At 46.5% G+C, this 981,577-nt stretch overlaps 14 protein-coding genes, 2 long non-coding RNA genes, 5 other non-coding genes and 4 pseudogenes across 47 annotated transcripts; 14 read left to right on the top strand and 11 right to left on the bottom strand.

The window, feature by feature from the left end:
• Window positions 1–10,611: 10,611 nt before the first annotated feature.
• RAP1GAP2 (RAP1 GTPase activating protein 2) lies at window positions 10,612–203,318 on the bottom strand. 5 transcript variants are annotated; one of them, XM_047832813.1, is made up of 25 exons: window positions 203,217–203,318; window positions 199,559–199,594; window positions 114,282–114,366; window positions 74,776–74,811; window positions 69,905–69,949; window positions 69,157–69,189; window positions 68,551–68,763; window positions 67,247–67,350; window positions 55,854–55,932; window positions 55,015–55,068; window positions 52,486–52,569; window positions 46,811–46,911; window positions 44,396–44,525; window positions 39,946–40,101; window positions 34,510–34,581; window positions 33,903–33,989; window positions 32,387–32,521; window positions 24,706–24,843; window positions 22,966–23,087; window positions 20,490–20,603; window positions 20,141–20,258; window positions 19,523–19,649; window positions 16,199–16,275; window positions 15,762–15,800; window positions 10,612–14,889 (listed from the first exon to the last, which is right to left on the bottom strand). In XM_047832813.1, the coding sequence occupies exons 1-24, from the start codon at window positions 203,258–203,260 to the stop codon at window positions 15,792–15,794; spliced, it is 2,199 nt and encodes a 732-aa protein (XP_047688769.1). In that variant the 5' UTR covers window positions 203,261–203,318; the 3' UTR covers window positions 10,612–14,889; window positions 15,762–15,791. The 5 variants fall into 5 exon arrangements, 4 of the variants coding, with proteins under 4 accessions (XP_047688769.1, XP_047688770.1, XP_047688768.1 ...); XM_047832814.1 differs by lacking the exon at window positions 203,217–203,318 and adding an exon at window positions 202,457–202,472; XR_007146870.1 differs by lacking the exons at window positions 199,559–199,594; window positions 203,217–203,318 and adding an exon at window positions 151,861–152,039 and having other exon boundaries at window positions 19,523–19,644.
• TRNAK-CUU (transfer RNA lysine (anticodon CUU)) lies at window positions 48,117–48,189 on the top strand. The gene has a single exon. It is a non-coding gene; the product is annotated as a tRNA-Lys (tRNA).
• LOC125152314 (uncharacterized) lies at window positions 148,074–148,169 on the bottom strand (annotated as a pseudogene).
• On the top strand, window positions 163,992–167,869 carry LOC125151803 (60S ribosomal protein L12-like; annotated as a pseudogene).
• A 257-nt stretch (window positions 203,319–203,575) lies between the features above and the next one.
• Window positions 203,576–217,574, top strand: LOC125151580 (uncharacterized). Its single transcript, XR_007146871.1, has 3 exons — window positions 203,576–203,778; window positions 212,341–212,456; window positions 217,430–217,574. It is a non-coding gene; the product is annotated as an uncharacterized LOC125151580 (long non-coding RNA).
• A 25,884-nt stretch (window positions 217,575–243,458) lies between these two features.
• On the top strand, window positions 243,459–243,622 carry LOC125152263 (U1 spliceosomal RNA). The gene has a single exon (XR_007147119.1). It is a non-coding gene; the product is annotated as a U1 spliceosomal RNA (small nuclear RNA).
• A 14,573-nt stretch (window positions 243,623–258,195) lies between these two features.
• Window positions 258,196–266,164, top strand: CCDC92B (coiled-coil domain containing 92B). Its single transcript, XM_047831699.1, has 3 exons — window positions 258,196–258,343; window positions 262,962–263,009; window positions 265,569–266,164. Exons 1-3 carry the CDS (start codon window positions 258,214–258,216, stop codon window positions 266,162–266,164), a joined length of 774 nt encoding a protein of 257 aa, XP_047687655.1. The 5' UTR covers window positions 258,196–258,213.
• A 10,811-nt stretch (window positions 266,165–276,975) lies between these two features.
• Window positions 276,976–303,127, bottom strand: LOC125151178 (uncharacterized). Of its 2 annotated transcripts, XR_007146665.1 has the most exons (4): window positions 302,718–303,127; window positions 287,558–287,564; window positions 280,203–280,208; window positions 276,976–276,988 (listed from the first exon to the last, which is right to left on the bottom strand). It is a non-coding gene; the product is annotated as an uncharacterized LOC125151178 (long non-coding RNA). The 2 variants fall into 2 exon arrangements; XR_007146664.1 differs by lacking the exons at window positions 276,976–276,988; window positions 280,203–280,208; window positions 287,558–287,564 and adding exons at window positions 283,969–283,979; window positions 301,525–301,528.
• On the top strand, window positions 277,879–297,911 carry CLUH (clustered mitochondria homolog). 3 transcript variants are annotated; one of them, XM_047831724.1, is made up of 26 exons: window positions 277,879–278,081; window positions 284,850–285,052; window positions 285,200–285,371; window positions 286,398–286,541; window positions 286,740–286,864; window positions 286,964–287,118; window positions 287,200–287,325; window positions 287,647–287,794; window positions 288,009–288,101; window positions 288,903–289,597; window positions 290,473–290,696; window positions 290,892–290,996; window positions 291,131–291,231; window positions 292,103–292,255; window positions 292,348–292,410; window positions 292,528–292,772; window positions 293,004–293,088; window positions 293,246–293,399; window positions 293,479–293,618; window positions 294,324–294,404; window positions 294,479–294,604; window positions 294,686–294,807; window positions 295,077–295,170; window positions 295,261–295,395; window positions 295,495–295,568; window positions 296,358–297,911. In XM_047831724.1, exons 1-26 carry the CDS (start codon window positions 277,982–277,984, stop codon window positions 296,542–296,544), a joined length of 4,050 nt encoding a protein of 1,349 aa, XP_047687680.1. In that variant the 5' UTR covers window positions 277,879–277,981; the 3' UTR covers window positions 296,545–297,911. The 3 variants fall into 3 exon arrangements, with proteins under 3 accessions (XP_047687680.1, XP_047687681.1, XP_047687682.1); XM_047831725.1 differs by having other exon boundaries at window positions 290,895–290,996; XM_047831726.1 differs by lacking the exons at window positions 277,879–278,081; window positions 284,850–285,052; window positions 285,200–285,371 and having other exon boundaries at window positions 286,407–286,541; window positions 286,744–286,864.
• Window positions 303,128–306,362: 3,235 nt separating the features above from the next.
• On the bottom strand, window positions 306,363–378,914 carry PAFAH1B1 (platelet activating factor acetylhydrolase 1b regulatory subunit 1). 3 transcript variants are annotated; one of them, XM_047831729.1, is made up of 12 exons: window positions 378,538–378,914; window positions 345,029–345,112; window positions 341,510–341,729; window positions 326,439–326,523; window positions 326,114–326,188; window positions 324,920–325,126; window positions 318,273–318,441; window positions 315,766–315,868; window positions 314,782–315,010; window positions 311,404–311,505; window positions 307,469–307,625; window positions 306,363–306,590 (listed from the first exon to the last, which is right to left on the bottom strand). In XM_047831729.1, exons 3-12 carry the CDS (start codon window positions 341,539–341,541, stop codon window positions 306,517–306,519), a joined length of 1,233 nt encoding a protein of 410 aa, XP_047687685.1. In that variant the 5' UTR covers window positions 341,542–341,729; window positions 345,029–345,112; window positions 378,538–378,914; the 3' UTR covers window positions 306,363–306,516. The 3 variants fall into 3 exon arrangements, with proteins under 3 accessions (XP_047687685.1, XP_047687686.1, XP_047687684.1); XM_047831730.1 differs by lacking the exon at window positions 345,029–345,112 and adding an exon at window positions 327,900–328,141 and having other exon boundaries at window positions 378,538–378,913; XM_047831728.1 differs by lacking the exon at window positions 345,029–345,112.
• Window positions 378,915–434,033: 55,119 nt separating this feature from the next.
• On the top strand, window positions 434,034–441,617 carry LOC125151853 (60S ribosomal protein L34-like; annotated as a pseudogene).
• Window positions 441,618–461,592: 19,975 nt separating this feature from the next.
• On the top strand, window positions 461,593–543,907 carry METTL16 (methyltransferase 16, N6-methyladenosine). Of its 3 annotated transcripts, none has more exons than XM_047832706.1 (11): window positions 461,593–461,727; window positions 462,605–462,726; window positions 469,263–469,390; window positions 492,673–492,872; window positions 498,334–498,474; window positions 500,347–500,462; window positions 502,382–502,524; window positions 521,075–521,144; window positions 522,226–522,315; window positions 531,976–532,149; window positions 532,272–543,907. In XM_047832706.1, exons 3-11 carry the CDS (start codon window positions 469,263–469,265, stop codon window positions 532,893–532,895), a joined length of 1,686 nt encoding a protein of 561 aa, XP_047688662.1. In that variant the 5' UTR covers window positions 461,593–461,727; window positions 462,605–462,726; the 3' UTR covers window positions 532,896–543,907. The 3 variants fall into 3 exon arrangements, with proteins under 3 accessions (XP_047688662.1, XP_047688661.1, XP_047688660.1); XM_047832705.1 differs by having other exon boundaries at window positions 462,605–462,693; XM_047832704.1 differs by lacking the exon at window positions 462,605–462,726.
• A 4,057-nt stretch (window positions 543,908–547,964) lies between these two features.
• MNT (MAX network transcriptional repressor) lies at window positions 547,965–564,159 on the top strand. 2 transcript variants are annotated; one of them, XM_047833300.1, is made up of 6 exons: window positions 547,965–548,399; window positions 553,708–554,287; window positions 554,866–554,907; window positions 555,053–555,164; window positions 560,499–560,691; window positions 560,829–564,159. In XM_047833300.1, exons 1-6 carry the CDS (start codon window positions 548,327–548,329, stop codon window positions 561,584–561,586), a joined length of 1,758 nt encoding a protein of 585 aa, XP_047689256.1. In that variant the 5' UTR covers window positions 547,965–548,326; the 3' UTR covers window positions 561,587–564,159. The 2 variants fall into 2 exon arrangements, with proteins under 2 accessions (XP_047689256.1, XP_047689255.1); XM_047833299.1 differs by lacking the exon at window positions 547,965–548,399 and adding an exon at window positions 550,172–550,425.
• A 2,786-nt stretch (window positions 564,160–566,945) lies between these two features.
• Window positions 566,946–602,098, bottom strand: SGSM2 (small G protein signaling modulator 2). 6 transcript variants are annotated; one of them, XM_047832488.1, is made up of 25 exons: window positions 598,306–598,349; window positions 586,061–586,265; window positions 585,707–585,785; window positions 584,164–584,326; window positions 583,731–583,892; window positions 583,377–583,444; window positions 583,133–583,278; window positions 582,660–582,794; window positions 582,011–582,135; window positions 581,553–581,620; window positions 581,185–581,345; window positions 580,888–581,014; window positions 579,157–579,291; window positions 575,401–575,554; window positions 574,535–574,599; window positions 574,303–574,448; window positions 573,688–573,816; window positions 573,301–573,483; window positions 571,183–571,572; window positions 570,804–570,928; window positions 570,272–570,354; window positions 569,951–570,060; window positions 569,442–569,538; window positions 568,753–568,920; window positions 566,946–568,547 (listed from the first exon to the last, which is right to left on the bottom strand). In XM_047832488.1, exons 4-25 carry the CDS (start codon window positions 584,256–584,258, stop codon window positions 568,444–568,446), a joined length of 2,976 nt encoding a protein of 991 aa, XP_047688444.1. In that variant the 5' UTR covers window positions 584,259–584,326; window positions 585,707–585,785; window positions 586,061–586,265; window positions 598,306–598,349; the 3' UTR covers window positions 566,946–568,443. The 6 variants fall into 6 exon arrangements, 5 of the variants coding, with proteins under 5 accessions (XP_047688444.1, XP_047688440.1, XP_047688441.1 ...); XM_047832484.1 differs by lacking the exons at window positions 585,707–585,785; window positions 586,061–586,265 and adding an exon at window positions 601,843–602,096 and having other exon boundaries at window positions 598,306–598,381; XM_047832485.1 differs by lacking the exons at window positions 585,707–585,785; window positions 586,061–586,265 and adding an exon at window positions 601,843–602,091 and having other exon boundaries at window positions 566,946–568,532; window positions 598,306–598,381.
• A 1,096-nt stretch (window positions 602,099–603,194) lies between these two features.
• On the top strand, window positions 603,195–612,457 carry TSR1 (TSR1 ribosome maturation factor). Its single transcript, XM_047832489.1, has 15 exons — window positions 603,195–603,313; window positions 603,491–603,594; window positions 603,919–604,138; window positions 604,255–604,389; window positions 604,779–605,200; window positions 606,227–606,386; window positions 607,058–607,212; window positions 607,471–607,667; window positions 608,336–608,498; window positions 608,841–608,951; window positions 609,657–609,789; window positions 611,123–611,239; window positions 611,657–611,797; window positions 611,902–611,976; window positions 612,106–612,457. The coding sequence occupies exons 1-15, from the start codon at window positions 603,217–603,219 to the stop codon at window positions 612,282–612,284; spliced, it is 2,409 nt and encodes an 802-aa protein (XP_047688445.1). The 5' UTR covers window positions 603,195–603,216; the 3' UTR covers window positions 612,285–612,457.
• LOC125152259 (small nucleolar RNA SNORD91 family) lies at window positions 609,092–609,181 on the top strand. Its single transcript, XR_007147115.1, has one exon. It is a non-coding gene; the product is annotated as a small nucleolar RNA SNORD91 family (small nucleolar RNA).
• Window positions 609,927–610,021, top strand: LOC125152258 (small nucleolar RNA SNORD91 family). Its single transcript, XR_007147114.1, has one exon. It is a non-coding gene; the product is annotated as a small nucleolar RNA SNORD91 family (small nucleolar RNA).
• Window positions 612,458–612,595: 138 nt separating the features above from the next.
• Window positions 612,596–630,534, bottom strand: SRR (serine racemase). 2 transcript variants are annotated; one of them, XM_047832493.1, is made up of 8 exons: window positions 630,416–630,534; window positions 618,344–618,515; window positions 616,181–616,307; window positions 615,883–615,986; window positions 614,370–614,489; window positions 614,172–614,246; window positions 613,188–613,397; window positions 612,596–612,844 (listed from the first exon to the last, which is right to left on the bottom strand). In XM_047832493.1, the coding sequence occupies exons 1-8, from the start codon at window positions 630,424–630,426 to the stop codon at window positions 612,629–612,631; spliced, it is 1,035 nt and encodes a 344-aa protein (XP_047688449.1). In that variant the 5' UTR covers window positions 630,427–630,534; the 3' UTR covers window positions 612,596–612,628. The 2 variants fall into 2 exon arrangements, with proteins under 2 accessions (XP_047688449.1, XP_047688450.1); XM_047832494.1 differs by lacking the exon at window positions 630,416–630,534 and adding an exon at window positions 628,848–628,905.
• On the top strand, window positions 629,027–857,116 carry SMG6 (SMG6 nonsense mediated mRNA decay factor). 5 transcript variants are annotated; one of them, XM_047832478.1, is made up of 19 exons: window positions 629,028–629,211; window positions 631,344–633,084; window positions 633,589–633,781; window positions 634,297–634,407; window positions 637,350–637,456; window positions 637,711–637,789; window positions 645,659–645,769; window positions 646,141–646,353; window positions 677,803–677,864; window positions 684,797–684,942; window positions 731,047–731,163; window positions 733,009–733,177; window positions 744,745–744,946; window positions 834,553–834,729; window positions 838,490–838,636; window positions 848,397–848,550; window positions 851,495–851,706; window positions 852,017–852,098; window positions 855,274–857,116. In XM_047832478.1, exons 1-19 carry the CDS (start codon window positions 629,124–629,126, stop codon window positions 855,402–855,404), a joined length of 4,242 nt encoding a protein of 1,413 aa, XP_047688434.1. In that variant the 5' UTR covers window positions 629,028–629,123; the 3' UTR covers window positions 855,405–857,116. The 5 variants fall into 5 exon arrangements, with proteins under 5 accessions (XP_047688437.1, XP_047688434.1, XP_047688436.1 ...); XM_047832480.1 differs by lacking the exon at window positions 629,028–629,211 and adding an exon at window positions 629,361–629,467; XM_047832479.1 differs by lacking the exon at window positions 629,028–629,211 and adding an exon at window positions 629,936–630,067.
• LOC125151462 (ubiquitin-60S ribosomal protein L40-like) lies at window positions 671,763–672,142 on the bottom strand (annotated as a pseudogene).
• Window positions 760,642–760,747, bottom strand: LOC125152295 (U6 spliceosomal RNA). The gene has a single exon (XR_007147144.1). It is a non-coding gene; the product is annotated as a U6 spliceosomal RNA (small nuclear RNA).
• A 145-nt stretch (window positions 857,117–857,261) lies between the features above and the next one.
• Window positions 857,262–861,907, bottom strand: HIC1 (HIC ZBTB transcriptional repressor 1). 3 transcript variants are annotated; one of them, XM_047832491.1, is made up of 3 exons: window positions 860,625–861,323; window positions 858,095–860,268; window positions 857,262–858,039 (listed from the first exon to the last, which is right to left on the bottom strand). In XM_047832491.1, the coding sequence occupies exons 1-2, from the start codon at window positions 860,659–860,661 to the stop codon at window positions 858,107–858,109; spliced, it is 2,199 nt and encodes a 732-aa protein (XP_047688447.1). In that variant the 5' UTR covers window positions 860,662–861,323; the 3' UTR covers window positions 857,262–858,039; window positions 858,095–858,106. The 3 variants fall into 3 exon arrangements, with proteins under 3 accessions (XP_047688447.1, XP_047688448.1, XP_047688446.1); XM_047832492.1 differs by lacking the exon at window positions 860,625–861,323 and adding an exon at window positions 861,742–861,907 and having other exon boundaries at window positions 857,262–860,268; XM_047832490.1 differs by having other exon boundaries at window positions 857,262–860,268; window positions 860,625–861,322.
• An 8,484-nt stretch (window positions 861,908–870,391) lies between these two features.
• OVCA2 (OVCA2 serine hydrolase domain containing) lies at window positions 870,392–872,012 on the bottom strand. The gene is made up of 2 exons (XM_047833236.1): window positions 871,568–872,012; window positions 870,392–871,223 (listed from the first exon to the last, which is right to left on the bottom strand). The coding sequence occupies exons 1-2, from the start codon at window positions 871,872–871,874 to the stop codon at window positions 870,724–870,726; spliced, it is 807 nt and encodes a 268-aa protein (XP_047689192.1). The 5' UTR covers window positions 871,875–872,012; the 3' UTR covers window positions 870,392–870,723.
• On the bottom strand, window positions 871,128–880,868 carry DPH1 (diphthamide biosynthesis 1). 2 transcript variants are annotated; one of them, XM_047833233.1, is made up of 13 exons: window positions 880,772–880,868; window positions 878,514–878,666; window positions 878,327–878,390; window positions 876,547–876,668; window positions 875,971–876,128; window positions 875,721–875,842; window positions 874,019–874,087; window positions 873,459–873,615; window positions 873,226–873,326; window positions 872,643–872,721; window positions 872,224–872,364; window positions 871,940–872,052; window positions 871,128–871,223 (listed from the first exon to the last, which is right to left on the bottom strand). In XM_047833233.1, the coding sequence occupies exons 1-12, from the start codon at window positions 880,830–880,832 to the stop codon at window positions 871,957–871,959; spliced, it is 1,323 nt and encodes a 440-aa protein (XP_047689189.1). In that variant the 5' UTR covers window positions 880,833–880,868; the 3' UTR covers window positions 871,128–871,223; window positions 871,940–871,956. The 2 variants fall into 2 exon arrangements, with proteins under 2 accessions (XP_047689189.1, XP_047689190.1); XM_047833234.1 differs by lacking the exons at window positions 878,327–878,390; window positions 878,514–878,666; window positions 880,772–880,868 and having other exon boundaries at window positions 875,971–876,230; window positions 876,547–876,652.
• Window positions 880,869–884,856: 3,988 nt separating this feature from the next.
• Window positions 884,857–957,218, top strand: RTN4RL1 (reticulon 4 receptor like 1). 2 transcript variants are annotated; one of them, XM_047833232.1, is made up of 2 exons: window positions 884,857–885,307; window positions 954,151–957,218. In XM_047833232.1, exons 1-2 carry the CDS (start codon window positions 885,295–885,297, stop codon window positions 955,473–955,475), a joined length of 1,338 nt encoding a protein of 445 aa, XP_047689188.1. In that variant the 5' UTR covers window positions 884,857–885,294; the 3' UTR covers window positions 955,476–957,218. The 2 variants fall into 2 exon arrangements, with proteins under 2 accessions (XP_047689188.1, XP_047689187.1); XM_047833231.1 differs by lacking the exon at window positions 884,857–885,307 and adding an exon at window positions 953,051–953,174.
• The last annotated feature ends 24,359 nt before the right edge of the window (window positions 957,219–981,577 follow it).

Here is a 981,577-nt window from a genome sequence, read left to right on the forward strand (position 1 = left end):
TTATTTAGTTTTGAGAGAGAGAGAGAATGAGCAGGGGAGGGGCAGAGAGAGAAGGAGACACAGAATCTGTAACAGGTTCCAGACTCTGAACTGTCAGGGCCCAAAGCGGCGAGATCATGACCTGAGCCAAAGTCAGATGCTTAAAGGCTTTAATACATTTAAATGATCAATCAGTAGGGCCTATTACCCAATATGCCAAACTAGAAACCCCTGCCAAAGCATCCAGTACCGTAAAGGTACAAAAGTTGAGGGAGACAGCCATTGCCCTGAGTCCCACCGTGGATCAATGTGCTACGATGCTGAGAACATCAAGCCCCATCAGGCCTGGCGAAGGCATTGTGCACGGGGATTCTCAATAAGACATCCCAGGGAACTACTCAGTCTCTAATGGGATCCTATTATCCTGCTGTGAGCCAGACCTGTTGAAACACACTATACCCAGAACAGAACATGCACCACTGAAGGAGGGGAGAAGGTGAGGGTCCTGATCTGGCATATCCCACCCCCAGTCCTGCCTGCTGCCTTCCCCAGCCAACATGCATGGCATGCACAACCAGGTCAAATTTCTAAAGCTACAGCTACATTAACATCTGATGATCAGGTTGCAAGTGTAATTCTTACAGAAGGGGGAGACTTTCCCATACGAGTTCCTATTAAATAACTGTCTTGTTGGCCTTAGACATCTGCTGCCCCTATGGTGCCCAGTCATGACACAGACTCCTAATATAAATGCCTCTCCACAGTGGGCCCACTTGAATACCCAACAAAAGATTTAAGCTGACCTTGGGTATATGAGCAGATGCCCCTTTCTAGCTCATCAGGATTATCACCACTCTGGGGAGTGGGTTAAAAAGTTCTCAAGGCTCCTGGGTGGCTCAGTCAGTTAAGCGTCCAACTTCCGCGCAGGTCATGATCTCACCATTTGTGAGTTCAAGCCCCGCATCAGGCTCGGGGCAGACAGCTCAGAGCCTGCAGCCTGCTTCAGATTCTGTGTCTCCCTCTCTCTCTGCCCCTTCCCTGCACATGCTTGCTCACTCTCTCTCTTTCTCTCTGTCTCAAAAACAAACATTTTTTAAAAAGTCCTAAAGCAGTATATTAAAAAAGAACAAGCTAGGACTGGCATTCTTAATTCATCTGATATTACCAATACTACTCTAGAAAACTGGTCTCTGGCACACACTATCAGTAACACTGGACATGGGTATTCTTTTTCTGTCAATCAAACTACACAGGCAGCCCATCAAACTGATGACCAAAAGGGTCCTAAAAAATAATACCATCTGAGCCACGGGTGACTATGCACAGACCTGGGATATATTCACATGGTTCACCCTGGGTGATGGACATTTGAGCACTGGATTGCCAGGCACCCCTATGTTGGGAACAGAAAAATCACTGTGAACACAACCAACCCAGCTCTACCAGAAATATGGGATGGAAGTCACTGGAACTATGCAGTCATTCTGTCACACTAAAGGATAGAAGCTAGTTTGACACTGACAGGTCACAACACCCACTTATTGGGAAGCCCTGAATGGAACCCAATGGTTATGTAGCACAGACATTTGGCCGTGGCTTCCACCTGGGTGATTGGGCCACTGCACCCTGGCTTTTCCCTGGGCACAAAGGAGAATCCGCCCCATAGTAATAGCAATTGCCAACCTCCTCCTCCTGCCAGATGGGCATGTTATGTTTTCCACTGGTATGCTCATCTGGCCACCATTTTCCTTCCATTGGCCTGGAAGCCACTGTAGCACACAAAGAAGCACTTACTAAGTCCACCTAGCAAGCCTTAAACGATAACCAATAAGGAAAAAGCCTGCCCTTACTGAACACTAAAATATCTCTAATGAGAAAAGCTGGGGGCATCTGGGTGGTTCATTAGGTTAAGCGTCCAGCTCTTGATCTCCACTCTGGTCATGATCTCACAGTTCCTGGGATCAAGCCCCATTTTGGGTTCTGTGCTGACAGTGTGGAACGTGCTTGGGATTCTCTCTCTCTCTCTCTCTCTCTCTCTCTTTCTCTCTCAAAATAAATAAACTTAAACAAGAAAAAGAAAAAGAAACAAGTTGTCCTCCAGGATAACCTGAACATTATCACTGCCTCTGAAGGAGGCATCTATGCCATTATCTAAACAGAATGCTTGTGTTTATACCTGATAAATCTGCTCATTACCATCTTTATTAAATCACATAAAGAAACAAGTAAATATCCTGAGTTATCTGACCTCCAACCTAGAGGACTTAATAAATCAATAATTCAGATCACTGGGCTCTTAATTTTGAAAATTACTTATTTTGGAAATCATGATTTTAATCTGCTTTTTCTTGCATGTGCCTAAACTGTTGCTGTGGCATCTGCCTCCAGTGCGGCCAGATAGTCACCAAACAAGCCACCTCTATGCCAGTAAAATCTTGCTGACTGCTCAGGGAACATTGCAAAAGAGCAGTACATATAGAATTATAAGAGCCAGTCATAAGAGGTGAAACACTGGAGAAGGTCATCGAGAGGATACGGATGCCATTTGACCCATGAGCTGGACCCAGGCAATTGAGGCTCTTCCCTGCCCTCCCTGTCGGTGAAATATGCATTCTGTCTGCCTTCCTGCCCTAAAAGCTGCCTCAAGGACACAGACTTGAGATAGTAATGTGTGTTGAGACCATCTGGGTATAATGACTGCATGTGCCATCTGGTAGACATGACTGAACCCAGTTAGGGCGTCTATATAAACTTTTGAGGTTCTGACAGGTGGGTGTAAAGATCTGCTTACTTTGCAGCTGACTAAGCCAACCGTCATAAAAGCAAGTTCCCTTGCTTATTAAAACTGCCACCTACAATCTGGAGGGGTCTGTCTCTTTTTCAGTCTGCCCTTGCCCACCCCCCCTCCCCCACGTACAAGAACCAATTTCAGATTTCACCCAGGAAACTGTAACCCAAGGTTACAAATCGACAAGTTGCAAGAAGAGGTTGTTGCCAGGAGAAGCCATGGGCCACTGGGAGCTGCAGGTGGTCATGCACTGCAGGAGGTGGACACGGGGGAAGCTGTGTGCAGTGCAGGAATCTGGGTGCAGGAAGTGCTGCCCAGGCTGCAGAAGCCAGACCTGAAACCCACGCAAGCACCGGTGCAACAACAGGTTGCCAAGGGAGACTTGAGAGCTTGCCTGCCAAGCAAGCACTAGAGAACCAGAAGCAAAACCCTTTCCTCCTACAGTGTCTCTCTGGCACCCTCTGCTGACAAAGTTTAGCATTGTGCCAGCTGGCAAAGGAAACATTTAAAGGACCCAGATACATTTCACAGTCTAGGCAGTGAAGGAAAACCTTGGTGCTGAGACCAGCTCAGCTGGTCTTCAGGGAGAGAATAAAGCTAAACAAAGGCCATTACAAATCTGTAAGGAAAAGACCTACAATTCTAGAAAGGAAAAAAAAATACAGAGGCGCACAGAGAAAAGCAGAAAGCAAAAGGCGAGAGACAGACAAGAGGTCTGATGACCTTGGCTGTTCCTCCCGTGGCCCCGTTACATCCCTGTCCTTTGATGGTAGAAGACTGCTCTGTCTCTTTCTAATGAACGCCTCCTTTTTTGTCAGCTTACACTTGCTTGGGCTGGCTTCCAGCCCTGCGACAAAGTCCTCCTAGTCAATAAGAAGTCACTGAATTAATTTTATCATTTCCAAGTCCTTGGAAGAGGTTACAGTTGTTTGTACCTGCTGTAATTTTGTCCCTTCGGGTTTGGGGAAGCACTCTTCCTTGGCCAAAAATTTCTGTAATTAAAAAAAGTTGAAATCCTTTCCCATTCTATTCACTGCTGCACTCTGAGTGGCACAGCTGGATTTCATCTGGGCCTCATTGTCCATTTTCCCTGGACTTTTCCTCAGATTCTTTATACTGTTAAGTTCTGGTAAAACCTGCCAATTGATATTTTAGAGCAAGACTATAAAGACTTCCTTGTTAGTCTTTACTTTTTTTTAGGTGGGGGGGAGGGGCAGGGAGAGAGGGAGAGAGAATCCCAAGCAGGCTCCACGCTGTCAGCACAGAGCCCGATGCAGGGCTCAACCCCACAAACCATGAGATCATGACCTGAGTGGAAAACGAGAGTCGGACGCTTAACCGACTGCGCCACCCAGACACCGCTAATTTTTTTTAAGTCCTGTCTTGCAGGGGATAAGTAAGATCCATCTGAAGCAATAATTCGGACAAGATTTCTACCATCTTTCTCAGAAAGCGTCTGCACAATGCCGTAACACATTCTCATTTTTTCCTGCCTAATCATTTGTATGACGCTTTGATGTGGGGCCATTTATGCTGCAGCTTGTTTTATTGGTTCTTATACATGGGCTGCTTCGCGTTAGTCTTCCACTTGACTGAGTCAGCTTGTCAGCCCCATTCTTCCCCCAGTGTAGTTACCAGGTTATTTTGCCTTTAACCTCCTCGGTGGTAGGGAACATTCCACCCATGGGTGTTTTCTTCAGCTCCTTCAACAGCTCTGTTTTGTTCCCAGGTTGCTGGTAGGTGGTTTCCATTCTCTCGTGTCACATCTCTCATCTGATCATTTGTTTGGGTTTGGAGAAAGGTACTCTAGCTATGTTTCAGTGTGTGATTTTAACTGAACTTTCAATTTTCTCAGCATCTGATTTTTCTCTTCACCAAATTCCTTCTGTCTCAGGCACAATGCTCATCTCTTCTCCCAGTGTTTCTCATTATGGGACACTCTTGTCGTTCACATGGTCATAATCCATTTCCATTCTTAAAGTACTCCTTACAAGCTTCATGGTTCATTTATGTCCCTCTATTCTGTTCTGGCTGAGGATCCCTTTTCATTGTCCGAGCAAGATCCTGTGTCTTGTTGGGACAGACCTTCCTTCCACATTTGTGAGAATGATAATGATAATCCCCTTAGTTGCAGGACAGGCATCACTCAACCCCTCCACACACACCCTCACTGTTCCCTGCCTCTTTCTCACTGGGCCTGAGACCACTGTAATAGGAGAGAGATGTATACAGAGACTGTAGACTGGATCAGTGGTTCCCCAAATGAAAGACTACATCAGAATTCTCCTGTGCTTGTTAAAAATGCAGATTCCTGGGTCCTGCCCAACCCAGTTAGTCTAATCTCTGGAATGGAGCTTACAATCTGCATCTTAACAATCTCTCCAGGTGATTTTTCTGTACCCTTAAAGTTGAACATATATGAGCAGTATCCTGTTCTGAGAGTGGAAGGGGCTGGTCTGAAGTTAGGGATGATTTTCCACCAAGTTACTCCAGACCCGGATGCTTCCAGCAGGTGTTATCTGTGCCTGCAGAAATAAAGATCAAAAGTCCCCTTCCAAGGACCCCTGCCCTTAGGCATCATAACCATGTTTCAGAGTTCATCTCTGGAACTTAACCCTGGTTCCCATAAATAGTGTCCCATAAAGAATTCCTGTCCTCTTCAAAGGTCTTTCTAGCTGGACTAAGAATCAAACCGACATGAGACACATTAACAGGACAAAATCAAATTTAATACCACACATGACGGGAATCCACACACGCATGGAAACCCCAAAGATGATCAGGCAAAATGAGGTATATGTGTCATCCTGAACTAAGGATAAGGGGTTGGCGTCTGGGACTTCAGAGGGAAGGAATGAACGATGTTCACAGGCGTGATAAGAAGAGGAGCTGATGTTTGGTAATTAGATGTTTGCCCTGCTGTAGAGATGGGTCACTCAGATAAAAGTGCTAATAACCCTTATTCTGGGAAAGACCCCCAATTTAGAAGCTTCTATGTAGTTGAGGGAGGGACAAAAGTTTCTCTTGAGCCCGTAGGGTCTTGATTGCCTTGAGCTCAGAGTAATCTTCATGCCAATGCAGCCCATCTTGGGGCAGCCTGCCCTCAGCCCCTCCTCCACCATGGGAATACAGGTACAACACTGAAAGTTTGAGGGCAGATGTTTGAGTGGGCCATAGCCATGGCCTACCAAGTTCACATTTCAAATTCAAAGACCCACTGGAGTCACTGGAGCCAGCCAAGGGACCCCACCAGCCTTGCAAAAAGGCACCATGTCATCAGAACTAGCAATGAAACCAACATCCCACCTCATTCCCTACGAAAAATAAGAGGACTGGCTCCATGAAGGAGGGAGAGCATTTGACTTGTCCATCTGTATCCCTCCAACACTGAGGGGCCTCCAACCACAGCCCCCAATGGTCATGGTAAGGCGATTGTCAACATTGCCAAGACCACCTGTCACTGTCTGGGTCTGGAGAAAGGAGAAGGTGGACACAGAGTGAAGAGATACAGTGTTATAGTGGATATGACCCCGAGCAGCAGACACTGCTACCTGCTGGCATAGGGATAAGGGAACATCTCGAGAGTTGAGCAGACACCAAGTTGGTAGTGGGGCTTGAAGCTCTTATATCATTAACTGAAGGCGCAAGGTAGATGTCTTGGAGCAGGCGCTGAAGAAGGGGAGAAATGGATCCAGCCTCTGCCCCGTTTCCCATGGCAGGGCACTTGTGACAAAACAGCAGCATTTGCAAGCCTCCTGAGCAAAGGAACCAATGGAAGGTTGGTAGTAGAGAGGCAGAGAAAACCAAGAGAGGGGGTTCACCCTCCCTCTCCACTAATGTGGGCCTACCCACAAAAATGAGGGGTAAACTGTAACCAAGCAAAATAGGGACACGTGCATACGGCAGGTCTCCACCTACAGAGGCATAACTGACTGATGGCTCCAAAAGTGCAACATTCTGAAATCTCTCTCTGTTCCATGGCTCACACTGAGGCCAGGTTTCCGACAGGCCACTGCCACCTGTGACTGGGTACAACAAGGAGAGCAATTTGGGGCTCATTCTTATGATAGGTGGGACTCCCCTGGTGGGTGACCTTGGCCAGAGGGCTCTCAGTGGCCTTACTGAACTTCTCTTAGGACTGGACTGACGCCAAAGATGCCTCCACCCCACCTCGCTCCCTCCCATCCCTCCTCCCCTCGGGTCAGACCACACTGAAGTCTGATGGCTCTTCCAGTCTTCTCCAGTGCTCTGTGTTTCCTCTCACAGGGCTTTCCCCTGATACATTGCTTCTTCCTGTCCTGGTATCTGCTTTGCCGAGTGCCCATGCTAACACCATGAGTTAGTTCTTCCAGGAGCAGTCCCAAAATAAGAGGTCTCTTCCCCACTCCAACACTGGTGTCAAAGAGCAGAGGCAGGGGCATGCATGTGGGACAGATAAGCCACCTGTCAAAGAAGAACTGCACCAGAGTTCAACAGGCAAGGATGGCTTTATCCAAGACTATTGCAATAGGGGAGAGAGATTGAACTCCACTTCAAATAGAACAGGGACATGTGGGGATTTCTAGCCAATGGGCAGGGGGAAAGAATTGGATGGAAAATTACTAACAAGAACTTTGTTAGATAGCAAGGATCAGGCGACAGCAACATGATTGGATATCAAGAGCGGGGGGGTTCTCAATAAACCAAGTTAACAGGATTCTTTGCTAAAACTGAGCTGGGCAGGCCTAGAACAGGCCAAGGATGGCATCTCATTGAAAAGAGGGCTCAGAGGAGCCACACCCTGAGCCAACACCCCTGGCCCACCCAGCCAGTCTATTCTGGAGGGCTGGCATGGGAGGGGGCTTTGGAGTGAATGTGAATCGAAGTTTCAAACAAACAGGACTGAGTCTGAACCGAAATGAAACAGTCTGCATAACTGATAGCTGCTGCAGAGTTACAGAACCGGACTGTGATGGTTACCGGAGCCAGCTCTTTGCCCCGAAGAAGAAAGAAGGGCCGGTCAGAGCACGGCTGGTGGCACCACTGGACACCGCAGGCACTCAAAAAGGGAGATTGAGGGGCGCCTGGGTGGCCCAGGCGATTAAGCATCTGACTCTTGATTTCGGCTCAGGTCATGATCTCACAGTTTATGAGTTCAAGTCCTGCATGGGGCTCTGAGCTGACAGCACAGAGCCCGCTTAGGAGTCTGTCTCTCCCTCTCTCTGCTCCTTGCCCTCTCTCTTAAAATAAATAAATTAAAAGAGAGAGAGAGAGAGAGAGAGAGAGAGATTGAAGGAAAACCTGAGTGTGGCCTGAGCAGGCTCCTCAGGAAAGCCTTTCCCCATGAGGCAGGAAGAATAACGGCCCCCAAGATGTTCAGGGGCTGCTATGAGCTGCCGGACACTGAGGTGGGGAGAACAGGTTTCTGGAGTCCTAAGAATGAGCCTTCACCTGGAGGTGCGCCCCATCTAGTGGAGGGAACACGTAAACACAGAACCCAGATGAAAGGTGAGCTTACAGGGCCCTAGGAGGACCCTAGGTTTGGAGGGACAGTAACTGGCCCACCTGAATGTTGTGCCCCCTACAGCACTTTCCCACACAGGCACAAGATGTTCAACCTCCACAAAGGCTCTGGGGAATCAGGGATCCCCCAACTTCCAGGAAGAAGGCTTGAACCCAGGAAGCAGCCAAATCCTGCGGTGGAGACGGCAATGGGGTGTCTGTGTGAAAGATGTGTCTTCACCTGCAGCCATAGGTCTCCACAGAAGCTAAACTCTGAGACCCAGGGCTCGGATGAGGCGCCACACGGCAAGGGCGTGACGACAGCAGCCCGGGAAGCGGCAGATGCGGATTCCAGGACAGCAGATGCGGACTCCAAGCTGGGCAGGGACACCAGAGAGCTGGAACATGCTCTCCCGGGTGCATCCCTGTGCGTCTAGAACCCCACAGTCCAAAACTTGCCTTCAGGTTGACATCAGCACATCCATTAAATCTGCATCAAATTTAGATTCCAAACTGAAATTTGATTCTGATTCTGTAAGTGAAATGGGGATAATAATATGCCTGCCTGAACGGGTTGCCTGGATGTCTAAATGAGATCATACAGTCCATTCTGCTGCTGACACTTGTTTTGCAAATGGAAATTTGGTCCAATGCAATTGATAGATATATCATGGGGAAAATTCGAGTGTAACACAAACTTCACATTTGATTACACAACTAACTCATCCATGAGAAATACTAGGTGAACCGAGAAAACCACGCCCAGCTGAATCAAGCTGCATGGGAACGCACAAATCACTCAGCACCCACCTCACAGCTGCCAGCTACCCTGGCGAACCATGTGTTGGGAGCCACACCCAGACACATCTGGTGTTCCCACTGTCGGTCCGACTGCAGAAAACTCTCATTCCGCCTCTCCACAATAACCCACACGCGGCGATCCTTCCAATGCCTGACTCCACAATCAAACTTCAGGTCTGTTTCAAAGTACAAAGCTCTATTTATTGTAGTATTGATTTCTTAATCGTTTAACATATGTAAAACTTTGCTACCATTTTCATCAACCTCCTTTTTATGTATCACTGACAAAGTGTTTGAGTGTTGCGTCCCTAGCCCCATTTTCCATAAGCCTTGTGCTTGCATAGTTTTTGCTTAGCCTTGTGATTTTTATTTTTTTAATGTTTATTTTTTTTTTTGAAGGACCTCTCCAATCATCTTTTTTTTTTTTTTTTTAATGTTTATTTTTGAAGAGACGGAGCACAAGCTGGGAAGGAGCAGAGAGAGGGAGACAGAATCTGAAGCAGGCTCCAGGCCCAACACAGGGCTCAAACCCGTGAACTGCGAGATCACAACCTGGGCCAAAGTCGGACACTTAATCAACCTGAGCCACCCAGGTGCCCCAGCATTGTGATTTTTAGGAACTAGCAGTCATGTTATAGGACTGAGTGCACACGTAAAACACTCAGCTCACGGTAAGCCTCCAGTGAGTCATCTACTGCTATTATAATAACAATTATTATTGAACCTCGTGCTTGAATAACACTTGCCATTTTTTTCAAGGTTCTTTCCCCATTATGAATTGACTTCATCCTCATGCTTTGCTTGTGGATTATTTTTCTGATTACACACAAAAGAAAATGCAAACGCAGAGAAGTCACTTGCCCAAGATCACACAACCAAGTCCCAGCAGATAAAAGGCCTGTTCCCTGCCTTCAAATTTCTTAAGATACAAAAGATACAGATATTACTTCTAAACCTATATCCAAACACTGAGAGCAAAACGTACATAAGAGCATGGCCCTTTGGGAGTCAAAAGGTGGAGAGGAGAGAGGGCATTTAATCATAAAAGAATCCTTGAAGAGGCAAATTGGGACTGTAGAAAAATAGTGAGCAGAAGGAAGAAAACTGCAGAATGGAGACAAATCAGTGGATAGCAGGGGTCTCAAACTCAGATGCCTTCAGGGGCCGAGCAAACAGGGATGAATGGAACGTTCCAGGTGTAAACAATAGAGAATGGTGGGGACTGCAGGGCCTCAGGTCTCACCAAAGGGGTAGCCACTAAGGAGTGCTGACCAATTTTGTGGCACTCCTAGGAAGATCCAACAACTGGTTTTTATGAGCAGAAAATTTACATTTTATATGAAATTTCTAGGTTGGGTTTTTTGTTTTCTCATTTTAATTGTGGTCTAAACATCAACTGTTTTCTAAACATTGGCAACGAATTCAAGTATTTTAAAAACACGTTTCAGGCCAAACTAATACATCTACAGGCCAGATGTGCCCCGCGGGCTGCCAGTATTCAAGCTCTGATGAATGACGATGCTCAGGGCTCGGGGCCCCAAGCAAAGAAGTCTGAACAATGATGGACACAAAATATGTTATTTATTGTCAATTTCTGCAAAGACACATTTAAGCAACAAAATATACATTTGTCAACCTTTTAGAATTTGTTTTATACATTAACAAATACAATGTGCTACCATAGCAATAAATTAAATGTACATTATTTACATTACATAGGCAGTCGGGGTCTACGAATCACCTCCTCAAGAAGAGGAAAGAAAGAAAAGTCATCATCACATGGATCATCATTTCCAAGCTACACTTCTGAGGTTCTATCACACAAAGGAATCTCTTCACACTAGAACACCAGCAATCCCGGGCTGGAGCGTAGAGGGGAACGCCCATGACAGGGGAGAGTTGGCATACATGCTAAGGAGTGGGAAGGAGGAACTGACCGTTCCAAGTGGAAATATCACAAAATCAAAGATGATGGCATTTAAATTCCAGTCTTTCAGACAAACACCCTCTCTCCAGGGCTGGTAAGGCACAGGACAGAGCCACTGCCCCAACAGCCTCTCACTAGGCAGGGCTCCACTGTCCTTGGCCCTAGTGCGGGTGGTCTCCTTCCTCCCAAAGGGGCAGATGGGCCAGCTGAAAGGAAGGAGATGTGGGGTTGGGGCGGGCAAGGGGCTAGTGGTAAAAACAGGTATCAGGGCTTATAGAATGCTCCTTCGCAGCCTTGGCAAACTCCACTGACCCACCCTCACTTTTGAGAAAGGGAGCTAGAGATCTGGGGAGAAGCCGTGGGGTCCCAAGCACGGCTGTACGGCTGGGTCCCTGCCAGCCACCTACTTGACCCCTGACTATCCCCCACGACGACCTGTCTCTGTTGACTCAGAATCAAATGAAGAAGGTAGTGTTTGCATTGGCACTTTAAACAGCCAGGGTAAGAAGTGACGGTGGCTCTCATCCCACCTCGTCACATGAGCCTACATTTTTATTAACCACCTTTGTTTAAGGGTCGGGGAGAACAGGAGAGTGTTCTTCTACCATTTTCCTTAACTTAAGGGGGGCGGGGGGGAAACTGAGCCTTAGTTAACTCCATCTCTGCCCTGGCCCCCACCCCTACAGGGCAGTTGAAGAATGGACGTTACCCGGAAAAGTCCACTAAAAATCTCTTGCCCTCCAGGTTTTCTCTGCTCAAGCTGTATCCAAAACCCCAGGGCCCTCACTGAAAAACTGAGAGACTATCCCTCCTGATGAAAAGAACAGAGACTGAGGCCCCACCCTGACTGCTGACAGCTCCCAACCAGTGCCCAGGCATCAGCAAGGCTCCCCCAAAACTCAGGGCCCCGGCAAATGCAGCCGCTTGTTGAAGGGACCATGTAGGTGGAGCAGACGAAAGGGCCCTGGGTCGTGGGTTCTAATCCCAGCTTTGCCACTCGCTGGTTGTGTGATCTCCACCGAGTTACTTCCCCACGGGGGCTGAGGTTTCTCGGCTGGATGATGATCTGGATGGATTAGATGTCAAAAGGGACCCGGAAGGCTGGGACATGGAGATGATGCCAACGAGGCTGAACCACAGAATGTTTTTCAGTCATTTTTCACTCATTCATCATTTTCCATTCATTAGAAACTCTAGCTAAGATCTTCTCTCTCAAGCTCTTTCTGTCTCTGCTTTTAAGCATCAACTGAGCGGAGGCAAATGGATACCCTACAGAGCCTGACAAATATCATTTCTCCTGTGAGTCAGGCAGTTCCCAGAAGCAGAGAGGTGTCCAGGAAACACCTCTCCTGTGTCCAGATCACAAGCAGAGCACCTCGAATACCAGCAAGAGCACCGTCAGAATTAGTCTGGTCACAGGGACCAATGAGACTTGAGCAAATCTTTGAGCCCCAAGACTGGGCGCAGCAATGAAAGGAAGTTTTGGGCCAAGCAGATGCAGGAGAATATGGGGGAAGGAGCCTCCAGGAACCCACGCTGCCTGCCCCACGGTCTACAGGGGTGAGGTTAAGACTGCCCATTCCCTCCTCTCCTCCTCCCCCTCAGCCCTAGGACCTCAGCGGGGCTGGTCATGTATACTCTAGAAGCCATAGGATGGGCTTTCTAGAGAAGGTAAGACAGGACCCAGAGGAAGGACATTTTGGATCCAGTCCAACGTACCCCTAGTAACATAAGAAGGCAGAGAACCACTTCTCAGGCCTGCTTCGTACGGAGCACGGCTATGCCTCTGTTTCCCTGGACACGCCCCACCTTCCTGGCCACTGGCTCAGAGGCAGGGACAAAGCCCTCCCAGGCAGTGGGGGCTGCGGGAGCAGCAGCCAGAGCAGTGGAGGAAGGCGGGCATGAGGTTCCCAAGTAGGACAGGGTGGGGACAACCTGGAAACTCCAAAGGACCCCCAGACCACAACACAACACAGCATAACCACCAAGCAGCTGTAAATACCAGCTATCCAGAGAAGCAAACCAGAACCTGGAATCGTTTTTTTTTTTTTTTTAATGCAGCTTGACCTTCCAAGATCCTTCAGAAACTCAGCCAACAAAATGCTGCCAGAATCCGCAGACCTCGTGCCAGCAGCGGGTGCCGCTACAGTGACTTTTAATAAAAGCTACACAGACATTTGTTGACCTTCTCACTAGAAGAAATTTTACCGGACTAGTACTTTAAGTAAACACATTTCCCAGAGTGTGAGGGGAGAGGCCCGCCCAGCTTGCAAACAGGACCCGACAACGTCCACATGAGTGAGAGACGAAGGGTCAAGGTTTTGCTCTGATGGCAAAAGCGACAGGGGAATTGTGGCATCGGTCAAAAACAAGTAGAACATTGACTTGGGGCTGCTTTGACTTGCGAATAGGCCCAGATCCCACCGCAAAGAGAACATCTGGTAGAAATCCTTGTCGTCTGCTCATTGAAGTAGGACGCCAGCCTGAGTCGCCCTGGCTGTCCTGTGTCCCAACGTGCACTTGAAGCCGTAGCACCTCCCAGGCTCTGCTCCTCAGACTCCATGTTTTACTCGTTTTACTTCACACCCGCCTTAACCCCCAGCAGGGCCAGTCAGCGGAAACGACCTTTCGCACCGCAGACAGGGAAGGGCAAGAAGCACGAGTGTGGGGCCACTCCTGAGAGTGGGCTGGCTCCGCCCGGGCGGGCAGGGGGCAGGCAGCGTCTGAAGTGCACCCCCCGGGGGCCCAGGTGGTACAAATCTCACCAACGGGACCACTGCCTGCAGGGTCGTGACTGAAGAAGATTGGGGGACCAAGCGTCAACATGGCCAGAGGGCACAGCAGCTGGGAAGAGCCCCCAAGGTAGCCCTGGGTCCCCCGCAGATGCCAGGAGGACAAGCTGCAGAAGGACGTCGCCCCTTCCCTCACACCTACATTCTGTGCCCACACCCGGGCCTGGCCAAGCCTAACAGCTCGTGCCCCATGTCGCCTCCCCGGCTCTGCCCCAGGCGGTGGGCTGAAGTAACTCTTCCTCGAGCCTCTACAGCCAGCAGAGACCCAGCCCAGCCCACGGCCCCAAGGTCCCCCGCAGCCGAGGCCCCAGAGCGCGACTTGCCAGCTTGCTCTCCCCGAATTCCTTCCCGCTCCGGGCTGCCCGCCCCTTCTTGGGGAAAACACCTGCCCCGAGCGGAGACGTAGGCACGGGGCTTCTCCCACAGCAACGGCCACCAGGCTGCCGCTGAGGAAGAGCACGGTGCCACCTCACGCACGTCCAGCTCAGTCTCGGTCAGCTGACAGCAGCAGGGACAGAGGCGGCGCCGGGCCTGATGTCAGCAAGTGGGCAAGGAAGAAGTTTCTAGCACAAAAGCACACGGTTGTGGGGGCAACACAGCTGGTTTCGATCAGGACACCTTGGAGGGCCGCTACAAATCTCTGTTCCCGGGAAAGTGGTCCCTCCGCCACGACTACGTGTATTCACCGCACCTGTCACATCCAGTGCTGCCCCTCTCCGGGTGCGGCTTCCCACTGGTGGCCTCCGCCCCCCACCTCACCACCCTCTCTGCCTCTCCTGTCTGTGTGACCAAGTCCCTAGGACCCACATTCCCTCCCTTGCCCGACTCTTTCCTCTACGGACAAAACAAGATGACGAAGGACCCAGACACACATCACATGGGGCAGTCAGGTGCAGGGGGAGCCCGGAGGAATGAGGCCTTGTCCGGAGAAGGGGAAGTGCTTGCAGGGTGCCTCGGCAAGGGGACAGGCAGGACGGTGGCCAGATCGGGACACTGGGACAGATAACTGGTCTGGTGGGCAGGTGGCCGGTGGGGCAGCAGGACTGTGACGGTCAGAGTAGTGGATGGCACCCCCAAACTGCTGGAACAGGAGCCTTCTCCAAGACAGAATCGGGGCTTCCCTGGAGGAGAGAAGGAGGGAGATGGTGACCAAATGGTGGGTAAGGAAGAAGAGAGCGTGCACCCAAGGCTATAGCCCACTGATGTGCTTGTGACAGGATGGGCCAAACACAAGGGGACAGGAGGTTACGCAGCCTGAAAAGTTGGGCATAAACACGGACTTGATGAACAGAGGCATCGGATGTACATGAAGGGGGGTAAAGGTGAGCATCAGAATTCCCACGGTCCCTTCTGCCTTTTCATAGATCAGGTTTATATAAAGTGAGAGGAGCTGTGCCCCCACCCCGCCTTGGTTCCAGCTGTGACTCACACCCCCTGTCCCGGGAGCCCCAAGGCAGGAAGAGGAATGGGCATTCAAATGGGTCTCCAGTAACTTTACCAGCAGGAGGTCAGGCCTCAGTGTTGTCAAACTGGACCCATGCCCCGCTCTGCTGAAAACCACACAGCTGGAACGGGAGTCCTCCCCGGGGTCATCCAGTACAGTGTTTAGGGGGCTAGGGCACCTCTGAACATGATGGAGGGACATATTTCAGCCCAGAGCCCTGGCCAAAGACACAAGGAGGGAAAGGCTGCCAAGAACAGGGAGGCAAGGGGGGCAAATTGCGGAATCCCCCGTCCAGGGCAGGGAGGCCCAATCTGGGTAAGCCTGGGCCAATCCTATCAGGAAACTCTCCCCAGCCACACCGGAGGCCACCTGCAATCCTCCGCATCCAGACCTGCGCCCCATCACAGAAGCTTCGGGGAAGAAGCGACCGGCCCTCTCCAGCTGTCAGGATCTCTTTGGCCATTCTCAGGTTATCAGGCCACTAGTTCCCTGGTCTTAGAGTGGACACACTTTGCCACGTGGCCAAAGCAGGGCAAACACTCGACCCACCTTTGACAAGCGAAGGAATCCTCTTTCACATTAGTGACCCTGTTTCAAGAGAAACCCATGTAAGAGTTTTAAATAACTAGACAACATAATCTCCAGCTTCTGTGCACCCAGCTTTCAACTCCCTGGTGAGCTCGGGAAGGGGCATGAGGCCCCAGGAGCCAGCATTTCCCAGCTCACACCTGGTGTGTGTCCAAGGGTGTGACTCTAACACAGGAGGTGTGGCAGAGGTGGCTGGCACCCCCCAGGCTGATGCCTGCACCATGCGGGGACCACAGCGTCACCCCTAGACCTGACTAGAGTTTTCCTCCTCCACCCCCTGTGATGTGTGAGGCACCCCCTTCCCCAGACCCCCAGAAAGGACAGCTGAGTTTTGGAGGAGGTTGGAATGAGGGATGCGGGAGGCTCCGCCCACTACCCTCACCCCCCTGGATTCTTACCGCACTAGAGCTGGCATGGCTGAGCTTATCAAAGCGGAATTTCAGGTTTGACCTCGGGGAGTTTCTGCTTTTGGTATCTAGGAAAAACAGAAGCGTCCGTGAAAAGACCGTGAGGCTGTAGAGGTCACCGGGGCTGTGTGTCTCGGGCGGGGGGTGCCACCCGGGGGGTGGGGGTGGGGGCAGGATCAGGGCCTCCTCCCTCCCCCAAGCACTCCGGCTGACTTGCAGCAATTTGTCAAAGCCAACTCTTTAAGTTTTCAGAAATGCGAGCTAGTTGGTAAACCCAGTCATTTTTTAAAAAATCAAACTATATAAGCTTACAATTCCATAAATTATATTCGTCAAAGGTACTAAATAGGGGCACCTGGGTGACTCAGTCGATTAAGCATCAGACTCTCGGTCTCGGCTCAGGTCATGATCTCACTGTTCCTGAGCTCGAGCCTCATGTGGGGCTCTGCGCTGACAGCACGGGGCCTGCTTGGGATTCTGTGTCCCTCTCTCTCTGCCCCTCCCCCCCCAAAATAAATAAACATTTTTTTACAAAAGGTAATAAACACTCAGAAGTCATCGCTTCCCAATTATTTCTCTGCATTTTATTACGACCTACTCTCCTCGGGCTATTTATGTCCATGGCGCCTGTCTGGTGCTCCTTCCCAACTCCGCAGCTCACCGCTAGCCTGAGATCAGCCACGGCAGGAGCATTTACACCACAGAAATCAGCAAATGCTACAAAACCAGGGCTTGACTTGTTGTTTTGTTGTCTAGGCTTCCCCTGAGAAAACGCGAAAAATGTCAATTAAATGTGCAAATGCATTGTGTCTGTAGCCATTACATTATAAGCAGCGCCAAAAACCGAGTCCGTACCCTTCCAGTATCTGAAAACTGGTATCTGATTCAGCAAAGAGGCTGCACGTGTCACTGACAAAATATCAATCATCATTCATGTCAGAACTACACCTGTTGGTCATCAGCAACTTTTAGTTGCCTACAGATACCAAGGTTAGACAAATATCAGTAAGAATATGGGATTTATAATAAAGATTATTATTTATAAATTGTGTACTTCAGATCCTCTGTATCAGTAAAGTTTATAGTAAACGTGTGTGTGTGTGTGTACAGCAGGAGAGCCAGTTGTTAAACATTTCCCAGCATGCTGCTGGCAGGAGGGCCACTTGGCTTTGTGGTTTTCCTCTGGCCCAGGGAATCGGCAAGTCAGTACCCTCCACTCAGAGGCTGCTGACTTATTTCTGGTGCTTCGAATCAAGGGGTCCCACCCAGCACCATGAGTACCTGTCACTGTGACCTGCCAGTCCCCTCTCAGGGTCCCAGGGAGCCCAGGTGTGACATGACCAACGGTCGGGGCATCTGAGACCACAGAAGCCTGGAAGTCAGGTCCTCCGAGGGCACCTCCCTCCCCCTGGCCCCGTCTCTCCCCAGGCGCAGCCAAACAGTTAAAAACAGTTTCCAGATCTCTGCAAACTGACCCTGGTCCTGCAGGTACCCAGCACAACTTCTGCGAGGCTGGGAGTAGGAAGTAGCCCTGGGGTTACATAATGCGCCAGGGAAGGGGGTTGAGAGCAACATGCCATGTGGTACGATAAGAGGAGATGGAGTTACCAGGCCCATTCGAGGTCCCCTTCTGCCCTGGGTGACCTTCAGCAAGTGGCAGACACTCTCTAACCCTCCCATTACTCAAAACTTTATTTTTTTAATTTTTTTTTTCAACGTTTATTTATTTTTGGGACAGAGAGAGACAGAGCATGAACGGGGGAAGGGCAGAGAGAGAGGGAGACACAGAATCGGAAACAGGCTCCAGGCTCTGAGCCATCAGCCCAGAGCCCGACGCGGGGCTCGAACTCACGGACCGCGAGATCGTGACCTGGCTGAAGTCGGACACTCAACCGACTGCGCCACCCAGGCGCCCCTCAAAACTTTATTTTGATATGTACCTAATACCAAGTAGGAGCCAGGCTTGGTTACAGATTGTTTCATTCATTCCTTCAATATTTCATTAAGCGTCATTTTTTTAAAAATCAGAGTATCTGTATTACTACCCACTTTACAGATGAGGAAACTGAGGCTCAGAGAGATGGACCTATCCATGCCACAACCAGGATAAGAACCGGGCTCTGCAGTGGCCCGGCACAGGGGGCAGGACTAGAGCAAGCGCATGAACCAGCTCTTTCTGTGTTTCTATCACTTGACTAGCGTTTCTCAGCCTCAGCTCATTGACATTTGGGGCCAGATAATTCTTTGCGGGGGGGGGGGGGGGGTGCTGCCCCTGTACTTTGTAGGATGTTTAGTAGTATCCCTGACCTCTACCCACTGGATGCTAGCAGCACACTCTCCTCCCACAATCCTGAAAATCAGAAATGTCTCAATATCGTTAAATATGCTCTGGGGAGGCAAGAGTGCCCCCCCGGTTGAGAACCTCTTACCATTGTTTTATTCCTGTTATTTAACAAACATTGAGGTTAACAGTTCTTTTCTTTTTAATGGTTTTTTGTTTTTTCAGTTTATTTATTTATTTCGAGACAGCAAGACAGCAAACACAAGGGGGGCAGGGGCAGAGAGGGAGAGATAGAATCCCAAACAGACTCTGCCATCAGCATCTTGAACCCACATCCTTCTCCCATTTCTCCAGACACCCCTGATCCACAGCCCAGCCACCCCTCACTGCCCACTGTGACCCCTTGCTGATCTCTCTGCGCCCACTCCCCATCAATCCTGTCTGCTCGGCCAGCTGCGGCCACCAAAACAGTCTTTCGCTAGTCCAGAAGGCACTGCTCCACTTAAGACCCTCCAAGGCTCCCCTCACCAGCAGGATGACACCCAGCTCCTTGCCAGGGTCTCCATGGAAGCCGCAGCCTGGCACCCTATGTGCTGTCTCCTCTCACACCTTTCCCGTAGATGAACCGCAGCCCAAGGAACCATGTGCGGTCCCCTCCGCCTGTCACACTCCTCCTGCTCCGTAACCTTGCACTGTCAAGGTCACAGCGTGGCAGAGGCACCCGGCATCAGTAACGGGGGTGGGGCAAGAAAGCCTCGCCTTTCAAATCCCAACTTCTCTACTAAAAAAAATCACTGCACTTTCAGAGCCTCAGTTTCCCCACAAGTAAGGAGACAAGAAGAACACAGGTGTCTTAAGGCTGATGAACAGATGAAGCAGGCTAGCAGAGCTCAAGGGCCTCACCCTTTGGGGCCGAAGCGGAAACCGCCTGACTGAGCGTGGCTGGGGCTCACGCCCACGAACAGTGGTCAGGACACAGCCCCTGTCCCCTCCCCCTGCCAGCCTCATGGTGCACATGCCCAGACATCACTGACCTGTAGGACTCCGGCTCATGATGATGGGGGTGGCGGCCGCCCCCAGGCTGGGGCTTTCGCTGCTCGGGGACGGGCTGTACACAAACACCTCCTGCTTGAAGGGTGAGGTTGTGGACGGCTGGCTGCTCTGGGGAGAGAGGCTGGGTGAGCAGGGCCAGCTCCGTCCTCAGCGGCACCACAGGGTGACCCGCGCCATGGCAGGCCTGCCACAGGTCCCCAGCAAGCTCAGGGCGGTCACTGCCTCCCACTGGCACACTTGGACCTGCTCTTTCTGCCGCCCCTAACCCTGCCCCCAAAGTGCCCATGGCCTGGCCACACAGAGCACCGGCCCTCTCCTCTCCAGCCAGGAGCCCCATGGCACGGACACACACCATTCAGTGCAGCCTCCGGCCCCCTGCTGCTGCTCCGGTGCCACTCTGCGGAGACCCCCCCGAGCCACTGCTCCCAGAGAGCAGAGACGGCTGACCGGCCCGCCTCTTGCTTCCCTACCTTCCCTTTTACCCACAGGGCCTGGGAGGGGCTCTTCCCACAGCAGTTAGCTTAATGCATACAGCGGGGGTCTGTCTGGGCCCAGGGCACCCCGCCCTGCTCCCCAGGACGGGATGGAGGTACACCTACCCCGCTGTCACACTCCTCCATAGCCTCGCCCTCCCCCGCCGTGCTGCTGAAGCTGCTGGTGCTGGAGGAGGAGCGGGAGATGTTGGCTCGGCCGTTCTCCTTCAACTTTATGAAGGGCCTGTGGGAACAGGAGTGGGGCAGGCCCCGGTCACTCAGCGAGACCCCCTTCACCGGCAGGGCAGACCTGGCAGAGACTGAGCTGGCCCGCCAGTGCCTCCCCATGCCCCTGCCTGTTGCCTTTCACGTTTCCAGAGAAGTCTCAAGGCAAAAATGCTGGCTGTCAGCAGAGAGCATATTCCAGGGCTCCGAGTGGCTAAAGTCAGCCCTTCCCCCACCCTCACTCTCTTACTTCTCCTTGTTGGGGCAGATTTCCGGAGAGCTGGGATTGGATGAGGCCTCAGACTTTATCTCTTGAGAAGAGTGTGCACCATCCGGGGTCTTGGGGTTGCTGGATGCACTGTCACTAAGGAAACAGGAATGAAGAGGGGTGAGGCCATGGGACTGGCCCCTAAGCCTCCACCCCACCCCCAGGCCTAGGACAGCCAACAGGCTCTCAGCCCCATGGGCCTGAGGAGTCACAGCACGCCTACCAGCGCACAGCCACCACTTCCCTGAGCCCCACTCAGACAGCAACGGAGAGTGGGGTTTTCTGCTGCATCAGGCTATTCTAGGCTCTTGGATGAGCCAAGCTCTATCAAGCAAGAGAACTCGCTGATGCTCCTGAGCCCAAGTCCACTCCCCACTTTTGCTGGCCATCTCACCTGGGCAGAGCTCTAAGTCAAGAACAGGCCACAGGCGGGATGGAGTGAGGTCTACAACATCCACTCCCACAGCAGGCAAATAACCCAGTGCATGTGGACTCCTTGGCAGTGTGGGCAGGGTCACCGTGCATAAGTCCAGGGGACACCCTTCACACAGACCACAATATGAGCTCCCTGGATCCGTGTGACAAGGTGGCCTTTTATGCTGGGAATGGCACCTTGGTAAACGGGCTACTCTCGGCCAAGGGCCCGAGGGCTTCCTTCTCCTGTAGTTTAACAAAGACCATGTACTGACACCCACGATTTCTACTGCGCCCCCTGTTGGGGACAAGCTGGCCTCGTCCTCAATGCACTTTTATTTTTACAGCAACCTTACTGAGATACCATCCACGTACAATACACCCACTTAAAGTGTGTAATTCAGTGGTTTTTAGCATATTCACAGAGTTGTACAACCATCACCACGATCTAAGTTTAGAACATTTGAGACCCCCATAAAGCAACTCCAGACCCACTCCTAATCACTCCCCATCCCCCCCTCCCCCCAGCCCCTGGCGACCAACTAATCTACTTTCTGTTTCTATGGATTTGCCTCTTCCAGACGTGTCATAGAGACAGAATCACACAACGTGTTGTGTTTTGTGACTGGCTTCTTTCCCTTAGCATAGTCTTTTCGAGGTTAACTAAGTTGTAGCACGTATCAGTGGTTCAACTCCTTTTCATTGAAAAAAAAAGTATCCCATTGATGGATATACCACATTTTATTTATCCACCTTGAGCTATTACGAACAGCCAGGAACATCTGTGTGCTGGTTTTTATGTCGATATGTGTATTCTTTCTCTGGAGTCTCTACCTAGGAGTGGAATGGCCGAGTCAGATGATAACCTCAAGTTTAACTCTCTGAAGAACTGCCAAGCTATTTTACAAAGCAGGTGCATTAGTTTACACCCCTACCAGCAATGCCTGGGATTCTAGTTTCTCCATATCCTCTCCAATACTTCTTATTATGTGTCTCTTTGATTATAGCCGCCCAAGAAGCATGAATGTCTCAATGCCCTTTTAATGAGGTTGCTAATGACCTCCTAATTGTCTACCCAAGCAAGGGTTTGGGTCACAGTGCAGGGCTTCTCTGCACATTGACACTGTGGACTCTCCCTCCTGGAATCCCTCCCCTCTGGGCTTTCTCTCCCTCATCTTCCCTCCCTTTCTCCCCTTGCCCTTAAATGCTGGTGTCCCCCAGGCATTCTATACACCCCCCTGAGTGGCCATATTCATTGATCCATCTTTGACTCCCTTCTGCGGTCAAGGCCTCTCTCCTAAGCTTAAGACTTTCATCCTGACCACTCAGAATTCTGCACTTCTCTGCTGGGCAGGCCACAAGGACTCTCACATGTACTGGTTCCAAACAGGGTTTTTCATCCCCCTCTGTAAACCCACCCCTCATCCTGCATGCCCAGGCTCGGGTCCTGGGGTCACCATTCGGGGTGACAGGCAGACAACCTAAATCCCTCCTTTTCCCTCACAAGACTGTAAGCTTCTGGAAGGCAGGTTTGTGCCTCCTGTAGCTCTTGCTGGAGCACTGACCCCAGCATGTAGCAAGCACTCAAGACATGTTACTTGCTGAATTAAAGGGCAAATGGTCTCACCATTAAAGGATCAGAAAGACAATGAGCAAGAACAGGTTAATACCATGCAGTATAAGAGCTGCTTTTAAAAAGACAGAAAACATTCTAGAAGCCTAAGGAAAGTTAATTAACTGTCTTGGCAGGGAAGCCTTCCATAAGAGGGAACATTTGAGTGAGCTTTGGAAAAGGAGGCAAAGAAAGAATCCAAGCAACATTTCTAGTTTGGGTCCAAATGCGACATGGACAATTCTGGAAGGGCCCACACAGAGACTGGCCAAATCTGCCTCAGTGGACACAGCAGAGTGAGACAGGTGCCTGAAGTGGGGACCAAGGTTAGAAGGAAGCCGTCTCCCGAAGCAGCGCAAAGCCCTCCCTGAGGTTGGCCATCTGGCAGCTGCAGCGGTGGAAGGACCCACAAACCCCTCACTGGACAGTTACCATCGTGTCCGGCCATCGCCTTGGCCTTCAGCGCCCGTGTGTAGACGGGGGAAGAGTCCCGACCGCCGCTTGATGGGGCTCCGCGACTGGTTTTTCACGGCTGCTGCCGCCGCCACTGGAGGCTGCCGATGAAACCACCAAAATGAGTGTTCATGGCCCACCCCAGACCCCAGTCTCCTTCCCTTCACCCCCCACCCATCTCTGGTCTACAAATAGCTTGTGCAACCCCCAACCAGTCTGGAGGGGATCCCACAAAACAGCAAGACAGCTGGGAAAGCGAGGATCTATGTAACAGGAGCTGAGACCCCAAGACTCAAGCCATTTGCAGCCCATTTTCCTGTGTTCTTAAGCCAGACCTTGTGGCCCCAGGTAATAATCACCAAAGACCACAATTCTTGGAGGAACAAGGGGTCGGGGCCATGATAAGGAGAGCCCAGCACATTGAGAAGGTCAGGATGATTCATGGGGTCACAGACTGAGAACCAGGAAGCTGAGAGAGCCCGGGGAATGACCTGGTCCAACCGCTAGCTTTACCAGTGAGGAAGCTGAGGAGCCTAGGGGTGAGGGGACTGGGCTAGGGTCACACAGCAAATCACCATAAGGACAAGGACAAGAACCCACGGCTCTGACTCTCCATCCATTCCTCACAGTAACGGGGTCCAAGCTGAGTGTCTCAGTAACAAGACAGAATGAGAGCGGCAGAACCAGATCCACAGGCACCCACGGGCCAAGGGAACCGCCGAGAATGTGACTCTGCTTCAGCTACATGCAGGGGGGAGGAGCAAGGGGTGGGAGACTGAGGAGCAGGGACTGCAGTCATCCTTTAGAGCCCTCCAGACCTCTAATCCAGGCCCCGACTTCTGCCATTTGTGTCCTATGCAACGTTGGGTGAGTAGCCAAACTCTCTGGGCCCCAGTCTCCTCGCCCACAGAATGGGGATAATTGTCCTGCCCTGCTCATTTCACAGACCTTCTGGGTGGGACAAGACAATAGTATGAAATATTTGGTAAGTTAAATGAATTATGTAAGACCACTTACAATACTAGTCCTTAGTATCATGGTGGGTAACTATCTGGGGGAAAAAAAAAAAACAGAAAAAGAAAAGGAAAGAAAAGAAAACCCTACTCTATCCCTTTGCTTTTTAAAAGGACCAACTATGTGGTTCTTTCGCCCGGCCAGTCCCTGGTGCAAACAGACCAGACCCAAACCCACAGACACACCAGGCTCTTTCCTTGGGAACTGCATACACAGTGATTAACAGTCAAGACTTTGGATCAGGGAGACACGCATTCAAACCCCAGCTTTTCAGCTTAACTAGGTGACCTGTGGCAGGTGACTAAACCCCTCTGGGCCTCCCTTCCTCAAATTCGAAATGGAGAACACATCAATTTCTACCTCTAAGAGCTGTTAGAGGGATCAGATAAGGTCTATGAATCAGTTAGTTCAGTCCCTGGTGCACAGCAAGCCAAGGGTGACTACCGTCGTCATTAATAACAAAGCAAGGACACCCCTCCTGGGTCCCCAGCCTCTGGGCAGAGAAAAGTGCCCCAAAACTGAAACTGAAATGGAGGCTCCATTTCACAGGCAGGGCCTAGGGTCACCCCCAAACAGCCTCAATCTGCCCCGTCCCTGCTCAGGCCACCTGGCCCAAGCCTGGGTGAACACATCATCCTTCACAGGCCTGGGGTGGGGGACCCTCCCCAGGAACCGCATGCTGCCCCAGGGGCCTGTGGCGCTCACCGAGAAGGTGGTCTTGGTGACATCCATGCTGTTGTGGGAGATGCCCCCACTGAGGCTGCCGGGGATGCCCCCACTGTGCTGCTTCTTCTGGCTGCTCACCATGGTCTCCATGGAGTGGCTACGCACACGGATGGCTCTCTATGGGGAGAAGAGACAGGGACCTGAGAGTTGGAGCCCAGCCCACCGGGTGCCCCTGCCCTCCTGGTGGGGTCTGTGGACAGAGCCCTCAGCTTTTGCACACTTGTGCACACTCAGGCCACTCAGGGCCACCAAAGAGCAAAGGGCACATTGGCAAACAGTGAAGGGTCCAGGAGGGGACACCCAGGATGATCAGGGGCTTGTCACAGCGTGGCACAGACAGGAACAGGTAAAATCAAGGCCGTTAAGCCTTTGACAGGGACGGGCCTGGGAGGTGACAATGCTCCCTCAGACCACTCGGCAGGTCTATGCTGTTCTGGAACCAGAACCAAGAGAAGTGGCCATAGTGAGGACAGCTAGTTAACACAGAGGGAGCACTCCCACAGGCCCTGGGTCTTTTAGTGTTGCCCTAATTTTAGGAACACGTCTTGTTTCCCTAGCCGACTTGGACACTTCTTAGAGGCAGAGGTCAGGTCTGACACTTCTCTGACTCCTCTCTTGTAATTCTCCTGGTTCTGGCACAGGGACGGGCACACAGAAAGCAAACAAACAGAAGAGTTGCCATGTTTATTGGGGACTTATGACGCGCCAGGTTCTCTAAGAGCTTTAGATGTATCCTCCCGACAAGCCCACCGTGTGGATGCCCTCCATTCCATTTCACAGGTAAGGCTCAGAGAGGCTCAGTGACCCAACCAGGAGCACCAGCTAATAGGTAGTAGGACAGAGGGCCTCGATATAAACCCCGACATACGCCAAGATACACAAATGGAGATATGATGAGTTATGCACATAAAAATGCCATCCCTGGCATATTCCTCAGTGCAGAGCCACTGTCTGGTCCAACTTCCCCTCTTCCTCCACGGGACAGGGCGTATCATGATCAGTCTAAGGTGGTCACATAACCTATCCCCTTGCCAGTGGGGCATGAGGGGTGTCTGATGGGAGCTGTGGGGAAAGGTCTCCTCAAGGACTCCCAGCGGCGCCTGGGCGGCTCCATCGGTTAAGCGTCGGACTTCGGCTCAGGTCATGATCTCACAGTTTGTGAGTCCAAGCCCCGCGTCTGTGCTGACAGCCCAGAGACTGGAGCCTGCTTTGAATCCTGTGTCTCCCTCTCTCTCTGCCCCTCCCCTGCTCGTGCTCTGCGTTTCTCTGTCTCTCAAAAATAAATAAACATTGGAAAAAAAATTTTTTTAAAGGATTTCCAAAAGAGATGTGACATTCTGCACCTGAAACTGCCATAGCCACCTTGGGGCCATGAGAGACCAAGCCTGCGGGACGAAGCCAACAAGCCGGGATAACAGATGCCAAGGACCACACTGAGCCATGAGTCCCCGCAAGAGCCCTTGCTAAGTGGGCTCATGGGTTTTCCTTACTGTGAGAGCAGGCTGAGGTCCTCAGAAACTTAGCTTCAGAAAACTGACTTAGAAGGACAAAGGCATGGATGCAGGAAGCCGATTCAGGAAAGACAGCCATTGGCAAACACGAATGCTCTGGAGACGAACCATTTCTGCAAATGAGGCACACAGCCCACCAGACTCTTACCCCTGATGTCATCTAGCCTCTCCTGTGTGAGTCAAAGACACTGCCTGAGGGACATCACCTCTCTCTCCCTTTCTAGACCACAGAACAGAATCGCCTAGCAACTGTTTCCAGCCAGTACATTCTATTCATTCCATCGCCCAAAGACAACATTAAGTCACACGCCCTCTGGAAAACCGAGGCCAGGAATGGTGTGGCACCACACTGAGGTGTCTCTGGATAAACAGCAAACCTCCCTAAGTGAGTCAAGTGCTCCATAAATCTCAGCATCATGACATCCCGCTGGGGCCCCTATGGGTCTGCCGCCACCGCCACCGTCATCAACGACGATGTGTCAGCTGATCGTGTATGTTCTGATGCCCTCCTCACGGGTCTCTTTCCAAGAAAGATTTGATGTGGTTTGATGGGATCTGGTCTACTGGCCTTCGTGTACATGAACTCGCTGGATCCCTACAACTCTGAGATGCAGACAGGACAGGCACTGATAGGAAAGGTCCCAAAAGGCAAACGATCACCCAAGGTCACTGCAGGTGGGAGATGGAGTGGGGACCCAAATCCAGGACCCTGGGCTCCAGATGAAAGGGTCCCGGTCTCCCAAAGAGCTGTCCAGATTGAACATATAACGGAACTGGTTGATAGACTAACGGTGATCAGAAACCAAGGGCTTTTGACTCTCTTCAAAAAAAGTCTCCAAGGTCGATGTCAGGAAAGATGTTTTCTCCTCAAATGCCCTTGGTGCCGCTGTCTGAGTCCACAAGATAAATCTGAGGAGACAATGGGCTGACAGGGAACCCCAGGGATGTGCAGGGTGGCCATCTGCTGCTTGAAGCTAACAGAAAGAGGTCTGAATCCTGGTCTTCCCAACACAGTGTATGAACCTCTCTGACACATGGCCTCCTCGTCCGCACAACGTGGGGACGGTCCTGCGTGGGGAGGACGTGAGACCGTGGGTGCCCAATACCCGGTGTGCAACCTGCTCTCTCAGGCCCAGCTCTCCTTCCCCGCTCTTGGGGACGGAAGGTCAGAGACATGACGGTTGCCCCAAAGCCTTAAAACAAAGCTGGATTTGGACAAAATCATCCAGTGACGTGGTCTGAAGTGTTTTACATTTCAATCTGATGTGGAGCTGGAAGCACAGCCTTCTCAAACCGGGGAGGAAGGAGAGCGAGGAAAGGGTAGAGAAGAGAAAAGACAGTCTCCCCCTCCGCCTGCATCCTCCCAGGGACAGGATGCTCACTGCTTTCCAAGGGACAGCCCGACCCTTGGAAAGGCCTTCTGTGAACCGAGCTGGCATCTTACTTGTTCTTCAATCTCAGACCAGTCTGTTCCATATTTCACACAACCGTCCCTCAACTGTCTGAGGACACGAGTGCCCTCAGAGAGTGCTCTCCTCCCAGCTAACCACTGCCGGTTCCAGGGTCCCCCCTCACGGTCTCCCAGCCCTCAGCTCACCTCACGGCTTACTTTTGGACAAGCTCTCCCTTCGTGGGGGCAGGGAGGTGGTGGCACTTTCTCTCTATCTGCTTATGTCACTTCATTTAGGCAGGGGACTGAGCTACCAGTTAGTGTTATACATGGAGCAGGTCTCTTCTGGGCCAACCACAAGCCTTGCTTCCTTAGGGGTTTGTGCTTCCTCATGATTCTAAGTGGGATTTGCGAGTTGCTTCGGTTCAACAAACTTAGGGGACACGAGGCAGAGCCATGAGCGCTAAGGCGGACGTGCCTAGCTGCACAAGGCAAGCAAGAAAGGGAGGGGTGCTTGGAGAGAAAGATGCTAACCGCTTGCCTCCTGAGACACTCCTCATCAGGAGGTACACTGAGGACTGGAATGGGGTGTTCTGTCCTTCTAGCAGGGCAAATAAAGGATGCAGGTTGACAAGAGAAGGAAATACCCCTCCCCCCTCCATAGACCGGAGCTCCAATCCACAAACACCACAAACACAAAGCAGGCTGCCCCTGCTTGCGGGTACTCTGCCTGGGAAATTGCAGCCTCCTGCCCTTCTCCTGCCACTAGGGGTCATACGTATCACACCAGTGCATTAACTATCAGCACCTCTCAAAGGCTGGAGAAAGCAGCTGTCCCTGCTTGGGTGGTCCCCATTCTGCCACTGGACCCTCTCCTCTCTGGTCCTCCATTCTCCCTTCTGCACGACAAGGTTAATGGGTGGTTGGGCCAGCTCAATGTTTCTCAAAGTGTGGCTTACGTGTATTTTGTGTACACATCACGTAGCTACATCAAGGAGTGCTACTTTTTCTTTTCTTTTTTTAAGTTTTATTTATTTTGAGAGGGGCACAGAGGGCCCCCAGGCGGGGCTCGCTCTCACGAACCGCGACACCGTGACCCGAGCCAAAATCAAGAGTTGGATGCTTAACCAACTGAGCCACCCAGGTGCCTCCGAGGAGCGTTACTTTTTCTTTTCATTTCATTACAGACCAATAATAGCTTCATCAATAGCTGGCAGTGGCTGAGAATGGCATTTGGAAACAATGGTCCAGAGATCAATATTTTTGGAAGCTGAGTAATGTACAGCTCTTTCATTTTTATTCATTTTTAATGCTACTCTTTTTTTTTAAGTTTATTTATTTTGAGAGAGAGAGCGCGCACGCATGAGCTGGGAGGAGCAGAGAGAGAGGGAGAGAGAGAATCCGAAGCAGGGTCTGCATGGTCAGCACAGAGCCTAACATGGGGCTTGATCTAAGGAACCATGAGATCATGACCCGAGCCGAAATCAAGAATTGGACACTTAACCCCCAGGCGTCCCACAGCTCTTTTATAAAGAAAAATATTCTTGCAAGACCCAGAATACATCCACAGACCCCCACAGCAGTGGTTCCGCGGACCGCATATACAATATGCTTTCTTATTCCACAGAAATGTCTTTTAATTGAGAGTTTCGCTGCAAAAGTTTGGTCTCTATAATTGGAAATATGTATATTTTTAGGTTATCATCTAAGTGAAAATGCAAAATTTTTAAGTGTTTGTAGAACTGGCAGGTTCCTGAGACTATCTCCCAGCACTCAGTTTGAGAAGCAGGTCTGGACATCCATAAACCAACTGTTCTGTTTCTCATGGAAGAAAAGCCTGAAGTACAGCCAGTGGGACCGAGGTAAGAAGAGAGAACTATTCTACGTGGTGTGAGGTGCCAGGCAGCATGACCTAGGGCACCGATGGGTCTGCTTCCCTGCAGAGGGACAGAGGGCCACTGCTCTGTAGGGGGGTGGAAGGGAGAATGGTCCCGAGAGGCAAGGGGATGGATGGTTGAGATTGCTTTTAGCCCTGAGAATTCTCAACTGTCTCCACACGAGATGAGACCTTTGACCAGAAGGAGATAAAACACACAACTTTTCTTTCTGGGATCATTTTGTGCACCACTTCTTTCCAGAGGTGCAGGTGAGGAACTCCATGAGGAATGCCAATAATTCTGATGCCACAGCACCACCCCAGGAGTGCGTGAAGAAACAGCACAATGGCGAGAGGCGGTTTCCCGAGCTGGGTCAGACCGTGGGCCTGGCCCAGACATCACAAACCTCCAGGCCGCTGGGCTCCGTGCTGCTCCTGGCTGGCGCCCAGCTCCAGCCTCCACAGCCTGGGAGATAAGAGGATAATGGTGGCAGGAACAGAGTAAAAGAGCTCCTGTTCCCAACTCAGGGTTTAAAAAAAGTTCATCATAATGGTCAGAGCTCTGAAGGCTCACTCTGTGTGACCGATCGTGACAACCCCTCCCATACCCCATAAGCGCTGCCTCCGGGACAGGCGTGGAAGCAGAATGCACAAGCAGATGTCTCCAGCCCACAGGTGGAAGGATTAAGGGTTGAAAAGAAAAAGATCCTGGACTACTGGATCAAAGATGAGTAGTTGTTAAAATCTTGAAGCCTCCTCTCTGTGGGAAACCTCTTCAGTCAGCCCCACTAGAGTCGAACACAAATCAACTGCTACTCCTCCAGAGGCAGGTGACTGGGCAAGAGGCCTGGAGCCACCCTCCTTTAGACCCACAACCTGCATGTAGCTGCTGGACCATTTTATCCAAAGGCACCGTGGGCAGTGTGCACAGTCTACGAGCTTTTCCAGGTTATAAAAACAGTTGAAACTTGAAAAACCCGACTATGAGCTTCAAAATACAGAAAGAAACTTGCAAAACAAACGCTTCATTAAAATCGACAAAATATCACATTATGTTAGCTAGTCACCTGCAGCTTAAGCCATACACAAATTACATTTTACTGCGGGATGTGGGAGCATTGTGATGTGCTCGATATGATGAAGGGGCAGTGCTACAAAAGTTTTCCTATTTCCTGGGTTTCACATTCCCCCTTCTCTTGCCGGGCTAGCCGACCTAGCTCCCTCTTTCCTCCCCTGCCCCCTTTCTCCCTCATGCCCCTTTGCTCTTGATCTCCAATTTCTCCTATTTCACCCTGGCTGCTGCTGTCCATCAGGCCTGAAACAGATGCCCCAGGAATCTCCCACCAGCCTGGACAAGCAGCTCGGCTCCCACCCCCCCCCCCCCCCGCCCCCACCCCTGGGAGGAATCTCGGCAGCTGCCTCGACTAGGGCCAGCGGAGCCATGCCCTGCTCTCTGCGGTCCCGCCGGGCCGCCAGGGACAGACCCCAGGCTTGCCCAGGCCAGGCTGGCGTGGGTGGAATCCTAACCGAGTCTGGAACCAGAGGCAGCATTCATGTAGAACACGGGCTCTGCGATCCAGCAGACTCAACTCAACACTCAGATTTGAATTACTTTGTCTCTTTGAGCCTTAATTTCCTCACACGAAAAATTACACCCACAATTAATAAAACTGGAAATGAGTTATTATCCCCATCATAACAGCCTTCCTCACAGGGCACAGAGGGCACTTGTGAGGCTTTAGATGGGTTGGCGCACAGTAAGTTTTCACCTTACGCAGCAATAATAGCTAACGCTTTCACCAAGCATTTACCGTGTTCCAGGCAACGCGCACTCTCCACGTATTATTTCAGTGAATTCCTCCAGCAACTCCAGAGGTCCGATTGATCATCCGTGTGTCGTTGAGAACACTGCAGCTCAGAGACTTTAAAGACTGTGCCCACGATCACACCGAGCTGGGATTCTAACGCAGGCAGGGCTCACCCTGACCCCACACATACTGCCCCCAAAACGGCAGCTCGACAAGTCATTCTGCAACGGGCAATCCGGCAGAATGTTAACCTAAGAACCAGAAAGGCTGAGTTTGTTTCTCTACCTCTAAGTAGGTGTAAGGTTTTGAGCAGTCCTGCGGCCCCTCTCGCCTGTGCCCTCACTGGTGAGTAGGAATAACAAGACTCGTTCTGTTGACTACACACGAATACAGCCAGGGTCAAGCTAGATGCTGGACGTAAGAGCTGTGTGGACCAAAAACGCTCAGTAAACGTGATGATAAGCCTCCTGTATCTCACACTAGCTCAGTGGCTGCCCGAGCTCTACTTGAATACTTCCAGGGACAGCGAGCTCACTACTTCTTTTAGCAGCTCGTTCTCGTTAGAAAGTTCTTCCTTTTGCAAAGTCCACAGAGATTTACTTGCCTGTAACTCCGTCCCACCGGCCCTGGCTGGGTCCTCCAACGCCCTGCCAGGTGGACCATCGCAGTACCACACACTGGCTGTTACAGACCCCTAAGGCTTGTCCTGGCTCTTATCATCCTGTCCTGGACTCCTCATCCCGCCACAGAAGGAGAAAGTTGAAGGCAGTAACGTTCCTGGTTTGTGCTGGCTCCTCTCCTGCTGCCTGCTGACAACTCTTTCCCCGTCCCTGTTTCTCAGACTCCTGGGCCAGGAGGAGACAAAATCCGAATCAAGGAAGGATGCAGAAGACGCCAGAGACACTGCTGGCTGCTCTGCCCGCTCACACTTCCTGATGCCCCTGCCCTCTACCAACACTGCAATCCTGGCACTTGGGCTCTGGGGTCAGGACCCCAAAGACCTTGGACCCCTTCCTTTGTTTGCCCCACCCTCACCTCCACCATACACAATCCCCAGCCACTCCTGTGCCTGTACCTTAAAAGACTCCAAGAATCCCCCATGGCCCCCATTCTCAAACTTGTCCTCTTCTGGGCCCAGTCCCAGCATGGCCTGTGTGTGGGTGTGAAGCTCATCATGAAGGTTGTCCAGAAGGGCGGCCCTCGTCCGGTCCTAGAAGAAAAGAGGGTGGGGACGATGGAGCTGGCACCGAGGACAGAGATGCGCCCTCTCCCCAGGGCTCCAGACACCTGACCGCCAGCATCCCAGTTAACAGTGTGGACCTCGGGCCTGGCTAGGCTCCGTGCTCACAAGTACTGCAGTCAATACCAAAGCTCTGTGGCTGGCCTCTGCTCTCTTCCCCTGCCCCTTCTCCTCGAGCCATCCCACAGCTCTACCCTGCTGAGTCCCAGCTCAGATCTCTGCCCCCAGCTCCACAGCCGCGTACCCAACTGCCCTTCTCCATCAGGACGGCGCACCAGGGCCATGGATACAACCTCCAGGGGGCGCCGTGCACGCATACCAGGACTAGCCCTTGCAGCAACCCTTGCAGGCACTTCCAGGTCAGCAGGTCCTAAAAGACCTCATTCCCAATGATCCCCAGGTAGGTGAAGAGCCCAGGCCAAAGGCCCAAGAGCCGCCCTGGAATTCCACTTCGTCCCACCCAAATACAGGACTCCATCAAGTCCTCCCAACCCTGCCCCCAAACCATTTCCTCCTGTGGCCAGTGCAAGCAAGCTGTCACCATGTGTCCTGGACTCCTGTAATAGCTGACTTGCCACCCTTCCTGCCCTCCTCCCTGGCAACCTGCCCTTCTTGTCACATCAGGGTCATCGTCTAATATGCAAAGCAAACCATCACTCTCCTAAGTATTGTATCACCTCTAAAGTGCAAAAGCCCTTCCTGACCTGACCCAACCAACCTCTCCAGCTGAGTATCCAACCCCACACGAGTCCTTCTCTCAGGCCATGTCAAACCCTCTGGGGCTCCCTCAAAAGTCATGCTCTGATCTGCCCGGCCTTTGCTCATGCTATTTCCCATGCCTAGAATAACCCTCCTCAAACTTTCCTCCTGGCAGAAGCCTTGTCAGATACCCAGATTCAGCAGGTCAAGGGCCACCTCCTCCAAGAAGCCTTCCCTGAACACGTCCCCGTTCTGCATGGGCAGAAGCAGTCACAGCCCCTGTGCTGGCCTCCATCACAGCCCAGTGTGGACACTATATCATACCTGTCTCTTAAGCAATGGCCCCTTCCCACCAGCCCAAAAGCTCCGTAAGGCAGAAACTATGTCTCACCCCGGTATCACGGGGAATAGAACAGAGCCTGCCACACAGTAGGTGCTCAATAAATGACTGGTGCATGGTTGGTTAGACCTGAAGTTCGCATGAAGTTTCCACAAGAGGAAATAGTTCCTAAATCAACGCAGGACTGAAGGCTTAGAGGACCAAACACAGTGCCCCGCACCTTGAGCAGCCCCCAGGAGAAGACCCCCGGGACGGGCCGGCTGAAAGCAGCCAGGAAGGCAGGAGGAAGACTTCCAGAAACAGTGCTCTCACCTCCAGCTTTGCAAACTTGTCCGACTTGCAGCAAGCGTTCTCTGCGTTGGTGAGCTTGGTGAGCAGAAACTCCCTGAACTCCGGGCCCTGGAACAGACAAGAAGCTCTGGGATTCTCTCAGCCTCAGCTGTTGCTGAAAGGGCTTTCAGCCACAGCAACAGGTAAGCAGAACAGAGGGTCCAAGGAGAGTCCCTAAAAGGCCTCCTTCTGACATTCGGTCATTTTCTAGCCCAGGCCAGGCCCACCTAAGATGCCAATGTGGAAACCGGCTCTCCTGGTCCCAGGAAATCAACCCCTTGCCCCAGCGTTTCCATGACTGAAAGCAATTCTTGTCCAAGGCTTCTGGGACTGAGGCATAGGTACAAAAATGTTTCTTCTAGCAGAAAAGCAAAGCCAGCGTCAAACACTGTGAGAAGAGGCACTGTACTAGGCCAGGCTGGCGGCACCAGGAGAGGAGGGGAGAGAGCCCAAATAAGGAGTTTCTCCCAAGCCTGCCTAAGGTGCTTCTAACGTCCCCAGCCCAGATCCGGCCCCACTCCAGCCACGGCCACTCAGATGCTGAAACCTAGAGCCTGAGATAAGAGAAGAGCAGAAAGGGGTTTCTTACCTTCTGGAAAACAGGAGGGCTGGGCAGAGGTGGGCCAAAGGCGGGCACATCTTCCCGTGCAGTGACTGACACCTGAAACAGAGTCTCGGTGTGGGCCAGGAGGGAAGAGATCCAAGCTGAGGAGGATAATGCATTCCAAGCCCTGGCCCTAGGAAAGCCCACGACCCAGAGCAGTCCTCTGCCCTCCCCTCCCCAGAACTCAAATCCAACACTCCCATGAGCCATCACCAGCATGGCCCAAGTCGTTGTTCCTAGAAGTGGGGCCGGCTGCACAGCCATCCACATGCTCTCATCTACATTCCTGGAGGCCAGAAACAAGTTTGGCAAGATGACCAGACAGGACTGAGGAGTAGCCTGGGACTCCGCTTCTAACGCAGTACAAGTGCCCAGGAGGACTTATCTCGTTGCCTCATTTGAATGGATATTAATCCCACGGAGAAGACAAAGTGAGAACCGTTAACCCTGTCTTACTGATGGGGACACAGATGCCCAGAGACTGGGAGCCATCTCCCCTCAGGCACACAGGTGATTAGCCACAGAGATGACCAGGGAATCCAGACCTCCTGGTCCTGCTCTGTGGTCCTTTTCCCACAACACTGACTCCCAAACCTGAATCACTTCAAGTGTTTAAAAAATAAATACCGATTGCACGGGCTCCACCCCAAACTTACTGAATCACAAGCAGTGGGGCGGAGCCAGGAATCCGCAACTGTTAAACACTCCACAAAGCTTTCGTGCGGTTGGTGGACTAGTGTTTGGGAGCCCTGGCCCCACCACAGGGTTAGACAGTCTGTCTGGGTGAGCCCTGAACCAACAGAGCGCCAGGGCCCAGGCTGGGAATTGTGGGTAGGGGGACATCACGGTGCTCTTGCACAGGGGGCCCCAGGCTCTGGGTGTGGTGTCCACTTCCGGCCAGCCTGGGGAGGCAGGAACTAGGAGTGAGAGCACCCAGGCGCTCTGCCTAGGGGTGTCCCAGCCTCGGGACAGGCCCAGCACATCCAGATGCCCTCCCTGCGTGGACGTGCCCTGGTTTCACCTGCTCTCAGCCCGAAGGCTGCAGGCCTCTCTAGAGACTCTGCCCTCTCCCTTTCCCAGACTGCCGCTGGCGTGAGCCTGGCCCTGGCGTGCTGCCAGCCTCCCTGGCCTATGAAGCAGGCCAGATGCAGAGAGTCTGCCAGACCGGGTGAGCAGGCAGCTCAGAGCCAGGCCAAGGGAAGGCCCTGCCAGGGTCTGGAAGGAAACAGCGGGAGAGAGCTGGTCAGTACTGCTTTCTCTCCCCAAGCTCAAGGCTGTCTGCATGCCCAGAATTAGGAAATGGTGTGTGTTCAGCTGACATGATCTCTGGCTGGTTCCAGCTGCCAAACACAGTCCCCCACCACCACCCACTGTGCACAGGAACTGAGGTGGGGGGGGGGGCAGGCCAGAGGTCAGGCCCTCCGCCCTCTTCCCACCCCTATGGCCCTCCTTCTCAGGCTTGCTCTAGAGTGGTCTGTGCTGACTGGGTAAGGCGCTTCAGACATGCTCTTCAACCTGCCGAGTCTCTTGGTCAGATAAGCCCACCACAGCAGCCATGTCAGAAAAGCAGGGGACAGGATCCTTCCGGGTGATGCATCTTCTATCCCCACTGTGTTCCCTCTCCTGACCCCTTTTCCAACAAAGTGCCCAGGGCTTTGCTGTTCCCTCCTCTTGAGGACAGGTGGGTAGCTGGGCCCAAAGCAGAAGCTGCCAGAACACGGCCCCACCTTCTCAGTTTCTAAATTCAGTGTGGGCCTCCCAGCAGGGGGCAGGGCAGGGCTGAGAAAGAGGTGCAGGTACTGTGGGGAAGAGAATTTTCGAGGCTGGAAAGAGAAGGAGGCTTGGAGCATGTGAGTTCAAGGATACACCAGGGAGGCGGGGAGCCTCCAAGGGCTCCCACCTTGACATGCACGGCCAAGTGTGGCCTGGAAGCCTTGGGGAACCGTGGAAGGCTGCCCAGGCACCAGATCGGCAGTGAGGGGAAGGGGGTACACAGGCAGCACCCCTCCCCAGTGGGGTGCTTCCCATAGGATTCCTGAGACCTCTGCCGGGCTTCAGGAGTCAGGGGCAGGGTGACCTGAGACAGGAAGAGGAGGGAGTTCTAGTAACGGTTCAGTTGGAGTTCCCTTCCATCCGGGCAGGACAGGGACAAAATTCCCGTCTGAAAAATCATCTGACATCACCTTTCATGCACCCGAGTTTTGGAGCCAAGTTCCCACCTGCTCTGACGGCTCAGTGGTGAAGACCACTGGCAGACCTGGACACACTCCAGCTCCCCACCTCCGGGCTCTGTGGCCTCTAGCCTTAAGTGGCTTAGGCTCTCAGCCTCAATTTCCTTCCTGTAAAATAGGGCTAACAAGAGACCCTGCCTGACCAGGGGCTCGTGAAGGTTCAAGGAGGCTGTGCTTCTAAGGGCCTAGCACAGTGCCTGGTGCAGAGCAAGCACCCAGTATGGGGTAACCTGTTACCTGGGGCTTTGTTTTTTTACTTCCCCTGCTGACCTGCACCTAAGAAAGGACACTTGAAATACTAGAGAGTTCCCCTCAACCATTTCCTTCTCCCTCCCTCTCTCTCTCTCTCTCTCTCTCTCACACACACACACACACACACACACACACACCCCTCTTCCTCAACTCCCCCGACCCTTGACTCCGCTTCCCCTCCCGCAGCATGTCAGGGCTGGAAGAAACCCAGAGCTGGTCTAGTCCAACTTCCTCATTTCACACAGATGGAAGCTGAGGTCCAGAGAGGGAAGGAACTGGCTCAAGGTCATGCAGCAGTCAGAGGCAGGGCCGGGACCAGAACCGTCAGCTCCTGAGCCTCTCGGTCTGGGGGGCTTTCCTGCACCTTCCCACCCCTGTCCTTCCGTCTATTTCCTTTTCTTTCCTGTTCATCCTCCCCAGTGGAGGCCTCCTGGGACACTGTTCAGCCCCTGGGGATATCTCACCCTCCTTTGCCATAGCCCCTAAGTCTGCAGAGGTCAGTGAAAGTCCCATTTCACCCTGGACCCTCTGAGGAATCTGACCAGGTCCTCCCGGGTCTTCTCATCACCTGGGGTGCTGCTGGGAATATGAATGGACAGAGCTCTGGGGAGCATGTTGGAAGGCTGGCCTCCCTCCCCCCGCCCTGCATCCCCAGCCCCATTCACAGGTCTGCCTTCCAGCCTGGATGTTTGCCCGGCAGGTGGACCACACAGTCCCAAAGCCTGGGGACAGAGCACGGCTCTCCCTGTGGGTCCTGCTTCTCTGCTTATTGCCACCCTCTCTGAGGACAGTGCTTCTTCCTGGACGGTGGGCTCTGGCTGAGAAGCCTTGGTAAAGACTTCAGGCATCAAAGCTGGAGGTGGGGGGGAGGGGAGTGGTGTTTTTTTGGATCTCTGCATTTTCCCACCCCACTAAGCTCTTGAGAAAGTGGAGAAGCCAGTTAGCTGAGTTCCATTTCCTATCAGGAGCTAAAAACAAATACTAAACCTCCACGAGAGGCCTCTTCTGCCAGCAGAGGCCCAGCAGACAAGCCACACGTTCGCACATGACTGCCTGGCAGCGTCTGGGAGCCCTCCTACCACACAGCTTTACCTCGAGGATCCTACCCAGCGGCTCTCTGCCTCCACTGGCTGTGAAGAGAGTCAGTTGGCTGTCTGAGTGGCCCGGTGGCTGAACTGCACTCACTGGCCCTCTCCCCCTTCCCTGTAGGTCACTTCCACGTGTCCCACCCCCAGCACACAGGGGGCACTGAATGAATAAACTTGCTTCCATCAACAAATCAAACAGCTGTTTGAAGGGAATGCCCATTTTGGTGTAAGAAGGTGATCCTCCAAGGAAATGCCCAAAACACGGCTTCTGCAACTTTTCAGCTGAAAAGCTGAAAGTGCTCAATGACGGAGGAGCATGGACATCAACATGAACATGGGGACAGAAGAGTCAGCTTTCCTCGTAGGAGAGAGTGTGGGGTTTTGTTTGTAGTCTCATATCTGCTTTTAAAGCTGATGTGCATTTTGCACTCAAATATGTGGGTTTCTATTGATGTAATAATTATACGACATCATTTTCCTTTCCAAAATCTTCAAGCAAAGTTGATACTTCATGAAGATGGCCATGAAACACTTGGGCTTTGTAAGCCCTAGGAACCAGCACTGGCCTAAGCTATTTATTACACAGTTACTCCATTTTCAGATCATTCCAAGTTCCCATTGGCAACGACAGGCTCATTTCCCTCTCCCTTAGAACCGTGGTTCCTAACACTTCTGGGGAACAGGGAGCCCTCTGAGAATCTCACCTTTAGTCTCTCTCCCCGTAATATGCAAAGAAGCACATGAACACAACATCTTGCACATAAGCATTCTGCGTATATCCACAAGAGGTTCAAAGACTAACATCCACCTTAAAGACTCTGCCTCAGTCTATCTCCCTTGGAGCCCACAGTCCCCAGCACCGGTGAGATAGAAACTGTTGCCCAAGAGGTTAGAATTGTTTCTCACGGAGAAGGGGAGGGGAGCGGAGGGCTGGCGGCACAGCCATCGGGAACGGGCAGGGTGAGGGCTGCCAGGGCCTCCCTGCATCGGGGAGGACACTGAGCCAACCTGGAAGACCACTTATCGATCTGGAGGCTTAGATTCAGACTTAGACTCAGGTGCTTGCAACCCCCCCTCCCTGGGAGTCTTCAAATTAAGACCAATGGTTTATTCTAGAGCAGCTAAACAAGAAGAGCCCAGGGGCGCCTGGGTGGCTCAGTCGGTTAAGCGGCTGACTTCGGCTCAGGTCATGATCTCGCGGTCCGTGAGTTCGGGCCCCGCGTCGGGCTCTGTGCTGACAGCTTGGAGCCTGAAGCCTGTTTCAGATTCTGTGTCTCCCTCTCTCTGACCCTCCCCCGTTCATGCTCTGTCTCTCTCTGTCTCAAAAACAAATAAACGTTAAAAAAAAAAAAATTAAAAAAAAAAACAAAACAAAACAAGAAGAGCCCACCCCATGGCCAGGGTCTGCTGGACCCCCTGTTCTCCACCGCTGTCACCATAAACATTTCTCCTTTCCTTTCTTCCCCTTGTTACCACACCTCTTCCCTTCCCTTTCCTGATAGTCCTCCCCACCCTCCTCTCTTTTGTTCCTCTCCCCTGGCTCTGCCTTAGTCCAGCCAATGGCATTACCAGATTCCAAACAGAGGCACTGGGGGCTTCTCAACCCTTGAGTTGGATGCTATTGAACCTGGAAGCAGCCAGATGGAGGATATGACATCATAAGGAAGGCCTCTTGGCTCCCAAATCACAGAAACCTAGGATTTCTAGAAAACTGATCATACCAACACTAGGAGTACCATTTTGGAGAATGACCCGAGGAGCCAGTGAGAACTAGTGGTCCTTGATTTAACTAAATCCATAAGATGTGGTGAAGTACCTGGGCCCACCACTTCCTCCAACGTTCTCCTCACCTTGTAGGATGGGGTCTCTGTGCCTGGATTCTCGACCTGCACAACAATGTAGGCATGTAAGAAGTTGGAGGCAATCATATCTGGGACAAACGGTGTGTTTTCTTCTTGGAAGATGATGGCCACAATGTCATTCCCAATGTGTCTCTTTCTCTGGAGCTAAACAGAAAAGTGTTCCATTGTTATAAGCCAGCAAGGAATATCCTGAAAACAGGATAGACCTATACAGGAAATTCCTCATTATTCTATCTTTATATATAAATCCTGAAACTCTGAGACCTACCTCTCCAGGGGCTTTTTTTTTCAATCTTTAGAAGCCACCAAAAAGAAAAACTGGGGGAGACACCTAAGATATTAGGTAGAGGCTAGCAAGCATATCTTACTGAGCTCCAAAGCATGCAGAGCCCTGACTTGGGGCTCGTGGAGGATGGTTAAAAGGTGAGGGACAACTCCCCCTAAGGTCAGGAACAAGGCAGGGATGTCTACTCTCGCCACTGTTATTCAGCATGTTATTGGAAGTCTTAGCCTCTGCAATCAGACAACACAAAGAAATAAAAGGCATCCAAATCGGCCAGGAGGAGGTCAAACTTTCACTCTTCACAGATGACATGATAGTCTACATGGAAAACCCAAAAGATTCCACCAAAAAACTGCTGGAACTGATTCATAAATTCAGGAAAGTTGCAGGATATAAAATCAGTGCACAGAAATCGGCTGCATTTCTATACACCAACAATGAAGCGACAGAAAGAGAAATCAAGGAATCGATCCCATTTACAGTTGCACCAAAAACCATAAAATACCTAGGAATAAATCTAACCAAAGAGGGAAAAAATCTATACACTGAAAACTATAGAAAGCTGATGAAAGAAACTGAAGAAGATACAAAGAAATGGAAGAAGATTCCATGCTCCTGGATAGGAAGAACAAATATTACTAAAATGTCGATACTACCCAAAGCAATCTACATATTCAATGCGATCCTATCAAAGTAACACCAGCATTCTTCATAGAGCTAGAACAAATAATCCTAAAATTTGTATGGAACCAGAAAAGCCCCCGAATAGCCAAAGAAATCTTGAAAAAGAAAACCAAAGCAGGAGGCATCACAATCCCAGACTTCAAGCTATACTACAAAGCTGTAATCATCAAGACAGTATGGTACTGGCACAAAAACAGATACTCAGATCAGTGGAACAGAATAGAGAACCCAGAAATGGACCCACAAACATATGGCCAACTGATCTTTGACAAAGCAGGAAAGAATATCCAATGGAATAAAGACAGTCTCTTCAGCAAGTGGTGCTGGGAAAACTGGACAGCGACATGCAGAAGAATGAACCTGGACCACTTTCTTACACCATACACAAAAATAAACTCAAAGTGGATGAAAGACCTCAATGTAAGACAGGAAGCCATCAAAATCCTCGAGGAGAAAGCAGGCAAAAACCTCTTTGATCTTGTCTGCAGCAATTTCTTACTCAACACGTCTCCAGAGACAAGGGAAACAAAAGCAAAAATGAACTACTGGGACCTCATCAAAATAAAAAGCTTCTGCACAGCGAAGGAAACAATCAGCAAAACTAAAAGACAACCGATAGAATGGGAGAAGATATTTGCAAATGACATATCAGATAAAGGGTTATATCCAAAATCTACAAAGAACTTATCAAACTCAACAGCCAAAAAAACAAATAATCCAGTGAAGAAATGGGCAAAGGACATGAATTAGACACTTCTCCAAAGAAGACATCCAGATGGCCAACCGACACATGAAAAAATGCTCAACATCACTCATCATCAGGGAAATACAAATCAACACAATAAGATACCACCTTACACCTGTCAGAATGGCTCACATTAACAACTTAGGCAACAACAGATGTTGGCGAGGATGTGGAGAAAGGGCAATACTTTTGCATTGTTGGTGGGAATGCGAACTGGTGCAGCCACTCTGGAAAACAGTTTGGAGGTTCCTCAAAAAATTAAACATAGAACTACCCTAGACCCAGCAATTGCACTACTAGGTATGTATCAAAGGGATACAGGTGTGCTGTTTTGAAGGGACACATGCACTCCCATGTTTATAGCAGCACTATTAACAATAGCCAAAGTATGGAAAGAGCCCAAATGTCCATCGATGGATGAATGGATAAAGAAAATGTGGTATACACACACACACACACACACACACACACACACACACACACACACAATGGAGTATTACTCAGCAATCAAAAAGAATGAAATCTTGCCATTTGCAACTACATGGATGGAACTGGAGGGTATTATGCTCAGTAAAATTAGTCAGAGAAAGACAAAAATCATATGACTTCACTCATATGAGGACTTTAAGAGACAAAACAAATGAACACAAAACAAATGAACACAAGGGAAGGGAAACAAAAATAATATAAAAACAGGGAGAGGGACAAAACAAAAGAGACTCATAAATATGGAGAACAAACTGAGGGTTGCTGGAGGGGTTGGGGGAGGGGGGATGGACTAAATGGGTAAGGGGCATTAAGGAATCTACTGAAATCATTGCTTCACTATATACTAATTTGGATATAAATTTTAAAAAATAAAAAATAAATCAAAAAGAAAAAAAAAGGTGAGGGACGAGTTTTGCTGGTAAAGCCTGTAACTGATCCAGAAGACACACAAACTCAGATGAAGCTACCTGAGAACAGTAACAAAGGCACCAGCCAGCATGTGCTAAATCAGCTGCCACACACAAAGTGTCCAACATTATGGAGGCAGAGAGGAGAATAAAATCAGACGCCTTATGCTAATCTGAGAAGGCTTCCTGGAAGAGGAGGTGGGGGGAAGACAGTGCTTGACAGAAATGTGGATGAGCAGGGATGAGTGGACGGATCATTCTATAGCAGAGGGAAGGAGAGCCATGCTCAGAGAAGGAGGGCAACCTGGCTCGGCAGAGGTCATGGGCAAACAACCCTGATTCAGAGTCCCAAACTGTGCCAGGTGCTTTCACAGGTGATCTCAATCACTGAGCACCTGTGTGTGAGGACCCATGCTGGGCTGTTCACACACGATTTCAACAGTTAGGGCCCTCCTGTACGCTAAGTTCTGGCTAGGCGCTTACCTACACATTTGTTCCTTTATTAAGCACTTACTGAATGCAGGCCCTATGTTCCACATTGAATTTCTCATTTACTATAAACTGAACCCGTGCTGGGTACTTTTACACAAATTGCCTCACGTATTCCACCCACTGCCTCCCATTTCTTGGGAAGAGAAAATTAATACTTATTTAGTCCTTGCAGAAGGCTCTGTGTACTTCCCACTGAATACAGGTGAGACTGAAAGAGAGCCCCAGGCTGGGGCAGGGCGTGAGGAGGCCATGAGGGAACAGAGACTAAGGTAAAAATGTGGAGAGAAAACCTACTTTGGATTCAAAAGGAATCCTGCTCCCATTTGTTTCTGGAACATTCAGTGGTTATTTTAGAGCCAAATCACAGTCTCGTTTGCCAATTTCCCTTTTTCCTAAGAAGCCAGGCACTATGTTTACAGTATTACATCTGTGCTCCCTCCTCAGCTCCCTGCTCAGAAAGGAATGGGTCAGAGTCTGGTGAAGAGCCTACCTCCCTTTCTGATTTTCCTGGAGACTGAAAAGGCATAAAGAGTGGAAAGGGGCAGATGGTGCAACGGCCAGGCCTCGGCTGCTGGTCTCAGGGCCCATCAGAAGCCACAAATGAGAGAGAAGACGGGAAGACACTGGAGGCAGAAGTATCACCCCGGTTCAGGTAAAGGCCGAATTCCTGCCCACAGGCAGGAGACGAGGCCGTGAGACTAGAAAGGCTGGAAGGCGGGGGGGTGTCTCAGGCAATGAGCACCTTGCCATCCATCACTGGGGCAGGAAGAAGGACAAACAGCCCAGTGGCCTGCAGACTGGACAGCTGTCAGGAAGGTAGCCTGCCACAAGCCAGGCAGCATACGAAGCGCTACGCTCCGAACCTTCTGTGATGCCCGCAACAAGCCCCTGATTTAGGTGGCATCATCCCCGTTTTACAGCTGAGGACCACGAGGTCACCAGGTTACCCAGCTTGCCTGGAATCACACACCCCTAAGTGGCAGGGCTGGCGTGAAGCTGCTATCTGCAAACTCCATCGGGTACTGTTCACAAGCACCCTACGCGAGCAGGGCACTTGGGCTCTGCTCCCAGCTCCGCCCCTCATCAAGCAGGACATGGTCTTTTAACCACGCGGAGCTGCAGGTGCCCCACCGGTCAAAGTGGAACAACCAGGGGCCCTGTCCTCCCACAAGGCCTTCGGGAGATAACACGATGGAACAGACTTCCATGAGAACGGCTAAACAAGCCTCTGGATTAAGAAAATGGGGAGGGGACCACAGTCCCTCAAGTATCTAAGACCAGAAGCAGGCTTTCACCTCACATGCCCCATGCTCCCGAAGCCCTCTGGAACCAGGTTACCTGCTGGGCGTCTCCCTCAGTAAACGGCAGCTTTGTGGAGACGTGAAACATGATCTCCCTGTCCCGGAATATCGTGTATACCGATTCCACCCCCGTCTGTCCGTGGGTCACATCCAGGCCGCCTCGGAAACTGTCAGGAAAACAGGGCAAGAGCACAGGGTGAGGACAAGTGGGCTTCTTGGTACAACCTCCCCTGAGGATATGGGGGGTAGGAGAATGAATGAGAAGACATGTGAGAGTGAGGGCACAGAGAGAATGATATGGGCATTGCAGGGAGCTCTGTGCTTCTGGGCAGACGAGTCCTAAAGTTTTAACCGTAAATCAGTCTATTATTGAAAACAAAGGCAGAACATCCATATGGTCACATAGGAAGGGAGGCTGCCCATCCACAATCCCAAGACAAATGTCATCCAGGTGCCAGTGGCCCTCAAGGCTGTGCATAAGCCTTTCTTCCCTGCAAGCCATGTCCAAAGTCTTCAGCACAGAGCCAGGGCAACCAGCCATCCTATTGGAAGCATCCAGAGTGAGCCTGAAGAGATGACAGATGCTGGATTCCTACCCAGCCAGCCCCTGATGTGGGGACCCAGAAAAGCAGCACCCAACCTAGAGGTGTCCGAGGAGCCCCTCTCTGCTTATCTCCTCAAAGGCAGGAATGAAAAATACTAAGGAACTTATATCACCATATATTGTATGATTCCATTTATATAACAGCTTCCAGGAACTGCCCCCTTCTTCCTTTACAGACATGTGGCTTCTAGCCATGGATCATATTCTTCAGCAAGGAGAGGAAGATGTAGGTTCCTTTAAGAAAATGAAATAAAACAGACCCTAGATGTCAGTCCCCACAAGCGCTGTAATACAAACCAGAAAATGTGCTCAGCCTGGCATGGAGGAAAGCTCACCAGGCCAGGAGTCCGGCTCTCCAGGTTCTAAACCTTCTTCGGCCACCAAGTCAGCACATGATCTTGGGCACACCACTTAATCTGTCTAGGTCTCAGTTTCCTTTCTCTATACAATAAGGGGACAGAAGTACATGATCTCTAGGGTCCCTCCTGGCTTTAATACACTTTATTTCATCTATTCTAAAATATTTTTGTAATGCTTGTTTATTTTTGAGACAGAGTGAGACAGAGCATGAGCGGGGGAGGGGCAGAGACAGAGAGGGAGACACGGAATGCAAAGCAGGCTCCAGGCTCCAAGCTGTTAGCGCAGAGCCCGACGCGGGGCTTGAACCCACAAAGCACAGGATCATGACCTGAGCCGAAGTCGGACGCTTAATCAACTGAACCACCCAGGCACCCCTATTTCATCTATTCTAAAGCACACATTTTTTCATATTTTAACATCTCTGAAAATCAGGATGCATCTTGCAATGATGGCATCTCAGAGTCAATGGAAGGTGGCATAAAAAGTGCTTCACATGCTGTTATCTATTCTAATCCCTTAACAACCTGTTGGGGTCAGTACTATCTTTATCTCCCTTTTACAGATGAGGAAACCGAGGTTTCTGGAGGTTATTAGCTTATTCAAAGTCACAGAGCCAATAAGTGGTGGAGGTGGGATTTTAACTCATGTGTGATTGACTCCAGATGGCAGTGATGACCTTGCAGGGGGAGTAAGACAGAGGAAGAGGGGCGAAAAGAAGATGGAAGAGGAGGAGAGAAGGGGGCGGAGGAAAAAAGTGATTACTGAACACCTACTACACACCGGGCCCAGAACTGGGTGCTTTCACACATGTTAGAGGAGATCCTGTTAATTTGGCTGCTGATGTGGGGAATTCTTGGGGCTCAGCCATGTGCCAGCCACGAAGCATAGAACAGGAGGGCCAGGCCTGAAGGCCCTTCTCAAACGTTGCCTTTGTCAAGGAAAATCAAGGGCCAGAGTTTTCCGAGCAATAGCCCCAGTATTCTTTCTGTCCACTTGCAGAACCAGAGACGGTTGCATGGAGTCTTGCCAGGGAGATTACCGTATTTCTACCAACTCTTAATTATCCAACCTTTTTAAACATTATCTGAAATGGGCCACTTCTCCCCAAATTACACAGGGCCCTCTTTCCTGAGGCTCATCAGGCCTCCAGAAGACCTGGCAGGTGAGTGACAGGGTAGGTAGATTCATTTCCCTCTTGGTCAGAGCCAAATGTAATTAGGAGGACAAATCTGAGGCTGGAGCTGTTTCATCATTTATCAGAAGGCCAATGTCAGTGCCTCTCAGACAACATGCCTTTCTGGATTACCCCCCACATCACCCGTTTCCTCAGGAATGCAGATGAGCGTTGATCACTCGCTGAAAAATAATCCCACGTTTCTAGTGTATGTTTTTACCTCTCACATACCCTCTGAGACTCAGCGGTCTCCCCTCTCCCTTCCTCTAAGGTGTCATCAGTGGAGGCAGAGCCATCACTTGGCCGAAACCCACCCTTTGAAGTCCTGCAGTGTGATCGTGTCCCCCAGCAGGTCCAAGAACTCCTTGAAAGCTGGGCTCTCCTCATTGTTCCCAAATAGCTCCTCCTCCAAGGTCTGAAAGAGAAACAGAATCAGCTGTAAGAGTTTAGAAAAGGCCTTCTTGATACCTCTGATGCTTCTTGATGCCAAAGGACAGAATGTGGCTGTCCAGCTACCTGGTCCTTTTCTTCCTTCCTCCCCATCCCCCCACATTCGCCAACAAGTGGGTCTGCTTGACTGGAGGAAGGACAAATGAAGGCTCAATCAACAGAGCTGGATTCTCAGGGCTGGTGGTTGACGTCTCTCTATTTCAACAAATGCTGCTGGTCAGTATAAAAGGCCACGCTGAAGCAAAGAATTCTTAGAGTTGATACCAAAAGCCAATCCGTAAGTTAAAAATTAATGGTTGGACTTCTAACAAAGGACTAGTATCTAGAATATACAAAGAACTCTCAAAACTCAGCAGTAATCAAAGTTATAGTGGGATACCACTTCACACCCACTGGATGGCTCTCATCAAAAAGAAAGACAAGAAATGTTGGCGAGGATATAGAAAAATCGGAAGCCTCATACACTGCTGGTGGGAATGTAACATGGTGCTGTCTCTCTGGAAAACAGTCAGGCAGTTCTTCAAAAAGCTAAGCATAGAGTTACCATATGGCCCAGCAATTCTACTCCTAAGAATACATCCAAGAAAAATGAAAACATAAGTCCACACAAAAACTTGTACATGGATGTTAATAGCAGCATTCTTCGTAATAGCCCAAAAGTGGGAACAACCAAAATGTCCATCGGCGGACAAACGGATATAGGAAATGTGGTATGTCCATACAACAACACATAATTCTGTCAAAGGAGTGCAGTACTGGATGCAAAACCTGGATGAACTCTGAAAACATGTTAAGCAAAAGAAACTAGACATAAAAGGCCTCATGTTATGATTCCATTTACATGAAGTGTCCAGAACAGGCAAATCCCTCGAGGCAGAAAGGAGCTTCGTAGTGAGAGGAGCTGGAGAGAATGGGGAAGAGTGACTGCTAATGGGCATGGAGTTTCTCTGGGGATTAACGAAAATTTTCTGGAGTTAGATAGTGGTGATGGTTTCACAAGCATGTGAATATACTCGAAACCACTTTATTGAGAATTAATTCTCAAACCACCGTGAACGGTATTGTAAGTTATACCTCAGTAAAGCTGTTATAAAAAGTTTTTGAACAGTAAAATAATTAATAATAATAATCACAATAATAATCCAATCAGGAAATGGTCAAAAGAGGGATGCCTAGCTGGCTCAGTTGGTAGAGCATGAGACTCTTGATCTCAGGGTTGTGAGTTTGAGTCCCATGTTAGGTGTAAAGATTACTCAAAAATAAAACCTTTATAGGGGCGCTTGGGTGGCTCAGTCAGTTAAGCCTCCAACTTCGGCTCAGGACACGATCTTGTGGTTCGTGGGTTCAAGCCCTGCGTTGGGCTCTGTGCCGACAGCTCAGAGCCTGGAACCTGCTTCGGATTCTGTGTCTCCCTCTCTCTCTGCTCTTCCCTCGCATGTGCTCTCTCTCTCTCTCAAAAATAAACATTAAAAAAAATTTTTTAAATAAAACCTTTATGAAAAAAAAAGAAGAAAAAGAAAATGGTGAAAAGACGTAAACAGTCATTTCGCCCAAAGAGATATACACACAGATGGCAAATAAGCACATGAAAAGATGTTCAACACCATTAGCCGCCATTAGGGAAATGCAAATTAAAACCATTATGAGATATCACTACACATCTATCAGAATGGCTAAAATTAAAAAATAGTAACAACACCAAATGCTGGTAAGGAGGTAGAGGAAAGGGATGACTCATACATTGCTGGTAGGAATGCAGACTGGAACCACCACTCTAGAAAACAGTTTGGCAGCTTCTTACAAAACTGAATGTGTAATCACCATATAACCCAGCATATGCTCCTAAGCATTACCCCAGAGAAATGAAAAATTTATGTTCACACAAAAACCTGTATACAAATGTTCATAGCAGCTTTATCCATAATAGCCTCAAACTGGAAAGCACCCAGCTATCCCTCAAAGGGTGAACAGTTAAACAGACTGTGGTATATTTATACCATGGAATACTATTCGGCCATGAAAAGAAATAAACACTATTGATACACTTAAGGATTTGGATGAATCTCACTGAGAGAAAAAAAGCCAATCCCCAAAGGTTATATATTATATGATTCCATTTATATAACATTTGTGAAATGACAAAGTTTTAGAAATTGGAGAATAGATTAGTGGTTGCCAGGGGTTGAGGACTGGAGGTTGGAAGGGATCATGGAGGCGAAAGGGGGGCTGGCAGGGTTATGAAGGGGTCACACAGGAATCCTGTGTTGGTGGACTTCTCCTGTACCTTGACCGTGAAGCCTACACACATGATAAAAATTATATACAACAGGGGCGCCTGGGTGGCTCAGGTGGTTAAGCATTCAACTTGGGCTCAGGTCATGATCTCACCTTCTGTGAGTTTGAATCCCGTGCCGGGCTCTATGCTGACAACTCAGAGCCTGGAGCCTGCTTCAGATTCTGTGTCTCCCTCTCTCTGCCCCTTCCCCACTTGCATGGTCTCTCTCTCTCTCTCTCTCTCTCTCAAAAATAAATAAACATTAAAAAAATTATATACAACAAAACACACACACACACACACACACACACACACCCAACAGATGGTCACACGTAAAACTGTGGAAGTCTAGACAAGGTCTGAGGACTGTATCAATGTCAGTATCCTGGCTGTAATATTACACTACAGTTTTATGAGACATTACCTTTGGGGAAAACTGAGCAGAGATACACAAGGGCTCTCTGTATTATTTCGTAGAACTGCATGTCAATCTACATACAGCTAGAAATTAAAAGTTTAATGATTTTTAAAAAATAGAAAGCAAAGCTACAAACAGTAGTAAAGCCCTGTACTTATGACAGGCATAAGACACCACATGGCCCTGCCTGACCGACAGGCTCTGCCCACCGTGGTGGGATCGGCAAACAGCTGACGTTCTGCAAACGTCCACAGACAGCAATGAACAGCTGCAGAGGATACGAGGAAACTCTAGTACACACAACCACTTCAAGGAGAAAGTCTCTAATAGGTGATCCTTCCGCACCTCCTCAACACCTGCTTTATAACAAAAAAGAGCAGACCTCAGGTTCTATGCCCTCAATAAGCAACAGAATCTAGCTAGATTTTAATAACTCTGTTTTAACAATTCTGTATTTCTTTTTAGAACTACCTTCATTTCATGCAAGGGATACCGATTTTCTAATTAGAGTAGTGGCACATTTCCTTTAAACAAGAAAGACATTTAAGGTGAAAAAAAAACTTTTTAAAGAAAATGTTAAGTAGTTAATAGTATAGGCGTGAAAAAAGGATAATCGAGGCATACGGTAGACAATACGATCTTGAATGTCATTTATGAATGTCTGAAGCTGGGGAAATACCGCTCTCTAGCAGGGGTCAGCAAACTATGGCCTCTGGGCCATGTCCAGCTTGCTGCCTGTTTTTATAAATAAAGTTTTACTGGAACACAGCCAGGACAATTCATTTAGTTTTGTCGATGGTTGCTTTTGCACTACAAAGGCAGGACTGGGTAGTTGCAACAGAGATAGTATGGCTCATGAAGTCTAAAACATTAACTATCCGGCCCTTTACAGAAAGTGTGCTGACCCCTGATCTATATAGCACGCGGCCAAGGCATCAAACTCTGACTCCGCATGCTGTTTACCCCGCATCCTGAGGCCAGAATGTAGAAGAGCCGTTTCCAGGCAATAGACATCTCGTACTGGAAAACAATCCAGCTTATGTACTTGGGGGATGCACCTCTCTCTAGGATTTACAGGTAGCCTGGTATTAGCATTGTCTTCATTTTTACCCTGGCTGTGAGTTTGACCATGCACTCAGGGAGGGGGTGTTAGTCATCACCGTATCCCGCAATGCACTTAGCACAGTGCCAGACAGACGGGAGAATCAGATGGGACTTACTTATATCCTAAGAACAGCACAGAGCTATCGCGCAACAAATGTTTGTACTAACTGCCCTGCAAATATAGGTTTGCAAAACAACTTTTTAAAAAGTCTTAAAAAAAAAAAAGACTTTTATCTCCCCACATGCCTCCACCTTGGCTCAGCAGCATCAGGTAAATAAACAATATACAGACTCCTTCTCAGAGGTGGATGGTTAATGTTCAGTAATTATAATTTTGCTGGAACACTGGATTGTAATCACCCGATGAGATCTGCTATGGTAAATTTCACAAGTGAAGAACTTTAATTGGGGGGGGGGTGTATTAGCAGAGCTGTACAAAATAAATATGCAATATGGAAAAATAATTAGAGCAGCTACCTGAATAATCTCCTTCCAATTATAAGATTCATCTGTGTTGGCCTTTCGGCTCCTAAACTCTTTACTTAATTAGAATGTTTTTAAGCAAACACATGTCTCTCGTGGTCTAATATCCTCACACAAGGAAGTCAGCTATCATCTAGGCAAGAAAGACATCATCTCACACACACACACACACACACACACACACACACACACAACAAAAAAAACCCACAGATAATACTGAAAGATACAATCAATGTACCATAAGAGCATCAAAACTTTTGTCCATTATTTCACACAGCAAAAAAGTTATGAGTATTTCTATAAAATCACCATGCTAGGCCCTTACATGATACCAAGATGAACCTTGGAACCTGTGGAACCTTCTTTCATACAACCTAGGTGAGGAAACACGGGTGTGTTCAAAGACCACTGCTCAGGATGTTAATAAATGTTCACGGTAGACAAGATGGGAAGTTTGTGGTCTTGTGGTCAGATAAGTATGGGAAACACTGAGTTCAACAAATTTATAAAAGCTCTTCACCTTGGGGGTTCTTAGAGCCTGTAAAATGTTCCCACACAACTGCCCCACCCCCACGAGTCATTTGTTCACAGAGTACCTCACCAGGCTAGTGTCTCACGGAACATACTTTGAGAATCGCTCTGATCAACTAACCCCAAGGCAGCATATAAGTGCTACAAGAGACCGAGGGGCATGAGCAGTGGTGTACTGATATATTTTTCAATCACCACTTTTCCAGCGAGGGAAAACGGAAGCCCTGGTTTGCCGATTTCCACGGCGTAAATACTTCCACTGCGGTTGATCTCCAGCAACCAGCCTGACATGGCTGAACTCAGAGTGGGAAGAGAGGCACGCCATGCCCCAGCAATCTAAGGAAGTTCCGGGAGAAAAAGCTAACTCCCAGCTGGGAGAAGGACAAGCAAGGAGAAAGCAGCTTGTGTTGATCCGTGCCCCACCCCCCCCACCCAGTCTGATTTTTCTTGTGACAACACAGCCCCCAGTTGAGAGGAGCCGCCAGGAAGAAGTCAAATTTACTGTATGGAAAACTATATTACCGTTTAAAGGATCTGCAGGCCTCCTTGTGAGAAGCAGCCCGCCTTGGCGATTCTGTCACCTCCAGCCTAATTCCTATGTGAAAGGTGGCTGCTGTATCCGGCACGTGTAAGACCCTGCCGCAGGGCTCCTGTGCTTGGGGGAAGGCGAAGCGTCCCCAGGGAGAATCGAAGCCATATGGCGACCAGTACAGACGTGTGGTGCTTACCTGCCTGGCTTTTTGATAAATGACCCCAAATTTGAATGTGTTGTTGACATCGTGCTCATCATAGGACACAATCATTTGGGAGGCCTGGGAAAATGTGGGGAGAAAAAAATCAGATTGTTTATTAACTTGGAAGCAAACAGATGGGGAAGCACCCATTTTGGTGGAGAATACGCCCCCCCAGTGTGAGACATCCGTGAATATGGAGGGAGACAAAGGGTGAAGCCAGAAGTTACACCTAGTTCCCAGACCCAGGCTTCCCCCAGCGCGGCCAAACTTCTGGATCACCATTCCATTCCCATCCAGATCTGCAGGCCAAGATCTGAGCACACGGGGAACCCAGCAGGACTCAAGGAACAGGACTTACTCCAGTGCCTTAGCTGTGGTGTAAAAAGTGAAGCCAGGACCCCAAAAGTGGTCAGTGAGGAAGATGCTGGCTCTAATTACACCTCTGATCAGCAGTATGATTTTGAGCAAGGCACTGCTTATGCCTAGACTTCAATCCCTCTTACCCATCAAATGAAAGGCCTCTAAGGAGGAACATACAGCCCTATTACAATATGCAAAGAGGGGGGAAAAATTTTTAAAAAAGAACCCCAAGCATTGGTTCTATCTAATTTTCTGTTTTGCTTCAGAGCTGGTATCCAGGGCTCAGAAGCACGAAACTCTAGATCTTGAACCCGCTGCTTTTACCTGCATAGCCCTGAGCATGCCACTTTACTTCTCTGGGCCTCAGTTTCCTCATCCATTAAATGGAGACGTGTGGTTGTTAAGATTCAATCAGACCAAGCACATAAAGTGCTGAGCACAGAGCAGCTATCATCATCACCATCAACGTAATCCTCCAGAAAGATTAGAGCTGAACCAGCTTCTTAGGAAAGGGGAGATCTGGGTGTTACTGGGATAGTTACTGGGATAGTCCCTGCAGTAAAAAGGAGGGAACTGACCGTGTGTTATACAACAGGAAGAACAAGGCGTGACTGTCGGCTAGCATACGTGAGCCACTGAGGCTCTCAGCTGCCTGAGGAAATGGACACTTCACAGCTCCCCGTGGAACAGCACTGCTGCCCAAGCCCAGAGGGGGACCCCACTCCCGCACGGAATGAGTCAAAGGTGAAGAGCAGCTGTCCTGCCAGGGAAGAGGCATCCAGCCATGGAGACCTTCCAAGGAACATTCTCAACCCTGTGGATTTTAAAACCTTGCACACATCTCGGCCAGATGAACACCGCAGCTGGACCAAGCAGCGCTTCAAATATAGAAAACACGAAAATACAGCGGCTCTTCCATGATCACCAGAGCTCGAGGCTTTCCAAGTTACAGAGAGACCCGTGCACATGAGCGTCGCTGGGTTCTCTCAGTGGATAGGATTCGACGACAAAAATTGCCAAACTTGTGGTTAAGCTAGGCCTTTAGGATGGGGCTTTAATGTGTGGTTAAACCTCACTAATTCAGCTTTAATTACAAGAGGGAGGGCACTCAGAGCGACAGAGTTCAGTGGAGGGCACTGGTAAGTGCCTGCAGATGCTCAGGCTAACAAGAGGTGTCTGAGAGAAGGGCTCTGGCACATTCTCTGGGCAGGAGAGGACCCTGTCATTAACTCAGCCACTGCGCAGGGATAAATGGTGTCAAGCCCAACCGTGAACATTCAAGGAGTTTGTTCCAGGGCGTTCTGGAGGTCTCAGCCAGGACAGGGCCTCTCTTCCCCGCCAAACATCTCACCTCATGGTCCCTAGCTATCAGAAGTGGGACTCGGGGAATGGACTGAACCAGCCTCAGCAAGCCTCAGCTGCCCCAGTGTCAGCACTCACTGCACAGCTCTGTTTCCACTCCCGGGCCCTGCAGGCTCGTGAGGAGGCGCTCAGTATCTCTTCCTGTGGCCAATTTAAAGCAATTCACTGTGCGTGAGTGATTTAAGTCCTGTCATGCCATAATTGTTCTTGAGTGGATTTGTTGGTTTGTTAAGTTATTATTGCTCCTCTGCCCACTCCCACCCCCACATCATAACTGGGGTCAAGATCGGGCCAATCCTAAGGAAACTGATAACAGAGAACCAGCCAGTCTATTAATTAGGGCCGGGCAGGGGCTTGTAAGGCCTCAGAGCTGCAGTAACACTGGCAATGGGGAGCCATGATCTGGCCTTTTATTTCTCAGTGGGGTTCTGCCATCTGCCACCCTCAACCTCCATGATGGCAGACCAGACCTGTGCTAGCCCTCTAGCTATAGGCAGAATCACTCCCCACCTCAGTACTGGTCCCAAGGAAATAGGACCAGAGTAATGTGGAGAGGTCTACCACTCCACGATAGACAGGGACCAATTCAGGTGGGTCTTTACCCGGGCATGTCTAAGGACTGGTTCCCAGTGGACCAGTTTGCAAAGGAGTGAGCAGGGAGAGAGGGAGACATGGAGGTTTATTGGAAAACCCCCAACAAAACCCCACCAACACGCAGAGAACATCCCACAGAGCCACAGGTGTGAAAGTCTGTTCCAAGCTCTAGAGCCCTGGGTAGGGGGAGGAGGTGAAGATCCTCACCTTGGGGTACAGGACAGCGTTGAATTTCAGCCCCACTGCGTCATCACAGAAAGCCTAAGCAGGAAGAGAGAGACACACAGTTCAGGGGCCGCTTCCACTGAAAACATGTGGGTTCCTCCGCCCACCAAGAGGAAGGGCACAAGAGGGCAGGACCTGCAGGGTCAGAAGGCCTGGAGTTGAGTCCTGGTTCTGCTCCCTAACGTGTGGCCAGGAAACTTGACTAGCCTTCCTGAGATTTCCTGGTGAAGTGAGGCCACAGAAGGCATTTGGCACAATTCTGCCTGGCATTCCCACTCTCATCGGGTGGGTCCAACCCAACCCAACCCAACCCAACTGACCGTCCTTCTCACTCCACTTCGCTGACTCAGTTTTCAAGTTCCCAGTATTCCAGAATAGTGACATGGGCCCCACCACCAGCTGATTTAACAGCTCCTTCCTTGAGGGGGTCCTCTATCTGGACCAATAGCCTGGCTATCCTCCAGCCCATCTCTCCTCTTCTGGGAAGGCTACCTGGCCACTCCACCCCTTCCTCCTCTCAAGTCCTACAGCACTCTCCATAGCCAGTCCTGTCTTCCCATTTCTCTGGTCCCCTGAACTGGCTGTGAACTTGGGGGCAGAGACCATGAGCAGCATCAGCTGTGAGGATGAGATGGGGAGGTTGCAGGGAAGATGAGGGCATCTGCCAACAGCCTTCCCCACGCCATCCATGCAGTCAAGGGCCAAAGAGTGTAGTGGCCTTCCCCTCTCTAAGGGCAGAGCCCTCTCAGGACAAGCCTGCACCCCCACCCCAGCCCTGGGCTAAAAGAGGAAGCCACCTTCTCACAGGGGTTGGTTTTTACCTTTGCAATCTGAGGGACGCTGGGCAACTTGCTCAGGCCAGCCAAGGGGATCCGCTCATGCACAGTCTTCACTTTGGACCTGCACATGTGAATGAGGGTGAGAAAAATGTGTCCACAAGAAAGGGAGTCCATTAGGAAAGGGGCTTGAGAGGGTGCCTGAGATCACACCAGGCCACAAGGTACACTCGCTCGGTGTCTCCCTACAGTCAGACCTGCTGCATTTCACCCAACCCACGAGTTGGGTGCTACACCCAAATGGTGGGAAAATGGAATCTTGACATTATCCTGGAGGAGGAGGACACTTAAAGAACCTGCCTGAGATACGGGAAATGCAAATAGTCGCCTTCAAATTCACCATGATTTTGGGGGTTGTTGTGGGGCTTGTGTTCTCCCAAAGAACCGGGCACAGCTTCTGGATACACGTGTGCTCTCACATGTGATAAAGCCTCTTATGAAAAGAAAATCTAAGATTTGAAAATCTGGATTTACTCAAAATATAAATGGGATGAAAGTTGCTTTATAAAGGGATTTACCGTAAGACTCTAAATTTAGCCTGTTCCCTGATTCATTTAGCACATTAAGAAAGTGTTGAATTTTACTGAATGCTTTTCTGCATCTGCTGAGACAGTCATATGGTTTTTAATCTGTTAACCCGGTAGATTATATTTCTGTTGAGCCATCTTTTCCTTCCATGGGTAAAACTCACTTGCTTCTGATGCATTGTTTTTTTCATATCCTGCTGACTTTAATTTGCTAATATTTTATTGGGAGTTTCACATCAATAGCAACACCGGTTTTTGGTTTTTTTGTTTTTTTTACTTCCCTTCTCAGGTTTTGATATCAAGGGGTTATCCCAGCCTCATAAATTGCTGAGGAGTTTCTGATCCTTTGAAATAGTTTGTATACCATAGGGATTTTCTGTTCCTTAAAGTTTTGCTAAAACTCATCTGTGAAATCTCTGGGCTTGCTGGGTTTTGGTAGGAGGATACTTTTGGCTACCAATTCCGTTATTTAACAGTGAATATTTAGGTTTTCCACTCCTGATTGAGTCGATTTTGACAATTTGTGTTTTTCTATATAATTACCCATCCAATATGGGGTACTGGGTGACTCAGTTGGTTAAGCATCCAACTTCGGCTCAGGTCATGATCTTGTGGTTCGTGAGCTCAAGCCCCACATCAGGCTCTCTGCTGTCAGTGCAGAACCTGCTTCGGATCCTCAGCCCCTCTCCCTCGCTCTCCCTCTCTCTCTCTCTCTGTGCCCCTCCCCTTGCCCATGCTCTCTTCAAAATAAACACTTAAAAAATAAATTATCCATCCAATGCATTGATATACAGGGGGTTTTGGCATTCTCTTATAACTTTACCTGTACCTAAAACTGCATCCCTTCCTTCACTGCCATAACATTGTTTGTATCTTTTCACCCTTAATCAGTCCTTGATTGGGTATACCGATTTTATTAATCTTTTCAAAGAGACAACTTTGGGTTTTGTTGTCTCTATTCCTTTTTATTGTTGCTTTCTACTTCGCTGAACTTGTTCTTGTCTTTTCTTATTTTCTGCCTCCTATTTTCTTGGGGTTTTTTCCCTACTATTCTTTTTCTAACTTCCTTATTTGCATGCCTACAGTTAATCTTTCTTCTTTTTTCACAAATGCAGTTAAAACTATACATCTTTCTCTAAGTACCACTTGAACTGCATCCCGCACATTGATAGGTAGTATTTTCATTGTCATTCAGTTCTAAATATTTTGTCAGTTCTGTTGTGATTTCCTCTTTAGCCCATGAGTTATTTAAAGGATTTTCTTCTTTTTTTTTTAACTTTCTAAATGTATGATATTTTCCTTCAGTATTTTAATTGTTGATTTCTAACTTAATTTTCTTATATTCACGGAACATAATCTGTACGTTATTTTAAATTCATTAACTTGAGGGGCGCCTGGGTGGCGCAGTCGGTTAAGCGTCCGACTTCAGCCAGGTCACGATCTTGCGGTCCGTGAGTTCGAGCCCCGCGTCAGGCTCTGGGCTGATGGCTCAGAGCCTGGAGCCTGTTTCCGATTCTGTGTCTCCCTCTCTCTCTGCCCCTCCCCCGTTCATGCTCTATCTCTCTCTGTCCCAAAAATAAATAAACGTTGAAAAAAAAATTAAAAAAAAAAATAAATTCATTAACTTGATACACAGACATTTTTCAGGTTCTATGTTGGGCTTAAAAACAGTGTTGTTTTTGCTGTTTTGGTTGAATTAGGGAATGTATGTTACCAAATCAGATTTGTTAACTGCATTGTTCAAATCTTCTATATCCTTACAATTATTGTCTGCTTGGTCCATGGAAGTGTGGAAGATGTTACTGAAATTTCCCACTAGAGCTGAGCATTTGTTGATTCCTTATATTCCCATCAGTTTTTGCCTTTCTAAATTCAAGACTATATTGCTAAGTACAACTTCATGACTGTTAGATCTTCTGGGTGGACTGTTCTCTTTATCATCATGGGAGCTGAGCCCTCCGTGGGTCCAGGAACAGGCATATTTCTCTGCCCAGGTAATGAACAGATTCAGAAACAAAAAAATTAAGGGTAAGGCAGCTGGAAGTCAAAATAACTCCTTTGTTACTGATAAAGGCCACCCGGCTTAGTGTAAAGATGAAATGAGTCTCCTAAATGACCCCCAGGATTATCCACCAGGTCACAGGCAGTGCTGGGCAAGAGGCAAGCCTCCTGTGTAGGCGCCTGCCCAGGTGGGCCTTTCAGCACAGAGGGGCAGAGGGAGCACCCTGAGGGCAACTAGCTCTGAGCAGGAGAAAAAGGAAAAACCAGGGCTACATACTTCAAGTTCTTGTTCCCAAACTCATCTATCAGAGAAGGCAGAGAGAGCCAGGGATGTTACACAGAAATGTTCCCTCCACACAGCAGGAAACATCAGGACAAGTTACAAAGGAGTACACTCTCTTTATCCCTACCAATGCTTTTTTTTCTGAAACCCTATTTTGTCTGATTTTAATGCTGCTACATCACTTTTCTTGGTTAGTATTTTTCCAGCATATCTTTTTCCATTTCTTTATTTTAAATCTTTCAATATTGCTTTTCTTTAGGTATGTCTCTTATAAGAAAAATATAGCCTGGGGCACCTGGGTGGCTCAGTTGGTTAAGCGCTCAACTCTTGGTATTGGCGCAGATCATGAATTCACAGTTTGTGAGGGTGACCCCATTTCCAGCTCTGCGATGACAGCACAGAGCCTGCTTCGGACTCTCTCTCTCTCCCTCTCACTTTACCCCTTCCCCATTTGCACATACTCTCTCCCTCTCCCTCAAAAATAAATAAATAAACTTTAAAAAAAAAGGGGGGGTGCACTTGGATGGCTCAGCTGGTTGGCAACCAACTCTTGATTTTGGCTTAGGTCATGATCTCACCATCGTGAGACTGAGCCCCATGTCAGGCTCCATACCTGGCGTGGAGCCTCCTTAAGATTCTCTCTCTCTCCCTCCCTCTGCCCTCCCCCACTCTCTCTCCCTCTAAAAACAATAATAACAAAAAAATTTTAAAGGAAAATATACCCACTACCCTACAATCCAGTAATCAATTGCATTACTGGGTATTTACCAAAAAAATACAAAAACGCTAATTCAAAGGGATGCACCCTTATTTTACTGCAGCATTATTTACAACAGCCAAATTATGGAAGCAGCCCAAGTGTCCATCCATAGATGAATGGATAAAGAAGATGTGGTGCACGCGCGCACACACACACACACACACACACACACACACACACAGGAATATTATTCAACTATAAAAAAAATGGATTCTTGCCATTTGCAGTTAACATGGATGGAGCTGGAGAGTATAATGCTAAGTGAAATAAGTCAGGGGAAGACAAATACCATAGGATTTCACTCACATGTGGAATTTAAGAAATAAAACAATTGAGCAAAGAGGAAAAGAGAGAGCGCGAGAGAGAAACCAAGAAAGAGACTCTTAACTATAGACAACAAACTGATGATTACCAGAGGGAAGGTGGGTACAGGGATGAGTGAAATAAGTGATGGGGATTAAAAGTACATTTATCATGATGAGTACCGAGTAATGTATAGCATTGTTGAATCACTGCATCATACACCTGAAACTAATAGAACACTGTATGTTAACAGTATTGGAATTACAATTAAAAACTGAATTTAAAAAAAGATGGCAAAGAGGAAAAAAAGAAATATAGCTGTATTTTTCATCCAATCTGATAGTCTAGTACATTCATATGCTAATTTAGTCTATTTATATTTATTGTGATCACTAGTGTACTTGGAATGATTTCTATTATTTTGTGTTTTCTATTACTCTGTGCTTTCTTTCCTTTTTAAAATTCCTCCTTTCCTGCCTTGAGTTTAATTTAAAAAATTTTAATTCTCTTTTTATCCCTCTGCTAATTTGAGCTATAGATTGTATTTCTATAACTTCCAATACAGACATGTATACATTTTCCCAACAAACTCTGCACTTCCTCACTATCTCTCTCCTGAGGAGGGAAAAGGAAACAGCAACTATTGAACTCTTCCCTCCCCATCATCTTTCCTACTTTTGTTTATTAATTTAGTTCAAGCCTCTTTTTTCCCCATCGGTAATTAAATGTATCAACACAGTTTACCTATTTCTTGCCACTTTTTAGTTGCATCTTTTCTTTCAGTTTCTCTTTTCTTCTGGCTGAAGGACATCCTTTAGTCATTCTTTCGGGGGAATCTGAAAACAGTTTTATTTTGTCTTTGCAGATAGCTCCTCTCGATATAGAACTTTAGATTAAAGGATTCTTTCTTTCTTTCTTTCCTTTCTTTCTTTCCTCCAACGTTTTAAAGATACTGTCCTAGAGTCCCATAACTGATAGGAAGTCTGCTCACAACCTGGTTGTCACTACTTCATAGATGAGTGTCTTTATCCTTAGGCAGCTTAAAATTTTTTTCTTTCTCTCTGATGTCCCAATGTTCCACTTCAATGTGTCCAGTATTACTGTTTTGTTTTAAAATCATACTCAGCACCACAGTGTGTGCTTTCTTCAATTCTGAAATATTCTCAGCCATTATTTCTTTGGATATCTCTTCTCCACTGGCTTCTCTATTCTTTCCTCTGAAACTCTAAGACAAATGCTGGGACCTATCAGTCTATCATCCACATAGCTTCCTTCTTTTTTATATATTCTATCTTAGAGCTGTGCTGCGCTCTGGACGAATTCTTCAAGACTATCTTCCAATTCATGGATTCACTCTTTGATTCTGAATACATTATATTAGACCAGATTTTATCCCATGTGTTGAGTTTTTTGTTTTAGGGGCTTACTTTTTGTTTGTTTCTCAGGGTTCATTTTGAGAGGGGGGGGAGGGAACATGAGAGCGAGCAGGGGAGGGGCAGAGAGAGGGAGAGAGAGAATCCCAAGCTGTTAGCACAGAACCTGACACAGGGCTCAATCTCACAAATTGCGAGATCATGAACTGAGCCAAAACCAAGAGTCAGGTGCTGGGGCGCCTGGGTGGCTCAGTTGGTTGAGCGTCCGACTTCAGCTCAGGTCATGATCTCACGGTCTGTGAGTTCAAGCCCCACATCAGACTCTGTGCTGACAGCTCAGAGCCTGGAACCTGCTTCGGATTCTGTGTCCCCCTCTCTCTCTCTGCCCTTCCCCCACTCATGCTCTGTCTCTCTCTGTCTCCGAAATAAATAAACATTAAAAAAAAAGGGGTGCCTGGGTGGCGCAGTCCGTTAAGCGTCCGACTTCAGCCAGGTCACGATCTCGCGGTCCGGGAGTTCGAGCCCCGCGTCAGGTTCTGGGCTGATGGCTCAGAGCCTGGAGCCTGTTTCCGATTCTGTGTGTCCCTCTCTCTCTGCCCCTCCCCCGTTCATGCTCTGTCTCTCTCTGTCCCAAAAATAAAATAAAAAATAAAACATTGAAAAAAAGAAAAAAAAAAAAAGAGTCAGATGCTTAACCAACTTAGCCACCCAGGCTCTCCTGTATTGAGTTTTTTTATTTCAACTATTTTTTTCCAATAATTCCACTTGTTTCCTTTTTGTACCCATGTGTATCCACTCATGGACTGTATCATAATTTATTATCCTGTTTATAGATGCTATTCATTCTTTACCTTTTTCAGATATAAGTCATTTTGAAAGTGTACCATTACTTGCATTTCATCAGCAGTAAATCCAGCTTTCATTTGTTGATGTGTTCAGCTGTCTTTCTTAATGTCAATTTCTCTGGGTGTTTTGGAACTTTCCACCCGTTTTCCTCTATCCTCAGTGCAAGTCACCCTGGTGCAGCTCCATCAGGTTGTTGGTTTGCACAGTACTGGAGGCAGCATTCACATTCTGCAACCAGGTGGCCTGTAGTCACATGATAATCACCTGACTCATCACAGCACCCTCTTGGTTCATCTTCCTGCTTCTAGCCTTGCCTTCCCTCCAAGACATTCCCCTTAATCTAGCCAGTGACCACTCTACAATGCACATCATATCATGATACTCTCCTTTCAGGAGCTCTCCTTTGGCTCACAGAATAAAATCTAAGTTCCTAGACATAGTCCATACATGATTTAGCTTTTTCTTACCTCTCTAGCATGAGCCCTCAACCTTACACACCCTCACACACATATATACATTCAGACACACACTCCACATTCAAGCTCTTATAAACTTTTTTCAGTTCTGCCATACCATCTATCTTTGGATCTAAAACAATCCAGGTCCATAAGAAGATGAGTGAGAATAAAAACAAGAATAAGAATACCTAACATGTAGTGAATGTTTTCTGTAGCCAGGTAATAAGAGATGAGCTTATTCCTTACATTAGCCCTACCCCTGGAGAATGTCTGGCACATATTAAGCCTTGATTAAACAAGGCTTTATTTTTTATGAATAGGCAATAGCCCTTTTCGTCATACTGACTGCTTTTTTGCCTCAAATTCTACTTTTTCATATTAATATTGCAACTCTACCCTTCTGTATTTGTTATAACTTTTTCTCAACACTTTTCTTTTTAAATATACTGAATTACTTTCTTTAATAAAATAAAGATACATAGATTGATCCATTAGTGGGGGTGGGGGGCGGTGGAGGCATGACTCACACTGAGAATCTTTGTTGTTTAATAGTGAAATTTAACTCATTTATATTTATTATATATTACATGTATTCAGACTTCTATTATATTTATTCATGTTCCTTTATGTTCTATCTTTTGCTAGATGTTAATGTTTTATCTTCCTTTATTTTGGAATGTTTTCACTCTAACAGTGATTTTATATCCATGGAATATTACATTTTCATCAAAATATGTCCAGCTATTAGTTCCTTTCATTGACTTCATCTGATATTGGGTGAGCCATTTTAATCTGCAGATTTAAATCTTCAATTAGCTTAAGAACATCAATTATCCACAAACTTAATTCCTGCTCACTATATAAATAATCATTTATTATATAAATAATATATTATATATATTAATAATATATAATATAAATAATGTATTATATAATATATATAATATTATATATATTATATATATAATATTATATATATAATATATATAATATTATATATATTATATATAAATATATATAAATATATTATATATTATATATTTATATATATAATATATATATTTATATATAACATATATATTATATATAAATATATTATATATATAAGTGTATATAATATATATAATATATATATTATAATATAATATAATATATAATAAATAATATATTATATAAATAATATATTATATAAATAATATATAATATAATATATAAATAATATAATAAATAAATAATCATTTATTATAATTTGCTCATCATTTTAGAGTTTCTGTGTTTTCCTCTGAATTATGTGAAAGCTTGCTCTCATTATTAGTAACTGGGTTTTCCACAAAGTAGATTCTTCTCTTTACTGCTTCTAATATCATTTAAAATTCTTTTTAATTTTTGTTAAGTTTATTTATTTTGAGAGAGAGAAAGAGAGACAGAGCAAGCGGGATAGGGAGGAGAGAGAGAGAGAAAGAGAGAGAGAATCCCAAGCAGGCTCTGCACTGTCAGTGCAGAGCCCAATGCAGGGCTTGAACTTATGAACCATGAGATCATGACCTGAGCTGAAGTCAGATGCTCAACCAGCTGAGCCACCCAGGTGCCCCTCATTTAAAATTCTTTTTGGCAGGGGTGCCTGGGTGGCTCAGTCAGTTAAGCATCCAACTTTGGCTCAGGTCATGATTTCACGGTTTGTGAGTTCAAGCCCCACGTCAGGCTCTGTGCTGACAGCTCAGAGCCTGGAGCCTGCTTTGGATTCTGTGTCTCCTTCTCTCTCTGCCCCTCCCCCACTTATGCTCTATCTCTCTCTATCAAAAATAAACAAATGTAGAAAATAAATTTAAAAAATTTTTGGCCATTTTTAGTTTTCTTATGTTCTTTCTTTAATTTACCAGCAACTTTTTCATCTCATTCTGTCACCTTACTTTATCTTTTGTATTTTTTTTCATATGGTTTATTTTTTATGGAAGTTTGCTGAAAATACAAAGTTAATAGGTATATAAATCTGGTTGGCTTTCTGTAGTAAATAATCCTTTCTAAAATTTAGTTAGTCCCTACCTTCTAAATGCTAGGGTATGCCTTTTTAGATGCAGAATCTTTCCTTTCACCAACCTGTGAGGCGTTTTTTTCCTCCCCTACTTCTTTACATCCAAACTTAAAAAAGAAGAAATCGACTCAGACTTGTTATTCATTTCCAATTGTGGATAGATTCTTCTTGGCTACCTTCATAGCACATACAGAAGCTGTCAGAATACACTTCTCAGATTTTAGGCTGGAGAGCTAGTTGTTTTAAGACATCAATTAAATAATCCAGAATCCTACAAAGAATGAGGAAGAAGCTGGGACAGGAGTCACTGCCAGCAGGGGAATGTCACCTCTGCATAATTTCTTCTTTGTGTCTGGTAAAGCTTCTAAAGCTGTAGGGCCAATTTTCTTATGTCTGGTTTTCAATTTGGCCTGGCCATCACTCCAAGTGAGATTAATGATTGTCCAACTTCCTAGCTGGTGTATGGCTTCTCCCTGCCACCCCAGGGTTTTCTATTTGGGAAAGCCACATTTGAGATTGCTCATGGGCTCCCCAGGGGATTGATTTCAAATGCTGCTGACCTACAACAACAAAAGTGGTTCCATGTGGAAAGACCCCTGACTGTTCCAAGGCTCCTGCTCACTTCTAAAGAGTATAGGACTCGGGATGCCTGGGTAGCTCAGGTGGTTAAGCGCCTGACTCTTGATTTCACCTCAGGTCATGATCACAGTTTGTGGGATTGAGCCCTGAGTCAGGCCCTGCACTGACAGCACAGAGCCTACTTGGGATTCTCTCTCTCTCTCCCTCTGCCCTCCCTCTGCTCATACTCTCTCTCTTGCTCTCAAAATCAATAAATAAACATTTAAAGAGTACAGGGCTCCCCCAGAATTCCTAATTTCATATATCCCAATGCTACACTGCTCTGTAAGGAAGGTGAGCTGGGGCTCAACTCTCAATACCATCCACATTCTAGTCCTAACTGCCCCATAGATTATTTTAAAAATAGTCAATATTAAAAAAAATATTCAGGGGCGCCTGGGTGGCGCAGTCGGTTAAGCGTCCGACTTCAGCCAGGTCACGATCTCGCGGTCCGTGAGTTCGAGCCCCACGTCGGGCTCTGGGCTGATGGCTCGGAGCCTGGAGCCTGTTTCCGATTCTGTGTCTCCCTCTCTCTCTGCCCCTCGCCTGTTCATGCTCTGTCTCTCTCTCTGTCCCCAAAATAAATAAACGTTGAAAAAAAATTAAAAAAAAAATATTCAATGTGTGTGGTGTGTTCCTGACATCTTTCTCATGTTTCAGTTCTGAAGCAACATTTCAAATAAGATACAGTATTGGAGTATTGGAAAAAGGGTGTTAGATCCTTGTGTTCAATTGTCATCTTACTCAGAAATCCTACCCAGTTTAGGTCTGATTTCTATTTTTTTTATTAAAATTTTTTTAACATTTATTTATTATTGACAGACAGAGCATGAGCAGGGGAGGGGCAGAGAGAGGAGGAGACACAGAATCCGAAGCAGGCTCCAGGCTCCAGGCTCCAAGCTGTCAGCACAGAGCCTGACGGCTCAAACTCACAAACCACGAGATCACGACTTGAGCTGAAGTCGGACACTTAAGCAACTGAGCCAGGCAGCCACCCCAAGGTCTGATTTTTATTAAGAAAGAAAATAATTTTCTTTTATAGAGAGTCACCTAGTTCAAAATCCTATTTGGAGTTGGTGATCCACATATTACTCCCTCAAAAAATTTGCTCTAGCAATTTAGTTAACTTCTCCCTGCCTTGCAAATATGATTTCTAGCCAAGTGAACCTCCGTAAAGAAAACTGCTTCCTTCCTTCATAAAAAAACCAAGACCGGATGGGTGCTGACAACTCCCTTGTACCACCCCCACACACACCCCTCCCCACAGCACGACTGTGTGCCCCTGCTCCCTCCCATATTTATCTCAAAATTTGGGCAGAAAAAAAAATGTTACTGCTTCTTTCAAATGCCATCAAGGACTTCCAATTAGATTCAACGAATATGGACTGGGAGCTTGACAGGTTCACAGCACTCTGCTAAGCACTAACACTTGGCCTTCTAGGCTTCTCCACCAGCCCACCAGGGGCAGAGATAAATAAGATACAGACTCTCTGTGCTCCCACAGCATCCTGTGCATAATACCTGTGACACATAGTAAAATCCTCTGCTTTTTTCTACTAGACCATAAGCCTTCAGAAAACAGACCACAACTCAGCCATCATTGCATCCCGGCACCTATCACACTCCCCGGTACACAGGGGGTTTTACAAAACATGTTAGTTGAACAAAACAGAAACCAGTCCCAGATCCTGCCCCTGAGGAGAGAGGTACCATGGCTTAGCTGTAAATCAGTGCTCCCGCTGTGACCACTTTCCATCTCAGGGAACCCTGCACACACACACAGATGCTTTGGGATCTATCTTCCCGACTGGATGCACGCCACAAGCAGTGCTCTGGCAAACCCTCTCCCAGGGCGATTTGGAGTTGTATCTCAGCAGAAAGAGCCATCTCTATTTTCCCTTCCAAAATTCTTCAGAGCCACGGTCCCAGCCAGACAGAAAGGCAGGCGGGGGTATGGTCTAGGTGACCTTGAGACTAGGATACCACTCTGACTCCCACAGTTGGCCGGCTGGCATAAACACCTGGTCTCCTTGCTTAGCAACTCAACAGAGCCCCAGGATTCCAGCCAGTCGGTTCCCCACCCCCCCACACACACACACCCAGACCAGACTGGTCAGACTGGTATTTCTGGGTCCCTGCCACTAGAGGCGTGGCCTCCAATGGTGCAGCAGCCCCACCTGAGAATGATCCGAAGGTACTCAATGCCCTCTGCCTCCTCATACTTGACGGACAGGAGCAAGTTCCCCAAGCTGCTGCCAGTACAGTAAAAGTTTAGGTGATCCTAGAAAGAGAAATCAGGTATTAACAGAGTAGGAGACCTTCCAGACACGGCTCCCCCAAATCACCTTTTTTGCCCACAGCAATGAGGAAGAAAGGCAAGGATGTTGTGGCTGCCGTTGATGAGGAGGAGGAGGGGGAGGAGGAGGGGGAGAAGGAGGAGGAGGAGGAGAAAGAGAAAGATCACAGGAGGGGATTCCAACTGTGCAGTCATCGGGATGTGCCAGGCACTAGACTAAGTACTTAACACCCACTGACTCCTTACATCCTGACCACAACCTTATGGGAAGATGACATCATCATGCCCATTTCATAGATATGTAAACCGGTGTCCAGAGAGGCTAAGTAACTGCCCAGGGTCACACAACCAGTAAGGGACAGATCCAGTGTTCAAGCCCACCTTGAACGCTGGAGCTCAAGTTCCCCTCCACAGGACCCCACATCCACTTTCTTGATCCCAGGAGGCAGCTCTTGCTGATTCCGACTATTTGTGGGAATAAAACTAGGAGGAACTCTGGCTCCTCCGCCCATGGGAAGCTGGGAGCTGCTCTGGACAGTGGGCCTCTCTCAGGCTTGGGGAGCCCACCCTAGATCTGCCATATCAGGGTGGGGCCCTGGAATCTGCATTTGAACAAGTTAGGATGGGGGTTCTGATGCAGCTCCCTCCTCCCCGTGAAACTCTGCAAAACTGCCTTAGACTGGAAACTTCCGGAATCTGCCCTTGGGACTTCCGAACCAAGCAAGTCTGAAGAGCAGAATATATTTAAAGAAATGTAACTTTGTCACTTTTAAACAATCAGAGGCTCACAGCACATCACCCTGGGGACCTGCTGGAGTGAGGACACGAGAGATTTGTACTACGTACACGGAAACAAAGACTTCCAAGGTGTGAGAACATACTTTCTCCTTCACCCCCAAACGCTCCCCATCCGGTCACCTCCGTGAACATTTGGTGGGGGTGGTGCCCCCAAGGACCCATCACACTGAGCCTTCCTGACTTCTGCACACCCCCTGTACCCTCGTCCAGGAGCAGAGCCAGTCGGACCTCCCCAGCCAGGACAGCAGGACAGTGGCAGGCCCTAGGAAGGGGGCAGGCCCAGGAAGGAGAAGAGACAGGGAGAAAGGGGCACTGGACGAGGCTGGTCTAGGTGCATTTCCCTGCCTGCACCAGCAGCTATTTCCACCCAGGGGCCCTCAGCCTCACCTTCCCTAGGAAGTGCCTGCGGTAGGCCCTGGCTTCGCCCTTGCACTCGAGCTTATAGCCAAATGTGCTGGGGCTGAGACTGTCCTCTTCCTCCTCCTCACAGATGCTGCTGCCAAGGGAGGTCGGTGTCCCCACGTTCTCCGGGTCTTCGATCCAGTAGCCCCCAAACTGGGGCAGGACAATCAGGGGGTACGGGCCTCCCTTCTCCACAACCTGGAAGCAGAGAGAAAGTCTTGCACTGTGGCCTGCCCTGGCTCTACAGGGGGAGTGAAGGAGTGGGGTGCCAGTGGTGGCACCCCCCCACCTCTGAACTGTTCCACGGTGGAGACCCCTGTATTTGAGGCCTGTGTTTACAGTAACACAAACCCCAAATTTAAGCCCAACAACCTCTCAGCTTCGCCAACCCTGGAGCACCGAAGTTGCAAGGCTGTGATCCGCACCCCAGTCTCAACGTGGCAAAACGGAGGTCACAAAGGTGAAGTTCCAGGCTTGAGGTTCTCTCCCACGTGGGACGGAGCAGGGGCCATCAGCACCCCCCTCCCACCACCAGTCCCATCCCAGAGCTGAGACCCAGCGCAGGCTGCAGTGTGGCCAGGGGGCTCCTACCTCATCAATGCTGGGATATGGGATATAGTCATCCTGCAAGACAAACCAGACAAGGCGCCCGTTAGCCCCAGCAGTGCCCATGAAGTGTGATGGCTGTTTCCATTCCCCTCTCCCGGGTCAGGGGGTGGGGGTTGCCTGGCAGGCTGCACGAGAGCTTTAAGAGCATCAAAGGGAACACCAGATGCAGAACGGCAGAGAGGGAGCTCTGGGAATCCGGCTTCCCTTGAGTGCTTCCCCAAAGTGACAGAACCTGAACGCAAACCTGGCTAGCTGAAGGTGCACTGCACAAAGGCTCTGAACTTCGCGCCTTCCACCCCTTAGGAATGAGGGCAAAAACAGGAGGATGGCTCCTGATTTCACCCAGCCCCGCCTTCAGGCAAGGGAGCTGACTTCCAAGTGACGAGCTTCCCTGGGCCTTGGGAAAGGAAACTGCAGCGGAGGAGCAGAGCCTGGAGCCCAGAGCCTGATACCCCTAAATGCCATGTGCGGTTCTTTTGCAGGAGCAGGTACAGAAGATCAAGGCTGAGCCACAAGCCGTAGGTCTCTCTGAAGGCCTCCATCCCCACCCCCTAAAGCTGCCCTATAGGCATCAAGCTAAGGCCCCCTTACTATCCACCGTGCCCAGTCAACACAGGCGCAGCCACTTAAGTAGCTCTTGGTGGAAGTCAGGTGGACGATGGCAGACCCCAGCACGCCAGCTGTTCCCTCATCGGGCCCACAGGGCTGCCGCCTCATCCACACAGCCCACCTTGTTCTTCTGGGGTCCCGGCTTCTGCTCTTCAAGCTTGATCCCCTATGGCAACACGGAAAAGAGGATTCATGAAAAAGCAAAGGTCACATAAAAGGGGCCAAATGGAGGGTTCGCTTGAGATTCGCAAGCCCCTGCCTTGATGGGGTTGGTAATAATAGCTACAGCTGATTGTGCCCGGTCCTTACACATCACACACCTTGTCACACTCAGTCCCCACAGCAGCTCCAAGTAAGGCAGTAGGGCAGGCAACTAAGAGCACAGGCTCGAGCTAGATCACCAGGGTTCAAATCCCAACACTGCCACTTAGGACCTTGGGCAAGTCACAAAACCTCTGTGGCACAGTGCTCCCTTCTGTAGAACCCAAACGGTAATAGCAGCTACCAGTGTGGTAAAGGTTAAATGTTGATGATGTTGGTTAAGCCCTTGAAAGAGTGACTGGTTTGGCTACAGATAATTATTACCATCATTCCCAGGGAGCAATATCATGCCGGCACTGAAATCTCTCTGCCAGGCTCTTAGGACCAGTAGGTACGGGGCAAGGACGGGAACCCACGTCCGAATGGTGTCAAAGCCAGCACTCTGGACCTGGTGCCCCCACAGCTGCCCTCCCTCCTTGGGGGGCAGACCCACAGGTGACAGGCAGGGGGCCTGGCGCTCATTCATTTCTGGGAAGCAGTGCCTTGTCCTGTGGTCCTATGGTCCAGATCTGACTTCACTGGGTTTTTTCAAGACAGGAGCACATAGTTAAATTAGACTGTTTGAATAAATTGAGTAAGGGAATGAGAAGGTGGGATAACCAGGACAAACAGATCCCCTCTGGAGAGAAGACCATCCTAATCAGAACATAATGCATGGGGATTTTAAGCTTCCTCAGCGCGCCCTCCCACAGTTGTCTCCTTTGAAGCCCTCAGCATCTTTATACCAAAGGGAAACTGAGGCACAGAGAGGCGGCTGCTTCTGCTGCTGCACAGCTACTGAGTGGCAAGGCCTGGATTTGAAGCCAGGCTGTCTGTCTAAGTGCACAATCATATCCCATAGGCCTTGGAGCCCAGGGCTCCCGCTCACTGGCTGGATTTAGACTTCGGCTTCTCCGGACTTCTCTGGGCTGAGTCACCCTGCAGCATTGCTCAGGAGGGTGTGGGAGGACCCCTCCCACCGGACAGGTGCTCCTCTCCCCACACAGGGAGAAAACCACCTGGGTGGCCCTGCAGACCCTGTCCAGGGAGGCAAACTGGGCAGATGGGGAGGGGGGTGATGTCAGAAGTTTGTTTTGTTTGTCCTGCATTAGTCACCCCTACCTGGGAACAGCCCCTGGGCAGGAAAGCAAACCTCCTCCCCACTCCTCCCCTCCCCGATGACACAGAGCCATCACCCAGCTCTGGGCCCTCTCCTCTCCTTTCCACGGATCTGTCTTTGCAATCAGTATTATCATTAACCCCCCTTTTTCCTCACCATGAAGAAATCAAGGATCAGACAGGTAGAGTGACTTGACCAAGGACACTCAGCTACACAGTGCCAGGGTTAAAACTTGAACCCAGGACAAAATGGACCTCAGTCTCGGTTGCTTCATAGGGATTGTGCCCTTCTTCCAATTCCTCCACTGTCGGGGGATGGCGGGGGATGGAGGGGAGGTCAGGAGTCCCAGATCTGAGTTCCAGCTCTCCATGACTCGCAGAGTGCCCTGGGCACTGACTGCTCTGAAAGTCAGTCTCCACAACCACAGCGTGAGAAGAGGTGGCCCACGCCCAAGGACAGGATCTGGCCACACCACACCACCTGCTTCGCTCCCACTATTTCCCCATATATGAGTTTTGTACATACAGAAGAGCTGGAAAGTGTGGGCCCCTTGGAGGCCGGGGCCCAGTGGGCAGGGACCTAAACCCCAGGCAGTTGGATTTCAGCCCCTGGCCGTCTCAACGGAGATGGAACAGGCAAGCCCTCGGGTGTCTGCTGCCACAAACGTACAGAGCATAAAAACCAAACCCCTGCCCTCAGGAGGGTCCCAATCTAGTTGAGAAGTCAAGCCCAGCAGCCTGGACACAGAGAAGGCAGACCAGCAGGAGGCCAGTTAAGTAGGGCTGAATTATGTACTGGGAGAGCCCTTTGCAGGGGAGGCGGGGGTCTCCAGCTGGGGGTAAGGGATGGATGGGTGGATTGTGGGATCAAACGAAGAGAAGGCAGGGGGAGCTGCAAATCCCCTGCCAGCTTCCCAGAGTGTCAGGATCTCATGGGCTCTGGTGAAAATCCCAGCTTTATGCCAGGCAGCAGAGCACATAGCTATACACGGTCTCCCACCCCTCGCTGCCAAGGCACACGCCACCCCTGTTTCCACAACCCGACTGTAAGTCCCTAAATGTATGTAAAATCGGTCTGCAGTCCACACACTGCTGGAGGATCTTAGTAACTTCTGGGTGATAATGACACAACCACTACAATACTTCTCCCTCAAACGGTCCCTCCCCTTCCCCATCATTAGGGAGACCTGGCTTTCCTGTGAGCACCTCAGTGTCTCCACCTGCATCGCAGGACCGCAGTGGCACCCTAACTGCCTCTCCTCCAGAGCTTCCACACCATTACCATGGAATCTTTCCCTGAACCTGTAGCATCTACTCAGGGTAGAAAGCATCATAACATAATGGCTAAGCCTTCTGACTCTGAAGCTACTTACTACCCACAACCCTTGAGTGCTTTAAGTAAGATCTCTGTGCCTCAGTTTTCCCACCTGTGAAAAGAAGATAATGATAATAATACAGCTGCTTCCTGCAGACTTTTCAGGAAGAAATGAGCTAAGACTTGTTACTGTCTGAGCCGAGAAAAGTGCTTAAAACACATGTGCTACCGGGGCGCTTGGGTGGCTCAGTTGGTTAAGCATCTGACTGCGGCTCAGGTCATGATCTCATGGCTCGTTTGTGAGTTCTAAGCCCCACATCGGACGCTTTGCTGTCAGCACAGAGCCCTCTTTGGATTCTCTGTTGCCCTCCCTGCCCCTCCCCCACTAGTGCTGGCTCTCAAAAATAAATTTTTTTTAACTTTAGGGGTCCCAGAGTGACTCAGTCGGTTAAGCGACCTACTTAGGCTCAGGTCATGATCTTGTGGTTCGTGGGTTCGAGCCCCACATCGGGCTCTGTGCTAATAGCTCAGAGCCTGGATCCTGTTTCTGATTCTGTGTCTCCCTCTCTCTCTGCCCCTTCCCTGTTCATGCTCTGTTCATGCTCTCTCTGTCTCTCAAAAATAAACATTAAAAAAAAATTTTTTTTAATTTTTAAATACATGTGCTATTGTCAGCGTCTTCTTCCCACCCATATCAGTTAAGCCTTCTGGACGTCCCCCCAAATTCCCCAGGGCACCAGTTCTTACCTGTGAGCCCTGGCCCCTTGGTGAGGAATAATTATAAAGTGCCCCCCCAAATCCATTTTGAACACTGATTTTTATGCAATGCTTATCAAGTATTTACATACATTATTTCATTTCATCCCAACAACCGTGTGAGTGGGTATTTCTGTTATTATTTATAAGGGCTGTGGCATGATTTATAACAACAAACATTCTGGTCTTCACCCATTCCTGGCACAGAACTCCTACAGCCTGTTGAATCTCGTAAGTGACGGGAGCAATGGGAGCATTCAGGAGCATCTTTTGCTACAATATTTGGTCTTTTGTCCTTGGTTCCTGAAACAGCTCCAGAGCCATAAAGGTGAAAGCAAGAAGGTTATTTATAAGTTTGTTAATGAGGTTGACTTTTGGGACACCCCTAAGGATGGAGCTGGTTGCCAGGGGAACCAACCACCACTAGAGGCTCCAAACCTTCAGTCCCACCTCCCCAACCTCGCAGGAGGGAAGAGGGGCTGGAGGCTGAATCAATCTCCAGTGGCCAATGGTTTAATCGATCATGCCTAAGTAATAAAGCCTCTATAAAAAACCCAAATGATGGGTTCGGGGAGCTTCCGGGTTGGTGAGTACATGGCCGCGCTGGGAGAGTGATACATCCAGAGGACACAGAAGCTCTTCCCGGCCTTCCCGCATACCTTGCCCTCCACAACTCTTCCATCGGGCTGTTCCTGAGTTATATCCCTTTATAATCAATTGATAATCTAGTAAGTAAACTGTTCTGAGTTCTCTGAGCCACTCTAGCAAATGAATAGAACCTGAGCAGGGAATCATGGGACCATCAAATTCATAGCCTGTTGGTCAGAAGCACAGGTGACAACAGACTCGTGGCCGGCATCTGAAGCGGGCAGGCGGCAGGCTTGCGGGGCAGAGCCCATACCCTGTGGGATCTGACGCTCTCTCTGGGAGACAGTGTCAGAATGGAGCTGAACTGCAGGACACCAAGCTGGTGTCACAGAATTGTTCGGTGGGGGGAAAACAACCACACATTTGGTGTCAGAGGGAGGTGAAAACAGTGCTGTGAACAGATAGAAAACAGGAGCCGGAAGGCTCAGAAAAAGGAAGGAACTTGTGCTAGCAAGTGTTAGGTGCAGGGTTTGACCTCGGGTGGGTCTCTCACCCGAAGCTCTGCCTCCCAGACTCAAGATGCGCCCCTAGGAAAGGGTTTTCTTTTTCCGACTTTCTTCCCAACCCATCCCAGGAACAACGGACCCTTTCAAGCCCTCTCCACATCTGTGAGGTTGTGTATTGCATCTGTTCTACCGGAGGAGATTTTTCTGGTTTTTTCCTTCAGGCAGGAGCTTCCCAGAATCCTCCTGCTGCTTAGCATGAAAATGGCCTTAGGTAGTTCAGGCTATGAGTTCTCTCTTCTCTTCCCTTCCCTCCAAGGCTCCCAAGTTCTGCCTGGTGTCGTATCCCCCAAGGTCACTACAGCACGCCCGCCACCCATGGCTCAGCTACCCCACTTTGGCGAGGCTCACCTGCATTTTCTCCAGCATCTCAAAGAACTCCGCAGACTGAAAGACACAAAGAAGATACATCAGTCAGGAGGTCTGCTGAGAAAGCCTCCTTACCAACTGTCTGCAAACTTAGCCCAGGGCTTCCCGGGGGATGAGAGTCATTTGGATCAAGAGAGAAGGTAATTTGATTTTGCCTTTGCAGGGCTGGAGGGCCAGAATGCCCCATACAACAAAAGATAAAACGAAACATGCGCAGGCTGGCGAATGGCCCTGGGGAGAGCCGCTGCTCAGTCTCTGTCAAGAGAGAGGAGTCTATAGGGCCCCTGGGAAAAGCCAAGTTCCCTAAAGCACCTGTCAGCCCCAGGATGAAGCCTCCAGAAGGAGTCATGTTTGGAGTATTTTCAACCCAACAGTGAGGCCAAGGAGTCCAATACAAGTAGCTTTCCAACTTTAGTAGCAACACAGCCCTCCAGGGACCCTGGCCAGGGCAGCCATGGGGGCCTGAGCTCCAAATGTGCCTGCCCCTGTCCCCTGCCCCCAGAGCACCTCTTTGGGACCCTGGAGCTTGTGAGCAAAGCCTGAAAACGACCAAACTGCAGCCTCCAGGGACCTGGAGAGATTTTTTTTTTAAATCTCGAACTATGTAAATCCAAATCTTTAACCCACTTTGGTGCCAGCCTTTGTAAATTCTAGGTAAAGGCAAAAAGGAGAAACAGGAAGTGGAAAAGGGGGGGGGGGGTGGTGAGTGGCTAAAAGCTCTGCCCTAACAAAATGCATGCAGAGAGCTCTCAGCAGCTTCCCCTCCATAGAAACAGCTACACTGTCTGGTCACAACATCACTGCCCACATCGGGGCACTGGCAAGCCGTGAGTTAATGAGCACCCAGAACATAGTCCTCAGATGAACGGGAAAGAAAAGAAAAAAAGAGAAGAGAAGACAAAACGAAAAGAAAAGAAAACAAAAGAAAACAAAAGAAAAGAAAAGCAGTGATAATGAAAAACGAGGATATCTTGTCACTCCTTTACGCAGAGGTAAGGCATCCCTCCCTTCCTCCACAGGCACCAATGGGCCAGAATCACCAGGAGCCCCCCGGCCCTCAGAATTCCCAGAGAGAACCACCGTGGGAAGAACGCTTGGGGAGTCACCTGGCTTCAAATGACCTGTCCCAGACCAAAGCTGGCCTATCAGAGGCAAGAGTCTCTGACCCACCAGCAGTTGGGGCTTAAGGGTCTGGAAACCCCACCTGTGAATATACAGAGTGGATGACAAGTTTCAGCACATCAGCACCCCTGACCAGAAGGAGCTGTCAAACACACAACTCCCAAATCTATCCTCCCCATTGATTCTGTGCATCCTTCTTAGCTCCAACCTCCAGGAGACCAAGATTCCTGGACAGAAAGAATTTATATAAATCAACAAGGGGAGAAAGATGAGCAGGAAGAGGACGAAAGGGCAAAAACCATCAACATTTGCACGCACAGACTTCTGACCCAGCAATTCCTCTTCTAAGAATCTGGGCTGTGAACACGCTTCCATGGGAACACGAGGATGAATGTTCACCGCACCACTGTTTGGGTTACGATGAACTACGTTCAAATACCACAAATAGGTGTCGATACGTTAAATAACTTGGATGAAATGGACAATTCCAAGCAATACACAAACTACTGAAACTGACTCAAAGAAACGGCAAATATATATATATATATATATATATATATATATATTTCATAAAGAAATTGAATTAGTAATCAAAAAGCTACACAAAGAAAAGCCCAGGTCCAGATGGCTTCAGCTGTAAATCCAGCCATTAGAGAAGAAGTAATACTAATTCCTCAGCAACTCTTAAAATAGGAGAGGGAACACTTCCCAACTTATTCTAGAAGACTAGCATTACCCCGACACCAAAACCAAAGTCATCACAAGAAAACTACAGACCAATATAGTTCATGGATATAGACACAAAATTCTCAAAAATATTAGCAAACTGAATCCGGCACCTTCTAAAAAGAATTATACACCATGACTGGGTGGGACTTATTACAGTCATGCAAAGTTGGTTTAACATCCAAAAATCAATGAATATAAAAACCAGAGGAATAAAAACAAAAACCGTATTATCAACTCAAAGACTAAAGAAAGCATTTGACAAAATTCAAAACCCTTTCTTGAGTAAAATTAAACACACACACACACACACACACACACACACACACACACCCTAAACTAGATAGAAGGGAAATTCCTCGACATGATAAAGGGCGTTTACAAAAAAAAAAAAAAAAATCACAGGTAATAATATTCTTAATAATGGGAAACTAGATACTTTGTCCATAAAAGAAGGTATAAGACCAGAATATCCACTGTCATCATTTCTGTTTATCATTGTGTTAGATATTCTAGCCCGAACAGTTGAGCAAAAGAAAAAAAAAAAAAAAAAACACAAAAAAACTATATAAAAGGCATCTGAACTGGAAAGGAAGAACTGAAACTCTCTCTATTCACATAATCTTATACAGAGAAATAAGGAATTCACTAAGCAAAACTTACTAAAAATAATACAATAAATGAGTTCAGGACGCAAGACACAAGATCAACCTACAAAAAAAATTGTTTTGCTATATACTATCGACGGACAATGAAAATAAAATTAAGAATTCCAATTTTAATAGCATCAAAGAGAATAAAATACTTACATGTAGATTTAACAAAATAAATGAAAAACGTATACTCTGAAAAGCACAAGACATTGATGACAGAAATTAAAGAAGTTATAAACAAATGGAGATAAATCCCATGATCACAACTAGAAGGGTTGGTATGATTAGGAGATCTACACCCTCCAAACTGATCTACAGATCCAACGCAATCTCTATCAAAATCCTAGCTGAATCCTTTGTAGAAATTAAAAAGTAATCCTAAAATTGACACTGAAATTCAAGGGGCCCAGAACGGCCAAAAGAACAAAGTTGGAGGACTCATACTTCCCAATTTCAAACTTACTGCAAAGCAAAACAATCAAGACAGTGTGGTAGTGACACAGGATAGGCCTATAGGTCCATGGAATGAAAGTTACAGTTCAGAAACAAATCCATAGATCTATGGCAATCGGTCTTCAACAAGGGTGCCAAGACTATTCAACGGGGTCTTTTCAACAAATCGTGTTGGGAAAACTAGATAGCCATGTGCAAAAGAATGAGGTTGGACCCTTAGATCACACCATCTACTGAAATGAACTGAAAATGAATCAACAACCTAGATATAAGAGCTAAAATTATAAAACTCTTAGAAGAAAGAACATATGGGTTGGCTCAGTCAGTTGAGTGTCTAACTTTGGCTCATGTCACGATCTCACGGTGCATGAGTTCAAGCCCCGCGTCTGGCTCTGTGCTAACAGCTCAGAGCCTGGAGCCTGCTTCAGATTCTGTGTCTCCCTCTCTCTCTCTGCCCCTCCCCCACTCATGCTCTCTGTCTCTCTCTGTCTCAAAAGTAAACATTTAAAAAAATGTGTAAATAAAATAAATAAAACTCTTAGAAGAAGAACACATAGGAGTAAGTCTTTGTGACACTGCACATGAAATGGATTCTTAGATATGACACCCAAAGCATAAGCAGCAAAAACAAAAAACAGTAATTTAGATTTAATTTCACCGAAATTAAAAACTTTTGTACTTCAACAGACACTCTCAAGTGAAAAGACAACCTCACAAAATAGGAGAAATATTTGCAAATCATATATCTGCCCCTCTCCCCCACTCGCAGTCTCCAAAATAAAAAAAAAAATTTTAATAAAAGATTCAAGATGCACTGCTAAGTGAGACAAATGGAATTTAGGTGATCCCATTTTTTTTCAATTAGATATAAAAAACCTATTTGTGTGTGTGTATCCCCTATATGATATACACATAAAGATATCAATATACAGGTATAAAATACATAGATATGCATAGGTATGTAGGTATCGATACAGATAGATAGGTCTGACGTGCATACACACATCGCTCATCCAGACAAAAAATACTAACTTGAAGGATAAATGTCAAAATAAGTTATAGGTTAAGGATATTTTTTTTCCTTTTTTCTTTTCAGTATTTTTTAAATTATCTGTAACAACTATAAATCATTTTTGGAGTAACTTGTTACCCAGCAATAGTTTTTAAGGCTTCGACACACAGCAGAAGCTCTGGCATTCCTTTCTTTGCTTCCCTCAGCCCCTGCCCCAGGCCCTTCTCTCGTCTTCATTACCGGGTATCCAGGGACACAAGTACACTGCCTTTGGTGTCCACAGAAAGCCCCTGGATTCGGGCCAATTCATTCCCGGCTCTGACCGTGGCTCTGTGGATTACAGACTGAGGCTCTCCCAAATGACCCTCCTATCCAGTTTACTCTCTGTTATCCATGAAAAGTGGCAATCAAAAGATCTTTTGTGGGGGAAAGATACGTATTTGTGTGTTCTTAGACAATGCCCTTGTATTGTCTGATCTGTTAACCCCAAATGATTAAGCACCTGCAAGGCACGGACTAGATACTGCAAGTGCCAGGGGAGGACTCCAGGGTATTTCATCTCAATTATTAGACAAAGCTGCTCAGCATTGTTACAGATGACCAGTGTCACAGTGGTTCAGAGGAGGCATGAAGCACTTCTGGCTGGAAGGTCAAGTGTATGAGTTCTCTACTCCTGTGTGACAAATGACTCCAAAACTTAGTGACTCTAAATTTCTTTGGCTCAGTAATGCAGCAGTGGTTTCATTGCACGGTTCCAGCTCGGAGTTCCTCAGGTGGCTACAGTCAGGACATGAACGGGGGCTGCATCACCTGAAGACCTGGTTGGGGCTGAGGGATCTGCTCACAAAGCTGCTGCCAGGAGGCCCCATCCTCCATCACACACACCTCTCCAGAGGCTGCTTGAATGTCCTCAAAATACTGCAGCTGACTCCCCCCAGAGTGAGTGATCTGAGAGGCAAAGCTACAGCACCTCTTACGACCTCGTCTGTGAAACTGCGCACCATCCCTTCCCCCTTATCCTATTCATTGGATGCGAGTGCCCACAACCACACAACCAGCTCACACTCAGGGGTGGGGGGGGGGAATTAGCTTCCACCTCTTGAGGAGGGAAGTATCAAAAAATGTGTGGACACATTTTAACACCACCCGATCAAGGAAGGCTTCTGGCGAGAAGTGGGATCCCACTAGACCTTAAAGGATAAACAGAAATCACTTTGAAATCACTTTGCTAGGGAGGGGGAAGAGGCCATTACAGGCAGTGGTTACTGTGTGGACAGAGGTGGATAGATGAAGAAGCATGATGTGTGCTCAACGAACAGTGAGTCGATCAACAAGGCAGACAGGCCTTTCAAGGCTCACGTGAGGGCGAAGTGAGAACGTGGACAGGAAGTACCAGACGGGGCCTGGTCCAAGGCGAGCACGCAGTTCCTGCTGGTAGTTGCTATTTACTACTTAGAAAGCTTGCTCTGGGGGGGCGCCTGCTGGCTCAATCGGTTAAGCCTTGTTTAAGCATCCAACTTCAGCCCAGGTCATGATTTCACGGTTTGTAGGTTCAAGCCCCACATCGGGCTCTGTGCTGACAGCTCAGAGCCTGGAGCCTGCTTCGGATTCTGTGTCTCCCTCTCTCTCTCTACCCTCCCCCACTCACAGTCTCTCTGTGTCTCTCAAAAATAAACAAACATAGAAAAAAAGTTAAAAAGAAAGCTTGCTCTGGAAGTGAGCTGTGTCCTTTTGAGAGATGGTCTGGAAGCTTTAGGACAGTTCCGGATTTAGAACACAGCTTTATCAGTCTTCCCAGAGGCAGTGTGTTTAGATTACTGTTAAAAACGGGTTTGCGTTTCCCAAGTGAGGATGCTGGGGCTGGCACAGATGGGAGGCTGAGGGCTGAGACCCGGCCTCAGGCCTGAGTAATGCACTGGGCAGCGACTCCTGCGTGGACAGCGCCCAAGAGCAGAGAACAGTGGCAACTTGGCCTCAGCTGTGCCGGCCCCACTTCTCGGTGACTCATTGAACTTTCCTATGGGACAGTCCAGCCATGGCAAAGAGCAAGTCTCTTTTTCCACCCAGAAGCAGGGTGACTCAGGCCAGCCCGGAACAGCAGCTCCGGCCACTCACACCTACCGCCGTCCACACCCCCGAGATTGCATCACACAGCCAAGAGCACACAGAACGCACTCAATATATGCTTACTGACTCATTAGCACTGTCCCGTAGGCCCTTCAATACAGAATGAAGTCCCGCCGAGGCATCCTCAGGAAGGGAATTCCCCCTCCATCAGGAAGCCAGCATTGGATTGTCACAAAGAAATGTAATTCAGCCTCCTCATCAATAGCATCCGCTCAGCTGTCCCATTTATTATTAGCAACAACGGTTGCCACCCAAATCCCAGCCACAGCCAGCGTGTCCCCTTGGGCTCCCCTTTAACAGCCAGTCAAGTAAGCCATGAGATAATCACAGAGAGCCAGCGCTCAACCAAGGAAGTCACAGATTGGGCCCCAGGCTTTTGTTTGGATTCCACCCCTGTCCTCTCCACCTCCCAAAATAGAAAACATCAGGCCTTCCTCTAGAAGGGCAAAGCGAGTCCTTGGGGGTGAACGCAGGAGGAGGTCTAAGGCAGCAGGAGCAGAAGAGAACAGAACCTGCAAGGTCAGCCTCAAGAAATCCTTCAGACGCCCCTCCTTGTTCACTTGGGTGTCAGCCCCTGCCCAGGCAACGGAGAAGCAGCCATGAAGGAGCACAGTGTAGGAGGCCACAGACCTCCATCTCGCCGCCCTGCGCCCTACCTCCATCTGGTCCACAGCAGCCCTACATCTGGATGCGGCCTTTCCCTGCAGACAAGCAGCCACCTGTTCTTTCCTTCTTGCTATATCTCAGCTGGGGAGGTCTCCACCAGCACTGCCCCCTCTCCCTCATCCTCCCCCCGACCCTACTTGGAGAAGGGACACTCACTGCCACCCACCTGCTGCCCATAGGGTCCCTGCTAGGCAACCTGCCCTAGCTCTGAGCTCCTTTCTTCCCCTCCTAGAGACAGGATGTGTTTACATGTGAACGGCCTTTCTACAACCCCTGCCCAGGAGGTACCACAGGCCCGCTGCTCACAGCACAGGACGGTGTCGTCTGAGCACCTGTGCCTGGGAGTGGGGCTGCGGTGGGGTAACGTGAGCCAGTCTGCAGAGCCTGGCAGAGCACCCAACACAGCATGCTCGTGCATGGTAGCAACTGTCTCCTTGTCCCTGCCTATCTGAATCTAGGACACACCAAAGAGGCAAAGGTGTGTCGACGGCAACAAGAGACATGGAAACAAGACAAGGATGGAGGAGAAGGTGCTCCCAGGAAAATGGGATGGAGAGACATGGGCTGGATGGTGCTGGGGGAAGAGGGAAACAGAGCAAGCTTCTTGTCCCCATAGGCAAGGAAGACACTGCAAAAGAAAAGGATTTCTGGAGAGTTTTGTAAAGAGATTTTTGGAAGGTTGGGAGAGCTAAGGAACACAGAGCACACCCCCCATGGGGAGCCAGACAGGATATGTGCCATGGCTGCCTAGCCAGAGCGCAAGTCTCACTGCTCTAACTCTGCTGCTGGCCTACAGGTCCCCCTCCACAGCGCGGGCAGAGTGAGGGGGCCAGCTGGCCACCAGCCTAGCTGCCAAAGCCTGCGGAAAACGCTGGTGATGTTCCCCACAAGAAGACAAAGGGTAGGTTCGCTAGAATAGGAGATCCTCATAGGCAGGCCCTTGATTTCGTTCACTGCTATGTCCTTGGGCCTAGAATTGCCTGGCACATAGGAGATGCTCCAGGAACACGTGCTGAATGAGAGACTGATTACTCTGCCAAGCAAGCCAAGAACGAAGCAGGCGGTGGAGGCTGAGTCTTCGGCTTAGGAGTCTGGGCTAAACAGGCCAGTGCTGATGCCAGTAAGTACTGTCTGCTCCTTGGCCACAGACTGTACCCCTCATCCTGGACAGCCAACCCTACCCCCAACTGGCACCTCCAGTAAGTTGCATCCAGGCACAGGGAGTGCTCCATGCAAGCCTCCCTCCCCTTCTCTCTTATCCTACCTTCTTGCTCCTCTTTCCCTTCTTTGGGCTCCAATCCCACCAATTCACATTGAGCACAGCTCCTCGGCTGCTGGCGCCTGGAGACACTACTTCAGCTGTGTCATCTTGGGCCAGGAGCCTTCAGGGGTCTTTATTTACTATGACAACCGTGATGCAACAGAATTGCCTGAAGGGCTTGTTGAAAAACAGGTTTCGAGCCACCTCCCCCCACAAGCTTCTAATTCCTGGCCAGAAAAGCTCCATTTATAACAAGTTGCCAGGTGATACTGATACTCCTGGTCTAGAGACCACACTGAGAACCACTAACTTGTGGAATTCATTGTACTTAATGAAGGTGATGTGTGACAGGGACCAACCTGGCCAGAGCAGAGGTGGAACAGCATCAGGAAGAATGGGAAGATGGCTGAGTTCTTATGGAACATCTTAAAAATTAGGCAGAATTCTATTTAAATCTCCAAGGATTCGAAAATGCAAATGACTACAGGTACCAAGCAAGTAGCCTAAGAGTGAAGGGCTAAGTGAAAAGATTGATTCAATAATCAAAAAACTTCCCAAAAAGAAAAGTCCAGGATCAGATGGCAACATGGCAAATTCTAACAAACATTTCAAGAAGAATTACCACCTGGGCTCCATGCTGGGCTTAGAGCCTACTTAAAAAAAAAAAAAAAAAAGGAGGGGGAGGGGGAGGATGGGGGAGAAGAAGTGGGGAGGAAGGGGAGGAGGAGGAAGTAGAAGAATTACCACCAATCCTTCATAAACTCTTCCAGAATATGTAAGAGGAGGGAACACTTCCTAACTCATTATCAAAACCATACAAAGAAACTACAAGGGTAGGAAACTACAGACCAGTATCCCTGCTGGATACAGACGCAAAAATCCTCAACAAAACAGTAGCAAACCAAATTGAACAGCGTGCCATATGCCATGACCACATGGGATTTATCCCAGGAATGCAAGGTTGGTCCAACATAAGAAAATCAATGTAATACATCATATTAATAGAATGGGGGGAGGGGGGGAGGGACACATGATCATCTCAACTAATACAGAAAGAGCACTTGACAAAACCCAATAATAAAAATACTCAGAAAACTAAAAATAGAAAGAAACTTCCTCAATATGATAAAGGACTTTTTTTTTTATAAACCCAAGTCATGCTCAATGACACTGAAAGCATACTGAAAACTTATCCATAAGACCAGGAACCAAATAAGGATACCCACTCTCACCACTACTATTCAGTGTACTAAAAATTCTAGCCAAAGCAATTAGGTAAGAGAAAGAAATAAAAGGCATCCAAATTGGAAAGGAAGAAATAAAACAATCTCCATTTATAGATGACATGAACCAATATGGAAAAATCCAAAGAATAGACACACACACACACACACACACACACATGCACACGTTACTAAAGCTAATAAAGGACACTTAAAACCGTTTGTTACAAGCTCAACAAACAAAATTCAGTTGTTTTTATATATGAGCATTGAGAAATCTGAAAAGAAAATTAAGAAAACCATTCCATTTACAATAGCATTTTTAAAAATCTACTATAGGGACGCCTGGGTGGCTCAGTCGGTTAAGCATCCGACTTCGGCTCAGGTCATGATGTCGCGGTTCGTGAGTTCGAGCTCCGTGTCAGGCTCTGGGCTGACAGCTCAGAGCCTGGAGCCTGTTTCCGATTCTGGGTCTCCCTCTCTCTCTGCCCCTCCCCCGTTCGTGCTCTGTCTCTCTCTGTCTCAAAAATAAATAAACGTTTAAAAAAAAAATCTACTGTAATTTTACCAAGGGGGGTGAAATATTTGTACCCTGAAAACTACAAAACAGTGATGAAAGAAATTTAAAAAGACATAAATAAATGGTACGACATCCCTTGCTCATGGGTTGGAAGATAATATTCTTAAAATAGCAATACTACCCAAAGCAATCTAGAATGCAACCTCTATGAGAATCCCACTTGGATTCTTTGTAGAAATTGAAAAGCTGATCCTACAGCTGATCTGGAAACTCAAGGGAAAACATTCTGCCAAAACATTTTTTTTTGTAGTACAATTGAGTTACATTAGTTTCAGGTGTACCACAGTGATTTGACTAGTTTGCACATTTTGCTATGTTCACCAACAAGAGTAGCTACCACCTGTCCTGATACCTCACTATTACTACAATGTCACTGACTGTATTCTTTATGCTGTTGTCCTTTATCCCCATGAGTTACTCGTTCCACAACTAGAAGCCTGTATCTCCCACTCCCCTTCACCCATTTTGCCCAATCCTCCAAACCCCTCCCAAAACTGATGGCAACCATTAGTTTGCTCTATGTATTCATTAGTCTGATGCTGCCCTTTGTTTACTCATTTGGGATTTTTCAGATTCCACTTATGAGTAAAATCATCTGTATTTGTCTTTCTCAGTCTGACATTTCACTTAGCACAATACCCTCTAGGTCCATCCATGTTGTCTCAAATGGCACAATCTCATCCTTATGGCTGCATGATATTCCACTGAATACATATATACCACATCTTCCTTATCCATTTGTTAACAGACATGCCGTTTTCACATCTTGGCTATATTGTAACTAATGTGGCAATAAACACAGGGGTGCATGTATCTTTTCAAATTAGTGTTTTCGTATTCTTCTTCATAGTGGATTTACTGGATCATGTGGTAATTCTATTTTTAATTTTTTGAGGAACTTCCACTGTTTTCCACAGTGGCCTCACCAATTTACATTCACACTACCAGTATATGAGGATTCATCTTTCCCCACATCCTTGCCAACACTTATTATTTCTAGCCATTCTGGCATGTGTAAAGTGACATCTCATTGTGGTTTTAATTTGCATCTTCCTGATGATGAGTGAAGTTGAGCATCTTTTCATGTGTCTGCTGACCATCTGTATATGTTCTCTGGAGAAATATCTGTTCAGGTTCTCTGCCTGTTTTTTAACCAGACTGTTGGATATGAGTGGTTTGTTTGTTTGTCTGTTTGTTTTTTTATTTGAGAGGCTGGGGTGGGGGAAGCATGACTAGGGGAGAGGGACAGGGAGAGAGAATCCCGAGCAAGCTCCACGCTCAGCACAGGCCAGACATGGGGTTCGATCCCACAACCCTGGGATCATGACCTGAACTGAAATCAAGAGCCAGACACTCAACTGACTGAACCACTGGGTGGGTTTTTTTAATTTTTGGTGTTGAGTTGTGTAAGTTCTTTTGGATATTAACCCCTTATCAGATATATCATTTGAAAATTATCTTCTCTCATTCACTAAATTGTCTTTCTGTTTTGTTGATGGTTTCCTTTGCTCTGCAAAAGATTTTTTATTTTGATGTCATCCCAATAGCTTATTTTTGCTTTTGTTTCCCTTGCCATAGGAGACATGTCTAGAAAAATGTTGCTATGGTCAACATCAGAGAAATTACTGCCCGTGTACTCTTCTAGGCTTTTTATGGTTGCAGGTCTCACAGTAGGTCTTTAATCCATTTTGAGTTTATTTTTGTGTATTCTGTAAGAAAGTGGTCCAGTTTCATTCTTTTACATATAGCTGTCCAATTTTCCCAACACTATTAAAGAGACAGTCTTTTCTCCATTGTGTATTCTTGCCTCCTTTATCATAGATTAATTGACCATGTAAGTATGGGTTTATTTCTGGACTCTCTTCTGTTCCATTGATCTATGTGTCTATTTTTTGTGCCAGTACCATACTGTTTTGATTACTACAGCTCTGTAGTATATCTTGAAATCTGGAATTGTGATACCTCTAGTTATGTTCTTCTTTTTCAAGATTGCTTTGGCTATTTGGAGTCTTTTGTGGTTGCATACAAATTTTAGAATTATTTGTTCTAGCTTTGTGAAGAATGTCGTTGGTATTTTGGTAGGGATTGAATTTAATCTGCAGATTCCTTTGGGTAATAAGGACATCTTAACAATATTAATTCTTCCAATCCATAAGCATGGAATATCTTTCCATTTGTTTGTGTCATCTTTAATTTCTTTCACCAATGTTTTATAGTTTTTGGAGGACTTTCACCTCCTTGGTTAAGTTTATTCCTAGGTATTTCATTCTTTTGGTTCAATTGTAAATGGGATTCTTAAATTCTCTGCTACTTTGTTATTAGACTATAGAAACACTATCAATTTCTGGGTATTAATTTTGTATCCTGTGACTTTAGTGAATTCATTTATTACTTCTAGTAGTTTTTTGGTGGAGTCTTTAGAATTTTCTTTGTATGTCATCTGCAAATAGTGACAATTTAACTTCTTTACCACTTTGTATACTTTTTTTTTGTCTGATTGCTATGGCTAGAACGTCCAGTACTATGTCAAATAAAAGTGTCAAGATAGGACATCCTTGTCTTATTCCTGATTGTAAAGGAAAACCTCTCAGTTTTCCACTACTGAGCATGATGTCAGCTGTGGGTTTTCATATTTCTCTATTATGTTGAGGGATTTTTATCCTTCTTTTTGTTGATGTGGTTTATCACACTGACTGATTTGCGATTACTGAACTATCCTTGCATCTCCAGAAGAAATCCCACTTGATTGCGGCAAATGATCTTTTTAATGTATTGCTCTATGCAGTTTGCTAATATTTTGCTGAGGATTTTTGAATCTATGTTTACCGGGGGTACTGGCCTATGGATTTCTTGTGGTGTCTCTCGCTGGTTTTGGCATCAGGATAATGCTGGCCTTGTACAATGTATTTGGAAGCTTTCCTTCCTCTTCTACTTTTTGGAATAGTTTGAGGAATACAGGTATTAACTCTGATTTGGCCAAATCAGCCCACAAGACATAAGTTCCAAGCTCTGCCCTGTACAATGGGAAGCCAATAGGAATGTCCCTGAGCTGGAAAATGGGATGATGTAGGCAAAATTTTAGCAACCCAAGGTGTCCTCTGTTGGGCACCCATGATGCACCAGGCACTGAACCAAGCATTTCACAAATGCCACGACAGAAGCCTCACAAGTGCCCAGGGAGTGGGTGAGAGGGTGGGAGGGTCAGAGCAGTTAAGCGACCTGCCCAGAGTAAACACCCAGTAAAGGCAGAACCCAGATTCAAGTCCAGATCTTTCTGGGTTTGCCAACGCCACATCTCACGCACATGTCCGATGGGCATCTCAGACTTCACAAGCCCCAACGGAACTCCTGTTAATGTTCTTCCTCGAAAGCCTTCCTCCACCCATCCTAAAGCTCAGGACAAATCTCCAGGGTCATCACTGGATTCTTTATCCCTCATCCCTCACCCCCAATCTGACTGTAAGTCCACTGTCAAAATACATCCCAAGTCTGAGCACTTCTCCGCATCCACCCTGCCTCCACCAGGTCTCACTGTCCCTCAGCAGGACCATGCAGCGGCCTCCACACCAGAGCCTCCCTAATCAGCTCCCCATGTGATAGCCACATGGTCTTTCTGAAAGATAAAGCAGACGACACTGGTCCCCAGCTTAAAACCCTCCAATAGGGGTGCCTGGGTGGCTCAGTCAATTGTCAACTCTTGGTTTGGGCTCAGGTCATGATCTCACAGTTCATGAGACCAAGCCCCACATTCCGCTCTGTGCTGACAGAGTGAAGCCTGCTTGGGATTCTCTCTCTCTCTCTCTCTCTCTCAAAATAAATAAGTAAACTTAAAAACTCCAACATACCACTCCACACCCCTGCCAAGGTGCAGGGGGTTCAAGCCATTTCTGTTTAGTAACAGGGTCACCAGGCTCACCCCCTGTCCTGGAGCTAGCAGTGGCACGGCCTCAGACTTGGGGGATGCCTTAGCCCTACCCCCAAACAAGCGTCCTGTCACTGCCCACACTCATCCCTAAACTGTCACCCTCAGCTCTCCTAGAGAAAGGAGGGTAACATGGCCCACTCCAGCCCACAGCAGACAGATCTGTGAGTGAGGAAGAGCCCAGCAGTCCTGCTCTCACCCAGTCAATCTAGGACCCCCATGTTCCCTAGGACGGTACAAAGGTCCTGGCACAGCAGAAACAAGGGATCCACGGAGCCTTCAAGGACAATCTGGCTTTGGCAGGAGAGGACCTTGACTCCTCACGCCAGCCAGGAACATTGCACACACGCCACTACCTTGTGCACACTGACTGCACGGCTCAGGGGCTCCGTGACAGGACGCAGAGCCCCTGCCAGGGCCATCCGGGGCGCCACAGCACGAAGGGGAGAGGGGGCTGGACCTACAAGGCAGGCCTGGCCAGCTCCGAGTGTGCACAGCCAGGCAGAAGCCCAGCAAGAGAGTCCCTCCTCCCTCCCTCACCTGGGCACCCCACCTGTAGCTGGCCGTGGGGCCCCTCAGGCTCCGGCACAGCGCCTACAAGCCTTGTCAGACTTGCACAGAGATGAGTCCCGCCCGGTCCCCTGCCGGGACCCCATCTCAGATCTCCAGGCCAGGGAGGAAAGGCTCTTGTCCCCAGCTCTGTCCCGCGGCCTCCCACAAGCCCCTCCACACACATAGTCCCCACTGTCCCTGATCTTTGTCCCTCCTTCCCCTGAGTGACAGGTGGCTTCCATGCCCCATGGTAGGCCAAGAGCCACCAGGGGCTCCCTGCCAGGCAAAAGGAGAAGGGGGTCTGGCTGCTCGGGCAGCAGGGCCTGGCCAGGCACTCCTCCACAGCCTGGGACACTCACCAAAAGATTCTTCAAGAAATCCATCATCTTCTACCCGTGCCTTCCCCTGCAAGTTGGAAGGGCCCTGTCTGTCTGCCTGAGCACCCACTGTAGCTGTTGCTGCCACAACCCCAGCAGCTGGGCTGCTGACGTTGGACAACTTCCTTAAGATCAAACAAGGAACTGCAGGATTTGGGTGTCCGCCCGGAGCTGTTATTCCACATTGACTAGCCCTGACCTTTGACCCCTCCTCTGCCAGTGCCGTTTTCCTGGGAACCCAGGGCTGGTGGTCATGTGTCATAAGAGCAAGGGGTGCCTCCCAAGGGATGCATCCTGCCAGCAGGTTGTAAGAGGAGGCCCACTTGGGGGCCTGGGGGATGGAAGGTAGGACTCCCCCATGCACGGGGCCTCAATGTTCTCGTCTGTGAACTGGGAAGACCTATATATAAGGAGAGTAAGAACAAAGTAAAAGAAAGACAGCAGGTGTCTGCAACTTTAAAGGCATTCTCGTGAACCCCACAGACCCTGAAACGTCGTCCTACTCAAAGGTTTGAAGCCACACCTGAAAAAGTAAGTGGCTCCTTTCCAGATGGGGCTTGTACGAGGAGGGCAGAGGCACAGCAAACTGCTTTCTTTCAAAAAGAGCCTGAGGGGTTGGTTTGTTTTTGTTTTTTTTTTTTTTTTTAGAATCATTACATGCATTTCTTCGGTTAAAAAACAAAAATTTTAATGTGCTTTCAAAAAGAGAGCAGTCCTCATGACCTACGGTTATCCCATAAGAAAAATTAAAAACAAATAAAGCAAATGGCTTGGACAGATACACTTGGCCTCCACAGCTCAGGGCCCAGAGGCGCCAGAGTGCTGTGCCATTAATAAGAACGCAAGTGTGGGGAGCGAGGAGCCAGGCCCCGGAGCTCTGCCCAGGGCTCACCTGGGTCTCAGAGTCTCTTTCTAATACTAATAAACATATTACATTTAATATCCACCCACAACCCCCGGTCCCATTCCAGCTTTGGGCAGAAAGCAATGTCCCTGGCTCAGAAGGAGAAGAATGAATTTTTTTAATCCCTCCAAAAAAGGCGGTGTGGTGTGGGGTAGCTCCGGACTTGGTGTGTGGCAGACAAGGTCCTAACTCATGGTTCTGCTGCTATAAGCTGTCACTCACCTTCTGAGCCTTAGTGTCCATATCTGTAAAATGGACAGATCTGACCCACTTGGCAAGGTGTTTTAGAAAAGGATTGGGGTGTATATACTGTGTCCCATGGAGGACGAAACACAAAGACCTTCAGCCTTTTAGTTGATAGCATGAAAAGTACCCCAGCACCTGCTCAGCCCCACCCAAGAAGCTGATCTGGTCCCTGCCTTCCCTCCCCTGACCCAGCCCACCACCAGGCACAAGACCCATCTCCTTTCCCCAGCGCAGCCCCACCATGCTCCTGCTTGAGCTTCAGGAAATGTCCCCAGGGCTGGAGGAGGGCACAGCTCAGTTGCGGTCAGAGAAGGCCTTGGCATGGGTCCATCCCTGGGGGCTTCAAGTGACACTGGAAGTCATAAGGGGTGGGGGATGAAGGGCAGAGTTCTAGGATGTGCACACAGTTGTAGGAGGCATGAGCTAGGGAGAGCCCTGGCTGCAGAGAAGACTGCCAATGTCCCTTCCAACTCTTAAGACTGATAGATAACCAGTCTCCCTGCCCCTGGGGAAAGGTACCCAGAGTAAGGCTCCTGCCTCTTCAACATCCTCCCTGCTCCCTCCTGTACCTGCTTCCGGCTCATCTGCATTCCTGCTCGGAGCCAATGAGTCATTTAGCTGAGCCCTCACCCCGCCCTGCCACACCCACTCCTGCAGGCCAGCTCCCCAGGACACCCTCCCCAGAATACTTCTGCAACCCCCCTGCCACTGCACCCCAGCGCCCAGGGAGCCTCATGGTCCAATCCCCTGCCTCTGCACAGGAATGCATTCAGAGGCAGCAGCAGTGAGGAAGGAGACAGGAAACTAACTGGTCCCCTCTGAGCCAAGCACTGGCTTCAGGCAGGGCACCCAGTGAAGATCAGCCTCAGTCCCTTCTCTTACCTGCTCCCCTCTATTTGGTTGACTCCTACTTGCCCTTGAAGCCTTAGCTTGCAAATCACCTCTTCTAGGAAGCTTTCCTGGCTTCTACCCCTCCCCCAGATGGTACACCCACAGCATCCTGCATATGCCCTATGGAATCACTTCTTGCTCTGTATTTTAATTTGTTTGTCGCCATCACCCCCCCACCCACCGAATTCATCTGTAATCTCAGCACCTGGCACACAGGTGCTCAACAAATACTTGCTGAATGAATAATCAAATAAAAGAACTGAGTTCCATCTAGTGACTAAGAGAATCACCTAAGTAAATAATCACAACCCAATAAAAGAGGGGCAGTAATGGGGATAAGCCAATGCCTGCATGGATGCACAGAGGAGTGGGCAACAGCTATGCTACAAAGGAAGGACTTTCCAGAAAGGAGTTACTCTCCCCATTTCGCAGTAAGACCACAGCGATACAAGAAAATCAAGTCCTGAACCTAAGGATGCACAGTGGTAGAGCAGGAGTCAAGATCCAGGCCTAGGATTCGTTCCCACTACCTCCCATTTGATAATCTAACCTTACAATAATCTAGTTGGGGAGGAGGTGGAAAATGAAGCTCAGAGAGGTTAACTGACCTGCTTAGGGTCACACAGCCTGTGAGGAGCAGAGCCAAGTGTACCAGGTGAAAGAGGGGATAAGGTGGGAGAGAATGGAGAGGAAGAAGGGGAAAGGGTGGGGGGAAAGGTGTCTGCCTTTGCTAAACTCGAGAGGGCAGGAAAGAGGCTGTGGGCAAGGAGGCCCACAGCGCCTGGCAGGATCATGAGCAGCGGTGGCGACAGGACCACACCCTGGTGGCCTCTCCAGAGGGACAGGCAGGGCCGAGACAATGAGTCCTGAGGACAGCAAAGCACAGAAGAAGGAACGAGGGCCAGGGAGACAAACAGCCATGCTGGTGGAACAAAACTACCCACTGACCACAGGAAGGTGGGCGGGGGGGGGGGGGGGGGGGGCCGGGGGGGGGGGGGTGGAGATTAAGGTCTGAGCAAAACTCCCCTCTGTCATATTAGCCTCCTGTATCTTTGAAATGGGACCTCTCTTCCTTCTACACCAGAAAATCCACTATTAAGGATGCCCAACGGGGGCACCTAGGTGGCTCAGTCAGTTAAGCTTCCAACTTCAGTTCAGGTCATGATCTCATGGTTCGTGGGTTCAAGCCCACATCGGGCTCTGTGCTGAAAGCTCAGAGCCTGGAGCCTGCTTCAGATTCTTTGTCTCCCCCTCTCTCTGTGCAACTCCCCCACTCATTCTCTCTGTCTCTCTGTCTCTCTGTCTCTCTCTCTCTCTCTCAAAATAAATAAACACTTTAAAAAAATTTTTAAAGGATGTCCAATGGTAATAATTTGATTACAAAATATCCTGCTTGTAGCAAGTTCACCTGGACCAGCAGTTTCCTTCCCTACCTGGAATTTTTCAATAGCAGCTGTGGTCCCAGAGAAAGAGCACCAGAGTGGGAGTCAGACAGACCAGCATCCAAATCCTAGCGTAGCCACTGGGCAGCTATGTGACCTTGAGCCCCATTTTCTTCATTTGTAAAACTGGAATGATGATCCCCACCTTCCCGGGTGCTTCTGATGAAATGAGATGACAAACGTACATGTGCCTAACACAAGGACAGCAACTGATCAACAACATCTGCCAACTCTGAATCTGTCGAGTTTATAGACTACCTTCGTGATGGGAGCAGTTGACATTTACGGGGCTCTTGTTTTATGTGCCAGGTCCTGGACTCCAATCCTCGTGACCACCTCGGAGGCCGTCGCTATTATTATCCCCACTCTACATGTGTGGAAACTGAGGCTGAGAGAAGAAATAACTAGGTCAACAGCCAGCATCGGCGAGACAAACACAGTCAGCCTCCAGAGTCCAAGTTCTGAACCAGCACTCTAACAGGGCCCGGGGGCATTGTTGGGATCAGCTGGTGGGTATACACGCAGCAGAAGGCTCGGGGTCCAAATCCCACCTGTCCTTCCCTAAAATCTTTCTGAAAGCCCTCAGCCAGAATTCCCATAGCACTTGACTTGAGTACATACCATATCCTGTTTCCTCCTAATGGCTAGGTGACTGGCTGATCTTTCCTCTCAATTAAAAACTCCTGGCAGGCAGAAGCTATGTCTATATACACCAGATTTCATCAAACCCAAAAATGACCTCCATTATAAGATACACATTATTTTATGTATCACTAACAAAGCAAAAACACCACCGGCCACAAACTCTGGCATGCGTTGGTAGTGAGATGCAGCCTGGCTTCACAGACGTGAAATGGGGGTTTTGTGGGGGAGTGTATCTTAGAAGCAATGAAATACAGTAGTAGCTGCACAGTAATTATTTGTACTCAGTAATTATTTCTTGGGGTAGCAGAAAGAATACTAAACTTGAAATCACAAGCCTCAAGTTAGTGTCTTACCAGCTGGCTAAGGGGAGTGCTACATGTACCTCTCTAAAACTCAATTTTCTCATCTATGAAGTCGGGGAAAGAATTCTTCCCTTCCGGGGTAGTTGTGAGAACCAGAAGCATTCAAGAAAATGCTTCATAAACTGTAAAGCACTGTCCCAGCTAAAGTATAAGCAGGATGTACAGTGGATGATGAACACCATCAGTGGTTACAACCAAGGCGGGGAGGCCCTGTGGGTGTTTGCAAGGGGCACTGCCTTGGGGCAATCCAGGCCCATTTCCAGGAAACAACTGAGGCTCCTGCTTCCGAGATGTCCCTACCTTGGAACAAGGGCATGGCACTTGTTCCCAGGCCTGCACTGGTTAAGGAATTGTGAAGTCTACACAGTAGAGGCTCTCCAAGCCAGCCTTTGGGGTGCCGGTCTAGTCTGCGGCCTGAAACTCTGAGGCTTCCGAACAAAGGTGGGCTCAGGTTCAGGTCCAAGGCTCCCAGTGGGGGGCTGGACAAACAGCTGTGTAAATCTCACCGGGTTATCAAGTTATAGGCCTGCAAAGGGTGAGCCGGGCTGTCAGGCAGCAGCCTACACGCAGGAAAGTGAGGGAGTCAGCCTGGCTGTGGTCTCATCTGTGGCCACACTGTGGCCCTCTGTTTCTGTCTATCCTGAGGAATAGGAAATATAGCAGCCTTGAGGCTGAGAGGGTGGGAGCAAAGGGCAGCACTGGCCTCCAGGAAAACCTCTGCTTCCCCCCAAGTCTTCTTGTCCCTGAAATGCAAAGTGTCCTGAGCTCCGTGGCATTTCTCTCTCCTAATTGCCACTGGTGGGTGGGTGTCTGGCTGGGTGTCAGAGACGTGGCTCCCCCCCCCCCCCCCCATCACTCTTTGGTGGTCTTTGTTCCCCAGGCAAGGTACCTGCACAAACCAGGGCACCTTCCAGCTCACCCTCTCCCAGTACGCTTCCTTCCCCTCTCCCTCTCTCCCCTCTCCCTCTCTCCCCTCTCCCTCCTGCCCACTTTCCTGCTGGCTCTCTGAGAGCAGAAACTGCAGCCGTGCTGTCCAGCACACCTGGACCCTGGGTTTGTAGAGAGGACGGCAGAAGCCTTCTGTACCCTGCATCTCCCCCTCGCCCTCCACTAAGTTTTAAGAACCAGGCACTCCTGACCCGGTGCCAACGGGCAGCCTCCCCCGGTCCTGGCCTTGACCTGTACCTGCGAGAAAGGAGAGGCTGCAGAGGCTGCCACTGGGCTCACCCATTCAGAGAGAAGCCAGCCCAGCCCCGACACGGGACCTGCGCCCTCCCCAGCAGACCCTGCTCCCCTTCGCTTATCTCAGGAGCTGTCCCCTGCCCTCCCATGAGAGTGTCCCTGCCCTCCTGGAAGGCTAGCACTACCTCGGGGAACCATGAACACACCCAGCTACCACCAGGGAGAGTGTCCTCATCCTGCCGGTCTCTTGGCTGTGACCAGAGCTCAGCTCACTTATCTCCAAAATAAAGACTCCTCCTGGTCTCACTCCCTAAGTCACTCTGAAGCTTGAGGCAAGACCGAGTTGAGGGACACCAACTTCACACCATTTCTAAAGTAGGAGGCACCGTCCACCACGACATATACCACACACCAACCAGCCTTCTCAACAGGCCTCTCCTAGCTCTGTGCCTCAGTTTCCACTCTCACTCAGAGTATACAGGAGCCGCCCTCCCTGCCACTGGGGCCAAGTGGTCACCCCAGAGGGACCTGGCTGCTCCCAGAGCCCTCGTCCCTGGGAGGTGCTTCCAGCTGCTGTACAACCGCTACTCTGAGACCAAGAAGAAAAAAGAAGCTCTCCACCCCCCATGCCCACACCAGCACTGTTACTAAGTGGCAAGAGCGAGGTTTAGAGATTATCTAAATCAGAATTGCAATTATCCAGGCTCTTCCTGTTAACACTGCCCTCCATCCAGGGCAACAGATCCCTGGGATTTGGCTGAAGTCAGTCCCTTGCCTAGCACAGAGCAGGTTCTCATCAGATGCACTGGACTGAAAACGGAATAAATCAATACATGTGTTTGTGCCGCTGGGTTTGGCTAAGCGAAGGGCAGTATCAGAAAAGAAGTCACAGGAGATGGGTAACTTTGGGGGCTCGTGCTCCCAGTATGCCTGAGAGATGCCATCTGAGTCATCCCACCTCAGCCCTGGTGGCCCCTAAAAGGCCCAACTGTCTCCTCCCCGGAGGGAGAAGGCAGAAGGAAGTCTGGGGGGCTCCACCCCGCTCCTTGCTGAGGGTTTCGTTTCAGGCTAACCTGCAGGAAGGGGACATCTGCAAATTGCATGTTCTTTCCCTTCCCCGTCTTCCAATTAATGATTACCTAAATAAATGCTTCGGTCCCGAGCGACTCGAACAGCCCCCGAGCTCCAACAGCCTAATTATACACACACAGCCACGTGGGGACGTTGACACTGAACAGCTCTTTCCCATAAACCATATGTCAAGTTACACGATTGTCCCGCCTGCTTTTGCCAGCTGAGGCTGATGAACGGGTACTAGGGCAAATGCAGGCCCTTGTAAGATCGGGGCGGGGCCGTTGGGCTGCCCACCTCAGGCCCAGCTGTCCCGGCTGAGGGGCAGCAGCGGGCTACAAAGACACCACACCCACATGGGGTCCTGCAGCATCCACCTCCCACACAGACACCCCAAACAAAGGAACTACAACAAAGAACAACCCAAATGTTCACATCCGCCATACACCCACCCCCCAACACACACACACACACACACACACACACACACACACACACACGGTACACACTCACTCATGCAAACACACACAGGCTTGGTCCTCTGGGGTTTGTGGGCCCCCAAGGTGAGGACCATTAGCCAGCTGCACACGCCCTCCTGCAATAAACAGTTGTATCTGTTGCTGTTTCTAATTTGCCTGCCCAGTGGTCCCCTCCTCAAAAGCAGACAACAAAGGAGGCACGCAGAGTGAAGGAGGACCAAGTCGAAGACCTCAGCCTTCTTCTCACAATCCAATTCCTTTTCTACCAAAAGATCTGTGTATCCAGTGGATACGCTGGAAGCAGTGTGGGCGCCTGGCTCAGAGGGCTAGTGCCACCTTCCAGACCTCACACTGAGGCTGCACGCAGGGCAGGACTGACACAGCAGATGAGCGGGCCACGCAGGGAACGTGGGACGCGGTAGCAGATGCACCCATTCTGACTGAGGAGGCCGCCGCCGTCCCCACTTAGGCACGGTCTCCCTAAGGATGTCTCCAGGAGCACCTGAGTTGGGGAGGTAGGCAGTGGACACGGTGGTGGGGCCCTAGCGCCTGGCAGCCTGACCCCCTGGGTCTGCCCAGCTGATTTTGCAGCCAGTGGCTTGTCACTGCTCCCCAGCCCCCAGTAGCCCCAGCCCCAGGCCACTCGCTAGTGTTGATGGTACTGGCCACAAGGGGGCCTGGTGAGCCATATGGGGAGTCCAGACCCACAGCTGGGCTCCAAGTCACTCCCTGTGATGAAGGGGATGAAGTGGAGACAGGTGATGCCAGAGGTCTATCTAAAGAGAGGGCTGATCTTTTACAGACTCGGACACACTTCCAGGACCTCTTCAGGTCCCCAACGCGCAGGTGATGTGCCCTAGCCCCAAGGCACAGCCCCACTTTCACTAAATTGGGAGTTCCTTTTGGCCACGAGGCTTGGGCTGGAAGGCTTGCACTCACCCATATGACCTCTCCTAGCACCACCAGGCAGCCTGGATTTGTCCCGCCCTGGGAAACAGTGTGCCCTGAATGCAAAAGGAGCCCACTGCCTTCTCAGGGCAGGGCAGTCATGGGGTCTTAGCTACCAGGATAGTCTGGCCATGCATAAGAGACCCCACCTCCAGCTCAGCTATGCTTGGCCAATCTGGTCCGTTCTGGGGAATTCTGTACACCTTAGGTGACACAATCTTCCTGTCCCCATGGCTAATCAATCTGGCCCCATAGCTCCCCTGAAACTGCTCTTTTCAAGGTCACCAATGACCCCCATGTTGCCAAATCCAAGAACCTTTGCCCTTATCATCATCTCTCAGCACCACTCCCGCTTCCAAATTAGCATTTCCAAATACATATTTGTTTTCCCACTTCGTTGCCTCATGAATATCCAAACACAGAACCTCCAAAATTGGGCCCCTGATATTCCCCCCAGAACCTTTCCAAGCCTTTCCATCTCAAAAAAATGGGTCCAAAACACCCATCGCTCAAGTCCCATCTAGGACAACTAGACATCTAGCTCCCGCCCCCGTCCAGCCCAACAGCACCCCTCTTCACTCAACCTCTTCAATATAAGTCAAATCCATCCATTTCTCCTCATCTGCACCACGAACCCACCCCCAGTCTCAAGCCCCCTCCAACTTTTTGCCCAGACTAAAGCAGCAGACCCCAATCTGATCTCCCTCCTTCCACTTTTGCTGATCTACAGTCCATGGGGCCCATGCCCACCACAGAGCTCTCTGTGAAGTTGAAGGCACAATCTGGACGCACAGCCCCAGAGCCCCTGAACCAGGCCGGGCGACCAGCTCCTGCCCTCGAAGCCCCATCCAGCTGAGGAGTCCAGGCTAGCCCCAGGGTCTCTCAAGAGTCTAGCCCAGGTGACCGGGTGATCGTCCTCCTGGGGCTGAGGCCGAAAGTCCCCCGCCCCCTCCGTGTCCCTGACAACAGCTGATAGCCAATTCCCAGAAGAGACCATCTGGGTCTTGGTGCACAGCACCCCCCACGCTCGTGCATCAAGGAGATTTAGAGATTATCAGCGAGCTGGAAGGCCCTGCCGGGGTGTTTGCACGCCCTGTGATATTGCGTTTTAAACATGTGTGTCTGTTTACTCTCCCTGCCAGGGCTTTGCTGTCCGCCCCGTAGCCAGGCAACACTATCTGACCTGGGGGACCGTGAGGGGGACTTTCTGTGCCAGGCAGGTCACCTGGGGAGGGTTATCTAAGTGCAGCCAGTCTCAGCATAATGAAGCTCCTGTCTCCGCTCCCACACCTTGCCTTCCTCACCCTCAGATGATCCCGGGCCACAGGCCCACAGGTCCACAGCAGACCACTCTGATGAGAAGAAGTAAAGTAAATGGGAGGAAGAGGACAGTGTGTGGTAAGAGGCCAGGCAACGGCACCTCTTTTCAAGAAAAGATTGGACAGCTCCAAATCAGGGCTGAGTGAAGCTCACATAAGTCACTTTTCTGCCCTCAAGGCAGGGTAATATATTTCCACCTGGATGGGGGAATCAGCAAATTGCTGACCCGAGGTAACAGAATTGAGGTCACATCTCAGCTCTCAACAGTATGAGTGCTGTGTGGCCTTTGCTCTGTGGAAAAGCTTAGGGACAAATGACGTGCTTACCCTCAAAACCCAAGAGTGAGGAAGGACATTTGAACTCATATAACTGGTCATGGGCTCACAAAGCAATGAAGTCAGGCAGACAGACAATCAGCCACCGAGCATGGAACCCCAAAAGAGGAAGACCTACTGTGTGTTGGCTTCTCGGATTTCCTTAGAAAGTAGGGAAAAGTCCTCCATCTTACAGATGAGAAGCTCAAGTCTAACAAAGCCCAGTGTCTCCCACTGAATCGTGGAGGTGGCCTGACCTTGCCACAGCTGAATAATAAGACCCTCCAAAAGATGCTCTTGTCCTGACCCTCAGAACCTGTGAATATATGAGGCGAATATAAGGGGAATTGGGTTACGGATGGAATTAAGGCTGCTAAGTCGGCTGATCCTAAGATGTTTAGAGGTCCTAGACCATACAGGTGTGTGCCCGATGTAATCAAGAGTCCTGATAATCAGGAGGCCAGACGGAGAGAAGCAGGGAGACGGCAAAATGGGAGGACTTAGCCCAACGTAGCTGCTCCGAATGGAAGGGAGGAGCCCCGTCAACACCTTGTTTAGCTCAGTGAGACCCACCTCAGACTTCTCACCTCCAAACATGATGAAAAACCTGTGTTATCTTAAGCTGCTAAGTTTGTGGTCGTTAGTTTCAGCAGCCACAAGAAGCCAGTACTGACCTCTTGACAGGAACCATCCAAGAAGATTTTATGGAAGGGAGGAGCACCATGCCTCTCACTGGGTAACCTCTCCTCGCTCCTCAAAACTGAAATGCTCTGCGGCCTGGGGTGAACTTTTACTTTGGTATTTTGATATCCGCCTTGAAGCCCTTTGCCGACCTTCCAAGAAACCAGGTGTGGACTCCTGACCGCCACTGGGCCTGGGACTCATGCAGCAAGAAGAAAGGCTGCCCGAGCAGGTGGCAGAGAACCCAGACATGTGAAGAAGACTTGGGGCCCTGCCTGTCCACGGCAACTCAGGCTGGTCCGATGAGCCGGGATGCCTGGGCCTCCTGGATCCCACCTGTGCTGCCAGCACTAACCTCGGGGGCCTTGGGCTCTGGGTCCTGGCATCAGCCCTGCTCTCTAGGCGACCTGGCCCAACCCTGACACTTACTAGACCCTTCCAGCGCTGGAAGACCCACCTTCCTGCTCCCCAGACCTGACCGTGGTTCCTAAGCTACTTTCTGCTTTACTATTCTGGTGTTTGAAGGATTTGCTCGGGGGCTCCCAGACCCCCAGGATCCATCCCCTCATGGGGAAGTTACAGAGAGAGCATCATGCAAGGATTTCCTGCCTTTGTGAGTTTACCCAGGCTGCCCTTGTCTTCACACCCAAGCAGGGACCACTGGACCCCTTAGTGGAGGTCATGTCTCATCTTGGGTCACTCTCAGGGGTAGTTTCTGGGGCTTTTGCCTCCTTGCAGCCATCACACCCTCAAAGACTAGAGATCGTATCTTCCTAGTTCAACAAAAGGTCACCAAGTATGAGGAGACAGAGAAAAATAAGTCACAGCTCCTGCTTCCTGCTTCACATGGCCTGACTCTCCTGACCACAGAATGACCACCCCAAAAGGACACTCAGATGCTGTCCCAAACTCTATCTGGACATCCAAGGGGAGGTTAGGAGGGGGGCAGGGAGTGGTGGGGATCCAACTGGATTCTCAGAATCATCCTGATCCCCAATACATCTCTGGGGTGAGATGCAATTCGGGTCTCCTGAGCCCGGGCCACCCACCAGGACTAGCCCCTGAGAGGGAGAACCCTAGAAAAAGCAGGTGAACATCTGGCAGAGGTCTTAAACCCAGCCACTTTCAGGAGCTGGGGAGGATATGAAGAGCATGTCCCTCCCAATAATACTGAAAGGAATCTTTCAACATCATGTTGGTCAAAGGAAGCCTATGTGAGGACTAACTGGGTGGGGCCAAGCCCACCAGCCCTCCACCTCACCTCTCCCACCCCCTTCCACCCTTCCTCCCACTTTCTCACCCTCCATCCCCTCCTTGCCTCTTCTCCCCTCCCCACCCCCTTTCCCTTCTCGCCAGTCTCCCTTTCCTCTTCTGCTGCACATGACACCACCCGGTCATCCACCCCTCACTCCTGGCTTTCCATTTAGAGCTAACCAGCCATCATATTAACATCTGACATTTCAGAAACTTCTCTATCCTGCTGCCAAATCAAATCAGCTCAGGGGCACCTGGGTAGCTCAGTCGGTTGGGCGTCCGACTTCAGCTCAGGTCATGATCTCACTGCTCGTGGGTTTGAGCCCGCGTCGGGCTCTGTGCTGACAGCTCCGAGCCTGGAGCCTGCTTCAGATTCTGTGTCTCCCCCTCTTCTCTGCCCCTCCCATGCCCATGCTCTGTCTCTCTCTGTCTCTCAATAATGAATAAATGTTAAAAAAAAAAATTGAAAAAAAAATCAAATCAGCTCAGCCTACATCATTTGCTAACAAACCCAATTCACTCCCAAAACGGGCTCCATTTCTGCGTGTAACTAAGCCAGGGGGGCTCCAAGGGCTCCCTCCACAGACACCCTGCCAGGCCAGCCTCCTGCTCCTTAGCAGGGCTGCTCCCATCCAAAAGAGTGTGTCATGCCCGCTGAGGGGCCAAGTTCACAGACTTGAGTCGCCTCCTTCCCTCCAAAGAGCCAACCTCTATGTTATAAAGTTGAAATAATTTAGCAAAATAATACTAATGTCTCTACCCACAAAGATCTGTCATTGTTTGTTTGCTTGTTTGTTTTAATCTTTTATTTCATCTTTAGAGGACTCTTCCAGAAATTAGGATCTCCTACAGAGAGGAAACATTTACCTAAACTTCAGCAAATCCTTCTGAGCTGCTTCTGTTTTTTTCCTCAGTGGTTAAATGCAAATAAAATCAAATTTAACTCTTTTTATTACAAAGGAGCACAAATGGTGAGATCCCATTTATTTATGCCTCTGTCTGGGTGTACAATGCCGAGATGTCTGTACCCTTAGCAAATGGTAGGAAGGAACATGTCTGGATGGTAGGATTATTATTAGGACTTTTTTCCTACTTTCTTTGTACTTTACAATCGCTCAATTTTTTAAATAAGAGACATGTATCATTTTATTAAAAATAGTTTGGTTTTTGTTGGGTTTTTCACTTGCAAAAAAGTCTTATGAAAATTCTCCTCCAAGAAAATACTAAGCTTTTTTGTTCAATGCCACATTCTTAAGGCTGGATCGGTCAATGAAGACTCATAACTATCTGTTATGAATATTTTTTTAATTTTTTTAATGTTTATTTATTCTTGAGAGAGAGAGACAGAGAGACAGAGCATGAGCCAGGGTGGGGCAGAGAGAGGGAGACACAGAATCTGAAGCGCATTCCAGGCTCCGGGCTATCAGCACAGAGCCCAACACGGGGCTCAAACCCACCAACCGCAAGATCATGACCTGGGCCAGAGTCAGATGCTCTTGCCTGTCATGTAGCCCCAGGCCGAAGGAACGTGTGGAACTACCAGAAACTGGAAAAAGCAAGCAAGGATTCTCCTCCCCTAGCGCCTCTGGAGGGAGCACAATCCTACCGACGCCTTGGTTTCAGACTCCTGGCCTCCAGAACTGCGAAAGAATAAATTTCTGTCATTTTAAGCCACCAAGTTTGTGGCTTTTTGTTACAGCAGCCCCAGGTAAGGAATATATACTCCAAGACCTGAAACTCCATTTCCACACTCATCTAGGAGCAGAGAATCTGCCAGGGGCCGGGGTGGGGGAGCCAATGGGAGAGACACACACAGGAGGTACTTACTTGGGCTCATAACTGTGGGAGTGCTACCTCTTCAGGAACAAAAAAAGAACCCACCATCCACTGACTCCCAAAGTACCAGACACACTAGGCAAGTGTCAGGTAAATGACACACATGCATGGGAGTGGGGGAGAAAGGCAAGGCATGGAATCTGGGAGGGCCCCCTCCCAAGCCACTCTCTTTGAGGAAGTGTCTATGGCAGCTGGAAGAGAAGAAGAGTGGGATCATCAATGAAACCACCCCACAAGCATTCAGCTCACTGCCCACAATAATAACCACTGGCATCTATTACATACCAACACGTAACACGAGCATGTGCTTTGCGAAGCCCTCATTCACCCACTGCCTTCTGTAATCCTCGCAGCAACCCTGTGGGGTGGGCTCAGTCTACAAATGAAGGGACTGAGATTCATGGATCACTGAACTGCACGATGTCACATACTTACTAAATTCCAGGCCCAAGGCTCGGTCCCACACATTCATCACAGGAGGCAGGACCCAAAATAAGCAGGGATGTCAGAGTTGGGTTGAGGACAGCTGGTCAAGCCTTCAAAGGCAGGTGGCATGACTAGGGCTGGAGCAGTGAAGGAAGCATCCCTTGGGAGACTCCCAAAATGCCAACTGCTCTATTAGGGCACAAGACCTGTCTAGAAGCATAGACTCGTTTTAGTATTAGCCGCAGGCAATAGGAATTAGGAAGGACACTCCTAACGGGGATAAACAGATCGTGAAATGCATTCCAAGGCCAACCATGGACTCTCCAAGGCCCTGAACTGCCCGGGTCTACACTCAGTCCAATCCCAAAATCCTTTATGCAGATGCTGGCCTTGCAGGTCCTTTCTGTCACCATGGGGACCAGCCTCGCCTGTAACCCCTGACTGGCTCTGGGCAGCCCAACCAGAAGGGATGGAAACATGATCCAGAGAATAATCCCTCCCCGAAGACCCCTTCCCCAAGTCTGAGTTTGCTGGGCAGGACCCTTTGTTTGGGTCTTTTTCCAAGACCCTCACTGTCACCCACATTTATCAGGAAGGGTTTGGGGTCTAATACACAGGGCTCAGATGGGGCCAATCACACAAAATGCAATTTCAGTTTTGTTCATTGGACAGGGAGAGGCACCTCAACCATGCTCGCCAGGTAGAGCAAGAAATCAGGAGAAACTGAGAAGAAACTATATTAACAGAAAAATCAGTATACTTCCTTCTAGACTTTCCCTCTAAGCATTGCTGTTCTCTGGAGGAATCATAATGACTAACATTTCTGGAGAACATGCTAAGTGCCTCTGTTCTAAGTGATAAGCATACATCATGTCAATTCATCTCCACCACAACCACACGAAGCAGGTTCTCTTATGTCTCTATTCTACCAATGAGGAAACTGAGGCACAGAGAAGTTACACAGCTAGGAAGTGGTAAAACCCTAAGCCCAGGCAGACTGGCTCCAGAAACTCTGTTCTTAACTACTACTCAATATTGCTTCACATCTTTGAGAAAGAACCTCAAAGGGGCCCAAGTCCAGGTCAAAGGAATGAGATTAGCCTTCACGGTGGGGGAGACCATGCGGCCTGTCAGAAGGAAAGGGGGATGGGCTAAAGACTCAAAGGACAGGGGAAGAGGGTTCCCAGAGAAAGGATTCTGGAAGACTAGCCATTCCCCCCACATAAGGGAGAGAAGGAACAAGGCCCAAGTGGCCCACGTGGCTAGTCCAAGTCCTGTGGTCTAGACTACAATTAGCAATGTCTAGGAAGCAGGGTTCCTCTCTGATGCCTCCAGTTCAAAGGCCAGGATCCCAAGGCTACAGGGGAACAGGCCACGGACTCTCATGTGCTGGTGGCCCCCAGTTCCCTAGAGAGAAGCCCTGACTATATGTTTCTCAAGGGCAAGAACCACATCATTGCCATCGTAGTTGTTATCATCATCACCATCACCATCACCATCATCAGTGCCTGACTGGCTCAGTTCATGGAGCATATGACTCTTCATCTCAGGGTTGTGGGTTCAAGCCCCATGGTGAGTATAGAAATTACTGAAAATCTTTTTTAAAATTACCATCATTATCATCACAACCAATTATTGACCATCTACTATGTGTTAGGCACTCTACTAGCTACCTCATGGATTACCTCATTACTTCTCACACCCTCTCCTCCAGGTCAGATGGCCATTGTCCCTCCACTACAGGGGAAGAAATTACAGGTTAGGGAGATTAAGTAACACACTCAAATGATTCACACAAAGGAGTCTGGAATAGCATTTAAGACAGCACTGGCTCCAGAGTCACACAGACAGACCTGAGTCCATATCCTGGCTCTGCACTCACCAGCTATGGGACCTTGAGCAAATAACTTAACCTCCTCTGACAATTTCAATCAGAGATGCCAGAAGTAATTCATCTCAAATGTCAACTCCAATGACTTGTGGCAGCTGCCTGCAGTGCTTTGATGGAGAGGATTCTGAGACGGCATCCAAACTCATGGGAAAGAGTACTGTGATCTATTACTAACATCCACTGTGGGCCAGGAGGGTGGAGTGACAGCACCAGTGTCAGGGATTTGCCATTCCACGTCTAGAGAAGCACCACGGCTTGGAGAAACAACCATACAAATACACTTATATGACCAGCAGACCTTTGACTAAAGCACCAGAGCAACTGAAAAGTCTTTCCACATATATATGGGAATACATGGACCTAGACTCCATATCATGCCATACACAATTACATTGCGATGGGTCTGAGACCTACAGCTAAAACCATAAAGCTTCTAGAAGGAATCTTTGTGATATGCACTGAGCATGCACTTCTTAGGACACTGAAAGCAACAGATATAAAATGAAAAATCAGATATCACCAAAATTAAAACTTCTGCTCATCAAAGGCACTGTTAAGAACAGGTACGAACTAGGGCGCGTGCCTGGCTCAGTAAATGGAGTGTGTTGACTCCTGATCTCAGCATTGTGAGTTTGAGACCCATACTGGGTGTAGAGATTACTTAAAAACAAAATCTTTAAAAAAAAAAAAGTAATGAACTTGTATCCATACTAAGTAAAGAATGGCTACAAGAAGACAACCCGACTTTAAGGGGGAACACAGGGCAAAAGGAAATATGAGACAGTCCACAACCATGTGAAAAAATGTTCAGCATCACTAGCCATCAGGAAAACGCAAACTAAAACCACAATGAGATGCCCCTATATGCCCACTCAAGTGGCTAAAATTAAATAGACTGACAATGGCAAATGTTGGCGAGGATGTGGAGCAATCGAAATTCTCATAACGTCGCCAGTGGGAATGTAAAACGGTACAACCATTTGGCAATTGGCAGGCACGTATAAGGTTAACCATTCACCTACCTGTTGACCCAGCAATTTCACTCTAGATATTTACCTGAGAGAAATGAAAACACAGCTCCGAAAAACAAAAACAACAAAACAAAACAAAGCAAATCAGAATGTGCATAGCATTTGGCTATTCATTACTGCCAAAACTTAGAAATAACCCAAATGTCCCTCAACAGGAGAATGAACAAATTGTGGCACATTCATACAACAGCAATAAAAAGGAACAAACTACCAACACACTGGCAGCTCGAGCAGACCTCACAGACCTTAGGCGGAGCTGAACACAAAGGAATACATAATACAGGATTCCTTTCAAATGAGCTATAGAACAGGCAAAATAAACTGATAGTGGAAAAAATCAGAGCCCTGGTTGCTTCTGCGGCAGGGGCAAGTCGCGGGGTGGGGAGGAAGATGACTAGAAAGGGACACAGTAGAACATTCTGGGGACACAGAAATTTCCTATCTCTGAATCTGGTATAGGTCACATGAACATATTAATAAAAGTGTAAAGTTAAGATTTATGCATTTCAACGTAAGTAAATTTTTTAAAAAGCAGTTACACCTAAAGTGATGTGCAAGAAGTGTAAGTTAGTTGGCCTTAAAGCATGAACAAAAGCAGGACAACATGCGTGTGTGCACATATGCACGCATGAGGCATGGCTCTCTGCAGGTGGTGCACACAGAGACACCTCCACGTTCTTAAAGCCTCCGAGGTGCATCCCCGCAGACACAGATGCAGGCAAGCCCTTTCTCATGGCCACACTGTCCTTGGGCTCCTGGGAAGTAGCTCCCAAGGGGATGATATCTGAACAGGTGACATAAACGGGGTCTGTGTGGGGACCAGAGACAGCCCTCCCAGGGCCCAGAGCATCACCGAGAACCTCTGCCGCAGTAGTAATGAGAGAACAAATATGTCTCCTAATTCTCACATGCCCCTCCAGGGCTTGAAAGGGAGAAACCAAACCTTCCTGCTATGTCCTTGAGCCCTTGTGCCCCAAGAAGGTCCCCAATATCCTTCCCACAAATGCTTCTGTACCTCATCCATACAAAATTGGTAGATCTCAGCGGGGGGCTGACACCCCCTCACCCAACCTTAATGGAGGTGGGGAGCAGTCTCCCTTCCAAGCATGGACAGAAGAGAGGAGGCAGGAACCAGGAACAAACTAAAGGGCTGGCGTTGGGCCTGGGGCCTGGGACCAGCTACGAGCCAGCTACAAGTCCAAGAGGAAAGCTCAGCCCTGCCCCCGTGGGGAGTGAATGGCTGATGGGAGCCTTTGTGCCAGTCTGAGGGCAGTCCCTCTCACACCTTCTCCAGCCCCCTTTGTGCCAGTCTGAGGGCAGTCCCTCTCACACCTTAAAGCATGAGCCTGGGAGGGTGTGAGGAGGAACCTGCACAGCTCTGCCCAAAGGGAATGAAGAGGGTACAGAGAAGAAGGCTCCTAGGACTCCATTTTCTTCCCTGGCATCTGGAAACTAATACCCTCCTGACCTACCCTTGAGGGTTTTGAGAGCATTAATAAGTCATAGAGAGCAGAGTACCACAGGAGCAATGTAGGAACGAGACTTCCTGTTCATCTCCACAGGAGGAACCCCAGGCCCCCATTGTCATCTCCTAGAAGAGACAAGGTCTGAGAGGGACTGCCCTCAGACTGGCACAAAGGGGGCTGGAGAAGGTGTGAGGGAGGTGGGGGGCTGCCCTGATATTCGCACAAAGGGGGCTGGAGAAGGTGGGGAAGGGGCTGCCCTCAGACTCACTCAAGGGAGGATGGAGGAGACTGAGCAAAGGTCACCTCCCAGCTTCCCAGGCCACTCCAGGCCTAGTGGAGACCCAGAGACAAGTACAACAGTTCAGATCAAGGTCAGAAGAAGTCCCAGCAATGTCACCTTCAACGAAACGCCCAGCACATTTACTGTGAGCTGGGAGAGAATCAGGAGGGTCAACCCCAACCCTTCACTTCACGAAGCCCAGAAAGGTTGTCGTCTCCGGTCAGTCCCAGGGGGTTAGCCCAACCCCACACTTGCCATCAGGGCCCTTCCGCCTCCCCCACCCCGCCTCCCCAAGAAGCCACCCTCACTCCTCTCCACCCCACTGAGGAGCCACATGACACATTTGAGCTTGTCACATGCTGAGCCATATGGTTTCTTCTGCTCAGTTAAGGCCCCCTGTAGACAGCAGGTTCTTTGAGGGGTGAGGACTGTGGCCTTGGTTTGACCCCACAGAGCCCAGCGTAGCGCTGGGCACACACAGTGGGCCGTCTCCAAATGCCTATTGATCCATTGGGCACGGAAATCAGATCAAAAAACTGTGGACCTGGAAGCAATCCACAGCATTCCCAGGGAGACAGCCCCAAACCCCTCTCCCAGCCCACCCTGCACCATCCACAGTGTGAGTTTGGGCTGGAACTGGGCTCTCGTTCAGCCCATCTGCTTAGCATCTCTTTGGTTGCTTTTTCTCAGTTTCATATTAGAAAAAAAAAGAAAAAGAAAAAAAAAACCCTGAAAAACACAAACAGCAAAGGGGCGGGGGAGGGGGAGTGAAGACCAGTTGCATCAGGCACCCAGCGGGGGCAGAGGCCTGGCCTAGGGAGGCTGGAGGCTTCCTCTGTCCCGGAAGTCCCCTCCTGGTGGGAGGACAGACCAGACCAGCGGCTGTCCTGGCTGTGAGGAGCCGGACGCGGGGAGCGCTTTCCCAAAACTGGTTTGGGTCCTGGAATTTGGACCACAGGATAAACACAACTATCTTCAGGGGGAGTCTAATTTCCCACCCAATTTACCTACAAAAGAAATGAATCATCATCCATCCCTGACATTCTGTGACTCCCAAGCTAATCCACCAAAAGGGGGTGCCTGCCACCCCTGCCCCAGGCCTGTGGGGCCAAGGAAACCAGGGGAGACCCGCCCCCGCTGCCCAGATGCCGGGAGTGGGGCAGGGGCAGTGCCGCAGAGCCCCCAGGGCTGGAGACCCTGGAGAGAATCCGGCCCCACCCTGAATGTCTCAGAGCTCAGTGTGCAATAAATAACCTAGGGATGTCGGAAGGTATCAGCAAAGCGGAGGCCCGATCCCCCCCTGGACATGGACATCACAAGCACCAACCCAATCCGTGCAGGTGAGACCCCATCTAAGACTGACGAAGAAGGAGGGAGCCTCGGGCCGCATCTTTAAGAACACATGTGCAAGGGCTTAATTTAGAAAAGCATTACCTAGAGACAAAGAGTCTGCTGGGATGTAACATTCAAGCGAAACCAGAGAAGCAGCAGATGAAACACAGGCTCTTCCGACCTGGATGTCCCGTACAGCCCACAAGCATAAACATCCACCAGGCACCACCCCAGCCAGGGGACTCAGAGAACAGGGCGGTCGCAGCCCTCAAGGAGTTCCATGCAGGGAGGTGTCAGGATGACCAGCAACATGACTCGGTAAGTGCAGTCACAAAAGGGACGCTCCCTTCGCAATGAGCAGGCTGGCGTGAGGCTTGTGGTTGTGACCACATGAGTCAGTCTGCTTTGCCAAAAGACAAAAAATATCCTTGCCACAGCCAGCCTCCTACCCGCGGCCACAGGCTAAGTCCTTGCCACAGAATAAATCCAAGTAACAGTCATAAAGAGACCTTTAAGTCCAGGTACACCACACACACACACACACAAACACACACACACACACACACACACACTGACACCAGCCACAGAAGGGCCTTGACACCACTGTGAGTCCTCGGGGTGACCCCCGACATCTTCCTCTGAGTCCTCAGCTCTAACCTTGGCCTTGGGGCTTTGGACAGTACAGTCGCCCCATAGGTTGCTGCTCTGCTCTGAGGCTGTCCGAGGTCCCGATCAGGCCAGCCCTCCTTTACTCCCTGCCAGCCTGCTGGGCCCTGTGCTGGCCAGAACAGAGCAGGGTCAGGTACCCAGAGTACAGTCACAAGTAATTTTCTGAATGAATCACTACGTTCACTAATAAACTCTTCCTTGTGCTCCAGATTCGTGATCAGCCCCTTCCCTCCTATATCCACGCGTCCTCCTGGTTCCCCTCTTTCAACATTTCCACTCACTCCTCAACACACCCCTGCCTGCTGTCCAGTCCTCCCTCCCCGGGACTGTTCTGAGTTACAGCAGCAATGCCACCAGGCCACTGCACGCTCCACATCATGCCTGGCCTCTGCAGCAGCTCACACAGCTGCCCATTCCTCCTTTGTTAAATGCTCCTCCCACCCGGTCTCCAGCCTCCTCCACAACAGCCTTTGCCTGGGGGAGCCCCTCAAGGGGCCGCCCCAGGAATCTCTCCTCTTCTCACCGCACCCTCTCCCTGGAGCGCCCACTGCCCCTTGCCTGACCTTCCACCCCAACTTTTAACTCCCACCTCTAGAAGAATGGGTCTAGATTCCTGCCTCCAATCCAGACCCTTCTTCTGAGTCTGGCCTCCAAATACTCAGCGGCTCACTGACACCCCCATTTGTGTCTCAAGCATGTGCAACACAGCACTTAGAACTTAAGCCCTCACCCTCCCTCTTGAGTCCACCATCTCAAAGAATGGCTGTACCATGCATCAGTTGTTCCCAACCTGGGGCCGCCCTTGCCGCCTACCCGTCCGCAAATCCTCCTGTCTCATCAATCTACCTCCTAGGAAATCGAAGATCTGATCACTTCCAAATAACTCCACAGACCCCTCAGAGACAGGCCACCGCCATTCCCTAACCCCCTCTGCACTGGACTCCTTTGGTGGCCTCCCAACCCTACCCCACTTTCCACTCTGCTCCTCCTACAAATTCTCCACCCAAGAGCCAGGGTGATTTTCCAGACGTTGCATCATCTAGGTAGTGCTCTAACTAAAATCTTCAATGACATCAGTGCCCTTAGTTAGGATAAAGCCCAAAATCTCTAACGAAACTTCTAAGGGTTGAGGTGGGCAGGATGGGCAGACCGAGTGAAGGGGATAGAAGATACAAGCTCCCAGTTATAGAATAAATAAATACGGGGATAAAAGGCACAGCATAGGAGCGCCTCAGTGGCTCAGTCAGTTAAGCATCTGACTTTGGCTCAGGTTGTGACCTTGAGGTTCATGAGTTCAAGCCCCACAACAGGCTCTGTGCTCTCAGCCTGAAGCCTGCTTCAGATCCTCTGTCTCTCTCTCTCTCTCTCTTTCTCTACCCCTCCCACACTCTCTCTTTCTCTCAAAAATAAACATTAAAAAAAAGAAAGGCACAGTATAGGGAAGATAGTCAATGGTGCTGTAACAGCGTGTGGTGACAGGCGGCAGCTACGCTCGTGGGGGGCACCGCGTGACACGGAGACTTGTCAAATTGCTATGCTGTACACCTGAAACTCGTGTAACACTGTGTGTCGACTATACTTCAACATACAAAAATGTTCTCAGACCAAATTAAAAAAATAATAATAAAATAAACAAAACTTGCAAGGGTCTGCCTCTCCATCCCTAACTGGATGCTCTGACCATTCTGCCCTCCCACCTGCCTCAGGCCCCGTCCCTCCCACCTCAGGCCCCGTCCCTCCTGTCCCAGGGCCTACAGAGCGGGCAGCAGTGCTTATGCGTAACAGTCTGGAATGCTGATTCTGAGAGTCTGCACTCCTAAGGAGCTCCCAAATGATGTGGGCCTTGCCGGTCCCTTGGCCTCACTTTGAGTAACAAGCATCTGGAACACTCTCCTCCACTCTGACTGCATCTTTGTCTGACAAAGTCCTACTCAACTCCCAGGGCTCAACTTCAACATCCTTTCCTAGGAAGTCCTCCCTGACCCTCTCCAAGGTTAGGTTGGATTCCCTCACACACGTCCCTTGTATTGTCCCCAAGCTATGCTGGGCTTCTCCTTTGGAACACTGATCACACCCAACAGTCCATCCTGCATCTTAAAGTTAGTTTTTCAACTTTCGTCTCCCTAGCTAGACTACAAGCTCCAGGAGGGCGGGCACTTCGATGCCTCGTTCGCCACCAGGTCCCCAGCACTCAGCAATGGGCCTTGCTGGCACATGGTCAGCACTTGCGGTAGAAAGCTGTTTGGTCTTGCCTTCCCTGCATCCACCTCCCCATCTTCTCCTCATGACACCCTAATTTTTCTTTGAGGAACCACCCTTCCTCCACTCTCAGTTCTTTGGGCTTAGAGAGTGGGCCTGCGACCTGGGTCTGGCCAATCAGAGCCTCCGTCATTCTGGCCGCAATGATTGGTTCAGAGACAGACAGGTGACCTAAGCCAGGCCCTCAAGCTTCCTCCCTGAGACTTTTGCTGGAACTGCTGGGGGAAAGATACTCTTCTTTCTACTGAAGTTACTTAGCAGGTAGGAGCTACTGTCACCATCCTGCCACCACAGAGACAGAGCTTGACAAAGAATGAAACCAACAGAGAAGAGAGATGGAAAGACAGATCTCAGATGCAGCCATGCCTGGAGTCTATAGTTGCCATTAGAAAGCAAGAAATTCCCTTTCATGCTTAAGCCAAAGTGAGTTTATGTTTCTGTCACTGGTACCCAAGAGTCCTGACTAATACAACATTTGAGCAAATACTGGGTGCTGAATGAATTAAATAAGCATGTGAGTAAGTAAAGCCTGCCAAGAGAACTCAGGGATTCCTCCTCGGAGACTTTCAGGGTTCTCCCCACAAACTCCTACCACCCATGAGCACAGTGACAAGCATCCCACATCCAAACTTGCAGACCAAGGGGCTGACACTCAGAACGCTTCTCGGCATTACTCCGTGCAAACTGGCTGACAGAGGCTGTCTGGCTGTCAATGCCCCTGAGTACTCCTCCAGGTGGAAAGCAGGGGTGTCCTCACTCAGCCCTGTGCCCCACCTACTCCAACCAGGGCAGGCTCTGGCTGTCATCCCAGGATATTCCCCCTTGTTGCACACCCTACAGCTCTCCACGCGGTGGGCATTCTGTATGGGATGATAATGGAGCAGTGGCTCTCATCCACTTCTTGGCGGGGCGGGGGGGGGGGGCGGTGGCGGGTAATCACTGTGCAACAGATCGGTCAGGGGAGAGGGGGGACAGCAGAAAGCAACAGGGGAGAGATGCTTAATCATTTCCTTGTGAGTCATTTCACAGCAGAGCCCCCTGGACAGAGATAGAGGCTGGCATAGATGTCCCTTCAGATGACGCAGGAGGCAGGTGACCTCTTCAGAGCTAGTCCTCACCTGGCAAACTGTGGGAGGGAGGGAGGGAGGGAAGAAAGGAGGTGCATTGCTGCCTAGGCAGGAATACTGGCTGAGCCTAAGTCCTCCCTGAGAGCCAGCTCAGCCCTGTAACCATTCTGGGGGGGCGGGAGGGGGGGAGCTGAAAGATGAAGGGGGAAGGGCATGGTGGGGGAAGGGTACGGTTGCCTCAGGCCCTCTCCAGGAATGAGTAGTCATGGCCTGGGGTTCTGGGAGACAGTCTCCCAGGAAAGAGACTTGTGAATGAAGTGCGAATAGGAAAAGAATTACTGACCCCAAGAAGCTCCAGGGCAACTCTCCCACATGGGGATGACAGGGCCAGCCCAGGAGGGCCAGTCAGAGGCAGGTAGACCAGCATGCAAGTGCCATTCAAGTCCCAGGAGGGTCCCACCCCACAGGACCCCCGCCTCCCCCAGCCCCAGAGCAAGGCAGCCCTCCTGGGAAGTGGTCCCTTAAGGCACCAGGCTGCATTCCAAGTCTCCTCGCTTACGCCTGCCTGAGTCCCTTGTGCTGGACCCCACAGCTCCCCAAGGCCTCTCGCAACCCCATTCAGCCCCAGTCTATTTCCTCACTGCCCCTGACACCCCCAAGTCTCAGTCACACTTTCCTCCCACACTGGTGAGCTCAAGTGGACACTGCCTCCTGAGGTGTCAGGGCACTCTCTGGCTCCCACTGGATGGAAGTAGCCGGGCCTGGGACTGAAGGAACAGCCACCTCCCCTTCCCACTCACCAACTCTAAGCCTCTTACCTTCATGGTGGGAGGCGCAGTGAGAGGAGGGGACAGCGGCCGGTCTGGGAAGGTCACATCCGAGCTGTTGGCCAGCTCCTGCTTCCTGTGAAGAGGCCACAGAACACAGAAGACATGAGTCAGGGCCTGAACCATTCCCTCTCTGCCAAGAGCAGCTGGGCATGGGGACCCGGTCTAACACACACTGTGTGAAACCAGAGTGGAATGCATCCTCTGCTGGGATGTCCTAAACCCTCCAGTGGGGCTATTCCACGTGTGGTTCCTGCACCAGCCACATGGGCATCACCTGGGAACTTGTTAGAAATGTAAATGCCCAGGTGCATGCCAGAGTCTCCAGCGACGGGGCTAGGAAGCTGGGTCTTACAATCCCTCCAGGCGACTATGATGTCCACTGATGTACCGGGGCCACCACTCTTAAGACATACGGGACCCACCACACCTAAGGGCCTCCAAGGCACCAACAAATCCTTCAAGGCATCAAAATAAACTAACTGTTTTACCACAACAGCAAAGTTTGACACAGTGGAAAATAACTAACTAGGCCCTGAAACTGTAGCAATTACCGTTTATCTTCAAGTTTTTTCATTTGTCAAAATTATAGGGGTTAGCAAAATACTCTTCATGTATACGTTTAGTAGATGTATTTCAAAATACATTTTAATTAAGGACCAGCAAAAAGACAGAGACAGAAGAGGAGCATAAACATTTGTGATTCATCCTTCCTGGGTACCCTTTGCCCCCTTCCCCCTGCCCCCCCCCCCCACCACACACACACCCCGCGGCCAGAGAGCTGACCTCGGGAGGATGGGGCTGCCTGCTGTGTAAGCTGCAGGTAGAACTTATTTTAGTTCACGTGGGCTAGGACCATGGAGAAGCAGCTAAACAGAGTTATGTCACCATGACAACATGACTGTGACAAGTTCACTGCTCTCACACACTCCCCACTTGCCATCTGGCCCTTGTCGGTGACCAGGGAGTGCTAGTTCGCAGTCTCATCACCAGGCACGATGTTTGCAGTGAGATAAGTCTCCGGAGCAATGATTGATTATGCAACAGGGCCAGCTGGGCAGAACCTGGGGGAGCCCCAGACGAGGGACTATGGTGTCCTGGACGTGCCCTGGCTATCTCCCGGGACAGCAGTGAGAGGTGAGGATATGACAAGCCCAAGAAGACCAGGCTGAGCCATCAAAGCTCCCAACTCTGCTGCCGTCTCCTTCTCCAGAGCTCCACCCTGAAGCAGCCAAGAGAGTCAGCCTGACACCTGGGTCACACTTAAATGACCAAAGGACCCCCACTGCCACCTTGACAGAATGCTTCTTGTACTTTGCAGCCCACATCTCGCCAACGGGGATGACAGCCCCAACCCCAAGCCTCCTTCATGAGAGAGGCCCGGCCTCCCCACAGAGCCTGGCCTACCTGCCTTTCCAGAGGCAGCCCTTGCCCTGAGACCCACACACCACCCCAGCCTGGCTCCCCTCAGCCCACAGGGCAGGCCCAACCTAAAGGAAGACAGGCTAGGTGCCACGGGGCCCTGTCTCCCCGGCACGACCCCTGCCTGCCCCCGCAGCTGGCCATGCCTCATTCTCACCTAGGCAACCAGGGAAGGAGACCGCGTGAACGTCTTGGCAGAGGATCCATATGACCCCATCGACCTCAGCCTGCCAATCCCCCTTTCTGATCCTCCGTCTGCCTTGCCCCTCCTGTCTTCCTGAACCCAGTCTCACTCTGAGGGCAGGAAAGGTGGGGGACCCCCTCCCTCCGAGTCCAGACTATAACCGGCCCAAGAACCAGCAGGGCCACGACTCAGCACGTGTGCGTGTGTGCATGCACAAGCGCACACACACACACATGAGGAATGCATGAGGCTCCTTCCACCTCTCAGAGCCACCACCTCCCTGTTATGGCCTGGAACCAGTGTGGGGTCCAGCCCAGCTGCTCTGGCCCTCACCTGCCTGGGGACCCCACAGAGCTGCGTCCCAGCACAGACTCACCCCCTCCGGTCACTCTGCCTTTTCCCCTGCAGCCTCTGCTCATCCTCAATGGGCCCAGCCTCTGAGAGCCACAGTGGGGGAAAGGGAATGGCGGGGGGGAGATGATCAAGGATGGGGGCACCACCCTCGGGTCCCCTCAGGTGAGAATGGACAAGGGCTGCTCCCCTTTGGGGCTGGCAGCCAAGGAGTTAGAAGCATGCAGAGAGGGCAGAGGAGGCAAGCCCCCTACCCAAAGTCTACAGGGCTGTGTGGAGGTTAGCTGAGGACCTCTGGACTAGTCCCCTGGAGGGACTGACAGCAGTCCTGGCTCTCCAAGCACACTAATCCCAGAGGAGGGCAACGCTGGCAGGTCAGCTGCTCAAAGGACGCTCAGATACACAGTCACACTGTCTGCTTCTCTCCCTAAGGTATGCAATGTCCCCTCCCATGGGACCAGAGCAGATGTGATTATTACTCAAGCTCCCTGAGTCTCAGGCAAAGGACCACTGCCCCCAACGCTCCCTGGGCTGAGCCCCCCTTCCCTGCACCAGCCAGTTTTCCCTGGATGCTGGAATAAGCCCCTGGGACCAGTTTCCAGGGAGTGGTGAGGACAATTTGTGGGGAACACAGGGCATCTTCCAGCCAGAAGGATTTACTGAATGATGTCTGGAGCCTGGAAAGTGCTGGAGCAGGAATGGGCACCAGGGGCTAGCAGCTTCGCACCAGTTCTGGGCTCTTCCGAGATACCAGATGCAATGCCTGGGTAGGTAGAAGGCAAGACTGCTGCTCTCAGAAAGATCCGAACTCAGAGTACACCCAGGACCTTGGCTGCAAATCGACCCTTCACTGATTGGTATATATAGGCGGCTCAAGTGGCCTATGGGAGGGGAGGGGACATGTGTCCCCTCCCCCACACTCAACTCTGAGGAGCCAAAGGTACTTAATCAAGAGCCAACCGCCTCTTATGGGTTGAATCACGTCCCCCCCAAACAATATGCTGAAGTCCTAACCTCCAGGCCCCATGAATGTGTCCCTATTTGGAGATGTAATCAAGAGATCATCAGGGCCGTCCCTTAATTCAATCTGGCTGGTGTCCTTACGAGAGGAGAAGGCGGCCATGTGAAGACACAGACACAGGGAGAACACCACATGACAATAGAGGCAGAGACTAGAAAGAGGCGGCGGCAACACCGAGGGTTGCCAGCCACCGCCAGAAGCTGTAGGAGGCAAGGAAGGAGTCTACCCCAGAGGCTGCAGAAGGAGCAGGCCCCTCTGACACCTTGATTTTGGACCTCTAGCCTCCAGAATAGAGACAACAAAGGTTTGTTGTCTTAAGGTGCAGGTCCATGGCACTTGGTTACAGCAGCCCCGGGAGACAAATGTGCTACCCAAGTCCCAGGTGCTAGCCTCGGCCTTGTAACTGGAGGACCAAAAACAAAGACGATGAAATCCCTGCTTCAGCGTCATCACCCCGGCCATGGTCAGCTGGGCTCAACCTCGTCCTGCCCCCGCCCTCACAACCAAGGACATTCGTTTGGGAGCCACCCTCCCAGGGACAGCCAGGCCCAGCCCAGTCACCAGCTGGTACTGAGATAAGACGAGTGAGAACTTCGGTGCTCAGCGCCATTCCAGCCGAGAGAACTGGCAAACAAATCATACATAAGCCGGTGAAAGTGACACGATTACACCAAGAGATAACCTTCAGTCTGCTCTCATTTATTAGAAGCATAAGGCAAATTATTAGCAGAGGTGGTATCCTTACTATTACTTACACCAACTTTCTTGTGACCCACGGTTATCCTGACATTATCACGGCACTGAGTCTGAAACTGCCTCACTGGCCAAGCCAGCTGAATGCTCATACACAGCTCTGATGACATGGCACCCACAGGGCGGGGGGGGGGGGGGGGGGGGGTGGCGCCGGGGAGAACAGAGAGGTGGCAGACAAGGGAGGAAGATGATCATACAGACAGCTAAAAGAGAAAGGTGGTAAAACACGCATGAATGGGAGGGTCAGGGGCCTCCTCCAGCCCCCGGGGGTCCTGGAGGTGCTACCCACTCAGCATCCCTCTGCCCCAAAACCATCTGCCACTGAGGGTCTCGGCTCTGGGATTCCTTCCCCAGAAGCATGGGCGATCCTGGGGCAGCTGGGAGAGGGCCTGGCTGGCTTTAGCCAAATGCAAACCTCTGGAGGAAGTGATCAGAGAGCCTTTGGGAGAAGCTGAGAAAGCCAGGAGATGGATCACCAGATGGGACTGTTCACAGGGCACTGGACACACCCCAGGTGGGGGCCCTACTTACAGTACCCTGGCCTCCAGCTCCTCCCTATCCAGCTTCGATTTCTCTACCCTAGACCATTTGAGGCCACCGCAGCCACCATGTCCCCCACACTTCTATGAAAGTGCCCTATACTAGGGATCAAGGGACTCCCAGGTTCCAGTCTGGCTCCACCCACCACCCCACTGCATGACCTTGGGTAGGTTACCTCACTTCTCCACATCTGCAAAGATGGGGGTGATGATGTTCTGAGGAATTAAATGTAATGGCCGTGAAATAAAACATAAAATCCTATACAAACGTAGACTATTGTTATTTTCATCATATTTGTTGTTACTATAACCCAGAAAATGGTGATCTGGTCTCCGAGTAGAGAGAGAGAAGTGAGGGTCCAGGACTGTTTAATGTCTCTGAAAACATTTCTGGCATCTCAAATAAGCACCCATGTTAGCCCCAGGGAACTACTCTCAGGACCATAACTACTGGTTAATAATAAACAACAGGAAAACCTTTCACCTATCAGCAGATGGCTCTGGGGCCAGGTTTAAGCCTTCCTCTGGAAGAGAGTTCTCCCAAACCCACAAACCCCCTCTGCATCTCTCACCCCACCAGGTCCCCAGCCACCCAGCCATGCTTGGCTGGGTTTTCTCCCGTTTTCCAAATAGCCAAGCTAGAGGAATGCAGACAGTTGGCCACTATAAGAAGCTTCCCGGGAAAACGCAACCAAAAAGGAATGAGGCATACCATTCACAACAGCCAAAAGGTGGAAAGAACCCAGAGTCCGCACGCAATGAATGAATAAACAAAATGTGGTCTGTGGATGGAGTATTATTCAGCCATAAAAAGGAACAAAGTACTGACCTATGCCACAGCGTGGATGAACTTCGGAAACATTACGCTACGTGAAAAGACGCCAGACACAAGAGGCCACATGTTATATGATTCCATTTACGTGAAATGTCCAAAACAGTCACATCCAGAGACAGAAAGTAGACTAGCAGTCACCAGGGGCAGACAGAGAATGGAGGGGAATGGGGAGTTTCTTTCCAAAGTGATAAATATGTTCTGGAACTACATGGTGGCGATAGTGGGACATCTTTGTCAATACATTAAAAAGCATTGGGTATAAAAGGGTGAATGTTATGGCATGTAAATTAAAACTGAATTTTTAAAAACAAACAGGAGAGAAGGGGCTAACTGGACTCTAGTTCTGTCACTTCTGCTTACTCTCCTCTCTGGCTGCCCTTTGGTGCCCGCAGGGCCCCGGGCTGTGCAAGCTCTGGCTGTGCGGCAATGCTTCAGACACTGACTGGGATCCCAGCCACGCCCTTCGTCCCCACTCCCAGCCCTCAGGAGTACCTGCACTGTCACTGATTTGGAGAGATCTTCTGAGTTCTAGCTGATCCCATTTCCCCATTCTATACAACCAACTAAACCATAAACAATAGGAAATAACATAATATAAAAAATTCATGAGAAATCATCGTAAGAATCAGACACAATGAGAGGAAAGAAGAATTAGAAGCCTGACGAGCTGAACCTCAAAGTCTCAGTCTCTCTGCTTTCTCATCTGCAGAATGGGCGGGCTAACTCCCAACGCCCGTTCCCTGAACAGGACTCAGAAAATTGTGTTCAACTCCTCGAGGGCTAGTGTCTTGACAGTTTTTATGATGGCAGATACTTATGTGGTCCCTGGGTAAGGTGGGCCAGGGGGACGGATGAGCAGGGGACACCAGGCTGGGTGCAGGCTGAGGGTCCATACCCAGAGGAGTCTGCCTTGCCGGCTACAGAGACCCCAGACCCAGCACACAATCACATAACGCTCATTCTAGCAGCAAGCAGTGCTGGGGCATCCCCATGGTTGGAAGCACCTTGAGAGGCTCCGTGCAGGCATGGCCGGTCAGCCAGGCAGCAGGCTGGATGGAGTAGAGAGAACCAGGCTCTGACCTCAAGCAAGGCAGGTGGGCAGTGTGTACAGTAAGATCAAAAGCACCGGCTTTATGGCCCAACAAGCCTGGATTTGAATTCCAGCCCTACCGATTAGCTATGTGACCCTGGTCAGGTCACTTCATCTCCATGCCCCTCAGTTTCCACATCTGTAAAATGGTGTAACTATACCCACCTCACCAGTGGCCTGAATAAGCCTGTAAAGCACTTAGCACAGTGCCTGGTACACAGCAAAAACATGATACCTGGCCACTGTCGTTGTTGCCAAGGTGGCCATCAAATGAGAGGGGAGGGAGTTGGCGCAGGGGAGGGGGGTCAAGGCAGAAAGTGAATCCGAGCACAGAGAGGAGGCAGGGACAGCTTCAAACCTGGGGGAACTCAGATGCCCACGTACTTTGGACCCTAAGCTTGGGAGGCAGGGACAGGAGAGCCCAGCCACTGTGTGGGGGCCACCAGGCTCTTGGCACATACACAAGGCTTGATTCCAAGCCCCAAAGGGACAGACGGAGAGGTGAGGGGGTTAATGTCTGTCCTGTGCTGGGGCCGATGTGGAAGGGGAGAACAGAGCCCCACGGGGCTGGCGGGGAGGCGAGGGGCCACAAGGGGGCACAGGATTCGGGAGTGAGAGGTGCCAGCAGGCGAAGGGAGTGAGTCCCAGTGCCCCACCGGTTCCCCTTGAGAAGAGCAGGCACTGCTCACCTGGAAGCATCTGGCATGGTTGACTCTGGTGTCATGTCCCATCCCCGTGCACACTCTAATTGGTTCCTGGAGATTCGGACCCCAACTCTGGACCTTTGATGACTCAAAATTCCCCAAGGATGCAAAATGGCAAGCCCCCGCCCCCGCCATGCACACCCAATCCTGGGGTTCATGGACACAGACCAGCAGCCCTGGGAGAAACCATTAGAAATCATTCAACAGCCTAATCACACAGACAAGGACATTGAGGCCTGGAGAGGCAAGGGGAGGTGCCCAAATCCCACAGGCAGCCTCTCTCCTATTCTCCAGAGAGCGCAGTTCCCAAATCACCTCAGCACGAGTGTGCAAAAAGTGAGCAGGTCACGTCTCAGGAAGAACCTATCAGGAGGCACAGCTGGTTTAGAGACACATATTTATAAAGCATGAATGTCGGGGTGCCTGGCTGGCTCAGTTGGTAGGGCATGCAACTCTTTTTATTTTTTTAAGATATTTAAAACAAATCTCCACAGCCAACGTGGGGCTTGAACTCATGACCCCAAGACCCCAAGACCAAGAGTTGCACGGTCTACCAACTGGGCCAGCCAGGTGTCCCAGAGCATGCGACTCTTGATCTCGGAGTCATGAGTTCAAACCCCATGTTGGGCATAGAGCTTATTTAAAAAAAAAAAAAAAAAAAAAAAAAGGCATGAGCATCAGGGGTCCATCCACGGGGTCTGTGGGTCCCCCCTAAGGAATGCACTGACAGCAGAACCCAGGGCAGCACAGGAGGTGAATAGGCCATACCCTGGGCAATGAAAGGGGGCTACACATGGGACCAAGGGGAGTTCTGGGTGATACTGGGTGCCTGTAGCTTCAAAGAACACACTGGCTTCTCTCCAGATGTGTTGGGTGAGGATGGCACAGAGGGCCCTGAATCCCTCCACTGGGCCAGGAGTAAGAGAAAGGACAGGCACCAGGAGAAACAGGACAGGAGGGTGACCCCACCCTGGAGACCTGGCTATGGCCCCTGGTTAGGGACAAGTGAGCCTCCTGTATTACATCTCAGAGCTGATGGACCAGCCTACACACACAAGCACATCTCCACACTCCTAGGAAAAGCCTTACCCAACAGACAACTTTTAGGACTGACTGATGCCGTACGGCTCACACATTTAGAGTAAGCGCAGACCCTGAGGGGTGTGGTGTGGGCCCAAGAGTCACGGAGTCAGAAATTTGGGTGTTGGGGGACACCTGGGTGGCTCAGTCAGTTAAGCTTCTGACTTCAGCTCAGGTCATGATTTCACGGTTTGTGAATTCGAGCCCCACATTGGGCTGTCTGATGTCAGCACAGATCCTCAGCCCCCCTCTCTTTTTGCCCCTCCCCCCATGCTCGCTCGCTCGCTCTCTCTCTCAAAAATAAACTTTAAAAAAAAAAAGGTCACTTAGTGATACAGTAGGAAGAAGAGAAGCTAAAAGGCTGGGTGTCAGAAAACCAAGTGATGGGTGCTTCGAACATGACACACCTGAGGAGAAGAACTAGGTTTGCAAAAGGCAGATGATAAAGCGTTCATTCTGGACACACCGCAAGTCAGGGGGTCCTGGGAAACCCAGGAGGGATCAGGAAAGTACAGAAGCCTTAGCAGAGAGTCAGGAGTGAGGAGAAGAGAGGTGCGGGTACGCGTGTCATCCAGCCTAAACGCGCCGTATCACCTGGAAACAGCTTCCCTCACGTGCTCAGCCTCAGCGCTCAGCCACTCTGCTTGGCACCGTCTGGCCTCAGTTGAAGGAGCCACATCATGCTCAGGGCAAAGATGGCCAGCTCACAGGGTCATGGCCTCAGATAGCTTCAGAACCACAATCACAAACCATGGAGCCACAAAAGCACAGAATATCAGCATTTTCCCAGCCTGTTAGTATTTCATGACCTGGATGCCAAGGACGTGGGTGCTTACTGCATAATTCAGTTTAGATGTATGGCATGCATCACAACAAAAAATATTTTTTTTAATGTTTGTTTATTCTTGAAAGACACAGAGAGACAGAGCGTGAGCAGGGGAGGCGCAGAGAGACAGAGGGAGATACATAATTTGAAGCAGGCTCCAGGCTCTGAGCTGTCAGCACAGAGCCTGACACAGGGCTCGAACCCATGAATCATGAGATCATGACCTGAGCCAAAGTTGGATGCTTAACTGACTGAGCCACCCAGGCACCCTAACAAAAAATAATTTTTAAGTAGTTCTCTCTCACTTCTTTTAGGAGAGATAGATATGGATATGGATACGAACACAGAAGTAGAGACAGACTATATCTGTCTCTGTTGAAACTTCCATGATGAGGGGCGCCTGGGTGGCGCAGTCGGTTAAGCGTCCAACTTCAGCCAGGTCACGGTCTCGCGGTCCGTGAGTTCGAGCCCCGCGTCAGGCTCTGGGCTGATGGCTCGGAGCCTGGAGCCTGTTTCCGATTCTGTGTCTCCCTCTCTCTCTGCCCCTCCCCTGTTCATGCTCTGTCTCTCTCTGTCCCAAAAATAAATAAAACGTTGAAAAAAAAAATTTAAAAAAAAAATTAAAAAAAAAAAAATAAGAAACTTCCATGATGAACATATCAGACTGATTACCTGCATTTATTTTGCTTCTTCTGAAGCCCCTTAAAATAACAGGTTTTTTTTTTTAAGTGTGAAATGACAAGAGCAAATGTAACAGAAGAGGAAAATCCAGCCTACAAAAGATGGCTTGTGCCTGGAAGATGGGCTGGAATCACCCCAGCAGAGTGTTTGATACTTAAGACACGGAGCCTTTGGACAGCCTCCCAACCTGTCACTTCCTCAGCAGCCAGATGACCTTCCCAACCCTCACCACCATAAGAAACTGAGCAACAATCCCTGAGAAAAGACATCTGGACTCCAATGGAAAGGGCAGTTTGCTACCTAATCATCACCCTGCATGGAAGCTCCCAGGTGGCACGCCAGCCCAAGCACACAGTTCCCAATCCACTTCCTAGTGCTTCACTCTTGGGTACAGAGAGACAGCCAAGGATGGCCAGACATTTGAGGAAAGACTCCAGCATCAGGGAGAGATGTCAAAATAATCAAGAGGAACCCGAAGGTAACAGACAATGCAAGGAACCAATGGGGACCCCAAAACACTACTATAAAGTAATATCCCCAGAGAGATAAGACAAGATTTTGTATCCATGACACAAGGAGAGAATGCTATAAAAAAATGGAATGATCAGGAGAGAAAGAGATCTTAGAAAATAAAAACATGATGTGAAGACTAAGTCAAAGTTCCCAAAAAAGAACAAGAAGACAAAGATGTGAAAAATGAAAAAGAAAAGATAAAGACAAAAACATGAGAGGATCCAATACCTGACCAAAAATGGTTCCAGGAAGAAGTAACAGATAAGAAAGAGAGTTGTGGTAGCTAGTCTCCAAAGTTGGCTTCCTGATGAGCGTATCTCTTGATGCGGATGCCCGTGTACCTCCCCTTGCCTTGAACCTGTGCTGGCCCTGTAACTCAGTTTGGACCAACAGAATGGGACAGAAATAACATTACTTAACTTCTTCCAAGGCTGAGTCACAGGAACCCTTGAAGCTTCCACCTCAATCTCTAGGAACATTTACTCTAGGGAAAACAGCCAGCATGTAAGAAGTCCAACTATCCTGAGACTATCGTCCTATGGCCAGCCATATGGAGATACAGATACCAACCAAATTCCAGATGTTCCAGACATCCAGTCCACACCACATACGTGAAGAAACCATTTTGGACATTTCAGCCGCAGCAGATGCGACAAGAGAAACCTAGGAACCAAGCCAGAACTGAGGCCCCAGACGTATGGCCCCAGCTGAGCATCCCAGCCATCTCCAGCCATCTGAGCCATCCAGGATGAGGTCTCAGGCATTGTGAAGCAGAGATGAGCCATCCACCTTTGATGTGCCCTACCTGAAATTCTAACCTACAGATTTTGTGCCTAATAAAATGGCTATCCTTTTACCATAACAGTAGCAGTAGGGGATAGAGGGCTCTGGAAGTGAAGCCTCCTGATGAAAAGAACGGAACTGACAGGATATCTAATAGGTGCAAATTCTTGGTAGAAAAAAAAAAAGACTATTCAAGGAATTATGACAATAAATAAAAATAGTAAAACACAAAAACAAAAATAAGTACACAGAAAACTATGCTAATGGGAGGAAACGCATTAATCACTAACTCCGGGAAAAATAAAAGCTTCTACAAGAAAGGAAACATAATTATAGTGCCCTCCTTGGCTCAACAGTAAGTGATTCTTACACAATCATAGTAAGTAAAGTTCGACTATTGAACCAAAAAATGAGGCTAACATAAGGATACACTGCTTACTACGTGGTCCCAAGTCATGGCAGAATTCCTAGTAGACCCCAGGAGAGAAAAAGCCCCACATCCTCATGCCCAGCATAGGTGTGTGTTAAACCATCCATATTAAGGAACCACCCAACTATCTTCTGGACTTGGGCTCACCTCGCTAAGCTATCACTCCACCACACTCCCAGACTCTGCCTCTTAACTCTTAACTCTTCTGAATATGTTATTACTCAGGAACATGCCAGTTATAGAGTTTCATCACTGGCTCAAACAACTGAGTCTCGGTGGAGACAGACCATAGAATTTCAGGGTAAATATGTAGTCGTTTCAATTAATAATGCTATTCCCGATCTCAGAAAGCTTCGTTCATTCGAAAGACAAATGCTTAGAGCCGTTTTCCAATACTGAGACAGAGCACGTAGCCCCTTTTCATTCTCGCCCTTTCCTGTGTGTGACCATGGTACATCACTGGGAGATGAATGGCCAGGGCAAGGGGTCCACCTGCAGCCAAGCAACCAAGCATAGCTGACTCAGCCCAGGGGGTCAGGGCTGCGACCTCACCTTACCAACATGCTCCAATCCAACCTCCAGAACCTAATGCCGATGAACCAAACCTGTGATATCAGCCCTCTTGCCTCCTCCTAGCATTAGCTTCTTTCCCCGGGACATTAGGAAAGGAAGGACAAGATAACTATGCATGCCTCCAGGAACACACTGGAAAACAGGCATGACCCTTGCAATGTGGTATGACTGGAAGGTTCAGAAAAAGAACTTGGCAACCCAGAGCACACTGGATAACCAAGATCTCCAAGTAATGAACAGAAACTCACTCCCCTGGCCAGGCTCACCTCCTGACTCAGTGAGAACAGAGGGCCTTGATGGGCTGCCTCTGTCCAGGCCGCTTCCCTGGTCTCTGACATGAACCCTGCCTGCCAGGCCAGCCCCCAGCATAGTGACCGGTACTGAATGAACTAAAAGGTGGATAAACAAAATGAGGAGCTCACAGACCCTCAGAGCTGGAGGGCTAAAAGAGCAGCATGGGACAGGCCAGTGTTACCTCCACTGCAATTTGGCTGAGTAGGCCAGATTGTTACTTTGACCTCAACTTCCTGCTCAAGAGGCAGAGGCAGAGTAAACCCATTCCCCGCTAGTTTGGTCTAAGCTCATGGCACTCCCTTGATCTTGCATTACTCCTCTGGACATGGATGGTAAAGATAATAAAAATATCCGTATTTCCTCATCCTCATCATAATCCTAGCTAATATTCAGGTAGTACAATGTAAAGCTCTTGACAAGCATTATTTCATTTAATCTTTTCTACAACCCTATGAGGGAGGTACAGAACCACGCTCCCATTTTACACATAAAAAAACTGAGGCTTAGAGAGGTTAAGTGGAAGGTCCTACAGCAAGTAAGTGGCAAAGCTAGGATTCTAAGGGACCCTGGGTGGCAAGTTCTAAATGGCTCCCCACCGCAGTAGCCCTGGTCTCTGAGAGCGGGCGGCTCAGACACTGGAATCATTGGCTAAACTCTGTTGGGAAAAGGGTAGTTCAAGAGCCTTGAGGGTTTCCTCCTAGACCAACGTGATGCCCAAAAGATATGCTGCTTGGGAAGAGAGCCTGACATGAGTTATTTTGGTTCTTGGGTTTTTTTCAAGAGAAAGCTGCTTTTCATTTGCTAACTCCCTACAGAAATATCTTTTAAATACAAATAACCTATCCTGGATTATTTCAAAGGACATTACTGAGGGGCACCTGGGCGGCTCAGTCAGTTGAGCATCTAACTTCAGCTCGGGTTAAGATCCTGCAGTTCGTGGGTTCGAGCCCCGCATCAGGCTCACTGCTGTCAGCATGAAGCCGCCTTCAGATCCTCTGTCCCCCTCTCTCTGCCCCTTCCCCACTTGTGCTCTCTCAAAAATAAATATTTTTTTTAAAAAGGACATCACTGCGTGAGAGGCCATCACTCTATTTCTGAATTGTACATTTTTATTATAAATATCATTACATACTCATTGGGGGAAAAAAATTCAAAGAATCCAGAGGCATCTAATGAAGGAGTCTGGGTGTGGGGAAGGGCCTTGCCACATCTGCTTCCTGCAACCCATCAAGTCAGAGCACGCGAGGCCTCAGGGAGCAGGCCCAGCACCTGCCACAGGGAATCGGGGCTGAGGAGAGGCTGCTGCTTTGGCCCCCCTGCTGCATCATTTCCAGCTGCCCTGGTCACTTAAGTGACAAGCTGATGCATCAACGTCAGTAACACTGGAAGGGTCTGTCCACGGAAATGGCATTATTCTCCCCAGGAGGCACGAGGTCGGCCTCCACAGGCAGCTGGGGCCACTGAGAATTAAAGGCCCCTGCCCAGGGACTCTGTCACCCCCTCCCAGATCTACTCTCTGCCCCAGCTGGCCAGATCAAAGAGTGACAGGAAGAGGCCACACCTAGGCCAGCCACAAAAATCATCCAGCCAATGAGCGCCGCTGAAGCCCGTGGACTCAGAGCCTGAGAGCGTGTGGCAGGATGTAGAGGACACAGAGCCTCCTTCTGCTGGAGGAGCCGGGCACAGCTTCAAGACTTGGGGGGCACCCAGGCCCTTTGCTGGCCTCCAGCGTGCGCCTAAACATTGCCTGGCTCCCGTGGCCACTCAGTCACTATTTGTTGAATGAATTGAAGAGCTTGAGGGCCATGCTGGGCCAGTGCCCCATGAGAAAACATGGTAAGAACCTTCCAGCCAGATCCTCCATGAAATGTGTCTAGTTGCAGGCCGGCATGGCTGGCTATATGCGCTCTGAAGGCAGGGGCCACGCCGTCAGCCCGCCCACGCCCACAGGGCCCAGGGCCACATTCCTTCACTGCAGGCCCTCAAAAACTAAGACCTTACATTTGCATAATAATTACACTGATGAGGTTTCTTATCACCTTCTCTGCCAAGCACAATTCTGTGAGGATGATCAGGACAAGGAGATGTTTTCATCTACATAAATGAGTCAGCTGAGGCTTGGGAAACACAGCCAGTTCTTGGAGGGAACCCAGAACTCTAAACTCAAGAAGTCTGACTCCACAATCTGCGGTCCGAGCTATCCCGTTCATGCACCGAGTGAATGAACAGGCCACCGAAGCAAAGAATAAAAGCGAAGACAGCTGCAGCCCCTCTGCACCACCACCACCCCCTGCCCCCTCCGCCTTTGGGCAGCAAAGCATGGACTGGCTGAACTTCACCTTCTCTGTTCCATCAGGGTCCAGCCCTGTGAGCAGGGTTCTCACTTGCAGTGCAAACTCCAAGCTCCTGAGGAGGGCACCTAGTGTGCTCCTTGCATCCCCCCACACCTCCCACGGTGCTGAACAATAAATTCCCTCAGCAGAGCAAAGGACATGGCCAAGGACATGGCCGTGTGCTTGTTAGGGTAGCACCTGCTGCTGCTGCAAGGTTCACCTGGGTAGCTGGGAACACAATGAGCCATCATTGGGCGGAGGTGCCCCCCCGCCCCACAGCAAATCTGACCTCCAGTCCCCACGCTCTCCCTGGAGAGAGGAGAGCAGGCAGAGGTCCAGTCAGCCAAGAAGCCCACAGGCCAGGGGTGACTGCAGCAGCCCGTCTGGCTTTGCCACCGCTCAAAGGTTACAGGTCTCCCCCCCTGCCTGTCCTTTCTCGGTCCCTCTCTGGACCGGAAGGTGAGCAGAGGGCCACCCACCCACGTATCTGGGTCAGAGCCTCTGAGGCCTGACAAGGCCCCGGGCCACACGGCAGTGCCCTGGTATTCTCCTCCAGTTGTCCCAAGCCACATAAACAGAGCTAATGCCCAAAGCTCAAAAGCCAGCTCCCAAGGGAGGCAGAGGCTTTATCCTGCTTGGAGCTGCACACGGAACAGATGAATGGGATTTTTTTTAAGGTGTTTGTTTTACAGATTTACAGAAGGGGGTTGGGGGCAGGGGAACCCAGCAGAGGGGCAGAGGATGAAAAGGGAGAGAGAAAAGAGAGAAAAGGGAGGAGAGAGGAGAAAGAAAAGGGAAGCTGCTGCAAGCTTTTAGATCGAAAGACACTTCCCTCCCTATCTAGGCCAAAATCCATCATTAAAAGGCTGCAGAGCTAGAGAAACCCCAGTAGGTCAGGTACACCCAGAGGCGGGGCCTATGGCAAGAACGTCAATGAGAACTGCACAAAGGGCTGGGCCAGGTCTTTCTGGGTCCTCCGGAACCCTGACGGAAGCGTCAAGAATGGAGGAAACCTGTGAGCTCTCCCTGGGTGTCCCTGGAGGAGCAGCGGGGAATTTCACGTGGCGTGACCTATACACAGGAAGTGCTTTTACCCTGAGGCTGGGGACCCCAGAAAAGGCTCCACGTCCTCAGAGCTGCCAGTCCAGTCCTGGACTGGTCCCCACAGGTTCACACCCTCCCCCAAAAAGCCATTCTCTCCAGCTCCCCAGCCCCACCCACGTGGTCTCCTGGAGACCTGGAAATGAAGAGGGATGGAGGTGATCCAGATCAGGGGGCTCCGTAACCCTGCGCCTCCCTCAGAAGAGGGGCTACCTGAGACCTCTCTTCACCCTCCCCTCCAAGCCCGAGGATTATATCAGGCACAGCCATGGGAAGGGCCATCCGTAAGAGCACAAAGAGCTCCAAAGGTCCCATTTCTCCTCCTCGGGAATCTAGTGTTCAGTGAGTATTTATAAAGCACCCATCATGTGCTGGCGCAGAGCTAGCCTGCAGGGATATGATGTGAATAAGTCACGCCTGACCCCCTCTTCCCCACCCAAGGCCTCAGTGCATCTCACTAAGTCCTCACCACCTCCCAAATTGGTCTCTTCTCTCCACCCCACTGTCACCTGGTCACCTATCAATCTCTCACCTGGACAACGGCCACCCCATCCTAACCCATCTCCATCCACTGCACCCCTCAATCTATGCTCCAGACACAAGGATCTTTCTAAAGTGAAAAGCTGATCACACCCACCAGGATAACCATAATTTTAAAAAATAATAATAAATAACAAGTGTTGGCAAGGACGTGAAAAAACTGGAACCCTGTACAATGCCGGTGGGAATGTGTAACCGCGCAGCCTCTTTGGGAAACAACGGGCAGCGTATCCTCCGAGAGTTAAACACGGAGTCAGCACACGAGCCAGCAATTCCACTCCTAGGAACATACCCCGAAGAAGTGAAAACACAGGTTCAAACAAAAACTTGTGCACAAATGTTCCCAGTAACACTACTCACAATAGCCAAAATGTGCAGATGACCCAAACGACCAACCACAGATGAATGGATAAATAAAATACGCTGTGTCCTTTAAAAGGACATTAGTATAATAAGCCTTTAAAAGGAATGATGTACTGGGGCGCCTGGGTGCCTCACTTGGTTAAGCGTCCAATTCTTGATGTCAGCTCAGGTCGTGATCTCATGGTCGTGAGATAGAGCCCCACTTTGGGGTCTGCACTGACCGTGCACGGCCTGCTTGGGATTCTTTCTCTCCCTCTCTCTCTGCCTCTCCCCCGCTCACATGCACACTCTCTCTCTCTCTCAAAATGAATAAACTTAAAAAAAAATGTTTTTAAAGGAACAATGTACTAACATAGGCTAAAAGAGAGAGAAAACACGATGCCAGGTGAGAGAAGCCCATCACAGAAGACCACATATTATAGGATTCCATCTAAGTGAAATGTCCAGAATAAGCAAATCTGGAGACAGAGGGCAGATCGGTGGGTGGTTAGGGGTATAGAGGGGAAAGGGAGAGACTGCTACTGGGGACAGACTTTCTGTTTGGTGATAAAAAATAATGCCACCGAACTGTACACATCAAAATGGCTAAAATGTAAGTTTTATGTGTATCCACCACAATGAACAGAAATGAAAGTGGAAAATTAGTGCAAAGTAAATGGCGGCACCCTCCTTTCAATGGCTCCCCTCCACCATTAGGACCAAACCCGACTCTTTAACATGCCCTCAAGAGCCCCTTGTCTTGGACCCACCCAACCTCATCTCATCCCTCTCACGTCCCCTCCTCACCTGCCCCCCAGCCCACAAAACCTGTCCGTTCCTCTACTGAGCCACCTGTCACTCCCACCACAGCCCTCCGTCCAGACCTTTCTCCTTGCCCACACCCCGTCTCCAGACTTGCCAGAATGTCCCTTCCTGGAGATGGCATGCCCACCCTGGGTCAGGCCCCCTGTGCTGTCTGCTGCCACAGCACAGCCTCCCGTGTCACAGCACCCAGCCCCTCCACCGCAACCACCCGCTGGATCCCTGTCTTCCCCACCCGACTGAGCGCTCCGTAAGGGGAGGGATCAGGCCTGCCTCATCCCCACTGGGTCCTCAGCACCTACCCAGCCTCAAGGACCAAAGTGCAATGGGGGACATGGATGAACAGATGGACAACACCCCCAGGGGGTTTACAGCCAGGCTCAGAATGGAAAAGTGAATGGATGAGAGACCGGCTTGAACGTATGGGCACCAGTGGGGGTGTGATTCAGAGCAAGAGAGATCATGGGGACTGATCTAAATGGCAGGAGAGGGCTCAAGCCAAGGAAAGGGCTGGAGGAGGAAGCAGGACCATGAACGTGAGAAGTGTTTGGAAGTGGGGCCAAGCCAGGCGCATGCAGGGGAGTGGGGAGGGAGGGAGTGGGCAAGTCCAGTGCCCATCCTGACTGTGCACACCCTCTGGAGCGAACTATTACAACTCTATAGCCTCTGGGTTCGGCATGTTATACACAACATCTCACTGACCCTCACAACCACGGCTATTATTACCCCATCATGCAGGTCCAGAGAGGTGCAGTGCCTTGCTCCAGTTCGCCTGGCTAAGTGGGATCTGAGACTAGGTTCGCCGAAGTCCACGCTGGGGGTCCAAGGCAGCAGAACCCCCAAATGTTCCAGGACAGGCCCATCAGGACAGCTGCACCAAAACTGGAGGATGCCCTGCCTTCTTGAGAACCAGAGCTGTCTGGCTTCCTCCATGTGCGCTGGACTGGCCACTGCCTTCAGGAAAAAGGCTCCTGCACATTTTCTTTGTGATGCTATTAAACCCCCAAGGTCAGGACAGTATTGAGTGAGCCTAGTGAAGAAAAACATCTGCCCCACATCCAATCAGGTATCTTAACCCAATGCCCTTGCCTTGGCAATCCATCTTTCATGGCAATAATACAACTTCCAGAGAGTAGGGGTCCCCACAGCCCTGACCACCTTCAATGCACCCTCTCCCTACTCAGTCTCACCCACACTGGGGCTGCGTTTGCTGTCCCTATGAGGACCCCCAATTGTCCATCTCCTGCTCAGGCCTCTCCTGTCAGCTACAGACCCCACTGCCAACTGAACATCTACACTTGGGATATCACAGCACCTCAAAATCAACATGCCCAGAAGTGACCCTATTTCCCCCAACCTGTTCCTCCTCCCAAGTTCTGTCTCCCAAATAAAGGCACTGAGCACCCTGACTCTTCCTCCTGCCTTATGCCTGACATCCAACCCCTACTACTCAAGCTGTGTCGTGGACCAGCAGCAGGATGTCCCCTGGAAGCTGGTCTAAATGCAGTTTCTCAGGCCTACCCCAGACCTGCCAATGGGAATCTGCAATTTGACAAGATGCCCAGGTGACGTGCACAGACAGTAAAGTTTGAGAAGCGCAGCTCCAACAATCAATGATCCCTTCATTCTACCTGCTACATTTTTCCCGGGTCCGTCGATGTCCTTCCATCCCCCTCCACCAGCATCCCGAAGCCACTGATATCTTCCTAACCAATCTCCACAATCCCACTCTTGTCCCACTCCAATAATTTCTCCCCAGGAGCTCCAGCGACCCTTCAAAATGTAAATCTGATCATATGAACCACATAAAGCCTTGAAATGTCATCCTATTACCCTCCCTATGAAAACCAAATGTGATTCGTTCATTCCTGCTGAGCATCTTCTATGTGCCAGGCACCGTTCCAGGCCACGGAGAGAGAACAGTGAACAAAACAGACAAAAACCTCTGCCCTCTTGGAGCTCATATTCTAGTGGAGGAAAGAGATAATCAACACCTAATAACATAAAAAGTTTAAATATGAGGTATATCAAGTGATGGCAAATGCCACGAAGAAAAATAAAGCAGAGAACAGTTTGCAAATTTAAACAGGGTCATCAGAGAAGACCTCGATGAGAAGATGACATCTGAGAGAAGACCTGAAGGGAGTGAGGAAGCAAATGGTGAGGGTGTCTGGGGAAAAGCATTCCATGTAGACAGAACAGCAAGGGCAACGGTCCTTAAGTAGAAGCATACCTTAATTAGTCAAGAAGTCACAAAGAGGCCAGTGTGGCCAGTGCAGACAGAGCCCAGAATAAAGAACAGGGGCTGAGGGCAGAGAAATCATGGGGAGAAGAAAGAAAGAAAGAAAGAAAGAAAGAAAGAAAGAAAGAAAGAAAGAAAGAAAGAAGGAAAAGGAAGGAAGGAAGGAAGGAAGGAAGGAAGGAAGGAAGGAAGGGGAAGGAAGGAAGGAAGGAAGGAAGGAAGGAAGGAAGGAAGGAAGAAAGAAAGAAATCACAGGGAACAGATCATGTAGGGCCCGTGGCCATGGTAAGAACTTTGGCTTCTACTATGAGGAAACGGGAAGCCATAGAAGGCACAGTTGTAAGCAGAACAGATGTGATCTGACAGATTCAAAGGATCATTCAGACTGCAGTTTTGAAGAACCGTAAGGGGGCAAAGAGTGGCAGGGAGCAGGGAGGCCAGTGAAAAAGTCACCTTGAGGCATCTGGGTGGCTCAGTCAGTTAAGCATCTGACTCTTGATTTCGGCTCAGGTCATGATCTCACGGTTCGTGAGTTTGGGCCCCACATCGGGCTCTGTGCTGGCAGCATGGAGTCTGCCTGGGATTCTCTCTCTCTCTCTCTCTCTCTCTCTCTCTCTCTGCCCCCTCCCCTGCTTACATTCTCGCTCTCTCTCTCTCTCTCTCTCTCTCTCGCAAAATAAGTAAATAAACTGTAAAAATAAATAAATACAAATCAAAAAATACAAAGTCACCTCAGTAACCCAGGGCAAGATTGAATGTGGGCAATAAGAATACAGAGAAGTCAAGGGTGAGTCCAAGAATTTGGGCTAAACAAGTGAGATGGTGAAGGCTACCTAAGGGATGAGTAGGGGGCTAGAGAGAGCACAGGAATTTCACTGTGGACCTGCTACATCTGGAATGACTTTCAGACACCCAGGTGAACACCAGGAGGGAGACAGAGAATTCCACAATGCATTGGAAGTCAGGGAAGGAGGAGGCGGTGAACTTGCCGGGAGACAGAGGGGAAGCGGGAGCGGGAGCGGGAGCTTTCACCAGCAAAACAGAGAAAGCATTCTAAGGAGGGACCACTGAGCTGTGTCAAATGACTCTGAGCTGAGGGCAGAAAGGCAGCCATGTGGCGTCGTGGGGAGCAAAGCCAGAGGTGGTCTTCTGGAAGTTCTGCTGTAAAGGAGAGCGGAGAGAGCAATAGCTAGAGGCAGATAAGGGGCTGAGGGAGGTTGGGGCTCATTTGTCTGCAATGACTGCCTCATTTTCTCCAGCTTCAAACCTTCCCGCTTGGACCTCTCAGCTAGCTCAGGCTCCGTCCATCTCAGGTCTGAACTTCGGCTGTCCTTTCTCCCTTCTCCTGGCTCACCCCCTTTCCACGGGCAGGTCATTTGTTCTCCAGCTTCCAGCTCAACCACCTGGGGGCCAAAGGGGGAGGCCAAGGTGAAAGTTAAACTCTCCCTGGAAAATGATAAGAACTCATTGTCCCCAGAAAGGAGCTATAAATTTTTCTGAAATTCCGACCATTCCTCCCTTTGAGTCTAGGATGTTTTCAGTCTTCAAGAGTCTTCATTAAAATGCAAAGGTCCCACCTAGCGAGAGGGGAGGTGGTAAGGCTCCTGTGGCCATCCTCCTTTCCTGCAGAGCTAAACTCACAGGGAGGCCCATGTTTCCTGGGCACCACACTTCATCCCAACCTCTCATTCACCCTCAGAATACAGATTCTTTTATTATCCACACTTCACAAATGACTATCCTGAATCTCTGAGAAATTAAACAATTTATGCACAGTCTCAGGGCTACAAAATCGCAAAGGCAGGATTTGAACCCAGGCCACTTGACTTCAGAGCTCACATTCCATGGAGTTTTTCTGGTTGGTTATTTTTCTGGTTTTTCCACTTTTTTTTCGGTCTGCTGACTTTTTTTCACTCCTAAAATGGTGGTAAAACATACACAAAATTTACTATTTTGACCATTTTAAAGAATACAGTTCAGGGGCGCCTGGGCAGCTCAGTCGGTTAAGCGTCCGACTTAGGCTCAGATCATGATCTCACAGTTCATGGGTTCAAGCCCCACATCAGGTTCTGTGGTGATAGCTCAGAGCCTGGAGCTTGTTTTGGATTCTGTGTCTCCCTCTCTCTCTTCCCCTCCCCCACTTGCACTCTCTCTCTCTGACTCTCTCTCTCTCTCTCTCTCTCAAAGAAATAAATAAACACCAAAAAAAAAATTTTTTTAAACACTACAATTCAGCAGCTTTAGGTACATTTGCACTGTGTGCAACAGACACTGACACAGGATTTCTGATTCCCAAACTTGTTGATCACTCCAAAAGGAAATGATCTGTTGATTTTTTAATAATACATTAATGTAGTTCAAAAGCCAAATGTATTAGAAGGTATACGGTGAGGGGCGCCTGGGTGGCTTGGTTGGTTAAGCATCAGATTCTTGATTTCAGCTCAGGCCATGATCTCACAGTTTGTGAGTTCAAGCCCCACCATCAGGCTCTGCGCTGACAGTGTGGAGCCTGTTTGGGATTCTGTGTGTGTGTGTGTGTGTGTGTGTGTGTGTGTGTGTGTCTGACCCTCCCCTGCTCACTATCTCTCTCTCTCAAAATAAATAAACAGCTGGGGCGCCTGGGTGGCGCAGTCGGTTGGGCGTCCGACTTCAGCCAGGTCACGATCTCGCGGTCCGTGGGTTCGAGCCCCGCGTCAGGCTCTGGGCTGATGGCTCGGAGCCTGGAGCCTGTTTCCAATTCTGTGTCTCCCTCTCTCTCTGCCCCTCCCCCGTTCATGCTCTGTCTCTCTCTGTCCTAAAAATAAATAAAAACGTTGAAAAAAAAATTAAAAAAATAAATAAATAAATAAATAAATAAATAAATAAACAGTTAAAATGTTTATATATACATATATATATATATACATACACACACGTATATATATACATATACATATGGTGAAAGGCATTGTCTTATCCTTGTCCCCGTGCAGCCCCCCAGCCACCTCATGGAATGGTTTCTACATATCCTTCTGCAGTTTCTTTATGCAAACATAAGCCAACACAAAGATGGAGTCCTATTTTCACCCTTTTTTATACAAAAAAAAAAAAAAACAGCATATATTGTACACTCCATCCTGCACCTTGCTTTTCTTTACTCAGAATATCTTGGGAGAACTTTACATTGGACCCTAGAAAGCTTCCCTATTCCTTTTTAAGTCACATGGCATTCCAGGGCATGAATCCAGGTGCCCAGTTCTCTACTGATAGGCATTTGCTTGTTTCCAGCGTTTTGCTGTTTCAAACAATATTGCAGTGAATGACCTTGTACTATATCATTCCACGCATGTGCAAATATAGATGCGGGATAAATTCTCAAAGGGGGTCCCCTGGGTCGAAGGGACTATACATATGCGTAATGGTGATGGGTGTGGCCAAACTGTACTGCTCATGGGATGCTATCAATTGATCTTTCATTAAATGGGTATGTGAATGAGGGCCCACGTGCCCACTCAAAACACTGTGCTACCCCCCCCCCCCCCCCCCCCCCCGCCGCTCCCGGCCCAGGGCTGGAACCAATGCCAAAGCAACTTTTGTCTATGGTTTCTGCCTGGCCCAAGTCACTTTTACCCCTTCATCTGATAATGAAACTCCCCACCTTTACTTTAGGGATCTGCTCTTCTCCCAATGGAAAGGACTCTTATGCTCACAATACCCACACCAGCCACAGGGATGAGCCCTGACTCAGACTGGGCCAAGCATAAATCCCCACCCAACCCCCATGTAGAGATTAATGCACAGATGGGCGTGTGATCCAAACCAATTGGAACTCCTTGGGGTTTGTCTAAATGGAGCTGGTGGAAAGGAGATTTTTTTTCCCCTCTCTGGAGGAAAAAGCATTAAAATGTTAAACCCACAGTGGTCTGTAACCATGGTTTCAACATCAGAGGTAGAGATGGCCCAAGAGAATGAAGCCAACACAAAAAAGAGACACAGACACAAGAGACAGAGAGGAAGAGAGATTGCTCAAGGTCCTGGATCCAGCTGTCCCTGAGGCCCAGCCCTTTCTACAAATGGGTTATGACAGCCAATACATCCCCCTACTTTGTTTAATTCAACCTGGGCTTCTGACATTTGCCCCCAAGAGTCCTAATACAGTATATCTAAAGTATAATCCCTAGTTTGTTATAATATATAGAAACAGATGTAGATGCAGATGTAAATACACTGTGTGGGAGGGTATGTGTTTAGAGGGAAAAAAGACCAGAAAAAAATATATTAAATGTTAATAGTGGTTATCTCTGCAATCCCCCATCTGGGATTGCAGATGATTTTTATTTTAGTCTGTACTTTTCTGTGTTTTCCAAATTTTCTGCAAGGAACATGGATTTTAAAAATATAATAAACATTTCTTTTAAAAAAATCAGATTGGCAAGAAGCAGCCCAGAAAACACTCAGAAGAAGGTTCTAAGCCTGTGTGGTGGTCAGGAACAGCAGAGATGTCCACCCTGAAGCCTGCTCTCCATGGACAGCACCCCCTGGAATGGCTGCTGCCCAGCTCGCGTCTGGCTGGCAGTCACCGAAGGCATCCATGTTGTGGGCCCAAACCAAACCTTCTGTCGTGTGGCCACAGGCTCTGATCTGTGCCCAGAGGTCAGCTCAGAGTCAATACTCTTCTCTCTACACTCCTACCGGAATCCATGCTGAGCCCCCAGAAGTCCCCACCCACCCACTACCAGTCCCCTTGGCCTCCAAGGAGAACCCCACAAGACACTGACAAATGCCTGTCCAGGAGTCCACAGCTACAGGAAAGGAAAATGCTGGGATAAAAAGAGAGCTCACACAAGGTGGCCCAGTCTCTCCACAGCCTTCTCCCTGAGCTGACCTTCCCATCAACACATGACCATTGGAGGAGGGGGATGGGCTTGGACAAGAGAGAGGCCTTGGGGACCGTCAACTTCAGAACCTGTAGAGAAGGGTGGGCTGTGGCTTCCCCAAGGCACTCTGGCCCCAAATGTATTTCAGTGCTCATGGAGACAGTACTAGAGCTCCCCCAACCTGGTCACCCCATCTTCAACCAGACAAACACTCTCTTTTATCTTTTTTTTACATATGAGGGTCTGAATAAGATGTTTGTTCTCTTACCCCTCTAGCCATTTTCAAGTGTGCAATCCAGAGGCTTTCAGTATTATGCAAGCATCACAGCTGTCCATTTCCAGAATCTTTTCCATCATCCCAAACAGAAATTCTGATCCACTGAACAATAACTCTTCCCCACCACCACCCCAAACCCTGTTAACTCTATTCTACTTTCTGGCTCTCTGCTTTTACCTATTCTCAGTACCTCACATAAGTGAGATCAAGCAAATTTCTGTCCTTCTGTGTGTCTGGCTTAGTGACTTAGCATAATGTGTTCAGGTTCATCCACGTTGTATCGGAATTCCATTCCATTTTATGACTGAATAATATCTTGTATGGATATACCACATTTTGTTTATCTAGTCACCTGCTGAAGGACACCTGAGTTGCTTCCACTTTTGGCTGTTCTGAATAATATTGCTATGAACATGGGTGTGCAGATATCCGTTTGAGTCCCTGCTTTCAGTTCTTTTGGGCATATGTACCTAGAAGTGGAATTGCTGAATAAGAGCTTTGCTTACACAAATAATTCCAGTTACAGAACAAGTAAAAATCAGTCATTCATTAGAACTAGTCCCATTTCACAGATAGGGAAACTGAGGGCCACTGTTTGAACACCATGTACATTCAGGATCACACATGGTGCTACTTTCCCTGGGTTTTTCTGTGGGGCTTCAGGCTGCCCCTCTGCCCTGCTACAGTTACTTCCTTGCTGTCTAGGGGTCCCCACCTCTCATACCCCTGAGATCTCCGCTGGGCCTGAGCTTCCCACAGGGGGATGGATCATACAGAGCCTGCCCCACTCTCAGACAGGACCTTGTGACCAAGAGCATCCATGGCTAGATGATCAGAGGAAGGAGCAATCTAAACGAAAGGAATCCAGACTTTCTGGGTGGAGAGGCAAATAAGCCCCACAGAGCACCAGCAAAAGAGGATGGGGAAATATCACTGAACCCCAGAGTTGAGGGCCGACCCCAAGCAAGGTCTGACACAGTCACGCACTGGACTGTCCCAATGTCCAGGATAGACTCTGGGAAGGGGGTGCCCAAGGAGCGTGCTTAGTAAGGCTGGGGGTCCAATATGCTGCATCAGGGAAGAAGAGAGAACACCTCACCCAGCAGAGGCAGAAGGGGGCATCCCTGCATGTGGGAGAGTACCAGCCTCTGCAGCCACCAGCAAAGTAGACAAGACTGAACAGAGACCAACACCAACTAAACCACCGGGGCCAGGAGAGCAGACAGCTGCCGTTTTCTCCTGTCCAGCTTCCATTCCCTGGTCTACTGACAGCAACATACCAAATTTCCTTAGGTGACCCACCCTCCTATTTTCTCAGTCCAGGTGACTCCACCCCTAGAACCAGGAGGGGGCACCTAGACTTGGATCATCAGCATAGCTCATCCCTCTGGCCAAAGTTCAGAGGTGGGCACGTGACCCACCGTGTCCAGTATGAGTGGTCCCTGGGACTCCCTCGAAAATTATCAGAAAACAGACTTGCTCTTCCTGTTGGTTGGTATTGCTACACTGGCAGAATGTAAGCCTGGAATAGCTATCATCTTTCTTTGTGGACAACCTGAGGATGCAGCCAACCCAAAAGAAAGCGTAGCTTAGACACGGGGAGAGAGAACCAGTGTCCAGAATACTATTCTAGCCCTGGATCAGGCCATACCTGAATCTGTCCCCCCTGAATTTTCCAATTACCTAAACCAATACATTTCTCTTTCCCTTTAAGTTCATTAGAATTGGGGTCTGTCACCTGCAACCAAAAGATTCCTGAGTCACTTAGCTAAACTGCCAATCAAGAGTCATTTGGGAGGTACCACCTACCACTCCTCAATATGAAGACCCTCTAGCCCCAAACCCCAATAAATAGCATTACAATAAAACAAAGGTTACAGAGCTCCATTTCAACTGTATTACTAATTATGTTTCTGAGCTAACTAGGGCACCAAACTGCCATGTGAGTTTGGGGGAGGCAGGGAACAGAGAAGCCTAACCTGCCCTTCACTCCTTGGCATTTAACACCAACAAAAATGGCCTGAGGTGACCCTGACAGCCTCATTTCCCACTACTGCCCAATGTGAAATCCACACCACAGTCCAACTGAGTTCTGAACGTGTCCGCCGCTCTCCTTACCTCCATTCCTTTGTGTACCCTGTCCCATTTAACTAGAATGTACTTCCCTACTCCATCTCTCCCTTCAGAAATTGTGTCCAGTCTCCCTGGCCCACCTCAAACGCCACCAACTCCATGAAGCCTTCCTTGGGGTGGTCCCTCCTTCTTTTGACCTCCAGGATGGAGGCCACCATCTCCTCCAGCACCCACCATCTTCTGTATGGGGTTCACACTACACGTCTGGTCTCTACTTGGAGCACAGGCAGCTTAAGGCAAGGACAGTATCTTATTCTCCTCCAGGATCCTGTTGTCCCATGCCTGGCACACACCTGGCCTTCCACAAACATTGATGGAAGTGACTTGAAACAGCACAAATGAATGCTTGGAACACAATCCATTTATAATCAGGACTGCTGCCTGTGTGTGTACTCATGGAGGAGAAAGACAGGGTGAATGCTGCAGAGGCGGGGGAGGTGGGGGCACTTTCCAGAAAAGGGGAAGGAAGGTCAGAGGAACTGCAATGTGGAAGCCAGGTGTCCCTGCTCCCATCACTTGCACCACGGGCTGTGTCCTGCCTCTCCACGGTCATGCCCTTGAGGGACCTTCTCAGCTATCAGTAACTGGCCTTTGTTGATGTCACACTCAAAAGCTCTTCCTGGCACCTTTGAAGATCTAGTTTTCAGACAGCCTGTTTTGGTTACCTCTTGATTTACACGCTGTTTCTGTTTCCATCTTTGCATCTCAAGATTAAATCCTATTAAAATAAATGTCCTATTAAAATACAGATGGAACAGGTAACCCGGGCTCCAGCCCAGACCTTCCCGTTCTCATAGAGAAGCAGAAATCTCTGTTCTAATTAGTGGGGACAGCAGCCAGGAGCCCTTTCAGCTTATGTGAAGCCTGGTAAATCAGTTCCCCCCTTCTAGGCTCCACTGCCCCCTCCCTTGCCCCAGCTCAGGCCCAGTATTCAAAAGGCGCCCAGCTGCCCAAGAGACCAATCCAGTCTCTTCCTTAAAAACTAATGAGAATGTGTGAAGGTGCTACAGTTCTTCACGTTTTGAAGCATTTTCATACACCTGGAATGCATTTCGTGTACCTGAGCTGCATCACCGTCCACTTCATACACCGCGAAAGTCAAGGGCGGAGGGGTCAAGTAACTCAGCCACGGTCACCGTGAAACTGGTGACAGGAGAAGAGGCATAGAATTTGGCATCAGGCAGTTCTGGACTGGAATCCCAGCTCTGCTGTACAAGCTGAGTGACACTGGAAATGTCACCCCTTTGGAACCTCAGCTTTCTTCTCTATGAAAAACGGAGATGATGATAGTAAGGGTGCTGCAGAGAATGAAATGCGACAAGTGGGCCCACAGTGCCAGCCTAGTGCCATGCCCAGAGCAGAGGCAACATGAGCTCCCGGCCCAGTCCCTTCTCTTAGGATTCCTGAGTTTTTACACTGTAATACATAGCCTCCCATAATTGCTGTCACTTTATTTGGGGGTAATTAGGGAGGGAAAGGTGGGGAGGAACATTTAAGACAATGAACAGTGGCCTTTCTGCAGCCCATCTCCTGCAGGGACCCTCATTTCCAGTCACACTGGACCTGCCCAAAACCAAAGGAAGCCCAAAGGGCATGCAGGGCTGGGACGTGGCCCCCAGCCGCCCCCCACCCCTGAGCCTCCTGCCTCCCCCACTCTACATCCAATCCCTCAGCTGTGGAGGAGGTAGCACAGGTGTGGCCAGGGATGGGTACAAAGGTGAGCAGAAAGGGACCAGCCCTATACTGAGCAGGCTGCTGCCAGTTTAGCTGTGATGCAGGAAGGCAGGCCCACCAATGTTGCCAAAGCTTCTGATTTCTCCAGGGAAGACTGAAAAAAAAAAAAAATGTGCAACATGGAACCTTCCAATTTTAAAATATCAGCTTCAAAGGGAAAAACACATGTGGGCCTAACAGAGCCCCTGGAGAATGGGCGGGGCTTTGCACCCGCGCTGTGCCCTGCTGTATCCCCAGCATCGAGAACAGTGTCTGGCACACAGTAGAGGCTTCAAGAGGATTCAAGGAATCTGCAGGGGCCATTTCCAACCTCTACCTCAGGCACCTGGCAAGCTTCCAGGCGTCAGGGTGGAGTCCCGCTATCTGTAGACAAGACAGTGTGGTTTTAGAGCACGTGACGGTGAGAAATGAAGGGAGGTCCTGACTCCACCCCTCGGAGGGATCTGTCCTGTAAACCAGGTGAGAGTCGTACCTTGTGTGGGGGCCGTTTCAAGTCGTCATACCCTGAGAGTAAACACTTATGACAACAGCCAGCCCCCCGACTCCACCACACTCATTCAGTGTGGCTGGTCAAGATCCTCACAGTAAAGAAAGAGAAAAGCAGGGGAGGGGGGCTCTAATCAACAGAGGGGCTCCCTTCTGCCTTTGGAGAAGTGGACTGACCCTGAGGCCTGGCAGGGTCAGCACCGCCCCCACCCCCCCACCGGAGGGCTCCGGGAAGGACTTGGCTAGAGTTCCAGCCTTCATGAAAGAGTGTGTTCATAACTGATAAGCTTAAAAGCAAGTGACAATTTTTCAACCCACCCTTGCTCCAAGGGCAGTGAATAAACACAGCATCGGCTCCAGGTTCCCACTGAGTGTGTCTAGAAGGGGAGGAGAAGGTGAAACCAAGCTTACTCATCCCTAGAAATCAGAGTGGATTCTCTGACACCTTCTTCTTCGGGGCTGAACTAGGACGCCCCACTTAGAAATCCCAACTCAGGAAATCCTAAATATGCTCTTCCCTTTATTCTGGGTGTCCAGGCTACCCAGGTACCCCACATACAAGGCAATGGACCTGACTCCACATTAATTATAAGCGGACTGTGGGGACGCAAGAAGGAGCCTGCTGGGGTGCAGGAAAGTTCGGCGACCTCACGTGGGTGGTATCTCTACAGGTGAATACATATGTGGAAATTAACTGAGCCGTGCCCTGAGATCTGTACACTCACTGTGTGTATGTTACACTTGCATGCATTCACAGTAACAGCCGTGGCAGTGCGTGTTAGGCACCTCTCCGAAGCCAGGCACTGCGGTACTGCTCATCCCGGGTTCCAAATAACACAGCAGTGAAGACCACCGCCTCTGGACCTCAACAGACCAGGGTTAAAATCCCTGTTCCTCCACCTCTGATTCTGGCCCCAGCATGCTCCTCAAACTCTGAGCCTCTGTCCCTCTACCGGAAAATAAAGAGAATAACTCGTAGAATTAAGACAGGTAGGTAAGCCTAGCCTACAGTAAGCCTCAAAAGATGTTGGCTTGCTACAACCATTCAACCTTCAACCACCCCAGGACCCTGGTGTTTTGGGCCCACTTGAACATTTGAGAAATGTGCCCACTTCCTTCCAACAGCGCTCCCTAAACGGCAGGCATTTCCACAGCATCTTCTCAATTTTCTCCCAGATCCATGTACCACCTGACTGTTACTTTTCTTAACACTTTTCTTCAAATTGATCGCAATTTTTTACTTAAACAAATTTACTTTTTAAAAATGTTATGTAACCATCATACATGGAAAACCAGTATCACTTGCCAGAACTCACTTTTTTAAAAAATAGCAATTAAAATAAAAAGCATTTGTCCACCTGAGATCATCTTGCTTACCTCATTTACTTTTTATGGACTCAAGAGGGAAGGAAACTCAGTTTGTGGGGCGGACGTGGGGTAGGGAGGGCAAGAGGGCCTCATCTGCTTAAAACGACTGAGACATTTCCTGAGCCCTTCAGCAGCCCCCGTCTGCACAGAAGTGATTTTCGTTGGTGTAACCAAACGGGCTTGGCAGGCCCTGTATTTGGCAACATCCTGGTAACCAGCCATCTGTGTACCACACGGGCTCCAAAGAGATAAAGCTGCATTTAGAAAAAATATATATTCACTAATGGCGGGTGTTCACTAATTCAGACACCCACTGGCCCCTCTCTGGCATGAATGAAGGGAGCCCTCCTCTGCCTACCACACAGCAGCTCCAGCACCCGAGATCTAGGAACTCAGTGTCAGGACAGGCCCGGGGCCCGGCCCCAGCTTCAGGACTGAGCCTGGACCCTCGCATCTGTGGGTCCCCAAACCACGCAGGGGCAGGAAAAGAGAAGAGTAATAACAACACTCCTCCTGTGCACATAATCTGTTACCTTTATGTTCAAACGCTCTTCCCAAGGGAAATGAAGGAGAGGGAAGAGGACATTCCCCAATCTCAGCCAAGAGAAGGCATCTTGAAATCTGTGTCAGAGGGCACACTGCAGTCCTACGAGGACCCCGGGGAATAGGCAATGGGCATATTTCTTCTGGGGAGTCAGTGAGTCTCGTAAGAACCCATTCATTCATACAGCAAATACTTACTAAGCACCTCCGATTGGGGCAATGGGGGCCCCGGGGTGAAAAAGGCAAAGTCCCTGCTGTTAGAGAGCTCATATTCTAGGAGTGGGAATAGTCAATAAATTGTTTATTACATAATGTCAGTTAATGATAAGTGCCATGGAGGAAATAAATCAGAGTAAAGCAATAATGGCTGGAGTAAGCTGCTTAGATTGGAAGGTCAGGGGAGTCCTTTTAGAAGAGATGACATTTGGGGCACCTGGGTGGCTCAGTCAGTTGAGCATCCAACTTTGGCTCAGATCATGATCTCACGGTTCGTGAGTTCAAGCCCCACATTGGGCTCGCTGCTGACAGCACAGAGCCCACTTTGGATCCTCTGTCCCCCTCTTTCTGCCCCTCCCCCACTTGTGCTCTCCCAAAAATAAATATTAAAAAAGAGAGATGACATTTGAGCTGACACCCAACAATGAGGAAGCACCACTCAATTAAGTCACCATAAACAGCATGTGTAAAGGGCCTGGGGTAGGAACAAGCATGGCATGTTCCAGAAACAGAAAGGCCTTTGCAGCAGAAATACAGTGACCGCCGTGAGTGAGAGGGAAACTGGCAGTGAGATCAGAGAACCAGGCAGGGGATGCAGGCCCAGCTTCAGAGTTTGGACTTCATTTAAATTATAATCAGAAGCCTATGAAGAGATTTCTACTTTGGAGAGACTTGATTTTACTTGAAGTTTTAAAACTCCACTCTGGCCACCATAAGAATGGATAAGGAGGACAAGAAGCAGGGACACCAAATGGGAGATCAAAACAGTGGCTCCAAAGGAATTAAAAACCTTGGGACGTCTGGATGGCTCAAACAGTTGAGCATCCAAATTCGACTCAGGTCATGATCTCACCGTTCCTGAGTTTGAGCCCCATGTTGGGCTTTGCACTGACAGCCTGTTTCAGATTCTCTGTCTCCCTCTCTCTGCCCCTCCCATGCTTGCTCTCTCTCTCAAAATTAAACATTAAAAAAAAACACCTCATTTCTGCCTCAAATTCTCTCCCTTAACTCTACGAGTCTAACTTCTCACACACTCAGTGAGTCTTAAAATGGGAAGCTGGTAAAGGGAGATGTTTGTTCTTTAAAGCAATAACAGCCAACCAAGTGGCATTCAAACATCAGACAAGAGAGGGCAAGTAACAGGCCCTTCCACAAAGGGCAGAACCCAGCCACCTCCTGAGAAGAGAACAAGCAGCCATCTGTTCTGGGGCCAGGGAGCAGATCGGCTCCCGCCTGTGCCCCTTCCAGCCCTGGGACTTTGGGACTCCAAGGCCAGGACTCCTGCACACTCCACAGGCTCAGACCCCAAATCCAGCCAGCTCGTGGGTCTGTCACATGCTCTCCCATGGCAGACACAGTATCCTCCACACCAGCCTTCAAACTCCAAGGACAAAATCAATTAACAGCTGCCAACGTCACTAAAACAGACAATTAGACAAACTCCAAAGTGCGGTCTTGCCCAAAAAACAAACAAACAAACAAATGTGATAGAACCTCTAAAACTCAATATCGACTTACGGTATCATAGGGAACAGCAGAACATGTTAAATGACACCAGGAGATACCGTCCACGAAATCCTGACTCCCCAAAATAATTAAGTTTCTCCAATAAAGAAATTATAAAGATGTGGTGCCTGGGTGGCTCAGTTGGTTAAGGGTCCAATTTCAGCTCAGGTCATGATCTCACGGTTCAAGAGTTAGAGCCCCGCATCAGGCTCTGCACTGACCACTTGGAGCCCACTTCGGATCCTCTGTCTCTCTCTCTCTCTCTGGTTTCTTTCTCTCTCTCTCTCAAAAATAAAAATAAATATATTTTTTAAACCCCCCAAAAAAAGAAATTATAAAGAAAAGAAAGTTGGAAGAGAAAACTTATAAAGTGATATATCACCAATTACACTGGATTTTTTCAATCCTGACTCAAAAAATTTTTGAAAAACTTTTATGAGACAAATAGGGGAATCTGAGCACTAATTCAATATGATACTAAGGAATCACTGTTGGATGGGGCATCTGGGTGGCTCAGTTGGTTAAGCATCTGACTTCAGCTCAGGTCATGATCTGGCCAGTGTATGGGTTCAAGCCCCACGTAGGGCTCCATGCTGACAGCTCAGAGCCTGGAGCCTGCTTCGGATTCTGTGTCTCCCTCTCTCTCTGCCCCTCCCCACTTGCATGCACGCCCTCTCTTTCTCAAAAATAAACATTAAAAAAAATTTTAAAGAAATTACTGTTAACTTAGGGAATACAATAATAGTAGTGTTTGTTTTCTTGCGAGAATTTTTAATTTTTTTAATGTTTATTTATTTTTTGAGAGAGAGAGCATGAGCAGGGGAGAGGCAGAGAGAGAGAGAGAGAGACAAAGAATCTGAAGCAGGCTCCAGGCTCCTAGCTGTCAGCACAGAGACCAACACGGGGCTCGAACTCACAGACCACGAGATCATGACCTGAGCCAAAGTCAGACGCTCAACCGACTGAGCCACCCAGGCACCCCTATTTCCTTACAAGAATTCTTATCTTTAAGATGTATACTGAAATAATTAAGAATGAAATGATACCATGACGGGATTTATTTCAAAATAATCTTGTGCGGGGTTGGGGGGGGACACATAAACGAAACAAGATTGGCCATGAGTTCATGATGGCTCAAAATGGGTGTCGTATTACTTTTCTCTCTACTTTTGTGCATGCATGAAAATTCCCACAATAAAAAGTTAAAAAAAAAAAAAAAGCTAGGGATGAACTTCTTGTGCGGAGGCCATGCTAATCTTCTCTGTATCGGTCCAGTTTTAGTACATGTGGTACCAAAGCAAGCTCGGGAAGAACTTTTTCTCTAATAACCTAAGCAGGAATAACCCACTAGACATTACACCCCACAACAGAGGGATCAAATTCATTAGGTTCCCTGTTATGCCTCCCAGAGCCTGCCATGAGTGGTCTGCTGAATAATGAGGGAATTCCTGTTTTCCTCCTCACAAACCCCATGGTGGGAGTTGTCTCAAAATAACTACCCCCCCATCAGAAGTAGATGCCTTTTCATTTATGCTAACTGACCTCTCTCCAGTTCAGAATATCACTCCCAAGTCCACACAACTTTATCCATACCATTTGGAACATATATATTTTGATTCTATTTTTCTACCTTAGTCCTTCCCATCAGAGATACCTGTTTTCCCCCTCAGAGGAAAGCATTCCCCCCGCCCATCCACTTCTATGACCAAGGCAGTGCTCTGGACCTTACCCTGATCTGCCACAACCACAAGAAAGCAGGATCTGAAAATCAAAGCACAAAGGTGCTCTCCACTACAGTGATCTCCAAAAACGCCATCTGCAAGAAAGGCTTCATTCAGGCGCCTCGTTGGAACCATGCTCAAATCAGTCCCCCTCGAAAACACACCATTGCCTTTGCAGGATCCCAGGGGATGGAGTCCCTGGAAGATGGTCAGAAAGGCAGAACCCCCAGGTTATCCCACAACCCCCACAGAGAGTTGTCAAGTCAAGGTTGATGAGCACCACAGCCACTTCTCCAGGAGGCAAACTGAGGCTGGGCTTTCAACATAGTTCTCGGGACCTACCAAGAGTAACCTGGAGTCTCCTGGTTCTGGGCCCATTTGGGATACCTGTGTCATTACCCTCTTCCCTGGTGCACCTGCTGCCCCCAATATGCAATACATTTCCAGGTAGCCTGCAGAGGGCAGGAAGATGACAAAGACGATGGGGCCATCACTGCAAGGCCACACAGCACCACTCTACCCCTTAAGGCCAACAGCCAGGAGTGTTATCTGCATGAGTCTGTCAATTAAAGGTGCTAGGAAGATCGATGGATGGATGGATCAAGCCTTCTGGGAAGGATGAAGAAGGGGTCTTAGATGAGAGCAGAGAGGAATCAGGGACTCAGCAATTAAACACCCAGCCTGGAGTCTGGGGAGCACATAAGAGGTTGGCAGCTGCAGCCTGTTCCAGCGCACCCCCTGTCCACCCCACCCCCACCCCCACCCCCACCCCCACCCCCATGGCTGGTGCCCACAGAGCAAGGTTCAATAGCGAGCACTGCACTGATTTCAGATGCTTAAAGACAAAGAAACTCCAGATTACAGCAAGGGGAACAAAGGTCATTTAGCACCAACACGAAATCAATCCCTCTCTCTCCTTGGGTAAGTTAAGTCTGTGGCCAAAGCAATCAGGATGACAGAAGCAACAGCAGAACAGGACGAAGGCGAGGGCTGGGAGGGCCTCAACGTCTGCTGCATTGCAGGGAAGGGCACAGTGCATCCAAGAGGAAGGACAAGATACCATGAGCCTAAGGCATCCTCACCCCTGGCCAGTCCTTCCCTGTGCCTCACTGCACCTGGCTGCCCCCCGCCCCCCCGGGCCCATGCATGGATGGCCTTGACTACTGGTGGGGCTGTCACCACCAGACATCTTACCTTGGTTTCCAGGAGCACAAGCCCAGAGAGAAGCGAATGGGAACGGTTCTGCTCAAACCCCTTCATCCTCATGGAGCACTTCATACCTTTGAGATGCACCTTCACCCACATTATCTCACTTAAGCCTTTTGCATGGACACAGAAACAGGCTCAGGGAGATTACATCTATACTATCACGTCACAGTCAGTGGATAAGCGGGGACCGTGCAGTCACTTTTCCACCCTACCACATGCTCTATACTCAGAAATAGGAACTGGCCTGATGGTCTGATGCAGCTGCCTGTCTATCAAGCACATCATCCTTCTCATTCCTCCAAACAGACTCCCTGTCTCAGAACAGCCATCCCTCTGACTTTAGAAGGCTGGCTTATTCATCCCCCCGTTACATATAAAATGCTGAAAGACAGGGAATGGAAGAGAACCAAAGTAGGGGGAAATGGGGCCCAGACCTAGAGCACTGGGCTCCAGAGTCCCACTGGTAGCTTTTTCTGCTAGACAGGTTTATCCCAGACACCAGCCATTCCCTACATCGCCTGCAGGATTTCTGCCACATTCTATACCCTTTGTACTATAGCTGTTTCTATTAAACGGACTCGTTCTTATGACTTAATACATTTAATTTAAAGTGATGCCTTGTATCACCACCACAAAGAAGAAAATCAGTACCACTGACCATAACTGGGAGCGAAGCCTAAAAATAAATAGCACAGAAACAACCTAAATTGTAGGCAGGCACTGTTCCCCACTTAGAGGCCCAGAGCCAGAGGTCTGCTTTCCCTTTGTTATGAAACAGAGATTAGCAAGTGTTAAAAAGGTGTTAAAGCCAGACTAGCACCAACCTGAAAGTTTCCCCTTAAAGAAATCACACGGATTAGTAGAGAACTGAAAAGGGAAGATCCTTCTCACTAGGTGACTCAATGTTATCTCATGCCTGCCCACCTATAGTCATCTCACTGGAGAGCTACCTTATCCTGTGGGAAACATCCAATTAGACTGAATCGTAGGAAGGGGGGCAAGAGGGACAGGAGTCAACCACATCACGGGGGCAACCAATGCCAGCTCCTGGGAGTGCTCCAATCCATTGCCCCCCCCACCACCACCCCAAGGCACACCCGGCTTCTGGGCAAGCCCAAGGGTCACCTGTCACCACCCAGGTGTCTCTGGCTCCACTGCCCTTGTCTCACCCCTTGGCTAACGGCAGAGCACAGCACTAACCCCTCCAAACTCCTCCGCAAATCCAGATCCAGCAGAGCCACTGGAGCCACCCCAAATTCTCACAACACTTCTATGGACAGTCAGTTCTGATGACCCCCAGTTGCTGGGAAGCTTTGGACAGTGGAGGGAGTCTGTGCCAGACTGTGTAAGCACTTCCCTGAGGTCTTGCGGGCATCAAGCCTGCAGCAAGGGACTGGAGCCCAGGAAGCTGCCCCAGAAGCTCCTTTGCCCCAAACGCCACCTCTTAACCCATAGGTCATCCAGAGTATCTCTGAAATAGCTCGAGAGAACTATTTTCAACATCCAGGAGCAAACAATTAGTAAACTCAAGAAAGGTGAAGAGTCAAAGAGAAAAATCCAAAGAAGGGGGGAGGAGGCTGTCAAGCAACCTCCAAACTTGCTCCTGGCCTGCCGGCACTGTGCGCAAAAGGCAAGCAGATCCTGGCCTGGCGGGCACCTCGTGGGCTCAGCCAAGTTGCAAGAGAACCAAATGGCACGGTGAGATACTTGGGCTCAGCCAGGGGCTGTCGCCCGGGTCGGATCAATGCTACTCACTGCAGGCTTCCGGAAGGGCGCCCAATGCCGGGAATGGGGACGAAATACTGGGTGCCCCTCTGTGGATGATGGAGCCCGAAGGGCCCTCCCAGACGCCCTCCGACCCAGCCAATGTCCTGCTTGGGCTTTCCCCCAACAGCCAGTGTCCAGGGCGACGCTCCTGAGTCGCTCCCCCGACGGCGCACGGAGCAGAGGTCTTTCCCAACCAACTCAGGGCCAAAAGCCCTTTTGTAAAAGTCCACCCCAAAGAAAACGGGGATTTAGCATGAGAGTGGAGGAAAGGGGAGGCGGCACTGCCAGGCTTTACCTTTTCTCTTTATTCTGTTTTCTGGATTTGTGCAGGAGTCCGATGAGCACCACGGCGGCGCGGATCCCTGCCTTTCGGCAATGCATCCTCCCCGCAGGCTGGGACATGGCGAGGCCGCCGGCGGTGCCCGGCCGCGCCCTCGCCCGCCCGCCGCGCGCCCCCGTCGGCCCGGCTCCGCGCGCTCCGCGCCGCCCGCTCCCAGCCCCTGCGCCCGCGCCCCGGCCCCCGGCCGCCCGCCTCTCATGGGCCCCGCCCCGCCTAGGTGCGCCCCGGGGGTCAGGTGACCGGGCGCTCACTTCCCGGCGACCTTCAGCGTCTCCTCGGAGCCCGCCGGGCAGCCGGCACCCGCTCCCCCAGCGCAGGCATTTCCAAGGCTCGCTCCGGGCGCGGCCCGGACGGGCGGCTCCGGGGCTCCGGCTCCGGCTCCGGCTCCGGCTCCGGCTCCGACGCGCCGCCCGCGCCGGGACCCCGCCCCGGTCCCGCCTCCGGTGCCCCGGCCCGGGCGCCCGGGCTGCGGGTGGTTCAGGCGGCCCGCTCGCGCTCAGCGCCCCCGGGGGCTCGGCGCCGCGATCGCCCTCCGCTCCGCGCCCCGGCTCTCTCCCCTCCCCTCCGGGCGGGCAGCCGGGCCCCCCGCCCTTCTCTCGCCGCTCCCTCTCCGTCCCCTCCTCTGCGCTCCCCCGTCCCCGCCCCCGCTGGCGGGGCCCCGGGCTCCCTCCCCAGGCAAAGGCGGCTGACGCGCTCTCCCAGCCCGGCCCGCCGGGATACTTCTCCAATGCTGTCACTGTCTTTAAAACACAGGGAGAAAAAACATGCACCGAGACCAAACGCGCGTCCTCAGTCCGATCGAAACCGCCTCCGTACGCGGGGACCGCCGCGGGCCTCCCCCGGCCCAGGACCGGTTAGAGAGGGCATCCCGCACCCCGTGCCCGCCCTCCCGGCCTGAGAGAGGCCCCCGGGCGGTCTGACCCAGCGGGATGCTACCTCCTGCCTTTCCCCAAGTCCGGGAAAGGACTGTCGCGGGAGGCTGGAGGGGGCTATCCAGCATCGGCGCCTACCTGGGCTGGGGTCTGTCCCTCGGTTAACCTTTGTTTCCCCGGCCCTGGAAGTTTGACACAAAACGGGGTCAATGATCAATGTCAAAGCCGCTACACTCTGCCTCGCGTCCCAGGTTGCCAGGGGCGCCCACACCCCACCAGCACCTGCCCCCCCCCCCCCCCCCGCACACCCCGCGACAGTTCTTCCCTGTCTCCTGCACACCCCATGCAAGCTTCATCTTCGCTTCCCAACCGAAAGACAGAAGGTCACTGGCCAGCCGCAGGGAAGGGGCCGTGGCCGAGTCCCTTATATGGGCAGGCCGGAGCCGCTCCAAAGCCCCACTCACTCACTTCCAAGCACTGCCTGGAAGCCTAGCCCCTTCTCACTTCGGGCAGAGGACTGGAGGGAATTAAAATAAGCCATTAGTCCTTCTTGGGACACAGCCCTGTTGGGGCCAGAAAGGTCCCTGAGGCAAGTTGCCTTGTTGAGGGTTTTGTTGTTTTGTTTTTATTTTTAATATAGTCTGGTGTTCACGCAAGCACAGAGAATCAGGCAGGGAAGGGGACTTGGCTGGAGAGAGACAGGGCTACAAATGAATTCCTGGGCCTGAGGCCTCAACCCTGCCTCTCCAGTGGGCACAGTATCTTGCTGGCATTGGAGTTGGAGTGGACAGGAAGAAGCACCAGGGTGGTGCCAAAATGTGCCTGTTTTATTTATGAAGCATCCATTAGCGATGGCCTCGGCCCTCCTGGGCCTGCCTGGCTGGTGGGGCATCACAGAGATAGCCCTGGACATCTATTTATAGCCAGAGAGTGAGTGACCCAGGCCCCACCCCTGGGACCGAAGCTAGGCCTGCTGCTAGGAGAACACCAGTGGGGACCTGAGAATCAGTCTGGAAGAATGGGGGAATGAGTGTCCTCAGTGGGGAAGAGGGCAGAGCACAAGCACACGCAGCTCAGGGCTTCGGCTCTGGCAGAACACCAAGCTGACACGTGAGCTGATGGACTATTTCAGCTAGAGGGCACTGCAGGCGCTGGGGGCACCAGCCATAGGTCCAGCCCAGCATAGGGTGTGTGCTCTATCCACCCACACACAGAAGAAAGCTGCATCTCAGTGCAAGGCCTGACCCCTTCCCAGGCAGGTGAGTATGGGTGGCTCCGGCCCATCCGCCACTGCCTGGGAGCTATTTCAGGTCAAGTGCATCAGTGGGCAACAGGGCCACTGGGATGCGATGAAGGCAAAAAATCTTTGCACCAAGTTGTCCCTCTTGTTCTAGGGTTCCAGGCATTCTCAGGTCCTCTGCAACCACAATGTTTCCAGCCCCGATGTGGCTGAAAACGCAAGGTTGTCCCTAAAAGACCAAACCTTGATCTGATTTCTGAGGCCCTAGAGGCAGAAGTTCCCCGAGGGTGAGGGAGCCCTTCCTTCGGCCCATACCCCACACCAAAACAGCAAAGCATAAGGAAACCCATCCATGGCAGACAATGCAGTGGCCATTTATGCTAGACTTCCCCATTCCACCAACATTCATTAAATACTTTGTGCAGAGAGACTGGGGTAAGTGAGAAATAGAAGACCATCCTTGCCCAAAACAAACAGGGCTAACACACATGAAACCACAGATTAGGCCATTCACATACCACCTTCACAATTTTTTTGACTCAATATCATACATATACCCTGCTATTTAGTTATTATTTTGCTTTAATTAGATCAACTCGCTTTTTTACCTGATCAATTTTAAAAGAAAACATTACCACCCTAAATGAAAATCTATTATCACTTGTCATTCATGCCATGAAAATAAATACAAACTTATTAAATTCTAGCTCAATACCATTGCCTGACAAAGGCTCTGAGCTTGAAGCACCTTCGTTAAAAGAGAAAAGTAGGCAAGTGTCACGTGTTGGCCACATGCTTGCTCCGAACAAAGATGTGGTCCTTAAAGAAATCACAAAGTTTCAAAGAGAATCGAAAGGAAACAATCTTCACATTAGTGACTCAGAGGTCTTCTAAGGCCACATCCTTGGGGCACTCTGGGGTGAGCAGAGGAGGATGGACACCCAGATCGCAGCACTGGAAGTCAGGGCAGAGAAGGAGCCTCCCCAGTCTCCACCACTCAGCAGTTTATTCCCAGCAGTGTCCCAGCTCACAGGACCTCAAAGGTCTGTTCCAGCCCACCCCCACCTCACCCCCAAGCCTGCAGCCCCTGGGAACAAAGTGCCAGGCAGCTGCCAACCTGGGTCTCTGCCCCAATCTGGGGAAACCCAAAGGCTGAGGAGGCCTGGGTGGGAGTAGGGGGAGGACACGACAGAGAAGTTAATCATGAACAGAGGGCAGACAGCTGCACAGCCCGTTCCTAAGGGGCCAGTGGGGTGAGACAGACAGACACGCATGCTTGGTCCTGAAGAAAAGGGCCTTCTGTGCCTGGGAACCCGCTCCAGGAGACACATCCGTGTGAACCTGGGAATCAGCCCCACTGATCAGCCAGTGCCACACTCCACCTCCGGCTCTGGTGCCTCCAGGGCTCTGCAAAATGACTGCAACCTTTCTTGGCTAGAACCGGGAGCAGATAGGCGGCTTTGGAGCCAGCAGGGTGAGGCCTTTCATGAAAACCAGACTTGTTTCAGATGACTTGCCCCTCCCCTTCTGCAGGGGACAGCGTCCCCCTCCTCCCTACGGATCACACAACCTTAGACCTCCTCAGCACAGGCCAGCACCCCCACTCTCTTATGCCTTTGGGGCGCACCCATATATACAGCAGCTTGGAGACATCGCTCCGAAGCCCCTCTCAAGTCTCACTTCTGCAGAGAGAGCACTCACACCTGTGCTCTTTAGGCAAAGGGATGCCATTCATCCTTAGCAGGTACACCAGCGCCCCCTGCTGGGCCTTGTTACAGTTGCGTCTCTGGGATACCACCACAGGACAAAAACAGAAGAGGAAAGGGGATTTGGGGGGCGGGGCAAGAGGGAAAGCGACAGAGGGAAAGAGAGAGGAAGGGGAGGAGGGAAAGACTGGGAAGGTCATTTGAGGTGTGGAAGCCATTTCTACTTGGAAAAGAGATGCAATAGGGGTCTTGGCCAACACCTAACACACACTCTCCTCCCAACTACTAACATCCCTTCTCAGAGCCCACTAGCAGCCCCTTAAAAGGGCCCATGTCACCCCTACAGGGTCCTTCAGTGACAGCAACAGGTAATCCTCTGGCCAGGCTGGGAGGCCTCAAAGACCAGCCTTGGAGGCCCTGGCGCAGCCACACTTTCCTGGAGCCACACGTTTCATACAAAACAGAGGATCTGCCTAGAAACTGGCTCAGATTTTGGAAACGGATCTTGGTGACTTGTGTGGCATTTCCGAGCTTCGGGGAAAGGAAACCATGCCTGAGGAAACCCACAGATCCCACTCAGTGGCGGGGATCCAGCCCTCAGGCTGCACATCATTTGGTACCTAGAGCCTGCCACGCGTGATGTCAATCAGACCTTTGCTGATTTTTTTGTTCAGGGGTTACAGAAAGGGGGGTAAAAGGCAGGTAGAAGGATGGGGAAAGTTCTTTGTTCTTTGGGTTACCGACGGTATTTAAAGTACTTCTTTTGGGTTCATTTATGGAATTTGAACCCATGAACCGAAGTGGCATGACGGTAATTTTTCCCACAGTAGAAACATTCAAAGGATTCTTCTGTGTGTGATACTTCTGATGAACATGAAGAAGCAAATTTTTCATGGAGGCTGCCCAAGGGTCACTCCAGAGAATCAGGAGCGGACGAGGCCGAGGAGTGGGTAGCCTGCGGCACACTCCCCTCACACCCGGGGTCCCCTGGTCCCCACCTCACCGATTACCAAGCCTCCCCAGCTGTGGCCACCACTGAAGCCACTTCCGCTCTAGGGTTTTCTGGGGCTGAGTGGAAAAGAAGGAGGAAAGCTGTCCTTCCATAATATTAGCAACACTGCTTAGCAACATCTTTCCAAGCAAGAACCGGCAGACGCTCCAAAAACCTATTCTGTTTGAATCCACAAAGAACAGAGTGGTTTCTTATACATGTATTATTTATATACTATTTTATATACCCAGTCACGCCTTCTGTCTCTGGCTTCCTTGGGAAATGACGTATTACACCTAACTGAGACTTCCAGACAACTATAGCTTTGAGTAGCAAAACTTGTTGTTTGCTGGTTTGCTTTTATTGTAATAACCTTGACCGGAAATTTCTCTAAAAGTCTTAAGACTTTTGTCCTTTTTAAAAACAGGTTTAATATAACCTTTTCTTGGTGACTCAGAGCCATTATTATCAATAGTAACCACTGTATTGTGCTAAAACCCAGTTTTGAACAGCCCACTAAGGTGAGGGCTCATCTGTCCCTATAATTAATGACCCCAAACAGCTGTGGCACAAAGATACCACAGTGCAGGAATAAAAACTCAAAGTCCTCGTAGTCAGAAAAATCTACACCTTTTATTATCTGTGTGGCCGTGGGCCAGAAATTTAACCTGAGCCTCAGTTCTGTCATCTGTAAAATGGGAATAACAACAGTGCCACCCTCTTAGGGTTCCTGCAAGAATTAAAGAGCATACATAGTTCACACAAAGACCTGTATGAAAATGTTCATAGTAGCTTTATTCAAAATGGACAGTCCGGGGGCGCCTGGGTGGCTCAGTCGGTTAGGCGGCCGACTTCAGCTCAGGTCACGATCTCGCGGTCCGTGAGTTCGAGCCCCGCGTCGGGCTCTGGGCTGATGGCTCAGAGCCTGGAGCCTGCTTCGGATTCTGTGTCTCCCTCTCTCTCTGCCCCTCCCCCGTTCATGCTCTGTTTCTCTCTGTCTCAAAAATAAATAAACGTTGAAAAAAAAATTTTTTTTAAAAACAAAAAACAAAAACAAAATGGACAGTCCGGGGTGCCTGGCTGGCTCAATCTGAAGAGCATGCGACTCTTGATCTCTGGGTTGTGAGTTCGAGCCCTACCTTGGGTGTAGAGATTACTTAGAAGTAAATACATAAACTTCAGGGTGCCTGGGTGACTCAATCGGTTGAGCATCTGACTTCCACTCAGGTCATGATCTCACAGTTCGTGGGTTCCAGCCCCATATCAGGCTGGCGGCACAGAGCCTGCTTCAGATTCTCTGTCTCCCTCTCTCTCTACCTGCCTCCCTCCCTTTCTCTCTCTCTCTCTCTGTCTCTCTCTCTCTCTCTCTCTCAAAAATAAATAAACACTGGTGTGCCTGGGTGGCTCAGTCAGTTAAGCGTCCGACTCTTGGTTTCAGCTCAGGTCATGATCTCACGGTTTCGTGAGTCTGAGTCCCGAGTTCGGCTCTGTGCTGGCAGCACAGAGCCTGCTTGGGATTCTCTCTCTCTCCCTCTCTCGCTGCCCCTCCCCAACTTGTGTTGTCTCTGTCTCTCTCAAAATAAATGAATAAACTTTTAAAAGTTGTTTTTAGGGGCACCTGGGTGGCTCAGTCGGTTGAGCGTCTGACTTCGGCTCAGGTCATGATCTCACGGTCCGTGGGTCCGAGCCCCGTGTCAGGCTCTGTGCTGACAGCATTGAGCCTGGAGCCTGCTTCAAATTCTGTGTCTCCCTCTCTCTCTGCACCTCCCCCGCTCATGCTCTGTCTCTCTCTCTCCTTCAAAAAATAAATTTTTAAAAAAAGCATTAAAAGTTTTTTTTTTTAAAGATAAAGACATAAACTTCAAAACGGACAGTCCATCTACAAACTGAAATATTCACACCATGGAATACCACTTAGTAATAAAAAGGAACAGAATACCAATACATACAACAACATGGATGAATTTCTAAAACATTATGCTGAGTTTAAAAAGCTAGATACCAAAAAAAATGTATGATTCCATTTATATGAAGCTCTAAAACAATCTAAGGTGCCAAATTTAGGACAGTAGTTGCCTCTGGGGGTAAGAGATTTTCTGGAGACAGAAATGTTCTATATCAGGATAGGGTGGTGGAATCCATTTGTCCAAAATGTATAATTGAAATTTGTGCATTTCAACATGTGTAAATTTTACCCCCCAAAAACCTGAAATTAATAGTAACAGCAATAGGGGCGCCTGGGTGGCTCAGTCAGTTAAGGGTCTGACTCCATTTCAGCTCAGGTCATGATCTCATGGTTTGGGGGCTTGAGCCCCGTGTTGGGCTCTGCGCTGGCAGCATGGATGGAGTCTGCTTGGGATTCTCTGTCTCCCTCTGTCTTTGCTTTTCCCCCTGTGTCCACGAGCACGCACATGCTCTCACTCTCTCTCAAAAATAAATATTAAAAAAAAATAGTAACAGCAATAATAATAGAGTGGTAAAATACAGAGAGAACAGCAAAAATATAGAGAGGTCTCAATGACCAAGAAGAGGGCAAAATGTTGATAACTGCTGGGGGTACTATTCTATTTACTTTGTATGTGGCTTGACATTGTCCGTAACAAAACAGTAAAAGAAAATGTTCATAGTGGGCGGGAAATAAAGATTAATTGATTTTCTCTGGGAGTATGATGGGGTTTTTTTAATGTTTATTTATTGAGTGCAGGGGGGGCAGGAGAGGGAGGGAGAGAGAGAATCTCAAGCAGGCTCCACATCACTAGCACAGAGCCTGAGGCAGAGTTCAATCTCATGAACCATGAGGTCATGACCTGAGCCAAAATCAAGAGTCGGACACTTAACCAACTGAGCCACTCAAGCGCCCCAGTATGATGGTTTTTATTATTGTCTTTGTATTTTTCTATTTACAAATTTATAAGGACTACACATTAATTTTATTTTTTTATTTTTTCTTTTTTTGAGAGAGAGAGTACATGTGAGTGTGGGAAGGGCAGAGAGAGAGTGGGACAGAGGATCCAAAGCTGGCTTGGTGCTGACAACAGACAGCCACATGTGGGGCTTGAACTCACAAACCGTGAGATCATGACCTGAGCTCAAGTCAGATGCTTAACCAACAGGGCCACCTAGGTGCCCCAATTTTTTATTTTATTTTCAAGAGAGAAAGAGAGCTTGTAAGTGGGGGAGAGAGGCAGGGGAGAGAGAGACAGAGACAGAGAGAAAGGGAGAATCAATCTTAAGCAGGTTCCATGCTCAGTACCGAGCCCGACATGGGGCTCAATCCCACACCTCTGGGATCATGACCTGAGCCAAAACCGAAAGTCTGACGCTCAACCAACAGAGCTACCCCGGTGCCCTGCACTGTACTGCTTTGAGTCCTCACTTGGAGACTGTTCACAGGGAAAGCAAATAACTAAGCTTGACAAAAATTAGGATGAGTGTGAGTGTGAGAAGTAAGGGAGATGATTCATTCTGAGAAATAGCAAATAAAAGCTGTGCTGTCTAATTAACAATAGGTTTACAACCTATTGGAAATAGGTACAAATCACCCCCCGACACACACACAATGGAGTCCCAAACCCTTAGACACTTCCTTTCTGGTTCTTCTTCCCCTTTCCGCTTCAAGGACATATTTTTGCAGGCTTATTTTTGCGGCTTTGCAATGAGCATGCACCAAAGAACAAAGGAAGGAGGGACTGAAAGTCTCTGCATCACCTCAGGAAATGTACCTTTGTTCCAATCAGACTACTTTTTGCCTGACGTGGGCATAGTACTCAGTCAATGAAGAACCGGGGGAGGGATTTGCATGCTGGGAGATAAACTGTCTGCTGTAACTGCCCTGAGTGTGCCTGTCCATCAGATATCCGCTTCTGCAAGAACGTTGATTAAAGCCTCACTTCACTGTGCTCCGAGTCTCTGCGCCCCTCCTTTGATTGGTCCATGGGCTTATTTCTAACAGCGAGCACCTGAGGAGTGCTTCTGACCCTTACTTTAATTTTTTTTTTAATGTTTACTTATTTTTGAGAGAGAAGGGGAGAGAGACAGAGAACGAACAGGGGAGAGGAGGAGAGAGAGGGAGACACAGAATCCAAAGCAGGCTCTGGGCTCTGAGCTGTCAGCACAGAGCCCAACACAGAGCTCCAACTCATGACTGTGAGATCAAGACCGGAGCTGAAGTCAGACACTTAACCGACTGAGCCACCCAGGCGCCCCATTTTTTTTTTTAATTTTTTTTTTAATGTTTTGACACTTACTCTAGAACCTCTCTTTGGCTCCCTTTTTGCTTCTGACTTGCACTCATTTGCCAGATGCAAGAGTCTTTAAGAAGACCGAGGCACTGCTATGTACAAGCAGGCAACTGTTTAACTGATACACACACAGACACCCTCGGTTTATGCTAGAATTTAGGTGCCCACGCAGTCTGCATTCCCTGCACGCTCCACCAGGGTGTGTGTGTGTGTGCACGTGTGCGTGTACAGGGATGACATCCCAAGCACAGTGTGCAAGCTGGTACCAGACCAGGCAGGGGCACCAACTTCACCTCTGGGTCAACAATAGGAGGATCCCTGTGCAGACTGCAGACAGCTCACGCGCCCGGTCAACCAGAAAATTCATAGGTTATGGCCCCGTCTACATGATTCCTGATAAATCTTCATTTTTTGTTTCTGTTGTCTGAACTAATCTCTTGCTTCTCTGGGATGGATACTCCTTTCTAGAGGAAATTGCCCCCATTGGTGGGTATAATCAAAGCTTTTCTGCTCAGCTGAAAGGCGGCTCCCTCACAATGCACCCAGGACTGGAACTCACTGACGTGTGAACAGCTCTTTCCCACTCTGACATTAAGTCCTCTTAGCCTCAAAGACAAACATGAAGCTGATCTTCCTTGTTGAAACAGATTCCCTGAGCTTCGCCCCCACTCCCCACTGGGGCCCAGCCCTGAGGGTCCCGCTGAGCAGCTGTGTCTGCACTTGGCACACTTTCTACCAGGCCAGCTTTCTGGGGCCCTTCCACTCTTTCCGTTGGGAAAGTCCTTCCAGCTGTCTAGCCTGTGTTACTCCTGTTGTCATCTAAGCTCTTTTGATACTCAACACCCCTTCACCCTTAGGGAGAACCTCACTTAGTTCCAACCCTCTTCACCCTCACCCCCCCAAGTCCCAGAGAAGCTTTCAAAACAGGGCACCGGCCGTGTTCCTTTTACCCGAGGCTCTAAATTCTTTGCTTCCATCCATTCCCCCCTCCCCCCCCGCCCCAGCCCCCTTCACTCAGTCAGTCACAAGGCAGGATCAGAGGCTGCATGGGTCACAAATGATGGGTTGCAGCTAATAACTGAAGGACCAAGGTTTCCCAATTATTCCCTTCTTCTTAATAGATTAGAGCAGTTTCAAGGTTATGGGGACCCGAGCTCAAGAGCCAGCTTTGTGTGAACACCATCCGTCAAGCCTGTCATGGCAGGGAACATGTAGGGAAGCATGTCCTAGGACAGTCTTCAGGCAAAGCCGTCAGCGACCTTCGTGTGGCCCCATGTCAGATACGAGAATGACTCCCTTCATGACGCTGGGAGAACAGGGGTCTGGAGCAGAAACACTTGCAACCCACTCGGCCCCCGCAAGGCAGGGAGATGCACCACAGTAGGTGCAGGCAGGACAATTAATTGAGAGTGTAATGTAACCGAAGGATCCAATGGGGAAATTAACAGAGCTGCTTTCTCAGCTGCTGATCTGCCCCAAAAGAATGCCCCCTCCCCAGAGAGGCCGTCCTTGAGCACTCACCTAGAGCACATCCCTCGGTTACTGTGATTCTGGCTGGGTTTTGTTTTTTTTTAATTGATTTGTCTGTTTACTTGTGTTTTGGTCTTTTCGCCCCAGCGGCATGTAAACCCTGGAGAGGCAGACACTGTGTATGTCTCAGACATCGCCACCATTTCCCCTCACCCCACCCTGCACCCAGATTGGCATCTGACACACTCTAACGCTCAGGAAACATTATTGGAACAGAGGAAGGAGGGGAGGAAGGGGAAAAGAAGGGGGTTAAGAAGGAAGTAAGGAAGGGTACCCCGCCAGGAGGATCCTGCATCCTGGAGTCTGAGCTTCCTTGGCCCCAGAAGACCTTTATTTAGGCTTTTGACTTGACAAAGCTGGTTTGGCTATAGGGGAAGGCAGAGCCCTGAGGTCCCAGGGATGGAAACCCACCCTTCCCCCCCTCACAAACTCAGATGAGGTGCAAAAACTCAGGAGGGGTGGCTAAAAGGATGTCTCCTTAGGGCCCTGCCCCAACTTAGCACTGCCTTGTGAGTCTAGCAACTGCAAGGCAGTGGCTCCAACTCCAAGGTCTCTTTCACAGCACCTGAAAGCCACCCCAGCTTTTAGACAACCCTAGGGAGGGGAGGGCTCCAAAAATACTGTATTTCCTGCCAACCCCAGAGGGATTTTTTTTTAAGTATTTTTAGAAAAATAAGCGTGTAACTTCTTTCACACCCAAGCGTGGGAAGTCAAATCCCTACCTGTTACCCAAACGTGGGCCCCAAATTCAGACTGAGTTTGTTCAGTGTTGGCCCTGACCAGCTGCCGACCTAGACAGGTCCCTCCCCCAACTGTGAAAACGGGAAGGATACGAATACCACCACCACCCCACCCAGTTGTGGAGTGAATGTTCACAGCAGGGCCTTCCTGACCTCAGGCTGGGGAGAGGTTTGACTGTCACACCTGTTCAGAGCCCAACTGTACAGGGTGCTGCCACAGGCCCCCCGCCCCTCCCCCAAGTCTCTGGGGGCTTTAAGAAATGTGGTGGGGGCAAGAGGGCCAGGAGAGAAGGGAGACGGGAAAGGTCGCGCCCCAAGGAGTCACCGTGCCCATGCCCTGGGGAAGCTGTAGCTCTTCCGGGCTGGGGCTGGGACTTCTCAGAAGTCACATCTGTCACTGCCCATGAATATACACCTGCTTCCAGTTCTGTCTTAAGGAGACTTTGGGAACAGATGAGGAGGTCTGTGTATCTTACCAGACCATACTCTCAATATCTTCCTACCTCCAGAGTTTCTCTAACATCATTCAAGGATGGCTCTTCTGATTTTGGAAACGTTCACATACCTCTCATTACTTTTATCTACTTAATACTTTTCTTGAAACCAACTTACTTTTTAAATTAGTATTTGTAAAAGACTTTATGCTAATACCATAATTGGATATAACTGTTTCCCAGAAGCAGAAGTAACTATAAAGGACATATAATACCCTACTCCTTAGGTGTGAGCTGTGCATAGTGACTTCCTTCCAAAAAGTACACTGTGGATGGGGGCGGGGAGGGTAAAGAGTGACTTTACAGAGGAGAACCTTGACAAATACTACTTCTGCCAGGTGATCATGGCCAGCATCAACAGTGATAAGTAATGTTAACTGACAACACAAACAAATAGAAAGGTATTCCATGCTCAAGGATTGGAGAACAAAAATTGTTAAAATGTCCCAACGACTCAAAGCAATCTACAGATTTTAATGCAATCCCTATCAAAAATACTAACAGCAAGGGTGCCTGGGTGACTCAGTGGGTTAAGCGTCCGACTTCAGATCATGATCTCACCCTTGGTGAGTTCGAGCCCCACGTAGGGACCTGTGCTGACAGCTCAGAGCCTGGAGCCTGCTTCAGATTCTCCCTCTCTCTCTCTGCCCCTCCCCCGCTCATGCTTGCTCACTCTCTCTCTCTCTCTCAAAAAGTAAAAACATTAAAAAAACTCGAGATCGTGACCTGAGCCGAAGTCAGATGCTTCACGAACTGTGCCACCCAGACACCCCCCAAAATCTTTTTAAATACCAATAGCATTTTTCATAGAACTAGAAAAAGGAATCCTAAAATTTCTATGGAACCACAAACGACCCCAAATAGCCAAAGCAATCTTGAAAAAGAAGAGCAAAACCGGAAGTATCACAATCCCAGATTTCAAGATATACTACAAAGCAGTAGTCATCAAAACAGTATGGTACTGGCACAAAAATAAACACAGATCAATGGAACAGACAGCCCAAAAATAAGCCCATGATTATATGGTCAATTAATCTTCAATAAAGGAGGCAAGAATATGCAATGGCAAAAGACAGTCTCTTCTACAAATGGTGTTGGGAAACTGGACAGCAACATGCAAAAGAATGAAACTGGACTCTTACACCATACACAAAAATACATTCAAAATGGATTAAAGACCTAAATGTGGGACAAGAAACTATAACAATCCTAGAAGAGAACACAGGCAATAATTTCTCTGACATAGGCCACAGCAACACTTTTCTAGATCTATCTCCTAAGGCAAGTGAAACAAAAGCAAAAATAAACTATTGGGACCATGTCAAAATTAAAAGCTTCTACACAGCAGGGCGCCTGGGTGGCTCAGTCAGTTAAGCATCTGACTTCAGCTCAGGTCATGATCTCATGGCTCGTGGGCTGGAGCCCCATGTCAGGCTCTGTGCTGACAGCTCAGAGCCTGGAGCCTGCTTCGGATTCTGTGTCTCCCTCGTTCTTTGCCCCTCCCCTGCTCATGCTCTGTCTCTCTCTCTCTCTCTCTCTCTCTCTCTCTCAAAAATAAAATAAACATTAAAGAAAAATTTTTTAAAAAGCTTCTACACAGCAAAGAAAGCCATCAACAAAATAAAAAGATAACCTACGGAAAGGGAAAAGGTAGTACAAATGACATACTCAATTAGGGGTTAGTATCCAAAACATTTAAAGAACTTATACAACTCAACACCATAAAGACAAATAATCCAATTAGGAAATAGGCAGAAGACATGAACAGACATTTCTCCAAAGAAGACATCCAGATAGCCAATAGACACACAAAAAGATGCTCAACATCAACCATCATCAGGGAAATGAAAATCAAAACCACAATGAGATACCACCTCACACCTGTCAGAACAGAACAGCTAAAACCAAAAAACACAAGAAACCACAAGTGTTGGTGAGGATGTGGAGAAAAAGGAATCCTCATGCACTATTGGTGGGACTCCAAACTGGTGCAGCCACTGTGGAAAAAGAGTATGGAGGTTCCTCAAAAAATTCAAAATAGGGGCGCCTGGGTGGCTCAGTCGGTTAAGCGTCCGACTTCAGCTCAGGTCACGATCTCACGTTCCGTGAGTTCGAGCCCCGCATCGGGCTCTGGGCTGATGGCTCAGAGCCTGGAGCCTGCTTCCGGTTCTGTGTCTCCCTCTCTCTCTGCCCCTCCCCCATTCATGCTCTGTCTCTCTCTGTCTCAGAATAAATAAACGTTAAAAAAAAATTTTTTTTTTAATTCAAAATAGAATTATCATACGATCCAGTAATTCTACTACTGGGTATTTACCCAAATAGTATGAAAACACTAATTCAAAGGGATATATGCACCCCTGTGTTTACTGCAGCATTACCTACAACAGCCAAGATATGGAAGCTACCTAAGTGTCCACAGAGAGATGAATGGATAAAAAAGATGTGGTAGATACAATGGAATAACATTCAGCCATAAAAAAGAATGAAATCTTGCCATTTGCAACAACACGGGTCGATCTAGAGGATAAAATGCTAAGTGAAATAAATCAGAGAAAGACAAATCCATATGATTTCACTCATAAATGGAATTTAAGAAACAAAACAAATGAGAAAAAGAGACGGAGAGAGAAACCAAGAAACAGACTCCTAATTATACAGAACAAATTGGTTACCAGAGGGGAGGTGGGCAAGGAGCTGAGTGAAGTAGATAAAGGGGATTAAGAGTACACTTATCATGATGAGCACTGAGTAACATATAGAACTGTTGAATCACTATATTGTATACCTGAAACTAATATAACACTGTATGTTGATTATACCGGAATTAAAATTTTTAAAAAAGAAAAACAGTGATAAATCACGTTGACAGCATGTGTCTTTGATATGACGTGATGAAAATGGCAGTCTACCTCCCCAAAACTTGTAACCACAGTTTAATCGTGAGAAAAACATCCAGCAAATCCCAATTTTTTTTCCTAGGGACACCCTAGAATCTACCCAACTTGTATTCCTGAAAACTCTCAAAAATCAAGCAAAGTCTGAGAAACTACTATAACCAAGAGGAACCTAAGGAGACATGACGACTAAATGTAATATAGTATCTGGAAGGGATGCTAGAACAGGAAAAAGGACATTAGGGAAAACTAAGATAAATCTGAATAACCTATGGACTTTAGTTAATAATAATATATAGGGGCACCTGAGTGGCTCAGTGGGTTGAGGTCCGAATCTTGATTTCAGCTCAGGTCATGATCCCAGGGTCGTGGGAGGGAGTCCCACTTCAGACTCCACACTGAGCAAAGAGTCTGCTTAAGATTCTCTCTCTCACTCTCTCTCTCTCTCTCTCTCTCTCTGCCCCTCCCCCCAACACGCTGTCTCTTTATCTCTCTCAAATTTTAAATTAATAATATATCAATATTGGTTCATTAATTATAACAAATGTACCACACTAACCCAAGATATTAATAATAGGGGAAATGGTGTTACGGGGTAAATGAGAACTCTCAATTTTCTGGTAAATCGGAAACTGTCCCAAAGTCTATTTTTAAAAAAGTAAATACGATGGTTTTTGGCTTTCAGCGCAGAGGTGGCGAAGGTGCAAGTGTCTCTGGTTGTCCTGAATCCAGGTTCATGCAACACCAGCCGCCTCCACTTTGCCTCCTAAGTTCGACCCCAATGGGATCAAAGCCGTATACCTGTAACGCACCGGTGGGAAGTCGGTGCCATGTCCATCTGCCGTGGCCCCCAAAATCAGCCTCCTGGATCTGTCTCCAAAAAGGGTTGGTGATGACATCACCAAGGCAACCAATGATTGGAAGGGTCTGAGAAGTGCAGTGAAATGATTCAGAACAGACAGGCCCAGACTGAAGTGATACGTTCTGCCTCTGCCCTGATGATCAAAGCCCTCAAGGATCCGCCAAGAGACAGAAAGAAGCAGAAAAACATTAAGCACAGTGGGAATATCACTTTTGATGAGGCTGTCAACATCGCCCAACAGACGTGGCATCAATCTTCAGCCAGAGAACGCTATGGAACCATTAGGGCGAGCCTGGGGACTGCCCAATCTGTGGGCTGTAATGTTGATGGCCGCCACCCTCATGACATCATAGATGACATCAACAGCAGTGCAGTGGAATGCCCCGCTAGTTAAGAACCACAAAAGGAGGAGCGCCTGGGCGGTTCAGTCCGTTAAACATCCGACTCTTGATTTCGGCTCAGGTCATAATCTCACAGTTCAGGAGTTCAGGCCCTGTGGCGGGCTCCGTGCTGACGGCTCGGAACCTGCTTGAAATTTTCTCTCCCTCTTTCTCTGCCCATCTCCCACTTGCTCGCTCTAGCTCGCTCTCTCTCTGTCAAAATAAACAAACATTAAAAAAAAAAAAAAAGAACTACAAAGGAAAATATTTCAACAAAGGCACCTGGGCGGCTCAGTCAGTTGAGCATCTGACTTCGGCTCAGGTCATAATCTCGTGGTTCTTGGGTTGAACCCCACGTCGGGCTCACTGCTGTCAGCATGGAGCCTGCCTCTGATCCTCTGTCCCCTGTCTCTCTGCCCCTCCCCCGCTCATGACCTCGCTCTCTCTCTCCCTTTCAAAAAAAAAATTTTTTTTTAATTAAAAAAATTCCAGCACGTAGCTTAGATTATCTCCTTGAGGTTGTAAGGAACACTGAAAGAGAACTGAAAAGAGAACGGCTTTCTCTCTGGTGACCAGTGTCAGGCAATGCTGTATCCTTGTACCACCCAATGTCACCCTTCCCAGTTCCAATTTTGGAACAGCTGCGCCATTCCACGTATGTCCACCTTCCTCCTTATTTCATCTGGAACTCGGAGAATGAGCAAAGGGCTTGGATGGTCCCCTTGTGGGACAGCGCCATGGTCCTCTGTGGAGAAAATCACCCCACCCATCCCGAGGGGCCCATGGCCTGGTGCTGGCCACCATCTCAGCTGTCCAGGAAAGTTTTGACGGCAGGCGTTGCCCACTCTGAGCAGGAGAACCACCTCAGAGGGTAATGAACACCATTCCCTTGGGTGCAGGCATTTTCACACCTGTTATTCCCCTGGATACCCGCAGCTCTACACGGAAAGGATATTAATATCCTCCCCATTTGCTAGATGGGTAAACTAAGACCAGAGAGGTTACTACTTCTGTCCAGAATTACATGGCTACTGAGAAGCAGAGCTGGGACCCAGCCACAAATGGATACTGACCCACCCCCTATAGACGCTGACTCCCACAAAATCCAAAATGAAGAGTACTGGAGAGCCCAGGAGATGAGATGACAGGGCAGAGGCTCCCCATGCCTATCACCAGCCTTCTGCCTGCTCAGTACCCAGGCCCTTCTTCTGGTTGACAGACGTTGATTTTCCCTTGGGAAACACTTTGACACCACAGTTGCTTTTTGTGATTCAGGTGGGATTATCTCTCTCAACCTACCCATCCCAAACTCTGAGGTGGGTATGTGGGCCAGGCCTGACCAATCCACGGATTCCACTCCCTAGGCCACAGTGATTGCTTCAGGCATGGACACGTAAACCTAGTTGGTTCAGAGTGAACACCTGATTTTTTTTGCTGGCTCCATAGGAAGAAGAAGCTTACCAACCCCTGGGGTTTCCAAAGTCGGTGGCTGTCTTATGAGAGGAAAGTTGCCTAGGAATGAAGTGAATGTAGAGGAAACCAGAGCCAAGAGATGGGGACAAGCAGATTGTCTATTTTCTGACCCACCTGGATACAGCCATTCCTGAAGCCAAGTTTTCGTAAAGGTATCCATTACAAGATGGTTTTCTTATGTGCTTTTCCTTTTTGTGTGGTTTTTTTTTTTTCTTAAGCCAATCTGAGTTAGATTTTTGAAATTCATAACCTAGTTAATTAACGTAGATCTGTACTCAACAGGTAAGGAAACACATGAGGGGGAAAAGTAAGAAGGCCACATCACTCCCTCACCCCAGGGGAGTATCCGCAAGGTGGGCCATGGAGAAGCCTTCCCAGGAGGAACCCCTGGAGCTGCTTCTCCAACACAGACACACCTGGATGCACCAACCCACCCAATGAGTGACAGTCTTGGGGACAGTCTGTGCAGAGTCCTCTTGACTCTACCAAGGGGAAAGCAGATGGGCACAATTCTGACCCTGCAGATAAAACAGAAATATCTCCCTTCCCTCTGCTGTCAGCATGCAGTTCACTCGTGTCATCTTTTTTCAATAAAATCAAGGACTATTCAAGGAAAATGTAAAAAGGAAAAAAATAGGGGAGTGGGGGACATTCAGACAAATCTAAAATGTGGGACATTCTATAAAACAACTTTGCCAAGTCTGCTGTTCTATATTTAAAGAGACTAAAAAGATGTCACAACGAAGTGCAGTAAGTGACCATTAACAATAAGTCAATGATAGGGGTGCCTGGGTGGCTCAGTCAGTGGAGCGTCCAATTCTGCATTTCAGCTCAGGTCATGCTCCCAAGGTCATGGGATCGAGCCCCATGTTGGGCTCTGCATTGAACACACAGCTTGCTTGAGATTCCCTCTCTCTCTCTCTCTCTCTCTCTCTCTCTCTGCCCCTCTCTTCCATCTGTGCTGTCTCTCTAAGAATAAAAAAATAAGAAAAAGAAGTGGTCAATAATATAACCTAATATGCAGTCCATATTCAAACTCAGAACTGGGAACATTTAGATATGGACTATATATTAAGTTAATATTAATTTGTTTACATGCGATGATAGTATTGTGCTTATGTCAGAGAATGGTATTATTTCAGGGAGTTTTTAGGTGAGTATTTAGATGTAAGGTGTCATGACGTCTGCAACTTGTTTCTGCCTCTCACCCTCATTACGCAGAGAAAGAGAGAAAGGCAACAACTGTCAAATGTAAATAACTGGAGAACTGGGGTGAATACAGGTGTTCACTGTACTATTCTTCTGATCTTTGCATAGACTGGTAATCTTCTAAACAAAATGTTGAAAAAAAAAACCCACATCACCCTTGCCTATCCCTGCCCTCAAATCTGCACACACAGGGGCGCCTGGGTGGCTCAGTGGGTTGAGCGTCTGATTTTTTTTTAATTCTTTTTTTTAACATTTATTTATTTTTGAGACAGAGAGAGACAAAGCATGAACAGGGGAGGGTCAGAGAGAGGGAGGGAGACACAGAATCTGAAACAGGCTCCAGGCTCTGAGCTGTCAGCACAGAGCCTGACGCGGGGCTCGAACTCACGGACCGTGAGATCATGACCTGAGCCGAAGTCGGCCGCTTAACCAACTGAGCCACCCAGGCACCCCAGAGTGTCCGATATTTGATTTGGGCTCAGGTCATGATCTCACATTTGGTGGGATCGAGCCCCGCGTCGGCTCTGCACTGGCAGGGTGGAGCCTGCTTGGGATCCTCAATCTCTCTCTCTCTCTCTCAAGAAAAAATAAGCTTAAAAAAATCTTCACATACATATGTGTGCATGTGCAGCAACCACGTGTATACACACATGCATGCATGCATTCTACAACACAGCAGACTGGTGTGCAAAGAGCACTGGGCCAGAGTCAGCAGAACCAGCTTCCGGACCAGATCTGTCCTCTCATTATCTGTAGGTCCCTTCCCTAGTCTGTTTTCTCAGGGGTAAGATGAGGACTGAAGCTTCTACATACACCCACAAGATGCTGCAGGAGCACTTGGATGGATGGGACAGTATAGTGAAGGGGTTAAGAACTGAAGACAGGGCCAAGATGAGAAGGTCCTTCTTCTAAGGCAGAGATGACAGGAACTGTCTCCTAGGTCACCCCCTTTCTCCCCAGTTGTACGATTCTAGGCCTCTCAGGGGACCCAGTGCTTAGAACGTGACCTTAAGATAGGCAGACAACACCCCCGGACTAGCCCAATGAGAACTGGCCTCCCAGCTTAATCAGCAAAGGAAATGCATCCGGGCTCCGAGCTATGGCTTCAGCTTCCCCGAAGAACCCACAGGGCAGGACTGGTGCCTTCTAACTGTGAAGGAATGAAAAGCGAAGGCCAGCGCCCGTGAACTTGGCTGGGAGGTCACTGCATTCAGGTTCACATCAACTTGCTAGCCATCTCTCGTCACTAAAGCTTTCTGGATTCCTGGGGCTTCTGAACAGAGAGAGGTGGAGGACGTTCTCAGCAAAAGACCTTCCTGCAAAGATCTCAGGCAGGTGCAGGAACTGCAGAAGGCAACAGTCCGCTGACTGAGACAGGACTGTGCTGCTCTGCGCGGCAGGTATGGAGGGCAACCAACATCTGGAGAGACACTGGAGGGTGAGCCAGAGACATGCAGTCATAACAAAGAGGATGCCTAACCCAACAAACTGGCAACAAGTAAAACCTACCAATGGTGGGTGTAGAAGCTGGCAGCAATCTAGCAGTATGCTTAAAATAAGTCACCTGCCCTACCCCCAGCAGTATCACCGCTAAGATTTGGTCAGGTCTAGAGAAACATTCCCAGGTGTGTCCAGAGACAAGTACAAGAATGTTCACTGGAGCACTTTCTGTAAGAGTAAAAAAAATAGTAGAAACATTTCTCTCATTTAGAGACGAAACAGGTAAGTAGGATGTGATATAGTCACAAACTAGCTACTATCCAACGAAATACAAGAAAGAGCTAAGTCTATATGTACGAACATCTATGGTTACTTAAGATGCACATAGGGGCACCTGGGTGGCTCAGTCGGTTGAGCGTCCGACTTCGGCTCAGGTCATGACCTCACAGTTCATGAGTTGAGCCCCGCATTGAGCTCTGTGCTGACAGCTGGGAGCCTGGAGCCTGCTTCAAATTCTGTGTCTCCCTCGCTCTCTGCCCCTCCTCCACTCACACTTTCTCTCTCTCTCGCTCTAAAAAATAAATAAAAATTTTTTTTAAAAGATGCACATAAAAATATTTAATATGTAAAAAAACATGTACCAGATTCTGAAAAGTGGCTACTCTGGGGAAGAGAGGAAGGCAGTGGCATTGCTGGCAACAGGAGATTTTACGTTTAATTTATCTGGGGTTGTTTTTTATTTTGTTTTTATTATTTTCAAGAGAGAGAGCATGTGGTTGCATATGAGCAGGAGAGGGGCAGAGAGGTGAGACAGGATCCGGACAGCAGAGTAATGGTCTGGGCTTTTCTTTAATGTGTTCTTATATTACTTGTGTAATATAAAATTAAGCTTCTAAAAAGAATCACCAATTTCTTTTTTTTTTTTAACACTAATTGTTTTTTTTTTTTCAACATTCATTTATTTTTGGGACAGAGAGAGACAGAGCATGAACGGGGGAGGGGCAGAGAGAGAGGGAGACACAGAATCGGAAACAGGCTCCAGGCTCTGAGCCATCAGACCAGAGCCTGACGCAGGGCTCGAACCCACGGACCGCGAGATCGTGACCTGGCTGAAGTCGGACGCTTAACCGACTGCGCCACCCAGGTGCCCCAAGAATCACCAATTTCTAAAAGTAAATCCACACAGTTATAAGAAAAGGAGGAGGAGGAAGAGGAGGAGGAGGAGGAGGAGGAGGAGGAGGAGGAGGGATAAGAAGCTTTCGATGGAAGGCTATGGAAAGACCTGCAAGATACATGCTGCAGTGAGAAAAGCAAGACGCAGGAACACCTGGGTGGCTCAGATGCTTAAGTGTCTGACTCTTGTTTTCAGCTCAGGTCACAATCTTACGGTTCATGAGATGGAGCCCCGCATCGGGCTCCATACTAACAGCGCACTTGGGATTCTCTCTCTCTCTCTCTCTCTCTCTCTCTCTGCCCCTCCCCTATTTGTGGGTACTCTCTCTCTCAAAATAAATCAATAAACTTTAAAAAAGAAAAAAAAAGCAAGAATGTAAACCAGTGTTGTGTCAGATACTACTTTTTATGTACAAAATAGAGGTACAAAGAATATACGTTCATATTATACAGAAAATATAAACAGAAGCGTGGGAAAGAACCTCTTAAGTGGATTCAGGAAGGAGGCGACTAGGTGCACCTGGAGTAAGAGCAAAACTTCTCACCATATATATTCTTGTGTCAATTTGGTTTTTAAACCAAATACATGTAAATACATCTCCCATTCGAAAGATATTTACGACTAACTACGTAGCACCAGCCAGGATAACCACGATACTCTAGACAGCATCGTGGAAACACTCAGCAACAGTCATAAAAACAGAGGTCCAGACCCTTTGGGTCAGTTATTCCATCCTTGGGAATATATATCCTAAGGAAATAAGTTCTGCACATGCAAGAAACTACATGCACCAAAATGGTTGTGCCATGGGCATTTCTGGGGACAGAGAATTTGAAGCAACCTAAATGCTCACTAATAGGCGATCAGTTCTTGTATTGATGCCCTGGAGACCAGGCTGCTGGGCAGTCCATGGGCTGCCTCCCTCGGGACGCTCCTCCACACCCGTCCCAAACATGGGTCTCAGGACAATGACAATTGAGGGCTGGTGACCAGCCTTCCGGTGACCAGGATGGCTGACAGCACAGGTGAAAGCACTGACACTCAGGGTTCCCAGGGGGAGCCCCACACCCTGTGTGCCTAAGTCACTGGCCTCGTGAGAGCTGCAGGTCCCCCCAAATCCCAATTCAACGAGTCTGAGGCAAAGGCGACGAATCCGATTTTTAACAAGTATCCCAGGGGTCCGCTTTGATAACCACTGGCCTATGTCAATGCAAACCTGGAAAAAATTTCTGTTAGGGAGAGAAGATTAACTACAGGAGCCTTCTGCTTCACTTTTCTGTGTTTTCTTTCAGTTCTTTTATTTTTTTTATTATTTTTTTAAGTAGGCTCCACGCCCAACGTGGGGCTTGAACTCACGAGCCTGAGATTAAGAGTCGCATGCTCTACCGACTGAGCCACCCAGGCGCTCCTTCCCATGTTTTCTTTAACGTTATGTCATGTTACCTTTCCAGTAAATACACAGACCTGCACGCATGGATAATGATTTTTGTATATAAGCACAAGATGGGAAGGTGAGGTTTTCTGGAAGCAAATGTCTCAGTCCTATTTTCCAGACAGACCAGAAAGCTCTATATATTATACTAATGACACATTACCGATTTATTGCTGTTATTATATTAACCTCAATTATTCACTAATACACTATAAGTATACACACATTATTATTAATAAATGTTATTATAACAAGCAATTTCACTGAATTTGCTATGCGTACTGTCGGAGGCACTTACACTTGTTGACTCAAATAACCCTCAGGACCACCTTTATGGTATTACTCCCATTTTACAGATGTAGAAGCTGAGAGACAGAAAGGTTAAGCAACGTGCCCAGGGTCTCGACCGAAGGCACAGAGCTGGACTTCCCACTGGGCAGGAGGCTTCAAGAAACCAAGCTCTTCGGCACTGTGCTCACCCAACAGCCTTAATCCTGACAGATGACAGCCAGGAGGGCAACACCAGGTTGGGGACCGTTCAGTCTCCATGGAGAAATCACTCAAAGGGCATGTCCTAAATGTGAGGTGGGGTAGATGCTTTATCTCTGTCGACTAAAATGACCTTTTCCTAACAGTCTATATTGAGCTCTTTTTCTGTTTCATGCCAACTGTTCTGCTGTCCAGTTCTCCCTTCTTAGCCCACGTTCCCACTGTCAGGGATGACGTAAGGTTGCTGCTCAAAGGAGGTGATACAGGTGCACTGGGCAAAGTACCGGGAGGTGGGCCCAAGGGGTCCTGGAGTAAAGTGTCCCCAGAAATATTCTCTGTTGATGGGGGTCACTACCCAAGCTCTGGCCTTTCCTTTCATGGAGAACTGAAGCCCCAAGAACAGGGGTAGGCACAGAGATAAAAGACAGTGCCTTTCTGACCCTAATTCACCACTCCCTCTATCTGAGCTACATCAGGAAAGCAAGTAATCAATCTCTCAGACAGGAACCAGCTTCACCAGGGAGCAATGGGACAGGGGAGGAGAAGAGACTGGGAGAGAGCAAAACAGAGAAGCCAAGAGAGATGGGAAAGACACAGATACCAAGAAACAGGGACGGAACAATCCCCAACAGAGGAGATGAGCAAAGAAACACTGAAAAGAGCACAGCAGAGGGAGCACAGCAGTCAGGAAATGGTCACCTGCTCTTCTGGCCCTGGCCAGGGCTCCCCTCACATGGACCTCATCTCCCCAGACAGCAAAAGCACACATCCCCGGTTATAAACCTGAGGTCAAGGCACCTGTTCCCCATCTGCCTGGCCTGCCACCCAGAGAGCAGGCAGCCTGTGCCAACAGCACCATCTGCTGGCACAGGGGAGAACTGTGTGTTTCCAATTTGCCACCGCCCAGACAAGCCGGACAAGTCTCATCCCACTCCTGACCCTCCTTCAGCATCTTTGCACCTGCCAAGCCTGTCCGTCCTCAACACATGCGTTCTGTTCCCACTGCCTGGAATGTTCTTCCCCCAGATATCCCCGTGGCTGGCTCCTTCTCTTCCTTTGGGTCTCCACTTAAATGTCACTTCTATGGAAGGGCTATTCCTGACTACTCACCTAAAGTAGCCCCCTGTCATGCCCTCTAATCACCTCACTACCGTGTTTCCTTCCCAGGACTGGGAATTATCTGAAACTACCTGGGTTCTTGTCTTCCTCCCTCACTAGAAAGTACCACGAGGCCTGTCTGGATCTTAACAGTCCACTTTTGCATGACCTGTACTCAGAACAGGCCTTGGCAACAAGCATTTTTGAATGAATGGTTGAATATTCACTCAGCTGAGCTACGCTGAGCTCAAGAACCCAGCTTCAAACTCCACAGGGATGACCCACAAGCTCCTCCCCATTCAAGCCCACAGTCATTATCTTCCCCTGCAAACTGGGTTTCCCTCCTGCACGCCCAGTGCAGTGACCCTTCTCTGCAAATTCTCTAGGCGTGAAACCCCCATTTCTATGGGGCTCTCCTGTCACACTGCTCACATGGACCACACACCTCATCTGAAGATCCCCTACACATGGCCATGGCCGGGCCCCTCCCCTCCAGCCCCAGCCCCCACCTCCACCTCCAGGTTCCTCAGGAACAAGGTTCCTCACCTCCCAGATCCCTTCCCAGGACTGCCAAAGCTGCCTTCCCAGGGGCTCTCTCTGCCACTCACCCAGGCACTCACCACCTCCTCAGCACCATACTGGAGACCCTCCCTGAGCATACCCCACCCCTGCCCCAGTACCTGACTCACTGTTTCTCAAACAGCTCCATATACTCGCCCACCCCTGGCTCTTTGCCTTGTTGTGCCCTCAGTCGGAAACACCCCCTATAATCCCCCTCCTGGGGGATTCCTTTTCAGCTTTCAAATGTTGCCTCCTTTAGGAAGCCTTCCATGATTCCACAAGGAAGAATTCACTGCTCCTCCCACATCTTTACTGGCATTGCCTCACACTTTGCAGTTGGCTATTAAATGTCTCTCTCCTCCCATACATGTGAGCTCCTTGGGCACAGGGACCAGGATCACCTAACCACTCTCAGTGTCTTCAGTAATGGCTATGGACATGAGTACTAAAGGCTGTGCTAGCACTTTCCATGTGAATTCATTCAGTCCTCGAATATCCTTATGAGGTAGGGACTCTCATTATCTTCACTTTCCAGATGGGAAAACAGAAGCTCAGAGAGGATTTGGGGGTTTAGCCAAGGAACCTCATTAGGGAGGGACAGAACCAGGATCCCCATCACCCAAATCAATGCCTGGCACAAAGCAGGTCCCCAATGAATATTCATGAGCTGAACAAACACCTCTCTCTCTCCTGCATCAGACCTCAGTGCTGTTTACAGCCCTAAGGCATGAACACCCCGCGTTCCTGCTTTCTCTGTGCCAATTCTGACCCAGTTATATGAGGCAAGTTTCTCCTCTTCTCCCCTCCTTCTTCCCCCTCCTGTGAGCCAAAGGACCCTGCCATGTCAGGTGAGGGAAAGACTATTGACAAGTCTACGTTTAAAGGGCATGTAGGTGAAATTAGACATTGTACATGGGGTGCCTGGGTGACTCAGTCAGTTAAGCGTCTGACTTCAGCTCAGGTCATGATCTCGGGGTCCATGAGTTTGAACCCCGCATCGGGCTCTGTGTTGACAGCTCAGAGCCTGGAGCCTGCTAGGATTCTGTCTCTCTCTCTGCCCCTCCCCTGCTTGCGTGCACGCACGTTCTCTCCCTCTCTCTCAAAAGTAAACAAACATTAAAAAGTTAAAAAATAATAAAAAAGAAACTAGACACTGTACAGAGGCATGCCTCAAAGCTTCCAGGTGTACCTTTCAGAATCGCCACAGGCATCTACACCTACCTCCTCTTCCTCTTCCGTAGCTGACCCTCCTTACGTCTGCACTGTATACAGAATTTGCAATGCACTATTTCCCATTTCAATTGTGTGGTTTCCCCACTCTGTCTAATCAATAATTGTTCTAGTATTGTTTTGTACTCTTTCCAACTGCCTTATTTATTACACAGCCACTCAGGGACATGGCTGCCTCTTCTGACCTTGACTCAATGGGTATGTGAGCTGTGAGTTCTGGACAGCTAACCCAAGGGGAAGCGTGTGGTGCACAGCCAGCCCACATTATTCTCTATGCTCAAGACCCACCACAGCAGGTACAATAGCACCTGCTCAGGACTTGCAGTTGACTAAGAGCAGACTGTGAAGCATCAAGAAAAAGATAAAGGCAAACACGGGTTTTTGACTGGATTAGCATCCCAACAGCTTTTCTTTCTCAGACACTTACAAATTCCTGAACCCACATCATTCGGGAGGCAGGACCTGCTGTCGTCTCTGACAAAGCCTGGGTCCCAGTTCACTCCAAGGACTCTCCCAGAGCAGGAGACCAAAACGCGAAAGGCAGAGCTGTCTTAGAACAGACAGAGCCCTCTTATACCCATGAGCCCAGAAATTAACTTGGTCAGAAGGGAAAGAGGAAGTACATCCAAGCCCCTGGCTGATGCGGCTTCCACAACAGTACCTCGAAGTCCGGGTTCAAGCGTGAACAGAGAAAGTGCCAGGGGCCAGGTATCAGGAAGCCAGCCCTACCCCCATCCTCCATCCCCACAACATCCAAATACTCTGGAACCAGGCACAACCACCCCTGTCTACTGCACACTCTAGAACCTGTGCCTGATACTCCTGGAAGGCAGCAACCATCATTCCCTCCCAGTATGAACTCCCTCCATTACTCCATGTGCCCTCGGTGGGACCAGCAGCATCGATGTGCGTCTGTGTGAGTGCAGAGCACAGTTCCGTCCTTCCATGCCTGAACCTGTGTCTGAGCATGACACTGGGTCTGCCTTCGGGCCTGCGCTCAGAACTAAGCACGATCAAGAGAAGAGGATGACAAAGCCTACGGAGGCAGACAACCCTGGTTGAATCCCGCTCCAACCTGTGCCACCTATATGACTGGGGCAGGTCACTTTACCACCCTGAGCCTTGGCTTCTTCCATTTTAAAAAGGAAAGAACGGGAAGAACCACTTCATGGGACGGTTGTGAGGACGAAATGAGGAAGGAAGCCAGTGCTCTGGAACCGGTAGCTATTTTTATTTCTGTTATAATGAAATGTGGCATCATACATGCTGTGCTTTTCAGGGATTGTGTTTCTGAGAGTGGATGGGACTGTGTGTATGACTCCATGCGAGGTCCTGTCTAAATGCATGTACCTGTGTGTGCGTGTCTGAGTGTGAATGCAGGAGCCCATGACTTATTGCAGTGGACTTAATGAACTGGACATCAACTGCTTCTCTCTGCTCCTGTCCCCGGGCCCAAGGAGACAGGAGCTGTGTGCCAACTCCCTCCTGCCAAAGAAAACTGTTCCTGGCCACCTCCTTGGCGCCACCTAGTGGCACTGGATTTGTGAAGCTCAGACACCTGGCCTGGGAGTCCAGGAACATATCTGCAGCAGATGACAAGTCACAGACTATACAACCTCTGGGCTTGTTCAACCCTTGGAAAACCTCCAAGGGAAGTCTAGCCTTCAGTCTCAACCAGAGCTGCCTAACAGAACTTTCTGTAACGATGGAAATGTTCCGTACCTGTGCTATCCAGTACAGCAGCCAATAGCCACATGTGCTTATTGAGCACTGGAAATGTGGCTAGTGCAAATACGGAACTGAATTTTTAATTGTACTTATTTTAATTATTTTTTTTATTTTTTTAACTTTTATTTATTCTTGAGAGACAGAGACAGATCATGGACGGGGGAGAGGCAGAGCAAGAGAGGGAGACACAGAACCCAAAGCAGGCTCCAGGCTCTGAGCTGTCGGCACAGAGCCCCACGTGGGGCCCGAACCACAAACCTTGAGATTATGACCTGAGCCAAGGTCGGACGCTCAACCGACTGAGCCACCCAGGCGCCTCTTAATTCATTTAACTTTAAACTGCCACACACAGGACAACACTAGTCTGAAGGACTGTCTGAGCCCTGGTATCCAGCTATGCCCAAACCAGACAGACCAACTCCCTGGGCCTCCCAGCCACAAGAACCAAGGCAGTCCTTTTCACAAAGGCTGGTTTGACTCTGGCCATGTCCAAAGAGTCCTAACCAATCAGATGATGACCAACCGACCAATCGGATCTCCTCTCCTAGGGCATATGAATACATGAGGCACTCAAAGAAGGCAGCAGGAAGCAAGGACACCTGCTACTGAAAGACAAGAGGAACCAGGCCCCTGGGCTTGCTAGTGGGTCCCCGGGGTTGCCAGTGCGCCATGCTTCTAGGATGCTGCACATCCCAATCCTGGAAGAGTTAGGGCCCCACATGACTGAAGAGCCTCCAAAGAGCGAAGAGAAGCTTGGACTTAGAGACACATAAACCTGGTTCTGTTCTCAGATTGCCAGTTGTGTGACCTTAGGCAAGTGACAGCCTCTCTGAGGCTAATTTTCCTCGCCTGTGAAATAGGAATCAGAGTACAAATCTCCTAAGGACTGGGTAAAGATCAAGATAATGCATATAAAAGCATCTCCTACAGTGCAGCTGCACAGAATAAGCACACAATGTTTGCTAAATTATTATTCATTCTATATAGCTTTATATTAAGCCATCATCATGTAAGTTTTTATAAACTGAAAAAAAAAAAAAACAATCCCTGACTAATAGAACAATTATCTGGGTCATCCAGATGCCACGCCAGGACATGCGCCATGGCTTCCCCCTTTCCTTCCAACCAAGTCCAGCCAGCCTCCACAGCTTGCAGATCCCACCCTGTAGCACCTTGCAGCTAGCCATCCATTTCGAGAACACACCTGAAGCCGCCTTCATCTTTCTTTTTTTTATTTTTTTAATGTTTATTTACTTCTGAGAGAGAGACAGAGTATGAGTAGGGGAGGAGCAGAGAGGGAGAGAGACACAGAATCCAAAGCAGGCTCCAGGCTCTGAGCTGTCAGCACAGAGCCCGACGCGGGGCTTGAACTCAAGAACCGTGAGATCATGACCTGAGCTGAAGTCAGACGCTTAACCGACAGAGCCACCCGGGCGTCCCCGCCTTCATCTTTCTCTTGACCCATTGTGGGTTCGCGTCCATCAGCTCCAAAGGAGTCCCTCAGGGTCTCCCCAGGCGGTCACAGTGACCTTCCTATAAAGCTCCAGGCCTCCACTTAAAGCCTCCAACTATCTCCCTGTAGCTAAACTAATTGAATGCACACCCTGAAGCCTGATCACCCAGGCCCTCCACCCTTTCGATCTGATTCCTCTTCCAATGCTCCAGCCTCACTCGTTCACTTGAGCAAACCTCGCTCTTTTTCACTTCTGAGCTAGTATAAGATTCAACAGACAGGCCGTAGGAATCACACAGAAACCCATAAAGATAACTTTGGATACATAAGAATTTAGTAATGAAAGTGAAAAATTGAAGTCTAGAGCTGGAATGACATATCCGATTATTTGGGAAAATAAAATTATAATTTCATCTCTCATCTTATCCCAACTAAATTCCAAATGGATTAAAAAATTAATGTGAAAAGAAAAGAGTTAATGTGAAAAGGAAATAAATAAATAAATAAATAAATGGCGCCATCAACTTTCTGGATGGAGAAGGTCTTTCTAAGCATAAAAGTAACAAAGAAGTCACAAATGAAAAGTTTGACAGATTTTACTATCTTAACATTTTAAACTTTCGTACTAAAAAACAAGAATAAAATTTAAGGGCAAAGGGTAAACTGAGAAAGATTATTTGGAAATAAAAATATGAATGACAAAGCGTTCACAACTTTAATTACCAAAGAGTTCTAATGAGTCAGCAGGAAATATATGAATATCCCAATAGAAAAACAGGCAAGAGTCATTAAGAAATATTTTCCCAAAAAATATGGGGCGCCTGGGTGGCGCAGTCGGTTAAGCGTCCGACTTCAGCCAGGTCACGATCTCGCGGTCCGTGAGTTCGAGCCCCGCGTCAGGCTCTGGGCTGATGGCTCGGAGCCTGGAGCCTGTTTCCAATTCTGTGTCTCCCTCTCTCTCTGCCCCTCCCCCGTTCATGCTCTGTCTCTCTCTGTCCCAAAAATAAATAAACGTTGAAAAAAAAAAATTTAAAAAAAAAAAAAGAAATATTTTCCCAAAAAATAAAATTTGAAACAATCTGTGAAAATATGTTACCTTTAGTGGTAGTCCAAAAAGTAATCAAAGACACAAAGATTTATATTCAAGGATGTTTCTGCAGCATTATTTATTAATAGTTAAAAATGTATAAGACAACCTTAATATCTAAAATATAAAGCAATGATTAAATAAATTATGAAACATCATAATAGGATTGTTATGCAATATTTTTAACCATGTTTTTAAAGAGTATTTAATCGTGTCAAAAATGTAATTACATAATAACTTTTAAAAGGAAGCTAAAAAGCACAAAAAGACTAAAAAGAAACATCAAACTAATAACATTTCAGGTGGCAGGGCATGGGTTTTTATTTTTCCATCCCAATATTTGTATGCATTTATAAATCTTCTACAGTGAGCATGTACTATTTTTATAATCAAGAAAAAGGCTATTTCTAAAAAAGGGATGCCTGGGTGGCTCAGTCGGTTGAGCATCCGACTTCAGCTCAGGTCATAATCTTACAGTCCCTGAGTTCGAGCCCCGCGTCGGGCTCTGTGCTGACAGCTCAGAGCCTGGAGCCTGCTTCAGATTCTGTTTCCCTCTCTCTCCACCCCTCCCTTGCTCATGCTCTGTCTCTGTCTCAAAAATAAATAAAAACATTAAAAAAAACTTTTTTAAAGGAAAAAAAGACTGTACTGATATGGGGAAATGCTTGTTACACTATGCAGAGAAAAGAAGACCCAAGGAGGCCATGGGGGCTTTTGTTCACTTACTCAGAGTTACGGTAGTGCTGATGTAATAGAGAATAAAATAAAATGTACTCTGTCAATCAAATAAATGTAAAAGTTAAATATCAATGAGGACTTGGGGACTGAATCCACATATACCCCTGACAGGAGTGTTAATGGTAAAACCTCCTTGGGAAGGGAAGGGAAGGGGAGGGGAGGGGAGGGGAGGGGAGGGGAGGGGAGGGGAGGGGAGGGGAGGGAAGGGGAGGGGAGGGGAGGGAAGGGAAGGGAAGGGAAGGGAAGTAAGGGGAGGGGAAGGGAGGGGAGGGAAGGTATCGCAGTATAACTGAATACAATGTTACATTACCTTCAGCTGTACAATAGTGATTGATCGAGTGTATACATTATGCTATATGCTCACAAGTGCAGCTGCCATCTGAAACCACACAACACTACTAACTGACTATATTCCTTATGCTGTACCTTTTATCCCTGACTCACTCATTCCGTAACTGCAAGCCCATACATCCCACTCTCCGCCCCTCTGACAGTTTGTTCTCTGTATTTATGGTCTGTTTCTGCTTTTTGTTTATTTGTTTGCTTTGTTTTGTAGATTCCACACATAAGTAAAATCATAAAACCTGTCTTTCTTTTTGCTTTAAATTCTAGTATAGTTAACCTACAGTGTTATATCAAAATAAAAGGCTTCTGCACAGTGAAGGAAACAATCAACAAAACTAAAAGGGAACCTACTGAATGGGAGAAGATATTTGCAAATGATATTTCCAATAAAGGGTCAGAATCAAGAATATAGAAAGAACTTATAGATAGGGGTGACTAGCTGGCTCAGTCGGTAGAGTACACGACTCTTAATCTCGGAGTCATGAGTTCAAGCCCCACACTGGGCATGCAGCCTACTTAAAATAAAAAATAAAAATAAAATTAAAAACATACAAAAATAATTTATACAACCCAACACCCAAAAAACAAATAATCCGATTAATGGGCAGAAGAAATGAACATAAAACCTCTCTTGAGGGCAGTATGTCTACCTCTGGAAGAGCTGCAACCCAACAGCCCTGCCTCCTGGTAACCCCCCACACACACACCCAGCCTCACAGAAATGCACAGAGGGTCACACGAGGGGACAGTCATTACAGTACTGTCTGCAATATAAGAAAATGGAAATGACCCAAGAGCCCACCAACAGGACATAAAAGGGGGAAACAAAAGATGTGACATGTTTGTACCAAAAAATGCCACATGGCAGTGAGGCATGAATGCAGAACTATAGTGGTAACATCGAACGCCGTTCTAAGCACTTGGCATACGTAAGCTTACGGAATCCGCAAAATAATCTACGAGGTTTCGGTTTTACTATTATTCCCATTTTACAGACGACTAAACTAGGCACAGAGAAATTAAGTCACCTGCCTGGAGTCTCACAAGCTGGTAAGTGGCAGAGCCAAGACCTGTACCCCAGCAGCCCGAGGCCAGAACATGGCCAGGATACATTCACGTAAGTTTGAAAGGACATCATGCATGTGGATTCTTAATACACAGGAAAAAGTATATAATGTCTCTAGATGCCTATCCATGGATGTGACGGTGCTAAAAACACTGACTGAGAAAAAACACACCACGTTCCTGGTAGTACTCGCCTCTATGGATGGGGGGGACAGGGCAATGGGGCCAAGAAGGAATGATTACAGGAATTTGACTTTATGATGTCCTTTCTTTTCTTTAAAAAGAAAAAAAAAAGCTCAAAAAGTTTAAAATAGAATTACCATATGATCCAACAACTCAGCTTCTGGGTATATACCCGAAAGAACTGAAAGCAGGGACTCAAACAGGTATTTGTAGACTCCTGTTCATGGCAGCGTATCGGCCAAAAGGTCCACGTGTTCATCCATAGATGAATGGATAAACAAAATGTGGCTAAACAAAATATACATACAATAGTCTTCAATCTTAAAGAGGAAGGAAATTATGACATGCTACAACATGGATGAATCTTGAAGACATTTCACTAGCGAAAGAAGCCATACACAAAAGGGCCAATGCTGTACAGATACACTCACCTGGGGCCACTTAGAATGACCACATTCATAAAGACAGAAAGTAGATTGCTGTGGTTGCCATGGGCTGGAGGGAGGGTGGGAGGAGTGGGGAGTTAGTGTTCGATGGGTGCAGAGTTTCAGTTTGGGATAATGAAAAAGTTCTAGAAATGGTGAGTGGTGGGGGTTGTACATTATAAATATACTCAATGCCACTTAGTGCTATCCTTAAAAATGGTTACAATAATAAATCTCATATTATGTATATGTTACCACAATTTTTTAAAGGTTTATTTATTTATTTTGAGAGAGAGAACACAAGTGGGAGGAGGAGAAGAGAGAGAGACAGACAGAGAGAGAGAGAGAGAGAGAGAAGAGAATCCCAAGCAGGCTCCACACTGTCAGCACAGAGCCTGAGGCGGGGCTCAGTCCCACGAACCACCAGATCATGACCTGAGCCGAAATCAAGAGTCAGCCACTCAACAGACTGAGCCTTGCAGGCACCTCTATTTTACCACAACGTCTAATAAGGTTTGGTGAAAATGCAACAAAATGTTAACAGCTGTCAGGCTCGGGTCATCAGTACTCTGAGGTGGCCATGTCATTATTGTAAAAAATCAAACAAGCACGGGGCGCCTGAATTGTCTCAGTCAGTTAAGCATCCGACTCTTGATTTCGGCTCAGGTCATGATCTCACAGTTCATGAGATCAAGCCCTGCATCAGGCTCTGCACTGAGAGCATGGAACCTGCTTGGGACTCTCTCTGTCTCTCTCTCTGCCCCTCCCTGGTGCATGTGCACGCGTTCTCTCTGTCTCTCAGAATGAAGAAATAAACTTAAAAAAAAATCAAACCAACAAAACCAGACCCTCCGGACGGCAGAGGGTGTGGAAGGCAAGGCCCTTGCAGGCAGGACACCCCTCCCAGCTGGTTCAGGGCCTTCCATCTCTTCCTTCCCCCTCCTACTTTTACTGCATCATGGTTGCTACGGAAACAGGCCCCTTGGGCTCCCAGAGCTCAGCCCAGGTGCTACTGACTCCAGGAATAATGTCAGAGTATGAATAAAACAAAAGCCCGACCATCCGGCCCTCATACACACACACACACACACACACACACACACACGTCTGCGCTCCTGGTGGGTTTCCTACTGAAGGTGTGTCTATCCATGTGCCTGCACTGATACCACTTGCCCATACCTGTCAGCAGCAGGCCTGGGTCTGGGTGCATATGGGTCCAGTTTGCCCCTGTGGGTATGCCTGCATGCACGCGGGCATATCACATGGGCACCTGTGTCCACACAGCCCAGGACTATTATTACTAATATCGGGAATACTGTGGCAGGTAACATGTACCAACCGCTATGTACCGGGCAGGGTGCTCCAGGGTGCCTGGATCATCTCCTTGGAACCGCACAATAGGACCCACATTTGTGATCCCCAGATAAATGAGGCACAGAGAGGTTGTATGGCTTGCCCAAGGTCACCCAGAGCACAGGAACCTAACCACTGAATCTAGATTACGGGGAGAAGAGCTTTAAATGTCACTGGTTCCCAAAGAGCCACAAACACCCCTGCACCAGAAGGAGCAGGTCTCCCAGGCCCCACTCAGGCCTAAGGAAGCAGATTCCCCAGGGGGGGTCTGCACAGCAGCCAGGGGTGGGCACCCCTGATCCAGCCTATGCTGAGCTGGCAGGAGGGTCTGGACAGGGCATGGCAGGGTGAGGTCCCTTCAAGTCCTCTTTCTGGGCCCAGAAATGCACCTGGAAAAGCCTGTAGCCCAGAGATCCTCAATTCCAGATGTGTCTACCAGCAGCAAGGCAACCAGGAAAGTGGCAATGGCTGCCGTTGCATGCGCGCGCACGCGCACACACACACACACACACACACACACACACATACACACACCCCTCAGGGCAGGGCTCCAGAAGTCAGTAATGTGGCTTTGCGGCCTGCCAGGCACGGATTTCCGCCCACTCCACCCTCGAAGAATGAGGAGGGCGTGGGACGGAAGATGACACTGTGGTACCCTGCTGGTTCACGGCCCAGCCCGAGGCAGGGAGGGGTCAACCACCTCACCTAAACAACAAACTGTGACGGAGCTGGGCTGGGCACCCCAGAGGCTCCCACAGCCTCAGATTTCAAGGGGAGAGGGACGCGGGCAGAAACCACTGGACCACCGCAGAGCAGGAAGAAGTAAAGGCATTTCCTGCTAAGGGAACAACATAAGCAAAGAAGTAAAGGCATCAAGGCGAAAAAGTGCCAGAAAACAGCAAGTCACACCGTCTGGCTTGGAGCTGAAGATCAAGAGGAGGCACGGTTGTAAGAAAAGGGGGGGGGGGGGTGGAGGAACCCACCAAACCCTAGAAATGTGCTGAGACACAGAGAAGTTAAATAACTTGCCCAAGTTCATCCAGATGGTGGAGTCCGGATTTAAAACATAGGCTGCCTGACTCTGAAGCACACAGAATAACCACTAAGACGGGGTTCACTAGTTGGCAGCCTTTTCCTCCGTGCACACCTTGCAATCCTGTGAAGTGAGCCCAGCTCGGCCTGGAGCAGTGGTCCTCTTTGGGGTGGGGAAGCTTCTACTCCCTCCCCTCTGAAAACTCAGCAATGCCCGGACACATTTTTGACTGTCACTCCTAGGGGGCAGGTTGCTAGTGTCTCGTAAGCAAAGGCCAGAGACGCTGCTCAACATCTACAACGCACAGGACAGCCCCCGAAACAAAGATTTATCCAGCCCCAAATGTCAACAGAAACCTTAACCTAGAGTGACCCACCCACCTGGAGCCCATTTTAACATCCAACCTGACCTGAACCATTGACAATCAGCACACTGCTCATCCCTTGGGACTGGGGTTCCCAGAAACTATTGCGCATTAGAATTACCTGGATATCAGGGCACCTAGGTGGCTTAGTCGGTTGAGCGTCCGACTTTGGCTCAGGTCATGATCTCACAGTTCGTGAGTTCCAGCCCCACATCAGGCTCGGTGCTGACAGCTCAAAGCCCAGAGCCTGCTTCAGATTCTGTGTCTTCCTCTCTCTCTGCCCCTCCCCTGTTCACACTGTCTCTCTCTTTCTCTCTCTCAAAAATAAATAAACACTAAAAAAAAAGAATGAAAAAAAAAAAAAAGAATCACCTGGAAATCTTTAAAAAAAAAAAAATACTGATGATGGGACCCACCCACCCCAGACATTCTGATTTCCAACTCTGGAACTGGGTGTGACCTGGGCATGAGAATCTTTTAAAGTCTCCCAGGTGATAGCAAAGTGCAAAACATCTGGGAACCACTGCCTTGAAGGAGAGGAGGATCAAATTATCTGCTATGGACCAAAGACCGTTAGTGGACGCTAATGCCAGAAAGAAAGGACACGGGAAAGTCAACACAACCAAAAACCGCCCAGCCCCCCACCAGCTTGGGGCGGGGATGGTCCCCACACCAGGCTCCCAGGAACTAGACTATGTGCAGTCAGCACTAACAAAGCCTGCCACAGGCACACAGAGGGCAGAGCTAGAGACGACTTTGGCATGATGGATTAGTCAGAGCTGGCAGAGGCCTGAGGAGGAGGTTAATTAGAGAGCCTTTGTCAACTGTCTGGACAGGAGATAATGGGCCTGAACCAGGAGGAGGGCGGGAGAGGGCCTCGTGACTCAGGGACTTCACAACCCGGTGACAGAGAAAGAACTGGATTGGAAGACAGAAAAGGTTAATTGAGAGTGAGTGTGGTCTGGGGACAGAGCAGGAAGTGATCAGTCAGCGGCTGAAGGCGGAGATGAGAGCACCTGGGAGGGGGTGACCTGGGACAGGGACTAGGGAGTCAGCCATGGGGAGACAGGGAGCTGGAACCCGAGAGGGATGACAGCCCCAGATCACAAGTGGCCCACTGGTGACCCTCTGCGCTGAACCTGGCCTACAGGGCAGGCCACACATGGCTTGAGTTAGCTCTCAAGACTTTTCCTAAAATTCCAGATTTCCAGCTTCTCTTGGACAGTGGAAGGTCTGGCGAGACAGGCAAGCATCCCCACAGACGCTGATATGTGCCCCCAGACCCCTTCCTGTGGTTGTCTTCGGCCCTGCCAGATCCCTGCAGCCGTCAGGCCTATCTTCAGAAAGACGAGACAAGACAACGTGCTAAGCCAGAAAGCGGTGATGATGGAGGGGCTGCTAGGGGGAGGAGGAAAGGAGCCAGGTGCTGCACAGAGCCAGACAGCTCTGTCCTGGTCCCCCCACCTCAGGCTAGGAACATCCCCACTTGGGACCTCACATACTGATCTGTAAACAAGGAGGCTGATGCCCATGACCTCTAGTTGCCCACCCTCATGTCCACTGGGCTCCTGCAGGCTGCCCAGGTCAACCCTTCTGACCAGGCTTTGAGATGAAACCTAGAGAAAACCTGATTCTTTCCAACACAGATTACCCCAGGCAGTGAGAAATCCCAACTACAGCTGAAGGGGCCAGGGATGACCAGCCGGCGAGGGGGGGGGGGGGGGGGGGGGGGCGGGGAAGAACACTGGGAACAAGAACCACCTTCCAAAATCTAAAGGAGTGTCAGGAAAATGAGGGATTAGCCTTGTTTGGGGAGGGATGAGAAACCAAGGAATGGCAGCTACAGAGATTCCAGATGAAAAGAATGGTCATCTTTGAACAATCAGAACTGTATTGTAATAGAATAGGCATCCTTACAAAGTAATGAGCTCCCTATTGCTGGAGGTAACCAAGCTCAGGTTCAGTGACTAGTTTCAGGGGCACAATGAATTTATGTAGTGGCTCATTTGACTTTTTTATTTCAAGTTCTGAGATTCAAGGGCTCCAGAGATCTGGAGATCTCCCTTAAAGGCTCCCACACCTCCCCATGCTCCCAGGGCAAGCTGTTGGGGATCAGGCTCTGGACTCTGCCTTCCAGAAAAGAAGGGCCTAGATGGTCTGGAAAAAGCACAGAACGTCCACTTCCTTGCTCCCCTTGCCCTTCAGCAACCCCCACAACCACACAGCCAGACCTAGCAACCCCTGCTGCACAGCCCCTATCCCAGCAGAGCCTCACCAGGTCCCCCTCAGAGGGAGAGGGAACAGCTAGCTCCTGGGAGAGGGCCCTCTACATCCTCTCCCCACACTCCCATCTCCACTCCCTGCTCCCAGCCCCACAGGGGACAGCAGAAGCAAGGAAATAGAAGCAAGCACCCCCCACATTCCCAGGCACCCTGTCCAGCAGGAGCCTCTCTGAGGGCAGCGGGGGTCCTGACACACCCCGGGGTCCACAATGTATGGACAGGAAGCACGTGGGAAGGACAATGTGGGGAGTCAGAGCCTCTCTTCAAAGCCCATAAGAGCAATTCTTCCCCAGCCCTGGCCAAATCCAGCCCTTGGTGAGCCAAGCAAAGCCCTAGGGCCCCCTCCCCATGGGATTCTGAGTCTTCTCATCGAGTCAGGCCAGCAGGCCTCTAAGTCTGGGGAGACCTGTGAAGAAGCTCAAGTACATGGCCAGGGACCTGAGGACTGAAGGACCCTCTCAGGGAGCTGAATGGGGTGAGGAGGCTCCCCCAAAAAGAGCTGGGCCCAGGCTGGTGGGCCCCAGGCTGCCCATCTGCATTCCACTCTCCCGTTTCCCTGCCCTGATCCCCCACAGTAACACACTTAGCCCTGTCCCATGGGATCAATAAGGACCACTCAGCTCCCCAGCCACTTGGCAAACACCCCCACAGGGCCCCAGGAATAAGCAGAACCCCTCCTGCCCATAGTCTCATACCCATCTCAGAAGGGCCCGATGCCCAGTGCCCACTGGCCAGAGCTTCCAGCTAGCTCCCTGCTTGCCCATCAGGAGACACCCACCAGACCTGGTCAAGACCCAGGAAGCTGCTTGTCCACCAAGAATCCAGAACAGGGACTCACCAGGGCTTCCTAGGCATGGCGGGGACCAGCCGGGATGAGGGCCAGGAACACACAAATCCCTGGAGTTTGCAGACCTTGTTGCCTGGCAAATGGCACCTCCAGGTGCATCCTCAGTGTCTGGCAATGAAATCAGGCCACAGCCCAATTGCCAGCTGAACACCCGCCCGCCTTGCTTCTCCCTGTAGCCACTCACGCCCTGAGACTCCAGATCCCAAAAGAGACATGTTCGTGGTTACCATAGGAACTCGCTAAAGCCAAAAAAGGCACCACACAGTCACCCACATGGGCCCTCAAAGCTCATGTCCACCTGCACAGGCAAGCGCACACACACACCTACACACACCCACACACGCCTACACTGTGCTCAGGCTCAGGGCCACAGGGTGTCGGGAAGTGGGTGCCCTGCATTCGTGGTCCAGCCAGCTGCTGATTACAAGGGCAGTGGCGCCAGCCGGTGCTTACCTGGAGCTCGCCTGCCAAAGGCACCCTAGGAGCTGAGCAGGGTTGGGGGTCACGGCCCAGGTCACTGCCAGGCCTGCCTGCAAGGTCAGGGAGAGGGCACTTCCTGGCCTGTTTCCTGGCCACAGACCATCTCTTGCAACCCTTCACATGTTGCTCCTCTCCTCTGTCCCCTCTATGGTCGGGGACAGGGGGGAGGGTAGGTATGAGGGTCAGGATCTAAACTGGCCACGTGGAGAGGGGAGAGGAGGGAGGGGAGAGTAGGGATCATGTATTCAGAGACTTACTCCCCCATCTCCATAAATGGGGCCAACATCCACCCAAGGGCTCACCCAGAAACTTGAAAGTCTTCACCTTGACCCCTCCCTTGCTCTCACCTCCCACATCGAAACCAATCCAGGCTGGGAAGACCACCTCTTCAATAACTCTCCAATCTGTCCACTCTCTCCAACCCCACTGTCCCCGCCCCAGCCTCTAACCTCTCCAGTGAGTCAGCAGAGGACAGCCAGAGGACCCTCTGACTCAAATCTGGGTCCTACTCCCCTTAAAACCCTGCAGTGGCTCCGGTCACCCAGAGAAGCCAGCTCAGCCCTCCGCACAGCTGTCCCATACTGCCAGAGGCTGCCCAGCCTGCCCCCATACTCCCACACCAGTATTCCATCTGGTGGTAGTAACCACCCCCAAATCCCTCCCACCCGCTGCGTTTCTCACCTCACTGTCTGTGCACTGTTGCTGCCTCTCTCTTCTGTGGACTGACCTTACTCACCCTCGGATACAGCTCAGGCATCAGCAAGTCTGCAGGAAACCCCTTCCATCTTCTCAGAGGACATCTCTGCCAGCCCTCCTCACACTCCCCTGCAGTTGTCTGACTATACATCTGCCTGCCTCCAGGGCTGTAAGCTTTCACGAGCAGAGACCATGTCTTTTTCATCTCTGTTTTCCCACCAACCCCAGGGCCTGGCACCGGGCTTGGAATGGAGGTGCCCAGTAATTATGAGCTGAACTGATGCAGCATTCTAACCCCCAGAATAGCAAGCTCCCCTGCCCTTAACAACCCAGCATACTCTCAGCACATTCCCTGGGTGGGTAAGAGGAAGTGACTAAGGGGGCAGCCCCAGAAGGTTCTAGAACATCTTAGTGGTACCTGAAGGATTCTTGTAATCCACTGTAAGCAAAGTCCTGGTGGAAAATGGGGAAATTAACTGGTGATCATGGCCTTCAGCCAATGCATGAAAAAAGCCACGAAATTGGAATCAAGGGTGGACTGTGGAGCCATAGGCTTTCTGGAAGGAAGGCTGGAAAGCTGGAGGCAGAGACTTGATGCACTGACACCTGGGCCCTGACTCTGCTCTCTCCCCAACATGAGCATGTGGCCTTGCCAACACTACCACAAGAACCAGGAGAAGCAGATGTCTGTAAAGGTAACCATCTAGATTTTGTGTGTAATTCTCACTGACTGGAGATCGAAGCCCTGAGTTTACAGCCCCCATCCTGCATGAGCCATGGCTCCAGCAGCTGCCATCAAGGACCCTAGGGGCCAAGAGAAGATACGCTGCATCTGCTCCTGCCTGTGTGGTCACGCTGCTTCTAATAAAATGTTGAATTCTTAGCTGGTGAAATCTGAACCTAGAGTAGGGATGGCCATGTGGTATCTTCTGGCCAAACCACAGGACAGCTGAAATGCTGCTCTTGGCCGGGCTGCTGGGAAGATGCTCCTCCAGGCCCTCTCCCTCCCTCTCTTGAGGAAGAAACAAGAGGACACAGTCACCTCCAGGCTTCATCACATGCTTTCTCTCTATTCAGAGAAGCCATTTCTAGTGACCAAGAACTGGGACCATCAGTTAGAAAGGAGGATTTGGGGGGCACCTGGGTGGCTCAGTCAGTTAAGCATCAGTCATGATTTCACAGTTTGTGGGGTCGAGCCCCCCATCGGGCTCTGTGCTGACAGCTCAGAGCCTGGAGCCTGCTTTGGATCCTGTGTCTCCCTCTCACTCTGCCCCTTCCCTGCTCCCTCTCCCCCCCCCTCTCTCTCTCAAAAATAAATAAACATAAAAAATTGTATAAAAAAAGAAAGTTGGACTCTGTTTCCTACAAGGCAATGGGTTCTAGATTTCCCCACCATCAGGAGTGTGCTTGCTACTGTGCCCCCAGCAGTGGAGACAGGCTGCACTGAATCATCCCTATGCTCACCCAGTCCCATTATGGCCAGTCGCTGTGTATGACAGTCATCTCAGATGGCTGGAGCATGGCTTACCAGCTGTGCAGCAGAAACACACACACACACACACACACACACACACACACGTACCCACACATGTGTGTGTGCCCATCTCTTTCTTTAGCAAAGAAACAGGGGTCTGTGAGGGGGGGCAGGGGCAGCAAAAAGGAATGGAGGAAGGTTATCTGAGGCTCCCAGCTCAGCTCCTCACCTCCTGGATGCTGCTTCAAGGACCTCCATGAGCAAATCCTAGATTTGCCAGCCTGGGCTCTCCTCTGGGGGAATCTAGTCTATGGCTCAACTACTGCAGTTGACAAAGGGTCAGCCCCCAGAAGGTTCTAGAACATCTTGGTGGTACTGAAGGATTCTTATAACCTTATCCTAAGCTGGCCTCGGCCCCATCTGCTGATTCTGCCTCTTTCTCTCCTTCCCTCCACCTGCACATGATAGGCTAACCATAATGACCCATAACTGAATCATTCACCAAATCTAGATTAAGAACCTGCTATGTGCCAAACACGATGTTAGATGCTAGGGTGCCAGAGACGAAGTGTGCAGAGCCCCTGTTTTCAAAGACATTCATTCATGCATGTATGCATTCACTTTTTCAACAGTGAGTACCTCCCATCATCGAGGTCCTCAGAGAAATACAAAAGGACAAAGATCATGAAGGTAAACTCCTAGAATGTCAAAGCTACAAGAGAGCAGGTTAGACAGTAGCCCAACCATCCCGTCTTACAGATGGGGAAGCTGAGTCTTGGAGAAGTTAACCATTTGCCCATCTGTTAGCCTGGGGCTATAACCTGGCCCTCCCAACTCCTCCCATGTGCACGGCCACCACCTCCCTCTCCGCTGTTCCCGTGTGGCTCCGTGCCCCCTGCACCTTGCCAGTGAGGGTCCTCATCATTCAGGCACCAGAGATGCCACTCGACCTGGGCCTGCAGCAAGGGCATGTGGTGTGAAGGCAGAGGTGCATATTCTGTGCCACCCAGATTAGGTGCACGGCCCCCGAGCAGAGCGGGGGTAAAAAGAGTGAGAAAGCAGAGTGGCCAAGGGAGGTGCTGAGAACGACTCAGCTCCAGCCTGGACGAAACCAGCCACGAAGTACAGACCGGGATTCAAACCCCAGCCCCATGATTTCTTCACCGATGACCTTAACCAAGTGTCCTACCTCCATCTTCTCAGCTGTACCACGCCGAGAGCGACGGCAGCTGCTTCAAGAGGCGGTTGTGAAACTTCAGGGAAACTGTGCCATTTCAACTTAGCATACCGTAAGTGCTCAGCAGTGGCGAGGCCAGAACCCCCACCTTCAGAGCTGGGTGGCTCAGGGACACCTCCAGGAGATACGCAGCTGACTGTCTTTGTGTGGAGAGCGCTAGGTCCCCGGAGAAAGAGCTAAAGCAACTGGGAGCACAGGCCACAGCGCAGGGGTGTCTGCTGCTCAGCAAAGTCAACGGGCTACACTAGTAGAGAGAAAGAGGCCTCAGGGCGCCTGGGTGGCGCAGTCGGTTAAGCGTCCGACTTCAGCCAGGTCACGATCTCGCGGTCCGTGAGTTCGAGCCCCGCGTTGGGCTCTGGGCTGATGGCTCAGAGCCTGGAGCCTGTTTCCGATTCTGTGTCTCCCTCTCTCTCTGCCCCTCCCCCGTTCATGCTCTGTCTCTCTCTGTCCCAAAAATAAATTAAAAACGTTGAAAAAAAATTTTTTTAAAAAACAAAGAAAGAGGTCTCGCCCAGCGGAGGCAGAAGGAGGGTGGCACCCTGGTGCCTAGGAGAGCTGTAGCCCATGTAGTTGGCTTCCCAAGGGACATACCAGCGGGGCGCCTGGGTGGCTCAGTCGGTTTAAAGCGTCTGACTCTTGATTTCGGGTCAGGTCATGGTCTCACTTTTGAGTTCGAGCCCCACATCAGGCTCTGTGCTGACAGTGCAGATTCTACTTGGGATTCTCTCTCTCTCCCTCTCTCAATGCCCCTACCCTGCTTGCTCTCGCTCTCAAAATAAATCAATAAACTTTAAAAATGTTAATCTAACGGACATATCAGCGAGCAGAGCCATATCCTGGGCATCTAGGCAGATCTCCACATTAGGGACTATCAATGGAGGGGAGGAAGACAAATGAAAAAACAAGGACTGAACTCCCTTTTAGTCCCCAGGGTAGCGGGGGTGGCTAGCTTAAAGCTCGTATGGTGTCTGTCCAGCCCACAAGCCACCTTTCTTCGTGGGAACTAACCCCTCCCACATAGAGAGGTGACCACAGCAGCCATATTTTATCATAAAACTTCATGTCTCCAGCTAAACTGATTGGACCAGGGGTACACAACTGACCCAAGCTGGGCCAGTAAGATTCTCTCTCTTTTTCAACAGTTTTATTGAGATGTAATTTACACATCATACAATTCATCATTTTAAAGTACACGATTCAATGGCTTTAGTATATTCGCAAGGTTGTGCCACCATCACCACTATCTGGTCCTCGGACATTTACATCACCCCACAAAGACACCTGCATCCTTTAGCACTCACTCCCCCTAACAACCTCCCCAGCCCTAGGAAACCACGAATCTATTTTCTGTCTCTATGGATTTGCCTACTCTAGACTTCTCATATAAATGGAATCACACAATATGTGGTTGTGACTTTCACTTAGCATAATGTTTCCAAAGTTCATCTATGTTGTAACATGTGTCAGTACTTGGTTTCTTTTGATGGCCAAATGGTATGCCATTGTATCGATGTGTCACGTTTTGTTTACCCATCCATCTGTTGATAAACATTTGGGTTGTCTCCACTTTGGGCTATTATTAATCATGCCGCTATGAACATTCGTGTTACGAGTTTCTACATGAACAACATATATTTTCATTTCTCTTGGGTATGTACTTAAGAGAGGAATTGCTGGTCATATGGTAACTCTGTGTTTAACCTTTTGAGAAACTGCCAGATTGTTTTCCAAAGCAGCTGCACCATTTTACATTCCCAGCAGCCAGCGGTGAACAAGGGTTCCAGTCTCTCCCCATCCACACCAATACTTGCCATTATCTTCTTTCTGATTATAGTCATTCTAATGGGTGTGAGGTAGTATCTCACTGTGGCTTTCGTGTATATTTCCCTGATGGCTAATGATGCTGAACATCTTTTCACGTGCTTATTGTCCATTTACGTATCCTCTTTGGAGAAATGTCTATTCAGATCTTTTGCACATTTTCTAATTGTGTTGTCTTTGTATTGTTGACAGCTCTTTATGTATTTTAGATAAAAGTCCCTTATCAGATATGATTTGCAAATATTTTCTCCCACTCTGTGGATTGACATTTCACTTTCTTGATGGTGTCCTTTGTAACACAGAAGTTTTTGATTTGGGTGAAGTTCAATTTATCAATTTGTTGTTGTTGCTTATGCTTTTGGTGTCATATCTAAGAAACCACTGCCTTATTCGAAGTCACAAAGATTTACTCCTATGTTTTCTCCTAAGAGTTTTATAGGTTTAGCTCTTACATTTAAGTCTTTGATCCATTTGAAGTTAATTTTTACATATGGTGTGAGAGAGGGGTTCCATTTCATTCTTTTGGATGTAGATATAGCTGTACCAGCACCATTTGTTGAAAGACTATTTTTCTCTATTGAATTGTCTTGGCACACTTGTTGAAAAATCAACTGACCACAAAAGTGAGGGGTTTAAAAAAAAGTGAGGGATTTATTTCTGGACTCTGAATTCTGTTTCATTGATCTATATGGCTATCCTTACACCAGTACCAAATGGTCTTGATTACTGTAGCCTTGTAGTAAATTTCAAAATCAGGAAGTATAGTCCTCGCAATTTGTTCTTCTTTTTCAAGACTACCCATAAGTTTAGGGGTGCCTGGGTGGCTCAGCCAGTTCAGCGTCTGACTCTTGATCTCAGTTCAGGTCAAGGTCTCACATTTCTTGGGATCAAGCCCCACGTCAGGCTCTGCGCTGACAGCACAGAGCCTGCTTGGGATTCTCTCTCCCTCCCTCTCTCTCTCTCTCTCTCTCTCTGCGCCTCCCCCGCTCGTACGCTTTCCCCCCGACTTTTTCTCTCTCTCAAAATAAGTAAATAATCTTTTAAAAAAAGAAAGAAAAGACAACCCTTAAATTTCTGTATGAATTTTAGGATCAGTTTAGCAGTTACTGCAAGGAAGCCAGCAGGAATCTTGTTGGGAAGGCTCTCCAGTTCCAGCTCAACCCCTCCTGAACTCTAGCTCCACTTTCTCCCCTGGGTTCCCTGAGACACCCTGGGATCTTTTCTGTATTCTCTTTCGCTTACCCATATTACACTGAGTTTTTCTTTCTTGCAATCAGAAGAATATTAACCAAGTACCAGTAAGAACACAGTGCTACACACCATCCCAAACAGCCAGCTCAGCACTACCTCCCCAGGACCAAAGCCCTCAAACTGCCCCCCAGATACTCAATCCCAACACTGGCCAGTGCCCCCAGCCCTTCACTACACCTTGAAACTAGTTCCCTTCCAAGTTACACACATCATCTTTACCCGTTAAACAGCCTCTCAATAAATGCCTGTGAAATTGAACTAAACATCCCAAAACAACACCAAAAGAAACATTCCCACCACTCCACCCCCGCTTAGTCACCCTGCTTCGTGCCTAATTCTCATTCAATATGCAGATAAGAAGCTCTCGGAAAATTAGACTTCAGACAAAGGATGCAAAAACTGAAGTCTGGAGAAGTTAAATGCCTTGCCCATGAGTGACGATTTGCCCTGAACACTGAGCCACACTGATGCACACCCCATGCCAACCGGCATAGGCCCGGGTGCACCTATTGTCCCGCCCCATCTTTAAGAGCCCCTAGAGAAACTGCCTCCTCCTGGCAGTCTTCCAAGACTACTCCCACGGCAGAAAGCTCTCAGAAGGCAGGGACTGTCTGCCACTCATCCCGGCCCTGCTAACTGCTTACCCTACCGTTCTGAGCAAAACAGACCAAAGTGGGAAGCTTCTTATTCTCACCCCTATCTGCCGATGCTCAAGACCGGCTCTGCTTTGCCCGGGGACCTGTACGCAGGGCATACACAGCCAGTGCTAGCAACTAGATGGCATGGCAGAGGGAGGCCGGCCTGGAAAACCTTTCAGCTGAGATGGGGTGTCACAGGCGGGAGGAGCTGCCTGTGAGGGAGGACACTCATTGGAGGAATTTCTCACGCACCAGCGAACTCACATATGGCAGGATAATATTTTGGGCTAGTGACCAATGCTATTTTTTCCTCCTAGAATTTCCCTCCTTTTCAATTCACTCAATTGGAGCAGGTGGTTGGTCAGTACTCATTGCCCAGGGAGGGATGAAGATGGAATGACTTTTTCAAAGTCTGAAGCGGGGAGGGGAATCAGGATGCAAACACAATGGCTGGGGAGAAATACACATGGAAAAGGAGCAACGACGGTGAGGGAGGAGCAGGTGGAGGTTCTGGGAGAGAGGTGTGTCTGTGCAGGGCTTCCCAGACAGACGGGCAGACATATGGCAAACCACGGCAGACAACTCCCAGCCCCCGAATCTGGTGTTGAAGCCTCAGAGAGCCGCAGGGCTGGGCTCATCAGGATGACATTTGTCTGGTAACAGATGACTCAGTGGCCAACTGACCACATGCACACTGGGGTGTTTCATGAGGCTTTAGAACTATGTGGCACAATTTTCCAGGTAGGTAGGAATGTCAGAAAGACTGATGGATCGGGGACTTCACATAATAATCAAGGGGATAGGAAATAAAATTATCTTTCTCACGTCCAAGTTATGGCCTAAAAGACACCACTGTATGCATTACCATCAACCTGGCACCTGCTGATTCCATCCCAGCATGCTTTTCTCCAGACACCCCAGGAATCAAGAGCCCTGTCCAACCTCCCCAGTCCAAAGCCCATAAGACTGAGACGGAGAATCTGACAAATGCTACAGCCCCACTCTGGTTCCCCACAACTCAGGGGAAACGAGGGGCCCACAGGAGCTCTGGCCTGCCATCATCTCTGATCGCTACATAACAGGAAGTGGCTACTTACTTGACCTTCAGGCTCGCCAGCATGGTCTTGTCGATCCTGCCAAGAGAAAAGCAAGGGCTTTGGTCAGTGCCGAGGCTGAAGGCTGCCAACTAGCATCTGAAGGGCAGGTCCCTTAGCCAGTCTAGACCACCAGACCGGCAGGGCCCTGGAGGGGACAGCCGCTCCAGCCGGAAGCTCTCCTCCAGCCCAGGAAGAGAGGACTGTGAGCTCTGGGAGGGCTGGAGCCACATATAACCCTACAAGGCAGGTACTGTTATTCTTCCCATTTTAGAAATGAGGAAACAGAGGCTCGGGAGGATAACATCACTGGCCCAGTCTGAATCCAGGTTCCGACTCCAAACCCAGAGATCCCCTTGTATATAGCATCTCCCTTCATTGCCCCCACTCCACAAGAGGCATTTGCAAGCCAGCTGCATCAGTCACCGCAGCTGGACCTTCAACACATCGACATTTCCCAGGCTTCTGCTTTGGAAAGATACCAGCACCCCAGCACCCCAGCAACAAGGACCCTCCTGTTCTAGGAGCTGCCAGTCCATGCAAGGAGGCAGACCCCACTCCTGAGACAGAACCCAAGAGCAGGCTCCAGGGTGCACGGACAAGTGGGAATTGTCAGGCACGGAGCTCAGAGCAGGGAAGATCACACGCACAGCAGGCTGTCCTGGCAGCCAGCTCCTCCACCCCAGGCTGCGCCCACCCTTGCTGGAAGACAAGGCAGTGCTGCTAAGCTTCTATTTTTACCCCCTGCATATGCCAGCCCTCGTGGCTGGTAAAAGAGGCCCCTTCCTCTCTCCAGACAGAAAGGTGGGCGAGATTCCCACTGTCAGCATCTCCTCTTGTTTAGGGGTCACAACCAGCGGTGTCACCACCACCACCCCCATATCATCAACACCACCACTGTCACCATCACCATCGGTGTCGCCACACCCCCATGTCAGCATCACCATCAGTGTCACCATCACTATAAAGGTCACCATTACCCTCAGTGTCACCACCATCCCCTGTGTCACCATCACCATCAGTGCCACCCAAATCACTACCACATCCAGGATGCTCGAAACCCTGGAAAGATCTTTCAGCCGCCCTATCCTGTATGTTCAGCTTTGCCACAAGCTTCCTTGCACACGACTCCCAGGCAGCACGGGGATGGGAGCAGTGTCAGGGGCCACACAGGGAGGACACGGAGCTGTCATAAGTCAGCACCAAGCCCCTGAGCTAGGAGGTGGGATCCTTTCACTCTGAGTAAACTCCCAGCACCTCTGGATCTCAGTTTCCAGCAGCAAAACAAGCCACACCCCAAAGCTCCTGGCCCAGGTCCCTCCCAGCTTCTTCCCCACTGCATCCGGGGCCCCTTCCACGGAGCCTCCACAACTGGTCCTGAAGGGTCTCATGGGGCCCCCAAACCCTCTAGCATGCAGACACGCCTCCTCTCCCATTCAGCCCACCAGAGCGGGGAGGGTGAATCCAGGAGGCAGAGCCTCCCATTCTGCTGTAATATTTGTAACCCAGAGCTACGGAGCTACCTATGACCCCAACAACAAGCCTTTACATTTTATATTTTCTCAAGGAATCCTTTTTAGTTCTTACGACATCCTGTGCATAAGGTGGAAATCCCCCACTTACACATGGGGAAACTGAGACCCAGAGAGGGGAAGTGTCCCGTCTGAGTTCCTCAACAGGCCAAGGTGGAGCCAGCAGTAGAACCCAGACTTCTGGTGTGGCGCCCTCTCAACCCAACCAGCACAGCACCCAGTGGGTCACAGCAACCCCTGGCCCAGCACCCACATCCACACCTACCCGGCAATCTATCCACAGGGTTCCCACGCTAGGGTGTGGCCCTGGGAGGGCAGAGCCTGTGGCCTTTGCAGGGCCAAGACAGGAGATAGGGCAGTAGCCGTGAAACCGAGGTTTTCTCTTTCAGAAAGCCAAACTCCCAAGGTTCTCCCTGGCGCCTTCTCTCTCCTCCCCACCCCATTCTCTCTCTTCACCTTGTCTGCCGCTGATGCCACTGGCTATCCACCCTGGCATCCAAAGGAGCTTCCAAAATACCGGCCCCTGAGATTCTGTTCGCGGTGTGGAGTGGACCAGGGCTCCAGGAATCTGCACTTTAGTCTCCAAGCCTCCCAGCTGGCAGCCATCTCCAGATGACGGCTGCTCTAACCCTCCAAGCCCACCAGGAAGCCCTGCACCCCCTCAGACTCAATGAGCCCCTATCCAATGCCTGTCGTGGGCAAGAAACACTTCACTTAGTCGTTCCATAAGTGTGTACTGAGCACGTACAACGTGCCACACACAGTTCCTCGTTCTGCTCCACACCTTCCAGAGGAGGGTGGGTCTCAGAGGTACCCTCTCATGGCCTGGGCCCTGTCCTGTAGCGATCCCAGCCAGCCTGACTGGGAAGCACACTAGGTGATTTGGACCCAGACCTCACCCTCGGGACAGGAACCCCTTGGCCCTGCCATCAGGGAGGGCTTGTGAGCAGGCACTAGGCCACACTGTGCCACCTGTAGCATCATGTCATCCTCGCTGTCCCCAACTGCCAAACATGGATCACCCACAACCCCTCCTGCCAGAGGGTGGATGGCAAAGAGCCTCCAGAGAGGAGGAAAAGGGAAGTCAAAAGCCGCACACACACAGAAGCGTAAACAGCCAGAGGAGCAGAACCCACCTCCTCCCAGACCCTGGGCCCCCTCCCTCTGTCCCTCGCCTCTGTGTCCCCCCAATTAGCCCACCAACCTCCACACCAGGACACCCCTGGCCACCCTCCCTGCAGCAGCAGGAATCTTTGACAAGGCCCCAGGTCCACAAGCTGAAAGGAAACCGATAATGAAAACCACTTGACCCCGTTCCCCAGCTGAGGAGAAGCTGCCAGCAGCTGGTAACCATAGACAAGTCTTTGACCTTGGTCTCCCCGTTTTCTGGCCCCCTAGGGAGGAAAGAGCTTCTCCCTTGTCCCAGACAGAAGCTTAGTGGCAAAAGGTGGCCCAGAGGTCCAGGGGAGAAGCGCAAACCCAGCTGCTCCGGCTGGGACAGAGCCGGGATTGGCTGGCCGGGCGGGGGGCGGGACCTGTGCAGATGGGTGTGCCCTGCCTTCTCTACCTTTGCCACAGAGAGGACTGAGCCCAGAGGTCCCCTGTGCAGGAGACGCCCCATCACAACATCACGTACAAAGCGGACACAGGAGGAGTGTGTGGAACACCTGCCCAGACAAGGGCACTCAAAGCGAGAGAAGCCCAGACGTGCACACACACCTGCTCAGAAGCGCCGAGTGCACACGTGGTCACACACACAGCACACCCACCCAGCCAGGCACACACTTCATACCTGGCTGTACAGACTGGGAGCTGCAGACATGCCACACACACATGGGAACAGGCACAGACACAACATTCAGCCACAGCCACGCAGCCTTGTTCACACTGGCTCCAGCTCCAACCCTCCGGACTCCCTAGATCCTACTCCAGGGTGAGTGAGGGAAAGCTTAATGTCTGATACCCCGGCCACCTCCATCCGGCCACGGCATCTGCAATGCACCCTCCTACCCACCCGGATCTCAGGCACAACCTGAGCCCTCTGCTCACACAGGCAGCCCCAGCAGATGCAAGACGTCGCGGCTAGGTTCGCTCCCATCCCTTCAACCGCCGTCCCATCTGTCACCCACCATCCAAAGCCCCCAAAGGAGACACTGCGCTTCCTGCGAAACATGGCTGTGGCCGTGGGGCCCCGGAACCCAGCGATGTCCTCAGGACTGTTGGCAAAAAGGTGACAGTGCAGTGGGGTCAGCAGGGCCACAGGCGTAGGGCGGGACACTGGGTGTGGCACCTCCCCCACTGCCTGCCCCCAACCCCAGCACTTCCTGTGGGCGAGGCCGCGGGGCTGGGAGGTGTGTCCTGCCCTCCAGGAGGCACCAAGGAGGCAGGGGAGGTCGCAGAGGGCAGCTTCCCCATGCCCAGAGGAACCCGCAGCTCCGGAAGGGGCTCGGCTGGCAGATTGCACCACAGCCCGAGTTGGCAGCTCGGTCCCACACAGCCCTGGCTTCTCAGAACCCAAAAGAGGCCGGAGGAGTCCCACAGACGTACCTGTGAGGGAAAGAGCTCGCTGGAAGGCTGGGGAGCCCTTCAGATGGCTCCTCACACCCACTCCCTGCAGCTGCCCAGGATGGGACCTCTGCCTTCCTGCTCCAGCATGGCTCAGCACGCACCAGATAAATCAGCCCCACACAGGTAAGGACACCCGCACACTTGTGGACACGAGTACACGTGCACTGCCATGAGCACAGGGGCACACGCACGTGTGCACATATAGATGCACAGGACCCACAGGTGCACAGGCATGCTCACATAAGTGTCGTTACACACCCACACACACATGCGCACAGGTACCACACATCCACATGCCGGTTCATATAGACTCAACAGAGACACCTGCACATACATCTCATATACACACAACTCCCCGTGACACAGGCTCACATGTGGACACAGACCCACGTGCACACACTCAGACTGCACACACGCCCTCAAGGTACGTTCACATGTACACACGCACAGTCACAGATCTGTGCTTCTCAGACGCCCTCAAGTGCCCAAGCAGAGGTCAGCAGTGGGAAGGTGGCATGTGTGTGCAAGTGTGTTTCTTTCTAGCGGGGAGAAAAAGCTAGCCCTCATCTCTGCATGCACCGATGCCGACCATGCCAGGTATACAGTAGGTGCTCACTAATGACGGCCCACGGAGGGGTGTGGCACATATGCTACCACAGACTAGGTCGGGGGGACACAGGTGGGGACCAGGCCCCTGCCCTGCTCCCCCAAGCAGTGGAGGAAGGGAAATAAAGCTACCGTGGCTGCTGCCACTGGCCTCTCTCACTGGCCCACCCTCCCCACAGTTTCCTGGTTGGGGTCCACTGCCACTCTGGGCACTGGATCTGTGTTGTGGGACCAGAGGGCCACCCCCAGGTCATGGACGAAGGGCACAGGCATTTCTATTTTCTTGACTCTGCTGAAGCAGGGAAGGCTGCATGGGCGGCCGGCGGCACGCTGGATGGGCTGCAGGCTCAGTTCAGGTCTGGGAGTGGCAAGGGTGGGGTCCTTTCCTCTAAGGCAGCAGGCCTCTCAGCAGAAGCCTGGTGGTCCTCAGTTCAGGCCGAATCCTCTGCCCCCACCTTCACCAGGAAAGGAAGGATGCTGTGGTTCACCCTCTGGGCTTGCGTCAGACCACTGGCTTCCCGCTGGATGTCCACTCCGTGCCCAGACCTCTCCCCACACTGCACCCACCCCACAGATGCTCAACAGGCACCATGGACGCCTTGGGTCCTACTCGCCCTGCATCCACTTGGCCTCCCTCTGAGTAAAACAGTTCTGTGCTCCATCCACCCCCAGAGGGAGTACCTGGCCAGCCTGACCAACCAGGGCAACCACAGTAACTAGCTCAAGAGTGGGGCAGGAGAAGTCAGTGGACCCAACAAGACTCACTCCCAGAGCACACCCCTTCTCCTGCCTAGGTTGCTAAACCACAGGATGGAAGCACCACACAGAGGAGGGCAGGGGCAAGAACTGCCACCCAGTGAAGAGGTCAGGTCTTCAGGACATCATCAAATCTCCTGGCGGGGTGCCTGGGTGGCTCTGTCCATTCGGCATCTGACTCTCGGATTCGGCTCAGGTCATGATCTCCCAATTCGTGGGTTCAAGCCCTGGGTCAGGCTCTGCACTGACAGCTCAGAGCCTGGAGCCTGTTACAGATTCTGCGTCTTCCTCTCTGTCTGCCCCTCCCCCACTCATGCTTGCTAGCTTGCATGCGCGCGCGCGCTCTCTCTCTCTCTCTCTCTTTCTTAAATAAATATTTTTTAAAAATTTTTTAAATAGAATTGAATTTCTCTCACTGTCCACTGAGGAAGTCCCAACTAAGAGGGAGAGCCTGATGTGTGTAAGAGTGAAGGTCAGAAACACCCGTGGCTGCTCAGCCTGCTGCCTCACCAACTCTGACTCCAGGCCAAGCAGACGGGCCTGGCCGTCATGCGGGTAACCAACAACACATTTCCTGTTGCAAATTACTTAGTTTTTCATCAATTACAGGGAGTTCACAGTGAACCCATCATGGGAGCACGTGATTTAGTGTGTGAGACAATGAAGTGGGGTTATACCAATAAGCTGGGGCACTTCCGAGTACCCATCATCTAGTCTTATCTGTCCACACGTGTGACCCTGTTTTCCTGTGGTCCATCATCGTATTCTAGGGGAAGAGGCCGCTGAGAGATGCTCTCATGCCGGTCCTCTCAATCTACAGAGATACCCAGGTGAACACCCAGGTAGGAGGCCACAACCCAGTAGGGATGCAGGCCCAGGTGCCAGCATCTGGAGGTCGGCAGGGCGCCCCGGGGAACAGGCAGGGAGGAGCATTTCAAGGTCCCAGCTGCTGCCACCTAGAGGCTGGAATCTCCCACCTGGAGTTCTGGTCTCTTGCATAGTAACACAAAAGACAAGGAGTAATGCAACACTCAGATCCTTGGCCAAGGAGCGGTAATAGCCTGGCTGTGTCAGCAGGAAGGGGCGCAGGACTCACAGCATCCCGGATGTCCCTGAAGCCACTAAGATCTGGGAACCTTGGAGAGTCCAGATGGACCCATGCCTTCCTCAATCCTCAGAGTGAGGGCCTGGAGGAAGAGAGGGAGGTTCCCAGATGGCTTATGTTTTACTCTCTGAGCTCTAGAGGGAGGTGAGAGGCATTCTAGAGCAAGCTTCCACTCTCTTTTCCTCAGCGCCAGTCTCCCAAGCTTTGAAGCCATGTGACTGCCAACACATAACCTAACCTCCGAGGCCTCAGTGTACTCCTCTATGATATGGTGGCTGCCACCAAGCTCACAAGATTATAAATAAATGTAAACACTTAGCACAGGGCTCCCACACCATTATGGGAGCTATTGTAATTATTATCTATTACAATTCCGCCCCCTCCTCCGGTCCCGCTCAGCTTCCTGTCGCCCCTGCTCTGACCCCTCAGTTCCTCTTCCATGTGGGGGTGGGCAGCGAGGGGTCCGAATGCTCTCTGGGAAGGACTGTGAGTCAAGAGAAAAGAGAAGCACCCTGTGAGCCAGGCCCAGCCCTTCTACCCCCACCAAGCAGGCCCAGCTTCCTCCCTGACCTCCGCTGACTCAGATTACGGAGCAGTCAGAGTGGAGACAAGCTATGGGTACAGAGGAGCCAAGGGCAGCGCCTGTATCTGTGAGCGTACTATGGGCCAGCGCTTAGCTCCTTTCGATCTCACGACCACCTCTGAGATGGTAACGCTGCTATCCTCATTTTACAGAGGAGGACGCTGAGGCACAGAAAGGTGAAGGAACTTGACAAAATTTGCCCGGCACAATGGTGGCAGAGCTAGGTCTGATTCCAGAGACCAAGTTATCAGTCACTGTTCTACAAAATGGTCTGCATCGGCAGGTGCCGGTCCCCAGATCAAACTGCCCCTTTGGAACCCGCACAAATGCCCCATTCACACAGGGCCCATGTTACAGACAAGGGAGCCTAAGCACCTGAAAGAAAAGCACAGCTCAACAGCTAAGAGAAGACAAGAATGAAGTCGGAAAGACGAGTGCCCAAGTCTTTCCAACACCAGGCTAAACCGGCTCCTTCTGTCCTCAGGTCGCTCCTTGCCCCGTCCACAGAGCCAACTCTGGGTCACCAAATCACAAGGCCCTGGCTTCTGTGGGGGAGGCCTGTGTGTGTTCCTGGTCCAGCTGGGGAACAAGTCCCAGCCAGAGCCCCAAGCTCAGGACAGAGCTCCGGGGAACCCACCCAGCTCTCTGGGCTTTAGAGGAATGTAGAGTTGAGAAAGCCGGCTGGAGTGGGAGGAGGAGGAAGCCCAAGCCCCTGCCCCTCCACCCGATCTGCAGGCCCTCCGGGGCGGGAGGGAAGGGAGAGACCGTGTGGTTTCCTCTGCTTGGACAGCTCTGTCCTCACAGCCGCTAGTGGGAGCTGAAAGAGGAGACAAGCTCCTTTCCCAGGCTTGGGGACGAGCAGTTACAGGAAGCTCCGGAAACAGATGCCCCTGGAGAAGCCGGCACTAGATCATTTGGCCTAGATCCGCCCCCGCTCCACACGCAGCATGAACTACCAGCACGACGGGGTGGGGCTCAGCTCTCCTCCCACCTCCACCACTAAACCACCTTGAGCAGGTCACAGGCTTTTGGGGGGGCTTCGGTGGAACATTCCTCAAAGGGGAGGCAACATTCACCCCTGCTTCCTTCATAAGCCAGGTGAGGACAAAGAACAGCGGCAGAGAAGGGCATTCTGGTCTCCAGAAAACAGGGTGCAATGGCATTCAGAGCCAGCAAACATGCATCAGTTAGGAATCCACACTTGGGGATCGAGACAAAACGACATCTAACATCTGCCCTTTGATTTACGGTGCACTGATCACTTCCCCACGTGCGCTATCTCTAGGGCCAGACTGAATTTCCCATTGCATGAGTTCTGAAAAGCAAGATGATGACAAAAAAAATTGCAAGACCAGTGCTAGTGAAAAACAGACTCCAAGAGCATGACCCTGAGCCATGACCATGTGGTCTATTCTGATCTGCTCAGTGCTGCCAGCCTACCAAGAGAACTGCAAGCAGAACCTGGCTGGACACTAAAAAGCTATCAAATGTATCACAGCTTAAAATTTCTTGGGGCTCCTGGGTGGCTCAGCTGGTTGGGCGTCCGACTTCAGCTCAGGTGATGATCTCGCGGTCTGTGGGTTCGAGCCCCGTGTCGGGCTCTGTGCTGTCAGCTCGGAGCCTGGAGCCTGCTTCGGATTCCGTGTCTCCTTCTCTGTCTGCCCCTCCCCCACTTGTGCTCTGTCTCTCTCTGTCTCTCAAAAATAAGTAAGTGTAAAAAAACAAACAAAGTTTTTTTTTAAATCTCTTAAATAACGACAAGGTATCACTTTTGCCCATCAGATAGTAAAGGTTAAAAGAAACCCAAAAAATCGTATGTGGATATAAGGTAACAGGCACTCCCATCATTACTGTAGAGATTTGGCAGTATCTATTAAAATTTCAAGTGCACACACCCTTCGGGCCAACAATTTTGTCTTTAGAGACTTAGCCCACATATAAACTCACACCAGTTGACAAGATCCTTGCATACAGATGTTAGTTTTATCGCTGTCTGAAACAGCAAATACAAAACATGAATGACCGTCACCATACTGGAGAAAAAGCATACAATGGGATACAATGGAGCCACTGAAAAGAAGGCAGAATTTATGTGTGTTACTATATAAAGATAACCTAAAAAAGAGTTTAAGAAAAAAAAAAAAGAACAGTTCATCTAACAGGATCTCATTAGTTTAAATAAATACGTAAATTCTTATGCATGCCTAGACAATTTCTGGAATGGAACATAAGCAATGGTCCAAGACTGTTTACCTCTGAGGAAGGGACCAGAACTAGAAATTTGGGGGAGGGGACCTTTCACTTTACGTCCTGTGTGCTGCTTGATTTTTTTTAACCATTAACATGTTATAATTTAAAGAAAAAAATGTTAAATCTATGAATGGTTTGCTCTTAAAAATAAACACACAGGGGCACCTGGGTGGCACAGCGGTTGAGCGTCCGACTTTGGCTCAGGTCTTGATCTCATAGCTCGTGAGTTCGAACCCTGCATCAGGCTCTGTGCTGACAGCTCAGAGCCTGGAGCCTGCTTCAGATTCTGTGCCTCCCTCTCTCTCTGCCCCAACCCACTCGCATTCTGTCTCTATCTCTCTCAAAAATAAATAAACACTAAAAAGTTTTTTTAATAAAAATTAAAAAATAAACAAACAAGAGCAGAAACGGTAGCAGCTACAAAGCCTCATTTCTTTAAAACCTTAAACTATCTGGGGCTCACACTGACACTGATCCGAGTCCTGGGACCATCTCTTCTACCCTGAAGGGAAGTAGGTCTTGCCCCAGAAAGGGCAGGCCAAGATCTCTCTCTCCCTGTCTGACTCCAGATGGTTCTTCCATCCATTCTGCTTTTAGGCAAAGAGTTTGTGCTTTAATCTTGAGAAACCTCAGAGGAGACCAACATACAACTTTGCCGGAGGAAATTTAACAACACAAATCAGAATCCTTACATGCACGCCAAGGGGGCTTCCGAAGTACACATCAAGGCCTGTTTTTGGAACTGGGTGTTGGTTTTAGACGGGTGAGTCAAGTTTATGGACATTCACCCCTACACTTAAAATCTGTGCACTTCTCTACATGTACATTTTCCTTCAATACAGAGGTTTGTTTTTTTCATATGCATGCTTTTTGACCTGGCAACCCTGTTCTCAATTCCACACCATCCCAAGAAGAAAAAAAATCAGAGCCATGCGACAAGTTGTACTTTCCAGAGTCTCCAGCTCATTGTTGCCATAACTACGGAACAATGGAAATGACCTAAATTACCAACAGGGTAGGTTCAAGAAAGATAGCATCTCCCAACAACAGAGTACGTTCCCGCCAATATAAAGTAGGTATAGAAGTACATGTAATGACAAGGGAAGACACTTACGGCATATTTCTGAATGGAATAAAATAGGCTAAATATTATGTTCAGGGCCATATTATTAAGGCGTGAGATTAAGGATCATGATTTTTTCTTCTTTTCTGTTTTCTGAAATAAGCAAGTCTTACGTCTATAATTAGAAAAGCACAATAAACACTACTTAAAATAATAACAAATAATAGGAAGCAAAAAGAGATAAAAAAGGGGACAGGCCCAGGGTTATATATTAGTGGTTTTCAAATGCACAGGGTGTGAGAGTCACCTGCAGTTTAAACTAACATGGGTTCAAACCCCAGCCCTGCTGTTTACCAGCAGTGTGACCTTGGGCAAGTCCCTCAATTTCTCTGTGCCTCAGACCACACCCCTCATCTATAAAATGGGGATAATAATAGTATCTACCTCAGCGGACTGTTGGGAGGGGTAAATGAGCTAATATGCATGAAGCCTTCAGAGGAATGCCTGGCATAGACCTATAGGTGTGTTAGCCAATGCAACTGCTCAAATTCTGACTCCATTGTTCTGGGGAGGGGCCAGGGAACCTGCATGTTTAACAAACTCTCCTGATGACTCTGGCCCAGTGAGAAACACTGGTAGCAAATCCACTACAACACTCCCATTACCTTTGGTGTCCCTGGAGCTTCCTGTGGAAGTCTTGGGCACTAGGAGCTGTCTGAAGGAGATCTCGCTAAAGGAGATCACGGAGCCAGCTCTCTTAGCTCTCACTCCATCCAGCTGGGTCACTCCCGACCCTCCCCTACTGCAGAGCCTCTCCTGAATGGGCTGGAATGTGGGCATCAGCACCCTCTGCAGGCAACTTTGGGTACCACAAAGAAGAAAAGGGAACGTCTTGGGGCGCCTGGGTGGCTCAGCCGGTTGTGTCCCAACTTTTGATTTCGGCTCTGGTCATGATCTCATGGTTTGTGAGTTCGAGCCCCACATCAGGCTCTGCGCTGACAGTGTGGAGCCTGCTTGGTATTCTCTCTCTTTCTCTCTCTCTGTCGCTCTCCTGCTCACATACACACTCTCTCTAAATAAATAAATAAAACTTTAAAAAAAAGAAAAAGAAAAGAGAGCATCTTGCTTGTATTTCTAGAATGGTAGCCATACTTTCCCCTGGCATAAGGGATTGGGGGACACGTGTGGGGGAATTCTATGTCTTGCAGGAGATCAGCAACAACCGTGGGTTCCAGCCCTGGTTCTGACATTGAATAATAGCTATGGAGAAACCACTTTAACGCCCTCTGCATTTTTTTCATCTGTAACAAATAACTGTACCCACTTCTCAAGAATCTCCCACGAACCAGTTATGTCATACTTTTTACTTTATTTAATCCTGGCCTCAACCGTGTCCTCTATCCCGGTGAGGAAATGGAGTCACAGAGAGGTTAAGGAACTTGCCCAAGGTCACAGGGCTGGTAGGTGACAATGGCAGCATTCAAACCAGAGGCCCTGCTTTTAACAAGTCTGCCATTCCTATAGAGAATGAGGGCAGCACTAGATGTGAGCTACCACCAGGCTGGGCCCCCACCAATGCCCAGCCAAGGAGCAGCCCCAAGCTGGGCCAGGATGAGCAAACCTTGGCAAGCTGGGCGAGAGAGCGATCCTTCTGGCAGATGAACAGTGACTCAGGTGGGGGCAGGCTGGGAGGACAGAGAAGAGGCAAGGAGCTCCCTTAAACACTTTTTTTTTTTTAAGCCCTGCAGCTCAAACACAACATGTTCATGATTCATCTCTCATGACTCCCCTGAATGAAGATGGGGGCCCTAGCAGGGTTTGCCCTCCCAGGCACAGAGAAATCCTGCTGGGGTCCCAGCCTTGTTACATCTCCATCAAAACTTGTCCCTTGCCCCTTTGAAGGGAGCAAGGCTAACTTACAATGACATAATAATGGAGACACTCCATCAAGGTCCCCTCTTCTCTCCCCATTACTAGCCCCACCTCAAAAGGGCTCTGAACAGTGAGCTGCCTCCCGTATTCCATGCAAGTGGTGGGAAATTGGAGCTGGATCCTGTAGCTTGGTGAAAGCCTGCACCAACGCTTCACCTGAGGCCGGGAGATCTGTAGGTGGGACTACAGTCACTGCTAAAGAAACAATCCAGTGAAGTACATACTAATGTTGTCCCATTTGACAGATGGAAAAATCGGGGCACAGAGAGACTAAGTAATTTGCTCAAGGTCACGCTCCTAGGAAGGAACTGTGGCAGATTTATTATACTTTCCAAAGACAGCCACACCATCCCATAATATATCCCGCGTCCCACATGCTCTTGTTACCAGGTGACACGGACACCCCTCTACTGAGAGATGGAATCTCCATGCCCTCCTGGATCTGTGTGGATCTGTGAGTCAGGCAGAAGCAATGCCGCATCGTTTCCAAGGCTGGATAAGAAAAGGTAAAACGGGTTCCTGGGTGGCTTGGTGGGTTAAGTGTCCGACTTTGGCTCAGGTCATGATCTCACGGTGAGATCGAGCCCCACATCAGGCTCTGTGCTGACAGCTCAGAGCCTGAAGCCTGCTTCAGATTCTGTCTCCATCTCTCTGCCCCTCCCCTGCTCATGCTCGCTCTCTCGCTCTCTCTCTCCCTCTCTCTCAAATATAAAAAATTTTTTTAGAAAAAAATTTTTAATTAAAAAGATAAACTAGCTTCTGCTGGCTCTCTCTTGGGGTCCTTGCCCCTTAACCCAGCCACCATGCTGTAAGGAAGCCCGAACTAGCACACAGGGAGATGGCCTGGGTGACAAGAAGACAGAGCAAAGGGAGAGGCCCCTGTGGTGAGGACTGAGTCCTCAAGCCAACAGCCAGCTTTAAATGCCAGACATGAGCCACCGAGCCTTCAGACCATTCCATCCCCTAGTCTTTGAAACACCCCAGAGGATGACCGCAGAGCAGACAGAAGTATCCCTGCCAGGCCCCGCCCAAACTGCAAATTCCTGAGCAAAATAAATGTCACCACTGTTTTAAGCCATAAGCTTCTGGGCAGTTTATTACGCAGTAGAAATAACCGGAATAGCTGGTGATAGAGCCAGAAGTGGAACCCAGTGAGCTGGCTCCAGAGCCTGTGCCCCTAGTCACTCTGCCATGGTCTCTGCTGTGTGAGAGACAGCAACAGAGGAGGGGTTTGGAGCTTGGGCCTTGAGTCACACATATCTTCATATATTCATTCATTCATTCATTCATTCATTCATTCATTCACTCAGTGCTTGTTTATTGCACCCTGGGATATTGTGATTCATAGGAAATACACATTTGGTCTTCGTCTACAGTTCCTGGCTCACAGCTCCCCAAACCCTTGTAGTTTCAGAAGTGCGGAGCCTGATAAAGGTGTCTTGTTATGTGAATGAGGTGACTTTTAGAAGCACCTAGGGGTGGAAGCCGGTTGCCAAGAGAACCAATCACATGATTAGAAGGCCAGACCTCTCTCTCAGACCTCCAAAGAGGGAAGAGGGGCTGGGGTTGATTCAATCACCAATGGCTAATGATTTAATCAATTGGGGCTATGTAATGAAGCCTCCATAAAAACACACAGGACCGGGTTGGGAGTGCTTCCAGGCTGGTGGAAGAATGGGGACAGTGGCGCCCTCTCCCCACATGCTGCCCCACAACCTCTTCCATCTGCCTGCTCCTGAGTTATATCCTTTCATGATAAACCAGCGATCTAGTAAGTAAAAGGTTTCTCTGAGTGCTGTGAGCCGCTCTAGCAAATTGCCCCAACGGGGGGAGGAGGAGGAGGAGGTCCTGGGAACCTCTGATTTATAGCCAGTCGGTCAGAAGCGCTGGTAACAACCTGGGCTTGGGACTAGTACCTTGTCCGACTGAATCCTCACCAGTGGAATCTGATATGATCTCCAGGTAAATCGCATCAGAATTGAGTTGAATTCTCAGACACCCTATTGGTGTCCAAAAATTGTTTGGTTACACGTGTGGGAAAAACCACGTCCCCCCTTAACACACACACACAATAGAACTGGTGTCAGAAAAGCAATTTACTTCCATACTGTGTTCCAAGCTCTCTGCTAATGCTGAGGATATATCGGTGAACAAGACAGATCCCTGCCCTGGGGGGCCTGGGAGGGAGGAGGTGAAAGATAAAAGAGGGATAACTTTACACAGGTATTTACGACAGGTTGATATGATCCAAAGGCGACCAGGTGGGTGGGGAGCCCTGTCTGGAGAGCGTGATCTGGGACAGCCTCCCTGCAGGGGAAACAGCAAGGATGTGAAAATCCAGCTTTGTGAAGAGTGAACAGAATGGCAGCAACTATCAAGAACAGACCTGGGTTACATCCTGGCTCCACTACTTACTAGCTGTGTGATCTTGTGGAAGTGACCCAGCCTCTCTGAGCCTCCACTTCCTCATAAAATGGGGATGCTTCCAGAACCCACCTCACAGAATTGCTCTGAGGAGCCCATGAGCTAATACATGCACAGTGTGCAGTCCAGGGCCTGGCACAGGAGGAACTCCATATATACAAGTGACTGTGGTGACAGGAATTACTTGAGGCCAAGGTCCCCAAACGGAATGCCCAGAGCCCCCAGAGACCACTCTGCTCCCTGTTGGAAACTGCTAGCCACAGCTACCAGGGAAGAGAGCATGAACAGTGGGGGTTGGGGGCCCCTCCCATGGCTGCACTGATACCCAGGCCTCTGAGGGGGTAGTCAAGTGTAAGGGGTGCACACATACTTCCCTGAAGCACACTGACACATACAGCTAAGCTTCTGCCCACCCCCTGTGGCCATTCCTGACTCATATCCTCAAACTAGGGCTTACCCACCTGCCACCCTGAGCTCAGAGTTCAAAGGATGGGGCCCTGGTTATCTCTCCCCAGGCCCTGCCCCAAAGGCAGTGGGCACCCACACAGCCAGTGGGGGAGAGGCAACTTCCTCAAAACAGAGGGAGGGAGGGACAGGGACAGGAAGCCTGGAGAGAAGGCAGAACTGGGGAGGGCAGAAGACTCAGGGGCCCCAGGTAGGGCCAGGAAATCCCAGTGGGGTCAAGTATCACCTGCCATCAGACAGGCACACCCTTTAGGACTCTGGAAAGCACCTAGTGGGTGGCCAACACACATCCCCAGAGGAAAGAACACCAGCAAACAGCACACAACAATGCACACAGGACATACTCAGAGGACTCACACCCTCCACAGATATGCACCCTCCACAGATGTGCACACACGTACAGGCACATCTCACTGTGCCTGGCGGCCTGTCACTCCCCTCCTGCTCTTGCTCACTACCAGTCATCTAGTCAGCAGGGTCCCCCAGGTGCCCATGCCTGCTGCCATCTGCTGGCCCAGACCTTTCAGGGCCCAGTCGGCACACCCAGCATAATCCAGGAAGGAGGCTGCCAGCCCTGGATCTGACCTAGGGAAGGGGGTGGGAAACCACCTGGCCCTCAGAGCAAGCTGCAAGTCAAGACCTTATCATGGGCAGGGCCAGGGACTCAGCACAGCCTGGTTTCAGGCCAGGTCCCCCAAAAGCACAAGCCTTGCCTTGGTGTCCCATCTGCCTTGGGAGCCCCCATGGCTGCTTTACATCTTGAGCAGGTTGAAAGGAGCCCTGAAGGGTTGTGGCAAGCAGAGCAAAAGAAAAAAAAACAAAAAATAAAAACTAAGTGCAGCACGGCAGGCTAAGATCAGACATGAAGCAGAACTTCCCACTGGAGAAGCACCAAAGCACTGAAACAGAGGTGTGGACCAGAAGAGTGTCATCTGACTCCATTTAGAATTCCTCTTTAAAAAGGGAGGAGATGGATAGACATCACTGTTTGTTTTTTTACTAAAATTATTAAAAACAAAAAGAGTCCCAAATTGCAGAGGTCAGAGGAATCTTGAAATGGCTGTAAATGAAGACAGTGGCTGCTGAACAGCACCAGCCTAGGCTGGTGTGACCTTGCCTACAGGCAACAGACGGGCACAGTGACCTTTTATTGCCAGCCTGAGCTGGCTGTGCATGAGCAGGAGGCGGCTAGACAACTTCCCCACGGTGTGACCTCTCCTGAGGGGGTAGCACATTGCTTGGAGATGGCAGAGGGTAGGGAGGCCAGGGCCACCATGGTACAGGCCTCGGCAGAGGCACATCCTCGACAGGACCAAGTGTTTGCAGTCAGCATCTCCCCTCCAAAGCAGGTGGTGGCCTGGGAGGGGCTGGTAGCCACTCCGGAGAAAGGGAGAACGAGGATCCCGAGTCTCGATGCTGTACTCTGATATACGATGCCAGCCGGGCCTACGCCCTTGGACCCCCACCTCATCCTCAAAAACGGTCGTCCCCTTCTCTCACGCCACCCCATCACTTTCCCAGAGGCCCAGCCTGTCCCTGCCATCCCAGCCACCCAGGCTGCCCACCTTGCCCTACCTTGCCCATGGTTCCTCCTCATTCTTGGCCACTCTCCCTTCCCTTCCTGCCCTCCGTTTTCTCTCGCCCTCCTCCACCTCCTGCGCTGAACTCCCTCCCCACCGACAGGGGCCCAGACCAATGCCCACAACCATCTGCCAACTCCAAATGCCAGCACCCGCCCTCCCGCCACTACTCTTTCAAGCACCGCTCCCCTCACCACCCACCCCCCCCCTCACTGCCAGAGACAAGCAAGAGCAGCCGGCCCAGGGGCAAGGCACTGCTGGCTCAAATTCACAGAACGTGAAACAGAACGTTTCAGGGGATGTGGAAGACTGGGCCACAGCTCCAGGAGGAACTGACCAGCTCAAATGTCTGGCCCTGGAGCCTCAGATCCTATGGCCAAAGGTGAGGGGGGCTGTCATTAGAAGTCACTGAATCCTGCCTCCTCCTCCACTTGAGTGAATGAATATCCGAGCCACCCACAATGTGCTGTCTTCCCGATTATACAGAAATACAATGTTTAAGGGCCCATCGCCATGTTCAAAATTTTCATAAATGTCTCATTTAACATTTACAACCCCTGATACGGAAACTGAAGCTCTGAGAAGTTAGGTAATTTGCGCAAGGTCAGGCGGTGTGCTGAACGTATGCCACTTCAGCCCTCTCTGCCCCACTTCTTACTCCAGCCACGTCAGCAACGACCAGCTCCCCGCAGACTTTGAGCAGCGGCATTCGGTCCACCTGGCAAAACTTCACCTAGGGTGGCATGGGGCCTTCTTTGAGATGCAGTGTGGGGCGCCCACGAGAACCCAGTGGGGCCTCACGCGTGGGCAGCCTGCAAACAGGTGGGAGTTAATGTCCACCAAACCACTCTGTCCAGTGGGGAACAGAGCTGATGGATGAACGCTTCCCTATTTCTCTCCCCAGCAGGGCAGTTCTGAAACGCATTCCCTAAGGCTCCTCAGGAGACTGCCCAGGGCAGAGTGGTGGTAATAAAAATAATGTATCCTTGTCTTTTTTTTTTTTTTTAAAGTAAGCACCATGCCCAACGTAGGTCTTGAATTCATGACTCCGAGATCAAGAGTTTCATGCTCCACTGAATCAGCCAGCCAGCCATCTTTCGTCTTTTCCCCTTCATGCCCTTTGCCCCACCCTTGTTCCCCAAGACCACTTCTCAAATAAACCACCACACACAAGCCTTTCTCTCAGCCTCTGCTTTGGGGGAACACAGGTGGAGACAGAGAGTGGTAGTGCTGGGACTTAAACCCAGGTCTGAGTAACAACAGAGCCTTTATGCTTAACCAGATGCTGCCACCACCAGGGGGCCCATCCACACCAGGGGGCCCTTTTCCTCAAGGCTGAAGTCATTCTGAACCACAGTGGCTCAGCCACACTTGATCCAGACGAGGTATGGGAAACAGGGAGCAGAGGGTATGAGGGCACCTGCAGCAGGTACGTCCTCTCTGGAACTGAAGCCACCTCTACCAAATTGCCTCAACACCCTGGGTTGAGCAGGAATCCCAGCCAGATGTGCCCTGGTCCTACCCACGTTTAGCGTCTGCCTCTACCCAGAAACTTCTGGGGCTCGTCAGCTCCAGTCCCCCATCCCAGCCCCCAAGCAGGTCCCCACTGTTCAACATCTTGGAAAGGAGAGGGGACCTGAGGTAGTTTCTTGAAACCTGAGCAGCCAGATCTAGCAGACAGCCACCCTGCCCCACCCCTGGACTCGGAAAACCCCATACACCTCCTTGGAGGTGAGGACAGAGCCTCCCCCAACTTCTACCCAAGTCACAAAGATATGATGGGACTTTCCTGGGGGAAATCACTCTTGGGACCTCACACGCCCTGAGTCACTCCCAGCCTCCCTACCCAACCCACCCCTATCCCCCTCCACACACACACAGCTGTTTGAGCTCTCCTTACCCTGCAGCAAAAACGGTGGGGGGGGGGGGGGGGAGGGGGTTCTTCCCTCTCCATGGGAAACTGAGGCCTGTCGAGCTTAAGGTACAGCCACAGGATCACAAATCATGAAAAGAACCCAAGAGCCCTGGCGCCCAGCCCAGGACAACCCTATTATTCCCTAAGGAGGCTGCTCTGAAGGGGGCCACTCAACAGAGGCAGATCCCAGGCATTCAGAGCCCAAACCCCACTTGCATGTAAATGCCCTTTGGTTTGTTAAGGGTGTGGAGGGAGGTGCAGGAAACATGAGGAGAAAGAAGGATGTCCCCCCAGCCAGCTCCCAGGTCCAGACACGCAGTATCTGGTGGTGGCAAAGCCAAGTGGACTCTGCACAGTTCTGAGGTCCCCTGAACACACACCTGCCCTGGAACCCCACCCAAGGCTGACTCCCCCCTCACTCACTCACCCAGGGCCTCCAGAAATGAGCAGCAGGCTGGTAGCTGGCCCTGCCCAGGAGGTCCATTAAGGCCTCTCTGCCAGCACCCCGTCATCCTAGCTCCCCTCTCCGCAACAGGCACAGGTTGGAGTGAGGGTGGGGTGGGGTTTATGGCCTTTTGGCAAAACAAACAGACAAACAAAACCAGCCTAGTCACAGGTCCTCCTGGGGTTCCGGCTGTTTCCTTCTACCACCACCTGTAAACACCCCACCTCTGACCTCCACCTCGGTCAGCTTCTCTAGCCAGAGACTTTGACAGGGTCTGAGCAACATCTCACTCACGCACACACACACACCCTGATACATGATGTGTGTGCGCAATGCCCCACCCGCATGGATTGCTGAGGACAGTCACCCCATCTCCGAAACACAACCCATTACCCTTAATTACCCTGTGGGATCACAGCACAGAGCTCACACACGTACGGGCTGTCTTTCTCCTTGCGAACACACGCATTTACACTCACAACATACGCCCCGATTCCGCGTTCAGTCACACCCGGGACTCGCGCCCTGATCCAGGCTGTTTATGCATAGAATCACCACCCAGCCCCGGACCCACTGACCTTCTCCGACGCACGGCGCAGAGCTCACTCCTCGACGTGGACCGAATGTCAACAGTCAGCGGCGGCGGCTCACCCCGCCCGTGCGCCCGCAACGGCGGCGTCCTCGCATCGCCATCCGGACCCGGGCCCCCTCCCGGCGGCGGGCTTCCCTCGCAGCCCGCCCAGCCGCGTGCGCCGTCACCGCGGCGCGCACACGCGCACGGCCGGCCGGCGGCCGCGAACGCACAAAGCTGTGCCCTCCGCCCCGCCGCCGCCGCCGCCGCCGCCCGCGCACCTGGCGGGCGCGCCCCCCGCCGCCCGGGCCGCGCGCCCCCGCCCCCGCCCCCTCCCACCGCCCTCCCGCCGCCTGCGACGCCGCGGCCCCGCTGCGGGGACGGGGGGCGCGCCGGGGCCCGAGCGCTGAGCCCGCGGCCGGGAAGCTCTCGTCGCCGGCGCTAGGAAACTGCCCCAGGCGGCTCCTCGGGAACAAAGGCGCGAGGCGGGGCACGCGCGCCCGAGGGACCCGGGGGAGAAGAGGGAACAGCCCACCAGCCTGCAGAAGTTTCTGGAGGATGGGGCCGCGGGGCGGTGGCGAAGGGAGGTGTGGAAAGATCCACTATGGGTTCCTGGGCTACGGAGGTGGACACTCTGGGGCTCTCTCCAGTTCTGCGTGGAGTGGATGTAGGGGGGAGGTATGGTGTTACCTGGCCCCCGAAGTAGAAGGCCTCTAGGACTGCCAAACCCCTGAAATGCCCCTGCTTTGTATCCGCAGGCTGGAGCTTTCTTTCATTCACTCCGCAGACATCCTCCCAGCTTCTTGCCAAACCAAGGATGCTCCTGAACTTGAAGGGGTTGGGATGCCTGAGTCTTTTCCTGGGTAACCTCCACACCAGGAAGCGGCTGGAATATGGCTTGTACACCTCACTGATGAGAAGCTCACTCCCTCAGGGGGCAGCCCACGCCGTCCTGAGGCGAATCTAAGGGCTAGAAAGCCATTTCTTCAGTTTTATGGAAATCTGCCTCCCCTCCTGTCTGTTGACCATGGGTAGCATCACTCTGCTCTAGCCATAATGGCTTTCTGCTTCTAGAATATACCTAGGGCCTTGTCCTTGCTGTTCCTTCTGCAATACTCTTCCATCCCATCTCCTGTGTCCCCTTCCCCCCATTCCCCAGCAGCTTCTCCATATGGCTGCCCCCTTGTGTCCTTCAGGACTCAGCTCAAATGTCCCCTTCTCAAAGAGCACTTCCACCTCTTCCAAAGTCCCTACACACCTATTGGTCACCCTATCTCGATGCCCTGTTTTAGCACCTTCAGTATACTGAGCATCTTAAGAAATTCTCTCTGTGTGTCTATGGTCTGCTTTTCCCTCTAGAACATGTACCCTATGGAGGCAGGATCCTTGTCTGCCTTGGGACGAGGCCCTGTAACACCAGCGCCTGACCGAGAGCAAGGTGGAAGGAAGAAAGGAAGGCAGAGGTGGCCAGCCTAGGGGCTGAGTCCCTTCAGCAGTTTTATCCATCACCCTGAAATGCAACATGCTCGGCCATTCCAGGGTAATATGGGGCACAGTGTTACCAGAGGAGATGCTCAGTCGCTATCCACCAAACAAATGAACGAATGAAGGAATCTTGTTCCTAGCGTCTGAGACTCAGAACAGCAGGACATTCCCTCCCCTGCCCTGGACTCTACCCTGAGCTCTTGCAGCCCCCAGATACAAGCATTTTCTTAAAACCTAAATCATGGGGCCATATCCAAGCTTCTAGTCAATTGGAACCATGATTCCTATGTCTCCCTCCCAAGTATAGACAAGATTGGAGGCCAAAACGGATTTCTCCTTCATCCCTATTAAACTGTACCTACTAGCCTTGGACCTAGAATCCAACCTCCAGGGCATTTTGGGTCCCAGTTCTGCCATCTTGCCTGTTGGGATGGTGCCTGGGGTTCGTGCCATCAGCAATGTCACCACCTCTCCACATCCTTCCTCACCAACCCACTCATAAACACGTGGAGCAGAACTCAGCCAATGGCAACCCACTCATCAAACAGAGAACTACAGTCTTCTACTCCACTACCCAACCTACTTTCTAGTCTAGAAAATTAATCAGAAAAGTGAATAAGCTCCCCCAGCGGGATGGGTTCCCAGGGAATTCATTTGCTCTTCTTTTTCCAAGAGCCACCAAACCATCTCTCTAATAATTTTTGTAAATGTTTATTTATTTTTGAGAGAGAGACAGACAGACAAACAGACTGCAAGCGGGTGAGGGCAGAGAGAGAGGGAGACACAGAATCCGAAGTAGGTCAGCACAGAGCCCGACACGCAGCTCGAACCCATGGACCATGAGATCATGACCTGAAGTCGGATGCTTAACTAACTGAGCGACCCAGCTGCCCCCAAACCATCTCTCTAAAACCAGACTCAGGGAGGGGGTCACCTGGGTGGCTCAGTCAGTTAAGTGTCTGAGTTTTGGTTTTGGTTTCAACTCAGGCCATCTCACCTTTCTTGAGTTCAAGCCCCACATCAGGTCCTGTGCTGACATCTCGGAGCCTGCTTGGGCTTCTCTCTCTCTCTCTCTCTCTCTCTCTCTCTCTCTCTCTCTCTCTCCCCCCCCCCCCACCCCTGCTTGTGTGCTCGCATGTGCACATGCGCATGTGTTCTCTTTTTCTCTCTCTTAAAATAAACATTTAAAATTTTTAAATAAAAATAAATAATAAAAACAAATAAATAATAAAAACAGACTCTGACATGTGACCAGGACAGATGCCGAGTTCCTTATTTATGGTTTCTGGATTTAATTCCTCTTGGCAAAGATAGAAATTACCTTAGCTAGCTCCTGCCTTGGGACACATGCCTTATTCTCTGAGAGGCAGTGTGCATAGTGGTTATAGGCACTGCAAATTGCTACCTGTTATTTAACCCCTGTGCCTCAGTTTTGTCATCCGAAATATGGGGAGAACAATGGTACTTAAAGCCTAGCATTGTCAGGAAGACGAAACCAAATTATTCTTATAAAGCATTTACAACATGACACATAATAAGCACTCAAAAAATTAACTATTAATATTCTGTCACAAAAATTAGTATAATCACAGAGTATGGCAGCCTCCTCTTCAACGCCCCTGGGGTGCAGGCTTCCCAAGTATGAAAGCTGAATTTATTTCAAATGGCTTCATCCTGTCTTATGACTGTTGCCCTCCTCCCAGGACTCAGCTCTACTCCTGTGACTCTCAAATGAATTCTTGTTCTTTGGCTCAGCAGATGGAGCAGCTCTGTCAGCTTCAGACCACCTGCATGGGCAGGTGCTCCCACCCTCCACTTCCTCCCTTGCTATTACCTTGGGCAGGTGCAGCTGGCCCACCTGCCATGGGGCTGGCCTCTCCCAGCCTTCCTGCAGGCTCAGAGGCTGCATAGCGCTCATTTGTCATCCCCCTAGTGCCTGTTTAATGAACTCCTTCTCTGAAACAGGACGTCAAGGGGGCGCCTGGGTGGCTCAGTCAGTTAAGCGTCCGCCTTCGGCTCAGGTCATGACCTCGTGGTTTGTGGGTTCGAGCCCCGCGTGGGGCTCTGTGCTGACAGCTCAGAGCCTGGAGCCTGCTTCAGATTCTGTGTCTCCCTCTCTCTCTGCCCCTTCCCTGCTCATGCTCCGTCTCTCTTTCTCTCTCAAAAATAAATAAGCATTAAGAAAAAGATTGAAACAGGACGTCAGGATAGGGTGGAGAACAAGCCGAAAAAGGCCCTGCCCCCATAAAGCTTACATTCCGGGGGATGGGGTCATGGACAAGGAACAAACAGACAAAGAAGATCATGTCAGATGGCGGCAAGAGCTTTGAAGGAAAGGTGAGAAGGTGAGGGAGAAGCTACCTCATGTCAGATGGCGAATGGCATGTGATAGGGTTTTGCGTGTTGCCTACAAGTGAATCCGACCATGTGCCCTTCATGTCCACGTGTCACTAGCACGCTCCCAGGGCAGCCACACCAGCCTCTTTCTTTTTCCCTGCAAACATTCACAGTTACACACTCAGAATTTCATTTTGGCACCCTTCCCAACAGTCTTGCCTCAAGCTCAGAAGACGTCTGTCTTTCCTCTACATTATTTGAAATCCACCCTCTGGTGTCCAGGGCACTTGTCTGACTATCCGTTCCCTGACTACCAAGAGTTCCCCTTTCCCAGGGCTCCTGTCACTCTCACATCATCATCCAATTAATTCTTCCTACAGAGTATCAGATCCAGATCCAGAGTACCCAGCCACCTCACTGTTTCCTGAACCTTCTGAAATCTCGAGGAGACGAGAAGGAGCAGATGCACTTAGCTGAATAGGATTCCTGGCAGATATCTGGGAGGCGAAGTCTCCGTGGACTAAATCTTATTCCTGGGGTGGCTGGAGAGCAGCCGTAAAGCATCACCCCTGTTCTCTTGTTAGCCAGCCCATGATAGGCCCCCCCCAAAGACATCACCTCCACTCCTCTTTCACTTAAACCACCCCTGGGAGGTGAGGCCTGCTCACCCTTGACTGTGAGGGTCCTGCGAATTAAGGAGCTAGCGCAAAGAGGTCTTGAGGGGGAAAGTGGAAGAAAGGCTCAGGATCGGGTCTCCCAGAGGCCTTGGGTAAGGGTGAGGCTGCAGCAGGGCTACCCAGGATCTCGGCTGAGACTGCTAATGCTGGTCACACCTGTCCACAGTGCGGTGAAGAGTGGGCAGGGGCCTGGGAGCAGGAATCTGGACCAGGAAAAGCCCTATTGGCCGAGAGTCAGGCTCCCGGCTGGATGCCCTGACAAGGGGAAGGAAGAGACAAGGGAGGCAGGGCTGGTTCCACCCACCCAGGTCAGAGACGGGGTGGGGAGGCAGCCCAGCAAATTGCCCACCACTCTCAGGAACCCACTGACCCCAGGCCTTAGGAATCTCTGCAGACATCATTTCACTTGAGACTCATGATCTTCCTGATAGAAGACAGGGAATGCAGGATCATACCCATTTTACAGAGGAGAAAGCAGAGGCAGTGAGCTGCCTGAAATCACTCAGTGCCTCCTAGGCTGAACAAGCACCCAGACTGATAAACTCCTTCCAGAACCCTGGGAGGCTTCTCTACCACTGAGGACAGTGGTTCCCCACTGCAGATTTATGGACCAGTGTAGAGCTGGCTGCACTAAGTATCACCTTTGGGGGCGGGGATGGGGGGTTGGACCCAGCCACAGAGTGAGGGTAAGGGCTGTGGTCCCTTTACCTGGAGGGAGACTCAAGGTCAGCGCGGCTGAGGATGCGATGCTGCTGAGGGCTGTAGAGCCACTGGAAGGCTGTCAGTGTCCTCTCCTCGATTCGGAACCGACCTTCCTGCACGTACCTGCAGGCAGGACAGGAGAGAGTGAAAAGATGGGCAGGCAGGGCTCCACAGAGCTTCTCGGGGAAGTTGACTCTGCTTGCTGGAAACAGACAGATAAAGGGCACCTGTCCCCAAATCTCCCCCCTGTTCATCTGCCAGAAAGCTCTATTTCCAGAAGGCCACTGTTAGAATACCCTGAAGAGGAAGGAGCTATGGGGCTTCAACTTAAGAGATGGAAAAGCTTTATAAAAGTTAGCTGTCTCAGGGTGCCCGAGTGGCTCAGTCAGTTAAGCGTACAACTCTTGATCTTGGCTCGGATCGTGATCTCACAGTTCCTGGGATCAAGGCCCCCATCCGGCTCTGTGCTGACAGTAGGAGCCTGCTTGGGATTCTGTCTCTCCCTGTTTCTGCTCCTCTCTCCATCTCTCTCTCTTTCTCAAAATAAATAAGTAAATATATATATATATATATATATATATATATATATATATATATCTGCCCCTCCTCTGCTCATACTCTGTCTCTCTGTCTCTCAAAAATTAAAAATTTAAAAAAAAAGTGTGCAGTCATTAAAAATGAGGGCATCCGCTGTGCACTATCATGCAAAGATCTTCAAGGTACATTGTTTTTCTTTTTATATTTTCTCTCATTCCATAGATTGCATTTAAAAAATTGGGTGGGGAGGGCACCTGGGTGACTCAGTTGGTTAAGCATCCGACTTCAGCTCAGGCCATGATCTCACAGTTCATGAGTTTGAGCCCCACGTCAGGCTCTGCGCTGACAGCTCAGAGGCTGGAGTCTGCTTCAGATTCTGTGTCTCTGTCTCCCTCTGCTCTTCCCCTGTTCACACTCTGCCTCTCTCTCTCTCTCTCTCTCTCTCTCTCTCTCTCTCTCCCTCTCTCTCTCTCTCTCTCTCCCTCAAGCATAAAAAGAGAGAGAGAGAGCATGAGTGGGGGAGAGGAAGAAAGAGAGAGGGGGAGACACAGAATCTGAAGCAGGCTTCAGGCTCCAAGCTGTCAGCAGAGAGCCTGACGCGGGGCTCGAACTGATGAATCGCAAGACCATGACCTGAGCTGAAATCAGACGCTTAACCGACTGAGCCACCCAGGCGCCCTATAGGTTGCATTTTTTAATTCTTTTGCTGCACAGAGACGCCACATTTTCTTTTCTTTAACTTTTTTTTTGTATTTATTTTGAGAGAGAGAACATAAGGAGGGGAGGGGCAGAGAGAGAGACAGACAGACAGAATACCAAGCAGGCTCCGAGATGTCCAGGCAGAGCCCAATGCAGGGCCCAAACTCACAAACTGTGAGATCATGAGGTGAGCCCCAAGATACATGGTGAAGAGAAAAAAATCAAGTGCGGAAATAGCAGTATGGGGGCACCTGGGTGGCTCAGGTGGTTAAGCATCTTCTGCTCAGGTCATGATCTCACGGTTCATGAGTTTAAGTCCCACATCTGGCTCCTTGCTGAGTGCAGAGCTTGCTTCAGATTCTCTCTCTCCCTCTCTTTCTGCCCTGCTCTCCCTCTCTCTCTCTCTCTCTCTCTCTCTCTCTCTAATAAATAAACTTAAAAAAAAAAAAGAAATAGCAGTATGTATAATTTATGTTAAAAGCGGGGAGGGAATAAAATATGAATTCATATTTGTTTATCTTTATATGTAGAAACTCTGAAAACACAAGAGCTAATAAGAATAGTTACCTCAGTGGGGAGGAGGGAGAACTTGGTAAATGCAGGCATGGGAGAGTGACTTTTAACAACGTACGTTTTCATACAGAAGAGGTATGGCATATTCCAGATGGGGTGTGTGTGTATGAGAGGGAGAGAGAGAAACTACAAACTACACCAAGTGCTGTGAAAAAACAACCATGGGGCACCTGGGTGGCTCAGTCAGTTAAGGGTCCAATTCTTGATTTCTGATCAGGTGATGATCTCACCATTGTGGGATCGAGCTCCGGGTCTGGCTCCACACTGGGTGGAGCCACTCCCTCTCTCTCTGTCTCTCCCCACCTCTAAAAAACAAAAACAAAAACAAAAACAAAAACAAAAACAAAAACAAAAACAAAAAACTCAATTGTGCAGCTGCTGTGATTCTGCCCAGTGAATAGGACACAGGCTATTCGCTGGGGGAGGGGAGCCCCCAGAAGGCAGGGTGCTGGAGAGCAGAGGGCTCATATTGCTCCTGGACCTCCCACATCAGAGCATCTGTCTCCTTTCATTCTCTTCAACACGATCCGTTGGGCATTTGGGGAAGATCATCCAGGCTGGTGGGTGGAAAATGGCAGGGCTGTCAGGTCCAGATGGGGCCGTGGTGGCTTGTACAGGGACACAGTGTTGGAGACGGAGGGAGGACCCTTCAGTGAGCTAAGGAGGCAGTGTTGGCTGGGCCTGGTGGCGGGCTGGACAAGGGTGAAGTGGGGGACAGGCAGCACAGTTGTTCCCAGTTCCGGGTTTGCGAAGGCAGTTGGCACTAAACAAGAACAGATTTGGGAGGGAAGATCATGACATCAGTTGGGAACATGACCTTCCTTTGTGATACGCTTCCTGCCCCAAGATGACTCCCCTCTTATAAAACCTGTTCAAAACTTGGTTCCTCCAGGAAGCCCACCCTGATTAATCCCATCCTATTCCGATGACAAGTTTCTGTGCCTTTCCCCACCCTTGGGCTCCTCGGGCGACATCCCCTCACTTCCAGGCTGATAGACCATGACAGGGCTGTCCTTGACCCCACCAAGCACACACAGGTCCCCAGGCGGAGGGAGAAGTAGACCCACTCAGGACCCATCCCCACCCAAGCTCTCTCCTCATCCACCACTTGCCTGAGCCTCTATGTGGAATACAAACCACCTCAGCTACCACGAGTCCCAGATGCCTCGTCTGTAAAATGGGAGTAACAATAACACCACTTTAAAGGGTTGTTGCAAAGATTAAATGAAAAATGTTCAGGAAGTCCTCGTCACGTGATCGTCTTTATCGCCTTCCCTCCCCACTATCCTCATCGGCCGTCACCAAGTCACAGGTCTTACATGCTTTACGTACAACAGACAAACCCACACCCTCTAAGCCTCACATCGAACCCCTTGGAATGGGGGCAGCTGGGTGGCTCAGTGGGTTAAGCATCCAACTTGATCTGGGCTCAGGTCATGATCTCAGGTTCATGGGATCAAGCCCAGTGTCAGACTCTGCACTGAAAGCATGGAGCCTGCTTGGGATTCTGTCCTCCCTCTCTCTCAGTCCCTTCCCCGTTCATGTGGGATCTCTCTCTCTCTCTCTCTCTCTCTCTCTCTCTCTCTCTCTCCCCCTCCCTCAAAAGAAATAAATTAATTTTTAAAATAAAAAAAAAAACCTTGGAATGGGTTGATCCCATTTTAGAGATAAGGAAGAAGAGGCCAGGGGAGAGAAGTGAAGTTGCCCAAGGTCACACATGCAGGAAGCAGCAGAGGCTGGCCTTCCTTGACAGCTCATGGCATCCAGTGTCCTCCTAACCAGTCCCTTCCACGTACATAGGGTCTCTCCCTCCCCCATACCAGCCCCCACTTCCCGACACAGACCTTGTTAGCTCTTTCCCTGCCCAAAAATGTTAGTGCCTCCCCAATGCATTCAGGTATCTTCCAAACTGTTCACCCAAGAGCCCAATCTCTCCCCCACTTTGTTCTCTTCCAGTCTTTCCTACTGTATCATGCCACCACCCCCACATTTACATGTATGGGCCTCCGCGTTCTTCATCTGTTTGTCCTTCTCCAAACATGTCCTGCCTGTTCTTTTTTTTTTTTTAATGTTTATTTGTTTGAGAGAGAGAGAGAGAGAGAGAGAGAGAGCAGGGGAGGGGCAGAGAGAGAGGGAGACACAGAATCCAAAGCAGGCTCCAGGCTCTGAGCTGTCAGCACAGAGCCCGACGCGGGGCTCGAACCCATGAACTGTGAGATCATGACCTGAGCCAAAGTCGGACGCTTAACCGACAGGCGCCCCCGTCCTGGCTGTTCTTACCTCAGAGCCTTGGCTCAGGCTGTGCTCTGACTTTAACTGCCCTCCCTCCATCTCTAACCCAGACCTGCCCACCTTGCCTCAACTCCTCACACCACACTGCCTCTAAGGATCTGTCCCCGGTCCTCTAACCAGAATGCAAGATCCAGGGCTCCAGGGAGGCCCTGCTTAACCTCGATCACAACACTGCTCTCTGCCCACCTGTACCTGCATTATTTATGTGCCTGTCTGTCTCCTGCTAAGTGTAAAGACTGTGTCTGATCATCTCTGAAATTCCCGTAACATCCTCTCCCCAAAGCCAAGCCTGCCAAAGTCACAACAGCAACAGTGATCTACTCATTACATCCTTGGGGAGCTTCCTTCACAGAATGCTCGGACACGGATTATCTCTATTAACGAATCCAATTTGTTAACTTAGCGTATTTGCTGTATTGGACCACACTGACTAAATAGAAGCAAAAACAGAACACTCCCATCCCCACATATATCCCCTATTAAGCTGCCATGTACCTGAAATTCTGTTGAACTGAATCCTGGAGGAGATTAAATACTGCAGAGGCTCAACCCTGTAAGTCACTTTCAACCATTGCTCAAACTTGAGCAAGAACCAGCTTCTCAGATTATCCCTGGGAGAGTAAGAGTCAAGAGCCCTGGGCACAGTCAGGGACAAGTGGAAGGGAATGAGAGGAGGAAGGATAAGAGTGGCTGGGAGAAACAGGCCCCAGGTGGTGGGGGTGGGGTGACACCTTCAAGAGGATGTGACCCATCACCAAAAGAGAAAGAGGTCAGGCACCTTACATGTCAAGCCTATTTTTTCAGTTCAACACCCGGGTAGGTCAGGCAGCTATTGAAATCTGAGCCTTGCCGACGTGAGGCTAAGCGAAAGAAGCCAGTCACAAAAGAGCACAGACTGTATGATTCCATTTATGTGAAATGTCCAGAATAAGCCTAATCCATAGAAACAGAAACTAGATTCGTGTTGCTTAAGGCTGGGAGTGGGTAGAAGGGGTGAGACGGGAGTTGGAAGGGGATGGAGATGATGGAGAAATGCTAATGGCTGGAGGGTTTCTTTCCGGGGAGATGAAAATGTTCTAAAGTTGACTATGGTGAGGGTTGCACAATTCTGTGAAATACTAAAAACCATTGAATTTTACACATTCAGTGGGTGAGTTGTAGGATATGTGCATTCTATTTTAATAAAGATCTTGGGGCGCCTGGGTGGCGCAGTCGGTTAAGCGTCCGACTTCAGCCAGGTCACGATCTCGCGGTCCGGGAGTTCGAGCCCCGCGTCGGGCTCTGGGCTGATGGCTCAGAGCCTGGAGCCTGCTTCCGATTCTGTGTCTCCCTCTCTCTCTGCCCCTCCCCCGTTCATGCTCTGTCTCTCTCTGTCCCAAAAATAAATAAACGTTGAAAAAAAAAATTTTTTTTTTAAAAAATAAAGATCTTATGAAAAAAACATCCATGAGTGCACTGACATAAACGATTAATAAAAAAATAAATAAATAAATGGGGGAAAGAGGCAAATCTTCCATGCAGAAGAATTCCAAACAATCTACATAAAAACTCAGCCCTCCAGGGAACAGACCACAACTCCACTCCACTTAAATGTGAACTTCACATAGTACCTTCCTTCCAGCGTACTCTATGGGAAGGGGGAGGGGAAACAGTAACCTTCCAGCAGCGAAGCCCAGCAAACACTAGCTCAGCCAGGTGACCAAAGTCAATGTCCACAGTGATAAATCATGTGGATTGTATGTACCCTTAATATGATGTGATGAAATGGCACCCCATCCCTGTGGTCCTTCTCCCAGAAACTCACAACCCCTAATTATGAAGGCTTTTCTCTAATCATGAGAAAACTATCAGTCAAATTCCAATTGACGGACGTTCTACAAAAAGATCAGTACTTCCCAAAATTGCCAAGGTCATCAAAAACAAGGAGAGACTGGGAAACTGTCCCAGCCAACAGGAGCTTAAGGAGACATGACAAGTAAAGGTAATGCAGTGTCCAGATGGGGCCCTAGAACAGAAAAAGGACATTAAGGGAAAACTAAGGAATCTGAATAATTTATGGATTTTAGTTCATAATACTATCAATATCGGTTCATTAGTGTAACAATGTATCACGCTCATGTAAGATGCTCAGGGGAAACTGAGTGTAGGGTGTATGGGAACTCTCTGTACATCTTTTCAATTTTTCTGTAAATCTAAAATTGTGCTAAAATAGAAAACTTGCAGGGGCGCCTGGGTGGCTCAGTCGGTTAAGCGGCCAACTTCAGCTCAGGTCATGGTCTCGTGGTCCATGAGTTCAAGCCCCACGTCAGGCTCTGTGCTGACAGCTCAGAGCCTGGAGCCTGCTTCAGATTCTGTGTCTCCCTCTCTCTGACCCTCCCCCGTTCATGCTCTGTCTCTCTCTGTCTCAAAAATAAATAAACGTTAAAAATTTTTTTAAAATAAAAAAAATAAAATAAAATATAAAACTTGCCAAAAACAAACAAACAAAAAAACCCCTAATTCCCATGATAAACAAAGAGCTTTTACAGATCAACATGAAAAAAATTATTTAATGAGCAAACCAGTAGAAGGGGGAAAAAGGGCCAAGGAAATGAATGAATAGTTTACAAAAGTAGAAACACAAAAGGCCAATAAACATGAAAAAAAAGGAATTTTAAAGCAATGAAAAGTACAAGAACAAAAGAGAATATTCTTTCACTGGTGAGACCAGCCAAGACTTAAAAGTCTGTTAATTCCCAGTGTGAGCAAAGTTGTGCGGAAAGTGGGATCTCACACATCACTGCAGATAATATAAAATGGCAGTTTCTTTGGAGGTCAGCTTGGCAGGATCTTTCATAATGTGCACATGCTTCTACTCTGTAATTTCACTTTTTTTAATTTTTTTTTTTTTTTTTTTTTACCGTTTACTTTTGAGAGAGAGAGCGAGACACAGCACAACTGGGGGAGGGGCAGAGAGAGAGGGAGACAGAATCGGAAGCAGGCTCCAAGCTCTGAGCTGTCAGCACAGAGCCCAATGGGGGGCTTGGACTCCTGAACTGTGAGATCATCACCTCAGCTGAAGCTGGATGCTTAACCCACAGAGCCACCCAGGTGCCCCTGAAATTTTACTTTGAAAAGTATATGCAACCATTACCTCTGCACATGTTTTTACGGAATAGATTTAAAGTGTCTAATATCAAAATGTTCAAAATGCCATAAAAGGTCATCAACAGAAGCTGGGTAGAGAAATTATGGTCCAATTTATAGTGGAATACTCTGCAGCCAGTACAAAGAACATTGCCAGTGCGCATGGCAGCACCTCTCAATGACTTACACAGCCTTAGCCTCAAAGCTTAGCTCCCTCCCTGAATCTAAGGCCCCACCATCAGAAACTGGGCAGGGCCCAGCACAGGCCCTCAGACATAATGGGAATGCTGAAAAGCATACATATTTAACAACCTGTGCTGATAAACCCAAGCAAATTCTCATTTCATTTTTGGTACTTTATGGAGAGTTTGGAGGAAAGTCCAATGGAAGAGGGCTATTCTGAAAAGGTAAATGAACATGAGGATATTTTTTTATATATACCGATCACTATAATATCATGCAGAGTATTTTCACTGCCCTAAAAATCCTCTGTGCTCTGCCTACTCATTCCCCCCCCCCACCCATACTGCACACACGAAACCGCAGGCAACCACTCATCTTTTTACTGTCTCTTTAGTTTTGCCTTAGAATGTCACAGAGTTGGAATCATACAGCATGCAGCTGCTTTCCCTTAGTTATATGTATGGTCCCTCCACGTCTTTTCATGGCTTGATGGCTCATATCTCCTTAGTGCAGAATGATGTTCTATTGTCTGGCTGTACCAGTTCATTTATCCATTCACCTACTGAAGAACACCCTAGTTGAAGCCAAGTTTTAGCAACTATGAATAAAGATGATATAAAGATCCATGTACAGGTATTTGTGTGGACATAAGTTTTCAGCTCCTCTGGGTAAATACTGAGGAGTGTGATTGTTCGATCATACGGTAAGACTATGCTTTGGGAACGCAAGCTGGTGCAGCCACTCTGGAAAACAGTATGGAGGTTCCTCAAAAAACTAAAAATCGAACTACCCTACGACCCAGCAATTGCACTACTAGGCATTTATCCAAGGGATACAGGTGTGCTGTTTTGAAGGGACACATGCACCTCCATGTTTATAGCAGCACTATCAACAATAGCCAAACTATGGAAAGAGCCCAAATGTCCATCGATGGATGAATGGATAAAGAAAATGTGGCATATATATATATATATATATATATATATATACATGTATGTATATATATATATATATGTATGTATATATATATATATGTATGTGTATATATATATATATATATATATATACACACACACACACGGTGGAGTATTACTCGGCAATCAAAAAGAATGAAATCTTGCCATTTGCAACTACGTGGATGGAACTGGAGGATATTATGCTAAGTGAAATTAGTCAGTTAGAAAAAGACAAAATCATATGACTTCACTCATATGAGGACTTTAAGAGACAAAACAGATGAACATAAGGGAAGGGAAGCAAAAATAATTTTAAAACAGGGAGGGAGACAAAACAGAAGAGACTCATAAATGTGGAGAACAAACAGGGGGTTGCTGGAGGGGTTGTGGGAGGGAGGATGGGCTAAATGGGGAAGGGGCACTAAGGAATCTACTCCTGAAATCATTGTTGCACTATATGCTACTAATTTGGGTGTAAATTTAAAAAAAAATAAAAATAAAATTTAAAAAAAAGAAAAGGAAAAAAATAAAAATAAAAAGTTGATTCTCAGGCCAAAAAAAAAAAAAAAAAGACTATGCTTAATTTTGTAACAAACCACCAAACCATCTTCCAAAGTACCCATCTTGCATTCCCACCAGCAATTTTTAAGGTTCCCTGTTACTCCTCATCCTCACCAGTGGTTGGCGTCACAAATATTCCAGCATTTGGTGAGCCTAACAAATATGCAGTACAGGGTGCCTGGGTGGCTCAGTGGGCTAAGCGTCTGACTTCAGCTCAGGTCGTGATCTCATGGTTTGTGAGTTTGAGCCCCACATCAGGCTCTGTGCCGACAGCTCAGAGCCTGGGTCCTGCTCCGGATTCTGTGTCTCCCTCTCTCTCTGCCCCTCCTAGCTTGTGCTCTGTGTGTCTCTCTCTCAAAAATAAATAAACATTTTTATTTTTTTTTTAATTTTTTTTCAACGTTTATTTATTTTTGGGACAGAGAGAGACAGAGCATGAACGGGGGAGGGGCAGAGAGAGAGGGAGACACAGAATCGGAAACAGGCTCCAGGCTCTGAGCCATCAGCCCAGAGCCCGATGCGGGGCTTGAACTCACGGACCGCGAGATCGTGACCTGGCTGAAGTCGGACGCTTAACGGACTGCGCCACCCAGGCGCCCCTAAATAAACATTTTTAAAATTTAAAAAAAAACTGAGCAGTAATATCAATTTAAGCCACTATTTTTTTTAATTTTTTTTTAATGTTTATTTATTTTTGAGACAGAGACACAGAATGAGCAGGGAAGGGGCAGAGAGAGAGGGAGACACAGAATGTGAAGCAGGCTCCAGGCTCTGAGCTGTCAGCCCAGAGCCTGACACGGGGCTCAAACTCACGAACTGTGAGATTGTGACCTGAGCCGAAGTCAGACGCTTAACCGACTGAGCCACCCAGGCGCCCCAAGCCACTATTTTTTTTTAAAGCATACATTTCAACAGATTATTGATATGGTTTTTTAAATATCCTAATTCTCAAAAGACTCTAATTCTCCCACAAACCTGAACTTGGTAATTTACCACAGTTAGACCTTAAATGGTGATTCCACCTTTTCATTTTTAAAAAGCATTTGAAGCATCTTATTTTTTTAAAGAACCACTAAAGTCTCACCCCATATTCTGTGGTTATTTAGGTGTGTCTATACTCTTATGTCCCGTGAACACATGAAAAGATTAACCAATCTGAACAGCAGGAAAAATTTTATTACCAAGTTGTTCAACAGCTCTACAGATGCATTTATTTCCTATGGAACTGGTACAAGACTATACCAATAGCTTAGGATATGAATGTGTTTGTATATCTTTTTTTTCTAATTATTTGTTTGAATCCTCCTTAACCTCTATTATTATAAGGTTTCATATCTTGCTTTTGAATGCTCCAAAAACCCCAGAGCCTTACTTAGTTCTGCTTCTGAAATACCAGATGTAGAGAGAACAGTAGACAGCAGCCCTCTATTGCTCTTCCTCCTTGCACCACAAGGTGGCACTGTTGAATGCCAGTCCTGCACAGCCCCATGGACAAGTAAACTGCAGCGGGAAGGTCTTTGTTCTGTTATCTGCTGTTTCTGCAGTGGTGTCCCACACTTGGGCTCCAAAGTTGGCTCCCTTGGCTCATGTTCAGACGTTATTCCCCCAGTGAGACCTTGAGCAGCATCCACCAGCTTCCAGGTGTTGAGTCTGAATCATTCACTATTTAGACTCCCAAGTTTTTCTAGGTAAGCATTATGGACTGTTTGTGTCCCCATCCCCATCCCCTCACCCCTGCCTCAAATTCATATATTGAGGCCCTTCCCCCCAATAAACTATATGAAGGATAGGAATTTTGTGGAACTAAGGTTGAGTAGGGCCCTGATCCAATAGGATCCGAGTCCTTAGAAGAAAAGACACAAGAGAGCTTGTGTGCTCTCTCATCATGTTGAGGACACAGTGAGAAGGCAGCCATCTGTGAGCCAGGAAGAGGGCTCTCACCAGAGCCTCACCATGCTGGCACCCTGATCTTGGACTTCTGAGAAAATAAGTGTCTATTGTTTAAGCCATCCAGTCTGTGGTGTTTTCTCTCTCTTCCTCTCTTCTTTTCTTTTTTTTTTTTTTTTTGTTAAATTTATAAATAAATTAAAAAGAGCACTTCTTATATTTAACATATTAACATTTAGCCTGTTTTGTGTAAATATTGCTATCCAGTTTCTAGTTTGCCTTTTCAACATTATTGTGGGTTTGCATGAGTTTTTGTTGCCCAATAATTAACCATTCATCACCCTCTCTACCACTCAAAATTCTGTGGTTGGGGTAGAGCTGACCCAGCCCTCAGTGCCCTAAGTGGGCACACGACCCAGCCCGGCTAATGTGAGCAGTCCATCTCCCTGCCGACGCTGATTGGCTCAGGGATGGTCATGCAAGGAAAGTCAGGCCAATGAGATGACATCCTGAGACTCTGGCTGGAACTACTGAGAAAGGAGAGCTTTTTCCATGAGGGTTGCTAACCTGAGAGCTGCCTACAGCTGCTGACAGCCAACTTGCCTCCACAAGGGAAAAAAAGCAAAACAGAGGAAAGCAGAGGAACAAAGAGCATAGAGCATTATTTGGTGACATTTGAGCACCTAAGAGCAGTTGTGCCTGAAACGTGAAAAGTCCCTGGACTTCTCAGTTCTCTGAGCCAATAAATCCCCTTTTTCTCTTAAACCTACTTGAGTGGAGCAAACTAACTGAATCCTGGGACCAGGGGCCAAGGCTGGCCATATTGGGAGCGTGCCATGATGATCAGAGTGTGTCTTCCCCTAAGAGTGCTCCCTGCCAAGATGCCCGACCATTCAAGTCATATCTTCAGGAACTTTTCACGGCAATGAGCTTTTACCTGGGGGTGAAAGGCAACCCAAAACCTAACTAGGGCACTAACAATAATCAATAATTAATGCATCATCGGGTTCAGCCCAAGATCCAACCCAACCAAGCAGTACCAAGGCAGAGAAGCAAAGAGATTTAGAGCAGGAATCCAAGCTCTGCCCCTTTTATTTATTTTTTTTTAATTTTTTTTAACGTTTATTTATTTTTGAGATAGAGAGAGACAGAGCATGAACGGGGGAGGGTCAGAGAGAGGGAGACACAGAATCTGAAACAGGCTCCAGGCTCTGAGCTGTCAGCACAGAGCCCGACGCGGGTCTTGAACTCACGGACCGTGAGATCATGACCTGAGCCGAAGTCGGCCGCTTAACCGACTGAGCCACCCAGGCACCCCCAATCTCTGCCCCTTTTAAACTTCCTATTTCCTCCTGGGTGAAGCAGGGAAAGAATTAAACTAAGCAAACTGATCTGGGAGGCCCTGGAATTCTAGAGTGGTGCCTCTTTCCCAGGGAGAGGACACTGGGTAACTGCCAGCTCTCCACCAACTCTTCAAACAGATTAACTCTACTTTGATTTATGTATTGGGGTTTCATTTGAAAATTAAACTGCCAGGGGCGCCTGGGTGGCGCAGTCGGTTAAACGTCCGACTTCAGCCAGGTCACGATCTCGCGGTCCGTGGGTTCGAGCCCCGCGTCGGGCTCTGGGCTGATGGCTCAGAGCCTGGAGCCTGTTTCCGATTCTGTGTCTCCCTCTCTCTCTGCCCCTCCCCCGTTCGTGCTCTGTCTCTCCCTGTCCCACAAATAAATAAACGTTGAAAAAAAAAATTAAAAAAAAATTTAAAAAAAAAAAAAAAAAGAAAATTAAACTGCCAAATAATAATCTTGACTATTTGGACTTTGATTTTTAGAATCCTCCCCGAGCAGAGGTGGCCTGAGCAGGCTGGAAACCCAATGCCCCCCTCCCGTCTGGACCTGCTAGGATTTTCTGACAAGGTGAACTTGGATGTATGGCCAGGCTGGGTGGGACGGGTGATCCAGAAAATAAGCAAAACAGAGGAGCGGTTAACCCCCTGGGCAAGAACTGCATACAAACCCTGACTCGTGGGCTTGTTTGCTGGGTGGTCTTGACTAACCACTTTCCTTCTCCAAGCTTCAGTTTCCTCATCTGTGAAATGAGGGTGCTAATACCTTCCTCTGAGTATCACTGTGAAGAGTCACTGCAACACCTGGGTCCTGGAGCCAGCAGGAAGCGTTTAGGACGCCCAGGTTGTTATTGCTGATGACATTATTGCTATTTGTATTCCTGCTACAAAACATACCCGGTGCCATGTGTCAGAACGTTACTTCAGAGATGGCCCTGGTCCTGATGCGGGTGGGATGATGTGGGGTGAGGAGGGTCCCGGCCAGACACGCTCCTTTGTTTCTCGAGTCCTCCCCAGAGCAGGGGTGGGCTGAGCAGGCTGCCTTGCATTCTAACGCCCGCTAAGCAGAGGTCGGGCCTCTGGCTGAAGCAGCAGCCGTCAACATTCGGACACAGGCCCAACCCGGGTGACTCCCGGTGATGCGTCTAACCCGCTCAGCCTGCAGTCAGGTAACCTGATACCCAAAGGCCTAGGCAGGACTGCGGTGAGGGTAGGGGCAACCACCCACCTACACAGGGATCTCGTTCCTCACCTCCGACGCCCCCATCTCCAAGCCCCCAACCCCAATGCCGCCCCCTCAGAGATCCCTGTGTAGGTGGACAGGGGCATCTCCTTGAACAGGGGAGCTGAGGGCTGTGCGTTGTGCCCCCTGGGGCCCAATTCCGCGACCCGACCAAAGCAGCGGAAATGGAGGCAGGCAGGGGACCCCCCATTGCACAAATCGGAAAGCAGAGGTGGGGGAAAGGGAAGGAGGAAAACCCTGCCTATGAGCCTGTGGAAGGAAGAGCGGGGTCCCTCCAAAGCCTGACGTCAGGGTCAGGGTCCCGGGTCCCAGCGCCCATCTCTCTGGAGAGCCGCAAAGACCCCGCGCGGGGACGCGGGATCCTTACGAGCGGACAATCCTTGCGCCGCTCCATAAACCCGGCCCCGCCGCCTCAGCTTGAGAAGAAACTTTGGGCCGGCGCCCCATTCCTTCCCGCGCCCAGCCGGACCTCGGGGCGCAGGGCGCGCGGGTTCCCGCCCGCACCAGGCCCGCGCCCCTCTCCGCCCCCGGCGCCCACTCACCAGCGCACCAGCTGCCAGCGCTTCTCCCCCGGCGCCCGGCGGCCCGCCATGCCTCGTCCGGCCGCCCGGCCGCCCGCCAGCTCCCTGCCCGCCGCGGGCCGCTGGGCGGAGGCGACTCCCGCTGCCGCAGGCCAGTGCCGAGGGCGCGCCTCGGGCGCGGGGCGCTGGGCGCGGCGCGGGTCCCGGCGGGCGGGGCGGGCGAGACGCGCCCCGGCCTGGAGCCCGGGCCGTGCGGCCCCGCGGCCCCGCCCCTGGAGCCGACTCGGGCTGGAGCTGCGCACTCCTGCGCCGCAGCGGCCGAGGCCACAGCCCGCCGGTGCCCAAGAGCCGGGTTTCTTTGGAGCTCTGCGCGAGGAGTCAGGTTCTCAGAGTTCTGCGAGGGAAACCGGGATCGCCGTGACGAGGCCTCTCTCGTGTATGACACCTGCTCTACCTTCCCAGAAAGTTATGCATAAAAAATTAAATTACTCTGCACACATAAAACTGGTGTGCCCTACAGATTACTAAAATATTTTAAAGGGACAGTAGTTCGCACGCACACACACACACACACACACACACACAACATAAAGTGACAGTAGTTAAAACAGTAGGGCATTGGCCCGCAGGCTGCCCGCCTCCAGGACCAGCTCCACGCAGGCTTCAAGCTACTTCCGCCCCTGGAGATCTTCATTCCTGGAGTTGAGCAGAGACCAGTCTGGCCCACAACATGGTAAAAGCATGCTTCTCAAGCTAGTTTGAAAGAGCTGAGTTTCAGAAATGTTTATAAATGTAGAGGCTGCCTGCACATGTCACGTCCTAATTCATCTGCCTCCTATACCAGGACAACGCACAGCCTGTGTAGGAGGGAAACACGCAGAGAGGAAAACACCCGGCCTCCAGTGTGAAGATCCTGGGAGCTTGCCTACCTCTTAGGAATTGTCAGCCTTGTCTGAAGAAGTGACAGGAAGCAACAGGGGATGAACAATGTAACCGACACAGAAGCATCACGTAAAAGAAAACAGGGAAGGAAATACAGACAAGGTAAGTGGGCAGCTTGCCTTTGACCTTCAAGTGTACTATGAACCTAGCAATTGCCTTTGAGCATTCCTTCTTTAAGTTTCCCCAGCATAATTAACAGAGAAACCAAGGAAACAAATAGAAGGTCTAGAAACATCCCCAAAGGTGTGTGTGTGACATATGTATTTCAAAGTGGTGGGGGAAATAGTGATGGGACAATTAGTTAACCATTTATGGGGGGTAAAGTCTCTATTTCAAATCATAAAATATAGTTCAAATGAATTATAAATGTGTGTATTAATATATATAAAGGACCAGAAAAAATATATAGTATCATCATTGTGTATTAAAGTGGGGATGGATAATTTTTCAGTTTATTTATTTATTTTGAGAGAGAGAGAGAGAGAGAGAGTAGGGTAAAGGCAGAGAGAGATGGAGAGAGAGAATCCCAAGCAGGCTCTGTGCTGGCAGCATGGACTCTGAGCGGGCTCAGTCTCACCAACCCATGAGGTCATGACCTGAGCCAAGATCTAGAGTCTGACGCTTAACCGACTGAGCCACTCAGACACCCCAGGGATGGATTTTTTAAGCTTGACATCAATGTCAGATGCTATAAAGAAAGAGATCAATGGTTTTGACTAAAATAAAAATATTTAACCTTAGCAAATCACAAAAAATACGATAAGCAAAATTTAAAGGCAAAATGTCAAATTTAAGTGTTTTTTATATATTTTCATTTTTAATATTTTCTTTTTTTAATGTTTATTTATTTTTAAGACAGAGAGAGACAGAGCATGAAGGGGGAGGGGCAGAGAGAGAGAGGGAGACACAGAATCCGAAGCAGGCTCCAGGCTCTGAGCTGTCAGCACAGAGCCCGACGCGGGGCTTGAACTCATGGACCGTGAGATCATGACCTAAGCCGAAGTCGGATGCTTAACCGACCGAGCCACCCAGGCGCCCCCAAATTTAAGTGTTTTTAATATATATGCCTATAGGGGTACCAGGATGGCTCAGTCAGTTAAGCATCCAACTTTCAGCTCAGGTCATGATCTCACAGTTTGTGAGTTCAAGCCCCATGTCAGGTTCTGTGCTGACAGCTCAGAGCCTAGAGCCTGCTTCGGATTCTGTGTCTCCCTCTCTCTGCCCCTCCTCCACTCGCGCTCCATCTCTCTCTCTCAAAACTAAATAAGCGTTAATAAAATAGAATAAAATAAAATAAAATAAAATAAAATAATAAAATAAATGCCTGCATACGTTCATAATTAGTAGCATTGTTCACAATAGTGGAGGGATGGAAACAACCCACGTTTCCATGGATGGATGAATAGATAAGCAAAATGTGGCATAGACATATAATGGAATAGTGTTCAGCCTTAAAAAGGAAGGAAATTCTGACATGTGCTACAGCAGAGATGATACTTGAGGACATTATGCTAAGTGAAAGCAACCAGTCACAAAAATACAATACTGTATGATTCCACTTATATGGGATACTTAAAGTAGTCACATTTATTTTTTTTTTAAGTTTATTTATTTTTGAGACAGGGAGAGACAGAGCATGAACAGGGGAGGGTCAGAGAGAGGGAGACACAGAATCTGAAGCGGGCTCCAGGCTCTGAGCTGTCAGCACAGAGCCCAACGCGGGGCTCGAACTCACGGACTGTGAGATCATGACCTGAGCTGAAGTCAGCCACTTAACCGACTGAGCCACCCAGGCACCCCTATAAAGTAGTCACATTTATAGAGACAGAAAGTAGAGTGGTGGTTGCTAGGGTCCTGGGCTGAAGAGGGGAAGAATGGGAAGTTAGTGTTTAACGGACAGAGAGATTCAGTTTTGCAAGATGAAAAGAATTATGGAAATTGGTAGTGGTGATGTTTGCACAACAGTGTGACTGAACACGGAACTGACTTAAAAACAGTTAAGATAGCAGATTTTGTATTATGTGTACCTTACTACAATCGAAAACTAAAATATTGACAGTTTTTATTACAAAACAATTAGGAATGATGAACATTCTGGTAGAAAAATAAGTTGACATGAACAGACAATTCAGGGAAGATATATAAATAGCTAGTGGACGCATATAAAAATTGAATCCTGCTAGAAATTACGTACTCAAAAATTTAAATGCGATACCATTTTTACTTGTCAGATTTGGAACAGCTGGTTGTTGTTATTTTTAATTATCCCACTCAGGGTTTGTATGGAGAAGGGCAGTCCTAATCATGACTGAAGTAGGAGTACAAGTTGGTCCAACTATGGAACATGACAACTTGACGGCATGATCAAAAGCCATCAAGTGTACATGTCTCTTAACTCAATAATTTCTCTTTTTGGAATCCATCCTAAGGATATAATTAAAAATGTGGGTGGGAAAAAAAGATCCTCTGTAGAAGACTGTCCATTGCAGCATTGTTTACAGTAGAGAAAAACTAGAAACAACACAAAAGTTCAAAAGGAGGTTAATTAAGAAGCGTGTCCATATGATGGGATATTATATAGCTACTAAGGAACACTTTTACTGACATAAAAAAAAAAATCAATGTATATTTTAAAAGGAAAAAAATCAGGGCACCTGAGTGGCTCAGTTGGTTGAACGTCTGACTCTTGATTTCAGCTCAGGTCATGATCCCAGTGTCATGAGTTCGAGCCCTGAGTTAGGCTCCATGCTAAAATTCTCCATGCTTGAGATTCTCTCTTGTTCTCTCTCTCTCTCTCTCTCTCTCTCTTTCTCTCTCTCTCTCTCTCTCCCTCTCTCCCCCTTTGCCTCTCTTTCTCAAAAAAAAGATAAAAAGAGGGGAGCCTGGGTGGCTCAGTCGGCTGAGCGTCCGACTTCGGCTCAGGTCATGATCTCGCAGTTTGTGAGTTCAAACCCCACGTCGGGCTCTGTGCTGACAGCTCAGAGCCTGGAGCCTGCTTCGGATTCTGTGTCTCGCTCTCTCTCCGTCCCTCCCCTGCTCACGCTCTGTCTCTTTCTGTCTCAAAAATGAATAAAACATTTAAAAAAATTTTTTAAAGATAAAAAGAAGTTACCATAAAGAACCAGTATATTAATATATTTGTTAGAAACATCTATAAGAACTATAAGAACAAATAAAAAGGTGATTTATGGATATAAAACAGATGAACATAAGGGAAAGGAAGCAAAAATAATATAAAAACAGGGAGGGGGACAAAACATAAGAGACTCTTAAATATAGAGAACAAACAGAGGGTTGCCGGAGAAGTTGTGGGAAGGGGGATGGGCTAAATGGGGAAGGGGCATAAGGAATCTACTCCTGAAATCATCGTTGCACCATGTGCTAACTTGGATGTAAATTATAAAAAATACATAAATTATAGAAAGTAAATAAATAAAAATAAAATAAAATAATAAATTGTGTCACTACAATGAAAAAAAGGTGATTTATGTATGGGTAGGTGAAGTCATAATGATTTTTATTTTATTCTTTTTCTTATCCATCTATTCTTATTTTTCTAAATAAATAGGTACAATAAGAAAAAATGCAATAAAAGTCCATTTAAGTTCATTTATTTATTTTAAGAGAGAGAGAAAGAGAGAGACTGCACATGAGCAGGGGAAGGACAGAGAGGGGGAGAGAGAATCCCAAGCAGGCTCTCTGCTGTCAGTACAGAGCCCATGAAAGTCACTTTTCAAATGATTAAGCTACCAGGACATTCATCACATTACTGGTTTTTTTGGTTTTTTTTTTAATTTTTTTTAACGTTTATTTATTTTTGAGACAGAGAGAGACAGAGCATGAACGGGGGAGGGGCAGAGAGAGAGGGAGACACAGAATCGGAGGCAGGCTCCAGGCTGTGAGCTATCAGCCCAGAGCCCGACGCGGGCTCGAACTCATGGACTTACGGACCGCGAGATCTTGACCTGAGCTGAAGTCGGACGCTTAACCGACTAAGCCACCCAGGTGCCCCCACATTACTGTTTAAGAACATTAAAAAGTAATATTTACCTGGCAGGGGAGATACCATGATCAGGAAGGTGGTTTTCCCAGGGCGAGGCTTATCCCTTGCACTCGGGATGTGCTGACCCCTGAGATTTCCTCAAATGTGGGAAACTCGACTGCATGATTTGTGGTAGTGGGGGACTGCGTTTGCGCTTTCCCCTGAAGAAAAAAAAAGAGAAAAAAAAGAACATTAAAAAGTAAAAACCACCTGATTATCAAACAATAAGAAAATGGATGCACTGTACTGTAGATCTCGCAGTTCATGAGTTTGAGCCCCACGTCAGGCTCTGTGCTGACAGCTCAGAGCCTGGAGCCTGCTTCAGATTCTGTGTCTCCCTCTCTCTCTGCCCCTCCTTTCCTCTCTCTCTCTCTCTCTCTCTCTCTCTCTCTCTCTCTCCCTCTCTGTATCAAAAATAAATGAACATTAAAAAAAATTGTAATGCCAAATGTTAAAAGTTGTTATGACTGGGAGATATAAATGGACAAATTTGTTTTCACATATTTGCTTATCTAGAATTCCTAATTATTCTACAGTGAATGATGAGAAAACATAATTTTTTTAAATACATAGGCATTGAGTAGCAAATGAAAACATTTCCTGACCTTTAGGATATTTCCAAGTGAAAACAGCAAAAGGCAAAGCAGGATATGGTGCTATATGATGATATCAGTGTCTTAAAAATAACAAACTGTGTGTGTGTGTGTGTGTGTGTGTGTGTGTGTGTGTGTGCGTGCGTGTACACATAGAACTTGTTAATGATGGAAAACTTTGGACAGAGAAGTTGAGGAGGAGGTTTTTGGTTTTTTAAGCATCAACATGTCCTATTTTTTTTAAGTTTATGTATTTATTTTGAGAGAGAGAGAGAGAGAGCATGCACAGGGAAAGGGCAGAGAGAGAAGAGAGAGAGAGAGAATCCCAAGTAGGCTCTGCATGGTCAGCACAGAACCTGACGCGGGGCTCCATCCCATGAACTGTGAGATCAAGACCCGAGCCCAAGTCAAGAGTTGGAAGCTTAACTGACTGAGCCACCCAGGTGCCCCTCTAAAAAGTCATTTTAAAGTAATAATTTATTTCTAACAAATAAAAGGCAAAAACTAAGTACAAATAGCCAACTATCTTTAAGAGCTCCCAAAACAATAAAGACCCTTTAGAAACATGAAAGAAAAGTTATGATCCAATGTGCTGGAAAATATCAGACAGTTATGGCATGAAAACAAGTAGGTGAGTCATCATGGGTATGAAAACACTAGAAGATAATTCACAAAAGTGACAGTAGTTGCATTAGGACCATATGATTACAGGCACATTTTTTGTTACTGTACTTATTTCCCAATCTTTCTAAAGTGTAATTCTACTACTTCTCTAATAAAACATATGGAAAAGAACTGGCTGTAGGAAGTGGTACATATAAGGCAAAATGAGGAGCATCATGTGTGATAAAACTAATATAAAGCTAGGGAAAAATGAAGGAAAAAAGGAGCCACAGTTACACCAGATCACCAAAGAGTTTGGGAGCTAGTAGCCCAAGATCATGGAAAGTGATCTAAAATGGATGGATTTGAGATACACGTAGGAGAACTCCTGGGGTTCCCCTCAATGATACCTATCGGGTGAGCTCCTGAGCTCTCTGCCCTAGATGGAGGAAGATGTAGGCAAGATTGAGGCAGAGGGGATGTGTCTGAGGCAAAATTGTGGCCCGGTACACACACACACACACACACACACACACACACACACGGTTCATTCCTGTTGCCATGCTAGTGGTTTAGGAATAATCGAAGACTTAGGGGGCGCCTGGGTGGTTCAGTTGGTTAAATGTCCAACTTCAGCTCACTGTCTGTGAGTTCAAGCCCCGCGTCAGGCTCTGTGCTGACAGCTCAGAGCCTGGAGCCCGCTTCGGTTTCTGTGTCTCCCTCTCTCTCTGCCCCTCCCTCCCCCCTCTCTCTCTCTCAAAATAATAAATAAACATTAAAAAAAAAGAATAATCGAAGACTGAAATTCAGGGCTGAGACTTTAGGGACCATTTTATCAAAATCAGGCATTTCACCACTGAAGAGAATGGAGCCTCGCTCCAGTTTGATCTTTCATTGAGAAGGTGGGCTAAGAGGCTTACCCACATGACCTTTGGCTGGCTTTCCTATGTCAGAACTCCCCACATACCATCCCTGTGGCTACAGAATTCTAAGGGACCCAGGCTGGGTGGTCTTTGGGGCTCCAAGCTCTTAACTCAGGAGGCAAGGACAGTATGACCAGAGTCTTTGAAGAAAAGAGCTGCCCCTGCAGCCTTGTTGCATGGAGAGGCGGTGTTGGTTCCTGCCAGTGCTAGGGCACTCAGTGGGCAGTGGCCTGGCAAAGAACAGCAAATAAGACCCAAGCTGATAAGGAAGGCTGTGCCAGATATCTCATCCATCCAGAACCTTTCCCCATCTTTCTCCATCCTGCTTGGGCACCGGGGAGTCAACCTGTACAGGCAATGTCAATGGCCTCCCTTAACTCCTGGCTGCTGATTGGAATTGGCTGAAAAAGTCACCAGCAGAGTATTGGGAGGCAGGAGGCAAGTGAAGTCAGTCTACTTATTCCTCAGCTTCCTCCCTTCCAGGTCACTGGGGGTCAGTGGATTCCATTTAAGGAAAGCTACAGCTCCTGCTAGGCGGCACTCTCCCCATATCCTTCAGTTCTTTTCTTCTTCTTCTTCTTCTCCTTCTCCTTCCCTTCCTCCTCCTCCTCCTCCTCCTTCTTCTTCTTCTTCTTCTTCTTCGAGAGAGAGAGAGAGAGAGAGAGAGAATTGAGAGCATGAGCAGGGGAGGGGCAGGGGAAGAAGGAGAGAAAGAATCCCAGGCTGTCAGCACAGAGCCTGATGCAGGGCTCGATATCAGACCCTCAGACCATGAGATCATGACCTGAGCTGAAATCAAGAGTCAGATGCTTAAACGACTGAACCACCCAGATGCCCCCAAATCCATCCTTTCTGAGTTCCCCTTCTCTTGTCCCTCCAGTGCTAGGGATGGTAATGGCTCTATCTCTTGTCTCTTAACCTCTGTCCACAGCTTTGTAAATAGTCCCTTAACTCTTTTCAAATGATCCATTTTAAATGTGCCGTCTGTTCCCTGCCAGGACACTGACCCATATACAGAGCTGTTACCCAAACAGAACTCAGAAAGTCAGAATCCCAAGGTGTCATGAAGAGATGAAGGGAACTTCTAGGCCTTCTCTGCTACCCACACCTCACTCTTTGAACTGGTTAGCAGCTTCCTCTAAAACTCGTGACCACTATGGGTGTCTTCTTCCAGAGCTGACTCCATCCCCTTCACTGAGAGACCTCAGGAAGTCACCTCCGGCTTGACTGGGCTAGAGTTTGAGTCCCGCCTCATTCCACTGCTTACCACATGGGTGGTGTTAAATTTAACCTCTCTTGAGTTTTGTTTTCTCCACCTGCAAATGGGGATAAATCTTTCCAATAAGATTTCTCTACAGTTTAAATGAGTTTATGTGGGTAAAGTGCTCAGCTCAAAACCCTGAGGTGAGATGGTTACTTCTGAGGTGAGATGTACACATTTTTTTAGGCTTTTAAGATTTGGAGTTTTTTAAAGTAAGCTCTACTCCCAGTGTGGGGCTCAAACTCACGGCTCCAAGATCAAGAGTCACTCACTCTACCGACCATAATAGGCAGGTGCTCCTTTTTTTAATACACTTTAGTTTCCTTAGACTTCATTACAACTTTAACTTTGAGGGGTACCTGGATGGCTCAGTCCATAAAGCAGGCAACTCTTGATGTTGGGGTCATGAGTTTGAGACCCGTCAGGGGTAGAGTTTACTTCGAAAAAAAAAAAGTTTAATTTTGAAAACAATAAAAATAATTTTTAAGGAGCATTTAGTAGGTTGCCTGGCACATAGAAAGTGCTTAATGAATGTTCATTGTTATCAACATTATCATTCCAATGTCATCATCTCCATATCTCGTAACATGTCTGGGTCTCCCTACAACCTAAGGTAGAGTGCCACGCAGTCAGTTTTGCTCAGTATTACTCTGCATACTGGCTTTATGATTGTTACCCTCCTCAAGGAGGCACCCCAAGTTCCCTTGTCCCAAGTCCAGGCCCTAGCTCTGTCTTCACATGGTGCTCTCTCAGCTCTGCTGGCCCATCCCTTTCAGTTGTTTTATGGGTGCTTTGTACACATCTTTTGTTGTTCCACATGTGGATAGTTGTCCAGCCAAAGATGTTGCAAGTGTCCTGAGGACAGCCCTAGAGGCCAGGTCTTCCATGCCCAGCTAGGAGCTTGTGCAGAGCCCAGTGCAGGACTCTATAAGAAGTGCATCTTGGGGCAAAGCCGGAAGTTCCCATGAGGCAGGGCCACCCCTCAGACAAACATCTGGGGCAGGACTGTTTGCTTCGGCTGATGAAAAGCCAAAGTCCTAGGATCTATCTTGATAAGATCAAGGAGAAAAACATTGGGATGTGATTATAACAATCCCGCATGCATGCCCTTCACAAAATATGTTCACCCTCTCCTCCTGACAACCTCACAATGATCCTGTTGGCAAAGCAAATGTTACTTTTCACATTTCACCGAGGAGAAATTAGAGCTCAGAGAGGTTGAGATTTGCCCAGAATTACTCAAAGGGTAAGTAACAGAGCTAGTATGAGAGCCCAAGTTTTCAAGCTCCTTCATACCACACATTTTGGGGGGATACTAAACATATCTTTCATCCTTCTTACCAGTACATCATGAAGTTGAGGGGTTATTTCCTCAGAGTTGACAGTCGAAATCATTGATGAGTTGATGGTTCATCAGAACCCATGGGCCTGCCGGAGACCGACACAGTACACAGTCCAGGAATACTGCCCTTAGAGGGACAGAGAGGCACTAAGAAGCAGGACAGTGTTGGCCTTTCTGCTCCCCTCTCAGGGGTTTCTTCAGGGAAGACAGGATGAAGTGGGGCCACTCAAAGCACAGCTAGAATCTGGAGTTCCTACAGAGTGGGATTTGAGACACCTTTGAACAAAATAGGAACTCTGCTTGCCAAGAGACCTAAAAGAGAGTCATTTCTTCAACTTTTTAAATTTTTTTTAATGTTTATTTATTTTTGAGAGAGAGAGACAGCGTGGCGGGGGGGGGGGGGGGGGCAGAGAGAGAGAGAGAGAGAGAGACACAGAATCCGAAACAGGTTCCAGGCTCTGAGCTGTCCGCACAGAGCCCAATGCGGGGCTCAAACTCACAAACTGCGAAATCATGACCTGAGTTGAAGTTGAATGCTTAACTGACTGAGCCACCCTGGTGTCCCATTTCTTCAACTTTTTGAGGGTTAGAATCTTCTAGGAGCAGCTAAAACTTTTATTTATTGACACCCAAGTCCAGTGAAGGCTTAAAAGTTGACTGGAGAGCAGGGAGGAAAGAGATCCATAGAGAGAAGGCAGGGTGCCTTTGAGGCCAATGAGTTGCCAAAACCCCCTCCAAAGCCCTCATGTCAGAGTCTTCCAGTTCTGGAGACAAAAGTGGAGGACTTCTCTGGATATTTGGCCCCAAAAGTCAGGGCATGGAATATTTGGTTGGCAATGGTGTGGGAAAAGTCATATCAGCCCTTTAACCTGAATCCCCTCAGACCCTTCCTCTGGCCCCTAAAGGCAGGGATGGAAATGACTTACCCAGAGCTGAGTCCCCTGCCACTCATACAACACCACCTGGTCCCTTGCCATCATGAATACGAATGCCTAGTGAGCATGTAGCACTGTTTTAAGCACTTTACAAATGTTAATTTATTTCATCCTCACAACAACTCAGAGACATATGGGTTGCATAGACCATCGATATCCCATTTTACAAATAAGGAGACCAAGGTCCAGGGAAGAGAAAGCCATTGGTAGAGCCAGAATTAGAAGCCAAGTAGTCCAACTACAGAAGTCTCCCTTGTGCAGTGAAAACGTATCAGTACCAATGTTCCGGACTTCAGAGTTTATAAAAGATTTTATCTTGGCTCTTGGGAGGTTCCCAGAGGAAAAGATGTCTTACCAATTGGGGCCCAGAGAGGTAGGTGATGTGATTCACCCAAGGTCACACAGCTAGTGAGAGGTTTCACTTCGCTGCCAATTAGGCACAAAATAGGTTTCTTGACCTTTGGTCAGGTCACCCCCTCAACCCTTCCCTGGGCCAGTGGGCATAGCCCTGGTTCCTACGCCAGTGGGTGGGCAGAGGGGCGGAGCGGATCGCGGCCTACAGGCCTGGGCGCTGTCCGCGGTGCTGATCCGCCCGCCGCGCCCTTGCTCGCCAAGTGGCCGGCGGGTTCCCTGGGTTTCCCTTCCAGCTCCCAGCCAAAGCCAGCTCCCTGAGTTCGGCTGCCCGCCGGGGTCCTCAGGCCTGGCTCCCGAGGCTCCTGGGGTTTCCCCTCCCCCGACTGCGCGCCGCCAGCCTCCCCTCCCCCCGCCCCGCCCACGGCCCCTCCCCGCCAGTCCCAGGTCCCTCCCCTCCCCCCTTATCTCTCCCGCCCCCCCGCTCCCCCCTACGGCTCGTTCGCCAGTTCCGGTCACGTTGCTGGGTGTTTACGCCTGGAGCCCGCCCCGGACCCCCCTTCGGCGCCCCGGAACCCCCCGGAGACCCGGCCCGACAGCCCCGCAGCCTCGCAGCAGCTGATGGCGCCGCAGCCCGGGCGGGTGCTGCGGAACCCCAGGCGCAGCTAGCGCGGGGAAGAAGAGCGCCTCCCCCCACCCAGCCTGGCCCGGACCCAGGGCCCTGCTGGCCAGTCGCTCCCTCAGGTCCCGAAGGTGAGGAGGCCGATGGGCGTGGGGGGTGGACAGTGGGGGTGGCCACCGGCGGGAGCAGCGGGGCCGGAGCTCCAGCTCCCCTGGGAGGGCTGGCGCTGGGCTGGGCACCGCAGCGCGCGGGAGGCGGACAGGACCCGCGGGCTGCTGGCAGAAGTTGTCCTCCACCACCCGGACTCAGGTCCTTACCGGCCCTGGCGAAGAGTCCAGAGCGGCCTGAGGTCGAGCCACCGCCACCTCCTGCCACCTCCCATCACACACGTCTTTATGCCTTCCTTTCCCTGTCCTTCCTGGTACCCCTCTTCCCCGTCCTCCTTAGTCTCCATATCCCCCTCTGCCTTCTCTGGGAGTCATATTGGAGGCATAATCAGGCAGAACACCCAGACTGAAGGGGATGGGGGCTCCAGTTTCTTCATACATCCCACTCCCGTGTCCCTGGACACTCAGCTTTGCTGAGGCTGGGTGTCCTGAGATCTCTCCCCTTCAGTGGAGGGGGAACCCATAGCCTAGGGGTAACCGAGGAGGAGAGGTTCTGGAGTGGAGAGGATCACAAGACCCCTGGGGAAGATGGCTCCACCCACTGGCCGGGTGAGCCCACCTTGCAGAGTATCAGACATTTGTCAAAGCCTGACTTCTTGTTCCCAACTCAAGTCCCTAGGAGAGCCAAGGACTTGGGGGGAGGGGGGTTACTTTCTAATACATGTACTTACTTGCCTAGGTGATTCCCAATAACACTGAACTCATTCTCCCTGTTTTACCAACATTCATTGTGCACCTGTTCCATGCAAAGGATTCCCAAAGACAAGGTCTTGCCCTCAGTAACTTTATGGCTTAGAGCAGAAGCCAGGCACCCCTGTGCACTCACACGGAGGTTGCTGGGGGGGGGGGGGGGGGGGGCAGGGAAGTGTGATACATGGTAGAATGATTCCTGGGAAACACAGCAATGGAAGGGAGTCATTCCAGCTTGGTGAGGGTCAAGGAAAGGTTAGTAAGAAAGGTAGCCTTTGAGTAGGGCCTTGAAGGATGGGGCAGGTTTCAGGAGGCAGAGAGAGGGGAGAGGGATGTTCATCCATGGATATGGGGTGAGCAAAAAAGGTAGAATCCCAAAGAAGAGGAGATCAGACTGCAAATGTGGACTGTGTTTAGATTTGAAGAACCTTAATGCAGGGTGAGCACCCAGTGGGGTGCTCCTAGTTGCCAGAAACTATAGTTGTGTCTATTGAGCAAGGTACTTAACCTGTCTGAGCCTCTGTTTCCTCATCTATGGAGTGGATACACTGATAGAACCTTCAATGTAGGGTTGTTATAAACATAAATGAGTTAATATGAGTTAATATATGTAAAATGCTAAGAACAGTGCCAGCCATTTATTATTGTTATGTAAGTATTACCTGTGCAGTGATGATTATTATAAGTATTATTACCTGTGCCTCCATATCTGAGAAACACTTCTTGAGTTTCTGTTCTCCCACTACCCGAGGCCTCAGAGCCAGGTAGTAGAGAGGAATAAAGACTAAGAAAAATAAAGGACGTAATTTATTTATCCATTTATTACCATGCTTGCCATGTCTAATATACCTACCCTGACTATAAAAATGACAAAAATGAGTTTAATATTCTCCCCGAAACAAGAAGGCATTCTTTTTTTTTTTTTAATGTTTATTTATTGAGACAGAGCATGAACGGGGGAGGGTCAGAGAGAGAGGGAGACACAGAATCTGAAACAGGCTCCAGGCTCTGAGCTGTCAGCACAGAGCCCGACACGGGGCTCGAACTCACGGACCGTGAGATCATGACCTGAGCCGAAGTCGGACACTTAACCGACTGAGCCACCCAGGTGCCCCAAGAAGGCATTCTTAAAGAATTTTAACAAAACGTGGATATTGAGTGTTCAGAACAGTACAAGGATATTTGTTGACTCAATAAGTACTTTCAGTCCCGAAGAGAAAAGAAACACGAAGAAGGAAATTGAAACTGGGACAAGAGAAGCAGTCAGGGGGTGAGGGGTGGCAGAAAATGCAAAGTCCATATAAGCAGAAAGCAAGAGTCTTCAGTTCTGGTTCCTCTCCCAGCCGCTTCGTCTGCCTGAGGGTGAGATGGGGCAGCAGAGGCCAGGGGACATTGAGCAGATTGAGGGAGGGGGAGTGGTTAGCCACCCAAGGAAAGACTGGACTTTAAGAGTGATGTTCAAACCTTTGATTAGCAGAAGGCTTTTCTCCAATGAATTGTCCATCATATAAATGAGGGGTAAAAATAACAAAACCTCTGCCTTGTGCCTCCAACCATTTTGACAACTTCTGAGACTCCTCTGTGGAACTCTGGGCTCTATGTAGCAAAATTTGCAAACCAATGATTAGGATGATCCCAACTGCCCCTGGAGCCCTGAGTGCTATGATTCTGCATTTTCTGTGGTTCTTCTAACCCAAAGAACTATAACAAGGGAAAGGGGAGAGAACTATAGTTTCCTATTTGCCATGTCCGTTGGAATCAGATAGCTGGCAAGAAAAGTGCGTACCCAGAAGCTTCAAAAAGACAAGCAGGAGATGAGGTCATTTTTAGAGACCAGGAGCCCAGGCCTTAGAGAGTGAGAATTGTGTTGGGTTAGAGGGTTCCTGAGCCTGGCATTTTGTCTGTAGTTGGAGACATGAGCACAGAAGCATTCTCCCAGCAACTTCCCAAGGGGAAAAAGACTTGTAACTTGCAGACAGCTGAGAGGCATGGCAAAAGTACCCGGGATTACCTCTATAAACTTGAACCCTGTGTTACAGGCCCCTTTTTTATTTTTAAATAGACAATTGGTTAAATGAACATTTTTCATCAAGCTAGAAAATTAAAACAAAGAAGAACTAGGAGCACAGGAGAAGGTGGGCAGGGAAACAGTACAGACCCTGAGGTGGCCAGGACAGTGGACAAAGGCAAGGGACCCTTCTCACTCTAATCTGTGAGGTAGGACATCTTGGGCCGCATGTGGGGAGAAGATAAAGCTGGTAACTCTAACCCTTCAGCTGCTGCCACTGGCCTGGACCAAGTTCTCAGGCACAAGCTTCTTCTCAAGCCAGAGGTTTCCAGGACTTACTTTCCTTCTTTCTTTCTTTCTTTCTTTCTTTCTTTCTTTCCTTCTTTCTTTCTTCTTTCTGTTTATTTATTGATTTTTGAGAGAACGGGAGTGGGGGAAGGGCAGGGAGAAAATCCCAAGCAGGCCTCGTACTGCCTGCGTGGACCCCAACACAGGGCTAGAACCCACGAACTGTGAGACCCGAGCCAAAACCGAGAGTCAAAGCTTGACATACTGAGCCACCCAGGTGCCCCCAGGGCTGCATTTCTCTGGGAAAATCTGACATTTTCCCGGCTTGGGCCTTCTGAAGTGTGACAGCCGCAAATAAGAGATCTGTATTGTGGTTCCCCTTCCCCACTCCATTTCCCGCTCTCCCCCAAACAAACTAAACAATAATGTGTAAGAAAGAATATCTGCCAAGATCATTTGTGACCCAAATTTCTGCCCTGAGAAGAGCAGCCTGCCTAGTTGGAAACAAATCCTCAAGTCCTTCTGGGAAGGCTCAGAAACAGCTGGTTGGCTCAGCCTCTCACAATGGCCAGGGTCCAGTCTCCAGGGCTGTGTGGAAAAGGCTTTTACTCTTCATAGACACTTACATTTCAGCAGTTGGGAACAGATATTTTCTCTCTTCATCATAAGCAGAGGCCCACGTGCCTTCGTCCTCCAGGTGCGCACAGACCAGACACATAGATGCAAGAGAAGCAAGAACTCCCCCCCACCCACATGCATGTGCACATACGTGCACTCCTCGAGGCACACACACAGACTCAGGGACATGTGCAGACACACAGGCACATACATGCCAACATAGTTTTACAGCAGCACAGACGGAGCTTCTCCGTTCCTTCTGGGTTATGCGCCAGTATATCTGACTGCCTACTGGACATCTATTTCTCCCCGTTTAGGTCTTTTGAACATGTCAAATCTAACATGTCTCAGGCTTCAACTTATCTCCTCTGTAAGTCTGCTCCTCCATCAGTCTGCCCAGCTCCACAAATTCACTCACTTGTACATTCCACGAGTATTTACTGAGTATATTCTATTTGCCAGATACTGTGCTAGGCACTAGGGAACGGGAGGAAACAAAACAGAGACCTTCCTCTTATGTTGCCAACAGTCTGGCAGAGGAAATGGGCAAGAAGCAAAATGTAATATACTCATGTGGTGATAAATTCATGGGAGAAAAACAATGCAGATTAAAGGAGTGGAGAGTGACAGAGGGTTCTATGTTAAATCAGGTAATCAGAGAAGGGCTCTGAGGAAGTAACATTTGAGCAGAGTCCTCAATGAAGGGGAGGAATGGGCCATGGGGGTATCTGGGTGAAGGGTATTCCTGGGAGATGGGACAGCACACACAAAGTCCCTGAGGCAAGAGCGTGTGGCATATTCAGGAAACAGTAAGGAAGCCAGAGTGCCTTGGGTGGAGCCAGCAATGGAAGAGCAGTAGTAGAAGAGAGCAAACAGGGCCAGGGACAATTGTATAGGATCTGGTAAGAATTCTTAAGTGTGATGGGGAACTGTTGGGGGGTTTTGAGTGGGGAGCAGGGAGACGTGATCAGACTTGCTAAAGGAACTCCAGCTGCTGCATGGGAAACAAGGCAGGAGTGGAAGAGAGAAGCCAGTCACAGGCTACCACAGTGATACATCAGAGGGATGGTGGGAGCTGGGACTAGGGTGACAACAATGGAGATAGTGAGAACCGATTGGATTCAGGATGCACATTTTCAAAGGTGGAGACAACTGGATTTGCAGATGGATTGGCTGTGGAATATGAAGAAAGAGAGGAATTAAAGATAACTCCTAAGTTCTTGGCCTGAGAAACTGAGAGAATAGGTAAAAATCAGTGCCATTTATCAAGATGGTGAACAGTGGGCAAGAACATGTTTTTAAGACAGATCACAAGAGTTCAGTATTGGAGCATGTAAATTTGAGGGACCCATTAGACATCCAAATGGTGGTCTTAAGCAGTCAGTCTAGCATACAGGAGAGCGTTAGTTTAGGGGTCAGCATATAAAGGGTAGTTACAGCCATGGGATTGGACAAGATCACCTACAGAGAAATTATAGATTAGAGAAGAGGTCCATTGTGAAAGAGGTCTAATGTGAAAGGTGAGGAAATGTAGAAAGATCCAGCAAACATATCTGAGTTGCCCAAACTGGAAAACTAGGAGACATCCCAAACATTCACCCTCCCCATCGTCATGACTTAATATAATCCATTCCCATGTGCTGCCAATTCTACCCCCAAAATACACCTGGAACCTCTCTTGGTCTTCATCTCCATCATCTGGTCCAGGCCTCTATCATCTCTCACCTTGACCACTGCTCCATTCTCCCAGCTGACCTCCCACATCCATCCTGCCCCCTCTAATCTGCCCTCCCCATAGCAGCCAGAACGATCTTTTAAAAATGCAAATCAAGGGGCGCCTGGGTGGCACAGTCGGTTAAGCGTCCGACTTCAGCCAGGTCACGATCTCGCAGTCTGTGAGTTCGAGCCCCGCGTCGGGCTCTGGGCTGATGGCTCAGAGCCTGGAGCCTGTTTCCGATTCTGTGTCTCCCTCTCTCTCTCTGCCCCTCCCCCATTCATGCTCTGTCTCTCTCTGTCCCAAAAATAAATAAAAAACGTTGAAAAAAAAAAAAATTAAAAAAAAAAAAAAATGCAAATCAAAAAAAAAATTTTTTTAAAGGGGGGTACCTGGGTGGTCCAGTTGATTAAGCATCCAACTTCGGCTCAGGTCATGATCTTGCAGTTCACCAGTTCAAGCCACGTGTTGGGCTCTGTGCTGACAGCTCAGAGCCTGGACCCTGCTTTGGATTCTGTGTCTCCCTCTCTCTCTGCCCCTCCCCTGCTCATACTCTCTCTCTCTCTCTCTCTCTCTCTCTCTCTCTCTCTCTCAAAAATAAATAAAACATTAAAAAACTTTTTTAATGTAAATCATATAATGCCCCTCCTCTGCTTAAAATCCTTTAATAACTTCCCAATTCAGGGGTGCCTGGATGGCCCGGTTGGTTAAGCATCTGATTCCTGATCTCAGCTCAGGTCATGAGCTCATGGTTTGTGGGACTGAGCCCTGCATTGAGCTCTGCACTGTCAGTGCAGAGTCTGCTTGGGATTCTCTCTCTGTCCCTCCCCAGCTCTCTCACTCTCTCTTTCTCCCTCTCTCAGAATAAATTTAAAAACTTAAAAAAAATAATAATAATAATAACTTCCCAATTCATTCAGTATTAATCCAAAATTCTTGGCATAGTTTACAAGACTATGGCCCGATCCTTCTCTTGCTAACCTCTCTTTCTGCAGCCCTCCCCTAATACCTTACACTTCAGTCCTCACTGGCATTGACAAAGTCTCTGTTCCCCGAAAAGACCATGTGAAGCACTTAGCATAAGGCTTGGCACATAATAGGCACACAGTAAATGTAAGCTATCATTATTATCCTACCTCAGGGTTTCACAAATGCTATCCACTGTCTCAAATGTTCTTCTCTTTATTCTTCTAACTTCTACCCCTCCTTCGAGTCTGTATTACTTTTCTATTGCTGCATTAAAGATTTTCATAAACTAAGTGGCTTAAAACAGTATCAGTTTGTTACCTCACAAGTTTCCAAGGATCTGGAGTCTGGCACATTTTAGCTGGGTCCTCTGCTCGAAGCCTCAAAAGGCTGAAATTAAGGCTGGCTGCATTCTCATCTGAAGGCTCAACTCATCACTCATCTGGGTGGCTCAGTTGGTTAAGCGTCCAACTTCAGCTTAGGTCATGATGTCACAGTTTAAAAGTTCGAGCCCTGCATCAGGCTCTGTGCCGACAGCTCAGAGCCTGGAGCCTGTTTTGGATTTTGTGTCTCCCTCTCTCTCTGCCCCTCCCCTGCTTGTGCTCTCTCTCTCTCTCTCAAAAAATGAATAAACATTTTTTTAATCTATAAAAAATAAATAAAATAAAAATTTTTAATGTTCATTTATTTTGAGAGAGAGAGAGAGAGAGAGAGAGAGAGAAAGCATATGTGTGAGTGGGGCAGGGGCAGAGAGAGGGAGAGGGAGAATCCCAAGCAGGCCCCATGCTCAGCACAGAGCCCAACAGAGGGGCTCGATCTCATGACCTCAGCTGATATCAAGAGTCTGGTGCTTAACCAGCTGAGGCACCCAGGTGCCCCAGATTTTGTTTTTAAGTAATCTCCACACCCAGTGCGGGGCTGGAGCTCACAACTCTGAGATTAAGGGTCACATGCCCTACCCACTGAGCTAGCCGGAGCCCCATCCAACTCCTCTTTTAAAAAAGGACTCTGCCACCTGCCTTCAGCCCATAGAGTTCATCTTAGTAAAATACACATCAGATCTTCCTCCTCTGTGACCTGGAAGAGCCCAGGGCCCTGGGTTAAGTTTAAGTCAGAAAAATGGATTTGAACTGGGAGAGGGTGTGCTCTAACCATTATGCTGGTCTACCAGCTGGTGGGTGAGCTGGGATGCTGGTAGGATGGGTTTTTCCACTCCACAACTCCCTCATTTTAGCCATGAGAAAACAAAGAGCCCAGAGAGGGAGAGGGCTTGCCCAGAGTCACACACCTGGTTAAGAAGCAGGCTAGAACCTGCCTCTGTCTCTCTTTATTGACTTTGTTGCTCCATTCGTGTTCCTCCCTGAGAAACAGAAAGGCTAAAGTTACATGCAGGCAGGGGAGTGAAGCCATTTATGTTCCTGGTTCCCTGAAGACCTCTGGTTCTTCATCTATTAAATGGGAATAATCATACTCCCCTGATGACACATGCATGAAGCTTTGGTGAGTAAACGGGGGAGAGAGCTACGGCAGTAGAATTGTCTACCTGGTACCAACAGGAGCCCAGACTGCAGGACATTATGAGGGATCTGAGGGGGGGGGCAGGGCAGATGGCCCCACAAGATGTGGGCTTACCTTCTCGTCTTTCCCCCAGGTGGGGCCCAGGCCTGGGTTGCCATGGATACCGTGTCCCTGGAGCATCAGATCCAGAGTGTGCAACGCCACATCAGCTTCCTGAAAAAGGAGCAGATGGCCCTGCTTCGAGACCTGCACCTGGAGATCCTGAGGCTGCAGAAACGCTGCTCAGGTGAGGCCGGAGGGATGGTGGGCAGTGGGGGCCATCAGCAGTCATCACCATCAGCAGTCTCTGATGGAGTGCCCCCCATGAGCCTCCCTAAACCTCACAACAGACCTGCCAGGTGAGGGTCACACCCCTTTTTCTGATGAGGAAACTTGTCTTGGGGAGATGAGACACGAGTTTTAGAGCAAAGGGCTCTGGTTCAGTAGCAGAAGAAAACCTGGAGCCATTCTTAGGGATTCCTGTCCTTTGCCACTAAGTGTTCATCAAGCACTTCCCAAACCTTGCAAGCCCTCAAGCTAGTTGGGGAGATACGCACACAGGATAGTTGGGGGCGAGGGCCGGGGGGGGTAACATTAAGACTTACAGAAAATGAAGAGGCCCGGGGCGCCTGGGTGGCTCAGTCAGCTGAGCTCCCAACTCTTGGTTTTGGCTCAGGTCATGATCTCACGGTTCATGGGTTCAAGCTCCGTGCCGGGCTCCGCACTGCCAGCACGGAGCCTGCTTGGGATCCTCTCTCTCTCTCTCTTTCTCTCTCTCTGCGCCTCCCCCATGCTTGCTCTCACACTCTCTCACTCTCTCTCTCTCTCAAAATAAATAAAATTAAAAAAAAGAAAAGAAAATGAAGAGGGCCAATGAGAGGTCATGGGTAGGATCATGTTCAGCCTAAGGTGTGGGTGATAAAGGAGACCAGGCACCCCAGGCTGCCCAGAGGAGGGAGCATTTCCACTCCCTGAGGCTGAGATGTAGACCTGCTGAGACACTACGGGGGAATGAGGGTGGAGAAAGCATTCCAAATGAAGCAAATAGCATGGCAAAGTCCAGAAGGTAGGAAATCAAAAGCTCGGGGAAAGTTCTATTTGACTGGATAAAGCTGTGCTTAAGGCTGGTGAGAAATACAGCTGGAGCCAGATAACAGAAGACCTTGACAAGTATCAGGACAGCTAAGAAGTTTGGCCTGTCCTCCTGGGTAGTGGGGAGCCCCTGAAGGTTTCTGAGTAGCATCATGCTCTTTAAAAAACTCAGCAGTTGTATGAATTGGAGGGGGAGGGAGGCAGGGATACCAGTGATGAGGCTGATGCAGTGGTCGAGGGGAGAGATGAAAGGGGCAGAAAGGGGAAGACCAGTGGGAGACAGGGTGAAGGGAAGGACTTGACAACCAACTGGATTTGTAAACAAGACAGAAGGAGGTACCAATAATGAAGCCAAATGCCAGCCCTGACCTCTGCTCTTGGACTTCAGGCTTCAGCTGTCCGGCCCTCTCAGAGGCTAGGCTCTGGCCCAAGTGCTCATCCAGGCCGAGTCCCCAAGTACAGGTGTTAGAGGCAATGACTCATAGAATGGGTCACCTGAAACAGCCCAACCTCTTTCTTATACAACTAGATAAACTGAGGCCCAAAGAGAGAGAGAGAGGGAGAGAGAGCATGCACACCACACAATATGTCAGTGACACAGCCAAGATTAGACCCCAGAGCTGCAGACTCCCAGCTGTGCATGCCTCTTGCAGCTTTCTGCATACTCTCTCCCCAAGATGCTCAGATTTCTACCTCCCTCCCAGCCTCTGCTCATGGGAGGCTCCCCATTCTCCAGAGGGAAACTCAGTGACCTGCCTGGCTTCTCACTCTGGCTTCAGAGCCTGGTCGTCCTGACTCTCGGCCCCCACGCTGTCCTTGGCTCCATATACAGATTCAGCTGCTACATTCCTAGGCCAGGCTCCCTGCAATCTCCCCGGAAGCCCGGATGGCATCAGGGGCCAGTCCATGGGTCAGGGATGGCCCATGCAGACTCACTCCTGCCTGATGCCACTTTCTCATTGCAATAACAACATTAAAGGAAAATCAGGATGAGTGGACCCTAAGACCCTATAGCTCTTGCCCTGATTTCTTTTTGCTTTGCCTGAATTCTGAAGACCTGGGTCCTTCCACTCAGGACACAGGCCAGGACCCCAAAAAAAGTGTAATAGGCAGGAACAGCCCCCACCACCCTCCTCAGCCTGCTATGGGACTGCAGCCTCTCGGTTATTGATTCAGGAGATAAAAATAACACTGGGTTGGCCTGAAGCAGCCACTACTGGGGCTGAAATACCTGAATAAGGCCCTTCTTCCAATGGGTAAAAGAAAGAGGAGAAAGGAACAGAAAAAAGAAAATTTTTTTCAAGGGGATTAAACAGGGACTTAGATGGATGCCTGGTTGGCTCAGTCAGTAGAGCATACAACTCTTAATCTTAGGGTCATGAGTTCAAGCCCCATATTGAGCATGGAACCTAGTTTTAAAAATAAAACAAATTAAGGGGCGCCTGGGTGTCTCAGTTGGTTAAGTGTGCAACTTTGGCTCAGGTCATGATCTCACAGTTTGTGAGTTCAGGCCCTGTATCCGGCTCTGTGCTGACAGCTCACAGCCTGGAGCCTGCTTCAGATTCTGTCTCTCCCTCTCTCTCTGCCCCTCCCCCACTCATGCTTTGTCTCTCTCTCTCTCTCTCAAAAATAAGTAAACATTAAAAAAACTTTTTTAATAAAAAATAAATTTATACATATACACTTATATACATATATGTATATATATACGTATGTGTGTGTATATATATACACATATATGTATGTATATATGTACATGCATATACATATGTAAACAGGGAGGGTGCCTGGGTAGCTCAGTCAGTTAAGTGTCTGACTCTTGATTTTGGTTCAGGTCATGATCTTATGGTTTGTGAGATCAGGCTCTGAGCTAATAGCATGGAGCCTGCTTGGGATTCTCTCTCCCTCTCTCTCTCTGTGCCCCTCCCCCGCTCATGATCACACTCTCTCTCTAAATAAATAATAAATAAACTTTAAAAAATACAAAAATAAACAAGGACTCAGAGGCTGGGAAGCAGATGGGAGAGGGGATGAGCTAGTATAGGAACCAAGTGGGCAGGGCTTCAGAAAGAGGCTGCCAAAAAGCGGTGGCACTCAAAATGAAGGGGTTCTAAGAGGTGGGTGGGCATATTCTGGTTGGTGGGGCAGCCTGGATGATAACAAGATCTGCCCCATGTATTCAGCACTGACTCAGCCCTGGGTTGGGCCCTCTGTCTATTTCTCTAATTTAATCCTAACAATAGCCCTTTGAGAGGCAGGTGCAATTTTGTCCCCATTTCACAGATGAGAAAACTGAAGCCCAGAGAGGTGCTGTCACTGGCCCAAGGTCACACAGGGTATCTGACCTCACTGCATGCCCTTCTAAAGGGAAGATGGGCAGGGAGATTTGATGGATGGGGAGTGGAGCCCAACTAGGATTCTATCTCCTCTCCCCCAACTTCCTGGTGAAGAGTGAAACCAGCCCCACGGGGAGTTAGTGGCAGAGCCAAAATCCCTTGAGCTACTCCAGGGCCTTGCAGGAGGGGCCAAATTGGCTCCAGGAAGCCCTGGAGGGTGGAGGCATCAGGGTCCTCCCTGGGGCTCCAGGAAGGAGGTTCAGACTCAGGTCACAGCAAAAAGCCCTAGCAACAGTTGGCCTCCCAAGGGAAGAGCCAGGTGAGGGCCCCACAAGACTAGACTGTGTAGGTGCTGTGGGCATTGATGCCAGAGATGTGCTACCTTATCCCACTCCCAATTTCACACTTCCTTTAGGCATCTGACTGCACCCCTGCAGGAACACACACGTGCTCCAGGACAGGTGCTTCCTGTCACCAGTTGCTGCTGGGCTCCATCCTGCCCTTTTCCCAGCTTTTGAGCCTTGGTGGAGTCCAGGGCGCTGGGGTGGGGCTGAAAAAATGATCAAACTCAGCTGACTGAGGAGCAGAACATTCTGGGCTGTGAGGAATGGGGACTGGGCAGACAGGGAGCTGTGTCCCCCCCCCCCCCCCCCGTGGTGGCTGGGCTGCCAGTGAGAGCCCAGGAGGAAACCTCTCCTACACCTCCTACACCGGTCCCTTAGCGGACTGACCCCGCCCCCTCAGCAAAAGCCAAGTGCCATTCAGGACTTCTGTCACCAGGTGGCGCTGTCCCCCTTGAAGCCCCTCTTCTTACCCTGTGGAATATGGCGGAAAACAGGGCTGAAAAACGAGCTGGACTGATGTTCAGAAAATAACACAGGCACGACAGTACTGGCTGTGAAAATAGTGAAACGCATGTGCCCTATTGGTAAATAGCCACTGTCCTGAGTCCCCCTCCAGTGCCTGCAAGCAGCCCAGACACTTCGCACGTGCACCAACTAAACACTAAAGGGGCTGTGCCCTGCACAGCAGGGGTCTTCCAGAAGGGCTCTGATTTGTCCTCATGTTAGATAATTTATGTTACCTCTGGGAAGGAGCTAGTACTCCCCCCCAGGCCCCTCAGTCCCACAGGGATGAGCTAACCTCCAAACGCAGGCCACTGCACTTGCACTGGCAAGATCTCTGGGCTTAGAATCAGGCCAATCAGGCTCAGGCTGTGCCTTGCACCTGTCTTCACTTCTTCCCCTCACTGGACTGCAGTAAAATAGGTAAGGGAGATGGTTTAGATGGTTTCTAAGGATGCTAATATTGTCACTTTTACTGAGCTGTGATTCCCTGATCTCTCTCTCTCTCTCTCTCTCTCTCTCTCTCTCTCTCTCACACACACACACACACACACACACACACACCACTACCTTTTATTTTCTTTCCCCCCAGAACTGACTCATGACCTGGAGATGAGAGAGGCCCAATCTCACCAGCAAGGTAAGAGAAGGATGACTGGTGGGGAAATAGCATGGGGGCCCAACAGGTTACCTTTTCCCCACCACTTGGTGGGACCCAAGCCTTCTCTGTCCCCAGTCCAGACTCGGGGGACTGCCACTCCTCAGCTTCTTCAGCAGAGTGAAGGATGTCAGCCCCACTTACCTACTCATCTGGGTGACATTGTGCAGTGAACAACCTGTACCACCATACCTTGTATCCATGTCTCTGTACAAAGTAGGAAAATGAAGGCAGGAAGGAGATGGTATCTTGGAAGTCCACCTGATCAACCTCATTCCTTTCTGTGACCCACCTCCCTAATCCTTCCCATCCTTGCGTAATTGATCTCTACAGTCAGTGTCCACACCCTCCAAGATGCTGAATGCTGAGATGCAACACAATGGCAATGGAGTCCATGGCTTCAAGGAACATTGTCTAGTTGAGGAGAAAAAAGAAACGCGTCAGCAAATCCTTCATTTTCCAAAAGCGTGACTTCTTCCCATTGTAGCAATTTCACTAAAATATCTGTTTACAGATTATTACTTCCCCCATAAAATGGAGGTGGGGGGGGGGGAGATGGTGTTCAATGGAGATGAAGTTTCAGTTTTGCAAAACTCACAACAATGTGAGTTTACACTACTGAACTGTACATTTAAAAATGGTTAAGAAGGTAAACTTTGTGTTGTTCTTTTGCTACAATTGAAACTTTTTTTTTTAAGGGAGGGGTTCCATTGTTGAGATCTTAATCACCAAAGTTATGTGATCTCTGAGAACTGGGACTGGATGTTATCCATCATCTCCAAGTGCAAGACATGGAGAGGGACTCAGTGAATGCTTAATTTAAAATGAATCACTATGTAGTCTTTCTTAGCAGAGAGGAAGTTAGCTGGGAATGGACTCCCTGCCATACTGATGTGCTGCTCATAGATCAAGAGCACCTGGGTGGCTCAGTTGGTTGAGTGTGGAGCATCCGCCTCTTGATTTTGGCTCAGGCCATGATCCCAGGGTTGTAGGACCGAGCCCCATGTTGGGCTCTGCAGTGAGCATGGAGCCTACTTGAGATTCTCTCTCTCCCTGTGCCCCTCTCCCTTTTAGGCGCTCTCTGTCTAAAAAAAAAAAAAAAAAAGGCTACATACGAGACCAAGACTTAGGTATGGAGAAGGCTGGAAATTTTAAGTAAAATACTGAAAACCCTACAAATCCTTTCCGTATTTGCTCATAAAGTTCTAAACATTTATAGACTTGAACGAATTCTACCTACTTCTTTAAGTGGCAACACGGGCAACCTCTTCATGCTTGAGTGCTTGGAGGAAGGAGGCATACATCCCAAACACCAGTTCTGTGACAACAGCAACCTTCACCCCACCTCTGAAAGGGTTTCCTTCCTCTGAAAGGGTTTCTGGGGTCATCTGAGCTCAAGGAACTGCCCAGCATCCTGGTTTTTGTCCTCTCTCTCAGGGGGGTGGACAGCTCCCTTTCTTTGTCCTCCTACCATTTGGCTGGTTTTCATATCCTTTCCTGAGTCACCTTTTTGGCTACCTTTTGTCACCTTTCAGCCATCTATGTCTCTACAATCGCTCACATGTGTTAATCCCAGGATATGTTGCCGGCTGAAATGGAAAGAATTAGGATCCAGGAGGCAGGGGTCCTCAACTCTGGGGGCACATTAGAATCACCTGGGAACATTGAAGAAGTACCAGTTCCCAGGTCCAATCCCAGAGATCCTGATTCAATTGGTCTTTGTTAGGGCCCAGGAAACTATGTTTTAAAGCTCTCTGGGTTGTTCCAATATATATACAGTGTTGAAACCCAGCGCCTTGGGCAAAGGCAAACAATAAAGAAGTAACACAAAAGAAATTACAAAATGTAACAAATGCCCTATGAAAGAAACAGCAAGGTTCAGGGCACACTAATTGCCCTTTCTCACCCACATTCCCAGGTCCCAAGTCTTTCAGTCCCTCACTTTTGCATGTCTCTCCTACCTCCTACCGCGGATGGGGCTTTTGTACAAGTTGTTCCTCTCTGCACAGCACCCTTCTCTCTCCTCTTCACTGCTTAACTCCAGCTCATTCTTCCAACTCATCCTAGCCTAAGTGGTTCTTCTGCTGAAAAGCATGAAGGTCACAGTATCCAGTTAGTTGTGGCATTGGCACATGTCACTGATGCAACCTCACATGCATTTGTGATTATGTACTATACCTCTCCCACTATGCTTTCTGTAAGCTTCATGAGGAATGTTTTATTATCCACCATATCCCCAGTGCGTAGCACAATGCATATAGTAAGGGCTCAACAAATATTTGTGGGTGTGCATGAATACTGGTCAGGGAGGGTTTTGCATTTCAGCTGAGACCTGAAGAATTAGAGGAGAGACCAGACGGTAGGATAGGTGCCAGGGCCCCGAGGAAGCGACCGGCCTGTGTAGCCAACGAGTGGGAGTGAGGGAGAGCGCGGCCGGACGGGTGGTCGGGGAGGTGCCGGGCTCTGTAACGTGGCTCGGTGAGCTGTGCAGGGTCGGCCAGGCGGAGGCCGTCACCTCTCCTCTCCATCTCCCCTCTCCAGAGGCGGCGTCCCGGGAGCTGGAGAGCAAGTGCCGCGCACTGGAGTCGCAGCTGGCGGCGCGGGCGGCCGCCAACGCCGAGCTGCGGCGGGAGGTGGCGCAGCGCGAGGCGCTGGTGTCTGCGCTGCGCTGCAGCCTGCGCACGGAGGAGCGCCGCTTCCTGGAGGAGCTGCGGCGCCGCAGCCACCGCGCCACGGTGCTGGGCACCGAGCTGCAGAAGCACACCGAGGCGGCCGCCTACCTCTCCTGTCAGCTGCACGCGGCGCGCCAGAGACTGCAGACTCCGCGCCCGGGCCCCGCCGCCGCCGCCGCCGCCACCGAGCCCCGGCCCCGCCGGCGCGCACAGCGGGCCCGCCGGCCGCCCGCCGCCGAGGCCGCCGCCAAGGGCCCGGGCCGGGACTGGGCCGCCTGGGACCGCGCGGCCCGCGCCCTGGACGACATCGACCCCATGCCCGATCCCGCGCTCTTCCTCTACGCCCGGAGGCCCCCGCGGCCCAGCGGCCGCAGCCCGCGCCAGCCGCCTCCCCAGGAGCCCCCGGACCGAGCCGGCCCGCCGGCCGCGCCCAACCCGCCCAGCGCGCCCGGGGAGCCGGAATAGGCGCGGGGCTGCGGGGTGGGGAGTGGGGAAGGCCGGCCCGGCCTCCGGCTAGGGACGCAGCTCGGGCCGCGCACGCACGTCCCGGGGGCCGCGGGAGCCGGCGCTCCTCCTGGGAGCGGACGGAGGCGGCCCCAGCTCCCCTAGCCCGCCCAACCTCCCCCGCCTTTTGTATTGTCCTCCCCCGAGGGAGCTCCTCCGCGGGGCTGCGAGAGTGCACCTTTTTTGTGGAGAGGGCTTGGTGTACGGATGCTGATCAGTTCTCCACCCTGTTGCAGGGAGGGGAGGGGGCGGAGGTCACGCCCTGCCCCGGGAAAGCTGACAATCGTTGGACGGGAGGGGGAAGGCTGGGATGGCCTACAAAAGGAACGCAGTGGCACTTAGCACCCCTAGGCCTCCCAGCTCCCCCGTCGGGCCTCCCCCAGCCCCGCACGGCTGCCCTGCCCGCCAAGCCTTCCTTCGAGGGGAGGCTCGAGCTAGGGGCTAGCGGCTGGACCTTTTTCCTCTGATGCCGCTTCTCCTACCCCTACCCTGCTGATAGGTCCTTACCGGTGAGCACCCAACACTTTAGAGGCATTTCCTGCCAGAGCCCCTGGTAGGGAAATTGTGACGTGATGGAAGTTTGAACTTCTGGAAGGTAGCACCCATAGACCCTTGGAGAGGAGTACAGAACGGGTTTGGTGACAGAACCTGGTCTAGAGCTGTCTCCAGTTCAGTCCTTTCCCAGGATGCTCATCTAATATTTAGACCCCGGAGCTGCGCTAGGGAAGCGAGGGGGACACTCCTGAGTCCCCTACGGACATACGGACATACGGACATACGTACGGCTGTGGAAGGAAGGGCACAAAAGGCCGTCCCCTTCCGGATGCAGCTGGGAACCTGAAGGCTGCCTTGGGAGCTTTCCTAGTCCTGTTTATTGGTGCTAATTTTGCCCAGCTGCACCCAGAGCCGGGAAGAAGGGCCGGGTTCTTGGAAGTGGATGTAGTTGAGAGAGGTTTGAGTTTGCTGGGGTGGGGGGAAGGTAGGAGCACAGGTTGGTCCCCTCTAGGGATGCCCCTGATCCTACCAGAACTGACAGTGGCCGGGTGCATCTGTCTAGGATAGCCAGTAGTGAAATGGCAAATGAGACACCCCACATCCTAACTACTTGCCCCCAGCTCCCCTCTCCTGACCAAAGGCAGGAAGTGCAGTTCTGGTCTAGTGTGGCCCCCACCCCAAGCCCAACCCCTAGAAAGACAAACCCCTAGAGCCCCTTCCCCCATGCCATGCCTCCTCTGATGGTCCTAAGTGCCTGTGAGGTCTTCCAGGGGCTGCTGAGGGAGGGTGGGGGGCAGGGAGAAGCCCTTACCTCTGTCACAAGTAGCGCGTCCTGGCAGATCCTGTCCTGACTGAGGCTGAGCATTCTGTGTGTCACCCAGGATCTGGGAGTTGAGCAGAGCCAGTCTCCAGGGGTGGTGAACCCTTCTTCCATCACCGTCCCTGTGATGAACAGGGGGAACCCCCAATCCTGTCCTCTTTCACTATGTTGGAGGGAGTGGGAAATCCCCAAGAATCAAAACCAGTGAGCACACTCTGGGCTCCCACAAATATGCTGTCCTTTCCCAGCTGATTGCACTCAGGACTGCTGAGACTGCGCAATAACTGGGCCTCATCCGGGCGTCCAGCCCCTGGAATGCAGATGCCCAAGGTGTGGATGCCCTTAGGACAGACAGGACAGACAGTGCTCTCTCTCACTCAGTCTCCGTTGGGCCACAGTGTTGGCCTGGAGTCCTTGCCCTGCCCTGGCCTCTTACCCTTCTCTCCTGCCCCATGGTTGTGCCTCTGCCCTCCGTGTCCCCCCTCAAGTGTGTGTGACTCACTGTACCCCTGGTCCCGTTGCCTCCCTTTCAGAGGTGCCTGTGTGAGGAGGCCTCTCTCCTCTCTTGGCTGCACTCTCCTGAAGGGACCCAAAGGACTGTGGGAAGGAGGGAAAGGGTGTCTTTCTAGAGCAACCCACCTAGATCCTGAGCTTCCACAATCACACTTTTGGGGTAAACAGGGTGACTTTGTTATGTTGATTCTTCTACAGAGATGGTGAAGTACTTTATCCACCCCACCCCCACCCCCCCACCCCCCCCCCCCCCCCCCCCCCCCCGCCCACCTACTAAAAGCCATAGCTATGCCTGCCTGGCCTCCCCCAGCTCTATAGCAATAGCCCTTCCCCTTCCCTCCTGGGTACCCAGGGTGTCTAGCCAGGGGGCCTCCACCACACCCCTCCCCCAGGGAGCCTCCGGCAGCTTGTCTGCCTCTCCCCAAGTAACCCCATCAGCACCTCCAAATTCCTGTCCCTCTTCTAGCAACCAGAGATAATGACAATTATTTGTGGGGTGCTTGGAGATCCCCCAGATGAAAGGTTCTGAGTGCTGGCTGACTTGCTGACTCTCACCTGAGGTGTTGAGGGTCTGGGAAAGGAAATAAGCCCTCCTCCTCCACTTAGCAAGCTGGGGGGAGGGGCTGAGGGCTGAGGCAGATGGAGGGTTCCAATTTTAACCAATTCCTCTTCCCCATTCTTCTAGAAATAACGGACTGAGGACTTCCCTCTATCCACCTGCCCCACGTGCAGCAGAATGGGACTGGGAGTCAGTAGCCTGCCCTTGGCCTAGGAGCCCCAAATTCTTTAGCCTCCAGCTCTCTCCCTCTCCTAGCCTGGGGGACCCACACTGCCAAAGGAAAGACCGCTTCCCATGAGCCCCTGGAATGTGTGGGTGACTAGAAGGGAAAGGATCGTGTCTCCTCCCCGCTCCACTCTTCTCTGCAGCACCATGAGTCCCCACTGGGGAGGGGCATGCTGACAAGAACACTCAGGGCCCCCCCCCCCCCGCCCCCGCCTCGAGGTGGAGTTCCAGCCACACACCAAGTATGGATAGACCCAGGAAGGAGAGCTGCAAGTGGGGACCCCTCCCTGTTCTGGAAGCCAGCCAGGGACAAGTGGCCAATGCAACATGAGACTCTATACCCCTGCCCCCCATATCCCACCCACAATGGCCTGCAGATTGGGGGACCACTCCAGGGCTGAAATGGGGTAGCCCTTCCCCAAGCCAGAAGCAGAGTAGAGGTCTCCCCATGGAGAAGAGGGAGGCCAGGAGGGTGTGGAACAGCATCTCCTTAGTGCAAAGAGCTGGGGATCTCTAAGCACCCTCTCCCTGAGGTGCCAGCCTTGAATAGGGACATGCAGGGCTTCCACACCACCTGGCAGGAGCCCCATTGGTGGGGCAGAGGGATCCTGCTCTAAATTCTCTGTTGGCTGCGCTTTTTAATCCAATGCTTTTCAGAGTGTATTCACTCACCTACAGAAATAGAGCCCTGTGCTTTAGGGGTGACTGTCATATGCCTTATTCTTAATAAAATATCTGAAAAACACACACGTCAGACCTCTTCTCTGTGGGCACTCTGCCCTACCCGACCTCTGTTCCTGCAGGAGTGGGAGAGGATGTGGAGGACATGGTGGTTTCGGAGGCCGCCTGTGGGTTAGGTGAAGTCTGGGAGCTGAGACTTTGAGTCTTCTCACTGGATATTCCTCACAGGCATAAGGCACTCATCTGAGGCGTCCCAATGCTCAGGCTAGCCCTGTCCCTCTCCCCATGGCACCCCAAACCGAATGAACAAATGAGACCTTAGATCTGAAGCTTCTGACTAGCGTTGGGAGAGAGAAACCGGAAGGACTCCAGGCCTGGAATTGCCCAATGTCTTGGCAGGGAAGAGTCCTGCGGTTCTGGCATCTTTGGCCACGCTGGTTCCCCTTTCCTGACACCCACGCCCATCTGATCCGGCTGCAAGAAGCCCAGCATCCAGAGATGAGCCCTATTCTTATCTTCCACTAATGAGGGTTATCCTGAGACTGCATTCCGGGAGCTCAGCACACCCAGCACCCACAAGGATTTAAGCCCGAGTGTTTTCCGTATGGGTCTATGTTGTGGAGAAAAAGCAGCAGCTCTACATTCGGGGAATTCGGGGAAAATACTGGTTTGCCTGCAACCCTTCTGATAATAGGACCCATTGCTTCCTTTTGGGGAACTGCTCTCCTGCTATCTCTGATCCCCGTGTTGGGGAGGGGGCGGGTGCTGACTCTACCCACGTGACCCAGGTAAAGTAAGGCACACTGATTGGTTTGGAGATGGGCTCGTGACTCAGTATGAGCCAATGAGACTCAATCTCAGGACTTCCGCTGGAGCCATTCATTCAACACACCAAGTTAGATGCTAGGGATCCATCAGTGAACAAAACGGGACTATAGGGAAATAGACACGCGAGTGGCTAAACGGCGGAATATCCGCCTGGAGGTCTGGCGTGTTGTTTGCTATCGCAAGGGATAAGGGTGCCTGAATATGAAGCTTTCATACCAGAAGCAGAAGCAGGAGAGATGGAGACAATTCCCGACAATTAAGCTGCTGGATCCAGCTATGCCTTGATCCCACGTACCTGTGCCCTTGTCAGTTATATTGACCAATAAACCCCTCCTCCTCCCGTACTTCCCCCCCCCCCACTTTTGTTTTTAAGTGGTCAGCATTAATTTGTACATTTTTTAACTTTATTTTTTTGAGCTAGTTTTAAAAAAATATTTATTTATTCAGGGGGAGAACGCAAGCAGGGGAGGGGCAGAGAGAAGGGAACAATGGATCCTAAGAGGGCTCTGCGCTGACAGGCTGACAGCAGAAAAACCTATATGGGGCTCAAACTCATGAAACCCGAGATCATGACCTGAGCCTAAGTTGGACCTTCAACCGACTGAGCCACCTAGGTGCCTGGAGCTAGTTTTAGACTTAGAGAAAAGTTGCAAAAATAATACAGAGTTCCTGTATACCCTTTATCCAGCTTCCCCTAATATTAACATTTTACTTTATCATAGTACAATTAAAACCAAGAAATTGACATTGGTACATGATTAGTAAGACCACAGACTTTAGGGGTGCCTGGGTGGCTCAGTTGGTTGAGTGTCTGACTTCGGCTGGGGTCATGGTCTCCTGGCTCATGGGTTAGAGCCCCCAGTGGGGCTCTGTGCTGACAGCTCAGAGCCTGGAGCCCTCTTCAGATTCTGTGTCTTCTCTCTCTCTCTCCCTCTGCCCCTCCCCCACTTGCACTCTGTCTCTCTCTCTCCCTCTCTCTCTCTCTCTCTCAAAAATAAATAAAAACATTTAAAAAAGAAAAAAGAAAAAGACCACAGACCTTATTTGGATTTCACCAATTTTTTCACCAGTGCCCAGTTCCAAGTTTTCTTTTCTTTTCTTTCTTTTTTTTTTTTTAAGTTTATTTATTTACTTTGAGAAAGTGAGCAAGCTGGGGAGGGGCAGAGAGAGGGAGAGAATTCCAAGCAGTCTCCACACTGCCAGCATAGAGCCCAATGTGGGGCTTGAACTCACAACCTGAGAGATCATGACCTGAGCCAAAATCTAGAGTCAGATGCTTAACCAACTAAGCCATCCAGGAGCCCCTGTTCCAGGTGTTCTATCCAGGATCCCATTGCATTTAGTTGCCTTTCCTTAGTCTCCTCAATCTGTGACATACTTTTATCCTTGTTTATTTATTTTTAAATGTTTATTTATTTATTTTGGAGAGAAAGAGTGAACACAAGTGGGGGAGAGGCAGAGAGGGGGAGACACAGAATCCAAAGCAGGCTCCGGGCTCTGAGCTGTCAGCACAGAGCCCCACACAGGGCTTGAACTCACAGACCACAAGATCATGACTTGAGCCAAAGTCCAACACTCAGTCGACTGAGCCACCCAGGGGCCCCTGTGGCATGCTTTTTAAAGCCATTTTGAGTGTGGTTTCACTGGCTTGTTAGCCCCAAAAGTAAGAACAAATAATAAGTGTGGGGGTGGGGGTGGGGGGATAGGTGGACCACAGTCAATAAATTACATGAATAAAATATTTGTAGAGCTCTAGGGAGGGGGTAACCATTTCCAGCTGAGACCATAAAGGAGTTTGACAGAAACAGTGATATCTGAGCTTGACTGTAGACCTGGGATGGCTTCCACATCTGGCCTATGACACTCTTCCCAGGGAAGTTGGCATAAAGAAAAGATAAATGACTTACTCAAGGTAAGTAAGGAGGTTGCAGTGAAGGAGTCAGGGCTGGAGCTAGACTTGAAGTCACATGTATTGATTCCTACTCAGTGTGTCCATATGGAGCAGGCAGGCATGGGGCCTGGGCTGCCCCATTACAGTTCCTTGCTCTAGCCTCTGGGGGATCAGATTTGAACTCAGGATGGGCTAGGACCAGACCTGTAGCGGTTCCCATTCTGAGAAGTGTGGCCCAGGTGTCTGCTGGTCTATTGCCTTTTATGAGAAGGAAAGCCCAGCCCTAGATAAGCATTTACCCAGGACTCTGGGGTCCCGTGTTCAATTCGAGAAAAAGGAGAGAAGGAGAAGAGAGAGAAGGAATTGGCCTTAGGGTCCCCTCACAAACCTCTGAGGGAATCTCGGCTGACCCTAGCCCAGAGAGATGGACTGTGCGATGTTTTCGCCAGATAAGTCAGAGATTATGCATGCAAACCCCTCATTTTACACATGGAGGACTAAGCCCAGGGCATCTCTATGACTGTCATCCCCTCCCTCCTGCCAGTTCGGCCCACACAGATTTGGGGTGGAAGAAGGTGAAGCATTTCCTCCCTATGGGTCACTAGAGTCAAGCCAGTGAGGTAGAGGACTCTCTCCTGCAATCCAGGAGTTTGGGTTCCTGCTCACCTCTCCAACCTGCTGGGAACTCTGAAAAGGAGAAGGGAAATAGGAATGCCCAGCCGAGTGGGTGTATCCATCATCACACTAATTAGGGAGGTGGGAGGCTTTAGGCAAGCTCATTATGCAGTCTAGGTCTCAGTCTTGATAAACCTCCCTTCATACTTAGCATCTTTACTCAGGAGTGTCACCCAGGCAGCCCTGAGGATGGGGACTATGTAACAGAAGCCTGCTAGGGAAAGGGGCAGGGGATCCGTGGAAGCTAAGTTGCACGTTCTTAGGCTGCTGAGACTGGTTAGTGATTAGGCCCATGGACACGTTGGTCACTAGCACCCATGCTGACCAGTAGGCACTCAGCTCCTGACCATGGAGAGGATGGTAGAGGAAGGCTAGGGCATGGTACAGGCTGATACATCTCCAAGGCTCAGCCTGGGTCTCAGCCAGGTATTGTGGGAATGATCTGAAGCTCTGGATAAAAAAGTCAAAGCATACAGTTTGCAAAAGGGATGTCAGACATTACAAGGAAAACCCACATATTATTAACAATGATGGGGGGCGTCAAAGGTGAGCCCCTGGGTTGCTAGCGACATTCTGTCCTCAGCGTCCTGTGGAGCCCTCACAAAGGACTGCTTAGTGCTCTCTACACCCAACTCATTCATTCAACCAGCAAATGTGCATTAAGCACCTACGCTGCACCAGGCTTTGGGAAGATGCTGGAGATGCCTAGATAAATAAGGCATGGTCTTGCTTTTAAGAAGTCCCCCAGTCTAGCCGCTGGATGCCTCACCTGAGAGCCAGACATGCAAGCTTGGCCAAGACAGTCTCGGTTTATGCTGCTTATCCCAATGCCATTATCAATAGTGTCCACTTTCGCTCTCAAAAGTGTCCTGGTTTGGAGAATAAATTACATGGTCACCTTAACCACAACATAATGTATAGGCACTGGTGGAAACAGTTGTGGAAAGTGGCGGGAGTAGTTGCTGTAAAGACCATGATGAAGAGGGGCGCCTGGTTGGTTCACTTGGTTAAGGAGCCGACTCTTGAGTTCAGCTCAGGTCATGTTCTCACAGTTCTTTTTTTTTTTTTTTTTTTTAATTTTTTTTTTAACCTTTATTTATTTTTGAGACAGAGAGAGACGGAGCATGAATGGGGGAGGGGCAGAGAGAGAAGGAGACACAGAATCGGAAGCACGCTCCAGGCTCTGAGCCATCAGTGCAGAGCCCGACGCAGGGCTTGAACTCACGGACCGCGAGATCGTGACCTGAGCTGAAGTTGGACGCTTAACTAACTGAGCCACCCAGGCGTCCCAATGTTCTCACAGTTCTTGAGCTCAAGCCCTGCGTCGAGCCTTGCAGCACCATCAGCACGGAGCCCGTTTGCAGTTTGCAATTCTCTCTCTCCCTCTCGCTCTGCTCCTCCCTCCCTCAAAATGAGTAAATATATATATTTTTAAAGACCATGATGAAGAGACATGGGTGGAGGCAACCCGAAAGCAAGAAGCTACTTAACATGTCATTGGAGGTTAGACCACTAGACTACCGAGAAAATGGCCAGAAGATGATGCTTTTTTGTGTGTATCTGTTTTCCTCTCATCAGGCTTACTCCTCCCAGCATTAAAATTGAGCTACGTTTCTGGTTATGAGTAACGTCACCAACATGGAAGGGGCTTCCACGTTCAGCTACACTGGACTAGGTACGGTTCTCCACATTCCTTGAACTTCATGGATACAAACAAAGTACCCATCAGCTGGGAGACTGGTTAAAAGAACATAATCGAGCCATAAAATGCAATGAAAAGGCTCTTTGTGTACTGATATAGAACAATCTCCAGAATGTATTGCTAAGTAAAAAAATCAGTGTAAAGAATAGCAGGTACGGGGGCACCTGGGTGGCTCAGTCTGTTGAGCGTCCGACTTCGGCTCAGGTCACGATCTCACAGTTTGTGAGTTCAGGCCCCACATCGGGCTCTGTGCTGACAGCTCACAGCCTGGAGCCTGCTTCGGATTCTGTGTCTTCCTCTCTCTCTGCCCCTCCCCTGCTCATGCGCGCATGCGTGCTTTCTCTCTCTCTCTCTCTCTCTCTCTCTCTCTCTGTCAAAAATAAATAAACATTAAAAAAAATAGCAGGAACAGAGTGTTACCATTTGTGTAATTAAAGTGAAAAAATATGTACACACACTCACACTCCTATATACAAAGAATATAAAAGAACTGGTAACCTTGGTGGTCTGGGGCAGGTGAGATTTTTACTGTATAACCTTTCGTACTTTTCGAAAAAATGTTTTATTTATTTTTGAGAGAGTGCAAACAGGGGAGGGACAGAGAGAGAGGATCTGAAGTGGGCTCTGCACAGACAGCAGCGAGCCCAATGTGGGGATCAAACTCACAAACCATGAGATCATAACCCAAGCCAAAGTCAGACACTCAACTGACTGAGCCACCCTGGTGCCTCTGTACTTCTTGAAATTTGAACCATGTGAATATGTTACCTATTTACAATTCTAAATAAAATAAAAGTGGGGACAAAATAAATAACCTGAGTGAATAAATTCCCAGAGTCCTTCCTTCTGTGTCTGCCCATATGATTCCTCTGACTTGCTTATTAAAACTCATCTTACCCTTTGAAACTCAGTTCAAAGCAGCCTCTTTCCAGAAGCCCTCCCTGACTGCCTTGCCTGCACAGTCAAAACAACCTTCTTTAAAGGCTTTTATTCTGCAATCTTGGACATGAAGCTGCTCTGTGCATCTCACTTCATCCACCAAATTGAAATTTCTCCTGGCAGTGACTGGCTCTGATTTTTTCTTTCTTTTTAATTTTTTAATATTTATTTATTTTTGATTTTTAAATTTATTTTTTTTCTCTTTAAGTTTATTTTTTTTTAACGTTTATTTATTTTTGAGACAGAGAGAGACAGAGCATGAACGGGGGAGGGGCAGAGAGAGAGGGAGACACAGAATCGGAAGCAGGCTCCAGGCTCTGAGCCATCAGCCCAGAGCCTGACGCGGGGCTCGAACTCACAGACCGCGAGATCGTGACCCGGGCTGAAGTCGGACGCTTAACCGACTGAGCAACCCAGGCGCCCCTTTAAATTTATTTTTGAGAGACGAGAGAGAGAGAGAGAGAGAGAGAGACAGAGACAGAGACAGAGACAGAGAGACAGAGAGAGACAGAGTGCAAACGGGGGGAGGGGCAGAGAGTGGGAGGTAGGATCTGAAGCAGGCTCCAGGCTCTGAGCTGTCAGCACAGAGCCCAACGTGGGGCTCAAGCTAACTGCAATACCATGACCTGAGCCTAAGTTGGACGCTTAACCGACTGAGCCACCCAGGTGCCCCAAAAGTTTATTTATTTTTGAGAGAGAGACAGAGACAGAGAGACAGAGTGTGAGTGGGGGAGGGGCAGAGCGAGAGAGGGAGACACAGAATCAAAAGCAGACTCTATCTAGGCCCTGAGCTGTCAGCACAGAGCCCAGGAGGGGCTTGAACTCATGAACCATGAAATCATGATCTGAGCCGAAGTCGGATGCTTAACCGATTGAGCGATCCAGGCACCCCTGGGTCTGATCATTTCTGATCTTCCTGAAGCACTGAGCTTTTGCAAGACTGAGTGAATCACAAGTGTTTTACACTACCCAACGTGCTTTGATGACCACTATCTCCTCACAACAGTTAGGTGAGAGGCTAGACAGATGGGTGTTTTTATTTGACAAATGAAGCTCCTGAGCTTCATTTACTGGGGTGAAAGTCAAGTGCTATGCTCAAGGTTACAAAAACGGACAAGGTAGAGGTGGCAGGAGGCAGATTTCCAATCTAATCAAGTAGTAGGTTCATACACCTTCCTGACTGCTGGCCTTCCTTGTACACCCAGTAGTCAGGTCTTGCTTTTATTTCCAGGCTTCTTGTGCGATGGTTCAAATGTATCTGCCCCGGTCTAGTTCGGCGCCCCCTCATCCCCCACACATCAGCTAGAGCATTTCTCACCTCCCTTCCTCCTGCTTAAATGCTTAAAGACTTTCACTAGCTCCTCTCCCCAGCACCTGTACTCCAGGACAAAGTCCACTTTTCTCTGCAATTTTTACGAGGCCCTAGGACCCGCCCTAGCCGGCCTCGGCAGCTTCAGCTTTCCAATTCCCATCAGATCCTGGCAACTGTCAGGAAATATGCCTTAAACACTTTCCAGGCCTGTGCGCGAAAGAAAGAAAGTCCCCACTCTCTCCACCTGGAGAATGTCAGCTCACTGGCAAGAGCTGGTAAAATGTCACCTGGGTAGCATTCTCTGACCTCACTCCTCAGTCTCCACCAAAACCCAACACCTAAACTAATGAAAGACTGTAAACAGTGTCTAGCCTGTAGATTTAGCCTGACCCAGCTCTGCTTCTTGCTCTCTGTGTGACCTTGGTCTCAGCTTCCTCCACTGCGAAATGGGTATAATGTACCAGCCTGCAAGTAAGGACTCATCTGGTGGGAGGTGTCGGAGGCCGCTGGTAGGGGGGAGCACGGTGTAGCTCAGGGCAAAGTTTGGCGGCTCCATTTCTGACACTGCTTACCTTTTAGTTGCCCTGCACCCCTTCTTCAGGAAGCTAGACCCACCCCAGCCCCACCCTTTTTCAAGCTTGGTGAGGAGGGCGCTGTGGGTCACCGCAGATTAGAGACCGCGTGGTCATTTGGCTGATTTGCAATAGGAAGCAGAGGGCCATTGGGGGAGGGGACGCTGAGCAATGGCAGTCCTAGAAGAGTCACTACCCAAGGTCAGGGCGCCCGCGGGACAGGCTGAGAACGGCAAGGACGTCTCTCCGCAGCCCCGCCTCTCAAGGGGGCCAGAAGCCTCTCAGTACCCTGAGTCACAGTGCGTTCCCTTTAAGGCGTTCGGGAAAGTCACCGCCTTGGTGGACGGCCAATGAGGCGCGGTGCGTTTTGTCCCTCGCGGGCTTCCGTGGGCCGGGCCGGGCGCGGGGGCGGGGCAGGGGAGCGGCGGTGGGGTCAAAGGCTACAACGCGCACCACGTGGGCCGGTGACTCCGTCCTTCCCGCAGCGGCCGCGGCGCGCAGGGCACTTGGGTTAGTGGCGCGGCGGGCGGCGCGGACAGCCAAGCCGGACGCCCGCTCCCGCCGCCATGGTCATCAAAACGGACGAGTTGCCGGTCGCCGCCCCGGCCGACGGCGCCCGGGAGCCCAGCTCGCAGGCCGGTGGCAAGGGGCGGCCGGGCGCGGCCGGTGAGCGAGGCCCGGGCCAGCGGACAGCTGGGCGGGGAGGCTGGACGGGACAGAGCGGGCGGGTGGGTTCGGGCTTTACGGGGACCGCCGCTTTCCCTCCTCCCCGGGCCGGGTTGCATCTCCCCGGGCCGCCCCCGCCCTGAAGGTCACCTTCACTGTCGCCCCCGGCTGCGGCCTGGGATTCGCACGTGGGGTCCCGGGGAGGACAGCGTTAGGGGGGACACGTGCGCGCACACGCGGTTTCGGGGTGCGCCGCCGCCGCAGACCGGTGGAATCGGTGCCCCACCCCCTCCGCGCGCGGGCATGGGGAACCCTCGGGGCTGGGGTCACTGACACTTGGCTCCGTCCGGCACCCCTCGCGTAAGGATCTCAAGCATAATGTACCAGCCTGGAAGTACACAGCGTTTCTGTACACAGGGCTGCAGCCCTGCGAGTAAGGCTCAACCTGGGACTTCCCAGGTTTGATCTGTAGGAAGAGCGCGAGCCGGGGGTGGGTGTGTATTGTGAGGGGGCTTCTCTAGTTCATTCCCAGAAACAATGCTTTAACCCCAGGTCTTCAGGCTCTGATGTCTTCCCTCTTCGGTGTTGGCGGGATCTGCAGACCTAAGGGTCTGCTTGCGTGGAGTCAAAGCCAAACTCCTTGGCAGGAGGAGGTGTTTGTGCCAGAACTTGATCATTAACCCGCCTTATTGCGAAAAGTGGATCAGCTCAGGATTGCTGTTTTTAAGGCAAAGGTCATTAGTGTGGAGTGGAGCTCCCAGCTGTCCCCCACGGGGGCTCTGTGGAGGTGGCTTTGGGAGTGGCTGCCGCTCTTCTCTGGTGGGTCCTGCTTCATCTATTTCTCCTGGGCTTCCTCTGTTCCTTCCATCATGTCTTAGACTCCAGCCTTGAGGCTGAAAGCCCTTTCCCAGGGCCTCAGTTGTCATCTCCAAATCATCCTCAGGGCCTCGGGGCTGGGCTGTGGTCCTTCTCTCCCCTGGATGGTGGTGGGAATGTAGAACTACCCCTGTCTTCCACTCCCCCCAACTCTTCTCAGCAGGACTTGTCATCTTCAGCTCCCTTCCTAACTTCAGTGAGTCAGGATGGGAACAGTATTAAGTAGGCTCTCTGACCCTGTCACAGCATAGTTACCTTGTATTGGGGGTAGGTACTGTAGCAGCTTTGCTGATTGCTTAGATGAGGCCAGGGTTTGGGCAGAACAGCAGATGCTGATGACTCCAACCTGCCAGGCTGTAATCTGATGTGGCTGTGAATCAGTGGGGCAGGCCAGATAAGCGGAGGTCCGGTCTGGCAGATTTCCCTCCTAGCAAAGAGACCTGAAGAGATAAAGTGACTAGCCCAAGGTCACACAGTGCTTTAGCTGTGGGGGGCATTTGGATTTCTAGCTTATGGTTGACATGCCAAGGCTTCCCTGATCTATCCCAGAGGAAGCCGGGACAGGCATGTTGGTTTGGATTATATGCTGAGAACATGGGGACTGAAGAGGGGAGAGTCTGCCGGAGGATTTCTCCGAGGGCTTGTGTAAAAAAGCCCCATCTCCACTATGTGCTGAGAGGCTCTGTCTGGGGCAACCTGGGTCAGGGGAAGGGCACAGCTGTTCATTTTCTGGAAACTGGGAGCATGATAGTGGTGGGACATTGGCTCCTTATGTCTCTGGGAAGCTAGGATAGATAATTAGAATTTGAATTACAGCCGGCCTGAAGCTATTCAAAGAAGTAGGGTGGCCTTAAATGGAGACCCCCCCCCAACCCCCCAGCAGGCTCCCATCCAGGCTTCTGACCCTTAGGACCCAGCTGTGGAAGGCTCTCCAGTCCCTTTGAGGAGGTAATCAAGGCCTTTTGGGGTGGGGGGCAAGGGTCAGTTACCTTCTTGGGAATAAAGCTGCTTTTAGGGGTTAAGAGAACAGGCAGGTTTTTCAAGTTCACAGTGGTGTGTCAAGTTCCTTCTGCCTAGGGGAGGGTTCCTTGGAGTTGAGGCCCAGACAGAGAAGGGGGCTGGCAGACTGGGGAGGAGCTTGAAGGCTTAAGGGGAGCTCCCTGACAGAATCCTAAAGCTCTTGATTTGGGGAGGTCTGAGTAGACTGGCTTGAGGATCACTTAACTATCTCCAGACCTTGCAGACATGTCTCTGGCCTGGGGGGAGAGAAGGAGACAGATGCCCATATCATCAGGGTCTTCTGCAGGCTGCCTGCCAACCCCTACCCTTTCCTTTGAAGCCCTGTTCCCTGGGAGGGGGTGATGTGTCTTTCCGGGCCTTACTTCCTGCTGGAGCCTCACCTGCTAAGGCCTTGACTGGGGCGGGGCCTGGCTCTGGCACAGTCTACTGAGTGAGGCCATGCCAGGCTGGGGAAGACACAGAGGCCACCTGGGATGGCCTAAGTTTCTTTTCTAACTCCTCCTTTCTGCTGCTCATGGGGTCTCTGCTCCCAGGCCAGGACAGGGGTACACTTTATCTCCACATTCTGACCCAGTCAGTGAGAACTAGAGGTGTGTATATGCAGTGTGCAACTTGGGCCACCCCTTCCCATTCTGCAGAGAACCATCTTTTGTCCTTTCCCGAAGGCCCAGATCCTCAGGGCAGCCCCCTGGGATATGAGAGGAGGGGATGTAGAGGGTTGGAAGGGTGCTGTGGCTGGGGATCGATCTGCCTCCTGGACTAAGCCCTGAGGCCTGGAGGAGGAAGGGGTACTGTGTACCCAGTGGGTGCTGCAGCCTTAAGGAGTGGCACTCAGAGGCATGGGTTTGGGCATGTGACAGACCTCTTTTTTCTTGACCTGGCTTGGCTGCCTGTTGACTCCGGGTCTTGGGGCAGCTTGCTTCCTAGCCTTCTGGAGCCTCAGTTTCCTCAAGTGAGATGAGCTGGTTGAGCTGATTGAGGGACTTGCTGTGGGATGGGCCTAGAGTGAGCACTGACTTTCTGGGAACCAGAATGGAAATGGTTGTTGTTGCTACTCGGAGGTCATTGCCAGGCTGCTCTGCCCCACCCCCTTTTCCAGAGGGTTAGGGTGTGATTCGGAAGAGGGCAGGATAAGAGGGGCTCTGCCTGGGCCTGGCCCTTCTTACCATCTGGCCAGTGTGTGTAGGCCTTTGTGGGGCCTGTGGAGAGGCTGAGGACCTGCTGTGTGCCTGGCCATCAGGGCTGCCTGGGACAGGACTGGACTGGAGGGGAGGGGGCCTGGAGTGAGCCTGGCTCCCCGCCCCCACTCTGGTTAGTATGGATGCCGGAGCAGTGCTGGCTGGGCCCTGGCAACAAGTCAGAGGCCCTGGGAAGGCGCCCTGGCGAGGCTGGGCATGTTCCTTCTCCACAGCCGAACAGCCTTCGGCCTCTTGCTGCCAGCTCTGTTTTCCCTGAGGGAGAGACTTGGTTTTCTCCTGGCAGCGCAGGGGCTGCTGGGAAGGGAAGACAGAGCCTGCCAGCTCCGTGGTGGAGCTGGAGGCCCGGGGCACGGGTGCAGTTGTCCTCTGGGAGATTGAGGGCCCATCCCCCCTCCCACTAGAACCTGTGACTGTCAGAAAGAGGAGAGCGGCCAGGTCACCTGCAGGGGGCAGCATGAGCCAGAAGCCTCAGCCAGCCACTTGACCCAGGAGGCAAGGTGCTCAGAGTCTGTGACTGGTGGACGGGGTGGCCACTTCATGGCCTGGGCCTGGGTCTGCACCAGCTGTTGCCGGCAGCTGGCTGAAGCGGTCCTGCCCACCTCCACTGGGGTTGGGGCCGAGGAGAGGACCCCTTTGCTGGGCCTTGCCCCTGCCAGCCTGTCCCCAGGGCCCTCAATCCTGAGAGGCCCAGGTACCCCAAGCTGGGCTGGGTTCTCCTGCCCCCCTAATGGCTTCGCTAGCAGCGACCCCCTTTTTGGTGGGTACAAGGAAATAGGCCTGAGCACTGGTAGCAGCTCCACCTGGGGTCCTGGAGCCACTGGGGCCTCCTGGCCCACAGCTGTCCTTCTGGCCGACCTTGAGCAGGATGCGAAGCAGGGGGAGTGTGCCCTTCCCAGGGCTGCCCCAGCAGGCCTGGCCCCACTGAAACCCGAAGCCGGCCAGAGCTCCAGCCCTGGGCTGACCAGCTGCATGGGGGCGAGGATAGTGGCAGAGGCCAGAACAGGGGACTCAGGCAGTGCCGAGCCTGAGCTGGAGAGCTGGCTGCCTCGCTGCCATGGTGGTCCCGAGACTCCAGAGCCCAGGAGAGAGCAGCCTCCAACTGGACCAGGTGGGCTGTGGGGGGCAGCAAGCCAGGTGGTCAGCCTGTTGTGGAGGTATCACTTGGCCTTAATCCAGTGGTAGGGAGACCTTCAGGGTTTCTCAGAGGAAGGAGGAGGGGAATGGAGGCTACTGGGAACCAGCCATGGTCCTTTGAAATCTGGTAGGGGATTGGGTACTCCTGGGACGTAACCTGGTGCTGAGGTACCTTCTGGGCAGGCAGGCTCCCGGTCCAAGGCGAGAGGGGTGGGAGCTGTGGCCACCTTTGCCTTTCTTCCCTGTCCCCCTTTCCCATCCCTCTTAGCCCAGACTCGGAGTGCAGGCTGCCTGTCTGGGGCCGGGTATCTGACTTCTCGCTTCTGGGGTCTTAGACCTCAAAACTGCTGTACCGTGCTGGGGGGAGCCCTTCTTGCATCTGCTCCTATTCCAGGAGCTTTCCCACAGCAATGTCTTTCTCAAGGACCCAGTTAGGGGAAGTGCCTCATATCTGCCATTCCTCTTGCTGCCTTTTGGAAGCTGACCAAGCACCGCCCTTCTCCCCACCCTCCTGCTTGTTTGTCATAGAGTTAGCCTGATTCTCCCTTTGGGGTGGCCGCTTCCTTTAGGGGCTTGGGGTAGCACTGCCTGGGGCTGCGGGCTCACTAGAGAGAGGTCCTTGTGTGTCCTTGTGGTTTTCCAGAATTTTCCTTCCGGTCTGGAGGGGTGTGCTGTGGACAGGGACGGGGGCGATAACAGGCCTTGAAAATCCACAGTGGCCATGATTGAGGGCAGTGTGTTGGCATGGTGGTGTGGGCTCTTGACGGGGGATCTGGGGTCCACTGTTGACCTTGGACAAGCCTCTGAACTTTCCTGGGCCTCAGACACCCTTATTTGGGGAGAGGAGGAGGGAGCTATATCTCAGCTCCTGGCGGTCCTGTTTATCACTAAGCTGAGGGGACACGGGGAAGAGGGAGTGGCTTCTCTGCACGTCCCCGTGGTGTACCCTTCTCTGCTGGGCTTATCTCCTTTCCTGAGGCCCCTGGCTCCACGTTTATGGTGGGTCTGGGTAGGGCCCACATAGGTCTGGGGAGAAGGCACCTCCTAACAGTAGGGCGGAAGAGGTGGGAGCAGAGCTGGGTGAGCTGACCTGTCTGGAGCTCTCAGACAAGCAAGGGGCCTGTTTGGTTTCCAGGCAGACCCTCGTGGAAAGGCCCCAGGGCCAAATGGGTATCCAGGCAGGCTTGTGTTTTGCCGGAGTGTTTGTGAGGAGGTCCTTGCTCCCCAGGGCAGGGAGGGAGCTCTCCTTTATTCCCTTTAGTGTCTGGGCAGAAAGGGAAGGTTTTGTTCCCTGCTTTCTTCTCTTCCCCACAGCTTGTGAATTGGGTGGTGTTCACAAATACTGGACTTAACTCCACATTTGCGGTAATTAATTCATTAATTCAGTGCCTTTTTGTTGAGTGCAGGAAAGATGGAAGGAAGATAGAGCTGCGAGTATGAAGAGTCCCCCAGAATGTCATAGAACAGTGTTCTGGGAGGTGTCACCATGTCTCTGGAGCAGTGAGGAGGCAGTACTCCTGTTGTCAGGGATCATTTGGGCAGGCTTTAGAGAAGGGGGTTTATTTCACCTGGGCCTTGATAGATGAGTAGGAGTTTGCCCGCTGGAGTGGTATACTGAGGGCAGTGTAAACTACACAAAAGCACAGAGGTGGGAGGGAAGATGTGTATCCTGCATGTCAGGCTTCCTGGTAGTTTGGTGTATCTCAGACCTTGACAAGGAGAGCGGCAAGAGTTGAGATGTACCTCAGGCTGCCTGAGAGCTTTGGCCTAAGAAGCTTGGATCTGGTTAGCAGTGGGTTCTGAGTGGTGACTTGAAATAGGGGATAGTGGCCTGTATTGGGGCCATGGCCTGCTTGGAGATTAGGTTGGGTGACTGGGGGTGGAGGGGCTTTCACCAAGCAGAGGCCAGCTTGTGGAGGAAGGTGAATTCCATGTCAACAGGATGAGTCTTTGGTGATGCCTAAGGGATGGCCACATGTTGAAAAGCTTGAGCGAGGCCTGGATTGGCCAGGTTAGCTGCATGATGGGAGGGCATTGGAAGTCCTGGGAGATCAGGTGGGATGAGGAGAGGCTGGGGCCCCGGGATGCCCACAGCCTGGGCTACCGGAAGGGGATGGAGCTGGAGAGCAAAGAACATGCGAACAGTGGCTACCAGGGAAGGGGAGGAGAGAGTGAGCCATGGTGGGTGTCGCTGAGAAGTCCGACACCTCAAGGCCAGAGAAGACAGTTGGGTTTGGCCCTTGGGGTGGCTTTAGGGAGACTGATTTGGGTGGGTGTGCTCAGATGGAAGCCAGACTGGAGGACTGAGGAGCAGATGGCAAGGGAGGGCCCACCATGTGGAAGGGAGAAGGCAGCGTCCTACAGGTGGCCAGGGTTGAGGGAGAGTTGTGTGCCCAGTGTGAATGGGACTGTGGAGTCCGGGGTGGGGCTGACTGAGTCTTGGGAGGAAATGCGGATGCCATTCTCTAGGGGCCGCGTCCACCCAGGTGGATGAGGCCGACGGCCCCACTTGATTCAGCTCCTTTCTTGTTACCCGCAGCGCTGCCATCAGTCGTGCTACTGAATGGAGACTGTCCAGAGAGCCTAAAAAGGGAAGAAAGGGCTACTGAGCCGCCCAGGGAAAATGGTCTGGATGAATCCGAGCCAGGAGAGGAAACGACTGGACAGGAGGTCATTGTCATTCAGGACACAGGCTTTTCTGTGAAGATCCTGGCACCTGGGATTGAGCCCTTCTCTTTACAGGTAAGTGGAGGAGGGTGCTGGGGACCAGAGCATGAGCCTGTTAGGATAAGGCTGGAAAGGCATGCCTGGTCATCACTTGTCCTAGCCTCATACTGTAGGGAAAGCGGTATGTCCTCACCAGGGTGGCTGGGGCCTTTTGCCTGGTAGGTGTCCCCCCAGGAGATGGTACAGGAGATCCACCAGGTACTCATGGACCGTGAAGACACGTGTCACCGCACCTGCTTCTCGCTGCACCTGGATGGCAACATGCTGGACCACTTCTCAGAGCTGCGCAGTGTCGAGGGGCTGCAGGAGGGCTCGGTGCTACGCGTGGTGGAAGGTTTGTCTGAAGTTGGGCAGCCTGCCAAGGGAGGGCGCACAGAGGTGGGGCTAGGTGGCACTCCACCCACCCCCACTGCTATCTCTGTGTCACAGATGAGTGCGTGGAGGCTCAGAACAGGGTGGACCTTGTGGAGGCAGGATTGGAGCCCAGGTCTGTTCCTCAGGCCTTCACACATGTGCCCTCCCACATTATCGGTTAAATATCAGAGTCATGATTTTTTTTTTTTTTAAAAATGGTACCAACCAAGGGCTTATAATCAGCCTAGTCAAATTCTATAGACAGAAAAGTTAAATCTCATAAGGAAACTAAAGTTTCACGGCTCCCAAGTAGACAAGTCAGGCCCAGTGTGGAGTGAGCAGCTGGTGTGGTGAGACTGGTTGGTTATAAAAGCTCCCATGAACTTGGGTCCCCAGGGGAGAAGTAGCTCAGGGGTTCTGGGCAGTGTGTGAGGTTGTTGCGAACACATATGGAAAAATGGAACCCAGCTGTGCCCAAACTTGATGAGGAACCCTCTCTTCTCCCCCAAAAGAGTCTCCATTAAAATTCACAAAGTATATACTGGGGGGCAGTGTTGTAGTTATGGGTCCTGGTAAGTCCTCGGGCCACCCCTGTGCAAGAGCTGCCCTGGAAGAATAGGTCTGAGGCTGCAGTGCAGGGCCCAACAGTTCCTTGGGCCTGCGTGCCTGTGACACTTGTGAACGAGAGCAGGGGCCTTTCGGTGAGCTCCCTGAGGCCTGGGTGTGCTTCCAGAGGCATTTCTTGTGCCCTTTGACAGAAGGTTCTTTGCAGACAAGGATCTCTGCCTGTTAGCAAGCAGGTGTGTGTGTGTGTGTGTGTGTGTGTGTGTGTGTGTGTGTGTGTGTTGAATCCAGAACTCCAGCTTAATGTGCTTATAATGGAATTTGTAAGTGGAGGCCTAAAATTTGAAAATCAAGACCATCGTGGAAGCACCATGGCAGACTTCTCTGTACTGGGTGGGTTGTTGCAGCGGCGAGCAAGGCCTGCCTCTCATCCTCCCAACAGAGCCATACACAGTACGTGAGGCCCGCATCCACGTGCGCCATGTCCGAGACCTGCTCAAGAGCCTGGACCCATCTGATGCCTTCAACGGGGTTGATTGCAACTCCTTGTCCTTCCTGAGCGTCTTTACCGATGGCGACCTGGGAGGTGCGGGAGGCATTGGGACTGGGGGTTGGGCAGAGGATCTTAGAGCAGATTGGCCAGGGGCTGGTGAAGGGGCCGTGGGCCGGGCCTTCCTAGCAGGAGGGGGCAGGGCTGGAGGCATCCAGACTGGGGCCATTTTAGGTGGGGAGATAGTTGGCCCCTGCGTGGCCCTGTGCTGACCACCAGCCTCGGGTCCCTTAGACAGCGGGAAGCGGAAGAAGGGCTTGGAGATGGACCCCATTGACTGCACACCACCTGAGTACATCCTTCCAGGGAGCCGGGAACGGCCGTTGTGTCCCCTGCAGCCCCAGAACCGTGACTGGAAGGTAGGACTCCAGAGCAGAGCCAGGGAGCAGCAGGTCTCTGGCTGGGCGGGAGCCACCTACCTGGAGGCCTGGCCTACTCATTCTTGGCCATGCTTGCAGCCTCTGCAGTGCCTGAAAGTTCTTACCATGAGTGGCTGGAACCCACCCCCTGGGAACCGCAAGATGCATGGGGACCTCATGTACCTGTTTGTGATCACAGCCGAGGACCGGCAAGTCAGCATCACGGCATCCACTCGGGGCTTTTACCTGAACCAGTGAGTCCCTGTTCAAGCCTGTTCCGGGTGTTTGGGCAGCCACCCAGGGTGTCCTGCGCAGCAATCACCCTCTTCCCACAGGTCCACGGCCTATCACTTCAATCCCAAGCCTGCCAGCCCCCGCTTCCTCAGCCATTCCCTAGTGGAGCTGCTCAACCAGATCAGCCCAACCTTCAAAAAAAACTTTGCCGTGCTGCAGAAGAAAAGGTGGTGTCTTTGCTCCGTCTCTGCCCCTTGCCTCACATCCCATGACGGGGTGGGGTGAGGCTACCAGCGTGAGCTCCATCGCTTCTGCCCCAAGAAGCCATGCCCTCAGCCCCCAGCACCCCAGAGCCTCCCTTCAGGGAGCTGTTAGCCGGGCCCCAAGATGGCAGCCCTAGGAGAGGTGCCCATTTGCTTCTGTTAGACTTTCCGGTGGGGGGGGTCTCGGTGCAAAGACACAAGAGCTGGTGGGGGCTTCAGAGAAGGAGGCTACGACAGGGCTCTGAGCTTGGCAGGCTTCCCCATCTCCCCCTCTCCCTGCCACAGGGTCCAGCGCCACCCATTCGAGAGGATTGCCACCCCGTTCCAGGTGTACAGCTGGACAGCGCCCCAGGCAGAGCACGCTATGGACTGCGTGCGTGCGGAGGACGCCTACACCTCCAGGCTGGGCTATGAGGAGCACATCCCTGGACAGGTGCCTGCAGCCTGGCCCTGCCTGCCCCGGGCTCTTCTCTCCTCTCCCCTGCTGGGGGCCAGGCTGGGTTCTGTGTGCCTCCCTGGAGGCTCCATCTACTTGTCTGTCTCGTTCACTTGGGAGCCTGTGAGGCTGTTCACGAGGAGGTGGAGGAAGGGGCGCCCACAGCGGGTCTTGGGGCTGGGGCTGAGCTGGCATCTCCGTCCCTTTGCAGACCCGGGACTGGAACGAGGAGCTGCAGACGACAAGGGAACTGCCCCGCAAGAACCTGCCTGAGCGGCTCCTTCGAGAAAGAGCTATATTCAAGGTGCCTACGGCTCTCGTGCCTGACTGGTAGCCTCAGGCCTGTTTGTTGCCTGCCGAGATGTCCAGACAGGGTGCCTTGCAGGGCGTTGGCTAACTTCTCGCCTCCGGCAGAGCAGGCTACCCCAGTTCTGATTTTTGGCCTCTGTGACACTTGGGAGTCCATGGGCTGGGTGGGGTCAGGGGGACCTCCTTCCCTGTGGGCTGTGTGACAGGGTTCTTCCAGCCTCCCACCCGCCACTGTCTGCCTTCAGGACCTCGCCTGGACACACATGTGATGTTATCTAGAGAGATGAGGGAAAAAGAAGCTTTCAGAAAAGCCGTTTTTAATCTCCAATAATCTTACTGCCTAGAGATGGTAATGGTAAAACTAAGATCTAAGTGGTTTGAGTACTAACTTTGCCAGGGGCCGTGTCGTGTGTGATCGGCATCATCTCTTGTAATCTGTCAGACACCTTGTAAAGGTCGGTAACTTTTGTCGTCGCTGTTTTATAGACAGAGAAAACAGGTCTGAGAGGTGACCTGGCCAACTTCACCTGGTACATAATTGGTGGATCGAATACCTGGTCCAGCCCTTCTCTTTGTTAATCACTAAGCTCTGCTGTCTCTGAACATCAGTGTTAAATGTTTTTCAAAAAATGGGTTTCTTGTGCTTTTCCAAGTGTGAGGAAGCTAAGGTTAGAGCCCCCGGGCCCTCGGGGCCGTCCACTTGCCTCTGCTGTCTGGGTGAGCTTGGCCAGGTGGGCCCAAACCTGTGGCTCTCAGGGATGGCGCCTTTCTCACCCCCCCTACCTCGACCCCTCAGGTGCACAGCGACTTCACGGCTGCAGCCACACGGGGCGCCATGGCGGTCATCGACGGCAACGTGATGGCCATCAACCCCAGCGAGGAGACCAAGATGCAGATGTTCATCTGGAATAACATCTTCTTTAGCCTGGGCTTTGATGTTCGTGACCATTACAAGGACTTCGGTGGGGATGTGGCGGCCTACGTGGCGCCCACCAATGACCTGAATGGTGTGCGCACGTACAACGCCGTGGACGTGGAGGGGCTGTACACGCTGGGGACGGTGGTGGTGGATTACCGTGGCTACCGCGTCACAGCCCAGTCCATCATCCCTGGCATCCTGGAGCGGGACCAGGAGCAGAGTGTCATCTACGGCTCCATTGACTTTGGCAAGACGGTGATGTCGCACCCTCGATACCTGGAGCTGCTGGAACGTACTAGTCGGCCGCTCAAGATCCTGAGGCACCGGGTGCTCAACGACCGCGGCGAGGAGGTGGAGCTCTGCTCCTCCGTGGAGTGCAAGGGCATCATCGGCAACGACGGGCGCCACTACATCCTCGACCTGCTACGCACTTTCCCCCCTGACCTCAACTTCCTGCCCGTGCCCGGCGAGACGCTGCCCGAGGAGTGCACCCGCGCCGGCTTCCCCCGGGCGCACCGGCACAAGCTCTGTTGCCTGCGCCAGGAGCTGGTGGACGCCTTTGTGGAGCACAGGTGAGGGGCCAGGCTTTTGAGGGCACCCAACCAGTAGACAGTTCTGGGGTCTGGTCCTTGACGGGAGACGCTTTGGAAGGTGAAGAAGAGGGGCACCTGGGTGGCTCAGTCAGTTAAGCAACTGACTTCGTCTCAGGTCGTGATCTCGCGGTTTGTGAGTTTGAGCCCCGTGTGGGGCTCTGTGCGGACAGCTCGGATCCTGGAGCCTGCTTCGGATTCTGTGTCTCCCTCTCTCTCTGCCCCTCCCCCACTCACACTCTGTCTCTCTGTCAAAAATAAATATTTAAAAAAAAAAAAAAAAAAGGTGAAGAAGAGCCAGCTTTGGCCCCAGTCATTACAGTCCCAGCACCGCGCACTGTGACCTCACGCTCCGCTACATGGACATCAGGAGCTTTATGTGGGTGGAAAATTAGCAGCCAGCTAGCCCAGTGGCTCTCGGCCGAAGCAGCACTCTTCCTCTGAGGAGCATATGGAAATCCACTAACGTGTTTTTAATGTTCCAGCGCCAGGCGGTGTCACCGCTGCTGGCATTTGGTACTTAGGAGTCTGCCACATCGAATGCCCCTCACCACGATCAGTCTCCTCACAATGCCAGGGGGGGATCTGTCTGTTTTGAGCTTGGCCCGCATGGAGCCCCTGGCCACTCCTTTGCTAACACTCCAGATGTCCTCTTTCTGTGGGGAAGATCCCGGGTGTGGCTGTGACCTGCTACTGCCTGATGGAGTTGCTGGGGTGGGAGGTGTCCACGTGCTGACACAGACCAGGGGTCTGGGGCCTGCCCCTGGTCCCCGCAGCCAGCGGGAGGCTGCCAGGCCGGCGAGGCTCCCGGATACCGTCTTCCCATCTGGTGCTCTGCCCCGTCTGCTGCGCTCTAGGTACCTCCTCTTCATGAAGCTGGCTGCCCTGCAGTTGATGCAGCAGAAAGCCAGCAAGATGGAGAACCCCACCTCACTGGAAAATGGTGACCCCCCCTCCTCGGAACCTAAGCCTGAAGACCCTCCGGGGCCCGAGGCAGGAAGTGAGGAGGAAGGCGGCAGTGCTAGCGGCCTCGCCAAGGTGAAGGAGCTGGCGGAGACCATCGCCTCAGACGACGGGACAGGTGGGGCTGCTGTGCATGGGGGGAGCGGGGAGCCCCGGTTCTGTCCCGGCAGCTGGCGCCTGCCAGCGGTGGCTTGCCCCAGCCCTGAGAGAGGCCGGCAGATGTCTGCGCGGAGCCGGGGGAGGCCTGGGGTAGCACAGCCTCCACCTCTGATGGTGGGGCGGGGCTACCTCCGAGCCGGCCGTGTCTCCACAGCAGACCCTCGGAGCCGAGAGGTGATCCGCAACGCGTGCAAGGCAGTCGGCTCCATCAGCTGCACAGCCTTTGACGTCCGCTTCAACCCTGACATCTTCTCACCAGGCAAGTGTTACATTAGGACGGGCAGGATACCGTGGGGGTCATCTTGGGGCCCTTGGTCTGGCGGGTGCTGGCCTTTATCTTGCCACCCCTGCATCCCTTCTGCCTGGCTCAGGCCTCTGCTGTCCCTCCCACAGGGGTTCGTTTCCCCGAGTCCTGCCAGGAGGAAGTTCGGGACCAGAAGCAGCTGCTGAAAGACGCCGCCGCCTTCCTGCTGTCCTGCCAGATCCCCGGCTTGGTGAGGGAGGGGCCACAAGGGTGGGGGGCTGCACAGGGCATGCTGTTAAAGGGCCTGGTGCTTCATCCATCTGATTCTGGAAGCTTGTGGAACCTTCGCAGGAGTAACTCCTTTAGACCTGCTGATCTGTGAGGCAGGCGGGGCAGAGTGCTTGTCACCCTCGTACATACAGATGGGGCTGCTGACCAAGGAAGGCCTCGGGCGCAGGCTCTGCTTCGCTGGGCCTGCCACAGGGGCCGACAGCTGGGGGTCTGGTCCTCCGAGTCCCTGTGTGATGAGACAGCTGACAGAGGGGGCACTGGGGCATCTGGAAAAAAAGGTGGGGGGAGGGTCCTCTCCTCACCCTCGTAAGCTTAGTACATAGGCTTCTTGGATGATGGAGCCCCTGCTCCCTACTGAGGTAGCCCCACAGTCGGGTGGCACGCCGGTCTCGGATCTATGAGCCCAGTGTTCTGTGCCAGCTGCCCTGGCCCCCAGCCTGTCCTCTCTGAGGCTTGACAGAGCTGTGACCCCGAAGTGGCTGCCTCTGCCCTATCCTGCGTGGTCCGGGGAGAACCTGTGCTGCCTTTTGGGCTCTGCCAGTGGGGCTTCCTCACCTCTGCTCCCCTGCTGGGAAGCACCTGCTTCCCTGTGACTGCCATCCCGTTTTCCTGTCACTTGTGCAGAAGGCTGGGGTGGGGGGGCACGTTCTCACGTCCTGGCTGCCACTTTGTTTTTTTCCCTCTTCCCAACTGGGAGCTGGGGTCTTAGTCCCCTCCTTCCCTCAGGGCCTCAGGATGGCATGAGCTCCCCACTCCCCTCCCCCGGAAGACCCAGGGTGGGAAGAGGCAGAGGGCCCAGGCTAGGGGCCCTGACCTGCTGCAGCCCGCAGGTAAAGGACTGCATAGACCATGCGGTGCTGCCCATGGATGGGGCCACGCTGGCTGAGGTGATGCGCCAGCGTGGCATCAACATGCGCTACCTGGGCAAGGTGCTGGACCTGGTGCTCCGGAGCCCGGCCCGAGAACAGCTGGACCACATCTATGTGAGTGATACTCGGGGCGGCCAGGCCGTGAGGCATTGGGGCTGGATGGAGGCCTGGGGCCCAACCAAGACTCCCTTCTTGAACCTTTGCAGAAAATTGGCATTGGAGAGCTCATCACCCGTTCTGCCAAGCACATCTTTAAGACCTACTTACAGGTATTGCTGTTCCCACCACAGCCTGGGGGTGGGGGGTGGGGGGTGGCAGGTGGGATGGGCAAGAGCCCTGGGTTGGGGCCTGAGGGCCCTTGTGACTTGAGTCGAACCTCCTCGCAGGGAGTGGAGCTCTCGGGCCTCTCGGCTGCCATCAGCCACTTTCTGAACTGCTTCCTGAGCTCCTACCCCAACCCTGTGGCCCACTTGCCCGCCGACGAGCTGATCTCTAAGAAGAGGAACAGGAGGAGGAGAAACCGCCCCCCGGGGGCAGCAGATAACACGGCCTGGGCTGTCATGACCCCCCAGGAGCTCTGGAAGAACATCTGCCAGGAGGCCAAGAACTACTTTGGCTTCAGCCTCGAGTGGTGCGTGGCAGCACGGGGTGTTGGGCTCTCCACGGCCGCGGCGCGGGGGCAGCGGTTGCAGGGTGGGGGCTGGGACTGGAGGGAGGGAGTAGTGGAGGGCTGCTTGCCGGGGTGATGAGGGGATGGGAACTGGTACTTGGGCTTGGTCCTTTGGTGGGGAGGCAGCCGTTGACTCAGGGGGCAGAGACGGGGGCTGGGCCGCCCAGGCCCACCTGCCACCTCCCCCCACAGCGAGACCGTGGACCAGGCTGTGGAGACCTATGGGCTGCAGAAGATAACGCTGCTGCGGGAAATCTCCCTGAAAACTGGAATCCAGGTGTGGATGATTCAGGGGGTCCCTCCTAGCTCCCACAGGGTCAGCAGGAGCGTGGGGGGAAGTGGCCTTCTCTCGACATGGGGTGCTCAGTCGGGAGGTGCTGGCCGTTTGAGCCCAGGGTTGAGGCCACCTTCGGGCTTTGGGCTGTGTCCCCCAGATCCTGCTGAAGGAGTACAGCTTTGACAGCCGCCACAAACCCGCCTTCACCGAGGAGGATGTGCTCAATATCTTCCCCGTGGTCAAGCATGTCAACCCGAAGGCCTCGGATGCCTTCCACTTCTTCCAGAGTGGGCAGGCCAAAGTACAGCAGGGTGCGTGGCCAGGTGTGGCTGGGGGGTGGGGGTCCCCTGGCTCGGCCCTGACCTTGCCGCCCTTGGGGGTGCCCTGCAGGCTTCCTGAAGGAGGGCTGTGAGCTCATCAATGAGGCCCTGAACCTGTTTAACAACGTGTACGGAGCCATGCACGTGGAGATCTGTGCCTGCTTGCGCCTCCTTGCTCGTCTCCACTACATTATGGGTGACTACGCCGAGGTGGGCCTTGAGCACCCTCCGGGCTGTGTCCACAGAGGCCGTGGGGCCCGGCCTGGCGCTGGGGGATGGCAAGTGAGGGAGCTGGGGCCATGTTCTCACTCCGTGCCGCAGGAGGCGGGAGCCCAGGCCTGGGGACCTGAGCCCCAACGGTGGGGCTCAAGGACGCTGTTCTCCTCAGGGGGTCCCCTGGGAGGATCAGGCAGAGACCAGGGAGACCCCAGGGAGTTGCTTGTCCTGCCTGGGAGAGCTGCCTCGCTCGCAGACGGAGTGCTTCCTGGGGACGCTGGGAACGATAGTCTGAGGCTCACGGTGCCGGGTGCCTTGTAAGAGCCACGGGGAAGCTGTCGGGAACGTCGCTAAGCATTCCTTGGCCTGCTGGAGACCACCTGCCTGGTCATGGGGCGGGTGCACTGTAGGCCTCCGCTTGTCCTTCAACCGTAGACTCTTTCATTTATGTGTGCCTTTTTTTTTTATTATTACTGTTTTAGATTTATACCTAAGCATAGATTTTGTTGGGGCGAGAGACTCAGGGCGAGCTATTTAAAAATGCCTCGGAGTGGGGCCTGGCCTTCCATGCTCACAGCAGCTGAGTTGTGAACACTTCTCTGCTGAGGAGGCTGCGCTGCTCGAGGGCTGCTTGGGGGCCGGGCAGACTTGATGTGGGGTGGTACCCGCGCTGGGATGATAATTCCCCACCTCTCCCAGGCCCTGAGTAACCAGCAGAAGGCTGTGCTGATGAGCGAGCGAGTGATGGGCATCGAGCACCCCAATACCATCCAGGAATATGTGAGCAGTTGGGGGCGTGGGTGGGGGGTTGCGCTGGGACCCAGGACCCTCTCCTGACTCCGCTGCCCCTGCAGATGCACCTGGCCCTGTACTGCTTCGCCAGCAGCCAGCTGTCCACGGCCCTGAGCCTGCTGTACCGCGCCCGCTACCTCACACTGCTGGTGTTCGGGGAGGACCACCCCGAGATGGCGCTGCTGGATGTGAGTGCTGGGGAGGGGCAGCGGGGCTAGCCCTCGGCCTAGCGAAGCAGCACTGACCGGGGCCCTCCCGACCGCCCCCAGAACAACATCGGGCTGGTGCTGCACGGAGTGATGGAATATGACCTGTCGCTGCGCTTCCTGGAGAATGCGCTGGCTGTCAGCACCAAGTACCACGGGCCCAAGTCCCTCAAGGTGGCCCTCAGGTGAGAGCCCATGCTGGGTTAAGGGCATGGGGCGCCCAGGGCCGCAGGGACATGGTCCCGGAAGGCACTTCGATTGAGGGTGGACATGGGATCTGGCAGCCTGTCTTCCATCTGACTCCTGAGGGATTTTCTCTCAACTTGCATCTCTTCTCCAAGTCCCGGGCTTCTTTGTTGCCCTTGGGTGGATTCCAGAGGGGAATCTAGAGTAGTCCGAGCCCCTGCGCCAGGCCCACTCATGTCCCTTCTGCGCCCTGCACGCCTCCTTGCAGCCACCACCTTGTCGCCCGGGTCTACGAGAGCAAAGCTGAGTTCCGGTCAGCCCTGCAGCACGAGAAGGAGGGCTACACCATCTACAAGACCCAGGTGGGCCGCGGCAGGGGCTGAGGGGGCGGCGCCGGGCCCTTGGGCCGTGGCTTCGCTGACCCTTTCCTGCCTGTGCCACCTACCCCGTAGCTGGGCGAGGACCACGAGAAGACCAAGGAGAGCTCCGAGTACCTCAAGTGCCTGACCCAGCAGGCCGTGGCCCTGCAGCGCACCATGAACGAGATCTACCGCAACGGCTCCAGTGCCAACATCCCGCCCCTCAAGGTACGCTGCCCCCCCCCCCCCAACTGCATGTGCACCCGCCCTACCCCCCACCCTCCGGCTTCCCCGCGCGCTCACCGGCTCATTGGCGCCGCCCCTCAGTTCACAGCCCCCAGCATGGCCAGTGTCTTGGAACAGCTCAACGTCATCAACGGCATCCTCTTCATTCCTCTCAGGTGAGGCCCCCGCTCCGCTTGCACTCAACTCCCATGTGGAAGCAGGCTTTCGGTTTTTCTTTTTAAAATCTGTAATTGCTTGTTGTGGCTCAGAACTGAGAAGTACAGCCAGTGGTAAGAAGTTCCCGGTGAATCTTTTCAGGAAATAGCCACGTAGTTGAGCAAGCACATGTCTGTAATCTTTTCCTTGTATTTATTTGCACAAAAATTGTAGCAGACTGCGCACGTGGCCGTATCTTTCTGCACTTACTGTCCCTTAGCAGCCTTTTCCTTGTCAGTACGTAAGAGCAGCTTCGTTCTTTCTCTGGTTTCCCGCTGCCTCCGTGTGGGGATGGGGTCCTGCTGTGGCTCTTAGAACAGCGCTGCCTTTGTGGGCTTCTCGGTCCTGCTGCCCTTCCACCGGCGGAGGACGTGGGTTCGGTCAGCCAGGGGCTGGGGTGCTGACAGCGTACCTGCCGCGTGTGTCGCCCCCGCCCCACTGCCACCTTCCGTGTGTGATCTGCTGTGGGACAGACCACGTGGCACTGCGGATCGGAAGTGAGGGTAAAGGCTGAGCAGGAGCCGGGCCTTAACTGGAGGCTGTGTCGAGTGCACCATGTTCTTACTGTCTTCGCGCTTAGGGGCCTTTTTGCTTTGCGGAGGGGAGCGCTAGTTCCACACGTCTCTCCCCCCACTGCAAAGAGCGGAGCCTGATCTTGCCCCAGGTTCAATTTTAACCAAGGCCAGTAAGGTGACAGAGGGCCCAGGCTTGCTCTGACACCTGCCCTTCATCCCTGTCCTTCTACTCAGCCAAAAAGACTTGGAGAACCTAAAAGCCGAGGTGGCACGGCGGCACCAGCTCCAGGAGGCCGGCAGAAACAGGGATAAGGCTGAGGAGCCCATGGCCACCGAGCCTGAGCCAGCGGGGGTCCTGGAGGATTCAGCCTCCCAGCCCCAGGCCGCCAAGGACCCTTCTTCCCCGGGCTTGCAGGGGTAGGAAGGGAGAGACAGACGGACAGTCAGCCAGCTGCCCTGTTACCCGGTGATCCAGACTCCAGGAGAAGGGGGGGCGTGCCCTACAGATCAGGAGAGGAAACCAGTCCCTCTTCTGCCATGTTTCCAACCCCAACCCCACCCCAGCATCCTCCTGGGACCCTGGCCTGGCCTGCCTGCCCCCCTCCCCCAAAGATGTTTTTGCACTGGTTCAATGAATATACGATGCAGAGGCCTAATTGAAGACACGCAAATGAAGTGTGTGGGCATCGGCTCCCAGTCGGGGGGGGGGCAGGTGCCCCCTCCGGCCCCCCCATCCACAAGCAGGTGTGTGCGAGCGAGTCCGTGCCCGTGAGTGTCTCGATCCGTCCTTCCTAACTTGTACATAGCCCCGTGTCGGTTCTGAGTGGATGACGTGAAGATGAGATTTCTCAGGTCATTTGAATGTTTGACATTATGGCTGCTGCTTCTGCTGCCTCTGCCCCTGGGCCCAGCCTGGCTTAGAGTCCAGGTTTGAAGCCAAAAGAGGGGAGCTTTCCTGTGTCCTGGGAGGGGGAGTCCGAGCTCTGTGGCAGGGCTGGAGGGTTGGGGGTGCACTTTAGCTTTGTGGTGAGGCGAGAGCTGCAGGGGCTTTACCGGTTGTGACCGGGCCTTGCCTTGCCGGGCTGGGGGGAAGGGGGAAAGGGCGGGCAGTGGTGGCTCCCTAGACACCCTGTTCCCGGCCCTGGCCTGTCTGCCCTTGGGCCCCAGCGGGAGGCAATGCCTCCCCACTTCCTGCCCCTCAGCAGGAGATAACTTTAGGGGCTACAGTCTGAATGTATCCTTCTCCCCATTTTAACCGGAGCTGCCTGACGCACAGTAGGGCCGGGGCAGGTGAGGGGCTGGGGCAGCCGGGGCTGAATCATGGATCCTGAGGGGAATTTACTAGATACAGGAGTGATTGCCACTTGTTTGTGGAGCCCAGCTCCCTACCTGGTCCTTGTCACACAAGCACCTCCTACAGAGAGTAGCTCTGGGGTGGGGGGTGGAGGGGCCACCGTGGAAGGTAGTGGCTCCCACGAGCCCCAGCTGCTCCCTCTCCCGCCCTCCTGCGCCGCTTCCCTGTGCCTGCTGTTGGAGCCCTGATGGGGTGGGGTGGGGGGTCGCCGCCCTGGTGAGCTTGAGGGAGCCGGTCAGGGCTTGCGCCTCTGCCCTGGGGGCTTTGTGGGGAGCTGCGGATGGGTATGGTCTGTCCAGATACCTTGTTTCAAAGGCAGTGGGTGTGAGCTGGCAAGCGAAGCCTCCCCACCGCTGATCAAGAACTTTTTCTTGTTTTTAAACCATCACGTCTTCATTTCACATTGGAATAAAGTGAGTTTTTGAAACCTGCTGCCCCAGCCTCTCCTGTGTGTTCTGTACCAGTCTTGTTGTTGCCAGAAATATTACTAGTAGAAGGAGTGTTTTGTTTTGTTTTTTAATCTTATTTAAAACCAAGTTAGTTAACATAGTGTAATAATGGTTTCAGGAGTAGAATTTAGTGATTCATCACTTATATATAAATAGAGAGTTTTTTGTTTTTTTTTTTAATGTTTTTATTTTTGAGACAGACAGAGCATGAATGGGGGAGGGGCAGAGAGAGAGGGAGACACAGAATCGGAAGCAGGCTCCAGGCTCTGAGCCATCAGCCCAGAGCCCGACACGGGGCTCGAACTCACGGACCTCGAGATCGTGACCTGAGCTGAAGTCGGACGCTTAACCGACTGAGCCACCCAGGCGCCCCTAGAAGAGTTTTTTAAAGCATATGAATATCAATTAGTTTAAATTCAACATTGTCCTTATGATGTTGAAGTGGGAGGAGAGGTTAGAGTCATAGGCACCCAGCTAGGGTTTACCTGCCAGTCATTAGACCCAGAAGAATGGCCCAACAGGTAAATGTCACCTGTTGGTCACAGAATTAGAGGCTGGGAATCTCTCCTCCATAGAGCTGTGTGTGGTACGTGTTAGAGTGACGGCCAGTTGGGGTGAGGGGTGCTGTGGGGTGGGGGCCCAGGCCCTGTGCCTGCTGGCCTGGATGGGTTGCTGAACACCAGATTTGTGGCATCTACTCTTGTCCCTTTGTCGGAGTCAGGAGAACTGGGAGCATCCCCCAAGGGACTAGGAGCCCTGGAATGGAGGGGGGTCTGAGGGTTGCCACCCTAGGGTTAAGTTTCAGTCAGCCAGGTCTCAGGGGAAGGGGTTACCATGTAGGTGGGCTCGAGGGGCAGGGCCTCGGAGATAGGTGGGTGCCTGTGAGCGGTCTGCTGCCAAGAAGAGGGGAGGTCTCATAACTGGTGGCTGCTGTTGGCCAGCTTGAGCGGGTGGGCTCAGCAACATGCATACTCCAGTATCTTTTTGAATTCTTGGAGATTTTGTGTGTGTGTGTGTGTGTGTGTGTGTGTGTGTGAGATATTCTCTGAAAAGAAAAATGAAGTTCTAACATCTGTTCCTTTTTCTGAGCCAACTGAAGACATTCTTGACCTTCAGGTGTTTTTAAATTTTAATACGTTTTATTTTGAGAGAGAGCACAACAGTGCAAGTGGGGGAGAGACAGGGGAGAGGACAGAGAATCCCAGGCGGGGTCCACGCTGTCAACACAGCCCGATGTGGGGCTCGAACTCACAAAAGTCATGAGATCACGACCTGAGCCTAGATCAAGAGTCGGACACTTAACCAACTGAGCCACCCAGGCGCCTCCGACCTGAAATTTTCTAAGCAATGCCATTGAGTCACCATTGATGCTTGATGTTTGCTTGCTCCCCACACCCCCCACCACTTTCCTTGACAGTCTCAAGGTCGTGTTCTGAACATTCCTTCCTATAGCCTTTATCCTGTGAACACCAGCCATGTGTTTCATGGCACGTCTCGAATGGGGGCATCGTCTTGGAAACCTGAGGAATGGATCGGGCTTAATTACCACTGTACCTACAGTCACCTGAGAGGCCTGTTTTCATGGTTGATCCCTCACGTGTATTATGCTGTCTGCTACCTTTTGACAACCCAGATGACAAGGGACTGTTTAAAGGAAACAAAAGCCTCTAAATGTGAAATCCACCCTTTTCCCTTATCTTAGTTGACAGATTATAATTTTTTTTTTTTTTTAAAAGGGTGAAGAATGGTGTCCAGAAAGGGTTAGCGTGAGAACTAGCATTTTGGGTCCTGGTCTGTGTTGATGGGCAGCTGTTCAGGATCTGAAATTAATTTGTGTGAGCCACAACTCCCCTCTCTCATGGATGCCATGCTAGCCTTTCGCTTTCCAAAACTCTGTATTTGGGTTTTTTAACATATGCATGTTACTTTTCCAAGTTAAATATCTTAAAAAACAAAAACAAAAAAACTATCATCACCAAGTTAAGCTTTTAAGATTGTATCATCTGTCTCCACTCCTGCCCTCCAAACTGCCATTGTGAAATGAGTATTGGGAGAACTTGGACTTCACCAAGGAATTCCTATGTATCCTGAAGCTGAGAATAAGCGGATTTCCACGTTCCTGCTGCCAGAGTCTAAACTGTCAAATCAAACAAGGCAGGCATAATCAGGACACCTACAGAGGACAAGTGGCCCTCCTCAGATGCAAACTGAAATACCCCCACTAAATAGGCAAACCCATTGCTTAGAAAAGACACTAAAAAAATAACCGAGATGCAGACCATGCAGGACCCAATTATCCTAATAAAGTCACCTCCTATAGAATGGCTTAAGAGCTTTCCTTTAAAAAAAATATCTTTCATGTTTATTTTTGAGAAGGAGAGAACGGGTAGGGGAGGGGCAGAGAGAGAGAAACCCAAGCAGGCTTCAAGCTGCCAGCACAGAGCCCAACACGAGACTCGAGCTTGTGACCTGAGCTGAAACCCAGAGTCGGATGCTTAACGGACTGAGGCACCCAGGCGCCCCAGGAGTTTTTCCTAAATTACAAGCGTAAGCAAGGATAATCCTTGCTTACCGATTCCCAAGCTCCACCCCTTCCTAATGGCCCTCCCACATGGTGCCAGTGGTAGAGGGCCTCAGGGATGGGATGAGGGTCATTCCTGCATTACTGAAGGTTAACAAGTTGAATGAAAGATGTCACAAGGTCCTTACACTTAGCTAATAAGATGCTTAACACGGGCAGAACCAGATAAAGGAAAGAACATGTGCATTTGGGTTTGAGTCCCAACTCTCTAGCTTAATACCCTTGCTGTATGTCCTCACCTCAAGTGAACCTGTTTTCTTGCCCATAGAAATGTACTACTGTCCACCAGCAGGGAGAATAAGTGTGTTGAAAATAAGGGTGTTGGTGCCTAAGAAGCATTCAAAATGTTAGGTTATTTTCCCTCCCCTAGTCCCTCCACTTCCACTTTTTGGGGCAGAGAATCCCAAGCAGGCTCTGCACCATCAGCACTTGGGGTTTGAACCCACAACTGTGAGATCATGACCTGAGCCGAAATCGAGTCGGACGCTTAACCGACTGAGCCACCCAGGTGCCCCTGCGCTTTTATTTTTAAATTAATTTTTTAAATTAAGTAAACTCTATGCCCAACATGGAGCTGGAACTCACGACCGCAAGAGTCACATGCTTCTCCAACGGAGCCAGCCCCTCCACTTTTATTGAAAGGCTAGCGACCCAAGTAGGAATGACCATACAGAATATTCACAAAAGCAAAACTCCACGTGTCAAAGTGATGGCGATCAAGAGTTCACATCATAGCTGTGGGGCCACTCGTCCCAATTTCTTATTCAAGAAGTTGCTTGAATTAGTGGTTTTCAAGCTTGAACCTGCATCAGAATCATTTGGGTGGCTGGTTAAAACAGATTTTTCAGATAGATGTTTCAGATAGAGTATGTCTGAACTGGAGCTCAAGAGCTTGCATTTATGAGTTCCCAAGTGCTGCTGCTGGCCTGCTGGGAAATACTGAGAGTCATTTTCCTAGAGAATTCTGGTAGGTCTCTCAGTAAAAAATTGCACGCAAACCAAAGCCGAAACAGCGACAGAGCTGCCACATCTAGGATGCAGCACCATTTCTCCACCAAGTCTTCCATTTCCTATCCCTCATCCTACCTCGGGGACACACCCAACTATGAATGTTGGAAGCTTGATGTGATAGACCAGTGAGTTTTGAATAGCTACCTGCATTTCAGAATCCTGACACTACAGCTAGGATTCCCTACCCCTAGGGAAAGTGGTCAGGCTCACCTTCTGCATCTTAAGCTGGGGGTAAAGAGGAACCCTGCAGGGAAAGGGAAAAGCTGCAAAAGCCAGAAAACTCGAACTAAGCAAATTACTTTTGTTGCTCTTGGCCCAGCTCCCCATGTGGGGGTGGGGAGGTAGGGGAGAGGCTACTCCCAACAGAAGGCAAGAAAACAACTGGGCTGGAAGTAAAGAGCCACCACATCATTCAACTTGTCCTTAATACATGAAAAAGGCTGGAGACTTCATGGCCACTACAGGTGCCGAGCGGTAGTAGGGGACGGAAGGTAGGTCATAGGCAACATGTATAAAGCAGAGGGAAAGCCATGGGGCATCTGGGGCAAGAGTGAAGAGGATTTTGACATTTCAACCCAAATTTAAAGTACTTAGAATCTTCCAAGAATCCAAGACCACTGGCCAGAACAAGAGGCTCATTCATTAATAGAACAAAGGGGACAGGACCCTTATCTCTGGGCCCTGACCACAAGAGGGGCAAGTCTTCTTGGGGGGGGGGGGGGGGGACTTTTTTTGCGGCTTACAACAGGTCATTCCTGGCATCATCAGCTCTCTGGTGCCTGGGCAGATGAGTCCCTGTCGGAAAGGGCTGCTGGAGGGGAGGGTGGTGCCTCAGAGAACAGTCTGAGCTCTGCAAGTCCACCACCATGGCAAGAGCTCCTGCAGCCACCGCTCCTCGATCCTGATCTAATAAGGTGAAGGAAGCAGACAGTAAAGGCAGTGCCACCGCTGCCCTAAAGAAAAAGACTTCCATCAAGGCCCTGCCACCAATTTGCATCTTACTCTACGACAGGTGTTGAACACAGCCCCATTTCCAATGAGGACTCCACTAAAAAGCTTTAAGTCTGCACAGGGACACAAAAAAAAAAAAAAAAAAAAAAAAAAAAAATCACATCTAGTTTTATAGGCATTTAATAGTTTACCAATTGGTACAATAGGATTTTTTAATATGCAGAAAACATGAATAAATTTTGTTTTACACAGTCTGAGAGCAACAAATCTTACTGTAAAACACAAGAGCAATATTATATACATTCCTTTACTGATTTTTTTTTTTTTAATTGTGTCAATATCTTCAGTTAACTCTTACAATCTGGGAACTGTTTTCTCCAATCACCACCACCTCTGCAACATTCATATGAAATCAATGCTTGCCTTCATGTCAGTGTCAGATCAACTTCTAACTCGAAGATTTTGTGTTTGTTTCTATCTTCAGAGTGAGCTTTAGGGATGCCTGAAGGATAGGCAGGACAAGAAAGCAGCTACTTACATGATAGAGTGGAAAGATAAAAAGGCCAGTCCAGTCCAGTTGTGACTTGTAAATCCAGCTTGCCCTCCCCCCCCCCCCACCCTACTGAAAAGAAAAAAACAAAAAACAAACAAACAAAAAAAAAAACCCAAACCTTTTTCACCAATTTTGTACATGTCGCTTCTCTACCAGGAGATTCTTCTTTGCATCATCTAGATTAATTAACACATTGGACTTATATACAGCTGGACAGAAAGAGTAACCATTTTAAGTGCCTTTTCCTTCAACAATTTTAACTTCAGTTGCTTAAGGATTATCAAGCCACCACTGTCAACAAAACAAAATATCCTTTACTTTTAAATAGTTTTTCTTTAAGTGAATTTAAAAGAAAACTATTTAATGCGTGATTTTACCTGGAAGTTCACACAGAAACAGAAAGAGGCAAACAGGAGAGCAGGGCACTGACAGTAAGGAGACTGGGCTTGGTGATCTAGAGCCAAAGCTTCCGAAGACTACAGCGAGCGCTCCACAGCCTGGACGACTTGCTAACACTAGTGATTTTTAGAGCAGTGCTCTGGGCACACCATTGGTCACACCACACATAGACAAAACAGGACGGTCTTAGTCTCCTAAAGTGCAAGATGCCATGTCAAAAAGCAACTATTCTCCAAGCAACGTCTAAACCACAGTTTCTGTGGCTCGCACTTCCGAGAGTGCAGCTAGGACTTCTTGGGCACATTATATCAGGGTGGCACTGGAATGTCTTTTCACACACACAAAGTCAAATAATCATCTGAGGATGCAATTCTACCAGCTTTTTATTTCTTAAATTAAGTGACCAATTTGATTGAGAAAGTGACAAAGCAGCAGTGAACCTCTAAACCAGTTAATAAATTCCTCTACTTACAATCCAAACCAGTAACCTCATCATTGTACTTATCCCAGGCAAGGCACAGGGTTAGACAGCAGACAGAGAAAACGGAGGAAACAGGAAGAAAGGGCATCAACAGGGCAGCGTCAAACAACAGTGCAGGAAACCGCTGCACATCCGATTCCGGATTATGGATGGATCCACTCTCCCCCACCCCCCTTCATTATTCAAACAGGGCTCGTTACATTTGGATCCAGTTGAGGACCATCCCTGAGATTCAATGTTTGCTGCTTCTTAAACGGAGGATGTCTGGTAACTCAACTAAGCAGCAGGCTGTGGCAGTCTCCCAAGTAAGGATAACTTTGTTTACAGAGTAATATTGTTTCTCCTCCTTTGTCAATGAAAGTCACTGTGTGCTGCAGGGGGGAAAACCCAGTGGACAGCAGCTTTGTTTCCTCCTAAATCGGTACCATTTTTTTCCTTTATTGTTCGTATCTATGAGTGATTTCTAGATGTTGTGGCTTACCCTTAAACAATTCGTGTTGCTACATGCTAAAAATGAATTAAAATACAAGACATTTATACATGTACAAACAAATGTTAAGATGCACCATTTCTATGTATTTATATTTCTTAAAATAGGACAGGAAATAGCAGCAAACGAGAACAAAGATATCTTCCATAGCATTTGTAGAAAAATCCAGTCAGAACAGCTAAAAAGAAACAAACAAACAAAAAAGACTTCTCAATGTGAGCAGGGTTGTGAGGCAATATTGTCCTGAAAGTTATTCTACTGTATGTAAGGAATTAGCTTAAGTTGTAATTTTTGTCTTCAAAAGTAGCCATTAGTTCTCAAAACACTTTTCCTTCCAGAGACGTCTCTCAGGAATTATTAAAAACAAAGCAAACAAACAAAAAGACACAAGTTAGACGTAAAGCTGCTTCTAGTAAACGTAAGGCCTAGTCTCTGTGTGCGTATCTACAGGACATTAACTCTAACCCTTTGTCTTTTTCAAGAACCAAATTTCCATTAAATACTAAAAAGGGACATTTTAAAAATCACATATTATGCAAATGAATAAAATGCAATTCAGAGTAAGTTTCTTTGTTAAACTGTCTTTGTTATTTCACTGTTCTGTTAACTTTTCAAATGACCTTAAAAAAAAGCTGTTGGTTAGCTAAGCAATAGAATTATTTAATAATCTGCAATGAAATATTGTTTCCAAAGTCATAGATAAAAATTCTCTTAAGCCTACTTGTAGTAACTTTGGATCACCATATACAATATATCAAGGATGCATAAAATGCTGAACAGCCAAATGGGGCGGGGGGTGCTTTTCCTTTTAGCTGGGAACAATTCCCACAGAGTCAGACCTAGTTTTCAGAAGCATTAGGATCAAAAAGGGTTTGTTCTAAAGCATGGTACTCCACGGCAAAATTTATTCTACTTGTACATTTTAGCACTTCTTCGAAAGCCCAGGACCCAAGGATATGGAGGTTGTATGTGTGTGATATACATATACAGACTTATCCACTTACAGATAGGCCCATATAACATTTATATATAAACAAAAGGTGAAAACACAGTACATTTTTATGCATGCTCCATTAAACCCTGTCTTGTTTTCAACTTGTTAAGTTAAATACAGTTCAAATCAGTATCAGATTTGTGTTGAAGAACAAACTGCTGTATTTCTCCCACTCCCTTCAGATGGGCAAACATAACCTTTTCCATATTTGTCATTATGTAATGCACATTGCACATCCCTAAAGAACATCGAAAACAAATAGTGATTTGTACCATGACACACTCAACGGGAAGATTAAATTCTACTTGGGAGTCACGTCACTGCACAGTCTAACAGTATGGAGAAGACAACTACAAGTGTGTCTAGTGTGAAAAATAGAAGCTTAGAGAATTACAGTGTTTTTCAACCTGTTTACAAAGCATTAGGACCCAAATGAAAGAAATGATTTGCTATTAGCTGCTGAGATTTTTCTTATTTGAGATTTACAGTCATTTCCGTACATAAATATACCACTAGCCTCTGCCTGATAGGCTGCCAAAACAAATGTGTCCTATTGATTTGGCAAATGTGTCATGACAAAAATTCCAATGTGTAATCCCCATTAATTACATAGATGGTTCAGAAGATTTTGAATTGTAGCCTTATCATCTAACATCCTTAAAGAAGATTTATTAAGCACACTTAAGTGATGTTACATAGATACACATTTCAGAAAAAGCCCTAATAATCACCACTTTTCCCCAAATGAGGCCATCAAGTCAGGCACCAACAGATAGCAGAAAGAAAAACAGGAATTAATAATCCAACATAAAATGACACTGTCAACTATTCAGTTTAGTGCCCTAGTTCAATTTATTCAACTTCTGCCTTCTTAGGCCTGGTGTGACCAATGCCAGCCCAGGTTTTTAAACCCTATGGTACTTCTAGACAACGTATGTAAATTTACAGTATACAATTTGGATTCACCATGCATGAATACTTTGTGTGTAACATTTAATAAGCTCAATCTACATCCAGAATAATTTACATGAAAGGACAATATTTATTTAAACAGAGCTCAATGGGGTAACCATGGTATCATCAGAGTGCATCCAGAGGAAAAATGGGAGGAGGGGCCAAATGAGACTCAATCAACGGCACTCCCACACCTTTACTGTTTGATCTACACTGCCAGTAACCACATATGGTGCCGTCTTATGGAAATCTGAAAGAAAAAGAAAAGGCTTATTTTAAACCGAGATAAAATTTTTAACAAGCCACAAAATAAGCAAGTCCACGTGCCAGGAATGCTCATTTTTTTCTATACACACCCACACATACACCCCTGGGTTAGCGAAGCTGAGACTTAATGATTAAATCCTATATTAACACTTCAATAAAAATACCTACGCCCATTACCCCCATCCCAACTAAGGCTGAATGTTTCACTCGAATCTAACAACAAGGGTAGCTCTAATGTATCTACTTACTTAACTTACTATGTTCCAGGCTTAGTACTAATGCATTATATTCATGTTTAATTCTTTTAACAATCCTATGAGGTAGGCATTTGCCCTATTCTACTGAGGCTTTATTTTTATCATTAGATCCATCATACCCTGGGTGTATTATATTTTTAATGTATTCACTATCTTATATTCTAGATTTAGGTCTAGATGACACTGAGGCTGTTTATTAGACTTAATTCAGTGAGTCCCCAGTACATGAGAGTATAAACCTGCCGGAGGGAAAAAGGCTGAGTAAGATTTCCTTTGAGAAACTTACAAACTAGTAGGGGAAGAAAATTACCCATCAGAGTGGTTAGTAAGCATCCTCTTCACAATCCTAGTTTCCAAAACCAATGTTGTGCAATGGAGAAAGTAATTTTTTTTATTATAAGGCTGATGATGGAAAGAGAGAGTTAAGGAAAGGAGAATTTAAAACAAATGGTAGGAATCCACAAAGTTTTTAAACTGTCTTCTCTAGTCTGTCCTGAAAGCACAGGTCATTTCTTACCTGGAAAATTCCTCATGATTACATAAAACTGTTTGTGTCTCGCACTCCAAAATCTACTTGTTAAGAAATCTCCTTACTCGTACATACCCAAGGAGGTAACAAAGTGTTCATGCGCATTGAGGGTCTTCATGCATCGCTTGTTCTTGTAATCCCACACACGGAGGGTCTTGTCATCAGCACAACTCAAAATAAACTTCCCCCCAGAATGGAACAGAACTCCACGTACCCAGTTATCATGACCCACCTTAAAAACAAAAGGTGTTCAACTTAATAAAGGGATAAAATATTTAAACGGCATCTAAGAAAATAGTTCAGTCATTACTCAAAGCAGTGAAGCTACATGTACCCAAAACATCAATGCCAAAAAAGAACCCCACATCCCCCCAAAAACGTGTAGGGAATTTTTCTAGATTAAAGGAAACTGGAAACTAATAAGGCATGACCACTAAATATTATGTGTGATGCTTGACTGGCTCCTGGGTGGTGGCTACAATACAGTTATAAAGGGCACTAGTGGATAACTAGAGAAAATGTGAATATGTAGTATTAATGGTAAGTTTCTTTTCTCTTTTTTAATCATGTTTTTAATGTCTACGCCCAATGTGGCTCTCAAACTCATGACCCCAAGATCAAGAGTCACGTGCTCTACCGACTGCGTCAGTCAGGCACCCCAATGTTGTTTCTTGAGTATAATCATTTTATTGTGGTTATATAGAACACCTTTATTCTTAGGAGATAGATGTTAAAATATTTGGAGCCAAATATATATCCACCATATTCCTCTACATAGAAATTTAAGACAATGGCTTGGTGCTGAACAGTCCAACAGGGTAGCCATTTAGTCACATGTAGTTTTTAAAATATAAACTAAAATATTAATACTATCAGCAATTGAGTCCTCAGTCTCATTAGCCACATTTCAAGAGCTCAACAGCTGCATGTGGCTAGTAGCTATAATGATGGATAGTACAGATACAGAACATCATCACAGAGAGTTCTACTGGACAACCCTAGACTAAAAAAAGAAAACTTGGTAGGAGCGCCTAGGTGATTCAGTCAATGGTTTACGTGTCTGATTTCGGCTCAGGTCATGATCTCATGGTTCATGAGTTTGAGTTCCACGTTGGGCTCTGTGCTGACAGCTCAGAGCCTGGAGCCTGCTTTGGATTCTCTCTCTTTCAAAAATAAATAAACATTAAAAAAAAAAAAAAGCAGGTGGGGGGTTGGGGGGGGCATCTGGGTGGCTCAGTCAGTTAAGTGGCCAACTTCACAGCTCAGGTCATGATTTCGCACTCTGAGTTTGAGCCCCACACCAGGCTCTATGCTGATGGCTCAGAGCCTGGAGCCTGCTTCAGATTCTGTGTCTCCCTCTCTCTCTGCCCCTCCCCTGCCTGTACTCCGTCTCCCTCTCAAACATAAAAAAAATTAATTAAAAAAAAAAAAGAAAAGAGGGGCACCTGGATGGTTCAGTTAGTTAAGTTTCTGACATTGCCCAGGTCATGATCTCACGGTTGGTGAGTTTGAGCCCTGCATTGGGCTCTCTACTGTCAGCACAGAGTCCGCTTCAGATCCTTTGTCTCCTTCTCTCTCTGCCCCTACCCTGTTGCTCTCTCTCTCAAAATAAGTAAATAAACTTAAACAAACTTGGTAGGTTTTATTAGGTATGACAGAGCTGTATATGGGTGATTTTTATTTTCTTCTTTTAGCTTTTCTGTATATTTCTAATTTTTCTATAATGTAAATAACCATACTGCTTTTATAAAAGAACCCAAGGGGAGTTTAAAAAAAATAAATAAAAAGAAAGAAGAAAGAAAAACAAAAAAAGACAGATGACCAACATAACATATTCTTTGACCAGGGTGCCTGGATGGCTCAGTCGGGTAAGCATCCAACTCTTGGTTTCAGCCCAGGTCATGAGCTCACAGTTCGTGGGATCCAGCCCCACATCAGGCTCTGCTTGGGATTCTTCCACTCTCTCTGTGCCCTTGCCCTGCACCCACTTTCTCTCAAAATAAACTTAAATAAATAAATAAAATACCTTGTTCTACTGTAGTGACCTATAAAAGTCACCAATGACGAGAGGCAGAAGTCTCAACAAAAGTTAAGTACAAAATCTATTTAAAACAATTTTTTTTGGGGCGCCTGGGTGGCGCAGTCGGTTAAGCGTCCGACTTCAGCCAGGTCACGATCTCGCGGTCCTGGAGTTCGAGCCCCGCGTCAGGCTCTGGGCTGATGGCTCAGAGCCTGGAGCCTGTTTCCGATTCTGTGTCTCCCTCTCTCTGCCCCTCCCCCGTTCATGCTCTGTCTCTCTCTGTCCCAAAAATAAATAAACGTTGAAAAAAAAAAAAATTTAAAACAATTTTTTTTAATGTTTATTTATTTTTGAGGGAGAGAGAGAGAGACAGTGTCAGCAGGGGAGGGACAGAGAGACAGAGAGAGAGAGAGAGGTACAGAATCAGAAGCAGGCTCTGAGCTGTCAGCACAAAGCCTGATGCAGGGCTCAAACTCATGAACTGAGAGATCGTGACCTGAGTCAAAGTTGGATGGTTAACTGACTGAGCCACCCAGGCGCCCCAATACAAAATGTATTTTAAAAGTAAAATACAAAATCACATTTCCATGGCTACACCAAAATAAAGCAGTAAAAAGTACTATCCTTCAGGTGAAAAACAGGAGCCAGAAACCTCGGGAGAAATTAAGGTGACCTCTGTTCTTACAGGGGAGGAGAGCACATGCTTCCCTTTTCTTTAAGATTTTATTTTATTTTAAATATTCATTTTTGAAAGAGAGTCAGAGAGAGAGGGAGACAGAGGATCCGAAATGGGTTCTGTGCTGACAGCAGAGAACCTGATGCAGGGCTCAAATTCACAAATTGTGAGATCATGACCTGGGCCAAAGTCAGACACTCAAAGTCAGACCAAGCCACCCAGGTGCCCTAAGATTTTATTTTTAAGCAATCTCTACACCCAATGTGGGTCCCAAACACATAATCCTGAGGTCAAGAGCCGCATGCTCTACCTACTGAGCCAGCCAGGTAGCTCTGCAGATCACCTTTTTAAATAGTGATACAGTGTATCTGAACTCAGCTCAGAATACTGTTAGAGGAGAGTTTAATTTTCTAATCAATTCTTGATGATACTTCCAAAGTGTCTACCATATCTTACAGAGACCATCACTTCAAGGTATGGTTAGTACCTAAAACGTCTCTAAACCAAACGGATGCCAAATTACAAAAATTGTTAATTAACAAAAATTGTTAATGCCCACAGATCCCCTTATTGCTCCCTTAGGCAAATAAAAATGCCCACAATCTTGTACTATCATTTATATATCCTAATATTAAATTCTGGCACTCCTGAAATGAAATAAACATTTCTAAGCCGTAAAGCTAGGTAACAACATTAACGTCACAATGGTAAAATAAAACAAATAAAGAAGACCATATGAACAAATATGTCAATAGGATTCATATTAAAATTAAATACAGTGAAATACAGAATCAAACACTTTAAAAAATGAATGGGTCTGTAATAATACTATTTTTCCCCATAGGAGATATAGAATTTTTAAAGATAAAGTGAGCTAGGATCTCCCTCCTAGCATTAATGGCTTTGTAGATCCTTTTTATAACATGACATTCTACAGGAGTAATTTTCTTTTATCTCTTTAAGTGTTTATTTTTGAAAGAAAGAGTGCAAGTGGGGAAGGAGCAGAGAGAGGGACCGAGGATCCGAAGCAGAGAGCCTGATGCGGGACTCAAACTCATGAAATGTGAGATCATGACCTGAGCCAAAGTTGGAAGCTTAACCTCGTGAGCCATCCAAGCATCCCTACAGGAATAACTTTCATTTCACTGTTAACAATGGAATTACAAAAGTTTAAGAAAAATTATCTTTATAAAGAAGTTATTTTAAAGCCTGGACTAATTCAGATTATTTAGTAAGATATCACAAGGCATCTAACCCCCCAAAATATAAACATAGTAAGCTTCAAAAGAAGCAGTTAATATTATGCAAACTTACTAGGGTCATAAGGCACATGCCAGTACTGACGTCCCACATCTTAATAGTCTTGTCTCTGGATCCAGACAGTAAGAATGGCCCAGGCTTGCCACTTTTTTTAGTCTATAGAAAACATACAAAAATTAAGTTTCCCATGTAAGAAGTTAAGTGAAGACTTTAGATGACTTCTAACAATGATCTATATTTTCAATTTTACAGAAATGCAATTTTGGGAGACAAATAAATATTGTGTATGTTTACTATACACAATTTGATACTGAGATACATATAGATGGTAAAATGATCATCATAATCAGGTTAGTTAACATATCCATTGCCTCGTATAACCATCCCCCGCTTTAGAGCTACCCTTTTAGCAAATTTCACATATATACAACACAGTATTGTTAACTATAGTCACCAAGCTGTACAATTAGATCTCCAGGACTTACTCATTTTATTTTCCTCTATCGAAATACACAAGTCTTTTTTGACATATGTAGGCTACACAGGAAGGACCCAGATAATATGAAAATAGAAAATCTCCATTTAGGTTAAGACTCAGTTTTTATGATACTAACAGATGATAAATTTATTGCTCAAGACTTTTGGAATCAAGAAAAAAATTGAAAACTAATTCAGTCTTTATATAACATCCAAGCCAGAATCAACTTTATGACATGGTAAGTAACCACCACCAGAGGGCAGTAAAAAGAATTTGAAAATGCAACCAAACAGCCAACCAAAATTTAAGAGATTACTACAGAAGTTTCATTTCAGAAAAATAATTTTGGGGGGTGAAGGGTGGGGGTAGGGGAAGAAGATTCTTTTCATTCATTTATTAAAATATAATTAAAATATCCACGATAGGACTGTCTCTATAAAAAAGGAACATGGTCAATTTTGGCTCATATAATTTATTCAAAGAAACAATAGTCTGTAATTTATTAAGTTATTAATCATAAAAATTGAAATCATGAAAAGTAAAAATTAAGAACCATGATGAAATATAAAACTCCTGAGTAGAAAGCCCAAAAGACTCCACCAAAAAATTTCTAGAACTGATAAGCAAATTCAGTAAAGTTGTAGGACACCAAAAAAAAAAAAAAAAGTACAGAAATCTGTTGTATTTCTAAAAGCCAATAATGAAGCAGCAGAAAGACAAATTAAGAAAACAATCCCATTTACAATGGCACCAAAAAATAATAAGATACCTAGGAATAAACCTAACCAAAGAGGTGAAAGATCCGTACTCTGAAAACCAGAAAACAGTGGTGAAAGAAATTGAAGACAACACAAAGAAATGGAATGATATTCCATGTTCACAGACTGAGCACATATTGTTAAAATGTCTAAAAAGACCCCAAACAGCCAAAGCAATCCCGAAAAAGAACAACAAAGCTGGGGAGGCATCACAATTCCAGACTTCAAGTTTTATCACAAAGTTGTAGTAAGCAAAACACTATGGTACTGGCACAAAAATAGACATACAGATCAATGGAAAAGAATAGAAAATCCAGAAACAAACCCACAATTATATGGTCAATGAATCTCTGACAAAGCTGGAAAGAATACCCAAAGGGAAATATAGTCTCTTCAACAAATGGTGTTGGGAAAACTGGACAGCAGCATGCAAAAGAATGAAACTGGGCCACTTTCTTACACCACACACAAAAATAAATTCAAAATGGATTAAAGACCTAAATATGAGATCTGAAATCATAAAAATCCTAGAAGAAAACATAGGCAGTAATTTCTCTGACACTGGCTGTATCACCTTTTTTCTAAATAGGTCCCCTGAGGCAAAGAAAAAGAAACAAAAGCAAAAATAAATTACTGGGACTATATATCAAAATAAAAAGCTCCTGCACAGCAAAGGAAACAATAAAACAAAAAGGCAACCTACCGAATGGGAGAAGGTATCTGCAAAATGACATATCTGATACAGAGTTAGTACCCCCAAAATATAAAGAACTTCCATAACTCAACACCCCAAAAAACAAATCCAGTTAAAAAATGAGGTGACATGAACAGACACTTCTCCAAAGAAGACATACAGTTGGCCAACACACGTATGAAAAGATGCTCACCATCACTATCATTAGGGAAATGCAAATCAAAACTACAATGAGGTATCCCCTCACACCTGTCAGAATGGCTAAAATAAAAGACACAAGAAACAACAGGTGTTGGCGAGGGCATAGAGAAAGGGGAACCCTCTTGCACTATTGGTGGGAATGCAAACTGGTGCAGCCACTCTGGAAAACAGTATGGAAGTTCCTCAAAAAGTATAAAATAGAACGACTTATGATCCAGTAATTGTAAATTGTACTACTGGGTATTTACCCAAAGAATAGAAAGAAAAGAGAAAAGAAAAGAGAAAAGAAAAGAAAAGAAAAGAAAAGAAAAGAAAAAGAAAAGGAAAAGAAAGGAAGAAAGAAAGGAAAGAAAGAAAGAAAAGAAAAGAAAGAAAGAAAAAAGAAAGAAAAAAAATTCCACTAATTCAAAGGGACATACATGCACCCTTACAGCAGCATTGTTTATAATAGCCAAGATATGGAAGCAACCCAAGTGTACATCAACTGATGAATGGATAAAGAAGATATATATACATACACACACACACAATGGAATATTATTCATCCACAAAAAAGAATGAAATCTTGCCATTTGCAATGACATGGATGGAGCTAGAGAGTATAATACTAAGTGAAATAAGTCAGAGAAAAACAAATACCGTAAGATTTCACTTGCATGTGGAATTTAAATGAGCAAAGGAGGGGAAAAAAGAGAGCAACAAACCAAGAAACAGATTCTTAACTACAGAGAACAAACTGATGGTTACCAGAGGGGAGATGGGTGGAGGATGGGTGATTCAAATAAAAACTTAAAACACACAAATAAATAAAACTCCAGACAGATTCAGCTAGTGCTTCTAGTGACCAAGAGTATCAAGAGGCCTTCATATGAAATATTCTGTTTAAAATAAATACTTAAATACTGAACTGCATTCCACCATAAATTTATAAATAATTACGCTCATTAAAGAAGGCTATTCTTCTAAAAGATAACTTTTAACTTCTCCCGTAAGTTTTATTTTGCACCAGTTGCTATATACTCTTACAACAATGGCATTTCTTATAAATTTAATGACCACTTTTACTCTTCAGGCGGGTCCACCATCCCCAGCCCAAATCACGGGTCAGCTGACAGCAATAATAATCACTAGTTAAAAAATATAAACATTTCTGCAAGTTCAAAAGAGTAAAGAGTTTCAAGATTCAGAAGTCTGGGATACAGATTTTTCAATGCATTAACTGCCCTGAAACTGAGAATCAGAAGTTATCTAAGATTCTGATACCAGCAATCAAATCATGAAATGATATATAAATCACATACCTCAGATCCTGTTGCTTCAGAGATGGAAGAATATGAGCTTTCTGGAGCCCAGGAAATACATTCTACCACATGCTCATGTTCTCGAAGCTCAGCCTTGCATTCCTTTGTTGCTACGACCCATACACGCACGGTCTGATCATTTGAACAGCTGGCTATCAGAGTGCCATCCTGATTTGGCCGCACCATACGTACCCATTCTCTGTGTCCTGTGAATGTCTTCACACAGTAGCTGTCAAAATAAATAATAATCTACATCATGAATGGCAATCACTGGGATACTTCCCAGGAGCAATATAAAACTAGCTACGTACGTACTGGAATAAAGAGGACGGCACCATGTTAGGGTAATCATATGTGAGTCAGCACAATAAATGTACATTCATGGTTAATGAAAGATGGGGACAGGTCGGAAAATCAAACATCAGTCAAAATAAGCTGATGGAAGTATCATTAAGGAGCTAACCAATCAACACATTCTAGAAGGTAAAATATAGAGAGAAATAAAATCTTCTAAAACTAAACACACACAATAAACCTAACAAAAATATTTATAGCTTTGTTGAGACAAAGGCATACTCTACTAATCTGGGTAAAACTACTTAGTAGTAGGTTAAGATTTTATTATAACAATCATGTGTGATTCTAAGCACAACCAAATTAAGCCTAACAGGGGCCTACCTGCACAAATGTTATTTACATTTTATTTCAACCCATAGAGAAATCACCTAAAAGAAGACCACAGAGATAATAAGCCATTGCATAGAAAATGGCTCTCGAGGACACGAAATTTTTTTTTTTTTTTGTTAATAATTTCTCTATTCCTTTTTGGGAAACATTTAGAGATTCAAACCTCATTTTACAGTATACAACACAACGAGCACCATAATTATTTTGGGTTAAAGTCAAAATAACTGGTTCAGAACACATTTCGTTTGGTTGTTTAATATCTCTTTAGCTGACACCATTTCAACCAAACCTACTTACCCAGTTTGCACCTCCCACATTTTTATAGTTTTATCCCTTGAGGCAGACACTATATGATCTCCATTGGGCATGATGGCTACTGAAGAGACATTGTGGTCATGGCCTAAAACATAACACAGCAATGTATTAAGTGATCTATAGCATAATTAAATCTCAGTTTACCATGAGATTTCACCATGGGATTTCAAATACCACAGCAACTTTAAATACAATGGATTTTAATAAATTTGATAAGAAACTTTGGATTTACACACAAAAAAGTTTAGGAATTAGCAACTTAATAAAATAATCCACAATGAACAGCAGCTAGCTCAATTTAGGACCACAAAACTGTTTTAACATCAGTGTCATTAGCATTTGGATGTATTAATATGTTGAATGTTTATATATGAACAGTAGAAAAACACAAAAATTTCCATGGTTGATATCCTAAGATATAAACTGGAGATAAGATTTACAAAGCTAAACAGAAGAATAAGAAAAATGGAGATTTGGTTTCATATTTAAATTTTTTAACAATGTTTTTATTTATTTTTGAGACAGAAAGAGAGCATGAGCAGGGGAGGGGCAGAGAGAGAGGGAGACACAAAATCCGAAGCAGGCTCCACGCTCTGAGCTGTCAGCACAGAGCCTGATGCAGGGCTCAAACTCCCAGACTGTGAGATCATGACCTGAGCCAAAGGCGGACGCTGAAGCAACTAAGCCACCCAGGTGCCCCACATTTGGTTCCTTTATTTAAAATAGTGGTCCAAGGCATCTGGGTGGCCTAGTCGGTTAAGTGTTTGACTCTTGATTTTGGCTCAGGTCATGATCTCATGGTTCGTGGGATTGAGCCTTACGATGGGCTCCTCTCTCCCTCTCTCTCTGCCCCTCTTCCACTCACTCTCTCTTCTCCCTCAAAATAGGTAAACATTTCCCCAAAAAATAGTGTTTGAAAAATTTTGTTGTTGATGTTAATGGGGGTAAAAAAGAAATGCATTATTCTATATGCATTATTCCTAATTAGTTATCCTTTGTGGAAAAAGCCCTAGAGAATCCTCATAAATATCATTATTTTAAGGAACATATACAATGGTTAGAAAGAACTCTTCTTTTTTTTTTTTTTTTTAAATGTTTATTTATTTTTGAGAGAGACAGAGTGCTAGCAGGGGATGAGCAGAGAGGGAGGGAGACACAGAATGTGAAGCAGGCTCCAGGCTCTGAGCTGTCAGCACAAAGCTCCACGCGGGGCTTAAACTCACAAAGTATGAGATCATGACCTGAGCCAAAGTCAGATGTTTAACTGACTGAGCCACTCAGGCACCCCAAGAACTCTTCTTAAAAAAAAGATTGTTTTTGAGTATAGTTGACACATAATGTTACATTAGTTTCAGTTGAGAAGTTTATACATTATGCTATGTTCATCACAAGCGTAGCTGCCATCTGTCACTATACATTATTACAGTGTCTTTAACTATATTCCTCATACTGTGCCTTTTATTCCCTTGACTTACTCATTCCGTAACAGGAGGCCTCTATCTCCTACTTTCCTTCTTCATTAAGTCAGAGCAACAAGACACAGGCTACTTAAAGAAACATAAACACTAGTTTTTATGAAAGGATTCAACAGAATTCCTTTAACTGGTAAGCTTCCCCATTTAATATGGGGGGAAACACACCCTTCAAATTACACTTTCTATGTAAACACATAGCTTACATCACTGAATTATCTATTAAAAAAAACAAAAAACAAAAACTTTTATTACCAACACAGAATGTATTCCTTATACAAAATCCAAACGTTCAAATTTTATCATGGTCAACGAAACAACAAAAATCCTTATTTAGTGAGCACCCCTTATGTGCCAGATACTAAACCAAGATGATTTATGTATATGATCTCATTTTATCCTCACAACAATCCTATGACAGGTATTATTACCTCTACCTTGCATATGAAAGAAGCTGAAATTTCCCAATGCCACAAGTAAACAAGTAGGGATCTGAACCCAGATATCTGATTCTAAAGCCCATGTTCTTCCCACAAAGCCCAAGTGCCTCAGAGAATAGTCTCTATGACAAGAACCAGGAAAGCAAGCTCACATTCTACAGTGTATGTACAACATTATAAAGTGAGCAAGAAATGCTAGGTTCCAGCTTTTACTGTATCTACTTTCTATGAACTTGTTTCCCAGGTGAGAAAATGAAAAGCAAAACAAAAAATTCCCCAATAACTTCATTTTTCTTTTTTTCTTGAAGACAGATGTCCCAGCAGTTTTTCTTATCCAAAAATATTCCTGAAAGCGAATTAAGTATTTTATATAAACCACTAAGAGATACTTAAAACCTTATAATTGAAACAACTCTCAACTACTGTGGTTTATCCACGGGCTACACATCATATGCTCTTCCACTGATACAATTAAGAATCGAATGTAGGGAACCCGCACACTATTAGAAAACAATATTCTTTTCTCTGGAATGTCACATTACAAATCACTATCAAAATATTATCCTCTACCCCTTACCGTGCATGGTTCTGATGCATTCAAAGCCCTGAAAATCCCATAGTTTAATGGTCATATCTGCAGAACAGGAAGCCAGAAGCTTGCCACTGTGGTCAAACGAAATATCCTGTACAGAGTCTGTATGCCCCTTAAGGGTTCGCTCAAAATCTCCAGTCTCATAATCCCACACCTGTCAAATAATCAGAAAGTTAGTTAACATCAACCCATCCCTTCTTTCTTGTTTCACATTAGCACTCAGCAGGCCAGTATGAGCAAGTGACAAAGAGTAACTATCTTAGAAATAGCAATCTTCAAGTGTAAATTGGTCTTTTCTCTATAGAGAAACTGAAGTTGTAATTACTAAAACACACTTCTAGTACATCACCTATCATATACCTAATAATACTAGCAGGTAGGTATATAAAGCCAAAAGACAAAGTCCATTCCCAGTCTGACAGGAGACAACAGACATGTAAACAAATAAATTTAAGGACTTAAGTTCTGGGGGGTGGTTATGAGAGGCATCTATATGTAGAATATTCGGGGACAATAAAAAGTGTTCAATTCTTTTTTTTTTTTTAAATGTGTATTTATTTTTGAGAGAGACAGTGCAAGTGAGGGAGGGGTCAGGACAGAGCCCAACATGGGGCTCAAACTCCAACAGCAAGATCATGACCTGAGCTGACGCTGGACGCTTACTTGACTGAGCCACCTAGGTGCCCCAAGATTGCTCAATTCTAATACACAGCAGAACTCAGACATCTAAGAGGCAAAGGAAAGACTTCACAAGATGTTACTGCCAATGGATAAGTAAATTAACAAATGCATTATGTCATTTTGAAGCAAAAATGGGAAGCCACTGCCACATCTTTTAAAGTTAGTTTTTTCTAAGATAATGGAAATAATGAGCTATCAAGAATAAGTATTAGAAACAGACCTCAAGAACATACTAAACTTTCATTCTGGTGGCCAAATGTAGTCAATCTTTACCCAACACCAATTACATGCTCTAAAATCAAATGATTGATTCCATTCTTCCTATATTTATCATTAAACCTATTATAGGTTCAAATTTATCAGTAGTAGGATATATACCAACCAATTTAAAGAAACTTAGAAAATGCATTTTGAAGACTTGGAAACAATCTATCCAACATTAGGGGAATGGCCAAGCAGATACAAGATTTGCAATTATAAGGAACTTATGACACACACGTAATATAATAAAGTAAAAAAGAATACAAAAACCTCACCTAAGAAAAACCATCTTCTTCTTTTTTTTTTTTTAATTTTTTTTTTTCAATGTTTATTTATTTTTAGGACAGAGAGAGACAGAGCATGAACGGGGGAGGGGTAGAGAGAGAGGGAGACACAGAATCGGAAACAGGCTCCAGGCTCCGAGCCATCAGCCCAGAGCCTGACGCGGGGCTCGAACTCACGGACCGCGAGATCGTGACCTGGCTGAAGTCGGACGCTTAACCGACTGCGCCACCCAGGCGCCCCAGAAAAACCATCTTCTAAAACCCATTTCTTTTACAGAAAAATGTACATACTCTTCTTAATATAAACAGAGTTTTTGACCATATATTCAAGTACTTCTACACAGAAATGATTTCTAATTTTGCACATATTTTGTTACATTCATCCTTAAGTATTTTGGGGCTTTTTTGATGCGACTGTGACATTTTCAATTTTTAATTTTCAAATTATTCATTGCTACTTTACAGATATACAATTACCACTTGAATATTAACCCTGCATCCAGTGATTCTGTTAAATTCAGCCATAGTTCTAAGTAGCTTTTTTGTAGATTCTTTGGGTTTTCTACATAGAAGATCATGTTGTCTACAAATAAACAGTTTCATTTCTTCCTTCCCAATCTGTATGCTTTTTATTTTTCTTCCTTACTGCGCTGGCAAGGCACTCTTGTACAAACATGAATATAAGTGTGTTTGACACTGAACACCCTGGCCTTGGTTCCCAATAGGGGGAGGGAGCATTCAGTTTTCCACCATTCCTGCACTCTGGGATAAACCCTACTTGGGTCATATTAATTAACCTTTTTATAAATTGCTGGATTTGGGGCGCCTGGGTGGCTCAGTGGGTTAAGCGTCTGACTTTGGCTCAGGTCATGATCTCACGGTTCGTGAGTTCAAGCCCCGCATCGGGCTCTGTGCTGACAGCTCAGAGCCTGGAGCCTGTTTCAGATTCTGTGTCTCCCTCTCTCTCTGACCCTCCCCCGTTCATGCTCTGTCTTTCTCTGTCTCAAAAATAAACACTAAAAAAAAAAAAAAAAAAAAAAATTGCTGGATTTATGGGGCGCCTGGGTGGCTCAGTCAGTTAAGCGTCCGACTTCAGCTCAGGTCACGATCTCGAGGTCTGTGGGTTTGAGCCCCGCGTCGGGCTCTGGGCTGATGGCTCAGAGAGCCTGGAGCCTGCTTCCGATTCTGTGTCTCCCTCTCTCTCTGCCCCTCCCCTGTTCATGCTCTGTCTCTCTCTGTCTCAAAAATAAATAAACGTTAAAAAAAGAATTAAAAAAAAAATAAATTGCTGGATTTAACTTATAATTTGTTAAGGATTTTGCATATGTGTTCATGAATGATACTATACTGGTCAATAATTTTTTTTGTAAGATTTTTGTCCCATTTAGTTTAATTTTGACACTAAGAATTCAGTGAATACCTGACATGCTAAAAATAAGTAAGGTGGGATCAGTTAACTTTCCTTCCATGCATTTGTCAAATAACACTAGAGCATTTTCTCTAAAATAAATATATCCATAAAATGAACTGGGTCTCTTCATAAATGGTGAGCAAACAAGGCATTTTAGTTATAGTTTGTAAATATCAAGAATTAGTAAGAATTAATGTTATTTTTCCTTTACTTGATATTTACCTTTTGTATGATCATAAAATAAATGCTCATGATAAACCATTTATAATGTACTTACATAAAGGCAATAAAAAATATCCATTATCCTACCCAAGGCATGGTTTTTCCATTCTTTCTACATTATTTTTAAGCATAATGACGGTGTTGTATTTCATTATCCCATTTTCCCTTTGCTTCTCACCATGAGGATTTTTCCATACAATTAAAAACTTGACAAACATCTTTTTTTTTTTTAAGATTAAAAAAAAATTTTTTTTTTTAATGTTTATTTATTTTTGAGACAGAGAGAAACAGAGCATGAGCAGGGGAGGGGCAGAGAGAGAGGGAGACACAGAATCTGAAGCAGGCTCCAGGCTCTGAGCTGTTAGCACAGAGCCTGATGCGGTGCTCAAACTCACAAACTGTGAGATCATGACCTGAGCTGAAGTCAAACGCTTAACCGACTGAGCCACCCAGGCGCCCCTTAAGATTTTATTTTTAAGTAATCTCTACACCAATGTGGGGCTCAAACGCACAACCCCAAGATCCAGAGTCGCAGGCTCTGCCTAATGAGCCAGCCAGACACTGCACCCCCACTTTTGGGGCAAACACCTTTTTTAAAGGAATTCCTGTTGCTGGCTAAAAATTTTCATTATCACAGAAAACATTCTGTAAGCGAAAATCTGGTGAAAAAGAATTTTGGGTCAAAAAATATAAACTTAAAAAAAAAAAGTATCAACTTTTTAGGGGTGCCTAGGTAGGTCCAGTCAGCTGAATGTGCAACTCTCAATCTCGGGATTGGACCCCATGTTGGGTGTGGAGATTACTTAAAAATGAAATTAAAATAAATAAATAAATGACCTTTCAGAAATTTAAATGATGAAATTAAAAATACTATTATGAATTATTCCAAATACCTATCCTTCATTTTCCCTAAAGTTTAAAGGTTGGTGATGTAAATGAATTACTCTGAAACAAAAACAAAAACAAACAACAAGAAAAAAACCCCCAAAAAAAAGCCCACACCAAACCTGTTGTGTTTACCAAATGTACAAGGGACTTAATATAAGATTTTTTTTTTTAATGTTAATTTATTTTTGAGAGAGACAGAGATAGAATGCGAGTGGGTTAGGGACAGAGAGAGAGAGAGAGACACAGAAGCAGAAGCAGGCTCCAGGCTCTGAGCTGTCAGCACAGAGCCCGACGTGGGGCTTGAACTCATGGACCACAAGATCATGACCTGAGCCAAAGTCAGACACCCAACCGACTGAGCCACCCAGGCACCCCTAATAAAAGATTTTTGTTGGGGTGTCTGGGTGGCTCAGTTGGTTGAGCGTCTGACTCTCGATTTCGGCTTAGGTCATGATCTCATGGTCCTGAGATCAAGCCCCTAGTCGGGCTCTACACTGGGTGTGGAACCCGTTTAAGATTCTCTCTCCCTCTCCCTCTGCCCTTCCCCCATGCATTTGCATGATCCCTCTCTCTCTCTCTCAAAACCAAACATTAAAAAAAAAAAAAAAAGCACCTTAAAACTTCCATTTGTAAATTTTATTTTTTTAAGTAGGCTCCATACTTGACATGGGGCTTGAACTCAGGACCCTGAGATCAAGAGTCACACATTATACAGAGCCTGAGCCAGCCAGGCACCCCAATTTGTAACAGGTTCATTCAATATATATATATATTTTTAATGTTTACTTATTTTTTAAAGAGAGAGAGCATGAGTGGGGGAGGGGCAGAGAGAGAGGGAGACACAGAATCCGAAGCAGGCTCTAGGCTCTGAGCTGTCAACACAGAGCCGGACGTGGGGCTCGAACTCACAGACCAAGAGATCATGACCTGAGCTGAAGTCGGACACTCAACCGACTGAGCCACCCAGGCGCCCCTCCATAGATGTATTTTAAGATGGCACGTTAACAATTTTGTTTATACTTTTATACCACTGCTACAAAATTCACCCTTACGCCCCATGACAGCAGTATAGTTTTATAGTACACAAGACTATCATGAAATCAGTAATTTACATTCATGTCTACTTATATTGGAAAAATAGCAATAGGTTACTGTATTAAGTATTTTCAGCCTACACCATATACATGTGATTTTAAGACTCTTTTCCAGTTACTCTGCCGTCCACTGCATGGATCACCAACCCACAGGATGGAAGGAAGCCACTGATTTAGAAACTAAAGCAATCACATAAGGAAAACATAAAACAATGTTTAATTTGAAGAACAAATTAAATATAGTCACGTTTAAGTCATTCCTGTATTTTATGCTGGGCTGCTGCTAAGTGACATATGTCTAGTCTTAACAAACTGATACTCGTTAAAAAAAAACAACAACACAAAACCTGATACTCATGTTTTCTTAGTTATACCTCTATAAATGAAACTTCTTAAAATCTAGAACTTAATCTGAAATAAGCCTTAAAACAGAGAAATCTACAGGCCCCTGAGTGACTCAGTCAGTCGAGCGTCTGACTCTTGATTTTGGCTCAGGTTGTGATCTCACCATCTGGGGAATGAGCCCCGTGTCAGACTCTGCACTGACAGCACAGGACCTGCTTGGACTTCTCTCTCCCTCTATCCCGCTTCAATGCTCTCTCTCTCTCCAAAATAAACAAATAAAATTAAATGAATGAATAAATTAATTTACCCAAACCTTTCAACTATATTTTACTTAGCTTTCTGCAGATAGTTTATACAACTGTCACTGCACTACGTCTGAATCAAAGGAAATTATAAAAACAACCTTTTTCTGGACAAAAAGATAAAACATTAGGAGCACTTGTGTGACTCAGTTGTTAAGTGGCCAAGTCTTGATTTTAGCTCAGGTAATGATCTCACCGCTCATGAGTTTGAGCCCTGCATTGGGCTCTGTGCTGACACTGTGTAGTCTACTTGGGCTTCTCTGTCTCCCTTACTCTCTGACCCTCCCTCTCTCTCAAAAATAAATAAAAAACATTAAAAAAAATTAGTACCAACACTGGATTAAAAAAGAAAAAAAAAAACACTGAAATGTGTACACTTCCTGTAAAAAAAAATAGAAAAATGAGAGAAATATGTAACTTACAAAGTGAAAACCTCCCATATTCCCACAACCCTGAAGAGAACAAAGCCAGTATTTAAAATACATCAAGAAGAGGGGTGCCTGGGTGTTTCAGTCAGTCAAGTGTCCAACTTTGGCGTAGGTCATGATCTCATGGTTTGTGAGTTCAAGCCTTGCATCGGAGCTCACTGTTTTGAGTGTGGAGCCCGCTTTGGATCCTCTGTCCTCCTCTCTCTGCCCCTCCTCCATTCGTGCTCTCTCTCTCAAATTAAATAAATAAATAGATAGATAGATAGATAGATAGATAAAACACAAGGAGAGTCCAATTTAAATAAGTGAATTCTTTTGCACAATATATTCACCCTCTGAAGAACTAATTTTGTAACCTTGTATTTTCATCTATCATCTCTGCTTAAAAGCAAGGCACATGTATATCTTCATTCTCCAAGAACAAAAATTATTACTCACATACTAGGTGACTTATGCAACACTAAACTAGTGACACCCAATTTTCTCAAATTCATCAGTGAACTTAGTTGGCAGCTTGCCTCTCAGGAGCTATAATGAAATTTTATTCTAATTCTGTCTAAGGCTTAGAACCAATCACAGTTTTGAAGAGTCCTTCCTGTCTTTCCTGTCCTATACAGGTCTTCATCTTCAGGATCATTTTATTTCTTTTACCCAATTAATGTTAATCTGCTTTTAACAATTATCCTATTGTACATCTTTAATTTTGAAAAAGTTACCTTAATTGTAGCATCCTCTGAAGCAGAGACCATAACACTGAACACAGGATGGAAAATTACTCGAGTGACTGGACTCCTATGACCACTCAATGCGTATTTTTCTGGTGGACGGGGAATCCATTCTTTTGGGTCTCGTTTCTGACCAAGCGGTCCACCCGACGTAAATTCTTCTTTTGCTTCATTTAGTTTTGATTCTAGTTCCATAACCTTAAGAAGGAACACATAGTTATATACAGATAGATTCTGATAAAAAGAAGATAATATCAGTTTGCAGGATTCTTGAAAAAATTTTGGTAATTTACAAAGCATTCATCAATTTTAACTGAAAATGATCTATATGATATACCACCAAAATTTTAGTAGTGTGATACAACTGAAACTTGAGAAAAATTCACTCCAATTGTGTCAAATATTTAACTGAAAAAAAATATTTTTCAATTTATATATATCTACCAATTAAAGGAAGGACAGTGCACCTTTATAAAACCTAACATGCATCTATGTGTTGGCTACTTTTCTAAGAGCTTTTTCTGGATTAACTCATGTTATAAAAATGGTATTTATTTATTCTAACTTCACCTACTAAGGGTATAAATTTTAGGACCAGAATATTATTTGCTGCCTTCACTTTACAGATAAAAATAAAAGCTCAGCAGGGTGTCCAACTCCAGCTCAGGTCATGTTCTCACAGTTCATGAGTTCAATCCCCACATTAGGCTCTGTGCTGAAAGCTTCAAATCCTGTCTCCTCTCTTTACCCCTCCCCTGCTCACTCCCTCTTCTTTCTCAACAATAAACATTAAAAAAACCCCACAAATAAATAAAAAAATAAAAGCTCAGAGATGAAAATGACTTGTCTAAGAGCACACTTTAGTGTTCTTTCCCCAACATCATGTTGGCTACATGCTTTCTTCCCTTCTAAGTGCACAAATGAGTTCTTTTTGGTATCAATTCCCTGAAGTCAGGGTTGTGTAGATTACATGGAGCCAATACCTGGGATGCATGATTTAGCATGTATCAGCAATGACCTCTCTAGGTCAAAGTTTTTTAATGCATAAAAATGTATTTTCATTTACCTTTCAAGATTAAATATAATTATTAATTAATGCAGAATAATTGATGTTAATATTTTCAGAAAGTTTATAGAGTTAACACTCCGAATACAAGTGACTTTAAAGAAAGAAGATACAGATACCTTCTTTTGTAATCTAATGACGGATGTCCACTTTTTTTCCAAAAGACCAGCATATTTCTTATCTAATTCTTCATTCTAGAGAAAAAAATGAGAACCTTTTGAAAAATGGCTCACCTACAATAGTTCAAACCATACAGACCATTCATCTAAGCCCAAATGTTAATAAATATCTGATTATACCAAAAAGGGGGGGTGAAAACCTAGTACCAAAGTAAACCACAATAACAAAAGATTTATGAACAGCTGAGGTGACTGTTAACCTCTAATACTTGAGTAAAAATCCACCTATTAAATACTATATGAATAATTGTAAGGTCAAACATACCATATCTAATTCAGCTTCCTTTTTAAAAACTGAATATGCCTCTTCATAGCCATTTGAACGAAGATAATCTGCTATAGCTCGATTTCTGAAAGAAAACAAATTCAAATTTTTACTTCTACCAAATCTGATTTCCATGTTAAAGAAATATTTCATTTAAAATCTCATAAATCTTATGACATTCTTTTAAGAGTATTCCCTTCCAAATCCAAGTCTTTCACAAAAACGGAACCTTCCCCAAAAGCCTCTAAAACATTTAGCCCTGCCATAGTACGTCCAAAATACTGTAACATTATTCCTGAGCTTTTAGTTGTAAGTTTCTAATGTACTGCTTACCTTACAAGATGTGGGCATTCTATGGATCAAGATATGGCTTATATAACAGCTATCAATTTGTGACAGTAATCATCAATTTTTTTCATGTTTACATTTAGCCTTCCTTTACTACTTGTTATGTTTAGCAGATGCTCAAGGACTAGCAACTGAAATTTAGTTGTACACAGAATTGTTCTGATAAATTATAATTAATATGCATTTAATATTAGAGATAACTTTAAACCATTAGAGGGACGAAAAAGGTGGCACAGGCTATAAACTTAGTACAATATCACAGTATGAGACATTCATTTAGAATTAGAAAGAACTCAAAGGTTAGAAAAGCTGAATTAGCAGATGCCTCTTTATGCTCTCCTTATAATTTTTCAAAGAGAAAATCAACTACCTCCCTCCTAAAGCAACCTATTCCAATGTCTCTCAATTTTTTTGAGCCCTAACTACCACTGTAACAAATAGTTGTTTGTTTGAGATTTCCTGTAAAACATTTTTTATTTAAATAATTTGGAAGTTAATATGTATGCAAGGTTAAACAAAATTTAAACATATAAGTACACAATAAAATATCCTTTCCACCACTGACCTCCCTGAGGTAACCACTTTATTAGTGTTTTGCATATTCAGAGACAATCTACCTATACACACACATTCCTGCATATTCTTCTAGAGGTGATCAATATTTGTTTTTTAAAACAGAATGCAATACACTATATACAAAAAGTCTTACACACAATATCCCATACACCCACTTAATCTTAACCATCATTCTTTATCAGCAGATATAAATCTGCCTTTTAAAAAAATATTGTATTCCATTATAGAGACATATGCTTTTACTACCACAAACAATGATGCTATGACTATCCTTTCAAAGCCACTGCCCACCTAATGCTTTAGGAAATAAAAACACTCTAGTAGTATTGTAGAATTGGTGGAATCCAGTTTTAATTCAATGGCATGCTAAAAATAAAGCAAACAGTAGAGAAAGATAATAGGGAGTTGTATCAAACACTTTATATATTCCAGGTAATTATTAGCATACCAAAAATTAAAGCATTAATAACTAGTGGAAGATAGGGTCAAGCACATCACATTCATGAACACAGGGGCTGAGGAAAGGTAAATTCTTACTATTACTGTGAGTCTGTGTCTGTGTGCTGCTCATATCATAGCCTGTACCTTCTGGCCTGTTCTACTAATGGATAACTTGATTCGTAAGAAGTGTCTTCTTTACATGGAGCTGAAATCTACTTCGTTTTAATTTCCACCACGTAGTTCTACTTGGGCCTTCCGAAAGAATACAAAATAGGAAGGCAGTGGATCTCTCAAAATATTCCATCAAATATTGTGTTGTCAAAGCCTGTGTTACAAACCTTCAACAAAAGTAAATTTCCCTTTGGTTAGAATATCCCAAATAATAAGGGAAACAAAGAAGTTAAAAGACATACCTATTTCTTAGCTTTATTTTCTTCTTAAAAAATGTCAAGGGTAAACAAATAATATATAGAACTTGTAAATACTTAATGTTCCTACCTAGCTCTTACCTCAGGGTCAAGCCCTAATCCCTGAAACTGCCCAAACATACTGCACACAGCTTACAACCTTGAAGTTCATAAAACATGTAATATGCACATGTAATACATGGCACAAATTATAACAATTATGATCTTAATGGGCTTATTTTTTTGTAAAGATACATAAATGGTGGTACTTTTCAGGTAAGAATAGTAAAAGGAGAAAAATGCAAAACGACTATTCCTTTTCCTTATTAAAAAAAAAAAAGTCCCAACATTTTCAGATTACCACTGCATTCAGTATAGTCTTCTCATACCATGTTCTTTGCCCATACATTCACATCACCATGGATACGTATGTATGGCTTTTAACTAAATAAATTATCTGTTAATTTTGTTCACGTCATGAAAATCTTAACGTTGTCAGTAAATGTTCATCCATGACATCCTAGTTATTTAATACTCAAACACAATACTCCATGATGTAGATGGACCAAATTTTATTCAAGCAATTACCTATTGCTGGACTTTCAAGGCTATTTCTAATTTTTCATCATCTTAAGCAATGTTGTAAACAAACACTCATATAAAGCCTTTCTCACATCTTTACATTTGAGTCAAATGATGCTACAAATTGAATGTTATGTGTGTTATCCTCCTATATCCACCCACCCCAATTCTTACACTTAAACCTAATATTTGGGGACGGGACTTTTGGAGGTGCTTAGGTCATGAGAGCAGAGCCCTCATGAATGAGATTAATGCCCTTATAAAAAAAAGACTATGAACCAGGAAGCAAGCATCACCAGACACTAAATCTGCCAAGTGCCTTGATCTTGGACTTTCCAGACTCTAGAACTGTAAGAAATAAATCTCTGTTGTTTATAAGCCTCCTAGTTTACAGTATTTTATTACAGTAGCCTGGACAAAGACAAAAATTATATACATTTTTAGGACATTTTGATAGCTACTTTCAAATTGCTCTCCATAGTTGTACCAATTTATATTCCTAACAGCAGTTATGAATGCCATCCCTTCACCATCTTTACTTTTCAAATATTTGGTTTAGCCTTTACTGATTAAAAAACAAAACAAAACAGTTTTGGGGTGCCTGGGTGGTTCAGTCGGTTAAGGGTCCAGCTCTTGATTTCGGCTCGGGTCATGATCTCACGGTTCTTGAGTTCAAGCCTCGCATCTGGCTCCGTGCTCACAGTGTGGAGCCTGCTTGGGATTCTCTCTCTTGCTTCCTCTCTCTCTCAAAATAAATAAATAAACTTTAGAAACAAACAAAAACCAACAGTTTTTATCCTTTGATTCTGTTTATGTAACTTTTATAAAAAGTGAATTAAATGTTAAATTTTTAAAACTTGTGCAACATTTTTCTAAGGTCTGTGTGGCTTAACCCAACATTTGCGTTTTAAAAAGTTATGTGGCAAATGTAATCAATTAGAAGTTGTAGATGACTCCAAATATGCATAAAGCAGCACCTCATTATAGTTGTATGTCACACTTACAGGTTTTGGGGGTTTTTTTAATTTTTTTTTTTAACGTTTATTTATTTTTGAGACAGAGAGAGACAGAGCATGAGCAGGGGAGGGTCAGAGAGAGAGGGAGACACAGAATCTGAAACAGGCTCCAGGCTCTGAGCTGTCAGCACAGAGCCCGACGCGGCGCTCGAACTCACGGACCGTGAGATCACGACCTGAGCCAAAGTCGGACGCTTAACCGACTGAGCCACCCAGGCGCCCCTACAGGTTTGTTTTTTTTTTTTTAAAGTAGGCTCTACATCCAGCACAGTGACCAACATGGGCCCCAAACTCAGAACTCTCAGATCAAGACCTGAGGTGAGATCAAGATTCAGAAGCTTAACTGAGTGAACCACCCAGGTACCGCCACATTTATACTTTTTTAAAAATGTTAAATCCTGTTTAAAAACATTCACTGTCTCTTTTGATCCTAAAAAAATTCTACTAAAGTAGGTACAAAAGCATATTACCCCTGAATTATACATTGGTAGACTGATTTATCTAAGGCCACAAAACTAGCATGTAGTGAAATAATTTAGGATAATAATTCTAAAAAACATTTACTGAGTGGATGGGGAAGAAACTAGCTAAGTAGGTGGAGCTCTGCACCTCCCTCCTTTAACTGGAGCTGTCCCATATTTATATACTTCCATATATTGTATTTTTCATAAGTGCTTTAAAAATGGACTTACACTGCTCTTTAAAAAGCCCTACACCCAAATCCTTGAAACCAAAAATGACTCACACTCTTAACCACTAGGCTTTTGTTTTGGTAACTGACTAGATGCGAGAGACAGGAGAACACAGTTGATTCATAAGTTTCTAGTGAATTGTAGTACCACTCACTTGGACAGACAGGGGAAAAAGAGAACGAAGAAAAAGAGGCAGGCGTATGACAAGTTCAGTTTTAAACCTTCTTACTTGAAGTAGCTATAAGATATTTAAGTAAAGATACACGATATAAGAGGTAACTAGACGTACAGGTGACATGTTTGAGAAAGAGACCTAAGAAGAGGACTGGGAAAATCAGCAAACAGGTAGCAGTGATTTGAACAATGTAAGTGGTGACAGACAATTCAGAAGAAGGTATATATTGGGGGGGGAGGACTAGAATGTAACTGATGGAACTTTGACAGATACCAACATTCAAGAAGTAAGACAATTAAGAGATGTCAGCAAGCCAATGAAGATGGAAGTTTCAAAGAAATGGAGATGTGTAACAGTGACAAAGACCTGAGAGAGGTCATCCAGAGTCTAAAAAGTGTCCAAGTAATCTGGCTACTAAGACGTCCCTGCCTGTCTACTTTACCAAGTACAGTGTCACAACCTAAGTGGCCTCAGTATTCCATTCCACACTAAGGTTTCAAATGAGCACTGGAGTCAGGGAGCAGCAGTGAGTTGAGAATATCAGGGATGGGTTCTCTTTTTATTGTTAAAGGTTTCATTAACACTATGATATCTACGAAAGTTTGGAAAGAGAGATCACATAGCATTACTAATATAACAAAGAACCACCAAAGAGCAAGATACATATACGAAAATATAGCAAACAAATTAGAACCTAAGTTTAAATGAGTCTGACGCCATTAGGGATAGCTGAACCCAGTGAATGTGGAACCTGTCAGGGAAGGTGTATCACAATCACTTAACCTAAGAATAAATTAAGACAGACGAATCTCTAGGTTCTAACAGCCTAATGGTGCTTCCAGAGTTTCAGCTGTTGATCTAGAGTTGATTTTCAGCAGTTTTATTAAGGTTGGAAGAGTAGACATCAAGGCACAAGTTTATAATCATCTCTCCAACAAACTCCATATACACGATTTAAATTAATCTATTAAGTCTCAAGAGATGCAGAAAAACAACTAATCACTAGAATCAAAGCAGGATTCATGCAGAACATAAAAGGTAATTCTGAGTAGATCCAAACCAGTAACCTCATATACAAATCAGAGAAAATGGTTAAAATCAAAGGGAAGAACTGAGATGAAGGACTTTTATCCATGAACGAACAGAATGGCTACATAGAGCTTAGCTTACATATGGAAATACTCTAGTGAAACTATCACAAGTGAGATCTGTGTTTGCTTTCTACTTTTTTTTTTAATGTTTATTTATTTCTGAGACAGAGAGAGACAGAGCATGAGTGGGGGAGGGGCAGAGGGCAAGGGAGACACAGAATCTGAAGCAGGCTCCAGGCTCTGAGCTGTCAGCACAGAGCCCGATACGGGGCTGGAACTCACAAACCGTGAGATCATGACCTGAGCTGAAGTCGGTCGCTCAACCAACTGAGCCACCCAGACTCAAAGCCACCCAGGACAAAGTCCTTTCCTACCAAAGGCTGTACTTTTTTCTACCACTTTTATATTGTTACTTTAACACTTGGGCTTTCACATCCTTTGGATTCAAGTTTTATTTAGTACAACCTACGGTACTATTTGCTGAACAGTACTTTTTCCTATCGATGTGAAATGCCATGTAACATATACTAAATTTCCATAGATAAAATGAGCTTGTCTCTGAATATGTTCCCCTAACCTATGCGCCTATTACAAAAATATTTTACTTACTACTTTTACAGCAATGTTTGGGTATCTGGTACAATTAGTTCGTTTCTCACTAATCCTTTAAATTTTTCCTTAACTATTTTTCTGCATTTTCCTCTTCCAGATGAACTTCAGAATCAATCTGGTCAAATTCAGAAAAATTCTGTTTAGATTTTAATTGGGATTGTATTTGATTTTATTAATAATTTGGGAGCTCTGACATCTTTCCACTATTCATTTATTTTCACTAGAAACAGGGCAAAGAAGTCTTTTCTACAACATTACCCCAAAACAAAAACGACTTAATTCTAACTACTGATTCTTTTTTATTTTTTTTAACGTAATCCCTACACCCAACATGGGCCTTGAACTCACAACCTCAAGGTCAAGAGTTGCATGCTCTACCAACTGAGCTAGCCAAGTGCCCTTCCTCTGAGTTCATTTTATGTTGCCTTTTTTGTTACTGTACTGTTCATTTATGTCTTTTCTCTTTATTCATCAGTTTTATTTTATGCTCTTTGTTTCTTTAATTTATATTTTATTTTATGGTCTTTCTTAAAAGATAGTTTTTAATTTTGCCAATCAAGTTTACCAAGTTATATTTTCTATTTTATTAATTTCTGCTTTTAAAAAAAATAATTCTTTCCCTCTGCTTCCGTTGGGCTTATTTTATTGTCTTATTCTTGAACTGAATGTGTGGTTCATTTCTGACCTTTGTTTTTTTTAAAAGATTCATTAGACTATCTAATTTTCTGTATGCTCTGTTGGCTACACCCTACAGGTTTTTATTGTAAGTACCCTCATTATTATCAATGTCTTCATTTATTAAATTACATGCTGTTCTTTGAACTTCAAGTATTTAGAAGTACATTTTAAAAAAATATTTGGGGGGGGGGGAGAGGGAGAGAGAGAGAGAATGAATCCCAAGCAGGCTCCATGCTGTCAGTACAGAGCCCAACGTGGGGCTTGAACTCATGAATTGTGAGATCATAACCTGAGTCAAAATTAAGAGTCAGATGCTTAACCAACTAAGCTACCCAGTTGTCCCTAGAAGTACATTTTAACATTTTTTTAAAGTTTATTTATTTATTTTGAGAGAGAGAGAGAGAGCACACAATCGGAGGGAGAGAGAGAGAGAGAGAGAGAGAGAGAATCCCAAACAGACTCTGCACCACCAGCACAGAGCCCAATGCAGGGCTGGAACTCATGAACTTTGAGATCATTACCTGAGCTGAAGTTGGATGCTTAAGCGACTGAGCCACTCAGGTGCCCCTAGAATTACATTTTAAAACATCCACATGGATAGATTTCTCTTAGCTCTCCTTTTCCTACTAATTTTCATTTTATTTCATTACAGTCAGCAAATGAGTCCTATGAGATTTCTGCATTTTTGGAATTTGAGATTTTTCTTTGCAGTCCTATCCATGGGAACTTTTTCCTTAGTATCTGTAACTCTAAGTGGGAAAAGTGTGTAACTTAAGAATTGTTCATTCAACTTTTACTTGCCATTCACTTATGGAAGAAAAAAAAAAAAATTAACCCCTAACATGTAAAAAAAGGCTCACAGAAATCCATTTAGGAGCCCATCTTGAAAAGGGTATGTAATGACAAATCCACCCAACTAACACAGTAATCAAAAGAATAGGAAAATGTTCTAAACTTGGGGCGCCTGGGTGGCTCAGTCGGTTAAGCGTCCAACTTTGGATCAGGTCATGATCTCATGGCTTAGGAGTTCAAGCCCCGCATCAGGTTCTGTGCCCACAGCTCAGAACCTAGAACCTGCTTCAGATTCTGTGTCTCCCCCTGCCCCCAGCTCCTCTCCTGCCCACGGTCTATCTCTCAAAAATAAATAAACATTAAAAAAAAATTAGCAAAATGTTTCAAACTCAACAAATGGTATACATTAAATATGTACAGTTCTTTGTGTCAATTATACTACAATATAGCTGTTAACCAAAAAAGGAATACAAGAATGGGAAAGTTGTGGAAAAAAAGAATTAGGGGTGAGCAACAAATCAAACAAAGTACAAATATTATCAACCAGGAGAACCTAAAACAAAACAAAACAGACTTTCTTCATCTTTCATGGAGAAAGATCAATGGGTAAAATCTCATACAAAAATAGAGGTGTAAGCTTATTTTGTTAAGAGTTAACTATGAGATGAACTAACAGGTAATATCATTTCCAAATTCACAGAGTGACAAAAAATACTAAAAAGAGATTGTAAAGTATAATTCTATTTTACAAATCTTAAGAAAAAAAGATGCTCATGAAATTTTTGCAAATACTTGAAAAACATCTGAAAAGACTATAATATACAGGCAATGGGGGCCACCATTGGAAAATGGGACTGAAAAACTGAGGAGGGAGCAATGTTTGCATTTTGACACATGTTAATTCTGGTGATAGAACTGTGTTTAATGAATAGTGAACTTAAAATTAGGAAACTCATTCTGACTCTAATACTAGTCATGAAACTGGTAATTTTAATTTCTCCCATCCTCAATTTATCTGTTAAAGAAAGATATTTGTCATATCCACATAAATGTTTTTGTTATTATTCAATATTTGTATGCCCCAGGGTGGTAAAAACAAAGAAGGCAGGCAATATACATTTGCTGAGTTGAGTCACACTTATTAGTACCGATCAAATTATTGTTTTCCAGTACATCAAAATTCTTTTCATTTTTTACCCCCAAAATACCTCATCCTGTTAATTTTTTAAAATTTATTTATTTTGAGAGAGAGAGAGAGAGAGAGAGCGCGCGCACACGTGCACAGGGTAGGGGCAGAGAGAAAGGAGGAGAGAAGATCTCAAGCAGGCTCTGCACTACCAGCAGAGCCTGATGTGGGGCTTGAACTCACAAACTCTGACATCATGACCTGAGCCGAAACCAAGAGTCCGATGCTTAACTGACTGGACGCCACCCAAGCAACTACAACTTACTTATTCTTTTTAAAAAACGTTTATTATTTATTTTGAGAGAGGGCGGGAGAGACAGAGAGAGAGAAACATGAGCAGGGGAGGGATAGAGAGAGAGAGAATCCTAAGCAGGCTCCACAGCATCAGCACAGAACCTGATGCAGGGCTCAATCTCAGGAACCATGATATCACGATCTGAGCTGAAATCAAGAGTCAGATGCTTAACTGACTGAGGCACCCAGGCAGGCGCCTCTATTTATTCTTTTTAAAGTTTACTTATTTACTTTTGAGAGGGGTAGGCAGAGAGAGGAAAGAGGGAGGGTCCCAAGCAGGCCCTGCGCTGTCAGAGCAGAACTTGATGTGGGGCTTGAAACCAGGAACCATGAATCACAACCTGAGCCGAAATCAAGAATCATAAAGAGTCAGACCCTTAACCAACTGAGCCACCCAGGTGCCCCTCCAAGAATTTTAAAAGCTAATTGGTGCTAGACTTCAAGCTGTATTACAAAGCTGTAGTCATCAAGACAGTATGGTACTGGCACAGGAACAGACACTTAGATCAATGGAACAGAACAGAGAATCCCGAAACGGACCCACAAATGTATGGCCAACTAATCTTTGACAGAGCAGGAAAGAATATCCAATGGAATAAAGACAGTCTCTTCAGCAAGTGGTGCTGGGAAAACTGGACAGCGACATGCAGAAAAATGAACCTGCACCACTTTCTTACACCATACACAAAAATAACCTCAAAATGGATGGAAGACCTAAATTTAAGACAGGAAGCCATCAAAATCCTCAAGGAGAAAGCAAGCAAAAACCGCTCTGATCTTGGCCGCAGCAACTTCTTACTCAACACGTCTCCGGAGGCAAGGAAACAAAAGCAAAAATGAACTATTGGGACCTCATCAAATTAAAAAACCTTCTGCACAGTGAAGCAAACAATCAGCAAAACTGAAAGGCAACTGATAGAATGGGAGAAGATATTTGCAAACGACATATCAGATAAAGGGTTAGTATCCAAAATCTATAAACAACTTATCAAACTCAACAACCAAAAAACAAATAATCCAGTGACGAAATGGGCACAAGACATGAATAGACACTTCTCCAAAGAAGACATCCAGATGCCCAACCGACACATGAAAACATGCTCAACATCACTCATCATCAGGGAAATACAAATCAAAACCACAATGAGATACCACCTCACACCTGTCAGAATGGCAAACATTAACAACTCAGGCAACAACAGATGTTGGCGAGGATGCGGAGAGACAGAATCTCTTTTGTGCTGCTGGTGGGAATGTAAGCTGGTGCAGCCACTCTGGAAAACCGTATGGAGGTGCCTCAAAAAATTAAAAATCGAACTACCCTACGACCCAGCAATTGCACTACTAGGCATTTATCCACGGGATACAAAAGGGGCACATGCACCCCAATGTTTTTAGCAACACTATCAACAATAGCCAAAGTACGGAAAGAGCCTAAATGTCCACTGGTGGATGAATGGATAAAGAAGATGTGGTATACATCTACAACGGAGTATTACTCGGCAACTAAAGAATGAAATTTTGCCATTTGCAACTACATGGATGGAACTAGAAGGTATTATCCTAAGCAAAATTAGAGAAAGACAAATATCATATGACTTCATTCATATGAGGATTTTAAGATGCAAAACAGATGAACATAAGGGAAGGGAAAGGAAGTAAAAATAATATAAAAACGGGGAGGGGGACAAAAACATTAGAGCCTCTTAAATATGGAAAACAAACAGAGGGTTACTGGAAGGGTTGTGGGAGGAGGGATGGGCTAAATGGGTAAGGGGCATTAAGGAATCTACTCCTGAAATCATTGTTGCACTACATGCTAACTTGAATGTAAATTGAAAAAATAAATACGGGCACCCGGGTGGCTTAGTCGGTTAAGCGTCCAACTTCGGCTCAGGTCATGATCTCACGATTCGTGAGTGTGAGCCCCATGTCAGGCTCTGCTGACACCTCAGAGCTTGGAGCCTGCTTTGGATTCTGTGTCTCCCTCTCCCTGCCCCTCTCCTCTTCGTTCTTTGTGTCTCTCAAAATTAATACTACTCAAAATTAATTAATACTAATCGGTATCCAACCTGTTAGAAATGCTAAAATGTTACAAAGGCAAACTGAATGCCAAAATGTATCTTACTTGTAAGAAGTATATAAACATTTGTTTCTGTCTCTCATAATATATATTCCATAATACTTTCAAAAATGGTAGAAAAAGCAAAAACCATCATTTTATTTCCTTACTAAAAACTCCAAGATTTTTTCTATTCCCCAAATTCCTAAATGTAAATTCCCTAAATTTACATTTATATCTAACACAAATATTATTTGCTTAATGAGCACTTTTAGGTCAATTCTTCCCTAAAATTCTCTACAAATTTAGCCACCTGAAATTAGGTTCTTTCATCAATTGATTTTTATTCAAATTAAAATCTCTATTTTTGGCCATAATGTTTAAATATTAATCTTGATTATGAGGGTAATAAGGCACACACAAGGCATCTAGAAGAAAAGTCTGAACTGACTTAGAAACAAGAATGACTAAAAACCAGACATACCTTCAATAACACAAAAGTACATATGCAGATTTATTACTTATAATATTTCTAATTACAAAATAGTGGAAACTACCTAAATGTTCATATACGGGAGAATGGTTGAAAAAACTATGGTATATACAGAGTAGAGTACTATCTAGCTGTTAAAAGGGGGGGAAAAAAAAAGAGGATCTCTATGAACTGATACAGAGTGAGTTGCAGGAGATAACTGCTAACTGAAAAAAAGCCAAGTGCAAAAGAGCACTTATAGTATGCTACCTATTGCTTAAGAAAGGAGAAACAAGAAAACATACATGTATCTCTCTTATCTTTATTAAACAATGCATGAAGTTGGTTCCTACATGGGGTAAGGAGGGAGGAACTTAGAAGGGATTCAGAAGAGTAATACTTGTGAGTATACATTTTTGTACAGATAATGTTCTAAATATCCAAAATATTAAATTAACAAGGATGGGAAGGCAGAGAAAATGCAAAACACACAAAACTAAAAAAACTAGAACCTATGAACCCAACTACATTTCAAATGAATAACAAAACCATGGGAAGAGGGAGAGAAACCAGGGCGAGTTTCCAACTAATCCAAGTAATTTACAAACACAGCAGAGTGGATGGGGGGGGGGGGGGGGGGGGCGGGGAGAAAGAACTGCATACAAATTCTAAACCCTTTCCAGGATGTGTAGTGAGAGTGTAACAACTCTGAAACTATTTTGGAAGTACTACAGGATTGAGCAAATGAGTCAAAGCCTTGCTATTGCTGGCAGACAGGGTCTTGCTACAGAAGAAAGATACAAATATGGTAGGGAGGAAAACAAGAAACAACATAGTGAGAATAGACTGAAAATTAGAAGTATCAGGATAGCTTAATGATTTCTAAAATAAGTATGTGTACATGCCTTTGTGTTATCAGTGGTTCTCAACTGGGGGAGATTTTGCCCTCCCCCCCCGCCAAGAGGAGAGTTGGCAATGTCTGGAGACATTTTTATTGTGGCATTTAGTAGAGGCATCCTTGGGTAGAGGCCAAGGATGTTGCTAAACAACCAGCAGTGTACAGGGCAGATCCCACACCAAGGAATTATTCAGCCCAACACGTTAACAATGCCAAGAGTGAGAAACCTTAATACACATGTGTACCAAGGTACCTGTATATGTGTTTACAAATACATATTTCTTGGTTCTGTCTACTTTAAGGACCAAGAAGCAAACACCCATATCTTATATAGTACCCATATCTTGATGTCTAATACCATTCTCCACTAAGAGAAACCAAGGCTTATTGGAGCAATGACTGATTCTAGGATTAATGCAGGATGGGTCCACAATAAGCCTGGAACACCTTGTGATGCTAGAAAGTAAGAAAGTGCCCACAGACAGGGCCATATATAAGAGCCAACTGAAGGGGCTCCTATGGAAGTCTGGAATATTCAAACAGCAAAAGTATAAGAAAAGTAATGAATGATAAGAGCTACTGAAAATTTAGAGGAGTTCATACCAATACTGAAAGAACAAGTAAATAAAAAGGAGTGGAAGAAAAGTCCCTTGATTACAGTAAAATGCTGAGTGATGACTAGTAAATGTGGAATGAGTGGTTGTGTAAAGAATATCATCACTTTGCAACCACTATAGTAAAGAATGGTTCAGGCAAGAATTATCCATGGATGTTAAATCTAGTGGGGGAATATTTGATGGAAATAAGAATGTTTTGCATGGTCTGCTTATATTTATGGAAAAGTAAATAATAGTAACTACACTATACAGTGGAGAAATCAGGCATCTTGACTAAGGGATCAAAATTAGCATCACTACAGAGGGGCAGATAGACATGATGCGTCTCTAGACATGATATCCTAAGAAGACAAATTACTTATGTAGTTTTCTGGCCAAGAATATATACCCTGAATCTAATCATGAAGAAACATTAGATACAAAATGAGAAACACGCTATTAAAAAAACCCAAAAAACAAAAACTATTCTTCAAAACTATTAACGTCCTCAACAACAAAGAAAGGTTGAGGAAACGTTCCAGATTAAATAAGACTAAAGAGTGGGGCACCTGGGTGGCTCAGTTAGTTAAGCATCTGACTTCAGCTCAAGTCATGATCTCACAGTCCATGAGTTCGACACCCGCATCGGGCTCTGTGCTGACAGCTCAGAGCCTGGAGCCTGCTTCGGATTCTGTGTCTCCCTCTCTCTCTGCCCCTCCCCTGTTCATGCTCTGTCTCTCTCTGTCTCAAAAATAAATAAAAAAACATTAAAAAAAAAAAAAGACTAAGGAGATATTCAAATAAATGTCTAAATACATTACCTAACCCTGGACTGGGTTACTAGAGAATATACTAGAGAGAAAAGAGGTGGGGGGTGAGAGGGAAACTTTGCCATAAGGACATTATTGGGTCAACTGACAAAACTGGAATATGCAAAGCAGATTAAATCAATAAATGTATCAATGTTAAATTTACACAAATGGCTAACTGTCCTGTGGTTTTATAGAATATCCTTAGTCTTAGGAACTGCACACCCAAGTATCTGGGATAAAGACCTTTTTCTTTTTTTAAGTTTATTTATTGAGAGAGAGAGAGAGAGAGAGAGAGAGAGCGAGCATGCAAGCATGGGAGGGGCAGTGAGAGAGTGAGAGAGACAGAGAATCCCAGGCAGGCTCTGCACTGCCAGCATGAGGCCCAATGTGGGGCTCAAAGTCACCAAGTGTGAGATCATGACCTAAGCCTAAATCAAGAGTCGGATACTTTGCCGACTGAGCCACCCAGGTGCCCCTGGGGTAAAGATCCTTAATGTATGCAACCTACTCCCAAATGGTTTAAGAAAAAACACTGCACATGTACACACACACACACACACACACACACACACACACACACAGGTGCAGATTGCAAATGATAAAACAAATGGTACAAAAATGGTACAAAACAACAAGTGAAATGGATAAAATGTAATTAAATATTCTTTGTACCAATCTTACAACTTACCTCTAAATTTGAAATTATTTCCAACTAAAGTTTTATAAAAAGCCACAGAAAATTTTTTTAAAAAATTTAGAACATGAAGCTAAAGTACTCCTCTATATTCTTCACCTTATAAAAATAGAATGCTATAAAATATGGGATGCTATAAGATACTATAAAATAGCAGTGGTCAAATCATCTTATGCCTCTCATTAATGCATTTGCATTAATACTATGTTATCCACCTCATAAAGATCAAATTCTCTAATAGCCACTGGCTGATAAAAGATAAAAAATACAAGAAGGCAAAGGAAAGGCATTAGCAACAACAAAAAAAGCTTTCGTTTTCCGAATACACAGATTCTAGACAAAAAAAAATTTAGAAGAGCTTTGAATCCTCTATCTTCCTGCTGAACATATTTAAGACAAGCTTAGGATAAAACTTATCCCAAGTAACTTACTAGTCTGTTCTGCTTTAAACTTCTACACAACAAAGTCCTAAGGGTAAATAACACTATTTCAAAATAAGACCCAGTTTTAACTGCCCAAACCAGTATCTGAACACTAACAATACTTTAGGAATCTAAGAATAGATCTCCCAAATCTGTTATTTTAACTAACTACTTTGTCTTTTATGAAAGGATTTTTTTAAAAAAACACAAAACAGAGAGACTTACAGTTCATCTCGTTGTCTCTGGGACAGCACCATTTTGGCTGTAATATCAAGCTTCTTTGATATAGTGGTATGTCCCTCCTTTGGGAAATCAAAAAGCGTTGTGATCCCTGGATTTATAATTAAATATGCCACTAAGTGGCGTCCACACAGGGGAAGACGATTCTTTTACAAGTGAATCCAACCAGTATCAGGAGATAGTCAACAAATAGGGTTCATTCCACCTAAGGAGAAAAAGAGAGAAAGAGAGAAGATAATTTCTTTCACTTAGAATTTAAATTATTTCTGCATTACTATTTGCAGTTTATACTTTCAAAGACGATTTACTGTGATGCTAATGAATGGTAGGGGACGTTTTGTTATGATCGTATTAGTACGTATTTTAAACTATCTTTTTACTGAGCTTAAACAGCACTATTTTCAAATTTACCCATTCCCAACGATGTCACCAGCCAGATAATATAGATATCAATTTTGTTAAAATTCAAATATTAACATATAACTTCTCTAGACTATAATTCTCCCTCAAAGTAAAAAAATCAGGGTGTGTGGTGGAACATGTGACTCTTAATCTTGGGGTTATAGGTTCAAGCCCAATGTTGGGTGTAGAGATTACTTAAAAATAAAATCTTAAAAAAGACAAAAAAATACAAATTCTAATTTACAAAAAACACATAATCTGAAAAAAGGAGGATTTCAATGTCCACAAGCCAAAGAAGTTAACCGTAACTGATAATCTTCAAGACTGAGTATTAGTCACTAATAATCTTAGTTGATATTATTTATAATGTAAATTACTTAGCAATCACATGCCCTCTTAACTAATGCGTTTAATGGAAGAAACAATTTAATTTTATTTCAACTTATTTTGTGTTCTTTATAGGCATGTGTTTTAGGGGCACCTGGATGGCTCAGTCAGTTAAGCATCTGACTCTTGGTTTCGGCTCAGGTCATGATCTCACCGTTTCATGAGTTCAAGCCCTGCATTGGGCTCTGCGCTGGTGGGGCGGAGCCTGCTTGGGATTCATTCTCCTTCTCTCTACCCCTCTCCCACTTGGGCTGTCTCTCAAATAAATAAATAAACTTAAAAAACAAGGAACAAACAAAAACCTTAATGGACTACCCCCTAGAGTCTATGTACTCACATAGTAATTCAATTTCTCTAACCTAGTTTTTGGATAATATCACCCAATATTTCAGAGTCTTTCCTTTATATTTGTAACAAAATAAAATCAATTTCTACTTAACATCTAAAAAGTATTGTAATCAGTTCAATCAGAGTAAATGCAGGTGAAAGTTAAGAAAACTCAAAGAATTACTTCTTAAAAAATTATTCTTCAAGTTTCCTATTTTACAAAACAAGTTTCGTTTGCTTTATCACACTGTACAAAAATAGCTAGACAGAAATTCCACTGTATTTAGAAAATATATTTGAGGGGCGCCTGGTTGGGTCAGATGGTTAAGCGTCCAACTTTGGCTCAGGTCATGATCTCACAGTTAGTGGGTTTGAGCCCAGCATCTGGCTCTCTGTTGACAGCTCGGAGCCTGGAGCCTGCTTCATTCAGATTCTGTGTTTCCCTCTCTCTCTGCCCTCCCCCGCTGGCACTCAGTCTCTCTCTCAAAAAATAAACATTAAAAAAAAATTTTTTTTAAAGAAACAAGAAATCAGGGGCGCCTGGGTGGCTCAGTTGGTTGGGCGTCCAACTTTGGCTCAGGTCATGATCTCGTGGCTCATGAGTTCATGCCCCGCGTCGGGCTCTGTGCTGACAGCTCAGAGCCTGGAGGCTGCTTCATGTTCTATGTTTCCCTCTCTCTCTCTCTGCCCTTCCCCCGCTCGTGCTGTCTCTCAAAAATAAATAAACATTAAAAACAATTAAAGAAAAAAGAAACAGGAGATCATCCTCTAAATAAAATGAAATTAACATCTAATGAAAGGCCTGCGGGACCACCTATCAAGAGACAAATCATGGACAGAAGAGACCATTTCTTGAGTACCTTTTTCATACCATGCCAGCCACACTATTCCATGCGCAGCGGATATACATAGTGGCAAATAAGCCAGTCAAGGAGGAAAAATGAGAACAAACCCTGGTTTTAAATACAAGCCCCGAGTCAAAAAGTGAGTGCTCAGATGTTCCCAATGGTAGCTACTGACTTTGATGAAGGTCCTTCTCTGTTTAGCAATTCTAGTATATATAATCTGGAATTTATTTTATCATCTTTAATGATTCTTCCAACCTAGAGATCAGCTGGCTAAAATGACAGCTGAAAACCACCACATCTGTTTAAATCCAGTAAAAATATGACTAATGTCAGCAATAAGTAGTGGAATGAGAACCAAACACAATGGACAACCCAGAAAACTATCTGTCTTTGGTATTTAACAACTTCTAACTATTTAAGCCTCACTTTTCTAAGTATTAACCCTCACCAAGCCAAGCTATCTAGGAACTCATGTTAGGGTGAGGCTTATCTGATGGTGGCGAGTATCTGGCTTCTATTATCTGGGACAATGGTAACCCACAGGTCCAGTTTAATGATGGAGAGACCACCTCTAGCCAATAAACCTTATCAATGTACATGAATAACAATACTTCTGGAATACTAGGATGATCTAATAACAATAAAACCAAGGCACAAACAAATCACTGAACGTGTAATTGTGCCCTGCACAACTTATTAATTCAACATTTGCCAAACACTTACTATGTACCAGGCACCAGGTTTAATAAGGTAAAATACTTGGTCTTTACCCTCAAGAAGTTCATAGTCTACTGGAACAGTCAGCCAAGATACAGGCAGCTGACATAGTACAAAAAGCAGGACAAGTATTACCACATAGGGAGAGATGATTCAGGATGAAGCTGAGAAGGTAAGCAGGGTGTATATCACAAAACAAGCTCAGGTCTTCTTTACATTTATCCTCAGGGCAATGGACAGCTTTTAAAAAAAATTTTAATGTTTATTTATCTTTGTGAGAGAGACAGACACAGAGAGACAGAGAGACAGAGAGCGTGAGCATGGGAGGGGCAGAGAGAGATAGAGACACAGAATCCAAAGCAGGCTCCAGGCTCTGAACTGTCAGCACAGAGCCCGACATGGGGCTCGAACTCAATGGACCGCAAGATCATGGCATGAGCTGAAGTCAAAGGCTTAACCAATTGAGTCACCCAGGCGCCCCAAAATGGGGTACCTTTAGGTAAGTTTTTAATAAAAACTATTCTTGCTTATATAGTGAAGAATGGACCAAAAAGACAGGAAAGGAAGAGACCAGACAGGAGACTTACAGTAATGAAGGTGACAGATGATGGAGATTCACAGTAGCATAGCAGTAGTGAATGAAGAGAATTAGATGGATTTAAATCATTTACCAGGTCTTACAGGATTGGTGACTAGATGTGGGTAGCAAGAAGGTGAGAAAGGTCAGGCAAGGAGTCAAGGATAACTTCCAGAGATTTCTGGCTTAGAACTAAGTTGAACAGGAAATTCCTGTGTGTGAGGGGATGAGGAAAGTAGGACTTACTCCATTTTCGGTATGTTGATTCCAAGGTGCCTGAGATTTTTAGTAGGGAGTAGTACAAACAAGTCTGCCCTGAAGAGAACTGACCTACAAAAAAAAAAAAAAAAGGTCTGGTACTTATCAGCTTAGGGATGGTATAACTGAAGCCCATGACAATGGAGGACCCACAGAGAACGCATAGAGCTAGATGAGCAGAGGGACGAGTAGAGCCAGGCGGAACAACACCAACACTTAAAAAAAAAAAAAAAGTCTACAACCGAGGCTAAGAGAAGGAGTCAAAGAGGAAAAAATAAAAACAGGAGCGAGTATGTCACAGAAGCCAAGGGAGTATTTCATGAAGAAGAGGCAATCAACAGTATCCAAAAGTATCCAACTATTAAGCAAAATAAGGTCTGAAATGGGTCTGCTCCATTCAGACTAGAGCTCTGATAACCTTGATGAGAATGGTTTCAGTAAAATGGTAAGGATATGGTTTAACATGCAGAAACCATGTTTAAATTAGCTGATGAGGGAGATGAAGTAAAGATAGTACCATAAATAAATATCTTAGAAATAGCTGGAAATGCTGAAAAGGAGTTTTTCTCAAGCAAATGAGATGCTTAAATGCTACTGGTGGAGGAAAAAAAGACACAGGAGAAATGAAGAAGGGAATGAAGAATTTTAATATCAATATTTTCACCCCCTAATCAACCAAAGGCAAACAGACAACCAGACACGATGTATCCCTTGACAAAATAACACTAAACCACCTATAAAATATTCTTGCTTCAAATCAAATCTGAATCTGTTTAAGTCTCTGGCTCCAACCATCTATTTGCAAGAAGTACAGAGGAAAGAGGAATATGTTAAAGACATCATGGGGATATAACCACCAATACCTGTGAAGCCTTATAAAATACTGTAAAAAGTCTTATAAAATAAATGACCCAGTTTTCTCAAATTCCAAGGAAAGGAAGAAAAAAAGTCAGAAAGGGAAACCTACAGATTAGAAGACACAAGTGACATATCAACCAAGTGCAATTTACAGACCTTATTTATATCTGGATTAAAAAAAACCTGAAGAGTAAGCAACTGCTGGGGTGCCTGGGTAGTGGAGTCGGTTAAGTATCCAACCCTTGATCTTGGGTCAGGTCATGATCTCACAGTTTGTGAGTTCGAGTCCTGCATTAGGTTCTGCGCTGATGGTGCAGAGCCTGCTTGGGATTCTGTCTCCCTCTCTCTCTGCCCTTTCCCCGCTTGTGCTCACTCGCTCTCTCAAATAAATGATAAACTTAAAAAAAACCTGCAAATCAATGAACAAAAATTGGGGGACAATGAACACTGGATGGATGTCTGATGATATTAAAGAATAATTATGAATTTTTCAAGAGTCAATATGGTATTGTGCTTATTTTTAAAAATCTTTTAGAAATATACAACAAAAAATTTATCAATAAAATGTTATGTCTGGAATATGCATGAAAAAATGTGAGTGGTGGGGCACCTAGCTTGCTTATTAGTCAGTGGAGCATGTGGCTCTTAATCTCGAGGTTTTGAGTTTGAGCCCCACACTGGGTGTAGAGATTACTTAAAAATAAAATCTTAAAAAAAAAAAAACTGGGGTGGAAAGAGTGTGCACGGAAGATACAGGAAACACAACTGATCTTGGTTGGTAACTGTTGAAGCTGGGTAATGGTACAAAGAGGATTCATTACAGTATTCTCTAACTTTATTTATGTACTGACATGTTCTATAATAAAGTCTGTTTTTAAAACCAGAAGAGGGAAATACTTAATGAAACAAGGAACTAAGGGAAGAGAATGAGAAAGGAATGAGATCCCACAAGGAGAAGTCTTACACATACAGATAGGTCGCCTCTTCCACTGTGTTAGAAAGAAAGGCGTGGCACCTGGGTGGCTCAGTTGGTCAAGTGTTCGACTTCAGCTCAGGTCACGATCTCACAGTTGGTGAGTTCAAGCCCCGCGTGAGGCTTTGTGCTGACAGTTCAGAGCCTGGAGCCTGCTTCGGATTCCATGTCTCCCTCTCTCTCTGCCCTTCCCCTGCTCACACTTTCTCTCAAAAATAGATGCAAATATGTTTTATTATATTTTGAGTAAACAGGAAGTAAGGTCATTTGCTGAGTAGGGGGAGTAAGAAAGAAAGCATTAAGTTTAGAGACTTGAAACAGCTGCTGTGAAGAATAAGGACAAAGAAATGGAATAGGAAGTACATTTTTTTAGATTGGAGACTGAATTTTTAGTGGTCCTCATCTACAAAGATATGTGATTCTTGTTTAGCAAATATATAAGCTCTGCCTGAAGACACAAAATCACACATTTAGAGATCCAGGGTTGGGCTGAGGGTCTGCAAGGTTTGTGCGATGAATGGATGATGAGAGTCAAAATAATGGATCTAAGAGCTTAAACTGCATTGTACAGAAACTGTAAACAGGAAAGGCAAATTGAGAGTAGAGGGATCAAGAAAGCAGAGGTCTCTATATTCTGGGAGAACACCCGAAGGCTGTAATCAGAGAATACAAAATAGGATGATTAAATCTAAGACTTCCTAATTTGTTATTAGCTATTATTATCTTTATGTTATTATTAACTATATGTTAATAATGTTTTTATCACAAGGTAAGTATTGATGACAAATGGTAAAGAGAGACAATGAATATGATGAGCACTAGATGCATATTAAGAAGATGCGGGTTTAAGTCTGTCATCAACTCTATAACCCTGAGTAATTCATCTAACATTCCCAGAAAGTAGATAACATCTACTTATTTCATCCTCTATCAATTTCCTACATATATAATATATGGCTATCAGAAATCACAAGTATGTAATTGAGCTATTATACCTAAGAATATAATATAATGTAAAGTATTTCTGATTTACCTTCTGTTAACTTTTAGCGTAATATTTTAATATATAATTGCAAAATACCACATGACAACACAAATAAATGGTTTTCAAATGGACCAAAACAGATAGTTTAGAATATGTTGCAATGAACAATCCATACTTATAACCAACAGTACAAATAAACCAAGCAATATTTTCATACCACCTGGTGAAAGAATTCTTAATCTTTTTTTTTTTTGTGGAGGGGAGGGAGTGTCAATAAAGTCAAGACCTCTTCCCTCAAAGAAGCACATATAAACTATTACTATGCATTTTAAGGCAGTTTACAAATCCTTCTAAAAGTCAACATAATGAATGAAAAGACTTAACATTCTGAAATGTATTTTGGCAGCACTTCAATAATCCCTTCTAAGCTACTTGTATATATTACAAACATATTTCAAAGAGGAGTCTCATTTATTCATTTGCATGTCAATATCCAGACGTTCTTAGAGATGGGATCTGTGTTGCCTAAGCACTAGAAACTGAAGCTTCAGTAGGTTTTTTGGAATGAAGAATTCTTAACCATTGTATATTCTAATATTACACCTGCTTATCTACTACACAAATGCAACTCTCCTAGGCAAAAATGTTTACTGCCTGTGTTAAGTACCTCACCAAAGAAAGAGGAAAGGGGGAGGGGCACCTGGGTGGCTCAGTTGGTTAAGCTCTTGGTTTCAACTCAGGTCACGATCTCACGGTTCCTGGGTTCGAGCCCAGGCTTGCACTGTCAGTGCAGTCTGTCACGCTCTCTGCCCCCTTCCCAGCTCGCTCTCTCTGCCTCTCTCTCAACATAACTTTCAAAATTTAAAAATAAACAAACATTAAAAAATACATTATTTTCTTTTTCAGTTTCCATGTGTTAACAACATAGGTTTCACACTTATCTAAACAAGATTTATGACATATTTCATTAAGAATTTATTTTGTACATTGTTACCTACCAACCCTGAGTTTATGAAATAGGAAAATACAGAAAATAAAGGATGTGTGTAAGGGAAAACATAAAAATAACAGTACACATTAACATAAAAAGTAGAAATCATCAGATTTATTTATTATTATATGTAGATCTAAGAGTTCAGGAGAGCCACCAAAAAGGGGCACCTGGGTGGCCCACTCGGTTAAGCATCCAATTCTTGATTTCAGCTCAGGTCATGATCTCACAGTTCTTGAGTTCAAGCCCTGCATCAGGCTTTGTGCTGGCAGTATGGAGCCTGCTTAGGATTCTCTCTCTGTCCCTCTCTCTACCCCTCCGCAGCTCTCTCTCTCAAAGTAAATAAACTTAAAAAAAAAAAAAAAAAAAGGAGAGCCACCAAAGTCATATACTACAGTAACTGGAGTATGGCTCCAGCTGGCTCCAGTGGCTCCTGCTCTCATGAAATTGTCACTTGACAATGCTTTATTTAAAAAGGGTTAGCAGATTATCTACCTTGCTTGAATAGCACATATTAAATTATAGCTCTTAATCCTAATCCAAACAATATTGTCCACATACAGCAATGAAGCGAGGCAGAAACTACTGTCAATCGAGATTTACTGAGTACCTTTGCACAACAGTTAATTTTCAGAAGTTCAATAAAATTTGTTGTTTTCCAATTAACTGCATGCTACATGGTACTCTACAAATCATTAGGTTTATAGCAAAGTAACAAAAAATAGAATTTTTCTCAAAGTCAATAATGGGACGTAAGATATTTTATTAAACTGCGTTACTATTTCATATTACAAATATGCCCGTCTTGATACTTACAACTATTTTTATCATTTTATCCTAATATCCTTACATAGATTTTGTACACAATAATCCAATTAAGCAAAATAAAGCTAACCTTTTTTTTTTTTTACAAGGTGGTAAAAAAGGATGAAAAAATTATTGTCTATAATTTAATGAATTAAGATCTCAATTTGACTTAGAAAACTAAAAGCTACTTTCTTAGTTATGCTGGCCACACATTATGTTTCAAAAGAATCGGACCAAGGTTTTTTTAAAGAGCACAGATAACCGGCATCCAACAAAAAAGACATCAAGTCGTCTATTCATGTTGTATGTCATAATGTTCCTACTTAATAAACTGGTTTTTAAATTTTTTTTAAATTTTATTTTAGAGAGACAGAGCAGGGGAGAGGGACAGAGGGGGAGAGGAAGGGTGGGGGGAGAGAGAAGGGGGGGAGGGAGGGAGGGAGGGAGGGAGGGAGAGAGAGAGAGAGAGAGAGAGAGAGAGAATGAATACCTTAAGCAGGCTCCATGCTCAGTGTGGAGCCCGACACAGGGCTAGATCCCACCAAGCTGGGATCATGACCTGAGCCAAAACCAGGAGTCAGACACCCAACCAACTGAGCCACCCAGGTGCCCCATGACACAAGCTTTCTTATCAAAGTTCTTGTTACTTAATTTTTGACAATTTTATATAGTATAAGGAAGAATGTGTATGATGTGGTTAGTGCCACATGACTGATGTTCTATAAATTCTGAGAAATGAAAACTGAAACAATCCTCTCCCAAAACACACACGGTCTTGCCCTCTGGAAAAGAAATTTTTTTTCACTTGTGCCATGTTCTTTTCCCCTCGCTGTCTCTGAACTGTCTGCACCATCCAAATCATTCTGATGTATGCGTAACTAACCTATCAGAACATACATATGTGTTTTGATCTGCACAGTTCCCATGGTATGGGCTAAAAGAAGGAACATCTCTCACTTAAATAACTAGCGGTGGGTATTTTGAGTGTTCCTGAAAATTATCACTTTATCATGATGATGCTCCTTAACACGACATCAGACTTAATACCAGATTATACGTTTCTTTAAATTCTCAATATTTGAGTCTGAGTATTATTCTAGGTAAAAATACTTAAAATTGCATCATTAGTGCTATACAGCAATGCAAATAATGAAAAAAGAAACTTATCTATGAAGTCAATGCACTGAATATGCTGAAAAATACCCTAGTATATAGTTTAAATCCATGAGATCACATATAAAAAGGACCTAAGAGGACCTTCATTTCCTTAAATTAATCTTTATAATTTCCTTACTTTCCCATCTACAGAGATAAGTTTCTAGAGTTCTGAAATCATTTTCTAATAAAAATGAAGGTGGTAAAATTAACCAAAATTTTAATTCCTTGCAGTATCTTGTGCTCTGTGTGAAAAATTAAGTATAAAGCTTCTCCCATGCCCACAATTTGAAAATATTAGATCACTGATTGTTTTTAATCAAACATCTGGGCTTTAATGTCTACTTGTTCTTACTCTGCTTCAGCCTGGAGGCCCATGATTCATTGGGACTTAGTGTTGGCAGGCAATAACAAAAACAAGACTAGGTTGATTCATCACTGAGGGACAGACTAAGCTCAGGCACACAGTTCACTGAAAAAGTAAAAGTCTTCAAACAGCTACACCACCTCCTCACTTCCTATCAGTTACAGCCAACAACTACATCTCAATTTGAAAGATTTAAATCACTCATCAGATAAGTATCTGGGTACATATAAAATATCTTGCATTTTTCAGTTAGCCTTTGGCCAATAATTAAGATACCACTTTTTCACTGAAAATTATTCCTACCAATCTCAACCCTAGTAACTCTAATATTAAAGGCAAGTGTTGCAAATAGATGCTCCATAGCTAGATTATGAATCTAAAGAAACAAAGCAGAAATAGTTTTTGAACTCTGAAATCCAACAGACTTAGATTTAAGTAACACAATATAAATCATATCTAGATGCCCATCTTAGGATCAATCTTTTTTGCCTTTGTTTTCTGCTTGTCACTACAAGACTGAAATCATGCTATGAGATGGTTTCTATTATACCTCCCATGATGGTTAATTTTATGTGTCAACTTGGCCAGGCCACAGTACCCAGATATTTGGTCAAGCACTTGTTTAGATATTGCTATGAAGGCATTTTTTAGACGAGATTAACATTTAAATCAGCTGATTTTGAGTAAAGCAGATTACCCACTCCCCCCAACCTCATAATGTAGATGGGTTTCATCCAAGCAGTTGAACACCTGAGGAGAAAAGACCTACATTACCCCTGAGGAAGAGGGAATTTTGACAGCAGACTGTCTTTGGACTCTAGATGCAACTGAACTTTTCCCTGGATCTCCATCCAGGCAGCCTACCCTGTAAATTCTGGACTTGCCAACCTTCACAATCATGTAAGCCAATTCCTTAAAATCTAACCAACCCCCACCCCCCCCCAAGAGTCAGAGACAGAGAGACAGAGACACACAGAGAGAGATTGTTACTTCTTCCTTTTAAACATATATATAACGTTCTGTTGGTTCTCTTTCTCTGGAGTACCCTAATATATCCCCATATCCTCAGTTCTGTTGTAATATAGCAGCCTTTATTATTATAGACTTGGTCAATGAACTCTACTTGAATGAATACTCTTCACCCCTCACAGTGCTCAAACTCTACACCCTGGATACCCTCCAGGCAAATTAAAGCCTTCAAGGGTTACCAAAAGTAAAAAACTGCTTCCAACCTACAACAAACAAGAAAGATATCCAAATAAGGGCTACTGACATGCAAAATAGGTAACTGAGAACTCATCCTACCCCCTCTTTATTTTCATCATACTCTCCACGAAGTTTTTGATATTCACTACCACTAGAATTTATAAGCACCATCTCATTACTGCTGATGTTTCCTCTTTTCCTCCCGGTTTCTTCTTTCTTGGCCTGTCTCCCTCACCATTTCTTAGTTCTCCCTTTAAGGACATTGATCAGGATGCATCTTCACATTCCCATGGCACACCCATCAAACATGCTAGATATAACCTTCATCAGAGCAGTATTTACTTGTTGATGAGTGCTCTAATACTGCTTCTTCACGGATTAAAAAAAAGTTTCCAGAGCACCTGGGTGGCTCAGTCGGTTACGTGTCCAACTTTGACTCAGGTCATGATCTCACGGTTCGTGGGTTTGAGCCCCACATCGGGCTCTGTGCTGACAGCCCAGAGCCTGGAGCCTGTTTCAGATTCTGCCCTCTCTCTCTGCCCCTCCCTGGCTTTGCTGGTACTCCCTCTCTCTCTAATAAATAAGCATTTAAATAAATAAACAAACAAATAAAGGTTTCCTTCTCTTCTTTGACTTAAGGCATGTAGCCACTTTGAACAGCTGAAGGTTCCAAAGAAACAAATTCTGATTTACTTGGATTTTATTGTATATAGTTTCCAGTGCTTTTTATCGCAAACCAGCTGTTCTGTATGGTACAACTGTGCATGCCTATCAACAGTAAAAGGGAATGTGAAAAAAGACAAACATTTCTTGTTTTAATATGATTTTAGAGATTTGTGGGTCATTTTTTTTCTTGTAAATTTACTTAAATGAAAACAAAAACATCTATTTATATGGTTATTTTACAGACACACAGCCTGATAAGAACACTGACAAAACAAAATGGTTCTCAAATATAAATAAATTATTCCTCCTAAAAATGTTTGTTTCCTGTAAGTTGTGTTTTACTTTATCAAATTCATTATTTCCAGATTCTCTGGGATTCCATGATGCCAAATAAATATCTTATAAAAATGAAGAATACTGAATTATACTTCTTGCTCTCTAATATAAATATCTTTCAACTTGCATTCTATTACATGATTAAGTAACATCAAAAGAAAATGAATTCAACAAACGGATGCCACTGACCTCTGTAAGTTTGTATCAATTTAGACAATGATTCTTTAGATTGAAAAACATCTATGGGAAACAGAACAATAAATGTCACACACATATTTTTGTCAAATTGGACTTATTAAAATAGTTGAAGAAGGAAGTAACCAGGAGTGTACATTAGAACCACTTGAAGAATTTCCTAAAGATAATTATGGTAAAGGGCCTTATCCAGAGATTCTGAGGAGGCATCTAAATTTTTTAAATGTCTCCAAGTGATTCTGATGCACATCCTCAGTAGAGAACCATACCCTCAACAGTATAAACCACAGCCAGTCCTAGAGGGTCAAAAGCAAAATTATGAATATTTCATCAAGAAATCATCAGTGTCAGAAAATGGCATCTGGGCTCTAAAGTCAAAAATCAAATTACAAGGTCCAGGTACTCAGATTTAATTGATAATTCCAACTGCCACTCAAATTCAAAAAAATATTTACAAGGGGCGCCTGGGTGGTTCAGTCTGTTAAGCATCTAACTCTTGATTTCGGCTCACGTCATGATCTCAGTCTTGAGATGGATTCCTGCATTGGGCTTCACCCTGGGCATGGAACCTGCTTAAGATTCTCTTTCTTCCTCTGCCCCTCCCCTCCACATGCACGCGAGCACACACACATGCACTTTCTTTCTCTCTCAAAAACAAAAACAAAAACAAACAACATAATATACATATTTACAAGACTCCTCAGATATACCTTGAAGAGATATTAACAGGAAAAAGACATCAGTCCAACATTTTGAAATAAGCAAGCATTTTTCATTACAGTTAAGCTTCTGTTGAAGATTTCTAAAAAATTTTTGAAGAAGAAAATACAGCTGACTTATTCATTATATAACTAGTCTTCCTGGTATGTTCTAATAAAGACACATTCTTTTGCATCTATATTAATTTTATTACCTTTTATTTTTAAACAATTTGTTTTAAGTTTATTGATTTATTTTGAGAGAGACAGAGATGGTATGGGGGCGGGAGGAGGCACAGAGAGTGGGAGAGAATCCCAAGCAGGCTCCCACACTGTCAGCGCAGAGCCAATGCAGTGCTCAAACTCAAGGACTGTGAGACAGATCATGACCTGAGCCAAAACCAGGAGTTGGACACTTAACCAAGTGAGCCACCCAGGCGCCCCACCTTTTATTTTAATCGTATCTTCTCCCCTATTTACCTAGACCAGGGTGTAAGCAAACTTTCTGTAATGAGCCAGAAAGTAAATATTTTAGGTTTTGCTAACCTTAGAGTTTCTGTAGCAAGAAAACAACAATAAACAATATGTAAAAGCCATTTGCAAGGACACAGATGAAGCTAGAGAGTATTCTGCTAAGTGAAATAAGTCAAAGAAAGACAAATACTGTACAATTTCACTCATATGTGGAATTTAAGAAACAAATGAGCAAAGGGGGAAAAAGAGAGAGGCAAACCAAGAAACAGGTTTGTGGTTAAATAGGTGATGGAGATTAAGGAGTGTACTTGTGATAAGCACAGGGTATGTATTTAAGTGTTGAATCACTATACTGTACACCTGAAACTACTATTACACTGTATGTTAACTGGAATTTTTAAATAAAAACTTAAAAAAAAAGATGATTAAAAAAACCCAATGTGAAAAGAAATAGGTTGTTTCTGTTCCTAAAACTTTACGGACATTGAATTTCATGCAATCTTTTAAAATAAAATTTTACAAAATATTCTTTTGCTTTTTCAACCATTAAAAATTGTAAAAACCATGCTCAGCTCAGCTCACAGGCTGTACAAAAATAAGTAGCAGAGGCAGGATTTGGTTTGCCAGCCATAGTTTGCAAACTCCCTTAGCCAAACAAATTAAGTTAACTGATACAGGCTACTTTTACTAATAGTATCTCTTTCACAGAACTGTCAGACAGATTAAAAGAGTTGATTACATGTAAAGTGCTCACAACACTGATTGGTATACAGTAAGTGTTATATGATTTTATGTATCTATACCTTAATTTCTTTCTATATCCCCCCCACTTTAATACTCCCTCAATGTATTTGTCTATCACACTGAAATGTTTTGTCTAAAATCTGATTGTTATAGGTACACCTGGATGGCTCAGTTGGTTGAACATCCAACTCTTGATTTTGGCTCAGTCAGAATCCCAGAGTTGATTGAGCCTCCTGTCGGGCTCTGCACTGAGCACGGAGCCTGCTTGGGATTCTCTCTCTCTCTCTCTCTCTCTCTCTCTCTCTCTCTCTGTGCCTCCCCCCCCCCCCCATACCATCTCTGTCTCTCTCAAAATAAATCTCTCTCTTTCTCTCTCTCCACTTCAACCCCCCACTCTCCCTGGCTTGTGCGTGCTCTCTCCAAAACCTAAAAATAAAAAAATAAACAAGATATAAATTAAAAACAAATAATAAAATCGGATTTATATAAAAAGAAAAATCCTTCATTGCTGAGGTAGAAAAAAGTATCCAATCATGATTCACTAAGAGCGCCTGGGTGGCTCAGTCAATTAAGCTTCCAACTTCAGCTCAGTGAGTTCGAGCCCTGCATTGGGCTCTCTGCTCTCAGCACAGAGCCCACTTTGGATCCTCTGTCCGCCTCCCTGTCTCTCTGCCCCTTCCCTGCTCACATTCTTTCTCTCTCTGTCAAAAATAAATAACATAAAATAATAATAATAATAATAATGATTCAATAGTTTTTCCTAGAAACTAACATTCTAGCTCTCTTTCCAAAAAATCTAAAGCAAATATCTACCTGCAATTTATCCATAGCAGCAGTCCCATTAACTGCAATCTCAGGCAAAAAACAACCCTTACCTACATACTAAGACCTCAGAGGAGGACATAAAGATTCCTAATTCCCAACACACTAATGCAATTGCATTTAGGAAGGACTTGCCTATGGGGTGCCTGGGTGGCTCAGTCAGTTGAGCATCTGACTCAGTTTTGGCTTAGGTCACGCTCTCATGGTTTGTGAGTTCGAGCCCCACGTCTGGCTCTGTGCTGACAGCACAGAGACTGCTTGGGATTTCTCTCCCTCTCTCTCTCTGACCTTCCCCAGCTTGTTCTCTCTCTCTCTCAAAAGATGAATAAAATTTTTTTTAAAAAAGGACTTCCCTGTAAATGCACCATTACATTATAACCAAGGCATAGTTTACAAATTCAGGTTTAGGGTACTTTTTTTCCTTTAGTTAAGCAATCAGTTTAACTAGCTAGCTAAAGAAAGTTAGTGATTCTTACTCTGGCCTGGCCCGGCCCAGACTAATACTAAAATGTGAGTTGAAGAATGTAAGGAAATGCTACCTAGAACACAGGTGAGGTCATTATCTCCAAAAAGGTGTAATGAGGCAGATTCCACATGTCCAAGTCTTCATTATTAAAATGTTTTATTTGGGGTACACACCCTTTACCATGTTTTGCAATTGTCCTCCCCTTCAAGATCCAGCCTGAAAGCAGTATATCACTACCTCTGTGAGGCCCTCCCTGGCTAACCCACCCCCCTTGTCAGAAGTAGGTTTCTTCTTTTTTAAAGTCTCACCGTGCCATCTATGTTATAATCCTAATTACCATTTACTGACATGACATGCTATGCCTCTTTCCTAAAATGTTTAATTCCTACAATACCCAGCAAAAAAACTAATATCCTCGTTCAACAGATAAAGAAGTCATGTATCCAAGGTTAAACAGCTGGATAGTGGCAGGGCCAGGATTCAAGCCAGGTTTGCTTTGGACTCCCACAGCAATGGTTTCAAACAGCAGGAATGTGAACAGAGAGGAGGCCAGGTAGGCAAAATTCTCTTTTTATCTGCTTATATATTGAGTTTCTGCATAAGAGATTTTTGGGGGAAAGTTTCCACTGTTAAGATAAATTTGAAAAATCACTGATGCTACCTTGTGCTGCCTCTCACGTTCTTTTTAAGTAACTATATACATGCTGTCTCTAGTACCACACTGACCTCTTTAGGCAAACACTGAACTGATTTCTTTGCCTCTCTAGAACCAGGCATAGGGTCTTAGCACTCAACAAATGTTTGTAAGGAATCAAGCTTTGAAAGCAAAACTTTCCAAATTAATTAACTGTATTTCCACAGTCATAAGCAATTACAAAATAATTTATAATTGCATAGCAATTTATACTTAATGAAATTCTTTCATATATTTTCTTTTTTTTTTTAAGTTTATTTTGAGAAACAGAGTACCTGAGCAGGGAAGGGGCTGAGAGAGAAGGTGGGGGAGAGAGAGAATCCCAAGCAGGCTCCATGTAGTGCACTGTCACAGCACAGAGCCCAATGTGGGGCTCAAACTCACGAAACATGAGATGCATGACCTGAGCCAAAGTCAACACTTAACTGACTGAGCCACACAGGCACCCCCATATATAATATAATATCTTCTTAAAAAGAGAAACCAAGATGAAGTTTTTAAAATGTTTTCCAAAATGGCATTTATTCAATAGTCAAGGCTTTATTTTAACAGAATATCAATTATTCAACAACTATCAAACAGTATTGGCAAAAGCCATTAACCATGTTTTAACTGCCATACCAAAATACTATTAGGGTTAAACCATATTAAATCGCCAATAATGGCAATTACACAGGTTCAACCTAGTACTTATTAAGGGTAATTTAAAGAGCATTAGCAGGGCGCCTGGGTGACTCAGTCGGTTAAGCATCCAACTTTTGATTTCGGCTCAGGTTGTGATCTCATGGTTCGTGGGCTTGAGCCCCAAGTCCGGGTCTGTGCTGACAGCACAGAGCCTGCTTGGGGTTCTTACTCTCCCTCTCTCTCTGCCCATCCCTTGCTCACGCTCTCTCTCTAAACAAACAAACAAACATTAAAAAAAAAGAACATTAGCAAAGTTACAGTAGCTAGCATAAATAGCAGAACTTGAGGAATTTATTTACAGTTTTAACCAAAAACTTAAGCAGAGTAACTCCCTCTTCTGTGATTTCAGTTATGCATACACATAGTTAACAATTCTCACACTACACTGTAATCATCTGCCTTGATGTTTCCTCAACAATACTCCTCCAAAGCTCCAACCTTGACATATTCCTCATTGTTATCTCTATCAAATATCATGGTAATTGACACACAATTGGTATCTAATAGATGTTTCTAAATGACTTCTACAGGTATCGTAGTAAAACAGATTAAAATCTACTATGTTCAGGGAAGTAAAGGTGCACTGTATCACTTTACTCTCATCCTTCTTTTTTAAAATTCCAAATAATTTAAATTCTGAAATATGGGCAAAAGTCAAAGTCCAGCTCCCTGGGGCTGGTTTCCATATAATTTTTTCCTTTTTAAATTTTTTTTTCAACGTTTATTTATTTTGGGGACAGAGAGAGACAGAGCATGAACGGGGGAGGGGCAGAGAGAGAGGGAGACACAGAATCGGAAACAGGCTCCAGGCTCTGAGCCATCAGCCCAGAGCCCGACGTGGGGCTCGAACTCACGGACCGCGAGATCGTGACCTGGCTGAAGTCGGACGCTTAACCAACTGCGCCACCCAGGCGCCCCCCAATTTTTTCCTTTTTAAAGGCTGAACACTGATTAATATTTATCAGATAAAGTACATCAATTTTAAAATCCTATAGAAAATCAATTGGCTGTCTCAACTTTATATACTAAAACTTTAAAAATTAAAGACGTTTTACATTCTAACATGCATATTTTCTGGTTTCTGCTTACAAATGCTAATCAGGGAACAATTAAGCAAGCACAGCTACAACAGTTTTTAAGTTAAAACTAAGTCACACACACAAAAAATCCATTGCTGTAACACAAGAAAACAGTTTTCTAATACTTCCAGTCATACAAATAATAGAAGACTCACTGTGCTATGTGCCTTTTTTTTTTTTTTAGCATAAGATCTGGTGAATCCTAATGCAGATAGCCCGAAGGAATTATGACAATGCAGAAAACACTGCAATTTTTCAAAAAATGTCTGTTTATTTTTGAGAGAGAGCACAAGCAGAGGAGGACAGAGAGAGAGGCAGACACAGAATCTGAAGCAGGCTCCAGGCTCTGAGCTGTCAGCACAGAGCCTGATGTGGGGCTCAAACCATGAACTGTGAGATCATGACCTGAGCCGAAGTCGAACGCTTAATCAACTGAGCCACCCAGGTGCCCCGAAAACACTGCAATTCTTAAGCAAAGGAACAATGTTCTAAAATTGGTATTTCACGGTGATTGTTTTGGAGATAATACATAAGACATATTAAAGCAAGGGAAAGCTGAAAGTAGAAGATGACAGAGGCCTGGACTGGGATGGAAGCAATGGGAATTTTTTTTTTTTTTAATGTTTGTTTATTTTGAAAGAGAGAGAGAGAGGCAGATAGAGAGGGACAGAGAGAGAATCCCGAGCAGGCTCTGTACTGTCAGCGAGGAGCCCAACTCAGGGCTAGATACCAGGAACCATGAAATCATGACCTAACCTAAATCAAGAGTTGGACACTTAACCGACTGAGCCACCAATGGGAATGATTTTTTTTAAAAAAGAGCTTTATGGTCAAACTGCAATTAAGCAAAAGTGGAATTTTTTTTTTTTTTTGGACACGGTCCATTATTTGCTCTTGGTCTTGAAGAGGACCTTCTCTGGTCCTAAAAGCAGATCCCCTGTTTACATCCAAGGACAACTGCCCAGGTGTTATGACAACACACTGGAAAACCTGCAGTGTCTCTCAACTGATTTCCAGTTTACTATTATCCACAGCAATGTTTATCTCTGCTGAAACGGATACATGAGAACTATATTCTTGGGTATCAATTATTCAATTTGTTTACCAAGGATCTACCAAGTACCCAGTTTTCAAACCCAACAATACGTATCTGTGTCCCATGTAGCTCACCACATAGGAGTTACATGTGACATAAAAGCAATGTTAAGAAATAGTTCCTGCCCATAAGAAACCTATATAAATGGAATATAATTAGAAGACGTGAGCTATACATATCCTTTAACTCATTCATTAACCATTATGTTAGGCTCAGTGCTATGAGGTTTTAAGATGACAGATGAAAGAAATGCAATCCATCCTTAAATGAATGTACAATCTATTAAAAATAAAGTGGGAAGGAGGGGACAGGAAAGAAGGTGATAAAGATAATATAACATGAGCTAAAGACTAAGTTAGCTTTATAAACTGAAAGACTAAAAAAATGGAAGTGACTGGAAATTTTTTGAGGCAGGGTTTGGAAGAAGGAAAAATAATGTTAAATAAAATAGGACAATAAAATATCCAAAGGCAAAATTATTTCAAGCAGTTGGAAAATACAGTATTGCTGAAAGCTGAGGCTAAAGATGGCAAACTGAGAAATACAAAGGGCACTCATCAGAAAATAGGTTTTGACCCTGAATTCAAAAGATTCAGTAGTGAAGGTAACAAGATACAGAACTGCAGTTCTACTACAGTTGAAGGAAAAAAATCTTTTTAAGGGGCAAAGCCATATAGTATATTTCTTGAGGGTAGAGACCGTATCTATTACAAACATAAATAAAAATACCTCCTTACATTTAATCTATGCAAAAACTATCATGAGTCCTGATCCATTCATTAGAATGGTCTTCTGCTGGGGCACTTGGGTGGCTCAGTTGGTTAAGCGTCTGACTTTGGCTCAGGTCATGATCTCGCACTTGGTGGTTCCCATGTTGGGCTCTGTACCGACAGCTCCAAGCCTTGAGCCTACTTCAGATTCTGTGTCTCCCTCACTCTCTCCCCCTCCCCCAATCACACTCTGTTGTCTCTCTCTCAAAAAAATAAAATAGGGGCGCCTGGGTGGCTCAGTCGGTTGAGCATCCAACTTTGGCTCAGGTCATTATCTTGCCATTTGTGAGTTCGAGCCCACGTCAGGTCTGTGCTGACAGCTCAGAGCCTGGAGCCTGCTTCGGATTCTGTGCCCCCCCCCTCCCCTCCCCGACTCACACTCTGTCTCTCTCTCCTTCAAAAATAAAAAAACATTAAAAAAAAAAATTTTTTTAAATAAAAATAAAAATAAAATAAAAGTAAAAAATGGTCTGCTGAGTCAATTTCCAGCAGCATAAAATAGGGTTGTGTACTGTCCCCTTTTTTCTTTAAGTCTACTTCTTAATGATTTTACCATTTGGAGATACTCTGGAAGAATACTGCTTTGTGTACCTTCAAACAAGAGGTAGCAAATCTGTGTAGCAGATTTAAAATTTCTAAGAAAAACCTTAAGCTTCAAGCATTCACGCAAATTCTATCTGGGTAAAACTTAGTTTTCACAAAAACATTTAAATCCTACATATATAGGGGTGTCTGGATGGCTCAGTTGGTTAAGCATCCAACTCTTAGTTTCGGCTCAGGTCATGATCTCATGGTTCGTGGGATCCAGCCCTATGTCAGACTCCTCACTGACAGCATGCAGCCTGCTTGGTATTCTTTCTCCCTCTCTCTGTGCCCCTCCCCCACTCGTGCACACACGCTCTCGCTCTCTCTCAAAATAAATAAATAAACTTAAAAAAAGATAAAATAAATCTTACATTATAAATGGTCTGTATTTGATGTATGCAACATCTGCACTTTAGGTACATGCCAATGATTTACAATCTCAATATGTATCAAAACCTGGGTTAAGAGAAATTATATCCATTGGTCAGACACCAAAGGACAATCTACACACTTTTTCAGACTGACTCTCACATGATGGGGTTGGTCTTTCCATATTATTATTAAATACTAAACATCCATCTACCTTAGAGATGTTGATGAGGGTAATGAAAACAGTACATGATCCTCATTATGAAGACCCTTATGAGAAATTCTAATCTGATAGTGCCAAGTGGTTATCCTTTTGAATTAACTAGCTTACTTTTACTGTAAGAACATTGTGAAAATAACCTTAACAGGTTTTTTTTTCTCCTGCTAGCTCACAGAAAGCTAAGACTTAAATTTGTGCTCTGCCTGTAGCAAGAACATTGTAATATACCTTTTTGCCCTAGATTCTGATTACATTTTATCCTTACCCTTTATTTTTGTTTCTTCTTTCTCTTTACTTTTAGTAATCTGTGGTATTTTGCAGTTTGTGCATCTTTATCAACTGCCTTAAAGGATTACAAATCAAAACAGAGACTAGGTAAAAGTGCAAATCAGCTAAAAATAAGACAACAGTGATAGAACTGGGTTTTTAATATAAGTTTAATTAAAAATAAAATGACTGCGGGGCGCCTGGGTGGCGCAGTCGGTTAAGCGTCCGACTTCAGCCAGGTCACGATCTCGCGGTCCGTGAGTTCCAGCCCCGCATCGGGCTCTGGGCTGATGGCTCGGAGCCTGGAGCCTGTTTCCGATTCTGTGTCTCCCTCTCTCTCTGCCCCTCCCCCGTTCATGCTCTGTCTCTCTCTGTCCCAAAAATAAATAAATAACGTTGAAAAAAAATTTTAAAAAATAAAAAATAAAAAATAAAATGCCTGAGGGGCACCTGGGTGGCTCACTTGGTTGTGCATCCGACTCTTGATTTTAGCTCAGGTCATGATTCCAGGGTTGTGGGAACAAGCCCTGCATTGGGCTTTGCACTGAGCATGGTGCCTACTTGGGATTCTCTCTGTCCCACTCTGCTACTCCCCCATGCTCACACTCTCTAAAAAAGAAATAATAATAATTTTAAAAAATAATAGAAGACTGAGCAGACAAAACATGTTTGTGATCCAAACCCTGGATCTAGGGTGCCTGGCTGGCTTGGTTGGTGGAGCTTGTGACTCAATCTTAGGGTTGTGAGTTCAAGCCCTGTGTTGGGTGTAGACATTACTTAAAAAAAAAAAAAAAAATCCTAAAAAAAGAAAACTCTGGACCATCCACTTGCAGCCTCTGGATAAGGTACTTAATAAATATACTTGGTAAAAGGTAGGATCGTTGAGGACATTAAACCAGTTTTCAACCCCTCTGTTTAAAACCTTTCTAGAACAAGGGTATATATATAACACAGGTTAAAAATACAAACAAAACAGGTATATATCTTGCATTTATTTGCACAGAACTTCATGATTTATAAACTGTCTTCATATCTTTTTGATCTTCACCTGCACCGTGCAGCAGTTCTCACAGCTACTTACACAAAAATGCAGAGATCACAAGCACATGTCTACAGAGAACAATGCAGGTGATATAAATGATAGCAAGATTATAATCTTTCCATACAAGACTCATTTTGTTTGCATATAAATCATATTACAATATATTCACTTTCCAGAGATATATGCTCTGTTCTACTTTTCTTGACTATTGCAGTCATCCCACTATACTTTTTTCCATTTTTAAAAATATTTATTTTGTAAGCACACACGTGCGGGAAACGTGCAGAGAGACGGAGAGACAGAATCCCAAGAAGGGATTCAACACAGGGCTCAATCTCACAAACCATGAGATCATGACCTGAGCCAAAATCAAGAGTTGATCACTTAACTGACTGAGCCATCCAGGTGCCCCATTTTTTCCCATGTTTTATAGAAACACCAACAGAGAAGTATTTCTTCACCATAAAAAACAGTCCAAGGGCAATTATAAACAGTAGTAAGTGGTAGGAACTTGTTTCACTGGCGAGCTTATGCCCGCCCATCTAAAGGAGGGCAGTTTGATACAGCTTAGGCCAAATGTTGTCACGGGAAAATGTGGGCCTCACAGTTGCAAGAACTTTTAATTTTTCAGGATAATCCAAAAATAGAGACTTTATGCAAAATAGCTAATTTTTAAATGTTAACTTAAAATAATTTTTTTAACAATGCAAGGCAAAGAGAAATGCATTTACAGATTTCATTCTGCCTAAAGGCAGCCAACCAATGTGCAAATCCCCAGCTCAGTACTGATTTGATATGGTTTTTGAACAGTTGAAGAGACTGAAGAAAGTAGAACAGGATTTAGGAATTTATGCTTAAAAAAAAAAAACAATGCCAACAATACAATCTGTTCTATTTATTCAATTAAAAGCATAAAAATTATGGAACAACAAGTATTTATTTAACTTTAGGATAAATTCTGTAACGCAAAACCAAATAAAAAGCTATTTTATCATGTTATCCACAGACACTTTCATGTTTACTGAAGCACTATCTGTAATAGCAAAAATTTAGAAACAACCTAAATGCCTATTTCTGTAGTATAAAGAAACTACAGTATAAGCGTATATAATAAATTATACAACAAAATAAGTTAGATCTACATATACTAATAACACATCTAGAAAACATTTTGTTAGGTTAAAAACATCGAGTTGTACAATAATATTTACATTTACGTATAACATTCATGTAAATTTTAAGCATCGTTATATATAGTTTACGGATACATATATGTGTAGTAAAAGTATAAAGACAGATCAAAGGATATATACAAACTTTACGAGAACTTTACCACTGTGAAGAGCAAGGGAGGGGAAAGGGATTAGAAAGAGGTATAAAAGGGACATCAACTGTGACTATCATAATGCATTCTTTTTTGTTTTTCAGAGAGAGAGAGAGAGAGAAAACGCAAGTGGAGGAGGGGCAGAGAGAGAGGGGTAAGAACGAGAATCCCAAGCAGGCTCCATGCTGTCAGTATGGAGCCCAATGCAGGGCTCAAACCCACCAACTGTGAGAAGTACTAAGCAGAACCTGAGCTGAAGTCAGACGTTTAACCAACTGAGCCACCCAAGTGCCCCAATAATGCTTTATTTCTTAAGCTACAGCAAATATGACAAAAACATTAACATCTGTCAATTCTGGTAGTAGTTTGTGTGGATTTTTTTTTTTTTTATATTACTACAGGTACTTTTCCTGCATGTTTGATATATTCCATAATTAAACTGGAAATATGTGAAAGAAAAAACAAAAAGCACTTTTCTGACTATACATCGCATGATAGGCCCTCTGATTATGTAAATGATATGAAAGCACTGAAGGAATAAATCCTACACTTTTGAGGTCCCACTGTGCAGTATTTTGGAGTCAAATAGTGGAGGTTCAAATATCAACTTGGCCACTTATAAACTATGTGACCTTGGGCAAATTTTCAAATTTCCTAAGCCTATTTGATCATTTATAAAAGAAGCTCTACTACCCACATCAAAGAGTTGTGGCAAAGCGTAATGAGATAATCAGTGTTAAGGACTTGTCTACCATTTCAGCTACCTCAACAGAGCTCAGGAATAGTGAAGATAGAGATAATTTCACCTTGAAGACGACAATATGATGCAGTACCTTTTGCACTTTTACATACATAAGCAAAGTAAAAGAGACACTGCTTTCCTAGTGTCCAAGACAAGAATAAATCAGTTTTGCCATCACAAGATGGCAGAAAGTAAAGGTGGACTGCCCTATTACTATTATTAACTCATCTAAATCATCTTCATCATCACCATAATAACAATGACCAACATTTACTGTCTAGTGAGTACTAGGCACCGTTCTAGGCTTTTTAAATGCATTAGCTCATTTGATACATCAGATAAACTTTGACATAAGCTAGAACAAGAGAAAAAGTAACACATGCCATAAGATGATGAACTCAAAGGAAAACAAAATTTCTTTCAGGTGAAAAAAGTTAGGGAAAGTTGCCTGGAAAAGGAGAATCTGGTATATGCACACTTTCAAAAGATTGACAGGCAGAGGATACAAAGAGGAAAAGAGAAAAGGAGTGGTAAAGAGTGAAAACACCTTAAGCAATGGAAGTATCTTCATAAGGCTGAATCACAGGATACATGGCAGGCAATAAGAAAAAGGATGAGACGATGAGCCAGAACACAAGAAAAGTCCTTTAGCACCTACTTGGGATTAAGCTGATATCTATTAAATACCATGTGTCCAGCAATGTGTGCTTTGCATTTTCATGTTTTTGATCACTAAAGACAGTAAAAAGCTGGGTTTGGGCCAAGTATTTCAGAACTATGGTTCAGGAAAATTAGTCTGGCTGCTTTAACATCCCACATAATTCCTCCTCTTATTCTCTATGGCTAGCAACACCCAGTTTCTCAATTTTACCCAGACACCCAAGCTACAAATCTGAGATGTCTTCTGATACTTCCCTCTCCCCATCACACTACTCACTCACAATTCTTTCTCCTAAACCTTTCTACCATCAGTAACCTTCACTGTCATGATCTTATTTCAAGCACTAATCATTCTTTCCTGAGAAAGCCTCCCAAGTGACCTTCAAACTCCAATCTAAATCCCTCACTCCACCCACATAAACTATCTAAAATACACATCTTATCATAATGCTCATTTTTGCTTGGAACTGTTTGTTGACTTCCAAATTGCCTACAATGTATGTATATAGAATACAATTTTACACAGTCTATCAATCTGACTCATGTACCTTTCCAGCCTCATATCTATACATACCCTACAAATCCCCTCTGCCAAACTACTTTCCAGGATACACATAATCGTTTTTCATGCTTTTGTACCTGTGTATGTTGCTGCTCCCTCTACCTAAAATGTTCCATGTCCACTCCAATTATTCATTCAAGAGTCAGTTTAAATATCATTTTTCTCAACTCTCTTTAGTGGGGAGATTTGATGGGCCTGCAACACCCTAAGGGACAGATACTCTATAATCCAGGACCCAGATTTAAAATACTACATAAAGGGGTAAAAAAAAAAAAAAAAAAAAAAAACTACATAAGGATACTAAATTTCCTATAATTTATTTATTTCACTAATAATCTAGAGAAAATTCAAATCCAAAAGTTCTAATTTCAATCAAGTTCCACCCCCCCCCCACTTTATATAAAACTGGCCAAAAAAAAGCCATTCTTAAAATCTGACAAATCCTGGGGCGCCTGGGTGGCGCAGTCGGTTAAGCGTCAGACTTTAGCCAGGTCACGATCTTGCGGTCCGGGAGTTCGAGCCCCGCGTCGGGCTCTGTGCTGATGGCTCAGAGCCTGAAGCCTGTTTCCAATTCTGTGTCTCCCTCTCTCTCTGCCCCTCCCCCGTTCATGCTCTGTCTCTCTCTGTCCCAAAAATAAATAAACGTTGAAAAAAAAAATTAAAAAAAAAATCTGACAAATCCTTACATTTGAAACTAATACTGTAGGTTAACTATACTGGAATTAAAATTAATAATAATAAAAAATAAAATACCCCCCTCCCCAAACCTAACAAATCTAGAAATAGGGAGGCAAGCTAAGATTTACCCAAGAAATGAATGTGATTAAATATTCTGGCTATCAAAGTTTATTTATCAAAAAAAGCTTATTTATCACGTGAATAAACAATGAAAAAATTGGATGTAACAGAACTAACAAATTTTAATGGTATTTTTAATGTTTATTTATTTATTTTTAGGAGAGAGAGAGAGAGAGAGAGAGAGCGAGCAGGAGAGGGGCAGAGGGAAAGAATCCCAAGCAGACTCTGCACTGTCAGCCCAGGGCCTGATGCAGTGCTCAAATTTATAAATCATGAGATCATGACCTGAACTGAAATCAAGAGTTGGACGTTTTAAACTGACTGAACCATCCAGGGACCTCAAATTTTGATCTTTTTTTAAAAGTGTATGTATTTGAGAGAGAAAGTGTGAGTGGGGGAGGGGCAGAGAGAGAGAGAATCCCAAACAGGCTCTGCACTGTGAGCACGAAGCCAGAAGCCGAGCGCAGAGCCTGAACTCTCGAATTGTGAGATCATGACCTGAGCTGAAGTCAGATGCTTAACCAACTGAGCCATCCAAGCATCCCCCAAATTGTAATGTTTTCGAAGATTGAACAGTACTTCAAATTTTTAAAGTATTACACCATGCTTTATAATCACAAATCTCAACATAAAGAGAACACAGAAAATATATAATAATATTATTATTCAAGATTTCCGGCTCTTTGGACTTGACCTAAGTAAAGTAAGTTTTCTGCCTAACAGTATATCCTTTAAGAAAAATTTATCTCTATTGACTAAGAAGAAAACAAAAGCCTATTAATTTAGAGAAATTAAAAAGTATGACCATTCTCATTTTTTTTTTAAAGTTTATTTGTTTTGAGAGAGAATGAGCAGGGGAGGGGCAGGGAGAGAGGGAGACAGAATCTGAAGTAAGCTTCACACTGCCAGTGCAGAGCCCGATGCGGGGCTCGAACCCACAAACGGTGAGATCATGTCCTGAGCTGAAATCAAGAGTTAGATGCTTAAATGACTGAGCCACTCAGGCACCCTATTAGTTCTCATTTTTATGGAAGCTTACAACATACCCCCAAAGCTTCAAATACCACTAGTACAGAGAATAGCTAAGATCCAAGGTACTTTAAAAAGTATCCCTTGGGGCACCTGGGTGGCTCAGTCGGTTAAGCGGCCGACTTCAGCTCAGGTCATGATCTTGCGGTCAGTGAGTTCAAGCCCCGCGTCGGGCTCTGTGCTGACAGCTCAGAGCCTGGAGCCTGTTTCAGATTCTGTGTCTCCCTCTCTCTGACCCTCCCCCGTTCATGCTGTCTCTCTCTGTCTCAAAAATAAATAAACGTTAAAAAAAAATTTTTTTTTTAAAGCTATAAAAAAAAAAAGTATCCCTTTAGAAATGTTAGAAATAATACTTTATAGGGGCGCTTGGGTGGCTCGGTCGGTTAAGCGTCCGACTTCGGCTCAAGTCATGATCTCACGGTCCGTGGGTTCGAGCCCCGCGTCGGGCTCTGTGCTGACCGCTCAGAGCCTGGAGCCTGTTTCAGATTCTGTGTCTCCCTCTCTCTCTGCCCCTCCTCTGTTCATGCTCTGTCTCTCGCTGTCTCAAAAATAAATAAACGTTAAAAAAAAAAATTTTTTAAGAAATAATACTTTATATGGCAGTCAACCTTAACTCTTTTATTTCTTCCTCTATAACCAATTACCTTGATCTGTCAAATTTACCTCCTCAATATTTGTTGAATTATCCTGTCTATCCTTACCACTACTACCATAGTTCACACCATCACCTCTCACTTGGACTAATTTCAACAGGTCTACCTAAATCCAGTCTTGGCCTGTTAACATCTATCTTCTCTAGAGCTCCCAAAGCCATCTATTTAAAGTACAATCTGACCATATCACTTCTCTACTTAAAAACAAACCTTCATAGGCTCCCTATTTTTTATTTACATAGCACTCACTATATGCTAGTCACTGCTTTAAGTTATTTTACAAGTGTTCATCTACTTCTCACAACTACCTATGAGGATTTAAATAACTAGCTTTTATTTAGTGTGCATGTGTGTGTACACACACACGTGTAAAATATAAATAACACCGCTATGTAAGCAGCAGAACTGAAAGTTGAACCCAGCATCTGGGCTCCATAATCAGGCCTCTTAATCACTGAACTATGCTGCCTCCCTACTTCCTACAGTCTACATGCTTTAAAACAGTTTATAAGGCCTTCGATTAGTAGCTGGTCCCTGCCCAAGTCTCATTTCTAATCAAGCCCCACTTTGCTCACACTGAGCATCATGAAATGTAGGTCTTCCTTCTCCCCACATTGTGACCTTTATGATTCTACTTCTGCTGTCCCCTGTCTGGAGCACCTTCTAGTACCTCAGCATGGTTCCTACAACAGAGTACACTGAATACATTCCGATTAAATTTTTTAATGCCTCATAACGTTGTAAGCAATAAAAAACAAAAATTCTCTATTATTAATTACACTGGTAAACATAAGAAACACAAAAACACCAAAGGTTTTAGAACTCAAGTCTCCAGTACACCTAACAGTTATCCAGTTAAAACACACACAAGCAACCATAACAAAAAAACCTTCCTCAACCTAGATCCTCTCTCAACTCTTCCTTGTTCCTTCTTGACATTCTCTCAATAGCCCAAATCAAAACAAAATACTTCAATTCTTCACTTCCCTCATCTTCCTCACTTCCCATGATCTAACTGGTTACTAATATTAAACAGACTGAATCTCTCTCAAATCTACTCTTTCAATCTGCACTGCCACTTAAACTGTCTCCTCACAGGTCTGTCTGCCTCCATCCACTCCATAGTTGCATTTTACACATTGCTGACAGCAGCTTTTCTTAAAGAAAGGCACTTAGGGGTGCCTGGGTGGCTCAGTTGGTTAAGCGGCCAACTTTGGCTCAGGTCATGATCTCGCGGTCCGTGAGTTCGAGCCCCCTGTCAGGCTCTGTGCTGATAGCTCAGAGCCTGGAGCCTGCTTCGGATTCTGTGTCTCCCCCTCTCTCTCTGCTCCTCTCCTGCTCGCACTCTGTCTCTCTCCCTCAAAAATAAACATTAAAAAAAAATTTTTTTTTAAAGAAAGGCACTTACCATAACAAAATCCTCCACTGGCAGTTCAAGAGCAGAAACAGTGGTTCTCAATCAACTAGGAAGCTTATTGAAAATCCAAATTAAAAAGAAAAAGAAAAAAGAAAATGCTGATACCCCAGGTGCTCCCCATGGAATTTTTATTGCTTAAGTCTACGATGGAGCCTGGAAATTTCCATTTTTAATAGATAAAAACCTACATCTGATGAAGACGGTCCATGTAACACCCTACTTTATAGGCCAGATCAATGTCATCAGGCCAGATCAACTCCTCTATACTAACCCATCACTCCAGCCATACTTAACTACTTGGGACCTTTCCTCACCAACCAAGGTATACTCATGAGACTGGGCACAAATCACTTCCTCTGCCTGGAACCCCAAACAATGTGACAAGGTTTCTTCAAAAATGTTCAACATCTTTGTGAAGACTTCCTTGAAAATTCTGGACTCTCATCGCACCAAGTACATATTTTGATTATAGCACTATTGTGCTACCTTTGCATATTAAATATATATTTATATACTTTAAGATCTTTGAGGGCAGGGACTGACAATCATGTTTGTATCCTCAGCACTTGGGATACAATATAGATAAATGTTTGCTGGACAGAAAAATTGATAAACATTTAGAAGAAAAAGATATGTAATGGTGCTGGATACTTTTTAAATAGAAACCCAAGGACACCTGAGTGGCTCAGTTGGTTAAGTGTCTGTCTGACTTCAGCTCAAGTCATGATCTCGCTGTTTGTAAGTTCAGAGCCTGGAGCCTGCTTTGAATTGTCTCCCTCTTTCTCTCTGCCCCTCCCCCAATTGCACTGTCTCTCTCTCTCTCTCTCTCAATAAATAGACATTAAAAAAAAAAAAAGGAAACCAGGCAAAATTTAGGATTATTTAGTATTTAAAATCCTAAACAAAATTTTTCTGATAGTCAAAGATGTAAATTTTTTAATAAATGGAGAAGAGGAGATGAAGAATTCCAATTAACATATGTAAACACTGCTCACCCTCTACATGGAACTTGACTAGCTTCCAAAGGATAAAGTAAGAAAAAGAAAAAACAGTAAGTTTAGGGTAGAGAAAATGGGCACACACTACATTAACCAAATGATGAAGGTTAACACCACCAGTGATGTTTAGTGAGTATCATGTAGCCTTTGACATGATGTGATGAGAAGTGCCATTTACCTCCGTGGTATTTCTTCCAAAAACCTATAGCCCCAGTCTAATGAAAAAACACCAGACAAACCCAGCTTGGGAGACATTTTACTGGATACCTGACCAGAACTACTCAAGACTGTCAAGATAGTACTGGAAAACAAGGAACCACTGAGAAACTGTCACAGACCAGAAGAGACTGGAGTGACATAATCAAATGCAATTTGGTACCCTGGGTTGGATCTGGAACAGAAAGAGTATATTAATGGAAAAACTAGTCAAATCCACATAAAGTCTGGACTGTAGCCAATAGTAATTACCAAGATTGACAAATGTACCTCAAAAACGTAAGGTATTAACAGTGGGGAAAACCGGGCTCAGGGATGTACGAACTCTCTGCACAATCTTTATAACTTGTCTGTAGATCTAAAATTATTCCAAAATAAAAACTTTGTTAAAAAAAAAATAGGAAAAATGTGGGATTATTTAAATTAATAATACTTAACAGTACAAACAAAAATATTGATTGTTAAAATAGATGTAAACCATATTTCAGTTTAAATAAAATGCTCATCTGCAACATGCTTTTTACATTTAAAAAAAAGTATTCCACTTAGCATTGATTTACATAGCACTCTTTACCTATTATGAAACTTTGAAGCCATACAGGATTCAGATACACATAATGGATACCAAAGAAGGGGGAAAAAAACCCAATACTAATTCTTAAGAAATATACTTACAACTATAAAAGCTACTATATTAATATATTAATGACTGTTTACTTGATTAAACTGTATGTTATATTCTCTTTCTTAAAAAAAAGGCCTCCAACAATAAAAATAGTTATGAAGGGTTAAAGGCCATTCATCATTCAACAGTAGCCATTATTTTGTGAGTTAGATACTGTCAATATTATCCATTTATAGAAAAGGAAATCGAAGCTTCTACTCAAAGCACATAGCTGGCAAATTGTGGAGTTAGGACTACTAAAATATTCATATATGGTTTAGTCAACACCTTAATTTATTTTCTGTGATAATACTAAATGTATAAAACTTTCCCCACCCTTAAAAAATAAAAATTAACAAAAAAAGGTAAATAATAACACCGATTCATCTTCACCTTCCCTTCTTTTGCAGTCAGCATAATTTTTCTTAAAGTTTTAATTTTATTTACTCATTTAAGTAATCTCTATACCCAATGTGGGGCTCGAACTCACGAGCCCAAGATCAAGAGTCACACACTCTTCCAACTGAGCCAACCAGGTGTCCTGCAGTCAGCATATTTTTGATAAAATAAACACAAATACAGAAAGATGAATAGACAAAATATATGCCTTATGCATACAGAGCAATAAAATCATAAAACATATCCTTCTATCTTTGCCAGAGACTAAAAGTGGATTAAACAATATGCAAAATCTTAATAAACACGAAACTTTCGTATGGTTTTAAAAATTAAAGTCTTTGGAAACTTCCCAGATTCTTACTTAATTTTATGACTGTCAAAAGACAGTCTCTCAGAAAATTTGTTATTAACAGCCTTAGTTAACTGTCAATAACTCTTGTCAACACATAAGAGCTCAAAGATAATCAAAATGCAAAGAACAAGTAACTACAAGATGCAAATGTAAGGTACCCAGGTGGGTTAATTCACTAAGTTGAGAATTTTGTGGCCCTGATACAAGTATGTCAGGAACATGTCTCTGTTCCGTGGGACACATGAAATTTCTGTAAAGGAAGGATAAACACCTCTCCCACCTTCACTTCAATTCCTGAAAGATCGCTGGAAGTTAGCTATTACAAAGAACTACAACACAACACATTTCCTTTCACATAATCCTGCATTCAATCTATTGCAACAAGAATTTATTTACTTATTAATACTACTTATATATTTACTTAAATATTTAATATTAAATATTATTTAATTAACATTTGCTTATTAATACTACCTACATGTATGCACCAAGTATTTATTTACCTATTAATACTACTGTAAAGCTGTAGTAGACAATTTCTGGGAGTCCCTACTCAAATGCCTAAAGCCTTATGCAAGCAAAATAGTAAACAAGACTGAAAGTTAATAAATGCAAATGTATATGATGCAGACAATAAATGCTACGGATTTTCACCATTTTCAAAAAGAAAGAAATTCACAAACACATAAGAAGGGTCCGTTTTGTCAAAGGAATAAGGAATGTTTCTTTGATCACGCAAAGCAATAAATACCCAAGTGGTTCAGTGCTTATATTTACTTCATTCTAGCTGCTAACCCAACATGTGACCTTAGGGAAAGACATTCTCTAAATTTTAGTTCTCTCATCCATAAAAATACCAATCTGCCCAAAAGTAGCTGACAGAACAAATGAAAATAAGTACCACATTCAATATATTTACAAAGTTCGAGGGAAATGTTTATGGCAATGTTAAATGACAGTAACTTTAGAGGATACCTTTCCAGAAGTATCCTTAATGAATACACACATCAATGCTAACTAGGTATGTTTCAACCAAAAGCCACCATCTTTTAAAGAGAAAGCAATAAATCTAAATAATAAGCACTTATGATGCCCGCATCCAATGAGTATAAAGCATTTCACAAATATCAATTAACTCTAACTGCCATGGCAAAGTTAAAAATTATACACATAGCATTTATACACATAAAACACAGTTCTATTTAATAACTACCCGAAAGTGTCATGCCAAACCAGCAACAAAGCTAAAGTAATCCAAAAAGCCTTCACTGCAGTTAACTATTAGGCTTATATTATATTATCTTTCTTCATGAAGTACAGATTTCTCAAAACACTTGGCCTTCAGCAACTAGGATTCACTTTACAGCTTAATATCTTCAGCGTAGGTTTTCCTTTATCTTTTCAGAACTCACTGCATACCATTAGTTTTATTTTAAATAGAGCAACATTTTAGGTAAAAACAAAACAATTACAGTCCTATTGTAGAAGACTTAAGAACAGTGGCAAAGAATTTCCATTTCAATTTAACTATTTCTCTTTTTCCAACATATATGATACGAAAACAGGTTACCTGTCATGATATATTCAAAACACAGACTTAAAAGCAAATTAAAAAATCTCTCTTAGGACCACAGCAGACATGGCTAGCTCAGTTCAAAACCAATTGGGCCTTAAGTCTCTTTGGCAAAAGAGTGTGTGACTCACTGCCGCAGAATTCAATGGAAAGAATTGGAAAATTCATTCTGATTGCCCTAAGGTTTCGCCCAGAGTTTTTAAAAGATACATCCATACTAATGTTGTCAACTTCCATATAGTTTCTATCACTTGTTTAAGATGACAAGATGTGAATAAGGGGAGCCACATGTAAACAAAAAGTAAGGTCCTATTTTTTTCTGGGTACCTACAATATGAGCCATAAGGCGTATATGCATGTTATCTATGTATGTGTATTATTGAGTACATAGGAAGGAAACATTTACATTGAAAAAAAAAATACAATGAAACATGGATGTTCTAGCTATAAAATGAAAAATTGTGATACTGATTTTTCCCTTCCAGAAACATCTCCAAATTTCTTATGTAGTAAAGTTATCTCATCTGGAAAATAGATACCAAATAATTCTACAAAAAAAAGAAAAAGAAAAAGAAAAAGAAAAAAGAAATCTATCCCAATCTCATAAAAGTTTTATAAATACAGGATTATGAAGAATTTTAAAAACTGATCTCTAAATTAAGCTAAAGATCCTATCACATGTATCAGAAACATTCATATATTCACAGATACATATTTGGAGCTACAGCTCTCTTATTTAAGTTAAATTATTTTACGCTCTTGAGTAATTGTCTACTGAAAAATCACCACTCTTAGTGCGCTTTTATACCTTAAAATACTAGGATGGGAATATGTCACATAACATAGTGAATTACCATCCTTAACCTTACCCATCCTTCACCATATGAACCCTTCTACCTTCTAAACACATTAAAAATAACAAAAGTGTAAAAATATATCATACACTGACAAACAGTCTTAAGGCTCATCAAAATCATATTTACCATATGAATGTGACATTCTTTGAAGATGTCTATTCACATGAATGCCCAATGCAAGATGTTAAAGTGACCTACCCTCTCTTATGGTAGTACCTTACAAAAGGTCCCTTTCAAGGGACAACACAAGAAGAAAGCCTTTATAAATAGGCTTTAACACAAATTATCTTATCCCTTTTTACTCAGTGATGTTATTTGAAAAATCATAGATTTAATGTTTCAGTGCAAACTAAAGTAAAAGAAGACATATACAGTATTCTCATTTAGATTTTTGCCGTATTTTCTACCACTATTTCTCGCCAAATATTTCTGGCATTCATTAACTTACACTTACTTTACTAAAAGAATAAAAAACATTAACATGGGTTGTATGTGTGTATGTATACACACAAATACAGAGAGACAATAAGTGTCTGCTTAAGAGTAGGGGCATTGCTTTTTACCCCAATCATTCAACACTCACCTTGCAAAAATGGTCGAAACTAAAAACAACAGATTTTAAGATTTACCACAGAGAAATGCCTTTGTTGTAGCACCAATTAGTATCAAATAACCTTACAAAACATAAGCAAGAGAAAAATGCTATGAAAGGGCAATCTAGCATTTCACAGCTTCTGCTCTCTTACTCCACCCAGTCTCCTCAGCTCAATGGCTGTTCACAGCATCCACAAATATTAGCCCATTTTTAAAAGGGGAGGGAGTGGGTACCAAAACAGGGCAATCTTTCTCAAAATTAATATACACAGAAATATTTTGTGAGAAATTGTGTTCCTTCCTTTGATTTATAAAAAATAACAGGTTCAGATTTGTTTTCAGAGATCCTCCCCTTCTGAACAGTTCAAACAATGATCATTTATAATAGAACAAGAATAAATCACCCTAAATACAGATTACACTTCTGCTTTAATAAAAACTGCAATTTGCAATTGCCAGTTATTTTGCAAAATTGTGTCCTGAAAGATACCCATGAGAGATTAAAAGCTAGCTAATATCTTGGAACCAAATCAGAATTTTTTAAGTAAAAGCTTTTTATACAGTCAATATTATATCACTGCCGACATAACCCAGGCAGGAAATTTTCTTGAATAAGAGGCTGAACCCTGCAGCAATCAAGCCCTGCTGCAGAAAAGAGGGGAAAAAAAAAAAAAAAAAAAAAAAAAAGGATAAAAAGAAAGAAGAAAAAAATTTTAAGTAAATACTACTGAGGCAAAAGGGGATGGATGACATTACTGGTATTAAAGGCCCAAGCTATGTCTCCTCCGCCCTAGACTCAAAATGAAATTCACACAAAACAACCCACCTACCAACAAAAATAGAATTTCCAAAAATGGCCCAAATTTGTTTACCCTTTAAAACGTTATGAATGTCGAGGGCTACGTGTTAAAGTAGAGGTCAGAACAACAGTAATATCTTTATTCTCTCCCGATTGCCTCTTAAGGAAGGGGGGGGGGGGGACCTTGGCATGACATCGCCCATTGAGAATGAAACCACAAATCTGGTTCTTCTCTTCAAAAGTACAAATTCTTAACCAAAGGATTGATGTAATCTGGACTCAAACCCCAACCCCAAAAGAAAATCTCCTGCCCTCCTCCCAGGGAGTTTCTTGCTAAGTCACTGAAGAAAAGCAGAAAAACAAATAAAGCCAAGGCACCCTGCTCTCTCTTATCTAAGACACTGAAAACCTCTTTCTCTTCTCTAATGTTTAGAGAGAGAGTTAAAATCTGCCCACCACCTCAAAGACATTCTCTATTTTCTCAGCTGGGAGACTAAAGAAGACACTGCGTTTCCTAAAGGAGTGGGGAGATAGATGAAGGGGAATGGCTGAGGGCCTCGAAGCTGTGTTACAACGTCAAAAGGCAACTCCCGTTTCAGGAGCCAGTGGCAGAAAAGAAAATCCTGCCTGATTTGGTGGGTGGATGCTGCGGATGGTTCGGTGGGTCGGCCGCTCCTCTTTAGTGGATGTAGAGGCTGGACCACCGCACAGAGGGATCAGAGAAGGGCTGGGCCAGCCTCCTTAGGTCAATCCCATCCTAAGGACAGGTGGGGGACGGAACGCCTGAAGGCCTATGGGTGCCGAGGCCGCGCGGGGCTGAGCCCGGTCCCCAAGCCGCCAACCACGGGTGGGGTGGGGACTGCGGTGCTCGCCTTCCGCGGCCAGGGAGAGGAGGGCCGAACCCTTTCCCAAGATCAGAGAGCGACCTGCTCTCCACGCCCTTCCTACCCAAGAATACTTTTCTTGCTAAGTCACTGAGGGAGGAGGGCGATCTCCTCCCGGGGAGGGCCGCGGGTGGAGTCGGGGCAGCCCCGGCACCCCCCGAACCCGGGCCGGGGAGGAGGGGAGCGAGGACAGCGCCCTCCCCGGCCTGTCCCCCCTCCTCCCGTGTCTCTCACTCAACGGCCGTCGCGGCCGCCATTTTGAGAGCGAGGAGAGGAGAAGAAGAAGGAGGAGGCGGCGGCAGGGGGAGGGGAGAATGGGAGGGAGGGGACCGGCGCAGCCACCTCGTCAGGCCGCCCGGCCCGGCCCGCAGCAGCCCGAGCGCGGAGGAGAAGACAGAGGGGAGAGCGCAGACCCTCGCCGCCTTACCGGAGCGCTGCACCGCCGCCTCTGCAGGGCCTCTTCCGTCCTTCACTCCCATCCACCGGCGGGGGAGGGGGAGAGGGAGAGGGAAGGGAGGAAGGAGGGAGGGAGGGAAGGAGGGAGGGGGAGGATGGCGCGCTGGGCCCGGTCCCGGGAAGGGGGAGGGGAGGGGAGCGGGCGGGCTCCTCAGCCGTTCCGGGGCTCGAGCCCAAGCCTGGCGCTCGCGGTTCCTCTCGCTCGCGCCCGAGCGCTCCTCCTTCTCTTTCTCGCTTCTTGAGCCCCGGGATCGCTGCTCGTTCGCTCGCTCACTCGCTATCTCAGCCGCCGGACTCCGCCGCCGCCCCGCCGCTCCAGCTCCGTCTGTCACAGGAGCTGCCCCAACGCCCTGACGTCACCGCGCCGCCGCCGCCGCCGCCGCCGCCGCCGCCCCAGACCCGCCGGGATGAGGGAGGGAGGGGGGCCGGGAGAGGAGAGGAGAGGAGCTGCGGCGCATGCGCAGGCCTGGGCCGGGCCCTGAGCCGCGCTGCCTTCCGCTTAGCGGGCGCGCTGGCTCTGCGGTTTGGCGGTACCGAGTGGCGGGAGGGCTAGCTTGCTCCCCTTCTCGCGCTCTGCTTGCCTCTGGAACCTTGGTCTCCCATTACCTAGACCCTCGTTTGCCTGTTCAGGCACCTCATGAACTCCGGCTCTGTTCACCTCCCCGCCCTGCTCTTGCCCACAAACGGAGCTCTCCCCGCTTCTCCCGGCCAACAGCCGGGACCCATTGGTACCCATGGATTCCGGGCCCCGATAGGCTTCAGAATAAAGTGGAGCCCCGGCCAGGCTGAGGCCCCTTCTACCTCTGGCCTTCGGATTTATTTCCCAGTTTGGTGGGGGCAAAGAGGAGGGAAGTAGGTTGGGTTGGCTTGGAGAGAAGAGCTGTCGAGGGTAAAAGGCTGATGGAATGCCTAATTGTCTCTCTCTCTCTCTCTTTTTTTTTTTTTTATAGATTTTTAATTGGGAGGATTCGCTTTTAGCCGTGATTCAGCTATTCTTTTCCTTAGTCACACACACATTTGAGATACTTGAAGTCTGGAAACTGACGTCCAAAGAAAGACCTGGAACTTTATCCTCACAAGGTGTTCGCGCGCGCGCGCGCCTGTGTGTGCGCGCCCGCTTGCTAAATTATGAGTTGATCTACTGATGACAAAGAAGTCTTGGGGATTTGTAGTCTCTTTATTCCGCACCGGGATATTTGATTTAAAACAGGCCAGATTTGAGGTTCTGAATCTTTCAATATGGAATATACTCTTAATAAGAGGTATCTGGTGTGATTATCTAATTATTAATTTATATTGTACAAGGAAACTCTTTTCCTAAAACATAGGTTTAAGCTTACGTTTACTGATTTTATTACTTCCCATTATGTAGGTAAGTAAACGCTGCCTTTGAGAGGCAGCTGAGTTAACGAAAGAGATAACTTGGGTGTATGTATCTTGGATCAGCCACTTAGCAGAAGTGTGACCTTGACTAAATTACTCTCTGGCCTGAGTTTCTCTATAAAACAGACCTAATAAATAGCTAATTCATAAGGCTTCTGTGAGAAATGGAGAGGTGACGCTGCATGTGTAAGATATTGCCGTGGTGAGGAACGTAGGTATCTCATGTCACCATTACTGTTGCTTGATACCAAAGCAAAGTTTCCTTTTGTAAAGAAAGGTTGTCTCTATCCTTGAGGTGTTCAGGAAGAGCATGAGTGGGGTTGGTTGCCTGGAGGGTTTGGGTTTTTCTTCTTCATGAAGCCAGGGAGGGAAATCAAAGGGTCTCTGGAAGGTCTTTTCCAGGTTTACAGCTTTGGAATTCTCAAATTGGACAAGGACAGCAAGAGGAGGCACAGGGGTTTGGTTTGTGCTATGTCCAGTAACAGTCAGTAAACATGAAATAAATTAACCTCTCTTGTTCGAAGAATCCACTTTTGGTTCATTTTTACCTTTTAAAATATTTATTATTGTGTGATATCACACTGCTTAATATTTAATCAGCTGAGTAAATCAGTTATTTTTAAAATGAATATTTCAAAAGCCAACAAAATTGCCCAGAAATCAGAATCACATTGATAAACACTGATTTAATACAAATAGGTAGTACTAACTGCTATAAACCTTGAGCTCATAGACTCCTGTATTTAGAATCTTTAAAATCTGTTATTATGTAATTACACACTAAATTGAGATCAAGTTTTATTTCTGTAGCAATCCTTTAAAATACAGACTCCCTTGGGAGGAATGTATAAAAACTTTTCTTGAGTTATAATTTTTCCAAACAGAAATAAAACAGTGTTATGTGCTTAACTTGTTGTGGAGTGATGTGTTATGGTTCTATGCACTTTCTTTTCAGTTGCTGAAATGATAGATCCGTCTTAATAAACACTTGTCTTTTGAGAATGGAGAATTAGGATATCTATGCTATCAATCATAATCCATGAAGACTTATATAGAACCTGCTACATCCATCCAGGAAACTTTTAATAATGAATTTTTTGGATGATGTTTCTTGAAAAAAAAATTTAAGTATAAACATCCACTTTACTTACCACAATGTAACAACCTCCCCATTCATTCGAATTGCAGATCTTTATTTTTTCCAGCAGACATTTTCAAAATGGAAACATTTGTTTCAATTGCTGCAGTGAAATTAGTGTTAGTTTAAACAATTCTGCAAATAAACTGACTGGAAGAACCACTCCAAAAATACTGCTATTGGGAAGAGGACAAAATGTCTTCTAAAATCTGTTCACAAGGAGCATAATTTTTTTTCTTTTTAAAATATTACTTTTTAATTTTATTTTAATTCCAGCATAGTTAATATACAGTGTTATATTCATTTTAGGTGTGACAATCACCACACACGTTAAAACTTTATTTTGAGAATTAAAGTGTCCTCTGTTTATAGGCAAATGCACATTGCTATATGTTCATATTTGATAGGAAGCAATTAGCAAATGGTGACAAGAGTGCTTTCAGGTATATAAGTTATGTGAAATCAAAGCCCCATTTGAAAGAGAACCATGACCCAACTCGCAAGAGACGCACTGTAGGAGATTTTAGCTGATTAATTTGTGTACCTGCATTTCCCCAAAGCATGGACATGTCAATGAGGGCAAGTCCCACTAAACCAGTCATTCTTCATCTCAGCATCATGACATCCTCATGTGTCATGAACGCTGGGAGGCCATAGAAACAAAGACTATTAAAAAAGGTGAAACTCTTAACCTGGACGTAGAAAACATGTTTAGAAGCAGCACTTCATAATCTGAAACCTTTTAAAATTTAGATAGAAAAATAATTTGCAAAATGTTAACATAAAGAAACAATACAGGGCACCTAGGTGGCTCAGTCAGTTAGGCATCTGACTCTTGATTTTGGTTCAGGTCATGGTCTCAAGGTTCAAGAGATTGAGCACCGCACCAGGGCTCAATCAGTGCAGAGTCTGCTTGGGATTCTCTGTCTCCCTCACTCTCCGCTCCTCCCCAGCTTGCACTCGCTCACTCTCTCTCTCGAAATAAATAAACAAAAAAGGAGAGAAAAAATACAAAAGGACATACCAGATTTATTCTAGATGTCACTACAATAGACCATGAGAAAAGTAAAACAGGCCAGCTTCCCCTTTATGTCTGTTTGTAAACCTAGTAGAGTAAAAAGATTCTCACCAAGAGGACTCAAAGAAGGCTTTATGATGGAGGTGATTTAAAGCAGGCCTTAAAAAAGGCTAGAATTATAATTCATTCAGCAAATATTTATTGAGTGCCTTCTATGTACCAGACACAATGACCAGGACAAACAATCCCTGAGATCATGCAGTTTGTATTCTGGTAAAAGACACAGAAAAAAGGTGACAAAGCTCTGAGAGCAATAAAAGTATTGAGATGGTTAAAATATGAACCACTATATTAGTGAGGGTGGTAAGGGAAAACATTTCTGAGGAATGAATGACATTTAAGCTAAGACTTGGGTAGCCAAGGGATTCCAGATTAAGGAATAACTGCAAAGGCCCTGAGGCAGGAAAATGCTTGCTGTGTCCCAGGAAATGAAAGAAGGTCCAGGCAGACAGAGTGAAATGGTGAGGAGGAAGGCAGCTTCTAGACTACACTGGTCTGGGGACACCATTCGCATTTTATTCTCTGAATAGCCCAGAAGAGGAAAGAAGTAGACAAGATCAGAAAGACAAGTAGGAATCAGACCAGGACCTTGAGAACATAGGAGAGAACTTGGATTTCATTTTTGTAGCTGTGGATAAAGACAAAAAACAAACACATTTTGACCCTGACTTTTGATTTCAAAGACTTAAAAAAAAATTATGTTGGGGCACCTGGGTGGCTCGGTTGGTTAAGCATCTGACTCTTGTTTTCAGGTCAGGTCATGATCTCACAGTTTGTGAAATCGAGCACCATGTGGGGCTCTGTGCTGACAGCATGGAATCTGCTTGGGATTCTATCTCTCTCTCTGCCCCTCCCCCACTTGCACTTTCTCTGTCTCTGAAAATAAATAAATAAACTTTAAAAAAATAATTGTTATTATTTTACCTTTTCAATATGTAAAATTTCAGATATATATAAAAATAGCATGATATAATGAACCCTCATAAACCCATCACCAGGTTTGACAATTATAAACTCATGGCCAATCTTGTTTCATATATAATCCCATTCATTTCCATATATATATATATATATATATATATATATATATATGTTGGGTTTTTTTTTAAGTAAACTCTATGCCCAACATGGGGCCTGAACTCATGATCCCGAGATCATGGCACCAGCCAGGTGCCCCGCCATATTATTTTGAAGTGCATTCTAGATATCACATTATTTCACTCATTAATAGTTTAGTATCTCTAGGGGCCCTTGAGTGGCTCAATCAGTTAAGCTTCTGACTTTGGCTCAGCTCATGATCTCCCCTTTCATGAGTTCAAGCCCCACATCAGGCTCACTGCTGTCAGTGCAGTGCCAGCTTTGGGTCCTCTGTCCCCCTCTCCCTGATCCTCCCCCATTTGTACTCTCTCAAAAATAAATAAACATTAAAATTTAAAAAAAATACTATGTCTAGAAGAAAAAACCTTAATCCTGATACCATTATTATGCTTAAAAGAATAATAACAATCATTCCTTAAGGATATTTTGACCTTGTCCTTTGATCTTTGCCTCACCAAAACCATGGAGTGATCAGAAGTTATAGAGAAATTGGACAAGCAATTCAGTTAAGCAATCTTGGACAAAAGAACTATCCTAGGGGGGCACGTAGGTTGCTCAGTCGGTTAGGTGTCTGATTCTTAATTTCAGCTCAGGTCATGATCTCACAGTTCTGAGTTTGAGCCCCACGTCAGGGTCTGCACTAACAGTTTGGAGCCTGCTTGGGATTCTCTGTCTCCCCTCTTTCTCTGCCTCTCTCTTTGTCAAAAATAAATACTAAATTAAAAAAAATTTTTTTAGGGGCGCCTGGGTGGCGCAGTCGGTTAAGCGTCCGACTTCAGCCAGGTCACGATCTTGCGGTCTGTGAGTTCGAGCCCCGCGTCAGGCTCTGGGCTGATGGCTCAGAGCCTGGAGCCTATTTCAGATTCTGTGTCTCCCTCTCTCTCTGCCCCTCCCCTGTTCATGCTCTGTCTCTCTCTGTCCCCAAAATAAATAAAACGTTGAAAAAAAAAATTAAAAAAAAAAAATTTTTTAAAGGAACTATCCTCGATCACTTGAGGTCTACCCACAACTTTTCATGGATTACTTTAACAATTAGTGCGAATGATTGGTCTTATATCCAATTAAAATGAATATTACTATAGAAGTGATTTGCACAGCATGTAAGTGGCAATGGCTAAAATAGCAAACAGTAAAAAAAAACTTTTAATGTTTCTTTAATTTTAAGAGAGAGAGAGAGAGGGAGAGAGAGAGAGAACTAGTGGAGAAGGAGCAGAGAGAAAGTGGGAGACAGAGAATCCGAAGCAGGCTTTTCAAGAAGCAGGCTCCACGCTATCATCGCAAAGCCAGACATGGGGCTCGAACTCATGAACCTGAGCTGAAGTCGGACACTCAACAGAATGAGCCACCCAGGAGCTGGAGTAAATTTTTTGTCTATAAAATTTGACCCAGGAAAATTGCATATGATCAAAATCATGGCCACAAAAGGATATTCACAGTAATAGAAAACATAAAAAAAAGAGACTATAAAAAAACCTTGACAAGTCAAATTTCCTTTGTAAAATTATTAGAAGAAAGAACCGATGCCAATGAAAATAATTTCATTAAAATAAAAATGAAAATAGAAAAATTGGAGGTGGTTTAACTCTGCTAAATAGAGAATTGATCAAATAATTACATTGCTTAAGTAGAGTGTGTTCTGATAAATATACTTTCCCTGAAAATTTCCTGAAGTTGATATAATTCTGATTAAATCACTTGGATTTGCAAATGCTGAGGTATCATGTTCTTAAGGTCAATATATAAGGGTCAAAACTTTCTGGGTCTAGGGTAGCACTGTCTGATAGATATATAATATAAACCATAAATGTAAATTTAAATTCTGTGGTAGCCACATTTTTAAAAGTAAAAAGAGATGGAATTCATTTTCTCTTTTTTCATACTCTGAAATCTGTCGTATACTTACATCTATAGCATATCTCAGTCCACACTAGCCACATTTCAAGTTTTTAATATCCCATACTAGACAGTACAATCTAGGTAGAAAGAAGGACTCGAGCAAGGATATGGAGCTATAAATGTGGAAGGCAAGTTCTGGGAACAAAAAATGGCTCTGGTGTAGCTGAAAAGGAATTTGGTGCATGTGAGAGAGGCATGGAAGGCAGATGGAGGGTTGGAGAGGAAAGAAGGGAGAAATACATGGGTTGTAAGACTGGAAAGGTAATGTGGACTGCAAGGTCTTGAGTATCTTGATGGCTAGAGTGTCCTGTTGGCTATGGGGCTGCTTATATTGTTTTTGTGTAAGATCATAAACCAATAGCCTTCATCTTCCAAAGAGAACTTTCCTGACTCCCTTCAATAGTATACTTTTTCTCTCTCAGTTGCTATTTCTACTGTCTCTCCTTCCCCAATTGACTGTGCAGAAAAAGGAAGGACTGAATTTTGAGTCTCCAAATGATGGTCCAGAAAAACCACTAATGCTAAGTTATAACCCTAAATCATGGTTTTTGTACTTTCTTTTTCTCCAAAGCTTATTTTTTCTTTTTTTATGTTTATTTATTTTGAGAGAAGGAAAGAGAGGGGGGAGGGGCAGAGAGAGAGGAAGAGAGAGAATACCAACTCGGGGCTTGATCCCACGATCATGACCTGAGCTGAAATCAAGAGTCAGACATTCAACTGACCAAGCCCCCCACGTGCCGCAAGGCTTATTTTTTCAAACAAAATATTATATAGAATGTCTGTATTTTTAAAAATAAACAAAAAACAGAGCTTCCCTGTTTGAAGTAGGGGTTTAGGGACACAAACTGACACCCCCTCCATCATACTACACCAACAGAGGGAAGTTTCTATCATCTCACTGTGTATCTTTGACAACATTGACAACATTCATTTCTTCATTAAAAAAAATTAGTACACTAACTCAATCCTTTTTTAAAGGTGAGTAGGTTATGACTACATATCTCTTCCTGGATTCCAGTGTACAATACTTAAAATAATATTATTTTCCTTATAATCCCTTTGGACACATCTATATTTGAAAGCATGTAAAATTTTGGGGTGCATGGCTGGCTCAGTCAGTAGAGCATGCAATTCTTGATCTCGGGTTTGTAAGTTCAAGCCCCACATTGGGTATAGAGATTACTTAAAATAAAATATTAAATAAATACAAATTAAAAGCATGTAAAATTTTGTCCCAGACTTCTTCCTTGTAAAATTGGAGTTTTTTTTTTTTTTCCTAAGGTTGTATTAATGTTTTTCACAGGACCACTATTGGCATTTTGGATGGGACAGTTCTCTATTTTTATATTTTTAATTAAAGTTTTAATTTTCAGATATAGATTGACACACAGTTGTAAAAAATAACAGAGAGATCCCTTATACCCCACCCCAGTTGTGATATTGTACTATAATTTTGGTAACATCCTACAAAATTATAGTATAGTATCACAACTAGGGTATTGACATTGATACAATCAAGATACAGAACATTTCCATCAGCAGGAGAATCCCTCCTGTTACCCTTATATAGTTCCCACCCATCCCACCCCGTTTCCTAACCTTTGACAACCACAAATCCATTCTTCATTTCTAGAATTTTGTTCACTTAAGAATGTTTTATAAATGGGACTCAATAGTATATAAGCCATTTTTTTTGAGATTGGCTTTTGTTTCACTCAGCATAATTCTCTGGAGATTAATCTAGACTGCTGTGCACATTCGGTAGTTCATTCCTTTTTATTGCTGAGTGTTACTCCCACTGTATGGATATAATAACACAGTTTAACAACTCACCTGTCAAAGAGCATCTGGTTGTTTTCAGTTTGGTACCATTATGAGTTAAGCAACTCTGGGGTGCCTGGGTGGCTCAGTTGGTTATGCATCCGACTCTGGATTTCAGCTCAGATCATGATCTCACAGTTTGTGAGTTCAAGCCCTGAGTCTGGTTCTGCACTAACAGTGCAGACAGAGCCTGCTTGGGATTCTCTTTCTCTGCCCCTCCCCTGCTCGTGCTTGGTCTCTCTCTCTTTCAGAATAAATAAATGAACTTTAAAAAAAAGGAGTTAAGCAGCTCTGAAATTTGTGTGAAGTTTTTGTTTGAACATTTTCATTTCTCTTAATTTTCATTAAGTTTTCATTTCTCTGGGAGTGCCTGAGTGGCTCAGTTGGTTAAGCATCTGACTTCTTCCCAGGTTGAGCCCCACGTGAGGCTCTGTGCTGAGAGCTCAGAGCCTGAAGCCTGCTTCGGATTCTGTCTCCCTCGCTCTCTGCCCCTCCCCCACTCGGTCACACGCACGCGCACGCGCGCGCACGCGCTCTCGCGTGCTCTCTCTCTCTCTCTGTCTTTCAAAAATAAACATAAAAAAAATCTTAATTTTTTTTTTTCATTTTTCTAGGACAAATGTCCAGGAGTGCAATTGCTGGATCGCATGATAGTTGCATGCTTCGTTAAAAAAAAAAAAAAATTGGTTCTTCAGTATTCAGTACTGTATGAACCAATTCAGTACATTGGTTCTTCATGTATTTTGCCCACTTTCTAATTGGTTTGTATTTTACAGTTAAATTTAAGACTTCTTTATATATTCTAGATACTAGTCCTCTGATACGTGGTTTGCAAATACTTTATCAGAGTTAGTAACTTCTCTTTTCATGTTCCCACGGTGTTTCAAAGAGCAAAAGATTTTAATGTTGATGAAATCCAATTTATCAATCTTCCCTTTTATAAACTGTGTTATTTGGTGTCAAGCTTAAGACCTCTGCCTAGCCCTAGGTCACAAGGATTTTCTCTTATTTTTTTTCCTGAAATTACTATGGTTTTATATTTAAGTTTGTGACCCATTTTAAGTTACTTTTTGCATAAAGTGTGAGAATTAGGTTGATGCCCCTTTTTTCTTTTTCTTTTTCTTTTTTTTTTTTTTGACAAATGTTCAATAGCTCCAGCCCCATTTATTGAAAAGACTATCTTTTCTCTACTGAATTGTTTCTTATACCTTTGTCAAAAATCAGTTGTGTGAGTCTATTTCTTGGTTCTTTATTGATCTACATAGACCAGTCCATCAATACTACACAGTCTTGATTATGTAGCTACATGATAAAACTTAATGTTGAGGGGCGCCTGGGTGACTCAGTCAATTAAGCATCCAACTCTTGGGGCGCCTGGGTGGCACAGTCGGTTAAGCGTCCGACTTCAGCCAGGTCACGATCTCGCGGTCCGGGAGTTCGAGCCCCGCATCAGGCTCTGGGCTGACGGCTCAGAGCCTGGAGCCTGTCTCCGATTCTGTGTCTCCCTCTCTCTCTGCCCCTCCCCCGTTCATGCTCTGTCTCTCTCTGTCCCAAAAATAAATAAACGTTGAAAAAAAAATTAAAAAAAAAAATTAAGCATCCAACTCTTGATTTCAGCTTAGGTCATGATCTCAGTTTGTGAGTTCAAGCCTCACGTCCGGTTCCATGCTGACAGTGTGGAACCTGCTTGGGATTCTCTCTCTCCGCCCCTCCCTCTCCTTTCCTCTCTCTTTCTCTGTCTCTCTCAAAATAAATAGATAAACAAAAAAAAAAAAAACCCAAAAAACAAAAACAAAAGCAAAATTTAACATTGAGACAAGTGATTCCTCTTACTTTATTCTACTTCTTCAATATTGTTTTAGCTCTTCTAGCTCCTCTGCCTTTCCATATAAATTATAGAAGAATCTTATCTGTATCTACAAAAAAAAAAAAAAAAGAATCTTGTTGGGATTTTAGTAGTAATTGCATTAAACCTGTATATCAATTTGGAGAGAATGGACATCTTTACTTTGAGTCTTCCAATTCATGAACATCATATGTCTTTCCTTTTCTTTATGTCCTTTTTCCTTCAGCAGTTTGTAGTTTTTAGTATATAAGTCCTGTACACATTTTGTTAGACTTACACCTATGTAATTCACGTTTTTGGAGTGATTATAAATGCACTGTATTTTTAATTTTGGTAACTACTGTTGCTAGTATACATAAATGCAACTGATTTTTGTATGTTTATCTTTTATCCTCAAACTTTGCTGAAGTCATTGATTAGCCTGGATGTTTTCTTTGGAGATTCCTTGGGATTTCTATGCCGACAATTATGTTATATGAAATAGAGACATTTTTATTTCTTCCTTCATGATTTTTTGCTTTCTATTTCTTTTTCATGCCTGTTGCATTTACAGAACTACGTTGATTAAGAGTGATTAAAGCAGACATCTTCACTTGTTCCCAGTCTTTGGAGGAAAGCATTTAGGCTTTCTGTAGGTTTCTTCATCAATTGAGGAAGTTCTCCTCTATTCCTATTGTTGTGATTTTAATCATGAGTATTGTATTTTTTCAAATGATTTTTCTGCACTAATTATTATGATCATGTGATTTTTCTTCTTTAACCTGTTAATATAGTACATTATATTCATTTCATATGTTGAGACAGCCTTGCATTCCTGGGATAAATCCCACTTGGTCATGATGTATAATTATTTTTATATGTTCCTGAATTCTATTTGCTAATATTTTGTTAAAGGTTTTTGGGTTTGTATTCATGAGGGATATTGGTGTATAGTTTTTTTTTGTTTTGTTTTGTTTTTTTATATACTGTCTCTTCTGGTTTGGGGACTAGGATAATACTTGCTTCATAAAATGAAATAGGAAGTGTCCCCTTCTACTTCCTAGAATAGATTATGGAGGACTATGGAGGACTGATGTTAATTTTTCTTTAAAAGTTTGATTTCCATTTGGGCCTGGAAATATATTTTTGGAAGTCTTAAAGTTATAATAAAGTGAGAAGACACAATTTACCAATATCAGAAATGAAAATGGGATATAATTACAGACTCTGAAGACACCAAAGAGATAATAAGGGAATATTATGAAAGATTCTATGCACATAAATTTGACAGCTTAGAAGAAATGGACCAATTCCTCTAAAAGCAGAAACTACCCCAATTCACCCAATGTGAAATAGACAATTCAAATAGCCCTACTAGGGATATTGAATTTATAATTTACAAACGTCAAGTCCAAAATGGTCTTTGATTTATTTTGAGATAATTTTTGTATATGGTGTAAGGTAAGGGTCCAATTTAATTCTTTTGTACATGGATGTTCAGTTTTCCCACCACCATTTGTTGAAAAGACTGTACCTTCAACATTGCAGGATCATGGCACCCCACTGAAGATCAACTGATCGTATATGCATCAGTTTCCGGGTTCTTTCTTCTGTTTCATTGATCTATGTGTCTTTCCTTCTGCCAGTTTCACAGGGTTTTGATTACTGTGGCTTTGTAGTAAATTTTGACATTACGAAGTGCAAGTCCTCCAATTTTGCTCTTGTTTTTTGTCTATTTGGGGTTCCTTATGATGCCACATGGATTTTAGGATGGATTTTTCTATGTCTGCAAAAATAGTAAAGAAGCATATAAAAAGATAGTCAACATAACTAATCATGAGAAATGCAAATCAAAACCACAATGAGATATCATCTCACATTTATTAGGATGGCTGCTATCAAAAAAATAGGGCAATAAGTGTTGGCAAAAATGTGGAGAAATTGGAAAGTGGAACCCTTACACACTGTTGGTGACAGGTTGTAAAATGGTGCAACCACTGTGGAAAACAGTGCAGTGGGTCCTTAAAAAATTAAAAATAGATCTTCTATGTGATCCAGTAATCCTACTTTTGGGTGTCCAAAAGAATTGAAAGCAGGGTCTTGGAGAGATATTTACCATGTTCATAGCAGCACTGCTCACAATAGCTGAGAGGCGGAAGCAACCGAAATGTCCATGGATGGATGAAAGAATAAAGAAACTGTAATATATACATACAAAGACATATTATTCAGGCTGAAAAAGGGAAGGAAATGTCATCACATACTACAACATGGATGAACCTTGAGAACATTGTGCTAAGTAAAATAAACTAATCCCAAGAACACAAATACTGTATGATTCCACTTTATGAGCTATCTAAAGCAGCCAAATTTATAGAAACAGAAAGTAGAATGGTGGTTACCAGAGGCTGGGGAGAAGGAGAAAAGGAGAATAGTTCTTTAATGGGTGTATCAGTTTTGCAAGATGAAAAGTTCTGGAGATCTATTTCACAACATGAATATACTTAACACTTCTGAACTGTTTGCTTAAAAATGGTTATGTTGTGTGTTTTTAGCATATCAAATATTATCATATCAATATTAGCATATCAAATTTATCAAGTACCTTAAAAATAATAACACTATCACCAACAATTATTTATTCTATAGGATTGTTTCACATTTGAAAATGTAGTAATATAATTCATAATACTATTTTACCTTAAGGAGAAAACTACATGATCACCATGATGGATGACAAGAAAAAATCCTTAATAAAACTCAATAAATGTATCCAATAAAAATCTCCTACTTGAATAAGAATAGCAGGGTACTGGGGAGCCTGGGTGGCTCAGGTAAGTGTCCAACTTCAGCTCAGGTCGTGATCCACAGTTCGTGGGTTCGAGCCTGGAGTCAGGCTCTGTGCGGACAGCTCAGAGCCTGGAGCCTGCTTTGGATTCTGTGTCTCCCTCTCTCTCTGCCCCTCCCCTGCTCATGCTCTGTCTCTCTCTCTCTCTGTCAAAAATAAATAAACATTAAAAAAATTAAAAAATAAAATTGGGATCATAATATATTATTATCCTGCAATACATTTTTTAAACTTAACAAAATAACATGGATTGAGTTCCAGGTTGCTACTAGAGATCTACCTTATTCTTTTTTAATGACTGCACAGTATTTCTTTTTTTTTTAATGTTTATTTATTTTTGAGAGAGAGAGAGAGAGAGAGAGCAAGCAGGGGAGGGGCAGAGGGAGGAGACAGAATCTGAAGCAGGCTCCAGTCTCTGAGCTGTCATTACAGAGCCAGACGCTGGGCTCAAACTGTGATCTCACAAACTGTGAGATCATGACCTGCGGCAAAGTCAGACACTTAACCTACTGAGCCACCCAGGTGCCCCATGGTTACACAGTATATCATAGCATAAATGTACTATAATTCACCTAACTATATTCTACTAATGAGTTTTAAGTTGTTTTAGTTTTTTTACATTAAAAACGTGCTTCAACGAAACCTTTATACATACATCTTTGTTCACTTGTGAAAGATAGCCTTTTCGAATTGAAATTGCTAGGTCAAAGGATATGCAATTTAACATTTTCCACAGACACTCTCAAGTTATCCTTTAAAAATTCTTCCCAATTATAGGGTTTGAAAGCATCCATCTATCCATATTCTCATCAACAAAGATATATTATAAAATCTTGCAGCTTTTGCCCATCTGGCAGATACAGGAAAAAACAAAGTCATGGATGTGAGGGCGATCTTGGCTGTGACATCTGTCACTCCATTGATTGCCAGGGTTAATTCAAGTGATCTGGCTGGCTAGATGTGTGTCCCCTTCCTCCCTCACTGTTCCATGTGCGTCCCTCTAGAGGCTGCACTTTTGGTTGAAGAGGATGACCTTCCCCAACGGATGAGGACTGTTTTCTAGTCAAGAGCATATATACGCTGCTGCGCTCCCCTGCTAGAACCTCCAAACAAGCTCTCAAGGTCTATTTGTAGGAGAACGTAGGGTATTCAAGCTTCCAAGACTCGAGACACATCCAAAGGAGGTGCTGCATGTGGCAGTCTGCCTTCTAAAAAAGAAAAAAAAAATTCATTATTTGCATTATTTGTAGATTATATGATCACTTACCTGGAAAAAAAAATTACCTGAGTAACGTTTAGACCAGATAGCTGGGTGTGTTTGAAGGAAAACACTCTCATACCTGGAGGAAGTATATATTATACTCTAGAAGGCAGTATTTCAGTATGAGTCAAAAACACTAAAAATATGCGTCACATCTGATCGAGCAATCAAAATCCAGGATTTCTTTCCAAGGGAAATAAGGAAGTATACAAAGATTTAGCTACAATAATTTTTACTGAAGCATGGTTTATAGCTATGAAAAACTGAAAACAACCTAAATGTCCAACAAGGGACTAGTTATATAAATGATGGTTCATTCATACAGTCATACACAACACATCTATTAGTAGTTATATTGTAGATTAAAGTTTGTTGACAATTTCATATTTTCATATTATACTGCTCAATGAAAAATATCATAAAACTGCATATCAATATGATACCAATATAAACATAGATTCTTCTAAATTACCCATCAATTTATTTTGTTCAAAGTTTGTCTAAAGGTAAATCATTTATTTTTTAACATTTTTATGTATTTTTGGGAGACAGAGAAGTAGTGGGAGAGGGGCAGAGAGAGGGAGACACAGAATCCAAAGCAGGTTCCAGGCTCTGAGAGATCAGTGGCAGAGCCTGATGGGGGCTAGCACTCATGAACTGTGAGATCACGACCTGAGCTTAATCGACTGAGCTTACCTTAATAATCAAGGTAAATTATTTTTGAAGGCCAACCCAAAACATCAATCCAATGTAAGCTTAGCACTTGACATCCCAGCTAAGTTACCAGGAGTGAATGCAAATATAAAACTTGGAGATAATCCTGACATAAAAATAAATGCCTGTTTGGGGAACTTACAGTGAGACTTCTTAATGAAATTAAGGGCTATTTGAATAACCTCTATCTATCTGTTCACAAAGATCACAAGCTCTGCCAGGGTATCTCAGGATTGTTTTAAGCGCCCCTGGGGACTCTGGGAACCCTGGGAACCCCATATTGTGCCTGTCATTTAGATGCTTATCCACTGGTTGGAAGAATCCAAACAAGATGCTTTCAGCCAAACATTGCAGTGTCCCCAGCAAAAAGGAGGGCCAGTGTTTCCTCTGTGACAATTCCCTGTTTTCCCAAACCATGAATCAGTCTCATTGTCCCACCCGTTTCTTTGCATCATTTATTTTATTCATCAAAGTTAATGGCAAAGGCAGGAACATGGCAAAAAAAACCAAAACAAAACAAAACAAAACAAAAAAAAAAACCAAAAAAAAAAACCCCACACAACAACAAAAAACTGAGACTCTGGGCAAAGAGGAGAACACAAGGCCACAGTATTTAGTTCTGCCTGTAAAGAAAGAGTCAGGATTTCACAGAGGCTGCTTCAGAAAAATGGCTGGAAATGTGTCAGAAGGCTAATTTCACAGAGAGCATCTAATTTACAAAATAATACTTGGCAGTTGATCACCTTTTTTCATCCAAAGGTAAAGGGGTCTCCAAATGTAAATGTATAAAACCTTTCTGGGCACTACATCATGTCAGACTTTTCTTTCCTTCCTCCACTCACTGCCTTCCCTCCCACCCTACTTTTTTTCTTCCTCCTCCTCCCTACTCCTTCCCAGTGGGAAACAAATGATAATTCGACCTGGATAACACTCTCCATTTCCTCATTGTATAAGTTGATGCTCACTCAGTTGGCCCAAACCTTTCATGCAATTTACATTATAAAGAATAAAGGGTGGGGGGACTTTTTCTCCCAGTTATAGCACCCATTGTCCCAAAAGTCAGCTCTGTTTTTAGACGCCCATTAACCAGTTCAAGGTCATATCTTCCTACTCCTTGATAATTTACCACTGTTGTACTAGTTAGGATTCTTCGGTTATAAGTAGCTTAAGAAAAAAAGGGGCAACTTTTAAAGGATAGGGAGAGGTGCTTTCACAGCACCAAAGGACAGGTGTGCAGTGAAGCCACCGAGATAGTCTGAAATCAGAAACAGCAAAGCTGGGTAAACCCTACTTCTCCTAAAGAAGTAATCCCTACTTCTCCCTCCCTACTTCATTCCTTTTCTCTCTGTGTATCTGTTTTTCTCTCCGCGTATCTGCCTTAACTTCTTCTCTGATTCACGTGACAGATGGAATATGGCTGCAGTGCATCTCCCAGTGCATAAGTTAAAATTCCAGCCAACAGCAGGCTGATGATCTGTTTCTCAGTCCAATCCTAAATTCTCCAAAGAAACAATCTAATTATCACCCTGAGCGACATGTCCACCCCTGGTACAAACAGCCCTGGGCACAAAGACAGAATCAGGTGGTAGCACAATGACTCCCAAGAGCCCATGCCAATGATGTGATGTGTGAGTATGCTTCCCAAAGAGAGGGGGATGGTAGGGGGCTGAAGAAATGACCAAAACATGAACCAAATCCGTTTATTGCTTTAATATTTGGACTATTTGGCTACAAATTGTTTCTTGATGAAGCTCAGGAATATTTTAAAGAAAAGATTTCTGATTGCATTTTTATAGAATAAAGTTTGCATGACTATGGCCAGTTCACAAAGCAGGGTTGAGATATGTGACCCCTCCTTATGGGTGGTCCAAATGACCATCCTTACACCAAATATCTTAGCCTTTCCAGTTTTCAAAGACTGATAAACTCAAAATTAAGCAATGAGTATTGACTTTTGCTTCCAGTGTTCCTGAGTAACTGGGAAGAGCTGTGGGAATACCTTGGATCTTGGAAAAGGCAGCTCAGTGTTTATGGATGGTTGATAATGTATTGAACGTAGCACCAAAAGCTTTGTCATCTCGGTCAAACACAGTTTCTCTGGGCCTCTTCATTGTAATTGTTGATTGTGGTTCAAAATGAGGTCATAGAATCAAAAGCACTGTGTAAGCTATGAAGAATAGTACAAGTATCACCTGTATATCTCCAAGCCTCATCAGATTTTGGTACAAATGAGAAGAGATTTATTACAACATAATATGGTAGTTAAGAACAGGTTGGTTTCAGGGTATCTGGGTGGCTCACCTGGTTAAGCATCCGACTCTTGATTTCAGATCAGGTCATGATGTTATGGTCATGGGATCAAGCCCTTGTGGGGCTTCATGCAGAGCTTGGAGTCTGCTTGGAACTCTCTCTCTCCCTTTCTCTCTGCCCCGCCCCCTGCTCATGCTTGCTCTCTCTCTCTTTCTCTGTCTCTCTCAAACAAACAAATAAATAGGTTGATTTCAATAAATTGTGCAAAAAAAAAAAAAAAAAAAAGAACCTTGATACATACCTTGTACCATATACAAAAATGAACTTGAAATAAATCATAGACCTAAATGTAAACCTAAAACAATAAGCCTTCTGGAATAAAATAGAGGAGAAAATATTTGTGATTTAAAGTTGGGCAAAACTTCATAAATAAGAAACAAAAAGCACCAGGGCACCTGGGTGGCTCAGTCTGTTAAGCGTACAACTGGCTCAGGTCATGATGTCATGGTTCGTGAGTTCAAGCCCAACACTGGGCTCTCTGCTGTCAGGGCAGAACCTGCTTTGGATCCTCTGATCCCTCACTCTCTGCCCTTACCCTGCTCATGCTCTCTCTCAAAAACAAATAAACACTAAAAAAAGAAACAAAAAGCATCAACTATAAAAAAAATGATAAGTCAGATTTATTAAAATGAAAACTTCTGCTCTTGAAGAGACACTTAAGAAAATGAAAAGACGAGACACAGAATGGAAAAACATATTTGCAAAACACACATCTGATAAAAAGATATGTATACGGAATATATAAAGAACTTCAGTACTCAACAATATGGAAACAACCCAACTCAAAAATGGGAAAAAGATTTGAATAGACACTTCACCAAGTAAGATGGTAAGTAAGTAGCACATAGAAAAAATTTTAACATCATTAGCCATTAGGGATATGAAGGATGAAAGCTATAATGAAATACCACATCTCATAGCTATTAAAATGGCTAAAATGAAAGTAAATTAACACTACCAAATGTCATAGTGGATACAGAACAACTGAAACTCTCATACATGCTGGTGGGAATGCAAAGCTGGTAGTTTCTCACAAAACAGATAGGCAGTTTAAAGTAGTTAAGCATACATTTGCCATACAACCCAGAAATCCTGCTCTGACTTATTTATTTGGAGAAATTAGAGCACAGGTGTGCAGAGTGAACTACGGGAAAATATCTACAGCAGCATGATTCATTATTGCCATAAACTAAAGACAAACCAAATATCCATCTACTGGTGAATTGGATAAACACGTCATACATCCATACAAGAGAGTACTGTTGCCTATTAAAAGGAGCGAATTTTGGGAGCACCTGGGGGGCTCAGTCGGTTGAGCCTCCGACTCTTGATTTTGACAGCACAGAGCCTGCTTAAGATTATCCCTCTCCCTCTGGCCTTTTCTCCCACTTGCACTCTTTCTCTCTAAAACTTAAAAAAATTTTTTTTAGGGGCGCCTGGGTGGCGCAGTCGGTTAAGCGTCCGACTTCAGCCAGGTCACGATCTCGCGGTCCGTGAGTTCGAGCCCCGCGTCAGGCTCTGGGCTGATGGCTCGGAGCCTGGAGCCTGTTTCCCATTCTGTGTCTCCCTCTCTCTCTGCCCCTCCCCCATTCATGCTCTGTCTCTCTCTGTCCCAAAAATAAATAAAAAACGTTGAAAAAAAAAAATTAAAAAAAAAAAAAAAAAAAAAAATTTTTTAATTAAAAAAAATAAAAGGAGCAAATTATTGATACACCAACATAGATGACTCTCAGATCAACTGTGCTGAATGAAAGAAGCCAGGCTCCAATGATTCCATTTGTATGACATTCTGGGAAAGTCAAAGTATAGGAAAAGAAATTAGATCAGCAGCTGACAGGTGTATGAGCTTGGTATAGACTACAGAGAGATCTTTTTGGGGTAATGGTACTGTTCTATCCCTTGATGTGGTGGTAGTTACACGATTCATGTGTTGGAAAATGCTCATAAAATTGTACACCTAAAAATTGAATTTTACTGAGTGTAAATTATTCCTTAATAAACCTGACTTTTTTTTTTAATGTTTATTTATTTTGAGAGAGACAGAGAGAAAGAGAATGCATGCAAGTGGGGGTGGGGCAGAGAGAGAGAGAATCCCAAGGATGCTCTGTGTTGTCAGCACAGAGCCCAACTCAGGGCTCATTCTCATGACCCTGGGATCATGACCTGAGTCAAAATCAACAGTTGGATGCCGAACCAACTGAGCCACCCAAGTGCCCCTAAAACTTGACTTTTATAAATGGAACAAGAGAGCGCCTGGGTGGCTCCGTTGATTGAGCTGGACTTCGGCTCCGATCATGATCTCACAGTTCAGTTCCAGAGTTTGAGCTCCGAATCTAGCTCTTTGCTGTGCTATCAGCACAGAGCCTGCTTCAGATCCTGTCCCTACCTCTCTCTGCCCTTCCCCTGCTTGCGTTTTCTCTCTCTCTCTCAAAAATAAATAAACTTTTTTCTTGTAAATCAAGTTTGTTAGGGCGCCTGGGTGGCTCAGTAGGTTAAGTGTCTGACTCTTGATCTCAGCTCAGGTCATGATCTCCCAGTTGGTGAGTTGGAGCCCTGCGTCAGGCTCTACTCCGAAGGTGCAGAGTCTGCTTGGGATTCTGTCTCTCCTTCTCTCTGTCCTTCCCCTGCTTGTGTGCTCTCTTTCTCTCTTGCGCAAAATAAGCAATAAATAAACATTAAAAAACAAAAACATTTAAAAAATAAATAAATAAAAATCAAGTTCGTTAAAAAAAACAAAAAACAAACAGTTAACCGTAGAATTAGCATATGGTCTAGTAGTTCTACCTTTAGGTACATACCCAAAAGGAGTGAAAGCAGGGACTCAAACAGACATAGCAGCGTTACTCACATTAGCCAAAAGGCAGAAACAATCCAGATGTCCATCAAAAGATAAATGGATCGACAAAATGTGGTGTTTACATACAATGGCATATCATTCAACCATAAAAAGGAAGGAAATTCTGATACAAGCCACTATACAACATGGGTGAGCCTTGAAAACATGCAAAATAAAGTAAGCTACATGCAAAAAGGACAAATATTGTATGATTCTATTTACATGAGTTACCTAGAATGGGCAAACTGATAGAGACAGGAAGTAGAGTAGTGGTCACGGGGTGGGGGTGGGGGGTAGGGAAAGAGGAATGGGAGTTATTGTTTACTGGGTACATAGTTTCTTTTTGGTGTGATGAAAAAGTTCCGGAAGTGAAAAGTGGCGATGGTTGTACAACATTGTGAATGTACTTCGTGCCACTGAATTGTTCACTTAAAAACGGTTTAAAAAAAATTTTTTTTTTCAACGTTTATTTATTTTTGGGACAGAGAGAGACAGAGCATGAACGGGGGAGGGGCAGAGAGAGAGGGAGACACAGAATCGGAAATAGGCTCCAGGCTCTGAGCCATCAGCCCAGAGCCTGACGCGGGGCTCGAACTCGTGGACCGCGAGATCGTGACCTGGCTGAAGTCGGACGCTTAACCGACTGCGCCACCCAGGCGCCCCTTAAAAACGGTTTAAATGGTAAATTCTATGTTATCTCTATTTTACTACTGCCTCTAAAAAAGAGCACAGGTGGAGCTGGGTTTGAATTTGGGCTTTGCCATGTACCAGCTGTGATTCCTTGGGTAAGTTATGCAAACCCACTTGGATATGTTAGAGTAGCCAGGTTGTGCTACAGCTAAAACCAAAGCAACAAAACAAAACACCAAAATATTGGTAGCACAATAAAGATTTCTTTCTTATTTACACTGTATATCTGATATGCAATACGGATGGTGGAAGACATGGGGGGCTCTGCTCTGAAATACTCTCACAGTACCAGGTTGATGGAAGCTCCACCACCCTGTGCATTACCTCATCTGGACACCACCCTTCTAGGCACCATGCAGGGAAGGAGAAGAGTGGGGGAATCATGCACAGGCTTTACTTTGCCAGCACCCTCGGTCCCACCCAACTGCCAGGGGCTGGGACATGCGGGAGAGCAGGTAGAACTTTGGATGAGCAATGCTGTCTCGGTCATACTTCTCAGTGCTTCGATTTCCTCATCTAGAAAATAAGCATAGGAATTTAAAAAATTACGGTATAATTGGCACATAACATTATATTAATTCCAGGTGCAACAACATAATGATACAATATTTGCATAACTACAGGAAAATTTTAATCTCAGGTTGTTTTGAGGATAAAATGATATGATATATGTAAAGCACTTAGTATACATAGTGAACAGTCATTAAGATATTATGTTTCAAGGGGAGCCTGAGCGGTTCTGTGGATGGTTAAGCGTCTGACTTTGGCTCAGGTCATGATCTCCTGGTTTGTGGGTTCGAGCCCCACATCAGACTCTGTGCTGACAGCTCAGAGCCTGGAGCCTGCTTCGGATTCTGTGTCTCCCTCTCTCTCTGCCCCTCCCCCACTCATTCTCTCTCTCTCTCTCTCTCTCTCTCTCAAAAATAAACATGAAAAAAATTTTTTAACAGTTATGTTACAAAAAAACTAAAAATAGGACTACCATACAACCCAGCAATCTCATTTCATACCCAGAATGAAATGAAAGCAGATGATCGAAAAGATACCTGCACGCCTATGTTCATTGCAGCATTATTCACAATAGCCAAGATTTGCAAACAACCTAAGTGTCCATCAAAGATGAATGGATAAAGATGTGGTTCATATATACACAATGACATACTATTCACCATAAGAGAAAAGGAAATCCTGCTAGTTGCAACATGCAGAGAGCTTGAGAACATTATGCTGAATGAGATAAGACAGAGGAAGACAAATACCGCATGATATCCTACATTTGTGAAATGTTAACAACAAAAACCCTCAGAAAAAGAGTGGAATGGTGTTTACTAGAGACTGAGAGGTAGGGGAAAGGGCAAGATGTTGTTCAAGGGTACATACCTGCAACTAGTAGATAAATAAATCCCAGAGATCGAATACACAGTATGATACACAAAGCTGTATTATCAATGTTAAATTTGCTAAGAGCCTAGATCTTAATGTCCCCACCACTAGAAGAAACACTTATGTGACGCAATAGAGGTTATTAGCTGAGAACGGCAATCATTGCAATTTCAACTATGAAATCGGTATGTTGTGTACCTTAAACTTACACAATATTATATGCCAATCGTATCTCCATTTAAAAAGTGTTATGTTCTGGGGAGCCTGGGTGGCTCAGTCGGTTAAGCGTCTGATTCTTGATTTCAGCTCAGGTCTCAATCTCACGAATCCCAGGCTCTGCCTGGGATTCTCTCTCCCTCTCTCTCCTCCTCCTCCACTCGCCGAGCACGAGCTGTCTCTTTCTCAAAATAAATAAATAAACTTAAAAAAAGGAAAAAGGGGTATGTTCCATCCAGCTCCATAATTTTATCCTGAGGATCGGGATCTGCTTTGAAAGTGTCTGCTATTGGCCTCCAGATATACGTAAGCAACCATTTGCCTCTGTCTCAGCAACGCTGTGTTTTAGTCAGAGCTCTTTTGGGTTTTCAGAACATCTCCCCCTCTGTTTATTTGTAACCTATTTTTTGCTTGTTTATTTGTTAATATTCTTGGTGCATTTTTCTACTGCTGTATCTACCTTTTCGTTGTTGATTAGTAACAGATTATTAACCATTGGTCTATTGCATATGTTGCAAATATTTCTCCCAGTTTGTCATTTGTATATTAACTTTGAATGTGGTGAGATTTGGCATAAAGACATTTTTATGTTTGGGGTTATTTTTGTTTGTTTGTTTGTTTGTTTGTTTGTAGTCTGAACTATTATCTTTTCCTTCATGTTTTCTACCCTTAGGGTCATATTTAGAAAGTCTTCCTGCTCCCCCAGATTATAATAATACTCAATTTATTTTCTTTCTGGAATGTTTGTGGTTTCATTTTGCACATTACTTTGCATGTGGTATGGGGTAGAAATAATAACAGCTAACATTTATGAGGCACATTTTATGTGACAGGCACCATGTTTTTATTTTTCAACACCCATTACTTTTTTTAATCCTCACAATGATGTACTTGTTTTTATTACTTTGTTTTTAAATCTGGGCAAAATGAAGTTTAGGGAGGTTAAGTATCTTGTCTGCAGTTACACAGCTAAACAGCGGCAAAACTGGCATTCAAACCCTACGTCTATCTAGTTACACATCTTAATTATCACGGTATGTATTTTCTACACTTGATTTGAGCCAAAAGGCCGAGAAGCAATTATCGCTGTATCTATTTTCTAATTCCCTCCCCCAAAATCATTAGCCAATTTTGCAAATACATTTTGCTGTGAAATTCAGCATCTCCCTCACCGATGGGAATGCCACTCTTACCATCAAGTTTTTGCTAAGTTCTTGGGTCTATTTCCTCCCTTTGTGTCCTTTCTATTGATTGTCCTGTCCATCCTTGTGCCAGTAACATACTCTTATGGCGACTGCTGCATTATTCATACATTGTACTATCTGGGAGGCCAACTCATCACTAGATGCTCTTCTTTCCCAAGGTTTTCTGATCTTTTCTTCACTATTTATTCTTTTGGAAAAATTTTAGAATTATGTCGCCACGTCTGCAAGAAATTCCACTGAGAGTTTTGCTGAAAATAGCGGGGGCTGGGGAGGCCTTGCATGACGAGAGTAGAGTTCATCAGATCCCTCAGTTCATAGTACACATGGTCTGTGTAAGGCATGTTAGCCCTCCCTTATTCTTAACATTAACCCACAGTTATGTGTTTGAAATGCGCCTCTGGATGTGTTAATGTATGTATATATTCTCGTAAAATACATACGGCTGTTTTGTGCAGATGTTTAAATGGACAGAATAGTAATGGTCTAAGGATGGTTTTGTTTTATTTCTTTGTCCAATACTGTTTTTATGACCTGCTCATGCTGCTGCATGTACAGCTAGTTCACAGGTCCACGGCTGAAGACCACAGGACGCCCCCCAGTATTTCACTAGTGACAGACACCTTGGATGTCCCCAAATCCTCCTTTTCACAACAGAGCTGCAGCGAATATCCTTGTATGTGATCCCTTATAGACCTGGAAACTCTCTGAAGTACATACCCTGGATTGGGACTGCTGGTTGTTGATTCTGCATCTTTGACGTCCTCAATTCTGCCAGATTTCCTTCCAGAATATCTGTACCAGTTTGTACTCCCATAAGGACACGGGAGGATTTTCATTTCTCTGATTCTCCCCATCACTTGCTGTTTTTTAACTCTCCAATTTTTGCTCCTGATAGGTATAAAATGATATCTCATTGTTTTAACTTGCATTTCATTGATTACCAAGGGAGTTTGAACATCTCTTCTTACTCTTGTGAATTATTTGCATTTCCCCATCTGTGAGGTACCCATTACTCTAGTAACCCATTACTTTAGTGGGTTTCCTGTCTGTGTGTGTGTGTGTGTGTTAACTGTTTTTTATTTTAAGTACAATTACTCCTCAATGTGGGGCTTGAACTCGTGACCCCAAGATCAAGAGTCACACACTGTACTGACCAAGCCAGCCAGGCACCCCTTTTCGTGTTCTTTTAGCTTGGAGTAGTAGGTAATAGGAATCATACTTTATTTTTCTCCAAATACTGAGACAGTTTTCCTGATAACATCTACTGGGAAATTCATCCTTTCCATATTGACTTGTGGTGTTGTCTTTATCTGATATCAAATTCTTATAGATATATGGGTCTGTTTCTGAGCTCTCAACTCTGTTGCTCTGGTTGATCCATCCATTCCTGTAGCATTGCCATTCTGGTTTTACGACTATTATAGTATATCATAAAATGTGATTGAGACAATCCCCTCTTGTTGCTTTGTCTCTAAAATTAATTTAGGTATTCTAGCAAGGATACGTTTGTTCAATTTCTCAAAAAATTCGGATGGAATTTTGGTTTGGTTGGAATTGCATTTAATTTATAGGTAAATTTTTGGGAGAATTGACTTTTAAAGTAGTAAAAGTCCATAAATTTTATTTTATTTATTTATTTATTTATTTTAACGTTTATTTATTTTTGGGACAGAGAGAGACAGAGCATGAATGGGGGAGAGGCAGAGAGAGAGGGAGACACAGAATCGGAAACAGGCTCCAGGCTCTGAGCCATCAGCCCAGGGCCTGACGCAGGGCTCGAACTCACGGACCGCGAGATCGTGACCTGGCTGAAGTCGGACGCTTAACCGACTGCGCCACCCAGGCACCCCAAAAGTCCATAAATTTTAAAATAAAATAAAACTAGGGGCTCTGGCTGGCTCAGTCAGAGGAGTGTGTGACTCTTGATTGCAGAGTCATGAGTTCAAGCCCCACATGGGATGTAGAGACTACTTAAATAAAACTTAAAAAATAAAATAAAATAAAATAAAATAAAATAAAAGGGTGCCTGGGTGGCTCCGTCAGTTGAGTGTCCTATTTTTTATTTTGCTCAGGTCATGATCTCACAGTTCGTGGGATTGAGCCCCGTGTCTGGCTCAGCCCTAACAGCACAGAGCCTGCTTGGGATTCTTTCTCTTTCTTTGTGTGTCCTTCCCCCTGCTCTCTCTCTTTCTCTCTCTCCCCTAAAATAAATAAACTAAACTGAACTAAACTAAACTAAAATAAAATAATAAGGTTCATAATAAAGTTCTGCTGTTCCTCGCTCTATCCCTCCCTGACCCTAAGTTCCATTCCCCAGAAACTACCACTTGTATCTTCTTAGCTCCTTCTTCTGCTATGTCTCTCTATACCTCTAAACAAGATATTTACACTGTCATTTTTAAGTATTCCTATTTAAAACAATTTTTTTAATGTTTATTTATTTTTGAGAGAGACAGACCATGAGTGGGGTAAAGGCAGAGAGAGGGAGACACAGAATCCAAAGAAGGCTCCAGCCTCCATGCTGTCAGCACAGAGCCTGATGCAGGGCTCGAACTCACAAACTGCGAGATTGTGACCTGAGCCAAAGTCGGACACTTAACCGACTGAGCCACCGAGGCGCCCCTTAAGTATTCCTATTTTATTCAACGTTTATTTATTTTTGGGACAGAGAGAGACAGAGCATGAACGGGCGAGGGGCAGAGAGAGAGGGAGACACAGAATAGGAAACAGGCTCCAGGCTCTGAGCCATCAGCCCAGAGCCCGACGCGGGGCTCGAACTCACAGACCGCGAGATCGTGACCTGGCTGAAGTCGGACGCTTAACCGACTGCGCCACCCAGGCGCCCCAAGTATTCCTATTTTAGATGTTACCTGCTGACCCCTTACTATAGAAATAAAATTTTGCTCCATTTTACAGCTGATAGAGACGTGCAGATACACACTCACATACACATCTTCCCAATATAGTTTTATTACCATTTTAAAAAAATTGGCACTCAGTGCTTATCTTGTTATAACCATGTAATGTTGTTCACAGCTGAGCCATATTGTATGCTATGTCCTTTCTTTGACAACTTCGTATTTCCCCTGGCATTAAAAATAACCTCACTTAGTTTGTTTTTCTAGGTACCTATCACATGCTCCAAGTCTGCAGAATACCTCTAAAACTGCTCTCCATCTAAGTGAAACACAGCTGTCTTGGTAATGCTACCACTGAAAGTTTCCATCCTCCTGCTCCAACATAGATCAGTTACTTCAAAGACCTCCTGAAGCACTATTATCCCGGACTTCCTCACATGTCCACCCTTGGTCCCTAATGTATGCTGGACATAGCATCACTCTGCCCCTCTTTTTCTCTTTCACTTACAAGTACTCTTGTGATTACATTGACCCACCCAGATGATCCAAGATACTCTCATCTCAAACTCCTCAAAGTAATCACATCTGCAAAGTCCCTTTTGGCATGAAAGGCAACAGTCATAAATTGGGACTAGGGCATGGACATCTTTGGGAGCTATTATTCTATCTACCACACCTTCAAATCCTTATACTTCTAATTTTCAAATTTTTCCTGTTTTGTTGGTAAAGACACAAATTGTTGACCACCAATAGCATTAGTAGGTACCCTTGTTTTATTCCTGATCTTAAAAGGAATGTTATCTAAAGTTTCTCTGTTATGTATTATGTTTGTACATTGTAGATGTTTGATGGATAAGCAAAGTTATGGAAGTTCTGTTCTAAGATTTCTGGGAATTCTTGTGATAAACAGGTGTTGAAGTTTATCGAATTATTTTCTGCATTTATTTAGATAATCCCATGCTTTACTTTATTTAGTTTGTTAATGAATTACCTTGCTAGGTTTTCTAATGCCATATCATCTTTATATTCCTAATTGATCATGATGTATTATTACTTCTACATACAACTGGATTTTGTTAGTTAATATTTTATTTAAGAGTTTCATATTTATGTTCCTAAGTTACATAGATCTTAGTTTTTTTGTGGTGTGTGTGTGTGTGTGTGTGTGTGTGTTTTAATTGTCATCATCTGAATTAGAAACATAGTGTAGGAGCCTGGGTGACTCAATAGAGCATGTGACTCTTGACCTTGGGACCGTGAGTTTGAGCTCCACATTGGGTGTAGAACTTACTTTAAAACAAACAAACAAACAAACAAACAAACAAACAAACAAACGTAATGATATTAAGCCCTAAGATGAGTTAAAAAGTTTTCAGTCTGTTTTCTAATTTCTGGAACAACTTGTTTCTATTTTGTTTATTTTATCTTATTACTTTTATTTAGTTTTATTCTTGTATCTATTATTTTAATATTTGATAGAACTCACCTGCAAAACTGTTGGAATCTGGATTGCTTCAGGTGGGTAAAAGTAGGTAGAGGTGTTTTATTACCTGTTTTTGTTTTTGTTTTTTTTACTGATGCTTATTCTACTCAAGTTTTCTATTTTTCTTATAACAATTTTATCATTTTAGATTTTGCCAGAAATGTATTTACTTTTATCTAGTTATAAAATTTATCAGCACACATTTATTTATAATATTCTTTAATTATTTGTAAAATATTTATTGTGGCTGTATTATTTTCCCTTTTATGTTTTTATTTTATCTGTATCATCTCTTTCATGAGCAGTGTAAGCAGAGATTTTGTAGTATTTAAAAAAACTTTTTTTAACATCTTTTATTTTAGGGGGTAGGCGTCGAGGGAGAAAGGGAGAGAATCTTAAGTAGGCTCCATGCCATCAGTGCAGAGCCTGATGTGGGGCTTGACCTCACTACCATGAGATCACGACCTGAGTAAAATCAAGAGTCAGACACTTAACTGAGCCACCCAGGCGCCCCTATTATTTTTTCTTAGGTAGGCTCCACGCCCAGCACAGAGCCCAATACAGGGCTTACTCATGACCCTGAAATCAAGACCTGAGGCTGAGATCAAGAGTTGAGACCTAACAGACTGAGCTACCCAGGTGCCCCTAGTATTCATATGTTTTGAAAAACCATCATTTGTTTTTTATTAATCTTCTCTCTTGTGATAACCCATTTTATTAATCTATTATCTTTGCGTTCCTTCTTTCTTGTTCTTTCGGGTTTACTCTGTTACTTTTTTCTAACATCTTACTTTTATTTTTTTAATTTTTTAAAAATTTTATTTATTTTGAGATAGAGAGTATGTGTGTGCACATACAAGTGGTGGAGGGGCACAGAGAGAGAGAGAGAATCCCAGGCAGGCTCTGCTCTGCTGATGTGGGTTCAAACTCACAAACCATGAGATCCTGACCCGAGATGAAGTCAAACGCTTAACCGACTGAGCCACCCAGATGCTCCTTAGCTTATTTACTTTCTAATAAATGTACATAAAACTAAAAGGCTACATATTTTCCTCTATTTATTTAACTATGTTCTGTATATTTTGATGTATATTGTTTTGTCATTCAAATCTAAGTATTTCATAAATACAAATTACAATTTTCCTTTTGACACAAGATGCATTTAGTGGTATAAATTTTAGTTTTCAGACATGAGCATCTTTTATGTTATCTTTTTACTGATTTTTCTTTTTATTGCATTCTGGCCAGAAATCTTAGTATATGTGATATTGAGGTTTTCTTAAAGACATGATACCTTATTAGTGTTGCCAACATTCCTAGTGTGCTTAAAAAGATTGTATACTTTTGGGGATGTTATTTTGGGGAGAGGCATGTACATATAATACATATATTACCATATTTATTTATTTATACACATATACTAGTTTGAGTTGATTAATTACTTTATCCAAATCATCTGTATCCTTACTTATTTTTTTCTGCTTGAATTACGAGTTCCTAAGTGGTGCTGATGTATCTGTTAGTGATTGTAGTTCTGCCAGTTATTACTTTATAAAATTTGAGGCTATATAATTAGGTGCATGTATGTTAGTAGTTATTATATCTTCTTGATCTATTGTCTCTTTCTGTTCTTGTTTGCCTCTTACTATCATTTTTTTCCCTTGAACTCTGTTTTGTCTATTTTAATATTAAAATTGTTACCATGGCTTCCCTTTGTTTCATATTTCTATGTTTAACTTTTTTTATTCTTGTGCTTTCAACTTTACAGTATTATTAAAAAAAAAAAAAACTTTGGGGCACCTGGGTGGCTCAGTCAGTTAAGCCTCTAACTTCAGCTCAGGTCACGATCTCATGGTTTGTGAGTCCGAGCCCCACATTGGGTGAGCCCCCTTTGGGCTGCATGCTCTCTCCCCTTCTTTCTCCCCCTCTCTCTCTCTGTCCCTCGTGGAATTTTCTCTTTCCCTCTCTCTCTCTGCCCCTTATTTACTTGTGCTCTCTTTCTCTCAAAAATAAACAAATAAATAAATAATAAAAAAATAAGTCTTTTGTGGATAGCACTTGCTTGATTTGTTTGATTTAATACAACTTGATTTAATACAGCTACAATCTCTTTTGATAGATGAGTTCAATACATTTATAGTTATTACAAATAAATATTTATATTATAAATAAATTATTTCTGCCTCTTAATTTGTATTTTCTTTTTTTTTTTAATGTTTATTTATTTATTTTGAGAGAGAGAGAGTGAGCAGGGAAGGGGCAGAGAGAGGAGAGAGAGAGAATTCCAAGAAGGCTCTGCACTGTTAATGCAAAGCTCAATGGGGGGTTCGATCTCAAGAACCCTGAGATCATGACCTGAGCAGAAATCAAGAGTTGGATGCTTAACCTACTGAGTCACCCAGGTGCCCTTTAATTTGTGTTTTCTACTTATCATATTTCTTTTTTTCTTCTTATTGTTAGTGCCTTATGTTGTATAGACTAAATTCTCTATTGTTGATTTAGAAGATACATCTATTGGGGCAATTGGGTGACTCAGTCAGTTAAGCATCCTACTTTGGCTCAGGTCATGATCTCACTGTTCAGTGGGTTTGAGCTCCGCATCAGGCTCTGTGCTGACAGCTCAGAACCTGGAGCCTGCTTCAGATTCTGTGTCTCCCTCTCTCTCTGCCCCTTCCCCGCTCCCACTCTGTCTCTCTCTCTCTCTGTCTCAAAAATTAAAATAAATAAATAAATAAATAAATGATACATCTATTTTTATTTTCCTTGTGGTTACCCTTAAATAGCACAGTGCTAGCAAATCTTTTCTAGTTGGTTCTTGGGGGTAGGAAGGATGCCCTGATTTGTAGTGTTTTCCAATTTCTACGGTATAAATACTCCCATCATGGCCAATTTGAGGCTTCCAAAATTACATCACTGAACATGGAGTTGGGAAGAGTGGTACAACAGCACACCATTATATATTTAATATATGATTAATAATATAATAACATTATATTATATCCCACAAGCTAGATGAGCCAGTCCAGCACACCTGTGCACCTAAAATAGTAAAATCAAAGCTATATTTATTTTCCCTGACAAATTTTGAGTTTTATTGAGGTATAAGTGACATACAAATAAGATGCACATACTTAAAGTACACAATTTTGTAAGTTTTGACATGTGTGTGTGTATGTGTGTGTGCATGTGTGCGTGTGAAAATATTACCACCATAGGGGTGCCTGGGTGGCTCGGTCAGTTAAACAGTTGACTCTTGGTTTTGGCTCAGGTCATGATCTCCCGGTTTGTGAGTTTGAGCCCAGTGTCGAGCTCTCTGCTGACAGCTCAGAGCCTGGAGCTTGCTTCGGATTCTGTGTCTCCCTCTCTCTGCCCATCCCTCATTTGCACTCTGACTTTCTCTCTCTCTCTCTCTCAAAAATGAATAAACAAACATTTTTTTAAAAAAGAAAAATTACCACCATTAAGCCTATCAAAATTTTAGGCTGGAAAGAAAATCAAAATGTCTACTACACTTTGATACAGAATTTTCGTTTCTAAGAATTTTTGCCACTGAAAATATCTACTTGCTGCTACAAGAAGAAAGTGAATAGTCTGGGCAGCAAAACCAAGAGGTAGCCATTAAAGGTAAAGTAGGAAGAGAAACTGTACAAAGGAAGAATCACTTATAAAATCGCTTCGATGGCAGTTATCTATTGCTGCATTGTAAACCACCCCTAAACTTACTGGCTTGTTCATGATTCCGTGGGTCAGCGACTCGGGCTGGTATCACCTGGGCTGTTCTTCTGCTGGTCTTGTCTGGAGTCATTCATCTGTCTGTAGTCATCTGGGGTCTTAAATGGGGCTGATGATCAAAGGTGGCCTCACCCACTTGTCCGCAGTTGGCCAGTTGGATACAGGCGGCCTGCTGTCCGGCGTCCTTAGTTCTCCTGCATATGGCCTCTGTGGAACTTGCTCGGGTTTGTTCACATCTCAGTCTCAGGGTTACGGACACAGACGAAAAGGGGCCAGCCCTTTTGTGCAAGCGGCTCTTAAGCTTCCGCCTGCATCACATTTGCTAACGTCCATTGGCCGAGCCCAGATTCAAGGAGTGAAGGAATAACTCCCACCCCTCGACGGGGAGTGCAGAGTCACTGCAAATGGACTGGCGGGTAGGATGGGAAAAATTATTGCAGCCATCTTTGTAAACAAATGACCACCCCTACCACCTACTCAATATGTTTTTTATTTAGTAAATATCGTGTGCCATATGCTAGGACCTAGTGAGAAGACAAAACATTTTCTGTCCTCAAGAAGGTCTAATGTAGGGAAGAACACACAGACAGCTAAGCTAACAGCACAATGCGGTGCAACTGGAGCCACAACAACGTTTAGAGGACACCGTGCAAGCAGGTGGGGGGACGCATGAGGCACACTGGGTGACAAACATAGGCAAAACTGCCTGGTGGAAGTGACTGCCAAGGAGTCTTGCGACCCTCTCTACTGTGGCTTCTCCATGGGTAGAAAGGAAGGGGGAGGATGAGGGGAACGCTGAGAAACGAAGTCAAAGACCTACCAACTTCAATCAGCTTTCAAATTCCAATCAGCTTCCTTTCACGCATTAAACATGGAATCACAAAATCAAGACAGAACTCTGAAGTCGAGCAGAACAAAAGAAATATGACAAGGCCATTTTTCCTGAGGCTCCCCAGTCTCCCAGATCACATTCTTCATAAAAGATCACATTCCCAGTCTCATCAGATCACATTCTTTATAAAAGATCCTTTGCGGAAGTGATTTTCCCAGATTGAGGTTGTGGACAGAGTGCCTACTGCTCACAGCTTTGGGTCTGGAGCACAGTCTTTATCATTCATTCTCAGGAATGCCACCTGTCACATGTTTCCGGAAGAAGGCCATGATCAGCATCGTGGCCAAAACGCCCTAGAAGACAACAGAAGAACAGCATTGAAAATGTAACAATGAGGGGCGCCTGGGTGGCTCGACCAGTTAAGTGTCCGACTTCCACTCAGGTCATGATCTCACGATTCATGTGAATTCCAGCCCAGCATTGAACTCTCTGCTGTCACGGTGGAGCCCACTTCAAATTCTCTGTCCCCTTCTCTCTCTGCCCCTCCTCTGCTCATGCTCTCTCTCCCTCTCTCTCTCTCAGAAATAAATTAAAAAACATTTAAAAAAAATTTAAATGTAACGATACAAAGTACATGGTTGGTGCTCAATGAATGATTCAAAATTTTTAAAAATGGGGGGCACGCCTGGGTGGCTCAATTGGTTAAGCCTCTGACTTCATCTCAGGACATTATCTCGTGGTCCGTGGGTTGGAGCCCCATGTGGGGCTCTGTGTGGACAGCTCAGAGCCTGCAGCCTGCTTCGGATTCTGTATCTCTCTCTATCTCTGCCCCTCCCCCACTCTCGCTCTCTCTCAAAAATGAATGAGTTAAAAAAGTTTTTGGGTTTTTTTTTTTAAATGCTTAGAAGAAAGGACATACACCTAACAGTAATCTGTGTTTGTCTCTGGTCTAGTCACTGGAATGTAACGGGGACAGTTGCTTTCATTTCCAATATTTACTTCCACATTGTTTGAATGTTCTACAATCAGCAGATAGGACTGCTAGTGCCGTAAGTTTAAAAATGAAAAAAGAGCCAAAGGTCTGAAGCATTTCCATCTGATGCTACCACTACTACCAATAATGAAAACTCTCAGTGAGGGCCACTTGGGTGGCTCCGCCAGTTAAGCACCTGACCCCGGATTTCAGCTCGGATCGTGATCTCATGGTTGGTGGAGTTCGAGCTCCCCATCTGGCTCTGCACTGACAGCACAGAGCCTACTTAGAATTCTCTCTCCCTCCCTCTCTCTCTGCTCTTCCCTTGCTCGCGTTCACTCTCTCTCTCTCTCAAAATAAATAAATAAACTTAAAAAAAAAAAACTTCTTATTGACTACTTTGTATGTGCTAAGCATTTTTTAAAGTATTTAACACATAATACTGTCTCCGATTCTGTGTCTCCCTCTCTCTCTGCCCCTCCCCCGTTCATGCTCTGTCTCTCTCTGTCCCAAAAATAAATAAACGTTGAAAAAAAAAATTAAAAAAAAAAAAAAAAGGGGCGCCTGGGTGGCGCAGTCGGTTAAGCGTCCGACTTCAGCCAGGTCACGATCTCGCAGTCCGTGAGTTCGAGCCCCGCGTCAGGCTCTGGGCTGACGGCTCAGAGCCTGGAGCCTGTCTCCGATTCTGTGTCTCCCTCTCTCTCTGCCCCTCCCCCGTTCATGCTCTGTCTCTCTCTGTCCCAAAAATAAATAAACGTTGAAAAAAAAAAAATTAAAAAAAAAAAAAGTATTTAACACATAACTAACTCTATGAGTTAGGTACAAGCATTTTTCTTGTTTTATAGATTAGGAAACCGAGACTCAGCCAGGTTATATAATTTGCCCAGGATGACATAGCTAAGCAATGTCAGAGCAAGAGTCTGATTCTGGGCTGTTTGGTTTGAGAGGTTTATTTATAATCATTATGTTATGCTCAAATACCACTGTTAGCAGGGGAACGGGACAAATATCTCTGGAAACCTGAGAGTAAGACCCCAAGCAGCAAGTACAATCTCGTAAAAGCTTTATATTTTATCTTTTTTTTTTTTAATGTTTATTTTTGAGACAGAAAGAGAGAGACAGAGTGTGAGCAGAGGAGGGGCAGAGAGAGAGGGGGAGACACAGAACCCGAAGCAGGATCCAAGCTGTGAGTTGTCAGCACAGAGCCCAACACGGGGCTCGAACTCACAAGCTGTAAAACTATGACCTGAGCGGAAGTCGGACGCTTAACCGACTCAGCCACCCCGGCCCCCCTATATTTTACCTTCTAACTTCATGACATACTTTCTGTCTCCAAATACCTATACATTTATTTGAAAATGAAAGCAAGCGAACTGTTTCCCATCACGTCCATCCTGGGGCTTTGTGTGTCCGGGTCGCGCCACTGTGAATGTCCAGAGAACGGTGTCGCGCACAAAATCCGTTCTTCGCGTCTCTCGCATTCTCTGGTAGATAACCAGCGCACGATGTTTTCCTAAGATCTTGGAAGAGACCAAACATCAGTTAACTTCAGTTTCTACCCTGGTTCCCGTTCAGGAGATGCATTCTTTCTGCCTATTAAGTAAAATATACCAGATGACCTGTCTGGTGACCCTGACTGATCGGCGGTGCCGCTGACCCAGGGCGTGACATTCCTCAGACTGGCCCCAGCTGTCTCTGACGTGGTCGTCTCCTCCACACGTCCCACAGTCTACTTTCTAGGAATTTGTACACAATCTCGGCTACAATGATTCGGTTCAAGCCAAGACAACAGTTGGTAAATGATTACTAAGTGCAAAAGGTCATTCACAAAAAAAAAAAAAAAAGGAAATAAATAGTAGAAATGGTTGCACAACATGGTGGATGTTCTTAAAGCCACTGAATTGCACACTTAAAATAGCTACAGTGACAAATGTTACCTTCTATATTTTACCACGACAATGAAATAGTTCAAAAAGAAAGAGCAAACAAACAAATTGATTCACAATATTTGGTCCCGGCCTCAAGGATGTTCTGGGGCTGGGGGATGCTAACTGTGTTCCTGGTGTTTGCAACCACTAGCCTCAGGGAGAGCAAGTCTGACCCCGCAACCCCTCACTGAAACCCCTTCTGTGGCTTCCCATTACTCTTGGAATAAAGACAAAAAAAAGCCTTAGCAGACTGACTGGGCCTTATGTGGTCATTTTTCTGACCTCATTTTGTGCCACTTCCCTCCTTGCTTTTTTTGTCCCAACCATCCTGGCTTTCCTTCTCTTCCTTCCAACGCGCCCAAGCTCTTTTCCACTTCAGGGTCTTTGCATGGGACTTTCTCTTTGCTTGAAAACCTTTTGCATCCCACTCCCTTTTGGGCTAACTCAGCTCAAGCATCACCTCCTCAGAGAAGCCCTCCAGTATGGGTCAGATTCCATGTTATACACGCTTAAAACCACCTATCGTCCCTTACTGCGGCATATCACGGAAAAATGCCAAATACAATGGCTTAAACGAAACCAAAGCTCATTTCTCTCTTGCATTCAGAAATCCTGGGCTCCATAGTGCCCTTCCATATTGTTACTCCACTACCCATGACTTTCATTCCCAAGGTTCCCTATTGACCCAGGAGAACAGCTGGAGCTCCAGCCATTACATCCACATTCTCACAAGCAGGAAGAAGAAAGAGGGGAAAGCGCAAGCATCCGGCGTTTAAAAACATTTCCTGGAAGTAATACCCACCACTTCTGGTTACACCCCATTGATTGGAATTTACCACGTGACCACACCTAGTTGCAAGAGGGCTGGTAAATGCGGTCTTTATTCTAGGTAACTGTATGTCCACCTGGAAATGGAGAGTTCTATTACTCGTCAAGAAGGGCAGAGTGGGTATTGAGGGACTACTAGAGTCTCTGCTGCAGTAGCCTTTATCTTGTTTTGTAATCATACTCTCAAATGTAAGTGATCATTCAGCTAAAATCTTCCCTCTCACTAGATTAGAAACCCCATGAGAACTGGCCCTTGTCTGATTTTGTTCATCACTGTGTCTCCTGTGCCTAGCGTGGTGCTTTCCGCAAGGATCTGTGGACCAAGTGTGGACAGGAGGCTGTCTTAGCTCAGGCTGCTATGACAAAATACCACAGGCTGAGAACATTAATAGACATTTAATTCTCATGGTCCTGGAGGCTGGGAAGTCCAAGATGAAGGTGCCAGCAGATTCACCTTCTGGTGAGAGCTCGCTTCCTGGTTCACAGACGGCCGTCTTTATACCACAGCCTCACATTGTGGAAGGGGTGAGGGATCTTTCTGGAATCTTTTATAATGGCACTAATCTCATTTATGAGGGCTAATGACCCTCATGACCTAATCACTTCCCAAGGCTCCACCCCTTAATATCATCACCTTGGGGGTAGGATTCAACCTATGAATTTTGGAGGGACACCGACATTCAGACCACAGCAGGGGCCTTGGTGCCGTTTGGGCGGACCTAAAAACTATAGCACTTCCTGGCCAGAGTTAACAGAAACGAATGACATGTACTGAGTACCCGCTGTGTTCTAGACATTGTCACCTAAACCTTAGAGCTGCTCTAGAAGGGATGTTTCAGGTCATCCGTTTGTTTAGAGGAGGAGGCTGCGGTGCAAAGAGGCTGACGCCTTGCTCCAGGTCACAGGCTGGGAGAAAGCAGAATGAGGACTTGAACCGGGCTCTGGCACCGAAATCAGAGCTGCCAGCCATCACTCAAGCCCCTTTCGGGACTGGGCTGCAAAGTGGCAAATTCTACCTCCTCTACTCCTCCTGCCCACCCGTCCCCGGTCAGCCCAGCACCCCCCAGTGCAGGCTGGGCACCTCAGACCGCCTCAGACCACCGCAGCCTCATTCAACCCACAGTCTTTCGTTATAACTAAGCCACTCCTAGAACAAGTAGGAAGGGATAGTGAAAAAAAATCCGCGCTCGCACCCATTGGGATGGCTATTTTTAAAACCAAACCCAACCCCCCGAAACAGAAACCAGCGTTGGCAAGGGTGTGGAGAAATCGGGACTTTCGTTCACGGCTGATGGGAATGCGGAATGATGCACCCACCATGAAAACCAGTATGGCAATGCCTCGAAAATCGAACACAGATTACCATATGATCCAGCAACTCCATTTCTGGGAAAATACTCAAAAGGGGTGAAAGCAGGACAGGAAACAGATACACCTGTGTTAACAGCAGCATTATTCGCAAGAGCCAAAAAGTGGAAGTAAGCCAACTGCCCATGAAAAAGATGGAACAAAATGTGGTACATGCACATAATGGGACGTTACCCAGTCTCGCAAAGGAAAGACATTCTGACAGGCGCTGCACCACGGGTGAACCTTGGAGAGATGATGCCGAGTGAAAGAAGCCGGATACAAAAGGCCAAAGGCAGTGGGATTCCACTTACACGAGGTTCCTAGAGTAACTTCATAGAAACAGAAAGCAGAATGCTATTTGCCGGGGGTTTGGGGAAGGGGAGAATGGGCGGTTATTGTTTAATGGATATAGAGTTTCGGTTCGAGTGGATGAACACGTTCTGGAGAAGGATGGTAATGATGGTGGCACAACAATATGGAGGCACCTAATGCCACAGACGTGCACACTTAAGAATGATTACGATGCTTGGGGCACCTGGGTGGCTCAGTCGGTTAAGCGGCCGACTTCGGCTCAGGTCATGATCTCGCGGTCCGTGAGTTCAAGCCCCGCGTCGGGCTCTGTGCTGACAGCTCAGAGCCTGGAGCCTGTTTCGGATTCTGTGTCTCCCTCTCTCTGACCCTCCCCTGTTCATGCTCTGTCTCTCTCTGTCTCAAAAATAAATAAACGTTAAAAAAAAAATTAAAAAAAAAAGAATGATTACGATGCTTAATTGTATGTTATACATACTTTGTGACACACACATACCAAAAAAAAAAAAAAAAAAAAAAGTGTTTTCGGGCAGGACTCCTAGGCTGGGCTTCCAGGGGTGGAGAAAGTGAAAAAGCAGGAAGAGAAGATCTGTCCAGTCACCTTGTCTTGTCTTCCTTAGGCACTCTGCCTCCAGTGAGGTTGGGTGGGGAGAAGGGCCTGGATCATCCAGGGAGGACGTGGTGAATTTGCCCTGGTCTCTGGATTCTTCATCAGGGGGAGCAGACACGCGCTAGATCCTGTCTGTCGCCCTGTCTGGGCCCCAGTGAGGTGTGCAGGGCCTGGAGTGTTAGCTGACAGAACTATACCCGGGCTTCTTCCTTCCTCTACACTCCTGCCACTGTCCTCTGGCCGTAGGGTTCCTCCCGAGAGTGACAGTCCTGCTGCTATATAAGCCGTAGCAATTTGATCGTCTTGTGGAAAAGCCCTCTGCAGTGAGTGTGGCTGCCTGAGCAAGACAAGACTCAGAACCCAAGGCATGCGTGTGGGGAAGTCCTTTCCCGCCCTCTTAGTCAGTCAACCTGCATGGGTGAGGTGTCCCGTCCTGGTCACCATCCCTGACAAAAATGTGACCCAACCAGGACTAGAGCAGGAAGCAGGGATCCATTTGACATCACCAGAAGAGAAAGCCAAGGTAGTGCCACACCTGTTTTCTGGTCATGGAAGGGATTTTTTTTTTTTTTAATTCCGCTAAAATTTTTTTATCTTTCATAAAATAATATGGGTACAGAGAGTTAAAAAGCGAAAAAGTCAAATAGAAGAAAAAGGCTTAAAGGAAAAACAGCAGCCTTGTGCTCTCTCACTCCCACCTCAAGTCCAGCGGGTCAGATCCAGCCACTTTTAATTCCTTATTAGCTGTTTCTTCTGGCTTTACACACATAACCTCTAGTAACAAGCTTATTTCCGAAAATTTCATTTGCAGAATGGGCTCCCTGTTAAGGACTTGAAGGATTTAACTCTCCACCTCTTCCTCTCCCTTCTCAATGTCTTTTAACACAATTTCGGTTAAAGCCATACATCCTGGCTTCACTATTAGAACGGTAAATATCGACGATGACAGACTGAAGTACATTTCTCTTTTGTTTTCCCTGGAGTTAATTCTCTTTTTGTCACACGCTCAGCTTTGTTTGAATCTGTGAGTCTTCCCAGACCCTCCAAGGACTCCGTAAAGCCCTCTCAATCCAATTTTCTGCACAGTCAAACTTGTCGGATAATCCCTCAATTCCGCTCACCCCCACCACTCCCAGTGCACCCCTCTTGCAGCCCCTCCCCCCACCTGGACAGTTTGCAAAGCTCCTTTCCTGAGTCTTTCCTTTGCTGACCTCAAATTCTGAAGAGAATTGTTCTATAGCTATTTTATATGATTCCACAAGTCTGACTTGCTCATTGTGGAAAAATGTAAAAGGCGTAAGAAAGAAAATAAAGGTGATATATAATTCTCCTACCTAAACATCACCGTTAACACTTTGCTATATATCTTCTTGATCTTTTTTGTGCATGCATAGCAATATACATCAAAGAGAGGAAAATACGATCCAGAAAACAAAGGCTGGGACAGCTACATTTCTGCCCCTAGGAGAGTAGCATATGACTCCCGTCTGAGCGGTGGAAGAAAACGGTTTGCTGGGCCCCATGAGTGAGAGGATGAATACCAACTGTCACTCCACTCCTCTGCCTGCCTCCACCCCTGTCCCTGCAGAACATGGTTTGAAGACAAGGAAAGTGTTTTTGAAAAAACAAAAACAAAACAAACAAACAAACAAAAAAACAAAGAAAATGAGGACAAAGTGGTAGAAATTAAGGCATTGAAACATTAAATCTAAAAATCAAGGGATTGAAAAAACTGATAGTTTGAGAGAGAAGGGTCTAGTGCCACACTGATCAAAATGGTAGGCACTACCCATAGGAAGCTCTTAAAATTTATTTATTTATTTTTTTTTGAGGCTCTTAAAATTTAATGAAATCAAAAATTCAGTTCCTCAGTTGCACCAGCCCCATTTCAAGTACTCAACAAGACACATGTGGCTGGGACTACCATACTGGACAGCACACACCAGAACATTCCATCATCGTAGAAGACTGTTGGATTGCACTGGGCTCTAACGAAGATCAAAACTTGCAAAGCATGGGCGAAATTTAGTACATAGTGGCAAAGCATGATGTTTAAGAGGTAGTCTCTAGAGCCAGATGCCCAAGTTCAAATCTCGCTTCTGCCACTTATTATCCATATGACTTTGGGCAACTTAATCTCTCTGCCTCAGTTTTTTTTTTTATCTCTAAAGTACAGATAATGATAGTAACCACCTCATAGGTGTTATAAAGACCAAATAATTAATATCTCTAATGTGCTTAAGGAAGTAAGCGCATTAGTGATATATAGTAAGTACTTAATAAATACTTTTTAAAAAATCAATAGTTTGATTTGCCTATTAGTTATTAACAAATGGAGTTTGAAATGAAAACCTAGGTTTCTGGCTTTTTTTTTTTTTCTTCTGCAAGGCCTGGCAACGTTACCTTGCATTTCTACAGTGCTACAATTGGCCAGAATGGAGTAGCAGCTGCCCAGGTAAGTTGGAGTATAAACTCTCCAGTCGCCCACACGTTCTTGCCCACACACGTTCGTTTTGGGCGGGTGTTACCTCAACCCCACTCAGAGCAGGCATCTTTTTCTAATTGGCATGAAGTCACCATGTAGGCTAGTGGGCAGGCGTGGGGAAAATGGCAAACACATGGACATCAAGAAATGCCTTCAGCTGGGGGAATGGCAGGTGGCTCTCTAGGGCACTGATGTCTAATGCTCAATTCTGAGCCGGAACCCAGACTGTAAAGTGTTGCGATTCTTACCTCAAATCTTCAGTAAAGTCTGCTGCACACAGAGTTTTTGGCATACAGTGTTTTTGGTGAAATGAAAGAATGAAGGTGTTCAGCAAGGCACAAAAATGATGATGGTGAAAATTGAGAATTTTGCAGCATCCTGGAGAAGAGCAAGCCCCTTGAACAAACATAGGAGCTTTTCTTTTTAATTATTTTAATGTTTGTTTATTTTTGAGAGAGACAGAGTGTGAGCAGGGGAGAGGCAGAGAGAGAGAGAGAGAGAGAGAGAGAGAGAGAGACATGGAATCTGAAGCAGGCTCCAGGCTCTGAGCTGTCAGCACAGAGACCAGCGTGGGGCTTGAACTCCGAGATCATGACCTGAGCCAAAGTCCCATGCTTAACTGACTGAGCCACCCAGGTGCCCCAGGATGTGATATCATTTCTCTGGAGACATCAAGAAGGGAGGGGACAGTCATTTATTTTGGACTGTTAAGACATTTACCAGCCTAGAAGCTGGGAACAGAGTATTGATTCATTGTCATTTTCTGCTCTAACATTTGGCAATCATCTGGCCTGGATGATACAGAAAAACAAATCATTCACAGGTATCTTTCAGAATTGCAAACTATCTACAAAGAAGACAATGTTGATTTCAAAATATTCTGCCCTTTAATAAAATGAAACATTAGACCTCAGTCTTAATATTTTATTTGGAAAATGTGGTCACCATAACACCCTCAAACTCAGCCTAAATTTTCCTCTTAACACACACACACACACACACACACACACACATCCTAGCTTTAGCTCTACCTCTCACTTACTCGTTCATAGGTGAGATGTCTATTCTTTAACACCAACATCCACAGATGCTGGGTCACTCATCTTTCCAGGAATTGAACACAAGAACAGTCAGTTAAAAGAAAGACAACAGAGGGGCAGAGAATAGTTATCTGCTGAAGGAGTTCCTGGTGACTATGTACACCTGGAGACATAGAACTGCTTTCCATGGTTCTCAGTCCTTGTTGGCTAAGAATCTGGGCAGTCAGTAATAGAAATAGCTGTGGATAAACCAGAGTTGTGGCTCTGAAACTGGACAGCCAAGTGACTCTGAGTAATCTCTCTGGGCCTCAGTTTCTCATTTGTAAAATAGGTTAGATCCATTTATTTTCTAGTTTTGATGGCTTACAGTCATATATTGGGTCAGTGTTGACCCAATCTTTCAGAGTAAGATGACACAAAGCATAAGACAGTTTGCTTTAGAAATGCTCCATTTGTGGGGTGCCTGGGTGGCTCAGTCGGTTAAGCATCTGACTCTGGATTTCAGCTCAGGTCATGATCTCTCAGTTCGGGAGTTTGAGCTCCGCATCAGACTCCGCGCTGACAGCAGGAAGCCTACCTGGGATTCTCTCTCTCTCTCTCTCTCTCTCTCTCCCTCTGTGTCTCTGCTTCTCCCCAGCTCACTTGTGCATGTGTGCGCGTGCTCTCTCCCTCAAAATGAATAAATAAACACTTTTTTAAAGATTATAAAAAAGAAATACCCCATTTGTGAATAAGATAAATGGAATTATACTAACGCAAGAGCTCTGAGCTAGGAGATGTGAAATCTGGGCTCTGTACGTGCTGCATCATAAACTGAGCATCACTGGGCAGGTCGCCCTGCTTCTCTGTGCTGTAAAGGGAGAGGCTTGGAGAAGATGATGTCTGATGGCCTTTCCAGTGCTGAGGTCCTATATGAGCCTACGATCCAAAGTCACCACGAAGGCGTCAGCCCTATTTTTCTGGAGAAGTAAATCAGAAGAGAAAGCGAATGCCCTCAGTGGGTGAAGGGGCTGCATCTGAGAGGTTTGATCCCCTCCTGTATTCACAGGAGGTGTCCCTCCTAGTTGTCCCGCCCTCACTCCCAGGTTCCGGGTTTAAGGGCAGGAGCTGGCACATCTGACGCCCAAAGCCAGCTGAATGAGCAGAACCTTGAGTTCTGCTGAGTCCTCCCATGGCCGGAGTCCAAGGGTTGAAGACCAAACTTTCCTACCAGCTTATCAGGGCCCATTACTGGCCCAGCCCAGGTGACTACTTGGCAGTGGACTTTGGTTATTTCTCCTCCTCCCCAAAAGGGCCACTTTGGCTGGTAGACTTGTCCATGCCAGGCACACTGCAGGGGACTTGTGACTTCCAAGTCTGGCTGCAGTGAAGGTCAGTAAAGGGCAACGATCCTTGGAGATTTCCCAGGCTGAGCCACTTCAGAGTGGTGTCACAAGAGGGCAAGGCCCACTTTCCAAAAGAATGTGGACTAAGGAAGGCTGGCTGGAATCGAACAGGGGCTCCTGTATGGAAGGAGGCAGAGGCGAGGAAGGGACAAGAGTAGAGAACTCTGGAATTAGCTCAAAGGAAGACCAGGGCTTGAGCTGCATAAAGTGAAAAGAGGCATAGAGTCCAAGAACTCTATTTCAGTGCAGGTAGAATTTTGTGTGAATAACAGATTAGAAGGTATAAAATAACATATTCCAAGTAGCCTAATTACATATGCTACCTTTCTGTGTTCCCTCGCCTCCCCCACTCTAGGTTTAAAAAGTAAGGTGCCTCGTTAGCGCAGTAGGTAGCACTCAGTCTCATAAAAAGTAATGTAAGGTAAAAAATATGGAAAAGAGTAAATAAGAAAAGAGAAATCAGCATAATCCTACCACCTACTGATAGCCACCATCAATACGTTGGTATATTTCTTTCTGGTTTTTTATTTTATGCATATGTACACTATATAATTTTTTAAGTTTGTTTATTTTTGAGAGATAGACCACAAGATGGGGAGGGGGAGAGAGAGAGTCCCAGGTAGGCTCCATATTGTCAGCACAGAGCCCCACACGGGACTTGAACTCATGAAGCGTGAGGTCATCACCTGAGCTGAAACCAAGAGTCAGAAGCTTAACCGACTGAGCCACCCAGGGGCCCCTACGCTATATAATTTTTTGAAAGATAATACTGTACATGCTTTTTTCTAATCTGCTCTTTTCACTGAGCATTACATTATGAATGTTTTTTCTTCTCAGTCAATATTATCATCATTTTTAAATGTTTATTTATTTTTAATTTTTTAATGTTTATTTATTTTTGAGAAAGAGAGACAGAGTGCTAGCAGGGGAGGGGCAGAGACAGAGGGAGACACAGAATGTGAAGCAGGCTCCAGGCTCTGAGCTGTCAGCACAGAGCCCGATGCAGGGCTTAAACCCACGAACTGTGAGATGATGACCTGAGCTGAAGTTGGACGCTTAACCGACTGAGCCACCCAGGTGCCCCTAATGTTTATCTATGTTTGAGAGAGAGAGAGAGAGAGAGAGAGAGAGAGAGAGAGAGCGCACAAGCAGGGAAGGGGCAGAGAGAGGAGACACAGAATCCAAAGCAGGTTCCAGGCTCTGGGCTGTCAGCACAGAGCCCGATGTGGGGGTTGGACTCACAAGCCATGAGATCATGACCTGAGCCAAAGTTGGACGTTTAATCGACTGAGTCACTCAGGCACCCCATTTTCTTATCATCATTTTTAATGATGGCATGTTCTTCGTTCATGTGGATGTACTATTTTTATGCAACAACCCTTTATTAGCTATTTGAATAATGTCTATTTTTTAACTATTATAAACATGCTTCTTTGAACATCCTAGCACATACATCCTTCCTTCCAATAAATTTCCCAGAGTGGAGGTGCTAGGTCAAATAGTGGTATATATTGACATATTGACAAATTTCCCTGCAGAAAGATTGTACCAATTAAATCTCTGTACCAATGTCTGATGCTTGATCACCCTTTGTTTTTGTTTTTGTTTTTAATTTTTTTAATGTTTTAAAATTTATTATTATTATTTTGAGACAGAGAGAGACAGAGCGTGAGCGGGGGAGGGGCAGAGAGAGAGGGAGACACAGAATCCAAAGCAGGCTCCAGGCTCTGAGCTGTCAGCACAGAGCCTGAGGCGGGGCTCGAACTCACAGACTGCGAGATCATGACCTGAGCCAAAGTCAGACGCCCAACCAACTGAGCCACCCAGGCACCCTTTGTTTTGTTTGTTTGTTTGTTTGTTTGTTTGTTTTCTTTTTTTTATCACCTTTTGGGATTTAACAGCTTTCGCATTTTTTGTACTAAGACCATATATTAAGCCACATACCATGGCTGTCCATCTCTTCTTTAACATCAAAATTATACAAGCTTTATCCTTTGAATCAGTACTTCCACTCTTGGGAAATATTTAAAGAAAGGGTCTAAACTACACACATATAAAAAGTATGTGCTGATAGGTAGATAAATAATAGGTAGGTACACAATAGATTTTGGGAATCGGGGGCTGCGTGAGTAAACCAATTGCTTTGGACAATTGCTTTGAAGATCCTCACTGTCCCTGTGCGTTGGGAAGGGCATTCTTGTGTCAGGGCCTTCTGTCTTTGCTCAAAGGGAGGAGGGGCAGGGGATTACTCATCATACCTAGGACAGTGCCGCCAATGTTCAAAGGATGGACCCCCTGCTTTTGCCACTCTGTGTACCCTCAGCCTCCAGAACCTCCCCTACCTTCCTCGATGACATGAGGCTTCAGTTCATACACAGTTGTCTGCCCCGCTCTTTCAAAGGTCGCTGGTGACACGTGCCCATTTGCAGCATTGTTTATTAGGAAGGATAATGATCTGATGATAACTGGTGTTTTCTTTCCCTTTCCCCAAATTCTTTTTAAGCCAATACCACCACCCTCCCTTTTAGTTTGTAACGCTTGACGCCATGTAAAGAATTTGCAGAACAGAACCCCAGAAGAAATTCAGCAACATTTCAGCCTTTAAATTCAAAGCCATGTGTTTAAATGTGAGACCAAGAGACGTAGGAAGAGACCTGTCAAAACATGTCCAAACCCCACCTCCACTCCAGAGAAGATAAGACCTTGTTACAGAATAAGACAGGTGGAGAGTTGGAAGCGGAAGCAAAACTAACGGGGGCTATGCACCCGGCCCCATCTGGAGTTTGGCACACCACTTTCATTGGGGATTGAAAAGACCTTGATTCCGGGGCAAGGCCTTGTCAGGCAATAAGCCTTCTCTACAAATCTCCCAGCATTATGGCACAGATTCCACGGAACTGAAATGAGAGCTTGGCCTGGCAAGGCTTGAGATCAGGAACAGATTCCCCTAGATTTTCCTCCTCGTGGGAGGAAGGGCTGGAGGGGTTCCCGGATGGGTTAGGAGGATGCCACATGGACAGATGAGGAGGTGGCTATATATCAGCAGATTGTCAGCATAGAGGAGGGACGCTTCCCAACTCCCACTGCCACACCACCACCACTGTGGCCTGTCCACGAGCAGGACAGGGGTGGCTTGCCCGCTCCATTGAAACAGGAGGCCGCCATGGGGCAAAGCAGATGAAAATCAAGAGGTTGTCCCCTCCCCATTTACTTCTTGGTGACATTTCCTTAAGTGTCTCAGTAATCGAGAGGTAAAGAGCTGAGAGGAGCAGAAAGATTCTGAGTATGACTGAGTTTACCTGGAAGTAACCTACCTAGGTTTTTTGTTTCTAGAGACTGGGGGCTTAAGAAGGAAATTTGTTCGGGGGCGCCTGGGTGGCTCAGTCGTTTGGGCGACTGACTTTGGCTTGGGTCATGATCTCACCGTTTGTGAGTTCGGGCCCTGCATCAGGCTCTGTGCCGACAGCTCAGAGCCTGGAGCCTGCTTCGGATTCTGTGTCTCCTTCTCTCTCTGCCCCTCCCCCACTCGTGCTCTGTCTCTCAAAAATAAATAAATGTTAAAAAAAATTTTTTTTTAAAAGAAGGAAACTTGTTCAGTTATAAGAAATGAAGTTAGGGGCACCTGGGTGGCTTCGTTGGTTAAGTGTCCAACTTCAGCTCAGGTCACGATCTAGCGGTTCACAAGTTCCAGTCCCACGTCCGGCTCTGTGCTGACCGCTCAGAGCCTGGAGCCTGCTTCACCCTCTGTGTCTCCCTCTCTCTTTGCCCTCGCCTGCTCGCACTGCCTCCGTCTCAAAAGTAAATAAACATTAAAAATTTTAAAAAAAAGAAAGAAAGAAAAAAAGTTCTGTTTTTCCTCACCTGATTTCTTGTGACTGTGAAGTTTGGACCTCCTTTTACAATAGTGAAAAATTAAGAAAACTGGAACATTAAGAGGGGAACTTTGCAGAGTTATGCAATCATTTAATTTTTTCTAATTTTCTTTAAGGGAGAGAGAGAGAGAACCTAAGTGGAGAGTGGTAGAGGGAGAGAGAGGGAGAGAATCCCAAGGAGGCTCCACACCCAGTGCAGAGTCCCACAAGGGGCTGGGACTGGGAGATCATGACCTGAACCTGGGAGAATCAAGAGTCAAACACTTAACTGTTCCACTCACTGCCACCCAGACTCCCCTAATGTTTACAAATACTATATAACAATATAAAAATATTTATGATATAATGTTAAGTGAAAAAAGCAGTATACAAAAAATGTGTGTCCTTTTTGATAACAACAGTGTTTTAACGTTTATTTATTTTTGGGACAGAGAGAGAGCATGAACGGGGGAGAGGCAGAGAGAGAGAGGGAGACACAGAATCGGAAACAGGCTCCAGGCTCTGAGCCATCAGCCCAGAGTCTGACGCGGGGCTCGAACTCCTGGACCGCGAGATCGTGACCTGGCTGAAGTCGGACGCTTAACCGACTGCGCCACCCAGGTGCCCCAACAGTGTTTTAAAGAAAAACCTCAGGGCGCCTGGTGGCTCAGTTAGTTGGTTGGGCGTCTGACTTCTGCTCAGGTCATGCATGATCTCCCGGTTCATGAGTTTGAGCCCGGCGTCAGCCTCTGTGCTAACAGCTCAGAGCCTGGAGTCTGCTTTGGATTCCGTGTCTCCCACTCTCTCTGCCCTTCCCCTGCTCGTGCTCTCTCTCTCTCTCTCCCTCAAAATGAATAAAACACTTAAAAAAGAAAAAAGAAAAACCTCCAAACATACAGTTAAAATAAAATTCAAAAAGTCAATATACAAAAATATTAAGTGAGTATCTTTGGGTGGGAAAACCGTGGGTAATTACATTTTTTTTCCTCTTTCTACTTTTTCTTAACTCTCCTCCATGAGCACAATTTTCTTTACAATGAAATTTATATATTTAAATATGTATGTGTGTGCATTAGTTTAAGCATGGCTTGATCCATGGCCTAGAGCTTTTTTTAAATTGAAGTGTAGTTGACTTATTTGTTATTTATTCTTAGTTTTTTTATTACAATGGCCTAGAGCTTTGAAAAGGTTGGAGACAAGGGGGAAGAAGGTAAAGGGGATTTTCTGGGTGGGCCCTGTTTAACTGTACTGCTGAGTGGCTAAGTTGGTCATCACTTGTCTTCTTCTTCTTGCCGGGTAAGTCAGTGTTGGGTGATGTCACGGGCAGAATGAGCCAAGAAATGACAGGTTAAGATGAATGGGAGACTCTGTTCAAGGGAAACACAGGAAGGCCCATATAGTTGAAATCTGAAGTCAGTGGTTCTCAAAGTGTGATCCTCAGATCAGCAAAGTCAGCATTGCTTATTAGAAATGCAACCTGTCTGGCCCCACCCCAGACCTACTGAATCACTACTCTGGGAGCAGGGCCCAGCGAGGTGTAGTTTAACAAGGCCTCCAGGGGATTCTGATGCCTGCTACAGTTTGAGAACCACTTTCTTTTTTAACGTTTTATTTATTTTATTTTTTTAAGTAGGCAGGGCTTGAATCCACGACCCTGAGATGGAGACCCAAGCCTAGATCAAGAGTTGGATGCTTTCACTGACTGAGCCACCCAAGTGCCCCAAGTTTTATTTTAATTTATTTTTAAGATTGGGTTTTTAAAATATTTTGTTTAGCACTTTCAGTTTTGCAGAAAACTTGTGAAGATAGTACAAAGAGTTCCCCTTCTCTCCCCCCCCCCCCGCCCCCACACACACCCAGTTTCCCCTATTATCAACATCTTACATTAATATGATCTATTTGGAGAACCACTTTTCTTTTTTTTAAATTTTGTTTTAATGTTTATTTATTATTGAGAGACAGAGCATGAGCATTGGAGAGGCAGAGAGAGGGGGGAGACACAGAAACACAGGCAAGCTCCGGGCTCTGTGCAAGCTGTCAGCACAGAGCCCGATGTGGGGCTGGAACCCGCAAACCTCGAGATCATGCCCGGAGCTGAAGTCGGTCGCTTAACCCGCTGAGGCACCCAGGTGCCCCCTGGAGAACCACTTTTCTAATGGATAATCACTGAAGAGCTCGCATAAGATTGGTCACCACGGGGCAGGTATCAGCCCTGAGGCTGGAAGGAGCTAAGAGAGGAGCTTATCATCACCATCACCAATATTCACATTTGAATAAGACTTTAAGATGGGTCATTTCATTGGATTCTTAATAGAAGCCTTTGAAATGAGCCAAGGAAGTTATCCCCACTTTACAGATGAAGAAGAAAAAAAAAACAAAACTGGGGATCAAAAAGATGAAAGGATTTTTCCCATGATCACACAACTGATAATAATTGATATTTATTGAGCTTTCCCCATGGGCTAAATCTTGTTGATAATATATCAACAAGACATATTATGTATCAACAATATTATATATATTGATATTATTGATATTATATATATAACAATTTATTGATATATAATGTCAATATTGATAGGTATATATAACATACTGATATATAGTATCAACAGCTAACATATACTATCTCATTTAAACCTCACACAAATCTAAGGTAAGTCCTATTTTCATTTTATAGACAAGGAAACTGAGGCACAAAAAGACTAAGTAACTTACTCTTGGACGCACAGCTTGAGTTAAAGGAACTGTCATTCAAAGCTGGGAAATCTGACTTCCAGGACATGTGTTCATAACCATTAAGGTATAGAGTTAAGTTTGACGGCTTGGCTAGGCTGAATTACATTTCCCAGAATTCCCCTTCCAGTCTGTTTCCAATTAGCATGGGCCACAAGAGCGATTCTTGTTGGAGCTTCAGAGGGCGGAAGTGAAGCAGCAGCCATTTTGTGGCTGACACATGTTGCCAATTAACTGCTGTCTCATCTCATTAGCATGGGGCAGTGGGCATGCATGTAACTGCTTTGCCTTCTCCTGAATCTTCCTTCACCTTCTCTGACTCCTGGGCCAGGTGTGGGTGATTAGCTCCGTGCAGAGAGCCCTGACTTCTGTAGCACACCCACACCATCAACACTAGAGGCAACAAGAACTGACGTGGGCTTCAGCCGGTCCTCATGGGCCTCAGCTCACACTTGCGAGTAACAGTTTATTCGTGGTCTCCTCCACTTTATATCCATTGTCCATTCCCAAATGCCTGCCCTTTAGATTTCAAGCTGCATCAGATGTGAAGACAACAGCTTTCCAGAAACTGCTTAACCAGCTAACAATTAAATAAGGTCAAATCTCTGTAATAAATATATACAGGCAGTCTTTGCTTTGCATGGTAATGCAGGACTGTAAAAAAGACAGTGCAAGCTGAAACCATTCAAAGCCATCTGAATAGTCAGTGAGAAAAAGTAGGATTGTTCTATGACCTTTAAATATTTTGGTCAAAACATTAAAAACATTAAAAGTGTATTAGGAAAATGAAAAAAGAAAAGTTAATATGTATTTAGCACACAGTTGTTTAGAAACATTGAAAAATTAAAATGTTTTATTTCTTTGTAAAAAACAACAGTGCTTGCCTTCTAATCATGTAACTTACAGAGCAAGCATCTTTTCTATGGCTTATCGAACTGTCAGATTCCTTTCTAAGTTTGGGTCTGTTTCCAACACTTTATCCTCTGAGCTTTCAGTGTCATGAAATCTCTCTGAGAGCTCCCTTAACATTCACTCTTTTTCGCCAGCATCATTTCCTCGATGACATATTCATGTTTTTGTCACAACTACCTGCCTTGGAATCAGGGTGCAAATTTCACAGCAGCACCCTTCTCTGACCTAGTAGTCTCACCAGTTTAGCTTAATATTAATCAGTTCATGCTGATTTCTGAAATGGTAGAACCAGCCATTACCAGCAGTCGAGGGTTTTTCTTCAGTCTCCTTGCAATGATCGTTTTCTTCCAGTGTGGCTATTAACTTCAATGCTCTGGCCTGAACGCTAGCCAAACTGATTCAGAAAAAATTATTATGTTCTTCAATCGAAAGTGCAAAGAGGGGCACTTGGGTGGCTCAGTCGGTTAAGCATCCGACTTCACCTCAGGTCATGATCTCTCAGTTGGAGGGTTCGAGTCCCATGTCAGGCTCTGTGTTGGCAGCTCAGAACCTGGAGCGTGCTTTGGATTCTGTGTCTCCCTCTCTCTCTACCCCTCCCCTACTCATGCTCTGTTTCTCTCTCAAAAATTAATAAACATCAAAAAAAAGTGCAAATAAATGGCTTTCTGTTTCTTGTGCTATTTATCTTGTGCTATTTATTTATTTATTTATTTAGAGCACATGGGGAAGGGCACGTGCACATGGGGAAGGGCAGAGGGAGAATCAGTTTTTTTTTTTTTATGTTTATGTTTGAGGTGGGGACAGAGAGACGGGGTCAGAGAGAGAGAGAGAGAGAGAGAGAGACAGAATCTGAGCCAGGTTCCAGGCTCTGAGCTGTCAGCACAGAGCCCGATGCGGGGCTCAAACCCATGAACCATGAGATCATGACCTGAGCCAAAGTCAGATGCTTAACCAACTGAGCCACCCAGGTGCCTCCGTTTCTTGTGCAGTTTAAACTAAAAGCTGTTAAAGTGCCTTTACCTGTTTTTTTCATGTTCATCAAGGTTTTTTCAGTCTGATTTGCTGTATAGCTTCATACAGGTCTAGGTCTCTTTCTATCTTTGCTTTGCTGTCACTATCTTCAAATCTAATCACATCACTGCTAACATTTTCATTTCTAGTTTCTTTGTTTCACTTTCATTTTCTTGGCTAATTCTCTCTTTCGATTTTCCATTTTTGTAAAAACATCGTACGTGTTTATCCCTGGGAGACAAGGAGGAAACGCAGGTACAGGTTTTGCTGGCTGTGAGTGAATTGAATAACAGATATACAATGACCAGTCACCAACAGATTTTGAAAGAAGTGACAGGACTAGTCACTGATCATGATGTGCACCTTATTCACATGGTGATTTATGGACTAAATCGCTAGCAGTGAAGTTTGTACTTTATACAATTAATTACTCACCGGTAATAAACTGTGGCAAATAAAATTAGAACTATGTTGTTGAGGCACCGGTATTATTTAATTAAACCATGGTAACTGAAATTCATGCATGTTGGAACTGTGTAGGGTGAGGATCAGCTGTATGTGTGTGTGTGTGTGTGTGTGTGTGTGTGTGTGTTTGCATATGTGTAGTCTTGGTAGCCATCTCATAGAATAACCGTTCCTTCTCCACAGTCTCAGCAAAATCCCAAGGTAAAGATTATCTAGAGAAGACTTGTGGATATAGCTTTTGTCTAAGGGAGTGACATTCCAATAATAGATCAATAATAGACCCACAAAAAAATTTAAATTATTATATTGGCAGAACTACTGCCAGTTTGGACTGAAAGGGACCAAGACCACATAAAATGAAAAGAGGCCTGTGGGCAACCCCTCCCCACCCAAATCTACTAGCAGTAAGAAAGGGGAAAAAACTATTCCGTTAAAAATACAATCTATCTTTCGTGGATGAAAAAGGATGACTTAGATGGCAGAAACAAGAGTCTAGTGGAGCCAGGAATCATGTAGGATTATTCTGAGACCTTAAGTCCTAATCAAGGAGCTACCAGCTTGTGCCCAGCTGAATTTCAGAATTTGTATGATCCATCGACTCCTGGGTGCCTCCTGTTTCTCCCCCTTTTTGAATGGGAGAGTCTGTAGCAATTACCCTCTGACGCCGTATGTTGAATCTTTGGAGACCTATCTCTTTACTCCACAGGCTTTCCAATGGAGAGGAGCTATCCTTGAGAAGCCAGACCCAAGGAGCTTTATGTGCGCTGGATCTAACTTAAATGATGACAGTCTTGACCTGGAATTGATGCTGTAACATGTTGAGACTTTGGGGGACCATAGAAGAGTAAATGCATTTTGCATGTATGAGAAATATAAATAATTGATGACCAGAGGGATGGCAGTGATTTTCAGATATATCCACACTCTTTTTGACTGCTTCTCCTTTCAAAAGGTGGAGCCTAATTTCCTTTGTCTTAGGTGACTTAGTGCCTTGCTTCTAATTAACATATATAATTGGAGGTGATAGTCTGTGACTCCTGAGAGCAGATCATGAAAGACCACACACATGTTTCCTTGCTTTCTCTCTTGGGTTATTCACTCTGGGAGAGTGCCAGAGTGCCAGCTGCCATGTTGTGAGGACACTCAAACAGTCCCCTGGAAAGGAACTGAGGCCTCCTGCCAACAGCCATGTGACTGAGATATCACAGAAGTGGATCCTTCTGTTCTAGTCAAGTCTTCCGGTGATTGTAGCCTTCACCGATATCTTGACTGAAACCTCATGAGAATTCTTGACACACAGAAACTGTGTGGGACAAGAAATGTTTATTGCGGTCTAAGTCATTAAATTTGGGGGTAATTTGTAATGCAGCAATAGGTAATAATTAGTAATTATAATTAGGCTAAATACTCCAATTAAAAGAAAAAGATTCTCCAACTATATTTTTTAAAAAGTTTTATTATTTATTTAATTTTTTTTGAGGGGGGGAGAGTGCAAGTGAATGAGGGGCAGAGAGGGGGGACAGAGGATCTGAAGCAGGCTCTGTGCTGATAGGCTGACAGCACCGAACCCAATGTGGCTCAAACTCATGAACCTCGAAATCATGACCTGAGCCAAAGTCGGATGCTCAACCGACTGAGCCACCCAGGTGCCCCTAAAAAAGTTTTATTTATTTTTAAGTAATATCTATACTCAGTGTGGGGCTTGAACTCGTGACCTCAAGGTCAAGAGTCACTTGCTCTTTCAACTCAGCCAGCCAGGCGCCCCTCAAACTAGATTTTTTAAAAAGCTTATGCTTCTTACAAAAGGCACACCTTAAATATAAAGGTACAGAAAGGATGGAAATAAAAGAATGCAAAAACCATGCACTCAGCAACAGCAACAATAACAAAACAAACAATCCAATTTAAAAATAAGCAAAGGCTCAAATAGACATTTGTCCAGATAAAATATACAAATGGCCAAAAAGCAAACAAAAATATATGCAACGTCATAATCACTAGGGAAAGGCAAATCAAAACCACAATGATATAATACCTCACACCCATTAGGATGGCTACTCTTAAAGAAACTCAAAACAGAAAACAAGTGTTGGCAAGGATGTAGAGAAATTGGAATTCTTGTGTATCATTGGTAAGAATAGAAAATGGTGGAGAGCAGTATGGTGGTTCCTCAAAATATTAAGAATAGAATTACCATGTGATCCAAATTCCACTTCTGAGTATATATATCCTGAAGAATTAAAAGCAGGGCCTCAAAGGGATATTTGTACACCCATATTCACAGCAGCATTATTCACAATAGCTGAAAGGTGGAAGCAACCCAAGTGTTCATCAACAGATGAATGGAAAAGCAAAATGTGGTAAAAATGTGGTATGTACACACACACACATACACACACACACACACACACACACACACAGGAATATTACTGAACCTTGAAAAGGGATGAAATTCTGGGCTGCCTGGGTGTCTCAGTCGGCTCAGGTCATGATCTTGCAGTTCATGAGTTTGAGCCCCGCATTAGGCTCTGTGCTGACAGCTCAGAGCCTGGAGCCTGCTTCGGATTCTGTGTCTCCTTCTCTCTCTGCCCTTCTCCCCTTCTCCCTCTTTCAAAATAAATAAACATAAAATTTTTTAAAAAGGGAGGAAATTCTGACACATTCTACTACATGAATGAACCTGGAGGACACTATGCTAGGTGAAATCAATCAGTCACAAAAATACAAATAGTGTATGATTCCTCTCATATGAGATACCTAGAATAGTCAAATTCATAGAGCTAGAAGTAGAATGGTTGTTGTCAGGGGCTGGGGGGAGGAAGAAGGGGCAGTACTGGGTAAAGAGTTTCAGTTTATAAGGTAAAAAGAGTTCTCAAGATTGGTTTCACAATAATGTGAATGTACTTAATGTCATTGAATTGTACACTTAAAAATGGTTAAGATGACTCTTCTGGGGATGGTGTCCATAGGCATTGATATGGTCCAGCATATGATAGACCATCGTAGTCTGTCCTACGATAGAGCCTCTAGCAAAGCTAGGCTGTCCTGAATCCCTGGTAACAGAATCGTGTACCTTTATATCAAGAAGTGTGGGACAGCACCAAAATCCACATGTGGTGTGTGGAGTTCATGATTTAGGGGAGTTCATGCTCTGACATGAGCTTATGAGGCTGTCTAAAATGAAGCATACATCAGCAGGGCCTATGGTGGTTCCATGTGTGCTAAGTGTGTTTGTGACAGGATTAAATGTGCTTTCCTTACTGAGAAACGGAAAATCATTGTGAAAGTGTTGAAGGCATAAGCACAGAGTCCGAAAACTAAATTTAAAAATGAAGCTTTTTTAAGAAAAAAAAATTTAAAAATCTTCCTCTGTTAAAAAAAAATCAGTTAAGATGAAAACTATAAAACATTGAGAAAGACATTGAAGAAGACATAAACAAATGGAAAGATATTCCATCCTCATGGAATGGAAGAACCAATACTGTTAAAGCACCCATACATCCCAAAACAATCTACAGATTTAATGCAATCCCTATCAAAAAATCAACAACATTTTTCACCAAACCCAAAATTTGTATAGAACCATAAAAGACCCAAAAAAGTCAAAGCAATCTTGAAAAAGAAGAACAATGCTGAAGGTATCACAATCCCAAATTCTAGGATAAACTAAAAGGTGTAGTAATCAAAACAGTATGGTACTGGCACAAAATAGACACGTAGATCAATGGAACAGAATAGAGAATCCAGAAATAAATCCATGCATTTATGGTCAATTAATTAATGACAAAGAGGCAAGAATGTACAATGGAAAAAAGAATCTCTTCAACAAATGGTGTTGGGAAAACTGGACAGCTACATGCAAAAGAATAAAACTGGACCACTTTCCTACACCAAACATACACTAAAAATGACCTAAAGACTTAAATATGAGACATGAAACCATAAAATTCCTAGAAGAAAACATAGGCAGTAATTTCTTTGGCGTTAGCAATAGAAACTTTTTATTTTATTTTTATTTTTTTTTCAACGTTTATTTATTTTTGGGACAGAGAGAGACAGAGCATGAACGGGGGAGGGGCAGAGAGAGAGGGAGACACAGAATCGGAAACAGGCTCCAGGCTCTGAGCCATCAGCCCAGAGCCTGACACGGGGCTTGAACTCACGGACCGCGAGATCGTGACCTGGCTGAAGTCGGATGCTTAACGGACTGCGCCACCCAGGCGCCCCAGCAATAGAAACTTTTAAAAAAAATGTTTATTTATTTATTTTGAGAGACAGAGTGAGAGAAAGAGAGCATGAGTGGGGGGCGGGGCAGACAAAGAGGTGAGAGAGAATCCCAAGTAGGTTCCATGCTGTCAGTGCAGAGCCCAGTGCAGGGCTCGCTTCCATGAACCATGAGATCAAGACCTGAGCCTAAATCAAGAGTCAGACACTCAATGAATTGAACCCCCCAGGACCCCTAGAAACTTTTTTTAAGTGGGCTCCATGCCCAACGTGGAGCCCAATGTGGGGCTTGAGCTCATGACCCTGAGATCAAGATCTGAGTTGAGATCAAGAGTCAGATGCTTAACTAACTGAACCACCCAGGCAACCCAGAAACATTTTTCTAAATATGTCTCATAAGGTAAGGATAACAAAAGCAAAATTAAACTATTGGAACTACACCAAAATAGAAAGCTTTTGCATAGCAAAGGAAACCATCAGTAAAACAAAAAGGCAACCAACTGAATGAGAGAAGATATTTGTAAATGATATATCCAATAGGAGTTAATATCCAAAATACATAAAAAATTTATACAACTCAACACCAAAAACAAATAATCCAATTTTAAAAATGGGCAGAAGACATGAACAGACCAAAGAAGACATAAAGATAGTCAACAGACACGTGAAAAGATGCTTAGCATCACTGATCATCAGGGAAATGCAAATCAAAACCACAATGAGCTATCACTTCACACCTGTCAGAACGGCTAAAACAAAAACAAAAATAAAAACAAACAAACAAAAAACACTAGAAATAACAAATGTTGGCAAGGATGTGGAGAAAAAGTAACTCTCCTGCACTGTTGGTGGGAATATAAATTGGTGCAGACACTGTGGAAAACAGTACAGAGGTTCCTCAAAAAATTAAAAATAGAATTACCATCTGACCCAGTAATTTCACTACTGTGTATTTACCCAAAGAAAACAGAAACACTAATTCAAAAAGATGTGTGCACCTCTATGTTTATTGCAGTATATGAAAGCAACCCAAGTGTCCATTGATAGATAAATAAGGAATATGTGTGTATGTATACACAACAGAATGTTACTCATCCATAGAAAAGAATGAAATCTTGTCATTTGCAATAACATGGATGGAGCTATAATTATATAATTATTTATTTATAATTATTTCACTTAGCTATAATGCTACATATTATTACCTATAATGCTAAGTGAAACGAATCAGAGAGAGACAAATACTGTTTGGTTTCACTCACATGTGGAAGTTCAGAAACAAAACAAATGAACAAATGAAAAAAGAGACAGAAAACAGACTCTTAAATACAGAGAAACATATTGGTTTCAAACAAGTTGCCAGAGGGGAAGTGGGGGGGGGGGGGTGGTGGTGAGTGAAATAGGTAAATGGGATTTAAGAGTACACTTATCTGGGCGCCTGGGTGGCGCAGTCAGTTAAGCGTCCAACTTCAGCCAGGTCACGATCTCGCGGTCCGTGGGTTCGAGCCCCGCGTCAGGCTCTGGGCTGATGGCTCAGAGCCTGGAGCCTGTTTCCGATTCTGTGTCTCCCTCTCTCTCTGCCCCTCCCCCATTCATGCTCTGTCTCTCTCTGTCCCAAAAATAAATTAAAAAACAAAACGTTGAAAAAAAAGGAAAAAAAAAAGAGTACACTTATCTTGATGAGCGCTGAGAAACGTATAGAATTGTTGAACCATTATATTGTACACCTGAAATGAAAATAACACTGTACGCTAATTATACTTGAGTTTAAAAATATATATATAGGGGTACCCGGGTGGTGCAGTTAGTTAAACGTCGGACTCTTGATCTCGGGTCACGATTTTGGGGTTCGTGAGTTCCAGCACATCAGGCTGTGTGCTGATGGCATGGAGCCTGCTTGGGATTCTGTCTCTCCTTTTCTCTGCCCCTCCCCCACTTGTGCACATGCTCTCTCTCTCTCTCTCTTTCTCAAAATAAATAAACTTTAAAAAAATTTTAAAAAATGACTATAAGTTACAATATATATATTAAGACTATAAATTACTATATATTAATATATAGTAATATATTTTATATATTAATATATATTAATTATATATATTATATTAATTATATTAATATAATATATATTATACCTTATAGTATATAAGCCTATAACTTATATATATATACTATATATAAGCTATATATATAATATAATATAATATAATATAATATAATATAATATATATTATACCTTATAGTATATAAGCCTATAGCTTATATGTATACTAAATATATATATATATATCTCAGGCGCCTGGGTGGCTCAGTTGGTTGAGTGTCTGACTCTTAATTTCAGCTCAGGTCATGATCCCAGGGCTGTGGGATCCAGCTCTGCATTGGACTCCATGCTGAGCATGGACCCTGCTTGGGATTTTCTCTTTCTCCCTCTGCCCCTCTTCCCTGCTCAAGCACTCACTCTCTCTCTCTCTCTCTCTCTCTCTCAAATAAAAAATGAAAAAAAATTTAAAAATATGTGTAAGTTAAAAAATAAAGGTGATGAAACAAAGGTAAAAAATGGTTAAGATGGCAAAATCTGTGTTATGTGTATTTTACCACAATAAAAAATAAAAAAAAATTATTTTATTTTTTTAAGTAGGCTACATGCCCAGGGTGGAGCCCAATGCTGGGATCAAACCCATGACCCTAAGATTAATGGTCAGTCGCTCAACTGACTGACCCACCCAGGAACCCCAAAATAGAAAATTTTTAAAAGAAGAAAAGCAGGACCACCTGGCTGGCTCAGTTGGTGGAGTATGCCTCTTTTTTTCCTTATAGTATTTATTTATTTTTAAGACAGAGAGAGACAGAGCATGAACGGGGGAGGGTCAGAGAGAGAGGGAGACACAGAATCGGAAGCAGGCTCCAGGCTCTGAGCTGTCAGCCCAGAGCCCGATGCGGGGCTCAAACTCACGGACAGCGAGATTGCTCATGACCTGAGCCGAAGTCATACGCTTAACCGACTGAGCCACCCAGGCGCCCCTGAGTGTGTGACTCTTGATGTTGAGGTCTTGAGTTTGAGCCCCACGTTGAGTATGGAAATTACTTAAAAATAAAATCTTTAGAAAGAAGAAAGAAAGAAAGAAAGAAAGAAAGAAAGAAAAGAAAAGAGGTAAATAGACCACCAAAAATTAAAAATGGGAGAGGAGCCTGGGTGACTCAGTAGGTTAAGCATCAGACTCTTGATTTAGGCTCAAGTCATGCACAAGCCCCATATCAGGCTCTACGCGGAGTGTGAGCCAGGAGCCTCTTGGCATTCTCTCTCTGTCCCTCCCCTGCTTGTGCTCTCGTGCTCTCTCTCTCTCCCAAAATAAATAAATAAGCATTTTATTTTATTTTTAATTTTTTAAAAGTTTATTATTTTGAGAGAGATACAGAGCACAAGCAGGGGAGGGGCAGACAGAGAGGGAGACACAGAATCCAAAGCAGGCTCCAGGCTCAGCACATCAGCACAGAGCCCGGCATGGGGTTCAAACTCACATGACCTGAGTCGAAGTCAGGGGCTTGAGGGACTGAGCCACCCAGGTGCCCCTAAATAAATATTTTACAAAGAGAGAGAGAGAAAAAAAAAATAAAAATGGAAAATGTCTTTAATTGTTATCTATTTTTAACTTGCTAATTGGATCACATAATGAATTTAAATGTTTAAAAAGGAAAGTGAAATTGTGCACTTCAAATAAAAAAAAAAGATACAACATGCAGATGTCAACAAGAACCGTAAAATCTGGTGTAGCTATCTTACTATCAGACAAAGGAGACTTTAAGGCAAAAAACATCACTGGAGATAAAAAGGACGTTTCAAATAATGAAATATTCAAGTATCTGGACAATGTTACAATTCTAAATTTCCATGCTCTTAATAACATAGTCTCAAAATGCAGCAAACAAACATTAATGCACCAAAAAGTGAAAATTGATAAATCTACACTCATAATTGGAAGTTTTAATACCCCTCTCTTAGTAACTAAAGAAGAAGCAAGTGAGAAAATCAGATATAAAAGTTATAAAAGATTTCAAAAACCAATTTAAAAACTTGCTTTCTGGGGCGCCTGGGTGGCTCAGTCGGTTGAGTGTCCGACTTCAGCTCAGGTCATGATCTCACGGTCTGTGAGTTCGAGCCCCGCATCGGGCTCTGTGCTGACAGCTCAGAGCCTGGAGCCTGTTTCAGATTCTGTGTCTCCCCCTCTCTGCCCCATCCCCACCATGCTCTGTCTCTCTCTGTCTCTCAAAAATGAATAAACATTAAAAAAATTAAAAAAAAAAACTTGCTTTCTTTAACACATGTAGAATACTCAACAATTGGAGAATACAAATTAGTATATATTAGGCAGATGAAACATTTACCAAATTGAATAAATTGACAATATTTGTATCAACAAATTTTAAAATATTTAAATCATTTAGAGTATTTTCACTGACCACAGTGTAACTAAACTCAAAATGAATAACAGAAGTTTAACGAGGAAATCTCTGTATGCTTAAATAATTTTAAATACACTTCTAAATAATCTATAGGTCAAAGAAGAACTCTCAATGGAAATGAGAAATAATTTCAATTAAATGATAATATAAATATGACATACCAAAGCTTGTGGGATGTAACTGTGCCAACAGAAAGTGTATAGCCTGAGTACATATATTAGAAAGGAAGAAAGACTAAGAATCAATGTTTGAAGCAGTCATGTCAAAAAGTATTTTTCTTTTTTTTCTTTTTTCCTATTTATTTATTTATGTATTTATTTATTCGTTCATTCATTCATTCATTCATACGTTTGTTTATTTAATTTTACAGAGAGAGTGTGTGAACAAGGGAGAGGAGTGGGGTGGGGGGAGAGACAGAGAGAGACAGAGAGAGAGAGAGAATCTTAAGCAGGCTCCATGCTCAGCACAGATCTGGACACAGGGCTCAATCTCCCAACCCTGGGATCATGACTTGAGCCGAAATCAAGAGTCAACTGACTGAGCCACCCAGGTGCCCCAAGAAGTATTTAAAAAAAAATTTTTTTTTTAACGTTTATTTATTTTTGAGACAGAGAGAGACAGAGCATGAATGGGGGAGAGGCAGAGAGAGGGAGACACAGAATCTGAAACAGGCTCCAGGCTCTGAGCCATCAGCCCAGAGCCCGACGCGGGGCTGGAACTCATGGACCGCGAGATCGTGACCTGAGCTGAAGTCGGACGCTTAACCGACTGAGCCACCCAGGCGCCCCAAGAAGTATTTTTAAATGACAGATTAAACCCACAGAAAACGGGGGGGGGGGGTGGTGCCTGGGTGGCTCAGTTGCTTAAGCATCCAACTTCAGCTCAGGTCATGATCTCACAGTTTATGGGTTGGAGCCCCGTGTCCAGCTCTGTGCTGAAAGCTCAGAGCCTGGAGCCTGTCTCAGATTCTGTGTTGCCCTCTCTCTCTCTCTGCCCCTCCCCTGTTCGCACTGTCTCTGTCTCAAAAATAAATAAATATTAAAAAAAAATTTAAACCCACAGAAAACAGAAGAAACAATTATTAAGAGCAGAACTTAATGCAGAAGGGAAACATACAACAGAGAATATTAATAATGACAAATGTTAGTGTTTTGAAAGGACTAATTGCTAAACCCTTGGTACAACTGATCAAGAAAGAGAAGAGAAAATGTTTATTTATTTTATTGTTTTGAAGTTTTACTTATTTTGAGAGAGAAAGTGTGTGTGAGCAAGGGAAGGGCAGAGAGAGAGGGAGAGAGAGAGTCCTGAGCAGGCTCCAACGTGGGGCTCGATCCCACAAACTGTGAGATCATGACCTGAGCCGAAATCAAGAATCAGACACTTAACCGACTGAGCCACCCAGGTGCCCCAAGAAGAGAAACTGTTTAAATAGCGATTATCGGGAATTTAAAAAATGCACATCACTATAGAGTTGACAAATATTTTTTAAATGATATTACAAACAACTTTATTCCAGTAATTTCTACATTTCGTTGAAATGAGCAGATTGTGAGAAAAAAATAAGACTTACAAAATGGACACAAGAAGAAATGGAAAATTTTTAATTCTACACTTATGACTTAAAAAACATTCCCATAAGTCACTCCAGGCCCAGATGGCTTTATCATTGAATTCTACCAACATCTTTGAGGAAGAAACAATGCTGATTTTACACTAACTTCATCTCCTGGGCCTTAGTTTCCTCGTCCGTAATAGGCAGGTGTTCAACCAGCCAACCTCAGAAGTGTCTTCCAGTGTGAGTCCTTACTCACTCTCTTGATGCTCCCTCTGGCAGGCCCTGGTCAAGAGGGAAGTTGAGGATGTCTGGCTTTGATGAGAAAAGATTTCAGAATTCTGAGGTTTAGGACTCCCTGACCACCACTAGATGGGTGGGAGTCAACTGGACTCCGTTCTCCATGCTCTACAACATGCTATTGATGTGGCTATCTGAACTGAGATGGGTTCTCCTCCAGTGGTCCCAACATCCACTCCCCTGCCCTTTACTCCCAGGGGACTAATTTTTATTTTAATTATCTTGCCTGTTTTAATCATCTTGTTGGAAATCATGCTAAATATTCTACATCCTTCTTCCTAAGTATAGGTTAACAAGCATGCATTATTTAGTTTTTTCTTCAGAATATAGGGTCATAGAGATGAATATCAGTTATTATGTAATCTCAAAGAGGCAATTAAGGAAATTAAAGTACATATAGTTATTTGCTTCTATACCAACTAAATCTTTCCAATATTCCATAGTTTTTGAATTCTTGTCTCCCTTAAAAAAATCCCCCTATATTTCAGGCTGTTCGCAGTCTACTTAGGTATCATAAGTGCGTTTTCTTAGCTACAGTCTCTTTTTCTTTTTAAAATATCTTTAATGTGTATTTATTTTTGAGAGAGAGAGAGAGAGAGAAAGAAAGAGCATGATCATGGGAGAAGGAAAGAAAGAGGGAGACACAGAATCCAAAGTAGGCTTCAGGCTCTGAGCTGTCAGCACAGAGCCCAATGCTGGGCTCAAAACTGACAAATTGTTGAGATCATGACCCTTAACCGAAGTCAGACCCTCAACCGACTGAGCCACCCAGGCGCCCCTACGATCCCTTTTTCTAATGTACTGCTTCTATTTTTTTGTGAGGTAATTAAAGAGATTATCAGACATAATAGGATTGTACGTAAACTGGGAGAAAATAAACCCCAGTGAAGGTAAAATGGCAAAGCTTCCCTGAGATATTAACCTTGCACTGACTCTTCCCCTTCGTTCAAGCAGGTAATAGGTCTTGTGCTACTGGTCTCAGGAATCGTTCGTGGCTTCTATTGAAGAAATAGGGATTGAGAAGGGATGGATTTCTTCTGACAAGGGTTTCTTAGGACCTGGGGCCCTTGAACTTGGGTGGGAAAAAATTACATCTTTATTTTCACTAATGTGTATCTGAAATGTAGTATTTCCTTCAATTATGTATGCAGGCGACAAACCACTGTTGTGCTAACGGTACCTGCGCATTTGTCATCAGCCGAAATCAACAATTTTCATGTCCTATTTATGGTTGCTGCAATATGTTCAAATATCGTCTATGTTTGTCACTGCTTCAAAAGTATAAAGTTATTATATCCATCACTAGATCTTGGTATTTAATGTACTTTTAAAAAAATCCATACCTTATTATGTCAGAGGCCTGGTTTTAAAATATTTTGATAATCCTACATCCGTGTTTCCCCCCAGGCTAATGAAAGGAAAGAAAGAAAGAGCAGAGGGCTGAGAGTCTGTGATACCTCTGGGAGGGCGTGGCTGCTCCCTGCACCGGGAGACAGAGTCCCATGTCGCCCTGTTGGGAATGGAAACAGGTGACAGAACCGCTGTGACCTGTGGGGACCACTGCTTGCAAGCCCAATGGAGGCCCCAACAAAAAATCCTCCCCAAACAGTATATAATTCATGGGACACCCCCCCCCCCCAAAAACACCTAACTAAGCTCTCTTTCTTATACAACTGAGTTTGAGGGCTGAAGTTTGTGGCAATTACAAAGGCTCCTCTAGTGACTGAAAAGCAAGGCCTCAATTACAGAACTTCTGTCCATTGGAGACAGAAACAACGTGGAAAAGTTTAAATACCTGTGTTCAGATTGTAAGATCTAGCCCAGACTTGCTGTATATATTGCAGTATTAAGTGAAAAAAACTCCCTTTTGTATTACAGTCATGTGTATGACCATTAAATAATTTTTTTAAGTCTAATTGCTCAGGGGCCTTTGATGGAATTCCTGAATAATAGCTATGTTTCAGATGGGGGCTGAAGTGTGGCAGTCTGTGTGCGTGTCAGGGCTGTGAGAGGTCATGTGTAGTCCCGGCCTCTCCGTTTACTGCCTCACAGGTCAGGAGACCAAATTGGGACCCCAGACATCTTCGCACTGAGTCAGTCTCCACTGCCTCCATTAGATTCTACACTGGCAGCCTCCTGTGCCAACTCAGCTCCTCTGTCTCACCTCCCATTTCTCCATTTCATAGACGAACTCTCAACCCATGAGCTGAAGGAAGGAGCAAGCCAAAAGCTTCTTCCTCCTCCTTTCTACCTTGTCCATAAATTATCTTCCCAAAATAGAAGACCCCTTTGACGGTGAGGAGGAGGACTAGCCCCGCTCCCCTTCAACTCTTGCAGAGAGCTTGCTTCCCCACCCCTGCTTCTCCTTGGGCCTCTCTTACCCTCAATGTACCCCAGCCCCTGTGGGGAGAGCGGGTAGGGTCTGAGAGACAGGTACAGGTAGTGCCCGATTTTTTATTATTCTCTGCACCCTGACCTTTCCTCTTTACAGCTGGGCCTCACGTGGGAAGAGCCTCAGGTCTCAGCTTGCCAGATTATGCAATGGACCAGCTGATAGGTGAGGCAGGCTCCTTCCGCCCCCAGATCGTGTCAGCCTCATTAGCAGTTTCAAAAGCAACATCTTCTAAGAGTTGAGTGTCTTGGCCTTGGATGGAGCTGGGACAGGACTAAGTTAAGTGGCTGCATGTCCTCCTCCCTCACCTTTATGCCTCGGCAAGCCACAGGGAGACAAGATAATGGAAAGACAGGAGGCCTGGCTTCTACTCTAATATCTGCCATTAAATCATTCCCAGCCCATCCAGGTCTCTTCCCCAACCTACCCTTAGTTTTTCTTTAAGACAAGTGGGTTAAACTAGATGAACTTTAAGTTCTTTTCCACTTCTTAGTGATCCTGGCACATTATCAACATCCCAAAAGACAATGTTCTCCATCTCTTAGGCAAACGATAGGCTCCCTGGGAATGAGGCGCCCACCCCAAGTCACACAATCAGGAGGCAAGTGGGTGGGGGGGGGGTTGGAACTTGCCTATTTAGAATTCCTAATCCATTCAACTGCGTTAGTCAAGGAAAAACCTCACCTCAGGAGCTCTGCCCCTCTTCCAAAGGCTCAGTGGTCTTTGAATTAGGAAACATGGCAGAGGGAGAACCGTCAAGGCCCAGGAGACCCCAAGGCCTGCTGCTGAGCTCAGAGGCCATGAGGAAGGGAGTGGAAGACGACCATCACTGGAGATTCAAAAGGAAGCTTGATGACCCAGCCGGATGTGAGACTGGTGAATGGAAAAGAGTGGCTGCTAGTGATGCATGAAGATAAGAAAAAGTAAGTGCTAAGATGCCTTGCTTGTTCAGAAAACGATGTCCCAAGCACAGTACTATTGTCACAGAAAAATGCCATACTAGCTAAATATGCGATCATATTTGGCTGCATATTTGGCTGGGAAAAGAGGCCTTTACTTAGTGACAGGTATAGTCTGTGAGAAACAGACTGAGATGGGGCAGAAGAGGTGAATAGGTCTCTGAATGGTGAGATAGAGGTAGATTTTTACAAGCTTGTATTGGCCTCTTCAGGCTTGATATCTTACTTCCTGGTCCACAGTGCCTGTTGGAGGAGAAATGGGGTGGGTACAAAGGATAAATCACTTTGAGAGACCACAGTAGTGGCCAGGGGATTTCAAATTTCTTTCTATTTTTTATAGTTTAAAATATTTGATATAGCCAAAAGAATGTTATATACATATACAGTCATGTGCATAATAATAAAACAAACACCTGTGAGCCCACCCCCCCACTTAACTAGAACACTACCAGTGCTCAAATGTTTCATCCCCTGCCTGACCCAGAGGTGACCACTCTTCTGAATTTGTCCCACAATATTTTACTTTTCTTTCTATTTTTTTCACACACAAGTCTCCAAGATATAAAGTTTATTTTTATTTTTTGTTTTATTTTATTTTATCTTATTTATTTTGAGAGAGAGAGAGCATGCACACTCAAGCAGGGGAGGGACAGAGAGAGAAGGAAAGAGAGAGAATCCCAAGCAGGCTCTGCACTGTCAGCACAGAGCCGGGTGGGGGGCTTGAACTCACGAACTGTGAGATCATGACCTGAGCTGAAATCAAGAGTCAGTCACTCAACGACTGAGCCACCCAGGTGCCCCTAGTTTTATTTTAAATTTAACAGGAATGTATTTATTCTATGAATTATTTGTTCACATATTATTGTTCTGAGATTCATCCATGTTGATGTGTATACAGTTTGTTCATTTGTACTATGTACAGTATTCCATTGTGTGAATACACTACAATGAATTTAGCTATTCTTTTATCCAAGGGCATTTGGATTCTTTCCAGTTTTTTGCTGTTTTCAACAATGCTGCTAAAAACTCCTGGATGTTTATGTTTCCTGCAGCCCAAGTGAAGAGTTTCTCTGGGGTATATACCCTGGAGTGGAATCACTGAGTCAAACTGTTTTTCAGAGTGGTTGGACCAATTTATGTTCCACTTCTGAGTGTTGTTGTTGCACGACATCCTCGCCAAGACTTGGTGTTGTTCTTTTGTCTCTCAAAACTGAATAAACGTTGAAAAAAATTAAAAAAGAAAGAAAGAAAGAAAGAAAAGGGGCGCCTGGGTGGCTCAGTCAGTTGAGCGTCCTACTTCGGCTCAGGTCAGGATCTTGCAGTTTGTGAGTTCGAGCCCCGTGTCGGGCTCTGTGCTGACAGCTCAGAGCCTGGAGCCTATTTTGGATTCTGTGTCTCCCTCTCTCTGCCCCTTCCCCGCTCATGCTCTGTCTCTCTCTGCCTCTCAAAAATGAATAAACGTTAAAAAATAAAAGTAAAAAAAAAAAAAAGACTTGGTGTTGTTCTCCCGCTTTCCAGCAGCATCCCTAACCTTGGTTATCTCTGCTGATGACCTGGGGTGGCCCCCACCTTTCCCAGCCAGAGCTCTGGGAGGGAGGGGGGACATGCTAAGATGTTTCTATGTACCCCTATATTCTTAACTGAATAACATTGACCACAAGGGAGGGGAGGAAAGTGTAGGGGTAGACTAGGGAACTTGAGGTCTGTCTACATGACTATCAGAATCACTGGATCCTTTTAGAGAACAAAGGCCAGCTGGTGAAGTTAGTTCTGCCCTAACCCAAAGCACACTGGAGCCTGGTCTCCTGGGATGACCGAAGATGCTTAATTCATTATCCTCCCTACCAGCCCCCACAGCCCCTCCTGTTCCTCGGTGAACACTATTTACCTCTCCGCACTTTCCCCTCTGTCAATATTTCTCCAAGTGTGGCCATCTACATCAGAATCGGCTGTGGTGCTTGTTTAAAATGAAAATTCTCAGAACTCTCTTCAGACTGAATCAGACTCTCTGAGGTGTAGCTTGGGAAGCAAGTTTCTCAGATGATCCATGTACACATTGAGGTTTGTGAACTGCTGCTCTAAGCACTGCCATTAGGGAGGTCAGGCCAAGGTCATCTCTGGGCAGGTTCAGACAGTCTCCAAACAGCTTCTCCTTGGGGCGCCTGGGTGGCGCAGTCGGTTGAGCGTCCGACTTCAGCCAGGTCACGATCTCGCGGTCCGTGAGTTCGAGCCCCGTGTCAGGCTCTGGGCTGATGGCTCAGAGCCTGGAGCCTGTTTCCGATTCTGTGTCTCCCTCTCTCTCTGCCCCTCCCCCGTTCATGCTCTGTCTCTCTCTGTCCCAAAAATAAATAAACGTTGAAAAAAAAAACAAAAAAAAAAAACCCAGCTTCTCCTTGAGGGCCAAGTTGAATCTCATCTTCCCAAGACCCTTCCCCTACCTCCACTGTCCCTGAGGGCAGCGGAGGTAAGGAGACCACTTTAACTGAAGCATCTGTGTGTACAAGACATGCACCCCAGCATCATTTACAGTTAAGAGAAACCAAAAATCACTGCCTGCTAGTAGAGGCCTGGTCAAATTCATAATGGCACAGCTTTTTGATGGAATGCTAAGCAACTATTAAAAGCGACTTTAGGGGTGCCTGGGTGGCTCAGTGGGTTGAGCGTCTGACTTCAGCTCAGGTCATGATCTCATAGCTCGTGGGTTCGAGCCCCACATCAGACTCTGTGCTGACAGCTCAGAGCCTAGAGCCTGCTTCGGATTCTGTGTCTCCCTCTCCCTCTGCCCCTCCCCTGTTCACACACACTCTCTCTCTGTTTCAAAAAGTAAATAAACATTAAAAATTAAAACAAAAAAGTGACTTTAGGGGTGCCTGGGTGGCTCAGTCAGTTAAGTGTCCGACTTCAGCTCAGCTCATGATCTTGCAGTTTGTGAGTTCGAGCCCTGAGTCGGTCGCTGTGACACTTCAGAGACTGGAGCCTGCTTCTGATCCTGTGTCTCCCTCTCTCTCTGTCCCTCCCCCACTCATGCTCTTTCTCTCTCACAATAAAATAAACATTAAAAAAAATTTTTTTAAGTAACTTTATGTTTTTATTATTGCAGTTCCACTTTCATCAAATCTTTAAAAAGTATGTTAAATTTTATAGCTTCCAGTATTGTTTGAGTTTTCTACGTAAGTGTGCATTTATCTTTATAATCAGAAAAGCACAACAAAACACAAAACACAGAAACATCCAGAAGCATTTGCTGAATATTATTTATAAAAAATTCTTTTAACATTTATTTATTTTTGAGAGACAGAGAGACACAGAAAGAGGGAGACACGGAATCCAAAGCAGGCTCCAGGCTCTGAGTTGTCAGCACAGACCCCGACGTGAGGCTCGAACTCACAAACCATGAGATCCTGACCTGAGCCGAAGTCAGACGCTCAAACCGACTGAGCCACCCAGGTGTCCCTCTTTTGCTGGATATTTATGAAGGAGCTGGTTTAGATTATTCCACAAACCCTGATAACAAGAATCTCTTTAAATTATCAAAGGAGATACTATAGGAAATACTTCCATAGCTGACAAACCTGGGATTCTAGACTGAAAGAGTTCACCAAGAGGCACAACAAACTGTTGTTTAATGACTTTGTTTAACGATGCAGGTATTTGTCCTCACCACGGATAAATTTTTGTTAACTTTTATTATTTTATTATTTTTATTTCAGAACACCAAGAATGAAGATGAAGAGATCCTAAAAGATTCGAAAGAGAAAAAAGGAAAAACAGGCCAAAGATAAGAAAGATAAGAAATGAGAGTGGCATTGGGCTCCCTCAGAGGCATTGGATATTAGAAGACCATGAAGCTTTGCTTTGGAAACAATGGTGGTCCCTGGCAGAGTCGCTAGAGGATGCAACTCTTGGCATTGTGAGTTAGAGCCCCACATTGGCATAGAGATGACTTCAAAAGAAGAAAAGAAAATCCAAAATAATCAGGAGAAAAATGATTTCTGTATCTATTCTAAACTGCTTAGCATGTGTACTAGTAGAATAAAGACTTTCTGGGACATACAAGGGTTCCAATATTTAATTTCCCAAACAATCTTAGAATACTCCTGGAGGATGCATTTTACCAAAATGAGGATATACAACATGAAAGAGAAAGATATGGACCCTGGAAGCTGGAGAGCCAACCCAGGACGCTAGTGAGGGTAGGTCCAGCAGGGCCAAGGTGTGTTCAGGCCCTAGGTGGGTACAGCTAGCCCAAACTGGGGAAGGAGCAGGGGGCTCAGGGATAGATGCCTCCAGAATCAAAAATGCAAATGAAATCAACAAAGGCTTCAAACTGTGTCTGGGTATATAGCAAAATTATTGACAGTCATGTGACAGACTCTTTTTGGGGCATTTGTGGAGAAGCTGTGAAATAGAGACAGGCACATAGAAAACTAAGCAGATGAAAACATGGAAACCGATAATTTCAGGAAAACCAAAGAGTTGTAGAAGGAAGAAAACACAGAGTACTGTAAGTCACCATAATGTTTAAAATTGATAGACTGTGAAACTGTAACATGATGCGTATTATTTTAAAATATGGAGAAAAGCGAGGCAAAGGAACGATTAAAAGAGTTGGAAGTGTCGGTCTCTTGGGAATGAGACAGGGGATTAGGTCAACACAGTTGTGTTTTGCCATAAGCCTGCTAGCAACAGTTTTTTAAACTAGGCATACTGATTATTTTCATAATAACATTGGGAACACTCATACACTGCTGATTGAATGCAAAAGGATGCCGCCATTACCTTTAAAAAGTTAAACACAGAGTTACCCCATGACCTAACATTTCCACTCCTGAGAATATACTCGAGATTTGCAACCAGGCCTTCAAACAAAAATTTGTACAGGACTCGTTCAGCATTATTCACAACAGCCAAAACAGTGGTAAATGTCCACAAACTAATGAATGGCTAAGAAAAATGTGACATATCTATATAGAATATGATTCAGCCATAAAAAAGGAAGTACTGATACATGCTACCACAAGGATGAACCTTGAAAGCATTACCCTAAGTGAAAGAAGCCAGTTACAAAAGGTCACATATTGTATGATTCCATTTATATGAAATGTTCAGAAAAGGCAAATCCATAGAAGCAGAAACGAGATTGATTAGTGGTTCCCTGGGGCTAGTGGGAGAGGAGAAGAGGAATGATTGTTCAATGGGTATGGAGTTTCTTCTGCGGGGGAGATGAAATGTTCTGCTGATGGTTGCCCAACATTGTGAATAGATGAAGAACCGCTGAATTGTACACTTCAACATGATCAAATGGCGAATTTTATCTTATGTAAATTTTGTCTCAATAAAGATACATTTGGTTGTAACAGAACACCCAATTCAAGCTGCCTTAAACAATAAGATTTGTTCTGAGTTGAAACTGTTTTGTTTTGTTTTGTTTGTTTAAACCACCACCCAGTGTACCTATTTTCCCTTCACTATTCCAGGGCCTAAGATCCACTTGGCCCCAAGACCCCTGCACAGAGAACCTGCAGAGGTGCTGGGGAGGATTGTAGCGGTAAATGGGCGCCTGAGAGCCAGGCAGTCGGGGTTAGAGTTCTGGTTCCTCCACTGACTTGCTGCCAGACCTTAAGCAAAATTAATTTTTCTTCTTCTTTTATTTAATCTTTGTTTTTGAGAGAGGGAGAGAGAGAGACAGAGCATGAGTGGTGGAGGGACACAGAGAGAGGAGACACAGAATCCTAAGCAAGCTCCAGGCTCTGAGCTGTCAGTTCAGAGCCCAATGTCAGTCGGGGGGGGGGGGGGGGGGGGGGGGCTCGAACTCACAGCGTGCGATCGTGACCCGAGCTGCAGTCCGATACCTAACCGACTGAGCCACCCAGGAGCCCCCAGAATTAATTCTTAATCTAAGTGTTTGTTTCCTCAACACTAAAATGGGCAGATAACGGTCCCTATCTTATCCGGCGCTTGTGAAAATTAGAGATAACGTTTTTAAAGCCCCGGCACAATGCCAGGCCTATAGTAAACCTTCAGATGAGCTATTTCGGGGGAACGTTCTGCTTCCAGGATGAGCAGTTTCATTAAGCAGGTGGCAGGAGAGGATTTCAGGAAAAAACAATACTATCTAATATGGATTGAGCGCCTTCTCGGCGGCAGACCCTGTTCCAAGGCCTTTCTGCGCATTAGCTCGCCTGCCTAGCGCACCCGGCCGGCCCGCCGACCCCTGCCAGGGAGCGGTGCCCGCGGGGCCTGAGCTGCGGGCGGCCGCGACCGCGCCCCAGCGACGGGAAGGAGGCAAGCTGGCGCCAGGGCGACAGGGCCTGCGGCGCTCTGCGGCCCTCGTCCTGCATCCTCAGCTGGGCCGGCGCTCGGGGCCGGGGCGCACCAGCCTGCTTCGCCCTGCGCAGCGCGGCCCGCGGGGAAGACCTACACGGACTTGGGTGCTGGCGATGGGTCGGGATACGGGGATCCGAGACCCGAGGCCGGAGCCGGGCGCCGGCGGCACGGAGACCGGAGGAGGCGGGAATCTGGGGATTCGAGGGCTGTGGGGGCGTGGAGGCCAAAGGGTGCTGAGACCTGAGGGTGCAGAGGGCGCGGGGGTACCTGGAGGAACCCGGGATGCTGTAGGCGTCTCAGGAACCAAAGGGGGCCGGGAAACAGCTCCTGACCGCGCCCTGCCCCCTTCGTTTAGAGGGCAACAATCGGCTCCGCGCTAACCCATCTGTTCCCAGTGCTAGGTTTACTCACTTGTCTTCTCCACTAGTCTGAAATTGTGTGCGAAGTTGCTTTTTCTTCGTTTGAAACAGTGGACAAAGGATCCAAACTGTGTCCCTCTCTGTGGGGTCCTTGAAGGCAGGGCTGGTCTATTGTCTGTGTATCCCCACTGCCTGGCACATGATAGGCTCTCAGTAGATGGTGGTTGGATACATATGAAATGGCTGTGTGATTAAACTGCCTTCCTGGAGATACAGATCTCACTCATGGGACTCTAGTAGCAGAAGTGGAGGGCTGTGGTAGGATCCCTGGTACTAACAGCTAGTGTAATCCCCCGTATGGGTATGTTGATGGACAATGTGAAAGCACACTCATTGCTTTTTTTTTTTTTTTTTTTTCCTGAGCCTCACACTATCCTTGGAAAGTAGAAGTGGCTAATGCTATTATTTTCATTTTACCGATGAGGAAACCAAGATTCAGAGGAGTAGTCCAGCTATATGTTATGCAAAATCCAGTCTTGCCTGCTTTCTGGGGCCCGGCTTCCTGGAGTTCCTTCACCAGGCTTGTAGCTATGGATACCCATAGGGCTGATATTTCTCCTGATTTTCCTTTGCCCACTGAAGCATCCAGGCTGCAGAGTGCAAAGGGAGGGTCCTGGGCTGATGACTATGGCCAATAGTAGGTTGTATGGTTGTAAGAGTATTAAAATAGGGAAAGTAACATTGCCATTTAATACCAGTCCTGGTTTTACCAAATCTTTACTGGGCTATGTACTTGGGGAGGCATGTAATGATAAATCAGACACAGGTCTTGCACTCAAGGAACCAAAATTTGGTAGGACCATAGCCACATATATATGATATTCAGGAATTCATGAAGTTTAACTAAAAACAGTGGTTTGCAGAGTTTCAAAGCATACCTGTGGAGAGTTTTAAGTATACACATGCAAAATATTGATGTCAGAGCCCCACCTCAGGCCTACCGAGTCAGAATTTCTTGAAAGGGGATCAAAGCAAGTGGTCTTTAAAAAAGCTTTCCCTGGATTCTAATGGGCCCTCTTCATTGAAACCTGTTGCTCTAATGCATAACTGTTGATTGTGGACCAATAAGAGAACAACACAAATAACAAGAGAGAGAAAATTGGGGTGGGCACCTTAATAAAGTAACACACTTTTTTTTTTTTTACCCCTATGGAGTTTCAAGTCACATCTGGATGAAGGAATCAGGAAGTATTAGGGTGATATGGCAATTTGTGATGGGACATAAAGTATGTGTAGGATGTGGACCAGGGGTGCCTGGGTGGCTCAGTCGGTTAAGCGTCCCACTTCAGCTCAGGTCATGATTTCACAGTTTATGAGTTCAAGCCCCGAGTTGGACTCTGTGCTGTCAGCTCAGAGCCTGGAGTCTGCTTCCAATTCTGTGTTTCCCTTGATCTCTGCCCCTCCCCCACTCACACTCTATCTCTCTCAAAAATAAACATTAAAAAAAATTATTTAAAAAAAGGATGTGGACCAGTAGAAATTATGAGGAGGAGAAGAGGAGGACATTTCAGGATGAGAGACCAGGCAGAGAGGCAGAAAAGAAAGAAAGAGAGGCAGAAAAGAACATGAAGCATTAAATGTGTTTGGGGACCCGATCACAGTGAGTTTGACTGGAAGGAGACTAAACGTGGCCGAGAAAGGAAGGATGGGACTCTGCTGCAAATGGTCTTGTATGCTAGTATGAAGTCTTATTAAATATAAGTGCAAGAGGGGCACCTGAGAGGCTCAGTCAGTTAAGCATCTGACTCTTGATCTCAGCTCAGGTCTTGATCTCAGGGTGGTGAGTTCAAGCCCTGCATTGGGCTCCGCACTGGGCATGCAGTCTACTTAAAACAGAACAAAACAAAAAAACAAATGGAAGAGTCAATATTGTGGAGATGCTAATCTTCTCAAAATCGATCTGTATATTTAATGTAATGACAATAAAAACCAAAAAAATTAAAAAATTAAAAAAAGGATTTTTGTAGAAAATTTAACAAAATGGTTCTAGAGTTTATCTGGAAGCATAAACATGTGAGAAAAGTTAGAAAATAGAAAGCTACAATAATTAAAACAAATGTGTACGTGTATAGAAGTAGCAGACAGATCAAGAAAACAAGTCTAGAAATAAACTGAAGCATATGTGGGGACTACATGAATTACCAAAAGGACAAATCAATGGATTAAAAATGATATTCAAATGAGATAAGCCAGTCACCAAAAGACAAATACTATATGATTCCACTTATATAAACTTTCTAAAATAGTCAAAGTCATAGAAACAGAAAGTAGAATGGTGGTTACCAAGGCCTGGAGGGAGGAGGAAAAGGGGAGTGGTTGTTTAATGGATATAGGGTTTTAGTTTTGCAAGTTGAAAAAGTTCCAGATCTGTTTCACAGCCATGGTCAAGGTTAATGCTACTTTTATTTTTTTAAGGAAAATTTGACTTAAAAAAAAAAAGTTTATTTATTTATTTTGAGAGAGAGAGACCCCATGCATGGGGCGGGAAGGGCAGACAGAAAGGGAGAAAGAGAATCCCAAGCAGGCTCTGCACTGTCAGCACAGAACCCTACTTGGGGCAAGATATCACAAAGTGTGAGATCATGACCTGAGCCAAAATCGAGTCAGATACTTAACTGACTGAGCCACCAAGTCTCCCTAACTCTACTTACTTTATTATTTTGGAAACACTTCCAAATTCATTCTATGAGGCCAGCAATAACCTGATACCCAAATTAAAGATACTACAAAACAAAAACAAAAACAAACAAAACCCCCACAGATCAATGTCTTTTATTTTATTTTAATTTTTAATTTTTTTAAAGAGAGAGACACAGAGTACAAGTGGGGGAGGGGCAGGAAGAGGGGGAGACACAGAATCGGAAGTAGGCTCCAGGCTCTGAGCTGTCAGCACAGAGCCCGACGCGGGGTTCGAACTCACAAACTGGGAGATCGTGACCTGAGCTGAAGTCGGATGCTTAACCAACTGAGCCACCCAGGCGCCCCAGATCAATGTCTTTTATAAACACCAATGCCAAAATTCTCAACCAACTACAAGCAAATTGAATTCAATAGCATATGAAAAGGATTATACACCATGACCAAGTGGGTCTATTCCTGGAAAGCAGGGATGGTTTAACATGAAAATCAATCAATTAATACACCACATCAAAAAAATGAAGGGGAAAAAAACCCACATCATCTCAACCGGCACAGGAAAAGCACTTGACAAATGTCGACACCCATTCTTGACAAAAACCCTCAACAAACTAAAAATAGAAGGAAATTATCTCAACATAACAAAGGCTATGTATGAAAAGCCCACAATTAATGTCATACTCAATGGTTAAAGACCAAATGCTTTCCTTTAAGATTAACAAGACAAAAGTGCCTGCTTTTACACACAGGCATGCCTGTTTATCACACAAAAATCAGTTGCATTTTTGTATACTAACAACGAACAATCTGAAAAGGAAATTAAGAAAACAATTCCATTTACAATAGCAACAAAAAGGATAAAATACTTAATAATAAATGTAACCAAGTAGGCTGTATTCCTTAGCTAGGGTTGCTCTAACAAAATACTAACGCAGACTAAGTGGCCTATTAACAACAAAGATTTATTTTCTCACAATTCTGGAGGCTAGAAGTCCAAGATCAAAGTGTTGGCAGATTTTGTTTCTTCTGAGGCCTCTCTCCTTGGTTCATAAATGGCTGCCTTTTTGCTGTGTCCTTATATGGTTGCTCCTCTGTGTTGTCTGTGACCTAATCTCCTCTCCTTATAAGGACATCAGTCACATTGGACTAGAGTCCATACTGACAACTTGACATGGTGTGGGTCTTTTAAAATTGATTCAGTTTAGGGGCGCCTGGGTGGCTCAGTCCGTTGAGCGTCCGACTTCAGCTCAGGTCATGATCTCACAGTTCATGAGTTCGAGACCCTCACCAGGCTCTGTGCTGACAGCTCAGAGCCTGGAGCCTGCTTCGAATTCTATGTCTCCCTTGCTCTCTGCCCCTCCCCGACTCACACTCTGTCTCCCTTTGTCTCAAAAATAAACATTTTTTAAAAATTTAAAATTCATTCAGTTTAGTACCAGTGAACTCTTTCAATCTGAAGACTTCTATCATTCTCAGCTTTAGGAAATTTTCTTCCATTATTCTTCCCCCCCCCCCCCCCCCCCCCCCCCGCCCCATGATTCTTTCATTTTCTGTGTTCTCACCTTCTAGAACTCCTACTAAACAGAGTTGGAGCTTCTGGATATATCTTCTAATTAAATTTTTTTTTTTTATTTTTTAATGTTTATTTTTGAGAGAGAGAGAGAGAGACAGAGCACAAGTGGGAGAGGGGCAGAGACACAGGATCTGAAACAGGTTCCGGGCTCTGACCTGTCAGCACAGAGCCCGATGCAGGGCTCAAACCCACAGACTGTGAGATCATGACCTGAGTTGAAGTTGAAAGCTTACCCGACTGAGCCACCCAGGCACCCCTGGATATGTCTACTAAATGTCTTTATTTTTTATTTTAGGGAGAGAGAGAGAGAGAGAGAGAGAGAGCGAGAGCGAGCACATGCATGTGAACAGGGGAGAGGGGCAGAGGGAAAGAGAGAGAGAGAATCTCAAAATCTTAAGCAGGCTCCACCCTCAGTGTGAAGCCCAACATGGGGCTAGATCCCAAGACCCTGGGATCATGACTTGAGCTGAAATCAAGAGTCAGATGCTCAACCGACTAAGCCACCCAGGCGCCCCTCTTCTAAATCTCTTTCATCTCAGGGGCACCTGGGTGGCTCAGTTGGTTAAGTGTTGTACTTTGGCTCAGGTCATGATCTCGAGTTCATGGGTTCCAGCCCCATGTTGGGGGCTCTGTGCTAACAGCTCAGAGCCTGGAGCCTGCTTCAGATTCTCTCTCTCCCTCTCTCTCTGACCCTCCTCAGCTTGCACTCTTTTTGTCTCTCTCAAAAATAAATAAAACATTAAAAAAATAAAAATGAAAAAGTAAATTCTTTAAAAAAAAAATAAATCTCTTTTATCTCTTATTAGATAAACATTCTTGGAATGTTGCTGCCATGTGAGTAAACCCAGTCTATGCTACTGGAGGGTGAGAAACCATGTGAAGCAGAGACAAGCACTCCCAGCTTAGGCCTCCTAACCAGGGGTTGGCAACCTTTTTCTGTATAGGGCCACATGATAAATATTTTCAGCTTTGTGGGCTATATGGCCTTTCTTGCAACTACTCAACTCTGCTGTTTCCGTAAACCATATGTAAATAAATCAGTGTGGCCAGATTTGGCCCACTGGCAGTAGTTTCCTGACCCTGACCCTACACCAACCAGCCTCCTAACTGCCAGACATGTAAGGTCATCTCAGATCATCCAAGCCTCAGCTTAACATCTAGAAAACTGCAGATATCAGTGAACCCCAATAACTACTCAGCTGATATACAGAATTGTAATAATTAATGCCTGTTGTTTTAAGCCACTAAATTTTAGGATGGCTTGTTACACAGCAAAAACTAACTAACACACTAACCTTTGCCATGGTTGGACATTATCAATATTTTTAATTTTTTTTTTTTTTTTTTTAAATTTTTTTTTTCAACGTTTATTTATTTTTGGGACAGAGAGAGACAGAGCATGAACGGGGGAGGGGCAGAGAGAGAAGGAGACACAGAATCGGAAACAGGCTCCAGGCTCTGAGCCATCAGCCCAGAGCCCGATGCGGGGCTCGAACTCACGGACTGCGAGATCGTGACCTGGCTGAAGTCGGACGCTTAACCGACTGCGCCACCCAGGCGCCCCTCAATATTTTTAATTTTTATTAATATGATGTGTTCAAAGTGGTACTTACAGTTATTTAACTCTACCTTTGTATGACTATTTATGCATTTGAGAACTTTTAATATATTTTCATAGGTCAACTATATATGGTCTTTTGTGAATTTCTTTTTTGTATAGATCAATCATTTTAACATTGGATTATTGATTTGATGTTGTTTGAGAACGTATCTTGGATATTAACTCTGTTATATATATCACAAATATTTTCTGTTTATTGTCAATTATTTGTAGTATCTTTTGTTATATTGAATTTTTTAATTAAAAAAATTTTTTTTAACGTTTATTTATTTTTGAGACAGAGAGAGACAGAGGATGAACAGGGGACGGTCAGAGAGAGGAAGACATAGAATCTGAAACAGGCTCCAGGCTCTGAGCTGTCAGCACAGAGTCTGACGCGGGGCTCGAACTCACGGACCGCGAGATCGTGACCTGAGCCGAAGTCGGATGCCTAACTGACTGAGCCACCCAGGCGCCCCTGAATTTTTTAATTTTTATGTAACCAAATTTAGCAACCTTTATGGTTTTTGAGCTTTGTGTCTTTAGGAGACCCTCCCCATTCTTTTTATAAAAACATTTTTCTGCATTCTTCTAACACTTCTATAGTTAATTTTATTTTTATGATTGTTTTATTATCCATATGGGGTTCATTTTATGTGTGGTATAATTTTTTCCAAGTGGAAAACACTATTATCAGCTATTGTTGCACATTTCGTTTTCCAGATATGTTTCAAAATCATCTGCATTTCCCTATAAAAAAAACCCTTGGCATTTTAGTTGTTATTCCTATCCGTGTCCTGGTTTTTCAGAATATCCCCCAATTTTCTGATCCGTCAATGGCGTTATTTCTGGTTTTCAGTCCTATTTGGAATTTATTGCTTTTAAATTAATATATTCTGTTTTATGCAACTTGGAACAGGAAGTAGTCAAATGTACATTTAGATCCAGTTCTTCTTCCAGCTATTAATTTTTGAAATTTACTTTTTGAGTCTTCAAAGAATTCAACATTATTTATAAAAATGAAAAATATGGTGTCCTAAATATAAAGCATCACTTGAGCAGCTCCCTCAGTTATGTAAATGTAAGGCTGAGAAACAGTCATTGTTTTGGGATAAGGGCATAGTTCTTACGACTTAATTAAGGTGGCCATTAGATTTTTGAAATATTAACTTGGTCCCTAAAAAGGAGCTGAATACATTGACATAAGGAGGCCATGGTCTTCTGGGAATTGACATTCAATCATTACTCCCTAAGACATGAAGTTAGAGAGATGTGTGGATGTTGACTGTCTAGTCCTGGCCAAAGGAGAGTGGCAGGGTAGAGTAACTGGGTCTTGGAAATAATTAACTTCAGTAAAATGGGAATTCAGGATGATGCCCTCAAGGGTTGACTTCAGCCCAGGAGATGGCTGATGCTGAAAGCAGATCTGGTACCAAATATGTAAAATTTCAGAATTAGCAGCATTACCCACTAAATGTGCAGAATCAATTTCCTACTACAAAGAGGCAGCAAAAAGGAAAGAATGTAATAGACTAATTGAACTCCTATACTGTGTTGAAGTTGGACAGACTTCTCTTACAAGATTAAATTCCTGGGAATTTGAGGGTAAGTCAGAGAGATAAGCCATAGGAATCTGATGTTGAGTATGTTATTAATCTATTTTGTGGAGTCTCTAGACAATTTTAACGTAAAAAAATTTTTTAAGGGAGATGTAGTCATCATTGTACCATAACAGCAGGCCAATCTATGTTCACCTATAGGGAAAATAGTTTCAAAAAATTGTGGCACATCCATAAAATGGAATACTATGGACCCATCGCATTAATCTAGAACTATATTAATTGAGGTAGGAGAACCTCCAAGATTTATATCTGAGAAAAAATATATAAAAATTGTTTAGTTATATATCCTTATGAAAACAGAGGTCTGGAAGTAAGGTTATCAGCTTCTGGTAATTGGCTCTAGGTGGTGAGATTTTTAGATACTTTTTGCTTTCTTTATCATACTTTCCTGTATTATTTAAAATTTTTACAAATTTTCTATAGTGAACATGTTTTATCATTATGAAATAATTTTTTAAAAATTTTTTCAATGTTTTTATTTATTTTTGACAGAGAGAGAGAGAGAGAGAGAGAGAGAGAGACAGAGCATGAGCGGGGGAGGGGCAGAGAGAGAGGGAGACACAGAATCCGAAGCAGGCTCCAGGCTCTGAGCTGTCAGCACAGAGCCTGATGCGGGGCTTGAACCCACAAACTGTGAGATCATGACCTGAGCTGAAGTTGAACACTTAACCGACTGAGCCACCCAGGTGCCCCTGAAATAATTTTTTAAAAATGGAAACTGACAAAGAAATTATAAGGAATAATAATAGTAATAATGATAACTTACTATGTGCTAGAAACTATGCTGCTTTATATGCATTATCTGATTTCTCACAACAACCATATGAGATTACTATCCTGTTTGGCAATATTGAGAAAACTCAGGCTTGGATGTTGTAAGTAAATTGTCCATTATCATGGGGTTAGTAAGTGGTCGGGGGCATGATTTAAACCCCATAAAGCTAGGATCTCTCTGGTTTGACCCACAGGGGAGTCAGATCTCTGTTTGGAGCTAACAGAGAAATTCACCAGCATCTTACAACCCTACCAGTCATACCTCCCAAACCATTTTCTCTTTCACCTTTCCAGAAGCCAGCACTAAATACTGTAAAAATAACCAGTACCAAAGTCACTACAACTAAAGAGAAAACTTTCTGTGGTTTTCTATTCATTGGTAGATCAGCAAACCACAGCTTCCAGTATTGAGAGTATAACTTGGAACTCCAGGATACCTTCCTCTTGAATCTGGCTGGCCCTTTGATCTGCTTTAACAAATAGAATTTAGTGAATAATGAAAGCACCGGTTCTGGGCCTAAGCCTTAAGAAGGCCCAGAAACTTACACTTTTGCCTTTTTGGGATCTCTGAGCTAATATGTAAGAAGTCTGGCTACTCTGCTGGAGAAATTATATGGAAAGGTCACATGGAGAGGGAGAAAATTTGAGACTACAGGGAGAGGGGGGCCCAGTCACTCCAGCTGAACCAGCCACCAGCTGATGCTACCATGAGCAGCAAGGACAGAACAAGAACAGATGGACTAATTCCAGCCTAGACTGAAGAACAGTGAGTAAATAAAATTGTTGTTTTAAGCTATATATTTTAGGGTGGTGTGTGTTACACAATAGATGAGAGCACCTCCTCACCTTTCCTTGGGTGACTGCCTATACACTTTGTTCTGCATAAAGCTGAAGTCTCCATTTCTTAGCCTCTATCTCTCAATTTTACAGCAGCACTTTGCCAGAAGCTTTCAAATTAATTACTAGGACTCAGGCAAGCTTTAATGGAAAAAGTTAACACGTGAGGGCCCAGAGAATGACTTTAGTCCTAGCTTAAGTTGTATACCTTTTTAAAGCGGTTTATCTTTTTGTCTCCATTATGAAATGAGACTAATGCTCACTCTACTTACCAGAGGGTGAAAGAAAGTATAACCGAGTTGAAAAGAAAAATGAAAAGCATTTAATAGAGCTTCCAGCTCAAGTGGCAGGTGAGGAGACAAAGAACATGGACTTAGTGTCATCCGGTGTGAGATTTTGAACAAACGACTTAATATTTCTGATCCCCAGTTTTGATGCTGTAAATGCGATTACGCCTTCCCACACCACAGGTTCATCTGTCATGATTAAATGAGGCAACATACGAAGAGAGAGACCTGTTGCACAATAAACGCTAACTGCTCGCCATCAAATCCTAAAGTCCCCTCCCCCCGCCGTTCTCATATTCCTGCCCAACCCCCGAGAGTGATTTAGGAAGTCTGAAGTGGGACCCAGAAAGCTACATTTTTAAAAATCTACATTAAAAAACAAACAAACGAAAAACAAGTTCTCAAACCGATTTTACGCCAGATACCCTCTAGCAAAAACACTCCGCTTGCTACCACGCCCCTTCCTTGTGTCAGGAGCCTCAAACTCCAGATATCGCGACGGTTCTTTCTTTCTTCAGACTCTGCTACAGGTCGCGCGAGAGTGCTTCGTCCAATCACGAGGCTAAATGGCTGCCCAACATGGCGGCGCACTTGGAGCGTAACATCTGCGTTTCTAGGCGCTTCGCTCTGCGGGTGGTTTAAGACTCTAGGGTTAAAGAGGCCTACTCCAGACTGGTCTTCTTGAAGAAACGTTGACTTCAGATGTGAGTCATTTAATATTTCTTGGGTGGGAGGAGAGGTCATTTAACCTATGTATGGCCCGAGTTCCTTATTCTCGGGTCCTGGGCTGGTGAGTTGCTGACTTCGGGCCTGGGGAGACAGACCCGATGGGTGTATGTGTGTGTGTTTGCGTGCGTGCGCGCGCGGATTCTGCACCTGTGAGGTACTGACTTTGGGTCTAGGGGGACAGACCACATGGGTGAGTGAACGGTTTGGGTGGGTGGGTGCGCGCGCGCGCGCACGTGGAGGGGGGTAATGGTGGTGGGGCGGCTGGGAGGAGTTGGCGTATAGAATGGAGGCTAGGATTGAAGTGAGAGAGGTCCCAGGGGCTGAGGAAGTTTAGAGAGATCCGAAACTGAGACGGGAAGACTGGGTGGATAAGATGAATGTGTGGGAGGAGTGGAGGAGATGGAGAACTGGCAATGGCGGAACTAGAGGAAAAAGTCAGAGTTATGAATGAAGGAAGGCAAAGTGAGAAAACGGAGATGGGGGTTGAACTGGGAGAAATTTATGCAGAAGAAATTTCGAGTTGGAAGCGGAAATTTGAATTCGAAGCGGAATTTAGATTCTTTTGTGTTAAGATAAACGGTAGTTTAAGACTGTTACTAAGAGGGTTAGGAGAAACCAAGGAAACAGCATGGAGATGGTAAAGATCAAAGAAAAGCGAAGCCTCAGGTTCAAGGGTGTACTCCTTTGGCTTTCTGGACTGACCCGGGTAACCCACAAGAGGCATCCTTTTTGAGTGTCCAGTTGAGGGCTGTTCTACAAAGAATGAGAGTGCTGTGTTTTAGTGTTCTGGGATAGTGAAAAGTTTCATCGTGTGTTCAGTCAACAAATACTTAAGAGTGTCTACTCTCCCAGGCCCTAATTTAGGCGCGGGGATATCACAGTGAACAAGATAGACAAAATATTTTCCCACATGAAGTTTACTGGCAGGGCAGTTTTGAAAAGTAAGTAAATGCTGTGTATGGAATATCGGATGGGTAAGTTCTATGTAGAGTACCGAAACTTTTAAGGGAGTGGAGTGTGTTAACTCACTGCACTAAGGAAGGGCATCTGGGGCGCCTTGGCTGGCTCAGTTGATAGAGCATGCTACTTTTGATAGAGGGGTGGTTAGTTCAGACCCCACGTTGGGCATGGAGCATACTTTAAAAAATAATAATTTTTAAAAAGTGGGAAAGGCATCAGTGAGAAGGTGAGGTTTTATCAAAGGCCTGAAAAAGGTGAGGCACCTTATATGTATGTACTTCTGGGGCAAGAGCAGTTTATACAGACCAAGTACAAAAGCCCTGAGTCAGGAGTGTGCCAGATTTGATTAAAAAACAAACAAACAAACAAACAAACAAGGAGGGCAGTGTGACTGGATAAGAATGAGCCAGGAAGGGGCGCCTGGGTGGCGCAGTCGGTTAAGCGTCCGACTGCAGCCAGGTCACGATCTCGCGGTCCGTGAGTTCAAGCCCCGCGTCGGGCTCTGGGCTGATGGCTCGGAGCCTGGAGCCTGTTTCCGATTCTGTGTCTCCCTCTCTCTCTGCCCCTCCCCCGTTCATGCTCTGTCTCTCTCTGTCCCAAAATAAATAAAAACGTTGGGGAAAAAAATGTAAAAAAAAAAAAGAATGAGCCAGGAAGAGAAAGATTAAGTTAGAGAGAAGTGGGAAGTGACAATGTTTATTCCAGCTAAGTGTTGATACTCAGAAGAATAAGATTTAGCTAAGACTCCATTGCCTGCATTAGGAGATTGGTTAGCAAAAGGGTGGCTTTATTGATTTTTTCTGTATGTATTCTAATCAGAAGGGTTGATTAATGTAGGACATGAATTGAGTTTGCTGTATCTGTAATTTAATTTGTTCCACATATGTTCAGAGTGTCGTGTGTACACTGATGTCATGTATGCAGTCTTTAGAATCTTAAATGTGTTGCAGAGCCTTACATACCAATGTCTCTTGAAATTACTGTTAGGGTACTTTTGTTGCTTGCCAGAATCACAAGAAAGGAGAACATTTTCCTTTTTTTTTAAATTAAATTTAATCTGTTTATTAAAAATATTTTTTTGATGTTTATTTACTCTTTTTTTTTTAAATTTTTTTTTCAACGTTTATTTATTTTTGGGACAGAGAGAGACAGAGCATGAACGGGGGAGGGGCAGAGAGAGAGGGAGACACAGAATCGGAAACAGGATCCAGGCTCTGAGCCATCAGCCCAGAGCCTGACGCGGGGCTCGAACTCACGGACCGCGAGATCGTGACCTGGCTGAAGTCAGACGCTTAACTGACTGCGCCACCCAGGCGCCCCGATGTTTATTTACTCTTAAAAAATTTGTTTTTAAATGTTTTATTTATATTTGAGAAAGAGACAGAGCATGAGTGGGGAAGGGGCAGAGAGAGACATAGACAGAATCTGAAGCAAGCTCCGGGCTCTGAGCTGTCAGCACAGAGCCCGATGTGGGTCTTGAACTCATGAACCACAAGATCATGACCTGAGCTGAAGTCAGACGCTTAACCGACTGAGCCACCCAGGCGCCCCTGATGTTTATTTACTCTTGAAGGAGAGAGATAGAACATGAGTGGGGGAGGGGCAGAAAGAGAGGGAGACACAGAATCCAAAGCAGGCTTCAGGCTCTGAGCTGTCAGCACAGAGCCTGATGAAGGGCTCAAACTCATGATCTGTGAGATCATGACCTGGGTGGAGTTGGTTGCCCAACCGACTGAGCCACCCAGGCGCCCCTTAATTTTATTATTTATTTATTTACTTTATTTTATTTTTTTAATTAAAAAAATTTTTTTTTAATTTTTTTAATCTTTTTTAAATTTTATTTTTAAGTAATCTTTACACCCAACATAGGGCTTGAACTTACAACCCCAAGATCAAGAGTCACATGTTGTACTGACTGAGCCAGCCAGGTGCCCCTTATACAACTTTTTCATGGGGACTGGTTCTTGTCCTAGTTTTATGCTCCCCTCTTTCTTGATAGTCTGTAAGGGTATATTAACGTTAGGAAATTAAAACTTGTATGTAGTGAGTTTCTGTGATAACGTTAGGGGCAAAAGGTGGTAGTTTAGTATGCTGAAAAGCTTTCAGGTGACTATTAATTCCCCTAAATTCTGAATTATTCATTGACCTAACAAATATTTATTGTATGCCAGTTGCTGGTGGATGGAATAAACAATAAGATGGACATGGTTGCAGCTTGGGAGGTGGGGTGGGGGATAGGACAGACAAATGTAAACTAAAGAACTTTGAGGGAAAAGCCTAGAATGCTTTGAAAGTTGGGGTGCCTGGGTAGCTCAGTTGGTTAAGTGTCTGACTTCGGCTCAGGTCATGATCTCACGGTTCGTGGGTTTGAGCCCCATGTCGGGCTCTGTGCTCACAGCTCAGAGCCTGGATCCTGCTTTGGATTCTGTGTCTCCCTCTTTCTCTGCCCCTCCCCTGGTTTGCACATGTCTCTCTCAAAAATAAATAAACACTAAAATTTTTTTTAAAAGGTATATATTTTTAAAAAGGTGTATATATACATGATGGAATATTACTCAGCTATTAAAAAGAATGAAATCTTGGGGCGCCTGGGTGGCTCAGTTGGTTAAGCATCCGACTTCCACTCAGGTCATGGTCTTTTGGTAGTTCACGTGTTCAAGCCCTACATCAGGCTTTGTACTGACGGCTCAGAACCTGGAGCTTGCTTCGGATTCTGTGTCTCCCTCCCTCTCTCTCTTTCTTTCTCTCTCCCTTTCTCTTCCTCTCTCCCTCCCCCACACTCCCACTCGCACTTGGTCTCTGTCTCTCAAAAGTAAATACAAACATTAAAAAAATTTAAAAAAGAATGAAATCTTGCCATTTGCAACAACATGGGTGGACCTAGAGGATATAATGCTAAGTGAGATAAGTCAAAGAAAGACAAATACCATATGATTTCACTCATGTGGAATTTAAAGAAACAAAGGTAGATGAGCAAAAAAAGACTCTTTTCTTTTAGATGTTTATTTTTGAGAGAGAGAGAGAGAGAGAGAGATAGCGCATGTCTGTAGAGAAGGGGGTGGGGAGAGACAATTCCTAGCAGGCTCCACGTTCAGCTCAGCTCAGAGCCTGGCTTAGGGCTCTATCCCACGATTATGAGATCAGGACCTGAGCTGAAATCAGGAGTTGGATGCTTAACAGACTGAACCACCCAAGTGCCTCCCAAAAAACAGACTCCTAAATGCAAACAACAAACTAGTGGTTGCCAGAGGGGAGGTGGGGAGGTGGGTGGGGGGGATTAAGAGTACACTTAGTTTGGGGCGCCTGGGTGGCTCAGTTGGTTAAGCGTCTGACTTCGGCTCAGGTCTGATCTCGCGGTCCGTGAGTTTGAGCCCCGCGTCTGGCTCTGTGCTGACAGCTCAGAGCCTGGAGCCTGTTTCAGATTCTGTGTCTCCCTCTCTCTGACCCTCCCCCATTCATGCTGTATCTCTCTCTGTCTCAAAAATAAATAAACGTTAAAAAAAAAAAGAGTACACTTACTTTGATGAGCCCAGAGGAATATTTATAATTGTTGAACCATTATATCATACACCTGAAACTAATATAACGTTATGGTAATTATACTTGAATTAAAAAATTTAAAAAAATGTTTTTTCAGTGTAGAAAGCTGTCAAAAACCTGAAATAGAGTGTTAGATCCATTACTATGTAAAGTTACATCTCTAATAAGCCTACAAAGGAAAGGTGCTTGTTGCCAGGAGACACTATAATAAGGGAATATGATTTAACTAGTGAGATTAGGGAAGAAACACTTTCCTGAAGAAGAGATGTTTGAACTGTAAGAGTAAAAATGAGTAGGAGGGGTGCCTGGGTGGCTCAATCTATTAAGCGTCTGACTCTTGATATCCGTTCCGGTCATGATCTCACAGTTGGGTTAGAGAATTGCAGCCTCACATCAGGCTCTGTGCTGACAGTGTGGAGCCTGCTTAGGATTCTCGTTTTCTCTGTCCCTCTCCCACTTGCTGGCTGCACTCTGGCTGTGCTCTCTCTCTCTCTCTCAAAAATAAATAAATAAAAACTTAAAGGATAAGTAGGAATTCAGTAGGTGAAGAGGAGGAAAGAACATTACAAAGGGAATAAACTGTGTAAAGACCCTGTTGCCAGAGTGGAGGGACAGAAAAAAGAGCAAGGATAGGTGTGACATAAACTGATGGTGAAAAACTAGGTAAGGCCATGCTGTGCTGGGCTATGAGTTTGTGTGAGATAGCAAGCCTGTGCGAGGGGGTGTGGGGGGCAGAGGAAGAGAGAATCTTAAGCAGCCTTCCTGACTGGAGCTGAAATCAAGATATCAAGAGTCAGAGGCTTAACTTTAACCAGCTGAGCCACCCAGGCACCCTAGTGGTTTTTGTTTTTAATCCTCTGAGTAATAAAGATTTGAACAGGTGGGCATAGGAGAAGGAAGACATAATGAGATTTGTGTTTAGGAGATGATCTCTGCAAAGTGGAAAAGGGAAATTGTAAGAGTTGATTTCGTGTGGCCAAGTAGGAGGTTGTTTTAGCTATCCAAGTTAATTTGTATTGGGCTGATACCTGTGAAGATAGGGAGGAATAGATGGATTTGAGAGGTATTTTAGCAGGTAAAAATCCTCATGACTGTTGATTTTGGGGGATATGAGAGGAGTATAGAACTAGCAAGTGATGCTTAAGATTCTGACTTACATAACTTTGTTTAGGTGAATGCACCTTATAAAAAACAATGGAAAATACAGAGTGATAAAAAGAAAATACAAATCAGTTGCCACTGAGATATACACTAAAATATTTTTTTAGGGACGCCTGGGTGGCTCAGTTGGTTAAGTGTCCGACTTCGGCTCAGGCCATGATCTCTCAGTTCGTGGGTTTGAGCCCCACATCGGGCTCCGTGCTGACAGCTCAGAGCCTGGAGCCTGCTTTGGATTCTGTGTCTCCCTCTCTCTCTGTCCTTCCCCCACTCATGCTCTGTCCCTGTCTTTCAAAAATAAACAAGCATAAAAAAATTATTTTTTCAAATTACCAACTGCACAATTTACTAAACCACTACAATGGCTTTTCTTCCAGTGTTTGTCTTGCAATATAAATGCATTAACTTTTTTTCCCTTTTTGTAATCTGGAAGAAGACAAAATTGTTTTCATTTGGTTTTTAGCTACCTAGGAATGACAAGACTGAAATTTATAAAAAAGAAAGTGTATTTTGAAACATTAGTGACTGTATGGTGTACTACCAAATATTCAGTCCATACAAGAACACTGTAAAAAGTACCTCTGACTATTACTTCTTGGCTGTAGATTATACTGCCTTCTACCCCTTTGATGCTTTCAAAAGAATAGTTTCCGGTTTTCTTCCCATGGTTTAAAAAAAAAAAAAAATCATATGTTGCATACATTTTTCAAACTGTGATAAAATATACATAACATAAAAGTTAACCATTTTAACCATTTTTAAGTGTACTATTCAGTGGCATTAAGTGCATTCAGTGTTGTGTAACCATCACCACTGTCCATTTCTAGAAGTTTTTCCTCATCCTAAACAGAAACCATGTACCCACTAAGTAATAATTCAACATTCCTACCTCCCTCCCAAACCCTGGTAACCTCTATTCTGCTCTCTATATGAATTTGCCTATTCTTGCTACTATAAGTGGGAAAATACAACGTTTGTCTTTTTTGTACGTGGCTTGTTTCCCTTACATAATGTTTTTAAGGTTCATCCATGTTGTAGGGTGTATCAGAAATTTATTCCTTTTTATGACTGAATAATATTCCATTGTATGTATGTACCACATTTGGTTTATCCATTTATGGACATTTGGGATTGTTTCTACCTTTCGGCTGTTATGAATAATGCTGCTGTGAACACTGATGTGCAAATATCTCTTTGAATCCATGCTTTCACTTTTCTTGGGTATATGCTTAGGAGGAGAGTTGCTGGATCATGTGGCAATTCTACTTTTTAAAGAACCGCCAAACTTTCCACAGCAGTTGTACACATTCCTCCCTTCAGTGCGTGAAGGCTCCAGTTTCCTAACATCCTCACCAACGTTTATCTTTTTTTTTTTTTTTTTTAACTTTTTAAAATGTTTATTTATTTTAGAGAGAGAGTGCGAGCAGGGGAGGGTCAGAGAGAGAGAGGGAGACAGAATCTGAAGCAGGTTCTAAGCTGTCAGCACAGAGCCCGATGTGGGGCTTGAACTCATGAACCATGAGGTCGTGACCTGAGCCAAAGTCCAACGCTTAACTAACTGAGCCACCCAGGCACCCCTCTTTTTTTTCCTTTTTAATAATAGTCATCCTAATGGGTATGAAGTGATACTGTGGTTTTGATTTGCATTTCCCTAATGATTCATGGTGATGATAAGCATCTTTTCATATGCTTATTTGTTGTGTACATTTAAAAAATGTAACTTCTACTTTCTCAGTTGATTAGCAGAAATATGTTGGCTATAACTGTTGACTTGGCAACCACAGCTTTTTCCCATTAATTTTTTTTTTAAACTAAATATGCTGACTTTTTTCCTTTTTTTTTCTTTTTAAAGATGGCTCTGAGTAAATCAATGCATGCAAGGAATAGATACAAGGACAAACCTCCTGACTTTGCGTATCTGGCATCCAAATATCCAGATTTTAAGCAGCATGTTCAGATAAATCTGAATGGAAGAGTGAGGTAGGTAACAGATGAAGAATTCTTGATAACTGTATTATTCTAGTGTAATCTGAAAGGTCACAAGTGTAGTGGAAAGCATACTGGGCCAGTACTATACCTGAATGCTAATCCTAGACTTTTCCTTAAATTTCTCATCTGATCTTGGACAAATCACTTAACCTGTCTGGGATGCATCTTTTTAAACTGTAAAATGAGAGGATTGGACCAAATACTTTTAAGTTTCTTTCTGGCTTTAAGAAAACTTGATCTCCGAATTATCACTTACCCAACAGAGATTTCAGAGTAAGTGCAGAAACCTTGAGATTGTGCTCTAAAACTTGGTGCTGATGAGGGTCTAGAGTCCTTATTTTAAGTGTATGTTTATTTTGATGTAGTAGGAAAATCATCAGGCATCAAAACTGATTTCACAGATACTTAGGATGTCGTCAAATTTAAAGTTAAATTTGGTAAAAATGTTGATTTTAAAAATTAAGGAAATAATAATATGAGTACTTAGGGAAATAGCAAAATTATGGTGATGGTTTGGGAATAACTGATGTGTATGTTATACTTTTGAGAAGGAAATATTTCACTGCATTCCTAAACTCTATGGGAGTTATAGACTAGAAACTCCAAGCCTTCTTGGGGACAGGTGTGGTGATTCAACTGGGGAGGAGGAGGAGCAGGATTGTGGAGAAAAGGGAAGGTAAGGAATAATAGGATAATAGGGCCTGAGACATTTTGATGACCTCTTCTACTAGCAGTCTCTTTATGGCTTTAAAAATGGAAGCCCTAGGGCAGGACTTAACCTGAAGGCCGAGATACCCTAGAAATCTTATAAAAGTTTAAAAATAATGTATATTTATGCTCATTTTTCTGGGAGATAATTCTTAGTTTCTATCAGATTCTGAAAGCGATCAAGGCCCCCTTCAACAATACACAAAGGTTGAGATCAAATACCCTAGAACTATGGTTTTCAAGCTTTTTTTGTCACTCAGTTAAAAGTTGAGGACCATCCCATATATGAGGACCACCCCATATATGAATGCTTGTACAATTCACTGTGTTACTATATTAAGCACATTAGACGACATAATATGAAATAGAAATAAAAAACATTTAAATAAGAGTTCCAGTATTTTCTTTACATGCTCTAAAGAATTATTTTTGGCATCTTACTGTGCAGATGGTCTAGAGAGATTGAGTTAGTATTTCTCTTGGTGTAGATCATCTCTACCATCGTGCTTAAATCTTCATTTCAGGGGCGCCTGGGTGGCGCAGTCAGTTAAGCGTCCGACTTCAGCCAGGTCACGATCTCGCGGTCCGGGAGTTTGAGCCCCGCATCGGGCTCTGGGCTGATGGCTCAGAGCCTGGAACCTGTTTCCTATTCTGTGTCTCCCTCTCTCTCTGCCCCTCCCCCGTTCATGCTCTGTCTCTCTCTGTCCCAAAAATAAATAAACGTTGAAAAAAAAATTAAAAAAAAAAATCTTCGTTTCATAGTTATATATGTGGATGTTTTATTTGTCCATGTAGCTTTAGGACAGATACAGTTTTTTTTATTCTTGGTTTCCTGTGTGTTCCTATCATTGTACTTAATTACTTAACAAAATGTCTGTTGATTAACCATTTTGTGCTAAATTCTTGGAAAAGCCATAATAAAGAAGAAAGACAGTGACTTCGCGTTTGGAGTTTACACACTAGTAGGGGAAGTGGACAAATAAACACATTTGGTGTGGCAGAATCTGTGGGATGTATGGTAGAATCACACAGAAGGGAGACCCAACTGTGACTTTGGGACTTAGAGAATGATTTGAAACAAAAGTGGTGTCATGGTTGTGCTGAAGAATGACTAGGAGTTAGCCAGATAGAAGAGTGTTACAAGTAGAGGGAACAGTATGTGCAGAGCACGGAGCAGTAGGGGAACTGGAAAAGCAGAGTGTGCCTGAGAGATAGTGGACAGATGAGTCTGGAGATGATTATGCTTGTAGTACTTTACAAGGCCCACTTAGGAGTTTGGAATTTATTTTAAGGACATGCATCAAGGGTTCTTGTATCTTAAGAGCTACCCACCCCCATTCTTATCCACTAACATTTAAAAGTAGAGGATGGGGCCCCTGGGTGGCGCAGTCGGTTAAGCGTCCGACTTCAGCCAGGTCACGATCTCGCGGTCCGTGAGTTCGAGCCCCACGTCGGGCTCTGGGCTGATGGCTCGGAGCCTGGAGCCTGTTTCCGATTCTGTGTCTCCTTCTCTCTCTGCCCCTCCCCCGTTCATGCTCTGTCTCTCTCTGTCCCAAAAATAAATTTTAAAAAGTTGGAAAAAAAATCAAAAAAAAAAATAAAAGTAGAGGAATAACATGTTCAGAATTGTGTTTAGACAGAAGTAGTCTAGGAGCATTGCGGAGGATAGGTTGCAGGGGAAATTAAGATTGGAGGTATAGGGAGGTAAGTAGGAAATGGTTTCAGTAATCCAGATTAGACATTGGTGGCCTAACTAGGTAGAGGCAGGAGGGATAGAAATCACTGATGAATTTGAGAAAAATTCATGAATAGAATGAGCAGAACATGGTAGAAATTAAGGAGTGTGAGCCAGGTGTGGTGCTTGGGATTCTAATTTAGCAAGAGGCTAGGTGGTAGTACCTGGTTTATTGAGTTAGGGATCAAGGGGGAATGAGCTTGTTTTTGGGGAGATGAGATTTTCGGTTTGGGTTATATGCAATCTGAGAAAGCTGTGGGATATTCAAGTAGGGTTATTTAGTAGGCAATTGAAAATGGAAGTTAGAAGAGCAGGACAAAGCAGTGATACGGGGTGATGTTAGTAGAGGCCTTGGGTCTTTGAACTGAATCCTGAAGACTGAATAGAAGGGGGAAGGAGGGGCACCTGGGTGGCTCAGTCAGTTGAGTGTCTGACTTCGGTTAGCTGTCTGAGTTTGAGCCCTGCATCAGGCTCTGTGCTGACAGCTCAGAGCCTAAAGCCTGCTTTGGATTCTGTGTCTCCCTCTCTTTGTCCCTCCCCCATTCGTGCTCTGTCTTAAAAATAAACAAACATTAAAAAAAAAAAAAGGGTGGGGGAAAGAATTCCAAGTACAGAGAACAGAATTTTGTGAAGGGGGTGGAAAGTTTGGAGAATTGCACGTAGGTGGGGCTGAAGTGGACATAGGATAGCAGGTTGGGGAGTAACAAGATGAAAAAAAGAACAGGTCATGAAGAGCCTGTCATAGCATGCAAATTAACTTGGTTGCTCAGACACAGAGGAACCAGAGGAGGATTTTTTAAGATGGCTTAAGATTTATATTTTTTAAAATAATAGCTCAGAGAAGACCAGACAGATTTGTTATTATAGCATATCTGAATGTATTAAAGGTGCCTGGCAAGTAATAGACATGCAAAAAATTTATTGAATTCACGAGAGTTAATTCCTCTGTAAAATCTAACTCTGTGCCATTTACAAATGGCAAACTTACTTTTTCTCTAAGTTTGTATTTAAATTCCAGCTAGTTAACATAGTGGAATATTAGTTTCAGCTGTAGAATTTAGTGATTTATTATTTACATACACCTGGTGCTCATCACAAGTGCCTTCCTTAATACCCATCACCTGTTTTTTGTTATTGTTTTTGATGCAAATAGATGATTTTATTAAAGCACAGGGACAGACCTATGGGCAGAAAGAGCTGCCTACTCATCACCGGTCTAACCCATTGCCTACCCCTCCTCCTCCCCCTGTCCACCTCACAAGTGACCTACTTAAATTATGGATTAATGGAAAATTAAAGGGATGAACAAAAATTTTCTAGGCAAATGAGAGTTCCCCCAAATTAGAAAAAGTAAAGTAGAAGATAAGAAAGCATCAAATTGGAAAAAAAGGACTAGTTTATGTTAATAAAAACAATAATTTTCATTGAAAGTTAAAAAAAATGAAGGTCACCTGGGTGGCTCAGTTGGTTAAACATCCAACTTTGGCTCACATCATGATGTCATGGTTTGTGGGTTCGAGCTTCACATTGGGCTCTGTGCTGACAGCTCAGAGCCTGGAGCCTGCTTCGAATTCTGTGTCTCCCTCTCTCTCTGCTCCTCCCCCACTCATTCTCTCCCTTTCTCTCTCTCTCTCTCTCTCTCTCTGTCTGTCTTTCTCAAAAATAAAAAAACGAAGGCTTCAGCATTTTGTTTTGTTTTTTTTTTAAATTTTTTTTTTAACGTTTATTCATTTTTGAGACAGAGAGAGACAGAGCATGAACAGGGGAGGGTCAGAGAGAGAGGGAGACACAGAATCGGAAACAGGCTCCAGGCTCCGAGCTGTCAGCACAGAGCCCGACGCGGGGCTCGAACTCACGGACCGCAAGCTCATGACCTGAGCTGAAGTCAGCCGCTTAACCGACTGAGCCACCCAGGCGCCCCATCATTTTGAAAAATATAACAGAAATATCTTTTAATAAGTGTTTAACATGGGGCACCTGGGTGACTGTCAGTTGAGCATCCAACTCGATTTCAGCTCAGGGCATGATCCCAGCGTCGTGGGACTGAGCCCCAAATTGAGCTCCATGCTGCGTATGGATCCTGCTTGAGATTCATTCTCTCTCTCTCCCCCTCCCTCTCTCCCTTTCTCTCTCTCCCTCCCCCCCCTACTTGTGAGCTGTGAGAGCACTCTCTAAAAAAATTAAAAAGTGTTTAACATAATTTGGAGACACTTTTCCTTGTATTTCTAACCAAGTAGACAAAAGTAAACAGGGAAATAACCTTAGGGACTTTCAGAGGATTCACAAATGCCTTGAAAACAATTAGATAAAAATACTTGAGTTGGAGGCATGTCTGGCTGGCTCAGTCTCTAGGCTATTGATCTTAGGGTCATGAGTGGAAGTCCCATGCTGGCCGTAGAGCTTACTTTAAAAAACAAACAAAAAAAAAATGGTATATTTTTTTTCTTGAGGAGATAGGGTTCAAAACTTTGACCTGTAATTTAGAACTTCACTTTTAAAAAGGGTCATTGACCCAAAAACCATTAAGTACTACTGATAGGAAGTCTAAACAATACATTCAATAAATTTGATTTAATTATATGTTTTGAACTTTTAAAAAATTTTTTATTAAAAAAAATTTTTTTAACACTTATTCATTATTGAGAGACAGAGGGAGACAGAGCATGAGCAGGGGAGGGGCAGAGAATGGGGGAGACACAGAATCTGAAGCAGGCTCCAGGCTCTGAGCTGTCAGCACAGAGCCTGACACGGGGCTTGAACTCTCAAATCGAGAGATCATGAGCTGAGCTGAAGTTGGACACTCAACTGACTGAGCCACCCAGGCGCCCCTGTTTTGAACTTTAAAAAAAATATTTTTATTTATTTTTGAGAGAGCACAAACGGGGGAGGGGTAGAGAGAGAGGGGGACAGATGATCAGAAAAGCAGGCTCTGCACTGACAGCGGTGAGCCCAATGTGGGGCTCGAACTCAATGAACTGTGAGATCGTGACCTGAGCCGAAGTCGGACACTCAGCCAACTGAGGCACCCAAGTGCCCTTATGTTTTGAATTTTTAGCCTATAAACATGAATGCGTGTGTTTTTTTTTTAAGTTTTATATGTTCAAGTAATCTCTACACCCCACGAAGAGCTCAAACTCATGACCCTGAGATCAAAATTTGCAAGGTCTACTGACTGAGTCAGTGAGGCACCCCATATTTGCTCACCTCTTAAGCAGGGTGTGTGTGGTATGGAGAGGGGGTATTTCTGAGTCAGTTACTCTAAGGACTGGTCTTGAGGTGCCACTTAGCAGCTCTGGAGGTTTTAGATAATTAACCTCACTGAGACTGAATTTCCTCATCTAAAGAACACAGGGATAAAAAGACATATTTTGGTATTTGTCATAAGGGTTAGTGATAATGCATGTGAAGTGACACATTATAAACACTTAGCAAATGATAGGTACCCTTATTTTTGTTATGCTTGGTGTAATTGATAAGGTGACGAGGATTTCTAGTGTAATCTCCCTTTCTATTTTTCTTCTCTGCATCCATCACTGCCTTGTTGTAATCATGTCTGACCTTTGCAATTAGATTTTAGTTTGTACTTTTTCACAATAACCAGCCCTTTGGGGATATGCAACTGAGTTGAGCCCTGTCAGTTGAGTTTGGTTAGAGTGTGACACTTAACTGATTTGTTTTTAAGCCAAAGAGCCAGCATTGAAGGGTTTTGTCATACTTTATAACAGTACATATTTAACCTCTTGGTGAAGATCTAATGAATAGAAACCAAGTCAGAAAATTAGGTTGGGAGGCTTTAGCCTTTGTTGTTGTTACATGAGGTTCAGTCCTACAGTGTTAGAATGATTGTTATTTCAACCATTGGTCACAGAATGTATCCTTCCAAACTCCATCTATAATGGTAATATTGTATTCATTAGTAGCAGAGCAGGAGTTATTCTGGGGAAATCGGACATGGACTTGTTGACAATAGGCTATTTTGTGAAGCTGGATGTGTTAAACAACAAAGACTGATCGAATAAATTACTAATTTCCACGTGAGAGCTAATTTTAATTCTTGTGATCTCAGAAACGAGAATGAAAAAAGATCTTGCCTGTGTTCAGGAATTTTTAATGTCCCAGGGTGCTACAGTGACCTAGATATTTAACCAGTAAAGCTGAATGACTAGACTTTGTCCTACAAAAGGATTTCTAACCCTCAGAGTAGTGTCTGTGTTTTCTTAGAGGTAAGAGAATGAACACTTGTCTTGCTAACAAAGTGTAAGAATCAGCTCTTGTTGTTTTTTTCCGTTTCTTTAATTAGAATAATCTCTGATATCTTGTACATTTTGGTGATTAGGATGTAATTTCTTATTAATAAATTATATACTCTAGTCCATCAAGGTGAATATATGTATATTTTTTAATAACAAGAATTGTTGATATAAATAACAACTCTGTTTGAAGGCACTAAGAAAACATTAATTATAATGCTGTTTCCCTTGCTCCGAGTGTTTTATAAAGCTATGTAATTAATGCTTCAGCTGTGGTACTGTCTTTTGTGATTGCTGTCACCGTGGGAAATAATCCTCGTTTGGTTTCCAACAGAATTGTCCCTCTTTCATGGAAAAGTATTCTGAAACCATAGGCCTGTTTTCCTTTTTTGAAAAGAGGATTTTGTTTTTTATTTTTTTATTTGTTAAAAAAATTTTTTTTAATGTTTGTGTGTGTGACAGAGAGAGTGAGCAAGCGAGCAGCAGAGGGGCAGAGAGAGACAGAGACACAGAATCCAAAGCAGTCTCCAGGCTCTGAGCTGTCAGCACAGAGCCTGATGCAGGGCTAGAACTCACGAGCTGTGAAATCAAGACCTGAGCTGAAGTCAGACGCTCAACCTGCTCAGCTACCCAGGCACCCCTGGTTTTTGTTTTTGTTTTTAATTATACAGACATTATAGAACGCTTAATGGAAAATTATAGAAATATATCCTTCGTAACTACATTTATGATGGTAATGTTGCAAACATAAAATAAAAAGTCACAGTTTTTACACCCCCAGAAGATGTAAGTACTTTATGTGTCTTTCTAAATCTTTGTCCTTATACATACATAGTATTTTTTGTGATTGTAATTTTGATAGATACAATAATAGGACTTTTTTTTTTTTTACCCCCACTTGACATTATAAGCATTTTGCATATAGTTAGAATTCTAACACTGCTGTGAAAATTATTTTATGTAAAACGTATTCAGATAAAAGAAAAATAACGAAGAGAATGAAGGTGTGTATCTACCCTATTCACCCCACCCACCATTTCCACATCCAGGAGTGGCTTTTACACTTCCAGAATTTTCTATGCATATACATACATGGGATCTTTTTTGTTTGGTTTTTGTCTTTTATACAAGAATGCGGTCATAATGTACATACGTGATTTTATTCAAAGTTGTGTGTTTTTTTTTTTTTTTAATATATCAAGGAACCCTCTTCATAAAAGCACAGCCCATTCTTCTTTAATGACTACAGAGTATTCTCTTGTGTGGAGGTATTATAGTTTATTCATCCAACTCCTTAATGATTACTTTTAGATTGTTCCTAAATTCTGTAATACAAAACAAGTTTATTTAAGGGTCTCTTACTACTGACTTTTTTTAAGTTTATTTATTTTGAGAGAAAGGGTGGGGGAGGGGCAGAGAGAGGGAGAGACTCCCAAGCAGGCTTCATGCTGTCAGCACAGAGCTTGATGCAGGGCTCCATCTCGCGAACTGTGAGATCATGACCTGAGCTGGTACGAAGAGTTGGACGCTGAACCAACTGAGCCACCCAGGTGCCCCTTACTACTGAATTTTTTAAAAGCTTTTTTTTTTTCCTTTAAGTGAATTTAGGGTAAGTCACTGGGGTTTGCTTAGAAAATTGCAATACTTTTAACGGTACTTGGAAGGCCAGAGAGGTGTTTGGATGACTGGATTTTTCTTTCCTGTCATCTGCTTCTTGGCTAGCACAGAGATCTGCATTTAAGAGATCAATATGAGGGGCGCCTGGGTGACTCAGTGGTTTGAGCGTGAGTGTCTGACTTCAGCTCAGGTCATGATCTCACAGTTTGTGAGTTTGAGCCCCACATCAGGCTGTCTGCTATCTGTCACACAGAGCCCGCTTTAGAGCCTTTGTCCCCCATGCTCTCTGCCCTTGCCCCACTCACGCTCTCTCTCAAAAATGAATAAACATCTAATAAAAAAAAAGAGAGGTCAATTTGATCAGGGTAGTTTCTTAACATTTTGCAAGTAGGATTTGGGTTCTTTGGTTAGCCTAAGGTTGTCAGTAATGGTCATTTCCACTGTTTCAGGATCTTTATTTTTTTATGTTACTGTCTAATTGCTTATTTGACCCATGAGATGTTAAAATAAAAAAATTAAATCAGTTGTGGATAACTGTGAATTGGTGGAAAACACAGCAAAAGATCATGGGTCTGCTTTTGGTTTTGTTGGACAAATGTTGTTATTCATGATTCTATTACTATTATTATTACTATATTCTAATCAGAGCTGTCCTTTGGATCCCATACTCTCCTCTCATCCCAGGAACCTTAGTCTGGTTTTCCTTTTCCTAATGACTTAATCTCTCTCTCTCACCTAGCTTCTTCTCTTTAACTTTTTGGAAATTTGAGATATCGTTCACATACTATAAAATCATTTTAAAATGTATGGTTGTGTTCTTAGTATGTTCGCAGGGTTGTGCAAGCATCACCACTAATTCCAGAACATTTTTGTCACCCCCGAAATAAACCTATTCAGCAGTCACTCCCAACTCCTGTCTCTCTTCAGCCCTTGGCAACACTAATCTCCTTTCGTTCTCTACATATTTGCATGTTTTGGACATTTCATATAAATGGGATCATAATATGTGGTCTTTGTGACTTTCCATTGACTTTCAAACATGTTTAAATCTTTAATTTAAAAATTATTAATAAAATCTCTCCATCAACCCTCTCACTTCCACTGCCCTATCTCACTTCTCCCTTGCACAACTCACTTGTCTTTTGCACAACTCACCTTCTTGAAGAATTGTCTGATTTTACAGTCTTCATTTTTTCCACACTATACTTAACCTTCGGCTTGTTCTATGGTGGTTTCTGATTCCACCACTATCAAAGCAGCTCTTGAAAAGGTCTCCATTGATCTGTTGTCATTAAATGCAGTTTTGGTTTTCAGTTGACTTCTGAGAAGCAGGTTACTCCGCCCATGCTGTCCTTCATGGACACCCTCTTTCCTTGGCTTCCTGGGCACCACACTTTATTCCACCCTTTCTGTATCCTTGCATAACTTCCTTTGTAATGATTATATCTACAACCATTAAAGGGGACTTCAAGGCTTAGTGCAGGGTTCTCTTTGCTTCTGATTTTGTATTTTCCCCTTAAGAATTCTCATCACTCATCTCTCACTTGTTTGTGTGCATTTCACTTATTCTTTTGTTTCCCCAGACCAATTTTCTGGGCTCTGTACCTGGAGATCACTGCTTATTCACTATCTCCTTAGATGTCTCAGATTCAGCTCAGATTTATGATATTTCTCCTAAAAGTCATTCTCTGTCAGAGTTCACAGTTTTAGAGAACGGCACTGTCTGTCCTGTTAACAAGCCAGAACCTGAGAGGACATCTATGAGTACTTGTCCGTCACCAAATCTTGTTAAGTTTCCCCTTCTGAAAATATCTTCATTCTTTTCATTTTCCCCAAGCTTTGCCACTGCCACCTTTATCCAGCCTCATAAGTCAGATAAAGGAATCACTTTCTAACTGGTGTCTCTGCTTCCACTTTGGTCTGTCTGTGTTTCATACCAGATATAGGTCCTTAGCATAGATTATAATTTTCTTGGTGTGATGAATAGGTTTTAGTGTTGCTTTCAGTAGAGTCCCAGATTAGGTGATAAAATGATATTGTTGCCCTAATTATAAGGCCCTGCATAATCTGTTTCCTATCTTCCTGTTTAGCCTCATCTGAATCTATACATGCTTACCTTGCCCTCCCCATTCTAGACACCGTGGCTGTCTCAGTATCTGGAATGCCCCATGAATTCAGAAAGAAGCTTTTTATTTTGATGAGGTCCCAGTAGTCCATTTTTGCTTTTGTTTCCCTCGCCTCTGGAGACATGTTGAGTAAGAAGTTGCTGCGGCCACGGTCAAAGTGGTTTTTGCCTGCTTTCTCCTCGAGGATTTTGATGGCTTCCTGTCTTAAATTTAGGTCTTCCATCCATTTTGAGTTTCTTTTTGTGTATGGTGTAAGAAGTGGTCCAGGTTCATTCTTCTGCATGTCGCTGTCCAGTTTTCCCAGCACCGCTTGCTGAAGAGACTGTCTTTATTCCATTGGATATTCTTTCCTGCTTTGTCAAAGATTAGTTGGCCATATGTTTGTGGGTCCATTTCTGGGTTCTCTGTTCTGTTCCATTGATCTGAGTGTCTGTTCTTGTGCCAGTACCATACTGCTTGATGATTACAGCTTTGTAGTATAGCTTGAAGTCTGGGATTGTGATGCCTCCTGCTTTGGTTTTCTTTTTCAAGATTGCTTTGGCTATTCGGGGTCTTTTCTGGTTCCATACAAATTTTAGGATTGTTTGTTCTAGCTCTGTGAAGAATGCTGGTGTTATTTTGATAGGGATTGCATTGAATATGTAGACTGCTTTGGGTAGTATTGACATTTCAACAGTATTTGTTCTTCCTATCCAGGAGCCTGGAATATTTTTCCATTTTTTTGTGTCTTCTTCAATTTCTTTCATAAGCTTTCTATAGTTTTCAGTGTATAGATTTTTCACCTCTTTGGTTAGATTTATTCCTAGGTATTTTATGGTTTTTGGTGCAATTGTAAATGGGATCGATTCCTTGATTTCTCTTTCTGTTGCTTCATTGTTGGTTTGTAGGAATGCAACCGATTTCTGTGCATTGATTTTATATCCTGCAACTTTGCCGAATTCATGAATCAGTTCTAGAAGTTCTCTGGTGGACTTTTCTGACCTTTCTAAGGTTCCACTAATTACACAGGTTCCTCAGCACCTTGTACCTATCTTTTACAGCATTTGTCACAGTGACAATTTTACATGTGTTTGGGTGCTTCTTGGATGAATACCTACCCTTTACCACACTATCACCTTCATGAAGGGAGAGATCATGTCTGTATTTGCAAGTCTCTGGCATTTTGTACAATGCCAACTACATAGTTGATACATGATAAATATCTGTTGAATGAATAAAGGAATGAATTCCCACTGTCACAACTTCTTAAAAATTCTAACCTATTTTGTATAAGTTAGCTGAGCAAAGTAGTGTTCAAAGAAAGTGAAACTTTTTTTTTGAAGATTTTAAGTAATCTTTAAACCCAACGTGTGGGTCAAATTCACATCCCTGAGATTGAGAGTCCCATGCCTCACTGACTGGGGTAGTCAGGCACCCTGAGAGTGAAACTTTTTTTTTAATGTTTATTTATTTTGAGAGACAGAGAGAGAGTGAGCAGGGGAGGGGCAGAGAGAATCCCAAGCAGGCTCCGCACTGCACCATCAGCGCAGAGCCCGACGTGGGGCTTGATCTCATGAAGTGCGAGACCATGACCTGAGCGGAAATCAAGAGCTGGACACTCAACCAACTTAGCCACCCAGAGAGTGAAACATTTTTATACTTCATCTTTAAAAGTATAAGGTGGGGGTGCCTGGATGGTTCAGTCAGTTGAGCATCCGACTTCAACTCGGGTCATGATCTCGCGGTTCATGGGTTCAGGCCCCACATCAGGCTTGCTGCTGTCAGTGCAGATTCTCTGTCCTTCTCCCACTTGTACTCTCTTCCTCTCTCTCAAAACAAAAAATGAAAAAACAAAAAGCATTAAAAGTATAAGGTAACCAAGTATTTCAGCTTTTTTTGTAATTCCACTGTTTACAGTATGGGGTGCAACCTGTCAGCCTGTGAATTTTGTAAGGCTTGCAGTTGTTTCTTGCCCACATAGATTTTAAGAATCAGGAAAATTTCATGTAAAATTATGGGTTGTTGGTTTCCTTTGAAAATTTTAGAGATCTGGCAAAACTGGACTGACAAACTTGACATTAATTATCTGGAACTACATGGTAATCATACCCTTTGAATTGGCTTTTTGTGTCATCTGGTGTAATGCTACTAAAAGTGTGGTTATTGAACTAGCTGCTCAGCCACAAACTATTTGCCACAAACAGAGATAAGCACCTTATGCTACATGTCTGTTTAGCAGACATTTCTTTGGTTGAATGACTTTCTTCAGTATACTGATTTACAGGCATGCACAAGCTCCATATCTTGTTAGGGACTGGCATTTTGAGTAGCACCTTGTAAGTATTTGAGTTTGCAATCCCTGATTTTCATAATTTTATTTAAAGTGCCAGTGCAAAGTAACACTCAGAAGTTGTAGGGTAGTAACTATGTCAGGATGTACTTTACTTCTGTTAACGCTGTTCAAGGTAATACTGTTCCAAGTTTATTTAAAAAAAAAAAATTTTTTTTTTAATGTTTACTTTTGAGAGAGAGTGAGTGAGTGAGTGAGTGAGTGAGTGCAGGGCAGAGAGAGGGAGGCACAGAATCCGAAGCAGGCTCCATGCTTTGAGCTGTCAGCACGGAGCCCGATGCAGGACTCAAACTCACAAGCCACGAGATCATGACCTGAGCCAAAGTCGGACACTTAACCGACTGAGCCACCCAGGTGCCCCCGTTCCAAGTTTATTTACAAGGTATCTAGGCTATTAAGTTTCTTTGATAGAAAAATTGGAACTTTTACATTTCAGATTTTTAGGCTTTGAACATAGATATTTATTTTTTTTTTTTTTTAATTTTTTTTTTTCAACGTTTATTTATTTTGGGGACAGAGAGAGACAGAGCATGAACGGGGGAGGGGCAGAGAGAGAGGCAGACACAGAATCGTAAACAGGCTCCAGGCTCTGAGCCATCAGCCCAGAGCCTGACGCGGGGCTCGAACTCACGGACCGCGAGATCGTGACCTGGTTGAAGTCGGACGCTTAACCGACTGCGCCACCCAGGCGCCCCTGAACATAGATATTATATTGGGATATAATTCTGTTTGTGTGTTTAGCAGTGAAGCTTGATAGATTAGGCTACTGTTATAGAATAAAGAATATGAATTCATTTGAATGCCTTAGTCTGGTACTCAGATGTGAACGTCTTTCCATGTGTATTTTGAGAGAGAGAGAGACAGCGTGAGCAGGGAAGGGACAGAGAGGTAGACACAGAATCCAAAGCAAGCTCCAGGCTCTGAGCTGCCAGCACAGAGCCCGACATGGGGCTCGAACCCACAAACTGTGAGATCATGATCTAAGCCAAAGTCAGATGCTTAATTGACTGAGCCACACAGGCACCCCACCCACGTGTAAAAATTCGATTCCCATTCTCTGTTACTGAGGGAAATGGAGTTGGCCCATCTTTTCACACACTTGATGGATTTCACAGGAGTAAAATCCAATATTCTTTTTAGAATTAAAAGTAAAGTTTTTATAGATATAAAACCCCCTTTTTTATGCTACATCATTTATCTTGTTGAATCTGAGATTGTACTGCTTTTATTTGAAGAAATACAAAGGTAAGGAAAGTTCTTTTTTAAGGAATTAATTTATTTTCTTAGTAATCTCTGTATCTCTGCACCCAGTTTAGGGCTTGAACTCACAACCTTGAGATCAAGAGTCTACCATCTGAGCCAGCCCAGAACCCCCATTGTGTGTGTGTGTGTGTGTGTGTGTGTGTGTGTGTGTGTGTTAATGTTGTGTGATTGAGTGAAGCAGAAATGTGTTCATCATCGCTTGCTTATAGATTCTCTTTTATCGGCCCCACAAATTACAAAACTAATATATATCTACTTAGATGTCTAGGAATAGACTTAATACTTAATTCCCCTTTAAATACACGTAATATATTTTAATGACACTTTTTTTGCTCGCATGTATTTATACAATAAACTTCTACTTCCACTGTTTTGTGGAAACTGGTCTTTAAAATCTCAAAAATCCCCACCTAAATGTGAAGGGGTAATTATTTTTTAAATTACTATCCCCTTGGGATGCTTGGCTGGCTGTCAGCAAAGCATGCAGACTTTTGATCTTGGGGTTGTCAGTTTGAGCCCCAAGTTGGAGTAGAGTTTACTTTAAAAAGGCAGGGGACAGGAGGTAGAAATTAGCCATCCTCCTGACTTTGCTGTGGCATTTTGTATTTTTGACAGTTCCTGCACAGTCACTGCTGTTTCTCATTCAGTGCTTTTTATCCTTCTTCTAAATTGATGGTGATCTAGTGTAAGGTAATACCTGCTGTTTTCTCTTTAACTTTCGCTTAAACTTTTACTTTCAATCTTTGGATCACTATGTTTTTGTTTTTGTTTTTTTTTTATGTTTATTTTTGAGAGACAGAGTGCAAGTGGGGGAGGGGCAGAGAGAGAGAGGGAGACACAGAATCTTAAACAGGCTCCAGGTTCTGAGCTGGCAGCACAGAGCCCGATGCGTGGCTTGAACTCACGAACTGAGATCATGACCCGAGCCGAAGTCAGATGCTTAACCGACTGAGACATCCATGTGCCCCTGGATCACTGTGTTTTGGCATAGTCTTTGTTTACAGCATAGTTTTTTGGTTTTGTCTTTGTGATCTAACCTGAGAGTTTTAGAATAGATTTGACCCATTTACATTTATTTTATATTGTGCTTTGTTTTGGTTGCTTCGTTTTTTTTTTCCTTTACTCTGTGTAATTTGGCTTTCATCTCCCTTTTCTTTACCACTTGATTTTATTCGATTATATTGTTTCTCTTAATTTTTCTAGTGTTTATATTCTTAAATGTATACCTTATATCTCTGCTACCTACTTTATCAGTTTTGGATGAAATCTTCTGACCCACGTTGAGGAAATAATGTACTTAATTACCTCTTCCTTTTCCCCTCCTTAATTTTAATTGTGTGTACATGTCCTGTTGTGTGGCCACAGTTCACAGGTGTTTTAATCTTAGTTCTCCAGTTAAAATAGCTTCACTGCTCACTGCTAGTCTATTGCTATAGTTTGTCTGTTGGTTGTTGAATTTTTCCATTAGGGATTTTTTTTTTTTTTTCACAAAGGGATCGTGGAAACCTATGTTCCTTGAGTTCTTATGTGCTTAAAAACATCTATCTGTTGTCATTATACTTGAAATACAATTTTGCTGAGTATAAAATTGTTAGGTAACATTCTTTTCCTCTAAGGGCTTTGTAGTCTGTGTCCTTTTGTTTTCTGCTATTAAATAGTGCTGTTGCATGGAAGTCTGAAGTCAGTCTTTTTTTTTTTTAAGATTTATTTTGGGGCATCTGGGTGGCTCAGTCACTTAAGCATCTGACTCTTGGTTTTGGCTCAGGTCATGATCTTGCGGTATGTGAGTTCGGGACCCTATCGGGGTCTGCTTGGGATTCTCTGTCTCCCTCTCTCTCTGCTCCTTCTGTGCTCTCATCATCCTCCCAAAGGAAATAAACTTTTAAAAAAGATTTTATTTTATTTTTTAAATATTTATTATTTTTGAGAGAGAGAAAATGTGCAAGCAAGCGAGGGGCAGAGAGAGAGGGAGATAAAGGATCTGAAGCAGGCTCTGTACTGACAGCAGAGAGACCAGTGTAGGGCTCAAACTCGTGAACTGCGAGATCATGACCTGAGCTGAAGTTGGATGCTTAAGCGACTGAGCCACCCAGGTGCCCCTATTTATTTTTGAGAGAGAGAGAGAGAGAGAGAGAGAGAGAGAGAGAGAGAGAGAATCCCAAGCAGGCTCTGTGGTGTCAGTGCAGAGCCAGACCCAGGGCTTAATGTAATGAACTGCAAGATCATAACTCAACCTGAAACCAAGAGTTGGACACTTAACTGACTGAGCCACCCAGGTGCCCCTACTTATGAATTTTTTAAGTTCATTTATTTATTTTGAGAGAAAGAGGGAGAGAACACATGTGTGCAAGTGTGGGAGGGGCATACATAGAAAGAGGGAGAGAGAGAATCCCAAGCAGGCTCCACACCTGTAGCACAAAAGCCTGACACAGGACTCAAAACTCACAAACCGTGAGATCATGACCTGAGCCAAAACCAAGAGTCGGACTCTTAACCAACTGAGCCATCCAGGTGCCCCTAAAGATCTTATTTTTTAGTAATCTTTATGTCCATTGTGGGCTCAAACTTAAGAAATCTGAGATCAAGAGTCGCATGTGTCACCAACTGTACCAACCAGGTGTTCCCTGAAGCCATTTTTTTTCTTTTTACCCTGTTGCCCTTCTTCCCCCCCTGTTTTTGCCAAGGTGTAAAAACGATTTTTTTCTTTTAATCCTTGAAGTCTAGTAACTTTTTTGGTACATGTGTTGGTATTGCTAATTCTGAATTGGTTTTTCAGTATTGCTAATTCTGAATTGCTAATTCACTGAAGATTCAGTGAATCTTCTTGTGGGGGCAGGGGATTATTTTGAGTAATTTCTTTGTTTTCCTCCTTTGGTTTTCTTATTCAGGAAGACCAATTAAGTGTATGAGGGGTCTCTGTTATCTGCTTCTCCTGTGTTTCTTTTTCTAATTTTTTAACTTCTTGTTCATTTCATTTGTTTAATCTGATATAGTTAAGTACTGTAAAATTCCCCCTCTGTACTGTATAAATCAGTGGTTTTTAGTTTTTAGTTGTGGACAGTATTGTGTCATCATCCCCACAATCTCATTCCTCAATTCCATTTCATTTTTGTGTGCTTTTTTGAGTCTTGTTTTCTTTGTCCTGTTTTGTCCTTCTTATGCATCACTGAAGCCTATGATGTTAATTTGTCCCATCCATGATTAGTGGTGTTAACTTTGATCACTTGTTTAAGGTGGTATCCATCAGATTTCTTCATTACAGAGTTACTGTTTTCTCCTTTGTAATTGATAATTTGTGGGGAAGTACCTTGAGACCATGTAAATATTCTGTTTCTCATTGAACTTTGTACTATTTTTAGCATCCATTGATGATTAAAAAAATATTTTTTAATGTTTATTTTTGAGAGAGAGAGAGGCAGAGTTGACTGGGGGAGCGGTAGAGAAAGGGAGGGACAGAATCTGAAGCAGGCTCTAGGCTCTGAGCTGTCAGCACAGAGTCTGATGTGGGGCTCGAACACACGAATGGTGAGACCATGACCTGAGCGCTCCCCCCAGCTTCTTAAAAAAATTTTTAACGTTATTTTTTTGAGAGAGAGCATTGGTGGGGGAGGAGCATAGAGAGGGAGGGAGTCACAGAATCTGAAGCAGGCTCCAGGCTCTGAGCTGTCAGCACAGAGCCCGATGCAGGGCTCAAACCCACAAATGGTGAGATCATGACCTGAGCCGAAGTCAGACGTCTAACTGACTGAGCCACCCAAGTGCTCTGAGCCCCCCTCTCCCCACTTCAAAAAAATTTTTTTAATGTTTGTTTACTTTTGAGAGAGACAGAATGTGAGTGGGGGAGGGGCAGAGAGAGGGAGCCACTGATGATTCTTTTTTTTTTTTTTTTTTTAATTTTTTTTTTTCAACATTTATTTTTGGGACAGAGAGAGACAGAGCATGAACGGGGGAGGGGCAGAGAGAGAGGGAGACACAGAATCGGAAACAGGCTCCAGGCTCTGAGCCATCAGCCCAGAGCCCGACGCGGGGCTCGAACTCACGGACCGCGAGATCGTGACCTGGCTGAAGTCGGACGCTTAACCGACTGCGCCACCCAGGCGCCCCAACCCACTGATGATTCTTAATTGAAACATTAGCTTTGTGATTGCCAAGTATAATTTTCTACTCCTTCATTACTTCTACACATTTGGTAATTATTCTATTGTAAATAAAAGCTGTCCTTTCTCCCCCATTTATTTATCTATTTGTGTAAGTATAGACTCATGTATATTTTTCTTTTACTCTGGGGATATAATCCCTTGATGGCATTCTTCATTCAGATTGTCCCAGATTTGGTCAGTGGGTGCCCCCTTAACTGGCCCACGTCCTTGTGACTTTCCTCATCTTTGAGTATGTCCTATTTTCTGATACAACAAAATGTTCTAGGTTTATCTTATACTTTCTCCTACTTCAAACCTGGAATAGCCATTCAACTAAGGAACTCTGATTCCTTTTAGTGGGAATGGTATTTGGAAACTAAGATCTGGAACACTAGTTATGCTCATTGCTTCTAGGTTCTGATTATATCTCTTGAGATTCCCCTATAGCCATCTTCTTTAGATTATATTAAAGTTCCATTTTTTTAAATTGAGGTATAATTGACATATACCCGTTTTAGGTATATAATCTAATGATTCAATATTTGTATATGTTAAAAATGAACACATTGGAGTGCCTGGGTGGCTCAGTTAAACGTACCCTTGGTTGTGGCTCATGTCATGATCTCGCAGTGTATGAGTTTGAGCCCCGCATGGGGCTCTGCACTGACAGTGGGGAGCCTGCTTGGAATTCTCTCTCTCCCCCCACACCCTGCCCCTACCCTCCTTCCTCTTTCAAACAAATTAGTAAACTTAAATTTTTTTTAATGAACACATTAAGTCTGCTTAATATCTGTCATCATATAGTCACATTTGTTTTCTTGTGATGAGAATTTTTTTTTAAGTTTACTTATTTTTGAGAGAAAGGCAGAGAGAGTGAGTGAGAGGAGGAGGGGCAGAGAGAGAGGGGGAGAAAGAGAATCTCCAGCAGGCTCCACATTGTCAGCACGGAGTCCGATGTGGGGCTTGAACTCACAAGCCATGAGATCATGACCTGAGCCGAAACAGAGTTGGATGCTTATCTGACTGAGCCACCCAGGTGCCCCCATCTTGTGATGAGAACTTTTAAGATTCTCTTAGCAACTTTAAAATTTGCAATATGGTATTATTTACTATAGCTACCATGCTGTACATTACATCTCCATAACTTCATTTTATAACTGAAAATGTATACATTTTGGCCCCCTTCACCCCTTCACTGTTGTTACAAATGGCAGGTTTTTATTTTCTTTTTTTTAATGTTTATTTTAATTTTTTTTTATTTCTAAGAATATTTTTATCATTTATTTATTTATTCTTTTTTACATAACAATATTTCCTTTATTCTGGACTCTGATACCACTTTCCTGATTCTTTCAGCTTTCACAAACAGGTACTGCTCTTTCCCACCGGGTCCCAAAGTCAATGTAACATGTTTAAAAAAAATTTTTTTTATAACTTGTTTTACTTTTTATTTTTTTTTAATTTACATCCAAATTAGCGTATAGTGCAACAATTATTTCAGGAGTAGATTCCTTAGTGCCCCTTACCCATTTAGCCCATCCCTCCTCCCACAACCCCTCCTGTAACCCTCAGTTTGTTCTCCATATTTATGAGTCTCTTCTGTTTTGTCCCCCTCCCTGTTTTTATATTACTTTTGTTTCCCTTCCCTTATGTTCATCTGTTTTGTCTCTTAAAATCCTCATATGAGTGAAGTCATATGATTTTTGTCTTTCTCTGACTAATTTCACTTAGCATAATACCTCCAGTTCCATCTACGTAGTTGCAAATGGCAAGATTTCATTATTTTTGATTGCCGAGTAATACTCCATCGTATATGTATACCACATCTTCTTTATCCATTCATCAGTCAATGGACATTTGGGCTCCTTCCATACTTCGGCTATCATTGATAGTGCTGCTATAAACATTGGAGTGCATGTGCCCCTTCGAAAACAGCACACCTGTATCCTGTGGATAAATGCCTAATAGTGCAATTGCTGGGTTGTAGGGTAGTTCTGTTTTTAATTTTTTGAGAAACCTGCATACTGTTTTCCAGAGTGGCTGCCCCAATTTGCATTCCCACCAGCAATGCCAGAGAGATCCTCTTACTCCACTTCCTTGCCAACATCTATTGTTGCTTGAGTTGTTAATGTGAGCCATTCTGACAGGTGTAAGGTGGTATCTCATTGTGGTTTTGATTTGTATTTCCCTGATGATAAGTGATGTTGAGCATGTTTATTTATTTTGGAGAGATAGCAAGAGCCAACGTGAGTCAGGAGGGGCAGAGAGAGAGGGAGACCGAGGATTTGAAGTGGACTCTGTGCTGACAGCAGACAGCCCGATGCAGGGCTGGAACCCAGTGAACTGTGAGATCACGACCTGAGCCAAAGTCAGATGCTTAACTGACTGATCCACCCAGGTGCCCCAGATTTTTTTCATTTTTATGGCTGAGTAATATTCTTCTGGGTGCGTGCGTGCGTGTGTGTGAGATTTCACATTTTTTTTTTTAGCCATTTATCCATTCATGGACCCTTAGATTGTTTCCATGTTTTAACTATTGTAAATAATGCTGTTGTGAACATAGGGATGCATATATCTCTTTTGAGTTAATGTTTTCATTTTCTTTGAATAAATACTCAAGTGGAATTGCTAGACCATATGGTAGTTGTATTTTTTTTTAATTCCTGTGTAGTTAACATACAATGTTATATTAGTTTCAGGTGTACTATAATAGTGATTCAACAATTCTATACCTATTCAGAGCACATCATGTCAAATGCATTCCTTAATTCCTGTCACCTATTTCACCCCTCCCCTCTGGTAACCATCAGTTTGTTCTCTGTAGTTAAGAGTCTGTTTCTTGGTTTATCTCTCTGTGTCTCCCTTTCAGTAGTTCTATTTTTAATCTTTTGAGGCACCACCATTACTGTTTTCCATAGTGGCTGCACCAGTTTACACTCTCAGTGAAAGCTTTCTTCTCAATCTCATTTTTTCCCTACAAACTAGTACGCTAAAACATTTTTTTTTAATCTTTATTTTTGAGAGAGAGAGAGAGAGAGAGAGAGACAGAGCTTGAGCAGGGGAGGGACAGAGAGAGAGGGAGACACAGAATCCAAAGCAGGCTCCAGGCTCTGAGCTGTCAGCGCAGAGCCCGACGTGGGGCTCGAACTTACGGGGCGTGAGATCATGACCTGAGCCGAAGTCAGACACTTAACCGATTGAGCCACCCAGGTGTTTCCCCCCACCCGCCCCCCAAAGCATTCTTAAAGGTATAAGAAATAGTTATATTCAAGTATATTGTGCAGTTTTTGTATAGATAACAAACAGACCTGTATTCCTAAAATCTAATCCTGCCCATCATCACTCTTTGTAAATTCTTTTACTACTAAAATTGTGTTTGGGGTGTCTGGTGGCTCAGTTGGTTAAGCATCTGACTCTTGATTTCGGCTCAGGTCATGATCTTGTGGTTCTTGAGTTCAGGCCCTGTGTCAGGCCCTGCAGTGTCAGCACAGAACCTGCTGGGAAGTCTCCTCCTCTCTGCCCCTACCCTGTGTGCTCACTCTCTCTCTCAAAATAGATAAATAAACTTAAAAAAAAAACTAAAGTTGTGTTTTTTTAACAGTTGTTTGTTTGTTTTTGGTTTGTTTATTTTGAGAGAGTGAGAGCAAGCAAGCAGAGGAGGGCAGAGGGACAGGGAGAGACAGAATCCGAAGTGGGGCTCTGTGCTGACAGCATGGAGCCTGCTTGGGATTCCATTCTACAGCTCTGGGGTCATGACCTGAGCTGAAATCAAGAGTTGGACGCTTAACGGACAGAGCCACCCAGGTGCCTCTCTGAACAGTTTTTTTTTTTTTTTAAATTTTTTTTTTTTTAATGTTTATTTAGTTTTTTGAGGCAGAGAGAGACAGAGCATGAACGGGGGAGGGTCACAGAGAGAGGGAGACACAGAATCTGAAGCAGGCTCTGGGCTCTGAGCTGTCGGCACAGAGCCTGACGCGGGGCTCGAACTCACAGACTGAGATCATGACCTGAGCCGAAGTCAGATGCTCAACCGACTGAGCCACCCAGGCGCCCCTGAACAGTTTTTTTAAAGGTAGATCATGTCATCTTTAACCGCTGATTGTATATTCCTCAATATGTGTTCAATAGTGTTACTGTATGCTTAGTATCACAGAGCAGAATAAAGAATTTGTTAGGTGTCAGACTGGAAGATAATGGAAATGTTTACTGTTGGCTTGGTTATTCTGTGTCTTCAATAATTGTCTTGATTGTTCATGTCTCTATAATTTGCTCTACAAATATTTGAGTACTGTTGTACTTAATTCATAGTATGCTTCATAAACCCTTAAAATTTTACCTGGAACGACCCTTAGATTTTGTATTTTTTTATTAGAGAGAGGAGGCAGGGGGGAGAGAGAGAGAGGGAGGGAGGGAGGGAGGGAGGAAGGGAGAATCCCAAGCAGGCTCCATGCTCAGCAAGACTGGGCTCAGTCCCACCACCCTGGTATTATGACCTGAGCTGAAATCAAGAGTTGGATGCTTATTTGATGGAGGCACGCAGGTGCCCCTCTAATCCTGTTTTCATTATCAAGCATATTATATTGCTTTTTGCTTTTAAACATGATTTTCAAAAAGTGCTAATGTCAAATGATGTTAATAATAATAGTAAAAACAGGCTAGGGTTTGTAAAATAGTTACTATGTACTGGGCATGATGCTAACTACTTTTCTCAGTTTATCTCACAGCAAAACTATGATATAGATGCTGTTATCCCCATAGCTGAGGAAACAGTCTCATGGAGGTGAGATAATTTGTCCAAAGTCACATAACTAAGTAAGGAGATAATCAGGCAGGGATAATCAGGCAGGAATTGGAACAGAGGCACTCTTGTCCTCTATGCTCCTTGTATGAAAATGCAATACTTTTGGTGGAAATTTATACTGCCTTTCATAAACTATAATTGTATTAAACACCCATATATGTATGCCACTGTGAATGTTCCGCATAGTTGTTTATGTGTGATCTAGAAAATTCAAATGGGTGTTTGGTATTGTGTGGCTGACATAGAACTTGTATAGCATAGTAAATCTTACTAATCAGTTTTGTTTCTTTTTCTCCACTCCTCAGTCTTAATTTTAAAGACCCCGAAGCAGTCAGAGCTCTGACTTGTACTCTTCTAAAGGAAGATTTTGGACTTTCCATTGATATTCCATTGGAAAGACTGATTCCTACAGTTCCCTTGAGACTCAACTACATTCATTGGGTAGAAGATCTGATTGGTCATCAGGACTCTGACAAAAGTACTCTCCGAAGAGGAATTGACATAGGTATGTATATATGGTTTTAAATTCTTTTTTAGCTGAACATAAGTTTCATAAATTTTGCAATGTCCGTTTCTTTGTAAACTTCTCTTCTGGGTATTTGTGTGTGAAAGAAGCTGGCTACAGATATTACTGTTCTTTTTTGCTACACTTGGGCTTTTCTGCCATTTATTTCTCTTGAGAAGGGATTTTCAGCACCAAACAGGGAGCAGGGGTATAACAGTGCAGAACCCAAGTGAGGCTCTTGTTTTCTTACCTTTTCAGATTACCATATTGATGTCTGTGTCTTTGGGGCATTATTTTTACTCTGAATTATTTGGTGTTAATGCAGTAGTCCCATATTGGGATACTGTGTGATAGCCACTTAATAAAAGATCATGTGGGCTGAATACTTTAAGGAATCTCTCTCTCTCTTTTTTTTAATATTTTATTTCTGAGAGAGAGAGAGAGTGCACAAGAGCAGTGAAGGGGCAGAGAGAGAGGGAGACACAGAATCTGAAGCAGGCTTCAGGCTCTGAGCTGTCAGTGCAGAGCCCGATGCAGGGCTGGAACCCACAAACCGTGAGATCATGACTTGAGCCAAAGGCGGAGGCTTAACCGAACTGAGCCATCCAGATGCCCCAGGAATCTCTTTATTAATAGAGGACATTTAATGCAAAATCAAAGAGAGGGAAAAAGTCATCGATTTAAATTAAGATGTTCTCTTAGTTGTAAACTTGTAACAGTGGAAAGGACTATTCATTTGGGAGATTAAGTGGAAATACAGAAGGAAATAAAGCCAGGGTATGTTTTGTGATTATAAGTGTATTGTATGTTTATCATAGCCAATGTTTTATTTTATGGGGGGGGGGGGGCACCAGTGAGCAAGGGGCAGAGAGAGAGAGAGAAAGAAAGAAAGAAAGAAACAAACAAACAAACAGGGAGGGGCTTGTGGTTTACCCGAAGTGGGGCTTGTGCTCACCTGTTGTGGAACTCAGACTGGGAACTGTGAGATCATGACCTGAGCCAAAGTCAGATGCTTAATGGCTGAGCTACCCAGGTGCCATATCATAGCCAATGTTTTAATTTGATAGGGTTAAGAAAATTTTTTAATTCATAGCGCCTGGATGGCTCTGTTGGTTAAGCGTCCTTTTGATTTTAGCTCAGGTCAAGATCTCATTGTTGTGAGATCGAGCCCTGCATCAGGCTCTCTGCTCTCTGCTGGGAGTGGAGCCTGCTTAAGATTCTCTCTCTCTCTTCCCTCTGCCCCTCCCCTCCCCAGATAAAAAGTAAAGGAAAAAAAAATTGTTTTAATGTTTTACTTTATATTTGAGAGAGGGAGAGGGAGACGGAATCTGAAGCAGGCTACAGGCTCCAAGCTGTCATCACAGAGCTTGATGTGGGGTTTGAGCAGTGAGATCATGATCTGAGCCAAAGTCAGACACTTAACTGACTGAGCCACCCAGACACCCCCAGAAAAATAAAGAATAAATTTTAATCCTTTGGCCTTTACTAGTCCTTTATGGGAACAAAGCTCTGTGGCCCTATTTCAAACTATAGTTAATAGGATAGTTTCTAGATAGTAGTTTCTAGATAATAGTAGATGTTTAACTTTGACTTTTTTTTTTTAACTTTGACTTTTGTATGCATTTTCAGTGAACATTTTCAGTCCTCCTCATACATGACCTTTTTAGGTCATTTATTGACTCCTCCATTCTCCTTTATGCATGTTCCTCCATGGGCTTCCTCTGGTTTTCCTCTTTCCCTTCTAGTCACTCTTCTCCCCTTTTAGGCTTGCTTTCCTCTGTGTGGCCATTAGATGTTGAGAATCCTTAGAGCTCAATCTTTAGCCCTTTTCCTATTGAGCATCCTACTTCTGGGCAATTTCACCCACATCTGTGACTGTTTCCCACCTCCAGTCAAATAACCCACAAATTTATATATTCTGCCAACTTGGATTATCTTGAGCTGTAGTCTGTTATGTCGGCAATACAGATTTCTCAAGAACATCTCAGACTTTGCCATGTCCAAGACCAGACTCATTGTCTTTTCTTGCTCATCTTGGTCCTTTTTCTTCATCCCTTATTTTCAGTGGATCCACCACAATCCACTTTCTTTTTTTTTTTTTTTTTTTTAATTTATTGTCAAATTGGTTTCCATATAACACCCAGTGCTCACCCCAAAAGATGCCCTCCTCAATACCCATCACCCACCTTCCCCTCCCTCCCACCCCCCCATCAACCCTCAGTTTGTTCTCAGTTTTTAAGAGTCTCTTATGCTTTGGCTCTCTCCCACTCTAACCTCTTTTTTTGTTTTTTCCTTCCCCTCCCCCATGGGTTTCTGTTAAGTTTCTCAGGATCCACATAAGAGTGAAAACATAAGGTATCTGTCTTTCTCTGTATGGCTTATTTCACTTAGCATAACACTCTCCAGTTCCATCCACGTTGCTACAAAGGGCCATATTTCATTCTTTCTCATTGCCATGTAGTACTCCGTTGTGTATATAAACCGCAATTTCTTCATCTACTCATCAGTTGATGGACATTTAGGTTCTTTCATAATTTGGCTATTGTTGAGAGTGCTACTATAAACATTGGGGTACAAGTGCCCCTATGCATCAGTACTCCTGTATCCCTTGGGTAAATTCCTAGCAGTGCTACTGCTGGGTCATAGGGTAGGTCTATTTTTAATTTTTTGAGGAACCTCCACACTGTTTTCCAGAGTGGCTGCACCAATTTGCATTCCCACCAACAGTGCAAGAGGGTTCCCGTTTCTCCACATCCTCTCCAGCATCTATAGTGTCTTGACCACAATCCACTTTCATCCTTGATATTCTTTGATAGGTCTCTCCATTCTCACCGAGAATGTCTATCATTTCCTGTTGGTTTTGTTTCTTAAATATTTCTTCAATTATCTACTTTCTCCATTTCTGCTGCAGCCATCTCAGTCCAAGTCACTGTTCTGTCCCCTGGTCTACAGATTACTTTTTAACTATTCTTCTCATCCACTCTGTTGCCTCTCCATTTCATTCTCCAGAAAGTATGTATAAATCCATACATACTTGGTCACATCTTTATGGCTTTAATGGCTTCTTATTGCTTCTGTGATAAACACCCAATATCCTGACTTAGGCTGTTAAAACATCCATTGTGTGTTCCCTACCCTCTTCTCTGGGCCTCTCTAAGTCTCATCCAGTGTGGTTTTCTTCCTTATTTTCTACAGTTTTGGTCTTTAGTCCTTCTAATAAGGCACCGTGAATGTACATGTTGTTCCCTCTGCCTGGAACTTCCCCATTGTCACCTTGTTAGAATCTCATATATACTGTAGTTGTCAACTCAAGCCTTATTTTTCAAGAAAGCCTTCTCTGACCTTCTAGCATGAGACAAGTTCCTTGATTATAAGCTTTAGAAAACCATGTTTCTTCCTTCAGGGTATTTGTTGTAATTTTTAACACACTTTGACTTGTCTGAATGTCTTTCTTGGCCACTAGGTTGCAAAGTGCAGAACCTGTTAACTTTTTTTGCTTACTATACTATCCCAAGGCCTAACAAAGTTTCTAGCTTTCTAGTAGGTGTCTGATAATAATTCGTTGAATGTTCATAGATAAATACATCATTCTTTCAACATTCAAAATTCTGAACATCCCATATGAGCTAAGCAGTATGTAAAAATGAGGGGTTTAGCTAACGCTCTGCCCTTTTATGTTCATGGCAGAAGATTGGTTGATGGGTTATAGAAAACTCAAGAGCCTACTTGGTACTAATTTATTTTAATTATGCCCCAAACTGTCTAAAATAACACTTGGGGATATAGGAGGTTAATGGATTTTAGCTCTTCACAAGGGGCGCTCTAGCTGAAATCACATTCATTCCAATTAGGGTTTTATATAAATTCTTCCCCCAGACTCCATCAGTTTGCTCTACTTTTATGATTATACACTTTCCATTTTTATTTATAATTACAAGTGTTATTATCCATTAAAAAATGTCATTCAGCTTTCTGAGGAGACTAGGATGTAGAATTCAAGTTTTTTAGTCTTAAGAATTGAGCAACTTAATTTTTTTTGGGGGGGGGGTGCAAAAAACAGGTCTTTACCTGTGTTTATTATCCTGGAGGTAGCTGAAGGAAAGTGTACTTTCTTCTTTTTGCTCTTTGCTTTTGAATGAATTGAAGTGTGAAGAGAGAGGCTATTGTGTGAGAATCAAGGGCCTGGTATCTGGTCCAGATATTTTTTCCTACGGAGCTTCTTAAATTTCCTTACTGTGAATGATTCTGACTTACCAGAATGGCTAGCAGGGACTCAGTAATTGTGGCCTCTGAGAGGAGCATGAGTTCCCTTCACCACCCCTTCCTTTGCTACCTCATACATTCCCAAGGGGGTGTTTGCCCAGTAGCACCAGGGCCAGGATGCTATTAGGTAAACATGATAGAAAGTATAGCAATCATGGTGACTGTCAAAGGGCTGTTAGTTATGGTCGTGTCTTTTATCAGCCTGTTAGAATACTTAATGAGGAAGCAGTAAGAGACCTTGGGTTGCCTCTGGGTGAGAGGTATCCCTAGCCCCATCTCTTCTGGCCAAATCCTTAGAAGACTAGACTGGCACCTAGATGTAGTCCGAGGAAAGCAGGCCTGGAGTGGCCTGGTAGAGGCTGACTGCTATAGGCCCTCAAGATAAACACTGGCTTTTCTTCTCTTGAACGTGTGCTTTTGGATCTTACTGGCCAAGATTGGTCAGTGGTCATAAAACAGTATTTGTGGTTAGTATATACATAGTTCAGTTCATGGTTAGGGGATCTACATACAAGTTGAGGATCAAACCCTAGTTGTCTTTGCCTGGAACATTTGCCTTTGAATATCTCCCTTGAAACTGTAGTAGGGGAAGGCAATGATTTGTGTTTTACATCTAGATCAAATGTCTTTCCATGTCATCGCATCTAAGAGATCTAGTTTTTTGTTGTTGTTGTTTGTTTGTTTTTAACTTCTGATTTCCTTCAAGTAACAGCTTACAGATATTTGAGCATTGGTCATTTAAATAATCATAAGAATACCCTGTGTATTTTTTTTTCTGCTTTTGGGGAGTGGGATGTACATTGATTTCTTTTAAGCATTGATTTTAAGAAAATCAAGTTTTGTGTGAGATTTAAAATGAAAAATTGTATAAAGTAAATGAACTTATTTTGACCATTTTTAGTTTATAAGTTTCATAGTCCTTGATCACCAGCCAGTTGTGTGCACTTCATTACATACAACACACAAAAGAGCAAGGTTTCTGTCCTCTAGGAAATTTGAATCCAATTATGAGGTAAGACTGACACCTGAAATGACTAAAGACCCCAGCAGCTACCGTTTGTGTACAGTCAGGTACCAGCTTGGGATTTACACTGTTAAGGTTATAAGAATTCTAAGAAGGGGAAGAATGGTGTTTGGCTTGTTGTTCTCACCTCTGTCTCTGGTGTGTGCAATGTGTTTTGAATTTTCATTTTACTAGGTACAGGGGCATCCTGCATTTACCCTTTACTTGGAACAACCTTAAATGGCTGGTATTTCCTTGCAACGGAAGTGGATGATATGTGCTTCAACTATGCAAAGAAAAACGTGGAACAGAATAATTTATCTGATCTTATAAAAGGTTAGCTCTACAGAATAAATACCTCTTTCAAGCACTTGTGTTAACCTGTCTTCATAATTTAATACATCTAATTTTTTGCTTTAACATACAGACTTTGGGGTGCCTGGGTGGCTCAGTTAGTTAAGTGTCCGACTTCAGCTCAGTTTGTGAGTTCGAGACCTACATCGGGCTCTGTGCTGACAGCTCGGATCCTGGAGCCTGTTTCAGTGTCTGTCTTGCTGTCTGTCTCTCTCTCTCTGCCCCTACCCCTGCTTATGTTCTCTTTCTCTCTCGAATATTAATAAATGTTAAAAAAATATTTTTTAATATACAGACTTCGGTAATTCTTAAAAATATGGTACAGTACATTGTAATGGAGTTTACAGCTTTGTTATCAGTATTAATGCAGAAGGAAATATGGTAAATACAGTTGATCCTCATAATTTTGTGGATTTTATATTTGTGAATTTGCCTGTTTGCTAAATTTGCATACTTGGCGTTATATTTAACCCCCAGGTCAATACCTCTGGTACTTTTTATGGTCATTCACAGATCTGTGCAGAGTGGTAAAAATTTTGAGTCACCCAACATACATGTTTCCAGCAGAAGTTGTACAGGGTGCTGATCTGTCTTCTTGTTTCAGCTCTCTACTGTAAACAAGTGTCCTTTTCATAGTCTATGTAGTGCCACATTTTTGGCATCATTGTGTTTTTTTCTTGGCGACTTTGCTGTTTAAACATAATGTTAAATACAATCTAGTTGTTATTTAAATACAAGAAGATGTGATGCACCTTTCAGGAAATACGTGTATTAGATTAAGTTTCATCAGACATGAGTTCTAGTGTTGCGGGTGTGATTTCAGTGTTAATGAATCAGCAATCTATATTAAATAAGGTGTTTATAAACAGAAACACGAAACAACATTGTATGTTGAGTAGTTGATGAGACTGTTTGACCAGAGGCTTGTTCACAGTTACCTAACCCTAGATATTTCTCTCAGGAGCCATTTGTTCCAATTCAGTATTCACGTTGACTTTATAGACCATAACTACCATGAATGTTGGGTATCAACTATATATGAAGTGACCTAATCACCAGGATTTTAGAAGAGAAACCCTGCTGTTGATTAAAGTATATCATTTTAAAATTTCAGAATATGGAACTGTGCTACCAATAATCAAGTCCCCTTAGTGACCAGTTACTTTTTAATATTTGTGCTTACTATATATTTAAAGAGCTGTTCATTTTTTCTTTTTTTAATTAAAGAGAATTTATGTCACTTCCTGGAAGAACTAGACTTTTCTCACTAGTGTTAAACATATTATTCTAAGGGGAGATACTAATAATGTGTTCTTCATTTACCCATTCCTGTAGTACACATTACTCCAAATCTAGCAACTTTAAAACAGTAAATATTTATGTCATGGTTCGTACGGGCCGAAAATTTGGGCATGGCCTGGTTAGGTGGTTCTGTTTCAGTCTTTCATGAGGTAGTCATCTGAAGGATTCACTGGGAGTAGAGATTTGCTTCCAAAAGCCATTCGCTTACATGGCTATTGATAGGAAGCCTTGGTTCATTCACGTGGATCTTTCCTCTAGGCCAGTTGACTATCCTTATGGCATATCAGCTGGCTTCTCTTAGTGCAGGTAATTCAAGAAATAGGGCAAGAAAAAGGGCAATTTTTCTTTTATGACATAGCCTCAGGAGTGACACCTTATCACTTCATCACATTCATTTTATTCAATAAAAGTGAGTCACCGGGTGCAACCTATACTCAAGGAGAGGGATATTAAACTCCACCTCTTAAAGGAACTAGTGTCATAGAATCTGTGGTCATATTTGAAAACTGCCAGTGCATTAAGAGTAGTTAACAGTTCTGTATTTTCTCCTAGTGGTAAAAGTACCACAGAAGACACTCCTGATGGATGCTCTTAAAGAAGAATCTGAGATAATCTATGATTTTTGCATGTGCAACCCACCCTTTTTTGCAAATCAGTTGGAAGCCAAGGTAAAATATCTCTGCGTTAAAACAATTGAATATTTATCTAAGTTGCTGATGTTTGCAAAGATAAGAGCAAAGAACAACTTTTATTTTGGAGGCTGTTATCAGGATGCTTCTGGTATCAAGCACCTGAAGAATCAATTCAGATTGACTTAATAAAGGAAGTTTATTGGCTTACATATCTGAGAAATCAGTATATTTATGTATATATGAACGTATATATGTTTATATACGTATTATATATATACATAACATATACAAGTATGCATGCCGTAAGTGTAAATTGGATTTTCCAAAGTGAACACTCCTGTGGAACCAGCATCCAGATGAAGAAATAGAGTACGACTAGCACTACAACTAAATTTCTTTTTATAACAGTTTTATTGATATAATTCACATGCCATACAATTCACTCACTTAAAGGGTAGAATTTAATTATTCTTAGTATATTCACAGAGTTTTGCAGCTATCACTACAGTCAATTTTAGAACATTTTCCTCACTCCCCAACTCCTCCCTCTGCCACTAAGAAAAACCCCTCTCCATTAGTTACTGTCAGTTTCCCACAGCTCCTACAGTCCTAGGTAACCACCAGTGGACTTCCTGTTTTTATGGATTTGCCTGCTTTGGACATTTCATGTAAGTGGAATCATATAATATGTGACTGATTCTTTTCACTAAGCATAATATATTTTCAAGTTTCATCCATATTGTGGCATGTGTCAGTACTTAATTTTATTTTTATTGCCAAATAATATTTCATTGTATGGAAATACCATATTTTCCTTATCTGTTGATGGACATTTGGGTTGTCTCTGCTTTTTGGTTGTTACGAATAATGCTACTGTGAGCATGCATGTACAAATGTTTGTGTAGGAGTGGAATTACTGGGTCATATGATCACTGTGTTTAGTTGTTTGAGGAACTGCCAGTCTTGTTTTCCAAAGTGGCTGCACCATTTTACATTCCACCAGCTCCAGTGTGTGAGGCTTCCAATTTCCAGTTTCTCCATGTCCTTGTCAACACTTTTGTCATATGTCCTCTTGATTATAGCCATCATAGTGGGTATGAAGTGGTATAAAGTGATATCCCATCTTGGTTTTGATGTTTATTTTCCCGGTGGCTAATTATGTTGAACATCTTTTCACATGTTTATTGATAACTTGTATATCTTCTTGGGAGAAATGCCAATTCAGATCCTTTACCCATTTAAAAATTGGATTATTTTTTTAAATTATTATTGTAAGAATTCTTTATGTATTCTAATCACAAGTCCCTTATTAGATTTATTGTTTGCAGACATTTTCTCCTATTTTGTGGGATGTCTTTTCACTTTCTTGTTGGAATCCTTTGCAGCTCGGAAGTTTAATTTTGAGGAGTCCAATTTCTCTAAGAAACCATCGTGTAGGCCAAGGCCATGAAGATATACTCCTGTGTTTTCTTCTAAGAGTTTTATAATTACACCTTTTATATTTAGATCTTTGATCTGTTTGAGTTAATTTTTCAATTTGGTTTGTGGTAGGAGTGGATTAAATATTTAAATTTAAAAAATGAAACCCTAAGAGTACTAGAAGAAAACATAGTAAATATTTATATAATCTTTGGGTGGAATATTTTCTGTGCATGGTACCAAGACAAAACATAAAAAGTGACAGATTAGGCTATGTAAGAAAGGTAAAATTTTTGTTCGTTTAATCACAAAGATGGAAGGTAAAAGACCTTGGGGAAGAATATTAGTGTGAATGCAGTTGTTTAAGATGTAATATTACAATTGCTATATGATTTTTAAATCCTAGATCTACCGTGATGATTTGGAAACTAAAATTACATCTAAGCATTCTTATTTAGAACTAGATTACAGTCAAAGAGTTAGTCTTATGGTGTAAAAATTTTTCACCAGCTGTTGTTGTTGTTGTTGTTGTGCAGGGAGTAAACTCTCGAAATCCTCGGAGACCTCCACCTAGTTCTGTAAATACAGGAGGTATCACAGAAATCATGGCAGAAGGAGGTGAATTAGAGTTTGTTAAAAGGATCATCCATGACAGTTTACAACTTAAAAAAAGATTACGGTAAGTTAGTTATTACAACATGGGACTATTTTTTCCCTATGTAATTCTGAAAGAAACAACCTCACTTACAGGAAATGTAATCACAGTAGCCTGAAGAATAAATAGATAAAAATGGAAATGGTTGCAGATCCTACAATCCGCAAAGACCCTGTTTCTGAGGATGCTCTCGTGGCCTTAATTGATTTGTGTTTCTTGTAATTATCTGCACTACATGGATAGAAAGGAAAATATCGTATGATTGTATTGCTCCCATTGGTACGATACTGTGGTGGAACAAAACTGATTCAAATATGGCTTTTGATTAGAAAACAGATGGGTTCAGATCTGTCCCATGAACCAGAATAAATTTGTTGCCTAGTCCTTGAAGCAATTTATGTTCTTGGAATCAGTCTCCCAAACAATGACAGATGTGAGGACATTGAGCTGTCAAGAACTTAATGAAGGGAGACTGAGATCACTAACCAGTTCCAGAGGAGAGTTAAAGCTATTCCTTTTTAAAAGCTAATTATTTCGGACAACACGCCTGTCATTAAGCAACATAAGGTACTCGAAAAGTGCTATTTGTCTCGCTTGACTTCTCACTCTGCCAAGTGTTGTTGAAATGATGGATAATGTGGTAGTTCAAAAGTAAAAGGTCTTTTAACCCTAGCATTTAGCTTTGGGATGTAGAGATGATTTTTTAAATTGTGATAAAATATGTATGACATACAATTTATAGGTATAGGTTTTGGTTTTTGTGTGTGTGTGTGTGTGTGTGTGTGTGTGTGTGTGTGTGTGTGTGTGTGTTTTAAAGCAAAAAAGAGCTTGTGCAAGTGGGGGAGGTGCAGAGGGAGGAAAAGAATCTTAGTAGATTCCACGCTCAGCGTGGAGCCCAATGTGGGGCTCAGTCCCACCACCCTGCAATCATGACCTGAGCTGAAATCAAGATTCAGATGCTCAACTGACTGAGCCACCCCGACACCCCCAAAACTTACATTTTAACATAAAACTATACATTTTAAAGTATATAGTTTAGGGGTACCTGGGTGGCTCAGTGGATTGAGTGTCCGACTTGGCTACGGTCATGATCTCAACTCATGGGTTTGAGCTCCACATCATCAGGCTCTGTTCTGGAACCTGCTTTGGATTTTTGTCTTCCCCCTCTCTCTGCCCCTCCATCACTTGCGCTCTGTCTCTCTCTCTCAAAAATAAACATTAAAAAAAAATAAAGTGTATAGTTTAGTAGTGTTAAGTACATTTACATTGTAATGCAGCTAATCTCCAGAACTCTTTCTGGTAAAACTGAAACTCCCTACCCATTAAACTAAACAACAATCCCTCTTTCCCCGCCTTTCACCCCAGTCTCTGGCAAACAGCATTCTTTGTCTCTATGAATTTGACTATTGTAGGGACTTTTTATAGTATTTGTCCTTTTGTGACTGGCTTCTTTCACTTAGCATAATGTCCTCAATGTTCATCCATGTTATAGCATGTGTCACAATTTCCTTCCTTTTTAAGGCTGAATAATATTGATATTCCATTGTATAGTATATATCACATTGTTTATTCATTTATCTGGTGATGGGCACTTGGGTTGTTTCTCTCTTTTATCTATTGTGAATAATGATGGTATGAACACAGGTGTGCAAGTATCTCGTAAGACCCTGCTTTTAATTCTTTTGGGTATAAACCCAGAGTGAAATTGCTGAATAAGGAAGACTTTTTTTCTCCTTCTTTTGGATTTATATGTGTTTAATGCTGCTTATCTTAGTAAAAGGCCAATTCCAAAACCAATGGATATCCTAATTTTTTAAATGTGAGTTTATAGATTTGTGGAAAGCGACTGGATTTTTGGGTGGTCTGCCTCTCAGGATTTATTTATACCTTGTTGAAGCCAAAGGTTAAGAAGTTTCTGCTTTAAATTGATTTGTTCAAAGACAGATTAGGGTATAAAGAAGAAAGTGACTTAAGTTACACTGAGCATTGGGAAGAGTCTGAATGAGTAAAGTAAACTTAAGGTAACAGAGCACTGAAACTTATGAAAAGAGGTACACAGGGCCATGTAGCCATTTCAGAATCTGTCAGCTTTTGAGGGGATGGGAGCCAACCAGGAAAATGAGGAAAGTTGTTTTCAGTAGGTCTGTTACTGAAGTCCCACGTGAACTACAAAAATATGTTTTATAGGAACACCATTCTAAGAGAAATTGATCAATATGTTCCAGATCTGCCTATACCTGGCTCTGGCTGCCCCCAGATTGAATGAAAGGTACACGTTTGCTAAGAAGGATAAATTGCAAGAGTTCATCATACTTCTGGAGAGCTGACCATTTTGAGCTTGGTATCACAGATGGGAAACATTACCCATTTATGATTGATTTGAAAATAGGGTTCAGCAATCCTGTCCACTCTGTTAGGATTCATGCAGATTGAGAGGGATAATTAGGAAGAGAAGAACTCATTTTTACTGAAAAGAGAATAAAGCAGTATGTTTTGAGAGTATTGCTCATAAATCTTGTTTATAATATCACATTGTTCCATGTTGATTTTTCATTTGTACATAGTACCAGTTCATGTCCTCCTACATATTTTTATAGTTGACATAATGTTTAAACCACTATGCAACTCTGAAAACTGTACGCACATATACCTTGGATATACTGTGGGTTCAGTTCTAGACCACCGCAGTGAAGTGACTATCGTGATATTAAGCAAGTCAAATGAATTGTTTGGTTTCCTGGTACATATAAAAGTTACATGCACTTACAGCTATACTACAGTAAATGTTCAGCAGCATTATATTATATATTTTAAAAATGTATATACCTTAATTAAAAAATACTTGATTGCTAAAAAATGCTGACTATGTGGGCATTTTCCCTCAGTATCAGTGAGTTGTAATGTCTCTGCTGGTGGGGGCGATCTCAGTGTTGATGGCCACTGACTGTTGGTGGCTGAAGCTGGGGTGCTGTGTCAATTTCTTTAAATAAGAACAATGAAGTTTGCTGCATCAACTGACTCTTTCAAACAGTTTCTCTGTAGCATGTGATGCTGTCTGAAAACATTCCACTCACAGCAGACTTTTAAAATTGGAGTCAGTTCTCTCAAACCCTACTTCTGCTTACATACTAAGTTTATGGAATATTCTAAATCCTTTGTTGTCATTTCAACAATCTTCACAGCATCTTCTCCAGAAGTAGATTCCATCTCAAGAAACTACTTTCTTTACTCATCCACAAGAAGCATCTCCTCATCCGTTCAAGGGTCATTTATGAGATTGCAGCAACTGAGTCCCATCTTCAAGTTCTTCTTTTTTTAAATTTTTTTTTTTTTAACGTTTATTCATTTTTGAGACAGAGACAGAGCATGAACGGGGGAGGGGCAGAGAGAGAGGGAGACACAGAATCGGAAGCAGGCTCCAGGCTCTGAGCCATCAGCCCAGAGCCCGACGCGGGGCTCGAACTCACGGACCATGAGATCGTGACCTGAGCCGAAGTCGAACGCTCAACCGACTGAGCCACCCAGGCGCCCCTTCAAGTTCTACTTCTAATTCTGGTTCTTTTGCTGTTTCCACCACAACTTTGGCTACTTTCTCCACTGAAGTCTGGAACTCCTTAAAGTCATTCATGCAGGATGGAATCAACTTCTTTCCAAACTTCTGTTAATGTTGATATTGCGACCTCTTCCCGTGAATCCCAAATGTTCTTAGTGGCATCTGGAATGGTGAATCCTTTCCAGAAGGTTTTCTTTCTTAAAAAAAAAAAAAAAAAAAAAAAATTAAGTTTATTAATTTTGAGAGAGACAAAGCAAATGAGTGGGGGAGGAGCAGAGAGAGAAACCCAAGCAGGCTCTGCACTTGTCAGCACAGAGCCTGATGCAGGGCTTGAACTCATGAAATGCGAGATCATGACCTGAGCCGAAACCAAGAGTCAGATCCTTAACCAACTGAGCCACCCAGGCTCCCCCAGAAGGTTTTCAATATACTTTGCCCAGCTCCATGAGAGGAATCACTGTCTGTGGCAGCTATAGCCTTATGAAAGGTATTTTCTTAAATGTAAGATTTGAAAGTCCTTAATACTTCTTGGTCCATGGGCTCCAGAATGGATGTTATGTTAGTAGGCATGAAAACATTTATCTCATTGTGTGTCTCCATCAGGGCTCTTGGATGATGAGGTGCATTGTCAGTGAGCAGCAGGATTTTGAAAGGAATCTTTTTTTTCTGAGCAGTAGGTCTCAACAGTGGGGTTAAAATAGTAAACTATGTTATAAACATTGTGCCGTCATCCAGGCTTTGTTCCATTTATAGAGCTCAAACAGGGTAAATTTAGCATAATTCTTAAGGGCCATAGGATTTTCTGAATGTTCAGTGAGCATTGGCTTCAACTTAAATCACCAGCTGCATTAGCCCCTGACAAGAGGATCAGCCTGTCCTTTAAAGCTCTCTAGCTATGAAAGTCCTAGATGATATCTTGTTTCAATATAAGGCTGTTTCATCTACATGGAAATCTGTTGTCTAATGTAGCCACCTTCATTCATTATGTTAGCTAGATCTTCAGGATAACTTGCTGCCGCTTCTGCATCAACACTTGGCTGCTTCACCTTACAGTTGTGTGTTATGGGGATGGCTTCTTTCCTTAAACCTCGTGAAGGAGCCTCTGCTAGTTTCAGGCTTTGCTTCTGCAGCTTCATTACCTTTCTCAACCTTCATAGAATTGAAGAGAAATTCTGGATTAGTTCTGGATTAGCCTTCGGCTTAGGAGAATGTTGCGGCTGGTGTGATCTTCTGTCCTGACCACTAAAACTCTCTGTCAGCAGTAACACTGTTTGCTTTCTTATTATTCATGAGTTCACTTGAGTAGCACTTCTGGTTTCCTTCAAGAACTTGTTTTTACAACTTGGCTGATAGTCACAGAAGGCCTAGCTTTTGGCCTGTCTTGGCTTTCGACAGGCTTTCTTCACTAAGCTTAATCATCTCTAGCTTTTGATTTACAGTGAGAGATGTGGACCCTCCTTTCATTGGAACACTTAGAGACCCTTGTTAGGGTTATTAATTAGCCAAATTTCGATATCGTAGTGTCTCAGGGAATAGGAAGGAGAGGGAAAGAGACGGGGGAATAGTGGTTGGTGGAGCAGTCAGAGCACACACAAGTTACTGGTTAAGTTCACCATCTTACATGGGTGTGACTCGTGGCACCTCAGAACAGTTACAATAGTACCAACACAGATCATCATGGCAAATACTGTAATAATGAAAAAGTTTGAAATATTGGGAGAATTCCCAAAAAGTGACAGAGAGACACAAAATGAGCGCTGGTGGTTGGAAAAATGATGCCAATAGAGTTGCTCAATGCAGGATTGCCACAAACTTCAATTTGTAAAAAAAAAAAAAAAAAAGCACAGTTATCTATGAAGTGCAGTAAAGGGAGGCATGCTAAAATGAGGTGTACTTGTATTTTGAAGCTCTGAAAAATAAGGGATTAAAAACAAGTATTTTAACCCTACCATCTGCTTCTTACCCATCTAGAATTTTTTTCTTATTCCTGAAAAAGTGTAGGAACTCAGCAGCGTTTTTAACATTATGGAGTTAAATTTGTTGCACTGATCTCCGTGATGGCACTCAAGATGCCTCACCTCCCTGTTACGATTCATGCCTCACCTAAGTCATGCACCGCAGCACCTGCATGCATGTGTTTTATTTTGTATCTTAAAGGATTTTGCAGCTGGGATGCCTTTGGGAGGTAAAGGTATCCAGTATGTTAGTTTTACAGATTAGAAACTTGGGACCCAGATATCCTGATTTCTAGTCTAGTAGCCTGCAGCATATGCAGTCCTAGCGTACAGTTGGACTTCTAAGTAGACAGCCTTTTTGTTGTTGATGAAGTTGCAAATGCTTTTCAGCCTTACCTTTCATTTTTGTGCCTGTGGCTTAAGCTTACTTAATACCATTGTCTTTGGGGGTGCCTGGGTGGCTCAGTTGGCTAAGTGGCCACTTCAGCTGAGGCCATGATGTCTCGGTTCGTGAGTTTAGGCCCCGCGTTGGGCTCTGTGCTGACAGCTCGGAGCCTGGAGCCTCCTTCGGATTCTGTTTCCCTCTTTCTCTACCCCTCTCCCACTTGCTCTGTCTCTCAAAAATAAATGAAACGTTAAAAAGAAAATTTTAAAAAAAGAGCACTGTCTTTTTTAGAGACTCACCCAACCTTCTAAATAGATCAGTCGATATATTTACAGATCTATTTATAATCAGTTTCACTTAATCAAACTCCTTATGACCTGAATTTCAGTCTTGTAATTCATTGCTTACTAGGTCTGTAGTTCATTCCTTTTATGGCAATTATTTTATGATTTTTCAGGAGTCAGAGATCTGTATCTCACAAAGTTCCAACTTAATACTGGTTTCACCACTTTTCCTCTTCATTCTTTTTCCTTTCTGTTCCCTACTCCCTGCCAGATGATGGATACTTCCTGGGTTTGTATATATAGTCCGTATATTTGGTGATGGGCAACAAATTGAATAATCTGTGCCTTTTTTTTTTTTTAAGTTTATTTATTTATTTTGAGAGAGAAAGAATGTGAGGTGGGGATAGGCGGAGAGAGGGGGAGAGAATCTTAAGCAGCCTCCATGCTGCAGCACAGAGTCCGACGCAGTACCCAAACCCATGAAACTGTGAGACCATGACCTGAGCTCTTATCAGGAGTCAGATGCCCAACCACTTGAGCCACCCAGGCACCCCTGTGCCTTTTGAATGTGATTCTTTAATCACATTCTTAATCACCAAACGTAAACTTCGTTTTTTATTGGTAAATGGGATAATAATAGCTACTTTAGATCTCATAGGGTGGTCATAGAATTAAATGAACACATATTTGATATAAAGAATATTAAATAGGATCATTTTAACTCGACTGTTCTAGGAGTTCAGTAGATTTACATGCTGGTCCACTATGTTGAAAGAAAATGTTACAAATAACTTTGTTACGTTATTTTAATATGGGCGCCTGGGTGGCGCAGTCGGTTAAGCGTCCGACTTCAGCCAGGTCACGATCTCACGGTCCGTGAGTTCGAGCCCCGCGTCAGGCTCTGGGCTGATGGCTCAGAGCCTGGAGCCTGTTTCCGATTCTGTGTCTCCCTCTCTCTCTGCCCCTCCCCCGTTCATGCTCTGTCTCTCTCTGTCCCAAAAATAAATAAACGTTGAAAAAAAAAAAAAAAAGGCCCTCCCCGTCCCCTTCTTTTTTTTTTTTTAAAGTAGATGCTAGTATAGTTATGGGGTACTATAAATAATAATTGCAGGGTACAATTGTAGATTTTATCCCTGAGCCTTTAGTTAATTCTCCAGCTGAAAGACTCCCAACTTTGGAGATAATACCTCCTATAGCTGTTCAGAGAATGAAGAGAAATTACTATGAATATACATGTAGACTGAAGTGCTATCTAAATGTTAGATGTTCCTATTATTTGTGATTTTATCTCTTAAACAAGATAATCACACAGAAAATTAGCAAATGGAGAAAACATTGATCTCGGCACTTTGATGCAACTATTAGCTTATTTTGGGTGCATTTCCTACCAGTTCCCCCTTTTTTTTATTCCCGTGGTTATAATCATAAATACCACTAATTTTGTTTTCTGCTCTTGATTTTTTTTCATTCCTGTGTTTCTTTGTGGCTAATGGTATGTGCATAGCAGTAATTTTAAATAGCTTGACAACAGTCCACAATTAACTAATTCCTTATTATTGGGCACTATATTCTTTTTTTCAGTGTTACAAAGAACATACCACTTCTCATTTGTTACTGAACCTCCACAGATACATCTAATGAATCTGTAACGTGGGTGGCTATCTTTGACCTCTGATTTCATCTTTGATTAGGACCCATCATAGGGTTGCCGATGAGTAAAAGGGTTTCTTGGGTGTCATTAGAAAGAAATGTACCCCTTGCTCCAGTGTACCAACTCACTACACAGATAAAGAATGTAGGGATGTATTGGGGATCAGATAATATACCAGCCTGTTCTCCGGTAGAAGACGATTTTCTCAGTTAAAAACCTAAAATGTATGTCTTAGTTTTGAGCTCCACAGGAAGTAGGTACTGGTATTTTGATTTTTTACTTCCTGCTAAGGTAGGAAGATAGAGAATTAAGCAGCCTGAAAGATAAGGGGCTACTTTTTTTTAATGAATTAGATTATGTGCTTCTCATAACCTTAGTTTAGGTATCATGCATACATGCGTAGTTACATTCTCTTTCAAGTTTTAAGGGGGCAGAGCCTCATTGATTGGTGACTACTCTAAGGTCTTAGGGAGAAAAGGTTGAATCCAGTGGTTCATGCCGTAACAAGCTAGCTGTATCAGCTTTCATAGCATATCTACCTATAATAGGTAGTCACTGCTTAGTGCTACTTTCAGTACTCGAAGTAGAGAGTTGTTAAAATCAACAAGCATGTATTTTTAGTACATCAGGCAGTTATAAAAAGGAATACCAAAGAATGAAAAGCCTTGGTCCCACTACCTTGGAGAATCTTATTGCAGTGTTTCTTGTACTTGTAAGAATGTATGTGAATCATTAAAGCTACTTTTTAAGAAGAACGGAAGATAAAAGTTTATTTTTAGTCATGTAGATTTGTAATGTGTGGTAGTTTAAATGATAAATTTTGAGATCAGGTGGACATTAGGGCTGTTCTGCATGTCGAGGGACATTTATTCTGGTAATTCAATATAGGCAGCGAAATGTTAGATTCCACAACTAGGGAAATTTTTAGACTATGCTCATGTCCACTTTACATGCTAAACTTCTGCTTCTGTCTGTTTTTCTGTATTATGCTTTAGTTTAAGGTTTGGTGTTTTAAAAAGTTTTAAAATAACCAGTCCCCACTAAAAAGAACCAGTAGGGGCGCCTGGGTGGTTCAGTTGGTTCAGCATCTGACTTCAGCTCAGGTCGTGATCTCATGATTTGTGAGTTCAAGCCCTGCATCAGGCTGTCTGTTGACAGTTCAGGGCCTGGAGCCCCTGCCTTGGATTCTGTGTCTCCCTCTCTCTCTGCCCCTCCCCATTCATGTTTGCTCACACAGTCTCTCTCTCTCCCTCCCTCTCTCTCTCTCTCTCTCTCTCTCTCTCTCTCTCTCTCAAAAGTAAATAAACATTAAAAAAAAGTTTTTAACAAAAAACATAAATAAAAAGAACCAGGCGCCTTGGAGAAATGGGTGATTCCACTGCTAGGTAAGTATAAGTTTAAGAAGAGCCTGGAATATTTTATGGTATCAAAAAGTAAGGAAGTGTTCAAAAAATGACCTGTCAGAAGCATACAAGAGGTAGCCCAAGCCAAATCTGAGACAATATGATTTCAAAGTAAATAATGATAATAATTGATTTTAACCTATTAAATAAAATAAGCAAATGAAATACATAAAGGGGATAGAGGAAAAGTTCTTTGTCACAGTATCCCAACTAGTACATGCAGAAGGAACAATAAAGTGAGAAAAATCACCATTTTGTCATCATTATTATAATAATTGATTCATGGAAAATCAACAATGGAAAATTTGAGGAGGGACAGGATGTTAACAATTTCAGAGTATCTCCCCACAGATGACTTAACAATCACAAAGAAATAACGGTAACATTATAGTAGAGAAGCCTGGGGGACCCCGCCTTAAGCAGGTAATCACCTTCTGATGTGCTGCACCCAGGACACTACAGCACCCTGTGCTCTTCATGCCCAGCGTGTATAACTTGAACCTAACTCCGAGGAAACTCCAGACAAACCAATTGGAGGGATTTTGTAAAACATTTCTTCAGAAATAGGAAGGTCGTGAAAGTTACAAAAACAAACAAAAAAAGGGCTGAGGAACTGTTGCGGATTGAAGGAGACTAAAGAGACTTGACACGTAAATGAAATGCAGGATCTTAGATCTTGTATCAGGGGAGAAAATTGCCATGAAGGACATTATTGGGATAATTGGTGAAATTTGAAAATGGACTGTATTCCAGATAATAGTATTGTATGAGTGTTAAATTTTCTCAATTTGATAATTGTTCTGTAGTTATGAAGGAGAAGGTCCTTGTTTTTAAAATGTGCATGCCAAAATATTAAGGGTTAAAGGGGCATGATGATGACTGTAGCTAACACTCAAATATTGAAAACAAAACTAAACACACATACAGAACAAGCAAATGGAGGAAATGTTGATTGATGAATCTGGGTGAAGAGTATACTGGAATCATTTGTACTAATTTTGCATCTCTTCTGTATGTTTGAAATTATTTCAGAATACTTTTTCTTGAAGCTGCTATCTCAGAGGAATTACTAAATGTTGTAATGAGTACAGTGTTACTTGCATCATTAAAATAGTATAATGGGTTCAAAGTCTCCTGGGTAGCTAGATCTTCCTTTCGTTCATCTTTTTTCTACTTGCATTTTGATTAGTTGTCACAAGATGTTTGTGAGAGTAGCTAGGATCTGATGGGTAGGCATTTCTTAAAGTGAAGTCAGCTCAGAATTTTTTTTAATACATGCTATAACTTTGTCCTATAAGAAATATAAGTGTTTCAGGAAACAGTTAAGTATACTGATGAGATTAAATCTTAGATTCACAAGTCTAGTATTCAGTTTACAGCAAGGATTAAAAGAAATATGTACTTTGCCAAGTGTATGTTAACTGCCGATGACATATTTAACCATAACAAGCCTTACTTATCTAAATATTTGCTTCCCTTCATCTCCTGAGGAAATTTAGAATATCTTTGATTTGTCTCTGTTCTGGACTGTTTCTTGGTTTCTGGTGACTCTGATCTAATCTGTTCAGGAATGGTAATCTTAAAGGAAAGGTCTTCACCTATTTTATACTGTTACTATTTGAGCACTAATTGCTCTTAATTTCTTTTTTTGTATCTTGTTCCTAAAATACCAAAGGCTTTTAATTCCTGGTTAATGATTTCTCCATTTATATACTGTCTTCTTAAAGGGAGCATATTGTTTTTGTCCTAAACATTTTAAAACCACCAAATGGAATTGATTGTGCTCTAAGTAAATTTACCCAGGTTTGTTTAAAGTGGTTTAGGTAAAACAATTATTTCTTTGTATTTTCAAAGGGGAAAATGATTGACTAAACAAAATAGGGGCAGTCACCTGTTGTTGAGCCCACAAATAATGAAAACAAAATAGTAGTGCATACTATTTCTAGAGCAGTATAATGGTATTTCTCATACTTCTGTAAACATTAAGATTTTCATTTATATTATTTAATGTATTAAGTTCGAACCATATGAAATGGCCACTGTATTTATGATACAAACCCGGATACAAAAACATTCTGTGCCTGCATTTATATCAAAGTCTAAAGAGGCAAAATTATTAAGACAGAATGACCAGGGGTCACTGGAGGCTGGGGTAGGGTGGGGAAAGACTGCAAAGGGGCACAAGGGAATTATTTAGGGTGCTGTAAATGTTGTATGTCTTTTAAAAAAAAATTTATGTTTATTCATTTTTGAAAGAGAGAGACAGAGCACAAGCAGGGGTGGGGTGGAGAGAGAAGGAGACAGAATCTGAAACAGGCTCCAGGCTCTGAGCTGTCAGCACAGAGCCTGACACGGGGCTCGAACTCACAAACCGCGAGATCGAGACCTGAGCTGAAGTCAGACGCTCAACTGACTGAGCCACCCAGGCGCCCCTAAATGTCCTATATCTTGATTGTGATGGTGGTATTATACGCATTTGTCAAAATTCACTGAACTACCTACTTAAAATTAGATTTAAAAAAAGGCGTGCCTGTGGGAATGCAAGCTGGTGCAGCCACTCTGGAAAACAGTTTGGAGGTTCCTCAAAAAATTAATAATAGAACTATCCTAGACCCAGCAATTACACTACTAGGTATTTATCCAAGGGATACAGGTGTGCTGTTTTGAAGGGACATATGCACCCCAGTGTTTATAGCAGCACTATCAACAATAGCCAGAGTATGGAAAGAGCCCAAATGTCCATCGATGGATGAATGGATAAAGAAGATGTGGTGTGTGTGTGTGTGTGTGTGTGTGTGTGTGTGTGTGTGTATACACACACAATGGAGTATTACTTGGCAATCAAAAAGAATGAAATCTTGCTATTTGCAACTACGTGGATGGAATTGGAGGGTATTACGCAAAGTGAAATTAGTCAGAGAAAGACAAAAATCATATGACTTCACTCATATGAGGATTTTAAGTGACAAAACAGATGAAAATAAGGGAAGGGAAACAAAAATAATATAAAAACAGGGAGAGGGATGAAACAGAAGAGACTCTTAAATATGGAAAACAAACAGAGGCTTACTGGAGGGGGTGTGGGAGGGGAGATGGGCTAAATGGGAAAGGGGCACTAAGGAATCTACTCCTGAAATCATTGTTGCACTATATGCTAATTTGGATGTAAATTAAAAAAAAATAAAATAAACAATCTAACACACAGAAAAAAGGGGGGGGGGTGCCTGGGTGGCTCAGTCAAGTGTCCAACTCTTGATCTCAGCTCAGGTCTTGCTCTCAGGGTCATGAGTTGAAGCCCCACATTGGGCTCTGCACTGGGCATGAAACCTACTTAAGAAAAAAATAAAATAGGGGCACCTAGGTGGCTCAGTCAGTTAGGTGGCTGACTTCAGCTCAGGTCATGATCTCCCGGTCCATGGGTTCGAGCCCTGCACTGGGCTCTGTACTGACAGCCCAAAGCCTGGAGCCTGCTTCCGGTTCTGTGTCTCCCTCTCTCTCTGCCCCTCCCCTGCTTGCAGTCTGCCTCTCTGTCTCTCAAAAATAAATAAAAACATTTAAAAAAATAAAATAGGAAAATTTTACTGTATACAAGTTAAATCCCAATAAAGCTGATGTAAATGTAAAAATTCCCCTCGTGTCCCTTCTATTTTTGTCATTCATTTATACGTATGCGTATTCATAAGCATACATAATCAAATATGTTGTTGGTGATTTTTTTAAATGTTTATTTCTTTATTTTGAGAGAGAGGGAGAGAGAGAATCCCAAGCAGGCTCCACACTGTCAGCACAGAGCCCAGTGCGGGGCTGGATCCCACTAACCACGAGATCATGACCTGAGCCAAAATCGAGTTGGATGCTTAATTGACTAAGCCACCCAGGTGCCCATGGTATTGTTATTTTTAACAAACTGTTACCTGTGGCTTAATTAAGAATTTTAAAAGTTTTAGGGTATCTGGATGGCTCAGTCGGTTAAGCGTCTAACTCTTGATTTTGGCTCAAGTCATGATCTCACAGTTTGTGGAATCAAGCCCTACTTCGGGCTCTATGCAGACAGTGTGGCGCCTGCTTGAGATTCTCCCTCCCTGTCTCTGCCCCTCCCCTGCTTGTGTGTGCTCGCTATAAACAAACAAACAAACAAACAAACTTTTAGAAAAAGAATTTTAAAAGTTTTGATTTTTTTGTTTTTTCAACTTCCACTTATTTTTTTCTCCCTTGTTCTTCATTTTATATAGATCTGAGTTTCTGACTGATACAATTATCCTTATTGTAAGGCCTGCAAATGTTAAAGAGAAGTTCTCTAGAGAAGGAACTGGCAATGAATTCCCTCAATTTCTGTTTGTCTGAGAAAGTCTTATTTCACCTTCACTTTTGAAGGATAATGTTGCAGAGTACAGAATTCTAGCTAGGTTGGTGGGTTTTTTCCTCTCAACATTTTAAACATTTCACTCTACTCTCGCATGGCTCCTTTTTTGTTTCTTTCTTTTTTTTCTTTTCTTAAGTTTCTTTATTTATTTTGAGAGAGAGCTGGTGTGGGGAAGCAGAGAGAGAGAGGAAAGATAGAATCCCAAGCAGACTCCGTGCTGTAGTGCAGAGTCCAGTGTAGGGCTCCATCTCACAAACCTGAGAGCCCCACACTGGGCTCCATCTCACAGACTGTGAGATCATGACCTGAGCTGAAACCAGCAGTCAGATGCTTAACTGACTGAGCCACCCAGGTGCCCCCCTGTGTTGTTTCTTAAGATGAGTTTGATGTAATTCTTTCTTTGTTCCTCTATAGATAATGTGGCTTTTTCCCTTTGGCTTCTTTTAGAATTTTTTTCTTTATCTTTGGTTTTCCATATTTTGGAAATCTCATGCCTTAGTTGTAAATTGTGTGTGTGTGTGTGTGTGTGTGTGTGTGTGTGTGTGTGTGTGTGTGTGTGTGTTTCCTGTTCAGTGATCTCTTACCTTCCCAAATCTGTGGTTTCGTGTCTGGCATTAATTTGGGGGAAATTCCCGGTCGTTAGTGTTTCAAATGATTTTTCTGTGCCTTTCTGTCTTTTCTTTTTGGAATTCCAATTAAACATATTTTACACCTTTTGTAGTTGTCCCACAGTTCCTGGATATTGTATTCTGTTTCCCTGCCCAGTGCTTTTTCTCTTTACTTCTCAGTTTTGGCAGTTTTGCTGAGCTATCCTCACACTCAGAGATTCTTTCTTCATCTGTGTCCAGTCTCCTGATGAGCCCATCAAAGGCATTCTTCTTTCCATTACAGAGGTTTTGACTTGTAGCATTTCTTTTTCATTTTCTTAGAATTTCCATTTCTGCTTACATTGCCCATCTGTTCTTACATGCTGTCTGTTTTATCCATTAGAGCCCTTAGTATCTTAATCATGGTTGTTTTAAATTCCTGGTCTCATAACTCCCACGTTCTTGCCATATGTGGTTCTGATGCTTACTCTGTGTCTTCAAACTGTTTTTTGCCTTTTAGTATGTTTTGTTAGTTTTCTTAATAGAAACACATAATATACTGCGTAAAAGGAACTGCTGTAAATAGACCTTTAGTAATGTGGGTGAGGTGTGGAGAGAGGGGAGATATTCTGTAGTGTGAATAGATCAGTCTTTTAGTGAGCCTGTCCCTCTGGATTGTGAACTTCACACTTGCTTCTCAGTCCCTCCTTACTCTCTTCCCCTCCATCCTGGTGGGACAGGATGGCTTAGGCTGGAGTTGGATGATGCCATTCCTGTATGTCAGTTAGGCTCTGATAATACCTTAACAGGTTAAGATCTGGTTAACTAGTTTCTCTTGAGGGCAGGCCTCGTTAAGAACAGGATGCTCTAGAGGATTACTCCTTTTCCCTTTTCCCTGCTGGAAGCACAGAGAATTTTTCTCCCATATTCACCGTGAGAACCTGGTCAAGCTCTTGGATGTAAAATTGATAAAAGTTTTGGGGTCCTGATGACAGAGTCCTCCTGGGTTTTTTCTCTCTCAGACCTGTCCCTGCTGAGTCTCCAGCAATTTGTCAGCTGCAGTTCAGTTTCCCTACCTCAGCACTGATTCCCATGGAGGTTTTGCTCCAGGATTTTTGTTCTGGTGAGTTGTGATTCTTTGTATTCACCTGTTGGTTTCTCTAATTTTAGAGTCAGTGGTTTCCCCTGTGAATAGTTGCTTCTGTGATGGATATAGGAAGAGTTAATTTTTTAGTTGGTTCAGCCTTTTACTTAAACAGTGTGGCAACTTCCAGCTTCTTAACATGTTGGACTAGAAACTAGAAGTCTCCCTATATATTTTTATCTGTTTATTAATCTTAACTGAGTTGTAGGAGTTCCTTATATAATGTTGAATACAAGTCTTTTATAGGATGTATTTTGCAAGTATTTCCTCCCAGTCTGTGGTCTGCCTTTTTATTTTTATAACCATGTTTTTTGAAGAGCAAGCCTTGGGTACCTTTGTTTAATCACCTGCTCATAGGGCACTCCTGGGTGGCTCAGTCAGTTAAGCATCTAACTTTAGCTCAGGTCATGATCTCGCGGTTTGTGAGTTCGAGCCCTGCATCGGGCTCTGTGCTGACAGCTTGGAGCCTGGATCTTGCTTTGGATTCTGAGTCTCCTTCTCTCTCTGCCCCTCCCCTGCTCTCTCTCTGTCTTGCAAAAATAAATAAAATGTTAAAAAAAAAAAAAAAAGTTTTTTTAAAAATCACCTGATCATATAAGCGAGTCTGTTTCTGGACTGTATTCCATTGTCTTGATCTGTATGTCTATATTTATGCCATTACCATATTGTCTTGATTATCGGAGCTTTATACTAAGTCTTGAATTCAGGTGGTGTAAGCCCTCCAGTTTTGTTCTTTTCCAAAAAAAAAATTGTTTTGGATATTTGAATTCTTTTCTCTTTTTTTTAAAGAAAAAACTTTTTTAAAGTTTTTTCATTTATTTACTTTGAGAGAGAGTGCATGAGCATATACCAGGGAGGGACGGAGAGGAGGGGTAGAGAATCCCAAGCAGGCTCTGCTGTCAGCACAGAGCCTGATGCAGTGCTCAATCCCATGAACCATGAGATCACGACCTGAAAACTATGATTCTCTTACTGTTTTCTAGTCTAATTAGTTATTACAGCCTGAGACCATGTTTTGTATTATTCTAATCCTTTAAAAGTGTTCTAAGACTTGTGGGTCCTGGCTGGCTCAGTCAGTAAGGCTGTGGCTTTTGATCCCAGGGTTGTAAGTTTGAACCCCATGTTGCATGAAGAGATAGATTACTTAAAAATAAAATCTTTTTTTACAAAAGTGTCTCCAGCCTCTCTGTACTTTTAAGATTTTCTCTTTATCTCTGATTTTCAGTAATTTAAATATTTTTTTTAATATTTATTTACTTTTGAGAGAAAGAGGGAGAGAGAGCGTGTATGTGTGTGAGTAGGGGAAGGGCAGAGAGAGAGAGGGAGACATAGAATCCAAAGCAGGCTCCAGGCTCTGAGCTGTCTGCAAAGAGCCCAACTCAGGGCTCGAACTCATGAACCGTGAGATCATGACCTGAGCCAAAGTCCGTCGCTTAACAGACCGAGCCACCCAGGCTTCCCTGATTTTCAGTGATTTAATTGTGAGGTACCCTGATAGCATTTTCCTTATGTTTCTTTGTGGGGTTCATTAGACTTTGTGTGTGTAGACTTATAATTTTTTTCAATTTTGGAAAAATTGGCCCTTTTTTCAAATATTTTTTTGTCTCTTCTTCCCTTTTCTGAAATGCCACTTAATGTGTATTGCTTGATACTGTCCCACAGGTCATAGGTGCTATGTGTATTTTTTTCCCCCATGTGCTTTATTTTGGGTAGTTTCTGTTGGTATGTATTCAGGTTCACAGGTCTTTTGCAGAATCTCATATGTTGTTAATCCTGTCCAGTGAAATTTTAATTCTAGGTATCATAATTTTCATGTCTAGAAGTTCCATTTGGTTGGTTTTGATATCTTCCTTTATACTCCGTACTATGTCCATGTTTTGTCTTGGAGCATATTTCTAAGAGCTGTTTTAATGTCATCATCTGCTAACTTCATCATCTCTCATTTCTTGATCTGTTTCTAATAATTGATTTTTTTTTTATCCTGGTTGTAAGTCATTCCCCCCCCCCCCCCTTTTTTTTCCTGCCTGTTTTAATGTCTGGTCATTTTTGGTTGGATGCTACATATTGCAAATCTTATGTTTTGGGGTGCTGCATTTCATTGTGTTCCTTTAAAGAGTGTTGGATTTTGTTCTGATGTTTGCTTAGGTTATCTGTGATCACTTTGGTCCTTTTGAGTCTTGCTTTTAATTTTAAGCTTCATTAGGGTAAAGATAGAATAACCTCTAGCCCCATTACAAAGCAGCATCCTTTCTAGGACTCTACCAGATGCCCCTTTATTAACAAGGGTTTTTTGCTTTGGCCAGTAGAACTACAAACTAGTCCAGCTCTGTCTGGACTCTAGGAATTGTTCAGCTGACTGCTTTCTGGGAATTCTTTCCCTAGCCTCACAGAGTTCCACCTCACACACATGCAGATCATTATTCTGCAGAATATTCCAGGGAACTCTTCTGCAGATGGCCATAATTCTCTATGCACCTCCTTCCTTTCTTGTATTTTGCCCTTCAGATTCTTACTGTGTGGGCTTCTGAAATCCATCTCTCCCTCATTAATTCAGCAAGATTATTGGGATCTGTTTGCATGACCTTTCGCTGCATTGCTGCTTGGAAAATTTCCTTCAGGCAGTAAGCTCTGGCAATTATGGGGCTCACCTCATCTGTCTGAGATCATAGGTCTTCACAGTAGTTGTCCAATGTCTGAAAAACAATTGTTACATATATTTTGTCAAGTTTCCTAGTTGCTTGTGATGGAAAGCATAGTAGTTAATCCTTCATAGGCTAAATTCTATTCTTTTACCTTTTAACCAGTTCACTCCATCTTCTCCCCACTCCTTCTTCTAGATTTGTATTTACTATAGAAGAAATTGACTTCATGTTCTTTTGAAACACTAATATAATATCCTTTAATTATTTGCAGGTTAAGCCATCTCAAAATACAGGTTCATGCCGGATTTTATAATTTCTGTTAAAATGGTATAGGTGGTGTTTTGGAGAGGCTAAGTGGGTTTTGTTTTTTTGGTTTTTTTTTTTTGTTTTTTTTTGTTTTGTTTTGTTTTTTGCTTTGGGCTTGTTTTCATTTGTTAGGTTTGTTTTTTTCCTAAATACATGATGTATAATTTTTGTTATTGTCACTTGGAACTTAACTCAGAATTTTTTACGTCTGTTCTCATTTTGTTCGCTTGAGAAATACTTAATTAAAAAATGTAACCATATGAAACAGTGTTTTACTTCTGCTTTTTTTTTTTCCCCCTAGGTGGTACAGCTGTATGCTGGGGAAAAAATGCAGCTTGGCTCCTCTAAAGGAAGAACTTCGCATACAAGGGGTAAGGCTTTATCATTGCTGTTCTGGTGTATCTACTTGTGATGGCAGAGTGTAGAATTTGCTTTTATACTTTAAAACTCTAAATTTGTTTTTTTGTTTGTTTATTTTTGAATTTTGTAATTCTGGGGCTAAAAGAGGCTTTTTATAAATTATTTTTATAAGGCCTTCTTTGACAATTATAACAGAGAAAAGATGGGGAAAACAGGATGAGAGCTCCCAGAAACGAAAAAAACCTGGTGCCATCTGCCACCAACACCACATCGGATTCCTTTGTAATTACAGAAACTGAAGTCTACATAAGTTAAGGGGCTTGTTCTGGGTCACATGCCTAGTTATCAAAGATCAGCTATAACTAGAATGGTCTTCAATCAAGTGTGGTTCCCTTTATGGTACAATCCACATGAGTTCAGACCCTTGCTTCTGTTTTGAAAAGCAGGTGGCAAATTAATACTGCCCCCTGACTTCTCTCCCAGTTTATGAAGTTTTGGCACAAGTAAGCATGAGCCAGGTGAGTTTTCAGAGAAGGGGGTCAGATGTGTGGTCAGTGGCAGAAACCAAGGTTCTGATTTCTGGTTTCTCTCTGACATTGTACTCATCCTGTTTTCCCTATCACACCTTTTCCTTGTTAAAATTGTAACAGCTGCAAAGTAATTTCATTTTTTTTCCCATAAAATCCGATAGATAAAAGGGAGACTACATAGCTGTATCTAGCCAGGCTTCGGTGGCTCTCTTTCCTTAAAAAAGAAAGAAAAGATAACAACAACAACAACAACAACAAAAATATTTGAATCATTTACCAGTGGTTTTCTGAAGGAGCTGTGTTATTTTGGGTGTTTTGTATATTTGGACCTTCAAGCCAGAACTGTAAATTCTCTATAATGTTTTAGGAGAGGAAAACATCCACAACTTTATTGAGAGATAATTTATTCATTGATTGTTAGATAACTGTGCATAACTGGGGATAGTAGTGTTTGTTAACTGATAAAAAGAAAAACCAACACATAATTAACATGAGGCAGGAGCCAAAAACATATTGGTAGAATGACTTCAGTTTGATGAGATGACATGTTTCTTGGTTTCAGGTTCCTAAAGTCACCTACACTGAATTCTGTCAAGGCCGGACAATGAGATGGGCTTTAGCTTGGAGTTTTTATGATGATGTTACAGTGCCCGTAAGTAGAGACTTTGTTATAGCTTTTTCAAATGCCAGCACATGGTGGGTTTCAGTAGGTCATAAATAAATCTGTACTGTCTTGTTTCCCTCAAGTTTGCCCTAGATGCTTATGTCAGAATGGGAAGTGTTACAAAATAAGGCATAGTCCTATAAGGCTGACTGGTGACCATGGAGCCTTTCTCTGTGGGTTTGGGCAGCACCGTGAATCTTGTTTAGCAAATATAAATGAATTAGAAATGCGTCTTTTGGGAATTAAAAATTTAGATCATATAACCTGTAGAAATACCTTGCAGGTATAATTACTCTGTTGGCTATTCCTTTAGAATTGAAATTGAAGTCTGTTTATTTTTCTTTTTTATTGATATGCTTTCTTTCATAGGGTAGCTGTCTCTTGGGGTTATGGGTGAATACAGAAATTGCCATTTTGTGTTGCAGGCTTTTGATGTGTAACACTTAGGGATTATTCCAGTAAAGGGTTCTGTCTTAGCTTTAAGATTACCACTAGAGGGGCGCCTGGGTGGCGCAGTCGGTTAAGCGTCCGACTTCAGCCAGGTCACGATCTCGCGGTCCGTGAGTTCGAGCCCCGCGTCGGGCTCTGGGCTGATGGCTCAGAGCCTGGAGCCTGCTTCCGATTCTGTGTCTCCCTCTCTCTCTGCCCCTCCCCTGCTCATGCTCTGTCTCTCTCTCTCCCAAAAATAAATAAACGTTGAAAAAAAAAAATTTAAAAAAAAAAAAAAGATTACCACTAGAATATTGATCAGTTTTGAAGCTGGGTATAGGTTATTATCCTAGTCTCTCTACTTTGCATATGCCTAAGCTTGAACATTTTCTGGAATAGAACGTTTTAACAAATGATTTGTTCCACAGATTTCTCCTTTGTGCTATTATATGTAAAGGAAAAATACTTCTGAAGTGGTTAGACTGAGTAATTTTTCTGGGCTGTACTGAGAGGTGATAATAGGAAAGCATCTGTTCTCACATTTCCTTCACAAGAGTGATCAGCCTTGTCACCTGGAGTCTCCTGTCTTAAGTTTATGCACACATTGCTGGGCACTGTGCCCCTTCTTCCCATAGTAATTATGGAGGCCTAGTACCTGGTCCTTCAGGTCTGTGATCCCCTATCCATACAATAGGCTTATTATGGGTGCTCCTTTCCCAAAGTCTTGATTGCTCTTGGTCTTTCAAGTCTTAAATGTTGCTGTGTCTGTGAGCCTCTTCCCCTTCTCTCCTAGGACAGAGGAGTGCAGGGGACAATTTGCAGATGTTTCTGTGTACATGGGCTCAGATTTAAAACTGAGCCTGTCCTCCATGTACTCTGCTACTAGGTGCGCTGCTGGGTTGAAATAAGTGTCCCAGTCAAGTTTGAATGGCCTATCCTGTGGAAGCCTATGCCTCCCTCTGTACAATGCAATATAGAGAGACTAGAGGTTAGTGTTTGAAATGTTCACTGTTTTGTTTTTGTTTATTTATTTTGAGAGGGAGAGAGAGAGAGTGTGTGTGTGTGTGTGTGTGTGTGTGTGTGCGTGTGCGCGCGCACACAAGCTGGGGAGGGGCAGAGAGAGAGGGAGAAAGAATCCCAAGCAGGCTCTGAGCTGCTCAGAGAAATCAAGAGTCAGACGCTTAACTGAGCCACCTAGGTGCCCCTGAAATGTTCACTGTTTATTATTATTTATTTTCTAATGTTTATGCTTGAGAGAGAGAGAGCACATGTGCGCATGAGTGGAGGAAGGGCAGAGAGAGAGGGAGACAGAGGATTGAAAGCAGGCCCCAGGCTCTGAGCTGTCAGCACAGAGCTTGACGTGGGGCTCAAACTCACAAACTGTAAGATCATGACCTGAGCTGAAATCAGATGCTTAACCAACTGAGCCACCCAGGCGCCCCAAAATGTTCACTATTTAAAAAGATGTTTCTGGGTTTTTTTTTTTGTTTTTTTTTTTTTTTACTTTCCTGACAGATTATTCTTCCTGTCATTTTCTAGGATATTGAGGCTTTTACACCAAATGGTTAAAATCATTAGTAATGCCCTAGATTGTCCCTGCACAGACACTGGGTTATCCCTGTGCAGATATTAACAGTTGCAGGAAGGTGGAACTGTATCTGTTTCCAAATGATTTCTCTTTAACCTGCTTCCCACATTTGTTGGCACCACAGGTGGAAGAGCTTATAATGGGCTCTGGGCACATTCCATGCCATCTCAGAACCCAGAGTCCCCTTTGCCCTCTTGGATTAGTAGCTGTCTCAGATGAAAATATCAAAGGGCACTATGTTTCTGTGTTAGCAAAATCAGCTTATTTTGAAAAGGATCCTTCTCCCTCCCTGTCTTTTAGGCCATCCTTGAGCTCTGTTCATAGCTTCAACCATCAAAGAATGCCTTTTGCAAAGGGCCTCAGGTTCTCCCATACCAGAATACTCCTCCCACCCCACCGCTCTCCTCAACCCAAAGCTGTTAATAACATGTTCCCAAGTGTTCCATTAGGTGCACTTAAACCACTACAGGGAAAATGGCAATTTCTGATTTGCAGTAACCCAGCAACAGTTTCTTAGCACTGGTGCCCTTGATCAGCAACTGCTTTCCCAGGGGTGGTCCCAGGGCACTGGCAAGGTTTTCAGTGAGCTGTCCTCTTGGTTCTCCTTTCATCTACCTGGACCTCTTCCCACCTCTTGCATTTTGAAATGCTCACCTGGCTTTCTCCCTCTTGCTCCTGTTAGGGGTGGGTAGGTAGGAGGATGCTGCTTTCGATGAGGAGAGGAAGCCAAGGACTAGAGCTAGTTAAGTAGAAATATTGACCTACTTCCCCACCCCACCCCCACTCCTGCCTTTTTAGGGTAAATGTGCAAGTTACTATGGCAACTTCTATTTTCACTTATCTCGGGCCCACTAACTCGTTGCTGTTGGTGCTGAATGCTAAAAAAAATTCTGATTCAAGTGCCTACACTAAGTCCATTGCTCTTAGCTGGATTTATTTTAGCAACAAAAGGATGAGTCCTGGTGTTGATAGAATTTTTGTACAATCATTCCTGACTGATGATGTATATAAGGAAGCATATTGTGAGGACTGTTCTTTACGGATTTAACAAGCCACTTAGAATGCCTCTTTGTCCCAGCTTCTCGTCTAATTGCTCAAGATGTTATTTTAGCTTTGCTTTGCTTTCAGAAGTTTAACACTTGTCAAAACAAGAAGGACAAATAGTGTGGCCCCAGCAAGTTGTGCGCTCTTAGTTATGACCATTGCCCTGGAATTCTGGTTAAAAAAAAAATTATCCCTCTGCATTCAAGACATTTCTTTCCTGTCTAAGGAAGTAAAGCTAGAAGGCTTTTGGAAAGCAGATGGAGGGAAGGGGTCAAATTAATCAGGTAACCTTGTTAGTGTCACAGCTGGGGTCTCCTGACAGTGCTCTCTTTACTACTGCATAGGTTTGCAAACTGGTTCTAGATAGGTTAGGGATTCTGTGTAGGGTGCCACAGGGAGATGACAGCTGGGGCAGATGTCAGGTTGGAACTTCAGGCTTTGCTGTCATTTTAACCAGAGATGATCTGATTACATCAATATTACTTATTGACTTTATTTCTTGAAGAGATTCTGCTATTAAATGGCTTGAAAACCAGCACTGTACCAGGCTATACAGCAGGCTGTAAAACAGATTCGAGTAAGGAACTGAGCTTTTGAGCAAAATCAGAGCTAAGGACCCTTTGCTTAGTTACTTATCTTATTAAGTATGATCTTCATTGTGATAACACCAAAGAAAGAAGACACCATTTTCTATCCTTATGGTGATTAGTTTTATGGGAGGGAAACGCACACACAGCATTGCTACAGAATTATGTCTGAGTAAGTGCTGAAATGAATGGTCAGGAGTTAGGGAGCTCCTAAAATGAAAGCAGTTCCGGCTGGCTAGTCAGAGCTTACTTCATGGAGGAGTTGTTATGTGAATCATCACACATGTTATGTCATTTTATTTAAACTTAACAAGTGAAGTATTGTCCCCACTTGCTAGATGAGGAAATTGGGGGCTCTAAAAAGTCAGCTTAATCCTCAACCATGCTAACATAATTTTTCATTTGTTTTGACCCACAATTCACCACAACAGTCTCAGGATTAACATCATCAACAAAATGACTTGTGAAAATAACTATTTTGTCGTTTTTTCATTTCTTTTGTCCATGGGGACTGTCTCGTGATAGATTTTAAAGTCATTTGGAATGTTTCCTCTTTGCGGGTTTATGCCACCAAGCCCATTCATTTCATTTCTTAGGGATTCCTTTTTGTGTGTTATTTAATTTTGTAATTGTGAAAAATACATGATTTCAAAATCAAATCTCATATATATACACACACACACACACACACACACACACACACACACACACACACACACTTAGTAATCTAGCTTGTCTTGTGTCTTTGAAACCTCACTGCTGCATGGGTCGCTATTTACACAGTTTTATAATTTATCCTTCCATTGTTTGTTTTTTTAGAGTAAGGAAATACAGATGTAGGGTTAAAACCACCCCTTCTTGGGATACCTGGTTGGCTCAGTTGGTAGAGCATGCGACTCTTGATCTTGGGTTCGTGAGTTTGAGCCCCACAGTGGGTGTAGAAATTACTTAAAAATAAAATCATTTTTTTTAAAAAAGAGTCACATGTTCTACCTACTCAGCCAGCCAGGCACCCCAATTTCAGGACATTTTAAACAGTAACCTGTCAGATTAAGATAGCAATAGAAATGCCCACTGAACTGTTAACAGGAAAGCTGCACTCTTGGACAACAAAATATTCAGTCCACTTCATGGCAGCAGAGCTGATACACATTTAAATAAGGCATAGTTGGTGAGGTAATCTGGCTGTCCTTCCCAGCACACCTCCTGTCTGTATTCTAGTCAGGTGTCAGTGTTGGCCCCTTGGCTCTGTTTCTCCAGATAATGATAGTCTGTGCAGAATAATAGCTCACAGGCATTCTGCTGGTTTCTGGAGGACTTAGGGTAGCAGCCATTCAGAGCGCAGCAGAACAGCAAAGCCTCCACTGCAGTGGCCAAGAGCAAGAAGAGCCCTCCTTTCCCCTCAGGACCAGTCTGGAGCTTGTTCTGTCAAAACGAGGAGGCTGTGGCTACCTGCTCAGCACATCTCTAGTGAATGACTCCCTTCTTTTCCTGCAGATACTGGGGAGAACTTAATGGTTTCCTGTAGCCTGTGGCTTCTTTGACACAGTTTTTGCCTTAGCCATAGTTAACAACAGAGCTTTGGCAGCATAGCAGATGCTACATGGATTTGTGTCACGTTACACCTCATTTGAAAGTCTCTTGACTGATTGCACCACTGAGATGTAGAAATGAAAGTAAGAGTGAGGATTTAAGAAATTTATCTACAGCCCTGTTAGGTAAAGCATATTTTAAAATTTAAGAACTGTTTTTAGGGGCACCTGGGTGGCTCAGTGGGTTGGGCACCGACTTCGGCTCAGGTCATGATCTCACGGTTTGTGAGTTTGAGCCCCGCATCGGGCTCTGTGCTGACAGCTTGGAGGCTGGAGCCTGTTTCAGAATCTGTGTTCTCTCTCTCTCTCTCTCTCTCTCTCTCTCTCTCTCTCTCTCTCTCTCTGCCCCTCTCCCACTCATACTCTGTCTCTCTTTCTCTCTCTCTCAAAAATAAACATTAAAAAAAAATTTTTTTTAAAAAACTATTTTTGTTCAGGGGCGCCTGGGTGGCTCAGTCAGTTAAGGTTCCGACTTTGGCTCAGGTCATGATCACAGTTCATGGGCTCGAGCCCTGTGTCGGGCTCTGTGCTGACAGCTAGGAGCCTGGAGCCTGCTTCAGATTCTGTCTCCCTCTCCTTCTGCCCATCACCCGCTCATGCTCTGTCTCTGTCTCTCAAAAATAATAAACATTAAAAAAGAACTGTTTTTCTATTTATATTTTCAATCCAATGTATTCTTTTTTAAAAAATTTTTTCTTTTACATTTATTTATTTATTTATTTATTTATTTATTTATTTATTTATTTATTTTGAGAGACAGAGACAGAGCACAAGTGGGGGAGGGGCAGAGAGAGAGAGAAGGAGACACAGAATCCCAAGCAGGCTCCAGGCTCCAAGCTGACAGCACAGAGCCCGACGTGGGGCTTGAACCCACAAACCGTGAGCTCATGACCTGAGCCGAAGTCTCAACCCAACCCACTGAGCCACCCAGGTGCCCCTCAATCTAATGTATTCTTAAATGCTGCAACAAAATAACATTCGAGGTCCCACCCCCTGTTGATTGTTATTCATTAAATCCTTGCAATTCAAAAAATACAAAACTAGTATCCCCTATGGAGTTTACAGTTCCTCACCAAACTTCTTTCACATTGTCCTTTCAGCTGGGGAATATAGTAGTATATTTTCTAATGCAAAATCAGTTGTAAATTCACCTTCTGGTTCTTCACATTAAACTGAATAAACCATGGTAAATAAGTGATTTTGTTTTACATTTTAAAATGTTAAATTATTGATGTTATTTTGCCGCTTAAACTAGATGATGACAGTTTGAGTGTGGCACCCTTTGTTGAAAACACTTGTGATTTGAGATTATAAGCATATTTGCAATAAGTTATCTCTGTTGGGGGAAAACAGCTTCTAGTGTTGTGGCAGGGTATAAGATTACCTGCTGTTGGGGACCTATGGGGTTGAGTTTAGTTACTAATTTCTCAAGGCCTGCTCCTGTATTTTACTCTAGCCCTGCCTGCTAAGAAATTTCAGTACAGGGGCACCTGGGTGGCTTACTCAGTTGAGCGTCCGACTTGGGCTTAGGTCATGATCTCATGGTTCACGAGTTCAAACCTCACATGGGGCTCGTTGCTGTCAGCTCACAGCCCACTTTGGATCCTCTGTCCCCTCCTCCGCTTGCACACGCGCGCTGTCTCTCTCTCTCAAAAATAAAACATTAAAAAAAAAGAAAAAAAGAAATTTCAAGGGCACCTGGGTGCCTCAGTCAGTTGAGCAGCCAACTTTGGCTCAGGTAATGTTTTCACAGTTTGTGGGTTCAAGCCCCACATCGGGCTCTCTGCTGTCAGTGTGAAGCCAGTTTCCAGATCTTCTCTTCCCCCCCCGCCCCTCCCCCACTCTCATTCTCTCAAAAATAAATTTTTTTTTTAACGTTTATTTATTTTTGAGACAAAGAGAGACAGAGCATGAACAGGGGAGGGGCAGAGAGAGAGGGAGACACAGAATCTGAAACAGGCTCCAGGCTCTGAGCTGTCAGCACAGAGCCTGACGCGGGGCTCGAACTCACGGACTGTGAGATCGTGACCTGAGCCGAAGTTGGACGCCTCACCGACCGAGCCACCTAGGCGCCCCAAAAATAAACTTATAAAAAAAAAGGTAGGGGGGGATAAAAAGGAATTTCAGTACAGATAAGAGGGGGAAAGGAATGATTGCTGTAAGCCAAGCCTATGTTAGACTTTAATCATTTAAAACCCCAAGAATTTCTGGACTATAAATTATCTGTCTTTTGAGTGCCTAGTTTCTATAATAGAGTAAAACTAAAACAGTCTTGGGAGGACTGTGTATGTGTATGTGTGTATTAAAGTAATTCACTAAGACTATTCAGAAATACCAGATTTATCAGTTGGCCATTACATATGGAAAACTGGGACCAGAATGCAAGGTAAAGGAACCATATTTGAGAGGCAGAAGTTTTCATTTTCATCCTGGGGTAATAGGGTAATAAATTGTCTATTTTGTTATTTCTGATTCCTTCGGAACTTGGAAAGTGGATCCTTGATAGAGGTCTTGTTAGGTTCGGTGAGGACACATTTCTCTCCTTTAATTTCTAGAAATGATGGTGAGTCCATTCTTTCTTTTGGAGAAAGAGTATTGTAGGCCAGCTCCAGCATGACCAATCGAGAAACGGCAAAATCTTCACTTTGCTGGTTTGAATTTGTAAACACAAATGATTACCATCTCTGTCAGAAGAGATAGCAGGCACTGTCCTTTTAGCCATATTTCTGGGTGACCTTTAGTATGCTGGGTGGGCTGTCAGGGATGCTCCTGTTACAGTGAACTGTCCATAGTAACAGCCTTGGATGCTGGGAAGTGGAATGGGGAATCTGGTTCTTCTTTCCCATTCCCCCCCTACACACCATTATCTTTCTTCCTCCACAGCTTAATAGTCATGTTTTAAACTCCTTAATGGAAAGTGTTAGGCTCTCGGTAGACTATAGAAAATATGTTTCTTAGGCTGGGTGATTGATTAATAGCAATACTACTGTGTTAATATCAATATGAATTTGTCTCATCTTGTCTGAGACATTAATTGAACAAGTTCAGACTTAGAGCTTGGAGTCCATGATTTGTTTTTCAAGAGCAGGTTCTTACTCATATATGTACCCTTTGTTTTTGGTCCTTTTCTTCTAAACTTGTTTTCTAGTGTTCTCTAATTCCGCCCCCCCCCTTTTTTTTTTAAATGTTTTGGTATAAAGGGAAAATATAGATTGTTTCTTAGAAATACGATCTAGAAATTTTCTAGCATGGAATAAACTGGCTGTTTTGTTGTGTGCATGTGGGATGTGGAGTTGCTGATTATTCCTTACAAGGCCTCACCCAGGAAGCGGACCTGACAGTGTGTATATGCATGTGCTCTGTCACCATTGCCAGGCAGAATTGCAGTTAACGGCAACACCACTATCGGCGACTGCTTTTTGCAGGAAAGGGGCTTTCAACCTGACTAAAGTGTTTTCTCTTTATGAGCCTTTCTCCTTATAATCTCCACCTGCTCACTTTGACCCTGACCCTTAGAATTATCTTAATTTTTTAAAGTTTTGATAAATTTTGTCAACAGGTGGAAGTCTGCCTCTTAAAGTGTTCATAATATATCTAGCCTGAACTAAGAATCATTTAAAAAATTTAGTAAATGTTTAAAGAAACAGATTTTAAATATATGTCATTTAGTTTTTAAAATGGAACTTGAGTCCCTCTAGTGGGTAGAGTACAATTCACTTTCTAAGCTTGAAATAGAAAGATGAGAGTCTTGAATTGTGTGGAACCAACTTTCAAATCCACTCTTCTCATCACCACTGGTATCTCTTCTTCCAGCAGAGAGGCAGTGCACAGCTAGCCATTGGCTTGGTCCCAACATTAGCCAAGATGCAGCAGGCCTCCTTCTCTGCCCATGTGATCCTAGTTGACCCTGGTCATTCCTCACATGTGATCTTCAAGCCTCAACAAGTATAAAGTTGGACTACAAGTAGGCAATTTTAAACCATGCAGTTCTTATTTTTTTAATTTTAATTTTTTAAGTAAGCTTCATGCCCAGCCTGGGGCTTGAACTCACAACCCTGAGACCAAGAGTCACATGCTCTACCAACTGAGCCAGCCAGACGCCCCCATGCAGTTCTTGATAGAATAGAACACAGAGTCCCCAGGGTCCTTGAGTTGCTATGAAATAAATAATCATACAGGTGTGTGCTGGGCACAACACATAGATGAGGGACATTCAGTAATTGGAGGCTGTTATATGCTGATAGCCTGACCATAGGCAGCATGGTATGGCATGCAAAGGTCTTTGCGTTTTTTAGTGCTCTACATTTGGTAGTAGAAGTCATGGAAATGTCCCTGGCTGAGTTCATTATAATACATGAAATTTCATTAGTTGGATAACTTCTTCCCCCATGCTTTCTTTTTCTTTCAGTCACCACCCAGTAAGCGAAGAAAATTAGAGAAGTCAAGGAAACCCATCACGTTCGTGGTGTTAGAGTCTGTGATGAAAGAATTATCCCTCAAAGCATCATCTTTGGGCTCTGAGACAGTGGAAGGCATAGTAGTTGTGACAACGTGGATTGAAAAAATCCTCACCGATCTGAAGGTACTTTGTTAAGCACATTGATGACTTCCTTAACAATAATCTTTTTTCTTTTCTTTTCTTTTTTGTTTTTGAAGTTTTGAGAAAAGTGATTTTCTATCAAATTCTGTTTTTCCTCCGAATAGGTTCAGCATAAACGAGTCCCCTGTGGAAAGGAAGAGGTTAGTCTTTTCCTAACAGCAATAGAAAACTCCTGGATTCATTTAAGGAGAAAGAAACGGGAGCGAGTGAGACAGTTGAGAGAAGTTCCGCGAGCTCCTGAGGACGTCATCCAAGCTTTAGAAGAGAAGAAGTCCACCCCGAGAGAGTCTGGCAGTAGCCAGGATTTGGCCCAGGGCCCCCGGGAGGGCACCCTGTGTGGGCCTGCTGCACAGGAAGGCGAATCTTCCACTCTTGAGGGCCATTCCTCAAACCAGGATCTGCTTTCCCAGGATGAAAACCCAGAACCTGTGGAGGATGAAAGGAGTGAGGAAAAGGGAGGGATGGAGGCTTCAGAAAATTGTAAAGGCTCTAGCAATGGGGCCCAGGACCGAGAGGCATCTGAGCAGTTCAGCAGCCCGGTGTCTGAAAAAGGAAGCCATCTCCAAGGAGTGGCTGGACATTACCTATTCAAGTGTTTGATAAATGTAAAGAAGGAGGTAGATGATGCTTTAGTTGAAATGCATTGGGTTGAGGGCCAGAATAGGGATTTGATGAACCAGCTTTGTACCTATATACGTAACCAAATTTTCAGGCTTGTTGCTAGTTAAATTCTTGCACAGCTGGGAAGTTTCTATAATGTAGCTTGCCTTGGTGTGGCAAGAGGTATTCCACCATAGGCCCATTGGTCATTATGTGCAGTTTTCTTTAAAAAAAAAAAAAAAAAGAAAGAAAGAAAGAAAGAAAAGAAACAAATTAATCTATTTTTAACCCCTGCCCAATCCCCCTTATTAAAGTCACTGGGCATTAGTATGGTAATTCATGAGGATAAATTGTGGTTACCAGCATCAATAAAAAGCCATCAGTAAATTCAGGAGGGATTTAAACCTGACTTAAGCTGATCACCTTAGCTTAGCCGAGGCCAAAAGGATTGTTTTTGGAGTCTGGTCTGGGTCAGAACTACAGAGCATCATGCTGTCTCTGTCATCCATAGTTGCTTCTTGAGGAGGGGTGGCTTTCTCATTCTCTGAATAGAGGCAGTACAGCGGGCAGATAGGCCCTGTGCCCACTTCTAGAGTCACCTGCAAGACTTCTCTGGGTACATAGGCTTGATGACCCCTGTATCAGTCCTGAGGAAGGAACTGGCCTAGTGTTAGGTGGTGGGGGAGAAAGCTTAGTGATGCCAAGAAGAAGGGCTGACCTGAGAGGGCTCCTGGAAACGTCACATTCCTGATTCATAGCTGTTTTGATGCTGCTTATTTCAGAAATAATTAGGTAAGCAAAACTCCCAGATGTGACTGAGATACAACAGAATGAAGCCATAACCCTACCTCCAAACTGTTTGAAAGTAGTGTTTTGTAGTAGTTTTACTGATGTATGGTTTGAGTTTGTTTTGTTTTTTTGACATACAAAGTGGAGCTTTGTTTTATTTTTAATGTAACAGTATTCAGAATTGAAATCTGTCCATCATGTTTGAATCCTGCGATTGGGGGAAATATTTTCATTGCTTTGAATGGAGAAATGATTGATGATAGAAATAAGAAATTGGGGGGGTGGAGCGCCTGGGTGGCTCAGTCGGTTGAGCATCCGACTCTTGATTTGAGCTCAGGTCATGATCTCAGGGTCATGGGATCGAGCCCTGCATTGGGCTCTGCGTTGAGTGTAGAGCCTACTTAAGATTCTCTCTCTCTCAAGTAAAAAATAAAAAAGTAAAAACAAATAAATGGAGTGAGATAGTTATGAGCAGTATGTTGCTTAAGAAAGTCTCATCTATTGGCAGAGAATTTGTAGTTGATCAAATAATGTTTTTTGTGGGTCCCCTTGTAATCCCTTCTGTGCTTACCTGTTTGCCTTAGAGAATTCTGAGGCCAGGGTAACCATGTTCTTAAAACATGTTTCTCACTGGAATGTCAGGGTTCAGCAGGAATGCCTCTGGAAAAAAAAGAGTATTTTTGTTGTTGTTGTTCTCTTGGTGTCTCAGTTACCCTCTGCTGTACTTAAACTTTCACACCTTGATTTTGATTCTACACCAGTAGTCTCATGTTCTGTTTAGACTGAACTTGTTGTATGGTGCTCCTTCCTATCTGCAAAGCAAATGGGGGCTGAGCAGTTAAGCCATGCTTTTGAAAGGTGGCTAGGGGCTCCTGGGTGGGTCTAAAAGTTGAGCATCCGACTTCAGCTCAGGTCGTGATCTCATGGTTTGTGAGTTTGAGTCCCACGCTGGGCTGTCTGCTATCAGCACAGAGCCTGCTTCAGATCCTCTGTCCTCCCCCACCCTTCTCTCTGCCCCTCTCCCGCTCATGTGCGCACTCTCTCAAAAATAAACATTAAAAAGTTTTTTCTTGAAAAGTGGCTGTTGGTTAGGGCAAAAAACTGATGACCTTGGCGTATTTTGGCAACACCTAGACCCAGCCCTCAGCAAAGATTCAAGAAATGAAAATAGGACCATATTATACTTCCCCCTGTCATTGGAGACAGAGCTGCAGAAGAGAACAGATTAACCAGTGTTCTTGACCTGGTCCAAGGATCTCTAGAGAGTCCATAAAACTCCTGGATTATTTCTAAAAGCTCTGTGAACACCCACTACCACCACCACTTCTCCGGAAATAAGGATCTCTGACTTAGAGGGGTCAGTGAGCCACTGAGGATTAGGAAGCACTGGCCCAACCTCTCATTTGACAGGATGAGGAAATCAATACCCAGGTTCACACAGAGCCAAGATTGAATTCATGCCCTTGAATTCCTCTGGTTCAGTAATCTTCTCTTGTGCCTCCTCCCCCCGCCCCCCCCCAACCTCCCCGTCCTCCTGACACATTTAAATCCTATGCAGGCCCCAAACCTTGTGTCTTATCTTGATAGAATTTTAGGATAATTGAATTAGGTTGTAATTATTCATTTGATAAATGGTCAATACGTATTGTTTGCATATTTGCTTCATTGTAAAAGAGTAGCGTGTACTCATTAAAGATTTGGAAAATCAAAGTCGAAAACAGCAACAAAATCACCCCAGTCACAGTCTTCTCAGTTATGACCACTGTTGGTGTTTAATGTTTTCCTTCTAGTCTGTCGATGGGAGGTGCATGAGTGTGTGGGTTTAACTTTGTACTCATGCTGTATATTTAATTTTATATTACGCTTCTCTTTAACGTCTTGTATTTTTCTGTGTTAGATGAGTGGTATGTTTACATACACTCCTTGCCCGTGCATTTTGGGCACAGTATTAGCCTTCATTTGAGTCTGGTACCAAGGTGTGACCGGAGGCACAAAAGATGTGTCTTGCGTCTCTGTGTGTTGCAGTGCCCCAGGTTTAAGGCTCGGTGTCCTGGAGGAGGTTTTATAGGTGGTCAGCTCACCCTTTTAGAATTTAAAAACTGTATGATGAGGGAAGCTTCCAGCTAGAGCTCTGAGTGCCTTCTTTGCACTTGGTTGTCTTCGTTTTCTTCTCTGAGAAGAAAAGTTTATTTCTGTCTAATGAGAGAACATTGAAAACGTTTTTTTAAAACATCTAAAAATTATTTTCATTATGTGTATATTTTATAATTGTGTGATGTGTGATACATACACCTCTGGTATAAGGGAAAAGGGAATTTTGTCTTTAAAGAAATAGGTTATTAACCCATGTATGATAAGGTTGAGTGGTGCTTGCCTTAAGGGTCTGGAGGTCAAGTTCATGTTGACGGATTGTATGGACTTAAATCTTTGTGGTATTATCTTATTTTCTTTTTTGGTCCCTGGCATTGGCTTCTGTTCTCTTGATAACTAAGGTAGAAACAGAAGCTGAACTTGTTTTCCAAGAGGGACTAAAGCTGCTTTTGTTCTTTGGAATCTGCTTTGCTTCCAACAACTGGGTTCCTTCACCCCCCATCCTTGCCCTGCTCTTCACACACCAGGGCGCTGCTGTGAGTCCTACAAGGTTCATGTCACCGTGGTGGAGTTTCAGCCGATCTTAAGGGTTGGTGTTGATTACTTAAAGTTTTAGTGTGTATTTTTCGAAATACGAAACCTCTCTTCTCTTGATGGAAATGATGTGAGAACACCAGCCTCAAGCTTTGACAAGTAATAAAACTGCAAGTTGTGGAAAAGATGCAAAAGCCCATGGAAAATCCAAGGCCTCTTAAAGAAGGGAGTGTGTGTCCCTTCCATCTTTCTTAAACCACAGCATTTTCCTTTCTAGCCACATGGGGGCATCTTTGGCCCTTTTATCAAGCACCTTAACTTTGCTGTGAATGAATAAAATTGTGCCCTTGGTATTTTCTTGAAATATCCCTTTACTACCCAGAGAATATTTTTTATGTAAACAAGTACATTTTCACATAAATAAAATTTGAAAAATAAAAGTAGAAAAATAGAAAAACCTAGCACTCCATGATCTTTTTTATGGATTTTCAACCTTTTTATGTTTCTTTATGGTCCCAATTGACTGTTTTATTTCCATGTGTCCTGCTACTCTAAAATATATACAGGCTGGGTCAGTCCTTTGGATTAACTTTTTATTAGTATCTAGTTAATGGGGATACTGGTAGGGGAATGTTTAGTTACCTTAAACAGTAATTTTTCAGAAGTCTTATGTTCCAGGTAGAGTTAACATAGAGAGTTCTAAGAAACATTTCACTGTTCCTTTGTCTTTTAATTCTTGTTTTGGTTTATCTGGCTGGTGGACCAGCATGCATGTAGTATGTTGTTTACATCAAAAGTTGATACAGTTGGCTCTGTTGTATATATTTTATAGGTTAGCTGGGCCTTGTTTCCCATACAGGATGTTTCTGTGTAGAACATACGTATTTTACTAACTCGGGTCTGTGTTGGTTCACAGAAAAGTTCCATCTATTGTGGCACAGGTATCAGAGGTGATGGGCCCAGCAGATCTGCACAGTAGGAGGAAAAGGGTCCAGCTTGGTAGTCAGGAGCCCACTGGGAGAAGGAAAGTCTCAAAGGTGCATCACATTTATAGCCACCCAGGAGGTGCCCTTAGGAAAGGGATGTGACCTCATCTTTAGAGAAGTTGGTGCCTAGGAGATTTGGTTTGCTGAATGGGCACTAACCCCAGTAACACCCAGAAGAGGTTTACTAGTGAGAAAGAATTGGCTTTTGCCTTCTGGAGTAGAGCATTGATGGTCTTGAACCTTTCTAAATGCTCCCAAGTACAAAGTCTGGGTGCTCGTGCCAGCACAATATTAGAAAGCCCTGCGTGGAGCTCACCCCACTAGCAGCAGGGCCTCACACGCATACCAGAGAGTTCCCACTCTGCTCTGGAAAGACATTGAGATCCTCTGCTGTGACTCACCCAAATGACTAAAACATCAGTTTATTTTTTTAATTACTGGTTGGAACAGCTAATGCTCCCTTTTGGAACAGCTAATGCTGCCTTTTGGAGGCTGTGCTTTTACTGCAGGGGGCCGTGTTGTGACTGAGCAAAGGCCTTGCACCTCTGCATGCCCTTTGAGGTGTGGCCTGTCTGTCTCTGTCAAAGCAGAAACTTTAGGGACTTCAGGCTCTCCATGGGGAAGTGGAGGGTCATGGGTGCTCATTATGAGCCAAGAAGCTGAAGTAAGATGGAGTAGACCAGAATCTGCAGTTGGGCTTGGCAGAATTGGCTTGTATATGATGTTCCCAGGAGGTCAAAGGATCTATAAATCCCAGAGGCTTCTCCAGCCTCCCTAGGGGAATGAAAAGCAGAAAAGAGACTTTGCAGTCATCAGACCTGGGTTTATGTTCCAGTTCCACTAGAGGGGTAAATCTGTTTCACTAAGCCTTGGCGTCCTCACACAAATGATGAAGGATTCTTGCTTCACAACAGCAGCCGTTAGGTGAAAGTATGAAAGTGAGATCGGTACTAAGACACCCGGAGGAGTACATGAGCATAGTGGGCTTCTCAACTTGCTCTTCTATTTGTATTCTTTGAGTTGTCCATTTCTGGTCAGAAAATCTACCAGTAGACTCCCGTCAAAGGTCCAAGACCTCAAGTATGTAACTGTAGGTGTAGAGTTCCACTTGACCAAAAACAAAACCCATGCTTCCATGTACCAGAGTGACAAACAGGGAATCAGATTGATTGGCCATCTTCTGACATAAATTGTCTCCTTAAAGAACCCAGCACAGTGGTGTATGTCCCTCTGTTGATAGCTTAAAGAAATGGAAGCTCAGAGAGCTTAAGTGACTTGCCCTAAGGTCATTCACAGAGCTAAGTCACCGAGATATGGGGGTTGAACTCAGGCGCAGAGATCTGAGACTAGGTTCTTGTACCAGATCTGAAGATTCGTAACAAATGCTACACTTAATATGGAAATGGACTTTTGGGCTCATTTGACCTGCCTCTAGGGAAGAGAGAAAAAGCCTCTCTCACCCAGCTTCACAGTTGAAGGTAACATTATTCTCCAGCCTATGATCAATGAGTAAGATTTGATAAATGAAATTGCTTATAATTAGTTCTTAATTTATGCTACCAAATCTTCATAGAATTTTGCATTTGGCAGGAGTGCAGATAATTAAGTAGTTAGGGAAACCACATAATAAAATGTCTAGTACAAGCACATGTTGGATCAGAATCAATGTAAAATAACTGATAATTAGGTAATGACTCTTTGACAATACATAATTGTATAATAATGGAAGAAGGGTTTTACTTTTTTTATAGTTTAATAGGCAGCTCCAAATATTTCACTCACGGAATTGATGTGCTTTTTGATCTTACTGGAGAAGGTAGCAGTCGTCAGAAAAACGGCAAGTCCTCTTCCCCAGGTAGGGTGAATGAACTCGTGTAAATCGGGAGGAAAGAAAAGGCTGCCTGCCATCTGGTGGACCCATTCAGGGAGTGTGGCCCAAGAGTCTAGAAACTAGAGCCAGGAAATTCCCAGCTAGGGGACTTGGCTGGCTTTAGCAGCCAATCAGCCCCCAGGGAAATGACAGCTTGTGCTACTGCTGTCCAAAAAGAGAAGACTATGCAGAGAGCACTGTGGGGCCAGGCCCTTCCTGGGAGAGTGGATGAGGCATGGGCCTGCCCCTGTAGATTTTGCGAGTCAAGAGATTTGATGTCTCTTGCTGGGAAAGGGGGGTTCCCAGTCTGCTCTGGCAAAGGATCCTTCATTCAGCTATGTTTGTCCCAGGATTTCTGCCTTCAGGGTCAAGTGTGGGGCTTTATGAACCAAACTCTAGCCTGTATTTCTCTGAACTCTAGGTGAGCACCAATAGGACTTTATTCATTCACAAAGGGAATCATGTTTTCTCATCCTCTACGGCAAGGGTCAGGCAAGATGGAATAGCTCATGTTCTGACTAAAAGGGAGTAGCTTTTATTCAATCCCTGTTGGTTGTTGCCATGCAAAAATGGTGTTGGATGTTCTGAATTTTTGCAGGAAGCCAGAAATCCAGATTTGTGAGAAGTCTACTTGGTTGTAAATCCTGACAGTTAATTCAGTATTCTGTCAAAACCTGGTAGACCGTCAGTTCGTGACCTCTTCCACCACCAGGGGGTGGAACTGTTTACATATTTACTGCCTCCACTTCCCTAAGTCTCATTTACCTCAGCTCCTCAAGTCTGCTTCCTGCCTGCCCCCCCTTTTTTAGAGTGTTTCTCATCTCTTAAGAGAGAATCCCGAAGATTCTGTCCAAGTTCCTTGTTTGCTCTTTGCTCCTAGCACTTCAGGCTGGCCGCATCCACTCCCATGACTTCAACTGCTGCTCACCTATAGATTTATCATTCCTGAGTCTAGACCTTTCTTGAACTTTCAACACCCACATACCTAACCACCTGTTGGACATCTCCCCCAGGACCATAGTAGTGTCAAATTCAATCTATACCTGGTTCTCTCCTATCTTCTTGGTCACAGTCCATCCAGCTGTCCAGATGAGACATTTCTGTTCCTCTCTCTCCTTTGCCACCAGAGACTAAAATCTTTCATCTTCACAAATACCTCCCCAATCAGCCCACCCTCTCCATCCTGAGTGCCACCACCTTAGTGCTCTTCCTCATCTCTCACCTGGATTGGAAGGGTCGCCTGAACCATTTCTGGGGAACTTGTGAGCTGAGCAGCAGAAAGAGATTTAGATAGGTTTGGTGGTGAGGAGGGAGATGAAGAAACCCACTTTGGGGGGTGAAACAGGAGCGCTTTCAGAAGAAGGACCAGGATGGAAAGTAGATCCGTAGGAACAGGTCACAGTCGAGGTCAAGAGAGAGGAGTCCTTTCCTGAGAAAGCATGGGAGAACTTTTTTCCCCTTTAACAATTTCATAATAATTACAAAAGTAATGCATTTTCACTCTAAGAATTTAGAAAATAATAAAACTTTATAATTCCACTACTCAAATGGAGTTATTTTACATGTCGTTATCTTAGTATTTTTATATGCATATATATTTTTAATAACAAATGTGGGATCATGTTGTATATGACTGTTTTATACTTTTCATGTAGCAATATATTGTGATAACCTTCTGATTATAAAACTAGTGTCTGTCGGAAGACTTATAAAAAGTTAAAATAACCAGATAGCACACTGTCCAGAGACAGCCACTCATATTTTGGGTTTATTAACAGCGTGTTTTCTTTACATGTCATCTTGAGAGTGTTCCTTCACTAAACCAGTTGTTCCTTGCTGGAAATTTTCTATTTTTCACTATTGTAAATAATGCTTTCATGGACATGTTTGTATAAAAATCCTCATGTGTCGCCTGGCTGGCTTGGTCAGTAGAGCATGCCACTCTTAATCTTGAGGGTCGTGAGTTCAGGCCCACATTAGGTATAGAATTTAGTTTAAAAAATCTGATGTGTTTTCTTACTGCTTTAGGATAAATTTCTGTAAGAATTAATGAAGCAGGGGTGCCCGGGTAGCTCACTCGGTTGAGCATCTGACTTGATTTCGGCTCAGGTCATGATCTCACAGTTTGTGGGTTCGAGGGCTGCATCGGGCTCTGCGCTGACAGCACAGAACCTGCTTAGGATTCTGTCTCCCTCTGTCTCTGCACCTCCACCGCTCACACTCTGTCTCAAAATAAATAAACATTAAAATTACTGAAGGCAGAGGATATGACCTTTTTAAAGGCTCTTTGTGTATATTGCCAATTTGGTCACTAAAAAGATTGTGCTAGTTTACATTTCCATACATGCCAGTTTTAACCACTCCTTTGATAGCTCTACAGGGCTGATTTTTTTTTTTAATCCTTTATTGGGGTGCCTGGCTGGCTGGTAGAGTGTATAGCTTTTGATCTCGGGGTTGTAGGTTTGAGCCCTACGTTGGGTATAGAGATTACTTAAAATCTGTAAAAAAAAAAATCCTTTATTAATTGATAGACAAAAATATTTTCATTGTTTTAATTTTGTAGTATTAGTGAGACCAGACATTTTCGTATACATATTTCTGTTATATATGTTATCTTGTATATTTTATAAAATTTAAATTATGTTCTGTGTTCATTTTTCCATCACAAGTGTTATTTTTGTTACTGAACTGCAAGGACACATTTGCCAATATTTACCTCCATTTTGTCCTATACCTTTTTATTTGTGGTGATTTTGTTTCGGTGTTACAGTTAGTGGCTTGTAGAGGGTTTATGTAATCAAATCTGTCATTCTCTGCCTTTATATTTTCTTTGTTTCCTTTAAGGGTAGAAATCTCTTTCACCACCCGTGGAGCAGAAAAAATGTTTGCCTGTATTTTATTATGGCTCTTTTTGGCATTATTTTTTACATGTAACACTTGAATTTGTATTGGTGTATGATATGCAGTTTAAGAACCTAACTGTGTTAAACGAATGGTTCCAAGTTATCACAGAGTAACTGTTCAGAGAGACGACTGGTAAGCTCCAGCGCTGCCAACTGAGGTGATGGGAAAGGTACTCAAGCCCGCTGGGGGTTGAGGATGGGCTCATGTACTGGTATCATCAGTCCCCAGCCTAGAAGTGGGAAGAGAGGCACAGGCTAGTATGTGGCTCCTAGAGTGTCCCCACCACTGGCCAGTACACACTCTCCCAATGAGCCCTGGGGCTTTAGAAAGAAGTCCAGTTGTGAGAGTGGACGGAGCCCTGGATCTAGGCACTCCAGCCAGTGACAGGCCACTACTCCACGCCTTACCTACTATTCTGAGAAGGCATCGGTTCAGGGCACAGGTAGCTGGTCTCTCTTGGGTTTTACAGTCTTGATTCTGCAGCCTGCGTCTTAGGTGTGAGCCTGGTTTGCTGGGACAGACCTCTGTCTTTTCTGTGGGGCATCACAGCCCAGCCCCTCTGCCCTGGGGGGGCCTCCCCTGTCATGGACACCCCCTGCCTCCACTTGACCCAGCTGGCTCTTGACTCACAAGACTACCCCTCGTTCTGTTCACAGCCTTGCCCAGTCTCACTCCCACTGACCTGAATTCATTTTCTCTCATAAAGACACTTTTTTTTCTTTAGAGGAATAGCTGAAGTTCTCATCCTTTCCCTCATGCCTTTCCAGTTTGATCAGCTTCCTCCTCCAAGTCCTCTATAGCCCCCATCTCTAGCTGTAGCCTTTAGTTAGCTTGGTTTCTCAGAAAAGCTCAAAGTGCGTGGCTCCTCCCTTTTTGCTTCTGAGCTGCATTTCTTTCCTTATTACTCAGTGTCCACACCCAGGGTGGTTGCCTGGATAAAAATCTGCCCCCTTTCCCCCAGTCACCTTTTCAGCCTGGACACAAACACCAGTGAGGAATGGCTATCTACCTAGGGCCAGTTAGAAGCTCTTAATTCCTCAGTGGCCTGACGCAGTTCAGTATCCTCAGGCCATCTGAGCCTCTGGATCCTCAGTCTGATTCTCTTTCCTTGCCTTCTCACTCACCTGCTAAGCTTGTTTATTGGGCACCACTAAGCAAAGTTAATGATTATTCCTGTCTGTAGCCAAAAGGGGTGAAGTTATCTATCATCACCCATTTCTGTGAGGTTTTCAAGGACTCTGGATGCACTTCCCCAGGCTTGCCTGTCCCATGGAGTCAAGGGAGAACCAGGCCACTTACTCATGCCAGCTGACACTAAGCAGCTTTGTGACCTTGGATAAGACACCTTCTCTTGGGAGGTTTGGCTAGATAATCTCAACTCTTCCAGCTGTGAGGTCATGTGAGGCAAGGAAGAGGGGGAAGTACATGACTTGGTTTTACCTGTTCTGTAGGTTCCGGAGGAGTCCTTTACTCAGTGGGAGTGGAGGAAGGTAGGTGAGGACTTCGGTGGAAACTTACAGCTCCGAGGAGCCTGCTTCATTGATGACTGAATGAGTACCACATTGGATACATCTCTATCCGAGCAATTCAGAATCCTGCTCATCAGTCAGACTGGGCTCATCAGTCAGTCAGGAATCAGGTTCAGTCCACTTAAGTGGACCAAATTAAAGTCCATTTAATTGCTTCTTACACCTTCTTAGAAAAGTATGATTATCTGGGAACCTAGCCTAAAAGAGTACATCAGCATTCTTAGGAGTCTTTGTGTGGTCATATGATCTCTTGAGCTATGCCAGCATGGTGGTAGAGGGCAAAGCTAACCTTTTCCAGGTATTAACTGTGGAGTTGAGTTCTGCTCTGACCTTTTACCCCACCCTGGCTTTCCAAATGTCAGCTGGCCTTGGCTACAAGGATACCTAGCCCCGTGCCTGGCACATGTCAGGCACACAATAAATATTTGTTAAACGAATGTTGTTTGCTGTGTCCCTGAGTGTCTTACTCTTCATCCTGACTTTCTCCCTTTGGTCTTGTTTTAATTGTGATATGTGAAAAACTTCCTAAAACCACTTGCAAAATTTGAGAAGTTGGGCCTGAACAATTAGGACATCTTCTGGGATCTAATGTAAATACCTGTACTTTGGCTTTATTTTTGCCGTTATTATGTATGCATCGTAGGGGTCAGGAAACTGATTTTCATAGCTCTTAGGGTTGCATATGTATGTAATGCTTTGTTGGGGTGGGGGCGGTGTGGGTGGAAGATAGCCTCATCAAAGGAATGTCTCTATCTCAGCATATTAAAAAATGGAGGGATTTAAATTGGGCATCGGGATGCACAAGATTTGAGGAGGAAGGCTGAAAACAGAAGTCCTTTAAAGGTACACAATGATTGGGGTACCTGGGTGGTTCAGTTGGTTAAGCGTCCAACTCTTGATTTCGGCTCAGGTCATGATCTCACGGTTCGTGAGTTCAAGCCCTGCATCGGGCTCTGTGCTGGCAGCACGGAGCCTGCTTGGGATTCTCTCTCTTCCTTTCTCTCTGCCCCTCCCCACCTTGCTCTCCCTTCCTCTGTCCCTCTCTCAAAATAAATGAATGAACTTTAAAAAAAAAAAAAAAAAAAGCTAAAAGTACACAATGATGGGTGGCCCAAGTGTCCTGCTCCAAAGGTACTAAGCACCTAGAAGCCATTAAAAAAACTTGAGCAACTTTTTGGAAATGGCTGGGCTTTGGATCATTGCCACAGAGTGCTCACCTTTCTGGTGAAACATCAGAAAACTTTTCTCTTTCCTTTGAATGAATACAGTTGCCAGCTTTTACCCCAGTTCCATCCCTTTGGAGCAGGAAGCTGGGGCTAAAATATTAAATGGCTCTTCTATCCATTCCCCTCTTCCTTTATACCCTGCTTGTAGGTTATCTCCCCCAGCTGTCCATTCCCCAACTGGGGAAACCCTGGCTGATGAGAAATTCTGTTTAGCCATTTTCAGGCTCCTGTAGGCAACGGCAGGCTCAGAAAAAGCCTCCTTTCGAAACCCTTGCTTTTGCCTAACATCCCCTGGCTGCTGTCCCCACATGACCCAAATAAACAGATGATCATGTGAAGCCAGTAAGGCTGTTTGTTTTAAATAGCAAGCATCTCCACTAAGCTCTGGAGCAGATGGGATATTGGGGGCAAGGGAGAGGCCGGCATTTGACTCTGTTCACCCCACTTCTCTCTCTCCCACCCCTGAAGGAAAAGGCGTCTTCAGTATGTTCCTTTTCAAAAGGGTGCTGCTTTCATGGGATAGAGCTCGTTCCTGACAAGAAAAGTCAAAAGTTGGACTTCAGCCTCTACAAGAGACTTCAGGGCTACATGAGTGCTATGAGCACCTGAGAAAGGCGGAAGGTACAGCTGGATGGAGCTCTCTGAGCATCTTGGGCCACTGGACAGAATGGTAGTGCTGACCCCAAACAAAACAAGAAGTAGGTCAACATTATTTCAGGTCACTATTATGTGTATTATATATACTGTTTAGCACCCCACCCCAACACACACAGCTATGTATTGTCTTTTTTTTTTTTTTTAATGTCTTATTTATTTGAGAGACAGAGTGCAAGCGTGGTGGGGGCGGGGGGAAGGCAGAGAGACAGACACAGAATCTGAAGCAGGCTCCAGGTTGTAAGCTGTCAACACAGAGCCCAATGCTGGGCTCTAACTCATGATCATGACCTGAGCCTTTGGACATTTAACTGACTGAGCCACCCAGGTGCCCCTATGTATTGCCTTTAAACTTAACCATTTTCTTTGGTTGTACAAGTGAGCCAGGCCCAACCACACTAGTAGCAGGTGGCAGACACCTGAAAGGAAGCAATGTCAGGACCCACACAGATCTCACCCTCCCAGGAAAAGGGCATCCAAGCATTCATCTCTGGGCGGAGGGACAACTGGGCTGAGTTGTCCCCACCCCTTCCCCACTACCTTCCTTTCCAGCTCCATCATAAGCAAAGCTAGTGACACCTGAAGTGTGTGATGGCCTCTATGCTCAGCTACAGACACTGCGTAAAGATCAGAGGCCTTATGTAGACTGCTGTTGGCAAACACCCCCCCTTCCTTCTGTTGGCTAGGTTCTTGATTTCCAGGATCTGTGCAGATTTTCTTAGTATGCATTATGCCCCTGCCGGCTTTCTGTACAAATTTGGGGCCTTTTTTAGACCTCAAAATAGGAACATAACCCTCTAAGGGCACAGTGGGGATGGGATGGGATGGGATGAGATGAATTGGCAGGGTGGTCTGCCACAAAGCGGTCCTCATTAAGGTTTGCTTTGAGGTTCTGTATAATGGCGAAGCCCAGGCTGCAGGATCCTGAACCCAACTGACATTGCCCCCCTCTGTTCGAACCGGTAGCAAAGAAAGGAATCTGAGACTAGGACCTGGGGGCCGTAGGACTGCTGGCTTTGAGGCATTGGAGCAGCAGAGCTGTACATGGTCCAGGGTGCTGCAAAAGTGCCTTCAGCTGGGCTTTGTATTGCTACCAACTGTACCACTGGGGTTTGTGTGGCCCGAACCAAAGAAGCAGAACAGCAGGGTTTCAGGTGAAGATTTTGGAGGCCCCGATTACCATATAGTAAGTGGGCAGACCACTTCCCATGCGGGCAGTTTGATATTCCTCCATGATTTTTTTTCGAATTCGGTGCCCTGCCGCAGAACTGCCTTCACAAAAGAGTCGTCCACGGGGTCAGGGATAAATGCTCCTCCCTATGGGGGGTGAATAGTGAGTGACTTTGGACAAGTCCTTTCTCATCTCTGGGCCTCAGTTTCCTTATCTGCAAAATGAGAGGTTTGGGGTAAATTGACAAAGGTCTAACTTTCTGACTGTACCCGGAGGCTCCTCCAAACCGGAGCGTTAGAAGAGGCGGCAGCAAGCGCCAGCCGGGGGTCCCGCCCTCTGGGTGAGCTCGGTCGAGGCCGGGCGTTGCGTCCGGACCCCGAGCCCCGCCAGCGGTCTCAGTAGCCCAGCGGCTGGCAGGGCCAGGCTTCCGCCCTCCACGTTGTTGTTCCCGATTTGAGCCACGCCCCCTTAGTCTGGGCTGTGGACGCCTTGCCTTAACTGCCCCCGCCCCGGCCCCAGTTCAAAGGGTGGCCTGTGGGTGGCACAGTTCGACACCCGTGGACAAAGACAAGAATTTAGGGGAAGAAAAGAGAGAGACTTGGTTTTAAAGGGAAGGTGGTGAAAAGTAAAGGGTCGGCCAGGGCACAACTGCGGAATTTCCCTCTCGGCGTCCCACCCTCCGTTCTTACAGTGGACCCATCCGCACCCACGAATGTGACCGTGTTAGACACTGGCCCTTTAAACTGAAGGCTGGCGGCGCGGGGTGTCCATGTGGAGCTGCTCCATGCCGTGTTGTCCTGCCCGCCCATTGGCCCGCGGCCCGGTGACGTCGCCTAATAGGATGCGAACGCACTGCGGGGGGAGGAACGGAGACAAAACGCGGAACCGGATCGCCACTCCGCTCCCTCCGGCTGTTCTCTGGCAGAGTCCTGCCGTCAGCTCCGCCCACGGGCGGATCCCGGGGGAATTGCGACAGCCGGGTGGTTGCAGGAATTAGGTCACGTGTGGGTAGGGAGCGGAGACCCTGGGGTCAGGCCAGTCTGTACCATCCTAAGGTTTCCCTGACCTGGAATATCCTTATTTGAGCTAACTTAAGTCCTAAATTCTCCACCCTTCCTTTCCTCCAGCAGGACAAATTTCGTTGTGAAAGACCGCAACACGCAGCCCTTGCTCAACTTGTGGCTTGCCATCGGGGCGGGGCAAGGCGAGAAAGCGGAAATGCAGGGCGCGAACAAGGCTGGAGATTCTCCCACCCCCACCCCGGCCACGTGTGCGCGCGCCGTCTGTAGTGGGCGGGGCCAGCTCGCTCGGGACCCCGCCCCTCCCTTCCTGAGACGCCGCGGCCCTGCGGGCGGGGGCTCCGGTCCGGGCTTTGGCTGCGGCCCCGGTGTAGTAGCGGGGGCGGCGGCCGGGGGCAGCGCGGCTCCTTCCCTTGTTGTGTGTGTCGGTGCCTCCTCGCCATCTTGTTGCAAAGCCTTTTCTTGTCGGCGGGACTCCCGGGGGCCGCGGGGCGGGAGGCATCTGAAGGGAAGAAGAGAGGGAGGGGAAGGAGGGAGGCAGTGCTGCCTTTTGTTTTTTTGCATCAAAATTTTTAAAATTTGCAAATTATATTTTGCAAATATTTTGGGAAACATTAATTTTTGTCTCCGTGCTCTCCCGTTCTTCCCTGCGGAGTGCGCTGCGCCGCCCAGCCCTGTCGCCCCCCGGAGGTGATCCCTCCCTCCTGCCTGCCCGCCAGCCTGACCTGTGCCCGGCTCGCGGGCCGCAGTCTCGGCCCCGGCGCGCCCCCGGCAGCTCTCGGCGCGATGAGCATAGAGACGCTACTGGAGGCGGCCCGCTTCCTGGAATGGCAAGCGCAGCAACAACAGAGAGCACGTGGTGAGCGGCCGGGTTGGGCCCCTGGGGCACCGGGGAAGGGGAGACGAGCGACCCTGGTCTCCGAGCCCACGCGAAACCGCGGACACGACCCCCTCCCGAGCGGCCCGCGAAGCCGGGCAGCGCAAGGTTCGCACAAGAGCCGCCGCCTGGAGAGGAGTGTTGGGGGCAGTAAAATTAATTAATGAATACATTAACATTCAGTGAGGGACCCGGCTCCTGTGGGCGCCACCTCAGCTGCCTGCCACCGGTGTGCACCTTTCGTGGGGGCTTCTTTCGCGTGGGCCAGGGGCGCCCTCGGTAGAGCTGAGGATGTGTGAGCCGGTGGGGGGTGGGGTGCGGAATGGTGTTGCGTGGGGGTGGCAGACCCGCGTGTGCGTGCGTGTGTGCAGAGGGGATTGTGATGTGAGCCTCGAGGAGAGCGGATGAACGGACGGGTACACGGGCGAGTGTATAGTGCACACGAGTGGGCGTGTGTGTAACGGAGTGGGGGGTGGGAATTACTCTACGCCGAGCGGCTCCCCGGCTTCCCTGGCCCTGTGGGAAGGGTGCGGGGGGCGCTCCTGGACGATCTACGCGCCGCTTGGGGCGGAGGCGGCCTTTGCAGAATGAAATGACATCGCGTGTCTTATGATCCTGGCCAGCCCCGCCTGACCCCGCCTCCCAGAGCTGGGCTGGGTCGCGCTTCAGGGATTTGGGTGAGAGCCGGGCTGATTGGGTGTCTGCGAAAAGGCCTGCAGGTCGCTGGGGGCAGTCCCCGGGCCCCCCTTGCTGCGCCCCACTTTAGCCGGTGTGGAATGTGGCGTGTCTGCGCGTTCCAAACCCGCTCTCGGCTGGAATGTTGCGTGTGCCTGCGTTCCAAGCCCGTTGGTTACACCGGGTGGTGACGTGGACAGGCCCCGCCTCCGACCACGTGCACGGGGGACACTCCCGCTGGGGACGGAGCGGCCCGGCCCCTCCCGGCTGCCTCGCGCTGGGCCGGGGGCGGGGCCTGGGCGGGGCTGGCGAGTGGCCTTGCGCCGGGTTGGGCCCTGGCTCCGGCCGCCGGGCACCTCCCCGGGAGAGCCTGTGCGCTGGAAGGAGGAGCCGCCGAGCTCACCTGTCCATTCTCGCCCTGAAACCTCCTGTTTTTGATCCTGGGGCAAGGGAAACCCTCAGACTTGCAAGGCGACAGGACATTTAGAGCTCACATATTCCCACTGACGTTTGGGGGAACGTTCTCACCAGGACCTCCTGACAATACCCCTGGCCACATTGTGGAGTGAACCAGGCTTGAGAAGGGGCAAACTTTGACGTTCCCTCGACAGGAAAGGAAGATTTCAGATGCTTTCCGTCCCACCCGCCCTGTCGGTGGTCCCAGGCTTCAGGGTCAGGAATAGGGGTTGGAGGTAAACACCTCCGTTTTCCGGACCATTGCGAGGGCCTCGGACCCGGATCGGTGTGTGTGCAGTATCCGGGGACTCCTGTCCCTTCCACTTCCCCTCCCCAACCCTTCTGCCGAGTTGGTTGTGGTAGAGAGAGTGCTTCGCCCTCCTTTCCTTTCTCTCTGCCTATTGTTGCTTCAATGATGAGTCATGCAGGAGGTAGTAGTGTGTGTTGTGTGCGCGCGCGCCCTGCAGCTAGCTTGTGCCGCGGCAGCGGCGGAGGGGGTGGGGTGGGGGGAGCAGCAGCGGGCCAGGGGCGGGGGAGCAGCGGGTCCGCCCGGCCAACCCGACCGACAGGCCTCTCAAGGTCAGGAGCCACTCGAGATATGTGAGACTGACATGCTTGGATTTTGCGGAATCGATGGGCCAGGACATCAGCCCACGTGCCCCTCCCCCTTGTTTTCGGGGTCCTGAGCAGGGCCAGGCCCTGACAGTACTGGTGGTGGCCGAGAATGTCCTGCTTTCAGGCCCAGCGACGGGGCGTGGAGGGGAGGGCAGCGTGCACAAGAATTGGAGAGACTTGAGTCACCTGCTGCCACCATCAACACTGTGCAATTCAGGAGTACCTATTGTGTCCTTGCCGCGCATCAGGCACTGTGCTAGAGGTGAACAGGGTTGACCCTGCTGTTGCCCCAAGGGAACACTCACATCACCTTCGTTTTACCTTCAGGCTGATTGGCCTTCTGGGGAAGGGGAGAAGACCCTGTGCCCTCTTCTCTTCCACCCTTTCCCAAATAGTAAGGCCAGAGCTGGCTGTAAGAAGGACAGTGATGAGAGAGAGAGAGAGAGACAGCTCGGGCGCGCGCGCGCGCGAGAGAGCGCCCCTCCCCCACGTGGTGAGAACGGAGGGCAGGGAGCTGAGTAAAGGCCTAGTTTAACTGACCAGTCACAGGTCCTTCTTCGCGTGGCAGGAGGTCTTAGGGGATGGGTGGTGCAAAGCCACATCTACTCCAAAAGCTCACATACAGATGGCGAGACCTGGCCACAGCGGTTAATCTCAAATTCATATTTTTTTTCTCCTCCTTGAGGTTCTGTCCTCTGACTTGGGGTGGGAAAAATGGGAGAAAAGGGGTGGTGTGTGGACCTGCTGACCAGAACTGCTTTCCTGGGTATGTACCTGATGAGCAGCTCTGAACAGGGATCCTGTTGTCCATGCCCTGGTTCAATCTCAAGGGTGGGTTTCCTGACCTAGACCAGCCAGATTGCTCACGTGATGAACCTGAGGATGTGTGTGCACATGTGTGTGTGAGAGGAAAGAGAGGCCATCCTGGTGGTCAGGTGGGGGGGGAGGGGGTCTGGTCATTTCCAGCATTCATGGAGGTAGCTCAAATGGGAGCCTCTTCTACCTGACCTACTTACACCCTGGGAGGGGAGGGGGGGGGCTGCCTTATGTATTTAGCTCCCTATTAGCATGAAGAAGGGGAGGACTCCTGAACAATGGGGGCTACCTAGTGTAGATTCCTCAGGCCCCAGCCCTGAGCCTGCTGTGGCCCCTGAATCACCCCAGAACGGTCAGGCTAACTTCCCTGGGGCCAGCCTCTGGGCAGAGCCCAGGGAGGGTGTCAGAGTGCGTGCATGTTTGGGAGTGCTGCATAGGTGCATTATTTTAAAGAGTCTAAACCTGTATTCTTGAGGGAGGCCCTTGAGTGACTGCCACTTTGCTGTCCCCACTGGGTTTCCCCCTCCCCAGGGCATAGGAGGAGGGTTGCTGCTGGTGGGGAGGAGGCAGGAAGCTTTGGTGGGCTGGATCTGGCTTGGGACACCCCCTCTTCTTCGCCACCAGTCAAGATTTCTCATGCCAGTCCAGGTGTGATAGAGCTTGGCCATTCACCTGGGTCCTTCCTGGTACCTGCCTGGCTCTGGAAGAGAGGGTAGGTGAGAAGGAGGTTGCCATCTCCTGGACCAGCTGTGTGGAGTTACTTTAAAATATGGGGAATGAGTTTTACTTTCAGGCTGAGTTCCCAGGACACCTGTCCTTGGGGCTTGGGGTCCCCTCTGTCCCACTGCTAATGGGAGAATGGAACACCAACCCCCACACCTGTGAAAGTTTGGGCCCTGGCTCAAAGGAATGAAGGTGGGCTGTGTTGGGCCCTGACCTCCAGGGCCTTGCCTTGGGGATGGGTGGGGGGTGGACTGGGTAGGTGGTAGGTGGAACTCTTTGCCAGTGTAGTCTCTGGGAAGCTGGAGAGCAGAGAGCTGGCTTTCCCCGGAGCTGTAATATTAACCAGGGCCTTTGGAAAGGCCTGGGAGACCAATGCCTCCCCTCATTGGAGCAGGCCCACACCGGCCTGGCAGCTCCCCTTCCAGAAGGGCAGGGGAGATACGGAAGAGGCCCCGTGCTGCTGGGAAACCGCCGAGTGCTTCCCCTCTCACAACACTCTCTACTTCCTCCTTTGCCTCTTCTCCCCTGCGGGAGGGAGGGGCCTGGAGCAGGCCTGGCTCACACTCAAATTGTTGGTTGGCCAAAGGGCCCTGAGGCCTCAGGTTTTCTGGGGCCCTGAGCCCCAAAGGCCAGTGTGGGGTTGATGCCCTCCTCCACAAGGGGCTCTTAGCCAACCTTGTCCTCCCCCCCCAACCCCACCCACCGTGGGGTGGTGTGTTTGGGGTGTGTCTGCCCGCTACTGCTGTCAGCTCAGTCAGTCAGCAGTGTGGCCAATCTGGGATGGGCAGGAGGGCTGGTGGACCAGCCTGCTCCCTGGCCTGGGGGCTACAGCTGCTCTCCAGAGATCCTGCCCAGCCCTGTAGCCAGGGAACCTGAATGGTGGGGCCCAGAGAGCATGGAGCTGGGTGGAGATGGAGAGGTGCTTCTGGATCAGGAAGGGTGTTCTCAGCCAGCTCCTGAGCAGGCCTCACCTGGCAGCAGGTCTTTCAGCAGAGATGCTGAACTGACCGGTGCGAGGCTGCCCTTCTTTCCCGCCTGCCTCTTTGCTTCCTGGTTGTCCTGCTGTTGGTGGGGACAAGAGGGATGTGGGAACGATGAGTTCTAGTACCACAAAGGGCAGAGAAGGACCAAATTTGTTTTGTGTGGTCTCTGAGGAAACCAGACACTGGCACCTGGCCTGGGAGTCCTGGGTCTGATTTCCTCATGTGTGAACTGAAGCTGATGTCCCTGCCCTGCCTGTGGTGTGGACTCTTGTGAGGATCCACAGGTGTGTGTGTGTACAGACACCTAGTGAGCAGATGCTGACACAGCAAGTATAGGTATACGCCCGGTGTCTGGATTCCTGGCTGGGTGTAGTTTCAGTAATACCTGTGTGGTCCTCAACAAATCACTTTGCCTCTCTGAGCTAATTTATTTCATCTGTGAAGTGGAGGTGCCGCCTGCCCTCTGGAAAGTACTTGTAAATACTTTCGAAGGCCTTCCCCAGAAGCTATGATCCGCCTACCTCCCGCCCCCCCATTCTTCTCTGGTAGCCTGTGAGGTCTTTGCTGACTGGCCTCTGCCCACCTTATCTATCACCCCATTCCCCTCAGCCTTGTTCCTGAACTTTCCTGCTCATCACCAGCCTAACCTCTGAACTTTCAGGTTGCCAGACCTCCAGCATCCTCTCTGACAGCCCCTGCTCTGTCTTTCCACAGCCCCTCTCCTCTCTCAGCCTGGGTTGTTATCCTCTGTAACTTGTCCTTCCCCTCAATGCCTCTAGGCCTTGAGCTCCTCAACGCAGAGACTAGGTCTGTTTTAATTGTTCGCCGCTGTGTCCCCAGCACTTAACCCCAGTGCCTGTCTGGGTGTGGATGGGGATTTGTGGTGTCTCAGGCTGAGCGGGGGTGTCACTGAGCACTAACTGGGACAGGGTCAAAGGATGTGTTATGGTTGGAAGACTTCAGAAGCTGGGACCCAGGACTGCTGGCCCACTGAGAAAACCCCTTGTGTTCTCTCTGCGTAGAGGAGCAGGAGCGGCTTCGCTTGGAGCGGGAGAGGGAGCAGGAGCAGAAGAAGGCCAGCAGCCTGGCCAGGCTGGCCCATGCCCTGCCCGTGGAGGAGCCCCGCATTGAAGCACCACCCCTACCTCTGTCCCCTCCGGCACCCCCGCCAGCACCCCCACCCCCACTTGCCACCCCCACCCCACTGACTGTCATTCCTATTCCAGTAGTGACCAACTCTCCTCAACCTCTGCCCCCACCCCCACCACTGCCTCCTGCAGCCCAGCCTCTGCCCCTGGCGCCCCGCCAGCCAGCCCTGGTTAGCACCCCTGGACTCAGCATTAAGGAGGCTGCCCCCCTGCCCACCAGGCCACAGGTGCCCACCCCTGCTCCCCTGCTGCCGGACTCCAAGACCACCCTTCCACCCACTGGCAGCCCTAAGCCTCTGCAGCCCCTCCCCACCCCTATCCTGACCATAGCACCACACCCTGGAGTCCAGCCCCAGCTGGCCCCCCAGCAGCCACCCCCACCCACTCTTGGGACCCTGAAGTTGGCACCAGCGGAAGAAGTCAAATCCAGCGAACAGAAGAAGAGGCCTGGGGGGTGAGTGAGGTGTGGCAGAGTCTGGGCTGTGTGTGGAAGAGAAAGTACCACCCCCCCCCTCTCCTGAGCCAGTCCTTCAAAGCCATGTCCTACCTCCCTATCTGAGAAGCACGGTATTTTATTTGGACAGTTTGCACTGTGCCTGTGCCTGTGCCTATCCCCACCCTGGGAGTGGGGAATGGCCATTGCCCTCTGTTTTCTCAGACTTCTGTGTCCTCTGACCCCCTCAAGGATGGGCCGATGGCATTTCCAAGCCTTTGGACAGAGTATTGGATTGGGGAACTCTTGGGTGAGGGCTGGGGTCAACTGGCTATTTCTCTGAGCCCCAGGAGACCTTCTATCTCCTCTTAGGTGGAAGGGGCAGGATGGAGGGTTAATGGGTTGTGAATTACGAGCATACGTGTGCCCTCCAGGGAGTATAAGCACATCTGAACAGGGTGAACATCTCCCATTGCTGCTTTTTGTACAGAGAATGTGGGGGGCAAGACGCCTGTGACATTTGGGGAGTGGGGGCAGGGGGCGGGAAGGCCACCTAATTGGGCCCTCCTCCCTAAGCCTCCTGTCTGTCTGGGTTTCAGGATCGGAACCAGAGAAGTCCACAACAAATTGGAGAAGAACAGGTGTGTGTGCGTGCGTGTGTGTCTCTGGGCTCCACCTGCCCGCTCCGGGGACAGGTCCCACCCTTGTTCTCCTGGGGCCTTCCCTCCCCGCCCTGGTCCCCGGCCCCCCAGGCGCTGGCTAACTGGCGCCTCTCCCTCTCCCCAGGAGGGCCCATCTGAAAGAATGCTTTGAGACCCTGAAGCGCAACATCCCCAACGTGGACGACAAGAAGACGTCGAATCTGAGTGTGCTGCGGACGGCGCTGCGGTACATCCAGGTACGGGGGAGGGAAGCGCGGCGGACAGGACGGCGGGCGGCGGCCTCTGCGCCAGCTTCCTCCTTACTCCTCCCGCCCTCTTCCCCTCGCCGCGGCCCCGCCCCGCCCTCGCTCCCTCTCCCGCTCCCCCGCCCGCCTCCACGCGGGCGCTGAGCACATGGCCCGGCTGACGTCAGCGGGGCTCCCCGCCCGCGAGGGGGCGGGAGGACGGGCGCGCGTGCGCGGGGGAGGGCGGCCGCGGCGTTCCCTTCTCCGCCCCCTCCCCCTTTTCCCGTTCGGCCGCCCCGCGGAGCCCCGCCATCTGCGCCGCCTCCGCAGCTCGGTTTTCAGACCCGGTGCCCGGGCCCGCGTTACAGCCTGGCGCTCTTAGTGCCCCCGCGGGTGAGAAGGGCGTGGATCCGCCCCGGCGCCTCCAGCCCGCCCGCAGTGCCTGGGCGGGAACCCGGATTTGGCCCGAGAATCTGTCGCTCGTGATGGGGTGGGGAGTCCCCTGGGCGTGGCTCCTTGCACGCGGCGGCGCGCCGGTGAGGCCCCACCCCGTTTTACCCCCAAAGGGTTAAAAGAGCCTTCCAGTGAGCGCATTGAGGTGCCACGACTCAATTTTGGGGGTTAATCCTGGAGGCTGTGGAAATGTCTGAGTAACCAGTCCTCGGGTCGCCGAACCTTCAAAAATTAGGCTCTCTTCATGCCTGGGATTTTAAAAACCCCTTTTCAAGGGGCCCTCCTGTCTGTGTGGACCTCCCTTTGGACATTGGCTTCCCTCTGCAGTACGGGGTGGGGGGCGCCCGCCAGATAAGACAGTTGCCATGACGGCCCGGTGTTTCGGTTTCCTTGGAAACCGGCCGAGGGTTCCGCGTGCCGGAAAGGAGGCTGTGGGGGTGGGGCGCGCGGCCACGCTCGGCTGCCGCGGAGACGGAGTCCGAATGGAGCCGTTGGGGAGTGGGAGGGACTTAGGGCTCCCTGCCTGGCGGGGGCGGGGGCAGCTTGCGGTCCCCCTATCGGCGCGCTTCGACAGATGGGGGGTCGGGCAGCATTAAGGTTCCTGTGGGAAGGGTAGCAAAGAGGATCTGACCGAGCTTTGAGCCGGGGCCGGGCGCCACCCCTCCCCCGGCCAGTACTGCGGGGTCACAGCCCTGAGGTAACCGGAGCCTGACTTGTTCAGGGGGCGGAGGCGCTGCTTCGCGACTGCTCCCAGCCGGCTGCTCCCTCCCAAGCTCCCGCGAACGCGCGCCCTTCCGCCCGCCCTGCGGGTGAGGGGGAGGGGCTGGCGCGCCTCCAGGCCGCTTCCCGGCACCCTGGAGGGGAGGGGTCGGGCTCGAAGATTGGTGGAAACGGGGTGGGGGCGGGGCTTCCGTGCTCCGAGGGGAGGGTGCAGCCGGCAGGGAGTGACGCTGCAAGGCCGGGTCCGCGTGGGTGCGCGCGTGCTCTGGGAGGGGCGGGGCCTCGCTGTTGGCCTGACTGGCTTGGAAAGAGGAGAGGCCCGAGGGGGTGGGCTTCGGAGGGTCTCCAGGAGGCCTACTTCTGACATATTTTTGCAGAACTTGGGCTTGAGAATGTTCCCGGTCCTTCAGTCATAGGCAATTATGTCTCCTGGAAGCAAATCCTTGTCCAAATACTGTGACGTTTTCTATGACTCTCAGTTTCTTTTGTACTGCCATTTTGCTAAATGGGAAGAAATAGTAGCATCTTCATCATAGGAATGTTCAGATTGGTCCTCTATAAACACCAACTTAATAATAATTCTTGAGATGTAGAAAGAATAGGATAGCACATTCCACTTTATAGACACATACTTAGGAAAGCCTTGCTTGCAATGATATCTGGATTTGAAAATAAATCAGAAATAGAGACTTAGTAGAACCAGCAGACATGAGCCTGGGCTGAGGAGGCAGCGAGGTGTGAGGTGTACCCAGGCTGTTCATAAGAGAAATGTCCTGGGGCTGGTAATGGAAGCAGAAACAAAAGTTACAAGGCTATCTCAATCCTCAATCTCATTCATTTGGTTATTCACTCAGGTACTTTGGACAGCTCTGTGTCTGATTCTGAGGATGAAGCAGGGAGCAAAGAAATAAGCGTGGGTCTGTCTTCATAGGTTTGGTCTTGGTGGCAGATTATAAATACTGTGCCATGAGAATGTAATAGGAACAGGGATCAGAGGATCTGTTTTGAGGAGTGCCGGAGGTTGTTGCTGAGGAAGGGGCATCTGAACTGAGACCTGAAGGTTCCAGGGTGACCTGGGCAAAGCAGAAGGCAGAAAGCCCAGCTCAGGCTGAAATTTCTCCAGCAAGAGGGAGCAGGATTCAGTTTTGGAACTTAAAGGTGGCTGTGGGGGTTACCACATGGAGAGTAGAGATGGGCCAGGGGCTGGGGGAGGGGGGGGGCGGGCAGCAGGGCACTAGATAGGAGTCAAAATGGAATAGTAGAGAGACCAATAAGGTGTGTAGACTGAAAGCATTGGTTGTTTGCTGAGGGGGGAAGGCTGTAGCTCCCAGCCAGACTCAGAGTGGCGTGGAAGATTTTAAGAAAGCCACAGTGAGGTGGACAAAAACAGGAAGAGGAATAGGCAGGTACCAAACTATGCATCCAAGCAGTTTTAGGAAATATGTTTAAAATGAAGCAATGTGGACAAAAGCTGGACCCTGGAGAAACTTTCCGGGGGCCTCTAGGCCTGTGGATAACTGAGCTGGGTAAGAAAAAGAGGTTTTGGCCTCTGAGTTTCTCCCTAAGTCAGAAATCTACTCTTCCTGCTGGTAGGTAGAGTTCAGGACACCACTTCCAGCCCCCAGCAGCCAGGTTCAAGTGAGAGCTGACTCACCACAGGCCCCATCATTGATATGGCCTCATCTGATGTCATGTCCAGCACTGGCCTCTCAGGGTAGAGCCAGGTGAGAAGCCAGGTGTGTGTGTGTGTGTGTGTGTGTGTGTGTGTGTGTGTGTGTGTGAGAGAGAGAGAGAGAGAGAGAGAGAGAGAGAGAGAGAGAGATCTTTCTGGCAGAAATATAGAGGGAAACAGGTTAAATCTCAAAACCAGGATAGAGAAGGCTGTGTGTGGCCTGGGACTGCTAGCAGAATTGTAAAACTACCAGGTTTCAGGCCAGAACATTGCATGGTTGTGTCTGGGTTATGTGTTGGCAGGTACTAATGGTTTGAGGCATTTCTTACTGGTGAGGTCAGAAACACAGGAGTTTGGGGCTGCACGAGGAAGCGTAGGGAAATTGGGCCTAGTTTAGTGGGCGAACTTGAAGACATTGCCATGCCCAAGAGAGACAAGTGAACAGTCAGGAAGGCTGCTATAAAACTGCTTGTAGAAATAGAGTCAGGGGAAACTTATGTCTAATGTGACTGTGATTCTGTGATACAGCAGAGAGACAGGATAGAGGTGGGAACCAACATGCTCACATCCTCACAGATCCTTCCCCTGGAGTTAAGATGTGCATAATTCTGTCCTGGACACTGGTTGGGTCAGGGGATAAAGCTGATAATAAAACAGTCCTTGCCTTTACTCACAGCGTTGGACAAGGAACAGTGTGTATGGAGGTGGAAGGACAAAATACGAAGCTTTTAGGGATAATATGAGCTAGTGTCTGATTAAGTACTACCTGACAGTCTTATTAAATGCTCAAGAGTGTTGTGCGGTTCCAAGAAGGGCTCAAGATCAAGAAGATGCACTGGTCAGGGCATGAGATGGGATGGGTGGTGGGAGTCGGATGTGGTCTCGGAGCACAAGCACATATGATGTAGAGGGATGAGAAGGGACCATCTGTGTGTGAGACCGGGTTCAGAGAGGAAAACTAAGACAAGCTGGATAGTTTGGTGTAGGAAGAGTCGGTGGGTTCTGTATCTGGCCGTAACTGGCCAGCCTTAGAAGCCAGGAGCTCAGGAATAGTTCAGGTTAAGAGACTCAGGATGCAGCAGGGCAAAAGTGTCCATGTTTGGTGGACCCAGCACTCGTGACATGTCTGGACCAAAGAGAAACTGGCAACAGGGAGGTCTCCAAGAGTTGGAGGAGTCAGTTTTAATAAAGTGTCAGCTTCAGGAGGTCATGGAGGATAGGAGCTGAGGCATAGGACACAAGCTGGCCTTTTGGGGATATAAAACACTTTTTTTTTTTTGAGAGAGAAAGTACATATGCCAACTGGGGGAGAGAGGCGGAGGGAGAGAGAGGATGTTGAGCCAGCTCTGTGCTGAGCGGTTGATCCCACGACCCCGGGATCCTGACCTGAGCTGACATTAAGAGTTGGACGCTCAACCGACTGAGCTACCCACATGCCCCTCGAGACACTTCTGATAGGGGAGCAGTGCCACAGTCTGGGAGGCATGGCATCCAGCACCAACATGAGGGGTGAACCTAAGAGGCTGTGGGCCTGGAGGAGTTGAGGCAGGGATGGCTCTGTGGACAAGGGAACTCCCTGTTGGTGTTCTTAGGTGGGTGGCATCAGTGTCATGGGGGCAGGAACAATGTGGAACCTGTGGTGAAGGACAGAAGTGTCTCCAGTGGTGCTCCATGTCAGAGGTGCCATTGAGCCATTTCTCCTTGGTCAGTGCAGCTCACTACAGGTGTGGAAGGAGGGGCACGTTCCAGGGCTTAGGGATCGATCATTCAGCAGCCTGGGGAATCTGGAGGGCTGTGGGCAGGGTGAAAATGGAGAGTGTGGTTGAGAGGCAGCACAGGTAGGTGCCACGGAGAGTAGTCCAGGTCAGAGCAGAGGGCAGAGCCAACAGCTGCTGGGGATGAGATGGAGGCAGGTCAAGAAGAAATTCAGGGGGTTGGAGGCCATGCCACAAAGTCTGAGAGGCATCCTCAGGGACATTGAAGACTAGTGAATGATGCTGTGGAGCAAAGGGCAGGATTGTTTGGGGTTCTTTGGGGAATGAGTTCCAAGGAGGGTAGCCTGTGGCATGGTGACTGACAGCATGGTATGAGTGGTGGCGGGGCCTTGAGCGTCACGGAGAAGTCTGTTACCCCTTCTGTCCTCTGCAGAATGGAGGCAAGTGGCTGCCAGGAGGGTGGATAGAGCCAGAGGCCATGAAGCCCCTCAGGACACAGTTGATGTGGGGGTGGGGGAAGGCCTTCATCCTAGAGTGGGGCTGGCCTGGATCTGTGCTTTTTTTCAATGGTGCCTGCTGGAGAGCCCACAGTCCCCAGGATGCAGGGCCTCACAGGACAAAGCCATGGACCAGCAGTGGGTGTGGTCCCCCGCGGCCCCATCACTGCAGACTGCCCCTGGGTGCTAAGTGACCTGGAGGCCAGGGTGGCAGTGGGAAGGGATTGCGGTACTGGGGACCCTGTGGCCTCTGCTCAGGGTATCCTTCGGTCTCTTGGCTGTTGTCCAGTCTCTGAAGAGGAAGGAGAAGGAATACGAGCATGAGATGGAGCGGCTGGCGCGGGAGAAGATCGCCACACAGCAGCGGCTGGCGGAGCTCAAGCATGAGCTGAGCCAGTGGATGGACGTGCTGGAGATCGACCGGGTGCTCCGGCAGACTGGCCAGCCGGAGGACGACCAGGCCTCCACCTCTACGGCCTCTGGTGAGCCCCACCTGCCCCTCCCTGGTCAGGCCCTTGCCCCCCAGCTCCATGCCCCCAGACCCCAAGGGCATCTACGACTCCAGCCTCTTGTTTCGCGAGCCTTTCTGACCTGTCCCTGTCCCCGTGTCCCCCCACAGAGGGTGAGGACAACATAGACGAGGATATGGAGGAGGATCAGGCCGGCCTGGGCCCACCTAAACTGAGCCATCGCCCCCACCCGGAGCTGCCGAAGCCACCGCCCAGCACCGCCCCTGCACCTCTGCCTCCCCATCCACACCCCCACTCCCAGCCTGTGGCCCTGTCTCCTGTCCACCTGCCTGGGCAGCAGCCGCCACCACAGCAGAAGACACCTCTGCCAGCCCCTCCTCCCCCACCGGCTGCCCCTGCCCAGACGCTGGTGCCCGCTCCAGCCCATCTGGTGGCTGCAGCTGGTGGAGGTTCCACGGTCATCGCCCACACGGCCACCACCCACGCCTCAGTCATCCAGACTGTGAACCACGTTCTACAGGGGCCGGGCGGCAAGCACATCGCCCACATTGCCCCCTCGGCCCCCAGCCCTGCTGTGCAGCTGGCACCTGCCACACCCCCCATTGGCCACATCACAGTGCACCCTGCCACCCTCAACCATGTGGCCCACCTCGGCTCCCAGCTGCCCCTGTATCCACAGCCCGTGGCAGTGAGCCAGCCCGTGGCGGTGAGCCACATTGCCCACACCCTCTCACACCAGCAAGTGAATGGCACAGCGGGGCTGGGACCCCCAGCCACTGTCATGGCAAAGCCAGCTGTGGGGGCTCAGGTGGTGCACCACCCCCAGCTGGTGGGCCAGACAGTGCTCAACCCCGTGACCATGGTCACCATGCCCTCCTTCCCGGTCAGCACACTCAAGCTGGCTTGAGGGTGAGGCCACTCAGAGGCCCCCAGTGGGGGCAGGGAGGGGGACCTGTCCCCCACTCTCCCACCCACCAGCTCCACACATTCCAGCCAGGCCAAGGCCCGCCCCACCCACACCCACCCCCAGGCCTCCTAGGGGAAGGGGGTGCAGAGACTCTGAGCCAGGGGAGGGAGGGCCCCCCCCCCCCCAGGGAGCTGGGCACAGGGCAGGGGGTTACCCCACTGCACTAGGACTTGATAAAGTGATGAGACACTCTGGTGAATGTGCCACTCGTCCGGCCTGGTGCCAGCTCCAGTGCCGTTCCCGCCTCCCCACCTTGTCCCCTGCAACCAGTGCGAAGTGGGTGTTGTGTTCTCCGGCTTCCCCGACCCTGCCTGCCTTCCTGTGCTGCTGCTGCTATTGCTGTCTGATGAGGTGGCTGAGTGCCGGGTCCTCTGTCCTGAGCCTTGGCCTTCTCTCCCCAGGCCTTTGGAGGGGACGGGGAGAGGGAGCAGAACTGAAGCAACTTGGCCCAGAAAGCTGGGTACCGTGGGGGCTGGGGGGTGCTCTGCTCTAAGTACACGTGATAGATCCTAAGAAGTGGCTGCTCTGCAGTCCCACCCACACAGGTGGGCGCCAGCCTACGGTTCTCCAACCCAGCTGCGGTCACTGGCTCGTCACAGAAGCTAGTTAAGAGGAGTCTCTATCAACAACTGAACCCGTGCTGTTGCTAAGCTCCCTGAGTGCCCCAATCCTTGCCACTGGGCTCCTGACCTCAGGAGGGTAGGCTGAAGGTGGGTGGGGACTGGGAAGGAAGGGCTTAGCGGTCCTGCCCCTCCCCCCTCCCGCGGGCCTGGGTACGGGTAAGGCTGGGGAGAGAGCTTCTCTGGACCCATCAGTCCCCATCCCTGGTTCCCTGGCCTCTGCTCAGTGCTGTGCACTCCCGAGGGATGGGTGTGCCTGAGTGCCTCCCGCAGCCTCAGAGAAGTGGATTAGTAGCTATCTGGTCTGGGTTCCAGGTGCCTGAAGCCACACTGCTGAGGAAGTTAAAAATCCAGGGCCTGGGCCCAACCAAGTTCCTTCCCTGCTGCTCTGGGGACCTGTAGAGAAGGGAGGAGGGCTGCTACTCCTGCCCCAACTCCTCTGTCTCTGCCATCATCTCTCTCTTTCCCCCTGAACATCCACTTTTTCCCAGTGGGCTGTTCTGAGTGTATACTCTGTGGAGGCTGCTGTGTGCCACAACTTTCCTCTGAGGAAGGTCCTTGGTTGGACCTAGGGCAGGGCTGAGCTTGGGGTGGGGAGTCAGGGGGCCTGGGGGGGGGGGGGGGCGGGGCATGCTTCTTTCCCTGCCTCTGCCTCGGCAGACCGCTTTGGCTTCTCTTTTTATGTGGGTATTTATTACAAGTGGCCTTGTGTCAGGCACACTCAGTTGTGCACTCGGCTCCCCACCTGGACACAAGATGGCCTTTCAGTGTGGGGAGAGGAAGCCAGTGTCCCTAGGTGTGAAGTTTGCTTTGACAGGCTGGGGGCAGGAGGAGTGGCCTGCAGTGTTCTGAGGAGGCTGGCAAAGGTCTTGAACAGGTTTGGACACCTAAGAACCCCCTTTCAGTTCCTTCCTGGTCCTGGAGACTTCCCAGGGGACTGCTCTCCTTTGTCTCTCCTGGGGTGGGGAAAGGGAGGGCCTGTGGACACCCTAGAGGCCTCTAAGAGGGAGCCCCACACCCATCCCAGCACAGCACTCACACCTCACAAGCTCGCTGCCTTCCTGCCCCTGCAGCCACCACCTGCCACCCTGGTTCTTGGGGAGACCAGTTTCCACTCTTCCTTGAGTGATTACAACCGAAAGAGCAGAGGGAGCCCGATCAGCCTGGCGCCCAGGGAACAGAGAAACGTTGGGGAACCTGCCCTCCCTCTCAAGCTCTGTTCACCTCCCTGCATCCTGAGGCCATTCCAGAAAGTGTGTCAACCAGTGGCCTCTTGGGCCTGCACAGATACCTCATCCGCCTATTCACCGCCCCTGCCCCTCCCCACCCCTAGCAGTGGGGGCCTTCGAATCTAGTGCCGAATGACTATGTCCAGATTGGTGACGATGGGTGTTGTTGCTGTTTTTGTTGTTTGTGAACGCTGTGATGCCGTGTGCCCGAGAGGGCAGCCGCCGCCCAGCCCTTCCTTGGGCATCTCCCCTCTGAGAGCTGTCAGGACCATATCTGTCCTCACCCTGTGGGACCGCCTGCCCCTCCCCTCCCTAGCCCTTCCAGCCTGGGGGACGCGTGCGTGTGCGCACACATACACACACACATACACACACACACACACACCTTACCTCTCATGCGTGTTTTACTTTTTGATGTTAAGAGTGGTTCACTGGCTGGGAGCCTTTACCTCGGGGAGAGGGGGAGGTTGGTTCCTTGGGGGGCCAAAGAAGGGCAGGGAGTGCCTGGAGGGGAATTAGGGGTCACCATACCCCTGCTCTCCAGGAACAGCTTCTCCCCCATCCCAGGGTTCCATCCCCATCCCCTAAAGAGGTGGCCCTTGTTTACAGTGAGGACTCGGTCACTGTGTCTCCGTTTCCTGAAATATAAACCGTAGCGACCCCAGACTGTAGAGATTTTTATGTGTTTGGATACATCTGCTGTGTGGGAAAAAAAACAAAAACCCTACAAAAACCCTAATTTTGTACATATTGTATTTTTACTATTGAACTGTATTCTAGTGGCTGTTCATGCTCCAAGACTTTAGGTATTGAGACATGAATACTATCCATGTAATAAGCACTTGCCTGGAATAAAATATAAAACTGAAATAAACCTGCACTGAAACCAGAGATGGGGCTGTCAGGCTGCAGCATCTGGGTCACTTTGTTGCAACAGGAGGCAGAGCCTTTTAGGGAAAGTCCTCTAGCAAGCATCGGGGTTCTTAACCCTGTGGACATTTGAGGGGCATGGGTCCTCGAGCAGCTTCGGTGCTGGTCAGTTTTAGAAGATTTGGGGCCTTCCAGTTCTGATGCCAGTGTTTGATCCTAAACAGGCTCTGAGGACTGCAATTCTGGTCTTCCTTATACTTTTGCAATACTTCATACTTCCTCAAAACCATTTTTACAAACACTATCTTGTTTCATCTCTTAGCATGGCGGAGTAAACGAGCCAAGAACTAGCCCTGTTCTGGCAGATAAGGAAACAGGTTCAAGGTGGCTTGGTATGGCCACACAGCTAGCCTGCAGTCCAATCTGTCAACTCCATGCAGAGTTCCCCAACATGTGCCACCCTGCCCTGGGCCTGCTGTAGAGTTGTGAATCCTGAACTTGATAAAGTTCCAGTAGGAAAGGTGGAGGGGAACCGCCTCAAGACCTGTGCGCAGAAGGGTGAGAGGCTTCCTTAGAGGGCAATGCACTTCTGAAGTTGTAGTTAGGACGGGTCATCTGGGGAATCCATAAGGGAAAGGAACAAAAAGAGGAAGAAGTTTGAAGGTCAGGACTCAAAGAACCATGTTCTAAGATGGGCCCGGAAGACCCTTGTCCCTATAATGACATCTCTCCCAGTTTAGGGGAAACCAGCCCTTTAGCAGGCTGTCTCAGGAGGAAGTGGGGAGGTAAGGAAGAGGCCTAACTATAGACCAGGCAGGCTGCCTTGTCGAATGCCCCAGCGACACGTTCCCCACTCCCAGCCCCAGCCAGAGGAATGGACTCCACTTCTCTTCCTGGGGTGGGCTATCCTTAGGGAAGGAAGTGGTCACCAATGTCTTGGGTCCCATTCTCTTGAAGAAGCACCAGCTCAATAAAGGCCAGGCCCAGTGTACCTCTGTCCTGGAATCCTGCCAGTCCTTTCACTTGCGAGATGCTGGCTCCCCCTGCTGGTAGCTCCAGGAAGAGATGAGTCCCCTGACCTTAGGGAAGGCTTTAGGGTTAGGACTAGTATTTCCTACGTGCCTATTCAGTGTCAGACACTGTCAAACACTGGGGACAAAGATGAAGACTCTGCCCCGGTAGTGATGACCAGTATCATCTCAGGGATATCACTATCTTTAAAAAAAAAAAATTTATGAAAGAGAGAGGGTGTGAGCAGGGGAGGGGCGGAGAGAGAGGGACACAGAATCTGAAGCAGGCTCCAGGCTCCGAACTGTCAGCATAGAGCCCGATGTGGGGCTCAAACTCACGAGCCTCGAGATCATGACCTGAGCTGAAGTAGGATGCTTAACCGACTTGAGAGCCCCGGGCTAGCACTGTATATTAAGGGTAGGCAGAAACTCCCCCAGCTCAGCTGGAGCCTGCAAGAGGGGGCCTGTGATCAGAGTAACAGAAAACAAAAATCCCGATTTAGGAATCCAGGTGCTTCCATTCAGCAGCTCTGTGTGAGAGGAAGACTTCAGGGGTTGGAGGGCTCCCTGAGGTGGGGTTCCTACTGGTGCTTCTTGCTCTTACTCTGCACGTGGCATTGCCCTCCGTGGACCCATCACTTTGGCTGCTGGCCTCTGGTCCTAGAAGCCGAGCCAGGAGGATGGGGAGTGCCCACACTTCTGGGTGGAGAGGAAGGTGGGAGTATGTAAAGGAACCAGACCACTCCCAGGCTAGTTTATATGGAGCCTTGGTGAAGTCACAGCACCGGGAATTCAGACTGCTCCAGGCAACAGTGGGGGAAGTGTTGCCTTGAGGGGTTTATAAGGTTCCCTGGACCCAGATTTCCCTGTGCCAACTAGTTTCCTTGCCTTGGCAGCTTTGAGTTGATAACAGGCCCTGATGCCAGAAAGCCTGTGTCCTCTAGACCAGAGCACATGCTGATGGCCGGAGCCCTCTCCCAGGAGCCGTTGATGATGGGGGCAGTGGTCCTCTAGGGTGGGGGAAGACAGGTGGGAACCTACTATTCCAGTGGGGCCCTCAGCAGGTCTGATCCCTCCTGACACTTTCCTCATGCCCCATCCTGGAGCAGGCATCGCAGAGTGCTCCATGGCCAGGAGCCAGGGCCAGAGGGGCTGGGTCCTTCCCCACCAGCTGGAGGGGCCGGGAAGCTCCTGCAGATTCCAATTCAGGCTCCAACTCATCATTATAGCTGGTCAAGAGGGCAGGCAGGCTGGGGAAGGGGTGGGACAGGGACCTATACTCATCCAGAGGCTGGTCAAGTCATTGGTTGGTCTGAGATAGGAACACTGGCTCTGGGGTGAAGTCGCCCCACTGAGTATTCGGGGTCTAGCTATCCCCTGCTCCTGACCAGCCCACAGCTGAGGTCCCTCTCTCCTGGAAACTTTGGTTCTCTTTTTTCACCGTCCTTGCCTTGTGGGGCTGGCCCTCTGTACAGTTCAATTGTGGAGCTTCCAGAATTTGCCAGTACACAAAGTCACTTACTGTCCAGTGAGTGTCCACTGCCCACTCAGCAGCCCCCAGAGCCACAAGGATTGCCAAATGCTGTGTTTATTGGTCTGTTAACAACACTGAAGAGTATAGTTTCTGAACCAAAAAACATATACACTCTGCTTCTCACAAAACCAGAGTCACTAAGGCAGGCACACAATGGCCACCATGCTTGGTGGAGGCTGAGGATTCACAGACAAGGGTAGGCAATGGGGCAGTTGGCCCTCAGGCCATGCAGTGCCCAGGACAGGGGTGGGTTGAGGAGACTGCAGGATGCCCAAGGGCCGCTGGGCCCTTTTCATGTTTCTCAAAGGCAGGGAGTCTCCAGACCTAAGTGACTGCTGGACAGGCCCCTGTGGCAGAATGGTCCCAGGGCAGAGCCTTAGCCTTATGTGTTTAGGGATGGGGGGGCAAGTAGGGATGACCGAGCAAGCAGTGTGCTTAGGCCTGGGGTCAGGAGCTGGGCCCTTCCCGACATCTCTATGAGTGAGGCTCCTCCAGGGGGCTTCGGGTCTCCAGGCTTCTTGGCATCCTGAGGAGCATGGGGCAGGCAGGGCTGGCCTTGCTCCTCACCAGGGACAAACAGGGATGACCCAGGCATCCTCCCCTCCCCCCCCACCCCCCACCAGACTGAGGGACCCAGTGGGTGCCTGAGACAGGCGATGGGCTGTCCCAAAGCTCTGGGGCCTGTCCCTGAGAGGAGGCTATCACAGGATTTCCTCCCTAAAGAATCACCCTGGGATTCCTCTCAAGGGCAATGCTCCCACTGCGTTTCCAGGTCATCCAGTGGGCAAAAGTGTCATTTTTCAGGGGGGCATCTAATGCATAAAGCAAGAACTAGGTGGCGAGAGTGAAACTGTACAGGTACACGTAGGTGCCCTGTACGGGATGGGGAGCGCACGGGGTCACCCCAGGTGGCCAAAGGCAGTGGCAGTGCTGCTGAGGTGGGCTTCTCCCACTGGGCCCGCATCTTCTGACTGCCTCAAGGTCTCCTGCACCCAGAACACATGCCCGAACCGGCAGCTGTTCTGGCTGCCCCCACTGGGGCTGCGGTGGGCATATGCACTATGCCTGCAAGAGGACTCGAAGAAGAGATACAGCACAGAGTCCCTTTGCCCACATGACCCATGCCAGGTGGGGCCAGGCAACTACGGCCCGTTATATCTATACGGCCCCAGGCTGACCTGGGAGAGGCCAGGAGGAGCAGTCTGGGCTGAGGCTGCAGGTGACAGTGGGGCTATTTCCAGGTGTTTGAGAGGGGAGCAGAGTAGGTGTCCCCCAGGGGAGCCACTCCCTGAGGCCAACCTCTCCCATCCCATCCCTGGCCTGAGGGCATCCAGGCCCCTGACTTGCCCTGCAGGGCCAGCACTGCCCAGAGTCCGATCCCAGGCTCACAAACGCTTTGTTAGGAACACGGGTGGGCAGGCAGGGTTGGCCGGGGCTCGGGCAGTCTCCGCTGCACTGCCCTGCACCTCTGCCCGTGGGGGCCGGGGGCCCGGAGCCCAGGCTCCAGTCAGCTGCCGCTTCCTGGCCACAGCCCTCACTTGTTCTCTATGAGCATCTGCACCTTGTGGACGAGGTCCCGGGCAATCTGCAGGATCTCCTGGGCATCGTGATGCTCAGCCCGTTCTGGGGGAGACAGAACTGTGGGGATGCTGGGGCAGGGGCAGTAGTCTGCGAGGAGCCCTGTGGTGGCCCACCCTGCTGTTTCCACCTGCTGGACTCGGGACATCTGCCTACGGGGAAGGGACTGGAGATTTCTGAGAGCCCCTCCAACCCTTCCTGGGCCAGAAGTGGAGCCCCCCAAACCCCTGCAGGGGGCAGCCGGGATGGCTGGAGCGGCTCCTACCATTGAAGAACTTGATGATGTCGGTGAAGTCCATGTTGTTGTCCCGGATAATCTCACGGTAGGCCTCTACCAGGGCCAGGGCGATGAACAGGACAAAGTGCTCTGATGAGATGTGCCGGGCCGCCCAGATCACCTCCCACACGGCAAACACGTCCTCGTACAGCAGCTCTGGGGACAGTTAGGGGCTAAGGCTGAGCCTGGCTCCCCATGGGCCTCTAGGTAGAGCCAAATGCAGAGACAGAGCTCCAGGGGCCTAGGTCCTGGGGTTCTCCCCGTTCCACAGAGCCCTGTCCAAGCAGAGGGTTCCAAGCCCCAGGTCAAGACCCTGCCCTTCTCCTTGGTGATTCCCGCACACTGGACTTGGGCAGCCTTCACACCTGTGCTCTTGTCAGCTGCTCTTTATAAGCCTTGCTGCTTGAGAAGATTTGGTTTGAAAACAGTCCCCAAAACCACTGGCTTAGGGTGACTGCTGGCGGCACTTTGGAATCACGTAAGGAGCTTTTAAAATTGTGGATGCCCAGGCAGCCACACTTCATTAAGTCTGGGGCTGGGTGAGCCCGTAACGCTGGCATGTCTAAAAGGCTCCCCAGGTGGTTCCAAAGTGCAATTAGGGTTAGGAACCACTGACTTTGGGGGAGAAGGATCTCCCACTGCCTTGACCCTAGTCCCACCATCAACCCATCTCTTACCTCTCTTAAAATCCAGGAGGAACCAGCGGTAACAGAAGTAAAAGTGGGTGTAGTCTCCATTCTGATGCATCAGCTCAAACAGCTCTGAGTCCAGGATCTTGCAGAAGTAGAGAAAAGGAGGCCAACTGAGCTGATGCTGCCTCTCCCAGCCTCCCCTGCCCACTGTGCGGGCTGCTGGCATTGCTCCCGAGACCCTCCGGTCTCCTTGGGTGGAGGCTGCCCTCTGCTGCCCCATCCGTCTCTCTGGGAGTTGCTCTCTTTGCAATTATACCACTTTCTGGGTGTTTGATTCACTGTCACCTGTACTACTCACCAACACTTTCATGGGCACAGTATTCCCATACTGACATCTCCCTCAATTTGCAACACTGAAAACAATGATTTCTCAAGTGATAGAAATTAAGCTTATATATAAAGGACATTTCTGGAATGCTCCCTGGCCTCCCTGTGGATTACGGACGAGCCTGGAGGTGCCTGGTCACGAGCCCACAGGCAGCTGCACACCTCACCTGGATGAGGGAGCGCATGTTGGCAAAGTGGGTGTCCATGGCGCCCCCGTTGGGGAAGTTCTGGCTCATCCTCTTCATGAGGTGGCTGAAACAGCTGTAGGCCAGCTGATCTGAGGGGAGATGGGAGTGAGGCCGGCAAGGCAGCAGACCCCAATGCCTCATCTCACGGGAGGTGTCCTGTGGTCCGGACGACAGGGTTGGCCTACATTCCCACCCTTCCAGAACTAGTGGTCTTCTTTTCCTTTCTCCAGCTGATCTCAGCCCAATCCCAATCCCATTCTGGGAATACTCTCAACCCCCACCCCCGGCCCAGTCCCTCACCATCATCGAGGACGACCAGGAGAGGTGCTAGCAGGTCGCACATGCCCTGCACATAGCCCACGTCCAGGTGCTCCCACACGTAGCTGAAATGACGGGGAGAGAGCCACTGTGGTTGTGTGCCATCCTCTGCTCCCCGCAGGGGCCCCTAGGGAGATGGTCCCTAGAGCGGCCTGCTACCCAGAAGTCAGCCTTTCCATGACCCTAAAGTTCAGGGAGTATAGTGGTAACCCACAGTCTCTGTCCTCAAGGCACCCAGGGGCTCAGGGAAAGACAGTGAACGGCTTTCACCGCTCGGTTTGCTCAGGTGAGGGCAATCAGCTAGGCTTCCTGGAGAAGTATGGCCGAGGCTGAGATCTGAAAGACCTCTAAGAAAGAAGAGGGGTGGGGTGGGGGGCACAGCAGGGAAGTGTTCCAGACGGAGAGAGCTGAGTGTGCTTCAGTGCAGGGCAGAGGAGCAGGGCACCTGCCAGACCTAACCTTCCACAGAGCAGGGTCCCTGCCTCCCTCCCTGAACCCTGCCCCACAGTGGCACCTGCACATGACGTCTCTGAGCCTCTCCAGGTTGGGGGGCGTGAAGTACCAGTAATTGCGGTCACATCGCTGCACATCCTTGTCTATGCGGTGCAGATTTAAGGCCATAGTATCCAGTAATTCTATCTGAAAGAGTGGGGGGCCCTCAGGAATGAGTTGGGGGCCAGAAGTGGTGCCTACATAAAGGGATGCAGCAAACGCAGGAACCAAGAGACTCTGAAAACAGAGCCCCCAGGGATGCTGAGAGATGCGCTCAGCACCCCCTGCAGGACAGTGAGGGTAGCCCCACCTTCCACCCACCAGCCCGTCCCCACGCCTCAGGGATGTCAGGAGGGCCTCTGGGGCTGGCTGAGAACAGTCCCTGGGGAATGTCCACATACAGTGTAGGCAGCAGCGCACACGGCCGCAAGCTCCTCCCCTGCCTCCAGCTCGCGAGCCCGCGAGGCCTTCTCCTGGCTGGGATCTTGGGGCTCGGAGAAAACACGGGCTGCCAGGACCGGCCCGTCGGAGCCTTCCTCCCCACCGCCATCGTCCTCCTCCTCGAAGCCCATGCTCTGCCCCTCGTCTATGCTCGACTGGATGCCCGAGGCCACGGAGTAATTGCGAGAGGATGGCAGTCCCGAGTCTGGAGAGTCAAACTCCACTGACTGCTGCTGTTCCACCATGGTGGTGCCAGGGGGCCCTGCTCCCGGCTCCTGCTCAGGCTCGGGTCTGGGATCTTCAGTGCCTGGGGGCTTTGGGGGCTCCAGGTCATCCACAGAGAGAAATACCTGGTAGGGGTGAAGAGATGGTGGGGCTCACACCTATACTCCAGCACCTTCCCTCAGCTCACCGTTTCCTTCCTGCGGTCTGAACAAGAGGGATGGAGAATTCTACAACTCCATGGCCTCCACACTGCCTCACCCACCACCCCCAGGTTGCCAAGCCTCCCCTCTGACCCACACAACCAGGGGGAGAGCAATCAGGCTCCGGGCAAACACGGAGACACCATCTTTTAGCCCCATCCAGTCCCCCTCCTCAGGCCTCTCTCTGGGGCCTGAGAAAAAGTGTGAAGCACTGCAGGACTACCTGTGGCTGCTGCAGGGAAGGAGACACCTGATGGCGGATGTGAGTTACATGTAACTCTACTAACGCCTGAAGACGTGAGGCTGCCTCCAGTTAAGAGAGCTTGGTACTAATGAAGGCTGGCACTAGACTTGGTGTGGCTGCTAGGGCAGCCTGGTGGGCGGCAGGCTGGAGGTGTTAGGAAAACAAGTTCTCCCTTATTTTCCACTGACTGGCAGAACAAGACAGGAAACTTCTCTAGCAAGTGCCTAATCAGTTATATTAGTTTCACACACACGCTCGGGAGGGGACAAATGGCAAGGTAACCTGTTCTGCTGATTAGAAACAGTCCACCTCTGTGGACAAGTCCCAGAGAGAATCAAAGAGACATATACAGATTTTCTTTTTCTATTTGGGCTATGTAGGGAAAGGGATACTAAAAGGAGTTTTCACTTTGGCAAGAAGCATGAAGTGTTGGGTTAGAATCAGGCAAGGCCATGATTCTAAGGCGACACAGAGCCTCAAATTAGTGCCAGCAAAGGAAAGCTACTGCTGTTCATGTGCTAAGCATCTGGGGCACTGGTTCAGACTCAGGACTGTACAAAACCCAAAGCCAGAGAGAAAGAGAATATGCTCATGAATAGGGGAGTAAGAACAAAGCACATGGAAAGGAGCACAAAGTTATATTTCTCCAGCTTCAGTTTTCTGTTAACGCTAGTAAGCATTTAGTAAAGTGACAAGAATGTATGTTATCAAGAGAGACAATTTTAGAGAAAAAAACAAACATGTAAGTTAATAAAAGGATATCCCTAAAACGGAAACTTATCATTTCTGTTTCAGCCAGCAAGCCACGGTTTGTCACCTGCTGTTCATCTAAAGGCAGGGGTGATGCCAGAAGAACTACATAGGCTCTGAACTAGCTTTGCCTGGTTAATTCCACTAGGGGATGGAAAACACCACAGAGGGAGGGAGATCTCCAGACACCAATGGGACCTGAGAGCTGTTCTCGTCTCTGACCAGTAGCTCTTGGTGAAACCTCCACAGTCAGAGGTGACAGGGGACACCAAGGCCCAAAGAAAAGAAGTTACTCAGCTTGTTGGCAGCGGACCTGGGACTCGAACCCGGGCTGCCTGTCCCTAGCCTTGAGATGTCTCTACAAGGATGGAGGGCTTCCCTAAATCCTGATATACCCTTCTTTCCCTTCTTGTCCATTAAAACAGAACATAGTGCACTATCTCATTTTATTCCTGCAACACTCAGAGAAATGGGCAGCAGGGGGACAGTCATCCGGTTTTTCAGTAGAAGAAAATGAGACACAGACACATTAAGCCATTCTCCCAGGGCACCGGTGCCAGTGACTACTAGAGGTCGGGCTGGTGCTCAGGACTCCATGTTACTCCTATAAAACGCCGGTGGCCCCTGCCCCTGGCTTCCCCGGGTCCCGTCAGGCTCACGTCATTGCTGATGGTGGAATCTCGGTGGATGAGGCGCTGCACATGGCTGTCGATGCTGCTGCCCGAGGAGAACTTGGTGAGTGTGGCTGGCTGCGCGTCCCTCTCCCGCTGCCTCACTGCCACCTCGCAGGCCTTCCACTCTGCCAGCACCCGCTTGTACCTTGCTGCCACTGCTGAGTCCACCTGTCTCAGAGCATACCGTGACCATGGAGGGAGGGGTGTCCTGGGACAGCAGGGGTGAAGACTGCGGGGCTGCTCTCTGCTAACATCTTCCTGTGCCATGTTCCTTTCTGTCTGGGAAGGGGCCAAGGCTTCAGGGGTCCCTCCCTGGGGTCCCCTGGCTCAGCTCATCTCCCTATCCCCACGGGAGGGGGGGGGTCCCCTTACCTGCTCCATCTCCTTCTTGCTCATGCCAAACTTGTAGTGGCCAAGCAGAAAGGGCCAGACATCCTTACGGATCTCGTGCTGCACACCTCCATAGTAAACTTGCCGTAGCAGCTCCAACTCCTTGTAGTTCTGTGGGACCCAGGAAGTAAAGGTCATATAGCCCCCATGGTAACTGCGGCCCGGCTGGGTGGCCCTATCTCCATCCATCCCATGGAGAGCCAGGGCCGGGGCAGTGATTCAGTCACTCTGCTGAAGCCCAGACAGACTCTGCTTTGGGAGGGTCACATCCTCCCTGCCCCAGACTACAGCTGGATGAGATCCAGTTCAACCTCTCTTCCTTCCAGGATAGGCAACAGAGCAGAGAGGCAGAGATTTGCCCAAGATTTCAGAATAATGTGGAAGCAGACAAGAACCAGTCCAGTCCCCTTCCTATGGAGACCCACAGACCCAGCTGTCTGACCTGGGCCACTCCAAGGCCATTGGTCCTGGCCCTACTACATTTTACCTGAATGCCCATCTGGTCTATGCAAGCTGCTCCCAGAGCAGGCTGCTCTGCACTCACTGCTCCTCGCCACCCCACCCCGGCCCCTAGCCCTGGCATCCCAGAGTGTGCACCTTTTCATCCTTCTGATACTTGCTCCACACGTCCTTGGTGAGGCCCCCGGAGGCTCCTGGGGGCCGGGCAGGCGGGATGATGCTGTGACGCACGAGCGCTGACAGATGGGTCCTCACCGTGGACAGGTGGCGGCAGTAAGCCAGCCCTGCGGGGGCAGGGGAGCCAGAACACCGTCAAGTGGTGCCTCCCACAGCCCCCACCCCTCACGACCCCACCTCACCCTGCACTCACAGCCGTAGAAGGCCCGGGACACGATCTGCCTCTTCATGCTCTCACACAGCAGCCTGAGGGGCAACCTGTGGAAATAACCTGGTTCAGAGAGGAGGGGCTACGGCCCCTCTGGTTGGGGGAGGTTGAGAGAGAAGGACATCCTGTGTGGGGGACAGGTAAGGTGCTCGGGCGGTACGAGGAGCAGGATCCACAGCCCAGCGACACGTCTGTGGGTTCCCTGTGTCTGGCAGCCACCCTAGGTGGTGCTGCTGGGGACCCAGCCTGGCCCCAACCACCCAAGGGACCTTGAGCAACTAACTTCACTTCATGTTAGTGAATCTGGGTTTCCTCATGTGAAAATGGAGAGAACCACCTCAGGTCATTAGGAGTAACAGGTAAAAGAGAGCACCTTGCAAAAGCATCAAGTGCTGGCAATGTGACCCGCACACAAATGCCATTCACGCACCATTCCTGGCACCTGGCAGATGCCCAGATATCTGGTGTGTCCTCAGATGTACAGCCTGATGGCAGAATCTGCATCCACATTAGGAAAGGGAGCTCGCAAGTACTGCATACCTACCATGGTGCCAGGCACAGCTCTGGGCACTCGTATGAGTCATACACCTCATTTCATCCTTACAGGTACCTTACGAACCAGGTGGTATTATTCCCATTTTACAGATGAGGAAACAGAGGCTCAGAAACGTAGAGGCCCACAGAGACTCAAAAACTTGCCAAAGTCACATAGGTAGCAGAAGTGAAATTCGAACCCAGGTCTGTCCAACTTGAGGCCACCCTGTCAGACAAGTGACATAGCCCTGAAGGGCAGAATGCCCACACACAGACACACCCACAGGGAGCTGGTGTTCTGGGCCCTGCCCACTCACCGGTCGGGGACACGGCTGCAATGGCTGGGGGCTGCATATGGGGAGCTGCTGGTGGAGCAGGAGAGGCAGGAGGGGCCCTGGCGGCACAGGGCCTCCAGGTGCCAGGTTGGCAGGCCGGGCCCAAAGCCCTGCATTTCAATCATGTCACCAGCATCTGAGGACAGGAAGGGGGCCCTGGTCAGGGCCTGGCAGGCCTCGTCCCCCAAGCACCCTGAAGCACGCCCACCTCTGTGCCCAGAGCTGCAGCACGGAATCACCCGTTGGTAGCAAATCCATAGGGTGGTGCCTGCCTGGTGCGGAGCCCAGAGATGGAAATGGTGGAGAGTGCCTGACATTTCCCACCCTCCACCTAGTCTTTCTGCATGTGGGTAAGTGTGTCTGTTCTCTCCAACTTGCTAGCAGCAACGGAACGAACGCTTGCTTTTCTAGAGGGAGAAGAAAAAAGAGAAGGAATGAAAGCCTAAGAGCTCTAAAACACAGCTAGCTGGCTTGGCTTTTGAGGATTCAGCCTGGTTCTCTTGGACAAACTCTGAGATGCGCAGGAAGGTGCCTGCAATCCTGCATACTTTGAACCTCTCCACACCTGGAGTCTCCCCTGATCAAAGCTCCTAAGGATCCCAGAGCCACTTGTCCTGGTCCCCAGACCTCACCCCTCCGAGGGTTCTAGATCTTGTGGTTAAGGAGGAGCAGTGCTCCCCTCCAGGCCAGGTGCCCCCACTGCCAGCTCACATGGGTTCGTCCTGAGTTCTCCATCCTCGCCTTGCCTGAATTTAGCATGGTGGCCTCCTCCAAATACACAGGTGAGCCGGCAGGAAGAGCAAAATTCCCGGGGCTGCCAGGCCACTGAGGAGGTGGTGGCTGGGCACACAGTTCCACTGTCCAGAAGAATGTGCCAGGTGCAGCCTCAGAAGATGGTTCCTTGGACGCATCTACACCGCCAGCAGATTGGGCCAGCTCAGCTGGTCTGAATCAGAACTCAAGACCCTTCAGAGCTCCCAGGGCCTGAGTGGGGCAGAATACCGCTCATAGGGGGTCTCTGGCAGGTCCAGTGAGTCACAAAGATGAAGCAAAGTGAGGGCCGAAAGTGTAAGGACCAGGAGATGACGCCAGGAGGGAGGGGGAGAGCACAGAAGAGGGAAGAGGAGGAAAGAGAGACACGTGAAGAGACTTTTCAAGTAGCTTTTTTTCCTACGAATCACAGCCTGGGCCCTGGCCCTGCCAGGAGTCTGGAGCAGACCTAGGACTGGTTTTTGCAGGAGCCAGACTCCAGCTCTGGGTGTGCCTTGGTGGGGAGGGCTGAGCTGAGCCCTCTCCACTCCCCTCAAAGGATGCCCTGTCTTGGCCTGAGGCTCTCTTCCCAGACCCACAGCTGGGATTTTTGTAGATATTTGGCCCTTCAGCTCCACCAGGAGGCAAATTAAGGGAACATATTTGGTGTAGAGGGGCTGCGGCTCTGGGAGTGAGGAGTTGCAAGCCATGCCCAAAAGTGGGAAGAGGGAGGGGATAAATGCAGGTGGGGTGGGGCAGGAGCCCAGCTCATGCCCCTGCAGCAGGCAGGAGAGAGGCCGATCGTGGGAAGGGGGCAGGAGCGGGCCCAGCCAGGCAGGCAGCAGGCAACAGGCGGGAAGGTGGGGGCGCCACAGGTGCAGAGGATGAAGGGGGGGCACACAGGGAAACAAGCTCATGCCCAGAAAGTAGGGCCCAACCAAGGCAAGACTCCTGGGTCAATGCTCTTCACCTTAATTCTCCAGGAAGGAGCTGAACCAGCCAGCATTGAACACCACATCTCTGAATTAACCCAGTGCAGACAGCTGGAGCTCTGGAGTGACTGGGTGAGGGGCAGCAGGCTGGACATTGGGTGGGGGGAGGGGTCTGCTGGGCCAGCTTTGACTCTGACTCTCTCCTCTGAGCATGAGGAAAGTTTGAAGCAAAAACAATCAGGGTGGTTGAACCCCACAGCCCCTAAGACTCCGAGTGAAAGGTGCCTGGCCTGGAGCAGAATTAGAGTGAACAGCATCTCTGCTCTGTGGGGAGGCAGCAGGAAAAGGAGGAGAGGTGGGGGAGAGGGAGGAGAATCTGGACACCCACCACTTGAATCACATGCACAAGTCAAGCATGTCGCAGGCCTGAGAAGCAACGGCTAGTAGAACGGACTCAACAGTGTTGTCATTATGGACTGGGGTGGAGGTGGGGGCTCCCACGTCAAATCCCCAACCACCTGCCAATTCTCCTCTCATGCCTCCTCCCCTTTCCCAAGTACTGGGGCCCAGGAGCTGCCTACTGGGTTGGTCTGGCTCCTGAGTTCCCCAAGAGGAAGCCCTGACAAGCCCCCTTGGGTCCCCATGTACATGGAGGCTTCTCTAACCCTGGAGGCCCTAAGACTAGTCGGGGACAGCCTTCCTGGTACCAAGTCTGCCAGGACAGGGCCTCTGCTGGGACCCCCAGCCTAAGCCTGATATCAGTTCCTGGGGATCCCTGTCCTTCTTGGCTCAGCCTTCCCAAACTGCTCAAAGTCCATTATCCCATAAATAAGCATCAGCCCCAAGCCCAGGTTTGCAAGGGGCCAGACGGCAGTCTGTCTGGCTCCCCTGCACTCCTGCCTGGGCTGGTCTGTGGGTCCTACCAGGAGGGCTGGCAGGGAGGTGCAAGGGCAGGCATGTGGTGGGTAGGGGGCAGCTGGTAGGGCTGTGCTAAGGGTGTGCTAAATGTGTGCTAGGCCATGGACTTGGTTTCCCAGGAAGAGGGGAGACCCATGGCTGCTTTGGTGGCAGGGGTGTCACATCTTCTTAGATACATTCTGTAGGGAAGGGAAAGGGGAGAAGAAATAAATTCTGTGGCATGGGAATGGGTGGGGACGGGGAAGTTCCCCTAAACTCCGAGAGAGCTGGCCCTTCATAACCAATTTCCCTTGAGCATCCCGGCCCAGCCTTCTCAGGTCCCCTGGCCAGTCACTTTCTAAAAAAAGAGCAGGATTCCCTCTCTACCAGCCTAGCTCTGTGCTAAGAAAGATGGGTGGTACACAGAGGAACAAATGCTGAGGGGCCATGGGCACTGTGCTGTGTCATTTACAATGAAGGGACCTCTGTACCTGTGGATTCCGGGCTCTGTGAAGGCAGGAAACACCTATCTTATATCCCTGGCACATTTATTTCCAGATTTCATGCTGAAGCACCAGGCAGTACCTGCCGGAGCCCTCAGCCCTGCTGGGTAAACCCACCCCTAGGTCCCTTCCCATGGTGGCTCCAGCACCTCAACCTGAGCCACAGCACTCATTTGTGTGAGCTATCCAGCCTCCACCTCCCCCCCCCCTCAAGAAGGGGCCTGGTGCCCCTATCCTGTTTCTGTCAAGTCAGGGACCAGAGGTCCAGGGCCGAGGGTCCAGCCTTCCCTGCCAGCAGGGCACAAAGAGACACTGCCTCAGGTTTGCCAGCATGACCCCCTGGAGTGGGAACAGTGCTCGGAGAGCCATTCAGGGCTCCCAACAGTCAGACCTTCCTAGCAGACGATCCTCCCTCTCAGGCATGAAGCCCTCTCCTTACACTACACCAAGTGGGGAGCCCAGAGCCACCTGCTCTTTGTACCATCCCCTCTTTTTAACGGCACCTCTTTCCACCCTCCCTGACCTGCCTCCTGATGGGGGACCACCCTGGGTACCAGTCCCATAATGCCAACACTGCCGTCCGAGCCCCTGCGGTGGGTGGCAGGTGGGCCAGGGGGTGGGGCGGGGCAGGGCAGGAGAGGGGCAGGGATAAAAACCTTTCATCGGATTGGGAGCTGTGAGGTTCCGCGAGCAGATCATTGAGAGCATCGCGTGCAGTTTATCCTCCTCTTCCTCATCATCGTCCACCGAGGCCGCGCGGCTGGCCGCTAGGTGGTGGTAGTTAATAGTGACTGCTCAAAGAGAACAGCGAGAGAGGCAGAGGCATGAGGACCCTGGTCCAGGCAGGAGGGACCAGACTCCCTCCTTATGGGGAGGGAGCAGAGTCTGGGTCACCTGGAACCTGCCTGGCACGGAGAAGGGGATGTGGGATGGAAAGCTCTCTGGACCATAAAACTTATTGGGGATAGTATGGAAGAAAGTGAGGGAAAGCGGCAGCTCCAGAGCTCCACTGGAGACCCTCTCTAGGAAGAACAGAAGACAGAACTGATGGGGGAGCAAGGGTAGTGAAAGACAGGGACCAGTTGGGACAGGCAGGCGGCTCAGGAGCTCCCCAGCCCTGGCCAAGGCTGGGTACGACTGTCGGCAGATGGATCCTGATCATTCTTTAGCTCGCATCACGGTCAGGCTAGACCAAATTTGAAGATTACCCAAACCCCCTCTTCAGACTGTAAATCCAAACTTCTCCAAGGTTTGCCCTGAGCTGCTCTTGAGGAGCCTGAGTCACTCGGCTGGGTTTCAGCTCCTGGGGCCCTGGCTTGCCCTTTGGGGAAGCAGTCCTTGAAGCAAAGTGACCAGAATTGGGAAATGCCAAGGCTTAAAGAGGGGAAGCGGAGACTAAGTAATCTAAGCCGAGCAACAGCCCAAGATTAAATGCCAGGTTTGCAAACACATTCTGACACAAGACATGACTCCTAGTTAGGTACCTCTGGAAGGGGAATCCCCCTGTCTTATACCCTTCAAGCCTGTTGGGGCTGGTTGTGCCATGGCTGTGTGTTAGCAGTCTGGGTAATCTGTCCACTAATACAGAAACAACTTGCTCACAACTTATTGGCACAAGTTGGGAAATTTAGGGAGCAGGTGGTCCAGCTGGCAGTAAATGCTCCACACTGGTAAATTCTCTGACCTTATCCCCACGATTGGTGAGTCTGGCCTATAGGGCGTACCAGCACTCAGACCAGAAAAGAAACTCTGGTGTTACCAGATACCTATGCACAGGCCCCATGGGCCCAAAGGTGTGCAGGCAGGGCAGGACCCATGAGCACCAAGCCACCTTTTCAGCCCCCAAGTCCCCAAGGTCCCCCAGGCAGCTCCAAGTTTCACCTTCTTCAGATGCATCCCTACTCCAGTTAAAGCTCTTCTCATCAGTAGCTAGTTTGAGAAGGGCTCTGGCTCTGGAGGAGTCAGTGAACAATTTGCACCGTCCATAAAGAAGCACTGATTCTGCACCCAGGCTGCCTTGTGGAGGTCAGGTTGTGGGCCAAGGAGGAATGTAGAGTTCTCCATCTTCTATTTCTGGTCTCACCACATTTTTTTTTTCCTTGGGGCAGGGAAGGAAAGGCTAAGAGGATACTGCACAATATCGGCTGAGCCAAGAATCTTGGGGTAACGAGGCGGAGGAAGACAGCTAGGGGAAGAGACAGGCAGCTTCTCAGAGGGATGATGTGCAAGGGATGGTCTGGGGAGAGGCTGAGTAATGAACCCCTCCTCTCAACCTGGCCTGGTCAGTGAGTGGACCCTGCCTGTAGCCCCTCCTGGGTCTCACTGTACTCCCCTACCTCCCTGAGCATCTTTCTCCCTTCCTCCACGATGAGGCCTGGGATACTCACTGTGCTCGTGCCTGTGGCCGGGGTAAATGATCCGGAACACGTAGTCTGTGGCCCTCCCGGTGCCCATCTCCTCCACATCCACAGTCCGCACGCTGCTGCGTTTCCGTAGCTTGGGGAACACTTTCCCCTGCGGAGGGAAGGGTGGGTGGTCAGCCTGTGCAGAGCAGAGTCTGATCCAAGGTCCCACCCAAGGCAGCCTCTAAATTGGAGAGGCTTTCCTGGAGAAAGGAAGGAAGGTGAGCAGAGAACCCCCCTCACATATCCCTTTACTCCAGAGTGTTCCAAGCCCTGAGGTACCTTCCCCTGCTGGGTCCAGAGCGGGGGCTCCAGCTGTCCTCGGGGCAGAAGTCCATTCTCCAGGCAGGACAGAAAGGACAGCAGGTGTCCTCCCTGTGGGAAGTGCAGTGGCGGCCTCTGGATGCCATCCTGGCTCACCAGCACGAGTGTGCCGCCGCTCTCTGTGGGGTGTACGTGGGCGAGTGAGGCTGGGCCTCCCTGAGACCTCTTGGCCATCACCACAGCCCAGTCAGCCAGGCCTCCCGGTTAGGTGAAGCACGGGGATGACAGGAGGAGGATAGGATATCCAATGGGCCATGCACAGCATGTGGCTGGGAGAAGGCAATCTCTTTCCCCTCAACCCTGTACCCAGGACAAGGGAGGCTCACTTTGCTGGTGGCAGTGGATGCAGACAATCTGACTGAAGGGCACAACCAGGGCATAGTCCCAGTAAACGCTGGAAATGAACCAGATTGGTGTCACTGTGTCCCAAGACCCGTCATCCTGCTTTTTTCATCTCCCACCACCAATACCTGTGAAACTACCCTGAAGACAGGAGGACCATAGCCGAGAAGTGACCTCAGCCAGCCATGTCCCTCTGGGCCCCGTGCTGTCATGGCACAGAGCCCGGCAGTCTCAGCTGCCTAGAGCTTGGCTCAGGCAAACCTCTTCATGCCAGGCCTGGCTTGATCTTAGAGAGCTCTCTCCAGGCAGCCTATTCCTGCAGTTCTTGGCATCAGGATAAGGAGTGAGACCTGCCTCCCAGAGTAAGCTGCCCACCTTTCCCCCCAGTCAGGCCCCCCCCAACCCTTCCCTGGCTTCTGGGAGGGAGTCCCAGAGCCCCCACCTTTTCTCCAGCTCGGAGTCCCCCAGAGTCCCGTTCATGAGTTGGTTGGGGGTCCATTTCAGAGTTAGGCTCTCTGCGGACTGGTGCAGGGAGAGGTAGCCAGGGACAGCCTCCATGTCCTCCTTCTAGGGGGAGGAGATACAGCAGAAGGGAGAAGTGATAAGGGGTCAAGGCTCCCAGGGGAGGCCTATGGGAAATAAGCTCCAGGCGGGAGCTGGGGAGGCTGATCTAGCATAGTCACAGGATCCTGGAATGGAGGCCAGGAGGAAGTAGGGGAGAACACAAGTGACATGTAGATGTGGGCACCTCCTCTCCCTGGCTGGCCTGGTGCTGCTACTGGTTCTGTCTTGTTAGTCTCCTGGATGCCAGGTACATCCTGGGCCAGCCATCCTGTTCGTCCTGTCTTCTGGCTGCCATTCCCACTTTTGGATAGCCTGGTTCTCAGTTATCCAGGGCAGATGACATTCCTGCCTCCTGCCAACTCAAGGCTGGGCACAAGGCTTGTGAAACTGTGAAGTGGGGGGCAGGGCCCTTTCTCCCCCTTCTCGCTAGTCAAACCCCTGAAGAACGGGACAAACGTGACTGGAAGGTTCCAATCCTGGGGCCTTCAGGAGAGGGAAAGGAGGGGTGGGCATTAAAGTTTTCTTACTGGCTGCACTAGCACGTTGTTCTTGCCGTAGAGCAACCGTGTTCTTGAATTCTGGTGCAGGGACTCCACATACTCGCGGGCACAGGCAGCTAGCCTGTCCTCTGATGCATTGCCACTTGAGTGCCGCTTCCGAATCTGTGCAGAAAGGCACGGCTCAGCCCCCAGCCCTGGGAATCAGCCTCAGGGAATGTTAAGATTCCACACAGACCCTCTAGCTGACCCAGGGGTCCACTCTGTCCTGGGTCTGCTCTTGGCCGCCCTCTTCTCTCCAGCCATGAACCATTGGTGTGCTCCTGGCATTTATATGTTAAGTGCCAGTGTGGATAAAAGGCTCTCCTGAGGTAACCACTACCTTGGTGCATCTCCAAGGCCCAGATTGCGTCTGCAAAGAATATGGAGGCCAAACTGCCCTTCCATACAGGCTCATGGGCATAGCCTGGATAAGTATGAGGGGTGGGGAGAGGGATACCTACTCCTAGGGCTGGGCGCTTTGCAGGGGAGTCCTGGCGATTAGGGGGACCCCGGATACGGTGCCTCTGGACTAGCTCATCAGCAGAGGGGTCAGTCCAGTAGTGATCAGCAGTCTTGAGCTTGGTGTACTCCAAGGCACAAGGTCCCACTGTGAAGACAGGGACAGTCAGCTCACACAGTGCCCCTTTAGCACCTGTCCCTCAGCCCCCACTAGCCCAGCACCAGCCTCTCTGCTCTTAGGCTCACCTAGAAGAGAGGCCAAGATGGGGCCAAATACAGGATCTGCCAGTAACGCTTCCTTCTCGTAGTACTTGCTGCCAGGGGGAGAGACAGACAGCAGGACTCATTCCAGGGCAGTCAAGCTTACCAAGCAGGGACATCTCCACAAAGACCACATTCATGTGAATCACTAAGAAGTGAGTACATAAGGACTGAGCTCTTTGTGGGGTGCCTGGTGTAGCACCCTTTGGGGTGCTAGAGGGGAAGACGGGGCAAGTCTATAGACTATTGTGAACAATCAAGCCTGCTGAGGCGTAGGGGTGCAGGGCTGCTCAGGAGGTGGGCCCCAAGGAGGGGCTGCCTGGGGGATGGGGCAGTCACCTGCAGTTTTCCACGAGGTACTGCATGACCCTGTCCAACACTTTCTCGATGAGCGCTGTGCGTACCCATATGTGTTTTAAGGCCTGTAGGCTGAGAGCCGGGGCCTTCCCACTGGCAGAGCCCTGTCTCCGCAGGGCATCCTGGTTGCCCGCTGAGGGTTTCCTGCAAAGAAAGTGTGAGGGCTTGGGGGTAGGCCCTGGACTGGTGGCACTGGGAGCAGAGTTTGGTGCCACAAGAACCCAGAGGACTAAAATGAGGGGTTGAAGTGGGGGACAGGGCATTGTGTCTAAAAGGAGCCAACCCCCACCCTTAGGCTGGTCTTTCACCCAAGGGGTCCAGCAAGAGATGAGCCCAGGAAGCCAACCCGGGAAGTAGCAAATGCCAAGTGCAAAAAGCAGAAGAGAGGGATGGGAGGAGCTGGCCTGGGGCTCACCTGCCCTCTACTTGTTGCTGTAGCTCCTGTACCTTGTGGCAAATCTCCCCAGCCACTGGGCATGTCTTCCCCACCTTGGTGAACAGGGCTGCCATCTTGTCACTGCGCAGGAAGCCGGCAGCACGGCGTCTCAGCTGATGTAGCAGGCAAGCCTCCACTGCACCTGAGCCACAAAGGGAACGAGCACCTGAGCCCAGGTGAGAGGGGGAAAGGGAGAAACACTCCTCTTCCTCATACCGATGGAGAGCAGAGGGGCAAGGGCGGGCTCTGACCCATGCAGGGATGAGGGGGAGGGGTTTCAGTCTGAGGCAAGCCATGGAGACATACCCTGACCGCCTTCCAAAATTCCCCTCCCAGTCTCTCTGCCCCTGGCCAGGGTGGACCTGCAGGGGCTGACATGCCATACCGTCCCTCTCCCTGTCCCTCTGCCTGTCCATGCCTCCTGTATGCAGCATCACCCCTGGGACTGTGAGGCCCAAAGCTGCCAGTCCCAGTGGCTCCTCACCTGCCCACGAGGGCAAGCACGGACTGCACCTATGCAACAGGGGCTGCAGGGAGCACAAAGCCCAGCAGCCCTCCTGGAAAGCATGGATGATGTGGTTGCTAAGGAACAGAGCTCTGGGAAGGAGCTGAAATATTGATGAGGCCACTGCAGGGATCAGACCCAACATCAGCCCCTGAATTATTGATGAGCCCTGCAGCCAAGAGTGAGAGGTTTCTATTTCCCATGCTGGGAGGATTTCCCTTCACTCATTCATGTTTTTAGGGGCTAGTTTTATTCTCTCCATCTGTATCCTGTAGGAAGGGCTTGGTGGGAAAGGGTGGGGAGTTGCCCTGGTATATATAGAGCCTACAAATATTAGTATGTGAGGGGGTGGTGCTTGGCCATTATCAAGGAGGGAAAGCCCTAGAAAGGGGAAGGGATTTGACTGTAGTCACACAGTGGCAGAGCCAGGACCATGACCCAGGACCCCAAATCCTAGCCCAGACCCTTTCACCTTCTCCAGGTATGTTGGGGGTGCCACAGGTGTGAGGAGGGCTCCCCTCATGTCACAGGTGCTCTTTCTGCATGGATTGACAAGTGCTGTGCTGGAGAGGGGAGTCAGAACAGGGTCTGGAGCTTAGCATGGCCACTCGCTACCCCTGGGAAACGTGGGTGATAATGCTCTGAGCCCACTGTCATCTGTGAAATGGGGCTACTTAGGATTGGCGTGAAACGTTACATGAGATGAAGGGCATAAAGCCCTTGCACGAGTCTGGCACACGGGAGGCACTCGGTCTTTGCCGGTGCCTGAGCCCTCAGCCCTTTTTGGCAAGATCCTATTCCACAGTTAAGCTGCAAGGGCTGGGTTTTTACAAGACCTCTCCCTGGCAGGAAGGGGAGAGGGCACATTAGAGAGAGGGCCGCAGGCTGTCCAGAGGTGGGTGGAGATGCTATTCTCTCAGGAACAGGGGAACTGAGGCCCCTCAAGTCGACTGTGACTAGTGCTGTTAGAATATGAAGCCTGAGCTTAGGAAACGACCAGTGACCCTGGGCTCTCACCTGGTTTTCGTCTTCATTTTTAGTAACTGGAAGGCAGTCACTGCTGTGCTATAAGGGCTTTGTCTGGCCTGCTCCTGTACTGAAGTCAAGAAGTTGGAGAGAGTCCCTGGGACCAACCTGCAGGCCAGACCCAGTGAGAACACCCCAAGGGAGGGGAAACAAAGCAGGACCCTCCTCCTACTTGTTTCCTTCTGGGCTCTTCCCTGGTTGGGCCTCAGAGGACTTTATTTTACAAGGCACAGCCTTTCCTTCACAGCACGTTCATACACGTATGTGCACATGTGTATGCAGACGTATCTACATATTTACTTGTATGGGGCATGTGAGGGAATCTCTGCTTAAGTGTCCACATACTCTACTCCATGGCTGTCCCCTTGGTCTCTGGAGGTCCTGTGTGGCCCTGTGGTACACAGGTGAGTGAGTCCCAGTCTCTTGGTCCTGGGGCTGCAGCGCCTGTAGGAAAGTGGTGACCGTTTCCCGGGATTGTATGCCCCATTCAGAGTGCTCTGGAGAGAAGCGGCACTGAACACAGCCAGAGTGGCAGCTGGTGGCACCAGTCCTGCAAGGAATCATGTGCCTCAGTGATGTGACTAATTGCTGGCATAATGAGACATTAGCCTTCCCACCTTCCCCAGGAGACAGCAAATGCAGCCAGGCTGGGGAGCCTGGGAATGGCGGGGAGCAGCATTCCCATCCCACCTGGCTTCACCCACCCTCTCAGGCAGCCTCTGCATACAGGCATTAGGGCTCTCTGGGGTGAGCGGAGGCATTCCTCAGCAATTACTGCAGGTAGAGAAGCCCAAACATCACGCCTAGTACCCTCCTGCTCACCCCACAGCCCATACGTTCCTTCTGTGAAATGCAGGCAAGATGCCAGGCAATGTCTGGGGAAGGAGAAATCCCTCTCAACTCTCTACTTTCCAAGCAAAGTAAATGATCCTCTATGCCAGGTATATCCTAATCCAGTTCCATGGGCTCCTCGGCCAGTGGCTGTTCAAACTACACTTGTTCTTTCCCATTCCCACAGGGCTGTCCACCGCAGAAAGTCAGCACGCGCAATGAAAAATACTGTGTGCAGCATATAGGCAAGATAGTAATATGATGATAGTAACACTAACAATGATCGAGAATTGAGGGTTTGTGGCTGGGCTTCTGGGCCTTCCAAAGACCCCCAAATATTGCATACAAAATTGTTGGTGTGCTCCAGTATGACTAGGTGAGTGCTCTTTGTCTGGATAAAGGATCCAAGATTTTTAGCTTCTAAAAGGAATACATGACCCCCAAAAGTTCTAGAATCCCTGCTCTAAGACTTTTGGGTTGCGCTGAACCACAGATGGTTCCACTGGTCGAAACTCAGAGATGCAAGAATACTCTCCCTGCCCCACAATGTACAGTGCAACACCACTCAGAACTCGGTTGCAGAGCCATCAGCCACAAGGTCCAACTCTCTTGCTGCCCTCAGTCTCCAGAGAGGGCCTCTCACAGACTGTCAAGCACCCTTTCCCAGCAGAAACCAGCCAGAGGCCCATGTCTCTCCTCTCCTGACTGAAAGCCCAGAGCACCAAGCAGAACTCCAGCTCCTTATTCAGCTTTCTGTCCCAGACTGCCACCATGACCATTCCCTAGGGTGGAGGCCTGTGGCAGGAGATGCCAATCATGGCTCAAGCACCAAGTCAGCTGAACCTCTCCTCCTCCTAAGTGAAGGCTCAGGAGCCCCTGTCCCACTGGGTCCTGGTACCACCCACAGCCACTCTGGATCCGCCAGAAGAGGGGTGAGATATCCCTGACAATATCCAGCTCAGTGTACTAATTAATAAAAGTCAACACTGGTTTTGGTCATTGGTTGGGGTGGAAAGGTTTGGGTAAATGAATTGAAACAGAGAAACAGACATGATTCAACAAGCATAACCCTCTCACCCCTCACCTTGCTCTTGGAACTTTGGAGTCATGGTGCCCTCTCTACTCTGTCATCCCATACGACTGACAAGAAGGCCCAGGGAACTGCAAGAACTTTGCTGTGGACATTTCCTCTCCCAAAAGGTCTGGTACCATCTACCAAAGGAAAAGCTGGGAATTACAAGCCCAGACTAGCCCTGGAACTTTCCCTCACCAGCCTCTGATGTGCCAATAAAGTCTATTAAGTTATGGGGCTTAGCAAAGGCTAAATGGGCTGGAGAGCCCAAGTGCTAACAGAATCCTAAAGGGCCCCTCCCACAACTCCTTACATACCAATTTAACCATTCCCAGGAGTCCAATTTAGAACAGAGAAGACACGGGTAGATAGAGATGGCAGGGACCCAGGAAGTTACTAAATCTTCTCAGACCGTACTGGGAGGAGAGGTGACTGGCACCACTCCGGTGGAGGTAGGGTGGCACTGTCTATCACCATTGCAAATAACCTCTGACCTTCTTCTGAGACTCTAGCTTACAGATGTAACTGCAAGAGTACTTAAGTTACAACAGCAAAAGACTGGAAACTATCTTCATGTCCATCAATGTGGACAGGTTAAGTACACATGGGGCATTCATACAACAGATTATTAAACAACTCTGCAAAAGAATGAGGATGTTTTCTAGGAGCTAACAATGAAAAGTCTCCTAAAGCAAGATGCAGAACACTATGACTGGATACCTTTTCATTACAAAAAGGGTACGTGGGCAGTAAACAAAGAATATAATTTCTTTTATTAGGATAAAAAACTCTGGAAGGATATATAAGAAACAAAAGTGGTAGTGGTTACCTGTGTGGGAACAGGTAAGTGGGGGGAAAGTGGGTAAATGGCGGCAGGAAAAGGAGTAAACTTTTCACTGTATCTCTTCGGTACAGTTTTGATTAAAAAAAATTTTTTTTTACATTTATTTATTTTTTGAGAGACATAGAGACACAGAGCACAAATTGGGGAGGGGCAGAGAGAGAAGGAGACACAGACTCCAAAGCAGCCTCCAGGCTCCGAGCTGTCAGTACAGAGCCTGATGTGGGGCTTGAACTCACAAACCATGAGATCATGACCGAAGCCAAAGTCGGACGCCCAACTGACTGAGCCACCCAGGCGCACCTGTACAGTTTTGATGTTTGAACAGGTAACACGTTACCAATTCAGAATAATAACAATTTAAACAGGTGACCATCCAACCCAGATACCACGATTCTATCATGAGACGATGTTAGAGACTTTTTCTAGCCTGGATGCGAATCAAAACTCACAAAACTCAGAAAGGCTGGGTCTGTCCATGGGCACCCAGTCCTTCACCAGTTCCCGCAGCATTCCTCCCAATTGGCTTGGTTCCCCACCCCCACAGGAATACCTGGGCTCTGCTTAGGGAAGCCACAAGTGATCTGAGCTGGGCAAGGACCAGAGAAACAATTCAGTGGGCTAGCACAAGCTGAGATGTCACAAGAATGGACTAAAACTGGGGTGCTTAGGTGGCTCAGTCGGTTGAGTATCCGACTCTTGATTTTGGCTCCGGTTGTGATCTCATGGTTTGTGAGTTCAAGCCCGCATCATCAGGCTTTGTGCTAACAGCACAGAGCCTGCTTGAGATTCTCTCTCCATCTCCCACTGAAAATAAATAAAACATTAAAAAAATTTTTAAAAATGGACTAAAACTATGGCTGTGCAGCACACACAGCAGTGATTGTTGAAGGGTCCTCAGCCAGCCTAGGGAGCCTCAGCAGCAACCCTGGCTATCACATACATACCTATGTTGAAAGTTGTGCTCAGCAGCCCAGAGGCCTGGTAATAGGGGGAGCCACTGAATGGCCTTCAGAGAACTAGGCCAGTTGGCTGAGATACAGGGACACTATATCCAGAGTTAGCACAGCCTAACAGGAAGGCTAAGCCCAAGGCACTGAGCCAAGAAGAGATGGTAATGGGAGGAGCAGGTGTGGAAAGTAACTCCTGCTCCCCCACCTCTGCCGTCTGCCATCTGTGCAACGGGGGAGTTCGGTTGTAGTTGCCATAGAGAACCTAAGCGAGGAAAGTGCAGGGTGGAGCAGCTAGACAGGTGGCTGCTTTGGGTCCTGGAGTTTTGAGGATACTACTTAGAGCAGAATTTTTATTTTTATTTTTTTATTATTTTTATTTAAAACAACTTTTTAAAAGTAATCTCTAGGGGCGCCTGGGTGGCTCAGTCGGTTGGGCGGCCGACTTCGGCTCAGGTCATGATCTCACGGTCCGTGGGTTCGAGCCTGCGTCGGGCTCTGTGCTGACAGCTCAGAGCCTGGAGCCTGCTTCGGATTCTGTGTCTCCCTCTCTCTCTGTCCCTCCCCCTCCCCCACTCACACTCACTCTTTCTCAAAAATAAATAAACATTAAAAAAAAAAATTTAAGTAGGAACTTCTTCCAACTGCTAATGGGAGAAGTCAGTGTATTGTATGTAGAGATGAAGTGGGAAGGGCAAAAAGGAGAGGCAAGGCATCATCCACCGCTCTCCTTCCCACTTCTCTGGCTGGCTATTTCACCCAGGGATTTGTAACAGTTGCTTCTACCTGGAATGAGCATTTCTATGGTAACTAGAGTACATTTTCTCTCAGCCTGCATTAGTGACGCTGACTGTTTGCTTCAGCTTTTGAGGGCAGTCAGCCTTGTTCAATGCCCTGAAACAAGAAAGCAACTCTCCCCTCCAGACTTTCATTAGGAGGAGAAGGCACTGCTCTGATATTCCAGAAAGCAGCAGGTGAGGGAAATGAAATTCCTAACACATACACCTTTCTTCTTTGCCCTGATGGAGATGCAGGGCAGAATCTGAGTGTATAGTGCTCACAATGGCTTCCCACGGACCAGGCCAGCGTTGGCCTCACTCAGTTCAGCAAGGGGTTCACTGTCTCTCGGAGTATCTCTGGCCACCATGAGTCCACTGTTTGGTGACGTGAGCTACATCTCCGTAAGGGCCAACTGTTCCTCAATACCTCACACCACAAGGCTCCTCTCCTAGTTGGCTACACAGATAGACCCATTCCTGGGCAGCACAGGCTTTGGAGCAAGACACATGTGGGTTCAAATTCTGGCTCCTTTCCCTATCTATTTGACTTGGTCCAAACCACTAAATCTCTCTGAGCTTCAGCAGCAATTAGGGAAAAGAACAGGTCCCATCTCAGTAGGTTTTGAGTGACTACAAGCCACAGGCTATGCAGAGATGCAAAAGGCTCCTTGCTTTCTTCTCGAGTACACTGAAGGTGATCATGAACATTGGTGCTTTCTTCCCTGCACCTCATGCCCATCCCCTGCCTTCTCTTCTGTCCCTCCAGATGGTCTGGCTATGTTCCTAAGGCCACCTACACATTGGGTTGTCCACCTACACACTGGGTTCCAGCCCCTTTTACCTCTCAAGGACATCATTCCAACAAACATCACTTCTCTTCCCTGTATCTTTAATATTTCCCTATTAGATACTACCCATTTGTACATAAACATAAAAAAAAAAAAAAACCCCACCTACGACCAATACCACCTCCCTTGGTCCTATATCCCCATTCAGGTATTGAACCATTTAGCTAGTCCCCTTTATGTAAAATTTCTCAGGACAGTTGTCTATACTCACTTTATCTCTTCCTCTTCCCATCTGCTCCCCCTGCTTTTCCAACTTTCTTTTCTTTTCTTTTTTTTTAAGTAGGCTTCACGCCCTTCACACCCAGCATGGAGCCCAAAACAAGGCTTAAACTCACGACCCTGAGATCAAAACCTGAGCTGATATCAAGAGTCAGACGCTCAACCAACTGACTGAGCCACCGAGGCACGCCTCCTCCTTTAAAAAAATCATTATGGGGCACCTGGGTAGCTTAGTGGGTTAAGCATCTGACTACAGCTCAGGTCATGATTTCATGGTTCATGAGTTCGAGCCCTGCATCAGGCTCTCTGCTGTAAGCACAGAGCCACTTAGGATCCTCTGCCCCCTCTATCTGTCCTGCTCATGTGCTCTCTCTCTCTCTCTCAAAAATAAATAAACATTAAAAAATAATCATTATGGAAAATTCCAAACATATACAAAAGTAAAGAGGACGAAAGAATTAACCCCATGTACCCATCACCTAACCCAAACAATGGTCAAGTCATGACCCATCTTGTTTTAGCCAAATACTTTTTCACTTATCCCCAGATTATTTTGAAGTGAATTTTAAATATTATATATTTTTATCTATAAATATTTCAGTAGGTATCTGTAAAAGATGACTCTTTGAAAAAGATGTATATAATACCTTGATTGTACCTACAAGATTAATAAAAATTTCCTAATATTATAAAGGTTCCCTGATTGAGTTCCTAGAGTTCAAATTTCTCTGATTATCTAGATACTCCTCACAGAATCATGGATTCTCAGATGGAATCCTGGAGAAGGTTCTAGGAGACTCGATGGGGAAGGTTTTAGGGTCACTTTTTTTTTAAGTTTATTTATTTTGAGAGAGAGAAAGAGACAGAACAAATGGGAGAGGAGCAGAGAGAGAATCCCAAGCATGCTCTGCACTGCCAGGACAGAGCCAGACTTGAGGCTCGAACCCACAAACTATGAGATCATAACCAGAGCAAAGATCAAGAGTTGGTTGGATGCTTAACCGACTGAGCCAGGCATCACTTTTTTTTTTTTTACAAAAATTCAAGTGTAATGTATTCTAGTTTCAGGTGTGCAACACAATGATTCAACATTACTCAGTGCTGAGGATGGTAAGCGTACTCTTAATCCCCTTCACCAATTTAACCCATCCCTGCTCCCTGTAGGATCACTTTCAAGTACAAAGAAGAAAGTTGCTGCGGGTCATTGTGGTGGTGATGGCAACATTTATTGAGCACCTACTGGCTCCATGCTGTGTGCTTTACCTGTGTCACTCCTTTAGTCCTTACACCAATCTTCCGGGGTAGGTTCAGAGTTCTTTGGGGCTGCTGTGGCCATGGTCACACACTTAGTGTCTCAGCTACTGATCACCACCATAGGCCCTCAGCTTTGCTCCAAGACAGGGTGAGAGGAGCCACTTCCCCAGAGGGCCTTCCTTCCTACTGGATTGTTTCCAGATTGAAGGCAGAAGGCAGATATCCTGAGAGTGAGCTGTTGATTCAGTATGGGTGGGAAGAAGAGAAAAGGAATACCTTTCACTGAAAAGAGACAGACTAAAAACTGCCTGGAGCCTGAATCTCAGAATGTGCTGAAAGTATCTCTGGCTGCAACATCTCAGGTGAAACACAATCTTTCCACAGCACCTGTTTCTCACCCAGCTCATTAGCATCTCCTTGCCATTCCCCAGAGGAGCTCACCGCAGCCACAGCCGACCTTCCAGGCTAACGAAAGCTGCTTAGCAACAGGGAGCGGGTGGTTAATAAAGCCCTGATGCCGTTCCCAGCTCCATAGGCCCCACCCCTGTCTCCCATTTACAGCTCATCTTTAGCCTGAAGCAACAACCCTCAGGTTGAGGATCTAAAGACCGGTGTGGGGAGAGCCAGGAACCTGGAGACTGAGGGGCAGGGCTGACTTCCCCCTGGGCTCTGATCCCAATGCCTTCTGGGGAGAGGAGACATTGAGAGTCTGAGAACCTGCTGTGCCAGGAACCTCTCTGTAAACCTGCTCTACCCACCAAACTTTAAAATCCAAACTCAGCACCCAATCAGAACAGAGCACACAGAAATACTGTGGAGGCACCCACACCCAGACATGAAGGAAGGGCAGGTCCAGAGAAATGGTGGCTTCTCTGGTGCTCCAGGGTCGATGCCTGAATTACTTCAGGAAGAGAGCGAATGAGTTCTCTTAAAGCATGTGTATTATTATTTTGAATGCAAAGTTGAAAGGCTAAAGTTGGGACAGTTTGTTTACTTTAACCTTGAGTTTCCCACAAACAAAAGTTAAAAGCACCTTGCCCTTGGGGAGAGGGGGTAGCAGGAGATATCAGACTATACCTGGAGGTTTAAGAAGCCACAGGGTAAACAAGGAGAATTAATTTGATTCAAAAGTCTTTACATTTAAATAAAAATTTCAGGGGCACCTAGGTGGCTCAGTCGATTTAGCATCTAACTCTTGATTTTGGCTCAGATCATGATCTCGCGGTTCATGGGATCGAGCCCCATGTCAGGCTCCTCACTGATGGACACGGAGCCTGATTGGGATTCTCTCTCTCTGTCCACTCCCTCGCAATGCATGCTCTCTCTCTTTCTCAAAATAAATAAACTTAAAAATAATAATAATAAAAGTTCCAAAGACCATATCATGGAACAAAATGCAAACTTGACAAGACTTTTTAAAGACAAAAAGGTGGTATCAGTGGTAGGTTTGGGCTTACTCTCCAAGCCTCAGCCTCTGCCTGTGGGAGTGGGCAGTCACATAGGCCTGATTCTCCGACAGCCATGCTCTGTGGTTGGAGCACAGCACACAGAGAACCACTCCCTGCCAACCAGGGGTTGCCAGCAAAGCTTCCACACAAGATTTCCTCACAAAGTTTCTACCTATAGGAGCCTGACCAGCTTCTGGACAAACAGGTTTAGGAACAACCACAACACACACACGCGCACACGAAAGACACATTTCTTACCAGTCCTGGGAGTCTCCCTCCTCCTGTGGATAATAGGAACAGGGGTCTGGTGCAACTTTCCTGGGTTTGCCCAGGGTCAGGACTCAACTCAGGGATTATTCAATTCCCTTTCTAAGGCTCTCCAGGAAGATTCTGTTTCCAGTTCAAATGTCTCTATTCTAAGGAAGCTCAGAGGAGCTCATCTTGCTGAAGCCTTGTCCTCCTCTGCCAAGAACAGAGGGGCCAGGGCAGAGTAGAGGGGCCCAGGGCCCCAGTACTGTCCAAACTCCAGGAAATGTGGCCATTCTGTGGTTGATCCAGCCTCTACAGCCTCTGCTCTGGTCACCTCTCTCCTCATCCTCCCTGCACTCCAATTCCTTCCAGAACAAAGCTGGATTCTGGACAAGGCCAGGACAATAGCACAACCTAGTCAGTATAAGACTGGATCTACTTTAGACTAGAAATTCATTTCAGAGCATTTGCCCAGGGGTGAAGGAGACCGACATATTAGAATCTCCAAAATGCCAGAGGGGTGGAGTTTTCCATCAATACTTACCTATTGTTCCCTGCCTCTTCCCAAGAATCCCTGATTACCATTCTACTGTGTGATGCATGTAAACGGCTTGCAGACAGGAAAAAAGTTTGATAATCACTGCTTTAAACGTATCTTATTTTGAACCCAAACTGGGATTTACCTCACCACCGAATACCAATTTTGACGAAGCCTAAGGATTCCTTTTCCCTGTGGGCTTGACTTAGCTTTATACAGCTTTATACTTAGCTTGACAGCCCCTACTGCTAGCATTCTCCTCAGTGTATGCACCGAGCCCAAGGCAGGGGCAGCCGACTGGCAGAGGCTCAGAGATGCCTTTTGTTTGGCCCACAGATTTTTTAAAAATGGGAATTAGTTGGGGCACCTGGGTGGCTCAGTTGGTTAAGCGTCTGGCTTCAGTTCGGGTCATGATCTCAAGGTTTGTGGGTTCAAGCCCCACATCAGGCTCCATGCTGGCAGTGTGGAGCCTGCTTGGGAGTCTCTCTGTGTCCCTCTCTTTCTGTCCCTCCCTCACACGCGCTTTCTCTCTCTCTCAAAATAAATAAATAAACACAAAGTATATAAAAATGGGAAATAGTTGGGGCACCTGGGTGGCTCAGTCGGTTAAATGTCTGACTTCAGCTCAGGTCATGATCTCACAGTTCGTGGCTTCGAACCCTGCATCGGGCTCTGTGCTGACAGAGCCTGCTTGGGATTCTGTGTGTGTGTGTGTGTGTGTGTGTGTGTCTCTCTCTGCCCTTCTCCCACTCATGCTCTGTCTCTCAAAAAGAAATAAACATTAAAAAAAATTTTTTAATGGGAATTAGTTATTAGCCTTTAAAAATTGGGGAATTTCAGAGGTGCCTGGGTAGCTCATTTGGTTAGGCAACCAACTTTGGCTCAGGTCATGATCTCGTGTTTCGTGAATTCAAGCCCCACATTGGGCTCTGCAGTAACAGCTCAGAGTCTGGAGCCTGCTTTGGATCCTGTGTCTCCCTCTCTCTCTGCACCACCCCCACTTGTGTTTCTCTTTCTCTCAAAGATAAATAAATAAACATTAAAAAAATAAAAATTGGGAAATTTCATATAAAAACCCAGACTTCTGTCTTCTCTTAAGAAAAAAACAAAGGCCATGGCAAGCCTGGGCTGGCATTCCTGCAGGAGCTGAATAGTGGCAAGCAATATTCAGTCCACCCCAGTCCCCGCCACCACTGCCTGCAGCGTCACACCCAGACAGCTTCTTGTGTGGACCTTTTCCATCTGACTGTAGACATTATTTAAGTTTATGCTAGCAGACCTAAAGCACCTCCTGAGATCCAGCAGAACGGGGCTCCTCTTGCTCCTGGGCTGACTTTACAATCCTGGAGACTTGGGTTTATTTCATAGACCCTTGCTCTGTTTCAGCAACCAAAACTGGCTGAAAGGAGAAGCAGCATTCCTTTTGAAGGTAATATTCCTGCCTGCTGGGAAGAGCCCGGGGAGGGGGGGTGGGGGTGGGGGGGCTTCTAGGCAAGAGACAAAAGCAAAGCGAAAGCTCCATTGCTTCCTGGGGGCCTCTGCAATGATCACAGGAGAGCTGACAGTTTCTTCTCATCCCAATTGGCCTGAATGTGAGATACCCACAACTTTTCTCTCTGCCTCTCTTTCCCCTATTCCCCCTTGGCCACCCACGTGTGGCGCCCATGCACAAGCTGTCTGCGCTATTTTGTTCTGTTTTCTGTTTGTTGAATGTGCTCTGGATAAGGAATTAAGCCATGCATAATTGGGCCACCAGCAAAGCCCTTCTGGTGACAACAACAAATAGTGGCTAATGTTAGGAGCACACAACACAGGTGGAAAGGAGTAGGGGTCTAATATTCTTCAAAGCCACTTACTGAAAGACTACCATGCTTCTCCCCTAACATAGGTTCTGCCTGAGAAAAGGTGAGATTAGATTGTTCCTTGTAACCCTGAGAATCATAACATATCTCAAAGAACCAGGAAACACCCAAAGGGAGGTGTTGGGAACTGAAATCCTGCAAACCTAGTTTCATCCTCAACATCCAAAGGAGAAGGAAAGACAGACATTTCCTGAGCTCTTCCAATGCTAGAAATGTTCTCATGCATCATCTCAATCCCTCCAAAAATTCCTTGAGGTAGGAATCACCACCCTTTTTTAGGAGAGCAAACTAAGGGTGACGGAAGCTAAGAAACTTGTCCAAGATAACTTAGCAGAGCATCAAGATTCACTTGCATCAGTGTGTCACTCAGGCTGGGTCCACAGGCCATCTCTTCCCGATAGCTGTCCCTTATCTCTCGGCTTTTATTTTCTCCACACCTTTATCATACAGGATATATTTATGTGTGCACGTGTCTTCTGTCCCCAAAGAATGTAAGCCCTTGGGGGCAGAGACTCTGTCCATCTTGTGACTGCTGTTTCCCTATGCGGAAACAGGATCTAGCACATGGTGGACCCACAGCATTTGTTGCTGGACTGATGGCAGGCAGCTTTATATGCCTCACCATGCTACTGTCTGCTCCTCTCCGAAACACACAGCCTCTCTTCACAAATTCCCAACACCAATCTCAGAAGCCAAGGAAAACAACACAGAGATGGCAAACTGTTCTTTAGAAAGGGAGTTGAAAGGAAGATAAAAGTCCTGGAAATCCAAGAAAACTCTATTGTGTATAGAGACTAGCTTGCCCCTGTAAAGGCAGAAGTCTTCAGGAGAGGAGGAAGTGATGGTTTATTACCAACGTTCTCCCTTTTAAGGTGGGAAGGCTTTGGGTTTCCCTCCTGTTGTAGCTCATGCTGTTTTGCCCCCAATCCAGGGTCTGGAGAACTGAGAATGCCAGAGCAACACAAGTGGGATTAGTTAGAAAGTTGAAGGGCGCCTGGGTGGCTCAGTCGGTTGAGCGTCCGACTTCAGCTCAGGTCATGATCTCGCAGTTTGTGAGTTGGAGCCCGCATTAGGCTCTGTGCTGACAGCTCAGAGCCTGGAGCCTGCTTCGGATTCTGTGTCTCCCTCTCTCTCTGTCCCTCTCCCCCTCACGTTCTGTCTCTTTCTCTCAAAAATAAATAAATGTTAAAAAACTTTTTTTAAATAAAAAAGAAAGTAGATGTGGCACAGAAAGCATTCCGAAACACAAACCCTTCCCCAAAGTTAAACATAAACCAGAGCAGCAGTTCCCAGACCAGAATCACCTAGGTCAGTGGTTCTCAAGGCGTGGTCCCTGGACCAGAAGCTCAGAACCATGTGTGAACTTGTCAGAAATGCCAATTCTCAGGCCCACCCCAGACCTATCAGAATCAGAAATTCCAGGGTTGGGACCCAGGAATCTGTGTTTTAACAAGTTCTTTGGGTGACTCACATGCATACTAAAGACCAAGGGAACTAAATACATATACAAATCCTTTGGCCCTGGAGATCCTAATTCAGTAGGTTGGGGACAGGGCCCAGGGAGAGCACAAGTACTTCACAGCTGATTCTAATTTGTAGCCACATTTGAAAACTACTAAACCTGAGCACTCCTCTTTCCCTGGCCCCAGGACAGTGTCCTCAGTTCTAAACCCTCTTCCCACTCCCCCCAGTCACTCACCACACAGAGCAATGATGTGGCTGCTATCTTCATGCACAAACTTCCTGGTGACAGCTTCCTCCATGATTTGCTTCACCTGTGGACAAACGGGCAGCATCTTACTGATTTTTCTGATCAAAGGGTTGTGGGCAAGTAAATAGCTTGGCTCCGCTCTCCTGGTCTATCTCCTACTCTACTTGCAGATTAGATAGTAAATAGGGATGGGAGAGGTGGGAAAGCCAAGTGTCTTCTTGGAAAGGCAACCAGGAAGAGAGATGTCATCCACCAAGCAATCAGTGCAGATGTTCCAGTCCAGGAGGAAGTGCCTTGCTGTGGAGAAGATGGACAGGATGCCATTTGCTCATCTGTACTTAGCTGGAGAAGAGCTTTTGGGCAAACTGTCCATTAGGAACAAACTAGCTCATTATAGGCTGTAGATAAACAACCTGCCCCTCATTTACTTCTTCAACGTTCACCCAGGCCTCAGAGACACTCTCCACACGCTTGCAAGCCCAGCCTTCTTTCTGTCTAGATAGAACCCTGATGTTTTGGGTTCCTACATGGATATAAAAGTTTCCAAGTACCTTGTAAGATGAGCAGTTACATCTGTCTTTAAGAAAGCCCCTTTTTAAAAAGCACATACACACAACTTTTCTATTGATGTACATAAAACTACAGAAAAGGGTATATGCCATAATTACACAGCCTGATGGATTTTCACAAGCTGAATCCACCTGTGAAACCAGCATCCAGATGAAGAGACAGAACATGTGACCAGCATCCCTGAACACCTCCCACTGTCATGTTTCCTTCCACTCACTACTCTCCTCAGGGACATGTGCTATCCTGACTTCTAACAGCATAGTCTCTTTATGGGTTTTCATACTGTTGATAGATGAAATCACTGTGTGTAGTGTTTTGTGACTGGATTTCTTTATAGGTTATAAGATGTGTTCACATTGTATGTACTTGTGGATTGTTCATTCTCCATTATGTTAACACACAATGAACTGTGCGTAGGTAGTTTCCAATTTGGGGCTGTCATGAATAGTGCTACTATGAACATTAAAAATATGTTTTTTAGTAAACATAGGTGCTCATTTTTTGCATTTATATTTCCAGACAAGGCATTTCTGATATGTATATTCCACTTCACTAGATTTTGCCAAATAGCTCTCCAAAGTGGTTGTACCAATTTACACTCCCATCAGCAATGTATGAGGTTTTAGTTGCTCCCAACATAGAAGTCAAGCACTTTTGATGTCCTGGGGGAATTTGCCAAGAAACAGATACTAATACTGGAGATTAGAGAGATGGATTACCTCAACCCCACTGTAAAATCTTATATGAAGTAAGCTCTGGGCAGAGCGTGTCTTTGTCATTCTTTGGACAAGGCATACAGTGTTCTGATGCTGCCCTTGCTCCCAAGACCCTTGCTGAGGACTGTACAGTTTGGAGAGTGGTAAAGCTTCTAAAGCCTGCAGAGGAGGTAGGGAGAACCTGGAGGCTTCTCCCTATTGAAACTGCTCACAGTTAGCAGTTAGGTAGAGGGGAATCAGATTGATCCTGCACTCTAAATTGTTAAAACCTTCCTAGGTTACTTGCCAAGCGGTGTTTGTATTAAACAGAGCATAAAGTCACAGTTTAAAGACCTGCGGGCATCTGAAACAGGCCGGTGGGGCAGATTTGGGGGTTAGAAGGACATACAGATGACTCTAGAATTGTATCAGAAATTCTGTATTGAAAGTCCAGCCTTGCCTACAATTATCCCCACTTCCTCTACTTGTGGAAGAGGAAGGATATATTTCTCTCTAAATCAAGTGCTAAAGGGAGAAGGGAACTAAGAATTCAGAGCAGGTTAAACTTTGTCAGGTAATATACATAGCTGTGGCATATTTTGGGCATTTCTCTTATTTGTTTAGGAATCATTCTTAGAGCAGTATAAAAAGCCTTCTAAGTATTGAAAAAAAGAATCATGGTATCAGAAATCTTTCCTACGTCCCTGACCAACTCTAAATTTGGAGCACAGCAACAATCCTAGCACATTCATCCATGGTTTAGGTATGGCTACTTTTTTCTTCTTGTTTATACTGTTCATATGAGCCTCTGTCACTAGACTGCTTGTTTCCCGAGGATAATCACTATGACTTGGGATTGCCCTTTTGCTTGGGGAGACCAGGGTTTAGTTGAAATGCTGATTTGATGTACTCCTGACCTAAAATGCTTTCTTGGCCACTTCACACAAAAGTGGTGAGGCAGCTTCTCACACACAGCTGGAAAGGTGAGGACTTTGACTACTTTGCCAACAAGAGGGAAGGGTACAAATAAATGTTAGGTAGGGCACAGTAGCCAGGCCACAGTTAATGCAGGAGAACCATCTAGGGCCTTACAGGAGTTTATGAGAACACATAGTCTTCTCCAATCCTGAAATTCTAGGAAGAGGTAAAGGAACCATTATGGCAAACTTTAATATAGGAGATACATATCATCATCCTTCTTTCAGAGATGAATAAAATAAGACTCAGGTTAAGTAACTTCTTCAAGTCACACAGAGTTAGGTCCAGAGTATTCCAAGGTTACACATCCCTACAGATCTTGCAGTCTCTAAAATCAGATTTATTTACCAAATACTCATTGAATGTCTACTGTGTGCCAGGTCCTGGATACAGAATAGTGGACAAAACAGACTGGTTTCCTGCCCTCATGGAGTTTGCACATCTGGTAGAAGACAGCCACAAAGGTAGTTGCAAGGAGTTCATGGTTCCCGAGGCCTAAATCCATTCTAATCCATACTGCAGGTTTGAGCTCTCCAGCTCTCATGTGCGGTGAGTCATTCATATGGGTACCCGCCCCCCCCCCCCCCCCCAACACGATGAAACTGAAATGGGCTTTAGGGCAGGGTCAAGGTAAAGGACGTTAGTAGAGGGGAGAGCTTTTTTCTCTTTCTGACATTTGGGGTGGGGCGGGAATCCTTAAACGGGGAAAAAAATCTTGAGTCTTAAAAAAAGCATTCTTAACCTCCCCCCCCCACCCATGGTCTCTGGGTAGGGAGGTGGGCGTGGAGAAGCAGCGAGGTGTGCGACGAACCTCCTGCAGCCGCGATTCAGTTCCCAGAGGTATCCCTGAATCTTGGGTGTAGGGCAAACCAAAGCTAAGCCCCCAAACCACGCGTTTAGCGCTGAGGCCCTCGCGGGGCCCCGCCCCTGCCCATTCGGCTTGGGCAATGAAAGGGCAGCACCACTTCTCCAGAAATCGCCACCACCCCTCCCCCGACCTTGGTCTCCCAGCGCTGTTGCCGTCACAGGGCGGGGAACTGCGGGCTCGCGGAGCAAACAAGCGCCGGAGCGCTGGCCTGGCTCCTCGGACGGAGGGGTGCTGCCCCAGATCCGGGAGAGAGCCGGTAGCCGCAGCCAGTCCAGGACCCCGCCCCCGCCCGGCCCAGGCCCGCGGGCGCTGGTCCCGGCTGGGGGGGGGGGGGGTACGGACCTTTCCGCGTCCCCCCCGCCGGGCAGCGCGGGCAGGGACGTGAGTCTCCGGGGGTCTTTCCTCCTACTTTACCTCCTTCTTTACGTTCCACAGCAGTTTCTCTTTGACTGCGTCCTCCGCGCTGCCCATGGTGTGGCGGGTGGCAGAGAGGCAACGCCGAGCTGTCCCCCAAGCCCCCCGTGCGCCCTCGCCTCCTCCGCGCCTCTCCGTTCAGCGCCCCACGCGCAAGGCGGAGCCCCCGTTCGCCGCGCTCCCCGCCCGCCGCCACCACCGCCGCAGCCACTGCCCCGTGCTGGGCTCCGCAGCCATCTTCCGAGCCCCGCACAGACGTCAGGAGGCTGGCCCGGCCCCTTCCCACAGTCGGGGGCGGGAGGGGGGGGTGCGCTCAGCGACGGGGGGGTCGGGGCGGGGGTGAGGCTGCGCGCGCCCGGGGGCGGTGGGCCCCCGGGCGCGCGCCTAGCTGGCCGCTGTCATGGCAACGCGCCCGCTCCCGCCCTGAGGGCGCGAACCCTCATTGTGAGCTCCCGCAGCCAGTTCCGCGCCGCACTGCGCGCGGTAGCTGGCGCGCTCTGGACCCCGTGGCTGAGGGAAAGTCACTCGCATCGGAGCTGGCCTCAACCCAGCTAGACGCTCCCTGATTTCTACCCACTCGTTTTCCCGACGGGAAGGGCCGGGCCATTCGCTCCTCGAGTCTGGCTCTCTAGGAAACTAGCGTTAGTCTCCTGGCTGAAAGGCCAGAGCTCCATCATTCCTCTAAATCCCCCTGCCAGCCGGTGGCCCTCAGTTTCAAGACTTGTGGGAAGAGGAGCTGGAGCACAGTCACCCCGAGATTGAAGAGGCTGAGTTGCCTGTGAGGGCTCGCCTGTCAAGGCCAGTTCTCCCTGTCTGGTACCGTCCTGCCTTCAGCTCTGTTGGAGCGGGGGGCGCGGGTTGGGATAACGGTGATCAGCGGGAACTTGTACGGAGCCTTCCACGCGATTTTCCTTCTAGACCTCAGCAGCCCATAAGAGGAAGAAAGGATTGCTCAAAGTGGTAACACCTGCTGCTGCAAACTGAGGAGCGGCGTGCACAAATCTAGGTGACAGGAAGGGCTTAGCCCTTTTCCACACGAATGGAAAAACTTCAACAGCTGCCTAAGGTGATGCAACTAGATAGCGCAAAAAATGAAAATACAGGTAGCAAAAAAAGCCCTCCGGGCTGAGAGGCTAAACCTCGAGTCTACATCCAGCTTTTTAAACCCCCCAGCCGTAGACCGCCGCGTGGGAAAAGTTTACTCCGCGGTTTTGCTGAGACGCCGGAGTCTTATTTCTGAGCCTGGTTGGAAGGACTCTCGCGAGAGGACGCGGTGAGCCCCGCCCCGCCACGGGGAGGGAGGGGCAAGGAGGGGGCTGGAAGCGCTCCGTCCGGCCCGGAAGTAGTGCTGACTAGGTACACGTGAGCGGCGGCATGGCGGCCCACCGTTCTGGCCCTCTTAAGCAGCAGAATAAAGCTCATAAGGGCGGGCGGCATCGGGGTCGGGGATCCGCGCAGCGGGACGGCAAGGGTGAGAAGATAGGGTTGGAGGAAGAAGGGTTATTTTAGATGTTAGCTGCTTTTCTTTGTGTGCAGACAGTTCCTATCTCTGGCCTGGACCGCGCGCAAAAGGCTCTAAGATGGGCGGAGAGGGTCCCCTTTCTGGACTCTCTGGTACCTTGCATAAGAGCCCTTTTTAATCTTCTAGGCCGTCTAGCACTGAAGGTCCTAAGCAGGAAAGTGAGAAAAGAGCTCAGCAGAGTAGACCAGAGGCATCGCGCCAGCCAGCTCCGAAAGCAGAAGAAGGAGGCGGTGAGAGGAGCAGGGATTGGGGAGTGGTGTGGTTTCACAGCTGTTCTAGGCGGTAATGCCTCGAACTGAAAAATGTGACCCTGGGAAGGGGCCGGGGATGGAAAAATAATTCTCGGGCACATGTCAGGCATGCAGATCTAGATTCATGCTAGGACATTCTTTGTTTTGGTGCAGGCTTCTGCCCACTCTCCCGGCCTACGTGCCTTTTACAAGAAAGATGCGGTGGACTGGGAGTGGGGAGTGGGGGGTGAGGAAGGGGCGTCCATACTATGGGAAATGCAATACTGAAACGAAGTACTGAAACATTGATCTTTCTATTCTCAGGTTCTGGCAGAGAAAAGACAGCTGGGCAGCAAGGATGGTCCTCCTCATCAGGTGCTGGTAGTGCCTCTGCATGACAGGATTTCCTTGCCAGAGGCTTTTAGGCTGCTTCAGGATAAGGACACTGGAACAGTACACTTGAATGAGTGGGGAAGCACCCATAGCTTTGTGCTGTTGTGCCCCCGCTTGAAACATCGGTGGTATTTCACATCTGCAAGGCCAGGTTGGAGCATACAACAGTGTTTTCTATTGTTGTATTCTGAGTAGTAGTAATATTCTTTTAGTATGATGTGCTGGTGCCAAACATCTCTTCCCACTAACTTTGTCTTTTATCTCCAGGGGATCTGCATGCTGTGTTAGACATGGCTAAAGTGGCGGATACCATCCTTTTTCTCCTTGATCCACTAGAAGGCTGGGACAGCACTGGGGATTACTTCCTTTCCTGCCTTTTTGCCCAGGGCCTTCCTACCTATAGTAAGTGGGTTAGGAGTATTAGAGGTAAGGGGGGGAAGTGAATTAGCATTTATTATGCATCTATAATTTTCCAGGCACTCTGACACTTGATACAGGAATACAACTGGTGGGTTGTATTTGGCTGGTGGCGAGTTGTACATCTATGGCCTAAGTTGGTCCATCATTTAGAAATTATCTATCAAGCTGCTTTTTATTTCTGGACTACTCTTTGCCCAGAGGAAGAAGAGTATGAACTTTGGTTTCACTATGAAAATTTTTTAGGGTAGTTGAGTGTTCAGTTTCTCAGTGATCTCTGGTCTCACAACTGAACTGTTAGCTTGTTTGTGAACTACGGTGGGGATTTACATGTGGTAAAGTAAGTAACAAAGCCCTTTCTCTCTTGCTCACAGCACTAGCTGTCCAGGGGATTTCTGGCCTCCCACCAAGGAAACAAATAGATGCCAGAAAGAAGCTAAGTAAAGCAGTGGAGAAGCGCTTTCCTGATGACAAACTTCTCCTGTTAGACACACAACAGGAGGCACAGATGCTGCTCAGGCAGTTGGCTAACCAAAAGCAAAGACATCTTGCCTTTCGAGATCGACGGGCCTACATGTTTGCTCATGCTGCTGACTTTGTGCCTAGTGAAGAAAATAACTTGGTGGGCACCTTGAAAATCTCAGGCTATATTCGTGGACAGACTTTGAATGTAAATAGCTTGCTGCATATCATTGGACAGGGTGATTTCCAGATGAAACAGATAGATGCTCCTATAGACCCTTTCCTTTTAAATCCTAGAGTGGTCAAATCACAGGACTCTGGAGCTGCAATGGAGGTAAGAGTGATGTTCTTAAAAACTATGTGTTGTTGGGGTGCGTGGGTGGCTCAGTCGCTTAAGCGTCTGACTCTTGATTTCGGCTCAGCTCACGATCTCATGATTTGTGAGCTGGAGCCCTGTGTCAGGCTCAACGCTGATGGCACAGAGCCAGCTTGGGATTTTCTCTCTCTCCCTCTATCTTTGCCCCTTCCCCACTCGTTCTCTCTCTCTCTCTTTCTCTCTCTCTCTCTCTCCTTCTCTCTCTCTCTCTCTCAAAATAAGTAAACATTAAATGTTTTTTAAACGACTTGTAGATTTATGTGTAAACTGGTGTAGGATGTGAATAACATCAGAGGAGGTAGTCTGCACTCTTAGACAACTATACTAGCCTCTGGAGGTGACTGCTAGTTTGAAGTAAGACAGTAGTCAACTGAATATGTTGATATCCTGTATTCAGCACTTTATAGGTACCTCACATAGCAATTGGCTTTGAGTGTATAAAAGACAAAAGATGCAGTCTCTTTCCTTGGACAGCATAATTACGTCAGAAAAAATGGCAAACATCAAAGATTGAAAAAGTGTGTTGAGGGATAGAGACCTGCTGTGTAAGTTGAGAAAGTAGACTAGCAAGCTTCACAGAAGAGCTCAGACTTGAGCCAGGTGTTGAGATGGATAAATATGACTTATGAGATGAAGAGAGATGAAACTGTCGAAGAAGATAGAGACAACATGAATTTAGTCCCAGGGATAGATCAGATGGTTTCTTTGAAGAAATCAGCTTGATGGGAGTAAGGTAGGTAATAAATGTGTAGGAGTGAGAGCAGATTATGAAAGGCCTCAAAAGCAAGTAGAGGTATGGACTTAAAATGCTAGGAAATTGAAATGGTTGAAAGATTTGACCAGTTGGGCTCACTGTTTCATTCTGTTTTTATTTTATTTTATTTATTTATTTTGAGGACTGTGTTATTTCTGAATCTTTCTGGTTACCATGTTAGATTTAGTAGATTTTGGGTAACGTTTGGTGTCAACTATTCTGGTTTTCAGATTTGTGCTATGGATGCTGTGGTTGATATGGAGGAAGACCTTAAGGTCCTAATGAAGGCAGACCCTGAAAGACAAGAATCTTTGCAAACAGAGGTTATCCCAGATCCAATGGAGGGGGAGCAAACCTGGCCCACAGAGGAGGAACTGAATGAGGCAAATGGTTGGTATTGGCAAACTTGTTTGTATTTCATATGGCCTAGAATTGTGCATTTTCTCTAGCTGCTCACAGGGTAGGGTGGGATGAGATGTATTTGGAGGTTAGTTTTCCCCTCTATCTCTAAAGGCTGTATGTTTGCACCAAGCAAACATTGGACATAGCTTTGCTCCATTTTTCAAAATTACTTGTGTTGTTGTTTTCTCATAAACAGATAAACAACTTTGATTTGTTGCAAAGCTTATTGGGCTGTGTAAGTGTCGCTAGTTCTGAGGCAGCTGAATTAAATTTGGAAGTAGTCTGTTCTACTCATAGTGTCTGCTAGACTTTCTGGTGTTGGTAACAATGTCTGGTATCATCTTGCCTAGGTGAGAATACGGGAGTAATAGGGGAAAGGTGTGTATGTGTACGTATGTATATACACGTGTGTGTGTATATATAAGTATACATATGTATATACTTTTTTAAGAGAGTGCGCAAGAGGGGTGGAGGGGAAAAGGGAAAGAGAGAGAAACTTAGGCAGTCTCTAAGTTCAGTGCTGAACCCGACGCAGGGCTCAATCTCACAACCCTGGGATCATGACCTGAGCCAAAATCAAGAGTCAGATGCTCACCTGACTGAGCCACCCAGGTTCCCAGAGGTATATAATTTAACTTAACTCATTTGGGCTTCTACAGACTGCTTGAAGGAAAGTTCCAAGGTGGTAAAGAAGGTTCCCAAAGGGACATCCAGTTACCAAGCTGAATGGATTTTGGATGAGGATGGTGAAAGTGGTGGGGAAGATGAATATGATGATACAGAACATGAGGATTTTATTGAAGAGGAATCTCAGGTAAAGATATGAATCCTTAGGCCACTTCTGCGTACAGCCCCAAATGCAAGGCAAAGTGCAATCCTGACCTTGAGGGTTGTGTGTGATCAGTTTCCTTGGAATGACTTAGAGCTGCCAGAAGTGAGACTTTCTTTTATAACTTAATCTCTATTAGAATTGATACTGATTTTGACTAGGCGTCTAGTAAAACTAATTTACTTATAGTTTAATGGTCTTTAGGGTAGAGACGGGTGTGAAACTGTAATCTTTATTCTATAGGATGAGAGCAGTGAAAAGGAAGAGGAGGAAGAATGTGAAACTATGACTATAGGAGAGTCTGTGCATGATGATCTGTATGATGAGAATGTGGATGAAGAGGCTGAAGAAAAAATGTTGGAGAAATATAAACAAGAAAGACTGCAAGAGATGTTTCCAGATGAAGTAGATACCCCCCGTGACGTGGCTGCAAGAATTCGGTTAGTCAACAAGTCTAAAATCAGTGTTTTTATTTAAAATTCATGTGGCTCAGAAGTGTGTCAGTGTGATAAAAAAAAAACACAACACATTGTCCCCGTTTCTGAAGGGCTAACATTCTATATGGGAAGGTAAGACATACATACAGAAACAGTAATATGTAATCAAGTTCCAGACTGTGTGGTGCAGACTAACAATGTCACAGTACTTTAACGAAGGGGAAACACTAAGGTTAATCGGCAAGTGCTTCCTATAGGAGCTAATACTGAAAGTATAAAACATTTTGGAGATTTGAGGGAGTTTGGGCAAGAATAAAAGCGTGAAGACGTAGATGATGTCTTCCCTGGAGATGAGTCTAATTAAAGCCAGAGGGTTTACATTGGATATTAGGGATGTAATATTTTTGTCAAGGACCTTGTTTGCCAGGTTAAAGAGCCACTGCCTGAAGGAACCACTCTAAGTACTTTGTCCTTTATCAGTGAGGGGCTGGGGTTTGGTTCTGAAATACTTGTTATGAGTTGTTTTGGAGTGTGGTTTTAAGCTGTTAGATTATTTTGAGAGATAGTGGGAGAATTTTTTTAAGTTAGAGTCTTAGCCATTTTAGAAGTGACTTGAGTGAAAAAGTAGCACCATATAAATTTGACTATTTTTTAAAATCTTCCTTATCTAGATTTCAGAAATACAGAGGCCTCAAGAGCTTCCGGACATCTCCATGGGATCCTAAGGAAAACCTTCCTCAAGATTATGCTCGGATCTTTCAGTTTCAGAACTTTACTAATACTAGGAAACGCATTTTTAAAGAAATTGAAGAAAAAGAGGTCGAAGGAGCTGAGGTATCTGCCTTACTTTGTCCATCCCTGTAATTAGCTGTTTGCCAAGGTGCCCTCTCCTTTATTCCTCCTCTTGGCATGAGTACCTTATTTAGTTTTGTGCTGCCCATAGCTGAATTAGAGGAGCCACTGAGTCACTGATGAGAGTGATATTGAGAACAAAGAGGTATCAGATGTTAACTGAAAAGTTTAATCTGGGTAGTTGAGGCATCTGTGAAAGGCAGTTTTAAAGGGTGAGGGTGGGCTTTAGGGTAGTTTAAGAGACTTCTAACATATTTGGAGAAATGCTTCATCATTGTCGAGACCTTAAGGGTAAATGATTATTTTCTACTTTCTTTTTGGCAGGTTGGCTGGTATGTCACACTTCATGTCTCTGAAGTCCCTATCTCAGTGATTGAATACTTTAAGCGAGGGGCACCCTTGATTGTATTTTCTTTACTACCTCATGAACAGAAGGTGAGTTAGTATTTTGTGGGAAATGGGGACTTAAGAAACTTTCCAACCAGTTTTGTATGATAGTCTGAAATTTTATGTGACCGACCTTTTACTCATTGGGATGTAAACAATCTGCCTTAGGATGAAGAATCAGAATATGATGGTGAAGTCAATGATGGTGTTACACAACATGTCTGAACCTGTCTGAAGCATCTCAGTGATGCACTCTGTGTTCTGAGACTTCTCTGTCAGATTAGATTTTAACCAAGGGTTGGCAGCCTTAAGTGGGGGTGGGGGGGTGCGGGAAGGAGTGGTTGGGCCACGCGTAGGTCTCTTTCTTGATGGCCAGTACTCGTGTGTATTGCGTGTATGCGAGAGCTCTGGCCTTTGGTCAGTGGAAGAGTTTGGGAGGTAACCGTCTTGAATGAGTAGTTTTGAGGTGTGTGGTGAGTTGAGTGACTTGAAGGCACTGCGTTTGTGGCAGATGTTGAGCTTCTGCATTGTTAGACACGGGAAGGTTAGCTAACACAGAAGGCTGCGTGAAAGCCCCAAAAACCAGCCTATATGTAACTTGAATGCCAGTTGTTGGTAAAGGTAAAAGGTAAATCTTATTTACTGTAAATGAGTATTAGAGCGAATTTGGATCTGCTAGTTTAGTTTGTCTTCTTTCAGTTTAGGCTGCTCTATTCCAGATAGGAAGGTCTGTTTTTCTTATGTGGTTCCCAGATGTCAGTACTGAATATGGTGGTGAGCCGGCACCCTGGCAACACTGAGCCTGTGAAAGCTAAGGAGGAGCTGATCTTCCACTGTGGGTTCAGGCGCTTCCGAGCCTCACCTTTGTTCTCTCAGCACACTGCAGGTAAAGCAGTGGGGAAGCTTCTGGGTTCTTGTCCATCTTAATGTCTTTTGGGGGACTATTGATTTTTAGTGCAGGTGTGTAGAATACACAATTTCAAACTCTGGGTTTCTGGGTTAAGGGTATTTTCACTACTCTGGTCTAGGAGCCAATGATGTTTTTATTCACAATGTCTGAACCTGTCTGAAGCATCCCAGTGATGCAACCTCTGTGTGGTGCTGAGGCTTCTCTGCCATGAGTATTTATTCCAAAGTGGTTTTGAATGGGAGTTGGTGGCTCTTTAAAATGGTGTCACAAAGTGTAGAACCCTTGGCATCTGATGGCCGGTGGCAGTGTGGGTGAAGGATAGGGGTGGCCCACAGTTGGGTAAAACAAGTATGTGGCTTCTGAGATGTTGGGATAAGATGTTGAAGAGTGGTGACCAGGGACACTTTTATGGCAAAAATGATTGGACTCCTATACATTAGGAGTGGGAAGATATTTGGAGGCTTCTGAACATTACCACACACACTCAGCTTTCAGCAGTGGCTGGAGGAAGATGATGAAGGCAGTATTAATGGGTACTCTGGATAATTTCTGTTCTTACTAGCCATATGTCAATTAGCTATGCTATCTAAATGAGGAATTATCTTCTCTTTCCCTTAAAATATTTTATTTTTCTGTAAATTCAGTATTAAGCAGGAGGGAGAGTTTCATTGAAGATAAAAGCAGAAGCTCAGGTAGTCCTCAAGATCAGAGATCAGCTAAGTATGGCCCTTAGGCCAGATCTGCCCCACTGCTTGTTTTTGTTAAATAAAATTTTGTTGGAACACAATTGTGGGTTGTTGGGGTTTTTTTTCCTTCTTTTTCCCCCTTTTTTTCTCATGTGTTGTCTGTGGCTGTTTTTTTGCTATAGTGGCATAGCTGAGTAGTAGTTGGAACAGAAAGACTGTATGGCCATAGGCCTAAAATACTATGTTGCCCTTTATAGAAAATATTTGCCAATTCTTGCTCATGACTACAGGCTTTTGATTTAGTGGAGGTATTTTCTGTAAAGCATTGCTTCCCAAACAAGGTAGGGATAATGAGTGTCAGAATCACCTGGAGAACTTTTTCAAACCCCAAATATAGTCCAAGCTCCAAGATTTTGCCTCCCTGTTGAAAAATCACTGTGAAGGACTGAGTTGTATCTCACAGTTGTATTGAGGTAGGAAAATATTTTGAGAACTAGTGGGGCAAAGAAACATAAGTTGCCTTAGATTTGAGTTGCAATGATACAGCTTTTCACAGGCTTGTGGATTACCTATGGCTTCTCAAAATGTTTTTACTTTTTATTTTTTAACCCTTATTATGGCAGCGGATAAACATAAATTTCAGAGATTCCTGACTGCTGATGTGGCCTTGGTAGCGACAGTATATGGCCCAATCACGTTTCCTCCTGCATCTGTACTGCTTTTTAAACAGAATAGCAATGGTAAGTTAAGTTCACAGAGGTGAACAGACCTGTAGGTCCTTAATAGGTTTAAAACTATTTCCTGTATTTAGATTTGAGAGTCATATGGTATGAAGAACGTAATAATAGTTTTCAAAATACCCCAATCTCAGCCTCAGACTGGGTCTGAGACAAGGATGACAAACGGAACTTTATCTTGCTTATAAACCATAGTCAGTTGATAGGTGCTGCTCAGACTGCTGTATTTAGGGTAGGTTCTCACAACAGGCCTAGAGGGAATATCATTTAATGATCTTTGCATGGACCCAGGAGGGCAGCATAATATATCCTTACTTTAAGGTTTCTCTAAAAAGATCTTGTTTGGGTCTTTAAGTGGACGGGGGTAATCAGTGAAGGCTTTGGCTTGTAGACTCCTGTTGCTCTGCTTTTGCTCCATAGGAATGCACAGCCTCATTGCCACAGGCCATCTGTTGTCAGTGGATCCAGACAGAATGGTCATCAAGAGAGTTGTTTTGAGTGGTCATCCTTTCAAAATTTTTACTAAGATGGCAGTAGTGCGCTACATGTTCTTCAACAGAGGTGGGTGTGAAGGATGGGATCAGATTGCCTTTGTGGGGTGAGGGTTGAGTTTACCCTTTGTGGGTACATGTTTCATCTTGGTCTTCTCTTTGTTTCTTTCTAAGAGGATGTGTTGTGGTTTAAACCAGTGGAACTGAGAACAAAGTGGGGTCGCAGGGGACACATCAAGGAGCCTTTAGGTAAGAGAATGTGGGATTTGGTACCTTGTCTAGGTTTCTCCAGTGCTACTAAATGACTGTTGGGTTAGAAGACTACTGCTTTAACATTTTCTATTTTAATTTGACCAACTTGCTCTGTTTTCTTTCTAGGTACTCATGGCCACATGAAGTGCAGTTTTGATGGGAAGCTAAAATCTCAGGACACAGTGCTGATGAACCTCTTTAAACGAGTTTTCCCCAAATGGACTTATGATCCATATGTACCAGAACCAGTACCATGGATGAAAAGTGAGATCCCTTCAACAGTGCCTGGGGTGGATATGGAGTAATGGATTCACTGGGATTCTGTCTCATTGCTGCTAGTTAGCACTCTAGGGATGGGATCCTACAGGTTGTAATTGGACAAAGTTTGTTTTCTACTTTAGCCTAGAGGTCTGCTGCCAGTTTTGGCAAAAGGCTTTTCTTGGCCCTGATAAGTTGTCTCAGTAAACTATGGATGTTTTTCTCTTGCTACTTACTTAGTAAACAAAACAAAACAAAACTATTACTGAAACATCCACTTTCCAGTAGGATTTTGAAAGCTGTTTAAGAGGGGAAGATAGGAAGTTAAAGTAACCAGGAAACAAAATTTCCAAGTATCTCAAGACACTGAATCCCATCTCTTTTGCATAAACTAAACAGAAACAGATTGATAAGGAGCTGGCCTTTCAGCCTGCTTCACCCAAGTTAGGGAGGTTAAGTCTACATTTCCGCCACTGAGTACAATACAAATGTTCTTCACTTCTGGGGAAACTGTTTGAAAATGCTGAGACAGCACAGCGGCCACTCCAACACCAGCTGTAGGTTCAATAAGCAGTTTCATCCTCTCCCACACCAGCTGGGTTGCATACTGTTGGTATGAAAAGGAGTAAGAATTAGTGAAATGGGAGAAGGAGAAAGAGCCTCGTTGGTTGGCCTTTACAGTTAAAGGCCAGATGGGGTTATATGCCCAGTCTGAATTTTCTTCTTGGCCATATGTATATGCTTGCCAGGGAAGGGCAGGGCTTTTTTCCCATCCTTACTCTGCTTCTGTTGAGAGGATTGTCTAATACATCTGGGGCACCCTCCCACATGTCATGAAGTCATCTAGTCAAGTCCCCAGGGAGTCAGTTTCTACTTAAAACAGGAGAAGATTCTTTTGCCTAAGAAGTTGATCCATTGTTTTGTATTTTCCTTTTCTATTGGAGCCTCACCTTAATTTCATCCTCTGTGACCGTGAAGACATCATCCACGAGGTCCCTTATAATAGGCCAGGTGTTTAAGCCAATGCTGGATTTGACACCATCTGCTATGGTTTCTGGAGGATAGGGATTGGGGGTCAGTTCCCCTTTCAGCTTGGACTGGTAGCAGTCATCTGCATTCAAGGGTTCAGCAGCATATACCTTCACGCTAGGTCTCAGAGCCTGGGAAGAGGAATATTAGATATTTTACAACTAGCCACAGCATTTTGCTTTGCACGCGTGCAGTAAAATAGGCAACATAGGTAACACATTTCGTTAAGAGCCTTTCCTTTGATTGATGTAATGAAAATAGACCTTTAAGCATTTTAAATTGTATCCCTAATACTGGCCTTAAGTTGCTTAGATCATATCTGGTTCTATTGATAACTTGGGGAAAGAGTAGCCCCTGGATAGTGGGTTGTTGAGGTGGAATTCAGGGAAAGGACTATGAGGGTGTCACTCATTGTAACTGCTTTTGTGCTGTCCAGTTGTTATGGATTAAGAACAAGGTAGTGAGGCAGAGAAGAGCCTTCCATTTCAAGTGCCAAGGGATGATGGGAAGGAATAGCAATTGGGAGGAATGTTGAACCAAGTATCCATAGTGTAGTATGATGTAAAATAAAATTTGCTATGCCTGAAGTGGGGAGTCCTCCAGAAGCTATTTTCTTTCTTTCTTTCTTTCTTTCTTTCTTTCTTTTTTTTTTTTTTTTTTGAAGCTATTTTTCTTTTTTTTTTTTTTTTAAGGTTTATTTATTTTTGAGAGACAGAGACAGAGCGTGAGCAGGGAGGGCAGTGGGAGAGGGAGACACAGAATCTGAAGCAGACTCCAGGCTCTAAACTGTCAGCATAGAGCCCAGTGTGGGGTTCAAACTCATGAACTGTGAGATCATGACCTGAGCAGAAGTTGGATGTTGAACCAACTGAGCACCGAGGCACCCCCAGAAGCTGTTTTCTTACCTTAACTGTAATTGCTATTCCAGCAACCATTCCTCCTCCTCCTACAGGAACCACCAGTGCATCTATCAAGGGTATCTTTAGTGAAAAGAACGTAAAGTATAAATAGGTCTATCAATAACCAGTTATATATATATGTAAAATAGACTACAGTCAGATATCAGCTTTACCAGTGGTTAAACAAGAATTAACAGCTCTCACCTGGTTTAGCACTTCCATGGCAATCGTCCCTTGCCCAGCTATCACTGCAGGCTCCTGGTTGGGATGTACCATGATGCCTTCTGTTTCTTCCAAAATTCTTCTTGTAACATTTTCTCTGGACTGAAAGAGTACATTAATGTAGCTCACTCCATTTATACTGAATAGACTTCCCAACAAGTTAGATTCAGTCATTTAACATTTTATTGGCCATCCTTATTTCAGACCAGTTTTGGGCACTGGGGATATAACCGTGAACAAAATGATCATTGTGCTCAGTGGATTTATGTTCCAATATGGTGGGAAGGGGTGCATATAAGTAAATATATGGTATGCCTAACTGCTATGGAGAAAAGTAAGTTTGTTTTCGATAGGGTGCTCAGGAAGGGCCTCTGGTCATGTGACATTTTAATAGGTTTGAACAAGTCTTGTGAATCTCCAGAATATTCCAGGAAGAGAGTAATCGCAAGTGCAAAGACTACAAAACAGAAGTGCTTGGCCTTTCTGAGAAAAGGCTAATAAGTTAGTTTGGTTGGTGTGGAGTGTTTGGGGGACAGTAATAGTGGGAGATGATGTCGGATATGATTGGAATGGGCCATTTCATCCAGGTGTTAGATAATTGTGTGAATTTTGGTTACTACTGTGTGTGAGAGAAACCACTGGAGGATTTTCAGCTGACAAGAGACAAGTTCTAACTTATTAAATGGATAGTTCTGCTTGGTCTCTAGAAAACAGACTAGTGGGGCAAGGGTGGAAGAAGTAGAGAAACCAGTTAGGATACTGTATCTAGTTGAGAACTGATGTTGGTTTGAATCAGGGTGTTGATGGTAGAGGCTGTTAGAAGTAGTTGGATAATGGAAATGATTTGAAAGTAGGACTAAGATTTGGATGTAGGGTGTGGGAGAGTTCTCAAAGATGACTTCGTTTACTTTGAACACCTAGAAGGATACAAGTTGTCATTTATTGAAATAGAGAAGACTGGAAGAGGAGCAGTTTTGGGGAGGAAGTTCAGGAATTTTTTTTTTTTTTTAATGTTTATTTTTGAGAGAGAGAGAGCGAACAGGGAAGGGACAGAGAGAGGGAGACGGGAGACAAGGAATCCCAAGCAGGCTCCTCGCTGTCAGCACAGAGCAGGGGTCAAACTCATGAACCACAAGATCACTTGAGCCGAAATCAAGAGTCAGACACTTAACTGACTGAGCCACCCAGCTTCCCCAGGAGTTTGGTTTTAGAGTACATTTGAGATGCCTATTAAGACATTCCGAGTGGGAATATCAGGTAATTGTTGGATATACAAGTCTGGGTTAAGGGCAAAGATCAGGACTGGAGTTAAGAGTATAAGTGATATTTTAAACTCGGAGATTAATGATATCACCTGAGTGAGTATAGAGAAAAAGTTGGGCATATTAACATTGAGAGATGAAGAGGAAACATAGGAGACAGAATAGCCAGTAAGCTAGGATGAGAAGTTTCATTTGACAGTCAAGGTGACACTGAGCACTGCCCTCTTCTTTACCTCATCACTGTGTTCACTGTATACTATGGAGGCTCCGTAGGCTTGTATTGCCAATTTTTTACAGTTGGGAGCTGTTTGGGGCACCACAATGTAAGCAGGAATCCCTGGCAGAGAGAACCATGTTTAGTTAGTACAAATCAGAATTTAGAATAGAAACTTCTGTCAGTTTGCTTATATAATCAGATAGGAACTTGGAAATATCCTTCCCACAATTATCACCAATCTCACTGGGAGTAAGAATACTTTTCCACTCTTATCTGATGATCCTACCCATTACCCTGAGAAGTTAATCAAATACCTTCCAATTTGGCAGCATAAGCAAGAGCCTGGCCATGGTTTCCACTGCTGTGAGTAACCACAGCTTTGGGCTTCTCTTCTGAGGTGGCAGGAATCAAGCCTTTGATTGCATTAAGGGCACCACGAATCTGGAAAAGGATGGTGAATCCATGGATTTGATGGAAAAGTTTCTTTTTAAAACACCAAAGAGCTTTCATGAGTTTTCTCTTCCTAACACCACACATCCATTCCATCACGAAATCTCACTGATTCTACCTCAGAAATATCTCATGTGTCTTTGCCACTACCTTGGTGAAGCTTCATTTCTCAACTTGCATTGTATCAAACCTCAACTGATCCTCCAAGGCTCATTCTCTAATATTTCCACTAGATTATGAAATTGGCCTTTTTAAAATTAGTTTTTTGTTTTTTTGTTTTTAATTTTCAGAGAGCTTGAACAGGTGAGAGGGGCAAGGGAGAGGGGGCGGAGAGAGAATTCCAGGCAGGCTCCACACCTAGCACTGAGCCCGATGAGCGTCTCGATCCCACGACCCTGGAATCATGACATGAGCTGAGATCAGGAGTGGTTGAGCAACTGATTGAGCCACCCAGGTGCCCCTGAAAGTGACCTTTTAAAAACAAATGTTACCTTTTTTCATTGACTGGCTATTTTGTAAGAAGTACAGATTCCTTGGAAGTTGTGGTCTTTCTAAAACATATTTCCTGCTTTCATCACTGTTCTAGCCATCCTAAATTGCTTCCAGTTTCCCTCCTACCAGGTTAGCTCATACCCCCGTACCTCTCAGCATGCTGGTACCCCTAAGTCTAGTTCTTTTCCTTCATTCCTTGATCTGGCTAAAAGTGCTCACCTGTAAGACTTGGGTCAAACAGCATTTGGTTCAACTTCCTTGATCTCCCAGGCAGAATTAGGCATTTCAATCCATGGCGTTTTATTTGTATCTGTCTTACATTACTTGTCATTAACCTGTTTGTTGACTAGCTTGTCTTCCCTTGTAAGTGTGGATAATAGCACAAGACCTACTGTATATATGTGTGTATGTGTATATATAATGTTCCTAGTAAGTGAAAATAAGTATTTGATGTCTAATGAATAAAAAATAAAACCATAGCAGAAGAAAAGGGCAAAAGAGAATAGTGTTTTGTTTAACATAAAAGTGCTCATTAATGGGTGGGGAAAAAGGTCCTAAAGCTACCACTTAATGGGTACTAATACCTGTCAGGCATAGGGCTAAATGCGGCTTTCAGATTTTTACCTGAAGGATCTTAAAGAAGCTCAACTGTCAGAAATTATAGTAGCGAATCAACACAGAAGTTTAACTTAAAAAAAAATTTTTTTTAAGTTTTTAAAAATTTAATCTCTACACCCATGGGGCTCAATCTCAAAACCCCCAAATCGAGTTAGTTGCATGCTCTTCTGACTGAGCCAGCCAGATGCCCCCAAAAGTCTATCTTTTATGCAAAGGGAAGGCTCTGACATATTTTATAGAAAAAGATCTTATTGTGTGAAGGTTTAGCCTGGTTTAGATCTTTTATATTCACAATAAGGTATCAAGGAATAACAAGCTGACACACAGCGAATGCCTAAACTAGGTTATATACAGTGATCACACTTGCCCATTTTGCCTTGCGATAGTCCAGGTTAATGTCTGTTGTCTGGGTTTAATCCTGAGTTACCCCTTCTCAAATATGCTCTAGTTTGGACAGTAAAATATATGATCACCCCAATTATAAGAAAATTTGAGATTGGGGAGCCTGGGTGGCTCAGTCGGTTAAGCATCTGACTTTGGCTCAGGTCATGATCTCCGGATATGTGGGTTCAAGCCCCACATGGGACTTGGTGCTGACAGTTTAGAGCCTGGAGCCTGCTTCGGATTCTGTGTCTCCCTCTCTTTCTGCCCCTCCCCTGGTCATGCTCTGTCTTTCTTCTCTCTCAAAAATAAACATTAAAAAAAATAAAGAAAATTTGAGATTAAGTAAATGTTCAAGTGGCTTGTCAACACTGATGCTAAGTAACCAGGACTTGATCAAAGGAAAATTTCTACAACCCTTTTTCTTCAGCTATAAAAATAGTACCTGTTTTACTGGGTGGTCAGGAGGATCAAATAAATGTATATGCAAAAGGGGTTTGAGAAGATAATGATACACTAGCAAAAGGGATTGTTACCTTAAAAGATCCAGTTTTCTGGAAGAGTTCACATTTGAAGAAAAGATTGCGCCCTGTTACTTGATTCAAAATGAAGCTTGTTAGCACTGGTGTGAGGTGGATAAAATCTTGAATGTTGACACGAGCTTTCTCAACATCAGCAAAGGAGATGCAGTACTGAGCACACATGGTTCTGAAATCCAGGAATCAAAAAGAGGTTAAAGCCTGAGACTGTGTTTAATGAGAAGATTTTGAAAATGGCTTACAGACCCATAGAATGTGTAACAGCAAGAGTGAACCATAGTGTAAACCATGGACTTTGGGTGGTAATGATGGGTAATACAGGTTCAATTGTAACACCACCACTCTGGTGGGGGGTATTGGTAATGGGGGGGAGGGGCTCTGCTTTTGTGGGGGACATGGGATATATAGGAAGTCTCTAATTTCCCATCAATCTTGCTGTGAACCTTAAATTACTCTTAAAGAAATCTCAAAAAGAGGGAGGAAAAAAGAAAATGTACAACACAGGAAAATATACCTGGGGCCTGTGATGTTAATGGAACTGTTTCCAGTACTGGGGCTCCAGAATCTCTATAGAAAACTTGTCTTGAAGCTGACTTACTTTCTTTTATTTTTTAAAAATATTTTTCTACATTATCTGACTTTATTTATTTTTATTTATTTTTAGTTTATTTTTTAATTTACACCCAAGTTAGTTAGTGCGATAATGATTTCAGGAGTAGATTCCAGTGATTCATCCCCTATGTATAATACCCAGTGCTCATCCCAACAAGTGTCTTCCTTAATACCTCTTACCCACTTAGCCCTTCCCTCCACCCATAGCCCTCAGTTTGTTCTCTATGTTTAAGAGTGTCTTATGTTTTGTCCCCCTCCCTGTTTTTATATTATTTTTGTGTTCACCGGTTTTGTATTTTAAGTTCCTCATATGAGTGAAGTGATACGATATTTCTCTTTCTCTAATTTCGCTTAGCATAATACCTTCTAGTTCCATCCACGTAGTTGCAAATGGCATTGAAGCCGACTTTCTTAGTAAATGTGTTAAGGTTTTATTTATTTATTTTTGTTCTGTTGTTTTCTGGTGAAGCTTTATAAGAAATAATTGGTGGTGATTTTTGAAGGCTTAAAGCTCACCCCTCATACACACCATCCGTTTCTTGGCACTGTCATTGGTCTCTACATTTTCATAATTGTGAAGTTTGAATGAACTGTGTTCAAAATGCTATACATTTTTATTTAAAAAATATTTAAGAAGGAGAAAAGTTGCTTGCAATCTTACCATTTTGATAAATTATGTTCATTTTCCAACTCCTGTTTTTTCAATATACATACATTATATGACAGCTAAAAGCATAGATAACATTTTGTTTACCCCTATTCCAGTTGGCTCAATTTCTTTAAAGTTTCTTTAGTTACTGTTTTCAGTAACTTATGCTTCCATTTTTCACTATTTTTATTGTAGCATTTAAACATGAAGTTTCTTTTTATTTTTCCTTATTAACAAAAAAAAAAAGCAATTAACAAAAAAAAAAAGCAAAAAAAAAGCAATTAACAAAAAAAAGCAATGCATGTTCAGTGTAAAAAACAGAATTTGATCTGTTTCCTCCTCAAAGACAATTGCTATCTAACTTCTGGGATTTATCTTTCCAGGCCCACACACCTATACAAACAAAACTTTTTTGACAGATTTGATAACTTGCCTTTTCTTTTTCACTTTCTTTTTTTTTTAATGTTCATTTATTTGAGAGAGTGAGTGGGGAGGGGCAGAGAGAGGGGGAGAGAGAAACCAAAGCAGGCTCCATGATGTCAGTGCAGAGCCTGATGCAGGCACGAACCGTAAGATGATGACCTGAGCTGAAACCAAGAGTCCAGATAGATATTTAACCAACTGGGCCACCCAGGTGCCCCTCTTTTTTCTATTCTTTTTTTTTTTTTTTTTTAAGATTTTATTTTTAACCTCTATACCCAGCGTAGGGCTTGAATTCATGATCCTGAAATCAAAAGTCCTATGCTCTGAGCCAGCCAGATGCCCCTAGCTTGCTTTTTCTGAGACAATATGTGAATCTTTGCTTATCAATAGATATACAACATTTTAGATGGCTACTTCTTTTCACATAAATACCATAGTTAAAGTTTTTTTGATGGGGGGGGGGATCTATTTTAATGTAACAAAGAGACCCGTTGCAAGATCTTTTTGTCTGTATTTGTGTTTTGGGTAGATTGTGCCAAATGTATTTTGCATCAAAAGGCATGCACACTTATAAGACATTTGATACCCATTGCCAAACTGACTTCCAGAGGAGTTGTAGATTATATCAGTTTACATTCCCAACAGCAGTTTCTAAGGAATGCCCTTCTTCCTTCACCCAGTTGTGTCATTTTTAATCTGTCAATTTTTAAAATTTATTTTTGGGGGAGAGAGAAAGCAGGGGAGGGGCAGAGAGAAAGGGAGACAGAGAATCCTAAGCAGGCACCATGCTGTCAGCACAGAGCCCTGCACATGGCTCAAACCCACAAACCGTGACAGCTGAAATCAAGAGCTGGACACTTAATCGACTGAGCCACCAAGGTGCCCCTTAGTCTGTCAATTTAATGAAATATGTCTAGTAGTTTGAATTTATATTTGTTAGTGATTGAACACTTTTTCTGTATATATTTATTGGCTACATTCTCTTGTGACCCTAACACACCACTTACCCAATCAGTTTCCTCTGAAATGCCATGTTTATCAAAGATTAAATTTCTATTAACACTTGGGAGCTTTCCTGGACTTTGTATTTTGTTCCACTAATCAGACTGCCAATTCTTTTTCCAGTTCACTGTATTAATACGTTCTTCCATGATTATGCCAAAATGTATTGGCTTTTCTGGTTAAACCTCTGACCTTTTTTTAAAAAATATTTATTTTGGGGAGACAGCATGTGAGGGGGAGGGGCAGAGGGAGAAGAGAACAGAAGATCTGAAGCAGGCTCTGCGCTGACAGCAGGGAGTCCAATGCGGGCTTGAACCCATGAACTGTGAGATCATGATCTGAGCCAAAGTCAGATGCTTAACTGACTGAGCCACCCAGGCACCCCAAACCTCTGACTCTTGATTTCAGCTCAGGTCATGGAGATAGAACCCCCAGTTGGGGGCTCTAAGTAGACAGCACAAAGCTTGCTTGGGATTCTCTCCCTCTCTGCCCCTCCCCTGCTTGTGCACATGTGGGCTCTCTCCCTCTCAAAGAAAAAAAAAAATGTATTGGCTTTTCTCACACATTTCTTCCATAAACTTTCAAAATCCTTTATCAAGGTTGCCAGAAAATCCAGTTTAAGATATACAAATGAAGGGTACCTGAATGGCTCAGTCGCTTAAGTGACCAACTCTTGATTTGGGCTTGGGTAATGATCTCACAGTTTTAGTTTGAGCCCTGCGTTAGGCTCTGCACTGACAGGGTAGAGCCTGCTTGGGATTCTGTCTCCCTCGCTCTCTGCCCCTCCCTCACTCGCACATGCTGTCTCAAAAATAAACATTTTTTAAGAATATGCAAATGAAGTGGGGGCATAATTGACATTTAAAAATACTGAGTCTTGGGGTGCCTGGGTGGCTCAGTGGGTTAAGTGTCTGACTTTGGCTCAGGTCATGATCTCACGGTTCGTGGGTTCTAGCCCTGTGTCAGGCTCAGTGCTGTTGGCTTGGAGCCTGGAGCGTGCTTCAGATTCTATGTCTCTCTCTCTCTCTGCCCCTCCCTCACTCATGCTCTGTCTCTTTCAAAAATAAATAAATACTAAACAAAATTTTTTTTTTAAATAAAAATACTGAGTCTTCCTATCCATGAGCATGGGTGTCCTTCAATTTAGTAAAGCCTTTGTTTTAGGTTTCTAAGTAAGATTTTCATTATTTATGTCCTGTGTAGATCTGATTAAATTTATGCTTAAGTAGAAAATATTTTTGTTGCTCTTGAAATAAGGTATTTTTAAATATTTTTTTGATTGCTTACTGATGATATATATGAAAGGTAATAATTTCTGTATATTTATCATGTAATAGGATACTTAGATTACCTTGTTAGATATAATAGTTTTATAGTTTATTCTCCAAACGACCATGCTATCTGTAAATAAAGATGATTTGTCTTTACCTTATAAGCATACCTCTGGTAACTTTTTCAGTAACTTCACAGCTAATTGGTTTATCTGGATTTGCTGCTTTCTCCTGAATTTCAGTAATTTATATTTTTTGGGGGGAAATCATCTAATTTAAAATTTCAAATGGGTTAGTATAACGTTGAACATATTAATATTTCTAAGCATTTTTCCTATCTGGTATTCATTTATTCCAGTCAAATATTGAGCACCTCTCTGTGTCAGATATTTGATCTGGGGATACAGTGTTAGAAAAATAGACTTGTCATTGCTCTTAAAATTTATAATCTAGTGGAGAGATATTTACAAATATTGATAGGTGGTATTAGGGAAGTGCGTTATGATAGGATACTACTATAATGGGAAGTTACGTAGATCAAGGATGAAGGAGATTAAGGAAGGTCCTGTATGGGGAAGTGAAATTTAAGTTATGACCCATAAGGTGAATGGGCAGAGTAGAGGGAAAAGTGTCTCAGGTGGAGGGAATATGTGTGAAGGCTTCAAGGAGGGAAATAACTTGGCATATTCCAGAAACTAAAAGAAGGCCAATGTATCTGAAAATAGTGATCAAAGGGGAGTGTGATAAGAAAGAAAGAGTGAAGGTGGCAAGGTCTACATCATTAGTGACCATGGCTCATGGATTTTTTTCTGAAGAGCAACAGAATGCCTTTCGATAATTCTGAGCAGGTAAGTGACATGTCAGAATTTGTATTTTCAGAAATTCACTCTGGCTCCATTGTGGTGAATGAAAAGGAAAGAAAGAAGATTGGAATCAGTCCATTTAGGAAGTACTGTTGTCTACATGAAAATCCACAGGTGCTTGGATGGTGCAAGTGAGGGTAGAAAAAATAATCATTCAAGATGTATTTTGGAAAGACAAATCTGATTTTAAAATGGGAAAAGGACTTGAATGGACATTTCTCCAAAGAAGATATAGAAATGGCCACAAGCACATGAAAAGTTGCTCAACATCACTAATCACTAGGGAAATTCAGATGAAAATCACAATGAGATACCACCTTACACCTATTAGGATGATTACTATTAAAATACAAGTATTGGGCAGGATATGGAGACACTGGAGCTTTAGTGTACTGTTGCTGTTCGTGGAAATATAAAATGGTGCAGCTGCTATGAAAAACAGTATGGTAGTTACTCAAAAAGTTAAACATAGAATTACCATATGATCCAGCAATTCCTCTTCTGGGTATATACCCAAAAGAATTCAAAGAGTGTTTCAAAGATGTATTTGTATACCTATGTTAGGAGCAGTAGGATTCATAATAGTCAAAAGGTGGGAGCAACCTAAGTATCAACAGATGAATGAGTAAACAACATGTGGCATATACATACAATGGAATATCATTCAGCCTTAAAAAGGAAGGAAATTCTGACATGTTACATGGATGAATTTTGGGATATTATGCTAAGTGAAATAAGCCAGTCACAAACAAATATATGATTACATTTATATGAGGTACCTAGAGTAGTCAGATGCACAGAAACTAAAATGGTGGTCGCCAGAGGCTGGGGGGAATTGGAAGTTGTTAAATGGATATAGTTTCAGTTTTGCAAGATAAAAAGAGTTCTGGAGATTGGTTGCACAACAATGTCAATGCACTTAACACTACTGAACTGTACACTTAAAAATGGTTACGATGGTATATTTCATGTAATGTGTACTTTACCACAATTAAAAAAAAACCACACACACACACACAAAAGAGATACATTTTGGAGATTATAATTAGGACTCTTGGTTGCAAGTCACAGAATCCCAATATGAATTGGCTTAGGCACAAGGTGGAGGTGACAGCATTTACTGGCTCACGGAATCCAAGAAGAGTTGAAACATGGGAAGGGCAGGAATATGGAGCTTCAGGAACAACTGGAACCAGGGACTTGAGATTTTTCCAGGACTTTCTCATTGTTTCTCACGTCTGCTGTTTTCTGCATGTTGGCTTCATTCTTTTTCATTGCAGACCAGCTGGTTCCACATGGCAGGACATTTGGCTGCTGACAGCTCCTGTGTTTTACATTTTATGGTTTCCACACTGGAAAGGGATTTTTTCCTTAGTTTCAGTTCAAAAATTCTGGGTAAGGATTCTGATTGCCACATCTTGGCCCAGGACCAGCAGTCAAGGATGTGAAGTCATTTAAGATAATACTATGCAACAGTCAGAAGTATTTACAGAAACATGAAGAAGAAACAATGATTTCTATGACACAGTATCAATTATGCACATTTAAGACACGCACATGAAACTATACTATTCAAAGATATATGTATATCCAAAGACATATATCAAACACATTAGACTGGCTACCTAAGAAGGGAGGGAAGGAACATAAGTAACTGGTTTGAAGGGAAAAAAGATAAAATGAGAAAGGACTTGTTGATGACAAGGTGGACGAATAGCATGACTGCCTCAAATCTCTGCACCTGAGGGAAAAATAGCAAATGAAATAAGAAAAAAAGGAAAGACAAAAAGAAAAGGTACTTCCAAGTGAGAATGGGGGGGGGCACTTTTCAAGAGGAAAGGTGAGAATGTTGGGGTAATTAATTCCATAGCTGTCCACTGCAGAGATAAAAGAGACATGTCCTGATATTGGATTAAATGTGGGGAGTGGGGGAGGGGTAGGTATTAAGGGTAACTCCTGGGTTTTGATTTAGATGATGGCATAATTTACTGATATAAGACTGGTGAAGAAACAATCCCGAGATCAAGAGTTGCATGCTCTACCGACTGAGTCAGCCAGATGCTCCTGAAGTGTGTCTATTTTTTTTTAAGTTTATTTATTTATTTTGAGAGAGAGAGACAGAGAGACAGAGAGAGAGAGAGAGAGAGAGAGAGAGAGAACAAGGAGCAGAGAGGGAACACAGAGAGGGAGAGAGAGAGAATCTCAAGCAGGCTTTGCACTGTGAGCGAGGAGCCCGATGCAGGGCTTGAACTCACAAACTGTGAGATCATGACCTGAGCCAAAATCAAGAGTAGGACACTTAAACGACTGAGCCACACAGGCACCTGGAAATGTGTCTATTTTTAATGTCTGTTTTATTTCTGAAGAATGAGCTCTCCCATTTATTTATCAAGTGCTATTCTTTTTCTTTTATTAATCTCTGATTTCATCTTTATTTCTTCCATTTTCTACTCTTGTTTAATGCTTAGCATATTATTGTTCTTTAAAAATCTTAAGTTCTTAAAAGTTTTTATTTAAATGAAGTTTTTAATTTTAATTTCAGTGTAATTAACATAGCGTTATATTGGTTTCAGGTGTACAATATAGCGACTCAACAATTCTATACAGTGCTCATCAGTATAAGTATACTCCTTAATCCTTCTTCATCACCTATTTCACCCATTCTCCCACCCACCTCCCCTCTAGTAACCATCAGTATGTTCTCTACAGTTATGAGTCTGCTTGGCCTCTTTTTTTTTTTTCCCATTTGCTCATTAGTTTCTTGAATTCCACATATAAATGAAATCATGTTATTTGTCTTTCTCTGACTGACATTTCATTTAGCCTTATACTCTCTAGCTCCAACTATGTTGTTGCAAATGGCAAGATTTCATTCTTTATGGCTGAATAATATTCTATTATGTATTTACACAGATATACATACACATATATGTGTGTGTGTATACACACACACGCGCGCACACACACAATATCACATCTTTCTTCTCCATCTATCGATGGACACTTGGGCAGCTTCCATAGTTTGGTGATTGTAAATAATGCTGCAATAAACACAGGGATGGTGCATGTATCCCTTTTGAATTAGTCTTTTTGTATTTTTTGGGTAAATACCCAGTAGGGCATTTACTGGATTGCATTCTTTTAAAATTAGTAAGGGGCGCCTGGGTAGCTCAGTTAAACGTCCAACTTCAGCACAGGTTGTGATCTCGCAGCTCAGGAGTTCCAGCCCCTCGTAGGGCTCTGTGCTGACAGCTCAGAGCCTGGAGCCTAATTCAGATTCTGTTTCCCTCTCTCTCTCTCTCTCTCTCTCTGCCCCTCCCCTGCTCGCATTCTGTCTCTCTCAAAAATAAATAAACATTAAAAAACAATTTTAATTAGTAACAAAAACACTCAGGCTATAAATTTTCCTCTGAGTACTGCTTTAATGATACATTTTGTTATGCAATATTTTCATTAATTTTAATTTTTAAAGAATCCACACTCTTAGCTTTATTTTTTGACCTAGGAATTATTTAAAATTTATGTTTTAAGAAAATTCTAAGTAGCTAGAATTTTGCTTAATTTGTGGTTATTTACTTCTAGTTTTACTACTTTGTGCTCAGCAAACGTGACCTGTAAAATTTTTGGTTTTAGAAATTGAATTCCTCCCTTTCCCATTATCCAAATGTTTTTTGTTTTTTGGATTACCCATATGTGACCAAATTCCTACTATAAGAATTAAAAACATAGAACTATAGGGGCGCCTGGGTGGCGCAGTCGGTTAAGCGTCCGACTTCAGCCAGGTCACGATCTCACGGTCCGTGAGTTCGAGCCCCACGTCAGGCTCTGGGCTGATGGCTCGGAGCCTGGAGCCTGTTTCCGATTCTGTGTCTCCCTCTCTCTCTGCCCCTCCCCCGTTCATGCTCTGTCTCTCTTTGTCCCAAAAATAAATAAAAACGTTAAAAAAAAAAAAACAAAACAAAAACAAAACATAGAACTATAAAGATGTTTCAATCTCTCCCATTAAATCTACTCTCTTCTACAAAGACAACCACTATAATTAAAGTTTTGTTATGTACATAGTTCCATACCTTTTTTGGATGTATTTATAGAGAAGTATACATATGAAAAAAAATTTTTTTGCTGCAACCAATAAAACCATACTCTATATATTGTTCTGCAACTAGCTTAAAATTTTTTAAAATTATACATCTTGCTGTTACATGTCAAACACATTTGAATTTTTTAAACTCAGAAACTTTCATTGTAATACAGGTCTAACTATGATTGTTCATTTATTTTTACCTTGGTATTTCATGAATGCTTTAAATCTGAGGGCTAAATTTAAGTCTTAAATTCAAATTTTTTCATCAACTTAGTAAATTTTCTTCTATTATTTCTTTGATAACTGATCCTTCTCAGTCAGTTCCATTATGACCTTCCGGAACTTGTATTTATTATTAGTTTTCTGGATCCATTCTCCATGTCTTCTATTCTTGTTTCTCATAGTTTTATGTTCTACTTCCCTTCTGAGTTCTGGTAAATTCTCTTGAGTTGTTTAAACTTTTGGCATATCTCCTCTGCGGTACACTGTTGCATTAATTTGGCAATCATGTTTTTCCTCTCTAAGAAAGTATTGTTCAGATTGGTTTTCCATTTTTTGAAAAAAATTGATGCAATGTCCTCTCTAACTCCAATGTTAAAATGGCCAGGTTTTAATATTTTTTTCTTATTTTGTTCCTGTTTTAAAGATTGCCATTTGCTCTGACCACTCAAATCAATTCCCTTCTTTTGAATCATCGAATCTCTTCACATATCTTTTACCTTTCTCCACCTGCTTAACCTTCTGGTGGCTAAATCTGTGTCACATAATAGGGACTGAATTAGTTCTATCACAGATTGTTCAAATCTTTTAGGCCCAGTCTAAGGAATAAGAATGTGTAACTATTCTTTGATGGTGTAGAGGTCCAACAGACTGTGTGGGACTGGTAAAGAGCAACAGGTGGAGGGAGTTTCACCACAGTTCTGAATAGGGGCTCAGGAACAAGAAGTTAAAGTACCAGTCTTCTGATCCAGTTACATTTTAAAGATGAAACAAAACAAAACAAAACAAAAACCCCAAAAAACAAAAACAAAGCAAAACAACAACCACAACCACAGAACCAGGGAAGTCAGCTAATTTCCCCAAGAATCCACAATGATACAGAACTTCCCAAATCAACTTACAATACCTCGATTTACTTCCACACAATCCCTTCCCTCAGCAGAAGCCAACTATACTGTATTTTTAAAAAGTCAGAAGGAAAAAAAGAAAAAAAGTCAGGGGTCTCGGGGAGGTAGTCTGCCATAAAGGAAAAGACATAAATGAAAAGACTGATACTCTGGTAGCTAACCATTGTGTCACCCTGGGCAATTTGCTACGGTTCTCTAGGATTCAGTTTTCTCATCTACAAAAAAGGAGGGCGGGGTGCAGATAATAACTGCTCTTACAAGAGCTTAAGGTCCCCAAGTAAAAGACTGGGGCGCTAGTCCAGGCCTGTGGCGGGAGACCCTGGCCTAGGATGACTGGAGGCCGGATTGTGGGTGTCTCCGTCAGCCCAAAGTCCCAGTGTCCTCGATGGCCACCACAGCTGCAACAGCAGCCACTGCCACGAACGCCCGCCTGGCCTGGCCTGGTTTGGCCCGGTCTGGCCTCTCCTCACCTCACAGGCGCCGCGCTCCCAACTCCAGCCTCAGCTCACCTTCCCGACCACACCTCTGCGCACGCGCAGCGCCCGCCTCCCCAGCCCTCTGGAGTGGCTGAACTGGCGTTCAGAGCTTTTCCTCCCTGTGCGGCCACCGTCGTTAGGGGAGGAGGGCGGGAGGGGGCGGGGACACGGGTGGGAGGTGGGTAAGCGCGCGCACCGCCCGTCCGTCGTGGTTTCCTGGCTGCGCGCGGCGGTGGCGGAGTGGCTGCAGCTGTAGCAGCAGCCGCGAAGATGGCGGAGGGGTTGGAGCGTGTCCGGATCTCGGCGTCGGAGCTGCGAGGGATCCTGGCCGCTCTGGCTCCGCAGGCCGGGAGCAGAGGTGAGTCGCGCCGCCCAGCTCCTGGGCTGGGCCTGCCCGCCCCGCCTCCCTCTCCTCCTCTGCCTCCTCCCTGCTCTGTCCGCGGCGCTCCGGAGCCCCCGCCCCTTCCCCCGGCAGTGGGGGCGGGGGCCGAGGGCGGTCCCGTGGCCGCCCCACCACCCCGGAGGCCGGTGTGGAGTCCGGCTCCGCCAGCTCCGGCCCCTTTCGGGAGAGCTCGACCTGAGTTCCTGCCTCCGCCCCCTTTCTCACCGCGAAGGTGACTGTTCCCCAATGCCCCAGCCTTCTCAGACCAGTCTGGATTTCCCAGCCGTCAGGAGATGCGGAGAGGAGTGGGCGCTGGGGTCTGGTGGAGGCCCCAGGGTGTATCGTTCCTAGAGGAAATCATCTGCGTGCCTGCCCTGTCATCTCTTTAGAGTTGGAGAGAAGGAACTGGGGAAATCGAGGAGAAAGATGGGACAGCTTGGGACTTCCTTGTTGAACTTTTTCCCCCAGGGAAGGCTGCGCCGCTGGAGGGATCCAGGACCTCCAGTAGAGAGCTGACTCTACTCTGGTTTGCCCTTGGCATGTGTAGGAGCAGTTTTTATCAGAGAGAATGCCCATCTTGCAAATTAAAGTCTCCATCCATAATAGGAAAGCTCCAAGGAAGATTCTAGTATCTCATCTCTCGTTTGTTAGGCAGTGGAGTTGTGTTAGAGTTGTGCTTCTCATGCTTGTGGCCAGAGTCCGTGAAATTGGTTTTCGTTGGTCATCTGAATGGGATTATTCAGGTCATTTTCTCCCTCTGCTCTGAAAAGTAGTAGTAGCTCTTCTCATTCCTCTTCCCCACCTCTCACCTAAGTTACAAAGGCTGCTGAGGGTGAGTTATTCTGGAGGTAAACCGCTTTACCTTTATCTGTACTTGATGAAGTAGTGTTTTAAACTTTTGAAAATACTGTAGCAATATCTTACACTTCAGGGGTTTTTGTTTTTTTCTGCTTTGTTATACCCATGAGATTAAATACTGGAGGATGTTCCCTATCCCTGTTATGGGCTTGTTTGTATTGATGTTTATAGAACAATATGGGGATTTTATATAGCATTCTGTTTTGAGTCCTCTGTAATCTCACTAATTCCTGTCAGTTTCCCATTGAAAAGTTTAGTGTCTATTTGTAGTAATCTCTCTACTTAATAGGTAAAGTGGCAGATACAAAAAATAGATACTTGCCTATCTGTCATTCATTAAGTTTTTGGAGCCTGGAGAGGAGTTTCTAAAGTCCTGTACTGTTATTCTTGAGTGCTGCAGGCCTGGGTATTTTGCGAGCATGTGACAATACTTCCGTTATCCTCCAGAGAAAGCTCCTTTATGGAACTTTTTCCTTCTCATATTCCACATCATAGTAGCAGTTAGTCCCAGTATTCTAATGATGATAGTCTAAGCAGTATTTCCTTAGAATGACTGCTAGCTGCTGTTAGAGAGTTGGTAAGCATGAGTGCAGTTGAAGAATGTGAAAGGAACTGCTTCCTGTTTGCTTCAACAGGCGGTACATGTTTGGGCAATTGGTATCCTAAAAGAAGAGGATTGTCCTGGCCAAGTTCAGAGACTGGAGTTGCAAATTTTTTCTTCAGAGATGTCCAGAACTGTGGATTGTTATGCATACCCCTCTTTTTCTCCTTTCCCATAAACTACTCCTATGTTAAAAAGGACTTAGCCACCCTGGAAAAATGTTGGAGGCACTAGAAGATTCAGATGGATCCAAGGGCTCCATAGCAGAGAACAGTCTGATGCTTAAATGATCAGAGATCTTTTATTCTGGCAGTGAGGTAGTTTGGGGTCTTGGGGATCTGGATATGACTTGGGTGACACAAAAGAGTATGATTTTTTTTTTCCTGTTTCCCTAACCCAAGTGTAGGTAGCTCCAACATAATGAAGTTCTTAGCCTTGCCAGTTGCTGAATAAATATTGTGCATCTAGTAGAATTTCTGCTTCTTTAGAAATTTCCTTTCATGTCCACCAATATTAACATTTTCATGTGTAATTCTTGCTAGGCTTTTCTGTTACTTGACTGGAATGACAGTGTTTTTTTTTTCCCTTCCCTCCCCTTTTATTCTTTTCTTCTACCTGTTCCTCCCCAACACTGTCTCCAACATTGCAGAAAACATGAAGGAGCCCAGGCAGCGCAAAGATAACAGGCGCCCAGATCTGGAAATCTATAAGCCTGGTCTTTCCCGGCTAAGGAACAAACCTAAAATCAAGGAACCTTCTGGGAGTGATGAATTTAAGGATGAAATTGTTAATGACAGAGATTGTTCTGCTGTTGGAAATGGTACACAGCTCATTAAAGATGTCTGCAAGGAACTGGATAATCAACACCAAAATGGTCCTGTAGATCCAGAAAATACTCGGGCACAGGAGTCCTTTCCTAGGACTTCTGGACAAGAGGATCGAAGTCTAAGAATTATCAAGAGAACAAAGAAACCTGACATGCAGATCTACCAGCCTGGAAGGCGTTTGCAGACTGTTACCAAAGAATCAACTAGCAGGGTGGGTGAGGAAGAAATCCTCAACCAGGTAGAACAACTGAGAGTAGAAGAAGATGAATATAGGGGAAATGTGAAAGAGGAGGTTGTGAATAAACCAGATAAAGATGAGGCAGAAAAGAGCCTCAATGGTGACAGAGTAAGGGTTGCAAAGGGAGAAAAAGGAAGGAGGATTGAAAAGGGGGAGGGGATAAAGAAAGTGAATGATGACCCGGCACAGGGGAAGCCAGGTTCTGCAAAGCGCTACTCCCGCTCAGACAAACGGAGGAACCGATACCGCACTTGCAGTACCAGCTCAGCTGGCAGCAACAACAGTGCTGAGGGGGCTGGCCTGACTGATAACGCATGTCGTCGCCGCCGACAGGATCGGACCAAGGAGAGACCACGACTGAAGAAGCAAGTATCTATGTCCTCAACTGATTCTTTAGACGAGGACAGAATTGATGAGTCTGATGGACCCAGGAGGAGCTCGGAAAGGAAGAAACATTTAGAAAGAAGCTGGTCTGGCCGGGGGGAGGGAGAGCAGAAAAGCAACGGCAAAGAAAACCGAGGCACACTTCATGTCACTTTTGATGCAGAAACCATGAACAAAGATTCCCCCATGGTGAGATCATCCAGGGAGGATGTGGATAGGATAAAGCCTGACAAAGGCTTGAGCACTGGGGGCAAAGGCTCTGAGAAGCAAGAGTCCAAAAACCTGAAGCAAGAACTTCGGGGTCGGGGACGAGGCATTCTGATTCTGCCTGCCCATACTACCCTATCTGTCAATTCAGCCGGTTCTCCAGAATCTGCACCTTTGGGACCTCGGCTTTTATTTGGATCTGGTAGTAAGGGATCTCGGAGTTGGGGCCGAGGAGGCACCACTCGACGATTATGGGACCCAAACAATCCTGATCAGAAACCTGCTCTAAAGAGCCAGACGCCCCAGCTACATTTCTTGGACACTGATGATGAAGTCAGCCCTACTTCTTGGGGTGACTCCCGCCAAGCCCAAGCATCTTACTATAAGTTTCAAAACTCTGACAACCCCTATTATTACCCCCGGACACCAGGTCCTGCCTCCCAGTATCCTTATACAGGTTATAGCCCTCTGCAGTACCCAGTGGGCCCTACGAATGGTGTGTACCCTGGGCCTTACTACCCGGGCTACCCGACTCCAGCAGGACAGTATGTTTGTGGCCCTCTTCCTGCCAGCACCATGAGTCCTGAGGAGATGGAACAGCATATGAGGAACATGCAGCAGCAGGAGCTGCATAGGCTTCTCCGGGTGGCTGACAACCAGGAACTGCAGCTCAGCAACCTGCTCTCCAGGGACCGCATCAGTCCGGAGGGCCTGGAGAAGATGGCTCAGCTCAGGTATGGTGTGTTCCATCCCGGCTAGAGGGGAATGGAGATAAGCTGGAGGCATATGGGCTCCTGTGGCTGAGGAAGGTAGAAACTTTTTAGGCAGGTCACTGGGTGAGTTGTATATGGAAGGGGCAGTTTCTAGTCTTAGAGATGATTATGCTTCCCACTTTTTCTTTAAGAAAAAAAAAAAATCTTTAAGAGAACCTGGAATCTGGAAATGGAAAAGGAAACTTTCCAGAATGCCAAGAAGTGAACAGCATATAACTTGTGGTGGAGATCTTATTTCAGCTGTTAAATTTAGGTAGAGGCATATGGGGAAAAACTACTTTCCTAGACATAACTGTCTTTAGAATGACATTCTGCTGCAGAGTGGAAAGTCAAATGAGTACTGTACCTGGTGGCATTTTGGATTTCCTGCCAAGGAAGGTGTTTAATTTGCAAGAAGCTCAACTCTTGGGTCTAGCCTTTCCTGTGGTGTATTTGGAGCTAGAAGTTGCATGTATTTTATTCCAGAGCTGAACTGCTGCAGCTATATGAGCGCTGTATCCTATTAGATATTGAGTTCTCTGATAATCAGAATGTGGATCAGATCCTGTGGAAGAATGCTTTCTATCAGGTGATTGAGAAGTTCAGGCAGCTTCTCAAGGATCCGAATGTTGAGAACCCAGAGCAGATTCGGAACAGACTTTTGGAGCTCTTGGATGAGGTAAACCATCATCTTTTTGCCCTCAGGATAAAGGCTTCAGCATTCTGTAGTTGTGATGGGTTTTTATCACCGGAAATATGATTTATGGCGGAACATTGACGAAATACTTTATGCTCTTTTCATGGGTTTAGGCCTACCCTACCCTGTTGCTTCCTTGGGATCATAACTAACTGGCAGTTGGAGTTAGTTCTGAGCTTGGAAATTTTCTGAATGTCTTGTTTGGAGGGCGGGTGGCTGTTGGGAGAGAAAGCATGTGTGTGTGTGTGTGTGTGTGTGTGTGTGTGTGTGTGTGTATGTGTGTGTGTGTTCTTTCATATTTTTAAAACCATGGAGGGCTTATGCTACGGATTTGTCTTGTGTTTAGTTGGTGACCAGTAAATACTGTGTGTGCCTCTATTTACATGGGATGATTGAACATTAGCAGAACTGTGGACAGGTTACCTAACCCAGTTCCTGGTGGGTAGATTGGATCAGAACAGCCTGATTCAGCTGTTTCTTATTTTTTGTCTTTATAGGGTAGTGACTTCTTTGATAGTTTGCTTCAGAAACTGCAGGTTACTTACAAGTTCAAACTGGAGGACTACATGGATGGTCTTGCCATTCGCAGCAAGCCATTACGCAAGACAGTAAGCCAGCTTCTATATCTTAAATTTATTCATCCATTTAGTAAGCGTTTATCCAGTGTTAGTTATGTGCTAAGCACTGTGCTGGGTGTTGAGGGTACAGAATGAAAGATACAGTCCAACGGGGGAACAGACTGATTAAACCAACAATTATAATGTAATAAGTACTAATGTAATGTTATATATACAGTGTTGAAGGGGCACAGAGTGGAGTGGCTCTAATTCAGACTCGTGGGGTCAAGGAAAACTTCTGAGAGACTGTCAAGTCTTAAAACATAACCGGGAGTGGAAGGGGCAGTACAAGGTACAGCAAGAGAGAATTAGGCCTTGTTAGAAAGTGCAAGAAGTTCAGTATGCTGGTTTTTGTAATGTGGAGTCGGGCTGTTGTAGGAGGTAAAGCAAATGAAGTAGAAAGGGATAGATCAAAGACTTTTGTATGCCATAGTGAAGAGTTTGGACTTCATTTTGGAAAGCGGTGAGGAACCATTGATTGAACTTCAGTAAATGGATTTCTTCTTAGAACCAGTCACTCTGGCAAATGGATGAGTTTGGGCAAGAATGGAGGTAGGAGAGTCAGGTTGTGGGCCTGAACTAAGGTAGAAGTAATGGAGGTGGAAAAGAGGAAACAAATTGGAAAGATCTAAGGGAAATATAATTAACTCGCTGGCAGATTTGATGTGAGTGATGAGACAGGAGGCATAAAGAGTGTAGATCATTTTCCAGTTTGTGGCCTAGGAGAGTGGCTGGGAAGGAAGAGGTTAATAGTTCAGTTTTGGCTGTGTTTAAGTGGGAGAACTTAAAAATGCACAAAGAAGTATTCTGGTCTGTTTGAAGCTCAGGAGAAAGAGCTAAGCATGTGATATAGATTCAGAAGTCATCAATGTATAAGTGATAGTTGAAGGAGAAGTTGGGATGCTGGGATATATTGGCCAGTCAGCCAGAGAATAGGGGCGGATCAAATTTCTAGGTGGTAGTGGATAAAATTGGTAAAGTGCTGTAGAGTCACTGAATGTTAAGATTACTAAAAGTGTCCATTGGATGACTTTATTACAATTTATTTTCGTTGGAGAGGATGGAAGCCAGAGTATAGTGAATAAGAGGTGGGACAGTAGATAACAACGAAGGGAGGAATATAGACCATTCTTTTAAGAATCTTGGCTGCAAAGGCAAGGAGGGAAGATAGTAGTTAAAGGAGAACACAGTGTCAAGAGAAGTTTGTCTTTAACCTGGAAGAGGCTTAAGCATATTTGTATATTGGGAGGAAAGAGCCAAAAGAAAGGAAGAGGTTAAAGACTCATTAGAGAAAGGCATATGAATTATGGAGCAGAGACTTCCTCTTGTTTTTCTATTTCTTCTGATGATTGTGGTGTACAAACTCTGTCATTAATCAACAAGTATTTGTTGAGTTCTTCTACATGCCATGTGCCTTTCTAGGCACACATGATTCATTGTGGAACAAGAAAGCCATGATCCCAGCTCCTGGAGTTTAGAGTTTGATTAGGGGTGAGTACGGATGTTGGATTAGTAATTGCAGATGCAGTGACTTCGGCAGAGGATGTATGGTGCGGGTCTAATGTAAAGGGGTTTAGAGGATCCCAGAAGACTGAGGAAGTTGTGCTTAAGCTGGGGCTGAAGACCTGGGTTGTTAGCCAGATGAAGGTGTATGTGAAGATGCTAGAACATTCTCTGGAGAGGAAGTAGTATATATGCAGGTCCTGAAGTGGGAAAGAGCATGGTGTGTTAGGAAAACTGAGAGAAGTCTAATCTGACTGAGGCCCAGAGAGAGGCGGGAAGTGGTGTTGAAGAGATGAACAGAAGCTCGATCTTCTGGGACTTCATCCTAAGGAGAGCCTTTGCTGGAATTTGGTCTCCCCCCCCCCCCCCCCCCCCCCGTTGAGATGGCAGAGTGCTACAGTATGGAAACAGAATTGGTTTTTTTGGTGTTTTATCAGTTAACTACTGAGGGTTCTTGGTGTTCATTCATAGAATGTGTAGAATAGTGAGGACTCTGAAGGTATGTGACATGTAGTGGTATGTAACTTTGCTGAGGCACGCATTTGTTATGTATTAGGAGGCTGATGTGCTGCAGTTAGTTATTGAGCTCGTGGATGAGCCTTGCTAAGGCATCAGAATCTACCTCTTCTTGAAGCTTTGTTCTTTACTTGTGATGTGTTAATTTCTCGTGTGTGGTGAAGTGGAGTGGAATTGTATGTTACAAAGTGACGCTCCTTAGGTTTTTTGGTTGGACATATGTCTTGGGATTGAGAAAACTCTTGTTTTCTCACTGAGTGACAGATTCCAAGCCCATTAGTGAGAAAACATACACGGAGAGGGAGAGAGAACTACAACTATGTTGTAGGTGTTTGGTAAAGGGTAACTATATTATTAGTTCTAGGGGATATTACTGTTTTTTGCAAAGTGAGTGTAAGGCAGTAACACAGTACAGTGATACTAATAGTTTGAGGAGAGAGAGACTATAATGATGACAGGAAAATAGAAGAATAAATAGTTATCTTACTATTTGTATATCACTTTATAATTTATGGAGTATTTAACACTTATTCTCTCCACTTACCCTGTGGAATATGTATTTCTACATTCAGTTGAAGAAACTTGAGTCCTCCAAACAGTCCCAAAGACCTATGTAAAATCATACAACTCTGACATAGGTTTCCTGACTCCTAGTTTCAAAATGTTTTCTTCTATTTACTTGGGACTTGAAATAAGAATGACACCCTCTTGTTTCTGCCATTCTTTCTCATTAAATTTTGCATCATGTTGTTGGCTGTTTTTTAGTAGCCAAGTTTAGACTGAAAATTTTTACTTTGTTCAGGACTACTAGTGCCTTATTAATGCTGCTCTTGTCACTTTGATCCCATCCCTGTCCTTTGGGGTTGAAGTTACAGTTTCTTGGGTACACTACTAACTGATCATTTTTTCTGAAGGTAAAATATGCTTTGATCAGTGCCCAGCGATGTATGATTTGCCAAGGAGATATCGCTAGGTATCGGGAACAAGCCAATGACACAGCAAACTACGGGAAAGCACGCAGGTACTTTTGCCTCTTGTTCATTGCTTCTCTTTCCTTGTGGCGTTAGGCTAAGCCCTATTAAGAGCAATGGGCCACCTGAGCTGCCTCCCATATGGAAGTCCTACAGTTGTCCCTATTGGTCTCTGTTACCAGGCTTTACCACTCCAGCGTTACATCTAACACTCCAGCTATGTCTTAAGCAGTAAGGGCTGTCAAGTGATGAAATGGAAAGAGTTGATGTGGAGCTAGCATTTTTTACTGTTTTTCTATTCCAGTTGGTACCTAAAGGCCCAGCATATTGCTCCCAAGAATGGGCGCCCCTATAACCAGTTGGCTCTGCTGGCAGTGTACACGGTAAGCAATCTTATGGACAGGGGAAGTGTTTCCAGGCAGTATCTTAGAAAGAATGGATTTTGATAGTATCAGCTCCTGGAGCTGGAATTCATCTGAACACTAAACCCAAAGAATATCCTTTGCTGCCTCCCATCCTCACCTTCCTTTTGTTCCTCTCAGAGGTAAGTTGTCAGTGATCCTTACTTCAGTTGAATCTGTACTTGATCCACTTTCATCGCCCTTCAGTTCCTAAGGGAGTGCTCATGCCCCAGCCAAACACCACTCTTTGTTTTTGACCAAGGCTTCTGCTCTGAATCTTAATCTTGTTGCTTCCCTTCCCTGTCCTGTTGAATGAGGTTACTCATTTCCAGAAGGAAAATAAGAATCCTTTTCACTTTTCCTTGTCCTCACCTATCCTTAAGTAGTCAGATCCTTCTTTTCCCCAGATATTCCTCTTAGCTTTCCACCTAAGGAGCCCCCTTAGCAGAAGCACTTAGTTCCAAATTGTATCTTCCTAGATCTTACCAGACTTCTCTAAATGTACTTCTAACAGAGAGTCCTGGGAGCTGATAATGGCCCCTAGTAAGGAAGCTGAATTGAAGGGGGGGAAGGTCAATGGTAGGTATCAAAGATTTAAGTGTAAAGTAGCTAACATGTCATTTAGCAGGTAGCATTTTCATAATTTTGTAAAATTCATTGCCCAAATAAACAATGTTTGAATTAAAAAATTTTTTTTGAATTAAAAATTTTTATTCCCCGGGGCACCTGGGTGGCTCAGTCGGTTAAGCGGCCGACTTCGGCTCAGGTCATGATCTCACAGTCCGTGAGTTCGAGCCCCGCGTCGGGCTCTGTGCTGACCGCTCAGAGCCTGGAGCCTGTTTCAGATTCTGTGTCTCCCTCTCTCTCTGACCCTCCCCCGTTCATGCTCTGTCTCTCTCTGTCTCAAAAATAAATAAACGTTAAAAAAAAAAAATTAAAAAAAAAATTTTTTTTTATTCCCCTTTACTCTACAAAAGATTCCAAAAAATTCCTACTATTTAATTATGGATTGAAATTATTGATTAAATAACATGGTTTACAGAGTACACTTCCTTCAAAATCTATTAAATATCTTCACTCACTTTTTATTGTCTTTAGTACATTAACAGTATTGTGCAACCATCAACTCTGTCTAGTTCCAAGACATTTTCTTCACCCCAAAAGGAAACCCCACACCCATTACTCTCCATTCCTTCCACCTCTCAGCCTCTGGCGATCATTAGTTTATTTCTGTCTCAGGATCTATCTATTGAATGTTTCATGTAAATGCAATCTTAGTATGTGACCTTTTATATCTGGCTTCTTTCATTTACCATAAAGTTTTTGAGGTTCATTTATGTTGTAGGATGTCTCAGCACTTCATTTGTATGGCCAAGTAATACTCTCATTGCATCGATATACCATACTTATTCATTAGTTGATGGACGTTTTGGTTGTTTTCAACTTTCACCTTTTGTGAATAGTGCTTTGTCAAGTACAGGTATTTGTTTGAATATCTGTTTTCAGTTCTTTTGAGTCTATATCTAGGAGTGGAGGAGCACCTGGGTGCCTTAGTCAGTTAAGCATGTGACTGTTGGTTTCGGCTCAGGTCATGATCTCATGGTTCATGGGTTTGAGCCCCATGTTGAGCTGACAGTGCAGAGCCTGCTTGGGATTCTCTCTTTCTCCCTTTCCTTCTGCTCTTCCCCTGCCCATGTGCTCTCTCTCTCTCTTTCCCACTCTCTAAAAAAACAAAAAAACAAAACAAAACAAAAAAACAAAGAAACAAGCTAGGAGTGGAATTGCTGGGTTGTATGGTAATTCTGTGTTTAACTTTTTATTTTTTTTATTTTTTTTTTAACGTTTTATTTATTTTTGAGACAGAGAGAGACAGAGCATGAACGGGGGAGGGGCAGAGAAAGAGGGAGACACAGAATCGGAAGCAGGCTCCAGGCTCTGAGCCATCAGCCCAGAGCCCGACGTGGGGCTCGAACTCACGGACCGCGAGATCGTGACCTGGCTGAAGTCGGATGCTTAACCGACTGAGCCACCCAGGCGCCCCTGTGTTTAACTTTTTAAGGGACCACCAAACTTCTTCATAGAGGCTGCACCATTTTACATTCCCACCAGCAATGTACAAGGGTTCCAGTTCCTCCACGTTCTCACCAACATTTGTTATTTTTCATTTTTTTGATTATGACCAGCCTAGTGAGTGTGAAGGGATATCTCTTTAATATTTTTTTCTTATTTTTTAAATTTTTTGGTCAGTTTTAGGTTTGCAGAGAAGTAAGCAGAAAGTACAGAGTTCCTATATATTCCCTCATCTCTCCTCTCCTCCATTTTCCCAGTCATTAACATCTTGCATTAGTGTAATACATTTGTTTATAATTGATGAGACAGCATTGATACGTTATCACTAACTAAAGTCCATAGTGTACATTAGGGTTCACTTTTATATTTTGTGTACATTTTGTGGATTTGAACAAATCTGTAATGACATGTATCCATCATTGTAGTGTTATACAGAGTAAGTTCACTGTCCTAAAAATACCCTGTGTTCCACCTTCCACCCGTTCATCCCCCCTCACTCCCTGAACCTCTAGCAATCTTAATTTTTACTGTCTCTGTAGTTTTGCTTTTTCTTGAATGTCATATAGTTGGAACCATACAGTATGTAGCATTTTCAGCTTTGCCTCTTTCATTTGGTAATATGCATTTAGGTTTATTTTTGTGGCTTGATAGCTCTTTTCTTTTTATTGTTGAGTAATAGTACTCCATTGTATGGATGTTCCGCAGTTGGTTTATCCATTCCCCTATGGAAAGACATCTTGGTTGCTTACGAGTTTTGGCAATTACGAATAAAAATGCTATAAATGTTTGTGTGCAGGGCTTTGTGTGGACATAAGTTTTCATTTCATTTGAGTAAATACCAAAGGGTGTGATTGCTGGATTGTATGGTAAGAGCGGATGTAGTTTTGGAAGAAACTGCCAAATTGTCTTCTGAAGTGGCTGTGCCATTTTGCATTCCCGCTGGCCGTGGGTGAGAGTTCCCGTTGCTCTGCATCCTCATAAGCATTTAGTGTTATCAGTGTTTTGGATTTTGGTCATTCTGATGGGTGTGTAGTGTTATCATCTCATTTTACTTTGCAGTTCCCTAATGATATATGATGTGAGCATCTTTTCGTATGCTTATTTGCCATCTGTGTGCATCTTCTTTGTGAGGTGTGTTGATCTTTTGCCCATTTTTAAATTGGGTTGTTTTTTTTCTTACTGTTAAGTTTTAAGAGTATATTTTCGGCGTGACTGGGTGGCTCAGTCGGCTGAGCGTCTTGACTTCAGCCCAGGTCATGATCCCGTGCTTTGTGGGTTCAAGCCCCACGTTGGGCTCTGTGCTGACAGGCTCAGAGCCTGGAGTCTGCTTCGGATTCTGTGTCTCCCTCTCTCTCTCCCCCTCCCCCACTCTGTCTATCTCCCAAAAATAAATAAATATTAAAAAAATTATTTAAAGGGTATATTTTTAATTTTTTTTTAATTTTTTTTTTTTACATTTATATATTTTTAAGAAACAGAGTGAGACAAAGCGTGAGCAGGGGAGGGGCAGAGAGAGAAGGAGACACAGAATCTGAAGCAGGCTCCAGGCTCTGAGCAACTGGTCAGCACAGAGCCTGATGCAGGGCTCGAACCCACAAACTGTGAGGTCATGACCTGAGCCGAAGTCGGACGCTCAACCGACTGAGATACACAGGCACAAAAAATTTTGAAATTTTTTTAATGTTTATTTATTCTTGAGAAAGAGAGGCAGAGCGTGAGTTGGGGAGGGGCAGAGAGAGAGGGAGACACAGAATCCAAAGCAGGCTCCAGGCTCTGAGCTATCGGCACAGAGCCTGATGCCGGGCTCAAACTCATGAACCAAAAGATCATCACCTGAGCCCAAGTCAGATGCTTAACCAACTGAGCCACCCAGGCGCCCCCAAGAGTATATTTTGAATACCACTCTTTTATCAGATACGTGTTTTGTGAATGTTTTCTCTGTGTGTGGTTTATCTTTTCATTTTCTTTCTTTTTATTTTTTAATTAAAAATTTTTTTTTAAGTTTATTTATTTATTTTTGAGAGAGAGACGGGGAGAGTGAGCAGAGGAGGGACAGAGAGAGAGAGAGAAAGAGAGAGAGAGAGAGAAAGAATCCCAAGCAGGCTCTGCACTGTCAGCATGGAGCCTGACCTGGGGCTTGAACTCACAAACCATGAGATCATGACTTGAGGTGAAACCAAGAGCTGGACGCTTAACTGACTGAGCCACCCAGGTGCCCCATATCTTTTCATTTTCTCAGCACAGAATAAGATTTTTAATTTTAATGAAATCCATCTTATCAACTTTTTCTTTTGTGGATTGTGCTTATGGTTTAATATCTAAGAACTCTTCACCAAACCCAAGGTTACCTAGATTTTCTCCTGTGTTATCTTCTAGGAGTTGTGTAGTTTTGCATTTTACATCTAGGTTCTGTGATCCATTTTGAGTTAATTGTTATGAAAGTTTTAAGGTCTGTGCAAGATCCATTGTTTTGCATGTGGATGTCCAGTTGTTTCAACTCCATTTGTTGAAAAGGTGATCCCTTCTTCATTGAATTGCCTTTCCTCCTCTGTCAAAGATCAGCTGACCATAACTGTGTGGGTCTCTTTCTGGGTTTTCTATTACATTCCATTGATCTATTTGGCTGTTCTTGGGCAGTACCATTGTCTTGATTACTGTAGCTTTATAGTAAGTCTTGAAGTGAGGGAGTTTGGTCTTCTGACCATGTTCTTCTTTGTCAGTATTGTGTAGGCTATTCTGGATCTGCTTTTCTGTATTAGCTTTAGAATCAGTTTGTTGCTAACCTACAAATCTATTGATTTTGAAGTAGTATCTCATTGTGGTTTTGATTTGCATTTCCCTAATGACTAACGCTATTGAGCTGTACTTACTGGCCATTTGGAGAAATGTCTGTTCAAATCCTTTGCCCATTTTTTTCTTAAAAAAAATTTTTTTTTTAAGTTTATAAACTTAGAGAGGAGCAAGGGAGGGGCAGAAAGAGAGGGAGAGAAAGAATCACAAGCAAGCTCTGCACTGACAGTGCAGAGCCCATTGCGGGGCTCAAACTCACAAACTGTGAGATCATGACCTGAGCTGGAGTCAAGAGTCAGATGCTTAACCAACTGAACCACCCTGGTGCCCCTGTCTTTTCACTTTCTTGATAATGTCTTCTGATGCCCAAAAGTTTTAAATTTTGATGAAGTCCAATTTATTTATCTTTTCTTTTGTTGCTTGTGCTTTTGTGTCATAGCTTTGAAACTATTATCAAATTCAGAGTTAAGCTATGTTTTCTTCTAGGAGTTTTTATAGTTATGGCTTCTGTATTTAGATCTTTGATCCATTTTTCATTAATTTTTGTAGTTGGTGTGAAATAGAGTCCAACTTCAGTCTTTTGCATATAGATATCAATCGTTCCAGTACCATTTGTTGAATGTTCTTTCCCTATTGCCTAGTCTTGGAATCCTTGTTCAAAATCATTTGGTGCATGGTTTATTTCTGGGCTCTTAGTTCTCTTCCATGGACCCATATGTCCACCCTTATGCCAGCAACGCCAGCATTCTTTTAATTACTGTAGCTTTGTGGTCAGTTTTGAAATCAGGATATGTGAGTTTTCCACCTTTATTCTTCTTTTTCAATATTATTTTTGCTATTTGGGGTTTCTTGTAATTCCATATGGATTTTAGGATCAGTTTTTTCATTTCTGCAAAAAGAGTCATTGGGATTTTCATAAGAATTACGTTGACTGTGTAGTTGCTTTGGGGAGTATTTACACAGATGTTTTTGATTTATTTAGGTCTTCTTTAATTTCTTTCAGACACGTTTTATAATCTTCAGTATATAAGTTTTACACGTTTACACTTGGTTATTAAATTCATTCCTAAGTATGTTATTCTTTTTGATGCTATTGTAAGTGGAATTATTTTCTTAATTTCTCTTAAAGGTTGTTTATTACTAACGTATAGAAATATAATTGATTTTTGAGCATTGATCTTAGCCTTACAGCTTTACTGAATTCCCTCAATGGCTTTTCCCCATTCTGATTAAATTGGTATATTTTTCTTTCATAAATCTCTGACCTAAATTAGTAGTCCTTTCAAGTTCTTTTCCTCTGTCCCTCTCTTTCTGTCTTTTATCCTACTTGTCTTTTAGTGTCACTTTCTCAGTTTTCTGTGTCTTCTATCAGTATTTCAGTGAATCTCAAGAATTCAATGAGAACATGCTTGTGCACAGTGCTTTGCTAGGTCCTCTGAATGATGAATATATGATATGATCTGAAAAAAAGTATTGAAAAGACAAGTGAGGTGTGTAGACAGTGATACAAATTAGACTTCATGAAATGTGATGCGTTGATTGTTAAATGCACTGTTATTTTCTGGACCACTAAGAAAGAATATGTGAGTTATTATAAATGAGATATAATGGTAGATATTGATTGTAAATCAATTTCAGAGATGTTAAAATATGAAAAAATCATTGTAGAATTGACAAAACAGCCTAAAATCAAGTGAGTGGTATAGACTGAGATTAGTATGGAATAGAATAATACTAAAAATAGCCCCCATTGGAGGCACCTGGCTGGCTCAGTCAGTAGAGCATGCAACTCTTGACCTAGGGGTTGTGAGTTTGAGCCCCACATTGGGTGTACTAGAGATTACTTAAAAATAAAATCTTAAAAAACAAATAGTCCCCATTGAACTGACTGTAATAGTATGTCAGATATTCTGTTAAAGTGTATGCATTATATGAATTTTAATCTTTTTGGGAGCCATATGTGTGTAAACATCTCCATTTTACAGATAAGGAAACCTCTAGGTTGATTTCTTTTGAGTTATACCTAATAAATGGCAGGACCAGTTCAAACTCAGGCAGTTGACCTTAGAATGTGTATCTTTAACCATGCTAGCAGAATACAAGATGTAAGGTTTTTTGTTATTGTTGTTTGTTTGTTTGTTTAAAATGGAAGTTTTGAGGAATGAGTTACTGGGGAGAGAGAGAAGTTAGTATTCTAGATGCATTTTGAGACAGAAAAAAGGGGAAAAGTGTATATGAACTTGAAGAGAGAAAGGGTTTTTGACATTCCTTCTCCCTTTATTTCAGTGTTTTCTTTTTTTTTCTCCTTTCTGTCCTCTCTGTTTTACTTCTTTTCCTTATTAACTGGTTGTAAAACTGACTTGAAGTATTTATTTGCTGAATTCATTGGATAGTAGTTTGTATTTCCCTTCCTCAGTAGAGTCAGTGTGGTATAGTGAAAACGTGAACGTAGGAACCAGACAGTCCAAGGTTCATATATTGGCTTACCCGGGATTTGGCTTGGAGACCTTGTTGGACAACTTAGGTTGTTGGACAGCAATCTCTTTGAGCTTCCTTTTCCTCATTTCTAAAATGGGAATAATAATGCCTGTGGGGCAGTGTCCTTAGGCTTAGAGGTAAAATCTATAAAGTGATGGTCACTTGTCTCACTATATTTAATCAGTGATGTTGCCATTGTTTATAATTTTTAAAATACTAATTAGTGAGCTGAACCTTGTATTTTTCTAAAACCAAAAGGTAACTGGATTTTATATTTCATGAGGCTCTTCATTCTTTTTCTCCCCCTTGTGAGCACTTGGCTCATAAGATACAGTACTGTGCAAGAAGAGCTCTCTGATGTAGTTGCCATGGCTTCTTCCGTGGATAGCATTCTGATTTTCTTATTGGAATTCCTCACAGCCTGGGAGAGATAGTAATTTTCTAGGTCAGCTGACTCGGGCTGGAGTCAGAAAAAGAATTGGTTGACTCGATGTCTTTGGCCTCTTTCTGCAGAGGAGGAAGCTTGATGCTGTCTATTACTATATGCGCAGTTTAGCTGCCAGCAACCCTATCCTGACTGCCAAGGAGAGTCTCATGAGCTTGTTTGAAGAGACCAAACGAAAGGTGAGTGGGGATGCAGGCAGACTCATTCCTTCCTAACAGAATGTGTTTCTCTTAGTGCCTCTGTGTCCTCAGGGGAATGACTTATGATGGCCTCAGGGGGTCCCATTGGGCTGTGCTGATGGAGTCAGTCAGCCTCTATGCAGAACCAAACTCATGTTTAGGAAAGTTCTCCAGGGCCCTTGGGTGTGCATCTTGTTTATGGAATTAATAACGCCTATGAGACAAAGCAGATGATACTTTGCTACTTTGGGACTATAGCAAAGTCTTTACTTTTTATAGCCCCTGGGCAACAAACTCAGGTGAGGTGAGCGCCTCTTTTTATTAGCTGAATTCCGGGGGAGTCTGAGCTTATGTGTTTGTATATTGTACAGGCAGAACAGATGGAAAAAAAGCAACATGAGGAGTTGGAACTGAGCCCTGACCAATGGCGGAAAGGAAAGAAGTCTACTTTCCGGCATGTTGGAGATGACACCACTCGCTTAGAGATCTGGATCCACCCATCACATCCTCGGTCCTCCCAGGGCACTGAATCTGGGAAGGATTCTGAGCAGGAGAATGGGCTGGGCAGCCTGAGCCCAAGTGATGTAAGTTGCTGAGGGTGATCTAATGAGCAAGACTAACTAAGTAAACATGGGTGCCCCAGTACATGCAACTGGGTATCAGTGCACAGACATTTACCATTAATCACAGGGAAGGTAAATCACTTCAGGCTCTCTGATGTCATCTCTCACTTCCAGCTACACTTCTTTCACTTTATTATATGCTTCCCTCTCTCACCACTATGTGGCACTGTAGAATTTAGTAAAACTAGTTTTTCTAGAGGAAGATTTACTTAGTATAGGATGAGAATTTTTTGCTGCTTTGGCTTTGGAGTCACCAATATGATGCTTTCGAATTCCGTTGTGATTTTGTGAAGCTAGAGAGAGCTCATAGTTGGAAAACTGCAAATGGCTGGTTCATTGTGCCTTGAGAGTAAAATTCATAGTGGAGTGAATGATGGTGTGATCTTACCCTTCTCCTGTCTATCCTTCTAATCTTACCCTTCTCCAAACTTTTCACAAAGCAGCCAGAGTTATATCTCTAAAATGTGTATCTGACAAATTACTTCTTAGAAATAAGAATGAGAGTTTGCTACAATAATCCAAGTAAGATGTGAAAAAGATCTGAACCAGGAAATAGCTCTGGAGATGGGGAGAAGTGAACAGATATACGATATATATTAATGAGGTAGAATCCAAAGGACCTGATTGGACATGGGGAGCTGAAGGACAAGAGGAAGTCAAAAGTAATACCTATTTAGGTGTTTCTGGCTTGGAAACCGGGTGAGTACTGGTCTATTCCTTGAGATAGGGAATAGAGGTAGAATTGGTTTTAGGAGAAAAACAGTGAGTTTAGTTTTGGACATGCTGGAATTTCTGTAGGACATTGAAAAGAGATTTAAAGGCTAACATATCAAAAGTGGGGAGAGTGTTCTAAGTTAGAGATGAAGATATTTGAAGGCATCCCCTTATAGATGGAATTGAAGTCATGAGAGTAGATTTAGTCACTTGAGGAGAAAACAGTGATAAATAGGCTGAAGGTCTAAGAGAGTAAGGAGATAGATGGCAGGGAGACGTCCTTGCAGAGGATTGGAAGAGAGTAGAATCTGGAGCACAAGTGCAGAGATTAGCCTGACTGAAGGTGAGAGATCCTTCTTACACTTGAGGGAGATGGGGGCAGGTAATTGGGGATCAGGTAAGTTTGTGGGTATTAGAGGAGAAAGATGTTTACTTTTTTCTCTTTGAAGTTGGAGACATTGTTGTCTGCTAAGAATGAATCAAAAGTAGTAGAATAGGAGGACTTCTTTGTGGTTTAATTTAAAATTGCCATTTTCTCTTTTTATGTCCTTCTTTAGCTCTTTTCTGCATGACTTGGAAAGTAGACATTGCTTATGAATGAAACTTCCAGTTTGCTATGTGCCATGATTTGCATGGGGTGCTTCAGGAGAGACTGAAGGTAGACTGTCTCACTGTTGCCCTTTTCTAGTTTGGATATTGCAGCCCCAAATTGGAAGCCTGTATGAATAAGAGAGGAGTCATTCTATTGGGTTAGCTCCACTGTCTGTCTTTAAAATGAAAGCAGGGGGGTGCCTGGGTGGCTGTCGGTTAAGCATCCCACTTTGGCTCAGGTCACGATCTCACAGTTTCTGGGTTCGAGCCCTTTGTCGGGCTCTGTGCTGACAGCTCAGAGTCTGGAACCTGGAGCCTGCTTTGGATTCTGTGTCTCCCTCTCTGCCCCTCCCCTGCTTGTGCTGTATCTCTCTCTAAAAAAATAAATAAACGTTTAAATAAATAAATAAATAAATAAATAAATAAATAAATAAAATGAAAGCAGCAACAGCAATTTGAGAAAGCATTTTATGGCTTTCTTTGACCTTGGCCTCAAGGTTGGGGAGTATCCTTTGTAAAGGTTAAGGTTGTAACTAATACTCTATAGATCTCACTCTCCCATTGTGCCTCATTGATTTTTAAGTACTGTGTTTATAAGTTTATGTTTTTATTCTTTTTTTTTTTTTTAATGTTTATTCAGTTTTGAAAGACAGAGACAGAGCACAAGCAGGGGTGGGGCGGAGAGAGAGGGGGACACAGAATCTGAAGCAGGCTCCAGGCTCTGAGCTGTCAGCACAGAGCCCGATGTGGGGCTCGAACTCACGAACTGGGAGATCATGCCCTGAGCCGAAGTCAGATGCTCAACAGACTCAGCTACCCAGGCGCCCCATTTATGTTTTTATTCTTGTTTGCATCTCAGAGAAGGCATTTTCAGTTTATGGGCTGTCATTAGGTGTATTAAGTTTTATTAATTATTTTATTTTTAATTTTACTAATATATGAATGTAAGTTTAGTAGGAATTTCAAATGATTAAAGATATAAGCGGAGTGAAGTGGTCATTTCTTTCGTAACTATTCATGTTGTTTATGTATTTTCAGCTTACTTATTCTTGGGTAATTACTTTCCTTAATTTCTCTTAAATTTACATCTGTGAGGTTGGGCTTTTAGTTTGAGACTGCCAGCACCAGGGGAAGAAGTCTGCAGTTTCATAGCTCTTCATTTATCCAGCCAGGAAACCTCCCTTCCTTTTTCACCTGCTTTCTCAAACCCTAAGTCTGCTTCCCATATTTTCTTTTTTAGAGAAGGCCCAAGAACTTGGCTTGTTCTCTCCATTCCTTGGAACCTATAGTTGACAAGAAGTGGGGATTTAGTCACAGACATTTGAGTGATTAGGCATTGGGGGTACAGATAGAGATTAAAACAACCAAAAACAACCAAAAATGATCTTTGACCTCAGGGAGCACTCAGTCATGTGGGGAAGACAAAAACATACATATGTGATTATAGTGCAGTGTGCCAAGTGCTATGATAAAGGGGAGCATGAGAGGCTACAGAAGAACAGGGCCAGGGCACCTAATTTGGGCAGGGTTTCGGAAGGGTTAGGCATTTTGCAGCTGAAGGATGATGTAAGGGCATTTCCTCTCTGAGACCTGAGGCTTGGGAACTGAGGCTATACTATATATATACTTTTCTCGATTTCCACTACCATCATCCTAGTCCAAGTTCTCATTGGTAATCCACAGACCTTTGAAAAAGTTCCTAATGGTCTTTTCACATTTATTCTTGGTCCTCCTTTGACATTTCTTTTTCTTTTTTTCTTTTATTACTATTTTTTAATTAAAAAAATTTTTTTTAGGATTTTTTTTTTTTTTTTTGAGAGCGAGCAGGGAGACAGAGAGAGAGAGAGAGAGAGAGAGAGAATCCCAAGCAGGCTCTGCGCTGTCAGAGGAGAGCCCAATGTAGGGCTCAAACCCATGAACTATTAGATTATGACCTGAGCTGAAACCAACAGTCGGACATTTAACCTACTGAGCCAGCCAGGTACCCCTTATTTTACTATTTTTTAATGTGTATTTATTTATTTTGAGTGAGTGCATATGTGTGTGCGCAAGCAAGAGTCAGGGGCAGAGAGATAGGAGAGAGAGAATTCCAAGCAGGCTCTGCACTGTGAGTGCAAGGCTTGATCCCATGGACCATGAGATCATGACCTGAGCCAGAATCAAGAGTTGGACGCTTAACTGAATGAGCCACCAGGCACCCCAGGCCTTTTTTTTAGATAGTAACCTAAGTGAGCTTCCAGATACACATTTTTGATTGAAAGTCTTCAGTTGTTTCTGTTTGCTCTCAGAGTCGTGTCCAAAATCTGTACTGTAGTATACTGGGCCCCACATGATTTGGCCCCTGCAACTTCTGACCATACCTTCTCACCATACTTCTCTTCCACCCCCCCACCCCCAGCCCTGTTGTACTGGTTTCTTCGTGAAGGGCCCAAGTTCTTTTCTGACTCTTGGCTATCACACATTCTCTCTTTCTGCAGTGCTTTTCTCTATCAGTCCCATTCTTTTCCTTAAATTCTCAGTCTAAATATCATTTCCCTTTTCCAGGGAAGCTTTTTCTGATCCCTGAGCCTGGATGTTACCCCTTTGTAACCACATTTTTAATTAAGTACTTTTGGGTACAGTTTTGTTGTTGTTGGTTAAAATCTTTCCCTTGCTGGATTCATGGCTCTGTGAGAGGTCCATATCTAGTTGTTCACTTACTTTATCCCCAGTGCCCACATTTACAGGAATTTAAATAAATCTTAGTTGAATATATAAATGATGGAAGAAACTGAGGAATGAGGCTGGAGACGGTAGAGGGGAGCAGATCCTTCATAAATACTGAGGAATTTGGATATCGGATATTAAGGATTTTAAGCAGTAGGATTTTAAGCTGGGACATAATCAGATTGTGTGATGATCCTCTTTTCAGTACTTCTCTTAGAACAGATTTATTTTTTTTAAGGGGGATTTTTTTTTTTTTAATTGCAGAAGTAATACCAATACGGATAGCACTGTATCTAAATCAGTGTCCATGAAGTTTAAAATGAGAGTCCCTTGTATTCTTGCCTTCAGAGACACCACTATTAACTATTTGATGGAGGCCCTACCAGACCTTTTTTCCAAGCATTTATAAGTGTGTACACGTACACACATACTTGTAGACACATGGAATATATTTTTAACAAAAATGGGATTATCCTATGCACATGTCTCCTGCTATCTGAAAATAGAGCATTACTATGAAATGTTTTGTAAGCCGAAATGGCATAAAGCAAAGAAACCATTGCCATTAATTTGTATGGAAAATTTTTTCGACGTTCCCAGACCCCCAAAATACCCTCTTTTAGGCTGTTCTGATACCATAAGACACATCTTGCTAATGGATGCACAGAATAGATCAGACAAAGCACAGATGCTTGCAGACACAGTTCAGAGCTCTGGTGGCCTGATGCTGAGGTGACGAGTGTAGTTCCCAGAGAAGGAGCTTGGTGGTGCCACTCGAGGTACGCGCTGCCTCTGAAAACAAATGCTGAATGCTAGTTTCGCTTTTCAGCTTTTTTATAAAAGCCAAAATCCCCTTTGGATTTCTTTCAGTTAGCAAAAGTGGTACTATTGTAGGTCTTTCGTAAAAATAAAATGATACAGCATGAACTTTTGAAAAGCAAGGGATATCTGTATATACTAATCTATAGTTTGGTTTTTTAAATTATCAGCTGGACATACAATCGGTTCTGTTATAATGTAACATACTTCCTAAAATTCCCTGTACTATGTAAAATCACACAGTAAAAACCACAGAGCTTATGGGGAAGATGGGGATGGGGCACAATACTCAAAAACTTCCTCAGTGATGTATTAAAAAAAGATATAAACCTAATAAGGCAGTTGTGCAATTTTATACATTATCCATTGATTAAGAAATAAAAAGATACTAGGGTGCCTGCGTGGCTCAGTCAGTTGAGCATCAGACTTCGGCTCAGGTCATGATCTCGTGGTCCACAGTCCGTGGGTTCGAGCCCTACGTCAGGCTCTGTGCTGACGGGTTGGAGCCTTGGACCCTGCTTCGGATTCTGTGTCTCCTTCTCTCTCTGCCCCTCCCCCACTCATGCTCTGTGTCTGTCTCAAAATAATAAATAAACATTAGAAAAAATTTAGAAGTACAAAAATACTATTTTGAAAAAGAAATGAACTTTGCCTACAGAAATGGGCTTCAGAAGGACTAAAGGTTCCCGTTCCACTTTTTTTTTTTTTTTTTTTTTGGTGAGAGAGTGAGAGAGAGGGTGCGCGAGTGAGTGAGAGGCAGAGAGGGAATCCTGAAGCGGGGCTCAAGCTCACCCGATACGGGGCTCGAACTCACAAACTGTGAGACCTGTGCTGAAGACGCATGCTTAACCAACTGAGCCACCTGGGTGCCCCCTGTTACACTCTTTTTTAAAGAGAAGGATGATAGCTTGTGGATTCTTGTGAAGTGATGGAGGGAAGGTTATTTGGAATTGTACGAGTAGGTATAACATCACGTGTGGGTAGGTTTAGCATCTGTGAATTCACATGGTGAACTGCAGTAGCTGGTAGATATTTGGAGAGAGAGAGTGAGTGAGCGTGTGAGCGTGTGTGTGTGTGTGTGTGTGTGTGTGTGTGTTTTATATTCCTGTGTAGCTGGGTTCAGCTGAGTGCAGTTTCCTATGTTCACCCGGTGTTTCTCATGAACAGAATCATGCATAAGGAGATGCAAAATTTGTGTTCTACTCAAAATGTTCCCTAACATATTTATCACAATGGAACAAACATATATTTTCAAAACAAGGATTATAGCAAAACAGACTCTATTTCTACTTGTCCAAGAGTATCTTTTCTTAGTATGTTCTTAGTGTGGCTGAATATTTCATTATGAAGGTATGTGTCATTTGCTTAACTTATCTGTGTAATTTAAATATTTGCTGAGCATTGCTTGTTCATTTTAGTTGTCTTTTTTGGATGATTAGCCTTACTAAGAATTACTCCTTTGACAATTCCCATTTCTAGCACAAACTACTAAAATTTACATCCATGAATAAGAAACAGAAAGTTTGTAGTTTCAAGTAGTTGTTAGTAATGATAGTAGAGTCCCCACTAGTTTGTTCTCTCTCTGCCAAGCACAGGTTTTGGATCTCTCTCTGAGTGGCTGCAGGAGGTTAGCTTGTGGGTTGTTGGTTTTTAGCCTTGAGATGTGGTTTGGGTTGAACATGCTACCTGGGGAGGGACTGCCAACCTCAACTGTAAATGGCATCCTTTTAAACTAATTGAGACTTCTATTTAAACTCTACCCCTGACAGCTAGGCTACTCAAATTCGGTGTCACAAGGGTCCCAAGCATTCTTTATTTAGCGGGTGTGCCTTCTGCTATGCCTCAGGTCCCTTTGGAAATCAGAAAAAGGTACTGCTTAGCAAACAAGTTGTTGCAGACAGTGAGTTAATTAAGGAGATTATAGGATCAGAGACCGTTTTCACACTGAAAGGCCAGGGAACTGCTCTGTTTGTGTCTTGAATCCAATGTAACTTGTGTCTGTTGACTGGGGAAGAATGAGCAAGTGAGAATGGGAGTCGTTAACAGATGTTTGTCTCTCCAACTTCATTGAGTTCTCGTGTTTTGGCATGATTTGATTTCCTTTTCCCAGCTGACTGTGGTTACTGTATAACTTGTTTGGTGCCATGTGTGGAAAATGGCTTTAGGTAATGAAATGTCATTGTGTATTTGGCCAAACTCTTGACAAGCCTTCCTTCCTTTTGGCCCTTCAAAATGGTTTTGGGGTTCAGTCTGGACTGTACTTCAGTAGCTCCTAATAACAGTCATTTGGCCTTTCCTTATTTGAATCTCATATCCTATTTCATCCACCAAATGATATTGTTTGCCTTGTTTTTTTTTCCTTTTGTTCCTGTTCCTTCTGTCACATTCCAATATTTATTTTATTTCTTTGCATAGTTCTCCCCCCCCCCCCACCTCCCCAGAACTTGTTCATGTCCAGTCCAGAATTTACTGCAGTTATTCTTGAGATTTTGGAGTAGACGGCTGCCTTCTGGGTCCAGTGTTTAACCAGACTAAAGGTTAGTTTACCTGTCCTATTGTGCCTCTGTTCTAGGGTTGTAAAGATGAATACAACATTGTTACTACCTCAAAGAGTTTACAGTCTAGTACATGGGTCAGCAAGCCTTTCCTGTAAAAGACCATATAGTCAATATTTGAGGCTTTACAGGTCCTATGGTCTCTTTTACAACTACTCACCTCTGCAGTTGTAGTGCTAAAATAGCCATAGACGGTACCTAACTGAATGAGCATGGCTGTGTTCCAGTAAAACTTTATTTACAAAGACTGGTGGCAGCCTGCCTTTGGCCTGTGGGCCTCGTTTGCCAGCTTCTGATCTGCTGGAAGTAATGGCTATGTAAACAGAATGTTTCAGCATACAGTTGGTTATTGTCATTTGCGGTAGTTATGTGCTATAAAGTCACCACAGACACTGAATTAGTGAATACTGAACCATTGCTTCTAAAGGAAAAACAGGATTAGGTTTCTGTGAGCCTCTGGTTATAAGAATTTCATCAGGTGATTAGTACATAATCTTGTTTTATGTAGGTTTCTGTTTAAAGTCACTTTATTTAATATATATTGGTAACTCCTGGCCGGCAGCACTATAACTTGTGCCTGAACAAATACACACATTTTCTCTGTAAGGCACATCCCAGCCTTCTTGCACTTAGGAACACTAGACAGCATTTCAAGCACTGTGCTTGGAGGCCATTTTAAACAGTGAAATCACCAACAAAAAGCACACAAATGTGAAAGGCATGGCACTAATAGGCTATGAAAAGGGCCCTTGTTTAAAGTATGAGAACTTGAACAATAAGGCAGAGAGTCACCTTGTTGGACCTCAGCTGGGAACAGGTGTATCAGGGAACTTGAATTTTTTGCCACTCTGTGTGTCCACGAGTGTCTGCGGAAACACCATGGGGATTGATTTTGGTGTTACTAATAAGTTTTAGCAAGTAGCTGAATTTACAAATATGAAGTCTACAAATAATGATGACCAAGTATATTGTGGTAAGTGTCATGAGGGAGGTGTGCGTTGGGTACCGTCGAAGCATGGGGAAGGGCTACTTGGTTCAGTCCAGGTGGAAGCATGGGTTGTAGTGAGGAAAAGGGGAGTCACTTTGGAAGACTTCTTGGAAAAGTTAACTAGGCCAGGTGAGAAGAGAGTGTTCCAAGTAGAAGAGACAGCACGGGCAAAGGCAGAGGAGGTGTGGCACAGCAGAGGGTTTGCAGGTATCTAAACATACGGTAATTTGGAGGATCATGTGAGAAAGTTGGAGTAGGAGAGAGACTGAGCCTTCTGCAGGAACACTTTCTTGTTTGGTGCTGTGGTATGTATGGGTAGTGGTCAGTGGGCTGGGCCCAAATAATGTACTTCTGGATGCTGGAAATAATTTGTTTCTGGAATTTCTCATTGTTTACTTGTCATGTCTGCGTTGTTAATTCAACAAAAGCAGTACTGTTTCATTCACTAAATTAGGTAGGATGGAAATTGACTGAATTTTTTGTCCTGCAGTTTGTTGATTAAAATTTGAGGGCTACTCTTTTAGACGGTGCTTTAGGCATTGTGAACTCAAACATGCAGAAGATACTAGTGATGTTTCTTTGCGTCTTGGTTGTTGGAGGAAATTGTCAATGGCTTTAAGTAGGGCAAACCTCTTTTTCTTTTCATTTTGGTATTTTTATTGCCTTTAAAAAGTTACAAAGCCAACACATCCTTACTGTAAAAAATTTGAAAGTGCAGACAAACAATGTGTTTGTACCATCTAGTGTTGACCACTACTAACATCTTAGGGTTTGCTTTTCCTGCATGTTTAATGTTTATTTATTTTTGAGAGAGGGAGAGAGACGGAGCGTGAGCAGAGGGCGGGGGTGCAGAGAGAGAGGGAGACACAGAATCCGATGCAGGCTCCAGGCTCTGAGCTGTCAGCATAGAGCCTGACACAGGGCTCAAACCCACGAACTGTGAGAGCATGACCTGAGCAGAAGTCAGACGCTCAACCGACTGAGCCACCCAGGCGCCCCTCCTGCATGTTTATATAGGTCATAGTACATAGATTGGAAATGTCTAACACCCATTAACCTGGGGAGTCAAAAGAGAAAAATCCATGCCTAATTATCAACTCAGAACTGGGTTGGAAAAGTGGTATTCTAATTTCAGAAGTCAAACACAGATACCTGTATCTTGCTATTTATCCAAGTAGCACAGTGAGTGACACCATAATGTTCTCCCTTTCCTGTGTAAAGAGGAACTTCTCAGGCTACATCAATAAAGAAGAACAAGTTCAAGAAAGATTAGACATCTAATAGGACTCATTCTAGTTTTGAAAGATTGAGTATAAAAGGGCCCGTTTCATGAGGAAGCATCTTGAACTGGTAATAAATTGGGGCATGAGGGCTAATTTGAGGCCCTGTGGGCATAGAACCTTTGTGACTTTGAAAAGCTGGGTTCTAGTTGGAAAAGTTTCTAGGTTGTGGTGTTGGGGGTGGCTTTTAGGTCAGTGGGAATAGAGATAAAAAGATCTAGCAGAGGAATGATTGCCTTTTCAAATATTTTAAAGAAATATTTTTAAATAGGTAAAACGTGTGTGTGTGTGTGTGTGTGTGTGTACATATAAACATGGTTCTCTCCCTTTTCTTACATTATTAGGGCATGTCGTACATACTGTTATTCACCTTTGGTTGTTTTCCCCCTTCATATTACTGTTGGACTTGGGAAATCCTTCCATGAGTGCTTGCCTACAAGTCCTTGTATCTCTCTTAGAGGCTGGCAGCCTGATAGATTTCATTAATTTTGTCCAGCATCTGATATGTCAGAGGCAGGATAGTGCAGAGGTTAACAGCTTGGGCTTTGGGAAGTCCTAAGTTCAAGTCCTAGTTTTATCAGTTATCAGCAGTGAGGCTTCGGGCATGAGCTGCAGTTTCTTCATCTGTAAGACGGTGATACTGATAGACTAAATGAGATAATGCATGTGAAGCACAATGAGTAGCATATGGTAACTTCTCATGTATTGTTGGTGGTAGTTCTTAATTACATACTTACATTTTTGTTATGATCTTTTAAGCTGTTAGGTTTATTTTTGCCTTTTTTACTGTTTCTAATTAAAGTGAACAGTGAAGCTTAATAATTCACAAACTGGCTGTCTAAATGCAGACCTGTTTTGTTTGATGTGAAGAGTTTTATTTAATGATGACAAATTTCAAATACACACAAGACAAAATAATAAAATGAATCCCCATATTGTCACTGGTATTCAACAATTATCAAGACTTTCCCACATTTGTTTTAGCTTTCCCTCCTGCGTGCTCCGCCCCTCCCCCTGCCTCGGTTGAAATATTTTAAAACAAACCCTAGATGTCACATCACTGCATCCCTACATATTTCACTTATGTACACACCTTGTAAAAAATAATGGACTTTTTTGGGGGCACCTGGGTGGCTCAGTTGATTGAGCATCTGGCTCTTGATTTTGGCTCAGGTCATGATCCCAGGGTCGTGGGATCAAGCCCATTGTCAGGCTCCGCGTTGAGTGTGGAGCTTGCTCTCTCTCCTTCTCCTGCCCCTCTCCTCTCTCTCTCTATTTCTAAAATAAAGAGAAAAAAAAAGGTTTTTAAAGGACTTTTTTAATATACCACGGTGCCATTGCCATGTCTGTCTGTGGCATTCTGTATCTGATCCGTAACTTCATTTTCCACATTATCTATCAAATGGCTTCTTAGATTTGGTTTGTTGAAATCAAGACCTACATGTTATGTTTGATTGTCTCGTCTTCTAAGTTTGTTTTAATCAAGAACAATTCTGCCTTCCCTTTGAAAGATGTTCTTCATGTTATAAGCTTGTTAAAGAAGCAGGTTAGTTGTGCTATAGAATTCCCACACTCTCAATTTGTCTGTCTCCTTGTGGTATCATTCAGCCTTTCCCTCTGTCCCCCATATTCCTATAAATGAGAATTAGCTCTAGAAACTTGGTTAGATTCAGGTTCACAGGTGAGCTGTGTGCCTCATTGTGCACTGCATTAGGAAGTGTCTGTTTATCTCACTTTTAGTGATCAGAGGGTTCAGGTGAGACAAATGGCGGGGTTTTGTTTGTTTTGTTTTAACATTTCAATCAGTTGCCAGCTAATTTACAAAAAAAAATCAAGATCTGGCAACAGTTTGCCAGAGCCAAGTAGCAGCTACCCCCTTTTAATTGGGCTTGTGTTCTACAATTTGCCACCAACCCCCCAACTCTCCTGGACTTACACACAGCCACTTTTGTCACTTGCCTTGCCTCTGTAGGCATTTGATTTTGTGATTAGTGCTTTAAGAGTGCCACCAACGTGGGTTATTGCATTCTAGGTTTTTAAGTTGTTCCTCAGAGATTCTGTTTAGGACGGGCAAGTCCCCCCAGACAGGCCTGATTTTGATTACGGTTTGGAAATGTCTTAATCATTGGACCATAAGTGTTGTTTTGTTTTCTCTTTTTTTAGGGAGGAGCGTAAGTGTTTTGCTTGTGTTCACATGATATTGTCATTGGTGTTGACCCAGAAACTAGTTAGCTATGTGCCCTGCCACCAGGCTGGTTTACTCTTTGTGTATAGTCTAGTACTAGTGAGCCTAAGGAACCTGGAGGTATCACTTCTGTTTCCTAATGAAATTTGTACCTCTGGGAATGGAGGCCTATGTACAGAGCTCTGGGACAGTTCTTTCCTCAACATCCTGTTGCAGCCAAACTTGGTGAAAAGCAAGAAGTTATTCTTCCTCAGTGTGTGAACTGACAAGCTTCAGGCTGTGTTCTAGTAGAGTCTGAATGCCACCCATCAAACTGGTTGATTAAAAATAAACTTTTCTTGTCTCATGTAATTTTCCCTAACCCCAGGCTTTTTCATTGATCTGAGATCTCTGGCAGAGTGAGAACCTCGTTTCTCTAGGCTTGGAAATCATAGTTTTGGCCTGACACTTTGCCTGCTGCCCCTGCCCGAATCTCATGTGTCCATGTTTCCACGTTTTTAGTTTAGTTTAGTTTTTTTTTTTTTCCTTAGAGGTGCTTTCATAAGTTGAGAATGATGATTTTCTTTCGTCTGAATGCATGGCTCTACGAGGCTGGGTAGTACATGTGTATATTTTTTTTCCTGCATTGAATCAAGTGTCCAGCAAAGTAAACACTGGCCCGCAAAGGAGCACAGCTTCACTGTGAGAAACCCGGGTCAGGTGGTCCGGAGCGCGAGCTTTCACATGCTCAACTCGTTACAGTTGTTTGAAGGCTTTCTTAATTTTTTTTTTTTAACCATGTTTTGCAGGTGGCATTTTCTTCAGACCATTTGTCTTGCTTTTCAGTGCCCCTTTGCATAGTTTGTGCACCTGAGCTGCTGCTGCTGCCACCACCACTGCCACTGCTGTGGCGAAAAGAAAGCTGTGGTGTGTGGGTGGCACACATCTAATAGCTCCACCTTCCCCTCACCCCCGCTGCCCCTGAACATGGCTGTAGTTCAGAGCTCGGTTTTAGAAGGCCTGCTTTCTTAGGCAAGATGTCTGGTCTCGTATTGGAGTGTTTTAATTCTTAGAGTAGTATTGTGAGCCTTTAGGTTGGCACTTCCAGAACTAGTGCCACGAAAAAGCTTTTGCCCTGATTTTCCCTGGATGGCATAAGCACTGATTTAATCTACAGTGAGAGAAGCATTGAGGCTCTGTGCTAATAGGCAAATGTTTTCTGTCTGGTAACTCAATTATTTCATTACCCTGTATTTATCAAAGTTTGCTTAGCTTTTTGGCCTTACAAATACAAAGATGTCCTATCAGTAGGGGGGGGTAGTATACAGTTATGCAGGGTTGCTTTGGGGGTTCCATTAACATCACGTCATTCAGGTAGCTGTTTACTTTTGCAAAGTAGTGTGCAGTGTATTCCTCCACCCTGGAAGCTGTTTGGCCACGTAGGATGACAGGCGTTCCTGAGGCCTTTTTCTTTTAGGAAGGGGCTACAGGTTGGCTCTCTTTTTCTTAGGCCATGAGGAACAGAACTTGGTGACGGTACTTCAGAGGTGGAACCAGGACTGGGTTTTTCAGATACTGATAATGTGAAGTGTTCTTTGAGATGCAGCCCCTAGCAGGCAGGGACTGGAGCCTGGACCACTGCTGGACTCTCGGACTGCTGTCTTTCTTTGTCTCTTTGTGGTTGGCAGTGAGTGGAAGTTTCTCAAAGTACATTGGCCCTACCTACAAACCCTTAACGCCCTGTATGACCTCGGTCACCAAACCACTTCAGGGCTTTATTTTTATCCTAGCCGTTTCGTTTCAAGATGTGAGGTTGGTTTCTTTCCTCTAACAGAGCAAAGTTCTCTGGGGGAAGAAACAGAGTGCCAGGGTGCAGTTGAGGCTGGTTAAACACCAAAACCACACTCTTCATCTTTCTGGGCTTGAGACGTGACATAAGCCATGCTGCAAACACCAGCTTCCACACTGAAGAAACCTTGTCAGATACTGACTTCATTTCTTTTTTGTGTTTGTTTTGTTTGTATTTTTAGAGAAGTAGAACGTGGGGAAAAAGAGGTGTTACCTGCCCATTCTGCTTTAGCCAGAAATCTAATTCTAAGAATGGACATTTTGTTGCAATCCAGTATTTCCGAGCTTAGGGCTTTTCATCTTCCCCACCAGTGTTGATGAGAACTCTCACAACTCACCAGGTCTCAGGAAACCGGATTACCAACATATCCTGTTCGCGTGCATGTGTGTATTCTGTGTTACCCACAGGCCACTTTCCACCCCACGTGACCTTTAGCTACCATCCGGAAAGTCAGGACCCAGATACCAGTCAGAATTTCCAGGCTTTGGTTTGGTTTAGACATTTCAGAAAATGTTAATAGTAGTAATTTTAAAGAGACTTACTGAGTGGCACACGTACTGAATAGGAAGTAACGCATCCTGAGGAGAGGGGGAAAGGCAGGACCGGGGCTCTTTGAGAAACGTGTTTGAAAATAAACATTCAGGAGAAGACTTGCACAGCAGAGGAGGAGAGGATGGGGGGGAACTGTTTGATTAATTAGAAGTGAATAATGGTCCTATTTTTAGGTTTTAAGGCTCAATTCTGAAGCTCTCTTTACATTCGTTAAAATTGTAGTACACGTTATTAAAGTTGTTTACAACACACTTCATTGCATTTTATTTTAATCAGCATGTCTCAGTGTGAACAGACTGTGATGAGTCAGGTAACACACTGGAACAGGGGTAGATAAAAGACTGCCAGTGGCCTGCACGCCAAGAGTGGTTTATAGCATTCTTATGTAAGGACTTGTTTAAAAAGGAGACAGCATGTGACAGAGATGTATGTGGCCCACAAGGCCTAAACTATTTACTGTCTGGCCCTTTACAGAAAATACTTGCCCACCACTGCTCTAGAAGCTGGGAAGGGCGAAGGCAGTTAATACAGTGGCGGCCCTTCATTTAGGACACTGATTGTTAATAAGGGTGTTACTGCCTTTTTGGGGGACAGTTCTTCGTTTTGTGGGACTGTCACTGCAGGATGTTTAGCATTCCTGGGCCTGCCCACCAGATGCCAGTGGTGGCCCCCACACATTTCCAGGCACTCCCTGGAAGGAGTGGTACCGTTTTGGTTGGGAATCACCAATACAGGAGCTTGGTGACACCAAAAACACCTTGTTAAGGTTTCCTCCTCTTTCATTTCCTCTCAGTCAGAGAAACAGATTTGGGATTTGGCTGTTCATGGCATAAGGACCAACCATAGGGTGAGAGGGAATGTGAGTAACTGGTGGAATGGGGAGAGTTCTCAGTAGGGTATAATAAAGAGGTTTTAAGGAGGCCATTTAATGAGTATGTTGCATGTTCACCCTTAAAAGGATTGTTGAGATTCATATATAGTTTATGAAAGCTTTGTTTTGATGTTGCCCGTGCTTTCAGAAGCATGTTGCTCTCTGTGTGAGAGGAAGAGTAGCCATCTTTGGCCTTCATGTCCAGATCGCTATGAGATCTGTGGGAATCTGTATGGTGTACTTGAGAGACTTGTTCAGAGCCAATGTAAGGACGTAGTTTTGGCATCTTGTGAATAACCTGATATGCAGACTTAAGCCAGAACTCTGGGGTTGGAGAATTTTCCAGCCTGGGAGAGTTGACTGAGAAAAGTCCTCCTTTGGCTCTTTACCAAGTTAGACAAGGGAGCAATCAGCTGCTGAGTTCTAGCCAACTGGAATGTATGTGAGGGTGTACTATAAATCGTCCCTTAGGATCCAGCTCCTAGTCTGTGAAGAGCCTTCCAAATAAGAATGAGACCCTTACACAGGATCCTTGTCACTCTGCAGCTGCTTGAGGAAGGAATAGAGTAGTGATTTGATGTTACTGTGGGAGCAGCTCACTTTATATAGTAACATACTGGCTGTTGGTTGGGGTAAGAGATTGCAGTGACCTTTTTGTTTTCCCCCTGTTGCCTTTCTCACCAATTTCCTGTACTGTTTTTTATTTCTGACCATACTCTTGGGGAGATGTATCTGCAGTTCTATCATTCTGTAATCCCTCTCTACTCTTAAAGGTTCCAGAGATTCATCTGTCTACTCTGCTTTCACTGTCTTGGATGTGATGTTTGGGCTGAGATAGAGAATATGAAAAAGTTGTTTTCTTGGCTGGCGATCTTCTCCCAGTCGGCAGACTATTTGTTGGGCTTCAGGGGGAAACTCCAGGTTTTTCCCCCTCTTGGAAGCCATTCACGTTACTCATAAATATTTAATATTGAAGTTGCTGCTCAGTTTTATTTTTCCAAGTATTACTATATAGACATTAGACCAGAAGGAACTTAAGATACCATGGAGACTCTTTCTAATGCTTCGGTCTCTATAAAATGTATCTGCCACACATTTTTATTTTTGAGGGCTTCAGTGATATTTCTGGTTGTCTTCCCTCTGTCCACTGATCCAAAACTTTATTATCTCTGATGGAAATCACCAGGCATCTCCTACTTTTGTTCTTGCCATGTCATTCATGCCTAGAACCATCTGAGAAGTGTGTACCTAGGTGACGTACTGGTCTCTAGTAGCATTGCTTTGACTGAATTGTACTTTGGTGTAAGGTCAGCAGCCTATATTAAGACAAATAATAATACGGAGGTCTAGGGAATCATTGCCATTTGCATCACGTGGTATCTTCTTTCTGGAAACCCATGGGAGAAATTTCTGCTTTTAGTGTCAGAGATAGTTGTGCTGTGTGGGCTTTTTTTTTTTTTTTTTAATTTAAATTCATGCACATTTATGAATTTGTTTTTAAGAATGATTCTGTCTTAATTGTTTCAGAGGTTAGCACTAAACTTGTAACTTCCTTTAGTAAATGTGAAGGACTTTCTGGCATGCATCTTGTGTCATGTCCTTACTACTAGTGACCTCTGATCTTTTTCTCTTTCATTTCTCTTTCTTGTTTTCAATTTATTTTATGCTGCAGTTCAGTATATACCTTTGTATGTTGCCTTAAATAACGGGCTTTACAGTTTTATATGCACATTTTTTTCTTTTTCTCTTGATTATTCAGTTGTAAAACCTCTTTCTCAGGTCAGCTAGTCATTTCTCAGGGGCTCAAGGTTTTTACTATCCCCATTCAAGTCCTTTCCATAAATATTTAGTGAGTACCTTTGTATGTTAGTTATTATTCTAGGCACTGCACACAGAAAGGTAAATGATATTGATCTTTCCTTCAAAGATACAGTCTAGTAGGAAAAATGGATATGTAAATAAATACTTGTAATAAAGTGTTACAAAATAGAAATGTGTACATTGTACAGGGGTAAGTAACACAGAGGAGAAAAACATTAACTGATGATGAACAAGGAAAGCTACCTAGAAGGGTGATCTGTCCTTAATTTTGAAGGATAAAAGAAGTTCTTTAGGTAGATGTGAGTAGCCAACTTTTCTGGCAGAAGCAACAACATAGATAAAAATGTGGTATGGTTGGAAACTAAGTGGTTGCTTCTGGGATTCCTAGCCAAGAGTCTGTAATTAGAATATCTTAGGCCACAGTACAGACGTCCACATTGATGTTGTTTAATCAGTCAGCTGGAGCTGAAGATTCATCACAAAGTAGATATGTTGGGCTTTTGATTTGGCTGAAGCTTAGAAGTGGATCCTTCAGATAGTTCTTCTCTGCTTTATTTTATGCATTAGCAAAAGTTGAGTCATCCTAAAGTCATGCCTTCCATCATTCTGGGAAGCTTTCTGAGCCAGCGCCGGTTTGGCTTAGGAATAAGTTATGCTTTATGTGGTAACCATTGGCAATAAAAGTTCTGTTCTTGCCCTGCACATGCACAGTAGGACTGCAACTGCTGAACATGTGGGAATGAGGAGTTGGGATGATACCGTCTATGGATTTGCATTTTTCTGGGGTGTTTCTTGGTAAGGATGCTGCAACTTTGTCTAATGAGATTTTGAGCTGAATTGTGCCACAAATGTCTGAGATACTAGGTCCTAATTTGTAAAGCAAACTATGTGTAAGTCGGTTGACATTCTCTCTGAGGAATTTTTTTTTTGGCAGATTTTCCTTTAGACTTCTGGACAGATCTGTAAAACAGTATGGCTTTTAAAATACTTCAAAGTGACATATTGGTCACTTTGGTTGATTAAGGTACTAATAGATGCATGCCCTTGGCATCCCCAGTAAGCTGTCCCTTGTGGCTAATGGAGACTAGGAGTTACATCTTCTGGATACATTCCTAAATTGTTTTTTTATTTCTGAGAACACATTTTTTAATCTCTTTCTTTGTTTCTACATCTGTAAAACAAACATATCTACGCCATCAGCTGATCTGGTCTTTAACACCAGTGTAGCTTTCTGCACTTAGATGGAGCCCCAAACTTTTAGCACAGTCACCTTCATTTCTGCCACCTCAGAGTTAGAATCTTGGTGTGGGGGTTAGGACTTTTGGGGCAAAGGGTATTGGCTATGGAATAAAGGCTTTTTGTGGAACAGCAGAAAAAGTTGCAGTGATTTTTAAAAAATCTCATTATAATATACATACAGAAAAGTGTACATATCAAAGCCATACATTTGGGGCACCTGGGTGGTTTAGTCGGTCAAGTGTCAACTTCAGCTCAGGTCACAATCTCACAGTTTGTGAGTTTGAGCCCCACATCGGGCTTGGTGCTGGAGCCTGCTTCAGATTCTGTGTCTCCTTCTTTCTCTGCCCCTCTCCCACTTGTGCTCTCTCTCCCTCAAAAATAAATAAACATTAAAAAAAAAAAAAAGCCATACAGTTTGATAAATTGTCACAAACTAAGCATATACTTTTGTAACCAGCAGAGTAATTGCTTTTTGACTCATGTCACTTTTGTTCTTTTCTTCCTTTTTAACTCTAAACTCAGATTTTCCCCATACATTTAGCAGGAATAGTGACAGGGATAGAGCATTGTAAATAAGTGAGGAAGAAGTTAATGCTTATGTTTTCCCTTGCTAATGCTTTCTGGTATGCATAAGAATGTTTTTTTGTTGTTGTTTTGTTTTTTGTTTTTTTTTTTTGAGAGGAAAGGAGAATTGGAGTAAAGATCAGAGATTTTGAAGGTGTTTGCCCTATCGTTTGAGCTAGATATTTTAGGTCTTGGGAACAAGTCCAAAAGAGACATGACTGACAAAAAACCAGATGGAAGCAGGCCTTGCCTCCAGTCACAGTGAAACTGAGTCTCTCACCAAAAGTGCTGTGGTTTGGCCTTAATGTCGAACTATCTGGCTGTTGGGGGGGCGGGGGGGGGGGGTAGTGACATCATGGCCTGCCTGCTTCTGGAGACGCTTGGATCCAGCTGGGATGTGGCGCCCCAGAAGTCCCGTGCTGCCATGTTTATAGCCTTGTCTTTGGCGTCCAGGTAAGTGCCAGGCTGTACCAGGTCACGTTGTCTGAGTGTAACCCATTTTCATTCTCTTTTTGCTAGCTAGACAAACCCAGTTTTCTTCTCTTTTTGCTGCTAGCTGACAGTGAGGTAGAGGTGCCTCTGTTGATAAAGAACAGATACAGAAGTTTGCATCCAAACCTGAATAACCATTTTTAACTTGAAACACTTTTCCTACGAGTTGACGCACCAGAATCCTTCCCTTATTTGGTGCCCTGCTTAAATCTGAAGCTTGCATGAGGTTGCCAGAGCTCCCTGTGTGCTGATTATTTGCTTTTTGGTACCCACAGCAGAGTGGTTTGTGAAACCTTCTTTGTGACCACATCTTTCTTAAACTGAAGCTTTGTTCTCCTTTGGGTTCTTAGATTAGTTCGTGCTCCTCCCTTTCCTGAGAGATTCGGGGGTTTTCCTGTATTGTGGTAGGTGGGTGGGCAGGAGAGTATGTTTTCAGATATTTTTTCTGGATTATGCACCGTCCCTTGATGATGGTGTGTGAATGTACATACGTTCTTTGACTCTTGAAGAACTATTTCTCTATTAACCCAGGCAGATTGTGGATCTGTCTAGAGAAAATGTTAGGGTTTTTGTTTTACTAGTTTTATTACTGCTGTTTTACTGTTATGGAAAGCAAGCTCTTACCTACTTTTCTGTTTTCTCTCTTCTGGCTGGCGTTATCCTGGGGTGCGTTTGTTAAGGGCTTCCACTGACTTGCAGGATAGGATCTGGATTGGAAGTATCTATTTCCCTTAATCTGTAAGACTTTGAACTAGTGGTCTCAGTGAGTGATAGCTGGAACCATTGGTGGGTTTTTGTTTGGGGTTGCTTTGGCTTTTGGCCTTTATAAACATCCTTGGTGTCTGTCTTGTTTCTGCCCAAAAGGTTGCTTTCTTTGAGGCGCCTGGGTGGCTCAGATGGTCAGGCGTCCGACTTCGGCTCTGGTCATGATCTCACTGTTCGTGGGTTTGAGTCCTGCATCAGGCTCCATGCGGACAGTGTGGAGTCTGCTTGCGATTCTCTCTGTCTCCCTATCTCTCTCTCTGCCCCTTCCCCACTCATGCTCTCCCTGAAAATAAATAAACTTTAAAAAAAGACAGAAAAAAGGTTGCCTGTTTTAAAGGTGAAAGATGGAAGAGCTCAGAGTCTGGAGTCAGACTGCCTGGGTTAACTTTGGGCAAGTCACATAACCTCTCTGTGCTCTATTTTCTCATCCGTAATATAGAATTTATAGTATTACTAAACTCACAGCATTGTTGTAAGGTTAAATACATTAATAGACAAGGTGCTTAGAATAGTGCCATACGTATAGAAGGTGCTGTAGAAGTTTGGATTATTATTGTTAAGGTGCTTGGGTGTGTCACACTTGTTTTGTTCAGTTAGAAAACTTGAGTTCTTACTGTCTAAATTGTGTTTGAGTAGCTTGGGATACTTTTAACTCCTAAAGCACAGAGTGTAAATTCAACCTGTCCTCAGTTGGGGACTGTCCCTGAGCTTCTGAAAGGTACAGTCCAATTAGGTGTTAGGCCACACTCCCCCCACCCCACCCTTGCCCCCCATCGTGTGGGTTATAAGCTGGGTAGAATACTGGATAGGTTCTTTCAATTCTTTGTTCTCATTGGCTGAGCCTTATTTATGCTTCAAAGTATGTCTTTTGCTCCCATTACATGACAAGCCAGCAATTGTAAAAGTATGAGTGTTATGATCTTTAGAACCAACTCTCTCACGTCCATCCATCTCTCTATTTACCTCTCCATCACTATTGATAATTTCTGTGTCCTGGGTTATAGAAGTGAATCATGAACTAAAGGATGTCATGGTCTAGAGCTGTGCTGACCATTACGGTAGTAGCCATACTGGCTATTTAGTTTCTTAGTCACACTAGCCACCTTTCAGATACTTATTACCCATATGTGGCTAGTGGCCGCTGTATTGGTCTGTGAAGATAAGGAACATATCTGTCATCCTGGACAGGAAGTTCTATGGACAGAGCTGGTCTAAAGACAGACACGGATGTATGTAAGATGTACTGTGGCGAATGAAATACTCTCTGAGGCTGCAGGATAAGGTGTAAGGTTCAGCCTGGAGGTAGAGGACAGGCAGAGCAAGGAAAAGTAGGACTGTACTAGATATAGAAAGGAGTACATGAGAAGGGTTTAGATAGAGATTGGGGTAGACAGAAGGAACATGGTGAGTTTTGGGGACCACGAATAATTCTTTGTTGCTGAAAGGTAGGCCGTATCAGCAAGGGTAGAGGCGGGAGGAACAGCCAAAGGCCAGACTAGAAAGGCTATTTATTCACCAAGTATATTTATTGATTACCTTTTTTAAGCCCACTGTTGTGAACCAAGTACACAGAATCCTCACTGTCATGGTGTGTGTGTGTGTGTGTGTGTGTGTGTGTGTGTGTGTGTGTGTGTGTAAATTGGTGATAAGTACTATAAAAACAGGATAAGCTTGAGCAGTGCTGCTCAAACTTTACTGCACAGTATAATCACCTGGAGAGTTTTTAAAAATCCCAATGCTCAGGTCACACCCCAAGGTGTCACTGTGGGAATTAAATCAGTGTCTGGGGATGGAGGCCAGGCATCTGTATTTTTAAAAGATTTGCACGCCATTCCATTATGCTATAAAGTTTAGGAACCCTTGGACTAGGGACACAACTGGAAGCATGCTTGGCACATTCAAGAGATAGGAGGCAACAGGAGTGGAGAGTAAGTATTATATAGGCCTTTTATAGGAGACTGTAAGGACTATGGCTTTTTTTGTGTGTTCAGATTTTATTTTTTATTTTTATTAAAAAAATTTTTTTAAGTTTATTTATTTTGAGGGGGGGAGCAAGCAGGGGAGGGGCAGAGAGAGGGGGGGAGAGAGAGAGAATCCCAAGCAGGCTCTGCACTGCACTCTGTGCTGCACACAGGTCAGCACAGAGCCCGATGCAGGGCTCGAACTCACAAACCATGAGATCATGAGTCAAAACCAAGACTTGGGTGCTTAAGTGACTGAGCCACCCAAGCGCCCCAGGATTTTATTTTTAAGTAATCTCTACACCCACCAAATGTGGGACTTGAACTTACAACCCTGAAATCAAGAGTCATGTGCTCCACCAACTGAGCCAGCTGGGTGCCCTGAACTTTGACTTTTATTCTGATGTTAACTGTGGTCTCTTTTTGTCCCGTCTCTTGGGCTGGAATGTAGCAGATGGAACTGCTGTTACTCAGGATCATATTCCTTAATTTCTGATAGAACTCTGATTTTCTTTGACTACTTTTGTTTGGGTTTTGTCATATTATCCTCCAAAAAGAAATAGATTTAAATTCTTATAAATAGTGATGAACATGTTATTTCCCTACAGCATTAATATTAGTACCGCACTGTTTTTCTTGAGAGTTTTTTATATGTAGTACCTGGATAACCTATTTAATCACTATTAAATCTCTGTGTTTTATATGTTCTTCATTCAGCAACCACTTACTGAATATGTAATAAGGTACCAAATACCATGCTAGGCCATTTAAAAATATTGAAAGGAAATAAAAATATCCAAATTATCTCTAAAAGTGAAATCGGTGTTTCATTTAGTTTGGGACTTTTTCTAAAGACTCATACTTGGTTCTGGGCCACTGCTGGTCTCTATAGATTGAGTTCTTTAGAACTAGAACCCCTGGGACTTAGGGATGGGATCATGATTGTCGATGAGTGTGGAATGACTACTTCCTTTACCTTCCCTTTCTTTTCCATCTCCCTTACCATTGAGGAGTGATTGCAGCAGCTTCTTAAGGGTTCTCCTGGCCGCTGCACATTTGACCCTGGCCACTTACCCCTTAGAAAACTAAAATTTCTAAACCGTAGCCAGAATGTCTTTTCAAAAATGGAGGTTTGTTCATGTCGCTTCCCTGCTCAACACTTTTCAGTAGCTTGATTAAGATCAGGCTGTTTAATAAGGAGTACAACTTGTATAGTTTGGTTCAGCCTGTATCTCCAGCCTCATTCTTGGAAAATCACCCACCTGGCCATGCCACTCTACCACATACCACTCTTGGGACCAGCATACATGCTGTTCCATTTGCTTATGTCACATAGACAAGATACCCTACCTGCTCCAAAACTGTTTACTCAGCCATCAGGTTTCAACTCAAGGATCTCTTCCTCTGAGGTCTCTAATGCTCCTGCTGTGGAGGTACAGAGCATCCTGTACATCCCTAATCATGGTACTTTATAATTGTGTCACCCACAGAGCAGGGATCATCCCTGCCTTTGTTCATAGTTTGGGCAGAGCAGGGATCATGTCTGCCTTTGTTCATAGTTTGGGCAGTGTCATGTTCACAGAAGGTGGCAAGTAAGTTTTTGTCGAATGAATAGATGACCTTACCACTCTCACACTCTGTTGGCCTATTAATTTCTAAGATGGGTTTGAGCTTGCGTATGTGCCTTTAGTGAACTGTTTTTCTCGTTGCCCACCTGATCACTGAGTGGGAGATTCAGCCGTTTCCTCTTCTCTCTTACTTTACGCAGTGCAGACACAAGGTGTCCCAGCTCACCTACTTTTCGGGTGGATGGGCATGAGAGTTCCCAGGCGCTGAGAGAGATGAGTCAGAAAGAAGAGTCATTCAGAAAGTAGTCCAGTCAGAGCAACAGTGCTGCCCTTTGGCTGAACTTTCTCTCTCTGTATACCTTGGGATGTCAAGCTGGTGGCACTTTTGAGCTGGTTGTTACAGATCGTCATACCACAGCACATGGATTCATAAACCTTAATCTGGCACTTTCCCTCGATTACGGATGTTTTGGGAAGTGTCCAAGGGCCCTCTGGCCTAAGAAAAACTTGATTGGCTTTGGGGGTATTCTGTTTCCACTTGGTCACTTAGCCCCATAGTGGCATTGAAGGTGAAAATGTGGAGGGCCCCATTTATATTTCTTTGAAGACTTTGGGGCATTTGAGTTCAAAAGTTTTGAGAACAGAAGTCTTTGGGCATTTGGTGGTTTGTTTGTTTGTTTATTTGTTTGTTTGTTTTGGGGGGGGTCCTATCATCAAATAGGATGGTGCTTACTCAAAATTAAGAGAGGTTAGATTTAGTTAGAATCATACATTTGTGGGCTTTTAGAATTGGCAGGAACACTGTAGGTTGGTGGTTCCCCTGAGGTGGTAGGAGGTAAGTAGGTATCAGAGTATCCTGGGAGGTGGAGATTCTCTTAAACCACACTCCTCCTCAGTACCCTTCTTCACCTCTCAGCCCATGAGAAACATTACTGTTTCCAGTAGATGTGTGTGGTAGCTCTCAAGTGTTGTGCAGGTAGAAAAACTTTTGAGACCGCAGTGTTCTAGATCTAGCCCAGGGATCAGCAAACTTTTTTTCTGTAAAGGGCCAGATGATAAATACTATAGGTCTTGGGGCCATACACTCTCTGCCGAAGCTATTCACCTTGTCCTTTGTAGGGGGGTAGCCACAGACAAGATATAAACAAGTGAGTGTGGCTGTATTTCAATAGAACTTTATTTGTGGATGCTGAAATTTAAATTTCATATAGTTTTCATGTGTCATGAAATATTCTTTTGAATTTTTTTCAACCATGGAAATAGTATAAAAAACATTCTTAGCTCATGGTCCATATAGAAACAGGTGGCATTCTATCTGGTGACCTTCGGGCTGTAGTTTGCTGACCCCTGATCTAGCCCAGTGGTTCGTAAGTCTGGCTGCCTTTCAGAATTATGTGGAGACCTTTTAAAAATGCTGATTCGCAGTGACCTTCTCCCCTCCCCGAGGATTCTGATTCTGTAGGACTGGGGAATCTGTTTTTTAACAAAAGCTTTTCTTGTGATGTGCACACACTCAGGGTTGTAGAATTACCATCACTGATCTCACTCAGCCTTCTCATTTTATAGTTGAAGAAACAGCCTTAGAAAGTTGATCTGACTACTCAGCAGTTATATAGCAAATAAATGGCACAACCAGAGTTTGAACCCAGATCTTTAATTCTAAGATTAGTGGTCTCTGTTCATATCATTCTGTACTCATCCCTTTCCCCAATAAACAAATGAGCAGTAAATGTAGAATAGTCACAAACTCAGTGTTCCTTCTTCCCCCCCCTTTTTTTTTCCATGAAAGGGAAACTTTATTACAGTCCCAGGGCTTTGGGGCTCAGGCAGGGGGCCTCCCTGGGGACAAAGGAAGAGCCAGTGGAGGGGCTTCACTTGACCTTCTTGGAGCTCAGGTTGTTGGTGTGGCCGCACATCTTGCAGCAGTGACAGCGCAGGGGTGCAGGTGAGCCTAACTCTCGCGGCAGATTGTCTTGTTGCAGTTGTGTTTCTGGGCCAGCTGGCGAGGGAAGGCTCGGAGATGCCACCTCGCAGACAAAGCACCAAGTGCAGGCTCGACTCTTTCTGGATATTGTAGCCTGAAAGAGTGCAGCCATCGTCCGGCTGTTTGCCCACAAAAGTAAGATGCTGTTGGTCACGCGAGATGCCCTCTTTTGTTTTGGATTTTGGTTCTGACATTCTCAGTGGTGTCACTGGGCTCGACCTCACGGGTGGTGGTCTTGCCCGTCAGGGTCTTCACAAAGGTCTGCATGTCTGCGTCTGCGTCTGCCACGAGGCCGCTGCCACCAAACCGCTCCGCCATCTCATCGACGAGGAAGAGCGGGGTTCCTTCTTCTTATGCCTAGTGCCACTCTCCCTCCTGAGAGCTGAGCGGGGACTCTAAGTTCTGCTGTCCCTCTGTTTGTTGGCTGGGTTTTCTGGAGCTGACTCCTGATTTGACATTTAGCCTAATTTCCCTCCGGTCTGCTGGCTTTCAGGAGAGATAATGAAGTAATAGCAAGTAAATTGCTTTAATGTAAGACCGTGTTGAGGCGGCACTAAGCTGCAGTGTGAGGATGAGAGCCGTTGTTTCAAGGGGTGCATTTCTTGGAAGAGGTGGTTTTAAGAGGCACGTTTCACACTTGAATTCACATGGCTCAGATCCAGCTGTCTAAGTAGGACATCTCTACATGGAACTTGTGCTTAATTAGAGCTAATTGAGCTGTCATTTTGCCCAGAACGGTTCAGGAGTGGAGAAACTAAAGGTGAGGAGTAATCACTGTCCCTGCTGTGCCTCAGCCCTGGTGTGGCTCTTTGGTCCAAGTAAGAAATGGGAGCATGATTTTGATTTGCTCTGTCTTCCTATGAGGCATTTGAGTCATGTTACTTGGCTTGCCTGTACTTCTTTCTTTATATGTATCCTGGAAGGAGAAATACTGAAAGTCCTAAATGAATAATTTTTACCTTTATTAAATGATTACTGCATTACTGACTTACTGATAGGTTTCCACACTTGTGTTCCAGGCCCCCCTTCCTCACTTTCTTTATCATCTCCCTAGATCTCACTTCCTCCACAGACTTTCCTGGCTGAGGTATAGTAACAAGGAGGGAAATAGAGTGCTTCCAGATACCTTCATAGCCGGTAGGCCTTGTCTTAGAATTTGGAGCATAAATGGGGAATTGGCAAGTTGGTATGCTATTTGTTTATCTTTTGCTCTTGGACTGCAAGTTCCTTGGCAGTGGGGACCCTGTCTTGTTGGTTTCTGCCTGATTGTGCCTGGCATAGGAGGAGCACAGGGATGAAAGTGGACAGCATCACTTCGGCGCTCACATTTTCCAGCACCCTGTGATCTCGGTGCTTTAGGGAGGCGGTAAATGGGCTTTGGTTGCATGCTCTGAAAGTCCTGGACATTTACTGACAGGTAATATTGAAATTTGGGTTTCTACCCATGTTGGCTCCTATTTAAGAGGACAGAGCCCCCCGCTTTTTAAAACCTAATAAAGTTGTTGTTAATACTTGGCATATCTATAGAGGTGCTCCAGATGTTTAAGAGAATGATAATTTATGCTCCCCACAACCCTGTAAAAATGCACATTGGAATTTCTTTTAATACTGAGTACTCTTACTGTTCTTAAAATAATTCACTTTTCAGAAATTCAGTTTTCCACACAGCTGTTCAGAAGAAGGAGCAACTATTTAGGAATTGAAATTGGGCAGATTTCAGACTTCTCTCCTGTGTTGTATTGCTGCTTCTGAGCACCTTTCTCCTTCCTTGCTCCATAGTTCACAGAGCACTTAGGCAGTTCTGAGTGACAGTTGCCGGGGCTTGTATAAAACATTTACACCTCAGAATGCTTTAATTTGTATTATTTCATTTTATCCTTTCAGCTCTGAGTTAGGTGGTGTCAGTGGTGGAAATTCCATTTTATAGTTGAGGAACAACCCGAACTATTTTACTCACAATTCCATAGTTAATGGCAGGACAGACTTCATTGTGAGGGTCCAGGAACCTACCCATTAATGGCTGCCGCCATTAATGCCTCTTTGGTCATTGCTTTTCGATGGTTTATAAGAGGCTCAGGAGTCCATAGTGAATTGGTTTTGAACTTGAACTGAAGAGCAAAGAGCCCTTTAATAATTCTAACGTCCTCTTAGGGCTATACCCAAGAAGCATTTTTAGTTTTTGATGAACAGTATGTAAATATGTGAGGAAGACCTGGAAGCAGATACACTCACTGTTCAAAGAGTAACATTTCTTTCTGTACCTGAGTGAGACCTGAGTGTATTCAGAATCAGAAAGTTGCCAAAATGGAAACCAGTACAGGGTGCTGTGTTGGAGAAGGAGGAAGTTCAGACTAAGACTTTCCTACCTACTATGGACTTAGTATCAGTTAAGTTTCCCAAAAATTTTGCAGGAGTACTAGCTGACTTCATATTGTTACATGCAGTGTTGCTTAGGCCCAGTTGATCAACATGTAACAAGTCTATTTCCTCAATATAACATGCCTTACCTCTCTCTAGAACACATCTGCTTTTTTAGCTTTTTTATGACTTGAAGTATTGTTGGTAACTATAGAGAGAAACTGTGTTTAGGGTGACAGCTACTTCTAGACTAAAAATAAAGCAGTGGTTCTCATTAACCAAGCTCAGGGAGAATGTGTGTGCAGTTTGAAAAAGTTCCCTAAGATTCGCTTCACTCTCACTTGAAGCACAATGCATTGAGATCTACTTTTTACTAGGTACAGTTGAAATATGATAATGGCAAGCATGAATTGTGGTCTTAAGTGGGCTTCATCTACTATCCTAAGTGAAGGGTCTTTGGGAAGTATTACATAGAACCACAATATTAACAAAGCCTCTTGGAGCTCTCATTTTAATCTAGGAGGTATTATGGGTCATACAGTATGAGTTTTCTACCTAATCGGAAACCTTAAAAGTAAAACTGAAGTGCTTTTAGTTACTCTTACTCCCTTATCATCCCTTCCTTTATGAATAAGCTCATCCATTCTTTTCCTGAGCTACTTGCATTATAAGGGAAGGAGAACTTTAAAAAAAAAAATTTTTTTTTTTTTTTACATTTATTCATTTTTGAAAGACCGAGAAAGTCAGAGTACAAATGGGGAAGGGCTAGAGAGAGAGGGAGACACAGAATCCGAAGCAGGCGCCAGGCTCCGAGCTGTCAGCACAGAGCCTGACGTGGGGCTCGAACTCACAGACTGCGAGATCATGACCTGAGCTGAAGTCGGCCGCTTAACCAACTGAGCCACCCAGGTGCCCCCCCCCCTCTTTTTTTTTGGAATCAGAAGACCTGAGTTCAAGTTCTGATTCTGCCATTTGCTGGCTTAAGTTGGTTAAATTTCTGAGCTGCCTTGGGGCTTTGGGGATGGTAATTGGCTTGAATGAGAGGAATTAACTTCATTGTGTGCCTACCAAAGTATGCTGTATGTATAAATATAACCAGTTATAAAGGATTCTTCCTGGTTATGGGTGAGTTAACTAGATTATGATTGATAGCTGTGGGAAAAGGGATAATTGAGTTAAAATTCGAATATATAGAGAGAATTTACATACTTTACCTTTTTATTTTGAAATAATTTTATATCTGTAGAAAAGTTGTAAGAATAATCCAAAGAACTCTGTATATCCGTCACCCAGATTCTTCAGTTGTTCACATTTTACCACTTGCTTTATCATTCATTGGGAGAGAATGTTCAGCTAAAAGCTGAGTTTACAACATGTTGAGCATGCTTTTACTTGCCTTATCTCATGTGCCATTCTGTTAACATATGGGTACTGTTACCTACATTGTGTAGAAAGAAAAACTCAGAGAGGTTAGATCAGTTGCCTGGGATTCCACAGCAGGTAAATGGCAGAGGTTTGTTGTAGATCTAGAGATTTGCATTCTAGCCCAGGTTTTGCCACTAGCAGTGGTATAACCACTGGCAGTTTATTTTATAGCACTTCCTTTGTTTTCTAGCAGTTTCCCTTCATTTCATGGTACCCAGTGTCCCTGGCCCTGACTCACCTCACTATAGAGATAGGTTACTATTTATGAAGTATCTTGAGCTTTTTAACTATATTAATCAGTGTTTGGTCTAGTATTGCTGATTAAATATACTTTGTTTAAGCAAAAATAAAGACAAGGCCTTGTTTTTTTAACAGTATTTTATTTTATTATTTTATATTTTATTTTTTATTTTATTTTATTTTATTTTATTTTATTTTATTTTATTTTATTTTATTTTATTTTATTTTCAGGAATAGAATTTAGTGATTCATCACTTCCATATAACATCCAGTGCTCATCCCAACAAGTGCCCCTCTTAGTGCCCATTACCCATTCAGCCCATCCCCCCACTTATCTCCCTTCCAGCAACCCTCAGTTAGTTCTCTGTATTTAGGAGTCTCTTATGGGGGTGCCTGGGTGGCTCAGTCGGTTGGGCATCCAACTTCGGCTGAGGTCATGATCTCGTGGTTCATGGGTTCTAGCCCCACGTCGGGCTCTGTGCTGACAGCTAGGAGCCTGGAGCCTGCTTCAGATTCTGTGTCTCCCCCTCTCTCTGCCCCTCCCCTGCTCATGCTCTCTCTCTCTCAATAATGAATAAGCGTTTTTTGTTTTTTTTTTTAAGAAGATTCTCTTATGGTTTGCCTCCCTCTTGGTTCTCATCTTATTTTTGCTTCCCTTCCCCTATGTTCATCTATTTTGTTTCTTAAATTTCACATATGAGTGAAATCATATGATATTTGTAAAGACAAAACCTTGTATGCAGAGTTTGGTGTTGAAGTCATTGGTGACCTATGAGTATCCTCCTTTTCCCACATCTAGCTTCCATATGAGGTAGATGGAACTGCCATGATTTGAGGATAAACCAGAAGAGTTTTTCCTGTTAGGCGAAGTATCCAGGGGTGCTGGACTATTCCTTGTCCTGAGCACCCCCTTGACATCAGATTCTTGACCCTTCTTTCTGTCTGGCTACAGGGCCCTAAGCATTTTGGTTCTGTAAGACCAGGAAAAGTGACAACAAGGTTTGGTTTTCAGATTATCTCCACTTTCTTTGAGTTCCTCTCCCTCACCTCCTTCGTTTGATCAGAGGAATCTTTCTCCTCAGTTTTGATAGAAGTAGATTTTCTGGAACCTTGAACTGAAGACTATAAATTTGGTACCTCCTGGGCCAGATGGGACTGGCAAATGTATGTTTTGACTTGCCTAATGTGTAAATTTTTTTCATCAGTAGCCAACATTTAAAAGCCAGAAGGTTTCATATAAAAACCTAGCTTTTAACTTTTCCTTAAAAGGGGGCAGGCGGGGAGGGGGGAAGAAATTATAAAACTGGGCCTACAAAGAGCAGACCTGGACTGGAACGGCCATAGGGCACTACTGTCCCCACCAGCCTGTTTTGTACCTGGCCCCTGTAGACACTTGAATTTTCAGTTCCAGACCTAGAACTTGAATTTTTGTTTTAAAAGCTGGGCTTTTAAATGAGTTAGTTAGTTACCTTATCCTTGGTTACAAAAGAATCCTGCTTTCTTGGGTAGGTAGAAAAATAGCTTATAAATAAGATTAGGGCCTTACCAAAATCAGAGTATTTCCCCTGCCTTTTCACTGTTTCATTTCCATCATTGTGGGGCCAGATTGGCTCCTAGATCTCAGAGAGCTGCAGTCATCACTTCATTCCCTGCACAGAGGCACCACTGCCAGCAGAGGGTGCTGTCGGCTCACCGAGCCTGCTGTCATGTTGGCTCAGCTGATCAGCAGCTGTTGGGCATGTGCCCTGGGTCTGTTTGAGACATTGGGCATGTTCATTTGGTTCTCATCCCTAGTGCCCACCCCTTAGACCCTGGCCAGGTTATTGTGTCACTAGGGACTCTGTTCAGTAACAGGAAACTGGGGAAAGTTTAATTGTTTTCTCCTCTCTCTTTTTCCCATGCAGCTGAACAAAAGGTTCATCCTCAGTTTTCTCCATGCCCATGGGAAGCTGTTTACCCGGATTGGGTAAGTGTGCAGGATGTTTATTTTATTTTCCTACATTACAAGTCATTTTGGAATTTAATATTGTTAGCAACTAGACTGTGTTTGTAACTGAGGGCACAGGGTGTGAATTCTTAGAGGGCTCCACCTTCTCTTCCCTTCACTCACTCTGCTCATGAAGTTTGGGAAATATTATTCTGCATCCGTCTGTCTCTTCTTTCTCTACCTTTACTAAAGCCCCCTTTAAACACCCATCCCCCACTGCTAGTCCCTCTGGTTTCTCTTTCCTTTGCCTTTCAGCCCAGCCCCTAGTGATCTCCTTAAGGAAGTCATACTCAATCCCAGGGGTCCTTCTTAGGGAGACTAGTGTCCATTAATTTTCCCTTAAAGAGGAGGGTAACATTTGCTTTCCTCTAACATTTTCTCTTCCTTCTGAACCATACCCCTTTCTTGTCTGCTCAGGCTCCTGCCCCATATTGCTGATCCCTGTAAATGCCGAGATTTTTCTATGGTTTCCCCATCCGCCATGGTTTTACATATAAATCTCAGGGAAAGTGGTGTGTGCAAAACCCCTGTTACTTCACGCATTAAGTCCCTGGAAAGAGATTAGGTTTTGAGTATTCCTTTGGTGGATCAGAGTTTTTCCTTGCTGTATAAAACTAGGGATCCTAAAGTCTTATGTATGCCTGCATACCAGAATTGAGGTGTGCTGAGGGCCCTTGTAGTCGAGGAGAGGAATAAGTGGCAGTGCTCTCTGATCAGTCTTCTACTGCGTTTTAGTATTTTCTGAATTGGAGGTTTTATTAGGAGCTACCCTTTGAGGTGGTATCTTTTGGATTATGGATCCCCCAGGTTGTTGTTAGTATTTCCCTCTCACTTTCTGCCATAACCTTCTAAGTTTATCTATGATGCTCTAGAACATTTTCCTCCTGGGAGAAGCTGAAAGGCTTTGTCCCGTTTTAAGAAACACTATTCCATGGATGGTGAACTAGAAAGTGTGCTTATTACATACTCATTTGTCATCAACCTGGGCAAGAGTGACAGTGATGGCCAGCACAGGGGGTACTCTTGATTTTGAAATCACTTGGGAAACCTAGAGCAGTGCTAATAGATGCATCTCTAGTAGGAGAACTAAGTGTGAAGTAATTCACTCGTGAAAAGGAAATCAGGTGTGTCAGTAGCTCCTCCCCCCCCCTCCCCCCCACCTTGTAAGCTCTACTCTGGCAGTTTTTACTCAACACTGTTGTATCCCTAGTGCCTGGCATACGGTACCTACAGCACATATTTACTGAATGAATGAGTAAATGTTTACAAGAAATGGATAGGTTGTGAAAGACTAGAGAGAAGGTTCCTAGTGTTCTAGGAGGTAATAGTAGACCCAGTCCAATCACCAGTGAGTCATGTAAAGCTACAGTTACAAGGTAGGCAAGATGATACCAATATCGTTTCATAAAATTAACCCATCATAGCAGGAAATACTGTTATGCTGCACCTAAAATCGGAACTATGGTTCCTTATCTCTTTGTTATCTTTTTTAGTTATCATTTTAAAAATCTTTCTTTCCCTTACTACCTTTCCACTCCATATCTCTCTCCTTCTCTCATTTTCCTGTGTTTTTTCTTTAAATGTTCATGTATCGTGTTGTTCCAAGTCAGTATTTTTCAACCTTCATACCGTTGATATTTTGAGCCTTAGAATTCTCTGTTGTTGGAGGCTGTCCTGTGCATCGTTACGATGCACATCTTATGATGGTTTAACAGCATCCCAGACTTCTACCCACTCCATGCCAATAGTGTCCCTTCCTCTTCTCACCAGTCATGATACTTATAAATGTCGCCAGACAATGCCACATGTTCCCTCCGGGGAAAAAAATTGCTCCTGGTTGGGAACCACTGTTCTGTTAGAGATTTTGGCTAAAGAAGTTATAAATCTTGGTCCAGAACGTAGAAATATTTAGGATATATTTTTGTCAGGTTTAAGTATTAGGTAGAACTTTACTTTTGTTGTCTTTAAAAATTCTCATAGATATTTTGGAGGATGTCAGGGAAAGAACCACAATAATGATTTAAAAGCTAGAAAATAATTTCTGAGAGGAGAAATTAATCTTAAGAAAATTAAGGTAAGGGGTGCCTGGCTGGCTCAGTCAGTGGAGCATGTGACTCTTGATCTCAGGGTTGTGGGTTCGAGCCCCATAGTAGGAGGAGAGATTGCTTAAAAATAAAATCTTAGGGGCGCCTGGGTGGCGCAGTCGGTTAAGCGTCCGACTTCAGCCAGGTCACTATCTCGCGGTCTGTGAGTTCGAGCCCCACGTCAGGCTCTGGGCTGATGGCTCAGAGCCTGGAGCCTGATTCCGATTCTGTGTCTCCCTCTCTCTGCCCCTCCCCCGTTCATGCTCTGTCTCTCTCTGTCCCAAAAATAAATAAACATTGAAAAAAAAATTTAAAAAAAAAAAAAATAAAATAAAATAAAATCTTAAAAAAATTAAGGTAAAAAAAAGGTCTAGAGACAGGTGTGGGGTACCCTAACTGTATTTAAATATAAAAGAGTCATAACCAGATAGTTTTGATTCCTGTGGGATGACAGCAAGAGAAAATAGGCTTATGTTACAGCTGAAGAGACTTGGTTTAGGTGTAAGACAATTTCACAGAGAGAAGATGTTTGGGAATTTTCTTCTCGGGAAGCCTTTGAAAAAGAATAGATTACCTCATTTGTCAGAGGTGGTTTGTTGTGGTCCAGATTATTTTTCAGGACCTCTTCCATTTTTGCATGTAACACATTCTGTTGGCAAAAAGATAAGTCCAGTCTAGTTTCACCTTCATAAAAAATGAGTTACAGTCGTGTTCGCATAAGGAAAATATATGTAAATTACAGGCAGTCCAGCCCCCTTGATGAGTATTCTTCTTGTGCAGACCTAGAGGTAAAAGAATTGAGCCCCATATTTATTCTGGAAGGCAGAGACAGAAGTAACTTCTATTGGGGGAAAAAAGAAGTATAGTAGTCTGTAAGACTAGAAAAGCAGGGAGCCCAAACCACACACAACAACATGGACTGGTGCCTAATTACCAAGAAGATGTGAAATGTGGGAGGCGTTGAAAACGAATTAAGAGTGAGGAGATTGTAATGGGGAGCAGCTGAAGACACATCCACTGTCCCGCCTGCCTTTTGAGAAAAGCCCCGGGTTACGTTGCTCTCCGGGCCTGTGTCTTCTCTGTGCCAGGTGTCCCAAATGGCATCCATATCTGCTTGAGTGCCTACTGTGTGCATCATGGCCCTCCTTCCTCAGTGTCCAGGGGAAAAGAGCATTAGATGGCCTCAGGTGCCAACAAGAGGTTTTTTTTTTTTTTTTTTTTTTTACCGCTGACTAAATACAAGACCTCGAGAGGGAACAAGTCAAAGCCTCCTTGGACTTCAGTTTCCTTATCAGTAGTTTAAATAGATGATGTCCAAGGTCCACTCCAGTCCTTATGTTCTACAGCACTATGAATTTTTTTTTCCTCTTGTTTTTACCCTGTCACATGGCTTAGTTTTGTTTGTTTTTGTTTTGCTACTGGATTGCTCCTTATCTTGTTTAGTTTTTAAAAATTAAGAAGTTGAGAAAAGTTAAGGAGCTTGATTCTTTTCTGCAGAGAGTGTCATCTAGCCCCTCTGTGTTCCTCAGCATTGGAGAGGTTGGGTCCTGCCCAGTTAGTCACTGAGTCACTCCCGATTTAGGTCCCAGTGTTGTCTGCAAGACAACTTTCTTGAAATGGCCATTCAAATGAGACAGGGTGTCTCTAGAGATCATTTCAGAAAGCAGTCTGTAAACACTCATCCTGAAATTTATTGTATCTTCGGCAGTTTTTAAGGATAGGGACCGAATCCTCTCAGGCGCAGGAGAGGGATTGAGTCAGGGATCCCACATGGTTCCTCACAGACACTTGCTTTCCTGGTGAGAGGCTGATCAGACCTGCGTCTTGACTCCCCTGAGAGAGGTTGGGAAGCCGGCAGCCTGTGGACTTTTGATTTGTGACAAATAGAATGATTTTGCCTCCCATTATTGCCTTGGTTAAAGTTACCACTTTAACTTTTACTTACTTGCCTAGTCACGCTGTTTGCACAACTTCAAGGTCTCTTGGAATTCAAAGCCTGATATATTTATTTTGGTCTTTGAATTGTGAAAAATGCAATGTTTATGTCTTGATTTATTTTTAAAATTATAAATGTTTTATATACAAAGGCCAGACGTATTCATTGTAGGGAAAATCTATTTACTGCCTATAGTGCTCGGTGTAAAATACTAAGAAAGCCCAACAAGAGAAGAAATAAAAAATTGCCCATATTCTCACTATCCAGAGATAACTCTCCATCCTTAACACTTGGCATATATTTTTATCTTTTTTTCTATACATATCCCCCCCACATTTATTTTTTTTTTTTTACAAATATGCTTAACAAGGGATATTAAACTACTTTAAAACTGCTTTCATTTAATATATACTGAACTTACCCCCACATGATTAAAAATGTAATACAACTTTTAAAAAATAGAATTCAGTTATATGGATGTGCCATCTTAATAATCGGCTATTGTTGGGCATTTTAGGCTGTTTCCAATTTTTTGCTGTTATAAATTATCATCTTATGCTTTCTGTCTTCCTCCTCTGCTGCTACTGTTGCTGCTGCTTTTATAATTTTATAAAACTTTAAACATAAATCGTATGTTGTATTTATCTCCACTTTAATATAATTTTTGTTCTGTGATATGGGTGGAGCAAAGAGAAACATAAAACTGCTTACAGGTAGTTTGAGGCCAAAATCAGCAATTTAGTGACAAAATTGGGAACTAGAAACCCTGTGATTGAGTCCAGAGGAAAGATCTTTTATCTGTGCGTCCCTCAGTTACTGCCTGAGCTGATGTAGTCTGAGTGGATTCATCTTCCTTCTCGTAGCTCAGAATTGAAGTATTCTAATTTATATCCTTATGTATTTGATGTTTACTTTTGTTTTAATCATGTTGAACTAGTTGAAAGGCAAAGGGAGGATTTTATTGTAATTAAAAAAAAAAAAAAAAGATGTGGACATTTGACCTGGTGCTCGTTTGAGATTCCAGTCTGACCTAGGGAGTTAATGGATCTGTTTCAATTTCCACCCCAGGGAAGAGGCTTCCTCAGACACAGCTTCGAAGCAGGACTGTCCCACGTGACATTTCTGTCATGTCATTCCGTGCTGGCTCTCTACTGCTTTTCAACACGGAGACACATGGCTCTGAAACTTGCCCATTGTGGCTGCTTTTCAAGCAGAGTGAACACTGCTATTCTCGTAATGAGAAGTGCTAGCCCCCTCCCCACCTCCAACCAGAAAGAGTGCTGCACAGTGTCAAGATTTAAAATGAAACCTTTGTTATAGCCCATGGGGAAAAATGGATCCATTCCAGCCCCAAACATATCACTCTCTGCCATTCCAAACCTACCAAGAGTTTTAATGGTTCTGAAACTTCTGGAAGGAAAAACAAGGTTCTTTTTTTTCCCCTCTTGTTTTTTGGGGAGGAGGGGCACTGAAATGGCACGTTGGGGAAAAAAGCAAATACATGGCATGTTTTGTGCCAATGAAAATGAGGACAGCTCAGCAGAGAAGGGAACTGAAGTATAAACTGTAATTGACCCATAGCTGTGGCATGACTCCTGGGTACCAGGAGGTCAGTAATAGGAGTTGCCATCCAAGGGCAAGGAATGAAGATTGCTAAAATGCCAGAAAGCTCTGGAGCTTCTTTCCTAACCCATGGAGGCTACTATTCAGTGGGGAAAGGGCCAAGGTTCAGGTGAAACCAGGAGCACCTTTCTCTAGGACCTGAAACTGTTGTATCTTTTGAGAAGGATTCCCTTCCCTGTGGCTTTCCAGAAGCTATTTATTAATCCCGCCTGGAGCTATTCCTCACTCCCACCCCCCTACCCCAGTGTACCACAAGGAGTTTGTTTGTTTGGGGGGGGGGGTGGGGGTTGAGGATGGATAAAAGATACTTCGCTGACCACGAATTGTTCGGCATGGCTCTAAGGCCCATGTGCCTGGTTTCTCTCTCTAGCACCAAGTCTGAATTTGCTTTTTATTTTCTGAGGACTTGGGCTGTGGTTTGTTCATGTTGCCAAAGGAGCTCCAGGCATGCACCACTGTTTGGGATCCAGTGGCCACATTTGGCAAGCAGTGGTTTGAATGACCTCTCTTTAGGAGCCCTAGGTCACTGGCTGGATTTCTACCTCCCTACATTACAGGCTCTTCCTGTATTGGGAGTGGCAGTTGGCCAGGGCATTATATTTCCACTGGCCTGAAAACATACAGACCCTGATGAGCAGAGGCTTGTGAGAGGGAGGAGGACAGCAACACAGGAAAGACTGAAACACATCAGTAGGGCCCTTGGGCTAGGGATTCTTCAAGGGGAAGTTTGGGATCCTTAGGTAGAGCAGTTAGTGCGATAGCACCTGAAACACAGCAGCAGAGCTCGGTCTGGTTTCCTGAAGCGAAGCCTCGAGTGAGGACTCGCTAGATTCATGAACCTCTTTTTATAGAATAGTTTTCATACCAGAGAGTTTGGGGAATATGTAGGTTTTAGAGCTTAAAGAAAATTCGTTCACTGTTCACAAAAACCGATTGTTTCACAGAGAAACTTTGACTTCAGCTTGAATCCACTTACTGCCAGGGGTTAGGAAATAGCATACCAGAGCATAATAACTCAGAGCAACTTATCCAGAGGTTGAGTTGTTTCCATCCCTGATCAATTCTTTCTCTTAAATGTGGTCGCCACCTTAGGATACCAGGAAGGTTTGTGAAAGAAAACGTCCTAGGCATTAGTTGTCTGCTTTCAGAGAGACACCGTGGGATGGGACGGGGGGGGGGGGGGGGGGGGGCGCCGATTTTGTGTGTGAGCGTACACGCCAACTGCTGTTGGGCACATACCTCCCTGAATGAGCTGGCTGTGTTTGTAGGATGGAGACATTCCCTGCGGTGGCTGAGAAGGTCCTCAAGGAGTTCCAGGTGTTGCTGCAGCATAGCCCCTCTCCAATTGGAAGTACCCGCATGCTGCAGCTTATGACCATCAACATGTTCGCTGTGCACAACTCTCAGTTGAAAGGTAAGGACTGTCTCGTTTCTTTATCTACACAGGTAAAGATTAATCTAGCTTCTTTCCTATGGTACCATATCACTCCATTCACCTGATACACACACACACACACACACACACACACACACACACACAGACACACTTCTCTATCAGTGTCTCTCCGATTTTCAATCTACTCTCTGAAATCTGTATGACTCTCTAGTGCTTGGGTGGGATGAAAGGAGGGAATCATGGGTATGGAGCTTAATTTGCAAACCCAGAGATGCTGTTGTACATCTGGCCATGCTGAAGGCAGCAGCAAGGCCTCTCGGAGGCTGCAGATCCAGAGCCTCTCCCAGGGGAGAGGCATTGCTGAAATGTTTCATTGCAGAGACCATACGCTTGGCAGGGATTGGGAATAGCTGTTTCTGGACTCATGTACCCTGTTTGTTCGATATGGAAAAGTCTAGTTCCCTATGGGCTATCCCTTGTGGGAGCCTGCCAGGGAGTACGAACAGTGAATTGATGAGCTTTGGTGACTCAAGCTGGAAGCACAAAAATCACCAGGCCCAGAATTTGGCTATCATACTGGTGTGCATTCTGAAATGCTTTTCTGAACACTGGGGTTTTTAACACTGGGGAGGGAGGGGCTGATTGGCAGGAGTTTTAAATGTTCTGAGGACCAGGTCACTGTTGAAGGATGTTACCAGGATCCCTCCCCTCCACCCCACTTAGGTAAGGATGATGTGGTTTGACTTGACGGAGCTATGCAGCGCGAGGGTGACATTGTTTTGTGTGTTTATTTGGTCCATGCTGCCAAAGAACCGTTTTGGAGCATTGACAGAGACGGTTTGGTCTCAGCGCTTGTTATCGGAAATGCCAAGAAGTGGGATTTGTCCCGTGCAGACTCTGTTGTAAAACAGACCTGGCCTTTCTGGACAGAGTGTTGCCAGTTCTCTTGTTATATCTCTTCTTAGTGCTTTCTCCCTCTGAGGTGGATTTACTTCCCTTCCTATTTGTGTTTGGGGGTTATGCTTCAGCTCGCTGGTGTTGGGGGGTGGGAGTGGATTTCTCCGCAGATGAGAGTGTATGCCACACTTGCCCTCGACACTTGGCTCCTCCTGGGACACTCTGCAAGGTCCTCTGCTGCTCCGCCTGCGTTTTCAGTCATATCTGAATCTTAGAGGATTTTCTCATCTTGTGCTGCCTGCTACAGCATTTAGAATTCCCAGCAGAAGTCAAGATGCAGAGGCTTGGGTGCCTTTTTGAGGCTGGCTCGTTATTTCTGAGAACACCTCTGAGGAAGCACGCACTCCTGAGGAGGCAGCGGGAGTTTCCAGGAAGGAGGAAATAAAGTTTGTGAAGTGCTGTCATCGTGAGGCTTGCAGTCCAAAGGGGAGGGGGGATTGATTCCTTCACCGTTGCTCTGCTGGTTCTGTCGAGTGGGAGGCTCACCAGACTCGGGAGATGCCCTCCTGTTTATTTTCCTGCTTCCCTCCAGCAGCAACACGGAGTTCAGGGAGTTGCCTGTCACAGAACTGCAGCCTCTGCCAAGGTGTGGTTCCGGCCTCAGGTGACCTGTGGTCTCAGGAGGTGTGAATGTAAAGGACCTGCAACTCTTGCCTGTGAAGCATCTGTTGTCAGCAGCTTCTGCTCCGTGAAAAGGAATGCCTTGGCCTTTTCATAGGCCACGAGTGAGTCCTTTTCTTGTAGCTGCTGTTATGTAAAGGTTAAGAAAATACGGGTGAAAGGAAGGTGAGATGGTGAGAATGGAGAAAGAAGAAAATAGGTGGTTCTCCCATTTCAGGCCAAGGTTCTTTTTTTTAGGACTCTTCCATCCGTGGTCAGTCATAATGAGGACCCGCTAGCCAAGAAGGACATGTCAAAGCCTGTGCTTGACTTGAGACCTTCTCAAGAAACCTTCTCAAGAAACCTTCTCGTTTCTGGCCTCGTCCTGACGCTTACCTCCATGAGGCAGCTGGGGCCAAGGGAAGTAGGAGCTGAGGTGGTCAGAAGCTCCAAGAGCGTTTCAGGGAAAAACAGCCCGGGCCACAGGATATAACACTCAGCTGGGACAGAGAGCTCTGCGGACGTGCTGCCAAGTACCCGGTGTGCAGTTGAGGCGGCCGTCCAGACCCCACTGTGTGGGCTGCCATTGGGAGAGGGGTGAGCAGAGCACTCAGCGGGGCTGGTTGGTGGGAAGATGCACTTTTCCATTTCCCAGCACATGAGTCATCTTCTCTGGGCCCCTGTGCTGTGCTTGCACGGACAGTGGCAAGAAGGGGGTGTTGTGGCTGAGTAGCAGCATCTGTGCCGGGGGTGGAGAGGGAAGGGGGTTGGGGACAGGGTAAAGATTTAAATCCTTCACTAATCAGCAGCAGTTTGAATCACATTTTTATGAGTAAGGAAGTGATAAATCAGCCCTGAGTGTTCAGCCCGCAAGTCCTGTCAGCTGGTGCCCTTCTAAAGGCTTCTCTCCAGGCCAGTCTGCTTGCTGTCAGAATCGCCACCCAGACACGGAACCCTGACTGTCTGAGACCGGGAAGCAAGGGCCTGATGCTGCCTGGCCCTCCCAGGTGCTTGGGGTCTTGGTGATTTGGCAGTCACTGCAAGTTACAGAACATCTGGGCCATCATTTTTCTTTCCATTCCTTCTTGGACATGTCCTTCTGGGTGGGTGTTTGCGTATGTCAGTTCCTGGACTCTGTGGAGAAGGAACATTCCAGCCTGAAGCAGAGGTGATCTGTGGCCCCCAAGGCAGTCGCGATCCTTTCAGTCTGTGCCTGGGCCTTCCTTGTAGATGTGGTACCTTAGGAGTGTGATTTGAAGAACAACAGGGACGTCCTTACTAAAAAGTATGTTCTTTGTTAATGCCTCTAATTCATTTTTGTGTGTCTGTGTATGTGTGTTCAGTGCCACCCTTGTATTGCTCTCCTCTTTTCAAAATACCAATAGTTGAGGGATAGAAATGATACTGTTACTAACTCTGTAGTGTGATTACTTTTTAAATGTGCTTTCCTTGTGGTCAAGAGAGACACAAAACTGTTTAAAAGCTTTGGATGCCTCCCAAGTTAAAATGGAGGAGAAAAACTTAGCAAGTGGTGAGTTAAAGGCATCTTTCCCCTTTTCCTAGGTTATAGTTTACCCTGGCGCTCAGGAAGGTGGAAGATGAAGGTCAGATTTGCCCTCTTTGCACAGGGGAAAATAAATTGAGTTTTGCCACATCATTTAAAATCTATCTAAACTTTCCAATCTCAGCATTGATCTTCAAATTCGCGGGTTGAGGGATGCCTGGCTGGCTCAGTAGGTGGAGCACGCAGCTCTTGATCTCAGGGCTGTGAGTTCGAGTCCCATGTTGAGTATAGAGATAACTTAAAAATAAGATCTTAAAAAAAAATGCATGGGTTGAGGGCCATTGGTGGGGGGAGACCTTTATCTCCTCCTCTCATATGGACCCTTTGCAAAAATTCTGCTTCAGTGGAACTATAGAGTCTAGAATCCTGCACAGAAGTGATTGGGGACAGATGAATTTGAAGGATGTTTGGGGGCTCTTAGCAAAGTGCCTGCTATTTATTAGGCACTAAGCCTTTGTTGAATGCATGGATGAAGGCGGCCATAGTTCTGGGAAAGCCAGCTCTCATTGAACAGTGTGTTCCTTACTTGGCCCATGTCCAAAATTGTCCTTTGGCGAGTGATGGGTGGTGGTGAGATAGGTGGTTCCCAGAGTGATGTCACAATTGGTAATGTCTCTACAGCATTCTTGAGCCTGAAGGGAGAAATGGGGCTTCTCCACGTGCCTCAGCATTTAACACTTCAGTGGCCATCTGACTGACTGACGTGATGCTGGAGGGTGAACTGTTGATCTAAACCACAAACACTCCAAGAATTTTAATTTTTTTTAATTTTGTAATTTAAGGAAATAAACTGGAGTTTCTTGAAGAGGAATAATTGAAGCAACGTTTGTGGTAGGGCATCACTGAAACCCATTGCATCCCCCATCTGTGCCCAATTTGGTCCAATCTGGCCTTCCCCCCACTTCCTTTTTTTTTTTTTTTCACCCCCTCTTGGTCTCTCTCTTTTTAAAAAAAAAATATGTTTTATAATTCCTGGAATCAAAACCATCTCAGGCACACACTGTTTTATTTTACTGTATTATTGGATTATACTTCCTATAAATCATTGGATGTTATTCATTGGCCACCACTGGAATAACTTCCCTTTTCTGTGCCCTGGCCCCCTCTTTTTCCTCCTCCTTTTCCTCCTCTGCCAGTTCGTAGACTAGGCCTCCATTTCAGCCCTGCAGAAATGGTGCTCTGGTGGCAGCAAGAGGGCACCCAAGAGACACTTCTTGTGTGTGCCGTCGGTGCTCCCTGCTTTTAGGGAACATGTAGGGGCTGGGATTGAGGTAGGGCTGGACTGGTGTTACCATTTAGGCTTGCTCTTATGGTTTGTTAGGAATCCTAAATTGGAGGCGGTAGGGGGAGTGCCACATGTGTGTCTCCAAAGGGATGGAGAGTCACAGCTAGGACCGATAGTGGCTAACCTAGGTGTTGGGATGCTTGAGGTGGAGACCCACCCCTTCAGGCTGCTGTTGTGTATGCAGATTGAGTCTAGTTGAGAAGTTTGCTTCACAACCAAAGTTCCTTTGATTTCCAGCTACATCCACCTTACAGCCCTTGAGTACAGCAGTCTGCTCCTCTGTGGCGGTTCACTTCTGTCTGAGTCTCTTACCAAAGCAAAATGTATGAAGTGCCTAATCCTCTGCTTGTCAGAACAGTTGTACAGGAAATCCACCTTTCATAAGGGGTTAGGCTTGAGTTTAGCTGTACAAACTGTCCCTCTCATTTCTCCTTCTATATCTCTAGTGCTAGAAGCCCTTGGGCTTTTTCTCCTAAAGAATCTATGGGTAGATTTCTCCAGGTAATCAGAACTGCCTGACCTTCACTTTCCGAACTGCTCAGTTTAGAGTAAATTAACAAAGAGAGAGCCAGCTTAGCCAACAAATTTTTGTGAGAAATAGATTTGAAGGTCAGAAGAGGCTAGGCTTTAGAAGGCAGGCCAGAGGAGGACACGTCCTTCAGCTATGCCCTCTATCCCTCTGGGGGAGATATAACTATCAACAGGTTGCTTAGCACAGCCTTCTTCCCTTAGAATTCCCTGGAAAAGAGGAAAAGTTAAAGAAGTGAGTATGTCAAGGGACCTCCCTATCTTTCTTGACTCTGATTTCCAGGGTCCTTGTTTTTAGAACGACTGTTACTTTAGGCTGGGAAAGAGAAACAGTTATGAAAAGCTAAAGAAATGAGAAAATTCAGTCATATCAACAAAAGTAAGCCTCTTACGTGTCAGTTGAAGAAATGATTTCTGTGTTTGCCCCAGTGTGACACTGTGGGTTGGTGTCTTTGGTTCTTTGGTTTGGAGTGCTGACGTGTAACATCCCATCATAACCCGGGAGCTGAAATGGGCCAGATAGCTCATCTCTCCTGCCGTTTTACAGCTTCCCAATTTGATTTTCTTTTGCTCCATGAAGAACTTGTTCTGAAAGGAAGACATTACTGACCGGAATGTTGGCAGCAGGACTTCCAGCTGCCTTTCCTGAGTTCTCTTTAAGCTTTTCCTGGGGAGAAAAATTCTAAATGGGTAGGTTACAGGGGACTCGGGCCAGATAGGTACTATGTGTTGAAGACACAGGGGAAGTAGGTGTGTTCTGGGGATGTGGTTAGAGGGAGTAAGTTGTACTTTGTATCCTAATCAACTAGATGATGGTCTGAGGAAGAATTGTGGCTTTCAGAGGTAGTGACCAATAACAGCAACAACAAAACGACACCCCGTTAATACTTGATGACATTTTATAGTTACTATGTATGTATTTTCATTTGATTTCTCCTATCAGCTGTCTGAGACAGGTGGGACAGATATTTTGTAACTTACTTTATAGATGACCTGAAAGGGAACAGAAAGTTTTAGTAACTTAATCAAGGTTGCATGGCTGTAAATTACATAAATTACACCCAGGTCTTAAGTGTCCAGCCTTCCCTATCAGAAGACAGAAAAACTTCCCTGGACTTAATTGAGACAGTTAAACAATGAAAGCATCCCCTGATACCCCGCCAAAATCTGAGCAGCTGCTGTTCTTTGATGCAAAAAGTGATCCTGGAGTCTGATTTGAGACTGAAGAGGAGCAAGTAGAGATGAAGGAGTTGGGGGGTCAGAATTCTCCTAGGCTACTTGAGCCTCTAGTGGGACCACGGATAATAAGCTGGCAGAAGGATATGGTTTAGGGATATCAAGATTGTTGTTGAGGTTCCATATTTACTACTCTCATGGATAAGAGGGAATCTCCCTCTCACAATGGAAAGCATTAAAAAATTTTTCTTTAACGTTTATTTCTTTTTGAGAGAGAGACAGAGTGAGAGCAGGGGAGGGGCAGAGAGAGAAGGAGACACAGAGTCTGAAGCAGGCTCCAGGCTCTGAGCTGTCAGCACAGAGCCCGATGTGGGACTCGAACTCACAAACCACAAGATCATGACCTGAGCCGAAGTCACACACTCAACCCACTGAGCCACTAGACGCCCCTGGAAAGCATTGTTAATGACCGATTGGTACAAGTAATTTTCTGTCTTTCTCTTGTTTTGGGAAATGTAGTGTCTGTGTGTGTTTCTATCTCTGTCTTTTAAAGGACTTTTTAGGAGCATTGTTTCTTACTGTCACAATCTTTTCTAATATCCCTCTTGCTTTTAAAATAGAGGCTTTTCAGGGCGCCTGGGTGGCTCACTCAGTTAAGCGGCCAACTCTTGGCTTCAGCTCAGGTCATGATCTCACGGTTTGTGATTTTGAGCCGCATGTCAGGCTCTGCACTGACAAGCAGAGCCTGCTTGGGATTCTCTCTCTCACCCTTTCTCTCTGCCTCTCCTGCACTCTCTCTCTCAAAATAAATAAATAAAACTTTAAAAATTAAAATAAATTCAAAAGAGGCTTTTCAACATGCCATTCTCTTTTTTTTTTTTAAGTTTTTTTAATGTTTATTTATTTTAGAGAGAGACAGTACGAGCGGAGGAGGGGCAGAGAAAAAGAGGGAGACACAGAATCTGAGGCAGGCTCCAGGCTCCAGGCTCTGAACTGTCAGCACAGAGCCCTATGTGGGGCTCGAACTCACGTAACCCTGAGATCATGACCTGAGCAGAAGTCAGACACTTAACCGACTGAGGAGCCCCTCACATGCCATTCTTAGAAGAGACTGTGATTCTTATTTTTGGCCTAGGGAAAAATGGATACATTGTTCATGCAGAAAAGAGGATGAGAGAATAAAGCATTTGAAAGGATGATAAAGTGAATACACATGGAACCCCTACCTAGATTAAGAAATAAAATCTTGTTAGCACCTCAGAAATTCCCTGTTGTGTTTTGTGTGCACCCTTCCAGGTAATTGTCCCTCACCCTTCCAGGTAATCGTCAACCTGACCTGTGGAGTTCATCCCCTTACTTTTCTTTATAGTGTTGTTATAAGTACGTCCTCTTAAACAAAACATAGTTTGGTTTTGCTTGCATATAAATGGAATCATGCTTAATCATGTTATTTACATTCTTTTTTTCTCTGGCTTATTTTGTTCCATGTAATGTTTGTGAATTCTGTCCATGTTGATGTGTGTGGTTGTAGTTTATCCATTTTCATTGCTACAATACTACATTTTATTCATTTATTACAGTTTACCCATTCTTATGTTTAAGGGCATTTGAGTTTTCTCTTTGGGGTTGTTATGAACACTGAATCCGTTGACAGTTACTGTAATTATTAGAGTATTTGGATTTATATATACTGTCTATTTCTTTTTTTAAGTTTATTTATTTTGAGAGAGAGAAAGAGAGAGAGGGACTGGGGTAGGGGCACAGTGTGAGGGGAGAGAGAGAATTCCAAGCAGGCTCCACACTGTTAGTGCAGAGCTGGACACGGGGCTTGAACTCACAAACTGTGAGATCATGACCTGAGCTGAAACCAAGAGTCAGACGCCCAACTGAGTGAGCCACTCAGGCACCCCTATACGGTCTTATTTTTTACAAATAAGCTTTTACTGAGGTAAAGTATATACACAATAAAATGAACCCATGTTAAGAATGTATTTAAATGAGTTTGACCCATTAATATACCTAGGTAACTAATGTTCACAATCAAAACACAGAACATTCCATCATCCTGAAAAGTTTTCTTTGTGCTCATGCCAGTTGACCTCCGTTCCTACCCCTGGCCCCAGGCAGACTACTGACCCGCTTTCTGTCACCATACGCTGGATGTGCCTTTTCTAGAGTTTCATATAAATGGAATCAATGTGTACTCTTTCGTGTTTTGCTCAGCTTCACGTGTCTGAGATTTATTCATGTTGTTTCTGTGTATCAGTACTGCATTCCCTTATATTACTGAATAGTATTCTACTGTGAGGGTATAATACCATTTTGTTTATCTAGTTACCTGTTGATAAATGTTTGGGTTGTTTCTACTGTTGGGCTATTATGAACAAAACTGCCGCGAATGTTTGTATGAAAGCCTTTTTGTAAACGTATATTTTAATCACTTGGGTAAATACCCTGGAGTAGATGTTCTGGGTCATACAGTAAAGTGTATGTTTAACTTCATAAAAAACTGCTAAATTGTTTTCCAAAGTAGTTGAGCCATTTTAACATTCCTTGCAGCAAGGTGTAGGAGCTCCAATTTCTTTGCATCCTTGCCAATATTGGGTATTGTCAGTCTTCTTTACTTAGTGGTTCTGGTGGGTATGTGGTGCCATTTCATTTTGGTTTTAATTTCATTTTGTGTTTCCCTGATGACTGAGGATGATGAGTGAGTTTTCATGTACTTATTTACTATTTGTATATCTTCTTTGGTAAGTATCTACTTAAATCGTTTGCCCATTGAAAAATCAAGTTGTTTGCCTTTATTATTAAGTTTCAACATTTCTCTCTGTGATCTGAATATAAGCCCCTTATCAGATATATATTTTGCAGATATTTTCCCCTAATGCTTTCCCATTCTTATACCCATTTTGTTCCCTTTTTTCTTCTTTCTTACTTTCTTTTGGATTTTTTTCCCCACTCTTTCTTCTCCTTTCCCTACTTGTTTCTTTTTATTTTATTAGTGATTAACCCTAGGAATGAGAGCATATACACTTACCTTGCCAAAAGTCAGGTTATTCAGTATTTTCATTCTCTTCCGAAATAATACAAGGGCCATGGAATACTTAAATTCTATACTGTATCTCTCCAGTTTATAAGCTGCTTTGTCATGTATTTGAATTGTCTTTTTCCTTTCAAACCCTACAAGACAAATTGTTGCTGTTTGTTGTTGTTGTTGTTATTATGTTGTTGGTAAATGCTTGTTTAGATCCACTCATATTTACTATGATTAAATTTTTCTTTTCATTCTTTTTTGCATTTCATAACCTCCACCTGGGATCATTTTCTTTCTGCCTCAAGTATATTCTTTAGAATTTATTTAGCGAAGTTCTTTTGATGACAGATTTTTTCGGTTTTTATTTGTCTACAAGGCTTTATTTTCCTTATTCCTTTCTTAAATAAATAAATTATTAACTTAATTTTTTTAAGTTTATTTATTTATTTTGAGAGAGATGGAGAGCATGGGTGGGGTAGGGGCAGAGAGAGCAGGAAAAAGAATTCTAAGCTGACTCCACGCTGACACAGTGTGGAGCCGAGCGTGGGGTTGGAACTCAGGAACGGTGAGACCATGATCTGAGCCGAAATCAAGGGTTGGGTGCTTAACTGACTGAGCCACCCAGGAAAATAGCCACCCTATGTTCCTTATTCCTGAAGGATCTCTATTCACTGGTAATGGGGTTCTAGGTTAATAGCTATTGTTCTTCAGTCCCCATTTAAGATAATTTATTGTGTCTGGGCTTTCACCATTGCTGTTTGAAAGCCAACCATCAGTCAAATTGTTTCTCTTTTAAAAATAATCTGTTCTTTCTGGTTGCTTTCCAGGTCTTTTAAAAATTAAAAAAAATTTTTTTTAATATTTGATGTTTTGCAGTTCTAATGATTTGTCTAAGCTTGGATTTATTTTTTATTCTTCCTGCTAGAGATTTGTTGGGCTTCACCTATCTGTGAGTTGATTTCGGCAGTTTTGGAAAATTCTTAGCTGCTTTTTTTATTTAAATGTTTATTTATTATTGAGAGACAGAGAGAGAGAGAGAGAGACAGAACATGAACATGGGAGGGGCAGAGACAGGAGGAAATGCAGAATCCGAAGCAGGCTCCAGGCTCCGAGCTGTCCGCACAGAGCCCGACGCGGGGCTCGAACTCACAAACTGCAAGATCATGACCTGAGCTGAAGTCGGATGCTTAACTGACTGAGCCTCCCAGGCGCCCCTTTTAGCTGCTTTTTAAAAATATGACATCAGCCCATGCTTTCTCTTCCCCTTCTGTGACTCTAGTTAGTCAGAGGTTAGACCTTACTCTATGTCTTTAGTGTCTCTTAAACCTCTTTCAGTTTTATGACTTTTTGTGTTGTGCTCTGCATTCCAGATCATTTCCTTAACTCTGTCTTTCAGTTCATGAATCTTTCCTTAGCTATATCTAATCTGCTAAATATGCCCCACTGAGTTTTTTTTTTTTTACTTCAGTTATATGCTGTTATTTCCAGATATATTTTGTTCAAATCTACTCTTTTTTTTTTTTTTTTTTTGTAATTTCTTGTTCCCTGGACGTATTTGTGAGCTTGTCTTTTATTTCTTTAAAATATACTAAACATGGTTATTTAAAACTCTATGAATAAGGGGTCCTTTTAGATAACTTTCTGCTAAGCTCTTATTTTTGCTGGTTGTCATTCCTGTGCCTTGTTTCCTGTGCAATTAAAATTTTTTTCTTATTTTCTTTGGAATTCATTATTGGGAGTGCTTGGAAATCTGGGATGAAAATTGGGAAAAGGACTTGAGTTTGCTTTTGTCCACAGCCTGTTGTGGGCAATCTAAAATAATCATTCTAAATTAAAATACCTGCTTGAGGGTTTACAGACCACTCAGGTTATGTGAATTCAGGCTGCATACTCCTGTGAGGGCTAGGGCATGGTCCATATTTTCAGTGTAATATTTTTCCTCTTCTATTCAGCCCTATGGTTTAACATAGTTTTCCAACTGTCTTATCAAGGGGCCATGGGTTAGTTCTTTTTTTTTCTTTTTAATGTTTATTTATTTTTGAGAGAGAGGCACACAGAGAGTGCAAGCAGGGGAGGCGCAGAGAGAGAGGGAGACACAGAATCTGAAGCAGGCTCCAGGCTCTGAGCTGTCGGCACAGAGCCCAACGCAGGGCTGGAGCTCACGAACTGCGAGATCACATATGACTTGAGCTGAAGTCGGATGACCAGCTGACTGAGCCACCCGGGCGCCCCATGGGGCCGAGGGTTATTTCTGATTCACTCTCACACCTTGGATGTAGTGCTCTAGGATCCCAGCTTAATGTCAGAGATTTTGGGCACCCTCTTAGGCTAGCTGTACCCATGAAGCTTTGGAAACCAAAGCTCAAGTTCATCAGGTGGCAAATGGTCTTAGGGTAAAGTCTGCCTGTATTGCATGCACACTTTTATCTCTAGTTTCCCATCTTTACACAATCTCTGACCAGAAGATTCCGTTTTAATTTCCTAACTCGTGTATGCTTTCTAAAAAGATTTTTAAAATACCTTTTCCAGGATAATTAGTTGTTTCCTTGGGAGAGTAGATCAAGGTACCTAATCTGCCGGGCATGTTACTAGAGAAAATGCTGCGACACCTTTTTTCTTTTTACCATCAGACTTGAGCATTTGTTTAGCTCTGCCTGGAGCAGTGTGACGGGGGCACCCGTATTCAGGGTGGCAAGGGCATGTGGGCTGCTTTCCAAAGAGTAGCTCTTTTTCCAGCTCCTACAGTCTAATTTTATGGCAGATGGTGTTACTGGGTTCACATTTAAAAATTTTACCAAAAGGTGTTCAAGGTGTAGACTACTGGGAAGACTACTTGGGTGGGGAAGGAAGGTAAAGAGAAGCTTGCAGCTGAAATGATAGAAACCATTTATTACCAAAAGGGTCTGAGCTAGAGATCTGGAAGAGTGCTCTCTAGTTTCAGCCACATTACATTACATATCTGGTGAACCCTTGTTGGCCCATAAAATCTTTTCCATTAGTCAGGGTGCTCTGTGCTTTTGTTCTTGACTTCTGCTGTTCTTAGAGCTGTTTTGTTGGCTTGTATGTCTCAGTTTAGAAGTCAGATTGTCACATATTTAGAATTTTATTTACTGTAATTGCAGTTTTCTGGCTTCTTTAGGCCCTCTTCAGATACAGGACTCCCATCTTGAAGCTTATTTCAGAAAATGCCCCTGTGATCCCTTGCCCCAAGTGCCAACAGCAGATGCAACAGTTGACACGCGGAAGGGAATTTCCAACTGCTGGGCAGGTTTCTGAAATCCAGACACGTGCTGTTCACACTTTGGCTTCTGAGGCAGGGATCAGTGGTTGAAGAGGGGAGGGGCTGGCAGGGGACTGGAGGGAGAAAGATCTTACAGTGCCTGCCCAAGGCTTATGGCTGTGTCAGCTTTCTCCAGCTGGCGTTGGCAGGGTAGAGTAAATCACTGTAGAGTGGTTATGAGCCGAACTCACTGGGGGCTTCTTTGAGGCACACCTGTGACATCATCCTGTTATCACTGCTTGTTCTGCATAACCTCTTTTCACCTCTCCCTTGAGAAAGGGTGATGCCCAGAACTCGTGTCAGGGCAGTGAGTAGAGAGAAATGTTTGGTAGTCATTATTTTGAGATGCCTGCTAAGGACACAATTGCAGGCCATTGACACATTCAAGATTCCACATTGGAAGAGAAAATCCTGTTTGTAAACATGGACTGCATACCTCATAAACTTCTTTTTAAACATGAAGGAAAAGACAATCCAGAAAGACTTGAAACTCCTAAGTGGTCTCTCTTGATCCCCCTCTAAACACACACACACACACACACACTCAGACACGCTTAGACACACACACACACTGCTCTCTATACGGCAGTGATTGTTTCAGAAACATCAGATCATGTCACTGTGTTCGGAATCCTCCACTGGCTTCCCATTTCAGTCAGAGCAAAGCCATAGTCTCTACAAGAAAACTCCCCCTCCTCCCCACCCTCCCACATCGCCTCTCTCTGACCTCATTTGCCGCTACTGTTCTCCCCCTGGCTTGCTTACTCTGCTTCAGCCACACTGGCCTTCTTGCAGGTCCTCTGATAAGCCAGGGATTCTTCCACCTTTGAACTTTTGCATTAGCAGTTTTCTCTACTTGGAATGCTCTGCTGCCAGCTCTCTGCATGGCAGATCCCTCACCTCCTGCAGGTCTGCTGAAATGATATCACCGTGAGGCCTGCCCCAATCATCTTATCAACAGTGCTGCACTCCCACCCTGTACCCCTTGATTACCTCTGATCCTGCTTGATTTTCTTTTTTCACAGCTTATATTCTCAATACTAGGAAACTCATTTTGGAGGCATATGTTTATTACTCATTTTCTCCTACTGCTCCTCTTCAAGAACATAAACTGCCTGCAGTTAGGGATCCTTACCCTGTTTTATTCACTGATGCATTATGAACCTCTAGAACAATGCCCGGTGTGCTATAAGTTGTCAATAAACGTGTTCAACAAGTCAGTCTGGGCAATGCAGATTGAAAGGCAAGGCCCGGGTATCTGTTATCTGGGGTCATTGTTGATAATCTTACTGTCTTCCGTGTTTTTTCTTTTTTCCTTGTTTTTTCTGACACCTCAGAAAATGTCATTTCCAAATACATATTTTGTATCCTGGCGTTAAATTAAAATACATTAAATGTGTTTTGGTATTTACTGTTAATCCTGGAATCTATGTCTTTGGGGCTCTGGAAAGCAAAATTTCTTGGAGAACAGCATAAGTTCTGTCCTTTCTCATCTCCTAAATCTTCCATCATTTATTCTCTGTCCTTTCTTCCTGCACATAATGTTCTTTTAGTTCTCCTTTACTGTATTTTCATTCTCATTTAACTAGAGCAATTTGTCCTCTTTATGTAAACTAATTTTTTAACTTAATTAATTTTGAGAGAGAGAGAGAGAGAGAGAGAGAGAGAGTGAGAGATCGGGAGGGACAGAGAGGGAGAGAGAGAGAATCCAAGCAGGGTCTGCACTGTCAGTGCAGAGGCCAATGCGGGGCTCGAACTCACAAACCATGAGATCATGGCCTGAGCTGAAACCAGGAGTTGTATGCTTAACCAACTGAGACACCCAGGCACCCCTACATATTTTTTAAAAAAGATTTAACATTTTTGTTTTTGTTGAGAGTACTAAAAAAATAGGAAAAAAGCTGGAAGCCACCTGTAAACTTCTCAGCAATGACATTCATTCCTACATGTATATATGAATATTCAAGCTTTTCATAACACAGTTGAAAAAATACTGCATATAAAGACGTTTGATTCTACTGTTTTCACTTAGAGGTATTCAAAGTTATAAAATCCTTTATAATCCTGTTTAATGGCTGAATATCATTCTCATACGAATATGTTAAAATTCACTTAATCCATATCCTGGTTTTGGACATTTTCCCCCACTTTTCTAGTATTGTGAATAATGCTATAATTAACATCTTTGTACATAAAACCGTTGTCTGCATTTCATATTGTTTTGTTAGAACATATTTTTAGAAGCTCAGATTTTGAGTTAAAGAGTTTGAAGTCTTTTAATGCTTTTGATACATGATGCTGGATTACTTATTAAGAAGTTGTGCCAGCTTACACTCTTTAACAGGAGTGTTTGAGAATGCCCAGCTACCACCTCTTACTGGCATTAAAGTATTTTTAATGTTTTATAGTTCTTGGCATAATGTAAACATTCATATATTTGTTGAGTAAATGATAGATGAAAACCCATCTTTTTTTTTTTTTTTTTTAAATAGACTTTGATTTTTAGAGAAGTTTTAGGTTCATAGCAAAATTGATCGGGAAGACCAGAGAGTTCCCATATATCTCCTGCCCCCAAAACATGTACCATCTCCTCCACTATCAACACTGGGAACCAGAGTAGTACATTGGTTACGATTGATGAACCTATATTGATACATCATTATCAGCTCTAGCCCATAGTTTACATTAAGGGTCTACTTTTGATCTTGTACATTCTGTGGGTTTTGAGAAATGTGTACTGACATGTATCCAGCATTATAGTATCATACAGAGTAAGTTCATTGCCCTAAAACTCCTCTGTGCTCTGCCTATTCATCTCTTCCTCTCCCTAACTTCTGGTAACCACTGATCTTTTTACTGTCTCCATAGTTTTGCCTTTTCCAGACTGTCATATAGTTGGAATCATGTAGTGGGTAGCCTTTTCAAATTGACTTCTTTCATTTACTAATATACATTTAAGGTTCCTCCACATCTTTTCAGGGCTTGATAGCTCATTCCTTTTGAGTATTGAATGATCTCCATTGTCTGAATATACCACAGTTTATTTGCCAGTTAGCCTATTGAAGGACATCTTGGTTGCTCTAAGTTTTGGCAGTTATGAATAAAGCTACTATAAACATCTGTGCAGGTTTTTGGGTGGACATAGTTTTCAGCTCATTTGGGTAAATACCAAGCAATGAGATTACTAGATCATATGGTAAGACTGTGTTTAGTTTTGTAAGAAACTGCTAAACTGTTTTCCAACTTATCTTGTTTTAAATTGCATTTCTTTGATTACTGATGAGAATGGGCATTTTTTTCTGTTTTATTGTTTATAGTTCTGTTTGTAGTCTCTGCTCATTTTTCCATTCCAACCTAGTATCTTTCATGTCAATTTATTTGAGCTTTATTTTTACATTTATTTATTTAATTTGCATGTTAGAAGACACAGAGAGAGCATGAGTGGAGAAGGGGGCAGAGGGAGAGAGAGACAGAGAGAGAGAAAGAATATCCCAAGCAGGCTCCACGTTCACGAGGCAGAGCTTGACGCAGGGCTCAGTCTCATAACCGTGAGATCATGACCTGAGCCGATGTCAAGGGTCGGCCGCTTAACCAGCTGAGCCACCCAGGTACCCCTATTGGAGCTTTGGAGATGGTAAATATAATGAGTCCTTTCTGTGTTCACTGGTAATTTTCTTATTTGTGTGTGATTTTTTTAAGTATGTTTATGGTTTTTTAAATGTACAAAAGTTTTAAATTTTTATTTAGTTAAAAATGTCATTCTTTTTCCTTTGGAATTTATTCCATTGCTCTTAAGCTTTATTAGGGCTTTCTACTGGAGAAGTTTTTTTTACTAGATCTGCAAATATATTTTCATTTCTATCAGCTGGAGGGAATTCTAGCCCTGTTTGTCAGGTAATTTCATTCAGTTGGTAAGAGATGTGAGGAACCCTACATCCTTACTAATGTGATAGTAACATTGTCAAACTAGATCTTTTGCATCATATAAAGTTCCTAACCAGCAGATCAGCCTGGTGTATATATTACTTTGACTGAGGTAAGGTTGGAGTCATCATGAACTGCGTTGTCAGGGTCAGACCTTTTACTGCACCTCACCTAACCAGGTGAAAACTTGTCAGCTGGGAATAGTTTAAGCTTGGGAAGTTAGCATGGATATGTCAGTGAGTAGTCTTGTCTTGCCATTTCAGGGAGGAAAGAATTTGGTTGCCTTTTGTGGCTCTCCCACTTTTCACTAACTAATAATTCATCTGTGCATTAATAGACTATTTCTACTGAGGAAGTACATCTTTCTTTTGGAGTAAAAACTCTTGAAATAAACCATGTTTTGAGTTTAATACTAAGGGAGTAAGGCTGTGCCAGTTGGGGCCCTCAACACTGGCTCATGGGACCATACTCAGCCAGAGACATTTGCATACAGATGTTTCCCGTAATCTCTGGTGGCCCTTTTCATTGGTTAGTCTTGGCTTTGGAAGCATTATGAAAGGTGTATTTAGGGCAGCATTTCTGCTGAGCAAGTCAGTGCCCCTGACTGTCCTGGGCCCAGGGATGTGCAGGCGGAGAGTAGTAGTAATGAGATATTTCTGAAATTTCTTTGGCTTAAGGAATTCAGAGAGAGGTATAGGGGTGGAGCAGATGTATGCTGCCCAGTATGGAGAGTCAGGTCATGACATTTGTATTTTCTGGGTGATAGATCTTGGGCGTGGGGTCATCTGCCAAAAATGTGATCTCTCTTTTCTCTGAAAGTCATGTGATCTCATGGTTATGAACTTTGCAATTAATCACATTTTGTAAAATTATACATATTATACATACGTTTACTTAAAAAGACTGGTGGATGTACCTCAGAACTTAATCATAATTCTCTAGAATGGTGGAATTAATGAGTGTTTTAAATTTTCTTTTGCTTTCTCTGTTTTTTTGTTTGTTTTTAGTTTTTTGTCACGATCACATTTTTGTCATAGAAGTGTGTTCTTAGAAATTGTAATGACAAAAATATTTGAAGTTAAATAAAACTAGGTTCTAATTCTGACTGTGTCTTTTGCTATATCGTCCAAATTACTTAACCACTTCTCTGTTTCTACACCTAGTATCTTGTGCATAGAAGACGTTTAAGAAGTATTAAACAAATTAAACCTCCTTGCTGTATATAGTATGTTTGCCACTGATTTGCCATTATTTGTCGCCTTCCCTTAAGGGGAGATTATTTTCTCTTTTGAACTTTGAATTTCAAACAAAGCAACTTTGGTTTTGAGGGTTTACCAACTGTATTGTTTCCTTTGACATTGCTGATTCTTCAAACTCTCTTCATTCATTCCAGAGGAACCAACATCCTGATAGGTGAACTAGAGAATATTCACCTAATTCTAGAAAGTGCAATTATTTTGGCTTCATAAAGTGCATAGATCACTCAACTAGAGTATATACTCCATGAGGACAAAAGACTATAAGGTATTTTATCAAATCCCTAACAGTGTTCAAGGCAGATTTCAAAATTAGGCACTTAATTAATAATGGTTGGTTGATTGATTATCAGGGTCTGGAGTTGTGTAAAAATGAGTTTCAGCATATAAGAAATTATATTTAAGTTATACCTGTATATCTGAGTTTATATATAATGAGTTTAGGCATATTAAAATTATATTTACATTCTTTTAAACTGCCTTATGCAAAGCTCCATGCTGATAAAGCCATCAGAGAACTCTCTTTGAGATGGTAATGCTCCAGGAGACTGCTTTGAGAAAGCAAGATTAGAATCTGTGATATACTTTCCCCCCTTTTTTCTAGCTCCAGACTATGGGAATCTCTCCCTCTGAAGACATTAGGAAGCCAAATTGATAAAGAAATTCATATTAATTAACTAATGCTCTTTAGCCACTCACTGATGCTCCTTTGCAAAGGAGACTGAAGCAGTTCATTCAGCTGCCTGGTACCTGCCTTCCGAGTTTCACCCTTACTTTGAGGCCCTTAAAGGCAAAGAGAGTCCTCTTAGGAAGTGGTGGAAGTGCCTCCACATATGTGTGCTATTTCTTTAAAAGAAAGTCTAACGGAAGTGATGCTGTAGGGAACATCTGCACTTGGGGCTGAGTGGAGAGAGCGAGATGCGCTGCAGCTGGTGTAAGGCCCTGGCAGGCTGAGGCGCTGCTGTCTATTGGGGTTTACTTCTGTCTACATTGAAACATGGCTTGGGAGGGGGTTGGTGGCCTGCTGCCAGCCTCAGTTAGCCTGCCCTGCTCTTTCCTCTTTCCTCCTCACCACCAACCCCCCCCCCCCCAACTCCCCTCCCTCATGCTTTAAAGTCACATTTCCAGGCCAGACGTAGAATTAATCTCTGGGCACTTCACATTGCTGGCAGCTGAAAGCAGGATGTGGGATCTTTTTTTTTTCTCTCTCTTTCTCTCTCTCTGCGTCTTGGCTGACTTTTTTACCTCTCGAAGAATTTGGAAGGCCGTGAGATCCCCCCCCCTCAAGTACTGTGGAGTTTTTCAGCACGCTGATCACCCTGCTGCGGCTTCACCCTAATAGACTTCATATGTTGATGCAGTTGACATCAGTATCAAACTATTTTACATGTGATCTGGTGTATTTCCTGAGGAAATCTGCAAGATATTTATTAAGAACTAATAAAATAAACCTCTCCATGAGTTTTTAGGTAGTTTTCAATTTTTCATGTCTCTCTCGTTTCCTCTTATCAATGAGTTGCTATTTTCTCTCTACTCTGACCATCACAAAAGGAAACAAAAATAAATGTTTTAAACTGTTCCTGAAGGGACAGAGAGAGAATAGTTCTGCCATGATGTATCAGCCGGGGCTATATTTTTAGTGCCGCATTGTAGAAACTAAAAATATCCTGTTATAGTGGATCCTTTTTATAGGTCTGTGTGTGTGTGTATGTGTGTGTTTATAATGTTGTACGCACAAGTGCCTTTGTGCATCGGCAGCCGCTCTCCCCATTACAGCTGGACTCCATTAGTCCTTGAAAATTAATGTAATCCCAGTTAAGAAAAAAATTAATTACTCTACCAGAGCTGCATTTTATCCAAAGCTAGTGTTAGCTCCTTAGCTGGCAGCTTAGTTTTTGAGAGGCTCCAGGGGCCCGTGGAGTTGTGGCTATGGTATCACAGCATTTGCTGCTGTGTTTTTCCTGTTGAGAGCGAGCATTCCTCAGTTCTTTAGGGTTGGACACGTGGCATGCAGAGAGTAACTGCAGACCCCTCTGCCTCAGTGAAATGCCATGTTCCATTCTGGTCATCCCCCACAGCGTTGTCTGCCACAGGTTTAACTCACCTGACATAGCAGCTTTTCTTATCAGGATTTTGTTAAAAAGAGATTCTTTGGCAGTGGCTGATTCTTTTAGTGTTCTCTGGAGGAGAAATACCGTTTATTAAAGTCCAGGAGATGCATGGGATTTGCCTAGGAGGGTTCTTTGTGGACAGTTAAGAATGAAGGTCATGTTTTGTCCTTACTTTTTGTCTGAAGTTGGACTGGCCTGTTTAATACACACCTCTTATTATAAATGAGTGTGTCAGAGTTGACTGCTGGCTTCTAGTAAGACTTCTCAGCACCAGCCTGGATGAGGGGCTTCCTGGCTCAGCGTGTGAGTAACGTCTCCAGCTTTGTAATCGTTGTTCTGGGATGAGGTGCAGGGCACAGCCCAGAAGTTGCTGCAGCCCGCCTCGTTTCGTGATACAGCTCTTGTACAATTGCCTGCATTTGTTGTTGTTGTTTTGTTTGTTTTTCCTCTTTGGGGGCCTGGGTTGGGGTGGAAGGGTAGAGTGATGGATAGGTGGGAAGGACGGTTGTTTGTTTCCTTACGGGTCAGACTCCCCAGACTCTCTGCTGAGAGCCCGGCCACGGTCCATCTGTGTTGGATTGCAGTTCTCTTTTTGAACTGAGCTGGGGCGTGGGCAGCATAGGCCTGTGTACCTCGTGACAGGCCTTCCCAAATCCCATGATGGCATGGATCCTCACGATGCTGTTCAGAACAAAAACAGGGTTAGTGCCCTTTTGTTTCTTTTTGGGCATGGGTTCGGAGGCTCGTCTGTGGACCTCATGTTCTCTCCTGCTGGTGACTCCAGGTCCTCTCCTGATCCCCTCCCCATCATCCCCTAGCTGACAACTAGTTGAGCCCTTGGCTTCCTGTACTTGATCCCCAGGCAGTGTAGTTCAGTAAAAGTAGTAATTAGGCCTTTTACAAATTTATTTTATTAGTGAAGAGAGTTGGTAGGTAATGGGCTGTAACTCTAACACAGCCAGTTTGGAGATTAATAAAAAATTTAAAAAGAGCAGTTTTTACCAGAGGCAGCGGGCCTGTTACTTCGAGTCCTCAGCTGAGCCGAAATCAGAGCGGCGTGGGACCCATGGCAGACTGGCTGCTGAGAGATGCAGAGCCACGTTCCTTGTTGTTACAGTCTGTGCAGTGCCCGTCCTTGAGGGTGTTTTACGCTGGCATTGGAAAAAAGGAAACCTTGTTTTCCAAGAACTCTGCTCTCTCTCAGCTTGATAAGCATTTAAAAATAAAAGCTGCACAATTGAAATTGGCAGTGCATCCTCATTCTTTTGTCTCTCTGTTTATTTTTTTCCCTCATCCCTCAACATGTGTGCTACAGCCCATGGTTATTACACCCTCAAGAATGATGGCCTGGAACTCAGCAAACTTGCACCAGGGTCTGCCCGCCCTCCATTCGGCTGTTTGAAGCTGGCTGAGGCACCAGGACCCGGCACAGAGCGGTCTGGTGGATCAGCCTCAACAGCTCCATCTGTGGCACATTTCCCTTTTCCCCTGAAGCTGCCGCCTGGAATTTTTAGCTTCTCCAGAATCCTGATTGTCAGCTCGATCTTTCTTGTTAGTTTTTGCAGTTAACTTAATTGATTTGTTTACCTCTCCATTGGAGGAGCTCCGAAAGAAAGTGCTTTGGCACTAATCAGGAGCAGTCCTGGCTTTTTAAAAAGATTCTTGTGAGCTAAAATCTTACAACACTGACCCGGGGAGAAAAAAAAGCTCCTATGGTTTGGGCGAGGGTGACGGTAAGCCCTGGTTTGCCCAGACATAGACCCTGTTTAGGAATTATTTAGCAGCACACCATTTAGATCTCACAAATATCCCAGTTTAGGAGATAAATTTTAGCCTCACCCTAGCTTAGATGAATTTAGCAAAAAACAAACAAACAAAATAAGTCACTTGCTACAAACTGTTAAGACTTTGTCTAGAAATGTAATGGATTGTAAGTCAGTGCCAAACCCTGCCCTAAGCATTGCATGCAGATTCCACTGGAGTCATGCACATGTGACCTCAGAAAGAATTGCTATATCTCTGGCTCTGTGAGTGAGGACTGGCCTTCCTTCTGCTTGAGTAGGTCCTGGTAAAGCCAACTTTGAAACACCATGTCACTTGTTTTAGCAGTTCTGGTTATCATTGCCTAGTTGGTTGAGTCAGAACCTGGAGTTCGTTTTTTCGTGGGGTGTGGTTTCAGGTTTGCAGACTTCCTGGTTGATGCCTGTGAAGGGTTGGTGCCTGATGTAACTAAATAGGGTGTTACTTCAGGTTAGTAGTCCTTGTTTTTGCTTGGCTGGTTGGGCTGAACCTGGTATTACCGTTTCCCAAAGAATATTTTTGGTTTGAAAACTGAAGGTCAGCAGTTCGCAAGTGCCGAACTGAAAGCCAACTCTGTGGTTTGTCTTGTGCCACTGGGCCAGCAGCACTGCATCCCTGATCGATTGATCTGCAACAGTATGAGACCACGAACAGCAACTGCCAGACAAAACTCCATTTCACCCCATTTCCCTGTCCAACCTGTGTCTCTGCCCAGATCCCCTTTCTTTTTCCTTGTATGTCTGTCTCACTCTTGGTTATGTAGTTCACTTTTTTGAGTCTATCTTTTTCCATCTCCCTGTCTCTTTCCATAACAGTTTTTAATAATGTTTTAGTTAGTTCCAGCCTTTTCCCTGAATGGATCCCATTGGAAAATGCATTTGAAAGGAAACAGTTATACACTTCCCTTCCTTTGAAAGTCTGTTGGCACCTTTTCCAGTGCAGTAAACCATACAACATGTATTTTCAGAGTTTCCAAACACAGACATGCTGGCGTTAAATTTATGAAAAAATATTTTATTCAGCTGTATGGTAACTGTGACTTTTAGAGATGCTGATCAGATTTGAAATTGGTACTGACTTTTGGGACGCTAACAGGTTTATAGATCTCTGCAGGATATATAGCTACACTGGCTCCTGGGGAGTCCATGATGCATTGTGCCATGGCCTTTGATTGCAGGTTGGGCAGGAGGAGCTGGGGCAAGATTTGTAGATGTGGGGTTCCCCCCAGCCACACCCAGAGAAAAACAGAGAAAGTCAGTGAGTCACTGATGAATATTGCATAGCGTTGTTGTGCACAGAAGCAGAAGGTAAATTCCTTCTATTCATAGAAGGTAAGTCTTTTTCTTTTTATTACTCCAGCCACGGACTGGAGGTCAAATAACACCTGTTTGTGTGGTATGTTATTTACTTTAGAATGCTTTGTATTCAAAGCAGTGATGATATTTCTAATGTCTATGAGTGATTATGTCACTCCTCCCTTTTTATACCTTTAGGCCAGTGCCAAAAAAAAAAAGTTAGAATCAGTCCTCTGTATTTAAACATCTATGGGTTTGACTGAGGTTTGAATTTGGTCCATAAGGACAGTGGCCCTTCTCAAGGATCCTGGCTGTTTGTTCAGAAGATCGCTGGGAATGCTATTCAAAGAAGCCTTTCAGATAGGGGTTTCTTCCAAATTGCTCAAGCATCTCAACTTTGTATTGGCTCACTTAGATTTATGCACTATGCCGTTTCAACTTTCCTTTGCTTGTCGGCCTAACCGGGGGCCTGCTGCAGGGTGTTCAGGTAGATTCTGTGCCTGCCGCCATAGGACAGAGGCTGCCAAAGACAACCCGACAAAAACCTGAGCATCCTTCAGGCTGCATGTCCCACTCAGTTCAGTTAACAAGGGTTTGTTAAGCATCCATTCTGTGTCTCATTCTTCTTAGCTTTTTTGGTGGCATTTGCCTTTGTTGACTGCAGACTTTCCAGAAAGGCTTTCAGTGATCATAACTATATTCTCTGTGTTCTCCTATTCCTCTTCATCTGTTTCTTGGGTCTTCCCTTTCTAATCCAGCATCCTAAATGTCAGCACTGACTAAAGATATCCCCTTGGCTCTCCTCTCTGTAGTCTTTTCCCTATTTGGTGTATTGTAAAATCTCATGGTTGTAACTGTCACCTCTCGGTGGATTGCTCCCGAATCTCTTTTCTGCCAGATCTTTTTCCTGAGCTTTAGCCCACATTTCTACCCTCTGGGACATTATCACCAGGAATCTCAAGCTTATTAAAAAATTATGCATCCTCTGGGGCGCTTGGGTGGCTCAGTCGATTAAGCCTCTGACTTCGGCTCAGGTCATGATCTCGCAGTTCACGAGTTCAAGCCCCGCGTTGGGCTCTGTGCTGACAGCTCAGAGCCTGGAGCCTGCTTCGGATTCTGTGACTCCCTCTCTCTCTGCCCCTCCCCCGCTCATGCTCTCTCTGTCTTTCAAAAAATAAATAAACTTAAACAAAAATTATGCATCCTGTTTTTCATGTGTTGCAAGTCAGGCTTCCCAGGAAGCAAACGCTTGAGGTGTAGATTTGCATCCCCCGGAAGCTGATTGGGGAATGCTCTCAGGGTCAGTACCTGCGAGGACATGGAAAAAGCAGGATGAGGCACAGGGAGAAGTCGAACTGCACTGCAGCTGTTACAAAGGCGTTCCTATAGGGATCTCTTCAGAATAGTCCCAATTGGACCAAAGGGGCTAGACCTTTATGCCCTTTTATACCCCCTCCATCAACCAGCGAGTGGATAAGAGTTACCCCTGGGAAGGGGGGATTCACATTTCTTTCTTTTTTTTTTTTTTTTTTTTTATTTTTTTTTCAACGTTAATTCATTTTTGGGACAGAGAGAGACAGAGCATGAACGGGGGAGGGGCAGAGAGAGAGGGAGACACAGATTCGGAAACAGGCTCCAGGCTCTGAGCCATCAGCCCAGAGCCCGACGCGGGGCTCGAACTCATGGACCGCGAGATCGTGACCTGGCTGAAGTCGGACGCCTAACCGACTGCGCCACCCAGGCGCCCCAACACATTTCTTTAGCTGAGAGTGAGCTGGGGAGAAGGATCATCTGAGATCTGCTGCCAACACTCTTGGTAGTGGGAGAATGTGCTGGGCAGTGCACCAAACCATCTCCTGCCCCACCAGAACCGTTCTCCCATGCACAATCCTTCTGTTCTTCCTCCCCACGTCCTCCATATTCTCAGGCTGTCTCGGCCTCACTGTTTCTACTACGTTGAGGTGTAATTCACGCAGAACAATAATGCACAGATTTTAAGTGTTCAGTTTGATGGGTTTTTACAAATGCCAACCCCACTTTTTATTCTTTTTCTCCTTTACCCTGTATGTTAGGAGTGTTTGAAAATAACAAGAACCATCTTGAAATAGCTTAAACAAGAAAGGAAATGTATTGTGAAGAATACATTCAAGTGAAGAACTTGAGGACAAGGATATAGCTAGGCCTGTCGAAGGGTTTGGAACCAGGAAAGCCTTTTTCTTCTCTGCTTCCTTCTGCGTATTTCTTGCTGTTGTACTTCCTCCCCTTCCTGGCATATTAATTATTACATCATTTTTGTGTAATGCATTTTTACAAATAAAGTTATTTCACCCTTTTCAATGGTTCTCTCTTCCATTGTATGTATGTCCTATAATTAATTAATTTTTAAAATGTTTATTCATTTATTTTGAGAGAGAAACAGAGAGCACACACATGAGCAGGGGAGGGGCAGAGAGAGAAGGGGGAGAGAGAATCCCAAGCGGGCTCTGCATTGATAATGCAGAGCCCAACACGGGGCTCGATCCCATGAACTGTGAGATCGTGACCTGAGCCAAAATCGAGTCGGACACTTAACTGACTGAGTCACCAAGGTGCCCCTGTCCTGTATTTATTTAAGAAATCCTCTATTCATGGACATCTAGGTTGTTTGCAGGCTTTTCTTGTCCAAACTGTAGTAGTGAATTTCCTCATTCATATCATTTCATACATTATCTTTACACCTTAAGATATTTTTCACTTTCTTTTTTGATTTATGGTTAGCTACTTGTGTGAATCCTGTTAGACTTCAACTCCTTGGGGGTCCAGTTCATATCTGATTCATCTTTGAAAGCAAAATGCCTAACACAGGGCCTTGCATATAGTAGCCACTTAGTAAAGGCTGACTGTGTGAATAAGGAATTGAACCGATCCAGTACTTAGTGAAGTACCACCCAGAACAGATCATCTCAGTGACTAGGCCCTGTGGCAAGTAAGTGTTTGGGAGTTCCTGGAGTCTGTATCCTGCCTCAGTGGGTTGTTGAGCCTAGTGAGGGAGGCTTGATGGATTGTGAATCCTGTTCTAGGACAGCTTTGAGCCATGTGCCCACTGTGTGTTGTAGAGAGAATAGGAGCCCTACCAGGCGGCCCAGTACAGGTTTCTTTTCAGGGGTCGAGGGGGGGAATTTTGTGTTTATTTTTTCAGAAAGCCGTATAAGGAGCACCAGAACATATAACTGGCTCCAGGACCCCTTTACTGGACGCTAATTCAAAGGTAGACTCCGGATGTCCTCTGACTCTGAGAACCAACTGAATTGCATTTCTCTAGACTCCTGACTTGGCCCAAAGGAGGGATAAGTGGAGTGAAGAGAGAAGATGGTGACAATGTGAGAGGGAACAGAGATGGCAGGGAAGGGGCTAATGGTGGCATGGATGACAGGGAAAGGCTAAAAAGATGCTTATGGAGGACCTGTGTCATATAGGTGGACTGGAAAGCTTCTCGTGGAAGGTCAGGGCAGGTCAGGGATCACCTGCACACTCTGAAGACAGATGGAAATAGTTTGGGGATGGGCTCCATGGCTCTGACTGATGCAGTGGTTTCCATACCTCCACATTAGCCCTGGCCTTCTTCAAAAAACACCAAGTGTCACCTGGTTGAAGATGAACTCCATTCCCTCCTTCTGCTGGCCGACAGTCTTCAGAAGCTCAGCTGGGCTCTGAAGGAGACTCTCTTGTTTGGATAGTTTGGTACTTAGCTCCAGAATTTCCCTTTTCATGAAATCTCCCTTTTAGTTCCTGATCTTTAGGACCTGGGGGACTGAGAAGGCAGAATGATATTTGGGACAGAACCAGTGAGGGATTGTGTCTCTCACCTTGTCCCCAGGCAGCACAGGGCTGTGAGTACAGCAAGGCTGAGTTGCAGGGAGAGGGAGGAGGAGTGGTTAACACAAAATGTCTGGAGAGAAGATGGAGGAGGCTGAGAGGGAGAAAGAACTTGAAGAAAGGACTTAGATAATGAGGAGGAAACAGGCGGGGTTTGGAGAATAAGGGTGGGAGAATGCCATTTGGGGCCACAGAGGCAGGTTTGCCGTTTTATTTCTTGGCTCTTGTCATTCCCTATCTTTTGGTGTGCCTCCCCTTTCTAATTTTTTTCCCGGTTTTATTGAGGAATAATTGACATACATTACTGTATAAGTTATATACATTATAACTTTACTGTATAAGACAACGTGATGGTCTGATTTACATATGTTGCAAAATGATTACCACAGTAGGTTCAGCTAACATAAACATACAATAAGAAAAGAATTAAGGAAAAATAAAATTTATTCTTGTGATGAGAACTCTTAGGATTTATGCTCTTAACAACTTTCCTGTAAGTCATACAGCAGTGTTAGTTATTGTCATCAGGTTGTACATAGCTTCCTAGTACTTATTTATCTTACCATAGGAAGTTTGTACCTTTTCACCACCTTCTCCAATCTCCCCACCCCCCAAACCCTCACCTGGAGTAACCACAAGTTTGATCTTTTTTTCTATGAGCTTGTTGTGGCATTTTTGTTGTTGTTTCTTTTTTTGTTGTTGTTTTTGCTTTAGATTCTACATATAAGTGAAATCGTACAGTATTTGTCTTTCTCTGATTTATTTCACTTAGCATAATTCCTTTCTAGGTCCATCCATGTTGCAAGTGGTAGGATTCCCTATTTCCATTTTCTTATGCTGAATATTATTCCTGTGTGTGTGTGTGTGTGTGTGTGTGTGTGTGTGTGTGTGTACTACTTTATTCATTCATCTATGATGAACACTTAGGTTGTTTCTATGTCTTGACTGTTGTAAATAATGTTGTTTTGAACATGGGGATGCAGGTATCTTTTTGAGTTAGTGTTTTCATTACCTTTGGATATACGATATTTTCAGAAATGGAATTGCTGGGTCATATGGTAGTTTATTTTTAATTTTTTGAGGATCCTCCATACTGGTTTCCACAGTGCACCAAGGGTTCCCTTTCTTCCACATCCACATCAGCATTTGTTATAGCTGGTCTTTTGGATATTGGCCATTCTAACAGGTGTGAGGTGATATCTCATTGTGGTTTTATTTGTATTTCCATAATGACTAGTGATGTAGAGCAATTTCCATGGACCTATTGGCCTTTCTTATATCTTCTTCAGCGAAATGTCTATTTAGGTCATTTGCCCATTTTTTTATTATTTATTTATTTTTATTCTGATGCCATAAAGATTTTTAATTTAATTAATTAATTTTAAAATTTATATTAAATTTACATCCGAGTTAGCATAGAGTAGAATAATTATTTCAGGACTAGATTCCAGTGATTCATCCCATATGTATAACATCCAGTGCTCATCCCAACAAGTGTCTTCCTTAATTTTCTGTACCCATTTAGCCCAACCCCTACCCACTATACCTATTTTTTAATTGTTTTATTTGATTTTTTGCTGTTGGGTGATATGAGTTTTTAATTTTTATTTTATTTATTTTTGTATGGGTTTTTTTTATATGTTTTAGATATTAACCCATTATGAGATATATGGTTTATTTTTCATTCCTTACGTTGTCTTTTCAGTTTGTGGATGATTTCTTTTGCTGTGCAGCAGTTTTTTATTTTTTATTTAAATTTTTTTTTTTTAAACTTTAACGTTTATTCATTTTTGAGAGACACAGAGAGGGGCGCCTGGGTGGCGCAGTCGGTTAAGCGTCCGACTTCAGCCAGGTCACGATCTCGCGGTCCGTGAGTTCGAGCCCCGCGTCAGGCTCTGGGCTGATGGCTCGGAGCCTGGAGCCTGCTTCCGATTCTGTGTCTCCCTCTCTCTCTGCCCCTCCCCCGTTCATGCTCTGTCTCTCTCTGTCCCAAAAATAAATAAACGTTGAGAGACACAGAGAGACAGAGCATGAGTGGTGGAGGGGTAGAGAGAGAGGGAGGCACAGAATCGGAAGCAGGCTCCAGGCTCCGAGCTGTCAGCACAGACCCGATGCAGGGCTTGAACTCACAAATTGCGAGATCACGACCTGAGCCTAAGTTGGAAACTTAATTGACTGAGCCACCCAGTTGCCCCTGTGCAGAAGCTTTTTAATTTGATGTAATCCTTCTTGTTTGTTTTTGCTTCTGTTGCTTGTACTTTAGGTGTCATATCCAAAAAATTACCAAACTCCATGTCAAGGAGCTTTGTACCTGTGTTTTCTTCCAGGAGTTTCATAGTTTCAGGTCTTACATTTAAGTCTTTGACCCATTTTCTTTTCTTGTTTCGTTTCATTTCTTCTTTCTTTCTTTCTTTCTTTCTTTCTTTCTTTCTTTATGGCTTTAATCCATTTGAGGTAATTTTTGTGAGTGGTATAAGATATGGGTCCAGTTTCATTCCTTTACAGGTGAATATTCAGTTATTTCAGCACCATTATTGAAGAGACTTTTTTCCATTGGGTATTTTTGGCTTTGTCAAATGTTAGTTGACTATATATGCTTGGGTATATTTCTGGGCTCTCGATTCTGTTCCATTGGCCCATTTATCCGTTTTTATGCCAATACCACACTGTTTTGATGACTGTAATTTTATAATACACTTAAAATCAGGAAGTGTGATAATCCTGCTTTGTTCTTTTTTCCTCTCTGGATTTCTTTGGCAATTTGGGGTCTTTTGTGGTTCCATATAAATTTTTTTTTTCCTACTGTAAAAAATGCCATTGGAATCTTGATAAGGATTGCATTGAATCTATAGATGGCTTTTGGTAGTAGTGACTTTTTAACAATATTAATTCTTCTAATACATGAACACAGGATACCTTTTCCATTTTTTGTGTCTTCTTTTATTTTTTTATCATTTTCTTAAGTTTCCAGTGTAGAGATCTTCACCTCTTTAGTTAAATGTATTCCTAAGTATTTTATTGTTTTTCATGCTATTATAAATGGGATCAGTTTTTTTATTTTTCAGAAATTTTGTTGTTTGTATATAGAATGCTATTGGGTTTTGTATGTTAACTTTACTGAATTTATTAATTTTATCTAACAGTTTTTTATTGAGTCACTAGGATTTTCTCTATATAAAATCACGTTGTCTACAAATAGAGATGCTTTTACTTCTTCTTTCCAATTTTGATACCTTTTATTTCTTTTTCTTACCTAATTGCTCTAGCTAGGATATCCAGCACTATATGACATAGGAGTGATGAGAGTGGGCACCCTCATCTTGCTCTTGATCTTAGAGGAAGAGCTTTCATCCTTTTAGCACTGAGTATGATGTTAGCTGTGGACTTGTCATGTATGGCCTTTACTATGTTGAGATATGTCCTTCTGTGCCTAATTATTAAGAATTTTTATCATGACTGGATATTGAATTTTGTTGAATGCTTTTTCTACATCTGTTGAAATAATCATATGATTCTTTCATTTTATTAATGTGATGTATGGCATTGCTTGATTTGCATATGTTGAACCATCCTTGCATCCTGAGGATAAATCCCACCTGATCATGGTGAATGATCCGTTTAATGTGCTGCTGAATTCGGTTTGCTAGTATTTTATTGAGAGTTTTTGCATCTATATTCATTAGGGATATTGGCCTATAGTTTTATTTTCAGTAGTCTTCTTTTCTGGTTTTGCTATCAGGATGATACTGGCCTCATAAAATGAGTTTGGAAGTATTCCCTCCTCTTTGGTTTTTTGGAACAGTTTGAAGAAGGATTGGTGTTAATTCTCCTTCAAATGTTTGGTAAAATTCACAAGTGAAGTGATGTAGTCCTGGGCTTTTCTTTGCTGGGAGATTTTTGATTACTGATTCAGTCTCCTTGCTAGTAATTGGTCTAATCAGCTTTTCTGTTTCTTCCTGATTCAGTCTTGGTAAGTTGTAGGTTTCTAAGAATTTTTCCATTTCTTCTAAGTTGTCCAATTTGTTGGTGGATAGCCTCTCACAATCCTTTGAATTTCTGTGTTATCATTGTAATGTCTCTTTTTCATTTATAATTTTATTGATTTAGATCCTTTCTCTTTTTTCTTTGATTAGTTTAGCTAAGATGAGTGTGCCAATTTTATCTTTTCAAAGAAACAACTCTACAGTGTCCCTTCCCCATTTAGCCCATCCCCCCTCCCACAAACCCTCCAGTAACCCTCTGTTTGTTCTCCATATTTAAGAGTCTCTTCTGTTTTGTCCCCCTCCCTGTTTTTATATTATTTTTGCTTCCCTTCCCTTATGTTCATCTGTTCTGTGTCTTTTTTTTTTTTTAATTTTTTTTCAACGTTTATTTATTTTTGGGACAGAGAGAGACAGAGCATGAACAGGGGAGGGGCAGAGAGAGAGGGAGACACAGAATCGGAAACAGGCTCCAGGCTCTGAGCTGTCGGCACAGAGCCTGACGCGGGGCTCGAACTCACGGACCGCGAGATCGTGACCTGGCTGAAGTCAGACGCTTAACCGACTGCGCCACCGAGGCGCCCCTGTTCTGTGTCTTAAAGTCCTCATGAGTGAAGTCATATGATATTTGTCTTTCTCTGACTGACTAATTTCGCTTAGCATAATACCCTCTAGTTCCATCCACATAGTTGCAAATGACAAGATTTCATTCTTTTTAATTGCTGAGTAATACTCCAATGTATATATGTACCACATCTTCTTTATCCATTCATCCATTGATGGACATTTGGACTCTTTCCATACTTTGGCTATTGTTGATAGTGCTGCTGTAAACATTGGGATGCATGTGTCCCTTCGAAACAGCCTTTTAGTAAGTCCTTCTTAAGAAATAAGACAATGCCGTGTAATACATGTTAGGTCTTTTGAACTAGGCAGAAGCAGGTCAATTCTGTCCTCCAAGTGTGGGAAATCTCACCAGGAAAATGAATGAATTGGTGTTTAAAAACTGTATATTTGGTAGGGAGTGCTATTCCCAAAATTATATAGCTTTGTTCTCTGTACCAATGTTCAAATATTAAGTTTAGCTTTTAAATCTCTTTGCTTCATAGCATGCTGTTGAACTTTCTGTTTTGAAAATATCCCCAAAATGTACATAAATCTAATTTTACAGATTTGACAATTTCCCTTTTATATCTGTTTGTATATATATAATTATATATATATTTATATTATAAATTAAATTGTTTATATTAATATTCTTATTATATGTACATTTATTTTTAATAGCACATATATTTTAATATGTCACTTGGTCCTTTAAAACAAGAATCTTTTATAGCATATGTCACTTTCTCATTTGTAGGGATTTTCTTTTAAGATTTTAGAATACTTCAGTCTTTAGTCATCATATAGCATATGCACTTGGGTTTCTCTGATTGTCACAGACTTAATGTTGGGCAAACAAATGCATTGGGCATCCTGGGTCTCTGTGCTTCAAGAAATTCTACACAGATTCTTTTGAAATAATCATCTCATAATTGAATTGTTATTTCAACTTAGTTTTAAAGATTTTCTTAAAGCACTATATACCTATCAGTATGTAAAATATTCCTATATCTATGTTTTTGGAAAAACATTCTTAGATTGTTATACTTACATATCTTGTCTCCCCATACAGATAACTTCATGATAATTTTTCTTGGGTATCTTTTAACAGTATGCAGTATAAGGCCATAGGCTGTAAAGACCTTTTAAGATTATTCTTCATTTTTTTCACACAGTATCCCTTGCAGAGAGTCCAGTTAAAAAAATGATTTTAGGACTCAGTGCTGAGAAAAGATTTGTTTTTCCCAAAGAACTGATACATATATTCCTTTGCAATAATGACAGCTGTATAATTGTTGGTGTTTCCCTTTTTGCTTTGGCTGCCAGAAAAATCAGAGGCAAATTTAAAGTTCATTCGTGGCACATGATCGACATGTTAGTATTTTTATTTTTCTAGGTCCTAATTTTCTACATCTACTTTAATGTTATTTAATTGTAGGTGATTTTGCCCTAAGCTGTCACAAGTCTTATGTGGAATGAGGTATAAAACAATAATTATAAACAAAACAATTTAAATTTAGTTTAAAATAATGTTTATAGGTTTTAGTTTGTATTGTTGGTAAATTAGCCAGTCAGCCAACTGATTACAAATCTGGAAGGGCTGTTACTAAAGGAGATGTCCTTTGTAGAGCCTCTACATCAGAGGTCTAGCTGATGCCTCATTGGATTTCCAGTCACCTTCATTGAGTCCTACCTTTCCTTGGCATAATTGCTTTATTTAGCTGTTATTCTGCTGATCTCCTTTCTACTTTAAAACTACATGATCCACAGTGGATGGGGCTGGATGAAGTCATTGCTTACTCGATCTAGTTTGGGCATTGATCTTGGATTATAAAGCTTTGAGGAACTTTTTTAAAAGAGTGAGTTGCTGGAGCAGAGCAGGAAGTGAATGTGCTGATTTGGATATTCACAAGGAATCCACACAAGAATTATGTCTTATCACTGGCCTCTTTTTTAGTACTGGCTCTTCAAGATTTGTTTGATGGCTCTAATCTTTGCATTCTGGAAGCTTCTCAGGAGTCCAAGAGATCCTTCCTGTCCTGGGTACCTCTGTGCCCTCCCTATCTCAGAATTTTCTTATTTTAGCATTGTTTGCAAACTGTCATACTATTTTAAAAATGCTTCAGGGGGTTGCCAGGGGGGCTCAGTCGGTTAAGCATCTGACTTCAGCTCAGGTCATGATCTCACGGTTCATGAGTTAGAGCCCCAAGTCAGGCTCTCTGCTGGCCAGCACAGAGCTCGCTTCATATCCTCTGTCCCCCTCTTTCTCTGCCCTTCCCCTGCTTGCATGTGCATGCTCTCTCTCTCTCAAGATAAATAAATAAACTTAAAAAAAAAAAAAAAGCAGAGTGTCCTTTAAAAAAACGCTTTAGGAAGGCATAAAGTGAAAAGAAATTGAGTTAATCTGTTAAAAGAGAAGCTGAGCACTTCTCTCTGCCCTCTGCCTGCCATATCAGAGGAGCTTTCTCTGGATCAGGTTGTCTGCAGACATTATCTCTCATTAACTTTAGTCTCACAGTGCTCCTGAAGCTTCATACCAACAGAGACAGGGTTCATGCTGTTTGTCTAAATCAGCTGCCAGACCTGCATACTCTGTCAGAAGGGATGTAGCTGTGTTAATGCCTTCTCACTGTTGCAGCAAAAGTTTCCTTCTAGGTTGGCTAATGGGTATGACTTTGAGCAAGCCTCCTTCACTTCTCTTCTTCTCCACAACCCTAAATAATTTCTGACACAAGTCACCCTAGTTCTCCTGGTAAGATTCCATAGGGACACTTACCTGGCTGATGTAATTAAGAAGCTCCTACTCTTTTTTTTTTTTTTAAACTCCTCCTTTGCTCTCCCCAAATATTGTGAGAGAAGCAAGGCTTGCAAAACCTCTAGTAAGCAGTGTAGAAACAGAAACTCTGCCCCTCAAGATTTACTTGTAATTCTTCCAGATGAGATGTTGGAATGGCAGGCCCACTTATGCTGGGCCCCATCCCTGAGGGACTTGGCTGGTGCCAGCATGCCATTCTGCTTGCAGCAGTCTTCTTGCCCAGGAGGGAACATGTATTTGAATAACCCTGGAATCAGGCAGGAAATTCTGAGTGACAAAAATATCAATCCAGAGACATAGCTAAATTGGAAATGGCCAGAGTGTGTTTTCACTGGTTGCCCATTCACCCTCCCTTCTTCTCTCTCTCTCTCTCCCTCTCCCCCACCCCCCTCCTTCCCTGCCCTTCCTTCCCATCCTTCCATCCATCCATCCATGGGTATAATCTGGAAAAAGCTAAGCACTCATTTAGGAGTTGTTTTCATTTTTCCTTGTAGAGAGTAGAAATGGTTTGCTGTCTGTCTTGCCAAGATGTTTTGATAGAGCCCCCAGGACATTTCCTGGCCCTAGAGCTCCATATAAAGGAGGAGGATAAGCCAAGCTGTCTTCTGGAGAAGGCCCAGCACTTCTGGAGATCATTTTCTCACCTTCAGAAGGTAGCAGTTGTATTGTAATGGCATAAAGAAAGAGCTTTGGAATCATCCAGATCAAAGATCTGAACTCTCTTCTCAGCCATTTACCAGCTGTTTGACCTTGATGAAGAAAATTAACTTATCCTCTCTGAGGCTTAGTTTCCTTGTCTGTAATCTGTGAATATTGGTGCTAGTTTGCAAGGTTTTCCTGAGCGTCAAATTATGTATTAGGCACTCAGTAGATGTCCAGCTTTATCAAATCAGCCTCTAAGTTATGAATTCCTAGTCTTAAAATGATGAGTCAGACTAATGGCCTTTTAATGTGATTCCCCTGTTTTTTTAAAAAAAAAGTCTTTTTAACAGTTTTATTGAGACCCAATTGATGTATTTTAGACTATACATATAGTAGAGTGTACAATTTGATGGATCTTGACATATGTATGCATTTGTGAAACCATCACCATAATCAAGATGGGGAACATATCCTTCAGTCACAGAAGTTTCCTTGTGCCCCTTTTCTAATCCATTCTTCTCTAACCTTTCCTCCCAGTCCCCAGGCAACCACTGATCTGCTTTCTGTCACTGTAGATTAGTTTGCATTTTCTAGAATTTGACAGTATTTTCTCTTTCTCTGTCTCTCTGTCTTTTGGCTCGTCTTTTTTTACTCCACATTGATCATTTTGACATTTATCCATGTTGCTGAACGATTCAGTAGTTTGTTCCTTTTTGTTGCTAGTAGTCTCCCATTGTATGGATATACCACAGTTTGTTTTTTCCAGTTTTTAGCTGTTGTGAATAAAACTGCTGTGGACATTCGAGTGTAAATCTTTGTGTGGACATATGCTTTCATTACCTTAAATAAATTCCTAGGAGTAGTATAGGTAGGTCATTTTGTACATGAGTACGAAACCTTTAAAAATGCTTTTTTTTTCTTTTTTTGAGAGTGAAAGAAAGAGAGAAGTTGAGAGAGAGAATCCCAAGCAGGCTCCACTGTGGACTATGAGATCATAACCTGAGCAAAAATCAAGAGTTGGACGCTTAACCGACTGAGCCATCCAGGCGCCCCTGTTTAAAAAAAATTTTTTTATTTTTTTTTAACATTTATTTATTATTGAGAGACAGAGAGACACAGAGCATGAGCAGGGGAGGGATAGAGAGAGGGGAGACACAGAATCTGAAGTAGGCTCCAGGCTACTCACGAACTGTAAGATCATGACCTGAGCCGAAGTTGGTCACCTAACCAACTGAGCCACCCAGGCGGCCCTAAAAAAAAATTTTTTTTTTTTAATGTTTGTTTATTTTTGAGAGACAGAGTGCAAGGGGTGGGGTGGGCAGTGAGAGAGGAAGACAGATTCCAAAGCAGGCTCCAGGCTGTGAGCTGTCAGCACAGAGCCCAACGCAGGGCTCTAACCCACAGACTGTGAGATCATGACCTGAGCTGAAGTCAGAGATTTAGCCAACTGAGCCAGGGTGCCCCCAGACGCCCCTGTTTTAACTTTTTAAGAAACTCCCCAGCTGTTTGCCAAAGCGGTTATAATCATTTTATATTCCCAAAGCAGTGCATGAGAGTTCCAGTTTCTCCATGGCCTCACCAACACTTGTTTATTTTCTTTTTGTTGCAGCATCCTGGTGGGTATAGAGTATTTGTGGTTTTGATTTCCATAAAGATAATAACTTTGAGCATTTTATCATAAGAAGATGTTGAGCATGCACTTATTTGCCATCCATAGATCTTCTTTGTTCCTTTTTTTTGTTTACTATTAAGTTGAAAGAGTCCTTTATATTTTCTAGATATGAGTCCTTTTGTCAGGTATGTGTTTTGCAAATATTTTCTCCCAGTGAGAAAATTCTCTCTGTGGCTTCTGTCTTCATTTTTGTCTTTTGAAGACAAGTGTGTGTGTGTGTGTGTTTTGATGAAGTTTTTTTTTAAGGTTTGGTCTACAGATTGATTCACAAAGACAGTTTATCATGGTATTGAAGCTGGTAACTGCCAATTAAAAGTAAACTTCCGTCTGTTTGATGGTCCAGAGCATTGCACACTGAAAATGCACAAGCAGCTTCATTTATGAAGAAAACAGTGCCAAGCAACACGTTTTAAGTAACTTTTCCCTCCTACTGTCCTTCTTTGAAGATTGCACATACCACTGATTGAGATTTATACCTTTCCTTATTTTTTGAGCAGCAAGAACATGTTTAAACAGCTCATTTAGCTTCTGCAATTTGTTCTTCTTGTCATCTTTCTTCGCTTTCTCATCACCTTCACTTTGTGCTGCTTGACATGGATTTTACTGATCCGATGAGTCATAGCCTTGAAAATGAAGTTCTCTTGCTTTACTCCTTATTTCTTAGACAGAAGTTCTGTCTTCAGTGAACTTTCCCTTCTTTCTTCTTATTTTCTTTTTGGTTGCCCCTGGCAATTTCTTGCTCAGTCCAGATAAGAAGCCACAGTAGCCTCCAGTAGCTCAGGCCAGGCAGCACAAGATGAGAACGAGGGACGGCAGCATCTGCACAGAGTAATCAGCTAATTGGGAAAATGTCCCCAAAATGGCTAAGCAGCCCTGTTCTCTGTAAAAGAGAAATGTTTCTGGAATCCTAGGGTAGATCTTGGGGTTTTGTTTACTTGTTTTACAGTGCATAGTTTGAAAGAAGTATAGACTTACAGGAAATTGTAAAAAAAAAAAAAAATGTGCAGAGAGGTCCTATGCACCCTTCATCCCTCCTTCCCTAATGTTAGCATCTTGTAGAACTGTAGTGCAATGGTAATGCCATGAAATTGACATTGGTACAATCCACAGACTCAGATTTCACCAGTTCTACATTTATACAATTACACATTCACCAGCTATACATTTGTGATTGTGTGTATGTATAGTTCTGTGCAATTTTATCACACAAGTAGCTTCATGTACCTGCTATACAATCAAGGTGCAGAACTGTTACATCACTGCAGAGCTCCCTCAGGCTACTTCTTTAGAAACCCTTCTGTCCCCTTCCATCCCCAGATTTTAACCCCTGTTTTCCCATCTCTATAATTACATTATTCCAAGAATATTCTGTAAATAGGATCATACCGTATGTAACCTTTTGAAATTGGCTTTTTTCACTCCACATAATTCCCTGATGGTCTATCTAAGTTATTGTGTGCATCACTTTTCTTTTTATGGCTGAGTAGTATTCTGTGCTATGGATGTTCCACAGCCTGTTTAACTGTTCATCCATTGAAGGACATTTGGGCTGTTTCCAGATTTAGGCTGTTATGAATAAAGCTGCTCTGGACATTTGTGTACAGATTTTTGTGCAAACATAAGTTTTCATTTCTCTGTGATAAATGCCCAAGATAATTGCTGGATCATATCATAAGTACATTTTTAGTTTCAGAAGAAACTGCCAAACTATTTTCCAGAATGGCTGTACCATTTTTACATTCCAGTCAGCTAGGAATGTGTGATCCCAATTCCTCCACATCCTCACCAGCTTTTTGGTGTTGTTACTATTTTTTTATTTTAGCCATTCTGATCGGTGTTTAGTGATGTCTCATTGTAGTTTTATGTTTCATTTTCCTAGTGGCTAATGATATTGAATATCTTTTCATGTGCTTATATTTCATCTGTATCCCCTTTTTTGGTGAAATGTCTGCTCATGTGTTTTGTCCATTTTCTAATTAGATTGTTTGTTTTCTTACTGTTGAGTTTTGAGAGTTCTTTATATAATCTAGATACCAGCCCTTTGTATGATACATAGTTTGCAAATATATTTTCTCAGTCTGTAACCAGCCTTTTCATCCTCTTACAGTTTTTTTTGCAGAACAAAAGTGTTTAATTTTTATGAGGTTCAGTATATCAATTTTCTTTTTATAGATTGTGCTTTTGGCATTAGGTCCAAGAATTCTTCACTTAGTCCTAGGTCCTGAAGATTTTCTTCAATTTTTTCTGCAAGTTTTATGGTCTTATGTTTAAGTCTAAGTCTTTGATCCATTTTCAGTTATTTTTTTGTATTAGGTATGGGACTTAGGTCAGGGTTCAGTTTTGGGCCTGTGGATGTCTAATTGGTCTAGCGCCATTTGTTGCAAAGACTAACCTTCTTTGACTTTACATTGGCAAGATGATCCCTCCCATTTTGTTCTTTAGCTATCCTAAGTCCTTTGCTTTTCCATATAAATTTTAGAATAAGGTTGTCTTTGTCTATAAGAAACTTTGCTGAGATTTTGATTGTAGTTGCATTAAATCTGTAGATCTGTGTGGGGAGATTTGACGTCTCTGCAATGTTGCGTCTTCCAATTTATGAACGTGGTAAATCTCTCCAGTTATTTAGATCTTCTGTGATTCTTTCATTTTTTTTTGTAATTTTCAGCAAAAGAGATCCTGTATATATTTTGTTAAATTAAATATTTAAAATATCTAATATTTTATATTTAAGTATTTTGTGTCCTTTGGTGTTATTATAAGTGGGACACTGTATTTTATTTTATTCCACATAGTTGTTATCTCAGAGCTTTTTGTGCAGAACTTACGGAGTACTCTGAGGTTTTCACATTCATAGAAAGGGGAGAGGAAGAGTTGAAACTTGTGGCTTGAATCACAGGCATTGTGAAAACCAGGTATATACGGAAACAGTGTGAGTACAAAAGCAGACAGACTCCAATTTAAGTCCCACTTCTGACACTACTGGCTTTTTGTGACTTTGGGCAAGTCATTTAACTTCTCTGACTCTGTTTCTTCAATTGTCAGAGGGAAAATAATACCTCCTGTGCAAATCTTTTGTAAAGCTTTGAGATTATGTGTGCATGTGTGTGTGTGTGTGTGTGTGTATGTGTGCACGCGCGCGCACGCGTGCGCCAAACACCGGTCTCAATATAACTTTGTTCAGGCTACAGTGGAATCGTGTAGTTTATGGTTAGGATTCACAAATGAGAGGCAAAATGTACCTACTGTTGTGAACAGTCTTAAACCCTTCATGGTGCTAATTTTCAAGGATGTGAAGTTTTGACATCGCTCTTGTCCTCAAGGGGCTTATAATTTTGTTGAGGAAGCATGCTGTGTGTATAAAAATTCCAGGACAGGGTATCACTTGTGAGTTCAAAATGTATGGGGCAGACAGTGGGTGCATCAGAAAACTTTGTCTTCCTGGGTTTTGTTTGCTCTTTTGTACCCTGTTCGGTGAGGTAGCTTTGGGATGTTGTTGATGAGAGAGTGTGGGGGTGGGAGGGGGTGTGTACAGATTTAGGGGAAGGGATTCATGTGGGAATATGTAATTAATTTTTATACTTTCCCCAGTAAACCATCGACCCTTTTTATGATGTCATGAGGGATTCCTTAATTTTGCAGCTGCTTCCTGATTACGTCAGAGAGGAGCCTCTCACCCCACAGCCTGGAGCTGCACTCATACAAGAATTGGAAACAAATGAAGTGCTGAATATCTAATGGCTTCCACAGGGAGAGCCAGTTCAGACTTCCCAGGCCTCCTTTTGCAAGGTCTTCCTCAAGTATTTCTGACCCCCTGAAGTGTCTTTGTTCTGGAAAGACAGAACTGGCTGAGAGCCAAGTGGGCAGGAGCTTGGGGACTCCTTGATGCAGACCTCAGTCCCTCCAGGTGTTCTGCAATCCCGAACTGCTGCCCCTTTCCTGGGTCTCCTTTGGTAGGTGTTACCCTTTTTGAGGCCCCAGGATCCTCTGGAATCTGCCGAGATTATTAGTGAGAGAGAGTCCTTGGCCTGTTCAGTGAATCCCTTCCCTCCCACACATCATCTCCACCTTCTTCTGATTTTCTTTCTGCAGCATTTCTCATATCCGTGCACTCCTGTCCATTCCCTCTTCTAGCTCCTATAAGAAAGATGTTACGTTTACTTGGCATTAAAAAGTTTACGAAGTGCACTACATAGAATTTCTCTCAGTTCAAACAAATTCATGCCCTGTTGGCTTCCCAGCCAGTCTCCCTTCCTGTTCTATTTTTCCAGCTACCCGAATCTGTCCTAAATGTTTTAACTAGATTATCCTTCATGAAACACTCACCTATGCTTCATTCAGAAACCATGAGCGAGTGCTAGGGGTGCCTGGGTGGCTCAGTTGGTTAAGCGACCGACTTCGGCTCAGGTCATGATCTCTCAGTTTGTGAGTTTGAGCCCTGCGTCGGGCTCTGTGCTGACAGCTCAGAGCCTGGAGCCTGCTTCAGATTCTGTGTGTGTCTCTCTCTCTGCCCCTCCCATGCTCACACTCTGCGTCTCTCTGTCCCTTAATAATAAATAAACGTTAAAAAAAATTAAAAAGAATGAAAGAAACCTTGAGTGAGTGCTCTTCTCACTGCCTGCCAAATCAGGTCTGTGTTCCTTGCTGTGGCATCTCAGACCCTCTGCTTTGTGGTCCCTGTCACAAAGTGTGGCACCCTAGTGCATTGCTTTGCTTGCCTTGTGGGAGTCTGCCTGATGTGCCCCTATCTGCACGCCTCCTTAGCAACACTCCCATCTCTCCTTCATCCCCCAATTCCATCTTTGTTCATTTTTTGGAGCCTTGCTCAGAAGTGCTCTCTTCCATGAAACCTTTTCTGATATATTCTAGCTGGAAGTGATTTTCTCTCCCTTTGGTCAAAGAAAGCATCTTACTTCCATCTTCCTTGAATTATAGTTATTTGGGTCCGTGTATCCTTCCTGTCTTCCTCGTTAGATTATCATCTTCTTACGGATGGATCCTATTTTCCTTTGTATCTTCCACCGTTGGGATGAATAAATAACTTTGGAACCAGTGGGAGAGGTCACTTTGTTAAGAGGTTTGGATTTCCTTTGCCCTCATAAGTACCCACTAAAAGAAGTTTTACAGAGTTTTACAATCCTAGAAAATCCAAAAAGAGTAGCGGGTATGACAGGAGGGGCTCTTAGGGAGGAAACACTGGCTTCCACGTTCCTCTGTCTTTTCGCAGCTCTACCCTGTTTGGGGATATGTCATTCATGACCGGCCTTCAGTCAGCCTAACTATTCTGCCATTATGCTTGAATAATTTGCTTGGGTGTATTAGTGCCTGACTTTTCTGATTCATTTATTTTATTTCTCAGGAAATAAAGTGATGCCCTGATGGCATGGACATCTCTGCTTTTGCTCTGAGATTTTTATCTGGTTTCTCTACAATGGCTGCCTCTTCCACACACACCCCTCTAACCCCACCCCCCCAGTCAGCAACTGCCACAGGGAACTTTGTAGCCCAAACAGCAGCAGTCGCAAGATGCTCTCACTGCCCACTTCCTGTACACTAGGAGGTTTTGGTGGGCTGCTCAGGAACTGTGCCAGCCCTGTGTCTGACTGGTGACTGACTCATGAGAAAAGCAGCCTTATGTCTGAAAGATAAGAGCCAGCAAATCGCCTCCAGGTGGTGTTAGTTTGGAGGTGACTGACCATTCATTTCCTGTCTTTGGGAGGAGCCGGTGGGGAGGGAGTCCGTGAATAAGTGGTCTTGCCTGCATTTTTCTCCAGCTATTAGTGAAGCAGCCGAGCAAATAGTTGGTTCTCCCTCCCGAAACGGCTAGTGGACCCCAGTGTCTGCCGAATCCGTCCGTTGCTCTCAGGGTACCAGAGCTCTGTGTCATCTGTCCTGTGCCTCCCCATCAGCGCTCTTCTCATCGTCTTGCCAGGAAGTTGGGTGTGCGCATCAGGGAAACTCTGCTTGTCTCAGTGCTGCCAGATTTTTCTGTGACCAGCCAAACCTCATCCCTCCCGGTACTAGTTTCCTCCAGATCTCTCCCTGACCTAGGAGTTGATCAGAAGTGATGGTTCTGAACCACTGTCCCTTGGCTGGGCGTAGAGGGTCCTGGCAGGTGGGCCTGCCTCTCTCCCACTCCCCTCCCCTCTCCCCCTCCTCCTGCCTCATTCCCATTTCCTGCAGGAGGATGCTTTGCCATCCTGGAGCCGTCAAGCACAGCTTTGCTTTGGCAGCACCGTCGCGCACACACTGGTGGGAGAGGGGACGTGTTTATCACTTTTCCTGGAGATTATCTGTTTAAGCACTTCTCTGACAGTTACAATAACAAGGGCAGTGTGTTGTGTTTCCCAGCAGAAGGACACTTGCTGTTGAAAGATGTATAGCACTAATTAGAAATACATAACATCCGGCCACATGGCAGCCTTCTCCCGGCCGCTCCATTTCCTGATTTCATACAACTTTGACGACAGTTGGTTTATGTTTTCCATGAATATGTTCTGAGAAAAATGAGAAAGTCTCCCTGTTACACAGGAGTGAGAAGACTATTTCTGCCTGAGTAGGTATTTGGGCATAGGAATAGTGGGAGCTGTGGTCACCTGCCCGTCCAAGAGCATGTGGGAAGAAGGGGCAGAATCAAGTTCAGACCTCAGGTGACTTTCTTGGTAAGAAACATTTCTGTCTGACTTGCGTAGCCAAAACCATCCCCCTAAACCCTTGAGCAAGCCTGCTTTTGGAAAGAAGGGGAAAGGCTGTTTCACAGTGTTAATGAGTTCCTCAGCTCATGTCAGCCTCCTGCTACCTGACACCGAGCCAGAGGAACCCAGGCAAATACCAAGGCAAACAATGCTCTTTCCTTCCCCACCCCACATCATTTGTCGGTCTGGCCCAGCCCAACTCTGGGGATATGTGTGGGTATCTGTCAAGCCTCGGGCCAGTTCCCTAGCTCTAGCCCCAGATTGGTGGGCTCTGGGAATCTGGCTGCTGTTTTCCCTACTCAGTTGTATGAGAATCAGTACTTCTCAAGGAGTGGCATCTTAGGGCTTCTAGCCTGCAAAAGCCTAAGTAAAGCAAAGAGTATCTCCGAAGATGCCATAACACTCAATGTATTTCTCACTGGAGGCACTGGGTCTGCATTGCCATGGTTACTTAGGTAAATAGCAATTTTTTTTCCCCACCCAACTGAAAGATCCTAAGGTTGCAGGGACTGTGTTTTATTTGTGGCTGTGTTCTCCACAATACACAGCACAGGGTAAAGCTCACCATAGATGCTCAGTGTGTGCTTGTGGTACCATGGAGCCGTGGAGGAGGACAGGCCTTCCAAAAAGTGCTCTCTGTGACGTGGCCAGAAGACTGACTGAGACCTAGGCATTCTGACCCCCATAGAGCTGTGATATCATCACCTGCCTGATCAGAGCAGAACAGCTTCCTGGTTTGTAACTCCCAGACCACTGCAGGAAGTACTGACAGGCCCTTTATGGAGAGGCGGGAAGAGGTAAAGGTTTAAGGTGCCATAACCATGGCTAAGAACAGAGCATTCATGAAGCTACCTTTTCAGCTGCTGCTCTGAGAGGTAGTTGAGCCCTTCTGCACTCACAGCAAAGACGCTCCCGTTGTTGCTACCCTGCATGGTCCCCAGACCTTATTGCAGGAGGCTTAAAAAGGGAGCCAACCTGGACTCCCCAGAGGCCACAAATGTCATTGTTTTTAAGCAGTTCGTTCTCCCCCTCTGAGCCCTAGTCCAAACTTTCGCACGAGAAATAGCCTAGCCTGAGATTGCCATTTGTCATAAAAATCGAAATGGGCTTGGTGAAAGTAATCTCCCTTTGCCCATCTTAACCTTATCCGGGCTAATGAGAGTATCTTATTGTAGTCTTGGGCTTCTCAAGATGCCAGTCTTCTTTGAGCTAAGACACCCCCTTTCATGCCTTTTAAGGACCTTCTGTGTGCAGGTAACTTCTGCCTAAGATGCCCAGTTGATAAGGGGACACTAATGTCAGCTACCAAGATGTGGCCTCCCCTTCTCCTGTTCTAGCTTCCTCTGTTCTGTACTTACTGCCCCAGTCTGGGCTGGCCTCGTTGCTAATTAGAGGCAGGCTGCTGGCAGTGCCTGGCAAGCGCTTAGGCTCAGCTGGGGCTGTACAGACAGTGCTGCTGCCCCTGGTTAGGGGTGGAGGGGAGAAGTTGGCAAGGTTTTTTTAGGATGGCTTGCACATCTTCCCCTTCCCTGATTTCTACACTCTCTCCCCTTGGTTGTTGGATGCTTGCATCTTGGTCTCTCTAGCAGAGGTTTGGGGTCTTACCAGAAGAAGAATCAGAGTGGTGACCTATTCTAATCGCATGGACTCTTACCACTTCCTTACTGCCTGCCGCAGTTGGGTTGGAAAGTTAGAGGGTGACATTTGGGACCAGTGGGCATCTGGAGGGATGGCAGGAAAGCCACAATAGATGAATACTTTGCTACACTGATGCTATTCATATGTTGGGATCTTCTGAGCAGCAGCCTGTTCCTTCTCACTCCCAGGGTTCTCTAAAGTGGTTTGGGGCTGGCTTTGTATACTCCAATCATGTTTGCTCCTGTGGCTAGGGCGGTTTTGGAATAACTGTGGTTGTGTAGCATCTCCTGGAGTAAAGACTTCAATTAGGCCCCATTGACAAGACTAGTGTCAATGAGGAGAAAGTCAAGAGGGCTTTCCTCTGGCTACTGAGGTTAAAATGCAGGCAGGCACAGAGATCAAACATGTGGCTAATTATCCTTTTAACACTTGGAGATTCAGAGAGTTCTCATGTATTACAGAGGGAATTAACAGATTAGTTGCTGCCAGAGCAAGTGACCGGGCGCCCGATTTCATCTCGTGTGTGTATTCGGTGTTTCCTCCTCTGAGGCTGCAGGTTGGACTTTTGCCTTCTGTTTGTCTCCGATTCCTTTCAGGTCTGGGTGATGTGGCTATCAGGGCAGTCCACTGACAAGCAAGAGGTACAGACAACGGTTTGAGAGTGTGTCTGTCGCCTCTGCCAAAGAATGGCTCTAGCCACCATGAAGGTGGCTCCTTTCACTGAGACCTGCAGCTAGAAGGAAGTTAACCAGGCTGAGAAAGTGAGGGGCAGAAGGTGCTGGTATCGGGAGCCAGATTTATTTTTTAGCCCTAGGGGAAAGAATTTGTGAAAGAAAAAAGAAAGTACTTCTGGCTGAGTGCTTATTATATGCCCATTTTCCTATGTAAAATGAACTCATTCAGTGAAAATAGGTTATTTGTAAGTGGAGGATTAACAGGAGGTAAGGATGGAACCAAAGTTGGTGATTCAAGAAGATAATTTAAATTTGTATTTTTCTTCTCTTAATTGATGTTTGTACTCCTGCTATCTATACATTAGAGAGACTGAGTTAATTAAATATGACTTCTTGTTACTATAGCTTCACATTATTAGTAGGCTACTAAGTACAGTGACCTGCAGCTCTGGCTCAGACTGTCCACCCTGGGGCCCCTGGTCTTGGGGAAGTGATGCAGAATTTGCACAGGGGGTCCCTATAATAAGGTTATCAAGCGCTTACCCACACACCAGCCATCGCGGTAATGATTTTATTTAACCTTATAGCTATCCTTCGAGGGAGGAAATATTGCTGGCCCCAGTCTCAGATGAGGAAAGGGAGCTGAGTGACGTGACCGAGTATGTGCACCTAGTGAGGTAGGGAAGAGTAGCCCTTGGCCCCCAGGGCACTGATGGAGTGTCATTTGCCTCTCCTCAGACTGCTTCTCAGAGGAGTGTCGCTCTGTGATCCAGGAGCAAGCGGCAGCGCTGGGCCTGGCCATGTTTTCTCTCCTGGTGCGGCGCTGCACCTGCTTACTTAAGGAGTCTGCCAAAGGTAAGGAGATGAGGGGCCCCCTGACTGATGGCCTTTCCCCTGCCTGGGCCCTGTCCAGACAAGTTCAGGATGCTACGCTGCCTTCCAGCGTCTCCTCCTTCTACTTGACATTCTTCCTCCTCCCAGTACCCCCCTTCCTTCTGCCCACCTAACTAGTCCTGCCTCCTTTTGCATTCTGTGTACCTCTGTGGCCCTCTGTCCTTGGGCAAACTATCCCCTCCCCCCTTTCTCTAGTAGTTAAGATTTTCACTGTACCTAAAAGCTGCTGTGGGTTCCTGCAGCTTTAGAAAACCAGCAAAGAGCGTTTCCTTTTTTGTTCATAATTGACGTTTTCGTTTCCCCCCTCTATCTCTGTGTCCCTCTTTGTCTGGTACTGGTGATTGCTATAACCACTGTGGACCAGCCACCTTGTGAGACTCACTGAACCAGAGCAGGGGCTATTTTTAGCCCTTGCATTGAGCAGTGTCCCCATATCCATTAAGGCTGCCCTTAGAAATCTAAGCCTGATTGCTGAGCCGTATAAGGTAGGGCTGAAGGTTGCCCCTTTCTCTCAGCTCCTGGATCAGTATTGGTGTGTATTGAAGCCATGCTGTTGTCCCTCTGCCACTTCAACTTTGTGGGTGCCTCCAGACCCTGGAGCTGCTTTTTTTTGGAGGGAGGGTTGGGGTAACTTTTTATTTTGAAACAATCTCAAATATATAGAAAAGTTGCAAGGATAATACAAAGAATTCTTACATGCGCTTCACACAGATTCCCCATTTGTTTACATTTTACCATAGTTGCCTTTTAAGTTCTCTCTCTTTCTGTACACATGCAGATATTTATGCTTATTATTATTTTTGTCCTGAACCATTTGATTGTAAGTTGTAGACATGTTAGCCCTTTACCCCCAAATACTTGACTAAATATTTCCAAATAACAAGGACATTCCCTTACATGACAGTGCAGTTATCAAAATCAGGAAGCCAACAATGATATAGTACTGTTGTTGAATCTACAGACCGTATTGAGTTTGTATCAGTGTCCAAAAAAAAAAAAAAAAGTCATTTTCTGGTATAGGACCCACTCCAGGATCACACATTGCAATTTATTTTTATTTTTATTTTTTTTTAATTTTTTTTTCAACGTTTATTTATTTTTGGGACAGAGAGAGACAGAGCATGAACGGGGGAGGGGCAGAGAGAGAGGGAGACACAGAATCGGAAACTGGCTCCAGGCTCTGAGCCATCAGCCCAGAGCCTGACGTGGGGCTTGAACTCCCGGACCGCGAGATCGTGACCTGGCTGAAGTCGGACGCTTAACCGACTGCGCCACCCAGGCGCCCCCACACATTGCAATTTAGATGTCGTGTCCGTTTTAGTTTCCTTCAATCTGGAATTGAATGGTTTCTTTAATGCTTTCTCAGTCTTCCTTTGTTTTTCATGACCTTGACATTTTTGAAGTGTGCAGGCCACTTTGTCGAATGTCCCACAGTTCGGGTTTGTCTGATATTTCCTCATGGTCAAGTTCAGGTTATGTCGTTTTGGCAGGATCCCTGGTGCCATGTCAGAGCTGTGCTGAAGGAAAGCTAAAAGGGGGGGGCTAGAGGCCAGAGTGGCGACTTCAGCCAGGCCACAGGTGGAGCAGAAACAGCTGTCTGCAGGGGCAGACCCAGTGCACTGGTTCTCTCTTTGTCCTGCTTTTCAGAATCCTCTTAGGTGCTGGCACTTGTCCTCCGCTTCTGGGCCCAGCTTTCCTGTGGACTTGGTCTCCCTTCCCTAAGAGCTTGCTGCCGTCCCAGCGCCCCAGGCCTCACTCGTGGGCCACAGCAGACCTAGGCCCAGTTCTCACCCTTTGCCTCTGCAGCTCAGCTGTCCTCTCCTGAGGACGAGGATGACCAAGATGACATCAAGGTGTCTTCCTTCGTCCCGGACCTGAAGGAACTGCTCCCCAGTGTGAAAGTCTGGTCAGACTGGATGCTCGGCTACCCAGACACCTGGAACCCTCCGCCCACGTCCCTGGACCTGCCCTCACAGTGAGTCAGCCGGCTCGTTTTTCGGCACTGCTGAACTCGGCCCGCCTGTGCTCCCACGGCTCCCCTCCTGGTCCTCCGTGTGTCCTCCCACCCGCCACCTGCTTGTTCGTCTCGTCCCTCCTCATCTGAACTTTACTTTTCCCCTTCCTTGAACACCTTCCTTGTCCCCTGATGTTTTAGGCTGTTTTCCCTTGTTCTCGGGCCCGTTCCTCCTCCTCAGTCTGCCCTCCTCTCTCACTCCGAAGTTGCTGTTTTGTTCTCTGTCTTTGCCGTTGCTCTCTCGCTCTCACTTCATGTTGTTCGTGCCCACCGTCTCTGTAGCGGCCTCTCGAGTCTGGCCGTGTGTCGGTGGCGTGAGGAGAGGCCTTATCTCTTCCTCTCTCTTCTAGTTTGTCTCCACGCATCCGTCGTGCTCTCGTCCTGCTGCTGCTTGTGCTGTCTTATGCATGCTGCTGCTCGGGCCTTCCTCTCACACGTTGTGATGTATGAGGAGGGTGACTGCACACACCTCTCTCTTTTGTTCACATCACTTCCCATCTCCTTGTTTCTGGGTGTCAGTGTGCTGTCTGTCAGAGCATTTGTCGCTGTGAGGTGTGTCGGTCTGGGGAGTGTGTGTGTCTGCCTGGATGTGTCTGTGTGACTTTTTTCCTTCTTTTAAAAGCTGTGGTAAAGCATATGTAACAAAATTTTTCATCTTAACCGTTTTTAAGTATACAATTCAGTGCTATATTATATTTACATAGTTATGTAGCCATGCATGGCTGTTTCTTACGTCCGTATCTGTGTGTGGGTTCTATCTCTGTATGTGCCTCTTTGGCTCTGGTTGTCTGTGTCTGAGTGTGAGGGCCTTTGTCTGTCTAGGGGTCTGTCTAAGGGTCTTTGGTGTACCCGTCCATGTCTGTCCATGTATACGTGTCCATATGTTTCTCTGCGTTGAGTCCGTATCTGTGTCTGTGTCTCTCTGTTCTTGGGGGTGGGGGAGTGGTCTCTTTGCAGGGCTCATGCATCTCCACAAAGGGGCTCTTTCAGTGTGTGTCTCTGTCCATCTCCATGTCTCTCTGTGTCTCTCTCTGATTGTAGGTCCGTGTCAGTGCATGTGTGCTGTAGTCCTGTCCATGTGTCTGTGTGTGACTGTGTCCTGTGGGAGTGTGTGTATGTGTTCCTGAATATCTGTGTTCAAGACTGCGTGTGTCTGTGTCTCTGCTTGTCCGTGACTGTGCCTCTGCGCGTAGGTCTGCATCTGTCTGTTGGAAAGCAAATCTCTGTATGAGGGTCTGCCTGTATCTACCTGCCTCTGCCTGCCTCGCCTGTGTCTCCCTACCTGCTTCACCTATTGCCTGCCCGTCTCTGCTTGTCTTGGCTTGTTCCTGCCTGCTTGCCTCTGTTTATCTGCCTCTGGGGCTTGTGTGTGTCTGTATCAGGGGTCAGCAAACTATGGCCCATGAGCTAAGAACGGTTTACATTTTTAAATGGCTGAAAAAAAATCAAAAGACTACTATTTCATGACTTGTGAAAATTATTAGAAAAGTCAAATCTCCGTGTCCATGAAGTTGTACTGGAACACAGCCATGCTTGTTTGTTTACACTTTGTCTATGGGTGCTTTCACACTGCAGCAGTTGAGCTGAGGAGTCACAGCAGAGGCGTTATAGTCTGCAAAGCCTAAAATGTTTACTCTAGCTGTTTACAGAAAGTTTGCCAGCTCTTGGTGTATATCTATGTTCCCATGCGTCCCGTTCTTTTCTTGTGTTAGCGTCACTGCATGTGCTCACGTTTGCACAGTAGTTTCTTAACGCGTGTGCATATTGATACCTGTTTCTGGTCAGCTCTGTTGATTGTCCATCTCTCTCTCTCTCCACCTTTCTCTCTCTCTCTCTCTTCCTGTCTTTGCCTCTGCCTCTGCCTCTCTGTTTCTCTTTTCCTCTCTCTTTCTCTCGCCCCCCTGCCCCGTGCTGTCTTGTGGTCTCTGGCAGGTGCGGCATACTCAGAGCTCTGGGCGCTGCGCTGGGGGAGGGTGTGTGTTTGGGAGCGAGCGTCCTTAGCCAACACACCACCATTCTTCTCCACTGCTCTTCTTGGGAAGGGCACACACTGGAGGGTAGAGTATGGAGACCTAGGCTGCTGCCGATGGCACTTCTGGGAATGGAGAGGGGCACTTCTCTGGGCTGGGTGCTGCCCACATGAGTCCCTCTAGACTCATGGGTGATCCACAGAGGGAAGGCTGCAGCAGAGGTTTCTGGCCAGTAGTTATTGACCTTTCTGTGTGGACTGTCTGCCTCTTTCCCGCCTTTTCTTCCTCAAATTTCTTCCCTGTTCCTCACATCAGGAAGCACCCCTGGACTGTCAGGCCCTCTCTCCCCAGTTCCCTTCCAGCTCTAGCTCTGTAACTGTGTGAGTGATGCTCACAACATCAGACAGTTCTCTGCATTCTCCTGTGAACCTTCCTAGGTTCCCAACATGTATCCCAGGCTGAGGCCTTCTGAGCCAGGGTTGAGACCTGAGTGGGGCAGCTGGGGCCACTCAAAGGAATGGACTGATCTGCTGACCAGGGGTAGCTGTTTCCCAGCAGTGTTCCCTAAAGAGTTAACATGTACAGCCTCAGACTTTTCAGGCTGTTAATCTATAATGCCGACTAGGCAATTTGCAGTTTTGGAAAGAAACTGACAAGGAAGGGCTCAGCTCTCCAAGTATCTGAAGCCACTGCTTCTGAGCATGCACAGGGGTCACAGAGTGCTCCTCCCTTCCTCTCGGGGGGTGGGGAGGCAGACCATCTGTCCCTGGAGCTTGGGCCTTCTCTGGGTCACCTCACCTCACAACCACAGGTCCCTTAGATATGGTCCACCCAGCCCCTGTTTATCCATATCCCAGCCATCAGTCCTGTTAACGCTCTTCTGTGACCCGTCTCCCTTTATCCCTCCTCCCTCTGTCACTCCCTTTGGCTTTTGTTTGGCTGAGGAAATAGAAAGCTCACGCAGGAAGTGCTGGGCCTCATTTGCTTGAGGTGCCGAGTCTGTTTTCTCTTTGGATGCTGTAGCAAATGGCCCGTTGCCGGCATATGCAAGCTGCTGCCCATCTTTGGGCAAGGGCTCAATCTGCAACTGGGCACGTGGTCCAAGCTACAGCCGTCCCCAGCTAGGCCTCACCTCTAAGGCCACAGAGAGGCAGAGGGGGTTGGGACACTTGAACAAATTTGCTTTTTCTTTTCAGACCGTTCTTCACAGGGAGAGCAGATTTGACCAAATAATAAATATTGAATCTGATTGCCTAGTAAACAAGTTCCTGGAGCAGTGGGCACCACTGATGAATCCAGTCTAGACTGGAGCAGCCAGTGTGGTAGAGAATGGAGTCCCCTTCTGCACTGTCTCTGCAACCAGGATTAGCAGCTGGTTGTCTCTGGAATGCAAGTTTAAGCATAAAGGAGGAGCTCTTGCTGTCCTGGGGCCTGGCCACAAGGCATGGTGGTTTGAGGGCTGGGGCCTCTGTTGGACAGCGCAAACCTGGCCTGCCCACCACTGAGGGTAGTCCCACCTCATAGCTGTCAGGTGCTGGAAAAGTGGAATGAGAATTTACTTCCCTCCTGTCCAGTTTCTCCTATAGCTGGCTAACACTCACTGAGTAAATACCATGGTGGAGAGATTGGCAAGGTATGGTGGTTCTCTTATGCTCACTGATCTTTCATACTCTGGAGCCTTTTCTTTTAAGGCCCTAGGGAATAACACACTCCAGATAGTTCTGCAGATGTCAGAACAGTAATCCCTGTGGCACTCTTAAGGTCCAGGTGCTGATCTTCATTTTGGAGGTTTTAGAAATGCACTCAAGAGACTAGGAAGGAAATGGGTTCTACCTGACATCTCTCCTTTGCATGTTTTCCTTGGTTTTTGCCTGTATTTGTTCTCTACAAAGACAGATCCATCCTTGATCCTAACATCAGGTGATCAGATAGCCTACATTTCAATTTGCCTCTCCTCCAGAAACCCTCACTCCCAAATTATCTCCCTGACCCACTTGAACCTTTAATTAATCTAGCTCCCTTTGTTCCCTCCCTTTCTTTTTGTTGCCTTTCTTCCTTGTACAGTTAGAGAATCATTCCAAAGCTTTCTTCGGGGAATTCCAAAGCTCATCATAAGTCTCCTTGGTTCTCTCCTTTTTTGCCCATATTCCTCTTCTTTCCAGTCACATCTGCTTTCCCTAGGCAGTAGCCACCTAGCACGTATGGAACACCTCGGCTGGTGATGACACTGCAGAGTGATAAGGGCAGGATCTCAGGGCCACTTGTGCCTTCCCGCACAGCGGCATTCGTAGGTATGTGTGTTCAGCATGTAAGTAGGTTGACTTCCCATTTGTACCTGTTAGGAGTTGTGATAGGATGGCTTTACATCCCAAGAGATTTTGGTGCAGAGGATTGTAGCAGAGTGTGGAAAGTTGCCTTGGGTTGCTGTAAAAGACAGTGTAGGGTGCTTTGGTCTGTTTAGAACAGACCACAGTGTTTGGAGGGACCATCTACTTGTGGGGTGTGGGGGAGGAGTGGGGAACGTGGTTTCTGCACTAGGCCTCTCGTTAGCAGGGAGAGGTAGCTGCTCCCCACTTTACCAAGTGAGCGTGAAGTAAGCCATGACTGTCAGGTGATGGAGAGGAGCAGAGCAGCAGGCTTTCACGAGCCTAAGCATAGTGACCCCTCACATCCCAAGACCTTTGGCAAGCTAGGGCAGCGGGACAGCCTACCTCATTTCATAGTCTCTGCCGAAGCCAAATCTTCCCTCATCTTGATCTCTAGTTCTCAGTAAGTGAAAGAGTCAGGGGACTTTGAGAACATCCAAACCTAGCCCAGCTGTGGCAGTTGGTTTATTGCTTTCAGCTGGTACTTGAACCCAGGTCCTGGTCTTGGAGGCTTTCCCAGGTTTAATCCCCAGAGCTTTCTCTGCAGCTGTATGACACTGCGCTGACCCCGAATGAGGATAGGAAAATAGAACCAGTGCCAAGCCAGAGTCTCTTTTTCATTTGGAGTCTGGCTGTCTGCCCATGACCAGGGTTACATAATGGGAAACATAGCTGGGGCTCTGGAGAGCCCGCGTTTCACCAGGCTGCCCAGACCTTCGCATTCTGATGCTATATATCTTCCTAATTGTAGCTCCGATGCATTTATCACACTGTTGGATTGGAGTACTGTTAAAAAAAAAAAAAAAAAAAACCTCCAGAAATTCCTGGACTTGCTACTTTCCATGCCTTGTCTTGTATAGTCTACAGAGCATGCTGGAAAAGGCTTGTAGGGAGCCCTGTGAGTGCTGTCACATAGGGAGACATGGGGATGTGTAGGGAGTATGCAGTAAGCTGATTTCCTCAGGGAGCCTACATGTGTTGACCCTGTAGATGAGATAGACATTCTTGAGTTGAAAAACAGCTAGTTCACTCACCCTCACAGGGCAGGTCTGGAATAAGAACTAATCCCAAGTCTAATCGGCACCCCTTCAAGGACGCTTAATACGTCTTCCCAAAAGGGCATTTTAGGAGGTCACTAAGTAATGGTCCATCAGCACTTCCCTGAAGGAAGTGGTGGTGACTGTGGGAAGCCCCTTTGCTACCCTGGCTCCCCACCCAGTCTCCCTGGCTCCGGGTTGGGGCGTCAGCACTACAGCCTGGCACCAGGGGGTTCCTCTTCCTCCAAGTGCTGAGTGTGAGACACACGTGATCTCTCCCACGACAGGAGTCTCTGTCCCCTCCCAACTCCTCTCACAGGACTTGTGAGAGGAAGGGGTGTTGGCCTAAGGCTCCAGTCTGACCCCAACAGGGTACAGCAGCTGACCCCAGGGAGAGTACTTTCCAGCTCTGGGCTGAGGTTATTTGGGTCCAGTGTGTGCTAAACTAAGAAGATGTGTTGGAGTGGTTACAGCTAAAAATTTAAGAGAGGCAGGAACCGTGAGAATCCGCACCAGGGAGGCCACCGAGGGCTCCACTCATGCCGTGGAGATGCTGAGGTCCCCCGGGGGCTGCTCTTTCCCAAACACACAGTGCTGATGGGTTTAACACACCATAGTGATGCAACAGAGGCTATACGTGTTGAACGTAGCTTGGGAAAAGTGCAATCAAACAAGGCACTGACCTAGATAGAAGCTGAGGGAGGCACAGTAGAGGTACTTGAGAAATCCTGGAATGAGGTTACTGTGACCTGTCGTTGGCCATAGGGCTCCAGCTGCACTGCTTACAACATGAAGAAGTTTGTATTCTTGGAGTAGTGCAGGGTGACTGGGCTTCAGAATTCAATTTGCCCTATTGGGCAGACTTCATTTAAGTTGGACAGTCTCCCAGGGCCCCAAGTTGACTTGTTTGTATAAAGTAGAAAGGCAGAAGGGATTATCTTTTACTGAGTCTTATATTCTTTAGTGGTCACCTAATAAACAGCTGTTATTCTCAGAGGATGATATCTTGCTGCCCATGTCTTAACTGCTAAAACAGTGATCTCTGACAGCCTTGTCTCCTCTTCATACTGTGGTGGCATCGAAAATACACTCTAGTTCCTAATCTCAGAGAGCTGCATAGATTCCCACCACCCTCACCTCCACCTCATCCCTGAACCTGTTGAGCTACTTTAGCATTGATACCAGACAAGATCCTCAGCCCACTGAAAACAGAGTTGGCCTGACATCTCAGCTTTTAAGGGCTTCCTATGCTATTTAAGCCCAGGTACTATCTTTTGACTCTGCCAGCCCTGTTGGATTCCTTCAGGTCCATTTCTGCTATTAGCTGCTCACCGCCTGCAGTTTTCTCCGGTTGGGTGGGAAGTCCTTGGGGCTACAATGGTCTCATGTTGGCCATTGAACCCCCTGTGGAGAGTTGTGGGCTGGAACATAATGGTCCATAGGCAAACAGGTTTTTAAAGGTGCATATTGCATATCTTACGAGCATGTCTCCTGTTGTGGTCTTTTGTCTTTCCCCTTTGTAGCCCACAGGCTTTGTCTTTTTCAGCTTCCTTGTGTCTAGTTTCTGTGCCACCTTGGCTACATCTCCAGAGCTCCTCATCCCAGGAACCAAAAGACCCAACTTGTTTCCCATCTGTACCACAACTCTGATCTTCCATAGCTCTGAAACACAATGCAGGGCTTCTTCTCACTCAACTCTTTCCGGGTTTGTTCTGCAGCTGTGGAGTTTGAATGTTAGTGTTTAAACAAGCTGGTATTACACAGGAAATGGCCACCTCCACAGGCCCCTGCAGGCTTGTAACATGGGGTCATTGTACTTGATATTAATCACCAGTCAGCCTGTTCCCCCAGTAAAAATATGAAGGGGTGTGTGAGGGCTCCGTCCTCCTTAGACTTGCCAGAAGGATGGCCTGAGCCCTGGTTGGACCTTAGCACTCCAGTCTCCAAACTCTCCTTCCCTTGGCCCCGCCCCGGATGGAACTTGCAAAAAAGTTCTTACCTGACCTCTTCCCTATAAAGCTGGCAGATCTGCCTTGCTTTCTGAGTTCTAGGAAGGAGATATATTGTGGTATAACTTGCTCACCTATCTCACACCTTAACCTTTCAGGTGTTGAATGACACCTTGTGTGCGAAAACTCCAAAAGCTCAAGAACACAGAAACCTATTTGTCTGACACCAGGGCTTCTCAGTTCCTTGGACTGAAGCTCCTTTTCTAGGGCTGTATGCAGAAAACAACTTCAGCCTGAAGGGTTAATCTGATTCCCCAAGTCAATATCCCCCAAACAACCAGCCAAGAGTGTGTGTTGGTTCATTTCTGTGAAATGTGTTTCCCCAGTCACCTGGGCTGGCCTGGGCTGCATTGTATCGGCCAGCAGCTGCACTGCACTCAAACTGACAGCTACATTAAACCTTGGAATTCTGAGGCAATAAAAAGTAAATTAACTCTTATTTTTTTCCTTTCCTGGTGGAGTAAGTGAATGCATGTCTGTAGGGAAGTGAGTGAGCCTTGGTCCTGAGTACATACCTCTAACTAGCCACTGCTGGTCTGTCCCAAGCTAGGATCTGGTGTTCAGACTCCAGCCAGGGGTCTGCTTTCCTGGTGTGTGGTGTTTCTGTGGGGTTGGGCCAGTGGGTCACCCAGCAACTGCTGATCCTTGCTCACTAATCACATTACAGCTGCTTGAGAGGTTCCCTTGCCACCATTCTGAGAGCCATAAACGGACTTGTTGGACACAGTTTCATATTCTCTGGCTGCTTTGTGTCTGCTTGGTAAAGAATGCATCCTAACTTTCGTAGGATTTTGTGGGCTCTTGGAGCTTCCCCAAAATATGAGCTGGGACCAGAACAAGCCAGAGGCACTTGCCCAGGCTTATAGCATTCTAGAGGGTCTGTTCAGAACCAAAGGTTATTTGAGATTGTCTGAAAAAACTTTTGGAGAGTCATTTCCCCAGTGTTTCTAGAAGATTGGGAAAAAGCTTCTCGTAGCCACCAGAGCTTAACTTTGGGCTCCTCGGCCCAGGCTAACGTTGAACCCTTAGAACCCAAGGCATGAAGGTTGTGAGGCACTCCTAACTGGGGATAACGAGCTAGAGCAGGAAAAAGCCAAGATTTTCCCCTTCTATTCATACAGGAAACCCTATGTTCACCCACAGAACTGACCTCTCAGCCTAGAGGCCTGGTTGAGGGTAAGCTGAGGTGATGATGCCCAGGTTCCAGGAATTACCCCATCCTTTTGCAAATATCTTAGCTTTTGAGCTCAGGCATCTCACCTAGTTTTTCTAAGTACCTCTCCCTTTTAGAACTAGTTTTCCTGCCACTCCCCTTCCCCTCCCTCTGTGGAGAGTCACCGGATGGTACATGGGTGCCTAGTCAGTGTGTTCATGTCCATGGTGCTCAGTTGAGAGAGGAGATAACCAGTGATGAAATGTGAAGTGATCTCGGGCAATCCCACTGAGATACCAGAAGAAAGCAGCTACTCAGAATCAGAGTCCAAACACAAGACCGGTCTGAATGGATCGGGACAGAAATGACCTTTCATTGAAGCATGTTGTGTATTCCCTTAGTTCTGCTTAGTCTAGCGTGGCCCTTGGGCCCCTTTTTCGTTCTGAGTTGGGAACTCAGGACACTTCCTATGTCTTTTGGCACCAGCTGCTATCTTACAGACCAGCACTGGGGTAGGAACTCTCCTCCACTTCATTTTTGCAGTGAGCCTTAAGGTCTTGGCACAAGGTGGGTGGTAATGGGCAAAAGGCAGCTGTGGGCAGGGGTCCCTTGTGGTGGCCAGCAGTCTCTGGGAGGAGTCAGTTTTGGTTTATCTGAGCCTTAGGGGACAGGGGAGCATGGTAATGAGAACCACATGGTACCACATATTTCTTCGTCTTGGATCCAAGATGGTAGGGGTGGGAGGATGAGAGAGGGATGTGGGGCCTCCCACTGTGGCAGCCGTGGGTAATTTTCTTCTGCCTCTCCCTGACTGGGGATGCTGCTGCCCACACCTCCCTACCCCCCAACTATGTCCTGAAGCAGTCCGGGTCCTTGACCTGCACAGCACCAACCAAGGCCCCCAAGCCAAGAATTCAGCTGGGAGACTTTTCACCTTCTTCCTTCTCACTGTCGTCTTTCCTGTTTATTTTCCAAATTGCTGCTCTGCAGCCGAGCAGTGCCTGTTGGCCAGAGCTCACGAGCGCTGTGGGATTGGACTCAGGCAGTGGGCTCAAGTGGCCAGCAGGGCACTGGGGGAGGAAGTGGGGAGCTGGAAGAGCCTCCCTGTGCGTCTCCCATGGGCAGCGCTAACCTCGGAGGCGGCCCTGAGCAGCCCTATCACATCCGGTGCTTGTCTCTGCAGCCGGGACCGGAGGATAAACTATCAGAGCTGTGGGGCAGTGCATCATTCCTCTTATTATTTTCTTCTCTGCAGATGGGGTCGTGGAGAGTTCAGTTCCTTTTAACCCTCCAAGTTCTGTTTATTCTACAGCTGGTAGCCTCAATGCCGCGTTTCCCATTACATCACAAAGGGGCTCAGGCAGATCTCTGCACAGAAACGTGTTGCAACTGTTTATTTTTTTCCATATTTAAACATTTCTGACAGCCAAACTCAGCTGAGCCAAAAGATGGAGCTTTGTGAATGAGTCTGGTTGTCGGTGTCTGTGCAGAGAGAAGGCTTTAGAAAACTCTCGTCCCTCCGGTGATTCTTCCCAAACATGTTCTTTTTCCTGGGCAAAGCCTGTGAAGCAAGTTACTTCTGCAGTACACGTGTGTTGATTATGTGCCGTTGTGTGATTAATGGGGCTGTGTTCCGCCTGGTTCCCAGGACACTCTTGAAAACAAGATGTTTCATTTCATTGCCTTTTCCTAGTGCAGTGATTACAGTAAATAAACCAGTGCAGGCTCCTTCCACCTGGAGCCAGTCAGGGAGTCCCCACACCCTACTCCACTTTCTCCCCCAGCATCACCTTCAGTGGCATGTCCCTTGCATGCCCTCTTTTCTGCCATCTCCCAAAGGCTCCTAGTCTCCAGGAGAAACAAATTGCTTAAGGCTGAGGCCCCTCCCTAGCAGATTTGGCTCATGCGCAGTAACTCCTCTGGGAAGATTCCAGGATGTAGCTCATTCGTAGTTCTCTTTGCTTCTCGCCTCTTGCCACCCCACCTCTTGACCCTAATTGTAAAGCCTTTCATTATAATTCTCCTATGCAACTCACTCCTTTTGAAGTACAACTTAGCATCCACAGGGTGTGAAAACTGGGACAGTCCCAGGCAAACCAGAATGGTTGGTCATCCTGTGTCTAACCTTCCACAAATGAGAGAAGGGGGTGGGGGGTTGTGGGATGGCCAAGACAGCACTGATACTGGTTCGTCTGCTGGGATGCATGGGAAGCTTTACTGTCCTGGGATGCTCTTGGCAGGCCAGGAATGAGGTTTTTGTTGGTGTGTGTGTGTGTGTGTGTGTGTGTGTGTGTGTGTGTATGTGTGTATGTGTTTAATTCCAATATAATTAATATACAGTGTTAGATTAGTTTCAAGTATACAATATAGTGATTCAACAATTGTATACATTACTCAGCTCTCATCAAGATAAGTGTGCTCTTAATCCCCTTCACCTATTTGTGTTTGTGTGTTTGTTTGTTTGTTTTCCTGCTTATATATAGGAAGAGATTTCTAAAGCGTTATAAGGGTGGGGGGGGGAGAACTCACGTGACTCTTCCCATGGCGTGACTGGCCCCTCTGGCTGTATGGGAGGAGGGGAGATTGGCGCTCTGTTACTGTCTTGTGGCATATACTTGGCTGGACAGAAGTGGGGGAATTCTGGGAGCTGCCTCAGGCCCTGGGTGTCGTGTTTGAGTAAGTGTCTCAGGCACACTGTCTGGAAAGGTGACAGGACCTGCATTAGGCAACTGATTCTCTCAATTCTTTTTCCTCTCTGGTTAGGATTTAAAAACTCCCCCTAATCAATTTCAACTTTGCATAGATGGACACTTGCCTACCAGATTGCTGCCATGGATGCAATTTTGTGCCCTAGCTTTTTGGGTAAGATTTCCTGGCAGATGCCAGCCATAGACAGCATTTGCCACCAGTACCTCTGTTCTCAGCAGTGCTTAAAATACTTTAACTGGTCCCTCTTTAGAGCTGTTCTTCTTTTCTTACCTTATTTCTCACAGGGTTGCTATGGATGTGTGGTCGATGCTGGCTGATTTCTGTAACATATTGACTGCGGTGAATCAGTCTGAGGTGCCACTGTACAAGGACCCGGACGATGACCTCACCCTTCTTATCCTGGAAGAGGATCGGCTTCTCTCGGGCTTTGTCCCCTTGCTGGCTGCCCCTCAGGACCCCTGCTACGTGGAGAAAACCTCGGATAAGGTCAGCCCCAGGCCAAACATCCCTCCCCATTCACCCCTCCTCTTAATTCTCCAGACTTTTTTATTCTTGGGAAGTTTTCTGTGCAAACGGAACATGATTAAGTCATTGAGAAGGGTGTTAAGGGAAAATATCGACCTTTTAGCCGCTGACATCCAGCTCTGTGTCCTGAAAAAAAAAGCCCTCTCGACTTCCTTTGGTGTGTGTGTGTGCTCGCTGGCATGTTGTATATACGATCATTTCCTCACTTGTTTAAATAGTGCAGCTTGTGTTGGCAGTGCTCTCACTCGGCTCCAAATGGTTTGCATCATGCTTAAAGCACCCTCCTTCCTCCCCCCTCTCCTCCTTCCCCCCAGCCACAAAACTCTGCACTAGGAAAACAGCCAGGGCTTTTTCCCTTCTCTAAGGAGGAGAGTGATAAATAGGTGACTAGAGAGAAGCAGACACCATGTGTTAACTTACAAAAAAAGCTTTTAGGAATATGAAGCATTCCCCGCTGCCTGGTTTCTATTTTTCTTCCTCTAAAGACTGTGTTTTAGCCTGAACTTTTTTCTGGTCTGTTTATAGAAAACAAAGCTCGTTGCCTGTTGCCCTGGTGGGGACTGTGGAACTCTTAGTCTCTGCTTAACAGTTGGGTCTTTGGCCAGGTGTGGAGAGTAGGGCAGTCTGCTCTGCTTCGCATTCCCACGTAGCAGTTGCCAGGCTGGGGGAGTAGCACCCGCACACCCTGGGAGCAGAGTCTCCTGTGCTGAGCCGGGGAACCCTGTGTCTGACCTCGTCACATCCCCTGGGGGAGAGGCCCTTGGGGAAGAGTCCTCAAATGGCTTTTTAGGTGGAAGCCTTCTGACCTAGATGAAGTATAGAGACATAGGTAAGCGTTTTCTCAGAAAATGTCAGACAGTAAAAACTAAATCCCAACCATAAACTGCGAATATGAGAGATACTGTATTGAATATAAAATATTGCTGTATTGAATATTTTAAATGTTTAAACATGTGCTTAGTAGAAAAGAGTATATGTTCATTGTAAACAAGTAAAAAAAAAAACAAATAAAAAGGGAAAAAGGAAAATTTATCTGCAGTCCTTTTACCCAGTGCTAACATCGCTGTTAATTTTTGCTAATCATAATCATATTTAACTTCTAGTGTACACACATACACGACTTTTTTTGTACAAAGCTAGGGGTCATTATACATACTGTTTGTAATCTGATTTTTTCCCTTTTTTAAAAAATTTTTTCTAATGTTTATTTATTTTTGAGAGAGAGGGAGACAGAGTGCGAGTGGAAGAGGGACAGTGAGAGGGAGAGACACAGAATCGGAAGCAGACTCCAGGCCCGGAGCTGTCAGCACAGAGCCCGATGCAGGGCTCGAAATCACAAGCTGGGAGATCATGACCTGAGCCGAAGTCAGACGCTTAACCTACTGAGCCACCCAGGCGCCCCTGTAATCTGGTTTTTTTCACTCAATATTTTTTAATGTATTCTTACATGGAATCATTTTTGATGATCACTTAGTATTCCTTTATATGCCAAGATTTCTTTAGCCAGTCTTTGCTTTATTGAACCAAGGGACTATTCTCAATTTCTGCCTTACTGCAAACAGTGACGTGGTTCCTTATAGCAGAATTGTTGCATAGATTGCCTTTGGTTGAATATATTGACGAATCAAAAACCCATACTTTGGGTGTGTTGGGTGACTGATAGGGATCTTGGGAATGTAGGAGCCTCTCTTTCTCAAGAAGAATACTCATTTTATGCTTTTCCAATGAAAAGTTGGAGTGAAATCCTGCTCTTCCAGTTTCAGAAGGGGGTGATGATGGGGAGTTGTAGTATGTGAGGCTGAGGACAGCTAACACAATGTTTACACTTTGTGGAAGATGGTAAGTTAGAAGAGAAACTGGGTAAGCATGGCTTGGGCAGTGGGATCCTAGTATTATTGTTCTGTGATCACAAGATGAGCTGGACTCTGGAGGGTACTTTTGGCAGTCAGCTGTTGGGTTAGCTGTTTTTGGTGCAGATCAAGGAAGGAGTCCTAACCAGCTGCAGCCGTACTGACCCTCATCTTCTCATCAACTCTCCCAGTGGTAATGTCAGTATATGATACAGCATATGATACATTGCAACATATGATAAGTATATGATCTGGCCAGAGAAGACTACAGAACTAGCAGTCCATGCTCTCAGCCTATAGTGGTGATTTACAGGCTACCCCAGGGCAGTTGCAGCTCATGGCAGCTCGAGACTAAGATAGTCTCCACCCCAAGGACTGTGAAATAGGTATGTCAGACATAACATCTCTAAATCCATACTCTCCCCTAAATCTGATCTTTCTTTATTCTTCTCATCTTGGTAAATGGCAGCTTTGACTTTTGGGTAGCTTGTGTCAAAATTCTTGGGGTTATTCTTGACTCCTTTGTCTCACACCTCCATACCTAGTTCATCAGCAGTTCATGTCTTCTTTACCTTCAAAATAAATGCAGATACAACTCTTTCTTACCACCACACTCTAGGTTAACTCGTTACAATGCCTTCTGACTAATTTCTCGAGTTCCTCCTTCCTCCTGCTCCCCAGTCTGTTTTCAGCACCACAATTGGAATGATCTTTTTTTTTTTTTTTTTTTTTTAAATTTTTTTTTTTTTTTTCAAAGTTTATTTATTTTTGGGACAGAGAGAGACAGAGCATGAACGGGGGAGGGGCAGAGAGAGAGGGAGACACAGAATCGGAAACAGGCTCCAGGCTCTGAGCCATCAGCCCAGAGCCTGACGCGGGGCTCGAACTCCCGGACCGCGAGATCGTGACCTGGCTGAAGTCGGACGCTTAACCGACTGCGCCACCCAGGCGCCCCATGGAATGATCTTTTTAAAACATCAGTGAGATCATGTCACTTCTTTGTTTAAAACCTTCTGATGGCTGCTGCTCTCACTGAGAGTAAAAGCCAAAGCTTTAACAACATCCTGCAACGCTCTGAATGATCTGAGACCAGCTCCATCCCCCTTAACTCTGACTGCAGCTCCTACTGCTCTCCTCCTACCTGATACACTCTAGTCACATTGGTATCCTTGCTGTTCCTCACACAAGCCAAGCACTCATGTCTAAGGGTCTTTGCGCTTGCTTTCCTCTTAACGTGTAGCACTGTGTCTGCAGAGAGCTGTGTGGCTGTAAGGGTGACACTCCCTTCTAAATGTCACCTTGTTAGAGGGTCTTCCCTAGCTACTTTGTATAAGATGTTCCCTTCCTTTGTTTACTTTTCACTCCGCCTTATTCTCCATTGCAGGGAAAAATAACAACTCTTGGATATCTAGCATGTATTGGTCCCTGGAGTAGGTACTTGTATATAGTATTTCATGAAGTTCTCACAATAAGCCTGCCAAGTAGGTATTACCCCCCTTTGATTTTTTTAAAAGAGGTGACTGAGGCTCAAGAGAAGATTGAAAACTGATGATAAACTCATACGAGGCATCTCCATGGCTGACCTAGAATATTAGTATATGGATGTGTCATCAGAGAGAATCTGTAGGAACTTTGACCATTTAGAAACCCTAAAAGATAGAGATTTTCTCCAGCTTCTAGTGGTCAATACTAAGAAACATAAAGCATATCAAGGACTTGTCAGTAGCAGCAACATGTGCAATTTCATTGCTGGTCCAGATTGGTCACGTGTTCGGCTCCTCCTTGATGCCCATTCACCAGATACTTACTGAACATGTCTGTATTATACTGTCTTGCACACACAACAAGAAAGATCCAGACTTGTAAGGCAAACGTCCTAGTTTGGGAGGCAGTTTGTGGCGTGTACGAAGACGTGAGAAGCAACATAAGTTAATTTGAACCTTGTAATTAAGGAGGAACTCTTGAAATTTTGTTGAGCTGGTAGCATTCCAGTGAAGGCAGTGCTTCAGGAGCGCTGACTTAGCATTAACGTATTATATTTCCTAAGCATGTCGTATGGAACTCTAGTTTTATAGGTTCTTAGTTGTTAGGTAAAAGAAAAAGAGTTTCATAATCATTTAAGTTATGGTAAAGCAATGTTAGAATCCAATACTGCAAGACTTATTAAAGCTTTTACTATAGTGTACACTGTGAGAATAGCCTTCACAGTCTTTCCCAAACTTTCTTCACCCTTAATCTTTTTTGATTTATTGAATATCTTGCAGGATATATTCAGTATTCAGCCATTAAAAAAAAAAAAAAAGGTAAAAAACCTGGGTGTGGGATGAGCAAGAGGTTAGAAGACAGTTGCTATTGGGATTATCCAGAAGTAAAATAAAGAGTACAGATGAGGGTAAAAGCAGTAGAGTAGAGCTGGTTACATTTTGAGAGAAACATCATAGACGTTGAAACCAACTAGAGCCAACCAGGGCAAAGAAAGTGATCTTAGATCACTTGTGTGGCTGCTAGGTGCCTAAATTCAGAAGGTTAAGTAATTTATTTACCCAAGGTCGTGGAGCTAGTAAAGTAGTGGAAGATTAGAGCCCTTCCTTTTCTGTTGGACTTTAAAACTTCCTGTTCTGGGGTGCCTGGCTGGCTCAGTCGGTGGAGTATGCAACTCTTGATCTCAGGGTCGTGAGTTCGAATCCCATGCTGGGCATAGTGTTTACTTAAGAAAAATAAATTTAAAGAGGTGCCTGGGTAGCTCAGTAAGTTAAGCATCCAACTCTTGATTTCAGCTCAGGTCATGATCTCATGGTTCGTGAGTTTGAGCTCTGCACTGACAGTGTCTTTTGACTGACACCGCCCTCCCTCTCAAAATAAGTAAATAAACTTAAAAAAAAAAAAAGGAATTAAAACAAATTAAAAAAAAACCCTCATGTTCTAATGAATGGTTTGATGTCTAGGATTTGCTTCAAAATAATTTGTGGATAGGGGCACCTGGGTGGCTCAGTTAAGTGTCTGACTCTTGATTTAGGCTCAGGTCATTATCCTAGGGTCGTGGGACCGAGCCTTATGTCAGGCTCCTTGCTGATCGAAGAGCCTGCTTAAGATTTTCTGTCTCTCTGTCTCTCTCTGTCTCTCTCTCTGCCCCTCTCCCCTGCTCGTGTTCTCACTCTGTCTCAAATAAAATAGAATAAAATAAAATAAAATAAAATAAAATAAAATAAAATAAATAAAATAAAATATTTGTGGATAGAAGTATAAATGAAAAAAAGAGGCCAAATACTGATTATTAAATCTGAGTAATGGATTCATTGAATTCATTAGAGTATTCTACTTTTGTATATGCATGAAATTTTCTATAGTAAGTTGTGGTTAAAGGAGTAATAAATAGTCATCCTGAAAGGAAGCAAAACAAAATTCTGTGTCCTTTCTGCCGCATTATAGTGCCTAAATGATTGGAAGCGTAACTGAACTATAGTATTTATGAAGTTAAGCTCTTGTAGGCACTAACCATTTTCCAGGCACTGTGCTAAGCTCTTTACTTGCATTTTCTCATTGAAACCCCAATAACCCTATATGCAGATTGGGGAAATGATGGAAAGATGTTGAGTTCATGTTGTGGCTTAGTGTAAAAAAAAGCTTAATTATCATCTTCAAAATACATGTGTGTGACTTTAAAGCTCTAGGTAATACTAACCAAGGATCTGTTTAGCAACAGGTCCTCTCTTTCCTTAGACTCTAAAGAGCTTTCCTAAAGCTCTAATTAGTTAATGGTACCAAGCATTTATGTCATAAATAGATGTAAGCAGTGCTTATTCTGGCATCCCCAGGTAGATTAAGCTTTGTGATCTTCTTTGTCTTCCTCCCCATGTTGTCTGACCAAGAACTAAGTGAAGAACTTTTCAGCAAGGTACTGCTGGAGCCACTCTGGCTTGACTGGGGAATGAATTATTGTAAGTCACATTATAAAGTCAGTGTTTTAAGTCTCACGTCACATCCCATTCATCCTTCCAGGCATCTTTACTTTCTTTCTGGATGTAGGAGCCTAGGAAACTTCATCATTCATAAAATAGGTTGTTGAGATTAAAGATGGGGCTTAAATTGTCCAGCTTTTGGAACTGCTGGCTTTTGTCTCCTTGTTTATTTGTTTAGTGACATTTTTGGAGTGATGTTTATTGTATACATAATTACCCCAAAATGTTTTAAATGGAAAATATAGAAAAGCACAAGAAATAAAAATCACCTGCAAACTACCACCTAAAATTAAATAGTGTTAATAGTTTAGTTTATATCCTTCCAGTCTTTTTCCCCCTTGTGCTTATATATCTGTACTTACTCTTTTCTTTTCATAAAATTGGGACTGTACGGTATATGCTTTGTTCTTTTTTAATGTTTTTTATATACTCTTTGTGTGTGTGTGTGTGTGTGTGTGTGTGTGTGTGTGTGTACATGTATACCCACGTACATGCACACAGATCTACATAGTTTTGGGGGAAATATTGCCTTTGTTGTTTGGTTGTCTGGAAAATATTTATTTTCAGAGCTACCAGTCACTAATTTATTGAAAAGCATACTTGATCTTCTATTTTCAAAGTATCAACATGAGGAATTTTTGAAAAGCCAAAACTATTGACCTATACTTAAGACGTAGAAATTAGGACTGCTTACCAATATATATTTTCTTTTTCACACAATTGTATTTTATTTCTAAATTTACAATAATTATTGAGAATTAATTTTATATTAAGTGTTTTCAGTGCTCACCATCAGTCCTTTTACTCTATGGCTTTTCCATTCTTACTATGTTCTTTGATTCATCTGTTATTTTTTTTTTTTAATGTTTATTTATTTTTGAGAGAGAGACAGCATGCGAGCAGGTGAGGGGCAGAGAGAGAGGGGAACACAGAATCGGAAGCAGGCTCCAGGCTCTGAGCTGTCAGCACAGAGCCCGACGTGGGGCTCGAACTCACTCACAAACTGTGAGATCATGACCTAAGCCAAAAATCAGATGCCTAACCGACTGAGCCACCCAGGTGTGCTGATTCACCTGTTATTCAAATGTTATTCAGTTGAGGAATGTTTTCATCAAAAATGACATGGATGCTTTTTAAACATTAAGGTGACTTTTATAAAATGTAGTAGTAATACACATACTTATGCAAAGGAATCAGATGATTCACAAAAATATTTAAAGTCAAAGACTACACTCCAGGGATAACTGCTGTTAACAGTTTGGTATTTACCTTTTTCTTTATTTTTTTAAGTTAATTGTTTTATTTTGAGGGGGAGAGAGAGAGCATGTGCAAGCAGGGGAGGGGCAGAGAGAGAGGGAGAGCGAGAATCCCAAGCAGGCTTCATGCTCAGCCTGGGAGCCTGAGGTGGGGTTCGATCTTACAACCATGAGATCATGACCTGAGCTGATATCAAGAGTCGGACATTTAACCAACCTAGCCACCCAGACACCCCCAAAACAAGCTTTTTTTTTTTAACGTTTTAATGTTTATTTTCGAGAGAGAGAGAGAGAGAGAGAGAAAGCGAAAGCATGAGCAGGGGAGGGATGGCAGAGAGAAAGGGAGACACCGAATCTGAAGCAGGCTCCAGGGTCTGAGCTGTCAGCACAGAGCCCCACGTGGGGCTCGAACTCACAAACCATGAGATCGTGACCTGAGCCGAAGTCAGAAGCTTAACTGACTGAGCCACCCAGGTGTCCCAAAACGAGCTTTTTAATAAGCAGATACAGTTCTGTCTTTGGACTAGAAAAGTTTTCATTTCTTGTGTCCTTATTTGCTAATATTATGTTTATTATTTTCTTCGTTGTCTTCTACATCTTTTTCTGTCATCATTGTAATCTCATTTTGCTTTGCCACATCCCCAAAGAGCTTCTCAAGTTTATCCTTTCTGTAATTGATTCGGATTTTTATAATGCTGATTCTACTTTTCACTGCTTCTAATTTGGTTTTTAAGACTGCTATTGCATTATATGTTCTTTTACATTATTTCCCCGTCTTATCCTATAACCTTTATATTTTTGCCTGCCTTTTCTCCAGGTCCCTTTAACTTTGTTTTGTCATTTTTCTTTTATCATACTTCACAATGTCTATGATTTTAAACATCAGATATAAGAATATCTTTTTCTTCATTTTACATTACCTCCCACAAACTGTGGTACACTCCTTTCATAGACCCCAACTTGGATTTCTACAGTCTGATTCTGGCCATTTATATTTCTTTGAACAAAGAAAGGTTTCTTCAGATCTCATATTTGCTCCAAAATAGGTTATGTTGATTCTTTTTTTTTTTTTTTTAATGTTTATTTTTGAGACAGAGAGAGACAGAGAGAGACAGAGCATGAACGGGGGAGGGGCAGAGAGAGAGGGAGACACAGAATCGGAAACAGGCTCCAGGCTCCGAGCCATCAGCCCAGAGCCCGAAGCGGGGCTCGAACTCACGGACCGTGAGATCGTGACCTGAGCTGAAGTCGGACGCTCAACCGACTGAGCCACCCAGGCGCCCCAGGTTATGTTGATTCTTATGTGACTCCTTCTTTGTCTACAAATACTCTTTAGAATCTCCTTCTCAAGTCTACAACTGCTTGATAGAAGTTTATATTACCGAGTCACTACCCTGAAGAGAGTGGGGAGGAAGTCAGGTGGTATGCAATCTTAACAAATGAATTTATTTTCTACATGTTCTATTCTGTATAAAGTGGAGCTACTATACCAGAGCTGTTTCCTGTGTCTGATTTCTGTTTCACATAAATGATATGGCAGTTTCTGACCTCCTCCTTGGAGCTGTAGCCTACCATGTCAAGAAGAAATTCTACTCTCTGGTCACTTCCCATTTAGTATGGTAGTTTCCCTTGAGCTTGTCTGAACTGCTGATTGTGAGTGGTACTGATTGATAGTGGTGAAAAAGCTGCCAAGTGGCATTCTGCCTCTGCCCCCATGTCCTCACACTTTGTGGTAGACAGAATAATCGCCCCTTAAAGATGGTCCACGTCTTAATTCCTGAAACCTGTTCAATGTTACCTTACAAGGCAAAAATGCCTTTGCAGGTGTGATTAAGGGTCTTGAGGTGGGAAGATGATCCTAGGTTTCCGAGGTTGATTAATGTAATCATAAGGGTCCTTATAAGGAGGCAGGGGTGTCAAGAGTCAGAAAAAGGAGATGTGATGATGGAACTAGTGGTCTAGAGAGAGGGATTTGGAGACAGTATACTGCTGGCCTTGAACATGGGGGAAGGGACTGTGAGCCAAGGAATGCAGGTGGCCTCTAGATGCTAGAAAAGGCAGGGAAGCATATTCTCCTGCAGAGCCTCCAGAAAGAACACTGTCAACACGTCGACTGACAAAACTGACAACACCCTGTGAACACCTTGATGTTAGGATCTCTGACCTTTAGAACTGTAAAGTAATACATTGTATTGCAGCAATAGGAAACTAACATACCCTTCCATACTGGAGAATTTTGCCAGTCTCTTCATTGTTTACTTCTCCCGCTACTTTCTTTTTCTTTTTGAACCTTTTTAATTATGCAATATACATGTGGAAATACATTAAACAAAAACAATTCAAAGTGAGGAACTATATAACCACCAAGCCGGTCTAGAAATAGAACAACACAAGGGTAGTAATTATCAGTTACATTCAGTTTATGTTGGAGGTCCTAGCCAGTACAGGAAGGCAGGAAAAGGAAAGTATTAAAAAGGTGATTGAGGGACGCCTGGGTGGCGCAGTCGGTTAAGCGTCCGACTTCAGCCAGGTCACGATCTCGCGGTCCGTGAGTTCGAGCCCCGCGTCGGGCTCTGGGCTGATGGCTCGGAGCCTGGAGCCTGTTTCCGATTCTGTGTCTCCCTCTCTCTCTGCCCCTCCCCCGTTCATGCTCTGTCTCTGTCTGTCCCAAAAATAAATAAAAAACGTTGAAAAAAAAAATTTAAAAAAAAAAAAGGTGATTGATTGGAAAGGGAAAAAAAAAGTTGTCTTTATTTGCAAATAATGTGATGAATACTTAGAAAATCTGAAAGAAAATAAGGATAAATTAATAGAATTAAGTGAGTTTAGCAAAGTTGATTGATCATAAAGTCAGTATACAAAAATCAATTCCAGGGGCGCCTGGGTGGCTCACTCAGTGAAGCGTCCAGCTCTTGATTTTGGCTCCAGTCATGATCTCGTGGTTCCTGAGATCAAGCCTCATGTCAGACTCCATGCTGACAGCATGGAGCCTGCTTGGGATTCTCTCTCTCTGTCTCTCTCTGCCTGCTCTCTCTCCCTGCTCACATGCACACACATTCTAAACAAACAAACCAGCACCTTAAAAAATTAATTCCATATCTACATACTGACATCAAATGAATTTTTTTTAAGTTGATTTCTTAAAAAATAGAAAATAAAAGTGGATTTGTTAGGAATGCAGGCTGTCAATTGGCTCTTAATGACCTGCTTCCAATTGTCTTCTATCCATCTGGCAGTAATTCTTTATGATTTATGGGAGATGGATGGCATTTTCTCATTTAAGAGCTATTGACTGTCTGCCATGCATCAGGCACCATTCTGGATACCACAACCATAGCAGCAAACACAGTAGACAAAGGAGGGATCACAAGGCATATGGAGGAGCTATTCTGTGTATTCAGTTTGGGCACTTCAGTTGAGATATTGGAAGTAGAATTATTTAACTCTGAGGTCTATAGTTTTTAAGTGTTTTGTTTTTTTTTACAAAAATAACCTCTCTTTGTATTATAAAATAGGTGTTCATCTTAGAAATACTAGAAAAATCAAGATTATCAATAAGGGAAAGAAAAGACTGTGATCCTTCTGGTTGGATGGATGGACAGACAGACAGACATGTGAACTCTTTTTGCTTTTTAGCAGAAATAGGATCAAACCATATATATACTGTTTTGTAAACCACTTTGTTCACTTAGCAATAAATATATTCTGCATATGTTTCCATGTTCAGAACTATAACATGAATTTTAATGGCTGTGTTATATTAACTGGCATGGACATACCATAATATTTGCTGAGTCCTCAACCATTAGGCATTTTGGGAAGTTACTGACTTTTCAGTTTTATAAATGATGACTTCTCAGGCAGAAGTCTTTATATACACCTTTTGTTCATTTTTGAAGTACAATTACTAGGTCAAGGAGGGTATGCAGATTTTTAAGACTTTTGATAGATAATGCTACATTGCCCTCCAAAAAAAGATTGTATGCCATGTAAACTGCAGAATATAAGAGTATTTATTTTCTAGCTTCCTCATCAAGGTTGAATGGTTTAATTTTTCCTGACTTTGCCAGAGATGGGCAAAAAACGATATTTCATTGTTTTGATTTTCCTTCTTTGATTACCAATAGGGTTGGTTCTAAAAGTATTATGCTTATTGGTTATATGATTGGTATTATATCTCTTATAAACTGCTTTATGTTCTTTGCCCATTTTACTATTAGAATACTCACCCATTTTTTCTTTTTTCTTTTTTTTTTTTTTTAATGTTTATTTATCAGAGAGAGAGAGAGAGAGAGAGAGCGCATGAGCATGGGAGGGGCAGAGAAAGGAGAAGACACAGAATTTGAATCAGGCTCCAGACTCTAGGCTCTGAGCTGTCAGCACAGTGGGGCTCAAACCCACAAACCGCGAGATCATGACCTGAGCCGAAGTCAGACGCTCAACCGACTGAGCCACCCAGGCACCCCATCACCCATTTTTTTCTTAATGTTTTACAGTAGCTGTATATGAATAACTTTTGAACTTTTCTTTGGTTACCCTTGTACAGGAGGTGTTTTCTCTGTATATTGAATGAGATGAGAACTTTTGGATACTTGGAGAGGCATAGCATTCTATTTTTTAGGTAATAAGAACATGGATGTCCCTTTGTCACACCATGCTAGATTAGATCTTTTGTTTGTTTTCACCCTTTGAGTCAGTTTCTCCTCATACTTCCCTATCAGTCCATAGACATCTAAAGAAAAATCATGTCCAGCCAGATATTTAGAATAAACTGTGAACTGTATCTACTTCCTTTTCTGTTTTGCCTATTTAATTGAAGGAGCCCTTGAGATGGGTATAAACTAGGTAAAATTGTATGGTGTTTTGAGAAGTCCTCTGGTTTCTATCTAGCAAATGTAAAACTTTTTCCCCTTCTCACTGTAAGTGCAGTAAATACCTCGATGGCTTGCTTTATTTGATGATTCATTCCACCAGTGGCCCCTTGGCACTAACCGTTTGTATCATGTATATCTCTGCCTACCTCATTTTTGCCCTCCCTCACCTTTTTTGTGCTCTCTCTCACCTCTTTACTAATTGTTTTTAAATTTATAGAATTACTGATTACTACTTCCATTTACTCCAGTACTTTCAGATTTATTAGTTACTCCCTAATTTACAAATTACAAATCTCATTCCCCAAACGGGCTCTGTTGAACTCAGCTACCTTACGGTCATGCTGTGGATACGTCATGAGTAGGTGTTCTTTTCTGTAATTCTTAAACTTTAGCATTCATCACAATCACCTGAAGGGCTTGTTAAAATACGCAGTTGCTGGACCCAATCCCCAGTGTTTTTTTGATTGTTTGAGAGGAAAAAAGGTAGAAAAATTGCATTTCTAACAAGTTCCCAGGTGATGCCGATGGTTTGGGTTCCACACTTTGAGAACCACTGGTTTTTAGGAACTTGGTAGCTTCCAAGGTTGTAGTTATCAGGCAAAGATTTGGGCCCAGGTAAAAATAATAAAGATTTCTGTTATAAATAGTCTTCCTCGGGGCACCTGGGTGGCTCAGTCGGTTGAGCGTTGGGCTTCGTTCAGGTCATGATCTCACAGTTGGTGGGTTCAAGCCCCGCGTCGGGCTCTGTGCTGACAGCTCAGAGCCTGGAGCCTGTTTCAGATTCTGTGTCTCCCTCTCTCTCTGCCCCTCCCCTGTTCACGCTCTGTCTCTGTCTCAAGAATAAATAAACATTAAAAAAATTTTTTTTAAAAAATAGTCTTCCTCATTCTATCTTTAACTTTGGAATGTAGGGCATATTATCTAAGAGTGCATATACTTTGCCTCCATATTGCCAGACAGCTTTCTGAGCTCTTCAGAAAGAAGTTATATTCAGAATGCTATAAATATGTTTTTCCTGAGTATATATGAAGAGTCACATGTCTGGATTTCTTTTCCCAAGAGGACCCTGAGGGAACCATCTGACTTTTAAGGAGTGTCTCTCATGTGCTAGATACTGTTTTAATGCTTTACATTATCTCATTTAAATGTCACAAAAGCCCCATGGGAATTTGAACTTTATGAAAGAACTTGCCCAGGATGACACAGGTAAGAATGAAGGAGTCAAATCCAAGCAAGTCACACACACTCTTAATTGAATAAAAATGCAGTAATACAGTGGTTGAACAAACAATTGTTAGTACCTTCAGTTCTCTTCATAACTTTGACAGTTCTTTTATTTTCACTTGGAGCTTGACTCCTCACCATGAGCTTGGGAATTTTTTACCTGGTTTAGGGATATTACCTGATCTCCCATAATAGTTCTTCAAAATGAACAAAGAAGGAAAAGTTCACAGGAGAATGGATGTTCAGAATGAATTTACCTACTTCTTTCTCTCTGTGTTGGATGTTCTTCAAATCTTGGAATGCCCTGGAGTCCAAAAGTACCTTAGTGTCTAGAATATGAGTCTTTGGAGAGAGAACTTGATTTATTTTTGGCAAACCCTTGAGTGTTCTCTAAGAGGGACTGAATATATGCAAAGGATGATCTACATCATTTTGGAAGGGTGTCCGAGGACAAAAAAAAATCTAAGAGTAGTGATAGTGCAACTTGTAAGGACCGAAAAATTGGGACAACGTCCTGGGCTACAAACTTTGCCACCAGGATTGTTTGTAGATGAACAGGGATTCATGGATTTGGCTGATGGGGGTAACTGATGCATAAAAACCTGAAGGTCAGCAATGGAAGTTTGCCTACCTATCTATATGCATACATATAAACCATCTTTGGCTCAAGACTTAATGAATATGGGCCATAATAAAAAATAACTTTGAGGGGCGCCTGGGTGGCGCAGTCGGTTAGGCGTCCGACTTCAGCCAGGTCACGATCTCGCGGTCCGGGAGTTTGAGCCCCGCGTCAGGCTCTGGGCTGATGGCTCGGAGCCTGGAGCCTGTTTCCGATTCTGTGTCTCCTTCTCTCTCTGCCCCTCCCCCGTTCATGCTCTGTCTCTCTCTGTCCCCAAAATAAATAAAAACGCTGGGAAAAAAAAAAAAATTAAAAAAAAAATAACTTTGAAACGGGTAAGAAGAAAAAGTATGATACCTAGAGAGAGGACTTTGCTATTGACATAAACTTCTGCCTCTATACTTCCTGCCCCACCCTTCATTTTCTTTAATGTACTTCTCATATATGTAAAAGAATATTGTTTTTACTTCATAATTTTAGATATCTGAAAAAAGTAATCTTTATTGGTAATACTTTTACTTTTATTAGTCAACTTGTTTATGTATAATTTACATACAATAAAATCATACATTCGAATGTATTGATAGTATATATATCCCTGTGTAATGACCACCCCAATCAAAATACAGAATGTCTCCATCCCCCAAAATGTTCCTTAAGTGCCCCTTTACAGTTAATCTCCTCAGTCCAACTCCCCATCCTAGGCAACCACTGATCTAATTATTCTTATTAAAGATTAGTTTTGCCTATTTTAGAATTTCATATAAGTGGAATCATAAAGTATATGCTTTTAGGTCTTTGTTCTTTCACTCAGCATATCTATGAGATTCATCCATGTTGTGTTCTTCTAGCAATTCATTCCCTTTATTGAGGAGTAGTATTCCATTATATGGATATATCACATTCTGTTTATTCATTCACTTTGGGCTCAGACACATTTGGGTTTTTATTTTTTGGCTGTTATGAATAAAGATGCTGTGAACAAATGTACAAGTCTTTTTGTGGACATAATGTTTTCATTTCTCTGGGGGCAAATAGCTAGAAGTAGAATTGCTCAGTCAAATGATTAAGTATATTGTAAACTTCAAGGAAACTACCAAACTGTTTTCCAAAGTGATTGTACCACGTTATACTCTCACTAGCCATGCCTGAGAATTCCAGTTGTTTCAGATCCTTGCCAACATTTGGTATTTCTGGTCTTTAGAGTTTTAGCCATTCTAGTAAAGTGTGACAGGGTCTTATGGTAGTTTTGTTGGCATTTGTGTAATTAATGATGAGCATCTTTTCATGTGGTTTGTTAGTACTTCATCCTCATTTGAGAAATGGCCAAATCTATAGCCCATTTTTAAAATTTGGGATATTGATGTTTTCTTAGAGAGTGGTAAAAGTTCCTTGTGTATTCTGTGCACAAGTCCTTGTCAGATAGGTGTCCTGTGAATATTTTTTTCCCTGTGTATGGCTAGCTTTTTTTTTTTTTTTAAGACAGAATCTTGGAAAGCAAATGTTTTTAATTTTGATAAAATTCAGTTTTTTAAGATTTTCCTTTAAGGATTATCACCTTTTCTGTTTTTTGTTTTGTTTTTGTTTTAATTTTAATGTTTATTTATTTTTGAAAGCGAGAAAGCGAGAGAGACAGTGCACGAGTGGGGGGAAGGGCAGAGAGTGAGGGAGACACAGAATCTGAAGCAGGCTCCAGGCTCTGCTTTATCAGAGAGCCTCTGAAGGCACCTGGTTTCTGTTGAATATTTTTAAAAAGGCAGTAAAATGGCAACTGTAAGGTTGCATGATGGGTAGCAATAAGGCAGAGGGTGCAGGGGAGATTCATGGAGATGTTTGGGGAGGAGACACATGGGGAGAAGTGGGTATGGAAATATAAAAATATGGAACGCTTCACGAATTGTGTGTAATCCTTGCGCAGGGGCCATGCCGATCTTCTCTGTTTCGTTCCAGTATTAGTACATGTGCTGTGGAAACAAGCACAGTATTGTACCTTTTTACACTTCACACCTACACACCTGTTCTTCTTGTTTCCTGCTTTGCACTTTACAAATGTAACAATCTTGGGGCGGCTGGGTGGCTCAGTTGGTTGAGCATCTGACTTCAGCCCAGGGCACGATCTCACAGTTCGTGGGTTCGCACCCTGCATTGGGCTCTGTGCTGACAGCTCAGAACCTGGAGCCTGCTTTGGATTCTGTGTCTCCTTCTCTCTCTGTCCCTCCCCTGCTTGTGCACTCTCTCTCTCTAAAATAAATAAACATTAAAAAATTAAAAAAACAAAAACAAATGTAGCAATCTTTAAACAGTATAATTCCATTTACCCATTCCCTCTTGGTTAGTGTGATTGTCTTCTGTTTGACTTTTCATATGGTATGAATCCTACCATACCCTGTTATTATTTTTACTTAAATAGTTTTCTTTTAAGTAAATTACAAACAAAAAGAAAATACAGACTTTTCTATTTATCTACTTACTTACTGGTGCTCTTCATTCTTTTCAGTAGATCCAAGTTTCCAGCTGATAATTATTTCTCTTGAGCCTATAGGACACAAGCAGGTGGCTGGTGACAAATTCCAGTAGCTTTTGTTTAGCTAAAAATGCCTCTCTCTCTTTCTCTCTTTTTTATCTTTGGTTCTGAAGGATTTTTTAAAACACTGGATATAGAATTCTGGATTGAAGTTTTTTTCTTTCAGCATCTTTGAAATGTGGTTCTCTTATTACCTGGCACCCACTGTTTTCTCGTGAGAAATCTGCATTCATATGCCTCTTTGTATAATGTATCTTGTGGGGGGAGGCTGCTTTGAATATTTTCTTTTTATCTTTGGTTTTCAGAAGTTTGGTTGAGATGTGCACAGGTGTAGTTCTTTTTACATGAATCCTGCTTAATGTTCAGTGACCTTTTTGGATCTGTAAGTTGGTGTTTTTCATCAAATTCAGGGTATCTTCCAGTCATTATTCTTTTTTCTGCCCTACTTACCCTGTCTTCTCTTTCTGGAATTCCTATTATGTATATGTTAGAAATTTTTAGATAGTCTCACACATTTGTGAGGCTCTATCTTTTTTTTAATTTCAAAAAATGTTTATTTTTGAGAGAGAGAGCGCGCTAGTGGGAGAGGGCAGAGAGAGAGGGAGACAGAATCCGAAGCGGGCTCCAGGCTCTGAGCTGTCAGCACAGAGACCAACGCGGGACTTGAACCCATGGACCACGAGATCATGACCTGAGCTGACGTTGGACACTTAACCGACTGAGCCACCCAGGGGCCCCTTAAATTTTTAATGTTTATTTTTGAGAGAGAGAGAGAGACAGAGCGTGAGAGACGGAGGGGCAGAGAGAGAGGGAGACACAGAATCTGAAGCAGGCTCCAGGCTCTGAGTTGTCACCACAGAGCCCTCTGTGGCTCTGAAACCCATGAACCGGGAGATCATGACCTGGAGGCTCTATTTATCTTTAGTGTTTTTTCTCTCTAGTCTTCCAATTACTTAGTTTCTATTGATCTGTCTTTTTAAGTTAATGGACTGTTTCTTTTCCATTTTCAATATAATGTAAAACTTATCGAGTGAACTCTTTATTTCACTACTTTTCAGTTTAAGAATTTCTACTTGGTTCTTTTTGATAATTTTCTTGGCTGACATTTTCTATTGGTTTACTCATTAAGGCCATATTTCCCTTTAATTCTTTGAACATCTTATTAATACTTTGGACTTGTTTATAATAGCTGTTTTAGTCTTTGCCTATCAATTCCAACATGTAGGCCATCTCACATTCAATTTCTGTTGAATGTAGATTGCATTTACCTGTTTCTTTGTGTCTAGTGGGTTTTGTTTATAGTCATTGGCACTGGCTAATTTGTTAGATTCTGGATCTTGTTACCTTCTTCTGGAGAGTATTGGTTTTTTGGGCGGGAGGGTTTTTGTTTGTTTGTTTTTCCTTAAAAAGGCAATTACATCACTGCTTGATCATCTTGAACTTCTGTATGCTTGGTTTTTTTACATATTATTAGGGCAGCTACTTAGGAACCTAGGATGTCCCCAAGCCCCAGCAATGTGGTGATAGTCAACCTCCAAGCCCTGTCTTCCCTGCAGATTTTGTTTTAGTCTGGGTTTTAGGATCTAATTAATGCAAATTTAGATTAGCTCCCACTCTAGGGTGTGGCCTCTCTGGAGATTCAGCTGGTTGCCAGGGCATGTTAACAAGGTGCTAAAACCTCTCTACTCTGGCAGTTTTGGAACTCCCAACTCCTCCGTCCTAAGGCAGTGCTATTTCTACACTGTTGGATCTCTAACATCTTTCTGTACCACTCTCAACCCTGTAGCAGCTGCCTTCTGGTCAGCCCCTGGTGGTCTTGGCTGCATAGGTACAGTCCAGACTTCACCCCATTATTCGCTGAAGATTCTCACATGTGTTTCATGCTCTTTCTTTGTATAACTTCTTCCTGTCCATTTCCCTACTTGCTGATTCCGGCCCCTTCAGCTACCTCAAATTCTGCCTCTGCCTCCTCAACTCAACAGGACCACCATAATTTCCTTGGGATTCAGCTTTCTGTATCATGTTTGGAAAATTATTCCCAAGCAGAGGACTAAGTGATCAAGAGTTCATTTTGTGAGTTTTTCTTCTCTCAGAGGTCACAGCCTTTTTTTTCCCCCTCATGAAAGGGGAACAGACTTTAATCATAAAAAAATATTTCTAGTGTTTTTTCTCCCAGTTTATTGAGAACTAATTGACGTACATCATTGTACATGTTTAAGGTATGCAGCACGATGGTTTGGTTTGTGTATATTTTTAAATGATTACCACAGTGAGTTTAGTTAATATCCATGCTCTCCTACAGACACAATGAAAAACAAAGAAGAAAAATTTCTCCTTGTGATGTATCATACGGCAGTGTTAGCTGTAGTCATTGTGCTGTACGTTATATCCCTACTACTTGTCTTATAACTGGAAGTTGGTACCTTTTGGCCACCTCCCTCTAGTCACCCTCTCCCTACCCCTACCTCTGATAACCACAGATCTGAACTCTTTCTCCATGGGTTTGGTGTTTTAGGGATCACAGTTTTGCACTGCCTGTTGTTCACTGCCTACAAACAGCTGCCTCAGATATTTTATAGTTGTTTATGGTGGGAGGACTAGTCCAGTACCACCTACTTCATCTCATGCTGAGAAACAGAAGGCAGACTGTCCTTACTTGTTAATTACAGAAGTAATCCATGCTCTCTGAAATAATATTAAAATCATATAGAACTGTAGAAAATGAGACTACCAGCCCCTCTTTCCCTTCCAGAAACGATTGCTAATAACGGTGTGGTAACCATTCTTGCGAACATACATACACAGAATATTAACTTTTCTCATACAAATGCATGTTGTGATACATTACTCTTTTTTTGCTTAATATTCATACCTTGTAACTGCTTCTGAATCACGGTGTATAAATCTACATTCTTTTTCAAGTTGCATCATGTTCCATTGTGTAGATACAATTTATACATCTTATTTTATTGAAGTATAATTGACATACAGTGTTCTGTTAGTTTCAGGTGTACATCAAAGTGATTTGATATTTTTATACATTGTGAAATCCCATGATAAGTCTAGTTCATTTTTCACCACACAGTTATTACAATATTATTGACTATATGCCCTACGCTGTACTTTTCATCCCTGTGACTTACTTATTTTATAACTGGAAGTTTGTACCTCTTAATCCCATTTACCTGTTTCGTCCGCCTCCCTCCTCAACCCCTCACCTCTCTGGTAACCAGCAGTTTGTTTCCTGTATCTTTGAGTTGGTTTCTGTTTTGATTGTTCATTTGTTTTGTTTTTTAGATTACCCATATAAGTGAAATCACCCAGTATTTGTCTTTCTCTGACTCATTTCACTATAGCAGGATTTCATTACTTATGGCTGGATGGTAATCCATGGTATACATACATCACATCTTCTTTATCCATTTCTGTATCGATGGACACTTAGGTTGTTTCCATATCTTAGCTGTTGGAAATAATGCTGCAGTGCACATAGGAGTGCTTACATTTCATCAGATTGGTGTTTTCATTTTCTTCAGATAAACACCCAGAAGTGAAATTGCTGGATCGTAGGGTAGTTCTATTTTTAATTGTTCGAGGAACCTCCATAGTGGTTTCCCTATTGGCTGCACCAGTATACATTCCCACCATCTGTCTTTTAGGTGATAACTGAGTTATGTCCCTTTTTTGTCATCACATACAGTGCTAAAATGAACTTCTTCATACTTAAATCCTTGTATGTTTATAAGACTGTTCTTTTGGAATAGATTCCTACAAGTGAAATTGCTTTGTCAAAAGATATGTAAATTTTACTGTTTTTACAAATACTGCCAAAGTGCCCCCAAAATGATCATACCAATTTACACTCCCATTAGCAGTATACAAGTGTCTGTTTTTTCATACTTTTACAAATACTGTGTATTTGTAAATATTACAGCAATATTTTTAATTTCTGCTGATTTTCTGGGTTAAAAAGTGCATCTCACTTTAGCTTGCATTTGTTTACTAGTGGAATAAAGGATCTTTCTGTATATTTACTGTCTGTTTATATTTTTCCATTCTGACTTGCATATTTATGGCCCTGCTCGTTTTTATATTGTTATTTGTGATTGATATGCAAAGTTCTTATACACTGTAGATAGTTATATTTTATTTTATATGTTGCAAATATTATCTCCCGGTTTGTAGCTTGTTTTATAATCTTCTTTATATTTTTTACAGTGTACAGCTTAAAATCTTTATGAAGTCAAATCTGTCTTTTCCTGCATGACCTCTGGGTTTTCTTGTCATGCTTTCCTCATCTTTGTATACACCTGTTATTGTTCTTGCTGATCGCTTAACAAGATTTCTCTCAAAAGAAAGGTTTGTAGTTAATAAAATACACTTTGATATACCCAGGCTGCTGTTGGAATTTTGGCTGTAAAGTAGGGACTGCTACTTTTAAGTACTCCAAATATTCCAGAATGGCAACCATTTGGAACAAAGGATTTTGAAGGTCTAATGTTTTCATGGACAATTTTTTGTGATATCATTATTGTCAGTGACAGGAAAAAATGAATCTTTAGCTGTCCAAGAGTAAATCCAAATGTTTCCTAACTCCCAGTAAACTCAGAAACAACCAGATGAAATAATGTAAAACCTCATTTGTAGTGAATGCTTATCTAGCAATAGATATTTTTTTTTCCTTGTGCACATAGACCCCCTAAAGTGAGGAAGAGAAAAATGAGAAACTGTTCTTAATTCTAGAGTGCAGTGGAAAACGTGGTTTGCATATGTGCAGCAAAAAGCTTTGGAGGGTTGGAATTGCACAATGAGTGAAGGCTGAGCAATTGCTTAATAAGGCGTCCACATTGGGGGGGTGTCCTTTGCTCTTGTGCAATTAGGGAACTCCAGAGCTGCCTGAATAGGGGATTTCCTTTTGTTTCTTACATGCCATTTTAAAAATTCACTTTTTCCCTTCTTTTCAGTGTTCGTTCTTTTTTTCTTTAATTGTTGCTTTGAATTCTTATTTGTAGTTTTCTTCTTTTTTCTAAGGAAGAGATGAATTAGCCGTACATCCACATGTCCCTACCTCTGTGACTGATTAGAAATGAACCTGGGCCAGGTTCTACAGACGGTTGCTGATGGTTTAAAGATTTCTGGTTCAGCTTCTTCTCACAGTTGCAATACTCAGCTGGTTCTGAGTGTTTGAAATATGGGTTCCTGATCAGCCAGCATTCGTTTTTCAGTACTGGAATTTTGCACATTTTGTAATGAGTTTTCTGAGGTTTTTGCCTGTTTTGCTTTAATGGCGACCGACACCTCCTGATGGAGCTCAGCTGCAGACTTACTAGAAAGTAAAGCCAAACTTTAAGCTGAAAGCATAGGAGCCAACCAGTAAGAGCCGGAGCCTTACAGTACTTATTTCTCTCTTGGCCAAGGAAATGTCCTTGTTTTCTCCCTCCTTCCCTCTAGCTTGCTCGATCATACTCGTGTTAGATAGTACTTACTTAGTAAGCATGCTTCTGATTCTGATTCTGTTCCCCTTACCTTTGTGCTGGGGGTACTACTCTTTTCTCTCAATTTTGCTCTGTTCCAGGGGAACAGGAGAGGTAGTTGGGTCTGAGTGCCAGAAAAGCAGAAGTTAAGTATGTGGATTTCATAGCCGCATGTATGAGTGTTTGTGGGGCAGGGAACTTCTAATGGAAAACATTTGTGTTGCATCGAAAACAGAGCGAGGCCTGGTTAGAGTCTGTCTGCTCTGTCTGTCAGTCTGTTCCCCACCAGCACTAGTCATTGTTCTCCTGGGAGTCTCAGGCGTATTGTGGTTTCTTCTGCTCTTGCTATCCTCTAATCTTGCCAGAGTTTTTGTGTCACGGGTGGCCCCTTTCGCAGTTTGGAGCAAGGCTGCAAGGGTGGTGACTAATGGCTTTGAAGACACTCAAGCCCACATACGGGCTTGGAGACCCTTTCTAGGGTGACCCTCAGGAGAGGGAAGGGTCTCCAGCACAGACGGTGGGACAAATGTGCTTGGACTCATTCAGATGGCGTTTTTAGTCCCTGATTTTAGTTCTAGCAAAGCACAAACCAGAAGAACGGAGACCAGAGGCAAAGGCTTACGTTTGGGCTTGCCATTTCATTTGTAAATGCTCCGTAAGGGATGCACCTGGATGCCCAAGCTTGTCTCTGAAGGGCTGATATCAATCAGGTTGTGTGGCTGGATCCCCTTTGGGAAATAGAGAAGAGAAAGTACTAATTTCCCTGAGGATAGTGTCACTCCAAGATACGAGGGCCCTGTAACTTGAGCTGTTTCTTTTTTCCCCCTCCAGACCCTCTGAAATTCACATTTGTTCATCATTTTAAAAGAAAGAAAAAAAGAAAGAAAACAATAAAAAAAGCAGCAGCTCAGAGTTTTCTGGGTCCCCAAGAAGGCACTTTACCAATGTGGTTTTCACATTTTCAGGTTTTTGGCTGGTGAATAAGATTGAGCAGAAATGCTTCTTCCCCTGATAACAATACATTCAGATGCAGGATCAGGAGTGTGTGGATTAAAACCAGACGGTGGATGATTAATATTTTTGCTTATAGAGGTGGACATGGCAGCTTCCTCCATTTAAATGAAAAAGCTCCTTCTCTGCATTTGTATGTGTGCCTATCCTTACATGCTTGGGCTCCTCGGAGGCGGGAGCTAAGAGTTTCTAGTTCAGTTATAGTTTCCAAGTACCCTTTCCTTCCTCTCACTTGAAGCACCCAAGAAGTAGTACTAAGGATTAAGCTGTGAAGCAGAGGTGGGAAGATAAGCTACTAAGACAAGAGCAGGAATGTGCTCTCTTTTCCAAGCTGACTGCTTTCACGGCTCTCCAGGTACTGATGGAACACACATCTTTAGCTACTCAACCTTCTCGCTCCCTGTGGACCTGTGACCACATTATAAGAGGTATAATTTTCCTTTGAAAATATTGCCCCTTTGGAGGTGCCCATCCCCATCATTTCACTATTAGATAATGATATGAAAGGAAGCTTTATTATTACAGGTATACTTTGTATTTTGACCTCACTCAATGACAACACAACAGAGATTTCGTGGAGAATACTTTTAATTAGAGCTTGACAGGTGTTTATTATTTTTAAAAAATGTTTCAGGATTTAGTTTTTTGTTAGGTTCTGTGCACCTTAACCTGTTCAGACCAAGAGGCCTCCAGTTAGCCTAGATCTCTGCTTTCTCCCACAACCTTTAAACTTGAATCTACTTTGCCCTCTGTAGAAACAGAGATCTCTGCCCAAATGAAACAGGAAATGAAAGGGGAGGAGGAAAACCAGGCCGGGACTTGGTATCTTTTTATCTGCGTTAAAGAAGATTGCATTGTCCCAGCAACAATGAAAAGTGTTGGGGACAAAGAGTATATAAAGTTCTTTTTATGCCAACAGAAATCTGGGTCTGTTTTAATGTCGCCTCTAATTTCAGGGTGAAAATGGGCTCTGTGTCCAGCCCTGTCACACTTTAACTACATGCGTTCCCAGTTGTCCCCGATCACAGAGTGCGGCAATGTGTCCCTAGTTCATTCCCATCCCCAGAGACCCAAATATGTTTGTTTACACACATTAAAATCCACTCTTTGTGGGGCGCCTGGGTGGCTCGGTTAAGAATCTGACTTCGGCTCAGGTCAGGTCATGATCTCACAGTTCGTGAGCTCGAGCCCCGTGTCGGGCTCTGTGCTGACAGCTCAGAGCCTGGAGCTTGTTTTGGATTCTGTGTCTCCCTCTCTTTCTGCCCCAACCCTCCCCCCCGCTTCAAAAACAAATAAACATTAAAAACATTTTTTTGGAATCGATTCTTTGTTACACAGTTTCTGACATACAGTCATGTGACTGTCACCACAATTAAGATACAGAGCATTTCTGTCATCCACAAAAACCCCCTCATGCAACCAACCCCTTCACCCCTAGTCACCTCTGATCTTTTTTTCTGTCATAGGGACGACTTTGCCTTTTCCAGAATGTCATATACATTAAACCAGATAGTAGTTAGCTTTCGAGGCTTCATTCACTTAGAATAATGCATATGAGATTCATCCATGCTGTTGCCTAGATCAGTAATCCGTTCTTTTTTGTTTCAGAATAGTATTCCATTATATGAATAGACCACAATTTGCTTATCCATTCACCAGTTGATGAACATTTGGGTTGTTTGCAGTTTAGGCGATTATGAATGAACTACTACAAACATTCATGTATAGGTTTTTATGGGAACTTAAGTTTTCATTGCACTTGGGTAAATAGCTAGGAATGAATGTGTGCGTCAGTTGGTAAGTGTATGTTTAATTTTGTTACAAACTGCCAAACTTTTCCAAGGTGGCTGTACCATTTCACATTCCCACCAGGCGTGTATGAGAATTCCAGTTCGTCCACAGCCTTGCCAGCACTTGATTCCACATTTTATGTGTGTGTGTATGTGTTTAAGTCATTCTACTAGATATCTCATTGTGGTTTTAATTTGCATCTCTCTCATGGCTAATGATGTTGAGCATCTCTTCGTGTGTTTATTTGCCCTCTGTATATCTTTGGTAAAGTATCTTCAGATCTTTTGCCTATTTTTAAATTGTATTGTTTGTTTTCTGACTGAGTTTTGAGAGGTCTTTATATAATCTGGATGCAAGTCCTTCATCTGCTATATATGTGTCATAAATATTCTCTTGGTCTAGCTTGTCTTTTCACTTAGAGACTAGGTTTTGACTGATTAAATGCTGAGAGCTAGAGGTTTCAGGCTCTCTTGGTAGAGGAAAGTAAGGAAATCGAGACCTTAGTCAGCAGAAAGATGTGAGGACCACCCCTTTTGAAGCTGTTTATTTAAAATAAAAGAAGGGGGAGACGGGTGGGCCAAGATGGAATTGTGCAGACAGATGTCTGAAGCTTTTTAAAATCCCTTCTCTCTCTCCTGTCCCTACCTACGATGTGGATTTGGGGCTCTTGCCTTCAACTGGGTTCTTCAGTTTCTGCCATCACTCCAAATCCAGCTCTGCACACTCCAGTGGAACGCCCAAGAGGGCAGACCAGCTGCTTGCCCAGAATGTATTCCAGACTGAAGGCGGTTTTGATAAGTAATCATTCCCAAGCCCTAAAGTGATAGCCTCCGAGGAGTCACCCACTTTGAAGAGCTTCTTTCATCTCCAGCTGGACTCTTTTCCAAACAAGCATCGGCAGAGCCTAGTCAGGGCTCTGCCACACAGGGTTCTGCCATGAGAAGCAAACTGGCAGCAACAGGCAGCCCCCTGAGGCAGTGGAATTCAGTTCTTAGAACATGCATTAAATGTGGACGAGATATTTATTTATCATGGGACTCTTTCATGTTGCATGGAATTCTTTCCACAAGGCAGCTCACTTAGGTACAGGGGAGGAGATATGTCATGCCCCATTGGACAAAAGACAAGAAAAGGTAGTATTTGTAATCTCGTCCCTTTTGGAAAAAGTATATCTATATTTTTATACTGCAGAGAGGGAGTAGAAAAGAAAGCCTCTATACAGGACCTTACTTGGCGGCAGCTTCTTGTTCTGTAGGGTTCAGGAAGACTTTGAGGAAATGCAGGTTGTTTGGAAAGATCCAGTTATAGCTGCTTTGTATATTGTGATGGGTGGAGGGATGAAGTGAAGTGTGAAGGCCCCTCCCACCCTCCATCTTGCCTCAGACTACTTCCTGGAGCCCCAGGGCAGAGAAGCCACTTTCATTCCTATTTCTTGGGATTGTTGACAGCCACGTAGTGATAAGAGAACAGCCAGCAGGATGAGCAACACACCCAGCACGTTGGCAAAGGCGAGCTGCACTTCTGTGATCATCCTGATCGGCTGGGCTTGCTCCCAGACTCTTGCCACTTTTTAATTGCTGACACTTTTTTTTTTTTTTTAAGATTTTATTTTTAAGTAATCTCCACACCCACCGTGGGGCTCGAACCCACAGCCCCGAGATCAAGAGTCGCCTGTTCCACTGACTGAACCAGTCAGGTGGCCCCTAATTGCTGACACTCTTAAAGTCTTTATTTTTCTTAAAGAGCATTTGCCACTGACTAGACGCTAGCAGAGTTTCTTTCCTTTCTGCACATGACATGGGTCACACTGCATGTGACGGTCCGAGAAAGCCTGCTTTAGCTCTAGAGGTCTGTCCAGTTCTCCAGGATAATGTAGTCTGGTCAAGGCTTTGTGGCTTTTGACCCCAAGTGGAGTGATGTATAGAGAGAGAAGAATTTCTGACCCGTCACTAATCTCAGTTATTTATTCAAATACATTTATTCAAATGTCTTTTTGTAAACAAAACATCTTTTAGTCAGGCTTACAACTGTTTCTGCTCACATAGGTACAAATTTCTCACTTTACTAAGGACAAATAAATTCAATTAAAGATAAAATTGTACTGTAGAATAATAGTTCAGGCTTTAAAAACAAAGGGAGGGGTTAAAAACAAGTTCTGCAATAAATCTGCAAGTGTGGAATCTAAGGGAAATGATCCCATCTGGAAAACTCTACCAGTGGTGCCGCGGCTGGTTTGTGGAGCAGTGCGGATCGCAGAGTGAAAAAAGACCCTGCAGTCTTGAAAGATGACAGGCTTCTTAATTGATGTCCATTTCAGCTGGTGCTGTGCCAGCTTATGTTGGCCCCAGTCCAGCGTTCCTGTAATTTGGGAGCCAGGTGTGAAGCATTTTTGTTCCATCTTGTTCCCCAGCATCTACAGAAGCCTCACGCATCTCACTTGAGGCAGCAGCACTCTGTAGGAAACAGATGTACAGGTAGAGATGGAAGGAAGTGTCACAGCTGGGTTATGGATATTTAAAAAAAAAAAAAAATCCTCCTCCACACTCCAGTGAGATCTGGGCTTGCAAGTTAGGGGAAAGAGTATTTCACCACCTCAGTATGAGGTGTAACTACCAAGTATAGCCTGATTACGCCAATACTCATTTTTGATTTTTTAAAAACATGTCTTACTACCTTAGAGTTAAATTTCGTATAGGCAGAGATCTGTAGTGATTTGCCTTCTCACTCTAGGAACAGCATATAAAGAATATCTCGAGATGGCCATCAGAGTTGGGTCTGATCACTTCCATAGCATCTAGGAGTCAAGAGAACAAAACCTTCTGAACGACTAGCTACTCCTGACTAGGTGGGGACACGGCTGTGTTCTTTTGGGGGATCTTGATGAACCCAATAGAAAGTACTAACATCATCTGTCTGATGTATTGATACTAGGCCCTCAATGCTCAAGAGTATGGAAGGGTTGTCCCCCACCCCCCAAGAACTCATCTCAGAATTCAGTCTACGTCCTTTCTAGCCCTTGGGTTAAACTTAACATAAAAGAACAGGCATTTCTGCCTTTCAGAATTACCAACATGAGCAGGACCCTCCCTGTGAGAATGTTAAAGTCCCGTGGACATGGAACTTAAATATTGGAATTAGTGTTTTGCCACTGGCTTCCATTTTGATATAAGGTAAGTTTTAGCCTTTGAGAACTAAGAGTCAGCTCTGTTTCCTGGAGGGCCCAACTCATAAGCAGATGACTGAAGAGAGGCTTTGTTGTTCCTTCCTTTAACTCAGAATTTCACACAGACAAGAGTCGAAGATCATTTTTGGCCTTGAGAATCAGACCATGAAGTGAAAGAGTAACTACAAGCCTGCATAGGTTGCTTTTTTGCTCCAAATATGCCAGGGTCATAGGACAGTTGTTGGTTCACTGATAGCTTTAATCTGTTCTTCCTTACGTTGTCAATGCCAGGAGCTGGAAAATGGCTATACCAGACATTTCAAGAGGGTGAGGAACTAGGAAGGAAGGTTTTCCTTTAATCAAAGTTTAATTTAAAACGGGCTCATTTTGGGGCACCTGGATGGTTCAGTTCATTGAATGTTCAACTCTTGATTTCGGCTCAGGTCACGATCCCAGTGTCATGGGATCAAGCCTCATGTCGGGGCTCAGCTTGGAGCCTGCTTAAGATTCTCTCTCTCTCGGGGCGCCTGGGTGGCTCAGTCGGTTAAGCGGCCAACTTTGGCTCAGGTCTTGATCTCACAGTTTGTGAGTTCAAGCCCCACGTCGAGCTCTGTGCTGATAGCTCATAGCCTGGAGCCTACTTCAGATTCTGTGTCTCCCCCCTCTCTCTGCCCCTTCCTCAGTGTCTCTCTGTCTCTCAATAATAAGTAAACGTTAAAAAAAAAAAAAAAGATTCTCTCTCTCTCTCTCTCTCTCTCTCTCTCTCTCTCTCTCTCTCTGTACCTGGGTGGCTCAATGGCTAAAGCATCCGACTTTGGCCTCAGGTCATGATCTCGCAGTTTGTGAGTTTGAGCCTTGTGTCGGGCTCTGTGCTGACAGCTCGGAGCCTGAAGCCTGCTTCAGATTTCTATGTCTCCCTCTCTCCCAGCCCCTCCCCTGCTCATGCTCTGTTTCTCTCTCTCTCTCCCTCTCCCCCCTGCTCGTCTCTCTCTCTCTCCCTCTCCCCTGCTCATATAAACGTGCTCTCTCTCTCTCAAAAAAAAAAAAAAAAAAAGACAGTTATTCCATTTTTAAAATTATAATTGTTAAAATATACATAATACAAAATTTACCATTTTTAAGTGTACAGTTCTGTGGCAATAAATATATTCATGTTGTTTTGCAACCACCACCACCATCCATCTCCAGGATTTTTTCATTTTCCCCAGCTGAAACTATACCCATTAAACACCAACTCCCCATTTCCTCCCTCTCCCAGCCTCTGGCAACCATCATTTTATTTCTGCTCTGAATTTGACTACAAACCTCATATAAGTGAAATCATTCAATATTTGTCTTTTCGTGACTGGCTTATTTTACTTAGCATAACATCTTTAAGGTTCATCCTGTTGTGGTACATGTCAAAATTTCTGCCTTTTTTAAGGCTGAGTAATATTCCCTTGTGTATATACACTATATTTTGTATCTGTTCCATGGGATGGACGTTTGGGTTGCTTCTACCTTTTGGCAGTTGTGAATAATGTTGCTGTGAACATGGCCAGCATACAAATAACCTGTTCCAGCCCTTGCTTTCACATCTTTCGGATGTGTACACAGAAGTGGAATAGCCAGATCATATGGTGCTTCTGTGTTGAGTTGGAGGACTTGCCATAACTGCTTTCCACGGGTCTGCACCATTTAAATTCCTACCAGCAGTACACAAGGATTCCGGTTTTTCCACATCTTCACCAACACTTTATTTTCTGGTTTTTTGATAATAGCCATCCTAATGGGTGTGAAGTGATATCCCTGTGTGGCTTTGATGTGTGTTTCCTTAATGACTAATAATGTTGAATGTCTTTATTATGTGCTTACTTAATTGTATACATTTAAAAAATACAGTTTCTACTTTCTCACTTGATTGCCTGTGGGATACCCGAGCATTAGTTTTTTCCCTCTGAGCCAAAGGAAGGCAAAATAGAATAAAAGAAAGTGTCAAATGTGAGCTCTGATGCTGACTCTGCTATAGGCTGATTGTGTGGTCTTGGACAATTCATATAACCTCTCTGGGCTTTTGTCTTTTTGAATAAAACTAGGAAACCTGTAACTACCTTATCGATCTCAAAGAGGATAAAAAGGGATGATAAGGTCTGTGAAAGTATTTTGTAAAGATTTTATAAAAGTGGGGAAATGTGTATTCAGATAGTTTGCCCATTTTAAAAATTGGATTGTCTTTTATTGTTGAGTTGTAGGAGTTCTTTTTATATTCTAGATAAAGTCCTTTATCAGACATATGATTTGCAAATATTTTTTCCCTTTCTATGGGCTGATTGTCTTTTCACTTTATTGAAAATTTTTAAATTTTTAAATTTTGATGAGATCTATTTTATTTAGGTTTTCTTATGTTGCACTTTGGTGTTACAAAGACTTTTTCTTTAATGTTTATTTTTGAGAGACAGAGAGAGAGAGAGAGCACATGCATGTGCAGGTAGGGGTGGGGCAGAGAGCGAGGGAGAGAGAATCACAAGCAAGGCTCTGTGCTATCAGCACAGAGTCTGACATGGGGCATGACCTGAGCTGAAATCAAGAGTCAGGTGTTCAACCGACTGAGCCACCCAGGCTTTAATACTGACACGTCTTAGCAAATGTGAAATTCCCCTTAAGTTTTCTCTTCTTTGGGCTAAACATTCACCAGAGAAATCAAATAGATCCTTTTTTTTTTTTTTAAATATTTATTTAAGTAATCTCTATACTCAGTATGGGGCTCAAACTCATGACCCTGAGATCAAGAGTTGTACACTCTTCTGACTGAGCCAGGTGCCCCAAAATCAAATAGATTCTTGACCAACACTATCCCATAGAACTGTAATAATAGAACTGATCTGTTTCCACAGTATCCTATCCTATATGGTAACCACTAGACACTTGTGACTCTTGAGTACTTGAAATGTGACTAGTGCAGCTGAGAAACAGAGATTTTAATTAAATTGAAATATCCACATGTGGCTAGTGGCTAGTGTATTGGACATTTCAATTCTAGATTGAAATTCTCTGGGCCACATTCCTCTATACCACTGGTTCTCAAATTGTAGTACTAGGACCAGCAGCATGAGATCCCCCTGAGAACATGTTAAGTGTGTAATGTTTTAGAGCCGTGAATCAGAAACTCTGAGAGGGGAGCCCAGCAATCACTTTCAACAAGTTTCTTCTGGTGATTCCAGTGCAATGACACTTGAAAGCCAATTCTAGTTCTTCAGAGTTCCTTTCGAAAGCAACACTCAGACATGGTCTGACGTGCGTGGATTTCACCTGAAGAATGTTTCAGTGGCTTAAAAAATACTTTGAATACTATTACCTAGATAGTACATTGACTGGTATGTTGTAAAATAAATAAAACATGGTTATGCAGAATTTTTTTTTTTAAATAAAGTACCAGCTGCGATTCAAAAGAACAGTTAATGAGAACTTTCCTATAAATCTCACACACAGTCTTATATAGTGCTGGAATTAGAACCCGGAGCTTCTGATTCTCAGCCTGGTATGCTTTCCACCTATCAGGCCGGGGTTCATGAAATAGGCCCCACTGTTGGTTGGGTTTGGTGTCTCCCAGAAGAGAAAAAGCTCGTTCCTCAGCATGTATTTCATCCTACCCCCTTTGGGGGGCGTTCCTGCCTGCTCTTGTACCACTTCCCTTTTGTTAGGGTGCCTCCATAGTCACAACTGATGCCTTGGGAACTTCTCCCCTCTTCAGGGTTTAACAGACTTCACCTATATAGTTATCTTCTTTTAATATGATTTCTGTCCTCTTATACTTAAACCCTAGAAGAGGAGCTGGCCCGTTCTGTTGCTGGCCTTGAGCCAGATGTCATAACTTCAGGCAGTGCCACGCTGCATATCTCCAGCAGTTTGAAATGGAGAACGGAGTTAGAGATAAGATCAGCAGCTTTAGGTGATGGCATTGTTTCAAATAAACCATGCATGACCCAAAGCTTCCACTTCAAATGGGGAATGAAATTGCTTCATCCTTTGACAGCTTGCTCCATGAAAGAAATTTATCTTCACTTAATTGCTTTAGATCCCAAGAGGCTACATACAGTAATTTCTAGGAGATAATTATATCAATTTTTAAAAATACGTGACTGTGAACGTGAATATGCAACTGCAGCGGACAAGGAGGGAAAGCATTGGAGGACCACAGGTCCTGGTGCACTTTGCTGGTGGGGTTCTGTTCTCATTCTTGGAGTCCCCTTGGGTCTCAGTCCACTCTCTGAATCTACTGATTGAGATGCGGGGGCCTAGGTATAGCTCCGTGCCGCTAGGGTTAAACTGTCTTGCCTACTACTCATAGCCGGGTAGCATTTTGCTCAAACCCCTCCCAAGGCTGGGAGGGGTTGGGCTGGCTGGCTGACTTCCGGCTACATGTCTTCATCTAGTCCGGCTGGGCACAGTCTGTCTACACTGTGGGCCAGAGCCACTGGGGGTTCCGGTCAGTGGCAGCTGAAAACCAGCAAACTTGTTGATTTTAAAACATGACTATTTAGATGTTAGGGATAAACTTCCTGTAGATGGGACGGGCTCCTTAATCTAGGCATGTTTCAATTTCCAGGCCTCCTCCTTTCACTGGCCTTTATATTTGAGAGTCTAAAACTTCCACTCTGTCATTTTCATTAATCCCAACTACTACCTGCCTTTACTCCACATTTTTTTTCTCTCATTTCTCAAATTCCAGGGTTTCCCACCACCTCCTACTTGATAACTATTTCCGTGTTGTGGTACAACAACTCCTAGAAAGATCAGCGGTATTTTCTGAGTGTGGACACAGTTCTTCTGGGTCCCCTCTCACCCCTTTCTGCCTGCATCTGCCTTTAAGACTACAAACAGAACATTAAGTTGCGAGCTCCTTGAAACTGCTCTCTCATAGACATCCCTGAGTGTCTAGTGTGGTGCTACAGATCTCATGAGGGCTTGATAAATATTTTCTATGTGAGTAAGAGCCAGTGTGGCATAACTGGATGACATGGTTTACAGGCACTCCTGCCCTAAATACCAGGGAGAGCTCGCTTAGAGGTCTAGGGGACTTTTGGATTCTGTACTAAGATCAACGAATACCTGAGCTAACTTAGGAGGGGGAGGGGTTGCCAAAATCAAGTTGGTCCAACTCAAGCAAGAATCTGCAAAGCCAGGGATTTCCATTTCTTATCAAGTTCTGTCCCAACCAGTCCCGTGGACTTTTCTCACAGGGGTCATTCTCCGGGTGTTCTTTGTCCGTCCTTCTCACTTAGTCCAGGTTCACCATACTCTTCAGATCAGAGCATAGTGATGTCTTTTCTTTAAACTCCTCCCCAAGAAACCTGACAGCTAATTTGCATTTGAAAAAGGTCATACTGGTATGCCTCCAAGGGAAATCTGCAGCAAGTACTGTCACATCATTTCTTGGATTCACATCAAGGAGTTTTTGAAGGAATTACACTTTTGCTCACATCTAAAACATGAGCACCTGAGTAGCAGCCTGGAGGGGTCATCAGGGTCAGGGTATTTGTTCTAGTGTGTGTTTTTGAAACTAGAAAGACATTTGTCTGTATTATCACCACCTCTGGGACCCTCTTCCTCTGGAGCTTCTTCTCTGTCTTGCCCATCAGATTAATAGTAGACACTTAAGAGAATTTTCCTAGTCCTAAAATGAAACATATCGATCTTACTTAGAAATGCCTAGAGTTGTCCAGGCAGACAGAGCAAGCCAGTAAATTGTTGAGTTTTACTTCATGAGACTGAGTTTGCATTGTTGAGAGGTACCAGTCCTTCATAAGAACTTAAATTACCTGCACTATTATTTTAGCCAACCTCCCATCCCCCATCACGAAGATACTAATTCCTCAACTTGACAGATTGCTTATTTTGACAGCTTTATTTACTATACCAAGCCTTCCATGGTCAGTAACATTGCTTCAGGCCATTTGAGAAGCTCTGCTCTGATCTGCTCTGAGGAGCAGGAGAAACAGGTGCCTGTTTCTCCACCTGTTTTAATTAAAAAACATACTAGACGTATATTGGATATATAAGGACTTATCAAGAAGGGTAATTGAACTTCTGATGTCCTTAGACCACAGAGCCAGGGGTGCCTGGGTGGCTCAGTTGGTTGAGCCTCTGACTCTTGATTTTTTTCAGCTCAGGTCATGATCCCAAGGTCGTGGGATTGAGCCCCATGTCAGGCTCTGCACTGAGCTTCTCTCTCTCTCTCCCCTTCCCTCTCTCTCCCCCCCCCCCCTTCCACTACTCTCCTCCCCGCTCCCCAACTTGTGCATTCTCTCTCTCTTAAATAAATTAAATAATAAATGGACCACAGAGCCTAAAAAGAGTCTATCCTTTTCAGGGAAGTAATCCTCTTTTGTACATTTTTTGGTGGATTCACTGAATCCAGTCATTCTGGCATGTTCGATAAAGCTTTCCGGAAGAACGTTTGTCTCACTCAGGACTGTGTGTGTGTGTGTGTGTGTGTGTGTGTGTGTGTGTGTGTGTGTATTGAACAAATGTGCTTATCCCTCTGAAAAGAAGGTAATAATTACCCAAATCCCAAATAGGGAAATTGGGACTCTCCAAGGATTTAGGGCCATCAGGAATAGGCTAAGAAAAAGCTTTTTAGCATAGGTATTGTGAAGAAATGAGATCAAATAGGAATGAGGAAATGACACAATTTCCTTCTCTTTCCTAGAGCTTTCTCTGCAGACTGCACTCTCCAGAAACAGTAGCCACTTAGCCATGTGAGTCTATTTAAATTTAAATTACTTAAAATTAAATAAAATTCAAAATTTAGTTCTTCAGTCACACTAGCCACATTTCAAGTGGTTGATAGCAACATGTGACTAATGGCTACCATATTGTTGAGAGCAGGTATAGAAAATTTTTATCATTGGTAGAAAGTTTTGTTAGACAGCTCTGCTTTGTGATAAAGTCAAGAAGTATGACTTGATTGTTAAGATTGGGGGTAATGACAGCAAGAATATAGAAAGGGAGACACTGGGATTTGAAGGGCAAAATTCATCTAATTAGGAATGATTCAGGATCACAGATAGTGGACTCCAAAGAATGGTAGATAACGAGATTCCTATTGAGATAATTTCATAATGTATTTTATAGGATGCAGGATACAGGTTATTTCTCCTGAGTGATCAGCTTTCATGATCTTCTGTAAGAACTTTTCATAGTCAAATAAGCACAATGTCTATTCCTGGACTTTTTCTAATCCTTTTCTAAGTCTGTATCTTTGTGTTTCCCATCTATCATTATCATACCTGTGTTTCCTTTCTGAGTGTCTCTCTTGTTTCCATTGATAACAATTACATTATCCTTTTACATAGTGCTATTATGATGTGTTGTTTCGCTTGATTTCCACTACTCTATAAAGTATTATCCACATTTTATAGGAGAGAAAACTAAGACCAGTTTATCTACAAGTGTATTATAGTAATAGGTCAGAACCGAGATATATCATTAAGTTTGAATGTGTGTAGGACTCCAAAGTCTTACACACATAAAATTTTATTGTCTCACATCAGGGTCCAGAACTAGGCAGTCCAAGGCTAGTGTGAAGGCTCCACCAAGTTGGGAGATGCTGAGGCCTCTTGCAGCTCACTACGCCAATATGCTAGGATGTGGCCTCATCCCAGGATGGCTGCTAGGGCATCAGTGGGCAGCACAATGGAGGAAGAGGACAAGTTCTTTTACTAAAGAGGAGGAGACCGGGTATTGGGAGTTAACTGGCAATCTCTGCCCTAACAGGCATTTTGAATTTTGGTCTAGTGCTTTTGCACTGTTTCCTGTTGCCTCTGTTTCATTAGCTAATGATTTAGTCATCCAAGTCTCCAGGGCAAGCAGTTTTTCCAAAGAATTAAACATAAGGCCCCTCTCTTCCAGATGAACAATTACAATAAAAGCTACCATTTATTGAGGGTTTGCTATTCTGAGAGCTTTACACGCATGAAAACATTTCATCCTTACAACCCTATGCAGTAGGTACCTTTATTAGCCACCATTTTACTTAAGGAGACTGAAGTATAGAACCATTAATTGGCTTGCCCAAGGTTGCACAGGTAGAAAATGGCAGAGTCAGAATTCAAGCCCAAGAACTCTAACCCCAGAGCCCATTTGAACCACTGCTACTGTACGGAGCCTCTGGAGGAGGTGCCGTAATTGTGGATGGTGGCCCCCATCACAGCCCAGGGGAAGAGCTTTTCCAGACACATCCTACAGGCATGCCATTCTCCTCCTTGGGATTATTCGGAAGCTGTGCTAATAAAAGCAATACATTTGATGTGTCTTCTTGTTTTTTCATTCCCTGTTCCCTTTCCTCTTCTGTTCTTCTCCAAAACCGGAGCCTGGAAAAAGAGATTAAGTGGCATGCTTTATTTTAGGTTTTTAGAAAGTTCATATCCCTGAACTCATGTTGGAACTTGCATGAGAAGATTGTGCTGGGAAATTAATCAGGTGTCTGTAGAGAATCCAGAGGCTTGAAGTTTCTATATCTTGTTAATAGAAATCTTGTTTCCAAATTTAATTTTGTATTTTCTCTTCGTTCTCAAACCCCCTGTTTCAGTGTTCTAGTTGTGACTGTGGCTGGACTCTTCCCCATGGACCCCCCAGAGAGATTGGTGCTTGAACTTACAGTCCATATTTAACCTGGGCTTCTGTGCAAGGGTTGGACATCTCCCCTTAACATACTCTGGTAGTCTTGACTCCTGACATTAATTGAACATAAGATACTTATTGAGCACTTACTGTTTGCCAGGCACTATTCATAGTACTAGGAATTCTGTAGTGAATGAGACAGATACTGTCTCTTACCTCATGGATCTTATGTCCTAGTTAAAGGGAGACAGGCAAAAATCTAGTAAAGAAATAAGCCAAATAAATTCAGCTTATGTTAAATACCACGGAGGAAATAAAATGGGGAAATTTGATGAAAGACTGACTGGGGGAGTGGATTGAATCTGTCACATAACCTGTTCCACATAACCTACTACTTTGAGCTACTGTTTTACCACCCTTAGAGTAGAAGAGCTGATGGTGAATGGTGATCACAAGCAGGGGCTGACCTCCATCCACCTTGGTGCAACTTAGAACTATCTTGGTAACAGTCGTGATCTCTACTCAGTTGTTTGGGATTTTTTTTTGTTTTGTTTTGGTTTTTGTTTTTTTGTTTTTTGTTTTTTTTAGCAATTCTTAGGTAAAGAAAAACAGAATAGTTAACAAACACCTGGGTACATTCCACTCATTTTTAAAAGAAATAATACATTATAGATACAGTTAAAACTCCTTCTTTATCCCTCTAGGATCCTATTTCTCTTTCTCCTTCCCTAATGGTAGCCACCATCCTGAATTCATTGTATCTGTATATCTTTTATATTTATATATATAAATATATATATCCATAAACAATATAGTATGATTTTTGCATGTTTAGACTTTATACACATGACCTACTGTGATTATCAGCTACTTTGCTTTTCTTACTCAGCATTACAACTTCTAGATTTATTTATGTTGATGTGCGTCGTTCTGTTTCTTTCATTTTAACTGATGTATACTAATCCATTGTATGAATATACCACAACTTATTGAACTGTATTACAGATGCATGATTTTTTAGAACTGCCAACAGTACTGCAGTCTCTTGGTATAATATAGGAGCTTCTCTAAAAAAATGTATCTAGTAGCAGAGCTGCCGCGTTGTAAGGCATGCTCACCATCAGCTTTGCTAGCTGTTGCCAGACTGCTTTTCAAGGTGATCATACCACTTCACACTACCTAGAAAAGCAGATGAGTTCCAACTCTTCTACATTCTCACCAAAACCAGGCATTTTCCAAACTTAATTTTTGCCAATTTGATGGTTTTAAAACCTGTCATGTTTTATTTTTTGTTTTCCTTATTACTAGAGGGGTTAAACATTTCTTCATTTATTAATTAGCAATTTGAATTCCCTTGTTAAATTCCATTTTCACAGGGTGCCTGGGTGGCTCAGTCAGCTAGGCATCCTTCTTTCGATTTCAGCTCAGGTCATGATGTCATGGTTTCCTGAGTTCAAGCCCCGCGTCAGGCTCTGTGCACTGGCCCTGCGGAGTCTGCTTGGGATTCTCCCTCCTCTCCTTCTGGCCTCTTCCCCGCACACACTGTCTCTGTCTCTCTCAAAATAAATAAACAAACTTAAAAAAAAAAAATTCCGTGTTTATATTTTCTACCCATTTTTCTCTACTTAAATTTTCTGATTGGTTCTTACTGATTTGCAGGTATGGATATGAATTCTCTGTCAGCTAAGTGCATTGCAAATCTTCCAACCTATAGTTTATCTTTTAAATTCACCTATTTTCATTTGTATGGAAATTCCTTTTCTGACAAATTTGTCAATTAGTTCCTTTATGCTTTATGTCTTATTTAAAAAATTCTTCCCAGATATACATACAGTATTGTCCATGTGTTGCTAATTGAGGCTGGGTAGTGGTCGTCAGATTTACTTATTATAATAGTTCCCACTTTTGTATATGTTTGAAATACTCCAAAATTTAAAAATTTAGAATAAGTCCACCGGAATGCATTTAGTAGCAAATGTGCTTTAAGTTTTATCGTATAGAAAAATCAGTTGCCCTACTAATAAGCCAAATTTTGTTAATTTGGTGAGGTAAAAGGGTTACTTTGATCTCTGTATAAAATTTGTCACTTGATCTTTTTTTTAAAAAATCACTTTGTTGTTAGGTTAAATTGTCGACAAGAAGAATTGCAATTCTACCTGAAAAAAAAAGTAAAAAGAAAGAAAGAAAGCCTTATCCACCCTGCGGTCACAAGAAACATATATGTACATTTTTTTCTTCTTTAAGTTTTATTTTACTTTATACATTTACATCTTTGATCTGTCTGGAATTTATATTTGTAAATCAGGTTTCTCTATATGTGGGTCACTTTCATGGTTCTCTGTTCCTTTTTTTTTTTTTTTTAATGTTTATTTATTTATTTTGAGAGAGAGAGCGCGCACATGCAGGGTAGGGGCAGAGAGAGAGGGAGAAAGAAAATCCCAAGCAGTCTCTATACTGTCAGCACAGAGCCCAATGTGGGACTCAAATCCATAAACCACACGACCATGACCTGAGCTAAAATCAAGAGTCGGATGCTTACCGACTGGGCTACCCAGGCACCCTGTCTCTGTTCTGATTCATTGATCCAGTGGGCCAGTCAATACCACCATTCTAGTTTATAAGTCTTTAAAACTACAAGGACAAGTCTTCCCACTTTTTTCTTGTTTTACAGAAATGTCTGGACTTCCTAGTTCTTCTTCCAGATGAGATCAACTTTTCAGATTCCTCCAAAAACTCTGTAGGGATTTTGTTTGTAATTGCACTGCATTAAAAAATTAATTTGGGGAGACTTGCCATATTTATAGTATTAAGTCTTTCCATCCATGAACATGATATGCTATCAATTTCATTCAGATCTTTGAGGATGTTTTGTGATCTTTTCCATAAAAACCCTGCACAGCTTTTGTTACTAATTTGAATATTATATTTTCCAGTTGACTATTAATGGTATAAATGTGAGTGCTATTTTTTCTGTTGATCTTCTGTCCACCAACTCTACTATAATTTGTTCTAATAATAGTTGCCATTAGAGAAATTTTTTACTTTGTTTCTGACCATAATAGCAATGCTTCTAGAGTTGTGTCATTAAATCTGCTTTTGCCATGGGTTTCTGATAAATATCTTTTATCAGCTTAAGGATATTCTCTTCGGGGTGCCTGGGTGGCTCAGTCGGTTAAGCGTCCAATTTCGGCTCAGGTCATGATCTCACAGTTCATGAGTTCAAGCCCCGCATCGGGCTCTGTGCTGACAGCTCAGAGCCTGGAGCCTGCTTCTGATTCTGTGTCTCCCTCTCTCTCTGCCCCTTCTCCACTCGCACTCTGTCTATCTCAAAAATAAATTAAAACATTAAAAAAAAAAAAAAAGGATATTCCCTTCTATTCCTGGTTTGCTGAAGGTTTTTTTTTTTTGAAGTTATTTTTAATTTTAAATGAATGAGGGTTAAATTTTATTAAGTATTTTTCTTCATCTATTGATGATCATGTGGTCTTCCTTTTTGACCTACTACTATGGGGATATAAATTAATAAGTTTCTAATACATAACTATCATTTCCTTCCTAAAATAGTGTGTTCTCCTTATTCTCCCATCCCCCAAAAGAACATATTCTTGGGGCGCCTGGGTGGCTCAGTCGGTTAAGCGTCTGACTTCAGCTCAGGTCATGATCTCGCGGTCCGTGAGTTCAAGCCCTGCGTCGGGCTCTGTGCTGACAGCTCAGAGCCTGGAGCCTGTTTCAGATTCTGTGTCTCCCTCTCTGTGACCCTCCCCCGTTCATGCTCTGTCTCTCTCTGTCTCAAAAATAAATAAAGATTAAAAAAAAATTTTTTTTTTAAAAAGAACATATTTTTGACCATACTTTTTTCATAGGTGATAAATCTTTTCATTTATTTTCTTAGGTGTTTTATTCTGTCTGCCTGTCATTTATTCTTTCTGTCCATATTATTTGAGCGACAACTATATGTTTATACCATTCATTGTGCTAAGGAAATAGAAGAGAAGAAACCTGAATCAAATAGGGGTATGCTACAGTTAAAGGACAACCTTAGCTTAGTGAGGATTTGTGGGAAATCAATTTTATTTTATTATTTTTTTTAATTGTTTTTAATGTTTATTTTTGAGACAGAGACAGAGCATGAACAGGGGAGGGTCAGAGAGAGGGAGACACAGAATCCAAAGCAGGCTCCAGGCTCTGAGCTGTCAGCACAGAGCCCGATGCGGGGCTCCAACTCACGAACTGTGAGATCATGACCTGAGCCGAAGCCGGATGCTCAACCGACTGAGCCACCCAGGCGCCCCGGGAAATCAATTTTAAAGGTATAAAAAAAGAGGGGCACCTGGGTGGTTCAGTCAGTTGAGCATCTGACTCTTGATTTTGGCTCAGGTCATGATCTCACAGTTTGTGAGATTGAGCCCCCCGCGTTGGGTCTGCACTGACAGCACGGAGCCTGCTTGCAATTCTCTCTCTGCCCTCCCCCACTCTCATGCACACGTGTGTGCTCACACTCTCTCTCTCTCTCTCAAAATAAATACTTTTTAAAAAGTGTTAAAAAATACTTTAGGGGTGCCTGGCTGGCTCATTCGGTAGAGCATGTGAGTCTTGACCTGAGAGTCATGAGCTCAAGCCCTACCTTGGGCATGGAGCCTACTTAAGAACAACAAGTTTATCCTTAAAAAAATATTTGTATATAAAAACAAATGTTGGGGAATAGCATGACAGAATTGGAGATACAGAGGACTAATCTGGTGGCAATATTTAGAAGGGGAGGAACAGTACAAGCAAGAAGTCAGTTAGCAGTGTAAGGTCTAGGATTATGGTGACAACAGTCTAGCTCAGACTAGCATCCATAGTAACAAAAGGGAGGGGATGGATGTGAGGGCTGCATTACAGTATAACTTGGTATTTGTTTAAATATAAATAGGATAAGGGAGGAGAGTAGTGAATATTTTCACAAAATTTTGAGGCTAAATAGCTAGAAAATTTGAGCCGCTGTTGTTGATTAAAATGGGGAAGTTGGAAAAGGAAGCCTTTGGGGATACATGTTTGAGGTTGGATACTCCTAAGTTGATGATGATCACCTCTTTACAGCCTCCAGGATATTCTCATAGCAGCTCAGTGAATGCTTTTTGGTGATGTCAGCGTGATGAAAACAACAAATCCCTCTGAGAGGCAGTGCGATGTGGAGGTAGAAAGAACACAAAATTCAAAATCAAGAGTTTGAATCCCAACCACACTTACAAAACTATGGACCTTAGTTTTTACATCTAAGAAAAAGTAGTACCACCACCACCACCAGTCAGTTGTTTTGAATATTAAGTGAAATGGCATTTGGGAAATAATATTGTAAACTTTCAAATTTACAATATTAAGGGAGTTTACAGTGGTTAAAGAGGCTGCTAGACAAGTAGGCAGGATAGTGGTGTGCTGGAACGAGGGACAAGGCAGCTAGAGGTAGTACGTAGGGTGGTGCTCCTGAAAACAGGATCAGATGGTCTTTAAGATAGTTCTTGAGCAGCACCTTCCAATAGGACTTTCTGCAGTGATGGGAATAAGTTACTCCGTATTGTCCGATATGGTAGCTACTAGCTACATGTAGCTGTTGAGCACTTGAAATGTGGCTGGCGCCACCTGAGGAAATGGTTTAAATTTTTTTTTTTAATTGTGGTGAAATATACATAACATAAAACTTACCGTTTTAACCATCTTTAAATGTACAATATGTGACATTAAGTGTTGCACAGTGCTCACCGCTGTCCATTTCCAGAACCTTTTCATCATCCAACAAAAACTCTGTATCCATTAAACAAGAACCTCATTCTTCCCTCTCCCAAGCCTCTGGTAGCATCTAGTCTACTTTCTGTCTTTATGAATTTGCTTGTTGAAAGTACCTTATACAAGTGGAATCATATAGGGGCGCCTGGGTGGCTCAGTCGTTAGGCATCTGACTTTAGCTCAGGTCATGATCTCGCCGTTCTGTGGGTTCGAGCTCCATGTCAGGCTCTGTGCTGACAGCTCAGAGTCTGGAGCCTGCTTCGGATTCTGTGTCTCCCTCACTCTCTACCCCTCCCGCCTCATACTCTGTCTGTCTCTCTCTCAAAAATAAATAAACATTAAAAAATTAAAAAAAAAAACGTGGAATCATATAATATCCTTTTGTGTTGTTCATATTTCTTCTTTTTTTAATGTTTATTTGTGAGAGAGAAAGAGCAAGCGAGCAGAGGAGGGGCAGAGAGAGGGAGACACAGAATCCAAAGCAGGCTCCAGGCTCTGAGCTGTCAGCACAGAGCCCGATGCGGGGCTCGAAATTACGAACTCTGAGATCATGACTGGAGCTGAAGTCAGACACTTAACCGACTGAGCCACCCAGGCACCCCTTGCTGTGCATATGTCAACCGACCGTAATGTTTTCAAAGCTCATCCATATGTCAGAATTCAGCTCCTTTCTTTTTTTTTTTAACGTTTATTTATTTTGAGAGAATGAGAGTGTGTGTGTGCGTGAGGTAGAAGCAGAGAGCGAGGAAGAGAGAGAATCCCCCGCCGGCTCCAAGCTGCCAGTGCAGAGCCCAATGTGGGATTCTGTCCCCCGAACTGCCAAGATCATGACCTCAGCTGAAACCAAGAGTCCAATGCTTAACCAACTGAGCCACCCAGGCACCCTGAATTTAGCTCCTTCTTATGATTGAGTAATAATCAAATGTATGTATATACCACATTTTGTTTCCTCATTTATATGTTGATGGACACTTGGGTTGCCTTTATGTTGGCTATTGTGAATGGTGCTCCTATGAATGGTGCTCCTCGTGATGTCCAGTATTTTGGGGGGTATATGCCTAAAAGTGGAATCGCTGAATCATATGGTAATTCTGTGTTTAAATTGTTTTTTAAGTTTATTTATTTATTTATTGAGAGAGAGTGTGCACACAAGCAGAGGAGAGGGAGATCAAGAATCCCAAGCACAGAACCCGACACGGCGCTCAATCCCACAAATTGTGAGCCAAAATCAAGAGTCAGATGTTCAACTGACTGAGCCACCAGCACCTTCTATGTTTAAATTTTTGAGAAACCACCAAACTATTTTCCACAGCAGCTGCATCAGTTTACATTTCCACCAGCAACGTACAAGGCTTCCAGTTTCTCTGTGTTCTCTCCAAAACTCAGTATTTTTTGGTTTTCTTCATAAGAGACATCCTAATGGCTGTGAAGTGATATCTCATTGTGTTTTGAGTTTGCATTTTCCTAATGACTAATGATGTTGAACATCTTTTTACATGCTTATGCCATTTGCCTGTTTTATTTGGAAAAAAGTCTTTTCTATTCCTTTGCCTATTTTTGAATCAGATTGTTTTTGTTGTGGTGGTGGTGGTGGTGGTTGTTTAGTTGTAGGAGTTCTTTATATATTTTGGACATCAGTCCCTTAGCAGCTACTTGGTTTGCAAATATTTTCTCCCATTCAGTGGGTTGTCTTTTCACTCTGTTGTTAGTGTGCTTTGATATACAAATGTTTTTAATTTTGGTAGGTCTTTTTTAATGTGTTATCTCCTAAAAATTAAGAAAAAAAATTTTATTGAAGTATAGTTGATATACAATGTTACATTAATTTTGGGTGTACAACATAGTGATTCAGCAGCTCTATACAGTATGCTGTGCTCATCACAAGTGTAGCTTTCATCAGTCACTACAATACTATTACAACACCACTAACTATATTCCCCATGTTGTTCCTTTCATCCCCATGACTTATTTATTCCATAACTGGAAGGAAACCTATACCTTCCCCTCCCTTTCACCCCTTTTAGCCTATCTTCCTAGCCCCTTCCCTCTGGCAACCACCAGTTTGTTCTCTGTATTTATGAGTCTACTTTTTAAATTTATTTTTTCGATTCCACATATAAGTGAAATCATATGTTATTTGTCTTTCTCTGTTTGACTTATTTCACTTAGCGTAATACCCTCTAGATCCATCCATGTTGTCTCATATGGCAAGATCTCATTCTTTTTTATGGCTGAGTCATGTTCCATTGAATATGTATGCCATATCTTCTGTATCCATTCATCTATCGATGGACACTTGGGCTGCTTCCATATCTTGGCTGTTGTAAATAATGCTGAAATAAACATAGGAGAGCATATATCTTTTCAAATTGGTGTTTTTGTTTTCTTTGGGTAAATGCCCCATAGTGGAATTACTGGATCATTTGGTATTTCTATTTTGAATGTTTTGAAGAACCTCTGTGCTGTTTTCCACAATGGCTGCACCCATTTACATTCCCACCAGCAGTGCATGAGAGTTCCTTTTTTTCTACATCCTCACCAACACTTGTAATTCCTTATCTTTTTGATACTTGCCATTCTGAGAGGTGTAAGGTGATATTTCATTGTATTTTTGATCTGTATTTCCCTGATTAGTGATGTTAAGCATCTTTTCATATATCTGTTTGCCACCTGTATGTCTTCTTTGGAAAATGTCTGTTCAGGTCCTCTGTTCATTTTTTAATCAGATTATATTTTTGGTGTTGAGTTGTGTACATTCTTTATATGTTTTGGATATTAACCCCTTATTGGATACACAATTTTCAAATATCTTCTGCCATTCAGTAGGTTGCCTTTTCATTTTGCTAATGGTTTTCTTCACTATCCAAAAGCTTTCTTTTTTTTTTTTTTTGGTGTAGTCCCAATAGTTTTTTGTTTTGTTTTGTTTTGTTTTTGTTTTTGTTTTTTGCTGTTGCTTTCCTTGCCTCAAGAGGATGAATCTGTTTTATTTATTTTTTATTTTGTTGCCTATGCTTTTAGTGTTAGGTCCAAGGCATTGCCAAATCCAATGTAATGAAGATTTCCCCTGTGTATTCTTTTAATAATATTCTGGTTTTAGGGGCATCTGGGTAGCTCAGTCGGTTAAGCATCCAGCTCTTGGTTTCAGCTCAGATCATGATCTCGCAGTTTGTGGATTCGAGCCCCACATCATGCTCTGCGCTGTCAGTGTGGAGCCTGCTTGGGATTCTCTCTCTCTCCCTCTCTCTCTGTCCCTCCCCTGCTCACGCTGTCTCTCAAAATAAATAAATACACTTAAAAAAAAATCCTGGTCTTAGCTGTTACATTTAGGTGTTTGATCCATTTCGAATTAATTTTAATATGGTGTAAGGAAAGGGTCCAACTTCATTCTTTTGCATAGGAATATCCAGCTTTACCAACAGTATTTGTTGACAGCTGTCCTTTCCCCATTGAATGGCTTTGGCACCTTTGTCAAAAATCTATTGACCGTATAAGTGAAAGTTTATTTCTGGGTTCTCTATTCTGTTTAGTCTGTATGTCCTTATGACAGTACCACACTGTTTGGATTGCTGTAGCTTTGTAGTAGGTTTTGAAATCGAGAAATGTGAGTTCTCTAATCTTTATTCTTCTTTTCCAAAATTGTTTTGGTTACTTGGGGTCCCTTGAAATTCCGTATGAATTTTAGTATCTGTTTTTTCTGTTTCTGCAAATAATGCCATTGGGATTTTGATGGGGATTGAATTAAATCTGTAGATCACTTTGAGTAGTATTGTTATCATAACAACATTGAGTCTTTCAATCCATGAACATGGGATGTCTTTCTGTTTATCGAAACAGAATTTTTAGTTACATTTAATTTTAGGTAATTTAAATTTAAGTTTATAAAAAGCCCCATGTGGCTAATGGCTACCATATTGGATAGCATGGCTCTAGAGACTCATCTTCAGATTTACTTTTCTTTCTAAAACATTGAACTACAGTAACATCTGCAGAGACTTTGTAGTACATGAATCATCATTGGTCTCAGGATAACTGCACCATATGGGAAGCATGGTTAGAGAGACCTGGAGATCTGAGATGGCCACAAGTCACACTGCACCAGACTCTGTCTCTTCCTCTGTTTTCCTTTTGAAAAATCTGCCTTCCTCCAGAAGCAGAGAACCTATTGCTTTCAAAAAGAAATTAGCAGAAAGACAAACTCTATCTGTGGCAGAAATGGAATTTCTTGTGCCTTTTCCTACTTCCGTATAAGCAGAGACCATGTACCCTAAATGGGGTATTTTAAAAGAAATTCCTGCTCTAAATGAGGATGATGATTATATTAAAGCACATATACTTTGTTCATCACTCTGCTGCTGTTCTTATGGGAACAACAACAAAAGAATGCCTTTAGGCATTGCGCATCCAATTCCATTTTCAGAAGATAGACACTTTAGTTCGTACCTTTGTTAAACTGAGAAACCTCCTTGCCCTGTTTCTTTTTCCTGCCAGGTAAGAAGTAATATGAAGATACAGAACAGCTAGGTCCTTAGTACTCTTCACAGCAGTCTCCCTGCCGCCCCCTCTGTAGCGTCACTCTAAAGACTCCCTAGGGAGATCTGTAGACCTTCTTGAAGTAAACAGGAAAACTCAATAAATAAAATCGGGAGTCTTAAAACCTAAAGGCTGTCAGACACAGCTCTCTAGGAAGAAGATGCCTTTGGCCTTGGACAGTCAGGAACAGTAGGTTTGTGGTGTTTTGTATAAACATTCTGTCATGACTCTGTTGCAGAGGAGTCCTGCAATCAGTTCTTAGACCAAAAATGGAACTTACATGTCCTGGCCTGCCCATAACCACTCTGCATCAGCTTCTCCTGCAAAGAGGCTGGAACATCCCTGTGTATGCAGAATTAGACTAGCTCAGCAAGCACCCAGTTCTCTAAAAATGATTTCTCCACCTTATTGTCCTATAGTCTACACCCCACCCTCATTCTCACCCCTCTCCTTGTACAGAGATAAAGCTCTTTATTACAGCATTTGGGTTTTCCCACACTGGAATTAATCTATCACCACTCTACCAAAATGCCTATGCTAACCACTTGGGTGTTCTGGTATCAGAACGTAGAAGTGTCCCAAGTGTCCCACCCAGCCTCCTCAGCTCTCTTCTCTCTCCTAGGTTGTTATGCTGGAATGATATTCCTCTTGGATTTCAGTATGTGCAGTCTTACTTGGGTGGAGCCTTGAGCTGTTCACAGGAGTGCTGGTAATGTCTGGCCTTCAGTGCTGCCAAAGGCAAAAAGCTGGCCTCGCCTCAGTTTAAAGCACATAGTTGGATTACTGGGCCAGTGTTAGATGGAGGGCGGGGTGAGCAAATACCACTGTCTTCCTACTGTGTCTTCAGGAAATGATTATAAAGCAGCTATAAGTGCAAATGAAATAAAAAAAATGGATTGGCGCACGCGTGAGCGCGCGCGTGCGCACACACACACACACAACACGCCCCATGCCAAAAAAATATACAATAAAAATACAAATGAACACACAGACACACACACACAGACACACACACACAGACACACACACTCCTACACTCCTTTAAGTTCCATCCCAGGTCCACACCCTTATTGTTCCGCTGGACTTAACTTTGCTGCTATTTCAGAGCAAAGAACCTTTGTTAAACTAGCTCCATTCTCTTCCCTGGAAGAGAATTTAGCCATAGTCTGCTGAATGAGGGCTGAACTTCCCTTTAGGCAAACTGGGGGTTCCACTTCCCTGTCTTCTTCCTTTCCAAGAGGAGTGTGGGCAGAAGCATATAGATGGGAGGAATAGCCAATACCAAGATTTAATCTCTGTGTTAGGGAGTGGGGTTTTCAGAACTGGTAGTAAAATTGTTTGCAGAGACGGTTGTCAATGAAAGGAATCTCTGTCCCATCAACATACTTCATTCCTTCCTTCCAGCTGCTTCTTTCCCTTTCACCTGGTACCTTCGTCGGATTTTAGCCATATGGCTCTTAATGAATCTTGTCTGGAGTGTCTGAAAGTGGCAGATTGTGCTGCGCAGAGCACAGTACCCCTGGGTCTGCCTCTCCCCTCTCAGCAGCTGTTTGCCACTGACCAAGGTGGCGACTGAGCCTGTGTGTGTGGCCAGAGTCAGTGATGAGACTCCCACCCAGGCCTGGGGAAACCCTCAGCCAGTGTGGTTCCTGTGGGAGCAGCCAAATACGCCAGAGCTCTTCATACCTTCAGGCTGTGGTGTAACAGCCAGCTTTATGCGGTGGCATTGTTTAGTGTTGGTTGACTTGACTTCTCTGTCCCCACCCTCTGTTTAAGGGAATCTGGCCATGGCTCAGTAGAGAAGAAGCTGGCATTAACAGAGTGGCTTCCTGCTGCCTCTCTTGTAGTAGGAGCCAGGACCACCTTCCATCGCTGCCTCCCTACCCGTGTGGCAATGGCAAAGGGCCTCTGTGTTCAGCCTCCCGTTGTGGGGTTTCAAGTTGCCTAAGATCAGGACACGGCTATCTGCCAGGTTATCTGCCCAGATAAACATTTATTGTTTACAGGGACGTGTTTCAGCTGCTCTGGCTGATCCCACTGGTGAGATCTTCGAGTTTCTGGAGGTTTTTAAGCCAGTATGTGGGGCTGACATCCAGACACAGAACTGCTGGAGAAGTGACCAGCCACTTCTAGCCTAGCTTAGCCGTTGCCTCCTCCCTACCCAAGGCTAGAGCCAGATTTGTATCTCTCAATTCCCAGTCCTGCCTCAGGATATTGTAACTGCCTCTTCATTTTCAACATTTCTGGCCTTTAGAATTTGGAGATTTATATAAGAGCCAATGTTATGACACAAACAGCTGAAGACTTCTTTTAGGTGGCAAAACCAGCATTCTGACACTTGTGTTTTCTTTAATAGCTAGTGAGGCCAATGTTTGGGAAAGGCGACAGGGATAAAGAGATTTTCTTTAATCCAAACAGCCGTGTCCTCTGCATCCAAATGTATGTTGTCTTTTTATTTTTTAGTGATATAACTGATTTCTAACATTTTATTATACTACAAAGTTGAAAGAATTTTACAGTAAACTCACTCTTAGCATCTAGATTCTGTCATTCTCATTTCACTATACTTGCTTTGTCATATGTCTATACATCTCCCTCTCCATCCACCATCAGTGTCTTTTTTTCTTTAAGTAATCTCTACACTTAACGTGGGCTCAAACTCACAGCCCAAGATTAAGAGTAATATGCTCTACCAACTAAGCCAGCCATGCGCCCCTTTCATCAATTACCCTTTTATTTATGTCATCAATACATTTTCTCTAAATCCTTCAGCATGCATATATATCATTAACTAGAGTTCAGTATTTGCTTATGGCTTTTTCTTTTGAGGTACAATTTACATAAAATGAAATGCACAAATATCAAGTGTACCATTGCTAAGTTCTGACAAATGCATGTAATCCAAAACCTATCAAAATATAGAATCTTCCTATCATGATCCCTTGTGTCTGCCTAAATCCCCAGAGGCAGGCTCTACTCTAATGTTTTCCACCATAGCTTAGATTTGCTTTTTTTAGAATTTCATATAAATGGAATCATACGGCATATAATCTATTTAGAAGGGCTTCTTTTGTTTATTGTACAGTTTTTGAGATTCTTCCGTGTTTTTACATTTATTGGTAGTTTATTTGTTTCTATTGCTGAGTGGTGTTCCATTTTATGAATATGTCACAGTTTATCCATTCTCTAACTGATGGATTGCTTGATGGACATCTAGCCTATTTCCATTTGAGGACTATTAGGAATAAAGTTGCTATGAATAGTTAGACACAAATCTTTTTGTGGACATGTGTGTTCTCTTAGGTATATGCCTAGGATTAGAATTGCTGAGTCATAGGATAGATGTATGGTTTTTCGGGGGTTTTGTTTGTTTGTTTGTTTGTTTGTTTGTTTGGGTTTTTGGGGGTTTTTTTATTGGAGATTGCTAGCCCTTTTTCCAAAGGTGATTGCACCATATTACACACCAGCAGTGTGTAAGAGTTCCTGTTGCTCTATATCCCCGTGGTAGTTGCTGGGGCCGGAGGGGTTGATAATATCATTTCAGCTTTAATTTACATTTCCCTGGTGACTAATATGGAAGCTGCATATTTTTTCATCACCTTATTGGCCATTTGTGTATCTTTGTGTAGAGTCTGTTCATATCTTTTCCCATTTTCTTTAATTGAGTTGTTTCGTTGTTACTGAGTTATAAGGTATCTTTATATATTCTGGAAACAAGTATTTTGTCAGATATATCTTTTGTGAATATTTTCACTCAGTCCATGGCTTATCTGTTTCTTTCTTTTTTTTTTTTTAATCCAGAGTAGGCAGTTGTTGTTGGTTTTTTTTTTTTTTTAATGTTTATTTATTTTTGAGAGACAGAGAGAGAGACAGCACAAGCAGAGGAGAGACAGAGAGAGAGAAGGAGACACAGAATCCAAAGCAGGCTCCAGGCTCTGAGCTGTCAGCACAGAGCCTGACACAGGGCTCGAACCCATGAACTGCAAGATCATGACCTGAGCTGAAGTTGGACCCTTAACCAAATGAGCCACCCAAGCGCCACTTCTTTTTTATTTTTTTTTTTAACGTTTAATTTTTTTGAGAGAGGGAGAAGCAGAGTGAGAGGGAGAGAGAGAATCTCAAGCAGGCTCCATGCTGTCAGCACAGAGCGGGACTGAATCCCACCAACTGCAGGATCATGACCTGAGCCGAGATCAAGAGTCTGGATGCTTGACTGAGCTACCCCCTGTTTATTTTCTTAAAACATTGCCTTGGTGAACAGAAATTGTTCATTTTGATGAAATCGAGGCGTTTTTTTTTTAATGTTTATTTATTTTTTAGAGAACGCAAGTGGGGAAAGTACAGAGGGTGGGAGAGTACAGAGGATCTGAAGTAAGCTCTGCACTGACAACAGAGAGACTGACACGGGGCTCAAACTCACGAGCCATGAGATCACGATCTGAGCTGAAGTCGAAGTTGGGCGCTAACCAACCAAGCCATCCAGGCTTCCGTTGATGAAATCTAGTTTATCATGTTTTTCTTTTATGGCTATTACTTTGTGAGAGCTAAAAGACTCAAATCATAGACACTCGCTCCCCTGCCACGCCCCCCTTCCCCTCCCCAACAGTTTCTACTATTAATAGCATCTTGCATTAGTGTGGTGCATCTGTTACAACTGGTGAGTGGATATTGATACATTATTACTAACTGAAGTTCATAGTTTACATCAGGGTTCATTCTTTGTGTTTTGTGAGTTCTGTGGGTTTTGATAAATGTATAATGACATGTATCCACCATTACAGTATCAATACAGAATAGTTTCACTGCCCTAAATACCCTGTGCTCTCCCCATCCATTCCTTCCCTCCATCATCTCCAGCCCCTAGTAGCCACTCATCTTAACTACTGTCTGTAGTTTTGCCTTTTCAAGAATGCCATATAATTAGAATCCTAGAGTATGTAGTCTTTTCAGATTGACTTCTTTCACTAAGTGATATGCATTTAAGGTTAGCTCATTTCTTTTTATTTCTGAATAATATTCCACTGTATGGATGAACCAGTTTTTTATTAATTCACCTATTGAAAGAAGTCTTGATTGCTCCCAAATTTTGGCAGTTATGAATAAAGCTGCTGTAAATTATGAATCAAGCTGCTCTTTTTATGTGCAGAATTTTGTGTGAATATGTTTTCAACTCATTTGGGTAAATACCTAATTTTACCCAAATCTACCAATTGCTAGATCATATAGTAAAAATATGTTTAGCTTCGTAAGAAACTGCCAAACTGCCTTTAAAGTAGCTGTACCATTTTGCATCCTACCAGCAATGAATGAAAGTTCCTATTCCTCCCCATCCTAAACTAGCATTTGGTGTTGTCTGTGTTTTGGATTTTAGCTGTTTAGATAGCTGTACAGTGGTATCTTGTGTTTGTTTTAAGTTGCAATTCCTTAATGGCTTATGATATTGAGCATCTTCTCATATGCTTATTTGTCATCTGTGTATCTAGTTCAGTGAGGTGTCTGTTCAGGTCTTTTGCCCATTTAATTGTGTTGATTGTTTTTCCCAAAATTAAGTTTTAGGAGTCAGTGATGGATTTTTAAAAATTTTTTTAATGTTTGTTTATTTTTGAGAGAGAGACAGAACACAAGCAGGGGAGGGGCAGAGACCCAACCATATGTTGTCAATAAGAGACGTATTTTATTTATTTAATTTTTAATTTTTATTTATTTTAACGTTTAATCATTTTTGGGAGAGAGAGAGATACACAGTGTGAGTGCGGGAGAGGCAGAGAGAGAGGGAGACACAGAATCCAAAGCAGGCTCCAGGCTCTGAGCTGGCAGCACAGAGCCTGACACGGGGCTTGGACTCACAAACCGTGAGATCATGACCTGAGCTGAAGTTGGATGTTCAACTGAGCCACCCAGGTGCCCCTGGGTTTTTAAATGTTTAAACAACCTTGGCTTACTTGAATAAACCCTATGTGCTACATTGGATCTGCCAGCATTTTTGGTAAGGATCTTTGTGTTCATGAGAGATTTTTATAATTTTGTTGTTGTTAAACCTCGTCAGGTTTTGGCATTAGAGTTATGCTGACCTCATTAAATGACTTGGAGGTATAACTTCCAGCTTCTCCATTTTCTGAGTTTATGTAATATTGGTGTTAATTCTTCCTTAAATATTTGATAGAATTTACTGCTAAAACCTCCTTGATCTAGAGTTCCTGTAGGAAGCTTTTTGATAATGAATTCCATCCATTTATTTAATGTATGTAAATATTCATATTTTCTGTTTTATCTTGTATAAAAACCTTAGATAAGTTGAAGGTTTCAAGGAATTTGTCCATTTCATCTAAGTTGTCAAATTGTTGGTATAAATGATTCATAATAATTCCTTGCTGTCATTTTGATATCTGTAGGATCTATAGTGACATGTTCATTTTTAGAAGTGTGTTACTTCATTTCTAGATATTTGGGGGTTTCCTGGGTACCTTGGTGTTACTGATTCCAGATTTAATTCCACTGTGATCAGAGAACATACTCTTCATTATTCAGTTCTCTTAAATCTATTGAGACTTGTTTTATGGGACAGTACATTTCTGTCTTGAAGAACATAGTATATGTATATGAAAAGAATGTATTCCATAATTACTGGGTGTAGTGATTTAGAAACACCAGTTAGAACAAGGTAGTTGATAGTGGTCAGATCCTCTATGTCTTTACTAATATTTTATCTAGGTGCTCTGTTAATTTCTGAGAGAGGAGTGTCAATGTCTCCAAATATGATTGTAGATATTTTTCTTTTTTTAGTTCTGTGAATTTTTGCTTCCTGTATTTTGGTGTTCTGTTACTAGGCACATACACAATTATGATAGTTTTAGCTTCCTGATAAATTGATTGTTTTATAATTGTGAAATATCTTTCTTTTTTCTCTGGTAATACTTTGCCTTGAAATCTTTTTTTTTTTTTATTTTTTCTTTTTGGGTATTAACATAGCCACTCTAGCCTTCTTAAGTGTATTATTTGCATGGTGTATCTTTTCCCATCCATGTGCTTTTAACCAGTCTGTGTCTTTATATATAAAATGTGTCTCTTTTTTTTTTTTAATTTTTTTAATGTTTATTTATCTTTGAGAGAAAGAGACAGAGCGTGAGTGGGAGATGGAGAGAGAGGGAGACACAGAATCCAAAGCCGGCTCCAGGCTCTGAACCAGACGTGAGGCTTGAACCTGTGAACAGCAAGATCATGACCTGAGCCGAAGTTGGATGCTCAATCGACTGAGCCACCCAGGTGCCCCTATAAAATACATCTCTTATTGGGGTTCCTGTAAAAAGCGTTCCAGTAAAGCGTCCAACTTCAGCTTAGGGCATGATCTCGCAGTCTATGAGTTCAAGCCCCACGTCAGGCTCCGTGCTGACAGCTCAGAGCCTGGAGCCTGCTTTGGATTCTGTGTCTCCCTCTCTCTCTGCCTCTCCCCCACTCACACTGTGTATCTCTCTCTCTCCCAAAAGTGAATAAACATTAAAATAAATAAAAATTAAAAATTAAATAAATAAAATATGTCTCTTATTGACAACATATGGTTGGGTCTTACTTTTTAATCCATCCTGACAATCTCTTCTTTTTAATTGGGGTATGTACTTTTTAACATTTGATACAATTATCCTTGTGATTGAATTTAGACTTACAGTTTTGTTATCTGTTTTGTTTGTCCCTTCTGATTTTTGTTCTCTCTCTTTTTTTTTTATGTTTATTTATTTATTTTTGAGAGAGTGCACTATCAGGGGAGGGGCAGAGAGAGAGGGATACAGAGAATCCGAAGCAGGCTCTGCACTGACAGCTTGGAACCCTACACAGGGCTCAAACTCACAAACCATGAGATCATGACCTGAGCAGAAGTCAGACACTTAACCAACTAAGCCACCCAGGTGCCCCATTGTTCCTCCGTTTTGTACCATTTGTACCTCCTTTCCTAACTTCTTTTAGATTATTTGAATTGTTTTTTAGGATTCCACTTTAACTTACTCACTGGCTTTTAGCTATATCTCTTTGCAATTTGTTTAGTTGTGGGTCTGTAGATCATAGCAGACATCCTTAACTTTTCAGTCTACTTAGAGATACTGTTGTACCACTGCACATAACACATAAAAACCTTGTAACCATACAGTTCCAGTTAGCAGCTGCTCTGTATTTTATTATTATGGTTGCTGTATAGTATATACCAGAACATACGTATGTATACAACATATACATTATAAACCCCACATGACAGTGTCAGGAAGTTGTTATGTTGTTTTTGTTTCAAAGACATGCAAACTTTATTCCCACTAATTTAAAATTAGAAAATGTGTTAAATAACACTAAAGCCCATGCTGATAAGGTTGTTTGTGGTAAAATATACATAACATAAAATTTACCATTTTATGTTTTTTCCTTTGTTTGTGTGTGCTTTTGGTGTCATATGTAATAAATCATTGCCAAATCCAGTGTCATGAAGATTTTCCCCTATGTTTTAGGAGTTTTGTAGTTTTGGTTCATAAGTTTAGATCTTTGATCCTTTTTTTTTTTTTTTTAGATCTTTGATCCATTTTGAGTTCACATTTGTATTTGGTGTTATGTAGGGATCCAACTGAGTTCTTTAGCATGTGGATATCCAGTTTTCTCAGCACCATTTGTAACATGTTATAATTTTGTTTTAAACATATCTATATATCTTTTGTAGGGGCACCAGGTGGCTCAGTTGGTTGAGCATCTGACTCTTGATTTCGGCTCGGGTCATGATCTCACAGTTCCTGGTTTCGAGCACCACATTGGGCTCTGTGCTAACAGCACGGAGCCTGCTTGGGATTCTCTCTCACTCTCTCTGCCCCTCCCCCCACTCATGCTATCTCTCTCTCTCAAAATCAACAAATAAACTTTTAACATTTATTCATTTTTTTTTTTTTTTTTTTTAATTTTTGGGACAGAGAGAGACAAAGCATGAACGGGGGAGGGGCAGAGAGAGAGGGAGACACAGAATCGGAAGCAGGCTCCAGGCTCTGAGCCATCAGCCCAGAGCCTGACGCGGGGCTCGAACTCACGGACCGCGAGATCGTGACCTGGCTGAAGTCGGACGCTTAACCAACTGCGCCACCCAGGCGCCCCAAACTTTTAAAAAAATAATAAACATACCTATATATCTCTTTTAATTTAAGAGAATGGAAAAATTGTTGTCTTTGTGAAGAGCCAAGTATCCAAGTGATATCACTTTCCTCTGGTTTGAAAAGCTTTTAACTTTTCATATGGGGCACATCTGCTGGCAACAAATTCTCTTAGTGTACTTTTATCAGAAAATGTCTTTATTTCACTTCTTAAAAGGTGTCTTCGCTCAATATAGAAATTTTTCAATACTTTACACATGTCCGTCCATTGTCTTATGACGTGTGTGTATGTGTGTAATGGAATATTGCTCGGCAATCAAAAAAAAATATATATAGGGGTGCCTGAGTGGCTCAGTCGGTTGAGCATCCAACTTCAGCTCAAGTCATGATCTCACAGTCCGTGAGTTCAAGCCCCGCATCAGGCTCTGTGCTGATAGCTCAGAGCCTGGAGCCTGCTTCGGATTCTGTGTCTCCCTTTCTCTCTGCCCCTCCACTGCCTCTGTCTCTCTCTGTCTCAAAAATAAATTTTAAAAAACATTAAAAAAATATACATACACACGCACACACACACACACACACACACACCCCACATCTTTATCCATTCATCAGTCAATAGACATTTGGGCTCTTTCCATAATTTGGCTATTGCTGATAGCACTGCTATAAATATTGGAATATATGTGCCCCTTCGAATCAGCATTTTTGTATCCTTTGGATAAATACCTAGTAATGCAATTGCTGGGTCATAGGGTTAGCTCTATTTATAATTTTTTGAGGAACCTCCATACTGTTTTCCAGAGTGGCTGCACCAGTTTGCATTCCCACCAGCAGTGCAAAAGTGTTTTTCTTTCTCCACATCCTCACCAACGTCTGTTGTTTCTTGAGTTAATTTTAACCATTCTGACAGGTGTGAGGTGGTATCTCATTATGGGTTTGCATTGTATTTCCCTGATGATGAGTGATGTTGAGCTTCTTTTCATGTGTCTGTTAGCCATTTGGATGTCGTCTTTGGAAAAGTGTCTATTCGTGTCTTCTGCCCATTTCTTGCTGGATTGTTTGTTTTTTGGGTGTCGTTGTAGTTGTATTTTAATGGTCTGCTAAATTTGATTTGCTGTTATTTTATTCAGGTTATTTACATCCATTTCCATAGTGGGCCTGGTCTCTTCTTTCTATGTTTGCTGTTATTTGAGTATTAGGTTGTGCTGACTTTAGAAAAAGAATGGGAAGCAGCTTTGCTTTTTCTGTGACCTGGAAGGTGCACATTACTTTGAGAGTCATTCTTGACTCTTTCTCTCAGATTCTGCCTCAGGCTTTTAGCAGGTAACATTCTACCTATCATTCTACCTTAACAGGTATCATTCCACCTTTAAAATACATGCAGAATCCATTTCCACCAGCACTACCCTGGTCTAAAATGTTCCTTTCTCTTATTACAATAAGCTTGTTCTGATCTTTGCCCCCTTCCATTGAGTCACAACACAGCAGCCACAGTGATCTTTTAAGATGTAAGTTGGATTATTTAACACCACTGTTCCAAGCCCCTCCAGAGGGTTCCTCTCACTCAGAGAGAAATATCAAGTACTGACTGGGGCCTACTTCCTTTCTGACCTCACCTCCTACCACTCTTTCGCAGACTCCTCTCTGGCCAAACCCGCCTACTCATTCTTCAGTCATGCCAAACAAGTCACGCTCCGGGCCTTTGCACTTCTGCTGAATTCACTGCTATCCCACTGCGTAGTTTACTTTCTGTGCCCTTCAGGTCTCTGTTCAGGAGTCAGCCTTATCAAAAAGTTCTTTACCCGTGATCTATAGAAATGAACACTCTACCCCGGGCACTCTCTGTCCCCTACTTTATTTCTTAGCACTTACCATCACCTGATAGCAGGCTTTGTTTTTGCTTTTGCTTTGCTTATCTTTTGTCCCCCAGTAGGATGTAAAAACTTTATTTTTATTTACTGTATTCACCTCCCGTGCTTAAAATAGTTCCTGGAGACTAGACCCCTTCCTATACCACTAATAAATATTTATTGACTGAACACATGAATGAATTGAAGGAACTCAGCCTATAGTAGTTTTGGAAAGAAAAACTTTGACACCTTCCTCCTTTTTCTGTTTTTTCCCTTACAGAACTAAAAAAAAAATGTAAGTTTTTAGTTCTTGTGTCAAATGTTTAGGCAGAATTATTGAGATACAACTAACACATAGAATAAGTAACTCACTAGCTTTTTAAAAATGTTTATTTACTTTGCGAGAGAGAGAGAAGGGGACAGAAGATCCAAAGGGGTCTCTGTGCTGACAGCAGACAGCCTGATGTGGGGCTCAAACTCACAAACTGTGAGATCATGACCTGAGCCACCCAGATGCCCCAGTAATTCACTAGCTTTAAAATATTCAATTGGATCCATTTGCAACTGTGTGGATGGAACTAGAGGGTATTATGCTAAGTGTAATTAGAGAAAGATAAATATCATATGACTTCACTCATATGAGGACTTTAAGACACAGAAGAGATGAACATAAGGGAAGGGAAGCAAAAATAATATAAAAACAGTGAGAGGGACAAAACAAACCCTCTATGGAGAATAAACAGGGTTACTGGAGGGGGTGTGGGAGGGGGGGGTGGGCTAAATGGAGAAGGGGCACTAAGGAATCTACTTCTGAAATCATTGTTGCACTATATGCTAACTAATTTGGATGTAAATTTTAAAAATTAAAATAAAATAAAATAAAACAGTACAAAAATAAATAAGTAAATAAAATGTTCAATTGGATGAGTCTGGCAAAAATATACATTAGTGTAAATGCCACCACAATCGTGATATGGAACACTGTCATCACTTCTTGTATCAATTTTGTTAACCTACTTTATTCAGAAAATCATCCATTTGTCTAAGATCTTCACATCTTTTTAATGTCCTTACTAACAAAAAAAAAATTAAGGCTACATTGTGATATCCACGTTCCATTGCTAATTTATGTTCTTTGGTTTTTTTCTTAAATTCGTTAGCAGTATGCATTTCTTAGTTTTCAAAAACTAGCTCTTATATTTATTATTCTGTAATTTTTATTTTTATCTTTATTTTATTTGTCTTAGACATGGTTCTGTTATGTTGAATCTTTTTGTTTTTTATTAGTTTACTTAAAAACTTTATGGCTTTGAATATACCATTACTAATACTTTGGCCACATTCTAATCCATTTAGATGTGTAGTATTCTAATGATTGTTTTCTAAATAGGCTTTATCATTTTGATTTTTTTGTCTCTTTGATTCTAAAGTTATTTGGGAAAATTTTATGGATTTTTTTGAGTTAGATTTCTTAAACTTTTTTTTATTAATTTCTACTTGGGGATGTTTTTAAAAATTTCTGTGGGGGCATCTGGGTGGCTCAGTTAGTTAAGCGTCCGACTTCAGCTCAGGTCATGATCTCGCGGTTTGTGGGTTCAAGCCCCGCATCAGGCTCTGTGCTGACATCTTAGAGCCTGATGCCTGCTCCGGATTCTGTTTCTCCCTCTCTTCCTCCCCCTCTCCCGTGCTTGCTCGCTCTCTCTCTCTCTCTCTCTCTCTCTCTTGCTCTCTCTCTGTCTCTCTCAAAAATAAACATTAAAAAAATTAAAAATTTCTGTGACTCATTTGTGGGTTCAAGCCCCGCATCAGGCCCTGTACTGACAACTCAGAGCCTGGAGCCTGCTTCAGATTCTGTATCTCCCTCTCTCTCTCTCTGCCCCTCCCCTGCTCATGCTCTCTCTGTCTCTCTCAAAAATAAACATTTAAAAAAAATTTTTTTAATTTCTGTGACACAGTAGGTAATACTTTTTTTTCTTTGAAGTTTTATGTATTTTGAGAAGAATATATTTTTGTAGCATACAAAATTCAGTATATAGCTATTGAATTATCATTAATTACACTATTCTAATTGTCTGTATTATTTTTACCTGGTTGATATGTTAAAGAATGAAAGTAATTAGTCTACCACTACAATTGTGTTTTTGTCAGTTTCTTCTTGTATTTCAAAGGTTTTTTTTGTTTTCATTTCAGTTCATTCTAACCTTGAATCCTACTTTGGTGTTTTGTTTTGTTTTGGTATTTGTCTTTGCCTGATAGATTTTGTCCTATCTTCCCCTTCACCCCCTTTTGTCTAAATCTCATTATTATTTTTTAAGTTTATTTGTTTTGAGAGAGAGAGAGTGAGCGGGGTTGGGGGGGGGGGGGAGAGAAGAGAGGGAGGGAGGGAGGGAGAATCACAAGCAGGCTCTGCACTGCCAGTGCAGAGCCCAATGTAGGGCTTGATCTCATGAACCATGAGACTAAGACCTGAGCCGAAATCAGGAGTCAGACGCTTAACCAACTGAGCCACTGAGGTGCCCCTCTAAATTTCATTGTTTAGGTATGTCTCTTCTAAACTGTATTTACAACATTGCATTAAAAAAATTATTAAGATGAACTTCATATATTCATATAACATAAAACTAGCCACTTAAATGAATAATTCACTGACATTTAGAACATTTATGGTTTTGTGCAACCACTATCTCTATAGTCATTGCATTTTAATTCCCTTCATTTATCTTTAATTTTTAAAATACAATGCTTTAAATAATTTTTTCCTACTTACTAAGTAGAAGAATTAAGCAGGATATAACAGTCTCTCATTTTAGTGAGGATTATGTTCAGCTGCAAGAAACAGAAAATTCCAAAATACAGTAATAGTAACTTAAATAAGATAGTAGATTTTCCCCTCAAGTGAAAGAAGCCCAGAGGTTTTCTGGCTTGGCACTTCCTGGTGTCATGGACCAAGGCTCTTTCTATTTTGTTCCTCTGCTGTATATGGCTTTCATTTCCAAGGGCCCCTGAAGTCTCAGATGGCTATTGGAATGCCAGCCATTTCATCTGCATACAATCCTGTGGGAAGTAGAAACAGTTAAAAGGGGGAATGTAATTGTAAAAAAAAAAAAAAAAAAAAAAAAATTTTTTAAGATGCCTCTCCTTTTAAGTACCTATCCTGAGAGCATACTCACTTCTGCCTAATTCTGTTGGCCAGAACTGAGTCACATGGCCAAACCTAGTTGCAGTGTTGACTGGGAAATAGTTTTATTCTAGGCAACTGTATGCATAACTGAAAAATCAAGAGTCCAATTACAGAGAAAGAGTAGCAGAAAAAATCATGGGAAACAACTTGCTGTTTCTCTCACACCTCCCTTGCATATGTGTAGGACTTCCTCGGGGCACCTGAGTGGCTTAGTCGGTTAAAGGACCTACTCTCGATTTCAGCTCAGGTCATGATCTTGAAGTTGTGAGATGGAGCCACATTGGGTTGAGTATGGTGCTGGGCATGGAGCCTGCCTAGGATGCTCTCTGTCCCTCCCCTGCTCGCGCTCTCTCTCTCTCTCTCTCTCTCTCTCAATAAATAAAATATTTTAAAATAAAATAAAATAAATATCCCCCTTCTCTCACCACTCCTCCACTTCCTAATTTTTATAGATGTCAGTGAGATTTTACATAATAGTAGCTATTTATTTAGGCTTACATTGTGTCAGTATTTAATCTTCACAACAGTGGTAAGTACTGTTATATCTCCCATTTTACAGTTAAAGAAGCTAAGACTCAGATTAAGCACTTTACCTAAGGGCATACATCTAGTAATTCAAACCCATGCTGTAGTGTTCAGATTACCCATCTTACACACTCAACCCTATTGTCCTTAAATGTTTTTATACTGTGTGTACATTGTGTATCATCTCTTTAAAGTTTGTACTCTTTAACACTTGTACTATTTTTAGAATCCTGTTAATATCGTTAATATAGAATGAAATATTTTTTACTTTTTTGGGGTTTTGTTTTCTGTTGGGTTTTGTTGTTGAAATTTTCAGACATACAAGAAAAGTAGAGAGAATAATATAATGAATCATCATGTAGCTTGAGCAGGTGTCAACATTTTGCCAGTATTTTTTTCAATCATTCTCCTTGTCCCCCTGCCAAATTTTTATTCTTGGAATTTTTTTTTTAACCATTTATTCACTTTTGAGAGATGGAGAGAGAGAGCATGAGTGGCAGAGGGGCAGAGAGAGAGGGAGACACAGAATCTGAAGCAGGCTCCAGGCTTTGAGCTGTCAGCATAGAGCCCGATGCAGGGCTCGAACCCACAGACTGCAAGATCGTGACCTGGCTGAAGTTGTACGCTCAACCAGTCGGATGCCTGAGCCACCCAGGCGCACGCCCCTTATTCTTGGAAGTTTTAAATCAAACCCCATTCATTTAAAATACTTGAGTAGCTATCTTATAAGGCTTTTTTTTCCCTAACATAACTTCTATAATATGGTTATACATGTCAAAATTAATTTTTAAGTCCATTTTCAGATTCTCCAGATTATCTCACAAATGTCATTTCACTGGCTAAAATAAAAAAGACAAGAAACATGTGTTGGTGAGGATGTGGAGAAACAGGAACGCTTATGCACTGTTGGTGAAAATGCAAACTGGAGAAGCCACTCTGGAAAACAGTATGGAGGTTCCTCAAAAAATTAAAAATAAAACTACCATATGATCCAGTAATTTCACTGCTGGGTATTTACCCAAAGAATATGAAAACACTAATTAGAAAAGATACATCCACCCCTATGTTTGTAGCAGCATTATTTACAATAGCTAGATTATGGAAGCAACTCAGGTGTCCATTGATAGATGAAGGCTAGATAAAGAAGAGGTTATATATATGTGTGTGTGTATATACACACACACACACAATGGAATATTTCTCAGCCATAAAAAATGAAACCTTGCCATTTAAAACAACGTGGGTGGATATATAGAATGAGTGAAATAAGTCAAAGAAAGACAAATGCTAAAAGATTTTATTTACTTGTATGTGGAATTTAAAAAACAAAACAAAGAAAACAAGAGACAAACCAAAAAAAAAACCTCTTAACTGTAGAGAACAAACTGATGATTACCAGAGGGGAGGTGGAGACGGGGATGGGTGAAATAGGGGAAGGGGATTAAGAGTGCACCTGTCACATTGAGCAATGAGAAATAGAACTGTTGAGTCACTATATTGTACACCTGAATTAATATAACACTGAATATTAACTATACTGGAATTAAACTTTTTTTTTTGTGCCATTTCACAGTAGCTTCATCAGAATTAAGATCTGATAGGCAAGCTCCATACCTTTGTATTTGGGTGATAGGATATCAAGGCCCTTTTAATGTGTAACAGTTTCCCCGCCTTCCTTTTTAAAATGCCATTTAATGCTATTTGTTGAAGATATTCTTGATTTCTTTTTCAACAATGTTCTTGGGTTTTTACTGATATCTTGTTTTAGTGGTATACATTATTTAAGTAAGATTTTTTTCTGAAAGAAAAATATTTATTATCTCTCTAAATCTTAGTTTATCTGAGAATGCTTTTTCTTTTGCCCTCTACATGCATGGCTAACTAGCATTTGGGCAGAAAAGTCTAAGGCCAATCAGGTTTGTGTGTGTGCTCTTTTTTTTTTTTTTTAGTACTTACAGGATTATCTTTTTCTCATTATCCTTGGAAATTAAAGACTGAACCAAGATATGTCTGGCAGATGTCTAATAGGTGTCCTTTCATTCCATGCCAACGATACAGGCATTACAAATTGATCCCAGCACTCTTTCCCACCCGAACACAAACGGAAGCTGCAGATTTGCAACCCTTTATGAAGGTGTTGGTCTCTTATTAAGTTTCTTAACATGCCCTTAGGATGTTCAGGCTCTAAATCTTTCACTCAGAAGTTCCTTCTCTCTCTCTCTTTTAACCCTTTCTCATTTTTCACATCATTTTTTTAAATATTTTTTTTCAACGTTTTTTTTTATTTATTTTTGGGACAGAGAGAGACAGAGCATGAACGGGGGAGAGGCAGAGAGAGAGGGAGACACAGAATCGGAAACAGGCTCCAGGCTCCAAGCCATCAGCCCAGAGCCTGACGCAGGGCTCGAACTCACGGACCACGAGATCGTGACCTGGCTGAAGTCGGACGCTTAACCAACTGCGCCACCCAGGTGCCCCACATCATTTTTTTTTAATGTTTGTTTTTGAGAGAGCTCACACAAGCAAGCGAGGGGCAGAGAGAGGGAGGGTACGGAGGATTCGAAGAGCGCTCCATGCTGACAGCAGAAAGCCCTATGCGGGGCTTGAACTCATGAACCGTGAGATCATGACCTGAGCCGAACTCAGATGCTTAAGCAACTGAGCCACTCAGGTGCCCCTTCTTTCTCTTTTGAGATTATGCTCTTTTCCTGTCTTGATCTCTCTGGAGTAGCTTTTTTTTTTTTTTTTTTTTTTTTCCTTTGGAGAGAGAGTGCAGGGGAGGGGCAGAGGAAGAGGGAGAAGAGAGAATCTAAACAGGCTCCCAGCCCAGAGCAGAGCCGACATGGGCTCCATCTCATGAACTGCAAGATCATGCATGACCTGAGCTGAAATTAACAGAAGCTTAACCGACTCAACCACCAGCCGCCCCTCTCTGGATTGTCTTTTAAAGATAAGGGATCTGGGGCACCTAGGTGACTCAGTCAAGTAAGTGTCAACTCGATCTCAGCTCAGTTCTTGATCTCAGGGTCATGAGTTCAAGCCCTGTGTTGGGCTCCATGCTGGGCATGAAGCCTACTTAAAACGTAAAAAAATATGGAACACTTGGGTAGCTTAGCCAATTAAGTGTCTGACTTCGGCTCAGGTCATGATCTCACGGTTTGTGGGTCCGAGCCCCGTGTCAGGCTCTGTGCTGACAGCTCAGAGCCTGGAGCCTGCTTCAGATTCTGTGTCTCCCTCTCTCTCTGCCCCTCCCCTGCTCACACTCTGTCTCTCTTTATCAAAAATAAATATTAAAATTTCTTTTTATAAATAAATAAATAAATGAAAAAATAAATAAATAAGATTAGGGATCTGTCTCCACATTACTTGACTTTCATCTCTAATTCTGTGTTGTAGGAGAGGCTCAAGCAAGTGTTCTGTTTTGTTGTTTTTGGTTTTCTGTTATATTTAACTGCTACTTACTGCCTTACCTGTAATTTTTCCTGATCATTTTCACATGACTAATGCAATTTAGTAGGTGTGGTTTTTTTGACTTTTTTAATTGAGATTTAACCTTCATAAAGTAATGTATACTACTCTTAAGGGTTTTGTTTTTTTTTAAGTTATTTTGAGAGAGAGAGCAGAAGTGGGGAGGGGCAGAGAGAGAGGGAGAGAGAGAGAAAATCCCAAGCAGGCTCTGCACTGTCAGCACAGAGCCAAATGCAGACTTGAACTCCCAAACCCTGAGATCACAACCTGAGCTGAAGTCGGATGCTTAACCGACTAAGCCACCTAGATGCCCCACACTATTCTTAAGTTCAGTACATTTTTATATGTGCTTATATCATGCTAACTGTCACCTGGATCAAGATTTAGAATATTTCTGGCATCCTAGTAGGTTCCTTTATGCCCCCTCTTATTAATACTCTCCTTCATACAGGTAACCATCATTCTGAGCAGTTTGTTTTGCCTGTTTTGAACTGTATATAAATGGAATCATATAGTACATAGCATTTGTGTCCAGCTTCTTTTGTTCAACACAGCCCCTGTGAAAGATTCATTCATATTGCTGCCTATAAGTAGTTCATTCTTCATGATTGCTGTGTAGTATATTTTTTGTATGAATATACCACAATTTGTTTATTCTTTTTTTATATATAATTTATTGTCAAGTTAGCTAATATACAATGTATATAGTATGCTCTTGGTTTCGGGAGTAGATTCCTATGATTCATCACTTACATGCAACAACCAGTGTGCATCCCAACAAGTGCCCTCCTCAGTGCCCATCACCTGTTTTCCCTGCCCACCCCCCTTCCAACCTCAGTTTGTTCTCTGTATTTAAAAGTCTCTTATGGTTTGCCTCCCTTTCTGTAACTAATTTTTTTTCCTTTCCCTTCCCCCCATGGCCTTCTGTTAAGTTTCTCAACTTCCACATATGAGTGAAAACATATGATACCTGTCTTTCTCTGACTGACTTATTTCACTTAGCATAATACCCTCCAGTTCCATCCACGTTGTTGCAAATGGCCAGGTTTCATTCTTTTTCGTTGCCGAGTAGTATTCCATTGTATATACATACATACATCTTCTTTATCCATTCATCAGTTGATGGACATTTGGGCTCTTTTCATAATTTGGCTATTATTGATAGTGCTACTGTAAACATTGGGGCATATGTGCTCCTATGAATCAGCACTCCTATATCCTTTACATAAATTCCTAGTAGTGTTATTGCTGGGTTGTAGGGTAATTCTATCTTTAATTTTTTGAGGAACTTCCACACTGTTTTTCAGAGTGTCTGCACCAGTTTGCATGCCCACCAACAATGCAAGAGTTCCCTTTCTCCACATCCTCACCAACATCTGTTGTTTCCTGAGCTCTTAATTTTAGCCACTCTGACCAGTGTGAGGTAGTATCTCAATGTAATTTGATTTGTATCTCCCTGATGATGAGTGATGTTGAGTGTCTTTTCATATGTCTGTTAGCCATTTGGTGTCTTCTTTGGAAAAATGTCTATTCATGTCTTCTGCGCATTTCTTCACTGGCTTGTTTTTCTGGTGTTGAGTTTGTTAAGTTCTTTATAGATTTTGGTTACTAACCTTTTATCCAATATGTCACTTGCAAATATCTTCTCCCATTCTGTCGGTTGCCTTTTAGTTTTGTTGATTGTTTCCTTTGCTGTGCAGAAGCTTTTTATCTTGATGAGGTCCCAGTAGTTCATTTTTGCTTTTATTTCCCTTGCCTTCAGAGACGTGTCAAATAAGAAGTTGCTGTGGCCAAAGTCAAAGAGGTTGTTGCCTGTTTTCTCTTCTAGGATTTTGATGGTTTCCTGTCTTCACATTTAGGTCTTTCATCTATTTTGAATTCATTTTTGTGTATGTGTAAGAGAGTGGTCCAGTTTCATTCTTCTGCATGTTGCTATCCAGTTCTCCCACCACCATTTGGTAAAGAGACTGTCTTTCTTCCATTGGATACTCTTTCCGGCTTTGTCAAAGGTTAGTTGGCTATACATTTGTGGGTCCAGTTCTGGGTTCTCTATTCTATTCCATTGGTCTGTGTGTCTGTTTTTGTGTCAATACCATGCTGTCTTGATGATTACAGCTTTATAGTATTCTATTTTTTTTGATGTTTATTTATTTTGAGAGAGAGAGACAGAGCATGAGTGGGGGAGGGGCAGAGAGAAAGGAAGACGCAGATCGGAAGCAGGCTCCAGGCGCTGAGCTGTCAGCACAGCTGCAGATGGGACTGCAGATGGGCTCTGACAGCTCAGAGCCCAGCGCCGGGCTCGAACTGACAAATCGTGAGATCATGACCTGAGCGGAAGTTGGACACTTAACCAACTAAGCCACCTAGGCATCCCTGTTTATTCTACTATTGATGAAAATGCGTTTCTTTTACCAGTCTTGGCTATTATGACTAAAGCTACCATGAACATTTTTATGTGTCTTTTGGTGGACTTACACTCTTTATTTATTTCTCTTTGATATATACCTAGCAATGGGATTGTTCGGGCATAAGGTAGGTGTATGTTACTTTAGTAGATACCGCCAAACAGATTTCCGGTGTGGTTGTAGCAATACACAGGACCATCAACAGTGTATGAGAGTTTCAGTTATTCTGCATCTTTGGCAACACTTGTTTGGTTTTGGTTATTTTAGCCATTCTGGTGGATATGTAGAAATATCTCATTGTAATTTTTTTTCTCATTGTAATTTTAATTTGCATTTCGCTGGTGAATAATGATGCTGAGTACCTTTTCTTCTGCTGTAGGCCATTTGGATATCCTCTTCTATGGAGTACCTGTTCTTGCCTTTTACCCATTTTTTTCTGTGGGTGGTTTGTCTTTTTATTGATTTGTAGGAATATTTTTTTAATATTCTGAATATTAAGTCCTATGTTGGTTGTATATATTGAAAATATCTCATGGAGCACCTGGGTGGCTCAGTTGGTTAAGCGTCCAACTCTTGATTTAGGCTCAGGTCATGATCTCGTGGTTAGTGAAATTGAGCCCCACCTCAGGCTCTGCACTGACAGCATATTGCCTTCTTGAGATTCACTCTCTCTGTCTTTTTCTGTGTCTCTCTCTCTCGCTCTCTCAAAAAATAAAATAAACTTAAAAAAATATCTTCTCTCAGTCTGTGGCTCATATTTTTACTCTCAGTGGTGTCTTTTGATGAACACAAGTTCTTAATTTAAATGAAGTCAAATTTTTTTTTGTGGTTGTGCTTTTTATGTCCTTTTTTTTTTTTTTAAGTTTATTTATTTATTTGAGAGAGACAGAGACAGCATGAGTGAGGAAGGGGCAGAGAGAATCCCAAGCAGGCTCCATGCTGCCAACACAGAACCTAATATGGGGCTTGAACTCACAAAACCATGATGAGATCATGACCTGAGCTGAAACCAAGAGTCAGACGCTTAACCCACTGAGCCACCCAGGTGCTCCTTTTTTTATGTCCTATTTAAGAAATGTTTGCCTACTCCAAGATCATGAAGATATTCTGTATTTTCTTATATAAGCTATTTTATCTTTAACATTTAGGTCTGTAGTCTATCTCAAATTTTTGTTTAAGGCATGAGGTAGAAGGAAGGTTACTTTTTCCCAGATGCCTCGTTGATCCAGCACCATTTATTGAAAGTTCCATTTTCTCCACCAAACTGCAGTAGTGTTTTGTCATAAGTTGGGTGATTGTATATGTTTGGGTCTTTTTCTAACTTTCTGTTCTGCTCCAGTGGTCTGTTTAATCTGTCTTTGTGCAATTTCCGTTAACTCTTAATTAGTATTAATTTAAAAGTCTGCAAAATTTTCACAGTGACTCTGCTAGAGAGATATTTACTTCTTACTTTTGTATCCTTCTGTTCAATTGTAATACCTTTTCTTTCTTTCTTTTTTTTTTTTTTCTTTTCTTTAAGTAATCTCTACACCCAGTGTGGGGTTCAAACTCACAACCCTGAGATCAAGAGTCACATGCTGTACCGACTAAGCCAGCCAGGCGCCCCCAACTGTAACACCTTTTCATATGTTAGGTGGTTGGGGTTTTTTTGTGTTTTTTTGTTTGTTTGTTTGTTTGTTTGTTTTTTTCATCCTTATTGGAGCAGTCCCTTGGGAATTTTGACGCGTCTCTTCAAGATTTTCAGGTACAGATAAAGAGAAACATTTTCTGGTGGAGTAGAGAAGGGAAACTAGAGGCAGAGATAGTTATAGCTGAGAGCAAAAAACCCTTGTTTTCTGTGGTAGACAAGGTCTCTTAACTTAGCGTTCTTGTTTTGGGTTGTTGGCCTCTTTTAGAAAGAAGCCAACGTCAGCTTTGTCTTTCTTCTGCCTCGCGTGGGCACCCACACCAGTTATAAGCCAGCAACTACTAAGTTCTTCTGATACCCTGGTAGGATCCAATTGTGCCCTTCTAAGTGTACCATGACCCATCTTGGCTCTTGTCCTAGTTGCTCCAAGATGAGGGCATTTAACGGGGCACTGCTGCCAAGGTCTCATCTCCGTACTTATCAAACAGGCAGAGGATTGAACATCAGTTACGCTTTTCTACATTCCAGGCCCATCTGCATTTTGTCTTGCAGAAAATTCCTTATACTTTCTGGTATGTGATTGCCTAGGTCTGATACATTCATGTCAGTAGAAAACTGGAAGGATGGACAAAATATTTAGAAGCATGTGCTTAAAGCCATTCTAATTACAAGCCAGTGCTAGTTTTGTTTTGTTTTGTTTTTTAATAAGTTTTTGGCCTTCCAAGCTGAAGACTTTGAAAGTCATGTTCATTTTATTAAGGTGAGCGTTGTTCTTAAAACGTACTTGCATGTGTTTATGTGTGTGTGACCTAATACTTCATAGCAAGTAGCTGTACTACTCTCCTGTAAAATGCAGGAAGAAACAATCCAGTGGTTCATGAAGATGTCTCTTAAGTCTTTCTGTGTTGGGACCCAAGTCTCTTGGCCTGCATGTGAGTAGCCCAAAGATTCAGTAAGCTGCACTGAGAAAGACGAAGGCAATGTCAGGTATCCAGAATGGGGTAGGAATGGTTGTTTTGAAACTCAAGAGTTTCAGATGATCTGCCTGTGTGCCTTTATTTGATCCTGCCTGCATGGATCTCTTGCCAGCTGGGTAAAAGACACTGGCCCTGGGATGAGGGATAACCCAGAATTCTGCGTTCTTGCGGAGCCAGAGCCCTTGCTCAAGCCAGCTAGTGGAGATGCAGCTGGGGAGAAAAGTCACTCTGTAACTCTTGCACTGGTTATAATTCTTAGGAATTGGTATGTAAATAAGGACGTACATCTAGAAGCTTGGAGCTCATTACACCTGGCTTCTTTTGTTTATTCATGTTGCTTTTTAATGTGGGAAGAGTATGTAGATAGTTACTAAGTTTTGTTTTTTATCCTCTAGTGGGGGGAAACACAGAAGTTTTTTAATTTTTACATTATAATTCAAATACAAGAACTCAGAACTGACCCTCCAGTGATGTTTTTTGACGAGGAAAGCAGTAATAGGATATTTAACTAGGAAGACCCTATACTTCAATTGTAAAGATATCTTCTTTCTCCAAGAATTAGGCCTGATTAGGGCTCGCATTCAGTAATACAGAGTGAGAGGGGGTAAATCACAACTAAAAACCTTGGCACTTCTATAAGAAATTTAAATAACAGGCAGACATATAGAGATTCGTAAATACGTGCTTGGTGCCAGCTAAACCGCAGAGAAGATACTGCATTTGTGGTCCAGGGAAGTTAAATATTTGTGGTCAACTTAAAATTCAACATAAAACTCTCATCTGTGATGGAAACTATCCAGAAACTGCATGGAGGGCGTGCAAGTTGCATAAACTCACAAAGGCCTCTCCTCTCTCACGCAGCTGGGCTAGAAGAGCCTGTTCTCTCTTTACCCTGTGTGGCTGGCAAGCCCTTCTAAGGCTGTCTCTGCCTAGTGGCTCACCCCTTCACGTCTGCTCTAATGGCACTTTTTCCGGAAGCCTTTCCCTGTTCATCTTCTATAAAATAGCAGTCCTCTCCCCACCCTGTTACTCTCTGGCCCTCTTCCCCTACTTAATTTTTTCCACAGGACTTCCCACTTGTCCTGTGTTTATTTGCTTATTTGTTTCTCAGTCTCACAAGAACAGTAAGCTTTACGGACAGCAGGAATATTGTTTTATTCGTTGCTCTATTCCTTATGTCTTGAATAAGGCTGGCACACATAGCAGGTACTTAATTAATATTTATTGAATGAATTCAGTGGAATATCTTAAAATGTAGCAAAAAGTTACAGCCTGCCCTAGTAGAGGGTACTTTTACACAGTAGAACCTCAGACTGTGAGACCAGCCTGAAACACCTCAAATATCTTACTTTCTGTTCAGTAGTAGCTGCATATTGTCCCTAACTGAGACTAGTACTTGCAGGCAATGCCTGAGCCTTCAGATGTACAAGTGCCTCTTGCCATAACATCTGGGTTACACTTAGAGATGAAATTAACACAATTTACTGTTTCAGTAAAAAATGTTACAGTGTTTGTTTCTGGCCTTCACATTTGATGAAGACCCTCCTGATGTTGATTTACTCTGGTAAAGTAAGCTAGAGAAAATCAGGGGCGCCTGGGTGGCTCGGTCATTTAAACGTTTAAACGTCCGACTCTTCATTTAAATGTCCGACTCTGTTTCAGCTTAGCTCGTGATTTGGCGGCTTTGTGAGTTCAAGCCCTGTGTTGGGCTCTGCCCTGACCATGGAGCCTGTTTGAAATCCTCTCTCTGCCCCTCCAGTGCTTGCATGCTCACTTGCTCGCTCTCTCTCTCTCTCTCTCTCAAAATAAATGAACTTAAAAAAAAAATCAGAAGGGAAGAGAAAGTACACTTACAGTACTGTATACTGTATTTATTAGAAAAAATCTGCATATAAGTGGACCTATGTTGCTCAAACCTGTATTTTTCAAGGATTATAGTTGATGATTGTTTGCATGTCTATGTGTGTGCTTCAGAAAAAGCACTGTTTCTGGGCAGCATGCAGACTGGAGCACATACATACACTTCATAATCTTTTGTGATATGTAAATGCAGCTTCTTTGGCCCAACCTCTTTGTCATTTGAGACCATGCGGGGTTGTGGGGTCTCTTGTTACTGACCACTCCCAGACCTGATGGACTTGACTAACAAACAGCTGTTTTCTCCAGTCTGCTTTGTTTTGCTTCCTTTTCTAGGTTTTTTAGTCCTCCCAACACAGAGAAACTGTGTTGCAATAAACACGTTAAGTTTTCTGGATGTGTTCCAGAACTTTATTGTTGATGATCTTTAGCATTTGGTATGAAATGTGTTTCACAAATGATGTTGATGATCTCTAAGATATGCTGTTAAGTTTTTAAAAATGGCAAAGTACATAACCATTTATATCAATATATTTATAAGAAGTATAGGGAGAGCCCACAGTTCATCATGTATGGCAGTATATGCATATATCTCTGAGGGACACGACAGAAGCTGGCACAGGGCTGGGGAACAGAGGGTCTAGAAATCAGAATGAGAAGATTTTGTTTTTAAAATTCAGCCTTTTGTACTATTTGTTTGTTTTTACCATGTGCCATGTGTTTACACATCACTAAGCAGCTTCAGTTTGGCCTGTAGGTGCCACCGTATATCTTCAGTGGAAGAAGCCACTTTGGAAGCCGAGATGCCACCATATCTTCAGTGCCTCCTAGAAGATGCTCTCATTGAGCTTCTCTTCTGCTTTGTCAGCAGCAAGAGTGGCTTTAGTCTAAATAGCAGAATTCATTGATAGCTTTTAATTCTGTGTTGTCAGTTTTAAAAAAGTTGAGGCTGTGTGGGGCTTCCCTAGTACACGCTGGTACAGAAATTTTGTCTGTCTTACCAGTGTGAAGCAGTGAAACTGTACCACAAAGTTCAGTTGACCATTGAACAACACAGGCCTTGGGGCTGCTGACCCCCTGCACAGTTGAAAATATGCATAAAACTTGGCTCCCCAGGGGCGCCTGCGTGGCTCAGTCGGCTAAGCGTCTGACTTTGGCTCAGGTCATGATCTCACGGTTTGTGGGCTCGAGCCCTGCGTCAGGCTCTGTGCTGACAGCTCAGAGCCTGGAGCCTGCTTCAGATTCTGTGTCTCCTCTCTCTCTGCCCCTCCCTGCTTATGCTCTGTCTCTTTCTCAAAAATAAACAAACATTAGAAAAGAAAAAATCTTGGTTCCCCCCCAAACTTTACTAATAGCCCACTGTTGATCAGAAGCCTTACCAGTAATATAAACTTAGTCGATTAACACGTATTCTGTATGTTATGTGTATTCTATATTGTATTCTGACAATAAATTAAGCTAGAGAAGAAAATGTTAAGAAAATCATAAGGAACCATATATACCATATATGTTAACTAACTAGAATTTAAATAAAAACTTGAAATAAGGGAAAAAAACATAAGGAAGAGAAAATACAGTACTATACTGTATTTATCAGAAAAAATCTGCATATAAGTGGACCCCACGCAATTCAAACCTGTGTTGTTCAAGGGTCAGCTGCAGTCTGTGATTGTTTGCATGTCTTTCTGTGCATGTGCTTTAGAAGTAGGATACGCAGCATTCATAGTTACTGGCTTGCTACCTCCAAGCCTGTTCTTAGTCCAATGACCTGGAGTTATTTAGTAAAGAACCGGAAATATATTCTGACAACAGCTTTTTGGACTCTTTTGCAAATCCTATGAGGATATACTACATAGGCTTGGTGATCAGAAATGGGTCAGGTGAGATACCATCAAGTCCAGTGTTGTTTTGCCAGAACGACCTGCAGAAAAATAAATCTCCCTGAATTAGATGGAAGTCACAGTCTTCATTCTGTTCTGTTTTGGTCATAAGAAAACTCCATGTAAGTTATTTATTTTGTCTGGGCTTAAGTTTACTCTCTATAAAATAGAGGGTGAAAGTAGTCTGTCCCATCATGATAGCTCATTAAGAATTAAATGAGATATTATAAGTGAAAATGTCTAGATTTTGAAAATAAAAGTCTCTCGATTTATATGTTCTTCATAGTGAGTGGAGAGGCAGTTAAGAAGACTCTAAACAAATAACCGGTTGCAGTTTAGTCCCACACCAGATTCCCATATCTCTTCCAGATCATCCTGCAGTCTCTGTTGCTGTTTTCTGTAATTCATAAAGATTTCCTCAGACCTTCCACCGTCTCCGTTTTCTACCCTTTCAGCCGTTGCCATTATCTTGTGGCTTTGGATGTAGAAAACCTGTTGGATTTACCTTTGAAGCTAGGATTCAGGCCCAGTGTGAAATTAGGCAGGATTCAGAAGGCAAGGCAGGTGTGCTTACACTTGCGTTATCCCAGGACCCTCCTATAATGGTAACCCTCAAGTGAGGGTATGTGAGCCCTTCAGAGAACAACAAAACACTTTGAAAAGAAAATCATGCTGTCCTGGGTGTTCCAGAGCTTCCCATACTGGCCCCCTTCCGGCACCATTCCTTTCTGCAATCCCACCCCACTGTCAGCCCTGGCACATAGTCTCACGAACATGCCACCTGCCTTTCTCTCTCTCTCTCTGGCCCCATCCTTTGGCTGCTCAGTTTATTTTTTCCACATCCTCACCCTCTTCCAGTTCCAAGCTAAATAACCCTCACAGATGGCTTGTTCCATCAGAGCTGTTTAAGAACACAGGACAGTGAACTGGGGTCCAGAAGGAGCTGCCAAAGCCCAAGGCTGCCCTTCCTACAGAGGTCCAAGACAACTTTGTCATCAGCTCTTTAGAAGTCCATGGACAGTGAGCAGAAAGGCTGGCAGGTTGGGTGGTGGAATATCTCTTTAACAGTATAATCCTCTAGCAGCTAGCAACTAGTTCTCACTTAGATTTACAAGTCAGAACCTGGAGCCGGATACATTGCATACTCCATTTTCCACAGAAGACAGAGCACTTTGTAGTTGGCATTTCTCCCCCACTTTTTTACAGCATGGAAACCCAACAGGAAATGGCAGTCCCATTTGTGTTTTGGATCGTGGTTTGAGTCCTTACTGAACCTCTTTGTGAACTCCTGTAGAGGTCTAGACCCCTGCCCTGCCTGACCTGAAGGGCAGTATTCCCAGCTGTCAGCACATCCTTGGGAAGAGGGTGAACTTCAGACGCCTATTAGAAATCCTGCAGATGAGAGGAGACCCAGAATTTCACTATTTCTTTCCTGTCAGCAAGGACATGTAAGTTTCCTGTCTGCCTTGTCATCAGCTTTGGAACACTTTTCTCCTACATCCCTTCATGCATGCAATGGTCTGTAAGCTTCTGCCCCCATTCATTATCCCAGCACCCTCCTTCCCTCTGTCCTAATCAGATGGGTCTGGTTAATTTTGCCCTCATGACAAGACAGCCTTTTCCTCATCCTCACAGTTATTCCTGTGGGACGTAAAACCTCTCTGATCATGGTCTCCCTCTCTTTTCCCTTCCTTCTCTGACCCCCTCTAACTGTACCCTTTGTAAGTCAGTTCCTCTGAGGTCACTGAGGAAGGGCAGTCTGTGCCATTTGCCACTATAGGAGTCTCTTTTTCCTCGGTAAGCAGAGTTCCCTTGAGAGACCCCTTCCCTTCCTCTGCTGAAAGCCATGTTGGCGGCTTCTCTGCCTGAACTCAGGCATAATGGGGCAGGGAACAATGGCATGTGTGCAGCGTCCTGGCTAGATAAAGGGAAGTTAACTCTTAGCCAGAGAGAGCAGACAGTTGAGGAAGCTTCCCCCGAAAAGAAGAGAGAAGGCAAGGAAAGACAGAATTCTGTGGCAGGGAGGTACTCCCTGAGAACTCAGGCAGAAATCAGCATCTCCTCCCTAAGCCTGATCTTTCGATTGAGAACCAAATTATTGTTCTTTCTCTTCTCTGCCTTCACGTCTTGCTCCAAGACCAAGAGCTGCCAGATGAACAACACACCCTGTTGCTTGCACAGTAAAAGTGTCTCAGGCTAATGGATTCGTGGAGCCTTGGGGTGCCAGGTGGAAGCAGACGACTTTGGTTTCTTTTTTCTTGTCCCCATGCTCCCTGGTGGACTTGCCTCTTTACGGTACATCCAGAGTTCAAGACTGTGTACTGCAGAGAACTTGGGGACACTCATATGTAGGTCTTAAGTTGGCACCCAGCAGTGACTAGTTTCCCATATCCATTCATTTCATCAACTGATCGGCTAAGGTCTTGCCCCTACTGTGTCCAGAGAAATGAAATTAATCTGAAGGATATAACTCCTTTTAAGATGGGTACGCTGAGGGGCGCCTGGGTGGCGCAGTCGGTTAAGCGTCCGACTTCAGCCAGGTCACGATCTTGCGGTCCGTGAGTTCGAGCCCCGCGTCAGGCTCTGGGCTGATGGCTCAGAGCCTGGAGCCTGTTTCCGAGTCTGTGTCTCCCTCTCTCTCTGCCCCTCGCCCGTTCATGCTCTGTATCTCTCTGTCCCAAAAATGAATAAACGTTGTAAAAAAAAATTAAAAAAAAAAAAAAAAAAAAAAAAAAGATGGGTACGCTGAGAAATGTTAAATTTCATTACCTTTATTCTTGCCTATGGCTTAGCCAAGCATCCATTTGGTTTGTGTTCATCTGAACGCAGCCTCATCAGAACTGTTTATTTTGTCCTGGGGTTGGGCCTTTGGGTTGCTGCTGAGCGGGGCTGGGGGTGGGAGGCATCCCTTAGTGAAAAGGACTTGAACTTAAGTCCTCTTCCCCAAAAGTACCATTTCCTTCTAAGAGGCTACAAAGTATAATGAACACAGACTTTGGAATAACACGAATCTGGGTTCAAATCCCAGCTTCACCACTTACTAGATGTTCGTTTCCTCTGAGCTTCAGTTTCCTCTTCCTCTTTCTGTCTCAAAGGATTACTGTGATAGTCAAATGAAATAACATAATGCCTGGCAACCAGCAGTTACCAGTTCATCTCCACCACAGCTTTCCCAGTACAATGGGATATTTCAGCCACTGGGAAGCTGTGGGCAGTGAAAATTGCAGAGGAAGTAAAATGCTGACTTGTTCTACATGTTGCTACCCTGAACCTCCCTGATGGGTTTCTTGCATGCTCATGAGTTTTTTGCTTCTAGAATGTGCCCTACCCCGAGTTTGTATTCTGATCTCCAGAGACCACTTCTTACCTCTTTGCCCCTTGACTTTTCTTAAAGGGCCCTTCTTGACTTTGGATCTGGTGAAAAGTTAGCCAGAAAGCTTGCCCTCCGCCTCCCGTGGGGAGGCTCGTAGTTTTGGCTCATACCCTCCAAGTGGCCTGGAGAGAGCTACAGGGTGTCGGAGATGGCCATGGGAAAGAAATGGCTCACAAAAAGATGACGGTGTGTGAGCCAGCAGCTCCCCACTGCCTGCTGGAGCAAAAGCTCAGTGAGGCCGCCGACAAGAGTCTTCAGAACACTAAACAGGTGATTAAAACATCAGTATGAGTCTTTCCAAACTTCACAGAAAGCCAAAAACTTAGTTTGGACACCAACAGAAATTTTCCGCTCTGGAGCTTTATAAACTGGTCTGCTGTTTCTTCCTCTGCTCTGTGGCCAGAGGGGAACTCTGTGCTAATGATTCCATAAAACCCTCCAAGTCTTCCTGAGTGGCTTATCATATGAGAAGAGCCGATACCACCTTTTTCCATCATGAGTTGTCTCTAGCCTCTCGCTGTTAGTTCAGATTCTGAAGCTTCAGCCCTTCTGAGAAGGCCAAGCCCAACTCTTGGCACTGACCCCTGTGACAGAGCTGAACTCCAGCATCAAGGTCAGTGGCAGAACTGTCTTTCCTCTCCTCCTTTCCAAGATGACTGCCCAGAATCATAGAAACGTTTAAGAATGGAAAGAGACCTTCAGAATCATCTGCATTTTGCAAACAAGGTTCAGTAAGTTAGCCAAGATCACATGAGTTAGGAAAGCATGAAGTGAACTTTCCTCTAGACCCTGCTCTCCCCAGACTCATGCCATGTCAGCCGCCTGTGGGAAGACTGCCTCACCCAAAGGAAGTCAGTCTTCAAGCAGTGAGCGTCAAGAGACTGCCCGCTTTGAGTTTCTGTACGAAATCAGACTTTTCCCCTTGCGGGGATTGTGAGAATCTCTGCCTGAAGCACAGGTAAACCTTCTGGGTTCATGGAGAGCTGCGGGCAGTTGGAACACTGGTTACGAGCAGAGGCACACGGGTGGGTGCAGAGCAAATAGGGGATGGGGATTAAAGAGTACACTTACCATGAGGAGCCCTGAATAACATACACGGTATTGTTGAATTACTGTACTATACACCTAAACTAATGTAACACTGTGTGTTAACTATAGGGTAGTTAAAATTAAAACCTTGATTACAAAAAAAGAGCAGAGGCACATTTTAGCTCCTCCATTTACTAGTTGTATAGCCTTGAGCAAGTTACTTCTCTGTGCTTTGGTTTCCTCGTCTGTAAAATTGAGATGATGACAGCACCTGCTTCATGGGGCCGTGGGGATTAGAGGAGTTGTGTATGGACCGTATCTGGCACGGTGCCTGGCATGTAGCAGCCGTTCACTAAGCGTTAGCTGTAGCTGTCAGGGTGAAGGAAGCACGCAGCGGATTTTGTTGTTATGGCTAAAGCCCTGTGGCATAAAGCTGTCCCGGGAAGTGGCTCTGGTGAGGTGGCATGAACACAAGGCTAGGAACTCCTTTCATCTGGCTTCACATCTCATTTAATTTACTCAAGTTTCAGTTTCTTCTTCTCTATAATCAGTACCTGAATGTAATAGTAGCTGCTTCAGAGTCACCTGGCTGGCTCAGTCGGAGGAGCATGCAGCTCTTGATCCTGGGGTTGTGAGTGTAGAGATTACTTGAAAGTAGAACCTTTAAATAATAACAATAACAACAACAACAACTGCTTCCGGGGCACCTGGAGGCTCAGTCAGTTAAGCATCCAACTCGACTCTGGCTCAGGTCATGATCTCACGGTCCATGGGGACTTCCTGTAGTCTTCCACCCTTTAAAGCACTGACTCTCAAACTTCAGTGTTCGCTTATTTAGAGTACACATTCCAAGCCCCTATCCCTAGAAACACTAAGTTAGTGCCTAGTGGAATCCAGGAGTATGCATTTTTAACAGACTCACTATGTGATTTTGATGTGGGTGGTTGTTTTGTTTGTTGTTTTTTTTTTTTTTTTTTTTTTTTAATGTTTATTTTCGAGAGAGAGAGCAAGAGCTGGGGAGGGGCAGAGAGAGGGAGACATAGGATCTGAAGCACGTTCCAGGCTCTGGGCTATCAGCACAGAGCCCAACACAGGGCTCGAACCCACAAACTGCAGGATCATGACCTGAGCTAGTCAGACCCTTAACCGACTGAGCCACCCAGGCGCCCAAGATGCAGGTGGTTTTTAAAAATGCTTTTAGTGTTGGGTGCCTAGGTGGCTCAGTTGATTAAGGGTCTGACCACCTCAGGTCATGATCTCACAGTTCATGAGTTTGAGTCTCACATCAAGTGAGCTCTAGCCCTGCTTCGGGTGAGCCCCACTTCTCCCTCTTTCTCTCACTTTCCCTCTCTCTCTCTGACCCTCACTCACTTGCACTCTCTTTCTCTCTGTCTCTCAAAAAAAATGCTTTTTAGTGTTTAGAGGTATAGAAAAGGGAACTGATATTTATTGAATTTCTTCTGCATCCCAGACATTTACCTTACTTCCACCTTATCTCAAACTATGGATGGACTTTAGTTAGTCAGCTTTAGTTAGCCAAGCTTGAGGCATGGGCCACGTGTAAGATTCAGGACTCTGGGTGTAGAATCTGAAAATACAACTTAAAGTGGCTTTCGACCTCAGCCCTAATCTCAGAATTTCTGTGTGCCATATTTTTAATATGCCATGAGGATTCTTGAGATATGGCTGCAGTTTTTTTCTCAGAGCACCACACTGGTGCTTTGAAGAACTTAGGTCTTACCCCTTGCTGAGGTGTGTTATACCCTGTCCAGGGGCAACAGCCTCTAGTTAAGACAAGGCAAAACGTGCCCAGAGCTTGGCTTGTTGTGGTATCTTATTTCAAACCCAAAACTCAGTAGGCAACCTGTCAAAAGAGAGTACCTGTGTTTTATTGAGCCCAAACCTCCACGGGGAGCACTATCCAAAGCAGAGAGTAGCATCTCTGAGTTTATCCAAGGTGTCTGTGTTGCACAACACAGAGTATGATTCACATACTGTACAGTGTGGCTGTCTCCCCTCCGTGATCATGTCATCCACACTATCCACGTACTCAGTGTGTGTTAGATGCTACAGATAGATTTTTCTTTAAATAGGTGTGTGTGTGTGTGTGTGTGTGTGTGTGTGTGTGTGTACAAATTATGGTGCCTACCTTCAAGAATCTTACTTAGGGGAGAAAACAGGACAGACTGATGGGAGAAAGATACTGAGAAGCATTAACAAATCAACAGATCAGATTCGTAGATGTCATGAATTTGAGAGGGAACACATTCTCAGGTGACAAATGTAGGATCCAAATAAAACTTGATAGGTTACAATGAAAGAAGTAAATAACAAGATGAAATCAACTAGGAATAAAGGTAGAATCCTACCTTATCCAAAAAGTCAGCTGCACATAGCAAGTAGCACGCAGCACAATCGTAAGTAAACGGGGTTTTTTTTATAACATGGGGAGGCCTCAGTGAAGGAATGTTTAAAAGGGAACAGTGGAGGGCTTGCACTTAGTGGGGGGAGAGATTATTTAGCCATTTATGTGGAAACACTTTGGGGATTTGGACACAATGTGTCCTTAGTACAAGGTGGTGAACAAGAAAACCAGTACAGTTTTGACCTCAATTCATAGGACGGAGGTATCCAGAATGGAACAAGGAGGAGATGTTCCGTCTGTTCTCAGCTGCCGGCTCACACGTGGGCACTCGCTCTCAGAGACACATTAGTCTCAGTGAAAGTCTTGGTGAAAGAATAAGCAGGATGTTGAGACAATTGAAGTGAAGAGCAGTTGAAGGAAGTGGGGCTGTTCAGCCTAGGGAAGGTATAATACAATCGACTTCAAACCATCCGAGGCCAGTCAGGTAGAAGCAGAATTTGGGGGTTTTTATGTGGCCCCCGGGAACAGAATTAGAAGCACCAGGAGGCAAATTTGGGCTTAAGAGATAGACGTTTCTACCAATTAGAAAAGTCCAAAAATGGAATGGGCTCCCTGGTAGAAAATGAACCCCCTTGTAGAGTCAAAATAGTAACAGACCTCTCATACAGCGTGGTCAATACTGGAAGATAACAGGGAAAACAAAGAAATCCATTAAGTAGGTAACAATAAGAATTACTCCCACGTTTCTTAAGCATTTGGTGGTTTTAAATCCACAGTCTTGAATCCTCCCCACTTGAAATATTCAGGAAAGGGTTGGATCACTGGGAGATGATATGGAGGAGGTTCCGGTTGTGGCAGCGTGGCTCTGAAGGACAGGCGACTCTTCGTGGAAGCAGTACACATGCTGAGGGCTGCTAGTGAGGTCAGAGAAGGTGAATGAAGTGTTGGCCTAGGCTACAGGTGCTGAAGGGACCACCTGTGGACTTGGGAGAGTTAGCATAGGTTGCTGTGGAATCGCTCTCTAGTTGAAAGTTCTGTGAGGTCAAGGATGGCGTCTGCCTTGTTCTCCCTTATGTGCCCAAAATGTCTAACACATAGTAGAGCCTTAGGAAAAATTTGTGGGCGGTGGGCTGGCACATTGAGTAAGACTTCTTAAGAAAGACTTTGTATCAAACATAAAGGAAGACGAGGGAATGAACTGATTGAATAACAGCAAAGCCTCAGAGGTGCAAAAGGGAGCCAACAGCATGTGGGGGGATATCAAACAGGGTTGCGTGGGGCCTTGAATTGAGGATTAGGGAATAATAGCAAGAAGGGAGAGTGGTGATACACAGTGGGGAGGGGACGGTGGGTGCCAGAGGGCTCAGACAAGTCAGGGAAAGCGTTAAGAGAGATCGGGATTTCATCTAGTAGTGAGGCTGAGCCCGAGGGAATTAATTCTCCATCCTGACTTCCTGAGGACCCGTCACCTAAAAGGGATAAAGGAGCGCTGTGCCAGGTCTCCTGGGGCTGTGTCTTCCTCCTCCTTGAGGGAAGAGGAATGAGGATTCTGCCACCCTGCGTGCTGCAGGTCATAAGGCCAGGGTGACGGATTTCTCTCTTAGGACAGAGGCAGAGAGTCTTCCATATACCTGATCTGAATGTGACCCGCCACCCACTGGAGCCACCGGGGACTTTGTTTTCTACTGAATCCTCAGGGCCTGGAACAGTGCCTAATGCACACAGTAGGCATTTAGAAAATATTTGTTGAATTGACTGTTGACTAAGTGTGTCGAGTGCTGCAGATATCTCAGAGAGGGTATTCTCCCCCACACACGTAAAATAAAACTAGGAACAAATTTGGTGAAGGAACCTGAACACAAACCTAAAGGGTGGTCTCTTGATCCTGGCCATCTGGAAGCAAATAAGAATGTAGCTCAGCGTAACTGGAGCCCAAGATAAGTGCTCCTAGCCCAGAACTAACTGGCAATGTAGAAACAGACTGCATGCGGGTATTTGCAGACTGAGACAGACATGAGGACTTTCATCCCCAGGGGCTGAGCTTGTAGCCTCCCCTGCTGGTTCAGTAAGTGAGGGCCCCAGCGCCTGTGTTCCAGGTTTCAGACCAGCTGAAGCCAGCCAGACCTGAAAGGCTTGTGTTGGCAGTGCCAGTATCCGCCCCTGACTCCTGCCGATGTGGGTGGCTGCTCTCAGAGCACTCTGCAGGGGAAGCGGATTGGACTGCAGCCCAAGCTACTGCTGCCTATAGTTTGCTCTCTGCAACGGGCTCATGTTGAGAATGCACCTTGCTCGTACAGCCGGAGCTCAGAGCTCTAGAAAAGAATAGTTTCTTTCCACGAGGGAACCGTTCGAGAAGAGCAAGCTGTACTTTACACAGGAAAATCCAGACTCCTCTCTCTGGCTTTGTTCAGAATGCCAAGCTCAGGAAATTCAGGTGGGTAGAAAATGCCACATTGGGGATTTTCTCATCATTTCTTTTGTATTGAGGAACCTGGAGCAAGGATCCAGCTGGGTCTCATTTAAGGAGGATAGTGCTAAAAAGACAAAGCCACCACACAACCCCAGTATGAAGTAGCTAGATGGACAAGGCAATCTTGATATTCAGTACAGGATTTTAGTTCTGTTGTGTGCATTAATGGCTTGTTTATCCTAAAGCCCAGGTCCTTGAGGCCTCTCTAGAGTCCCACAGAATGCGTGTCTATGGTTAGGCCTAAGAATCTCTGTGGAGATTAGGAGGAGGGACAGCTAGAGAGAGGCCAGGCCTTGCTTCTACCAAGTGGCCTACCCAGCAGCCTGGATCCAGCACCTTAGTTCTGAGTAAGATATTCCAGCAGCCTCAACAGCCAGGTGAACATTCCAGAGGAGTGCCAGCCCCATGTTTCCTTCTTCATTACCTCTGAGTCTGGCTTCCACGCATGTCTGAGCAGAGTGAGGCAGCAAGGAAGAAGAAAAAAGAACAGCCATTCATTAATTGAGCACTTGGCCCGGGCACCTTGCTGAATGTTTGATAATGCATTATCTCTTTTATTTTTTTTTTTTTAATTTTTTTAAACGTTTTTTATTTATTTTTGGGACAGAGAGAGACAGAGCATGAACGGGGGAGGGGCAGAGAGAGAGGGAGACACAGAATCGGAAACAGGCTCCAGGCTCTGAGCCATCAGCCCAGAGCCTGATGCGGGGCTCGAACTCACGGACCGCGAGATCGTGACCTAGCTGAAGCCGGACGCTTAACCGACTGCGCCACCCAGGCGCCCCACATTATCTCTTTTAAACCTCAGAACAACTTGAGCAAACAGAGGCTCAGAGATGCTAAGTAACTTGTCTGTAGACACACAGCTAGGAAGTCGTAGTTAAGACAAGTCTCTCAAGTCTCTCTGACTGTGAAGCCCAGGCTCTTGATCAACCCCGTTTATTGCCTCAACTTGCCTCTTTCCAGAATGGACCCATTGTTTCTACTGTGCTTACCTTCTCAGTGCCAGGGTATGCTCCACAATTCTGTTCCCTCAACTCTCCCTCCAGGGTGAACATAATCTGCCTCCCAGTAGCCAGGTATCTGCACCTTTTGGAATATACAGTAAGACTATTTATTAGGGTAGCCTCTTCCCTGTCCCTGAACTCTTCTACCTAACCATTTTCCAGTTCCCACCCATCCCTCTCTAGGAGACTTCAGGGCAGTGCAGGGGTGCAAGTGCACGCACGTGCACACACACACACACAGTAGAGGTGGGTGTGGCGAGCGGCTGCCATACCACTCTGAACAGGCATCTGCGTGTTGTCAGTTGATGGGTAGCGCCCCCCATTGCCTCCACTGTGAAAAAAACACAGCTGTTGGGACCAGACATGTGGAATGGGGTGACTGCTGTGGGCTGGTCGACGATGTTAACATCTCATTTTGTGATTCATTGACCTCTCAACTAACACAGACTAACTATATAGGACTAAGGAGTGCTGGGTCTGGACATTGGGATCGAAAGTGACTGCAGGAGAGGCCTGCATTTAGCTGCGTTGCATAGAAATGGGGCCCCGCTGCAGCAGGGATAGGGAAATGGTGAAGTGCTGAGTGACTCCCTTGACAGTGTGCCCAGGGCTTTTCAGGTTATATGTCTAGCACAGGGACCCGTGCCTCTTCTCCCTCTGCCCCCTTTGTCATTCAGCACCTGCACAGGTTCTTCCTTTCTTTCCCCTCTGACCCGCCACCATCTCTCATAGTCCAGTACCAATTCACTCTGATTCAGGTAGGCTGTGAATGTCTGTCTCCCCATCGTAAGCTACTCCCTGTGTCTTCAGAGTGAATGTGCATCCTTATGGCCAGCTCCCTCCTGCCTCTGGAGTCCGCTCCCTGCCTGGAAACCCCTCCCTCTAGGAATGTGAATGAACCACTTCCTCTGTCCTCCCAGCTCCAGAGGATTCCCTGTGTCTGAACTTTCATTGGCAGGCCTCTTTGTAGGCTGACCCACCCTTGGCCACTACAGAATTGTCCTTCCCACCCTGTAGTCTCCTGTGAGGGTGAGTCGTGAATAACCAGAGGTTCCCAGTTTGTGAAAACGCTTTAGTCTGACTTTAGCTTCTTGTAGCCAATCTGTAGGCTTGGCTTATTAAAGATGATAATTAACCCATTGCTAATTGACCTCAGAAGCCAGCCAAACAGCCTATATTCACCAGCCTTGGTGGTGGATTTGCAGGCTATTTTAAGCTTTCTTAATAATCTCCGCAAGACTTCACTTTCTGTCTGCATCTTATTTGCTCTAAGGACATTCTGTAAAATTAACAAGCTATAAAATTTGATTGAAGGTTTCAACAAATGTGAGAATAATTGGCTCCATTTAGAGAAACAAGAAAAACAACCTGTAAACTTCAGTTTGTAGAGGAAAACCCATGTGATTTTTTCTCTTTAACCAGAGGAGCAGTAGCAAGCAGGACTTTTTAAGACCAGAAAAAAATAGAACTGGCTGATAGTACAAGTTTAAATTCTGGTTCCCCCAAACCAAGAGTTCAGAAAAAAGAAACTACAAAATCAAACCAGCCCCTGTTGTGCTTGTGCCTTCCAAGAGGGCCGTTTGGAGATAACAGGGACCCCAATAAAGATGGAGTGAGTGCCTCATTCCCTAGAACTTGAATCCAGAGGCCTGGTTCTCAGAGCTCGCTTGGCTACACGGGCGCAGGGAAGGGAGGAGTGTTCTCCCTTCTCTGTGGCAGCTCTGAGGTGTTGAGTCTTGCAACTCAGAGGACATCAATCAGTCTGTGGTACCTGGTGCTCAGTTCCTTTTCTCTGTCTGTCGCCCTCCCCCACAGTCCATAAGACAGATCTCTTTTTCTGTTCCTTCCAGGGCATCTCTGCCCAGGCCGGGCTTGTCTCCTGCCAAGTGGCTGTAGAACACTCCATTCCTTGCTTATCAACCCCACCTAAGGTACCCCAGACCAGTAGCTCGGTCTGCCTTCCCTCTTCTCTCTTGACCTAGAGGTTTCTTCCTGCTTTCCACAAGACCTAACTTTCCACATAGCTCCAAGCTCCACTTACCCCATGCATGCTCTCATTATACCTCTAAGGAACTGAGTCTGTGACAGGACAGACTCCTGTGTGGCCTTGCCACATCTTGCTTTCAGTCCTCCTTTCTGCTTGGTTCTTTGCGTGTGGACCTGATCCAGTGATAACCGGAGCCCTGAAGCTAGAGGTTTCAGTTCCCACTGGTGGGGCACGCTGCCTCAGATGGTTTTCAGGGGAACGGAAAGGGGCTTTCTCTGGGCGCCTTTCTTTTAGCTCTTCCCTGACCTAAAACCCCAGTTTTCTTTTCAAAGCTGACTAGAGTGATTTGTGTGAGACACTTTGTCCATCAGTGTTGGAGTTCCTGGTAATCTCCTACACAGTGAGTCTCCCTCCAGAAGGGCCAGAACTGCTACTGAGAAGGTGCTGGGTCCCAGGTTCCCTGGGGTAGTCCCTGGCCAGCAGCCCTTTTACTTACCTCTAGCCTGTTAACAGCCCATGATGGAGGCCTCCCCTGCCCAGCTCTGTTGTTTGCCCAGAGCTGCAATGTACAGGCCGCTTACATTCTGTGTTTTTCATTGATATAGAACGGAAAAATGTACTCATGAACAGAGCTGTTGTGAGGATTATGTCATAGACTTCAGCTGGACTCCTTCCTCTCCAAGCAGGGAGCCCAGCTTTAACCCCTGTCCTACCAGGAAGTCCTTCTTGGCCAGCCAAAGAGCATCTTGGAGTTGGCTCTTTATGGGTGGTTCGAAGGGCTTCTTCCATCACGGTGTCCCTTATTAACCACATTTAAACTTTTTCCCCAACTCAAGTGCTGGAGTCTTTGTCTGGGAGAATATTCCCATAAGCCTCTTGTAAACTACAGGACCAAGAGAACTGTGGTCCTCATTCTGCTGGGCTCATTCCTCTGGCCTTAAAGTGGAATGCTTTACCAGATAGGCCAGAAGGCTGGAGACAGAAGTTTCTCTATGCCCCTGGGCAAGCCCTAGACTTTCTCTCTCAGTTCCCCCATCTACTATATAGCTAGAAGCCCATTTCTCACTCACTTTGGAAACCTAAGGAGACAGCACAACCTTGGCTGTCCTCCCTGCTAGTTGGATTGCAAAGGAGGGAGTTTGCAATTCCAAAAGGCTGGGTAGCTTGTCTCTCTGCAGACACCTAGAATTCTCTTTAGATCTTTTAGTGGCATCTCAGAGATCCCAGTGGATCGAAACCCTTGAGAATCAGCCAGGAGTGCCCTCGCCCTAGGGAAGGAACTAACTGGCCATAGCAGACAAAATCCCCAAAGAAACCTTGTTCCTTCTAAACATTAGAGGGACAATCAAAAAAGGGGGTGGGGGGGGACACGACACGCCTTTTTGCTTTTGTGTCCGTGTGAATGACAGTCCCCAGTGATCCCCTAAGGATGTGCTGCAGGCAGACTCAGGATGTCTGCATCCTTGGGGCCCCCCTGCTGTGCCCTGGAAATCCCCATCTCAGGAGTCCCACGGCCATAATGTGCCCTTTCTCCCTCTTGGCCACTAATCACACTTTCTTCCTGAGCCTTTGAGCATGCCACCAAGCCCATGCTGTAAACAGCAGGAACTCTTCTCACTGCCTATCAGCGGGCACACACAGCCGTGGACATGCTCTGCTCTTCTGGGCACATTTCTGCTGCATATTCAGCAAGAGTCCTGGCATACTTCTTACCATCCAGGTGATGCCAAGGACCATGGCAAGCTTTTCCTCTGTCTTCCTCTCACCCCTTAACCCCCACCTCCTCTCCATTCACTGGTAGCAGCCTCACACTGAAAAGGAAAGTCCTGGACCCATTACATAATTCTCCATAGTGCAAGCAGTAGCTGGGGCATAAGGTCAGAGGTCATAGTGGGGTCAGGTGGCTGACACACACTGTAACGACAAGGTGGTTAAAATTAGACCACAGAGAGGAAACTGGCAGTCTTGTGGAAATGCAGAAGTTTCCTCTGCAAGTGAGAGGCTGGGGATGCAGGGAGGCCACTGTGCGTGCTGCCTGCCAGGCCATTACTCACTGCAGCTCTGTTCTTTAATGCTTTTTAGCCCCTGCTTCTGTATTCTAGCCTTTCTCATGACATGTTTGAACAAACACACGCAGTAGAACCTATGGCTACCTGCCCTGGCCCAAGTCCAGGACCTGGCACCCCAAGTTCAAGATGGCTGTCCTTTCCTAAGCTTTCTCTGGGTAGCTGAGCACCTGTTAAGTCAGCTTCTCAGGTGGAGGTGGTCGAGACTTAGCCTGAGATTCAGGCCTATAATGCTACCAGGGCCATTGGTGAGGGTGAGCAGGGGGCACTCATAGGCAGGGAGAATAGCAGGTTTGGCTGGGAGGGGCAGCAAAGGATAGAGTCACAGAGTTGGAGTCACAGCTGACTGGTGCGTGCTGCACTTGCCCTGGCCAGCCAGCTGGCACAGTAGCGCTCAGCTCCACAGTGTCCTAGAAGACTTGGATCACACCTGCCTCATGTTCCCCTGTGCCTGTCGGTCCGTACTGCGAGCCTCCTGTGTGCCCCACTTGCCCTTAGCACCCCCTGGTAGAGAAGCACAAAAAGTGCAAGACGTATCCCTTTGCTACCAGTGGGGTTATTGTCCAGGTGAGGGGCATATGCACCTGTAAAACAAGGAGCAAACAAGCAAAGCCAGTCTCCAAGTTTGTACTTTACTATGTGATACAGACGTAGAGGTCCCTTTCGTGGTCTGGAATGGGAAAGCATGGTGGAGGGCACTCTCCAGGGGCTAAGGTTAGTGCTGATGAGGCAGTGATGGCCTTCACCAGTTTCCAAGCTCCAGATCAAGCACTTCCTTGGTACATGCCCTGCCAGTAAGGAGGAAAGGACCCCAGAGGCCAGAGATGAAGAGCAGGGCATGCGAGGGTGCCAGCAATGCAGACGGGTTTACAGGTGAGGACACACCTGTGTGGTCTCACAGGAGAAGGACCCCAGACAGAGTGACTACGGAAACTTCCTCTGAGACACTTACAAATTTGACAATTGCTCAAGATATTGAATTTCATTTCAGCTAAATCAGCCCCAGTTTCTCTGACAGCACTGGCTTATGTGCTGATGTGGCCACATGGGAGCAGGATGGCGTGGACCCCTGGAGGAGCAGAGCTTTGGTGAAACACCCCCTACCTGCTTTGCCTGTCTCCCTTCTCCTGACAACAATTTCCTGCCTGGCCCCAGTCTCTTGAGCACGAGAAGCTCTTAGGTGGAGCAGGAACCTGTCAGGGGAAGCCTGAAGTGATCTAGCTGAAATGAAACAGCCAAGAAAGCCCTCATCATTCATTTTGCACTCAGGCTAGAAGGGCTCCTCTTGGGAACCGAGAGAGAGGGGAGCCGGGAGGAGAATGGAGTGGCCGTGAGGGTACCAGGAAGCTGTATTCTGTGAAAGCCAGTGTTCTGTGCTCCCTCCTTCCTTCTATCAATTAAATGCTAAACTTAGAAGAATCTAGTGTATTCTTTTTTTATATCAGGACCTCAGTAGAAGAAAGGCAAAGCCCAGAGGGGCCTTGATCGTGGGGTTGTCTGCTCCCCCAGAGATGACCTAAGAGAGGTAGTGGTGCTGTCTTCCTCCAGAGGACCTTGACCTCAACCCCCTTGCCCTGGCCCTCCTTCACAGTCTCACACACGCTCAGACTCCCGCTCGTTCACCCCACAGCCTTGTCGGGTAACTTTGACACACTTGTCACGTGCCCCTCTGCCAGCAAACAGTGCCTGTCATCTTCATCTTCCCTTTCAGAAAATGCTGTTTTGCTTCTCTCCCTCTCGCCCTGTAGGTTATTGCAGCCGACTGCAAAAGGGTCACAGTGCTGAAGTATTTTCTGGAAGCCCTTTGTGGACAAGAAGAGCCTCTGCTGGCATTCAAGGGTGGAAAATATGTGTCAGTGGCACCCGTCCCAGACACCATGGGAAAGGAAATGGGAAGCCAAGAGGGAAAACAACTGGAAGATGAGGTACTATGCGGGGAGAGCCCGCTGTGGCAGAGGGAAGGCTCCCCGCCCCGCCCCCAACCCTGCTCTGCCCATGGCTGCTGCTCTTACCCTGGTTATTTATAACTGCTCACAGCAGTATGGATGTGGACGTGACCAGCCAACTTCTCAAGAGTGCACTCTGCTGGTGCCCCTTCCTGCCAGTCCCACCCCAGTGTCTCCATCTCACTCTGCTACGAGTTCCAGATGCTTCTTTTTAATGTTGCATTGGAGGAGAAGGGAGGGAAAGAAAGAGTTTAATAATGTGCAGCTCGGGAGGCTTAGGAAAGGGAGTTGGGGGTGGGGGGTGTTAGGGTTCAGGCTGAGGATCAAGTTTATAGATGTGTGGAGCTCAGCGCAGCACAGGCCTGAACTCCAGCCTCCAGCACACGTACAGGAAGAGCTGACATTGCTGGCCCCGTGTGGAAAATCACCCCCTCCCCCGGCCTACTCTCCCTCCCTCGCTCACTCGCTCACTCCCTCCCTCCCTCCTGCACATCCTGATGTGATTAAGGAATTCTCCTCTTGTTTGTTTGCCCTTGGTTGTTCCTGTAGCCCTTGCTTCACTCCAGACCATGTGTATATGTGTGTGTGTATGCGCGTGCGCACGAGACCGTGTACACACCCCTGCTAAGCCCCACCACCGGTTGCCCTCCTGTCCACGTATGTGTCTTCTTGAGGGGGATTGTTGTCACAGGTCTGTGTGTGCTGGGTTTGTGTGTTAGTTGAAACAGAACTCTGCCGCCGGCTGCCCTGCTGGCTGTGGGTTCTGAGTAAATGTGAGTGTGTGGTGATGCCGGCACATGCATGCGTTTCCTATCGCTGCCAGCTGCCCTGCTGTCTGTCTGGGTGTGGGCAGCTCTGTCTGGGTGTATACACACACACAGCTCACTTATGCCTGAAGGTTGACTCTCCTTTTTTCCTCTGCAGCGTTAAAGACAGAGGAGACTTAGGTGGGAAGGAACGTGGGACTTCAAGAAGGGACGGAAGTGATTGTAGCCAGAGGCCAGGTCACCCGTAGGCCAACACAGTCATTTGGCCCACAGCAGTCTCAAGCGCCTGGTGGAGCAGGGTGGGGTGCAGGGATGAAATCAGCAACAGGCCAGGGAAGCCAGATGTCAGCTGGAAGCTGTCGTTTGTGATCTGAAGCAGTGATAGAGTGGCCACCTTTGGTTCAGAGTCTTCAGAGCAGCAGAGTCTTGGACTGGCTTCATTAGAATAGCTGGAGAACCCCACCCCACCCCTGATGACACAGGGCTCAGCTTCCAGGACAGAGGTGGTTCCAGGGATAAAGCTGAGCCCATGATTCCAGACTCCAGATGAAACCTGGGCAGGGAATAACGGGAAAGAATGAGCTGTCAGTATGGGAGGAGGCGGTGGGTTGCTAAAGCCATCGGGGTGTCCAGGCTTGAGGTGGGACGGAGCATGCCACCCAAGCCCTGGGTGCTGTGCAGGGAAGCATGGGTGGGGCAGCGCCTCAGCCAGCTGTCTCACCCACACTTCAAGGCTGAGGCAGACAGTGGAAAGTAAGCAAGGCCAGCATCCAGGACTGCTGTGAGAGATGTCCTCTGGCCGGTGGAGCCCACAGTACCAAATCCGGTACCAAATCTCACCTCAAGTGAGGCCCAGAGAGAAGGGCACAATGTAAATGCCAAGGGGGGCCTCCTCCACTCTTAGGAGGATCAGACCAGCTCTCCAGGCCCAGAGTTTGGCTGTGCCACTCTCTCTCTCCTTCTAAGGCTTATTGACCAAACAAAGGTTATGACCCACACCATGCTGCCCACTTCTTCCTTTTCCCACGAGCCTCCTGGGTTCCTTTATGTTAGTGGCCCCTGGGAAACCCTGCTTACCCTGGTCTTTGTAATTTCATAACCCCACACTTCCTCGTTTGCTGTGAGAGCTGAGTGAACCTCAGACAAGCCTCACTGACCCCCTTTTGACCTCAGTCAAGCTTACTCCAAGCCCCGTGATAACCCTGTGGATCTCTGATCAGAGCAGGCAGAGGCAGTGTTCCCCCAACAGGTTAGTTAGCCATCCTGTCCCACTGACTCTGGTCCAGGTTAACCTCACGAACAAGGAAGCAAATGTGTAGACCGAGTCTTCCTCCTCATGGCCTGGGCCTCCCAGAAATGAATAGTCTGTGGGTCGTCAGATGCATGGTGACTGTGGACAGCGTCCCAGACCCCTGAGACTTCTTGGATAGTGACAGTTCTAACCCCATCCTGAGACCCCCGTCTCTCCCTAAACTGAAATATTGGATCACTGAAGCTGGTTGGGGGAGGAAGAAGGAGACGGTGATTCTTTGTTTCCTCAGGCATCATTCTTCATGAGCAGAAGAGAGTCCCATTCCTTAGAGATGCTACCAAAACACCTGTCTTCCTGCCCCTAGATTTTGCTCCCAAGACAAAAGCATCACCTATGCACCCACACACTATACCAACCACTTTTCCAGCCCAAAGAATCCTTCAGAATATCATCTTGAGATGGACAGTTAGAGGAGAGAGCAAGACTCTAATGAACAGGTCCCGGGTGGGCTTAGTGGAAGCCTGAGCCATTCAGGGCTGGTCTGGCCTTACTGTCTAGATTCAAGACCCCAGCCTTGTTGGTAAGAGCACATACTTTGGAGTCTGTCCCACTGGAATTTGAATCCCTGATCTGCCACTTACTACCTTTGACCTTGAGCAAACTGTTTGACTCTCTAAACCTCAGTGTACTCATTTATAAAGAAGGGATGATAGTGACACCTATTTCACAGACCATCGTGAGTATTAAATGAGTTGATACGTGAAAAACACTTAGCCTAGTTACCTGACCAACAATAAGCATTCAGTAAATGGTAGCTGTTATTGTCATAATCACTGTCATTATTATCATCATCTAGTTAGAAACACAGGAATCTTCTCCTACTAAATCACTCCCTGTTACCCATGCTAATGCTGTCCCTCAGAGGACACTGTCTTGGGCAGCTGCATGTTCTCTGCTGACCAAGGTCAGAAGTGAGAGAGTGAGGAATGGAGCCTGGGACCACCCGGGGAGTGGGGGCTTCTGAGAGCTGAGGCTGCAGGCGGGGAGGGGCCATCCCTGGGGAAGGCTCCACCAGCCTGGCAGGAGGCTCCTGAAGCTAGCCAGCCATCTCCTAGCCTGCCCAGACCCGAGAGGGCAGCCGAGCAAGGTCATGTCATGTGAATTCCTGTAATGGGGCTCAGCAGCCCCCACACCGCCAGGCTGTGGTCTTAAAAAGAAACCAGGGCAAGGTCTGCTGAGCTACAGCATCTGCTCCCTGAAGCTATCTCGGGGGCAGGGGAGCTTCCATGCCTAACTCACAGCTCTTGGCCAGAATTGATTCCTATCAGATCATTAGCAGGAATTAGGTCTAAATTGAGTGGTTCAGCTTTCTCTGTTGTTTTCCCCTTTGGTGATTTCAAAAGGAAAATATGTTCTAAGCAAGACTTGGTGAGTGTGTGCAAAGGAGAATGGAAAGCTGTGTGTATAAGCATGGAAGTATATGTGTGTGTGAGTCACTTCTCCTGTGGACATATGACTCTCCAAGAGGAAAGAGCCTGGAGTGCAAAAGGGAGCAGTTGCTATAGGGCAAGGTGGCAGCTTCTGTCGACTCCCTCTCTGCCTGAGTTGAAGGAAGCACACACCTTGGGGTCCTTTGTAAGGAAAGGACAGAAGGGTGGGGCTGGGAAGGGCCATGGGCTCACAGTCTCCTCTCTCCCCTGGTCTGCTCCACCGCCCAAAGGAGGAGGACGTGGTGATTGAAGACTTTGAGGAAGATTCAGAGGCCGAAGGCAGCGGGGGTGAGGATGACATCAGGGAACTTCGGGCCAAGAAGCTGGCTTTGGCCAGGAAGATAGCCGAGCAGCAGCGTCGTCAAGAAAAGATCCAGGTGGGGCCTGCCTGGGGAGGGTGGTTCCCATCAGGGTGGTGGCTGTGTAGGGCATAGAGTGGGGGGGGGGGGGGGGGGGGAGTGTGAGTCACAAGTAGAGATAAGAAGGACCCTCTCAGGAAGAGACGGTCTTGCAGTGTCCTTACTGGTCCCACCCATTTTCTTTCTCCATCACCAAATTCTGGTAACATTTTTGGTGCCTGGAGTCTCCTTTCTCGTGGACTCCAAGGCAGAAGCAGGTTCTTCTCAGAGAATCTGCTGAAAGCTTCTTCTCCAGTGATGATCTGTGAATACACACCTACACATATACAGTCTTCCACACAATTTCAGGGTTTCAGAGTCCCCTTAAACCTTATCCAGGCACTCCTGGAGAGGTCATTAGGTGCTCTGTTGAGAACACCACTTCTCAGGGAAGAGAATGTCATAGCCACAGTCTGCTTATCTGGATTCCCAGTGTAATGGCTGAGCCCCTCTGGACAGGACACACTAAACCCTCCTGGAGAGAAACTACTTCATCTCCACACACGGTTCCTCCACCATCAGCTCTGCTGTGGACCCATACCTGCACTTGCGGCAGGTTTTTCTCTATGGCTCTCCCAAGTCTGTCCTTTTACACTGTATAAGCTCACTTCCTCTTATCTGGGGCTCAGGGCAGACAGAGAAGAGCCAGTCGTGTTCCTCCCTTTAAAGACTTTAAAGACCGTAAGCATGGGGAAGCATCGGGCCTCTTTAGGAATGTCTTGTTTCCAGTCCTCGCTTCAGCCGCCCCTTGCCTTTGGCACAGGGCTTAATGTTCTGTGGTCAGGCAGACCTGATCACATTCTGGGCTCCACCACTTACTGGTTTTGTGACTTCGGGGACATTAACTTCTCAGAGCCCGTTTCCCCATCTGTAAGATGTAAGTGGTAGTAGCGCCTGCCTCCTAGAATTGCCGTGAGGCCTACAGGAACCAGTGCGTGTAAAGCGCATAACACAATGAATGGCACACGGTGTGTGCTCCGTAAGTGGTCACTGTGGCCTGATACTTGTCTAAACACCGACCAGAACTCTGCCCCGGGAAGGGGAATGAATACCATTTGGGATCCGTTGCTCTTGACGTATTCGTGTCCCTTGGCTGCTTGGAATCAAGTGTGTGGTACCTCCTACCAGGTCACTGTCACGGTGTGGCTGCCTCCTCAGCCCTTCTGGGGTCTGTGTGTAACCCTCTGTTGTGGCCTGCAAGGCAGCTTCATCCTCAGGCTGTCTTTCTTCCTGTCCTGTGGTTATTTTCTTCCTCACCGTCAGTCTTCCCAAAGGTTCTGTCTGTACTCGCCGCCTCCATGTCCTGACCCTCAACCCAGCAGTTATGGAAACCGTGGTATCAGAAGTCACCAAGTACCTGTCTTCATCGAGTCTCGATCCCCGTCATACTTGACGTCCCTGTAGCTTTAGGCCCTGAAGCCCCCTTCCTGCAGCCGCTGTCGAGCACAAGCAAGCCCTCTGTTGGCCACACCTCCCTCCTAGGCTTCCTCACCACCATTCTCTTCTTGGCCTCCTCCTTCCTGTCACTTCTTAGTCTCAGTGTGCAGAGTTGGCGCTCAGCAGATATTTGTTCGGTGACTTAATAGACAGTAGCAACTAGACAATCCTCTTAAATTCCTCACTGGCTTTTAACCCCTTCTGCTCATTTATTCCCTTCTCTCCTGTCTGTTCCCATTGCCACAGCTGCTGCTCTAGGCCATGTACTGACTTGGATTAGAGCAGTCAGAGCCCACGCATTGCACAACTCCAGGGGGTGCTGTTTACTCGGTAGTCTGCGAACGTGCCGTCCGCACACCAGGATCCTCGCTGCCTCCGGGGCACCTCACGTGTGGTCATCGTTCTCTTCCCAAAAGAACTGCTCCCCTGCTCAGAAATCATCTGTGCCTCTGCTTCACTAGTAAAATCTAATTCCTTCCTATGGCATTTAAGGTTTTCTTGTCTGTTCCCAGTGTTTTCTCAGCCTCTTCTCCTCTCGCCCGTGAGCCTTACGAGCTGTGTGGCATTGGGCAAATTATTTAACTTCTCTAAAACTGTTTCCTCATCTATGAAACGAAAGCGGTAACAGCACCTACCTCAGAATGACAGTGCGTGTAAAGTGCCTGTCCAGACACTAGTGCCCTTCTGCCCGGACCACAACACTAACCGTCCTCTCCTCTCACTGTCCCCTGACGTGCTCTACCCTGTCCCACTCTCGGGTCTCAGTCCATGCTGTTCCCTCAGGCCAGAATACCCTTTTCCTGCTCCACATTTCCTATTACCTGTTGAAACTCTAGTCTTCCTTGAGTCCTCAGATGAAACTTCATCTCCCCAGTGAAGCCTTCCCTGATACCCCTCAGGAGGAATTCATCCCTCTCTGCTCAGTGTTCCTGTGGCACTGATTTATGCTTCATTTCTGAAACTTGTATCATGTCTCGTATTACAGTTATTTCTGGACTTGTTCCCCACCCACCCCACCCCCACTGTTGTACTGTGAACTCCTTAGAAGCAAGTACCATGTCTCCATCTCAGTGTGTAATAAGTGGTGGTGGAGCATCTGCTAGGCTAGGGGTCGGGGGACACAGGACCGAACCAAAGAAGTCCCGCCCCAGAAGGTGCAGGGTGTACAGTGAATGGAGGAGCCAGTGATTTGAGGCGTCAGCGTGCACTGTGGCCAGAGGGAAGTACAGGATGCTGTGGGAGCACATGCCATGGGGACATGGCCTCGTCAAGAGCGCCTTGCTCAGCTTGGCCTCTCCAGCAACAGGCAGTACATTGCAAACCGGAGGTCTTGTATGAATCTTGCTTAACGTCTCGTGCCTGGGGCTGCCCCTGCTCGGGAGCTTTGTTCCCCCGTCACCTCCTTCAGAGCAGGCTGCTCGGGCCTGGGCACCACAGGCCTGCTATGGGCCAGCTGGGGTTTGGGTTGCTGTGGCCCCTTTAAGAACAGGCCCCACATGCACCACTGCTGGCGGCCCTGCCTCCTGTCAGCCTTCTTCCTCCAGCCTCACAGCCACAGGAGGATTTCTCAGCAGAGGAAAAATTCCCCCCTTCCTCCCCCCCCCCTTTTAATGCCCGGGGCCCTTCACTTCCATAATTCTTCATTTTCCAGCCTTGAACGTAAGCCAGACACATCTGTCTGGCCATATGCGTGAACCCTGGAGTCTGTGCCGAGGTGGCTGTAAAACAGGGCCGGTGAAGGCCCTTCTGGGAGAGCACACACATGTGTGTGCCCTCGGGCCATTGGCTCCCTGCCCAGAACCACGGGGCTGCAGCACTCCAAACCCATGTTAACCTTTTCTTATTTTTCCTCTTTTTGTTTAATTTAAGGGGGGAAAATCCCAAGGAAAAGGTATAAATTGTCCTGGGAGTGGGGGAGAGGCTCCTAGCTGGAGAGGCCATTATTGTTGGCAGGTACCTGGGTCACACTAATACAATAAGGAAGAGAGGAGCATCGGGTGAATTAAGATTGGAGAGATGGGCTGTAAATTACACTGCTCTGAACTCCATCAGTCTCCAGGGGTGTTAACCGAGAGGTGTAAGGCAAGTCCCCAGCTCCCGGCGCCTTTTACAGATGCAGCAAAACAGGAACCACACATGTTTGGGGAAGGGGATATGAAGATGGAGTTGAAAAAATCCTCCTGGCCCCCATGATGGCTATAAAGTCCAACTGAGATCTGGGGCTGTAGCCACACCCCCACTTCCCTTCTCCCACCTAGACCCCTGGGCCCAAGCTCATCTGTGGGATGGGGGAGGTGAGGCCTAGCCTCCCTCCGCAGCCTGTCCCTCCCCGCTTCCGGCCTTGCACAGAGGCTGGTGAGTGGGGCCGACTGGAGGTCAGAAAAGGGGTGTGGGCAGCTCTCCGGGCCTGTGCAGCTGGAGCCACGGCACCCAGGCAAGTCCCTGAATACTGCGGGGCCAAGACCGCCCACCTGGGACTTTGAGGCCACGCTCTCTGGCTCACCCTAGGCTTTGCCTGTTGCCTGAGACACCTCTTCACATTAGGTCGGTTCTGCCCACCTGGATGCTTTCTGACCGAGTCCTTTTCATTCCCGTTGCCATTCTTGGGAGGTGTCTGGAGACCAGAGTGCCAGGTACATGGTTTGTCTGGGCAGTTGGTCTGAGGTGTTTCAGGCCTAATCAGGCCCCTAGGGCTAAGCAGTCACTGAAAATCCGCCTCTAGGCATGAGGCGTGGCCTCTTGGCACCTCATCCTGGCCCTGTGAATCCCCCCCCCCCTCCTGCTTCCACGAGGCTTTGCTGTGATTTGTGCTGCTGTCGGGCGGGGTCGGGTTTCCTGAGCAGTTGCAAACATCCCACCTGAAACATAACAGGCTCTTCCTCTGGCCACAGCTATTGTTTCCCTCGGCATTATGGCCACAGTCTTGCTCTGTAGCCAGCAATGACATGTGTTCTGAAAATAGCTTGGCTCCCCTGTCCCCTTCCCGCCCACCCACCCTCCTGAAGATGCAGTCACTCCTTTGTGGTGGCCCCAGGAGTTTCACTCTAAATATAGCTGCGGCCCATTCACACTGCCACCCAGCTGGGGGAGGGTGGTGCTGTGGAACAATGGGGCACACACAGAGCCCCCCACACCTGTATGGAAGCTAGCGGAAGGCAGACACTCAGCCCTGGCTCCTAGCTGTCGGAGGCAGGGTGGGAGCCACTGCACTACCAGGCCAGGGGCACGTTCACGCCAAGGCAGGAAAGCACATCAGCCTGCAGAGCCGGGCAGCCGCCCGCCCTACTCGAGCCATTCCAGAGCCCGCTCCAGCTTCTCCACAAGCCGTGGCGCTGGGTCTCCAGTTTGCTGCAGCCCCTCTCGCCTCCCTGGCTCCTGCAGCGTCCACAAGGTCCCGACCTCCTACAGAATGAACCCATGGGCTGTTGGCTGGAGCAGCACCCTTAGGCTAGTACTGCTTGGAGCAAGCCCAGAGGTGTCATGCTCACCCTGCCACTCCCTCTCCGTCAGGAAAAGGCACACCTCCTGGGCATTCTCAGAACGAGAGTTATCCGGATAAAATTCAAGTCAGAGTAGCCATAAGATGCCCTCCAGCTCTGAGATTCTGTGATTGAGCTCGTTGAGCGAGGTATTGTTGAAGAAACTATAGGAAAAGAAGACCATTCTCTTTGAGCTCTTTACAGTCTAGTTTGAAAATAAAATCAGTCCTCATAAAACTATAAGAAGCAGCAAGCAACTCATCCTGATCATAAATTTTTTGGGTGGTTTTTGGTTTTTGGTTTTTGTTTTGGTTTTTTTGTTTGGTTTTTGTTTGGTTTTTGTTTTTTCTGATTGTAACTTTTGAAAAGAAAGCAGGCACACGTTAAGTTCTGTGGCACTGACTGAACATCCAGAGAAGGGATCCTAAACAGAGACTTCCCCATGAGCACCCACCCTACATGACGATGTTTATCATGCCAGGGGTTTACCAGCCCCTGGTGCTGCCTGCTCTCTTTTGATAGCAAATGCAGTATCTGCTCCCTTTGGTTTCTGTGGCTCGAGAAGGAACTGCCTGCCTGCACTGTCAGTGGTTATCTCACCAACTATTCCTATTTTTTATTTCATTTCCATTTTTCCATTTTTCATTTTTAAAAAAGCTTTCTATGTCATTAAAGAAAAAAAAGACAATAAGAGTACCATGAGTCTTATCATCTTATCACAGAAGTTAACAACCCTGTCTCTCTCCCCTCCCCATCTCCAGCTCTGCTCCTGAGTGGTTTCCCCAGATAGTTACCCTCCTGGATAATCTAAGAGGTGAAAAATGGAGCTGGTCAGGAGGAAGGGAAACTGACACTTGTGAGGTTATTAATTCACGTATCAGGCATTTTCCTAGATACTTTCACATACAAAATGAGCACCGAAATTTGCTGTGGCACAGAACTTCTTGTTTCTGGTGAAGACATTGCTCTGGCCAGAGAGGCCCAGGGATAAATGATTCCATCACCCAGTAGAGGGACGGGAGCAGCCACACTCCCTGTGGAGTCCTAAGCGGAAGGAAGACTTAAGAGGGCCTTCTCTCAATGTGGCTCTGCTTCGTGACTTGGGTTCTTCAAGTTCCACAGCTCCTGTGTGAGCTAATTGCAATACCTTTTATTTGTAATTCTCAGTGTCCCAATTTTCAGTGGGTCAGCATCCCCAAAACATCCCCACAGTCTAGAAGGAACTTAACCTATAAAGAGCCCTTCTCCCAAGCCTGTTAGCTTCCTCATTAGATGTTACTGTGGATTATCTCTTTCCCAGTTCCCCATTGCCTTGCTCAAGGATGCTCTCATACCTCAGAGAAAGTTGGCTACTTAGCACCTTCCAGAAACAGAATTGAGTTCTTTTTTTCCTTCCACACTTGATGACAACTCGGTTCCTACTACCACTGGTGTGATTCAAAGTGTCCGTGCTTTCCTTGGGTTCCCAGTTCATTATCCAAGGACCATCGTGGCCCAACCTTAGCTGCAACGAGAAGGGTTCCTGTGGACCTCTCCTTCCGGGTCAGCACACTTGACTCCAGGCCAGGGCCAGTCTGTCTGAATCACAGCATTCCAGTTGAGCCCCCCTCACCCCCACCAGAGGCTTCTGCAGCTTTTTACTCATACAAACAAAAATAAATCTCACTACCGGCCTCTGAACTCCACAGCAGCTTGCTTCCCCCGTCTCCCCAAGCGTCCCATGGCTGTGAGTGGGGACTTGGCACTCTCCCCACCGACATCACTTTTTCACTCCCTGCGCATCCTGTGTCCTTCTCTCACCGTGCGACCCAGAGATCGGAATGGGACGTGACGGCCGGCACAGGCGCCGTGCACAGCTGCCAGGAATCTGACGGGTAAAATCTGGAAAAGTTAGGAGGGCAAATGCTAAACACACACACACACACACACACACACACACACACACACACAGCACCACTCAGAGAGGGCCGGAAACACAGACACCCGCAGAAGAGGGCCTGCAGACTCCCGGTCCCTCTTCCGTCTGCCATTCTTTTGAAAGGTACTGGGCCAGTCTCATGACCCAGGTATGATACCCCCCAGAGGCCCACAGGTACCCCAGGAGAAGGGGGAGCAGCTTCATTTAACCTCCTGAGACTCCGTGAGGGCATGTGGGGAACAGGAAGCAGTTGTGTGGTGACTCACTAGGCAGAGCCAGGTTAAGGGAAGTTGTCTGCGGGCGTCCCTGGGACCGGATGATGGCAGCACAGCTCCAACCACCCTCATACAGCTTGACCCCACCCCACCCCTGGGGAACCAACAAGGTTGCCACCTCCCTGAGAGCCCGCACGGCCTTTGTTCACCTTTCTGGCCCTGAGCCAGAGGTCTGAGAACTCAGACAGTTAGAGCTTCCCTGTACCCTGCTCCTAGGTGTTTCTTCCGTCCTGTCATCAGAACACACAAGCAGGCTGTTAGCCCTCGCCCTCCCTTGGTCACCTGGCTTAAAAAGGCCAGCTTTCTAAAGGTGGGATGGTTCAGGGTCTCAGGAGCTCATTATTGTTCACTCAGGGTGAGGAATGGCAGCCAGGTCCTCTTCTTTAGAGTCAGAGCAGAGCTGGCCTATCATTTCTGCAGGCAGGAAAACTAAGATGTGAAGAGTCTCGGTGGGGCGGTGGCAGAGATCTAGTGCTCAGGTCCCTGAGCCCCTGTCCTCTTCCCAGCCAGGTCTCTGTTCTGTTCCTTCTCCCCCAGAAACACAGAGATTTGGGGGCTTGTGATACCAGGAAGAATGTTCCTGGCAGTGGAAAAGCTGGATAGAGAACAGCAAGATCTGGGGAAATGAACAGCTGGAATGCCGCCGCTCCCCATGAGGAGGAAGAGTAGAGCCCCTGTTCTTCTTCTTTTTTTAATTTTTTTTTTTTTAACATTCAGTTTTGAGAGAGCACAAGCGGGGAAGGGGCAGAGAGGGAGACACAGAATCCGAAGCAGGCCCCAGGGTCTGAGCTGTCAGCACAGAGCCCGATGTGGGCCTCAAACTCACAAACTGCGAGATCGTGACCTGAGCCGAAGTAGAATACCCAACCAACTGAACCACCCAGGCGCCCCCATTAGAGTGCCTGTTCTTACAGAACACCCGAGCCGCTAAATAGTGGCCTATGTTAATTCTATATGAAGAAAAAATAAATTTTTTTAAAAATGCCACAAGGGGAGTTTAGTGGACTGGGGGTATCATCGTGCAATTGGTCACCCCACAGGGAGGGACTGCCACCCGAATCCCCCGAGAAGATGGCCGGCAGCGGGGGTGCTTTCCCCTGCTGAGGCAACAGCAGCAGGATGACTTCGTCAGACTGGGCCTCTCAGCTGCGTTTCTCATGCCTGCCTGTGGCCTGTGGCCTGTGCCTTCCACCAGCTGTGGTGGCAGTGGCAGCAACGACTTACTCATAGGAAGAGGTCCCCAGTAGGTCACAGAGAAGCCACCCCCAGCATTCAGAGGCATGCCCTTTCAGTTTTACTGTCGTTGCCAGTGAAACCTGAGCGCCTTCCTCCCTGACTGTTAGCGGCCGGGGCCAGTACTGTGGGACCCGTCTCGGTTGGCACGCACACCAGTCCCCCTGCTCTGAGCCTGTGTCTGTGTCCTTGCTGGTTGGCGTGTGGCAGAAGATCAGGAGAGGGCGGGACAGGGCTGGGACCTGCTGGCCTGGTCCCTGCCAGATTTGTGTCGGTGCCCTCCTGCTGTGCACCCAGGGAGCACACCGTCTGGGCAGATGCCAGCAAATCATTTTGCTTCTTGGCCATGGTCCGCACAAGAGGAAGCAGCACAATAGTGACCATGTTCTGTAGTGACAGACCCAGGGCCTATCTCAGAGGGCCGCTGCCACTCGGGGCTGTGTCAGACTTGAGAAAGTCGGGCTTTCACAGATGTGCGTGGAGCGTCCCTGAAAGATGTGAATGTCCATCAGACAGACAAGCCTCCAGGCCATGTGGTCTTCGAGGGGTGGTGCCCAGACCACTGGTGCTGAGTGAGTTGTTTTTTTAGCGGCACACAGGAGATGCTTTGGCTTTTTATTGTGCAAGTATAGCTTGCACTGGTAAGCTTAAGAAGAGGCTAAGCCAAAAATAGTTGCCTTAAAGTCAGTTTCATGAAAAAACACCAAGTAAATAATCATACAGGTTGTGCAGAGCAGCGGCAAAGGAGCACAGGTAGAACACAGGACTGATGTTGAGGAAACACTGCTGCTGGGCGGGGGGCAGCTGATCTCATCAGCCTGGGTGTTGCTCTCTGTGAGCATGTGAGTTGGGTCCAAATCCATCACACCGTATGGACTCCTGCTGCTGTGGGCATTAATAATTCGTTGTCAGCATCACTGTTTTTATATTGCCTTTGAGCGTAACCTTTGTTTTCTGGCCATCCAGTGAAGTAAACTGAAATAACAAATGCACTATATAAAGTGTTCGCGCTGAGCAGTACCCCTCTATACGCTGCCTAGGTAATGTGTGTGAAACCACTTTCCTATCCAGGGAAGCTGACTCCCCCTTGGTGATTTTTAGCCCAGGGTCTGTCTTTCAGAAACCTGTAACTTTTAATACCATCGGGGCTTTCTCTGGCCGAGGCAGGGTTTTAGTCACACGCTGTTCCTCAGGCCATCTAGTCTGTGTTGATTGTTATTGCAGTACTTTGCCCAGTCCTTGGGCCCGTCCCTCAGGCCTGACAGGGACTGGCTGTCCCTCTGGAGCGGGGAGAGTTTCAGGAGGCAGGATGCTGACACACTGTGTAGTCAGGGCCCTGGCTCGTCCACCCACTTGCCTACTCACTCTGGCTCGCTCACCGTTCTGTGTCCCTGTAGGCTGTCCTGGAGGACCAGAGTCAGATGAGGCAGATGGAGCTCGAGATCAGACCCTTGTTCCTTGTACCAGACACCAACGGCTTCATTGACCACCTGGCCAGTCTGGCACGGCTGCTGGAGAGCAGGAAGTACATCCTGGTGGTGCCCCTCATCGGTGAGTCAGGCCTGAGCAACCCTGCACGTGCGCAGCAGGCCCCTCTACACATATGCCCCACGGCCCGGGGGGCTACACAGGCAAGGGAGCCCCGCGGCGTGCGTATGACAGGATTTGCAGGGAAGTAGGGTGTGCGTGGGGCAAGGAAAATTGTTTAATAATCAGAGCAGTTCAAATTATTATGGCTGATCCATGGCTTAAACTGCTTGAGCAAATGGACTCCTGTGTCCCAGCAACCAGAGGCTGCATGAGCCCAGCCCTTGTTTTTATCCTTATAAAGCTTGCAGTAAAACAGCAAAGCTGGTTCCCGTTATTGGTAAACACTCAGCCCTGGCAGATAACGGCAGTGCTGCTGGGTGGTCTGGCAGGGAGGCTGGGAGGATTTTGAAGTGGTTAGATGCCTTTGGTCTGATTGTCTTGTAGCTTTTCATGATCATTCTGTTGGTTCGAGGTAGCATTCTTCTGGCCGGTGTCACCCTAAGGCCAGGCTGATGGAAACCCTCCAGAGCAAGCCCTTGGCTCATGCCTGTGGATTCCTGCCACTTGGGCCCTTACCGCTGTCTGGTCACTGGTGCTGGTGCAGGGTCAGCATCTCAGGACCCAGCTAGCTTGCTTCCACCCTCAGGCCAGAAGAGCCCAGCTGGGCTGTCTCCAAGGGACTGTCTAGGCACTGTCTTAGTTCTTGGAGCTCTATGGTGGGTCAGCCTGAGGATGGGCTGTGGGCTCTGGGCGCCTGGTATCCCTGATAGAGCTCATATAGCTGATGGCCATCCTGTGGAGGGAGAGGGCCTGGAAGGTGACTGGCTTTTCAGTGTCCCCTTCTCAGCAGCTGCTGGGAGCCAGTTCGGGATCCTTGTCCTCTGGAAAAGCTGCCAGACTGGCAGTCTGCCTGCCAAGCCACCTCTGACATCCATGCCAAGATGTTCCATTGGGCCTCCCCTCCTAGTCCCAAGTGTCTTAGTGCCAGATGAGGGTGGAAACAAAGGGCAGGAAACATCCGCCCCTGCAGAGGCTATAGAACCCTGGGGGGTTGTGGGAAACACGTTAGCACCACCTGAGAATGTTGGCACTGAAGCAGCCCTCGTCCCGCCTCCACCCTCCCTGTCTTCCTTCCCCCTCCCCATGTGGCCTGGCCAGAACCTCTAAAACCCAGGCCTTTAGACCTAAGGGAAGGCTTTCTGTTCTTCAAAAGTAGAGCAGCAAGACCATCAAGTTTTTCCAGCTTTCCCTCTTTCCTCACAGCGTCCTGGGGTGGGGCGGCTATCAGGATAACATGTCTTCGTGCTTTCCTATCCAGGAGAGTTTTAGGGGGAAGAAAGTGAGTAAGTGGTCATTTGTTTTGCTAATGGTCAGGAAATGGTATAAACTGACAGAGGTTGCTGACATCTCAGGAGCCCCCCTAAGACTTGGAAGGAGCCTCAAACACCATCCAAGGCTAGCAGGGGTTTTGGTCACCAGCACCATCTGTGCCCCTATGGTGTGCTCAGGCTCCTTGTCCCTGAGGGATCTCACGGAAGGCAGAGCTTCAAGACCTTGGCCTTGAGGAGCTTATGGTTCAGTAGGGAAAGCCAGATATGGTAGGGAGGGAGCAAATATATGAGAAAACCCATAGGAGAGGGACACATGTAGAATAAATCGATGGCCCCCGTTGTTGCTGGGAAATGACAGCGCCACTACAGCAGTGAGGGCCAGCTTCTTTGAACCTTCTTCAGCTGGGCAGGGCCCTCAAATCTCAGGAGCTGTAAAGAGCACTCCTGTTCAGTGAGGCTCCCTCAGTGGATTCCCGCCCTGTGTCCAGAGCACAAAGGGTTAAGCAGACAGCTTTCCCTGCTTGTTTCTTGTGCTCTTTAACCTGCTCCTGCTCCTTAGGCCTGACCCTAGCATCAAGAAGCCCCGCCTGGTGCAGAAGCACAAACAAGCTTCCCCTTTGAAGCCTGTTTAGTTTGGAAGCAGGAAAGGAGATTTTGGGATGGAATACCAGTTTTTCGTGTTTGATGTTCTGTTTGCCGTACCATACACCCGTCCACCACCACTTCCCAGCCTCAACCATACATTGTGTGGACATGTAGCAGCCTCAAGTTGCTGAAAGCGTGGGCATTGTGTGTGTGTGTGTGTGTGTGTGCGTGCATTCCCACATGGGCCCTTTCCAGAAAGTGTCTCTGAATACCCAGACAGTGAGTGCCAGGCTCACCATGGAACAGCATGCTCATGCCGACTCCCCGAGCCATGAATCATTGCACTGAGGAGAGGCCTCAGACCCCAAACTCTCCCGGAGCCCCCAAGGAGTGCATATTTCCCACTTGACCTCAGGCTTTTGGCTGGAATTTTGGAAAGAATCTTCACCAGAAAATGAAGCCGTGTCCCAGACACATAGGCAGGCAGACACATACACACACACACACACACATACACACACACAAACACGTGCAGTATCAGCGGAGTGTCTGTGCCAAGGGCATGGTTTGAGGGAATACCACGGCCCCTGCAAGTAAGGCCGTGACTGTTGCTTCCCACTTGGTGACCTGCCTGCACTGTGCCAGGGGATAGTGTGTAGAACTCTGCCCCTTGTGAACTTCTGTGGTTGGGGGTCCAGGTTGATGAGGGGGCTGCCTCTTGTCCTGTAGCAGCTACCCTTGCCTCTCTTGAGAAACTCTTTCAATTTGATCCTATAACTAAGGAATGTGATGGAGGGGCCAGGTTTCGTCTTCTGAATACAGCAGCTCCAGAAAATCCGTGTAAGTTCCTTCTTGGAGGAGGGCGGGGCCCAGGGGAAGGCGCAGAAAGATAGAACTCTGTGTAAAGTCTGGGACACTTCTTGCCTCCCAAGTTCTCCTAAGCATCATTGGAAGACTCCTTTGGGCAAGATGGATTCTGTGGTCTGGGAAGGGGCTGGCTGGGAGTGAGCCTAGGGAGCTGATAAACTTGTGGAACTGTGTCTCATCAGTGATCAATGAGCTGGACGGCCTGGCCAAGGGGCAGGAGACAGACCACCGGGCTGGGGGCTATGCCCGTGTGGTGCAGGAAAAGGCCCGGAAGTCCATCGAGTTCCTCGAGCGGCGATTTGAGAGTCGGGACTCTTGTCTGCGGGCCCTGACCAGCCGTGGCAATGAACTGGAATCCATCGCCTTCCGCAGCGAGGACATTACTGGCCAACTGGTAAGACCTGTGGCAGAAAGGGAGAGCCCACAGTCTACCTCAGAACAGGGTCTCCGGGAAGTCAGGCAGCTCAGGCAGCCTAGGCAGCTGAGGGGGGGCAGCCACCATTGAGGCCCAGGAGGGGCGGTTCTGTGTCTCCTAGATCACTCTTGGCACAGTTGGACCCAACCAAGCAGGGCCTGACGTGTATGGGAGGGACTCCAGGATGTGATCCTCCCCAGGAACCCCAGAGGCAAAAAGTTATACCTGTGCCGCCTCCGAATGGCGCCCCCTCCTGCCCAATGGCCCTTCTCACACTTTCTTCCTCCAGGGTAACAACGATGACCTGATCCTCTCCTGCTGCCTCCACTACTGCAAAGACAAGGCTAAGGACTTCATGCCCACCAACAAAGGTACAGCTTTGCCTCTGCCTCAGGATCATCCACCCCCCATGCCCTACCATCCTCAGCCCTAGGAAAGGGTTCCTCCACCACCAACTCTGGCCTGGGAAGTTTGATAAATCAGAGGTCAGGTTTGATGCAAGCCTGAGGCCAGACTCTGGAAATCCAACTTCCCTGTCACAGCTTCCCCCACTCCCCGGTGGACCCTGGGCCAACTAGGGGTGGACCTAGCCCAGGAAGCAAGGCTCTAGGCAGGGAGCTTTCCCACTCGGCATGGATCCATTTCCTTTCTTGGGTCCTCAGTGAGTTCTCTGACAGCAAGAATGTCTTTATGATTCAGTGTAGCTTATTCTGGCCATGGTCTCCTGAGCCCAGCCCTCTGCAGCTCTGAGAGGACAGTCCCCAGTGGTCCCTGGGGCCCACCTCCCTTTTCTTGGCCGTGTTCACACTCTCAGTTCATCCCTGAACGTTTGCCCTCTGTCAGGCCGGTGACGGAGGTACTTCCCTAGTGAGTAGTGGGCCTTCTCTTCCTGTCTCAGTGTCATATGCCATCACACTTTGGGGGCAGGTGACAGCTTGAGGACTGAGCCCTCAGCCTAATTTTCAAGACCTCTTTGGTGACTGGAGTCCTGTCTTTGGCCCAAAGACCCACCTTGGGACGCTTTTCCAGGGGCTTGAGCACCTCATTCTCAACCCAGAATGCTTTCCTGCATGGCCCCTCGGAGTCAGCAAGGCTCAGGTGTTTTCTGCTCCTGGCTTCCAGGGGTCTGATGTTTCCTCGTAGGATGTCCTAGCTCCGTGTCGTCTACAGACTTGGTCATTCTTACCACTTGGTCTCTGTCTATGTATAGGTAACTACATCCTGTCCTTTTCCTTTAGCCGTTGTTGCTCATCTCCCTTCCCTGCTCAGTTTCCTACCCTGGCTTCCAGACTAGTCGGGGCACTGTCTTCTCCCCTGCTGCTCCTACCCGAGTCTCTGCACCAGGGGCTGGTAATGAACCCACAGGTGCTGTTCAGAGGGGTCCTGCCATGTGGCTTGTACATTCTGGCCCTCAGAGCCAGACCTGGAGCAGTGAAGTGATAAAAAGGAGTCCTGGCTGAACCAAACGGGGGAGCTTGTGTTCTGCTCCCAGGCAGCGTCCTAGAGGGGCACCTTCTGAGAGAGAGGTAGGCAGGACTGCAGGCCTTGTTGGGAAGTGTAGTTCAGATACTGCTGCGGCCCCACCCAGCCTCAGAGCTGTTTCTTTCTCAGCAGAGACAAATTTTGGCTTTCACCCTACTAGTCTCTCCACCCCCCACACACACTTCACCCTAAACAGCCTACAGGAACCCATTGCCATCCTGGGGACCGCCCCTATCAGAATTACATCAGCAACGGCTAGTGTAATCAAACCCCATTTGTCAGTGTGAATTCTTAGCAGATTAACTTGTCAGATTCACAGAGAAACCGTCACTAAATGTTTATGTGTAAACGATGTTGAATTTTAAAATCATGTGGATTATGGCGGATGGGGCCTGACAAGATGACAGTCTCTGGTTTCTAACAAAGTGAAGTTACCAGTGTCAAAACAGAGGATGTTTATTGTTAAAAATGTCTGAAAGTATCCACAGAAACCCCTGCAGACCCCTGCCAGCAACGCAGGGCCTTAGTCAACTGACCTAAGGTCTGGGACTCTCTTGGTCCGAGCCCCAGGGCAGGAGCGGTGGGGCTGCCTTGAGCAGCCAGCTGGGAACCCCATATTAGCACAGGCCAGCACCACCACGCCAGAGGGCCCAGGCCCAGGCAGTTGAGCTCCAGCTCCAGGCCTCCTCTCTGCTCAGGCGGCCATCCTCTCCCCATCTGCCCACCGCAGCCCCTCACCTCCCACCCCTCCTCCTTCCACCTCTCCCCTCTGCTCACCAGCGTCCTCAGCCTCTCCCTCCCTCTTCCCCCAAACTCCTCCCAGGCTGACGGCCAGTTCTCAGCCTCCCTGCCTGGAGCTGGCAAGCCTGAAACCGTTCAGGTCTGACCTGGACATTTGCGATTGCCCAGCCCCGCCAGCCCCCCGCAGTCAGCAAGCCCCGCAGGACATTTCCTGTGCCTCACTGTCTGCCGGACCTCCGTCAGGAAATACCCAGCCTGGGACTGAGGGGTGGGCCTGCCACCAAGCGGCCTGCCCAGGGGTGGGGATGTCACTTGTGTGGGTACTTGGCCCTGGTTGAATCTCCCCAGTACATTAAGAGGTTAGGAAATTAGGGGAAGAGAGGTAGTGGAAGACATCTTGCTAAGAGGTCATCTAAAAAGAACAAAGGCTGCCTGTGCTGATATAGAAAGAGCTTTAAAATATGTAAAATTTGAATAAAGTAAATATGGCTAGTATGATTATAATGTAGGAAAAAAGCTTATGTAAGAAGTATACGTACTCACGTGTGCATAAAGAAATCCGAAAGCACGCACAGATCGAGCCCTCGGGAGCAAGACAGAGACACATGAAGGGAGACAGCTGGATGGATGACTGTGACTTTTCCTTTCCTTTGTCCTCTTCTCTACTGTTCAAGGTTCTCACCATTTACGTGGATTACTTTCATGTAATGGAGGAAATCATTGGACTCTAGTTCAGGGCCACCTTGGCCGCGGCTCTGCCAGGGACCCTGGCCCTCCTTTCCTCAGAGCTCCCCTAAACTAACCCCTCTTCTCACATCTGGGAGCCTGGATACACTGTGGATTCCATCTTGAGCTTTCTACCTCTTAATATGTAAAGCATTGGCCCGCTAGCCTTGGAGGGAGAGGATGTGCAAAAAGAGAGTAGTAATTGTGAGTCCAGGACCAGCCATACAGTCAGAAGGAGTAGAAGGAAAGGGGCTCCTTCTGCCCCTTCAGTTCAGCATCCTGGGAGAAGGGTCTGTGGAGGCCAGTGGCTCAGGCAGATCTCTAGGCAGGAGGCAACACAGCCCTGTGCTGGAGGTGGGGGTCTGAAGCACAAGGCCAGCGCTGGCCCAGCATGGTCCTCTCTAAGCCGATAGGGGAGGGGTACCCTCAGCCGATGGCGTGAGGGAAAGACTTACAGAAGGGCCAGGAAATGACCGTCCCTGACCCCTACGGGACCACATCCCCCCCCCCCCCCCCCAACCTCCAGAGAGAGGAGAGGCAGCCTGTGCCTCTGCCTCCTGCCCTCATTGAAGTCCTTCTGCTCTCTCCTGCCTACAGAGGAGCCAATCCGGCTACTGCGGGAGGTGGTGCTGTTGACGGATGACCGCAACCTGCGTGTGAAGGCACTGACGAGGAATGTGCCTGTGCGGGACATCCCGGCCTTCCTCACGTGGGCCCAGGTGGGCTGAGAGGGCCGCATCGGGGTCTCCCCCCGGAACCATTCCTGAGAGGCCACCAGGCACCCAGTGTAGCAACGAAGATGCCCACGTGCCTGAGCCACCAATCCACCCAGACAATAAACCATCCTCTTCCAACCCACGCCGTGGCCGTGCTGTGGGGGAGCTGCTCCTCACAGAGCCCCTCCTGAGGGTCGGGCGGAAGCTGCTGGGACCCTCCTGGGCTGCCAAGATTTAGCAGGGAGGTGGCTGGCTGCAGTGACAGCAGGTGGGTGAGCCAGATAGGCCACCCATGGTCTCAGCCTTTCTCCCTCCCCCTGTCTAGTTCAAGGGCTGGGGGAAGGCCTTCTCAGCACAGGGACTCAGACACTTTCTCAGCTGGAGATAGGGTAGGGGTTGCATTTCCATCAGGTGCAGGCGAAATGATGGGTCCCTTCAATCTTCAGAACCCCTGTCCTGAATGTGTCCCAAGAAGCTTTGGCCATGCCATGAAGAGAGTGCCCAGGGTGTGTGTCTCTCTCGGAGGCCTGGATTCCCCTAGGGACCCGGGTTGGGTTCTGGACACTAGATCCCAAACAGCAGCCCTAGGCCCCACCTTTCCTACCCTCTACCCCCAAACACACATCCATCCTGCTGCTCTTCCTATCCTTATCCATCTGAGTCCGTTACACTTTGCCACTCGTTTCCCCTTGGATGGTCATGGGTCTAGAGGGAGGGGACATATGGTCTCAGGCTCATGCTTCCTGGGTGGCCTTTGCCTGCTCCTCTCCCTCATTGGCCTTCCTTTTGTTCTAGTTCCCATTTCATGAAGTTTCTTCAGACTTTTCTCAGTCCCTCCCCCCCCCTTCTCTCTCTCTCTCTCTCTCTCTCTCTCTCTCTCTCCCCCTCCCTCCCTCCCTCCTGAATCCTCCCCTTGCCCCCCTCCCCTTTCTGGTGATGCCTCTCACCTCCCTGATCCCCTCAAGTTCTTCACCTCAGGTCCTTGCCATGGGGGTTCCCACTCTGAATCTTCCTCCTCTGGTACCTCCTCTGATACCTCTTCCTTCTCTGTGGCAGGACCCTAATAAAGTGTTCCTGCCCAAACCTTTCTCAGGCCCCTGCGCTCTGAGAAACTTCCAGGCTCCTGCAGCACCGCCTGAGGGTAGGATGGGCCAGTGCCTGAGAGGGGCATTGCCAAGCCTGGAGTTTTCACCCTTTCTAGCTTTGCCCTAGAAGAACTTGACACAGGGGCCTTTTGGCCTTTGAGGTTTTTGTTGCCTCTTAAGCTGGCACCTGTGTCCAAAGCCTCACTCGAGAGGCTTCCTACTGGGAATGGGTTCTCCCAAGCCAGGGACAGGGATGAGGGGAACTTGGAGGAAGACAGGGCCTTGAGGAGGAGCCAGGAGTAAATTTTGATGGGACCAGAGGGGGAATCCCCCAAAGCTCCCTGTCTGGACTGTACAGCCTGGCCAGAGGATGGGAATGAAGCTGTACCCTCCCTGAGGCCCCAAGATTATACCTGAATAAGGGGGTACTGTGCAGGAGAGCCACCAGTGGTTCAGGGGGATGAGTGCCCCAGAGCCTCAGAAGATGGACTCTTTGGGGTACAGGGTCCCGGCCTCTCCTTTGAGATCCTCTCCCCTGGATGAAGGCCAATGACTGGGTGGGTGGGAGACCTGGCTCTCCTTTCTGCCCCATTTGCAGCACTGGTTTTGTTTCCCTTAATAAATTTTTAGTTATGAACATGCCTGACCTCTTGCGCATCTGTCTCTGGGATCGGGGAGGGAAGAAGGCGCAAGTTTCTCTCTGCACCTGTATGAGGGGGTGTGTCTGGCTCCTCCACCCACCCAGGTCCTTGTGCAGGGCAGAAGAGAGGAGCGGGGTCCAGGGTCCTTGGTTACTGCTTTATTGCTGTTTGGTTCGAGTATAGAAAATGGAAGCGGCTCTGGAAGAGCCTGTGTACAAGGTAGGAAATATACAAACTGGGGAGGAGGGAGCTAAAGAGACCACGTTCCAGCCCAGCCCAGCCTGGGCTCGAGGTGGGGGGCCGCCCGGGGCGCATGCAATAAATATGGTCCGGGGCCCCAGGGGAGGGGGGAGGACACCGCGGGAGTGGGAGACCGGTGGGCCAGGGCTGTCTCAGCCCTCGGACTCCAGAGGGAGGGAAGGGTTGGCCCTGGGGCTAGTGCCACTTGTGCAAAATGAGGAACTTCACATTATCAGTCCCGGGGCGGGCGGGAGCGGGGGGGCGGAGGGGGGGCCCTCCGGCCGGCTCAGTCCCCTCCCCACTCCCCAACTCTGCCCGACGCTCCGACCCCAGCAGGGAGATTCACAGTGAGAATGGGTGTGGTCGCAAGGGCCGGAGGTAGGGCTGGGAGCGCCCCATCAGTGACACCCCTCCCTCCAAGAGCAGCGCGGAGCCAGGGGAGGGGGCCAACGAACCACAGGAAGAGGCGGAGAAGGGCCGGGGGTCTCCTTTGGTCAAAGCTGATATCAAAAATATAAATCTCCCTTCCCCCATCCCACCCCCGTCCCGGGGTTTCACCCCCCACCCCAACCCCCGGGCTAAGGCACAAAGCAGTGAGGCCAGGTGGGGCCGCCGCCACCGCGGCGACGCTGCCGCTGCTACTACAGTTGTCCGGCGCGGTGTGCCTGCTCGTGGCTGCCGCCGCCGCTCCCTAGGGCCACGGGCCGGGGCCACGCGGCGGCGGCAAGTCGGGCCGGCATGAGGCGCTCTAGGTCGGGGAAAAACGGTCGATGGTCCGGCCGTCGGGTCCGGCGGCCAGGTGCGCTCCCTGGCTCAGCACCTCGGCCGCCTTGTCGGGGCTGAGGCCCAGCTCCGCGGTGAACTTAGCCAGCGGGTAGAGGCTCTCCAGCGCCACCTTGGGGTCGTGCAGGAAGTGCGTGGTCTGCGCCAGCAGCTCGGCCGCGGCTGCCTTGTCCGGCTGCTTCAGGCTCAGCTGTTCGGCCGTGAGGCGGGCCACAGCAAAGACGCCCTCGGGAAAGTCGAGCTTGCCCTTGCCGTCGGGGCCGGGGACGCCGGGTAGCCCCCCCAGACCCGCCAGCGCCCCGGCTGCGCCTGCCGCGCCACCCACGGCGTGCATTTTCATGTGGCTGATGAGGTTGCGTTGCTGTGCGAACTTGCCGCCGCACACCTGGCACTCGTAGGGCTTCTCGCCCGAGTGGATGCGCATGTGCTCTGTCAGGCGGTACTGGCGCGTGAAGCGCATGCCGCACGCGTCGCACGCGAAGGGTTTGAGGCCCAGGTGGCTGCGCATGTGGCGCGTCATGGTCCCGCGCTGCGTGAACTTCTTCCCGCAGATGGTGCACGGATAGGGCCGGGTCAGCCAGTGCGTCTTCTCGTGCTGCCGCAGCGTGGCCGGGTCCTTGTAGCTCTTGTCGCACGACGCGCAGCGGTAAGGCCGCAGCAGCTCGCCCAGGCCGCCCGGAGCCCCAGCGACCTTGTCCCCACTGCCTCCAAAAGGGGGCCCCAAGCCGGCGGCCCCCGCCGCTACCTCAGCCGCCTCGGCCCTGCCGTACAGCGCTTCCTCCTCCTCCACGTGAGCTTCCACGTGCGCATTCAGCTGCTCCGAGCTGGGGAAGCCCTTGCCGCATGGAATGCACACGTACAGGTTGTCACCGAAGCTTTCAGGCTCGCCATAGGCCAGGTGCGGGCATGGGTAGCCCTCGAGGTGGCCGCCGGGCGGGCTGGGGTCCTCGCTGCTGCCCGTCTCCTCGCTGCTGCTCTTGTAGTCATCGCCGTCGCCGCCCGCGCCTGGCCCGTCCAAGCTGCCCTGGTAGCGCGGCGGCGCCAGGCCCAGTGGGGGTACCCCGGGCGAAGCGGCCGGGTCCCCGCCGCGCTCCTCGCAGCGCTCGCTGGGGGAGCCGCGCTCCCGGCCCAGCTCGTCGCCGTAGCTGCCCAGGCCTGGCTCGTGCTTCATCCAGCGATAGAGAAGGCTGGGTCCGTCGGGGCGGCCCGGGGGCTCGGGTCCCGGGCTGCCGCCGCCGCCACGGAACGGGTCCGGAGGCGGTACAGCCTCCTCCAGCTTCTGGAAGGGCAGCGGCGGCAGCGGTGGCAGGGCGAGCGGTGGCTCTTTGTAGGCTGCGGGGCCGGCGCTGGGAGGACTGTCTGGGCGCGGGGGCAGTTCGCGCTCGCCCGGCGGCCGCTCTGGAGGCGCGGAGCCCGGCGGGCTTTTCTTGGACAGGTCCAGGCCGCAGAGCGGGGAGCAGCGGCGCTCCGGAGCGCAGAGCGCCGAGGCCGGGCCGGGGCCCGAGGCGTACAGCTCTGCGCAGTGCGTGTTCACTGCGGCCTCGGGGCCCGAAGACGGCTCGGCGGCGGGTGGCGGCGGAGGGCCGGCTGGGGACGAGTAGCAGGCCTGGATGACGGGCGTGGCGGCCCGAAGGCCACGGCCCGGCCTCCCGTAGGGTGCATAACCGCCGCCGCCGCCCCCGCCGCCCCGCAGGTGGCAGTACTTGCCGTGGCGCTTGAGGCGCTTTTTGCACAACGCCACGAGGTCGGGGATCTGCAGGTAGCTGGCGGCGGCCAGCACGGCGCCCAGGCTCGGCTCAGCCCCCGGGGCCACGGCCGCTGCCGCCGCTGCCTCTGCGCCATCAGCCAGGCGGCCAGTGTAGATGAAGTCCAGCACCAGACGGAACACCGCCGGGCTCACCATGTCATGGTCCAGGTTGAGCAGGTTGTCATGCACCACCAGGGACTTGAGGTAGGCGCTGCTGGCCGCCAGCACGTTCTTGTGCGCGCGGAAGAGGGCGTTCTGCACCACGATGATCACGTCGCACAAGAAGCCCTTGGTGCGCTGGTTGTTGAGCTGCAGCAGCAGCTGCCTCGAGTGGCCCGGCGCCTCCATCGTGTCCAGCATCGTCTGCCCAGCACACTCTCCTGCAGGGACACACAGCAGCCGGGTCAGAGCCTCACGGAGCCCCCGCTGCCTGTATCCAGCTGGGCACTTCTCCCCCACCCCCCACCCCCCACCAACTTCCCCTTCCCCTTCCCCTCAGCTAGGCAGGGGCATCAGCACCGCGGCCTGGGCACTAGCAGAGGATCGGCGGCCTCCTAGTGTGGAAGCCTGGGCCGGTGGCCTGGACCAGAAGAAGGCGTAGGAGAGTGGCTGGTGGAGAGGGGGCCAGACTGGCCTGCACGCCCAGGCCCGGAGGCCACCGGGCCCAGGGGCTGGGTCCTGGGGACTTCCGAGGAGAAAACTGTTTGGGGGAAGTGACCCCTTCGGAGACAGTTACCCGATTTGAGGAAAATGTCCGCTTCAGGAAAAGTCATTCAGGGCCGAGAAGTTTGCCCAACTGGGATATTAGGGAGCCGAGTAAAAAGCGCCTCCCGCCTCGGGAGAAGTTGCCCCAGCTGGGGGAAGTGATCCAGTGGAGGGGAGCGCGGTGCCCGCCGTGGCGCCGCCCTGCCTGGGGGCTGTCAGGCCCTCAGTTGGGGCCGGGGCGCGGCCGCGGCGCGGGGAGCGGAGGCAGAGGCTGCCGTGGCGGGCAGAGCACGAAGGCCGGCCCCGGCGCGGGGAGGGCGTTATATCGGGGCAGGAGGCTGAGGCAGGAAGCAGGTGGGGGGGAGGGGGGAGCCACGCAGCTCCCAGGGGAGGGAGGGGGCAGCGCCCCGGGCGGGCACGGCGCACAGCCGGCTGCGGCCCTGACCCCGGCCTGCGCCCCACCCGCGTCCCGGCCCCGGCCTCGGCCTCAGCTCTGCATTCGCGGGCCCGCGCCTCCCTCCCCAGCTCCCTTCGGCCCCTTCTCCGCGGGAACTCCGCCGCCCCAAACTTGGGGAAAAGTTTCCTAACTTCAGACAGGCCGGGAGAAGCGCGCCAGCCCCAGTCCCTCGACTCTCAGCTTTTCCTCTCGGCCCCCAATTTCGGCAGCCAGGCGGCCCTGGGGCCTGGGCCGAGCCCTGAACTCCCCTGCCCGCTCGTTCGTCTGCCCACCCTGTTCCCCGCCTGGCCCGCAGGGCCTCGCGGCCCGTTACCTGCGGCCGCTGCCCGACCCAGCTTCCCTCCCCGTGGCGGTGGCAGCTCCTAGCCGGCGCCCCACCCGCCCCGCTGCCAGGCGCCGAGCTGTGCCAGGGCAGCGCCCCTGCCAGCCCCGCCCGCCAGCTCCCCTTCCCTTCCCTTCGCCTCTCCAGCCCATGTGCGGGCAGAGTCGGCCCCAGGCCGCTGACCCCGCCGTGAACCCGGCGCAGAGCAGCAGCCCGGCGGTCCTGAGTCCTCTAGGGGCGACACCCGGAGTCCTGAACGCCAGCCGCGTTGGGGCGCCCGCGCCGGAGGATGCGCCCGAGGCGGCCAGCGCGTGAGGACCGGGCTGTCCGGGTCCCCTGTCCCTCCCGGTCCCGAGTCTGAGGACCCACCTGGGGGGCATGTCGGAAGCCCCGGGCCCGGCTGCCGGCGGATCCAGGGGGGACGTGGCTGCGCTGCGCTGCCCTCCGCCCGCCGGGCCCCCGGTCGGTCTGTCCTGATGGTCCGTCCTCCCCGCGTCCTGGTCGCGTCTCAGCCCCGCCGCGCTTTCCGCACACTCTTATCTGGAGCGGCCCGGGCCAGCTCGCGCTGCTGCAGCTATGGCGCCACCTCGCGGCCGTGCGAGGCTCTGCACGACACAGCCGCCACCTCCCTCCCGTGCACCTGGGTTGCGAAGCTGTACCGGGGAATGAGGTCTACTCGCAGGTTCACCCCCCAGATGTGCCCACGTGAGAACCCAGGCTCCAGAACTTAGAGCCCCCACAAACTCTGGGGTTTTGAGCTAAACGCTCCCATGTACATTGCCTCGGCTTGGAGAAGTCCTGCCCACATGGAGGGGACACTGGTGACAGTAGATGGGGGGGGGGGGGGAGGGCGCGGTTATAGAAGTCCTAAGACAAAAGAAGGTAGACAAGCTCTTCGGAGGTTCTCCTGACACATTCCTGGATGGGACTGTCCATTTATACCCACCCCACCCCCCAACACACCCACCTTCACTCAGCCACATGAGTTAGGTACACACAGAATAAACCTATTTGCACCCAGACCCTCTCCAGGCACTGACAACTGCGGGCACGCATGTTGCCACAAACACACACCTGCCCCCTTCTTAAGTTCAAGTCCTGGCTCTCTGGGATACTCAGGAGGCCGTCACATAGGGCCCTCCACGAACCTGGGCAGAGCTAATCAGCACCCCCCGAACTTGTAGGTTTCTGGAGAGACCCCAGGATATCCGACTGGGAATAGCTGGACAGCGCCTCTTGGTGGTCCCGCAGAATCGACCCCAGCCCCTAGATTCCCCGTGTGAGCCATTTTGAGGGACCTGCTTGCACTTGTCTCCAACACACTAACCCCAAACGTGACAGCAGGGCCGGCAACCGGGGATCCCCGGGCAAAGTTCTGCACCCCACCGAGAAGGCCCGGTTCTTGAGGTGATGCCCCTTCTGGGAGGGAGGAGATCCCGCACTGGCGCGTGGGCACTCGCACGGCTACTCCGGAAGTGGCCCCGCGTGGCCCCGCCGCCGCACCGGGCCTGTAAGTGAGTGCCAGGTCTCCACGGCCCCTGCTACGCCTCCTCCCCGCACCTTCTGACCCCTGCCCACACGTGGGGGGTGGGGGGTGGGTAGTGGGTCCCGGAGAACGCCTGCAGCTTCTGATTGGCTGCGCCTCTCTCAGCTGTCGCGAGCGAGAGGCTGGGACGCAGAGTTACCATAGTAACCGATGAGGTTCGCCCAGATCGCGTCTCTCTGAGGCCTTGGAGAGCTTAGCAACCGCCTAGGGCCGCTGGGCGGGTGGGTGCCGCGCTTGCCGCCCCTCGCGCGGTCCTCCACCCCCACGCCCCCGCCAGAGGTAGTAGCTGAGTCACTCACTGAGGGGCCGCTGGCGCGGCCACTCGCGGTCCCTGACAGACACTAAGGTCTCGGGCGCCCCCCAGAGGCTCTCTTTCCTTCGCTGCCATCTTCACGGCCTCGGGGCCATGGTCCCCGCCGGTCCTAAAGACTCCCACTGCGTTCTGACTCTGCCCTCTCTCTGTTTCTACTCCATGTTCTGGATTCATTTTATTCCAGTCCTCTCCTCCATCTCCCCACGGTCCCCTCGCTAGGGTTGCAGTAAGCTTCCAAGAATGAAAACGGTAGGTTCCGGAGCTGCCGCCTCTAGGGGAGATGGCCCCCAACATGTTGGCTGAGGGATGGATGTGTTCTGCACTGAGGTGGGGGGAAAAATAAAAAGGTGTATGGAGTGCTGGAGAAAGGCAGAAAGGCTCCTCAGAAAACCACTCTTTAAAGATGGGCTTTGATGGATGAATAGGAGTTCTCCCCCCAGGTAGAAAGGCAGTCCTGGAGAAAAGAACCACAGGGACAAAGGTTGGAGGCAAAAAAAAAGCAGGGGGCGGGGTGGGCGGGGATTCCAGGAGGCTAGATTCCAAAGGTTGTGCAGGACCTCTCCTGTAATCTTGAGGGGACCAGATCCTAGCCCCAAAAGGAGCCCCTCAGCCCAGTGTCTCTTTTGTGCAGTGTCCATTGTGCCCACTGTCTTTGATTTTCTTCAACACTCTCCAGGGATTCCCACTCCCTAAGTCAACTCATTGGCTCCATCCCTACCCTCAAGCTGTCCTTACATCTGTATGGGAGGATCTTACAGCCCTGCCGCTAGCTTTGCTGTCTTCCTGTGGCCTTCACTCTTCTTCAGTCTTTGACCTTTCCCTCCCTCCCTACTTTTGACCTACTCTACTAGCCTGGCACTGCTCCCCCGGCCCCCAATCCATCTCCTCCCTCTGAACACATTCACCCTCCAACATTTAGAACTTCCCTCAACTGATGGAGCCAGGATCATACATTTCCCTGTTCTTGTTCAGGGGAATTCTGCCCCACATGGCATAGGCCCTTCCTGTCAACTCATACCTCCAGAAACTCTAACTCCTCCGGGAAGTGGTCTTGCCCCTCCACCCTCTGGAGACCTCTCTCTGCCCTCCAAGCTGCTGAGCCCTTGGTCTCCCTCACTCATTATAACCCTCATATGAGCTCTGCCAGTGCCCACAAACGGGTCCTAAATGGGGTCTGCTCGGGGCCAGGCTCCGAAACTGACACCTCCAACCTGCCTTCCTCCCCTCCATTTGCTGAGGCTTCCTCTTCCAGTCACCCCCTTCTGCCACCTTTCTCACAGATCCCCCATGGAGGAACCCCTTGCTCAATTTCTGGGGGGTCCAAGCCACTTTCCTCAACTTTTGTGGGATCTCCAGCTCCCGACTGGTACCTGGACAACCCCCCCGCCCCCCCCCCCCCAGTAGGCCTTCCTTTCTAGGCCCAGACTCCTTCTAAAAGCTTCTGAAAGCCCTGGGCTCCTCCACTCTTCTTCCCTCATCTCCCCGACGCCACAGTTCTACATGCTGCCTTAGCCCCTCCTCGGATGTAGCTTCCTCTCCTGTACCTCCTGCCCCAAGGTGACGGCACTGCAGTGGCCATGCGGGGTATAACGCCGCCGAGGGTCATCTTGCGACGCCACAGAGCCGTCGGGTTCAGGAACTGAGGAGTGGGAATGGGGGCTACCAGGAAGGCAGGGCGCTAGGTGGGATTGCACCTCCAGGTGTCCCTGAGTGAATAAAGGAGTAACGGACCGTGCGCCCTCCCTGCACCATCCTCCAGCCGGCCCCCAGCCCGCAGTTCCGGAAAGTTAACCCTTTGTAGGCTGGCACAGGGGCCCGGGCGCCCCCTCCCTGTTCCTGCTTCCGTGCGCCTTCCTCCCCCTCCCAGCTCCCCGTCGCCTTGGTCCCCCCCCAACCCCCCGCCTTGCCACTATAAATAGCCCCTCTTCCCGTTTCCTAAATTCCCTGCTGACGTCTGCAGCGCGTCAGTGTGTAGGAGCCGCGGCCGCATGAATGAGCCGCCGCACGAGTACTACGCGCGCCTATAAAAGCGGCGGCGCCAGCCCGGCTGCAGGAGGCGAGCGGGAGCGGGCGCGACGCGGCCCGACAGGTAAGTGGGACTGACTGGCCGACGGGCTACCGATGGACCGATGTACGGACACGGACGGGAGGGCAATGAGGAGACCGGCAGGCGGCAGGTTGGAGGCCCCCTACGGGGTGGGGTTGGGAGCAGGGTGGGGGACGAGGATCCCCACGCAGCTGGTGGAGCCGGCCGGAGGCGTACCCAGAACCCCGTGCAGCAACCTGCCCGCGCCCGGATGAAGACGCAGCCACTTCGGAGGAGCATCGAAGAGAGGACGGACCCGAGTCCCCGCGACATTTCCTGGGGCTCCTGCGCCATCCTCCCAAGAAAGTGGGGCGAAGGTGCTGACGCCCCAGGCGAGGCGCCCCCTCCTCCCCCTCCCCGCAGCGCGGTGACTCAGCCTTGCTGCCCCCGGCCGGCTGAGCCGGGCCGCCGGTAAAAGACAGACGCCCACCTTCCCGCCGACCCAGCCACGGCTCTCTCGGGACCCCCACCCCGCATCCAGCCGGGCACCCCCTCCCCGTCCCATCCCGTCGGGCGAGTCCCTTAGCGCCCCCGAATTCCCGCCTCTGCGCGAGGAGCTGTCCTCTCAGGACCAGGCGGGGGCGGGGCCTCAGACGGACTGCCCCGCCCCACCCCACTGACCCCTCCCCCGCCGCCGGAAGTGCCTCTCCGCAGGGACATATTTGACGTCACAGGGCTTTGACGTCAAGGGCCGCGTGCCTGTCTGCAAGCGCTGGGCCGAGAAAGGCGGGAGACGCGGGGGAGGAAGAGCAGCAGCGCCCCCAGCTGCGGGCGACGGAGGCACCCCCGCCCGGGCAGCGCGCCGGCACCTTGGCTCTAGACTGCTTACTGCCCGGGCCGCCCTCAGTAACAGTCTCCAGTCACGGCCACCGACGCCTGGCCCCGCCCCAGGACCGCGGACCCGGCCACCTGCCGCGCCCCCGGCCCCTCTGTCCCCCAGGGTCCCTCAGCTCTGCGCGCGCTGCCCGCGCCGCCGCTGTCCGCGGTGCTGATCCAGCGCAGGAGCTACGATCCGGCCGTCAGGTCCCTGGTCACCAGAGGCTGCGAGGGCCGGCCAGCTTACACGCACATCGCACAGCCCCCGAGCCAGGTCCCCGTCGCGCGCGCTACCCCCGCTCCCCCCCTCCCCAAAATTCTCTGCCCTGACGACTGCCTAACGGGAGCTGCCGCGGTGCCGTCAGCAGCGCGCGCCCCGCCCCCGCGTCTCCAGGGCAACCGTGGCTTTCGATTGTTACTGTGGGAACCGGAGGTAACAGTCTACAGCCATGGTCGCCCCGCAGCACGCCCACGCGCCGCACCGCGCTGGGATCTGCCAGCCCCGGAGGGGGGAGACCAGGAGGAGCAGGAGGAAGCGGGGGCGGCAAGTCAAGATCGGATGTATCTGCCGGGGCGGAGGGAGGTGCGGTTCTGCGGGGCGGGCTACCGTAGGGTCTGACTGCTTGCGCATCTACCAAGGCAGAGAAGGCACGGTCTGGGGCGTATGTCTGACCGTCCGCCTCAGTGACCATCCTGTTTTCTTAGCCAAGAGGGTTGCAGCCAGGGGATGGCGAGAGAAGGGGTAGCTCTGAGATTTGTGTTCTTTTTATCTCCTCGGTGGGAGGGAGACTACTGGGACCTGAAGGCCTGGGGACTGAATGGAATAGACGGAGGAAAGTTTTTCTAAATATGCCACAACTTCATTCTTCCAGGACCCCCTCTTTGGGTAGGCAGAAAGCAAGACTAATCCTTGAACTCATTTCCTGATGGAGTCACAGCCTTCCCTCACTCTTCTCCCCACTCGTTCTTCTTCTATTCCATGTAGGATGATAAGGATTCCCAAGCCTCAGGAAGCCAGTGTGCTTGTAAAGGTAACCCGGTCAGTAAAGCATTGTCTGAATGTGTCAGCAGCCTCACCTCAATCTGTGCTGGATTCCAATTTGAGATAGTGACTCAAATTAGCCCTAAAGTGGGGGAGCGAATGTGAGAAGGGCTGAAGTCCTATTGGTCCGGGGAAGTGTGAGGAACTTCTTCAAAACCATGCTTATGTCATCTGCCACCACCGTCACCACCCACTGCAGGGGTTGACTGATGGGCATTGGGTGCTGGACCTCCCTAGGGACAGTGCTGGGGAGTGGTTAGTGCAACCTAGTCCTGCCGCTCATTAATCAATTTTTTTGTTACTTCTCCATACCCCCTCCTTTGCTAAACTACTTTTAAGACAATTGGTGCTGGTCTCATAGCTAGTCAATGCCCACATGCTTCCTTCCTCCCACTCGAGGACCCTGGTCTTAGATTAAATGTACTTGATTCTGGAATCCAGTGGACATCTGTGGACAGACTGTAGTGTATGCAGATATGAGTAGCGCACTGGGAAATAGGAGGTCCAACCTGGCTTCATCACCAACTGGTTATTATTTAAGGGGCTGTGTTGTTTCTGAGCCTTGTGCAACATGGGATAATGATCCTTCCTTCTTGGCAGACTTGTGAGGATCAAATAGGATCACGTGAGTAAAAGCCTTTGGAAACCGCAGAATGCAATTTCAACCTAAAGTATTCTACTAGGCTGCTATGTCTTTGTGAGGGTGTGGTGGCACTGGCAAGACCCCAACACTGGGCACTTAGGCAGAATAACGGGAGGGGAGCACACCTTTCTGAGCAGATCTGGGACTGGGGCTGTTGAGGGGTTCTTTGCTCGGGGACTCTCTCAAGAGCTTTAGGTATCTAAGATGGAGTGAGAGGTAGAAAAGAGAAACGGTAGGGATATTCTGAAAATACCAAGTTGATTGCAATTCTAACCTATCTGGAGAAGATGGTCAGGGGAGGAGAAACCAGAGGACTGATAGTACAGTTTTTTAGTATCTTAGAATTCACTGAGTGCACCCCACCCCCAACCTATTTTATGGTAGGAAGGTGAGACCCAGACCACATATAGCCCAACAGTAGTGAGTGGTGGGTGCCCTCTGCTCATCTTCTACGGTGCAGGAGAGAAAACAATGACTAGCAAAGGTCAGGAATGTGAGTTCTGGATCTGAATCCAAGATTGGGTAAATTACTTAGCTTCTGTGCCTGTTTACTCAGTTGTAAAATTAATAACAGTATCCACCTCAGGAAGTTGTGAGATTAAATTGGGCAACTCAGAAGATTGTGCTTATCACAGTATCTGGCCAGTTAGCACTCAATAAATGGTATTCCTTTTTCTGTCCTCTGGACATTTCCCTTAGTTATAAATTGAAACTATTAGAATAATTCTTACCTGGAGAGCTTTCTCTCCCTCCCTAGTAGAGTGCATGACAATCATGTGGGTCCCCCCCCCCCCCCCAATAGCACATATTTACCAGGCTTTTACTCTAAGGCAGTGGTTTTCATAAGTTGTGTTGCATGGTAACGTCCAGAGTTTGCCAAAATGCAGATTCCTGGGTCCCAGTGATTGACTCAGTAGGTCAGGAGCTGGCCCCAGGAATCTAAGTTTTGACATGATTCTGACACAAGTGGTCCACAGAATGTGTGTGTGGTGGGGGGCAATAACCCCTAACAGAATCCGTTGTTCCTGGAAGACATGACAGGACAGGATGTATCTCATTTGTTTGGGACCAGGGGACATTTTCTGTTCTTGAAGCAGGAGGTGAGGGAAGGAGAATTCTCCTCACACCGAACATGAAGATTTCCGCCCCACCTAATACTGTTCTCTACCGTCATCCTTCTAATTTTAAGCCCTGACTAAAAATTCATTCCCCACTATTACCTTGCCCTCTCTCCTTTAGTCCTCAAAATAATTCAAAGTAGCAACTGCTGTGGTAGCAATTGTCATCATTTTCATACCTCGGGACATTGCTAAAGGGGGCAGCCCACGACTGCCATGGGGGCATGTGAGCTCTGAACTGCAGATCCATTGTATTCCATTCTGAACTGCTTATTTCCAGAGAAGCCAGGAATCTGATTTGTGTGGGTGAAATTCTGAAAACCTTAAGTATCAAAAATTGAGTATTTTTAAAAATCCAATGGGCCAAATCCAACAGGTCTGTAGGAGCAATTCAGTTCATTTCTGAGTCTCCTTTTTTTTTTTTTTTTTTGCCAAAAAAGGGATCCCTTTAAACACCAAGAGCAAGGCAGAGGCAGACTGTAGCAAGGGAGAACTATCCTCCCATCCTCAGTTTCTGCTGTAAAGGTCCTAAATCCAGTAAGCTGGGTGTCTGGTGGTGACTGGGGGGAAGGGGGGTTGGTAACTCCAGCTTTTTCATCTTAGACAAGTGCTATGTGTAGTGAAGAACTCAGGATTAGGGGCAATTTAAGGGATGTTAGTCTGATTGGCTCAGGGCAGGCTGGAGTATTTGTGCTGTATCCCCTAATCCTAATTCCTACTCAATTACTAACCTCCCTGGGGGCAACTGTGCATGAGGGTTAGACCAGGGCCTCTTGTAATCTTTCAGAAAAGGAACAGGCGGGTGAACCTGCAGAGGCAGGGCTGAAATCAGTGCAGGGCGGGCCACAGGTGGAGGCACTAGAAGTAGGGCAAATAGCAAAAGTGGACCTAGTGACAGCTTAGGAACAACTAACTGTACTCAAGAACTGGAGGGGCTCCTTAGGCCTTGGCTGGATCCTTGTGGAGTAGCATCAACCCCAGAAACTCTGTAGATGAGGTCAGGGCTGTAATAGGGTTTCTTCTGTGCAGGCTTGGGCCTCTACCCAAGGTTGAGCATCATCCCACCCTTCAAGCTGGTAGTTCAGAGGGTCTACAGCAGTTCTGGAGGAGAAAGCAGAGAACCCAAGATGCCAGAGTCTGACAGACTAGCACACAACCCTCAGGGATCAGGATGGAGGAACCCTAACTCTGTAGCCCAGGCAGAACCATGCCAGGGGACCTCTTCCCAAAACTTCTCAGATGTAAACTCTTCCAACTCAGCCACCAAGGCCTCCTTCCCTTCAGCTTGGGACTTAAGACTTCTACCAAACGTGTGCACTCACAAGCTTGTCCTGGAGACTCACAACTGCAAACACTTCCCTGTTTGGTGCTTCCCTGGAGGTTGTATGGAAGGCCAGAAATCCAGACTTCGGTTTCAAAATGGGTTTTTCTGTGTAAGGAAAAAGATGCTCAAAATCCAAATCACCACTTTATTATGTGGCAGTCACAGTGCCAGCCCCTGCTTTTCCCATGCCACCCTCCACTCATCCAGGGGTCCACTGGCCTTTTTCACGTTTGAGTATCAGACGTCATGTTTGAGTATCCTGCTCCCTTTTTTCTTGAGTGTAGAGCTGGGCTTATGATAATTTGAGTCTAAAAAACTGATATGTCTCTTAACTGGTGATAGGGAGGAACACTACAGCACTTGAGCTCCCAGAACAGGGGAAAGACGGGGAGGCTGGAGTCCAGAGGCTGCCCCAAGGTCATGTGGGGGTAGGGGATACAGGGGCAGAGCCCCTGTTTATCTTTCACTCTGCAAACTGGTCCAAGAACTTGAGGTAGACCTGGCGCTGGGCTGCAGCTGCTGGAATGAAATGGCCACCAGAGTGGGTGAGGTTGATGGCTCCAGTGAATCGGCTAGCCAGTTGCATACTTTCCTGAGGGGGGATGACACAGTCAGTGTCCCCGAAAACATGGAGGGAAGGCAGCAACAAGGGGCCCTGCAGGATGGGTTCTTTGAGTCCAAGGCCCCGGGGACAGAAACCAGACACCAGGATGATAAACCTTGGCAAGGGAAAGCGAGGATCTCCCGCTTGGCCAAGGGCGCACACAAGGGCTGCTAGCGCGGCCCCCTGGCTGAAACCAAGGAGCCCATCAAAAGGCCCCAGTTTCTTCAGTGCCTGTGCCACAGTTCCCAAGGCTTCCTCCAGACCTCTGCACACTGTGGGATGGCTCAGGGCGTTGAAAACGTCTGCTTCCGGTTCTGAAAACCACCAGCCTCGAGGCTGCTCCTCCGGAAGGCAGGGCTCTAAAGTGATATAGGGGAAAGGATGGGGTTAGAGCAAGCGGGTATCTAGGGGAGAAGAAATGAAAAAGAGAGGCACGGAGGATTTGGGAGTGACAGTAAGGAAAGAGAGGCGGCTGAGGGGAAGGGAGAAAGTCTGGGGGAAATGAGGTGGAGAACAGGGTGGCACGGAGAAAGGGGGATGACACATCAAGGAGGAAGCCTGTGAGGCTGGGAAGGAAGAAATGAAGGGTACGGACAGAGGGAAGGAATGAGGCGAGGAAACAGCGTGGGGATATGCCAAAGGGTGTCGTGGAGACGACGCTAGATAAAAGACTCCGTGCTTTTCTTGGGCAGGGCCGTCTCACCGGGCAGGGCCGTCTCGCCGGAGGCTGGCCCGACGCTCTCGGGGCCCGCGGCATTCGCGACCAGGTGCGGGCCGCTGAGGCACACGAGCTCGGCGCGGCCCCGCAGCGCCTTCCTCAGGGCTCCCGTCTTCTCGCGGAAGGCCCGCTCGCTCTGTCGGAATCCCGCCAGCCCCAACACCCGCAGCGGCCGCCGAGCCGCCATCTTGCCGGGCAACGCGCCAGGGGCCGGAAGCCGACTTTCCCCGAGCGGAAGTCGAATATGCAAGGGGCGGGACCAAATGCTGGCACCACCCCGAAGGCGGGCCATAGAGCGAGCGGGCGTTCCCAGAACAACCCGGAGGGGAAAGGTGTGGCCGGAGGAGGGGTGGATACCTGAGACCAAGGAGGGTCTACGGAATGAGCGGCGCTCCCTTTTCTTCTCTGCAGCTGCAATCGTCGCAGGCCGCTGCTGGAGTAGGGCGCGTGGGCTCCTCCTGCATTTGCATCTGAGGTCCCAGACTTTGGTCAGGGTCTCAATTCTGCGACGTCCTCCACCCTGCTCCCGTGCATTCTCCGCAGCGACCGCACGGCGGCGGCCTCGGCTCGCGTCGCTAGGGAGGCGGCCAGTGCGAGGCCGCGCCTTTGGTCTGTCCTCCTTGCTTGCAGTCCCTGCCTACCTTCGTCAGCGACGGCCGGCCCAGGGCCTGGGGGGGGCGGTTCCGTCCGTGGTTCACTGTCCACGGCCCCAAGGAACTGCCGGCGTAGAAGTCCATGGGGTAGGGTTGCTGCCAGGAAATGTCCCTCAGGGCCACCACTGCCTAGCGGGGGACAACAGGACAATAACATTTGCTGACTTTTTCTGGGCAGGATTTCTTAATTCAGTCTTCACGAGGGCCTATCAAGGTCGTATTATCCCCATGCCACAGAAAGGAAATGTGAGGCTCAGAGGGGTTAAAGGACTTGCCCAAAGCCACACAACTAAGAAGTGACTCAGCTGTAACTAAGTGCTGTTCACCCACCCCTCTCCAGATCCCTCCCTTGACAGAACCAGTACAAAGCCCACTCTACCTCAGGGATTCTCACAACTTGGTGTTACCTCATAGGGTGTCAGCAGCGGCTTGGGGAAGGCTGTGCCCCAGTCAATGGAAAGGCGTGGACATGCCACCTGCACCCACCTGGAAAGGGAAGTCAGGTCAAACCCAAGGAGGGGGGTGCTCCCCTTCTCCTGGGCAGCATGATGAAAAACATGACTGTGTCCCCAGCACACCCAATGAATGCTTACTATTCATTCTAAAGTAAAGATTGTCACCTAATGCTGTTTAGAATAACACTACAGCATTGCTTGTTTTCTCCTGTTTCCTCCAGTGACTATGAGCTTTCTGAGGGCAGGGGCTGGGCAGCTCGTCTGTGATAATATCCCCAGAATCAAATTCTGCAGGTGCCAACCACTCCTCAAACTCATCTCGCACGTTATAATTGCAGCTACCTGTGAGCCCCCACGCTAGAGTGGGGTGACCCATAGCCAAGGGTAGCCCCTGCTGAATGAGTGCTCTGTAAACATTAAAATGTCATGGAAGCAATTCCCATTCACTCCAGTCTTCAATGTGTGCTGGGCAGGACTCAGATCTAAGCTTTCTTAGCCAGAGTCATAGCTAGAGAGGTAAGGGGAAGAAACTTACACATCCACCTCAGGAAACAGGCTAAGCTTGCTGGGGAAGATCTCAGAGAGCAGCAGCCTCATGAATGGAAGTCCCAAGGCTTGGAGCCGAGATTCCAGGTGCTGTTGAAAGAGGGAGGCCAAGCTCAGGTCACCATAATCAAGCAGCCAAGTCTAAATTTGTTAGCCTACTGATTTTCCCAGCTGGGTTTCTAGTCAGTCCCCTCCTCTAGAGGCCATCCCCAACCCGCTGACCTCCAGAATCTTAGGGCTGCCCTGGCGGCCCAAAGTGCCCAGGATAAGGCCCCAGGATTTAGCTGAGCGGGCTGTGGTTATGGCTTCTTGGCGGTTGGCCTGCATGCGCTGGTGGTCATAGTGCTCTCTGGATAAGACTTTGCTGTATGGGTCATATCTGGAAAAGAAGTTATCAGGGTCACAGTGACAGCCATTCACAGTGTATGTTGTACACATAGCTCCCCGACCCAGCCCCTTGGTCTGCTGAACCTTCAGGCTCCATGCAGGTAATTAGGAACAGAGGCAAGAGCAGAGACGGTCATTGGAAAGATCAGTCCCATAGCTGGAACAGGCAAAGGTGGGAGAGGGGTTTACGATCTCATTGTAAATACCAGGGGATGGGTGGGTACTGTGGAGCAGCAGCCTGGGTCTGACCCCCAGATTCAGAACCCAAGTACCTTAGATCCTTAGGGCTGCTGGCTGTGAAGTACCAGAGAATGAGGAAGTTTTGGCCAATCGAGGACCTCAGTGGCAGGGAGTCCCACCCCCTCCCTAGTGGGTCATCCCAGCTCAGCCCATACCGGTAAGCGGGGACACTAGGGTTAGCAATCATGACAGACTCCAGATGGAAGCGGCCATCTCCAAGATATCTGCAATGGTAGAAAGGGGATGGTAAGCGTGGAGTGGAAAGGAAGGCATTGGCTTGGAGGTCCAGGCTGAGTTCTTGGCCAGCTGTGCTGGTGTGTGTGTGTGTGTGTGTGTGTGTGTGTGTGTGTGTGTGAGAGAGAGAGAGAGAGAGAGAGAGAGAGAGACAGAGAGAGAGAGAGAGGGAACTGGCATTTATTTCACCTCCTGGGAGGCCTTGGTTTCCTCACATGCAAAATAAGGAGTTTGAATCAGAGGAGTGTAAGGCCCCTCTAGTTATGTAATGCAGAATCTAAGAACTGCTCCCCACTGCTCAACCTTCTGGAGGAAGGGCAGAGGGGCAGCCAGTACCATGGGAAGGCCAGTCAGGGGTCCAGAGATCCTAACTTGGAGGTGGTAGGACAGGTTCTCCCTCACCTAGCTCAACACAAACCTGGCAAGTAGTGTTCAATGTATCAATGATGCTGTAAACGTGGTTTCAGGGTAGACATTGGGTCTTTCCGCCCAAACTGGCTCTCAGGTCCTGTTACTGAGTTGTAACAACTACCGTATTGGATTTGTGCCTTCTGCGCACCAGGCCTGGGCTAAGCACTTGACATGTAGGACTTCACTCAGTCTTATCAAATAATCCTCCAAGCTACCTATAGTGTCTCTCTCCATTTTATAAGAGATACAACGGATGTTCAGGGATGTTAAGAAACTTGCCCAAAGTCACACAGCTATTAAGCAGTCTATTTGGACTTGATTCTAGGTTTAACCACCAGGATGTATTCAAGCATGCCCTGGGAGATACTGTCCTTAAAAGTAGCTTCCCGGGCCAAGGAGAAGCCAGAGACAAAGGACAATCTGCCATGGCAGCTCCTTCTTTCTTGGAGAGCACACTGAATTGTGATGAATGGCCAACACTCAAGAGTGTCCCTCCCTCCAACACACACCTTGAAGCCCCCAAGGGTAGGTGTCTATGAGCTCAGAATTATGCGGGCACAGGCACAGGGGGAATGCCCCTGGGGAGTAGGGCTGCAAGGTCTGGGCTGGGGAAGGCCCTGATGTGGGCCTGTCTAGGGGCAGGGGTGTTCTGTGTGGGAGCAGCAAGGCCTGTGGGGCCAGCATCTGCAGCCCCAGAGGTGGGGCTGAGTCAGGGGAGTGCCCCTCCCTGTTTCATTCCATTAGCCAGGAATGGGGCTCCCCTCCCCAGTCCCAGCCGGGGGAGCTGTCGGCTCTGAGGCTGGCTGCATTCACACAACATTAAGCATTTCCATTACCTAAAATAATTAGGCGGCAGGAGACATGCTGCTCCTGCTTGTTAGCTGTCCGGATGCTAAATTAATGGGGCTGCAGCCTGGGCGTGCCCATCTATCTTCTCCAATTATATTCCCACCATTTCTAGCCCACCTTCAGCCCCTGCTGTGAGGCCCCCTGACTCCTGCCCACTCTGGGCCTAGCCTCCTAGATGGACAGAGCACCTGAGAGGGAGACAGGAAACCTGAAACCCTATGTGGTCCCCATTTTACATGGTGACCTTGAGCAAACAGTTAAGGAGCTTTAGACTCCGTTTTCTTTCCTATATGATGAACATCAGGCTCCCTTCTAGGGTACACTTCTTATGTCTCTATAACTGGCCCCCCATTTTTCACTTACACAACAGCCTCCACCTCTTTGGGCAGGTGGGAGGATGTACAGCCCAGAATCTCCCCAGGAGATAGGGGCTTGCACTGTGGGACACTCACACGATACTCAGCTTTCAGCTCCTGGGCAGCTGCCTGTAGGGATAATGACAGAAGGGAAGCAAGTGGGTGAGGGGAGAGAGCCAGAGCCAGAGGACCAGCCTGGAGCACCTCACATGGGACCCCAGGAATAGTCTGGAGGATGGTGCCATCTGTCCACTTACCTGCAAGGTTGACACAAACTGAATGGTGCTGACCAAGGCAAGGGAACTGGCTGGGGGGAAGGTGAGGCGGATAGAATCCAGGAGGTGGGTAGTATCTATCCGGATGTCCACAAAGACGTACAGCACCCGGAAGTCTTGGACCGAGGTGTCCATGGGAACTGGGAGGAGGGTAGAGATCAGGAGACTATTTTGGAAAGCCAGAGGGGCAGAGGGCCTGCCAGGGCCAAAGCCTCTGTGCAGCCAGGACCAGTGGCTTCAGCCTAGGGATAAAAGGAGGGGGTGTGAGGGGGGTGGCGGTCACAGGTCCCTCAGAAGCTCCTTCTCTGTCATTCGGCCAGGGGCCCAGCCTGCTCTACCACCAACAGCCTTTCAAACACCCACATCTGGGACAGCAACACTGTTTCCAAGGCAACCAAATCCAAAGGAAAGATCCACCTGCAGAGCAGGAAGGCCAAGGCCATCCCAGAAACTGGGAGGGACCTCCTGCCTGCAAGCAAGACAAGAAGGCACTGTGATGGGGGATTAGCATGCAGTTCTGCCCCTCTGCCTCCCTGCCAAGATCCCGGCCCACCGTACCCAGGCAGCTGTGGCCGTAGTGCACCAGGAAGTCAGCTCCCAGGGCCCTTGCAGTAAAGTCATCCACACAGCAGGCCCCATACGTCACATCACCCATCACCATCGCTTCGGCCTCTGTGAACCTGTGGGGGGGACGGGGTGGGGTGGGGGGAGTGGAGCCAGGGGAACAATGAGATGGTGACACAAGGGTGAGGTGGGAGAGAGACCTACCCCTGTGGGGTATCTTAGGGCCCAGCTCCTCTCTCCCTACCCCCCACAATCACTTGGGCTGGCAGCTGCCACTTCTGCCAACAAAGAGTAGGAGGAGCCCAGCTGCCACATCCCCCAGTCCTGGCAGCAGCTCCTGGAACTGTGTAGCTCTATGAGGATGGTCTCTGTAGCACCCAGTTCCTCTGTCCAAGCTCAGATTGCAGGAAGGACCCCCACCCCTCAGCTGGGCATACACGGGGTCAAATACAGACCTCTGATGCCCCGATCATCCCACCCAGAGCAATGAGTGCGTATACACATGCAAAGGCACCCACTCCCAGGCCTTGACACTGTAGTGTGCGTGGGCAGGCACGTATGGGTACACACAGCCTCCCTGTCACCCAGACCCCCTGCTATAGGCTGGGATCCCCACCCTTAGTTAGGGCCCTCTGTGCCCAGGATGGGGGGACCCATGAACAGCTCCCCCACAGCACATGGCACCACCCACATACCTCGTGCGTCAGAAAGAGTGGGCTCTGGCCAACACATTGCCATAAGATCTGCTGCCAGGCCTGAATCACTAGGGGACAGGGGTGGGTGGGGAAGACCCCACACTCCCCAAATTCACCATGGTAATGCAACTGGAGGACCAGTTCTTCCCTGAGAGACCCACCCCTGGGGCGTGGGGCCTGGCTTGGTGACCAGAGTCTCCCCATTCCTCTCCTGGGGGTGTGGTGGGGAAAGCTGAGCTACTGTCAGTCAGCATCCGCCCCTCCTCCCCCTTCCCCAAATCAGTCTGTGCACAGAAGCAGATTATTCAACTCCTTAAAATGCAGCCCAGGCATCTGAGTCAGCCAGAGCACTTAATTTTTTATAGATTAAAATGTATGCAAATTGGCCTGAGCCCCAGAGAGCATCCCCAAGGGGCAAGAGGGTGGGAGCTGGGAAGTGAGTCTGTGGCAGCAGGATGAGAAGCAGGGTGGGGGAGGGCAGCAGCAGGGAAGTGGGAGGTTCCCATCACGAGATGACCTCCCCTTTCTCCATTCCCCCTCCCTGTTCCAGTGCTGGTTCCAGATGGCTGAGCACTCCCCACCCCCGACCCCCAAGGATGTCTCATTGTAATGAAGAAACTTAGAGGGAAGAGGAACTGAATACCATCTCCTAGACATTTCTCCCGCACCAAGCCCCTCTTTGCCCTACTCCCCCAAGTGTGCCAGAGAAAAAAGTTCACCCTGGCTAGACCTGATGCTGACAACTGAGCTCATTCCGGGTCAGCACCAAGGATTCTTAGGTTCCTCTTCAGACCCCACCACCTGCTCTGGACTCAGCTTTGAATATACTGGAATTGACTCATTCCTCCCCCCTAAATATTTTAGGGAAAGAGAGTTATATGGACAAAACCAAGCAGGACAGGCTGGGATCTCAGCAGGCTGGGAGTTTAGTTTTGGCTTTTTCCCTTTGTGTGTGTATGGTTATGGGAGGAGATAGGGTAAGGTCAAGGTCCAGAAGGAAAAAAATGTCAACAGGCAGAGCTGTAACAGGCATGGGGAAAACCTTGGCTCAGCTTCTTCTCCAGTGCCCCAGGCCTCACCTTTCCAAGATATCCACAATGGTGCAGGCAAAAAGGAGAAGGCCTTCAGGCATTTGCAAGGCCACTGAAAGACAAGAGCAGAGACATGAGAGCCGAGGGCTGGAAAAATGCTGGGATGGGGCTACTACCCCTGACTGAGCCAGGCAACCTCACCACCCCTACCCCATCTCAAAGCTTGAGGGCTCACCCTTCTTGGCCTGAGCTTGTTGAATCCTCCAGATGGTCTTGGGAATCTCAAAGTTATAGTTGGAAGGCAAGACTTGAATGGCTGCCTGCAGGTGGGGGTTGTTCAGGATCTCAGGGGGGATCTGATTGGCCAAGCGTCCCCGAGGGGCTCGACCTAGGACAACGCAAGGCCTGAGTTGGCTCCTGGCCTAAAACAGAGCCAGACCCAGCTAAGCTGTTAATACCACCCGAGTTTCAAGCCCAGATCCCAGATGCCAAGGGGCTTGGCCCAGCCTTCTTCCCCACTGAATTCATTCTGAAGCTGGAAAGAGAATCCATTAAGCAAGGAAGACAGCTGCATAATTAGTTTCCAGATTGAGAGATTACTGGAAATCAGAGACTTAAGCCCATGAATGGGGCATAGTTCATACCTTACCTCTGGAGAACAGAAATGATACCAGGAGACTGTACTGAGGACAAACAGAAAAAAGTCCACACAACTGCTCCTTGATAAAGAACAACTCTGAGGGAAAGCCTAGCCACCCTAGCACCCTGGGAAAATGTCTCTCTTCCCCCAGTCCCTGAGAACACCTTGAAGTTCTGAGGTCCTAAATATGAGATGTAGAAGCCAACTGTTACAAGTACTACAGGTACTATTTTAAAAGACTGCCCTCTTTTATTTTTTTAAGTTTATTTATTTATTTTGAGAGAGAGCTCACAAGCCAGCAGAATCCCAAGGCGCCCCAAAAGACTGCTCTCTTTACTCATGTCCCACTGACTAGGTCTACACTGATGAATTCCTACACTTTTCCCTCTCCTCATTTAAAAGAGAAATAAATGGGGCGCCTGGGGGGCTCAATCAGTTGAGTATCCGATTCTTGATTTTGGTTCAGGTCATAATCCCAGGATTGTGGGATCGAGCCCCACATCTGGCTCAGCGATGAGCATGGGGCCTGCTTAGGATTCTCTCTCTCCCTCTGCCCCTCTTTGCACTCTCTAAAAAAAATGAAATAAAGTTAATAATAATAATAATTAAATTAGATTAAATTTTTTAAAAAAGGGAAACAAACAACAAACATTTAACTGACTTAACAAGTTCCCTAGTCCCATAGTTCCACCCCAGGAAAGATGGAAAGAACACACTCTAATTAGGACTGGGGGCAAACAGGTAAAGACAGAGAAGTGATTTCGCCCTTTAGGGGCTGGTAGTCTAGTGGGAGCAAATGCAGGTATGCAAATTACAACCCTTTGATTAAAGAAAACAGTGTAGCCCATAGCAAAACTGCAGCCCTTAATTCGCATCCTACTCTCCACAGTTCAGTTTAGCTCAACCCCTATTATATCTTTAGGAACCAGATAGTTTGGGAATGTGACAAGGAAGGCAAGAAATGTATTGAACGAATATTTACTGAACCTGTAGTTTGTGCCAGAATTTCTGCTAGGGCCCTTGACTACTATGGGAGGGTTGCTCCTAGACATGACCCTTCACCCTCTGCCTGTGGATGGATGGTAGTAGTGATGATGGTGCAGTGGAGAATTAGCATGGCAGGCTGGGATCCTGAGACCAGAGGTGAATGTTACCCCTGCCATCGTTTTTGTTCAGTTGTTTCGAAGGCCTTCGAACAACCAGCTCAGAACCCTGGGCCCCTCACAAAAGCTCCTCTGACAGGGCCAAGTCCCTTGTGGTCTTGGGGGTGTGGGAGCTGCTGGCCTTAGTAGCTCAATTAGTCCCCAGGACCAGTAGGCTCCTCCTCCTTTATCACGTGCCTGTAATCTTCTGTTTACATCAGCATTCTCCGGTAGACAGAGGTCCTGGAGGGCAGGACTGTCGTCTAGTCCCTCTATCCAGTAGAGGCCTGGCATTCAGTGGGCCCTCAGTAAGTGCCTGGTGAATGAAACCCGCTTCTTTCCTGAAAGCACTGCCTGAGGGCCCACTTGTAGAATGGCCGCTGCAACGCTCCAGTTCTTTTCCTCCCGGTCGGGTCCGCCTTATCCGTGAGCCCTCCTGAGCCTGTCTGCCCGCCAAGGCAGGAGGGCAGCGTTTCCGGCGTGAGGACTACAGGCTCCTAGGAAGGGCTGCTCCCGATCGAGCCCGAAGACTGCAAAAAGGAAGACCGGTCCCTCTGGGCTCCAGCGAAAGCCGCGGTGCCCAGTGACCGCGGGGCCCTCGGGGTCCGGTGGAGAAAGGCCGCCGCTGTTAGAGGGGGCTGGTTCTGTCCCTAACTTGAGGGCCCTAACCTGCGATGTGAGGTCTTGCGGCCGCAGAATGGTAGTACTTACCTCTGCCAGGGCCGCTTCGGCCGCCGGGCTCTGCAGCCACCGACTCCACCAGCGCCGCCATCACTGGCCTGCCCACGTGGAGATCAAAAAGGCAGCGCTAGAAGAACGCGGAGAGCTCAGACATTGCGATCAACCGCCGATCGCTAGCGAGGGGCGGGAATTTGCTGGGCGGGGACCAGGAAGGAGATGATAGGGGCGGGGCTATCGCAAGTCCCTCTTAGCCCGGAAGGACCGGGCTCTCCCGAGCCCCCAGAACACAGCAGTTGCGCTCTCCTGGCTGCCCAGGCTTCTCCGCTCAGCTCCCGGCCCGCCCGACCTGGCATTCCCAGGCCAGTGCTCCTCTATTTGCCGACTCCTTGCCCGAATTCTACAGTCTGTCTTGTGAATGTGGACACCACCCCCCCCTCCAAGTCTCCCTTCTGCTCCTCTCCCAGTATCCCCTCCTGGTAAGCAGTGGAGGCCATGTAGGTAGGCCACATTCTCTAACTCAGAGGACCCCACTGCCCAAACAAGACAGAACTCAGCTCCACTCAGCCCAGCTCCAAATTGAGTCCTGGTGCTGATTTCAGGAGCGGAGCACCAGAGGGCTCTTACCTTTAGAACCAAGTGTGGAAGGTTCCCATATGAAAAACTACCAATTTGGGAAGACCCCAAATCTGAGGGTGCTTTCCTGGGGCAGGGAGACGGTCCAAGGATTTGAACAGCCTAAACTGTTTGGATTCTGGCCAACATTGCTCTGCCTAGGCTGCCCCACAAGCCTAGATAGTCTTTCTCTGGCTTGGGCATGGGCTCCTGTGATCCCAAAGAGAAGGCAGAGTGGCCAGTGAGGCAGCCTTGACGTTTGGAAGAGCAGAGTACCTGCAGGACTGGCCCCCAACAAGGTCTGCCCTAGAGAGCAAAGGTCCCCCAGGGCTGTTTGCCCATCCAGCCCTCTGGCACCATCTTCCTCTTTTGGTGGTGGTGATGTGAGCACTGCTGGCCCTTTAAGGTAGCTCTGTGGCCTCGGGCTCCCCTGGAGGCCCTCCTTGCTTGGAAACTCCTAATTAAAGTGCATGGAGAAGTGAAAAACAAGCAGCCAGGGACAGGCCCTGCCTGGGATGCTGCCCAGAGAAGAGGGATATATGGGCTGGCTGAGAGTGAGCAGCCAAGGGGAGGGCCAGAAAGGGTCAATGCTCTGCCCCTCAGGCCACTGACCGATGCTCTTAGGACAGTTACAACTTTGGACTAAACTGTGGCCAACATCCGTCTCAGGAACACCCCTCTTGCCTTGATAAGAGTCCAGCCCGGAATGTCCCTGGTTCTTTGGACCCCCAGGGTGCAAGATCTCAATTCCAGGGATCCCCTGAGTCCAGCCCTTCCCCCTTCAGGACACGAAGTCCCAGCCAACGGGCAGCTTTAGTTCTGGCTGCAGCTGTGAGTTTGGCAAGGGGGTGGGTGGGGATTGACTCTAGCAGAGTAGTGGCTTCTCCCTAGCAAGCACACCACCCCTTAGGGTCTTTCCCTAGGCAGAGGTGGGGCCTGTTGATGATGGAAGGCCCCCATCCTCATAACATTGCCCTACAGCCTCTGTGCTGAATGAGCTGTTCTTGCACCCATTAAGAAACCAGGTGATGTCTAGAAGAACTAACATGTCCCCCAAGATACTGCAGTGAAGGACATTGAGGGCTGCCATTCAACTTGGGCTGAGAACACCTCCATCTGTTTGTGGGGGGTCTCCCTGCCTGAGTTACTCAGCAGTCTGAGTAATTACTGCCTGACAAGAAGGCAGGCACAGTGCACCCCCACGTTACACCACAACACCCGCCTACAGTCACCCCCACCCCCTGGCTGGACTCCAAAGCAGCATCCAGCCCTCCTGAGGCCTGAAATAACTCTGCTTCTCACACTCACGCCCAGCCCCAGCCAACTTTGCCTAAGATGCTAGAGTTTGTGGGGCAAGGGGGTTATGGGGAGGCAGCTCATGGAGTTGGAAGGAGGATTAGCATACCCTGATTCAGGCCTACACTTTGGCACTGATCTGCTCTGTGACATTGAGCAAGTTGTTCAGACTCCCTGAGCCTCAGTTAACTCATGGAGAGCCTCTGCAGTGCCCAGTGCCTTAAGTTCAGCTTTAATGTCTGCCTGGCAGGGCTCAGGCAGGGTGTGAGGTCAGTCCAGCCCTGCAGCTGGTCAAAGCTAAGAGAATGCCTCACCTTCAGTTCATCCCAAGATGGACCAATATTTTTTTATTTTTTTAAAGTTTATTTTGAGAGCGAGAGAGAGCAAGAGAGAGTACATGTGAGCAGAGGAGGGGCCAAAAGAGAGGGAGAGAGACTCCCAAGCAGGTTCCACACTGTCAGTGTGGAGCCCAACATGGGGCTCGAACTCATGAACTGTGAGATCATGACCTGAGCTGAAGCCAAGAGTCAGACGCTTAACCGACTGAGCCACCCAGGCACCCCCATGATGGACCAATCTTCTTAATCTTCAGAACAAAGTTACTTTTTCCACTACCAAGCATTTGCACATTCTCTTCTGCCTGGAATGTCCTTTTTCCTTCTCCGCCCTCAAGACCCAACCTAAATGGCATCTCTTTAGTGAAGATTTCCTTGATGGTCCTTCACCCCCTTACAAAGCTAGCAGAGCCCCCTCCCACACTTGATGTCTCCTCGTCATATTCTAAGATGGCTTGTGGGTCTTTCTTCCTAAACTATGCCATAAGCTTCTGGAAGTCCATATCTATGTAGTTAGCTCAAATACAGAGCCTGGGTGCCATTGAATGCATGTGTGAATGAATGATACTGGCCTTCTTTTGAACCTTCCTATCATACCAAGTTTTTCTCCATGGAATCACAACTCATTCTCACTTCAGTTAGCTCTCTTAGACATCACCTGCTCAAAGCAGCACTCCCTGACCCCCTCATATCAACTCTGTACTATATCCTGCTTTTCTTCCAAGCACTGCCTGATCTCGACTTTTTTCATTTGCTCCCTATTAACTATAAACTCCACAAAGGCAGAGACCTTGTCTTTTCCATTGGCTGAATCCCTAGGAATTGTAGTGTCCCACAGGATAGACCCTCAATAAATGTGTATTGAATGAGTGACTTAGCCTACTTTTTCCTTTCCTAGGACCCCTCTTATCCCAGGCCAGTAGGGGGTGCCGCCTCCACCCAGGATCTCTCCAGGCCTGAACCTTCTCAGCTCAACTCAACTGGCCCCCCGCGGGGCCAGCTTTCTAGGCGGTGCCTCCACCATCTTTCAGGAAGCCCCGGGCGGGGTCTGTGTAGACTGAAGGAGACCAGGGAACCCCCTAGGCGGGGATAGCCTACTTGAGCCCCACTTTGGTTCTTCTCTTTCTCTAGGATTTACAACTGGGCCTCACTGAATGCTTGCTGAATGGACTAGACCAGCCTGGGCGTTCGCCACACCTCCCCCCGCCAAAAGAATAGTATCGGGGGACGGTGGATGTGAAGCGGCTGGGTCCGCGGGAGCTGTCCTGGGCGAGGAGGAGCCGTCGAGCCTCCGAGAAGCAAGCGGAGCCGGCTAGAGAGGATATGGGCAGGGGTGCTGACTTGTGACTGGGGTCTCATGGCGGTTGTCTTCCTGCCCCAGCTGGTGGGCAGAGCGCACGCTTCCAGCCGCCTGTCTCGGTGACCTCCAGCCGGGAAGGGCGAGCGGGCGGGGGTTGGGCTGCGGGTGCGAGCTCCGGGAAGCCCGAGGGGCCCGGGAGGGGCTTTCGAGTGACCCGACGGCCGGCCCGGGGCTGGGGCAGGTACTTGGACCAACGCGGGCCAACGATCGTCCCCGGGGGCGGGCGCAGCGAAAACACCTTGGGAGGCGGCGCCGTGCGGCTGAGCGCCGCTGCCCTGGGAATAGGACCGCGCTCGGCACCGCGAGCTGAGAGCACTTTCATAAATTTTGTATGGGAGGCGCTCCGTGAGCGGGGGCGGGGAGCGGAGCGAGAGGGAGGGAGCTAGCGAGCGAGCGAGGGAAGGAGGGAGGGAGGAGGAAAGGTGGGGGAAGCCGGGGGGTTGGGGGGAGGAAGGGAGGCGCCCCGCTCCGCCGATCACCGGGTCCTGCAAACGCGCGCCGGGCGCTTTCCCCGGAGCTCGGCGGTGCGTGCGAGCGCCCTTTTGCAGCAGCCGCGGCGGCGGCGGCCCGAGGGGGCGGAAAGGAGGGGGCCGCAGCCCGGCGGCCGGGCGGCCGGGGGGCGGCGTCCCCTCTCAAAACCGCCTGCAAAGAGCTCTGGGCTGCAGAGGCAGGCCGCCGGCTCCGCGGAGCAAGCCGCTTGTCCCGGGGCTGAACGAGCGCGCCGGGCTGCCAGGCAGCGCCGCGGTTGCTAGTGGGCGCCGGTGCCCTCGGCGCGGGGCTCGGGCTCACCATGCCCCTGAGGGGCCTGGCTGCCGGGCACAAGCGGATCCCCGGCTTGCCCCCGCCTCGACGCGCTCGGATTAGCTGCAGCCGGCGCCCAAGGATTTGAATCCGGACTCCGGGAGGGAGCGCGCCTAGGCCGACCTCGGAGTGGCGGCCCCACGGCCAACATGCTTCGCAAAGGTGAGTTGGAGCTGAAGGGGCAAGTTGGAGTTGAGTGTGCACGGGACAGAGCCGCGAGGCTGGGAGCCAGCCGCCTGAGAGCTGCCCGGCGCCGGGGCTCCTGGCCGGGGAAGCAGCCCCTGGCGGGCTGGCGGGCTTTGCGGGGACGCACCTGCGGAGGGGTTGCTGCTGGAGCTCAAGCCCCTGTCGGTGACCAGTTGCGAGACACGGGATTTGCTCCGTGGATCTAGCGGCCAGGCCTAGGGATCTGGCTCGGCGAGGTCATTTAGAGACCACAGTGAGCTGCCCATGATGGAAGGGGAGGTGGCCTTCTGGGACCTTTGCTTTGCCATTATAAAGTTTTGCAGTTGCAGGCTCCATCCCCTGCGCGGGCACATGCTGCCAGTTCTGCCGCTTTGACCGTGCCGGGTGTAGCCCGCGCTCCAGTACGGCCAGCGGTCAGTGACCGCGGGCCCGGGCGCTCACTGCGCGCCCTCGCTTCTCAGGCGGGGCCCGGACACGGGCACCTTTCCTGCAGTCTGCTTTGGTCCTCAGGGACGGGCTCTGGGTACCCAGCAGCCGAGGGAAGGTGGCCAGCGCCTGATGTCCGGTTCTTCAAACTTTCCTCTCTGACTGGAGCAGAAAAATGCGAAGGCGGGGGGCAGCGCGGGTTGCGTGCGCGGCAGGTGCCAGGCTCAACTTGAGGGGAGCTGGCCCTGCGCGACCACCTAACCACGACCCTCCCTCTCCCTCCGCCGCCCGGCTCATTGCAGAGCGTTGCAAAGTTGGCGCGGGTGCTGGGGAAGTCCCGCCGCGCCCCCACGTGGCTGCCGCGCGGGGAGCTGTCCCCAGGGCCCAGGGAGGGCAGGTGACCACGCCGTGAGCCCGCAAGCCCCGTCTCCAGCTACCCCGGCCTCTGCGTCTGCCTCCCTCCCTTTCCAGGTCCGGGCGAACTGCGGCGCTCCGCCGGGACCCTCTCGTCCCTGGACCCGGCCGGGTGGCCGGCGAGTCTCGGCGCCTGTGTCTGGCGACCCGGGCCCTGCGGGAGCGGGTTGAGGCGAGAGCTCAGGTAGCTGAGGGGCCTGATCCCTGCGCTCAGCGCTCCTGCCTTAATCCGCCCCTGTTTCCATGGCAACAGACCGAGGTGTCGTAAGCACAGGATTCTGACCTCACAGTAGGATAGGGAAGGAGAAACTGGGCAGGGGGAGGTGGCGGAGCAATGGGAAGCGAAGCCTCAAGATGGGCGGAGAGGAGCAGGCGTGGGGGTCACGGAGGAGACCCCACTAGCAGGTGGGACAGGTGGGTGAAGAAACCACACCTTCGCTGGACGCAGTAAAGGCTCTGTGGTGGTCCAGGCTTGCTCAGGCCTACCGGGAAGCCTTGGTTGCCCCATCGTGTCAAGAGTCACAAACTTGTGTGTGACTTGTGTCTTCCACGTGGGCCTGGGCAGTGCGGGGGAAACGCTGGCTGCCTTTTACTGTGGTGTGGGAAAAGTCCCTGCGGCTGTTTGGAGAAACCACTTCACGGATACACCCAGTTCCTTTTCTCTGCAGAAAGAGACTAAAAGTCCTTTCAGCAGTTAGCGGTGCTGGCCTGAGTGTCTGCACACAGAAGGGGCTTTTTACAGAACTGAGCAGAAGCCCAGGTCTGAGAAGCTTTGGCCTGGAGTGTGTAGACTTGCCCTGGTGCGTAAGGCTTCCCAGGCAGTTTTAAAAAGCCGCCATGTCTGGGTTGCCTCGTCTGTGATGGAGATAATAGAGGGAAACTGACATCTCATTTTCCTTTTGGTCTGTTGCCTTTTGGCAGTTTCTAGTTTAAAGTGAGCCACAAAGCAGCCCATGCGCTTCATTTATATGGCTTAGGTGCCCAGGGAGGCTTGAGTAACCTCCAGGAGCCTGTCTTTCCCATCCAGAGACCCAACCTGGAATGAGCCCAGTGCATCCTGGGGGCTGCTCCCCTTGGAGGAGACTCACTTACCCTGCTCAAGAGGTGGCTGCTGGAGGCTTGGCAGTCATATGTGTTCACCACTTGGGCTATTTTTCCCTTCCTTCATGGCTTGGTTGATGAGAGAGTTTCTTCCAGCAAAGAGGTTTCCACCTGGATTGACCAGGGGAAAACAGAGCAGAAAAACCTTTTGCTGGGCTATGCTCGACTCCAGTGGCCTGCAGCCTTCTGCTGGGACATTGTGTGGGCAAAGGACTTTTATTTTGGTCCTTTGCTGGACACTCTTCTCTCTCTGTCCCTGATTGTGATCACCAGGACTTGTTTCTTTTGCACACATGTACAAGACACTCGGATGCTCCGTGTGGGTTCTAGGTATGTGCTGAAAGCCAAAGGTATGCCTGAGGCCAATGCCAAGGGAGGTGGCCATTGAAGTGTTTGCTTCTGGAATTGTTCCCCAAAGCTCCAAGCAAAATGTTACAGGGTGGGTTCAGACAATTGTTGCAGTTTCCCTGCCTATCAGCTGCAGGGCCCTGCATGGGGTCCTAGACCCGAGGGAGTTTTATAGTCCAGTTTGGGAAGAGGGTTTGAAAAAAGAAAGAGCTGCCATTCCTAGATCCTGGGGGCAGAGTGGAAGAGAAAAACCCTCTTTTCTGTAAAGGGTTGGGCTCGTGGGCTTGACAATGGAGTGCTTTGTGGATTTAGGAGGCTCAGTGTCTGAAGCCCCAGAGGAGGAAGGCAGTGAGCGTAGGCATTCGGTCATGAGGGTCATTGCTCTGAATTCTGGTTGTCCTGTTACGGCAAGCTGGGTCCTGTCTTCTGGCGGGACATTTTAGGAATTGTGTGCGCTGCCTTGCATCCCTTCAGGAAAGGACTCTACTGGCCACAGCCCCACCTCTGTGAACCAGAACAGCCTGAGTCGTCAGTGGATCCTGCTGCTGACAGTGCTAGTAGCTGAAGGCTTCAGCTGCTGCCTGCCCTCTTTTCCATCTCCTGGCCTACCCTGGCAGAACCAGGGATATAAAAAGCAAGCCTCTGGTCAGAGATGAGAGGCAGGCAGAGCAAGCCAGGCCCCGAGCCACCCAGCACCATCCAGGAAGAAAGAGCAGCCCTGTTGGGGGTTTTGCTTTGCCAGAAGTGGCCTGCTTAAGGTCAGGATCTATGGTTTTCATTTTTAGAGCTATAAAAACAGAATGCAAATCAACAGCCTCTGGGCTAATAAAGAACCTGTCCTTAAAGTTTTTGTCTTGTTAAGCAAGGAAATAGAGTGCCAAATAGGCTTTGTTAAGTGGCAGTCTAATTAATAATTTAAAATCTTGTAGCTGTCTTTCATTAGAATTTATCTGTACATCAACCACAAAATCAGTCAAACACACTCATTTATAAGTTAATGCCATCTTTGAATAATTCAGCAAGAGCTAGATTAAGGTCTGCAATCCAGTAAGATGCATTTTGTTCTTTTGGTTTTCCATAGCCAGATGGGCTGGCCTGGTGGCTGGATTAGGTCTCCTTTGTGTGAAGAAGGAGGGGAGGCAGAGGGAGGAAGGGACCATGGGGTTGTCAGTGCTTCGTCCATTTGATCCCTGAGGTTCCCTAGGTGACCTGAGAGTCTCCATGTGGCCAGGGGTGAGCAGGCTCCATCTCTTGGAGCTATCCATAACATGGCCCTCTTTAGCTCCGATGGAGAGGAGAAGGGAGGAGTGTTCCACCAACAGCCAAGACACTTCTCTTTCCGCTGCAGAGGAAGTGTAGAACGGAAATACAAGAGCCCTGCTCGAGAGGGTTGAGATATGAGGCTTTTGTATCCCAAACCCCGGTGCAGAAGTGGAATTTCAGTCTTCCCAGCCTGATTCTGTCCCGCTCAGGGAATGCAGCCTGGTGTAACCAATGTCACCAAAACAGCTTCTATCATTGGGAGCCTCTGGGCTGCTTCTTTCCTCAAAGTTCCTCGTCCTTGTGCTGGAAAAGAGAAGCCAAGAGGAGGAATTTTAGGGGAGCACCGGGACACAACCAACAGAAGAAGAGAGGCAGAGCGAGTTGCTAAATAAAGCCCATGCATGCATTTTCTCATCAGTAGCCAGAATAAAAGCAAGGAAAGCAGCGTATTGTTTCCCTTGTGAGCTCAGACCACACAGAAAATGTGTTTTGGTTCGATTCCTGTCATGCCAATACGTGGCCAAATCCTCATTGCAGCTCTCAGGTCCATTTTTGACAGACAAGCTGTTCCAGACCCAAACTCCGAGCATGGGCACACAGGCTCCTGCACTGCAGGAAGGAATCCCGGAGTGTGTGGTCTCCATCTCGGGCTGCTGCTCCTGAGCCCTCTAGAGGGTTCAAGGGCACTATTTATGGACACCAGGTAGATAACTGGAGCAGACGGTGGACTTGACACCAGCGGAGGTTCTTGGCCAGGTTCGAAAAGGGGAAGTCTTGTTAGGAAGAGGAAAATGCAGGTGTCTGTCCCCTGACCTGTGGCATAGTTGACAGCAGATGAGGCTGAGGAGGGAGGCTTGTGGGGTGAATTCAACTCTGAGCTTTGGAGTCACAGCCTGAAAAAGGACACAGCAGAAGTTCCCTTGCTGGAGATGAGAAGGAGGGGGCAGGCATCATGAAGGATGTCAAGAACGGATCTGTTTGGTACCATCTGCAGCAAAGTAGTGGTTAAGGTTAAAACAGAGAGGAGATGACAGGGAGAGAACAGATGGCCAAGGAAGCAAAATAGCTGGTGAAACGGGAACAGAGCCTCCAGGGACAGCAGAAGGCAGGACCTCCGCGCAGAGTGCCGGAAGCAGCCCTTTCTCGGGTGCGCTGGCCAGGCCACCCTGAGTAGAAGTGAGTCGGAGAGAAGGGTGGGACAGGGACTTCAGGGTGAGGGTTTCCTCAAGGCCTGGGAGAAGACCCAGGGAGACATTAGCTCCAAGGTTAAGGGGCCCAGAGCAGGGACTTCCTTGGATGCCTTTGAATTGGGGAGAGGAGGCACGCTGACTTGGTTGGTGTCCATCACCACGGCAAGGCAAAGCCACCTTGGGTCTTAGAGCATGCGTGGTTGAACCCACTGGGAGGAGGTATGCATGCTGGCTGGAAACGGGGGCAGCAAAGATCCACTTGTGCCCATCCGTGTCCATGCAGTGGCAATAGCTGCTTGTAATTACTGATGGGCCAGGCTAAGTGACTCCACACCTTATGTCATGTGATCTCCATAATCACCCTTTGAGGTCAGTCTGTACTTGCCCCTGCTATACAGATATGGAAACTGAGGCATGACAAATGAAGTCCCTTGTCCTGGGTCACTCAGCTGGCACACTGTTGAGTCAGAATGCAATCCCAGATCTGTCTGCCACCACACTCTTTCACTTGTTCTCTTGACCCCTAAACTCCACTGTCTCACGTGCCCATCTGCCTTGAATTCCTATGACATTTGTTTTGCGGGATGCTGGACACTGATGAATCATTTGTATCTTGTTACAGAGCTCCCTGGTAGTTCCCAGGCACTCCCCTTCTGGTCTACCCCCAGGAGCATCTCCGGCTGGGGCCTGGGGCTCGAGGACCCTGAGTCATCGTCCCACCTGTCCTCTTCTTCCCTGCCCCTCTTTGTATTTGGGCAGATACGCCCTCACCTACTGCCTTCTGCTGTGGTTTCTTCATGACACAGATGGGACAGTGGGCCAGCACCATCCCGCCTGCTTTCGTGCCCTTGAGAAAGGCCGGGACGTGGTTTATTTGGGGGCTGGATCTTGCCACTATGTTGCTCTTCCTGGCTAACCTCGTAGACCTGTGAACAGCCACCCTCCAGACTGGCTGGTGCTTGTGTGGAGAGCAACGGCCCCAGGATGTGGCTCAGGTGGATGGTAGTGGCACGTCCCTCCACCTGTATCTGCCCCCCCACCTCTGGGGTTCTCCCTCCCTCCTGGGGTGGCGCTCCCATGGCCCAGCCCTAGTCTGTTAGCTGGACTGTAATGCAGAGCTCAGAGTGGTCTTTTAGAAGGGACTTCTCCTGCCCCCTTTAGAACATGTTTGAATCCTCTGAGTGAGAGCTCTCATCCACCATGGTGAGGCAAGGTGTCTGATCTCACAGATAGGCTGGTGCTTCCGAGCCTGTGATTATTGTCTAATCAGTCAGCGAAGTTGGGATCCAAAACAGCAAACAGCTCTGCTATCTGATTCAGAAGAGTTGCCCTGGAGGCCTCCGTGTTGGCACAATACTGTGTGTGTGTGTGTGTGTGTGTGTGTGTGTGTGTGTGTGCAGAAACACACCTGGCAAGCGTGCAACAAGCTCCGGACGTGTGCAAGCCGGACGTGTGCTGAATGCATGTGCCCGACCTACTGGCCCTGGAGCCTATGTCGGCACCCGCACCTTGGGTCCGCCGGTGCTGCGTTGGTGCCGTTGGTGAGCTGGCGAGCTGCTCAGTGGGGGACTCCAGGGGTGAGTGGGCCTGTGCTCCGTGCACTGCACGTCGGTGACCAGGCTCCCCCGCACGGCTGGGGGCGCCAAGTGGCTTCTAGGGGACAGACCTCCGCAGGCCCTGGACCTGGGCCTCTTGGCGGCTCCCTGGGCTGATCCCAGAGGGCCGTGGCAGCATAGTCAGGGTGCGTCCATGGGAAATGGAGGAAGAGCCTTCTTCACGTCAGAGAAAAGCTGGGCTCCCGGCTCTCAGCCCACTGAGGTGGTATGAAAGTTTGCTTCTGCCTCTAAAATTGCCCTCGCAGAGCCTGCCATCTCTCTCCGGGCTCTTGTGCCAACACATAGTGAAGGGGGCCTTTACATATGCTTGTATAGAGAGATTCATGAGGCCCTGGGGGGGGAAATTGGCATTCTTCTCACAATGATTTATTTATAGGGCGATTGGATGATGGGGATATGGAGGCTAAGGTGCCTCCATTAGTGAGAAGCACACAAGGCAGGAAGCCTTGCTCTGTATTTGACATTTAGTGGGGCGACTCCTACCAGGGAGCTGCTTTTTCTTTTAGAAGGTTTTGCCTTTAATGTTCTATTCATGGGCTTGTCTGAGCAGGCTGGGAGAAGGAAGGAGCGTGCAGGGCAGTGGGTTGCCCGGCTGAGGCTGGCCAGCCTAGGGGGCGGCAGGGCCCGGTAGGTCACGCTGTGGCCGATGTGGGGCAGGCTGGGCAGGCCTGACGCTGGGGGCCAGCAGCTCTGTTCCTGCGCCAAGGACCACCTCATTGGTGTGTGCTGTGCTCAGTGTGTCATTTGGTGTTTCCTCTCCTGTCTGTCTCTATTTTCACCGGCCCCCAGGCTCTGCCTCGAACAGTGGCTCTGTGTGACCCCGGCTTCGGCTTGGCCGTGGCCCTTTTCTTCCTAGGGACTGTGGGGTTGTAGAAAGAATACCAAAGTTGGAGTCCCAGGGCTGTGTTAGGTTCCATCTCTGTGGCTGACTCACTGGGACCCTGGGTACGTTTCTTCCTCTCTGGGCCTCTGTTTCCCCATCTGTAACCTGACTAGATTGATGACTTTTCAAGTGTTTTTTGGAAGTAGAGCAGTTTCTTCGAATGATAGCCACTGACAGAGCCCAGAGTATAAAACAGATAAGCATATGTGGCCCTGATCAGAGCTGGGGACAGGGGCCTCCAGCTCTGGCCTCCCTGCTATCCCAACAGCCCCTCCAGGAGATCAGGGAGTCTCCTGTGGTCCCGTTTGGCAAGGCAGCGCCCACAGGAAGGCCACTGGGTGTGCTGTGTGTTGCGTGTTAACAAAGGGACCCAACACTGCCTGCAGGACCGGAGGCCCAGCGCTCTCCTGCGTGGGAGGAGTTGTTTCCCGCTCTCCTTTTGGACCCGCTGTGACTCTGAGAGGAGCTGTCTACACGTGGTGTCTCCTTGCCCTCACCTCCCTCTTACTCCTCCATCCAGACTTCCGGCTGTGTCCTCTGTCACTCGACTGTGGCTTGATGCTGACCCTACCAGACATTTTCCTGGGCTCATCTGACCTTCTGGTGGCATTTGACTCTGTTGGCCACAGTTTCCCCTTGGCTTCCCTGATGGCAGCTCCCCTGGTCTTTCCCTACTTTGCTCGCCCACAGAGCAGGCTGCTCCTTCTCAGCCTACTTTGCCAACCCCACTACTTCCTGCCATCCTCAAGCGTGGCACCTCCCCAAGCATCACCCTGGGCGCTGTCTCACCCCCTCTCTCACCTCTGGGGGGACTTCTGCACGCCCATGGCCGCAGCTCCTGCTTGCTAACTCCCGCACATCCATCTCAGCCGAGGTGTTGCTTCTGCTGTCCGGGGCCACCCATTCCACCGCGCCCACCCCCCTGCGCCCAGCGCTGCTTCCGCTGGCAGCCGCACAGACCCCTCCTACTCAACGTGTTTGAAGCTCTCCTCCTACTTCTACCTGAGCTCGCAGCAAACCCACTCCTTCCCCACATACCCCCACCATCTTGGCATCTGGCACCATCAACCTCCCAGGCACCCTCAGCTCAAGAACCAGGCCCACGATGATGACCCCTCTCACCTCACCCCTTCCCATCAGTCCGTCTCAAAGTGCCACCCTTCCCCCCTCAGCAGCCTTCACATCTGCCCCTCTCCCTGCCTCCACCCTAGCCCAGACTGCCTTCTTCTCCCTGACCTTATGGGCAGCTCCCTGCCACCTCTCTTGCCTTCACCCAATCCAGGTTTTATGCTGTGGCCACATTCTACAATGCCACCTGCTCTCATCCCCTCCCATGCTTAAACACCTTCAGGGATTTCTTTTCCTTCGGGGGATGGTCCAGACTTTTCAGTTGGGCGTCCTATCATTTTCTGTGCTTCCTACTCATTGTACTCAACCTATTTGATTACAGTTGCTTTTACATTATCTGCCCTCCTCATTGGAAGGTAAGTTCAGTGAAGAGACCGGTTACTCTTTACCCCCTGCCCCTCCAGATCTGCTCTCTGTCGCAGGAGGTTGGCCTGTCCACCGTCAGCAATGAGCTCCCACCCTCTCGCTTCCAGTTGGGTTCAACCCATGGTGAGTCACTGTGAGCTCTAATGTCCCTCCATCATCCCCCAAAGATTTTCCCAGAAGTGCAGCCTGAGAAGAGGATTCAAGTTTAAGATGTATATTTGGGAGGCATCCTAGAAAATGCCAGTAGGCGAGTCGGAAGTGTGACAGAGAAGGGAAGAAGCCAATAATGGGCCTGTGGTTGAGCAAATTAACACTGTGGGCAACCAGAACTCAAGCCCACCGGGGAATTTGGGGATACAGTCTTAGAACACGCACCTCAAAGTTCCCTCCACACAAGGGAGGGAGGGAGTAGGGGTATTTATACGCGGCTCCTATCCATCATTGGCTGAGTGTTGTTCCTGGTGTAGGGATTCATTCCCCCCTCACTGTTGGCCTGCTCTGTGGGTGAGCACAGCCAGCCCCACTGCTAGAAAAAGCCCTCCGGCAAAGAAATGCAGGTTCTGCCAGTTGGAAGTCAGGCTGGTGTGTGCTGAAATGTTGAAAGCCAGGGATAGGCAGGCCTTCACAGCATCTGCTACACAGCTCCTGCCAGGGAGGCTCCAGGTCCAAGAGAGCCTCCTCCCCTCAGCCCCAGGGTGGGGTGGAGCTGGGGCGAATGGCATTATCTCTTGGGGTTTCCCTACCCAGGTTCTCTGACTACTATGCACTCATCTAATTAATCTGAGCATGCGCTCTGCTGTTCCTATCAGGACCTGATTAAAACAGCATCCGGCACAAAATAAAATGTAGCACATAGTGACACTGGGTGAATAGTGTTGAATCAGTAACTAATGTCATGTCTTCATGAATTGTTTGGAAATGTTGATTCAGGGGAGCCTGGGTGGCTCAGTCAGCTGAGTGTCTGACTCTTGATTTCAGCTCAGGTCATGATCCTGGGGTTGTGGGATCGAGCCTCTGCTGCTTAGGATTCTCTCTCTCCCTCTGCTCCTCTCTCCCACGCACACTCTCTCTCTCTCTCTCTCTGCCCCTCTCCCCCACTATCACACACACACTCTCTCTTTCTCAAAGAAAGAAAGAAAGAAAGAAAGAAATGTTGATTCAATATTGTACACATAAGTTGGAACCCAAAAAACTTAGTACTAAAACCTAATTTTTAAGTTGTTTTAAAACCTAATTTTTAGGGGCGCCTGGGTGGCTCAGTTGACTAAGCGACTGATTCAGCTCAGGTCATGATCTCACAGTTTGCGGTTTTGAGCCCCGCATCAGGCTCTGTGCTGACAGCTCAGAGCCTGGAGCCTGCTTCAGATTCTGTGTCTCCCTCTCTCTCTCTGCCCCTCCCTGACTCGTGCTCTGTCTCTCAAAAATAAATAAACATTAAAAAACATTTTTTTAAACCTAATTTTTAAATTGTTCTGTAACCATAAAAAAAATCAAACCATGATAATCTGGAGCTTAAAAAATAGAAAAAGAGGGACACATGGATGGCTCAGTTGGTTAAGCATCCAACTTTTGATTTTAGCTCAGGTCATGATCTCATGGTTTATGAGATAAAGCCCTGTGTCAGGCTCTGTGCAGAGCCTGTTTGGGGTATTCTCTCTCTCTCTCTCTCTCTCTCTCTCTCTCTCTGCCCCTACCCTGCTCATGCTCTCTCTCTCTCTCTCTCAAAATAAAAACATAAATATTTAAAAAGAAAGAAAAAAAAAGAAAAAAGAACAGAGACTAAGTAAGGTAAGGGAGAGCTCTTTGCAGCTATCCAAGCTGCTTCTATTTGGGAAGAGCTCTCCAGGCAGAGGGAACAGCAAGTGCAAAGGCCCTGAGGCAGGAGCATTTTTTGATACAATACCTGACTGCTTCTGGGCTGCGGCTTTAGTACCAGCAACCAAGAAGACACACATTTTTTCCCTCCCCAAGTCTTACAGCTTTCCCTGTTCAGTGACTCATTAAAATTTTTTTTAACGTTTATTTATTTTGAAAGAGAGAGAGAGAGAGAGAGAGAGAGAGAGAAAATGGTGGTGGGGGGAGGGGCAGAGAGAGGGAGACAGAATCCGAAGCAGGCTCCAGGCTCCGAGCTGTCAGCACAGAGCCCAATGTGGGGATGGAACCCACGAGCTGTGAGATCACGACATGAGCCAAAGTGCTCAACTGACTGAGCCACCCAGGTGCCCCTGCAGTGCCTCGTTAAAAGCAGAAAAGGCAGGGCAGGTCCTACTGGCCCCAGGTTACAGATGAGGACACTGAGTCTCAGAGGGGCTACATGGCTGGTCCAGGGCCCAGGGTTGCTGCTGCCTCACCCCAGCCCAGCTCTGTTCCTCTGTGGCCCCAGGAAGCTAGGAGGTACAGAAAGATGGGCCAGCTGGACCACAGAGGACATCTAACAGGACTGGAGCTGTGTTGGGAAAAGAAATAGCACTCTCACTCTGAAAAGTTTAAGGTTGTACTTGGCAGATTTTTATAGAACAAAATTTGCACTATTGATTCTGTGGCAAATAAAAACCTCTTGTGGACGCTCTGGGCTTCAGAGATCTGAAATGTTTAAATGAGACTGGCCCGAACACGAGGAGATAAGCCCAGCTCAGGTGGTGCCTGGGGTGAGGAGCCGGCCTCTTTTGTCTTCTCTCCCATCTGTGAAAATGACTTGTTACTTTGAACTGCTTCTCCTCCTCGAAGGGAGGGAGGGCTCCCAGGTTGTTGTCCAGGCCCCAGGCCTGCAATCTAAATAAAACCTCTGAGCAGAGGGAGAGGCCAAGGCAGTTCACGGGGCCACACTTAGGAGAATGCACCAGGCAAGGGGGACATTGTGCCACCAAATCGTAGGCCCTGGGGCTGCCTCGAGGTAGCGGCGGGTTCGCATCTTCCTGTAATTGGCCCACCGCCCCTGGTGGGCTGCTATTTCTGCTTCCTCCAGTGGACAGATCTGATTGCAGGGGTTCAAGGTAGCTGGCTGGAAATGGGAGGTTATTGCAAGGAGATGAGGGAGTGGGACTCCAGAAGCCTCCAGGAAAGGGAGGAGCTCTAGGAGGCCGCGGCCTCTCTGTGGTGCCTCTCCTTCCCCCCAGCCCAGCTGCCCCGGCTTCTGCCCCACTGTCTGCACCCATGACTTGTCACCTGGGACAAAGCCCAATATGGTCTCCCAGGGCTGCTTGCTCTTTAAGATGGCCTTTTACCTCCTCCCGCTGCTAACTGCCTCACATTCTTTGTATCCCAGAAGGAAGACCCCAGTTGAGCCAGCCACGTTTACCATGTTATAGATCCCAGTCACCTATGAATTGTCGATCCATGGAGGTGCTGGCTGTCTTTTATTCTGCCGGCCAAGAGGAGTATGGGAGGGTCTCTCCATTGACAAACATTTAACAGCCATTGAGTACCTCCCTACTGCTGGCATGGCTAAGCTAAGCACAGAGCGATGAATAAAACCAAGTCTTCTCTTCTTATTGAGCCTCCTGGTGGGGGGAGAGAGACAATGAATGGCTTTTTTCTGTCAAGTAGGGATAGGTGCTTAGGAGAAAAGCCTGTTAGGGGCGCTTAGGTGGCTCAGTCGATCAAGCGTCCAACTCTTGATTTGGGCTCAGGTCCTGATCTCATGAACCACGGGATTGAACCCCGCAGCCTGCTTGGGATTCGCTCTCTCTCCCTCTCTCTCTGCTCCTACCCTGCTCGCACTATCTCTTTCTCTCAAAATAAGTAAACAAACATTAAAAAAAAAAAGAAAGAAAAGAAAAGCCTGTTAGAGGGTTAATTAAGGAACAGAGCGTGACCAGAGAGGTATTTTAGAATGACTGGGAAGCTTTTCTGATAAAGGCGACATTTGAACAGAGGCCCAAGTAAAGTGAGGGAGGGCTCTCTGCAGCTATCTGAGAGTGGGAGTGTTCTTGATACAATACCTGGCTGCCTTGGGCTGGGGCTGGGGCTGGGGCTGCAGGCAGGGCTGGCATTCGGGTATAGCCCAGGGAGTAGTTTCAAGTTCCTTTGGAGAGGACTAGAGCTTGGTGTCAGTCCCAAGTCCATTAGCCACTTGGCTAGGGGGAGGAGCCAAAGCACAAACCAAAGCAACATTATGGCAGGAAGAGGAGTGGTGGGTCTAAGGCATCCCTCTTTCTCACTGAGATCAGACACTTCTCCTTATCGGCCGTTAACGCGGCCCAGTCTGCAGCCTGAGTACAAGGTCACAGATCGGTTCCCATAAGCTCTTCCCTTTTATTCCAAAGCATGAAACACAGAACTTAATTCTGTGTATGGTCTTGTCTTTTTCATTTTATACATCAGCCTTTTCTCCCCAATTAGACCCTCATCTCAGACCAGGCCTGAGCCCCTGTGCTCTCTTGTATTTGTTTCCTAAATAACCAAACTCTCACTCTGGGCCAGGTACTGTGGGGAGTGAGCGACCCATCCCCACTCAGGAAATCTATCATCTGATGGGAGAGAGAAGCCACACACCGCAAGTGAAAGGCCAGGGTAGGGCGACAGAGAAGGTGTTTTCAAGCCCGTGAGGCAGGTGGCTCAAAGGCTTTGTGGGCAGAGGAGGGCCCGGAAGGAATCGGCAGGTTGGAAAGATTGGAGAGCGAGGGACAAGTGTACATAGACCATGATGGCTGTTCGTGGCATGGGGCGGTGGCCTCTCAGTTGTAGAACAGAATGGGGGGAGCCCGATTGTTGCAGAAACCTAAGAACCAGGGAGGAGGAGGGTCGGTTGACTCATCAGCCACTGAGTAGAATTTTTGAACTCCCCAAATAATGCATACCCATGACAGAAAACATTGGATTGGCAAAAGGAAGAAAATCACTGTAATCCCACACCCCGGAGAACAAAGTGTGGGGTATCCTGTGCCGCTTCCCCACATTCATGCAAATGGGCCCTGTCTTGTTGAATCTACAGTGTATCTCAAACATTAGGGTGAGTAATTTCCAGGTTGGTAATTCTCTCTCTCTCTCTCTCTCTTTTTTATTTAAAAAATTTTTTAATGTTTATTTCTGAGACAGAGAAAGACAGAGCATGAGTGGGGGAGGGGCAGAGAAAGAGGGAGACACAGAATCCGAAGCAGGCTCCAGGCTCTGAGCTGTCAGCACAGAGCCCGACATGGGACTCGAACTCACAAACTGCGAGATCATGACCTGAGCCGAAGTCAGTCGCTCAACCAACTGAGCCACCCAGGTGCCCCAGCTCTTTTTTTTTTTTTTTAAGTTTTATTTATTTAAGTAACCTCTACACCCAACGTGGGGCTCGAACTTACAACCCCGAGACTGAGTCGCACACCCTTCCGACTGAGCCAGCCAGGCGCCCCTCTAGGTTGGTAATTCTAAACCTATTTTAATGGCTGCACAATGTTCCATTGTATGACTGCCCATCCCCTCAGGTTGTGCACAGAGGCTGTTTCCAGCTTTTTGCTGTTAGAGGTGTTAGCCAACACCTGTGCCCATGCCTTAGTCCATGTGCTGCATGGACTGCTGAGCAGGAGAAGGAAAGAAGGGTGAGAGGTCAAGGTCTTTACAGACAGCCAAGTGTGTGGAGGCCATCGTGCAGTGTCAGTGACACCTGTTAGGTGGGCAGGCTTGATACTACCCCAAGTAGCAGCCAGCTAGACCTGAAGCCTTCTGGCTATTTGCAAAGGAGGAAGGTCCGTGTGTGTGTGTGTGTGTGTGTGTGTGTGTGTATACACGTGTGTTGTGGCCATGAACATGGCCTAGGTCTCTAGTGAAACAGGCTTTGGGTGAACCAGAGGGGAAGATGTATAGAGGCTTTAGTTTTCCTTGGGTTTGGGGTAGAACCAAAAACTCCCGAGGATGGACTTTGAGGAAGAGCATTCTCCTTGCTCCTGATTTGGACCAGGGGATTTGTGTGGTTTTGACAGTTTTGTAGGCCTTTTCATATTTGGTGCTGGAAGGGACCTTATATAGCTCAGCTGAGGAGACCAAAGCCCAGAGAATGGCTGTGGCTTGCCCAACATCGTACAACATTAGGAGTGGTTGGCTGATGAGTACTCCAGAATGTCCAAAGCAGGCTGCTTGCTGGCCGGTAACATTAGTAACGTGCCCCATATCTATCCAGGACCCTGTCCCCAGTCTCTTCCTGCTCCTGTAACCCAGCGGAGGACACAGTGCTAGTGGTTCTCCTTGCTTAGTGGAGGCCAGTAGGGAGGGCTCATTGCAGGGGTCAGTGGACAAGCCCTTCCCTTCCTAGTGGGTTGGCTAGGCACACAGGATATGGCCAGACCCAGTTCAAGTCCTGGGAATGATCTGATTTCTCTGAACTTAAGTTTTTCCAAAATGGGACAACTGATAAGATACCTGCCTTGTTGGGGCACCTGGGTGGCTCAGTCGATTGAGCGTCCGACTTTGGCTCAGGTCATGATCTTGCGGTCTGTTGAGTTTGAGCCCCGCGTCGGGCTCTGTGCTGCTCTGTGCGTCAGGCCTGGAGCCTGCTTCGGATTCTGTGTCTCCCTCTCTCTCTGCCCCTCCCCTGCTTGTGCTCTGTCTCTCTCTGTCAAGAATAAAAAAAAAAAAAAAAAAAGAGTACCTGCCTTGTAAGGTGGTAAAGATGAAACAAGCTAATCCTGATAAAGTTCTTGGCACTTGACTGCGACAGGGGCTCGGCAAATGCCCTCAATGTTAGTAGTAACATTGTGTCATCCTGTGTCATCCTTCCTGCAGACCAGATCTCAATACCCTGTGAAGTTTTGCCTCTTTGTGACCAGAGCTGAGTCTGAGTGGTCAGGCTGACACAGGCCAGCCGTGGCCAGGAGCAAGAGTCTCAGGACCAGAGGGGATGGCTCACCTTGAGCAGAGAGGGCTACTCTGTCGGGGGAGGACTGACTCTGTCCTGACCTCCCTGACCCCTCTGCCTAGGGTCAGGAGAAGGCCCCTGAGATAATGCAGGGGGAGCAATGGAAAACATCACCCAGCAACCACCTGCCTAAGCCCTCACCTCTACTCAGTGGCTTCTTCCTTCTCTTCCAAACAAGGTCTCCCCAGTCAGAGAGGAAAACCCAGTCCCAGCCCAGGGCCTTCATCTCCGGATCTGTGAAATAGTCACTGTTTTTTGCCTGGTTCCTCTGGAACTTATTTCTGGTCTTCCCAGGCTTCCTTGCTGTCTCTGTATCTTGAGCCAAGTAGATGAGACCAAGGAGCTGTGGAGTAGGACAAGTGGGAACCAGGGCTCTGCTCTGCCACTTAACCAGCTGCCTGACCTTGCCTGACCAAATGCTTTTAATTCTGCGGGCCTCAGTTTCATCATCTGAAATATGGGGCTAATGCGACCTGCCTCTTGGGGTTCTGAGAATTCTTGACAAATGGTTGTAAAGTGCCTTCCAGGCATGTAGCAAGGCCTCAGTGAGACAATGCTGTTGTTCTGTCTTTATCATCCAATGCCTCTTATTCAGTAGCCATATGCCAGGGCCTACTGTGTGCCAGGCTCTGTGGGGACACTGAGAACCGAAACGAATGCCATAGTCCTCTTCTCATGGCCTTTTTCCTCATTGTAGACCCCTCTCTGCTTGCTTCTAGGCCCCACCTAGGAAGATGGGAGTGTTAACCTCTTGGGTATCAGGCCTTAGGGGGCCCTGGTACTGCCGGACGCCTCTGTATCTTTGCACTAGGCTGACAACCTGACCCCTTTTCAACAGGCTGATACAATCATGGGAGGAGAAGGGTGTGTCTGGGGAGCTGGCCCTGCTTGAAGCCCGCAGAAGCTCCAGGGCTTCACCAGAGTTCTGTCACCTCCCCTAGGAAGGAGCCCAGAATGGATTTCTCTCTCTGGCTACTTCCTTAAAAAGAATGGGAACACTGAGAGCAGTGGAGGGAGAGAAAGAGCTAAGGACACCTGCCTGCCAAGGGTGTCCAGCCTATGCAGCCCAAAATGGGACACACCGACCCCTCCCACCCCACCCCTTCCCTCCACTGCGATAAAGCGTGGGCTCTTCCCTGTACCTGGGGTGTAGAGGTTTTGCTCACTTGTCTAGTACCACAGCCTTCTTCCACCCACTGGAAACTGGCCAGGGGGTTTTCCTAACAGGCTAGCCACATTACAATCTCAACACAATTAACCAAAAAAAAAAAAAAAGAGGGAGAGAGAAAAGAGAAAGAAAAGAAAATAGTCCTTGTGCAAATACTGTTGCAGTGTCTGTCAGGACCTAAGATCTGGTACTATCTATTTTTTAATAATTGAGGGTAATAAATATGTATTTCTTTCTCCTCGCCACCCCCCCTCCATCCTCCACAGCTTGTCAGCTCCCTGCGTCTCTCCTCTGATCAGACCAAGTCTTCCCCAAGCAAAAAAAAAATCCTTTAAGCAAAAAGGATTAAAGCCTTGAAAGTAGGTCTGCCTGAGCTCTCCCCCACCCTCTCCCTTCCCCTTCCCCAGGGCTGGTGGAGAAAGGCCCCTCTGGGGAGCTAGGGACAGCGAGGGGGGGGGGGAGGCGGGGAGGGAGGAGGCGGTGGGTGGATGCAGCAAGTGGGGCGGGGGGGAGGGATGGGGGCCAGTGGGGGCCTCTGGAACTGGGGACCATGCCACCCTCCCTCCCTGCAGCCATCCAGTTCCAGTCTCTGGCTAGCCTGGGAGAAGCAGCCCTACCCACCCTCCTCTGCCCTGAGGACCAGGGTCTCCCAGTCCCCCAGAGTATCGGACGCAGGAAAGAGGGTTTTAGTCTAAGACAGCCCCAGCTTGGCTCTGCAACCTGGCTTTGTGCTTTAGGGGCCTGTGTGATCTTGGGGCAAGCAACTGAATCTCAGTCGCTCAATCTGTAAAATGGAAATATAAACTAGCTACCTAACAGAGGATCAAATAAGCCAGCCCAGTGCCTAGCACATGGTAGATACCAAATAAACGAAATAAATTATCATGGTTATTTTGATCCAATTCTCAGACACAGAGAGCAGTCAGTAATCTCCCCCATCCCATGGTGCTCCACCGTTCCCAAGGGCCTGCCAGGCACACCTATTGTTCACGCAGCATTGCCCACACCATGTGCAGAGGGGGTTGAACCCAAGGCTGGGTGGTGTGTTAGGAGCCCTGCTCGAGGATGTTGGGGCCGGTAGGTGACAGAACTGGAACTTAAAATGGGACTTGTATCCCCTCCTCCACTTCCTGTCCTGATATGCTTTCCTCCACCCTGTGAGGCTTCCTGCCACCCAGTTTCCCCCACTCTGGGCCCAAGAACGAAACCAGGAACCAATCCAGGGAAGGTCTGGCCTGGCTGGGAAGACCAAGACCGGGGCAGGCGTGGCCGTGGCCGATGCTTGGTGGACCCGCCTTCCTCTGCCTGCAGCTGCCAGCCTTCCAGTTCTGCTGAGGCAGCAGCCCAGGCCCAAGTGGGCCTACCTCCCTCCGAGCTGGGCACATGCACACAGGGCTGGCTGCAGATGGGGGGGGGGGGGGCAGTGTCCCTGCACCCACCCAGGCCCAGAGCCCCTGGCCTGCTCCAGTAGTCAGTGCTTGGCCACACGGCCTCTAGGGCCCCACTGCCAGCCCCCGGGGACAGCCCTGCCCTCGCTGCTGTGGGCCTGAGCTGGGAGAGGAGAGGCAAGGCCGGGAGGCCGGAGGGCAGGAAAAGCTGGGAGGGAGGTGGCTATTTATAGCCAGCTTTGCTTTTGTTCCTTTTCCAGCAATGCTTCTCTTTAAATAGGAGCAGGGCTGAAGGCTGCAGCTCTTCCCCAGCCGCCTGTAGTCAGAGCGCATGCGTGCTGTGTGTGTGTGTGTGTGTGTGTGTGTGTGTGCGTGCGCGCGGGCGCGTGCTCACGTCTGTGCGTGCACAGGGGTGTCACACATGTATAGGGATGGAGTGGGGTGGGGGTGGACACTTTGGTGCACGTGTGTGAGTGTGTGCCGGGATGAGGGAATGGTCCGCTCTGTGTGCATGTTATGCCAGCATGTACAGAGGTACAGATGGGTGTTCTTTGGGTGTAAATGTGTGTGTGCTGGCATATACACGTGCACGTATAGGGGATGGGGCAGCTCTTAGTATGTATGCACGTGAGCGTGTTTATAAGGTGGGCACACGCAAGACAGTCGGGCGGCCTCTCCTTAATTGATGTGTGCGTGTGTGTATGCATATGTACCCATATACGTATAGAGGGGTGGTGTGGACAAGTGTGTGTCTCCATGTGTAGAATGTGGTGTAAGCAGCTCTTTACGGGAGTGTACATCCATGTAATAGGATTGTGGGAGGGTGGTCATGCCCTTGTGTGTGCATGGGAGTTAGTGTGGTAGTGTATGTGGGAGTGGAGGGACCAGAAGGGCAGCTCTTACTGTGTGTATTCTCACTGCGATGGGGGAGGGCACGGCTGTGTTCTCCACCTCCCATGGGCCTATTCCATGTGTGGAATAGTAAATGGGTGACTAGCAGGTGTGTGTGTGCCCACGTAAAGGGACTCCGGGGTCCTATCTGGCTGCCGAAGGAGGGTGTCAAACCCGCCCCCAGCAGGCAGTTTCGGAGCACTCCCAGAGCCACCCCCTCCCCGTTGGGTCCCTGCCAGGCTAGACCACTTGCTTTCTCACTCCCTGCTTCCAAGCCTGCCAGGCCGGTGGGCAGAGCGTGGGGTGAGCCAGATGAGGAAACCATCGGGCTTTGGGGTGGACCTGGGTGCCCAATCTGGCTCCGCATCGACCCTTCCCTACCTCGATTTCACATCTGTAGAATGGGAGAGTGGAGCCCTCTGGGGGCTGCTGTTGGGCTAGGAGAGATCGCAGTAGTGGTGCGGTTTAGCATAGCTTGGGCTCTGGGGACCGCGGCCGGTCGGGGCGGGTCGCGTGGGGCCGGGGCCGGGTTCCCAAGTCCGCCGTCAGGACCTCCGGGCGGGCGGCGGCGGGGTTAGCAGAGCGCGGGGCGTCGCTCGCGGCCCTCGCCCGGCCTTGGCGCCCGAGAGGTGGGAATCGTTTCCAGGGCGGGCGGCGGTTCCCCGCGCGGTAACCCAGATCTGTCAGCGCGGCCCGGCGGCCCGGCAGTGAGCGATCCTCGCCCCGGGAGGGGTCGGGCCCGGGCCCGGGGGCGCTCTCTGCCCGGCCCGCCCCGGGGAGGCTCCGGGGGCTCTGGGCCTGGGCTCCGCCCTCGCCTCCAGCCCGGCCGGGCCTCGCCCGTAGCTCGGGATCGATGAGACCGCCCTCCCCGCCCCTCCCCCAAAGGCCAAACAAAACATAGTAAATATTTAATCCGGGCCAGGGAGCCAAGGAGGCCTCCCTACCCCCTCCGCAGCCGTCTGGCTCCTCTGCCAGCCCCGGCAGCTCTCTTCGGTAATAAGGCCGGAGTGGCAGGGATCGATCGCGTCCCGGGCGTGTGGGGGTGAGGGTGGGGTACCTGTGCCCTCGGGTGGCATCGCTGTCCGCCCCAGGCCCCGGACCCGGGAGGCCCGAGCAGACCAATGCCCATGCTTTTCCAGGAAGACCTTAGGAAGGCTTAGGATCCAGAGCCCCCCACCAGCCGCCTCTGCCCACCCCCATTCTAGAGTCCTTGTTTGAGCTTGTTGGGGGAGCAAAGGCGGAGAGGAAGAGGCAGCCCTCGGGAAGGGAGCCGTGAAAGCGGAAGGACATCCCAGTTCCCAGGCCAGACCTGGCCTCCGGAGGCCCAAAACCCAAAGCCTGCAAGGGGCCTCCGGTGAGGTGGAAGCGGGGTAGCCAGGGAGGCCAAATAGAGGGCTGGCAAGGTATTTCTGCTGTGGTGTGCTCCAGGCCTCCTGGGCGTTGCCCTGGGAGGTCAGACATCTTCTTGTTCTTTCATGCAGCGGTTAATTATTGAGCACCTATTATGTGCTGGTCATAGGCTGTACCCAAGGAGGCCCACAAGTCTGGGTCTGCAGAGAGATTACATTCCAAACAGCTAATAAGTGAGCACATAAGGTGATTTCAGAGAGTGGCTGAACTTCGTGCAGCCAATGAACTGTATTATGATCGTGTGTTTGGCTAGGGAGGACAGCAACACTAACTGGCGTGGTCTGAGAGCTGAACCATGACAGTGGGTTGAGGCCAGAGCATCCCAGGCAGTTTATGGGGAGTGCAAAGGCCCAGAGACAGAAAAGAGATGGGTGTTCTAGGTCTAGGTAGAAGGCCGGGGAGGCAGTAGCGAGTGGGGGAGAACTAAGCAGTGGCTTATCCCCGAGGGTTTTGTAGGCCACGGGAGGAGTTCAGATTTTATTCTAAGTGCAGTACGAAGGCATTAGAGGTTTTAAGCAAAGGAATGGCATGATCTGATTTACATTTTTAAAAGCTTCCGCTGGCTGCAGTATGGAGAATAGAAGGTAGGGAGTTAAGGGTGGAGGCAGAGAGGCCAAGTTTGGTGGGGGGAGGTGTAACAGCAGTGGTGTATGAGAGGGAGAGTGGGCCCTGCCCGGCTTGGGCAGTGCCTATTAAGTGGCCACTTAAGCTTCTACAAATAACAGGGCCCCCCAGCAGCAGGAACAGCTTGCTCCTGAGCCTCTGGGCTCCTGACTTGGAAAGTCCCATGGGGCCTGAGCAGAGGCCAAGACCAGAGTCGCCTCCATCCTATCTCCCAGACCCAGACTCCACAGTGGGCAGCCCAGGAAGTTTTTTGAGGAGCATTAGAAAATGTTGACATGTTTTTTGAAACAATTTCAGATCTGATATCTCCGCCAGATTGAGTTTGTAACCAGCTTTATTGTTTAAGCCTGCTGGGATTTCATCAAAGGCGGCTGCTGTTTACCCAGAACCATTTCATTGGAGAAAACAGCAAACAGACCTGCATTTCTATCTGATTTCACTTTTTCCCTTTTCTCATGAATTTAAGTGCTTGTGAAAAGCAAGGCTGATAAGGCAAAGCGGTGAGGATCAAACCCCAAAGAGGGGGCTCAGAAGGATCTCAGCTGAGGTTTATTAATAGAGCAGGGGAAAGTTCGGGGTGGCTGGCCACCGCTCTGGAGGGTGAGAGGCACTCCTGGCCAGCAGCTAGCCCTCCACAGGGTGGCACTGGGGAGTGAGGGCAGGTTGGGAGGGCTGCTCTCCACCCCCACCCTGGCCAAGACTTCTAGGCCATCTCCTGGTGTGTGTTGTCTTTACCAGTCTCCAGACCGTTTCAGACACTGGCAACAACAAAAGGCTGAACGTCAGCTCCCACCTGGAAAGCAGCGGTCACCCAGCCTCAGAGATGGGTTCAGTGAGATAGAGCCGAGCTTTCCTGGGGAAAGGCCGAGTGAGGAAACAGATCGAAAGGCAATGTAAGCCAGATCATGAGAGTGCCGGGAAGAGTGCCTTCCTGTACGTCTTCTGCCAGCACTTGGGACGCAGTCCCTTCTCCTGCCAGGCGGCCTGAACCAGGGCAGGGCAAGGCCTAGGGACTCTGGTCACAGGCTCTGCGCTCCCTCTGCTTCCCCAAGGAATCTACACTAGGCTTATCACCACCCGCCTGATAGGATCCGATGCCTTCAAGCAGGCCTGTTGACCCAGCAAATGCTTTAGCCCAATGGGGGAAACGCTGGTTCGGCAGCCTATCAGGGAAGGTGTTCTGAGAAATTTGGGTTAATGTGCCTTGTTCAGTCGCTTGAGCGACAGCTAGTTAAGTGCACGGGTTGCTCAGCATACAGGCCACCCCGTTGTACATTAGACCCACTTATAAGGTCAATCGATTTGAACCAATTAGCAAGAGGATAAGGACTTGTTTATCTTTAATAGACTGTAGATCTTGCAGCAAACCATCTAAGCGGGATGATACAGACACAGAGGTGTTTTTTCAGGGCTGAGTACGGGGCATAACCATTGTGCCCTACTGCTTTCTGGAAGATGTACTTCCCATCGACAGCAAGAGTCGAGCCCCCTCATGTCTGGGATGAGCCTACCGGGAGGTGAGCTGGGGAAGGCCAAAGGTCTTGTGTTCACAGAGCCAGTTCTGTGCCCTCCTTGTGGAGGCTCCCCTCCCCTGCCCTCCTTTCGCAGAGCCCAGTGGGCTGCTGGGACCTTGGTGGCTCGTTTCGTCCCTGTCAGCTCAGGGCATGGTCCCAGGCTTCCTGTGAGAGGGAGGAGCCACACACTGCAGGTACCGGGCCTGCACCCAAGGGCCTCGGGGGTATTTGCTGCCATGGGTGGAGGGCATGCATCGTCTCATTTAATCTTTATAAGCCCCTTCCTGACAGCCACCCCCAACCCGAGTAGGTATTATGTCCTTCCCTAGATGAGAAAACAGGCCTGGAGGTGGGAGGCCGCAGACCCTACTTGTGCCGCCCGAGCGATCTGCACACAGACAGACATGGCTGCTCCGGAGTTCAGTGTCTTTTCGCTTGGCTGTGCTGCCTGTGGCCTTCTACAGGTTAGCCAGGGGCAGGGGCTGTTTGCACATTGTGGGTTTGGGAGCCCGTGAGCCGGCAACGAGAGGATGCAGTGAGTGGGTCCTTTGGCATTTTCTGGCCTGAGGCTATCTGGGGATGAAGCGGAGGAAACGCAGAACACAGGAGATGTTTGCCCTGCCTTTGCCCTAGGAGGGGCCAAGCGGGTCTCTGGCTGCGACAGTTGGTGGGGCTGTTGTAACAAAGTGGGTGTGGGCACAGGGGAGATGCCGTTCTCCGCTCCCTGAAGCATCCCATCTCCAACCCAGAATCCCTGGCTCCTTAGTCAGTATCCCCTTAAAGATGGAGGGGAGGCCACTCCATCCCGTCAAACTCTTGCCCGCCACTTCCCTCTCAATGCCTTCTCCTCACACCCAGTGTCTCCGACTGCCACCCGAGCCCATACTTCAGAGGCAGCAACATCTGCTTTTACCCCAGAGACAGGGAAATGTGAGCCACAGAGGGGGGCCAGGGAGCAGGGAGCTGGTTCTTCCTACAAAGAGGTTTCTGACTGTAAGTGTCCCAAGGAAGGGGCCGGTTCAAAATAGTCGGGAGCGGGTGGAGAGCTTCGCTCTTACTCCAGTTCTGCTGCGCCAGCTCAAAACAGTGGACGAGTCCTTCCTGGGAAATTGCTTCAGATCTCACAACATTTTCCTCTTAATAGCCTCGGTGGTGGCGAATCCTTGACCTTTGAGGGTCGGTTTGATTTTTTGGAAAAGGCCAAAAGTAATTTGAAGCTGTGTGTTGTGAATAAAAGGAATGAGCAATTTGCGGAGTGTGGTTTGTTTTGTTGTTGGGATTCTTTTTTTTTTTTTTTTTTAAGGTTTTAAAACAAGATGGGGCTCAAGTATGTAGCTAGTTTTCTCACAAGGACGTTCCAGAAGTGTTTCAAGTGATGGCAGCACCCTGAAACGGGGGGCTTGGATCCGAAAGTGACCACTTTGCTAGAAACTCAGGGGAAGGGAACTGATGCCTTATTGAGCCGCTACTATGTGCCAGACACTTTACATACATTATCTCAACTGCCTGAAATCATTTTTGGAATAAGGCCAGTCTATAAAAAAAATCATAAATAATCCATTGTCTTGCTTACTCTTCACAGTAATCCTATTAGAACAAGCACTTAGCCCATTTCACAGGTGAGGAAATGAAGGCTCAAAGAAGTTAAACACCTTTCCAAGGCCACAGGGCTTGGAAGTGGCAGAACTGGGATTTGAACCCAGGTCTGACTGGCTCCACACTCAAGGCCAATTCTTTTTTTGGGGTGTATAGAGTTCTGGTATACCTTCCACACTCCTCCTTGCCCTCGATAACACACACATTTAGTTTCGTTATGTCACGGCGGCATCATTCGGCCTGTATTCACCCCTTAAAAAAGAAAGCGGGTCATAAAGGAGCCGTGTGCCAAGGCGAAATGCTGACTGTGTGCCATGGCAGACGTCAGCAGGCGTCGGGGGATGCGTGGGTGACAATGGCAAGGAATGAAGTATGGTGTTTATTAGGTACTCTGGCAAAGGCCTGGGAATTCTGGATGCCAAGCAGTGATGAGTGGAACGGGCTGGCTCAGCTCTCACCCAGCCCCAAATGCTGGGCAGGTTCTGGTTTGGTGCCTTTGAGTCAACTGGACTGTTGAACAGACAAACTCTGGGAGCTTACCTGGCCACTGACAAGACAAGGCTCCTTCTGGATGATGATGATGATGATGATGATAATGGTACCAGTAGAAGCTCACGCTGATGGAGCATTGTGTTAAATGTCTTACCATTAAGCTTTGATCCCTTTACACACTCTTGGCCCCTGACTGGAGGGGGTCTGCATACTCTTAGTTCCCACTGGGTCCCCAGCCACACAGGTTGGTTCTCTCAGAATCCAGAGAGGGGCTCTTTCCCTGGATGCCGTGGCTGCATGTGACAGGCTCGTGTGTGCTAGAAGGCTGGTGGTTTGAGGCTCTGCACATACCCTCTCCTCTCCTGGAGAGACAACAGCTCCAACAGGACTCCTCAACCACAATCCCAGACACAGCTGTCTAAATACAGCAATTCCACATCCAGGCGTTTATTCTACAGACACCCTTGCACCTGTGGGCAGAAACACATATACAGGAGCAGGCATGTTATCATTGACTATAATAGCAGAAACTGGAAACAACCTAAATGTCCATCAGTAGGGGAGCGATCGGGTAGATTACAATACCCCCACACAACGGGATTCCGTGCTCCAAAGAATGGATGACTTTGTATGCACTGATATGGGACGGATGCCAACATGTATTGCTAAGTGAAAAAGCAGTGGTAATATACTGCACTACCGTTTGCTTTTAAAAAGAAAGATATACTTGTACGTGATAGAAATTTTCTGGAAAGACACAAAAGAAACTGTTAACAGTAGGATGCCTCTGAAGAAAGATACGAGGGACTGGAGGTCTGGGAGAGGAAAGGAGACTTATTTTTCATTGTATACCCTTTTGTGCTCTTTGAAAAAAAAAATTTTTTTTTTTACTATGTGCATACATTATCTTTTCGATTAAAAAGGAGGTGGGGGGAGGTTTAGAAAAAAAGAAATCTCCAGGCTTTATCTGGCTTTTCAGTCTAAGTGCCTTCCCTGTCTGCAGCCAGGTCCTGCCGCCCTGACTTAGGGGCCATTTCTCAGCTCCTTTCCCTCGGCCCCAGCCCATGGCCACCACTTCCCAAGGCATCCATTACCGCCTCTTACAAGTACTTAAAACCTACCCTTTACCTTGAAATACAAATAACTCTAATACGGAGACAAGGCTGAGCTTCGTTGCACTTCTAGAACAGACAGGAATCGGTTGGCGCTGAGAGGCTTGATAAATGTTTGCTGAATTGAATTGAATCTGTGACTCGGTTGGTTACACCGAGCAAGGTACTAATTGGCCAAGGTCAGACATCCAAATCCCATATAGGTTGGCTCTTTCTTAGGTTGCTCCCATGGGCACTGTCGTGAGGGAAGGAGTGCCCCCTTGTGCAAGGATGGAGGGTGTGTCCGGGACAAGGTGGGGACACCCTCTCATTTCCTGGAGACACAACTCAGAGTGACTTTAGGAGGCAGTACTGAACATGGTGTGATAGGCAGGAAGGCCCAGCTCTGGAAAGATTCGACTCAGAAGAACATCTGTGGTGAGGTCCAAAAGCTCCATGATGGCTTAAAAAAAAAAAAAAAAAAAATTAGCCTGTGTGATATTACCTAGTTTATTCTAAGAACTTTGTAATAGAGATACAAAAGATGGAATCCACTAAGCATGGTAGTGAATTGTCTGTTGTGGTGGTTGTTCAACCATAGGCCGGAAGACAGCCAGCTGACAGGCATTTTGTGGGAGAAGTGAAAGCATGAGGTAGTTGATTATTTCAATGGACTATAAGGTTCTTTTTAATTATATACTTTGTTATACATAACACCAAATTTACCATTTAAACTTGAGGGAGAAAGAGAGAATCCCAAGCAGGCTCCATGCCCAGCACAGAGCCTGGTATGGGGCTTGATCCCATGACCCTGGGATCATGACCTGAGCCGAAATTTAAGAGTCGACGCTCAACCAACTGAGCCACCCAGGTGCCCCCTATTTAAACCATTTTTAAGTGTCCAGTTCTCTGGCATAAAGTACAGTCACATTGTTGTGCAACCCGTGATGATCAGTTATAATGGTGCCACTAGCAAAGTTGTTAATAGGGAAAGCCTGAGAAACGCCTCTGTGGCCTTTGATTTCTGCCTAAGGAGGGTATCCTTGCTCAGACTTGGCCAGCGTTCCACTTACATCTTCCACACGCCAGCTTTTGGAACCTCCACCTCAATGAATTCCTTCTCTGGCGTCTGGAATCATGGAGTGCATTGGCAGTCCAGTAGAACATGGGTAGTGGTCATGGAAACCTCTAGAAGCAGAGATCTAGGTAGTATAGCATGGTGACATTTCTCCTACTATTTCTTTTTTCTCATGTCAAATATTCACTAGCCTGGAGGAAGTGAGAGAGTGTATATCTCTTGCCCATGACTATTTTTCATTCTCGAAATGAAATTCCCCCAGTGGTTCTCTGGCCTCAGCCAGTGTGTGATGTCCTGGCACCTTTCTCTCCAGGCTGTGATCCAGCAGCTCCCCACGGCCCCGGGACCCAACCAGCTCACTCACAGCAAAGACTTCTTGTCCTGTAAGGGTTATTATGATGAGAAAGCATTTGCCTGCAGGCACAGTGAGTCAGAAAGTTTGATGTGCTTTCCAAAAACAACCCCCTCCCCCACCAAAACATCATCTATAATCTTTGGTCACATTAATAGAAGCGTCCAGATCCGGGACGTGAAGGACTTGCTTCCCTCTCTGCTGAGCACCCAGTGAGTCATCCTCTCTTGCCATCTTCTACCAATCCAGTCCGTCACCACCACGATGCTTAAATTCATCCCCTGCTCTCCATTTCCCCTGCCTCTACCATCTCAAACCCGGGTCCCACATCTCTTGCTTAGACCGTTGCAGTAGCCTCCTGATGGTGCTCTAGCTTCTTGCCTTCAGGCTCCATGCTGCAGACAGGTGATGTTAGGGAACATAATCTAATCATATCACTCTGATTGCTTAAACTCCTTCAGGCTTCTCACAACTTTGGCAGTAAAGGCCTGATTTTTTTCTTTTTAATATTTTATTTTACTTATTTTTTAATGTTTGTTTATTTTTGAGAGAGAGAGAGAGAGACAGGGTGCGTGTGCGTGCGTGCACAGGCAGGGGAAGGGCAGAGAGAGGGGGAGAGAAGATCCCCAGCAGGCTCTGTGCTGATAGCAGAGAGCCCGATGTGGGGCTCAAACTCAAGAAATGTGAGATCATGACCCAAGCCAAAGTCAGGTGCCCCTGACTGAGCCAGCCAGGTGCCCCTAGACACCCGATTTTTAACAGGGTTTTCGAGGCCTCATGTCTGCAGGGCCCCTGCTAGCCCTTTGACATCACCTCACACCACTTGTTCCCTTGGAGCTCACACCCCTGTAGCAGTGGAGAGGGGGCCGAGTCATGGACGAGAAAGCAAAGGTAGGGCTGATGAAGACCAGGGAGGTGGGGGCACAGACAGTGAGGGAGGGAGTTTGGGACAGTGTGCTCAAGGAAGCCTCATGAGGAGACGACATTGATCAGAGACCTGGTGAGATGAAGGAAGGAGCCTATGGAGGCCGGGCCAAGAGAGGAGCGGGGCTGAGGAGATAACCGTTTAGCACAAAGCCCCTGAGAGCGTGTGTGCTTGGTGCGTCCCAGCAAGACAGCCCCCAGGGGTGGGAGGGGAGCAAGGAAGGCGGCAGTGTGGTCGGTGTGGCCAGATCCTGCAGATTGATGCTCAGTATGATGGGGAGCCATAGAAAAGGCTGGTTTACATTTTCATATTTTTGGAAGACCACCCTGACTGCCAAGTAGGAAAGAGACTCTGAGGAGGAAGAATGGAAGAGAACAGAAAAGTTAGGCGACTACAGGGACTACAGTGTCCCTGAGGAGAGTGGTCATTCGGACCAGCAGCCACTTGGTGGTATCTATTTAGTGCTATAATTAGTCATGCACGCCTCTGGACTGTGAGCTGTGTGTGGACGGGGGTTATATCTGCTTATCTATTTTGTATCCCTAGCTCTCGCCTGGGCCTGGCATGTATTAAGTGCTCAGTAAATACCTGTTGAATGGCCTGGGTTATGTCAGGAACTCCCGAAGGAGCCGAGTAAGTGCTTGCCCTGAAGAAGAGACGTGGGGGCCACCATATTCAGAGGCATAAAGGAGCTAAACTCAAGGGCACCTGGCTGGCTCAGTTGGTAGAGCAAGTGACTCTTGATTTCAGGGTTGTGGGTTCAAGCCCCATGTTGAGTGTAGAGCTTACTTTAAAAAAAATTTTTTTTGGGGGGGCACCTGGGTGGCTCAGTCAGTTATGCATCCTTTTTCGGCTCAAGTCTTGATGTTGCCGTTTAGGAGTTCGAGCCCCGCATCGGGCTCTGTGCTGACAACTCAAAGCCTGGAGCCTACTTCATATCTGTGTCTCCTTCTCTCTTTTCTCCTCCCCCACTCACTCGTGTGTGTGTGTGTGTGTGTGTGTGTGTGTGCACGTGCACATGCACGTGTGCACTCTCTCTGTCTCTGTCTCTCAAAAATAAATAAACATTAAAAAAAAAAAACTTCCATATACTTAAAAAAAAAGGAGCTAGGCACAGAGGCTCCCGGGTATTACCTCGAAGACTCTAGGAAGAGTTTGGTCAGGCGTGATCTGGACCCCAGGTGACCAGGAGCCTCCTAAGAGGGCTGTCAAGAAGTGCAGGCTTCATGATCTCTTGTCAGAGATGCTGGGGGGAATCGTGTGTGGAAAGGACACATGTCCGTGCATGCCTGTGAGCTCACACACAACCCACAATCCACAGGTATGGATTGCAGGCACTGCAGATTTTCTGGCCCTGAAATCACACACTTCACAGCTAGAAAGACGCTTGGAAATGGGCATGACTGGTAACCTGAGGTTTGGGAGTCTCTGGTTACAAATGACAGAAACCCAGAACTGTTGGGACAAACAAGGGATCTTACAAGCTCCTGAAACTAAAAAGATTCACCTTCAGGTGCAACCTGATCGCGCAGTGTCACCAGGACCTGGTTCCTTCTTCTCAGCTTCTTGGCGTGACTTCCCCTGATTTGACATCATACTCAGAAGGTTCCAGAAGCTCTGTGTTCACATTTTCCCTCCCCTCAGAAAGAGAGAGCTTCTTCCCGCCCCCCCCCCCCCAACACTTAGAACATATTTGTGGGCCCGTTGTCATCGGCCCACAAACCAGTCCTGAGGCCTGGGAGCCTGTGCTGACTGGGTGCCTGCCCGGAAGGTGGGTGCCGAGATCAGCTCCTCGGTGGAAAGTTGAGGAGAACCAGTTCCCCCAAGGTAAAATCAGGGTGCTGCGTCCAGAAAGAGGGGAATATATCGTGGGCGGCCAGAAACCCACACAAATTGTAGGCTTTAGGTGGTTTGCTAAGTGCTTTCTTTGTACCTGTCTTCCTCAGAACTCCATTTGTCCTGTTGCTCTGGAAGCCCCTGGGGCACCCCACTTTTGCTGTCGAACCCCTTCATTTTGCAGATGAACAGACTGAGGCTTAACAACTTTCTCGAGGCCCCACAGCTCGATTGCGGTGGAGACAGGACTGGCACCCAGGTCCTGGGGCCTGGCAGCATCGCCTGGCGGGACAGACCTGAGTCTGGGGTCAGCCTGCCAGATCTGAAGCCTCTGGCATTGCTGCTTGTTGTCTGTGAGGCTGGATTCATTCCCTAGGGCTGCCGTAACAAATTGCCACAAATTTAGGGGCTTAAGAGAGCAGAAGTTTATTTATTTATTTATTTATAAAAATTTTTAAAAATCTTTATTTATTTTTGAGACAGTGAGAGAAAGACAGAGTGAGAGCAGGGGAGGAACAGAGAGAGAGGGAGACACAGAATCGGAAGCAGGCTCCAGGCTCCCAGCTGTCAGCACAGAGTCCGACGCGGGGCTTGAACTCAGGAACTGTGAGATCGTGACCTGAGCCGAAGGCAGATGCTTAACCAACTGAGCCACCCAGGCACCCCTATTTATTTATGTATTTATTTTATTTTAAAGTTTATTTTATTTTGAGAGAGAGAGAAAAAGCACAAGTCGGGGAGAGGCAGAGAGAGAGAGAGAGAGAGAGAGAGAGAAGCCCAAGCAGGCTCTGGGCTATCAGTGCAGGACCTGATGTGGGGATTAATTCCACGACCGTGAGATCATGACCTGAGCCGAAGTCAGATGTTTAACCGACTGAGCCACCCAGGTGCCCCCCCAAAACAGCAGAAATTTATACCCTCACAGTTCTGGAGGCCAGAAATCCGAAATCTAGGTGCTGGCAGGGCCGTGTTCCCTTCAAAGGCTCCACTCCTTGCCGTTCCCAGCTTCCCGTGGTGGTTGGCACTTCCTGTGGCCACGTCACTCCAATCTCTGCCTCCGTGTTCCCGAGGCTTCACTTCTTTTCTGTCTCTATAAGGACATTGGTCATTAAATTTGGGCCCCGTGTAGGTAATCAGGGATGATCTCATCTCAAGATCCTTAACCGCATCTGCAAAGACTCTTTTTCCCAAATAAGCTAACAGTTTATTTCGCAGGTTCCAGTGGACATACTTTTTTGGAGGCCACCATCCAACACATTCCAGGAACCTTGGGGAAGTCACTTAACCTCTTCAAACCTCAGTTTGTCAGCTGTAATGTGGGGATGATATCAGTGCCTACTTCATAAGGTTATTGTGTGGGATCATCCTTGTTGCGTCCTTCACCGAAGGCCGGGCACTTAGTAAGTGCTCAGTAAATGTTAGCTGTTGTTATAGTCTTCAGACTCCAGGTCCAGCCTGCTCTTCCTTCTCCGAGGTGCCTTTCTTTACACGTAGGGCTTACCTCCCCTCAGCTAGTAGTTGTGGAGACAAGACAGGAAGTTGACATCTTGGTGGAGACAGAGCTGTCAAGGTTAAGCTGGTGTCCTTAGGCTTGCTTCCTCTGTGAGGCCTGTTGTCTGAGCAGACCCTGTTCCCCAGGCTTGAGGCTGGGAGGCGGGGCAGCCTGAGGAGGCCTCCTGCCAATCAACCTCTCACCCTGGCCAGGCTAGCTTGGGAACCCTAGGATTTAGAGCGATGAATGTAAATTGCAGATTCCACGCTTCTGTTGCTTCCGTGTGTTGGGCTGAGATCCCATCAGCATCTCATTCCCCTTACCTTGGGGCCCCTCCAGGTCTCATTCGGTAGATTCTGTCGGCAGAGCACCTCCTCGGCGACCACAACGGCTTGCTACCTACATCTATCACACCTGCACTGTGACAGTGTAATTTTTATCTCTGGTTGTTTATTTCTCCGATGGAACTACTTGTAAATTCCAAGAAGAAAATATATCCGTGTGTGTGACAGAACCAGCCCAGGGAGATTAATCTGGGCTTTTAAGCTGGGGATGCAAACCAGGCTGATGCTGCTCCGTGCCTAAGTGTCCAGTAATCAACCCCCAGCCGTCAATTGTCCCCCAAGGAAGCAAAGGCCTGGGAGGAGTCAGGCTCAGTAGGGTTTGATCCAGCTGGGAGGGAATGGGGTCCTCGTTTCTTCCAGGTAGCTAGCAGGCTCTGAGGACAGAAAGTGGGAGGCAGGTGACTTGAAGCCAAGAAGTGCAAGAGGTAGACAGAAAGCCCCATATTTCAATGCAGAGTTGACAGTGGTGTGAGAAGGAGGGGACCAAGGGGGTTGGTTGTGGCCACTGGTATAGGCACAGGCTTGTGCAGTTCAAGAGACCCAGTTTCGGTTTTTTTGTTTTTTTTTTTTTATGTTTATTTTTGAGAGAGCGCAAGCTGGGGAGGGACAGAGAGAGGGGGATAGAGGATCCCAAGCAGGCTCTGTGCTGACAGCTTGAACTCACAAACTCCAAGGTCATGACCTGCGCCGAACAAAGTTGGATGCTCAACCAACTAAGCCACCCAGGAGCCCCGAGACCCAGTTTCACATCCGAGCCCCACCACTCGCCATACACCTTGGGGGGAGTTCCTTTACCCCACATGCAGACAGAGGGATCTCTTGATTTGCAAATTGGAGCAAAGGATATTTGTTCCACAGAGTAATTGAGAGAATTAAATGAGCAGCGTATGAAAAATGCTTGTTGCATATATCATGGAAATCGGAATTTTAGAATTGGGAGGAATTTCGGGAACACTTAATGCAAAGCCCAGTGGACGTTTGGGGAAGTGAAGGGACTTAGAAGCCGGGATGGAGCCCACATCGCCCATTGTCCATCGTCATATCATGCTGTCTCCATAGCAGGGGCCCGGCCCGGCCTTCTCCAATTCCTACAGACTCAACTGATGGTCCTCAGGCATCCATAACCCCTGAAAATGATAAGTACTGTTTCATGTGCGGGTACGTCTTAGAGCATCAGGGCTTTCATTCTCAAGAAGGTCCCCCACTCAAGACGATTAAGAACCCACTGGACTCTGTGATAATGTGACTACATGAGGGTCTGTATTGGTGGATACATGGCCTCACTTATGACCGAGACCTGATCGTCACTAGGGTTTCCTGGGCCTCAGGGCCCCCACCAACCCTTGTCATTAGGGTGTGGTTTTCAATTTCTTTCCCTGGGAAGGCTGGCAAACCCGTGCCAGCACGGAGCAGGGTGTGGGCCTCGTTACAGGCAGAGGGAGTTTCCAGCTTTAGGCATCCTGAGCCAGATCCAGATTTCATGAAGCCTGAAGCTTAGACAATTCGGGGGCCCCTTCTATGAAAAAGCACAAGTCATGAATACAGAATTAGGTTGCATGGCCTTGGGAGGGGCTGTGGCTGCTGTTAGCATTGGCCTTCACTGGTGCCATAGCTGGACATGTGTCCTCAGAAGAATGTGGGATATCAGCATAGCTCACCCACCAGATGGCCCCCTGTTGGCCCCCAGAGGCATTTACCCAGTTTTCTGGTTGCTGCCCCCCGCCCCTGCGTACTTGAGATTGAATTGTGAAAAGACCAGCCTTGCCTTCAAGAAGCTCCCAGTAAAGGGAGACCCAGTTTACCAGTAAACAATGACTTACCAGCTATTACTCCTCCTCTGCTTTCACTTTGCTGCCCGCTGAGCCTCCCCCTTCCACATTCCCCTAGCTCAGCAAGTTGCTGGTCCCCCTCACTCCACTCTCAGCAGACTGGTGATACGGGGGAGCCCTGGCAGCCTACCTCTGAGCAAGAAGAGGCGAGGGCTTCCTGCCGGGCATCCACGGAAGGGTCTCCGTGTTTGTGCTTAGCCCCCTTCCATTCATTTCTGTTGGGATTGAGCACAGTATGGCTGTTTGTCCAAGCCCAGGCTTTGGGCAGGTCCACTGGAAGGTGGAAGGTTGGGGCGTAGAAACCGTGGGCTGCCTCCGTCCCTGCCTTGTTCAGTCTCCTCATGTTCGTGAGCAAGAGGGTGACCCCAGAGAATCTGGCTTTGGCTCTTGCTCTTCCACTTTCTACCTGTGGGTATTACAGCAGCCTCTGATTCTCTTTGAGCTCCAAGTTTGTCATCTAGAAGACAAACAATAACACCCACCTTGCTGGGGTATTGGGAAGTTAAGGGTTTCACATACATAGGGCTGAGCCCAGTGCCTGTCCTACAGTTATTTTGGAAGAGCCGAGAAGTTTACACCCTTTCCTCTCTAGCATCCTGGTAAGTCTCCTTTTCTGTAGGGTCCCAGAGCTTCCTGGGTCAAGGCTGGTCAAGGCTGGTATCTCCTGGGGCAGTGTCTTAGGCAGCATTAGCCGCATCAGGCTGGAGGCAGGCTGAGCTGGGAAGGAGCAGAGACCTGTGTGGAGTGGCTCAGGACAGACAGATGAGGCAGCTTCAGGGATGAGAGAGGGATACCCCCAGCAGCAGCCCATTTCCCTAACATCCCTGGAGAGACAGGGCTGAGCAAAGGGAAATAGCAGGATGGAGTCAGCTTCATTTCTAGGCCTCATAAGAGGGCAGTTTCTGGCTGGTGACCTGGGCAGGTGACTCCCAGGAAACTGCTGACCTCTTGCCACCCACTGTGACCACAGCCATTCCTGCTGGGGTCAGATCAAGGCTCATCTGGAGCACTTTGTCCCATCAGGGCCTCCCTGCCCTTCCTGCCCCGTGTGGCTCCAGGAAGCATCCCAGAGCCAGGAACTGGGACTGGTTCTGACCCCCTGGGGAAACCCTGCTACATTTCCAATAAGGATTTGAACAGGTTGCTGAGCGGGCCCAGTAATTAATCTTTTGTTTTTGTTTGTTTATTTTGACTACAAAAGTAAAACATGCCATCTGTGGAACATTTGAAAAGTACAGAAAACGATAGAGGCAGGGAGGAAAAGCCCATACACCCAAGCAGAGTCAAGCACAACTGTTAACATGTTAATATGTTGGCTTCCCACTGAAAAGCAGAAGCTTTTAGAAACCCCATGTAAACATCAATGTCAAAGACTGCCTGGGATTCCATGGATTAATCTTTTTAAGAAAACACATCTGAGCCAAGTGGATTTGGAGTGCAGGGATTTGGAGGCACCCCTAGGCAGGGGAGTGCGGGACAAAGTCTGGGTCTTCAGCCCCTGGGGTTCAGCAAGGCTTCCCCGGAGACTCCCAGAAGGTTGGATGAGGTTGGCCTCAGTCACTGATTTCCTTCTCCACGCACTTCCCGGCAGGAGCGCTTTCACACTTGGCCTGCCTGCTTGCCTGCCTGTCAGCAAGTGGAAGGCAGTAAAGGGTAGAAGATGGAAGGAAGAGCGTGGGGGAGGCAGTCTCCAGAGAGAACTGCCCCACCTGGCAAAGGATGGGAGTGGGCTTGTGTTCCCTTTTCTTTCCTGAAGGGGTGTGTGTGTGTACGTGTTGGGGGAAAGTGGCCGGTCCTGCCGAAATGCCTGTAAGCAGCCTCTGCAGAGGGAAGGAGCCTCATTAGTGCAGGTTGATGAGGACCCCGCAGAGGTTGCCACCTTGGAGAGAGAAAAGGCAGGGCCAGGAGAGGGTGGAGCGAGTCAGGCAGAAATCTCGAGGGCCCACACCGACTGCCCCCTCATTTAGCATTTCTATAGGAGGCAGCCAATGCAGGGGCCCTGACTTCTGCTGCCTGGGCTTGGTCACCACATGGGGAGCAGAGTGACCCATTGTCCTTCACTGGGCCCCACCACTGAGAAGCCACCTGCAGAAGTGACTAGAAGAGGGGGTGGGGTGGGAGACTCCCCAGCAACTCCGTGACTTGTTCCTGGTGGCAATGGCTTCCAGGCCCTAACGGAACCATTTTTCTGAAAATGAGGACTAAGAATTTGCCAAGCGCCATGCTTAATGTTCTGTATGTATAACTTAATCTGCACAGCAGCCCTGTAAGGTCTGTTCCCCCCCCCCCGCCCCCGCCCCCCCCCCCCCCCATTTTACCGGTGAGCAAACTGAGAGGTTACATGGCTTGCTTAAGGTTACTTAGCCGGTCAGCGCCTAGCTGGAATCCGAATGCAGGCCTAATTTCAAGCCAGCTCTCTTGGCCACCATTTCTAGCTGTTGGTGCTGGGAGGCAAGCTGCAGAACCACCTGGATGCTTCTGCAGGAGTCCACCAGATCCCCCCTCCGAAGGCTTCTGCTCCATAAGCACTTTCTCTGGGGACGGAGGGAAGTGTATCTATGTGCTAAACGAGAGTCCAGATCCCAGAGAGGGAGGTGTCGCCTGTCCCCATTCTTGGGTTTCTCTGAAATGCGTGGTTTGGGCTCAAGTGTGTGTGCAGGGGGCGGGCAGGAGGCCGCCTTGCACCAGGTCAGGGCTCCTGGCTTTTGATCCTGAAGCCGGTGTGACCCAACACCGGCTACAGGCGGCAGTGGAGGCAGGAACACGGGCGCCGGGGCCTGGCAGCCGCCCAAACCTCGGCCGCCGGAGGCAACGGCAGCGCCTCCCTCTCGGCGGGGGCAGGAGGAGGGGCAGCAGAAGGGTGGCGGGGTGCCGCGGGCGGCTGCGGCTGCGGGCCCCTCCCCCCACCGGCCCCCACCTGGGCAGGCCCGGCCGGCGCTGGTTGGCTCCCCGGGAGCGCCGCTCGCCCTATCACACACCTGCGCGGTTGCCAGGCAACCGAGACTGAGTTGTAACACCTCGGTGGCGAGAGCCAGGATGGTGTTTTATTTCCTAGCTGCTCCAAGTCTCTCCTTAGAAGTTGTAGAAGGATGGCATTTGGTTTCCCTCCTGAAAGGGACCGCATCCCGCACACTCCCCCTGTCCTCAATCCCCAGACCAGCGGTCTCTGGCCAGACTCGCCTCAAGATCCGTGATTCACTCCTGGGGCCCAGGCCCCCCAAGAGGCAGTCAGGCAAGGGGCCCCTGGCGGCTCTTCACTGATGCCCTCATTTTGAGAAAGTCATCCTCAGGGAAGCTGGGGACTTCCTCCTGGACAAGATGGTCTGTCCAAAGAAGGGGAGGAAGGGGAGACTCCAAGGTCCCCCGCCTCTGAACAACCTCGGGATGGCCATGGGGTAGACGTGGGGTACAGCTTGGGCCTCGCTTCTGGCTTTACACGCAGGTTATTTTCTTGGGGTTTCCCAAACTTCAGCCTCTGCCGCACACCTTCCCAGCGTCTCACCCATCTTTGCACCACGGGGCACAATTTTTTGACTCTTTTTCCTTCTCTATGTTGACCCACTTTAGCTTAAATGAATGTGTTTAAAAAGGAAAGGATAACACTTCTATAAATGGAAACTCAGTATCACTTGCCATAAATAGAAACTAACTACAAAAATAAATACAAGGAAACAATGTTATTAAATTTTAGTTCATGAAGTCTGATCTGGAAGGGCCATAATGATAACAGAAGAACTGCTTCTTAAGCATCTATGCTGTGCCAGGCAGGAGCTAAGCACTTTGCATGAATTAGCTCATTTGATTTGGTACTACATATTAACATTCCCATTTCACAGATGGGAAAACTGAGGGTCACAGAAGCTAAGGGTCATGGGGCATATAGAGACTGAATGATGAGCTGAGATTCAAAGCGGAGTCCCATCCAAAACCTGGGCTTTCAGTCATGGCCTGTGCTATTTTGTGCATAGTGGCCATCTCTGGCTCCCCGCCCTGGTGATTGGGTGGTGGCCCTTTCCAGGAGTGGGGCGATGATTTGAGAGTCCCAGCTGCAGTGGTTTTTGCCTGCCCTCGGGGAGTATAACCCTTTAGGTGCTCTAACAGATAAACCACACTTTCTCCCCAAAGCCCTGTCAAGTGTCTCATTCTACGGCTTAGAGGCCTGAAGCTCAGTGAAGCCAAGCCACCTGCCCAGTCACACTGTTGCAGAGTCTGGAACTCTGTTGCAGAGACTGTTGCAAGTCTGGAACGTGTGTCCTGTCTCCCTCTGCAGCACTCAGAGGGAGTGCGCTTTGCACCTCTTTGTACCTCATTCAACCTCGTATAGAAAGAGGAATCTTTTGGGGCCCCTGGGTGGCTCAGTCTGTTGAGCCTCCGACTTCAGCTCAGGTCATCATCTCACGTTTTGGGAGTTCAAGCCCCACATCAGGCTCGCTGTGGTCAGCCTGTCAGCACAGAGCCTGCTTCAGATCCTCTTTCCCCCTCTCTCTGCCCCTCCCCTGCTTGTGCTCTTCCAAAAGTAAATAAATATTTTTTTAAAAAGGAAAAGGAGGGGCGCCTGGGTGGCTCAGTCGGTTAAGCGTCCGACTTCAGCTCAGGTCACGATCTCGCGGTCCGAGAGTTCGAGCCCCGCGTCGGGCTCTGGGCTGACGGCTCAGAGCCTGGAGCCTGCTTCGGATTCTGTGTCTCCCTCTCTCTCTCTTGCCCCTCCCCTGCTCATGCTCTGTCTCTCTCTGTCTCAAAGATAAATAAACGTTAAAAAAAATTAAAGAAACGCTGCAGCTTTAAAAAATAATAATAAAAAATAAAAAGAAAAAAGAAAAGAAAAAGGAATCTTTTATTCTGAGCAAACCTGACAGCGAACAAGCCTCCCCCTCCTCCTCACAGGGGATCAGATATACCCTGAGAGAGGTGGGCATTTGTTGAACTCTGCCTTGGCTGTGGATAGACATCTCCTCAGAGCCAGGTCTGCTGGCTGGCATTGTGGCCTTCTGTGGGTCAGGGAAGGTCCCGGGGGGGGGGGCAGCCCCCAGTACCTGGGCCTCCCCACACCCAGCAAGCCTCCTGCACCAGTGGGCAGGGATGTTTGGTTGGCTTTCTTATCTGCCTTCCTGGAAACATAGTCCATCATCCCCTATCAAAATGAGCAAATTTCTCACTCCAGAGCTGGCTCATTCTTACCTGGAAGAGAAAGAACAAGGGGGGCTTTGGAGAGGGAGGAAAATCATATGTTATTTTTAAAAGGCATTTTGAGTGAGTGCTGAATAGAGTTCAAGAAAATTGCCTTAAAGACCTGCTCTCCACAGGGATGGTGTTTCTCTTGGCTCCCAAGTATTTGGAAACTTAATTGCACGTTTGTATGGGCTACTGTTTTTATTTCTTTCTGGTCTCAGAGGTGGGCTTTGAAGGTTGCGGGCTCTCTCTGTAATGGTTTTCTTTATCTCAAATAAATTTTGCACACCTGCAAGGTAGAAGTGCTTGAGAGAAACCGTGCCAGAATTGGCTCTCGATTTAATAAATCTGCAAATGGAATGGGGTGCGGTGAGATGATGTGGCGTTAGGTCACCCCGAGCTTCCTGTCACAGGGGCGTGGCCTAACCCTGCCCCTGAAGGGGTTGTGCCATGTGCTCGTTCTCTGAACTGCAGAGCCTCAGCCCACACCTGTGCCGAAACCCTTTCTCTACCCCAAGCTGGAAGCCAGTCAGGGTGGGGGAGACCCAGTTCTGTGTGGGTGTCCGGGCCCTTTTAGGCCAAGATGCTAACAAAAGGCTTTTAGGTTAATTGTAGAAACGCAGCTCCCCTCTGCTGGGGACTTCCTCAAACCTCCCACACCACATCTTCTCAAAGAACTAGAAAGTCCGCTTTGGGGCAGTGAGGGCCCTCAGACTTGTGTGCACCCCCCCTTGGGCCTCTCTGGCTTCCAGCCCATGGAAATATGGCAGTGGAAGGGTTAAATATTTGGCCTTGGCAGGCAGTCAAGTCTGCGTGGCCATCTCTGCCACTTCCCAGTTGGTGCAGGTGCTACAGGCTTCCACTTGCCCCCTCCCTATGGCCAGGGGCTGACCTGTACATATATATTTGATGTTTTATTTATTTTTGAGGCAGCACAAGCCGGGGAGGGGCAGAGAGAGATGGGGACAGAGGATCTGAAGCAGGCTCTGAGCTGACAGTGTCAGCGAGCCCGATGTGGGGCTTGAACTCATGATCCGCAAGATCGTGACCTGAGCCGAAGTCGGATGCTCAACCAACTAAGCCATCCAGGCGCCCCGGGGCTGGCCTGTGTATCAACACCTGTGGGCTCCTGCCCTCTGACTTCCCATTCAGGAGGCACTGGCAGGTGATCAGAGGGAGGAAGGAGAGTGATTGCTGGGTATTTATCCCCCTCCCTACAGGCTGCTCTCAGCTCTTGTCAAGGGGTGCTCTCCACACAGCTTCTCTGTTCTGGGTTCTGATTGCCAGTCCCCTCCCTCCCCACGCCAGGCTAAGGGGTGGTGACACTCACCGGTGCTTTCTTGCCTGTTATCTGTTATCCCCGTGGATTCCCTAGGCCCTGCCTACACCTTTGTCAATTATCTCTATTAAACTGTCCTCAGAGCACCTAATGACACTCGACTGAAACAGCAGTCCTGGGCAAGTCATTTACTTAGAGCTTTGTTGCCCTCACCTACAAAATGAATTTTACTATTAAAACTGTTTGCTTGTGTTGTTGTAATGAGTACAGCGTGATTGACCCATGGCCTGGAAAATAGTAACCTTAACCTCCAGGCTGATCATGAGGGGCAGGGGCCAGCCCACAAGGACAGAAATGGTGTATATGAGGTGTAGGAATTGTGTGTGGGGGTGTGTCAGTCACCTCTGTCCTTGGGTCTCCGGTAGTCTTACACTCTGCTGTCTGCTTTCCGTCCATGAACTCGGCACAGCTGAGCACTGCTGACCCACTGTGGGTGGAGGGTGCCATAAAAACAGAATCTCATGGGATTCTGGAAGCTGGTATTTCTTTTGTCTTGTGATCTCTCCTAGAAGCTGTCTGACCAACACGGGCACACTCTTTTCCATCTGTATTCATTCTTATCGGGAAATCCATGTTGCACGGATTTCCTGCAACATGCTGTCCCCTGAGAATGCAAAAGAAAGAAACAGATGCCACGAGATATCCCTGCTGGAGTGACCAAGCAGGGATGGGGCCCTGGCTAGGTTCCAAAACTGCATTTCAGCTGTTGCTTCTCTGCTGAAAGGAGACACATCCTTTCTCTGGCCTGGTCCACTCTGGGGTCTCATTCAGCTCTGGGGTTTGAGGATCCAGAAACCAAAAAGAACAGAGAAAATAGGCCTGGGGGGAGTCTGTGAGCAGTTAGTGTTTACATGAGTGTCTGTCTAGGAAGGCGAGAAAGATGGGAGGAGGGTGGGTCTCTGATCTCAAGGTGATCACAACTAGGTTGGGAAGTTAGCACTTATTCAGGAAATGATAAGAACCCCCAAGCAGATGAGGGAATAAGTCTGGGGCAGACTATCAGGGAAAGCGTCAGAAGAAGAGAGCCTCAACTTTTGGGTGATGACCAAGAGGAGAGAGAGCATTTCAGAGGAGGGGCCAGGAGGGGAGGAGGGTCAGGTGGCCGGGCTGAAGGCAGCACTAGGTATGCTCAGGGTAGCCAGCCAGCCAGTGGGAAGCAAAGGGTGGGGTTGGCTTACTTAGGGTCTTGAGGCCAGGTAGGATACTTCAGTCAGGAAGTAAGACTCTGGGGCCACCTGGGTGGCTCAGTCGGTTAAGCATCCGACTCTTGGTTTTGGCTCGGGTCATGCTCTCACGGTTCCTGAGTTCAAGCCCCGCATCAGGCTCTGCACTGACAGTGTGGAGCCTGCTTGGGATTCTTTCTCCCTCTCTGCCCCTCCCCTGCTCACTCTTTATCTCTCTCTCTCTCAAAAAAAAAAAAAAAAAAAGAAAAAAGAAAGAAAAAGAAAAACAAAAAAGGAAGTAAGACTCTAGGAACTCTTAGAGAGGAGTTCTTAATCCGAGGTTCACAGCTGGCCTTCAGAGCATCCTGGAACCCCCTGAAACTATAAGGTGCACTGCTGGGGTGCGTCGGGGCTTTGGGGTCAGAACTGTCTGAGTCCCAGGGCCACTTTCTACTTATTCCTTGACATTTTTTTTTAATGTTTATTTATTTTTGAGAGAGAGCATGAGCAGGGGAGGGGTAGGGAGGGGTGGGGGTGGGGGTGGGGGAGGCACAGAGGATCCCAAGCAGGCTTCGTGCTGACAGCAGAGAGCCCGACGTGGGGCTCTAACTCACAAACGTGAGATTGTGAATTGAGTCCAAGTCAGGCACTTACCCACTGAGCCACCCAGGCGCCCCATTCCTTAACCTTTTTGAGCCTCGGCTTTCTCATCTATAAAATGGAACGAAATGGTAGGATCCACCTTGCAGCACGTTTGGGGCAATAAGCCCAGGTAACAGTCACGCCGCACTGCACATCGTCGCTGGCAGCACGCGGTAAAGATCTCAGTGACGCGCAGCTGTCATTAGTGTGCTGCAGAAGTGTGAGGGATTTTATGGAGGCGCTCTTCTCTAGGGAGGGGGTCTCCCGCAGCTTTCATGAGATTCCCTAAGGGGTCCTGATGCAAAAAATGTTAAGCACTACTCACTGCTTGAGAGGTTTAAAAATAGAGGAGAATTAAGCAGCAGAGAGCAGTGTTTATGTGAAGGAAACGTGGCGGTGTGGGCCGGGGGGCAGGGAAGCCAGTATGAGGCCTCTCTGTCCATCTGCCGGGCCCACCATCCTTCCATCCATTCACTGGGTCATTCAGCCTTGCTGAGCACTGACTCAGTCTGGCCCCCCGCTCGATGCCGACGGCCCAGAGACCAAGAACAGTGTCAGTCCCCGAGCTCCGGGCTATTGTGTCCTTGTGAGGGTCCCTCCCCACAAGGAATCGGGCTGGCCTGCGTCTTGATGTAGCCAGTGGGAGGCAATAGAGTTGAGGCTGTGCCATTTGCGGGCCTCAGCCCGAAGCGAGCCAGCAGCCTCGTTTCTGTGGTTTTGGGAGATCGAGCCACCACGGAAGACGTAGGGCTGCTCTGCTAGAAAGGTCACATGCAGGAACCGCACTGAGCGATCTCTCGGGATCACACGGAGCCGGGGAGGGGCTAAGGTGTCCCAGCATCTTAGTTCAGGTGACCCCAGTGCTTGCAACCATCTGACTGCAACCACGTGAGAAACCCCAAGTGAGAACAATAGAAGAAGCATCCTGTGGAACCCATGGCCCACGGAGCCATGAGGTCACAAAATGGTTTTATTTTAAGCCGTCAAATCTAGAATGGTTTGTTACACATATGGAAATAAACGGAGACCTACCGAATGAGAACAGGGAAAGGCTATTTATTCAGAGCATGCTATTCTTCCAAGGGAGTCAGCCACCGTCACTCACATCCTGGCAGAGGCTCAAAGTCAGGCAGAGGAGTGGAAAAGTTTTCGTGTGAAAGAGAAAAGTCGCCGGGTGTGTCGTGATGGGGAAAACTGGACCCGGGAGAAGGGGGAGTGAGGCCTTCTCACTGACTGGTTAGGGGACCACGTTTGGCTTTCTCTGCTTGGTTGGTCCTGAGTTGGAAGTGGGGACAAAAATTAGGGAAGCTTATCGAGTCCTGGACATTTTGGATTGATTGCCACAGGAGTGACCGTGGTCCTATTAGAGATGTGGTCCAATGAGCTACGGATCTGATTTCCAACAAGGAGCAGGCTGGCTTCCTGGGCTGGTTACTACAGATAATGGGATGGGGTCTTGGGCTGGTTATCGTAGATTGGGAGTCAGAGTTCTGCTTATATATGTGGTCTGGCATTTGTATATTTGTATATTCACTCTTCTATACGACAAGAGATACCTACATGCAAACTGACAATGTTGAGGCCCTGTTGAATGAACACAGTGATCTAGGTAAGCCCAAAGTGGGGAGAATCCCCCTGGCCAAGTGAGAATTAGCAGGCAGGTGAAGGAACAAGGGACGTCCCAGGCAGAGGGACCCAAGCATGACCCAAGGCCTATGAACGGAAGAGAATGCAGTGTATTCAAGAGACTACAGCAGGTCAACATGGCTGGGCTCCTGACCAGAGGGAAATGTGGGCTTAGGACCTGGGACAGTAGACAAAGAGTTAGACACCCTCCTGAAAGAAGGGTCACAGACATTTGGAGTGATGCAGTCAGAGCCAAGTTTAAGAAAAGCTCTTCAGACGGAGGAAGACAGCACAGGGCAAGGGTAAGGCAGGAGATTAGCCAGAGGTAGCTGCACCATCCAGAGAGAGCTCCCAAGGCAGAAGCTGTAAGACCTGGCGAGCTGAACCCAAGGGAGAAGGAGAATGCAGAATCCAGGTGTTTTGCAAACTGAGGAGGTAGTGGCCCCCAAGAAGGCGACCCGGGATAGGGGAGAGGAAGCTTGGAGAGTCATGTCTATTTTGTGAATACCTAGGAGCAAGAGTCTGGGAGATCCAGGGAGCATGTTCAGGGAGGCATTGGAGACAGATTTGGAGCCCGGAGAGAGCCAAGCACGGATGAAGTTGCCTGGGTCATAGTGGCCCCGGGGACTGTGGATACAATGAGAAGGGGAAGGGGTGCCCAGGACAGGGGCTGAGAAAGAATGGCCAGAGTGGCCCACGTTGGAGTGCACCCAGGAGAGAGCTATGTCAAGGAAATCGGGGCGGGAGAAGATTTTAAGGGGCGCTTTGGCCCCAGGAGCAGTTGAGGCAAGCAGGGGACTGGAAACTTGGATTTGGGCACAAGCTGGGAGTTTGTGTGCGAGAAGGGGTGAGATGCCAGGTGCAGGGGCTTGAAAGAGAGAGACAGGAGAAGAAGGGGGCCCACTGCACTGCGGTTTGCCTGGGATGGAGGCAAGTGGTAGCTGGGTAGCTGCAGGAAGATTCTGGTTAGGCTGGAAGTGGGAGAGACCTGAGCGAGTCTGTAGGCAGAGAGGGAGCAGCATGGCTGGGGACTGAAGAGTCAGGGAGTGGGGCCCCGGACTGGGAGGCAGCTATCAGAAAGCCTGGCTCAGGGGCAATCAGGCTGTAAGAGTTGTGTTTGTTTTGTTCCTTGTTTTGTTGTATTTGCTGCCAACCGATTGCATTTTTTTTAAAAAAGCCTGATTTCCAGCCTCTGGCAAAACCAAAAGACCTCATAACCCAGGGCCTCCCTTCTTTCAGGGCAACACTTGGCCAGAGCCTGGGGCCCTCGAGATAAGCCTGGCTTCCAGATTGCCACCTGAGCCTCTACCCTTTCTGTAGAGGTAGGGTCTATCTCTACCCTTTTCTGTTCCTGCTTGGCCCCTGTAGGCATTTGAATTGAAACCTTGGGATGGGGATGGTAAGAGGGCAGGGCCAGAGCCAGCCTCAGGCAGGAGGCTTCTGTGAAGGTGAGGGGTCAGGCAGGGAGGTCAAGGGTAGGGATTCAAGGAGAGAAGGGAAGGTTTGCAATGGCCACAGAGGGGGGGCAGGACAGAAAGCTGTGAAGACCACATAGAACGAGGCCGATGCAGCTGGACCCTTAGCTGAGTCTGGTTAAGATTGTGAGCCTGGGCCCTGCAGAGGCTCCGACTCACATCGTGGGTGATGGAACAAAGGCTGGAGGGAGAGGAGGGGCCGGGGAGCGTGCCCCGTCCTCCAGGAGCTTCCATATTCCATAGTGTCCCGTGGCTCTGTTGGTGGGGGTGGGCAGTGCCTGAGACTCAGAGCCACACCGGGCTCCAGAAGACAGCCTGTCCTCTCCCATCCCAGGGACTCTGCCAGGCTGGGAACACGCTGAGAGACTGCACTTGGCATGGGGAAGGAATCAATCCAAGGGAGCCCTGCATTAAGTTGGAATACTCCTGAGATTCCTGATCAGAACCCTGTCCCATTCCTTGTTACAGGCTCTCAGGAAACACACATACCCCTCCCCACAGCTGCCCTCCCTTTGAAGTCTCTCCCGTCTGTCCCTGTCTGGCCTCAGGGCTAGTTCTGGCCGTCACCCTGGAATGAGGCTTGCCCTTGACCTAGAGGAGGGTGTCATCCCAGGGCCTTCCCAGGAAACAGCTCTCAGCGCACACTTCAAGATTAAAACATTGCTGTTCGCACCTCTGCAGGAACACTCTCCTCGCGGTCTTATTGGGAATTGTGTGTGTGGCTTGGACACATGTCACTGTATCACGTAGAGCTGGAATGTAATTAGGCGGTGTTGGGGAAAATTCCGTCTGTCTCCTGGGAATACTGGAATAATGAGCCATCACAAGAGGACCAAGGAGGCTGGTGGGGGACTGCTGACCTGAGCCGAAGGCTCAGATCATTCATTAGCTCTGGAGGTGCTCCTGATTTGTTCCTCATCCTGGCTGCATGAACTGAGCTGGCCCTGTTCTGGAGCAGGAAGCGGGGGCTTTGGTGGAGAGCTTAACAGGGCGCTGTGGGCTTTGAAGCAGGAAAGAGAGCAAGTTGTCCCTTTCTGGGGTCGGGGGAAGACAGAAGCCACAGTCCTCCACGGTGGCATGTGTCCATGAGGCCTGGGGCAAAGGCACAGAAGGTCCAGAGGTCTTCACCAGGAGAGGCCCCAAGCCAGCTCTGCCCTGAACATCTGGGAGGGTCAGCCAGACCTACTCTGAAGTGTTCCCAACCCACCTTCCTCCTCCATGAGGGCTCCTGGGACACATGGAGAAGGAGGCAACCAAGAGGCCAGCCTCCCCAGCCTGGCCTGCCCCAGGGGTCCCATTACAGCCCCTCCTTCTCATCAAGCCCCCGCACCCCACCCCACTCATCCCCACATGGTGCCACCCACGTCTCCCAGTTTTATCGAGAATGTGTTACCCCTGGCAGCCTCCTACCACCCCACCGCCCTCGCTGTTCCCATGCAAAAGCAAGCCTCCAGTCAGCTTCTTCGGCCCCGTTCTGGGCATCCTGTCACCACCACTCAGACCTTGGAACCAAAGCGGTTCTCTGCACCAGAGCCACACCCCTCATGGGCATCTCTCCCTGTCGCCTCTCCTTCTTCTATCTTTATTTCCCCTTCCTCTTCTCTCTTTCTCCCTCTCCTCTTTCCCTTCTCAGGTCTGTGGCATTCCAGCTTGGGGATCTGCCATGCCAACTTTCCCAGAGAGTTCTGTTTGCTCTCTCTGCTCAGAGCCACCTCCTGGGGCTCTCCAATTCCTGGGTGCACCCCTGCCGCTGCCCCTCCCCCCAGGGGCCACAGGGAGCCACCTGTGGGTCTGCCGCCCCACAACAGCGTGAGCCACCCCAAGGGTCTGTGCTGCCCACAGCTGCATCTGCAGTGCCCGGGCAGCACCTGGCACCAGGTAGGTGCTGAAGCGGTGCTGTGCTAGAGGAACAGCGAGGGACAGCCAAGGCCTTCCCCTGCTGCCCGCCCCAGGCCACGCCCCTTCCTGGGGGCCGTCCTTCACCGGTCCTCCAGCTGTGGTTCTTTAGGGGAACCTTTTGAGTGGGTGTCAGGACTGGTTTCCTCCAAGCAGGTCCACGGTTTGGATGGCCCTGCTCGGGCCCTCTTCCTGTTGTCCCCCTCCCCAAAGGGCAAGGAGTCCGTGGAGATGTGCCCACCTGGAGCCCGTGCCCATCACTCAAGAGCAGTGCTGGCAGAAATGCAAGCCACGGGTACTGTAAGTCTTCTACCAGCTACGTGAAAAAAGGAAAAAGCAACAAGTGAACTTCATTTAAGATATTTTTATTTTTATTTAACCCAATATATTTAAAGTAGTATCGTTTCAACACGCAATCAATATAGCAAGCCTTTTTTGAACTAAGCCTGTGAGATAGCCACATTTCAAGTGCTCAGAAGCCACACGTAGGTAGCAGCCACTGCATTGGACAGCTGGCTCTAAACCACACTCCAAGTGTTTGAGACTTCAGAGTTCTCCGCTCAGATGGCCCCAGCCTGCATCCAGGGCCTCTTCCCCATTAGGACTTCTATTTATTTATTTATTTCTATTTTTATTTTTTAACATATATTTTTACTTTTGAGAGACAGGACGAGATGCAGAGCGTGAGCGGGAGAGGGGCAGAGAGAGAGAGAGAGGGCAACACAGAATCCGAAGCAGGCACCAGGCTGTGAGCCGTCAGCACAGAGCCTGACGTGGGGCTTGAACCCACGAACCAGAAGATCATGACCTGAGCCGAAGTTGGACGCTTAACTGACAGAGCCACCCAGGTGCCCCCATGAGGACTTCTAGGGGCAGATTATACTCAGAAGTTTGAGGGGTGGGAAGGCAAAGAGTCTGGCTTGTCTTTGAGGAGGGGCTGAATTCCTCATGGCCTGGCTTTCCTCCTCAGCTCAAAATCCACTCTGACCCTAGAGGCAGGGGTGATGGGAGCTATGGGGCACTGAGGGACAGAGGAGGCTGGGAACAGACCAGGGGCAGCAGGGGGCCCTTGGGATGGTGGGAGGCTGGAATCTGGCAGAGGCAGCCTGGACAGGCCGGCTGACAGAGGGGAGAGGGAGTGGGAGCACCAAAGTCCACAGACAGGTTAATGGCTCCTGCCTTGCACACAATTGAATTTACCCTCCTGAGCCTACTAGCTTTGGGGAAGGGCCTCTCCTCCTGGGAGCTCAGCTGGACTCCCAGAGCCACAGGGCCTGGGTCAGCTGGGCCTGATTCGATCAGGAGAAATAAAAGACACAGGGCTCTCAGACAACCCAGTACCCAGAGGGGACAGTGGCCTAGTCCAGAAAGATTAGGGCAGTGAGGAGGGCACCCGTGGGGGTGCTACAGGTCCATCCTAGCTCTGCCTCCCTCCTGAGAGGCCCCCCCCATCCTCAAAACACAGTTGACAATGTATAATATACATCATCAAGTTCTCCCACCTTTCCATCTCTCTCTCTTTTTACAAAATATTTTATTTATCTATTTAAAATATATTTATTGGGGCGCCTGGGTGGCGCAGTCGGTTAAGCGTCCGACTTCAGCCAGGTCACGATCTCGCGGTCCGTGAGTTCGAGCCCCGCGTCAGGCTCTGGGCGGATGGCTCAGAGCCTGGAGCCTGTTTCCGATTCTGTGTCTCCCTCTCTCTCTGCCCCTCCCCCGTTCATGCTCTGTCTCTCTCTGTCCCAAAAATAAATAAATGTTGAAAAAAAAAATTAAAAAAAATAAAATAAAATATATTTATTTTTTTTCAAAGAGACAAGCAAGGAAGGGGCAGAGAGAGAGGGAGACACAGAATCTGAAGTAGGCTCCAGGCTCTGAGCGGTCAGCACAGAGCTCGACGCGGGGCTGGAGCTCATGAACTGCGAGATCATGACCTGAGCCAAGGTCAGACGCTTAACCGACTGAGCCACCCAGGTGCCCCAAAGATTTCTTTCTTTTTATTTATTTTTTTAATGTTTATTAATTTTGAGAGAGAGAGAGAGACAGAATATGAGCAGTGGAGGAGCTGAGAGAGAGGGAGACACAGAATCCAAAGCAGGCTCCAGGCTGCCGACCAACACAGAGCTCGACACGGGACTTGAACTCAAAAACCTCGAGATCATGACCTGAGCTGAAGTTGGACACTTAGCCGACTGAGCCACCCGCGCGCCCCTTAAAGATTTTATTTTTAACTAATCTCTTACCCCTAGTGTGGGCCTCAAACTCACAACCTGAGATTAAGAGGCGCATGCTCTCACAACTGAGCCAGCCGGGCGCCCCTTTCCGTCTCTCTTAAAGGTGGTTGCAGGGTGACTCCAAAATCAGAAAACCTGGAACCAGTCTGTTTTCTTTTGGGTCTGTGAGGGTGTCCCGCACATGCTGAAACCAGGGTGGGAGAAACAAATGAAACAGACTCCACCCTTTCTTCCCTGCCAGGACCTCACATCTTGTATCAAAACCAACACCCAGCCGTATATGATGTCTTCTCTGTGGGAGGCTGGGAAGCAATCAGGGGACAAACTGCAAACTAGAGAAGACAGCACAGGCCTCCAAACTGGACATGTTCTCTCGTGCCTCCAGGCCTTTGACTGTGCAGTTCCTTCTACCAGAATGTCCTACCCCTTCCGCCACCTCCCCCCCCCCCAATGCCCTTGGAGGTTGCCTTCCCGCTGGGACTCCACTCAGGGCTGCACTGCTTGCTTTCTTCCTCATCCACGTTTCCATAGCATTGTAGACACTCCATCACAGGACCGGTAGTGCCCTGGTTCATTCAATCCACAGATAATTGCCCCGAAAGCGCCTCTTGGGTGCCCGGCACTGTCCTGGCGGCTGGGGACATCACAGGGAACAGGCAGGCAAGGGGGAAGACGATAAACATGTAAACAAATAATTAAACAAGACGCTCGCAGTGAGTGTTCTGCCCTAAGAGGGAAATAGAGCAGGGTACTTATGTAATCAAGAGGGACTAGGAGAAAAAAAAAAAAAGAGGGACCAGAGCTGATAGGGGCATCTGCATTAAACCGGGAGGTGATGTTTGAGCTGAGGCCTGAATGTGAAGAAGAAGGAGGTGGTCCTGCAAGGGCCTGGGGGCCTTGTTTGGAAGGGAACAGTCAGTGCTCACACTCCCAGACAAACATATTGTATCACTCCATTTGTATGAAGTATCCAGAAGAGGTAAATCCACAGAGACAGAAAGCAGATTAATGGTTGCCAGGGGCCGGGGGGGAGGAAGAATGGGGAGTGACTGCTAATGGGTATGGGATTTCTCTTTGGGATGATGAAAATGTTCTAGAACTACATAGTGGTGATGTTTGCACAACACTGTGAATGTACTAAATGCCTCAGAATCATACGCTTTAAGACGGTTAAAATGGTACATTTTATGTTATGTGTACTTTACCATAAAATAAAGCAAAAGAATGAGCTTGCCGTGGTCTGGGAACAGGAAGGCTAGTGCAGCCAGTGATGGCGAGAATGGTGCAGGGTGGGGCTGGAGGGGTGGTGGGGGCCGGTCAGGAGGATGCTCTGGGTTGGTAGGGAGTTTGCATTTTGTTTGGTGCGGTGGAAAGCCACTGGGAGATTTCAGGCAGAAAAGTAACATGATAGCTCTTACTGTTTTCAAAGATCCTCGTGGCTGTGATGTGGGCTGTGGGTGGTGATGGAGCTGAGATAAAAGCAGGGAGACCAGCTAGCAAGACCACTGTGGCGGTCCAGGGGAGAGAGGATGGCGGCTTGAGATGGGGCGCCGGCAGTGGGGGTCTAGTGATGTGGACAGATTTGGGAGATGTTTCAAGACTAGAACAAACGGGACTTGATGGATTAAAGGAAAAGAGAACAGAAGAAAAGGAGGAATATGGAATGATGTTCATCCTGAGCAACCAGAAGGATGGGGTTGTCAGTTACTAGGATGGGGAAGCCTGTGTGGGAAACACCTTCAGGGCACGTCGGGTGGAGCTGCCTGTCAGATATCCACGTGGTAATGTCACCTGGGCTGGTCTGGGGTTCCGGACTGAGACGTGTATCTTGGCCTTCGTCCCCCTGGAGATTGTACTTAACACCTGGGCCTGGGTGAGCACCCCGATAGATGCTGGGATAGATGTGGACCCTTGGAAGGTCCAAGTGCTGAGTGCTGGGGAATCGGGATATGCAGAGACCAGGCAGGGGAGGGACGGCCAGCAGAACAGACCGAGAAGAGCGGCCAGCCAGGTAGGAGAAGAAAGGGCAGAGCCCTGTCTCTGACGTAAAGAGAAGACAGTGCTTCCAAAAGGGAGGGCCAGCTGTGTCCAGTGCTCTCAAGAGTGTGAGTGGATGAGGAGTGACGAAAGGGTCACTATTGGATTCAGCAATATGACCGTTGATCGGCCTGTGTGGTGCATCTGTGCTCCCGTGTTGACACTTGTTAAAGGCTGAGGACTTGAGGCGATCATGCTGTGTAGCATGCGGCATAGACTGCCCAGAACATAGGGGTTTGAGCAAGAAACCAGGTGTCACGGGGAAGTAACCGAGGGGCTTGGACCAGCCAGCAACCATTGCCAAGGGAGGCTGGGGGAGGCTGGGGGAGCCCAAAGCAGCACACAAGTGCAGTTCACCCACCAGCACATTTTAAAAGGGCCTTCCCTCGGCTGCTTTTCCCTTTTTCCTCTCAGGAGAGGTGATTCATATTTCAATATATTCCAGCTGAAAAAGGATCAGATTTTGAGCAGGTGGTAAGTCAGTACACGGAAATTTGATATATTTTGACTAATGCAGTTTGAAATTTGAAAACTGCAGACGATTTTATTCAAGATCCATTTTTATACCAACTCATTATTGGGGGGGAAAAGGCAAGATTCCAGGTTTCCGGGGGAGGACGTGTGAACCCAAGCCTGTCACCACCAAGCCCCGTTAAGCAGGCTTGACCCAGCCGGCCGGCCAGCATGCTGCCCGCTGCTGCCTCAGCCGCTAGCATTCCTGCTGGAAACGCTTTCTTTAGCAACCTCTTTCAAGTATCCCCCTGGGGTTACTAGTCCAATTTAATCTGACCTTCAGCCCCACCTCTGTCGCACCAACTCCAGCAAATCCCTGGGGCTGGCACTTAAGACAAGTTTTGTGATACAGATGATGGTATTACACAGAATTTCCACTTCCTTCCCCATCTGCCTCGTCCATTTTCCCAGCCTCATGAGTGTGAAGCACCAGGAGAGGAAATAAATAATGAAGATGGGGGCAGGAATGAAGTTATTGGCAAGGGAGCAAGCACACAGTTCATGGGAGGTAGGGGGGCTGCCTGTTGGGTGCTGGAGGGAAAGAGGGTGGCGGAGGGCCTGGGAGAGAGCAGTGGCCTCAAAAGAGAGATCTTGGTTTGAATCCCGGCTCCACCATCTTGGGCGAATGCCCACATTTTATTGAGCCTTATTTTTCTTGACTATAAAATGGGGATTTTTTAAAAAAAATTTTTTTCAACGTTTTTTATTTATTTTTGGGACAGAGAGAGACAGAGCATGAACGGGCGAGGGGCAGAGAGAGAGGGAGACACAGAATCGGAAACAGGCTCCAGGCTCCGAGCCATCAGCCCAGAGTCTGACGCGGGGCTCGAACTCATGGACCGCGAGATCGTGACCTGGCTGAAGTCGGACGCTTAACCGACTGTGCCACCCAGGCGCCCCTAAAATGGGGATATTAATACTTTTTTTTTTTTAGTTTGTTTATTTTTGAGAGGGGGAGGCAGAAAGAGAGAGGAGTACGGAGAATCCCAAGCAGGCTCCTCACTGTCAGCTCAGAGCCTGAAGCGGGTCTCAAACTCACAGACCACGAGATTGTGACCTGAGCCGAAACCAAGAGTCAGATGCTTAACCAACTGAGCCACCCAGGTGCCCCAGGTACTAATACTTTTGTAATAAGTTCTTGGGGGAACATTCAATGAATGTATGTTGTGCCCCCAGTTATGGGTGGGTCTGACCAACACAGGAGGGATTCAACACACATTCCTGACCTTTGCTTCCCCACCCCAGAGATCTCTTCTCCATATGAACCACACAGCTCTTGTCTCTTCTGAGTAGCTCAGTCTAGTTGGGAAGGCAAATGGGGAAGTGTGGGGTCCCTGAAAGTCCCCAAGGCTGATGGTCTTCTGGGTATAGGACTTAAGGCTCTGTGAGCAAAACTGTCCGGAAGGTGACTTAAGAGACTTTGGCTCAATGAATATGATTTAGGGAAAGGCTGAGAAATTCAGACAAAGCTTTATACACAAAGATGTTCACTCCAACATTATTTACTTTAACTGACCCTTAAAAGAATCAATAAGTACATTCACATGGCAATAAACCAAACGTTCCTGACAGGTATACAGTGAAGTTCCCCTCTCCCTAGTCCTTGAGCTTCTTCTTCTTTTTTTTTTTTTTAACTTTTTTTTTTTTTTGAGAGAGAGAGAGCACGTGTGTGTATGCGCACAAGTTGGGGAGGGGCAGAGAGAGGGAGACAGAGGATCCAAAGCAGGCTCGGGTGTGTGAGCACAGAGCCCAATGTGGGACTTGAACCCACGAACCGTGAGATCATAATCTGAGCCAAAATCAAGAGTCGGCTGCCTAAGCAACTGAGCCCTGCAGGTGCCCCTAGTCCCCGAGCTTCTGGTAGCCCTCCCAGGAGGCAACTAATGTTACCAATTTTGCCATGATAATTTATAACCATGAAAAATGAGAAACGCTCTAAATGTTCCACAGATAAATAAATTATGGTCTTTCCATACAGAAGGATACTCCGCAGCCCCTACAAATCATGCCTGTTACCACACCGTTCTTCTGTTACTTAAACTGTGTGTTTTGTCTGGCCTCGGGCCTTCAGCACATGCTGTTCCCTCTGCCTGGAATCCTGCTCCCCACCCCCCAGTGGAGTCCTTCTCAATCTTGAGAGTCTTCCAGCCTTCCCCCTCCCACTGACAAGGGGGGCCCCCACATTCCTCATAGCTCCTCGGACCTCTCTCTCTGTACTTCTCCTTTTGGAGTGTGATCATATGTGGATGTGGCCATTTGATGAGTATCTGTTTCAGACTGTACTCTCCTGGAGGGTGGGGTCACTCTGCCTGCTGAGCACCCTGTGGCTGCCTTAGTGTAGAGCCTCACAGAGGAAGGCACCTGGCGAGCTGCTGAATGGATGAATGATCTAAGTTAAGCAGAAAACGCAGAGAACAGAGCTCATATATAGCATGATCCCAATTTTATTGCTTTAAATAAAATTTTTATTTAAATTTTATATATCCCTACATAAATGAAGGAAGTACAGGAAGAAGGCACAGCAAGGCACTCTCGATGGTTGTCAAAGCTAATGGGGTTGTGATGATTTTTCTTCCTTTTTACTTCCCCACTTTCCACATTTTCCACAGTTGGCAAGTATTATTTTTAAATTAAAATAAATGACGAAGAGTGGCTTAAAAAAAAAAAAAGAACCTTATGGGGCACCTGGGTGGCTCAGTCGGTTGAGCATCCAACTTTGGCTCAGGCAGTGATCTCAGGGTTCGTGAGTTCAAGCCCCACATCGGTCTTGCTGCTATCAGCACAGAGCCTGCTTCGGGTCCTCTGTCCCCCTTTCTCTCTGTCCCTCCCCCACTCACACTCTGTCTATCTCAAAAAAAAAAAAAAAACATAAAAAAGAAAACCCAAAAACTTAGGATGCCTGGGTGCCTCAGTCGGTTAAGCATCCAACTTCGGCTCAGGTCACGATCTCGCAGTCTGTGAGTTCAAGCCCCGCATCGGGCTCTGTGCTGACAGCTCAGAGCCTGGAGCCTGCTTCAGATTCTATGTCTCCCTCTCTGCCCCTCCCCCACTTGTGCTCTGTCTCTCAAAAATGAATAAATGTTAAAAAAAAAAAAAACCACTTATGGGGAAAAATAGTTCCTGGGGTCCACACCAGGAAGCCTGTGCCTCCTCTACCTGGGTCAAAGCTCCCTGGCCTGGGGTTAGAGGCTGAAATGTGTAAGTGGCCAGCTGGAGGTAGGCCCCTGGAGAAAGTGCGGGACTCAAGACAGCAGGGAGGAGGCAAGTCAAGGCCTGGCACCTAGTCTTAGCTAGACTCTGCAAGGTGTCTTTTTTTTTTTCTCTATGATGTATTTCTTTTATTAAATATTAAATGCATGCATCAAAATATAGTATGTTTAAGGTATAGAGGATAAGAAAACTAACATCCCTGAGTCTACTGCTCAGATTAAGACACAGAACACCACAAATACACTTGAAGCATTCCCTGCAGGGTGTCTTAAGTGGCCGATCAGGAGGCACTCTGCAGAGGGGTCAAAAGGGAAAAGCCTGTGAGGCAAGGCCTGAAATGCCCCGTAAACTCATTTATCCTCTTAGGTATGAGGCGCCTGGGATCCTATGGCTGCTAAAACTTATTGTATATCTACATCTACCCAAAATAAAGCTGCTTCAGCTAACGAAAGCACCTGGTTTCTTTGGCTTTTGGCTAGAACTACATCAGCTAAATCATGCAATCGTTCACTTTCCAGACACATATGGATGAGTTCCATGTACCAGTCGGGCACCCCAGCAGTGCCACACCTCCAGTGCTGGAGGCAGGTGACTTTAAGACACTGGTGAGTGCCTTGAAAGGAGGCAGCACTGAGGAGGGTGGAGGGTCTAACGAGGCTTCCTGGAAGAGGTCCCGTGTGAGCCAAGTCATGTGCGTGACAGGTACACAAGTTAGACTTCTTTGGTTGCAAGCAAGAGAAATCTAGTCTGACTAAGCAAAAGAGGAACCCATTGGAAGGTGTTTTGGGGCTGTAATTGAAAACCCACCTCAAAACGGCTAAAACAAGGGGCACCTGGATAGCTCTGTGGGTTGAGCTTCTGACTTCAGCTCATGGTTCGTGAGTTAGAGCCCCACACCGGGCTCACTGCTGTCAGCGCAGAACCTGCTTTGGATCCTCTGTCTCCCTCTTTCTCTGTCCTTTCTATCTCTCTCTCAAAAATAAATAAACATTAAAATTTAAAAAATGACTAAAACAAGATTTATTATGTCTTATCAGAAGTTTGGAGGGGCTCCTGGGTTGAGCATCTGACTCTTGGTTTCTGCTCAGGTCAGATCTCACACTTCATGAGATCGAGCACCGCAGCTGTCCAGCTATGCACTGACAACGCGGAGCCTAAGCTTGGGATGTTCTCTCTCCTCTCTCTCTGCCCCTCGCCCAGCTCATGCTCTTCCTCTCTCTCAAAATAAATAAATAGACTTAAACAAAAAAATTTTTAATTAAAGAAAATGGTTGGAAATCCCAGTATTGGTTGACTCATTGACTTAAGAAAGTCATTACGATTCAGGTTCTCTCCATCTTTTTGCTCCGTAGTCTTTGGTAAACTGGTTTGGTCTTTAGGTAGTCCCCTCATGGCCAAAAGATAGTGTGTCAGCACCTGGCATTTCACCCACTCACACTCAGAGGCAGGAAAGAGAACACCCCTTCCTTGTGTCCCTTTTCAAGAGGAAAAAGACACGTACACACCCCTCCTCCCCAAATCCTTCAGTTGACTTTCTTTGTGTCTCATTGGTCAGAATGGAGTCACATGCTCCTATCTCAACCAATCACTGACAATGGAGTAGCCTAATAAAGTAGACTGCCTCCCTCCATACCCAGCTCCTCTAGAGTATATGGCTACCTGGTAGCTGAATGAAATCTGGATCCCGATAGCCAAGAAGAGGGATGTTAGGTGGACCACTGCAGAAGGAAAATGGGACCCAAAGAAGAAGCTGAACAACCCAGGTCTGGGAAGGGCAAGAACCACGGTGGCTCTGGAAGTCTTGGTGGAAAAACTACTAGGCAGTATCCTCCGGATGGACCCACCTGGGTGAAACAGCTCAAGCTGAGTCACTTGGCTTCAAGTTCAGGTTGAAATTCCTAGAAGACAGTCTAATTTGAGCCTGGCCACTTGACTGAATCCTGAATCACTTGCAGTGGGGAAGGGATGGTCTCCCAAGGGAACTTGGGGAGCTGCTTCCCCAAGAAGGCAGGGAGAGGGGAGCAGAAAGCCCCTGAGCTGAGATGAGGGGGCAGAGCGGGAATGAGAGGAGCAGAGCCAGACCATGGATGGACTTGTAAGCCATGCTCAGCTGGAGGGACCTCATATCAGTGAGGATTCTTATTTGCAAGCAACAGACATCCAGCCTTGACTCATTTAAATAAAAAGCCCATCTATTTAAAAGTAACTCACAGACTCTCCCAGAGGGTTGGGGACTCCACAGACAGGAGCAATGCCCCAAACAAAGACAGACACCTCCAGCTTGTATTTCCAATATTCCTATCATAGCCGCTGCCCCACTGGCTCTGTCATTGCCACTGCCTCTGTCCTTGTAGGTCCATGCTTCTTTGCATCGCTAACTCCCACTTCAAAGTCTGGGTTACTGGCCTTGCCCAATCTTCCAGGAAGGATGGGAAAGCGAGGACTTGACCTTTCCAGCTTCCAGAGGGAGGGAAGGACTCATCTATATAAATTGGGAGATCTCCCAAATTCAGGAAGAGGCTTAAGCAGTTGGGTGGCCAAGAGGAGTGACAGATGTCCACAACATACTATCCTGAAGGCACCTGGGTGAAGACTGCCAGCTCCTGGGAACCAGGAACTGGGTCTTTTGTCCCCAGTGCCCTCCTGGCATGCTGCCTGGCCCGTAGGAAGGGGTGGAGTGAATGTTTGCTGAACTAATGCATGGTCTGTCAGCCAGGGAGTGACGTGAGCAGACTTCATCAGAGGAGCCAATCGCCCCCAAGTCCAGCAGGAGGTGAGGGGGACTTGGGCTGAGGCCAGGGGAGCGGGCACTGGAGAGCTGTGTTTGCAAACAGCTACCTCCTCGTCCCCCACAAACCTCTCATGTGATTGGGGGAGCTTGATTTCCCACCAAATGGAATCCTGCCTCCTTCTGACTTCTTTCTCTTCAAATTCCCACCCTCCTCCCTACCTTCGCTCTCAGCTAATGACTCCCTTTTACTTCAGGGAGAAAAGAAACCTGGGAGGCTAACTCCATCATCTTGTCATTTGAACATATGGGATTCCCTCCTGTTGCGGCCTGAGAGGTAGTCCTTCAGCGCTGCTCTGGGTCTGTTGCTTTGGCCCCCTCACTCCTATTGCTTCCGTTTTTGTTCCTCTCTCTCCTCCTGAATCATGCCTACAAGCATGCAAACAGGCTCTAGTTTCTTCTGTCTTCAAAAAACAAACACCTGGGGCACCTGGGTGGCTCAGTCTGTTGAGCATCTGACTTTGGCTCAGGTCATGATCTTACGGTTTGTCGGTTCGAGCCCTGCGTCAGGCTCTGCGCTGACAGCTTTGAGTCTGCTTGGGATTCTCTCTCCCTCTCTCTCTCTCTCTGCCCCTCCCTCCCCCTCATTCAAAATAAACAATAAGTTTTAGGGGCACCTGGGTGGTTCAGTCAGCTGGGCGTCAGACTTTGGCTCAAGTCATGATCGCACCATTTGTGAGTTTGAGCCCCACGTCGGGTTCTCTGCTATCAGCACAGAGCCTGCTTCTGATTCTCTCTCCGCCCCCCCCTTTCTGTCCCCCCCCCACTCATGCTCCCCCCTCCCCCGCCAAATCAATAAACTTTAAACAACAACAACTTCCCAGGACCCCACGCCCCTCCAGGTGCTGCCCTGTTTCTCTGCCCCCTTCATAGCCAAGTTTCTGAATGAGTGGCCTCTGGGTGCTCCCTGACATCCCCACCCCACCCCAGTATTCTTCCCTATCCATCTGAGGACAGGCTGGGCCATGTGACTGACGTGAGTAGGAGTGCTATGTCCTGCTTGAAACAAAAGGCAGTAGTTGGCCATGTCCTCTGTCCCCTTTGCCACGAGACAGTCAGGGTTCTGGGCAGACGATGTGTTCTCTGCCCAGATCCCTGAGCAGAGCCCCTGCTGTCCCACCTGAGCAAGAAACCAGCCTCTGTTGTGAGCCACTGAGACCGCCCCCCCCAGGGGCCACTTGTGTCCTAACTTGTCCTGACTGACACAGTGCAGTCTCCCCATAGATTCCTCCCATTCTAGTATGCACTCTGTCCCGACCTTTCTCCCAGAAAGGAACTTTCTGGCATTACCAATCACCTCCATGTTGCCAGAGGACCGCACCTCTCTGTCCTCACATAAACCCTCACAGCCTTCCTCTCAGCAGAGGCCACCTTTCTTCTTGAAACACTCTTGGCTTCGGTCACACCGCATGCCCTGGCTTTCCTTTGACGCCACGGGCCATGCCTTCTTTACATTCTAGAACCGTGTTCCCGGAGGCCTCCATCCTGTATCTCCTCTCTTGACTCTCACAGGTGACCTCATCCATTCCCACAGATGTGAATACCATCTCTAGGCTCATGAGTCCCAAGTGTACTTCTCGCCTCTGGGCTCCAGTTGGACAGCCAGCTGCCACCAGCTGAATATCTCTGTAAGTCTCCTCAGACTTTGTGTATCCTCAATGGAGCTCCTGTTGGCCCCTACCCCTGCTTTCCCAGGCTCCTCCAGTCTCACTGTACCCTCATCCTCTGGAACCACTCACTGTCCCTCACACTGGTCCCCCGTGTGTCCGGCCAGTTCTGCATCCTAGACATTTCTCCTTCTGTCCACTGCTCTCTGACTCCATGGCCTCGCCCCCTTCAGGCCCCCCACATCTCTCACGGATGACAACCGCAGGCTTCTCTGCCCCTCCTCTGGCTCCCCTCTAATCCATGCTCCAATAACAGCCCTCCCCCCCCTCCCCGCCCAAGTTCTATCATATTGCTCCCACTTCAGGCTCTTCAGTGGCTGCTTGCCACACCCAGAATTAGATCCAAACTCTTCAACTGAAGCTTTCAAGGCCCTCCAAAGCCTGCCTGTTGCCTTTCTAACGGCATCTCCTGCCCTTCCCTTCTTCTCTCATCTATACCAAGTTTGGTCCTGTCCCAGGGCCTTTGCACCTGCTATTCCCTCTGTTCTTTGGCTCCTTCCTTTCCTTTAGGTTTCAGCTCAGGTGTCCCTGCTCAGGGAGGCTCTTCATGACCACACAAGCGAATGTCAGTCTCCTGCCCTCCCATTTGTCTCCGTCTTAACTCCCTCATTGTGTCCACAGTGTCAACTACCCTGTGTCCGTTTGGGCTTGTCTGTTTCCTTTTGCTTAATCATCTCCCAGCTAGAACGTGTAGGTTCCGTGAGGGAAAGGGCTGGATCCTACTATTGCAGCTCCAAGCACAGAGCTGTTGTCAAATGAATGAAGGAGTCAGGGGGCAGATCCAGAACAGGGTGATCCACAGCCTGGATGTGAGTTCTGAATGCCTTTCTTTCACTGGCAGCGAGGAAAGGGTGGCTGTTCCGGGAACTAGGAATGAGGGCTCCTGGAAGAGACTTCTGCGCCTGCTTTGCAAAGGCTGGGTCCCATCTCCTGTTTTGTGTCACCCAGTGCCAGGGCCTTCAGGATTTGGTAGATCCCCACCCCTACTCTCTCTCCCTCACCTCCCTTCAGTGTCCCCCAGGCAGGCAATAGACACTTGCCCCTGAGGACAGTCCCATCCCCACAGAAGTTCACCTGCCCCACCAAATACACCTAAGATACCACTCCAGTTTCGGTGAGCCTGTCTGGTGCAGGTGGGTCCACAGTTTGCTGTGGTTTGGGAGGGAAGGACGGTAGCCTCCAGGGTTTGGAGGGAGGAGGCAGGACGCAGACCCTCCTCAAAACCTCCTGGGAAAAGCTGGCTCTCAGAGGCCCTTGGCATTCAGCCTTGAGCTGCCACTGCCCAGATTCTGGGGCTCCCAAACTGAGGAGCAAATCTGAGTAACAGAGGACACATTTTATGAGCCCCAGAGGGACTTCCCGAGGTAAAGGCAGAACCCACATACCCTGGACATTCTGCACAGAGCTGCCAGCTCCAGCTGGGGAGGGATGGACTGGGAGAAAGGCCAAAGTAGAGGGGTCAAGATCCCATCCCCACCCGCTGTGTCCTGGGGACAGCCAAGGCCTGGCAGGGAACTTGAACCTGGGTCTGAACCTCGACTCAGTGTCCCATCTCACAGGTCCCTCTGCCAGGCTTCTGGGGCCCGAGAGCACCAGGGTGGGTGTGGTGAAGGCCAGAGTCCGCTGGGGGTTGGGGAGAGCATACAGTCCTCCCCCTCATGAATGCCTCCTCTACAGCTCCCCCTGGGCTACAGTTCAGGGGCACAGCCTACCCGAGTGTTTCCAACACCCAATAAAGCAGGTGCTCTGTCTCCCAGTTCCCAGACTAAGAAACTGAGGCTTTGGAAGCTTGTGACTTGTCCGAGGTGGCCCAGCTGAAATGTGTCTCGGTGGGGCTGCTCCCAAGGCCAGGCAGTACCGGGGTACCCCCCCCAGGAAGGCACCCCACATCGAGAAGGTGGCAAACACAGCAAGGCAAAGATGGGGAGCCTGGTTGCTCCAGTGAGGCCTCCTGAGAGTGCGGCAGCCCAGTTAGCGTGGCGTCCCGGCCAGGCCTGTGCAGGGGGCTAGCCACAGCAGATGGAAGCCAAGGACTGTTCCAGTAAGGGGCCGCCCGCTTCCCAGCCAGGAGTGATCCCGGAGTAAGGATGTCATGCAGCACGTCAGGAGGAGAGCGGGAGCTAAAGGCAAAGCAAGAGTGAGTGCCGAGATAAGACGGGGATATCACAGACCCGGGCCCTCTCTCTGGGCCGGAGCTCAGGGATGCTGCAGGATGAAAGGGCCCAGGCTGCCAGCCCGTTGGTGGCGTCCAGGGACAAACATGTGCTTGCATACACACATGCGCCTACGCAGATGCTGTGAACACGTGCACACCTGGCCGTGTACACACACAGGTAAACGCACAGAAGCACACATGTGCATAGGCATGCCCAGACCCATGTGCACACATGTACGCATGCTCTGTCTAGGCCCAGGCCTGCCTCCGGGGCTGCAGGCACTAGACCTGAGGTGTGGGTGTGGGTGCCTAGAGGACATTCCTGCTTCATGCCTGCCTGCTTGTCCCCTCCCCTGCCTGTGCCCAGAGATTTTTTTTTTTTTGTGGGGGGGTGGTGGTGCAATTTGGCCCTAGGTAGGGTGACTGACTTGTGCTGGTTTGTTTGGGACTTTACGGTTTTAGCACTGAAAATCCGGAGTCCTGGGCAAAGCCGCATTGATCACCTGCCCCACATGTTGGACAGGCCTGATGTGTATGTGCCCCTGTAGAGTGCTCCCCACAATCTGTCCCCTTGTGATGGCCCAGGGGGCCCTCCAGAGAAAGCCAAGGCCCAATCTACTCTTATTAGAGACCTCAGTACTAATGAGAACCACTATGTTTATTGAGCACCTACTATGAGCCAGGCCCTTGGCCTAGGGTTTTCTTCTTCTTCTTCTTCTTCTTCTTTTTTTTAATGTTTACTGATTTTTGAGAGAGAGAGAGAGGGACGGGCAGAGAGAGAGGGAGATACAGAATCCAAAGGAGCCTCCAGGCTCTGAGCTGTCAGCACAGAGTCCTACACGGGGCTTGAACTCACAGATGGTGAGATCCTGACCTGAGCGAACTCTGACGCCCAACCGACTGAGTCACCCAGGAGCCCCGTAGGGTTTTCTTCTTAAAAGAAACACATAGCAGGCTCCTGGGTGGTTCAGTTGGCTAAGCATCAGACTTTGGCTCGGGTCATGATCTCAAGGTCTGTGGGTTCAAGCCCTGTGTCGGGCTCTGTGCTGACAGCTCAGAGCCTGGAGCCTGTTTCAGATTCTGTGTCTCCCCCTCTCCCTCTCTGCCCCTCCCCTGCTCTCTCTCTGTCTCTCTCAAAAATAAATAAGTAAATTAATAAATAAACAAACATACATGAAAGAAGAAAGAAAGAAAGAAAGAAAGAAAAACATGACTGTGTTCTAGGCACCGTTTTAGGCCCTAGGGCACAGTAGGGAACATACCAGACAAAATCACTGTCAGTGGGAGGGGACAGAAAAGGAACAAGAGAAATAAATAAATGATGTACTTTATTAGAAGAGCATAAATGAGGGGCGCCTTGGTGGCTCAGTCGGTTGAGCGTCCGACTTCGGCTCAGGTCATGATCTCACGGTCCGTGAGTTCGAGCCCTGCGTCGGGCTCTGTGCTGACAGCTCAGAGCCTGGAGCCCGTTTCAGATTCTGTGTCTCCCTCTCTCTCTGACCCTCCCCTGCTCATGCTCTGTCTCTCTCTGTCTCAAAAATAAATAAACGTTAAAAAAAAAAAATTAAAAAAAAAAAAGAAGAGCATAAATGTTAAGGAGGAAAATTAAACTGAAGGAGACCATTTAAAATAGGCTGCTGGGGATGTGCCTGGGTGGCTCAGTCAGTTGAGCAATTGGCTTGATTTCACCTTGGGTGGTGATCCCAGGGTCGTGGGATCAAGCCCCATATCAGGCTCCAGGCTGAGCATGGAACCTGCTTGGGATTCTCTCTCTTCTTCTCTTTCTCTCTCTCCCTCTACCCTTCTCCCCCTCTCCCCAGCTTGTGGTGTCTCTCTCTAAAAAAATGTAAAAAATAAATAAGACAGGCTGCTAAGGAAGGCCTGACCGAGAAAGTGACTCTGTGAGAGACCCCAATGTTGGGGTGAGGGCAGGGGCCCCACGGGTATCCTGGAGCATGGGCAGTGCTCCAGAAGGAGAGAGCAGCAAAAGGCTGGAGGCAGGATGCACCCAGCACGTGAAAAGAGGGAGAAGAAAAGGCTGGGGGAGGGAGGAGAGGCTGCGGCCAGGGCCCCAGTGAGAACTAGAAGGTCTTACTGAGCACGATGGGGCCAAAGGGGTTTGATCAGAGGCGCCACGTGCTCTGACTCAGACTTCCACTGCTGTGTCAGTGGAGATGTAGGGGCAAGGGTGGGAGCCCGGGGACCACGCAGGAGACTATGGCGATGGGCCAGGCAAGAGATGATGGCGGCCCAGGCTGGGGTGGTGGCCGGGAGATGAGGGTGGGTTCTGGGTATGTCCTGAAGCTGAGCCCACAGGGCTCCCGGCAGACTGGGTATGAGGTGAGAGAGAGGAGTCGGCGTGACTCTGAGGTTCTCACCCCAGCTGCCAGAATGAAGGAGCCGCCTTCACCTGAGATGGAGAAGATGCGCGTGGAGGAGGCCTGGGGGGCTGGGGAACAGCGGCTCACCTTTGGACAGATTGCGTGGGATGGACGGAGAGATGGGGAGGCAGGTGGATTACAGGCATCTGCAGCCGGGTGGGGGAAGCCCTGCTCTGCCCAGGCTGGCTGCCTCGTCTCCGGGGCTGGGCCGGGCGGGGGCGCTATAGGAAGTGGCCTGCACTTGGGTGCGGCATGCAGGGACAGTGCCAAGTGGCCTGGGGCGCCAGTCGCTCTGTGAGCACAGCCAGCCTGGCCCGAGGCTGTTATCTGACCGGCAGAGCCATTTGGTTAGCATCGATTGGCTTAGAGAGGAGCAGCTGGCAAGGCCCGGGCAGGAGGGAGGGGATGCCTGTGCAGAGGGAGGGCAGGCTGCGGAGCCGGAAGGATGGGCCACATGGCTGACAAGTCTCTGAGGCTCAGAGAGCCCCTAGGGACCTGCCTGGGGGCCTTGGGGGGATTCCAGTCCATGGGGCTGTCCCTGCGGGGGTGTCGACAGAGGTGGCCGCTTTGGTGCCAGCAGGTTGCAGACTAAGGTCAGGGGGAGGTCTGATGAGGTCTGACTCAGGTCAGATGAGGCTGCCCTGCCTGCCCCATGCAACTTGGAGCTCCTGGATTTGAGGTCAGGGGCGTGAGGCCTGCTCTCCCACCCTCTTCACCAGCTGTGTGGCCACTTCTCTGCGGGTGCCTCATTTCCTCTGCAGTGGTGTGGTAGTATGGGGCTTCCATGTGAAGAACCTGGTGCATGTTTAGGAGTGGGTCCTCATTGGTTAGCTCCCTTCCTGGGGGGAAGCTGAGGACCCCTGCCATCCTAGACATTTCTAGACATCTGGCCTGGGACGGGAGCAGGGGTCCTGTCAGTGCTGGTTCCAATGGGGACCTCTCTGGCCTCCCCAGGCCTGGGTTTCCCCAGCCTAGCAGGGCTGGTGTTACAGCTTCTTTGGGACCTCTGGCTACTTGGGGGCTGATTGAGGGGGACTGGGGTAAGATGTGGGCACACTGCCTGTTTGCAAACCTCAGTGCCTTTGTACACACTGTGCCTTCTTCCTGTTATGCCCTTCCCACCCACCCTGCTAGGTCCAGCCCCACAGGGACATGCATAACCACATCTGGGCCTGCCGAATAGACTGGGTGAGGTGCTGACCATGCTCAGGCCACTCGCCCGCTGCCCAGCGGGTGAAGGGTTTTGGGGTTTGGAGGAAGGAGAACTTGCAAACAATAGAATCTCTACTGTGTATCCTCTATACTGGCAGGGGAGCAGAGGGCTTAGTGGAGGAGGTGGTGTAGGGGCAGCAAGGATGTTCCCTGAGCTTCTTACAGACACACACACACACACACCCCTCAGCACCTGCTCTGGGGCCCGGCACCTGGTCAGACTGCCTGGTATTGTGAGACCTCCTATCTGCTAATGAACCCAGGAGGACTCACCCCGGCTCATCCCTGGGCTCCTCCTTGCTCTATCACATTGGACATTCCAGGACTTGAGGCAAATATTGAATGGAGGAAGGAATGAATGAGGCAGAGGAGCCTCAGGTGAGCTCAGATGTGGGGGGGGGGGGGGGGGCAGGAGCTTGGGAGTCCGGGTGCATGCCCCTGGAGGATTGCTGAAGGAGGAGAGCCTGAGGAAGGGGGAGCCCAGCCTGGCTTTCTTCAGCCCCCTCAGGCAGAGCAACCCCTGCCGCACCCAGGAGGGGGCTGAGGAAGCAGATGGGAGGGGGCGCAAGGCTCCTCCTCAGAGACTTACATGGCTGCTAATTTGCAGTCTTAAAATGCACGGCAAAGGCACCGGCCTCGGTGTTAGTACATTAATCAGGCAATCAGTGGGTTGGGGCTCCCACCAGCACACGGAGGGGGCACAGGAGAAGCTGTAGCTCCTGCCTGGAAAGAAACCCAGCAGGGTGATGATCCAGACCCGGGGCTCCCGCCGGCTCAGGCAGGGGTGCCAAAGGTGGGTGAGCTTGTCTGGGAGGGCTAGTCTGGGGCCTTGGAGATGTGACCAGCTTCCGGGGTGGAGAAGCAGACTCAGCTGAGACCCACCCCAGCACCCAGTGGAAGGGGGCAGGGGTAGTGCAAGGGCAGCTTCCCAGACCTGGGTCCCTGGCATCTGGGCAGTACTGAAGGACGGAGAGCAGCTCCAAGCGTTGGCCGGGGCCCCTGCCTCCTTCTGGGACCCTCTGGGAGGAAGGGAACGGGTGGCTCCTGCCCTGGGTCCTGCATTTACCCAACACACCTGCCAAAGTGTGTTCACAAGCTGGCCGCTCTGCCCCGGCCTGGATTTTTGGGCATTTGGCTTTTCCCCGAAATGGAGATCTCCGCCTGGTTTCCCTGTACCCCAACATTCCCTGGGGCACCTAAGGAAAGGGTGTGGCTCTCCATGGGGTCCCCCAGCTTTTCTGGGGACATTTGAGAGAACCCCAGCCCAGGGGCCTCACAGAGACATAGCCACAACAGCAGGGAGAAGGGTCATCTGCCCCCATCAGGTCAGGGGGCAGGAGAACCCCCTACGACCACACAGTAATTCTGAGGATCAGAGCATCGCGAGCAGAAGCACTTTGTAAACTTCATAAGCTGCACAAATGTCGAGTGGTATTAGTGCTGAGCCTGCCACAGCTTACCCCTGCCCCCACAGTGAGTGTCCCTCTGCTGCCAGACTTCAGGAAAAGCCTCTTTCTTTGCAGTCCCACCCCCGCCCCCAGGGTCTGGTGTGGCAGTGTGTGTCCCACAACCACAGGTGCGTGGCCGTGGCCTGGTCCCTTTCAGCACAGTAAGCACTGTGATCACCCCACCGAGCGGCAGGGCAGGGGCCGCTTCCCGGGGGCAGGGTCCCTGGGAGACAGCAGCCTGGCCAGGGGTAAGGAGTGCGAGCTGAGAGTAGGGAAAGGGAGTGTCAGTCTCTGTGGAAGGTGCAGTGTGAGTTGGGCCTTCATCCCAGCCCTGGCTTTCAGTGGCTCGAGGCATCGGGCAGGCTCCCCGAGAGTCAGCTGAAGCTTGGGTCCAGGCTCCTGTCCCCCCCTGTCCACACTCTTGCTTCCCCCTGCGGGGCTGGGACCCCCCCGCCAGACCAAGGTGGGGAGTGGGGGGGCCTGGAGGTCAGACCCGAGCCTCCACGTGGGGCAGGCTAGCATAGCGATCATCTCCTACCCACGTTACAGAGAGGGAAACTGAGGCTGCGGAGGCACCAGCCTCAGGCTTAGCCTGCAGGCTGTGCAATGGTCGTGGTGACTGAAGACACTGCAGGAGCCACATGGAGCGCAGGAGCCCAGCCCAGGACGGTTCCTCACAGCTGCACTGCCACCGCCACCACTGCCACCGAGGTCATAATTGCTCTGAAATCGCAACCGAACCCAATTATGCAAAAACAAAATTATATGCGATGATTTTTATGTTGGAAACGTTTGGTGGAAGCCGGGTGATTGCAGGGGGACGGGAAGCAGCTGCCACTCTCTGGGAGCCCATAACTCCCAACAGCTGGGAACTGTCACTTATTTACGATGCCATTTCTGCCAGGAACGAGGGGGTGGTGGCTAGGCCTGCCTGAGCCTGACCATCAGACTAGGGCAGCAGCAGGGCCTCAGAGCCTGGCCCAGTGGCCCCTGTGAGGGTGGGAGTGGGGCGGGTCTGAGATCGGCCGGGAGGGTAGGTTCTTTCTACATGCTCTGGGCATCGCTGATGGCAGCGAGACTCGGCTGAGCTGCCGGCAGCCCTGACCTCTCCCCAGAGGCCTGGCTGGCCAAGCTGGAAGGGACGGGCAAGAGGCCAACCAGGCAGGGATGAGGTGGCTGCCGGGCCCTGCGGGGTGGGGCTCTACCAGCCTGGAGCCTGTCTTTCCCACGCCGGCGCGCCTGCCGGGCAGCCTGGGGCAGCTGCGACCCTGGAAAAAGGCAGGTAATGATGATCGTCCATAATGAGGCTGCTCCGATAATGAGCACGGGGCTATTATCCGACCACAGCCTGGACACATCCGAAAATAAATTATTTTAAGGATCCATTAACGAATGCCTAATTAATGCCCAATTAGAGGGAAGTTACAGAGGAAATGCTCGGGACAGTCGAGAGGCGAGGCCTGGTTTGCAGCCACAGCCTGGGAGTTTAGGTGGGGAGAGGGGAGAGGCCAGAAGGTGGACCTGATGGGGGGCAGCAGCTAGCTCCTGGTGGGGGGGGGGTGGGGGGGATGCAGAGTCTGGCCACCCTGATGCCTCCCCCAGTCCACACACACGGGTCCTCTTAGTACATCCTCACGGCGCTGAAGGGGACAACTAGTATTATTTAGAAACTGAGGCCCAGAGAGTTGTCACGTATTTGAGGATGCGGGAGGCATGGTAGATGAGACCTCTTTTGAGATGAACTTTGGTATCGTGCATGCATGCTTGCCTTGTTATTGAGAATAAATACAGAGACTCCTCAGGCCTCCGTATGTTTACTTTGCTAGACCCGGAGTCTGCCCCACTATCTGTTCATGTGGATAACAGCGAGTGAGTGACAGAGCTGGAACAGGAACCAGAGGCTGGCTTCTGTGGCCTGGGGTTGTGACCCCCACCCCCCACCCCCCGCAGGGTCGACAGAGCCTGAGGGGGCAGGACTAAGGATGGCGGGCAGCCCAGGCTGGGGAATAGAACCCCCAGTACAGGTGCAGGGCCCCAGTGTTATCTCACGTCAGGTGCGGGCCTGGCTTGGGCTTGAGCCCTGCCTTCCTCCCATCTGGAGCCTCCCCCAGGGGACTGCCGTCCCAGACTGCCGAGTTCGGCGCAGGCCAGGACAGAGCCTGGCCTGGGAGGGTGGCACACCCACCAGCCCCGCACCCCGTCTGTCCCCCGCGTCCCCCGGCCGACCCTGACCTGGCTGTGCTCTGTCTCCCCGCCAGGGTGCTGTGTGGAACTGTTGCTGCTGCTGCTAGCCGGGGAGCTGCCCCTGGGCGGCGGCTGCCCGCGGGACTGCGTGTGCTACCCGGCACCCATGACTGTCAGCTGCCAGGCGCACAACTTTGCCGCCATCCCTGAGGGCATCCCGGAGGATAGCGAACGCATCTTCCTGCAGAACAATCGCATCACCCTCCTCCAGCAGGGCCACTTCAGCCCCGCTATGGTCACCCTGTGGATCTACTCCAACAACATCACCTACATTGACCCCAACACCTTCGAGGGCTTCGTGCACCTGGAGGAGCTGGACCTTGGTGACAACCGGCAGCTGCGGACGCTGGCCCCGGAGACCTTCCAGGGCCTGGTGAAGCTCCACGCCCTCTACCTCTATAAGTGCGGGCTCAGTGCCCTGCCGGCAGGCATATTCAGTGGCCTGCACAGCCTGCAGTACCTCTACCTGCAGGACAATCACATCGAGTACCTCCAGGACGACATCTTTGTGGACCTGGTCAACCTCAGCCACCTGTTTCTCCATGGCAACAAGCTGTGGAGCCTGGGCCAGGACACCTTCCGGGGGCTGGTGAACCTGGACCGGCTCCTGCTGCACGAGAACCAGCTGCGGTGGGTCCACCACAAGGCTTTCCACGACCTCCGCAGGCTGACCACCCTCTTTCTCTTCAACAACAGTCTCTCCGAGCTGCAGGGCGACTGCTTGGCGCCCCTGGCCGCCCTGGAGTTCCTCCGCCTCAACGGGAATGCTTGGGACTGCGGCTGCCGGGCGCACTCCCTGTGGGAATGGCTGCGGAGGTTCCGCGGCTCCAGCTCTGCTGTCCCCTGTGTGTCCCCCGAGTCACGGCAAGGCCAGGACCTGAAGCTGCTGAGGGCCGAGGACTTCCGGAACTGCACGGGGCCGGCGTCCCCGCACCAGATCAAGTCACACACGCTCACCACCACCGACAGGGCCGCCCGCAAGGAACACTACCCGCCCCACGGCCCCGCCAGGGACAAGGGCCACCCGCACGGCCATCTGCCGGGCTCCCGGCCGGGCTACAGGAAGCCCGGCAAGAACTGCACCAGCCACAGGAATCGCAACCAGGTGTCCAAGGCAGGCGCTGGGAAGCAGACCCCCGAGCTGCAGGACTACGCCCCCGACTACCAGCACAAGTTCAGCTTTGACATCATGCCCACGGCGCGGCCCAAGCGGAAGGGCAAGTGTGCCCGCAGGACCCCCATCCGTGCCCCCAGCGGGGTGCAGCAGGCCTCCTCGGGCTGTGCCCTGGGAGCCTCGCTCCTGGCCTGGATACTGGGGCTGGTGGTCACTCTCCGCTGAGGACCTGCGGCCCCAGCACCCAGCACTGCCAATGTCCACCAAGGAACAGAATTTCTTTTCTTTTTTTTAACAAGCGGAGGATCTGCTGGGTTTCAGGCAAAGGCTGGTAAAGCCTTTGGCTGCTGTCTGGGCCCTGCCCGGTGGATTATAAACCCACAGTGTACAGCCCCAAGTGGGAAGGGATTAGCGCATCACACCCTGCTGTCCCGGCCAGGCCCTGCCGAGCACCCATGGACAGCACCCATCCAGCAAGGCGGTTAAAGCACGCAAAGTGAATCCTTCATTAGCAACCATGGGACGGTGCCCCACAGGAGCTGGGCTCTGTGGAATCCCGGTCGTTGGAGAGGTCTGAAGGGCCCCCCGCCACTCCTGGAGGAAGCAGGACTCAGGAGAACAGACGAGGCTCACCCAAGAGGGTGGGTCCACCAGCCACCTGGGAGCACAGGAGCAGGTGGCATTTTGGCTCTTGCCTGAGGCCACGTAGTCAGCCTGCCCTAAATCCAACCCTCAGTCCCTCCCTCGGGGGTAAGGCCTCATTCCTGACGTCTCAGGCTACCCTGGCAGACCCAGGCCTAGCTGCTGGGCTCCAAGAACCAATTACCAAAGGAAAGATCATCAGAGGCTGAAATTTAGAACTGCGTCAAGTGCAGTGAGGCTCTCACAGGAGGTGCAGTTTTATAACTACGTCCACTTATATATATACACACTCTCTACATATATATACACACAAATGCACAGGCCCCCCCCACCCCTCCCCACTCCCCTACCAGACTATATGTCTTCTCATGTTTATAAACTATACAGAAAATTATTATCTGTTGAATTAAGGATTGTATTGGTGATTTCTAGCAAGAAAAGAGTCACAGGATTTTTTGTCTAGAATCCCAACCTGGCAACAACAGTCACCGTGTAACCTGGGCTTGCCAGGGCCTAGGGCAAAGGGTCAGTGGGAGGGGTCAGGGAGAAGGGGAGGCAGCAAGAATCACTTCAGGGGACCAATCTTCTTAGATGTTCAGAGCATCACCTTGTTTTTATATGCAACACAAGTCCGGCTGCTGCCCCAGAGCATCCCATAACCCCCACCGTACTAGCTAGCTGTTGTCGTCAGGGCGAGAAGTGAGAAGCAGCTCATTGGACATCAGGGAGCCAGGCCCGGGGGCCGGGCTTGACGGAGAAGGGGAAGGAAGGGACTTTGGGTCTCTTTTGCTGACGGGCAGGAAGCATCCACAGTGTTAGCCCAACAGGCTGGACAGTGTCGTCAGCCTAGCGTTTTGCCAGCAACGGTCTGGACAGGCCAGGGAGACTCTGGGCATGAGCCCAGGCCTCCAACATGGCTCAGCTGCTGAATTTTTCCTTGAGGCTCTTTGATGGCCATCCCAGCAAGGGTCCTGTATAGGTGGCAGGAGGGAAAGCATCAGGTGGCCTTAGCAGAAGGGGGACAAGAGGGCATTTCAAGAACCATCTCAGGCACTTCTGCATTAACGGAGGCCCCATCACTCCTGGCCCTTCTGAAGATGCCCAGAGACGGGCAGAGGTTGGGGGGGGGGCCAGACTCAGGGGTCAGGAATGGGGACGTGCAGGCAGTGGAGCAGGCAAGCCCAAATAGGGGACAGCGGCTCTGGTCAAGTCTGGCCATGCTGCCGGCCAGGGCCCCTGGAGACACAATCTCCTTTGAGCTTTCCACAAACCTGAACTCCCCACCAGAGAGGATGTGTGTGAGGAACAAGAAAACACTGAATCCAATTAAGAGAGAAAAATAATAATAATAAAATTTCTCTTGGACAAGAACCCTGTTTCTCATTTCCTAACCCTGCATTCCTGAAATGGTGGCAGATCCCAGATTTTGGTGGGGTGGGCGAGGCTGGCCGGGCACAGCACGTTTGTTGGTGGGAGGAGCTGTGTGGGGCAGAGGCACACTGACTCACTGGGATGCACACGTGCACGCGCGTGCAAGCACGCACACACACACACACACACACGCTTGTTCTCTGTTCCATGGTCCTTCCCTCGCCCTCACAGACGTGACTCACTTCCTATACTCTGGCTGCGCTGGGTCAGCCCAATATCCGTGGCTCTCCCTGGAGCAGGCCGGTCCTGGATCCTTCCTGGCCTGTGCCCAAGAGCCTCACCTGCGGCACCTGAGCTGTTGACTGTTCGGGGGCTCAGGAGTGCCTGAAAGGGAGCTGCCAGTTCCCAGGGCTCACTGGGGTTTCCAGGAGGCTAGGGACCAACCCAGACGGCAGCAGACGGGGTCTGGAGGCTGTCTCTGCCTCTCTTGCTTCAGAGAAAGGAGGCAGTTCTCCAGATAAAGAGGGGAGGGCTGTGTTTTCAGGCCTGGCTGAACAAATCTTCCTCGGTCCAAAGCTGGAAACATGCACTAAAGGGAGTTCGGTGACGGCAGAACAAATCGTCCGCTCTCCGGTGGCCTGCCTGCTCTTACCCAGGCGGGTGTCAGGGTCCAGCTGTCCCTTGGAACCCGAGGATGTTGTTATTTTGTTGACTTCATTTCCAACTTTAGACAGCAAGGCCCTCAGTGGGAAAATCGAGTCCGAGCACTTTATTAATTTTTTTTTTTTAAAGACTTAGTCCTGTAATATGAAAGTGAAATGTCAGTACGAGAAATACTAATGTTTTTTAAATGATCCACTTCTGTCAAGTGCAGCACGGTCTCTGGTTGCCGATTGTTGTTAGAGGCAAGGCAGAGGGGCCCAGGACGCCAGGTATATTTTTAGCAGCTCTCTCCTCTAAGAGGTAGAAGGAATAAAAGCAGCTCTATCGTGGATGACATCACGTGTCACTCAGAGGCTCACACGCTACGCAGTTACGATGACACCATTGCCCAGAGCGCCAGAGCAAGTTGACAAGCCAAGGGCTAGACGCAGCGTCCCTCCTGGGTGGTTCAGGGAAGGGCGACGTGGGTTCTTGCCCCTGGGAATCCTGTCCTCCTCCGAGGGGCTGAGGCCACCCCTCCTTCGTTCCCCATGGGGCCAGCCCCTCCGCCGTCTTCGCTCAACACATTCCCTGCGCCCTGGGAGAGAGCCATCTCCCCTCCTCCCTCTCTCCCCTCCTGCCACACAGTCCTCCACTTTAGGGGGTGGCCTGGGAGAGGGGCTGGGTGGCCACTGGTGGTCTCAGTGGCTCTCCATAGAAGCTCTTCCCTTGACCCCAGAGCTCAGTTGGCTCCTTACCTTTCATTCAACAAGTGCTGATCAAGGACCTACATGTGCCAGCCATTGGCCTAGGGGACATTGGCTCTGGGGACATAGAAGTGGGAAGATGTGACTCTCCTATTAGGAGCACAGGATCTGGATGTGAAAACAAGTATGAGACTGGTGCCTCTGTTAGCGCCCCGAATCATGAGAAAGTCAACTGAGGACAGTCTAGGAGGACTTCAAGGAGGAGGTGACACCCCGTGGCTCTCAGAGGATGAGGAGGTGGCCAAAGAAGAGTGTGGGGAGTATTTCAGGCAGAGGGCTGGAGGGCCACAGCAGCCCCATGCTGGTTTGGGGTATCAGCAAAGAGCTGTGAGTCAAGGGCTGGAAACCCTGGGTGGGGGGGCATGGGAGGCAAGACTGGCAATGGGAAGGCTGGGGGGAATCCTACTCAGGGACTTGGATTTGCTCGGCAGTGGAGGTGTGGCCCCCTCTGCAGTCCTCCTCCCTACCCCACCCCCACCCCCCAGCGTTTCTCCAGGCACGCGGTCCCCACTCGTGGCATGCTTGCCAATGTTCCTCAACAGTGGGTTTCATCATCCCAACTTGCCTCTTCTGCTCAGCCAGATCCTTCCCTCGTGCCAGCAAGCTGGAGCGCTCCCTGGAAATCTGCCTGGGCCGGAGTCCCATTCCCAGACACCTGCTGCTTCCAAGCTCAGAAAGTATCCCGCAGCCGCTTCATCTCCCGTGCCCCCCCCTTTCCCATCCATGAGGGGCTCAGCCCTCAGCCCCTCCCTTGCTTCCAGGCGTAGCCACCCAACACCCCCGCGGCCACGTCTACCTGTGCCTGCTTTGGCTGACCGTCAGCAATCCCTAGAACCAACCCCCCCCCCAACCTCCCCCCGGACTGCATCTTCCCTTTTCTCTCCTGGTAGGTGCTGTTCATTACCAGGGAGCCAAGAATCCCATTAAGCAAATGTTAACTTGTCACCTAACTAATCACCCAGCACTCTGCCACCATGGCAAATGCAGTTCCAGAAGGCCTGCGGGCGAGTTCGAGAGGGCCGGCGGGGGTGGCCAGGAAAGCTTCTCAGAGGATGAGATGTAGGGCTGGGGGTTGGAGAGGACACATTTGCTGGGAGGGCTCCCTGGAGGCAGCAGCAAATCTTTCGTCATATTTTCACCACCACCACTCCCAAGGTTGTCCCTACTGGTCCCTTCTGGGACCCAGCTCCGCAGGGCCCTACTCCACACTGACCCAGGGGATGCCAGCCTTTCTCTGTCCATATTCTTTGATTGACTGAGGTGAATGCCCATTTTGGTGGTATCCAGGCCAACATCTATTGTTGAACCTCTTGACCTGGCTGTGCCTACATTCTGGCTCATGTCCTCCCAGTCTGCTCTCTGGGCTCACCTTCCTCTACGTAGGACTTTAGCCCGTTCCTCCACCCCATGTCACCAATCCCCCACTATCAGCTTGTAATCGGCCAATTTTCTTATACCTTCTGTCGACTTGGAAAATATCTCAAGAACTCTTTGTGCATTAAAATATCCTTTACAGCTCCATGCTCGATATCTCTTTCTGCTCCCCTAATTGTCCCTTTTAACTCACTGCACTTTTGGAATAAATCTCACGGTCTCCCCTTTGCAGGCTGTGAATAAACATAGGCTCTAAGAAAACATACATAAACATCTATTGTTGGCTGAAGAACTCCCCACACCATCAAAAAGACAGGAACAAAAGGGAGGCTCAGCGCAAGGCACGGCCACCTGTACCTTCTCCCTCAGACTGTCCTCACCTGTGTCGTTCAAAGGGACCGACCGATGGACCCAGGGAGGCTTATGGCCCTAAAATGTTCCCTGGGCGAAGGGACCGAGGATGCCCCAGGGGAAAGCGAAGTCAGTAGCCGTGTGCCCTGTTGACAGGGCTCCCTCCCAGAGCAGCGAGGGAGAGGTGAGAACAAAGAGACCCCTGTGCAGGCAGCAGTGGCTAATTCAAGTGGCATTTCAGTGGGCTGGTCCACAAGGCCCCTTACCTCCAAAAGAAGTGGGTCAGCCTCCTCCAAGAGCCGGCAGCAGCCTGCTCTGATGCGGCCTGCCCCCTATCTCTCTCATTTCAGCTCTCATTGCTCATTAGAGCTGTTAGTTTCTAAGCACCGGCAGGGTGGGGAAGGCTGTGCCTTTTGTGTCGCGGATTACTGTGTGGCAGTGTGCACACTAATGGCATGCCCGAATGGCAGAATTTGACATTAGTGCTGCAAAATGTGCTTGGGTCACAGCGCTTTCCAAATTGGCTGAGACTCCACGCCACCCCCTCCTCCTTCACCCAGGCATCCCAGGGGGACCCTGCCAGCCACAGCTTCTGCTGCTTCCTCTCAGGGCCTCAGAAAAGAGAGAGGAAGCGAGAGATGTAGGAAACTCTTCAAGCTCTATAAGTACCATTTCCCAGGAGGCGGGCTGCAAGGAAGAAGGACACGCAGGTGCCCCGGGTCTAAACAGGTGGGAGGCCTCCGAGGCCCCCGGCTCCACATCATGAGACCTCCCCCACCCAGGTTCGGGCACGGTCACTGGCAAGACAGTGATGCCCTCCGAGTGGCAGCTGACTGGACATTGAGATGTGAAGCCCCCAAGTGGCCACTAACCTTCCAGCCAGAGAGAGGGGATAGGACAGGGTTAGTCACCAAGGAAGACCTTCGTGCTGAGGAGGGGCCAGCAGGACAAGTCCAGAGAGGGACCCGTGGGGACAGGGGAAGGGGTCGGGCGTGGACTGGGTGGGCAAGGGAAGGTGGAATCTGAGCGAGACCCCAAAGGGTGCACACATAGTGTCACTAGGAGACATGAAGAAGCACAGCGCTAGGGGGCAGTCATGTCACCAGTGGGTCAGAGGCAGAGAAAGATGCAGACAGGACGGTGCAGAGACATTTTGCACACGCAGGCACGCGCGCATCGCGTGGCCACCACGTCCTGTCCCTGTCCCTTGTGTAGCTGAGTGTGGGACCTTCACCCCGTCCACGGGTCTGATCTCCAACCACGTGCAAGGCCCAGACAGGCCCTGAAATGCCAGGAACAAGAATGCCCATCCACGAGGGGCTTGCCTTCTGGCTGATAGCCCCTTTTATTTGATTACACAGGGGGTGATCAGGAGAGGGGCAGAGGGCCGCCTCTCCTCACCCACTGGTGACCATCCATCAGGGATGAGGGAGCAGATTCTGGTCTGAGCCATGGGGCCTCCACATTTCCCACTGGGCCTTGACCCTGAAGGGTTTTGTCCAGCTCCCAGCCCCACGGAGGTTCTGAAGAGGCCGAGAGCCCTTAATCTCTGACCCTGTGCCTGTCCAGCACGTGCCTCTGAGCTCTGAGCTCCCGGCCAGCTGGGCTGCATTGACATTCTCCCCCCACACTCGGGTCACAGGGGTCTCCAAGGTGTTTTTATTCTTTATCCTGGCGTCTGAGCCTCAGAGGCCCAGTTCCCTGACCCCTCGTCTCGCCTGCCACCCGGAGAGTCTCGCACTTTTTATCTGTAGCATTTAAAGTGCCACCAAGCGTCTGGCACTTTGCAAGCCTAAGACACAGGCTTTTCTAAATTTCGACACCAGCCCCCTTTCCAGAAGCTCCCGCAGGCTCGCCTCCTCACCTGTGTCCCTGCCAGCCGTGACCTGAGTTCACGGGAAAGAGGCTCACACCCACCCTGGGTGGGCCCCACTTTGCTCCCAGCTCCACGCCCACAGAAGGGGGACGGGTGGGGACCGGTTTCTGCCGGAAGTTGCCATAGGTGCAGCTGCCGTGACCACCACGCCTCCGAGCTGCCCCCAATCCCAGATCTGTCCCCCTGTCCTTCGGTCTCTGCTCCACCGCCCCACAGAACGACCCTCCTGGCCTCACAGGCGGTGCATGTGGGGCATTGGGATCCAGCTCCTCTGGATCCCAGCTTCACACTGGGCTCAGCACTGGCAGCGGCCTCCCCAGGGCCCGGTCAGGAGCTGCCTCCTCTGCTCCCCCCCCCCACACACACATTGGCCTTCTCACTCACAGATGCTTCATCCCTCGGTCTCTGACCCACTTCCGCTGCTGACATGGCTCCCGCCAGGCCACAGCCCTGTCTTCCTGCAGATCTTTCCTCCTCAGGAACTGGGTGGTATTTCTGATTTTTTTAAAGCCCCCTGGGAGACACAACCTCATTACTAACTGGGAAGTGTCACCTCTGAGGAGGTTTGATTGGAACCCCCATTTCACAGATGGAGAAGTGGCCCTGCTGGTTATTCAAACCTGTGCTTCTAAGTCTAAGGCAGGGGCTCTTCCCCAGCACGGTCCCGTGCTGCCTTCTCCCACCAGTGGAAGGTCCCCTCCCATGTGATCCATGGCTAAGAGTGGGATCACTCTGGGGGCGGGCATCACGGCCTTCCCACCCCCAGGAACTTCAAGCTCGGAAGAATTGATTTGCAAAAGTCCTGGAGAAGAAGTCAGAAGTTTTTCCTAGCAGTTCTCTGCTCTCCTGAGCCCTTAAACTTCCCCAAACTAGGTCACTGGGGTCACCAACCTGGTGACTGAAGAAGCTGGCAGAACACGTGTTCTCTGCCTTCCTTTCCACCAACAACAGGGGTGCAGTGGCAGAAAACTCCCACGATGGCCTGAGTGGTTTCAACCGTTCCCTTCTTTCTTCCTTTCCTTCTCTCTTTCTTTATGAGTTTTTTTTTTTTTTTTGAGAGAGAGAGAGAGGGAGGGAGGGAGGGAGGGGCAGAGAGAAAGGGAGACAGACAATCCCAAGCAGGTTCGGAGCTATCAGAGCTGAGCCCCATGTGGGGCTCAATTCCACGAACCGCGAGATCATGACCTGAGCCGAGATCAAGAGTTGGACCCTCAACTGACTGAGCCACCCAGGTGCCCCTAAAGATTTTATTTTTAAATAATCTCTATGTCCGATATGGGGCTTGAACTCACAGCCCTGAGATCAAGAGTGGCTTTCCCCACCAACTGAGCCAGCCAGACGCCCTCAACAGTTTCTTGACAGCTGTAGCTGGGTCCCTGTTTCTGAAAGGACCCATGAAGTGCAGTGGACTCCAATAGTGAGAGCAGAGACAGAAGACCTGGCCCCATGGTCCTTCCCCCTGCAGGCGCCATGCGGGGGGCAAAAGGAAGACAGTGGGCAAAGGGATACTGGAAGCTGACAATCTTCCCCCTGGGGGTTCCTGTGTACAAACAGAAAGCAGGTAGCTACCTGGTGGGCCCCCTCAAGTGGCTGCATTTTTTACAACTGTTTGTGCTTCAAGCATTTTTGATCATTGATTTCCAGCCTCGATTCATAGTTTGTTGTGAGCCTTAAGTCTGTTCTGGGAATTCGTGTTTTCTTTCCATTGTTTTCATTCATTTGGAAAATTAATTTAAAATCGTCATGCTAATTTTCCGTCAAATATGTCTGCTTTGCTTGGTTGGAATATTTTCACGAATTTTAAAATTTTGTATCCAATTCTAAACTAGTAGGAAATTGGCTGAAGAAATGAACAGGCAACCACTGGTTCATATATTAATTTATCCTAGGTGATATTATAACTTTTTACAATTTATTTTCGGAAAACTCTTTTCCTTTTTTATTTATTTATTTTTTTAAGTAGGCTGCACACCCAGTGTGGGGCTTGAACTCACCAGCCTGAGATCGAGAGTCGCATGCTATACAGACTGGGCCCGCCAGGCGTCCCAACTCTTTTCCATTTAAAAAAATTTTTTATTTGGAAATAATTTTAGGTGCATAGGAAGTTGTCCCCCCGCCAAAAAAAGATACAGGGAAGTTCCATATATCTTCACCTTGTTTTCCCCAATGGTAACTTCGTGTATAACATCATGTTATTTTGTCTTTTCCATTCTAAATTTATTTAGCTAATGATATTTACTTTACCTACTTAGGTGGACTTTTCTTTTTTTTTTTTTTTTTTTAATGTTTATTTATTTTTGAGAGAGAGACAGCATGAGCGGGGAGAGGCAGAGAGAGAGGGAGACACAAAATCCGAAGCAGGCTCCAGGCTCTGAGCTGTCAGCACAGAGCCTGACCCAGGGCTCAAACTCACGAACCGTGAGATCATGACCTGAGTTGAAGTTGGATGCTTAACCGACTGAGCCACCCAGGCGCCCCATCTTTTTTTAATGTTTACCTATTTGAGAGAGAGAGAGAGAGAGAGAGAGAGAGACCTAGAATCCGAAGCAGGTTCCAGGCTCTGAGCTGTCAGCACGGAGCCCAATGCAGGGCTCAAACTCGTGAACTCCGAGATCATGACCTGAGCCAAAGTTGGATGCTTAACTGACTGAGCCACCCAGATGCCCCTAGAGAGAGCTAGCTTTTCATCAGACTCTGGGAAAGGTTACAGACTTGGGGCTCAGACACTGCCTAAGCACACCTTCAGGTAGTCCTCGGCGTCACTGCAGCTTCCCACCCTGACCCACAGGTGGCGCTCTGCCTTTGGGATGATGTCACTGGCTGCAAGGGCAACCTGGGCAGGAAAAGCCACGAAGGCTGTGATGGAAATACTCGTTCTTTTCTTCTTTCTTTTTTAATGTTTATTTATTTTTGAGAGACAGAGAATGAGAAGGGGAGGGGCAGAGAGGGAGGGAGACACAGAATCCGCAGCAGGCTCCAGGCGCCGAGATGTCAGCACAGAGCTCCATGCGGGGCTCGAACTCAAGAGCGGTGAGATCATGGCCTGAGCCGAAGTCAGCCGCTTGACAGACTGAGCCACCCAGGGGCCCTGGAAATAGTCATTCTTGACTAATGTGTCCTTTCAACCCATTTGGCTCTGACCAAATTGTCTACTTCCCCACTCTCTCTCACATACACAAGGGAAAGGGGGTGAAACCTGGAAGAAGACGGCAACAGCATTTTAAACCCAGGCCCTCTGCTTCCTCTTTATTCCGAAGAGCTGCGGCCACAGGGCAGAAGCGGCAGCGGGTGGTTTCCAGACGCCAGTTGGAAGACCAGAGGGGCCTGGGATCCCGATTCTACCGATCTGCAATGAAATATTAATGTAGTGAGCTTTTCATTAAGCCAAATTTATTCAATCTAAAGATGATCCTTTATTCTGAAACTGTGTCCCTGTTTTTGGGTGAGAGAGGGAGGGGGTGTCCTAAAAAGAGATTTCTTTCATAAACTAATGTTTGGTGCATAACAGTTTGCCGCTTCTCAGTGTCTCCAGTTGGCCAAATAAACGTTGTCCACCCCAGGTAGGCCCTCCAGATTCTTTCTGCAGGCTCACTGCTTTGGGAAACTCTGGGAATGGTGGCTTTGGAGGAGCCAGAAGTGCAGTCCTTGCCTTAAACTCTCCGCCCCAACCTCACCCCACTCAGGGCATGGAGCCTGCTTACCAGTGTGAGCCTCTTTGAACAGCCCCCTTCCTCTTTCTTACCTGCCTCTCCATTATCTGCAGACACTTATCTGCCAAAAATAACCAGTTACCCGTAAAGACAGCTTTACTTTTCCATCAGCAAACACTGATGTTCTTTTCTCGGGTCTTTTGATGAAGGCAATATTGAGGAGACGCTTATTTACATAAAGCCAAATGGTTCCCTTTGAGGAGGGTTTGGGTTCAACATTAAAGCTGGCAAATCTTGGGGCGCCTGGGTGGCTCAGTCGGTTAGGCGTCCAACTTCAGCTCAGGTCGTGATGTCACGGTTCGTGGGTTCGGGCCCCACATCTGACTCTGTGCCGACAACTCAGAGCCTGGAGCCTGCTTCGGATTCTGTGTCTCCCTCTCTCTCTTCCCCTTCCCCAGCTTGTGCTCTCTCTCTCTCTCTCTCTCTCTCAAAAATAAATAAACATTAAAAACAAAAGTTTACAAATCTTGACTGGGGCTGGGGGCTGGGGCTGATGGTCAGAAATGGAGTCGGGAGGAATTTTTCCCTTTTGAAACAAGAGGTGCTGCTCTAAAAGGCAAGGCGCCCAGGGGGCCTAGTACAGCGTGCCCCTGCTGCTGCCCACGGTAACGAGATCTAAAAGTATCTGTGCGAAGAACTCAGCCCCGCAAGTGAAATCATTCAGAAGTGCGATCCTCGTTCTGTGCCTGCCTCTCACTGACCACAGCTTAACCCCCTCAAGCCCCCAGCCACCTCTGGGGACCTCCAGAGCTAATCGCTTCAGGGAGCTTGATTGAAATGTGCTCCTCAGCCTCGGCTGCTCATAAAAGCTTTATCCCCGGCAAAGGCTGACCCAGAATGAATGGAGGCGTCTCCCGAGTCAGGAGACCAGAGGGGCTGGCCGAGGCAGGATCTAGGCTTGCAGAGATAACTCCTTTATGGTTGTTGTATTAGAAAGGGGGGAGAGCTGCAATTTTGTCTCCTCACAAGTGCCCCTTTCTTTATGGTTCAGACCATACCTGGTGGCTATTTGTACTTGACTCATTCTCGCGGGCAAAACAATAGCAAAATGCAGTTTCCTTCCAAGTCAGAAAAAAAAAAAACAACCTTAAAGTCTGCTCCTGCTGGGTTTATAAAGAGCTGTTTTCTTCCTGAGCTCTATGGCATGGTGGCTCTAATCTGAAATTTCCTTTTAATCACAGCAGGAGTCCCAATTAGCGTGTTGGGTAATCTTTCAAGTAGAACTGGGAGCTCCGTGACCATAGAGAGCAGAGGAAATATTACATGTGAAGCCCCCGAGGAACAGGTCAGAGAAGGCAGAGCTGCCGGGCCTGTGCACATACATGCATGGAAATAAACCTGGCTATCTGCAGGCTGGCCTCCCGCTCACAAGACCAGGTGTGCGTACCCCGGGTCCCTTAAATGCCAACACCGGGACCAGGACAGAGTAGAGTGTTGCCCTGAGTACAGGAACCCCAGCCTTGCTCCACTCGTGGAGCAGGTGTGCCAACACACACTACCCGTGCACATACCTACCCTTCCACCTAAGAACACAGGGTGGGGACCAACTCCACCTGCAAGGCCGCCGGCACAGTTTGGGGCGTCCCTCTTCGGTCCATGAGACGGGCACACCCCTGACTCAGCTGACACCAGGGCGCAGCTCCGACCTGGAACTGCCAGTGACCTACTTTCCTTTGTTGTTGTTTTTGGAAGTGCTGATGTCAATGCAGAATTCAGCAGAGAGGCGAGCGCGAGGAAAAAACGAGAGAGCGAAGATGGGAAGGAGTGGAAGAGGGGAGCGGGAGCGGGTGCACGTCAGATAGCTATAATGGTGGCGAGTACCCGCCACCGCGCTAAACGCGTACCATTACGTCCCCACAGGGCCTGCCCGATATAGCCGGGATCAGTCTGGGCCCCGCTGCTTTGGGCTAAGTAAGCAGGGGCGAGGCTTGCAACAGCTTCCTCTCCCCTTCATGGACACACAAGGGGTGGAAGTGATGCCCCGGCGGGCGTGCCCAGGTGTGTCTTCCTTCGGGCGCCTGGGGGTGCTGGTTTGCACCCATCTGCCATGCCATCGGTGAGGCGCTGAGCCACAGCCACCCTGACGCGTGGCACTTGGTGCTGGCTGCACACTTGCTGGCGCTGGAGGACGTTGGCCTTCGGGGACGTGGCAGGCAGTTTCCTCTGTTCAACTGCTCCTTGGTAACGCACATGACGGAGCTCCACCCGCAACCCGTCTGCTCTCACCTCCTGTTCCCGGGCACCCAGGAGAGCTAGGGGGCTGCCGAGAGTCCTGGACGGTCCAGTACAGGCAACAGAGCTGCAGAGAATTATTCCCACGCGCCGCCCCTCCTGTGTCCGAATCTCCTCCTCTCCTCACTTCCTGGCTTTCCCAAGCTACGGTCGGGGTTGGTCGGTCGGTCGGTCGGTCGAACTCCAGGCCTGGGATGACAAAGACTCAGGCACTTCCCACCCATTTGCAAACCCCAGCTGCTGCTGTCCCACTGCCTCAGCAGGGCTGCTGAGCAGAACCCACGGGCCAGGCCGAAGCATCTGGCTACCTCTCCCCGGCTCAGCCCTTCCTCACGACACTTGGTCAACATATTCCTAATGAGAAAACAATTTCGGATCCGTATTTTCACGAAACCCCAGGCCATAAGCCTCAGGATTCCGCCTATACAATGCATTTCCCCTTTCAAGTGTTCATCCACGCGGGGCTGGGGGCTGACGGTTGGCGGGGTGGGGGTGGGGGGTCAGATCCTCCTGCTCTCTCTCTCTTGAACCCTCCTTTCCCAGACAAGCTTGGCGCATGGTTAGCATCGTCCTTTCCCTCTCCATAAACTCATACATTTTTCAGGCAAAGAAATATACGGAGGAGACAAAGTCCTCATATGCTGAAATTAGCCCCCGAAAAATAGGTTACCTGACAATTACTTGCTTCTAAGTGGAGCATGATCTAGTGGCGGAGACACGCGATGTGCGGCTGGGACTGCCGTCTTCCACTCCCCACTCACCGCCTCTTAGCCTCTCTTGGCCCCTCGCTTTAGAGAAAGGATAATAACTCTCCCACCATGGGCGCTGGACGGCGTAATGAATCAACGTCTGAAGGGCCCTGAAGAGGCCAGGCTCGAGACGCTGTGTAAGTACACAGCATCACCAGCCACCTCTCGAATCTACATCGGGTTGATTTATTTACTTCCCGTGAAAGAGACAACAATCATCATATTTACACTTCGTGCCGCAGTTTCCTGCCTCTCCCTCCAGCGCCCCTCCCTCTGCCACGGCTGAGGACTCCATTAAAGATGCTTCTGTCCAGGGCAGGAGACTGCCTCTCTCCCAGCATCTCTCCCGCCCTGGGGATCACAACCCTTGCCCCCAAATCACAATCTGTTGCCACAAAATGTGTCACCCCTCTGTGTGAGGCCACAGCACGTGCACAGGGTCGGGGCTGGGGGGGTGGGGGTAATGGGTTCCAGGGGCCAAAGAGGCCTCCTTGGAAGTCAAACGCTGCCAATAATTAAGAAGTGAAGCAGAGGTGTGTGAAAGGGACATGGAAGCAGTTTAAATGTTGCATTATTTGGGGAGTACCCTGGTGCCCACACTCCTCACCACCACACAGGGCCGTGGATCGGTGGCATTTGGGCTGGCACAGGCACTCCGTCCCGCAGAGTGGTGGGGACAGGTCACGACGCACCTTTCAGCCATTGCGGCTGGGGGTGACTTTGATTTTTCCCTTCCTTTCTGACTTTTTGACAGCTCCCTTCATTTTTAGCAGCATTCAGTGCTTGGTGCTTTCACACAGACAGAAAAGAATATTAAAAGGGAAGAAAAAAAAAAAAAAAGAGCAAAAGGTTTGAAAGGTTCATATTAGTCCCGAGAATGAGAAAGGCCGCTACTCCTCAGACATCGGAGCCTGGCTGGGAGAATCCGCAACAACCAGAATGTTTGACATTCTGTAGCGACAGGGTCCAATGCAGGAGCTCCTTGGGTACCACCTGCCAGGAGACAGGATGAATGTATCCTTTCTCCTCAGAGCACAGCCCAGGGACTGATTCCCCAATACTGATGTGTGAAGGAGATGTCAACAGAGGTCCCCTAAAGAATGATGTCTCTATTTCCATGCTAATCCCGGGCTGCACATAGAAGAAACGCGTCTTCTGCCGAAGCAGGATGGGCCACCATAGCTCAGAGAAGCACACCCAGGGGTTCTGGTGCTCTCTCCAGGAGAAAGCAGGAGCAAGGGTGGGGGCTGCGGTGGGTGGGAGGGGAGAGCCCAGCGTCCCCACCCCTGCTGCGGGGCTGCCTCCAGACCCCTGGCGGGCGGATCTGCAGCTCCTGGAAAACAGTGTTGGCTCTGTTAGTCTCCAAAGGAATGTCACTGCCGGGCCTTCCAGCTTATGTCCCTAGTGTTTTCGAGATCAAAAACCCCAAACTCGTTAGCTAAAAACTTTGCTGAGAGAACAATACCCACCAAGGCATAGGACGACGTGGTGCCAACTCTCTCATTAAAGTGTCTTTCCACATGGAAACTCACTGCCAATGACAATGGGCACTTGGCCGCTGCCAGTTCACAAGAAGACGCCGAAGAAAAGAGAGGGAAACAGCTGTGTCCAGGTCAAAACAGATTAAATTTGTGGCTGGCAGACTGTGGCTGAAAGCTGTTTATTGCGTGCTCGGTGCCACTTTTTTATTTTTTTAGGTGATTTTCAAAAATGTTCTTCTGGTTGGGGATGTGCCTTTTTTGCATGGGGCACAGGCCTTGTGCTAATGTCCCCGTGTTCCCTCATGCTGTGGCTCAGACATCATTAAGCAATAAAACCCCAGCCATTAACAATACAACAGCATTGTACCTGGTGTGGAAGAAAGCGGATACCAGGAAGTATTTGGGGACAGAGAAGAGGGAGCACTGAGCTGAGGAGACTAACTGAACAGCCCCAGGAACAAGGGATCACAGCTGGTCCCAGAATACAATGGAAATGAGGGGCCCCACTGCGCCACTCACTGACCCAGCCGAAAGGGCGTGAGAGAATTCAAGATGGCAGAACAACAGCCATTAGTTTCCTAGGGCTGTGGGGCAAACGACACAAACTGGCTGGCTACAGACAACAGCAATTTATTCTGTCCGGTCTGGAGGCCAGAAGTCTGAAATCCAGGTGTCAGTAAGGTTGTTTCCTTCCTGAGGCTCTGAGGGAGATCTGTTCCGTGCCTCTCTCTGTTTCTGGTGGCGGCCAGCTGTCCTCGGTGCTCCTTGGCTTGTAGACACATACAGATTGTAGCTACAATCTCTGCTCTGTCTTCATATCCCCTTCTCTGTCGGCCTTCTCTCCTCTTCTGAGGACAAATGTCATTAGATTTCAGGTCCACCCATATACACAGGAAGATGTCACCTAGAGACCCCTAACATATTATGTTGGAAAAGACATTTTTTTTTCTTAATTTTTTATTTTATTTTGAGAGAGAGAGTGTGTGCCCGAGCAGGGGAGGAGCAGAGAGAGAGAGAGGGAGACAGAATCCCAAGGAGGCTCCTCACTGTCAGTGCAGAGCCCGATGCGGGGCTTGAAGTCACAAACTTCGAGATCACGACCTGAGCCAAAATCAAGAGTCTGATGTTTAACCGACTGAGCCACCCGGGAGCCCCAAGACCCTTTTTCCAATGAGGTCACCTTCGCAGTTTCCTTTAGACATATCTTTTGGGGAGCTGTCATTCAACCCACCATGACAGCCAACGCCATCTGGAGAACTCCCAGGACAAAGCCATCTCTCGAGGACTAGGCCACCTCCCACTGGACCCTCTGCCTACCCTTGAGATGCCTGCAATTTGGGCTCTGTAACAAAGCCACAGGGATACCGAGCCTCTCCTCAAAGCCAGGCCTCTCTTCTCAAAACCATTTCCTGTCTCAGAGTGCCACTTGGCCCCGAAAACCTTGTGAGGCAGTTTCTACGATGGCAGACCATGGCAGAGCTTTGTGCCCACAAGGCATCCCAGGGGACCAGAAGGGGAGTGCTGGGCCAAACGCTGTAGCCAGGATGTCCCTGCTCGCTGTCGGTCCATGGCCCGAAGCCTTGAGTTGCAAGGGCCAAGCACTGGGCTCCTCTCCTACAGGGGCTCTGCAAATGTTTAACAGCCGTCTCTTAGTGGAAAAGGGATGGAAGTTCATTATATTCTAGAGTGACCTATTATGTAATTGGTCGGCTCTAATAATGAGAAAACACTTTCTTTTTTTTTTTTTTAATTTTTAAAAAATATTTATTTATTTTTGAGAGACAGAGTGAGACAAAGTGAGACTGGGGGAGGGGCAGAGAGAGAGGGAGACACAGGATTGGAAACAGGCTCCAGGCTCTGAGCTGTCAGCACAGAGCCTGACGTGGGGCTCGAACTCACAGACTGTGAGATCGTGACCTGAGCCGAAGTCGGACGCTCAACCGACTGAGCCACCCAGGGGCCCCGAGAAAACGCTTTCCTTTGGTTGAGTCAAGGCTGACCTACCCGTGATGCCATCCACACCCAGTGTCCCAGATTTGCCTTCAGGAACTCTAGACATGAAGGTCACCACTGGGCTCTTAGAAGCTGCCTCATTCTCATCAGCTGAGGGGATGAAAATATCCCCCCAGAGGTCACAGGGCGCCGGCAGCGGGGCCAGACCGAGCGGAGGAATTGCAGTGCTTCCACAAGCCTGGGGAGCAACTAGCCCTGCAGGCTTTGAATTTAGTCCCCTATATGCTAGGGGCTTTATGTATATTATTTCTACTTGTCACAACAGGCCTGAAAGGCACGCATTGTTCTCAACCTTGTCTTGTAGGCAAGGGAATGAATTCTGAGGTCCGGTAGGTAGAAGATGTGGGATTTGAACCCAGATCCGTCTGACCACATGTTGTGTCCCCAGCACCTGCCATGCCACCTGTCCTCACACGTGAAGGGACAGTCCTATGCCTGGGGGCTGGAGAGTGGGGAAAGGACTAAAGACCTCAGAGGAGGGTTAAAGTGAAGCAGAAATTTCAGTTGCACATCTAAACCAAACAATAATGTTTTATTTCAATTTCCCTGAACATACAGTTCAGTTACCCTTGGTTTAAAAAAAAAAAAAAAAAAAAGGCACAACCAGCGCCGGAGAAATGTCAAGTATTACATTTCAGCGGACGTGTACAGAACAATCAAAATGTTGAACATCCCCAAACAGGTGCAAACCTTCACCAAAGTTATCTCGCAGAGGCACATCACCGAGGTTTGAAAAGAGCAGTCATGTTGCCAGCCCAGCTGATTTTTCTAGAGTAGGTGCTCCCTACCTCCAAAGTCTGGATCACCCAGAGGAGAAAATATAATAATAATTATTGTTGTGCCTTTTAAAAATTCTTTAATGTTTATTTTGAGACAGAGAGAGAGAGAGAGAGACCTGACCTGAAACGAAATCAAGAGTCGGCCACTTAACCAATTATTGTTGTATCTTTATGGAATGTTTTATGCTTTCTCTTTCCCACAAACCATCGCATTTGATCATCACTTCCACCCTATGAGGCGGGAACAGGGGCAGATGTTGCCCTCACTGCCAAGGTAGGGACACCAGGAGTCTGCCCAACAGGGAATCTCGGGGCAAGGCAGGCTTGTAACCAAGGCGCCTCTTTCTCTGCGCCCCTCTTTGCAGGAATTCCACCGTCCCTTTGCAAGCTTCAGAGTCCTAGGAAAGATGTGACAGGTGGAGATCCCACCAATGAGTGGGTGTAGGAAGAGATGGGAGAGGGAACAGAAGGTCCGAGGCAAGACCCAGGAAGAGGGGCCGTGGCCGCTAAAGCTGTGGCAGGTCAGGTCAGAGACCTGACTACAGCTTCCGCTGGGGCCAAGGGAGGTGAACACAACGGCCGTGCTCCTTCAAGGAGGTGGAACCAGGAGTCTTTGGAAATTAAATGTTCTGCCCACTTATGAGACCTTTTCCTTGGGACCGTGAGCTTGCCCTCGACAATGACAACGCCTGCTCCAGACGTATCTGGAAGGCTCCAGACAGAGCTCCAAGGCTGGCAGCAATTAGTCCCCTCTGATGTGTCTGTGGCCAGAAGAGATCTTAGATGCAGGTGCTTCTCTGAGGTCATACTGTCTAATGAATTAAGGTTAACAGCCGAACAGCGAAAGAAAGGGCACTGAACTTGACTCTGCTACCACTTTGCTTCTAAGAAAATACTTCAGGGATTGCCTCACTTAGTCATCAAATGCCAGTATTTTCACCGAACCAGTTGATGGCAGCCGGTAGGCCTTCAGAATATGTGAGCGGAACCATCCTTCCTTGAGAGGGTCAGACTGGTCTTTGCCGTATGCAAAACCTAAAGACACAGAAAAGGTGAACAGCCACACTTAAAAAATTCTGTTGGCTTAATAATTTCCACCAAGAAGGGCACTGGCTCCCGCAGCAATGGACCCCTAGAACTCGGCCCCTTCCCCTGGTGACCCGAGAGAGTCTTCCCTGCAGAAGAACTCCCCATAGCCCACACTTCTATTTGGGGGGGGCCACTCTACCCTGGTGCGTGCAAAAAGGAAGAGTTGAGGTTTGCATGGTCATTTTTGTTATAGTAATGAAAGCCTTGAAATGATCACAAAAGGAAAAGAGGGAAATATGCCTCCTAAAAAGAGCTGAGGCAAATTATTATAGCAACCGAATCCTAAAAGGAATTTTCAAGTAAAAATATGGCTCATGTGAAGTTGTTATGGCAACTGACATTTAAAAGTAACTGGATTTGGGCAAGTTTCTTCCTCCACCCTCTCTGCAAAGTCTTGCAGGAACTTCATGCTAAAATTATGCTTTAATTTTAATTAGCCGAATAGGTCATAAATATAGCTTATTCCCAAATCTTTACAATTTCTACCCTGCAAGCAGCCAATCTAATAATGAGAAAATATTTCTACAAAAACCCACTTACCATTAAAACATCCTATCCAATATTTTTCTAATACAATTTATCAATTTAAACACATTGCATAATGTGATATTCTGTAGCGTTCCATTACAATGATAAATAGCAGTGTGTGGGGTGGGGGGTGGGGGACCAAGAGATTAAACATATTGCAAGCGGCGTAACTGTATTTAAATAACCTGGGCCATACCGAGAAAAGCACACTGCTCTCATCCTCAAACACAATCTAAACTCAGCTGCAGATTCCTGACTGTAAGGGTATTAATAGGACAGAGGAAGGGGGGCAATAAGAAATGACAGGCAACTTCAGAAGAAATAAAATTTCTATTAGGCTTTGTTATAAGATTACATCAAAGCAATTCATATGTTTTAATCTGGGGAGAGAAAAAGCAACTACTTGGGGTTTGTGCCTGGGGGCTGCCTCTGTGTGTTGAACCAGACAGTTTGCATAATGAACAATTTTCATTCAATCAGGATCTCAGCAGAGATAGCTCCCACTCAAAGGTCCTAGGCACTGGCTCAGAGTTTCTATTCTCCCAGCTCCCCCTGCTGGAGAAACAACATTTGACAGGAAAGAAAGGATGCGGGGCAGCTTTTCCAAGCCATTACTCTACATTCAGGTTCATAAAGTTAAAGAGTTCGCTTTAAACTCCCAGAGCCCGAAGAGCCTCGAAGGAACCTCTGTAAGGTGCCGGAGGGCGCCCCCTTTAACAATGACTTGTAGGAGGAGGGAGGCTCCAGGGCTGTGGCATGAAAACCTTTGCCTTTTCCACCCTCTACTGACTTGGGGATTTTAGAAATTGCTGTTTACATTCCGGGCCAAACCTCAGGGAGACTGAAGTTGCGGGAAGGGAGTTTGCCCTGAATGACTGGGGAACACGTTCACCCGTTTAAAATACCACACGTGGTTCTTACCTGGCTAGTCATCTTTCAAGTCTCCCCACTGTCCAGCTTCATAAAATAAAAGAAAGAAAGAAAGAAAGAAAAAAAACCCCAAACCAAAGAAACACACACACACACACACACACACACACACACACCCCAAATGGAATTGCCTTTTCATGCACAATGGAAAACTTAAAGGCTGAACAAATCGTTTTTGAAAAACTGGCACAGACAACATTGGCGCGGATGAAGGAAAGTCCTGGGCAAGCTGGCTGAGCCAGGACCTGGGGCTGCAGCCTAATCCCCCTTTATCCAAGGCTTTAGCGCGCCCCCGCCGCCCCTCTCTGGGCGCCCAAGCCGCAGAGCTATGCTCCGCCAGGCTCCATCTCGAGCGCGGCCGCCCGGCTGCCTTCCCGGGGTGGGGGGAGGGGGAGCGACGCGAATTGGCGTGAAACTGTTTTCGAAAACCTGGATGATCATTTAAATGTTTAAAATATGCACATGGTAATTCAAAACTAATTACCCTGAGCACATTTGAAACATTTATGCTATCATCTCTGGATCCTGCGTCCTGATTGTGCGCCACAGCTCACTCCGGTGTTTCTATAAACCGCTCCAGCGATTTCAACTTCCAGGCTAAATCAGGCAGTGGCAGGCCCTGCCTTCCGCCCCTGGTTGGCGGAGAGACCTCTTCCCGGACTTCCAGGAGAGGAGGTTGAGCCCCGTTTCCCAGGAGAGCCATTAGTCATGGTCTTGTGTAGTTCCGGCTGCCCAATCATTGCCCTCGTTGCTGTTCCTAATTGTCATTCCCGTTATTTAATTTGGGTTAACAATAACCTCTTTCCCACCTATGCCTTTTTTTCTCCTAGTCCCTCCCCTTTTCCCCTGCCTCTGCCTCAGCATGTGGCTTCCACTTGCCTAATGTACACCAAAAAGTTGCCTTGACAGTGACCTGCCTACTTCTCCATTTGGGGGTGACTAGGAGACATTTTCAGTTAGGAAAAGGGTTTTAAGGGGGCCACATCCACCAGCTCTCTTGAGAGCAGGGCTGAAGTGGGCCAGCGTGAAGGAACAGCAGCCATTGCTGCGCACATCTTCTTGTAGCCAAGGGCACCCACGCTCACGTGCCACACGCACGTGCACACGCACACCATACATGTGCACACACGCCTCAGACACGGAGCAAGGCCTGCTTACAGACTGGACTCGTTAGACCTAGGCAGGTCCTGAAGCAAATTCATTTCCCCATTTTCCAGAATAAAAGGAGTAGCTCTTCCACTGGGGGCGTTAAACCAGCATGCCAGCAGCAAGAGACGGCCAAGGGGGAGGCTGTAGCCGAAATGACTTGGACTTCCCAAGTTTATCCGAGGAGACTGACCTTGGGCTGGGGAGCTGGAACTGGAAGACGCACCATTCTAGAGTCAGGAAATGAGCACTGCCTTCCACATATGCTCCAGGAAACAGCCGAGAGCCGGCCAGCTCCTTATTAGCACTCTGAAGATGCCAGTGGCAGGTTTTAGACGTTTAGGAATACGAATCTGGGTTAGATTCCCACAGCCGGCTGAAGGTTGATAGAGCGATATTACCAGGTTTAACTAGAGCCATTAAGAGACTCTTCATTATCCCCACAGCACCGCCACCAAAGTTATCACATGAGCCATAACGCAAGAGAGAATTTTCATTCCATCAACAAGAGAGGGAGCCAGTCTATCTTTGTCCAGAGAAAATGAGCAGCCCAGCATGAAGCCTGTGAGGAATGGAGTGCACAACACTCCAATAACAGCCCCTGCAGGATTTCTTCAGCTCTTTAGTTGGCTAAGCAGACAGGCTGCACCAGAGCAATCTTCCCTTGTACCTGGCTTGCCAGAACACGGGCTCTCGGAGCAACTCAAAGGGCAATTAAAGACAAAGGACACTCGCTGAAACCTGCATTCCAAAGGGCTTAAGCATTAAGCTCCAAGAAAATCGAGGTCCAGGCTGCGCTCCTGATGTTCCGGCCATCTCCTTTTTTATTTCTCGACCAAAGTCTACCCCTGGAACCAAACTAATTTCCTGGGGATCACCCACGCCAGGTTCACGTTCTCCTACTCCCGTGCCTGTGCCGTGTGCCATTCCTCCACCCTGAAGAGTCCCTCTGCTTTCTCCCTGCCGGGCCATTCTTGGCACCTTTACAATGACAACTCAGAAGTTTTGTGACTGCCTCTACCAGATTCCGTTTCCTCCTCTCCAACACCGTGTACCCAGTCTGCTCTGTGTGATTTTGCTTGTTTATAAAAAGCGTGCTTCCATTTTGTGGGGTTTCCCGTCATGGATTAAAATTTAGAAATTTAAAATTTAATTAAAATTAAAATGGACCAGCTCTTCCATTTCCTTTGCATTTCTTGTGGCATCTCAGATGTAGGGTTTTCACATTAGAGACACCCATGCTGGACATACCGACTCACCTAGTGGTTTTATAGCTGGAGTCAGAAGACCTGTAAGATGACCCAGCATACCCCCCGCACACCAAGCAAAAATTGCACCCCTCATTCAGATGTTCTCGGCATCCTACAACTTGCCCAAAGCCAGATTTATTGCTCCCGCTGTAAAGTGTATCTTCTCTAAGCCTCACTTAAAAGCTACCACTTGGCAGAAGATCAAGTTAGAAGTGCAGGATAGCAGGTGATGGTGAGGGTAGGAGGGGGCGGGGAGGGCGGGGTGGAGGAAATAATTGAAGCTCTGAGAACTACCAGCTCAATATTTAACCTAACTGGTAATTTGCTGTGACAATTATGCCACGAACGGAGCACAACTACTATGCGAGAATGTCGCTCTCTAATTAAGAGGGCTCTGCTTTTCCTAGCCACCCGCAATTTAATCACACACACAAAATGAGACTTGGCTCCAGAAGCCGAAGGTTCTATTAGGAGGCATGTGCGGCATGCACACCAGGCCGTGAGCGGTGCGGCCGGGTAAGCCTGCTAACACCTTCAATTCCCCCTCGGACTGAGGGGAGAGCCGTGCAGGCCTCTCAACACCCGAGGCCCATCTGACTGACAGGCATCTTCCCTGAAAGCCTGCGCGTGCCTCCACTGCAAATCGACGCACATCCCCACAGCACCACTCTCCAACCAGGAAGGCTCGGCGTGAGTTTGATCCTGAAAGAGTAACTTTAATAAGGATTTTCCTAAAAATGAGGGTCCACAGAAACGGATCTTCCTCTCAAAAATGGAGAGCAAGACAGGAACAAGGACACACACGCACACACAGACCCTAACCACTGGCGGAGAGACAGAAAAGTATTCTTAAAAATCATAGCTATAAAGAAGGATGTTGCCATCTTCTAAACTGACTGCTAGATTCAGGGAACGTGGCTAAGCAAGACAAACCGTTTTCTGCTTAATTAGTGGCTCCTTTATGGAAGGTCTGCTGCCTGGAGAGGACCCATTACAGGAGGAGAGCTCATTTACAGGGATGCACCTTCTAAAGCTGTTCAAATTTTAAATAAATAGTGGAGAAGGAAATGGTGGTGGTGGGAGAAGGGATGCTATGGAGACGGCAAGCCTCCTGCAGAAGACAGGCTTTGCATTTCAAGCCTAAGTGCTGGGGAGATCAGCTTTCCCAGGCAAACATATAAGCCTCTAAAATTTTAGGCCAATAGAAATGACCTCTGCACCATGGCTGACTGAAGATATAAATAAACTTCGACATGAACAGCAGTGTCAACTGTGAGAGGAAAGAGGAGAGTCCAATTGGGGCTTATTTTTGAAAAGTCCTGGTTGTTCTGACTCGTCTCGGGGCAGGGCATTCACGAGCTCGCTCCCTGCGGCGAGCTCCCCTGCTCTCCCAGGCACCAGCCCCAGGTTACCTAACCATGGAAAGGAAGCTGCCCCCCACACAAGATAAATATAGGCTGAGTTATCTGCATTTTACAAGCACCAAGAATGTTATCTGAGGAAGCTGTCATTTTTAATGACAGCACAAACTTCCAATTACCAACTGGGTAATACACTAGGGAGCAGGTATGGTTTTATAAGAATGGCTCACAATTATTAAAAGTTTACATGATAACTTTTGAATAGGATATAAATACTTCTCACAAGGCAGGTGGGATTAAGTTTCTCATGTGGTCTACAGTCAAGGCTGGAAAAAAAGAAAACTGTTTTCTTGAAGATTATACCTCTTGAGGTTTATCAACAGCTAAGAAGCAGGGGGGTGCAAGGGGATAGTCATCAAGAGCCTCGCAAAGCTGAAAGGCTGTGAAAATGGCCCGTTGGTTGGTTCAAAGTCTCAAGTACACCCACGAGTTCACTGGCAAATCACAAACTCTGACAGGTCAGATGCAAGAGTTAGGGAGCCGGCAATAGGAAACATTAGTCCCTTCCACCGCCACGGGTCAAACATTATTCACAGAAGGAACTCCGAGGCCAGCTACCTTTCGTGGCATCTACATGCTTCATCTGCCGTCACACAGAACCACCACTGCCAGGTGCGACACGTGCTCCTCCACGTAGATTGGACAGCCCCTGATCTAGAAGGCTACGATCTGTGAGTCTGAAATCACCCAATTCTTTGTGAAGTCCTTCCTGAAGACTCCAGTCTCCAGTGATCTCTCCATTTACTGAAAAAAATTATTTTTATTCCCTTAAGTAATCTCTATGCCCGATGTGGGGCTTGAACTCACTGCCCGGAAATCAAGAGTCACATGCTCTACCGACTGAGCCAGCCGGACACCCCTCCACTTACTGAATTTTAATTTGACTTGTGATATTACTTAGCCCCAAGCCTTGCTCCAGACAGACCAGGGTTCCTGGGGACAAGGTGTCTTGATTTCAAATCACTTATAAGGCAATCAGTGAAGACAAGTGCTACATACTCTCCTTAACAACAAAGCCGTCGTCACAAATATAATTAAAAGATTTAAAAATCATTAACTAATAGCTGTGGGTGAAGAATCATTGATATATACTGATTTACGGAGCAAGTCAAATGTGTTCTCAAGCAGCCATTTCTGCCACACTGGCAGAACACTGGAGGATCTGGGGCCTCTTCACAGCCGCCACCCGTGGAGGGAGGGTAGAGCCGCCTGTGGCTTCGGAGCCTTCCTTTCCCTTCCAGTCCCTACATTAATCTACCTGCTTTTGCTCCAGAGGATTCTAGGGCTTGCTCAAATTACCTGCCAGTCTTTGATGGTACACACGGTTAGAGGAGTTATCATTGGAATAAGACACGGAGAAAGCCATCAGGAAAGCTAACACAACAAGAAGGCATACATTTTCATAGTGCCACAAAGGATAAATGTTCCTGCCCATCAAAAGCTAAGTTTATGATAGCAATTAGGAAGTATATGTAACTCTAAGATGAACACGTTATATGCCAGTCATATCTTTAAAAAAATTTTTTTAAAATATTTATTTATTTTAGAGAGAGGCAGAGCACACGCAGGGGAGGGGCAGAGAGAGAGGGAGACGGCAGAATCCAAAGCGGGCTCCAGGCTCCGGGCTGTCAGCACAGAGCCCGACACGGGGATGCGGGGCTCAAATCCATGAACCGCGAGATCATGATCTGAGCCGAAGTTGGCCGCTTAACCGACTGAGCCACCCAGGCGCTCCTATGCCAATCATATCTTAACAAAAATAAAGTTTAAAAATAATTGGAAAGTATAAGCATCCAGCAAGTGAATTGGCTCAATAAATTTATACTTCCACATAGCCAAATACCAGTTAAAATTATGCAGATCTATTTTTATTGAAATAGCAAAGATGTCCATCCTATCATGCTAGCAGGAAAGCGTTACAGAATAGTATGCACAGTGTAATCCTATTTCAATTAAAACCACATTTCTATGCACAT

Source organism: Prionailurus viverrinus, chromosome E1 (genome assembly GCF_022837055.1).
Source record: "Prionailurus viverrinus isolate Anna chromosome E1, UM_Priviv_1.0, whole genome shotgun sequence".
NCBI classification, from domain to species: Eukaryota; Metazoa; Chordata; class Mammalia; order Carnivora; family Felidae; genus Prionailurus; species Prionailurus viverrinus.

Excerpts from the sequence above, each read along its gene's own strand:
- RAP1GAP2 (XM_047832812.1), bottom strand. The coding sequence starts at position 151,967 with ATGTCCCAGCCTGCGGGGAGGATGCATTGCCGAAAGGCAGGGATCCGC. Across the intron at positions 114,367-151,860 it reads AAACAGAATAAAGAGAAAAG|GAAGCAGGAGCTGGCCAACA; the intron begins GTAAAGCCTGGC and ends GCCTCTTCACAG. Across the intron at positions 68,764-69,156 it reads CATATCCCAGCATTGATGAG|GTTGTGGAGAAGGGAGGCCC; the intron begins GTAGGAGCCCCC and ends CTCTGCTTCCAG.
- SMG6 (XM_047832478.1), top strand. The coding sequence starts at position 629,124 with ATGGCGGAGGGGTTGGAGCGTGTCCGGATCTCGGCGTCGGAGCTGCGA. Across the intron at positions 677,865-684,796 it reads AAGCTGTTTACCCGGATTGG|GATGGAGACATTCCCTGCGG; the intron begins GTAAGTGTGCAG and ends CTGTGTTTGTAG. Across the intron at positions 834,730-838,489 it reads GAAAACAACTGGAAGATGAG|GAGGAGGACGTGGTGATTGA; the intron begins GTACTATGCGGG and ends CACCGCCCAAAG.
- TSR1 (XM_047832489.1), top strand. The coding sequence starts at position 603,217 with ATGGCGGCCCACCGTTCTGGCCCTCTTAAGCAGCAGAATAAAGCTCAT. Across the intron at positions 608,499-608,840 it reads AAGAGGTCGAAGGAGCTGAG|GTTGGCTGGTATGTCACACT; the intron begins GTATCTGCCTTA and ends TCTTTTTGGCAG. Across the intron at positions 609,790-611,122 it reads GTTCTCTCAGCACACTGCAG|CGGATAAACATAAATTTCAG; the intron begins GTAAAGCAGTGG and ends TTATTATGGCAG.
- SGSM2 (XM_047832484.1), bottom strand. The coding sequence starts at position 601,899 with ATGGGCAGCGCGGAGGACGCAGTCAAAGAGAAACTGCTGTGGAACGTA. Across the intron at positions 583,445-583,730 it reads TACCTCGTGGAAAACTGCAG|CAAGTACTACGAGAAGGAAG; the intron begins GTGACTGCCCCA and ends TCCCCCTGGCAG. Across the intron at positions 573,817-574,302 it reads AGTATCAGAAGGATGAAAAG|AACTACAAGGAGTTGGAGCT; the intron begins GTGCACACTCTG and ends TGGGTCCCACAG.
- RTN4RL1 (XM_047833231.1), top strand. The coding sequence starts at position 953,060 with ATGAGGTGGCTGCCGGGCCCTGCGGGGTGGGGCTCTACCAGCCTGGAG. Across the intron at positions 953,175-954,150 it reads GCGACCCTGGAAAAAGGCAG|GGTGCTGTGTGGAACTGTTG; the intron begins GTAATGATGATC and ends TCTCCCCGCCAG.
- DPH1 (XM_047833233.1), bottom strand. The coding sequence starts at position 880,832 with ATGGCGGCGCTGGTGGAGTCGGTGGCTGCAGAGCCCGGCGGCCGAAGC. Across the intron at positions 878,391-878,513 it reads ACAAGCTCAGGCCAAGAAGG|TGGCCTTGCAAATGCCTGAA; the intron begins GTGAGCCCTCAA and ends CTTGTCTTTCAG. Across the intron at positions 872,365-872,642 it reads CGCTGCTGACACCCTATGAG|GCAGTGGTGGCCCTGAGGGA; the intron begins GTAACACCAAGT and ends GTCCCCCGCTAG.
- HIC1 (XM_047832491.1), bottom strand. The coding sequence starts at position 860,661 with ATGACTTTTCCTGAAGCGGACATTTTCCTCAAATCGG. Across the intron at positions 860,269-860,624 it reads GGACATTTTCCTCAAATCGG|GAGAGTGTGCTGGGCAGACG; the intron begins GTAACTGTCTCC and ends GTGTCCCTGCAG.
- CLUH (XM_047831724.1), top strand. The coding sequence starts at position 277,982 with ATGGTCATCAAAACGGACGAGTTGCCGGTCGCCGCCCCGGCCGACGGC. Across the intron at positions 285,053-285,199 it reads TTGAGCCCTTCTCTTTACAG|GTGTCCCCCCAGGAGATGGT; the intron begins GTAAGTGGAGGA and ends TTTGCCTGGTAG. Across the intron at positions 295,171-295,260 it reads ACACCATCTACAAGACCCAG|CTGGGCGAGGACCACGAGAA; the intron begins GTGGGCCGCGGC and ends CCTACCCCGTAG.
- PAFAH1B1 (XM_047831728.1), bottom strand. The coding sequence starts at position 341,541 with ATGGTGCTGTCCCAGAGACAACGAGATGAACT. Across the intron at positions 326,189-326,438 it reads AGGAAGCTGAATTAGATATG|AATGAAGAATTAGATAAGAA; the intron begins GTATGTTTGACC and ends TTTTTTCTCTAG. Across the intron at positions 307,626-311,403 it reads GCATGTGCCTTATGACCCTA|GTGGGTCATGATAACTGGGT; the intron begins GTAAGTTTGCAT and ends TTTGTTTTTAAG.
- METTL16 (XM_047832706.1), top strand. The coding sequence starts at position 469,263 with ATGGCTCTGAGTAAATCAATGCATGCAAGGAATAGATACAAGGACAAA. Across the intron at positions 469,391-492,672 it reads AATCTGAATGGAAGAGTGAG|TCTTAATTTTAAAGACCCCG; the intron begins GTAGGTAACAGA and ends TCCACTCCTCAG. Across the intron at positions 500,463-502,381 it reads CAAATCAGTTGGAAGCCAAG|GGAGTAAACTCTCGAAATCC; the intron begins GTAAAATATCTC and ends GTTGTTGTGCAG.
- SRR (XM_047832493.1), bottom strand. Across the intron at positions 614,490-615,882 it reads ACAGTGAACACAGTGATGAG|TCCAGAGAAAATGTTACAAG; the intron begins GTAAAGAAGAGG and ends GTACTCTTTCAG. Across the intron at positions 614,247-614,369 it reads CCATGGAAGTGCTAAACCAG|ATACCCTTGATAGATGCACT; the intron begins GTGAGAGCTGTT and ends TTTTCACTAAAG.
- MNT (XM_047833299.1), top strand. The coding sequence starts at position 550,182 with ATGGGCCAGGACATCAGCCCACGTGCCCCTCCCCCTTGTTTTCGGGGT. Across the intron at positions 550,426-553,707 it reads CATCAGGCACTGTGCTAGAG|AGGAGCAGGAGCGGCTTCGC; the intron begins GTGAACAGGGTT and ends CTCTCTGCGTAG. Across the intron at positions 555,165-560,498 it reads CGGCGCTGCGGTACATCCAG|TCTCTGAAGAGGAAGGAGAA; the intron begins GTACGGGGGAGG and ends GCTGTTGTCCAG.
- OVCA2 (XM_047833236.1), bottom strand. The coding sequence starts at position 871,874 with ATGGCCCGCCTTCGGGGTGGTGCCAGCATTTGGTCCCGCCCCTTGCAT. Across the intron at positions 871,224-871,567 it reads CGGCGAGACGGCCCTGCCCG|AGCCCTGCCTTCCGGAGGAG; the intron begins GTGAGACGGCCC and ends ATATCACTTTAG.
- CCDC92B (XM_047831699.1), top strand. The coding sequence starts at position 258,214 with ATGGATACCGTGTCCCTGGAGCATCAGATCCAGAGTGTGCAACGCCAC. Across the intron at positions 258,344-262,961 it reads GCTGCAGAAACGCTGCTCAG|AACTGACTCATGACCTGGAG; the intron begins GTGAGGCCGGAG and ends CTTTCCCCCCAG. Across the intron at positions 263,010-265,568 it reads GGCCCAATCTCACCAGCAAG|AGGCGGCGTCCCGGGAGCTG; the intron begins GTAAGAGAAGGA and ends TCCCCTCTCCAG.